Source organism: Scyliorhinus torazame, chromosome 1 (assembly GCF_047496885.1).
Source record: "Scyliorhinus torazame isolate Kashiwa2021f chromosome 1, sScyTor2.1, whole genome shotgun sequence".
Classification (NCBI taxonomy): Eukaryota; Metazoa; Chordata; class Chondrichthyes; order Carcharhiniformes; family Scyliorhinidae; genus Scyliorhinus; species Scyliorhinus torazame.
Window position 1 is genome coordinate 359825957 of NC_092707.1, and position 1153433 is coordinate 360979389.

Consider the following 1153433-nt stretch of genomic DNA (forward strand, 5'->3'; position numbering starts at 1 on the left):
GGAAACCCATGCAGACACGGGGAGTACGTGCAGACTCCACACAGACAGTGACCCAAGCCGGGAATCTAATCTGGGACCCTGGCGCTGTGAAGCAACAGTGCCAACCACTGTGCTACCGTGCTGGCAAAAGATGTGCAGGGTAGGTGGATTGGCAACGCTAAATTGCCCCTTGATTGGAATTTTTTGTTTTCAATGATAAAACTCCCCAACACATCCTTGCATATTGACATTGAAAGGGTCCAATGACTACAGTAACATTCTGCTATGGAAAATAGCAGCTATCAAGCTGACATCCTTCGAAAAGCCTCCGCAGCCTTGAAATATGTAGCTTCTCATTTCCCTTTTTTTTTCTCTTTTCACCCAAACTGCTGTGAAGTGTTTATGTTTTAATAATGTTCACAAACTCAAAACCACCTTGTTGATCAGAGGAGCTATCACTTGACAGTGTATAAACCATGTCATATCACTGTTGTGTAACATGTTGTAACAAAATTTGAACAAACAAAAAGCTAACAACAGCAAAAACCAAAAAATCGAGCATAATGAACAGAATGTCAAGTGGCTGGCAGTCAGCGAATGACATTAACGCCCTCTCTGAACCTAGAACTAAATGAACTAATGGGCCACATTAGCACAAAAATAATTATGGTAGCAGCCCATTAGAATTCAACAAGAACATGTGAAAAGAACGAGGCAATGGGGATGTGGAAGTGAACAGGCAATTTTAGGTGCAATTTATAAAAATTAATCATCTACCCATAGATTAATAGTAGCCACTTTTTTCTACAAGTAAGAATCACAAACAAAACTGGAATCTTAATGTAAAGTAGCTGCATTCTCACCAATCCCTCCTAAAATATCTTGTATTAAATATTGTCTCTGCCAATCCGCCTTAGCTCAAAGGTTATCAACTTGAAATAAAGACTTTTGCAGTATTCTGTGGGTGAGTACTTGGCACGCCATAACATTCAAGGCCAAGTGCCGGCAAGTGGGATTAGATGGGCAGGTCAGGACTTTTCATGCATCGGTGCAGACTCGATGGGCCGAAGGGCCTCTTCTGCACTGTATTATTCTGTGATTGTACTTTATTTGTCATCGCCAATTCCTGTTCTTTTTCTGATAATTGATGAATTCCAGAGGAAAACAATGAGAGAATAGTTTTTTAAATGGGAAACTTGACTGTGCAACCATTTGGCACAATAGTTCAACCCAATCCAAATTGATGAGCTAACAGTGACCTCGATCCAATGGTTATTACCTGAGCTTCCTCTCTTTACTTCTTTTCTTTCCTTTTCATATTCTCTACTGTTTCTCCCGGAGGCACTGACATTGCTAGAGTTTGATCTGAAGGTTGCCGGCAATCTTGGACATCCCACCCATGTGGCCATTTTAAAGTTGTGAGCCATGGCAGAGTGCATTGGTATGTTATCTCTGGCTCAGTACTAGCTCTCTGACCTCTGAGTCAGTGTGTCTCCGGGAACCTGAGTACATAATCTAGATTGACACTCCCAGTGCGGCACTGAAGGATTACTTCATTGTCAGAGGTGCCATCTTTTGGATGAGACACGAAAGGAGGTCTTGTCCCCTCACTCAGTAAGTTGTCTAAGCCCCAGCGGCACTATTTTAAAGAAGAGCTGGGGGATTTACTGGCCAATATTAATGCCTGAAGCAACATCACTAAACAGATTATCTTGTCCTGCAGCTCATTGCATTGTGTGGGGAACTGCTGTGCAAAAACTGACTGCTGCACTTCCCCACATTACAACAGTGGCAACTGTTCAATGTGCTTCATTGTCTGCAAAGGGCTTGGGACATCTTGGGGTGGATTTAATGCACCCATCACGACAAGAAACATGGCGGCCAATTCCACTTGCTTGTCAGAGAGGTTGTCCATCAGTCTCCCTGCAGGAAAGCATCCCATAATTAAATTGGTGGCGGGAACAGAAGCTCACCCACTTACTCATGCACAGTGGGATGTCAGTAAAGCTCATGATTGAGTGAATTATTACCACTTATCCCTGATCCACCAAAACTTAGTGATGACTTAGGGATTGCATGTACATGGGATTACAGGAGTATAGCTCCTCTCTGCCAGCCTGTGGACTTCTTTGGGGGGGGGTCATCTTTCAAAGGCACTTAGTGCTCCATCGAGGAAACCAACATTGGTGGGGGCCACTGAAAGCCATCCCCCTGCCCTTGCCTCCAGTCCCCTGCATCATCATCTACCGTGAACCTCTGCTCATGACCCCCATCACATCCTCAGCCACCCATGGACTGTGACCCTGGGCAATCCTCGGCATCTCTCTGAGCGCATTACTGGCCACCACCATAGCTCTGAGTGGCACTGGCTGTAATGGTGATCTGCCAGCCTCTGATTGTAAGGGGGTTTCCACCCCTTGGTTCTTGAATCCTATGCAAGGCCCAACGTTGGCCAATGATCTGATTGGGCCTCACCCTCAGAAGTGACATTCTCCAACGATCTATTGCATGAATTTTATTCTATTTATATTACTGTGGTTCCATATTAAAATATAATTCAAACAATTTTTTGAATTCTTATAATCTATTATTGCAATATTTTGACAGAATATTGATGAAAAGAGCAGCACGGTGGTGCAATGGTTAGCCTCATGGCGCCGAGGACCTTGGTTCGATCCCGGCTCTGGGTCACTGTCCGTGTGGAGTTTGCACATTCTCCCCATGTTTGCATGGGTTACACCCCCACAACCCAAAGATGTGCCGGTTAGGTGGATCGACCACGCTAAATTGTTCCTTAATTGGAATTTTTTTTAAATTAAGAAAAAGAAGATTAAAAAAAACTCGGAATAATCATATAATTGTAAATACAATGTTTTTCCAGTGTACTTACAGCAGCTAATTAGAAGAACCATACAAGAAAATTCCTGGCAAACGCCTTTGCTTAAGAATTATGGTCTGAATGTGACTTGAGAAAGAGGAATATTAGAGGAGATGGAAAGCAAGCAGGAGAGTATAATTAGATTCAGATGGAGAACATGATGGGCAAAGACTTTTGGTATTCCGAGTAATCTGTTTAAATGCTGTAAAATTCCGTTGTTCCCAAACATCAATGCCATCAGTGTTGGCCTCTATTCTGGATGATGGACCCCATCCAGCCAAAACATTTCACGTCTGGTTTCGGCGCGTTTAGCGGGGTTTTTCTCAGCGGCAAAGACCCCGCTATCCAATGGTACTTTGCCATTTATTTTGGCGTCAGTGAGGAACTCCCCGTCGAGGCCACATTTACGTCACATCCAGCATTGCCAAGCTCAACTCACCAGCTACATAGAACATAGCACAGTACAGCACAGTACAGGCCCTTTGGCCCACAATGTTGTGCCGACCATTTATCCTAATCTAAGATCAACCTAACCTACACCCCTTCAATTTACTGCTGTTCATGTGCTTGTCTAAGAGTCGCTTAAATGTCCCCAATGACTCTGACTCCACCACCTCTGCTGGCAGTGCATTCCACACACCCATCACTCTCTGTGTAGAGAATCTATCTCTGACATCTCCCCTATACCTTCCTCCAATCACCTTAAAATTATGTCCCCTCGTGACAGCCATTTCCACCCTGGGGAAAAATCTCTGGCTATCCACTCTATCCATGCCTCTCATCACCTTGTACATCACTATCAAGTCACCTCTCTTCCTTCTTCACTCCAGTGAGAAAAGCCCTAGCTCCCTCAACCTTTCTTCATAAGACATACCCTCCAGTCCAGGCAGCGTCCTGGTAAATCTCCTCTGCACCCTCTCCAAAGCATCCACATCCTTCCTATAATGAGGCGACCAGAACTGGACACAATGTTCCAAGTGTGGTCTAACCAGGGTTTTATAAAGTTGCAGCAAAACCTCACTGCTCTTAAACTCAATCCCCCTGTTAATGAAAGCCAACACACCATACGCCTTCTTAACAACCCTATCAACTTGGGTGGCAACTTTGAGGGATCTATGTACGTGGACCCCAAGATCCCTCTGTTCCGCCACACTTCCAAGAATCCTGGCTTTAACCCTGTATTCAGCATTCAAATTCGACCTTCCAAAATGAATCACTTCACATTTATCTAGGTTGAACTCCATCTGCCACTTCTCATCCCCAGCTCTGCATCCTGTCAATGTCCTGTTGTAACCTGCAACAGCCCTCGACACTATCTATAACTCCACCAACCTTCGTGTCATCGGCAAACTTACTAACCCACCCTTCCACTTCCTCATCCAAGACATTTATAAAAACCACAAAGAACAGAGGTCCCAGAACAGATCCTTGCGGGACACCACTGGTCACTGACCTCCAGGCGGAATACTTTCCATCCATTACCACTCACTGTCTTCTTTCGGCCAGCCAATTCTGTATCCAGACAGCCAAATTTCCCTGTATCCCATGCCCCCTTACTTTCTGAATGAGCCTACCATGGGGAATCTTGTCAAAAGTCTTACTAAAATCCATATACACCACATCCACTGCCCGACCTGCATCAATGTGTCTTGTCACATCCTCAAAGAATTCAATGAGGCTGGTGAGGCATGACCTGCCCTTCACAAAGCCATGCTGACTATCTTTAATCAAACTATGTTTTTCTAAATAATCATAAATCCTATCTCACAGAATCCTTTCCAATATTTTTCTCACCACAAATGTAATACTGACTGGTCTGTAATTCCCAGGGATTTCCCTTTCTTGAACAGGGGAACAACATTCACCTCCCTCCAATCATCCGGTACTACTCCAATGGAGAGTGAGGACGTAAAGATCATCGCCAATGGCACAGCAATCTCCTCCCTTGCTTCCCGTAGTAAACTTGGGTATGTTCCTTCAGGCCCAGGGGACTTATCTATCCTGATGCTTTTCAGAATTTCCAGCAAATCTTCCTTCTTAATATCAACTTGTTCGAGTCTATTAACCTGATTCGCACTGTTCTCATGAGCAACAAGGTCCCTCTCTCTAATGAATATTGCAGCAAAATATTCATTTAGGGCCTCCTCTATCTCCTCAGACTCGAGGCACACGTTCCCTCCACTATCGCTGATCGGCCCTACTCTCACTTTGATCATCCTCTTATTTCCCACATAAGTGTAGAACGCCTTGGGGTTTTCCCTCATCCTTCCCGCCAGGGCTTTTTCATGCCCCCTTCTAGCTCTCCTAAGTCCATTTTTGAGTTCCTTCCTGGCTACCTTGTAACCTTCTAGAGCCGTGCTAGATCCTTGCTTCCTCAACTTTACATAAGCCTCCTTCTTCCTCTTGACTAGAAGCTCCACTTCTCTTGTCATCCAAGGTTCCTTCACCTTACCATTCCTTCCTCGTCTCAGTGGGACAAAACTATCCAGCACTCGCAGCAAGTGCTCCTTAAACAACCCCCACATTACTGCTGTGGAGGCTCAGGAAGCTTACTTGCAGATCGGCGTGCCATTTTTAAAGGCAGCCCCAATCTTTCAACCCCCCTCAGCGAATCCACTGCAGCCTCCAACCCCCCCACTTCACCCAACGTACCTCTTCCAGGGCCCTCGAACCCCCCCTCACTCCACCTCTTATGCGCAAGGCACCCCCGGGCCCCGGCACAGGAAACTTGTCACCCAGGCTCCTTGGCACCAGGGTGGCACTGCCAGGGAACACAGGTGGCCATGCCAAGGTGCCCAGGTGCCAGTGGGAGTGTCAGAATACCACCCTGTCCAATGCCCGACCACCCAGGGTTCTCCAATGGCCTAGGAGATCCCCTTCCCCTGGTGCTGTTAGAACTGGTTCACGTTTGTGTGGGCCAATATTAAACAGCGCCCTGGCGAATTCTCCCAGGCCTGGCCGGTGAATCCCAGGCCCTGGGAGATTCCTGGGAATGCATATTCAAATTAGCCTAATGGTTCATATCAATATGCATATCTGGATCTTGCCCAGCGAGAGCGAGATCCAGATCACAGCATCTCGCAGGGACTCAGTTAAATCTTGCAAGACGTTTCGAGTGTAGCGAATCCCGCGAGAGGCCACTTGCGAGATTCGACAGCCTCGTCCGATACCAAGTTGGGTGCGAAGATGCCGTTGAATCGTGCCCGATGTCTACTCAGGATCATGCGTTTCTGTCACGGGTCTTCATGTGGCAAAAGGGCTGATTCCCAACCCTCAGATCTTTGGGCACATGGGGAAGTGTGTCCCACAGATTAGTGGGATCCAGAGTACACAACTTGTTGCCTGCTCTTCGCTGCCACTGCTCATCCTCATGAAGATGTTGTGACTCAAGGCATGATGGAGTTCAATGAACACATTGTCGCCACTCTGAACAAATGGGAGCAAGTTCCTCCCAGTCAGAAACATCAAAGCTGCCACATTTCAAAGAGAGCTTCCGAGTGTCTTTGAAGCATTGTCTTTGCTCTCCTATGGAACATTGGCCGATTGAGAGTTGAGAACAGGACCTGGCCAGCGAGACGGTTTTCGGTCACCTGGACACAGTGTCCAGCCCATCAAAATTGATGATACAGGACCTTTCCCCAAATGTTTGTGGAGCTGGCTTCAAGAGGGACACAAGTATTTGTTTGACAGTCCTCCCAATGAATCTGGAAGAGGCAGAGGAAGCATTGCTGATAGAATTTTAATCTGTCGCTGATACATAATTTAGGTCTTGCTGCAGCGCAGGAGAGCAGTAATGACAACTGCTTTGTCACTCCGACTTTTGTTGACTTCTAGAGGTCTTTGTTGTCAAATACTTGCTGCCATTGTTTGCAGAAGGTTGAGCGAGTGCAGCTGATCTTGTGCTGCATCTCCCTGTCAATGGTGATCTTTGTGTAATTTTTTCACTATTCAGTATTTTACCTGTGGCAGATAATAGAACTAACAACAGATTGTGTAATCTGTTTTTGATGAAGACTTGCACTAAAATTAATTGGCCCTTTTCCTTACACTTCACCCCCAGTTAGCCCTGTGTTGTGTCTCGTGCTGGAAAGTGCATCGGTATGAATGGCAGATACAACAGTCTCAGAAAATATCCTTCACATTCAGATTACATGCTGACATTCACTGTCAAACTCCAAAATGGAGCGTCTTCCTGTGACGGTGATGTGCTGAACAGTCGCACATCAGGCGGCTCTCTTCCAGAATACAATCAAATCGGCACTTTTAGACAAATTTAGCCCCAAGATTTGGACTTATTTCTCCCACAAATAAGAAAGGGAGAGAATAGGTGCAACATGACAGCGAATGCGAGCTCGAGAGACCACAGAGAAGGTAGACGCGGAGGAAAAGGCCAGGAGCAGCGTGTGAGCGAGTTGGCGGACCCACAAGGTATCCAGCCACCCCGGAGAGAGGGAGACCGACGACCTGAACAATTCCCCCCTCCTCTCCCCTCGCCTTCGGATGGAAATGGACGAAAGACATTCCTGACGAATGCATTAATGGCAATGAAAAAGGTGATAATAGTGGAGATCCAGGTGGTGGCCAAGGTGTCAGTGGCGTAAGTGTTGGTCGCGGTGATAGAAGGAATGGGGAAGAAACGGACTATGTGGCCCAGATGCTGGGCAACCTAGTCAGGAGGAATAGCTTCCACAAGCAGCCGGAGATCGACAGGGCACACAGATCGCTCCGATCGAAGCCAAGGCGGTGGATCAGCCAAGGGCAATAATTGCCAAATTATATAGATATCAGGATCGGGAGAGTCGGGAGAGGACCCTGCGGTGGGCAAGGCAGATGAAGGTGAGCAGTCGGGAAGAACATAGAATACGAGTATACCAGGACACTGGGGCAGATCTGGCAAAGTGCAGGGCTGAGTTCCACCAGGCAAAAATCACCCCGGAACAAAAGTGGAGTGAAATTTGGAATGCTGTTGCCAGGCAGGATCTGGGTTACATTCCAAAATAAGGAACACTATTTCAAACCCAGCAGAGACTGACGGGTTCATGCGGACAAACGGTTTGGACAAGGGGCAGGCAAGACAGCATTGAGGACGAAGCAGAGGATGAAAAGAGAAAAGAACTGTGATGGACTTGTACAATGTTTGTGCGGGACAGTACTGCCTCGCTTTGAGCAAAATATCAGACCACAGAGAAGGACGGCGGCAGCCGAGCACAGGAGAGGGTAAAGAGGAGACAGAGGGAATAGCTATCTAGCAGGCATAGGAAAGGGGTAAGATCAGCCTGGAAGGTGGGGGGGGGGGGGGGGGGGGGGGGACGGGGGGGGGGGGGGGCCACGCTAGTGGGGAAAGCTAGCGATAGGAAGCACAAAAGCAAGGTGGATCGCCGCTCATCTTCTGGCAGGGAGGGGGGAGGTGAAATCAGGGGCAGGGATGGGGAATGTAAGGGGGGATAGAGAGGGGGGACAGAGGGGGAAAGGGGAACACAAGTGGAATACTAGGATAGGAAAAGGATGCATTTCAGATTGGTTTCAGCAGGTTAAGGGAACAAGATGGCGCCGCAAGCAGCCACTGTGGAAGTTCCCGAAACAAAGGGAAACCCCAGACTGCAGGGGCACACCCATGTGGTGTACACACAGTGGCCAGCCATGTTGGGTACCCCCTGGACAAAGGGAAACCCCGGGTGCACAGGGTCCTGGCCTCATGGTGAGAACAGTGATTATGACCATTTTGGATGGCCCCCCCAAACAAAGCGAAACCCTGGAGTGCAGGGGCGCATCCACAAGGAAAGTATGGTTGATCCCGCCGGAAGAGGGGGGAACAAAACGCCCCCACCAGGATTATGACCTGGAATGTCAAGGGACTTAACGGCCCAGTGGAAAGATCCAGAGAAGTTTGAAAACCGCCATAGTCTTCCTTCAAGAGATGCACCTGAGGGAGAAGGCCCAACAGCTGGCAAGGAAGGGCTGGGTGGGACAGACATACCACTCATGTTACGGGATAAGGACTGGGGAGGGGAGTAGATATCTTGATTAGCAAGAGGACAGTGTTTACGGCAACAAGCACGGTTATGGACCCAGGGGTTCGGTACATCATGGTCAGCGGTGTCCTAGATGGGACATTGGTAGTCCTGGTGTCCAGCAGCACCCAACTGGGACGACACAGATTTCATAAAGAATCAAACTCCAGAACGGGGAAAAGGACAGGCATGGCTCGGGAACTGGGAACGTTCATGGAGCAGATGGGGGCAGTGGACCCATGGCGGTTCCTGCACCCAGGTGAGCAGGAATTCTTGTTCTTCTCACCAGTACACAAGATATATACCTGCATCGACTTCTTTGCAGTGGAGAAATTGGTACTTCCAGAAATAGTAAGAGCAGAATACTCCGCGATAGTCATCTCCGACCACGCTCCACATTACATGGATGTGAGGTTGTAGACGGGCCATGCCCAATGTCCCACGTGGAGGTTGGACACGGGTCTCTTGGCAGGCCATAGGCGAGTACTAACAATCAAAATGGGGAAGTCTCACCCTCCACATTCTGGGAGGCACTGAAGGCGTTGATTAGGGGAGAGATTATAGCCTACAAGACACATAGGGATCGGGAAGAGAGGGTGGGTAGGCAACAACTGATCGACTTCATCTTGGAGGTCGACAGAAGGTACTCTGAGGCCCTGACCGAAGAGCTTCTGGTGGTGAGGAAAAAGCTACATAAATCCCAAGTTGTTTAAGCATGCAGGGATCACCCAAGCTGACCATTCTAAATTGATACATTCTTTGGCCATTTCAATTTCCAGACTTACAGAACATTATAACAGCAACCATAATATCTTGTTCAAAATATTTTTAAAAACACAATGAAGTGATGCAGAACAAATCCATTATTAGAAAACTAACTGGAAGTGATTTACAAAAAAAAGGCCAGTCCTGGAGTATTCTATACCTGCTGAATTGTTGGTGCGTAGAAACCAAACCCTCTAATCTGATGGGAAATTTCACATCTGGGGTGAAATTCTCCGGAAACGGCGCAATGTCCGCCGACTGGCGCCCAAAACGGCGCAAATCAGACGGGCATCGCGCCGCCCCAAAGGTGCGGAATGCTCCGCATCTTTGGGGGCCGAGCCCCAACCTTGAGGGGCTAGGTCGGCGCCGGAGGAATTTCCGCCCCGCCAGCTGGCAGAAAAGGCCTTTGGTGACCTGCCAGCTGGCGCGGAAATGACATCTCCGGGCGGCGCATGTGCGGGAGCGTCAGCGGCCGCTGACGGCATTCCCGCGCATGCGCAGTGGAGGGAGTCTCTTCTGCCTCCGCCATGGTGGAGACCGTGGCGGAGGCGGAAGGGAAAGAGTGCCCCCATGGCACAGGCCCACCTGCGGATCGGTGGGCCCCGATCGCGGGCCCGGCCACCGTGGGGGCACCCCCCGGGGCCGGATCACCCCGCGCCCCCCTCAGGACCCCGGAGCCCGCCCGCGCCGCCTTGTCCCACCGGTAAGGTAGGTGGTTTAATTTACGCCGGCAGGACAGGCAGTTTAGCGGCGGGACTTCGGCCCATCCGGGCCGGAGAATCCAGCGGGGGGGGGGGCCCGCCAACCGGCGCGGTGTGATTCCCGCCCCCTGCCGAATATCCGGTGCCGGAGACTTCGGCAACCGGCGGGGCCGGGATCACGCCAGCCCCCGGCGATTCTCCGACCCGGCGGGGGGTCGGAGACCCTCGCCCCACAACTTCCAACCATGTTCTGGATTTTAAAATCAAGAAACTTTGCTGGAAATCCTAGTTTCTGAACAACGAGTGCATATTCCCTAGCTGTTAATCGAGACTGTTCCTCACTCTTCGCTCCAGTGCAAACCATCTTGCCTGAACTTCCACCAGGAAGGCAGTGCACCAACTCCGCCAGACACAGGGGACCTTTTATGAACATGGAGAGAAGGCTAGCCGCCTGCTGGCTCTCCAGCTGAGAAAGCAGGTAGCCACGACAAAAATAGCCCAGGTAAATGACAGCAGAACCAGATTGGTAGCGGAATCAAAGAAAGGTCAACCAAGTATTTGAGGCCTTCTACTGGGGATTGTAAACCTCCGAGCCCCCCGACAAGGACACGGGGATGAAACGGTTCCTCGACGGACTGGACATGCCAGTCATGGGGGACGATACTCAGAGGCAGCTGGAAGCACCAATAGTACTGGATGAGGTCATGGAGAGTATCAACTCCATGCAGGCGGGGAAGGTGCCGGGACCGGACGGGTTCCCAGCGGACATCTATAAAGAATTTGCACCAGCTCTAGCCCCGCGCCTATAGGAGATGTTCGCAGATTCGCTAGCGAGGGGCACTTTGCCTCCTACACTAACACAGGCCTTAATCGCACGCCGGAGAATCCTGCTCGGCTGGTGATTTGCAGCACCACACTTGACTGCTGACTGGCAAGCAGACCTGGTGTAATTTCTCCAGCTGGAAAAGATCAAATACAGCGTCCGAGGGTCGGATGGGGGCTTCTACAAAGCGTGGGGGCCATTCACCAGCCTGTTCCAAGACCTGTTCGAAGCCAATAATGCATAGAAAGGGAGGGGGGTGGCGGGTGGACCAAGAGGAACCAACAGGACCACACAAAGCAGACAGGAACAAGGGGAGGGGGCAGCGAAGGAGGAACCCAGGGAAATACCAGGAGGGTATCCAGAGAAAGGGGGCCACAAAGCCACAGGAACAAAAACAGGATGAAAGGCAGATTATAACACCGACGGTGGAAGAAAGGGCCTAAGACGGAGCAAAAACAACTGAAAATGGAGGGGGGAATGGGGTGGAATGGGGGGGGGGAGCAAGGTGGGGGGGGAGTGCCTACGAAAGAAAAACATGTAAATTATAAATAATAACCGTTACAATCATCTCCTGTATAATGTACAAATATAAAATTAAATAAAATAAACTCCAAAATGGAGAATGGCCATTTCAGTGACCTATCAGAGCAGTGCAAATATAGAATCAGAGAATCATACAACACAGAAGGAGGCCATTCAGCCCATCTTCATCAGATCTTTCAAAGAACGGATCAGTTAGTTCCACTGTCCAACTCTTTTTCTATAACACTGAAATTCCTTTCTCCGACAAGTGTTATCCAATTCTCCTTTGAAGGACACTATTCAGTCTGCATCCACGACCCTATTGGATAGTGCATTTCAACTCCTAATCACTTGTTGGGCACGAAAGATTTTCTTTATATTGCCTCCGATGGGCTGAGTTCCCGACCGCACGGTTGACGTGTGATCTGAGCGGTCGGGAACCCAGCGTGGTGGCTGCGGACTGTGTCCAATTCTTCAAAATAGAGACACATAATACTGGAAATAGACAGCGTCTGAAAGGGAAAGATGTTTTGGCCAGCAAGAATCCTACCTGAAACATCCCTCTCTTGCAAATGCTCACTGGCTGTGTTTTTCCAACAATGGGGATAAGATTCCACTACAGTAATTTGAGTGACAAAGAGAAGGTAATGATTGGGACTGTTGGTGAATAGGGAATTGGGATTGTGGTAACTGGTATCACAGTTGAGTGAGTCAATCAGAGATGCTTTGTTTGCTGCCTCCTCCCTTCCTCCGCCTCCTCTGATTGCTGCATGCTCAGTAGCAAGGCTCTTATGGTGGCCAAGTTGTACAGCATGCAGCAGACCACCAAAACCCTTGATTGTCATTCTGTCAAGGGCAGCTGAACTCCTCAAGACCCAACCAGGCAATGGAAGCAGTGTTTCAATACCCCAATGGTCTGCACTATCACATTCCATGTGACAGCATGATTTTCATTTCATGCATACTGCCCACCAGTTTGCACGTGAGTCATGAACCACGTCAAAAGAACATAAAAGTATGTTCCTTTGTTGCCCAGTAGTCACCCTTTGCTTTGCCATTGCGTTTTAAATGTAGGTAGCACAGCAAGCTCCCACAAAGTGAAGGGGTTATACCAGAATACTGGGCAGTCACATGCATGATACATTGCCTATGGTCACAAATTAGCTGTACGTTGAAGTGATACATCTCAAAAGCTGACATATAGCACCCACAAAGTGGAATTCAGACAGTCAAATGGGCCATTCACTGTCGGGAAGCCAGCAATCCCCCTGAAGATTCACGCATAATCTACCTGCTCCTTGCTGGCAAGAAAATATTAAATGTGACCAGTTCTTTTGGAATACAGAGCCTCAGGACTTCCCTTATGAAACAGTGAACCTAAAACTGCAGGATGTTGCAAATGCTGCCTGCCCCAGCTTGGGAGGAGCCAGGTGTACAAAGGTACGTGGCCATCATTTCCTTCATCTCTCCCTGTTCTGAGGACGCAGTTGTGCCCTGCGTAGGTGCCGGGACCTCCTTTTTGAAGTTGAGAACTGGAAAACTGAGCATCAAGTAGTCGAATCGAGCTGCCTCACTACGGTGGGTTGTTGAAATGACAGAACTTCCACAGAAATGTTGGCAAATCTGTTTTACGAAGCTGCAGAATTTAATCAAAGACTTTGTTGAAATTAATTACAACGCGTTGAACTTTGTGCTAAAAGGTAAACTAATTAAGGAAAATTTCCTGGTTCATTGTGGTGTTTGTAGGAACTCATTTACAAATTAATGCAAATGATCCTTCTTATTCTTTCAACGTCAGCATGCTAAATTGAAATTTAAATCTAAGAAACTTGAAACTGACAAAAATTAAACACATTTTTTTTGACTAGCAGAAAAATCATTTTAATTTAGTCTCAATGCATTTAACTTCACAAATGGCTGATGCAACATAAAAATCACTCAAAATAACTTGGTTGGATTTTAATAGTCAAGATGCTAAATATTAAGATTAGAAAAAGATCATGGCCGGGATTCTCCGATCTCGCGCCGGGTTGGAGAATCGGCGGAGGGCACACCGCTCCGACGCGGGCCCGCAGATTCTCCGGCGTCGATTCTCGGGTGGCCGCAGGATCGCCGTCGCGCCAGTCAGGGGCCATTGAAAGCGGCCCCCCTGGCGATTCTCCGCACCTCGACGGGCCGAGTGCCCGCCGAGTTTGGCCGAGTCCCGCCGGCATGGGTTACGTATGGTTCCACCCGGCGGGACCTTGGCGTTCTGGCTGCGGGGGCCGTCCTGGTGAGGGGGTGGGGCAATCCGACTCCGGGGGTGGCCTCCACGGTGGCATGGCCCGCGATCGGGGCCTACCGATTGGCGGGCGGGCTAGGACTGTGGGGGGTTTATGTTCCTCCGCGGCGGGCCCCTGTAGGGCACGGCCATATTGCCCGGGGGCCGGCGCGGAGACGGGAACCCACGCGCATGCGCAGACTCGCACCGGCCATGGAGCGCATACACGGGCTCGCGCCGGCAGTGGCGCGCATGCGCGTACTAGCCCCCTAGGAAGGGGCGCATAGCCAGGCCAGGCGGCCCGTTGACGCCGGAGTGACTCGCTCCACTTTTGGCGCCGGCGTCAGAACTTGGCCGCGGAATCGGAGAATCTCTGCCCATTTTCCGAAATTATCTCGAAGTTTAACATTTTTCAGCAAATGAGCACCAAAAACCTAAAAGGGCTATATTCTTATTGTTGGGTGAAAGGAAAAACTCCAAATCTTCAAAATAGAGACATTTTGGGCGTCATTCTCCGACCCCCCGCCGGGTTGGAGAATCGCCGGGGGCTGCTGTGAATCCCGCCCCCGCCGGTTGCCGAAGTCTCTGGTACCGGATATTCGGCGGGGGCGGGAATCGGGCCGCGCCGGTTGGCGGGCCCCCCCGCTGGATTCTCCAGCCCGGATGGGCCTGTCCCACCGGCGTGGATTAAACCACCTTTTGAACGGCGGGACAAGGCGGCGTGGGCGGGCTCCAGGGTCCTGGTGCCCCCACGGTGGCCTGGCCCGTGATCGGGGCCCACCGATCCGCGGGCGGGCCTGTGCCGTGGGGGCACTCTTTCCCTTCCGCCTCCACCACGGTCTCCACCATGGCGGAGGCGGAAGAGACTCCCTCCACTGCGCATGCGCGGGAAACTGTCAGCGGCCGCTGACGCTCCCGCGCATGCGCCGCCCCGATATGTCATTTCCGCGCCAGCTGGCGGGGCAACAAAGGCCGTTTCCGCCAGCTGGCGGGGCGGCAATCCCTCCGGCATCGGCCTAGCCCCTCAAGGTTAGGGCTCGGCCGGTCAAGATGCGGAGGATTCCGCACCTTTGGGGCAGCGCGATGCCGGACTGATTTGCGCCGTTTTTGGCGCCGGTCGGCGGACAGCGCGCCGATTATGGAGAATTTCGCCCCATGTTTTGGGCAGAAAAAATCCTACCTTAAATACCTCTCGTGCAAATGAAATGCTTACTGAATTAATGTGTTTTTTCCAACAGTGGTCGGGGGGGTGGTGGGGGTGGGGGCTTCCAATGACACGCCTACCTGTTCCAATGGTGGGTGGCGCGATGCGATGCTGCCATTTTAGAGGGGGCGGAGAATAGAAAACCGGCATCAAACCAGCGCCGCCCCCTATTTGGGCCCCGGAAGGGATTCTCTGCCCGATCACCGATTCCGATATCGCCGTCGGGCAACGGAGAATCCTGCCCTAAGTATCGATGCCAATGTATAATCTGTGGACCTTTCGGCAAAAAAAATGCCGCCGCAAGTCGGCTGATTCTGCTATGGATGAGGGGCTAGCACCAGTGCCGTGTGGAACACAATTGATTCCAATGAAAAACAGTGCGGGATTCGCCGAGTCTGTGATTGACAGTCGGGAGGTTGACAAGCTGCAGCTGCACATTCACCTTACAGACCCTACACACATTCATCCCAGCCAACAAGATGGCATTGGTTGCACTGGAGCGCGCCCATACAGCTGATTGTTTGGCTGGGGCCGAGGAGCACCCAAGGGGGTGCCCTGGGGGGGACACCTGTGCGACCCATGGCACTAAGTTCAAAGTGGGCTGTTAGCATTGTGCGCAGTTAAGGTGTTCCCTGCCCGTCCACCCCAACCTCACAGCCCACCTCCTGGCCACCCCTCACTATTGCTCCCAGCCCTGGCAGAAGCCCCCCCGGCAAGTGGCACACTGTCAGCAAACTACGGTGATGTTGGACACTTTCCAGACCCCCTCTCTCTCCCTCAGCAGCAGCCACGCCAGTTTCACGATTTGTAATAGCACAAGTGAACCTCGCCGTCAGGAACTCGGCCCATCGGAGGTGGAGCATCGTGGAGGCCCAAGAGAATACTGGGTCAGGCTCGCTAATGCTCGCTAATAATATGTAAACGGTGTCTACTGTTCGTGCACTCCGGACGCCGAGGTGCTGGAGCATTATGATTTGGCGTCAAATTGGCACCTGTCGTGATTTTGGTGCCGTAACCGATTCTCCGCGCAATCGCCTTTCCTGATTTCGCCGTCGGCTAACAGAGAATCCTGCATTTTCTAACCTCAATAACTGATAACTTGACTATTAAAATCCAATAAAGTTAGTTTGAGTGAATTTATGCTTTATCAGCTGGTCACAATGCAAAAGTAAAAGCCGCCACAAAATAAACATTCCAACCCAAACTTATAAATGAAATCATGGGCAGCACGGTGGTGCAGTGGTTAGCACAGCTGCCTCACGGGGCCGATGTCCCAGGTTCGTACCCGGCTCTGGGTCTCTGTCCGTGTGGAGGTTGCACATTCTCCCCGTGTCTGCGTGTATCTCACTCCCGCAATCCAAAGATGTGCAGAGTAGGTGGATTGGCCATGCTAAATTGCCCCTTAATTGGAAAAAATGAATTGGGTACACTAAATTAAAAAAATAAATAAATGACATCATGTTCTGATTTCACACAAAGGCCAACTCGCCATCTTTATGCATTCTCTTAGTGCCTATTCTCCTGCGTCTTCTGAAAATCCCTACAGGGGCTATGGCATCGCTGGTGAATGGCTGGTTGGTGACTCTCTGTGAGGGAGACTCCACTCCAGGTGGCCTTGGCAGGCCAACCTTGAGCAGCTCTGGCTCTAAAAGGCCTGGCTTCAGACTACATCACCTTGCCACAGGCAGCAGCAGTCTGGACTGGCAAGCTGACAGGCAACGGTAAAAGTACTGCTGGAGTGGCAGCGCTGATAGGATGAATGTTGTCACCCTGAGAGAGCACAGCAGCTTCATGCTCCCTGTTGCCATTGACCCTGCACCGGTGCACCTGTCAACAACTGGAGCAATCTGTTCGAGGATTGCTGGAATACTCTGACACCTTGCAAATTCCTTCGAATGTGGTTACCCATGGCTATGGTGGCAGCAATCTGAACCTGTGTGTAAGCAAGTTGAAATTGACTTCCGTCTGAGCGTCCACTGCAGCACTCAGTCATTGGCTGGCTTCTGCTTGTGCTACAATGGAAATGGAGACAATGGCTGTCAGGCACTGCTTCACAGCTGGGGCTACACGTACTCCCATGCATTGGGCCACTACGTCCGTGCTGGAGAGGATGGGCTCCAAACTCTGCACCGAGATCAGCACCAAGCCCGGTGCCAAGTTGGCGTTGGACTCTGCCATGCTCCCTGACATTGACAAACAGGCTTGCTGCCAGGGCCTGCCAATGAGTCAGTCATTTCATTGTGCAAATGCATCAGCCCTGTGCTGTAGGCCACCCCACTGAGCTGCTCATCGGAGTCCTATGCAGCAAAATGTGTGCAACCTCACCCTCTGTCAAGCTGCTCCTGTGATACCCTTGCCTCTGCCCCGGCTGCAGGCTACTCATGCCCAATGTCTCACCAAGTGCAGATCCCACTCCCAAACTATCCTCTGAAGCAGTGATATTCACTAGAAAATTAGTGAGGGCCAATTGGGACATTGTAAAATTTTAATCAGAACACAAGTAGAATTTTAAAGATACTTACAGCTTCATTGTGATTTATTTCTTCAAAAAGTATGTAAAACACAAAAAAGAGATTATAAAAGATAAACACATTTGTAACGTACACAGTATGCCAAGTGAACAGTAAGTGTTTAACATCGTACTATCTTTGAATAACTTACTAACTTTTTCTATTTATCGTTGACCCTCCTGCACAATGGAACCCTCTCCAACCCTCCCACTGATGACCCTCCTGCTCGCTAACCCTCCATCTTACGCGCTGCTTCTGTATCTTGAAACCTGACTGTGAACGGGGCTCAGGAGAGGGAATTAAAGAGGGAGGAAGCAAGTGAAGGAAGCAAGAGAGTCAGCAAGCAGGAGATCCGGTAAGCAGAAGGGAGGCGGAGAGTGGGAGAGGCAGTGACGGAAGTAGTGAGCATGACGGTCGGTAAGTGGGACAGAGGCGGTGAGCAGGGAGGTCGGCAAGCAGGAGAGGCAGTGAGAGGGAGGGTCAGTGAACATAAGTGGCGGTGAGTGGAAGGATCAGCAAGAGGGAGAGAGGAAGAAGGGGTCAGTAAACAGGAGAGAGGCGGTGGGCGGGAAGGCGTTGGTAAGTAGGCCGCAGGAAAGATTAATATCGGCTACAAGTGAATACCGCTGTTCTAAAGTATATGCAGTGTTGGTATCTGAGTTGGTGATTGTGTGTGTGAGAGCAAGTGATGGTATCACTGTCTTCTTGGGCTTTCAACACTGCCTGGTCAGGTTACAATTCTAAGGTATTTGAGAGGGAGAAAGGCAACAAGGTTTTCCTTTTCCATTCATTCACAGGGTGTGGGCACCACTGGCAAGGCTAGTATGTTTTTGCCAATCCTTAATTTCCCTTAACTGAGTGACTTGCTGAACCACTTCCATGGGCATTCAAGAGTCAACCATATTGCTGTGGGCCTTGGGTCACATGTCGGTCAGACTGAGTAAGTACATCAGATTGACTTCCCTGAAAGTGAGTCAGGTGGCTAATTAGGGCAATCCAGTCACTATTACTGAAACCAGCTTTCCCTTCGAGATCGATGTATCAACTGAATATGAAATTCCTCAGTTGCCACGGTGGAATTAGAACGTGTAGTTTAAGTTGCACAGTTCCTGAAGTTAATTTTAGTGAGATTAACAGGAAGTAGGTTGGACTTCAACTCCAGCCAGTTCGTCCTCATCCTTCCTGCTCTCCCCACAAAAGAAATCTGAGGGATCAAGAGCAAAGAAGTAATGATTGTTCAAACACTTAAGATTAATTTTAGATGTTTGTTATGGTGTATAAAGCATTGGGGTTACTCATATCTTAAAGCTGTATTTTGAAAGATAAAATTCAACGCCGTTTATTGATTTAAATAAAGCGTGGATTGGCATCCGATGAGAGACTGAGACAGAATTAAAAATAAATAAAATTGGGTAACTTGACAGTTTTGGAATTTTTCATCCCTGTTGCTTTAAACAGAGGTTGCCATCACTTCCTAAAACATTACCTAATGAATCATTAGTGCACTGAATTTATTTTTTTGGTAGTAAGGTGTGTGTCAGTGTAGCACAAACAGCTCTATCTGACAATAATCAAGTTTAACAACTTTCTTGTATGCTGTCTACAGCTACTGATTGCTTATTCATGTGGAAGAGTGTACACCCAGTCTCTTTTCTCAGATTTCCTCCTCTTTGTGGGTTATTGGAGCTATTATGGCAGCTGCAAATGGCTTCGCAAATGACATTTGCTGACATTCAAGGAACTGCATTTATCAGCAATGGATGCGCCAAGCTGAGCTCACCTCCATGAATGAAATTCATTTTTATTTTTTTTTCCTTCTTCTGAACAGCCGCCCTTCACTAAATTGGTGCCTTACAAATGGTAAATGGCAAGGTGATGCACACTGCTGCAGCTGCATTGAAATGTCACTCTGCAAATCTTTAATGGGCTAAGTGTAGCCTTTCGGGTTGCAACTTGTCAGGATATGAGAGATTCAGAAGCTCCTCTATCTGTCTCTATCCATTCCACACTAACGTGTAACCCCAGGCTGTGACTTCGCTTTAAAACAACCCATCATCCATATATTAACAAACCAGTTCCTTCTATCACTGAATTTATTGTGGCTTCTATCAAATGAAATGAATCGATAACTTTGTGAGCATTTGGAATGGCAGAATCCAGTTTAAAACAAATACAGATGGATATATGTATAGATCCGGATACAGATATGCGGGCCTTTAGTTTTGTCTGCAGTCAGACTAAGGACACTGTCAGCAGATGATGTACTGACTTATGATAGTTGATCCCTCCTGATATATTTTTATTTGGTGCCTTTCACTTCCCATCTGGTATAGAACTGTCAAATGAATAATGGGTTGGAAAGTGGAGTGTGAATACTGATTGACACAATAAGAAAAAGAACAAAATGAGAGCGCCTTCTGTGAGAAAGCGAAAAACAACTTGCAGACTGGCTGAAGAATCTTCTCGAAATTTAGCTGCCCTCATTCTTCAGTTGCTCCAGGTGCAAAAAAAGAGTCATACGGACTTGAAGCGTGTAATAGCGTGAGGTGTCAACCAGGAGGCTTCTTGAACAATGAAGTGATTGGAACTAGCAACGAGGAATAGCAGTTGGAATACAGGTCATTACTCCTTGACTCCAGGGTCCACGCTGCCTGGAGTGGGGTCCACGCTGTCCTCCCATTGGTCAGGGTTCATGCGCTCCCACGTGATAGGCACCAGGCAAGTCAAATGACCTATGAACGATGGCCCTTTAAAGGGGCCGTTCTACAACAAAACGTTAACTCTGTTTCTCTCTCCACTGATGCTACCCGACCTGCTGGGTTTTTCCCACAGTTTCTGTTTTTAATTCAGATCTCCAACATTCACACTATTTTGCCTTGATCTCATCCTTCAGCACCTCCGACCACAGTATAACAAAAGAAAGACAGCACCTGAGCAAGAGAGAATCTAAAAAGTTCCACATCACATCAAGTTGGCATTTGGTTTTAATCAAATTCTCCAAGTTCCATGGGAAGTCGTGGGTGGCCGAGTGTAACGGAACTGGCATTTCATAGAATCATAGAAACATAGAATTTACAGTGCAGAAGGAGGCCATTCGGCCCATTGAGTCTGCACCGGCTCTTGGAAATAGCACCCTACCCAAGCCCACACCTCCACCCTATCCCGATAACCCAGTAACCCCACCCAATTCTAAGGGCAATTTTGGACGCTAAGTACAATTTGGCATGGCCAATTCACCTAACCTGTACATCTTTGGATTGTGGGAGGAAACCGGAGCACCCGGAGGAAACCCACACACACATGGGGAGAATGAGCAGACTCCGCACAGACAGTGACCCAAGCCGGGAATCGAACCTGGGACCCTGGAGGGGTGAAGCAATTGTGCTAACCACTATGCCACCGTGCTGCCCATTTGATTGAGATAGTTCATATGCTCACAAGCTACAAGGGCAGGAATAACAAGTACACTTTATACTATCAAGGTTGTGATACACTCTGTTTGCGTTAAGTAACCAAGCCGTTATCCACTTTGTACACTTATTTCTTGGCGTTCACTGCAAGTTATTAGTCAAGTTGTAAAGTTCCTTGAAATTAAGTTTTGCTGAGATTACTCTGCAATAGAATCGAACTTAGGGTTGCCAATGCTGAACTCCTACTTTGAGCTCAAGCCCCAAAATTTCCAGCCCTCATCTGGGATGTTTCCTGGCAAACCAAGCTTCCAGAATCAGCAGAAAGGCGGGAGGGTGTGGTGATAAGACCAGCTGGAGGGATGACAAAACGGATGACCGCAGGAAACTACAAAAGGTCGTGAATGTAGCCCAGTCCATCATGCAAACCAGCCTCCCATCCATTGACTCTATCTATAACTCCCGCTGCCTCAGAAAAACAGCCAGCATAATTAAGGACCCCATGCACCCCGGACATAATCTCTTCCACCTTCTTCCGTCAGGAAAAAGATACCAAAGTTTGAGGTCACATACCAGCCGACTCAAGAACAGCTTCTTCCCTACTGCCATCAGACTTTTGAATGGACCTCCCTCGTATCAAGTTGATCTTTTCTCTGCACCTTGTTATAACTGTAACATTATATTCTGCAGTCTCTCCTTCCTTCCCTATATACGGTATGCATTGTTTGTACAGCATGCAAGAAACAATACTTTTCACTGCATACTAATACATGTGACAATAATAAATCAAATCAAATCAAATCAAAAGTATCACCAACCAGGACTACCTGCAAAAGCAACAAAGTGGGAGAAAGAAGCAACAAAGTCAACTGGAACAAGCAGAAACGTGGTGATCAGTTCTAAACGTGAACGGACCAAACAAGTAAAGACTTCGGTGAGGACCATATGGTGGATAGTTTGAAGGCCAAGATGCAAAGAAGAGACAATAACTTTACAAGTTTCAACAACTTTAGAAGCATAGAGTATAAAAGTAAAGAAGTGATGCCACACTCTACATTGGTCAGACCACACTTGGAGTATTGTGTTCAGTTCTGGGCACCTTATTTAAGAAAGGATGTTAAAGCCCTGGGGAGAGTGCAGAGGAGATTTACTAGAATGATACCAGGAACGAGGAAGTCTAGATACAAAGAATGATTGGAGAAATTGGGGCTTGTTCTCCTTGGGGCAGAGAAGAATAAAAGCCGACCTCATTGAGACGTTCAAAATTCTGAAAATTTTTGACAGGGTAAAGAAGGATAGTCTGTTCCCACTAGTTGGTATGTCAGTGACCAGGGGCGTCATTCTCCGACCCCCCGCCGGGTCGGAGAATGGTCGTTGGCCGCCGTGAATCCCGCCCCCGCCGAAGTCTCCGCTCCCGGAGATTGGGCGGGGGCGGGAATCCGGCCGCGCCGGTTGGCGGGACCCCCCGCTGGATTCTCCGGCCCGGATGGGCCGAAGTCCCGCCCAGAAATTGCCTGTCCCGCCGGCGTAAATCAAACCTGGTATTTACCGGCGGGACCAGGCGGCGTGGGCGGGCTCCGGGGTCCTGGGGGGGGCGCGGGGCGATCTGACCCCGGGGGGAGCCCCCACGTTGGCCTGGCCCGCGATCGGGGCCCACCGATCCGCGGGCGGGCCTGTGCCGTGGGGGCACTCTTTCCCTTCCGCCTCCGCTACGGCCTCCACCATGGCGGAGGCGGAAGAGACTCTCCCCACTGCGCATGCGCGGGAAACTGTCAGCGACCGCTGACGCTCCCGCGCATGCGCCGGGAAACTGACAGCGGCCGCTGACGCTCCCGCGCATGCCCCGTATTTCCGCGCCAGCTGGCGGGGAAACAAACGCAACTTCCGCCAGCTGGCGGGGCGGAAATCCCTCCGGCGTCGGCCTAGCCCCTCAATGTTGGGGCTAGGCCGCCAAAGATGCGGAGCATTCCGCACCTTTGGGCCGGCGCGATGCCCGTCTGATTGGCGCCGGCTTTGGCGCCAGTCGGCGGACATCCTGCCGTTGGGGGAGAATTTCGCCCCAGGGGTCACAATTTAAAGATGGTCAGCAAGAAGGCTAGGAATGAGATGAGGAGAAACTTCTTTACTCAGAGCTGTTGGGGTTTGGAATGTGCTGCCTGGGAGAATGGTGGAGGTGGATTCCATAGGAGGTTTCAAAAGAGAGCTGGATATATATATTTGAAAGTGATGAATTTAGAGGGCTACGGAGATAGGACTGTGGAATGGGACTAGCTAGGTTGCTCTTCTGGGTACAGACACGATGGGCCGAATGGCCTCCTGTGCTGTAAATAATAAACAAATAACAAACAAATTAAAAGGCAACTTTGGAAACCTCATGAAGGAATAAAAACTTATGCTATTCAGTCAGATGAAAATGCGAAGAATGTCCTGGGGCCAAACCTCTACATTTTAATTCCTAAAATCATACCATCATTCTTTTTAAAGACTCCCACTCATACTTGAGTTGTTCAATTACAAATTGCAGAATTTGAAGTTTAAAAAAAAAATTTAGAGTTCCCAATTCATTTTTTCCAATTAAAGGGTAATTTAGCGCAGACGATTCACCTGCCCTGCACATCTTTGGGTTGTGAGGGCGAAACCCACGCAAACACGGGGCGAATGTGGAAACTCCACACGGACAGTGACCCAGAGCCGAGATCGAACCTGGGACCTTGGCACCGTGAGACAGCAGTGCTAACCACTACGCCATCGTGCTTCCCTCAGAATTTGAGGTTGAAGGTCACTGTTTAAACTGTCAATGAGACACTTAACTATGGCAAAGACAACCTTTCCCCTGATCATGGGCCTTGGGGGTGGAAATTCTGCCCACCAAGAGCTGCCAGCCAATCAAAGACAGGCAGCTGTGCATTAATCGGCATCACCCCCGGGGACACAGTGGCTATTTGCTGGTGATGAATCCACACAAGCTCCAGGACTGTTGAGGGACCCAACAGTGGGGTTGCAGAGGGAAATGGGGGAGGGGTGTTGGCAGCAAGAGCAAAGAGGTGGTTCTCAGCCACAGTATTTATTTGGCTAGTACATTAAGTTTCTGGTCAATGGTAAAACCTAGGATGTTGATAGTGGAGAGTGCAACGCTGGTAATGACATTAAACATCAAGGAGAGATTTTCTCTCTTGATGGAAATTTTCATTGCCTAGCATTTGTCTGGCATGCCACCTATCAGCTCTAGCTATAATATCATCCAGGTCTTGTTGCATTGGCACTTCTTTATTATCTGAGGAATCATGAACAATATTGAACATTGTGCAATCATCAGCGAACATCCCCATTTCTAACCTTGTGCTGGACAAAAGTATTGATGAAGCAGCTGAAGATGGCTGGGCCTAGGGCAGTACCTTCAGGAACTCCTGCAGTGATGTCCGGGGCTGATTTGGTTGGCCCCCAAGAACCACAAATATCTTTTGTTGTGCCAGATATGACTCCAAGCAGGGGAGAGTTTTTTCCCTTGACTTCAATTTTTCTCAGACTCCTTGATGCCACTCTCGTTCAAGTGCTGTCTCGATGTTAAGGGCAGTCACTCTCTCCTCATCTCTGGAAGTCAGCTCTGCTGCCAATGTTTGAGCCAAGGTGGTAATAAGGTCAGGAACCGTGTGGCCCTAGCAGAACCCAAGCTAAGCATTGCTGGGATGGTTGTTATAGACAGTTGAGGTTAGACTGTCGGGATAGCAAATGGCTGGATTGGATTTGTCCTGTGTTTTTGGACAGGACATTGGAGAGTCCTCAATGGTCTCTCTAATTGTGAAGCTATTGTAAGGTTTTCCCTTTCCCTCCCATTGACTTCAGTTGTGCAAGGACTTCTTGATGACATTGTTTTTTTAAATTTTAGACTACCCAATTATTTTTTTACCAATTAAAGGGTAAATTAACATGGCCAATCCACCAACCCTGCACATCTTTTTGGGTTATGCGGGTGAGACCCACGCAAATACGGGGAGAATGTGCAAACGGCGCACAGACCATGACCCAGGGCCGGGATCGAACCCGGGTCCTCGACGCCATGAGGCAGCAGTGCTAACCACTGCACCACCATGCCACCCTTGATGACATTGTTGATTAAATGTTGAATTGATATGAGGGGGTGATGACGCCCATAATTTCTCTGGGATTTAGATCTTGTATGTTTGGGTGGATCAAGCCTGTGATGAGGTCAGGAATTGATCTTTGGTCAGCAGCTGATCAATGAGCAAGTGTCACTTGATGGCTATTGATGACTCCTCTCACTTTATTGATAGTTGGGATGAGACTGGTCGGACTGTTATTAACCGAGTTAAACCTATCGATCTGAATTTTTGTCAAGACAGAAATCTTTTCTGTTTCCCGAACACAGCATCTACCAGTTTTGCTGCTGTGGGGAGGGTGGGGGGGAGAATTTGGGCAGGTTCTAATTTGCACATCCATGCTTCACAAAGGCAAGTGTGCATGTTAAAATGCAGCTGCCTCAGTCTGATCTGATTTTGGCGAGTGGTATATCTAAAATATGGTGTGGGCACCTCACAGCAGGTAGAAGAATACTTAAAGCTGCTAGTGTTCTTTGGAGAGGGTATGATCCTCTCTTGGATATGGTGCCAGGACTCTTTTGGGGAGGTGTTGTGCCCTTTGGGAGTGGTGAGGTGCTCTTTAGGATTGTTAAAAATAGACATGGATGTATGATAAAAGTGCATTGGAACTGTCAAGCTCAATGGAATTGTCAATAGAACTTCAAGAGAAGTGTCAAGAAAGCTGTCAAGAGAACTATTATGAGAACTGTCAATATAACTATCAGGATAGTTGTAAATAGAACTGTCAAGAGAACTGTCAGGATAGCTGTAAGGAGAACTGACAGGATAGCTGCCAAGATAGCTGTCAAGGGAACTGTCAGGATAGCTGTAAAGCTGGGAAGGGATTTAGAATCTTCAGCCCTCTACTTAAAACAAAAGTGTTAAACAAAAATCAGTGCTTGCTATTTCACTCTGTCTGGCGACATAAGTCTGAGGGTGATCATTATAGGATTAGTGCTTCATGACTAATTTCAAAACCTTTTATTATCACAGTAATGTGCCTGTTTGAATGGCACCCTCAAGTGGTTATAATCTCTTTGTCTCAGAACTATGAATACAAGGGCGACATGGTGGCGTAATGGTTAGCACTCTGCTGCCTCACAGCGCTGAGGACTCGGGTTCGATCCCGGCCCCGGTTCACTGTCCGTGTGGAGTTTGTTGATTCTCCCTGTGTCTGCATGGGTCTCACCCCCACAACCCAAAAATGTGCAGGGTAGGTGGATTGGCCACACAAAATTGGCCCTTAATTGGAAAGAAAATTGGGTACTTTAAATTTAAGAAAGGACTATGAATAGAAATGCTTGTATAGGGTAAAGGAATTTATCTACAGTGAATGGGCTTTTCAATGAAAGTGCTACCTTTAAAATTGTGAATTCATCAATAGACACGTAAGAAATTTATTTAATCTCAACATGAGTTCTACCCATGATGATACTGGCAAGTTTAGAGGGTAGGTGTGGGTAGTATGTGGGGAAAGGGTTGGATAGGAGGCCATAACAGGTGGTTGGAAGGACATATATTGGCACAGGAATCATAAAGAACAGTGGGAGGTGGATAGGGGGCATTGGTTGGCATGGGGATATGGGGGTCAATGAAGGGTTGGTGGTGGGCATCAGCTGACATGGATTGGCAGGGATAGAGCATGGAAAGTGTTTGGTGGAGTGTTGAGGGGATATGAGGGGAGAGGGCTGGAGGGAGATTTTTATTTCACAGTTTCTTTTTATGGCTTCGACAAAGTGCCAGTGTACTGAGACAGGCCTTTCACCCAGCCTGCCTCCGCACCCGGCAGCCTTCAACCTCTTTCCAGTGTCACCCGCCTTTCACATAGAATTAGAATTTATCATAAAATTTACAGTGCAGAAGGAGGCCATTCAGCCCATCGAGTCTGCACCGGCTCTTGGAAAGAGCACCCTAGCCAAGCCCACACTTCCACCCTATCCCCATAACCCAGTAACCCCACCCAACACTAAGGGCAATTTAGGACACGAAGGGCAATTTAGCATGGCCAATCCACCTAACCTGCACATCTTTGGACTGTGGGAGGAAACTGGAGAACCCGGAGGAAACCCACGCACACACGGGGAGGATGTGCAGACTCCGCACAGACAGTGACCCAAGCCGGGAATCGAACCTGGGACCCTGGAGCTGTGAAGCAATTGTGCCAATCACTATACTACCGTGCTGCCCCTTCACATCCTCAGGCAGAATGTCCAAGTCTCTGGGGCATTTTTTTCCCCAGGTCGGGTTTGAAGAGCCGGGGATTGTCCCGACTCTGAGCTCCCACCCTGTGAGCAAAGGTTCAGGCCATCAAGTTTCTTGTAAATAAAATGTACCTGTAAATTGTTCCAAATTTCTGGGTAAATTACACTGTAACAGCTGTACTGGAACAGCTTGGCAAAATATTTAAATCTTGTTCCTGCACAAATATTTTGTTAAGCGCATGACTACACATAAAGAAGTGGTTCCAAATTTTGGTTTTCCATTTTAAAGAAGCATTTTGGAGCCACGGGTCCGATCTCTTGCACTCAGTCTGGTCACCCTTCCTGCATTGTACTTGAAACAAATAGCATAACACATTCCAAAACAACTGATGGAATGTAGCGGAATATATACACTGATTGAGTTAAATCCAGTCCACTCTGGCAACTAAAGGAAAATAATACCGTGATTTATAATGAACAGTCCCATCAGAAATATGGATCAGTCTTTCTGTTTCAGGTGATGATTGGCTTCGATCGTACTTTCTGTATCTATCCTCACAAACCATTGGGGCCATAACCACTAAAATAAATACTGTCAACATTAAAGGAGAAAGAAGAAACGTCAAGGCTATTTCCTTTGTTTAAAGTATACAACTATTTTATACTGGGAAAAAAAGTACCCAACTTTGGACACATTTGTACGTTTAAAGGAGACTAAATGGAGTAGGGATTGCACCTTGCTGTGCCTGTTTTATGGCTGTAAAATGTGAGCAGTGATGGCCAATTTTGGAAACTAGACTAACTTTCTTCCCCGCCCCCCCCGCCCCCAAGCCAATCTGGATGCATCACAACCAGCACACTGGGCAGCCAATCAGAAATTCCTGCAGTGAAACCACTGAATGAATCTGTTCATCCCTAATTGGCACAGAGGTATTATTTAAAATCATACATTCAAGAGGGAGCCATTCAGCCCATTGAGTTGGCTCCTTCAGCTATTTATGCAGTTCCATTTGAATGCTCGAACTGAATCTGTATCCACCACCCCGGTAGACAGTGCATTTCAAATCCAATCCACGCATTGCTTTAAAAAGTTTATCCTTACATCGTCTCTGGTGCTTTTGTCAATCACTTTAAATCTGAACCTTCAACAGTTTTTTTTACTATTTACTCAAGCCCTTCAACATTTTTTATTAAATCTCCTCTTAGCCTTCCATACTGTAAGGAGAAGAACCCTAGCTTCTCTCGGTTCACCATATAATTGTAATTCCTTATTTTCTGGAACCATTTGAATAAATCTCTTTAGTGCCACCCCCAAAGCCATCACGTCCTTCCTAAGGCGCGGCTCCTGCAGAATTGGGCACAATACTTCAGCTGGGATATAGTTCGAGTTTTTTGCAGGTTTAGCATAACTTCCTGGCATTTGTGCTTTTGTCTCAATTTATAAAGCCAAGCATGTCATTCCAATACAAATTGGACGTAATGTTGGAAGGAAGGTGGCCCAATTATATTTAAGGCCTTCAGTTGATTGTGGACTGTCTGAGGGAATGGAGGAATACCCATTATGGGTTGGAAGGGCAATTACCTCTATACAAAAGGACCAACAGAGAGGGAAAAGTTTTGGAAAAGTTTTCAATAAGCAATAATCACGCCTCGTTTAAACCACATTGACTGTGATACTGTAACTGCGCAAAGTTACAGATCTGGAACACAATCACTTCAAGGTCAATTATGTCACATTGCTATCTGGACAGGAACGTAATTTCTTTGGGTTGCGACATGTGTTTTCTTTTATTCATTCATGGGATGTGGGTTACGTTGGCTAGGCCAGCATTTATTGCCCATCCCTAATTGTCTTCGAGAAGGTGATGATGAGCTACCTTCTTGAACCGCTGCAATCTATGTGATGTAGGTACACCCCCCATACTGCTGGGGAGGGAGTTCCAGGATTTCAACCAAGCGCCAGTGGATGAACAGCAATATATTTCCAGGTAAGGATGGTGAGTGGCTTGAAGGAGAATTTCCAGGTGGTGGTGTTCCCATATGTCTGCTGACCATGTCCTACCAGATAGTAGTGGTCATAGGTTTGGAAGGTGTTATTCAAGGAGCCTTGGTGAGTTCCGGCAGTGCACCTTGTAGATGGTACACACTGTTCATCGGTGGTGGAAGGAGCAAATGTTTGTGGTTGGGGTGCCGATCAAGCAAACTGCTTTGCCTTGGAAGGTGTCGAGCTTCTGGGGTGTTGTTGGAGCTGCACTCATCCAGATCAGTGGGGAATATTCCATCACACTCCTGACTTGTTCCTTGTAGGAGGTGTACAGGCTTTGGGGAGTCAGGAGGTGAGTTACTCACCACAGGATTCATAGCCTGTGACCTGCTCATTTAGCCACAGCATTTACATTCCTCATCCAGTTCAGTTTTTAGTCCATGGTAAACCCCCCCCCAGGATGTTGATAGTGGGGGCTTCATCAATGATCATGCCATTGAATGTCAAGAGGCGATGGTTAGATTCTCTCTTGTTGGAAATGATAAATGCCTGGTACTTGTGTGGCATAGATGTTATTTCTCATTTGTCAGTCCAGGCCTGGATATTGTACAGGTCAAAGAACAAAGAAGAACACAGCACAGGAACAGGCCCTTCGGCCTTCCAAGCCTGCGCCAATCACGAGTCCCAGCTAGACCAACCGCCTGTATCCTTCTATACACCGCCTGTTCATGTGCATATCCAGATAAGTCCTAAAGGTCGCTAATGTATCTGCCTCAACCACCTCACTTGGCAGTGCATTCCAGGCCACCACAACCACCCTCTGTGTAAAAAAACTTTCCCCGCACATCTCCACTGAACCAATCCCCCTTCACCTTGAACTTGTGCCCCATTGTAATTTTAAATTCCACACTGGGAAAAAGCCTCCAACTGTTCACCCTATCTATACCCCTAATAATTTTATAAACTTCTATCAGGTCGCCCCATAGCCTCCGTCTCTCGAGGGAGAACAATCCCAGTTTATTCAATCTCTCCTCATAGCTAATACCCTCCATACCAGGCAACATCCTGGGAAACCTTTTCTGTACTCTCTCGAAAGCCTCCACGCCCTTCTGGTAGTGCGGTGACCAGAATTGGACACAGTATTCCAAATGTGGCCTAACCAACGTTCTATATAACTGTAACATAATTTTCGAGCTTTTATACTTGATACCCCGTCCGATGAAGGCAAGCATGCCATATGCTTTCTTTACCACCATTTCCACCTGTGCTGCCATTTTTTAGGATCTGTGGACCTGCACGCCCAGATCCTGCTGCATTTGGACATGAACTGTTTCAGTAACTGAGGAGTTGTGAATGGTATTGAACATTGAACAGTCGATTTCGGCGGGAGAACAGCTGGTGAGTCAGTTTCAGCGGGAGCAGTGCGGAAGTGGCTGCTGGGAGGTAAGTCTGTCCTTTAAAAGCACTTGTCTTTGCAGGGGCAGGCCAGTCGATTTCGGCGGGAGAACAGCTGGTGAGTCAGTTTCAGCGGGAGCAGTGCGGAAGTGGCTGCTGGGAGGTAAGTCTGTCCTTTAAAAGCACTTGTCTTTGCAGGGGCAGGCCAGTCGATTTCGGCGGGAGAACAGCTGGCTGGTTAGTCAATTTCAGCAGGAGCTGAGAATTTTTTTTATTTTTTTTTAAAATTAGTGTTTTAGGCGGGAACAGGAAGTCGACCCGCGGACGTCTGGGAAGACCCTCACCAATAAATTCTGGTGGAGAGGAAACCCGAGACACTACACGTGTAGTGTCTCCCACCCGCCCTCCTCCTCTAACCTAATAATAAAACCCATTGGTCTGAGGTAAGTACCATATTTTATTATATTATTATTATTTTTTATAAAAAATTTAATTTAGTTGTTAGCCAGATCTTGGTAGAAAGTTAGAGGAATGGCAGGGAAGGGAGTGCTATGTTCCTCCTGCAGGATGTTTGAGGTGAGGGATGCAGTTAGTGTCCCTGCTGATTTTACCTGCAGGAAGTGCTGCCATCTCCAGCTCCTCCAAGACCGAGTTAGGGAACTGGAGCTGGAGTTGGAAGAACTTCGGATCATTCGGGAGGCAGAAGGGGTCATAGATAGCAGCTTCAGGGAATTAGTTACACCAAAGATTGGAGATAGGTGGGTAACTGTAAGAGGGACTGGGAAAAAGCAGTCAGTGCAGGGATCCCCTGCGGTCGTTCCCCTGAGAAACAAGTATACCGCTTTGGATACTTGTGGGGGGGGCGACTTACCAGGGGTAAGCCATGGGGTACGGGCCTCTGGCACGGAGTCTGTCCCTGTTGCTCAGAAGGGAAGGGGGGAGAAGAGCAGAGCATTAGTAATTGGGGACTCTATAGTCAGGGGCACAGATAGGAGATTTTGTGGGAGCGTGAGAGACTCACATTTGGTATGTTGCCTCCCAGGTGCAAGGGTACGTGATGTCTCGGATCGTGTTTTCCGGGTCCTTAGGGAGGAGGGGGAGCAGCCCCAAGTCATGGTCCACATTGGCACTAACGACATAGGTAGGAAAGGGGACAAGGATGTCAGGCAGGCTTTCAGGGAGCTAGGATGGAAGCTCAGAACTAGAACAAACAGAGTTGTTATCTCTGGGATGTTGCCAGTGCCACGTGATAGTGAGATGAGGAATAGGGAGAGAGAGCATTTAAACACGTGGCTACAGGGATGGTGCAGGCGGGAGGGATTCAGATTTCTGGATAACTGGGGCTCTTTCTGGGGAAGGTGGGACCTCTACAGACAGGATGGTCTACATCTGAACCTGAGGGGCACAAATATCCTGGGGGGGAGATTTGTTAGTGCTCTTTGGGGGGGTTTAAACTAATGCAGCAGGGGCATGGGAACCTGGATTGTAGTTTTAGGGTAAGGGAGAATGAGAGTATAGAGGTCAGGAGCACAGATTTGACGTCGCAGGAGGGGGCCAGTGTTCAGGTAGGTGGTTTGAAGTGTGTCTACTTCAATGCCAGGAGTATACGAAACAAGGTAGGGGAACTGGCAGCATGGGTTGGTACCTGGGACTTCGATGTTGTGGCCATTTCGGAGACATGGATAGAGCAGGGACAGGAATGGATGTTGCAGGTTCCGGGGTTTAGGTGTTTTAGTAAGCGCAGAGAAGGAGGCAAAAGAGGGGGAGGTGTGGCGCTGCTAGTCAAGAGCAGTATTACGGTGGCGGAGAGGATGCTAGATGGGGACTCTTCTTCTGAGGTAGTATGGGCTGAAGTTAGAAACAGGAAAGGAGAGGTCACCCTGTTGGGAGTTTTTTATAGGCCTCCTAATAGTTCTAGGGATGTAGAGGAAAGGATGGCGAAGATGATTCTGGATAAGAGCGAAAGTAACAGGGTAGTTATTATGGGAGACTTTAACTTTCCAAATATTGACTGGAAAAGATATAGTTCGAGTACAATAGATGGGTCATTTTTTGTACAGTGTGTGCAGGAGGGTTTCATGAAACAATATGTTGACAGGCCAAGAGGCGAGGCCACGTTGGATTTGGTTTTGGGTAATGAACCAGGCCAGGTGTTGGATTTGGAGGTAGGAGAGCACTTTGGGGACAGCGACCACAATTCGGTGACGTTTACGTTAATGATGGAAAGGGATAAGTATACACCGCAGGGCAAGAGTTATAGCTGGGGGAAGGGCAATTATGAGGCCATTAGAAGTGACTTGGGGGGGATAAGGTGGAGAAGAAGGCTGCAAGTGTTGGGCACACTGGGTAAGTGGGGCTTGTTCAAGGATCAGCTACTGCGTGTTCTTGATAAGTATGTACCGGTCAGGCAGGGAGGAAGGCGTCGAGCGAGGGAACCGTGGTTTACCAAGGAAGTGGAATCTCTTGTTAAGAGGAAGAAGGAGGCCTATGCGAAGATGAGGTGTGAAGTTTCAGTTGGGGCGATGGATAGTTACAAGGTAGCGAGGAAGGATCTAAAGAGAGAGCTAAGACGAGCAAGGAGGGGACATGAGAAGTATTTGGCAGGAAGGATCAAGGAAAACCCAAAAGCTTTCTATAGGTATGTCAGGAATAAGCGAATGACTCGGGAAAGAGTAGGACCAGTCAAGGACAGGGATGGGAAATTGTGTGTGGAGTCTGAAGAGATAGGCAAGATACTAAATGAATATTTTTCGTCAGTATTCACTCAGGAAAAAGATAATGTTGTGGAGGAGAATGCTGAGCCCCAGGCTAATAGAATAGATGGCATTGAGGTGTGTAGGGAAGAGGTGTTGGCAATTCTGGACAGGCTTAAAATAGATAAGTCCCCGGGACCTGATGGGATTTATCCTAGGATTCTCTGGGAGGCCAGGGAAGAGATTGCTGGACCTTTGGCTTTGATTTTTATGTCATCATTGGCTACAGGAATAGTGCCAGAGGACTGGAGGACAGCAAATGTGGTCCCTTTGTTCAAAAAGGGGAGCAGAGACAACCCCGGCAACTATAGACCGGTGAGCCTCACGTCTGTAGTGGGTAAAGTCTTGGAGGGGATTATAAGAGACAAGATTTATAATCATCTAGATAGGAATAATATGATCAGGGATAGTCAGCATGGCTTTGTGAAGGGTAGATCATGCCTCACAAACCTTATTGAGTTCTTTGAGAAGGTGACTGAACAGGTAGATGAGGGTAGAGCAGTTGATGTGGTGTATATGGATTTCAGCAAAGCGTTTGATAAGGTTCCCCACGGTAGGCTATTGCAGAAAATACGGAGGCTGGGGATTGAGGGTGATTTAGAGATGTGGATCAGAAATTGGCTAGCTGAAAGAAGACAGAGGGTGGTGGTTGATGGGAAATGTTCAGAATGGAGTACAGTCACAAGTGGAGTAACACAAGGATCTGTTCTGGGGCCGTTGCTGTTTGTCATTTTTATCAATGACCTAGAGGAAGGTGCAGAAGGGTGGGTGAGTAAATTTGCAGACGATACTAAAGTCGGTGGTGTTGTCGATAGTGTGGAAGGATGTAGCAGGTTACAGAGGGATATAGATAAGCTGCAGAGCTGGGCTGAGAGGTGGCAAATTGAGTTTAATGTAGAGAAGTGTGAGGTGATTCACTTTGGAAGGAATAACAGGAATGCGGAATATTTGGCTAATGGTAAAGTTCTTGAAAGTATGGATGAGCAGAGGGATCTAGGTGTCCATGTACATAGATCCCTGAAAGTTGCCACCCAGGTTAATAGGGTTCTGAAGAAGGCCTATGGAGTGTTGGCCTTTATTGGTAGAGGGATTGAGTTCCGGAGTCGGGAGGTCATGTTGCAGCTGTACAGAACTCTGGTACGGCCGCATTTGGAGTATTGCGTACAGTTCTGGTCACCGCATTATAGGAAGGACGTGGAGGCTTTGGAGCGGGTGCAGAGGAGATTTACCAGGATGTTGCCTGGTATGGAGGGAAAATCTAATGAGGAAAGGCTGATGGACTTGAGGTTGTTTTCGTTGGAGAGAAGAAGGTTAAGAGGAGACTTAATAGAGGCATACAAAATGATCAGGGGGTTGGATAGGGTGGACAGTGAGAGCCTTCTCCCGCGGATGGAAATGGCTGGCACGAGGGGACATAACTTTAAACTGAGGGGTAATAGATATAGGACAGAGGTCAGAGGTAGGTTCTTTACGCAAAGAGTAGTGAGGCCGTGGAATGCCCTACCTGCAACAGTAGTGAACTCGCCAACATTGAGGGCATTTAAAAGTTTATTGGATAAACATATGGATGATAATGGCATAGTGTAGGTTAGATGGCTTTTGTTTCGGTGCAACATCGTGGGCCGAAGGGCCTGTACTGCGCTGTATTGTTCTATGTTCTATTGTGCAATCATTAGCGAACATCCCCACTCCTGACATTATGATGGAAGGAAGGTCATTGATGATGCAGCTGAAGACAGTTAGATCTAAGACACTACCCTGAGGGACTCTGGCAGCGATGATGTGGAATTGAGGTGATTGACCTCCAGCCAACACAACAATCTTCCTTTGTGCAAGATATGGCGGCAACCAGTGGAGAATTTTCCCATGGATAGTTATTGACTCCAGTTTTGCAAGGGCACTTTGATGCCATATACTGTCAAATGTCCTGAATTGGCAATATTTGGGGTGTCAGAGGATCTGGGGGCAAAGGAGGGGAGGGAGACTGATATCCAGGCCTTCTCCTCCCTGGTGGCCCGGAGACGGATCATGCTGAGATGGAGGGACACGGAGCCCCCAAAGTTAGGAGTATGGGCCAGCGATATGGTCGGGTTTCTCAATCTGGAAAAAATCAAATTCGCTCTGAGAGGATCAATGCAGGAATTCGCCCGGAGTTGGCAGCCGTTCATCGATTTCTTTAACAAAAATTGAACGTCAGCAGTAAGGAGGGAAAGGGAAAAGATGTGGGGGAGGAAAACAGGAGGCAGGGTAATGTTAAATAAGGACAGGGAGCTTAGTATACTGGGGACAGCGGGGGGAGAAGTGGGGGACGTGGTTTATTGTTTGTTCTTTTAGGAGCGATTTTGTGCGTCGACCCGCGCGGTTGTTTTAGAAATGTCAACATGCTAAATTTTGAAAATTACGAATGCTTCAATAAAATATTTTCTTTAAAAAAATATTCTGCCAAATGCTGCCTTGATGTCAAATGCAGTCACTCTCACCTCACCTCTGGAGTTCAGCTTCTTTGTCCACACTTCAACCAGCGCAGTAATGAGATCAGGAACAGAGTGATCCTGCTAGAACCCAAACTGAACACCAGTGAGTAGGTTATTGATCAGCAAGTGCTGCCTGATAGTTCTGTTTTTAAAAATAAATTTTGAGTGCCCAATTCATTTTTTCCAATTAAGGGGCAATTTTAGAGTGGACAATCCACCTACCCTGCACATCTTTGGATTGTGGGGGCGAAACCCACGTAAACACGGGGAGAATGTGCAAACTCCACACGGACAGTGACCCAGAACCGGGATCGAAATTGGGACCTCGGCGCCGTGAGGCTGCAGTGCTACTCACTGTGCCTCCGTGCTGCCCCTTGATAGCACTGTTAATGACCTCTTCCATTACTTTATTGGATAGACTGATGGGCAGCAATTGGCTGGGTTGGATTTGTCCTGTTTTTTTGTGTATCGGACATACCTGAGCAATTTTCCACATTGCCGGGTAGATGCCAGTGGTGTAGCTGTACTGGAACAGCTTGGCTAGCGGTGTGCCAAGTTCTGGAGCACCAATCTTCAGTATTATTGCAAGAATATTATCAGTGCCCATAGCCTTTGCTGTATCCTGTGCCTTCAGCCATTTCTTGATATCACATGGAGTGAATCGAATTGGCCGAAGACTGACATCTATGATGCTGGGGACCTCTGGAGAAGGCTAAATGGATCATCCACTTGTCATTTCTGGCTGTAGATTGTTGCAAATGCTTCAGCCTTATCTTTTCTAGGCTTCTCCATCATTGAAGCTGGGGATATTTGTGGGGCTCCTCCTCTAGTAAGTCATTTGCCCACCATCATTCACAACTGGATTTGGCAGGACTGTAGAACTTAGATCTAATCAGTTGGTTGTGGGATTGTTTAGCTCTGTGTATTACTGCTACTTAACGGGTTGGCACACAAGTAGTCTTGCGTTTTAGCTTCAGCAGGTTGACACCTCATTTTTCGGTATACCTGGTGCTGCTTCTGGCATGCCCTCCTGCACCCTTTATTGAACCAGGTTTGATCCTCCGGCTTGGTGGTAATGGTAGAGTGGGGGATATGCTGGGTGGTGAGGTTACAGATTGTACTTGAGTACAATTCTGCTGCTGCGGATGGCCCACAGCGCCTCAGGAATGCACAGTCTTGAGTGACGAAATCTGTTAAAAATCTATCCCATTCAGCATGATGGTACTGCCGCAGAACTTAATGCATGAGTATGCTCACTGTAAAGATGGGGCTTCCTCTCCACAAGGCCTGTGCAGTGGTCACTCTGTGGCAAGAAGATTGATGAAGATGAGGTCAAGTATGTTTTTCCCTCTTGTTGGTCCCCTCCACACCTTCCACAGACCCAGTCCAGCACCTATGTCTTTTAGCGCCTGCCAGGCTGATCAGTAGTGGTGCTACCGAGCCACACTTGGTGAGGGACATTGAAGCCCCCCATCGAGAGTACGTTCTGTGCCCTTGCCACTCTCAGTGCTTCCTCCAAATGGTTTCAACATGGAGGATGGCTGATTCTTCAGCTGGGGACGGGGGACAGGGGGATGGGGGAGAGGGGGCTGGGGGAGGGGGGGAGGTGGCAGGCGCTGCGGTACATGGCAATTAGCAGGAGGTTTCCTATCCTGAGTTTGTCCTTGAGACCATGAGACCTAATGCATCTGGAATCTACATTGAGGGCTCCCAGGGCAACTTCCTGCCGCCTGTATACCACTGGACCACCACCTCTGCTGGGTCTGTCCTGCTGGTGGGACAGGACATATCCATGGATGATGATGGCGATGCCTGGTACATTAAGGTATGATTCCATGAGTATGATTACGCCAGGCTGTTGCTTGACTAGTCTGCGAGACAGCTCTCACAATTTTGGCACAAGCCCCCAGATGTTAGTGAAGAGGGCATTGCAGGGTCGACAGGGCTGGGTTTGCTGTTGACACCGGTGTCTAGGTCGATGCCAGATGGTCCATTTGGTTTAATTCGTTATAGAATTTCGAGTAGTTTGATACAACCGAGAGGCTTGCTGGGCATTTAAGAATCAGCCACATTTCCGTGGGTCAGGAGTCACAAGTAGGTCAGACCAGGTAGCGACAACAGATTTCCTTCCCTGAAGGACATTAGTGAGCCAAATGGGTTTTTATGACAATCAACAATATTTTCATGGTCATCATTCGATTTTTAATGCCAGATTTTTTTTTATTCAATTCAAATCCCACCGGCTGCCGTGGGAATGTTCAACTTGGGTCCCCAGAACATTACCCTGGGTCCCTGGGTTACTAGTCCTATGACAATGTCACTAAGCCACCGCCTCTCTCTAATTTACAATCAGATGCAATCTTGAAGAACACCTCACTGAAAGATACAGCATTCTCTGAGACAAGGGCCGCGATTCTCCGAGCCACCGTGCCAAAATCGCGCTCGGGGCGGGGGCGGAGAATTGGGCGGCAGACTTGCAATCGGGACCAACGCCGGGAGGCAAATCTCCGGTGACTGGAGAATCGGCGCTAGTCGCGCGCAAGCAGTCAACGCGACACCCGTCGGGGGCCTTTGAAAGCGGCCCCCGGGGCGATTCTCCGTGGTCGAACGGCCGAGTTCCCGCCGGTATGGATCATGCATGGTTCCACCCGACGGGATCTCGGCGTCGCAGCTGCGGTGGGTGTCCTAATGGGGGGCAGTGGGACCAGTCTCGGGGGGGGCCTCCATGGCGGCCAGGCCCACGATTGGGGGCCACCAATCGGCGGGTGAGCGCAATCTGGGGGGGGCCTACCTTCTTCCGTGCCAGCCCGCTGTGTGGGTCTGCCATGTCACGCGGGGCTGGCGCGGAAGCGGCCGCCGCGCGCACGTGCGGACGCGCGGCCGGCAGTGCTGGGCCACGTATCGGCAGCCCGAGCTGCGTGGAGCACTCCACCACCATGCTGGCCCCCTGTGGGCCACGGAATCGCTAAGCCAAGAGGCCCGTTGACCCCGGCATGAAACACTCCGGTGTTTATGCCGGCGTCAACACTTAGCCGCCGTTTTGAAGAATCCCGGCCAAGAACATTGCCTCTCTTGTCATGTAATTGATTCTAGCGCTGTTTAATGGGGTTCCCAACATTGAGCTGCAATGGTGTCATCCAACTGTCTAAACAGCCAATAACATTAAACAATTGTCACAGACAGCAAATCAGGAAATTAAAAACACTAATATCAAGCCACTCTTCAGAGATTTTCTGGAGACCAAATTAAAATTGGGAGACAGATTGGCTGAAGGTAGTAGCTAAAATATCATGAATGAGCGTTAAGAAAATTAATTATTTAAGAAGTCTTGCTTAAAATCTATTAATTATTCATAATGGAAAGGTTTAACATTATTCCATTACTTTTTCTGGGTCAAATCGGGTTATTCAGCAATAGTTATAACTCAGATTGTCGTTAAAAGCCCAGTTACACCTCATTGAACAAGACTTAACACTTTGATAGGTTTTCTAACCGTGATATCAGAGCAGGAGTGGGGAGGTTCTTGCCAAATCAACTGAGGTTGGAGGGCCGAAGGGCCTGTTCCCATGCTGTACATTTCTTTGTTCTTTGAGTTCACTGATTGTCAGTGCTGGAGATGGGGAATGAGGCGGGGAGCTGGTGCCACGGACTAGAGAGGAGGCAGTGAAGGACAGACTGCAATTTCAGGATTTCTGTGTTAAACTGCACTTGTGCTAAATCCTAAAGTTGTAGTCAGATTCGGAATGATAACAAAGCAAAGCTGACAATACATTATCAAAAGCTCCGTAGATTCTGGCCCAAAGAATGTTGAGCAAAAGGGAAATAGCAAAACTGGAGAGGATTAGCATGGGAAATCCAAGACAAAAGGGAATAACATCATTTTGATAAACTTAAAATCATAGAATTCCTGCAGTAGGCAGGGTCATCGAATTCCGGCCCATCGAGTCTGCACCAAATCTCTGGAAGAGCACCCTGCCAGGCCCACTCCCCCGCCCTATCCCCGTAACCCCATAACCCCACCTAACCTGCATATATTTTGGACACTAAGGGACAATTTAGCATGACCAATTCACCTAAACTTGGACTGTGTGAGGAAACCATAGCACCCGGAGGAAATCCACACACACACGGGGAGAAAGTGAAAACTCCACATAGACAGTCACCCAAGGCTGACATCGAAGTTATTAAAAGCAGGGAGAAAGGGAGATGTAGAAGCCATAGAATCCCTACAGTGTAGAAGGAGGCCATTCAGCCCATCGGGTCTGCACTGACCCTCTGAAAGAGGATTCCACCTAGGCCCACTCCCCCCCACCTATCTCCGTAACCCCACGTATTGATCATGGCCTAACCTGCTCATCTTTGGACTTTGGGTGGAAACCGGAGCACCCAGAGGAAACTCACACAGACATGCGGAGAAAGTGCAAACTCCACACAGTCACCCAAGGCCGGAATCGAACCTGGGTCCCTGGTGCTGTAAGGCAGAAGTGCTAACCACTATGTCACCCTCATGACCACCAGATATCCCAAAGTGCTTTGCAGCCAATGAAGTACTTTTGAAATGTAATCATTACTGTAATGTAGGAAAAGCAGGAGCCAATTTGAGCATAGCAAACTCCTACAAACAGCAATGTCATAATGACCAGATAACCTGTTTGATTTGTTGCTGATTGAGGGTTAAATATTGGCCAGGACACCGCAGATAATTCCACTGCTCTTCTTTGAAATAGTGCCATTGGATCTTTTACACCACCTGAGAGGGCAGATAGAGCCCCGGTTCAATGTTTCATCCGCAAGACGACAGCTCCAATATTTCAGCGTTCCCTCAGCACTGATCTGGCATGTCAACCTTGCATTCTGTGCTCAGACCCTGGATTGTGACTTGAACACCCAAGAGGCTAAAGATCTACCAACTGAGTCACGCCTCACAGAGATAAATATCAATACCGGGGGTCTCGTTAGGGAGTTCCGGAGGGTTAAATGGTATTGGCTGAAAGTGTAGCTGCTAATGGTGGAGTGGAGAGAATGGATAACATGGAGAATCCTGATATTAGAGATGTGGCAATGCGAAGTGGACATGTAAATCAAGGCGTGATGATCAAGGGATAAGGACAGGTAAATGTTTGAAAGTGATACAGAATTTTTGAAGTCAGTTTCCTGGGGTGCCGTCAGCTAGTGGAGCCTGGAGGCTCCAGGTCAAGGAAATGTGGTTATTAGTATTGTTGAAAATGCAAAATGCGGTATTTTGGATGGGTTGTGCCTTGTTGAGAAATGGAAACCAACAAGGAGGGCCGTGAACAAAGCAAGTCTCAAAGTAGTGAAGGTATGGTTCAGTGGCAGAGGGAAAAAGATTGAGGCAAGGAAGTAAGGATGTGGTCTCGGCCACAGAGCTGATGGGAAGTAGAAAACAGAACTCAGCATTGAGCAGTACAGAAGCTTCAGCATCTCCTGATTCAGAATATGTGGATGTTGCCAGAAGTTTTTTGGTTTTGCTGACGCAAGATTGAGGTTGATTCTAGTCTTGACGTTTCGACAATTGAAGAAACAGGTACCATTGACATCATCTATAAACATGAGGATTCTGGCCCTGTGCTTTGATACTGTGAAATGTTGATTATCATGAGAAACAGAATAGATGGACTCCTGGACCATGGATAACCTTTGAGATAGAGAAAGAGAGAACTTTCAAGGTGCCAGTATTGCAGTAGGTATGGGTAGGATTAGTAGGGAGAAATGAAAAATGGCTGCTGAGAAAATACATTGGAGAGGGTTGAACTTGACAAATGTAACAAAGACATGGGGAGGTTGAACACGGTCAAGAAAGATAGAAAGCCATAGTCACATGGAATATCATTTGTCATTTGATCAGTACAATTTCAGTGTTGTGCTTATGGTATAAATCAGATTGAAGCATATTAGCAAGTTGATTGTTGCGTTATGCTGCTTCGGATAACACAGGCTGCTACTTGATGCAGTCTTAACTAAAGGATGCTCCAGACTCTGAAATGAGTTCAAGGTGTTTATTGAACTATTAACACAGTTCTCAAATGAGTTCGACTCTCTGCTAATCTAACTGTAGTAACTCAGTCTAACTGTACCAGCTTGCTCTTAGCCACGTGCTGGGGTGTGATGCTGCTGATCAACCCTGTCTAACTCTCTAGATGTCTGTCTGTGAAAAGAGGCAGGGTGTGAGTGCCTCATCCCCTTTATCGTGTTTGTGTCATACCCACTTGTGGTGATGCCACCTCTGAGTGTCCTGACTGCCCATTGGTTGTGTCCTATTCTGGGTGTTCATTGGTTGCATGTTTGCATATCATGACAGTTGATAAAGCAATCAAAGATTCCAGAGATAAGAGAAAGATTTGAAATTGCTTTAACGTTGGAAGGAATTGGGCATGAGAGGGCAGTGGGTGTTAAAGGATCCAACTTCACAGCGATTCATTTCAGTCATGTTTAAATGTACCCACATCTAATGTCCATATAGATACAATGTGTCATATAGACACACTTCTAGCATGAGCTGCTGAATAGCAATCAACAGAGTACGTGATGCCCAAATTTCCCCTCCCTATTGTACAGCTAATTACAGCTTTGGTAGGAGTTCATATATACCGGGGATCAGTGTGATCAAATCTGGAGATTTCCTGGCATGTTTGGCTGTGCTACTCTTGTTGATCCACCAGAGGAACATAAAATATATTTTCGGAGAATACATTTGAAACAGTTGTTACTCAATCTATGTTATAGCATGCATCAATCAATAAAAAGAACCAAACGCAAAATGAAGCACGGCTTTATAATGTCCACATTGCGCAGAGGCAAGCTAGGACAATTCCAGGCACAACAGGGTGCTGGTTCAAATATTTACAATAAGATCAGACGCGCAGCAAAAAAAATTCAAAACCAATACTATACTTCAAGTATGTGTGGAACAGTGCACTCAGGGGGCTTCGCAATAACATTCTTCTATCTTCTAATAACTACAGCTGAATGCAATAATTTCCCACGGGGAGAGTAGATGGTGTGACTGTGCAATAGCCTCATAACTTAGTGCCTGGATAGCCAAGAGCTCTCATAATCATTACTACGTCCACAGTCTGACGTGGGAGAACACAAAAGGGAAAAGCAGCAGCACCTACAGAGTTTAGCTATCCTCAGTGGAGCTACCGTTGTTCTACCTGACAGCTTGACAGGGCACAGGCAACGGGTGACACGGAGAATGCTCGCTCATTCCTTGCTTACACCACAATATTCAGTCCCCAGGGAGGGAAAACAGAGAAACATAGAAAATATGAACAGGAGGAGGCCATTCGGCCCGTCGAACCTGCTCCGCCATTCAATATGATCATGGCTGATCATCCAATTCAGTAACCTGTTCCCGCTTTCCCCCATATCCTTTGATCCCTTTGGCCCCAAGAGCTATATCTAACTCCCTCTTGAAAAAATACGGCGGTATTCTCCATCGGCTGAAGTCGAAATTGGGAAAGGCCATGAAGCCCAAATCATGGCGGGCGCCTGGCCATGCTCCAGTGCCTCCACAGCAGCATCAATGCGTTCTATTCCGCACGTACAGTAAATGCCTTCCACATATCATTCGCGGGCCTGATCCAATGCTCCACCTCCCCTTGGAGGAATTGCCAACGTTGATTTTCACTTGTGGTTTCAAAAAATGGGGAAACAGGCCCCGTGGCCGATGAGGGAGAGTGAGGAGGTAGGACATGCAGAGGCATGACAGTGTTGTGAGAGGGGGAACGTCTGCCAGGCCCGGGGAGGGGGAAGGGGGTGGGATAGCAGGGGGTGACAGGGGGTGACCTGTGTACGTGCCGTGGGGTCAGGATAAACCCAGGCAGGGCTGGGGCATCCAGGCACAGACCATCATTGCCGCGGCCTGCAAGGTGGCCATCTTGTTGCGCACCCCAGTAACCACCCACCGTGGCCCATGGTTGCGCAGAGTGTAAACGGCCATATGGCTGGTCCCACCCCACCATCCCCTCACTCCACCCCCCACCCTCCACCCCAACACCCTTGCACCCCAGTCCTCACTTTGCACCCCACCACCCCTGCATCCAGTCTCAACCCCACCATCCCCCCACCCCACCCTCCACCCCACTACCCCTGCACTCCATTCCACCCCCGCACCCACCACCCCCGCCACCACCCCAACACCCTTGCACCCCAGCCCTCACTCTGCACCCCACCATCCCTGCACTCCATTCCACCCCCGCACCCACCACCCCCGCCACCACCCCAACACCCTTGCACCCCAGCCCTCACTCTGCACCCCACCATCCCTGCCCCCACCTTCCACCCCATCAATCCTGCTTATCTCCATCCACCCCACCAGCTGCACCCCCCCCCCCCCCCCCCAACAGGCCAAGGAGGAGGTGGGAAGGAAGCACCGCAGGATACCTCAAGTGTACAGACAGCGCCTGTCATTCGAGGACCTGCCGGACCGGGCATGCCGTTGAAGGCTCTGGCAGAGCAGGGGGAAGTGCGACATATCTGCCAGATTATGGCGCTCCTGGACCGCAGGGGTATGGGGGAGGGGGATACCCATTCCTGGTGGCCGTCAAGGAGACGGTCACCCTGAACATTTTTGCCACCGGTCTTTCCCGGCACCGAGTGGGGACCTGTCCGGAATCTCACAGAGCTCGGTGCACAGGTGCGCTGTCATGGACGTCCTATATGCCCGGTCGACACAATATATCAAATTCAATGTGGACTGCGCCCATCAGGATGCCCGGGCAGCGGGGTTCGCGTCATTGCCACGATGCTCCATGTCCAGGAGGTGATCGATGGGATGTATGTACAAGCCCTACGAGCACCGGCTCATAACCGGACGGTCTTCACAAACCAAAAGGGGTTCCACTCAACAAATGTCCAGCTGGTATGTGACCATGAGATGTACATCATACACATCTGCGCCCGATATCCGGGCAGTGTGCCCAACGCCTTCATCCTGGCACACTCGATGGTTCCTGACATCTTCGAGGGGTGCCCCTGGCTGAAGGCTTGTCTCCTGGGCGACAGGGGCCAACCACTGCGGTCGTGGCTGATTGCGCCTATCCAGAGGCCACAGACCGAGGTGGAGACCCGGCACAATGCCGCCAATGCAGCGACCAGTGGTGTGGACGAGCTGTGCTTCGGCCTCCCGAAGTTGCGGTTCATGTGCCTGGACCACACTGGAGGGGTCCTCCAGTATAGCGCTAGGAGAGTCTCCCATATCATGGCGGCTTGCTGCGTCCTCCACAACATTCCGCAGCAGAGGGGAAACGCACTGGAGGAGGGGAATGCACACTAGGCCTCGTCCAATGAGGAGGATGCGAGGAGGACAAGGATGATCAGGACATGGGGCCAGGGCAGGTACAGGAGGCCACACAATGTGTGCACCTGGGCGAGCATGCACGGAATGCTCTAAATGCCTCCGATTTCACCGACTAGGGGGGCCTGGCCAGAGGCACGGACAGCCCATCCCCCCCTCCCCCCTGGGCCGACCACCCCCTCCCATGAACACCCGCCCTGCACCTCACCTCCCCCATGCAACCCCCTCCGTGATTCCGACCTGCCACACTACAGGCTGTGGGCCCTGGGTTGGCAGTAACACCAGGTCTGGTCCATGGGATGGAGGATGATGATAACCCTCTCTGGAATGAGCTCTGGCTCTGCACCATTTGACAACGCCTGACTACTGCCCACAGTAGCACCTTCCACCGTTCACCTGGGTGATCCCTGCATGCAAGCTGGCCATTCCATCACATGGTCCCAACGAAACCTTGGGGTGCCGGAGGTGAGTGAATGAGGGGGCAGGAGAGGGATGGGGGTGGGATACGGGAGCGATGAGCATGGCTGAACTCGGGTCCCTGGCCCATGCCCACCCCCAACATCAGCCCATCCACGGCACGGCGCGAGCTCCATCACCCCCGCCCTCGGGGTACCCAATGGTGCCCGGGCTACTCCATTGGATGGGGGTGCAGACCTGATTCCAACCTCTGCCTCAGGACTGCTGGCGGTCCTGGCGGTGTTGTCCACGGCGCTCACGGCCTCTCCAACCTGCGGCCAGGCCCGATGCACGGCGGCGGGTGGCAACCACCTCCCCACCCCGGGGTACAGGATGGCCTCCCTCTCCTCCACTGCACCCAGCAGGGTCTCTAGCTGGGCGTCGGTGAACCGGGGTGCTGCTTCTCTTGCTGCCATCTTGTTAGCTGGGATGAGAGTGTGTGTGGGGAGTGGGGTGCTTATATGTGGCTGCAGCTCGTCAGCCTCTCGAGTGTCAATCCCGACACTGGCGAAACGGGCACTGTTTTTCATTGGAAACGATCGTGTTCCACCTGGCGCCAAGCTAGCCCATTAACAGTTGATGAATTGTTTTGGGTACGGCACCACTTTTCCTGTCATGGAACACCACCGATTCTGTCCCGGCTATCGGAAACGGAGAATCCCGTTGACAATGTTTTGGCCTCAACTGCTTTCTGTGGTGGAGAATTCTACAGGCTCATAGCTCACTGGGTAAAGAAATTTCCCCTCATCTCAGTCCTACATGCCCCGTATCCTTGGTCTCTGACACCTAGTTCTGGACCCCCCACCTTCGGGAACATCCTTCCTGCATCTACACTGTCTGGTCCTGTCAGAATTCTAAACTCCAGCAAATATAATCCCACCCGACACAAACTCTCTCCTTACATCAGTCCCACCAACCCAGGAATCAGTCCGGTAAACCTGCACGACCATATGCATTACTCTGGGCCTCTGGTTTACTAGTCCAGTGACAATACCACTATGCCACCTTCTCCCCATGGGGTCGAACATGGATAAGTGTGAGGTTATCCATTTTAGTTGGAAAAATAGAAAGGCAACTTATTATCCAATGGATATAAACCTCAGATTGCTTCGGTGCAGAGGGACCTGGGTATCCTCATGCATGAAAACTAGCATGCAGGTACAACAGGTAATAAGGAAGGCAAATGGAATTTTGACCTATATAGCTAAAGGAATAGAGTATAACAGTAGAGAAGTGATGGTGCAACTGTACAAGGCATTGTTGAGACAGCACCTGGAGTACTATGTACAGTTTTGGTCCCCTTATTTGAGGAGGGATGTAGTTGCATTAGAGACAGTTCAGAGGAGGTTCACTGGATTGATTCCAGAGATGTAGGATTTGTCTTCTGAAGAGAGATTGAGCAGTTTAGGCTTATACTCTCTTGAGTTTAGAAGAATGAGAGGAGATCTAATTGAGGTATACATGATGATAAAAGATGTGGATAAAGAAGACATAGAGTGGATGCTTCCACTTGTGGAGCAAACTGGAATGAGAGGTCATAGTTTTAGGATAAGCGGTAGCAGATTTAAAAGAGAGATGAGAAGAAATTACTTCTCTCAATGGGTTGTGAATTTTTGGAATTCACTACCCCAGAGTGCAGTGGATGCTGGGAGATTGAATAAATTTAAGGAGCAGATACACAGATTTTAATTAGTAATGGGTTGAAGGGTTACGGACAATGGACAGAAAAGTGGAGTTGAGGCCGACAAGAGATCAACCATGATCATATCGAATGGCAGAGCGGGCTCGAGATAATGAACTGCCCACTCCTGCTCCTAGTTCTTCTGTTCAATCGCATCAATTCCCTCAGCACCATTTCCCTCCTAATACTGATTTCCTTCAGTTCCTCCCTCTCACTAAACCCTGTCTTCCCCAACATTTTTGTCAGGTTATTTGTGTCCTCCTTTGTGAAAACAGAACCAAAGTATGTACTTAGTTGGCCAGCTATTTGTTTGTTCCCCATTAAAAATTCCCCTGTTTCTGACCGTAAGGGACCTACATTTGTCTTCACCATTCCTTTTACCTTCACAGCCCTATAGAAACTTTTGTAGTCATTTCTTATGTTCCCTTCAAGCCTTTTTCCAGTCCCCAGGTCTGTTTTTTTTCTGGCCAATTTTCATGCCTCTTCCTTGGATCTAATACGATCTCTAATTTCCCTTGTAAGCCATGGCTTGGCCACCTTTCCTGTTTTACTTTTGTGCCAGACAGTAATGAACAATTGTTGCAGTTCACCCATGCACTCTTTGGATGTTTCTCTGATCCAGCAAAGGGTAGTAGAGCAGATCCAGCAGAGGGCAGTAGAGCGGAGCTGCTGATTGGCTGTTGCGAGGGAAATTTGCATACGTGCATTGTGGTCACCGTAACTTGAAGGTGTACCTGTGCAAGAGAGCCTAGCTGTTCAAGTGAAGGCAAGCATCCAGCAGAGGGCAGTAGAGCAGAGCTGCTGATTGTCTGTTGCGGGGGAAATTTGCATACGTGCATTATGGTCACCGTAACTTGAAGGTGGTTTGTGGAGGAGCTGTTGTCAAGTGACAACAGTGAGGACAGAGTGACTGCTGGGTACGTAGTAAGGATTTAAATTGTTTGCGCAGGCCCATAACAGCTGATTGCTGTTTTCGTGTGGGGCGCAGTGGTTGCTGCTTATTTTTTACCTGTATTTAAGTTGGGCAGTTTCTAAACCCTAGACACTCCACTTGTAGCATCCCCCACCCTTCCACCTCCTTTAACCTTAGGGGTAGTGTGAATAACAGGTAAGCTCATTCTTTATTTTTCTTTTTTTTTATCTAGAGGGGATGGCAGGGAAGGTAGTGCAATGTTCCTCCTGCAGAATGTTTGAAGTGAGGGACGCCGTCAGTGTCCCTGCTGATTTCATCTGTGGGAACTGCACCCATCTCCAGCTCCTCAGAGACCGTGTTAGGGAACTGGGGCTGGAGCTGGATGAACTTCGGATCATTCGGGAGGCAGAGGTGGTTATAGATAGAAGCTTCAGGGATGTAGTTACTCCGAAGAATAAAGATAGATGGGTGATGGTGAGAGGGGCTGGGAGGAAGCAGTCAGTACAGGGATCCCTGTGGTCATTCCCCTTAGTAACAAGTATACCGCTTTGGATACTGTTGGGGAGGACGATTACCAGGGGTAAGCCATGGGGTACAGGTCTCTGGCACAGAGTCTGTCCCTGTTGCTCAGAAGGAAAGGGGGGAGAGGAGGAGAGCATTAGTCATTGGAGACTCCATAGTTAGGGAGATAGACAGGAGATTCTGTGGGAACGAGAGAGACTCGCAGTTGGTGTATTGCCTCCCAGGTGCCAGGGTCCGTGATGTCTTGGATCGTGTTTTCGGTATCCTTAAGGGGGAGGGGGAGCAGCCCCAAGTCATGGTCCACACAGGTACCAACGGCATAGGTAGGAAAAGGGATAGGGATGTAAGGCAGGAATTCAGGGAGCTAGGGTGGAAACTTAGATCTAGGACAAACAGAGTTATTATCTCTGGGTTGTTACCCGTGCCACGTGCTAGCGAGACGAGGAATAGGGAGAGAGAGAAGTTGAACACGTGGCTACAGGGATGGTGCAGGAGGGAGGGTTTCAGATTTCTGGATAATTGGGGCTCATTCTGGGGTCGGTGGGACCTCTACAAACGGGATGGACAACACCTGGACCAGAGTGGTACCAATATCCTGGGGGGGAAATTTGCTAATGCTCTTCGGGAGGGTTTAAACTAGTTCAGCAGGAGATTGGGAACCTGAATTGTAGCTCCAGTATACAGGAGGTTGAGAGTAGTGAGGTCAGGATTAAGGTTTCAAAGTTGCAGGAGTGTACCGGCAGGCAGGAAGGTGGTTTAAAATGTGCCTTCTTCATTGCCAGGAGCATCCAGAATAAGGTGGCATGGGTTGGCACCTGGGACTTCGATGTTGTGGCCATTTCGGAGACATGGATAGAGCAGGGGCAGGAATGGTTGTTGCAGGTGCTATGGTTTAGATATTTCAGTCAGCTCAGGGAAGGTGGTAAAAGAGAGGGAGGGGTGGCATTGTTAGTCATGGACAGTATTACGGTGGCAGAAAGGATGTTTGATGAAGACTCGTCTACTGAGGTAGTATGGGCTGAGGTTAAAAACAGGAAAGGAGAGGTCACCCTGTTAGGGGTTTTCTATAGGCTTCCGAAAAGTTCCAGAGATGTAGAGGAAAGGATTGAAAAGATGATTCTGGATAGGAGCGAAAGCAACAGGGTAGTTGTTATGGGGGACTTTAACTTTCCAAATATTGACTAGAAACGCTATAGTTCGAGTGCTTTAGATGGGTCCGTTTTTGTCCAATGTGTGCAGGAGGGTATCCTGACACAGTTGTAGATAGGCCAACGAAAGGCGAGGCCATATTGGATTTGGTACTGGGTAATGAACCAGGACAGGTGTTAGATTTGGAGGTAGGTGAGCATTTTGGTGATAGTGACCACGCGTAGGTATATACCGCAGGGCAAGAGTTATATCTGGGGGAAAGGCAATTATGATGCGATGAGGCAAGACTTAGGATGCATTGGATGGAGAGGAAAACTGCAGGGGATGGGCACAATGGAAATGTGGAGCTTGTTCAAGGAACAGCTACTGCGTGTCCTTGATAAGTATGTACCTGTCAGGCAGGGAGGAAGTGGTCGAGCAAGGGAACCGTGGTTTACTAAAGCAGTCAAAACACTTGTCAAGAGGAAAAAGGAGGCTTATGTAAAGATGAGACATGAAGGTTCAGTTAGGGCGCTCGAGAGTTACAAGTTAGCAAGGAAGGACTTAAAAGAGAGAGCTAAGAAGAGCCAGGAGGGGACATGAGAAGTCTTTGGCAGGTACGATCAAGGATAACCCTAAAGCTTTCTATCAATATGTCAGGAATAAAAGAATGACGACGGTAAGAGTAGGGCCAGTCAAGGACAGTAGTGGGAAGTTGTGCGTGGTGTCCAAGGAGATAGGAGAGGTGCTAAATGAATATTTTTCGTCAGTATTCACACAGGAAAAAGACAATGTTGTCGAGGAGAATAATGAGATTCAGGCTACTAGACTAGAAGGGCTTGAGGTTCATAAGGAGGAGGTGTTAGCAATTCTGGAAAGTGTGAAAATAGATAAGTCCCCTGGGCCGGATGGGATTTATCCTAGGATTCTCTGGGAAGCTAGGGATGAGATTGCTGAGCCTTTGGCTTTGATCTATAAGTCATCTTTGTCTGCAGGAATAGTGCCAGAAGACTGGAGGATAGCAAATGTTATCCCCTTGTTCAAGAAGGGGAGTAGAGACAACCCCGGTAACTATAGACCAGTGAGCCTTACTTCTGTTGTGGGCAAAGTCTTGGAAAGGTTTATAAGAGATAGGATGTATAATCACCTGGAAAGGAACAATTTGATTAGAGATAGTCAACACGGTTTTGTGAAGGGTAGGTCGTGCCTCACAAACCTTATTGAGTTCTTTGAGAAGGTGACCAAACAGCTGGATGAGGGTAAAGCAGTTGATGTGGTGTATATGGATTTCAGTAAAGCATTTGATAAGGTTCCCCACGGTAGGCTACTGCAAAAAAATATGGAGGCATGGGATTCAGGGTGATTTAGCAGTTTGGATCAGACATTGGCTAGCTGGAAGAAGACAAAGGGTGGTGGTTGATGGGAAATGTTCAGACTGGAGTCCAGTTACTAGTGGTGTACCACAAGGATCTGTTTTAGAGCCACTGCTGTTTGTCATTTTTATAAATGACCTGGGGGAGGGCGTAGAAGGATGGGTGAGTAAATTTGCAGATGACACTAAAGTCGGTGGAGTTGTGGACAGTGCGGAAGGATGTTACAAGTTACAGAGGGACATAGATAAGCTGCAGCGCTGGGCTGAGAGGTGGCAAATGGAGTTTAATGCAGAAAAGTGTGAAGTGATTCATTTTGGAAGGAATAACAGGAAGACAGAGTACTGGGCTAATGGTAAGATTCTTGGTAGTGTGGATGAGCAGAGAGATCTCGGTGCCCATATACATAGATCCCTGAAAGTTGCCACCCAAGTTGAGAGGGTTGTTAAGAAGGCGTACGGTGTGTTAGCTTTTATTGGTAGAGGGATTGAGTTTCGGAGCCATGAGGTCATGTTGCAGCTGTACAAAACTCTGGTGCGGCCGCATTTGGAGTATTGCGTGCAATTCTGGACGCCGCATTATAGGAAGGATGTGGAAGCATTGGAAAGGGTGCAGAGGAGATTTACCAGAATGTTGCCTGGTATGGAGGGAAGATCGTATGAGGGAAGGCTGAGGGACTTGAAGCTGTTTTTGTTAGAGAGAAGAAGGTTAAGAGGTGACTTAATTGAGGCATACAAGATAATCAGAGGATTGGATAGGGTGGACAGTGAGAGCCTTTTTCCTCAGATGGTGATGTCTAGCACGAGGGGACAGAGCTTTAAATTGAGGGGGATAGATATAGGACAGATGTCAGAGATAGGTTCTTTACACAGAGAGTAGTAAGGTCGTGGAGTGCCCTGCCTGCAACAGTAGTGGACTCGCCAACACGAAGGGCATTCAAATGGTCATTGGATAGACATATGGACGATAAGAGAATAATGTAGATGGGCTTTAGAGTGGTTTCACAAGCCGGCGCAACATCGAGGGCCGAAGGGCCTGTACTGCGCTGTAATGTTCTATGTTTGAAATTGGCTGTCCATCTCCATCCCTTTAAGTAACGTTCCCCAATCCATCGTAACCAACTCGCATCTCATACCATGGTAATTTCCTTTATTTCGATTCAGGACCCTAGTCTCAGAATCAACTACATCAACCTCCACCTTGATGAAGAATTTTATCACATCATAATTGCTCATCCCCAAGAGGCCTCTCACAACCAGATTACCAATTATTCCTTTCTCATTACATAATACCAAATCTAGGATGGCTTGTTCTCTAGTTGATTCCTGTTCTGTATCAGAGAATATACCCCTGCTGGCAAAGTGACATCAGCAGTGAGTGGGCACCTCCATACCTTTTCTCCTTACAGCAAACTCAAAGATATAACCAAAAAAACTGGCGATGAGGAGTGAGGCAGAAAAACGGAATTGTTGAACAAAAATAAATCAAGATAATGTCGGTGGAGATGGCAACGAGACCGGAGAAGACTCTTCTCGCACTAATGAAGATTTCAGAAGGAAATTTCTCACCGAGACCAATGTTAATTCCAGAAAGATTTTCTTCCACTGCCATAGTCGGGAAGAAAGTGAAAGCATTTTACAATTCGTAGAGACTTAAAGAAGGTCAGCAAAATACTGCGAGTTTGGTGCAACCGCTGATGACACTCTTCATGATAGGCTGGTTTGTGGACTCCACGGTGAAGCTATTCAGAGGAAGTTGCTTACTGTAAGTGATTTAATTTTCAAAGCTGCTGTAGAAGTTGCTATATCTATGGAGCTAGCAACAAAAGACGTTTCACAGATAGGGATTGGAGTGAAGATCCATAAAATGGATACCACAAGAAACAAGGCCGCAAGGGGACAACCATGCCACCGATGTACTCAGGTTGGACACTCAGTGCGGGAATGCTGGAACAGGGAAAATAAGTGGAAGAGCTATGACAAAAAGGGCCATATTGCTAAGGCATGTTGGGCTCAGAAAACGTCATCCACACCAAAGAAGTTCACGAAAACCCCCCACATTTAAGCAGACTAGTCATGTCAATAAATTAGTAGACTCAGTTCAAGACCACTCAGAAGACAATGTACCTGAGCAACTGCAGGAGCTGAAACTAGGCATCTTGTTGGTGTGGGGCGATCAACAACATTTCTGGGCATTTCCAAAACTTGACAGGCATAAAATTAAGATGAAAGTGGATAGGGGCACAGCTGCATTGTTAATACCAGAGACAATTTGTAATCAAAAGTTGAAGAATCTGTCTTTAAAACTGTCAAATATGATTCTAAGGACTTACACAAAAGAGATCATACCATTGAAAGGATGCATTGTGGTGAAAGTAGAAGCAAATAGACAGACAGCAGAGTTGCCTCTTCACATTGTTCATGGAAACTTTCCTGCTTTATTTGGTAGGGCATGGTTGACAAAGCATAAACTCAACTGGGGAGCAGTAAATCAACTAGTTTCATTCAAGAACAACCTACAACAACTCCTGGAGAAGGATGAGAAGGTGTTTGAAGATTCACTAGGCTCCTTGACTAGAGTTGAAGTACAATTAAAGACCAAGCCAAACAGTACAACAAAATGTCTCAAAGCTAGAAGCATACCATACGCCACCAGGCCAAAAGTCAAAGAAGAACTAGAAAGGCTAGTCCATCAGGAGTAATTGAACCAGTTGCTATGACTGATTGGGCAACACCAATAGTTCTTGTACTGAAATACGATAGCTCAGTGAGAAAATGTGGAGATTTCAAAACAACTATTACCCAGTATTGTCCTCAGATCATTATCCATTGCCGTTGGCTGGAGACGTGTTTGCTGGACTGTCTGGAGGACCGAAATACAGTAAAATTGTTTTCTCACATGTGTATTTAAAAATGAATGTGGCTGCAAAATCACAGATGCTACTCACCATTGTGACGCACAGAGGTCTGTTTTCATAGAATTTACAGTGCAGAAGGAGGCCATTCGGCCCATCGAGTCTGCACCGGCTCTTGGATAGAGCACCCCACCCAAGGTCAACACCTCCACCCTATCCCCATAACCCAGTAACCCCACCCAACACTAAGGGCAATTTTGAACACTAAGGGCAATTTATCATGGCCAATCCACCTAACCCGCACATCTTTGGACTGTGGGAGGAAATCGGAGCACCCGGAGGAAACCCACGCACACAGGGGGAGGATGTGCAGACTCCGCACAGACAGTGACCCAAGCCGGAATCAAACCTGGGACCCTGGAGCTGTAAAGCAATTGTGCTATCCACAATGCTACCGTGCTGTTTTGTTACAGAAGACGTCCTTTTGGAACAACATCTGTTCCTGCTATTTTTGAGAGATCCGTGGATCAAATTCTGGGTGGGCTAAGTGGGTGAAATGTTATTTAGATGACATTCTCATCACAGGTTCGGGTGAACAGGAACACTTGAAGAACTTGGAAGCTACTCTGAAATGTCCACAAAACCACAATCTTTGAGTTAAAAACGAAAACTTGACTTTTTCAAGGCATCCATACTTTTTCTAGGCCACATCATTGATAAAGATGGCTCACACAAGGAGCAGAAGTTGACAACAATCGTAGAAGCACCATAGCCGAAGAATGTGACAAAAATAAGACCGCTTTTAGGATTGATCAATTATTATGGTAAATATTTAGCAACACGATTGAAGTCTTTATCATAGAATTTACAGTGCAGAAGGAGGCCACCTGGCCCATCGAGTCTGCACCGGCTCTTGGAAAGAGCACCCTACCCAAGGTCAACACCTCCACCCTATCCCCATAACCCAGTAACCCCACCCAACACTAAGGGCAATTTTGGACACTAAGGGCAATTTATCATGGCCAATCCACCTAACCTGCACATCTTTGGACTGTGGGAGGAAACCGGAGCACCCGGAGGAAACCCACGCACACACGGGGAGGACGTGCAGACTCCGCACAGACAGTGACCCAAGCCGGAATCGAACCTGGGACCCTGGAGCTGTGAAGCAATTGTGCTATCCACAATGCTACCATGCTGCCCCACATGTTATTTACACATGTTATCATGTGTCAAACAGGCATGGCACTGGTCAGGAAAATGCAAAAGTGCATAAAATGAGGTACAAGATGTCTTACAGAAGTCAGAACTGTTGGTTCACTACAATCCCAAGCCAAAGTTACAACTTGCTTGCGATGCATCACCCTACAGGTTTGGTGTAGTTGTCTCGCACATAATGCCTTCAGGACAAGAACGACCAATATCATTTGCTTCACAAACTCTTTCTGGCACTGAAACAAATTATGCTCAGCTAGAAAACGAGGCTTTGAGCATCATTTCTGGGGTAAGAAGGTTCCACCACTACCTTTATGGACATCATTTTACTCTTGACTGATCATTGACATTTGACGAAAATCTATCGGCCGTATAAAAGCATTCCTTCTTTAGTAGCTAGTAGGTTACAGAATGGTCTTTGATGTTGTCAGCACACATGTACAACATCCAATATCGTAAGTCAGAGCAACATGCAAACACTGATGCTTTGTCAAGATTGCCATTGTAAGTCAAACAAGAACCTGAAGAATATTTTGTCAACATCCTTCTTTTTCCACTCGTGGGTAATGTACCTGTGGCTTCATCTCAAGTACAGATATATACAAGAACCGTTCCAGTGATGGGGAAGGTGATGGACTTGGTCCAAAAAAGAGCAATATCAGATGTTCATTGAAAAAATCCAGACCTCAAGCCCTGCATCACACAAAGACTTGAGTCGACAGTGCAGAATAGAGTTATATTATGGGAATCCAAGTGATTATTCCTTCATGCTTGCATAGAAAAGTCGTTGACCAACTGTATGAGGGACATCCGGTGTGGTGAGAATGAAGGAACTAGCAAGCAGTTATTTTTGGTGGTCAGGATTAAGTGCATAAATCAAAGAGAAAGTGGGGCAATGTCAATCCTGTGCAAAACTACTCCGCCACTGCAACCATTACAATCGTGGAATTGACCGACACAGCCATGGCAGAAAATACACATAGACTACGCGGTCCAGTGGAGGGTCACATGTTCCTAGTGATTGTGGATGCACACTCTAAATGGCCAGAAGTCATTATCATGAAATCCATGATGACCGAGAAACTAGATGAAATATTCACAAGATTTGGTACATCAGAGCTGGTTGTAAGTGGCAATGGTACTCAGTTCACTTTGAAGGAGTTCATGGACTACTTAAGATGGAATGGTGTACAGCACATAAAGTCAGCTCTGCCCCATCCTGCAACAAATGGGTTGGTCGAACGTTTCGTTCAATCATTGAAACATTCCATCAAGGCATTGAAGGTCCAAGGTACATTGACAAGAAGAGTACGGCATGGAGGCACAGTGGGTAGCACTGCTGCCTCACAGCTCTGGGGTCCTAGGTTCAATTCTGGCCCCTGGTGACTGTGTGGAGTTTGCACTTTCTCCCCGCGTCTGCATGGATTTCCTCTGGGTGCTCCGGTTTCCTCCCACAGTCCAAAGATGTGCAGGTTAGGTGGATTGACCATGCTAAAAATTTCTCCTTGGTGTCAAAAAGGTTAGGTTGGGTTACTGAGTTACGGGGATAGGGTAGAGGCGTTGGCTTAGGTAGGGTGCTCTTTCCAATGGACAGTGCAAACTCGAGTGGCCTTCTTCACACTGTACATTCTATGATACTATGAAACAAATTCTTAATGTCTTATCAGAACACCGCACATACAACGACACAGGGTTCACCAGCAATGCTGCTATTCAAAAGGTAACTGAGAACACTATTTGATTTGTTGATACCACCTGGCACTTTGGAGATGGTCAAACAACAACAACAAGCACAGATTGCTCGGAGAGAACAGAACTCAAAAATGTGAGTATTCAATCAAGGCGAGCAAGTGTTTGCCAGAAGCTACAGCACCAGTGAGTATGGGTATTTGTTGTGATCCTAGCAAGGACAGGCCCAAAGTCAGACACTGTACGGATGGATAATGAAAGAGTTTGGTGATGTCATGCTGACCACCTGCTAGCTTCACAAAGTGAAATTGCTGAAATGTTTCAAGACACATTTCCCTTGGACAATGTGGACAACGATATGGCGGAACAGAGGTCAGATGTAGAGACAAGTTCAGATTTCCTTTTTCACACGCATCTCTAATTTCCTGTTTAATGTCACTCCCAAGATTGCCACTCCAGTTTGGGGGTCTACATACAACCCCCAATAATATTTTTTGCCCCTGGGTGTTTCACAGCTCTGCACATACAGATTCCACATTCTCAGAATTCATGTCCTTCCTCACTATTGCGTTAATTTCCTCTTTAACCAGCAATGCAATCCCCGCCTTTTCCTTTTTGTCTGTCCTTCCTAAATACTGATTACCCCTGGATGTTCAATTCCCATCCCCAGTCACCCTGCAGCCATGTTGCCATAACCCCGACTGTATCATACCCATTTACACCTATTTGCGTGATTAATTCATCCACTTTATTGTGAATGTGGTGAGCATCAAAGCCTAAAGGCTTGTCTTTTTAACATTTCTTGTCTCATTCCCATTATTTTTCACTGGCCATTGATTTCTCTGCCTATCACTTTTCTTATTCCCCTTTCTGTCTTTTGTTATTGTCTGTGTTTCCTCCTCCTCTGATTCCCCATTCTGTTCCTGCCTGTGGAGCCTTAGCCTACGGTGTGACCATCTCTCTGTACATGCTATCCAGAATACTCCCTGCCTCGCAGCTGCTCCATTGTGTTCCCAGCCGCTGCTCCAGCTCCAAAGCCTGGTCTACCAGGAGCTGCAGTTGGAGACACATCCTGCACCCATGCTGGCCCAGGGCACTGGAAATGTACCTGGCTTCCCACATAGAGCAGTAGGAGCACACCACGGCTTTCAGCTCTCGTGCCATGACTTACTCCTTTAAATTAAACATTTTGGAAGGCACTTAAAATTAAATAATATCAATTACTCTGGGGCCCTTCTTCCCTGATCCTCATTACTACAGATTATAGTCCTTACAAACTATAGACCAAAAAATATAGATCTTACAATCTGACAATACTGCCCCAATCTGCTACTTCCATTTGCCCCACATCACTTTTGAATCCGAACATCACCTCAAGGAGCTCCAAACTCAGAGCTTTTGCTCCGCTCTTAGTTTTGCTCTTGCCTGCACTCTTTTATCCTCCTGGCTCTGCTCTTCGTATTGCTCTTTTATCCTCCCGGCTCCACTCTCAGTCTCACTCTTTCTTGCACTCTTTTATCTCCCCAGTTCCGCTCTCAGTCTCGCTCTTTTATCTCCCCAGTTCCGCTCTCAGCCTCACTCTTTCTCTCTCTTTTTTATCCTCCCATCTCCGGAAGGATAAAATAGAAGATAAATACATTTCCTTCATTTCTGCTTCTTTCCAAATCATGTGTTGATCCTTTCCTTGTACCTAGCTACATTTTTAACTCAATCGCACTGAAATTAAATCTTGCAATTTTATTGACAACCCAAGAACACCTATCCTGACATGGACATAGATTTGTTACCACAATATGAAACACTCTACTGCCTGCTTATTAATATGTTTAAATTATTTTTACTTTACATGAACTTGCAATCAATAGTTGTTAAATATTTACTTTTCACTCCTGCTTCAAATTAGAAAGTCTAATTTGTATCTGGCAGAGCCCTGTTGAAATGAGATTAGCAAAATTGAAAACCCAGGCACCATAACTTATGTAAAGTGCAAACAAATTAGTTGAAAGAATGTTGTAATTAGGAGAGGAAATGTATTCAATGCTACAGAGCAGTGAATTCCTATGGAACGGTTTAAACAGTGGGGTTAAGTTTGAACCCGTACTCTCCGCCCATGAGTATCCTGACACGGGCTCAAAATCCGGAGTGAATCGAAATAAGTAATTCTCGCCGGCAAGATTGGGGTTTGGAATTTTCACCACCACATCCCTCTTCACTGAAGTAGCGCAAATTGTACTGCGGGAGCCCGGTAACCCCATTTTAATATATTACCACGTCATCAGTTAGTACTCGCCCCAGACCGTCCCCTCTCACGGAATATCCACTAAGAGCTGGCCTAACATACAACAGGCCTACAAAAGCGTGAACCTGGCATCCTCGCCTCCATCTACAACCGTGTTGGCTCATTTGTGTATCGGAACACCCAACACGACATGATACCAGGTTTGGTAACTCGTTTGGAAACTGTGAGACCTACCTGAACCTCTTCAGAGATCCGCCATCCTGCGCCATGGACACCATCAGCCTGCCGCAGCCGCTCCAAATCGCTGGAAATCTCGGTGTCAACTGGAAGCTGTTTAAACAGCGCTTCCAGCTCTTCCTAGAAGCCACAGACAGGGAGAATGCGTCGGACACCAGGAAGATCGCCCTCCTCCTCTCCACGGCGGGGCAACACGCCATCCACATCTACAACTCCCTGGCATTCGCGGAAGGCGAGGACAAGACGATGTACAAGACGGTCCTTCTAAAATTTGAAGTGAATGAGAGCTTTGAGAGGACCTCTTCCAGCAGCGCCTGCAGGGTAAGGATGAACCTTTTCAATCTTCTTGACACACCTCCGTATCCTCGCGCAGTCCTGCGGGTATGAGGCCACCTCCGATTCCATGATTCAGGATCAGATAGTTTTTGGGGTCACCTCGGACACCCTACGTCAGCAGCTCCTCAGAATAAAGCGCCTCACCCCAGCCACGGCCATCGAAACCTGCGTCCTCCACGAAAACGCGACCAGCCGGTACTCCCAATTCCAGGAGGCCGAATCGGCAAGGCTGAGCGGGTCCAGTCGATCGAGTTCCTCCCGGCCCGCGGCCCGGACGAGGGCGGCCATTTTGCGCGCTTTCCGAGGCCTCCCACGCTTGTACGCGCCAAAAGAGAGGACGTCGACGCAGAGGGACGTGATGTGCAGGCGCGCTCTACGCACCACGCGTGCACGGTGGCGCAACGGACGCCATGACATCACGACGTGCGGCAACTGTGGATCCGCACACTTAAAGTGGCAATGTCCAGCCAAAACTCGACAATGCCTCCGCTGTGGCAAGATGGGCCACTACGCTGCCTGCTGTCAAGCAGCTCAACCTGCCAACGCTCCGCATTTCCGCCAGCCTCGCAGGGATGTGTGGGCCATTCAGCCTCCATACACCGAGTCATACCCTGACGACGTACAGACCGGTGATACCGACGACCGGGAACCCTTCCGCGTTGCGGTAATAGACAGAAATCCGATGTCCCCAAGTAGGACCCACCAGCCGATGCCAGTGCACAGCGTTAATCCGGGCAGTGTACTGGCCGGGCATCAGCGGCGAAATCGGCAACATGGTGCTCAACTGTCCCACCTGGCAAAGGTTTCAGCCGGCGCAACCCGCTGAGACACTTCAGCCCCATGAGTTGTAACGTCCCCCTGGGCAAAGGTGGATGTGGACCTTTTTCATGCGCTCGGCAGGGACTACGTCATTATAATTGACTATTTTTCTAATTATCCGGAGGTCATACGCCTGCATGACTTGACATCATCAGCTGTAATCAGAGAATGTAAAGAAACCTTCTCTCGCCATGGCATTCTGCTTACTGTCATGTCGGACAATGGGCCCTGTTTTGCGAGCCAAGAATGGTCTTCTTTGCCACTTCATATGGCTCCCCACATGTGATGTCCAGCCCTTTGCATCCCCAGTCGAATGGCAAGGCGGAAAAGGGCATCCAAATCGTGAAGCGGCTCCTCTGCAAGGCTGCTGATGCCGGATCTGACTTCTGTTTAGCCCTGCTGGCCTATCGCTCGGCCCCACTGTTCACAGGCCTCTCGCCAGCCCAGCTGTTGATGGGTCGCACCCTCAGGACCACTGTGCCGTTCATTCATGTTCCTAAACCCGACCATGCTCCTGTACTGCAAAGGATGCGGCAGCAGAGTGCTCAGCAGAAGGTGGCACATGACACTCGGGCAACTGATCTTCCTGCCCTGGCGCCTGGAGACAAAGTCCGCAGACACCTACCGGAGGGTGGCTGGTCGGCAACTGCCGAGGTTCTCCGCTGCGTGGCTCCCTGCTCGTTCCTGGTTCGCATGCCTGATGGCTCCATTCGCCGGCGTAATCGACGGGCCTTTTGGCTGCTTCCGCGCTCGCTACGTGATCATGCACCGGTGCCACGCCCTCCTGTTGTCCCTGATGTTGACTTCATGGAGCTTCCTGCCACTCTGCCTACTCCTCTCTCGCCCGTGGCCAGGCCCATTCCTCAGCCGGTGGATCCTGACCCACCCTTGAGGCGGTCAACCTAATTCGTCGCCCACCTACTAGACTGGACTTATGAGCCTGTTTGCATATTGGACTCACTGAATTGTTGTGCAACAATGTTAAAGTGTTTCTTTTTTTGTCGTTCCAGGAGTTCTCTTTCGATATTTGATGATTGCACTTCTTTTGTTTGTGGTACAACCTCGTTGCTCTATTGCACCTGACACCTTCCTATGTATATAGTTTAGCCTCATGTACATGCTGTAAATATTGCACACACATACTCAGCCGCACTCAGTACACACCAATATTTATTGCCATGTAGGTGCATATCCTTGTGAAAAGGGGGATGTCATGATATCCATATTAACATATCATGGTGCAATCACACACACACTGATGGACAGGTAGACAGACCAATCAACACACACACAACTCACAGCCAATCACCAGTGAGAGCACACGCACTATAAAACAGGGAACACCACAGTTCCCACTCATTCTACCAGGAGATAGCTCAGAGCACAGAGCTCACAGCATGCCATTCAGACATACACCATGTGCTGAGTGTCTCTCTAAGATTGTGCTAGGGCTGGGTCCACAGGTTAACTGGTGAAGTACGAACCACAGCCAGAAGTTAACAGTTGTTATTGTACAGAATAATAAAAGAGTTGTACCATCTACAACCGTGTTGGTTCGTTTGTGTATCGGAACACCCAACACGACACTTACCTTCCATTCACTTCAGGGCATCCCTTGCTTTAAGGGGACCGGAGGCTGGAATGCAGGCATTGCTTCTTGTGTCCTCCTTGCTGAACTTGTGGCCAAATCACTGCTGAGGGAGGGCCCATCTTCAGTGTGAGCTGAAATGTGGGTGGGAGGAGGTGAATACTGAGGGTCAGCACTGGGAGTGCCCCGAGAGACCAGACTGCAAGGGCAGACTGGACTTCTCAGGAATGGGTTGCATCCCTGCCTCATAAGAATGAAGGCCCTCTCAATTGGGGAAGCACAATTAAACTGTGATGAGAACCCCATATTCAGGCAGAAAAGAACAAAGAAAAGTACAGCACAGGAACAGGCCCTTCGGCCCTCCAAGCCTGTGCCGATCATGATGCCCGAACTAAAAATAAACCTTCTGACCTTACCCAGTAATTATTCCTCTGTTTCTTCCCTACTCATGTATCCATCCAGATGCCTCTTAAACGTTGCTAATGTGCCTGCTTCCGCCACACCCTCTGGCAGCTCGTTCCAGACACCCACCACTCTCTGCGTGAAAACTTACCCCGCACATTTCCCTTAAACTTTCCCCCTCACCTTGAACCTGTGCCCCCATGTAATTGACACTTGCACACTTGGAAAAAGCCTCTGACTATCCACTCTGTCTATGCCTCTCATAATTGTGTAGACCTCTATCAGGTCTCCCCTCAGCTTCCATCTTAAAATGAAAACAATCCTAGTTTATTCAACCTCTTCTCATAGCCAACATCCTCTAGACCAGGCAACATCCTTGTGAACATTCTTTGCACTCTCTCCAAAGCTTCCACGTCCTTCTGATAATGTGGTGACCTGAACTGCACGCAATACTCCAAGGTTTTATATAGCTGCAACATGATTTCCCAACTCATTTCCTCAAAGCCCCGGCTGATGAGGCAAGCATGCCATATGCCTTCTTAATCACCTTGGCCACCTGTGTTGCAACCTTTAGGGAACTGTGTACCTGCACGCCCAGATTCCTCTGTATGTTAATGTTCCTAAGGGTTCTGCCATTTACAGTAGAATTCGTACCTAGATTTGATCCTCCAAAATCCTGGCATTTGTCCAGATTAAACTTCAGAACGCTGAGGAACAAGGGACTAAGCTCCATTGAATATCAATTCCACTTATCCAGGAAGTTTGTCTCAGGAATAAGTGTGTAGGGCTGTGAAGTGGCAGAATGAGGGTGCCCGTTAGATGTGTACTTGTCATGCTGATTGCAGGCGTCACTCTCAACTGTCACAAGAGGCATTCGTTAGCTTGATATGCAATTTCACCCTTCATTGACAAGTCAATTTTGCCAATGAAATATGCAGAGCTAAAGCTCACTGCCACTGATTGGAATCCCAAGCATTGAACTCCAATGCTCATACAAGAGTTTACGTCACACAGGATACACTGATATGAAGTCAATGCAAGGCTTCATGGTGAAATCTATCATCACTCACCCCATTCCAGGTCATGGCGGGTGAGGTGTCTCAAGAGGATGCAGGCCTGGGGATCATCCGCCCACTAAATAGCCCTGTCACCTGATGCGAAGTGTGTGTGTGTGGGGGAGAGTGTCATTGGGGAATGGCTGGGAGACATGTGCTGGGGTGGGGTGGGAGGCGTTTAAATGGAGCTCCCCAGCGATTGCAGTGATTAAGTTTCCCTGAGGCGAGCGAATCGCTGTGAGGCTGCCAAGAGTGTGGCTTGATTAACATGAGAAAAAAAGATTTCTTTAAGTGCCTCAAAATTCAATTTTTCTCACTGGAACTGACACTTTGCCACTTTATGGTAAGGCTTCGCTCAGAGTTATGCACGGTAATACTTAAAAGATTTTCAAAAATACAGGAATGGATTTATTTCAGTTTCCTGCTCTCCATTTTTGAGGTCATGGTCCTCATGTGCACGAAGTGAGGGGATGCAACTCCTTTAAGATGAAGCAAATGTCATGATATGCAGACATGCAGATAATGATATACAGACAGGCACAGACAGGCAGCTAATGAACACAGAGAACAGGACATGACCAATGAGCAGGCAGGACACTCAGGGGTGGTATCTCACTATAAGAGGCACAAGGCACTCACACTCTGCCTCTTTCCACTGATGAACATCAACAGAGTGAGTCAGGGTGTATGTACAGTATCACACCTCCAGCACGTGGCTAAGAGCTAGTCTGGTTCAGCCAGACAGAGTCGAACTCATAGAGAACTGTGCTAACTGTGCTACTGGTTCAATAAATCAGATTGAACGAACTTCAAGGTCTGGAGTATCTTTTGGTTAAAGCTGCATCCAGTTGCTGCCTGTGTTATCCCAGAGTACATAACACGACAGCAAAGAGATGTCTTTTTACAATAATCTTTATTGTCACAAGTAGGCTTACATTAACACTGAAGTTACTGTGAAGATCCCCAGTTGAGTACCACATCTGGTAAACCATGCGCCTCTGCATATGAACATCAGCATCTGAAATTTGTATGTGAAGTGGAAGCGTCTCATTTCTTGAATTTTGCCAACTGCACTGGTGAAGGAAAGAAGAAATTCATAAATTAAATACCAAGTTCTGGGAAGTGCATCGTCAAATCACTTTGAGACACTAATGCATCTCATTTACTTTGTTGTTATTCCCCCGAGTTATCCGTGTCATGCAGGCTAGTCTTGTATGTCACGTTAACTGTCTATTGAAAAACGCGGAGTGTGTTGGCAACAGTGCCCTGGGGTAGGACACACAAGGTAGGTAGGAGGAACATGAAAAATTCATAATTCTTACATTTTCTTTTTGTCTCCTGGATAGTTTAATTCCGGCAGGAAAGAAACCCATGTCAAGCAAAAGCTGCAGCAGTAATTAAACCAATAGGGTATTTGAAATCGCCTGAAACCTGCTGTAGTTGTCACGGGCTTCTTTCCCCATGCTTTAAACTATTTGAAAATCAATTATCTCGAGAAACCAGCTGTAAGGACCATGTGCCAGCCACTTACTCCTGAAGTGAATAAGTTATTTGAAATTCATTATTAGACTGAACAACTCTCAAAGATTTGAAGCAATATTCAAAGGGCCCCCAAGTCTATTTTCCGTACTCATTTCTGCGTGTGATTTTTTTTTTCTTGACAGGCACTGCTGTCCTTCATCGTCAGTTCAAATTGCAAGTTTTTATGCAAATAGCAAGAGGATCTTCAGATTTTCAAGTAATTGGACCTAAAGAAAATCATCCTGCAACTGTCAGAATGCCGTGTATTAATGGTGCTTTGCATCTAATGACAAATTTGCCTCCTGATTTACCCAGAGTGACAGGCATAGGGTAAAAAGGGAGGGGGTGGGGGGTGGGGGATGCTCAAGACTGAAAATACTGTTTGTGTGTCAAGGATGTTAGCGACCTGGAGTGGTGATAGGCACTGGTGTGTGCAGGATGTGAAATTGAGTTGATGTGATGTCATTCTGACTCTGCTGTAACCTAGTAATCTCTTGCCAAGACTTCATGTGTGATCAGTCAGCTTGGAGAGGACGGAAAGCCTTATCAGCCACACTTCCTGTCATCCCTGTCAACTTAAGCAACATGGGGAAGGAATTTAAGATGAGGTGTCACATCTTCATATCAAATCCTATTGTGCCATCATCTCCAACTCGGAAGAGTCTTTCCAGAAAAATATATGGAAGGAAAAATATCAGCCTCCTAATGTATTTGACATTTTCTTGTGTAATACCAGCTTGAAGCAAGGATTTTTTTTCTGTTTAAGGATTTCCTCTAATTATGCTGCTTCTGCATTCTCCAGTCAGGCTAAATTGATAAAATTGGCAATAAAAGCCTGCAGACTCTACAAATTGGCACTGTCATTGAAAGAAAACAGCATTTCTTTTTGCTCCCAATTTTCTCCCATTCTCTCTTGATTCATGCAAGTTCTGTAGGCATGAGCAAACCTCTGGCATTTCATCTAAGTGAACATTCTTCATGCATGACCAGACACAATGAGTATTAGGAGGCTATTTAACTACAGAGGGCATCACACACGCCCAATGTCCATACTTCCAATAGAAGGCACTGAGTAGACATTAGAGAAAGTGATCCTGACATGTTAAGCCCCTCCGCCCATTCGCCATCACCCCATCACCCCACCACTCACCCCCAGCCTGACCCCACAATTCATCTTGTCTGCAGCACCGAGAAACACCCTCCTATTCCACGGCACTTTGCTGTTTCTTTTGGCCTCAGGGAATTTCTCTCTGCCAAGGCAGCACTTGGAGCCATTTCCTGCTGGCAAGCCCAGAAGGAAAGGCACTTCTCTGATCCTGGCACCATTTCTTTTGGCTCCCCTGATCTTCCCCCTCCCATCTTCAGCTAGCCCTGTTTTTGACCCCCCCCTTCCTCCCCTCCCCCAACCTCGGGGAGGCTCCCAGGACCACCCCTCACCACTCCCCCCTCCACCTGGTAAGGCTCCCCACATCACCATCGGGCCCGATCTCTGGCAGTGCCAACTTGGCACTGGGATACAATGGCATTGCTACCCTGGCAGTACCCAGTGCGAGCGAGATCCAGATCGCGGTGTCTCGCACGACTCCGTTAAGTCGCGCCAGGGTTTCAAATGTCGCAACGGCCTCGTCCCGACACCAAGTCGGATGTGGCGAGGCCGTTACGTCGCACCCGTGGAATCACAGGGGAGAGTGGCTAACGTTAGCAGAATATCTAATTGAACCTTACAGGGAGATTTACGCTATCACTTCAGGAATCACTGAGTCAGCTGCACTCAGTTTTCATTTTTTAAAGAGACTTACTGGAGCATTTTAATCAATTTTTTTTTGTTCAGCTTTTATATCTTTGCAGGCGACATTCGAAAGTGTTGGTGTTGAAAATAGACAGCAATCTCTCAACAAGACTCTCTTTGAGAAGCATTTCTAATCACTCTGTTAGAGTGAAGGGATGGTTTATTAGAGAGGAAGCCATCAGCAATCCATTTCATATCAAAGGTCATGATGTACCAAGAAATGTCATAGTCATTGTGCCATTTGGTTATTATCCTCCAGATTCAGCAAGTAAAGTATTTTCTTAAAATAGGCAATCTATAAGCTAATAATATCACAGCCCTCAACAATGTCAGTGTTATAAATTAACACTTTCAGAACTGAATTAACATTTTGCTGCTTGTCAAAATAACCCCAGATAAGCTTTGCCCATGTTCTTCAAATGTGCTAAATGAATACGGGTATATGCTGTGTTTACATGAAGGAGATTAAAGTTCTGTTGAAATAACATCAGTTTAATTTAAAAGCAGCATACCTTAATGCAAACATATTCCAGTTGAAAATTAATCCTGAAAGATAAGGTGCTAATTCTGCCGCTTGTTTTTCCAGGTCAGCTTTATCTCACACATATAAATGAGTTAATGCAAACTTGAAATATCACTTCTGCTCAGAATTTGGATTTCGTATTGACAAATGTTTTTTTTTGTGAAGTTGCATTTATATTTGTAGCACAATCAATCACTCACGAGACGCGATGAGAAGGAGTCGAACGATGGCTTTATTACGCAGACTTGTTCCCCAGCAGCACAGTTACAGAATGCGGCTGCTGGGAGAACCCAGGCTCTTATACTCCGCCTTACTGGGTAGAGCCAGCAGGCGGCTGATCCAATCGGGACCCAGCGTCTATCCACCAATAGCCTCTCGGCATCACAGGATACCTTAATACCCCTAATACATACCACCACATTCACCCCTTGTTAAAAAAGAACCCGTCGGGGTAGTGGGCCGTATGGTGGTAAGGGTTTACAGAGTCGGTACCTAGGATGCCGCTAACACGGCGGCTGTGCTCCGATATCAACTACTAGTACTACTTACAATGCCGCTTTTACTGGGCAACTAACCAAAAATTATTTACAGAGGCATTTCTTGCTTTACTATACTGATTCGATGAGTCGAATGGGTGCCCTGGTCGTCCTCGCCGATCGTCTTAGCCCCGGTGGTGATGCAGGCTCTGGTTCGGGCCCCGTCGTCTCTGAGAGCATCGCGATGCGTCTTCCCGCTCCAATACCCCTATTCGGGGCCAGGGGTAGGACCGATCCACCCGGGAAGGGGGCGGCTGTGGGGTGCGCCGGTGGGAGGGAGGGGGTGATTGGTGTTGGGCGGGTGTGTTGAGCTCCAGAGGGGGTGACTGATATTGGGGGGGGGGGGTGCCAGGTCCCGGAGGGAGACCGTGTCCTGTCGGCCATCGGGGTACGCCACGCAGGCGTATTGAGGGTTCGCGTGGAGTAGATGAACCCTCCCGACCAACGGGTCCGATTTGTGCGTCCGCACATGCTTTCGGAGCAGGATGGGTCCCGGGGCTGCCAGCCAGGTCGGAAGTGACGTTCCGGAGGAGGACGTCCTAGGGAAGACAAGGAGGCGTTTGTGAGGTGTTTGATTCCTTTTCGTACACAGCAGCGACTGGATGGAGTGGAGGGCGTCCGGGAGGACTTCCTGCCAGCGGGAAACTGGGAGACTTCTGGACCGTAGGGCCAGCAGGACGGTCTTCCAGACCGTACCGTTCTCCCTCTCTACCTGACCATTCCCCCGGAGGTTGTAACTGGTTGTCCTGCTCGAGGCGATGCCCTTGCTGAGCAGGAATTGAAGCAGTTCGTCGCTCATGAAGGAGGACCCCCTATCGCTATGTATGTAGGCGGGGAAACCGAACAGTGTAAAGATGGTGCCGAGGGCTCTAATGACCGTGGCCGCGGTGATATCGGGGCAGGGGATGGCGAAAGGGAACCGGGAGTATTTGTCAATCACGTTCAGGAAGTACGTGTTGCGATCGGTGGAGGGGAGGGGGGCCTTTGAAGTCCAGACTGAGGCGCTCAAAGGGACGGGAAGCCTTTATCAGGTGCACTTTATCTGGCCGGTAGAAGTGCGGCTTGCACGCTGTGCAGATTTGGCAGTTCCTGGTGGCGGTCCTTACCTCCTCGTGGAGTAGGGCAGGTTGCGGGTCTTTACGAAGTGATAGAACAGAGTGACCCCCGGGTGGCAGAGGTCCTCGTGGAGGGTTCGGAGAAGGTCCACTTGTGCGTTGGCGCATGTGCCGCGGGATAGGGCATCGGAAGGCTCGTTCAGCTTTCCCGGACGATACAAGATCTCATAGTTATAGGTGGAGAGTTCGATCCTCCACCGCAAGATCTTGTCGTTCTTGATCTTGCCCCGCTGCGCATTATCGAACCTGAAGGCAACCGACCGTTGGTCAGTGAGGCGAGTGAATCTCCTACCGGCCAGGTAATGCCTCCAATGCCGCACAGCTTCCACTATGGCCTGGGCCTCCTTTTCCACTGAGGAGTGGCGGATTTCTGAAGCGTGGAGGGTGCGTGAAAAAAAGGCCACAGGTCTGCCCGCTTGGTTGAGGGTGGCCGCCAGAGCTACGTCGGTCGCGTCGCTCTCGACTTCGAAGCGGAGGGACTCGTCGATCGCGTGCATCGTGGTCTTTGCGAAATCCGCTTTGATGCGGCTGAAGGCCTGACGGGCCTCTGTCGACAGGGGAAAAACCGTGGACTGAATTAGTGGACGGGCCTTGTCCGTGTAGTTGGGGACCCACTGGGCGTAATAAGAGAAAAAGCCCAGGCAGCATTTCAGGGCCTTGGAGCAGTGGGGGAGGGGGAACTCCATGAGGGGGCGCATGCGTTCGGGGTCTGGGCCTATAACTCCATTTCACACTACATAGCCGAGGATGGCTAGACGGTCGGTGCTAAACACGCATTTCTCCCTGTTGTATGTGAGATTCAGGGCGTTCGCGGTCTGGAAGAATTTGCGGAGGTTGGTCATGGTCCTGCTGGTCGTGGCCGCAGATGGTGACGTTGTCGAGGTACGGGAACATGGCCCGCAAACCGTACCGGTCAACCTTTCGGTCCATCTCCCGCTGGAAGACCGAGACCCTGTTAGTGACGCCGAATGGAACCCTTAAAAAGTGATAGAGCCGCCCATCTGCTTCAAAAGCAGTGGGCGCGATTCTCCACTCCCACGCCGGTTGGGAGAATCGCCTGGGCCGCCAAAATTTCCCGCGACGCCGGTCTGACGCCCTCCCGCGATTCTCCTAAGCGACGGGAACGGCACGGTCGAGTTTCGCGGGCCGCAGGCCGGAGAATCGCCCGAGACACCCAAAACGGCAATTCTCCGGCACCCCTGCTATTCTCAGGCCAGGATGGGCCGAAGTCCCGACGGCGTGACCCCAAGTTCACGCGGTCGCCGTTCACACCTGCTTTTTAAAGTCGTCAGCCAGTCGTGCTGGCTGACACTGAGCAGGGAGGAGGTGAACGGACTGTAGCGCAGCGCGCGGAGACCGGGTCGGCTTCCCTGAGAAGGCTGCGGCCAAAGGGTGGGGGGGGGTTGGGAGAGTGTGCAGGTGGGGGGGGGGGGAAGGGAGAGTGTGCAGGTGGGGGGGGAGGGAGAGTGTGCAGGTGGGGGGGGAGGGAGAGTGTGCAGGTGGGGGGGGGGAGGGAGAGTGTGCAGCTGGGGGGGGGGGTGAGGGAGAGTGTGCAGGTGGCGGGGGAGAGAGTGCAGGTGGGGGCGTGAGGGAGAGTGTGCAGGTGGGGGGGGGAAGGGAGAGTGTGCAGGTGGGGGGGAGGGAGAGTGTGCAGGTGGGGGGGGAGGAGAGTGTGCAGGTGGGGGGGGTGAGGGAGAGTGTGCAGGTGGGGGGGGGAGAGAGTGCAGGTGGGGGGGTGAGGGAGAGTGTGCAGGTGGGGGGGGATGAGGGACAGTGTGCAGGTGGGGGGGGGAGAGTGTGCAGTTGGGGGGGAGGGAGAGTGTGCAGGTGGGGGGGAGGGAGAGTGTGCAGGTGGGGGGGGGATGAGGGAGAGTGTGCAGGTGGGGGGGGGGAGGGTGCGCAGGTGGGGGACGAGGGAGAGTGTGCAGGTGGGGGGAGGGAGAGTGTGCAGGTGGGGGGGGGATGAGGGAGAGTGTGCAGGTGGGGGGGGAGAGTGTGCAGGTGGGGGGGTGAGGGAGAGTGTGCAGGTGGGGGAGGGAGAGTGTGCAGGTGGGGGGGAGAGTGTGCAGGTGGGAGGGGGGGAGGGAGAGCGTGCAGGTGGGGGGGGAGGGAGAGTGTGCAGGTGGGGGGGAGAGTGTGCAGGTGGGGGGGGAGGTGAGGGAGAGTGTGCAGGTGGGGGGGAGGGAGAGTGTGGAGGTGGGGGGGAGGGAGAGTGTGCAGGTGGGGGAGGAGAGTGTGCAGGTGGGGGGGGGGTGAGGGAGAGTGTGCAGGTGGGGGGGAGGGATGAGGGAGAGTGTGCAGGTGGGGGGGGATGAGGGAGAGTGTGCAGGTGGGGGAGGAGAGTGTGCAGGTGGGTGGGGGGAGGGACAGTGTGCAGGTGGGGGGTGAGGGAGAGTGTGCAGGTGGGGGGGGGAGTGTGCAGGTGGGGGGGGTGAGGGAGAGTGTGCAGGTGGGGGGGAGGGAGAGTGTGCAGGTGGGGGGGGAGGGAGAGTGTGCAGGTGGGGGGGGAGAGTGTGCAGGTGGGGTGGGGGGGAGGGACAGTGTGCAGGTGGAGGGGAGGGAGAGTGTGCAGGTGGGGGGGGATGAGGGAGAGTGTGCAGGTGGGGGGGAGAGTGTGCAGGTGGGGGGGGGATGAGGGAGAGTGTGCAGGTGGGGGGGAGGGAGAGTGTGCAGGTGGGGGGGATGAGGGGGAGTGTGCAGGTGGGGGTGGGAGAGTGCGCAGGTGGGGGGGGAGGGAGAGTGTGCAGGTGGGGGAGGGAGAGTGTGCAGGTGGGGGGGGATGAGGGAGAGTGTGCAGGTGGGGGGGGGGAGTGTGCAGGGTGGGGGGGTGAGGGAGAGTGTGCAGGTGGGGGAGGGAGAGTGTGCAGGTGGGGGGAGAGTGTGCAGGTGGGAGGGGGGAGGGAGAGTGTGCAGGTGGAGGGGAGGGAGAGTGTGCAGGTGGGGTGGGGGGGAGGGACAGTGTGCAGGTGGAGGGAAGGGAGAGTGTGCAGGTGGGGGGGGATGAGGGAGAGTGTGCAGGTGGGGGGGAGAGTGTGCAGGTGGGGGGGAGGGAGAGTGTGCAGGTGGGGGGGGGGATGAGGGAGAGTGTGCAGGTGGGGGGGGGGAGGGTGCGCAGGTGGGGGGACGAGGGAGAGTGTGCAGGTGGGGGAGGGAGAGTGTGCAGGTGGGGGGGGGATGAGGGAGAGTGTGCAGGTGGGGGGGGAGAGTGTGCAGGTGGGGGGGTGAGGGAGAGTGTGCAGGTGGGGGAGGGAGAGTGTGCAGGTGGGGGGGAGAGTGTGCAGGTGGGAGGGGGGAGGGAGAGTGTGCAGGTGGGGGGGGAGGGAGAGTGTGCAGGTGGGGGGGGGAGAGTGTGCAGGTGGGGGGGGGAGGTGAGGGAGAGTGTGCAAGTGGGGGGGAGGGAGAGTGTGCAGGTGGGGGGAGGGAGAGTGTGCAGGTGGGGGGAGGGAGAGTGTGCAGGTGGGGGAGGAGAGTGTGCAGGTGGGGGGGGTGAGGGAGAGTGTGCAGGTGGGGGGGAGGGATGAGGGAGAGTGTGCAGGTGGGGGGGGATGAGGGAGAGTGTGCAGGTGGGGGAGGAGAGTGTGCAGGTGGGTGGGGGGGAGGGACAGTGTGCAGGTGGGGGGTGAGGGAGAGTGTGCAGGTGGGGGGGGGAGTGTGCAGGTGGGGGGGTGAGGGAGAGTGTGCAGGTGGGGGGGAGGGAGAGTGTGCAGGTGGGGGGGGAGGGAGAGTGTGCAGGTGGGGGGGGAGAGTGTGCAGGTGGGGTGGGGGGGAGGGACAGTGTGCAGGTGGAGGGGAGGGAGAGTGTGCAGGTGGGGGGGGATGAGGGAGAGTGTGCAGGTGGGGGGGAGAGTGTGCAGGTGGGGGGGGGGATGAGGGAGAGTGTGCAGGTGGGGGGGAGGGAGAGTGTGCAGGTGGGGGGGGATGAGGAGGAGTGTGCAGGTGGGGGGGGGAGAGTGCGCAGGTGGGGGGGGGAGGGAGAGTGTGCAGGTGGGGGAGGGAGAGTGTGCAGGTGGGGGGGGATGAGGGAGAGTGTGCAGGTGGGGGGGGGGAGTGTGCAGGGTGGGGGGGTGAGGGAGAGTGTGCAGGTGGGGGAGGGAGAGTGTGCAGGTGGGGGGAGAGTGTGCAGGTGGGAGGGGGGAGGGAGAGTGTGCAGGTGGAGGGGAGGGAGAGTGTGCAGGTGGGGTGGGGGGGAGGGACAGTGTGCAGGTGGAGGGGAGGGAGAGTGTGCAGGTGGGGGGGATGAGGGAGAGTGTGCAGGTGGGGGGGAGAGTGTGCAGGTGGGGGGGGGATGAGGGAGAGTGTGCAGGTGGGGGGGAGGGAGAGTGTGCAGGTGGGGGGGGATGAGGGGGAGTGTGCAGGTGGGGGGGGGAGAGTGCGCAGGTGGGGGGGAGGGAGAGTGTGCAGGTGGGGGAGGGAGAGTGTGCAGGTGGGGGGGGGGGGGATGAGGGAGAGTGTGCAGGTGGGGGGGGGAGAGTGTGCAGGGTGGGGGGGTGAGGGAGAGTGTGCAGGTGGGTGAGGGAGAGTGTGCAGGTGGGGGGAGAGTGTGCAGGTGGGAGGGGGGAGGGAGAGTGTGCAGGTGGGGGGGGAGGGAGAGTGTGCAGGTGGGGGGGAAGAGTGTGCAGGTGGGGGGGGTGAGGGAGAGTGTGCAGGTGGGGGGGGAGGGAGAGTGTGCAGGTGGGGGGTTGGGAGAGTGTGCAGGTGGGGGGGGAGAGTGTGCAGGTGGGGGGTGAGGGAGAGTGTGCAGGTGGGGGAGGGATGAGGGAGAGTGTGCAGGTGGGGGGGATGAGGGAGAGTGTGCAGGTGGGGGGGGGAGAGTGTGCAGGTGGGTGGGGGAGAGGGACAGTGTGCAGATGGGGGGGTGAGGGAGAGTGTGCAGGTGGGGGGGGAGAGTGTGCAGGTGGGGGGGGTGAGGGAGAGTGTGCAGGTGGGGGGGGAGGGAGAGTGTGCAGGTGGGGGGGGAGGGAGAGTGTGCAGGTGGGGGGGAGAGTGTGCAGGTGGGTGGGGGGGAGGGACAGTGTGCAGGTGGGGGGGAGGGAGAGTGTGCAGGTGGGGGGGGGATGAGGGACAGTGTGCAGGTGGGGGGGGGGGAGAGTGTGCAGTTGGGGGGAGGGAGAGTGTGCAGGTGGGGGGGGAGGGAGAGTGTGCATGTGGGGGGGATGAGGGAGAGTGTGCAGGTGGGGGGGGGGAGAGTGCGCAGGTGGGGGGGGAGGGACAGTGTGCAGGTGGAGGGGAGAGAGAGTGTGCAGGTGGGGGGGGATGAGGGAGAGTGTGCAGGTGGGGGGGGGGAGAGTGTGCAGGTGGAGGGGGGTGAGGGAGAGTGTGCAGGTGGGGGATGAGGGAGAGTATGCAGGTGGGGGGATGAGGGAGAGTGTGCAGGTGGGGGATGAGGGAGAGTGTGCAGGTGGGGGGGGCGGGAGGGAGAGTGTGGATGGTATCGTCCATCCGCGGATGCCACATGTCAGCCGACCTGATATGGCAGGACGGTGACGAGGACACGGCCGCAGGGTGCGTGTGGCTGATGGGCACAGGTGGGTGGCACACTGGTGAGCAGTACGGTGTGAAGTGACCGTTGGGCGCAGACAGTGACGGTGTTAGGCTGGCTGCGTGTCTGCAGAGCGACCAGGCCACCGGGGCACACAGGTATCCTATGCAACCCGGCTGACAAGGTGTGGAAGAACCTCCGTGTAACATGTCGTTTCTCTGCCCCCCACCACCCTCCTGCAGGTCACCATGTATGCCAACCAGACAGCGATGTTCACTGCCGTGGTTGGAGCTGCAGCTCAGGAGTTTGCCATCCGGCAGCGTAGAATCAGACGGCCCACAGTGGCTGCAGATGCAGCGGTTGCGGGTGCAGCAGAGGGGATGGCCGCGGAGTGGCCTGTCGTCGCCGCGCAGGCCGCAGGCGCTCAGGACCCGAATGTACAGGGGGATGCTGAGGGGAACATTGACTGCCAGGCGGCGAGGAATGCAGAGGAAGTGCTTGGGGGGGAGCAGGAAGAGGAGGAGGAGCAGGTGGAGCACGAGGATCCACTGATGGTGGTGCCAGGGCGCCACAGGCATCCAGCAAGGCCGAGGGTGTACCGTGACAGAATGTCGTTCGAGGCCCTGACGGACATCACATGCAGGAGGAGACTACGGTTCAGCAGGGAGACGGTCGCACATATATGCCAGCTCGTGGCGCACCTCGCACCACGTGGGATGGGAGGAGGACACACGATACCAGTCTCCGTCAAGGTGACGGTGGCCCTAAACTTTTACGCTACCGGTTCCTTCCAGGCGCCGAGCGGGGACCTATCCGGGATCTCACAGGCATCGGTCCACAGGTGCATCAGGGCCGTCACCGACGCCTTGTACGCCATCGTGGACAGGTACATTCAATTCCCCGAGGACCGAGCACAGCAGGAAGCACGGGCACGTGGATTCGCCAAGGTGGCCGGGATACCGATGGTGCAGGGTGTCATCGATGGTGTGCACGTCCCCATGCGCCCACCTGCAGACAGCAGGGAAGTGTTCATGAACAGGAAGGGCACGTACTCCATGAACATTCAGGTGGTGTGCGACCCCCACATGAAGATCATGCACGTGTGTGCAAAGTACCCCGGCAGTGTGCATGACGCCTACATTCTGGCACAGTCGTTCATCCCCGCAATGTTCGATGGATGCCCCCCCCGGCTGAGGGGCTGGTTGCTGGGCGACAAGGGCTATCCATTGAGGTCATGGCTGCTGACGCCAATACGGAGGCCTCAGACCAACGCGGAGAGCCTATACAACGACACCCATTCAGCAACCAGGGGTGTGGTGGAGCGGTGCTTCCGCCTGCTGAAGATGCGATTCAGATGCCTGGACCGATCCGGAGGGGCCCAGCAGTACCGGCCCGACAGGGTCGGTCGCATAGTTGTGGTCTGATGTGCGCTGCACAACATTGCCATGCAGAGGGGAGATGACCTGGTGGAGGAGCCGGAGGGAGGACCCGACGGCACCGGAGCCAACGCAAACGAGGGGGATGGGGAAGAGGAGGATGCGGAGGAGGAGGACGATGGGGCTCATCAGGGTGGGGGGAGGGCGCAGGACGCAGACACTGCCCGGCAGCTCGTTACGCCCAGGAGGCTGCGCGACGGCACCGCCGGGGACAGCGGGCACGCGACGCGTTGGTGGCCGCACGGTTCACGCACTGTGGGGGTGGGATTCGCTGAACACTGCCACTTGCACCGTCACTCCTGCACACGGGCACCACACACCAACAGCCCCCCCCCCACCCCCCCACCCCACCCCGCACCGCGTTCACATCAACAATTCCACATCACCTTACCATTGCGGCACTACGGGATTGCACAACAGTGATGATTGGGTAAGCGGGTGTGATCAGTGCCATGTTGAATGATGACAGCCCGCTCTGCGATGAGCTGTGTGCTCAGATTCGCCAGCCAAGGTCTGACTCATGGCTATAGCTGAACCATCCACCCCGGTGGTCACAGCCTACATGACGGATATTTCACCACATGCCCGTGTGGGGTGGCTGGCGTCGGTGTACCGAGGACAACGGTGTCCAATTATGCGGGGGGGGGGAAGGGTCACCACATCCGGAACAGACCTTGAACCGCTCGTATACCACGACGCCAATCGGGCACCCTCCCGAGCCCCCTGGCACCGGACATAGCACACAGTCTTACAAGTCAAATTTAACAGTGCGTTTATTCGTGTGGTGAACATAGGTGCCCTACCCACTACAACTAGACTGTGCCCGGCACCCATGCCAACTTCTTACGTGCCTAACGACTTTGCCTTACGGGCCCTACCACTACGTCTAGGTGTGTTCCCAGATGGTACAGCAGGAGTGGAGGTGGACTGCTGTGAATCACGCCCTTCGACATGGCTCCCCTTCGGCACGCGTTTCCTGGGGCGGCCCGGCTTCGATGGGCCAGGCTGCTCTGTGGGCATGCTGGATGGCGTGGTGCCACCCTGACCTGTCCACTCCCCACCAGATGCACCAGGGACGGAACGGGGGGAGGCCGAGTGTACCGGGACGTCCCTTGTTGGAGCTACCGGGACGGGCCCCAGAACCTCCTCCTCCCTCGGGGAGCCCGGTGGCTCCCGGGCCTCACTGTGGGACGGAGATGCGCTCGGAGACATGCCCCGTCGCACCCCTGACACCTGGCGCTGCCAGTCCTGGAGGCCTGCAGCGGTATTGACCACGGTCCGAATGTTCGACGAGACGTGGCCCAGGGAGTGCCACATTCCTGCCAAGGTCTGTGCTATCTCAACCTGTGAGTGCGCTACGCCATCCATCACGTGTGCCAGGCGGTCTATGCTCTCCGCGACTGACTGCTGGGACTGAGCCATCGCTTGCTGGGACCGGGCCATGGCCTGCTGAGACTGGGCCAGGGCCCGGAGAGCGGCGGCAATGACCTGTTGGCTCTGGGAGATGGCTGCCTGTGAGAGGGTAGCCCGCTCCTGGGCCATGGATGACGCGTGCACGTGAAGCCCAACGCCTTGCAGAACCTGACCCATGGCCAAAACCCCTTCACCCATTGCCTCCACAGCGGATGCCACCCGTGCGGTGTCGGCTTGGGTGGCTGCGATGAGCGGCACCACTCCCTGCTCCTGGACGCAGATAGACTCCTCCAGCTGCGTGTGCAGGTCCTGGAAGATGGCCCTCATCCCGTTACTCAGTCCCTGGGTGTCCATTCGCATCGGTTGTCCGGGTGGGTCAATTACATCCAGGAACCCGGGAACCGTCTGGGTGGCAGCTGGTTGCTGGGCCTGGGCTGCCCTCCGACCGTCCAGCCCCTCGGCTGCTCCAAACTCCACCTGCTGTACCGGCTCGGCTGTGTGGTGCGCACCAGACCGTGACCCGGGAGCCTCATCACTTATCTGCCCAACCGAGGTGAGTGTCTCTGCGATGGTGGATGGTGTGGGGACAGCAGTGCCGCTAGCTCGAGGACATCGTCCGTCAAGAAGTCTGGTGTGTATTGTTCCCCCTCATGGCCCAGCGCAAGCTCCATGCGGGCCATGTCGTCTTGACCTCCAGTTCGATCCAGCGGGTGTGTGGCCGTGATGTGGGCTTCGGCATTACTGTCCACCCTGTGCCCCTGACTAATGTCTGTCCCGGAGGTCTCAGCGTCCCGGTCCTGTGTCCCAGACTGTGAGGTCTGCCCTCCTGTCCGAACAACTGCCAACCTCTGGCGTGCGTCCCTGGGTGCCGTTGCGGTGGGTGGCGTTGCGCTGCTTCCTGGGCGAGACGTCCCTGAAGGTTCAGACGATGGCCCTGGGGAACATAAAAGATTCGGGGTTCGTTAGACATGGTGGCCCGGGTGTGTGGTGGTGGTGGGTGCACAGTGTGAGGGGGGATGGGATCTGGGGTGCAGTGGCCAGAGTGTGAGGGGGGGTGGGATCTGGGCTGCAGTGGCCAGAGTGTGAGGGGGGATGGGATCGAGGGTGCAGTGGCCAGAGTGTGAGGGGGGCGATGACGGGTTGGGGGTGGAGAGGACATGCAGGGTTCTCTCACTTGCTTCTGCGCCTCCGACCTGGCATGGCGCGATCTCCCGGGTGGCGGATCCCCCAGCGAGGTCCAGGGCCCTCTGCTCGTGAATGGTTAGGAGGTGCAGGACCGGAGAACACCCTCCGGTTCTCATGCGCTCCCGCTGGTTATGCGCTGTCTTGTCCTGGGGGGGGGGGGGGGGGGGAGTTGGATACAGCATCACCATTAGGCGGGTATCATCAGGGCATGCAGATATTGTTGCTGGTTCAGGAGACAGCACGCCATGGGTTCGCTCCAGGGGGGTCTCGGGGCTCATGTGGGTCGAGTAGATAGTTGGGCACCGTGACACCCCCTAAACGCCCCCAACATCGCCACTGATGCCCCAGTCCCCCGCAACACTCCCAACACCACCCCCCCCTCACAACCCCAACCCCACTTCCCCCCCCGTGCCAGGAGGGGGGGGGGAGCCTGGGGGCACCCTCATGGCACTTACCCTGGCAGCCCGGGTGAGGTCGTGCAGCTTCTTGCGGCACTGCTCCCCCGTCCGGGGGGTCTGCCCCACAGCACTGACTGCAGTGTCCACCTCCCGCCAGCCGCGCCTCACCGCGCTGGATGGCTGGCGATGCCCACGTCTTGGGCAGAGGGTGTCCCTTCTCCGCTCCACCTCATCCACCAGGGTGTCCAGGTCCGTATCCCGGAACCTCGGTGCGGCTCTTCGGGGCTCAGCCATCTCCTCAGTTCTCCTCCGGGTCCTCTGTGCGCGGTTCGCACAATTTATGACGCAGCGGTGCGTCATTCGGGAGTCGCACGGTGACGACGCGGCCTTCGCGGAAGGCCCGCCCGAGGTTCTCGCGGCCCCGATCCTAGCCCTTTTTCGGGCCCTGAATCGGTCGGGATCGGGGCCGGTCTGCGCCGTTGTGAACCTCGACGGCGTTCCCGACGGCGCGGACACTTCGGCGTGGGAGTGGAGAATCGCGCCCAGTGTATTTGCGGTCGCTCGGGCGGATGGGGAGCTGGTGATAGGCGGACTTAAGGTCCACCGTGGAAAAGACCTTGTACTGTGCAATCCGATTGACCATGTCGGATATGCGGGGGAGAGGGTACACATCCAGCTGCGTGTACCTATTGATGGTTTGACTATAGTGTACGACCATCCTCTGCTTCTCTCCGGTCTTTACAATACCACCTGAGCTGTCCAGGGACTATTGCTGGCCTGGATTATGCCTTCCCTCAGCAGCCACTGGACTTCTGACCGGATAAAAGATCGGTCCTGGGCGCTGTACCGTCTGCTCCTAGTGGCGACTGGTTTGCAATCCAGGGTGAGGTTCGCGAACAGGGAAGGCGGATCGACCTTGAGTGTCGCGAGGCTGCAGATAGTGAGTGGGGGTATAGGGCCGCCGAATTTAAACGTGAAACTCTGGAGGTTACACTGAAAATCCAATCCCAGGAGTGTGGCAGCGCAGAGGTGGGCGAGGACGTAAAGCCGGTAGTTCTTGAACTCCCTCCCCTGCACCGTGAGGTTCGCGATGCAGAACCCTTTTATCTCTACAGAATGGGACCCTGCCGGCAGAATTTTTTTTTGATTACTCGGGTGGATCGGAATGGAACAGCGTCTTACCGTATCGGGATGTATAAAACGCTCCGTGCTCCCAGAGTCAATCAGGCAGGGCGTCTCATACCCGTTTATAAATACTGCCGTTGTTGCTGTTTGGAGCGTTCGGGGCCACGACTGGTCCAGGGTCACAGAAGCCAGTCGTAGTTGCTGCACCGGGGCGTTTTCTTCAGGCCCCGTGAGGCCGTCCATCCCGGGGTCCTTAGCCGTCAGCCAAGATGGCGGCGTCCACGGGTTGCACACGGTTGGGGGTGGACAAGATGGCGCCGCCCATGGATCGCATGTTGCCGGAGGAGCACAAAATGGCGGCGCCCATCCCTCCCGCATGGAGTCCGGGACCCAAGATGGCGGCGCCCGTTGGCTGCACATGGATCGCTGGGGGAGTTGAGTTTGGGGTTCTCCCCCGGAGATTGCGGCTACCCCCCGGGCCTGGCACACTGCTAAAAAGTGCCCCTTTTTGCGGCACCCTTTACAGAGGGCCGAGCGGGCTGGGCAGCGCATTCTGGGGTGTTTCCCTTGCCCACAAAAGTAGCAGCGGGGCCCCCCCGGGTGATCTGCCGCTCTGGCAGCGCAGGCCTGCGGGCGGGCAGTGGGTCCCGGGGGTTCGGTCGCAGCGGGGGTCCACGGTGCCCAAGGGGCTGCCGTGCGGTCGGGGGCATAGGCACGGGCTTTCTGCGATGCCACATCGAGCGAGGCAGCGAGGGCCCGTGCCTCTTTGAGGCCTAGTGCGTCTCTTTCCAGCAATCGCTGGCGAATTTGGGATGAAAGCATACCTGCCACGAACGTATCTCGGACCAGTAGCTGTGTGTGTTCATTAGCCGAAACCGATGGGCAGTTGCAGTTTCTCCCCAGTATTAACAACGCACTGTAGAATTTGTCCAGCGATTCCCCGGGGATTTGCCGTCTCGTCGCGAGCTGGTGGCGTGCGTAGACCTGGTTGACGGGCCGAACGTAGATTCCTATCAGCATGGCGAGCGCCGCCTGGAAATCATCCACGTCCTCTATGAGAGTGTAGATTTCCAGGCTCACCCTGGCATGCAGGACCTGCATTTTCTGGTCTCCTGTAGGTATGCCGGGGGCCGTTCGGATGGATCCATGAAAACACGCTAACCAATGTTTAAAAGTGGCCGCTGAGTTTGCCGCGTGGGGGCTGAGTCGCAGACACTGTGGAGTGATTCGGAGCTCCATGTCCTTTAAAGTTTGCGTAATAAATTGTAGCACAATCAATCACTCACGAGACGCGATGAGAAGGAGTCAATCGATGGCTTTATTACGCAGACTTGTTCCCCAGCAGCACAGTTACAGAATGCGGCTGCTGGGAGAACCCGGGCTCTTATACTCCGCCTTACTGGGTGGAGCCAGCAGGCGGCTGATCCAATCGGGACCCAGCGTCTATCCACCAATAGCCTCTCGGCATCACAGGATACCTTAATACCCCTAATACATACCACCACAATATTGTGGCCGGGATTCTCTGTTTCTGCGACTTATGTGTTGACACCAAAGCCAAATCCGTGGACTTTTGCGACAGAAAAACTGGCGCCGAACCTGGACCGATTTGGCAACTGTGGAGAGGCTAGCGCCGGTGCCGCATGGAACCCAATCGGTTCCAACGAAAAGCACTGCGGGATTTGCCTGGTACGTGATTGACACTTGGGAGGCTGACAAACTGCAGCCACACATGCAGATTACAATCCCCACACACATATCCCAGCCAACATGTTGACACTGTATGTACCGCAACGCGCCCACACAGCTGATGGGTCTGCTGGAGCCAGAGGGCACCCAGGGGGGTGCCCTGGGGGAACACCTGTACAAACCGTGGCACTAAGTTCAAAGTGAGCTGTTAACGGTGCGCTCAGCTGCATGGCTGCCTTGCCAGCTGCAGCAATGGTGTTCCGTGCCCATCCACCCGACCCCACAGCCCATCTCCTGGCCATCCCCTGCTACACCCCCTGGCCTTCGCAGAAGCCCTCCGGCCAGCGGCAAAACTGTCAGCCAGCATGGCGATGGTGGACACTTTCCGTACCCCCTCTCTCTCCCTCAGCAGCCGCCAAGCCAGTTTTATAATATTTAAAAGCACAAGTGAACCACGCCATCGGGAACTCGGCCTATCGGAGGCGGAGAACCGCGGAGGCCCTGGAGAATACCGGGTCAGGCCCGCTCATAATATGCAAACGGTGTTCACTGTACGAGCGTTCCGGACCGCATTGACGCCACTGTCGAAGTGTCTGGAGCATTGCAATTTGCCGCGATTTCAGCATCGGAACCAATTCTCTGCCCAATAGCCTGTCCCGATTTCGGCGTCGGCTAATGGAGAATCCAGTCCAGTGCCTTTCATGAACTTAGAACATGCCGACAAAGTATACGGCAATATCACCATTGTGGTAACATGGGCAATGTGCACAGCAAGCATCTACCAAGGCCATGATTTAAGAACCATGTTGGCAACATGGTTTGTTTTAGGAGCTGATTGAGGGGTAAACATTGACCAGGAGAACTCCCCTACTCTTCTTCAAAAGAGCACCATCGGCCTTTAAGAATCTCTTGAGAGAGTGAACTCTGCATTGATTTATCATCCTTGTAGTAATCAAAGAATCCCAAAGGGGAAGGTTTAAACAGATTTGTTCTGAACTCAAGTGTAAAGCCATACGTGTGGCGTACAACACGGACACGTACAACACAAGTGTCCCAGCCCGGAACTGACGGAACCCCCGGTCCGGGTCTGGGGCGACATTTAAAGGGCTCAGTAATGAGTCCCACTCGTTACCATGGGAACTTTTACTCTGTGAGCCCCACGGGGAGAGGATAAGTGATTCCCCGTGGTCCTTTTGAGGGTTATCACATCTCTCCCCGCCAGGTTCAGGCCATAGAAGTCATCATTATAGAATCCCTACAGTGCAGAAGGAGGCCATTCAGCCCATCAGGTCTGCACCAACCCTCTGAAAGTGCATCCTACTTAGGACCCCACCCTATCCCGTGCAAATCCGTAACCCCACCTAACCGGCAGATTCCTGGTCACTAAGGGCAATTTAGTACGGTCAATCCACCTAACCTGCACATCTTTGGACTCTGGGAGGAAACCAGAGCACCCGGAGGAAACCCACGCAGACACAGGGGGGAACGTGCAGACTCCATACAGACAGTCACCCAAGGCTGGAATTGAACCCGGGTCCCTGGTGCTTTGAGGCAGCAGTGTTATCCACTGTGCTACCGTGCCAATTCTCCCTCTCCCTCTCGCGACGATGAGGCCTCCTTTGCCTCTTTGCTCACGACCCTCAGTCCACCATCAGCGGAACTGGATCTGGGGACGTGAAGCAGATGGTGGGTCGTCGCTTCCTAGCCGAGCGTCAAACGGCGCTGATGGGGGCTGTTCCTCCACATTGACGTCCGGCTGCAAGTCAGACACCTCAGTCTCCATTTCAGAGCCGAGTCTTTATCCTCTTGAGAGATGACTCTTGAGCTTAACATGGGTTAAGTCCCCTGCGTGGAGGTAGGTTCAAAGGACATTGAGGGCGTCGCTACGTTCGGAGTAGTTTCTGCAGTAGAGGGTTCCCTGTTCCTGAGATGGTCCACGTGTATTTTAACAGTCCTCGCCCTGGTCTTGACCTTGTATGACATGGGACCAGTCGTTTCCACTGCAACTCCCAGAATCCATAGGGACCCGACTCCGAAATAACGAACATGACGGTACCTCCCGGCCTGAAGGTTTTGTCAGGTTTCGGAATTTTTTTTCCGGGCCTCTTGTTTTAACCCCACTTTCCCACCTAGGTTTGGAAACAACAGACTGAGCATGGTCAAGTGGCGCCGGCCATTCAGCAATTCCGTTGATACAACCCCCGTGGTGTGGGACATAGTGCTGTAAGTGAAGAGGAACTGGGGCAATTTGCTGTTGAACCAGACAGCCGTTTATAAACGATTGGACCGCCCGTTTGGCCGGGCGTTTGGAAATTGGGTGGTATGGCGCCTTTCGGATATGTTTCATCCTGTTGGACTTCGCAAACGCCCGGAAGCTCCGCTGGTGAAGGGAGTCCCGTTATCGGACACGAGGACCTCCGGTATCCCAAGGGTAGAAAATGACTGCCGGGGTTTCTCTGTGGTGGCGCTGGAAGGACATCAGATGTATTTCCATACATTTAGAATGGATGTTGACCAAGATTAAAAAATTGACCACACGGATGGCCAGTGAAGTCCGTGTGTACCCATACCCAAGGCTTCCCTGGCCATTCCCATAGGTGGGAGCTTCTGATTTTCCTGACACAGGCACTGTTCTACAAAATTTGCAATGCCAGGGTCAAATCCGGACCACCAGATGTACCTCCTTGCGAGCATCTTCATTTTGGAGATTCTTGGTGTGGCCACTGTGTAGCCCCTTCAAGACTGGCGCTGACTGGGGCGAGGGACGATCACTCGGGCTCCCCACAGGATGATGCCGTCTTCCGCGGTGAATTCTTGGCATTTGGAAAGGGCTTCGGATCCTCCGTGGGGTGTCCTTGAATTCCGCCACTTAGGATCACATGGTGTAATTTTGCCAGCGTGGGGATCTTCTGGGTCCATGTCTGGATTTGCTTGGCTGATACGGGCAAGGTGTCCATGAAGTTTAAAATCCTGAGAAACGACCATTACTGGCGGAAGTGGGGAGTTGGTGAGCTTGTGGGCAGTGGTAGGCATCTCACGGTGTCAGCATAGTTATGTGCATTCCTGAGTACTGATAAACATAGTGCCCAGCATTGGATCCGAGCCGAGGCGATCGGAGGGATCGCTTTGTCCTCCTTAAAAAAGGCCCAACAGAGATTTATGGCCCATGCTTATCGTAAAGTGACAACTGTAAACATACAAATGGAATTTGTTTACTCTGAATAGCACGGACACACTCTCTATTTCGATTTGTGTACAGGGTCGTTCCGCATCTGTCAGGGTTCATGATGCATGTGCAATTGGTCGCTCCGTGCCATTGCCCCATCGATGGGAGAGGACTGCTCCTATTCCATACAGAGAGGCATCACATGTTAGTACCGGTGGTCTTATCGGATCACAGCGCGCTAAGATGTTGGAGGACAGCAGCTGTCGTGAATGCTCCATCCTGTGGCGCCCGCCATGATCACTTCTGGTTCTTCTTCAACAATACATTCGGGGATGCCAGTAAGGTGGCTAGGTTGGGGATAAATTTCCCATTATAACTGATAAGGCCTAGGAACGACTTCAATTCCGTCGTGTTTCCTGAGGTCAGTGCCCCTTTTCTGACCTTCACTTTATCATCTACAGGGTGCAGGTTGTCTTTATCAACATTGGTGGGAGGCTCTGTTGACAGTTAATTTATAGACTCCACAAAGGCGAACCTACTTGTCGGCCTTCAGTACTGGAGCTACTGGCATAGCCCATTCTGCGAATTGTACTGGACGTAACCAAGGTTTTCCAGCTGCCTAATTTCAGCCTCTACCTTGGTAAGCAAGGCATAGGAGACCGATCGTGCTCTGAAGTACTTAGATAGGGCCTCCAGGTCTATGTAGATTTTTGCCCTTGCTCCTTTGATTTTGCCAAGGCCTTCCTGAAATACTTAAGGATATTTTCCAATGACTTCAGATAGGCCGCCGGCTCACATTTTGAAAGTTTGTTGCCAGTCCAATCGTATTTTTTGCAGGCAGTTTCTGCCCAGGAGAATGGGTCCTGGTCCTTGTATGAGTATTAGGGGGAATCAGACTGTCTGCTATGACTGGGGTCACAGTGTTTCCGACAATTCAGAGGCTCCGCTGTGTATGTAGCAAACCTGACTTTGGTGTCTCGCAGGCACAGGGGCATGATGCACGCTCGGGGGCGCCTGAAGGTTTGTTCTCTATAATGGAGACAACAGCTCCTGTGTCCGCCTCCATTTCCAGGGGGAGACAGTTGACCAAGAGTTTAATTTTGATTGGGGCAGATTTGGGGTGGCGATGCAGATCAGCTGCATTAGTTTGTCTTGTTCAGGCTGGTGGGTTTGCAAGGCCCTGGCCTAAGGCAGCTTTGGCTTCCAGCCTGGGCGAGATGTGTACTGATGTTTCAAGCAGCCTTACCTTAGACATATCTTTCAGCCGCAGGTACAGTACTCCTGCGACTATTCCCCGAAGTCATCTGGGTAAGATTTTTTTATAATCTTTATTAGTGTCACTAGTAGGCTTACATTAACACTGCAATGAAGTTACTGTGAAAATTCCCTAGTCGCCACACTCCGACGCCTGTACGGGTACACTGAGGGAGAATGTAGAATGCCCAATGCACATAACAAGCACGGCTTTCGGGACTTGTGGGAGGAAACCGGAGCACTCGGAGAAAACCCACGCAGACTTGAGAACGTGCAGAATCCGCACAGGCAGTGACCCAAGCCGGGAATTTAACCTGGGACCCTGGCGCTGTGAAGCAGCAGTGCTAACCACTGTGCTACCATGCTGCCCTGTTTCTGATTTTTCGTGCCCATGTCCCACATCCTTGCATGCCTGTGGCTGAGTGGTGAACAGGTGGTGTGTGGGGCATGGAGGTGCTTTCAATGGGGAGCACAGATTTTCTATACGGGGGTCATTTGACATTGGGCTCGCTGCAGTCCATTGAACCTTGAAGTTCCTGGACCCCTTTCGTGACATTCTCCAGGAACAGCATCAGTTCTATAGCTCTTTCAAGGTCCAGGGTGTGTTCTGCAAGCAGTTTTCTCTGTGTCGCAATGTTGCTTATCCTGTATATCAGTCAGTCGCATAGCTTTTCGGGCAAGGATGTTCCCCCAATTTCCTGATCCTGGTCAGAATTCTGTTTCAGGTTCTCCAGGGATTCTTCGGACTGTCTTAAACCTCAGGGCAGCACAGTGGCGCAGTGGTTAGCACTGCTGCCTACAGCGCTGCGGACCCGGTTTCGATCCCGGCCCTGGGTCACTGTCCGTGTGGAGTTTGCACATTTTCCCCCTGTCTGCGTGGGTTTCATCCCCAAAACCCAAAAGATGTGCTGGGTAGATCGATTGGCCACACTAAATTGCCCCTTAATTGAAAAAAAATAATTGGGTACTCTAAACCTGTCGCGCTGGAGAATTACCGATGGTCTCGGGCTATAATGGTTTCCCACCAATTCTACCAGTTCATTCCGGTTTTAAATCCGGGGCTGCCGCTTAAGTTAAACTCTTAATGATGCCCAACATCTGGTCTCCACAGGGGTCAGAAGGATTACCTTTTGTTAGTTGGCATCTTCTATGCCATTCGCACAAAAGAAGTAGCGTATTCTTTCGATGTATTGAGGCGAATCCTCCACGCCCGCATCATACGGCTCGAGTTTCCCAAATAGTGGATTTTCCGGGTTCCCTTCGTACGTTTCCTTATTGGAGTTGCTGGATTTTTTTTAAGCAGGGTTGTCCAAATTCCCATTCTTGTCCCTCATCACCAGTGTAGTGATCCAGGAGACACAAATAGGAAGGTTTAAGCAGGTTTATTCTGAACTCAAACATGAAGCTGCACCCATGGCGTACAACACAAGTGCCCAACCCAGGACTGACAGAACTCCCGGTCCGGATCTGGGATTGCATTTAAAGGGCTCGGTAACAAGTCCCAGCTAGGTGGGCCTCCACCCGTTACCATGGGAACTCACAACATTCTAAAATAAGATTATTATTATTAGTGATAATCATAGAATTTACAGTGCAGAAGGAGGCCATTCAGCCCATCGAGTCTGCACCGGCTCTTGGAAAGAGCACCCTACCCAAGGTCAACACCTCCACCCTATCCCCATAACCCAGTAACCCCATCCAACGTTAAGGGCAAGTAGAACATCGGTCATAAACCTGACTCATTTAATATGCCCTTAGAAAGGGCTGGAAAAATATTGATTGTAACTTGGGGGCGTGGGGTGGAAATGTCACTGGACTAGTAATCAAGATGGCCAGGCTAACAGTCTGAGGACACAGGCTCATATCCCACCATGACAGCTGGTGGAATTTAAATTCAATTAATAAAACTGCATTTAAAAGCTTGACCGTAAAAGCATTGTCAATTGTCATAAACACCAATCTGGTTCACTTCCCAAGACCACTACCATTTAGAAGGAGAAAGGTAGAAGATACCTGGGACCACCGCCACTTGGAAGTGTCCCCAAGACTCTCACCACGGTACGGCATAGTAGCACAGTGGTTAGCACTGTTGCTTCACAGCACCAGGTCCCAAGTTCGATTCCCGGTTTGGGTCACTGTCTGTGCGGAGCCTGTATGTTCTCCCCGTGTCTGCGTGGGTTTCCTCTGGGTGCTCTGATTTCCTCTCACAAGTTCCGAAAGACGTGCTGTTAGGTAATTTGGACATTCTTAATTCTCCCTCTGTGCACCCGAACAGGCGCCGGAATGCGGCGACTAGGGGCTTTTTACAGTAACCTCATTCCGGTGTTAATGTCAGCCTACCTGTGACAATAAAGATTATTATTATCAATTAGTGAAAAATCATCACATCAGTCCAGGTTCTAGTGTTGAACTATTTTGCAAATATATTAACTAAACAATGAGGAAATTAATTTTCAACAACAATGTGATATAACATGTCTACATTTTAATACAGAATCTACAGGTCAGATTGTGCTTACTGGTGACCCCTGAGGAAAGCTTCCCATGAGGTTAAAGTGATCTATATGGTGTGGATTTCACCTCTCCAGATAACAATTTGAATCTGGCGCCAAGTCAAAGGGATCTTCAGGTATCCAGCAACACTGAGATCTTCAAGCAGGGTAAGCAACCAATCAAATTGCAGAATCCTCACAGACTGCAAACCAGGAAGTAAAATGCACTGTTTATCCTTCACTGTTTTTAAATTGTGCAAAATAAAGACTGGGACAATGTCATTACAAACCTAAATATCACACACAAACTTTACTTTTTTAATCATATTAAATAAACCATGGAATGTTTTCAAAAATTGGGCATCGCACAAATATAAAATTAATGTTCCATGTAGAAAGCCATTCTTGAGCAGCAGTTACGACTTAGTACGCTGTTAGAAACCTCATTCGCAAGGTGTAATCTTTTTGGGGACTTTCAACAGTGATATTATGGCATAAAAAGGCAAGTCCTCATAAGTTCTGTGATTTCTAGAGGATTGTCACCTGTGGGGTTTTAACAGCAAGTCCTGTGGAGGAGCGGGGAATCACTGACAGCAACTTGTGCACTGCAGACATGCGGACACCAGAAGTTACTATCAGTCGCGCAGCGGAGTTGAGGGTTGTCATCGCAACGTCAAAATTCAGGCCATTTAATTTATCTGCTCAAAAGGGATAAAACAGAAATAGACCAGAAAATCTAAATAATAATCTTTATCTCCATAAACAATGATTATTCCCTGCTTCTTGCCTGCTTTAGCTGTGGGAGCATTGTCCAACAATGAAGATCTTGGTTGTTCCATTCAATTACCCCCAAGAGGACTGCTCACAATTTTCCTCACGGTATAACTCTTGACCTGTTGCCAATGCTTGTTGGCAACTCATAACTCCAGCCTCCATCAAACAATCCCAGCTTGTTAAAATCATAACTAAGTCAACCACAGCATTTGTGTACACAGCATGTGTACATCCGAAAATCTTACGTTGGGCTTCTTCTCAAACCTATTAAGAGAGAAAGTAGGAAAATAATTTCACAATATACATTTTTTTTAAAAAGGCACCTGAAACTGTAGGTGATTATAAAAAAAAATGTAATCTCATGTATTGTACCTGATTTAAAGGAAAAGATACCAGACCATAACAAGTCCGAACTGTCCGATATGTGATGCAGGGATACTGTCATTGGCCCCTAGGCTAGGGAGGAGAAAATCAGGCAGTGCTTTCACTCCTGATAACTATTCAGTGAGTCTTGTAGGCAAATGTGTGTGGATGTGAACTAACACATGATAGGGCTGTGATAGTCCCGGCATTGGAACAGCCTGCTGATTTATTTTCATGTATTTTAACAAGTAACCACTTTGGGCAAAGTTAAAGAGGCAACTATAACCCATGGAAACATTGCCCAGTGTGAGTCACGTTGGAGGAGGAGAACAGAAAATTGAGAGGGAAAACTAAAAAGAAATAAACTGAATACTGTTGACATCAGGAGGCAGTTCAAGTACATGAATAAACTCTCAGATTCATTAGTGATTCTGCCAAATCATTTGTGCATGTTAATTAACTGCTCTATGCCAGCAGGCTCAATAACTCCTGCATGCCAAGCCCCGACTGATATTATCAATGCTCACTAATTGAAAAAGGTAATGGGGTAAGAATGCAGGACAAACAAAAAGATGCTTCCTTCTTCATTTGATGTCGCAATTAAATTTTCAGGAAAAAACCTTGATTTTTCTGTCTGAAATTCTACTTGACCAATCTTCCTTCCTCTAACTTGAAACAAGGAGGAAGGCTCAGTCTCAACAGTGCAGGCCACGACTTAGGTTAAAAAGAGTAGCAGAGATGATAAATCAAGCAGCAGTGGTGGTGGGATGCCAATTGCTGGTTTTAAAAGCACCTCGATTGCAAGAGGATAGGAAGGCAGAGAGATAAGGGAATTCACAGCTCTCGAGGCCCTGGGAAATAATGAGTTAGAACAGAAAACAGTCCAATGGGTCTTAAGAGGTGATTCTACAATCCATCACTCCCAGTGGGGGGTGCCACTTGGAAGAGGTGAATCTCGGGAAATGGCAGGCATGCAGGCTCTGAATTTCCGCGATACACTTCTTGTAGCAACAGATCACAGCATCATTTTGATTTCAATACAATGAACACACTGGGACAGCACAGTAAAAGGAACAGAAGAGGATAGAAACGCTAACCATTGTAATGTTGATAGAATACAGAGACACCAATAAGGTTATGACTGTGGGTGGGAGAGATCAAGATTGCAGGCTAGATGTAAGAGGGGTTGCTGACCAGATAAAGATCTTCTTTGTTGAATTCTTCCAGGAGTTTGAGACAGATATATGATGAGCATTTGTAGTGTATGAAAAAGCACGCATCTTACATTTAATATGTCCCCCGCGCAACAGAAACCGGACAGCAGCAGAGTTATCATTGCACCACAATACTTAACACCTTGTTCCTCACTTGTTTCCTATTTGCTATCATCAAAACCATGCAGTTTCTCTGTAGGCATCTGAGGTACCTACCAGAACCCAGCCGGAGCCATTTTACTGCATGCGAATGGACTCCTATGGTGTCAATAGGATGGTGATACAATTTTAACATGAGAAATCAAAAGCCCCACCAATGCAGAACCTCTGAGCAAAGTCTAATTGGATTGTTTCAAAATGATAATTTTAAGCAGGGTCGGTGTCCAGATCATTGATGTCTGCTTACTGCAGAGTTATTGGTATTTGCACAGGAGAGATTGCCTTGGGGATTGTTGTTTTCCATGTTTATTCTGCATCCACACCCTCAATAAGCTTATTGGTGGCTGTCATTTTTGGCACTTCATTTTAGCTCCATGAAAATTCGAAAGTAAGAGATGTAGCAGTAGAAGTACGTTGGCCAACCACAGGGACCAGTAGAGGGGCCTTTCAGGGGACCACATGGCAACAGACCCATAGGATCTACAGGCTACGGGTCACTTTAATGAATTATCAGAGGAGCAGTGCATGAGGTACTGTGCTCTCCAGACAGGCTGTCACAAATCTATGCTGTTCCTAATGCAAGACCTCCAGCCTTGCATTATTTGTGTAGGTAGCCATGATTTTGCCTGAGGTAGTACAAGTCACCATTACCCAAATATTATTTGCTTCGGGCACCTTGCTGTTTGCAACAAGTGGCCCTTCGTGCATCAGTCAATTTGTAGTCCATTATTGCATAAAATAGATCACCAAATATCCTTTTCCGGCAGGTCAGCAAGCATACAATTGGGACCCCTGACACAATCCTTTTGATGCTTGGATAGGTCTGGAGGTTTGTTACAGTACAACCCACGGATGGTCTTCTCTATTGGGCCAGCGTGGTGCATTTAGTACTACCTCAGTGCAAAGACAAAAACACATGGGGGGGAAGCAAAAAAAAAAAACGAGCGAGGAAGACTCGGATGAAGGCAAGGAAGGTGATAAAGGGTAATGACAACCGGCTTGCAATCAGGCTCAGAAGTTCATATCAACATATTGATGGCATCAGTGGGAGGCACTGTCCATTCCACTCATGACCATCTCAAAAAGCTCTGCCAGGTCAGAAAAGCATTCTTAAATGTTTAATCATATTCAAATTTCTGCTTTGTCTCTGAGATGTGACACGGAGAATATGTAAAAGCCAGGTAAATATGTCAGATGTATATAATATATAAAATAATTAAGTATTAATTTGAACATCTTTAATTGCAAAAATATTTGTTCCAGGAGAGATTAAAATACTATTGCTCTCATTTCATATCTTCAACCACCCCCCCCACCCCCCACCGCCGCAACCAACATTATGAAGGAACCCCCCCCCCCCCGCCGCCGCAACCAACGTTATGAAGGAATTATTAAGCAGACAGGCTCCATGGGCAAAGTTGCATTTTATTTTAGGGCTGACGGCACATCTGAGTATTTGAATTGCAAGAAAACATTCTAACATGAAGCATCCATCCAAGAGAGATCTCTGGCCATAATGAAATTCATTCATGGAGAAAATGAAAGCTTATAAATTAGGGGTGCTCGCCCAGAAATTGTCAGTCATCTCCCAACTGTTCACTACTGCATTGTTGCAGAGCTTTATCGCTATTTTTGTGAACATACTCAGGCTTGTCATATTGTTGGAACTACAGGAATATTTCAATTGTATTTCTAATTAGGGTCAGGGGGTTAAATTGGGTCCACTGTGAAGCGACGTCTAATTAAATATTCATTCTGGATGTCTGTTTTTAAATTATATTGTCGGGGAAATAAAATGCCCGTAAACTAATGTTTGTCCTTATTGCAGATCTTGTTTTATAAATAATAACAGCAAAACTTTTTTTTATTCGTATGTATCTCAACCTTTGCAAGAATCATAAATTCACAATTTTGTTCAAAACGACCATGGCTTCACTTAGTTTAAACTTAATACTTTTTTTCCTCTTTCTGTATTAATATTTCATTACGGTGAAAAGCAAAGCCTTTTCAACATCATGGAGATTGTGCAGTGTGCATAAATTATGTCCTAATTGTCTTATCTGTTAGTACTTACAAGCTGTTTCATATTACAATTTACTGTATGAATTAATAAATGATTTAGATCTATAGTTAAATCCAAAGTGGATGATTCATCTAGTAAACTGTTCAGAGTGTTATCTGGTTCAATGAGGGCACAAATAATAAAGTCAGAATCACAGATAAGCAGAAAATGACGTTAATGGAATATATTCTATTGTTTAATGCTGATATATAGACTGCTTATTATTAAATAAATCTAGGAGCTCTCTCACAGCTCAGATAAGCATTCTCTAATGTAGAATGAAATATATAACCAGGAGATATCAAGTTCAATTCCTGCTCTGGACAGAGGATCCTAAGTGCCCCCAGATTGGCAGTGTGCATCCTATATGCTTAATGTGTGTATAATTGATAACTGCTTAATATATCGTCCTTAATGTTCTTGGTTAGGAAGAGGAGAATAAGACTGATGACTATCTATTGACCACCCGCTGGGCAGATAAGATGAGTTTTTTTAATGCTTTATTTCTCTCTTAGCATTACAAAGCCAATGTGCAGAGCAGACGGGGCAAGCCCCTCATCCAGGCCCCTATATTTTTGAATAGGCTGCTGGCATGCACCATCTAAGTTTACAAATGGTGATTTGGAAAAGATACCAGAGGTTGTGGCATCATACGACAGAACAGGTCAACATGAGAATCAAACAGGATGGACGGAATCTTCCGGTCCCGCCAGCAGTGGGAATTGTCTCAGGTGGGGGGGGGGGGGGGGGGGCAAATTGATTTGGCAGGAGGAAAAAAACGTTCCCAATCGCGGGATGAATTGTTTGTATTTTGTTCTCCCGACTTTCACGGCGGGTTAATAATGGGTCGAGCTGCCTTACGAACAATGTCAGGAACCTGTTTTGCATGTGTTAGCATCTCATGCATGTCCATTAAAAGGCCATCTCACTGGGATCAAGTACAACCTCCAAATTAAGTTCCTCACCAACAAAAATTTAGAACGTTCATTTTTACTACTGGTACAAGTGCTGTGCACTTGGCAAGTTCGCCTTTTCCATGACTTTGAGATCAGTAGATGCTGCTTTCACCTTCTTAGTGAGCTTCCATAACTTTACTGATCTCAAGTGGCATTATCAGTAGTTTCACCAAGGCTAATCAGGGAAGGGGGAGGGGAAGAGTGTCCAGTAAAGGGGGAAGATTGTCCAGGGAAGTCAGGGGGGAGACAGTGGCTTTGAGGCCATGGTCAGTGGTATCGACAGTGAGGTCCTAAGGGGTGAACTCAGGGTATTGGTGAAAAGAGAGAATAGTTACAGTCATAGGGGGGAGTGGGATGTGTTACAATCCCACTTGGTGTTATAACTGAACGGGAAGATCCCAGAACCGAACCCTGGCTCAAAAGGCCATACCTTTTACTATTTTTATAGAACATGGCGGAACACAGTCACAGGACCACTAATTATTTTTAACAACAAGAAAATAACATTTATTAAACATGAAACGTTGGATGTTGATACAATACTCTTTTACCCTCCCCTAAGTTTAACAAATACACACAGGTTTCAAGATTAACACAGATTACAATGTACATCTTAAACTACAATGGTCTCATTAACGCAAAGCCCTTTAAACACTCAGATTCGCTGTGGTGAAATATATACACTTCACTCCAAACCCAAGATAGTTTCTGTGGACTTCTCCTCAGAATCCCCCCATATGTTTGTCACATGAGTGCATCCAAACTTCACTCACAAAACAAACTTTAAAAATTTCTTTCACAATAATGCTTTCCATTTGTGGTTTGCAGTCCAAAGCCCAGTCCAAATTTTTAAACAAAGCTTCTGCTCCACCTTTAACAGTAGATCCAGGTTTTACATCACCCTCCCACCCTTACGATTTCTTTGTCTTGACTGGTGTCTATGCTATTTGCAATTGCTTTAATTCTTGATTCCCCCAGACTAAAAATGCCATCAAAAATTAAATTTACCTTTGAACTCTGCTTTCCCACTTTAAATCTGGCTACTGCAGTTGTCTCTAACTAAGAGCACTTTGTTTACTCTTCCTTGAATTCTTCTGAACAATACCCTGGTCTCTGTTCTCTTAACTTCAGTCGTCTTATGACATTCTTTCTGTCCCAATCCCTGGTTATCTGGACAGTAACAGGTTCTTTGGGAAGCCTACTTCTTTGCAGCTCCTGCCCTGTCCAGTCTTTTTCCTGGCAGAGTTGAGGGATGTTCACTCCCTAGTGTCTTTCTTCAACTGTAATATCTACAGCTAAAATTAAAACTTAAATGCTTTTCTACATTACAAGGTCCCTATTTGCAAAGCACCGCTGCTAGTTTATTCACTCTTCATTCCATAATCCTCTCTAAACACAAACCAGCAAAACCCCTCCTTGCCCAGAAGCAGTGCCCATACATGCCACCTGCCATAGACCCCCCTGATGCATCCAGCATGTGGCGCACAATGCCGCTTCTCTGTCCCCGCAGGAGACTGCCCTTTCACCCAGATGACCTGTCTCAAGGGACTTGTTCATGACTTGTTCATGTCAGGCAAAATGATCCCTCCCTCTCACTGACCACATGTCCATTCTCTTGCACCTGATGGGGCTTGGCCGTCTGGGGTCACCTCACCCCGTCACCCAGCAAAACACCTCAGAGGACAGCTCCGAGGTGACTACCATCACAGCTGTCACCCCCACCTTCCACCAGCGCAGAGACACACACCTCGCCTGGTGACATTAGTGGTCAGGCTTCTGGGGCACAATCTGGTGAGCACCACACAGTTGCTGATGCACATCAGGTCAAGGCAGGAACATCCAAGGGAGTCAGCAGTCGGTGGTCTGCTGGATCCCAGGACTCAGCTGAATCCCAGTCAGATGCCGAGCCTCTGGGCAAGGTTATCCCAGAGCTGATGCAGATGCTAGGGCACAGCCGTGAAATTCAGGGGAGATGTCAGGGATATGCCATCGGGTGCATAGCCGATGGAGGGGTCCCAAAGGCTATGGGCGCAGGAGGTGGCACCAGCGATGCGTGGCACAGAAACGTCAGCCTCATGAGGTGGTGGCCAAGGCATGGCTCGGTCGGTGGCGACCATGGCTGAGAGCCTCAACATCATGTCCCAGTTGCTGAGGGATTGTCCCAATGCAGATGGACATTACTGAGGCACTGAAGAGTGTGGCCCAGTCACTGTGGAGCATTGCCTAGGCCATCAACACCATGGTGCAGACATTGGGGAGGCACCAGGACCAGCAGAGTTGGATGATGCAGAGGCACCTGGAGCATGGAATCGAACCTGGGACCTGGTGCTGTGAAGCAACAGTGCTAACCACTGTGCTACTGTGCCACGGGGTGGAAGTCCACAAGGAGATGGCACAGATGCCATACCATCTCTTTATTGAGATGGAGCCTCCTGCAGCACACACTGTCCATCATCTCCTCAAATGACAAACGACACCTGTATACCTTGCGCCGTCGCTGGGGTCCCCCTTTGCATTCCTACTTGGCCTGATGAGTAGCGGGGCCTGAAGGGTCTGCGGCGGCCCCCTACACACGGGGTGCTGCCTCCTGCCTGCGTCCGCACCGCTGCCTTCTCCAGTGGCTTGCCGCCTGGGCTGCCACCAGCACTACGCTGACTGCCACTGCGGGGTCAGCAACACCATCCATCTTGGTTACTGTAAGGAATTGGAGGAAAGAGAGAGACCGACAATCAGTTAGGGCTTCCACTCTGGGACCCTCATATCCTCTGGGCCTCCCCCCACTTTTACGCGTCCCGCCTTCTCTCAGAGCGGCAAACACCAAGCCAGTTGTGCTGGAGGACACCACTCTGCACACTCACCCCCACAGCCCCAGCAGGAGCTCCTAGACCCCAGAGCCCTGCCAGGAACATTAGGGAGACCGTGATCAGGTACCATCGCCTGATCCACGCACTCACCCTCTGGTTGTAGGGATATCCCCAGTGCTGAAGCCAGTGTTTGATGGTTGGCTGCTGCCTCAATGGTGCTGACGCTGCCAGTGTTCATGCAAAGTGTCCAGGCCTCACAGTTTGATTGGAATGCTAGTCTGAGACATGGCAAGTGTACCCATGAGAATGCATTTGAGTAATATTTTATTGGCAAAATGGCCAACATTTACAAAGATTTGAAATTAACATTCCACATATCACACTAACTATGAATCAACAAGGGAATGTCACCGTTCCATTTAGGTGCCAATACAAAGCTATATCAGCTCATTTCCGAAAAAAAAAATCAAACACACGCCATCAGCGCTCATCGGTTCCTCAACAGAAATGGAGGATTAGCCTGAGAATGTTTTTGTATGTCCAAAACTTTGTTGTAGAAATGATCTGCTCATCAATGCATTACTTGTTTCCAGTTCCACGTATCAGCGCCATTCTCTGTCCAGGTGCCGCAGCTGTGCAGGCCCCTCCCACACGGCCCAATCTCAACAGAACCAAATCCTGGCATCCTCATATTCCACTGGCGCTCAAGGTGCAGTTGAACATCCTTGACTTCCAGCGTGTTTAACCCGTGGTGATGTGGCAGTTACATGCAGTACTCACCACACCAGCAACAAAAGCATCAGCAATTTGCAAAAGCATTTTTCCAGCGGTGTCATCAGGTGGCCCATTTGGATCAATTTCATGCACCAGGTCCCACAGTGCCTTCTTGCATCAAACCGGATTACCTTCTGGGCTCATACGTTCCCCTGTTCCAGGACCCAGGTATCTGAGAAAAAACTGTTCTTCTTTCAGCAGCAGAAAAGGAAGGAAACAGCAACAGCAGCCTCCAGGCATCTGCAGCCACCAGCAGGAGCAAGCAGCAAACATAACCTGCAACTGCGAAGTGTTCTCACTATGAACAAGGTCAATTCCTTATTAGTGATAACCTTTAGCTGCGCAGCCAGAGGCTGCTCAAAGCCAAAGGATTTTAAAGTGACCGTCAGCATATAACCAAGAACAGGGCTCTGTCTTGAATGTGTTTGTGGGACAGGCAGGCAGCAGCTGTAGTTGCCCCAGTTATGAGTATACACGATATTGGAGGATGGCCATAGGCCCACAAGCGGCAAGTCCCTCACCCCTCCAGCCCAGGGGTAACCCCCGACCTATATCACCCAGCCCCCCACCCAGGCTCATGCCCTCTGAGGGGGTCGCCCACCCTCTCCAGCCACCCCCACCCCCCCTCCCCGAGTACTGGGGCAGCAGCACCAGTGTCCCTGGGCTGTGTGCCGGGGAATGTCAATAATTATTCACTTCCTCAGCTCCCCTCAGAAGCCATTGCGCCAGCTTCCCGTTTTTAAATAGGAGTGTTAAATGGCGCACACGTGACCTCTCGCTGGGGAGCCAGTTAGTTCCCGGGAGGCCATTAGATTGGGCTTCCATCTCGTTAATGAGATGGAGATTGCTCTTAATTGGGCTCCATTGGTGTCTCGCCTTGTCTGGACGAGTTCTTGAACCCCCCACGGGAGCAGGCCGGTTAGGTTGCTAACCGATTCGACCCGGCGCGGATTCCGATTTCAACCCCTCTTGCGATTTAACTGGCACTCTCAGATCTGTGCCAGGCACAACGTGACCATTAAATCATGCCCTAAGTGTGGGTAAATACCGGTGCAGATCTCAACCAAAAAGCCAGCGGGAAACACGCTGCCAAACCCACCCAATATGACATTTAGAAATATTTTGGATAATTCCTGTCTCTTATTTCTAATATTTACCAATAGAAATATAGATACCTTAAAGTTACCTTTCTTTTCCTAACATATGCAGGAGCAGGATGGGTCCAGTGTGTGAATTTGGGAGGTTGAAGGTGTTTCCATGGAGGGGGACCGGACAGATGGCTCAGATAATGGATGGAGCAGGGTCTGGGTGGGCATTGGGCCGGTAACTGGGTGTCAGCTATGAGGGGAGGGAGGGCATTTGGAGGTGGATCATTCTGGGGCCCTGGGTGGTGGGTGGAGGTTCAAGGATAATGGAGGAGAGTAGAATGGTGATATTGGGTGGGTCAAGCATGATGGAGAGGAAGCTGGTGGGTCACAGGGTGGGGTAGAAGGTGGTGGGCCAAGTGGAATGTGGCGCAAACCATTTTTCAAGTCTGACTTTGACTACACAGTTTGTCAGTCAATGAGATTCCTGGTAGGAGGAGTGGGTGGAGTTCAAGGTCAGCACAACTGGTCAATTAAAGTAGCAGCCTAATAATTATCAGGCAACTGGATGCCACTCAGTTACGTTCTCCTCTCTATGATGAAGTCCACACCACAGCAGGTTTGTTCCCAACTTACCGGTCTCTTGACATTGGGATCCCAGCAAGGTGTGGAGTTGCTGTATATTCTCTGCCAGTTACCATCTGCTGCAATCAGAGGCAGGAGTGAAGGGAGGGAGGGAGGTGGAAGCCTCTGAGGGGCACAGTTGGTGGACGGCAACCAACTCGCAACTCCAATCCTCCAATCCTCCTGGGTGAATGGCTATGCATGACAAGGGCTCATGTGGTTAGTTTCCTATGCTACCAAAACAATGATTTTGAGGATAATGGAGGCAAATGGAGTAGTGTCAGAGTGAGGCTTCATGCATATGGCTCTCATCCACATGAGGAGAGGGAGCTCCCATCGCAGGCTGGCACAGATTCACGAGGATTGGATTTGTTTATTGTCATGTGTACCGAGGTACAGTGAAAAGTATTTTTCTGCGAGCTGCTCAACAGATCATTAAGTACATGAAATGTAAAAGAAATAAAAGAAAATACATAATAGGGCAACACAAGGTATACAATGTACCTACATAAGCACCGGCATCGGATGAAGCATACAGGGTGTAGTGTTAATGAGTTCAGTCCATAAAAGGGTCGTTTAGGAGTCTGGTGACAGTGGGGAAGAAGCTGTTTTTGAGTCTGTTTGTGCGTGTTCTCAGACTTCTATATCTCCTGCCCGATGGAAGAAGTTGGAAGAGTGAGTAAGCCGGGTGGGAGGGGTCTTTGATTATGCTACCTGCTTTCCCCAGGCAGTGAGTCAATTGATGAGAGGCAGGTTTGCGTGATGGACTGGGATGTGTTCACGACTCTCTGAAGATTCTTGCGGTCTTGGGCCGAGCAGTTGCCATACCAGGCTGTGATGCAGCCAGATAGGAGGCTTTCTATGGTGTATCTGTAAAAGGTGGTAAGAGTTAATGTGGAAGTGCCAAATTTCCTTAGTTTCCTGAGGAAGTATAGGCACTGTTGTGCTTTCTTGGTGATAGCGTCAACGTGGGTGGACCAGGACAGATTTTTGGAGATGTGCACCCCTAGGAATTTTAAGCTGTTAACCATCTCCACCTCGCCCCCGTTGATGCTGTACAGTACTTTGCTTCCTGAACTCACTGACCAGCTAAGGGTCAAGAAGAAGGGCCCGAACAGCAAGAGGCAGTGGGTACTCAAGAAAGTTAAGATGTTGGTGCACACGGTCCACTGCAATAGTGAGCATTGGCCTGACCATGGGTATAACGCAGGAGGTGTTCTTATCTGGAAATGAGGGACAGGTAATGCAGGTGCCTTCATACGTCACAGAATAATACAGCGCAGAAGAGGCCCTTCGGCCCATCGAGTCTGCACATCCCAGGATGTGGTTGCTGACATCGACTAGCTTCTCCAGTATGAGCTGCAGCTGCAAGGGCTCTGGAAGAGCAGTGCAGAGCTCCTGACCTGCATTGAGTGAATGGCTGTTCGGGTGCTCCTTAAATATGGATTGGATTGGATTTGTTTATTGTCATGTGTACCGAGGTACAGTGAAAAGTATTTTTCTGCGAGCAGCTCAACAGATCATTCTGTTGTCATTCTGTCAAATATGATTCCAGAACCTTCGAGCCCATGAGCTACTGGCTGCCCGTTAGCGAGCTGAACAACAGCAGATGACGCATATTCAGCCGTCCCGTCGTCCAGTCAGAATCATGCTGTTTTTTCTTCCCGCCACCAGACTTAGACTCTGGAATGGATGATCGCATCCGATGTGTGGCAATTTGTTTCACCAAATTATTTTCAACATTCTGTGAACTAAGTATAAACAGTCTTTATTTTGTACTTATTGAGCTGCCTTCTCTAGTTCCAAAGGTTCCCAGTTCCATATTGGTTAGCAAATACACCTGTTCCATGCAAGTGTACTACTCCTGGTTGCAGGAAAGGTGCAATTGTGGACTTCATCCCAATTGTCTCACCTTAATGAGTGACATCAGAATTGATTTGGGCAGGCACTCCTTGAACCCATGCTTTCCCATTGGAATGTGGAGCCAGGTTACATCCCAAAACCAGTCACAGTGCCTCTGCCTGGCTCATGTCCTCATCTGTTCCTCCAGGCCTCAGGGCCCAATTGTTTAATGATGGTAATTTATGGCATGATGGGGGTTGAAACAGCACATTCGGGGTAAAATCTATCGCAGGACTGAAACTGGGAGCCTGAGGCCTGGTTAAGTCAGGTTAACCTCCTGACCAGTCATATGCTAGGCTCACTACAGTGTTGGAATTATGTTAAGCTCCATAATGCAGATGGAGCAGACAAACGGCTTACCGAATGCTGAATACTGTACAAAACAGGCACAGCGGGGGTGGCCTCTTCCATGATGTTGGGTCTTTGCCTGATTCCTTTGGGCTTGCTGCCACTAACTGCTGTACATTCTCCCACTTCATTGCTTTTTTTTGTTCAGCCATTTGCCAGAATTAAACTTAAGTGCTTATTTTCCGGGATCCTATCCACCCCGTCCGTACAGGATCCCGGGTACTGGATTTCTCAAGGCTTCTTAAAGGCTCAAATCCATTTCTGTGATTAAAGCTGCACTCCATCTGCCCGCTCGGCCCGTTACTCCGGGGATCTTTCATTGTTTACTGCCCACTGATAATTAATTGCAGCTCCCTTACTTGCCTGTAGTCCAGAGTCCCCGATGCTACCCCAAAACAGGGCAATTAAATGGCAGTAGGCACAAACACATTGGAAATGTTGTCCTTTTGACTACTTCCTCTACACTCTTCCTGCCAGGCAGGCAGGGTCAGGGTAGGGTAAATAAATGATATTTTGGATGCTTTTGCAATCGTTTGTTTGCTTGAGAGAAATCAGATGGGAGGGGGAAATGAGTTTTCTGACCTAATTTGAATTCTCAATGGCCAAAAAGATATCTGCTTAATGTCTGGCACCTCAGCAAGTGACCAGATTTCTGTTAAATAGTTCGATGTATATCTGTCAATAAAAATGTACAGTTCCCTAGAAGATCTTTCTTCCTCCAGTTGCCGTGGGACCGTAGCCTAATAGAACAGATATCCTGAATTTCTTTGTGGGTTATCTTCTTAAAGAAATTGTCAATGCTAAAAAGGATTGCATTTTTCTTTCTCCTTTTCTTTTTCGGCAATGACAAACCTGTCACAAAAATATTTTTTAAAAGAAGCTCCTTTCAGATGAGTTGAAGAGATTAACAGAAATCACCCGCGGTCTGACAGAGAATGGTTTGTAAATTAGAGCTGTAATCGCAAAAATCTGGCAGGCCCCTTTTGGTTGTGGAGAGAAATATCAGTATTATTTACTAAGGAGATTAGGACTGAATTGGAGAGAGCCTAGTTGTTGTGTGGAGATGGAGATAAGATAAAGGATTTTACCTTCCAAGAAAGAAGCAAATGGAATATACACAGGTTTCTTATCTCCAATTCAGTCAGACTATATTAAGTTATATATCGTTAACTCAGTAATTACTAGCTGCATGAGTAGGTTTCATAAGTCTGGATACTGATCATTTAAATAACAAATTAGAATGCTGGTTAAATAAGCTGCTTGCAAAAAATTGGAAATCCAATTTGCTCCATCCTTGTGACATTTTTTCTAAAGTTAAATTTATTTTCTTTTGACTTTATCCCCAGAAAATACTCCAAGTTTCTGATCTCTGCCCTCCGCTTTACTTCCCGTATCCTGTAGGCACCTGCTCATGTTGTAGTCCAGCACCTCGTTATTCCAGACAGTATCAGAAATCTGTTCAACTGTGAAGGGCAGGGCAGTCAGCAAAAACTGGCATTTATCACACATGACCAGTCCTCATCTGCCATATACACGCTTGTTTTCTAACAGGAGTTACTGGACAGTAAAACGGAACAGGAGTCCCAGTGGATTATTTCCTTAATTGCCAACCCAGAATGCTGAGGGTTAAAATACTGTTTCAGCAACCACCCTGTGATCTGTCAGCTTGACATGGAATGGCACCTCCAGAAGAGCCAGTGCAACTCAAAGTAGAACAGGGAAAGAAAGAACCAGGGTCCCAGGTTCGATTCCCGCTTGGGTCACTGGCTGTGCAGAGTCTGTACTTTCTCCCCGTGTTCGCGTGGGTTTCCTCCGGGCGCTCCGGTTTCCTCCCACAAGTCGTGAAAGATGTGCTTGTTAGGTGAATTGGACATTCTGAATTCTCCCTCAGTGTACCCGAACGAGCACCAGAGTACGGTGACTAGGAGCTTTTCCCAGTAACTTCATTGCAGTGTTAATGTAAGCCTAATTGTGATAATAATAAGGATTAGAAAGATTATTATAAAGATTATGATGTTAGGGAATAGAGATAGTTCAAGTAATTGATGTTTGTATTGTGTGTATTAGAAATAAGGGTATAAGTTTCAGCTTAATTTATGTTTATGAAAGGGGTAAATAAAGGGTTAAAACTTCAGTTAGCTTCATGTTAAACAAAGGTGCCTGCATGTTTATATGTTTTCATTTCACTTTAAACTTTGCCTGCATTATAATTGAGGTTTTACAACATAAAATAAATGACAGGCTTAAAAAAAAAGAAGCCGTTGCTTAGCAACCAGATGCCCATACTGAAAAGCAGAAGCATTTGAGTTCAGTTGGAAGGAGGCAACCCAAAAAGCAAGAGGCTTTCTACAGACTATCAGTACAGGTGGAAAATACAGAGGGACATAGAACATAGAACATTACAGTGCAGTACTGGCTCTTCGGCCCTCGATGTTGCGCCGACTGTGAAACCACTCTAAAGTCCATTTACATTCGCTTATCGTCCATATGTATATCCAATGACCATATGAATGCCCTTAGTGTTGGCGAGTCCACTACTGTTGCAGGCAGGGCATTCCACGCCTTTACTACTCTCTGAATAATGTCCCATGAAGAAATCCATGCAAAAAATATCCAGAATCTGAAGCAGGTATTGTTCCTTGAAGTTAAAGAAAGGATCACAATTAAGGGTGGGAGCTGCAAGGTGAAGAACTGGAAAAGTCAGCCAGCGAGAAGACAGACATCAGTGGTGACCCTCAGGTTCATGACACCGTAATGCAGCATATAAAGCAGTGGTGTTCCGTTGGCATGGCTGGGTACCTGGGAGATTGTGTGGAAGCTTGAATGCATGTGACAATCTGGGGCTGAGGAATACTGAAGGGAGAGGTTAATATCCTGGATATGGATTCTTGGTAAAGGCAGCCAAGAGAAAGCACTGTTCAGGAGAGGATTCCAAGCGAGTTCTCCGGGAGCGGAGTTTGGAAACCCTTGTGAGAAATTTAGAGTTTCGCGGCTCATGGTGTCATAAGCAGCTAGGGGGATTTGATGAGAGAACCACAGAAGTAGTTTTGGGTGGAATCTGTCACTTAGTTTCAGAATGTGGGGTATCTGACCACATCTCATCTATTGGTTTACGTGGACTGTGTACTTACCAAGAGCATTAGAACGTAAGATATATTTTATAACTTGTGTAATGTAGTCTTATGACTCAGTTCATCCACATCCCGAAACAAAAATAAAAGTTACAATCTACCAAGCGGGGATCATCACAGTGAGAAGAAAGAATTCTTCGGGCGGGTACAAATTTTGTCCAAGGTTCCTGTTTAAATTTGATATTGGCTGGAATTCTCTGTTTGGGAGAGCTCTCATGCCCGATATGAATCGCCTCTAATTTGTGCTCGCTCTAGGTGAGCAAATCAGAGGTGATTCACTTTCAATTACCATGTGCATGGCAGGGTTTCCATTGCGAATCCCGCTATCAGGCTGCCATTTTGAGCACGTGGCCCAATAGCGAGGTCCAACAGCTGTGGCACCCCCCCCCCCCCAGTGGGTGGGATTCTGATCATGCCACCTCGCGAGGTTGGGTAGATCTCGCGAGGCATACTGCCTGCCGGGAAGCACGCAGGAGGCTTCTCCCGGCACTTCCTGGCCATGTCGCGCACCCGTTCGGATGCAATGCAGCTGGTAGATTGTGCCCATTGACCTTTTCGAGGCAATTATATACTAAGTGGTAAGCTTGGACAATTGAGGGGACGTAAATTTCCAAATACCATTTAAGGAAGTGCCATTTGAAAGGCTCAAAGTGATGGTGATCAAGGGTAAATCTTTGGAATGGATAATAAATTGGCTCAAGTGTGGAAAACACAAAGTAAAGGAGTTATCAAAGGTAAGGGGAAATATCAATATTAGAAAGGGTACAAGATGAGCTGGGTAAGGAGCCTGAGCAAGTCTGTGGGACGATGCTCTGAGCGGAGTCAACACGTCCTCATCGTGTGGCAGGCTCAGCCTGATTTAATTTAAGGTGGTTCACCGGGCACACATGACGGTGGCCTGGATGAGCAGGTTTTTTTGGGTAGAAGACAGATGTGTGAGGTGTGCAGGAGGGCCCGCAAATCATGTCCACATGTTTTGGGCAAGTCCAAAGCTTAGGGGATTCTGGCAGGGATTTGCCAATGTCGTGTCCATGGTGCTAAAAACGAGGGTGGCACCAAGTCCAGAGGTGGCGGAAGACCCGGGAGTCCAGGGGGCGAAGAGGCTGACGTTTTGGCCTTTGCCTCCTTGGTAACCCAGAGACGGATCTTATTAGCGTGGATGGACTTGCAGCCGCCAAAATCAGGGGTATGAGTTAGCGACAAGGCCGGGTTTCTCAGGCTTGAGAAAATTAAATTCGCCCTGAGAGGATCAGTGTTAGGGTTCGTCCGGAGGTGGCAGCCGTTTAGCGACTTCTTCGGGGGAAACTAATCTGTTAGCAGATACAATAGGGGGGGGGGAGGTTAGAGAATGAGGGGTGTAGGGGGAGTTAATTTAGTCCAGTTTAGGCGGGATCAGTGAGAGGAGATGAAGGGACTTGGGAATTGTGTGTATAAGCTATGTTGGCAGGATATGGTTGCTGGTTGGGGGGGTGTTACATGCTGAATTATATTTACATTTGTATTTGTATCGTTTGTTGTTATAAAACCATAAATGACTTAATAAAATGTTTGTCAAAAAAAAATATTAGAAAGGGTACCCAGTGAAATATGTTTAGAATCCCTCCTGTTTCTAATTTACATCAAGAACTTGGATTCAAAAACTGAATAGAAAATAAATCATATTTTAAAAAAGGTGCTACCTGATAAATTCAATAGAATGTGAGGAGCAACACAGCCATTACAAATTAAGTGAGATAAAATATGTCAGGCAAAATTTAATATGGACATGTCTAAAATACCTCACATAGCAAGAAAAAATAGGTGATGCACAGACTCTATGAATGATGTTGAAATAGCTGGAGATTAAGTTGGAAGGGATCTATGTTTAGAAAGGAATGGGTAGTCCACAACAAGTAAAGTAATGAACTAGATTTATTTACAATACAGTATATACAGTGCCCAGTAACTCCCTTCCAAGTTCCTCTCTGGTGCCTTACTGGTCCACCTTTCACACATAGATTAATTAGAGTTACTCAGCCCCCAGCGGGGGCGCTCACGCTCCGGGAGGACCACGGGAAAGTCAATCATTCCCACCCCATAGGTCCTGTGCAGGATATTACACTATGGATTGTAATAAACTCAAACTTTAAAAGCCTCAACTGCTACAGAGAAACACAATAAATAGAATGCTACACTATTGTATGAAAACAGTGGGGGTAGAGGTCAGAGGAATAATATTCAAGTGTTCTGGTGCAGATCCAAGGAGAGACTGGAGGTGAGAACCTTAAAATCAAGGTGTTGCCGGACCAGGATCTCACTGAGGTCATTGAGCAGAGGGGTGACTGATGATTGGGACTTGGTACAAACTAGGACATGGATAGTGGTTAGTTATGGATAAGGCTATTCAACAAGGTGGGGCATCACCACATAATTTAGTTCAGTCTTCTTTTCATCACAAATAATATTTCCAACACAAAGCACTAAATAGGAATCAGACAAGGCATAGATGTAAAAGCATGGGCTGCCTGCCCACAGATTCCCGAAATGCACTCCCTGTGAGTGTCACTTCCCACTGAGAGTGCTGGGTCTTACAACTGCTCCTTATATATAAGGAAATGTCTTTGTACCATTGCTTCATTTAAAAAAAATAAATTTAGAGTACCCAATTCATTTTTTTCCAATTAAGGGGCAATTTAACATGGCCAATCCACCTACCCTGCACATCTTAGGATTGTGGGGGCGAAATCCACGCAAACACGGGGAGAATGTGCAAACTCCACACGGACAGTGACCCAGAGCCGGGATCGAACCTGGGACCTCGGTGCCGTGAGGCAGCAGTGCTATCCACTGCGCCACCGTGCTGCCCTGCACTACTGCTTCATGAGCAGTACTAACAACGCCAAGATTCTGATAATGGAACAAAATAAAGTTGAGTTGATGCAATGCAATGGCTCACTTAGCCCTGCAACACAATCGGTTAACATTGGCCAATTTTTGATGGGAGCCCCCACTACATTTGAATGGTTATTGAAATGGCTTACTCACATTATTGGACCTATAGCATATTTGGCAGGGAGGTGGTGGGGTCAGAAGTTGGATCGAGGGACCCACTGAGCGCCACAACCCTGACCTTTCTTTCGATCGACTCCCCCCGCTCCCCCACCCCCCACTGACCACCTCCAGCAACCACCCCACCCCCAGTCAGTCATCCTGTGACAAATGTGATAACTGTGCATGATTTGTCCTGACATCAATACTGGGGAAAGAGGGGCCGTAGTGAGTCCCATGTTGGGACTAGTATTTTGCGACCCACATAACTGGGGAAGCAAGGAGGCTTTTAAACTAAATAGTAAGGTCCAGGGATCAAATGTGGGCACATGTGGCACATCAAAGAGTGGAAACAAGAAAAGCGAGGAAGGTGTCAATCTGGGAAATGATAACCATGCCATGACAAATCTAAGAGTAAATCAACAGATTGTCTGAGGGTTACAGAAATAATAAAAAAACAAAACTTAAGACTCTGTATCTGAATAAATGTAGCATTTGAAACAAAACAGATAACTTGATAGTGTCAGTAGAGTAAATAAGTATGACCTAATAGCTATTACAGAAACATGGGGCGAAATTCTCCGGAAACGGCGCGATGTCCGCCGACTGGCACCCAGAACGGTGCAAATCAGTCGGGCATCGCGCCGCCCCAAAGGTGCGGAATGCTCCGCATCTTTGGGGGCCGAGCCCCAACCTTAAGGGGCTAGGTCGGCGCCGGACGAATTTCCGCCCCGCCAGCTGGCGGAAAAGGCCTTTGGTGCCCCGCCAGCTGACGCGGAAATGACATCTCCGGGCGGCGCATGCGCATGCGCGGGAGCGTTAGCGGCCGCTGACGGCATTCCCCCGCATGCGCTGTGGAGGGAGTCTCTTCCGCCACTGCCATGGTGGAGACCGTGGTGGAGGCGGAAGGGAAAGAGTGCCCCCACGGCACAGGCCCGCCCGCGGATCGGTGAGCCCGCCCGCGCCGCCTTGTCCCACCGGTAAGGTAGGTGGTTTAATCTACGCCGGCGGGACAGGCATTTTAGCGGCGGGACTTCGGCCCATCCGGCGCAGCGCGATTCCCGCCCCCGCCGAATCTCCGCTGCCGAAGAATTCAGCAACCGGCGAGGGCGGGATTCACGCCAACCCCCGGTTCGCCCATGATTGCAGGATGGCACAGATTGGGACCGAATTATTGAAGGGAATGTGACTTTTAGGCAGTGAGGAAAAGATGGAGGGGTGGTTCTGTTAATTAAAGGTATACCATAGAGAGGGATGACATAATTTCAGGAAAACAGGATATAGAAGGGTTTTTGGTAGAGATGAGGAATGGTAAAGGCAAGAAGTCACTTACAGGAGTATTGTATAGCTCCCCTAACAGTAATCATACAGTAGGACAGGATATCAAAGAAGAAATAGTGGGAGCAAGGTGCAGTGACTATCATTGGGATTTTAATCTAGACTGGAATAATCAGATGGGCAAAGGTAGCCTCGATGAGGAATTCACATAATGTTTTTGGGGTAGTTTCTTAAAACAGTACATTCTGGGTCCAACCAGAGAGCAGTGTATACTAGACCTAGTATTGTGCAACAAGATAGGATTAATTAATGATATCACAGTGAAGGAGCGCCTAGAGAGGCATATGATTGAAATTGTACATTCAACTTAAGGGAGAGAAGAGTAGGTCTAAGCCTAGAGTTTTAAACCTAAATAAAGGCAATTATACTGGCATGAAAACAGAGCTAGCTAAAGTGAATTGGCAATTTAGGTCAATCGAGATGCAGTGGTGGACATTTAAGAGGATATTTCAGAATACCTCAGCATGGTAGCACAAGTGGCTAGCACTGTGGCTTCACAGCGCCAGGGTCCCAGGTTCGATTCCCCGCTGGGTCACTTGCGAGTCTGCACGTTCCCCCGTGTCTGCGTGGGTTTCCACCGGGTGCTCCAGTTTCCTCCCACAGTCCCAAGACGTGCAGGTTTGGTGGATTGGCCATGCTAAATTGTCCTTAGTGTCCAAAAAAGTTAGGAGTGGTTATTGGGTAACGGGGATAGGGTGGAAGTGAGGGCTTAAGTGGGTCGGTGCAGACTCGATGGGCCGAATGGCCTCCTTCTGCACTGTATGTTCTATGTTCTATGTAATACACAGAATAGATACATTCCAGAAATAAAAATTCCAAGGGGAGGTCTCACTATCCGTGGATAGCTATAAAAGTTAAAGATAATATCAAAATTAAAGAAAAAGTGCATAATTGTGCAAAGGTGGTGGCAGGTCCAGAAGATTGGACGGAATATTAAAAAACAAACTAGATTGACTAAAAGATTAATAAGGAGGGAAAAAGTACGGTAGAAAGCTAACTAGCAATATAACGACAGATAGTAAGAGTTTCTATGGATATTTTTAAAATAAAAGATTTAGATATATTTTAAGTTTAGGGTAACAAGCAAATTATGTAACAAAAGATGAACATGCACATAAGTAATAGTGACAAGTCACCATTGCATATTTGCGACATCTCTCCATGCAGCTACTTAAATGAACAAAATAATAGAAATGTTGCCCAGAATTTAATGTTCCCCAGTGGTGAGTTTGGAGGCAGGGGAACATTTAATCGGGTGGGAGGGTGCAAGGTGAGGACCCTGCTGCCTTCCCGCATCTGCCCAATTACGTCCAGGGCGGGAGGATTTGCGGACTACACACCTGGATGCTGACTGAGGCCCCTAAGTGGGCAATTGATGCCACTGCCGCTGGTATTCCCTCAGCGAGGGAATCGCTACGTGGGAAACCTGAAAAGAGAGACGTTCTTTATTCAAAGGCAGTCAGTATCTGATCAAGGAGCCCAACATCAGTAAGTGGGAGCCCATAGGGAGCCAACACCCTGACTTTACTTTCGACCCCTCCCCCTCATCCGACCAAACCCATCAGCAAGTCATCATGCACGATATAACTGTGCATGCTGACACAGTCAGGTTGGGGTGGTCTAGGAACACAGGTACCTGGGCGTGACAGGCGAGACCTCAGGTGTCAATTTTCTTCTATTTGATAGCACCTCACAAAGTCCTCCTGACTCGAACCACCCAGCGTGCTCAGGAAGCAACAAGGAATGTCCAAACTTGCCAATTGATACGGTGATATTTAATTGCCTGCAGCAAACAAGAGTGCTGAAGGAAAAGATTGACTGTAACAGAACAAAGTTACTAAAAGGCAGTGTTCACTGCTAAAAAAAAAAGGGCAAAGTGCAGCAACAATTACCGGAAAATGCAATTTTAGATGAATACAGAACTTGTTCAGTTTTGAAGTACCTGTTTGAACAAGTCAGCCTTCCAGTGCATTTATTTCAATGACCAGCACACAGACAGGAAACCCGCTGCCCTGCATCTCACCACCCCCACCACCTCACTACTCTCCGCCCCACCAAATAAATGAAAGTAATCTGACTTGACAACTTTGCTGGGGTCAGCATCAGGTCATCCAGGTGGACAGAGATTCTTCCCGTCAGACTTCCAGCATCATTGCCATCGCAAAGGAAAGTTCCAGCCTCTGTGTTTCCATTCTTTTCCAAGTCATTGACCCTGTGTATTCACTATTAGCATGTAATCACCATTTATTTTCGCAAATACGATATGTCTCTATTTGATTGCTTCTTACTGTCCATTATTCTCAAAATACTAACTCTTTTGTGTCCATTTACTCTTTATTGTTATTCTAGTATAACCATTACTCTCTAAAAACTACCAATCATGAACCACTACCCACCACAATATCATCATATCAAGTGACTCTGGTCTGAATTCCACTGTTCCACCACACACATCTCAGGCTTTGCTGCTGGAGAGGCTCTTTACTGTTGGAGCTGAAGGACCCAAAACCCTTAACAGAGCATGCCCAGCACGTGTTTTGCTGAGTGCAGATAAATTTGGGAGCTGGAGTAGGGGCTTAGGTTGCTCTTAGGCAGTACTTTGGCATTTGCAAGGGCCGATACAACATAAAATTACATTGAACGCACAGATCATTCACTCCAACCAGTCCAAGGTTGCATTTATGACCCAATTAAACCTCCGCCCATCCTCCATCTCCCAACTCATCAGCATATCCTCTATTTTCTCCTCCCTCATGTGCTTACCTGGTGTCCCCTTGAATGTGCTAGTGGGGTCCACATTCTCACTGCCCTATGGGCTAGGAAGTTTCTGAATTGGCTATTTAATGTCTTGGTGACTATCGTACACACTCTTTGTATCCACCCTATCAAAACTTTTATGATTCTAAAGATCTCCATTATACATCACCCCCTGGTCTTTGATTTTCCTGTAATTTGCCCTGTTTTGTCTTGAAAACAGGGGCACTGAAACCCAAATCTTCCCCATTCCACACCTTGTGCCATTATGAAAATGAATCGGGACAATCCTGCACCAATAATGACCGCTCTCTTCAAAGGTGCTATCTGACTTGCTAAATGTTTCCAGAGTTTGCTGGGGGGGGGGGGGGTAATTTCTGCCTTAATGGACATGGGATGCGTCAATGGTGTCTCAGCTTGAAATAGACTGTGAGCTGTGACATTGCATAAATCTACTCATCTAGCTCTAATATACAATTCTGGGGCGAGATTCCCCGACCCCCCACCAGGTCGGAGAATCGCCGGGGGCTGGCGTGAATCCCGCCCCCGCCGGTTGCCGAATTCTCCGGCACCGGATATTCGGCGAGGGCGGGAATCGCGCCACGCCAGTTGCGGGCCCCCCCCCCCTGCGATTCTCTGGCCCGGATGGGCCGAAGTCCCGCCACTAAAATGCCTGTCCCGCCGGCGTAGATTAAACCACCTTCCTTACCGGCGGGACAAGGCGGCGCGGGCGGGCTCCGGGGTCCTGGGGGGGGCGCAGGGCGATCTGGCCCCGGGGGGTGCCCCCACGGTGGCCTGGCCCGTGATCGGGGCCCACCGATCCGCGGGTGGGCCTGTGCCGTGGGGGCACTCTTTCCCTTCCGCCTTCGCCACGGTCTCCACCATGACGGAGGCGGAAGAGACTCCCTCCACTGCGCATGTGCGGGAATGCCGTCAGCGGCCGCTAACGCTCCCGTGCATGCGCCGCCCAGAGATGTCATTTCCGCGCCAGCTGGCGGGGCACCAAAGGCCTTTTCCGCCAGCTGGCGGGGCGGAAATTCGTCCGGCGCGGGCCTAGCCCTTTAAGGTTGGAGCTCGGCCCCCCAAGATGCGGAGCATTCCGCACCTTTGGGGCGGCGCAATGCCTGACTGATTTGCGTCATTTTGGGCGCCAGTCGGCGGACATCGCGCCGATACCGGAGAATCTCGCCCCTGATGTTTGGCCTATTACCAAATAAATCCTTCATCTAAGTGGTGTTAGCAAGTGGCATGGTAAATCTTTGCAAAATCATTTTGTTTTAAAATACAACACATTTTAGGGTGCAACTCATTCCCAAAAGCTTTTCATGAAGATCAAAAGAAAAATCAGAATCCCAAAACGTGACAAGCTATTTAGGACAAAATAACTTAGAATGGGAGGCAAAAGCAAGACATAAAAGAAGAGAGAAACTTTTCTTCCACTAAATACATCAGTGGCAGAGATTCAATAGATTGCAATTGTGATTTATCATGCAAGAAACTTTTCTGATTAACAATTTATCACATGTCCTCTGAAACAACAACAAAAAATACTCTGCAGTGAGCCATTAGCGACTAATTTGTTTTTTAACATTAATCTAAAAACCTGCATAACAAGCTACTTTCCCTGCTCACCGATGTTTAATTTAGGTTCTGCCAGAACCTAGGCATCCCAGCTCCACATTGGGGTGCAAGAACAGAATGATAGAGGAAAAGTTACTGTACGTCTGCCAACACCAAAGTGGGATTTGGCAGAGCACAGCATCGAGAAGTATTGGCAAAACTAGCGCCAAGAGGGGCCAAAGACCCCAGTGACTGGATTCATAAATGAGAGAACCGAAGATGTAATAAAAACAGAAAATTCTGGAAATACTTACCAGGTCAGGCAGCATCCATGGAGAGTAAAACAAAGTTAACATTTCAGGTCAATGGCTTTTAATCAACACTTGAAAAAAATTAGAAATGCAACAAGCTTTTAAGCAAGTACAGAGAGAGAGGGAAAGAGGTCAGAGGTGGGGGTTTGGGGCGGTGAGATGGGAGGCAAGGAAAGAATAAAAGGAAAATCTCTTCGTAGGGTAGAAGGAAGGGAGATTAAGGGCTGGATTTTCGCAGAGCCGGGAAGAGTTTGTGGACCTTTAAAAAATGGCTTAACCTAATTGCCTCGATAGCGAACTCCTGTCCTAAATGATAAAACAGTGGTGCTGCAAGACAAAAGAGGGTCAATGGGACAAGTAAAGAAACTAAAGAGAGGTCTAGAGGAGATCGCAATAGCACAATCATTATTAACAGTGCTGGCTGACAAAACAGGAGCCATGCGGAAAGCACTGTAGCACAGTGGTTCGCACTGTTGTTTCACAGCTCCAGGGTCCCAGGTTCGATTTCTGGTTTGGGTCACTGTCTGTGCGGAGTCTGCATGTTCTCCCCGTGTCTGCGCGAGTATCAGTTTTCCTCCCACAAGTCCCGAAAGACGTGTTGTTAGGTAACTTGAACATTCTGAATTCTTTCAGTGTATCCGAACAGGCGCTGGAATGTGGCAACTGGGGGCTTTTCACAGTAACTTCATTGCAGTGTTTTATAAAATAAATTTAGAGTACCCAATTCATTTTTTTTCCAATTAAGGGGCAATTTAGCTTGGCCAATCCCCCTAGCCTAGACATCTTTGGGTTGTGGGGGCAAAACCCATGCAAACACGGGGAGAATGTGCAAACTCCACACAGACAGTGACGCAGAGCCGGGATCGAACCTGGGACCATGGCACCGTGAGGCAGTAGTACCAACCACTGCGCCACTGCGCTGTCCCTTCATTGCAGTGTTAATGAAAGCCTACTTGTAACACTAAAGATTATTATTATTATGTTTATGATCTGGAATTGTTGTACTCAATGTTGAGTCCAGAGGGTTGTAAAGTGTTTAGATGTGAAGGTGCTGTTCCTGGAGCCTGGCTTCAGCCTCATTTGAGGTGTGTAGGAGGGCAAGGATGGATAGATAAGAGTGGGAATGGGAAGCCAGTGTTATTGGAGGCTAGTCATTGTAACTGTAAGGTAACACTGTAGGAAGTCCAATCAGCTTCAGTCGGTTTACCTTTTCTCCATCATGAAGTAGGTTGTGTTGTTTATTGACAATTTCTCCAATAATGCAGCATATTGGCTATTATAACCTCCACGGACCTACGGGGATGACCCAATTGATCTCCCCATGGTTCTGTGGAGTACGAGCTCACCCGCTGAGGAGCGGAGGCCCTCCAGCATGCTTATTAATTCCGTGAGATAAAAGTCAGCGCAGGTAGGAGCCGATATCTCGGAATGGTCCCAGCTGGGACCAGGACTACTGCTTTCCATATACTTTTCCAAACTGAGAGTTGGAAATAAACCACTTTGACTCTCTTTTCTGGGCTCCTCTTTGACTACATTACCGGCCTATAACAGGACATGGATGTGATCAACACTCAGATTGACAAGTAGAAGATAACATTGTATGATTTGGGAGCTAAGCGCTCATCACTTCTACTTTTTTGCCTCTCTGACATGTGGAATCGCAATGCAGTTATTTTTCAGCTTTCCCTAACCCTTACACATACCCATATCCACCATGGGAGATCAACCAGTGATTTTGTAAAATGTAATTTAAATAATTTAAATACAATTTCTTTCAGATGTATGAAATAAGGACTATGGTAGACATCTGCATTCATTAATGCCATGTTTCTGGAAGTATTTATAGAATAAATCTTACTGTTGTTCTGAGATAACGAGAAAAAATTGGGGGGGGTGGGGGAAGAGAAAGAAGAGGCAAAACTGGTGTTCTCAGAAAAACACCAACACCATATCATGATGTCAAATGGTCAGTCAATTGATGCACGGGATTGTTGGCACTGGATCATTTGCATCTACATTTCCTGAAGTGTTCGGCCTGATGTTCCGCTGATATTCTGCATCCATAAACTGATATTGCAACTGTTGCCAAGCTGATTTCATCAAATTATTTTCAGACTGTCTTTTCAAATATTTCAGTTGTCCACCTCTGTTTTGGGAGTACGTTATTACAAATATCTACTGTTTTATAAACTCAATTTTCAAATTTTTTAAATCTGACAATCCAAATTCTTAATACGATATCCAACAATGCCCAGTTTGCAGAATGTTGCATTTGGCTGAAAAATTATCTTCATGTTAACAGCCTGTATTGTCAACCAGTGCAAGCCCGATTAAACGTCTGCATTTATTCACGTTGATTCCATGCCACGATTTCTGCCCTTTACCCGGCTTGGTTTTCATCAGAGCTGTTCACCCAGTACAGGCCCACTGGCTGTTCGGCCATTCCTTCAAAGTTGTCTTCTTGATGGAGTGTTGAGGTTGTCAATACTTTGTCGGATACTTTGATTTTTGTCCTCGTGCTTGTTTCAGTAGCATTTTCATTGGTGCCTTGCTTCATGTTACTGTTTAGATCTGACTCCTTACGGTTCAGGACTTTTAGTTACTCTACCTGACAAAACTCTTATTTCCAACTTCACTTGCAACAAAGTGCTCAGGGTGGAAATTTCCTTGCAATGATGCTCCAATATTTAGAGGAAGGTGATGTATTCATCGAGATAAGAAAGGCAAGTGAAATGACACCTCTGCACTATTGCTACACCAGAAACCATATTGATAGATCCAGACAGTGCTCCTTGAGTAGAAACCATCTATGTGAAGGATTTATCTGTTAACCTATTTTCCCTATCCATTGTAGTCAATTCTGTATTCACTAATTTTGTGATTTGTTTTAAAGTTTAAGGCACTCGTTCCAGACCCAGGTTACTCATCCTCAAACTGAATGCAAAATTCTATCATGTTTTGATCACATTTGTTTCGAGGATTCTTTTCCATGAAATCGCTAATTAAATTTGTCTCTCTACACATTACCAGGTCTAAAATAACCTGTTCCCTGGTTGCTTCTAGAACCTGCTGTTCTCAGAAACTGTCCTGAATACACTCTATGAACTCTTCCTTAAGGTTAACTTTGCCACTTTGATTCCAATCTATATGAAGATTAAACTCTCATGACTATTGCAGTAGCTTTCTCATAAGGTCCATAATTTCTTTCCTAAGGATGAACTACTTTTGGGGGACCTGTAAACTACTCCCGCCTGTGACTTTGTTCCCTCGTTTTTTTCTTATATCCACCAAAGAAGCAGATCATTTATTCTTAAGAGACAACAAGCATTAAGGGATATGTCAAAAAGCTATTGGTCTATTAGGAAGGAACAGACGGGGTTAAGTGATCTTTTCATTCCAGGGGAGCAATTTTCAGCCTGCGATTGCCATCAAAGAGAAAGGCGATGTGGGCGGAGAATTGGTAAATGTGATTCTCTCTGGAGAGATCATGGGCTGGATTCTCTGTTTCAGAGGCGAAGTGCGGGCTCGAACACGGAATTCGCGAGAGGTATATGACCCAAAAATCGGCGCTGACCCCTCACCGGTTCCGGGACTAGTGAGGGGATAGCAGCGGCGCCGGGTGAAACTCCCGGCTCGTGCACCGAAAACAACCAGAGAATGGGTGGGTCCCAAGCTGCGCATGCGCACGGCTGATGACTTGTAGCGGTCGCGCCATACAACATGGCGCGGGTGTGGACCCAACCCCACCATCTGCGACCTCACGGCTCACCCCCCTGGCCACCCCCCACCAGTCCCACCAGCCCTCGTGGAAGCCCCCCCCCCCCCAGCCAGTGGCATGGATCCCGGCCAAGTGTGGCGCCGTTGGACAGAGTCCGAAGCCGCCACGCTGGGCTCCCGACCACTGAGACCACACGTATCCCGCTCCGTCGGGAACTTGGCACTGCCGCGGCACAGGTTGGAACTACGTCAGGGCAGTGCCTGGGGTGGGCCTTCATGGGAGCCCCATGGGGTAAGGGTGGGGTTCCATTAATGGGTGGTGAGGGGAGAGCAGGCTGAGAGGAGAGAACTTGCTGGCAGGAGTGGAGTGGGCACTGAGTGGGGTGGGGAACAGCAGGAATATTTCCGCTCAGGTGGCTGTGTGGGCTGAGACCCCAATGATTGTTAGGGTGGGGGAGTTACACGCGAGTGTTCAGTCTGAGCTGGACACTTTGACAAATTCTGGTAAGATTCCGCCCCACGTGTTTTACAACACCAATGGCAATTGGCCAATTTACCTCATGGATTTTGAGCTTTTAGTCACATGCTTTCTGTTTTGATCGTGATTACATAAAATGAGCTTCCTAGTTGGTGCCTTATTGTTTATTTTCATTATCTGTCAGCATTTCTGAGGCTTTCATCATCTCTTAAAGTAATGGCTTAATTTGGAAAGTATCCGAATATCATGGCTCAGAAAAATAGCACATTAATGCTGAAATTATTTTATGATTACAATGACAGGAAAAATTAGTAACTTACAAATTGCACTCTCTATTTTATTCAGTAAATTCCAATAAATCAGGAAAACCTGATGCCTTCTTTGCCTTTTTCTCCCTGTTACAGCTTCCTCCCATCACCTTCTCTCCTGTAGACACTGTTCCCATCACCTTCTCTCCTGTAGACACTGTTCCCATCACCTTCTCTCCTATAGACACTGTTCCCATCACCTTCTCTCCTGTAGACACTGTTCCCATCACCTTCCATCCTGAAGACACTGTTCCCATCACCCTCTCTCCTGTAGACAATGTTCCCATCACCTTCTCTTCTGTAGACACTGTTCCCATCACCTTCTCTCCTGTAGACACTGTTCCCATCACCTTCTCTCCTGTAGACACTGTTCCCATCAACCTCTCTCCTGTAGACACTGTTCCCATCACCTTCTCTTCTGTAGACACTGTTCCCATCACCTTCTCTCCTGAAGACACTGTTCCCATCACCCTCTCTTCTGTAGACACTGTTCCCATCACCTTCTCTCCTGGAGACACAGTTCCCATCACCTTCTCTCCTGTAGACACTGTTCCCATCACCTTCTCTTCTGTAGACACTGTTCCCATCACCTTGTCTCCTATAGACACTTCTCCCATCACCTTCTCTCCTGTAGAAACTGCTCCCATCACATTCTCTCCTGAAGATACAGCTCCCATCACCTTCTCTCCTGAAGACACTGCTGCCATCACCTTCTCTCCTGTAGACACTGTTCCCATCACCTTCTCTCCTGTAGACACTGTTCCCATCACCTTCTCTCCTATAGACACTGTTCCCATCACCTTCTCTCCTGTAGACACTGTTCCCATCACCTTCCATCCTGAAGACACTGTTCCCATCACCCTCTCTCCTGTAGACACTGTTCCCATCACCTTCTCTTCTGTAGACACTGTTCCCATCATCTTCTCTCCTGTAGACACTGTTCCCATCACCTTCTCTCCTGTAGACACTGTTCCCATCAACCTCTCTCCTGTCGACACTGTTCCCATCACCTTCTCTTCTGTAGACACTGTTCCCATCACCTTCTCTCCTGAAGACACTGTTCCCATCACCCTCTCTTCTGTAGACACTGTTCCCATCACCTTCTCTTCTGTAGACACAGTTCCCATCACCTTCTCTCCTGTAGACACTGTTCCCATCACCTTCTCTCCTGAAGACACTGCTGCCATCACCTTCTCTCCTGTAGACACTGTTCCCATCACCTTCTCTCCTGTAGACACTGTTCCCATCACCTTCTCTCCTATAGACACTGTTCCCATCACCTTCTCTCCTGTAGACACTGTTCCCATCACCTTCCATCCTGAAGACACTGTTCCCATCACCCTCTCTCCTGTAGACACTGTTCCCATCACCTTCTCTTCTGTAGACACTGTTCCCATCACCTTCTCTCCTGTAGACACTGTTCCCATCACCTTCTCTCCTGTAGACACTGTTCCCATCAACCTCTCTCCTGTAGACACTGTTCCCATCACCTTCTCTTCTGTAGACACTGTTCCCATCACCTTCTCTCCTGAAGACACTGTTCCCATCACCCTCTCTTCTGTAGACACTGTTCCCATCACCTTCTCTCCTGTAGACACAGTTCCCATCACCTTCTCTCCTGTAGACACTGTTCCCATCACCTTCTCTTCTGTAGACACTGTTCCCATCACCTTGTCTCCTATAGACACTTCTCCCATCACCTTCTCTCCTGTAGACACTGCTCCCATCACATTCTCTCCTGAAGATACAGCTCCCATCACCTTCTCTCCTGAAGACACTGCTGCCATCACCTTCTCTCCTGTAGACACTGTTCCCATCACCTTTCCTCCTGTAGACACTGTTCACACCACCTTCTCTCCTGTAGACACTGTTCTCATCACCTTCTCTCCTAAGTTCCCATCACCTTCTCTCCTGTAGACACTGTTCCCATCACCTTCTCTCCTGAAGACACTGCTCCCATCACCTTCTCTCCTGTAGACGCTGTTCCCATCACCTTCTCTCCTGTAGACACTGCTCCCATCACCTTCTCTCCTGAAGACACTGCTTCCATCAACTTCTCTCCTGTAGACACAGTTCCCATCACCTTCTCTCCTGAAGACACTGTTCCCATCACCTTCTCTCCTGTAGACACAGTTCCCATCACCTTCTCTCCTGAAGACACTGCTCCCATCACCATCTCTTCTGTAGACACTGTTCCCATCACCTTCTCTCCTGTAGACACTGTTCCCATCACCTTCTCTCCTGAAGACACTGCTCCCATCACCATCTCTTCTGTAGACACTGTTCCCATCACCCTCTCTCCTGTAGACACTGCTCCCATCACCTTCTCTCCTGTAGACGCTGTTCCCATCACCCTCTCTCCTGAAGACACTGCTCCCATCACCTTCTCTCCTGAAGACACTGCTCCCATCACCTTCTCTCCTGTAGACACTGTTCCCATCACCTTCTCTCCTGTAGACACTGCACCCATCACCTTCTCTCCTGAAGGCACTGCTCCCATGAACTTCTCTCCTGTAGACACAGTTCCCATCACCTTCTCTCCTGAAGACACTGATCCCATCACCTGCTCTCCTGAAGACACTGTTCCCATCACCTTCTCTCCTGTAGACACTGTTCCCATCACGTTCTCTCCTGTAGACACTGTTCCCATCACCTTCTCTCCTGTAGACACTGTTCCCATCACCTTCTCTCCTGAAGACATTGCTCCCATCAACTTCTCTCCTGTAGACACAGTTCCCATCACCTTCTCTCCTGTAGACACTGCTCCCATCACCTTCTCTCCTGAAGACACTGCTCCCATCAACTTCTCTCCTGTAGACACAGTTCCCATCACCTTCTCTCCTGAAGACACTGTTCCCATCACCTTCTCTCCTGAAGACACTGCTCCCATCACCTGCTCTCCTGAAGACACTGCTCCCATCACCTTCTCTCCTGATGACACTGTTCCCATCACCATCTCTCCTGTAGACACTGTTCCCATCACCTTCTCTCCTGAAGACACTGCTCCCATCACCTTCTCGCCTGAAGCCAGTTCAAGAACTGGATACAGCAATGTATATGGGCCTTGGCAACAACCCGGTTGTCGTACTGAAGACTTGTGCTCTGAAGACGTGCAGCCACCTCTATTCAAGCTGTTCTAGTACAGCTACAACACTGACTCCTACCCAACAATGTGGAAAATTGCCCGGGTATGTCCCTGCACTAAAAGCTGGACAAATCCAATCCAACCAATTCCCACACCAACAGTCTCTCCTCGACCACAGCAAAGTGATGGAAGATGTCACCAAAAGTGCTGACAAGCAGCACGTAAGCAGCCATAACCCACTCACCAATGCTCAGTTTGGGTTCCACCAGTGCTGCCAAAGTCCAGGTCATTACAGCCATTGTCCAAGGTCAGCATAAAACAGCTGAATCCACGGATGAAGAGAAAGTGACTGCCTTTGATATCATGATAGCATTTGACTGAGTCTGGCATCAGCCAGCTCTGGCAAAATTAAAGTAAATGGGAAACAAGGGAAAACTCTCTGCTGGTTGAAGCCATAACTAACACAAGGAGAGGAGGTTCTGGTTGTTATGTGCCAATCATCTCAGGCCCAGGACATTGTTGCAAGAGTTCTTCCAAGAAATGTAATAGGCCCGACTATCTTCAACCTTTTCATCAATGATCATCCCACAAGGTTAGAAATAGGGAAGTTTTGCTGATGATTGTCGTGTTCAACTCTTCCACTGCTGAAATTAGTTTGTGCTTGCATACAGCAAGACCTGGTCAACATTCAAGCTTTGGTTGATAAGTGGCAAGAAACATTTGGACCGCACCAAGTATCATGGAAGTGGCCATCTCCAAGAAGAGAGAATCTTACCATTTACCCGTGACATACAATGGCATTACCATCGCTGAATTCTCTTCCATCTGTATTCTGGGAGGGGGGGGCGTTTAACCATTGGCCAGGAACTTAACAGGCCAGCCATGCAAATACTGTGGCTACAAGAACAGGGCACAGACTGAGAATTCTATGGCAAGTACCTAACCTCCTGACTCCCCAAAGCCTTTCAACAGGCCACAAATCAGGGGTTCATTAAAATACTCTTCACTTGCCTGGATGCAGCTCCAAAAATACTCCAGAAGATCGACACCTTCCAGGGCAAAACATCCCATACACCACCATAACTCCCTCTACTATGCAAACAGTGGCAGGTTTGTGTTCCAGCTACAATATGCATTACCGCAATATGTCAAAGCTCCTTCGACAGCACCTTCCAAACCTGCAGCTTCTACAACCTACAAGCAAAGGATAGCAGATGCTTCGGAACCTCCTACAACGCCAAGTTCTCCTCCAACTCACACACCATCCTGACTTGGAAATGTATCACCATTCTTATACTGTCACCAGGTCACAATTCAGAACTTCATCGCTAACAGCACTGTGGTTATACCTACATGACATGGCCTGCAGGGGTTCAAGAAGGCAGCTCAGCACCACCTTCTCAGGGGCAATTAGGAATGAGCAGCAAATGCCTCTCTTGCCAGTGACAATCACCCCATGGGTGAGTGAAAGGACAGTGACTCAATGCTGTCAAATGGCCCCTGTCCCTCTCACCACAAGGACCGCACTTAAGTGGGCATTAATCACAATTAGGATTATCTACCATGGAGAAATCACATCTGGGCCTAATCCTGTTGCCACCTGGGCCAGAATTCTCCAGTCGTCGGGATTCACTTTTTCCGCTGGCAGTGCACCCTCGCCAGCCAGTTTTGCGCTGTGTTGGGCCGGTTTCAATGGAAATCCCATTGACAAGCGGCGGGAAGATTGAATCTTCCGCACTGCCGAGAAACATGCAGTTGGGGAACTGGAGAATCCCGCCCCTGATGTCCACACTAGCACTGTTCCAGCAGGGGTCTCTAGGTGGTGATCAGGAGCAGTAACACGAGTCATTCTTCCTTCCCCCTAATCCAGAGGCAATAAGACTCTCGTATCATCTCTCTTTTTACATTCTAGAGAGTTTCACTCCTTTCTCCATTGCATAATTCAATCTTTTCTTCAACTGTTTCCTGTCAATATTTCAAGCAGTAAAATTAGGGTAATTTTGCTCTTCACAATTAAGCATGGTTCATTCAACTTATTATGATTATAGCCACCGACTCCATTTCTATCCCTGGCAACTACCTGTGCTGGAACTAGTCTGCTTGCTATATAGTTGACCCAGAGATGAGTATCTGGCCACATACCCACACCAACGCACAGACTGCATATTTCCACTTCTGTAGCATTGCCCGAGACCACCCCTGCCTGAGCTCAATTGCTGTTGAAATCTTCCTCCATGCGTTTGTTACCTCCAGACTTGGCTATTCTAAAGCGCTGCAGGATGGCTAGCCTGCCACATTCTACCTCCCATAGTCATCCAAAACTCTGCCATTCATATCCTAACTTGCACCAATTCCTGCTCACCAATAACCTCTGCGCTCACTGACCTTACATAGGCTCCCAGTTAAGCAAAATGCCGATTATTAAGTTCCCAACCTTGCTTTCAAACTGGTCCCTGGCTTCATCCCTTCCTATCTTTCAAATCTTCAGCACCACAACTCTCCAAAGTGTCTGCACTGCTCCAATTCAGGCCTTCTGAGTATCTTGATTTTAATATTTCTACAATTAGCGGCCATCCCCATGCCTTAGACAGCCAAGGCCCTAAGCTCTTCCCTCACTAAACCTCTAGCCCTCACCTCCTCCCCCCCCCCCCCCCCCCACTACCCTCCCACCCCAAGCCTCCCTTTCCTCTCCTTAAAACCTACCTCTTTGACCATGTTTTTGGTAATCAGCCCTACTATATCCATATATAGTATGGCAGCACGGTAGCATTGTGGATAGCACAATTGCTTCACAGCTCCAGGGTCCCAGGTTCGATTACGGCTTGGGTCACTGTGCGGAGTCTGCACATCCTCCCCGTGTGTGCGTAGGTTTCCTCCGGGTGCTCCGGTTTCCTCCCACAGTCCAAAGACGTGCGGGTTAGGTGGATTGGCCATGCTAAATTGCCCTTAGTGTCCAAAATTGCCCTTAGTGTTGGGTGGGGTTACTGGGTTGTGGGGATAGGGTGGAGGTGTTGACCTTGGGTAGGGTGCTCTTTCCAAGAGCCGGTGCAGACTCGATGGGCCGAATGGCCTCCTTCTGCACTGTAAATTCTATGTAAAAATGTGACGTGGTGTCAAACCTTGTTTTAATAATGCTCCTGTGAAACTCCTTGGGACACTTTGGTGCACCAAACGTGCTATAAAATACATGCTGGGCCGCAACCTCTGAGGTCCCCAGAATTGGATTTGAGGGGTACCCAAAAGATGCGCTGGGGATTCTCTCTCGGAACTTCACGAGGTAAAGGTTTGCACTGCAATTGTTCAGAAGTGCAAATTCCCGCTGGGTATTTGCCGTGCACTGGGAAACATCCAAAAATGTGATTTAAATTGCAAACTCCGGATGCTTCCGGCCGTGTTACAAAATAGCTACCCGGCAAAACCTTGAAGAATTAAGACCTCTTCTAAGGGGAGGTGGCGGCGTAGCGATATCGTCACTAGACTAGTTAACCAGAGACCCAGAGTAATGCTCTGGGGAGCCAGATTCAAATCCCACCACTGCAGATGGTGAAATTTGAATTCAATAAAAATCTGGAATTAAAGTCTCATGATGACCATGAAAGCACTGTCGGTTGTTGTACAAACCCACCTGGTTCCCTAATTCCATTAGGGAAGGAAATCTGCCGTCCTGACCTAGTCGGGCCTACATGTGACTCCAGTCCCACAGCAATGAGTTTGACTCTTAACTGTCCCCTCAAGGGCAATTAGGGATGGGCAATAAATGCTAGCACAGCCTGCGATGCCCACGTCCCATGAATGTATACACCTAGTGTAAAGACCCAGGCTGTGCCCCCCCCCCCCCAAGAGGACTCCCTCCACTCCCAGACCCCAGGGACTTTCCCCATCGACTGACAATCTCCAACTATGTAACTAACCCAGAAACCCTCCCTACCGCCGCACCCCAAGTCTGACTCCCCCATCCACCCAACACCCCCATCCACCCGACACCCCCTCACCCCCCCGCATCACACCCCACCACCCTCACAACCCTCGCAATTTCTAAACCCCTCTCCAAGGACTGAACACCCCCCCACCCCAAGAGGTCCCAATCCCCCCTACCCCCACCCTCTCTCGAGGACCCCCCACTCTCCCAACACTCCAACCTCCAATCCCCCACCCGCAAATCCAATGCACTTAGCTTTTTTTTAACAAATGTAGAGTACCCAATTATTTTTTCCAATTAAGGGGCAATTTAGTGCGGCCAAACCACCTAACCTGCACATCTCTGGGTTGTGGGGGTGAAACTCACGCAGACATGGGGAGAATGTGCAAACTCCACACGGACAGTGACCCAGGCCCGGGATTCGAACCTCGTGTCCATGGCTCCCCCGTGGTGCCCTTTATGCACTTACCTAAGACACCTACCTTCTCCCTGACCTGTCAGTTTCAATGGGCCCTTTAACTTACCTGGATTTACGGCAGCGGGTGCTGTAAAAATGGGGGCCTCGTGTCCTCCTTCAATCCGATGAAGCTGGACTTCAGCCCTGGGCCACGAGGACATCTGTGCTGAATCGGCACGTCGGGGGAGACAGACAGGAGAAAATCCACGGAGGTAATTTCGCACAGAATGGCAATCCGACGATAATTGCCACTCCCAGCAAGTTATGGCTCATCGCTGTGCCGCTGATTTCTTTATAACACAGACCAACATTGTGCTTTTACTGAGGTCAATGGGGATTGTGCTTCTGCCAGCTGATTTTCCTGCCTCCCTCCCACTAGGTGCTCCTCCGTGTCCTTCATTTAGTTAGCCTGCAAAAAAACTACCAAACTCTGACTGAGAAAACTAGGTCAGTTCGAATGTCCTTTGAGCTGGGGTAAGAGTTCATGACATACAGGGAAGATTCCATTCCTCTCCAACCGACTATTTGAAATATAACAGCACAGACAGCCCAACGTTTAGTATCTAATATTATCAGCTTTGACAAAGAGTCATCCAGCCTCGAAACGTTAGCTCTGTTCTCTCTCTCCACAGATGCTGTCAGGTCTGCTGAGATTGTCCAGCATTTTCTGTTTTTGTTTCAGGTTCCAGCATCCATAGTAATTTGCTTTTATTTTAGTTTAACATTTCCAATTTTTTAATACGAGGAATTGGTTACTGGTTGGCCTTGTTTAACCAACTTGCTTAAAAAAAGTTAAATCCAGACTTTCAATTAGGCCATGCTATTATATACATGTATAGATATATATATATATATTCAGGGATGGGCAACAGATGTGGGTCTTATCCAGCGACACCCACACTGTAAGAGAGATAAAACTCTGCTCCTTAAATTTATTTGTGATGTACCAACAACATTTCAAATGTAAACCAACCTGAAATCTTTTACATTCATTTTATCTCCTTCATTTCGAACTAAGATATAAACTATCATCTTCAAATTTCAGGCCTTGAGTTTTCTCAGACTCTGATTTTAAGCTCCTCCAGTTGGGCAGAGTGAAGAAAGGAACATTCATTTTCCTCGTTGACCTTTTGAAAATTAGTGCCCTGGCAAGCATTAGTTTGCCTAGCTCTCATTGTGTTTGCTGCTCAGAGTGAGCAGAACAAGGGCTCTTCAGGCAGCCATTCCCAAATGCAGCAGAAGCAACCCCCCCCCCGCCCCCCCAACCCTCAACTATGCTGTTAAAGGAATTGTGGAAAGAAAAACTTTTCCCTTAATGGATGTTCTCTCAAGTGCTTTTTGCCTCAGCGTTACTAAGCAAATCCAGAAAACCCAGCAACAGCAAACAAACTTAGAGAATTAAATGCTCAAAAGAGGTTATCGAACATTATTTCATCAACGTTGCCAAAGCACCCCCTTTTCAAAGCAATTTCCGATGCACTTAAGTGGAGCCAATAGAGTCAGGGATGTTCATATTTCTACCGTCTACCACAGGGATATTTAAAGTAACTATATCTTCCATTAATATCAAGCATTAAAAAAGTAATGGGGATTTGATAGGGATGTTCAAAATCATGAGGGGTTGGACAGGGTAGATAGGGAGCAACTGTCTCCTCTCATAAAGGGATCAAGAATAAGATGGCACAGATTTAAAGTAATTTGCAAATAAAGCAGATAGGCTGTGAGAAAAAACTTCTTCACAGAATGAGTGGTTCGGGTCTGGAATGACTGCCTGGAAGTGTGGCGAAGGCCGGTTCAATCGGGCACTGGATGAATACTTGAAGAGAAACAATGTGCAGGGTTATGAACAAAGGATGTGAGATTATGAGGACCGAGCAAGCTCACCTGTCACATTAAAGGTAAGTGAAAATGGTGGGTCGCGAAGTTGCGGTGGCATAGGTTGCGAAGGTCGGCCAGCGTGGGTCTTGAAAGTCGGCCGGCGTGGGTCTTGAAGGTCGGCCGGCGTGGGTCCCAAAGGTCGGCCGGCGTGGGTCCCGAAAGTCGGCCGGCGTGGGTCCCGAAAGTCGGCCGGCGTGGGTCCCGAAAGTCGGCCGGCGTGGGTCCCGAAAGTCGGCCGGCGTGCGTCCCGAAGGTTGGCCGGCGTGGGTCCCAAAGGTTGGCCAACGTGGGTCCCGAAGGTTGGTCGTCGTGGGTCCCAAAGATTGGCCGGCGTGGGACGCCTGATGATAAAAATAGGTCCCAGGCAAGAAGTTTGAAAAGCATTGCTCTACAGGTCTTGTTGTTTTATGGTGACATTAAGGTGGGTACTGCTACATGTGATAATCATATTATTATTAATACTTTTAGAGCGTTGGTCTGCCAACTAGAAGGGGGATCTAAACTGATTTCTGCTCTCTCTCTCCTATCCAGGGTAGTCCAGACATCCCACCCAGTCTAATCGATTTGATACCTGGAGTGACAGAGGCATTTGTAGGCCGGGAGAAATGTTCAGAGATGTTTCCTTTGTCAGAAATTTGACACCCCAAGACTATCTTTTTTTAAAGTATTTACAGTTCAGAGACTTCATCCTTAATAAGACTTCCCTGCGTCTTGATTCATTAAGTTCCCCGGTGGAAAGAATCCTGATTCTTGTGGAGCCTAGATAATTGATTAGAAAGTTCTGTGATGTTTTGAACTCCAGGGCCTGCATCACCATGCTGAATGCCTTGCAGACATGGGAAAAGGACTTAGTCACCAAGATTGATGAGTAAACATGGGGCAACATATGAGATTGTGCCAGTAAAATTTCAGTTTGCAATAAGATGAAGGAGACCCAGTTTAAGATACTACACCATACTGATATTACACCTAGTCTGAGATACAGGTTTGATCCTGCCTTATCCCCAGTGTGTCTGAAGTGCCAGGTAGTTGAGGGCGATTATACACATTGTCTATGCACCTGTGTCAAGATTCAATCCGATTGGTCAGCTGTGGTCAGGGAACAGGAGAGGATTTTTGAGAGAGCATTAGAATCTAATCCTATATTTCTGGTTCTAGGTCTCCGATCATGAGAATCACGGGTTCTAATGAAAAAAGGCTACATAATATTCTGACCTTTGTTACTCGTAAGAATATCCTATGCTCTTGGATTAGTGACAAATAACCCTCTATCCAAAACATTCATAGACTGATTATGGAATGCATTCCCATGGAATATTTGACATCTGTTCTCCGCTCTAAATCCGATGCATTTCGTAAAATATGGGACCCTTATCTCGAATTTATACGCTCCACTTTGGGTGACTTGTTTTTACTTGGCTTTCCATGAGCCAATTCATCTTAGTTCAACTCCATTTAATCCATTTCAAGTTGTTAGTCTGAATCGGGGTTTTGCAACTTGTATTGCCATCCTTTTGTATTAATATGATCTTGCCTTCTTCCCCCAACTCACTGTGGTATCTCGTTGTTAGATTGATCCGGCAATCAAGCTAGGGTCTCTGGTTCCTCGGCTAGCCTGTTCTGAATCTATTCTACGCTGCTTTGCTTGTACTTATGCTGGCAATAACTCTTGTTCTGTCTGTATGCGTTTTGCACCAATTCTTCTGTTATTTGTTGAGTTTATTGTTAAAAAAATGTTGGAAAAAAACGAATAAAAACATATATTTTTTAAATAAGTCTGCTTTGGCCATGTTGCTTGATGAATGAATGTTTTTTAAAAAATAATATTTTATTGAAGATTTCATAGCTTACACACACGATCTAAACTGTAACACAACTCTGTAAATGGTTCAAACATGGTACATTGGTCGTGCTAATTACACTACAAATCAGAAAAATGGAAACTAACGATAACAGCTTCATCCCCCCACCCCTCCCCCCGCCCCCACAACTCCCCTCGTCCCACAACCAAACCCTACCTCCTCCCCGGACAGATTAACTCTTTGAAGTATGAGACAAATGGCTGCCACCTCATGTAGAAGCCCTGCACTGATCCCCTAATGGTGTACTTGACCTTCTCCAGGTCCACAAGGTGACCCAACCAGGCTGAGGCACTGGGCGGAGCAGAAGCTCTCCATCCCAGCGAACTCACCTTCAGACTGTCAGCAAAGCAAAGGCGAGAAGATCATCCGCCCTCACACCTGACTGCAGCCCCGGCGAACCCGAAAATGGCCACCAACGGACAAGGCTCCAGATTGATGTTAAGAACCGCTGACATGGTGCTAAAGAAGGAGACCCAAAAGCTTACCATCTTTGGACACAACCAGAACCTGTGGGTATGATTGACAGGCCCATGGGAACACCGCTCACACCTGTTCTCCACTTCAGCAAAAAAAACACACATCCTAGTTTTGGTTAGATCAGCTCTGTGTACCACTTGGAGATGTATCAGGCTGAGTCGCGTGCAAGGGGAGGTGAAATTTACTCTCATTCCACACATCCTGATCTAGGCTGGATCCCAACTACACCTCCCATTTTGCCTTCAGCCGATCAAGCGGCGTAGATTCCAATGAGATGGTTCGCTCATAGATATTTGAGATCTTCCCCCCCTCCCCACAAACCCTCATCAACCATAAGATTTCATACAATGCGGAAGAGCGGCGGTGCACAGGGGAAAAGCAAGGCAAGCCCCACAAACTAAATCGCGCAATTGAAAGTATCGCAACAGGTATGCCCCTGATAGTTGGAATTTTGCCAAATCTCCTACCATTAGGCAATCCATCCCTCTATAAACAGGTCTCTGAAGCTTTCTAGCCCCTTCCCTTCCCATACCTTTAAAGTCAAATCCGAACCCGGTGGCACAAACAAATGGTTATCGCATATTTGCGCCAACAATGCCATGGCACTCAGCTTGTAATGTCATCTGACCTGTCTCAATATCTTTGAAGGTTGGAAGTGGAGGGAATGGGAGTGGCACCATCACTAGAGACCAGAGGTTTGATCCCTTACCTTACACAAACTTGCCTCCATCCTTCCCCGTATGGCATCCGATTCCCAATACCACCCCAACACCGTCTCCACATTGGCCGCCCAGTAATACATGAGGAAATTAGGTAGTGCCAAGCCCCCCCCCCCCCCCCCCCCCCGACTGGCGGCCCCTCTGCAGGTACACCCTGTGAATTCTTGGTGCCTCACCCACCCATACGAAGTAATTCACTAGCTTGCTCACCTTCGCCAAGAACGATTTAACAAGTGAAATAGGGAGGCATTGAAACAAAAATAGGAACCCCGGCAGAATATTCATCTTGATCGTCTGGACTCTATCAGCCAGGGGTAATGGGAGGCTACCCCACCTCTTCAAGTCAAATCCCACCCTACCCAACAGACTTGTAAAGTTTAACTTATGAAGCCTCAGCCAATCATGTGCCACTTGGATACCCAGATACCAGAAGCTACCTCTGGCCCGGCGGAAGGGTAATACCCTGAGATTGGTTCTCCTGCCTGGAAAATATTCACTCTTTCCCAGGTTTAATTTATAATCTGAGAAAAAGCCAAAGTTCCTCAGCAACGTCATAATCTTGTCTGTAGAGGAGACCGGATTCACGGCATACAATAATAGGTCATCAACATATGGAGATACCCTATGCTGCCATCCATGATTTACCCCCCTCCATCCACCGGAGAAGCCCAGTGCTATTACTAGGGGTTCTAATGCCGGGGCAAAAAGGAGCGGTGTCTTGTGCCCCTGTGGGAAGTATGCTGAGCTTGTCGCATTAGTGCAAACACTAGCCATGGGGGCCCTGTACAAAAGCCACACCCATGAAATGAACTTCTGCCCGAATCCAAACCTCCCAAGCACGTCAGTGATGTATTCCCACTCCACCCAGTCGAATGCTTTCTCTGCTTTATCTGCATCCATAGATACAATCATCTCCAGCTCAGAGGCCAATGGTGGCGGGAGGACAATGTTCAGACACCGTCATATATTAGCCGACAGTTACCCCGCTTCACAAATCCTGTCTGGTCTTCTGCAACTAAACGCAAAGCCAGCATTTTAGCCAATACGTTAACATCCACATTCAGCAGCAAAATGGGCCTGTAAGAACCACACACTGGGCTCCTTATCTTTCTTTAAAATGAGGGAGATGGAGGCCTGTGAATGTTATCAGGCAGGGAACCTCGAGCTAAAGTGTCATTGAACATATCTACCATTAGTGGTACCAGCTGGTCTGAAAACCAGGGCCCGGAACCTTACCTGTCCACAACAACCCAATCACCCTCAGCACCTCCTCCAAACCTACAGGGGTCTCCAACTCCTCCCTGCTGTCCCCCTCTACGTTCAGGAAGGGCAACCTGTATAGAAATCCCACCATGTCCAACACCGTCTCCAAAGGCTCTGATCCATAAAGATCCCTGTAGAAAGCTTCAAATGCCGCATTGACTTCCCTCGGTGTGGTCACTAAGCTGACCTGTACAATCTCCCAGGAGGCCACCTCAGGCCAACAGATGGCTTGTCTTCTCCCCATGCTCATACACTACAACCCTCGCGCGGCATAACTGTCTCACACCTTTTCCCATGGATACCAAGTCGAACTACATTTGGAGCTGCTTCCTAGCTGTAAGCAATTGTGGGGTAGGATCCTCTGAGTAGCGATGATCAGTTTCCAGGATCGCCCCCACCAAACACTGCTGTTCCGCCCTCACTGCCATGTCTAAGTGCGCTTCATACAAAATTGCCTCTCTTCTTATCACCGGCTTAAGTGCCTCCCATAACATGGAGGGAGAGATTGATCCATTCCTGATAAACCCAATGTACTCTTCAATGGCCACGGGTTTGCGTTCACAGAATCCCCTCTCTGCCAGTAGCACCACATCTAATCTTCATGGTGCCCGATGGATGGGATCTGTCCCCAGCTCAAGGTCCACATTATGTGGGTGCAGAAATCTACCCCCTATCTGCACCATGCATGTTCGAAGCACCTTCACCATTCCTGAGAGAGCCAGAGATTTAGGCCTTGATAGGTCCATTTTGGATTCAAGAACGTGATTCAATCCCGCACCCCCCCACAAGACCAACCGGTGTGCATCCAAATCAGGGATAAAGGTCAGCAAACACTTAATAAATGCCACATTGTCCCAGTTAGGGGAATATACATTTTCCATAACTACCAAAGTACCTGCCAAGGACCCGCTAACTGACTGAGTGAAACTCATGCCCTGCCCACCCCTTCTGGAGTCTGGTCTGATCCCTCACCCACAAATGGGTCTCCTGCAAAAACACCACAGTGTTTAAATTTTTAGATGAGAAAAAACTCTCGATCTCTTCACTGGGCCACCCAATCCTCTTACATTCCAGGTGACCAGCCGAATTGGGGGTTCCCCATGCCACACCCCCCCCCCCCCCCTCCCCCAAACCCCTATCAGTTATTTCCACCGTCAGGGACAAACAAATAAATCTTTAAAAGATATCGATCAAAGGTCCTCCCAAGATGGCAGCTAACCCCATCACCAGAAAAACACAAAGAATGTTCTAGATCAACCATCAGCCAACTAACCCCTCCCCCTTTCCCCATTCCCCCTTATTCCTCCCAAATCCCCAAACTAGAACCAGACCCACAGCTTTAGCCCCCTCCGCACCCCTCCAACCCCAACACTAAGCGTACCAAACCGGATCAAACCGATATTACGTCTGCAGCTCCTCCCCCCACCTCACTCCCGTTCGCCACCATTATACACTGCTTGCGCGGTAGCTCCCACCATGACAATGAAAAGGACAACAGCATTGCCCCACACAAGGATCAACTATTCCTCAAAAGAAAAAGGGACCCATAAACCATACAACAGAGAGAGTTCCCCATCAACCCCATAAACGGAAAAAACAAACTTCAACCGCAGAATATCACCAACTTTCAACAGAATATCTTCACCACGTCCTTCAGCCCACAAAACTCACAAGAAACCACAAAGAAATCCCCCTTAAAACACCTTTCATTTCATTGCACCCCAGTCCATGCCTGTTCATAAAATCCTCCACCTTCTCAGGTGTCTCAAAATAAATGTCCTCAACCTTGCATGTGATCCGGATCCTCGCTGGGTACACCACTCTGAATCAAGTGCCCTTCCTATAGAGAGCGGCCTCCACCTTGTTAAAGGCCGCCTGCTTCCTCGCCAGCTCTGCCCCTATGCCTTGGTAGATCCTGATCAGATTTTGTGTTATGGTACTCCTTGACCCTGCAGGACCTTCTCCTTATTCATCAAACTATGAAACCAAATGATTATCGCATTTGGTGGGGGTGTGGGGTGGTGTTGCAGGAAGATTACAATCGCCCGCCATCTTCCAAAGTATCCCTGCTAGATATTAAGTGGGAATCGGACCTTCCAGCAACCCCATGACTCGGAGGTTCTGCCTCCTTCACCAGTTTTCCAGGAGGTCAATTTTCACCTTCAATCTTTTATTTTCATCAGCCACCTTTGCTCCCTTGGCTTCTAATGACACCAGCTGCTTATCATGCCTTGTGCGCACCTCCTCAATACCTCCAGAACCTCACCATGATTTTCACCGTCCCAACGGCTTCCTCAAGCTCCACCCGGACCGGGCCCAATGCTTCCTCATCAACTTACATAATCTCTCCAAAACCAACTTCCACTGCCTCGCAAAGTGTATTTTCCATTTCATTTAAATTTCCTTAGACAGCGGGTCCAATAGCATATCCATGGCAATCAGGGCAGCTGATGTCTGCAGTTCTGCCGACGACACATTTTCTACCGAGGAGTTCCACGAGGCTTCCAAGTCTGTTGAAGGAATATCAACTCCGGGTTTCCTGGTTTCTTTCCCCTTCCGTTTGGGCATGAAATCGGCACGGGTGGGGGGGGACCTCGTGTACCAGTTCAGAATGTTTTTTAACGAAGATCACCCAAATAAATGGGTGAAAATGCTTAAAAAATACAAATTGCAGCTGGAAAATGAAATGAAAATCGCTTATTGTCACAAGTAGGCTTCAATGAAGTTACTGTGAAAAGCCCCTAGTCGCCACATTCCGGCACCTGGTATGGGAATTGAACCATGCTGCTGGCCTGCCGTGGTCTGCTTTGAAAGCCAGCAATTTAGCCCAGTGAGCTAAACCAGCCCCTAAAACCTTTGGAGCCACCAAAAGTATAATCTCCATCATACATGTCGCCGCCTGGTCTGATGGATGAATGTTGACCAGAATACAGGAAGCTCTAATTTGAATATGTACTGTAATCATTTTACAAGCACCTGGGCAAATAGTGGGCTTTTGGATTAACAATTATCTGGAAAATGGCATCTCCAATAGTGTAGCACTCCTTCAGTGCAATGCTAAAGTGCCAAGCTAGATTATGTGCTCGATCCTTTCGGGTGGGACTTGACCCAGAGGCAAGAGTGGTTGTGAGCCAAAACTGACAGGGTCAAGCATAAAGTGGGGCTTGAACCTACAACCTTCTGAAAAAGAGCTGGATGATTACTGAGCTCAGGTCAGAACTAAAATAAAAGATTAAAATAATATTTGATGGAGTTGATCAAATACTCTGCTGAACATTTGTTCGTCTTGTCATGTGAGAGTACCTTTAAGAAATGGGTGTTTATAAATGGGCGTGTATATAAGTATCTGTAGTGAGAGTACCTTTAAGAAATGGGTGTTTATTACTGCAGTGATGTCAGAGAGTAGGTGGAGCTGGGCTGTCTGTCAGCTTTTTGCTTTTGTTTTGGGCTGTTTGCTGCAGGGTGTGTTTTAGTTTCGTTTTCAGAGCTGGATAGCTGCAGTCACAGCCAGAAGGTGTATTAGAGTTTCTCTCTGTAATCTAAAGAATGTAAATAGATCCTTTGATGATTTAAAATCAATAATTGCTCTCAGTAGTGACTTTAACCTGATGTGCTTCTGTTAAACTTTTTAAAAAAGTCTTATGAATGTTAAAAGGAAAGTAAGAATTACTTAGTGTTGTATTCTTTGGGGGGTTGTATTTGAAATAATGGTTGCTAAGATGTTCACTGTATGTTTTAAAAAGGTTAACTTGAGTTCATAGAATAAACATTGTTTTGCTTTAAAAAATACTTTTCCATTTCTGCTGTACCACACCTGTAGAGTGGGCCGTGTGCTCCCCATACCACAATCTATTAAAAGTTGTGGGTCAGGTGAACTCCATGATACACTTTGGGGTTCTCTAACCCTGGCCCAGAACAAACTGGGGGCTCGAGGGGGATAAACATCTATCTATTGGATTGGCTTTGTGAACTTAAAGACAGTGAGGGGTGAGCATATTGTGGGTGCTTTTCAGGTGTGGTATTTCAGTTTTTGTAGGGAGTGTGTTGTGGACAATGGCTCTTTCAGAGGCTCTGAAGTTTTTGGGGGTGGAGACGGTCACATGCAGTACCTTACGGACAGAGACGAAAAGCAGACTGTTAGATTTGGCAAAAACATTGCAGTTAGCATTACCTGACAAAATGCGAAAAGGTGAGGTAATTATGGTGGTGGCTAAGCATTTAAAGTTGCCTGAGATACAGTTTGACTCATTGGAAATGGCAAAAATTCAGTTACAAATTAAACAAATGGAACATGGGAAAGAATTAAAGCAGCTTGAATACAAACGAGAGAGAGAGGAAAAAGAAAGAGAAAGAGAGAGAGAGGAAAAATAGAGAGAAGGACGAAAACAGAAAGAATAGCCCTAGGAGAACAAAAAGAAAGAGAAAGGGAGATACAGATCAGGGGAAAAGATAAAGAGAGAGAGTTTGAACTTCAGAAAATGGCCATGAAACATGACAGTCAGTTAAAATTGACAGACGTAAAGGGAAACATACAGTTGGTTGATAGTGATGAGGATAGTGAGAAAGAGCGTCATAGTCGAAGGCTTGATGGGGATCTATTTAAATATGTCCAAGCATTGCCGAAGTTTGACGAGAAGGAGGTGGAAGCCTTTTTCATTTCATTTGAGAAGGTGGCTAAACAAATTAAATGGCCATAGGACATGTGGATATTATTGATTCAAACAAAGCTGGTAGGTAGGGCTAGTGAGGTATTTGCATCACTACCGGAGGAGATATCTGAGACGGATGAGGAGGTCAAAAAATCCATCTTAGGTGCATATGAACTACTGCCTGAAGCTTACAGACAAAGGTTTAAAAATTTAAGGAAAGAATTTGGTCAAACCTACATGGAGTTTGAAAGGCTGAGTAATTTTGATAGGTGGATAAGGGCTCTGAAAATAGACCAAACGTATGAAGCTCTGAGACAAATTAAACTTTTGGAGGAGTTTAAAAATTCAATTCCTGATGTAGTGAGAATTCATGTGGAAGAGCAGAAGGTTAAAACGGCGGGATCAGCAGCAGAAATGGCAGATGATTATGAATTAGTTCATAAATCAAAGCTTGGTTTCCGACATCAGTTTCAGCCTGTGAGGGATAGAAACTGGGGACATGAGAAATACTCAAGTGGTAAATGTAAAGGTGATCTGATGGGAGATAATAAGGAGAGTGTACCTCAGATTAAAAAAGAAATCCAGGAGGGAGGAAAAGAAATGACAAAAATTCAAATGTTTTCACTGTAATAAACTAAACCATATAAAGTCACAGTGTTGGTGGTTGAAGAAAAGCACTGGGAAGGCTGATGTGGAAAAACATGATAAGACAGTGGGGTTTGTTAAAGTGGTAAAGGAAAGCCCAAGTGAAGCGAAGGAGGTGCAAAAGATTGTACAGCCTGATCAAGAGGTGATTGATAAGAAGGTGCCAGATCTCTTTAAAGAATTTGCTTGTGGGTAAATTTTACTTATGTGTATCAGGAGGAGCAGGTAAAGAAGTCACGGGCAGCATGGTGGCGCAGTGGGTTAGCACTGCGGCCTCACGGCGCCGAGGTCCCAGGTTCGATCCCGGCTCTGGATCACTGTCCATGTGGAGTTTGCATATTCTCCCCGTGTTTGCGTGGGTTTCGCACCCGCAACCCAAAGATGTGCAAGCTAGGTGGATTGGCCACGCTAAATTGCCCCTTAATTGGAAAAAAATGAATTGGGTATTCTAAATTTTGGGGAAAAAAAGGTAAAGAAGTCACAATTTTAAGAGATACGGGAGCTAGTCAATCTTTAATGGTAAGAGATGAGGAGTTATGTAGTTTGGGAAGAATGTTGCCAGAAAAGGTGGTAATATATGGAAATCAGGGTGAGAGGAGTAGTGTTCAAATATTTCAGGTAAGGTTGGAAAGTCCAGTGAAGAGTGGTGAAGTGGTAGTAGGAGTAATAGAGAAATTATCTTGTCCAGGAATACAGTTTATCTTGGGTAATGATATAGCTGGATCGCAGGTGGGAGTGATGCCTACTGTGGTGGATAAGCCAGTGGAAAATCAGAAACTGAAGTTTTGAAGGACGAATAGCCTGGAATGTTTCCGGATTGTGTAGTAACAAGGTCACAAAGTCACAGGTTAAGACAAGAGGAGAGATCAGAGAGTGAAGATAAAGTTGAAGTGCAATTATCAGAAACGATTTTTGATCAGATGGTTGAAAAAGAACAAGTACAGGTGGAGGATGAGGCGGATATTTTTAGTTCAGGAAAATTGGCGGAGTTACAACAAAAAGATATAGAAATAAAATGGATGTATAAGAAAGCATACACAGAAGAGGAATCTGAGTGTATACCAGAGTGTTATTACCGTAAGAGTGATGTCTTGATGAGAAAATGGAGACCTGTACATTGCAGGCGGATGAAAAGTGGGCAGAAGTTCATCAAGTGGTATTGCCGGTCGGGTATAGAAAGGTGGTGTTGCGAGTTGCACATGAGGTACCAGTAGGAGGTCATTTGGGAATCAAGCCAAAATCCAAAAACATTTTTATTGGCCTGGGCTACATAAAGATGCAGTTAAATGTCACTCATGTCACACATGTCAAGTGATAGGGAAACCTCAAGCAGTGTTAAAATCAGCGCCCTTAATACCCATTCCAGCATTTGAGGAACCTTTTACAAGGGTCCTAATTGTTTGCATAGGACCGCTTCCTAAAACGAAAAGTGGGAATCAATATCTTGTGACTATAATGGATGTGACTACTAGGTTTCCAGAGGCCATTCCAGTACGTAATATTGGAGCTAAAAAGATTGTGGAGGAGTTACTTAAATTATTTACTAGATATGGACTACCCACAGAAATACAATCGGATCGAGGATCGAATTTTACCTCAAGGTTATTCAAAGAAGTTATGGATAGCTTAGGAATAAAACAATTTAAATCAACTGCATACCATCCAGAATTGCAGGGAGTGTTCGAAAGGTGGCATCAGACATTAAAGAAAATGTTGAGGGCTTATTGTCACGATTATCCAGAGGATTGGGCTAAAGGAATTCCATTCGTACAATTTGCAATTAGGGATGCACCTAATGAGTCAATCAAATTTAGTCCTTTTGAGCTAATTTTTGGTCATGAGGTAAGAGGACCACTTAAATTGATTAAGGAAAAATTGGTGAGTGAGAAATCGGAAATTACATATTCGATTACGTGTCAAATTTTAGGGAACGATTAAATAGAGCAGGTGAATTGGCTAGACAACATTTTAACGGTTCCTGGCAGGTACCTTTATCCGAAAGGGCGAAGGAGATTTCAGCTTTTGTGACTCCAGACGGTATATACCAATTCAAAGTTATGCCATTTGGCAGGAAAAACGCCCCAGCCACATTTCAACGGTTAATTAACAAAGTTGTTTCAGGATTACCCAATTGTGCGGTACACATCGACGATCTGGTAATTTTCAGCCAGACATGGAAAGAACATTTGAAACATCTGATTTAGTTATCCGATCGACTTCAGGGGGCGGGTTTGGTGATAAACCTAGCCGAAAGTGAATTTGGAAAAGCCCAAGTCACTTTCCTTGAGGAGTTTCCGATACCCTCAAGACGAAGGGAAATAATGCGATTTCTTGGCATAACTGGATTTGTTCGAACATTGGTGAAAAAGCTTTGTAGCGTGGTTGCTGACAGACTTGTTCAAGAAGCAGAACAAATTCCAGTGGACAGCAGAGTTTCAACAGGCATTTGACGCCCTGAACAACATGCTGCAGGTTCCATCAGAAAGGACACCGTTTTCTCCAAAGCGGTTCTTTTTAAAACATCATCTTGACACCTCAGTTATCGGTTGCGAAGAGGGTCGCAAAGGGGTTCTTGCTTTGGGAGTCAGACTCAAAGTCGTCATCTTCTCCCAGATGCCAAACTCTCGAGTGTATAAGGGTGGATAGGGCTGCATGGTGCGATTTAGGATCCATCTCGTCGTTCCGGACGAGCCTGAATGAGTTGTCGCGGTGCCAAAAGGTGGTGTCTAGGTCTGTGGGGACGGAATCAGGGTCGTAATCGTAGGGCGGTGGTCTTTGGTGGGGTTTATTGAGGAACGTGATGAGGAAGGGATCACTCGAATCGGGATCAGATTCGCTGGGTGTGGGTCATGATGTATGGGGATAGTAGGGTGGCGTGCTGTGGCTATTGTCAGTGTCACAGTCGCTGTCGCTAGTGCTGCAGTCTGTGGACGTTCTGGGGCGGAGTCTATAGCTCGGGGGTGGAGTCAGGGTTGAGTCCGTGGCTGGGCTGGACGTGTTGGGGGAGGGTAGGGTTACGTTGGCTGTGGGCGGGGTATATGGAGAGCATGACTTGCTGTCCTACCTCAAACTCAGTCGCATATACTGTCTTATCGAAACAGGCCTTGCTCTGTTTCTTTTGTGTCTTTTAACACCACACCGTCATGTGTGGTCAGAGCATTTTTTAATCTATCTTAAGGTGCCTTACATTTTCCTTTCAAAATCTCCCTGAGATTGCTATCCTGCTTCTGGGCCTGTACTAAATCCTCGATATTAGTCTGCGAGACCTGAACTGCATTCACTGGTGCGGTTTTGGGGGGTGTCCAAAAATATCCATGCCTGGAACCTGCTTTTGCCAGTGCGTCGGCTTTTACATTTCCAGCGGGGGGAGGAACGATGGTGACTACGAACTTTAACTATTCCAAAGTCCTACCCTGTGCTTTTTCTAAAATGTGACGGAGCAATGGGGCTGAGGGGAGGGCTTTTCCATCTGCGGAAACAAATCCTCTTGCTTTCCACAAGGGTAGGAACTCTGTAAGGCTGTTGCAGACATAGAGGCTGTCCGAGTATATGTCTGCTGGGCTGGGGAAGGAATCTGGGTGTTCTACAATGTACGCCATGGCTGTTAGCTCTGCCACCTGCGCGCCTAAGAGTCCTGGAAGTTTTATTGCGATTTCTTCTAGGGCGCGTCCCTGCGCGTCCTCGACATAAATGCCGCATCCTGTTATGCGCTTCCCTTCTAATATTGTGGAAGATCCATCCACATATATTCTTATGGGTTTGCATGTATCTGTGTGCTTGGGGCTCTGGGTTGGACTACCTATCTTTCTGGGGGGGGGTTTTGCAATAAAGGGGCCTGTGTTGTGGTGCGGTGAGATGATTTCACATTTGTGGGAGGTGCTCGAGTATTGTGGGTTATCTGCTGAGAAAGTATGGGTCTTGGTCCTTTTAACAGTGATGACCCGTCCCTGCAAAAGAAGGGTCCATCTGGCTGCTCTTATTTGACTGACTGTACCGTCCTTGAGTCGTCCGTCAAGTAAAAGTTGGCTGGGGTTGTGTTCTGTGAGGATTGTGATGGGGTTTAGTCTGGTTATGTAAGAAAAATACTGAACTGCCCAGAAAACTGCGAGCAGGTGCCTTTCACAGGCCAAAAATCCCTGCTCCACAGGATCTAAAACTCTGGAGGCATAAGCCACGGGTCTTAACTGTTCGTGCCGTTCCTGGAGGAGCACGGCTGAAAGGGTGCGGTCTGTGCTTGCTACCTCTATAGCGTAAGGGGAAAGTGGGTCTGGAACTTGTAGTGCGGGGGCTGCAATGAGGGCTCTTTTCAACGAGTCCACAGCATCCGTATGCTGCGGAAGCCATTCCCAGGGGGCTCCTTTCTTTAGGAGGTCTGAGGGGGGTGCTGCCTTGCTGGCGAAACCGTCAATGTAGTTTCGGCAATAGCCAACCAGTCCTAAAAACAACCGGAGGGCTGAAACCTTCTGGGGAAGGGCAATTTGGCAATCGAGTCAATTCTTTTGTGCTCAATCTCGCGTTTACCAAGTGTGATAACTGTACCCAAATGTATCACCTTGTTTTCCAAAATCTGGGCCATTTTGGGGTTTACTTTACAACCAATTTCTTGTAGGAGTGCTAGGAGTTCGGATAGAAGTTCGATGTGCTCTGCTTTGGTGTCTGTCTGCAGTAATAGGTCGTCCACATACTGGACCAGACATTCGGGGTGAGAAAATTTTGACAAACCATTTGCCAACTGTCGGTGTAAAATGGAGGGGGAGTTGTGGAATCCTTGTGGGAGGCATGTCCACGTGTACTGCTGATTTTTAAAAGTCAAGGCAAGTTTGTATTGGCACGCTTTTGCCAATGGAATGGACCAGAATCCATTACTGACGTCCAAAACCGTAAAGTATCGTGAGTTAAGTCACTGTTTGAACATGGTCTCGGGACTTGTGGCTACCGTGGGGGCTGCTGCGGGGATGACTTTGTTGAGTTCCCGGTAATCGATGGTCAGTCGCCATGATCCATCGGGCTTTCTCACTCGCCAAATCGGGGCACTATTAGTGGAGGCTACTGAAATAAGTACGCCCTGCCCTAATAAGCTGTCGATAACTTTTGCGATTTCTCCCTCTGCCTCTTGGGGAAATCGGTATTGCTTTTGGGGTCTAGGATCAGGTCCTGTGATTTGAACGGAACCAGTCAACCTGCCACAATCATGTTTGTGGGTCGCAAATGCTGTCCTGTGCTTCTGCAGAACTGCCCTAACCTGCTTGTCCGTGCTAATTGTGGTCGTGTCAAACCAAAATTCGTCGACTGCGCTAATCTTGTTGGCGTATTCTCCTATGGTGAGCGTTGCGGGGGCTCTTGCGGATTTTGCCATTTTCCAGACACATTGATTGACTGGATCAAAGGACAGGTTGTGGGAATTCAGAAAATCTATGCCTAAAATGTGTTCTGCTGTGTGGGGTAGATCAACTAAAACTATGGGGTGCCTGGTGGTGATGTTGCCGATTTGAATGGGTACAGGGGCTGTGATGTGTCCCTGCTGTGAGTGGCCTGTAAAGCCGCTGAGGGTGATCGTGGCTGTAGTGGGCCACGTGTCCTTTTGAAACATGGTGGAGGAATTAATTGTGGTGCGGGACCCTCCTGTGTCCCAGAGAAACTCGATGGGCTGTCTCCGTATCTTTGTTGCAACTACTGGTCGGCCGGACCTATCCCAAAGGGTGTCGCAGGCCCAACTGGGGGAGCACGAACACCATTAGTCCGTTCTGTTCAGGTCCGTCTGGTCTGAACAGATGCTCACACTATGTATGGGCTCAGTCTTATTCTTATTCAGAGTGCCTGCCTGCTGGGCTGTGTGTGGCTTTCGTGGGGCATTGCATTCTCGTGCAAAGTGTCCTAAATAGCCACAGTTGTAACACTCCTGTGGCTTTTGTGGGGGGCTGTTTCTGCCTTCATTTACCATGCGGGGTTCTGGTGTGCCTTAACTGTGTGTATGTCTGCTTCTGCCTGCTGTTCTTCGGGATTTTTGTTTGTGGGTTTGTTTTGAACAGATTGCTCCCAGGTGCGGGACAATATTTTTACAACCCATTTCTCATTATGAGCCTCCTCTGAGGGATCATAATTGGCACAAGCTTTTTGTCCTGTTTCTGTGGCATGGGAGATAAGGGTGCGGGTCCATTTGACCATGTTGTCTGGGTGCAAATGGGTGCGGTCTAAGTCTTCGAAAACTGCTGGGAAATGGATCCACAAGCGGCCTGCAAACGCTGTGGGGTGCACGGTTTTCTTTTGTCTGCACTTATTGAGGCCTTCTACGGGGTCACCCTTGTTATACCCGATCGCATCTAGGATCGCGGTATGCATTTCTGCAAGGGTGCCTCCTCCTACATTCTGTGGGTCAGGAAGGGCTGCTACGACCGAAGGGGCTAAACTCAAAACTGTGAGCTTTACTTGCTCTCGCTCATCCAGGCCGTACATGGTAGCCTGCTGTTTTATTCTGGCAAAGAAGTGGTGAGGGTCTGAGGTGGGGAGGAACAGTTTGATTTTATCGCACGCATCCCGTAATTGGGTCACTGTTAACTGGGTGGTGTACAGAAATTCTGTGTCGTCCGATGTGGTTGTGCGGTGGGTGGTGACTGGGTTCATTGGAGCCTGAACTATCTGCTCTGTGGGGCGTTGGGGCGCTTTTCTCTTCTGGGGCTTTCCCTGCGCACATGTTCCCTGAACATATCTCTGCACTGTCTCACTCAATTCTTCCCAATCACGGCTGTCTTCCTCATCTAACTGTGATCCAAAGCTTTCCTGGAATTCCTTTTGAACTGAAAGCAGAGATTGCAGTTCTGCAATCTGCTTCCGGCACCTTGCGTGGTCTAATGAGCTTTGTCTTTGCTCCGTGGTGGCAGCATGGAGTGCTCTCAACGCTGCCTTCAGGTCACTACACTGCCTCTGCAATGCCTCTACCTTCTTCTCTGTTTCCTCTTGTACCAGGACTGCACGTTGCGTGTCCTGATAGGCCTTTTCGTACTGGGATTGGAAGCTGCTTAAGTGCGCCAGACAAGACTGGTGTGCCCCCTTGGGATCATCCACCTCTCCGTCCTTTGCTGCTAACTTCCTTCTTAATTCTAGGTTCTCTTTATCTCGCTCACATTGACCTTACTCATTCGATGTGCCTCCTCTATCTCTTTACGGAGCGTCCGAATGACCTCCTCTGTGCCTCGCAATTGTGCCAAACAGGACACGATTGCCCTCGGCTTAGGAGCTTTTCCCAAGCTTTTCTTATGGATTTCGCTCAGGTTCTCCCACCAAGTATGTCCTATACTCCCGTGACCTGTTTCCTCATTGTCACAGAATTCGCTCCAAAGGGGCCATCATTTCCCTTTGAGGTACTTTCTGATTTCCTCTTCCCAAACGGGACACTGTCCTACTCTACTGCTGGTCGCTGCGACCACGAATTCTTCGGGGTTCATGAGGCGTTGCATTGCCTGCATTGCCATCTTTCCTCTCTAAATACTTCTCTTGGAATTTGGAACAAGGGGTATTAAGGCGGGGCTGTAATTACGGGTATGGCTTTCGCTATTTTCCGGAATACAAACTCCTGACAGTTTTGTCGCAACAAAAATCTATCAGTTTACCTTATCGCCCTGTTAGTTACACATGCATTAACTGCAGTGATGTCAGAGAGTGGGTGGAGCTGGGCTGTCTGTCAGCTTTTTACTTTCGTTTTAGGCTGTTTGCTGCAGGGTGTATTTTAGCTTTGTTTTCAGAGTTGGATAGCTGCAGTCACAGCCATAAAGTGTGTTCGAGTCTCTGTCTGGAATCTAAAGAATGTAAATCAATCCTTTGGTGATTTAAAACTAATAACTGCTCTCAGTAGTGACTTTAACCTGATGTGCTTCTGTTAAAAGTTTGTTTTTTCAAGTCTTATGGGTGTTAAAAGGAAAGTAAGAATTACTTGGTGTTGTATTCTTTGGGGTTGTATTTGAATTAATGGTTGCTAAGATGTTCACTGTATGTTTTAAAAAGGTTAACTTGAGTTCACAGAATAAACATTGTTTTGCTTTAAAAAATACTTTTCCAGTTCTGCTGTAGCACACCTGTAGAGTGGGCCGTGTGCTCCCCATACCAAAATCTATTAAAAGTTGTGGGTCACAAACTTAACCTGGGCATTCCCAGTAAACTTAACCGAGACATTCCCAGTAAACCCAAAAGGGGGAGGGACAGAGCTGAAGGGGCTCCCGTTCAAAATGGCCAGAACAGATTCCGTCACCTAGGGATCCAAATAGCCAGAGACTGGACTCAGTTCCACAAGTGGAACCTGACCAGCCTGGTGGAGGAAGTAAGAAAAGATCTTCAACAGTGGGGCTCACTCCCACTCTCCCTGGTGGGAAGAGTGCAGACGATCAAGATGAACATACTGCCAAGGTTCCTCTTCCTGTTTAGATCTATCCCGATCTTCATCCCCAAGGCCTTTTTCCAAAACATAGACAGGCTAGTCATGGCGTTTGTGTGGGGGTGCAAGAACCCAAGAATTCCCAAACCAACACTGCAAAGAGGGAAAGTCAGAGGGGGCTTGTGTTGCTAACATTTGGTTGGTTCAATTGGCTCTGTTTTATAACCTTTGCTCTAGAGTCGCCAGGTATCTTTATGATACCACCATGATGTTCAAGTTCAAGTAATGATCAATAACTCAACACACCAATTAGTAAGATTCAAATCAATACACATTTATTATGCACAGTAAATCGCTACTCATGCATAAACTCCACTTTCTAGGCTATTTCTTTTTTTTTTAAATATGTTTTATTGAAATTTATTTCCCAAACAACAATTTTTCCCCTCTTACAAAGCAAACGCAACAATAACAATACAGAAATTTTAACAATACACAAGTAACAAAACCTCTTTATCTTTGACCTAAACTAAACTAAACCCTCCCCCTCCCCCCCCCCCCCTTGCCCCTGGGTTGCTGCTGCTGGTCATCTGTCTTCCCTCTAACGTTCCCCTAGGTAGTCGAGAAATGGCTGCCACCGCCTGGTGTACCCTTGGGCCGATCCTCTCAGGGCAAACTTTATCTGCTCCAGTTTAATGAACCCCGCCATATCATTTACCCAGGCCTCCAGTCCGGGGGGTTTCGCCTCCTTCCACATGAGTAGGATCCTGCGCCGGGCTACTAGGGACGCAAAGGCCACAACGTCGGCCTCTTTCGCCTCCTGCACTCCCGGCTCTTCCGCAACTCCAAATAGAGCTAACCCCCAGCCTGGTTTGACCCGGGCCTTCACCACCCGCGAAATCACTCCCGTCACTCCCTTCCAATACCCTTCCAGTGCCGGGCACGCCCAAAACATATGTGCGTGGTTTGCTGGGCTCCCGCCACACCTCCCACATTTGTCCTCCACTCCAAAGAACCTGCTCAATCTTGCTCCCGTTATGTGTGCTCTATGTAGCACCTTAAATTGAATCAGGCTAAGCCTGGCGCATGAGGAAGAGGAATTTACCCTGCTTAGGGCATCAGCCCACATACCCTCCTCTATCTTCTCCCCTAGTTCTTCTTCCCACTTTCCTTTTAGTTCGCCCACCGACTCCTCCCCCTCTTCCCTTAGCTCTCGGTAAATCTCTGACACCTTGCCCTCTCCGACCCACACCCCTGAAAGCACCCTGTCCTGTATCCCCTGTGTCGGGAGCAACGGAAATTCCCTCACCTGTTGTCTAGTAAACGCCCTCACCTGCATATATCTCAAGAAATTTCCCCGGGGCAACTTATACTTTTCCTCCAATGCTCCCAAGCTCGCAAAAGTCCCATCTATAAATAAATCTCCCACCCTCCTAATTCCCAACTGGTACCAGCTCTGAAATCCTCCATCCATTCTTCCTGGGGCGAACCTATGGTTGTTCCTGATTGGGGACCCCACCAGGGCTCCCCGCACCCCTCTCTGTCGCCTCCACTGTCCCCAGATATTCAATGTTGCCGCCACCACCGGGTTCGTGGTAAACTTTTTAGGTGAGATCGGTAGCGGCGCCGTCACCAGCGCCTCTAAACTCGTCCCTTTACAGGACTTTCTCTCCAGTCTTTTCCACGCCGCTCCCTCACCCTCCATCATCCATTTACGTATCATTGCCACATTGGCAGCCCAATAGTAATCGCCCAAGTTCGGTAGTGCCAATCCTCCTCTGTCCCTACTACGCTGAAGGAACCCCCTCCTTACTCTCGGAACTTTCCCTGCCCACACAAAGCTCGTGAGGCTCCTGTCTATTTTATTAAAAAAGGTCTTGGTGATTAGTATAGGGAGACATTGAAATACAAATAAGAACCTCGGGAGGACCATCATCTTAATTGCTTGCACCCTGCCCGCCAGCGATAGAGGCTGCATGTCCCACCTCTTGAAGTCCTCCTCCATTTGTTCTACCAACCGTGTCAGATTAAGTCTGTGCAAGGTTCCCCAGCTCCTAGCGATCTGAATCCCCAGGTATCGGAAGTTTCTTTCCACTTTCCTTAGAGGCAAGCCTTCTATCTCTCTACTCTGGTCCCCTGGATGTATCACAAATAATTCACTCTTCCCCATGTTTAGCCTATACCCCGAGAAATCCCCGAACCCCCTCAAAATTTGCATAACCTCTATCATCCCCCCGCTGGGTCCGACACGTATAACAATAGGTCATCCGCGTATAACGAGACTCGGTGTTCTTCTCCCCCTCTAATCACCCCTCTCCATTTCCTGGAGTCTCTCAACGGCATGGCCAGAGGTTCAATTGCCAACGCGAACAACAATGGAGATAGCGGGCATCCCTGTCTTGTTCCCCTATATAGTCGGAAATACTCCGATCTATATCGGCCTGTAACTACGCTTGCCGTTGGAGCCCCATAAAGAAGTCTAACCCAGCTAATAAACCCGTTCCCAAACCCAAACCTCCTTAACACTTCCCATAAATACTCCCACTCCACCCTATCAAATGCCTTCTCTGCGTCCATTGCCGCCACTATCTCTGCCTCCCCCTCCACTGGGGGCATCATTATCACCCCTAATAGTCGTCGCACGTTAACATTCAGTTGTCTCCCTTTTACGAACCCTGTCTGGTCTTCGTGCACCACCCCCGGGACACAGTCCTCTATCTTCGATGCCAGTACCTTTGCCAACAATTTGGCGTCCACGTTCAATAATGAAATGGGTCTATAGGACCCGCACTGCAACGGATCTTTATCCCTCTTCAAAATTAACGATATCGTCGCCTCCGACATCGTCGGGGGTAGAGTCCCCCCTTTCCTGGTCTCATTGAACGTCCTCACCATCAACGGGGCCAACAAGTCCACATATTTTCTGTATTATTCCACCGGGAACCCGTCTGGTCCCGGGGCCTTCCCTGCTTGCATGCTTCCCAGTCCCTTAATAACCTCGTCCATCCCAATCGGTGCCCCCAGGCCTACCACCCCCCGCTCCTCCACTTTCGGGAACCTCAATTGGTCCAGGAACTGCCGCATCCCCTCCTCTCCCTCTGGGGGTTGAGACCTATACAGTTCCTCTTTCTAGGCTATTTCTATCACTAACAGGCCTATACTTAGCTTCGGACTGGCCCACCAGGTCAGGGGAACAAATGGCCTTTCGTTCAGGTCCTGAGTCTGCAGGATTCAAAAGCTGGTATGGACTTGTAGCTAGAAGCGCCTATCTCGTAGCGAGCATTGACTTGAGACTTACTTGTTTGGAGGCCGCTGGACAGTTCACTCTCAGGGGTTGCTTCGCATTGCTGAGTGACCCTGTCAAGAAGGACGATTTGAACTTGTGGGCTTTGATTTATAGTCCCCAGGGGCTTCCCGCCCTTTGGGGCAGACCCCGTACCTGGTTTCAGGTGATTGGACTTCGTTCCAATCACTTGGTTCGATTTCTCCAATGCTGGAGCGGTTCCCTGATCGTTGGGCGGTCTTTAAGTGTCCGTTAACCTCTTTTGTGTTGGCTCCTGCTGGCGCCGAGGAGTCTGGCTTGGCCTTGTTTACCGTAAAATGTTTCGATTGTTCTCGGGGATCGCTCATTAATATGTAGATGGCTGCTACGTTACTATGCAGATGGCTGCTGGTTTCGGTGCTGACTGGTTGTTTTTCAGGTTCCAATATACATGATTTTTGTATTTGCTAGTCTTTGCCTGCGTTGGCTGAATTTCCCTTCAGCCTTTGTGGTTCTCCATTTTAAGTCGGGAAGTGGCCAACTCAGGTGGCTACACCTGGCTCTACCGAACCTACAATCCTAACACTGGGCGGCAACGGCAGAAAAAGTGAGGGGATGGATACAAGAACCCGACACAGATTGGGTACAAATGGAGGAGGCATCCTGTAAAGGAACAACCCTCCGGGCCCTGGCCACAGCAGCACTCCCATCCCCCTCAACAAGGTACACAACGGGCCCAGTGGTAGCGGCCACGCTGAGAACGTGGACCCAGTTGAGACAGCACTTCGGGATAACCAAAATGTCCCTTATGGCCCCCAAATGCGGCAATCACAGATTCCCCCCAGCCATGCTAAATACCACCTTCAAAAGATGGAGGCGGGACAGGGGCACACTGATGGTCGGGGACTTCTACGTAGGGTGCAGACTGGAGACACTGGATGAACTGACGAGGAAGTCGAAACTATCAAGAGGACAGGAATTGAGACACCTCCAAATAAAGCACTTCCTCCGCAAAGAGACAATAGGGTACCCCGGGGCCCCAGAAAGCACACTACTAGAGGACCTGATAGGCACAAGCAGCGAGAAGGGAGGGCTATGTGGGAAAATATACGGACGGCTTCTGGACAGAGCCCGAACACCACTGGACAGGACCAGACAAAAATGGGAGAACGAACTGGGACAGAGGTAGGATGGGGACTCTGGAGCGAAGCACTGAGCTGGGTGAGCTCCACCTCCTCCTGCGCAAGGCTAAGCCTAATGCAGCTCAAAGTGGCGCACAGAGCGCACCTGACCAGAACCCGAATGATCAGGTTCTTCCCGGAGGTGGAGGACAAATGTGAGCAGTGCCAGAGGGGCCCGGCCAACCACACCCACATGTTTTGGGCCTGCCCCAAGCTTGCTGGGTTCTGAACAGCCTTCTCCGAGGCAATGTCCAAGGTTGTGGGGGTGTGGGTGAAGCCATGCCCAATAGTGGCAACCTTCGGGGTATCGGAGCAGCCAGAGCTACACATGGGAAAGGGGGCCAACGCCCTCGCTTTCGCTTCCCTAATCGCACACCGGAGAATCCTGCTCAGCTGGCGATCGGCAGCACCACCCAAAGCTGCAGACTGGCTCGCTGACCTCTCGGAATTTCTCCACCTGGAGAAGATTAAGTACGCCACCCGAGGGTCAGAGGAAGGCTTCCTGGATACTTGGGGGTAGTTTGTCGGGCTGTTCCAAAACCTGTTCGAGGCCAACAATGAGGAGTAAGCCAGGGAAAAAAAAGATGAAGAAGCGCAACCCGGGGGGGGGGGGGGGGTGATGAGGAGACCACAAGACAAGAGGAATGGGAGGAGGAGGGGGTGATAAAAATTAGACCGACCCAGAGGGCAGCAAGATGTACGGACAGTTAGTCAAATGAAGGACAAAACAAATCTGTCTGTAAAATAAAGCAAATTAGCGTGGGCAAGAAAGATGTAATGTATATAAGTAACAACGGTTTATAAATACGAGAAAAGCCAATAAAAAGATTTTCAAAAAAAAAGTTATGGGTCAGGTGAACTCCTTGATACACTTTGGGGTTCTCTCACCCTGGCCCATTACAGTCTCCTGCTGTGACTATTTGGATGTTGTTTGTCGAGCATTTCTGTTCTGGCCTTAATAATAGAGATTGCAATGTTAAGGTGGCTGCCTGGCGTTTTGTGAGATTACCTTTGGAGCTCAGGGAGAAACTTCACAGGGCTTTGCCTTCATTTTGCTTCGAATAATTTTCTATTGCTTTTCTTGCTATTTGAGAAAGGGTCACATGTTTGGAGTTTTTATAATGGCTTAAGGTTATTTATTTCTTAGGACTAATTTAGCAAAGTAGGCCCTAAAATGAGCTCAATGAAAGTTCACTAACGGCTGTCTTTGTTATGCGATGAGAAGGAGCTTCCCTGTGGTCAGACTCCACTGACTGAAATTCTAAAGCATCGGAAGTTGAGGCTTTTGCTGAATTTTGGGAGGTTTCACAGAAATTATGCTAAATAAAGCCAGAGCTAGCTAGCTGAAGGAACCAGGAACTCAGTTCATTTATTCCACAGGCGGGCAGTTTAGGTGGAATGGCCGTGATCAATGTGCAGGGTTACGGGGATAGGGCGGGGGAGTGGGCCTAGGTAGGGCTGCTCTTTCGGAGGCTCGCTGCAAACTCAATGTGTTGAATGGCCTCCTTCTGCACTGTAGGGGTTCTTTGCATTTGTAAGCTTTGGGTTCACAACGTATTTTGTTTCAATTCCAGAGGAATTTGATTTGATATTGTTCCATTTAGTTATCACTGTAATATTATGTCTTTAAATTTGCTTTTCTGGGACTACTTTTTCTCCAAGTTTTTCTATTATACACGCACGCACGCACACACACACACACACACACAAACATCCCATTCCTGTATTGAGAGCTTTGACTCTTGCATGCATCTGTGGGTGTCAGACATCCTCTGTAGAATAATAATAATAATAACCTTTATTGTCACGAGTAGGCTTACATTAACACTGCAATAAAGTTACTGTGAAAAGCCCCCAGTCGCCACATTCCGGCGCCTGTTCGGGTACACAGAGGGAGAATTCAGAATGTCCAATTCACCTAACAAGCACATCTTTCGGGACTTGTGGGAGGAAACCAGAGCACCCGGAGGAAACCCATGGAGACAAGGGGAGAACGTGCAGACTCCGCACAGGCAGTGACCCAAGCCGGGAATCGAACCTGGGACCCTGGCGCTGTGAAGCAACAGTGTTAACCACTGTGTTACCGTGCCTCCCATGACCAATACAATGACCAAGCCTAAATGACCAATACAATGCAACCTTAATAGTGAGGAGTAACAAACAAGAGACAGTGCTCATTTAAACCATATTAAATACATGCGGAACTTGCAAAGACATCAGATTAAATATGGGAGGTGGAAGTCATGGCATCCATGGATGATAGTGACCACGGTACAACAATATTTAACTCAAACAGGGTGTCAGCAATATCCAGCACTAGTGGGTAGGTGTACAACTTTAAAAGGTTAAATTAAGTTTAACAACAGATTGGCAAAGTTTGTTCAGCAATGCTACGCTAGAAGACAAGTGGAGTACCTTTAAAGGTACAATTCTGAAAATGCATGCTAAGTGTATATTGTGAGAACAAATGTAAACAAAAACAAACATAATTGATAGAAAAAGAAAACAATGATCGTTAGAAATTCTGCAGCGCGAAGGGAGGATGATAAGAAAAAAAAGAGCTGATTTAACTGAGTAAAGTGCATGTTCATGAAGGGAATGATAATGGGGTAGCACAACTTGGATGGGGTGCTGTCGTTGCTTAGTTAGGATCATTGTTGCCTTTGAGTCAGAAGGCTGCAGATTCTAGTCTCGCTCCAGAGAATTGAGCACACACATTGAGGTTTTCACTCTAATGCACTACTGAGGCACTGTTGTACTGTTGGAGATCCCATCTTTCATGTGAAATTAAACTGAGCCCCCATTTGCTCTCTCAGGTGAACATGAAAGATCCTTAGGCACTGAGCCATATCTTCCATGGAGTGGCAATCGTCAGCCACTCTGCTCATTTTGGCTTACCTTAATCCAAAGTTGCACATTTCCCACCCGGACCTCTGACCAGGGCCAGCTGATCCCAGGGTCCTTCAGTGCAGTGCAGGATCGTCGGGGGAAGTGAAGCCATGCCCCTTTTTCATGGCACTAGCTGTTGCAGACTGGTAAGTTTAAATGTCCTAGCCACTTTGACAGGGGAGAACAGTATTTTGCTTCCAATTTCCAACCCTAGCCCATCTTCACAAGGTCCATCTTTGACACTTTCCTTCCTTTCCCTGACTTCCCTGTCTCCAATTCCAGGCATAAACTGTCTACTAATATTCATTACAAGCCCACCAACTCTCACACCTACCTCTATTATAGTTCTTCACCCCGCTTCCTGTAAGGACTCCATTCCATTCTCCCAGTTTCTCCGTCTCTGCCGCACCTGTTCCGATGATGCTACCCTCCACAACAACGCTCCTGACACGTCTTCCTTTTTCCTCAGCCGAGGACTCCCTCCCACTGTGGTCGACAGGGTTGTCAACTGTTTCTGACCCATTTTCCACACTTCTGCCTTTACCCCTTCCTTTCCTCCAGAACCACATTGGATTCCCCTTTCCCTCACTTTCCATCCCATCAGCCTCCAAATTCAAAAGATGACCCATCACCATTTCTTTCAACCCCAGCATAATTGCACCACCAAATATATATATTGATGTTAGATAGCACTGACCATTATTCTACTCGGCACACCCGCTCTGGTCCCAGATGCCCTTTTACCCGTCCTGTCCCATGATCATCTGTTGCATTTTCAGCAACTTAGTGGCAACTTTTGTTTTTGACTGAAAGGTGCAATATGTCCAATGGCAGATGCAAGGTCAGGATCCTTTGACTAATTTCCCATCCTTTCCTCGTCAACGCTGCTGAGGGCCTCCACTGCCAACTAAGTAAGCTCTGATTTTTCTGGTATTTGTAACTTAAGGACCATAACACAGCTGCAGTTACCCATTAACAGAACATTATAATACCTGAAAACAGACTCATGAGTCCTGATGAATTAGAAGTGCATTTTTAGCAGTATTAGATTAGTGGGTACAATTGGTATTTTGTAACTAAAGGTTGGGCTTAGCAAGTTTGTGACTTTTAGTGCTACAGACTAAACCAGTTTAGAAACCGATTATTATGTGTTGGGTGTAATTAGGTTAGACATAGAGGCCCAAATCTTTGCTCTCGGGTTGGGAGTGCAGAGTCCGGTCATTTTCCAGCTCCACAAATCCCACCTGGATTTGGACAGTGGCAGGGTCTCAGAAACTCAGGCCCACTGCCTCCAGATCAAGTGCAGAGGTTGCCAGGTGCAGAGGCAGGGTGGGCAGGAGGCCTGCCTCAGGGCTATGGCACTTTGTCCAAGAATTTTAAAAGCAAGAAAATGAAGAACGGACCTCCAACATTCATATCCCTTACCCCACACCCTCCCCAAGCCCCATCCATGCCACCCCATGCCACACCATGTCCTCTACCCACCCCCGTGGCCCCTCATAGCCACTATGTCAATGTAGTACAAACTAATACCAACCCATGCCCCATCCATCATCATTTGTCCTTATATATACCATGCCAATTCACCTGATATCCACTATGGGCAGGCCTCAGGACCCATGTTTAGATAAAATTAAACAACTTTCTAAGACCGGAATTGTCCATCCCTTCATACCAACGGGATCTTCTGGTCCCACTGATGTGAATGGAGATTTCAACGCTTGCCAGCACCACCGCAGGGAAAATTCCACCAGAAGTGTCTGCTGCAGACTTTAAAGAAAAAATTCTCATTCATAACAATCCATTCACTATATTTGCATTCTTTCAACTACATCCTTAAGAAAACAAACATTTCATTCAAGTGCTTCATCCCTAATACAAATAAACATTGGAATTCACAGTCCAACGTCAAAGATTCTATAACATCTTGGAGCTGTCAATCAAACTATGAACTGGCTAGCATCCTACTGCAATTATGAAAGGTTGTGAAATCCATCATGTCATGCATCATTAATCCAGTAATGGTAGTTTCAGGTTTATTTCAACAGATAGAGTGAAATATCAAGCAATGATTTTTAAAAATAAATACTTCTGTCATTTCTTTTCAAAATGTTAAAGCGCAGGAGTTTTAAAGGTCTTGACAGCTTGGCAGTTACCTTCGACAGCTTGATGGTTACATCCAACAACTCATTTTGACACTTTTGGAAGTTACATCTGACAGTTCATTTTTATGCCTCTAACCATTCAATGAGCTTGACAGTCAATGAGTTTGTGCACTTTTTAACGCACATTCCTACCTATTTTTAACAATCCTAAGGGGCACCTTAACTTTTCTGAGGAACACCTGACCACTCCCAAAGGGCACCTGACCTCCCCCAAATGTGTCCTGGGACCATATCCAAAGGGGCATCCTCCTCGCCAAAATGGCAACCCACCTCTCCAAAGGACTCCACAAAGTCAGATCTGTTCTTACCAGGTCTAACCTGTGCACACCATGTTTTCCATGCCTGGGTCACCAAAATTAGACATAGTTGTAGGCAGCTGTAGTTTTATATCGGTAGCTGCCTCCATGCACTGCACGTGGGCAAATCCCAACCCAAGCCCAATCCCACCCCTGCAAAAATGGTGGATGTCATGTTTGGAGCCGTTTCTTCTGATTTTTGATCTCTTCTGCCGTTTTCATATTGACCGCGAATCTCTCTGCAATTGCGAAAATCCAGGCCAGAGTAAAACCCTAACCCTAAATTCCCGCTATTCTTCCCTAACCGTCTGTTTGAACCCTAATCTCAGAAGAACGCTGCTTATTGCATGGGTGTGACGCACTTCCATTTTCCACACACCCCATCCAGTGGCCTTTCTGAGTGAGGTTGGAAATGAGTATCAAAATCTGTCTTGCAAGTTTGTATGTGCTTGGAATTGAATCCTGATTTTGCAAAATTATTTCATGCAGGATCTTTATATCCAACAGAGACAATAATCTGCTTGCCTGGATTTAAATCCAATCCCCGAGAAGAACGGACAGATCTCATCATATGTTGTTGACAGTGGTTTCACGCAATAAGTGAAATTTATGGGGCAGCACGGTGGCACAGTGGGTTAGCCCTGCAGCCTCACGGCGCCAAGGTCTCTGGTTCAATCCCGACTCTGGGTCACTGTTCCGTGTGGAGTTTGCACATTCTCCCCGTATTTGCGTGGGTTTTGCCCCCACAACCCAAAGATGTGCAGGGTAGGTGGATTGGTCACGCTAAATTGCCCCTTAATTGGAAAAAATGAATTGGGTACTCTAAATTTATTTTTAAAAATAAGTGAAATTTATTCATTCTCCATCTGTCATCCCAAACAATGAGTGCAGGTGTGTATTCAACTGTGGGGATAACATAACCAAATTCTCTCATGACATTACCTGACTCACTGATGGACTTCCAAGAAGAATCCCAGATTAGTGATGAGGGGAAGGGACACTGGCTAATTTCCCCCTCCTTAATTCAGGCTGGTGAGGTGAAAGGATAATGTCCCTATCACCATCCCAGCTGAGGCCAGCTAACTCAGGACATACCTGTGGTTTCTATAGCTTTGTTCTACAGCAGGCAGTCTATCTGCCAATTGCAGGATGGGGAAATCTGATGATTACTACTCAGGATGGCACTTTTAAAGGTATTTAAAAACAGACTTGTCACTCACATCATTTTGAGAGCAGACCCATAACAACATCACCACATACTGTGAGCTGGAGTTCAGACTGATCTCAAGCAGAGTATGCCAGCTTCAACAGTGTTTGTAAAGTGTAATTACTATACAATCAAACCAACAATTATAAAATATCTTTGAGTACAGTAGTTGCAAAACTTGAAAACCCTTAATGATTGCTTTGAATAACTCGGATGAAGAATACATTTCATCATGTTGTGAATCAATTTAAACCTAATCAATTCTTTCTGAGAGTCATCTCGTACAATCTTCCATTTCAACTTCTTTAATGTGCTGTAGTTGAAATGCAATTTGCTCTGTTGATGTAGGTGCGATACCATCTTAGATTTTTCAGTTGTTAAAAAATTAGAAAAACTCTCAGGAGCTCTCCCAGAAGTGTTTGTTCATTGCAGACGTATGAAATGAACAAGTAAGAATTGCTTTGCATTAAGTAGTCGCTTGGATCAATAGGTTTTTGTACCCCATGATCTCTACATTGTGGGAATGAAAGAATGAGAGGGAGAGAGAGAAAGGATGGGAGAGGGATAGTAACAGAGACAGAGATAGAGACAGATACAGAGAAAGAACATTTTGAAACCAAATGTCAGGATCAACTGTTGGTAATTGATGCACTTAGCACACAATACAATGGTAATCCTCATACTGTAGAGCCTCTCACCCAGTCCACATGACAAGCATCAACCTAGTCAAATTGTTCATTCATTGCACTCCAAAATGCTCGGTTTACACCTCTTTTGTGTCAAACACCTCTTTCGCTCTCTCAAAAAAAAAATGATGAAAGGTTGAAGCAAGCCAGCTATTTAACTCGGCCAATGATCGGAGGACCGGAAGATGCAAGTACAAAATTCATCACAGATTAATTCTTTAGAGATTTGAAAAACCTTTCTCCCGAAAGAATAGTGAACATGTGGAACAAACGCTCAAAGAAAGGCACTGATTAGGGGGTTAGTTCAGGCTACAACATTATTGGATCAATATCTATTAAGGGCAAGGAAGATAATGAAAACATTAATAACTCTACCTGATTTTTATTAATAAAATTAGGAATGAACCTTATGAACCTATTCAGTGTGTCGCCTGGAGTCCAGTAAACATTTAACTGAAATGAATTGGAAAGGGGCAACTATGTCAGATTGGGTGGGCACTTATTTACTACATAAGGGAAGCTGGTAGCCTGGATTAGGCCGATGGACAGGAATTGATTTTCCTGCATGCAGAAGACAGGTGAGATCTTGCATGTCGTGCTGTCACTGTGGTCACCTGTAACTTGTCTCGACGAGCCATTGGGATTAGAGAGGAATTTCCCAGAGTTATTTTTCCCGGACTTGGTTGGAGGTTTCCCTTTCTGTTTTTTTGTTGTTGTTGCCTCTCGCAGGAGATTACGTATCTGCTGGTGAGGGAGAGCATTTGGACATGATACTAACTGTAACATGACTATGAGACAGGTGCCGGGGGCCCTCTCCACCTCTTTCAATCTGTGTGCATGCTCAACAAAGGAAGAGAGTGAGAAATGCCTTCACTTCTTCTTTGCACCCCGCTCTGTTCCACCACTCCCATCTTTCCATTAAGTTATAAACATGGGAACAATGATCATGGTTAAAACCTGGGCTTACAAAAACGAAACGATCTCGGATTCAAAATTATAAATTGAGCTGGGATTTACTGCTCGGGGGATCCAGACTGATGCCACCCTTTGCCTGAAGGAATGTATACAACTCGTCTCCTGAATTTTAAAGCTATATCCCCTTGACTTACACTTCACTACGAAAAAAAAAGTTTCACTTTCATCACCCTCAATCAAACTACTCCTTAACTTTCTGCATTCCAGGAAATACAACATTGTAATCTCTCTAGTTTCTCCTCACAATTGGACCACTGGGACCCTGGCAACATTCCGGAGAAATTAAAAACAGAAAATGCTGGAAATAATCAGCAGATCAGTCAGCACCAGGCAGCAACATCCTGGTGATCTACACCGAACTCGTTCCGACATATTCTAAAGATGTGGCCATGCCGGCGTTGGACTGGGGTGAGCACAGTAAGAGGTCTTGGAACACCAGGCTAAAGTCCAACAGGTTTGTTTCAAATCATTAGCTTTCGGAGCACTGTTCCTTCCTCGGGTGAATGAAGAGGTTTGTTCCAGAAACATATATATAGGCAAAGTCAAAGATACAAGACGATACTTTGAATGCGAATCTTTGCAGGTAATTAAGTCTTTACAGGTCCAGACGGAGCAACTGGAGAGAGGGATAATCACAGGTTAAAGAAGTGTAAATTGTCTCAAGCCAGGACAGTTCGTAGGATTTCGCAAGCCCAGGCCAGATGGTGGGGGGTGAATGTAATGCGACATGAATCCAAGGTCCCAGTTGAGGCCGTACTCATGTGTGCGGAACATGGCTATAAGTTTCTGCTCGGCAATTTCGCATTGTCGCTCATCCTGAAGGCCGCCTTGGAGAACGCTTTCCTGAAAATCAGAGGCTGAATGCCCTTGACTGCTGAAATGTTCCCCGACTGGAAGGGAACATTCCTGCCTGGCGATTGTCGCGCGATGTCCTTTCATCCGTTGTCGCAGCGTCTGCATGGTCTCGTCAATCTACCACGCTTCAGGTCCTTGGATTCAACCGGGACCTTGAATTCATGTCACATTACATTCACCCCCACCATCTGGCCTGGGCTTGCGAAATCCTACCAACTGTCCTGGCTTGAGACAATTCACACCTCTTTAACCTGTGATTATCCCTCTCTCCAGTTGCTCCGTCTGGACCTGTAAAGACTTAATTACCTGCAAAGACTCGCATTTAAAGTATCGTCTTGCATCTTTGACTTTGTCTATATATTTGTTTCTGGAACCCACCTCTTCATTCACCTGAGGAAGGAGCAGTGTTCCGAAAGCTAGTGATTCAAAACAAACCTGTTGGACTTTAACCTTAGAATGTGTTGTAAGACTTCTTACTGAACACATTCTAAGGCATGGGGTACTCAGAACTGTGCACAGTATCCCAGATGTGGTTGAAAAGGGGTTTTATATAGCTGCAAGAAAACCTCCTCCACTTTATTTTCCAGTTCTCTAATTGCAAAGGGTGACATTCTATCAGTCTTATTGATTCTTTTCTTGCATCTGACTAGTATATTTTAGTGATCTGTATGTATTGATCCATAATCCCAAAGCTTATCTGCTAAGTTGCATTAATAAGGGCACAGTATACAAAAGCAAGAATGTTATTTTAAACTTCATAAAACACTGATTCAGGGGTATTGTGCCTCATTCTGGTCACCATACTTGAAGGAGGATGTGAAGGCATTAGAGAGGGCGTGGAAAAGAGTCCCGAGAATGGTCCCAGGAATGGGTTAGGGTTAGGGTTCGGGTTAATAAACTATCCCTAGCTTATCACCATTTCCAAAATATTTGGATCTTTCCATTTTTGGTCCAAAATAGATGCTTGCACATTTACTTTCACTTAAATCTATCAGCCACAATTCTTACACTCGCTTAATTAATTATGGAATGGTTACAGCACTATAGAAGGCCATTTGCCCCCATGTGCCTGTGCTAGCCCTTTGAAGGGTCAAGTCACTGAGTGACAGTCTCCTGCCTCGTTCCCCTGCAAATTTGTTCCTTTTTAGATAATGTTCCAATTCCTTTCAGAAAGCCTCAGTTGGCCTTGCCTCCACCACACCCTCAGCTAATGAGGATCCTAATAACTTATTTTTTTCTCTTTATAAATTTAGAGTACCCAATTAATTTTTTCCAATTAAGGGGCAATTTAGCATGACCAATCCACCTACCCTGCACATCTTTTTGGATTGTGGGGGCGAAACCCACAAACACGGGGAGAATGTGCAAACCCCACACGGACAGTGACCCAGAGCCAGGATCGAACTTGGGACCTCAGCGCCGTGAGGCAGCAATGCTAACCACTGTGCCACCGTGCTGCCCTCGGATCCTAATAACTAGCCATGTGGAGATTATTTATCCTGTCACCATTGCTTCTTTTATCAGTTACCTTAAATCTGTGTCCTCTGCTTCTCAATCCTTCCACCAATGGGAACAGCCTCTCCCTATCTTCTCTGTCTAGACCCCTCCTGATTTTGAATACCTCTATCAAACCTCCTCTCAACCTCCTCTTCTCGAAGGAGAACAGTTCCAGCTTCTCCAAACTTTTCTGTAAGTGAGGTTCCTCATTCCTGGGACCATTCTCGGGAATCTTTTCCGCGTCCTCTCTAATGACTTCATTTCCTCCTTCAAGTATGGTGACCAGAATGAGGTACAATACCCCTGAATCAGTGTTTTATAAAGTTTAAAATAACATTCTTGCTTTTGTATACTGTGCCCTTGTTAATGCAACTTAGCAGACAGCAAGGGAAGCCATGGTGCGACTGGATGCCAAAACACAGGATTGAACCAAGGACCTTTAGATCTGCAGTATAATGCTTTCCCAACAGAGCTATTTCAGGACAATATCACTGTCTTCTGCTTGGATCCGATGTTGGTGCGCAGGCTAATGAATGCTTGGACCAATTCGAACTGGCCTTGGGAGTCAAGGTAAATCGTGACAATGGCAAGGCCATGGGCGAAATTCTCCCCCAACGGCGCGATGTCCGCCGACTGGCGCCAAAAACGGCGCCAATCAGACGGGCATCGCGCCGGCCCAAAGGTGCGGAATGCTCCGCATCTTTGGGGGCCGAGCCCCAACATTGAGGGGCTAGGCCGACGCCGGAGGGATTTCCGCCCCGCCAGCTGGCGGAAATGGCGTTTGGTGCCCCGCCAGCTGGCGCGGAAATGCGGCGCATGCGCGGGAGCGTCAGCGGCCGCCGACAGTTTCCCACGCATGCGCAGTGGGGAGAGTCTCTTCCGCCTCCGCCATGGTGGAGGCCGTGGCGGAGGCGGAAGGGAAAGAGTGCCCCCACGGCACAGGCCCGCCTGCGGATCGGTGGGCCCCGATCACGGGCCAGGCCACCGTGGGGGCACCCCCCGGGGTCAGATCGCCCCGCGCCCCCCCCCAGGACCCCGGAGCCCACCCACGCCGCCTGGTCCCGCCGGTAATTACCAGCTTTGATTTACGCCGGCGGGACAGGCAATTTCTGGGCGGGACTTCGGCCCATCCGGGCCAGAGAATTGAGCGGGGGGTCCCGCCAACCGGCGCGGCCCGATTCCTGCCCCTGCCCAATCTCCGGTACCGGAGACTTCGGCAGGGGCGGGGGCGGGATTCACGGCGGCCAACGGCCATTCTCCGACCCGGCGGGGGGGGTCGGAGAATGACGCCCCATATTCTTTGGGAACTGGGCTGGCCGATCCTTTGCCCCCTTCAGTGTCAGGTCAGATTACCTGAAGGTGCTGTGGATATGGTTTGGAGCAGCTGGGGCTTGCACCAAGCATTGGGAGGAGCATGTTGCTATGGCAAAACAGAAACTGGGCATGTGGGAGCAACGACCGCACTCCATTGCGGGCAAGAACCTGGTCATCAGGTGTGAGGTGCCCAGGAGGTTGCTGTATGTGGTGCAGGTCTAGCCCATACCCTGATTATGCATTGCAGCAGTCACCTGAGCCATCTTCATGTCCATCTGGAGATCCAAGATGGATCGTATCTGAAGGGACACCATGCACCAATTTATGGATAAGGGAGGAAAAAATGTACCCAACGCCCCCTCATCCTGATGGCCATCTTTGTGTGCGGCTGCATCAAGCTGTGCCTTGATCATTGGTACGCAAACACCAAGGGCGGGATTCTCCGAGCCCCGCCGCGTCGGAGAATCCCCGGGGGGGCGGCGTGAATCCCGCCCCGCCGCCCCAACGCCGGCTGCTGTATTCTCCGGCGCCGTTTTTCGGGCAGGGGCAGGATTCACGCCACGCCGGTCGGGGGCATTTAGCAGTGCCCCCCACCCGCCAATTCTCCGGGCCCCGATGGGCCAGGCGGCGCCTGTTTTTTGCTAGTTCCACCGGCGTGGGTTATGCATGGTCCCACACGGCGGGACCTGGCAGTTAAGTTGGCGGGGGCGGTCCTCTTGGGGGCATGGGGGGATCCAACCCCAGGGGGTCTCCCACGGTGGCCTGGCCCACCGATTTGCGGGCAGGCCTGTTCCGTGGGGGAACTTCTTCCTTCTGTGCCAGTCCCTGTAGGGCTCCGCCATGGCCGGCGCGGAGTGGAGAACCCCGCACATGTGCCAAAATACGCCGGCAGTTCTGCGCATGCGCGAGATCACGCCGGCCCTTTGCCACTGGCTGGAGCGGTGCCAACCCCTCTGGCGTCCACCTAGCCCCTGAAAGTGCGGAGAATTCAGCACTTTCGGGGGCTGTTGGCGACGGAGTTGTTGGCGCTGGTTCTCCCGCCGGCGTGGGGACTTAGTCCCCCAGAAGGGAGAATCCGCTGCAAGTGTCACTACGTACCGAGGCTCGATCTGACACTGGTGTTACGAAGGATGGACCTGGCCATGTTGCCATGGAACACTTCAAGCAGTTGGACCGTGGGTATCACCTGTCCCTTGTGGAAAAACTTGTTCAGAAAAATACCTTTGACCACAAGGCGATCAAGCAGTGGTCCGCACGTAGCATCCCCGAGGCCCTGGTGGAAAAGAAGATGCTGCATCCTATTGGATGGTTCCCTGAACAGACTGTCAGAGTCATTTGGCAGAATGTCTCATCGCTAGAGCTTTCAAACAAGCACCAAGACCCAGCTCGGCTGGTGGTTAGATCCATCATGCACACCTGAAGTCTCTGCGCCACCATTTAGTTTGAACAGAATTGTACTCCCTGTAATGAATCTTTTGAAATGCATAAAATGTTATCATTACTGGATTGAAGTTCCTCAAGTGTATCTTGACCTCTGGAGAAAATGTGAAAATCATTGCACTCTTGTTATAACAATTTGAAATGTTTTTGTAATGCGTCTTTTCGAGATTTTATGAATAAAGTATATTTTTGGAAAAGAAAACTATGCTCCTGATAATAAAGTCTAAGAGACTGTGTGCTTTATTAATCACTTTCTCAACCTGCCTTGCCAGCTTCAATGGTTTATCCACATTTACACCCAGGTCTCTCCGCACGCCCTTTAGAATTGTAAACTTTTGTATTGTCTCACTGCTCCCTTCCTAGTTACATAAAAATACATAATAGGGAAACGTAAAATACACAATGTAAATACATAGACACAGGCATCGGGTGAAGCGTACAGAGGGTAGTACTACTCAGTAGAGAAGATGTGTGAAGAGGACACACCAGTCCATAAGTCCATCAGTCCATAAGAGGGTCATTTAGGAGTCTGGTAACAGCGGGGAAGAAGCTGTTTTTGAATCTGTTAGTGCGTGTTCTCAGACTTTTGTGTCTCCTGCCCGATGGAAGAAGTTGGAAGAGCGAGTAAGCCGGGTGGGAGGGGTTTTTGATTATGCTGCCCGCTTTCCCAAGACAGCGGGAGGTGTAGACAGAGTCAATGAATGGGAGATGGTTTTGTGTGATGGACTGGGCAGTGTTCATGACTCTCTGTAGTTTCTTCCTTTGTCCCCTCATACCCTTTGCACTATTAATATCCCTGTCGATATTTAGATAATTAAAGTCCCCTATTATAACTGCATTATCTTGCATTTCTCTGTGATTTCCTTGCAGACATTGAAAGACATTGACAGTGGAGAGAAAACCGGGACATTGAAAACAGCGCAAGTGGAGAGAAAGCCGGGAGATTTAAAAAGCGCGGGAGGAGAGAGAGCCGGGAGATTTAAAAAGCGCGGGAGATTTAAAAAGCGCGGTAGGAAAGAGAGCCGGGACATTGAAAATAGCACAAAAGGAGAGGGAGCCGGGAGATTTTAAAAGCGCGGGAGATTTAAAAAGCGCAGGAGCTGCGAGTCAGAGCGGAGATTTTAAAAGATCGCGGCCTAGTTTCGGGAGCCGTTCGGGGGAGGAGGAGCAGTCTCTGTCAGGGAGAGAACCTGAGAACATCTAAGACACTCAGAAGGTAAGAAGGTAAGTAAGTGATTTTTACTCATTTTTACTTTTATACCCTTTTTCAAATTGTGTGTGTCGAGGGGAAACTGAAGTGACATCACAGAAAAGCTGTGACCTGAGTGGCTGGTTGGGAATCTACACTAAATTAAAAAAATTAAGCATTGGTAACTAATTAAACATAATTACTTAATTATAATTTAGAGGGGTATCGAAGCCAGAGATCGGACAGTACTATATTTAGCTTTCATATTTATAGTAGAAATCTAGTGCTAGGAAACAGATTAACAGTAACTTAAAAAAAAATTTTTTTAAATATTTTTTAAAATGTTAAACTTTTAATTTTAATTAATTGACGCAATGTCAGTTAGAGGGGTGCAGTGCTCTGACTGTGAGATGTGGCAGGTCCAGGAGGCTTCCAGCGTCCCAGATGGCTTCATCTGCAGAAAGTGCACCCAACTGGAGTTCCTCACAGACCGCATGGTTCGGTTGGAGCAGCAATTGGATGCACTTAGGAGCATGCAGGTGGCGGAAAGCGTCATAGATCGCAGTTATATAAATGTGGTCACACCCAAGGTGCAGGCAGAGAAATGGGTGACCACCAGAAAGGGCAGGCAGTCAGTGCAGAAATCCCCTGTGGTTGTCCCCCTCTCGAACAGGTATACCCCTTTGGATACTGTCGGGGGGGATAGTCTATCAGGGGAAAGCAGCAGCCAGAGCAGTGGCACCATGGCTGGCTCTGATGTTCAGAAGGGAGGGTCAAGGCGCAGAAGAGCAATAGTAATAGGGGACTCTATAGTCAGGGGCACAGATGGGCGCTTCTGTGGACGTGAAAGAGACTCCAGGATGGTATGTTGCCTCCCTGGTGCCAGGGTCCAGGATGTCTCCGAACGGGTAGAGGGCATCCTGAAGGGGGAGGGCAAACAGGCAGAGGTCGTTGTACATATTGGTACTAACGACATAGACAGGAAGGGGCATGAGGTCCTGCAGCAGGAGTTCAGGGAGCTAGGCAGAAAGTTAAAAGACAGGACCTCTACGGTTGTAACCTTGGGATTACTCCCTGTGCCACGTGCCAGTGAGGCTAGAAATAGGAAGATAGAGCAGCTAAACACGTGGTTAAACAGCTGGTGTAGGAGGGAGGGTTTCCGTTATCTGGACCACTGGGAGCTCTTCCGGGGCAGGTGTGATCTATATAAGAAGGACGTGTTGCATCTAAACTGGAGAGGCATAAATATCCTGGCCGCGAGGTTTGCTAGTGCCACGCGGGAGGGTTTAAACTAGTATGGCAGGGGGGTGGGCACGGGAGCAATAGGTCAGAAGGTGAGAGCATTGAGGGAGAACTAGGGAATAGGGACAGTGGGGCTCTGAGGCAGAGCAGACAGGGAGAAGTTGCTGAACACAGCGGGTCTGGTGGCCTGAAGTGCATATGTTTTAATGCAAGAAGTATTACGGGTAAGGCAGATGAACTTAGAGCTTGGATTAGTACTTGGAACTATGATGTTGTTGCCATTACAGAGACCTGGTTGAGGGAAGGGCAGGATTGGCAGCTAAACATTCCAGGATGTAAATGTTTCAGGCGGGGTAGAGGGGGATGTAAAAGGGGAGGCGGAGTTGCGCTACTGGTTAGGGAGAATATCACAGCTGTACTGCGGGAGGACACCTCAGAGGGCAGTGAGGCTATATGGGTAGAGATCAGGAATAAGAAGGGTGCAGCCACAATGTTGGGGGTTTACTACAGGCCTCCCAACAGCCAGCGGGAGATAGAGGAGCAGATAGGTAGACAGATTTTGGAAAAGAGTAAAAACAACAGGGTTGTGGTGATGGGAGACTTCAATTTCCCCAATATTGACTGGGACTCACTTAGTGCCAGGGGCTTAGAGGGGGCGGAGTTTGTAAGGAGCATCCAGGAGGGCTTCTTAAAACAATATGTGGACAGTACAACTAAGGAAGGGGCAGTACTGGACCTGGTATTGGGGAATGAGCCCGGCCAGGTGGTAGATGTTTCAGTAGGGGAGCATTTCGGGAACAGTGACCACAATTCAGTAAGTTTTAAAGTGCTGGTAGACAAGGATAAGAGTGGTCCTAGGATGAATGTGCTAAATTGGGGGAAGGCTAATTATAACAATATTAGGCGGGAACTGAAGAACATAGATTGGGGGCGGATGTTTGAGGGCAAATCAACATCTGACATGTGGGAGGCTTTCAAGTGTCAGTTGAAAGGAATTCAGGACCGGCATGTTCCTGTGAGGAAGAAGGATAAATACGGCAATTTTCGGGAACCTTGGATAACGAGAGATATTGTAGGCCTCGTCAAAAAGAAAAAGGAGGCATTTGTCAGGGCTAAAAGGCTGGGAACAGACGAAGCCTGTGTGGAATATAAGGAAAGTAGGAAGGAACTTAAGCAAGGAGTCAGGAGGGCTAGAAGGGGTCACGAAAAGTCATTGGCAAATAGGGTTAAGGAAAATCCCAAGGCCTTTTACACGTATATAGAAAGCAAGAGGGTAGCCAGGGAAAGGATTGGCCCACTGAAGGATAGGCAAGGGAATCTATGTGTGGAGCCAGAGGAAATGGGCGAGGTACTAAATGAATACTTTGCCTCAGTATTCACCAAAGAGAAGAAATTGGTCGATGTTGAGTCTGGAGAAGGGTGTGTAGATAGCCTGGGTCACATTGAGATCCAAAAAGACGAGGTGTTGGGTGTCTTAAAAAATATTAAGGTAGATAAGTCCCCAGGGCCTGATGGGATCTACCCCAGAATACTGAAGGAGGCTGGAGAGGAAATTGCTGAGGCCTTGACAGAAATCTTTGGATCCTCACTGTCTTCAGGTGATGTCCCGGAGGACTGGAGAATAGCCAATGTTGTTCCTCTGTTTAAGAAGGGTAGCAATGATAATCCAGGGAACTACAGGCCGGTGAGCCTTACTTCAGTGGTAGGGAAATTACTGGAGAGAATTCTTCGAGACAGGATCTACTCCCATTTGTAAGCAAATGGACGTCTTAGTGAGAGGCAGCATGGTTTTGTGAAGGGGAGGTCGTGTCTCACTAACTTGATAGAGTTTTTCGAGGAGGTCACTGAGACGATTGATGCAGGTAGGGCAGTGGATGTTGTCTATATGGACTTTAGTAAGGCCTTTGACAAGGTCCCTCATGGTAGACTAGTACAAAAGGTGAAGTCACACGGGATCAGGGATGAGCTGGCAAGGTGGATACAGAACTGGCTAGGTCATAGAAGGCAGAGAGTAGCAATGGAAGGATGCTTTTCTAATTGGAGGGCTGTGACCAGTGGTGTTCCACAGGGATCAGTGCTGGGACCTTTGCTCTTTGTAGTATATATAAATGATTTGGAGGAAAATGTAACTGGTCTGATTAGTAAATTTGCAGACGACACAAAGGTTGGTGGAATTGCGGATAGTGATGAGGACTGTCAGAGGATACAGCAGGATTTAGATTGTTTGGAGACTTGGGCGGAGAGATGGCAGGTGGAGTTTAATCCGGACAAATGTGAGGTAATGCATTTTGGAAGGTCTAATGCAGGTAGGGAAAATACAGTGAATGGTAGAACCCTCAAGAGTATTGAAAGTCAAAGAGATCTAGGAGAACAGGTCCACAGGTCACTGAAAGGGGCAACACAGGTGCAGAAGGTAGTCAAGAAGGCATACGGCATGCTTGCCTTCATTGGCTGGGGCATTGAGTATAAGAATTGGCAAGTCATGTTGCAGCTGTATAGAACCTTAGTCAGGCCACACTTGGAGTATAGTGTTCAATTCTGGTCGCCACACTACCAGAAGGATGTGGAGGCTTTAGAGAGGGTGCAGAAGAGATTTACCAGAATGTTGCCTGGTATGGAGGGCATTAGCTATGAGGAGCGGTTGAATAAACTCGGTTTGTTCTCATTGGAACGAAGGAGGTTGAGGGGCGACCTGATAGAGGTCCACAAAATTATGAGGGGCATAGACAGAGTGGATAGTCAGAAGCTTTTCCCCGGGGTAGAGGGGTCAATTACTAGGGGGCATAGGTTCAAGGTGAGTGGGGCAAGGTTTAGAGTAGATGTACGAGGCAAGTTTTTTTACGCAGAGGGTAGTGGGTGCCTGGAACTCGCTACCGGAGGAGGTGGTGGAAGCAGGGACGATCGTGACATTTAAGGGGCATCTTGACAAATACATGAATAGGATGGGAATAGAGGGATACGGACCCAGGAAGTGTAGAAGATTGTAGTTTAGTCGGGCAGCATGGTCGGCACAGGCTTGGAGGGCCGAAGGGCCTGTTCCTGTGCTGTACATTTCTTTGTTCTTGTTCTTATTTGCTCCTCCCAGCCTTCCCACTATTACCCTGATCCTCCACAACAGGCACAGCCCTGTACTGTCAACTTGAGTTTTCTGACAAAGGGTCATCTCGACTCGAAACGTTAGCTCTTTTCTCTCCCTACAGATGCTGCCAGACCTGCTGAGATTTTCCAGCATTTTCTCTTTGGTTTCAGCTTTAATTCAGGATGTGTTCCTGCTATCCTCCCTTTTAATACCATTTCCAGCACCTTCCCCATCACAGGATCATTTCTGGTCTGTTGTTGGACCTGAGCTGCAGTCACTGGAATGTGTTCTATCTGCAAAAAACAGAAGATATTTTCACTACTGAGTGGTATCTGACCAGCAATCAAAGGCAAACGTGACAAAGCATGACTTTCTGACTGATGGTGTATGATATCATAAGAATGTGCAGATAATACTAAAGACCATCATTGAAGTCTCCTTGCTGCCAATGAAGGAATACCTTCACGTGGCCCTAAAATAGTTGTGAAGGGTCTGTGACCCATCAACAACATGAAGTGACGACCATAGAGGTATTGGTGAAATTTTCTCACACCAAGAATAACACTCAATGCCTCCTTCACCAACTGAGTATAGTTTGATTCAGCATTTGTTCAGGTACATGATGCAAAAACGAATGATCTTTCTTCTCCTGAAGGTAGTATGTGTGACACCACTGCTCGAACTCTATATGGCGAGGCATCACTGGCAAGTTGTAATGGTAACTTTGGGTTTAAATCTACCAACACGTCTGACTTCTTCTGTGTTTCTTAATAATAATAATAATAATAATCTTTATTAGTGCCACAAGTAGGCTTAAATTAACACTGCAATGAAATACTGTGAAAATCCCTTAGTTGCCACCACACTCTGGGCTGATGTGCTTTTTTGCATTCTGGTATCCATTGCCATGCGTGTTTTATACCCAACAAAGTATGTAACTGTTTAAGTAGGGTTGCTAGATTCGGGATGAATTTGCTGTATCTAGTAACTTGAGGACGCCAGTTAAAACAAACATTGATTTGTGAACTATTTACATAGTTCTGCTCAAAGCAGCATATCACCCCCAGTACAGTCCTTACTAGGAGAACTAACCTGCTTTTGATCAGCTTTTATATTCGTACCTAATGAGCCCCAGGCAGATGACCTTCGCCCCCTATCTGGGGAATTTGTACTCCACAAGTCCCACGGGGAGGTCACTGATAGCTTCCCCGTGGTCCTTGTGGGGGTTACGACACTGTAGTAATTAATTACCCCTGGGAATGATCTTAACTGTGTTACATAATAGCCTCCATCTTCTTAGGTGCCTTGCGTAAACACTTGCTTTTGATTACATGAAATAAATATTGGACTGAGGTTCAAAAGAAGCCATGCTTATCTTTCGTGAACGAAGACGATGCATCAGATGATGTTTCAATGGGCCTTCTAAATTACCTAAGTGTTCCGTTCATTGGCACCAGTAATTAGTATATCATCATGGTAACACTGCACCCCCTGGACACTGCTATGGATCTGGTCCATTGACTATTGAAATAACGCGGGCGCTGACATTATTTGAAAAGGCAATCTCTTCAAAGGCCTTTATCTGTTATAATGGTGAGCAGGTGTTGAGATTCAGCTGCAACATTGATTTGCAGGTAAGCCTGTGATAAGTCAATCTTGTTGAACTTCTGATCTCTTGCTAGGCTATAAAACAAATCCTCAATCAATGGATCTTGATTCGCGCATAGAACCAGATTGATAGTCATTTTAAAATCTCTGCAGATGAGTATAGTTCTGTCCTGTTTCATTACAGGCACAATAGGAGTCGCCCAGTCATTTGTCGTGCCAGGTTCTAGGAGTTCTGTATCCACAAGTCTCATTAGTTCAGATTCTACCTTTGGACGTATGGCATAGGGTACTGTTCTAGTCTTGAGACTCTAAGGCTGGCTACTTTGCTTGATTTTTAATGACACTTGTGTCCTCAAATACACTTCTGTATTTTTCTAAGATGGTCTGTAAATCTGTCTTTAAATCAACTAAGCTGTTCACAGCATTCCAGTTCAACTTTATCTTTCCCAGCCAAGAGTGGGCCAAAGAGAACTGGAAAACTTCCTCAGACGACATGGAGTGCCTGGAGATGGTTGTGAAGTTGATGGCTCCCGGCGATCGTATTTGCTATTTCAATCCCGAAGTGTGCCTTCAGTTCTGTGAACGTGCTGGCAGTTTTTTTTTCTCTCGCTTGTTTTTTTTTTCTCTTGAAGTGGTGTAGCATGCATCCAGTGAAGAGTAATGGTGGGGAAAAAGATGGCAGCAGGCTGACCACGTGTCTCTGGAGGGTGCGGTCGAAGGAGTGGGCCCAGACCCTGTGCTGCTGGCCCAATGGTCTACGGCCCAATTAGTTGACTTCCTAACCTCACAATTCCGGAAACAGAGGATAGAAACCTCCAAAGACATGGTAAGGGCCATTGACCTGATAAAAGCAGATGTGGAGAGGGTTAAGCAGAGGTTGGAGTCCCAGGGCACTTCGCTCTAAAAAATGGAGGAGTCTGTCGCCGAACATGAGGACTGGCTGGCCGTTAAGGAAGCAGAGCTTTCCATGATTGCCGACAGTTTTTAAAAGGTGTGGGATAGAGTGGACGAGCTAGAGAATGGTGAGCGGCAGCTGAATGTCTGGATAGTGGGTCTGATGCACGATCAATTACTATTAAAGACGAGGTAGTAACATAACTGAAGGCTTTTATAGACTAGAACGGTTCCCCAGCAGCTTCGGTACAGAATGAGGGCTGCTGGGACGGCACCAGTTCTTATACCCCACCTGTCAGGGTGGAGCTACATACCAAACAGCCAATGGTAAACTCCTAGGTTTAACCAATGGTCTACAGCCTCTCGGGTACTGCAATACCTGATAATACCACATTCACCCCCTGTTAAAAAAGAGTCCGGCGGGGGTGGTGGCCAGTGGTTACAATTGCATTTAACATGGTATGATCAGATATGGAGGTACCGTGATACCTCCTTACAGGGTTGTCGAGAATATTTACAAGTGTGGAAGATATATACATTCAGTGTTCATTTACAGTTACAGATACAGTGAAGCAATCAGTCGGTCGGGTGGCCTGGTCATCCTCCTGGATCGTCTGAGCTTCGGTGGTGATTCTGGTGGGGGTCTGGGCATCTGCGACTCCGGGATAGTGGCTTCGGCCTCCATGGCAGCTTCATCACCCCTAGACGGCGCTGGTGGGGCAAACGGTTGACACGAGAGGGGGGAGCCTGTAGCGGACGTCGGTGGGTGGGAGGGCCTCGGCAGGAGCGGCGGGAGGACTGACCCTCCTGTGAGGTGATGTGGAGGGGGGCGGGGGTGGGGGTAATGGTTCGGGTACGCGTGGGGTTCTGGCGGGCGCCAGGTCACGAAGGGAAACTGTATCTTGCTGGCCGTCAGGGAACGCCACTTAGGCGTACTGGGGGTTAGCGTGCAGCAGGTGGACCCTTTCGACCAACGGGTCCGACTTGTGCGCCTGCACGTGCTTCCGGAGCAGGATGGGTCCGGGTGTTGCTAGCCAGGTTGGGAGCGAGGTCCCGGAGGAGGACTTCCTGGGGAAGACAAGGAGACGTTCATGAGGTGTCTGGTTGGTAGTTGTACAGAGCAGTGACCGGATGGCGTGGAGGGCCTCCGGCAGGACTTCTTGCCAGCGGGAGAATGGGAGATTCCTGGATCGTAGGGCCAGTAGAACGGTCTTCCAGACCATTCCGTTCTCCCTCTCTACCTGCCCATTTCCCCGGGGGTTGTAACTGGTCGTCCTGCTTGAGGCAATGCCCCTGTTGAGCAGGAATTGACGCAGTTCGTCGCTCATAAAGGAGGACCCCCTATCACTGTGTATGTATGCGGGGAAACCGAACAGTGTAAAGATACCCTGTAGGGCCTTGATGACAGTGGTTGCGGTCATGTCTGGGCAGGGGATGGCGAATGGGAACCGGGAGTACTCGTCAGTCACGTTCAGGAAGTACGTGTTGCGGTCGATGGAGGGGAGGGGGCCTTTGAAGTCCATGCTGAGGCGTTAAAAGGGACGGGAAGCCTTTATCAGGTATGCCTTCTCTGGCCGGTAAAAGTGCGGTTTGCACTCCGCGCAGATTTGGCAGTCCCTGTGGCAGTCCTGACCTCCTCGATGGAGTAGGGCAGGTTGCGGGTCTTAATGAAGTGGAAAAAATGAGTGACCCCCCGAGTGGCAGAGGTCCTCATGGAGGGCTCGGAGGCGGTCCACTTGTGCGGTTTAGCTTCCCGGGACGATACAAGATCTCGTCATTGTAGGTGGAGAGTTTGATCCTCCACCGCAAGATCTTGTCGTTTTTTATCTTGCCCCGCTGTGCATTATCGAACATGAACGCCACCGACCGTTGGTCAGTGAGGAGAGTGAATCTCCTGCCGGCCAGGTGCCTCCAATGTCGCACAGCTTCTACTATGGCTTGTGCCTCTTTTTCGACTGAGGAATGGCGAATTACGGGTCTGCCCACTTGGTTGAGGGTGGTGGCCAGAGCTACGTCAGACGTATCGCTCTCGACCTGGAAGGGGAGGGACTCGTCGATGGGGCGCATCGTGGCCTTTGCAATGTCTGCTTTGATGCGGTTGAAGGCCTGGCGGGCCTCCGTCGACAGGGGAAAGGTTATGGACTGGATTAGGGGTCGGGCTTTGTCTGCGTAGTTAGGGACCCACTGGGCGTAATAACTGAAAAACCCAAGGCAGCGCTTCAGGGCCTTGGGGCAGTGAGGGAGGGGGAACTCCATAAGGGGGCGCATGCGTTCAGGATCGGGGCCTAGAACTCCATTTCGCACTACGTAGCCTAGAATGGCTAGACGGTCGGTGCTAAATACGCATTTATCCTTATTGTATGTTAGGTTAAGGATTTTCGCGGTCTGGAGAAATTTTCGGAGGTTGGTGTCGTGGTCCTGCTGGTCATGGCCGCAGATGGTGATGTTATCAAGATACGGGAACATTGCGTGTACGCCGTACCAGTCAACCATTCGGTCCATCTCGCATTGGAAGACCGAGACCCCGTTAGTGACACCAAATGGAACCCTTAAAAAATGATAGAGCCGCCCATCTGTTTCAAGGGCAGTGTATTTGCGGTCACTAGTACGGAGGGGTAGCTGATGGTAGGCGGACTTTAGATCCACTGTGGAGAAGACCTTATATTGCGCGATCCTGTTTACCAAGTCGGATATGCGGGGGAGAGGGTATGCATCCAGCTGCGTAAACCAGTTGATGGTCTGACTGTAGTCAATGGCCATCCGATGTTTCTCCCGGTCTTTACCACCACTACTTGAGCTCTCCAGGGACTGTTGCTAGCTTCAATGACACCTTCCCTCCGTAGCCTTTGGACCTCTGACCTGATGAAGGTCCGGTCCTGGGCACTGTACCGTCTGCTCCTGGTGGCGACGGGTTTGCAATCCGGGGTGAGGTTCGCAAACAGGGAAGGCGGGTCGACCTTAAGGGTCGCGAGGCCGCAGACAGTAAGGGGGGGTATATGGCCGCCAAATTTGAAGGTCAGGCTTTGCAAGTTACATTGGAAGTCCAACCCCAGGAGTGTGGCCGCGCAGAGGTGCGGCAGGGCATAAAGGCGGAACTTGTTGAATTTCCTGCCTTGGACAGTGAGGTTTGCCACCGAGAGTGACCCGGAGGCCAGGGAGATTCTTTGGTTTACAGGGTGGGTAACAAGTGAACAGCGCCTTACCATGTCGGGGTGTATAAAGCTTTCCGTGCTCCCAGAGTTGATCAGGCAGGACGTCTCATGGCCGTTGATGAAGACCGTCGTCATTGCTGTTGCGAGTGTCCAAGGTCGATTTTGGTCCAGAGTCACCCGGGCCAGATGAAGTAGTTGCGAGTTTTGATCAGGCAGCATGTAGTCGGCCATGCTGGGATCCTGGGGCCCCATCCAAGATGGCGTCTCCCATGGTGGTCAGGGATGGACAAAATGGTGGTGGGGATGGACAAAATGGCGGCGCCCATCCGTCCAGCATGGTGTCCGAGGGGCAAGAGGGCCACACCCGTGGGTCGCACGTGGCCCTAGGATAGGGGGGTGAGTGCTGGCTGCCTGGGGCCCGCAGAGAAGGTTGCCGCGGCGGTCCGGAGTCACTGGAGACCTCGGCCACAGCTCGTGCCTGGCAGACCCCCACAAAATGGCCCTTCTTGCCGCACCCTTTGCAGGTGGAGGTGCGGGCCGGGCAGCGCTGGCGGGGGTGTTTCGCCTGCCCGCAGAAGAAACAGCGGGGCCCGACGGAGTTAGCGGGTCATCTTACTGCGCAGGCCTGCGGGGACACGGTGAAGGTCTGTGGGGCTGCCGCTGCGGGATGCCACGCAGCCCAGAGGGCCGCCACGCGGTCGGGCGCATAGGATTGCGCGTTTCTGGAGGCAACGTCCATGGACCCTGCCAGGGCCCGTGCCTCTCTAAGTCCCAGGGTGTCTTTTTCTAAGAGACTTTGGCAGATCTCTGAGGAGCTCATACCTGCTACGAAGGCATCCCGGATTAGGGGTTCCTTGTGCTCGCTCCCCAAAACTTGTGGTCAGCCACAGTTTCTGCCCAGCACCAGTAGCGCACGGTAGAACTCCTCCAACGAGACCCCGGGGCTTTGCCGTCTAGTTGCAAGCAGGTGATGTGCGTAGACCTGATTTACAGGGCGGATATAATGTCCTTTTAATAGTTCGATCGCAGCATCAAAGTCCTCTGCCTCCTCGATGAGGGTGAAGATTCCAGGGCTTACCCTTGAGTGCAGGAGATGCAGTTTCTGTTCTCCTGAGGGGGTGCCTCCGGCGTCTCGAGGTAGCCTTTAAAGCACGCCAGCCAGTGCTTGAAGATCGCTGCCGAGTTCTCCGCGTGGGGGCTGAGTTGTAGACACTCCGGCTTGATTCGGAGATCCAGCCTTTCAGCTTAAGTGTAGTCTATTAAATTGATGCACGATCAATTACTATTAAAGACGAGGTAGTAACATAACTGAAGGCTTTTATAGACTAGAACTGTTCCCCAGCAGCTTCGGTACAGAATGAGGGCTGCGGGACGTCACCGGTTCTTATACCCCGCCTGTCAGGGCGGAGCTACATACCAAACAGCCAATGGTAAACTCATAGGTTTAACCAATGGCCTACAGCCTCTCGGGTACTGCAATACCTGATAATACCACAGGGTCTCCCAGAGCGGCTGGGAGGTTCGCAACCTTCGTAGTATGTAGCACAGATAGTGCGGAAGCTGGGAGTGGAGGAAGATTTTAATCGTCCCCCAAAGGTGGATCGCACATACAGGGCGTTGAGAAGGAAACCAAAGGCAGGTAATCAACCGAGGGCGCTGGTGGTATGCCTGCATAGATTCCTGAACAGGGCAAAAAATCCTGAGGTGGGCTAGGCAGGTGAAGACAAGCACGTGTGAGGGGAGCGTTATCAGGATATACCACGATTGGGGTGTGGAACTGGCTAAACGACGTGCCGGTTTTAATAAAGTCAAGGCAGTTCTCCGCAAGGAAGGTGTGAGATTTGGAATGCTGTATCCAGCCCGTTTGTGGATCACCTTCCGTAAAAGGAAATACTTCTTGGACACCCTGGAGGAGGTGGACAAGTTTCTTCAAGACCAAGGGATTGGGAATTTGTAAATATGTTAAACTGTTAAAATGTTCTTGTTCTGGGTTGTAGGGGACTGTATTATTAGTTTTATTTTATTTGTCTGGGATTGGGTATTGGGTATGGGTGATTTGGCGGATTCAGGGTAGTTGTGGGCTTCATGTGGGAGCCACCATGCTGGCGTGTAAACCAGTAAACGGAAGAGATGTGGGGGACAAAATGGTGTAAGGAAGGTAGAGTTTGTTTTTGTATATTTCTTTTCTTGGGGATGGGGAGGGTGGGGTTTGGGAGGGGGGTGGGAAGGGTAAGGTTTGGGAGAGGGGTGGGGAGGGTGGGGTTTGGAAGGGGGGTGGGGGGACGGGGTTTGGGAGTGGGGGTATAAGACAGCTGACGGTCTGAGTTTTATTCAGGTGCTGCGATCTGGGAGTCAATGGCAGAGGAAGCCGGCCGGTGGCCTCATTAGTTGCGGCCTGAGGACCCGGGGAATTTGGCTCAAACAAAAATATGGCTGATTGGGGGGGGGAGGGCGCAGGAGCCCCCTCACTCCATCGAATAAACCATAGAATCAACAGTGCAGAAGGAGGCCATTCAGCTCATCGAGTCTGCACCAGCTCTTGGAATGAGCACCTGACTTAAGCCCACGCCACCACCCTTTCCCTGTAACCCCACCTCATCTAAGGGCAATTTAGCATTGCCAATCCACCTAACCTGCACATCTTTGGACTGTGGGAGGAAACCTGAGCACCCGGAGGAAACCCACGCAGACACGGGGAGAACATGCAGACACCGCATGGACAGTGACCCAAGCCGGGAATCGAACCAGGGACCCTGGAGCTGTGAAGCAACTGTGCTAACCACTATGCTACCATGCCGCTCGATTGATAACTTGGAATGTTCGAGACCTGAATGACCCTGTTAAAACATCGCGCATATTTTCTCATCTGAAGAGCGTGGCGACGGACATAATTTTTCTTCAGGAGACTCATTTGAAGGTGGCAGACCAACCAAAGCTGAGCAGAGGAGGGGTTGACCAGGTGTATCACTCTGGTCTGGATATGAAGGCGAGAGGGGTGGCCGAGTGATAAGTAGAAGAGTATCTTTTTCAGTGAAGAGGTTCACTGCGGATCCGAGTAGTAGATAAATGTTGGTAAGCGGGCAGTTGCAGGTCTCCCCAGTGGGACTGTGCAATATATATGTCGCAAATTGGGACAATGTGGACTTTATGAGGTGGGTTTGATCCCTGACCCCGGACCTAGATTCGCACAGATTCATTCTGGGGGGGGATTTTAATCCAGTCTTGCATCCGGAGCTAGACTGATCAAGCCCTAGGTCTGGGAGGATGTCGGGGATGGCAGGGGAGCTGTCAAAATTCATGCAGCTCATGAGGGGGGGTGTAGGTCCATAGCACTTTGGGAGGCCTAAGGTGAGTGAGTTTTCCTTTGTTTCACATGTCCACAAATGTTATTCCCAAATAGATAACAGAGTACTCGGTTATTGTGGTGTGTTATGACGCCCCTCACTAGGTAGACCTGCGGGTGGAGAAACCGTCCACTTCTAGACCCCAGTGGAGATTAGACGTTGATCTCCTTGAGAATCAGGTTCGCACTATTCCAGGGACATGGGTTCGATTCCCAGCTTGGATCACCGTCTGTGCGGAGTCTGCACCTTCTCCCCATGTCTGTAGACTATGAAGAAGCAGAAAGAGGAATTTGAACAATCAAGGAATTGACGAAAAAGAAGATATTAATTTGTCCCTTTTTAACTACAGAACATCACCCACTACAAAACAGCTGCTCACCTTCAGTATTATTGATGGGAGGATTACTGCGAATGCAACATCCAGCTCCATTACAAACACTGCAACCTTTCATTATGAGAATGTTAGGAAGCGTGAGGAGCAACAAAGAGACAGTCAAGCTCGTAGTTTCAACTTCAGACACAGAGCACAAGATTTGAAAATGCTACAGCCAGGGGAAAGTCTGTGGGACATGAGAAAGAAAGCATTGTAATACAAATAGCTCCACTATCAAGATTTTATAGAATTAAAATGAATCAGGGAGATAGCAGAAGGAACCAAAGGGCATTGGTTTCATTGGGAAAGAAACAAATGGAATCTTAGACAGATCATTTAGACAAGGAACCAGAAACAGGTAGAAACTCCACAACCATCCAGGTGGAAGTCACTCCCATTGGATGATGAGAGAGTAAGGTTCATCCTCATCCTCGAAATAAAATCAGGACCACGACAGCAAAATTGGTCAAAGCGCCACAGAGGCTAACAATGTGAATTCTGAGATTTCGGGGGAGATGTAGGAAGACGTATCAAGTTGGGATAAAGACTTGAGGCAGATATAGAGAGAAGGTTTAACATTAGGAGCACCTGATACTATTGTAAATGCTGATGTAACTACGATGCAATTTCACATGATTAAGTAACTGGTGGGAAGCAGAAGTACCACCTTGTGTAGAGTTACTGAGATATACACAGATCTGTAAATAAACAAGGGCGAACTTCTCCGGTATCGGCGCGATGTCCGCCGACCGGCGCCAAAAACGGCGCAAATCAGTCCGGCATCGCGCCGCCCCAAAGGGGCGGAATCCTGCGCCCCTTGACCGGCCGAGTCCTAACCTTAAGGGGCTAGGCCCGCGCCGGACTGATTTCCGCCCTGCCAGCTGGCGGAAGTGCCCAGCCAGCTGGCGCAGAAATGACATTGCCGGGCGGCGCATGTGCGGGAGCGTTAGCGGGCGCTCACGGCATCCCCGCGCATGCGCTGTGGAGAGAGTCTCTTCCGCCTCCGCCATGGTGGAGACCGTGGCGAAGGCGGAAGGAAAAGAGTGCCCCCACGGCACAGGCCCGCCCTCAGATCGATGGGCCCCGATTGCGGGCCAGGCCACCGTGGGGGCACCCCCCGGGCCCAGATCGCCCCGCGCCCCTCCCAGGACCCCGGAGCCCGCCCGCGCCGCCTTGTCCCACCAGTAAGAGAGGTGGTTTAATCCACGCCGGCCTGACAGGCATTCTAGCAGCGGGACTTTGGCCCATCCGGGCCGGAGAATCGTGGGGGGGGGCCCGCCAACCGGCGCGGCACAATTCCCGCCACCGCCGAATCTCCGGTGCCGGAGAATTCGGCAACCGGCGGGGGCGGGATTCACGCCGATTCTCCGACTCGGCGGGGAGCCGGAGAATCTCGCCCAAGAATTTTTTTAAGAATAACAGATTCTGGCATCATTCTTTTTTTAAATATCAATTTAGAGTACCCAATTTTTTTTCCAATTAAGGGGCGATTTAGCGTGACCAATCCATCTACCCTGCACATCTTTACGTTATGGGGGTGAGATACACGTAGACACGGGAAGAACGTGCAATTCTGGCATCATTCTTGGGGTAACAGGCAAACCCTAAAGAAACCCCCATTGAGACGCCGAACTCAAGACACAACATTACCGCCATTTGTTTTTAAAGACAGACCCTTGACTACATTATGAAATTATAAAAACATTTTTGTGTTAATCTTGGTATACCTTGTAAGTTTATTTTTGAATTACTTTTTGCAGCTCCACTATACATTTAGCACTCTCTTTTGCTTTTCTTTATATCCATCTCAGTTTCCTGGATCTACACTATTCACGGTAGCACAGTGGTTAGCACTGCTGCTTAACAGCGTCAGGGTCCCAGGCTCGATTCCCGGCTTGGGTCACTGTATGTGCGGAGTTTGCACGTTCTCCCTGTGTCTGCGTGGGTTTCCTCCGGGTGCTGCGGTTTCCTCCCATAAGTCCCAAAAACCGTGCTGTTCGGTGAATTGAACATTCTGAATTCTCCCTCTGTGTACCTGAACAGGCGGTGGAATATGGCGACTAGGGGCTTTTCACAGTAACTTCATTGAAGTGTTAATGTAAGCCTACTTGTGACAATAAATATTATTATTATTTGTACTTTTGTCTGTTCTTTCCTTTAGTTTTAGGCTCTCTCTAATCACTTTTTAATCGACCATGGCTATTCAGTTTGGTAAGCCTCTTAATGGCATATATAATAAACTAACTTCTTCTTTGAACACCTCCCCCTGCTTATCCATAGTGTTATACAAACACACTTTTGACCAGTTTTCTATTGTCAGCCTCTGTCTCACTCTGGTAAAATTAGCCTTATCGAAACCTAGAATTTTAGGAATTGTTTCTCTGTTTCAAATTTAACATTGAATTCAATAATATTATGAACATTGTTAGATTACAGTTTCCTTATTGTTGGATTATTAGCCAATTTTGTCTCATTGGTCATTATCAAATCTAGTGTGGCCTGTCATCTTGTTTGCTCCAGAAACCTATCCTGAAAGCACTTAAGAAATTCATTACCTTTCCGGCCTGAACTAATCAGCCCTTCCCAATCTATATGATAATTAAAGTCTCCCATTATAACAACTCTGCAGTTTACTGCAAGCCCCTAATCTCTGAATTATTACATTGATGTTATCAAGAGGCTAGTAGAAAACTCCCATTGCAATTTTAAGTCCTCTCTTATTCCTCAAATCAAACCATAGAGTGTCTTTTGATTGCTTTCCCTCACCAATATCCTCCCTTACTAATGTATCATTCATCAATAAAATTGCCCCTCCTCCTCCTCTTCCAGTTTCCCTATCTGTTTCTGAAGACCTTATAACTTGGATTATTAACCACAATTGGGGCCAGATTGCAGCTACATAGACTCATAGAATTTATGAAATGAAAATGAATGAAAATCGCTTATTGTCACAAGTAGGCTTCAAATGAAGTTATTGTGAAAAGCCCCTAGTCGCCACATTCCGGCGCCTGTTCGGGGAGGCTGGTACGGGAATTGAACCCATGCTGCTGGCCTGCTTGGTCTGTTTTAAAAGCCAGCTATTTAGCCCTGTGCTAAACCAGCCCCTATAGTGCAGAAGGAGACCATTCAGCCCATCGAGTCTGCACCAGCCCCTGGAAAGAGCACCCCACCCAGGCCCACACCTCCACTCCATCCCAGTAACCCCACCTAACCTTTTTGGACACTAAGGGCAATTTAGCCTGGCCAATCCACCTACCCTGCACATCTTTTGACTGTGGGAGGAAACCTGAGCACCCAATGGAAACCCATGCGGATACGGGGAGAACGTGCAGGCTCCGCACATTTCAGTGATGGCCATCATGCCATAGCCCCTAAGTTGAGCCTCTAATCAACTCAATTTATTTATTACACTCAGCGTATCAGTATACAAAACTCTTACTTGAACAAGAGACCCTAACCTGTCCTCCTGTCCTAATGCTGTCTTCCACACACGATTTAATATGATTCTCATCGGCATTCCTACTGTTTTTTAGTTATTTTAGTGTTAATTTCACCTGGAGTATCACTGTCACAGTTTGTGATCTAAACTCTGCTCTTATCCCTTTTTATCTTTAAACTATCACATTTGTCATTGTTTCTTACTGACTCCTCATTGTATATTGCCCCACATGCTCAAGATTTATCCTTCACCAACAACACCAAAATTGAAATCTTCATTGCTCCATGCAAACCGGCTGGTGTGTTTATCTATCTCTCTTCAAAATAATTATCCCTTAATGATAAGACACCTTGGGGTTGCCTGAGGACATAAAAGACATTTTACAAATGCAAATGATCTCTTCATTTATCCAGATGGAGAACCATAACACTTTAAATCTGAAAACTAGTATTGATTGAGAGGGAAATGATTCAACAAAATACAAAACACTGCACTTAGTTTCCAATTGAAAAAATACATCTTTTTCTGAGGTCTTGCAGGAACTAACCGTCTTGGCCCTTCAGCTCCGAACAGCTCTTTCTTATTTCATTTGTATGTTCATGAATTTTGAAAGGGTTACATTGAAGAAGAGTATACAGAAATATGAGTGAAGAAAGCCTGGCTTGAGCAAATGTCAGCACACGACGACACCTATTCAAATCAATCAATTCTAGCAATGCTCATTACCCAGTGATATTTAATACAGACAGCAACACGGTAGATCAATTATCCAACTTGCATCAATGTGAACATTAAATATGCCATTTTAGCAGAGTGCTTTGAAGTCTAAAATTTAGATGATTTCTGTTTATTTTTGAAAAGGACGAGATATTGCCAAAGATTTTCATCTTGCACTCATCAGGACAAACACAAGAGTGCCAAATTTTAAACAAAAACAATTTATAGTATAGAACAAAAGGGTGTTGATGGTTTGGCAAGTCTACTCTGATTAAGAGAGGTGTTGCCATGGAGAGATTAATGGGAAACTATAGGCTCCCCAAGCTTGCAGATAATTTAAAAAAGGTACAAGGCTTGAACATATTCCTTTTGCTTGCAGAGAACGGGCCCCTGAGTATGAATGTGTATCACTTCTATCAAGCACAAATGACCACTTTACGAGCTCGAAAGATCATCTTAAACTGGATGCTGCCATTATTTTAAAAAGACGTTCTGCCTACAAAACAATCAAGCAATGACATGTTTGAATTTCAGTGCCAGTGTGATGCAAAGTATGTACATAGTACGTCCTGGTGATTGGTTGATCAAATCAAATAACATGTTCATTTGGTTGTCTATAATCGGCAGGGTACAGAATGAGCACAACCAGCCCATGTTTGCAAAACCCAAAACAAAATGCCTACCACTAGATATGATTTTGTGTTTGGGCAGCACTTGCAGAATACTCCTGAGTGCACTAATAGCATCACTAACAACCAATCAAAGAGGATTCCTCACCAAACCACCTATCACAGACAGGATTGGCAGGAGTAGCCAAAACACAGTCCTTATGGAGACCAAGGCTGGGATTCTCCGATAATGGGGCTATGTCCTCCACACCCACGGGAAAATGGGTGTGAATCACTCTGGACTTTCCAGCTCCGGCTGCCGATACGGGGCCCTGCACTTCCGGCCAGGGGTCCATGCATGCGCGTGGCAGCGGCCTGCGCCGGCAGCCCCGTGCAACATGGCGGACCCACACCGCAGATCGGCCCCACAAATAGGCCCCTCCGAGATCACGCACGCCGGCCGATCGGTAGCCCCCGATCGCAAGCCTGGACGTCCTGGAGGCCCACCCCCCATGACGGATCACCCCGCCCCCCACCTGGGCGGCCGTGAACTGGGTCCGCAGCAGCCACTCTGAGCACCCGCTGGGTGGAATTATGAGTGAACCAGGCTGGCGGGAACTCATCCAGTTGCTGGCGGAGAATCGTCGCGGGGGCCTCTTTCAATGGCCCCCGACCGTCACCGCAATTGCCGGCGATTCTCTGGTCTGACGCCCATTCACTGCCAGCGCGCCGAGCGCGATTGCGGTGCAGAGACTCGGAGAATCCTGCCCAAGATTTCACCAGCATAGTGAGGATACTTGTCCATTTTGCTGTGTGGAGGTACCAGTGTGCTGCATGGAATAAATTCTGAACACAGCTAGCAGCTCAAAGTTGGGCATCCATAAGGTGCTTTGGGTCATCAGGAGCAGCAGAATTATATTCAATCACAATCTGTAACCTCATGGCTCAGCATATCCCTCACTCTACCATTACCATCAAGCCAGGGGATGGTTTCAATCATTGTGCAGGACAGCAGCCCAAAGGCAACACCAGACATACCTAAGAATGAGGTGTCAACTTGCTGAAGCCAAGACACAAGACTGCATGTATGCTCAACAGCAGGGGAAGTATGTGATAAGCACAGCTAAACAATCCCACAATCAATTGATCAGACCAAAGCTCTGCAGTCCTACCACGCCAGTGTGAATGGTGGTGGATAATTAACAACTATACACAGATCCCTGAGGTATGCAACTGAACACTGGCATCCAGTCACTAAAGTCTGTCATCACCCTCTGTCTCCTACAGCTAAGCCAATTTTGAATCCACCTAATCAAAATACCCTGTAAACCATGTGCATTTGCTTCTTTATAAGTCTCCAATATGGGACCTTGTCAAAGGCTTTGCTGAAATCCATGTAAACTACATCAACAAGGTACTTTAAAGAAATTTATATTTGTTTTGGTAAACATTAGAAATAAGGTACAGTTTTAAGTGGGTTTAATGTAATGTTTCTATGTCTGGAAGGACAACAATCTCCCACTCAATGTCAGCAAAACTAAAGAGCTGTTCATTGACTTCAGGAAGCAAAGTATCGTACACACACCTCTCTGCATCAACGGGGCCGAGGTGGAGATGGTTGGCAGCTTCAATTCCTAGATGTGCACATCACCAACAATCTGTCCTGGTCCACCCATGTTAATGCTACGACCAAGAAAGTACAACTTAGCGTCTATACTTTCTCAGGAAACTAAGGACATTTGGCATGTCCACATTGACTCTTACCAATTTTTACAGATGCTTTCAAAGATAAAACAAACATCTGATATAATTTTAATGCAGTATGGGAATCAAGAGTTAAAGCAATTGTGAGCAGTTTGCACAGCAGTCAAGAAAAATAAATCGTAAAGAGGTTGGGATAAAATCCTGGACTGGATACACTGTTAGAAGTAGAGTGGAAGCTTTGTTTAAAAGTGTAATTTGGAAAACATGGTCTGGATTTTGGAATGCAAACCGCTAAGGTAAAACATTTTTATGAGAAGATTTTAAAGCGTGTTTTGGGGGGATGGGGTTTGAAAACTTTCATGTGATCATCATCTGGAGGGATTCTGAGGAGAAATCCATAGACTATATAGAATCCCTACAGTGTAGAAGGAGAACATTTGGCCCATCGAGTCTGCAGCAACCCTCCAAAAAAGCATCCCACCCAGGCCTTGTCGGCTTAGCTCAGTTGACTGGACAGTTGGTTTGTGATTCAGAGTGAGTCCAACAGCACAGGTTGAGGCTATTCATAAAAGTCCGCATTTTCAACCTTGTCCCTCGCCAGAGGTGGTGATCCTCAGGTTAAATCACCACCAATCAGCTCTCCCCCACAAAAGGTAAAGCAGCCTATGGTCACCTGGGCCTATGGAGACTTTACTTTACCCCCGTCCTGTCCCCATTAAACCACCTAACCTGCACATCTTTGGAGACTGAGGAGCAACTTAGCATGGCCAAACCACCTAACCTGCATATCTTTGTACTGTGAGAGGAATCTGGAGTACCTGTAGGAAACCCACGCGGACACGGGGAGAATGTGCAAACGTCACACAGTCACCCAAGGCCAGAATCGTATCCGAGTTCCTGGCACAGTGAGGCAACAGTGCTAACCACCGTGCCACAGATATTAAATTTGGTTTAGAGTGGAGTGTGAGCATTTGACCACAGTCATCTTGTATGCTTAAAAGGGTCTTTTTGTGTTAATAATAATAGTAATCTTTATTGCCACAAGTAGGCTCACATTAACACTGCAATGAAGTTACTGTGAAAAGCCCCTTGTCGCCATATTCAGGCGCCTGTTGGGGTACACAGAGGGAGAGTTCAGAATGTCCAAATTACCGAACAGCACGTCTTTCGGGACTTGTGGGAGGAAACTGGAGCACCCGGAGGAAACCCACACAGGCACAGTGAGAACATGCAGACGCCGCATAGACAGTGACCCAAGCCGGGAATCGAACCCAGACCCCGGCGGTGTGAAGCAACAATGCTAACCACTATGCTACCGTGTGTTGTGGCTTAAGATGTACATTGCAATCTGTGTATATCTTTAAAACTGTTTTTATTTGTTCAGCTGAGGAGGGGGTAAAGGAGTATTGTATTATAATCCAATTTTTCCACATTTAATAAATGTATGTTTTCTTGTTGTTGAAAATAATTAGCGGTCCTGCGACTGTTCCTCCACGTTTTATAAAAACAAAGTTACAGTCTTTTGAATCTGGGATCTTCCCATCCTGTTATAACATCAGCTGGCAACATAACCCTATGCATTGCTTTTGTAGTATGAAACATAGTAGCCAATTTGCACAAAGCAAACTCCCACAAGTGGGAGTGTCAGCTTTTTGTGCTCAATCCCTGGAGTGTGACAGAAACCCATAACTTTATGAATCAGAGGCAAGAGACTTCAAAAATATTTAATTGGCTATAAAGTGCTTTGAGATGTCCAGTGCTCGTGTGAAGTGCGATGTAGATGCAAGTCTTTCTTCTAGTACACAATGCAGTAATAAGAGTTTCCTTTTCTGTTGGAAAATACACTTTTAGTGTGCTCCTCCATGAATCAGAAGGTGCGTCAACACACTTTAGATTAAGGAAGAGAGTTAGTAGGTGGCAAGCAGGAAGAAAAAGAGAAATGGGATATAAACTGAGGGTTAACGTGCAGAGGAGAAGGTATGGTTGAAGAGGAGTTTGAAAGTAAGAATGCAGAGTGAATGAAGAAGTAGGTTCCAGACACAAAGTCATGCCTAACACCTAGAGCACAACCTTGATAGATTTTGATTCATTGCTAGTTAACTCTTCAAATGTGTTATGCCCTTGCCTTGTATCCATGCAAGCATACCATTCCATATGAAATACAGAACTCTTTGCTTACATTGGAGTGCCATATTCATGTGCCAGAGTTAGTAATGCATGCTGGCCACTGACTATCAATTTTAAAGAATCAATCTCCCACTTAATTTTTTATCAATTTTAAAAACAGGTGTTATCATTTTCAAAATGTGTGTATCTGAACCAAGTCGGGGTATATATCAGATCTGGTGGGTCTCCCATATGCAACCCTTGTGTATAAGCCATGATTCAGTGGTGGTGCTAATTTATCATAATGATGCAACTTGAGGCTTCACAAGTGAACAAAAGGGGATTTATTTTGTGATCTTCAAGAACAGCAACACGTTTGCAGCAAACTCCGAAATACCTCTGCCTTGGAGAACCCCTCTCCCCGGGGCAATACCTCACTGTGAGTCCCGATTGGTCATCCAGGCCAGGTCACCATTATTCTAGCTGTGTTGCCCTCAAAGAGACAATCACCACATCTGTACACAAGAACGTTTTGATACAAAATATACCGATACTCTGCATCGACAATTTTAAACCCCATCTGAACAAGGAGGATTGGGTAAATTGACTTTGGCAATGGATATTTTCACCAATGTTCACTCGCTATGTGAAAGGTTCTTTTTATTATTATTCACTGGTGAAGAAGTGGTAGTCACACACACATATACATACAAACAAACACACAAAGACATTTGTCCTGCATGTAGCATACTTTAAAATGTTCTAATGGCAAACTGAAATAATCTGAGGCTAACAATGTTAGCAGACAAATGCTTAATGCATCCAGATATCATTTTTCTGTCTACTATTTTAACCCACTTAAAATGAACTGGTTAACACCTCTGTTGAATTAGTGGACAATGCAATGTCATACAAATGCATTAAGTATTTTCTCACTAATATCAGCAACAGTAATTTCTAGCCTTTTATTTTATACTGCTACATGCCAGTGACCCTGATGCACTCCACAACATTTTTCTTTCTCTGTGACAGCAGTCACAGCTGTATTGCTCAAGAACAAAAGAACAAAGAAGAACAAAGAAAAGTACAGCACAGGAACAGGCCCTTCAGCCCTCCAAGCCCGTGCCAACCATGCTGCCCGACTAAACTACAATCTTCTACACTTCCTGGGTCCGTATCCCTCTATTCTCATCCTATTCATGTATTTGTCAAGATGCCCCTTAAATGTCACTATCGTTCCTGCTTCCACCACCTCCTCCGGTAGCGAGTTCCAGGCACCCACTACCCTCTTTCCTTGTACATCTACTCTAAACGTTGCCCCTCGCACCTTAAACCTTTGCCCCCTAGTAATTGACCCCTCTACCCTGGGGAAAAGCCTCTGACTGTCCCCTCATAATTTTGTAGACCTCTATCAGGTTGCCCCTCAACCTCCGTCGTTCCAATGAGAACAAACCGAGTTTATTCAACCGCTCCTCATAGCTAATGCCCTCCATACCAGGCAACATTCTGGTAAATCTCTTCTGCACCCTCTCTAAAGCCTCCACATCCTTCTGGTAGTGTGGCGACCAGAATTGAACACTATACTCCAAGTGTGGCCTAACTAAGGTTCTATACAGCTGCAACATGACTTGCCAATTCTTATACTCAATGCCCCGGCCAATAAAGGCAAGCATGCCGTATGCCTTCTTGACTACCTTCTCCACCTGTGTTGCCTCTTTCAGTGACCTGTGGACCTGTACACCTAGATCTCTCTGACTTTCAATACTCTTGAGGGTTCTACCATTCACTGTATATTACCTACCTGCATTAGACCTTCCAAAATGCATTTCCTCACATTTGTCCGGATTAAACTCCATCTCAAGGTAACATCTTCATTGGTTAACAGCAGTAGGGTGACACTGATTCTTCTATTGGAAAAGCACACCCCTTCTTTGTGTATCGTTGAACAGTAACCTCACCAGGGAATGATAATGTGACAGTATAAAAGTGGTGGCTTTTAATGATGGCTATGACTATGGTTTCAGCTCAATTTTCCATCTGCGTCAGGTGAGCTGGTAAGCTGCACATTTACCCCTACAGCACAGGGCAGTCCTTCTCCAACTAGATCCATCCAACCACCACTGCAAGGCGTCCTGCTTGCCTCTTAACCACTCCAGCCATCACCTCAGGTTAAGTTCAAACATGAGTATGCTGCTCAATATCAAACATATTTCTACGGCTTTCAGCTCCCAGGCATTGTGAAACTCTGCCACTACCACTTCCTCACTACTGTCAAAATTCTCATCCGTGATTATTTCATTTCAAGGTTGTACCTTCCAAATGCACACCTCGCTGATATCTGCGCCTTAACACGCTGCATGTGGCAGCTTTGCTCACAGTGCTATAACCTATGCCTTGAACAAGCTCCGCTCCCAGAAAAGTAGTGTCAAGATTCTTCCTTCTCTAGAAACGTAGAAACTAGGAGCAGGAGGAGGCCATTTGGGCCTTTGAGCCTGCTCCGCCATTCAATCTGATCATGACTGATCCTCGATCTCAACGCCATATTCCCCCTTTCTCCCCATACCTCTTGATGTCATTAAAATCTAGTACTTATCAATTTTCTCCTTAAAAGCTATCGTATATTTTGCTTCCACCATTGGTTCAGATATGTTCATGTCTGAGCAACCATTTGTGCAAAAAGGTCTCTTCTAACGTCTCTTCGTTCTTTCGGTAATATTTTAAAGTTGAAGGGTTCTGTAATCTTCGACCACTTCGGCAGAAGACTGTTCAACAAAAAAAGAGACTGGTTTACAGTCCAGTCTGATGTCGTCCCATGTGTGATGTGAGGCCAAATTATGATTTGCAAGACCAACTGTAAATACTACATATGAAATCAGTGTTGGAAGGATGGATGGAGGCATTATCCGGGATTTTCCGCTCCCACTTTAGTCGGGCGGATTTTGCGTCGAGAGAGGAAAACCCTGTGAGAATTCAACACCACACATCAATCAGACAGTGACGGAACCAGTGGTGAACCTGCCCCCTGGAATCAAGACCACTCCCCCAGGGCCGCAAGTCTTGACTCTGAGAGCTGCCAGCCAATCAGAGGCAGCCAGTTCTTGTGCTCAGCAGCACCACTTGGGAGGCTATGGCTCTTGCCGGAAGGACAGGCACTGAAGTTCCAGGATCGCGGAATGACACAGGACATAGGGGAGCAATACGTGGGGTGCTCCATGAGGTGGGGGTCAAGGGGAGTGGAGTGTAGTGGAGTTGGCAGCAAGGGATGGCTCTGAGCAGGACACCTCTCCCTTCCCGATGTTGAGTGCCTCAATCAGGCATTGGGTACCTTTGATCCATGGACACCACCCTGCCCTCCCCAAACTTCACCAACCCCCAACACCCCACCCTTGAGGTGACATGCAGCACAGTGACAGGCCCGTCTGCAGCTAGGTTAATACCAGTGGTAGCAGGATAAGGCCCTTAAGTGTTCATTAATCGGCAACTTATGGGCCTCAAGAGAGCGGTGGACCCTGGGCCTTCTCACCCAGAAGTTAATTCTAGCAGAGGTGGGAAGGCAACGGGATTCCATTGTGTCACCATCCTGCCTCCAAGCTTGCCACCAGCAGGAGCACACGATTCCAGCCTATGCCTCTATTTACTCAACTCAAGATCCACAGGAACATAGCACAGGAGGCCATTCAATCAATCTTTATCAGATAGTCGGAGCAGTTACAAATAAGGGGTGGGATTCTCTGATGGCTGACGCCAAAATCGCGAAACCGGATACCCGGGCAGTGTGCATGACGCCTTCATCCTTGCACACTCAACGATTCCTGACATGTTCAAGATGTCCCATCCCCCGGCTGGGGGGGGTTGGCTCCTGGGTAACAGGGGTTTTCTACTGCAGTCGTGGCTGATGACGCCTATCCGGAGGCCACAGACTAATGCTGAGACCCACTACAATGATGCCCATAAGGTGACCAGGTACATGATGCAGCGGTGCTTCAGCCTCCTGAAGATGCGGTTCAGATGCCTGAACACTAGCCAGGGACATGGACAAAGTGATACATACATGATACATACCTGTCTCGCTACGGGTGCAGGCCCTGGGTTGGCAGTAACACCGGGCCTGGCAGATGGGATGGAGTATGAAGACAACCCGCTCTACGATGACCTCTGGTGCTCCGCATCGTTTGACAACGTCTGACACAAAGAACAAAGAACAATACAGCACAGGCACAGGCCCTTCAGCCCTCCAAGCCTGTACTGGTCATGATACCAACCTCGGCCAAAACCCTTAGCACTTCCTTGTGTCGTATCCCTCTATACCCATCCTATCCACGTGTTTGTTAAGATTCCTTTTGAACACTGTTGATGTATCTGCTTCCACAATCTCCCCTGGCAACACGTTCCAGGCACTTACCACCCTCTGTGTAAAGAGGGCAGAGAGGGCACTCACCACCCTCTGTATAAAAAACCTGCCTCGCACATTTGCTCACATCTCTCCGGGACTGGGCTTCCTGCCCACAGTAGCACTTTCCACCATCCACCTGGGTGACCCCTGCATGCGAGCTGGTCATTCTATCACACGGTACTATCGGATCCCTTGGGTGACAGCGGTGGGGACGGTCGGTGGGGAGGGGAGGTGGGGGGAGCCCAGGCCACCCACAACCTTCGCCTAGTTCCCCCTCTCATACCCCTCTCTGGCCAGCCCAGGGCAGCCCACCCCAAAAGCCAAGTGACAGAGCACCGAGACAGGTTGTAACAGTGTGAACAGGTGTTTAATGTGACAAGTGTATAGAGATTTGTGCCCTAGCCCCAATAATTAAACTGTGCCCTGCCCTCATGCCATCTTAACTGGTGTCTAACTTTCTGGCCTTACGGATCCTAACGTGGATCCCCAGACGGTACAGCAGGAGTGGAGATGGTCTGCTGCGATTCCCGCCCTGCAACCTGGGTCCCTGTTGACGGCCGTCTTCTGGAGCGACTGGACCTGGACGGGCTGCTGCTCGGGTGTCCCAGGTGGCGTGGCGCCACCCTGTTCCGCCCACTGCCCATCTGATGCACCAGGGACAGGAGGGGGGGGAGTCCGAGGTGCTGAGGTGCTCCGGCACCTCCCCTGCCTAAGTCACCAGAACGGGCCCCATCACCTCCTCCTCCCTTCGGGTGCCCGATGGCCCCACGGGCTACTCCATGGGATGGAGGTGCGAGCGGACCTATCCACTGAGGATCCCCTGCTACCTTGTGCTGCCAGCACTGGGGGCCCGCTCTGGTCTCGGCCAGGGTCTGCATGCTGGCGGCCATGGAGCACAGGGAGTCGACCATCTCCATCTGGGACTGTGCCACATCACTCATTGACTGTGCCATCTCTCTCTGGGACTGGGCCACTTCCCTCTGTGTCTGCGCCACATTCAGGAGCACCGCTGCGATTTTCAGGTGGCTCTGGCACATGGTTGCCTGTGAGGCAGCAACCCTGTCCTGGGACTTGACCAGGGCCTGCGCAGAATGCCCCAGACCTTGGACAGGCTGAGCCATAGCCAAAAGTGTCACCCACAATGCCACCACCGTGGACGCCACCCATGCGGAGTGGCCTGGGTGGCATGCATTGTTTGCACTACCTCCTGCTCTTGAATGCAGTTGGACTCCTCCACCTGCACCTGCAGGTACTGGATGCTCCCTGACAACCCCTCATGTAGTACCTGGCTCTGTGACTGCATCTCCACAATCGATGGGACTGTCCATTCCTGAAGCCCAAAACCCGTCTGGACAGCAGCTAGTTCCTGGAGCCGGTCTGCCCTCCGATGTCCGCCCCCTCGGAATTCCTACCTCCACCTGCTAGGTTCAGGATGCATCATTATCCCATGTGGAAGTATAGCCATCACCTAGATGTGTTCCGGTTCTGCCAAAGTTGAAAATATAGGCCAGTATGAATATGCACGTGTAAGGTAAGCAGCTGAAGATTAAATATAGCACATCGGCTATGTGAATTCATGTCCACCTCGGCGTAAACGTCGATGGAAGTGTGCGGGGTCAGAAATTGAGAAATTGCAGTGGGACTTGCTTCCACCAGGGCTATGAAACATTTCCACTGGAAATGAAGGAAGAGGGAGGTGATCACAGAATGACTGACTCTCCGCTTGTATCAGAGTACTCAGAACAAAATGCACTATGACTATGTTTAGGTTCACAGATTTCTGCTGCTGTTGTCCACCTAGCCCTGCTGTGCATGTCCAAATAGTGGGAAATTCTACTGTGCACAATTAAAGTAAATATTTTTGCACTATGTTAATTACGGCAGTCTCAATCTAGTTCCCATTGGATGCGAGTGCACAGCATGAAACAAACACTAATTGGTATGAATGGTGACTTCCAATGGTGCCAGACTGAATCAAAATCCTGAAAGCAAAATACTGCGGATGCTGGAAATCTGAAATCAAAACAGAAAATGCTGGACAATTCCAGAGGGTCTGGCAGCATCTGTGGGGAGAGAAACAGAGTTAACGTTTCAAGTCCATATGACTCTTCTTCACAGCTAAAGAGAGTGATGGGTTTTATACTGCTTAAAAAGGCGTGAAGCAGGTGGAGCTAAGAAGAAGGTCCGGGGTAGGTACGAGGCTCAGGAGAGATTGGACAAAGATGTTCTGGGAAAAAGGCAAAATAAGTGCCAAAGACTAAAGAAGGTGCTGATAGTGGCATAAAGATGAGGTAGCAGAATGTGTCAATAGCAGAACAAGGGTCAATGTTCTGTGAAAGCAAAAGTTAAGAACAAGTTACAGATGGCAGTGCGGTGGGTTGGCGGGGGGGATTGCGGGGAGGGGGTGTATTGGGACAACAAAATTAGGATTATTATAAAGGGGTCAAGATGGAGGATGGAGTTCATGGTCCAAAGTTGTCGAACTCGATGTTAAATCCAGAAGGCTGTGACGGGCATAATTGAAAGATGAGGTGCTGTTCCACCAGTTTGCATTGGGCTCCACAGGAACATTGCAGAAGGCTAAGGACAGACATGTGGGCATGATGACAGCAAGGTGGTGAACTGAAATGGCAAGCAACAGGAAGGTCGGGGTCAAGGTTGCAGACTGAGTGAAGGTGTTCTGCAAAGTGGTCACACAGTCTGCTTTTAGCCTCCGCAATGTGGAGAAGGCCGCATTGGGAGCAGAAAATACAATCAACCAAATTGAAGGAGGTGCAAGTGAAATGTTTCTTCACCTGAAAGGAGCGTTTGGGGCCTTGAATGGTGAAGAGGGAGGAGGTAAAAGGCAGGTGTTGCATGTCCTGCAATTGCAAGGGAAGGTGCTGTGGGAAGGGAATGGGGAATTGGTGTGGTGGAGGAGTGAACAGGGATTCCAGGAGGCAGCGGTCCTCGCACAATGCTGTCTGGGGGTGAAGGGAAGATGTGCTTGTTAGTGGGATCATGTAGGATATGGCGGTAATGGTGCCAGCAAAATTAAAGAGCTGGTCATTAACTTCAGGAAGCAAAGCATTGTACACACCTCTGTCTGCATCAACGGGCCGAGGTGGAGATGGTTAGCAGTTTCAAATTCCTAGGTATGCACATCACCAGAAATCTGTCCTGGTCCACCCACATCAACGCCACCACCAAGAAAGCACATCAGCATCTATACTTCCTCAGGAAACTAAGGAAATTCGGCATGTCCACATTAACTCTTACCAATTTTTACAGATGCACCATAGAAAGCATCCTATCTGGCTGCATCACAGCCTGGTATGGCAACTGCTCGGAAGAAACTACAGAGAGTTGTGAACACAGCCCAGTGCATCACACGAACCTGCCTCCCATTCATTGACTCTGTCTACACCTCCCGCTGCCTGGGGAAAATGGGCAGCATAATCAAAGACCCCTCCCACCCGGCTTACTCACTCTTCCAACATCTTTCTTCGGGCAGGAGATATAAAAGTCTGAGAACACGGACGTACAGATTCAAAATCAGCTTCTTCTCCGCTGTTACCAGACTTCTAAACCACCCTCTTATGGACTGATGGGCTTATGGACTGATCTGATCACTTCACACACTTCCCTACTGAATAGTACTACACTCCTGTGTGTTTCACCCGATGCCTGTGTCTATGTATTTACAGTGTGTATTTTATGCTTGCCCAATTATGTATTTTCTTTTCATGTACGGAATGATCTGTTTGAGCTTCACACAGAACAATACTTTTCACTGTATCTCGGTACACGTGACAATAAACCAATCCAATCCAATGGGGCTGGGGGACTTTTGAGGTTGGAAGCTGTGGAGGGAATATCCCCAGAGGAGATGGGCTTAATGATAGTCATGTAAAGAATGGCTTGGTGTTCGGTGGTGGGATTATGGTCCGAGGGGTGGGGGCCAGAGGAAGTGGTCCAGGTAGAAGGGAGCACTGGACGCTGACGAAAGGATACGTTAAAAGGGGAAGGACCCCTGCCCAAAGAAGGGAGCACGGAGACGAAGGTGATGGAAGAAGGGTTCAGCATTGTGCCATGCCTGAAATTCATTGAGGTGAGGACTTAAGGGGATGGAACAGAGTCCTTTGCTGAGGACAGAGAGTCAGCATCAAAGAGCAGAAACTCAGAGGGTATAGTGAATACAGGGCAAGGGCTGGGATTAGCAGAAGGGATGGGGTCAGAAGGTAGGGAAGGTGTGGAGGATCCAGGATTGGAACTGGAGTTCGTTAACACCTGGAAGGAAAAGAAAAAGTTTAATTTTAAGGCTTTGGACGAGACAAGGAATAAGATGGAACTGGGATACATGTCCCTCCTCGGACTGCTGTTCTCGACACATTGTGAGATCCACATTCAGTGCCATGCACCGCTATCTGTACATACTCCACATTTCTCTCTCAAGCAACACTAACTCACCCTCTCTGAAAGCTGCGCTTGCCCACTTCTGGATTGGACTGGATTGGATTGGATTTGTTTATTGTCACGTGTACCGATGTACAGTGAAAAGTATTTTTCTGCAAGCAGCTCAACAGATCATTAAGTACATGAGAAGAAAAGGGAATAAAAGAAAATACATAATAGGGCAACACAACATATACAATGTAACTACATAAGCACTGGCATCGGATGAAGCATACAGGGTGTAGTGTTAATGAGGTCAGTCCATAAGAGGGTCATTTAGGAGTCTGGTGACAGTGGGGAAGAAGCTGTTTTTGAGTCTGTTCGTGCGTGTTCTCAGACTTCTGTATCTCCTGCCCGATGGAAGAAGTTGGAAGAGTGAGTAAGCCGGGTGGGAGGGATCATTGATTATGCTGCCCGCTTTCCCCAGGCAGCGGGAGGTGTAGATGGAGCCAATGGATGGGAGGCAGGTTTGTGTGATGGACTGGGCGGTGTTCACGACTCTCTGAAGTTTCTTGCGGTCCTGGGCCGAGCAGTTGCCATACCAGGCTGTGATGCAGCCTGATAGGATGCTTTCTATGGTGCATCTGTAAAAGTTGGTAAGGGTTAATGTGGACATGCCAAATTTCCTTAGTTCCTGAGGAAGTATAGGCGCTGTTGTGCTTTCTTGGTGGTAGCGTCGACGTGGGTGGACCAGGACAGATTTTTAGAGATGTGCACACCTAGGAATTTGAAACTGCTAACCATCTCCACCTCGGCCCCGTTGATGCTGACGGGGTGTGTACAGTACTTTGCTTCCTGAAGTCAATTACCAGCTCTTTAGTTTTGCTGGCATTGAGGGAGAGATTGTTGTCGCTACACCACTCCACTAGGTTCTCTATCTCCTTCCTGTATTCGGACTCGTCGTTATTCGAGATCCGGCCCACTATGGTCGTATCGTCAGCAAACTTGTAGATGGAGTTGGAACCAAGTTTTGCTACGCAATCGTGTGTGTACAGGGAGTAGAGTAGGGGGTTAAGTACGCAGCCTTGCAGGGCGCCGGTGTTGTGGACTATTGTGGAGGAGGTGTTGTTGTTCATTCTTACTGATTGTGGTCTGTTGGTCAGAAAATTGAGGATCCAGTTGCAGAGTGGGGAGCCAAGTCCTAGGTTTTGGAGCTTTGATATGAGCTTGGCTGGGATTATGGTGTTGAAGGCGGAGCTGTAGTCAATAAATAGGAGTCTAATGTAGGGGTCCTTGTTTTCGAGATGCTCTAGGGATGAGTGTAGGGCCAGGGAAATGGTGTCTGATGTGGACCGGTTGCAGCGGTATGCGAATTGCAGTGGATCAAGGCGTTCTGGGAGTATGAAGGTGATGCGCTTCATGATCAACCCCTCGAAGTACTTCATTACGACTGAAGTCAGGGCCACTGGTCGGTAGTCATTGAGGCACGTTGCCTGGTTCTTCTTTGGTACCAGTATGATGGTGGTCTTCTTGAAGCAGGTGGGGACCTCGGAGTGGAGTAGGGACAGGTTAAAGATGTCCGCGAATACCTCTGCCAGCTGGTCCGCGCAGGCTCTGAGTGCACGACCAGGGATCCCGTCCGGGCCTATCTCTTTTTTTTTTTAATTCAGAGTACCCAATTATTATTTTCCAATTAAGGGGCAATTTCGTGTGGCCAATCCACCTATCCTGCACATCTTTGGGTTGTTGGGGTGAAACCCACGCAGACACGGGGAGAATGTGCAAACTCCACACGGACAGTGACCCATGGCTGGGATTCGAACCCGGGTCCTCAGCTGCTAACCACTGTGCCACTGTGCGGCCCTACCCACTTCTATCTCCACCTTAAAACCTCCAAACCGGACTGCCCTGGTGGACCCGTTGTATCAGCTGTTTCCTGCCCCACTGAACTCATTTCTTCCCATTTCAACTCCATTCTCTCTCCCATTGTCCAGTCTCTTCCCGCTTACATTTGCGATTCCTCTGATGTTCTACATCATATCAACAATTTCTGGTTTCCTGGCCCTAACCGTCTTCTCTTCACTATGAATATGCAATTCCTCAACACACCCATCCTACACCAGGATGGTCAGAGGGTTCTCCACTTCTTCCTTCAACAGAGGCTGAATAATCTCTGTCCACCACCACTCTCTTTCACCTGGCTGAACTTGTTCTCTCACTCAGTCATTTCTCCCTTAACTTGTCTCACTTCCTGCCAATAAAACGTGAGGTGATGGGTACCTGCATGGACCCCAGCTATACCTGTTTTGTTTTGGGGGAGTTATGTGGAACACTCCTTGTTCCAGTCCTACTCCGGCCCCCTCCCAGAACTATTGTTCCGTTACATCAATAACTATCGGTACCACTTCCTCCTCTCATCGTGACCTGGAAAATTTTGTTAATGTTGCCTCCGAAGCTGGAGGGGGATCCGAAGGGGAGGCAGAGAGCACAGAGTCTCACTCTATGCAGATCACCTGCTCCTCTACATCTCGGACCCACAAAGCAGCATGGACGGAATCATCGCGCTCCTGAAAGAGTTTGGCACCTTCTCGGGCTACAAACTCAACATGAGCAAAAGCGAGATCTTCCCGGTGCACCCACAAGTAGGGGCAGCACTAACGGGACTGCCGTTTGAACAAGCCCGACACAAATTCCGCTACCTGGGGATCCAAATAGCCCATGTCTGGAAAGGGATCCACAAATGGAACCTCACCAGTCTGACAGAGGAAGTAAAAAAGGACCTGCAAAGATGGAACACACTCCCACTCTCCCTTGCGGGGAGAGTACAGACAGTCAAAATGAACGTGCTGCCCAGGTACCTCTTCCTATTCAGATCCATTCCGATCTACATCCCCAAGGCCTTTTTCAAAGCACTAGACAAACTAATCATGGCATTCGTATGGAGGGGGAAGAATGCTAGGATCCCAAAGAAGGTCTTACAAAAAACAAAATCCGGGGGGGCCTTGCCCTCCCAAACCTACAATTCTACCACTGGGCGGCGACGGCCGAGCGAATAAGGGGGTGGATCAAGGAGCCAGAAGCCGAGTGGGTGCGCGCGGAAGAGGCCTCCTGCATGGGGACCTCCCTCCAGGCCCTCGCTACGGCAGCACTCCCATCCCCACCCAAAAAACACTCCAGCAGCCTGGTGGTGATAGCCACCCTCCAGTTCTGGAACCAACTACGGCAACAATTTGGCCTGACCAGAATGTCGGGTAAAGCACCCATCTGCAACAACCATAGGTTCACACCAGCACTGACTGACGCCACCTTCAAAAGGTGGGGACAGGGCGGAGGGACACGGACAGTCAGGGACATATACACGGACGACAGGATCGCAACACTGGTTAAACTGACAGAGAAATTCCAGCTAGCCATGGGGAACGAGCTAAGGTACCTGCAACTCAAAAACTTCCTACGAAAGGAGACAGGGACATACCCACAACCAGCACAACAGACACTACTGGAAGAGTTACTGGACGCAAGCATACTAGATAAAGGAAACTGTAGTGACATGTATGACCGACTGGTAGAAGGGGACGACACCGTTCTGAACGCAACAAGAATGAAGTGGGAGGAGGACCTTGTCATGATATCCATATTAACATATCATGGTGCAATCACACACACACACTGATGGACAGATCGACGGACCAATCAACACAAACGCAACATCACAGCCAATCACCAGTGAGAGCACACGCACTATAAAACAGGGAACACCACAGTTCCCGCTCATTCCAGCAGGAGATAGCTCAGAGCACAGAGCTCACAGCGTGCCACTTAGACATACACCATGTGCTGAGTGCCTCACTAAGTTAGTGCTAGGGCTGGGTCCACAGGTTCACGGGTGAAGTACGAACCACAGACAGAAGTTTACAGTTGTTGTTATCCAGAATAATAAAACAGAGTTGTACCATCTACAACCATGTTGGTTCATTTGTGTATCGGAACACCCAACACGACAGACATGGGGATCGAAATAGGGTGGGGACTCTGGAGCGAAGCACTGCATAGGGTCAACTCCACCTCCACGTGCGCAAGGCTCAGCCTGACACAACTAAAAGTGGTACATAGAGCCCACTTAACAAAAACCCGTATGAGTAGGTTCTTCCCGGAGGTGGAGGACAGATGTGAGCGGTGCCAAGGAGGCCCAGTCAACCACGCCCACATGTTCTGGTCCTGCCCCAGACTTGTGGAGTACTGGACAGCCTTCTTCGAGGCAATGTCCAAGGTGGTGGGGGTGAGGGTCGAGCCATGCCCGAAAGTGGCGGTCTTCGGGGTTTCAGACCAGCCAGATCTATTCCTGGGGAGGAGGGCAGACGCCCTTGCCTTTGCCTCCCTGATCGCCCGCCGGAGAATCCTGTTCGGCTGGCGGTCAGCAGCACCACCCAAAGCTGCAGACTGGCTGTCCAACCTCTCGGAGTCTCTCCAAATGGAGAAAATCAAATTCGCCATCTGAGGGTCAGACGACGGCTTCCACAGAACGTGCGAACCATTCACCCAATTGTTCCGGGACCTGTTTGTGGCCAACAAACAAGCAGAAGAATAGCCAGGTAGCCAAGAATCAGGGGAGAGTAGCCAAAGCATGAGAGGGAGAGATAGACCGGGAGAGGGGCGGGGGGGGGGGGGGGGGGGGGGGGGGGGGAGACAGCTAAATCTAAGAGGAAGGAAAGGCGAGCCACAGGGGGAGGGGGGGGGGGCAGGAGCGGGGAGAGGGGGGTAGAGGGAAGAGACGGAACGGTAGAGGAGAGCCAGGGAGGGGGAGGGGGGAGGCAGGGAAATGTTAACAAACTTAACGTCCACAGGAACAGAGAAAACGGGGAAGACGGGAGAGCCGCAGAAGCCGAAGTGCGCAGAAGCGGGACGAGACGACAACGGCAGCGACCTCCGTCTGGGAGAAGCAAGGGACGACAACACCACGAACAGATGCCATGTGTGTAAATAATTTTGCCAAGTGTACAGAGCTGCTGCTGTTGAGCGGGGGCTTAATACCGTCCGATGGCTTCTGAGAGAGAATTAAAACGTCAGCAGCAGCACGACCCATAGGGAAGTGGGGGTGAGTGCTCCGTTAGGAGGGTGTGGGAATACTGAGGCGCGTGGGGTCACGTCTAGTCAATTGCTATTGTATATTCTCTTTTTGCACTATGTTAATGTTCACTCCATTTTGCTGTGTTAGGATTATTACTATTCATTATGAAAAATGTTGCATTTTTAAAAAAATGTTGCCTCTGATGTCCATCCCTCTTTCACCTTCACATGGTCTACCTCCAACACTTTGTCTCCCTTCCTTGACCTCTCTGTCTCCATTTCTAGTGATAGGCTGATCATCAATATTCATTACAAGTCCACCAATTCCCACAGTAACCTCGCCTACAGCTCTTCACATCCCACTTCCTGTGAGGACTCCATCCTATTCTCTCAGCTTCTCCGCTTCCATTGCATCTGTTCTGATGATGCTATCTTCCATACTTCTGACATATCTTCTCTTTTCCTGAACTGCGGGTTTTCCCCTCTGTGGTTGACAGGGCTCTCAAACCGTGTCCGAACCATTACCCGCACCACTGCCCTCATCCCTACCCTCCCAGAAACCTGATTGGGTACCCGTCATCCTCACGTTTCGCCCCACCAACCTTTGCATTTAAAGGATTATCCTCTGCCATTTGCGCAAACTCTAGCATGATGCCACTACCAAATATATCTTCCTCTCACCTCCCCTTTCAAAATTCCACAGGGACCCGTCCCTCCATGACACCCTGGTCCACTCCCCTGTCACCCCCAGCTCATCACCTTCCCATGGCACCTGCCCATGCAATCGCAGAAGGTGCAACGTCTGCCGCTTTACCTTCCCCCTCTTCACTGTCCAAGGCCTCAAATACTCCTCTCAGGTAAAGCAGTATTTCACTTGCACTTTTTTCAATCAGGTCACGTTTCCTAATGCAGTCTCCACTACATTGGGTAGATTAAATGCAGTCTGATTGACTGCATTGCAGAACATCTTCGCTCAGTCCGCAAGCATGACCCCGACCTTCCTGTCCCATGCCATTTGAACCCACCATCTCACTCTGCAGTGCAAACTGAAGGAACAGCACCTCATTTTCGATTAGGCACCTTACAGCCTTTCTACTCAACACTGAGATCAGCAAATTCAGATTACAAACTCTCTCCTCCATTTTGACCTTCTTTTCTTTATCCTAACTTTTTGCAACCCCCCTCTCCCACAGTGCCATCTGTAACTTGTTCTTAACTTTTGCTTTCACAGAATGCTGACCTTTGTTCCACCACGACATTCTGCTATCTTACCTTTATGCCGCTATCAGCACCTTCTTTAGTCTTTAACACTACCCTTAACACTCCCTTTCTCTTGTGCCCAAAGCATATTTGTCCAATCTCGCCTGAGCTCCCACCTACCCCTGACCTTCTACTTTGTTCCACCTCCTCTTAAACAGTACAAAACCCATCACATTTCTCCCTCTCTTTAACTCTGAAGAAGAGTCATACGGAATTGAAACGTTAACCCCATTTCTCTCTCCACAGATGCTGCCACACCTGCTGAGTTTTTGCGTCATTTTCTGCTGATCCCGTAGGGGGTGGCTTTCCGAGGTTGGGGCTGAAGAAAATTATTTTGGATAATTGACCTCAGCATAATTGACGATGACACTGCAGTAGGAGCTACATTGGTCTACAAATTTACAACAAATATAAATACAATCACAATGTCATTTTCAGGGCTTCAGATTACAACAATGTGCATCTCTTTCAAAATAATAAATGTTTAATTTTGACACATTTTTAAAAGATCATTCTTGTACTTTTCAAGCTGTTAGAAGTTGATTAAACCTGACACGCTGTTACACCACAGTCAGGATGTGTAAAGCACACCGAGTGGACGTGCAGTATTTTTCGGTATTGACTAGACTGCTCTTTCATTGGTAGAGTTGCACATTCCAAGACTAATCTTATGCGGTGAGCCCTATAGTTACAACTGAGTTGTCTTTCCTTCCCATTTCACATATCTCATTGCCCTATTTGTCAGCTACATTCTTTCATGATGTTGGCTCTTTATCGTGCATGACTGGGCCCAATGAAAAGGACTACAGACAGGCCAAGCCACCAAAACTACCTCAAACAGTGTGAGGTCATGCTGTTGGATAGCTCTGCCTGAAACCGTGGGCACCTCCAGCTCCCTTGTAAGTAGGTGCACAATCCTGAAGTGAAAAGGCTGGTTTACTTAGGGGACTGGCACCTCCCCACCCCCTCCCACCACCTCCCCCAACATTCCTATTGCTGTGGGGTTAATAGCTATGTCATGTGGGGTCAGCAAAGACATCTGGGTCTCAGATAATATGCTTACAGTGATTACCACACATAATTGACTGACCTTACCTCATTCTTCTCCTGCCTCAGGCCACAGCTGATAGGATGAGATGCTCTAGAACAGTTCAGTTCCAGTTACTCTATTGTACTGATGAGCAAACATTTTAGCGCGCTTTGTATGAGTTACATTTTACAGGCCCCGAATGTGCTGGCTAAAGCACAGAAACTGTGACCTATTTAGAGGTATTGTGTTGCATTTGAAAAGATCCACTGCTGAAGTCCTTTTAGTAGCAATACTCTATACACACACGCACACTAAAAAAATACCACTGCATAAACATATCGCCTGCCATTGTCCACTCATTTTGAATGGTATCACAAAAATTGTGAAAGTACAGAGAATGTAATAAATATCAAAATATTCTCCTTCGGATCCTTGCTTGCCCCTGTTTTCAACTAACACTTTTTAAAAGAAACTCATTATTGATCATCCTGTACTAAGCTAACACGTCCGTCTGCCGAGCTACAGGAGAACATTCTGTTCGAATTTGCAGCCCCCTTTTAAACAATATTCCTAACATTAAAAACAATATTTAATATTGGCTGCCGGGGACGGAAAATATTACGGCCACAGTAATTCTGAATGGACCGTTAGGATTTAAGAGCTGATTCCACCCCCACCCACACACACACACTTTCTCCCAAACAACACTTTCAATTCATTCTTCCAGGGTAATCAGTAACGATAATAGCCACTATTTGGGAAAACAATGACGGTGTTTTATTACATCAAATTACACGAAACACATCTTGTCTTGTACACAAAAAAAAATCATGTATACATTCCCTCCTTTATTTGGGTGTAATGGTGATGTTTCACGCTGCCTGCATTAATTTGAATGCAGACTTTATCTCTAATCGGCAGCAGATTGAGTGACACTGCCCACCGAATGTAAAACACGATATCCTATTGATTCCCGTAAATCCCAAACAATGCTGTTTGCATGCTTGTTTCTGTAATAATATAGATATGCCATTCGGAATTAAAAACGCCAGCCAGACTAGTGGCAACTAATTGTGCTGCGTGTAATGAGTGCAATTTCAAATTGTTATAACCCAAAGCTTTTCTTACAGCATATGCTAAGTGCTTTCAAGTCTTTGTGGGGGAAATAATTGATTTCTTGTGCTTTGGCCACGGGAAAATTATTATGATCTTTTTTTTTTGAATAACACTAAAGAAAGGATTGGAAATGATTTAAATTGGCATTATAGAGAAGGTGGCTCTGTCAGGGGATTGCATTTTTGACTGACATTCCACAAATGTTGCAATGTTTCGATTAGGCAGCATACCTTCCAGATCTCATTTCTCAGAGGGGAAGAAAACTGTTAATTTAGTTGGACAAAACTAAGTAGTTTATAATCCAGGAACATAATTCTGCAGAGAATATTGGACAGTTTAGAGGTTAATCACTGTCGCCTAGTTACAACAGTAACTCAAGAATTAATTCCTCCAAAGGCAAATGGCTAGCGTTTTATCAGCAGTGCAGATTAGGAGTGTTAATATACAGAATAGAATGGATGCTCAAGGGCCAGTTTCCTCTTATCTATAAACTTTACAACACAGCCCAGCTACTGCACAACCTCTGCTCTTTCTATAATAAGCCCCCTCATTTTGCCTCTCGACCAGAACTATCAAGCTCCCCCCCACCCTCCCTGTCCCAAAATCAGGGTATTATAGATGCAGCTAATTGGAAGATCACTCTAATGCATTAAAAGATAAAATGCTTTGGCTGCTGGCCTGGAGTATGGATCAGAACAATGTTGGAAGCTATATCTATCTATGTCACACTCAGAAAGATTTACATGCACACACATTAAATTGCCCAAAACACCTCTTTGTTTTGTGGCAGTTTGGGGGAGGGGAGGGGGGAGGAAGGAAAATAAAATCTACAAAGACACAGATATTGAACAACCTTCAAATGTGGAACCGCCTGGAAAATCCACAACAGTTTGATTCGCATTATCTTTCCTTAACAGTCAATTATCGTCTCCCTTGCCGTCTTTTGTTGGTTGGTTGTTGGATGAACGAAGCCGCGTCCATGGTGGGTTGCATAGTCAGAGAATCACGTTTTAAAAGTTGCCAACTTCGGTTAAAGATTATTGAAAGGCTGGTAAATCTCCTTCAGACGCAGTGAGGCATTCGCTTTAAGGAGTGTAATTTTTTAAAAAGTTATTAGTACATTTTCACTGTAAACAAGCTTTAATATCATTTTATATCTGGAATAAATTCACTGCAATTAATTGATACAGACAATCTCATATAAATTTGCACCCTCCCACTGTATGCAAAAGCAATATTTCGCTTCTGGAACTGGCTGCTGTTTTCTAACATAAAATTCATTACATCTTTAAATGGATGAGTCCTGCGAGGGTTTAATTTCACGCTAAATAATAGCCGGTTGGGGGTGATTTAACCGTGTGTTTGAAGTGACACATGGGGAGTAGACGAGAGTGCAGGATACCGGTGACACAGCACCGACAAACCCAAAGGCAATATCATATACATCTCCAAATCATTACTAGATCATCCGGCATTTCGCACACGGCGCAGTGTAAGACAGGTTGTCCTCACCACTTGACCTTCAGTCTGGAAGACAACATTCCACGGCCGAGCGTACAAGTGAGTTGCCATTGCAACAGAATTACGAGAGCAGGAGAGGTGGAAGGTGCCACACCACCGTGGGCGTGAGGTCGAAGATGGAAAAGAAAAGGCAAAACGCAAGAAAATGAGTTTAAGAACAGGCACATTCGTAAAGGACATTTGCTAATGCGGAGAGTTACACCGGGGGTACACAGTTGAGCTGGCAACCAAGTGTTGATGATGATTTCTGCTGTTCTCTAATCATGAAATAGAAATAAGTCCAATTGTAATGGACGCTGGGATCTTTTTTTAAAAACGGTTATTTAAAAGAAAGCTTATACAGCATTCCCGACTGTGCCTTAATGAAACGCTACTTTACATTTAATAGTTTGTGAATACTTTGTTACATGAAATTAACTTTCTATAAAGGTACATCATGTTTATTGCAATGCCTAAAGTTGTTTTACAATTTTAACATAATCTAATCATATGCAATCAGCTTTATATCCTACAGGTTTAAATTGGTCAAAATAATTGGCATAACATATCTACCAGTCTAATTCAAAATGACATAAAATGTATTCATGTATATATGAAATTAAAATAGCCAAAAATTAGCATTTCATGCACAGACCTAGAGGCGGTTTATTAATTTTGAAATACAATTATTGTTCCGTGTGTGTGGCATACTGTATATACCTGGTTATATAAAGTGTTGGTCTGTGTATGTGTTTACTGCTTTTAAAATATCAGATTACAGCGAGGGAAGGGAAAGTTAGTGGATTATTTGGTTCTGTTAAGCAGGTAGATGAGGTTCCTACACCATGGTAATTAGAATAGACCCAAGCTACTAATGAATTAAAACATTACATCCATTTTTAATCACTCTGCCTTGCTGAAGCTGCACTATTTTGTCCCTTGGCCTCGTTATTACTAAATATTGAAGACAAATTAAACCCATTAATTTCCTGCAATTATTCCTCTCAAACTAATGTTGTTTACATTTGAAAGTAAATTAAATCTGACTTCAATAATTTTGTACACCAGGTCCCTTCACATCTATATATAATCTGGCATAAATTGGTTGCTAGCGCAGTGATTCTGAAATAGGGCCACTGAATGTTTGAAAATAAATATTTGGATAACAATTCTGTAAATATATAGCCAGATGGAACAGAAAAGCCACTGGGTCACTGCACTAGGAATTGTTTTGGCTCTGAAGCAGAATAAGCAAAATCCAGACATAGGTATGTTTAACTTCACACCACCCCATTAAAAATCCAAATGAGTTTGGAAAAATATAATTTTAAAATTAATATTTCAATAAACAATGACAGAATTCTTTTGATGTCTGGTTTGGTAAATTATAATCCTGGTGTACTGCTGAAATTTAGCAAAGAACGGACATACTGCTCTGTAAGTTAATTAGCTTCAGATAGTGGGCAACAGGGTCACAGCTGCCTTTGGCACCTCAGCTTTTCAAGGGCAAAAGTGATCCTACACCTGCAGTCGGGCACAAATATGGCCCGCTATGAGATGTACAAAAGCAGTTCAGGTTATGCATGATAGTTCCTCCAGCTGTCTTCCCCACTCTATGAGGATGCACCTGGCCTTTGCTCATCACCAGCCAACTGCAGCATGGCTGAAATCAGGGCCTGCCATATGGGAAACCATGGCCATGAAACATATACGAGAACAAATGACAAACTCTGGCAGCAACTCTCTTCGTACCCTGGCCGTGAGCCTGACTAATGTTGTGACTTAAATGTAGGAACATCAGATGTATTGGCTTCTTGTACACAGGGCAATTTGCAGCATTTTAAAACACATTCAACATTACCATAAACAGTACTAAATAATGGGGCTCATGCCAGCATAAGGGGAAGGCCATTGTAAGGAACCGAGGCACAATCGCATCATGCAAAGCTGCATATACTTTCATTTGTTTACTGAGAACATTTCTAAAGCTGCCAAAAATGTTATACCACTCTTTAAAAATGTATTGATATGGAAGTATTAATATTATCTTCACAAGATTGGCGACAATGTACCACATCTAATTTTTCTCCAATGTTATATCTGGCTGAATTACAGAAATTGAAAAGACTGTATTTAAAAATGATGGTGTACAATTTAATGTGCAAACACTAATTTGTATTATTCCGTGGCTGGTAGCAATTGTTCCACAGATCAGAAACATGATAATTACATTCAGTGAGATTAAAAACAATAACTACACTTAATTATCACTCAACCCTCTGCACTGTGCAACATATTCCAGGATGAGTATAAAAGCCAGTTTTCAGAGCATGCTTACACCAGTGATGGCATATTATTTGATGTTCTTTTTTAGCTTGCACAATGAAAATAAGTCTCATGTTTGTCTTTTACATTTGTGAATATTTTTGGATAACTTTCAGTCACACGTGATATTGTATATTTATTCCAATTTTGAAAAACCTATTTTAGCCTTTCCGTACGTTGACAATTGGGTACTGCGTACTTGGCACGGTGCCATTCACATGTAACTTCAATATTTTATTGGGCTCTTATGCTCTGCATTTTGGGTTAATGCAAAAAGGTTCAGCTTTCCAGTGATGCAAAATACATATTGCAACTCAGATGTGAAGCTGCCTCAATGGAATCCTGCAAAACAGTGCATGATATAAGCATTAGTGATGCAAATTAAACTTTGAAAATAAAATGTCCACCCTTTTAATGGGAAAGAGCTGACTGTTTAGTTGTCCCTTGGCCAGCGTTAAAATGTAACCACCAGCTAAATAGTGCTAAATGACAATCTGCGCATGCGTGTAAGAATGTCTGTGCAAACTTTCATTTCCCCTCATTGTAACAACATCTTAAACCAGTACCTGCATGTTAACAATGTCTATTTAATGTTATTACTTTATTATATTATTAGTACTATTTTACAACAGTGAATCCGCTGCTATTATGCGGTCACCTTCAGGACTGAAATAAACCAATTGTTTGAGGAAGGAAACCATTGAGCCCAGGAGACAACTCCTGCACGGAAATTTCATGCTTTAAACCAGTCACGAGATGGCTTTTCATAAGTCCTGGGGTAGCTGCTTAATCCAGTGAAAGGTTCTGTTTCCTGTACTTATTTTTGGTAACGTTCTGCTCCCACCAGTAGCTATGTCTATGCTAGTTGATGGCTGCCTAATCTAGGAGCAGGCTCTATCCTATTTAATTGAATTGAACACCTGCTGGGTGTGAGAAAAACTACTTACATAATGGAAAACACAGGAAAAACAAGCCTAGCAATGTATTACTGAGGCTTAGTTACAATCCTCTGCTGCCCTGAGTTTCAAATAAAAAACTTCCAATGCTTTAGATTGAAAATCTTTCTCCAGATCAGCAAGCAACCCTCAGATCTATCTTGGAAGTCAATATTTTGTGAGAAATTACTCTATCATTTAATTAGTCATAGAACTAAATAACGCAGCGATTTCCCTCTTTCACATGTTCCTGCCCACTAAAACTGCATTTACATTGGTGTTATTTTAACCTGGATTCTCAGAAACTAGCACCTGTAGGCCAGATCCCAGATGGATCTGAGTTACTCAGTCTTGTACAAAATTTATACATTCAACCATTTCCCCAGAACCTGAGTTAAACAAAACCAATATAAAAGCAGTTTAAGGAAAGGATTGACAGAGGAAAGGATAAAAGCAGTTTAAAACTACTAGGCCATGAAAGGTATATGAGAAGGTGTCATGTGAGGTCAGACCCAAGGGCTAGCCTCAGACATGATATCCCCATGGACAAAGAGTGTGCTGACATTCACTGTGTAGATGGATACATAAAGAAAGCCCACTTGGGGGTATTACAGCACAACTAAGGCATGTGGACTCAGAACCCATCATAATTCATCACTCTAAGGAGACGAGTACAGAAACTAGAGAAAGAGCATAGGTCAGCCAATAAAAATAAAAAAATTCTTGAGTAAGAGAAATGATTGGTAAAGCCCTTCCCCAATAAATTATAACCATGTTTCTTTTTTGAGCACTCTACTACCTGGCCAGTGAGTGACGAGCTGATAAAATATATGGACTAAATAATTGAAATTTCCTTTTAGGATTGATGACTATGGCAGGAAGGAAAGCAGTGTCTCTAATTAGTTAGACAATATTAAAGAGATCACTGATCTGTCATGAACTGTAACTATACACTATTCTTGATACAGAAACCAAGCCTATTCAATTGTATTTTTAAAGGACATCAAGTCATAACTGCTACTGAACAATCACTCTGGCTCGGAAAATAAATTTACACGTACGGAGTCTCATTCCCTTAGGAGAACATTTAAAATGTGCAAATTTTGAATAGTATATATTTTTAAAGTTTTTGTTCTTTTAGTTACATTGCTCCATTAACCCTATGTAAACGTCCCAATCTTTATTCGCTTTCTGCACAGAGATTTAAATGCTATTCTATCTCCTGCTTTTAACGTCCGACTGTATTTTCTGTGAGGATGCTTGAATCTGATTGTTTGAACAGCCAAGCTGCCCTGTTGCAGGATGCTACAGGTCTCTGGTGGAAGGAGCCAAATTCAAACTCTCAAGAGGACGTTTATGCTCTAGTGCAACTAAAGCATTATGGTCAACTTTCTTCATAGAACATAGAACATAGAACATTACAGCGCGGTACAGTCCCTTTGGCCCTCGATGTTGCGCCGACCTGTGAAACCATGGTCAGCGATGGGTTCCGTCTCTTTGTCCTTGACAGCAGGATCTGAGTCACTAGCGCTCTGATGAAGCTATTGTGTTTTTAATTTTAAAATATAAATTAAATAGTTGACTATTTACTTGGCCACTTGTCAAATAAATAGCTTGATTCAGTTACATTTTAGCATAGCATCAGGACTGAGTTCCACGTAGAAGCTACATATTCACTTTTCAGGTTCCAAAATATCAATGTCTTATTTGTTTCCCATGCAGAATATCATGCTGCTCAGGCAGCACGGTGACGCAGTGGGTTAGCCCTGCTGCCTCACGGCACTGAGGTCCCAGGTTCCATCCTGGCTCTTGGTCACTGTCCGTGTGGAGTTTGCACATTCTCCCTATGTTTGTGTGGGTTTTGCCCCCACAACCCAAAGATGTGCAGGGTAGGTGGATTGAACATGCTAAATTGCCCCTTAATTGGAAAAAATGAATTGGTTACTCTAAAATTTAAACAAAAGAATATCATGCTGCTACTGGGAACCTCAGAATTGCAAAGTTTATTGCTACAAAGCTCCCATTGTAATCAGTTTATCCCTACATGTGACTGAAGTTCCATTACAGTCAGTAGGTGAAGTTAGCCTGTGGTAAATTGCAAGCCTGATAAGAATGATCAGATCGTTTTCCAAGGTATGTAATAATTAGATTATTGATTTCAATTGGCAAACTCTGCATTCTTGATATTGGTTGATTGTTCAAAATATGCCATCCTTACACATTTAATTTGACCCCTAAATTCTATTGAATTTAGACGCCAAATTGAGCCCTGACTTCAATCCAAGTTATATATAGAACTACATCATAAGCCTAATTGTTTAATTGCATACTCATATTGAAAAAGAATCTGCATCAGGAATGCAGCCTTTCTGAATTTCCCCTAAAAGTTTAATTTAGTATCTCCAACTTCCATTAATTCTTCCCTCAAACTCATCCTTCCTCCTACAATTTATAACATTGTAAAGCCCAAGCTTGGTACGGTCTAAAATATTTATGAATTTATCTTTCTTTTTCTCTTATTCTTTTCGACCTTCATGGTGCCTTGTGCAATGGACCATGACCCTTCACCCTAGGTTTCTCAGTCATAATTTTTAATAAAACGATGCCATTGGTTGAGATAATTTCTCAGAATTTGAATCCTGTTATGTTGGCACTAAATAGCACTAATGGTGCAATTAGTAATCCTGGCATTATTTAGCAGCATGGAAATGGAGTTACTAAATGTAATTAATCCATTAGCAGCAATGTAGGATTTCCGTGCCCTGTCACTACTGAGGGGTCAGAGAAAGGGAAATCTGCCCAATTATAATGTTTTTTCACCAGTGCACAGCTGGAGACCTGTGTGTTTGCATTTGTAGTGGAAGTATGCTATTATTTCTGAACTATGCTAATCAAAATTAATATATTAACATATATATGAATCAATGTTATTTCTCTAATTTGGCTGGTGCAGACAGGATGGGTTGAATGGCCTCTTTCTGTGCATAACTTTTCTATGGTTCCAAAATGCAAGGACATTTATCCCAAACAGTCTTCTTACTTTCTATCTGAAAGCATTGTTCTAATTGTAGAATCTCACATCACATTGCTGGGTAAAATGACATTTTGTCAGACTCATCCCAGATTGCAATTAGCATCTTATCCGAGACCGTTCTTAATAGGAGGGAGGAAATTTGTTTCTTTGCAAGATCGAAAGGTATTCGCTGTATTTTCTGTTGACAGGTAATCGACCAGAAGGCTAAACCTGTTCCTCTATCCACAGCTGCTGCGAGACTTGATGAAGATTTCTGACATTTTCTGTTTTTATTTCTGATTTCCAGAATGGGTAGTATTTTGTTTTTTGCTTCAGCTTTCCACTTTCATTGGCAGGCCGGGTGCAGACGGTTAAGATGAATATTTTGTCGTGGTTTTTATTTTTATTTCAGTGCCTACCTTTTGCCGAAAATGTTTTAATGGGGGTGGAACGGTTGATTTTAAACTTCATAGAATCATAGAATCCCTATAGTGCAGAAGGAGGCCATTCGGTCTATCGGGTCTGCAGTGACCCTTTGAAAGAGCACCCTAACCAGGCACCCACCCTATCCCTGCAACCCTATAACCCCACTTAATCCGCACATTCCAGGACACTAAAGGGCAATTTAGCATGACCAATCCACCTAACCTACACATGTTTGGACTGTGGGAGGAAACTGGAGCGCCCGGAGGAAACCCATGAAGACTCGGGGAGAAAGTGCAAACTCCACACAAACAGTCACCTAAGGCTGGAATTGAACTCGGGTCTCAGGTGCTGGGAAGCATCAGTACTAATCAGTGTGCTGTCATTTGTGGGGGTAGTTAAGGTGGCAAGGATAAGGAGGATGGTGCTTCAGAGAGGGTGACAGTCGGGGCCTGGCCCTTCCAAACCTAATGTATTATTATTGGACGGTGAACAGGGGTTTGAATAGGGTGCCGGAGGCTTTGTGGGTGAGGATGGATGCAAGATGTTGTAAGGGATCGGGGTCGTGGGCGTTCGCAACAATGTCACTCCTGTTTGCCACAGGGAAATATTCAGGGAGTCCAGTGGTGGTGGCCACATTCAAAATATGGAGGCAATTTCGGCAGTACTTTAGGTTGGGGGTGGGGTCGAAGTTGATGCTGATCCAAGGGAACCATGGGTTTGAGCCAGGGAGGATGGATGCTAGGATTTGGGGATGGGAGGAGCGAGGGGTGATGGAAATAAAGGACCTATTTCTGGAAGGACAGTTTGTGAGTTTGGAGGAGTTGGGGGAAAAGTTTGGTTTCCTGCGGGGGGAGGTTTTCAGGTATATGCAGGTGCAGGATTTTGCAAAATGGGTTTTTCTGCATTTTCCAGTGGCACCGCCTTCCTCATTGTTGGAGGGGGTGCTGTTGGTGGAGTGGGGGGGGGGGTCATCTTGGCGATCTATGGGAGGATTGTGGAGGAGGATACAGCATCTCTCGAGGGGTTTAAGGCCAAGTGGGAGGAGGAGTTGGGGATGGAGGATGGGTTGTGGTGTGAGGTCCTGCGGAGGGTGAATGCCTCAATCTCATGTGCGAGGCTGGGGATGATACAGCTAAAGATGGTACGTAGAGCGCACCTGACGAAGTGGAGGATGAGCCGCTTGTTTGAGGGGCTTGAGGATTCTTGTGAGCGGTGTGGAAGGGGCCCGGCCTATCACAAGTACATGTTCTGGTCCTGCCCTAAGTTGGAAAGATTTTGGAGGTCGTTCTTCAGTACTATGGCAGCGATCCTGCATACGGATTTGTAGCCCAGTCCCCTGGGGACCATATTTGTGGTATCGAACTTGCTGGAGGTGCAGACGGGGTCGGGGACAGATGTTTTAGCCTTCGCCTCGCTGATCGCTCGCAGGCGGGGCCTGTTGGAGTAGAGGTCAGTTGCTCCACCTTGTGCCTCATTGTGGTTGGGGGATCTATTGGAGTTTTTATATTTGGAAAAGGTGAAATTTGTTTTGAGGGGGGAGAGTGAGGGGTTCCACAAGAGATGGGGTTTGTTTGTATTACATTTCAAGGAACTGGTTAAGTGGGGTGGAGGGACAAAGTGGGGCATTTGAGGTTACTGAGAGGTTGAGGGTTCTTGTTTTTCTTTACTATGTTGTGTGTTTTTAAATGTTAAAATATCAAATCCTTGAATAAAAATATTTTCCAAAAGAAATTTTGTTTTTTTGCTGAATTTTACAATGCTTTAGTCAATAATTTAATAAATGCTATGGAATTAAGAAACTGTTCAGTGTCACGAACAATTGATCGAAAATATGTGCACTTCACCAGTGGTTGTCATTTGTTAAGTCTAAATATTTAGCCATACAGTATTATATCCCAAAACTTCACCAGTGCAATATCGTAACCAGGACATCATTATTATCCTATCCCAAGAGCGGATTGCAAATACAATGGTCCACCAATGCTTCAGTACTGTAATATCTCCAGCCTTTTTCACTGTTGCAATCCCCAAGTCAACAGTTCCCAAATTGTGGGTCACCACCCCAAATGAAGACACAGAAACATGGAATGGGGTTGTGAGAAATAAAAGCACATTAATCTCCCCCCACCCCTCATAATGGCCTGGCAGGGGGAAATAACCAATCATAAGACAATTGAACTTTGATTGGCTGCGGTGGATCTGATCAGGCATGCTCTGACAAACTATGTATTTGCATAAATACGCCAGAGGTTTCCCGGAGTGACTTCTCGAAGCAGCTGCTGTGCTGACAGATGAAGATATAGTGACTGGCGGCAGCCCCATTAACATGGGCCCAGGATTTTCATCACAGATTTTCACATTTAAATTAAGATCTATAACATGTGAACTTGAATAATTATCTACCAAATGCTACTATGTCACTTTAATGCTGTTTTGTATTTGTTGGAGTCTGGGGTCATATTAATTTTCAAGTGTTAAAATTGGGTCATTTTGGAAAATTGTTTATGCTGGGGTTGTGCTAAAGGGGATTTCTTGGTTTTCCTGGGACCGGGCAAGGGGGAAGGAGACCCAGGCGGGGGCCTCCACGCTGGCCGATTTAGGCCGGCCAGTGAATGGGAGTGAGGTGGGGGGGAGGAGCTGCGACCATCGGAGCCTGGTTGAACAGGTATCGGTGAGTCTAGCCGGGGTGAAAATTTGGGGAAGGAACTGAGGCTGGGGCGAGGAGTTTACAAGAGGAAGTGGAGGGGAGGAGTCTGGTAGGGGGGTGGGGGGGCGGTCTACAATTCATGGGTGTCATTCACGGTACTCTTTCGGGGATTGGATGGCGTTGAATATGAGGGGCGGGTTGGGGGGGTGGACTATATATGTCAATGGTGACCATAGGTGATTCCTGATTTGTTTTTCTTTTTTCTTTTTTTTCTCCTTAGGAAGGTTTGTTTTATTTGATGCTTATGTTGTCAGATGGGCCGTTGTTTGGGGTGGTGGGAGAATGGGATCATTGTTGTTGATAAGGCGACTGACATTGTATTCATTACAGTTTACTGTTTGTTGGTGGGGTGTAAAGTTTGAAGAAAATGTGAAAATGGAGAATAAAAATATATATATTTTTTAATATTGGAAACTAGTTTACGAAGCGCTGCCTCAAGTATACCATAGTTCAGTACCCAAAGAGCTCATCGCTACTGCAGTTATGTACATCTTCATTATTAGTTGAACACCCAAAATTCAGATGTTAAAGGCGTCTTAACTCTTGCCTCTGAGTTGCAAGACTTTAGGTTCAAGCCCTATGGCAAAGACTTACTTTCATAATCTAAGTTGATGCTTCACTGCAATAATGAGTGACGTACTACAGGATTGGAGGTGCTGGCTCTAGGATGAAGTTGGACATAAACTGAGGGTTACAACTGTCCTCTCTAATGGACATAAAAAGTCACATGGCATTATTCAAGGAAGAGTTTAGTCTTATTTATCCCACAACCAACAATACTATAACGGATGATCTGGTCATTTACTCATTGTTTTTCTAGGATCTTGAATGTACAAATTGGCTATCATATTTCCCCATATGGTGCAGTAATGTCCTTCCAAAAGTACTTTATTAGCTGTGAAGTTATTTGTAATGTTATGAAAGAGACTATAAATACAAGTTCTGTCACAATGACCCAGGCATGCATGAACAGTGAGGTACCCCATGTATGCTGTATATCGTTCTGCTTGTCACCTGACATGCACAGAAACCCTTCATCATGTTTTTCTGTTTCTAGTTCAAGTTACTGAAGGATCCATGTTGTACAGTTTCTAAATTCATTTTGCTGAATATCGTGAGCGCACACTCTCTCCACAAGGGTACATCTTCCTTATTGGAGAGGAAAGTCCAGAGTGGCAGAATCTAGGGCTTAGGAATAAAAATAAACCTTGAAATGCTCATTCAGCATCTGCGGAGAAAAGGAGCCAACATTTCAGGTTAATGACCACTCATTAGAAAAGCTACACTGTTATGTATCAGTGAATACATCCCTGCTGGTAAAGCATCATGTGATGAGTAATGACGTCAGCAGAGTGTTTGGGCGGGCTTTACAGAGTTCTCCATCTTAGATTGTCTGAGCGACACCTCTTAATAAACCTTTCATCATGTTTTGAAAGATCCAGAGTGTGGGCAGTCCATATCTTTCCTCTTTGCGGCAACAAAGAAATATGACAAGAGTAAATTGGCGATGAGGATTGAGGCAGGAAATCCCCTGGAAGATTAAACAGTGGAGTTGGCATTGGGAGAAAAAGAAGATTATAGGGACTGGACTCACAAACACTGCCATCGATGCTCAAGGTTTTTAAAAAAAACTTTTGACTACAATCCAGAGTAAAGAAGACCAGCAGTTGGGAGAAAACTTGTTTGCCATTGAAGTGCGTGGAGTCTGGGCTGCAGCCACTGCACACTTGGTGAAGCTAAGCGGGCTATGAGGAACGGGGATTTTGAAGTCTGCTGACCCTGTATGGGCCACTTACTTGGGGAAAAGTCAAACTATAGTCAGGCAAACCGAAAAAAATTCCTACTTGCAATAAAATGGATCGTTTTTGCCATGATTTCCTAGAGAATCGGAAGGTAGGAAGTTGGTTGAAGTATACACCCTAGGAGCCGTGATCCGCAATGGCTGGAACAACAGGCACCATGGATGTATTTGATGTAGACTGAGAGACGTGGAACTCATCTGAGGAAAGATTCCAATTATATCTCAGAGAAAAAGGGACAGCACGGTGGCGCAGTGGTTAGCATTGCTGCCTCACGGCGCCGAGATCCCAGGTTCGATCCTGGCTCTGGGTCACTGTCCGTGTGGAGTTTGCACATTCTCCCCGTGTCTGTGTGGGTTTCGCCACCACAACACAAAGATGTGCTGGTTAGGTGGATTGGCCACGCTAAATTGCCCATTAATTGGAAGAAATGAATTGGGTACACTAAATTTATTTTAAAATATATATATCTCAGAGAAAATCAGACACTGGAGGACCTAAGGGCCGAAATATTTCTCACCTCAGTAGGGGTAAAACCTTTGTGACGCTACAAAATTTACTTCACCCAACAAAACCAGGAGGTAAGTCCTACATCAAATTAATGAAAATCTTAAGAGGCATTGCCATTGTTGATTGCAGAAAGGTTTTGGTTCCACTGCAATGATCAGGAAAAAGGTGAAAGCATTTTTCAATTTGTAGCGGCTTTACGAAGGTTAGCAAAATATTGTGAATTTGGTGCAACAATTGATATACTTTTTGTGATAGGCTGGTTTGTGGACTCCACAATGAAGCTATTCAGAAGAAGCTGCTTACTGTAAGTGGTTTAACTCTAAAAGCTGCGGTGGAAGTCGCCATATCTATGGAGCTTACAATAAGAGAAGCTTCACAGATAGGGGCTGGAGTGAAGATGCATAACATGGATACAACATGGAACAAGGTTGCAACGGTGTCACTGATGTACACAGGTTGGACACTCAGTGGGGGAATGCTGGAGTAAAACAAATACATGCAAGAACTGCGAAAAAAGGGCCACATTGCTAAGACATGTGGGGCTCAGAAAACGTTTCCAAAACCAAGAATGTGCAAGAAAGAAAACACATCTAAATAAACTAGTCATGTCTATCAATTAGTAGACAAAGTTCAACTGCAGGAGCTGAAGCTAGGTGTCTTATCAATGTGGGGCAATCAACAATTTTTTTGGGTATATCCAAAACGTGAAGATCATGAAATTAAAATGGAAGTGGTTACGGGCGCAGCAATATCACTAATACCTGAGACAATTTATCATCAAGGGCTTAAGGATCTGCTCTCGTCGTCAGTGCTCGGCTCACCGAGGTTGGGGGGGGGGGGGGGGGGGGACTCCGGCTGTGGCACTGGCTGGAAGGGGACGGGGACCAGATGGATCCGCCCCATCACCAGCAGATCCTGCAAGACACAAGACAAGGCGGATGACTAGACCACGGGCCAGGGGGTGATGGGGGTGAGGGTGGTGTCGGGTAAGGGTGCTGAGGGGTAAGGGTGCTGTGGGGTAAGGGTGCTGTGGGGGTGAGGGTGGGCATGAGGGTGGTATGGGGTGAGGGTGGGGTGAGGGTGGTGTGGACTGAGGGTGGGGGTGGGGTTGGTGATGAGGGGGGGGGGGCTGCTGACACATGTGGCATGGGGAAACGCAACTCACTTCCTCATCTGTGAGCAACCTCCACCCCGTCAACTACCCTTTCCTCTGGGCCGTCAACCACGTCCAGGGCCCTCTGCTCAGGCACGGCACGCTGCCGCACATCCGGTGCGCCTGCTCCAGTTTTCTCCTGCTCCTGGAAGTTATGGGGGGCCTTCTGCTCCAGTGGGGGGGGGGGGGGCGGGTGGGGGGGGGGAGAGGAGAGAAACAGAAAACGATAGTGTTAGATAGTCTGACACATGCAGCCAAGGGGGTGGGTAGCTGCTGGCCTCAGGGACCATGGCACCCAGCCGGGGTTAGTGCCAGGCATATTGTGTTGCCTACTCACCCTGGCCGCCCCGAGGAGGTTGTGCAGTGTCTTCCGGCACTATTGGCCGGTCCGGATGGTGCTGCGGGTGGCGCGGACCACCTCTGCCACCCGCGCCCAGGCACAACGAACGGCGGCAGCTGGCAGCCCCCTTCCCGGGCCAGGGTACAGGGTGGCCCACCTCTCCTCCACCGCGTCCAGGAGGGTCTCCAGCTCGGTGTCTATGAAACGCGGTGCGGCTCTCCTCGCTGCCATCTTGTTGGGATGGTGTGTATGGGGAGTGTAATGTGTATAGGAGGCTGCAGCTTGTCAGCCTCCTGAGTGTCAATCGAAAATCCAGCGAATCCGGCCCCGTTTCTCATTAGAATTGATTGTGTTCCACATGGCGCCGGTGCTAGCCCTTCAACAGTCATTGAATCAGTCCAGGTACGGCACCAATTTTGTTGTCTGGAAGTCCACGAATCCTGCGTCGGCATCAACACTTAGTCTCTGGAAGGGAGAATCCAGCCTATAGACTTGGGTCTCAAAATTAATTGCTCATAATTTAATAATGCCATGTAAAAATATCTCTTTATCATTGTATCACCAACAGAGCTTGAAGATTTTCATCAGACAATGGCTGTCTACAACATTTTGACCTCGTGTGATTTGTCATCTTGTGCTTTTGGAATCCGGGTTTGTGTATTTCTTTGGATCCCACAAGAAAGACAGAAAGAAAAGAAATGTTCCATTCAAGTTCACAATTTGAGACTTGCCACACTCAATGTGACCTTTTATCCTATGGCAATTTCTGTTTAGTTTTTATGAAATCGTAATTACTTTGCACCTTTATCAAATGTGGGTTTTTTCAAAATTGAGCTTTGATCAAAGAATATTTTAGGCAATTCTATGGAGCTCCATCTGAAAAAAATAACTCAGCTTTGCCTTTCAAGGAAGATTCAAAGTCAAGGACGAGAGGTATCGCAAATATTAATTATATATGAGGTTTGAACAATATATGGAGATAAATCAATTTATGGACCACAAACTATTCTTAATTATTGATTTGATAGGCAGTGGGGATGGAGATTTCTCATCAGCATACATGAATAATAGTTAATTACATTTATTTGGGAAACATTTTTCTGTCTTTATTGTATGGAATATCTGTGGATGTGAATTAAGCATTGCAGATAATAGGAATAGAAATTGTGTATGAATGTAGATTATACACGGTATATTATGGTCATGGGGAAGAACATATGAATGAGAACTGAGCATAGTGAGTCAGATTTTAACTCTTGATTTCTGGTGATCATAAATTGAGCAATTGGGCATTTTTAAGAGGAGGACTTAGGGTTAGGGATGGAGGGGTGGAGGGTCTACTTGCCCTCTCGGCATCTCAGCTCCATAACAGCTGTGCTTGTAGTTTCCTCTGCAAGTTCTTTTTGACTTCAAATCAATGTAGTGGCAATGGCCAGCACCGTAGCACAGTGGTTAGCACTGTTGCTTCATAGCGCCAGCGGCCCACGTTCCATTCCCGGCTAGTGTCACTGACTGTGCGGAGTCTGCACGTCCTCTCTGTGTCTGCATGGGTTTCCTTCGGATGCTCCGGTTTCCACCTACAAGTCCCGAAAGACGTGCTGTTAGGTAATTTGGACATTCTGAATTCTCCCTGTGTGTACCCGAGCAGGTATCGGAATGTGGCGTCTAGGGGATTTTCACAGTAACTTCATTGCAGTGTTAACGTAAGCCTACTTGTGACAATAAAGATTATCATTATTATGTGCTGGGAGACCATTAAATAAATGCTAATGAGGATTGATGTTGAGCTGCTGAAGCCCTAATGTTGCTCCCAATACACCAAGGACAATTAACAATAAGTTTAAAAAAAAAATTTAGAGTACCCAATTATTTTTTTCCAATTAAGGGGCGATTTAGCATGGCCAATCCACCTAACCTGCACATCTTTGGGTTGTGGGGGCGAAACCCACGCAGACACGGGGAGAATGTGGAAACTCCACATGGACAGCGACTCAGGGCCGGGATTCAAACCCAAGTCCTCAGCACCACAGTCCCAGTGCTATCCACTGCGCCACCGTGCTGCCCTGATTAACGATAGGTTAAAAGAATCACAGCATTTGCTAGCATCAGCGATGTTGGGTTGAGTAACCTCGTGGTTTTGGTACTAGATGTACAGGGGAGGAGCATGATGGATTCAATAAAGCTGGTAATTTGTTTTTGATTGTCATCAGTTTGGAATGATCAAGGTACAAAACAAACTTGATGCAGAAATATGATTTCCTCTGTTGGGGAATCAAAATAGGATTGTGATTCCCCAACAATAGGACATAATCTTAAAAATTAGAGTTGGTCGTCTTTCCAAAGGCTGTGGATTCTGGGTCAATTGAAAATTTGAAGACTGAGAAAGATAAATCATAGAATCATAGAATTTACAGTGCAGAAGGAGGCCAGTCGGCCCATCGAGTCTGCACCGACCTTTAAAAGAGCACCCTACTTACAGCCGCATGGTGACACAGTGGTTAGCACTGGGACTACGGCGCTAAGGACCCGGGTTCGAATCCCGGCTCTGGGTCACTGTCCGTGTGGAGTTTGCACATTCTCCCCGTGTCTGCGTGGGTTTCACCCCCACAACCCAAAGATGGGCTGGTTAGGTGGATTGGGCACGCTAAATTGCCCCTTAATTGGAAAAAATAATAATTGGGTATTCTAAATCTATTAAAAAAAAGAGCACCCTAATTAATCCCACCCGCCTCCACTCAATCCCTGTAACCCAGTAGCCCCACCTAAACTTTTGGACATTTAAGGACAATTTTGCATGGCCAAAGCACCTAACCTGCACACCTTTGGACTGTGCGAGGAAACCGGAGCACCCGGAGGAATCCCACGCAGACAGGGGGAGAAAGTGCAAACTCCACACAGACAATCACCCAAGGCTGGAATTGAACCCGGGACTCGAGCTGTGAGGCAACGGTGCTAACCACTGTGCCACTGTGGCGCCCCAGATGTTTGTAGAGTAGGCATCATGGAACAAACAGAGCAGCTAAATTGAATTGAGGTGCAGGTCAGCCACAATCTTTTTGCATAATGGGCTCGGGGGGGTTGAGTGGTTTCCTCCTCTTATATTCAAGAAGATGAGACAATAGGAACTAAGAGCAGGAGTAAGACATATGACCCATCAGGCCTGCTCCGCCATTCAATATACCCTGACATACCTTCTGCCTTAACTTCACTTTTCCACTTGCTCCCCATTTTATTTCATTGCCCAAAAGACCAAAAATATATCAATCCCAGCCTTAAATGTATTCAATGATGGACCATCCACAATCCTCTGGGGTAGGGAATTCCAAAGATTCACACCCGCTGAGTGAAGAGATTTCTCCATATCTTAGTTCTGAGTCTGTGCGCCTGTGTTGTAGTTTCCACAGCCAGAGGAAACAACTTCTCAGTGTCGACACTGTCACAGAAGCTGGCTTGTTTCAACGAGATCACCTCTCTTTCTAAATTACAGAGGTTATAGACCCAATTTAATCAGCCTCTCATCATCGGGCATCTCCCATCCCAGGAACCAATCTGGTGAACCTTTCATGTGCCACCTCCAATTCAAGTATATCCTTCCTTTAATGTAGAGTTCAAAGAAGCACACAGCACTCCAGATGTGGTCTCACCACAGCCCCAATGGCTTCTTTATTCTTGTACTCCAACCCCCTTGCAATAAAGACCAAAATGGCATTTGTCTTCTTATGTCTTACTGTACTGACATGCTAACTTTGTGTTCCTTGTACAGTACTCCCGAATCTCTCTCAACATCAACATTTAAAAGTTTCAAGCATTTAAAAAATATTCTGCTTTGCTATTAATACTTCCAAAGTGTGGAGATGCCGGCGTTGGATTGGGGTGGGCACAGTAAGAAGTCTTACAACGCCAGGTTAAAGTCCAACAGGTTTGCTTTGAATCACTAGCTTTCGGAGCGTAGCTCCTTCAGTGACGAAGGAGCTGTACTCTGAAAGCGAGTGATTCCAAACAAACGTGTTGGATTTTAACCTGGTGATGTAAGACTTCTTACTACTTCCAAAGTGAATAACCTTACACTTCCAACATTATACACTACCCTCCGTCTTACACACCACAGTCACTTAACCTGTCTAACTCTTTGGTCAGCGGACATTTCCTTACAGGTTTGTGCTGTGAGCAAACCTTGATACCTTACTCTAGGTCTCTTTATCTAAGTCACTAATGTAGATTTTAAGTAACTGAGGTCCCAGCACTATACCTGACAGCATTCCACTAGTCACATCCTGCCAACTTGGCACGACACGGTACACACAGTGATTAGCACTGCTGCTTCACAGTGCCAGGGACCCAGGTTCAATTCCAACCTTGGCTGACTGTGTGGAGTTTGCATATTCTCCCAGTGTCTGCATGGGGTTCCTCCGGGTGCTCCGGTTTCCTCCCACAGTCCAAAGATGTGAAGGTTTAGGTGGATTGGCCATGCTCAGCTTTCCCTTAGTGTCCAAAACGTTAGATGGGGTTACAGGGATAGGCAGAGGTGTGGGCCTAGGTACGGTCCTCTTTCGGAGGGTCAGGGTATACTCAATGGGCCAAATGGCCACCTTCGGCACAGTAGCGATTCTATCATTCTGTGAAATACCCCCATACACTGCTTCCTTTCTGTTAACCAACCCTTCATTCATGCTAACATATTATCCCCACTATCACGAACCCTTATCTTGCACATTAGCCTTTGATGGTGCACCTTATCGAATGTCTTTTGGAAATCCACGAATAATACATCCGATGGCTCCCCTTTATCTATCCAACAACTTCAAAAAGCTCTGATTTCCCTTTCACAAAACCATGTTGACTCTGCCTGGTCATGCTATGGCTTTCTATGGCATTGTTAAGACTTGCTTAATGATAGATCCCAGCATTTCTTCAATGTCTGAAGTCAGGCTAATTTGACTTTTCTCTCTCCCCCTCCTTCCTTGAACAGCAGCGTTACACTTGCTAACTTCCAATCCCTTGAGACCGTTCTAGAATCTGGTGAATTTTGTAAAATTCTAACCAGTGCATTAAGTATTTTTGCAGCTGCTTCTTTTAGTAATCTAGGATATAGGCCATTGAGTCCTGGAGATTAATTAGCTGTTAGCCCTTCAAATTTCTCTCATACCCTTTCTTTGCTGAGATTAATTACTTTACGTTTCTTGCGCTTATTAGTCCCTTGGCTACTCTCTATAACTGCCATGTAATTTATTTGCCAATTCCTCGTTCCCCATGCTAATTTCTCCTTTTTCTGACTCTAAGGGACCAATACTTCCTTTTTATATATTTCTAAAAGCTCTTAAAATGTGTTTTATATTCATGGCTAGGTTACTCTCATTCATATTATTCCCTTTTTATCAACTTTGTTTTGGTCGCCCTTTGCGTGTTTCTAAAACACTCCCAATCTTCAGGCTTACTATTATACTTAGCAACATTATAAGCATCTTTTCTTAACCCAATGTTATCCCTAATTTTCCCTGTTCCTATTGTTAATCCCCTCAATTTTTAAATGAGAAAGGATATCAATCACTGAACATCTAGTTTATTTTTACCACATGGAAAAAACCCTTTATATGAATGTAGATTAGCCAGCAGTTGCCACATGCATTCATACTCAGGAAGTCTGCCCATCCTATGTTCTTCAAGGAAATACATATACATTTTTTGAAAAATTTAGAGTACCCAATTCATTTTTTCCATTTAATGGGCAATTTAGCATGGCCAATCCACCAACTTTGCACATCTTTGGATTGTGGGGGCGAAACCCACGCAGACACGGGGAGAATGTGCAAACTCCACACGGACAGTGCCCCAGAGCTGGGATTGAACCAGGGACCTCGGCGCCGTGAGCCAGCAGGGCTAACCACTGCGCCACTGTGCTACCCAGGAAATTCATATACATAACCAAGTACGCAGCTGGCTTCTCAATGATAGAGCACATTTTGCTGCCATGGGTACTGAGCACGTTAAGAGCAGCTGAGAAAAAAAGTACAAAGAGGCACATGCCTCTACCAGACTGGTCAAGGACTGGACCCATTGGGATCTTAAATGGGCACTTTCTTTGTCATGATAGGTTGGGAGTGGCTCTGGAATCTCCTCCTGTGTATGTACCCTGTATAGTTACAGCTTGTTATGCTTTGCACACCAAGATCATGCAATGGAGCATGAGGAAAATTGCTACTCAAGAGCTCATCAGCAACACCTGCTTTACTGAGGTGCTTTACAACTAATTAATAATACTAATCTTTATTGTCACACGTAGGCTTACATTGCAATGAAGTTACTGTGAAAAGCCCCTAGACGCCACATTCCGGCACCTGTTCGGGTACACAGAGGGAGAATTCAGAATGTCCAAATGACCTAACAGCACGTCTTTCGGGACTTGTAAGAGGAAACCGGAGCACCCGGAGGAAACTCACGCAGACACAGGGAGAACATGCAGGCTCTGCACAGTCAGTGACCCAGCGGTGTATCGAACCTAGGACCCTGGCACTGTAAAGCCACAGTGCTAAGCACTGTGCTACCGTGCTGCCCACTTTTGAAGTGGAGCCACTTGTAATACCATGAAACGCAGCAGCAATTTGGACACAGCAGTAAGATATTTACCAGATAATAAGTTTATTTGATGGTACAGGTTGAAGGATTAATATTGGCCTGAATGCTCCTGTGCTCCCGAGTGCAAGGCAATTTTCTCTCTGTAGCTGAAAAGGGTAGTTGTGAATTGACTGAATATCACACGGGAGAAAACAGCACATCCAACAGTGCAGCACTACTTCAGTATTGCACTGAAGCATCAGCCTAGTTAATGTGGTCAAGAGTGTTATGGGCCAAGGTTTAGAGAACCCCAAAGTGTATCATGGAGTTCACCTGACCCACAACTTTTAATAGATTGTGGTATGCGGAGCACACGGCTCACTCTACAGGTGTGGTACAGCAGAAATGGAAAAGTATTTTTTAAAGCAAAACAATGTTTATTCCATGAACTCAAGTTAACCTTTTTAAAACATACAGTGAACATCTTAGCAACCATCAATTCAAATACAACCCCCAAAGAATACAACACTAAGTAAGCCTTAATAAATTCCCAAACAACATTCAGAAGACAAAAGACCCTTTTAACACAACGATCAGGTTTAAATTCACTATTGAGAGCAGTTACCACTTTGAAAATCCCAAATGAACATTCATAAGCTTGCAGAGATTCATACATATCCTGCTGTGATTTCATCTTCTCCAAAACTAAAATGAAACCAAACCCACCCTGCAGCAAAAAGCCTAAAGCGAAAGTAAAAAGCTGACAGACAGCCCAGTTCCACCCACTCTCTGACATCACTGCAGTGATAAACACCCATTTCTTAAAGGTACTCTCACTACAGATATTTATATACACACCCATTTATAAACACCCATTTCTTAAAGGTACTCTCACATGACAAGAGGCTGGAGTGAGACTTGAACCCACAATCATTTGACTCAGCCCCCATCAATGACTTGAAACATTGGGCCGATTCTCCATTGCACGTCACAGAATCATAGAATTTACAGTGCAGAAGGAGGCCATTCGGCCCATCGTGTCTGCACCAGTCCTTGGAAAGAGCATCCTACCTAAACCCACACCTCTACCCTATTCCAGTAACCCCCCCAACCTTTTTGGACACTAAGGGCAATTTATCATGGCCAATCCATGATAATCTTTGGACTGTGGGAGGAAACAGGAGCACCCGGAGGAAACCCACGCAGACATGCGGAGAATGTGAAAACTCCGCACAGACAGTGACCCAAGCTGAGAATCGAACCGGGGACTCTGGAGCTGTGAGGAGACTGTGCTTACCACCGTGCTATTGTGCCCCCCTGATACCGTGCTGCCAGCAAGGGCAGAGAATTTGGCACTCTGCTAAATCTCCATTCACTGAAGCGGGACCAGAGAATCCACCAATGTGAAGGAACGGAGAATCAAAGTCATTGGGTGGGATTCTCCAATCCCATGGCAGAGGGTCCACGCCATCGTAAAAGCCATCGCATTTTGCGACGGCGTGAACGGGCCACTCCCACGACTAATTCTGGCCCCTACGGAGGGCCAGCACGGCACTGGAGCGGTTTGCGCCGCTCCAGCTGCAGATCCTGGCGCGAACTGTGCGCCACGGGATCTGCACATGCACAGATGCGCTGGCGCCAATGAGGACATGCGCAGTGGCGCTGGTGCAAACATGCGCAGGCGCAGTGGCCTCCTTCAACGCGCCGGCCCCGATGCAACATGGCGCAGGACAGCAGGGGCCGGCGCGTAGGAACGGAGGCCCCCAGCCACAGAGGCTTGCCCGCCGATCGGTGGGCCCTTCCAGGCCACATCGGAGACACCCCCCTCTGGGTCGGACGCCCTCCCCCCCTCAAAGGTCGCCACCCGGCCCTTACACGCCAAGGTCCCGCCGCCCAGAGCAGGTTACAACGGCACCAGCGGGACTCGGCTCTTTTCTTACTGCCGCTCGGCCCATGCGGGCCGGAGAATTGGCGGGCCGGCCGCGTAGAGCGGCCCACAACCGGCGCCGCGCCAACCGCGCCAGCGTCGGGGTGGCGTGGCCCGTCTGCGGGGATTCTCCGGCCCAGCCCAGGGCTGGGAGAATCCCGCCCATTAACTCTGTTTCTCTCTCCACAGTCATTACCAGACCTACTGAGTATTTCCAGTGTTTTCTATCCTCTCCCTTGGTTGGGTATTTCAGGCTGATCTCTCTCTTTGTGTCTCAAAGCCGGTTGTGCTCATCAGTCTGTGCTAGTTTTGTGTCACTGAGATGCCAGCAGTCATTCAGTCTTGGCAACAATTGCCTCTAATGTGAGGCAATTGTGCATCTCACTGCGGATGTAGGTTCCTGGTAATGCACAAAGTATGGATCAGATACCTCACCTCATGCCTCATTTACAGCAAGCTTTCTATTGCCACGATCCTGTTAGAGACCATTAAAACTTATAGGAGAAATCTAAGCAGCCGGCAATTAACCAACAAGACTACAGCACAAGATTTCACCTTTTTTAAACAAAAAACAAACTTTATTCTAGATAAAGAGACATTAAACAAAGCAAGTACCATTAACTTAACACTATTGAAGACTTTTGCTATAAACTCAGTTTGACCTTTTACTCCCCTCACCCATCCCCCACAAGGGTGTCCTTATCTTAAAAAATCTTGAAAATTCATTTAGCTTTCCTGGGACCAACCCAAATGTATGCATTAACATTCTGTAAGCCACTTTGATTTCTCTTCAGTGTTCCAAATATTCTCCAAGGTAAGATTGCACATGGGTCCTTCCATTTTTGGCTATGTGGACCTCCACCTTTTCTTTACTGACCTAATGACTGCGGATGTCTCAGCTCCTTTTTCAGGTTGCCAGCAGATACTGGGTTGTCTACCCGCAGCTTTCCAAGTTAACTCTACTGACTGCTTTCGACCACAAGACTCTGTGAGGATCACTGTAGATTTCTTCTACTAGCTGCAAGCTAGAGCAAATCGTCTAGCTGTTTTCCCTCATGAAATCCAAACTGAGTTGGAGCCCCACCCGCATTCAATGCAGTGAAAGATGAAGTTAGTATTTTCTCTGCTTTACATGCAGGCTTAACTGACTATCATCTGTTGGCTTTCTTAATCTGGTGATATGCAGTCCAAAGCAAAGCTGCAACTACCTCTATCAGTTCTCCAAACTGAATTGCTTGCTTCGGTCAATAGACACACGCAGATAAGTTACACAAAAGAACCTTCTACCAGCCCACACCCCCACATCCCATCTCCATGACAACATGGCATGTTCCAAGATAGAACATAGAACATAGAACAATACAGCGCAGTACAGGCCCTTCGGCCCACGATGTTGCACCGAAACAAAAGCCATCTAACCTACACTATGCCATTATCATCCATATGTTTATCCAATAAACTTTTAAATGCCCTCAATGTTGGCGAGTTCACTACTGTAGCAGGTAGGGCATTCCACGGCCTCACTACTCTTTGCGTAAAGAACCTACCTCTGACCTCTGTCCTATATCTATTACCCCTCAGTTTAAAGTTATGTCCCCTCGTGCCAGCCATATCCATCCGCGGGAGAAGGCTCTCACTGTCCACCCTATCCAACCCCCTGATCATTTTGTATGCCTCTATTAAGTCTCCTCTTAACCTTCTTCTCTCCAACGAAAACAACCTCAAGTCCGTCAGCCTTTCCTCATAAGATTTTCCCTCCATACCAGGCAACATCCTGGTAAATCTCCTCTGCACCCGCTCCAAAGCCTCCACGTCCTTCCTATAATGCGGTGACCAGAACTGTACGCAATACTCCAAATGCGGCCGTACCAGAGTTCTGTACAGCTGCAACATGACCTCCCGACTCCGGAACTCAATCCCTCTACCAATAAAGGCCAACACTCCATAGGCCTTCTTCACAACCCTATCAACCTGGGTGGCAACTTTCAGGGATCTATGTACATGGACACCTAGATCCCTCTGCTCAGCCACACTTTCAAGAACTTTACCATTAGCCAAATATTCCGCATTCCTGTTATTCCTTCCAAAGTGAATCACCTCACACTTCTCTACATTAAACTCCATTTGCCACCTCTCAGCCCAGCTCTGCAGCTTATCTATATCCCTCTGTAACCTGCTACATCCTTCCACACTATCGACAACACCACCGACTTTAGTATCATCTGCAAATTTACTCACCCACCCTTCTGTGCCTTCCTCTAGGTCATTGATAAAAATGACAAACAGCAACGGCCCCAGAACAGATCCTTGTGGTACTCCACTTGTGACTGTACTCCATTCTGAACATTTCCCATCAACCACCACCCTCTGTCTTCTTTCAGCTAGCCAATTTCTGATCCACATCTCTAAATCACCCTCAATCCCCAGCCTCCGTATTTTTTGCAATAGCCTACCGTGGGGAACCTTATCAAACGCTTTGCTGAAATCCATATACACCACATCAACTGCTCTACCCTCGTCTACCTGTTCAGTCACCTTCTCAAAGAACTCAATAAGGTTTGTGAGGCATGACCTACCCTTCACAAAGCCATGCTGACTATCCCTGATCATATCATTCCTATCTAGATGATTATAAATCTTGTCCCTTATAATCCCCTCCAAGACTTTACCCACTACAGACGTGAGGCTCACCGGTCTATAGTTGCCAGGGTTGTCTCTGCTCCCCTTTTTGAACAAAGGGACCACATTTGCTGTCCTCCAGTCCTCTGGCACTATTCCTGTAGCCAATGATGACATAAAAATCAAAGCCAAAGGTCCAGCAATCTCTTCCCTGGCCTCCCATAGAATCCTAGGATAAATCCCATCAGGTCCCGGGGACTTATCTATTTTCAGCCTGTCCAGAATTGCCAACACCTCTTCCCTACGTACCTCAATGCCATCTATTCTATTAGCCTGGGGCTCAGCATTCTCCTCCACAACATTATCTTTTTCCTGAGTGAATACTGACGAAAAATATTCATTTAGTATCTCGCCTATCTCTTCAGACTCCACACACAATTTCCCATCCCTGTCCTTGACTGGTCCTACTCTTTCCCTAGTCATTCGCTTATTCCTGACATACCTATAGAAAGCTTTTGGGTTTTCCTTGATCCTTCCTGCCAAATACTTCTCATGTCCCCTCCTTGCTCGTCTTAGCTCTCTCTTTAGATCCTTCCTCGCTACCTTGTAACTATCCATCGCCCCAACCGAAACTTCACACTTCATCTTCACATAGGCCTCCTTCTTCCTCTTAACAAGAGATTCCACTTCCCTGGTAAACCACGGTTCCCTCGCTCGACGCCTTCCTCCCTGTCTGACCGGTACATACTTATCAAGAACACGCAGTAGCTGATCCTTGAACAAGCCCCACTTATCCAGTGTGCCCAACACTTGCAGCCTACTTCTCCACCTTATCCCCCCCAAGTCACGTCTAATGGCATCATAATTGCCCTTCCCCCAGCTATAACTCTTGCCCTGCGGTGTATACTTATCCCTTTCCATCATTAACGTAAACGTCACCGAATTGTGGTCACTGTCCCCAAAGTGCTCTCCTACCTCCAAATCTAACACCTGGCCTGGTTCATTACCCAAAACCAAATCCAACGTGGCCTCGCCTCTTGTTGGCCTGTCAACATATTGTTTCAGGAAACCCTCCTGCACACACTGTACAAAAAACGACCCATCTATTGTACTCGAACTATATCTTTTCCAGTCAATATTTGGAAAGTTAAAGTCTCCCATAATAACTACCCTGTTACTTTCGCTCATATCCAGAATCATCTTCGCCATCCTTTCCTCTACATCCCTAGAACTATTAGGAGGCCTATAAAAAACTCCCAACAGGGTGACCTCTCCTTTCCTGTTTCTAACTTCAGCCAATACTACCTCGGAAGAAGAGTCCCCATCTAGCATCCTCTCCGCCACCGTAATACTGCTCTTGACTAGCAGCGCCACACCTCCCCCTCTTTTGCCTCCTTCTCTGAGCTTACTAAAACACCTAAACCCCGGAACCTGCAACATCCATTCCTGTCCCTGCTCTATCCATGTCTCCGAAATGGCCACAACATCGAAGTCCCAGGTACCAACCCACGCTGCCAGTTCCCCTACCTTGTTTCGTATACTCCTGGCATTGAAGTAGACACACTTCAAACCACCTACCTGAACGCTGGCCCCCTCCTGCGACGTCAAATCTGTGCTCCTGACCTCTATACTCTCATTCTCCCTTACCCTAAAACTACAATCCAGGTTCCCATGCCCCTGCTGCATTAGTTTAACCCCCCCCAAAGAGCACTAACAAATCTCCCCCCCAGGATATTTGTGCCCCTCAGGTTCAGATGTAGACCATCCTGTCTGTAGAGGTCCCACCTTCCCCAGAAAGAGCCCCAGTTATCCAAAAATCTGAAACCCTCCCGCCTGCACCATCCCTGTAGCCACGTGTTTAAATGCTCTCTCTCCCTATTCCTCATCTCACTATCACGTGGCACGGGCAACAACCCAGAGATAACAACTCTGTTTGTTCTAGTTCTGAGCTTCCATCCTAGCTCCCTGAAAGCCTGCCTGACATCCTTGTCCCCTTTCCTACCTATGTCGTTGGTGCCAATGTGGACCACGACTTGGGGCTGCTCCCCCTCCCCCCTAAGGACCCGGAAAACACGATCCGAGACATCACGTACCCTTGCACCTGGGAGGCAACATACCAAACGTGAGTCTCTCACGCTCCCACAAAATCTCCTATCTGTGCCCCTGACTATAGAGTCCCCAATTACTAATGCTCTGCTCCTCTCCCCCCTTCCCTTCTGAGCAACAGGGACAGACTCCGTGCCAGAGGCCCGTACCCCATGGCTTACCCCTGGTAAGTCGTCCCCCCCACAAGTATCCAAAGCGGTATACTTGTTTCTCAGGGGAACGACCGCAGGGGATCCCTGCACTGACTGTTTTTTCCCAGTCCCTCTTACAGTTACCCACCTATCTCCAATCTTTGGTGTAACTAATTCCCTGAAGCTGCTATCTATGACCCCTTCTGCCTCCCGAATGATCCGAAGTTCTTCCAACTCCAGCTCCAGTTCCCTAACTCGGTCTTGGAGGAGCTGGAGATGGCAGCACTTCCTGCAGGTAAAATCAGCAGGGACACTAACTGCATCCCTCACCTCAAACATCCTGCAGGAGGAACATTGTACTCCCTTCCCTGCCATTCCTCTAACTTTCTACCAAGATCTGGCTAACAACTAAATTAAATTTTTATAAAAAATAATAATAATATAATAAAAATATGGTACTTACCTCAGACCAATGGGTTTTATTATTAGGTTAGAGGAGGAGGGCGGGTGGGAGACACTACACGTGTAGTGTCTCGGGTTTCCTCTCCACCTGAATTTATTGGTGAGGGTCTTCCCAGACGTCCGCGGGTCGACTTCCTGATCCCGCCTAAAAAACTAATTTAAAGAAAAGAGAAAAAGTCTCAGCTCCTGCTGAAACTGACTCACCACTCACCAGCTGCTCTCACGCCGCCGAAATCGACTGGCCTGCCCCTGCAAAGAGAAGTGCTTTTAAAGGTTGACTTACCTCCCAGCACCCTCCTTCCGCAATGCTCCCGCTGAAACTGACTAACCAGCTGTTCTCCCGCCGAAATCGACTGGCCTGCCCCTGCAAAGAGAAGTGCTTTTAAAGGTTGACTTACCTCCCAGCACCCTCCTTCCGCAATGCTCCCGCTGAAACTGACTAACCAGCTGTTCTCCCGCCGAAATCGACTGGCCTGCCCCTGCAAAGAGAAGTGCTTTTAAAGGTTGACTTACCTCCCAGCACCCTCCTTCCGCAATGCTCCCGCTGAAACTGACTAACCAGCTGTTCTCCCGCCGAAATCGACTGGCCTGCCCCTGCAAAGAGAAGTGCTTTTAAAGGTTGACTTACCTCCCAGCACCCTCCTTCCGCAATGCTCCCGCTGAAACTGACTAACCAGCTGCTCTGAAACTGAAACATAAATTCATAATTTTATCTTTCTCTTTGATCTGTAACCCATAGGAGTAATTTATATTGTTAATGGAGTTTTACAACCCTTCCTCCAGACTCTTGCTGAGGATGATCCATCACCCATCCTTGTGACCACAATTTGAGTCCTGCACTGGGACGTCCTCTCATGGGGAGAATTCTGCCCAAAGATCCAAACATCCGCATGGGGCAGTGCCTTGATAGGAGGGAGAGCAACTGAGGGTATGGAGTGGGGAGGAGGAGGGGGGGGGGGATATGGTGGTGTGGGGGGGAAGGGGAAATCAAAGTTAGGAAAATAATAAATGATTATTTAATATTACAGACTCAGAACAACAGAAGAGCTTTTCATCTGAAACATTCTCCCAATAGATGATTTCAGCCAATTAAAACACTAAGTCAATAATAAATGACATCTAACCAAGCTCTGCTATAAAATAAGACATCCTGAGATAGTGTGAAACTTTTTTTTTAAAATCAGGCTCTTTTCAACACAATCCAGTTGGAAATATTGGAATTATGGGTGAGTTTTTTTAGGCTGCAACTACTCGCTTTTTGTTCTAATTGTTTCTTGAAATCAGTCAGTTCCATTTGGATTTATAATACCTTCTAATCTCTTCCACTAATCTACAAACAGAGAATCAGGCTAGTTGATTTCAAAAGCCTTAGTAATAGCCTTTATGTGCAATTTATCAGGGCAGCCATAAACTGTATTCTTTGCCAATTAAATTGGCTTTTCTTTGAGAACATTAACTTTGAAGAATAAAGGATTTGACAATAAAGCCACTTCCTAATGAATTAAATCATCGCAAAATTATTCAAATTATTTCAAATTCAAATAAACAATGGACAGGCAAAGAGTCAAGCCATGAGCACAGCCGGAATGATCTGATTCTCATTCCTACAAATGTTTAAATTACATTTTCAATGTTGATTAAATCCTGCTATTAGTGTGAATAACCTTTTTCAGCTTGTTCCACCTCTGCATGAAATCCATAACAAGTCAACATCCCGGTACATGGACAGAAAACCAATCAGTTAAACTCCCAGGCCAATTGTGTCCTGCCTTTTGTCACAAAGGCAGCAGAGGAATAGCAATACAGATCTAAAGTGAAAACAGACAGAACTGAATGCCTTCTGCAGCTCATTGCAAAGCAACAGGAGAACCCTGGTTTCTGCCATTAGTTAGACTTACCCTCACATGTTTAGGTTTTCAATTGTTTTAAATTATAAGTGGGAGCTAATAACATCGCAATGGAGGAAATTGGGTAACGGTGGGGGGGTGGGGGCTTGAGTGAACAAGACAGGCCAAAGCATGTCTCCCTAATCCATCAGATTTAAAGATTGTGAAGTGAACGGTGCAAGGACAGAGAGGAAGTGTAAATTGAAGTGGGTGAATTCAATGTCAAGAAGGGGAAACAGAGAGAAGAATTGAGCTAAGAAAGGGGTCAAAAACAGTCATTAAGGAAAAGTAAATCAAAAATAAAATTTAAAATTGGACTTTTTAAAATCTCCAACAAATGACACTGAAAGAAATGGGACTCCAAACTTGTTAATTTTCCATGCCATTGTGATTGATTAATAGGACGTTACATTTATCATCACATTAAAAAAAGTCACAATGTGGAGATGGAGTTGGACTGGGGTGGGTACAGTAGGAAGTCTTACTACACCAGGTTAAAGTCCAACAGGTTTATTTGGAATCACTAGCTTTCGGAGTGCAGCTCCTTCCTCAGCCACGCTCCGAAAGCTAGTGATTCCAAATAAACAAAGAATAAAGAGCAAAGAAAAGTACAGCACAGGAACAGGCCCTTCGGCCCTCCAAGCCTGCGCCGATCATGCTGCCCGTCAAAACTAAGATCTTCTACACTTCCGGGGTCCGTATCCTTCTATTCCCACCCTATTCATGTATTTGTCAAGATGCCCCTTAAACGTCACCATCGTCCCTGATTCCACCACCTCCTCCGGCAGCGAGTTCCAGGCACCCACTACCCTCTGTGTAAAAAACTTGCCTCTTACATCTCCTCTAAACCTTGCCCCTCACTCCTTAAACCTATGCCCCCTAATAATTGACCCCTCTACCCTGGGAAAAAGTCTTTGACTATCCACTCTGTCTATGCCCCTCATAATTTTGTAGACATTTATCAGGTCACCCCTCAACCTCCTTCGTTCCAGTGAGAACAAACCAAGTTTGTTCAACCTCTCCTCATAGCTAATGCCCTCCATACCAGGCAACATCCTGGTAAATCTCATCTGCACCCACTCTAAAGCCTCCACATCCTTCTGGTATTGTGGCGACAAGAATTGAACACTATACTCCAAATGTGGCCTACCTAAGGTTCTATACAGCTGCAACATGACTTGCCAATTTGTATACTCAGTGCCCCAGCCAATGAAGGCAAGCATGCCGTCTACCTTCTTGACTACCTTCTCCACCTGTGTTGCCTCTTTCATTGACCTGTGGACAACTGTACCTAGATCTTTCTGACTGTCAATACTCTTGAGGGTTCTACCATTCACTGTATATTCCCTACCTGTGTTCGACCTTCCAAAATGCATTTGTCCGGATTAAAATCCATCTGCCATCTCTCTGCCCAAGTCTCCAAATGATCTAAATCCTGCTGTATCCTCTGACAGTCCTCATCGCTATCTGCAATTCCACCAACCTTTGTGTCGTCCACAAACTTACTAATCAGACCAGTTCCATTTTCCTCCAAATCATTTATATATACTACAAACAGCAAAGGTCCCAGCACTGATCCCTGTGGAACACCACTGGTCACAGCCCTCCAATCAGAAAAGCACCCTTCCATTGCTACTCTCTGCGTTCTATGACCTAGCCAGTTCTGTATCCATCTTGCCAGCTCACCTCTGATCCCGTGTGACTTCACCTTTTGTACCAGTCTGCCATGAGGGACCTTGTCAAAGGCCTTACTGAAGTCCACATAGACAACATCCACTGCCCTACCTGCATCAATCATCTTTGTGACCTCCTCGAAAAACTCGATCAAGTTAGTGAGACATGACTTCCCCTTCACAAAACCGTGCTGCCTCTCGCTAATATGCATTAATATGCATGTTTCCAAGTAGATCCTGGGCATCATTCTCCAACCCCACGCCGGGTTGGAGAATCGCCGGAGGCTGCCGTGAATCCCGCCCCCGCTGGTTGCCGAGGTCTCCGGTACCGGATATTCGGCGGGGGCGGGAATCGGGCCGCACCGGTTGGCGGGCCCCCCGCTGGATTCTCCGGCCCACATGGGCCGAAGTCCCGCCGATAAATTGCCTGTCCCGCCGGCGTGGATTAAACCACCGTTTGAATGGCGGGACAAGGTGGCGTGGGCGGGCTCCGGGGTCCTGGGGGGGGCGCGGGGCGATCTGGCCCCGGGCGGTGCCCCCACAGTGGCCTGGCCCGCGATCGGGGCCCACCGATCCGCGGGCGGGCCTGTGCCGTGGGGGCACTCTTTCCCTTCCGCCTCCGCCACGGTCTCCACCATGGCGGAGGTAGAAGAGACTCCCTCCACTGCGCATGCGCGGGAAACTGTCAGCGGCTGCTGACGCTCCCGCGCATGCGCCGCACGGGGATGTCATTTCCGCGCTAGCTGGCGGGGCAACAAAGGCCGTTTACGCCAGCTGGCGGGGTGGAAATCCCTCCGGCGTCGGCCTAGCCGCTCAATGTTGGGGCTCGGCCCCCAAAGATGCGGAGCATTCCGCACCTTTGGGGCGGCGTGATGCCCGTCAGATTGGCGCCGTTTTGGGCGCCAGTCGGCGGACATCGCGCCGTTTGGGGAGAATTTCGCCCCCTGTCTCGAAGAATTCTCTCCAGTAATTTCCCTACCACTGACGTAAGGCTCACCGGCCTGTAGTTCCCAGGATTATCCTTGCTACCCTTCTTAAACTAAGGAACAACATTGGCTATTCTCTAGTCCTCCAGACAGCACCTGAAGACAGTGAGGATCCAAAGATTTCTGTCAAGGCCTCAGCAATTTCCTCTCTTGCCTCCTTCAGTATTCTGGGGTATTCTGGGTCCCATCAGGCCCTGGGGACTTATCCATCTTAATATTTTTCAAGACACCCAACACCTCGTCTTTTTGTATCTCAATGTGACCCAGGCTATCTACACACCCTTCTCCAGACTCAACATCCACCAATTCCTTCTCTTTGGCAAAGTATTCATTTAGTACCTCGCCCATTTCCTCCGGCTCCACACATAGATTCCCTTCCCTGCCCTTCAGTGGGCCCACCCTTTCCCTGGCTACCCTCTTGCTTTTTATATACGTGTAAAAAGCCTTGGGATTTTCCTTAACCCTATTTGCCAATGACTTTTCGTGACCCTTTTAGCCCTCCTGACTCGTGCTTAAGTTCCTTCCTACTTTCCTTATATTCCACACAGGCTTCATCTATTCCCAGCCTTCTAGCCCTGACAAATGCCTCCTTTTTCTTTTTGACAAGGCCTACAATATTTCTCGTTATCCAAGGTTCCTGAAATTTGCCATATTTATCCTTCTGCCTGACAGGAACATGCTGGTCCTGAATTCCTTTCAACTTACATTTGAAAGCCTCCCACATGTCAGATGTTGATTTACCCTCAAACATCCGACCCCCATCTAGGTCCTTCAGAACCCACCTAATTTTCTTATAATTAGCCTTCCCCCAATTTAGCACATTCACCCTAGGACCACTCTTATCCTTGTCCACCAGCACTTTAAAACTTACTTAAATGTGGTCACTGTTCCCGAAATGCTCCCCTACTGAAACTTCCACCACCTGACTGGGCTCATTCCCCAATACCAGGTCCAGTACAGCCCCTTCCGTAGTTGGACTATCTACATATTGTTTTAAGAAGCCCTCCTGGATACTCCTTACAAACTCTGCCCCATTCAAGCCCCTAGCACTAAGTGAGTCCCAGTCAATATTGGGGAAGTTAAAGTCTCCCATCACAACAATCCTGTTGCTTTTACTCCTTTCCAAAATCTGTCTACCTATCTGCTCTTCTATCTCCCACTGGCTGTTGGGAGGTCTGTAGTAAACCCCCAAAACACCCTTCTTATTCCTGATCTCTACCCACATAGCCTTGCTGCCCTCTGAGGTGTCCTCCCGCAGTACAGCTGTGATATTCTCCCTAACCAGTAGCGCAACTCCTCCACCCCTTTTACATCCCCCTCTATCCCACCGGAAACATCTAAATCCTGGAACATTTAGCTTCCAATCCTGTCCTTCCCTCAACCAGGTCTCTGTAATGGCAACAACATCATAGTTCCAAGTACTAATCCAAGCTCTAAGTTCACCTGCCTTATCTGTTATACTTCTTGCATTAAAACATATGCACTTCAGGCCACCAGTCCCGCTGTTTTCAGCAACATCTCCATGTCTGCTCTTCCTCGGAGCCATACTGGTCCTATTTCCTCGTTCTCCCTCAATCTTTTCACTTTCTGACCTATTGCTCCTGTACCCACCCCTCTGCCATACTAGTTTAAACTCTCCCGTGTGACACTAGAAAACTGTTCTATCAACTGTTAGGCCAGCATCCTATTCACCCTCTCCCCGTGCTTGTAAACTGCCCCCCTTGCCCTCCGCAACAACCCCATCCTCTTTCCCGTGGACACAAACCAAACTCCATCTGAAGCCTCCGATTCTCCTTCAACAACCCCTCCTCCGGCGCCACCTAGTGCCTCCTATCCACCCTCAAGATGTCAATCACCAGCCTTGCCCTCTCCTCCTGCTCCACCCTCCCCCTGTGAGCCTGAACACTACACAACCCTCAACCTCACCCTCAACTCCACCCCGCCCTAGCACAGAGCCCTGAACACAGCCCAGTCCATCACACTGAAACAGTCTCCCATCCATTGACTCTGTCTACATCTCCCTCTGCCTTGGGAAAGCAGGCAGCATAATCAAAGACCCCTCCCACCCGGGTTATTCTCTCTTCCAACCTCTTCCATTGGGCAGGAGGTACAAAAGTCTGAGAACACGCACTAACAGGTTCAAAAACAGCTTCTTCCCCGCTGTTACCAAACTCCTGAATGACCCTCTTATGGACTGATCTGATCTCTTCACACATCTTCTCGACTGAGTAGTACTGCCCTCCAAATGCTTCACCCGATGTCTGTATCTATGTATTTACATTGTGTATTATGTATATCCTAGGTTTTGTTTCATGTATGGAATGATCTGTCTAGACTGTGCGCAAAACAATACCTTTCACTGTACCTTGATACACCTGGCAATAAAAACAAATCCAATCCAAATCCTCAACCCCTCCCCCACCCTCCAACGTCCAATCCGATCCCCACCCAGCCAACCGGGCTAGACATCCTGACGCAAGGGCTCGACTCAACCCCCAAACCCAACTGCACCCCACCCTTGGCACTAAACCCCCTTCCACCGGAGTCGGCAAGACACCCCACCCGACCTAACCACCGCCTGCCCCCCCCCCCCCCCCCCCCCCCGCCCCCCCAACCACACACACACAACCCATCGCCCGGCCTCCCCAACACACTCCAGTGTCTAGCCTGCGATCACATCCCCTCCCAGGTCTGAACTGAGCCCCCCTACCTCTCAATGTCTGACCCTCCCCATCCCCCATATCCTATCCACTCACCTCCGACATTGACCGTCTCCCTGGTCTGTCAATTTTGATCAGACCTTTAAACTTACCTGGTTTACGGAGGCTAGTGCTGTAAAAGATTGGCTGTGTCCTTCTTCAATTCACCTCTCCTGCACTTCGACACTGGGCTTCGGAGCCAGCTTCATGGCCTGGAACCCGCCCAGCCTGACGGGCACGCAAGGAATTTGGTGTAGGTAAGTGGGCACAGAGTGGCAATCTGACACCGATTGTCACTCCGAGGAAGTTATGGCCTGTGTTTCATTGGATCATGGCCAGGAATGTTCCGTTGACTTATAGTCCCATCCCTCCTGGACCATACAGTTGGATTTCTGTTGGCTGAAGGCATTGTGATGGTAACCATAGTTCTATGACTTAGAAAACCATTACACTCACTCCAGCATTATTTACAGTTGGTGATATTGATACAAATATCCATGTTCCAGAGTACGTAACTGGGGTCATTGCTCTCACCGAGGAAACTATTTTGCTCCTCTTCTGGAGGGAATTCTTCAACTTCACCAATAGCCTTATGCGTGAAGACTTTTTCTTTGACACCGATACAGTTAAAACTTTTACTTTGGCACATCGAGAGATTTGAAAATAAATGATGAGAGCTTTGAAACCAAGATGTTGTTTGACCAGGAGCCAGTGTAGGTCAGGGGATCGAGAGTGATCGGGGAGCAGGACTTGCTGGAAGACCCGGGAAGCAGAGTTTTGGGTGACCATGATTTTACGGAGTGTAGTAAATGGGAAGGTAGCCAGAAATGCATTGGAATAGTTGAATCTGGGCATGAATAAGGGTTCCAGCAACAGAGAGCTGAGATGGAACCAAGTCCGGTGATGTTACAGAGATGGGAATAGATGGTCTTAATGATGACACGAATAGGAGTTCAGAAGCTCATCTCAGATTTAAACATGACACCAAGGTAGGGAAGGGAATTTTGTGCACCGACAAAAATGGGTCCATTTTCCTGGTATTTAATTGTAGTGAATTTTAGCTGATCCATTACTTGATATTGAATAAGCAGTGTGACAACTTAGCAACAACGGAAGAGTTGAGAGAGGTGATGGTGAGGTAGAGCTGGGTCTTGTCAGCGTGCATGTGAAAACTGTGGTAGCCAGCCACGTGCCAGCGGGTAGCAGGACCCGGTGGCACAACCCGCAGCACAATCAGAGGACCAGAAATTCAGCTGCCCAGTAGCCACTGCTGAGTCTGCAGCATGAAGGAGAGGGTTCCTCAATACCAAGGTAATTCTTGTTCAGATGTGGCAGGCAGGCCTTGGTTTTCGTGGTGAAGGCATATTCCAACAGGTTGCATGTGTGGCCTTGTCGCTATGGGGTCCCTTTGTGGACCATGGACTGGTCATAAAGGACAGCCCCTCCCAGGACCACCTGGGAGGGAGTGACAAAGAGCCCTCGTGACAGCAATAAAGTGCTGGTGGGGGTGGGAAATGGCCTTTAACTGGTCACAAGTGGCTCAATTGGCTACCTGGTTGATGGCTTTGTCACTGAGGGTGACATATAGTGGCACAGGAAAATGTCGGGCACCCATCCTGATGCCTCCACCCACCATATTACCAATCCTACAACCTCCCAATCTATCACCGTAGGACAGATTCAATTCAGTGAGAATACAAACATGGATAATACAACCAGTGAACACTTACACACTTAGAATAACACACACAAACTGACAGTGCACAAAACCATCAAATATGTGGAATGCTAATACACAGTCAGATATAATAGTGATAATACACATATGCAGTAATAAAATCCATCTTCAATGATATTGCACATACAATGTGTTATTACACTCTCACATCATAATAGACACACATAGCAACAACATATCTCACACCGATAATACTGTTCTCCTTAAATTTAAACCACACTGGAAATTGGAAGAATACTTATAAATCAATACTTAGGTTCATGGAGCTGCATGGTGTTTTGTTTCTGAGATGAATGACATATGGATTTTACTCAAGAGAAATATTTAATTTTGCTTTAAATTGGAGTGTAAATGTGCATTGAAAAAATAAATAACTATTATCACTATGCGTGCAATATCGTTGTGTGTATTATTGCTCTGCATGTGTATTAATGCTCTGCATGTATATTAACACTGTGTGTATTATTGCTCTGTATGTGTATTAATACTCTGCATATGTATCAACACTGTGCGTGTGTATTAATGCTCTGCATGTGCATTAACACTGTGTGTGTGTGTGTATTATTGCTCTGCATGTGTATTAATGCTCTGCCTGTGTATTAACACTGTGCATGTGTATTATTGCTCTGCATGTGTATTAATGCTATGCATGTGTATTAACACTGTGTGTGTATTATTGCTCTGCATGTGTATTAAGGCTCTGCATGTGTATTAACACTGTGCATGTGTATTATTGCTCTGCATGTGTATTAATGCTCTGCATGTGTATTGGCACTGTGTGTGTGTATTATTGCTCTGCATGTGTATTAATGCTCTGCATGTGTATTAACTCTGTGCATGTGTATTATTGCTCTGCATGTGTATTAATGCTCTGCATGTGTATTGGCACTGTGCTTGTGTGCATTATTGCTCTGCATGTGTATTAATGCTCTGCATGTGTGTTAACACTGTGCACAGGGCAGCACGGTGGCACAGTGGGTTAGCACTGCAGCTTCATGGCGCCGAGGTCCCAGGTTTGATCCCGGCTCTGGGTCACTGTCCGTGTGGAGTTTACACATTCTCCCCGTGTCTGCATGGGTTTCGCCCCCATAATCCAAAGATATGCAGGGTAGGTAGATTGGCCATGCTAAAATTGCTCCTTAATTGGAAAAATGAATTGAGTACTCTAAATTTATTTTAAAAAAACACTATGAATGTGTATTAATGCTCTGCATATGTATTAACACTGTGCATGTGTATTAACACTGTGCATGTGTATTAATGCTCTGCATGTGTATTAACACTGTGCTTGTGTGCATGATTGCTCTGCGTGTATATTATCACTACTTATGTGTATTGTCACTGTGCAAGTATTATTACTGTAATAGTATTTTTAGGTAAATTGAATAATGCAGCATTTTTGTATTTATTTGAAGAGTCATTTTTTAATCTTTGACAATGAGTTAGTTTATAAAACACATATTGGAAAGCATATATAACCTCGGTTGCAAAAAGCCATTCGAGCAGGACGTTGCTTCCAACACAAATAATATAAAACTAAAAAAGTACTTAGACTTTGATGCAGTGTTGATGTGTTAATAACAGGTTTTTACATTCAGTCCAATTCAGACATCTTAATTTGAAGGCAGCTTGTTGGGTTTATATGATGTAACTAATTCCAAGGCCATACCATGTGTGCTACTCAATCTCATTCTTTTCCAGAATCACAAATACCTTCCTTTCTTCGCCACAATTGAAAGGTCTTTTCAACTCAAACTTGGCATATTTAACCATTGCTTCATGGCTTGATCGATCTTCCCTCTACACTTTTCAATCATAGTGACGTACTGCGCTGTGTGCCTTGGTCCTTCACGTCAGCTTCACAATCAGAAAAATACATCCACTTACGTAAAATACCCAAACTGCACGAACTGTTAACTGTTTGATACAACGTCAATGCTAGTAAATGGAGAAGAGACTGCGGGCAGTGGTGCGATATAATAACTGCATTAGTAAGGCTGATTCATTGAGCTAAATTTTGCAGGGCCCTCAGGAGGGCAATAAAAGGTGAAGGGGCCAAAGGATTGGGGGGGCGGAAGGTTAAGTGTTAGGCTGGAACCCCAACATTGTGATTCAATCCTGCACTGTGCTCGCGGCCAGAAAGCTCCCGGGCAACGGTGCCAATATGATGGTGGGAAGGCAATTTAATTAATTGAGCAGGTACTTAGGAGTGAATTGCATGCACGCAACTGTCAGCAATTTTGTGCGGAGTTGAAATTAAGAAGAGGTATATGAATCAAAGGCTATCAGATCCCTGATCAGACACCAAGAGGGGCACCAAGTTGAGGCCTCAGTGCACCTGCCACCTCGGGGCTCAACTCCAGTAAGATGGTCATTTCATTTGTGTCTCAGCTGGAGAGGAACAGAGGGGAGCAGAGGACATTGCTGCACTGAGGCAGCAGACCTGCAGGAGTGGAACATCAGTACCCGCTAACGTTTTGAAACTCATGTATAAGGACACCCAGGTCCCTCTGTACTGCAGCATTCCGCAGCTCCCTCCATTTGAGTAATTTCTGCTTTTCTATTCTTCCTGCTGATGTGGACAACCTCACAGTTTGCCACATTGTGCTTCATCTGCCAATGTGTTGGGCACTCGCTTAACCCATCTGCATTGCTTTGAAGACTCTTTGCATCCTCCTCACAACTCGCCTTCCTGCCTATCGTTGCATTATCCTTTAACAAATATTTTATTCAAAAATGTTTGTTTGTAACATTTAAATATTCAAAGCTTTCCAATAAATGTTACATTATTACACAATATCCCCAACACCGCCCCCTCCAACCTAACCCAGCCTGTACTAACACTAACCCTCCTCAACCACGCCCCCCCCTCCCCCCGCATCCCCCCCACCCCCTAAAGAAAGCCCTACCAAACTGACCATCCTCCCCCTATCCTCCTAACAGCTGACAGGAAGCAGCTCCTTAAAAATGGCTGCCGGATTGAGCTAAGCCTCTCCACCCTTCCCCTCATAGTGTACTCTTTATCTTCTTCACGTGCAGAAAATCCACCAAGTCCCCTAATCTGCGGAAGCCTGAGGTCCTGGGTTCGATCTCGACCCGGGTCACTGTCCGCGTGCAATTTGCACATTCTGCCCGTCTTTGTGTGGGTCTCACCCCCACAACCCCGAGATGTGCAGACTAGGTGGATTGGCCATGCTAAATTGCCCCTTAATTGTAAAAATTAAAAAAATAAAAGTAAAATAAAATAAATTGGTTCCAGATTCTCAGAGTCGCTATTACCACTGGACTCACTGAAGAGACTGGGAGAGGGGTAGTAACAAGAGCCCTCAAGCTCGTTCCTATACAAGAAGCCTCTCCATTTGCCCCCGATATAGAGTCCGGATCTTTAAACCATCCCTGTAACTTATCAATGCTTGCTGCCCAGTAATAACATACCAGATTAGATAGTGCCAAACCCCCCGATTGTCAATCCCTCTGCAAAAAAGCCCAATGCACCTGAGGGGTCTTGTGCGCCCAAACAAAAGTAGATATTAACTTATTGACCCTACCAAAGAAAGCCTTTGAAAGAAAGACTGAGAGGCACTGAAACAAAGACAAAAACCTTGGAAGAATGTTAATTTTCACCTACTGGTCTCTCCCTGCATAAGTCAAAGGGCATCCCACCTCTTCAAATCCGTCTTCTTCCATCAACCAGAGCGGCCAAGTTAAGTTTATGGAGCGAGGCCCAATCATGAGCCACTTGAATCCCCAGATACCGAAAATTAGTCCTGGCTGGATGTAACGGGAGCTTCCCCAGATCAGCTCCTTCCCTGGGGGGTTCACCGGAAAGAATTCACTCTTGCCCAGGTTTAGCTTAGACCTAGAGAAGGACCCACACTCCACGAGCATCTCCATTATCTCCCCCACGTTGGAGAGAGGATCCGTAATGTACAAGAACAAATTGTCCGCATACAGGGACACCCTTTGCTCCCTCCCTCCTCGCTCTACCCCCCTCCACTTAGGAGCCGATTTAAGTGCAATGGCCAGCAGCTCGATTGCTAAAGCAAAGCACAGCAGATTAATGGGCACCCCTGCCTTGTTCAATCGAAAGTACCCTGAGCTCAGGGCATTGGTATGGACACTTGCAGTGGGGGCCCGATACAAAAGCCTAACCCAGGATATAATATTCGGCCCAAAACTAAATTGCTCCATAACCTCTACTCTACTCACCCCGATCAAATGCCTTCTCTGTGTCCATCAAGATAATCATCTCTGGCTCTGCCACAGAGGAGCATGATGGCACCACATTCAAGAGTCTCCTAATGTTGGCAGACAGTTGCCGTCCCTGAACAAACCCCGTCTGTTCCTCCGAAACCACTCCTGGCAGAGAAGGCTCCAAATGAGTTGCCAGCACCTTGGCCAACCATTTTGCATCAACATTTAACAGAGGAAGGCAGCACAGTGGTGCAGTGGTTAGCACAGCTGCCTCACGGCGCTGAGGTCCCAGGTTCGATCCCGGCTCTGGGTCACTGTCCGTGTGGAGTTTGCACATTCTCCCCGTGTTTGTGTGGGTTTCACCCCCACAACCCAAAAAGATGTGCAGGGCAGGTGGATTGGCCAAGCTAAATCGCCCCTTAATTGGAAAAAATGAATTGGGCACTCTAAATTTTTTAAAAAACAAAAAAAATATTGAACAGAGGAATAGGTCGGTATGACCCACACTTTGTGGGATCCTTGTCCTTTTTCAAGATCAAAGAGATCAATGCCTGCACCAGCGTGGCCAGTAGTACCTCCCACGATAAAGAGTAATTGAACCTCTCCAACATGAGCAGAACCAGCTGCCCAGCAAACTCTTTATAAAATTCGACAGGGAATCCATCCAGACCCGGTACCTTACTGTTTGCATTAGATAAATACAGTTGAAGATCTCCTCCTGTCCAATTGGCGCCTCCAACTGCTACCTTCTATCCCGCTCCACCTCCGGAAAGGTCAACTCATCTAAAAATTGTACCATTGTCAATCCCTCCTGCAGAGGCTCAGACTGATATAGCCCACAGTAAAAGGTGTCAAACACCTCATTGACCTTGTCTGGGGCAGAAACCCATCCCCATCTGAGTCCATGGTCTGAACTATCTCCCAGGGGGCAGCAGCTAGTGAGCTAAAAAGCAGCTGGCCTTCTCCCCATACTTATACAACATCCCCCTCGTGTGACGAAGCTCCCTAACCGCCTTCCTCATTGACAACTCAAAGTCTGTCTGTAACTTCTTCCTCTCTGTCAAAAGCTCCAGCGTTGGGGTACTCGAGTATTGGCTGTCCACCTCCAGAAAAAAGTCCACAGGCCTCTTCTTCTCCACCCTCCCAGATTTACCTCTATATGACTTATCTTAAATTAACTTCCCCCTCATAACTGCCTTCAATGTTTCTCAGAGCGTGGAGGGCAAGGCCTCCCATTCTTATCCAAATCCACATATTCCCTAATGGCACAGGATATCCGCTCACAAAAACCCTTCTCTGCCAGCAACGGCATGTCCAAACTCCACGGGGGTTGCTGCGAGCCCCGGCTCCAACAACAGATCCACATAATGTGGGGCATGATCCAATATTACTATCAACGAGTACCCTGCGTCCCGGACCCCAGGGATCAAAGACTTACCCAACACAAGAAAAAACAATCCAGGGGCAAACCGAATGAGCATGAGCAAAGAAAGAAAACTCCTTGTCACTCGGATGTCTAAATTTCTAAATGTCTAAATGTCCCCCCACCCCCATCAGTTCCATAAACACCAACATTTCCTTTGCCACTCCCAATATAGTGAAGCACTTGGGACCTGACCTATCCAGCCTCAGGTCCAACACAGAATTGAAGTTCCCCCACCATAATTAACTGATGTGTATCGAGATCAGGAATAGACACCAGCACCCTCTGAATAAAATCCGTGTAATCCTCATTCATAGAATCATAGAATTTACAGGGCACATGGAGGTCATTCGTCCCGGCGAGTCTGCACCGGCCCTGACAAAGAGCACCCTACTCAAGCCCACATCTCTACCCTATCCCCGTAACTCAGTAACCCCCACTTAACCTTTTTGGACGCTAAGGGCAATTTAGCATGGCCAATCCGCCTAACCCGCACATCTTTGGACTGTGGGAGGAAACCGGAGCACCCGGAGGAAAGCCACGCAGACATGGGGAGAATGTGCAGACTCCACACAGTGACCCAAGCCGGGAATCAAACCTGGGACCCTGGAGCTGTGAAGCAACAGTGCTAACCACTATGCTACCATGCTGCCCCCACAATTCATCACACATATGTTAACCAAAACCACCGACCTGCTCACTAACACTCCACTTACTATTACATACCTGGCCCCTGAGTCCGCCATAATGTTAACCGCAAAGAAAGCCACCGTCTTAAAAATCAATACCGCGATCCCCTGTGCCCTGGCATCAAAGCTAGAGTGAAATGCTTGTCCAACACAACCCTTTCACAGCCTTACCTGATCCCTAACTCTCACATGGGTCTCATGTAGGGGCTGGTTTAGCACAGTGGGCTAAACAGCTGGCTTGTAATGCAGAACAAGGCCAGCAGCGCAGGTTCAATTTCCGTACCGGCCTCCCCGAACAGGTGTCGGAATGTGGCGACTAGGGGCTTTCACAGTAACTTCATTGAAGCCTACTTGTGACAATAAGCGATTATTATTGTTATTATTGTAGAAAGACCACATCTGTCCTCAAACTTTTCAAATGGGAAAAAACCAAGAACCGTTTAACTGGTCCATTTAACCGCCTCACATTCCATGTAGCCAACCAGACAAGGGACCCCACCCCCCCAACCCACCTCCATCCCAGGATCAGCCATATCTTCTTGTGAGTCAGTCCAGCGGGACCGTGACCTGTGCCAGCTCCAGGCCCACCAAGATGGCCACCATTACCTCCATCTAACGAGCCCAAACACAAAGGAACCTGCTCCGTCAGCAAACTACCCCATCCCAACTCCTCCCCTTCCCTACCACTCAGCTCCAATGCCCCAAACACCAGACAAACAGCCCACCGAAACCCACACTCCCCCCCCACCCCCCCCCCCCCCACCCCATCCCCAACAATACAAACCCTAAGCTTGTTACCAAAAGAAACAAAATAAATCCCCCCCTCCCCATAGGTAACCAGCTGTAGCCATCTCCCCTACTCCGCTCCCGTTAATGATCAAACTTGCTAGCCAGGTGACCCCCACCCACGGTGAAAAAAAGACAAACCCTGCCACACCATGTATCCATAACAGTCCCCAACCCAAATCCAACTTTAACAGCAAACATTATAGGAAGAAAACAGACACCCACACCCCAATCCCTCCCACCAACAGTTCCAACAATATCATAAACGTCCCCAAACCAGCAAATTCCATTACAAAGACACACCCTCCCCCACTTTACAACCATCCCACAGACAACTAAACAGAAACATTCTTTTTAAATACAGGAGAACTCAAGAGAGCCCAAACAAAAAGGACACTAGTGCTCAGAGCCTTCAGTTCCCTCCCAATCCATGTTTATTAACAAAGTCATTCGCCTCCACCAGGGCGTCGAAATAATAATCTCTGTCTCTGAAAGTAACACAAAGGCAGGCCAGGTACACCATCCTAAAAAACATGTTGCTTCTATAGAGGGCCGCCTTGGCCTTATGGAACGCCGCGCGTCTTCTTGCCAACTCTAATCCGACATCCTGATATATTCGGAGGGGATGGCCCTCCCACCTACACCCTCAATTATCCTTCACCCATCTCAGGTCCCCATCCTTATCCAGGTTCTTGTGGAACTGGACAATTATTGCCCGTGGTGGCTCCCCGGACCTGGAATTCTATCTCAGCGATCGATGGGCCTGGTACAACTCCGAAAAGATCCCCTCCCCCACCAACTTCCCAAACATCTTATAAACATAGTGCGTGGTGCTTGTACCTTCCTGGAGCGTCTGGAGTGGCTCTCCAGGTCATCAACTACGACCTTTAACATCGTTCGCACCCCATCAATGCCATCTATGTCTCCAAATGAGACCATCCAATCACTGTGATCATTGAGCGCTTCCTCCACCTTCTTAATCGTTGTCCCCTGTAGCTCCATCCACTGATCTAACCTGTCTAAGGCCGTATGGTGCCACCACCCCTCAATCACCTTCCTCAAATCATAAATCATCAGCGACTACTTGTCGCTGTTTCTTGAATTCCCCCCAGGAAGGATTCCACCAACGTTTTGGTCGTCCACTGAGGGAGCAACAACGCCACAGAGACCACCACCATTTTCTGTATCCTCGAGAGACTTCCGAATCAGACGAAGATCCCTTGCCCGATTTATTCCTGGTATTGTACCCCTCAGTCATCACTCGACGGAGGGGGTCTAATTCTGTCATTCTGTACCAATTTCTTCCTTAGAAACACCTGTTAATCGGGTCAAAAGGGTCGAAATCCCCAGGCAGGAGTTACCTCGTGTGTTACTCCTCACCTCATAGTCACCATTGGAAGTCTCTATCACTGTCAACAAATCTGGCTACTATACAGTCCGTCCCTTCACTTAAGTCATTAATATAGACTTAAATAATTGAGGTCCAGCATTGATTCATGTGGCACTCCACAATTTGCCAACCTGAAAATGACCCATTTATCTTGATTCAGTTTCCTTTCTTTATTAGAAATATTTTTATTGAAGGCTTTTCGCATATAAACCTCGAAATATCAGATAGCCCAACAGTCCACAGTAAAAAACAACACAGGCCCTCAACACCCCCTGATACCACACCCCCAACTCTCCCCACCGCCTTACTTTCCCCCCCTTTTCTCTCCCACATCCCCTCCCACCACCCCGCTCATATCTTGCTTCACCTTGAAGAATCGACAAACGACTTCCACCTCCGGGTGAACCCCTCCGCTGCCTCCTGTAAGGCGAACCTGACCTTCTCCAGGTGCAGGAATTCTGACAGGTCACTCACCCACAATCCCGCCTTTGGCAGCTGGGAGTCCCACCAGCTCTGCAAAATCTGTCACCAGGCTATCAGGGAGGCAAAGGCCAAGACATTGGCCCATCTCCCCACCTGGACTCCCGGATCTTCCAACACTCCAAATATTGCCACATCCGAACTCGGGGCCACCCCCACACCCAGAATCTTGGACATGACATCCAAGAACCCCTGCCAGAAACCCCTCAACTTTGGACAAGCCCAGAAAATGTGGATGAGATTCACGGGCTCCCCTTCACACCACCCACACCTAACCTCCACCCCTGTAAAGAACCGGCTCTTCCTCGCCACCATCATGTGGGCCCTATGCACCACCTTAAATTGGATGAGCCTTAACCTTGCACACGATGAGGACGCATTCACCCTCTGCAGGGCTTCCTTCAACGTCCCGGCACTCACCTCCCCACCCAACTCCTCCACCCATTTGCGCGTGATCGCCTCCACCAGAGTGCCCTCCCTCTCCTCTTCATAAATGCCTGACACTCTCCCCTCCCAATATCATCCTCGGACATCAGCTTATCTTGCAGCACCGGAGCCTGCAGCCCTGGGCAGGATGGCACCCCTCTCCTCACAAAGTCCCTCACCTGCAGGTTCCTGAAGCCATTCCCCTTCGCCAACTCATACGTTTCCTCCAGCTCTTCCAGACCTGCAAACTTGTCCCCTACACACATGTCCCTGAAATACTCTATCCCCGCCTGCCGCCACCCCCAGGAACCTCGCATCCGGCCCGCCGTCACAAACCTATGGTTAGCACATATCAGCGCTCACAGCGACATGCCCTCCAACCCAAAGGGTTACCTGCACAAGTTCCAAATTCGCATTGCTGAGACCACCACCGGGCTACCAGAAAACCAGACCAGTGAAAACGGAAGGGGCCCCAACAACAGGACCATCAAACTCGTCCCCCTCCATGAAGCTGCCTCCATCCACCCACGAGCCTATCCCTCCTCCACTGCCCATTTCCTCACAATTGCAATATTCGCCGCCCAAAATAGTTCATCAAACTGGGCAATGCCTGCTGCCTCCCCCCCTCCATTCTCGCCCCCTCTCCAAAAACACCCTTCTCATCCACAGGGTCTTCCCCACCAACACAAACCCCAAAATTGTGCCGTTCACCTTACTAAAAAAAGACTTGGGGACAAAGATGGGGAGGTTCTGGAACTCGAACACGAACCTGGGCAGCATCGTCATTTTAACTGTCTGCATGCGCCCAGCCAGCAACAGCGGCAACGCATCCCACCTCTTAAAATCCGCCTTCATTCCCTCCACCAGTCATGCCAAATTCAATTTATGCAGCTGCGCCCAGCTCTGGGCCACCTGAACCCCTAGATACCGAAAGCCCACCACACCACCCGGAACAACAGCTCCCCCAACCTCCTCTCCTGGCCTCTAGCATTAATCGGAAAAAGCTCACTTTCCACATGTTCAATATGTGAAAAGTGGCCAAATTCCCTCAGGATCTCCATGATTCTATCGAAGCTGCCCATCGGGTCCGAAATGCGTAACAAAAGACGTTCGCATACAACAAGACTCTGTGCTCGGCCACACCCTCTCCCGTTCAATCCCACTCCAGCCGTAAGTGGCATTGCTAACGGTTCCATCGCCAGAGCAAAAAGCAACAGGGAGAGCGGGCACCTCTGTCTCATTCCCCGATGCTGCCCAAAGTACCCCACGCTCGTCCTATTCGCCCCGTACAGCAACCAAACCCAATCCACAAAACCCTGGCCAAACCGAACCATCCCGAATCAACAGATACTCCCATCCTGTCAAACGCCTTCTCCACATCCATTGCCACCTCCTGCCCCTCCGAGAGCATCATAATGACATTTCTTTTTTTTTGTTAAAATTTAGAGTACCCAATTCATTTTTTCCAATTAAGGGGCAATTTAGCGTGGCCAATCCACCTACCCTGTACATCTTTGGGTTGTTGGGGCAAAACCCACGCAAACACGGGGAGAATGTGCAAACTCCACACGGACAGTGACCCAGAGCCGGGATCGAACCTGTGACCTCGGCGCCGTGAGGCTGCAGTGCTAACCACTGAGCCACCGTGCTGCCCAAGACATCATAATGACATTGAGAAACCTGCGTACATTTGCCGACAGCTGACGCCCATTCACAAGCCCCGTTTGGTCCTCCCCATCACCCCCGGCATGTAGTCCTCCAGCCACGATGCTAACAGCTTTGCATCCACGTTTAGCATCGGAATCGGGCGGTACGACCCATACTGCTCCGGGTCTCTATCTTTCTTTAAAATCAGCTAAATGGGTGCCTGCGACAATGTGGGGGGGCTCCCCCTTCTCCTCGCCTTGTGATACATCCCCACTAGCAGAAGCCTCAACTCTGCACCAAACTTCTTATAAAGCTCTGATGAGAAAGCATCCGGTCCCGGGGCCTTCCCTGCCTGCATCGATCCTATGCCCTCCATTACCTCCCTCAACCCAATCGAGGCCCCCAATCCTTGCACGTTCTCCTCCTCCAACCTTGGGAAATCCAACCCATCCAAGAACCACCTCATACCCTCCTCCCCAGCCGGAGGCTCTGACTCATACAATCTTCTGTAGAAGGCCTCAAACACCCAATTCTCCCCTTCTGGGTCGGACACCACCGCCTCTCTCAGCCCTCACCCTACCAATCTCCCTCCTCATTGCCTGCTTCCTCAGCTGGTCCGCCAACATCCTGCTCGCCTTTCCCCAAACTCGTGCACTGCCCATCTGGCCCTCCGCAATTACCCTACCACCTTCCCCGTAGACATCAACCCAATTTCCATCTGGAGCCTCTGCCTCTCTTTTAGTAGATCCTCCTCTGGCGCAACCGAATACCTCTGATCCACCCTCAAAATCTCATCCACCAGTTTCACCCTCTCCTCTCGTTCCACCCTCTCCCTATGCATCTGAATCAAGATAAAATCACCCATGACTACTACCTTAAGTGCCTCCTACAATGTGGAGGCCGAGACGCCCTGTGTCATTCCGCTCCACATACCCTTGAATGGCGGCCCTCTCCCTCTCGCACACCCCCTCATTCGCCAACAGTCTCACATCCAATCTCCACTGCCGCCCACTAATCCACCCAGTCTAGTCAGAGACCACAATCACCAAAAACTTTGAATCGGCTACCCCTGCCAACAGCACTCTGTCCATCAGGAAAAAACCGACCCGGAAGTACACCCAGTGCACATGCAAGATGTACAGAAACAACTTCGCCCTCGGCCTCTCAACCCTCCACAGGTCTCCCCGCTCTCCTGCCCCCAAATGGTCCATGAACCCCCTAAACTTCTTTGCCACAGCTAAAACTTTCAAACACCTGGGACACAACCGGTCCAAACATGGATCCCAAAACCGTGTTAAAATTGATCCCATTATCAGCTGTTGCATGTCCAGATCCGGGATCATCCCTCACACTCGCCTCACAAAGTTCACGTCATCAAAATTTGGGACATAAACATTCACCAGGACTACCGGCATCCTCTCCAGCCTCCCATTAACCATCACGTACCTACCCATCGGGTCGGCTACAATACCTCGAAGGCCGCTTGCTTATTGATCAGCACAGCCACCCCATTCATCTTCATGTCCAACCCCGAGTGGAGTACCTGCCTTACCCATCCCTTCCTCAGCTTCGTCTGATCTCCCAACTTCAGATGCGTCTCCTGCAGGAACACAACTTCCGCCTCCAAATTCCTCAAATGTACGAACACTCGTGACCATTTAACCAGTCCATTTGACCATCGCATATCCAAGTAACCAGCCTGGTCGGGGGGCTCCTCGCCTCCGTTCCTTGCCGATCAACCATACCCCTTCTTTAGCTCCTTCCGATCTGCCTCTCGCACTTTCCCAGACTCGCCCCAAGGTGTCCGCCACCACTCCTCCTTAACTAAATACGCCACATCAACCGCACCCATGTCAGCATCCGTCCCCCCACACCAGCCCCCAGATGGATTGACCATGCTAAATTGCCCCTTAGTGTCCAAAGGTTGGGTGAGGTAATGAGGATAGGTTGGGGGGATTGGGTCTAGGTAGGGTGCTCATTCAGAGTGCTGGTGCTGACCCAATGGGTAAATGGCCGCCTTGTGCATCATTGTGGCAAGTAAAAACAACTCTCGAGTAAATACCGCACAGTTTGTAGCGGAGTATCGATGAATCATCAGGTCGATCGTGACAGCCGTTACTGCAAGTAACTGGGAGCTTATTTCAAATGGGGGATCACATTTTTCAGTACATTTACCGTTTGTAGTGGGTGAAGCTGCGGAGACCGCGGAAGAGGCACTGAAACAGGCCGTGGAACGCAAACCTACAGGGCTGCAACTCTGCCCATGCTCAGAAGGCCCGTACCGGCCTCCCTGAACAGGCGCCGGAATGTGACGACTAGGGGCTTTTCACAGTAACTCCTTTGAAACCTACTTGTGACAATAAGCGATTATTATTATTAAGGGGAAAACATTCCACAATTTGTTGCATCACTGTCAAAACTAGCAAAGTATTGCAAATTTGGCAAGTCTTTGGATGATACACTTCGTGATCGATTAGTTTGTGGCCCCTCAGAAATGAAACCATCCAAAGGAAATTGATGACTGAAGATGCATTAACCCTAAAACCTGCTATAGAAATCGCTACGTCTATGGAACTTGCTGCAAGAGAAGCTTCACTGATTGGAATTGAAGCTAAAGTCCAGAAGATGGGGTCTGTGAGAAGCAGGTCACCAAGAACCTATCACGTCATCGCTGCAACCAAGTGGGACATATGGCTGGGGATTGTTGGAGCAAGGATAACAAATGCAAAAATTGTGGCAAAGTTGGTCACATTGCCAAGGCATGTTGGTTATGCCAACCTTCATCAGCACAAAAGAAGTGTACAAGAAAAATACTGCAAAGTCTACAAGGCGAGTTTACCAGTTAAATGATCCAACTGAAGATTCATAAAGTGTCAAGTCAGCTGAAGGATTTAAGCTCGACATTCTATTAGTACAAGGAGGCCAGCAATGATTTTGGATCTATGCAAAATTAAATGGGAACACTAAGATAAAACTGGATACGGGCGCTGCAGTATCACTTATACCTGAATCGATATACTGCCAAAAATTGAAGCATCTGATGTGATCTTGAGGACATATACAGAGGAGGTCTTGCCACTGAATGGCTTCATCAAGGTGGCTGTGGAAGTTCATGAGCAGAAAGTGGACATGTCTCTTCAAATTATTCAAGGAAACCTTTGTTTGGGAGATCTTGGTTGAGAAAGATTAAGCTAAGACTTCCTCTGGCCATGGAGTAAGTCAGCACACATTTGATGGCTCCTGCTCAAGGTGCATTTTGTTGGTCCTTCCCCACCCGTGTGGGGTTTTTTTGAGTGCAAAAGGTGTGTGAGGGCCCAGGGAAGGGAATACTCCGCTGATGAGTCTGGTGTATGGGTCAGAGGCTGAGAAGTGCCACGAGAAAGAGAGAAAGCAGCTGGAGCAGGGCATTTTTTGTGGTGCACCACAAGTTAAGATGGCGGACGGCAAGGGGCCAGCGCTGCCCGCCCAGTGGTCAATGGTGCAGCTGGTCGAGTTTTTGAATGGAAAATTCCAGCAGGAGAGGGAGGAGGCTTGGAAGACCTGGTGTGGGTGGTGGAGCTGCTCAGAGCTGTGATTAAGAGAGTGGGGAAGAGATTGGGGGCTCAGAGCCTGGTGATTCGGAAGATGGAGGTGGTGATGAGGGAGCACTAGGAGCGGATGACCTCATTGGAGACGGAGTTGGGAATGGTCTTGGACAGCCATAAGAGACTGAGAGAGAAACTGGAGGACCTGAAGAACCGCTCAGGAGACAGACTTGACGATCATCAGAATGCCCAAGGATATCGAGGGAACAGAGGTGACTAAGTATGTGGTGAGGACGCTGGAGAATTTGATGGGGAGGGGCCTTCAACCGGCCCCTTGAGGTGGATGGGGGGGAAAAGGGGTCAACTGGAGGCGGGAGGTGAAGTCAGAGGCTTTGGGCGGGGGCCACCATGCTAGCTGGGCGGGCTAGTTAACGGGAGTGAAGTGGTTGGTGGTCAGGGAGGAAGGCATGGGAGAGGTTTGGCGATGGTTATTTGTTTGGGGTGGGGGGGGGGGGTTGCTGACATGGCTGTGGTTGGTGTGGCGCAGCTGGGAAGGGAGGGATGTTGGCGGACATCTGAGAGTGGGCCTGGAGGGGTGATTGACCCGGGCCGGGAAGTGTATGGCTGATTGGCGGTGGGGGGGGTGCCAGCCCGACCAGGCTGGTCACGTGGAATGTGAGAGGGCTGAATGGGCCGGTTAAACGGTCGGTTCTGTTCACTCATTTGAGGAGTCAAAGGCGGATGTGGTGTTTCTGCAGGAGACGCACCCGAAATGGTCAGTGGGAAATTGGAGGGGATGCCGGTTGTCCGGGTAAACGTTTATGCCCTGAATTGAGATTATGTGGGTTTTATGAGGCAGGTGTTGGGGAAGATTCCAGACTCGGAAACAGTGGCCGGTTCATTGTGGGGGGGATGACTTTAATAAGGTCCTGTACCCGAAGTCTGGACCGGTCGAGTCCGAAGTCATCGAGGATGTCGGCAGAGGCTGGGGAGCTGAGGGTTCATGGAGTGCATGGGGGGGGGGGGGGGGGGGGGGTGTGGAGGACCTGTGGCGGTTTGGGAGGCCAAGGGCGAAGGAGCTTTCATTCTTCTTCCATGTGCACCAGGTGTATTCCCGGATTGACTTTCTCGTGGTGGACTAGACGTTGCTGGCGGGAGTGGCTGACTCGGGGTATTTGCCGATAGTGTCTCTGACCACACGCCATACTGAGTGGATTTGCGGATGGTTCGAGGGTAGGCCCAATGGCCGCAGTGAACGTTTGATGTGGGGCTCTTGGTGGATGACGGGGTGTGTGAGCGCTGAGGGCTGCCATTCGGGGCTATGTGGAGGTGAACGTTACGGGGGAGGTCACAGCCACAGAGTTAGCGGGGAATTTAGTTTGATTCGGGCGCATAGGGAGAGGGTGGAGCAGGAGGAGAGGGCAAGGCTGGTCGGTGAGATCTTCAGGGTGGACAGGAGGTACTCGGTGGCACCAGAGGAGGGATTGCTGAAGGAGAGACAGAGGCTCCAGATGGAGTTTGGGTTTGTGGCTCCACGGAAGTTGGTGGGGTAGTTGCGGAGGGCCAGAGGCGCAGTTCACCAGTATGCGGAGAAGGCAAATAGGATGCTGGCCCATCGGTTGAGGAAGCAGGTAGTGACAAGGGAGATTGGTGGAGTGAGGGAGGAGAGGGGTAAGGTAGTGATGGACCGGGAGGGAGTGAATGGGGCATTTGAGGCCTTTTATAGTAGGCTCTATGAGTCGGAACCTCGGGTGGGGGAAGAGGGGATGGGGCGGTTCCTGGATGGGTTGGAGTTCCCCAAGGTGGAGGAGGGGCAGTTCATGGCCTGGGGCTCTGATTGGTCTGAGGGAGTTGATGGATGGCATGAGGGCGATGCAGGCAGGGAAGGCAAGGGGGGGCGGGCGAGTTCACAGTAGAGATTTATAAAACGTTTGGGGCAGAGCTGGGGCACTGCTGGTGGGAACGTATAATGAGGCAAGGGAGAGAGGGGATCTCCCCCTACTTTCTTGCAGGCTTCCATAGCCCTGATTTTATAGAAGGATAAGGACCCAGAGCAGTGTGGGCAGTAGCGCCTGATATCAGTTTTGAATGGAAGGCAGCTGTCGGCGAATATGTGGAGGTTACTTAACGTGATTATGATACCCTCGGAGGGCAGGAGGTTGAGGTAATGGTGGCGATAGATGTGGAGAAGGCCTGGTGAAGTGGCCATATCTTTCGGAGGTGGTGGGGTGGTCGGGTTGTACAGGGGTTTGTGGATTGCGTCTGGCTGCTGTACAAGGTGTTCGTGGCAAGTGTGCGGACGGACCGAGTAAGTTTGGGGTACTTTGGGCTTCACCACGGGACGAGGTAGGGTGCCCGCTCTCCCCTATGCGGTTCACCTTTGCGATAGAGCTGTTGGCAATGGCGCTTAAGCCGTCGAAGGATTGGAGAGGGATTGAGAGGCGGGGGGTGCCAGACATAGGGGTTTTGCTGTATGCAGGTGACTTGTTATTATACATTCCTGACCTGTTGGGCAGCATTGGGGGATTATGGAGATCTTGGGGGAATTTGGTTCGCTTTTGAGATATAAATTGAACATGGGAAAGACTGAGATATTCCCGTTCAATGCCAGAGGGCAGGAAAGGAGATTAGGGGAGTTACCGTTTAGGGTGGTGGGGATGAGAGGTATTCAAGTGGCGTGGAGCTGGGCCCAGCTGCATAGACTGAACTTGGCCCGATTGGTGGAGGGGATGAAGATGGATTTTAAGGGATGGGACTCTTTGGAGGAATTTTATGAGTTGCCCAAGGGGAATGGTTGGAGTTACCTGCAGGTTCGGGATTTCATGAGGAGAGAGGTGATGTGCTTCCCGGGGCTGCGCCTGCGGTGTTGAAGGACCGAAATAGGGGAGGGGAGGGAGTCGGATGTTTATAAGGAATTGATGGAGGGGGCGGGTGCCCTGGCGGAAGATGTTGAGCACAAATGGGAGGAGGAGCTGAGAGGGGAGGTACGGGCCGAGACATGGATGAACGCATCCTCGTCGTGTGCAAAGTTAAGCCTCATCCAGTTTCTAGTGGTGCATAAGGGCCCACATGATGGTGGCGAGGAGAGCACGTTCTTTGTGGGGGTGGAGGATAGTTGTGGGCGGTGCATGGGTGGGGGCCGTGAAACACGCCCACATGTTCTGGGCTTGTCCAAGGCTGCGGGGGTCCTGGCGGGGCTTATTGAACGTGATGTCCGAGGTGCTGGATGTGGGGGTGGTTCCGAGTCTGGAGGTGGTGATATTTGTTGTGTCGGAAAGGCCGATGTATTGGCCTTTGCCTCCCCAATAGCCCAGAGACGGATTTTGCTGGGGTGGCGATACTCGGAGCTGCCGAAAGTGGGGGTGTGGGTGAGCGACCTGGCAGAAGGGTCTGTTTCGGTATCGTAGGCTTCCGTTCAGGATAACGTCAACACCAGCTCTCTTCCGATTATCTATGGATCAGATCTTGAGTGGGCTATTGGGTGTGCAATGTCACCTGTATTGCAAATCCAGACCAGACCCCAACATTTGCTCGGGTACCGGACATAAACCCCAATATTTTATTTAATTTGTAAGACTGAGGGCAGGGTACTTTACTCCAGGAGTGACTCTATGCACAAATAGGGGTACGGTATATTGAAACAAATGTTATTATTAACACAGTATTAAGGGCGGCATAATGGTTAGCACTGCTGCCTCACGGTGCTGAGGACCCAGGATCAATCCCGACCCCGGGTCACTGTCCGTGTGGAGTTTGCACATTCTCCCTGTGTCTGTGTGGGTTTCGCCCCCCACAACCCAAAACGATGTGCAGGCTAAGTGAATTGGCCATGCTAAATTGCCCCTTAGTTGGGAAAAAAAAGAATTGGATACTCTAAATATATATATTTTTTAAACACAGTATTAAACTAGTTTCACATCATACAAGAAATAGCTTACAATAACTAGTTAAACAAGGCTGCACAATAAAATGAAACACCTTAACTCAACTGCTATTTTCTTTTGTCTCCAATCAAGCAAAACCCATCTCAGGTCAAAGTCCACTACAGTTAGCAAACACAGGAATATTTGCTGTATAGAGATGCCTTGGAGAAACTTTGAGAGAGAGAGATCTTTCGGGAACCAGTCTTCAGATTTTTGCCTGTGTCAAACTACTGTTTAACTTCCCAGCATTTGGAAAAAGCTCCTGTTCACTGCAAAATCTAGACTGAAACTCAATCCTTGACTGCTTCATCTCCTGGCTCCTCCCATTAACTACATTATCTCTATTCCACTAACCATGACCATCTTACTAAGGCTAACTAGAACCCCTCAGTTGTCTAAACCCCGGGGAACCTTCTTTATATAAACAAAACTCCATTTGCCCTATTTAGGTAAACATTATACATGATTGGAATGTATGATGATTGAGACCAAGGCGGTCTCACAAAGAACTCAAGAAGGTGTTGGAGATTCTGCATGCTCCACAACCACAGAATGTAACTCAATTAAGGTCATTTCTAGGATTATCAAATTATTGTGGAATATTTGTACTGCACAAACAACTTGGCTCTGGACGAAAGATTGTGAGGATGCTTACCAAAATGTCAAAATAAATTACGACCCATATAATTTGTTTACAGGACATTGACTAGCGCTGGATCCCACTATACTCAACTTGAGAAAGAAGCTATCAGCATTATTTTTGGTATTCGAAGGTACCACATTATATTTGGCCATTAATTTACTCAATTGACCAACCATCGTTGCTTAAGAACAATGTTTGGGCCGCATAAGGAGATCCCTTCGCTCGCTGCTAGTATTGATTGATTGTTTGATTTATTGTCACATATACCAAAGTACTGTGAAAAGTAGTTTTCTGCAGCCAAGGGAAAGTACACAGTATGTACACAGTCGACAAGAAGAATAATTAACAAAGTACATCGACAAATAAGTAATTGGTTACAGTGCAGAACAAGGGCCAAACAAAGCAAATACATGAACAAGAGCAGCATAGGGCATTATGAATAGTGTGTTACAGGGAACAGATCAGTTTGAGGGGGAGTCATTGAGGAGTCTAGTAGCTGTGGGGAAGAAGCTGTTCCTATGTCTGGATGTGCGGGTCTTCAGACTTCTGTATCTTCTGCCTGAAGGAAGAGGCTGGAAAAGGGCAAATACTGGGCGGAAGGGGTCTCTGACAATGCTGTCTGTCTTCCCAAGGAAGTGGGAGGTGTACACAGAATCAATGTGAGGATGGCAAGCTTGTGTGATGTGTTGGGCTGAGTTCACCACACTCTGCAGTTTCTTGTGATCTTGGGCTGAGCAGTTGCCATACCAGGCTGTGATGCAGCCGGATAGGATGCTCTCTATGGCACAACTGGAGAGGTTTGTGAGAGTCGATGCAAACATGCTGAATTTCTTTAGCTTCCGTAGGAAATAGAGACATTGGTGGGCTTTCTTGACTGTTGCATCAACATGAGTGGACCAGGACAGACTGTTGGTGATGTTGACCCCCAGGAACTTAAAGCTATCGATATCTCCACATCGGAGCCATTTATGTAGATAGGGGCATGTGTCGTACTACGCTTCCTGAAGTCAATAATCAGCTCCTTGGTTTTGCTGACATTTAGAGCAAGGTTGTTTTCGGTACACCCTGCAACCAAGTGATCTATCACCCTTCTGTAGTCTGACTCGTCGTTGTTTGAGATATGACCACCACAGTTGTATCATCCGCAAACTTGAATTGGAGTTAAATCTTGCCATACAATTGTGTGTGTATTGGGAGTACAGTAGAGGACTGACCACACATCCTTGCGGGGTCCCAGCATTGAGGACTATTGTGGAGGAGGTGGTGTTACCTATCCTGACAGATTGCGGTCTGTTGGTGAGGAAGTCGAGGATCCAGGGAGGGGTCAAGTCTAAGATTGCAGAGTTTGGTTATTAGTCTTGTCGGGATAATGGTGTTGAAGACGGTAGTAGATTACAACATTGGGCATTAACCTTGTCGCCACATGATTATGACATCAAATATAGGTCTGAACAGCACGGAAACATGGATGCTTTGCTGGACTGGCACTGCAAGATCAACAAGGCCAAAAGGGTAAGCACAAATCTGATGAACACTTCAGCGACATATCCTATCAATCTCATATGAGAAATGTTCCGTTAATGTCTTCTCAGGAATGAAAATTTACCAGAACAGATCTGATGATTGCGAAGGTGTTGGACAGGATTCAAAAAGGCACTCTTACACAAGAACACAAGAAGAATCTAGACTTTAAACCCAATTTTACCAGACATTTCGGTTGACAGTCCAAAATGTTGTGGCGTATTCCTCCGTGTCTACGAAGTAGAATTCTGGATCAGCTGCACAAGGTTCATCCTGGTGTAGTTAGATTGAAAGAGTTAGCGAGAAGCCCAGGTTGGATGTCAACATAAATGAGGAGGTGGGGTTGTGCCAATCCTGCGTTGCATAGAGAAATGTACCTCCACCACAAACTTTGCATCCATGGCCGACCAGGACATGGCAAAGAATCCATCGATTATGCAAGACCAGTCAAAGGACATATGTTTTTGGTCATGGTTGATGCACAAAGTGGCCGGAGGTTGCCATTATGAAATCAACAACTACAGAACATACCATAGAAAGACTTGAAGAGGTACTTGCAAGATTCAGGTGACCTGAAAAACCCATGAATGTTAACAGTAAGCAGTTTACATCTGTTGAACTCGAGGACTACATGAAGGGGTGTGGCATCCGTCTCCTACCATCCAGCACGGTGGCGCAGTGAATTAGCCCTGCTGCCTCACGGTGCCGAGGTCCCAGGTTCGATCCCGGCTCTGGGTCACTGTCCGTGTGGAGTTTGCACATTCTCCCCATGTTTGCGCGGGTTTCACCCCCACAACCCAAAGATGTGCCGGTTAGGTGGATTGGCCATGCTAAATTGGTCCTTAATTGGAAAAAATGAATTGGGTACTCTAAATTTATTGAAAAAAAGCTTAGCTGAACATTTCATATAATCGCTCAAGAATGCAATGAAGATTTTGAGGGGGAAAGGCTCTCTACCTAAACGTGCCAATAGCTTTCTAATGGCATACAGAAACATTGCACATGCAACAAGACAAAGCTTACTGGCTATAGTGATGTTAAAAAAGATACTAGGTGCACAGTTCGACTTCTTGACTCCTCCTTCAACTGCAGAGATAGTCAGGAAAGAACATCAGACTCGAATGGCTAGAAGGGAACGACATTCCAAAAGCAGTCTTTGACCGTGGAGAGCGTGTTCTTCCGAGAAACTATGCCTCAGGCAAAAAATGGACTCTAGCAATTGTACTAGCCAAAGCATGACCGATTTCATATACAGTGCAAACTGCCTCTGAATTAATTTGGCGTTGGCACGCTAACCAATTATTGTCTGCACTAGTGAGAGTACAGAATCTGTACCAGATGTTTACACCACAGAGAGAATGGACAACGCCATACACAACTTGAGTACTACAACTACCGAACCTGTTGTGACAAGCGTCATCCACACAACCAGAGACAGTTTCTGAGCTGGTTTTGTCAGATGTAACATCGACCAGTGTACAAGAAGAGGCTCCTAGTACCCTTAAGAGCCAAGTTCCTGAATATCATGTTCTGACAAAATGGGACAGACATCCACCAAAGAGACCGTCTTACTAATTTACATATGTATCCGTAACATAACAATGTTAGTTCAAAGAATCGTAGAATCCCTACAGTGCAGAATGAGGCCATTTGACCCATCAAGTATGCACTGACCCTCTGAATGAGCACCCTACCTAGACCCAATCCTCCCCACCCTATCCTTGTTACCTCACCCAACCTTTGAACACTAAGGGCCAATTTAGCATGGTCAATCCACCTCACCTGCACATCTTTGGACTGTGGGTGGAAAATGGAGCATCCATATTTGATGTCACGCAGACAAAACAAGAACGTACAGACTCCATACAGTCATCCAAGGCCGGAATTGAACCCAGGTCCCTGACGCTGTGAGGTTACAGTGCTAACCACTGTGCCACCGTGCCGCTCACAGTTATAGCATAACGTGTTGGATTTGTGTCAAAATGTTTGATTAAGTAAAAATGCCGGGACACTAAAGGAGTAAAGAGGGAGGGGTGTTATGTTTCAGAGTAACACCATTGGCTGGTATAATGTCACGTGTTATGCAATGACATCATCAGAGCATTTTGCAGGATTTTGTGGAGTTCACCATTGTACCCTGTTTGAGCACCATCTTGTAAATATACCCCTCGCACTATGATATCCAAACTCAACGTGTGCCACCTCTGATTCTTTCTTTTTGCCGATAAAACAAAAAATATAACACCTTGTAACCGAACGGGGCTGGTTTAGCACAGGGCTAAAGTGCTGGCTTTTAAAGCAGACCAAGGCAGGCCAGCAGCACGGTTAAATTCCCGTACCAACCTCCCCAAACAGGCGCCGGAATGTGGCGACTAGGGGCTTTTCACAGTAACTTCATTTGAAGCCTACTTGTGACAATAAGCGATTTTCATTTCATTTCAAGTTCCCATTCCACTTTAGCCAACTCAATCTTATAATTGGATGAAAGCAAATTGCTGCGGATGCTGGAATCTGAAAGCAAAGAGAAAATGCTGGAAAATCTCAGCAGGTCTGGCAGCATCTGTAGGGAGAGAAAAGAGCTAACGTCTCGAGTCCAGATGACCCTTTGCCAAAGCAGTCTTATGATTGCCTTTACTTAGGGTTAGGCTTGTAATGCAGAACAATGCCAGCAGTGTGGGTTCAATTCCCGTACTGGCCTCCCTGAACAGGCGCTGGAATGTGGCGACTAGGGGCTTTTCACAGTAACTTAATTGAAGCCTACTTGCGACAATAAGCGATTATTATAATATTATTATTATACGTTTAAGACACTGGTTTCACATCTAAAATTCTCAAACTGAAACTGAATGTGAAATTCTATCATGTTATGATCATTCTCTACCTAGCAGATAGCAGATCTTTGCGAGATCATTAATTAATTTGGTCTTAATACATATTACCAGGTCTAAAATAGCATGTCCTTGTTTGGTTCCAGAATGTATTATTGTAAGAAACTGTCCGGAATATACTCTGTGAACCTTCCTTCCAGGCTACTTTTGATTCGTCCATTTTGTGGAAAGATTAATATCTCCCATAACTACCGCAGCACCTTTCTTAATCATACTCAAAATAAACGTGTACATTTTAATCACATGCAGCTTCCTTCATGCTCAGGTAATGCCTGAGGCCTTTGTCTGTCTCGATTCTTGCTCTCTCCTACAGTGCAGCTACTGCCAGGAGGTTGTAAACAGCTCCCACCAGTGACACCCTCGCTTTGCTATTTTTTAACTCCACCCAAATTGATTCGACATTTTGATCCTCTGAACCAAAACATTTTACACCATTGTATTAATCTATTTTTTATCAACAGAACTACCCCACCTCTTTTTCCTTTCTTCCTGTCCTTCCTAAAGTAAAATACCTGTGAATATTCAGGTACCAGCCATGGTCACTTTGCAACCATGTTTCTGTAATGGCTATCATATCATACTCATTTATTTCTATTTACGTTCTTTATTTTAAAAAAAAAATTAGAGTACCCAATTCATTTTTTTTCCAATTAAGGGGCAATTTAGCATGGCCAATCTACCTACCCTGCACATCTTTGGGTTGTTGGGGCGAAACCCACGCAAACACGGGGAGAATGTGCAAACTCCACACGGACAGTGACCCAGAGCCGGGATCAAACCTGGGACCTCGGCGCCGTGAGGCAGCAGCACTAACCACTGCGCCACTGTGCTGCCCTTTTGCGCTCTTTATTCACCCATCCATTTACACATACTGTGTGCATTCAGATAAAGAGCCTTTAATTCTATCTTTTTACCATTTTCCCAACTCTGATCTTGTTTGCTGATGCACTCTTATGTTTATACTTTCTTTCTCTTCCTCCCTCACTCTGGATATCAGTACCCTCATCTCTATCCTGCAGGCAACCCAAACCCCCTGTCCCCCTCCAATATTTAGTTTAAAGCCCTCTTTACGATCTGTAGTTAGATGATTTGCCACAACACTGGTTCCAGCCCAGGCTCCCTGAACTATGGTTAGTTTGTTCATCCTTCCTGCAGTTCCTGCTTTTGCCATACATGAACCTCAAACCTGTGGAACAATTGCAAGGGCTGAGGTTCTTCCATTGTCACCTTCTGGGTCTCCATACCCCGCCTCACTTGTAGTAAAACCCTCAGCATTTTGGAGATGAAATTCCTCAAGCTGCAGACAGTTCCTGTAGATGTGGTTGCCATGAATCGCATTGGTGTCCACAAGCTCCTACATGCTACAGCTATAACACATCACCTGCCCTAACATCTTTATTGTCTTTAGTTTAACAAATTAGGCTTCAAGTTTAGAAATATCACTCAACTGTTGTTTGTAGCTATGCCGGGTAGATTAAGCTATAAATTTAACACAATACTCAGATCTCCCCGGTATCGGTTAACACTCAGTCCTGGTCTCACTCTCTGCGATAGCAAAATTTGTCTACTTTTATAGAGAGCTGATGACTCACACCCAAGGTGAAACTGCTTACATCAGCTTCCTGCTAAACTGATTAACACCTATTCAATTTCAGTTGATGCATAGCATTCAACCTCTGGGGCTCCTGGATTGCACAGTGGTCAGCCTCTGGGGTTTCTAGATTGCACTATGGTTAGCTTTCAGGTTGGAGGGATCCACTCTGGATGAGTTGTCCTCTCTAGAATGCTGCTATGCCATTTGGAGCTTGCAAAGCTGGACTGAATGCAGGGCTAGCAGGCCTTTCAAAATGCTGCCTGCACCTGACTTTGCACTGGTGCCCCCACATCAGCATTGCATTGGACCCTGCCCTTCCAAGTCATTAATTGGCCACCACTTGTTCATAATCGGCTGACCACATTTCATCTATTTGGCTATGGTGCCCGCTTTCGGGGCCACTACCAAGGTCTTTGCCACGTGGACTAAATTCAGCTCCAAATTTCACCATCAAAAAGCAATTAAAATCAGCATTATCCAGTGTTTATCTGTATTAATGCTCTGCTAGCATAGCCTACATTTAGAAAAAGATCTAGAATAATTTTAAAGTCTTTTTAAAAATATTATTATTCTTTGCTCTTACAGCCAAAGAAATTTATTTGACAGTAGTACAAATATGTGTTTCAATTCCATGGATAATTGCCTACACAAGTGCTATAAACAATCTTGGATAATATTAAGAGCTTCCAATTCTCTTTTTGTCTTGGACTGAAAATAACTACATAAACTCTTCAGCTGTGAATCATGTGCCAGTACTTTCTTTATTAACACCATCACCCAGCCTTTAGTTAGCATGGTTTCAATGGCGTGCAGGGCTTGGGACTGTCGTAGTTATGTTACTGTTCTAATTCTGAGTGCATAAATTCAATTGCCAGCTTGGCAACTTGAAACTGGAATTCATTTAAAAAGCTGGAAATAAAAGTGAAATGAAGTTATCGAATTGTTGCAAAACCCAACTGATCTGGTGATTCCCTTTGCTAAGAGGAATCTACTATCCTGGCCCGGTTTGGACAATAGGCAATTCCAGTCTCACTGCACCATAGCTTCATAGGCCACCTCCTCACTACAGTAGCCGAGTAAGTCAAGCATTTCACGGTAACTAGGAAGGAGCAATAGATTCCAGCGACTCACACATCACATAACTAATTCATAAAAAATAGACTATGCTTATTTTTAAAAAGTTTATCAAATTACTGTCTAAAGAAGGAAAGGCCTAAAACCTTTCACAACCTCAGGACGTCCCAAAGTGCTTTATGTTCAATAAAATACTTTCTGAATGATAGTCACTGTTGTAATGTAGGAAACCATTTGGCATGTAGTGAATCATAGAATCATAGGATTTACAGTGCAGAAGGAGGCCATTCGGCCCAGCGAGTCTACTCTGTCCCTTGGAAAGAGCACCTGACCTAAGCCCACACCTCCACCCTATTATCCCCGTATCCCAGTGACCCCCACTTAATCTTTTTCTTGGGACACTAAGGCCAATTTAGCATGCCCAATCCTCCTAACCTACACATCTTTCAAGACTTGTGGGAGGAAACCAGAGCACCTGGAGGAAACCCATGCAGGCACGGGGAGAACGTGCAGACTCCGCACAGTGACCCAAGCCAGAAATTGAACCTGGGACTCTGGAGCTGTGAAGCAACAGTGCTAAGCACTGTGCTACCATGCCGCCACTAGTGTTGTAATATAGGAAACCATTTGCACACAGCAAGGTTCCACAGACATCAGTAAGTTGATCACCAGATCATTTTTTGTTTGTAATATTGGTTGAGGGAGAAATATTGGCCAGGACAAGGAGAGCACCCCCTGCCTTTCTTTGACATAGTGCCACAGGATCCACCTGGAGAGTCTGTCTAGATTTCTGTGCTCAAGTCTCTGCGGTGGATTTGAAACCACAATCGTCTGCCTCATAGGATGAGAATGTAAGCACTGAACCAAGATTATGTCAAAGGGAAAGATAGAAGAATAAGATCAGCAAAGACTCAAGGAACATCTGCTGAGTAGTGTTCAGATGAAGGAATAGGGGCTTCAGACAGGCCTCCAGTCAGGAGTAAATGGTGTGGTGATAGGGTAATTTAAAAATAAAATGAAGATCATGAAAACTTTAGATAGGTGGAAAATATATTCATTTATTGTACTCTTGGGAGCAAGGTAATAACTGCTAAAATAAACCTTCAGCTGCTTCATCAACAATCATCCCTCTATCAAGAGGGTGTATTGGCTGATTACACAGTATTCAGCGCCATTTATAATTACTCAGATACTGAAGCAGTCTGCTCTTGTTGTTCTGATACGATATGCATATAACTTTAAGGGAGAGCATCGTAAATTAATACCTTGAGCAGGATGTGATGTATTAGTCCTGTGACTAATTGTCAATTTGCAAGTAACAGAGTAGAGATCATTATCTGTATATAGTCTTATCTTCAAATAAAGGACACACATTTTTGTTTCACCAATCCTTGTGGATGATTGGTACATTTATGTAACAGAGGAGAAGAATATAAATTGTGTATGTACCAAGTTCTGGACAACATGGGCTTCTGAATGAAAGTACCATTTATTTGTGCCTGGCAACGACAAGAGAGATTCTAACCACCTCCCTTTGACATTCAAGTGCATTATCGCTACTGAATCTTCCATATCAGCAGTGAATCACCATTGACTGGAAACTTAACTGGATCAGCCATAAATATGTGGCTAGAAGAGCAAGTCAGAGGCTGGGAATTCTGTGGCGAGCAACACACACCCTAATTCCCTAAAGTCTTTCTGTTGTGTACAAGGCACAAGTCAGGAGTGTGATGGAAGAGTCCTCACTTGTCTCAATGAGTGCTGCTCAAACAATATTCAAGAATATTTGTTTGCTAAGGTCGGCACGGTGGCGCAGTGGGTTAGCCCTGCAGCCTCATGGTGCTGAGGTCCCAGGTTCGATCTGGCTCTGGGTCACTGTCCGTGTGGAGTTTGCACATTCTCCCCGTGTTTGCCTGGGTTTTGCCCCCACAACCCAAAGATGTGCAGGCTAGGTGGATTGGCCACACTAAATTGCCCCTTAATTGGAAAAAATTAATTGGGTACACTAAATTTTTTTTAAAATAAAAAAAAGAATATTTGTTTGCTGGGGCAGCACGGTGGCACAGTGGTTAGCACTACTGCTTCACGGTGCTGAGGACCCGGGTTCGATCCCGGCTCTGGGTCACTGTCCGTGTGCAGTTTGTACATTCTCCCCGTGCCTGCATGAGTCTCACCCGCACAACTGTAGGTGAATTGGCCATGTTAAATTGCCCCTTAATTGGAAAAAATGAATTGGATACTCTAAATTTAAAAAAAGAATATTTGTTTGCTAGTACAGAAGAGGATTGCTGCCAAAGAGACAATTTTGTCAAAGCTTTTCATCTTGCACTCAGCAGGACGATTCGCAAGAATGCTAATGGAAGGGAAATCAACAAATTTATACTGTATTAGAAGAGATGCTGATCTGACTGGTAGAGGTATTGCCATGGAGAATTCACCAGTTGATGGTGACTGACAGTTAACTGCCAAGCATTATTTGAAATTTAAACTGGGCAGCTTGATTGGTCAAGGCATTTCCCTCAATGCCTTTCCCAAAGAAACAATTTTGTCAAAGCTTTTCATCTTGCACTCAGCAGGACTGTCATTTATTTTGCTTAGCTGAAACAGGCAAAATGTGTGTACATGTGTGTTCTGTCTGCAAAGAACAGGGCCCTGCGTCTTAATATATGTAGCTTCCAGAGGTGCTTTTGTGTGACAAAATGGTTCAAATGGAAGACTCAACATTCTGCCTGAGGTTTTCCCTTGATTGTGAGCACCGAGGGGCAAGGGAAAAATGGCCAATTTTTCTGCACTCTTCACATGAACATGAACCAGAAGAGTGAAGTTCTCAGTCCATAATCATCCAGAGTTTAAATTGTAGCCTTCAACCCATCTTCTGCAATTTTCCCTCAGTTTCTTACATATTGATTTCTCAAAATAGTGTATACGCTGTGTGTGTGTGCCCATGGCTTTTCTGTTTAGATGTGCATTCACATATATATTTGTGATACCATTGTGCGTTTTGATTGCATAGTGGTTGTGGAAGAGGTTTATTGATATATCCTATCATGTCTAATTTTCTATACATTATAGCCTTTCAGGTGAGACATTAAGCCAAGGTCCTGGCTGCCCTATCAGTTAAATGGAAAAGATCCGATGGAACTATTTTAGGAAGAGTTGGGGAGTTTCCCCCAGTGTTGTGGCTAATACTTATTCCTCAACCAAAAAACTAAAACAGGTTATCTCGTCTTTTATCACATTGTCATTTGTGGGACCTCATTGTACTGTATATCACAGGAGGCTTTGAAAAGTATTTTGTAGGCGACTTCCGGTGGCGGCAATGAGTGAGTGAGCCGCACACTCGGGGGCTCTCACTCCGGTGGGATTTGAGGACCTGGTTCCCCGGTTTTGCTGAGCGCTGGAAAGATGGCCACGGAGGTGCTGAGGAACGGGCAGATCTGCATGGAACTGCGGGAGAGCAGAAAGCAGCGCAAACGGGAGAGGAAGGGACAAAGACAAGGTGCAGGGGAAGCTGACCCGGGAGCAAAGATGGCGGACCTGCGGACCCGGCAATCCAGCAGGCACTGGAAAACATGCTGCAGGTGATAAAAAGCAGTTTTGAATCATTGAAGCGGGATAACTTGGACCCACTTCAGAAGGCAATGGATCAATTGAACCAGAGATTGGATGCCCATGACAAAAAAGTTAAGGAGCTGGGGGGAGGCGGTGGAGGAGCAGGCGGACGCGCAGACGATTGCTGCGCTAGAAGTCAACGGGTTGAAGGAGAGACAGAGAAGACTGCTGGACAGAGTAGAGGAGCTGGTAAATATAGCCCGTGGACAAAATCTGAGGATCATCGGCCTCCCGGAGGGGGCGGAGGGAGCTGATGCCACAGCGTTCGTGGCGGACCTGTTGATGCAGCTGATGGGGGCTGAAGCCTGTCCGCGACCGCCGGAGCTGGAGGGGGCACACAGAGTACAGGCGTGACAGGTGCGTCCGCGGGGGCCCCCCGTCCGATGGTGATTAGGTTCCACAGGTTTGTGGAGAACGAGCGGGTGCTGCAGTGGGAAAAGAGCGCTAAGAGCAGCACGTGGAATAACAGTGCCCTTCGCATTTACCAGGACCTAAGCCAGGAGGTGGCCAGGCGGCGAGCAGCCTTTAAACAAGTTAAGGAGGTGTTGTTCAAAAAGCACGTGAAGTTTGGTCTGCTCTTCCTGGCCCGTCTTTGGGTTACACATCAGGGCCAACACCACTACTTCTCTGAGCCCGAAGAAACGATGGACTTTGTGAGGGATCAGGGGCTGGTCTCGAAAAAAAGGTCCCACAGACGCAAGCTAGGGTCCGAGAATTACTGGTTGAAGGGACGCCTACTGTGCCTGGACTGCAGGTTGACTGTTTACTGCTTTAAAGGTGCCTTGTGTATTTTTTTGTGGGCAGTTTTTGCCTGTGGGGGTCCTCTCGAACGATCTTTTTCCTTGTATTGCGGTGTTATATATATATATTTTTTTTTTTTGGTGCTCAGAAAGGGACGCGTGTTAACACTTTTCTGTGTACACAGCTGGAACTGTGTTGTACCTGGAGCAGCCTCGCGTTGCTGTTTGATGTTTACATCTTGTTTGATCTTTCCCATCTTAGTAAGACTGCTCCAGTGGGTCGGAGTGGGGGATGTGTGCTGGGGAGTGGGGAGATGAGGTCGGGGAAACAATGGAAGTGAGACAAGGGGGCGCTGGAGCGATGAGTCACCGGGCTAGCAGATTGGCTGGTCAAGGGAGTCAGGTGGGGGGGGGGGCGAGAATACAGCCAGTGAATGGCAGGGGCGGGGTTATCGGGGGATGTTGCTAAGGGGGGGGGGAGGTGGGGGGGGGGGTTATTTTGCTGACGTGGGGGGGGATCTGAAGTAGGTAATGGAAAGGAGGTCGGGGGTGGAGGTAGCCAAGAGGCGAGCCAGGAATGGCACGGCGCATGGGCCGGGGGCGGGCCCAAGAAAGGTTATGGCTGACCGGCGGGTGGGGGGTTGTGCCCCCCAACCAGGCTGATCACCTGGAATGTCAGGGGACTAAATGGGCCAGTTAAAAGGGCACATGTTCGCGCATTTGCGGGCTCTGAAGGCGGACGGAATTATGTTGCAGGAGACACATCTGGAAGTGTCTGACCAGACTAGGCTAAGGAAGGGCTGGATCAGCCAGGTCTTCCACTCGGTCTTGGATCGTAAGTCCAGGGGGGTAGCAATTATGATCAATAAGCGGTTTCAATTTGAGGCGGAGGGCGGAGTCGCAGACGGCGGGGGCAGATTCCTTATGGTAAGGGGCAAGCTGGAGGGGAGAAGAGTGGTGCTGGTGAACATATATGCGCCGAACTGGGCCGACGTTGACTTTATCAAAAGAGTGCTGGGGAAGATCCCGGACCTAGACTCACGTAAGTTGATAATGGGGGGGGGGGGGAATTTAATACGGTCCTTGACCCGGGGCAGGACCGGTCATGTCCCAGAATGGGCAGACTCCCAGCAATGGCAAGGGAGCTGAAAGGGTTCATGGGGGCTGTGGACCCATGGAGAGCCAGGCAGCCGACGGGAAGGGGCTACTCGTTTTATTCGCATGTTCATAAAGTATATTCTCGGATTGATTTTTTTATCGTGAGCAGGGACTGTGTAGGGGAGGTAAAGAATACGGAATACTCGGCAATCACAATCTCGGACCATGCCCCACACTGGGTGGACCTGCAGGTCGGGGGGACGAATTACCAACGCCCGCAATGGAGGTTAGACATAGGACTATTGTCGGAGGAGGGAATACGTGAGAGACTTCGGAAGTGTGTGCAAAATTACTTCCAGGTGAACGATACGGGGGAGGTTTCAGCAGCGACCCTGTGGGAGGCGCTGAAGGCAGTAGTGAGGGGGGAGCTGATCTCAATTCGGGCTCACAGGGTTGGGGCGGACAGAGCAGAAATGGACAGATTGGTTAGGGAAATTCACCGGATAGACGAGGAGCATGCGGGGTCCCCGGGGGAGGACCTACTCCGGGAGAGACGGAGATTGCAGGCGGAACTGGTTGTGCTATCCACGTGTAGGGCCGTGGAACAACTTAGGAAGGCGAGGGGAGTGGTGTATGAGCATGGGGAGGAGGCCAGCAGATTGCGAGCGCAGCAACTCAGGAAGAGGGAGGTGGCCAGGGAAATAAGTAGAGTGGTTGATGGGGAGGGGAGCAGAGTGGAGGACCCGGCAGGACTGAATAAGGTATTTCGGGACTTCTATAGTAAGCTGTACACTTCAGAACCCCCGGAAGAGCCGGAGGAGATGAAAAGGTTCCTGTCATGATATTCAAGTGAACATCACAGCACATACACACATACATAATGATAGACAGAGCAACGGACCAAATAGCACACATAACACGACAGCCAATCACAGACAAGAGCATACACAGTACAAAACAAGAAACACGACACTTCATGGGCAGTCCATCAGGAGACGGCACAGGGCAAGGACCTCAAAGCCAGACACTCACACTGTCACCACGTGCTGAGTACCAAGTTTGTTATATAAATAGTTTAAAGGAATAAAACTGCGTTGTACCAATCGCAACCATGTTGGTTCATCTGTATCTCAGAGCACCCAACACTTCATGGTACCAGAAGTGAATCAAAACCTACCCACAAATCTGCCATCCTGCGCCATGGACACCGTCAACACACCGCAGCCGTTGCAAGTCGCTGGGAACCTTGGCATAAATTGGACGCTGTTCAAGCAGCGCTTCGAACTCTTTACGGAAGCCAACGAAAAACAGGGCGCCTTGGACAAAAGGAAGATCGCCATCCTCCTCACCACCGCAGGTCAGCACGCCATCCATGTATACAACTCCCTGGTGTTCGCGGAAGGCGAGGACAAATCTAAATATGACACGGTCCTCCTCAAGCTCGACCAACACTTCAACGTTGAGGTCAAAGAGAGCTTTGAGCGGTATGTCTTCCAGCAGCGCCTGCAAGGTAAGGATGAGCTCTTTCAGTCCTTCCTGACGCATCTCCGCATACTCGCGCAGTCCTGCGGTTATGACACCACCTCAGAGTCCATGATCCGGGACCAGATCATTTTTGGGGTTGCCTCTGGCAGCCTACGCCAGCAGCTTCTAAAAATAAAAGGCCTGATCTTAGCATTTCGAGGCCAGTCGATTTCGGCGGGAGAATCAGCTGGTGAGTCAGTTTCAGCGGGAGCAGTGCGGAAGTGGTTGCTGGGAGGTAAGTCAACCTTTAAAAGCACTTGTCTTTGCAGGGGCAGGCCAGTCGATTTCGGCGTGAGAACAGCTGGTGAGTCAGTTTCAGCGGGAGCATTGCGGAAGTGGCTGCTGGGAGGTAAGTCAACCTTTAAAAGCACTTGTCTTTGCAAGAGCAGGCCAGTCGATTTCGGCGGGAGAACAGCTGGTGAGTCAGTTTCAGCGGGAGCATTGCGGAAGTGGTTGCTGGGAGGTAAGTCTGTCCTTTAAAAGCACTTGTCTTTGCAGGGGCAGGCCAGTCGATTTTGGCGGGAGAATCAGCTGGTGAGTCAGTTTCAGCGGGAGCATTGCGGAAGTGGCTGCTGGGAGGTAAGTCAACCTTTAAAAGCACTTGTCTTTGCAGGGGCAGGCCAGTCGATTTCGGCGGGAGTGGAACTGGCTGGTTAGTCAATTTCAGCAGGAGCTGAGAATTTTTCTTTTTTTTAAATTAGTTTTTTAGGCGGGAACAGGAAGTCGACCCGCGGACGTCTGGGAAGACCCTCACCAATAAATTCTGGTGGAGAGGAAACCCGAGACACTACACGTGTAGTGTCTCCCACCCGCCCTCCTCCTCTAACCTAATAATAAAACCCGAGACACTACACGTGTAGTGTCTCCCACCCGCCCTCCTCCTCTAACCTAATAATAAAACCCATTGGTCTGAGGTAAGTACCATATTTTATTATATTATTATTATTTTTTATAAAAATTTAATTTCGTTGTTAGCCAGATCTTGGTAGAAAGTAAGAGGAATGGCAGGGAAGGGAGTGCAATGTTCCTCCTGCAGGATGTTTGAGGTGAGGGATGCAGTTAGTGTCCCTGCTGATTTTACCTGCAGGAAGTGCTGCCATCTCCAGCTCCTCCAAGACCGAGTTAGGGAACTGGAGCTGGAGTTGGAAGAACTTCGGATCATTCGGGAGGCAGAAGGGGTCATAGATAGCAGCTTCAGGGAATTAGTTACACCAAAGATTGGAGATAGGTGGGTAACTGTAAGAGGGACTGGGAAAAAGCAGTCAGTGCAGGGATCCCCTGCGGTCGTTCCCCTGAGAAACAAGTATACCGCTTTGGATACTTGTGGGGGGGACGACTTACCAGGGGTAAGCCATGGGGTACGGGCCTCTGGCACGGAGTCTGTCCCTGTTGCTCAGAAGGGAAGGGGGGAGAGGAGCAGAGCATTAGTAATTGGGGACTCTATAGTCAGGGGCACAGATAGGAGATTTTGTGGGAGCGTGAGAGACTCACGTTTGGTATGTTGCCTCCCAGGTGCAAGGGTACGTGATGTCTCGGATCGTGTTTTCCGGGTCCTTAGGGGGGAGGGGGAGCAGCCCCAAGTCGTGGTCCACATTGGCACTAACGACATAGGTAGGAAAGGGGACAAGGATGTCAGGCAGGCTTTCAGGGAGCTAGGATGGAAGCTCAGAACTAGAACAAACAGAGTTGTTATCTCTGGGTTGTTGCCCGTGCCACGTGATAGTGAGATGAGGAATAGGGAGAGAGAGCATTTAAACACGTGGCTACAGGGATGGTGCAGGCGGGAGGGATTCAGATTTCTGGATAACTGGGGCTCTTTCTGGGGAAGGTGGGACCTCTACAGACAGGATGGTCTACATCTGAACCTGAGGGGCACAAATATCCTGGGGGGGAGATTTGTAGTGCTCTTTGGGGGGGTTTAAACTAATGCAGCAGGGGCATGGGAACCTGGATTGTAGTTTTAGGGTAAGGGAGAATGAGAGTATAGAGGTCAGGAGCACAGATTTGACGTCGCAGGAGGGGGCCAGTGTTCAGGTAGGTGGTTTGAAGTGTGTCTACTTCAATGCCAGGAGTATACGAAACAAGGTAGGGGAACTGGCAGCATGGGTTGGTACCTGGGACTTCGATGTTGTGGCCATTTCGGAGACATGGATAGAGCAGGGACAGGAATGGATGTTGCAGGTTCCGGGGTTTAGGTGTTTTAGTAAGCTCAGAGAAGGAGGCAAAAGAGGGGGAGGTGTGGCGCTGCTAGTCAAGAGCAGTATTACGGTGGCGGAGAGGATGCTAGATGGGGACTCTTCTTCCGAGGTAGTATGGGCTGAAGTTAGAAACAGGAAAGGAGAGGTCACCCTGTTGGGAGTTTTTTATAGGCCTCCTAATAGTTCTAGGGATGTAGAGGAAAGGATGGCGAAGATGATTCTGGATATGAGCGAAAGTAACAGGGTAGTTATTATGGGAGACTTTAACTTTCCAAATATTGACTGGAAAAGATATAGTTCGAGTACAATAGATGGGTCGTTTTTTGTACAGTGTGTGCAGGAGGGTTTCCTGAAACAATATGTTGACAGGCCAACAAGAGGCGAGGCCACGTTGGATTTGGTTTTGGGTAATGAACCAGGCCAGGTGTTGGATTTGGAGGTAGGAGAGCATTTTGGGGACAGTGACCACAATCCGGTGATGTTTACGTTAATGATGGAAAGGGATAAGTATACACCGCAGGGCAAGAGTTATAGCTGGGGGAAGGGCAATTATGAGGCCATTAGACGTGACTTGGGGGGGATAAGGTGGAGAAGTAGGCTGCAAGTGTTGGGCACACTGGATAAGTGGGGCTTGTTCAAGGATCAGCTACTGCGTGTTCTTGATAAGTATGTACCGGTCAGACAGGGAGGAAGGCGTCGAGCGAGGGAACCGTGGTTTACCAAGGAAGTGGAATCTCTTGTTAAGAGGAAGAAGGAGGCCTATGTGAAGATGAAGTGTGAAGTTTCGGTTGGGGCGATGGATAGTTACAAGGTAGCGAGGAAGGAGCTAAAGAGAGAGCTAAGACAAGCAAGGAGGGGACATGAGAAGTATTTGGCAGGAAGGATCAAGGAAAACCCAAAGGCTTTCTATAGGTATGTCAGGAATAAGCGAATGACTAGGGAAAGAGTAGGACCAGTCAAGGACAGGGATGGGAAATTGTGTGTGGAGTCTGAAGAGATAGGCGGGATACTAAATGAATATTTTTCGTCAGTATTCACTCAGGAAAAAGATAATGTTGTGGAGGAGAATGCTGAGCCCCAGGCTAATAGAATAGATGGCATTGAGGTGCGTAGGGAAGAGGTGTTGGCAATTCTGGACAGGCTGAAAATAGATAAGTCCCCGGGACCTGATGGGATTTATCCTAGGATTCTCTGGGAGGCCAGGGAAGAGATTGCTGGACCTTTGGCTTTGATTTTTATGTCATCATTGGCTACAGGAATAGTGCCAGAGGACTGGAGGACAGCAAATGTGGTCCCTTTGTTCAAAAAGGGGAGCAGAGACAACCCCGGTAACTATAGACCGGTGAGCCTCACGTCTGTAGTGGGTAAAGTCTTGGAGGGGATTATAAGAGACAAGATTTATAATCATCTAGATAGGAATAATATGATCAGGGATAGTCAGCATGGCTTTGTGAAGGGTAGGTCATGCCTCACAAACCTTATTGAGTTCTTTGAGAAGGTGACTGAACAGGTAGACGAGGGTAGAGCAGTTGATGTGGTGTATATGGATTTCAGCAAAGCGTTTGATAAGGTTCCCCACGGTAGGCTATTGCAAAAAATACGGAGGCTGGGGATTGAGGGTGATTTAGAGATGTGGATCAGAAATTGGCTAGCTGAAAGGAGACAGAGGGTGGTGGTTGATGGGAAATGTTCAGAATGGAGTACAGTCACAAGTGGAGTACCACAAGAATCTGTTCTGGGGCCGTTGCTGTTTGTCATTTTTATCAATGACCTAGAGGAAGGCGCAGAAGGGTGGGTGAGTAAATTTGCAGACGATACGAAAGTCGGTGGTGTTGTCGATAGTGTGGAAGGATGTAGCAGGTTACAGAGGGATATAGATAAGCTGCAGAGCTGGGCTGAGAGGTGGCAAATGGAGTTTAATGTAGAGAAATGTGAGGTGATTCACTTTGGAAGGAATAACAGGAATGCGGAATATTTGGCTAATGGTAAAGTTCTTGGAAGTGTGGATGAGCAGAGGGATCTAGGTGTCCATGTACGTAAATCCCTGAAAGTTGCCACCCAGGTTGATAGGGTTGTGAAGAAGGCCTATGGAGTGTTGGCCTTTATTGGTAGAGGGATTGAGTTCCGGAGTCGGGAGGTCATGTTGCAGCTGTACAGAACTCTGGTATGGCCGCATTTGGAGTATTGCGTACAGTTCTGGTCACCGCATTATAGGAAGGACGTGGAGGCTTTGGAGCGGGTGCAGAGGAGATTTACCAGGATGTTGCCTGGTATGGAGGGAAAATCTTATGAGGAAAGGCTGATGGACTTGAGGTTGTTTTCGTTGGAGAGAAGAAGGTTAAGAGGAGACTTAATAGAGGCATACAAAATGATCAGGGGGTTGGATAGGGTGGACAGTGAGAGCCTTCTCCCGCGGATGGATATGGCTGGCACGAGGGGACATAACTTTAAACTGAGGGGTAATAGATATAGGACAGAGGTCAGAGGTAGGTTCTTTACGCAAAGAGTAGTGAAGCCGTGGAATGCCCTACCTGCTACAGTAGTGAACTCGCCAACATTGAGGGCATTTAAAAGTTTATTGGATAAACATATGGATGATAATGGTATAGTGTAGGTTAGATGGCTTTTGTTTCGGTGCAACATCGTGGGCCGAAGGGCCTGTACTGCGCTGTATTGTTCTATGTTCTATGTTCTATGTTCTATCTGCAGTTGAAGCCTGTGTCCTGCACGAGAACGCGACTAGCCGCTATGCCCAATTTCAGGCGACCGAATCGGCGCGGAGGGGGTCCTACGCGACCGGATCGGCAAGCCAGGTCCCCCATGAGGCCGAACAGGTCCAGGCGATCTAGTTTCTCCCTGCCCGCGGTCCGGACGAGGGCGGCCGTTTCGCGCGCTTTTTGAGACCTCCCGCGCTTGTGCACGCCAAAACCTACGGCAACACTGAGGGACGTGATACGCAGGCGCGCTCGATGCAAGACCGAACTGCGCATGCGCAGTGGCGTAATGAACGCCATGACGTCACGACATGCGGCAACTGTGGAGCTGCACATTTAAAAGGGCAATGTCTCGCAAAAACCCGACAATGCCTACGCTGTGGCAAGGTGGGCCACTACGCTGCTTACTGTCGAGCGGCTCAACCTGTTGATCTTCCGCATCTCCGACAACCTCGCAGGAACGTGCGGACCATTCAGCCTCCACATTACGACATCCAAACCGATGACACAGATGTCCAGGTTGCGGTCATTGATGGAAACCGGGGCAACACAATCAATCCGGGTGATGAATGGGGTGCCACCCTGACGGTCAACCGATCGCCGATCACTTTCCGCCTGGACACTGGCGCCTCCACCAACCTCATAGCATGGTCCGCCTTCTACGCCATGAAGGTCAGACCACCAATCCAGGTGTCCCGGTGCAGGATGGTCGACTACAACGGGAACGTTATCCCGACTATGGGATCCTGCCAGCTCCAGGTGACACACAACACACACACGGCCACACTCTCGTTCGAGATAGTCGGCTCATCGAAGGACTCCCTGCTGGGCGCACAGGCATGCAAGGCTCTCCATCTCGTGCAACGAGTCCACTCTCTCTCTCCAGACGGCACATCTGACTTCCCGGATGCAGAGTTCAACGCACAGCTCCAATCGCTCCTCGCCCACAACCAGGAGGCATTCGAGGGCATGGGAACACTGCCATACACCTACCGAATTCGCCTCAAACCGGACGCCATCCCGGTCGTTCACGCACCTCGCAGGGTTCCTGCGCCACTTAAAGACCGCCTCAAGCAGCAGCTGCAGGATCTCCAGGACCAAGGGTTCCTATCCAGGGTCACGGAGCCCACGCCGTGGGTCAGCTCCATGGTGTGTGTCAAGAAGCCCTCCGGCGGGCTCCGCATCCGATATTGACCCCAAAGACGTCAATAATAATATTATGAGGGAAACATTATCCCATACCCAAACGGGAGGAGATCACCAGTGAAATGGCCCAGGCGAAGATATTCACGAAACTGGATGCTTCTAAGGGGTTTTGGCAGATCCAACTGGACCCGTCCAGCCGAAAGCTGTGTACCTTCAACACCCCTTTCGGCAGGTTCTGCTACAACCGGATGCCATTTGGCATTATCTCGGCATCCGAGGTCTTTCATAGGATCATGGAGCAGATGATGGAAGGCATCGAAGGGGTGCGGGTATATGTGGACGACGTCATCATCTGGTCCACCACACCACAGGAGCACATATATTGTTTTTGCCCGCATACGGGAAAACGGCCTGCGCCTCAACCGAGCCAAGTGTTCCTTTGGCCAGACCGAGTTGAAGTTCCTGGGGGACCATATCTCCCGGTCAGGGGTCCGTCCGGATGCAGACAAGGTGAGCGCCATCACAGCCATGCCAGAGCCGGCCGGCAAGAAAGCAGTGCTACGCTCCCTTGGCATGGTCAACTTCCTGGGGAAGTTCATTCCCAACCTTGCCTCCCACACGACAGCTCTGCGCCACCTCGTCAAAAAGTCCACAGAGTTCCAGTGGCAACACACACACCAGCTGGAATGGGAGGAGCTCAAACTCAAACTCACCACTGCACTGGTATTGGCGTTCTTTGACACGTCTCGTGCCACCAAAATCTCAACTGATGCCAGCCAATCCGGCATTGGAGCAGTGCTCCTGCAGCGGGATGACACGGCATCATGGGCTCGAGTTGCCTATGCATCGCGAGCCATGACCCCCACAGAGCAACGCTACGCGCAGATCGAAAAGGAGTGCCTGGGCTTGCTAACCGGCTTAGACAAGTTCCATGATTATGTATATGGTCTTCCCCGGTTCACTGTTGAAACTGACCACCGCCCCCTGGTCAGCATAATAAACAAGGACCTGAACGAGATGACCCCTCGCCTCCAGCGCATCCTACTTAAACTGAGGAGGTACGACTTCCAACTGGTCTACACCCCAGGGAAGGAACTCATCGTGGCGGATGCCCTATCCAGAGCAGTGAACACGCCGCCAGATGCGGAGGGGTTCGTAAGTCAGGTCGAGGCACAGGTGGCTTTCACATCGGCAAATCTGCCAGCTGACGACTCCAGTCTGGCCCGTATTCGCCGAGAGACTGCGGCCGACCCCCTTCTACAACGTGTGATGCGCCACATGATGGGAGGGTGGCTCTAAGAGCAGTGCCCGCAGTTCTACAATGTCCGAGACGTGCTGGCCGTCATTGATGGTGTCCTTCTGAAACCGGACCGGATTGTGATTCCGCACAGCATGCACAAGCTGGTTCTCGACCAACTGCACGAAGGCCACTTGGGGGTTGAGAAGTGCAGACGGAGGGCCCGAGGGGCGGTATACTGGCCGGGCATCAGTGACGATATTGCCAACATGGTGCTCAACTGCCCCACCTGCCAAAGGTTTCAGCTGGCGCAACCTCCTGAAACGCTTCTGCCCCATGAGCTGGTGACATCCCCCTGGGCGAAGGTGGGTGTGGACCTGTTTCACGCGCTCGGCAGGGACTATGCCATCATAGTCGACTACTTCTCCAATTACCCAGAAGTCATACGCCTGCACGATTTGACGTTGTCTGCTGTCACCAGGGCCTGCAAAGACACCTTCGCTCGCCACGGCATTCCGATGACTGTCATGCCGGACAATGGGCCTTGTTTCGCCAGCCAGGAATGGTCATTGTTTGCTGCCTCGTATGGCTTCACACATGTGACGTCCAGCCCTCTACACCCCCAGTCAAATGGAAAGGCGGAGAAGGGCGTTCACATTGACAAGGGGCTCCTCTGCAAGGCTGCTGCTGCCGGGTCGGATTTCTGCCTCGCCCTGCTGGCCTATCGCTCGGCCCCACTAGCCACTGGTCTCTCACCAGCACAGCTGCTGATGGGTCGCGCCCTCAGGACCACTGTGCCTTCCATCCTGGCACCAACAATAAACCATGCTCCGGTACTGCATAGGGTGCAACTGCAGCGCGATCGCCAGAAGAGGTCATATGATACGCGGGCAACTGATCTTCCCGCCCTGGCCCCTGGAGACGACGTCCACAGCCACCTACCAGAAGGTGGCTGGTCAGCACCTGCCGAAGTTCTCCGACGCGTTGCTCCCCGCTCGTTCCTGGTACGCATGCCTGATGGATCCGTGCGTAGGCGCAATCGCCTGGCTCTTCGCCTACTTCCACGCTCGCAACGAGACTTTACACTGACGCCATGTGCTCCTGTGGTTCCTGATAGCCACTTTGTGGAGCTGCCTGCTACCATGCCCCTTCCGTCGCCAGGCCTGCACCTCAGCCGGTGGTTCCCGACCCACCCTTGAGGCGATCAACCCGAATTCGTCGCCCACCTACTAGACTGGACTTATGAGACTGTTTACACGTTGAACTCATGCAACCACTGTTTTAACATGTCTATGTTCTTCTCGTTACAGGCATTTGTTTTATCGTTCCACATTTCCACATTTTTTTTTTTTTTGTTCTGGTACAACCTCGTTAGTATCTCACACCCGACATCGCCCCTTGTATATAGTTAAGCCCCATGTACATGCTGTAAATATTATACACACACACATTTAGCTGCACTCAGTACACATCTCTATTTATAACCACGTAGGCACATAATCTTGTAAAAAAGGGGGGATGTCATGATATTCAAGTGAACATCACAGCACATACACACATACATAATGATAGACAGAGCAACGGACCAATTAGCACACATAACATGACAGCCAATCACAGACAAGAGCATACACAGTACAAAACAAGAAACACAACACTTCATGGGCAGTCCATCAGGAGACGGCACAGGGCAAGGACCTCAAAGCCAGACACTTACACAGTCACCACGTGCTGAATATCAAGTTTGTTATATAAATAGTTTAAAGGAATAAAACTGCGTTGTACCAATCGCAACCGTATTGGTTCGTCTGTATCTCAGAGCACCCAACACTTCAGTTCCTGGATGGACTAACCTTCCCAAAAGTAGGCAGGGGACTAGTGGACGGGCTGGGGGCCCCAATTAGAGTGGAGGAGGTGTTAGGGGGCCTAAAGGCCATGCAGTCGGGGAAAGCCCCGGGACCGGATGGATACCCAGTAGAGTTTTACAAGAAGTTCTCGGAGATAGTGGGACCGGTCCTGACAAGGATTTTTAATGAGGCAAGGGACAGAGGGACCCTGCCACCGACGATGTCGCAAGCCAGCAACTCGCTGATACTAAAGCGGGACAAGGACCCGGAATCCTGCGGGTCATACAGGCGAATCTCCCTGATCAATCTCCCAAGCTCCTGGCCAAGGTCCTGGCGATTAGAATTGAGGACTGCGTACCGGAGGTGATTGGGGACGATCAGACAGGGTTTGTGAAAGGCAGGCAGCTAACAGCTAACTTCAGAAGTTTGCTTAATGTGATCATGATGCCCCCGACGGGCAAGGAGGTGGAGGTAGTGGTGGCAATGGACGCTGAGAAGGCCTTCGACCGGGTGGATTGGGGCTATTTGTGGGTGGTGTTTGGACGGTTTGGTTTCGGGGAGGGACAGGTTAATTGGGTCAGACTATTGTACCAGGCCCCAAAAGCTAGCGTTAGGACGAACAGGATAATGTCAGATTATTTCAGACTACACCGCGGGACCAGACAGGGGTGCCCACTCTCCCCGTTGCTGTTCGCGCTGGCCATAAAGCCGTTGGTGATGGCATTGAGAGCTGCAAAGGGGTGGAAGGGAATGACTGGGGTGGGGGGGGGGGGGGGGGGAGCATAGGGTCTCTCTCTATGCGGACGACCTGCTCCTGTACATGTTGGACCCACTGGCCGGGATGGAAAATATACTGGAAACATTGAGGAAGTTCGGCCGGTTTTCAGGGTACAAATTAAATATGGCCAAGAGTGAGATGTTTGTGGTGCAGGCAAGGGGCCAGGAGAATAGACTGAAGGAGCTGCCGTTTAGGCTGGTGGAGGAAAGTTTCCTGTACTTGGGGATACAGGTGGCGCGAGACTGGGGCAGGTTGTATAAGTTAAATTTGACTAGGGTGGTGGAACAAATGAAGAGGGAGTTTCAGAGATGGGATGCACTCCCGCTGCCACTGGCGGGGAGGGTGCAGACTGTAAAGATGACAATCCTCCCTGGATTTCTGTTCATCTTCCAGTGCCTCCCGATCTTTATCCCACGGTCCTTCTTCAAAAGGACTGGCAAAATCATCATGAGCTTTGTCTGGGCGGGAAAATCCCCGCGGGTGAAGAAGGCGATGCTTGAAAGGAGTCGCAGCGAGGGGGGACTGGCATTGCCGAGACTGATCAACTACTACTGGACGGCTAACATAGCCATGATAAGGAAGTGGATGATGGGTACTGGGTCTATCTGGGAGCGAGTGGAGGTGGCTTCGTGCAGGGGCACCAGTTTGGCAGCCCTGGTCACGGCTCCCTTACCGCAGTCGCCAGCCAGGTACTCCACCAGCCCGGTAGTGGGGGCGGCCCTGCGGATATGGGGCCAGTGGAGGAGGCATGTGGTGGGGGGGGGGTGCATCTGTTTGGACTCCAATATGTGATAACCATCGATTCGCCCCCGGAAACATGGGTGGAGGGTTTCGAACATGGCGGTGGGCGGGGTGGGGTGGGTGGGCGATATGTTCCTGGAGGGGAGCTTTGCGAGTTTGAGGGCCTTGGAGGAGAAATTTGGGCTGGTAAGGGGAAATGACTTTAGGTACTTACAGATGCGGGACTTTGTACGCAGACAGGTCCCATCCATTCCACTCCTCCCGCCAATAGGGATCCAGGACAAAATAGTCTCTAGAGGAGAAGGAGGAGAGGGTAGAGTCTCGGATATTCACAAGGTGCTCATGAAGGGGGAAGAGTCCCAGACGGAGGAACTGAAACTCAAATGGGAGGAGGAGCTTGGCAGGGAGATGGAGGACGGGCTGTGGGCGGAAGCCCCGAGTAGGGTAAATTCAACCGCAACATGTGCCAGGCTCGGCCTGATTCAATTTAAGGTCGTTCACCGGGCCCACATGACGGTAGCTCGGATGAGCAAATTCTTTGGGGTAGAGGACAAGTGCGCTAGATGCGCGGGAAGTCCAGCGAACCATGTTCACATGTTTTGGGCATATCCTAAGCTTAGGGGGTACTGGGAGGGATTTGCGGGGGTCATGTCCCGGGTGCTGAAAACAAGGGTGGTGATGAGTCCAGGGGTGGCAATTTTCGGGGTTTCGGAAGACCCGGGAGTCCAGGGGGAGAAAGAGGCAGATGTTCTGGCCTTTGCTTCCCTAATAGCCCGGCGGCGAATACTGCTGGCATGGGGGGGACTCAAAACCCCCGAAGACCGAACTATGGCTTTCGGACATGTCGGGTTTTCTGGGTATGGAAAAAATTAAGTTCGCCTTGAGGGGATCTGTACTGGGGTTCGCCCGAAGGTGGCAACCATTGTTGAGGGGAGATTAGGGTAGAGTAGGAGGGATAAATAGGCGGGTAGTGTCTAGGGGAGAGGAGCGGGCATGTGCAGTATGGTTTGATTGAAGTAGTGATTTTATATTGATGTTTGCACATTTCTGTTAGCTGTAACTGTTTACAATGCCAAAGAAATACCTCAATAAAATTGTTTGTTAAAAGAAAAAGTATTTTGTTGCTTCGAGAGCACTTTGAGACAGCCTGAGGTCATGAAAGGTGCTACCAAAATGCAAGTCTTTCTTTTGCTCTTGCAAGTCCATGAGTTGCATACTAAGAGCTGGCCCCAATTGACTTGCCTTTAATATTCCTTCCTTCTGGACAATTGCTTCATTTCAGCTCAGAACGTCCGCCTCACCCAGCCAAAATTTCTCTTGAAATTGAAAGGTCACATGTAACTACTGGAAAGGTAGGGGGGGGGGGGGGGAGAAAGAGGGGGGGGGGGCGGAAGAAGGGAAAAAATAATTTAAACATACTCTTCTGAAGCCAACCTCAGTAAACACGAGAAACAAAGTCATGTCACTGTTATACAAAATGAGTAAACACACATTGGGTAAAAGTCGCTGAGGAGATTCCCCACTGAAAGATTTCTCTGAGTAACTTGGCTCCAGTCTATGAAGTGATCTGTCCTGGTGTGAATGTTAAAGGGATATATCACAATGCATAAGGCCTTCACTTCTGTTCATTTCAACAGCAAGTGTTTTCAAATTCCAACATCCTGTCTAAATGATCAGATTCAGCTCAATCAGCTCCTCAATCACAAACGTTTAAAAATCAACTTCTCCAAATACGACATTTATCTCAACGTCAATTAGAAATGACAAGGTACCTAAATGAACCACACAGTTCCCAGCAGAATCTGAATGAACGTCTGTGTAAATTGCTTCACGGCCTTAGGGCTGTGAGGATCTCACTTTCAGTGGCCGAGTACAAGCTCAAGTGGGATTGACCTGCACAGCTCAGTAGAAAACCCAGATAATCTCAAAATTTGCTGTTTATAAGAATGCTTTACATAATTTGATATGTAGATTTACGAACAAAAATAAGTTTTTAATTCAATTTTTTCAGACAGACATTGTGTGACCCACAGGTTGTTTAGAATCTCATTTGTAATAGATATTTAAACAAGGGCACAAAGTTCTGTCCACTGTGCTCGTACCCCCCACATAATATTCTGGGTGTTACTCACCAAATTAAAAGAAATCACAGTAGAACTGATGGATGTCCAAATACACCTGTACCTACAGCAGTCCAACATGACTGATTTTCCCTTAACTAATTTGCACTTTAGTTTCACGGTTTAACCTTCTCTCCAGGCCGCTAACAAAAGGACTTGGCTGTTTCAGTTCATGCTAAGACGTCCTTTATCCTAAAGCTCTGGAAACTGGAGCCATGAGGAGATTTTTTTTTTTTGCGTCTTGTGAAACTGTCAAAGCCAATAAATGTTTTTCTTTATTTTTCATCATTAGACTCTCTGAGGAATGTCTCTCCTTTGTCAACCATCATTCCCAGAGCTTGCAAGGCCGGGCTTTTATTGTCAAAAGCTGAATTCTGAAGTGTGAACAATAATGCAAAGCAATACACTTTTCTTTTCCCAGAGTGCAGCAGTTTGGAATGTGGGTGCTTCCCTGAAGACAGCTCTGCTAAAAGAGCACTTGTGTATAACACTCGTCTTTTAGGAAGGATGCTCAAGTTAAAGCATTGTGAGCCACCATAAATAGATGCACTCACAAGAAAATAGCTTCTTCATTTTTAATTAGGGAAGTAACTCTGGAAAGACAGAATGTCACTTGCTGACGAGCCTCATTGTTGCATTTGTGCGCGTCTCCACAATGTGAGGTAATTGGAGTTGTACCTTTTATAAAGCTGCTAATTTCACGTAGGAAGTGCTAACAAGACCTTTGTGTGCCATGTTTTCCTTCTTCCTTTCTGAGGAAGTTACAGACCTTGAGTACTAGGAATGGTTGGGCCGGGAACTGGAGGGGGAAACCGCAGTAATGAACCACTTGAGTTGGCAGTTAGAAAGGTCCAGCCTTATTTTTCAGACCTGAGAACACCAGGCATGACAAAGGCTCCTGTTTAAGCTCATTATAAAAGAGATTCACCGTCTATCTGAGCTTTTTGCAAGAAGCCACTCAATGGAAATGTAGTAAGGGTAAAGTTTTGAGCCAATAAAAACAACCAACTTTACACACAATATTCATAATCATGCTCTGGAGTGACGAAAATCAATCAGTAAACGTCTGTTAACCTGTGATATTGAAAGGTGATTCATCTACACTAAAGGGACTGCAAATCTTATAGCAAACCACCTCAGTTGATTTTGTGTATGTACCTCATTAACAAAACATGTCCCAAATCAAAACAAATTCAATTGTTCTGTGGGGCTCCGTAACCTGGTGTAACTGGAAGCCATTTTAATTACAACAGAACATCACACCTTGCTTCCGACAATATTTGTAAGAAATATTACAAATATGAGACTTTCATGAGCATAAGTTTTATTCAGTACATTAAGAATTCGTATTTGCACTTAGTTTGCAATAATGCTTACATGACATTCAAACAAGATTGCTCTTTTCATCTCTAATAAAAGAAAATATGTCAGAAAAATTGAATTGCTTTACTGAATGAGACAAAGTAATGACTTCTTTTCTGTTGGCTAAACAGTCAGAAAAAAAGTAATATATAAAGCAGAGTCTTGAGATTTCTGTTGCTCAACAAACTCTGCCTTTTAAAAAGTGTAAGGGGCTGTGTGCCAAGGTCTAAAGTACTGATCTGTCCACAATGCACATGAGGACGGCGAACAAACACTTCTGGCTTTCATTCAGAATAAGCCTACGCATATTCAGCGCAGCCCATCAACAAAAAAAATCTCCAATTTTCATGACTTTTACAGCTGAACAATTGATCCCTTAAACAACGCGAGGCAGCAATGCTATTATGGAGCCGCAATCATTGACAAAACTGCAAAGCTTAAAAAAAAAGTTACTCCAATTTCCGTCATGCCTTTGTCCGTCAGTTACCCCATCTGAATAGCCCAGTTAAGTATTGTTGCAAAAAAAAAAGTCTATGTGCACATTTATTTCCCCCCTCTAATTCATACACTGCATTGTGAGCTTTTGCTATTCAGGGACTGATTTGACAACAGTGCCAAGAATGGCCTGGTGATTAGACTCTCAGCATGTGCAGAGATTGTGGGTTTGAACCCAGGGATATCCCTGCATTCACTACATGGCTCAGCTTCCTCCCAGCACCCCTGGTTCCTCATATTTTATGCATCTTTTTCTGCAGGTATGGAATTCCTTCTTACCAGGGAACTGGCTCCTTGTAATTATCCTGCACAGTGGTGCACAGAAAAATCCTGTGAGTTTAAGGGCCGTGCCTCTCAAGAGCTTCTTAGACCAGGATTTTATCATAAAAGACCATGTTATTATAGCAAAGACTTAATTTTTTTTTGTTCTGTTGCAGTTATAGAGCCAAGTACAATGGTGTCAAATTTTATTATGCTGAGAGGATTAAAGCAGAACCAAGTTGAACACCAGCAATTGTAAACTTTAAATGAACTTAAAATATTTAGTGAAATTCTCCCTAGCTGTGTGTGTTAAGAAAAAAAACAAGCATTGTTAGATCTGATGTTTAGTAAGCTGCAGTGTCAGCAATGGTAAAGATTCACAGGCTGCTGGAGAGCTGAATGAGAGGGATCAACCCTTCTTGGATCGTTAGGTATTATATTCCTGGGTGATTTGGTTAGAAATGGATAAGGGCCTGCTGGATTTTGGATATTTCTACTTCCACGTCTACAAATCTATTTGTCACGGTTCAGAAAAGGTTAACATGGCGGGGTGGGTTAGTGGGAGTAATCCAAAGTTGTCAATTTGACTTTCTGCTTATTATTACTGGAAATAATTTACATTTATTTCCTACAATTTTATGTCATTTTATGACAGTCTGCTGCATAATAAAATTGTAAACCTTTAATGTACAACTAATTCTGTACAATTTATTTGTCAATGCAACTATGCCTGATATGTCATATGGAAGGCACATTTTCCTCATAAATATGTACAAGGCATTAATGTTTTTTCTGCGTTTTTTTTTCCAGCAGGTCGGTTTGAAGAAATGATTATATGACTTCAAAAGTCTCCTTAAGAATTAAACTTAAATGAAAAAAAAACTAGCACTTATATAATTTAAGAAGCAGCCTACCTCATCTCAATAACGCACAGGACTTACAAGCAAGAGGCTGGATACTTGTTTAATTAAACAGGTTTTTACATCTCACCCTCCTATAATTCTTTTTAAATATGAAGAGCGTGACAGGGAAGTAGAATCCTGTTCACAATCGGGAGGGAGGGTGACAGCCTCCATTATGCACGTTCAACAGACAAAGGAATGAAGGGAAGAGACAGAAAAACAAACCAAGTATTTTGCTTTGTTTTAAAAAAAACAGCACCAAGGCAAAACCTTCTTTTTTTCAATTTCCCAGACAAATGAGCTGCCCCGGCCTCACAGTGACAGTGAACATAGAACATAGAACATTACAGCGCAGTACAGGCCCTTCGGCCTGTGGGGTCTGGAAATTAACTGAAATCCCACTTCTCAAGAGCTTGAGTTATCTCCTTTTTGCCTGCAGGTTTGACTTTGAATGGAGCTCATTTATTTACTGTTTTAATTAATACTCCTTTTCACTGTGGGACAGAGGAAGGGAAGTGAACTGACTTGATAAACAGGTGTAGTTGTTATGTGCTAATTTTGGGACCATTCAAGGCTTGCAGTGAATTAATCAAGCTTGGCGAGGCACAAACCTCGGCGTCGCAAAGGTGGATCAGCACGACAGGATGCCCAGTAGGTGAGTATTAGTTTAACTGGTGGGTTTGTGATGGGGAAATCTTAAAGAACACTCATCAGTGTGATTGTTTCACAACCCACATAAGCGTCTGATCTGTAACTAGCGCATTGCCGCTTTATGTCCCAGTTCTATGAGTACCATATTCAGATTAAAAATAGGTATTTGAAATGTTTATTGAAGTGGCTTGCATGAATCAATTAGAAATGAGTTACGGTCCTATAGCTTCCCAGTGACTCAGTTGGTAAATGCACGGTGTGAAAATCAGCTGCACACCTCGCGGGAGTGGGTAGTTCGTAGCACAGACTGGCGGGGGCGGGGGGGGGGGGGGGGTAAGGGAGAGGGAGGTAAAGGGAAAGAGAGGGGGGATAGAGGGGAAGAGAAGGGAGGTTGAAGGAAGAGAGGGGAGGAAAAGGAGAGGAAAGAGTGGCAGGTGGGTTAAGAGCAGGAAGGGAGCCAGGAGGGAAGGAGTAAACAGAGCGGGATGGAGGGAACAGGTAAGTGTGAACGATGGGGCCAGGAGGGAGAAGGATAGCAGAAGAAAGTCCCTCACTCTACAAACGCTGATTGAATTTAAAAAAAAAAAATTTAGAGTACCCTATGATTTACTTTTTCCAATTAAGGGCCAATCGACCTGTGGTAAACCACTGTGTTCCTAGATTAAGGGTTGTACGGTAGAACCTGCACTACAGGTTCACCTGGGCCCCTGCATGCTAGCTCCGCCCAGGAGCCGGGTTATAAATATGCGTAGCCTTCAGCTCGCAGCCATTTCGTCAGCTGCTGTAGGAGGCCACACTTCAGATACTAATAAAGCCTCAGTTTGAATTCAACTTCATCTCCAGCCAAATTGATCGTGCCTCAATTTATTAGTCTCTGATTCAGAAGATGGACCTCCGGATTAAACCAGAGCGACTGCAGCTGGATCCACACGCAAGCGACGCCAGAAAGGACTTTCAGCACTGACTAGCTTGTTTTGAAGCGTATATCAACGCGGCACCGACCCCTGTTCCAGAGGCTCAGAAGATTCAAATCTTGTACTCCAGACTCAACTCTAAAATCTTCCCGCTGATCCAGGATGTGCCCAATTACGCTGATGCCATGACTCGACTCAAAGAGAGTTATGAGCAGAAGACGAACACGTTCTTCGCCAGACACGCGCTCGCAACGCGTACTCAACTACCTGGTGAGTCAATCGAGGACTTCTGGAGGGCCCTGATCCCACTAGTTCAGGACTGCACTCAGATCTCCTTATGAGGGACGCTTTTGTAACTGGGATTGGGTCCGATGTTATCAGGCAGCGGCTCCTAGAAGGGGCCACGCGCGACCTCGCAGAGACTAAAACACTAGCGCTTTCCATGACGGTCGCCCTGCGCAATGTACAGTCCTATGCCCCCAACCGCACGGCTCACTCCTCCTATGCTTCATGGGCCCCAAAGGATGCCGCCCCAGCGGGGGCGCTACCCACCCAATACGCCTGCGCTACGCGCCAGCCAGTGATCTCCGGGGGGCCCCGATGCTATTTTTGCGGCCAACAAAGACACCCCCGCCAACGCTGCCCTTTGTAAGGCCTGCGGGAAGAAGGGCCACTACGCACCGGTGTGCCAGGCCCGCTCAGCGGCCACGGTCGCCCCCAACTCCCCCGGTCACGGACAATGGGCGCCGCTATCCTCCACTCCTCCCCAGGCCATGTGCAAGCAATGGGCGCTGCCATTTTCTCCCCCGCACAACATGTGCGTTTCATGGGCGCCGCCATCTTGCTCCACCCCCACAACGTGCGTTCCATGGGCACCGCCATTTTGTGACCCCCAGGACCTCCGGGCACCGCCATCTTGTCCACCCCACAGCACATGGAGACCAACGGCGTTTCAGGACCCCGATGCAGCGGCCGCCTCACTACCCGACAATCAACTACGACTCGCATCCATGGCAATCGACCAATCCCGACCACACACTCTGACCAATGCATCCACCAGCGTGAAAGTCAACGGCCATGTGACCTCCTGCCTACTGGACTCCGGGTGCACCGAGAGCTTTGTACATCCAAATACGGCAAGGCGCTGCTCCCTTAAGGTACACCCTACCAATCAAAGTATCTCCCTGGCCTCCGGATCCCATCGCGTAGCGATCTGGGGATACTGCACGGTCACACTCACAGTCCAAGGCGTAGAGTTCCGTGGTTTTCGCCTCTACGTCCTTCCTAACCTCAGTGTTGCACTTATCCTTGGCCTAGATTTTCAGTGCAACCTCCAGAGCCTGACCCTTAAATTCGGCGGACCCTTACCACCCCTCACTTTGTGTGGCCTCGTGACCCTAAAGGTCGATCCTCCTTCCCTCTTTGCCAATCTAACTCCAGATTGCAAACCCGTCGCCACCAGGAGCAGACGGTATAGCATCCAGGATAAGGCCTTCATCAGGTCCGAGGTCCAGCGGTTGGTTCAGGAGGGAGTCATCGAGGCCAGCAACAGCCCCTGGAGAGCTCAAGTGGTAGTGGTTAAGTCTGGGGAGAAAAATCGAATGGTTGTGGACTACAGCCAGACCATCAACAGGTACATGCAGCTCGACGCGTACCCCCTCCCACGCATATCTGACATGGTTAACCAGATTGCACAGTACCGGGTCTTCTTAACGGTGGAACTGAAATCCGCTTACCACCAGCTCCCCATCTGTAAATCGGACCGGCCATACACCGCCTTCGAGGCAGCCGGCCGGCTATATCACTCCCTTAGGGTCCCCTTCGGCGTCACCAATGGGGTTTTGGTCTTCCAAAGGGAGATGGACCGAATGATCGACCGGTACGGCTTGCGGGCCACGTTTCCGTACCTAGACAATGTGACCATCTGCGGCCATGATCAGCAGGACCACGACGCCAACCTCGCTAAATTTCTCCGCACCGCCACTCTCCTCAACCTCACTTATAACAAGGAGAAGTGTGTGTTCCGCACAAACCGCTTAGCCATCCTCGGCAAGTGGTCCAGAACGGAGTTCTGGGGCCTGATCCCGACCGCATGTGCCCCCTCATGGAGCTCCCCCTCCCCCACTGCCCCAAGGCCCTCAAATGCTGCCTGGGGTTCTTCTCGTATTATGCTCAGTGGGTCCCAAACTATGCGGACAAGGCCCGCCCACTCATACAGTCCACTCATTTCCCCCTGATGGCAGAGGCCCAACAGGCCTTTGCCCGGATCAGAGCTGACATTGCCAAAGCTGGAATGCACGCTGTAGACAAAACACTTCCTTTCCAAGTAGAAAGCGACGCATCGGACGTCGCCCTTGCTGCCACCCTCAACCAGGCAGGCAGGCCCGTGGCATTCTTTTCCCGCACCCTCCATGTCTCCGAAATTCGGCACTCATCCGTCAAAAAGGAGGCCCAGGCTATCGTTGAGGCTGTGCGACATTGGAGGCATTACCTGGCCGGCAGGAGATTCACTCTCCTCACTGACCAACGGTCGGTAGCCTTCATGTTCAACAACACGCAGCGGGGCAAGATCAAAAATGACAAAATCTTGCGGTGGAGAATCGAGCTCTCCACCTATAACTATGAGCCCCCAGACGCCCTATCCCGAGGTACATGTGCCAGCGCACAGGTAGACCGACTCCGGACCCTGCACGACAGCCTTTGTCACCCAGGGGTCACTCGGTTGTACCACTTCATTAAGGCACAAAATTTGCCCTACCCCGTCGAGGAAGTAAGGACGATCACCAAGGACTGCCAGGTTTGTGCAGAGTGCAAACGGCACTTCTACCGGCCGGACCGCGTGCACCTGGTGAAGGCCTCCCGCCCCTTTGAACGCCTCAGCGTGGATTTCAAAGGCCCCCTCCCCTCCTCCGACCGAGACACGTATTTCCTCAGTGATTGATGAATACTCCCGTTTTCCCTTCGCCATCCCATGCCCCGGGACATGACGTCTGCCACTGTCATTAAAGCCCTTAATTCTATATTCACTCTGTTCGGCTTCCCCGCCTACATCCACAATGACAGCGGATCCTCATTCATGAGTGATGAGCTACACCAGTTCCTGCTCAGCAGGGGTATCGCCTCCAGCAGAACGATGAGCTACAACCCCCGGGGAAACGGACAGGTAGAAAGGGAGAATGGGATAGTATGGAGGGTCGTCCAGCTGGCCCAACGGTCCAGAAATCTCCCGGCCTCCCGCTGGCAAGAGGTCCTCCCTGATGCACTACATTCCATTCGCTCATTACTTTGCACTACTACTAACTGTACACCGCATGAACGTCTTTTTGCCTTCCCCAGGAAGTCCACATCTGGGGTATCAGTCCCAACCCAGCTCACAGCTCCGGGAATCGTGCTTCTCCGTAAACATGTGCGGCTCCACAAGCGGACCCGTTGGTGGAAAGGGTGCACCTGCTCCACGCAAACTCACAGTACACCTACGTGGCGTTCCTCGACGGCCACCAAGATACCGTCTCCCTCAGGGACCTGGCACCAGCAGGGTCCGCCCCCACACCACCCCCGGCTCCCCCGGCGCCACCCCCCTCCTCCCCCGCCGCCCCCATCACCCCCCCCAGGACTGTCCGTCCTCCCCCTGCCCACCCCCGTTGATGAAGAGGATTTCGGCACGCTCCCAGAGTCAACTTCGACCACGACAGCACCAACAGCGCCGGCTCCACTTTGTCGATCCCAGAGGACGATCAAGGTGCCGGACCAGCTGAACCTCTGACCGGCCCGCCGGAGGACCAGAGACATTTTTTTTGTTCTGTAAATATTAAAGATTGCGAATTGTATATAGTTATCCACCACCCCCCGCTGGACTCAATTTTAACAGGGGGTGAATGTGGTAAACCACTGTGTTCCTATATTATGGATTGTATGGTAGAACCTGCACTACAGGTTCACCTGGGCCCCTGCATGCTAGCTCCGCACAGGAGCCGGGTTATAAATATGCGTGACCTTCAGCTCGCAGCCATTTCGTCAGCTGCTGTAAGAGGCCACACTTCAGATACTAATAAAGCCTCAGTTTGAATTCAACTTCGTCTCCAGCCAAATTGATCGTGCCTCACGACCTAACCTGCGCATCTTTGGGTTGTGGGGGTGAGACCCACACAGGCACGGGGAGAATGTGCAAACTCCACACGGACAGTGACCAGGGCCGGGATCAAAGCTGGGTCCTCAGAAACATGAGGCAGCAGTGCGTAATGCTGATTGAATTTTAACCCTTTTTGTAATTTAAAAAAAAGATAGACAATACCTTGGTCTTAATTTCCACCAATTGCCTTCTGCTCTCCTCTCACCTGGAGGCATTGGCATTGAATTTTTCAAGAACTTTCCTGATCATCTGCTACAACATTGGTGGAAATCTAGAAATGACACTTGCTTCCAGTCCTTCAGAAACAATGCAAGAATGTAATCTTCATATGAGAGACTTGATAGGGGTTACAGCCTCAAACCGCGGGCTGATGACGTCACCATTCAGTCTAATTCATCACCATTCACCCCAATGCATTTCCCATTCAAAGTCATTACTTAGGATCAACTCAATGGACACCATAAAACAGACCTTAGTCCTTCCTAGAATGTGTGAATAATACTGCGCATGAACACTGACATTTTGTGTTTACCTATTGAGCCACTGAGGAAATGAATGGTGATGTTTCATACAATTTTTGCATTAGCAGTGTGTTTAAGCTCAAATTGAGGATGTTTTAAGATAATAGTCGACTTTTCAGTTCATTTATAACAGTAAAATCATAGATTCATAGAACCATTGATTCCCTACAGTGCAGAAATAGGCCATTCAGCCCATCAAGTCTACACTGACCCTCTGAACAAGCACCCCACCAAGGCCCACTCCATCTCCATAACCCCACCTAACATTTTGGACACTACAGGCAATTTAACATGACCAATTCACCTAACCCCCACATATTGGACTGAATTGTCTACTCCTGTTTCTTGCGTTCTTAGATGGCTTTGGATCATTGTTGGGTGTATACAGATAAAGGAACTATTAATATAAATTTTCTAGAATCATTAAGGATCCTTTTTGATGAAAAAATTAGTAAGATATAGATGGAAATTTTCCCAGGGAAGGGGAGGCAGTTTTGTAATGTAAGGTCGGGACCTTGACATCATAGAAGAAGAATACCTACAGCGCAGAAGGAGGCCATTCGGCCCATCGAGACTGCACCGACCCTCTGAAAGAACAACCCACCCAGACCCAATCCTCCACCATGTCCCTGTAACCCTATCCCCGTAACCCCACCTGGGGGCAATTGAGCACGGCTGTTCCACCTAACCTGCACATCTTTGGACAGTGGGAGAAAACCGGAGCACCCGGAGGAAACCCATGCAGACACGGGAAGAACGTGCAAATGCCACACAGTCACCAAAGTCGGAATTGAACCCAGGTCCCTGGTGCTGTGAGGCAGCAGTGCTAACCACTGTGCCACCGTACTGCCCCATCATCTTGCCAGCCTCCTTGGATGGTACTTCACCTGTCTTGCACTTGACTCACCTCCAGCTGCATTTCCCTGCTGCCAGCATTCACCATGACGTGGGAACAGCTGATGTAGCTTACCGTGCACCTCTGGTGAAGAGAAAGCAGAGCAGCATAACCAACACCAACAGCATCGGCTGCCTTTTGCTCATTCACACATTACACAACAGGGCAGAAGGAATGGACACAGAGTTCCAGCTCCAAGGGGGTGATAACTCCAACACAGGATCCTCTGATCAGTTCTTCTGACATGTCTGCGACCAGTGCCTCAAGAGTCTCGGCCTTTCACAACAGGCCATTGCTGACATCTGTAGCGTACTGGACCAAAAGCTCCTTCTCATTGGGACAGACATTGCCATTGTCATGATATGCAGACATGCAGATAATGATATACAGACAGGCAGCTAATAAACACAGAGAACAGGACATGACCAATGAGCAGGCAGGACACTCGGGGTGGTATCTCACTATAAAAGGCACGAGGCACTCACACTCTGCCTCTTTCCACTGATGAACATCTACAGAGTGAGTCAGGGTGTATGTACAGTATCACACCTCCAGCACGTGGCTAAGAGCTAGTCTGGTTCAGTCAGACAGAGTAACCACACTTAGGTTAGCAGAGAGTTGAACTCATAGAGAACTGTGCTAACTGTGCTGCTGGTTCAATAAATCAGATTGAACTAACTTCAAGGTCTGGAGTATCTTTTGGCTAAAGCTGCATCCAGTTGCAGCCTGTGTTATCCCAGAGTACATAACACAACATGCTACCAGGAGACTGCTTAATCTAGGTGGTTTACCTCAGTCCATTCCGTGACAACCAGCAACTGTATCCCTGCACCATGGAGAAGATTCAGGCTCCTCACCAGCTCAGGATCTCCGGCAATCTGTGCCAACTGGCGGACATTCAAGCAAAAGTTTCTGCTGTACATCGAAGCTTCAGACCTCGTGGGTGCGTCGGATGCAAGGAAGATCGCGCTTCTCCTCTCAACAGCGGATGATCAAGCCATCAAACTCTTTTCACTTCATTGAAGGCCAGGACATGACAAAGTTTCAGACCATCCTGGACAAGTTTGACAGTCACTGTGAAGTGGACACCAATGAAATCTTCGAGGGTTACATATTCAAACAGCGTCTACAAGGTAAAGATGAATCTTTCAACTCCTTCTTAAATAACCTCCGCCTGCTAGCGCTGTCCTGCAACTTTGGTGATATTGCTGACTCCATGATCAGAGACCAAATCGTTTCTGGAGTTCACTCTGATCCTCTGAGAGAGCAGCTACTGAAAATCAAGCATATGACCCTGCCAGTCACAACTGAAACATGCACAGTGCATGAACATGCCAAAAAGCGCTATGCCCAGTACAAATCGGCTGAAAATAAGAAACTTGCCTCCCATGAGGCAGAGAGTGTGTAGGCCATCTCCCGGATGCAGCGCCTCAGCATTGATGAAAGCGGCCATTTTGCGTGCGTTTCCCGGGGCCCCACGCATGCGCGATGCGAACGGGATAACGAAGCGGCCGACACCCGCACTGCGCATGTGTGACGACGCGCGGAGCGTCAGGACGCCAACGTCTTGACGTGCTCGAACTGCGGCAATGCCCACTTAAAGAAACACTGCCCTGCAAGAGGCAGGCGATGTTTAAACTGCGGGAAGCCTGGACACTATGCAGCCTTGTGCAGGTCTGCACCACCAGTCAGGGGCCAGCGCTCCCAATTCCGACGATGGCACGTTCAGAGTGTGCAACAACGATTACAGGATTCTGACCCTGGCAGCACAACGGATCCAGAGGAAGAATGCCTGGACTCCGCCTACTGTGTGGGCATCATTACCAAATGTGAATATGCCACATCCAACTCATCACAAATTCAATCCATCCTCGCTATGGATTCTGCGGACGAATGGCGTGCGGTGATGCAGGTCAACCGCTGCTCCATCCAGTTTAAACTGGACACAGGTGCTTCTGCCAACCTCCTCGCACAGGCAGATTTCAAACCCATCAAGAAGCCCTCCCAAAGTCCTTCCAGCAGCCTGCAGGCTCCTGGACAACAACGGAAATGCCATCACGGCACTGGGATCCTGCCACCTACTCGTCTCCAACCGGAGCAACCATGCACGGTTACGTTTTGAAATTGTCAAGCCAGACAGGGCATCCCAACTTGGCGTGCAGGCCTGCAAGCAGCAGAACCTCGTGCAGCGGGTTTACAGAACTACATCCTCCAATGTGGATCTTCAGGCCGGCATTGACGACATCCTCGTCGGTATCCGGATGTGTTCGACGGGATGGGCACACTGCCATATCGATACAAGATTCTGCTACGACCTGATGCTAAGCCAGTGATCCACGCACCACGCCGGGTCCCGGCTCCGCTGAGGGAGCGCCGAAGGCACAGCTCAAGGATCTTCAGCAACAGGGCATCATTTCAAGGTAACCGAATCGACTGACTGGGTCAGCTCGATGGGATGTGTTAGAAAGCCTTCGGGAGACCTGCGCATCTGCATTGATCCCAAGGATCTCAATAAGAACATAATGCGTGAACACTACCCCATCCGGAAGTGGGAGGAACTCACCAGTGAGATGGCACACGCACGTTTTTTCACCAATTTAGATGCGTCGCATGGATTTTGGCAAATCCAGCTGGATGAGTCCAGCAGAAGGCTCTGCGCCTTCAACACACCGTTTAGCAGATACTGCTATAATCGCATGCCACTTGGCATTGTCTCGGCATCGGAGATCTTCCATCGCATCATGGAGCAGATGATGGAGGGCATTGAAGGGGTTCGTGTGTACGTGGACGACATCATCATATGGTCCACGACACCTGAACAGCATGTTTCTCGTTTCCAGCAGGTATTCCGCTGTGTCCATGCCAATGGCTTGAAGCTGAACAGGTCCAAATGTTGCTTTGGCATGTCGCCACTCAAGTTCCTAGGTGACCAGATCTCTCAGCAGGGCGTGCGCCCGGACACAGACAAGGTCAAGGCCATCGAAGCCATAAAGGTCCCTGAAGACAAGAAGGCGGTATTGCGCTTCCTGGGCATGGTCAATTTTCTGGGCAAGTTCATCCCAAACCTGGCCTCACACACCACGGCCCTATGAATCCTGGTGAAAAAGTCTTTGCGTGGAAGGCAGCACATCAGGCAGAGTGGTTGGAGCTGATAGCCAAGCTCACCACTGCAACCGTCTTGGCATTTTTCGACCCAGACAGGGAGACGAAGATCTCGACAGATGCGAGCCAGGATGGCATCGGTGCGGTGCTGCTTCATCGCGATGACACTTCATCCTGGGCTCCAGTAGCCTACGCATCGAGGGCCATGACGCCTACCGAAACAAGGTATGCGCAAATAGAGAAGGAATGCCTGGGTCTTCTTACTGGCATTCTCAAGTTTCACGACTATGTCTACGGCCTGCCGACATTCACTGTCGAGACGGATCATAGGCCTCTGGTCCACATTATCCACAAGGACCTGAACGACATGACGCCTCGGTTGCAGCGCATCCTCCTCAAACTCAGAAGGTACAACTTTGACTTAGTGTACACGCCTGGCAAGGAGCTCATCATCGCTGATGTATTGTCCCGCTCCATCAAATTACCTAGTGAACCGCTGGAAATCATCCGGCAGATTGAATCACAGGTGCAGCTGTGTGCTAGCACCCTCCCGGCGTCTGATGAGAAGGTGGTTCGTATCTGCGAGGAGACAGCCAAAGACCCCCTCTTGCAGCGTATCATGCACCACCTCGCCAATGGCTGGCAAAAGGGGGGTGTCCTCAATTTTACAATGTAAAGGACAACCTGACGGTGATTGATGGTATCCTCCTCAAGCTGGACCGGATTGTCATTCCACTCAGTCTCCAGAGCTTGGTGCTCCGCCAAATCCATGAGGGACACCTGGGCGTCGAGAAGTGCAGACGCAGAGCCAGGCCGGGTGTCTACTGGCCCGGTATTAGCCATGACATCTCGAACATGGTCCTCAACTGTGCGACCTGTCAACGTTTCCAGCCAGCGCAGAGAAAGGAGACGCTCCAGCAGCATGAAATCGAGACCTCCCCGTGGTCCAAGGTTGGCATCGACCTCTTTCATGCGAATGGTCGTGACTACGTGTTGATTCTTGACTATTTCTCCAATTAACCTGAAGTCGTGAAGCTCTGACCTCACATCTCGGACCGTCATCAAGGCCTATAAGGAGACGTTCTCCAGGCATGGTATCCCACTCACTGTCATGAGTGACAATGGCCCGTGCTTCAACAGCCACGAGTGGTCTATGTTTGCCAAGTCATACCATTTCAAACATGTTACTTCCCGCCCACACTATCCGCAGTCCAATGGGAAGGTTGAAAAAGGGGTGCACATTGTGAAACAGCTCATCTGCAAGGCCGCGGATTCTGCTTCTGACATCTAACTCGCGCTGCTTACGTACAGGGTGACCCCACTGTCCACTGGCATGTCGCCGGCTCAACTCCTGATGAACAGGGACCTGTGGACGACACTTCCAGCCATACATGTGCCCAACCTGGATCACCTCCCGGTGCTGCAGAAGGTGCAGCAACTCCGAGACCGGCAAAAACAGGGCTATGATGCTCATGCCACCGATTTGCCCGTGTTATTCCCGGCAGACACTGTCAGGATCAAGATACCGGATGGTGGCTGGTCATCTCCAGCTGTTGTTGTTCGACAGGCTGCGCCCCGCTCGTATGTTTACGTATGGCTGATGGTTCTGTTGTGCGACGAAACAGATGGGCAAATTTGCCTGCCCGCAAGCGCATTCTTCTCCGTTTCCGTCCGTAGTTTTGCCACCTCCTGATACCTCGAACTATGAGGCCACCAGCCAGCCTTCCATCCCGCCTGTCAAGGCGCCGTTGTCCCCACCACCACCTCTCCGGCGGTCGACAAGGATCAGACGCAAGCCCCAGAGACTGGACTTATGAACATTTGTTTTGTTTGCTCTGTTCTGTTTTCTCACATTAGACAGCTGTCTTCACATGTAAATATGTTCACATATGCCACCGTTTGTAAATATGTTAATATATGCCACTACATGCAAGTACGTTCCCATGTGCCAACAAAACATTAAAAAAAGGGGAAGATGTCATGATATGCAGACATGCAGATAATGATATACAGACAGGCACAGACAGGCAGCTAATGAACACAGAGAACAGGACATGACCAATGAGCAGGCAGGACACTCAGGGGTGGTATCTCACTATAAAAGGCACGAGGCACTCACACTCCGCCTCTTTCCACTGATGAACATCTACAGAGTGAGTCAGGGTGTATGTACAGTATCACACCTCCAGCAGGTGGCTAAGAGCTAGTCTAGTTCAGTCAGACAGAGTAACCACACTTAGGTTAGCAGAGAGTCGAACTCATAGAGAACTGTGCTACTGGTTCAATAAATCAGATTGAACTAACTTCAAGGTCTGGAGTATCTTTTGGTCAAAGCTGCATCCAGTTGCAGCCTGTGTTATCCCAGAGTACATAACACAACAGCCATTAGTCATCGAGTTATTTGTCAGTTCATTCCCTGTCCCTGGTATTGTGTGCACATCGCTTTAGTAAGGAGAGGAAGCAGAGAGCCATGAGTGTTAGTAATGATTGTGTCAACAAGAGGAAAGGACCCATTTGTGGATGGTGACCATGAGGTAAAGGCATGTATGAGCAATCGGATGAGGGTGTGTGTGAATGTTGGCTGCTAAGATGGGGATGTGAGGCATTTTGGGACAGAGAAATGAGTACACCTGCAAGATGTGAATGCTGTGGCGGAGAATTTTGAGAATGGGAGTTGGCTCCTGAAATGTCTATGCCACTCACCTTTGCCACCCTCCTGTGGTTCTGGAGCATCTTGTTGCACTGTCTCCAGGAAGAGGGGCTATGTCTGAACAATAGCTGGTTTATTGTAGGAACATAATTATTTACAGATGTACAATACTAAAGATATTACTCAGCCTGAGCCATGAGCGTTCTCCATCTTGACTTCTGGTCAAATGACTTACATCATCATGTGAGTGGCACTATTACCCCATCCCACACATGAACTCTTTCAAGCCCTGAACACATGAATATTCCATCTCCATCCAAGTCTTTGTCCAAACATATTTTACATTTAGATTTACATACTACCCTTTCTCGTAGCTTTAAGCAGTTTGGACATTTCACAACTCACCCTGATAGTGTCCTTGTGAGGTTTGTAAGATCCATCACCTCCCTTTGGATTTCTTTGTTTTGGCTTGGTTGGTCTTTGGTAAGAGTTGCACATCTGGTGTATTGTCAATTTGACTCCCAACATCTGGTTCTCCCAAATGTATAATGGAAGGTTCTCTTATCTAGATCTAGACTTGATCCCCTTCTTCCTATCTTTGCTGTTGTACCTCCCTCAATCCATTGTTTGTTTCTCATGGTCAGATTTTGTGGATTTATCCCTTTTGTTACATTGACCAAGTTCCCTATCCTTATTTTTTGAGATGACAGTGGTTCTTTTTGATGGTTTCATCTGCCGCCCTTTATTTTTGGAACCTCCGACTTCGGGGGCTTTGAGTCCCTCCAAGCTAATAGTATCTGCATCCAGGTTACCAGGGAAGCAAAGGCCAGAACGTCTGCCTCTTTCTCCTCCTGGATTCCCGGGTCTTCCGATACCCCGAAAATCGCCACCTCTGGACTCAGCGCCACCTTTTTTTTTTAAACACTGTGGACATGACATTGCAAACCCCTGCCAAAATCCCCTAAGCTTCGGACATGCCCAGAACATGTGGACATGGTTCGCTGTCTTCCCGCATATTTTGCACACCTGTCTTCCACCCCAAAGAATCTGATCATCCGGGCCACTGTCATGCGAGCCCGGTGAACGACCTTAAATTGTATCTGGCTGAGCCTGGCACATGTTGCGGACGCATTGACTCTACTCAACGCATCCGCCCATAGACCATCCTCTATCTCACCTCCCAGCTCCTCTTCCCACTTGCGCTTCAGCTCCTCGGTCTGCATCTCCTCTGACCCCATAAGTTCCTTGTAAATGTCCGAGACGCTCCCTTCTCCTACCCACCCTCTGGAAACTACCCTGTCCTGAATCCCCCTTAGCGGTAGGAGCGGGAAGGTTGACACCTGTTTACGTAGGAAGTCCTGCACCTGCAGATACCTGAATTTGTTTCCCCTCGCCAACCCAAGCTTCTCCTCCAGCGCCCTCATACTCGGAAAGCTCCCCTCTATAAACATATCCCCCATCCTCTCAATCCCTGCTCTCCGCCATATCCGGAACTCCCCATCCATAATTCCCAGAGCAAACCTGTGATTATTACGAATTGGGGACCAGACCAATGCTCCCTCTGCTCCCACAGGTCTCCTCCATTGCCCCCAGACTTTCAGGGCCGCCTTCACCACGGGGCTGGTGAAGTACCATGCCGGCGTGAACGCCCTCAAACTGGTGCCCTTGCATGAAGCCACCTCCATACGCTCCCATGCCGACCCCACCCCACCACCCACTTCCTGACCATGACTATATTTCGCCGCCCAGCATTTGTTGCTAAAATTTGGCAGCGTCAGCCCGCCCTCTCCCCGACTCCGCTCAAGCATTACCTTCTTTACTCCCGGCGTCTTGCCCGCCCAGACGAAGCCCGTGATCACTCTGTTGACCCGCTTAAAAAAGGACCGTGGAATAAAGATGGGGAGACACTGAAATACAAATAGGAATCTCGGGAGGACCGTCATCTTCACCGTCTGCACCCTCCCAGCTAATGACAACGGGAGCGTGCCCCATCTCTGAAAAGCGTCCTTCATTTGGTCTACTAGTCGGGCCAGATTTCATTTATGTAGCCGGCCCCATTCCCACGCCACTTGAATGCCTAGATGCCTAAAACTTACCCCTACTAATCTAAACGGCAGCTCCCCCAATCGCCTCTCCTGTCCCCTCGCCTGGACCGCAAACATCTCACTTTTCCCCATATTTAGCTTATACCCCGAAAACCGGCCAAATTCCCCTAGAATCCTCATGATTTCTTCCATCCCCTCTAATGGGTCCGATACATACAGAAGCAGGTCGTCTGCATAGAGCGAGACTCTGTGCTCCAACCCCCAACCCTCCTCCCCCCTCCTCCCCCTCCCCGGACCAGCCCCTTGAGGCTCTCAGAGCAATTGCCAACGGCTCTATAGCTAGCGCGAACAACAGTGGGGAGAGGGGGCATCCCTATCTCGTCCCCCGGTGCAGTCTAAAATAGTCCGAAGTTGTCCTATTCGTCTGTACACTTGCCACAGGAGCCTGATACAGCAACCTGACCCAGTCAATAAAGCCCCGCCCGAATCCGAACCGTCCCAGTATCTCCCACAGATAATCCCATTCTACCCGATCAAAAGCCTTTTCTGCATTCATTGCGATCACTACCTCCACCTCCCTACCTTCCGGAGGCATCATGATCACATTTAACAACCTTCTTTCATTGGCCACCAACTGCCTACCCTTAACAAACCTCGTCTGGTCCTCCCCAATAACGTCCGGAACACAATCCTCAATCCTGGAGGACAAAGTTTTGGCCAGCAGTTTGGCGTCCACATTCAACAGGGATATCGGCCTGTAGGACCAACACAGCTCCGGCTTCTTGTCCCGCTTCAGAACCAGCGAAATAGTCGGGGGGCAGCACCCCTCTCTCCCTTGCCTCATTGAACATCCTCATCAACATCGGCCCCAATATCCCAGAGAACGTTTTATAAAACTCCACTGGGTACCCGTCTGGCCCCGGGGCTTTACCCGCCTGCAACAATTTGGCAAAATTGATGGCTGTCAGCACAGTGACACCTTCCGCTGTTCTGATCAGGTTGAACTTGACCCTGACGTTTTGGCTCAGAAGAGAACATTTCTGACTGTGGGTAACGTTTCCAGTATTTGCTTGTTCCCGTATTAGAGCGTTGCTTGAAACATGTTTATGTCTTGTACTTTGATCCGTCCTGGCCCATATTACTGAGTTATAGATGGTTTCAGATCCTGCTTTACTAGCATTCCAGAGAGCATATCTTTGAATTTTGCTCTCACCTCAGAAGCATTGTTCTTCCTCTTTTTAGTGAGACTCCTCTATATCATTCATTGCCTTGTGTGCAATGATTGTCTCCTTATCTTCTGTGCATCTAGACGTTTTTGTTCTGCACATAAGACCATCAGACCATAAGACATAGGAGCAGAATTGGGCCACTTGGCCCATTGAGTCTGCTCCGCCATTCAATCATGGCTGATATTTTATCATCCCCATTCTCCTGCCTTCTCCCCATAACCCCTGATCCCCTTATTAATCAAGAACTTATCTATCTCTGTCTTAAAGACACTCAGTGAATTGGCCTCCACAGCCTTCTGCAGCAAAGAGTTCCACAGATTCACCACCCTCTGGCTGAAAAAATTCCTCCTCATCTCTGTTTTAAAGGATCGTCCCTTTAATCTGAGATGGTGTCCTCTGGTTCTAGTTGTTCCTACAAGTGGAAACATCCTCTCCACGTCCGCTCTATCCAGGCCTTGCAGTATCCTGTAAGTTTCAATAAGATCCCCTCTCATCCTTCTAAACTCCAATGAGTACAGACCCAGAGTCCTCAAACGTTCCTCATACGACAAGTTCTTCATTCCAGGGATCATTCTTGTGAACCTTCTCTGGACCCTTTCCAAGGCCAGCACATCCTTCTTTAGATATGGGGCCCAAAACTGCTCACAATAAACCAAATGGGGTCTGACCAGAGCCTTATACAGCCTTAGAAGTACATCCCTGGGCTTGTATTCTAGCCCTCTTGACATCTTTTCAAAGCTTTGCAGTAATGGAGTTTTCCTGTGCTGATACTTGCTGCAGTCACTGATCCTCTTTGGTAGTCATTCCTAAGCTTGGCTGAATTACGAAAATGATTATTGAAAGTAATTATTAAGGCCAGTTCACTGTTTTCCTCACTTTGGGAAATAATTTTGAGGAACCGATTTCATTTCCAATTGCTGCCACATGGTCCCATATAATAGAGCCAAACTAGGACCCCATAGAATCCCTACAGTGCAGAAGGAGGCCATTCAGCCCATCAAGTCTGCACCGACCTTCAAAGAGCTTCCCCACCTATGTCCCGTCCCCTGCCTTACCCTGTAACCTGACCTAGCCTTTGGACACTTAAGGGGCAATTGAATATAATTTTTAAAATCCTAAGATGCCTCCCAGGAGCATTACAAAGCAAAATTAGACACTAAAACACAAGGGAGATAAAACAGTTCCCATTGGCGGAAGGATCGAGAACAAGAGGATTAAGGTAATTCACAGAAGGAGAAATGGAGACACGAGGGAAACCTTTTTCACTCAGTTTCATAGAACATACAGTGCAGGAGGCCATCCGGCCCATCGAGTCTGCACCAGCCCTTGGAAAGAGCATCCTACCCAGGCCCACACCCCCACCCTCCCCGTAACCCAGTAACCACACCCAACCTTTTTGAAAGGGCAATTTAGCTTGGCCAATCCACCTAACCCGCACATCTTTGGACTGTGGGAGGAAACCGGAGCACCCGGAGGAAAGCCACGCAGACACGGGGAGAACGTGCGGACTCGCAACAGACAGTCACCCAAGCCAGGAATCGAACCTGGGACCCTGGAACTGTGAAGCAACTGTGCTAACCACTGTGCTACCTTGCTGCCTCAGTGAGCAGTTGGAATCGGGAATGCCCTGCCTGAGAGCATGGCGGGGGCAGGTTGAATCAGGACATTTAAGAGGGAATTGGATTATCTGAAAAGGAACAATTGCAGGTCTATACTGAGAAGGCCAGGGGGTGGCACTAGATAAATTGCTCCTTCGGAGGGCCAGTGCAGATATGACGGGTTGAATGGCCTCCTTCTGTGCTGAAACTATTCAATGATTCTGTGAGCAGGGCAGATGACCAATGCTTGGTCAAAGAGGTAGATTTAGTTGAAGAGGTGATTTTCCCACTGCCACTGGCGGTAACAGAGCAGCAGTGACAATCTAAACGCGGTTTCCAGGACTGCTGGCCATCCCTTCTGTGGCTCGAGACCCGTGTCGCTCAACCTGCTTTCACATGTCAGTGAGACTGTTGCACAATCACTGGTCTACATACATCTTCCCTAACCAGGAAATAAAGACACAAATCACAGCTTTCAAAGGACTGCCTGTGCATGTTTGTTTATCTGTTGCCATCACTGCTATGCAATTACTTCCCAACAGTCCTAGTATAACACCTAAATTCAATGTGGTCTAACTGCACTGAACCTGCAGTATCAAGTAATTTATTTTTGATTTTTAAAAAATCATGCCTCTAAATTACCAACCCTTGTGTGGTAATGGGATGTCAGTATTTCTGGATCTAAATATAGACTCAGAGCACCTTGGCCTCAAATAACATCTGCTTTTATCCCTCAGATAAGAAATATTTGTGACAGGAGTCAAAGGACACTCAGGTTTTCATAGAATTTCATAGAATTTACAGAGCAGAAGGAGGCCATTTGGCCCATCGAGTCTGCACCGGCTCTTGGAAAGAGCACCCTACTGAGGCCCACACCACCCAATCCCCATAACCCAGTAACCCCATTCAACCAACCCTAAGGCCAATTTTGGACACGAAGGGCAATTTAACATGGCCAATCCACCTAACCTGCACATCTTTGGACTGCGGGAGGAAACCGGAGCACCCGGAGGAAACCCACGCACACACGGGGAGAACGTGCAGACTCCGCACAGACAGTGACCCAAGCCGGGAATCGAACCTGGGACCCTGGAGCTGTGAAGCAATTATGCTAACCACTATGCTACCGTGCTGCCCTTTTGTGTGTCATTTGGTAAGTATCAGAATACAAAACTCACGATTCTGAAAACTTACTACTTTTATATACTGATTTTGGAAGTGCATCACACAAATTGAATCAATTCAGCACAGCATATGGCATCCAGCCACCTTGGGAGACAGTGGACTGTGATCAGGGTGAACATAGCCGTAGAGGCCAATTCATGAGTGGCAGTCCTTTCTGCGGCTGGCACAGATGAGTAGCATTGGGCCCAAGTCAACTGCTGATTTTTTCTCTGGCTGACCTTCCTTTCTGCCATTTGGCCATTTCTTTTGTCCTCTGCTTTCTCCACACTGATCTTTGATTATTTGACCGCTTGTCGCTCGGCACTTAGATCAGCAACAAGGGCTCCCCTTGCATCAGCTCTGATCCCAGTCAACTTGCAGTCTCACATGCAGACATTCTTGTAACACAGACATGGGTGACCTGTTGGCCTTGTGCTGATAAGAAGTTTGCCATAGATCATGTCTTTCGGGATGCAGCCATCATCCATTCAGCTCACATAATCCGGCCAACAGAGTTGCCGCTGACTCCAGGGGGCCAACATACTGGGGATCCCTGGACACTGATGAACATCCATATTAGGCACTCTCGTCTTGCCAGGAATTGTCCAATGTTCATTTAAGACAACGGAGGTGGGAGCTATTCAGCTGCTATTCTTGCCTTGTATAAGTTGTCCATGCTTCGGCACTGAGAAGGAGTTGAGTATTTGGTTGAGCACAAACAGCCCTTGCTTTGCTTATTGAACTGAGTGATGCGCATGGTTTCAGGGCCACTTGCACGAGATAATGGAGGGTTACTGGCACAAGCTGAACCATACCCGATGATGATTCAATGTTTCCAGAAGAGAAGGGGAGCAAGTTGAAGACATAACAGAAAAACTAAAACTTAAGTTAAGGATCCCTTCAGAACATCTCCCTGCCCTCCCCGTCCCCCAATTAAAAATAAAAAAAACTATTGCTTCACAAAATCGTTAGTACTTTTTTCATAAATTGTAGCACAATCTGGAAGACTCAGAGTAAATAAGAAAATAACAGATTTGGTGGGACTGGCAAGAGCTTGGAAAAGACCCTCAAAATTCCAACAATGTTATTTTAAGGTAAATCAAGTGGTGGCCTTCAGTGCGTTGTTGCATTAGATTTTGGGACTGGAATTCGACACTTGCTTTTGGGGACCTCTGCTGTGCATAAACAGCCACCCTCTTGTTTGATTAGTTTACAGTTGTCACTTCAGATTTATTAAATTCTGAATTAACATGTGTTAAGGGTGGCTTGGTTTTGTTTGTTTAGCCACATGACCTGGTTTGCTAAACACTCTGAACAGCAGCAGTTAATCCATTGACCATTGGCTTAACCAGCAGGTGGGCCCATGGGCCAATAGACTCTGGACAGCTCCAGGCTGGGTAAGGACTCCTGAGGGGTTCTCTGGCACTTGGCTAGAATGGGAAATTTGCTTGTTTGGTAAATGTTTCCCCTCCCATGGGAAAAAAAATCTTTTTTCTGAATGGGAGCTTTTCGGAGGTGTTCAGGCACATAATTAGTAGCTGGTGCTTACATCATAACAAACACTGCATTGAGTTTCCTTAGATTGAGGGGAAAATATAAACACCTCAATTCAAGTTAAAAAGAACACTGCAAATAATTCTCCTGAGTTAAATAACCAAAGATTGCGAATTCATTCTTCAAGCCACCCATTAAAGAAGGGAACAAGTAAGAGGAGTGATAATGGCTACATAAAGCCATTGTGGCAGGAGTGGAAAGCAAACAATGGTTCGTTTGGGGACAAAACATGTGGCTATTGAGTTTAAATGCATAAACAAAAGTCAACTTTAGTGCGAGGAAAATTTAAATTGTTCTTTTTCACTTGATTTATAAATTTGTTAACAATCCCTCAGAAGTCATAGAGCGTGTACGAGAACATGGCTTGCAGTCATTTTGATTTATTCATGTAGAAGACTATTTAGTAAAGGGTATTGGTTTCATTATTTACACTAAAGACAAATGACATGATTTTCATCTAATACTCAAGTTAAAGAGGTGGCCAAGATGAAGTCGAAAGGTGAAATGCCAGCTTAACCCACATTTAGCCTGGGACATCATGTTGGCCAAGGAGTAGACGTCAGCGCGAGGAATAGTCACCATGAGGCCAGCTAAGCGGTTGATTACCACTTAAAAACCTGCTGGCTCCCAGTAAAGTGGTTCCACAGCATTTTTATAGCGAGTGCTTCAACTAACACCCACTCCTAAGAGTGCAAACATGGCACTGAAGTCAATTGCAAAGGCTATTTAAAGGGGTACTCACCAGTTCGTTAATGGTCATTGCTGCTGGAGCTGTGAAGAGAGCCTCTGAAACACATCACAATACTTTCTGGGACATTTTTTCAAGATTTCATTAACACTTGAGCAATATTGATTCTGGAAGTTCTCAGAAGACAACACTTAATAAGAGCAAGTGCTATGCTGCTCCATGTTATAGGAGTCAAGAGAAAGAAAGGAGTGCTTTGGGTCATCAGCATCTTGCTATGGGTGCCCCTTGGCCAGGATGAGGAATTGGGGGCGTTAAGGGTCAATACGGGCAGCAGGCCAAGAGCCAGACAGAAGGGTAACGACAGGAAGATGGCATCCTTCCCCCTTGAATGAACAGGATACCCTGCTCCATCAGGACCTCCAGTGCCACATTCAAGAACCGGCATGTCCTCTCCCCCGCCTGATCGATCCTTCAAAGAGCCACTCTGTGCCAGCCAGCACACTCCACACCTTCAGTGAAAGTGAGTGTGAGAAGCCCATATATACTGCCCCATGAAAATTGCATCTCAGCAACACATGAATGCTAAGTTCAAATTATGGTAATCAGCAATTAGGATCAAAATTGTCTGCTAGATCCTGTCTTTCAAATAGGCTTGACTTATTAACAGTGCACCCATTTAGCAACTGTTTTCAACCATTGGCCAAAATAACTCCAATTTGTACAACTGCTTTTTAAAAAAAAAATGTTTATTCAAAGTTTTTCCAACAAAAATTTTCAACCAATTAAACCCCCCACCCCCGTAACAGAAAAGAAAAAGAGAAAAGAACCAAACAGAACATAAACATATCAATCAAACATAATACAGAACTTATACAATGGGTTTCTCCCGCACATATTAACCCTCCCATATGCTCTTTTTTTTTTTTACAAGTACCCCTAGGAACCCCCCCTTCCGCTCAAATACCCCCCCCCCCCCCGAAAGTGACCCCCCCCCCCCCCCACCCCCCGCCCCTGGGCTGCTCCTGCTGCTGACCTCCTCCTAACGCTCCGTGAGATAGTCGAGGAACAGTTATCACCGCCTGGAGAACCCATGCGCAGACCCTCTCAAGGCGAACTTTATCCTCTCCAGCTTAATGAACCCTGCCATGTAATTTATCCAGGCTTCCACACTGGGGGGCTTCACGTCCATCCACATGAGCAAGATCCTCCGCCGGGCTACCAGGGTCGCAAAGGCCAGAATACCGGCCTCTTTCGCCTCCTGCACTCTCGGCTTATCCGCCACCCCAAATAGTGCCAGCCCCCAACTCGGCTTGACCTGGACTTTCACCACCTTGGACATAGTCTTCGCGAAACCCCTCCAGAACCCATCCAGTGCCGGGCACGACCAGAACATGTGGGCGTGATTCGCCGGGCTTCCCGAGCACCTCCCGCATCTGTCCTCCATCCCAAAGAACTTACTCAGCCTCGCCCCTGTCATATGCGCTCTGTGAATAACCTTAAACTGTATCAGGATGAGCCTGGCACATGAGGAAGAGGAATTAACCCTACTCAGGGCATCAGCCCACATACCCCCTTCAATCTCCTCCCCCAACTCCTCCTCCCACTTGCCCTTCAGCTCCTCTACCAAAGCCTCCTCTTCTTTCATCTCCTGATATATTGCCGCAACATTGCCTTCTCCGACCCATACACCCGAAATCACCCTGTCCTGAATCCCCTGTGCCGGGAGCAGCGGGAATTCCCTCACCTGCCGCCTCACAAATGCCCTCACTTGCATATACCTGAACGTATTTCCCGGGGGTAACCCAAACTTCTCCTCCAGCGCCCCTAGGCTCGCAAACGTCCTGTCAATAAACAGGTCCCCCATCCTTTTGATCCCTGCCCGATGCCAGCTCCAAAACCCCCGTCCATCCTTCCTGGGACGAACCGATGGTTCTCCCGGATCGGGGAGCACAACGAGGCTCCCATCGCACCCCTATGTCGTCTCCACTGCCCCCAGATCTTTAGCGTTGCCGCCACCACCGGACTCGTGGTGTACCTTGTCGGCGAGAGCGGCAGCGGTGCCGTCACCAGCACCCTCAGGCTCGTTCCTTTGCAGGACACCATGTCCAGCCTCTTCCATGCCGCCCCCTCTCCCTCTATTACCCACATACGGATCATCGCCACATTGGCTGCCCAATAATAGCCACCAAGATTCGGCAACGCCAGCCCTCCCTGTCCCTACTACGCTCCAGAAACCCCCTCCATACCCTCAGGGTCTTGTTTGCCCACACAAAACCCATGATGCTCCTACCTAACCGCTTAAAAAAGGCCTTGGTAATCATAATAGGAAGGCACTGGAACACAAAAAGAAACCTCGGGAGGACCATCATTTTAATCGACTGTACCCTGCCCGCTAGCGAGAGCGGCAACACATCCCATCTTTTAAAGTCCTCCTCCATCTGCTCCACCAGCCGCGTCAAATTAAGTTTGTGCAGGGCCCCCCAACTCCTAGCCACCTGGATCCCTGGTACCGAAAGCTCCTTTCCGCCCTCCTCAACGGTAGGTTGTCTATCCCTCTTCCCTGATCCCCTGGATGCACCACAAAGAGCTCACTTTTCCCTACATTGAGCTTATAGCCCGAGAAGTCCCCAAACTCCCTTAGGATCCGCATGACCTCCACCATCCCCTCCACTGGATCTGCCACATACAGCAACAGGTTGTCCGCATACAGTGACACCCGATGCTCCTCTCCCCCTCGGAACACCCCCCTCCATTTCCTGGACTCCCTTAATGCCATGGCCAAAGGCTCAATTGCTAATGCAAACAACAGGGGGGACAGGGGGCACCCCTGCCTCGTCCTTCGTTACAGCCGAAAATACTCCGACCTCCGCCGATTCGTGGCCACACTCGCCACCGGGGCTCTATATAGGAGCTTAACCCAACTGATAAACCCCTCCCCAAACCCAAACCTCCGCAACACTTCCCAGAGATACTCCCACTCCACCCGGTCAAAGGCCTTCTCCGCGTCCATAGCTGCCACTATCTCCACCTCTCCCTCCACCGAGGGCATCATAATCACATTGAGGAGCCTCCTCCGCACATTGGTGTTTAGCTGCCTGCCCTTTACAAATCCTGTCTGGTCCTCATGAATCACCCCCGGGACACAGTCCTCAATTCTCGTAGCCAGCACTTTTGCCAGCAACCTAGCATCCACATTGAGGAGTGAGATCGGTCTATACGACCCACATTGCAGTGGATCCTTGTCCCGCTTCAGGATCAGAGAGATCAGCGCCCCGGACATTGTCGGGGGCAGGGTCACGTCCCCCCCCCTTGCCTCATTGAAAGTCCTCACTAGCAACGGGGCTAACAGGTCCGCATACTTCCTGTAAAACTCAACCGGGAACCCATCCGGCCCCAGAGTCTTCCCCGCCTGCATGCTCCCCAGTCCTTTAACCAGCTCCTCCAACCCAATTGGCGCCCCCAAACCAGCCACCTCCTGCTCCTCCACCCTCAGGAACCTCAGTTGATCTAGAAATCCTCGCATCCCCTCTTCCCCCGCTGGGGGCTGAGATCTGTACAGCTCCTCATAAAAGTCCTTAAATGCCTCATTTACTTTCACCGCACTCCGCACCATAGTTCCCCTGCTATCCTGGACTCCACCTATCTCCCTCGCTGCCATCCTCTTACGGAGCTGATGTGCCAGCATCCGGCTCGCCTTCTCCCCATACTCGTACGTCGCCCCCTGTGCTTTCCTCCACTGTGCCTCTGCCTTCCCTGTGGTCAACAGGTCGAATTCCATCTGAAGACTTCGCCGCTCCCTAAGTAGTCCCTCCTCAGGGGCCTCTGCATATCTCCTGTCTACCCTTAGGATCTCCCCCACTAACCTCTCCCTTTCCCTGCCCTCTCTCTTCTCCCTGTGAGCCCTGATAGAGATTAACTCTCCCCTGACCACTGCCTTCAGCGCCTCCCATACTACCCCCACCTGCACCTCCCCGTTGTCATTGGCCTCCAAATACCTTTCAATGCACCCCCGCGCCCGCCCACACACCTCCTCATCCGCCAATAATCCCACATCCAGACGCCACAGCGGGCGTTGGTCCCTCTCCTCTCCTAACTCCAGCTCCACCCAGTGCGGGGCGTGGTCTGAGATGGCTATGGCCGAGTACTCCGTTCCCTCCACTTTCGGGATCAGCGCCCTGCTCAAAACAAAAAAATCTATCCGGGAGTAGGCTCTGTGTACGTGAGAAAAAAAAGAAAATTCCCTGGCCAAGGGCCTAGCAAATCTCCACGGATCTACTCCCCCCATCTGGTCCATGAACCCCCTGAGCACCTTGGCCGCAGCCGGCCTCTTCCCCGTCCTAAATCTGGAGCGATCTAATGCTGGGTCCAACACCGTGTTGAAATCTCCCCCCATTATCAAGCTTCCTGCCTCCAGATCCGGAATCCGCCCCAACATGCGCTTCATAAATCCAGCATCATCCCAGTTCGGGGCGTATACGTTTACCAATACCACCCACGTTCCCTGCAACCTACCGCTCACCATCACGTATCGACCTCCATTGTCCACTACAATATTCTTGGCCTCAAATGACACCCGCTTCCCCACCAGTATTGCAACCCCTCTGTTCTTCGCATCCAGCCCCGAATGGAATACCTGTCCTACCCATCCCTTTCTTAGCCTGACCTGGTCTGCCACCTTCAAATGTGTCTCCTGAAGCATGACCACGTCTGCCTTCAGTCCCTTTAAGTGCGCGAACACTCGGGCCCTCTTAACCGGCCCATTCAGGCCCCTCACATTCCAGGTTATCAGCCGGATTGGGGGGCTTCCCACCCCCCACACCCCCCTGCCGACTAGCCATCTCCATTTCTAGGCCAGTCCCGTGCCCGCGCCTCCCGCACTCTCCAGTCCCCCAGACCCCTGCCCCGACCACCTCTACTGTTTCCAGTTCCCCATCGGCCAATGCAGCAGCTCCTCAATGTGATTTCCCCCCCCTCCCCCTCCCCCTCCCCCCCCGCTAGATCCGTGTATAGCTCTTTTGCTCCCCCATAACACTCCTGTAAGTCAGCTGACTCCTGCTGACCCCGGCCTCCCCCGCCATCCCATTGACCCCCCCATGTGGGAATCCCTCCTCCCCAGCAATCAGTGTGCGCTCCTCCACCCCCCCCCCGTCCTTCCCTAGCGCGGGAAAAAGCCCGCGCTTTCCTGAGCCGGCCCCGCCCCCTCTGGCGCCGCTCCTGTTGCGGCCTTATCCCAATTCCCCCCATCTCCGGGCCTCCCCTCCCTCCAGCCCCAGCGTCCACATTCTCTCACAGACTCCCCATCAGATCTCTTCCCCCATCCCCATCCATCACCCAACCCGTGGAACATTCCCTATGCATAGTTAAAACCCTGTATACAGCCGACAGCCCCCCCACAACCACAAACCCTCAGTTTGAGTCCAACTTTTCAGTTTGTAAAAAGGTCCAAGCCCCCTCAGGCGTTTCGAAGTCGTGGTGTCGATCCTGAAACGTGACCCACAATCACTCTGACTGCAGCATTCTGAACCTCACCCCCTTCCGATGTAGCACCGACTTGGCCCGATTAAAACCAGCTCTCTTCTTTGCCACCTCCGCATTCCAGTCCTGGTAGATTCGGATCTCCGTATTCTCCCACCTGCTGCTCCGCTCTTTCTTGGTCCATCTCAAGACACACTCTCTATCCACGAAATGGTGAAACCTCACCACTACCGCCCTTGGTGGCTCGTTGGCCTTGGGTCTCCTCGCCAGATGAGCCCCATCTAGCTCCAGGGGACTCGGAGAGGCCCCCGCCCCCATCAGCGAGTTGAGCATCGTGCTCACATATGCCCCGGCATCGGCCCCCTCCACTCCTTCAGGGAGACCCAGAATCCGAAGATTCTTCCTCCTCGACCTGTTCTCCAGGTCCTCGAATCTTTCCGCCCACCTCTTGTGCAGCGCCTCGTGTGCCTCCATCTTCACCACCAGGCCCAAGATCTCATCCTCGTTCTCAGTGGCTTTTTCCCGCACCTCCTGGATCGCCGCCCCTTGGGCCTTCTGGGTCTCCACTAACCCCTCCATCGCCGTCATCATTGGCGCCAGCACCTCTTTCTTCAGCTCCTCAAAGCAGCGCTTGAGAAACTCCTGCTGCTCCTGCACCCATGCCGCTTGATCTCCGCCCGCCGCCATCTTGTTTTTTCTCCCTCGCACTTTTCGCTGCTCCAAAAACGCTTTTTTGACCGCTCCACTCCTGGTCCACTCCATATACTATGGGGGGGGGGACCTTGCTGTCCCCTTCCCACACTGGAAGTCGTTGAAAAAATTGCCGTTGGGGCTCCTCTGGAGAGCCCAAAAGTCTGTTTTAGCGGGAGCCGCCGAATGTGCGGCTTAGCATATGAGTCATGTTATGTTAACATTAGTCATGTTACATACATATAGTCACACAGGGGCCTGTCCTTTACAGACAGAAGGAGCATGTCCACACTTTACGCCTTTCCGACTAAACAAAAGCATGGGGACAGCCATTCCCTGGTTCAATCCCAATGCCTTGACCAATCAGAGTCGACCTACCTGGATTGCATTTGAAACAAATGCCTGGCAATTAACAGTTAATTGTTCTCAGCTGCATTCTCCATGGCAACACCTCTACCAATCTGAGTCCACTTGCCAACCAATCGGCACTCTCTTCTCATGCTGTATAAATTGTTGCCCCCTTATGTTTGGTTTATCTTGCGCAGCTGTCCTAATGAGTACAAGATGGAAAGTTTCACTGGCATGTCACTTTTTCACCAATACTCAAAGTTCTGCATCACCAAATTACTAATTGCTTTTATCTTCATCATCTTTATACCCTTGCCAATCCATTGGTGAGCTAAATGACAGAAGATGACTGGTGACCTGGTCTCAAGCTCCTGACAGGGTTTCTTTGCAATTGTAACCACTAACATTTTCATTACTTTTGCTTTAGCTGCCTTTCCATCTGGCTTTTCCTTCATTGGCATCCCTCTTCAGAGCCAACCTGAAATAAGGAACTTGTATGAGGTATTATATTTTTATGCACTATTCCTTCTTTCTATCAGAATCCTTGTTTCCTCTTCCTTGTCCCTGGTCTTTAATTCTGGGCAGCATGGTAGCAAGGTGGTTAGCACTGTTGCTTCACAGCGCCAGGGTCTCAAGTTCGATTCCCGGCTTGGGTCACTGTCTGTGCAGAGTCTACACATTCTCCCCATGTCTGCGTGTGTTTCCTCCGAGCGTTCCTGTTTCCTCCGAGCGTTCCGGTTTCCTCCCACAAGTCCCGAAAGACGTGCTTGTTAGGTGAATTGGACATTCTGAATTCCCCCTCAGTGTACCCAAACAGGCGCCAGAGTGTGGTGACTAGGGGATTTTCACAGTAACTTAATTGCAGTGTAAGCCTACTTGTGACACTAATAAAGGTTATTATTACAATTGCCCCTACAGCAGAGGATAGATTAAAATAAGTAAACAGCAGAGAGAAACCAATGGATTGTTTGTAATTCCTAAGGCCAAGATATTTACTTAAAAGTGAATGGGCACCCTCACCACAATTAGTACAACTAGGTTGCCTGCTATATGGGAGGGGAATAAATAAGAAAATCTATGGAGCCAAATGTCAACGGGTGCAAACAATTACCACCCCACACCAGTCTCGATCATAGCAAAATCACAGAAGATGTCATTGACAGTGCTAGAAAGCAGCATTTACTCAGCGATAAAATATTCCCAATGCTTGGTTTTAGTTCCGTTAGGACCACTGGGCTCCAGACCTTACACCTTGGTCCAAAAGAGCTGAATTTCAGAGGTGAGGTGTTGATGAATGCTCTTGACATTAAAGCATCATTTAACTTTGTGTGGAACTAGCAAAATTGAAGTCAATGGGAATCAGGGGGAAAGTTCTCTACTGGCTAGACTCAAACCTAGCACAAAAGAAGATGGTTGTGGTTGTTGGAGGCCAATCATCTCAAGCTCAGGTCATTACTGCAAGAGTTCCTCAGGGTAGGGTCCTAGGATTAACTGTTGTCAGCTGCTTCATCTTTATCATAAGTGGGAATGTTTGATGATTATTGCACAGTGTTCAGTACCATTCACAACATTTCAGAACATTACACAATTCCTTCCCGCAATCAGCAAGACCTCGGTATTCAGGTTTGAGCTGATAAGCAGCAAGTATGACATTCATACCGTGCAAGTGCCAGACAATAACCATTTTCAACAAGAGCGATTCTCACCATCTTCCTTTGACATTCAATGGCATTACGATTACTGAATATCCTCCCATCAACTTCCTGGAGGTTACCATTGACCAGAAACTTGGGCCAGGCATCTAAACACTGCCAAGAGCAGGTAGAGACTCACCGTCTGTCGCCCTAAAGCCTGTCCACCACGTACAAGCCAGAAGTTAGGAGTTTGATGGAATACTCTCCTTTTGCCTGGATAAGTGCAGCTCCAACAACACTCAATGCTTTTGAGATCAGCACCCCATCTACCACTCCACTCCCTCCACCATCAACATAGTGGCAGCAATGTGTTCTATTTACAAGATGCACTGTAGCAACTTTCCAAAGCTCCTACAAAAAAATTGTCCAAATTTGTGATCCCTCCCACCTAGGACAAGGACTGCAGATGCATAGGATTGCCGCCATCTTCAAGCTCTACTCCTAATCACTAAATATCCTGACTTGGAACTTTAAAATTGTTCCTTCACAGTCAATGGGTCAAAATCCTGGAACTCCCTCCCTAACAACACTATATCTACGTCACATGAACTTCAGCAGTTCAAGAAGGCAGCTCCCAACCACCATCTCAAGAGCAATTTAGGATGAGCAGCAAAATAAGATGCAAGAACAGACTACCCTTACTCCTTCAGAAAGCCTTAGTGCTGCCCAACAATATGGTGGCCCAGTGGAACCAGTTCCACCCAAATTTCTGATCCTGCTAACCCTTAATATGGCAAACACTGTAAAAATTCAGGAATACATTGTAATGGTTGAGTCCAGATGTGACAAAGACATCTGGTGAATTTTACAGCTCCCCACTGGCCTTTTTTTTTGTTGGGAAGGGGCATGTAAAATAGGGCAGGTGGTTAGCCCACTACATTGCTGTCCACTCCTGAGTTGTCCCTCATTATACGGTGGGTAGGTAAGAAATCATTCAGCCTGCCCGCCCTTGTACCTTTTGAGGCCCTTAACTGACAGGCCAAATACGAGGCTGATTCCACCTCCACGGCCATAATACAGGTGGGTAGTGAACAGCCCACCTTTTCACCAGCTTTGGTGAAAAGGTCAGAAGGGAGGAACCTCCCTTGGGGGTGGGGTGCCTATTGTGCACCTTGCCAGCCTCCAAAAGCCAAACTCCCTATCCCCATCTCCTCCCCAGGATCCAAGACCACATCCCCCCAAAGAAACCCTCAGCAGAGTCCAGCATCCCGGTTGTCTTCTTCCTGGGGACTGGATTTAATCCCAGCAGCATCCACTACTGAGTTCTGGCGCTATTGGGACTACACAGTTGCCCACTAAACAGATCGGCCAGCAGCTCTCAAGGGTGGGACTTCAGGGTTGCAAGTAACAATCTCAGGTAATTAAGGCCACCCCCAGTGTATCATTACTGTGGGGCAGCTGAACCGACCAACTTCTCTACCCGGGGTGTAAGCAGAACGAACATCCCACCCAAATAAAATCCAGCCAATGGATGTGCTTTCGCTACCAATGGGCTTTGGACTAAGGTAAGGATGGAGACGGGTGATATTGCAGGGGTAAAAGGAAGCAGTCTTTTTGATGGAGACGATACAGGATCAGAAGCTGAGCTCAGGGTCAAGCAGGCTGTTGAAGTTTGAATTAGTCTGGTTCAGTTTGGGAATCTTCGCATTTGAGTTGGAAAGTAAGTAGCAGAATGACTTTGCCTTGGGAGATTTCACAACTAAGGATAATCCTCTTCTCACTTGAAGTTCCAACAAGTACACATTCAGCAGAATTACTGGATTTCACAATCAGGTGAGGAAACCCGGGGTGGGATTCTCCGACCAAGCGCCGGGTCGGAGAATCGCCGGCGGGCCGCGCGAATTGTGCCACGGCGCCGGCACGCAATTCTCCGCAGAGCGGAGAATCGGCGCCATTGGCGCCGGTGCGGTTGGCGCGGCACCGGCCGTGGGCTGCTCTACGCAGCCGGCCCACCAATTCTCCGTCCCGGATGGGTCGAGCGGCCGTAAGAAAAGAGCCGAGTCCTGCCGGTGCCGTTCTAACCTGCTCTGGGCCGCCGGGACATCGGCGTGTAAGGGTCAGTTGGCGGCATTTTGGGGCGGGGGGGTCAGACCCTGGGGGGGTCTCCGATGTGGCCTGGCCCACGATCGGGGCCCACCAATCGGCGGGCCGGCCTGTGGATGGGGGCCTCCTTTCCTACGCGCCGGCCCCTGTAGTCCTGCGCCATGTTGCATCGGGGCCGGCTAGTTGAAGGAGGCCTCTGCGCATGCGTGCGTTGGCGCTGGTGCCACTACGCATGTCCTCGTTGGCTCCGGCACAACTGCACATGCACGGATTCCGCGGCGCTGAGTTCGCGCCGCGCTGGCCCCCTGGAGGGGCCAGAATTATTCGTGGGAGCGGCCCTTTCACGCTGTCATAAAACGCGACGGTGTTTACGACGACGTGGACACTCTGCCGCGGGATTGGAGAATCCCGCCCCCGGGATTTTATACTTGTGACATGGTGGCAGTGGTTAGCACTGCTTCCTCACAGCGCCATGGACCTGGGTTCGATTTCAGCCTCGGGTGACTGCCTGTGTAGAGTTTGCACATTATCTCCGTGTCTGCGTAGGTTTTCTCCTACAGTCCAAAGATGTGCATGTTCGGTGGATTGGCCATGCTAAATTGCCCCTTAGCGTCCAACGGTTAGGTGGGGTTGTGGGGATAAGGTGGGGGCGTGGGCCGAAGTAGCGTGCTCCTTTGGAGGGTTGTTGCAGACTCGATGGGCCGAAAGGCCTCCTTCTGCACTGTAAGGATGCTATGATTTTATATTGCATGGGATATTGAGGCTGATTGATAAAAAAACACTGCTGTTCTAACTGAGATCAATTGTTCCACAAAGCTAGGACCTTATGTATTGAATGGCTCAGTATCACAGCACTGTGGGTAAACTTCCGGAGATCAAAAGACAAGATAGGATGCCTAAACAAGTCAAAATAAATAATATGGATTAGTGAAAGGCAAGTTGGTCATCCCTACTGAAGTAAGAGAATATTGGTAAAGGAAAAGCAGTGGATATTGTTTATAAGATTTTGAAAAATAATTTAATGAAGTGCTGCAAAGATATTTTAAATGAAATTAAGGCACATAGTTTCAAAGGAACTGTGGCAACAAGCATGAGAATTTCATTAAAGTTCAGACAAAAAGGCTGGTGATTTGTGAATGTTTTTCAATTAGAGGGATATAAATAGTGCATTCCAAGGCCTTTCTTAATGTTACAAATGATCTGGATTTGAGCACAGTATCAGTGTTTTCAAATGACACAAATAAGCACCCCGGTGAACAATGTACAGTAAGCAACTTGATTAACGGATTGGGCAGATGGATACTGGATGATGTTCAATGCTGCGAAGATAAATTTTGGAAGCATGAATAACGAGGAACTATAGACAACATCAACCTCCATTTATATAACACCTTTGACACAGTAAAACATCCCAAGGCACACAAAATAGTAAAACCTGACAGGAATACAGGAGTAGAGAGACCATCTTTGAAAATTGACAAATTTGTTTAAATCAGATCACAGGTTTTTAAAAGGCATAAAAGTACAAAGCAAACAAATAATGTGAAATGTACACAAACCATTGGGTAAGATTCAGTTGGAATAGTGTGTTCAGTTTTGAGCATCCTGGGTGGGATTCTCCGAAATTGAGGCAGAGTGTTCGCGCCGTCGAGGTTCACGACGGCACAAAACGGCCCCTATCCTGGCTGATTCTGGGCCCGATAATGGCCCATTTATGCGCACCAGGCCTTGGCATCGCGTAAAGGCGGCGCCGCATACATGACACGGCCGGCGCCGCATAACTGGCATCACCCGCGCATGCGCGTGTTGGCCGGCGCCAACCCGCGCATGCGTGGTTGCCGTCCTCTCCGAGTCCATCCCACAAGAAGATGTCTGACGGATCTTGCGGGGCTGCGGAAGAAAGGAGGTCCTCCTTCAGAGAGGCCGGCCCGACCATCGGTGGGCACCGATCGCGGGCCAGACCCCATTTGAGGCCCCTCCCAGTGCAGGATCCCCCCTCGCCCCCCCACAGGCCGCCCCCCCCAGCGTTCCCGCGCTGTTCCCGCCGGCAGCGACCAGGTGTGGATGGCGCCGGGGGGGAACCCGCCATTTTGGGTAGGCCGCTCGGCCCATTCGGGCCGGAGAATCGCGGGGGTACCGGTGAATCGCCATTTTGGCTGTCTCGGGCGATTCACTGTAGCGCGCCGCGCAAAACGCGATTGTGCCGATCTGGTCGCTTCCGTGAATCGCGGGAGGGCGTCGGACCGCATCGCGGGAAAATTTGGCGACCCAGGCGATTCTCCCAACCGGTGCGGGAGCGGAGAATCGCGCCCTACATTTCTGACATGATCTCAAGACCATGCAGTGGTTACAAAAGAGATTCATTGTCATAACAAAAATGAATTTTTATTGTGATGAGCAAAGTTTTTCTCTCCATTAAAGGAAGAAGGTCAAGAAAAAAAAAACTGTTGGTGATGTTCAAATATTCTTCTGAAGGTTTTGATAATGTCAATGATTTGGTAAGAGGGCACAATTTACAGGTCAGATCATAGGATGTACAGTGCAGAAGGAGGCCATTCGGCCCATCGAGTCCGCACCGGCCCATGGAAAGAGCACCCTAGTTAAGCCCATGCCCCGTAACCTAGTAACACCACCTAACGTTTTGGACACTAAGGGCAATTTAGCTTGGCCAATCCACCTAACCTGCACATCTTTGGACTGTGGGAGGAAACCGCAGCAACCGGAGGAAACCCACGCAGAGATGGGGAGGAAGTGCAAACTCCACAGTCACATGAGGCCGGAATTGAACCCGGGACCCTGGAGCTGTGAGGCAGCAGTGCTAACCACCATGCCACCCAGATGCAGGGGATTGTTGAGTCATGAAAAAGCCTTGCTGGAAAGCAGTGGAGCTTTTAAAATGTAAGTATTTGAACAACAAGATTTAAAAAGGCGAGAGTATAGAGAATGGGCTTCACTAAGTTGGGAAGCTCATTCAGAGAGCTGACACAGGTTCACTGATCCACGGAGCTCCAGACTTATTGCACATGAGAAACCTTTATCAGGTTATTTTATATGGCTTCCTCTTTCCTCTCAAATGGGTCACCCAGGACTTCCGGTGACGGCTATAAGAACACAAGAACATAAGAACTAGGAACAGGAGTAGGCCATCTGGCCCCTCGAGCCTGCTCCGCCATTTAATGAGATCATGGCTGATCTTTGTGGACTCAGCTCCACTATCCGGCCCGTACACCATATCCCCGAATCCCTTTATTCTTTAGAAAGGTATCTATCTTTTTCTTAAAAACATTTAAAGAAGGAGCTTCAACTGCTTCACTGGGCAAGGAATTCCAGAGATTCACAAGGAGTAAGTCGCACATTTGGTGGCTCCCGCTCTGGTTGGACTTTTGGACCTCTCCCCCGTTTTTCTACCGGACTTGAATTGTGAAACGGATGTTAGTGGCATTTGTTTACTGAATTCCCACTTTGGTGCATGGAGAGAAGGACTAGAAGTGTTCGTAAGGGCAGAAACAAAAAGATAGAGAAGGCTTGGGCTGTAGCTGTAAAAGAAGACAGCATGGCGGAGGTTCGGACCTCTGGCTTGTCGACCCAGCAGTCTATGGAGCAGCTGATGCAAGTCATTCAGGAAGGCTTTGCAACGCAGAAACGGGACTGCTTGGACCCGATAAAAGAGTCGATTGAGCGGTTGGAGCATAGATTGGATGCCTAGGATCGGGCGATCCAGAAGGTGGAGAAGGTGCTGGCTGAGCAGGAGGAACATCAGACTGCAGTGGAGCTGGAGGTGGGGATGCTGAGGGACCAGCAGAAGAAGCTCCTGGAGAAGGTGGAGGACCTAGAAAATAGGTCCCGCCGGCAGAACCTAAGAATCGTCGGGCTCCTGGAGGAGTCCGAAGGAAGGGACGCTGGGGCATACATCGCAGACATGTTTGTGAAGCTGCTGGGGGATGGGGCGTTCTCCCAGCCGTTGAGGTGGATAGGGCTCACAGAGCACTCTCGAGGCAGCGCGAATGGGAGACCCCCAAAGGGCAATGGTGGTGAGATTCCACAGGTTCTCAGATAAGGAGCGCATTCTACAGTGGGCCAAGCAGACACGGAACTGTAAGTGGTACAATAGCATCTTGCGGGTTTACTAGGACGCGAGTGTAGAGGTGGCCAGGAGGAGAGCAGGCTTCAACCAGATCCGGTCAATCCTTTTTAAGAAAAAGGTGAAGTTTGGACTGTTATACCCAGCCCTTCTCTGGGTCACGCATGAGGATCAACACTTCTACTTCAAGTCGCCTGAAGACGCGTTGGACTTTGTGAAAAAGAAAGGGCTGGTGATCGATTGAGAACTTTTGAACTTGGCTGCAACATTCATGTTTTTGTTTTTTCTTTTAGTTTCTCTGATTTTGTAAAAAGTTTCTCGTTTTGCGTTTTATGGAAGATGTTTGTGATGCCGTTTGCATTGATTTGAAACCAGCGGTAGAGCTGAGTGAGTTAAGGTTTTCATTTGCACTTTTGGGGGATGGGGGGGGGTGCGTGTTTTGATCTTGGTGTTTTTCTGTTGGGCAATTGTGTGGGGATTGTTTGATGTTGGAGTTTGTTTGTATGAGGGGGGGGGGGGGGAGAGAGGAGGAACAATAGGTGGGAGACTATCTGGCGCCAGGGATGGGGGCCACCAGGCTAGCTGGTCGAGCTAGCTCTCGGAAGCGCAGTGGTGGGGGGGGGACATATGTTTGGTTTTGTAAAGGGGTTGGATTACAGGGTGTTGTTACTGGGGGGGGGAGGGGGGTTGAATGTTCTGCTGTCGAGGGAGGGATTTGGGCTGAGGGACAGAGAGGAGGTTGGGGGTGGGGGCTGCCTGGGGATGGACCGGTGGAGGTGCGGAGCTGGAGCGGGCCGAAATAAGGGGATGGCTGATCGGCTGAGGGGGGAGGGGCAATGAGCCTCCCAACTAGGCTGATCAACTGGAATGTTCGAGGGTTAAATGGGCCGGTCAAAAGGGCACATGTCTTCGTGCAGCTTAGGGGATTGTTGGTGGTAATGTTACAGGAGACGCACCTTAGAGTTACGGACCAGGTTAGACTGAGGAAAGGCTGGGTTAGTCAGGTCTTTCACTCGGGACTAGATTCAAAGACTAGAGCGGTCGCAATTCTGATCAATAAGCGGGTGGTGTTTGAGGCGGGTCAAATAGTCTTGGATGTGGGAGGTCGGTACATTATGGTCAGTGGGAAGCTAGAAGGGGTGTAGGTGGTATTAGTAAATGTGTATGCGGCAAATTGGGATTATGTGGAGTTTATAAAGAGGATGCTGGGGAAGATACCGGACCTGGACTTGCACAGACTGGTCATGGGAGGGCACTTCAACACAGTTATGGACCCTGGCCTGGAGGCAGGGTGCAGCAATGGCTAAGGAACTAAGAGCTGATGTGGGGGGGAGGGGGGGAGGGGGGGGGGGTGGATCCATGGAGATTTGGGCAGCAGAGGGTGAAGCAGTTCTCCTTCTATTCACACGTGCATAAAGTGTATTCCCGGATTGATTTCTTTATTTTGAGCAGGGCCTTGCTGGCTGGGGTGGTGGACACGAGGTACTCGGCGATCACAATCTCAGACCATGCTCCGCACTGGGTTGACCTGCAGGTTAGTAAAGACAGTAACCAGCGCCCGCACTGGAGGTTAGATGTGGGACTTTTGATGGATGAAGGGATGAGCGAGCGGCTGAGGAAATGTATTCAGAGCTACCTGCAGGTCAATGACACGGGGGACATTTCAGCAGCGGTGGTGTGGGAAGCACTGAAGGTAGTGGTCAGGGGGGAGCTGATCTCGATCTGGGCCCATAGGGAGAAGGTGGACAGGGCAGAGACGTACCGACTGGTAAAGGGGTTACTACAGATTGATAGGAGGTATGCTGAGACCCCAGAGGCAGGGCTCCTGAGGGAACAGCGGAGGTTACAGGCGGAGTTTAGCTTGCTGACCACAGCGAGGGCGGTGGAGCAGTTGAGAAAGGCGAGGGGGGCGATCTATGAACATGGAGAGAAGGCCAGCAGAATGCTTGAACAGCAGCTATGGAAGAGGGAGGCAGCTAGAGAGATAGGGAAAGTAAAGGATGGAGATGGGAACCTGGTTGGTGATTCAGTAGGGGTGAATAAGGCATTTGGGATTTCCACAGCAGGCTGTACATGTCGGAACCCGCTACAAGGCCGGAGAGGCGCTTCTTGGAGGGACTGAATTTCCCAAAGGTGGACGGGGAGCGGGTAGAAGGGCTGGGGGCCCCAATCGGGCTGGAGGAGATAGTGGAGGGCTTGAAGGCCATGCAGGCGGGTAAGACCCGGGTCCAGACGGGTACTCAGTGGAGTTTTATAAAAAGTTCTCGGGGATCCAGCAGAGGGCAGTAGAGCTGATTGGCAGTTGCGGGGAAAATTTGCAGCTGTGCATTGCGGTCACTGCATCCAGAAAGTGTACCTGAGCAAGACACCCTAGGTGTTCAAGTCAAGGCAAGCATCCAGCAGAGGGCAGTAGAGCAGAGCTGCCGTTGAGGGGAAAATTTGCATCCGCGCATTGCGATCACTGCATCCAAAAGGTGGTTTATGGAGGAGCTGTTGTCAAGTGACAGTTAAACCCAAAACACTTCTTCAGCGTTTCCCTCTCTACATCCTCCTCGAACCAAAAAAAAAGACAATCACTGTAAGGATCCTAGCCGAGTAAAGATCAAGTGGGAGACCCAAGGACAGGTAGAAGTACAAAGAGGTTGAACCGTGACATCACAGCCTGCAGGTAAGTGATTGGCTGTGACTGGTAAGTAGTTTTTCTTTTCCCTGAGGTGTTATCGTGGGGGGCGCAGTGGTTGCTGAGTGAGTGCTTGCTGAGAAGGGGAGTAAATTTTTTTTCTTTTTTAAACTTACTGTTGGGAGTGTAAAAATGGCAGGAGATCCCAGACCCATGTTATGCTCCTCTTGTTCAATGTGCGTGTTCAGGGACGCGGCCGATGCCCCTGACTCCTTCATGTGCGGGAAGTGTGTCCAGCTGCAGCTCCTGTTAGACCGCATGACGGCTCTGGAGCGGCGGATGGACTCACTTTGGAGCATCCCTGAGGAGGGAATGGGTGACCAAAAGGCAGAGAAAGAGCAGGAAGGCAGTGCAGGTGTCCCCTGTGGTCATCTCCCTCCAAAACAGGTATACCATTTTGGATACTGTTGGGGGAGATGACTCACCAGGGGAAGACAGTAGTAGCCAGGCTCATGGCACTGTGGCTGGCTCTGCTGCACAGAAGGGCGGGAAAAAGACTGGCAGGGCTATGGTCATAGGGGATTCAATCGTAAGGGGAGTAGACAGGCATTTCTGTGGTCGAAAACGAGACTCCCGAACGGTATGTTGCCTCCCGAATGCACGGGTCAGGGATGTCTCAGATCGGCTGCAGGACATACTGAAGGGGGAGGATGAACAGCCAGTTGTCGTGGTGCATATAGGCACCAATGATATAGGTAAAAAACGCGATGAGGTCCTACAATCAGAATTTAGGGAGTTAGCAGATAAATTAAAAAGTAGGACCTCAAAGGTAGTAATCTCAGGATTGCTGCCAGTGCCACGAGACAGTCAGAGTAGAAATTTAAGAATAGTCAGAATGAGTACGTGGCTTGAGGGATGGTGCAGGAGGGAGGGGGGGTTCAGATTTTTGGGACATTGGAACCAGTTCTGGGGGTGGTGGGACCACTACAAATGGGATGGTCTACACCTGGGCAGGACTGGAACCAATATCCTAGGGGGTGCTTTTGCTAACACTGTTGGGGAGGTTTTAAACAAATGTGGCAGGGGGATGGGAACCAGATTAGGAAGTTAGAGGTCAGTAAAGAGGCAGCAACTAAAGCCAGTAAGGTACTAGATAATAAACTCAATGTGACTAAGGGGAAGAGGAGACAGGGAAGAGATGATGAACGCAAAGGGACAGGTGGTCTGAGGTGCATTTGTTTCAATGCGAGAAGTGTAGCAGGTAAGACAGATGAAGATAGGGCTTGGATTAGTACCTGGAATATGATGTTATTGGTATTACTGAGACTTGGTTGAGGGAAGGGCAAGACTGGCAACTAAATATCCCAGGGTACAGATGCTTCAGGAGGAATAGAGAGGGAGGTAAAAGGGGTGGAGGAGTTGCATTACTGGTCAGAGATGATATTACAGCTGTGATTAAGGAGGGCACGATGGAGGATTCGAGCACTGAGGCAATATGGGTAGAGCTAAGAAAATAGGAAGGGTGCAGTAACATTGTTGGGACTTTACTACTGGCCTCCCAAAAGCGAGCGTGAAGTAGAGGTACAAATGTGTAGAAAGATTATAGAAAAATGTAGGAGCAATAGGGTGGTTGTGATGGGAGATTTGAACTTCCCCAACATTGAATGGGACTCATGTACTGTTGGAGGCGTAGATGGAGCAGAATCTGTAAGGAGCATCCAGGAGAGTTTTTTAGAGCAGTATGTAAATAGTCCAACTCGGGAAGGGGCCATACTGGACCTGGTATTGGGGAATGATCCCAGCCAGGTGGTTGAAGTTTCAGTTGATGATTACTTTGGAAATAGCGATCACAATTCCTTAAGTTTTAGAATACTCATGGACAAAGACGAGAGTGGTCCTAAAGGAGGAGTGCTAAATTGGGGAAAGGCCAAATATAACAAAATTTGGCAGGAGATAGGGAATGTGGATTGGGAGCAGCTGTTTCAGGGTAAATCCACATTTGAAATATGGGAGTCTTTTGAGGAAAGGTTGATTAGAGTGCAGGACAGACATGTCCCTGTGAAAATGAGGGATAGAAATGGAAAGATTAGGGAACCATGGATGACGGGTGGAATTGAGAGACTAGCTAAGATGAAAAAGGAAGCATATATAAGATCTAGGCGACTTAAAACTGATGAAGCTTTAGAGGAATATCGGGAAAGTAGGACAAATCTCAAACGTGCAATAAAGAGGGCTAAAAGGGGTCATGAAATATCTTTGGCTAACAGTGTTAAGGAAAATCCCAAAGCCTTTTATTCGTATATAAGGAGCAAGAGGGTAACTAGAGAAAGGATTGGCCCACTCAAAGACAAAAGAGGGAATTTATGCGTGGAGTCAGAGGAAATGGGTGAGATTCTTAATGAGTACTTTGCATCGGTATTCACCAAGGAGAGGGACACGATGGATGTTGAGGCTAGGGAGGGATGTTTAAATACTCTAGGTCAAGTCGGCATAAGGAAGGGGGAAGTTTGGGGTATTCTAAAAGGCATTAAGGTGGACAAGTCCCAGGTCTGGATGGGATCTATCCCAGGTTACTGAGGGAAGCGAGGGACGAAATAGCTGGGGCCTTAGCAGATATCTTTGCAGCATCCTTGAGCACGGGTGAGGTCCCGGAGGACTGGAGAATTGCTAATGTTGTCCCTTTTTTTAAGAAGGGTAGCAGGGATAATCCAGGGAATTATAGACATGTGAGCTTGACGTCAGTGGTAGGCAAACTGTTGGAGAAGATACTGAAGGATAGGATCTATTCACATTTGGAAGAAAATAGGCTTATCAGTGATAGGCAGCATGGTTTTGTGCAGGGAAGGTCATGTCTTACAAACCTAATAGAATTCTTTGAGGAAGTGACAAAGTTAATTGATGAGGTAAGGGCTGTAGATGTCATGTACATGGACTTCAGTAAGGCGTTAGATAAAGTTTCCCATGGCAGGTTGATGGAAAAAGTGAAGTCGTTATGGGGTTCAGGGTGTACTAGCTAGATGGATAAAGAACTGGTTGGGCAACAGGAGACAGAGAGTAGTGGTGGAAGGGTGTGTCTCAAAATGGAGAAAGGTGACTAGTGGTGTTCCACAGGGATCCGTGCTCGGACCACTGTTGTTTGTGATATACATAAATGATCTGGATGAAGGTATAGGTGGTCTGATTAGCAAGTTTGCAGATGATACTAAGATTGGTGGAGTTGCAGATAGCGAGGAGGACTGTCAGAGAATACAGCAAAATATAGATAGATTGGAGAGTTGGGCAGAGAAATGGCAGATGGACTTCAATCCAGGCAAATGCGAGGTGATGCATTTTGGAAGATCTAATTCAAGAGCGGACTATACGGTCAATGGAAGAGTCCTGGGGAAAATTGATGTACAGAGAGATCTGGGAGTTCAGGTTCATTGTACCCTGAAGGTGGCAACGCAGTCGATAAGAGTGGTCAAGAAGGCATACCGCATGCTTGCCTTCATCGGACGGGGTATTGAGTACAAGAGTCGGCAGGTCATGTTACAGTTGTATAGGACTTTGGTTAGGCCACATTTGGAATACTGCGTGCAGTTCTGGTCGCCACATTACCAGAAGGATGTGGATGCTTTAGAGAGGGTGCAGAGGAGGTTCACCAGGATGTTGCCTGGTATGGAGGGTGCTAGCTATGAAGAAAGGTTGAGTAGATTAGGATTGTTTTTGTTGGAAAGACGGAGATTGAGGGGGGACCTGATTGAGGTCTACAAAATTATGAGAGGTATGGACAGGGTGGATAGCAACAAGCTTTTACCAAGAGTGGGGGTGTCAATTACACGGGGTCATGATTTCAAGGTGAGAGGGGGAAAGTTTAAGGGAGATGTGCGTGGAAAGCTTTTTACGCAGAGGGTGGTGGGTGCCTGGAACGCCTTGCCAGCGGAGGTGGTAGAGGCGGGCACGATAGCATCGTTTAAGATGCATCTGGACATATATATGAACGGGCGGGGAACGAAGGGAAGTAGATCCTTGGAAAATAGAAGACAGGTTTAGATAAAGGATCTGGATCGGCGCAGGCTGGGAGGGCCAAAGGGCCTGTTCCTGTGCTGTAATTTTCTTTGTTCTTTATTCATATTGGGGCTGGTGTCGTTGAGGATGTTCAATGAGGCAAGGGAAAGAGGGGTGTTGCCCCTGACGATGTCACAGGCAACGATTTCGCTGATTCTTAAGCGGGACAAGAACCCGGAGCTGTGTGGGTCCTAGAGGCCGATCTCCCTGTTGAATGTAGATGCCAAGTTGCTGGCCAAAATCATGTCCTCCAGGATCGAGAATTGTGCGCCGGACGTTGTTGGGGAGGACCAGATGGGGTCTGTTAAGGGCAGGCAGTTGGTGGCCAATGGAAGGAGGCTGTTAAATGTGATAATGATGCCCCGGAAGGTAGGGAGGCGGAGGTAGTGATCGCAATGGATGGAGAGGGGTTGGAGAGGGCTGGTCCGGGGGCGGGGGGGGGGGGGGGGGGGGGGGGGGGAGCACAGTGTTTCGCTCTATGTGGGTGACCTGCTTCTGTATGTTTCGGACCCAATAGAGGGGATGAAAGAAATCATGAGGACTCTCGGAGAATTTGGCCGGTTTACGGGGTATAAGCTTAATATGGAAAAGAGTGAGATGTTTGTGGTCCAGGAGAGGCGACTGAGAGAGCTGCCATTTACGTTAGTTAAGGGAAGCTTTAGACCGAGGCATCCAAGTGGCGCGGGAATGGGACCAGCTGCAAAAATTAAATCTGGCCCGGCTGGTGGACCAAATGAAGGACAATTTTCGGAGATGGGACGCGCTTGCATTGTCACTGGCTGGGAGGGTGCAAACGGTGAAGATAACGGTCCTCCCGAGATTCCTGTTTGTATTTCAGTGTCTCCCCATCTTTATTCCGCGATCCTTTTTTAAGCGGGTCAACAGAGTGATCACGGGCTTCGTCTGGGCGTGCAAGACTCCACGAGTAAGGAAGGTAATGCTTGAGCGCAGTCGGTGAGAGGGCGGGCTGATGCTGCCATATTTTAGTAACTATTGCTGGGCGGCGAATATAGCCATGATCAGGAAGTGGGTGGTGGAGGAGGGATCGGCATGGGTGCGTATGGAGGCGGCTTCATGTAAGGGCACCAGTTTGGGGGCGTTGGTAACTGCGCCTCTGCCGTTCCCGCTGGCACGGTACTCCACCAGTCCAGTGGTAGTGGCGGCCCTGAGAGTTTGGGGCCAGTGGAGGCGGCATGTGGGAGCATCGGTCTGGGCCCCAATCTGTGATAATCACCGGTTTGCCCCGGGGAGTATGGACGAGGGGTTCCGGTTATGGTGGAGAGCGGGGATTGAGAGGATGGGGGATATGTTCAAAGAGGGGAGCTTTCAGAGTATGAGGGCAAACGCAAACGCCAAGTTTGGGTTGGCGAGGGGAAACAAATTCAGGTATCTGCAGGTGCGGGACTTCCTTCGTAAACAGGTGTCAACCTTTCCACTCCTACCGCTAAGGGGGATTCAGAACAGGGTAGTTTCCAGAGGGAGGGTAGAAGAAGGGAGCGTCTCGGACATTTGTAAGGAGCTCATGGGGTCGCAGGAGATGCAGACCGAGGAGCTAAGGAGCAAGTGGGAGGAGGAGCTGGGAGGTAAGATAAAGGATGGTCTATGGGAAGATGCATTGAGTAGAGTCAACGCGTCTGCATCAGGTGCCAGGCTCAGCCTGATACAATTTAAGGTTCTTCACTGGGTTCACATGACGGTGGCCCGGATGAGCAGATTCTTTGGGGTGGAGGACAGGTGCGCAAAATGTGCGGGAGGACCGGCGAACCATGTCCACATGTTCTGGACATGTCCGAAGCTTAGGGGATTTTGGCAGGGGTTTGTGGATGTCATGTCCACGGTGTTAAAAACAAGGGTGGCGCTGAGTCCGGAGGTGGCGATTTTTGGGGTGTCAGAAGACCCAGGAATCCAAGAGAAAGAGGCAGATGTTCTGGCCTTTGCTTCCCTGGTAGCCCGGAGACGCATACGATTAGCATGGAGGGACTCAAAGCCCCCGAAGTCGGACACCTGGCTATCGGACATGGCTAGCTTTCTCTGTTTGGAGAAAATCAAGTTTGCCTTGAGAGGGTCACTGTTAGGGTTCACCCGGAGGTGGCAACCGTTCATCGACTTCTTTGCGGGAAATTAATAGTCAGCAGACGGGGGGGGGGGGGGGGGGGAGAGAGTGGTTTAGATTAGAGTAGGGGGTCAATAAGGGTGGAACCTGTATGAGAGGTAAATGGCTTTTGCACTATGTTTATGGTTTCATGTATTTTGTTTTTGTTGTTGTCACCACCCACCCCCTGCCCCACCCACCCGCTCACATAACTGGTTGGCAGTTAAGTGTCAGTCACTTAAATCTACCTTGATCTAAAAGCAGGTGGGGGAGGGGAGTCAATTCAGGACAGTTTAAAAAGAGCAACTTGTAAACTCACTCCCAGTGAGCCAGAGAAGACAGAGCCAGGAGTGAGACACAGCTAAGAGTGAGTTTGGAAATTTGAATCTAGGTGGGAATTCGAAGCTGAGTGGGGAGGAAGTGCTTTTTATCCCTGGTAAGTGACTGGTAAGTAGAGTTTCTGTTTTTCTGTTTCTTTTCATTGATCTCTTTATTTATTTTTTCTTTGTTGTTTTTTTTGTTGAAATTGTAGTTGTTGAAGTTAACCGAAGGTTTAAGACATGGCAGGAGATCTCAGACCCGTGTCATGCTCCTCGTGTGCGATGTGGGAGCTCAGGGACACGTTCACTGTCCCTGGCTCCTTCACGTGCAAGAAGTGTGTCCAGTTGCAGCTCCTGTTAGACCGCTTGACGGCTCTGGAGCTGCGGATGGACTCACTTTGGAGCATCCGCGATGCTGAGGACATCGTGGATAGCACGTTTAGTGAGTTGGTCACACTGCAGGTGAAAGGTACTGAGGGAGTTAGAAAATGGGTGACCAAAAGACACAGAGCAAGAGTAGGAAGGCAGTGCAGGTGTCCTCTGCGATCATCTCCCTGCAAAACAGATATACCGCTTTGGATACTGTTGAGGGAGATGGCTCACCAGGGGAAGGCAGCAGCAGCCAGGTTCATGGCACCGTGGCTGGCTCTGCTGCGCAGCTGGGCAGGAAGAAGAATGGCAGGGCTATAGTGATAGGGGACTCAATTGTAAGGGGAATAGACAGGCGGTTCTGCGGACGCAATCGAGACTCCAGGATGGTATGTTGCCTCCCTGGTGCAAGGGTCAAGGATGTCTCGGAGCGGCTGCAGGACATTCTGGGGGGGGGGGGGTGAACAGCCAGCTGTCGTGGTGCACATAGGCACCAACGATATAGGTAAAAAACGGGACGAGGTCCTACAAGCTGAATTTAGGGAGCTAGGAGTTAAACTAAAAAGTAGGACGTCAAAGGTAGTAATCTCAGGATTGTGACCAGTGCCACGAGCTAGTCAGAGTAGGAATGTCAGGATAGAGAGGATGAATGTGTGGCTCGAGAGATGGTGCAAGAGGGAGGGTTTCAAATTCCTGGGACATTGGAACCGGTTCTGGGGGAGGTGGGACCAGTACAAACCGGACGGTCTGCACCTGGGCAGGACTGGAACCGATGTCCTGGGGGGGTGTTTGCTAGAGCTGTTGGGGAGAGTTTAAACTAATGTGGCAGGGGGATGGGAACCGATGCAGGAAGTTGGAAGGTAGTAAAACAGGGACAGAAATAAAAGGCAGTAAGGGGGAAAAGTGTAAGGCAGAGAAGCCATAGTCAAAAATCAAAAAGGGCGACAGTACAAGGTACAGTGACTGAGGGGAGCTCAGTGAATAGGACCAGGAATACTAAAAGAAATAAAACGGGAAGTGAAAACATTAATGGTAAGCGGCAGGTTGTTACATGAAGATATGGGTTCAACGACAAGGAAAATTAGGAGAAAGGCTAAGAGGAAATATAACGACTTCCGGGTGCGGCGATGACCAGCTGAGTCGCACGTTTCGGCAGCTCCCTGTGAAACGGACTTTTGGGCTCTTGAGAGGAGCCCCAACGGCAATTTTAACAGCTAAAAACACCGTGCGGTAAACCAGGAGGGTGTTCCCCCTGGACATGGATGGAAAAAGGACAGGAAAGTGGCCGGATTGCAGCGGATCCTTTGGAACAACGGCAAGGAAGGCAAGCAAAAACCAAGAGGGCGTCGGAAGGTGGCAGTTTCATATGGGGCCCTGAACAACAAGAGTTCTTGAAATGCTGCGTGGAGGAGATAAAAAAGGAAATGAAGAAAGAGTTGTTGGCCCCGATACTACAGGCGATCGAAGGGCTAAAGGAGGAACAAAAGACCCAGGAGCAGGAGCTTCGGGTCGTGAAGGCGAAAGCAGCCGAGAATGAGAACGATATACAGGGCCTGGTGGTGAAGTCGGAGATACAGGAGGCACACCAGAAACGATGTGTGGAGAGGTTGGAGGCACTGGAAAACAACGCAAGGAGGAACAACCTGAGGATTCTTGGCCTTCCTGAAGGTGTGGAGGGGGCGGACGTCGGGGCATATGTGAGCACGATGCTGCATTCGTTAATGGGAGCGGAGGCCCCGACGGGTCCGTTGGAGGTGGAGGGAGCGTACCGAGTTATGGTGCGAGGATCGAGAGCAGGAGAAACTCCCAGAGCCATAGTGGTGAGATTCCTCCGTTTTAAGGATAGAGAAATGGTCCTTAGATGGGCGAAGAAAACTCGTTGCAGTAAATGGGAGAACGCGGTGATCCGCGTTTATCAAGACTGGAGTGCGGAGGTGGCGAGAAGGAGGGCGAGCTTTAATCGGGCCAAGGCGGTACTTCACAAAAGGAAGATAAAATTTGGAATGCTGCAACCGGCAAGACTGTGGGTCACATATCAAGGGAGGCACCACTACTTTGAGACGGCGGATGAAGCGTGGACTTTTATTGTAGAAGAAAAACTGGAATGAGTGGATTATGAAAAAGAACGTTTGGACAAAGTGGTGGGGCGAATGGGGGGGGCGAAGAGGGGTTTTATGTTCTAATCCTGCGGTATGGTAACTTTTCTTTCTCCCACAGGTGGTGATGGGGGGAGGTGGGGTGGGAGAGGAGATGGGGCGTTGGCCATGGGAGGCGGGGCCGAGGGAGAGGCGCGGGCTTGGTTCCCGCGCTATGATAATTATGGCGGGAATAGAGAAGCAGGAAGGAGGGGGCGTCGCACGGTGCGAGCCGTGGTCACGGGGGGGGGGAAGCCGAGGTCAGCCAGAGTTTGCTGACTTCTGGGAGCAACATGGGGGGAGTAATTACGCTAGCGGGGGGGGGTGGGAGGGGGGAATTACTGGGTTGCTGCTGCTGGGGAAAGGGGGAGTGGGTACGGGAGAGGATGGGCGGGGGGGCACCGCCTGGGGGAGATACAGCTGCGTGGGAACTGGGTGAGAAGCTGGAAAAAGATGATGGCTAACCGGCAAGGGGGGGGGGGGGGTGGGAAGCCCCCCAACTCGGCTGATCACGTGGAACGTGAGAGGGCTCAACGGGCCGATAAAGAGGGCACGAGTACTCGCACACCTTAAGAAACTTAAAGCAGATGTGGTTATGTTACAGGAAACGCACCTGAAACTGATAGACCAGGTTAGGCTGCGTAAAGGATGGGTGGGGCAGGTGTTCCATTCGGGGCTGGATGCGAAAAACAGGGGGGTGGCTATATTAGTGGGGAAGCGGGTAATGTTCGAGGCAAAGACTATAGTGGTGGATAACGGGGGCAGATACGTGATGGTGAGTGGCAAATTACAGGGAGAGATGGTGGTTTTGGTAAACGTGTATGCCCCGAACTGGGATGATGCCAACTTTATGAGGCGAATGCTAGGACGCATCCCGGACCTAGAGACGGGAAAGCTGATAATGGGGGGAGACTTTAACACGGTGTTGGAACCAAGGCTGGATAGGTCGAAGTCCAGGACTGGTAGGAGGCCGGCAGCAGCCAAGGTGCTTAAGGATTTTATGGAGCAGATGGGAGGTGTGGACCCGTGGAGATTCAGTTGACCAAGGAGTAAGGAGTTCTCGTTTTTCTCCTATGTCCATAAAGTCTATTCGCGCATAGACTTTTTTGTGTTGGGTAGGGCATTGATCCCGAAGGTGAGGGGAACGGAATATACGGCTATAGCCATTTCGGATCATGCCCCACACTGGGTAGACTTGGAGATAGGGGAGGAAACAGGAGGGCGCCCACCCTGGAGAATGGACATGGGACTAATGGCGGATGAGGGGGTGTGCCTAAGGGTGAGGGGATGTATTGAAAAGTACTTGGAACTCAATGACAATGGGGAGGTTCAGGTGGGAGTGGTCTGGGAGGCGTTGAAGGCGGTGGTTTGGGGGGAGCTGATATCAATAAGGGCACATAAAGGGAAGCAGGAGAGTAAGGAACGGGAGCGGTTGCTGCAAGAACTTTTGAGGGTGGACAGACAATATGCGGAAGCACTGGAGGAGGGACTGTACAGGGAAAGGCAAAGGCTGCATGTGGAATTTGACTTGCTGACTACAGGCACTGCAGAGGCACAATGGAGGAAGGCGCAGGGTGTACAGTATGAATATGGGGAGAAGGCGAGCAGATTGCTGGCACACCAACTGAGGAAAAGGGGAGCAGCGAGGGAAATAGGGGGAGTGAGGGATGAGGAAGGAGAGATGGAGCGGGGGGCGGAGAGAGTGAATGAAGTGTTCAAGACATTTTATAAAAAATTGTATGAAGCTCAACCCCCGGATGGGAGGGAGAGAATGATGGATTTTTTGGATCGGCTGGAAATTCCCAAGGTGGAAGAGCAGGAAAGGGTGGGACTGGGAGCACAGATCACGGTAGAAGAAGTGGTGAAAGGAATTAGGAACATGCAGACGGGAAAGGCCCCGGGACCGGACGGATTCCCAGTTGAATTTTACAGAAAGTATTTGGATTTGCTCGCCCCGGTACTGACGAGGACCTTTAACAAACAACAAAGAACAAAGAAATGTACAGCACAGGAACAGGCCCTTCGGCCCTCCAAGCCCGTGCCGACCATACTGCCCGACTAAACTACAATCTTCTACACTTCCTGGGTCCGTATCCTTCTATTCCCATCCTATTCATATATTTGTCAAGATGCCCCTTAAATGTCCCTATCGTCCCTGCCTCCACTACCTCCTCCGGTAGTGAGTTCCAGGCACCCACTACCCTCTGCGTAAAAAACTTGCCTCGTACATCTACTCTAAACTTTGCCCCTCTCACCTTAAACCTATGCCCCCTAGTAATTGACCCCTCTACCCTGGGGAAAAGCCTCTGACTATCCACTCTGTCTATGCCCCTCATAATTTTGTATACCTCTATCAGGTCGCCCCTCAACCTCCTTCGTTCCAGTGAGAACAAACCGAGTTTATTCAATCGCTCCTCATAGCTTATGCCCTCCATACCAGGCAACATTCTGGTAAATCTCTTCTGCACCCTCTCTAAAGCCTCCACATCCTTCTGGTAGTGTGGCGACCAGAATTGAACACTATACTCCAAGTGTGGCCTAACTAAGGTTCTATACAGCTGCAACATGACTTGCCAATTCTTATACTCAATGCCCCGGCCAATGAAGGCAAGCATGCCGTATGCCTTCTTGACTACCTTCTCCACCTGTGTAGCCCCTTTCAGTGATCTGTGGACCTGTACTCCTAGATCTCTTTGACTTTCAATACTCTTGAGGGTTCTACCATTCACTGTATATTCCCTACCTGCATTAGCCCTTCCAAAATGCATTACCTCACATTTGTCCAGGTTAAACTCCATCTGCCATCTCTCCGCCCAAGTCTCCAGACAATCTAAATCCTGCTGTATCCTCTGACAGTCCTCATCGCTATCCGCAATTCCACCAACCTTTGTGTCGTCTGCAAACTTACTAATCAGACCAGTTACATTTTCCTCCAAATCATTTATATATACTACAAAGAGCAAAGGTCCCAGCACTGATCCCTGTGGAACACCACTGGTCACAGCCCTCCAATTAGAAAAGCATCCCTCCATTGCTACCCTCTGCCTTCTATGGCCTAGCCAGTTCTGTATCCACCTTGCCAGTTCACCCCTGATCCCGTGTGACGAGGCAAAGGAAAGGGGACAACTGCCCCCGACTATGTCTGAAGCAACGATATCGCTTCTCTGAAAGAAGGAAAAGGATCCGCTACAATGCGGGTCCTACAGACCAATTTCCCTCCTAAATGTGAATGCCAAGGTCCTGGCCAAGGTAATGGCAATGAGAATAGAGGAATGTGTCCCGGGGGTGGTTCACGAGGACCAAACTGGGTTTGTGAAGGGGAGACAGCTGAACACGAATATACGGAGGCTGTTAGGGGTAATGATGATGGCCCCACCAGAGGGTGAAACGGAGATAGTAGTGGCGATGGATGCCGAGAAAGCATTTGATAGAGTGGAATGGGATTATCTGTGGGAGGTGTTGAGGAGATTTGGTTTTGGAGAGGGGTATGTTAGATGGGTGCAGCTGTTGTATAGGGCCCCAGTGGCGAGTGTGGTCACGAATGGACGGGGATCGGCATATTTTCGGCTCCATAGAGGGACAAGGCAGGGATGTCCTCTGTCCCCATTACTGTTTGCACTGGCGATTGAGCCCCTGGCGATAGCGCTGAGAGGTTCCAAGAGATGGAGGGGAATACTGAGGGGAGGAGAAGAACACCGGGTATCTTTATATGCGGATGATCTGCTACTATATGTGGCGGATCCGGCGGAGGGGATGCCAGAAATAATGCGGATACTTGGGGAGTTTGGGGATTTTTCAGGGTATAAATTGAACATGGGGAAGAGTGAGCTGTTTGTGGTGCATCCAGGGGAGCAGAGTAGAGAAATAGAAGACCTACCGTTGAGGAAGGTAACAAGAGACTTTCGTTACCTGGGGATCCAGATAGCTAAGAATTGGGGCACATTGCACAGGCTAAATTTAACGCGGTTGGTGGAACAGATGGAGGAAGATTTCAAGAGATGGGATATGGTAGCACTGTCAATGGCAGGGAGGGTGCAGGCGGTTAAGATGGTGGTCCTCCCGAGATTCCTCTTTGTGTTTCAGTGCCTCCCGGTGGTGATCACGAAGGCTTTTTTTAAAAGGATAGAAAAGAGCATCATGGGTTTTGTTTGGGCCGGGAAGACTCCGAGAGTGAGGAAGGGATTCTTACAGCATATTAGGGATAGGGGGGGGCTGGCATTACCGAGCCTAAGTGAGTATTATTGGGCCGCTAATATTTCAATGGTGAGTAAGTGGATGGGAGAGGAGGAGGGAGGGCGTGGAAGAGATTAGAGAGGGTGTCCTGTAGGGGGACCAGCCTGCAGGCTATGGTGACAGCCCCATTGCCGTTCTCACCGAGGAACTACACCACGAGCCCGGTGGTGGTAGCTACACTGAAGATTTGGGGACAGTGGAGACGACATAGGGGAAAGACCGGAGCATTGGGGGGGTCCCCGATAAGAAACAACCATAGGTTTGCCCCGGGGGGAATGGATGGGGGATATGGAATGTGGCAAAGAGCAGGAATAACGCAACTGAAAGATCTATTTGTGGACGGGAAGTTCGCAAGTCTGGGAGCGCTGACCGAGAAATATGGGTTGCCCCAAGGGAATGCATTCAGGTACATGCAATTGAGGGCTTTTGCGAGGCAACAGGTGAGGGAATTCCCGCAGCTCCCGACACAAGAGGTGCAGGACAGAGTCATCTCAAAGAAATGGGTGGGGGATGGTAAGGTGTCGGATATATATAGGGAAATGAGGGACGAAGGGGAGACTATGGTGGACGAACTAAAAGGGAAATGGGAAGAAGAGCTAGGGGAGGAGATCGAGGAGGGGCTGTGGGCAGATGCCCTAAACAGGGTAAACTCGTCGTCCTCGTGCGCCAGGCTAAGCCTGATTCAGTTTAAGGTATTACACAGGGCACATATGACTGGAACACGGCTCAGTAAATTTTTTGGGGTGGAGGATAGGTGTGCGAGGTGCTCGAGAAGCCCAGCGAATCATACCCATATGTTTTGGTCATGCCCGGCACTACAGGGGTTTTGGGTGGGGGTGACAAAGGCGCTTTCAAAAGTAGTAGGAGTCCGGGTCGAACCAAGCTGGGGGTTGGCTATATTTGGGGTTGCACAAGAGCCGGGAGTGCAGGAGGCGAGAGAGGCCGATGTTTTGGCCTTTGCGTCCCTAGTAGCCCGGCGCAGGATATTGCTAATGTGGAAAGAAGCCAAGCCCCCGGGGGTGGAGACCTGGATAAATGATATGGCGGGGTTCATAAAGCTAGAGCGGATTAAGTTCGTCCTAAGGGGGTCGGCTCAAGGGTTCACCAGGCGGTGGCAACCGTTCGTCGAATATCTTGCGGAAAGATAGATGGGGGAAAAAAGAAGGCAGCAGCAGCAGCCCAGGACTTGGGGGGGGGGGGGGGGAGGGATGGGGGTGGGGGGGGGGGGTATAGCCTGTGACAAGGCAGTTGCCAATTAGGGCTAGTTTTCATTTTTGTTATTTAATATTTATTTATTTGTTGTTTTTTGTTTATATAAAAAAGGTCATTATTATCTGTATTGTTATAATGTTGTGTAAAGGATGCACAATGTACTGTGTTGGTTGACCAAAAATTTTCAATAAAATATTTATTAAAAAAAAAGAGGAAATATAACTTTAGAGAGGTTACTGATCGAGGTGTTAAGATTCAGAACAGAGGTAAAAAAGCCAACATAAGTGTACTTTACCTGAATGCTTGTAGTATTCCGAATAAGGTAAATGAGTTGATGGCGCAAATCATCGTGAATGACTATGATTTAGTGGCCATTACTGAAACATGGTTAAAGGATGGTCACGACTGGGAGTTAAATATCCGAGGGTATCAAACCTTTCGGAAGGACAGAGTGGATGGTAAGGGAGGTGGTGTAGCTCTGTTATTTAAGGATGACATCCGGGCAACAGTAAGGGATGACATCGGTGCTATGGAGGATAAGGTTGAATCCATTTGGGTGGAAATCAGGAATAGTAAGGCGAAAAAGTCACTGATAGGAGTAATCTATAGGCCACCAAATAGTAACATTATGGTGGGGCAGGCAATAAACAAAGAAATAACAGATGTATGTAGAAATGGTACAGCAGTTATCATGGGAGATTTTAATCTACATGCTGATTGGTTTAACCAGGTCGGTCAAGGCAGCCTTGAGGAGGAGTTTATAGAATGTATCCACGATAGTTTCCTAGAACAGTATGTAATGGAACCTACGAGGGAACAAGCGGTCCTAGATCTGGTCCTGTGTAATGAGACAGGATTGATTCAGGATCTCATAGTTAGGGATCCTCTCGGAAGGAGCGATCACAATATGGTGGAATTTAAAATACAGATGGAGGGTGAGAAGGTAAAATCAAGCACTAGTGTTTTGTGCTTAAACAAAGGAGATTACAATGGGATGAGAGAAGAACTAGCTAAGGCAGACTGGGAGCAAAGACTTTATAGTGAAACAGTTGAGGAACAGTGGAGAACCTTCCAAGTGATTTTTCACAGTGCTCAGCAAAGGTTTATACCAACAAAAAAGAAGGATGGTAAAAAGAGGGAAAATCGACCGTGGATATCTAAGGAAATAAGGGAGAGTATCAAATTGAAGGAAAAAACATTCAAAGTAGCAAAGATCAGTGGGAGACGAGAGGACTGGGAAATCTTTAGGGGGCAACAGAAAGCTATAAAGAGTAAAATAGATTGAGAGTAAACATGCTCAGAATATAAAAACAGATAGTAAAAGTTTCTACAAATACATAAAACAAAAAAGAGTGGCTAAGGTAAATATTGGTCCTTTAGAGGATGAGAAGGGAGATTTAATAATGGGAGAGGAGGAAATGGCTGAGGAACTGAACAGGTTTTTTGGGTCGGAGTTCACAGTGGAAGACACAAATAACATGCCAGTGACTGATGGAAATGAGGCTATGACAGGTGAGGACCTTGAGAGGATTGTTATCACCAAGGAGGTAGTGATGGGCAAGCTAATGGGGCTAAAGGTAGACAAGTCTCCTGGACCTGATGGAATGCATCCCAGAGTGCTAAAAGAGATGGCTAGGGAAATTGCAAATGCACTAGTGATAATTTACCAAAATTCACTAGACCCTGGGGTGGTCCCGGCGGATTGGAAATTAGCAAACGTGGCACCACTGTTTAAAAACGGAGGTAGGCAGAAAGCGGGTAATTATAGGCCAGTGCGCTTAATTTCGGTAGTAGGGAAGATGCTGGAATCTATCATCAAGGCATCTGGATGGAAATTGTCCCATTGGGCAGATGCAGCATGGGTTCATAAAGGGCAGGTCGTGCCTAACTAATTTAGTGGAATTTTTTGAGGACATTAACAGTGCGGAAGATAACGGGGAGCCAATGGATGTGGTATATCTGGATTTCCAGAAAGCCTTTGACAAGGTGCCACACAAAAGGTTGTTGCATAAGATAAAGATGCATGGCATTAAGGGGAAAGTAGTAGCATGGATAGAGGATTGGTTAATTAATAGAAAGCAAAGAGTGGGGATTAATGGGTGTTTCTCTGGTTGGCAATCAGTAGCTAGTGGTGTCCCTCAGGGATCAGTGTTGGGCCCACAACTGTTCACAATTTACATAGATGATTTGGAGTTGGGGACCAAGGGCAATGTGTCCAAGTTTGCAGACGACACTAAGATAAGTGGTAAAGCAAAAAGTGCAGAGGATACTGGAAGTCTGCAGAGGGATTTGGATAGGCTAAGTGAATGGGCTAGGGTCTGGCAGATGGAATACAATGTTGACAAATGTGAGGTTATCCATTTTGGTAGGAATAACAGCAAAAGGGATTATTATTTAAATGATAAAATATTAAAACATGCTGCTGTGCAGAGAGACCTGGGTGTGCTAGTGCATGAGTCGCAAAAAGTTGGTTTACAGGTGATTAAGAAGGCAAATGGAATTTTGTCCTTCATTGCTAGAGGGATGGAGTTTAAGACTAGGGAGGTTCTGCTGCAATTGTATAAGGTGTTAGTGAGGCCACACCTGGAGTATTGTGTTCAGTTTTGGTCTCCTTACTTGAGAAAGGACGTACTGGCACTGGAGGGTGTACAGAGGAGATTCACTAGGTTAATCCCAGAGCTGAAGGGGTTGGATTACGAGGAGAGGTTGAGTAGACTGGGACTGTACTTGTTGGAATTTAGAAGGATGAGGGGGGATCTTATAGAAACATATAAGATTATGAAGGGAATAGATAGGATAGATGCGGGCAGGTTGTTTCCACTGGCGGATGAAAGCAGAACTAGGGGGCATAGGCTCAAAATAAGGGGAAGTAGATTTAGGACTGAGTTTAGGAGGAACTTCTTCACCCAAAGGGTTGTGAATCTATGGAATTCCTTGCCCAGTGAAGCAGTAGAGGCTCCTTCATTAAATGTTTTTAAGATAAAGATAGATAGTTTTTTGAAGAATAAAGGGATTAAGGGTTATGGTGTTCGAGCCGGAAAGTGGAGCTGAGTCCACAAAAGATCAGCCATGATCTCATTGAATGGTGGAGCAGGCTCGAGGGGCCAGATGGCCTACTCCTGCTCCTAGTTCTTATGTTCTATACCGAAAATGCCTCAATAAAATGTTTATTTTTAAAAAAGGGGTGCCCAACTAGCCCCAAAAGTACAAAAAACGAGTGAAAGGTGAATCTGGACTTTTCAGTTGACACGGTACGGTACCGTGGTTGGGTGGCGCGGCAGCACAGTGGGTAGCACTGTTGCTTCACAGCGCCAGGGTCCCAGGTTTGATTCCCGGCTTGGCTCACTGTGTGCGTGTGGAGTCTGCACCTTCTCCCAGTGTCTGCGTGGGTTTCCTCTGGGTGCTCCGGTTTCCTCCCACGAGTCCCTGTTAGGCAATTTGGACATTCCGAATTCTCCCTCCATGTACCCGAACAGATGCCGGAATGTGGCGACTAGAGGCATTTCACAGTAACTTCATTGCAGTATCAATGTAAGCCTACTTGTGACAATAAAGATTTAAAACATTTTAAAAATTTAAGCTTAGCGTTCAGAGCCATGGATGGTTAATAGCCTGTTTATGATTGACAATCTTGCAGTACAGTTGTATGCATGAATGGGCATGTTCTCAAATAAGTGATGTAATGGTATGCTACCAAAACACCACGCCTCCATTGTAAACAATACATGTACACCCTGCTGTGTGGATGTAAATTGTTAAGCACACAAGTCAGTTCCTTACACCAGCACAAATGTAAATTTTAAAATGTGTCTGCTAGTTTTCCATCATGTCAGAAGTCTCATCATAGCTAGATGACTCACTGTTGTAAAATTAACTGGAGTCTGACCGAGGATAGTTTGTAGATTAAACTCTTTGGCCCTCTAATAGGATTTTCAAGGTACCAGCCATTTATTGCTGGAGAGATGCACTACACATGATCAAATGGGCAATACAAAAGCATCTTCTAACAGGCGTTATATTTTTTAAATTCAGAAACCTAGGTGAAATGGCAAGGTTGATAGCACAGGGCACAGCATCAAGATTGAAAATAGCATTAATGTAACTAAAATGGCAAAACTGTAAAGACAAAAAATACAGATTTAATTAATTTTACATGTTCATTATCAGTGGGAAATTGGAATGTAGAACACATTCCAGTTACGAAGAAGGCCTTGATAACTTGATAACTCAATTGTGATTGTGAGCTTTCAAGTTCTTCATGAATAGAATCAATTCCCTATTCTTGTTGTGTATCTTCTATATATTATTTCAGCTGACACTGTGTGACATATATTTGAACATGAAATTACGAGCACTTGGTCATTTCATGGTACATTCATGTATTATATTAGATCTCTAGAAAGCTGAAATTAATAATTATTTTTCCAAAAATAAGTATCTCGCAGCTTTACAATTTTATTCACAATAATTCTTTTAAGGAACATGTGGAAAGGAACAGCAGGCAAATAAGGACTCCAGAAACAATGAAAACCATTTCTATATGACAGCATTAGGAAACTCAAATGGAATTAATAAAATGTGGCCACAAATCCTCTCACATTCTCTTCTCACAAAACTCCTCTGCGAATGCCTTGAAAAAGCAGGTCAAAGCCCAGAAAGCTCTTGAATTAAGATTGCCACTGGAAAATCTTCCCAGATGCTGTCTAATAGGCATCAATCACCCCGGGAGTAGAAAAGCCAAGTATGCTTGAAATATGGTCACAATTCCTAATAGCGCTTGTCACACTTAAGACACTGCAAGCTCCTCCTGAGCAACTGCAAAACTGCCTGGCAATTCATAAAGCCAACAGTTTAAAGTTTATTATGATGAAAGCACTTAATGACACCCATTGCTGGAGGCCCTCCATTTCTGAAGCTGCATTGAATTTCAGATTTTTACCATGCCCACCAATTTCATATTGGAGGCCACAGCCACAAAGTTGACCTTTAAGGCTTATGGTGCGTGGGGTAGATGACTCTTCGCTCACATCAGCACACTATAGCTTTACTTTAGAGGCTTCTATTCTGTCTGAATCTCCTTTAGAGCCGGCATTACTTTGAAACTTTATAATTTTGAGGCCTTTCAGTGGTTAACTGCCACTGCCGTGATATTAGTCTGGCTCATAGCACTCCCCACCTGGCATAACAATCATATATATATATATACACACATCTTTAAACATATGGATTCATACATACACAGACAAATTTAAGCTGCAATGGAAATTGCTAAAATAAATCTTATTGAAAGAACATCTTGACACTCAACAGTTTGTTCCCCAAAGCTTTAAAAGAAACCCTTTTTAGTTCATCGTAAGTCACTGCACCTCAGTGCAAATGATATTTCTTCAGTAATGCAAATTGTTACTTGACAAACTCATCTTGGGCCGTTATCATCTGCTGTTTGTGTTTAACAACAGGAGAGGAGCTCTGACAAAACTGTTGTAATGGCTGCACAAATTACTCAGCTGAAAGCTCTTCACAAAACCAAACGCTATTAATCAGCAGTTCTTACCAAGGTGCTAATTAAAAACAATTTTCCTTCTCAGTTTGCAACACTAAGCTTCCATCATTTGCTCAGCTTCTTAGATTCTGCTACAGTATACATCCTACAACTAGATCCCAGTATTAACTTCTAAGCCCTTCTTTCAGGATCTACTTAACCACAGGAAAGAAGAAGGACAAAGAAAGGAAAAATGCAATGAAAAGCACAAAATAGGAATGCAGAGGCAAAAAAACCGAATCCTGCGTAACAACTCCAAGTTTTTACTTCAAAAAACTAGGGTGAAAGGAACATTTGGGTAAGTAGCAAGGTTAAAAACTGCTTTCAACTTGCTGTCCTAAATTATTGTCCCAGCCTTTAACACCACTTTGGTTGGGTCAGTGATTGCTCATCTGATGTGTGCAACGATGTAAGGATTTTCCTGAGATAGTTTGATGAGAATTATGTATGTAAATATTCAGGAATCACTCTGAGAGCTGCAAGTTATCTGCCGTGAAGCCATCAAATGGAGGTTTAAAATTAATTATTCCAAAGCGTAGGTTTAAAAAAAAGGTTACCACCGAGATTCATTCTCTGCAGAAAGTATGAAACTGCATGGACTCCTTGCACCTAAACAGATAAGAACCACTCAGCACACTCCTTCATCTTGACACAACACACTGAGACTAATCATACATAATTGGAAGGGAGGGGCGGAGGGTTGGACAGACTTTATCTCACTAAAGCTAAGTGGTCAAGTTTACAAGATTCCTGCAATGATGCAGATAGGTAAAGCAAATGGAATTGAAAGCCATCAAGCTTAAAGCATGTTGCATTAAATCTAGATTTGTGCCAAAAAGTTGAAGAAAATAAAGGGATTTGCAGATTACTTATTATTAAAGGAGATTTTTTTCTATAAATTTATTGAACAATAAACAAGTGTATCACGTTCTTTAGGTAGGAAAACAGCATTAGGAAAAAAAACGTTAGAAAATAAAGGACTTTTACATTTTAAATAGCAAAGCAATCAGAAAAAGAACAGTTACATGTATACAACCACCTTCAGTGAGGCAAACTGCTTTAATTGTAAAATGTGGAACATTGCAAACTGTGTGCAGTTTGTATGTAGGGGAAGGGGTGAGCCGACACTTGCAAATTTTTCTTACTCTTCAACAACAAATGTATTACTTCCATAATGAGTGTCCTCAAGGAGAAATTTGTTAACGAACTGTGCTTTCGCATTGATGGCTGCAGCCACTAGAAGAACCAGGGCTTCATCAGTACGTTCACAGGTCTCAGCTTGGTTGGGGATTGATGGCTGTTTCCTGCTTTGTTAGAGTGATGAGGACAGGATAGTGGAGGTTCTCATCATATTTCTCGGTTTTCTCATCCTTCATCTAAAAAAACAAAAACATTTTGACAAGTTATAATTGAAACAATTTTTTTCATCGACGCAAGGATACAAATACCCACAGGTTTGGAAAATAATGGGCAGGATTCTCCGTTTGGGAGACTAAGGGCGTAGTTCAATTAATTGGGCACAAAGTCCCATAGTGAGCGTGTTTAGCAGTGTGTGTTCCCAGTACTCACAGAGCCGAGAAACACATGGCTATACAACACGACCCGCGGAGAACATAGTGCCGAGGCCGCACATAGCCCCGTTTTGTACGTCGGGGAGTTCTGCTTGCCGGAACTACCCAGTGTAGCGAGAGATTGGGATGCCATTTCTAAATGCCGGCCCGATCTCTGAAGCCCCCCGAAGCAGCCACCGAACACCACACCCCACCGAACCCCACCCCCCCTCACGCCCAAACACACTAATCGAGGGCCATGCCCCCCCTCCAAAACACACATGCAGGGCAAACCTGACCCGATCGCACGGGTGCAAAATTTAGCAGCTTAGCACCTTGGCAGTGTCCTCTGAGCACATTGGCACTGCCAGGGTGCTTAGGTGGCACCAGCAGCACTAGGGGACCACCCTACTCAAAGGGACGCAGCAGGGAACCTCCAATCCACTGGGAGACCCCCACAAGTGCCATTCCGACTTGTCCCTGTTTGTCGAGACCAGTACCAAACGGTGCTCGCCTGAGCTCTCCGAGGCGAATGGGTTGAATCTCAAAGCCTCTAATATGCAGATTTACCAAAAAGTAATCCCGTCCACAATGGCGGGATCTACATAGCAACATCTCGCGAGATCGCGTTGGATCTTGCGAGGCATTGTGAGCCGGGTAGATCCCCGGGAGCAGGGTCTCCCGGCTTTTATCTGCCCCGCTGTGCTGCGGCAACTGCTTTTTGGGCACAGTGTGGTCAATGGATCGTGCCCCAAGTGTTGTGCCGGGATTGAATTCGGTGCACTCCACATTCCCATTGAGGGTGCTATTTGGTAAGAGTGTCAGAACATGCAACTCTGGCACTCTGCCGGCATGAATTCAGAGCATTTCCTGACCGAGCAGGCATTCTAACAGCTGGGGCTGGAGTTAGTGCTGAAGGCCATGGTGTCCTCTGGTTGGGGTGAGCTCTGCTGCTCCCTTGCTTCCTCTACAGTGGGGCAGCGCTTCTGTGGAGTGCCAACACCTGGTGGGTTCCTGATTGAGCATGACCATACCCATCCCCTCGGTGGTACCGCTGGGGTATGAGGGTGTCCAAAGGGGCGGTCTGGGTGGATTCCCAAATGACCAGAGGCTTTCTGAGCATTCAAAGGATCCAGGCAGCACTCAGCAGTGTGAGCAGCCAGGAGCCTGTAAGTATCACCAAAGGGATGCATTTAAAAGACAGATGCAGAAATGGCAGCCTGAGCCAGGCCACCCTGATCCCCAGGGAGACGCCGAGTCCACAGACTTGACACCAAGTTGCTTCCCGCTATTGCCCCGGCAGCCACTCCAAGCAAGTCCAAGTTTTCAATGGTTTTTCAGTGGCTTTTTAGTCTCCCACTCAGCAGGCATGTTGTCCGTCCCCGTTTGTAAATACTTGTAGTAGTTCATGCACGCAAGACCTCCACAGAGCAGTGTGTCCAACCCGCTAATCATATTTAAATGCAGGTAAATGCTGGTTCTGCATGCTCCTGTCGGCCTGGCGCCTGAATCGGCACCGGGAGCGAACTTCGACTTTTGCTGGACGTGCGATCGTGATTCGGGTTTACAGCATCGTGAGGGCGGAGAATCCAGCCCAGCGTCTCTTCTTCTTTTCCATGTCTTCTGCCTCTTTCCTTCCATTCACCACTGTCTATCCTCATTCCCCTTATGTCCCTTGCTTTTATCACCTTGCAATTCTCGATCTCCAGCTGGTACAGATTCTCCTTCAGCCCCCCTCTTCTATTTTCATCTGCCTCTCCCTCTTCTTTCCTAGCCTCATATTTTGCTCCCTTCTCTGACCATCTGCTTGAGTCTCATCCTCTTCACTTTTGTTTCCATCCCCATGTCTTTCAATTCTCCCTTCACCTCAATTGTTGTTGTATTTTCTTCCTGCATTTTACTTCATTTCCTCCCTTAATTCTTATCACTGGTGCAGGGTGCGGTGGCTGAGCAAGGAAGCAGTGAGCAGCACGAAAAGGCCAGGTCAACTTGCTGGATGGGTACACAGAAAGGAGCGGTCAGAAATCTGAGGTAGATCCCTAAATTGACAAGAAAACCAAGTGCACAGGTAGAGGGAGGATCACGATGGGGGGATTCTCCGTCCCGCCACATCCGTTTATTGGTGCGGCGCACCCCCTCTGGCAGCGGAACCTCCGTCCCGGCAGCCGGCCAATGGGGTTTCCCATTATGGGCACCCCCACGCTGCGGGCGTGAGTGCGCTGCCGGCAAAACGGAAGATCCTGCCGACGGAGAATCCAGCCTGATGTGTTTGCAAGGACTGCAACCTATTGGGAAGAACCAGTACTACTTCAGTTCGGTGTCATTCCAAGTTAAATTAAGTTTCAAAACACAATTTTTAGCGTTCTTCTAGCATGCTTACCTCATCCCTCGTGGGCATATGTCCACCAGATTCCATTTTCACCTACCTCCCCAGACCAAAAATCCTATCTTCCAGTGCACTTTCTCCGAGGTTGGGTTTGTAGAGTTGAGAATTGTCCCAATTCTGCGCCTCCAAACAGGGAGCAAAAAATTCAGGCCACATGGTCTACACAGTGGTTTGCACATGAAGGTCACCTGCTTGTACCAGAAGACAGCAGTGTTCAAGGCCAAACCATCAGCTTCAGGAGGAAAGGAAGAAATGACAGGGAGGACTGTGTAAAAAAAAAAAGTGGTCTTCTTAAAAATTGGAGAATGGTGTTCAGAAAGAATAGCTTTAGTTAGATGAATGTATTTTATTGTGCCCGTACAATCACTAAGATGGGAACACTGGACTAGTGGCCAATTGTAATAATTGGTTGCCTGTGTATTGTGAATTGGTGCTATTAAAAAAAGACAAGCTCTGTGGCAATCAGGTAGAGGTGAAAAGTTTAAGGGGCAAAGTTGTTCTTCCTGATCACTGTTAATCAGCTTCATGAGTGGTTGGTAAGTCCATATTTCTCTTGCATAAGCGTTAGGATTATAGGCACCCCCCCCCCCCCCCCCCCCCCCCCGCCCCCTCTGAAAAATGTAAGGCTGGGTGGCCAGCTCCTGCAGACAGCAGCTGGGGTGCTTGACACGAGAGGCTAATGTAAAGGGTAAAATTAAAATTCATGAATCCCTTCACAAATCATTTGTGTAACAAGATTAAGATGAGACAGCAGAAAATAGCTTGCATTATCAGCCTTCTTACAGTTCTCCAGCTGCTTATGCTCTATTCTAAAACGACATGGATAAGAGGATAACACGTAGCCTTAAGAAAAAAAATGCTTCCCCCAATTTGGAGAAGTACTGGTTTATTTTAATAGGCTATGACGATAGTAAGGAAAGAAATTTCTGCAAGTGACAAAATTGTGGAAAGCAGGGAGTGTAAAATCTGACCTACTGGTCGGATTCTTTCGGCCCTGCCTGCAATGGGATGCTTGGCGGGTGGGGGACTTAATTTGGCAGGAGGACAGAAATCAGTTCCCCCACAGCAGGATGAACCTTTGCAATTAAGTTCTTGGTACTTGAAAGGTGGGTCAAGATTCCTGATGAATAGTATCGGGAAACCCTTTTGCATCGGGTGTCAAGCAAGCTATTAAAAGGCCTGCTTACCAGAATGAAGTGACCCCTCCAAATGAAGTTGTCCACCAGCCAGAAATGAGGACATTCACATTTATGTGCACCTGGCGAGGTAGACTTCAGGTTTCTTCCCAGACTTTGAAGGCCGTTGCTTTGGCCTTCGAGGAGACTGCTCAGAAACTTCTGCCGTCTGACTGAGATCAGGTGCTGGTAGGCCAAGCTGCAGAAAGGCTGGATAGGGGAGGCAGGTGGAGGCTGGTCAGGGGGGGCAGGCTAACCAGGTTTGGGGGTTGGTTGGATGAAGACTGGATAAGGGGGGCAGACTATGTTGGAGTGTAAGGGAAGGAGGAAGAGGGGAGGAGACAGTGGAGAGGGGACAAGGGAGATGGGAAAGGGAAAAGGGGTGTAAGAGGGAAGGGCTGGATAGTGGATAGCCCATTGGGGCTGGGGGAGTCACAACAAGCCAGGGTAGAGTTGGCCTCAAGAATGGGAGCGGTCTAAGTCAGAAGGGGCATGGGCACATTGACAGTTATGGAATGAGGAAAGAGCAGGAATGTATATAAAAATGAAAACGGAGTCCAGGGTAATTATGGTTTAACACAGGGCTAAATAGCAGACCAGTGGCAACTCGGGGCTTTTCACAGCAACTTCATTTCAAGCCTACCTGTGACAATAAGCGATTTTCATTTCATTTCATTTCATGGTTGCGGGGGGGGGGGGTGGTGGTGGTGGTGGTGGTAGTATTGGTGAAATGTTAGGGGGGGGGGGGTAGTATTGATGAAATGTTATCAATGCCCATAACCTTTGCCATGATGTGGGTGTGGAGATGCCGGCGTTGGACTGGGGTGAGCACAGTAAGAAGTCTTACAACACCAGGTTAAAGTCCAACAGGTTTGTTTCGAATCACTAGCTTTCGGAGCGCTGCTCCTTCCTCAGGTGAATAACCTTTGCAGTAGGTGGATTGGCCACGGTAAATTGCCCTTAGTGTCCAAAAAGGTTAGGTGGAGTTACTGGGATAGGGTGGAGGCGTGGGCTTACGTAGAGCGCTCTTTCCAAGGGATGGTGCAGACTTGCCGGGCTGATTGGCCTCCTTCGGCACTGTAGATTCTATGATTCTTGGAAAGCTACAGGCATTTGGTCTGGAGAGGACATGTGATCGGCGCAGGCTTGGAAGGCTGAAGGGCCTGTTCCTGTGCTGTATTGTTCTTTGTTTGTATCCAGTGCCTTCAGCATCTTGTGATACCAATATTATCTATAAAGTATGATTCTGTGAGTGAGTGTGACTATGTCAGGTTGTTGCTTGATTAATCAGTGGGACAGCTCTTTGAATTTCAGCACAAAGCCCCAGATGTTAGCAAGGTGTTTTTTGCAGGGTCAAAAGGGTTGGGTTTGCCATTCTCGGCAGACACAAAACGTTAACTCAATTTCTCTCACCACAGATGTTGCCAAACCTGCTGACTTTTACCGGCATGTTCTGTTCATATTCCTGTGTGTACAGTTGTCGATTTTGGGGCTGAGGTCATGCTGGGAGGTCTGTCTGGTTTCATTTCTTTTTGTACAACTGAGTGGCTTGTTAGGTCACTTCAGAGGGTATTTTGAGAGTCAACTATATTGCTGTGAGTCTGGAGTCACAGGTTGGCAGATTCCCTTCCCTAAAGGACACAAGTGAACCAGATGGGATTTTACAACAAGAATTTCAATACTTGCCAAGTCTAACTTTTTAATTTCAGGTTTATTAATTGGAATTTAAATTCCATCAGCAGCCGTGGTAGGATTCAAATCTGCATCACCAGAGCCTCAATCTGAGTCTCTGGATTACTAGTCCTGAGACATCACCACTATAGAATCATAGAATTTACAGTGCAGAAGGAGGCCATTCGGCCCATCGAGTCTGCACCGGCTTTTGGAAAGAGCACCCTACCCAGCCCTCACCTTCACTCTATCCCCATAACCCAGTAACCCCACTCAACACTAAGGGCAATTTTGGACACTAAGGGCAATTTAGCACACTAAGGGCAATTTAGCATGGCCAATCCACCTAACCTGCACATCTTTGGACTGTGGGAGGAAACCGGAGGAAACCCATGCACACACAGGGGGAACTATGCCAGCGGCGGATTAAAATTTCAAATATGCCTGTGTTATAACCTGTCCTGATCCTATTGGCTGGAGACAATTGTTTACCCCATTACTCTTGAGGAATATGAGCTCCCCCAATGAAGGGGGGGGGGGGGAATAACAAATCTTTCAGCTGTATAAATAGAGCTGGCTATTGTGGTAGCAGCTAGAGAGAGAACTAGTAGTGAGCTACTGGTGCTGTGTAAATATTGTTATAAATAAAAGTTACTTTCTGTTTGACTCTACAAACTCGTGCTGGAGTCTTCATGGCCCTCACAAAAGCCTGTTCAAGCTAGTAAAAGGGATTGACAGTGGAATTCTTGCAGAGAGAGAGAGGGAGGGTCTGGAAATCTAAGTAGCAGACTTGGAGACTGAGGACAATTAAAGTGAATTCTTTGGAGCTGTGGCACATCTTGTTTTGGTCTCAGGAGTGAAGAAACTCTCAAGATCCTGCAATGTATAGGGGGAAACTGATGGGTGGAATAAAAACTGGTAAGTGGTCACTTGAGATTTTGGGGTTTAAATAATAATGGTTTACACCATATAGTATGAAGACAGTACTTGCTTTATTCTTGTGCAGTAAAACATTTTGGTTAAAACGTGAAATTGTGGTGTTAATTCTTTCCGTTAATAACTGGGAGTTATAGGACCATAATAGCGGGAACACGGGTTATGTGATGGATCAGGAACAGTCCAAACAGATGGAGGTGGCAACACATCAGTAAGCCAGTCAAAGCTGCGCCATTCAATAATTTGGGTCCATAAAAGGGTGCATGGCTGAGATTGGCCAATGGCACACAGATGGCACTGGCTGAGAAGAATTAAGGAATCTGGGCATGCTTAAGAATGCGAGCCTCCAGAGATCAGAGGGCCATAAGAGACGGGAGCCCACAAAACATTGAGAGTGCAGCTGAACACAAGCAAGACATCAAGCAAAGTTACACCTCACCATGGTACATGGAAATCGGGTTGAATAGTAATGAGGAACAACATCCTCAGGAGCAGATGGAGAATCCTGATCGTGAGAAGGGCAGAGAAGAAGAATGAAGGGCAACAGATGCCATACCCTTAGCATTGAGAGTACCGCTGAAGAAGCTACCTGGACATGTCAGAGAATCAATGTTGCAGGAGGCTGCACCTTTCTAAGCAGATGGTTTCTGACATTTGTGCCCTGGTTTGGGAAGACCACAGCCGTTGTAATACTGCTCGCCACATCCTGCCAGTAACCATTAAAGTCACAGTGGCCTTGAAGTTTGTTGTCTCTGGCTCCTGCCAAAGATCAGCAATGGACCTTGGTGGCACCTCTCAAGCAGCAGCCACCGTTGTATCTCGCTGGCAACTGATGCCCTATTTTCAAGAACTGGGCAGTACGATGGGGCCACACAGGCACAGAAAGCACAGTGGAATTCACAGAGCAGAGGTTTCCAACTGCAGCTGAGGCTTTGGCATGCTCCCAGATGGCGGGGAGTGGTGCAGACCATCCACTTTATCTACAGAATTTAATAATTCTTTCATGCTCTCCTTTAGTTATTCTTAGCCCATCATTGGCCATTTTTTTAATGCAGGGCTAACCTGCAATTTTAAAAATTTTCATGTGATGTGAGCGTCGCGTGGAAAGTCAGCATTTGTGGAACATCCCTAATTATCTTGAGAAGGTGGTGGCTGTTGCTTGAGAGGTGCCACCAAGGTCCAGTGGTGATCTTTGGCAGAAGCCAGAGGCGGCAAAGTTCAAGGCCACTATGATTTTGATTGTTACTGGAAGGACACGGCGAGCAGTACAACAAAGTAGTAGGGCAGCACGGTAGCATTGTGGATAGCACAATTGCTACAAAGCTCCAGGGTCCCAGGTTCGATTCTGGCTTGGGTCACTGTCTGTGCGGAGTCTGCACATCCTCCCCGTGTGTGCGTGGGTTTCTTCCGGGTGCTCCGGTTTCCTCCCACAGTCCAAAGATGTGCAGGTTAGGTGGATTGGCCATGATAAATTGCCCTTAGTGTCCACAATTGCCCTTAGTGTTGGGTGGGGTTACTGGGTTATGGGGATAGGGTGGAGGTGTGCGCTTGGGTAGGGTGCTCTTTCCAAGAGCCGGTGCAGACTCGACGGGCCGAATGGCCTCCTTCTGCACTGTAAATTCTATGAAAGCCTGGGGTCTTCTTGAACTAGGACACTAATGTGAGCAATCTTCTGCTTAGATAGGTGTGGTTTCCTGCAACACTGATTTTCTGACTTGTCCAGTCCACCTTGAACTGCTGCAGTTCATCAGGTGTATAGATACGCCCATAGTGCTGCTGTGAAGGAAGTTTCAGGATTTTGATCCAGTGAGAATGGCGGTGATGTATTTCTAATTCAGGAGGAGGTGTGACTAGAGCGGGAACCTGCAGTGGCAATGTTCCCAGTTCTTGTTCTTCTACATGGTGAGGTTGTGAGTTTGGATGGTGCCCTTAAAGGAGGCCTGGTGAGCTGCCGCAGTGTTTAGTGCAGATGATCCTTGGGTCCCAAGGTTGACTGGAAAATTCCTTAATTGGTCACTCACAGTTAGCAGATTGTGCAAAAGATTGACACGATTCACTTTGGGATAGCCCTGCCTCCCACTCCAAACCCAATCACTTGGCAAATGGCCCAGGGCAGGATGGTGCCTGCAAATTTATATGTCATTCAGCAGCATGAATTCCTACTCCCTCCAGGACCCGTGCTACTAAAAGTCCAGCTCTGGGTGTGAGAGATCCTTTTTTTTCTAGTGTTGTGGACATATGGAACAAGTTGCCAGTTCATGTGGTGACTAAATTCACTGTACATATTCCAAAGGGATCTGGACAAGTTGCTGATTGATACCACACAACAATGTATGGAGAGTAGGTGAGCATTGAGGGATGTGTCTCCCAATTACTATGGTCTCCTGGCACTTGATCAATGGACTTTGGGGATTCAAAGAACTTCCCGGAGTTTGGTTTCCTAAGTTGTCCCAAAACTCCTTTCTGTAAATTACATGTTTAGCTGCTGGCAATAGGGAGTAACAGGGAAAGATGGGCTTGAATGGGCATTATGGTTTACATAAGTCACACCATGGCAGTTTGAAACAAGTGCGACACAGAGAGGCAGCACGGTAGTATAGTGGTTAGCACAATTGCTTCACAGCTCCAGGGTCCCAGGTTCGATTCCCGGCTGGGTCACTGTCTGTGTGGAGTCTGCACGTTCTCCCCGTGGGTTTCCTCCGGGTGTTCCGGTTTCCTCCCACAGTCCAAAGACGTGCAGGTTAGGTGGATTGGCCATGCTAAATTGCCCTTAGTGCCCAGAAAGGTTAGGTGGGGTTGCTGGGTTACGGGGATAGGGTGGCTCTTTCCAAGGGCCGATGCAGACTCAATGGGTCGTATTGCCTTCTGTAGATTCTATGAAATGTCGAGATCATTTTGTCTTCAAAAATGTTGAGATCATTTTGTCTTCAAAAGTGTCAGCTAGCCGTTGATTGTATATTAATTGTGTTTAATTGTAGGCAGGTGGTGGGCATTTACTGGTGAATCACTTGAATTCCTATGAATAGACACAGGCAAACTGTGATTGTTGGGAGGTGTATGTTTGTAGTGTTACAAAAAGATTGGCTCCAGTTACATCCTTTACTGATTGGCTTTCTGGAGTAAAATATGGTAACAAAGGATGGTTGCCCAAAGGGTAAAACATACACTTTTGTTAAGCAAAGTGGAGACTAGCAGTCTAGGGACCTAGATCATAGCCGCGCCCAGTTGCACAACAGGGGTTGGATTCTCCCAAAATGGGGCTATGTCCCCATGCTGGCGTAGAAACGCTCATGTTTCACTATGTAGATTCCTGAAGAAAGTTTGAGCCGGTTCAATGCCCTGCAGGGGGCTAGCAGGGACCCAGAGTGATTCACACAGCTGTAGCTGTGGATACAGGCCCCCGCACTTCTGGTTTCGAGTCCACCCATGCGCACGGCGGCGGCCTCCAGCAGCTGCGCCGAGCGCCATGGCAGACTTGGACCATGGAGGCAGTTGCAAGGCATAGGCCCCCCCCGATCGGCTGCACGCCCGAAGATCCAACCAGCCCAATCTGTTCCCCTGGCCGCCCATAAGGGCGGCCGCGGACTGAATCTGCAGATGCCACGCGAGGTTCCCGAATGGCGATAGGTGGTTAGAACCACGCGTAATTTTAGCTGATCAACCAACTATTAGTTGACAATAGCCATGGCAAAGACAGTTCATGAAAATAATTCACTCAAATAGTCCAAGGGCGAAATCCAGTTGTTTTCTGTGCTGTGCGTTTGTTCTTCTGCCCCAGAAGGCAGTATAATTAGTTCAATTTTTCTGCACATTGTATGCCTTACATGAATGGAGATGGGCTTTTGTCAAAGGTCAGGTCTCTGAGAAAATTTGGAGAGCTTTCAGTGAGATCTGTTTTGCTATAAACACAGCTATATCCACAATATTTCATTCATATCATGAAGGAAAATATTCAGGCACTGTTAAAACCTGCATGTGACCTGCATGGGTTGGAGCAATCAGTCTCCCCGTGAGTCTCACCGATTACGAGCTCCCCTGCTAAGGGGGCGGGGAGCCCGAAGACATTTATGATTGAGATCTGTATAAAGTCGGCCAGGTATGGAGCCGACAGAGCAGACCCGGCTGGGTAAACATCGACATAGAATTTACAGTGCAGGAGGAGGCCATTTGGCCTATCGAGTCTGCACCAGCCCTTGGATAGAGCACCACATTTAAGCCGACACCTCCACCCCATACCTGTAACCCAGCAACCTTACCCAACCCCTTTGGACACTAAGGGCAATTTAGCATGGCCAATCCACCTAACCTGCATGTCTTTGGACTGTGGGAGGAAACCAGAGCTCCCGGAGGAAACCCACGCAGACACGAGGAGAACGTGCAGAATCCGCAGAGACAGTGACCCAAGCTGGGAATTGAACCTGGGACCCTGGAGCTGTAAAGCGAAAGTGCTACCCTCTGTGCTACCGTGCTGCCCGTATAATTGCTTTGCAATAAACCAAGTTTTCTTTTGACCAACTCAATTCGGATTTGTTTGTGGCTTACACAAAGGGTGATGAGTGCCTGGAACGTGTTGCCAGGGGAGGTTGTGGAAGCAGATACATTAATGGCGTTCAAAAGGCATCTTGACAAATATATGGATAGGATGGGTATAGAGGGTTAAGGCACTAGAAAGTGCTGAGGGTTTTGGCCAAGAGTGGTATCATGACCGGTACAGGCTTGGAGGGCCTAAGGGCCTGTTCCTGTGCTGTACTGTTCTTTGTTCACTGTTCCCTAAACATTCCCTATCAACACTTGCTCCACTTGACCCACCTCAGCTTTTGGGCTAGAAGTGCCCTGATCAAGAAACCTTTCCTGAACACACTTCAGAAATTCTTCCAACTCTCTGTCATTTACATTATTATCCCAGTCTACATGAGAATAACTATCACTGTCACTACCGTAACCTATAGATCCTGCACCTCTTAATGATTTCCCTATGATTTGCTCCTCTGTATCCTTTCCATTAGTTGGCGGCCCATAGAACACGCACATTAGTGTAATGGCACCTCTATTGTTTCTTACAGGAGGAAGGTGGGGGCAACTGGCTTTCTTGAACTTACAACATTTTGTTGCACCATTCATTGGAAACAGGAGTCAAGGATCTCAAATTTGAACTACATCATGGTGATTGGGCATAGAATTGCGAACTACATTGAAGTTCAAAAATCAGATTGCACAGCTAAACCACAAAAAAAGTCCTTCAGTCTCTGTGCTCCAGTGAAAGTAATTCTTCTTTTTCTTGAGTTAACTCAATACTACCAAGATGAACACGATATTGTTCTACATGCGGTACAGAGAGTCTATTAAAATGTCAGTTTGCTATGATCGTTTTTCATTCCATACAAATGTTTTTCCTTTCATACAAACTACTCTCACATAGTCTATTGAGACCAACAGTACAATAAGATCTACATTAGCAATATCATTCAGCTCCGTGGAGTCTCTTTTCATGATAATAATGTAAAGTAGGCCTGGGCAGCAGTAGGGTAATGTGCCTAAGGTGCAGATGAGAATAAGTTACATGAAAAAAATTAAAGTTGGGGAAAGATATGACAGGCTAGGGCAAGCTTGGGGAGAGTGTCAAGAGTGCAGCAAGATCCTTGAATGCAGTGTTAGAGTGGAAAGAGGAAAAAAATGCAGCATGTAAAAGTTGGAAAGAGGTGGACACAAACTGCCACATAGGATTGAAGATGGTTGCAGAGGTAGAGTGGAGCAAAGCCAGGCAAGTATTTATAGACCAGCATGAAAGAAAAATGAAGTCAATGTGCTGAGGGATCAGGATCAACTAAAGCCCAACTTCATCTAAGACTTCAATAATGATCCCATAGCTTGAAAGTGCTTTGCCTTAATATCTTTCTCATCCTTCGGGAAATAATATAAGAAGTTGCTTAGTGATTTAATAGGTGATCTCTCTCTGCCCATTTTTATTTTACCAATATTTGATCAGTAGGTGTCAGCCTTGGCTCAATCGTAGCACCCTCACCTCTGAAATAGAACACTGTGGGTTCAAGTCCCATTCAAGGGTGTTAGCACATAATGTAGGATGAAACAGCAGCGCAAACTGAGGGGCTTTTTCATTGTGATAGGAAACATGATTTGAGTGACATGTTAAATTGAGGCCCCATTAGCTCCAACAGGTTGATGTAGAGGATTCCAGGGCAATTTTTGAAAAAGTGTCCTGGCGAATATATAACCCTTAACCAACATAAATAAATATCTGGGCATTAATCCCTGTGGGACTTGCTATGCACAGATTGACTTTTGTTTTGCTTACATTACGAGTGATTACCCTTCCATATAGAACAAGAACAAAGAACAAAGAAATGTACAGCACAAGAACAGGCCCTTCGGCCCTCCAAGCCCGTGCTGACCATGCTGCCCGACTAAACTACAATCTTCTACACTTCCTGGGTCCGTATCCCTCTATTCCCATCCTATTCATGTATTTGTCAAGATGCCCCTTAAATGTCACTATTGTCCCTGCTTCCACCACCTCCTCCGGTAGCGAGTTCCAGGCACCCACTACCCTCTGCGTAAAAAACTTGCCTCGTACATCTACTCTAAACCTTGCCCCTCTCACCTTAAACCTATGCCCCATAGTAATTGACCCCTCTACCCCGGGGAAAAGCCTCCGACTATCCACTCTGTCTATGCCCCTCATAATTTTGTAGACCTCTATCAGGTCGCCCCTCAACCTCCTTCGTTCCAGTGAGAACAAACCGAGTTTATTCAACCGCTCCTCATAGCTAATGCCCTCCATACCAGGCAACATTCTGGTAAATCTCTTCTGCACCCTCTCTAAAGCATCCACATCCTTCTGGTAGTGTGGCGACCAGAATTGAACACTATACTCCAAGTGTGGCCTAACTAAGGTTCTATACAGCTGCAACATGACTTGCCAATTCTTATACTCAATGCCCCGGCCAATGAAGGCAAGCATGCCGTATGCCTTCTTGACTACCTTCTCCACCTGTGTTGCCCCTTTCAGTGACCTGTGGACCTGTACTCCTAGTTCGCTTTGACTTTCAATACTCTTGAGGGTTCTACCATTCACTGTATATTCCCTACCTGCATTAGACCTTCCAAAATGCATAACCTCACATTTGTCCGGATTAAACTCCATCTGCCATCTCTCCGCCCAAGTCTCCAAACAATCTAAATCCTGCTGTATCCTCTGACAGCCCTCATCGCTATCCGCAATTCCACCAACCCGGGTGTCGTCTGCAAACTTACTAATCAGACCAGTTACATTTTCCTCCAAATCATTTATATATACGACAAACAGCAAGGGTCCCAGCACTGATCCCTGTGGAACACCACTGGTCACAGCCCTCCAATTAGAAAAGCATCCTTCCATTGCTACTCTCTGCCTTCTATGACCTAGCCAGTTCTGTATCCACCTTGCCAGCTCTCCCCTGATCCCGTGTGACTTCACCTTTTGTACTAGTCTACCATGAGGGACCTTGTCAAAGGCCTTACTGAAGTCCATATAGACAACATCCACTGCCCTACCTGCATCAATCATCTTTGTGACCTCCTCGAAAAACTCTATCAAGTTAGTGAGACACGACCTCCCCTTCACAAAACCATGCTGCCTCTCACTAATACGTCCATTTGCTTCCAAATGGGAGTAGATCCTGTCTCGAAGAATTCTCTCCAGTAATTTCCCTACCACTGAAGTAAGGCGCACCGGCCTGTAGTTCTCTGGATTTTCCTTGCTACCCTTCTTAAACAGAGGAACAACATTGGCTATTCTCCAGTCCTCCGGGACATCACCTGAAGACAGTGAGGATCCAAAGATTTCTGTCAAGGCCTCAGCAATTTCCTCTCCAGCCTCCTTCAGTATTCTGGGGTAGATCCCATCAGGCCCTGGGGACTTATCTACCTTAATATTTTTTAAGACACCCAACACCTCTTCTTTTTGGATCTCAATGTGACCCAGGCTATCTACACACCCTTCTCCAGACTCAACATCTACCAATTTCTTCTCTTTGGTGAATACTGATGCAAAGTATTCATTTAGTACCTCGCCCATTTCCTCTGGCTCCACACATAGATTCCCTTGCCTATCCTTCAGTGGGCCAACCCTTTCCCTGGCTACCCTCTTGTTTTTATGTACGTGTAAAAAGCCTTGGGATTTTCCTTAACCCTATTTGCCAATGACGTTTCGTGACCCCTTCTAGCCCTCCTGATTCCTTGCTTAAGTTCCTTCCTACTTTCCTTATATTCCACACAGGCTTCGTCTGTTCCCAGCCTTTTAGCCCTGACAAATGCCTCCTTTTTCTTTTTGACGAGTCCTACAATATCTCTTGTTATCCTAGGTTCCCGAAAATTGCCGTATTTATCCTTCTTCCTCACAGGAACATGCCGGTCCTGAATTCCTTTCAACTGACACTTGAAAGCCTCCCACATGTCAGATGTTGATTTGCCCTCAAACATCCGCCCCCAATCTATGTTCATCAGTTCCCGCCTAATATTGTTATAATTAGCCTTCCCCCAATTTAGCACATTCATCCTAGGACCACTCTTATCCTTGTCCACCAGCACTTTAAAACTTATTGAATTGTGGTCACTGTTCCCGAAATGCTCCCCTACTGAAACATCTACCACCTGGCCGGGCTCATTCCCCAATACCAGGTCCAGTACCGCCCCTTCCCTAGTTGGACCACATATTGTTTTAAGAAGCCCTCCTGGATGCTCCTTACAAACTCCGCCCCGTCTAAGCCCCTGGCACTAAGTGAGTCCCAGTCAATATTGGGGAAGTTGAAGTCTCCCATCACCACAACCCTGTTGTTTTTACTCTTTTCCAAAATCTGTCTACCTATCTGCTCCTCTATCTCCCGCTGGCTGTTGGGAGGCCTGTAGTAAACCCCCAACATTGTGGCTGCACCCTTCTTATTCCTGATCTCTACCCATATAGCCTCACTGCCCTCTGAGGTGTCCTCCCGCAGTACAGCTGTGATATTCTCCCTAACCAGTAGCGCAACTCCGCCACCCCTTTTACATCCCCCTCTATCCCGCCTGAAACATCTAAATCCTGGAACGTTTTGCTGCCAATCCTGCCCTTCCCTCAACCAGGTCTCTGTAATGGCAACAACATCATAGTTCCAAGTACTAATCCAAGCTCTAAGTTCATCTGCCTTACCCATAATACTTCTTGCATTAAAACATATGCACTTCAGGCCACCAGACCCGCTGTGTTCAGCAACTTCTCCCTGTCTGCTCTGCCTCAGAGCCCCACTGTCCCTATTCCCTAGTTCTCCCTGAATGCTCTCACCTTCTGACCTATTGCTCCCGTGCCCACCCCCCTGCCATACTAGTTTAAACCCTTCCGTGTGACACTAGCAAACCTCGCGGCCAGGCTATTTATGCCTTTCCAGTTTAGATGCAACCCGTCCTTCTTATATAGGTCACACCTGCCCCGGAAGAGCTCCCAGTGGTCCAGATAACGGAAACCCTCCCTCCTACACCAGCTGTTTAGCCACGTGTTTAGCTGCTCTATCTTCCTATTTCTAGCCTCACTGGCACGTGGCACAGGGAGTAATCCCGAGATTACAACCCTAGAGGTCCTGTCTTTTAACTTTCTGCCTAGCTCCCTGAACTCCTGCTGCAGGACCTCATGCCCCTTCCTGCCTATGTCGTTAGTACCAATATGTTCAACGACCTCTGCCTGTTTGCCCTCCCCCTTCAGGATGCCCTCTACCCGTTCGGAGACATCCTGGACCCTGGCACCAGGGAGGCAACATACCATCCTGGAGTCTCTTTCATGTCCACAGAAGCGCCTATCTGTGCCCCTGACTATAGAGTCCCCTATTACTATTGCTCTTCTGCACTTTGACCCTCCCTTCTGAACATCAGAGCCAGCCGTGGTGCCACTGCTCTGGCTGCTGCTGTTTTCCCCTGATAGGCTATCCCCCCCAACAGTATCCAAAGGGGTATACCTGTTCAAGAGGGGGACAACCACAGGGGATTCCTGCACTGACTGCCTAAGTTTGTTCTTTCTTCTTCCTCTGAAACTCAGAATAGAAAGTAAAATTCAAATAGGTCATTCTACATGCTCTTCCTGATGACTACATTCTCACTGTATTGAAATTAACTCATCATCATTAGCCTGGTTGGCATAGTACAAAAAGGTTCAGAGGAGCCATAAGTAAGGGAAGTAGGAAAACTCACAAAGTAGGTGATATATTTCTGAATTTGGGGATGAAGTCATATTGTTGGATCAGGTTAGGTAGATAACTGTTCATGATATAACTATATTGTACTTGGCCAGGGAGTGTTTAACACTGAGTGACAAAAGATTGAGAGGGGCCACTCTTCCAGGTCTTTAAAACAGGAGGCATGGTTGATTTTACGAAAGGATACATTGCAATTGGACCACGATCACAGACCAAAGGGAAATGAGTTTAAAATGAGCAAACCTCAAGCAAGACTACAGATTAGAATCATAAATACCATAAAGTAATGGCTAAAACTAAGAAATGTTATGCCAATTAACAGCTGCAAAACAAAATGAATAAGAACATTTAATGAAAGTTATGTTCTGCATTGACATTTATGATCAAAAGCCCCATAAAACAAATGGTTTGTCCACTACTGAGACCACACAATAGGATTTAATGAGAAGTTGCAAAGTTAGATGAATATTCTGGAGTTTTATTCATGGAAAGATTAGGAGTGGGTAAAATGGGAGAGTGAATCATAACGAGCAGCTCCCTCACACCTTCTAGGTCTGGGTCATGAACATCAGGGGCAGGGCCCTACCAACAAAGGTGACTATCTGCCCATCAACTTTCTCAGCCATTGAATGCGGGGATGGTGAAGGAAAGATGGATGAGAAAATATAAAATGATTCGAAAGTGGTATTAAAAAACGCACAAATAAGATTTTTTTTTAAATGCATCAAGTCTCAAAATGTTGTGATTGTAGTCTTTCATGCTGTAATACCACTAAGAAGATGATATATTATTAAACATTTGAATACATTTCAAGTGGTAAAAAAATTGGTTTTAAGTAAATTTGATAGCCCTACTCCTACTCTGTTGTCAGTTTCATGAATTCATCTATTAAGGCTACTCATACAACTTCGGATGAACGTGACAGTAATTCCTGAACAGTAAAAAAAAAATTACGTCCCTTTCTGCAAAACATTACAACATTATACACACAGTAGTCTATCACAGCAGAGAAGAGCATGTAGGAGAAGCTAAAAAAGATTGGTGCTGATTGTGTAAATAGTCAAGATCAAAGTGACTCTCTTTAGATCTTCTTTAATCCAGAAGTCTAGAATTAAATCTATTGACGGTTACACATCCATAGCAATAGGTGTCAGAAGCTCGCCGATTGACAGAATATGTTACTCAAATAGACGGTATCGTGCAAGACAGAGCAGGAAATATCATACCAAATTAAGTGCACTTGACCTAAATCTTGTAGCGTCTAACAAATATGTTACCACAACAGCTGTGAAGTATTGTTGGAGCTTTAACAATCTGGATTGAAGATCTGCACAAAAACCCAAAACAGAGCCCAGTGAGCAGGAGAGTTTATGGCACGTTATATACACTGGACATTGTTTCCGAGTAAAACTGCAGATTTTTCTCATTAAATCATCAGTAAAATGGTCACATTGAGAAAATCTGGGAATAACAATATCATCTTACCAAGAAGATGGATTAAGATAGCTCTTTACAGTGCTTTTAAATATATTCTTTCACAGCATGTGGGCATCCTTCGCTGGGCATCCTTCACTGGCCAGCCTTTGCCTTAGCTGCAATCCTGTGGTGGCTAATGATAATGAAAGAACGGCTGTATAATTCCAAGCCAATGTTGTGTGGCTTGGAGGGGAACTTACAGGTAGTTGTGTTCCCATGTTATCTGGTGTCCTTGTCCTTCTAGGTGGCACAAGTCACGGGTTTGGAAGGTGCGGTTGAAGGAGCCTCGTTTAATTTGCTGCAATGCATCCTGTATCTGCCACTGTGCATTGGTGGTGGAGAGAGTGAATGATTAAGGTGGATGGGGTGTCTGCCAATCAAGCAAGCTGCTTTCTCCTGGATGGTGTTGATCTCTTGAGTATGGAAAGTATTCCATTCTACTCCTGAATTGTGCTTTATAGATTGTTAGGCTTTGGGAGTCAGGTGGTGAGTTACTCACTGCAGAAGTCCCAGCCTCTCTGATCTGCTCTTGTAGCGTCTGTATTATATGACTGATCCAGTTCAGTTCCTGGTCAATGGCAACCCCAGGAGGTTGATAGTGGAGGATCCAGCGATGGTAATGCCATTGGATGTCAAGGGGAGCTAGTTAGATTTTCTCTTGTTGAAGTTGGTCATTGCCTGGCACATGTGTGGCGTGATTGTAATTTGCCACTTATCAGCCTAAGCCTGGATGATGTCCAGGTCTTGCTGCATATAGACAAGGATTGTTTCAGTATCTGAAGCCTCGCAAGTGGTGCTGCACATTGTGCAATCATCAGCAAACATCTCCACTTCTGACTTTATGATGGAAGGAAGATCATTGATGAATCAGCTGAAGGTGCCTAGGACACTGCCCTGAGAAACGCCTGAAGTGATATCCTGGGACTTAGATGTTTGACTATTATGTTCCCGGACCAAACTCCCCAATATTGGCTAGGATACTGAACAGGAACCCCAATATTTTACATTAATTTTGTAAGACTGTGAGGAAAAGATATCTCGCTCCAGGAGTGATCTCACATAAAATAGGGATATGGCATATTAAAACAATCGTTATTACTAATACCAAATACCTTCTTTAAAAAAATATTTTTATTCTCCTCCTTTTTCACATTTTCTCCCAAATTTACACCCAACAATAAACAACAATCAGTAACGAATGTAATGTCAATCCCCATATCAATAACGATCCCAACCTCCCACCAAACATTAGCCCGCATGTTAACATAAACAAATGACAAAAAGGAATTAGGAATCACCCATAGTCACCATTAACACACACAGTCTCTCTCCCCCCAACTCTCCCAGCATATTAATGTTTGATGTGATCCAATTCTTGAAAGTGCATAATGAATAATGCCCATGAATTGTAGAACTCCTCCATCTTTCCCCTCAGTTCAAATTTGACCTTTTCAAGCGTCAAGAATTCCAGGAGGTCCCCCCGCCACGCCAGGGCACAGGGTGGAGAGGTTGATCTCCACCTTAACAGGATCCGCCTTTGGCCGATCAACGACGCGAAGGCTACATCATATGCCTCCGCACCGGTTTCCAACCTCGGCTGGTCCGACACCCCAAAAATGGCCTCCCGAGGGCCCGGGCCAGTTTAACATGCATCACTTTAGAAATTACCGCAAAAACCTCCTTTCAGTAATCCTCCAGCTTTGGACAGGACCAAAACACGTGAACGTGGTTTGCCGGGTCCCCCCAGCAAAGTTCACACACGTCGTCTACCCCCTCAAAGAGCCGGCTCATCCTCGCCCTTGTAAGGTGTGCTCTATACACCACCTTTAGCTGTTTCAGCCCCAACCTCGCACACAAGGTGGAGGCGTTCACCCTCCGGAGCACCTCACACCAGAACCCCTCCTCCATATCCTCTCCCAACTCTTCCTCCCACTTTGCCTTGATCCTTTCTAGCGGCGCCTTCTCCAAAATAGCTCCGTAAACGACCGATACTACCCCCTTCTCCAGTCCCCCTGTCATTGGCGTCTCCTCCAGCAATGTGGAAGCCGGCTCTACTGGGAAGCTCTGAATCTCCTTTCTGGCAAAGTCTCGAACTTGCGTGTATCTAAATAGTTGCCCCTGCTCCAGCCCATATTTTGCTCCCAGCTCCTTCAATCCCGCAAAACGACCCCCAAGAAACAAATCTTTTAGTGTCCTAATTCCTTTCTCCTCCCATCTCCAAAAATTTCCATCTCACTTCCCTGGCTCAAATCTGTGGTTCCCCCGAATCGGCATTTCCCTTGACCCTGCCCCCAAGCTGAAGTGCTGTCGAAACTGCCTCCAAATTCTCAACGAAGCTATTACTCCCGGACTCCCTGAGTATCTCCTCGGGGCCGTCGGGAGCGGCGCTGTCGCTAGCGCCTTCAATCCCGACCCCCTACCCAAAATACCTTTAACGTTACACAAGAAAATGGCTTGCAATTACCCCTTAATTAATGCTAATCAATACCATGACACAATAACCCCTCACTCTCATCTTTAATTCCATTCAAACAACAAAACCATCACAGATCACAATCCACTTTTAAAATACAGTTTGCACTCTGGAATACATGCTGTAGAGATGTCTTGAACATGAGAAAGAGAGATTATTTGAAACTGCTTTAAAGAAAGAGACCTGACCCACCCTGTCAGAATGATGCAGAATCTTGGACTGTATTTCTTCAGAAAACCTTCTCAGCTTCCCTTTCATCCACAAATTAAAACTGAACCTCAACACCGGACTTCTTCAACCCTTGGGTCAGCCCATTAACTACATTATCTCACTAAACAGAATACAATGGGCTGGATTCATGAAGAACGCCACGGGCGAGACCCCGACAATGGATAAATCGGGCGAAAGCGGCCGGAGAATCCCGCCCAATGTCTCTAATTAACTACTCCACAGGGAACCTTCACAACATAAACAAAAATCCATTCACCCAAACTTTTACAATGCTTTAATTGCATCCCTGGCTCCCCAAAAGCCTAGCTGCCATGCAAACCAGGATTTCTTTAAACACTACTGCAGCAGTCATGCACACACTAACCCGGGCTTTTGACCCTTACTGCACCAAATACATATAATACAATATATCTGAAATTCCTACATTCATCACATGACCTCCACAGCCACAACGTTTGTGCCAGGTATGATCTAACCAGTGGAGCATTTTTCTCTGATTCTCACTGATTCCAGTTTTGATATGGCTCCTTGATGTCAAGGGCAATCACTCTCACCTCTGGCATTCAGTTCTTTTATCCATGTTTGAACCAAGGCTATAATGAAGTTTGGAGCTGAGTGGGGCTGGCGGGACCCAAAGGGAATATTAACGAGCAGGTTATTGCTCTGTAGGTGTCACATGATAACACTGTTGATGACAACTTCCATTACTTTCAAGAGTGGACTGATGGAAGCGTGTTGGATTTGTCCTGCTTTGTGTGCACAGTACAATTGCTCACATTGCCAGATAGGAGCCAGTGCTGTAGCTGTACTAGAACAGCTTAGCTAGAGGCACAGCTAATTTTGGGGCACAAGTCTTCAATCTCACTGCCGAGTTGTTATCTGCACCGAGAATCTTTGCAGTATCCAGTGCCTTTAGCCAATTCTTTATATCACGTGGTGCATATCAAATTGGCTGAAGACTGGCATTTGTGACATTGGGGACCTCAGGAAGAGGCAGAGATGGATTACCCACTCGACGGTTCTGGCTGAAGATGCTGCAAATGCTTCAGCCCCATCGATTGCACTGAAGTTCTGGGCTCCATCGTTGAGGATATCTGTGAAGCCTCCTCCTCCGGGTAGTTGTTTAAATGTCCACCATCATTTGTGACTGGATATCCACAATCATTTGTGACTGATTGTGGCAGGAATAGAGAGCTTGGATTTGATCCTTTGGTTTTGGGATGGTTTAGGTTGCCTATCGCATGCTGCTTCTGCTGTTTGACATGCAAGTAGTCCTGTAGTAGCTTCACCAGGTTGACATATCATTTTTAGGTATGCCTGGTGCTGCTCCTGGCATATCCTGGTGCGCTCTTTATTGAAACAAGGCTGATCTTTAGCTTGATGTTAATGGTAGAATGGGGGATATGCTGGGCCATGAAGTTACATATCGTGGTTGTATACACTTCTGCTAATGACCCAGAGTGCATCATGGATGCCCAGTTTTGAGTTGCTATATTGGTTTGAAATCCAACACATGTGGTAGTGCCACACAAGGGTATTCTCAATGTGAAGGTGGGATTTTATCTCCACCAGGACTGCGTGATGGCCACTCCTATGGATTCTATTATGAACAGATGCATCTGCAGTGGGTAGCTGAGGAGCAGTTTGATACAACTGAGTGGCATTTCAGCGCATTTAAGAGTCAACCACATTGCTGTGGGCAGCGGTCACATGTGGACCTGACCAGGCAAGGACTGCAGATTTCCATCCCTAAAGGTCATTACTAGTCTGACGGGGTTTTAAGGATAATTGAGGATAGTTTCATGGTCACAATTACTGAGACTAGCTTTTCATTTAAATTCCACCAGCTGCCATGTTGGGATTTGAATCCATCTCCACAGAACATTAGCTTGAGCCTCTGGATTACTGGCCCAGTGACATTCCCATTATGCCACTGCCGTTGCTGGGCCTATGCCACTCCCTCTGCTCAAGGACGGATACAGGTCCACAGGCACAGGTTCCAGTACATCGCCCATTGCATGCGAGTGCGTTGTTTAACAGCCGACCTTGTCCTCATCAAACACCTGTGTAACTATCATAGCTAACAGCGGTCAGTTCAGCACTCTCGAGAAATTAAACCGGATAGCTTTGTGGCCTGTAAAGCTCAGGACCACATCAAATAACGCATAATCAAGTATGTTTTTGGCATTCACCTCAAATAGTTTATTTTATATATGTACATGTAATTATCTTGGAAGCAGCACTGTAGGTGTTACTGCAACTCATGAACTGCAGTTGGTCAAGCAGCGGATCACCCCCACTTTCTCACGGGCAATTAGGGATGGGCAATAAATTCTGGCCTAGCCAGTAATGCCCCCATCCCATGAATAAAAATGTTTTTAAAAAAATCTTATTTTCTTCCTGTCTGTTCTAAAGATGCCAGTCCGGTATATGCTGCAATATGGTTCCATAGCTGTCAATGGCTACCTTGCACTACTCCAACTAGCTACACTTATCAAAGACAAATAGTTGAAATATAAAAGCAGCACGGTAGCACAAGTGATTAGCACTGTGGCTTCACAGCGCCAGGGTCCCAGGTTCGATTCCCCGCTGGGTCACTGTCTGTGCGGAGTTTGCACGTTCTCCCCGTGTCCGCGTGGGTTTCCTCCGGGTGCTCCGGTTTCCTCCCACAGTCCAAAGACGTGCAGGTTAGGTGGATTGGCCATGCTAAATTACCCGTAGTGTCCATAAGGGTTGGGAGGGGTTATTGGGTTGCGGGGATAAGGTGGAAGTGAGGGATTAATGTGGGTCGGTGCAGACTCGATGGGCCGAATGGCCTCCTTCTGCACTGTATGTTCTATGTAATCTATGTAAAAAAAATAAAAACTTTGTAAAAATGCTCCCTAGAGGAATAATAATTTGTTCTTGTATTTTACCATAAGGCAATAAGAAATAGGAACAGGAGTAGGCCATTCAGCACTCGAGCCTGTTCGACCAATTAGAAGGATCATGGCTGATTTGACACTCACTATGCCCACTTTCCTGCCTTATCTCTCCGACTGATTAACAACCAATCTCAGCCTTGAAAATGTTCAAGGGCTCGGCCTCCACAGCGTCCTAGGGTAAGAATTCCAAAGATTCACCTCTCTTTGAGAGAAGAAATTCTTCCTCAAATCTGTCTTAAATGAGAATCTCCTTCTTCTGTAACTATGCTCCCTGGTCCTACACTCTTCCATGAATGGAAGCATCTCCCAATATTTACCCTGTCTAACCCCTTAAGAATCTTATACGTTTCAATCATATCACCTCTCATTCCTCTGAACTTCAAGGAGTACAGACCCAATCTGTTTATGACAGTCCCTCCATAGCCAGGATCATCCTAGTAAACCTCCTCTGTACTGCCTCCAATGATAATATATCTTTCCTTAAATAAGGGGACCAAAACTGTACAGTGTTCTAAATGTGGCCTCACTAGTAAAAGTAAAGTAAATTTGCCATAGTCCCAGATGACTATAGGCTGCTTTCCCCTTTGAGGGGGAGAACAGACTGGTGGTGGTGTAACCTGAGGGTCAACACACCTGAGGCGAGGGGCATGGTTGAGAAGGCGGTGCCGACTTCCGGTTGCGGCGAAGTGGAGCTAAGCCGCACATTTCGGCAGCTCCCGCTAGAACGGACTTTTGGGCTCTCCGGAGGAGCCCCAACGGCACTTTTTTGATTCAATCCCGTGTGGGAAGGTGAAGTAAGGTCCCCCTTCCGTCGTGCATGGAGGGGGCTGGAAGTGGAGGGACAAAAAAAGAGGCTTTGGAGCAGCGGCAGAAACGAGGGGGAGAAAACAAGATGGCGGAGATCGAGCAGCATGGGGGCCGGACCAGCAGGAGTTTCTCAGGCGCTGTGTGGAGGAGCTTAAAAAGGAGGTGCTGGCGCCGATGCTGTTGGCGATTGAGGGGCTGAAGGAGACCCAGAAGGCCCAGGCGATAGAGCTCCGAGAGGTGAAGGAAAAAACGAATGAGAACGAGGACGAGATCTTGGGCCTGGCGGTGAAGGTGGAGGCGCACGAGGCACTGCACAAGCGGTGGGCCGAGAGATTCAATGTCCTGGAGAACAGGTCACGGAGGAAGAATCTCCGGATTCTGGGTCTCCCCGAAGGAGTGGAGGGGGCTGATGTTGGGGCGTATGTGAACACGATGCTCCATTCGCTGATGGGTGCGGAGGCCTCTCCGAGCCCCCCGGAGCTAGAAGGGGCTCACCGGGTCCTGGCGAGGAGACCCAAGGCTGGTGAGCCGCCAAGGGCGATAGTGGCAAGGTTCCATCGTTTCGCGGACAGAGAGAGTGTCCTGAGATGGGCCAAGAAGAAGCGGAGCAGTAGATGGGAGAATGCGGTGATCCGAGTCTACCAGGACTGGAGCGCGGAGGTGGCAAAGGGGAGAGCTGGCTTCAATCGGGCCAAGGCGGTGCTGCATAAAAAAAGGGTGAGATTCGGAATGCTACAGCCAGCGCGACTGTGGGTCACGTACCAGGACCGACACCACTATTTCGAAACGCCAGAAGAGGCTTAGACCTTTATCCAAACGGAAAAATTGGACTCGAACTGAGGGGCTGTGGTAGTGGGGGAGATGTTGACTGTATACAGGGTTGTAAATATGGGTAAAGAATGTTTTCCGGGTGGGACGATGGATGGGGAAAGAGTTTTTGAAGGTGGGCGTCGGTGCTGGAGGGAGGTGACACTCGGGGATGGGGGAATTGGGATAAGGCCGCAACAGGAGCTGCGCCACAAGGGGCGGGGCTGGCTTAGGAAAGCGCGGGCTTTTTCCCGTGCTAGGGAGGGGGGGGGATGGAGGAGCGCAAGGAGGAGGAGGGATTTCCACACGGGGGGGGTCAACGGGAAGGCGGGGGAAGCCGGGGTCAGCAGGAGTCAGCTGACTTACGGAAGTATGATGGGGGGAGCAAAAGAGCTAGATTTGGATGTAGCGGGGAGGGGGGGGGGGGGGGGAGAATAGGGTTGCTGCTGCAATGGCCGAGGGGGAACTGAAAACGGAAGAGGTGGTCGGGCGGGGGTTCCCCGTCTGGGGGACTGGAGGGAGTGGGAGACGCGGGCACGGGACTGGCCTAAAATAGGAGATCGGACTTGGAGGTAGGAAGTTTGATAATGGGTGGGGACTTCAAAACGGTGTTGGACCCAGCACTGGATCGCTCCAGATCCAGGACCGGAAAGAGGCTGGCTGCGGCCAAGGTGCTCAGGGGGTTTCTGGACCAGATGGGGGGAGTAGATCCATGGAGATTTGCCAGGCCTTTGGGCAGAGAATTTTCTTTTTTCTCCCATGTACACAAGGCCTACTCCCAGATAGATTTTTTTGTTCTGGGCAGGGCATTGATCTTGAAAGTAGAGGGGACGGAGTATTCGGCCATAGCCATCTCGGACCACGCCCCGCATTGGGTGGAATTAGAGCTGGGGGAGGAGAGGGACCAACGCCCGCTGTGGCGGTTGGATGTGGGACTGCTGGCAGACGAGGAAGTGTGCGGGAAGGTGCGGGGGTGCATCGAAAGGTATCTGGAGGCCAACGACAACGGGGAGGTGCAGGTGGGAGTAGTATGGGAGGCGCTGAAGGCGGTGGTTAGGGGAGAGTTAATCTCCATCAGGACTCATAGGGAGAAGAGAGAGGGTAGGGAAAGGGAGAGGTTAGTGGGGGAGATTTTAAGAGTGGACAGGAGATACGCAGAGACCCCTGATGGGGGACTACACAGGGAGAGGCGAAGTCTCCAGATGGAGTTCGACCTGTTGACCACAGGGAAGGCAGAGGCACAGTGGAGGAAGGCATAGGGGGCGATGTATGAATATGGGGAGAAGGCGAGTCGAATGCTGGCACACCAGCTCCGTAAGAGGATGGCAGAGAGGGAAATAGGTGGAGTCAAGGATGGAAGGGGAACTACGGTGCGGAGTGCGGTGAAAGTGAATGAGGCATTCAAGGCCTTCTACGAGGAGCTGTATAGGTCCCAGCTCCCAGGGGGAAAAGAGGGGATGCGACGATTCTTGGACCAACTGAGCTTCCCGAGGGTGGAGGAGCAGGAGGTGGCTGGTTTGGGGGCGCCAGTTGGGGTGGAGGAGCTGGTTAAAGGACTGGGGAGCATGCAGGCAGTGAAGGCCCCGGGACAGGATGGGTTCCCGGTGGAGTTCTATAGAAAGTATGTAGACCTGTTAGCCCCGTTGCTGGCAAGGACGTTCAATGAGGCAAGAGAGGGGGGGACCTTGCCCCCGACAATGTGGGAGGCGATGATCTCTTTGATCCTGAAGCGGGATAAGGACCCACTACAATGCGGGTCGTTTAGGCCGATCTCGCTCCTCAACGTAGATGCTAAGTTGTTGGCAAAAGTGTTAGCTACGAGGATTGAGGACTGTGTCCCGGGGGTGATTCACGAGGACCAGACGGGATTTGAAAAGGGCAGGCAGCTAAACACCAATGTGCGGAGGCTACTGAATGTGATTATGATGGCATCGGTGGAGGGAGAGGCAGAGACAGTGGCAGCCATGGGCGCGGAGAAGGCCTTTGACCGAGTAGAGTGGAAGTATCTCTGGGAAGTGTTGAAGAGGTTTGGGTTCGGGGGAGGGTTTATTAGTTGGGTTAAGCTCCTGTATAGAGCCCCGGTGGCGAGTGTGGTCACGAACCAGCGGAGGTCGGAGTATTTCCGGCTGTATCGAGGGACGAGGCAGGGGTGCCCCCTGTCCCCTCTGCTGTTTGCATTAGCAATTGAACCTTTGGCCATGGCGTTAAGGGAGTCGGGGAAATGGAAGGGGGTGGTCCGAGGGGGAGAGGAACATCGAGTGTCGCTGTACGCAGACGACCTGTTGCTGTATGTGGCGGATCCAGTGGAGGGGATGGTTGAGGTCATGCAGATCCTAAGGGAGTTTGGGGACTTCTCGGGCTATAAGCTCAATGTGGGAAAGAGTGAGCTCTTTGTGGTGCATCCGGGGGATCAGGGAAGAGGGATAGACGACCTACCGTTGAGGAGGGCGGAAAGGAGCTTTCGATACTTGGGGATCCAGGTAGCTAGGAGCTGGGGGGCACTGCACAAACTTAATTTGACGCGGCTGGTGGAACAGAGGACTTTAAAAGGTGGGACATGTTGCCACTCTCGCTGGCGGGCAGGGTACAGTCGATTAAAATGGTGGTCCTCCCGAGGTTTCTTTTTGTATTCCAATGCCTCCCAATTGTGATTACCAAGGCCTTTTTTAAGAGGGTAAGCAGGAGCATTATGGGATTTGTCTGGGCGAGCAAGACCCCGAGGGTAAGGAGGGGGTTCCTGGAGCGTAGCAGAGATAGAGGAGGGTTGGCGTTGCCGAATCTGGGTGGCTACTACTGGGCAGCCAACGTGGCGATGATCCGTAAGTGGGTGATGGAGGGAGAGGGGGCGGCGTGGAAAAGGTTGGAGATGGCGTCCTGCAAAGGAACGAGCCTGGGGGCGCTGGTGACGGCACCGCTGCCGCTCTCGCCGACAGGGTACACCACGAGCCCGGTGGTGGCAGCAACGCTAAAGATCTGGGGGCAGTGGAGACGACATAGGGGCGCAATGGGAGCCTCGGTATGGTCCCCGATCAGGGATAACCATTGGTTTGTCCCAGGAAGGATGGATGGGGGGTTTCAGAGCTGGCATCGGGCAGGGATTAGAAGAATGGGGGACCTGTTCATCGAGGGGACGTTTGCGAGCTTAGGGGCGCTGGAGGAGAAATTTGGACTACCCCCGGGAAATGCCTTCAGGTACATGCAAGTGAGGGCGTTTGCGAGGCGGCAGGTGAGGGAATTCCCGCTGCTCCCGGCACAGGGGATTCAAGATGGGTCGGAGAGGGCAAGGTGTCGGCGATATACCAGGAGATGAAAGAAGAGGGGGAGGCTTTGGTAGAGGAGCTGAAGGGTAAATGGGAAGAGGAGCTAGGGGAGGAGATTGAGGAGGGGCTATGGGCTGATGCCCTAAGCAGGGTTAATTCCTCTTCCTCGTGTGCCAGGCTTAGCCTGATACAATTTAAGGTGGTCCATAGAGTGCATATGACGGGGGCGAGGCTGAGTAGGTTCTTTGGGGTGGAGGACAGATGTGGGAGGTGCTCAGGAAGCCCGGCAAACCATGTCCATATGTTTTGGTCATGCCCGGCACTGGATGGGTTCTGGAGGGGAGTTGCGAGAACAGTATCTAAGGTGGTGAAAGTCCAGGTCAAGCCAAGCTTGGGGCTAGCACTATTTGGAGTAGCGGGCGAGCCGGGAGTGCAGGAGGCGAAAGAGGCCGGCATTCTGACCTTTGCGTCCCTGGTAGCCCGGCAAAGGATCTTGTTAGTGTGGAAAGATGCGAAGCCCCCCAGTGTGGAAGTCTGGATAAATGAAATGGCAGGGTTTCTCAGGTTGGAAAGGATAAAGTTTGCCTTGAGAGGGTCTGTGCAGGGGTTCTCCAGGCGGTGTCAACCGTTCCTCGACTATCTCGCGTTAGATGGAGTTCGGTCGACAGCAGCAGCAACCCAGGGGGACGGGACGGGACATCTCTTTCTGGGGGGGAGGGGAAGAGGGAGGGATAGGGAAGGGGGGTTCTCCGGGGGGGCATCTGAGCAAGAAAAACATTCGGAAAACTGATATGTACAGGAGGAATCCAATGTACAAAGTTCTGCTGTCATATTGATTTGCCATGTTTATGTCTTGCTATGCGAGTTTTTTCTTCTTTTTTGTTATGGGGGTGGGGGGGGGTTTGTTTATATGGTTGAAAATTCTGTAAAAAAATTCTTAATAAACATATTCTTTTTAAAAAGAGAAGGCGGTGCCTTCATGAATGACCTCAGCCGGTACGGGGATTGAACCTGTGCTGTTGACCTCACTCTGCATCACAAACCAGCTGTTGCAGCAATACCCCTTTACTTTTATACTCCAGCCCCCTTGAAATAAAAGCCATTTGCCTTCCCTATTACATTCTGCAACTCTATGCTAGCTTTCTGAGTTTCATGAACAAGGACCCCCCCAAGTCCCTCTGTGATACAGCTTTCTGCAGTCTCTCATTTAAATAATAATCCACCGTCTCATTCTTTCTTCCAAAATGAGCAATCTCATATTTTCCCGCATTGAATCCATTTGCCAATTTTCTGCCCGTTCACTTAACCTGTCAATATCTTTGTGAACTATTTATACCCTCCCTACAATCTACCTTCCCTTCCACCTTTGTATCATTCGCAAGTACACTCTGTTCCTTCATCCAAATCATTAATATGTATTGTAAAGAGCTGTGGTCCCAGCCCTGTTCCCTATGAGACTCCACTGGCCACTGCCCTTCAAATGGAGAAAGACCCCCTTATTGCTACCAGATGCTTCCTGTTTGTTAGCTAATCCTCTATCTGATGCAGAATATTACCTCCAACACCATGAGCTCCTATCTTGCATGGTGGCCTTTTGTGTGGTGCCCTATCAATGTCTTTTGAAAATCCAAATATCCAACATTGACTGCTTCTCCTCTGTTTACCCTGGCTGATACCTCCTCAATGAACTCCAGTAAATTTGACAGACAAAGATTTCCCCTTCGGGAAACCATGCTGACTCTGCTTGATCAGATTTTGGCTTTCGTAATGCACTGCTGTTCTCTTGTCATGGGAGTGTCCCTTTAAGAAATGTGTGTTTCTCAAATGGCTTCAGCGATGTCATTGTGTGGGTGGAGCTGGGCTGTGGCTCTGGGTTTTACTTTCATTTTGAGCTGTGAGCTGGCTGTGGCTCTGGGTTTTACTTTCGGTTTACACCGTTGGAAGCTCGATTCAGACAAAGAAGGTTTCTCCTCTCTTCTGCATGTTAAAAGGTGTCCAGATCACTTGATAATTTAAAAATGATAACTGTTTTCTGTAAAGAATTCAAACCTACTGTTTTGGTTAAAAGTTTTTTTTTTGGTTTTATTGGATGTTGTTATCAAGTTGAAACAGCAGAAAGGGGAGTTATTAAGGGTTTTATAGAGAGAGAGAACTGTAGCTGTGTGGGGTATTTATGCTTGTAGTTGATAAAAATGCTTACTGTGTGTGTTTACTGAATTCATAGAATAAACTTTGTTTTTGATTAAAAGTGCTTAAGGCCTCTGTTGAATAACACTTGAAAGGTAGGCCCTTATGCTCATCATAACCAAAATCTATAAACAGTTGTGGGTCAGGTGAACTCCCATGATATACTTTGGAGTTTTCTAAACCCTGGTCCATGACACTCTCCATAATAATCCATTGTAATGTTTTTCCAATCATCGAAGTTAGACTAACTGGCCTGTAGTTCCCTGCATTATGCCTCCTTTCCTTTTTAAACAAGGGAATCACATTGGCAATTTTCCAAACCTTTGGGACAGTTCCAGAGTCCAAGGATTTTTGGAAAATTATGACCAATGTATCCACGATTTCTGCAGCTACTTCCTTTAAGATGCTGGGTACAAACTATCAGATCCAGAGGACCTGTCATCTTTTAACCCAATTAGTTTGCCTGAAACTAATTCTCTGGTGATGGTAAGTGTTTTTAATTTCTTCCCCATATTTTGTACTATTTCTGGAATGCTTGTAGCATCCTCTACACTAACACCGATGCAAAATATCTATTTAACTCTGCCAGTTCCTGTTCCTCACAATTACTTCTCCAGTTTCATTATCTAAGGGGTTAATGCTTTATTTTACTTCTCTTCCTTTTATAGTAATTAAAAAGCTCTTATTGTCTGCTTTTATCTTTCTCGCTCTCTTGCCCTCATAGTTTATTTTCTCCTTCCTGGCATTCTGAATCTATCCCACTCTCTGGCATACCACTAACCTTTTCCAACTGAAATGTTTCCGCTTTTAACTTAATACCCTCCTTAACTTTCTTGGTTATCCATGGTGGGTTATTCCTCGCCTTAAGAATTATCTCCCTAATTGTCTGCCACTGGTTAACTACTTACTGTCTTACCTACTAATCTATATGACCAGTCCACTTTGGCCAATTCCATCCTCGTACCTTCCTAATTCTCCTTCTTTAAGTTTAACACTGATATTTCAGTCGCAGTTTTCTCACACTCAAGCTGAATGCTATATTTTATCATACTGTGATCACTACTTTCCAGGGGATCCTTAACTTTGCAACCACCTCCTTTAAGATCCTGGGGTGCAAACCATCAGATCTAGAGGACCTCATTTATTAAACCTACCTCATTACACATTAGCTGATCTAAAATAGGCTGATCCCCAGTTGGTTCCATACATATTGCTCCAAGAAGCCATCCCAAATACACTCTATAAATTAATTTTCTTGGCTGCCAATTCAAGTTGATTTTCAAAAATTGATTTAGGGAATGTGGGCGTCGCTGGCTAGGCCAGCATTTATTGCCCATCCCTACTTGATCTTCAGAAGGTGGTGGTGAGATGCCTTCTTGAATGGCTGCAGTCCTAATCTATGCGAAAATTAAAGTCGCCCATGATTAATGCAGTGCTCTTCTTGCATGCATATCTTTTGTGTCTTTTCTTATTTCTTGACTTAAACACTTTCCTACAGCATGGCTACTTTTCGGGGACCAATACAATATTCCTGACACTCTCATCCTTCCTTCCTTTGGTAGATACCCTCCAGATACCTTCAAGTGTGAGCACAACCACATTAGGGGCAGCACGAAGCACAGTGGTTAGCACTGCTGCTTCACAGTGCCAGGGTCCCATGTTCGATTCTCTGCTTGGGTCACTGTCTGTGCGGAGTCTGCACGTTCTCCCTGTGTCTGCATGGGTTTCCTCCGGATGCTCCGGTTTCCTCCCACAAGTCCCGAAAGACCTGCTTGTTAGGTAATTTGGACATTCTGAATTCTCCCTCTGTGTACCCAAACAGACACCGGAATGTGGCGACTAGAAGCTTTTCACAGTAACTTCATTGCAGTGTTAATTTAAGCCTACTTGTCACAATAAAAATTATCATGTGCTGCATCACAATGGCAAGGACATCATAAGACCATAAGACATAGGAGCAGAATTAGGCCACTCGGCCATTCAATCATACAACAAAACATGTTCTTTCACTGTTAAGGTGGAATTGTGTATTAAACCAACATGTCCTTTATAGCCAAAAAGTATAATTGCTCGAAGTAAACATAACCTTAGGACATTTTTGAGTTTTTGGTGATCAAGGAAAGTTGAAGAGTTTCAGCTTGCAGTCGGAAGCATAGATTCTTAAGATTGCCATGCATTTGTAACAAAGTATGTATGATAGTTTCATATACTGACATTTGAATATATTGAAATATATGGAACATATGTTCCATACACTAAGTAGTGAGAGATTATTTGGCACATTTATTACCTCCGATTTTCATCAGCAGTACTTATACCCCAATGCCAATGCACCACAAATTTCCTCCTTGGGTTCCTGCATTTGCATCTCTGCCTCCACCACCATTTCAGGCAGCGAGTTCCAGACTGGTGCGAAGGTTTTTCCTCACATCTCCTTTAAACCTCCTGCTCCTTTCCCTAAATCTATGTCCCCTGGTCATTGAACCCTCCACCAAGGGAAAAGCTTCTTCCTGTCTACTCTATCAATGCCTTTCATAATTTTATACATCTCAATCATGCCCCCCTCAGTCTCCTCTGCTCTAAAGCCAACAAACCCAGTCTATCCAATATCTCTTCATAAAACTCTCTAACCCATGCAACATCCTGGTAAATCTCCTCTGCACCCTTTCTAGTGCTATCACATCGCTCCTAAATTGTAGATTCCAGACCTGCACACAATACACCAGCTGTGGCCTAACCAATGTTTTATATAGTTCCAGCATATCTTTCCCGCTCTTAAACTCTATGCCTCGGCTAATAAAGGCAAGTAAACCATATGTGAGAGCCCTTCCTGTTGATTCCCTTAATTCCTATTCATTTTCTTCTGTCTTTATAATTTTTGGTCCATGGATCGTTAATGGAGACATATCCTTAAGTCGAACAGAGGAAGTAAGGAACCCAAAGTGTCAAAATATACACCGTGTTATAAAATTTTGTATTTTGAGCGGAATAGGGGTGGTTAGAGATTCGATAGTAGTTATCCAGTTGTATTTTTTTAAATTTAGAGTACCCGATTCATTTTTTCCAATTAAGGGGCAATTTATCGTAGCTAATTCACCGAGCCTGCACATCTTCGGGTTGTGGGGGCGAAACCCACGCAAACACGGGGAGAATGTGAAAACTCCACACGGACAGTGACCCAGTCGGGACCGAACCTGGTACCTCGGCGCCGTGAGGCAGCAATGCTAACCCACTGCGCCACCGTGCTGCCCTTCCAGTTGTATTTGTTGCATATTTAATTATAGTTACTGTTAATAATAAAAGTTAATTGTGTTTAAATTTACAAACTTGGTGACTGTAGTTATTGGGCAGCGGAAGACCTCGGGTATTTTAAAATAAAAGTTAATTTCTTTTAAAAAAAATATATTTTATTCAAACTTTTGTGGCCAAACATAACAGTACATCGTTTTTCTTTTGAACTACAACAAAGCAATATAAATAACCGTGGCCAATTTTAAACAAATAAATAAATAATATATAAACAAAAACAGAACTAAGTGGCAACTGCCTTGTCAAAAATAGTTACTCTCCAAAGATACAATCCAACAATCCAATATACATTACCTATAACAAGTGTCTATACATGTACAATGACATCCCTGAGTGTACGTCCGGTCCCATCCCCCCCCCCCCCCCCCCCTTCCCCCTGGGTTGCTGCTGTTGTCTTCTTCTTTTCCATTCCCTCTATCTTTCTGTGAGGTAGTCGACGAACGGTTGCCACCGCCTGGTGAACCCTTGAGCCGAACCTCTTAATACGAACTTGATCCGTTCTAATTTTATAAACCCTGCCATGTCGTTTATCCAGGTCTCCACACCCGGGGGTTTGGCTTCCTTCCACATTAACAATATCCTGCGCCGGGCTACTAGGGACGCAAAGGCCAAAACATCAGCCTCTCTCGCCTCCTGCACTCCCGGCTCTTCTGCAACCCCGAATATAGCCAACCCCCAGCTTGGTTCGACCCGGACCCCCACCACCTTCGAAAGCACCTTTGCCACCCCCACCCAGAACCCCTGTAGTGCCGGGCATGACCAGAACATGTGGGTGTGATTCACTGGGCTTCTCGAGCATCTCCCACACCTATCCTCTACCCCAAAAAATCTACTGAGCCGTGCTCCAGTCATATGCGCCCTGTGTAGAACCTTGAATTGTATCAGGCTTAGCCTGGCACACGAGGACGATGAGTTTACCCTACGTAGGGCGTCAGCCCACAGCCCCTCCTCAATCTCCTCCCCCAGCTCTTCATCCCATTTCCCTTTCAGCTCATCTACCATGATCTCCCCCTCCTCCCTCATTTCCCTATATATGTCCGACACCTTACCATCCCCCATCCATGTCTCTGAGATCACTCTATCCTGCACCTCCTGCGTCGGGAGCTGCGGGAATTCCCTCACCTGTTGCCTCGCGAAAGCCCTCAGTTGCATATACCGAAATGCATTCCCTTAGGGCAACCCATATTTTTTTCCGTCAGCGCACCCAGACTCGCGAACTTCCCATCTACAAACAGATCTCTCAATTGTACAACCCCAGCTCTTTGTCATGCTCCAAATCCCCCATCCATTCTCCCCGGAACAAACCTATGGTTATTTCTTATCGGGGACCGCACCGAGGCTCCCGTCTTTCCCCTATGCCGTCTCCACTGCCCCCAAATTTTCAATGTAGCCACCAACACCAGGCTTGTGGTGTATTTCTTCGGTGAGAACGGCAACGGCGCCGTCACCATTGCTTGTAGGCTAGTCCCCCTGTAGGACGTCCTCTCCAATCTCTTCCACGCCGCTCCCTCCCCTTCTCCCATCCACTTACACACCATTGAAACATTGGCGGCCCAGTAATAGTCGTTTAGGCTCGGTAGTGCCAACCCCCCCCCTTGTCCCTACTACGCTGCAAAAATCCCCTCCTCACTCTCGGGGTCTTCCCGGCCCACACAAAACTCATAATACTCTTCTCGATTCTCTTGAAAAAAGCCTTCGTGACCACCACCGGGAGGCACTGAAACACAAAAAGGAATCTCGGGAGGACCACCATTTTAACCGCCTGCACCCTACCTGCCAGTGATAGGGACACCATGTCCCATCTCTTAAAGTCCTCCTCCACCTGTTCCACCAACCGCGTTAAATTAAGCCTGTGTAATGTACCCCAATTCTTGGCTATCTGGATCCCCAAGTACCGGAAGTCCCTTGTTACCTTCCTCAACGGTAAATCCTCTATTTCCCTGCTCTGCTCCCCTGGATGCACCACGAACAACTCACTTTTCGCCATGTTCAATTTATACCCTGAAAAATCCCCAAACTCCCCAAGTATCCGCATTATCTCTGGCATCCCCTCCGCCGGGTCCGCCACATACAACAACAAATCATCCACATACAGAGATACCCGGTGTTCTTCTCCTCCCCTGAGTACTCCCCTCCACTTCCTGGAACCCCTCAATGCTATGGCCAGGGGCTCAATCGCCAGTGCAAACAATAACGGGGACAGAGGACATCCCTGCCTCGTCCCTCTATGGAGCCGAAAATAATCAGACCCCCGTCCATTCGTGACCACGCTCGCCATCGGGGCCCTATACAGCAACTGTACCCATCTGATATACCCATCTCCAAAGCCAAATCTCCTCAGCACCTCCCACAAATAATCCCACTCCACTCTATCAAATGCTTTCTCGGCATCCATCGCCACCACTATCTCCGCTTCCCCCTCTGGTGGGGGCATCATCATTACCCCTAGCAGCCTCCGTATATTTGTGTTCAGCTGTCTCCCCTTCACAAACCCAGTTTGGTCCTCATGAACCACCCCCGGGACACAATCCTCTATCCTCGTTGCCATTACCTTGGCCAGAATCTTAGCATCCACATTCAGGAAGGAAATGGGCCGAAATGACCCGCATTGCAGCGGGTCTTTTTCATTCTTTAGGAGGAGCGATATCGTTGCCTCTGACATAGTCGGGGGCAGCTGCCCCCTTTCCCGAGCCTCATTAAAGGTTCTCATCAGTAGCGGGGCCAGCAAGTCCATATATTTCCTATAGAATTCCACTGAGAATCCGTCTGGTCCCGGGGCCTTCCCCGCCTGCATGCTTCCAATCCCTTTCACTACTTCCTCCGTCTCAATCTGTGCTCCCAGTCCCGCCCTCTCCTGCTCCTCCACCTTAGGAAATTCCAGCTGATCCAGAAAGCACATCATTCTCTCCTTCCCTTCCGGGGGCTGAGCTTCATATAATCTTTCATAAAATGCCTTGAACACTCCATTCACTCTCTCCGCTCCCCGCTCCATCTCTCCCTCCTCATCTCTCACTCCCCCTATCTCCCTCGCTGCTCCCCTTTTCCTCAGTTGGTGGGCCAGCAACCTGCTCGCCTTCTCCCCATATTCGTACTGTACACCCTGTGCCTTCCTCCATTGTGCCTCTGCATTACCCGTAGTCAACAAGTCAAATTCTACATGTAGCCTTTGCCTTTCCCTGTACAGTCCCTCCTCCGGTGCCTCCGCATATTGTCTGTCCACCCTCAAAAGTTCTTTCAACAACCGCTCCCTTTCCCTACCCTCCTGCTTTCCTTTATGTGCCCTGATAGATATCAGCTCCCCTCTAACCACAGCCTTCAACGCCTCCCAGACCACTCCCACCTGAACCTCCCCATTGTCATTGAGTTCCAAGTACCTTTGTCCATTCTCCAGGGTGGGTGCTGTTCTTTTTCCTCCCCTATCTCCAGGTCCACCCAATGTGGAGTGTGGTCCGAAATAGCTATAGCCGTGTACTCCGTCCCCGTCACCTTCGGGATCAGTGCTCTTCCGAAAACAAAAAAGTCTATCCGTGAATAGACTTTGTGGACATAGGAGAAAAACGAAAACTCCTTACTTCTAGGTCTACTAAATCTCCAGGGGTCTGCTCCTCCAATCTGCTCCATAAAGTCCTTGAGCACCCTAGCTGCAGCCGGCCTCCTTCCGGTCCTGGACCTCGATCTGTCCAGCCCTGGGTCCAGCACCGTATTAAAATCTCCACCCATTACCAACTTTCCCGCCTCTAGGTCCGGGATGCGTCCCAACATACGCCTCATAAAATTGGCATCATCCCAGTTCGGGGCATATACGTTCACTAAAACCACCGCCTCCCCTTGCAATCTGCCACTCACCATCACGTATCTGCCCCCACTATCCGCCACTATGGTCTTTGCCTCAAACATTACCAGCTTCCCCACTAATATAGCCACCCCCCTGTTTTTTGCGTCTAGCCCCGAATGAAACACCTGCCCCACCCATCCTTTGTGAAGTCTGACCTGGTCTATCAGTTTCAGATGCGTCTCCTGCAGCATAACCACATCTGCCTTAAGTTTTTTTAGGTGTGCGAGTACCCGTGCTCTCTTAATCGGCCCGTTCAGCTCTCTCACATTCCACGTGATCAGCCGGGTTGGGGGGCTCTTTTACCCCCCCCCCCCCCCCCCTTGTCGACTAGCCATCTCCTTTTTCAATCAAGCTCCTTACCCGGTTTCCACGTAGCCGTATCTCCCCCCAACGGCACCCTCCCGCCCCGACCACCCCACCCCATACCAGCTCCCCCTTCTCCCCAGCAGCAGCAACCCAGTTAACCCCCCCTCCCCCGCCAGATCCCGTTCTAGCGTAATTGCACCCCCCATGTTGCTCCCAGAAGTGAGCAAACTCTGGCCGACCTCGGCCCCCACTGTGCGAGGCCCCCTCCTTCCTGCTTCCCTGTTCCCACCATGATTACCATAGCGCGGGAACAAAGCCCGCGCTTCCCATTTGGCCCCGCGCCCAATGGCCGGTGCCCCTGGCTCCTCATCCTCCCTCCCCCCCTCCCCCACGACATGGGGAAGAGAGAAAAGTTACAGGGTCGCAGGATTAACAACTTGGGAAATAATCTCTTCCCCCATTTGACCCCCCTTCACCCCACGTAATCACCCCACCACTTTGTCCCAAACGTTCTTTTTCTAGCCCGCTTATTCCAGTTTCTCCTCGACAATAAATGTCCACGCCTCTTCTGCCGTTTCAAAGTAGTGGTGTTTCCCTTGATGTGTGACCCACAGTCTTGCCGGCTGCAGCATTCCAAATTTAACCTTCCTTTTGTGCAGCACCGCCTTGGCCCGATTAAAGCTTGCCCTCCTTCTCGCCACCTCCGCACTCCAATCTTGATATACGCGGATCACCGCGTTCTCCCACCTACTGCTCCGGGTTTTCTTTGCCCACCTGAGGACCATCTCTCTGTCCTTATAGCGGAGAAATCTCAACACTATGGCTCGAGGAATTTCTCCAGCCCTCGGTCTTCGCGCCATAACGCGATAAGCTCCCTCCACCTCCAACGGGCCCGTCGGGGCCTCCGATCCCATTAACGAGTGAAGCATCGTGCTCACATATGCCCCGACGTCCGCCCCTTCTGCACCTTCGGGAAGACCAAGGATCCTTAAATTCTTCCTCCTCGCATTATTCTCCAGCACCTCCAGCCTTTCCACCCACCTTTTGTGTTGTGCCTCGTGCATCTCGGTCTTCACCACCAGGCCCTGTATTTCGTCCTCATTCTCAGCAGCCTTTGCCTTCACGACCCTAAGCTCCTGCTCCTGGGTCTTTTGCTCCTCCTGTAGCCCTTCAATCGCCTGTAATATCGGGGCCAACAGCTCCTTCTTCATCTCCTTTTTAAGTTCTTCCACGCAGCGCCGCAGGAACTCTTGTTGGTCAGGGCCCCATATTAAACTGCCACCTACCGACGCCATCTTGCTTTGTGCTTGCCTTCCTGGCCGCTGCTCTAGAGGATCCACCGCAATCCGGCCACTTTCCTCTCCTTTTTCCATCCGTGTCCAGGGGGGATTCCCTTCTGGTTTACCGCACAGTGTTTTTAGCCGTTAAAATTGCCGTTGGGGCTCCTATTAAGAGCCCCAAAGTCCGTTCCACCGGGAGCTGCCGAAACGTGCGACTTAGCTGGTCATCGCCGCACCCGGAAGCCAATAAAAGTTAATTTCAACCGGTGTTGCAACTCCGGGTCAAGTGGGGCTGGAATTGACCGCGCACTAGCCCGGGATGTCGTAACACAGTTTGGGGGCATCATCCGAGATCTTTGGAACGATAGACAGCGATGATTTGGGGGACAGTATTTCTTAAAAAGAGGCACCAGGGGCGAAATTCTCCAGTATCGGCGCGGTGTCCGCCGACTGGCGCCCAAAACGGTGCAAATGAGTCGGGCATCGCGCCGCCTCAAAGAGGCGGAAGGCTCCGCCGCTTTGGGGGCCGAGCCCCAACCTTAAGGGGCTAGGCCCACGCCGGACGAATTTCCGCCCCGCCAGCTGGTGGAAAAGGCCTTTGGTGCCCCGCCAGCTGGCGCGGAAATGACATCTCCGGGCGGCGCATGCGCGGGAGGCGTTAGCGGCCGCTGACGGCATTCCCGCGCATGCGCAGTGGAGGGAGTCTCTTCCGCCTCCGCCATGGTGGAGACCATGGCGGAGGCGGAAGGAAAAGAGTGCCCCCACGGCACAGGCCCGCCCGCGGATCGGTGGGCCCCGATCGCGGGCCAGGCCACCGTGGGGGTACCCCCCGGGGCCAGATCCCCCCGCGCCCCCCCCCCCCCCCCCCCCCCCCCCCCAGGACCCCGGAGCCCGCCCGCGCCGCCTTGTCCTGCCGGTAAGGTAGGCGGTTTAATCTACGCCGGCGGTACAGGCATTTTAGCAGCGGGACTTCAGCCGGAGAATCGCGCGGGGGGGGGGGGGGGGGGGGGGGCGCCACCCGGCGCGGCGCGATTCCCGTCCCCGCCGAATATCTGGTGCCGGAGAATTCGGCAACCGGCAGGGGCGCGATTCACGCCAGCCTCCGGCGATTCTCCGACCCGGTGGGGGGTCGGAGAATCTCGCCCCAGGTTTGTGTTGGTATAACAGGATGGCTCTGGAAGCTGACGTTTCTTTAGGTGGAGGGTTTGCCTTTGGTTTATTTACAAGCGCTTCGAAAAGACAGGCTAATTGAACTGGCAAGTGAATTAAAAATAGAGGTGCCGGCTAAAGCTAGGGAGGTAGAGATAATATAAGCGATCGCTCAGCATTTAATTTGCAAGAGATGCTAGAAACACAGTCTGTATTGTGGCAAAAATCAGTGGAATTAGCTTAGATCCAGCTACAAATGAAACAATTAGAAATAGTCCAAAAAGAAAGAGAAGTGGAGATGCAGCAAAAAGAGAGAGATAGAGGGCGGAATTCTCTGTTTCTGCGGCTAAATGCCGACACTGGCGTGGCATCTGTGGTGTTTCACAACTGGCAAATCGGTGCGAACCCCTCACCGATTCCAGTACCAGTGAGGGGCTAGCACTGGCACGGCGTGAAACACCCGTGGATTGTGCAGTACACGTCCGGAAAATGGCTGGTTCCCGGGCCACGCATGCGCACAGCTGACGACCTGCACGGTCGCGCCGTACAACATGGCGCGGCCGTGCGCATAACCGAACCCGCCAACTGCGACCCCACAGCCCACCCCCTGGTCAACCCCCAACAGTCCCCCCATCCCTAGCAGACGCCGCCCCGGCCAATGGCACGGATCCCGGTCGAGTGTGGCAGCCGGCTCAGACCACACGTACTCCACGACGTCGGGAACCCAGCCCAAGGGGGTGGAGCATTGCGGGTGGGCCGTCCGATGACGTGACGGCATTTTGCAGGGGGCGGAGCATGGCAGAACGGCGTCAAACTGGCGCCGGCCCAGATTTCGCCATCGGAGTCCATTCTCCGCCCGATCACCAAACACGATTTTGGCTCTGAGCTATAGAGAATCCCACCCAGAGTTTTTCAAATGGAAATTGAAATGAGGAATTGGGAATTAAAGAAAGAAGAAAAAGCAAAAGAGAGAGAGTTCCAGCTTAAGGCACCGATAGTTAAAAGGGAGCTACCAGAAGCGAGAGGGGAGCTTAACGCTAAAACAGAACCCAGTGGGGATATGCTTAAGTTTATACAGGACCCACCAAAATTTGAAGAAAAGAAAGAAGAGGCATTTTTCATGGCATTTGAGAAAATAGCAATCCAAAAGGAGTGGCCGAAAGAAAAGTGGACATTATTCATGAAAAGTAAATTGACGGGCAGGCACAGGAATTTTATGCTTTCCTGTCAGAGGGGGTTTCTAAGGATTACAACAAGGTAAAAAAGGCTATTCTGGGTGCATATGAATTCGTTCCACATAGGCAGAAGTATCAGAATTTAAAGAAACAGCCGGGATTTTGAAAGGGTTAAGAGAGCAATTTTAATCGATGGATACAAGCATTGGGAGTTGCAACTACCTATGAGGCTCTGAGAGAAGTAATTCTCTTAGAAGAATTTAAGAATTCTATGACAAGAACCATGTTGAAGACTAAAGGGTGATGACTGCTAGAGAAGCAGCAATAATGGCTGATGATTCTGAGCTGATCCATAAATTTAAACCTTTGTTTCGTCATCTCCATAATTTTGTAAAGGATAGGAAGTGGGAGAGTGAAAGGAAGGCAGATCGCCCAAGGTAAGGAATGGATAGCTGGGAATATGGGCAGCACAGTAGCACACTACTTAGCACTGTTGCTTCACAGCACCAGGGACCCAGGTTCGATTCCCAGTTTGGGTCACGGTCTGTGAGGAGTCTGTACCTTCTCCCCGTGTCTGCGTGAGCTTCCTCTGGGTACTCCAGCTTCCTCCCACAAGTCCCGAAAGACGTGCTTGTTAGGTGATTTGGATATTCTGAATTCTCCCTCAGTGTACAAGAACAGGTGCCGGAGTGTGGCGACTGGGGGATTTTCACATTGACTTCATTGCAGTGTTAATGTAAGTCTACTTGTGACACTAATAAAGATTAGATTAGATATTCCCGGGTCTCCTTCTTCTACCAGGAAAGAAGGTAGAGGGTGGAGGTCAGACTTGAAGGTGTTACCATTGCAATAAAGTCGAACACGGTTCGTTTAGCATGTTGGAAATTGCAAGGAAGGTCCATGGGATTTTTTTGGGTTCATAAGGAGGATTCTAGAAAGGGAACGAAAGTGCAGAATATTACAGGGCAGACTGTATCTCTCGCTAGAACCAGGCGACCTGAGGTATACACTGCTGTGGGAGCAGGTATGGTGAATGAGGTAGATGGGAGATATGCAGGGTTTAATCATAATAATAATCTTTATTGTCACAAGTAGGCTAATATTAATACTGCAATGAAGTTACTGTGAAAAGCCCTGAGGCGCCTGTTCTGGTACACTGAGGGATAATTCAGAATGTCCAATTCACCTAACAAGCACATCTTTAGGGACTTGTGGGAGGAAACCGGAGCACCCGGAGGAAACCCTTGCAGACACAGGGAGGACGTGCTGATTCCGCACAGACAGTGATCCAGCCAGGGTTTATGTCCAAGGTGAAGATCACCCCATTTTCATCAAATGGTTCCAGCCAACTACCAGGGGAAAACATGTAAATACTGGAATGGAATCTTAAAGGTGACAGTGCGGGCATGAAATAAGAAATCCATTAAGACAACTTAATATCTATTACGCTACAAGCAGGAGTGGAACCAGTTGCAGAGCGCAGCATCATGGAGTTAGACAGTCAGGGAAGAGATGTTTGAGGAGGAATGTTTGAAGGCAATGGAGGGATCGAGAAGAATGAGGTGAAAAAATGACCTGTAGTCACAATCACATAGGATGTTATTGGTGACTATTGCCCGTACAGTTTTGATGCTGGTGATGGGGTGGAAGTCTGATTGCTTATTTTGAGAAAGGAATGGTGGAAGTTTCATGAACCTAGATGCAAATAAGTTCCAAAAACAAAAAATCAATTTCAATTTGACGACAAAAGAACTATAGATTCAAAGGAATCGTCACATGCAAGGTGAGGAACCGTGCCATTTTCTTCTCATGCAGCGATTAATGTGTGCAATAGATTTCTGTCAAAATCAAGACACTTCACATTTGCATTTGTTTCATTCTGATTTCAGGAAAGTGTCTATCTGCCAACTCCCTGCATTTTCATTGCAAAAATAACAGAACATTGGATCAATTCTGCCAGCAGAACAAGTACATCTGGGTTTAGCAGTGTAAATGGAGAGAATGTAGTACTGACACTGGCGCTCTGAAATCTGAACATAATAAGCTCCGTCATGAATACATTTGCAGTTACCGATGATTCACTGAACTACTTTAAAGAGAAGTTAGGTGATTGTTTCACAAGAATTGAGATTGAAGGTTTATAGGGATTATTTTAGTTCATACAAAATACATGGATGTGATTTGGGGAAACGTTTTATTTTTTTGAGAGTCCCAGGGCTTGATTTTTGTGTTGTGTTAAGTGCGCTGTTAATAGCCAATTTGGGAGAATAGTAGTTACAACTGGTAGCAATCCCACTGGGCTAGGAAGAGTATGAAAAAAAGCAGCCAGAGTTCCTAATCCTGATTCGCGCTGGGCAGTTGTATGTGTGGACATGAGTTGAGGATGAGATTGGGTTCCACTGTGATGCCCACAGAGTTGAACAGATTTCTAACGTTAATACTGGTTCTTTGGGCAATGCATCAGAGAACAATTAGCACCCAGAAAGAGGCAGTCCTTTCAGGAGAGGGAATAATGTTGGCTCAAACAGACCAGGTGAAACATATGTGTGTTCAGAACTGCTGATCCATGTCACTAAAATAGCAGACAGTGCCCGTGTAGAAGAAGGGACACCACTCTGGCATTGAACACAGTCAGGCTCTGCATAGGTTACTGGCTGACAGAATGCCAGTAAGTCCAAATCCCAGCAAAATAAAAAATAAAAATTGGAACTGTCATCCTAAAGATTATGTAGAAAGTGTTAATAAACACTTCCTATAATGAACCGCTTCAGGCAAGGTAGTCTGAGAGGATTTGCTGCGCAAGAACATAATTAATATAATAAAGGAGGAGATGCCATGGGGGATATTGTAGTCAAAGGCATTTAAGGTATCTGCCAAAAAACTCGTGATCCCTTCTTAATGCAAAATGGATTGTGATGCTACCCTAATATCGAGAGAGCTCTGACCTTGAGATGAAAGTTCCAAACATGGTCGTCGTAATTCATAAGCCTCTGGGCAGTTAAACAGGCTTTCTCTGCAAGGCTGCAAAACTGGTTCAAAGTGCCGCCTCTCTGAGGGGCAAACACAAGCACTTTTCCCTAAAACGAAAATACAATTAGGAATGGTTACTGATTATTGACGTGAATATTTCAATCCCACCAGCCATACAATATAATCTTCCACAGCTAACACAAAAACATGAATTAGCATTTCACGTTGCAATGCACACATCACTTAAACACCAGATTAATCTTAACGTTCTGGAAATTAAAGCAGTTTAAATTTCATATACATGTAGATTCAAAAGACATCAGTGATATTTCTGATAATAATTCCCCTTTCTGATTCAAGTATCGAATCATTTGAATTAAGCAACATAAGTGACACAGCAAAGTGTGAGTTTAAAACAAAATAGACCAATTACTTGAATTAGGTCATTCTGAAGAGTGGGCTCTAAAAACTTTATTTATGTGTCTGCTTTTTCTTTTCTTTCTACATAGCTCTCTGCTTCTCTCGGGTAATGACTCACATAGGGGCATGGTTCCAGGAAAACCAGCATTTCATAAGCCTCGCCCAAGCGGAGGTTTTCTTGGCAAGAGTGAGAAGAACATGTGTTGGGCAAGTTATACAACAGTGGAGTGCTCCACAGCCTAACCTGATCCTGCCGTAACCCCACGTCGACAGACAAAACCTGCATAAAAGGATTGACTTTTATTTCCCTTTGCAAACAAAGGAAGCGGAGTTCTGTTTTAGCATCCCTATTGCTGCCATGTCAGAGATCAGATAGCATAGAAGAGAATGAGATTAAACTTGAAAGGCAACTGATTGTGGGGGAACATCAAAATTAGTGGCTTCTGATTACCTTCCAATAAGTTTTCTTCAACATTCATCTTGAACTATTCAAACACTCCTGCTTTTCTCAAATTCTAAGATCTATCATCTTTATTTCAAATGAGGTACATATGTTATTCCTTCTTATACAAACTGTGCAATACTAAATAAAGGAATAACAACATTTTAAATGTAGCAGCTGATGCTGGTAAATAATTTAGTATCTGGTATAGCTGTAAAAAAATAAGAAAAACGTGCAATAGTTTGGATCACTCAAGATTGACTTTGATTAAAAAAAGATCTCATGCATCTCTGGAGCAATTTCATTTCCTTAGCTTCACACTGTGCATCTTATCAGTCAGCTGAACACAAGAACTTTCCTAGTTTATGATTAAGAAAGAATCAGATAGATAAGACGACTCAATTGAAGTTGAACATAATAAGTATTAAAGTATTACATGACATTAATCCTGCCATTCCATTACATTCTCAATCATTGTGCAGAGGAACTAATTATTCTGAAGTCCATGCTCAGAAGAAAATTGAAACACACTTACGTTGGGTTTGAGTAATCTTTTCATTGCATCAATCAGGCTGGCTCTGTACTGGTCCAGAAACAAGCTGACATTGGGGGGCGGGGGGGAAGAAAAAAAAACACAAGAAAGGGGTTTTGAAGCCACTTTGCAGGAGATTGAAGTTATTTTGTTTGGTTCATGTAAAAACAGAAAAATGTTAATTTCATGCATCTGTTAAGAATCTGACAGATAAATAATGAACACTTGCTTTTTTAAATGTAGTTTTTACTCATTTGTTGGTCAACATTTGGCAGATGGCACGAGATAAATACATTCTCCACCCCCTCCCCCCCGTTCCCCGGCAGCAAACTAAAGGGATTTATGTCCCACCTAATTTCTTTGCCTTTTGACAGAAAGTTTATTCTAAAATCAATATAGGTATAAAGACTGAACAGCAAGTTAATTCTGTACTTGTGCAAGAATAAATTTAATTTTTAATCTTTTGGTTGGACCTCGCTTCACCTACTTAATCTGCGGAAAGTCCATATGTGAGTATGCATAAGCTTCCAAAGGAAACTGCAGCCTCCTTCTCCAGTTCTCCTCACTGCCTTCATTCTTAATCTGATCTAATCCTGACAGCATTATCTTTATCCTTGCAATAAAACCTGAAGTATCCATTCTAATATTAGGTGAGGAAGGCATTTGCTAAATTGCTTGCTGGAATCATATGGCATTGCTTAGCTCTTTGTTTGATTCGGAGGTTGCACCTTTGGTTTATATCTTTACTGCATAATTACTAATGCAGTCCATTTACCATTGCATAAAATAATAAGGTATGGGGGTGGGGATCTGTGCATCAAAAAACCCTTGTGCACTACTTACATTTATTATTTTCTCCCTTTCTAATTTCACCCTATTCTTTCCTGAAGATGTTGACTGATTAACGTAGGGTATGACTTCATTGATGCAAGCTGACAGCTGTCCACTGTCTGGCCATTCGCTTCAACATGAAACTAGACCGTGAATGCCAGTGAGCTATTAAACAAAGTGGAGTTTGGGGAATGTGAGGTTGTTAGAGGGAGATGCTGCTGGAATCAGAGCTGAACCCAATGGTCTATCAGACAGTCTCATTTGATACCTTGAACTCTGAACACTGCACCAGCCATACCGGATAGCCATCAGGAACAGGTGTAGTGAGGCCAACTGTAGCATGCTTAACGCCACCCCAATTGAGATAAACTAATCCCATGTTGACCAGGGATCAAAGTATGCATTACTTTAAATTAGGAAGGGTAAAAAAAATTATACAAAGCAAAAAAAATTGTCTTTGCACCAGAACAATAAATGAATGCAGAATTAGACACACGATAATGCATCTAACAATAATAAATTCAGAATTTTAAAAAAGGAAAATAATTTTACAAGCATCTGATACAGTAAATGGTACATCAGATTAAATGACATCATGTATGCATCTCTGTCTGACACAGTGACAAAAAAGGATTCTGAAGCTTTATTTATATCAAGAATAATTCCTGTACCATTGGTCAGATATTTGTTTTTGGAAGGGAGGAAAGAGGGCCAACTGACTCTTTTTAATCTGCAGAAAGAGCTGTTTATGTTGATACATTTGCCTTCTCCAGACTGCTTCTCACTGAGCCATAATTATTAGCAATTTGCCTAAGTTGTCCACTTATTGGTAAGTCAAGCATGAAAAAGAGGCAATTTCAGAAAATGGAATGCCTCTTAAAATCAATCTTTCGAAATAATGTGGTAGAAGTTACTGTCTGATAGACCACTACTTGATAGCTGTCACATGAAGCTGCATATTAATTTGTCACCGGTATGCTACTCTGCACTTCATCTGTTTACTTTGCTTGGATTTTTGGTAAGCAATCTTTCTTTTTCAAAAAAGAAAATACACAAAGCATGAAAAATTATCCCCCGAATATATTGTGTGTCACAAAATGATATTTGTAATATTTTAAATATATAAAATGTACATACTCACCAATCAGCACAGATAATAACGTCGAAATGTCCTTCCATAAGAGACACATCCGTCTCATTATCCCATCGCATTATGCTGCAGTACAAGTAGCAAAATATAGTCAGGTTATATCGCTTTATTCATGTAGCCAGCGCACCTCTATGGCTGTGTATTTTAAGCCAATTGTCTTCATGATTGCTGCGGAGGCACTGTTCCATGAGGGCCAGGCACCCTCTGGTACCCGGTTCAAGTGGCCTTTTCTCATGTCTGAGCCCAATGACTTTCAGCAACCTACTCATCTGTGGACATTTCCGCTGCTAAGCTCAATTCTGGCCTAACCAGATGTGCACCCCATAGATGTCATGGGATAGTGATAAAAAGGTGGGAATCCTGCTTAACTTTCTTATCTCAAGGACAAATTCCTGAAGCTAAGTAGCATTTCAAACACCACTCCCAAGTTTTTCAAACATTTTGGCTAAGATCAAGCGTAGCATTTCTCGTCCTTTTGGCTAAGGTGAGCGTGAGATCAGGTGTAATGCCTGGACATTTCGCCCAACTTCACTGAATCCTTCACCTGGTCATCAACCCCTGATGAGTAATATTAACCTTGAGCTACAGTGTAACGGAATTATACTAGATCAGCCGCCTGTTAGATCAGTCTCCTCTCAATTTGCTTCAGATTGAAATCAATGGAAAAATTCAGTGGAATCTATAATGGAAACCCAAATATTGGCCAGTTTACACTACTTCCGGACACATGAATTGACTTCCTCCCCCATACCTCACCTTGCCCTCAAAACGTGTAGGACCACAGAAGATTGATTTGTAATGCATTACAAGTCTCATGTTTACAAAACCTCATTCCTGCTGTCGCATTTTGGTCATACTTTTGTGTCAACAGTTTCAATAATAAATTTCAGTGCCCACAGCCATAATGGAAACTGTGCATGTAAACCTGTCACACTAACTACAGCCTTCTGCCAATCGTGGCACGAGCGTAGTAGTCCCTCAGCCTGTGCTGTAGATAAACATCTGTGCCGTAACTAACTTATTCTCTGCTACCCAAAGTGTTGCGTATTTGGCTACTTAATTAGAAAATAATAGAAGATCAGCATCCATTATATAGAAGTAATGAAGACAGAAAGTATGGTTTTAAAATGGGGACTGAATTAAGTATGCGTGCCTTGAACTGATGACCTTCATTCCCTAATTTTGCTTGCAGGCCACATTTGGCTTTGACTCTCCATGGGCAATACCACAGAAGATTGGTGAAATATACAATTCCGAGCAACTGCATTGGATTGTTTTTTTAATGGGCTCAAAAACAAGCTTAAAGTTAGCCGGTCAAGTTTTTGTTCATTTGAGCTGGGCTTTCATTCCAATAATAGAAGAATGCAGCTACCAGAATTCAGAATAAAAGCTCTACACTCAAATTTAGCATTCCTGCTGCGTGGAAATCACATCTAAAGTTGCAGTATACATTTGGAGTCCGGGCCTGGTTTGAGTCTGAGAGAAGCAGAGCGAGATGCCCTCGAGGGCGGTAGGCGGACACTGCTTGAATTCAACACCGCATGCACTGCAACTCCAGTGTGGTGTCAAAGCAGGTTTGAAAAGGCGTCAGGTATCCATGTTGCCTGTACTTTATCAATATTTCAATTGTAACCACCAGACAAGAGGTTCAAAGCATACAAATCGGTAGCTGCTGCCTAAATGAAGCATAAAAGTGCATTCGACTCATTCCAAAGTTAGAATGGATTGTGTAACATGCATACAAATGTTTTTCCTTAACAAGCCTAAACGATGTGCACTGATTAGAACTGGGCCCCAGGCTTGCTTCTGAAGCTGCCAGGTTGAATCTTAAGTTTATGTAAGACAGTTATTATTTCAAGTGACTCCAAGTTAAAGTTCTTTGAACCGCCAGGACTTCAGGTTCAACATGCTAGATGATGGTATTTAATTATGACCATTTGTTTCATACATTAACAAGAATATCTTTCACTTAAGCATTTGCTAACTCCAACAAATTGAATACAGCAACATACTACCCGCATGATGCTTTATTAATGAAGAACAAAACCTATACAAACATTGAAAACTCATTCAATGGCGAATATGTAGATTCGGATTTGAAAGGGGAGTTGGTTCTGTTTGTGAATGTAAAGGCTTAATTTTCTGCTTGAATATTACGTTGTCTGGACCAGCCAATAATCTCTTACTTTCTCCCTTATTATTCATGGTTATTCTGAAGGTTATTCATGAAGGCCCGCCTTCTCGACCTTTCCCCTCGCCTGAGGTGTGGTGATCCTCAGGTTAAATCACCAGCCGGTCATCTGGAACTGCGGCGATTTTTCCTTTTACCTTTACTTTCTCCCTCCAATTTTCTCCTGAAGGCACGACCTTGTCCTAGGTACAATTTAGCAATTACTGTCCACCTCCCCAGTAATTCACTCATTTATGTAGCTGTCTTTATGTATGAATGTAGGCAACATCCTAACTTGTCCAACCTCAGAAAATGGAACTTTTATTGATCTGCATGACCTGCACTATGTTAAATTGTGCAATATCCACTAAACAGAGTTCCCTATGCCATTATTTGTAAATAACCTAACTGACAGAAAGTTGCTATCTTGCCATAATTCCATGGCTTCTTTTTATTGGAATGTAATAAATGAAACAAAGATGGATGGATATCCGGCAACAACAACTGCCTAGATTCACTCTTTGTTTAAAGCTCCAATCAAAAATTAGATACAACTTCAGAATTCTAATTTTTAAAAGTTAAATTATTGTTGTAAAGATGTTTTTAAAATTCTTTTATGGGATATGGGCAAGACCAGCACTTGTCATCCATCCCTAATTATCCTTGAACTGAACATTTCATAGAGTAAGTAAGAATTACCCACACTGCTGTGAGTCTCGACACACATGTACGTAGACCAGGCCAAGTAAGGTTGGCAGATTTCCCAATGGGTTTTTACAACAATCAATGAAAACTGTTATGGCCATCATTGCTAAGACTAGCTACATATTGCAAATTTATCCAATTAAATTCTACCAGTTTCCATGGTAGGATTTTAATCTATGTCCCCAGAGCAACAGCCTGGGCCTTTAGATTACCAGTCTAGCGACATTACTGAATAAATACCTATTATTAATCTGAGTGCTGCAATATTGACATAATCCAGCTCTATATTTTGTCTTTCTTGGCACACCTGAAAATTTGCTTTGTGTTTCTAAATTACACGATCAAACAGCACATGCATTCCAGAGCAACCATGTCAGTTTGGACTGGAGCATATTGGTGGTCAATCTTAGTCTGCGGCATGGCATTTCTAGTGAATAAATTGGTGTCCTCACTGTTTAGTATAATCTTGAATAATTTCCTTGTATTTCTTCCTACCCATATTCTTCTCCCAATCCCACATCTTTCTGCTTCAGATCCTGAAAGAAAAAATCTATCTCCCAAGTCACTTAGCTCTGCTTTTTAAAGTTTCCAACTATTGTGCCTTGGCCTTTAATTCATCCTGACCTCTTTGTCAGTCTTAATTTTTATAAAATCACACCCCCTCCACCATCTTTGATGTCTTTGGCTGCTCTAGAACTATTAATCTTTGTCATCCTAACAATAAGGGTTCCTCCTTGACTCCCTTAGGTCCAAAGGTACAGTGCAGATCTGAATGTCTCTGGCGAACAACTAGTTAAACCATTCATTGCTGAATCAAGCTCGAAAACCCGTATTATAGGGCCATGCTTTTCATCACTAAAACCGACCACTGTTCAAAGATCATCCAGGAAGGCAAAGTCAAAGTCTCTTCTCTTCTCCACCACCAAACATCGTCTTATACCACCCTCCCCTGCTGTCTCCACCCTCTAACAACGATTAATGTGTTCGAGTCAATGGACTTTGTTGTTACTAAGATTGCAGCCATCCATTCGGCTGCCTCTGCTGCTTTCCTCTTTCCCATTGCCAGTTGAGACAAATTTTGTCTAAGGTCTTCCTTGCCCTGGCCCGGAATTTGCATTTTTTTCTAGTTTCTCTCCTAATTTGTCGTGCTCTCCTAGCTCATCTTGTTGATGAGAACTGTCACCTGCTCCCAAGACTTCCTTCTCACTAAACTGCTGAGCACTGAACCTGGTCCTCTGCATCAGTTGACATTATTAATGGTTCAGTCCCCTCTGGTACTGTCCCCCTCTCCTTTAAATCTTTCATCACCCCTCTCCTCAAAAAAACCTGTCCCACTCCACCCTTGCAAACTACTGCCCCGTTTGCAAACCTCCTTTTCCTCTCCAAAGTCTTGAATGTGTTGTTACTACCCATTCCCATCTTTCTCAGGACTCTTCATTGAATCCTCCATTCAGGTTTCTGCTTCTGATGTAATACCAAAATTGCTGTTACCAAATCACAAGTGGCATCCTAACTGCTGACTGTGACAAAGTTAAACTCTCTCTCCTCAACCTGTCTGCTGCTTTTGACATGGTGGACCATGAGATTCTACTCCAATGCCTCTCCACCATCATCCAACTGGGTGGGATAGTACTTGCCTTGGACATGGTGGTGTGGTAATAATATCACTGGAAAGGTAATCCAGAGGCCCAGGTTCAAATCCCACCATGGCAGCTTGTGGAATTGGAATTCAATACATAAATCTGGAATATAAAGTTAGTCTCAATAATGCTGACCATGAAACTATCAGCGATTGTTATAAAAATCCATCCGGTTCGTTAATGTCCTCAAGGGAAAGAAATCTGCCGTCCTTAGCCGAACTGGCTACATGTGACTCCAGACCCACAGCAATGTGGTTGACTCTGACGTGCCCTCTGAAATGGTCCAGCAAGCTGTTCAGTTCAAGGACAATTAAATATGGGCAACAAATGCTAGCCTTGCCAGTGATATCCCATTAAAGAATAAAATAATTATTCTTATTTAGCCTGTCATAGCCAGAGAATCACCTGCAATGGCTTCTCTTTTTGTTCCTGCATCATTAACCTCTGGTGTTTCTGAAAGATCTATCTTTGGTCCTTGGCTTTTTCACATCTACATGTTGCTACTCAGCTACATCATGCAAAATCATGGCAGCACGTTCGACATGTACAGTGCTGATACCCAGCCGTACCTCACCTCTACCTTTCTTTACCCCCACTCTATCTCAAAATTGTCTGGCTGCTTCTCTGACATGTGGTACAGGATGAACAAAAATTTCTTTCAACTGAATACGAGGAAGATGGAAGTCATGGTCTTCAGTTCCAGTCATAAACTCGGTTCCCTTTCCCCTGACTCCATCTCTCTCCCTGGCAACTGTTTGTGACTGAACCAGACTCTTAACAACCTTGGTGTTGTATTTGATCATGGGGTGATCTTTCAATCACACATCTACATGGTAACCAAGACTGTCCATTTCCACATGTGTAACATCGGCCACTTCATACTTGCCTCAGTTTATCTGCTGTTGAAACCCTATCCATGCCTTTGTTACCTGCAGACTTGATTATTCCAATGCATCCCTGATCAGAAGCCCATATTCAACCTCACTCAACCCCTGCAAATGGTGGTCATCCAAAACTCTGCTGGCCATTCCTAATTTGCACCAAGTCCTACACCCCATCTCCCTTTATGCTTACTAATCAGAATTGGTAGCCAGTCCTGCAATGCCTTGATGTTAAAATTCTCCTTTTTTTTGTTCAAATCCCTCACTAATTTGCCCTTACCTCCCATTTGTAATCTCTGACATCTTTAAGCATTCCTGATTTTAATAATCACTAGTGGTCATGTTTCCAGCTGCCTCGACGCTAAACTGTAGGATTCCCTCCCTATATCTCTTCACCTTTCTTCCCATCTTTAACATGCACTTTAATACCTACCACATTGACCCAGTGTTTAGTCATCTGGTCTCTCAGAATCCCTACAGTGCAGAAGGAGGCCATTCAGCCCGCGTCTTCACCGACTCTTCAACTGAGCACTCTACCTATGTCCATTCCCCCGTCCACCCTGACCTATCTCCGCAACCCCATAACTTAATCTGCACATCCCTGGATGTTATGGGGCAATTTATCATGGCCAATCCACCTAATCCGCACATCAGGCGTGATTTAACTAAATGGGAGCAAAGTCCCAGAGTGAGCGCATTTAGCCGCATGTTACCCGGTGCTCGCAGCGTCAAGTAACACCCCGCTACTTAACAAGCCCCAATTAGAAAAGGGCCCTGAGCAGAGAACGTGAGGCCGAGGCTGCACATAGCCCTGATTTCTGCACTGAGGAGCTCCACTTGCCAGAACTCCTCGGTGCAGCGAGAGATTGGGTCGTCATTTTTAAATGGCGTCCCGATCTCTGGAGCCCACACCCAACCTCTGACCCCTCCCCTCCCAAGTCCCAACATACAATGAGGGGGTCCCCATTCCCCCCTCTCATCCCCACAACAGTCACGCAGGGCATCCTTGGCCTAATCACCACTGCGTGCAAAATGCCAGCATGGCACCCTGGCAGTGCCACCTGGGCATCTTGGCAGTACCAGACTGGCACCCAGATGGCATTGCCAAGGTGTCCAGATGGCACCAGCAGTGCTATGACATATCCTGCACAGGGGGCAAACACCTGGGAGCCTCCGATCCCCTGGGAGACCCCCATGAGTGTTGTTGTGTTTGGTCCCCGTTTGTGGAGACCAATGCTAAATGGCGCTCGCCTGACGTCTCCGAGGTGAAAGGGATAGATCCCAAAGCCTCAGGTGCCCCGGAAAACTGCATTTTAGATTGTGACTAGCTGTCTTGCTCTAATATGCAGATTTGCCAAAACATGATCTCGCGAGGCGTTGCGAGCCGGGTAGATCCCAGGAGCGTGGTCTCCCAACTTCTTTCAGCCATGTTGCACTGCAGCATGCTGCCTTTCAGGCGCAACGTGACTGTTCGATCGTGCCTATCATATCTGCTTTGTGGCTCAGTGTCAAATTTTGTTCCATAATTGCCTTGGGCAGTTTTATTATGGTAAAGAACATAGAACATACAGTGCAGAAGGAGGCCATTTGGCCCATCGAGTCTGCATCGACCCACTTTAAGCCCTCACTTCCACCCTACCCCCGTAACCCAATAATCCCTCCCAAGCTTTTTGGACACTAAGGGTAATTTAGCATGTCCAATCCACCTAACCTGCACGTCTTTGTGGACTGTGGGAGGAAACCGGAGCACCCGGAGGAAACCCATGCAGACACGGGGTGAACGTGCAGACTCCACACAGACAGTGACCCAACAGGGAATCGAACCTGGGACCCTGGTGCTGTGAAGCCACAATGTTAACCACTGTGCTACCGTGCTGCCTGAAAGGTATCAGACAAATGCACGTTCCTGTTGTTTATTTAATGGAGTCAGTCAATAGTCAAGGAATACCAAAATTACTGAATACTGATCATAAGGGTGCTTTTAACAGTGAGGGAGGAATGCCAAGTTATAAATCAACTTATTCGGGCGTATGTTAACAGTACAACATAAATCACCAATAACTGGCTCCTTGAATGGAACAATTGCCCCGGTGGAATGAGAGAGGGAAAGGGACACCAGGTTACGAATGGGCATCGCTAGGTTAATTGAGAGGGCAAAGATCTGGCAAATGGAGTATGCATAATGCAGGCAAATGCAAAATCTCCATTTTGGCAGGAAGAATAAAAAAGAAGCTTAATATCTAAATGGCGAGCGATTGCAGAGGTCTGAGAGATCTGGGTGTCCTGGTGCATAAATCACAAAAGGCTAGTACACAGGTGGAGCAAGTAATTAAGAGAGCTCAGAGAATGTTATGGTTTATTGCGAGGGGAATAAATTACAAAAGTAGGGAGGTTATGCTTCCGTTGTATAGGGCATGGGTGAGGCCAGAGATGGAGTGCTGTGTTCAGCATTGGTCTCCTTATTTAAGGAAAGATGTAAGTGCATTAGAAGCAGTTCAGAGAAGGTTTACTGGACGAATATCAGGAAGAGGCATGTTGTCTTTTGAGGAAAGGCTGAAGAGGTTAGGTTTGTACCCACTAGAGTTTAGAAGAGTAAGATCATTGTCAAGAGATGCCATTTGTGACTGGCAAGGATACTTGGTGCTGTGAGAAGATTAGAAGTCAAGCAGAAGTATAAATGCTGAGCTTCGCAAAAGATGGGCATGGAGCTGGGAGAAGGTGGCATTTGACAGGAAAGAAGAGATTGGTTGATGTGGAGTTTTTGAGGATGGGACTGCTAGTAGTAGCTTTGAAAAGGATAGGGGGAATGACAGAAAAAAGAGCGGCTTTCACAATGTTACAAGTATGGAAGTCAGGCTGGGGATTTGGATGGTCAGGAATTGAACGGTGAGGGGATCAAGAGGGAGGTAGGTCTCATGATAATGATGTGCAAGGAGCAGGCACTGATGATGGGAAAGAACTGTAGAGATGTTTTGTAAGGGAGTGAGCGTAGACATCTGGAGGAGGTGTGGAGCTGGGAGGAGGGGCTTTTAAGGGAGGTAGTCTGTATAGGTAGAGATGATGAAATCCATGTGTTATTCACAGTTTATCACATAAATATTAAAGGCAAAAACAATTAAATGCAGCGGTTTATAATGCGAGAGCAAGTAATTTGGCCTAACTAGTGTGTGAAACCATGTTATCAGAAAAATAAATGGTAGTTCTTTATCTCTTTAATTGTATTTACCTGCCTTTTTTCATATACCTTACTTTCTAAATATGCAGCCACTTCCCTTTTAAACATGGCATTTGATTCTGCATTTAGCGTCTCCTGGGATAATATATTCTATATTCTCACAGCCTTTGTATAAAGGAAATCTTTGTGGTTTCACCTCTAACTGACTTAGTTCTAATTTAAAGATTATGTCCCCTTGTTCTAGATCCCCCTACTAGAGGAAAGAATGTTTATGTTATTAAATCCCTTTACCACAATCGGATTAGCTCTTAACGCCTCATATCTGAAGAATATAACCCAAGTTTACCTATTTCTCATAATAGCTAAGTGCTTTCATCTCAGGTTATCATCCTGGTGCATCATTATTGGGACTCCCTGAAGGCCTGTTTATCTTTCACAAGGTAGAGTTCCTAAAATTGTGCACATTATTCCAAACACAACCTGACCACATTGCTGGATAATTCTAATAGCCTTCCTAGGCTTCATATTTATGATTAGTTCAGGTTTGGGCTAGCTGTTTTTAGTACCCACAAATTAGGTTTCTGTGACTTGTATGCATCATTCCCTCTCAAACCCTTTGTTCCTTCTTATGCAATCTATTTAAATCAAAGAATAAAGCTGCTTCTTAGGCCTAAGGTGACCTGTTCCAAAACTGCAATGTTTCCATTATTAGAACGCTTAAGACCCTTTTAAAAAAATTGCTTGCTCACATCAGAGTTGGTTGCATGCACTCATGTCACCTTCAGGTATAAGGACAGGCATCACAATACTTTCACTGTTAGTTTTATTCTGTGATCTACCCCATCAGAGAGAGACTTGTTGGTTCTCAAGGTGGATCAAAGCCACACTTGCATAGCATAGAATTTTTTATTTTAGTGCCGAAGGAGGCTATTCGGCCCATCGAGTCTGCACCGGCTCTTGGAAAGAGCACCCTACCCAAGGTCCACACCTCCACCCTATCCCCATAACCCAGTAACCCCACCCAACACTAAGGGCAATTTTGGACACTAAGGGCAATTTATCATGGCCAATCCACCTAACCTGCACATCTTTGGACTGTGGGAGGAAACCGGAGCACCCGGAGGAAACCCACGCACACACGGGGAGGATGTGCAGACTCCACACAGTGACCCAAGCCGGAATCGAACCTGGGACCCTGGAGCTGTGAAGCAATTGTGCTATCCACAATGCTACCGTGCTGCCCTAAATTTGTTTTGCCCTTCATTGTTTTGCTTTCAAATATGTTGGGGTGGAATGGGACAAGATGTTTACATTTGCTGTGGAGGCAAAATCAAAAGAAAGCAATTGTGAGGAATCAGAAAATGCTTCCTCTTGTGGGGTAATCTAGAACGAGAGGTCATAATCCCAGGATAAGGGGTAGCAGGGGCAGCACGGTGGCGCAGTGGTTAGCACTGGGACTACGGCGATGAGGACCCGGGTTCGAAACCCGGCCCTGGGTCACTGTCAGTGTCGAGTTTGCACATTCTCCCAAATTCTGCGTGGATTTCGCCCCCACAACCCAAAAGATGTGCAGGTTAGGTGGATTGGCCACGCTAAATTGGCCCTTAATTGGAAAAAAATATAATTGGGTACTCTAAATTTTTTTTTAAAAAGGATAAGCGGTAGCAAATTTAAAACCGAGATGAGGAAAAACTACTTCTCCCAAAGGGTCGTAAATCTGTGGAATTCGCTACGCCAGAGTGCGGTGGATGGTGGGACAATGAGTAAATTTAAGGAGGAGTTAGACAGATTTTTAATTAGTAATGGGTTGAAGGGTTACGGAGAACGGGCAGAACGGTGGAGTTGAGGCCAGCATTAGATCAGCCATGATCGTATTGAACGGTGGAGCAGGCTCGAGAGACTAAATTACCTATTCCTGCTCCTAGTTCTTATGTTCTAAGAAAGGACAATTCTGTCTAATTCCACTTCCAGCTCTTGGTCTGTAGCCAAGGTCCAGGTGGGAGTGGTCTGGGAGGCGTTGAAGGCGGTGGTTAGAGGGGAGCTGATATCAATAAGGGCACATAAAGGGAAGCAGGAGAGTAAGGAACGGGAGCGGTTGCTGCAAGAACTTTTGAGGGTGGACAGACAATATGCGGAAGCACCGGAGGAGGGACTGTACAGGGAAAGGCAAAGGCTACATGTGGAATTTGACTTGCTGACTACGGGCACTGCAGAGGCACAATGGAGGAAGGCACAGGGTGTACAGTACGAATATGGGGAGAAGGCGAGCAGGTTGCTGGCACACCAATTGAGGAAAAGGGGAGCAGCGAGGGAAATAGGGGGAGTGAGGGATGAGGAAGGAGAGATGGAGCGGGGAGCGGAGAGAGTGAATGGAGTGTTCAAGACATTTTATAAAAAATTATATGAAGCGCAACCCCCGGATGGGAGGGAGAGAATGATGGGCTTTTTGGATCGGCTGGAATTTCCCAAGGTGGAAGAGCAGGAAAGGGTGGGACTGGGAGCACAGATCGAGGTAGAAGAAGTGGTGAAAGGAATTAGGAGCATGCAGGCGGGAAAGGCCCCGGGACCGGATGGATTCCCAGTCGAATTTTATAGAAAATATGCGGACTTGCTCGCCCCGGTATTGACGAGGACGTTTAATGAGGCAAAGGAAAGGGGACAACTGCCCCCGACTATGTCTGAAGCAACGATATCGCTTCTCTTAAAGAAGGAAAAGGACCCGCTACAATGCGGGTCCTATAGACCTATTTCCCTCCTAAATGTAGATGCCAAGATCCTGGCCAAGGTAATGGCAATGAGAATAGAGGAGTGTGTCCCGGGGGTGGTCCACGAGGACCAAACTGGGTTTGTGAAGGGGAGACAGCTGAACACGAATATACGGAGGCTGTTAGGGGTAATGATGATGGCCCCACCAGAGGGGGAAACGGAGATAGTAGTGGCGATGGATGCCGAGAAAGCATTTGATAGAGTGGAGTGGGATTATTTGTGGGAGGTGTTGAGGAGATTTGGTTTTGGAGAGGGGTATGTTAGATGGGTGCAGCTGTTGTATAGGGCCCCGATGGCGAGCGTGGTCACGAATGGACGGGGATCTGCATATTTTCGGCTCCATAGAGGGACAAGGCAGGGATGCCCTCTGTCCCCATTATTGTTTGCACTGGCGATTGAGCCCCTGGCGATAGCGTTGAGGGGTTCCAAGAAGTGGAGGGGAGTACTTAGAGGAGGAGAAGAACACCGGGTATCTTTGTATGCGGACGATTTGCTACTACACGTGGCAGACCTGGCGGAGGGGATGCCAGAAATAATGCGGATACTTGGGGGGTTTGGGGATTTTTCAGGGTATAAATTGAACATGGGAAAAAGTGAGTTGTTTGTGGTGCATCCAGGGGAGCAGAGTAGAGAAATAGAGGACCTACCGTTGAGGAAGGTAACAAGGGACTTTCGTTACCTGGGGATCCAGATAGCCAAGAATTGGGGCACATTGCATAGGTTAAATTTAACGCGATTGGTGGAACAAATGGAGGAGGATTTCAAGAGATGGGATATGGTATCCCTGTCACTGGCAGGGAGGGTGCAGGCGGTTAAGATGGTGGTCCTCCCGAGATTCCTCTTTGTGTTTCAGTGCCTCCCGGTGGTGATCACGAAGGCTTTTTTTAAAAAAGGATTGAAAAGAGCATCATGGGTTTTGTGTGGGCCGGGAAGACCCCGAGAGTGAGGAAGGGATTCTTACAGCGTAGCAGGGATAGGGGGGGGCTGGCACTACCGAGCCTAAGTGAGTATTATTGGGCCGCTAATATTTCAATGGTGAGTAAGTGGATGGGAGAGGAGGAGGGAGCGTCGTGGAAGAGATTAGAGAGGGCGTCCTGTAGGGGGACTAGCCTACAGGCTATGGTGACAGCCCCATTGCCGTTCTCACCGAGGAACTACACCACAAGCCCGGTAAAGATTTGGGGACAGTGGAGACGGCATAGGGGAAAGACTGGAGCCTTGGGGCGGTCCCCGATAAGAAACAACCATAGGTTTGCCCCGGGGGGAATGGATGGGGGATATGGAATGTGGCAAAGAGCAGGAATAACGCAACTGAAAGATCTGTATGTGGATGGGAAGTTCGCGAGTCTGGGAGCGCTGACCGAGAAATATGGGTTGCCCCAAGGGAATGCATTCAGGTATATGCAACTGAGGGCTTTTGCGAGGCAACAGGTGAGGGAATTCCCGCAGCTCCCGACACAAGAGGTGCAGGACAGAGTGATCTCAAAGACATGGGTGGGGGATGGTAAGGTGTCAGATATATATAGGGAAATGAGGGATGAGGGGGAGACTATGGTAGATGAACTAAAAGGGAAATGGGAAGAAGAGCTGGGGGAGGAGATCGAGGAGGGGCTGTGGGCAGATGCCCTAAGCAGGGTAAACTCGTCGTCCTCGTGTGCCAGGCTAAGCCTGATTCAGTTTAAGGTATTACACAGGGCGCATATGACTGGAGCACGGCTCAGTAAATTTTTTGGGGTGGAGGATAGGTGTGCGAGGTGCTCGAGAAGCCCAGCGAATCATACCCATATGTTTTGGTCATGCCCTGCACTACAGGGGTTTTGGATGGGGGTGACAAAGGTGCTTTCAAAAGTAGTGGGGGTCCGGGTCGAACCAAGCTGGGGGTTGGCTATATTTGGGGTTGCACAAGAGCCGGGAGTGCAGGAGGCGAGAGAGGCCGATGTTTTGGCCTTTGCGTCCCTAGTAGCCCGGCGCAGGATATTGTTAATGTGGAAAGAAGCCAAGCCCCCGGGGGTGGAGACCTGGATAAATGACATGGCAGGGTTTATAAAGCTAGAGCGGATTAAGTTTGTTCTAAGGGGGTCGGCTCAAGGGTTCACCAGGCGGTGGCAACCGTTCGTCGAATACCTCGCAGAAAGATAGATGGAATGGAAAAAAGAAGGCAGCAGCAGCAGCCCAGGATCGGGGGTGGGGGGGGGGGGGGGGGGTGGGGGAGAGGGGAGGGAGGGGGAGGGGGGGGAGGAGGAACCAGAAGGACTCTCAGGGTTGTTAATATATACTGTATAATATGTATAGGTCGTTGCTACAGATAATTATATATTGGACTGTTAAATTATATTTTTGGAGAGTGTTACTTGTGATAAGGCAGTTGCCAATTAGGGTTAGTTTTCATATTTGTTATTTATTATTTATTCATTTTTAAAAATTTTTTTTATTTGTTTATAAAATAGGTCATTGTTATTTGTGTTGTTATAATATTGTGTAAAGGATGCACAATGTACTGTGTTGGTTGACCAAAAATTTTCAATAAAATATTTGTAAAAAAAAAAAATGTCACATAGACAACAACATTGCATTGCCTTCATCAACTTTCTTTGTTATTTCATCAAAAAATTAATGAAATTAATGAAGCACGAATTGCATTTTACAAATCCATGCTGGCTCTCCTTAATTAGATCAAGCCCCTCCAAATGCCCGTTGGTTTTCTTTCCGCTGATTCTTAGTTCTTACCCACCACTGATATTAAACTGTTGTTACTAGACATTCCCTGACACGCGTACTTGCATAAGGATGATACAATTGCCATTCTCCAATCCTCTGGCATGTCTCTTGAATGTAGGGAAGATTGGAAGATTATGGCAAGCCCATCCATAATTTCCACTCCCACTTCCTTAAGCAACCTGTGATGTATGCCATCCGGACCAGGCGACTTATCCACTAAGTACAGCCAGCCTTTCCATGACACCCAGCCTATCAATTTTCACAACATCCAATACTTCGATCTCTGCTTCTACGTTTTTATCAACGTTCTCTTCCTTAGAAAATATAAAATACTCATCAAAAATTATAGCTATGCCCTACGCCACTAAGCACATATCAACTTCTTTGTTCCTAATGGGTCCCACAATACCTCTTACTACACACACTTAAAAAAAAAAAAATTTGGAGTACCCAATTCTTTTTTTTCAATTAAGCGACAATTTAGCGTGGCCAATTCACCTACCTGCACATTTTTTGGGTTGTGGGGTAAGACCCACGTAGACACGGGGAGAATGTGCAAACTCCACACAGTGACCCGGGGTCGATATTGAATCCGGGTCCTCAGAGCTGTGAGGCAGCAGTGCTAACAACTGTGCCGCCCGACTACATACAATTAATATATGTATATATACATATATGCTGGGAGAAGATTTTTAGGTCCCTTTTTATATTAACTGCATACTGTTCTCATATTCTCTCCTTGCAGTCTTATTTCCCACTTCACTTTACCTCTCAACTGATTATATTTGGTCTTGTTCTGACTTGAAGAATCCAAGTGACAAGCTTCATACATGGGCGGTACGGTGGTTAGCACTGCTGCCTCACAGCTCCAAGTACCCGGGTTCAATTCCGGCCTTGGGTGACTGTGTGTGTGGAGTTTGCACTTTCTCCCTGTGTCTGCGTGGGTTTCCTCCGGGTGCTCCGGTTTCCTGCCACAGTCCAAAGATGTGCAGGTTATTGGCCATACTAAATTGCCCCTTAGTGTCCAAAAGGTTAGGTGGGGTTACTAGCTTATGGAGATAGGGTGGAGGCGTGGCCTTAACTAGGGTGCTCTTTCCAAGGGTCGTGCAGACGGGATGGGCTGAATGGCCTCCTTCTGCACTGTAGATTCTATGATTATGATCCCAGCTGATGTCAATACTGAACAAATCAGATTCCAAAGTGAAACCTAGCTTGATAGATCCTAACTTTGTTTTAGAACACTGTGGAGGAAAATGACTGAACAAATTAACAGAACTCTGCTGATGAGCTTCAAACACAAAGAATAAAATATTTATTAAACAGGAAAAATCTTACACCAAACAAAAAAGGCTGGAAAGATCTCAATACAAACGCAAGAAGATGATTCAAATTCAGCCTATTCCTTTATCCCAGCAATGCCTTTACAGACGCATAAACAAATGAAGAGCTACCACTGGTTTGACACAAAGGCTTGGGACTGGCCAATATGCAAACAGTTTTCTTCCAGTGAATTCCTGAGCAATCGCAACACCAACTCCAGCATACGTTCCCCGAGTTGGATCGAGAATAAACTGTTCACATTTCAGAAATTCCTTCCTCTCGTTACCCTTTACACTTGCATTACCTCAATACAATTTGGTTAATTGTCCAATATCACCGCTCTATAGTTCTTGCACATCTCTGTGATTTCCCAGTAGATTTGGTTCGCTTTCTCACTATTTGGAGGCCTATAGAATATCCCCAGTAGTGTGATCACACCCTTGTTGCTTCTCAACCCTAACCAAAAGGATTCTACCCATGTATCCACAAGGACATCCTCTCTTTTCAATATTATGTCTTCTATAATCAGAACTACCACCCCACTTCTCTTTTTGCCTTCCCTATCATTTCTGAACTTTTTGTACCCCTGAATATTAAGTGCCCACCTCTTCCTTTTCAATTGCTGCCTCCTGTCCCAGAACTGGTCCCAGTGCCTTCTCTTCTGCAGCATGCCTCAATCCACGCACTGATTATCCCCATCTTCCTATTTCTACTTTTGCTAGCACATGGCACAAGGTATATAAGGTGCTGGTTGGTGCAGTGTCCAGTGTGAAACTGAGATGATAAACCAAGATGGTCGCAGGCTTGTGGGCTGCATTAAGTTTGTAACCAAGGCAACTTTGAGGGCACTAGAATTACCCTCTGCAGCTATAAGCTAGGAAGAAAAGAAACTTGCCAGGATTCTCACTCTTGCCACTGCCAGGACATTAGGAGAGAACAGGAGGTGGTGTGATGTATTCTGTAATTAAGTAATTAATTTTGGTTCATGTCAAAGAATGAGCATTTTAAGAAATTACTTAAGAACTGCCTTTATTCATAAACCAGTATTATAGTATCAGCCAGCACAGCTCAGACCTGGGATCTTCCTTGTCTGCATTCTCAATACAATACTGGACAGTGCCTTTACATACCAATCAATTGGGGCAGCACGGTGTCGCAGTGGTTAGCACTGCTGCCTCTCGGCGCCGTGGTCACAGGTTCGACCCCGCCTGGGTCACTGTGCGTGTGGTGTTTGCACATTCTCCCCGTGTTTGCGTGGGTTTCGCCCCCACAACCCAAAGATGTGCAGGTTAGGTGGATTAGTCACGCTAAATTGCCGCTTAATTGGAAAAAATGAATTGGGTACTCTAAATTTTTTTTTAAAACAGACCAATCAATTGGGAAAGGCGAGTTGAACGGCTTTAAACTAAACTATTCAAGTCTCAGGTTGAATGCCATCCCCAGTAGGTTAATTGTTTGAACATTGTTGTCACCTTGCTATAATTAAAACATGAACAAAATACCACCCAGAGCCCTATACACATTATTTATACTTCAGACAATTTAAGTGTTTTACAATATAAAGGCAACAACTTACCAAAACAATAGCAGATACCCTCAACAATGTGAAAGACCTGTACTGTCATTCCCATCCTTGAGACACCATGATACACATTTGCCCTTGAACCCCATTAGAGAAACTCCCTCCTACTCTTGTAACTTGCTTTATACTATTAAAATTTTCCTGGGCAGCACGGCAGCACTGCTGCCTCACGATGCTGAGGACCTGGGTTCGATCCCAGCCCCAGTTCACTGTCCGTGTGGAGTTTGCGCATTCTCCCCATGGGGGTCTCACCCCCACAACCCAAAGATGGGCAGGCGAGGCAAAGTGGTCACGTTAAATTGCCCGTAATTGGAAAAATAAATTGGGTATTCTAAATTTTTAAAAAATGATTAAAATTTTCCTAACATTTTCCAAAAATAAAGTTTAAAAAAATAATTTTTCTTGAATTATGTTTGTCTCATTCTCTCAAGTTCTGTTGGTTAAACAGTGATATTGTGGTAGGATGCACAAATTACTATGAAACAAAATAAGGAAAAAATTCTCGCAAATGATTTCTGAGTGAAATGATCTAAAATGAAATTGTTGATTATGTGCATTTGGATAAATTGGAAAAGTAAACATATAATTACTCTGCAACATGCTGATTCGTTCTTTTATTTTTTAAACAGCTTTTTCCCCGACATTGATTTCTGATGTTTAAGGTTACATGAGCATGTTAGAATATTTGAATATTTTTCACTGGTGAATAATACATTTCAACCTCATACCGAGAAAAGAAAATTGTTGAGAAATAGTGCTTCCACAAGACATAATTCTGTGTACTGGGTGTTAATAATCAATGGTTATTTATCACTAGCCTCACTCATCTGCAAAATGTTGCATTTTTGCAAGCAGCAGTGCTCTCAGCAATGTGCCTTTAGACTACAACTGTAATATTGGTGTGTAGAGATATCACTTTGCAGTTACTGTGTAAATCCAAGATCTGGATCAGACCAGAAAACTGGAAGGAAAGGGGCAAAACATTTGGATGAGGAAATTTCACTCTGCCTTTTTTCAGGTAGGGATCTAACTCTGAGTTTGCACAAAGAGTTTCTTAGAGTTGGTAGGATGTAAAACCAATTCACACAATTTTCATTCATAGGCAGCCTACGATTAAGTTAACATACGTTTTCATTAAAGTGGGCAGCACGGTAGCATTGTGGATAGCACAATTGCTTCACAGCTCCAGGGTCCCAGGTTTGATTCCGGCTTGGGTCACTGTCTGTGCAGAGTCTGCACATCCTCCCCGCGTGTGCGTGGGTTCCCTCCGGGTGCTCCGGTTTCCTCCCACAGTCCAAAGATGTGCAGGTTAGGTGGATTGGCCATGATAAATTGCCCTTAGTGTCCAAAATTGCCCTTAGTGTTGGGTGGGGTTACTGGGTTATGGGGATAGGGTGGAGGTGTTGACCTTGGGTAGGGTGCTCTTTCCAAGAGCCGGTGCAGACTCGATGGGCCGAATGGCCTCCTTCTGCACTGTAAATTCTATGATTGTAAGTATAACGAGGGTACATATTCTGTTTGCTGGCGAGGGGGGTGTGTGGGCAAAGAAAACATTATAATTTTCATGATAAAGGTAAATAGCTTACTCAGACACATTAAACTATTAGGTTGGTATGGATCTTACATAAAAAACATTCAATGTCCTGCACAGGGAAACATAAAACTTGGAATGAAAATGAATCAGCCACCAAGCCCACTGTTGCACATACCATGTCCAAACTGCTCTAATCCATCCATTTAATATTCAAAGAAAATGCTTTGTAGTAAAAATCTCCATTCTCAAAGTATCAAACAAATTTCAGAATACGGCGCCATTCAGCCCCAGCCTAGTGGCCTGCACGGAAAATGTTCCCCATAATTTAATCTGGCGGCAGAGAACCAATATGTCGGAAGCATTTTATTAACTACCTCTGCCCTAATTTCCACTCCCAACTAAAAACTTGTCCAGCTCCTTGTTAAACAAGCGGATTGTCCTATTTAGAACATAAGAACTAGGAGCAGGAGTAGGCAATTCAGCTCCTCGAGCCCGCTGTGCCATTCAATTCAATCATGGCTGATCACCTCTCGGCCTCAACTCCATCTTTCCTCCCCTTTCTCCATAACCTTTCAACTCCTTACTGATTAAAAATCTGTGTATCTCCTCCTTAAATTTACTCAAACTCCCGGCATCAAGTGCACTCTGGGCTAGTGAATTCCACAGATTCACAAGATTCCTTTGAGAGAAGTAATTTCTCCTCATCTTTGTTTTAAATCTGCTATCCCTTAACCTTAAATTATGACCTCTCATTCTAGATTGCCCCACAAGAGGAAGCATTCACTCTACGTCTACTTTGTCAATACCTGTTATCATCGTATATACCTCAGTTAGATCTCCTCTCATTCTTTTAAACTCAAGAGAGTATCGGCCTAAACTGCTCAACCTCGCTTCAGAAGATAAACCCCTAATCTCTGGAATCAATCTAGTGAACCTCCTCTGAACTGTCTCTAATGCAACTACATTCTTCCTCAAATAAGGGGACCAAAACTGTACACAGTGCTCCAGATGCGGTCTCACCAATACCTTATACAGTTGCAGCAACACTTTCTATCCCTTTAGCTATAAAGGCCAACATTCCATTTGCCTTCCTTATTACCTGCCTTACCTGCAGACTAGTTTTCTGAGATTCATGCACGAAGACACCCAGATCCCTCTATACCGAAGCAATATTGAGGTTTCTCGCCATTTAGATAATAAGTTGCCTTTAAATTTTTCCGAAAAAATGGATAACTTCACATTTATCCACCTTAAACTCCATCAGCCAAATTTTGGCCCACTCACCTAACCTATCTATATCCCTTTATAAATGTCTTATTTTCTCATTGGAACTTACTATCCCATCTATTTTAGTGTCATCTGCAAATTTGGCTATAGTACCTTCTATCCCTATATCCAAGTCATTAATATATATTGTAAACAGTTGGAGCCTGAGGACTGAACCTTGTGGCACCCCACTTGTTACATCCTACAAACTAGAAAAAGACCCATTTATCTCTGCCTTCTGTCGGTTAGCCAGTCTTCTATTGAAGCTAATAAATTACCCCTAATCTCATGTGATCTTAACTTGTGTATTAACCTTTTGTGCAGCACCTTATCAAACACCTTCCGGAAGTCCAGATATACATCCACAGGATGTCTATTATGAACTTGGCTTGTTACATCTTCGAAGAACTCTAGCAAATTAGTCAAACATGATTTATCCTTCATAAAATCATACCGACTCTGATGGATTGCGTTTTGATTTTCTAAATGTCCTCTTTATTACTTCCTTAACAATGGATTGGAGGGGATCTTATTGAAACGTACAAGATACTGCGAGGCCTGGATAGAGTGGACGTGGAGAGGATGTTTCCACTTGTAGGAAAAACTAGAACAAGAGGACACCATCTCAGACTAAAGGGACGATCCTTTAAAACAGAGATGAGGAGGAATTTCTTCTGCCAGTGGGTGGTGAATCTGTGGAACTCTTTGCTGCAGAAGGCTGTGGAGGCCAATTCACTGAGTGTCTTTAAGACAGAGATAGATAGGTTCTTGATTAATAAGGGGATCAGGGGTTATGGGGAGAAGGCAGAAGAATGGGGATGAGAAAATATCAGCCATGATTGAATGGTAGAGCAGACTCGATGGGCCAAGTGGCCTAATTCTGCTCCTATGTCTTATGGTCTGATGGATTTTAACAATTTCCCAACAAGAGATGTTAAACTAACTGGTCTATAGTTTTCTACTTTCTACTTCCCTCCCTTTTTGAATAAAAAGACATTATAATGTTTTCAATCCACTGGAACCTTCCCGCATCCAGGGAAAATTAGAATATTATAGCCAATGGATCCACCATTTCCACTGCCACTTCCTCTAACCCCTATGACGTAGGCCATCAGGCCCTGGGGACTAGTCTGCCTTCAATCCCAACAATTTGTTTAGTACTTTTTTCCCTATCCATGATGATTTTTCTATGTTCCTCCCTTTCTGTGGGTTGTAATGCAGAACTAGTAATGTTGCGACTAGGGGCTTTTCACAGTAACTTCATTGAAGCCTACTTGTGACAATAAGCGATTATTATTATTACCTCTACATTATCTGTTACTATTGGAATGGTACCAATGTCTTCCATGGTGAAAACTGAGGTAAAATATTGATTTAGTGTCTCCACCATTTCTGTGTTGCCCGCTATTAATTACCCCGTCTCATCCACCAAGGGACCAACATTCACTTTAGATACTCTCTTCCCTTTTATATACTTACAGAAGCTTTAACTATCTTTTTGTATATCTTGCGCTAGTTTTCTTTCACAATTTACCTTTGTTCTTTTTATAAATTTTTTAGTAATCCTTTATTGATCTTTAAAAATTTCCCAATCTTCGACCCCATCACTTGCCTTTGCAATATGGTATGCCTTCATTTTTGTCTTCAGCCATGGATGTTTTTTTCCCCTCTTACAATTTTTTGTGCTCTCTGGAATATATTTTAGTTGGGAAAAATGTAATATTTCCTGTTCATCAATTGTTCTATCTTTTAATCTTCCTTCCCAGTCCATTATGGCCAAATCAGTCCTCATGCCAATGTAATTACGTTTGTTTAACTCCAGAATGCGAGTGTGGAACTCTAGTTTCTTGCCCTCAATCTGAATTTGAAATTCTATCGTGCGATAATCACTCTTCCCGAGCGGATCCTTAACTATGAGGTAATTATTTGGTCCCTTCTCATTGCATAATACAAAATCCTGCATAACCTGCTCCCTGGTTGGTTCCACAACATATTGTTCCAAGAAACAATCTCTAACACATTCAATGAACTCTCCCTCGAGGATACCTGTGCCAATTTGATTAACCCAGTCTATATGCATATTAAAGTCACCCATGATTATTGTCCACTCTGGCTTTCGCACTTTTTAAATCTCCGCTCTGACTCTTAGCTTCCACTCTTTTTAAATCTCTGCTCTAACTCACAGCTCCCGCTCTTTTTAAATCTCGATTGTTTTAAACTGTTTTCAAATCCTAACTGTTTTTCTGGGAATCCCCTACTCGGTAAGAAAAGTTTCTTCTCACCTCTGGTCTCGCTTAAACCATAAACCATTCAACTTTAAAATCAGGCCCATGCTGATAAAAAGACATCTGGTTGACTGAATATTTAAAATCTATTTCAGCATTCTGTTTTGACAATGTCTATCATGAACCTAAAGAACCGATTCAGTACGTACCGAACAATGTTGCAGTTGTACTTGAGCAGCTCCACAGCAATGTGATTCAATACTGATTTAAATATCAAATCTAATTTATCAATTCTGTGAACATTCAGGTGGAATTAGAAGACAACCAAAATAAAAAATGCAGAGGGTGGAATTAGTAGCATGCCTTCCTAACAGCAGAACCAGGAGTGTCCACCACTTTTGCATTCTTCCTTTTCCTGTTTCCCAAGCAATTGCTGCTGGCGCCATGCATGGGGGACACGTGAAATTCCAAGTTGGAAGAAGCTTTTCAGTGGTCAAACCCGCCATCAGCTGACAATTCTGCAGCTACGGGTGGGCTGTATGAGAGCCTCTTGGTCACACAGGGAGGCTTTGCATCACAGCCAAAACATTCCTGCCCAATTCCATTGACATTAACATCAGAATTATTGAGCGAGTGTTTTTTTTTTTCAAATTTAAATTTCACTTGTAAATACGTCACATTTCACTGGTTTCACTTTTTTCCCATATGCATTATCGTTATCTGACTAGATTAGCTTAGTCAGAGGTCTCATTGTACGAGCACGCCTCATGGTTGGCATGAATTGATGGTTTCAGGGGAGTTAGGGACATGGATTTTATTGTGGGAGAAGCATGGTGCATTTTTGTTCATTCTTTATTAAATGTTCATCTTAATGTCCAGTGTTGTACGTGCCACTCTGTGGGACACGGCTGAATTTGCAAGTTGAGCTGGCTCTCGTTTCTATTCATGTTAAAGAGCCTTGTCTGAGATCACCCTCAGCAGGGATAACTGAAAAGTTGTAGGTGAACACAAAGCTTTGTATTTAACAGAGAGATGGGCCTATAAGATCCACACTCTGTTGGAACCCTATCCTTCTTTGGGATCGAAGAGATCGATGCCTGCGCAAGCATGGCCGGTAACTCCCCCCATGCCAGTGAGTCATTATTCATCCCCAGGAGATGGGGCGCCATCTCTGCCAAGAACTGTTATTAACATTCCACCGGAAAGCCATCTGCACTTGGTGCCTTTCCCAATTGCATCAACCCCATACACTCCATTATCTCCTGCAATCCCAATGACGCTTCCAATCCCTGTCCCTTCCCTCTAACCACCCCCAGGAACACCAACCTGTCTAAAAACTGCCCCATTGCCACACCTCCTGCAGGGCTCAGATCTAAACAGCGCCCGATAAAAGGCCACAAATGCTTCACGAATGCGAAGCTTTGGAAGGACTTTGCCAGCCAGCACGCTGAGGTGGGCCCAGTTGGATGATACTGATCCTACCCTCTAGGCATCTCATTTTCTTACCGTGACTGATTGTCCCGACAACCCTCACCACCGCCCAGGACTCCAGGTCTTTCCCATGTCACTCCTTCAGACCCCTAACCCCATCCTCTGTCCTTCCCTTGGAAGGATCCCTCTTCCATTCCTCCACGCAGCCAAACCTCAACCTTCATGCCACCACTCTCCACCCGAACTCACCCTTTCTCGTCCTGGGCCATGCAAACTGCCACTCTCCTGCAAACCTCCCTTGTGCAACAGAGGACAAGGAAGACAATCGCTGACCTTAGACACAGCTGCACAAAGCTGACTGGCACACAATGGGCGCTATTCTCCCCCCCCCCACGCCGGGTGGGAGAATCGGCGGGGGGCCGCGTGAATCGCGGCACGCCACCCCGACCCCTGCACGCGATTCTCCCACCCCCAGGAAACCAGCGGCGCGCGATTCGCACCGGGCCGCTTGGAGAACCTGCGAGCGGCGATTCTCCGGCCGGATGGGCCGAGCAGCCGCTACGACACGAAAGGTTCCCGCCGGCGCCGTCCACCCCTGGTCGCTGCTGGCGGGAACTCTGCGGGAACGCTGGGGGGGCTCCATCACTGGGGTGGCCTCCGATGGGGTCTGGCCGGCGATCGGGGCCCACCGATCGGCGGGCCGGCCTCTCCTCCCCCCCCCCCCCCGGGCCTACCTCCTTCCCCGCACGGCCCCAGAACACCGGCTCCATGTTGGTGAGGGGCCGGCGTGCGTAAGACATTCCCCGCGCATGCGCAGGATGGCGCGGCCCAATTACGCATGCGCAGGATTGGGCTGCCCCAACTGCGCATGTGCGGGTTGGCGCTGCGCCCATTTGGCGCTGCGTAAGGACGCTGGAGCGGCGTGAACCGCTCCAGCGCCGTGCTGGCCCCCTTTGTGTCCGGGCCCTGTTTGCGCCGTTGTGGAACGCGACGACGTTCACAACAGCGTTCACACTTGGCCTCGATATCGGAGAATCGCCCCCAAAGTCTTTAAACAAACGTGAATTGCGTGCGGAAAGATTTTCTTGCGCCATTTACTTTATCTTGAATGTAGGACGCAATTGCAAAACGTTTTACACCAATGTGTATTCATGGCGTGCAAATGTAATCTTTAAGAACCCACCACAGGATGGCATGAGGCTCAGCACGCCACAGACATGCCGCAGACGTAATCATGGCATCTCAACACATTGTCGGGAAATCAACGTTTCACATCCTTTCTAATTCAATCACCTGGATCTCTACATTTCCAGTTCTTATGGACTCCATAAAATACTCCCCATTTTTTTACAGCTAACGTTTCACCTCCAGAATTCAGGCAGAGATATTAGCCTTGAGATCACTCCGGAATCAATCCATTTAAAGACTTGTCATGTGGCAGGGAGTTTCATTCCATCATTGGTTAGTTTTTTTGTATCAGCGACTCTGCTTGATACAGACATCAACATTTAGTGTGTTGTTATTCCATTTGCCATTCACGCAAGTAGATCAATGATTGTGACGCTGTTATTGCAGGTCTATTGAGGAATAATCCACAGTAGATTATCTGGAAATCCTACACTCTATCTATTTTAATCGGCACAGCTTTAAGTGATACTAATCTGACTGATACTAGAGTAGACAGATCATTTCATTGGGGAAAACTGTGTGGACTGTGGACTGGATTGTTTTTGAAAAGAAGTCTCTGATTAAATTAATGAGGCAGTAAAGTTCCATAAAATTATATTTCCACGGTTTCATTTTCACTAATAAAGCACTGAAATGAATAAAAATTAAAACGTTAAAATGCGGTTTGAATATTAAATCCTTTACATTACAGGTATAAAGCCTGAAAAGGAGATTAAAGATATTACTCTTTATCTCTGCCAAGCATTTATCTCCCCGATTACCAACTCTATTGTCTTAAAACTATCACAGATATTAAAACCTGTTTAACTGATTAAAACATTGTAATCAGCTATTTTTTTCTTGTGTATACACAAAAGAAAATGTTTAATCATTGCTCCAGAAAGTGCATCAAAATAATGTTCCTTAACCAAGGCTTTGGGTTACCTAGAATTGGAAGCATTGTTTCACAGCACTTCTTGGCAGAATTTCAAGCTTTTATCCCTTCCAATTTTCTCCGGTCTTCTGATTGATGTGGTGTTGTAGTTCTGAGCTGTTCCCAATTAGTCATTCTTCCAATGAGTGTCTTAACTAGTGACTGTCAGCAAATTATTCACTAATGGCAGCATTACAACTGAGCCAGATTCTATCTTTACCCTCCACTATTGCTCCCCATCACCTCAATTTGGATGAAATTTATTGTTTCAACACACATCTCTGTTCCGCTTAGTACCAATTTACCCTAAAGCAAATGCATCCCTAATGGATTAGATCATGGAACAGGACTGAGACTGTAAGGAGTAAAAACAGAAGTGCTGGCTGAACTCAGCAGGTCTGGCAGCATCCGTGGAGAGAGAAACAGGGCCAATGTTCCATATGATCCTTCTGCAGAACTTCTCTCTCCACAGATCTGCCAGAACTGCTGAGTTTGTCCAGCTTTTTCTGTTTTTATTTCAGATTTCCTGAATCCGCAGTTTTTTGCTTTTATTTGGAGTCTGCAAATTATTTAGACTTCGACAAAACAAAAAGAACTGCTTTCCTAATTAAACAGGTTGCATCAAATAACGTACATTATATTCCCTTTAACCAGAATTACAATGATTTTCATTGCATTATAATGTATTGTCATTCTAAAAGAATACGATGAAACATATGATAATGTCCATTTTATTGTTACAGAAGAGAAGTACAATCGTTAATAATTTCAGTTTCCCCTTCAGTAATATGAAAAAAACTTACATTCGTTAGGAAAGCACATTTGTTCCTAATTTGATCCAATTCAGGTGATTTCAATTCTTTTCCATTACCTGTTTTCCCAGAAATGCTCTACTTGCTCCAGTGATTTTCCTGATATTGTTTACAGATATTTATAGAATTCTGCTTTAAAAGTTACTGTAGTTTCAATATTGTTGAAAAACATTTCCTGCATAAATCTCAAATAGGCCAGTAATGGCATGTGCTCAGTTTTATGGAATTGATAGGTTAAAAATACATACAAATTGCTACAATTTTCCTCCTAATAAAGGAACAAAAATAAGGAACTTCTTACCGGCTTGAAACAGAAGAGGCACCGAATAGTCCATGCTTCTTGTTTCTTTCAATGATGTCGCTAACATCTGAAAAGGTTTGTTTAATCAAGGATGAAAACAAAGTTATAGCTGTCAGACGTATGAATCGTTATAAAATAGAAAACATTTGGAGTTTTATCATTTGGCTCATGGGTGGGCAGTTGGGATTTCTCTTCTCTCGCACCCCCACCCACGGGTTTCACAGCGGCATGGGGTGGCTTCAATGGGAAATCCCATTCACAGGTGACAGGAAGAAAGAATCCTGCCACCAGCAAATGGCGCGTTGCCAAGAAACAGGCGGCTGGGGACCAGGGAATCCTGTCCCGCTTCTTTGGATTGCTCTTTATCCAAATCCCCAATCACTCTCCAACTCCAATTAATTTTCCTTTGCCCGTGGAGATGGGCGGCACGGTAGCACAGTGGTTAGCACTGTTACTTCACAGCGGCAAGGTCCCAAATTTGATTCCTGGCTTGGATCACTGTCTGTGTGGAGTCTGCACATTCTCCCTGTGTCCGCGTGGGTTTCCTCCGGGTGCTCCGGTTTCCTACCACAAGTCCCGAAAGACGTGTTGTTCGGTAATTTGGACATTCTGGATTCTCTCTCCGTGAACCCGAACAGGTGTCGGAATGTGGCGACTAGGGACTTTTCACAGTAACTTCATTACATTGTTAATGTAAGTCTACTTGTGACAATAAAGATTATTAAAAAAAAACTCTCCGTATCAAATATCATTGGGCCTTACTCACCTCTGCCAGAACTACTCGAGAATCATTCATTGAGAACAAGGTTTTTTTTTTCATAAAATATCTCTCCCAACACCTCCACCATCATTGTCACCAGGACAAGGAATCTGTGGGCTTCTTTATCAGCAAGATAAAGATCATTCATTCAGCTGCTTCCCTCACATCCCATCTTTTCCTTACCCAAGCAGAATGTACCCCCTGCCCCAGAGAGGAGGGGGGAGTAGGGAGGGAAATGCGAGGGAGATGCTACATAGTAGGCCTGTCAGCAAAGTTAAAACCCATGGAACAAAAGGGATAGTGCCAATATGGATATACAATTGGCAGGAAACTGAGATTGGTTGTAGAATCGTTGAATTCCTCTCAGTGCAGAAGGAGGTCATTCGGCCCATCGGGTCTGCACCAACCCTCTGTAAGAGCATCCTACTAGGCCCACTCTCCTGCCCTATCCCTGTAACACCATAACCCCACCTAACCTGCACATCTTTGGACTGTGCGAGCAAACTGCTGCAGCCAGAGGAAACCCACGCAGACATGGGGCGAAAGTGCAAACTCCACACGGTCACCCAACGTCGTCGGATCTGAACCCGGGTCCCTGGCGCTGTGAGGCAGCAGTGTTTTTTTAAATATAAATTTAGATACCCAATTATTTTCTTCTCCAATTAAGGGGCAATTTAGTGTGGCCAATCCACCTAACTTGTACATCTTTGGGTTGTGGTGGTGAAACCCACTCAGACACGGGGAGAATGTGCAAACTCCATATGAACAGTGACCCAGGGCCGGGATTCGAACCCGGGTCCTCAGCGCTGTAGGCTGTAGTGCTAACCACTGTGCCACGTGCCATCCGATGAGGCAGCAGTGTTAACCACTGTGCCACCATGTCGCCGCCGTGTGAATTACTCTTTTCCAACTTGGAGGAAGGTATACAGTGGTGTTCTCCAAATGCTGGTACTAGGGCTATTGTTTTTCTTGATTGTATTAATCACTTGGATCTGGGTGTATAGGGCACAATTTCAAAATTTATAGATGATGCAAAATTTGGAAGTGTAGTGAACTGTGAGGAAGATGGTGATGGAATTCAAGAGGACCCAGGCTGATAGAATGGGCTGACACATGAAGGATGAAATTTAACGCAGAGAAGTGCTGAGTGATGCATTTTAGTAGGAATAATGGAGAGAGGCAATATAAAGGATAAAATACTCAAGGAAATGCAAGAACAGAGGGACTTGGGGTTATATGTGCAAATTATTGAAGGTGGCAGGGCAGGTTGAGAAAGTGATTATTAAGGCATCCAGGGGACCCTGGACTTTCTAAACGCAGGACGGGAAAATAAAAGCAAGGAAGTTATTATGAGCATTTGTAATACACTATTTCGACTTTAACTGGAGTATTGTGTCCAATTCTGGACACCCATCTTTCCGGACGATTTGAAGGCTTTACGATAATAGTTCCAGGGAAGAGGAAACTCAGTTACGTGGACAGAATGGAAAAGCTGGGGATATTCTCCGTACAGCAGAGAAAGTTGACAGAGGGCTCAATAGAAGCGTTCAGAATCATGAAGAGTCTATACAGAGCAGATAGGGAGAAACTGTTCCCATTGGTGAATGGGTCAAGAACTAATGGCCACAGATTTGTGATCGACAAAAGAATCAATGGTGGCATAAGGAAAAACTTTATGCAGCAGGCAGTTAAATCAAATGGGCTACCTGAAACGGCAATGAAGGCAGACTCAATTGTGGCTTTCAAATGGCAATTGGATAAGTACTTGAAGGGAAACAATTTTCAGGGCTCTGGGAAAAATGTTAGTGAATGGGACTCGTTAAATTATTCTTGCAGAGAGCAGCATGGCCTCGTTCCGTGCTGTAATCATTCTCTGATTCTTTTAGTTGTGGTGGGAAGGAAGCTAAACTTTGGGATGGCAACGTACTGAGGTTCTGTGTCCCTATGTTTAGCCTAGGAAGTTTATGGAGTTGAGATAAGTGAAGGTATTTGCAAGATCTGCAATGAATGGCTTCAGTTTTTCTGGCATTTAGGTCGACGACATTTCAATTCATCTAGCTCTTAGTGTCAGATAAGCACTGGTAAGTGGCAACAACATTTATTTTGCATCAGAAATGGACAGTCAAACTGGCTTATTTTAGCTTTAAAAGAAGAGGAAATAGTCAATTTGCTCACAGCTTTTCTGGATAGTAATGATTCTTGTTGGGATATGGTTCCGGGGCTCCCTGTAGTCCTATAGCTTTCTCCAAGGGGCCATTTTCCATGTGTGGGGCTTGACAGTATGCATTATTAAGTATTTTTGCTGTTGCAGAAGAGAGGAATGTATCACAGTAAAGGTAAATCCTCTCCATTGAAATACACTCCCTGGCTGCTTTTCCCCCTTCCTCAGGTGAATTGCAGTGCTCCTACAATCACTCTGACCGAGGTTAACCAACTCATACACACACACACCAAAATCAAATCTGGGATCAGATTTGAAAGCAAATATCACCTTCTCAATCCATAAACCATCTCTTTAGCACGAGCAGATAGTGCTGTAAACCCATGTGTGTTTCCACAGAAGGCCGTTCAAAAATGTCTTATTTTCCCCTTATAAATTGTCTTGGGCACGTGCCAGTATTTTCGCAGAGGTATTACTAAGGATCAAGCAGTGCTTTGCATTGAGAAGGTGTGAGGCAACCTATTGAATTAACAAACAGGAGCGTCCTTGGATGAGACGTTTTTATAAACTAAAAAAATGAATTATAGATACAGCCAAATCTCTCTACACATTAATGGAGTTGGATTGCACATATATAGTGGAATTAGAGTGCATATATAAAAGAGACTCCTTGTAAACAGTGCATTCTTTTTTTATTTTGACCTCTCGCACACTACATGTTTAATCCGTCTCATTGCTTAAACTGACAAAATGCATAACGATTAGCCCTACAGTGCATTAACAAGGTGGAAAAAGCTGAGGAAATTATAATGGACAGAGATTCTGCAGCAGCAGCCAAGGTTTTTCTTTTTTAAGAGTCCCCTCAGGCTTTTTCGTGTTGAACTGGTTAGGACATAAAATCAATGGGCCAGGGATCAACAATAATTTTCTATCACCTAAATAGCAAAAACTGGTATAGTTATTATCTATAATTAATTATAATCCTTTAGCTTTTCAATCTGTTTTTTCTTCCAAAATGATGAATGGCAATGGCAAGTGGGTAAAAAGCTTGCCATCTGGACTTAAAGTTGCAGGTTCCATTCCTGACCGTTGTCAAATCGGCTGATCTCAGCTGGGATGCTGCACTGACCTCACACATCCTGGTAGGGAGGGAGTCTGCAGTTGATCACTACCCAATGGGCCTGCTGGAAGAAGTGGGTGACTGATGTTGGGTGAGAACAACACCAGTCCCTGGCAGTGATATTACCCACATAACTGCAGTCACCTGACATCCAGACTTGCGCAAGAAAAATGGTCACATGGGTGATATACTGGAGGTGCAGGCACCTGTGGAACTGTAACTTACCTCCTAGCAAGAGGAATAGATATCTCCAGCACAGCTGGACAACTGGGCAAAGTAAAGGATAACACAACACGTATTGGAATTATTACAGCACCTCATCATGTCCTCATGATGTCACTTAATGTCCACTTATACACAGCAAGATCTCACACTCAGCACATAAAAGAATAAGCAGGTAATTTTTAAAAGTTTGATTGAGGGGTGAATGTTGGCTAGGGCACCAGAAGAAACTGCTGCTTAAATAGAGCCAAAGGATCTTTTACAGCGACCTAACCATACCATCTGGGCTTCAGTTTCACATCTCTCCCAAGACAATGAGCAAACTCCCTCAGTATTGGACGGATGCGTAGCCTAGATTATCTGACCAAAGAAGGGTTTGAACGCTCAACCTTCTAAGTCAAGAGGTGAGAATGCGACACGAACAACACTCAAGATGTTCAATATGATCCAGCCTGCTTGATTGGCATCCCAAACACCATCTTAAACACTCACTCATTCCACCACTGACACACAGTAGCAGCAGTGTGTACCAGCTACAAGGTACACTGCAGCAACTCACCAAGGCTCCTTCGATAGCACCTCCCAAACCTGTGACCACTGCCACTAGAAGGACAAGGACAGCAGATGCATGGGAACAACACCAGCTGCAAGTTCCCCATCAAACCACACATCATTCCAGCTTGGAATTATATTGTTGTTCTTTCACTGTCGCTGGATCAAAATCCTGGAACTCCCTCTGTAACAGCGCCATGGGTGTACCTACACCACACGGATTGCAGTGGTTCAAGGAGGTGGCCCACCACCATCTTCTCAAAGGCAATTCGGGATGGGGAACAAATACTGGCCTAGCCAGCGATGCCCAGATCCTCATGTTCAGCCCATGGACATTCGATGAGAGGAAGATGATGGAGGCATACAGCTTCTGGACCCTGGAGGAACACATGCATGACATGGTGGGTGGAGCGTCAGCCAAATGCACCTCCGCCCAGCAGTCCTCAGAAGTTGGGAGGTCTACACATTGCAGCTTCAACTTTGCTGAGACTTTGTAATTGCAGGGACTTTGCTGAGGCTTTGGACCATCATCCAGGGACTTTGCTGTGGACTCAAGAATTCTTTTAGGGGCGATGGGAGCCTCTCGGGTTTGTGGGATTCAAGGTAGTAGGAGGAGCTGATGGTGGCGAGCGGGGATGGGGGCGCGGTGGTGTCGTGTCTAGGTCTGAAGGGTGGGTGGATTTCAGGCGAACATGCTCACAGGGAGTGGGGAGGTGGAGGTAACTGGTGGCTACTGGGGGGCCAACTAAGGGTGGGTGTGATAGGAGGGGATGGTTAAGGTAACAGGGAGTAGAGGGAGCTGGTCAGTTGGGAGTTTGATGATATTGGGTGACGAGGGTTGCTAGTCAGGACACAGAGATACACAGGAGCATGTGGTGGGAGGGATGGGAAGGAGGAGGTCGGAGAGGGTTAATGTGAATGCTCTGCTCTGTCAGAAAGGGAACATGCACGTTCATTTGGACATCCTGGAATAATAACGGTTTGGTCTGGAGGGTGACAGTGGGGAAGTTGAAGGTGATGCCATGGGGGTCAATGGTGGAAAGGACATGGGTGACTGGGGGAGGGGAAATGGTGGGGTACCTCATTAAAAAATATAACCACTGCCATAGTTCTCAAATTGAAAGCAAACAGCACCGCAAAGCCTTTAGAGGGGTGCTGGAAGAAAATAGTAGACAATTTGTGTGAAAGTGAATAAATTTGCAAATGTTCAATTAGTTACAATTATTGTGTTCACCAATGCAACAAGTTCTGGACCAAATTGTTTGATTTCTCAAGGCCTTCCATCCCTCCTAGGTGCTGCCCTGACATCCACAGCAGGCGTGCAGGTAGTCTGCAGTTGTTTGCTCTCGTGCCTTTGATGACATCAGCTACCGTCCTCACTGAGGGTTTCAAACACAGCTGGAATGATGTTCCCCTGCCTCATGCTGACCACCTACTATGAGTTGGAAGGACGCTTACAGAGACTCACCTACTGACTCAGACAGCGGGTGGCTGTTCTCCAGCAGCCTTTTGCAGTTCTAGTGGGGTCGTCTCTAGAAAATGACACCACGCCTAATCTAGAGCTATGCCCCACCGAGGTGCATGTATTATAATAATAATCTTTACCGGTGTCACAAGTAGGCTAACATTAACACTGCAATGAAGTTACTGTGAAAAGCCCCTAGTCGCCACATTCCGTCGCCTGTTCGGATACACAGAGGGAGAATTCAGAATGTCCAATTCACCTAATAGCACGTCTTTCGGGACTTTGTGGGAGGAAACCAGAGCGCCCGGAGGAAATCCACGCAGACACGGGAGCCTCGAGTTTGTGGGATTCAAGGTAGCAGGAGGAGCTGATGGTGGCAAGCGCGTATAGGGGGACAGTGACCCAAGCCGGGAATCGAACCTGAGACCTTGGAGCTGTGAAGCAACAGTGCTACCCACTGTGCTACCCTCATAGTTGGTGTGCATCCTGGATCTGTCCCTGGAATAGAGTACATCCCCATGCACCCTCTGATCAAGGCCTGAAGAATGTCATGGCTGATGTGGGGTGTAGCCTTCTTCTTGTGCACGGAAGACATCTGTAATGGCTTTCTGACCATATGTGAGCTGGAGAGTGAGTGTTCAACTGACGTTTAAATATGGACCTTCAACGCTGCTAGCTGACGGCGGAACGGCTGAATCAGATCACGGCCTACAGATGATTCAGCTCGATACTCGTCTGTGCATAAGTAATGAGCTTCCAAACACAGACTCAGATGAGAGTACCCACCATTCCAAGCAGCGGGGTGGGTGCCACAGAAACCACCCACTTAGTCTCATAAATGGAAAATTCCACCCATTAACTTTTTCTCTCTTCATCAATGCTATCAGACTTGCTGAGTGGTTCCAACAATGTCTCCTTTTAGTTCACCTGTCAAGCCCTCACTGGCAATTACAGAATCAGCCATGTTTGTCCTTACTGAACCATATTTCCCTCAGCCACCGTCTCTCTCTTTGTGAAAACCTTTATAACCATGATACCGTTGCAAGATTTTCTTTGTACTATAGCAAATGCCTCTTCAAATATCAAGTTTATCTGAACCTGGCAATGCGGCATTGTAATACACTCCACACAGTGGGATGTGTGCAGCGGCTACAAGTTGTACCTCAGATGTTCAAAAATGATCATGCTGAAAGCATCCAATTCGTATCTTCCCCCAGCTGGTATTCACGGTGACCAAAATAATGTCAAGAGCCTGGGGTTGCAGGTTGCAGCCTTAGTCTCCCAGCAGCCAATCTCCCAGTCTACTGCCCAGAAAGCAAGCATTTCCTGCATGATCTTTTGGTGTTGGTCAGTGATTATCTGTGCACTGGAGGAATGGAAGTTATTACAGCTCATGAATGCAATGCCAACACATTCCTTGTAACAAATATGACTTGCCAATAAATGGTGTGCTTTGATGCTGACGTGCAGGTAAATGAGCAAATGGTGGATTGCCTCTTTATGTGAAAGGTCAGTCAGAGGTGGTGGGGAAGAGGAATAAGCAATGGTGATGACCATTAGCCTGAAGGGTGCTGCTCCTTCCAAAATGACCTTTTCCAAATCACTCCAATGCTTCTAGGCCCACATTTTCTGGGGTCAATGTACCATGTAAAATTTGAATCGTCGTGGTTTATCAACTTATTTAAGCTCCAGGAGAGAGATCATTAAACACGGGTAACAGTTGTAATTTTCTTCTACAACGAATCAGTTATTATTAATGGCCAGGAATGATCAATGCATGATCTTCAAAAGAATGTTACCTTCACAATCACACAGCAAAGACATGCAATCGGTAGCTAGTCAGTACACCTAATCAAGAAGTTAAATATTCCTAATTTTGCGGGAGAGGGAAGAAAGCAACCAAAGAAAACACGGTTCCCCTTTTTTTATGAATGGTACTTAATTGTCAGAGTAACAAGAATCTGCACAGCATAGCTGTTTGGTTGTTGGACGTGGGAGGGAAGTTGTCCTTTAGAATACTTCTGTATTCTTAGAATAACCACTGTAAAGAATTATAATACTATCATCACAGGCATTTAGTTTCTCCCATGTGAAATAGAAATGCCTTTCAGAGGGACCCAAAGTGTCATTTCCAGCAAAAGAATAAAAATTCCCTTAGAAATTCAGTAATTTCTTTCTCCCATTCCAAAGACACTTTTTGCTGATTTGATTTCCTCTTATTTTCAACAAGCAGTGAGAAAAGTATATTATTTTGAAAAAAATATACTTTTAGTAGTTGCAAGTTAGAAAACTTCATTTTGATCCACCAACACAATTAAATAAACCATGCTGTTTCTCATTACGCTGAGGGACACAGTCCCTCATTATCCAAAGTTTAGATCACCCTAAATACGTTTTATTCATATTCAGAAATCTGAATAGTTCCTTTTCATTTGGTTGAAACTTGCTACATTTATGAATACAATTCTGAGCTTGGCTATGCTGGAGAGAAATCTGTGTGTAAGGCAGTTGTGTTCTGTCCAGGTGAGCCACACATTTGCGAACCATATTTTGGGCCTCAAACATCCGATTGGGTGTTGGCTCCCACCTCACCACCGCCACCCCCGGCACCTTGACCCCTTGCAGTGTTTCCATTGAAGCATGACCATCTTGCTATGATTAAGTGGATAATCGTAATAGCATCTTTAATGTAAAATCCCAAAAGGAACTTTATGGGACAGAATCAGATGACAAGAAGCAGTGGAAGACCCAGAGTGGATAATCAGGGGCATGCTTGAAAAGATTCCAAGATTAAGTCAGAATTAAGTATTAAGTATTAATTTTGAGGTGGTGCTGCAGGGAGAGAATCATGCTGAAGATTTTACTGTTGGTGGACTGGGGAAGGAAATGCTGAGGAAGCCAGGGTCAAAGGTCACAGATCATGGACTGAGAAACAGGGCTGAGGGAGCTGGAAGAGGGAGAATTTAGGTTAGATTTTTTTTTACACCTTTCCCAGGAAATTCCACATAATACTGATTTTATATAAAGTTTCTGGAGCACAGAGATGAATTGAGCACTTGTTTTTTTGTTTGATCAGGTACTTAATTGTAAGCTACTTCAGTCTACCTCATTTTCAAAGGCATCCACAGCAGGGCTTAATGAATGCAAGATGAATTCTGGTTTGCTCTTATCTTGATGAACAACAATCAACCTTTATACCTGGAATAAGAACAGAAAATGATGGGAAATGCAGATGCAGTAACATCTGTGCGGGAAAGATAGGTGCAGTCTTTTGGTGTGATATTGGTATTTCCAAGATTTGTGGATTTTCCTTCTAGTTTCAGGAGTTATTTCTAGAAATTCATCAGGTTTTTTTCTTGTTGATTCTATTCGATTGAAAACAAATGTAGTACAACACTCGTGACTACCAAATCAAAAATTCTTCTTACATTTGAAAAAGAACTTCTGAGTTTTTGAGATGAGATTGCATGAGGAAGGATACTTTTGATGGCTTTTTCATTCCCATCAGTTAATAGAAGTTCTTTGACATCTGCAGAAATAGCAACCTGCAGAAAGAAAATAGCATCGAACGATGAGCAAATATGCTTGTCTTGTGTGGAAGTGAAGACAGAAGTGACAAGCCTTCAGTATCATGCTTCTTCACCTATTTCTTAGTAACAATCTTCAATCTTTTTTCATTTTATGTCTGCATTATTTTAATCATTCAATCAAATCAGTCAATACTTTTATCATTCCATTTGCGGGAGCCTCTATCTTGCTATCATTCTGTTCGGTAATTGGATTGTGACAGTGGATGATGGTATTCTGAGAGGCTTTCATTTGCAGCCTTCTGTTTATCTAGTACAGCCATCATACTAGGCTGTCACTCTGCCTTTCAGCCTGCCTCTGTCTGCCCGCCTGATGCCCTTCACATAACTTTGCATTGGAAGCAGATGGCTTTGTAAGGGTAATTTTTTTGTGTGTGTGTGTGTAGCTGACATGCTCGCGCATTTGTGAGTAACCTAGACACATTATATAAGAGTACGACAGGTTTGTCAAATGTCAATCAGTGCAACAATATGCTTTTTATTTGGAGAGAAATAAAAACTTGTCTCTGCTGCACTGCAATGGTACATAATATCTGCTCAATACATGACTCAGAATTTAAAGAATGCAGGGGTGACAGCTCCTGAATGGTCAATCTAAGTTAAAAGAATCTAATTACTGGAAGTCTGGATCATGTTTGTTGATATAATAATACAACCAAACATTAACAACTATATCATAGTGCTCCAACTGTGATTTTTTTTTTGTTGACGCTTTTCATGTATTTGGGAAAATGGACTGTCAACTGAAATGTTTGACGGTGGCAATGAAAGTAGCTTTTCTTGGGGCCTGCAATGTCACAACATGGGATATTGAGTGCACCCGGATGAAATGCTTCTGCTCATCTAAAGCAACCATCAAAATCAATATGATACGAAAGCAAGTCAATCTAGAGGGTCTCTCAAGACTGTACAGCTTGACCGCAACCGATGCAGATGACAGTCCCTGTGACCGAACAGTCGGAGGCAGCCAAACCAAACACTTTCCCCCCTCCTTTCTTTATTCACTCCTGAATGGGGGGGGGGGGGGGGTTGCGCGGTGGTAGGGAATAGAAGATAATTGAGAAGACCTACCATGAGCCCAGCCAAGCATGTCATTCCACCTCCCAGTTCACAAACTGCAAGGCCTCTGCAGAGAAACAACATTTAAAGAAAAAGGAAATTACAAAACCCAACGTAAATTAGGCAACATGATTTTGGAGGCATATGCATTACAGCGCAATTCAACATCGACCGAAACACATCAACAAGCAGGAAGTTACAAAGATATGAAAGGCAGAAGTCTTGCTGCTTCACTGGACCACCACATGTAGCTTGCTTTTTAAAAATAATTATATAAAAAATAATTGTGTGGCATGCTAAGCAGTGGGGGTTCTCATTAGTGTTCACTGCAACACTAACACTGCTGTGCTGCAATTCTGAAAAGGTTCCTTTTTTTCCAGAGAGGCTCTGTGTCTTGATTATGCCTCCTGTGATGGCACAGTGAATCACTGAGGAAAGGCTAAACAAAAGAGAGGCAGAAAGAGTTTGAATGTTTCCTTCAGCCAAATACTTGTTCAACTCAGTAACTACTGTAATAGAAGAAAGGCAAGGCAAATAGATTCAGTGGTTCAGCATATTTAAAGGGAGATCGCAGCACAGGGCCACTTCGCACGTCTTTAGAAGTCTGAAAAATTATAACAAATATCTTTTCATTTCTGTTCATTCAATGAGCACCTTTATGTTCCGCTGTGAATAGTCATCATCTGGAAAAGCTAGTTAGGAGGTCTTACAGATATCAACCATGCTAGTGACTTGGATTAACATACTCAGCTGAAACTAGGGTCACTGCAGTGTCCAGGGTAAATGATGAATACCAATGCAAATACATCACATCTTTGCACTCACTAATTGATCCCATCTATTTCTTAGATCATATCATTAGACTACACTGCTGAAACCAACATAAATATTTAAATACTTATAGAATTTTAACTGAACAGATACATAAAAAGATGCCCTTCCTCATTTTCACTTCTTCTCCCCTACGGGCACTCATTAATGGTGGGTTAACATGTCAAAGGTACCAACACTTCTTGAGGTACCTCACAAAATTTGCTATTACGTGTGCCTAATCCTTGCCACACAAGGCTTCATTAGCTGATCCTGATTCTGTCTTCACCAGCCATACATTGTTCAATTGCACAGTCCAGCAGAGGTCTCCAGAGACTAATCAGGATCGGAAGCCCTTCTGATTTTTGCCCCCTTCTTTAGCCAGTGGCATTGGCTGCCAACTGCTGCCGTCTAACTCAGCACCTTCCAGGGATAAAAGCAGGGACCTTCATAATCTGCATGGCTCATTCCACACTGGGAAGTGCACTTCTCATTTGCCCCTTTGGAGGAGCTATAATTCTTTTACGAATAGCTGTTTCTTTAATGCGAGTACTGACAATGAGAAAAATACTACAATAAGACAATAATGAAAGCACAAGTAACACCACGAAAATCAACCATATCTAATGCATTTAAAGGACCTATCACTTTGTTTCATGAAAAGATCAACAGCATGCAAAAGTGGGCAGATGTACAGAGTTGTTGCAAGCATTTTGCCAAATCTCATCAGTGAATATTACTGCCTGATGTTGGAGCCAATAACTGGCATTACTTTCGCTTCCTTTTTAAAATGGGAACCATTAAAAAAGCGGTCTGCCTTCATCTTACCCCAACAAATACGGAGCTCACATTATTTTAAGGAAACCACAAAAATATCTTCTATTTCAGTAATTGTCTGACAGTCCCCTACTATCATTTATTTGTTTAAAGTATTACCTTTTAATTGGAATCGGTTCAATTGTGAAAGAGAGAAAATGTCTAAGGTGAGATTATTCAGCTGTCAAGTCAAACCCAAAGAGAAACTGCATTTAAAATGTATGAGGTCTTGCACACTCTCAACTCTATAAGATCAGATCTGACGAGCTGTAAATACTTAGTGACAACACTGGATCATCTGATGTAAATTTCCTTTCCAAAGTAATAAAGTAAAAATAAGTAAATATTTTCATTAAAATATTACAGTAAAATAGAAAAGAAAACAGAAGTGGCGTTGAGGTTTTATTTGAACAATATTTGATGGATAGTTTCAGCGAATCTCTTTTCACATTATATGGTACGTCGGTGAATCCTGTCATTGCCTCTCTTCTTCTGACCTTCACAATGAAGGTTTATCAATTGCGGCTTCACTTTATATTCCAAAAAAATTTTTTTAAATCTGAAACCAAAACATTTGACTGAAAATCAAAAATCTTTCACATATTTCACTAAGCAGGCGACATATACAGTAATCTGGTACCTCCAGGCAATTCCGCAAAGCCCAACTGCAAAAGGTACCATTCACCTGGAACTAGCTTGGTTAATATGTAATTGTGATAAATTAGCACTAAATAAATGGAGAACAACAAAGCCAGTAGACAAATCCTCACACATACCTAAATTTGTCTCTGTGCTTTATGCAGTAATAAGCCAAAACCTCTTCTGAAGGCCAGATGCCTAAAACAAAATAAGAGAAAATGTGATTAGCTGCTATACAACATCAACATGAAATCATTACCTAGCTATAAAGGGGGGGGAAAAACTCACCGAATAATTCTGTTGCGCCTAACCAGCATTTACCACAGCACTTTGCACGTCTAGACCACTCACTGAATTGGCAAAGTTAGTTTAAAGCTTAGTTTTATTTGAGGGAAAAAGTACTAATTTTAATTATATTAATTGTCTCACGAACAGGAAACAAAGAGAAAGCTCAACTTCGCATATCATAAATCATTGATTCAGGCAGGTGTCTAACATAAAGCCCCACATTTGTGGTACCTGACCTTCACTCATACAACTTTATTGGTATCTAAAAAAAAAACATGGAATGAAGGGGTCCAAAAAGCCAAGTCAACCATTTCTTGCCAAAAAAAATTACCAATGACCTCAAAGCAAAATAAATAAGTAAATGAATATTCAGCAAAAAGTCATCTCATCAGCTACTGCAAGTTGCTGGTCAGATGAATCACACAACACTTAAAAAACATTTTCCTCTGTTTTTCCTTTCAGAAACAATAAACAAATTTAAAGCTTTGATGTGGAAAGCAGCTGAAACACAAACAAATCATAACCTTTATTTAATTATTTATGCCGTTTTATATTTAGTGCTGACATTTTGAAACAAACTTTAATAATCATCAGAAAAAAATTTCCAGGATTTAGTCTGAATTGCGTGCATAACAAATGACTAAGAGTTGGAAATATTTTTGGATACGAGTAAGAAATGAAGTATTAAAACAAAATGTCACGATCAGGGGCTTGTTGGAATAAGTTTAAAACTTTGGCTATGCATAAGGACAGGTTAGGTTTTTGGAAAGTTTTGTTACAGAACAGAATTTGACCACTCAAATTTTACAAAGTTTTACAAAATCTTAGAAATTCTCCTGTGCTCTCAGTTTTAGTGACAAGGGCAGATTACCCCTCCTCACCAAAGCATTATAAAACATTAAAGTATTCCCCCAAGGATGGAGATTGAACCTGGTCACACATTGTAGATGAGAAAATCGGCGGCACGATTGTTTAACTGCATCTTCACCAACACAGATTAGAACATCAAACAACAGTATCGGTTTTTCCTTCTATTTACGTATTTGATGCTGGATTAAAACATAAATCGGAATCTTAATTTCCTCACCATTTTGCTTTAGAACCTGGAACATAAGGGGCGGGATTCTCCGACCCACTGCCGGGTCGGAAAATCGCCGGGGGGGGGGGGGGGGTGGGTGCTGTGAATCTCGCCCCGCCGCTCCGACTGCCAAATTCTCCAGCGCCGTTTTTTCGGCGGGGGCGGGGATCGTGCCGGTCAGGGGCCGTTGGCAGTGGGCCCCCCCCCCCCCGGCGATTCTCCAGTCCCCGATGGGCAGAGCGGCCGCCCGTTTTCGGCAAGTCCCGCCGGTGTGAGTTACACAAGGTTTGTACTGATGGGACCTGGTTCTGAGGGCGGCCTGTGGAGTCCTCGGGAGGGGGGGGGGGGGGGGGGGGGGGAAGGGAGGGAGCGGGGGATCCGGCCCCAGGGGGTTGCCCATGGTGGCCTGGCCTGCGATCAGGGCCCACCGATCTGCGGGTGGACCAGTGCCGTGAGGGCACTCTTTCCCTCCGCGCCGGCCTGTGTAAAGCTCCGCCATGGCCGGCGCGGAGAAGAAACACCCTGCGCGTGCGCAGGAATCACAGCAGTGGTTCTGGGAACACGCTGGCGCTCCTGCACATGCGGCAACTCACGCCGGCCGGTGGAGGCCCTTTGGCGCCAGTTGGCATGGCGCCAATCACTCCAGCGCCGGCTTCCGGGCGGCCCAACGGCGGAGTGGTTCACGCCACTCTTTGGCGCCGGTACGGTCCGCCCAAGGTCATTAATGTAGACTCACGAGTCAATGTGACCACATTATGTAACTGAACTTTGAATTGTTTTTCAAATTATTACAATACTACACAATTTGTAAACTTAAAAAGTAAAATGGTATAGTTTGATCTCACTTTTTAGACAACGTATTAAACTATTTGAACTTCACTCGCATGACTTTTGTGGTCTTCTGAATCCCTTTGTTAAATTGAGCTTCTTTGCTTTTAACCATCGATAATCCTGTGAACGACAATATAAAGAAAAAGGGCTGGATTCTCCCAAAATGGAGCTATGTCCCCACGCAGGCGTAAAAACGCTGGTGTTGCACCCCTCAGTTTCCTGCAAAAAGATAAAAGGCAATTCACTTACCTGCAGGGCGCTAGGTGGGACCCATCGTGAAGCTTGCAGCTTTGGTTGCGGATATGGGCCCCCGCAATTCCGGTTCCGAGTCTGCGCATGCGCACAGCGGCGGCCTCGCCGAGCGCCATGGCGGACTCGGACCGCGGACCAACAAGGACAATGTAGGCCTCCCTGGTCGGCCGCATGCTGCTGCATCCGACCAGCCCGATCGCTGCCCCTCCCCGCCCATAAGGCCCCCACCCCCCCCGGTGCCCGATCCCCCGCCCACCCCCCAACCAGGGCGGCCGCGGACTGAAACCGCAGCCGCCGTGCGAGAGTCCCAACCAGCCATACCACATTAGTTCCATGACATTGGGAACTCGGCCAGTCGGGAGCGGAGTATCGCTGGGAGGGCCTCTGGCAATGGCCCCCCAGCCATTCATGGACGAGCAATTCTGCGGGGCCCAGAGAATCGTGAGAGTAGCGGCAGGCACAATTTGGTCGGGAACTTCGATTCTCCGCCCCCATGCCAAACGTGATTTCGGTGCGGGGCTGCGGAGAATCCAGCCCAAGGTGTGCAGCAAAATTCCATGCTCGTTAACAGGTTATGTTCCTAAGAGACGGAAATAGTATGGATCTTATTCAGCAACACTGAAAATGCAGCAATACTTCTTTGTTTATTAAATGCAGAGTAACTTAATGCTTTTATAATAAAAAGAAAAAAAGGTTTGCACTTATATAGCATCTTTCATGATCACTATGTCCTAAAGTACCTTTTAAGCCAATAAAATGCTTTTGAAGTGTATTTGCTGTTGTGAGGAAAACACAATAGCAAATTTACACACAGCAAACTCCATAAACAGCGATGTAATAAGATGAGGGATAAATATGGTCCAGGACACTGGGGATAACTCCGCTACTCTAGTTCAAAATAGCACCATGGGGTCTTTTATATCGACTTGACAAGACAGGTGGGGCTTTGGCTAAACGCCTCATCCGTAAGACAACACCGCTGACAATACAGCACTCAAGTACTGCACCAGAATGCCATCTTTTGGGTGAGACATTACACCCAGCTTAGCACAAATCAGAAATTGAACATGGGATAATCCTGGCTTGTATGGGTACAGTAGCACACTCGCTGTCCAAAACGAGTCAAGTGAAGAACTTTTATTGCAATACTGTGAAAGCAAGAACATTGCAACCCAAAGATAGTATTCACAAATTATTGGCTGAGATTCTTTTTGGGGTTGTCCGCATGTTGGTAATCAGCAATTAAATTAATGAGCAGATAATGCATTTTTTCATGATGACATTGGTGGGATAAATATTGTCCTGGCCACCATAGAAAATTCAACTATGTATTCTTCTTCAAACAGTGCTATGGGATCTGAACTGTCTCCGAGTGGAAAATGGAACCCTGATTTTGCGTCTTATCCAAAGCAAGAAACGGTATTGGATGGATGGCACAAAGTTTCTCTTCCTGTTTCTGCACCGCTGGAGGTGCATTACAAGCAACAAACTTTGGTGCCCTCCCATTTCTCATTTACCTGCTGCACCTCAACAACATCATCCAAAAACACAGGCTGTTCCACATGTCTCTGTAAACACAAATCTCTACCTTGCCTGTTACCACATCTCTCAATTCTTCCATTGTCACTAATTTGCTTGACTGACATCCTGTAGTTGACGGGGTAAACACTCTTCCAACTAAGTATCGAAAACTGATGCCATTGTCTTCAGTTCCTGGCACAAAATCCATTCCCTGGATACCAACTCCAACCGGCTCCCTGGCAACAGTCAGAGACTGAACAGTCTTGCAACCTTGGTGTCGTATTTGAGCCAGAGATGATCTTCTCACCACATATGCGTCAATCACTCACATTTCTTTCTTCCACCTCCGTAACACCACCTGACTCTGCCCCTGCCTCAGCTCACTGATGGCTGAAACCTTCAACTATGCCTTTGTTATCTTTAGACTTGACTGCTTCAATGCACTAGTGGGCGGCACAGTGGCAGAGCGGTTAGCACTGCTGCCTCACAACTCCAGGGACCCGGGTTCAATTCCAGCCTGGGGTGACTGTGTGGAGTTTGCACTTTCTCCCCGTGTCTGCACGGGTTTCATCTGGGTGCTCCAGTTTCCTCTCGCAGTACAAAGATGTGCAGGTTAGGTGGATTGGCCATGCTAAATTGCCCCTTGGTGTCCAAACGTTAGGTGGGTTTACTGGGTTACGGTGGGGCCCTGACCCTAGGTGGGGTGCTCTTTCAGAGGGTCGGTGCAGACTCGATGGGCCAAGTGGCCTCCTTCTGCACTGTCGGGATTCTATGGATGCGGTCCTCCAGCTACGCTGTGCTAGAAAAGCAGCGCGGCGCAGCATTGCCGTTGAAAGCCGGGAGACCACGCTCCTGGGATCTACCCGGCTCGCAATGTCTTGCATGATTTAACTTAATCTCGCGAGACGTTGAAAGGTGAATCCTGTCCACAATGGGTGGGATCACTTTTTTTTCAGCATGTCTGCATACGAGAGCGAGGCAGTAAGCCTTACTCTAATGTGCAGATTCCCAAGGTACCCGAGGCTTTGGGATTCAAAGCCTTCGCCTCGGGGACCTCGGGTGAGCGCTGTTTGACACTGGTCCCCACAAACGGGAACCAGATGGGGGTCTCCAAGGGGATCGGAGCCCCCAGCTACATGTCCTTTGGGCAGGGTGGTGACCTGGTACTTCTGGTGCCACCTGGGTATCCTGGCAATGCCAGCCTGGCAGTGCCAGCTGAGTGCCAGCCGGGCACTGACAAGGTGTCCAGGTGGTGCTGGCAGGGGCACTGCCAGGGAGGCACTACCAAGATGTGGGTCTCGGAGAGAATTTTTAAATGATGTCGCGATCTCTCGCTATTGTAAAAAATGGGGCCATGTGCGGCCTCAGGTTCCCCGTTCAGGCTGTTATTCAAAGCGAATCGCGTTGAATAGCCATAATAATTGCTTATTTTCACAAGTAGGCTTCAATTAAGTTACCGTGAAAATCCCCTAGTCGCCACGTTCCGGCACCTGTTCGGGGAGGCTGGTACGGGAATTGAACCCGCACTGCTGGCATTGCAAGCCAGCTATTTAGCCCACTGTGCTAAATCAGTCCCTGCCAGTGCTGATTTCGGCACTGCCAGTGTCAGGAAACACACGGCTAAACGCGCTCGCTCGGTGATTTTGTTCCCTTGTCGGAAGATCGTGCCCTATGATTCACTCCTAGCCAGGCTCCCTTCAACTACACTCCATAAATTTGAACTCATTCAAAACTCTGCTGCCCACATCCTAACTCGCAGAAAGTCCCATTTCACCAATCACCCGTGTTCGCCAATTTACAACCCAGTTGCAGCAGACTTCAATTTCAAAAGCCCTCTAAATCCTTCCCCATCCCGAGCTCTGTAAGCTCCACCAGCCCTCTGAGATAGCGGTGCTCCACATATCTGAGCACTTGATTTTTCCACTCCACCAAGCTGTACCTTCAGCTCCCAAGGCCTTTGCAATTCCCTCCCTAAGCATCTCCACTTCTCTAGCCTCCAAGATGTTCCTTAAAATTGACCTCTTTGGCCTTTTGACCATCTGCCTGAAAATCACCTTGCGTGCCAAATCCAGTTCGATAATGCTCCTGTGAAGAACCCTGGTAACTTTTGCTAAATTACAGGCATAGGTTCAACAAATGCAAGTTGCTGTATTAAAACAATTTGTTTTTAACTGTTCCTTAATTCCTCTGTTGAGGACATGAACTCCAATATCAGGCAGGATATTTTCTTCTTATGAAAAGTTGCCATTATGGAAGCAAGTGCCACTCAGTTCAAATCATTCTGTGTTTGTAACTGGGACTCCATGCCCCAATAGCTGATAATTTCTCAGCTAACAGGTGGAAAATGCACTATCTTCAATGTTAAACAAATCTGACTAAATAGTTCCATGAAAAGTCAATTTGTGGAAAGAAATAAAGCTGATTAGTTAAATGCAGTCACCATTTTAACACTTATCTCGTCACTGTGACCCATCTGAACTTAGCTTTTTAGATGATTTGCACACTAACTAAGAAGTCAGATAATTCCTAAGCCTCCTCCATTTCAGATCCAATAATGGATAAAGGAGCATCTCTACATGATCAACTTGCAATCTACCCAAGCATACTGTTACTCTAGGATTAAGGACAAGGTTTGCATAGTGTTAAAGTAAAACAAAAGCAGCTTTCAGAATGCTCTATTTTCCGGTAATGACTGTCAATATCATTCCAAAAGTTAAATCTTGACGTGTCGTAATTTTTTCCTCACCCAAAACTTTCAATCCATAGGTTATTTCCTCATTTTAAACAAAGCTTGATATTTCTATGACCGAAAGAAAAACTATCATCGCTGGAAATAGGAAATGGGATAGTGGAAATATACAGTAGACAATAAAGGGACATTCAGAACTCAGGAAGAAACCCAAAACATAAGCCACTCTTCACTACATCTGGCCATACAGTAACTGAGCTGGGAATCTTTAATACTAACATTGGGGATGAAATTCTGAGAACATTTTCCAGCGAACAAAATTGCAGGCCCTTTTGAGGGGGCAGGAATGAGAAAAGATGGCACTTCCACCTGCTGCCTTAGTGCGCCGAGACTGTCCCAAATCCCGGGGTGATGAAGCTATTATAATATCCAAGGTGTGAGAACATGCCTGTTGCAGAGCAGCAGGGACTTGAGCTTCCTTAGAATGGGTGTCTGAGTGACACCCTGCTGTTCAACAGTGAGCACACGAGACCAAGTTCAACTTCAAAGAAAAGAGGTCCTAATTTTTTTTTTTAAATGCTCACCATGGAAAAGAGGGCTCACTTGATGTATCCCTCTGGATTGATCATCTGGATTGATGGGTATAGAGGGATATGGGCCAAATGCAGGAAATTGGGACTAGCTTAGTGGTTAAAAACTGGGCAGCATGGACAAGTTGGGCCGAAGGGCCTGTTTTCATGCTGTCAACCTCTAAGACTCTATCTTTTTCCTTCAGGGGACCTTCAATACACCTAGAATGGGGCCTGTTGGCATGCGCACATCCCACTGGGCCTCTCAGGAACAGATGAGTGGGATTGCTCGATTGGCATGGCAACAAACCCAGATATACTCCTCAAATTGAATACTGATCTAATTGGGGTGGGAAGGATCACCAAGTATTATCACAGACTTGGTCTCATAGAAATAAATGGCAAAAACCAGGGAAATTGTTGGGGCGGCAAGGTGGCGCAGTGTTTAGCACTGCTGCCTCACGGCGCAGAGATCCCGGGTTCGATCCGGGAATTTGCACATTCTTCCCTCCCCCACAACCCAAAGATGTACAGGGTAGGTGGATTGGCCATGCTAAATTGCTCCTTAATTGGAAAAAAAAAGGAATTGGGTATTCTAAATGTTTTTAAAAAGGGGAATTTGCTGCTTTGGTTCCTGGTTTGTTGGCTAATCCAGCTGGGTCAGAACAGGATGAGCTTCTGATTGGATTGTACTCCTCATTCTTGGTTTGGAGAGAAGGAAATAACTCTATGGGATTGGCCAGAGTTTGCAATCCAGAATATCCTGCTGGAAATTCGGATATGTGGAGCTGGGCAAGGATGGAAACAGGATTATCAATCGTTATTATAATGAAAGCCCTGCATGCTACACACATTTCCTGCAAAACGTCTCAGTCACATCCTCTTTGTAATATTAGCCTCCGACCATGAGCCCCCATGGCTCCGATCTGCATTTCCGAGGTATGCAGTGCCGTTTTCCATTGTGCCCTGTACCAGAGGCCAATTGAACTCAGACCATTCCCACCTCTCCCATTCTTGAACCTCCCTGAACCCTGGTGGTCTTTCGCACTTTCCTCACCTGCTGCTCTCCACACCCTCTTACTGCCTCTCCCTGCTCTTCCGCACATTACTGGCGCCTTTTCTCTCCCTGTTGGTATACAGAGCATAGAAACAAGCGCTTTAAAGAGCTCAAAGATAATTCCTGGGTCCTGGCCAGGAACAAAGCATTAAAGTTTTTTTGTGGAAGCAGCAACACTCAGAAACTGCTTTCCTGGCTGAGCTGGGAGACTTGTATTATTTATTTGTGTTATTTACTTGAAGCCATTGTTGCTACAAGAAGCATCGTTACCTAACGACAATTATCATTTTAAGTAGCTGATATAAAGTTCAACTCTTTTTAAGAGGGTTTGGAGACAAGGCATAATTCATTAAGTTTTAAAGCCCTCAGTCCCACAATATAGTAATAGAAACTTCACTAATGTAATGAACTCAAATTAATGATTTTAATTATACATTGTACAACAAACAGCGTAAAACACCATCTCCCAACTGACGTCTGTTACTATGAAATAAAACTGACTGAAAGACTATTTGGAATGGCTAACCAGAGCAGATATTTCTTAGGCGTGAATATTTGCTCCTAGGTTGGGAGCGCAGTCGGCACAATTCCTGGCTCCACAAACCCGAACTGGAAAGCGGGCCCCAGAAGTTCCAGGTTTTGGCCGGGACGGGGTGTGTGATGAAAATGGGAGTTGCGGCGAAGGATCCTGGATGCAGTTTGGAGGTGAGCTGGTTGGAAGGCTGGCCTCACTGCTCCAGCACACAGTTTGGAGGTGAGCTGGTTGGAAGGCTGGCCTCACTGCTCCAGCACACAGTTTGGAGGTGAGCTGGTTGGAAGGCTGGCCTCACTGCTCCAGCACACAGTTTGGAGGTGAGCTGGTTGGAAGGCTGGCCTCACTGCTCCAGCACACAGTTTGGAGGTGAGCTGGTTGGAAGGCTGGCCTCACTGCTCCAGCACTTTGTCAAAGAAATCGAGGAATGAACAAAACAAAAAACTGCCTTCCAGCCCTCAGTACCCCATAGACTCCCCATCCCGGCTGCATCCATGACAACTCATGCACCCCACCCACTCACATGGCCCCCATACCCTCTGTGCCAATTTATGCCCCCCACCCTATGGCCCTTTATAGCCCCGTGCCAACCCATGCTTCCACCCTTTGTTCTAACACTTAGCATGCCAGCTCACCCGGTCCGATCCACCCTAGACATCTCTTAGTACCCATGCGGAGGTGAAATAAAGTTGTCGCTATTGATCAATTAATTATTTCAAAACAAAACATTCTCATTGATAAAGACCCATTTTCAACATTTAGTTCCTTTAATCCCTCATAAAAACAAGGGGTTGCTAGTGGCATTGTCGCTAGACTGGTGATCCAGAGACCAGGGTAATACTCTGGGGACACTGGTTCAAACCCCGCCACGACAGGGGGTAGAAATTGAATCCAATACATTTCTGGAATTAAAAGTCGAATGCTAACCATGTCGTTAAAAAACCCAGCTGGTTCACTAATGCCCAAATCCACAGCAAACAATGCCCCCTGAAATGGCCTCGAAAGCCAGTCAGTTGTATCAAACTGCTACAAAGTCAATGAAAAGAAACTGAATGGGCCAAACGGCATCAACCACTGTCCCACTGGCAGGACGGACCCAGTAGAGGGGGAGGCACAGGGGCCTTGAGAGTCCTCAATGTCGACCCCGGACCACATGAAGTCTCATGGCTTCAGGTCAAACATGGGCAAGGAAACCTCCCGCTGATTACCACGTATCGGCCACCATCAGCTGACGAAGAACACCACTTGGAGGAAGTTGAGGGTGACATGGGCACAATGTACCCTGGATGACTTCAATGGTCATCAGACATTGTTTGCTAGACATTATTTAACCTTTGCAGGTGGTGAGGGAACCAACATGAGGGAAAGACATGCTGGACCGCATCCTCACCAATCTGCCTGCCGCAGATGCATCTGTCCATGACAGCATCGATAGGAGTCCTTGTGAGAGCAAAGTCCTGTGTTCACATTGAGGATAGCCTCCACCAAGCTAAATGGGATAGATTCAGAACAGATTTAGCAATTCAAGACTGGCCATCCATGAGGTGCTGTGGGCCATCAACAGCAGCAGAATTGTACTCGGCCACAATCTGTAAACTCATGGCCCGGCACATGCCCTACTCTACCATTACCAAGGCAGGGCATCAATAAAGAGTGCAGGATGGCATGCCAGGAACAACACACCAAAAAATGAAGTGGCAACCTGGTGAAACTACAGCACAAGACTCAAGATTACTTGCATGTCAAACAACATAAGCAGCAAGTGAGAGACAGAGCTAAGAGATCTCACAAAAATGGATCAGATCCAAGCTCTGCAGTTCTGCCACATCCCGTAATGAATTTTGGTGGACAATAAAATGACTCACTGGAAGTGGGGGCTCCACAAATATCCCCATCCTCGATGTTGGAGGAGCCCAGCATTTCAGTGCAAAAGGTAAGGCTGAAACATTTGCAATAACCTTCAGCCAGAAGTGCTGAGTGGATGATCCACCTCGATCTCCTTCAGAGATTCCCAGCATCACAGATACAAGTCGTCAGCCGATTCAATATCCCCCACAGGATATCAACAGCTGAAGGCACTGGATACTTCAAAGGCTATGGGGCCTAACAATATTGCGGCAATAAACTTGTGCTCCAGGACCACTGCACCCCTAGCCAAGATAGCTACTACACTGGCATCTGCCCGGCAATGTGGAAAATTGCCCAGGTACATCCTGTACACAAGAAGCAGGACAAATCCAACCCGGCCAATTGCCCTATTAGTCTACTCTCAATCATCAGTAAAGTGCTTAGCAAGCGGCATATACTTAACAATGCCTGCTCACTGACAATTCAGGGCTCTATTCAACTAATTGGGACTAATTGGTCCCATAACGAGTGAGCTCAGCCGTGTGTTTCCTGGTGCTTTATATAAGGGCCTGTGGTAGTCACCACTAGTTGTAGTATATGTATTACGGTAAGACACATATACTACAGGTACATGGGTAAATCCCTGCCTGCTGGCTCCGCCCAGTAGAAGGCGTAGAAATGTGTGTGCTCGCCGGTGTTGCTCCCATTCTGGTAGCAGCTACAGGAGGCACAACATCTTTGCTCAATAAAGGCTCGATTATTCCACTACTTTCGTCTTTGTGGTAATTGATAGTGCATCAGAGCCTCAGCAGGGAACACACAAATGAGGCCACACATAGCCCCGTTTTGTACATTGGGAGTTTGTTCGCCGAACTCCCCAGTGTAGCGAGAGATCTGGGGCGCGATTCTCCGACCACCCCACCGGGTCAGAGAATCGGCGGGGGCTGGCGTGAATCCCGCCCCCGCTGTGTCCCTAATTCTCCGCCACCAGAGATTCGGCGGGAATCGCGCCGCGCCGGTCGGTGGGGGCAGGAATCGCACCGTGCCGGGCCCACCCCCGGCGATTCTCCGGCCCGCAATGGACCGAAGTCCCGCCACTGTCAACCCTCTCCCGCCAGCGTGGATTAAACCACCTTTTGAACGGCGGGACAAGGCGGCACGGGCAGGCTCCGGGGTACTGGGGGGGGGGCGATCTGGCCCCGGGGGGGGGGTGCCCCCACGGTGGCTTGGCCTGCGATCGGGGCCCACCGATCCGCGGGCGGGCCTGTGCCATGGGGGCACTCTTTTTCTTCCGCCTTCGCCATGGTCTTCACTATGGCGGAGGTGGAAGAGACGCTCTCCCCTGCGCATGCGCGGGGATGACGTCAGCAGCCGCTGACGCTCCCGCGCATGCGTCGCCTGGCGAAGACCTTGCGGCGCCAGCTGGCGTGGTGCCAAAGGCCTTTCCCGCCAGCCGGCGCAGCGGAAACCACTCCGGCGCGGGCTTAGCCCCTCAAGGTGAGGGCTTGGTCCCTAAAGGTGCAGAGACTTCCGCACCTTTGGGGCGGCCCGACGCCGGAGTGGTTCCCGCCACTCCATTACGCCAGAACCCCCCCTGCCCCGCCGGGTAGGGGAGAATCGCACCCCAGGACTCCATTTTTAAATGGCATCCCGATCTCCAAAGTCCCAGAAGTGACCCGTGACAGCCCCCCGCCTTAACGCACTCCGGGAGGGTCCCGACCCCTGCCACACCACCCACTACCCACACATGGCACCCCTGGCCCGATCACATGAGTGCAGTGCCAACCTGGCAGTGCTCATGCTAGCTGGCAGTACCACCTGGGTACGTACCTTGGCAGTGTCAGGTTGTGGTGGCGAAACCCACGCAAACAGATGGAGAATGTGCAAACTCCACACGGACAGTGACCCAGAGCTAGGATCGAACCTGGGACCTCGGCGCTGTGAGGCAGCAGCACTAACCACTGCGCCACCGTGCTGCCCTTACCCCTGCAGACATGAGGAGAATGTGTAAATTCCACACGGACAGTGACCTGGGGCCGGGAGCGAACCCGGGTCTTTAGCGCTGTGAGGCAGCAGTGCTAACCATTGCGCCACTGTGCTGCCCCTATCTACCTTTGCCTTAAAAACATTTCACGAGGTAGCCTCAACTGTTTCACTGGGCAGGGAATTTCACAGATTCACAACCCTTTGGGTGAAGACATTCCTCCTCAACTCAGTCTAAATGTGCTCCCCCTTATTTTGAGGGTATGCTCTCTCGTTCTAGTTTCACCCACCAGTGCAAACACCCTCCCTGCTTCTATCCTATCTATTCTCTTCATATTTTTCTTTTCTTTTTTAAAAAATAAATTTCGAGTACCCAATTCAGTTTTTCCAATTAAGGGGCAATTTAGCGTGGCCAATCCACCTAGCCTGCACATCTTTGGGTTGTAAGGACGAAACCCAAGCAAACACGGGGAGAACATACAAACTCCACACGGACAGTGACCCAGAGCTGCGATCGAATCTGGGACCTCGGCGCCGTGACGCATCAATGCTAACCACTGCGCCACCGTGCTGCCACTCCCTTCATAATTTTATTTCTTTCTATAAGATCCCCCCCATTCTTCTAAATTCCAATGAGTATATTCCTCAGTCTCTCCTTATAAGCCAATCCTCTCAACTCTGGCATCAACCTAGTGAATCACCTCCGCACACCCTCCAGTGCCAGTACATCCTTTCTCAAGTAAGGAGACAAAAACTGTACACAGTACTCCAGGTGTGGCCTCACCAGCACTCTATGCAGCTGCAACATAACCTCCCTGTTTTGAAACTCTATTTATCCCCACTCTTTGCTTTTTGTCAGTTAACCAATCCTCTATCCATGCTAATACATTACCCGTAATGGCGTGCACCTTTATCTTATGCAGCAGACTTTTGTGCGGCACCTTGTCGAATGCCTTCTGGAATTCCAGATACACCACATCCACCGGTTCCCCGTTGACCACTGCGCTCGTAATGTCCTCAAAGGATTCCACTAAATTAATCAAACATGACCTGCCTTTTATGAATCCACGCTGCGTCTGCCCAATGGGACAATTTCTATCCAGATGTCTCACTATTTCTTCCTTAATGATAGATTCAAGCATTTTACCCACTGCAGAAGTTAAGCAAACCGGTCTATGGTACCGCCTTTTATCTACCTCCTCTTTTAAACAGTGGTGTCACATTTGCCATTTTCCTGTCTGCCGGAACCACCCCAAAGTCCAGCGAATTTTGGTAAATTACGAGTGCACTTGCTATTTCCCCCGCCACCTCTTTTAGTACCCTGGGATGCATTCCATCAGGGCCAGGAGACTTGTCTACCTTTAGCCCCATTAGGTTGCCAACACTACCTCCTTAGTGATAACGATCGTTTCTAGGTCCTCACCTGCCACAGCCTCCTTGCCAATAATTATTGGCATGTTATTTGTGTCTTCCACTGTGAAGACTGACACAAAATACCTGTTCAATGCCTCGGTCATTTTCTCATTTCCTATCATTAAATCCCCCTTCTCATCCTATAAAGGACCAATGTTTACCTTAGCTACTCTTTTTTGTTTCATATATTTGTAGAAACCTTTGCTGTTTTTATATTCTGAGCTAATTTATTTTCATAATCTATCTTACTTTTATTCAGTTTTTTGTGGCTTTCTGTTGACCGTTAAAGATTTCCCAATCTTCTCGTCGTCCACTAATCTTTGCCACTTTGTATGCATTTTCTTACAATTTGATACCCTCCTTTATTTCCTTAGATATCATTGGCTGATTATCCTTTTTCGACAGTCCTTCCTTTTCATAGATATATACTTTTTCTGAGCACTGTGAAAAATTGCTTTGAAAGTCCTCTACTGTTCCTCAATTGTCTGACTACAAAGTCTTTGCTCCCAATCAACCATAGTGAACTCCTTCCTCATCCCATTGTTGTCTCCTTTAAGTACAAGACACTGGTATTGGATTTTACCTCTCACGCTCCATCTGTATTTTAGATTCAGTCATACTATTATTGCTCCTTCCAAGAGGATTCCTAATAATGAGATCATTAATTATTCCTGTCTCGTTACACAGGACCAAATCTAGGATAGCTTGCTCCCTCACAGGTTCCATTACATATTGTTCGAGGAAATTATCGCGGATATATTCTATAAAGTGCAGGTCAGAGGCTGGGAATCCTGTGGTGTGTAACTTACCTCTGACTCTCCAAAGCATGTGGATAGAATACTACCCACTTGCCTGGATGCGTGCAGGTCCAACAACACTCAAGAAGCTCCACACCATCCAGGACAAAGCACCCTCATTGCCTCAGTAAAACACAGATGTGCACATTAGAACCCACACCCAATCTTTCCCCTGTGAAAATGGTGGAGGCCGGATGCAGGGGTGGGATTTCCAACTTTGGACCCCCACTGCCATTTTCGCAAGGGCGGAGAGCCTCTCTGTCTGTGTGAAGATTCTGGCCTGAGTGTCAGATTATTTGTCCTGTTGTATGATCACCTCTTTCAAGAAGATTCCCTCCAAACTTATTTTGACTTTTATTTTCCAAAACCGATTGGCATCCCTTCCACAAACATTCACTCTCTCCACCACCGACACAAAGTAGAAGCTGTGTGTACCATCTACAAGGTGCACTGAGAGAACTCACCAAGGCTCCTTAGGCAGCACCTTCCAACCCAAGACCACTACCGTCGAGAAGGATAAGGACAGCAGATACATGGGAACACCACCATCTACAAGTTTCCCTCCAAAGCACTCACCATCCTGACTTGCAAATATATCGCTATTTCGTCATTGTTGCTTGGTCAAAATGCTGGAATTCCCTCACTAATAACACAGTGGGTGTGCTCACACCACATGGACTGCAGCGGTTCAAGGAGGCAGGCTCAACACCACCTTCTCAAGGGCAGTTTGGGATGAGCAACAGATTTTGGCCAAGCCAGTGAAGTCCACATCCCGTCAAAAAATTAAAAACCCATAATCCTACTTGAAAGAATTTATAACCACGTGGAGCTGCCGATGAACTGCCGGTGAACTGACAGGCACACCAATGTGATGATAGGCTGTGAAATCTCTCATGTAACACGAATCCTGTAATGATAACCCTCAGGCTTATGTCAATAGACAGAGTAAAATAGCAAGCTTTTCTTTTTAAAACACTGCAGAGCTTTTCTAATATTTAAAGGGCAGGGTATTTATAAAACTTGACAGTTGTCTTGACACTTTCAATTAGTTTGTGCACTCTTTACATACATTTGCGTCCATTTTTAAAACCCCAAAGGTCACACTGCCTCTCCAAAGGGCAGCCGGCCTGTCCCAAAGATATCTGGGGACCAAATTGAAAAGAGTAACTTACTTTACAAAAGGGTACCACCTGACTCTCCAGAGAAGTCTGTCAGCTTTAGACCTTTTCCTATCAGGTACAGAAGTGACAAGAGAATTGTTTTGGACATCCCACTATCCAAAATAAATCTGACTGAGGTAGCTACATTTAATATGTACCATTGTCTCAGTGAACCACAGATGTGCACATGAGAACCCGCTCCCAATCTTTCCCCAGTGGTGGAGGCCGGATTCAGGGGTGGGATTTCTAACTTCGGTCCTCCACCGCCATTCTCTGTCTGTGTGAAGATCCAGGCCTTAATGTCAGACTGTTTGTCCTACTGCAGGCTTCGAGTGAGGCACCAGTGTAAGATTGTGAGGACTACCTTCCCTTGTCTCTGGTCTCTGCGGCTGTAGAAATGAGCTCCGGGGGTGGGGAATCTTTTGAGGGGATAGTCTTCTGGACCGAACGTGGTCTACATGTTTGCGCTGGAGACAACCCTGGGCTTGCACCTGGTAAGATATAGGGCCCGTTTGGCGAAAGATTACACCAGGAACCCAGTGGGCACCACCAGCAAAATTCTGAACGAACACTGGGTCACCGGGCGCAAACTGCCGAATCGGCCGATGCCGAGAAAATCCCTGCCCCTGCCGTTCTTGTGTGCGGCGTACTTTTGCGCCAATGTCCGGGAAAACCATACTAAGGCGGGTGCGGAGTCACTCCGGCCCATTAGGAGTTCTGCGGGAGCTACCCCAGTCACTGCATGGGGGGTGGTCCTGTACGTAAGCAAAAAGTGAGCCAGTCTCGTGTCCATTGATCCGGAAAACTGCTTCTTTAGGCCTCTTTTGAATGTCTGCACTGCGCGCTCTACCAACCCATTTGAAGCCGGGTGGTAAGGGGCAGTGTGGATATGGCGTATGCCGTTCATCTTCGTGAACCTTGCAAACTCCTCACTCGTGAATGGAGTGCCGTTATCCGTGACCAGCACCTCGGGGAGGCCATGCGTACTAAACGATAAACGCATCTTTTCAATTGTTGCGCAGGACGCTGTCCCCTGCATCTTATGCACCTCTAGCCATTTAGACTGGGCATCAATTAATAGAAGGAACATGGATCCTTGAAAAGGGCCTGCGAAATCTGCATGCAAGCGTGCCCAAGGCCGCCCTGGCCATTCCCAGTGATGTAGGGGCGTGGCCGGCGGAAGCTTCTGATGCTCCTGGCAAATGGAGCAGTTTTGGGCCACCTTCTCAATGTCGGTGTCGAGGCCTGGCCACCAAACATAACTCCGGGCCAACATTTTCATTTTGGTCACACCTGGATGCCATTGTGCAAGTCTGTTAGTATCAGCTCCTGGCCTTTTTCCGGGACAATCACACGCGTCCCCCACAAGAGGATGCCGTCTTCCATGCTGAATTCTGACAGCTTGGAGGAAAATGCCCGCAACTCGCCTGGGAGCCGTCTATGCTGCCCACCATACAGGACTATGTGCCGAACCTTTGACAGGACTGGCTCCGTCTGGGTCCACTCACGGATCTGTGATGCCGTGACAGGCAAGGTGTCCATAAAATTTAGGGTTGCAACCACCTCACCGGTCGTGGGGGTCGACATGGGGCCGGTCGATAAAGGCAATCAGCTCAGTGCGTCGGCATTTGCTATCTGCGTACCTGGTTTGTGCTCCAGAGAATACTCGTATGCAGCAAGCAACAAAGCCCAGCGCTGGATCCGTGCGAAAGCAATGGGCGGTATTGGCTTATCCTCTCTGAAAAGTCCCAGCAGAGGCTTATGATCGGTCACAAAAGTGAAATGGCAGCCATACATGTACTGGTGGAAGTGTTTCACCGCAAAAACCACTGCCAGGCCCTCCTTCTCGATCTGGGCGTACTTTTTCCCCGCTGCAGTCAATGTGCGGGAGGCGAAAGCGATCGGTCGCTCGGCCCCGTTCTCCATCTTGTGGGACAGGACGGCCCCAATACCATACGGGGACGCATCACATGTGACGAGCAAAGGCTTTCCAGGATCATAGTGGGTTAGTAACCCAGACGACGACAATTGTTGCTTTGCCCGCCGGAAAGCGGTTTCCTGCGGCTGACCCCAAACCCAGGTGTGATTTTTCTTTAGCAGAAGGTGCAGAGGGGCCAGCGTAGTTGCCAGATTGGGGAGGAACTTCCCGTAATCGTTTACGAGACCGAGAAAAGAACGAAGATGCGAAGTGTCAGTCGGGGCGGGGGCCTGTTGAATTGCACGCACCTTCTCTGCGACGGGGTGCAAACCTTCGCGGTCCACCCGATAACCTAGGTAGACTACTTCCTTTGCCTGAAATACGCACTTTGTGCGACGTAAACGGACTCCAGCCTCCGAAAGGCGTCTAAGGACAGCCTCCAGATTTTCCAAATGTTCCTGCTCCGACGTCCCTGTAATTAAAACGTCATCTAAGTAGACAGCAACACGTGGTAAACCTCTCAAAATGCCCTCCATAACACGTTGAAAAATTGCGCAGGCAGAGGATACTCCAAAGGGCAACCGTGTATATTCATACAGGCCCCGGTGTGTATTAATCGTTACATATGGTCAGGAGGCAGGGTCCAGCTCCAACTGCAGGTAGGCGTGACTCATATCTAATTTTGTGAACGAGAGTCCACCTGTAAGCTTCGCGTAGAGATCCTCTGTGCGAGGCATTGGATATCGGTCGAGTCGGGAAGCCGTATTCACTGTAAGTTTATAGTCGCCACACAAACGAACTGTGGCATCTGGCTTCATTACAGGTACAATTGGTGCTGCCCAGTCAGCAAAACGGAATGGCCTGGTAATACCCAAACTCTCCAAACGAGTGAGCTCCCCTTCTACCTTCTCGAGCAAGGCGTAAGGCACCGGGCGCACCCGGAAATAGCACGGCGTGGCTCCTGGTTCGACTTGGATATGGGCTACGGCCCCTTTTATTTTCCCCAAACCAGGCTGGAATACATCTGGGTATCGTCCTAGCACCTCAGTCAACCCTTCAGAAACTGTTTGGAGGATGTGCTGCCATTGCAACCACAAATGGCGCAACCAGTCCCGACCCAACAGGCTGGGCCCATGGCCGCGCACCACGATAAGTGGGAAACGCCCCTTCTGGCGTCCATAAACAACAAGGGTGATTGTAGTTCCTGCAATGTCCAGTGGTTCCCCCGTGTAGGTGGCCAACCTGGCCTGTGAGTCGGTTAATGTAAGGGTCTGTATACCCTGCTTGATGCGGTCGAATGTCCTCTGGGCAATCACGGAGACCGCTGCGCCAGTGTCCAACTCCATCTCAAGCGGGTGGCCATTGACCCGTACTGTCACCTTAATGGGGGCCACATGGGGAGCTGCCACACAATGCAGCGGCAGGCAGTCGTCCTCCGTCTCCACGTCTTCCGGAGTAGTCGCCGCAGGTTCATCCACATGGAAGGTACGGCCCCTGGGCTGGTCCCAGTTACGGCCCCTGGGCTGGTCCCAGTTTCGGTCGGAACGACGGCGCCTCTGGCGCCCCCAGGACCGCCGTCCGCGACGGGGTCGGCGCCTACAAGTCTGACACAGACATGGCTCCTCATCCATTGGTTCTGGAGAAGGCTCCCTTTGGGGAGGAATGTCCGACGGCCACTGGCGTCGGTCCGGACGTTGCCTCGCCCAAGGTACCGCAGGAGTGCGGGGGGCGTTTTCGGACAGAAGGGGTTGCGCCCCAAGGCATGCACTTCCATTCCCTGTAGCTCCTGCACTCCTCGTTCTGCGCTCTCTCGGGACAATACTATTTGAATGGCCTGTTGAAAAGTCAATGTTGGCTCAGCTAACAACTTTCTCTGGGTGGCCGCATTGTTAATACCGCAAACCAAACGGTCGCGTAACATTTCTGACAAGGTCTCACCATAGTCACAGTACTCCGCAATCCTGCGTAGCCTGGATAGAAAATCGGCAAGGGATTCTCCAGGGGTCCTCTCAGCGGTATTAAACCGGTAACGCTGGACTATCGTGGACGGGGTTGGGTTAAAATGTTGCCCCACTATATTCACAAGTTCATCAAACGTTTTGGTGTCTGGCGCAGCTGGGTACGTAAGGCTCCTAATCACCCCAAACGTATGCGGGCCGCAGGCGGTGAGCAATATGACCACCTGGCGCTCGTTTTCGGTGATATTGTTTGCCCGGAAATAGTAACGCATCCGTTGTGTGTACTGGTTCCAGCTTTCCAGCGCAGCATCAAAAACATCCAAACGTCCGTACAGAGGCATGGTATAATAGAAAACAACTTCCAACCTGTATCCAACAAAAATCCAGGGAGGTGGCTTCAGCAGTGTAGACAGCTATTCACTTTAACCTTCGTCACCAGTTTTGTGAGGGCCACGAAGAATCCAGCACGAGTTTTAAGGATACAAAGTAATAACATTTATTTACAATAACATATATATATATAACAGCAGCAGCAACTTCCCTTGCTGCACACTCCTTCCTGCTGTTTCCAAACTGGCCAGCTTTATTTATACTTGGAGTTTACTAGTGGTTTCTCCGCCCCCCTCATTGGGGAAGTTCATACTCCCACAGGATTGTGGGATTGTCATTAGTCCCCAGCCAATGGTAAGTAGGCAGGTTATAACAACTTAGCTCAGTGGGCTAGGCAGCAGGTTTGTGATGCAGAACAAGAGCAGCTGCGCGGGTTCAATTCCCGTACCAGCTCAGAATTCTGAATTCTCCCTGTGTACCCGAACAGGCGCCAGAATGTGGCGACTAGGGGCTTTTCACAGTAACCTCATTGCAGTGTTAATGTAAGCCTACTTGTGACAATAAAGATCATTTATAGTTTTATATTTTTTATATCCTAAGGTTTGGAAGGTGAAGTCCTGACTATAAGAAAAAAAATCGGTCACACACACATAGCTTTGTTATTCATATCAGAAGCTGCAGATACACACGAGTGTTAGGAGGGAGGTTTTCCTCTAAGTTTGACTACAATTACTCGTTCAATTGATGTGTCATCCACGTTCCTGGATGGTTTTGATGCTGCTTCATGGCGGATCAGCATAAAACAAAGGTATCATTAAACTGCATGCTCGCTGCCAATATGGAGTCATCGTACAGTCACCAAACATCTTGTAAAATGATGGCATGTTCAACACAAGATGTCAATTTCCAGGCTGCATCTGGGATTTAAATAAAACAGCAACAGATATTACTGCCGTCTTCACTGTACACGACTGAACATTATGTATCCCCATGTGTGCTGAGTTAAGTGATCGACCACAGGACATCGGTAGGGTGCCATACTTGGCCTCAGCCGCACTAGACTGGGAACAGGGAGGAGGGAAAATTAGCCAGGATTCCTGCGGCTGGTTGATATTCAGTATTTCTCTAATGGAAAGTCTGCACATGTGGGCGTCCGGTGATGACAACCTCTTTCAATTATGATACTTCCGTGGTTGCATATCTTACCAACGTTCATTTGCTAGGGTCACACAGAGAGTGATCATTGAGGCAAGGTTCGGCAGTCATAAGTACATGTAGAGCCACATCTGAGGATGAACCAGCAGCTCCTCAAGAAGGGAGAAAAAGCAGTGAAAATTACAACTAGGCTTACCAGCTAATCGACAATTTCCCTGTTCCGAAATTAGTATCAAAAGAGGTTGAGGGTAGGTGACAGAAATCTATGACAGAAAATTCAGCATTTTGACAGGTATCAGGAGAACTCAGTCGTTCAAAGACTTTTTATATTCCCTGGCAAGCCATTTCCTATTTCAATTAAGATAAAAGCAAATTACTGCAGATACCGGAAGCTGAAACAAAAACAGAAAATGCTGGACAATCGCAGCAGTTCTGATAGCATCTGTGGAACGAGAACAGAGCTAACATTTCAAATCTGTATGACCCTTTGTCAAAGAGTCATCCAGACTCAAAACGTTGGCTCCGTTCTCTCTCCTCAAATACCGTCAGGCCTGTTGAAACTGTCCAGCATTTTCTGAATCAGTTCCTATTTCAACTGGTTGGAGGCTAAAATTGTACTGGGTCAGAGGTCCGGACACTTGCTCCTCCTGATTCGGGTACTGGGAGTCCTGAACTATCCTAGTTTGCCGTGTTTGCTTACGGAGAAACTCACCCAAATAGTGGGAACTATGTCCCAGTCTTTTTGTTGAATATTTGGCAGTCTAGCCCTCACGACTCATGCCCCACCCATTCCCCATGCTCCATCCAAACTAGCTCGTCAGCTTGTTCCGTCACCTACCGAAATGCCTCCTTATAACCTCTATGCTAATCCATTCCCCTCACTCACCCCATGACCCCTATAGCCCCATGTCAGCTTGGTGCCAACTCATGCCTTGTCATCCACCACTCTTTGCCTTTACACCGATGTCAAGTCACCTAGTACCTACCATGGGCAGAACTGCGTGCCATGTGGAGATGATATAAAACAAAGCTCTGAACATATATTACAGCCTTTACTATAGTGCAAAAACCTCACATTCATGAAAGCCCATTAAACATGTTAAATCCCCTCAAGTACTTAGTCCCTTATAAAAAATTAACTTGTATTCATAACTCTATATCAAAGACATTTAATCCTTGAATAATCTCTTTGAACTGTCAATCAAGCTGTGAACTTAGAATCCCCAACTCAGATAATGATGGATTGTGGAAAGCATTGATAATGACATAATGATACTACTTGGGATAATGTCAACAAACAGCTACTGTAACTATGAGAACTGTCAATTTTTGACTGTCACTGACACAGGTGGCCTATTTTATCATTTTGTAGGGCTGCAGACTTAAATAACCGCTACAGAATTTAACCGCCCGTCAAGAGCATTTATGACCACTCTAAGTAGAATTTGTAACTCCCACACTGTTGGCTGAGGCCCTTACTGCAGAGTAAATTGGGACTGAAGTCAACATTGAGTTTCCCCTACCAACAAAAATAGGATATGTTGGGAATGAAGGCAGGAAGTGAAAATCTGATCCCCAGAATTTTCGAAGCTTGGTGGGGTCTCCATGATGCCACAAAGATACAAGCGAAAATGTTTTAAGATTACTTTCTGTGGAGTATAAACGTACAGCTAATCAAGAAGTTAAAGGATAAGGGAGTCATAGGCCATAATTGGTTCTGGACAACTTGCACCAATAGTTTTGATGAAAATATTATAGATCATGGCATATAATCGACTGTTGAAGCTTCAAAACATTCTTCCAAAATCTAGGGTCGACCTACTCATCAAGTATAAAATGTGAACAGTTAGTGTTGGTGCAGGACACATTTCTGCACATCAGTCGCCATGCAGTCTGCTGTGTGGCCGTGTCTTAAATCTCCATGCATTTTTTTGGCAACGCAGCCCATATCGCCTGCTTGATCCCATGCGCCAACTTATAAGGTGAATATAACCTTAAACATACATCCCGGAGCTGAAACATTGAGGAAACTCCTAATGTGGGTATAATCCTAAACATGCATTTACTAGATGGAAAAAAAGAGGGTGTTGATTTATTGGCTGAGTCAAGACCTAAACATGCATCTTGACACCCAAAAAATGGGATTATGCCACAATCTATGGTAGCTTTGTTCCGCATTTTAAACAAGTATTTGCCCATGGTGTATGTGAGGGCTTGCGAGGAAAACAGTGCCAGGGTGACCTACGGTGCATTCCATGGATGAATGGCTTGCCAACACACTCTGTCTAGGATAAAAAGATGAAGAATAAGTACCTGGCTGAGGAACTGGAGGGTTGCCTGAACAGATGGCAGCAAGAGCAAGTGCTTACAAGGAAAATAGGGCAAAAATTGGGGAAAGGGAGAGAAAGGAGCAGAATCAACAAAAAAAATGTCAGCAGAACACAGCTAAGGATATGTATAATGATTACGGAGTTCAAATCTAAAACCAATGATAACCAACAATTGTGTCGTCAATTAGTACTGTAATATTGTGACAGATCCAGAAGTTGCTCGTACTGTACATACCAGTCACAGCGAGTCATATCTTATTTCATAGCCACCTTATAATAAAGACAAAATGATAGTTTCCAACATAAAAAATATATATCCAACGTACACATATACACTTTAATGGCATCAGTGCAAAATAATTAAAAGCTACAAAAAAAAATAAAAATGAATTTTACATTTTTATTTTTAAAATCTTCATGTTTAACCTATAAATAGCCTGTGCTTGATACAGTGAGCAGTCGGGCACTTGGATAGTATTGTATTGTGTTGCTCTCCAGGCTTTACCAGATTTTTTTTTGTTACTTTAGTATTTATCCGGGATTGTGATAGCTCAGTTATCTGCCTCCAAATGCCGGATTGAGAGAATCTCATCAACCACAGACCAGCTGCATGATGGGCAGTTAATAGATATATCAGACCTCAGGATATATGCTAAGCTGAAGAGATGATTGGTCGGTTGATTTTACTGATTGATTAGCATAGGCTGAATGGGTTTCTTCTTGACAACCCAAGATTACGCTTCAGCTAAGCTCAAATTGCTTACTCTCTTCCTAGTGAGTTTTCAAATAACAGCCTTGTCACCTGGGTTCTCTGGAGATTTTTATAGAGAAGAGAGAGAGAGAGAGAAAAAAAAATCAAGGCAACGATGGAAAACTGGGTAACAACAATCAGTAAAGGATTGAGAATAATAATATTATAAAAAAACACACAGCAGTGACCTTTCTAACAATCCTCTGCGCAAAGCCATTATTCAGCATTTCCAAACCCCCTGCCTGGGCAAACATGGATTAGGTTGTCATCTAACTTTGGCTAAGTGGTTCATTAAGAAGGTTAAAAACTGCATTAACAAACAGGGCTGGCCCCCTCAGATTTTTCTTCTCCCTATCAGCTAAGCGGCAGGGGATCAGCTGCAGCTCAATCCCTCAGCTGAACAGCCCCGCGTATAAGCCAGTGAGCAGGCCGGGAACAAGATGGCTCAACGCTGCTTGTTTTTGCAAACAAAAGTCCACTAGGCGCACATTATATGCGGCATATGCTCACTGTAAAATGAAATTGGATTCTTTTATCGAAATAAGACTAAATCCAGCCTTTGGAAACCAACTACCCTATTGCTTGTACAATGCTACTTAACGTGATCCAGTCTGAAGCCCTCAGAGGATGAAGGCACTGATATCCGAGGGCAGCAAATTTGAAATTTTTTTTTTTTTTTTTAAAAGGAGGATTTTTGAATCTGATTTAGGAAATAACATGATACTGGAGGCAGTTCCCAGGAGCTGCTTTATAGATTCACTCTGAAACTTAAGACAAGAAGTTAAAGCTTTAGCAGGGGTCAGCAGTGGCACATTGAGTTATCATTTCAAGCCACTCAGGGCAACCGAGAGACTTTATTTTCAGGTGGCAAGATTAGAGCTGCGAGTTCCACCACCCCCACCCACCCTCCCCTCTCTCGCTCTCCTTTCACATCTTGATGCCTTTTAAATGTCACTTATTTTACATGAAGCTCTTTGCAGAGACATGAGTCAACAGCAATCACAACCATTATCCCCCACAGCGAGCCCTGGTCCTAATGCATTATGACACCTTAGCTGGCCAGCCACTGATTTACCTTTCCACTTCTCAGGGAATTAAGTGGCATCATGTGAAATGGTTGTGATATGAACAGCATGTGCATAACTGGTATTAAATTTACCTCTTGGCCTAAGTGAATTTTAGTCGCCGCAGACTTAATCAAAGTGAAAGCCGCAGACAGGAAACTGCATCCGGCCAGAACTGCAGCGATTTTGTGTGTGTGTGTGTTTTTTTTTTAATACATCTCCTATACAAGCTGGCATAAGTTTGAAGTAAAGAGATAATCCGGAGCGGGTGTCTCTATGAAATAACATCCTTACATGAAGAGGCTTTTAGCTGTCTGCCGCTACGCCTATCACGGAGAGTGTGACAATCTCATTTTGCTGAGCACCCATGAAAAGAGGAAATAATAGCCAGAACTGTAATGGCTATTACTGACCCCACACCATCCATTATCCGCTGAACAGTTGGAAACTCCGTTTTACATGCATTATGGGAAATTAAAGGACTATTAGGAAACAATTACAGTTCATTTAAATTAATTGCAACACAGGGATCAATTGAAACATAAATTACTAATAAATCAAAACTGGAAACATCAGTTTCATCAGTAAGTGCGATACACATTTCTTCTTCCTCTTGGGATGCAAAACGAATGCGCGTTAAAATAAGAAAATGTTAAGAATTTACAATAGCAAGATAAACATTTGCTATGCTACGTATTGTACAAATGTGATTAAAATAATGCCAATGTTATTTTTCAGCAAGGTCACAGCCATTCTAATTATGGGCTAGCCTTTTTGGTGAAAATGTCAATAGTGTGACGAAATGATCGAATTTCTGGTTAACAATGTGCCTGCACTGGGATTTTTCTTTATGATGCAGAAAACACGCTCTCAAGCTAAAAAGGAGAAAACAAATTTGTCTCAACTATCTGACATTTTGCTTCGACTGCCATTATTTCCTGCTCGATTCCAAAGTGGCTGGGTCGGGTTTTTCGGAATTGGGCTGACGCTGTAGTAATAACCTGCCCTTCGCCTGCATTGCTTTCTGTCGAGCTGACTGCGCATTACTCCAAGGGAACTTGAGGGAACTAAGGAGGGGAAGAAGTTGATTCTCTTCCTTGGGAGTGCAATAACAGCTTGCATTTATATGGTGCCTTTAATATAGCACAACGCTTCAAGAAGCTTCAGAGGAGCGGTTATCAAACTGAATTTGAACTGGACCACTTAAGGAGATATTAGGACAAGTGGTCAAAGCGGTTGGTTTTAAGGAGCATTTTAAAGGTGGAGAGGCAAAGGGGTGGGAAATCCAGGACATTCTGCCAAAATTAAGTCACGTGAAACTCACAACTGGTTGCCATACGCTAGTCTCATTTATGGCAATTGCCACATTAAAACACACACACACATGTATTATTTCTCATGGCTTATTATGGGGATTATGTTGATTGGGCATGTTCCCAAGGTTAAGAGGTGATGTGATTTCTGTTTTTAGGATTCTAAAGGAATGAAAAGTAATGCAGGCCATGGAAACTAGTTTTATCTTGTCCAGAACAGTAGAGCTGGAGGCCATGTACTTCTGAACCTGAATCAGGGTATTCAAAACACTATTTCCATGGCCGAATGCCGAATTTATGGAGCAGGCTCCCTCAGGAGATGTTGTGAGCAGGTAGTGTTGATTCATTCAACTGCAAAATTAGATAGATGCCTTTGAAAAAAATTACATTTTGGGACGCAGTGAGTAATTTGAGACATGACATGTGGAAAGTGAAGCACGTTTAGATGCATGGACAATTGGACCTATGGTTCCCAAGTTTCCCACCACTGAATTTTTCTTCATGTCATGTCTTTTTCAGACTAATTGATTGAAATCGGTTGCTATGATTACTCCACAGCTCCCTTATCCTTGTGTTATGTAGCCACCAGGATGGTAGGAAACAAACTAGATGGACCTTGTTTTTCTTTTCTTTTCACAATTCATACGTCCCTAAGGTCTTGGGCTATTAGAACAAAAAATAAGAGCTAAAGGGAGGGAGAAATGCTCAGAGTAATACGGACTTGAAACGTTACCCGTTTCTCCCTCCACAGATGCTGCTAGACCTGCTAGGTTTTTCCAGCATTTTCTGTTTTTGCTTCAGATTTCCAGCACCTGCAGTATTTTGCTTTTATATTAGAACAAAAAATAACATTGTTCTGCATTCTACTGGATGCATTGTGCTAGGCAGTGGTAAGAGAAGTAAAGGTTTACAAAATTAAATCCAAATATGAAATATGGACAAGCATGAACAGTTTTGCTAATTTAAGGGGGAAAAGCATGTTAAAAGTACTTAATTTAAATCTGTGAGGTCATTGTGCACTAACATAAGTGACAAGGCACCTGCATCTCAAGCAGGTAACTCTAAGGTGCAATCTGCCACTGTGGAACTTAGCTCACAAACTATTGTCCAGGGCAGTACACTTTTAATTATGTTGTGCAGGTGGGAGGTGGAGAATGGAAGGAAGGAAGTGTGCAATTCAATTTCTGTTCCAAGAAGCCATAAGGTCAGTACATACAGAATGACAGTACAGAAATCAGTTACACCCAGCTGATGCAAGCTCTGGCTCATACACGAGAGAGAAGTGAAAAGTAGAAATAATGGGTGGTATTTTCCCACTCCCCCCACAGCGGGTTTTGCAGACGTGGAGGCGACCCGCCATTGGTCGGCAGCGGGATCTTCCGGTCCTGCTGCTGTCAGTGGGGTTTTCCATCGTTTGGACCCTCCAGTGGCTGGAAACCTACGGTCGCTGTCGGTGGGACCCCAATGGCAGGATTGGCTGGAAAATCCTGCCAGAGGTCTCACAAGGAGGTAAAAAGTGATACTGAGTCATCTGATCTCAGTCAGGACAAGAGCAAGCCACTCACTGACTTCTGTGTTGTTCTCTGGACTCTGACAGCCCTCTTTTACCTTGACAAAGCCTTCACTCTTCCATTGACCAGCCCACGGACAGAGTTGGCGGATTCAAAAAGGATGGCGAAGGCTTCCTTCCAGATCCTGCAGGATCACAACTGCTCCTCTTCAGTCCTAGGCAATTCTCCCAAGGAATTTAGAAGTTAATTTGTCCTCTTCGGACCACTCAGCAGCATCCTGCAAGGTTTCTCTGCTGCATTTGTCACTTTGCAGGGAAAAATCTGAGTCCTTGTTAACATCCTATTGCAACACTGATGCCGTCAGGCTATAATCTTTAAAGTTAAATCAGGTACTACCCACTTGTGGGTGGGAAATGTGACCGATTTCAAAGTTGGCAAACATGAAATACCATCAGGAAGGAACCAATGTAGCCTCAGGTCAGTAAATAGACTTGATCAACCTCAAACTCTCACACACAATGGGAAGCCGAGAGAAATGATGGGGTGGAAGGGGTACAAAAATCAATGCCACTGTGAGCACAGCTACAGCCAAGTCCAATCCTTTCCTCGCCATACATCTCAATTTACCAGTCCAAATATGCGACAATACCTTCAGAGAGGCACGGTGGCACAGTGGTTAGCACTGCTGCCTCACAGTGCCAGGTACCCAGGTTCAATTCTGGCCTTGGGTGACCGTCTGTGTGAAGTTTATACATTCTCCCAGTGTCTGCGTGGGTTTCCTCCGGGTGCTCCGGTTTCTTCCCACGGTCCAAAGATGTGCAGGTTAGATGGATTGGCCATGCTAAATTGCCCTTTAATGTCCAGGGATGTGCAGGTTAGGTTATGGGGTTACGGGGATAAGGCGAGGTGGACACTCTAAATAGGCAGAGTCCTCCCCGTACCGGCCTCCGCGAACTGGCGCCGAAATGTGGCGACTAGGGACTTTTCACAGTAACTTCATTTGAAGCTTACTTGTGACAATAAGCGATTTTCATTTTCAAGGGTCGGTGTAGACTCGATGGGCCGAATGGCCTCCTTCTGCACTGTAGGGATTCTATGAAGAGTGGCAGGAGATTGGGAGCAAATTAAGAGAAAGGTGGTTCTCCTTTTCAGAGGTTAAAAAGGCAGGCTTTTACATGCAGATATAAGTTGCAGTCGATCCTGTAGGAATCACAGAAGAAGTAACCGTCACTGCGCACAGCAAGGCTCATGATTATTCATAGTTGTTGCATCTCATTCTGCACCTTCCAATGATATACATTACTTTGACTACAAACATTTCTAATGATTTTCTAAACTGTAGACCTAACAGGTTCACAAGTGTGTTATTTATATCGTCCCCAAAATTTTAACACTCATCTGTCCTCATTTAATAATAAGCCGTTCTCCCCAATAATCCTATACACAATTTAAAAGAAAGAAAACATCATTAAAGGCAGATGGGTTCTCCAGCAGGGAAACTATTACCAGTTCAGACAATGCTAACAAAAAAAAGAGAAAGAAAATCATTTCAAACCCGGTGGAAACCAAGGAAATAGGAATGACAACTGTGCTGCAGGTAAAAAATGCAGAATTGGTGTCTGAATAAACAAGGCATCAGGTTGTGAATAGTAGAGGATGCTGTAAAGCATTGGTAACACAATCAGTCTAATGGAAAGAAAAGTTGCTCTGTGAAGCTGTGAGGTCATGTGATTGTGCCAACAGTTACTGCAGAAAAGAAGCATGATTCCTATTCAATTACACAGGGCTCAGAATGGAAAAATAGACAAACCAAACACTTCATTTCATTTCTTCCAGGGTCCTATCAAACAGCGCACTTATGTTTTTTTTATTCACATTGAACCTGCATTCTGCTGAATACAAATATTTTATATATTAGCGGATCTCCTGTGGACCTGCATACTTTGTGAGAGAGAAATCTTTCTCCTACCTATCACCCGTCTGTATGTTGCTGTTTATCTCTCACTCAAGTTGAGTTTCATTTTTTTTCTGCTTCTCGCATTTAATTTATAAAAAGGGGTCACCCATTTAAAATGGAGGTGAGGCAAAATCTTTCTCAGAGGGTTGTGAGTTTTTTGCACTCCCTCCCTGAAAAGGCAGTGGAGCACGGTCTTAGGTGGATGGATTCTTGGTAAGCAAGAGGGTGATAAGTCATTGGGGGTAGGCAGGGTTCAGATTTGAGATGACTGTCAGATCAGCCATGATCTTATTAAATGGCAGAGCAGGTTTGAGGGGCCAAATGGCCGACTCCTCCTCCTGATTCATCAGTTCTTAGTGTCAGTCTACCTAAGCTTTTCCCTCCATAGTCTCTTTCTATCAGTTTCTTTCTCTTCTACCAAGTGTTTCATTTTGGGTGGGGGGTGACAGGGTGTGAAAGACAACGAAGAGTGAGTTCGGAGCCATGTGAAGGGCAGCGAGTTCCTGGTTGGATTCATCGAAGGCTGTAAATCAATATCTTAGGAGGAACAAAGCTACAAATATAGCGACGTTTCGGAGGACTGGAAAGTAAGTAAATAAATCTTACTTTGAGTGATGATTTTGGACGACGGTCTAATCTGTAAGCGTGGCACAAGCAGGAACTTGGAATCGAGTGATGCCAGAACATTGTGCCCGGTGAAGCTGGAATATTACCGAAGAGTTGCAGACAATAGTGCCCCAATGGCACCAGGACTGGCTAAGGGGTTGACAGCTGATGTTGTGTGCAGAGTCCAGGGACTGGGTCGGCAGTAGGGAGTGAGGGCGAACGGTGGCTGTCAGAGACAAATTTAATGTGGAGCCGGAGGAAATATTTCAATTAGGTGAATTCAAAAAATGGACACTAGCTTACCTTCTCAGAGGCCGCCTCCAGCGTTCTCTTTAATAACTGCTGGTTTGGCTCCCAAGCACCTGAGAATATGGATTTGCAACAAGTTACCCTTAGTCATTGATTAAATTCAACAAGTGTGCCCTTAAACAGGCGTTAGCCAGCCCTATCTGCAAATAGTTGTTTCAGGTGCAAGCCCAGGATATCATTGCAAGTCCCTTTACCAATATGATAGGTGATACAACTACACAGATGAGTGTTTGCTTGCCACCTGTAAAATGGATGTGACACCAGCTATATATAAAACTGAAATATATTAATGGATATCCAAGGCCTCGTTAACAGCGAATGAGAACACAAACTCTTTTGTGGCATAAACTTGTTCAGCCAGACAACAATCATTCTTCTTGTTCTTTACAAAGCCTTGGTGAGATTTATCTCTGCCTTACATCCGGCTGAATAGACTCTTTCTCCTTCCTGGCTCAAATAGTCTTCTCTTCCTTGTCATTAAACAGATTCTACCACACCCCCGCCCCGCCCAATAGAGCAATGACCTGTTGCTCAATATCTGTTAGCCACACATACTGCATGATTTGAACATGCTGTTGACCTCGCCAGTGCTTTCACTTCCGGTGCTAACTGCTAGATCAGTTAACATCCCTCTGGGATCAGTAGGGCTCACCATGAGGATATAAGTAGCAGAATAGTAGGTTTGTGCTCGGTGGAGCCACTGCTGTTCCCTTGAGACAACACCTCAATAATCCGAGTAACATGTTGGGGCATAGGTTGCTGGAGCGCTGAGAGGTTCTGCTAATTCCTTTGAGCACCCCAGGCACGACGGTAGCTGTCTAAGACTCCATGGCAGTCAGCTGAGATTTCAGGACCTGAGTCTGAGCGTCCACTGAAGTATTCAGATGTTGGGTGGCTTCTGCTTGTACAACAATGGAAATGGAAACATTGGTTTCAGATGCAGCATTATGATTAGGGTCTGCAGTTGCTACCATGGAGATGGCCAACACTTTCATATTGAAAATGCCAAATACCCTGTTCCAAAATGGTGCCAGATGGCTCCATGTTCCTCGATGCTGACAACAGGTTTGTTTCAAGCTTGCTCAGCACCAAGAGTTCTATTGTGCATGTCCATCAGTCTTTTTTTGTATGTTGCTCCATTGATGACCCGATCAGAGTCTCTTGCAGCAGAACTTGTGTGTGATCTCGCCCGCCAAGGAGCCCGCACCTGCTGTATTTGCTCCTCCCATTGCCCTGTAGTCCACTCGTGCAAGTTGACTCACCACTTGCAGATCCTGCCTCTATGCTACCCTGCAAAGTTTTTTTTAAAGATATATTTATTATGGTTTTTTAACACTATTTTTCTCCCTTACAAACAGTAAGAAAAAAAAACGAGAAATCGCGCAGAGCAAGATATATATATGGCAAAATGATATATTTACACAGCTTTGTACACTGGCCCTCACCCGTACGTGCCAGTTTCCCCAACCCTTCATGTTATCTCTTGCTCATCCACCATCCCAGACAGTCCCCCCTTCCCCTCCCCCCCCCGCCCCCCCAAGGTTGCTGCTGCTGCTGACCGACCTTCCTCTAACGCTCCGCGAGATAGTCTAGGAACGGTTGCCACTGCCTGTAGAACCCCTGCGCAGACCCTCTCAAGGCAAACTTAATCCTCTCCAACTTTATGAACCCAGCCATATCTTTTATCTAGGCCTCCAGGCTGGGGGGCTTTGCTTCCTTCCACATTAGCAAGATCCTTCGCCGGGCTACTAGGGACGCAAAGGCCAGAATGCCGGCCTCTTTCGCCTCCTGCACTCCCGGTTCGTCCACTACTCCAAATATAGCGAGCCCCCAGCTTGGCTTGACCCGGACTTTCACCACCTGAGCTATTGCTCCCGCCACTCCTCTCCAGAACCCCTCCAGTGCCGGGCATGACCAAAACATATGGACATGGTTCGCCGGGTTCCCTGAGCACCTTCCACATCTGTCCTCTACCCCAAAGAACCTACTCAACCTCGCCCCCATCAAGTGCGCTCTGTGGACCACCTTAAATTGTATCAGGCTGAGCCTGGCACACGAGGAGGAGGAATTAACCCTACCTAAGGCATCAGCCCACAGACCTTCCTCGATCTCCTCCCCCAGCTCCTCCTCCCATTTACCCTTCAACTCTTCTACCAGCGCTTCCCCCTCTTCTTTCAACTACTGGTGTATTTCCGACACCTTGCCCTCCCCGACCCATACACCCGAGATCACCCTATCTTGAACTTCTTGTGCCGGGAGTAACGGGAATTCCCTCACCTGTCGCCTCACAAAAGCCCTCACCTGCATATATCTAAAGGCATTTCCCGAGGCTAACTCTAACTTCTCCTCCAGTGCCCCTCGGCTCGCAAACGTCCCGTCGATGAACAGGTCCCCCATTCTTCCAATCCCCGCCCGATGCCAGCTCTGGAACCCCCCGTCCATCTTTCCCGGGACAAACCGGTGGTTACCCCTGATCGGGGACCACACCGATGCTCCCATTGCACCCCGGTGCAGTCTCCACTGGCCCCAGATCCTTAGCGTTGCCGCCACCACCGGGCTCCTGGTATACTTTGTCGGCGAGAGCGGCAGCGGTGCCGTCACCAACGCCCCCAGGCTCGTTCCTTTACAGGACGCCGTCTCCATCCTCTTCCATGCCGCCCCCTCTCCCTCCATAACCCACTTGCGGATCATCGCCACATTTGCTGCCCAGTAGTAGCTCCCCAGGTTTGGCAGCGCCAACCCTCCTCGGTCCCTACTGCGTTCCAGGAACCCTCTCCTTACTCTCGGGGTCTTATTCGCCCACACAAACCCCAGAATACTCCTGCCTACTCTCTTAAAAAAGGCCTTAGTGATCACGATGGGAAGGCACTGAAACACAAACAGAAACCTCGGAAGGACCACCATTTTGACCGACTGCACTCTACCCGCCAGCGAGAGCGGTAACATGTCCCATCTTTTGAAATCCTCCTCCATTTGCTCCACCAACCTCGTCAGATTCAGTTTATGTAGGGTCCCCCAACTCCTGGCTATCTGGAACCCCAGATACCGAAAGCTCCCCTCCGCCCTCCTCAGCGGTAGGTCCCCCATCCCTCTTTCTTGGTCCCCCGCCTGTAATACAAAGAGCTCACTCTTCCCTACATTGAGCTTATAGCCTGAAAACTCCCCAAACTCCCTTAGAGTCTGCATGACCTCCACCATCCCCTCCATTGGATCCGCCACGTACAGCAACAGGTCATCCGCATATAGCGACACCCGATACTCTTCTCCCCCTCGGACCACCCCTCTCCATTTATTAGACTCCCTCAATGACATGGCCAATGGTTCGATCGCCAAGGCGAACAACAGGGGGGACAGGGGGCACCCCTGCCTCGTCCCTCGGTACAGTCGAAAGTACTCCGACCTCCGCCGGTTCGTCACTACACTCGCCACCGGGGCTCTGTAAAGGAGCTTAACCCAATTGATAAACCCTACCCCGAACCCAAACCTACGCAGCACCTCCCAGAGGTACTCCCACTCTACTCGGTCAAAGGCCTTCTCCGCGTCCATAGCTGCCACTATCTCCGCCTCTCCCTCCTCCGATGGCATCATTATCACGTTTAAGAGCCGCCGCACATTGGTGTTTAGTTGCCTGCCCTTTACAAATCCCGTCTGGTCCTCGTGGATTACCCCCGGGACACAGTCCTCGATCCTCGTGGCCAGCACTTTTGCCAGCAACTTTGCATCCACATTGAGGAGCGAGATCGGCCTGTACGATCCACATTGCAGTGGGTCCTTGTCCCACTCTACCCTGCAAAGTTAACACTGTGCCAGTATTTGAGCTGGTGATTGAGAATGAGATCGAAGGGCGGTGTCTTTGCATTAATAATAATAATCTTTATTGTCACAAGTAGGCTTACATTAACACTGCAGTGAAGTTACTGCTAAAAGCCCCTAGTCGTCACATTCCGGCGCCTGTTCGGGTACACAGAGGGAAAATTCAGAATGTCCAAATTACCTTACAGCACGTCTTTCGAGACTTGTAGGAAGAAACCGGAGCACCCGGAGTAAACCCATGCAGATACGGGGAGAACATGCAGTCTCCACAGAGACAGTGACCTAAACCGAGAATCGAACCTGGGACCCTGGCACTGTGAAACAACAGTACTAACCACTGTGCAACAACAGTACTAACCACTGTGCAACAACAGTACTAACCACTGTGCTACCGTGCTGCCCTTACCAGTATCCTGTCACTTTTGTATTTCCTGCTCCCACACTAGCCCTTGATCAGGTAGCAGTTCTTGGATATCTGAAAGGAGAAAGCCACAAGGGTAGGATTGCAGTCAGGGAATAGGTAGGGGGAATGCAAGACGTGCAAACTTACACCATGTGCAGCTTGCATTAAGGATGACACCATGGGACGTCAGAAGGAGTATTACGTCAGAATATACTTTCATTTTCAGCCCCACAGCTGGCCACGGCACTAATAATGGCCAGCACGTTCTCCACCATGGAGCTGAGGGAGTGCAGCTGTACCTGTCCCCTGTCAGTTAGGTGGTTACTGCTTACAGTTACAAGATACTTTGTTGCGTAAGAGAGAGGGAAATGTGAGGCAGTGTGGTACAATGTATTTCTGTAATATGTTTGTCACTGTTGAGTGTGTGGCAGTGGCAGTCTGTGCAAGTTGAGATACAAGAGTGAAAGACGGGGGGGGGGGAGGGGGGGGGAGAATTGTGGTGGATATGGCAGGCAGCAGCATCAGAATCGGAGCAGGGCATGCAGCTGCGGGAACTCTCCCACTGTCACCGCCCCAACCCCCCCAACATTCTCACATCGGTCATTGCCCCCCTACCCCTCACTACAGGTTCATCGGCATCCACATGTCAAATCGCCCCTTTTTTATCTTTCAACCAGAGTTGGTCACCCTGGGGGTGAGGCTTGCAGCAATTCCAAGCGTGTGAGGTTGAGGTGAGTCTATGAATGTTAGCTATGTGCTGTACCTGCAAGACAATGTTGGTAGGTGAGTGAAAGTGGGTGAAGTGAATAGAGCGGCTAGTGTTCATTTGCAAGGATAAGGTGAATTCACGAATCTAGATCACTCGTTTGAGAACTTTGAACCTATTTTGGCACTGCATTAAGGTCCTCCGGGTGAGACTGTTTTCATTGACAGTAATGGCTATGTGCTCCCACAGCCTGCTCAGTGTCTGTCTAGAGAGCCTCCTGGCCTCTTGTGGATGGAGAACCTCGGTCTTCCTGTCCACCTCGCGCGCCTAAGCTGCCAGCAGTGGATCAGAGGATCTTGGAGCACGCCCTCTTGTGACATTAGTCACTTTTCTTGTCGATCAGTCTTCCCCAGCCACTCCCAGCACTGGATGTAAACAGAATGCTCGTACCTTTAAGAGTGGCCAGCCAGAGTTAAGTGGTGTTAACGTTGGACAAACCTGGATCCCCAGCTGAGGCTTGTGCCAGTCGCAGCGAGTTGAGCGGTGGGCTTTATGCTGCATTCACTTAAATTAACAGGCACTGCCTACATCCCAGCAAATACGCATTAGTTAATTGGGGTCCTCTCATATGCTATTGGACCTTATCCAATATCCCCACCCCATCCCCAGATTTTTGCACGTTTAAAACTGCAATGTGATTTGTGTTAGCGGAAGCATTACTGTATTGCACCCTACACTGTTTACATATAAAGCATCTTTTAAAACCCGTTGCTATGGTAACAAAGATCCTTTAAATTTCTATTTCATCCCTTTTGCTCACCTCCTCCCCAGGCTGTGAGCATAAAAGGATAAGTTCCTGTGGATCATGAAATGACACGAGATACTGTGCCCAAAACCCTTGGCAGCTTATTGAGCCATTCTGTGGCTAGGAGTGAATTGCAATAAAAATCATGGGAAGTCGTGAGGAAATAAAATGTAGTTTTAAAATAGTGTGGAGGATGGGAGACTAAATTAAATAATTTATGGAACAGAAAGAAGCAACTTAGAATGGAACACAGAGGAACAGAAGTCGCCCATTTAGCCCCTCGCGCCAGTTGGCATTCAATTAGATCACAGCTATTCTGTACATCAACATCATTTGCCTGCCTTTGTTGCATATACTCTGCTATTCTTGTGCACACACCAATCAATCGATCATAGTCTTAAACATTTCAAATGACCCGGCACTTTAGTTCTCGAATTCCACATTTTGTGAAAATTGCTTCCTAATTACACTCCGAAATGGCATGACTGTAAATTTTATGGACCCGGGTTCGATTCCCGCCTGTGCGGAGTCTGCACTTTCCCCGTGTCTGCGTGGGTTTCTTCTGGGTGCTCTGGTTTCCTCCCACAAGTCTTGAATGACGTGCTTGTTAGGTGAATTGGACATTCTGAATTCTCCCTCTGCGTACCTGAACAGGCGCCGTAGTGTGGTGACTAGGGGATTTTCACAGGAACCTCATTGCATTGTTAATGTAAGCCTACTTGTGACACTAATAAAGATTATTATTAAGATCATGCACTCTTCTTCTTGACTTCCTCCACAGCTTCTAGTCTCTCGCCATTAAGAAAAGATTTTGAGTTATCTTCCTCAGATTTTATCTGATGGCCTCACAGTTCACCATTTAGGAAGTCTGATTGTGTTCCTTTTGTAACTTGCTTCTGCCATGAAAACAACTTATTGTGCCTCCTAACTTAGTATCAGCTGCAGGTTTGGATATACAGCTCTCCATTCTTTCATTCAAGTCATTTAATTACATTTAAAATGTTGAGGCCACACTATAGATTTCTTAGGAACATCACTTGTGACATCCTGATGACCCAGATTTTGTGGACAGAGTCAAAGCAATGCTGTGACCTCAAAAAAAGCTGCCCACAAAGATTTAACTTTCCTAGCATCAATTTGCTTTCAGGATCAGCTCAAGATGATCTCCAGTGCCCAGCAATACTGACTGCATCACCAGGCTAAGTACCCAATCATATTGAAGAATTCTCTCAGACAGCAAGTCAGGAAGCAAAAAAACACCAATATTCTTTAATTTTCTGATCATTTTACCAACAGCAAAATAAAAATTGGGACACACAAATGGAATTAAGGTGGATATAAAAATATAAACAAACTGTATTTTTTAAACTCTTTTTGTCATAAAGGAGAAGTTTGACAAATACAAAAAGTAGTTTTATGGGCCAGAAAGATTGTTCAACAGTAATTATGAACTTAGTGTGATGATAAAAAAAACATTTACACAACAAATGACTTTACTGAGAGCTTAACTGTGAAAATGTGGAAGTTCACATCAGTTCAAGTGATTTCAGAAAATGTCCAATTGTGGATACTTCAATACTGCAGGCGGTTTTACCATCAAAGAACAATACATCACAAAAACAGGCTCTTCGGCCCTCCAAGCCTGCACCGATCATGTGTCCTATCTAGACCAATTGCCTGTATCCTTCTATACTCCGTCTGTTCATGTGTCTATCCAGATATGTCTTAAAAATCGCTAACGTATCTGCCTCAACCACCCCTCTATGTAAAAACTTCCCCTGCACATCTCCACTGAACCTATCCCCTCTCACCTTGAACTTGTGCTCCTTGTAATTGTCATTTCTGCCCTGGGGAAAAGCCTCCAACTGTTCACCTTATCTATACCCCTAATAATTTTATAAACTTCTATCAGGTCGCCCCTCAACCTCTGTCTTTCTCGGGAGAACAATCCCAGTTTATTCAATCTCTTTTCATAGCTAATATATTCCATACCAGGCAACATCCTGGTAAACCTTTTCTGTACTCTCTCCAAAGCCTCCACATCCTTCTGGTAGTGTGGTGACCAGAATTGGACACAGTATTCCAAATGTGGCCTAACCAAAGTTCTATATAACTGTAACATAATTTTCAAGCTTTTATACTTACTACCCCATCCTATGAAGGCAAGCATGCCATAAGATTTCTTTACCACCATTTCCACCTGTGCTGCCACTTTTAAGGATCTGTGGACCTGCACGCCCAGTTCTCTCTGTGTCTCTCTGCTCCTGATCGTTGTGCCATTTATTTTATACCTCTCACCTGAATTGGATCTAGAAAATGCATCACCTTGCATTTGTCCGGATTAAATTCCATCTGCCATTTCTCCACCCAATTTTGCAGCCTATCTATATCCTATTGTATTCTCTGACAATCTTCATCACTATCCGCAACTCCTGCAATCTTAATATTATCTGCAAACTTGCTAATCAGACCCACTACATTTTCTTCCAAGTCATCTATATATATTACAAATAGCAGAGGTCCCAGTACTGATCCCTGCGGAACACCACTAGTTACAGACCTCCATTCGGAAAAACACACTTCCACTACTACCCTCTGTCTTCAATGGCCGAGGGTGGTGAATTTGTGGAACTCACTGCACCATCGTGCGATGGAATCTGAGTTATTAAATGATTTCAAGAAGAGATAGATATATTTCTGATAAAAAACGGGTTAAAGGGAAATGGGGAATAGGTAGGGAAGATTTGAGCCCAGGAAGAGATCAGCCATGATTTGATTGAATGGCGGAGCAGGCTCGAAGGGTTGAATTGCCTACTTTTAATTCCTGTGTTCCTATGTTAGTGGATGTGGCAGGCTGCAGAGCTCTGGTCAGTTGGTTGTGTGATTGCTTAGCTCTGCCTGTAGCAAATTGCTTCCACTGGTTAGAACGCATGTATTCCTGGGTTGTAACTTCACTCGGTTGCCACCTTAGTTTTGGGAATTCTTGGTGATGTGCCTGAGAAGTTCTACTACCCTCTTTATTGATCCAACGTTGATAATGATACGGTGAGGGATATATGCCGGACCATCAGGTTTCCGATTGTGGTACAATACATTTATGCTGCTCCTGATGCACTGCACCGCCTCATGGGTACTATCTTTGAGCTGCTGGATCTCTTCTGCATCTATGCTACTTCGCATAGTGGTAGTGGCACCTGGAGGGTGCCAGAAATGTGATGATGCAATTTATTTTCTACATGGACCTTCCGGTGGTCACTCCCACCAATACCCTCATGGATAGTTGCATCTGCAACTGAGAATCATAGAATTTACAGTGCAGAAGGAGGCCACCCGGTCCAGCGAGTCTGCACCGGCTCTTGGAAAGAGCACCCTACCCAAGGTCAACACCTCCACCCTACCCCCATAACCCAGTAACCCCATCCAACACTAAGGGCAATTCTGGACACTAAGGGCAATTTATCATGGCCAATCCACCTAACCTGCACATCTTTGGACTGTGGGAGGAAACCGGAGCACCCGGAGGAAACCCATGCACACACGGGGAGGATGTGCAGACTCCACACAGACAGTGACCCAAGCCGGGAATCGAACCTGGGACCCTGGAGCTGTGAAGCAATTGTGCTATCTGCAATGCTACCGTGCTGCCCTAAGCAAACATTGAGGACACCCAGGGCCATACCTTGACATGTGTACCACTATGGCATGATATTTGGGTAGTACTGCCAGAGTAGTACAGTCTGGAGTGGTGATGCAGGAGTCTTGTTCTTTGGCTGAAAAGCTTGATTCTGTGAGTATGGCTATGAGGGCAAGGCCAAAAAGGTTTTATTCCCAGTGCTGGTTTTCTCACCATGTCTGGCATCGATGTCCTTCAGGACTTCGTCAACTGAGTCAGTAATGACACTATCGAGCAACTCTTGGAGATGGACATTGAAGGTTCCCCAATCAGAGTACATTCCGTGCTCTCACTATTCTCAGTGCTTGCTCCAATTTGTGTTCAACATGGAGGAGTGCTGATCCATCAGCTGATGGCAGTCAGTGGTAATTAGCAAGAGGTTTTTTGCCCATGTTTGACCGAATGCCATGAAATATCAGTAAACACTGAGAACTCCAAGGGTCACTCAAATATACACCGCCACAGTGCTGCCTCTGGAGTTGTACTGCTATCAGGGATGGTGGTGCAGGAGTCTGGGAGTTCGGCTGAAAGTCTGATGCTGAGAATATGACACAACACGGTAGCACAGTGGTTAGCACTGCTACCTCACAGCGCCAGGGACCCGGGTTCGATTCCCGGCTTGGGCCACTGTCTGTGCGGAGTCTGCACGTTCTCCCCGTGTCTGCGTGGATCTCACCCCCACAACCCAAAGATGTGCAGGGTCGGTAGATTGGTCACGCTAAATTGCCCCTTAATTGGAAAAAAAAAACGAATTGGGTACTTTAAATTAAAATAGCTTTACAGACAGAGAAATATTGCAAGGTTATTTAGGTGAATAAAAATCGATGGCGGCTTTTTCACCAGCATTTGCTTCATCTTTAATAACCAGTCCCTTTCCCTCTGCTGTGTTTGAGATAGTATTGCTATAAACCCGAGACCGGCACTGATTGCTGCTTGCATCTAAATTTGAACAAATTAATACTGCATAACTAAATGCAATGCACAAAATAATAGTTAAAATTTGCATTCTAAGGCTGTGTGAATGTAATTAGTGATTATAATTGCATTTAAAATATTTACCGGCATGTCCAGTTGTGAAGCAATGTAGTGAGAAATGGTGAAGCCAAACAGCCATTGCTTCCAGTCACTGCACAAACCCAAAGTGAGGCAATTTCATGTTAAAATTCTGGCTTTCAGTTGCAAGCTGAAATGGAAACTTGCTTTTGACTTAAAAATTGCAAAATATATAAATAGAAAAAGTGAAGAGTAAAATTTAAACAAATTGCTGCTGCCGAGTTTTTCGGACACAACCATTTGTGGCCGTGCAACATTATCCATTCAAAGTCTCACTTGCTCCTTCCCTGATGGCTCAGTTAGTAAATACAATCACCTGTATGGAAGTCAGGAAAACAGGACAGGGGGTTTCCAGACTTGACCTCAAAGACATAGACAGCCAACCAGAATGTTCAAGGCACTTGCATGGAAAAGGCAGAGTAAATGATTCTATCCAGTAACTCCTGCTGGAAAGTCAGATAAGGTGGTTCAGCAAACTCATTGTTCAGATCAGTCACACAAAATGGTCACCTGTGTGAGATACTGGCGATTGGTTGGAACCATCCAACTAGGCTGGAATTTCCCAGTCCTGCCAAATGCCAATGGACTTTTGGCTGCCTCTCAATTGCCGCAAAGGAAGGAGAGAGTTGGGACAGGAGGACAGGGGAGAAATGTGGTCATGATCAACAGCCCCGCAGTGGTTAGCATGGTTGCTTCACAGTGCCAGGGTCCCAGATTTGATTCCCGGCTTGGGTCACTGTCTGTGTGGAGTCTGCACGTTTTCCCTGTGTCTGCGTGGGTTTCCTCCGGGTGCTCCGGATTGCTCCCACAAGTCCCGAAAGACGTGCTGTTAGGTGAATTTGGACATTCTGAATTCTCCTTCCATGTACCCGAACAGGTGCAGGAACGTGGCGACTCGGGGCTTTTCACAGTAACTTCATTGCAGTGTTAATGTAAGCCTACTTGTGACAATAAAGATTATTATTATTATAGTATCCCATCATCAGTAATCACACCCATTCGCATTGGTGATTAATTTTGCCACTGATTTGTTTTTCAATTGGGAAAGGAGAAACACAGCAGTATATATACTTTATGCGCTCTTTGAAATACAACTTTGAGCAGTGACAATAGGGCGGTTTAGAAAGTGGTCCACCAATAGCCACAATCAGACAAAAACTCTCAAAATTCTACAAAATTTAAATCTCCTCTTAGCCTTATCTGTTCCAGTGGGGGGAAGAAATTCCCAATATCTTGAGTCTCTCCCTAAAAGCTAGAATCTCCTATGCCCGTCCCTTCCTTGTGAATCTATGTTGAATTGTTCACAAATGACTACACCCCCATTCTATGCGAGGGAAGTCAAAACTACACAGCACCCTCGCTGTGGTTTAACTTATAATGTGTAAAAGTTCATCATTGGGACTTCTGGTGGCGGCTGTGATGAGCAGTCGCACATGTGGTGGCTCCTGCCCGGGTATTTGGTTTTGGCCCTTTCTGCCCAGTTTCTGGGCGATTTATTTGGAGGAAACTGGTGTAGTTTGATGGAAAAAGATCCCCTCGTCCGAGTATAATAATACATAATAATCCTTATTGTCACAAGTAGGCTTACATTAACACTGCAATGAAGTTACTGTGAAAATTCCCTAGTTGCCACATTCCAGCGCCTTTTCGGGTACATGGAGGGAGAATTCAGAATGTCCAAATTACCTAATAGCACGTCTTTCGGGGCTTGTGGGTGGAAATGGGGAGATTGTGCAGACTCCACACAGACAGTGACCCAAGCCGGGAATCGAACCTGGGTCCCTGGCGCTGTGAAGCAACAGTGCTAACCAATGTGCTACGGTGCTGCCCCTTAATAATAATTTACCTTCTCATTCTTTCTTCCTTATTAAACAATCTCACATTTTCCCACATTTGCCAATTCCATTTGCCAATTTTCTGACCACTCACTTAACATGTCAATATAGAACATAGAACGATACAGCGCAGTACAGGCCCTTCGGCCCACGATGTTGCACCGAAACAAAAGCCATCTAACCTACACTATGCCATTATCATCCATATGCTTATCCAATAAACTTTTAAATGCCCTCAATGTTGGCGAGTTCACTACTGTTGCAGGTAGGGCATTCCACGGCCTCACCACTCTTTGTGTAAAGAACCTACCTCTGAACTCTGTCCTATATCTATTACCCCTCAGTTTAAAGCTATGTCCCCTCGTGCCAGCCATTTCCATCCACGGGAGAAGGCTCTCACTGTCCACCCTATCTAACCCCCTGATCATTTTGTATGCCTCTATTAAGTCTCCTCTTAACCTTCTTCTCTCCAACGAAAACAACCTCAAGTCCATCAGCCTTTCCTCATAAGATTTTCCCTCCATACCAGGCAACATCCTGGTAAATCTCCTCTGCACCCGCTCCAAAGCCTCCACGTCCTTCCTATAATGCGGTGACCAGAACTGTACGCAATACTCCAAATGCGGCCGTACCAGAGTTTTGTACAGCTGCAACATGACCTCCTGACTCCGGAACTCAATCCCTCTACCAATAAAGGCCAACACTCCATAGGCCTTCTTCACAACCCTATCAACCTGGGTGGCAACTTTCAGGGATCTATGTACATGGACGCCTAGATCCCTCTGCTCATCCACACTTCCAAGAACTTTACCATTAGCCAAATATTCCACATTCCTGTTATTCCTTCCAAAGTGAATCAACTCACACTTCTCTACATTAAACTCCATTTGCCACCTCTCAGCCCAGCTCTGCAGCTTATCTATGTCCCTCTGTAACCTGCTACATCCTTCCACACTGTCGACAACACCACCGACTTTAGTGTCGTCTGCAAATTTACTCACCCACCCTTCTGCGCCTTCCTCTAGGTCATTGATAAAAATGACAAACAGCAACGGCCCCAGAACAGATCCTTGTGGTACGCCACTTGTAACTGAACTCCATTCTGAACATTTCCCATCAACCACCACCCTCTGTCTTCTTTCAGCTAGCCAATTTCTGATCCACATCTCTAAATAACCCTCAATCCCCAGCCTCCGTATTTTCTGCAATAGCCTACCATGGGGAACCTTATCAAACGCTTTACTGAAATCCATATACACCACATCAACTGCTCTACCCTCGTCTTCCTGTTCAGTCACCTTCTCAAAGAACTCGATAAGGTTTGTGAGGCATGACCTACCCTTCACAAAGCCATGCTGACTATCCCTGATCATATTATTCCTATCTAGATGATTATAAATCTTGTCTCTTATAATCCCCTCCAAGACTTTACCCACTACAGACGTGAGGCTCACCGGTCTATAGTTGCCGGGGTTGTCTCTGCTCCCCTTTTTGAACAAAGGGACCACATTTGCGATCCTCCAGTCCTCTGGCACTATTCCTGTAGCCAATGATGACATAAAAATCAAAGCCAAAGGTCCAGCAATCTCTTCCCTGGCCTCCCAGAATTGCCAACACCTCTTCCCTACGTACCTCAATGCCATCTATTCTAATAGCCTGGGTCTCAGCATGCTCCTCGACAACATTATCTTTTTCCTGAGTGAATACTGACGAAAAATCTTCATTTAGTATCTCGCCTATCTCTTCAGACTCCACACACAACTTCCTATCCCTGTCCTTGACTGGTCCTACTCTTACCCTAGTCATTGGCTTATTCCTGACATACCTATAGAAAGCTTTTGGGTTTTCCTTGATCCTACCTGCCAAATACTTCTCATGTCCCCTCCTTGCTCGTCTTAGCTCTCTCTTTAGATCCTTCCTCGCTACCTTGTCCATCGCCCCAACTGAAACTTCACACCTCATCTTCACACAGGCCTCCTTCTTCCTCTTAACAAGAGATTCCACTTCTTTGGTAAACCACGGTTCCCTCGCTCTACGCCTTCCTCCCTGCCTGACCGGTACATACTTATCAAGAACACGCAGTAGCTGATCCTTGAACAAGCTCCACTTATCCAGTGTGCCCAACACTTGCAGCCTACTTCTCCACCTTATCCCCCCCAAGTCATGTCTAATGGCATCATAATTGCCCTTCCCCCAGCTATAACTCTTGCCCTGCGGTGTATACTTATCCCTTTCCATCATTAACGTAAACGTCACCGAATTGTGGTCACTGTCCCCAAAGTGCTCTCCTACCTCCAAATCCAACACCTGGCCTGGTTCATTACCCAAAACCAAATCCAACGTGGCCTTGCCTCTTGTTGGCCTGTCAACATATTGTGTCAGGAAACCCTCCTGCACACACTGTACAAAAAACGACCCATCTAATGTACTCGAACTATATCTTTTCCAGTCAATATTTGGAAAGTTAAAGTCTCCCATAATAACTACCCTGTTACTTTCGCTCTTATCCAGGATCATCCTCGCCATCCTTTCCTCTACATCCCTAGAACTATTTGGAGGCCTATAGAAAACTCCCAACAGGGTGACCTCTCCTTTCCTGTTTCTAACCTCAGCCCATACTACCTCGGAAGATGAGTCCCCATCTAGCATCCTCTCCGCCACCGTAATACTGCTCTTGACTAGCAGCGCCACACCTCCCCCTCTTTTGCCTCCTTCTCTGAGCTTACTAAAACATCTAAGCCCCGGAACCTGCAACATCCATTCCTGTCCCTGCTCTATCCATGTCTCCGAAATGGCCACAACATCGAAGTCCAAGGTACCAACCCATGCTGCCAGTTCCCCTACCTTATTTCGTATACTCCTGGCATTGAAGTAGACACACTTCAAACCACCTACCTGAACACTGGCCCCCTCCTGCGACGTCAAATCTGTGCTCCTGACCTCTATACTCTCATTCTCCCTTACCCTAAAACTAAAATCCAGGTTCCCATGCCCCTGCTGCATTAGTTTAAACCCCCCCAAAGTGCACTAACAAATCTCCCCCCTAGGATATTTGTGCCCCTCAGGTTCAGATGTAGACTATCCTGTCTGTAGAGGTCCCACCTTCCCCAGAAAGAGCCCCAGTTATCCAGAAATCTGAATCCCTACCGCCTGCACCATCCCTGCAGCCACGTGTTTAATTGCTCTCTCTCCCTATTCCTCATCTCACTATCACGTGGCACGGGCAACAACCCAGAGATAACAACTCTGTTTGTTCTAGTTCTGAGCTTCCATCCTAGCTCCCTGAAAGCCTGCCTGACATCCTTGTCCCCTTTCCTACCTATGTCGTTAGTGCCAATGTGGACCACGACTTGGGGCTGCTCCCCCTCCCCCTTAAGGACCCTGAAAACACGATCCGAGACATCACGTACCCTTGCACCTGGGAGGCAACATACGAAACGTGAGTCTCTCACGCTCCCACAAAATCTCCTATCTGTGCCCCTGACTATCGAGTCCCCAATTACTAATGCTCTGCTCCTCTCCCCCCTTCCCTTCTGAGCAACAGGGACAGACTCCGTGCCAGAGGCCCGTACCCCATGGCTTACCCCTAGTAAGTCCCCCCCCCCGCCACAAGTATCCAAAGCGGTATACTTGTTTCTCAGGGGAACGACCGCAGGGGATCCCTGCACTGACTGCTTCTTCCCAGTCCCTCTTACAGTTACCCATCTATCTCCAATCTTTGGTGTAACTAATTCCCTAAAGCTGCTATCTATGACCCCCTCTGCCTCCTGAATGATCCGAAGTTCTTCCAACTCCAGCTCCAGTTCCCTAACTCGGTCTTGGAGGAGCTGGAGATGGCAGCACTTCCTGCAGGTAAAATCAGCAGGGACACTAACGGCATCCCTCACCTCAAACATCCTGCAGGAGGAACATTGCACTCCCTTCCCTGCCATCCCTCTAACTTTCTACCAAGATCTGGCTAACAACTAAATATATTTCTGTAAACGATTTATACTCTCCTTACGGCCTTCCATAAGACCGTAAGACGTAGGAGCAGAATTAGGCCACTCGACCCATCGAGTCTGCTCCATTATTCAATCATGGCTGATATGTTTCTCACCCCATTCTCCTGCCTTCTCCGCGTGATTGTAAGGAGTGGGGGGCCGCTGTGTTGTTTATATAAGGATGGCTTTTTCTGCGGTTAATATATTAGCAGACCCAGTTCGGAGGTATGTAATCATCAGTGGGTCGCTAGCAGGTATGCCAGTTGGGTTGGTCAATGTGGATGCACCAAACTGGGACAACATGGCATTCATTGTTAAGGTGCTGGCTTCTATCCCAGGCCTTGATTCACATCGGTTAATTATGGAGAGGGCCTTTAAATGTGTTTTAGATCCTGGATTGGATAGGTCGATCCCATGTCTCTGAGTCCATCTGGGGTGGCGAAGGAGTTACTGGTGTTCCCGGAACAGATGGGTGGGGGGGCCAGACCCGTGCAGATTTAAGTTTCTGAGGGATAAGGAGTTTTCTTTTTTTTCCCCCCACATCTATCGGGTTTATTCCTGGATTAATTTCCTCATAGTGGGAAGGTCTCTTATCCCTGGGTTGAGAGGGGCAGAGTACTCGGTGATTGTGATATCGGATCATGCTCTGCATTTTGGAGCATGGATGTGGGAGCCGAGCCGCTCTCAGTGACTCCTGTGAAGTTTGGACACTGCATTGGGATAAGGGATTTTGTGTGCAGATGTACTCTGCCATTGGGCAGTACGTTGAGTTCAAGAGGTACGAGGCAGTTTCGCCTTCTACACTCTGGGAGGCCCTGAAGGCGGTTATTGGGGGAGGGAGGGGTGGGGGGGGGGTGGGGGGGATGGGGGGGAGATAATCTCTTAGAAGGTGCATAGGGAAAAATATGGGAAGGCAGAGAGGCAGAATTAATGGATGCCATTCTTGAGGTGGGCCGCCAGTACTTGATTGCCCCGACACCTGAGTTATTGACGGGCACAAAAAAGCAGCAAACAGAATTTGAGTTGTCAACGGGTAAGGTGGTGAGCCAGCTGCGATGCCCGAGGGGCATGAGTATGGAGAGAAGGCCAGTTGTCTGTTCTTCACCAGCTGAGGTGGCAGGCTGCCTCCCAGATTTAGCAACTGGGGCTCGTATGAGTGGGTTCTTCTCAGAGGTGGAGGATATGTGAGCGGCGCTCTAGGGAGCCGGCGAATGAAACGCACATGTTTTGGTCTTGCTGTGTTAGTTTCTGGGTCTCCTTTTTTGATACAATATCTGGAATTTTGGGCGTTCAGCTGGAGCCGTGCCTGTTGTGGGCCATTCTGTAGTTTTTGACTCGCCGGTGATGCATGCGGGGACGAGGGCTGATGTCCTAGCCTTCGCCTCACTAATAGCACTGAGGCAAGTTCTTGGAGGTCCTCGGGAGTCGCCTAAGGCCTCTGTGTGGCTGGGGTCCTGATGGAATTTTTGCACCTTGAGAAGATCAAGTACACCATGAGGGAGTCGGTGGAAGTGTTCTATTCCAGGTGGCAGCCTTTCATCTCCTTTTTCAGCGAGCTGGTTATGGTCAGCTGTTCGGGAGGGTTTGACTCGGTATTTTTGTTTTCATGGGGGTGAGGGGGAGAAGGAGTTTGGGCGGTTTGGGCTGTTGTATTATTGTTTTTTGTGTAAAATGAAAATTTTGCCTGAATAAAAATATATATATTTTTTAAATTCAGCGTTATTTCTTGCATCCTGTGAAAAAGTTTACTGGACATTTTACGCTTCTGTCTACTTGCATTTGTATTTTTAGGGAAGTACTGATGAGACTCTAGGCCTCTCTGTTCATCCACATCGTTCAGTGTCTTATTCTGGAGCATTCATGCACATTCTGCATTTTACCTCCAAAATATATTACTCACACTTACTTTCATTTAATTGCATCCATCACCTATCCGCCCAATCCACAAAGCTGCCTATGTCTTTCTCAAGGCTTCTCTAGGCCTCCTCATTGTTTCCTAAATCTGACTTTGAGATTGTGTCCCCTTCTGCCCAGTTTCATATCAACAGCAAAATGGAAATCGCACAGACCCTGAGGATGCCTTGGATTCCCTTGGATTCTGCAGAAATAGCAGAGAAGTGGAAAACTGCCAATGTGACACCCCTATTCAAAAAGGCAGGGAGGCAAAAAGCGGGTAACTATAGACCGATTAGCCTAACATCTATTGTTGGAAAAATATTGGAATCAATTATTGAGGAAGTAATAGCAGCACATTTCAAAAGTTATAATTTAATCAAGCAGAGTCAACATGGCTTCAAGAAAGGGATATCCTGTCTGACTAATTTATTATCATTTTTCAAGGAAGTTTCAACCAGAGCGGATCGAGGGGAACCAGTAGATGTGTTGCATTTGGACTCCCAGAAGACGTTCGCCAAGGTACCTCAGAAAAGATTAAGTCATAAGCCCGTGGTATTGGAGGTAGTATATTGGCATGGATAGACAATTGACTAATGGGTAGAAAACAGCGAGTGGGGATAAGGCAACCAGTGAGCTGCATAAGGATCATTACAGGGACTGTAACTGTTTACAATATATAGAAACATAGAAAATAGGAGCAGGGAGAGGCCATTCAGCCCTTGGAGTCTGCTCCGCCATTCATTCTAATCATGGCTGATCATCCAACTCAACAGCCTAATCCTGCTTCCTCCGACTTGGAGGAAGGAAGCAAATGAACTGTAGCCAAATCTTTGTTGCAGGTGACACAAAAATAGGTAGAAAGGAAAGTTGCAAGAGGGATGCAAACAGTTTGCAAGAGATATTGATAGGTTAAGTTAATGGGCAAAAAGTTGACAAATGGAGTATAATGTGAGAAAATGTGAAATTGTTTGTTTTGGAAGGGAGGACAAAACAGCAGAGTATTATTTAAATAGAGACAAACTGCAGAAAGCTGCAAAACAAAAGGGACTTGGGGGTATTTCATAGAATTTACAGTGCTGAAGGAGGCCATTAGGCCCATTGAGTCTGCACCGATCCTTGGAAAGAGCACCCCACCCAAGCCCACACCTCCACCCTATTCCCGTAACCCAACTTAACCTTTTTTGGATACTATGGGCAATTTATCATGGCCAATCCACCTAACCCGCACATTTTTGGACGGTGGGAGGAAACCTGAGCACCCGGAGGAAACCCATGCACAAACGGGGAGAACATGCAGACTGCACAGAGTGACCCAAGCCGGGAATCGAACCTGGGACCCTGGAGCTGTGAAGCAACTGTGCTAATCACTATGCCACACAAAAACTAGCACACCGGTGCCGCAGGTAATCAGAAAGGCTAATGGAATGTTGTCCCTTATTTCAAGGGGGTTGGAATATAAGAGTAGAGAATTCTCGCTGCAATTGTAAAAGGTACTGGTGAGACCACATCTGGAGTGGTCAGCAGTTTTTGTCCCCTTATTTAATGAAAGATATTGGGCGGGATTCTCCGACCCCCCACCGTGTCGGGGCAGCCGTGAATCCCGCCCCCGCTGTGTCCCAAAGTCTCTGCCACCAGAGATTCGGCGAGGGCGGGAATCGCGCCGCGCGATCGGCAGGCCCACCCCCGCCGATTCTCCGGCCCGAAGTCCCGCTGCTGGAATGCCAGCGTGGATTAAACCACCTTTTGAACGGTGGGACAAGGCGGCGCGGGCGGGCTCCGGGGTCCAGGGGGGGGCGTGGGGCGATCTGGCCCCGGGCCCGCGATCGGGGCCCATCGGAGCCTGTGCCGTGGGGGCACTCTTTTTCTTCCGCCTTCACCATGGTCTTCACTATGGCGGAGGCAGAAGAGACCCACTCCCCTGCGCATGCGCAGGGATGACAGCAGCCGCTGACGCTCCCGCGCATGCGTGGACCCGCGTCGCCTGGCGAAGACCTTTTAGCCCCGGCTGGCGTGGCACCAAAGGCCTTTCCCGCCAGCCGGTGGAGCGGAAACCGCTCCGGTGCAGGCCTAGCCCCTCAAGGTGCGGGTTTGGTCCCTAAAGGTGCGGAGAGTTCCGCACCTTTGTGCGGCCCGGCGCCGGAGTGGTTCCCGCCACTCCATCACCTCGGGAACCCCCGCCCCGCCGGGTAGGGGAGAATCCCGCCCATTATTTCGTTGGAGGCGGTTCAGAGAAGGTTCACTAGGATGACCCCCAGTGTGGATAGAATGTCTTATGAGCAATGGTTAAATAGATTAGGACTCTACTCATTGGAATTTAGAAGAATGAGGTGATCTCATTGAAACATATAGGATTCTCAAGGGTATTGATCGGGTAAATGCTGAGAGGATGTTTCCCTCATGGGAGAATCTAGGGCGGGATTCTCTGATCCTGAGGCTAAGTGTTGATGCGTCGGAAACGCTTCAACACGGCCCCAGGATCAGCAATTCTGGCCCCGTCAGGGGGCCAGCAGGGCGCTGGAGCGGTTTACGCCGCTCCAGCTGCTGATCCGGTCGCGGAATGGGCACCGGAGGATGCGCGCATGCGCAGTCCCACCGGCTCAATTTCCACGCATGCGCGGTGTCTCCCTTGTCCGCGCTGGTCCCGACCCAACATGGCGCAGAGTACAGGCGCCGGCGCGGAAGAAAGGATGCCGGGAGACAGAGAGGCCGTCCCGCCGATTGGTGGGTCCCGATCGCGGGCCAGGCCACATCGGAGGCTCCCCCGGAGTCGGCCCCCCCTTCCCCTCCCACAGACTGCCCCGGACCCTTCAACGCCAAGGTCCTGCCGGCTCAGCGCATGATAGAACGCCGCTGGCGGGAATCGGGGTTTTTTTTTTTTTACGACCGCTCGGCCCGGAGAATCGCGGGGTGGCTGCGTAGAGCGGCTCCCGACTGGCACCGCACCGACCCCAATGGCGCCGATTCTCTGCTCTGCGGAGAATCGCATCCCGGCGTCAGGGTGGCATGGCGTTATTCGTGCGGCCCCCCCGCGTTTCTTTGACCAAGCGCCAGAGACTCCCGCCCCTAATACCAGAGGCATAACTCAGAATGAAAGGGTACCAATTTAAGACAATTTCTTCTCTCAGAGGATTGGGAGTCTTTGGAATTCCTTGCCACAGATAGATGCGGGGGCAGAATCCTTATGCATATTTAGGGCTGAGATAGACAAATTCTTGATCAGTAAAGGAATCGAGGGTTACGGGCAGGAAAGTGGATGTGAAGAATGTTGGAGCACGGTTGGCGGATTCGATTCCTGCTTAGGTCACTGTCTGTGCGGAGTTTGCACGTTCTCCCCGTGTTTGCGTGGGTTTCCTCCGGGTGCTCCGGTTTCCTCCCATAGTCCAAAGATGTGCAGGTTAGGTGGACTGGCCATGCTAAATTGCTCTTAATGTCCAAAAAGGGTTAGGTTGGGTTACGGGAATAGGGTGGAGGTGTGGGCTTAAGTGGGGTGCTCTTTCCAAGGGCCGGTGCAGATCCGATTGGCCAAATTTCCTTCTTCTGCACTGTAAATTCTATGGTGAATCTATGACCAGCTATGATCCTACTGAATGGCAGAGCAGGCTTGAGGGGCCACCCTGCCTCTTCCTGTTCCTATTTCATATGGTCTACACTCTTCAAACTCTTCATCAGTTCAAGCAACATCCATTTATCCGTACTCATTACTTCTTGGGATCAACCAACTTTCCATCCATGGTGTTACAATGCCTCTTATACGATAAATCTTCATTTTTCCAACAAAGTCTCTTGTGAGAAACTTTATCAAATGCCTTCTGAAAATTCATATAGATTATTGCATTGCTTTCATCAATGCACCACCAACACTTTAAAAAAAAAAGTCTAGGATATCTCTGATACATGGCATGCTTTAAAAAAAAAGTAGTGTTGGACTGTCCATGGTTAACCCATACTTCTCCAAATGCTCAGAAATTTGAACTGTCAAATTCTTAGAATTCTCCAAAAACTGGCATTAGACAAACTGGTTTATGATTCCCTCAGTTATCCTTCATCTCCTTTTCAGTCCTGTGGCACAACTTGGATATTTAAGAGGGACCTAACTGTGATTTGACTTTCCTGCGTGGTCTGGGTGCAGCAACTTGTTACTCTGTGTTCCAAGTTGCTCAGAAACAACTGCTTTCTTACGATTACCTGGTCACTTGCATTACATCCCCTTGTAGCACACTATTGTTCGCATTTCTACCATAATTTGTAAATAGTGATGCAAAATACTTTGCCTTTTATTCATTCGTGGGAAGTGAATGCAACCGTAAGTGTCAACATTTATCGCCCATCCCTGGGGCAGCACGGTGGGCAGTGGTTAGCACTGCTGCCTCATGGCACCGAGGGTCCGGGTTCGATTCCAGCCTCTGACAATGTGGAGTTTTCACATTCTCCCCTTGTCTGTGTGGGTCTCACCCACGTGGGTCTCACCTCCTCTACCCGAAGATGTGCAGGGTAGGTAGGTTGGTCACGCTAAGTTGCCCATTAATTGGGAAAAAAACATTTATTGCCCATCCCGAATTGCCTTGAGAAGGTGTTGGCGAGTTGCAGTCCATCTACTGCAGCCTGTCTGGTATAGGTAAACTAGCAGCAAATATAAGATAATCAGTGTTGTTAGGAAGGGAGTTCCAGGATTTTGACCCAGTGACTAGAATTACATATAATATAATTCCAAGTGAGGGTGACATGGAGGGGTACTTGTAGCCAGTGTGCCTATGCGTCTGCTGCCCTTTACCTACCATGTGGTAGAAGCCATGTATTTGGAAGATGCAGTTGAAGAAGCCTTGATGAGTTGCTGCAGTGCATCTTGTAGTTGATACACATTGCTGCCAGTGAGCACTGGTGGGGGGAATGAAGGTTAAGGTAATGGATGGGATACCGATCAAGCGGGCTGCTTTGTCCTGGATGATATCAAGCTTGCGTGTTGTAGGAGCTGCATTCATCCAGGCAAGTGGAGAGTATTCCATCACACTCCTGACTTGTGTCTTGTAGAAAAGACTTAAAGGAGTCAGAAGGTGAGTTAATCACTGTAGAATTCCAAACCCCTGATCTGTTTTTGTAGCCAGAGTATTTATATAGCTGGTCCAGTTAAATTTCAGGTCAATGGCAATACACAGGATGTTGATGGCGAGGGATTCAGCACATGATACTGCCACTGAATGTCAAAGGGAGGTAGTTAGATTCTCTCTTGTTCAAGATGTTTGTTGCCTAATTTTTTGTGCCACTTATGAGCCCAAATCTTAACATGTCCAGGTTTTGCTTCACACGGGCATGGGCTACTCCAGTGTCTGAGGAATTGTGAATGCCACTGAATACCATGCAATCATCAATGAACTAACCTTCTGACCTTATGACAGAGGGGAGGTTATTGATGAAGCAGCTGAAGATAGCTACACCTAGGACACTACCCTGAGGAACTCCTGCAGCGATGTTGTGGGCCTGAGATGATTGGCTTTGTACTGGATATGACTCCAACCAGTAGAGAGATTTCCCGGCTTCCCAATTAACTTCAATTTTGCTAGGTCTCCTTGACGCCGCACTCAATAAAATTCTGCCTTGGTATCAAGGTCAGTCACTCTCACCTCTGGAATTCCTATTTAATATCTCCACCATATACTCAACAACTAGAAATCCTATTTTATTCATTAGTAATCCTACCTTCCCTGACTATATTTTTTGCATGCACAATAGCCTTTTATATTAACTGCTTGTCTTTTTTTTAAAAAACATATTCACTTGTCATTTAAATCTCCATTTTCACTCTGCTCTACTTTTCATTTCCTCATTATTTTTTAAAAAAATATTGTCGGCGCAAATTTCATTATAGAGCTTCCTTTCAAGTTCACTTTAGTTTAAGTCTATTGATCAATGTAACTGGATTTTTTTATTGTGACCTCATTTCATCCTGTAGTAGTATATTTTCTATTCCATGCATTTCATATTTGAAGATTTTTCACTGCTACTCTGTGCTACCATTTGCTAACATTTCTGCCCCAATAATTTGGGTCACACCCCATTCTGTTTCAATAGATCTTGTGCTTTTCTCATCCTCATCTTTAACTTTTCATTATCGTTCCGTTCTTACATTATTATTTCAAAACATTGTCCCACTATCATCAGTTATTAGTCCCACTTCTGTACCCTACAAGATGCACTGGACATGAAATACATTGATCGAAGAGACAGTCTCGAAATCCTTCCCCCGTTTTTATCACACGCACTATTTGTATCCTTTAAAAAAAATTTTTTTAATTCAGGGGCAATTTTTAGCGTGGCCAATCCACCCACCCTGCACATCTTTGGGTTGTGGGGGCGAGACTCACGTACACACGGGGAGAATGTGCATACTCCACACGGACTGTGACCCGGGGCTGGGATTGAACCACTGTTTCACCGTGCTGCCCCCACTATTTCTATCCTAATCCAGTTGGGGATAGTTTAAAACAAACAATATTATTGCCCCCTTGTTACACATCTCTGAATTGCTGCAAATTATTTGGAGGTTTGTGGGTTTCCCGAATTTTTTCTCAACTCTGATCAAGAATGGAAACGGATTTAAAACAACCCCTTAGAACGCATTTATGTTCTAGCACGGTGATAAAATACTTCACAAACATCACCATCCACTCCATTTAATTCACTCCCCACCTCTCCTGAGATTATACCCAAGAATTGCTCCTCTCACTCACACTGTAACATAATCCTCTAACAGTCCCTCCATTATGAATGCTTCTATCCCACATTCACACCAATCTTTTTGTGCATTTATTTTTTGATAACCCTCCACAGCAGTGTTTTTATCTTTCATCACATCATAACCAACTTACTTTTCTTTCTCCTGATATTATGCTCGGTTGTTTCTATTTCAATAGCTTTATTAATTCTGATCTTCTTCATTGGTAGCCTTCTAGATACCTGGAGAAAACATCAGAATAGACATCCTGCCAGACTGTAAAAGACAGTAATCACTTGGAAGGATAAGAGCTGATTCTGCAATTAGGCATTCTGGCATGTAGTGAAGTTTGCAAGGAGTGCAAGTCAGGAAATTACACACCCACAAAGCCTGTGATCTTCTATCCATTAAAATTAATGGATATAAAATCACAGGCTGTAAGCCCCAAGATCTTCTGAACCACATAACCTCACAGTTTCCAATCACACATTCAGCAATGTAGTCTCCTACATTGTGAGAGAAATGCATCTTTCTGGCAGATGGCCACCTATACCACCAGAAAATCAGACACTTTGAATGCGTAAGAAAATTAAAACGCTCTTTAAAATGCCGCTCCCCTGGGGAGGGGCGGCACAGTGATTAGCACTGCTGCCTCACAGTGCCAGGGACCCCGGTTCAATTCAAGCCTTGGGTGACTGTCTGTGTGTGGAGTTTGTACGTTCTCCCCGTGTCTGCGTGGGTTCCTCTGGTGTCCTCCCACAGTCCAAAGATGTGCAGGTTAGGTGGACTGGCCGTGATAAAATTGCCCCTTGGACAACAAAAGGTTAGGTGGGGTTACTGGGTTATGGGGATAGGTGGGGTTCTGAGCCTAGGTAGAGAGAGCTTGGTGCAGACTTGATGGGCTGAATGGTCTCTTTCTGCACTTTCAGGATTCCATGATTCTAAAAAGCATGCATTGACAAAACGTCAACCAAGAAAACCTATTTACGTTCTACTTTATTGTGAATGCACTCAACTTATTTCAATGCATGAAGCAACTCTCTACATAATTTCCCCACTAGTGGTAATCAAGTAAAATCCCGAATATTAAACAATCGTTACAACTTTCACTTAAATTACATCTGGATGTCTTCAGTATTTATCTCATTCAATACGTGGCAGTTCCTTGGCTCCAAGAGCACAGGAATCAGAGTGTCCCATGGCACTTGATTACATCTGTTTAAACTTACCCCTATAATCTTCAATCCTGTTACTAACCAGGTATTGTTTTTGAAAAGGGCCTAATTGACATTATATTAGCTGCTTTTGTTGGGATATGACCTTGAGATCGCTCAGGAAACATGCATCTCGGATGGAATAATATTGAAGACCACAGAGCAAACAGCAGGTGCCACAGACAAGGAGACAAAAGGAATGGTTCTCCTTTTCCCCTCACTTCTCAACTGACCGAAGACAGATGTAATGTAGACGAAAGCCGTTTTAACTACTCCACCCCCCACCGCCGCCGAGTACTGTAACTGTCGCGAAGAGACAAACGACAGGTTTCATGTCAGTTTCAAAAATGAAAGATAAACGTTTATTATTCAACACCCGAGTGCATTCACAACCACACCCACCCAAACATTCACACATACAGATACACACACTCAAGGGAAGATTGGCATTGCAACAGGTAGAGGTCTTAAAATTCCAGAAGTTAATCCCCTGGGGAAGGGAGCCAATCTGGAGGTATTGCCTTTTCGCCTTACCAGAGGTAGTTTTTGGCATTTAGATATCCCAGTGGGCCCATGATTGTCCGAGGTTTCATAAATTAAGCCATACATGCCTGTTGAGTATGGTGAAGTTAGATTTGCAACGGTGGGATCGCCTTCCGCTATCGCTGGCGGGTAGAGGCCAGGCGATTAAGGTGAATATTCTACCAAGGTTCTTATTTCTGTTCCAATGCCTCCCTGTTTTCCTTGTCAAATCGTTCTTTTTAAAAATAAATTTAGAGTACCCAATTCATATTTTTTTTTCCAATTAAGGGGCAATTTAGCGTGGCCAATCCACCGATCCTGCACATCTTTTGGTGGTGGGGGCGAGACCCATGCAAACACGGGGAGAATGTGCAAACTCCACACAGACAGTGACCCAGAGCCGGAATCGAACCTGGGACCTCGGCGCCGTGAGGCAACAGGGCTAACCCACTGCGTCTCTGTGCTGCCCGCCAAATCGTTCTTTGCTATGGTGAACAAGCTAGTGAGTTCTTCTATTTGGGTGGGTAAGTCACCAAGCATGCTCGGGGTGTTTCTTCAGAGGGTCCGGCTGGTTCAGTGTTGACTTCTTGGACTCTTGCTTCGGAGGGCTTGTGAACCAAGTGTTTGAACAAAAGACAGGCAAGGCCTCAATGGCTCGGAGTTACCTAATATTTGTCTTTATTATTGGGCGGCCAAGGTGGAAAGGTGCGGGGATGGTTGGGGGAGTCAAATACCACATGAGGGAGGATGGAAGCAAGTTTGTGTAGGTGGTCAGGTTTACGGGTTCTGGTTATGGTGCTGCTCCCGTTTTCCCGAGCGAAGTGTACCTCAAACCCAGTGGTGATTTCTATTTGAAGATATGGAGGCAGTTCAGGCAACACTATAAGCTGAGCGCCATGTCATTGCTGGCACCTATTTGCGGTAACGAGGAGAATACTGAGATTCAGGCTACTAGGCTTGATGGGCTTGAGGTTCATAAGGAGGAGGTGTTAGCAATTCTGGAAAGTGTGAAAATAGATAAGTCCCTTGGGCCGGTTAGGATTTATCCTAGGATTCTATGGGAAGCTAGGGAGGAGCTTGCTGAGCCTTTGGCTTTGATCTTTATGTCGTCATTGTCTACAGGAATAGTGCCAGAAGACTGGAGGATAGCAAATGTTGTCCCCTTGTTCAAGAAGGGGAGTAGAGACAACCCCGGTAACTATAGACCAGTGAGCCTTACTTCTGTTGTGGGCAAAGTCTTGGAAAGGTTTATAAGAGATATTAAGGGCATTTAAATGGTCATTGGATAAACATATGGATGATAAGGGAATAGTGTAGATGGGCTTTAGATTGGTTTCACAGGTCGGCGCAACATCGAGGGCCGAAGGGCCTGTACTGTGCTGTAATGTTCTATGTTCAAACCCAGTGGTGATTTCTATTCGAAGATATGGAGGCAGTTCAGGCAACACTATAAGCTGAGCGCCATATGCGGTAACGATTTTTTTGCACTGTTGGGTTTCGATGTGACTTTCAGGGTATGGGAAGGAAAGGGTCTGGGGTGCTTCAGGGAGCTGTTTATGGAGGGCGTTTGGCCAATTTCAAGGAGTTTGCTGGGAAATTTCAATTATCTGGGGCACACTAGCACAGTGGTTAGCACTGTTGCGTCACAGCGCCAGGGACGCAGGTTCGAGTCCTTGCTTGGGTCACTGTCTGTGCGGAGTCTGCACGTTCACCCCGTGACTGCGTGGGGTACGTCCAGGTGCTCCGGTTTCCTCCAGCAAGTCCCGAAAGACGTGCTGGTTAGGGTAATTTGGACATTCTGAATTTTCCCTCAGTGTACCTGACAGGCGGCGGAGTGTGGCGACGAGGGGATTTTCACAGTGACTTCATTCCAGTGTTATAAGCCTACTTGTGACACTAATAAAGATTATTATAATTAAACACCTGTTCCGATACTTTCAACTGCGTGACGTGGTTCGTAAGGTTTATCCTACTTTTACTTTGGTACTGCAACCCTCCCTGCTGGGGGAAATCTTATTGTTGGCGAGAACTGGAGGTGGGAGCATCCTAAATATCTATTGGCGGATCATTCGAGTGGAACCTGCGCTGCTGGATCGGATGAGGGCAAAATGGGAGGAGGAGCTGGAACCCATTATGGAGGAGGATGTGTGGAATGAGGCACTTTGTAGACTGAACTCCACCTGAGCTTAATTCAGCTCAAGGTGGTACTCAGGGCTCACTTGACTAAAACTAGGACAAGCGTTTTTTTTTGCCAAAGCAGTGGACAGGTGTGAACGGTATTCTCGTGGGCCTGCTAATCACACCCTCATGTTCTGGTTGTGTCCAAAGGTGGTAAGCTTTTGGGTCTCTTTCTTTCGCACCATGTCAGGGGTTTTGAACGTTGATTCGTTGGTGGACAGATTTTCAGGGCCAGACTTGCCGGGGCTGCAGATCGGGGTGAGGGCGGATGCTCTTGCCTTTGCCTTGCTGATAGCCCGGAGGCGGGTTCTGCTGGGATGGAGAGCTTCCGCTCCGCCTTGGGCCTCGGCCTGGTTGGATAACCTTATGCAGTTTTTATACCTGGTGAAGGTCAAGTGCACTGTTAGGGGATCGGTGGAAGGGTTCTACCTGAGGTGAATGAAATGAAATGAAAATCGCTTATTGTCACAAGTAGGCTTCAAATTAAATTACTGTGAAAACAGCCATTTATCTCATACTTCAAAGAATTAGTTAGTGAGGGTGGTGGTGGGGTATTGGGAGGAGGGTATAGTTGTGGGGCAAGGGGGGGGTGATGAGAGATATTGCTTTTGTTTTTTGTTCTGAACACAATAAATGTACCATGTATGAGCCGTTTTCTGGGCTGCACTGAAGTTGGGGTAGTGTTTGTTATCTATGAAAATTCTTTAATAAGGTGGTTATGTTTTTTTGGAAGTTCAGGTCTCTGCTGGACTTGCTTTTCCAGAGATGAAGTCTTGAAAGGTTGCAGGCCTGTGATTCCTTTTTGGTTCACCGAAGAACAGAATCTGGAGGATTAGGAAGACAAGTTCACTATGGCTTATTGTTTCCAGTAGCCGGTTTCTTGCTCCACTCAAGTAAAGGTGTAGTGAAAACCTGGTTCGGTATCTCAGAGAGGTAAAGGCAAACTCAAATTCTCTGCCTAAAGATGATTCTTTGGCAGGCTCCCGGTCCTTCCCTGGTAGTGATCTTTCTCATTTGTCGCTCAAAAAAATGTCCCATATTAAATGTCTCGCAGGAGTTTAGAAGGATGAGAGGGGATCTGATCGAGGTATATAAAATACTCAAAGGAATTGATAACGCAAATGTAGACCAAATGTTCCTCCTTGTGGGGCAATCTAGAACGAGAGGTCACGGATTTAGATTGAGAGGCGGTAGATTTAAAACTGAGATGAGGAGGCACTACTTCTCGCAGAGAGTGGTGAATTTGTGGAACTCGCTGCCCCATAGTGCGGTGGAGTCCGAATCATTAAATGGTTTCAAGAGGGAGATAGATATATTTCTGATAAAATATGGATTAAAGGGATAAGGGGAACTGATGGGGAGGTGGCTTTGAGACCAGGAAGAGATCAGCCATTATCTGATCGAATGGCAGAGCAGGCTCCAAGGGCTGAATTGCCTACTTCTGCTCCAAATTCCTGTGTCCTATGTTCCATCTAAAACCTGGTTTCTGCCATATGTTCACAGGCGTTCTATCCATTGTCCTCACAAATGGTTTCTGAAGACTATGCCATCGTCAAACAATGGGGTTGGAGTTTCTCCCATTCACATCGTGATAGAGTAGGGATTTTTAACATCCATTCTCTGGAATTTTGCACCGAAGCCCACACATCTTGCAAGCAGTATTATGAAAACAGTTTATTTAATTATTTGGAGAAACCATTAACTACAGAAAAGATCTGCTGCATTTTAGTGACTTCCCAAAGTTATGTCCCAAAAGCTCATTTGCATTTTAGTGACTTGTTCAGACAGGAACATTAGCTCAAGAGCCTGGAGTAGTTCCGGCGTACTATTGACATGAAAGGAAAGATCACCTGATCTCTCAACTCCATTAAAAAAAAAAGTATGGCGTCCATTTCAAATGTGTACTTTATAAGTGCATGTTGTGTGCCCCAGGAAATCACCTAAATCTCAACAGGAGACAAATAAATCACAGAAAAATACAGTACAGAAAAGGCCATTTGGCCCATTGAGTCCACTCCACTGCATGAAAGGCAGCTGATCTGCCAATCTTAATCTCATTTGCCGGCACTTGGCCCATAGACTCGAATGTTAAGACATGGCAAGTGTTCATCCAGGTACCTTTTAAAGAATATGAGGACGCTACAACCCTCCCAGGCAGTGTGTTCCAGACCGTCGCCACCCTCCGGGTAAAAAGATTTTTCCTTTCAAATCCCCCCAGAACCTCCCAGCCCTCACCTTGAACTTGTGACCCCTCATAACCAACCCTTCAACTAAGGGGAACAGCTGTTCCCTATCCAGCCTGTCCATGCCCCTCATAATTTTGTACAACTTGCTCAGTCTTCTCTGCTCCAGTGAACACAACCCAAGCCTATCCACCCTCTCTTCATAACTAAAATGTTTCATCCCAGGCAACATCCTGGTGAATCGCCTCTGCAACCCCTCCAGTGCAATGACATCCTTTCTATAATGTGGCGACCAGAACTGCACACAGTACTCCAGCTGTGGCCTCACCAATGTTCTGTATAACTCCAACATAACTTCCTTGCTTTTGCAATCTATGCCACAATTGATAAAGGCATATGCCTTTTTCATCACCCTATTAGCCTGTCCTTCTGCCATCAGAGATCTATTTACAAATACTCCAAGATCTCTTTGTTTCTCAGGACTTCCCAGTGTGGTGCCATTATTTCCTTGTCAAACTGTTCTTTCCAAAGTGTAAAACTATTCAGAATTAAATTCCATCTGGCACTTTTCTGCCCATTTGACCATCCCGTCTATATCTTCCTGTAACCCAATTCTCTCAGCCTCACTGTTAACCACCCGGCCTATCTTTGTGTCATCCGCAAACTTACTGATCCTCCCACCCACATAGTCATGTAAGCCATTTATATAAATAACGAATAATGAGGGACCCACCACAGTGGTACGCCACTGGACACTGGCTTCCAGTCACTAAAGCGTCAGTCACCACCCTCTGTTTCGTACAGCTCAGCCAGTTTTGAATCCACCTTATCAAGTTCCCCTGCACCCCATGTGCATTTGCCTTCTTTAGCAGTCTCCCATGTAGGGCCTTGTCAAATGCTTTGCTGATATCCATGTAAACTACATCAACTGCACTACCCTCATCTACATACTTAGTCACGTGCTTAAAAAATTCAATGAAATTTGTTAGACATGACCTCCCTCTGACAAAGCCATGCTGACCATCCCTGTTCAAACCTGTGCCTCTCCAAGTGGAGATAGATTCTCTCCTTCAGAAATTTTTCCATTAGTTTTCCCACCACTGACGTGAGACTCACTGGCCTGTAGTTCCCTGACTTATCCCTGCAGCCTTTCTGAAATAGTGGGACCACATCCGCGGTTCTCTAGTCCTCAGGCACCTCTCCTGTGGCCAAAGAAGAAGCAAAAATTCAGGGCCCCAGCAATCTCCTCCCTCGCCTCCCACAGCAACCTGGGACACAATTCGTCTGGACCTGGAGATTTCTCCACTTTTAAGCCAGCCAACACCTCCAATACCTTATCCCTCCCTATGAGAACTTGCTCAATAACCTCAGTCTTCCTCCCAGAGTTACATATCTGCCTCCTCATTCTCTTGGGTGAAGACAGATGTGAAATATTCATTTAACTCCATCCACAGATTTCCCACTTTGGTCCCTAATGGGCCCTACTTTTTCCCCAGTTATCCTCTACCCATATATATATTTACAGAATATCTTGGAATTTTCCCTACTTTTACCAGCTAATGATTTCTCATATCCCCTCTTTGCTCTCCTAATTGCTTTCTAAAGCTCCATCCTGCACTTTCTGTATTCCACTAATGCCTCTGTTGATTTGCACCCCTTGTACTTATTAAAAACCTCTCTCGTCCTTCTTATTGTATCCTGAATGTCTCTGGTCATCCATGGTCGGGTAGCACGGTAGCACAAGTGTATAGTACTGTGGATTCACAGCGCCAGGGTCCCAGGTTCGATTCCCGGCTTGGGTCACTGTCTGTGCGGAGTCTGCACGTTCTCCCCTTGTCTGCGTGGGTTTCCTCCGGGTGCTCTGGTTTCCTCCCACAGTCCAAAGACGTGCAGGTTAGGTGGATTGGCCATGATAAATTGCCCTTAGTGACCAAAAAGGTTAGAAGGGGTTATTGGGTTACGGAGAAATGGTGGATGTGAGGGCTTAAGTGAGTCGGTGCAGACTCAATGGGCCGAATGACCTCCTTCTGCATTGTATGTTCTATGGTTCTCTGGGCTTGTTACTCCTTCCCATTACCCTAGAGGGAACATGTTGGCCCTGTACTCTATGTATAAGGAGAATAGATACGTCATGCATATCACACTTCGGTAAGTTAAGAAATAGGAGACGAGGATGGAATACTATCAAGGTTACATCTTTTTTTTTAAAAAAAATATTTTATTATTTTCAAACACAACTTTTCCGCTTTACAAATCAACATAAGAGATAACACAATAACTAATAAGTAACATTATTTAAATAAAATAGTGAACTAGCAAAGTAACAAGAAATAGTGCTCCCCCCCCCCCCCACCTGGGCTGCTGCTGCCGATCTATTTTCCCTTAACGTTCCGCGAGATAGTCAAGGAACGGTTGCCACCGCCTGGAGAACCCCTGAGCCGATCCTCTCAACGCAAACTTCATCCGTTCCAGTTTTATGAACCCTGCCATGTCGTTTATCGAGGCCTCCACGCCAGGGGGGTTTCGCTTCCTTCCACATAAGTAAGATCCTTCGCCGGGTTACCAGGGACGCAAAGGCCAGAATATCGGCCTCTTTCGCCTCCTGCACTCCCGGCTCTTCCGCTACCCCAAATATAGCTAACCCCCAGCCTGGCTTGACCCGGACCTTCACCACCTTTGAAATCACGCTTGCCACTCCCCTCCAGTACTCATCCAGTGCCGGACACGACCAGAACATATGTGTGTGGTTCGCCGGGCTTCCCAAGCACCTCCCGCACCTGTCCTCCACTCCGGAGAACCTGCTCAGTCTTGCTCCCGTCATGTGTGCTCTGTGTAGAACCTTGAATTGTATCAGGCTAAGCCTGGCACACGAGGAAGAGGAATTCACCCTACTTAGGGCATCAGCCCACAGACCCTCCTCAATCTCCTCCCCCAGCTCTTCTTCCCATTTTCCTTTCAGCTCCTCTACCAGCGCCTCCCCCTCGTCTCTCATCTCCTGATATATTTCGGACACTTTGCCCTCCCCGACCCATACCCCCGAAATCACTCTATCCTGGATCCCCTGTGTCGGGAGCAGCGGAAATTCCCTCACCTGTTGCCTCGTAAACGCCCTCACTTGCATATATCTAAAGATATTCCCCGGGGGCAACTCATACTTTTCCTCCAGCGCTCCCAGGCTCGCAAACTCCCCATCAATAAACAAGTCTGTCAATCTCCGAATTCCTGCCCGATGCCAGCTCTGGAACCCTCCGTCCATCCTTCCTGGGACAAACCTATGGTTATTCCAGATGAGGGACCACACCGAGGCACCCGTCACCCCCCTATGTCGCCTCCATTGCCCCCAGATCCTTATGGTTGCCACCACCACTGGGTTTGTGGTATACCTTTTCGGGGAAAGCGGTAGCGGCGCCGTCACCAGTGCCTTTAGGCTCGTTCCTTTACAGGACGCCATCTCCAGCCTCTTCCAAGCCGCCCCCTCTCCCTACCTCATCCACTTGCAAATCATCGCCACATTGGCGGCCCAGTAATAGCCGTCCAGATTCGGCAACACCACTCCCCCTCTGTCCCTGCTGCGCTGCAGGAACCCCCTCCTTACCCTCGGGGTCTTCCCTGCCCACACGAAACTCATAACACTCCTATCTATTTTCTTAAAAAAGGCCTTAGTCATCAAAATGGGGAGACATTGAAACACAAAAAGAAACCTTGGGACGACCATCATCTTTACCACCTGCACTCTGCCCGCCAGTGAGAGCGGCAGCATATCCCACCTCTTGAAATCCTCCTCCATCTGCTCCACCAGCCGCGCCAGATTGAGTTTGTGTAGAGTTCCCCAGCTCTTGGCTACCTGAATCCCCAGATATCGGAAGCTCCTTTCTGCTCTCCTTAACGGCAGGGCGTCTATCCCTCTTCCCTGATCCCCGGGGTGTACTACGAAAAGCTCACTCTTCCCCATATTAAGCCTATATCCCGAAAAATCTCCAAACTCCCTCAATATCTGCATAACCTCTGTCATTCCCTCCACAGGATCCGCCAAATACAGCAGGTCATCTGCGTAGAGTGACACTCAGTGTTCCTCTCCCCCTCTAACCACCCCCCTCCATTTCCTCGAGTCTCTTAACGCGATGGCCAGTGGTTCAATTGCCAGCGTGAACAGTAGTGGGGACAGGGGGCACCCCTGCCTTGTTCCCCTATGTAACCGAAAAGACTCCGATCTCTGCCGATTTGTGACTACACTTGCCACTGGGGCCCCATAGAGGAGTTTGACCCAACTGACAAACCCCTCCCCGAACCCAAACCTCCTCAACACGTCCCATAAATACTCCCACTCTACCCTATCGAATACCTTCTCTGCATCCATCGCTACCACTATCTCTGCCTCCCCCTCCACTGGGGGCATCATTATCACCCCCAACAGCCGTCGCACGTTGACATTCAGTTGTCTCCCCTTTACAAACCCTGTCTGGTCTTCATGTACCACCCCGGGACACAATCCTCGATCCTCGTCGCTAGCACTTTTGCCAGCAACTTGGCGTCCACATTCAGGAGCGAGATAGGCCTATATGACCCGCATTGCAGCGGATCTTTATCTCGCTTCAGGATTAGTGATATCGTCGCCTCCGACATTGTCGGGGGTAGAGTCCCCCCTTCTCTGGCCTCGTTAAAGGTTCTCGCCAGCAGCGGGGCCAACAAGTCCACATATTTCCTGTAAAATTCCACCGGGAACCCGTCTGGTCCCGGGGCCTTCCCTGCCTGCATGTTCCCCAGCCCTTTAGTCACCTCATCCACCCCAATTGGCGCCCCCAGACCTGCCACCTCCTGCTCCTCCACCCTCGGGAACCTTAGTTGGTCCAGAAACTGTTGCATCCCCTCTTTTCCCTCCGGGGGTTGGGACCTTTATAGCCTCTCATAAAAGGTCTTAAACACCTCATTTACCTTCCCTGCTCTCCGCTCCGTAGTTCCCGTTTCATCCCTGATTCCACCTATTTCCCTCGCCGCTATCCTCTTACGAAGCTGGTGGGCCAGCAGCCGGCTCGCCTTTTCCCCATATTCGTATCTCATCCCCTGTGCCTTCCTCCACTGTGCCTCTGCCTTCCCTGTGGTCAGCAGGTCAAACTCCGTCTGAAGTCTTTGCCTCTCTCTATATAGTCCTTCGTCCGGGGCCTCCGCATATCTTTTATCCACACTCAAAATCTCCCCCACTAATCCCTCCCTTTGTTTGCCCTCTTTTTTCTCCTCGTAAGCCCTAATGGAGATCAACTCTCCCCTAACCGCCTTCAGCGCTTCCCATACTATCCCCACCTGGATCACACCGTCATCATTGGCCTCCAGGTACCTCTCAATACATCCCCGCACCCTTCCACAGACCCCCTCATCCGCCAATAGTCCCACATCCGGTCGCCAGAGTGGGCGCTGTTCCCTCTCCTCTCCTAGTTCCAGATCCACCCAGTGCGGGGCATGGTCTGAAACGGCTATGGCCGAATACTCCGTTCCTGTCACCCTCGAAATCAGTGCCCTGCTCAAAACAAAGAAATCTATCCGGGAGTATACCTTATGGACATGGGAGAAAAAGAAGAACTCTTTGGCCAACGGCCTGGCAAATCTCCATGGATCCACTCCCCCCATTTGCTCCATAAACCCCCTGAGCACCTTGGCCGCTGCCGGCCTTCTTCCGGTCCTGGATCTAGACCGATCTAACCCTGGATCCAGCACAGTATTGAAATCCCCCCCCATTACCAGGCTTCCCACCTCCAGGTCCGGGATACGTCCCAGCATCCGCTTCATAAATCCCGCATCGTCCCAGTTCGGGGCATAAACATTTACCAGTATGACATCCTTTCCCTGCAATCTACCACTCACCATTACATATCTACCACCGTTGTCCACCACTATATTCCCAGCCTCGAACGGCACCCATTTCCCCACCAATATCGCCACCCCTCTATTTTTTGCGTCCAATCCTGAGTGGAACACCTGTCCCACCCATCCTTTCCTTAACCTAACCTGATCCGCCACCTTCAGATGCGTCTCCTGAAGCATGACCACGTCTGCCTTCAGTCCTTTTAAGTGCGCGAACACTCGGGCCCTCTTAATCGGCCCATTTAGGCCTCTCACATTCCACTTGATAAGCCGGATTGGGGGGCCGCCCGCCCCCCCCCCCCCCCCCATCCCCGCCGATTAGCCATGCCCTATTCTACGCCAGTCCCCCGTCCAGGTCCCGAGCACCCACCCGTCCCCCAGGCGGCGCACTCCCAGCCCGACCACCTCTTCCCTTGCCAGCTCCCTCTCGCTCCCAGCAGCAGCAACCCAGTTGACCCCCCCCCTCCGCTAGATCCCCATCTAGCATGGTTACTCCCCCCATGATGCTTCTGAAAGTCAGCTGACTCCAACTGACCCCGGCTTCCCCCGCTCTCTCCTTGACCCCCCCCCGTGTGTGGAACTCTCATCCTTCTTGCGCCTATCATCCCGCCATCATCTCCCTAGCGCGGGAAAAAACCCGCGCTTTCCTGGATCGGCCCCGCCCCCCATGGCGCAGCTCCCCCATTCCCCATCCCCCCCTCAGTCCCTTTTTCCACCGGCGCCCACATTTCTCAGTGTCCCCCCGTCAAGAAGAGAAAAAACCCTGTCTATTGTCCCGATACTGTGAACCTCCCATTCCCCAATTTACATTTCTATACATCGACATCTCCCCCACAGCATCAGTCCCTCAGTTCTGGTCCAATTTCTCTTCTTGGATGAAGGTCCATGCCTCATCCGACGTTTCAAAGTAGTAATGTTTGCCTTGGTGCGTGACCCACAATCACGCCGGCTGCAGCATCCCAAACATTATTTTCTTCTTGTGAAGCACCGCCTTGGCCCAATTAAAGCTCGCCCTCCTTCTCGCCACCTCCGCGCTCCAGTCCTGATACACTCGTATCACCGCATTCTCCCACCTGCTCCTCCGTACCTTCTTGGCCCAGCTCAAAACCACCTCTCTGTCGGTGAAGCGGTGAAATCTCACCACTATCGCCCTTGGTGGTTCTCCAGCCTTTGGTCTCCTCACAAGGACCCGGTGAGCCCCTTCCACCTCCAGGGGGCCCGAGGGGGCCTCAGCTCCCATTAGCGAATGGAGCATCGTGCTCACATAAGCCCCAACGTCAGCTCCCTCCACTCCCTTGGGAAGACCCAGAATCCGGAGGTTCTTTCTCCTCGAGCTGTTCTCGAGGACTTTGAGCCTTTCGATACACCTCTTATGTAGCGCCTCGTGCGTCTCCATTTTTACCGCTAGGCCCAGAATCTCATCCTCGTTATCAGATGCCTTCGCCTTCACCCCACGGAGCTCTATCGCCTGGGCCTTTTGCGTTTCTTTTAGCCCTTCGATTGCCAATAACATCGGCGCCAGCACTTCCTTCTTTAATTCCTCCACACACCGTCGGAGGAATTCATGCTGGTCCGGACCCCATGTCGTCTGGGCTCCATCCGTCGCCATCTTGCTTCTTCCTTCTCTTCTCTGCCGCTGCTCCAAAGGATCCTTCGCAATCTGGCCACTACCACCGATCCTTTCCATACACATTCCTTCGTCACCCCACACTGGGTTTGGTCAAAAAAAAATTCCATTGGGGCTCCCAAAAAGAGCCCAAAAGTCCGTTAGAACGGGAGCTGCCGAAACGTGCGACTTAGCAGTGCATCGCCGCAACCGGAAAGGTTACATCTTCTAACCAGCACGGTGGCACAGTGGTTAGCACTGCTGCATCACGTCACCGAGGTCCCAGGTTTGATCTTGGCTCTGGGTCACTGTCTGTGTGGAGTGTGCACATTCTCCCTGTGTTTGCGTGGGTTTTGCCCCCACAGCCCAAAGATGTGCAGGCTAGGTGGATTGGCCACGCTAAATTGCCCCTTAATTGGAAAAATGAATTGGGTATTGTAAATTTATTTTAAAAAAAGATTATATCTTCCAGATACATGGATACTTCAGGTACAGAACATAAGATCACAGCAATAAATGAAACAGACTGACATAGAATATCATAAAATGAACTAAATACTTGCAGATCTACCTCGGACACTGCTTGTGGATAATTAGAAGCCACTGTACAACTTCTGATTTTTATGATAGTCCTGTCACAGCCTACGTATAACACCAATTGATTCACTGCTGCTATACAGCAAATTTAGTGAAGCAACATGTCACAAGGTGGCTTGAGGTAGAAACATCAAGTGCTCCACTAATATTGAAAGGCCTTACAGACGTGCCTGCAACACTATTTAGCTTACATTTGTGATGAATGTGGAAATTGTTAATATTTCGTGGCATCCTTCAAGTTTCAAATAGCCAATGATTTAATGGGTGCTTTATCACCTTGTTGCAGGAAAAGCTGACCGATTTCCCAAGATCGGCTGCATTGAGTTGCCGACAAATAACCCTTTCCCTGTGCAATCATCAAGATCCCACAGTGAGAACGTCAGATATTATCACAAACTGCCAGCCCAGAATTCTTGTTAATTGCTTAAGCCATTCGAAATGCTCACAAAAGAAAACGTAAAAATCTATATCATTGTTTTATTCTTGCCACTTGCACCTCAGTTGGGTTCTTTTTGGTGAACTTTCCATCTGACTTGTATTCTGAACAAGTCAAACTTGGTACTTCAACTGCTATCAGTCTATTCAGACCCCAAGAACTCACCGACAACATCTCTGTTCTCCTGACCACTGCTTTTTTTTAAGCTTTTGAAAATTTTTATAAAAATAACCTAGACAATGACATCAACATGGTATAGTAAACATTTCCCCCCCCACATCTCAATACAACATCAATCCGGCCATCCCCCCCCCCTCCATTGGAATACTGCATCTAGCTGACATTTTAATTTTCCCCAAGAAGGTCGACGAACGGCTGCCACCTCCGGGTGAACCCGACCATCAACCCCCTTAAGGCGAACTTTATTTTCTCGAGACTGAGAAACCCAGCCATGTCACTAACCCAGGTCTCTACACTCGGGGGCTTCGAGTCCCTCCACATTAACAAGATCCGTCTCCGGGCTACCAGGGAGGCAAAGGCCAAGACGTCAGCCTCTTTCGCCTCCTGAACGCCCGGCTCTTCCGACACTCCGAAGATCGCTACAACTGGACTCAGCACCACCCGTGTTTTTAGCACCGTGGACATTGCCTTAGCAAAACCCTGCCAAAACCCTTTGAGCTTCGGGCATGTCCAAAACATGTGGACATGATTTGCTGGGCCTCCCGCGCACATCGCGCACCTTTCTTCTACCCCGAAAAACCTGCTCATCCTAGCAGCTGCCATGTGTGCCCGGTGGACTACCTTAAATTGTATCAGGCTGAGCCTGGCACATGATGAGGCGGTATTAACCCTGCTTAGGGCATCCACCCATAGACCCGCCTCTATCTCTCCTCCTAGCCCGTCCTCCCACTTGCCCTTAAGCTCCTTCCCCTCGCCCACCCAGGTACTGGAGACTACTCTGTCCTGTATCCCCCTTGGCAGCAGCAGCGGAAAGGCCGGCACCTGTTTTCTCAGTAAGTCTCACACCTGAAAATACCTAAACCCGTTCCCTGCTGTCAATTCAAATTTATCCTCCAAGGCTTTCAAGCTGGGAAAGCTCCCATCTATAAATAGATAGATCCCCCATCCTTCTAATTCCTGCCCTTTGCCATCTCCGGAACCCACCAACTAGCCTTCCCGGTACAAACCGATGATTATTATAAATCGGGGTCCAAATTGATGCTCCCTCCCCTCTATTATATCTCCTCCATTGCCCCCAGATTCTCAGAGCCGCCACCACCACCGGACCACCGGAGTATCGGGCCGGCGAGAATGGAAGAGGTGCCGTTATCCATGCTCCCAAATTGGTGTCTTTGCATGAAGCCGCCTCCATCCGCTCCCATGCCGAATCCTCCCCCACTACCCACTTCCTAATCATGGCTATATTAACCGCCCAGTAGTAATTGCAGAAGTTTGGCAGCGCCAACCCACCCTCCCCGCGACTGCGCTCCAGCAACACTTTCTTCACTCGCGGGGTTTTACCCGCCCACACAAAGCCTGAAATAACCTTATTCGCCCGCTTGAAAAAGGCCTTTGGGATGAAGATGGGGAGGCACTGAAAGTCAAACAGAAATCTGGGGAGGACCGTCATTTTCATGTTCTGTACCCTCCCCGCCAGTGATAGCGGGAGCATGTCCCATCACTGAAAGTCCTCTTCCATTTGTTCTACCAACCGGGATAGGTTTAACTTGTGCAGTGCCTCCCATTCCCGGGCCACCTGGATTCCCAGATATCGATAGCTCTTCCCTACGATTCTAAGCGGCAGCTCTCCCAGTCTCTTCTCCTGTCCTCTTGCCTGGATCGCGAACATCTCGCTTTTCCCCATGTTCAATTTATACCCTGAAAAATTGCCAAATTCCCCCAAGATTCGCATTACTTCCCCCATCCCCTCCAACGGGTCTGAAATGTACAAGAGCAGGTCATCTGCGTAAAGCGAGACTCGGTGCTCCACCCCCCTTCTCCGCATTCATCGCTACCACCACCTCCACCTCCTCTCCTTCTGAGGGCATCATAATAACATTTAAAAGCCTTTGAACATTGGCCTTGAGTTGCCTGCCCTTTACAAATCCTGTCTGGTCTTCACCTATCACCCCCGGGACACAGTCCTCTATCCTTGTGGCCAGTATCTTAGCCGGCAGTTTGGCATCCACATTCAGTAGAGAAATCGGCTTGTATGACCTGCATTGCTCCGGATCGTTCTCCCGTTTCAGGATCAACGAAATCGAGGCCTGCGACATTGTTGTGGGGAGGACTCCCATTAAATATCCACACCAGCAGTGGGCTCAATGTCTCTGAAAACGTCTTATAGAATTCCACCAGCTAGCCGTCAGGCCCCGGGGCCTTGCCCGACTGCATGCCCTCCAGCCCCTTGATTATTTCCTCAATCTCAATTGGGGCTCCCAGCCCTTCCACCAGATCCTCATCTACCCTCGGAAATCTCAACTGATCCAAAAACTGCCTCATCCCCTCCACCCCAGCCGGGGCTTCCAACACATATAATTTACTATGGAAGTCCTTAAACACGTTGTTCACCCCCGCTGGGTCCAGGATCGTATTCCCGTCTCTACTCTTTACTTTACCTATCTCACTGGCCGCCTCCCTTTTCCTGAGCTGGTGCGCCAACATTCTGCTTGCCTTTTCCCCGTACTCATAAATCGCCCCCCTTGCCTCCTCAACTGTTCCACCGCTTTCCCTGTGATCAACAGCCCAAACTCCGCTGCTCCCTCAGTAGCCCCGCATCCGTGGCCTCCAAGTATCTCCTGTCCACCTGGAGTATCTCCTCCACTAATCTATCCCTCTCAGCCCGTTCCGCCTTTTCTCTGTGGGCCCGTATCGAGATTAATTCCCCTTTGACCACTGCCATCAGAGCTTCCCAAACTGTCGCTCCAGAGCCCTCCCCCATATAATTTGTTTCCAGGTAGTCCTGGATGGACTTGTTAACCCGCCCACAGATCGCTTTGTCCGCTAGCAACCCCACATCCAGTCTCCACATCGGGCGTTGCCCTCTCTCCACACTAACCCATAGATCCACTCAATGCGGGGCATGATCCAACACTGCAATTGCCGAGTACTCAGTATCCACCACCTCCGGTATTAGAGCCCTGCTCAGAACAAAAAAGTTGATGCGAGAGTATACCTTGTGGACATGTGAGAAAAAGGAAAACTCCTTCGTCCTTGGCCGTGCAAACCTCCATGGGTCTACTCCCCCCATCTGTTCCATAAACCCCTTCAATTCCTTTGCCGCAGCCGGCCTCCTCCCTGTCCTGGATTTTGACCGGTCCAATTCCGGATCAATGACTGTGTTAAAGTCTCCTCCCATGATCACGTTATGTGACTCTAAGTCTGGGATCGTACCTAAAATTCCACATCGTCCCAATTCGGAGCATAAATGTTCACGAGTACCATCCGCACCTCCACCAGCTTCCCACTCACCATTATGTATCTACTCTCCCCGTGTCTGCGTGGGTTTCCTCCGAGTGCTCCGATTTCGTCCCACAGTCCAAAGATGTGCAGGTTAGGTGGATTGGCCATGCTAAATTGCCCTTAGTGTCTAAAAAGGTTAGGTGGGGTTACTGGGTTACATGTGTGGGCTTAAGTAGGGTGCTATTTCCAAGGGCCGGTGCAGACTCGATGGGCTGAATGGCCTCCTTCTGCACTGTAAATTCAATAATACTCCCCTTGTCTGACACGATTCTCCCTGCCTCGAATGCCACTCGTTTGCTGATCAAGATCGCTACCCCCCTGGTCTTTGAGTCCAGCCCAGAGTGGAATACTTGGCTGACCCACTCCTTTCTCAATCTCGTCTGGTCTGTAACCTTTATGTGTGTCTCTTGTAGCATTGCCACGTCCACCTTCAGCCCCCTCAAATGCGCGAACACGCGAGCCCTCTTCGCCGACCCATTCAGCCCTCTGACGCTCCATGTAATCAGCCTGGTCGGGGGGGGGCGTGGCCAGCCTCTAGCTTGCGCCCTCCACCTCCTCGAGCCCCCCATCGGGCAGTTCCCGACCCCCCATTTGTCCCCTAGTAACAGTTCCTCCCCTGTCAGCAAAGCAGCTTCCCCCTCTCTCTCTCCTCCCCCCCCCCCGCCCCCCCCCAGCAACAACACTGGAAATCCAACCCCTCAAGTCAAGCTCCAGCTTAACACCTGCTCACCCCCCACTGCGCTTCAGAGAGTCAGCTGACCCATGCTGACTTGATAGCGCCCGCCCCGGCACCAAGCAGTCTGTCTCCCCATTGTTCTCTCCCCTCACATGGACAAACATTTTAAAAGCATCACATTCCCCAGTAAACAAATATCAGAAAAAACAGTGAAGAAACAGCCACTTTCGAAAAGTAATCACCCAAAAAGCAGAACCAGCCCCAAAGCCCATCCCCCTTCTAACCAGCTCCCTGCAAGACAAAGTTACCTCTAGCCATCCAAACAACGCCTTATTACACATAGCACTACTTATATTTATACAACCCAGCACAACAAATCGCCGCCACAGTACTTCTCCAAGGCTTCAGTGTCTTTTAATTTGCCTCCAGCCTCTTTTCTTTCAGAAAAGTCCATACTTCGTCTGGTGTTTCAAAGTAGAAGTCCCTTTCCTCATGTGTGACCCACAGACGGATTGGGTATAGCATCCCAAACTTCTCCCCCTTCTTAAAGAGGGCGTTTTTGCCCGATTAAACTCAGCTCGCCTCTTGGCCAAATCCGCGCCCAGGTCCTGATAAATGTGCAGCTCACAGTTCTCCCATTTGTGCTCCGTTCCTTCTTGGCCCACTGCAGAACGTGTTCCTTGTCCAGGAGACGGTGAAAGTACCACCATGGCCCTCGGCGGCTCGTTCGCTCGGGGCTTCTTCGCGAGGGCTCTGTGCGCTCTATCCACTTCCACGGCCGAGGGAACGCCTCAGCCCCCATCAACTTCTCCAGCATGTCTGTCACACAAGTCGTCGCATCCGATCCCTCACTGCCTTCAGGGAGGCCGACAATTCTAAGATTCTGCCTCCTGGACCTGTTCTCCAAGTCATACAGCTTCTCCTGCATTCTTTTCTGGTGGTCGTTCATCATCTCCACCTTGGTCTCCAGCACGGTTATGTACTCCTCGTGCTCGGACACCTTTTTCTCCACCCCCTGAATCGCTCTTCCGTGGGTCTCTTGATTCTGAGGTCCCATCTGCTCTTTCAGATGAACATGAAAGGTCCCATTGCATTATTCTGAAGACGTGCATGAGAGCCAACGCCAGTCTCCTGACCAATATTTATCTTTCAATGAATATTGTTATTTTGAGACCTTGCTGTGTACATCCTATACAACACTAGTAAATACTCTCCAAAAGCACTCACTTGTCTGGCAAAGTGCTTCGAGCTCCCCTTACATAAAGAGGGGAATTACAGCTTCAATCACAAGTACACTTAAATATTACTGGCAGATCATGGGATAATACAGTATGTTGGCAAAAGCAGCTGACACCGTTGTGTCCTATTTTGCAGATCTTTGTAAAAAATATCTTAATTTTCTTCTGTTCTAAAACTCCGAAGGCAGATTTTGATTGTATTGTGCAGATAGTGAACTCGCTGCCCTTCAGGTCTTTGTGGTCAAAATGACACCACATTCACAGTTTTCATTTCAGTTTTACACAATTTAGGACAAAGAAGTCTGCTTCATTGGCACTCCATCCACAAACATTCATGCCTTCCATCAATGATGCACAGTTGCAGCAGTGTGTACCATCTTCAAGATGCACTGCAGGAACTCACCAAGCCTCCTTAGACAGCACCTTCCAAACCCTTACCGCTACCATTGAGAAGGACAAGGGTGGCAGATACATGGGAACACCACCACCTGGAAGTTCCCCCCAAGCCACTCACTATCCCCCTGGAAATATATCACTAGGTCAAAACCCTGGAAGTTCTAAAAGTTCCATAGCATAACTACTTGCTCCAAAGTTCAATGTCCTCCATCTCCTGCCAGTCCCTTGTCCCTGATAAAGTTCATCGCCTCTTCTGGCGATCCAAAATAAAGTTCCTGGTCCTTGAATGTGACCACCGTGGGTGTAACCTATACCACATGGACTGCAGCAGCTCAAGAGGGAAGCTCATAACCACCTTCTCTAGGGCAATAAATGCTGACCTGGCCAGTGACACCCACATCCCAAGAATTAATTTATAAAATCTCATGAATCCTCTGAACTTTTGAGGCCACCCTCGCATCTTATTGCTCTGTTGCCCAATGATGGTTGCTGAACATACCCTACTCGAAATGATAACTCTTTGTATTATTCATTTCATCAGTGCTGTGGCAATATTTCATAATCTTCCTTTGATTAGCACCCAATTGTGAATACAGGACTCATTTTGGTTGATATCCACTTTGCATAATTTTCATGGCTGATCTTAGAGGGATCTGCTAAGATTTTTCTGCTTTCATTAATTCATATGGGGTAGCAGGAGGATCAGCAATTCTAATGACCAAACGTCTTTTGTTTCTTTCTATCTTGTTTAGGCACAGCAGTTTTATAAAAAGAAGAGGGGGGAAATATTTATTTAGATTCATAGGTTGCTAAATATATCAAATGAAGAATGTAGCAAAAATGCATGAAGATAATGTAACTTCGAAGAGCGAAAAATAAAGTATAGTTATATCCTTTATAGTAGGTGACACGGTAGCAGAGTGGTTAGCATATTGTGTTGGATGAACAATTAAAATGCCTCTGCCACCAATTATTAGACAAGAGGCAGATATTTCAAATAGCCTGAGTAGAGGTCATACACAGCTAGTAATATTGAAACAATTCAAGTAGAAACATTTATATTACGTGTAAAAATCAAACATAATGCTCGTCCACTTCAATTACTGCATGATCTTCAAAATGGCTACACACAACCGGCACAGAGGTCCTGGAATTTTCAATTCAGGCAAATGTAGCAGAGCACATTAGCTGAAAAAAACCAGCAGATTTTCAGAGTGCAGAAAACCACATTATTGCCTCAAGTGCAGACTAGGTTTCACCCTTTCAGTATATTGCAATATTGTCTCAAAGTAGTTGTATTTCCGGCAGTGATCATAAGCCTCTGTATTAACTATTATATGATTCTAATCTACAGAGCACAGACACTCTCCACGCACGTGTTTTTTCTTTTGCATTTCTTGGATGAACAGTGAACTACAACTCAAGCTTTGGTGCTTTATAACATGATTCATGCTGGTCACATGCTTCAAATCTGTTGTCTGCCTTATGAAGCATGGACTACCTTACGGACGGCAGGGTAGCACTGTTGCTTCATAGCGCCAGGGACCCGGGTTCGATTCTGGGCTTGGGTCACTGATGTGTGGAGTCTGCACGTTCGCCCCATGACTCCGTGGGTTTCCTCTGGGCGCTCCGGTTTCCTCCCACAAGACCTGAAAGACGTGCTTATTAGGTGAATTGGACATTCTGAATTCTCCCTCAGTGTACCCGAACAGGCGCCGTAGTGTGGCAACTAGGGGATTTTCACCGTAACTTCATTGCAGTGTAAGCCTACTTGTGACACTTAGAAATATTATTGTATGTCATTGTTCAAGTTCCTTCATCAACGGTCAAGTGTATTCCTTTACCTCCTTTCTAATTGGTAAGTTCTTACTTCCACGGGAGGTTATTATTCATTGAGCATATTAAGCTAAATCTTTCTCCCCCATTTCAAACTTCAAAAACACATTCTGCGTAAAAGAAACGAGGAAAATACTGCAAATGCAGGAAATCTAAATTGACAACTGAAAATTCTCAGCAAGTCAGGCAACACCTATGGAAAGAGCAGAATTAACCTTTCAGATTGATGATCTTTCAACAGAACGGGAAAAAAAATCAGCTCAATCACACTGCAGCAAAACCAATGAGATATGGTTCTCATGACTGTTCCTCATACTGAACCCTAAAAATAAAAATGGTTACATGGAGACATTCACCTATACACCTGGCTTAGCTGCTTCCTCCCCGTTAAAAAGCAAATGATGCCTAAGATAGGAATGTCCAGAATTCCTCTATCGGTATGAACCCCATCCGATTAGCTGATTCCTCATGTTCAGGGAATTATTGATCTTAGCTAGCTGATCCAACATTAATTATAGTTTGATGGCGAGCAAGACTATTGCACCCAGAAGCCAGAGCTCCATCACATGTGCAAAGGACCATGCTTCTTCATTCCTTGGTAAATCCCTCCTAGTCATTTGTGTTCTGTCTATGGACTGCAATGCATTCCCACCAACAGCACGCTCTGCCTCCACCCCACAGTCTCCACTACAACAACGTAAACTTCGTAGGAAGTAAAGGGGGAAATCAATGCAGAGCCAACTAGAAAATGCTAAAATAAAAAATGAGAGAGAAAATAGGGAAGTGTTAAGGCAGGCGAGAGAGAAAAAAAATGGAAAAGAGGGCATATATATAAAACTGAATGAAGCTCATTTTTATATAGGGGTGTAACGTTTGCAATCCTTCCTTCCTCTGGGATGTCACCCATATCAAAGGAAAATTGGAAGTTTGTAACCAGACCCTCCACAGTTTCCACCCTTACTCTCCTCTGTAACCTATCAGGATCAAGTGACTTTGAATAACAGGAACCTTTTTGCTCCTTTTTATCCATCTATTTTTATTTTACCCAATGTTGCAGACACATCCTCTTTCACTGCGACATTGACATCCTCTTCTCTACTGACGCAATGCGCTCATTTGTACCATAGCCATGCCCTCGGGCCTTGGCAAGAAAATCTTTTATTTAGACTCTAATAAAGGAGATAGAAATAAAAAATTAGAAAAAAAATACCCTATTCGTCAGGATGGGGAAAGAGAGAGGGCATGCTTCAGCGGAGGGGTGTTTTCCCTGAAGTTGCTGAGAGCCAAACGGACAGTTGTTGTCAGGGTTCAGTAGAAGCTAGCTAGCAGTCAACGGGTAATGTGCTATTCCCTAAAACAAAATGCAATTTTTGTGACGCCATGAAATGTTTTGCTAGAAGATACCAGAAATCAGAACACAATAAATTCAGGAACATTTTCTGCACTCATGCAATAGCATTTAAGCTCTGAAATCTCCCCTCCCCCTCCCTTTTATTGCACATTATTCCTGTGTAGTTAAGACTAAAGATCTAGTTGTCCAGGCAACTCTTCTGTCTGCACCAAACAAATTGGCTGTTTTTCTTCCACCTTCACAGTTGCTCTTAGAAATATAAATATAGGTGGTACCTTCCGAACAGCAGGGAATGTGTTTAATTATTATTTATTTACATTGATACCTGCAGGTTTACACAAAAACCCAGGACAATTTATTTCCCCCAAGAAGGCTTTGAAAATTTACATTCCTCGCAGCCTGCTTTACACATTGACAAAAGAAAATGTTCTTTAGCTCATGCACTTGCTGATCAAGTGCAAGTCTTGTACAGGCGACACTAATGCTCTGATTACCTTTCCATCTCGACGGTTGGGAACATAGAACATGGAACATAGAAAATCAGGCTGCAGTGCTAAGGATGGTGGCTTCTGGCAGGCACAGGAGCAGTCCTGAATTCAGGACAGGTGTGGTGCTTCCGGATCCAAATCTACTGTGTTTAAACAAAAACTGAAATAATACATAAATACAAAAGGTCCAACCCCTTCAGAACTTGGGAGGTCATTCCAGAGTCGCTGACTGCAGAATGAAATTCTGGGGGCACAGTGTAGGCAAATATCCCCAGGACGAGGAATAGTGCGTCAAGAATAAACCTCCCATGCTCTGCCGCCACCTCAGGAAGAACACCCTTCAAATATATTTTCAATTGACAAATTAATGCAAAACTTGCTGAAATTTGATAACAGGGTTTTAAAGTTGATGGTCTGCTGGCCTGTCCAAAAACTGTGCAGTTGAGACTTATTACAAACTCAAGGATATGTCGGGATATGGTTTGTTTTGATGAGTGGAGTGAGGTCCCAACAGGCAGTTCTTAGGAACCTAGGAAAGAGATTAATAAGCAGGACCTCAAAAAAGTAATATTGTCAAATTACTCTCAGTGTTACGTGCGAGTGAGCTTAGAAACTTTAGGATAGTGCAATTAAATGTGTAGCTTGAGGGATGGTACAGGAGGGAGGCCTTTAGGTTCCTGTGATATTGGGGCTTTTTCTGGGGAGGTGGAATTCATACAGGTCGGTCTGGATGCACCTCAACCAGGTCGGGATTTCTGTTCTTGCGGGCAGTTTGCTAGTGCTGTGGGAGAGTTTTTAAACTGGTTTAGCAGGTGGATGGAAACCAGGGTGGAGCACTACAATGGAGAAAAACAGCTGCACAAAGGACTGGAGGAGATAGATAGCTCAAGGGGAATAGGTAGCAATGTATTACTTGGGGGGGTCAAACTAATAGGGAACATAAGATGATCTAATTCAGGTTTACAGTGCATGTATGTACGTGCACAAAAGGTGGCAAATAAGGGCCAGGATTCTCCCCTACCGGTGGGGCGGGGGGTCCCGGCGGGATGGAGTGGCAGGAACCACTCCGGCGTCGGGCCGGCCCAAAGATGTGGATTTCTCCGCACCTTTAAGGGCCAAGCCCCCACCTTGAGGGGCTAGGCCCACGCCGGAGTGGTTGGCCACGCCAGCCGGGGCTTAAAGGACTTCGCGAGCCGGCAGACGTCCGCGCAGGAGCGTCAGCGGCTGCTGACGTCATCCCCGCGCATGCGCAGGGGTGGGGGTTGTCTCTTCCGCGTCGGCCATGGTGAAGGCTGTGGCTGAGGCGGAGGGAAAAGAGTGCCTCCACGGCACAGGCCTGCCCGCGGATCAGTGGGCCCTGATCGCAGGCCAGGCCACCGTGCGGGCACCCCCTGGGGCCAGATCGCCCCACGCCCCCCCAGGATCCCAGAGCCTGCCCGCGCCTCCTGGTCCCGCCGGTAAGAGAGGTGGTTTGATTCTCGCAGGCGGGACTGGCATTCCAGCATCGCGGTCCGGAGAATCGCCGATTCTCGCCCTCGCCAAATATCCATTTCCGGAGAATTCGGCAACCGGCGGGGGCGGGATTCACGCCAGCCCCGGGCGATTCTCCGACCCAGCGGGGGGGGTCGGAGAATCCCACCCAAGGTTGGCAAGTTGCAGGCGCAGTTAGCCAAATGGGGTGACAATAATGGAGAACTGGCTTAAATAAGGCTAGAATTGCGTATTAATTATCCTCGGATACAAGCAATGTTCCCTGTAAACTGCATGGCTGTGCAGCAAATCCAAAATCTCCAGACAGGGCGGGCACAAGTTGGTCCCTTTAAGTTACCTCATGCATGGCCATGCGGCAACACTTAATAGGGTTGCACACTCTTCAAAAACAAAAGGGCATGCAGGATACAAGTTATTCGTGAAATGTAGGGAAGGAAAGAAAGGAGGAGCAGTGGCAGTATTTAGGAGAATATTACCATGTTTAAGAGATGGGGGGTGGAAAATCCCCTTGGAAGACTGTTCTCCTGCCGGAGGAGAACTGCAACCAATTTATGGGAGCACAAATCAGGATGCAATTCCATATCCCTTGCCATGCAAATTTATGTATGGCGAGGAATACGAGGGATTCCAAAGGGAACCCCTCCAATGGGCCGACAGGACAGCAAAGTCCCGCCGCCATCCATTCCACCCCGCATCGCAAATTAGGTCCGAACCCGCCCCACCACCCCCGCAGCGCAAAGCAGTCCTCCACCCCTGGATTGTCTGGGTACCCCCCCCCCCCCCCGCTCCCCAAGTATGGGGGTGATCTGACCTGCACCTTTCACCACCACCCCGGGGCCCCCTATCGATGGAGACTCCTCCTGCGACCTTTGTAATAGGGAGATCCCCGCCCAGGACTCCTGCATTAGGGAGACCCTCCCACAGAGACCCTATAACTAAAGAGACTCCCACAGAGACCAACCTAACTAAAGAGACCCCATGAAAAGGAAGACTTCCACCAGGGACCCCATTAATAGGGAGACCCACCCCTTCCGAGACACCATGAATAGGGAGCATCCCCCCCTGCCTCCAAGGACTCCATGAATAGGAAGGCCCACCCCAGGGACCCCATGAATAGGGTTTTTTTAAACAATCAATTTTATTGAGGTATTTTTGGCAAATAGTTTTTTTTTTTTAATCAAAAGTTGATAAGTCACCAGGACCAGATGGGGTGCATCCAAGGATGCCGAGAAAGCAAGGGTGGAAATTGCAAAGGTATTGGACATAATTTTCCAACTCCCCCTTAGGTTCAAGAATGGTTCCAGAGGGTTGGAGAATTGTAACGGTTACATCCTTGTTCAAAAAAGGGTGTCAGGATAAAGTCAGCAAACATATTAATGTTGGGAGTGGGAAAGCTTTTAGAAATGAAAAGCCGGCACAAAATCAGTCACTTGGAAAAGTCCACATTAATTTTCTGAAAGCAAATCACTTTTAATTAACCTGCTTGAGTTTTTAAAAAATTAGGTAACAGAGAGGGTTTTGAGTGTAATGCAGTTGATGTAGTGTACACAGACTTCCAAATGGCATTTGATGAAGTGCCACGTAATAAGCTTGTCAGCAAAGTTAAAAAGATGGAATAAAAGGAATAGTGGCAGTAATTATATGAAGTTAGTTTAGTACAGGAAACAACATAATGGTGAACAGTTTTTTTTTGCGGATTATTTTGTGGGACTAGGACCGCTGCTTTTCTTGATCTATATTCATTAAAAAAAAATTTAGAGTACCCAATTTATTTTTTCCAATTAAGGGGCTAAATTGCCAATCCACCTATCTGCACATCTTTGGATTGTGGGGGCAAAACCCACGCAAACACGGGGAGAATGTGCAAACTCCACACGGACAGTGACCCTGAGCCGGGATCGAACCTGGGACCTCGAAGCCGTGAGACAGCAATGCTAACCACTGTGCCACCGTGCTGCCCCTTGATCTATATTCATGATTTAGAATCAGGTGTACACGCACAATTTCAAAATTTGCAAATGACACAGAACTTGGAATTATAGTGAACTGTGAGGATAGCAATATACTTCAAAAAGATATAGAGAGGCTGGTGGAATGGGCTGATAAGCGGCAGATGCTATTTGATGCAGAGAAGTATGAAATGATACATTTTGGGAGGAAGTATAAGGAAACTCATTACAAAATAAAAACTACAACCCCAAAATGAGGGCAGGAAATCACTGAAGGTGGCTGGGGACGTTGAGAAAATAGTTAAAAGGGTTAAAGGGACCCTGAGTTCTATAAATTGAGGAATTCAGCATGAAAGCCAGAAAGATTTGATGAACATTTATTGAACACCAATTCAGCCTTAACTGCAGTAGTGTGTCCAATTCTGAGCACCACACTTGAGGAAGGATGTGAAGGCTTTAAAAAGGATGTAGAAAAGATTTAGGAATCATCCCAACGATGAGTGGTTTAATTAATGTGGATAGGCTGGAAATTGGGGTTGCTCTCGTTAGAGAAGGGCCAAAACGAGTTTGAAAGAACCTGAGAAGGGAGGCCATTTGACCCATTTAATTCCACTCTCCTTTTTCTCCACAACATAGATTAAGTTTCACAGAATTTACAGTACAGAAGGAGGCCATTTGGCCCATCGAGTCCGCACCAGTTCTTGGAAAAAGCACCCCACCCAACCTCCGTTTTCCTCACCTGGTTCAAGTATTTAAAACACATACAAAAAAGCAATGTGAGAAAGGTAATAAGTGCAGCATTTAAACTCCTCCATCTTCTGTTTCCTTCACCAAATGAACATTTTCAGAAATTTTCAATCAAGAAGGTCACAAAAATATTTCAGTGTCTCGCCCAGCTCGTTATCGAAAATGCACTGGCCCTTTTTTTAAAAAAATGAGCGGGAGTAAAGATTTACTAACAGAAACAGTCTAAAAAGAATAACCCACACAACTGAAAGCATATCAGGCCTGTGATTAGATTATCCAACTGTGGATGATAGATTATTTCTGGAAGATATTGGTTGAGCCACTGCTGGCTCTGCCACTGCACTTTGCAATGGCTGCACTTTCTTGAAATCATTCTGGGGATCAGAAAGTTCTGATCATGTGGTGCGCAACAGAAACATGAGGCCGCTCTCACCGTCGCTTTGAGCTCCCCATTTCTTCTGCGCAGCTCCGTGTCTCTTTTTTGCGGGTGTGCTCAGAGGGAGCTCTACCTGTCTTCTCCACGGGCTCTTCAGGAGGCACAGGGCACTTGGTTGGGGGTGGGGGGGGGACACAGTTGAATATACAAAGGTGAATATAAAATCTTTCTACCCCCGTTTGATTTGCCTTCATTTTTCTGATTTGCCAATGGCACAATCATAATAATCTTTATTATTGTCACAAGTAGGCTTACATTAACACTGCAATGAAGTTACTGTGAAAAGGTAACCAACCTACTCTTCACTCACCAACACAAAGCCTCGCTGATAAGTAAGAACCTCGAGAAAATGCATGCTGCAAATGACCATTGTTATTTTTCCTTGCTTGCCAACTCTGAAAGCAGGGTTCCTGAAGCCAGAACTTACAGCAAAAACTGTTTGACATGGAGGACAGACAGTTCAAGTTTCCAATTGGCAGAAAGGTCGAGAACCAGAGGACGGCGGTTTAAAGTCATTGGCAAGAGAACCATAGGTACACAAGGAAAAACTGCTATTTTTTAGTCACGCAGTGAGTAATTGCAATCTGAAATGCACAGCTTGAAAAGGATGCTGGAGCTAGTTTCATTTGTGGCTTTCAGAAGGGAAATGGATAACCACTACCAAGGGAAAAAATGCAGAGCTCGGGCTAGAGTGGGACTACCTAAATATCGATTGCCCAGCATACCAAATGGGCTCCTGTGCTGCAACTATTCTATGATTCTGCAAGGATAGGGATTGAGCAATCAACAAGTCTGGTGTGTGACATTAGACCTGATGTCAGAAAGTAAAAGATGACATGCGTAACACAAGAAGCCTTATTGAATTTTTTTCATCATGCTGAAAGCAAATTTTCACTGTATAGCCAATAAGGAAATTCTGAAACTAGCTGCTGCAAACTGTTTCCTGAAGTTCAGATAAGAGAGCAAGCACACAGATGTTTACCCCAGAGATTGCTGCGGGACCTGGGTGTCCTTGTGCACCAGTCGCTGAAGGGAAGCATGCAGATGCAGCAGGTGGTAAAGAAGGCTAATGGTATGTTGGCCCTCATTGCGAGAGGTTTCAAGTACAGGAGCAGGGATGTGTTGTTGCAATTATACAGGCCCCCGGTGAGGCCACACTTGGAGTATTGTGTGCAGTTTTGGATTCCTTTTCTGAGGAAGGATGTTTTTGCTCTTGAGAGGGTGCAGCGAAGGTTTACCAGACTGATTCCAGGGATGCTAGGACTGTTATATGAGGAGAGATTGACTAGGTTGGGATTGTTCTCGCTGGAGTTCAGAAGAATGAGGGGATCTCAGAGAGACTTATACATTTCTAACAGGACTAGACAGGGTAGATGCAGGGAAGATGTTCCTGATGGTGGGTGTGTCCAGAACCAGGGGTCACAGTCTGAGGATTCAGGGTAAACCATTTCGGACAGAGATGAGGAGACATTTCTTCACCCAAAGAGTGGTGAGCTTGTGGAATTCATTACCACAGGAAATAGTTGATGCTAAAACATTGAATTATATTCAAGAAGCGGTTAGATATAGCACTTGGGGCGAAAGGGATAAAAGGTTATGGGGATAAAACAGGATTAGGCTATTGAGTTGGATGATCAGCCATGAACGTGATAAATGGTAGAGCAGGCTCGAATGGCCAAAAGGCCTCCTCCTGCTCCTATCTTCTATGTATCTATGTACCATACAGAAAAATAAGAAGCTTTGAAGAAACTGTGCCACTCCACTGGTACAACCATCATTCAAACAGATGTGTGTGTCCATGGTGTGGTGGCAATACACTCCCACACCTCTCAGTGAACTGAACTGCTCATCGTGGAGTCACAGTCATTTACGGCACAGAAGGAGGCCATTCAGCCTATTGGAGTCTATGCTGGCTCTCCACGGAACATTCCAGCCAGTCCCACTAAATCCCCGCAGCCCTACAAGTTTATTTCCTTTGGCTATCCTCCTTCTGAAACATTTAGTGATTCTATCATGCTGAATGGATGTTTGCCGGGGCCATTTCAGAGGAGTCCCTATGGGGATTGGTGCAGTGTGGGCAGAATCTTAGCAAAGGATGCTGAGATTCTTTCAGTTTCCCTCCATAAATCCCACTGCTTCTCCACCTCTTCCTCTTTGGATCCTACTTAAAATCTACCCCGTAACCAAGCTCTTCATCACCCAGCAAAATACCTCTCCCTTTGGAAAAGCTGGGGCTGACTGATGCACAATTCTGCAAGTGTTCCGAGAGCACAATTGACTACCGCAGCGTGGAAACAATATTTCCCAATCAAAAAGGACAAACACTGGAAACACACTACAGATTGATCAGCAACTGAGTGCAAAATCTGTTAAAATAAAACCTCCTACATGGGTGTGGGCATCGCTGGCTAGGCCCGCCTTTGTTACCCACCCTCATTTCCCTTGAACTGAGTGGCTTGCTAAGGCATTTCAGAGGGCAGTTAAAAGCCATCCACTATGCTGTGGCCCTGGAGTCACATAACTGAAACAGATCGTTTTTCACAACAATCATGTTCACCATTAAAGCAACAAGCTTTCAATCCCAGCATTATTAATTGAATTTTATTAATTAATTGAACTTAAATTCCATCAACTACCGTGGGATTTGGATTTCAACCCATATCCTCAGAGAATTCGCCTTGGACTCTGGATTCCCAGCCCAGAGACATGACCACTACGCCACCATCTCACCCCATTTCAAATGCAACTCATCAAAGTGTGCAACTGAAGAGTTGCAACCAAAATGCCAACCCATAATGCTTGTTTCAATCTTTGATGCCAAATATAGATCGGTGGGATTTTCTCTTTTAATTTCAGATTTCCAACACATAAGTCTGCTGTTTAAGTTGATGCTTCCAACCTGTTATTATTTTGCATCTGCTTGCTACTTGCATGATGCTAAATTATAACGCACTTTTTTACCTAGTAACTCAGTTAAAGAAAGCCATGGTAAAATTGTGCTGTGGTATAGTAACTGAAAGTGTATGGCAGCATGTTGCATATGTAATAAAATCTTGCTGCACCAGTATGATTTTTAATTATCCTTTCACACCTCCCTCTACACAGCTAAGCTTACCTGCTGAGTGACAATTCTGTTTTTAAAATTCTGAAAAAACAAACATTAAAAATATGTAGTCTCTAGTTTATCAAAAATATGTAGTCTATAGTTTGCCAAAAATATATAGTGTATAGTTTATCAAAAATATAATGATCTGTCAATAAATTAAAGATTATAATGCAATCTAGGGTCTCTGCTAAAATTCAAAAACATCACTGTGATTGTCAGTTGAATTACTGCCTTGTAGCTTTCTGTCAGCTTTTTATTTACCATAATTATTCTTTAATACATCTATATATCAAAATTGCTCAGTGCGTCTCAATATTACACCTCAAATTGTCTTGAAATCTCCATGTCGAGTGACCCTTTTAGCATTTTCCCATTACATCTATCTGCAGAACCTGTTATGTCTGTAGGGGGTGTCATGTTGGGAGGTTTCAACGTTATTTGTTCATGTTAAAAAAGCCATATTGCCAGGCACAATTCCTGCCTCTTCAAAAATGAACAAATCTTCAATGTGCAGGTGGGTAACTCATAGCTTTTGACTATATACTTAACAGAATAATGACACCCTTTAAAATGGAAAGTATCGGACAATGCCTCCACATGTATTCAACCATTTGTTTTGTATGACAGAAATCCTAAGTTGGACCAATCATGTATGATATACTTGGGGGATTGTTTTAAAGCACATGAATCAAATCATCTCCATTTGAGCATCACCCAGCTCAGGCAATTTTTCCAGAAACACACAATTCTTTTGGCACAGAAGGTGACCATTTGGCCCATCTAGTCTACACTGGCTCTCCGAATGAGCAAAGCACCTAGTTCCATTCTCCCGCCTTCTCCCGTGAACCTGCATATTCTTAATTTTCAGATAATAATCTAATTCCCTTTTGTATGCTTCAATTGAACCTACCTCCACCACACTCTCAGGCAGAGCAATCCAGACCCTAACCAATCACTGTGTGAAAACATCTTTCCTCATCACTATAACTTTTTTTTTTAAACTGATCACTTTAAACCTGTGCCCTCTCATTCTCGGTCCTTTCATGAGTGGGAACAGTTTCTCCATTTCAAATCTGTCCAGGCCACTCACTTTGAATGCATCTGCCTAGTTTTCTCTTGGCCTTCTTTTCTCTCAGAAAACAGTCCTCACTTCCACAACCTGTCTTCATAACTGAATTTCCTCATCCCAGGAATCATTCCTGGTGAATCTTTTCTGTATTCTCCAATGCCTTCACATCCTTCCTAAACCAGAACTCCAGCTGAGGCTGAACGAGTGTCCTAGACAATTTCAACATAATCTCCTTGCTCTTGTATTCTATGCCCGCATTAATAAAACCCAGGATACTTTATTAACTGCTCTCTCAGTCTGTCCTGTCACCTCCAATGACTCATGCACATGTACACCCAGGTCCCTCTGCTTCTGCATCCCATTTAGAGTTGTACTCCCTACATTATACTGTCCCTCCATGCTCTTTCTATCAAAATGAAACACTTCACGTTTCTCTACATTGAACTTCATCTGCCAGCTGTCTGCCCATTTCACTAACTTGTTTTCATCCTTCTGAAGTTCTACACTATCCTCCTCACAGTTTACAATGCTTGGGTTTTGTGTCATCCAGAAACTTTGAAACTGTGCCTTGTAATCAAAATTTAGGTCATCATTATAGATATTAGGAAAAGCAGGGGTCCAAATCAAGGGGAGGCAGTGGGATAGTGGTACTGTTGCTCGAATAGTAACCCAGAGACCTAGGGTAATGTTTTGGGGACCCAGATTTGAATCCCACCACAACAGATATTAAAATTTGAATTCAATAAATATCAGAAATGAAAAGACTAATGACAACCATGAAACCATTCTCAATTGTTGTAAAACCCCATCTGATTCACTAATGTCCTTTAGGGACATCTGCCATCTTTACCTGGTCTGGTCTGGCCTAGATTCACAGCAATGTGGTTGACTCTTAAATGCCCTCTGAAATGGCCCCGGCATATATCCATTAAGCACAACTATGTTTCCTGCCACTAAGCCAATTCCATATCAATGTTGTTATTGTCCCTTTTATTCCATGAGCTATAACTTTGTTCACCAGTCTACTGTGGAGCACTGTATCAAACACCTTTTGCAAGTCCATGTACACCACATCAACAGCAGTTCCCTCGTCAACCTTCTGTTACCTCTTCAAAAAGTGTCAGCAAGTTAATTAAACATGATTTTCCTAGAAATCTATGCTGTTTTTTCTTAACTAACCCGTATTTGTCCACGTGACTATTAAACATTTCCCTGAATTATTGTTTCTAGATGTTTCCCAACCACAGAAATTAAACAAATTGGCCTTTAATTGCTGGACTTATCCTTACATCCTTTTTTGAACAAGGGTGTAAGATTTGCAAATCTCCAGTCTCTGGCACTACCCATGTCTTTGGAGGACTGAGAGATTATGGTCAATGTCTCTGCAATCTCCATCCTCATGTCCCTCAGTATCCCTGGATGCATCTCATCCGGTCCCTGTTCCCTATTTACTTTAAGTGCACATAACCTATCCATGCCACCCCTTTTTCAATTGTAAATGCTTCCAGTGTCTGAATTACGTCTTCTTTTACCATGGCCTGGGTAGCAGATTCTTCAGAGGTGAAGACAGATGCAAAGCATTAATTTAACACCTCAGCTATGCCCTCTGTCTCCATGTGTAAATTCCATTTTTGGTCCCTCATCATCCCTACCCCTCCATTACCACTATTTATATGCCTACAGAAGACTTTTAACTTTAAAAAAAAAAATGTATTAAAGATTTTCATAAAATATCAATAACAAAATGAGAAAGAAAAAAGAACCCAACAGGGTTAAGTACAAACCACACTCTAAAAAACAACCCCCCAAACCCCTCCCCCCCCCCGTACCTAAATAATAAAATAACATTAACACCCCGACTTAAGACAACAGGTGTATACACCCCCTCAGACCCTGCCAGTGTAAATAACATAAACAAAAATAAAGTAACACCCCCCCCCCCTCGAGCTGCTGCTGCCATTGACCAATGTCTATCGTTCTGCCAGAAAGTCTAAGAACGGTTGCCACCGCCTAAAGAACCCTTGTACCGACCCTCTCAAGGCGAATTTCACCCTCTCCAATTTAATGAACACTGCCATATCGCTGATCCAGGATTCCACGCTTGGGGGCCTCGTATCTTTCCACTGAAGGAGAATCCTTCGCCGGGCTACCAGGGACGCAAAGGCCAGAATTCCGGCCTCTTTCACCTCCTGCACTCCCGGCTCCTCTGCCACCCCAAATATTGCGAGCCCCCAGCCCGGTTTGACCCGGGATCATTTTGATTGACTGCACCCTACCCGCCAGGGACAGCGGCAACGTGTCCCACCTCTTGAACTCCTCCTCCATTTGCTCCACCAGCCTTGTAAAGTTAAGCCTATGCAGGGCCCCCCAGCTCCTGGCCACCTGGACCCCCAAATATCTGAAACTCCTCTCTGCCCTTTTTAGTGGGAGCTCGCCAATCCCCCTCTCCTGGTCCCCTAGCTGAACGACGAACAGCTCGCTCTTCCCCATATTGAGCTTGTACCCCGAAAAGTCCCCGAATTCCCTAAGCATCCTCATTACCTCCGGCATTCCTCTCACCGGGTCCACCACATACAGCAGCAGGTCGTCCGCATAAAGCAACACCCTATGCTCCTCCCCACCCCGCACCAACCCCCTCCAGTTCCTCGACTCTCTCAGTGCCATAGCCAGGGGTTCAATCGCCAGTGCGAAGAGCAGGGGGGGACAGGGGACACCCCAGTCTCGTCCCTCGGTGCAACCGAAAGTACTCTGAGTCCTCCTATTTGTGGCCACACTCGCCATCGGGACCTCATCCAACAGCCTAACCCACCTGACAAACCCCTCCCCAAACCCGAACCTCTTCAGCACCTCCCACAGGTACCCCCACTCTACCCTATCGAAGGCTTTCTCAGCATCCATCGCACCACTATCTCCGCCTCCCCCTCCCTCGCCGGCATCATGATAACGTTCAAAAGCCTCCGCACATTCACGTTCAACTGTCTCCTCTTCACAAACCCGTCTGGTCTTCATGGATGATCTGCGGCACACAATCCTCAATCCTCGTGGCTAAGACCTTCGCCAGCACCTTGGCATCTACATTTAGCAAGGAAATCGGTCTGTAAGACCCACATTGCAGGGGATCCTTGTCTCGCTTCAGGATCAAGGAGATCAGTGCCCGGGACATCGTCGGGGGTAAAGCCCCCCCCTCCTCCCTTGCCTCATTAAAGGTCCTAACTAACAGCGGGCCCAACAGGTCCATATATTTTTTATAGAACTCGACCGGGAAACCGTCCGGCCCCGGTGCCTTCCCCGCCTGCATGCTTCCTATCCCTTTGATCAGCTCCTCCAGCCCAATCGGGGCCCCCAGTTCCGCCACCAGTCCCTCTTCCACCTTTGGAAACCTCAATTGGTCCAGGAAACGGCCCATCCATCCCTCCCTCCTCCCGTGGGGGCTCGGATCGGTACAATTCCTCGTAGAAGTCCCTGAAGACCCCATTGATGCCAACCCCACTCCGCACCACGCTCCCTCCCCTGTCCTTAACTTCCCCCGATCTCCCTAGCTGCGTCCCGCTTCCGAAGCTGATGCACCAGCATCCGGCTTGCCTTTTCCCCATACTCGTAGACCGCCCCCTGGGCCTTCCTCCACTGCACCTCCGCCTTCCTGGTGGTCACCAGGTCGAATTCGGCCTGGAGGCTGCGCCTCTTCCTCAACAATCCTTCCTCAGGTTCTTCCGCATACCTCCTATCTACCCTCACCATCTCCCCCACCAGCCTCTACCTCTCCACCCGCTGCCTCCGCTCCTTGTGGGCCCTGGTGGAGATCAGCTCTCCCCTCACCACCGCCTTCAGTGCCTCCCATACCATCCCCACTCGGACCTCCCCGTTGTCATTGGTCTCCAAGTACCTCTCTATACTTCCTCGGACCCGCTCGCTCACCTCCTCGTCTGCCAACAGCCCCACCTCCAAGCGCCACAGCGGTCGCTGGTCCCTCTCCTCCCCCATCTCCAAGTCCACCCAATGCGGGGCGTGGTCCGAAATTGCTATTGCCGAATACTCGGTATCTTCTACTCTCGCTATCAGCGCCCTACTCAAAATGAAAAAGTCGATTTCAGAATAAGCCTTATGGACATGTGAGAAGAATGAGAATTCCCTAGCCCCCGGCCTTGCAAATCTCCAAGGGTCCACCCCTCCCATTTGGTCCATAAATCCCCTCAACACTCTAGCCGCCGCCGGCTTCCTACCCGTCCTAGACCTGGAGCGATCCAGTGCAGGATCCAACACCGTGTTAAAGTCTCCCCCCATTATCAGGCCCCCCACTTCCAAGTCTGGGATCCGACCCAACATACGCCGCATAAAACCCGCATCGTCCCAGTTCGGAGCATACACATTGACCAGTACCACCCTCTCTCCCTGCAACTTACCACTTACCATTATGTACCTACCGCCATTATCTGCCACAATGCTCGACGCCTCGAATAACACCTTCTTTCCCACCAAGATCGCCACCCCTCGATTTTTGGCATCTAGCCCCGAGTGAAACACCTGACCTACCCACCCTTTCCTCAGTCTTACCTGGTCTGCCACCTTCAGGTGTGTCTCCTGGAGCATAACCACATCTGCCTTGAGCCCCTTCAGGTGCGTGAACACGCGGGCCCGCTTAACCGGCCCATTCAGTCACCTTACATTCCAGGTTGTCAGCCGGATTAGGGGGCTACCCGGCCCCCTCCCCCGCCGACTAGCCATGACCCCTCCTCGGCCAGCTACGCGCCCGCACCCCACACCCGGCCCGTTCCCCTCAGCGGCATACCCCCGTCTCGACCCACCCCACTCGCTTCAGCTCCTCCTTGATCTTAGCAGCAGCAACTCGATTCCCCCCCCCAGGCTAGGACCCATCCTAGCTGGTTTACTCCCCCCATTGCACTTCCGCAAGTCAGCTGACTCCTGCTGACCCCGGCCACTCCTGCCTCCCCTTCGACTCCTCCCATTGTGTGGCACACCCTCCTCTCCCGCTCCCCATTCACAGGCTCTCCCCCTCCGTTCTAAGCGCGGGAAACAATCCTCGCTTCCCCGCCCCGGTCCCGCCCCCCCCCCCCCCCCCCCCCCCCAGTCTTCGACGCAGGGAAAAAACCCCCCGCTCTCCACCTACCAGGCCCCGCCGCCAACCAAAACAGTGCCCAACCCGCCCCATCCACCCCCCCCAACCCGAAAGAGAAAAACACAGAGAAAAAGAAACCCAAAACAATGCAAAGGCCCCCACCCCGAACCAAAAATAGGCATAACATATCCACCGCAGTCCCCAATCGCCCATCCCGACCCTCAGTCTGTGTCCAGCTTCTCGGCCTGAACAAAGGCCCACGCCTCCTCTGGAGACTCAAAATAATGGTGCCGGTCCTTGTAGGTAACCCACAATCGCGCCGGCTGCAACATGCCAAACTTTACCCCCTTCCTGTGCAGCACCGCCTTCGCTCGATTGTACCCGGCTCTCCTCTTCACCACCTCCGCACTCCAGTCCTGATATATCCGAACCTCCGCATTCTCCCACCTGTTGCTCCTCCTCTCCTTCTTGGCCCACCTGAGCACACACTCCCGATCGACGAACCAATGGAACCGCACCAGCACCGCCCGCGGAGGCTCGTTTGCCTTGGGCCTCCTCGCCAACACTCTATGGGCCCCTTCCAGCTCCAGGGGCCCCTGGAAGGACCCCGCTCCCATCAGCGAGTTTAACATGGTGACCACATAGGCCCCCACGTCCGGCCCCTCCAGCCCCTCCGGGAGGCCCAGAATCCGCAGATTCTTCCGCCTCGACCGATTCTCCATCTCCTCGAACCGCTCCTGCCATTTCTTGTGGAGCGCCTCGTGCGCCTCCACCTTTACCACCAGGACTAAGATCTCGACCTCATTGTCAGAGATCTTTTGCTGAGCCTCTCGGATCGCCACCCCCTGGTCCGTCTGTGTCTCCAGCAGCTTATCAATAGAAGCCTTCATCGGCTCTAGCAGGTCCTTCTTCCCTCCCTTCTTCTGGTCCACCACCACCTTTTTTGTCGCCCCGCTCCTAGTTAAAGCCATATACTGACGGGGAACTATTATTAACTCCTTCCCACACCGGGAAACGTCGAAAAAGTGCCCTTGGGGGCCCTGAAAAGAGCCCAAAAGTCTCGAGAGGGAATCCTTTTGGCAGTGTTTGCTTCACCAATCTGCCCCAAAATGTCTGTGGAAACTCCTGAAAAAGTCTAAGTGTCCGTTCCAGACGGGAGCTGCCGAATGCGTGACCTACTCCTCCATGGCCGCCACCGGAAGCCTCGTCCCTGCTTCTTCAGTGGCCTTGGTGAGATCTTTTCACAGTTGTTCCCTCTGCTGTTAGAATTCACTTTTGATAAAGGTCCTCAGGTCAGTTTGCAGCTTTAAGCTTGCCCTTCCTCCGCTTGCATGCTGGAAGGGGCCCTGTTTATCCTGTTGCAGCCAAATCTTTTACTGTTTCTGCCGGGTTTGGTAGCCAAAAGACATAACATTCCTGGGGGACACTGTCAGGGGCGTGTTGCAGTCTTCTTGCCACACCGGGAAATGTCAAACAAATGCCGTGGGGGCCCTGTAAAAGAGCCCAAAAGTCCGTTCCAAGCGGGAGCTACCGAATATGCGACCTTGCTCTGCATAGCCGCACCCGGAAGTCAGAAGACTTTAATCTTAGCTGACAGTCTATTTTTCCTTTTGCTTCACCTCCCCTCTAACCCTATTCGGCCTGGTTCCCAACTGTAGTTTCTACCCCATACCTGCCATACATACACTTTTTCTTCTTTATCTTAATTTCTATTTCCTTTGTCATGCACAGAGCTCAGGATTTGTTTGCCCAATCTTTCTATTTCAAGCAAATAGACCTTGGATGTGCCTGAATCTCTTCTTTGAAGGTAGCCCATTGATCAGCTACCATATTCCACCCAACCTTTGACTCCAATTTATTCAGCCCAGGTCTGTTCTCATCTCAATTGAAGTTAGTTTTCTTCCAGTTAATTTTTCTTACTGTGACTGTTCTCCGTCCTTTTCCATGGTCATCTTGAATCGAATGATATAATGATCACTGTCCCCTAAATGTTCTCCTGCCGACACTTGATCTACTTAGCCAACCACCATTTCCATGAACCAGGTCTAGCAGTGCCTCCTTCCCCAGTGGATTGGAAACATACTGAACATGCACCCTCAGTGTAAATAGCAAAAATTTCACTGGAGCTGGAGATATCACATTCAGCATTATTTGTAAAGTGGCTTTGCACAATTATAAACTTACCATAAGCAAGATAACCCTATAGTATGGGCCAAATTATCAATTATGCAAGACTAATAATCCAAGGCTTTTCACAGTAACTTAATTGAAGCCTACTTGTGACAATAAGCGATTTTCATTTCATTTCATTTCATTTAACAGAAGTTGAGGCAAAATTTAGAAATTGGATTGCATGATGACAAAATGGCAGGCTGGAGTACACCTATAATATAGTAATTTTAGTGTGTTTACATCAATTTACAATAATGTAATCTTTCTCAGTTGCATAGCACAGTTGTCAACGTGAAATTAGAATAAAGAACAGATTTGCCAGTGAGCAAAATCTCACTGATATATTTCCAATAAAGTGCTGCATGTGGATGATCACACAGTATACTTATTCATGATTCTCCAAAACAATTTCCTGATATCATCTAAACCATTAAGGGGAAGAGGGAGGGAGAAATACTAAATTACCCTGCAGCCAGCACTGTGTCATCCCAAGCGTGAAATTTAACAGGGATAAATTTAAGACATTGCATATAAGGAGAAAAATGGGCATCACAAGCACTCTAAATATTTTGAAATAGATAGGGGTGAATATAAGATCCAGAGGCATTTAATACACTTGATGCGTAACCCCAATTGATGCCAGCATGTACATTCACTGTAGAACACTCACCACATATGAAGATAATCTACACAGCCAAAACATCACAGTTAAAATTGGACACAATTGTGTTTAAACATTACAGTGTCCTAGCAAGATCAGATTTCAAGTTATGGTATCCCATTCTCCCTGAGACATAAGAGAAGCTTTGAGGTCCAGTAGAAGTAAAGAACACAGTACTCTAACATGAGGTGGCAAATGTGAGGAAAAACTGGGGAAACAAGCTATTCCTCCTTAAAAGGAGGCAATTGAGATTCACAAGACACTAAACAGTAGTGTCATTATAATACAGCACAGAAATAGATGATTTGATCAATCAAGTCTGCAGAAGCAGATGTTCTTCCTGTGGCCGACCTAGTCTAATCCGACCTTGCTTAATATTTATTTTTCAAACAAGTACTGCACTTTAAAGAATAAATAATCTCTGCTTCAACAATAGTTTCAGGTGTAGACTTCTACCTTGTATAAAGGCATTTTCCTATTCCCTGCTTTAATTTTTTGTTGTAATTATGTCTGAATTGCTAAGCAGTGGAAACAACCCACAACTATTTACAATATCATAATCTTAAATGTCTTCATCAAATCACCCTTTAATCTATTAGCTGCTGCTCGTCAACGGGTGAGCTCCACTTCCTCCTGCATGCTGCTCAGCCTGATTCAGCTTAAAGCGGTACATAGGGTTCACCTAACTAAGGTTTGGATGAATGGGTTCTTCGCGGGAGTGAAAGACAACCAAGGATGGTAAGCTTTTGGGTTGCCTTCGTTAGCACCATGTCAGTGATTCTTAACACAGATCTGGAGCCTTGTACATTGGTGGCCATTTTCAGGGTGCCGGACTCACAGTTGCTACAGACCGGGATGAAGGTGGATGTTCTTGCCTTTGCCCCGTTGATAGCCAGGAGGCGGGTTCTGCTGGGCTGGAGGTCTTCTGCTCCGCCCAGTGCCCCGGCCTGGTTGGGTGACCTCATGGAATTTGTATATCTGGAAAAGGTCACGTAAACCGTTAGGGGGGGGGGGGCGGCAGTGGAGAGCTTCTACCCGAGGTGGCAGCTATTAATTTTCTATTTGAATGAGTTAATCACCTCAGTTGTTGGGTGGGGGTTGTAGGCATTATTGATTATTGTTGGGGTGGGTTATTTTGGTCTTGGTCTTTCCTTGGGTGAGATTCATAAGTTCGGTAGGTTGTTTTTTTTCTTTCCTTTTGTACGGTATTGTACTATTTGATATTCGTTTTCTGGGCTGTTTAATGTTAATGTCCTGTTTGTTATAAATGAACATTTTTCAATAAAAATATTTTTAAAAATCTGTTAACTGCTGAGCAAAAGGCCAACTTCTCAAGTGTATTTTCCTAATTGCAACTCATCACTCCTGATAAAATCCTCATAAATCTACGTGGTGATTTTGGTTTTATATCTTTCTTATAATGATATGCTGAAAATTGTACACAGCAGCTGGGCACTCTCCCCACAGCCTCGCAGTGCCACCTGGTTGCCCAGTTGTCAAGATGCCTTGGTGGCACTGCCAACTGGAAGGGGCACTGCCAGGTTGGCACTGCAGAGGTGCCAATCTGGCATTTTGTGCACGCGTGCGATTGGGCCTGACTTGACCGCCGTGGGTGTTGGGGTGTGGGGAACCTCCCATGTTGCGTTCGGGCTGGGGGGAGGTCGTGGATTTTTTTTGTGAAAAGCCCCAGTCACAACATTCCGGCACCTGCTCGGGTACACAGAGGGCAAATTGAGAATGTCCAATTCACCTAACAGCACGTCGTTTGGAACTTGTGGGAGGAAATCGGAGCACCCGGAGGAAACCCACGCGCACACAGGGAGAACGTGCAGATTCTGCACAGACAGTGACCCAAGCTGAGAATCGAACCTAGGACCCTGGCGCTGTGAAGCAACAATGCTACCCACTGTGCTACCATGCTTCTATACATTGCTATATGCTATATAGCAATGAACACATGAAAATATTACAATGTAGGATAAAGTGTACACGGGGATAAAGATCGTTTCAGCTGTACTTTTATTGACTTCAAATCGACTTTTATTTTTCCTCTTTCAGTTTTACAGTTTAGAAAAAGATAAAAATAAAGGAAACTAGCTAGGGTGGAATCCAGTTTAAGCGTGCTGAAAATGTTGTAACAGTTGTAATAAACTAAGGCGATGGAGAGGAATGACACATGTTTCTAAAATAATAAATGCATGTTGCTCGGTATTATTTCTCGATAATCAACTGAACATGATTTTTTGATAAACTTGTAATTTTATCACTCTTCATCTTTCACAGTAAACACCTTCATATCAATGCCTGAAGCATTGGTAGTATGCACTACTGTCAGCACAAAAACACAGGCAACGCAGAATAAACACCAATGCCAGTGGCTTTATTTAGCACATTGGCACCAATACACTGGAAGAAAATTGCATTTAAGCCAATATGCTCCATGGTGCTCAAATTTCTGATGCTGCTATTATAGTTGAACTCATAATACTGCCAATATTTTATTGCTAGCAAGTTAAAAATGCTGCCGCCTAACAAAGTGCAAGTTTGGAAGGGCAAATTCTAAAATTGTACTGGAGAGAGCCTTTCCACAAATTGAAGTTGGCATATTATGGAAATTTCACATCTCTATAGTGCACTTTGCCAAAATGCTATTGATGATGTGCAACCAATAAAAATACTCAGCAGATCTCTAATTATGAGCTTTTTCCTGTTAGAATCATAGAATTTACAGTGCATAAGGAGGCCATACGGCCCATCGAGTCTGCACCGGCTCTTGGAAAGAGTACCCTACCCAAGCCTACATCTCCACCCTATCCCATAACCCAGCAACCCCACCCAACACTAGGTGCAATTTTGGACACTAAGGGCAATTTAGCCTGGCCAATCCACCTAACCTGCACATCTTTGGACTGTGGAAGGAAACCCACGCACACACGGGGAGAACGTGCAGACTCCGCACAATCACCCAAGCCGGCAATCGAACCTGGGACCCTGGAGCTGTGAAGCAATTGTTTTTTTTCTTTTTTAAAATAAATTTAGTGTACCCAATTCTCTTTTTCCAATTAAGGGGCAATTTAAGGTGGCCAATTCTCCTACCCTGCACATCTTTTTGGGTTGTGGGGTGAGATCCACACAAACAGTGATCCGGGGCCGGGATCGAACCTGGGTCCTCGGCACTGTGAGGCAGCAGTGCTCACCATTGCGCCACTGTGCTGCCCCCCCGCTGTGAAGCAATTGTGCTAATCACTATGCTACCGTGCTGCCCACGGAAGTGATAGTCTAACACTTATGTCCTATAATTCTGTTGCCATCTCGATTTTTCCATCCCACTTGTTTCCACATACAAAATGGTGATTTTCAGTTGTTTCCAGCTATAGCTTTTCTTAAAACATTTGATTGGCTGATCCTCGGTGGATCTCTCACAGTGCGATTGACCGAATTGCTCGTGCTTCCCTTGGAAACTAAATTACCCTATTCTCTCATTTTCCTGATGTGGAAGGAGCAGTCCTCCAAAAGCTAGTGTTTGAAACAAACATGTTGGATTTTAACCTGGTGTTGTAAGACTTCTTACTGGTCTCATTTTCCTGGCATCCTTCCTCTCCAATATCCTCCTTGCCACTTCCAATAATTGCCAAACCAAATGGGCAACTTGAGCTGGTAAGCTGCGTAGAGGATAATTGCACAAGTAGGTGGACAGGCAGAAAATAAGACTGCAGTAGATCCCACTCTGGTAGTGACAGGTGGCTTCGGTAGCTCGTAGGTGAATTGGTAAGTGAGGAATGAGTGTGGAGAAGCGGGGGGGGGGGGGGGGGGGGGAGAAGAGAGCAGTGCCACTGATTACATATCCTTCCCCTTCTTACTTAAGCTATTAGCCCTCAAGTCACTTTCTCTGTTCTGCCAATTCTTGTTCTCGTACTGTAAGACTCGCAGATTCCATTCTTCAATTCTGCCACGCCCATGAGTCCGTCAGTGCGACCAGACCCTGGGCTACTGCTGCACGATTCTACCATAATCCAGGATTGCCTCTCCACTGCTGACACTCCCAATGCAGCCATAACCTGCACCCTACCTCAACAATCGTAAACTCCAAGAATTGCACCTTTAAGTTAAACCGCACACTCAAACTCCAGTTACATAAGCCCCAAATGACCCCCCTCCATCATAATGTCACAAAGCGTAAAGCCCTCTGCAAGTTGGTCTAACCCAATGTTGCAAAAGCTCATAACTGTTACCCACTCACTGAACTTGGGAACTATCACCTTGTGCATCAAATTCTATTAAACCAAACCTCAGCACAACCTCCCTCCTCCCTCCTGGTGCTGCTAAACTCCAGAAACATGCCCTGGAAAACTTGCTGCTCATTGTGGAACTGAGCCACATGCATCAGAAAGATCTGCCGGTGTTGGCATTAGCTGATTTCAGTGGGATGACGCTACAATTGGTTTCAACAGTCCTGGCTTGGGAAGGGAAATAAATACAGGTGCCCGCTCTCGACTTCTATTTAGTATGCTTTTGCTGACAAGTGTTTCCCAAGATAAAATGGTATGTTGACATTCAGTCAGACCAGAGTCAAACTGAGCACGGAGGAATACAACTATATCCTAACATGAGTCAGTGCGTTCAGAAAGTCAGAGCAGTGGTAGTGGGGGGGGGGGGGGGGGGGGGGGAAGAGAGAGAGAGAGACAGAACATTTTATTTTATTTAAATAAATTTGTGTTACTGAAGTGACAAGTCATAGTTTTCTAGCGAGTTGAACGCAGTTCATTCACAAAGATGGTAAACAGCTTCTTGTCTGTTGTTCATTTACCAGACATCTAAACATCAAAATGACAGCTATCATAGTTTAAAGGTGGACACCCAAACCACTGGAATCCTCTTAGTGCTAATTCTTTTGCAAGCCAGAGAGAGAACAGTTCCGGAGATGCATAGATAAAAATGGTGGCAGGGAGTCAGGAGAGTGAGTGCGAAGAAGAACAGTGCCAGAGACCCACGGTTAAAAGTGGAGCCAGGGAAGTCAGCAGGAGACAGAGAGAGTGCATTTGAAAAAAAATGTGAAAAATAATGGAAGTGTGACATATGAACAAAGTGGGTAATTGATTGGCAGGTGAGTATTTCTCTTCTACTTCCTTTAAACTAGGGCACTTTTAAACTAGAAACTGGGAAATTAAATATTTCAATCAGGTTAAACATAATAGTACTGAATTAATAAGCGTATTAGTGGAGCATGGGTCTAGAGGCAGTAATTAAAATAAGTAGTTTTAACAAGATGCTAGCTATATTCTAAAAGAGGGAATAAAGGTTAATTTGATCATGGATGGGAAGATCAGGCCGGGTTTATCAAGGGAAGACAGAGAACAGCGAACATCAGACGCCTTCTGAATGTGATTATGACCCCACCCAGCACCCAGGGAAGGGACATCAGAAGTGATCATCTCCCTGGACGCTGAGAAAGTTAGAACATAGAACATAGAACAGTACAGCGCAGAACAGGCCCTTCGGCCCTCGATATTGTGCCGAGCTTTGTCCGAAACCAAGATTAAGCTATCCCACTCCCTGTCATTCTGGTGTGCTCCATGTGCCTATCCAATAACCGCTTGAAAGTTCCTAAAGTGTACGACTCCACTATCACAGCAGGCAGTTCATTCCACACTCTAACCACTCTCTGAGTAAAGAACCTAACTCGGACATCCCTCCTATATCTCCCACCCTGAATCGTATAGTTATGCTCCCTTGTAACAGCTACATCCACCCGAGGAAATAGTCTCTGAACGTCCACTCTATCTATCCCCCTCATCATATTATAAACCTCTATTAAGTTGCCTCTCATCCTCCTTCGCTCCAATGAGAAAAGCCCTAGTTCCCTCAACCTTTCCTCATAAGACATCCCTCCAATCCAGGCAGCATCCTGGTAAATCTCCTTTACACCCTTTCCAATGCTTCCACATTCTTCCTATAATGAGGTGACCAGAACTGCACACAATACTCCAAATGTGGTCTCACCAGGGTCCTGTACTGTTGCAGCATAACCCCACGGCTCTTAAACTCAAGCCCCCTGTTAATAAACGTTAACACATTATAGGCCTTCATCACGGCTCTATCCACTTGAGTGGCAACCTTCAGAGATCGGTGGACATGAACTCCAAGATCTCTCTGTTCCTCCACATTCCTCAGAACCCTGCCGTTGACCCTGTAATCCGCATTCAAATTTGTCCTACCAAAATGAATCACCTCGCACTTATCAGGGTTAAACTCCAGCTTTTCCATTTTTCGACCCAGCTCTGCATCCTATCAATGTCTCTTTGCAGCCTACAACAGCCCTCCACCTCATCCACTACTCCACCAATCTTGGTGTCATCAGAAAATTTACTAACCCACCCTTCAGCCCCCTCCTCCAAGTCATTTATAGAAATCACAAATAGCAGAGGACCCAGCACTGATCCCTGTGGTACACCGCTGGTAACTGGTCTCCAGTCTGAAAATTTTCCATCCACCACCACCCTCTGTCTTCTATGTGATAGCCAGTTACTTATCCAATTGGCCAAATTTCCATCTACCCCACACCTCCTTACTTTCTTCATGAGCCGACCATGGGGAATCTTATCAAACGCATTACTGAAATCCATCTATACGACATCAACTGCTCTATCTTCATCTACACTCTTAGTTACCTCCTCAAAGAATTCAATCAAATTTGTGAGGCAAGGCTTACCCTTCACAAATCCGTGTTGACTATCCCGGATTAAGCTGCATCTTTCCAAATGGTCATTAATCCTATCCCTCAGGACCCTTTCCATTAACTTACCGACCACCGAAGTAAGACTAACCGGCCTATAATTACTAGGGTAATTCCTATTCCCTTTCTTGAACAGAGGAACAACATTCGCCACTCTCCAGTCCTCTGGCACTATCCTCGTGGACAATGAGGACGCAAAGATCAAAGCCAAAGGCTCTGCAATCTCATCCCTTGCCTCCCAGAGAATCCTAGGATATATTCCATCTGGCCCAGGGGACTTGTCGACCCTCAGGTTTTTCAAAATTGCTAATACATCTTCCCTCAGAACATCTACCTCCTCCAGCCTACCCGCCTGTATCACACTCTCATCCTCAAAAACATAGCCCCTCTCCTCAGTGAACACTGAAGAAAAGTATTCATTCAACGCCTCTCCTAACTCCATGCATAAGTTCCCACTACTGTCCTTGACCAGCCCTAACTTCACCCTGGTCATTCTTTTATTTCTCACATAAGAGTAAAAAGCCTTGGGGTCTTTCTTGATCCGACCCGCCAAGGACTTCTCATGTCCCCCTCCTGGCTCTCCTGAGCCCTTTTTTTTTTAGCTCATTCCTTGCTACCTTGTAACCCTCAAGCGGCCCAACTGAACCTTGTTTTCTACATCCTTACATACTCTTCCTTTTTCCTCTTGACAAGACATTCAACCTCTTTTGTGAACCATGGTTCTCTCACACAGCCATTTCCTCCCTGCCTGACAGGGACATACCTATCCAGGACACGCAGTATTTATTCCTTGAACAAGCTCCACTTTTCATTTGTGCCTTTCCCTGACAGTTTCTGTTCCCATCTTATGCTCCCTAATTCTTGCCTAATCTAATTATAAACCTTGCCCTGCCGTATGGCCCTATCCCTCTCCATTGCAATAGTGAAAGACACCGAATTGTGGTCACTATCTCCAAAGTGCTCTTCCACAAACAAATCTAACACTTGGCCCGGTTCATTGCCCAGTACCAAATCCAATGTGGCCCCACCTCTTGTCGGCCTATCCACATATTGTGTCAGGAAACCCTCCTGCACACTGTACAAAAACTGCCCCATCCGAACTGTTCGACCTATTAAGGTTCCAATCAATATTTGGAAAGTTAAAATCACCCATGACAACTACCCTGAGACCTTCACACCTATCCATAATCTGCTTTGCAATTTCTTCCTCCACATCTCTATTACTATTTGGGGGCCTATAGAAAACTCCTAACAACGTGACCGCTCCTTTCCTATTTCTAACTTCAGCCCATATTACCCCAGTAGGCAGATCCCCCTCGAACTGCCTTTCTGCAGCCGTTAAACTATCCTTGATTAACAATGCTACTCCACCTCTTTTACCACCTTCCCTACTCTTACTGAAACATCTATACCCTGGAACCTCCAACAACTATTCCTGTCCCTATTCTAGCCATGTCTCCGTAATGGCCACAACATCGTAGTCCCAAGTACCAATTCATGCTCCAAATTCACCTACCTTATTCCGGATGCTCCTTGCATTAAAGTAGACACACTTCAACCCACCTTCCTGCCTGCCAGTACACTCCTGCGACCTGCCACTGGGCGAGATGTAAGAAAGATGGGAGGGTGAACTGGACATGGAGATAAGGGAGGACTCTGGATAGAAGCTCTGCACAGGGTAAACTCCACCTCCTCATGCGCAGGGCTGAGCCTAACGCAGCTAAAGGTGGTGCACAGGGTGCACCTAACCAGCACTCGGATGAGCAGGTTCTTCCCGGAGGTAGAGCACAAGTGCAAGCGGTGCCAGGGGGGTCCAGCTAACCACACTCCATTTTCTGGCCCTGCCCCAAACTAATCGGGTTCTAGACCACTTTCTTCAAGGCCATGTCCAGAGTGGTGGGTGTAAAGTTGGAGGGGTATCGGAACATCCAGAGCTCTTTGTGGGAGGAGGGGCCGATGAACCGGCGTTCTCCTCCCTGATTGCCCAGTGGAGACTTTTGCTTGGATGACAGTGGCACCCCAGACTGGCTATCTGACCTAGCAGAGTTTTCAAAACTAGAAAATATAAAATTTGCCACCAGGGATTAAAGGAAAAGTTCCACCACACGTGAAAATAATTCACCAGTCTCTTCGAAAACGTGTTTGTGACCAGCAATTAGAGGGGGGAAGTGGGGTAGGAAGGAACAACCAAAGAAGAGAAAGGGATGGGGGTTGGAATACCCACACCACAGCGAGGAGAAGGTGAAGCTGCACAAGACACTGAGGGGTGCGGGTGCCCACATAGGACAGCATTGCAATGCTGCCGTACAAAGGGCGTAACCGCCGTGCTGGAGCTCATCTCCTGTTTTGCTTCTTCCTGGAACGCGGTACTCGTTGGGCATCCGCTGCCTCAGGCCACAAAAGGGCAGCTCGGACTGCATTTACACAACGCTGATCACTGCAATGTAAATAGACCACTTATCTCCTTTATCATATTTTTTCTTTTGCTCTGTTTTTGTTTGATAACACTAATGTAAATTTCAACCACATGTACAGTAAAAGGGTGTAAATTATTTATAACCTTAATTATGATTGACACAACTTAATGATAACATTTACCGGTCATAAATGAAAAATTTCAATAAAAAGGAACATGTAAATGTCCCTCTGAAAAAGAAAGTTCTTAGAAAATACCCCAAGTCACCAAGTTTGTAAATTTAAACACACTGTCTTTTACTAATAACAATAACTATAATTAAAAATGCAGCAAATACAACTGGTTAACTATTATCTAATTCCTAACCTCCTCTTTAACTTTGGGGCGGCCAGCACCAGTTTGCTTATTAACATAGGCCCCAATCTCTTGCCGTTCTGTGGCCCACACCATTTTCGCTTGTTTCCCCAACATATCCAGCATGCACCGGATTTCAGTCTCTAATTGTGTCAGTCTCCGTGGGTTTGGTTGAGATGGATGTTGCGTTATTGGTTCGGAGTTTCCTATGTCTACATCATGATTAGTTAAGGGAGGGCACCCTGGTGTGTCCCTACAAATTTGCCTATATTTTCCCAGTATCTTTATTAGATCTTTCCGCTGTCCTTCTTCTAAATAGGCAAACTGGGCCTCTAATTGTATTACTTGGAAATATCTAGAAATCTATCGATCTCTGTCTTGAATATACTGGATGACTGAGCCTCCACAGACATCCCTCTGCGGCAAGATTCACCAACCCATTCCTCCTCATCTCAGTCCTAAATGATGTACCTCGTATCCTGATGTTAGCGTAGGAGTAAGGAGCAGGGGAATTTCTGAAATATGTTCAGGAGAACTTCCTTGATCGGTATGTATTTGGTCCAAATAGGAAGGAGGCACTGCTGGAGCTGGTGTTCGGGAATGAGGTGTGCCAGGTGGACCATGTGTATGTGGGGGGAAATTTGGGTAAGTGTGACCATTGTTTGGATCCTCACTGTCTTCAGGTGATGTCCCGGAGGACTGAAGAATAGCCAATGTTGTTCCTTTGTTTATGAAGGGTAGCAGGGATAATCCAGGGAACTACAGGCCGGTGAGCCTTACGTCAGTGGTAGGGAAATTACTGGAAGGAATTCTTCGAGACAGGATCTACTCCCATTTGGAAGCAAGTGGACATATTAGCGAGAGGCAGCATGGTTTTGTGAAGGGGAGGTTGTGTCTCACTAACTTGACAGAGTTTTTCGAGGAGGTTACAAAGATGACTGATGCAGGTAGGGCAGTGGATGTTGTCTATATGAACTTCAGTAAGGCCTTTGACAAGGTCCCTCATGGCAGACTGTACAAAAGGTGAAGTCACACGGGATCAGAGGTGAACTGGCAAGATGGAGACAGAACTGGCTAGGTCATAGAAGGCAGAGAGTAGCAATGGAAGGGTGCTTTTCTGATTGGAGGGTGTGGCTAGTGGTGTTCCGCAGGGACCAGTGCTGGGACATTTGGTGTTTGTGGTATATATAAATGATTTGGAGGAAAATGTAACTGGTCTGATTAGTCAGTTTACGGACGACACAAAGGTTGGTGGAATTGCGGTTAGCGATGAGGGCTGTCAGAGGATACAGCAAGATTTAGATCGTTTGGCGACTTGGGTGGAGAGATGGCAGATGGAATTTAATCCAGACAAATGTGAGGTCATGCATTTTGGAAGATCTAATACAGGTAGGGAATATACGGTGAATGGTAGAACCCTCAAGAGTATTGACAGTCAGAGAGATCTAGGGTTACAGGTCCACAGGTCACTGAAAGGGGCAACACAGATGGAAAAGGTAGTCAAGAAGGTATACGGCATGCTTGCCTTCATTGGCCGGGGCATTGAGTATAAAAATTGGCAAGTCATGTTGCAGCTGTATAGAACCTTAGTTAGGCCACACTTGGAGTATAGTGTTCAATTCTGGTCTCCACACTACCAGAAGGATGTGGAGGCTTTAGAGAGGGTGCAGAAGAGATTTACCAGGATGTTGCCTGGTATGGAGGGCATTAGCTATGATGAGGTTGAATAAACTCGGTTTGATCTCACAGGAACGACGGAGGTTGAGGGGCGACCTGATAGAGGTCTACAAAATGATGACGGGCATAGACAGAGTGTATAGTCAGAGACTTTTTCCCAGCGTAGAGGGGTCAATTACTAGGGGGCATAGGTTTAAGGTGCAAGGGGCAAAGTTTAGAGGAGATGTACGAGGCAAGTTTTTTCACACACAGAGTAATGGGTGCCTGGAACTCGCATCCGGAGGAGGTGGTGGAAGCAGGGACGATAGTGACGTTTAAGGGGCATCTTGACAAATACATGAATAGGATGGGAATATAGGGATGCAGACCCCGGAAGTGTAGAAGATTTTAGTTTAGACGGGCAGCATGGTCGGCGCAGGCTTGGAGGGCTGAAGGGCCTGTTCCTGTGCTGTACATTTCTTTGTTCTTTGTATCATAAGGTTCAGAATAGCATTGGAGGAGAACCTGGAAGAATCAAAGGTTGAACTAGCAAATTGGAGGAGAACTAACTTCAATGCGATGAGAGGAGGTTTAGCCAAGGGCAAAATGGAACCAAACAATGACAGGAAAAACCATAAAGGAATGATGGATGAGCTTTACGGAAATGATGTTTCATGCTCAGGCTTGGAATATTCCAACAAGAGCGAAAGTAAATGAACCAAAGCCCAGGACTCCTTGGATGATGAGGGAGATTGAGAATATGATGGAGATTGAGAATATGATGGAACAAAAAAGAAAGTATATTTAATGCACATCAGGTGTACTCTTCAAGTGAGAACCAAGCCAAATACAATAAAGTTAGATGGAAAGTGAAGAGGAAAACACAATACCAAAGAGAATACGTGTACGCAGAATGACAGTTAACATCAGAGGAAGTCCAAAAACCTTCTACTGGCATGTAAACAGTAAGCGGAGTAGTAAGGGGTAGGGGAGGGCCATTTAGGGCTAAGAGGTTGCTTTGTGCTTAGAGTTGCAAGGAAAGGACAGAATACTTAAAAGCACTTTGCATCGGTGTTCAAGAAGGACGAGGATGCTGACAAAACATTGGTAGGAATGGAGATGGTAGAATTAATGGATGGCATGAAAATTGACAGGAACGATGTCCTGGAAAGGTTGGCGATGCAGAGTGTGGGTAAGTTGCCAAAACCAAATTGTTTACACGTGTTGTGGAAGCCTTCCTCCGATCCTCGAATGGAGAATTTGATTCTTTCCAATTTAAGGAATTCCACTAAGTCGGACAGCCAGTCCGCAGCCTTGGATGGTGCTGCTGATCTCCAGCCGAGCAGAGGTCTCCGGCGGTTGCCCACTCACTTAATCTATCCTCATCTTCTTGCAGACACCACATCCTCCCTGGAACTCACATTTCAACCTAGCTTTAGCTAACAACTCAAGGCTCATGGAATGAGAGTGCCAGTGTCAGTTTGGATAACAATTTGGCTTAAAGTCAGAAAACAGCAAATCATGATAAATGGTTGTCTTTCAGACTGGAGGAGGGTAAGTAGTGGTGTTCCCCCAAGGGAACTACTGCTTACATGATTTGGACATTGGAATTCAAAGTAAAATTTCAAACCTTGCCAATTACTCCAAGCTTGGAGGTGTGTGTGGCAGTGAGCATACACTAGTGGGATGGACAGACAAGATCGGGTTTAATGCAGAGAAGTGTGAAGTAATGCCGCATGTCTGAAGGAACTGGGCAAAGCAATAAATGGCAGTTTTAAATAAGGAACAGGGACAAAGGGACCTGCTCTTAATGTGCACAGATTGAACGTGGCAGGGCATATTGAGAGAGCAGTTAGCAAAGCATATGGGATCTTGGGTTTCATAAGTTTAAGAATTCAGAAGTAATACAGGGAAGTTTTGTTGAACTTTTATAAAGCTCTGGTTGGGCCACAATTAGAGCACTGCTTCTAGTTCTGATCAGCACATTTTAGGAAGGATGTGAAGTTCCTTGAGAAGATGCAAAGGATATTTACCAGATAGTTCCAGGGATAAGGGATTTAAGCTGCACTGTTCAGTTGAAGAAGCTGGGGTTGGTCTCTTTGCAACAAAAGAGATTGAGCTGAATTTTGAAAGTGTACAAGATTACAAGGTTTAGAGAAAGAAAAGCTGTTCCCATTAACTGCAAGGACAGCAATAGATGCAAGGGGGATGTTCAAGCAGCGAGCGGTAATGACCTAGAACTCTTAATAATCTTTATTATTATTGTCACAAGTAGGCTTACATTAACACTGCAATGAAGTTACTGTGAAAATCCGGTACTCGCCACATTCCGGCGCCTGTTCGGGTACATGGAGGGAGAATTCAGAATGTCCAATTCACCTAATAGCACATCTTTCAAGACTTGTGGAAGGAAACCAGAGCACCCGGAGGAAACCCATAGAGACACAGGGAGAATGTGCAGACTCCACACAGACAGTGACCCAAGCCGGGAATCGAACCTGGGACCCTGGCGCTGTGAAGCAACAGTGCTAACCACTGTGCTACTGTGCTGCAGTGGTGGTTGCAGAGAAGATGAAGGATTTCAACAGGAAATTGGATGGGCACTCAAGGCAAATAATCTTACAGGGGTACAAGTATAGAGCAGGAAAATGGAACTGCAGGAGTTCCTCAGGGTAATGTCCTGAGCCCAATCATCTTCAGCTACTTCATCAATGACCTCCCTTCCCTCATAAGGTCAGAAGTGGGGATGTTTGCGGATGCCTGCACAATTTTCAACACCATTCTTCACTCCTCAGATGATGAAGCAGTCCATATCCAATTGCAGCAAGATCTGAACAATATCCAGGCTTTGGCTGACAAGTGGCAAGTTAGATTTACGGCACACAAGTGCCAGGCAATGACCATCTCCTACAAGAGAGGATCTAACCATCGCCCCTTGACATTCAATGGCATTTCTATCACTGAATCCCCCATAATTAACATCCTGGGGGTTACTGTTGATCAGAAACTTAACTGGACTAGCCATATTAATACTGTGGCTGCCAGGGCAGGTCAAAGGCTCGGAATCCTACGGCAAGTAACTCACCTCCAGACCCCCCAAAGCCTGTCCACCATCTATAAGGCACAAGACAAGAGTGTAATGGAATACTCTCCACTTGCCTGGATGAGTGGAGCTCCAACAACGCTCAAGAAGCTCGACACCATCCAGGACAAAGCAGTCCGCTTGATTGCTCCTCCTTTCATAAACATTCAAACCCTTCACCACCGATGAGCAGTGGCAGCTGTGCGTACCATCTACAAGATGCACGACAGCAGTATTTTTCAAACTTTTTTTCTGGCTACCCATTTTTGCAAAATTGCTGCCTCTCACGACCCACGCCACGTTATGGATTCAATAGACAATAGATTCTCCACAGTTACGTTTCAAAACATCACGTTCATTGTTGTCACTTCTGTATTATTAAATGTAAAAAATTGTAAATGAAAATATATTTTCTATCACAGATCAGTGAGCAAGACTTTTGATCCCAGACTCCTGAGGTGTTTGAAAGGGGGAATGAGGCAATTGTTTGAAACACGCCTGGATTTTGGGCTGATGGGGAAGGAAGGAGACTCACCATTGATCGCAAAGTCAGTCTCACTGAGAGCGCGACTGATCTTGAAAGTGAGCGAAGAGTGGCTCTCCATTTTAAATATACATCAAATCCCTTATGCACACACAGCACAACTTTAAACATAGATCTGATTGACAAGGTTAAGAGTAACAGAAACTCAACAGATATCAACAAGATTAACTGTCGCAGGAATTGAACCAACACTGACAACGTTAATGATGATAGAAATTCAAGATTAATGGACAATGGTAACAATGGCAGACATTAATCATGCACCCGATTCTGAACGTTAACCCTGAAATCGGTCTCTTTGCGTGATCATTGACTCTGTGCTCCCTATGATCTGCACTTGGACAGATGTATTTCCCCCATGACTAGGATGGTTGGAGTTCCAAAATCCACACACATCGCCCCAGAGCAGATTCAGAATAGGGCAAATATAAATCAGTTTTGTGAAAATGCACCAACTGAAAGGTGGGGAGAGCCCCACAGGAGACACAGGAATGATCTGTTAGAGCTGGATCCAGTATAAGGGAGTATTCCGGCTATGAGTTACTGACTGACGCACTTGTGGATAGATATTCTAGTCGGCAGTCAGTTGTTTTTGGGTGGGGGTGCAGGCCTGGAAAGAAAGATAGCGAAGCACAGCTGGAAACTAGCGTTGTATCTACAGGAAATAAATTTAAAGATAATTGACTTTTTTCTTTTAAACTCTTCAGTTGTATGTGCAGGTGCTGACTAACCTGGCTGTTCAGCTGCTACAGAAACGGGAGTAGCTGCTGGAGGCTCTATCGGTGGCAGTGACTAGAAGGGTGACCCAGGGAGGCAGAACGTCCATGGCACTGGCCTTTATCTCAGCCTAATGTGGCCACACACTGCACTGGAAACAGAAATCACGCAGGGGACAGGCGATCCACGGGGATCATTTTTGGAGACCTTTCGGCGACCTGTTTTACATCATCCCGCGACCCACCCGTGGGTCCCGACCCCACTTTGAAAAACACTGCACTACAGTAAATCACCAAGGTTCCTTTGCCAGCACCTTCCAAATCCACGATCTCTACCTTCTAGAAGGACTAGAGCAGCAGATACCTGGGAACCCCCACCACCTGGAGGTTCCCTTCAAATTCACTCACCGCCCTGACTTGGAAATATATCGCCGTTCCTTCACTGTCACCGGAGCAACATCCTGGAACTCCCTCCCCAGCAGCACAGTGGGTGTACCTACACCTCAAGGGCTGTATCAGTTCAAGAAGGCAGTTCGCCAGCACCTTCTGAAGGGCAACTCCGGATGGGCAATAAATGCCTAACCAGTAACGACCACAACAGGTAAATGAATTTTTAAGAAACTGATCAAATTTCTCTGTAGAGAACCAAAATGGACTCAATGGGCACCTTCTATGTTGTAACGACTCTTGGATGATACAAGTACATTCCACATAAACTCTGTTACAATACTAATTCCATCAATAGGACAATAATCAGTTACAAAGTGCTATTCAATATTGAATCTCCTGTTTTTATTCAGTTATATTAATTGTTTTAAATACTTTTGTTTAAGCAGAGTGCCAATGGCATTGTTGGGTGAATCAGCCTGGAGCCTGACAATGTTGGAATTGGGGAAAAACAAAAAAGTTGCTGTGAAATCAAAAAAACTGGGTTCCTATATTTTTGACATTTTCAAAATGAACGAAGCACTTAACTAAAAAATTCCCAAGAGCGCAAATTCATTTGGAGATTAAAAAGAAAAAATCGACTTTAAACATATTCGCACATCATCACAAATAACATACGACACATGCATCCACATGAACATTCCTACAACCTTCTTTTTAAGAGTGATTCATTTTTGAATTGCAGCGATTCTCAACACTGGCAATGTAATGAGCATTATCATATCAACTTAATTAGGTTTTCTGACTAGTTTGCACTAAAACCTGGATCTGTAATTGGTATTCTTCTGGATGGTGCAGGTAAGCACAATATTTAAAAAACATTTCCCCCGCGGATTTTTCGAACATGACTGCTTTGACCGCAATAGCAAATTGCCTCGCACTAGTTCGGAAAACCGGCGTGTGTAATAAAACTTGTGTTTTCATTTCAGTCCCATTTTGATGATGATCTGAAACCTGTCTGCACAGATTTGAAAGTAAAAGTCTCTCTCTCTACTGTAAAGCTAAGTTATGCTGAAATGTAATTTAGGCCAACATCAAAGAATTACCGCTTAGGGCAGCAAAACAGCATGTAGAAGCAGTGAGAGCTTTACTGCTAAACTCTGCAAGAAGAAGCCTTCAAATGAATATTTCAAACCTTCATATGAATATTTTAAGCGTGACAACCACACGTAAACACATAGGCAAAGTGCTCAAATCCACTCAAGAAAGACTATTAAGTCATCAAGCCGCTTCTGACAGGATCCACTGAATATGGCAACAGTGAGAAGTCAGGAGACAGTTGGAATCATTTCAAGACTGCTAATTTAACTTGTCTTAAAAACCAACCGATGCTCAATGTGTCATCATCAATGTCATCTTACCGCAGTCAGAAAAGCCTACGACCTAAAGCAAAAAGGTCCCTGAGTGCCACCCTCCCTGTCTGCTGGTTGAAAATCTAATTGGTTCTGCTGACAGCCTTGGGAATTTGCAAGGAAGGCTGCACAGCTAATCTCCGAGGGCCAGCAAACAGCTCAGTATCCATCTCAGGGCTCTGCTCTCAGGCTGTCGGGAAATGACTCTGATGCTAGCGCGAGCTCTCTTCTGCTTCAGCTGTCTCCTTACTTCCATGAATCAAATTCAATAATATTTGTCACTCAATAATTTGTGAAGTACCCAACAAAAACCTCTCTTGTAATCAATATCAGTTCCCCTGCTCTTAGTTGTGAAGGTGACCTATGTTAAGGCTGAAAGATAGAAAATACAATTGCTCCTTCAATTGTTACGCTGCAGTGCCAAGAAATCCACAAACTTTGAAATCATCCCTGCGCTTTATTCCCTTGCTTTTTTTAAAAACAAAAAAACACATATTGACATTTGTGTATTACAAGTAGGGAAAATACATTTGCCCTTTCCTATTCTACTTATTCACATACTTGTGTCTATTCATCATCTTTCACATAGGTATGAGAATAATAAAGTTTATAGTTATTACTCACAAATTAAACTCGGACAAATTATTCCCCCTTAAATACATGTTCTGTTCATATTTTGCCACGGAAAAGCCTTGCAGACAGGTAAAAGTACCCTGTGCTGCAGTGCTGAGCATAGGCAGAGCAGGAAGGTCCAAGGTTAGACAATTGATCTGTGGAAGCAGCTGATCTTGGTTATGCACTTACAAAGTGACGGCAGCGAGTCAGTGTGCACAGTTATTTGCTATAAGCCTAGGGAGAGAAAAAATCTTTATCATGATCAGTGTACAATGATACTGCCTCAGCCAGAAAGCACTTGTAATGCTTCCCTGCCATGGTTGAATCTGTCAACAGTCACCGTCAGGCTCAAGAGCGAAGAAGAGCCACTTCAACAAGGTAATGGAGATAGGACCCATGAAATTACCAGAGCATGAGTCAGCATCTTTCGGTAAAGGGTGGGGGAAAAGAGTGGCTTGGGCGATTTTATGTTCAGGGGAAAATTCGGAAAATCTCAGAAGATATTATGGACTGACCTGATTAATACTACACTCCTGTATGCTTCACCTGATGCTGGTGTCTATGTATTTACATTGTGTACCTTGCGTTGCCCTATTATGCATTTTCTTTTCTTTCCATGTACTAAATTCATCTAACCTAATAATAAAACCCATTGGTCTGAGGTAAGTACCATATTTTATTATATTATTATTTTTTATAAAAATTTAATTTAGTTGTTAGCCAGATCTTGGTAGAAAGTAAGAGGAATGGCAGGGAAGGGAGTGCAATGTTCCTCCTGCAGGATGTTTGAGGTGAGGGATGCAGTTAGTGTCCCTGCTGATTTTACCTGCAGGAAGTGCTGCCATCTCCAGCTCCTCCAAGACCGAGTTAGGGAACTGGAGCTGGAGTTGGAAGAACTTCAGATCATTCGGGAGGCAGAAGGGGTCATAGATAGCAGCTTCAGGGAATTAGTTACACCAAAGATTGGAGATAGGTGGGTAACTGTAAGAGGGACTGGGAAAAAGCAGTCAGTGCAGGGATCCCCTGCGGTCGTTCCCCTGAGAAACAAGTATACCGCTTTGGATACTTGTGGCGGGGGGACGACTTACCAGGGGTAAGCCATGGGGTACGGGCCTCTGGCACGGAGTCTGTCCCTGTTGCTCAGAAGGGAAGGGGGGAGAGGAGCAGAGCATTAGTAATTTGGGACTCTATAGTCAGGGGCACAGATAGGAGATTTTGTGGGAGCGTGAGAGACTCACGTTTGGTATGTTGCCTCCCAGGTGCAAGGGTACGTGATGTCTCGGATCGTGTTTTCCGGGTCCTTAGGGGGAGGGGGAGCAGCCCCAAGTCGTGGTCCACATTGGCACCAACGACATAGGTAGGAAAGGGAACAAGGATGTCAGGCAGGCTTTCAGGGAGCTAGGATGGAAGCTCAGAACTAGAACAAACAGAGTTGTTATCTCTGGGTTGTTGCCCGTGCCACGTGATAGTGAGATGAGGAATAGGGAGAGAGAGCATTTAAACACGTGGCTACAGGGATGGTGCAGGCGGGAGGGATTCAGATTTCTGGATAACTGGGGCTCTTTCTAGGGAAGGTGGGACCTCTACAGGCAGGATGGTCTACATCTGAACCTGAGGGGCACAAATATCCTGTGAGGGAGATTTGTTAGTGCTCTTTGGGGGGGTTTAAACTAATGCAGCAGGGGCATGGGAACCTGGATTGTAGTTTTAGGGTAAGGGAGAATGAGAGTATAGAGGTCAGGAGCACAGATTTGACATCGCAGGAGGGGGCCAGTGTTCAGGTAGGTGGTTTGAAGTGTGTCTACTTCAATGCCAGGAGTATACGAAACAAGGTAGGGGAACTGGCAGCATGGGTTGGTACCTGGGACTTCGATGTTGTGGCCATTTCGGAGACATGGATAGAGCAGGGACAGGAATGGATGTTGCAGGTTCCGGGGTTTAGGTGTTTTAGTAAGCTCAGAGAAGGAGGCAAAAGAGGGGGAGGTGTGGCGCTGCTAGTCAAGAGCAGTATTACGGTGGCGGAGAGGATGCTAGATGGGGACTCTTCTTCCGAGGTAGTATGGGCTGAAGTTAGAAACAGGAAAGGAGAGGTCACCCTGTTGGGAGTTTTTTTATAGGCCTCCTAATAGTTCTAGGGATGTAGAGGAAAGGATGGCGAAGATGATTCTGGATATGAGCGAAAGTAACAGGGTAGTTATTATGGGAGACTTTAACTTTCCAAATATTGACTGGAAAAGATATAGTTCGAGTACAATAGATGGGTCGTTTTTTGTACAGTGTGTGCAGGAGGGTTTCCTGAAACAATATGTTGACAGGCCAACAAGAGGCGAGGCCACGTTGGATTTGGTTTTGGGTCATGAACCAGGCCAGGTGTTGGATTTGGAGGTAGGAGAGCACTTTGGGGACAGTGACCACAATTCGGTGACGTTTACGTTAATGATGGAAAGGGATAAGTATACACTGCAGGGCAAGAGTTATAGCTGGGGGAAGGGCAATTATGATGCCATTAGACGTGACTTGGAGGGGATAAGGTGGAGAAGTAGGCTGCAAGTGTTGGGCACACTGGATAAGTGGGGCTTGTTCAAGGATCAGCTACTGCGTGTTCTTGATAAGTATGTACCGGTCAGACAGGGAGGAAGGCGTCGAGCGAGGGAACCGTGGTTTACCAAGGAAGTGGAATCTCTTGTTAAGAGGAAGAAGGAGGCCTATGTGAAGATGAAGTGTGAAGTTTCGGTTGGGGCGATGGATAGTTACAAGGTAGCGAGGAAGGAGCTAAAGAGAGAGCTAAGACGAGCAAGGAGGGGACATGAGAAGTATTTGGCAGGAAGGATCAAGGAAAACCCAAAAGCTTTCCATAGGTATGTCAGGAATAAGCGAATGACTAGGGAAAGAGTAGGACCAGTCAAGGACAGGGATGGGAAATTGTGTGTGGAGTCTGAAGAGATAGGCGAGATACTAAATGAATATTTTTCGTCAGTATTCACTCAGGAAAAAGATAATGTTGTGGAGGAGAATGCTGAGCCCCAGGCTAATAGAATAGATGGCATTGAGGTACGTAGGGAAGAGGTGTTGGCAATTCTGGACAGGCTGAAAATAGATAAGTCCCCGGGACCTGATGGGATTTATCCTAGGATTCTCTGGGAGGCCAGGGAAGAGATTGCTGGACCTTTGGCTTTGATTTTTATGTCATCATTGGCTACAGGAATAGTGCCAGAGGACTGGAGGACAGCAAATGTGGTCCCTTTGTTCAAAAAGGGGAGCAGAGACAACCCCGGCAACTATAGACCGGTGAGCCTCACGTCTGTAGTGGGTAAAGTCTTGGCGGGGATTATAAGAGACAAGATTTATAATCATCTAGATAGGAATAATATGATCAGGGATAGTCAGCATGGCTTTGTGAAGGGTAGGTCATGCCTCACAAACCTTATTGAGTTCTTTGAGAAGGTGACTGAACAGGTAGACGAGGGTAGAGCAGTTGATGTGGTGTATATGGATTTCAGCAAAGCGTTTGATAAGGTTCCCCACGGTAGGCTATTGCAAAAAATACGGAGGCTGGGGATTGAGGGTGATTTAGAGATGTGGATCAGAAATTGGCTAGCTGAAAGAAGACAGAGGGTGGTGGTTGATGGGAAATGTTCAGAATGGAGTACAGTCACAAGTGGAGTACCACAAGGATCTGTTCTGGGGCCGTTGCTGTTTGTCATTTTTATCAATGACCTAGAGGAAGGCGCAGAAGGGTGGGTGAGTAAATTTGCAGACGATACTAAAGTCGGTGGTGTTGTCGATAGTGTGGAAGGATGTAGCAGGTTACAGAGGGATATAGATAAGCTGCAGAGCTGGGCTGAGAGGTGGCAAATGGAGTTTAATGTAGAGAAGTGTGAGGTGATTCACTTTGGAAGGAATAACAGGAATGCGGAATATTTGGCTAATGGTAAAGTTCTTGAAAGTGTGGATGAGCAGAGGGATCTAGGTGTCCATGTACATAGATCCCTGAAAGTTGCCACCCAGGTTGATAGGGTTGTGAAGAAGGCCTATGGAGTGTTGGCCTTTATTGGTAGAGGGATTGAGTTCCGGAGTCGGGAGGTCATGTTGCAGCTGTACAGAACTCTGGTACGGCCGCATTTGGAGTATTGCGTACAGTTCTGGTCACCGCATTATAGGAAGGACGTGGAGGCTTTGGAGCGGATGCAGAGGAGATTTACCAGGATGTTGCCTGGTATGGAGGGAAAATCTTATGAGGATAGGCTGATGGACTTGAGGTTGTTTTCGTTGGAGAGAAGAAGGTTAAGAGGAGACTTAATAGAGGCAAACAAAATGATCAGGGGGTTGGATAGGGTGGACAGTGAGAGCCTTCTCCCGCGGATGGATATGGCTGGCACGAGGGGACATAACTTTAAACTGACAGGTAATAGATATAGGACAGAGGTCAGAGGTAGGTTCTTTACGCAAAGAGTAGTGAGGCCGTGGAATGCCCTACCTGCTACAGTAGTGAACTCGCCAACATTGAGGACATTTAAAAGTTTATTGGATAAACATATGGATGATAATGGCATAGTGTAGGTTAGATGGCTTTTGTTTCGTTGCAACATCGTGGGCCGAAGGGCCTGTACTGCGCTGTATTGTTCTATGTTCTAAATGATCTGTTTGAGCTGCTCGCAGAAAAGTACATTCCACTGTACCTCGGTACACGTGACAATAAACAAATCCAATATTTCCTGGAGATTATAATAGGTGTAAATGGGGCAAACCTTGTGCCTAAATTGCAGATTCACGATTTTCTTTTTATTATCCCTAAATGTGAGGTTACTTCTAAAACACATGACTTATGAAAATTTTACTGGGCTCATCAAAATCAGCAAAAGACCTGCATTTATTTGGAGTCTTTCACAACCTTAGGACATCCAAAAGCACTTTAGGACGAATGAAGTATTTGTGACGTGTAGTCACTGTTGCAATATGTGAAATGTAACAGCCTACTTTGCTTGCAGAAAGCTCCTGCAAATAGCTATGAAATAATGTGTTTTAGGAGTTATTGAGGAAATTGTGTAAGTACCACACCAGGAGAACGGCTCTGCTCTTCGTGTAGCTCAACATGATCTCTTATATCCATCAATGAGGGCAATTGGGGCCTTGGTTTAACGTCTTTTCACAAAGAGGGTTCTTCTGACATTGCAAATCTCTTCAGTGCTGCATTGTATTTTCATTCTGGATTGGGTGTTAAACTTTCTGGAATGGGATTTAAACCTGTGACCTTCTGGCTCCAAAGGAGCCACTATTACTATTCAACCAAGGTTAACACTGGAATCAATTCTATTGTCTTCAGTTAACTCAAAGTTGCTTAGTTTAAGTAAACTTGTTATTATCCATCTTCTTATTTAGATCCATTGCTGATGTCATCAGTAAGTGCTGTGGCGTCATTAGTACCTGTGTATATTCGTATTTAACAGTCGTTAGTCCTAATTCTATTCTGTTACTGTTATCATAGTTCATAGAGTTTAGTGCACAAGGAGGCCATATGCCCATTGAGTCTGCACCAGCACATGGAAAGATCACCTTATCTAAGCCCACATCTCCATCCTATCCACATAACCCAGTAACCCCATCTAATCTTTTTTGGACACTAAGGGCAATTTAGCATGGCCAGTCCACCTAACCTGCACATTGATGTTTAACGAACTGCTCACATTTTTGAGTCCATGCTGTATTTTAAACTGCATTATTTTGATATATTAAACAAGATTAACTTTATTCATTGACTTTCTGAACAACGCATTGGGGTTAGTACTGTTGCCTCACACCGCAGAGACCCGGGTTTGTTTCCGACCTCTGTGTGGAGTCTGCACATTCTCCCCGTGACTGCGTGGGTTTCCTCCGGGTGCTCCGGTTTCCTCCCACAGTCTAAAGATGCGCAAGTTAGGTGGATCTGATATGATAAATTGCCCCAAGATGGGGTAACGGGGATAGGGTGGGGGTTTGGGCCTCGGTGGGGTGCTCTTTCAGCAGGGCCAAGTGGCCTCCTTCTGCATTGCAGGGATTCTGTGACTCTACGTTTCGACTATCCTTTGGTGCTCAAGTTACTACATCTTTTTGGCGACAAGAATAAAAACAAATGCAGATTCACACGTTCAAAATTAAATTTTGCTAAGTTTGCTAAGTTCACCAAGACAAGTTGGCAGCAACGTGGCTGTTTTTGAGTCCATCAGTGAGCTTGTGGAAGAGAACAAGAACTGGACTGAATATGTGGAAAGGCTGGAAAACCTTTACTTGGCAAATAGGATCACAGACAAGGTTAGAGAGCACTCAATTCTCCTGTGAGTATGTGCGGCGAAGACCTACAAGCTAGTGAGAAATTTAGCTACACCACAGAAAAGGGGGGACATTCCATTTGCTTATTTAGTTACACTTGTTCAGAATCACCACAATCCTAAGCTCTCAGTAATTGCACAACGTTCAAAATTCCATAGTGATTTTCAGAAGACAGAACAGTCTGTAACTAACTATGTTGCTGAATTGCGTCAGCTCTCTGAACATTCCGAGTTTGGGCCAGTTTTGTAAGATATGCTTCGGGACAGGCTAGTTTGTGGCATTAATGAGAACAGCATTCAGCGCCATTTGCTGGGAGAAACCACACATACTTGTAAGAAGGCTCCAGAAATTTCTCAAGAGCATGGAAATGGCTGCCAAATAATGCAAAAGATATTCAGAAGGCCAATGGCAGCATGCAGGCAGGTGCACTGCATCAAGCAGATAAAGAAGTTGAAAGTAAAAAGCTGAAGACAATGGAGTGTTTCAGGTGTGGTCACACTATGGAAATCATTGTAAGATTATGGGCGAGTGCAAAAAGAAGGGGCATTTAGCGAAGAGGTGCCAGGGTGCTAAGAGAAAGTGGAAGGCTGAGCAGGGAACCTCAAACGCAAGGAAGCCTCAGTCGACGGTATATCGTTTGGAAATCTCAGATATTGCTTGGAAGTCTCAGACCAGGCAGAGGAGCACTCTTACAACATGTTTAATATGAGTGAGAGGTGTGTCGAACCTATTTATGCTACAGTGGAGGTCGATGGACAGAAAATCAAGGTGGAGGTGGACACAGACGCCTCCGCATCAGTAAACTGGGAGGAGACCTTCAGGAAGATTTGGGGCGCTATGCAGGTACCAGCCCTTACTCAGGCAGGAATCAACCTTCAGGTGTACACCGGCGAGACTATACCATTGTTTGGAGCATCAGAGGTAGACAATGCATGCAACATCCAAGACGCAAGAGCACAGCTCCTGGTGGTAAAAGGGCATGGGCTGAGTCTACTTGGGCATGAATGGTTCAGGAAAATTCAGTTGAACCGAGGTGAGATAAAGCACAATGACAGAGGACGCCATTCAGAAATCTCCTGCGGTTTTCAAAGATAAATTGGGTACATTACAGGGCACTACAGTGAAATTATTTGTAGGTACTCAGGCGACTCCTCACTTCTTCAAACCGAGGACAGTGCCCTACACCCTGAAAGGCAAAGTGGAGGAGGAGTTGGAGTGGCTGGAAAGGCTAGGAATCATTGAGTCCATTCAGTTTTCACGTTGGGCAGCTCCAATTGTCCCTGTTCTTAAAAGTGATGGTGCTGTGCACATATATGCAAACTTACCATTAATCAAGTTTCCAAGCTGGACGGTTACCTGTTGCAGAGGGTAGAAGACCTGTTTTAAACCCTTGCAGAAGGCAAGGCATTTCTAAAACTGGACATGAGCAGGCCCATCAACAACTCTTGATAGAGGAAGATTCGAAACACTGCGTGACCATCAAAACGCATAAAGGATTTTTCCAAGTATAATCGTTTGGTTTTTGGCATATTCTGCAGTCCAACAATCTTCCAAAGAACGATGGACAACCTGTTGCAAAGAATCCCTTGCAGTCTTCTTAGATGATTCATGAGGCTCATCTAGGTGCCTCTCGGATGAAGAGTCTAGCCAGGTCGTATGTCTGGTGCCCTAATATGAACCAGGATTAGAAGAAAGTGAAATCCTGTTCTGCCTGTCAATCTAACCAGCAGATGGCGCCACTAAAACAATTACATCCTTGGGAGTGGCCTGATCGTCCTTGGTAGAGAAGTCATGTGGATTTTGCAGGTCCTTCATGGGTCACATGTTTTTAGATAGCGTGAAGTCACATTCAAAGTGGTTAGACGCATACATCATGAGCAACATTGCAGCTCCCAGTACCATAGAGAAGTTACGCCAAGTCTTTACAACTCATGGGTTACCGGATTCTCTCGTCTCTGATAATGGTACATCATTTACAATCTAGTTGTTTCAAGAGTTAATGCAAAGGAATATGCATACCACGCCTTTTTGGCCAGCTTCAAATGGTTTGGCAGAGCGAGCTGTTCAGACATTGAAGGAAGGATTGACGAGGTTGGCAGGTGATACTTTAGGGACCAAGCTCTCGAGGTTCTTATTTCAATATCGTATCACACCACAAAGAACTATGGACTCTCACCAGCTGAATCATCGATGGGTAGAAGACCAAAATCTCACCTGGATCTCCTACATCCAGATGTCAAAGCAAAAGTGGGAAGGAGACAACAAAAGCAGGAGAGATACGATCATTAACCTGAATGATTGTGTTTATATCAGGAATTTTGGCAGTAACCAGAGTTGTTCTGAACCAAAGTAGTCCAGTATCTTTGGTAGTGAAATCGAACAATGGAAGAGTGCTCGCAGGCACCAAGATCATTTTGTCTATGCCATGACTCGGAGACAGCAAAAAGTTCTAGATAACCCAATAGCAGGAAATGCGGCTGCCGAAATTCAACAAGAAATGGTTCTTGTTGTACCAGGACTTCCAATGGACTCTACGTCAGGCGAGGGACGGGCACTCACACACAGATATTCCACCTACTCCTGTTCCCATAAGTTCAGTTGAATTAAGTCAAGCATCAGCAAAGTTGACAGAGACACAAGTGTTATTGCGAAGATTACGGCGTAGCTGCAAAGCGCCTGAAAGACTGACGTATAATTAAGGCATTAGTTTCATTGCATTTATGGGTTTAAAGGGGTCTAAAATTTAAGGGAGGAGAAGTGTTAGAGAGTTTTATTATTATGCATCTTATTTAAATCCATTGCGATGTCATCAGTGAGTGTTGTGATGCTATTAGTTGCTGTTGTTACCTGTGTATATTCGTATTTAAAAATAAATAAATTTAGAGTACCCAATTCGTTTGTTTTTCCAATTAAGGGGCAATTTAGCGTATCCAATCCGTCTAACCTGCAGATCTTTGGGTTGTGGGGGTGAAACCCACGCAAACACGGGAAGAATGTGCAAACTCCACAGGGACAGTGACCCACAGCCGGGGTTGAACCTGGGACCTCGGCGCCGTGAGGCAGCAATGGTAAATTCGTATTTAACCATCTGTCATTAGTTCTAATTCTATTTGATTATTCTGATGTTCAACTAGCTGTTCCCATTTTTGAGTCCATACTGTATTTTTAATTTAGTTATTTTTATATATTAAAGTAGATTAGCTTCATTAATAATGTATTTCAGCTATCTTTTTGTGGTCAGGTTACCACAGAACCAAACAATAATTTTTTTAATGATGAAACTTCTCTGCTGTATATTTTCAATTATTCAATTCAAATTACTGGGTAATTTGAATATTTTTAATACAAGAAGCTTTCAGAGTAGATGGGACAATAGATTAATAACAACATCCTGCATCAGGATTACGTGGCTCGTATCTGTTGGGTAAGGTAGAAGTTAAAACTCATAACTCATTTGTATCTGGTTTTGCTTAAGCCCAGTTAAACTTGGTGTTAGGGCACAATAATAAATGAGACCAGGCCTAGCAGCAGCAAGCCATACCCAAGTCTGTTAAAGCCAGAGGTACTAGGCCTCCCATCCCCTGATTCCACTGGAGCAAGTGGCCAGCCGTCAATTTCTGCGGGTCTTAGCGCACCTTCCCCCATTGCAGAAGGGATGGACTCTGAGGGTGGGGACAGGGTGTTATCCAAGTGGTGGGGCTTCTGCGAGGCATGCGGAGGGGCCTGAAATGTTCTTCTTAAATTTCACTCTGGTATTCTGTTCTGGCCTGTAGATGTACGATTTACCGAGTTAATGCTAACTGTTAAACTCAGAAACCAATATTGCCAGTCTAGGGAAAAGACACTTATGAAATGGACATACCAGACTGCACTGAATGAAGACAGTCAGTAGGTATATTCTCTGCCTTTGCTTTGCTCAGTTGAGCAAAGGTTGCATCGGAAAAATAAATTGCCAGGAAAAGCAAATAAAATATGCCTCCGTGTCATGTCCTTCACGTGTGTTGTATGCAGAGAGTTCAATTTGACAATTCACTCCTATCTGATGCCTCACTTGCTGTGTGTGCATTTCTCAGTGTCAGTTCTTATCAATGTAACAATACAGGGTCAGTAAAATATGACAACTCACTCAACTTCTGATATTGCATGGTGTGTGTATGTCACAGTGTCACCTCTGGTACATGTACAGTACATACCAAGTTGAAGCTGACAATGCTCTCAAATCTGGGACTGCATGGCTTGTGCATATCTCAGTGTCTCCTTCTGTACAGTCAAATTGCATGCCCACCATAGCATAGCTGCTGATATCTGGGAAGAGGAGATGATATGTGAGAATTTAACAGCTATGCTAGTACTGGAGGAGTGCTGATTAAGATTGTAAACAGCACACATATACTACTGAACACATTTTATAAGCACCAATACTAAACTGTTCTCATTACATGTACTCTTCTGGCAGCATATCCAATGTCACCCTTTCTCTCCAGAAATCACTCACTTACTTGCAATCCCTATTCAATGACAAGTATTCAAGTATTTAACTAAGGGATGCACAGTAAATGTCAGGGTACGTGCACAACGAAACACTGGCCCCAGCAAGGTTCACAGGGTCAGGTGGTGGTGCATAATTATCATGATAATGGGCAGGTACACACAACTCCAGCATCGGATCAAAGACTTCAAAATTTCATAATGGTGGAAAGTCTTGGGAAGGTGACAGACAGCTGGTGGGGCAGGGGGCTCTTTGGTCTCGCTCCTACCACAGCCTCGCATGGGTGGAGGGGGTGGAATTAGTGATTTTTTTTAGATGATATTTTTTCAATGTAATTCCACTGCACAGGTCCCCATTTCTGTTACTGTCAAGGAAATACACCTGGTCTGGCAAATCATCCAGATCTGGCACTAACAGGCAAAAAAAAAAGAACTCTTTGTAACTAAAAGAATCCTTGTACTCACAGTTAAGATCAATTACAATCTTGTTATCCAAGGGCAGGGATACATGTTCGAAACGACTGGTTTAGAATGAAAATTAAAATAAGGGCATAATGGCATCTCAAGGGCAGCACGGTAGCACAGTGGTAGCACTGCAGTCTCAGGGCGCCGAGGTCCCAGGTTCTATCCCAGCTCTGGGTCGCTGTCCGTGTGGAGTTTGCACATTCTCCCTGTGTTTGCGTGGGTTTTGCCCCCACAACCCAAAGATGTGCAGGGTAGGTGGATTGAACATGCTAAATTGCCCCTTAATTGAAAAAATAAATAAATGGGTATTCTAAATTTATTAAAAATGAATAAATAAATAAATAAAATAATGGCATCTCATTTTGTGAAGCCAGGGAGCAACAACATGGCCTTTTCAATCTATGAACAAGAACATAAAGGTTGTGAACCCGATCTCATGTATGGTATTATAAAAACAAAAGTTTACGCAGGACAATTGATACTTTATCATCAAATGTATCAATATTCTGTAACTCAGTTCAGCTGTTTACCACGTGTCGTGAAAAAGATTACAGCATGGGACAAAACACCAGCATTACACTGCACTGCCTTCAGAACACTAAATCAAACAAAACCTTGTGTCTGTCAAGTTGCACTTCTTGTTCTTAATTTTGGGTCATCAGAGGTTGATCAGTTCCATGCAGATTATTTATACCCAAACATAAGTCCTCTGGCAGGTAAATCATACTGGTGAAACTTAACGTGTTTATAGCATACCAAGGAGGGAAACCTAACCCTTTACATGAATTGAATTTGTTCCATTAGATGAAGGGCAATGACTATGACAGATGACTTATTCAATTATCCCATGTCAATGTAGAGAAAAAAACCTAGAATTAAAAATAGCAATTCACCAATTATAAGATACTACTTGGTGTGATAACGGACCTATACACATCATGCAAAACACAGATTCAATCCCTTGCCTGAAGCATCAGTTAAAGCACTCATCATTCTTGGAATAGTGTAAGAGAAATTCAGTGGAGTTCCCATTTCTGGGTACTATACAGTGAGCCCCTGCTGGAAAATATGCACACACGGACGTTGGGGCGGTAATGGGGAAGGCCCATCTGCGATGTCCTCCATGGTAAAATACTCAACTATTACTTAATGTAGATTCTCAGAGACCAGATTGTGGCCAGGATCGTGAAATGGTCAGAGGAATCATTTGCTGCCAATTAAAGCCTTCACAAGTAGCTATCCAATAGGTTACGTTTGCATAAATCTAAGTTTTATTACATACCTGTGAAGAAGTGACAAGTAATTGTCCCACCAGAAGTGCAAAGAGTTAAGGTAGAAGGTCAACAGGTGACAGCCAATAATGTATCCTAAAATGAGAAATTTTGTCCATCTGCAACCACCATCTACTTATTACCTGATCAATATGCCTGGGATGAGAACACCCAACAATTGACATAGACAGATCAATGCTGGCAAATAAGCACTTCATGACAAAAAGTTTGATCCAATTCCACAGCCTTGGTAAATGTTGTTTCTATTACAGCAGCATTCAACATGATACTGCTATGATTGCACTGTTATTATAGGTTTAACGTTAGGCAATCAAACTGTAGTGGTTAGAGATCAACAAACAGCACTGTGTTGCACTTTTCTTTTCATATTTCAACCATGATTTCTTTTGAATATCATAGGGAAGGGGTAAAGAGAATAACAGACGGAGGAATAACTGCAAAGAGAACAACACATATCAAAGAGTGATTGCAAGGCAGCAATCGCAGCAAAAAATGTCAAAGAATCATAATAAGTACAGGACTGAATTGCGATCTGGAAATTCTTTACACTTATATAGGCATGCATACATAGATAAAGAGCGAGAATCAGAGGGGGTTTTCAGGCAGTAATTACTTATCATATGTAATACTTCTTTATCGTTTATAACTTGACTTGGTTCATAGCTTTTACTTCTCCTTAAAGCAAGTCATAAGAACAATGATAGCCAAAGTACATGAGATTTGATGCACAATAGTTCACTCAATGAACATTTACTAAATGCGAGTAGATGACAGTACATTTATTGGCTTATCTCGATTTGATTAATGGAGCTGTTTACGCAAGTTATGCTCAATCGTCACTAGGTGTAGTGACATCATAAATGTGTTTCCCTAAAGTGTAACCCAGTTTTCTGGTTAAAGCATGAACATTGCCCATGTTAATTGTTGAGTGTTCTCATCCCACTGGGCGGCATGGTGGCACAGTGGTTAGCACTGCTGCCTCACAGCTGCAGGGACCCGGGTTCAAATCCGGCTTCGGGTAACTGTCTATGTGGAGTTTGCACTTTCTCACCGTGTCTGCATGGGTTTCCACCGGGTGCTCCGGTTTCCGCCCACAGTCCAAAGATGTGCAGGTTAGGTAGACTGGCCGTGCTAAATTGCCCATTAGCGTCCAAAATGGTTAGGTGTGGTTACTGGGATACGGGGATAGGGTGGAGGCGTGGGGTTAAGTAGGGTGCTCTTTCCAAGGGCCGGTGCAGACTCGATGTGCTGAATAGCCTCCTTCTGCACTGTAAATTCAATGATCCCAGGCATATTGATCAAGCGATAAGGAGATGGCGATTAAAGATGGACATAATTCCTCATTTTAGAATATATTATTGGCTGTTGCCTACTGGCCTTCTACCTCAACTCTTTGCATTTCTGGTGGGACAATTACTTGTCACTCGTTTATAGGTATGAAATAAAACGTAGGTAGATGCAAAAGTAAACTATTGGATAGCCACTTGTAATGGCTTTAAGTGGCAGCAAATTATTTTAATGACCATTTCAGGTTGCCTGCCACAATCTGGTACACGTGAGAAACTACATTTTTTAAAAAATGATGTTTTTAACATTTTTCCAATTAAGGGACAATTTAGCGTGGCCAATCCACCTACCCTGCACATCTTTGGGTTGTGTGTGTGAGGCCTACGCAGACACGGGGGGAATGTGCAAACTCCACACATACAGTGACAAAGGGCGGGATGGAACCCGGGTCCTCAGCGCCGTGAGGCAGCAGTGAAGGTCACTGCGCCACCGCATCGCCCTGTGAGAATCTATATTCAGTATTAGTATTTTATCTAAGCAATGCCAGAAGTAACTTTGTCACAATCATATTTCATCACATTTTGTAGCTGGTTATATCAAAAAATTGTAATGAATTCAAAGTATAAGGCCTTCTTACAACTTACACACCAGCTTGCTTCATTCACCGATATTCATTATCAAACATATAACCAGGATATACTGCTGTAACAAATGAAAATGAAAGACTAAGGGCGCGATTCTCCGGCCGTGTTGTGCTCTCGATTGAGCGCAATGTGGCTGGAGAATGCCGGGAGAGGCTTGCAGTGAGCCCCCAACAGGCTCCACGCCTCCTGGGATTCTCCTAAGTCCCGCACGACGTTGGAGTCAGAACACTGCCCCAAATGAGTGGGACCGAATGACGCTTGTGGAGGTAGATTGTAAACCTATTTATGACCTACCTGCGCGGGATACACTGGCCTTACTCAATTCTTTGGCCTTCCCAGGAAGGCTGCTGCCGGGCGCCTATCAGTGCTGGTCCACACAAATGTAGACCAGGCGGAACGGCACCCAGGTGTGTCCCGGGCCACTGGAGACCCCAGGGTGGTCAGGGTAAGTGCAGGATGGCTCTCTGGTCCTGCCCCTGGAAAGCGGGCACCTTGGCACTGCCCAGCTGGCACTGTCAAAGTGTCCAGATAGCACTGCCAAGCCAGTAGGAGCACTGCCTGGTGGCAGTGCAAGGGTGCCCGAGTGCCAGGGTGGCATTGCCTAGGGCCAGGAGGTGAGGGGACCATGGCCATGAAATGAGGGGGAGGGTTTGAATGGGTGGGGGAGCGCAGGGCAGGTAGGTAGGGGTCTCCGGGGGGTTGGGTGGGTGATAGGTGGGGGTCCTAGAAGGGAAGGGTGCCAGAAGGGAGCTTGGGAAGGGGGGGGAGGGTCATGAAGAGAGGGATCCCCAGGGACCCCATAGCGGGGTGTCCTCAGCTGGGGGAGGGGGGGGGGGGGGAGGGGGGAAAGGGGGGGACCCACAAGCTCACTTAGTGATCGGGGCACCATCTCAAAATGGCGACCCGATCTCGGAGTTCAGCTCCCCAGTGCTAAACAAAATTCGAAGTGTGGGCTAAACCGGAGAGAAACTCCCCAGGGCACAAAAAAGTGACTAAGTGTCATTGAATAGTGGTGGGAATCTCACCGGCAGGAAACACCCTGAAAAACCCGCTACAAATTAACTTGGAAATGTTTTGCGGGAATTGCGCCCTAAATAGCGCAATTAATTACTATGCTGCGTTTTCATGTCTGGGCCCTGAGTTTGAAAGTTACAAACACTGATGGGAGGAATGTCCCTCTTATTGATCAAGATACCTCCATAAAATGAGCTCTGCGAAATTAGTTTCTCCTGGGGAAAAAGCCTCGAGAACAATTTGCATTTCTCCTATAGAGCAGCCAAAATGTTTTGCAAGTCTGTCGACATAGAACTGAACCGGACTTGTCTGAAAACTGGACATTTTTATAAACTACCATGCATCAATTTTAATTGTTATTAAATTATTAAAGTAACTTATCAGGAATTCGGCTGGGGACTTCTGGTGACGGCGGGCGGGAGGCGGCCGCACAATGGAGGGCTCCCGTTCGGCAACGGCATTTTTGGGGCTTTAAGCCCGGTCCCAGGGTCCGCGGAGGCGGCAGAAGCAGGGAGAAGGCACGGAGGAGGCACAGTGAAGACACAGGAGGAAAAAAAGAACAAAGAAAAATGTCGAGGGTGAGCAAGAAAACGGCCGGAAAAAAAATAGCTGGAGGTCCGTCGGGGAGTGGAAAGGTCACCGCGGGGTCACCAGGAAAAATGGAGGCTGGAGCACCAGGGAAGGCCGCACTGCTTACGGCTGAAGAAATAACTAAGGTGATGGCTGCGGAATTTGAAAAGCAGTTGGCGCAGATTGCGAAATGCATGGAGACGGTGAGGAAGGAGATGAGGGAGGTTTTGAGTGTGCTGGTGGAGGTGGTGGTTTCCCCGGTGAGGACGGAGGTGGCGAGAGCAAGGGGAGGCGCTGAAGGAAGTGGAGGAGACGTTATTGCAGCACGGTGATCAACTTGCCTCGATGGGGAAAGAGATGCGGAAGGTGATGGATACTAACAAGGATCTGCATGGAAAAATGGAAGACCTGGAAAACAGATCCAGGCGACAAAATTTGAGGATTGTGGGGCTGCCCGAAGGAGTTGAAGGATCAAAGCCGACTGAGTATTTTGCCGCGATGCTGGCAAAACTATTGGGGGAGGGGGAGGATCCCCCCCGATATGAACTGGATCGGGCTCATCGGTCGTGGAGGCCTGTACCAAAGGCGAGTGAGCCGTCAAGGGCAGTGACTCTGTGCTTCCGTAGGTACAGGGTGAAGGAGAAGGTCCTGAGCTGGGCCAAGCAGAAGCGGGTGGTGCAGTGGGCTGGAGCTAGTATACGTGTATACCAGGACTTTAGGGTGGAGCTGGCAAGGAGGCGGGCTGCCTTCAACCGGGTGAAGAGGGCACTGTACATTAGCAAGGTGCGGTGCGGCATTGTATATCCAGCGAAGCTGAGGGTGACTTACAAGCTCAGGGACTTTTATTTTGGAACGGCGAAAGCAGCGGAGGAGTTTGCGAAAGCAGAAGGACTGTGGCAGAACTGACAAATTGAGGAATGGCCATGTGCCGATGTAACCTCATGACTGTATTTTCTTCTTTTTTGTATCACTGCGTGCGGGTATAGAGATTAAAGGAGCCAATGTGGTATATATTTGGACAAGGGAAGGGACGGGACTTTCACTCGAAATGAAAGTTCTTTGGGGTGTAGGTGGATATGCGGGGTTTGTGTGCTAAAAGGGAATCTTTGGGCTTTCCTAGGGCCGGGCAAGTGGGAAAGGGACCCGGGCGGGGGCCTCCACGCTGGCTGGTTTAAGCCGGCCAGTGAACGGGAGTGAGGTGGGGGGAGGGGCTGCGGCCATAGGAGCCTGGCAGAACAGGGTCCGAGTGGTCTAGCCGGGGTGGAAAGTTGGGGGGAAGGAACCGAGGTTGGGAGGAGGAGTTTTACAAGAGGCAGTGGACGGGAGGAGCTGGAGACCTGCGGTGGGGGAGCTGTGTAAGATTAAGGGTGACTACAGGTAATCCCTGATTCCTTTTTGTCATTTGTTTATGTAAACATGCGGGATGAGGTTTGGGGGTTAGTGGGTAGATGGGATCGTTGTTATTATGGGGACTGACATATCTTGCTGATTATTGTTTATTGTTGATGGATGTAAATGTGGGAGAAAATGTGAAAAAGGAGAATAAAAAAACATTTTTTTTTTAAAAGGAATTTGGCTAGATGCTGCATTGGCCTGGTGTCCTGCCTGACTAGTTACTGGTTTCACAAGTCGGTCTTTCCCTGCATTCTGAATGGTCTAAGCAATCCTTGACTCCGCCAGACCCGGCTTGGCCTGGTCTGCCTTGTCCGTATTACTGAATTTCTTTTTCAAACATTATTTTTTCACTATAATGTTTTTTTCTCAATCTTGTCTCTCCTATTAAATGAATTAAGGCTCCGGTTTCTTTCTTTGAAAACTGGCAAGATCCAAAATCCAGCACAGATTTGGTCTCGAGGTGGGTGTATTGGGACACTGTACATGTGGCATGGAGGCCGAGGAAGTAAGGAAGACAGCCAACAGTTTAGAGGGAATGAGATTAAGGGAGCAGGAGGGGGGGGTTCATGACTAATTTGATCTGAGAAAAACTCGAGGGCAGATACAAGAGAAACTAAAGACACACACACATTCACGTAGAGTGGGAGGCGAGGGCAAAGCAGCGGCGGCAAATGAACAGATGGCTGCAATCAAATCAGTGTGTTTTTCCCCACCTAGCTACAACCAGTCAAGAGGTCTACAGGTTTATGAGGGGCATGGATAGAGTAGATGAGCAGGCATTTTTTCCCAATGTGGAGGAGTCGGTGACCAGGGGACATAGGTTTAAGGTCTGTGGGGTAAAGTTTAGAGGAGATGTGCGAGGCAGGTTTTTTTACACAGAGGGTGGTGAGTGCCTGGAACGCGTTGCCAGGGGAGGCTGTGGCAGCAGATACATTAACGGCGTTCAAAAGGCATCTGGACAAATACATGGATAGGATGGGTATAGAGGAATATGGCACAAGAAAGTACTGAGGGTTTTGGCAAACATTGGTATCATGACCGGTACAGGCTTGGAGGGCCGAAGAGCCTGTATTCTTGTGCTGTATTGTTCTTTGTTCTGTGTTCTATTCGGAAGACCAAAGAAAATCCATCAATAAAAAGACAGAAACTGCACTAAGCAAGGGGCTCAAAATACTGTTTGAAATTTCTTTCAACTGTCATTTTCCAACTCGGTCGGCCAAATGAGGGCTCAAAAATCAGACTTTCATCACAAAAAGGTTCTGAAAACTACAAATTTCATAAAATGTGTTTAAACTTACCTGTAAAATTGTTCTGCATGGCATTAATGAGCACTTTCATTCACATTTGCACTTTGAGACCTCAACATTTCTTTGAAGCTTGGTTTTGCAGTTGATGCTTTTGTTCAGTCATCTAAAGCGAATTTGAATCATGTTCTCCCAAATCATTTAAAACCCAACTGAAGAGGTAAAAATTTAATATACAGATCGAGTAACATAATAATAAAGGTCGCTGACTTACAGTTTTCACATAAGATTGAATTGATTCATGAAATATGATCCCAAAACACCTCTAAAAAAATTACAATAAGACCATTTCATACAAATGCAATCATTGACGGCACTGCTAACATTCCCCTTTTGTTATAAAACAGCACATCATCTGGCTCACAATAAGCAACAGCATTAAAAAGTATACACATATACAGACTCTATGGAATGTGGCTTAGAACGTCAGATAACGCTCCATACTCATGATTTTACTCGGATAATTTTATTTTCAAATTCAGCATGAGCATTAAAAAGACATAACTGAAATTATAACTGCTACTTTCAATGCATTTCAAGTGATAAGAGGGAATTATGCTAGTTTCCAGAATTGATTCCCATGACAACTCTCACCAAAGAAGGCAGTGGTGCGCTGGTGTCAATGCACATTAGGAAGTTGTCTGTTTTCTCACATTTGCTCTCAGAAACATTTTTAATATGTATACATATTTCTCCAATGACTCTTCAGAGTCAGTTGTAACTTCTAACTCAATAAACTTAATATCATCACTCCTAATTCTTCAGCATGAACGCCTTTAATGATTAGGAAGGTGCTGGCTCTAATGTTCTTGTTGGATGGCCTGATTACAAGAACACTTGTAGCTGAAGCTATAAACAATTTCTTAATATTAACTGGAGGTCAAATATGTACAAAACAACAGATGAATAACAGTATGAACATGCACAAGCAAACTCTCTCCCAGCTCGCTAGTCAGTCTGAGGTCACCAGACTCTAACATTCACTTATATACTAATGAGACTCCTAGTGGTCAGTTGGTGAATTACAACACAACCATGATATCACAACACTGGCCATCAATATTTGCCTTGCCATCTGACAAAAAAAACAAAATAATAAACAGATTACAACTACCTCATATCTGAAATGCTGCCACAAAGTACTTGCAACAAGTAAAATTTGCATTATAATGTGCCTTTAACACAGAAAATCACCCATTGCACTTTACAGTTATAAAAGAAAAAATAGATACTCAGGCAAATGAGAAGGTAACCACCAATTGAAAAAACAGAATACTGCAGATACTGGAAATCTAAAACAAAAACAGATAATTTGAAAATAGCCGGTTAGAAAACATCTGTGAAGGAAGAAATAGAGTTTAATGTATCAGGTCTGTGATCTTTCATCAGAACTGGGAAAGTAATAAGTGCAATAGATTACTAGGGAGGGGTAGGTGGGATAAGGACAAATGAAAGGTATATGATGGGGTGCAAGACACGATTAATCAGTACAGAACAGGCCCTTTGGCCCATCAAGCCTGCACCAACAAAAAACGTCTCAAATCGACACCAATCCCACTTTCCTGCACCTAGCCCATTGCCTCGAATGTTGTGACATTTCAAGTGCTCCTCCAAGTACTTTTCAAAGATTTTAAGGTTTCCTGCCTCAAGTCCATGCTTCGTTAAACCTAAGATGGGGACTCACCTGAAGGAATAACCAACGTGGGAGACTGTCTAAGTGGAAGGGAGGGGCGGTTTCCAGAAATCAAAGCTACAAAGATATTACGAAAAATGGAGTGGAGCTGTTTTTCCTCGAGGCAGACAAAAAAATAAAATGAAGTAGGGGTATACAGGTAGTGGAAAATATGGCAATAGTTGGAAATTTCATCAGCCTATTCAATTCCTGGTTGGCTCTGAGTAAATTTAGATTCAGATTTAGATTTATCACATTTACTGATGTACAGTGAAAAGTACTGTTCTGCGTAAAGCCCAGGCAGATTGTTCCATGCATGAAAAAACATAGGATAAACAATAAATATACAATGCAAATACATTGACATTGGGTGAAGCATATGGAATGGAATGTTACAACAATAGAGAAGATGTATAGAGAGATCAGTTCAGTCCATAAGAGGGTCATTGAGGAGTCTGGTAACAGTGGGGAAGAAGTTGTTTTTGAATCGGTTAGTGCATGTTCTCAGACTTTTGTATCCCCTGCCCGTTGGAAGAGGTTGGAAGAGAGAATAACCCGGCTGGGAGGGGCCTTTGATTATGCTGCCCTCTTTCCCAAGGCAGCGGGAGATGTAGACAGAGTCAATGGATGGGCGGCGGGTTCACAACTCTCTGTGGTTACTTACGGTCTTGGGCCGAGCAGCTGCCATACCAAACTGTGATGCAGCCATAGGATGCTTTCCATGGTGCATCTGTAAAAATTGGTAAGAGTCACTGTGGATATGTATAGGCACTACTGTGTTTTCTTGGTCGTAGCGCCGCCGTGGGTGGACCAGGACAGATTGATGGTGCTGTGTACGCCTAGGAATTTGAAGCCGTCATCCATCTCCACCTTGCCACCATTAATGTAGACAGGGGTGTGTATGATACTTCGCGTCCTGAGGTCGATGACCAGCTCCTCAGTTTTGCTGACATTGAGGGAGAGATTGTTGTAGTTGCACAACGCCACTACGTTCTCTATCACCCTCCTGTACACTGACTCACGTTGCCTGGTTCTTCTTTGGCATTCGTATCATGGTGGACTTCTTGAGACAAGTTGGAATCTGAGAACGGAGTAAGGAGAGGTTGAAGATGTCTGCAAACACCTGCCAGTTGGTCCGAGCAGAATCTGAGTGCACGACCAGGAACTCTGTCAGGACCTGGTGCTTTGCAAAGGTTCATTTTCAAGAAGGCCGATCTGACCTCTGAGGTAGGTATGCGTATGTCCTAGACAGTTAGGGCAGTTGACAACGGTTTACTGGCTTCCTGCTTGAAACAAGTTCATTGGGGAGGGGTGAGCTGTTGCCGGAGATTCTACTCCGCCTTGCCTTGTAACACGTTATGTTGCTTAAGCTTTGCCACAACTGACGAGAGTGTTAGTCTGCAACTCTAGCTTAGTCTGGTATTGTCTCTTGGTGTCCCTGATGGCTTTGCTGAGGCCGTACCTAGATTTCTTGTATGGGTCAGGGCCGCCTGTCTTGAACACCTCAGACCTGGACTGAATCTCCTGGTTAAACCATGGTTTCCGGTTGGAAACACACATACCATCTTAATGTACTAAGTAAATTTTATCCAGAGCAATATCGTATATCCATTGTGATTAATTACATGCAGATGAGGAGCAATAGTTGGGGTTTCACTTGAGCAGACAAATGAGATACTTATTGAAACAGGAATGGTTGAGTTCTGAAGTAAATGCTTGTAATGTTTTGCTCTGTAAATAAAGAGGCCTTGTGATACAGTGGTAGCACCCCTATCTTTGGACCAGAAGCTCTGGGTTCGAGTCCCAGGCCAGGACTTGTTGGCCACGGAAGGGGCGTTCAGCGGATTAATAATCAGCTCAGAAATCCTTCCATCACTTGTCCTACATAGTTAAAAAAATATATACACCAACAACCCTGTAAATAAATACAAGACTGAGTCAAGATTAGCCCCAGGGTTAGCCTTTACCAAATGACTTGAGAGTAGGACGTAACACAGGGCTAAAGAGCTGGCTTTTAAAGCAGACCAAGGCAGGCCAGCAGCACGGTTCAATTCCCGTACCAGCCTCCCCGAACAGGCACCGGAATGTGGCGACGAGGGGCTTTTTACAGTAACTTCATTTGAAGTCGATTTGTGACAATAAGCGATTTTCATTTCATTTAATGTTAGAACGCTACAAATGTCCAAGATATCTCCGGACAAGGATTGAAAAAAATAATAATTTTTTAAAAAATGATAAGAAAGTTTTTACAATATAACACCGTAAAACCATATTACACAAATACAATTCTAGACTCAACCATCACCCCCTCACATGCGCAAGAAAAACGATCAAGACAAAACCCAAAACAAATCCCAGACTGCACCCCCTCTCCACCCAAACATCTGACGGTGACCAGCTCCCTGCAGTAGGAAATGCCATCTCGAGTAGAACCCTTCTGCGAACCCCTCATGAAAAACTTGACCTTTCTAAGTGCAAGAATTTCAGAAGGTGACTTAATCACAATGAAGCATGAGCAGAACTGGAGTCCTCCATCCAACAGAACTCACCTTCAGGTTATTAGCGAGGTGAAGGCCAAAGCACTTGCCTTCCGCCTCGCCGCCACCCCCCCCACCCACTCATGGCACTAACAATGACACGGCACTAACAATGACATGGCACAAACAATGACACGGCACTAACAATGACATGGCACTAACAATGACACGGCACTAACAATGACACGGCACTAACAATGACACGGCACTAACGACGACATGGCACTACAATGACATGGCACTCACAACGACACGGCACTAACGACGACACGGCACTAACAATGACATGGCACTAACAACGACACGGCACTCACAATGACATGGCACTACAATGACATGGCACTCACAACGACACGGCACTAACAACGACATGGCACTAACAACGACACGGCACTCACAACGACACGGCACTAACAATGACACGGCACTAACAACGACACGGCACTAACAATGACACGGCACTAACAATGACATGGCACTAACAATGACATGGCACTAACGACGACATGGCACTAACGACGACATGGCACTAACAACGACACGGCACTAACAATGACACGGCACTAACGACGACACGGCACTAACGATGACATGGCACTAACGACGACACGGCACTAACGACGACACGGCACTAACAATGACATGGCACTAACGACGACACGGCACTAACGACGACATGGCACTAACAATGACACGGCACTAACGACGACACGGCACTAACGACGACACGGCACTAACAATGACACGGCACTAACAATGACACGGCACTAACGACGACACGGCACTAACAATGACATGGCACTAACAACGACACGGCACTAACAATGACACGGCACTAACAATGACATGGCACTAACAACGCCACGGCACTAACAATGACACGGCACTAACAATGACATGGCACTAACAACGACACGGCACTAACAATGACACGGCACTAACAATGACACGGCACTAACAACGACATGGCACTAACAATGACATGGCACTAACGACACGGCACTAACGACGACACGGCTCTAGCAACGACACGGCACTAACAATGACACGGCACTAACAACGACACGGCACTAACGACGACACGGCACTAACAATGACACGGCACTAACAATGACACGGCACTAACAACGACACGGCACTAACAACGACACGGCACTAACAACGACATGGCACTAACAACGACACGGCACTAACAACGACACGGCACTAACAATGACATGGCTCTAACAATGACACAGCACTAACAACGACACGGCACTAACAACGACACGGCACTAACAACGACATGGCACTAACAATGACATGGCACTAACAATGACATGGCTCTAACAACGACATGGCACTAACAATGACACAGCACTAACAACGACACGGCACTAACAACGACACGGCACTAACAACGACACGGCACTAACAATGACATGGCACTAACAATGACATGGCACTAACAATGACACAGCACTAACAACGACACGGCACTAACAATGACACGGCACTAACAACGACATGGCACTAACAATGACACGGCACTAACAATGACACAGCACTAACAACGACACGGCACTAACAATGACACGGCATTAACAACGACACGGCACTAACGACGACACGGCACTAACAACGACACGGCACTAACAATGACACGGCACTAACAACGACACGGCACTAACAACGACACGGCACTAACAACGACACGGCACTAACAATGACACGGCACTAACAATGACACAGCACTAACAACGACACGGCACTAACAATGACACGGCACTAACAATGACACGGCACTAACAATGACACAGCACTAACAACGACACGGCACTAACAATGACACGGCACTAACAATGACACGGCACTAACGACGACACGGCACTAACAACGACACGGCACTAACAATGACACGGCACTAACAATGACACGGCACTAACAATGACACGGCACTAACAACGACACGGCACTAACAACGACATGGCACTAACAACGACACAGCACTAACAATGACACGGCACTAACAACGACACGGCACTAACAACGACACGGCACTAACAATGACATGGCTCTAACAATGACACAGCACTAACAACGACACGGCACTAACAACGACACGGCACTAACAACGACATGGCACTAACAATGACATGGCACTAACAATGACATGGCTCTAACAACGACATGGCACTAACAATGACACAGCACTAACAACGACACGGCACTAACAACGACACGGCACTAACAACGACACGGCACTAACAATGACATGGCACTAACAATGACATGGCACTAACAATGACACAGCACTAACAACGACACGGCACTAACAATGACACGGCACTAACAACGACATGGCACTAACAATGACACGGCACTAACAATGACACAGCACTAACAACGACACGGCACTAACAATGACACGGCATTAACGACGACACGGCACTAACGACGACACGGCACTAACAACGACACGGCACTAACAATGACACGGCACTAACAACGACACGGCACTAACAACGACACGGCACTAACAACGACACGGCACTAACAATGACACGGCACTAACAATGACACAGCACTAACAACGACACGGCACTAACAATGACACGGCACTAACAATGACACGGCACTAACAATGACACAGCACTAACAACGACACGGCACTAACAATGACACGGCACTAACAATGACACGGCACTAACGACGACACGGCACTAACAACGACACGGCACTAACAATGACACGGCACTAACAATGACACGGCACTAACAATGACACGGCACTAACAACGACACGGCACTAACAACGACATGGCACTAACAACGACACAGCACTAACAATGACACGGCACTAACAACGACACGGCACTAACAACGACACGGCACTAACAATGACACGGCACTAACAACGACACGGCACTAACAACGACACGGCACTAACAACGACATGGCTCTAACAATGACACAGCACTAACAATGACATGGCACTAACAATGACACGGCACTAACAATGACACGGCACTAACAATGACATGGCACTAACAATGACACGGCACTAACAATGACACGGCACTAACAATGACATGGCACTAACAATGACATGGCTCTAACAATGACACAGCACTAACAACGACACGGCACTAACAATGACACGGCACTAACAACGACATGGCACTAACAATGACACGGCACTAACAATGACACAGCACTAACAACGACACGGCACTAACAACGACACGGCACTAACAACGACATGGCACTAACAATGACACGGCACTAACGACGACACGGCACTAACAACGACATGGCACTAACGATGACACGGCACTAACAATGACACGGCACTAACAACGACACGGCACTAACGACGACACGGCACTAACAATGACACGGCACTAACGACGACACGGCACTAACAACGACACGGCACTAACAACGACATGGCATCCAGCTCGAAATGTTGCCTAAACTGTCTGCATATTCTCAAAGTGGCCACCACCACCGGGCTTGAAATCCACTTTGCAGGGGAAAACGGAAGTGGAGCCGTAACCAAGGCCGTCAAACTAGTGCCTTTACAGGCATTCCTCTCCATCCGCCCCACATCAACTCCGTACCCTTCAACCTTCCCGCATCTTTTCAATATTCGCCACCCAATAATAAAATAACAGATTGGACAATGCTAGCCCCCCCCCCCCCTCTGCCTTTCCCTCTGCAAAAATACCCTACGAATCCGTGGGGTCTTGCCCATCCAAATAAAAGAAGATATCATTTTATTGACTTTTACAAATAAAAATTTGGGAAGGAAAACTGGGAGATACTGAAACAAAAATAGAAACCGTGCGACAATATTCATCTTTGCCGACTGGACCCTGCCCTCCAGGGACAGAGGGAGGATTTCCCACTTCTTCAAGTCAGACTTGATCCCATTTACCAGTCAGTCCTGCAAAATTTAGTTTATGGAGCGAGGCCCAATCATGGGCCAACCGGATCCCCAGATAACGGAATCTGGACCTGGCCAGGTGAAAAGGAAACCTCCCTAGATCAGCTCCCCTCCATGGCAGATTCAACGGAATGCATTCACTTTTGCCCAATTTAAATTTATATCCTGAAAAGGAGTCAAATCTCCTAAGCAGCTCCATTAGCTCCTCTACACTGGAAAGAGGATCCGTCACATACAACCCATCCGCGTACAAGGACACCCTATGTTCCCTCCCCCCCTGCCCTCTCCACCTCGTAGATGATGAAAAAATAATTAGCCAGGGTTCAAACTCTTCATCACTAGCTAGTGGCATCCTGCTGAGATTAGCAAGTGTGTTTGCCTGTGTGTAAGTGCCTAGTAATACAGGATTGAATTTCGCTGTGATCCCTTCTATGATGGAATGACAAGCTGGCACACATCACTCAGGTTTACAAGATGGCCACCTGAACAAGACACTGGGGAGACTGCTGGTGTTCCAAGAACATTACATTAAATTTGCACCTTCCAAACAGCATTTCTGTAAAATGAAAGAGCAGTGTATGTGTGCGTGTGTGTGTGTGTGTGTGCGCGCGCGCGCGCGCGCGCGTGTGCAAAAGTAATGATCAGAACCTGTCACCGTGGGATTGAAATAAACACAGCTTTACATGTGCTCTCCCCTCTCCATATTCCACACTTCAGAAATCAGGACACTGATCAGTTACAATATCTTCAGAAAGAAGTACCTGGTGATCATTGTGGGAAATCACACATTCTCTCATCTTTTTGTTCCTATCCATGCTGGAACAGGTCAGGTGCATCGTGGACCTACTTATTGCGGTGGCAGTAGTACATACATAATTACTGCTGCATAAATCACAAATGGTGGTTTTACAGCTGAGATGATGGAGGTCAATGCCCAAGCAACATCAGCCTCTTGTCCAAACCACTCTAGCTGCAGGCAAGCTGAGGAGCTTTAAGTCAGAAATAAAAGGCTGCACGTCCCTCTTTTTACAACATGTTTGCCAGGGGTGTTGAGGCACGAAAGCATTTTTCAGGTACTCCGGAGCACAGGCCTCATTTGCCTGAACAAATGGGGCCTTGATGAGCCTCGTTCATAGTTTACAAAGCTCCCAACACCCACATGCTCAGCGCACAGCACCACTGCAGCTGATAACATGGGGCATCACGAGTCACATTCAAAGTCTTCTGCATCAGAACACTTTTCATCCCAATTTAAAACCAATTGTCATTAATTAGAACTTAACTTTTTGTTTTATTTACATGTTCAGGTTTAAGCTTCAACATTTTTCAGCCAGAAGTCATTGAAGTCAAATAATTTACCTGCCCAGTATTTTGCAGGTTCTCTGATTGGTTCATACGTCCACAGCCTGGGGCAAATCACCTGCTCGGAGTTATTTGTTGAGACAGAAGACCCAAGACAGGTGCAATACTAAAGAATGACAAGGAAAGGAAGGGTAGGCCATGTAAAAGCCTATTATTACCGCTAACACAAGTGTCATTTTTCCTCTGCCTATCTAGGTTAAAGCTTTTCTTTTCAGCATTTTCGTTTTTTTATTCTCTTCTTCCTTTAACCATACTGCCAATTCAAAGAATTTGATTGAAATTAAAATCTTTTCTCCCCCCCCCACCCCGCATCTCTCTCAAAGATGGGCTCATTTTTATTCAGTGACAATCCCAGTGATTGGCAGGTGAGTGCACGGTGCTGAAATTGGACCTGCATAAAGCCTTTGCATTTCATTTGCTCCATTACACCACTGCATGAATTACAGAGCATTTTCTGGCATCATTCCATTTCTTTCAAAAGACCTGACATGAGCAAAAATGACTCTGCTGACATTTGTGTAACAAATTCATTCTGCAAGAACATTTATTATACAATATTATACATGTAGGTAACACAACCTTTTGCCCTAATCTGGCCAGAAAATTTTCGAGTGCATAAATAGCAGCTCATATTGTGAACACACTATAAGTGACAGCTCAAAAACCAACAATAATATTAAGACAAGTAAATACAATGCATTTTTTTTTACCTCCAAGCCGAGCTATGCCTGGCTTTCTAAATACAGTTTTCCATGCAATTTATATTTCCAATGCTGCAAATTAACATGTTGTTGTGTTAAAAATTACGCCGAATGTCACACTACGATGGAGTGCATTTGACAACATATTTTCTGATCATTTTTCACGTATAAACTGCTTTTAATTTTATGAAATTCTCACCCCTCAGGTCTCTGACACAAACAAGCTTTGAGGAAATACCAGCTTCAGGGTAATAATAATTTTTAAAAGAACGTACAGCCAAGCAAAGTTTCCAGATTTCATCTCACATCGTGACTTATGATCAAATATATAAATAGACAATTTATCGCGGCTGTCATTATTTTTTCTAGCTCAACAACACCCGACTGCACATCAATGGAAGGAAATATTTTATGAAAAATAATTACATTTACCCAGGTTTATCAACTGTAATTATGTACCATAATTTCTACCTTTTATCAGGTGAAGCAGCATTATGCATATATTTTGTACGGTCCTCTTAAACTGAATCAAGATAGATTTATTTGACTTTATACGTATATATTGTAAACATGAGGCCTCAAAGTAACTGAGTGCGGAATCGTTGAAAATATTGCCATTTTAGGCAATGTGGCAATATTTTTATACCAATACAAAGTGATACCATACAATACTGATATATGGCCATGATCCCTCGCACAGAGAAAACCATCTCCGCTGTCCTGTAAATGTACCGCCACTGAGAGGGAAAGAACAGAGGGAACAAACAAAATTTTGAAAGATGTCAGCCCGCACTCTTTATAAAAAAAGGGGTATTGCTGCTGTCTCTGAAGGTGCCTAGACCTAACCTTAAGTGGTAGATTTCATTGTTGGCTACTGTGTGTAGCAATGCTATGGTAACCTAATATAAACACTGGCTCTGGAGGTAAAGAATGTTTCTGGCTGCTGTGCTGAACACTCAACCCTCCTAGAGGCCAATGATGAAATAACTTGATCTTTGGCTTGTGCAGACTGCATGGGGTTACTCCGGGCTCCAATGGCCAGAAATTAAGTTGCGACTTTCAAAGAAAAGTGCATATTCAGCTGCTGTGGGATGCATCCCATGGTATAAATCCTATATCAGCTTAAGGTGGAGCTTGTTTTCACGAAACATAGCATAAAGGCGGTAATCAGCTATACGTGAGCTGGCTGCACAATGCTGGTGATGGGTAGCAGGAGCATGGTAATATTTTCTCCCCAAAGTAGAAGCCAATTTGGCCAGAAGACCTTTACAAAGCAGGAAGACTCACTCTTCAGAAAGAGTCTGGCTACTTGTCACCTACAAAAGGGATGGCTCTCAGAAGAGAGCAGTCTTATCGCTCTCAAAATAAAATTCTAATGAATTTAGATTGCCTATTTTTTTTAAAATCGTTTTAGATTTTTAATATATTATTTTCAGTAAAATGGTTGAACCTAAAAGTCATTACGTAGCACATGGAGTTGGAAGGCAGAAACTGTACCGCCACTGAAGTCAAGGATCTGCAATATTGCACATACTACTTACCTGTTTTAAAGTGCAAGCTGATTCTGGGGATGAAAATGGGGTCTGCAGGGTGGTTGACTGAACTGGCCATGGCACTGTGGTACAGAAGCCATTCAAATGAAATGAAATGAAAATCGTTTCTTGTCACAAGTAGACTTCAAATGAAGTTACTGTGAAAAGCCCCTCGTCGCCACATTCCGGCGCTTGTTCAGGGAAGCTGGTACGGGAATTGAACCCGCGCTGCTGGCCTTGTCTGCTTTACAAGCCAGCTGTTTAGCCCACTGTGCTGAACAGTGGTGGGCGATCACAGAGGAATGTGACAGTAGTAGGGGACAGTATAGTAGGCAGATTGAGACAGTTCTCAGCAGCTTGCCCCGATTCGGGTCATCTGCACAGGGCTGGGGAAGAACTTGCAGTGGGAAGGCGAGGATCCAGTGGTCGTGATCCATACTGGTACCAACGACATAGGTAGAACTAGGGAAGAAGTTCTGCTTGGGGAGTATGAACAGTGAGGGGCTTAATTAAAAAGCATAACCTCAAAGGTAATAATCTCTGGATTATTACCTGAGCCATGAGCAAATTGGCACAGATTTTATAAGATTAGAGAGTTATTTGTGTGGCTCAAAAGATTGGTGTAGGAGAAATAGGTTTTGAATAACGGGGCACTGGCACCAGTACTGGGGAAAGTGAGATCTGTACTGTTGGACAGTCTTCACCTGAACCATGTGGGTCCAGTGTTCTGGCGAGACACATAACTAAGGTGGTAGAGGGTTTTAAACTAAATGGTGAGGGTGTTGGATCAAGAGAGGGAAGATGTGATAAATTAAAGAGAGAGGACAAGGTAAGAGAACACGGTAGCGATAAAGGAAATGATAATCAGAGCATGATAGAAAGGGACAGAGCAGACAAACTTAAGAGTGCGGCAGCTGATAAGGTTGGAGGTGGCTAAAATAGTAAAAAAGACAGAATTAAAGGCTCTCATCTGATTGCACATAGCATTAGCAACAAAACGGATGAATTGGCAGCTCTTAACAGAAATAAATATACATGATCTGACAGCCAATTCAGTGAAATGGCTGCAAGATGACAAAGACTAGGACCTGAATATTCAAGGCTACATGACATTTCGGAAGGACAGATCATAAGGTGGACAAGTAACTCAGTTAATTAAGGGTATTATCTGTACATTAGAGAGCGGTGACCTTAGGTCCACAGATCAAAATGTAGACTTGGTTTGGGTAGAGATAAGAAAGTCACTTCTGGGAGTACTTGATGGGCCCCCAACAGTAGCCACACTGTAAGATGGGTAAACGGGAAGAAATAATGGAAGCTTGTGAAAAAGTTATGGTGATAATCATGGGGTATTTTAAAATACATATAGATTGGACAATTTGATTGGTAAAAGCAATGTGGAAAATGTGTTGAGTGTTTTTTCAGGACAGTTTCCAAAAGCAGCATGTTCCACAGCTATCCAGAAAGCAGGCTATTCTAGATCTAACAATGTGCAATGGGACAGGATTAATGCATGACCTCATTGTAAAGGCACCCCTAGGTAGCAGTGATCATAACATGACTGAATTTCACTTTCAGTTTGAGAGAGAGAGGAGACAGGATCTAAGGATATTTTAAACTTAAATAATGGCAATCATGAGGGTTTGAAGGCAGAGGTTACTAAAGTGAATGAGGAAATTAGGTTTAGGGATGAGTTCGTCAAAATGCAATGGCAGATATTTAAGAAGATATTTCAAAACACTCACTCTAGGGGTAGGTGTGGCTAACTAATGAAGTTAAAGATAGCATCAAATTAAAAGAAAAAGCATACAATTCTGTGAAGATTAGTGGCAGGCTAAGAGATTAAACAAAATATAAAGAACAACAAAGAATGGCTAAAAGATTAGCAAGGACTGGAAAATTAGAGTATGGGAGAAAGCTAGCTGGAAATATGAAAACAAATAGTAAGAGTTTCTACAGATATTTAAAAAGGAGAAAAGTAAAGTGAGCACTGGTCCTCTAGGAAGTGAGCCAGGGAAATTAATCATGGAAAATAAGGAAATGGTGGAAGAATTGAACTGATATTTTGCATCAACCTTCATGGTAGAAAGGGGACACACTAGTGCAGTGGTTAACACTGCTGGCGCACGGCGCTGGGGACCCGGTTTTGATCCCGGCCCCGGGTCACTGTCCCTGTGGAGTCTGCACATTCTCCCCGGGTCTGTGTGGGTCTCAACTCCACAGCTCAAAGATGTGCAGGTTAGGGGGATTGGCCACGCTAAATTGTCCCTTAATTGGAAAAGGAAAAATTGGGTACTCTGAATTTAGATTTCAAGGTGAAGAATATAAGTAACATCCCAGAAATAATTGTGAATCAAAAGATGAAAGGGAGGGAGGAACTTAAAACACTTCCAATTGCCAGGGAAAGGGTACTCAGAAAATTCTCAGAACTAAAAGCTGACAAGTTCCCAAATCCAGATGACCATCCTAGGTTCTTAAAGAAGTGGCTGCTGAGAAGTAGATGCATTGGTTGTGATTTTCCAAAATTCAAGACTCTGGAAAGTACCCACCAGGTTGGAAAATAGCGAATGTAACTCCTCTATTCAAGAAAGGAGGGAGACAGAAATTAGGAAGCATAGCTTAACATCTATCATGGGGAAAATTATTATTCAGGAGGTTATAGTACAGCACTGAGAAAATCTTAATACAATCTGGCAGAGTAAACATGGTTTTGTGAAAGGAAAATTGTGTTTGACTTGTGTATTCGAGTTCTTTGAGGGAGTAAAAAGTAACAAGCAATGAGGATGAAGCGGAACCTGTGGATGTGGTGTACTTAGATTTCCAGAAGGAATTTGACAAAGTGCCATATCAAAGATTACTAAGAGTTCATGTTGTACAGGGTAACACATTATAGCATGAATAAAGGATGAATTAGTTAACAAGAGTCAGAGAGTGGAGGTATAAATGGGTCATTTTCATGTTGGCAAGATATAACAAGTGGGGTGCCACAGGGATCAATGATGGGGCCTCAATTATTTACAATCTGCATCGATGACTTGATGATGGGACCAAATGTATAGTTGCTAAATTTCATGATGACACAGATAGATAGGTAAGTAACATGTGAAAAGAGCATAAGGAGTCTCTAAGAATTATATAAATAGGTTAAGTGAGTGGGTAAAAATTTGGCAGATGGAATGTAATGTGGGGAAGAATAGAAATGTAGCATGTTATCTAAATGGAGAGACATTCCAGATTTCTTGAGGCATAGAGAAATCTAGGTATTTTAGTGATGAGTCACAAAAAGTTAGTATGCAGGTAAAACAGGAAAAACAAGTGATTAAGAAGACTAATGGGCTATCCTTTATTAGGAGAGGAATTGAAAATAAAAGTAAGGAGGGGAAGGTAAAAGAGGTGGGGGAGTTGCAATACTAGTTAGAGAACAAATTACAGCTGTACAGAGGGAGGACACCTTGGAAGAATCAAGTAACGAGACACTGTGGGTAGAACTCAGAAACAGGAAGGAAGCAGTCACTATGATGGGGGTGTACTACAGGCTTCCCAACAGCCCACGGGAAGTTGAAGAACAGATATATGAACAGGTTCTGAATAGATATAGAAATAATAGGGTTGTTGCAATGGGAGAGGGCAAAAAGGGTCACAAAATGTCCTTGGCAGACAGAATTAAGGAGAATCCCAAGGCATTTTAAATGTATATTCGGAACAAGAGGGTAGCTAGAGAAAGAGTTGGTCCACTCAAGGACAAAGGAGGGAAATTATATGTAGGACCAAATGAAGTAGGTGGGATCCTTAATGAGTATTTTGCATCGGTATTCACAAAGGACAGGGACACATTGATTGGTGGTGTCGCAGAGGGATATGTAAACACTTTAGAACCAGTTATTGTTACGAGGGAGGAAGTGTTAGGTGTGTTAAAAAGCATTACGGCAGACAAATCCCCAGGGCCAGATGGCATCTATCCCAGATTCCTGAGGGAGACAAGAGGTGAAATCGCTGCGCCTCTAACAGAAATCTTTGTTTCCTCGTTGGCCACAGGTGAGGTCCCAGAGGTTTGGAGGATAGCCAATGTTGTCCCATTATTTAAGAAGGGTAGCAAGGATAACCCGGGTAAATAAAGGCCAGTGAGCTTGACGTCAGTGATAGTGAAACTGTTGGAAAAGATTCTCAGAGATAGGGGGCTGGATTCTCTGCACCCCGCGCCAAAATCACGACCGGCGCCAGGGTGGAGAATCCAGTTTGACGGCGTAATCAGGACTGTCGCCGGTTCGGCAATTCTCAGGGCACCAAAAATTAACGTCACCGGTGAGTACGCCGCACCGCCGGGGGCCATTGCCAGAGGCTCGCTCTGACATCCTCCGCCCCCGACCAGCCAAGTTGCCGAAGGAGTGGAACTAACCTGCTATTGCTGGCTGGGATACTCGTGTGGCAGCTGTGGACCCTGGTTGGTGGCGGACCGATCGGAAGCCAAGGGGGCTGCCTTATAGGCAGCCGGGAATGATTGTGTGGGGTTTGAGGGACGGGCGCGTGGCCGATCGGGGGTCTCTTTTTCGGGTCCAGCTCCGCGGTCTGAGACTGCCATGGAGCACGACACGGCCACAGGAGGCCGCCGCCGTGCACATGCACGGCCTCTGACCCGGATGTGCGGGGGCCTGTATCTGCAGCCAAAGCTGCGAGATTTACTCCAGGTCCCTGTAAGCCTCCCGCAGGGCTATGAATTCGTTTCACTTTTTTCCAGGATTTTCAGGAGTAAAACTCTGCAATTTTGATGCCAGCGTGGGGACATAGTCTCAATAATGGAGATTCCAGCCCAGGACATATTTGGAAGTGAATGGTCTTATTAGGGACAGACAACATGGTTTTGTACGAGGGAGATCATGTCTCACTAATTTAATTGATTTTTTTGAGGAGGTGACAAGAATGATTGACGAGGGAAGGGCTGTGGATGTTGTCTACATAGGCTTTAATAAAGTATTTGATAAGGTCCCTTATGGCAGGCTGGTGCAAAAGATTAAATCACATGGGGTCAGGGATGAACTAGCTGGATGGATCCAGAACTGGCTTGGACATAGAAGACAGAGGGAAGCCTTCGAAGGGTGTTTTTTCGAATGGACGTCTGTAACTAGTGGTGTTCCACAGGGATTGTACTGGGACCTCTGCTCTTTGTAATATATATAAATGACGTGGAAGAAAATGTAGTGGGTCTGATTAGCAAGTTTGCAGATGATACTAAGATTGCAGGAGTTGCGGATAGTGATGAAGATTGTCAGAGAATATGACAGGATATATATAGGCTGAAAAATTGAGCGGAGAAATGGCAGATGGAATTTAATCCGGACAAAGGCGGGGTGATGCATTTTGGTAAATCCAATTCAGGTGGGAGCTATAAAATAAATGGCAGGCCCATCAGGAGCAGAGAGACACAGAGATATCTGGGCGTGCAGGTCCACAGATCCTTAAAAGTGGTAGCACAGGTGGGAATGGTGGTAAGGAAAGCATATGGCATGCTTGCCTGCATTGGGCGGGGCATCGAGTATAAAAGTCCTCAAATTATGTTACAGTTATATAGAATGTTGGTTGGGCCACATTTGGAATACTGTGTCCAATTCTGGTCACCACACTACCAGAAGGACGTGGAGGCTTTGGAGAGAGTACAGAAAAAGTTTACCAGGATGTTGCCTGGTATGGAGGGTATTAGCTATGAGGAGAGGTTGAATAAACTGGGATTGTTCTCCCTAGACGGACAGAGGCGGAAGGGTGACCTGATAGGAGTTTATAAAATTATTAGGGGCTTAGATAGGGTGAAAGGTTGGAGGGTTTTTCCTCGGGTGAAAATATCAATTACAAGGGGGCACCGGTTCAAGGTGAGGCGGGGGGGGGGATAGGTTCAGTGGAGATGTGCAGGGGACGCTCTTTTACACAGAGGGATGTGGTGGCCATGAATGCACTGCCAAGTGAGGTGGTTCAGGCAGATACGTTAGCGACCTGTAAGACCTATCTAGACAGACGCATGAACAGACGGAGTATAGAGGGATACAGGTGGTTGGTCTAGATAGGACACAAGATCGTCGCAGGCTTGGAGGGCCGAAGGGCCTGTTCCTGTGCTGTACTGTCCTTGGTTATGCTCCAGTTCCATAGAGCATAGGTGGGGCCACATCTTGAATACTGTGTGCAGCTTTGGTCTCCTTATGTATTGAAGGATATAGATGCATTGGAGGCAGTTCAGAGGAGGTTTACTAGATTGATACTTGGAATGAGCGGGTTGCCTTATGAGGAAAGGTTAGATAGATAGGGCTTGTTTTCGCTGGAGTTTGGAAGAGTGAGAGGTGACTTGATTGAAGTATATAAGACCCTGAACAATCTTGACAAGGTGGATGTGGAAAGGTTGCTTCCTATTGTGGGTGAGTCCAGATCTAGGGGGCACCGTTTTAAGATTAGGGATCTTCATATTAGGACAGAGATCAGGAGAACCTTTTGCTCTCAGAAGAATTGTCTGACTTTGGAACTCTCTGCCTCAAAACGCGGTTGAGGCAGGATCATTGAAAATTTTAAAGTTGGATGTAGATTGATTGCCTTGTCCAATAAGAATCTAAGGTTATTGGGGGTAGATGGGAATGTAGTTAGAAACACAAACAAATCAGCCATGATCTTAATGAGTGACAGAATAGGCTCAAGGGGCTAAATGGCGTACTTCTGCTCCTACTTCGTATGTTCGTGACCTCCATATGGAGGTCGTATAATACCTGACAGAATTCAATATGCCATCTTTTCAGCCATTGATCTCTGCAGTTTTTGCATCAACAAAACTGCCTGTATAAGCAGGTTATGCCAACAATGGCCACCTTTGTTCTGTGTACAGGATAATGGCTCACACTTTCATGAATATCTGTGAATTAAAGAATCTATAAACAGTAAATGTAACTATTTGAGCAATCTGCATTTTTTTAACATACTGGAAAATTTGCTTTGTTTTCAGCATATACGGACGACTGCTGGGAAGGGCAAGAACACCATTGGACGGAGCTAGAAATGGGAGGACGAACGTGGGTTGGGGACTCTGGAGCGAAGCTCTAAGTAGAGCCAACTCCACCTCTTCCTGCGCAAGGCTCATGCAATTTAAAGTGGTCACAGAGCACAACTGGCCAGAACCCGGAGGTGGAGTGTAAATGTGAACGGTGCCAGAGAGGCCCGGCCAACCATGCCCACATGTTCTGGGCTTGCCCCAGACTTTTTGGGTTCTGGACAGCCTTCTTCGAGGCAATGTCAAAGACTGTGGGGGTGAGCCGTGCCCGAGAGTGGCAGTCTTCGGGGTTTTGGACCAGCCAGAACTACATCTGGGGAAGAGGGACGGTGCCCTGGCTTTTGCTTCCTTAATTGCCCGCTGGAGAATCCTGCTCGGCAGCCGATCAGCAGCACCACCCATAGCTGCAGACTGGCTGGCAGGCCTGTCGGAATTTCTCCATCTGGACAAGATCAAGTATGCCATCAGAGGGTCGGACGTGGACTTCCATAAACCTTGGGGGTCATTCACCAGCCTGTTCCAACATCTGTTCGAAGCCAATAGTGATTAGGGAGGGGGGAGGGGCACCGATGTGGGCAGACAAGACCGCACAAAGCAGAGGGACAGGGGGGGGGGGATGAAGGAAGGAACCCAGGGGAGTATCAGGGAGAGACATGAGAAAAAGAGGGAGATGGGAAGGGGCAGAGAGCCCCCTCCAGTGAACCCACAAGGATAACAAGAAGAATTATATAAGACAGGAACAAAGTTCAGCAATATGACACCCAGGGCGAAAGGAAGGAGCCTGACTATTAACGGGGAAGGGGGTGGGGGTGGGGGGACTGACAGAAGGGGTGTGTGTAAAATTGTACATAAGAAACACCATACTTTGTAAATATTATCTGCTTTATATGTTAAGCTGTCGCACTGTTAAAATTGGAAAATGCCAATAAAAATAGTAAGGAAAAAAAAAATTTCAGCAAAGGTGACATTACCTGGAAAATTGTCCTGTACATTTTCTGGATTTATAAGTGGTACTGTAATCGTTTATGTTGGGCAGTTCAGCTTTACTGTGGTAACAGTAAAAAATAGAGGGAGAAATGTATTTCTAGTCGCATTTGTAACAATATATTCAGATACCTTTACAAAATTGATTGAACCTCCCAATTACTAACTGAAGGAATTACGTTGCAAGATTTCACACTTCAAACAAGAACGTTTTCCGGACAAGAGTTAAGCAAAATATTGTAATAATAATCTTTCTTAGTGTCACAAGTAGGCTTACATTAACACTGCAATGAAGTTACTGTGAAAATCCCCAATCGCCACATTACAGCGCCTGTTCGGGTACACTGAGGGAGAATTCAGAATGTCCAATCCACCTAACAAGTACGTCCTTCAGGACTTGTGGGAGGAAACTGGAGCACCCGGAGGAAAGGCATGCAAACACGGGGAGAACGTGCAGACTCCATACAGACAGTGGCCCAAGCCAGGAATCGAACCCAGGTTCCTGGCGCTGTGAAGCAACAGTGTTAACCATTGAGCTATCGTATTAGCTTAGCACTATATTTTCTAAATACAGACTTTAAACCTGAAAATCTCAACAACCCACGCCTCGTTCTACTTTCATTTCCACTCTATGCTTCATGGAATCTTGAGGTATCCTTCACTTTTCCTGGGACCAAGCTAAAGTGTGCCACAGCTCTCAGGAATTCACTGATTCTCCTTAGTGTTCCTTCTGTTATTGGAGGTATATGATTTCTTGATGTCCTTTCACACATCTAGCTGGGAAAACTCTCCAACCTCTTTCAACATCTCATGATTGTGGAGCCCCCAGTTTAAGGATAGGCCTCCATTTTATTCTTTCAGAGTTACTCCAGATCTGAACACACTCTTCTGCCTTCTGCTCCTGGTTGCAGCTAGTTTCAAGGTTTTTGCAGATTGTCTCTCTGCTTGTCTGAAAGCTGTTCCTAGGCTGTCTGCCCAGACTTCAACTAACTGTTCCTGTGAAAAATCACACAAATAAAATCCAAAACCAAAAGAAAACCACCCTGCAATCTATCGCAAAATGGCAAACCTGGGATGCCAGAGTAAGATATTTAAATTAAATGCCTCCAACATTAGACCTGTCCTTTGATTTGAAAAGTACTTGGATACTTTCAGACCTCCCTTGTTTAGCAGTAGTTGCAAACCTTCCTCTCATCTGGGGAAATTTCATGGATAATGTAAACCTCTGATTGAGCAGTTGAAGACTCTTTGGCTTCGATTTAGTGGCCGTGCTAGCCGCAGGTGCAAATCCCATAATTTCCGCTAAACCTCGCGAGCGGCCAAAAACGAGAATTTGCATCAGCTAGATTTCAGTTCGGGATCTTCCCCACCTCCCTCCGATGACGCGATCAGGTTCATGCCCAGGAAGGGCGTGAGCCTTATTAGTTACTTTTAGAATAGATTTTGATATAATTAGCAGGCTTAAAACTCTGTTATTTCCCCTTTGACATATCTTCCCAGCCAGTCAGCATGACATCATGCCAGCATGAATCACAACTGGTTTTCAAAAATGAGAATCAGTCGTGATGATCACACCGGGGGCGCATAGGTAAGTATGGTTCCCGGGTTGTGAGAGATACGAATCACAAAATTAGATTTTAACACAATGCATAATCTCATTGACAAGTTCTTTTGATGCTTTATGATGTTGCTACATACAGCAAACAGGGAAATTCTTACCCTGCAGGTACCAGCAGCCAACAACTCTAATGTTAAAATATAGATTAGGAGGGGAGGACCACCTTGTTGCAATTCTTTCAAGCATAAATTCCTGCCTTAAACACTGATCCAATCAGGGCAGATGTAATGCTGATCGACTGCAGAGAAAAGCATATCTGGACAGAAGTCTGTCAACTAAAGAGAAAGCTTCCACATTCATAATACATAGCTTGCTTGATTTATTTTCAGCGATTTATTGCTTGTTGGGAATTAATATTTCTGCTCACCTAAAAAAAAAAAAAATCATTTTGACGCTTTGCACAAAGGTGACACTCGGAGCAAAATTCCAACCTTGGAAAATATTACTGAGTCTTAGGAATGGCATAACCCTGAGTGATAAAAGGATTCAGAAGTCAACACCTGAAAAAAATATTTTCAGCAGTGTATAAAAACACAATCATTTTTGCTATGTTGTTCACTGCCTTTAGAGCAACAGACAATCTGAGTCCCACTGAAAAATCAGTTAGGTCTAGAATAAGTAGATCAAGGTATTGAATAAAAATACATCACATGTTGAACCATTAGGTGAATGAAAAAATGCAGCACTATATAGATCAATTTGTGAGCTACAAACTCCAGATTGGAGTTTTATCTTCAAATTACGAGATTACTAAATGACGTCAAAAACAAGATTGGAAAGCTAACACAACGATAATAAAAACTACAGATTCCATTCATAAATGATTTTGAAGTTTAATACAATCTTGTTTTCTTAGAAAATGAAAAACGAAGGTAAAGTGAAGGCAAAGACTTGGTGCAAGATAGCATACAGGCAACAGAGTTTTGGACGAGCTGCAATTCAAAATGGAGTGTGGAGGATGGGGCAGTAAGCCAGTTGAGAACTGGAATGGTCAAGTCTAGAATTGACAAATATATGGATGAGTATTTGGGTATCCATTGCGCTGAGGCAGGGATGGAGGCTGGTGACATTTGTGATGGAGCAGGTGTGGAATTGGGAATTCAGCTTGGAATCAAATAAAACGCAAGTTGCGAACAGTCTGGTTCAGTGTGAGGCAGTGGCCAAGGAAGAGGGGAATGCAATCCACGGGTAGGTTTGGAAGGGATGGCAGTGATGGAAGACAATGGCCATTTGTTGTTCCTATTTTTAATTGGATGAAATTGTGGTTCATCTAGGACTGGATGTTGGGCGAGCAATCTGCCACATAAAGGCAAGAGAAATGGTTCGGCAGGCCCTGGGAGGTGACATTTCAATGAGCGAGAGAGAGAGAGGAAATACAGGCTGGAGATGGGACAGTAGCTTTCAAAATTCAAGGGTTTTTGAGATGGGGGTTGATGACAACAGTTTTGAAGGAGAAGTGGACAATACTTGAGGAGTGGGATATATTCACAATGTTATCAGCTATAATGGAGATCAGGAAGTGAACTTGGATGATCAGCAGTTTAGTGTGAACAGGGTCGAGAGAGTTGAAGATTGGTGTCAAGGACAAGACGAGCTCCGAGACGGCATGAGAAGAGGTCGGCAAGAAATAACGTTGCGATTTTAAGTTAGCACTTTGTACTCAATCTTTTGTTAGAGTATGCTAAACTATGTTTTGTTCACAAATTATAATGGCTGTACATTTCTAGCGCATTTTTAAAAAAATTCTGGATGCTAGCAATCATGTATTTTTAAAACTACAAATTATTATTCCTATCCTTTCATCCCCAAGTAGAAGATTTTGCTATTTTTCCCCATCCTCCCAATGCCTCGCTTAATTGATCATTTTGCTTGTTTTCTTCAAAGACAGACACCAATCATTTATTTTGAAAGGCAATTACCATGACACTTTGAATCCTTCCAAGAGACTCCTAAAAATAGGACTGTTAGCAGACTAGCCACGGCAATATGGCAGCCCTTATTATTCTCTTAATTCCAAGAAAACAAAAACCCACCCACCAAAAAAATACATAAAAGGATAAAACAATGTTTTAGTATACTTGAAATTTCACCGAAACACAACACTCTCTCGTTCTTTTATTAAACAGATGCCCTTGCAGATGAATACGCTTAAGAAAAATACAATGCCTTTTAAAAACCACCGCATAACATCCAAGCATATTCCAGAGCAGTTTAAAAAGAAAATGAATTCCACAGCAAATGCCAAAGTCTAAACATTTGCTTTATTTCCGGTTTGAATTCAGTATGACTTGCATACGAAGCAAACTGGTGAGAATACAGAAATCTCTGTCTGTATGTTTCATGGAAGCACCGGATACTAGCAATATAATGGTTACCCTGTGCACATTTTGGGGAGAAGGGAGTGAAATGAAATACGGTTACCCAGGAATCATTGATGAGATACCTTCTGGTCTACAATTGACCTTGGAATCATAGTCTCGATACAAGCCAGTTAAATTTACAGATGATACAAAATGACTCAGGCAGCCAGGTTCTGACAATAGAGCTTGAGCAGCTTTGCGTTCAGGCTGATCAGTGGCAAATTGAAATCAATACAAAGTATAAAGTACCTGCAGAAAGAGCAGGCACTGAACAGCTTGGCAGTCCTCCAAGAAGAAAATTCACCTCACTCTGGATGGGATGCACTCTAGGATACTGCGGGAGGTAGGGCTCTGGCTACAGTCTTCAATCCTCATTAGACATGAGGGCCTGGAGGTTTGCAAATGTCACACCTCAGTTTAAAGAAGAGAGAAGGTCCGCAAATGTTACGCCACGGTTTAAAAAGAGGGAGAAGGATAAAGCTGGTAACTACAAATCAACTAGCCTAAGGTAGCAACTTCCAGAGACAATAATCAGGGATAAAAATAACTGCCGCATAGAAAAGCATAGAACACTAACTGAAAGTCACCATGACTTTCTTCAAGGGAAATTGAGTTTGACTAACTTAATTAAGTCAATTAATGCGACTGATGAAGATAGCCCAGTTGGCATTACAGAGATAGACTTTCAAAAGGTGACAAAGTAATAGACTTGTTTCTAAAATTAAAACCCACAGGATTAAAGACAGAGCGGATATGAAATTGGCTAAGGAACAGAAAGCAGAAATTTTTGGTAAATTGTTCTTTTTCAGACTGGAGGATAGAACATAGTGATCTTCTCCACGTACTTGCATTAGGACCACTGCTCTTTTTGATAAACATCAATGATTTGGACCCGTGATACAGGTGTAATTTTAAAAGTTTGCAGATGACACAACATTTGGAAATGTAATGAACAGTAAGGATAGTAACAGGGTTCAGAAGGACTGGTAAAATGGGTGTACACATGGAATTTAAAAGTAACAGAGAAACGTGTGATGTTAAACATTTTGGTAGAAAAATTAGGAGAGGTAATATAAAACTGTTGGTGCAATTTTGAATGGGGATGGAGGAAGAGAGAGATCCGGGGGTGTATGTACTGGACAGAAATATTTGAAAGAAGCAGAAGTTGAGAAGACTTTTAAATTACAAATGTGATCCACAGCTTCATAAATAGAGACATAGGACAGATTGTTTTGCCCTCAAATAGGGTGAATATGGGGAAGGGGGGGGGGGTTGCACGTGCAAATTTGTGCCACTGACCATTGTACCAGTTTGTCATCATCATTGTGACAACTGGTGATTCTGCTCAGGGAGGAAGAAGTTGGGACCTGTGGTCAGCATTGTGTTGCAGCTGACCACAAAGCAACAACTGGACATGGGATTAAGGTGCTTGGAAATAGGGTTGTCTTGTGATGAACAGCCATATCCTGAGAAGCATATGCAGAACCCTAGGCACAAAGACAGAGGGGAGGAAAAAAAAGAGCAGAAAGGCAATAGAGGCCATACCCTCAATATCGAGTGCACCACTGAAGCAGCTGTCACCCGGAGACGGCAGAAAATCAGTGCTCCAGGAGACTGCGCCTATCTTGGTAGATGGTCACTGAGATTTGAGCCCTCATTGAGGAAGACTCCAGACCTCACAGTACGGCTCACCATGCCCTACCAGAAGCTGGTAAAGCCACAGGCCTTGGACTTCTTCACCTCTGGTTCCTTCCATGGATCAGCACAGGATCCTAGTGGTGTCTCACAAGCAGCAGCACACCACTGCATCTCACAGATGCTCTATTTGCAAAAGCAGCAAAGTACATTCAATTCCAGACAGATGGCATCTCGCAGGCTCAAAGCGCAAATTGATTCACCTCCATTGCTGGATTCCTGCATTAGAGTGCAGAAGTTCCTTATATAGCACCACCCAAACTTTGTGGATGAATTCTAGGGGACAAGGGATATCACTTGTAGACATGGCAATATACTCTTGTCACTTGGCTGGTTGTATGAAGAGGCGCAGAAGCCTGGACTAGCAGAGAGTCATGGCAGATGACAGATGAGTTCATATATGTATGAAGTTCTTGTAGTGGTCACAGATCAGCAGAACATTGAGGGAGTAGAAACCCTTCTTATTGATGCATCTCTTTTGCCGCTTACTCCACACCCTGATAGCCACATGGTTGATGCACTGCACCTATAGGAATCCAGCAATGGAGACAATTTAATTTATATGACTGGAGATGGAGGCACAGAAACACAACAAGCAAAGCCATCTATTCACAAGGATGACCACTGAGCAGGCTGTCGGGCTTCTGAAGATGTGGTTCCGCTGCCTGGACTGATTGGTGGTGCCCTACAGTACGTTCCTGTAAGCATCTCAAATGTTGTGTGCTGCAATCTTCATAACGTGGCCCTCCAGAAAGATGTGTTTATTGACAAGACGTTGACTAGATCAACAAAGATCAAGAGGAGGAGGAGGCAGAGTAAGCAAATTGAAGAAAGGGGAAGTTACAAAGCAGGAAGGTGCCTATGCTGAGCAGGGAGATGCCTGGGCCTGGCATAGAAGCCAGCAGTCTCATCAGCTTCAAGTGAACACCAGGGTACAACTATTCCAGACACATTTCACCTGAGCACTTCTTGTCCAGTAGGTCTGATGCCCTGGAACATATTTTGATCTGAACTATGAGAACACTTAAGCTAAGGACAGTACCTTGAATAGATCCAGTCTTATAGAGCACTCTGTCCAGCAGTCTCTTGTGTCTCCATTCAAAGAGAATGGCTTCCTTCAATTATTTCATGCATCTTTTTCAATTTTGCTGTGAAAAGGATGGAAGCTGAAAAGTTTGGGATCACATTTCCATTGTTGACAAGAAATGACAAAGTGCACATTAACAAGTGAAATAAGAGTGCAGCACGGTGGCGCAGTTGTTAGCACTGCTGCCTCATGGCACCGAGGACCCGGGTTCGATCCTGGCCTTGGGTCATCGTCTGCATGGAGTTCACACACATTTTCCCCGTGTCTGCATGGGTCTCGCCCCCACAACCCGAAGATGTGCAGAGTAGGTGTATTGGCCATGCTAAATTGCCCCTTAATTGGAAAAAAAAAGAATTGGGTACTCTAAATTTAAAAAAAAAGTGAAACTAAACCTAGCGAATTACCCAGTACTCTGATCCATGCAGCGCCCCTTGCTCTCGGCCATGAGCCATGATGGAACACGAGTTGAAACGAGTCCATGACCCCATGTTGCCCCAGGAAACCTGGGCACGTGGTGACTCCTTTCATGTTGCTCGTCAAAGAAGAGTCACTTTGCCTGTGACTGCCAAGGTCCTGCATCCGCATGCAGCTGAGCATGTCTGTGTCTGTCCCCCACCCTTCAAGAAAGATTGCCAACATTTGCCTCTGCTGCTCTCAACGCCTGCTCACTAGTCCCACGCTTGTCACAGGATGCCTCCGTTTCTAACCAGACACAAGGAATGAGAGTGTGCTCATGCTGGTACAGAGTGTGTGTGAATGTTGCTGGCCCTGCTGATCAACTTTCCTGAAATGCTCTCCATGACAGGGCTGCACTCATGCTCCCTCTTCATGACCAACCTATGGGAGACTCAACAAGGAGATCATGATAGCAGAAGCCTCTGCAAAGCTGAGACTTCCCAACGCGGCCAAGGCTTTGGCGTGCTGTCAGACACTGATAATTTGCAGAATTCAATATCCTTTTATGTCCTCTTCTAGGTATTCCCATGTCCCCATCACCCACGTGGCCGTGCGGGGTCACCCTGGGCTTCCATTGCAGCCTCCTCGATGGCAGTGAGAAGGGCAAGCTGGGAACTCTTTCCCCTATCGATGACCTCTCCTGTGAATTCTGCACTTTTTTCTTCAACGACAAACCAGAGAGAAAGATAAGGTAATGCTGACCTCTTTTACCAATGTCAGTGGCTCATTTAAATAAGAGGTTGTATGCATTACTGCCGCCAAGTCCTCAACAGCACCTGGGCTCTGTGTATCAGGTGACTAATCACCCTCAGCACACATTTCTTTTGGGGCAGTATATGCTCTCATGCTGCTTAGCAGGTGTGTCCACTGATGATTGCAGACTAGATAGTCTGTGCTCTGCACTCATCTTACCCGAGCGAGGAAGATCATTAAACCTCTTGCGGCACTGCTTCTCCGCCGACATTTTGTGCCAAATCTAGCAAGGCCTGCTTATCACCCTCCAGATACTAGATCTCTCGCTGTCTGCAGCAGAACCTCAAGTGCTGCATCTGTGAACTGTAGGGCCATGGCCCTGCCCTGGTGTCAAGTCTCTGCCTCTCCTCCTGATGACTCTTGAGTTCCCGTCGGAGATCAACTGGCTGCAAAAGTAATGGCTGCCATCGTGCCTTTAAATCAGGTCAGTACTTTATAAGTTCTGCCTCCGTCTGACAGCTGTCATCACTAATTGGCAACCAATTCCACTTCAGTCAGTCAGCTGCTGACATCGTAGAAAGTGCTAGAAGCGATCCGCAGGTCGTGCAGCATCTATGGAGAGAGAAACCCTTTGTCATCAATCCGCAGCGTTAACTGTTTCGCTCCACAGATGCTGCCAGCCCAGCTGAGTATTTGCAGCATTTTCTGTTTTTATTTCAGACTTCCAGAACCTGCAGTACTTTACTCTTGACAAAAGTTACACAAAAACTTTATAAAACACTGGATAACACCACCCCACCCCCCATCCCCAGTTGGAGTATTATGCTCAGTTATGCCTTAATCTCAGTGTTGCCAAGGAGAGGGATGACAATAGGATTGGTATTTTTGATTAACAAAATTAAAACAATCGGATAATAAGCCTTCATGAATGTGGAATATGAGAATATTGAAAAGACAAAAATGTATTGCTTGAAAGCAATTAATTCTCATTGATGACACATTTTGAACACAACACTTTATTACTTCATAGTGTGGCATATTAACTGATAGAAAACATGTGGACAACTTGAGTCTGCTGTGATTTTTCAATGAGCTCTGTTTAATCGTTTTCATTGCTGGACTGTCATAAAAACATTACTAGTAGACCCACTTGAAGCAGTATGTCTGCATATAATAACTCCAATTATGTAAAAATGCAAAAACAAGGAAGTACATAAGTGCCTGAATCTAAGAGGCTACTGCTTAAATGTATAGCAGGTAGCAGATATAAAGATTCAGTACCGTAAATAATATCCCAGATTTGCAGCGGGACATCTCGCCCAATTAGTTACACTTTTTTCCAAGGTCAACATATTATCCGGCTTAAAGGAGTCATTTAATGCAGACGATACCAGATTCTGCTCATAAAATCATTGTGCATAGGCAGAATTCATTCACCTTGGGGGAGGATGAGCTGAAGTGTAAAAGAGATGGGTAGGATGAGGGAGGGGGCAGACAGAGAGATGGAGGGGAAGAGGAGAGATGGAGAGATGGAGAGGAGGAGGGAGATTTGAAGGGAGAGGGAGGGAGAGTTGAAGGGAGAGGGAGGAAGAGATGAAGGGAGGGGAGAGAGCGAGGAAGGGAGGGGAGGGAGCGAGGGAGGGGAGGGAGCAAGGAAGGGAGGGGGGTTGTGGGAAGGGGGAGACAAAGATGAGGTAAGGTGTAGAGAGATGGTAGGACAGGGAGAAAGCAAAAGGGAGGGAGAAAGACGGAGAGAGAGGGGTGAGAGATTGAGGCGCAGGGAGTGAGAGAGTGAGAGAGGATGATGGGGAGAGGGGGTGGGAGCATAAGGTTATTAACAAGAATACCAATTGTTAAAATCTAATTTTATGATTAGAAACTAAACCTCTAACCTTGTAGCTACTAGCACTTGACGTTATTATATATTCTTCTTGTATAATAGTGAAGTGGCAAACTTAATAGGGCAGCAGAAGGATATCAAGGTAGAGGGGTTTCGGCAGTTCATGTCAAGGTCTAAAAAGCTTGCTCTCAGCAAAAAAACAAAACCTTGTCTGTGAGATTGCTTATATATGGGAAAGCACAGGATTGAAATGCCTCAGCCCCTCTAGGAGATAAGACTTGGAACATTGAGATAAGAGACACAGGTGGATGTGTAAAAGGTCCATGTAATAGTATGAAGCTCACCTGAAGGATCCCTGATTGGTCAGGGAAAGTATCCTCACACACTGGACTGACGATCATTTGGGTAAGGGGGTTAATTGGATAACAGCCAGGATAAATAATGCCCTCACCTTTGTTTTTCGAATCCTGAGATACACCATCAAAAACAAGGCAAGACACATGGGAGAAAGGGGAGAGAGGCTTTAAGGCTAAAGATCACAGCTGCGAGAGATTTGCATGCTGTGCCATCCAGATCTTAACATGGATAATATAATCCAGGTCAAACTGTACAACATCACTTAGGCTTATTGACTTACAGTAGTTGGTCAGAACTTAATAAACTTGTCCCGACTTTGTTTCAATAAAAGCAATTCACTATAAAGCTTTGTGGCCCAAGTCAGCTCCTGTCTTTAAAGGGTGCCAGACCCCCAGAAGCTTATGAAGGGGAAGAGAGAAAGAGAGGTGAGGGAGGAAGAAAGGAGAAAAGGTCGGGGGGTCAAGAGATGGAGTGAAGGGAAGGAGGGGAGAGGGGAGGAAGAGCAGGGAGCAGTTAACAGCCAAGAAATTGAACTTAACCTGGTGTTGTAAGACTTCTTACTTCAGACAATGCACTCAAGGTGTATCTTTTACATATTCTGATTGGCACTGATAACTCCCCTGACTTCTGTTGATTGTTACATTGCATCTTCCAAATTGTGTTTGTTTGTATATGAAGGACTATTTTCACTCCATCAAACAAGTACCTGAAACTGCACAACATGGCCATTCCATTACGGGTCAAGTGACAAAGAAGGATAGAATCTTTACAGCCACTTAAGAATTAACCTTTCATGCTCTGTTAAGCCTAAAGTCACCTGAGCCCTTTGGTGAGTGGTAAGAGCTAAGAGCTGCTGAGCCTGTTTAGGCCTAAACGTTTCCAGCGAACACGAGCACCATACTAGCCTAGCTTAATTCCTTCCAGATAACCGTCTGGGAGTAATGCAACAACAGCTTAGGTTATCATTTTAGTTTCAGTTACAGGTCTTTTTTTTTTTTAAAAACTCTCGGCAATTAATAGTCACATTTTGATTATTCGAGACTCTTTGCAAACCATGTCCAGGAAGTTACGATCAGAAAGAATCCTTGCTATAATAGGATTACAATGAAGAAAATACAGTTCAATGACATGTTGCTACTGGTTGCACTGCCACATGATCGGTCCATTCTGAAGCTTCTATCCTAATCACAGATATATTTTGCATTATATGACCAAATAAGTATTAAGTGGTTCTAAAGTATTTTAGGTTATCATTAACTTGTAGCTACTGAAAAATTAACAGAGCAACGCTCCCTCTTTCTTCACATGTTTCATGAATTATCCTCTACCATATTGTGTCAGACCTTGGATTTAAAATGTAACATGGTGAGAATGGAAAATTTTACATTATTTCATTGAGGGTCAATCTTAAATTCTTCATCGACTTTTCGTAACTGTCGCGTTACAGCAAAACAAGGCCTATCATACATTTTAGTCAACATCTTTTTAACTTTTTTGCCTCCTGAACAAAAGTCAAACTAATTCCATAGTTTGCAAAGAAATGTGACAGACACTTTTAAAAAATAAATTTAGAGTTCCCAATTCATTTTTTTTTCCAATTAAGGGGCAATTTAGCTTGGCCAATCCACCTACCCTGCACATCTTTGGGTTGTTGGGGTGAAACCCACGCAAACACGGGGAGAATGTGCAAACTCCACACGGACAGTGACCCAGAGCCGGGATCGAACCTGGGACCTCGGCGCCATGAGGTAGCAGTGCTAACCACCGCTCCACCGTGCTGCCCGTGGCAGACACTTTTGAAGGTTAAAAGGTGCAAAATGAAGACAATACAATATTTTTCCCACATTATATTACAAATGGAAGCAAAATGACATCTTATCAGCTGCATGTTGGCTATCAACAATTACCGTACTTTTTCACAAGACAGCACATTCACTTTACCTCCTTTGACAAAAGAACATAATTAAAAACTTCAAAGCAATTATTTTCCATATGTGTAATATTATATTGAAATGCAGATCAAGAGTTGCGCAATGCATTCTTTCATTTAAAAAAAAAATGACAATTACAGATTATGCAGTTCCCGAGAATAAGTATTCAGGAACAAAATCCTCCCAAATAGAATTACATGATTTTATTTTTAAGAAGAGGAATTCTCTTTAAAGTAAAAAGTGACATACTTCAATTTCATTAAACTCATGCAATTTCAATCAGGGAATCATGTTAGAATGAAATGTTTTAGTGCCGACAAGGAGCCACTGAAACATTAGGGACTAGAGTTTACAAGTGGGCTCCTTTGATAACTCAGCAAATCTGCACAGTGAGGAAGGAACTGAGCCATAGAGGACATAAGGTCCAAAGCTTAACACCCAGTTTGCAATGTCAGCAAAAGCAGTAAATTGTCACTATAATTAACTTCAGCATGGGTTAGGAAGGAGACAATCAGCAATGGCCCTTCTTCCTGATCTCTAGCTGATGGTCCCTGCTGGAGACAGTTTGTATAGAAACTGGCTGATAACAGAACTGGACTCAGCTATATGATTCCCTTTATCTGCTGTCCAACGTTCTCTGTCAAAGATCACATAAAAACAATGTTCATGTACTAAATGCTGATGAACTCCTGCTGGCCTCACAAAGAAAAGTTTTAGACTTACCTGAAGATACGCTTCCGCCGAGAGGGAAAGCTGCTGCAACTTTCCCACTCAGGCTCCAACTAATGTAATGGGACCCGAGCTTGCACAAGTGTGTAGGAGTTCGCGGTTTTATCCAGGTTAATACCAGCAATATCAGGATCTGAGCTGTGTACATTACCTGCTGGTTTTCACCAGCTGACACAACCAGTTTTCACCAGACACGGGTGGTTAAAATCAATGCATAATAATAATCGCTTATTGTCACAAGTAGCTTCAATTAAGTTACTGTAAAAAGCCCCTAGTTGCCATATTCTGACGCCTGTTCAGGGAGGCTGGTTTGGGAATTGAACCTGCACTGCTGCTGGCCTTGTTCTGCATTACAAGCCAGCTGTTTAGCCCACTGTGCTAATGACTCTATGACTCTGACTCTATCAATTCACCCACTGTCATCTTTAACAGTTTATCCAGAATTGGGTGCACAGCATGTGGGGAAAATTGCTGCGGCAGCCTCACAATCTGCCACTCCATTTAGGCCAGAGTATTAATCGTGAAACCGTGCTGCTTCCCAGCAGGCTCCTTTTTGGACACGGCAGCTCCAAGGCGAGGTCCTTTGCAACAAGCTTATCCACCAGGACTCCTTCTTTTCCACCATCCCCACTCTACCTTCCCCCCCCACCACCCGCCATGCACACACACAAACCAAGGCGTGCCTGGCTCCGGCGCCCCCACTTACCAATCCTCAAGGGCATACAGCCATTAAGCACCCTCATTTCGCAGCCCCAATTGGAATGACAGCTCCAGGGGCAACGATTTAATAGGGCACCTCCAGGAATGTGTCTCTCTGAATCCAACCACCAGATGTAGCAGGGTTGCCTCCTGCCTCCAGACCCATGGCTGGACCTCAGCTGCCCTGATAAAATTCTGCTCCACGATACCATCTGCAAGTAGCTTGAAGGCAAAAGATTTCAGATACAAATGCCATATGGGGTAAATACTTACGAGTGTTGGGGGAGTGGGGGAATGTGATCGGAGAAGTCATCGTTTAGGGATTCTACTCCTAATAGTTATTTAACAATCACACTGGCAAGGAGCATGATTAATTCTGCTGTGATGCACATTGTGGTGGAATACCCCATCAACCATAGTGCTTATAAAATGTTGTGATGGGTTGGGTGGGGGAGGTCGTGAATGGTGACAAAGGAGAGGTTAGGAGGGGGTGTTTGCTTTGAATTATACCTCAAGCAATATTAGCATTTTTAGAAGTGAAGATCACTTTATTGGAGCAATTGTACTAGCTCACTCTCAACGCAATTGGTAAACCCTGAATTGACACCTGAAACTACAAAATTGCTAATAGACCTATCCAAGCCGATTCCTCACCTAAGGTGGGTTGACACTGAGAAATAATGCTCGGCCTGTCAAGGCTGACAGACAACTGAAACAAACAATTAAGTACATCAGACTGGGCTACTGGCCAAGAAACAATTACAAATTTCAATCAAATCAACCTTGAAGCTATTTGAAATCTTTTCCCCACTTCATATCATTTCGAGTAACAGTGTGTCAACATACATTAAAATTTGAGTGTCAGCAACAACAGATAATTTTTCTTTTCCCGATCATAGTTTTCAATCCCTCTCCTCTCCTGCAGGTGCCAAATGTCACTGGAATATGGGTCTCCAGGCACCTTTTGGTACATCACCCAAGTGTCACGTGTCAATATCCACACATAAGCAATGTCCAGAAGTGAATCCCAGGGCAGCAATCAAGATTTCCTGATCTTTTTAATTCCCCCTCTCCCTTGCCTAGGGTACTGAGGCCAACTGTAATAATCAATTACTGGTAACTCAACAAGGACTGCGGATCAGAAGACAGCCTACTGTGTGAATTGTGCACAGCCATGTTGTGTATTAAACCGGAAGTTCCCAGGCTTCAGCCTGAAAATGAGAAGTTAATGCTCCAAAACAAAAAGAAAACCTCAGGGGGTGATCCCACAGATACAATAGACAGCTGTATCCATCAGACCCCACAATTTGCATTCTACTGTGTCTCGCGTCATTAACCAGTTCCTGGAATTCACAAACTATTGTTTGGAACATTTTGGTTCAATGTTCTATTAAAATAATGATGCAAATAAGGTTAGCCAGGCCCTATTACCTGGTGAATATAATTTGTAAGCCGAGTATAGTGGAATGGTGTGATGTGGATGAAAATCTATTTCATATTAATGAGGTCAAATAAAGTACAGGTACCAATATAGTGCAACGTGGAGTTGGCTCTCTGCCAGGGACAAATAAAGAACTACCATTGTGCGCACTGAGCTATAAAGATGGCTGTTGCCTCCGTGATAGGTTTTTGCCTGTGATCCTGTTTGGTTTTACTGAATGACAGCCTCTGGGAATGTTTCCTTGGGATTGACAGCATTAACCCTGGCTTCCAGTGTACATACTAGATCAGTTGCTTTCAAACTCAGGGTCATGACCCGCAGATGGGTTGAGGGCAGGTGTCGGGAGGGTCGGCGGGTGATTGGTCGCGGCGTTCCCGATCGCGGGACAAATGCCCAACGGCCATTACCAACTTTTTAAAATACCAGAAACCGCTTTTCAAGAATGCCGGCCGTTCCGGATGTAACAGTGCGCAGGCCCGGAGCCCAGCGGGGCAGACCACCTCCTCTGTAGGACAGCACGCTGTTCCAGGAGCAGATTTTTTAAAAATTGATTAGTCTTCCTGCCAGGACCGGCGGCAGAGAGGTCACGCGCCGGGTACGTCATGTACTCTGGGAGCTAAATCACTGAAAATAGATTCCTCCATTCTGCAGCTGCCAGCAAGCAAGCAACAGGACTGCCTGAGGAACTGAAGATGGGTCTTTTTGGACTAAGAAGAGAGGGCAAGAACACAAACAGGCCAGGATCTCACAACCAAATCTACTGGAAAGAACTTCACAGGAAAGCCCACGGCAGGACAAAGCAGTGCTGGCTTAAGCTCCAGGGCCTCTGATGAACAACCCATAAAGGAATATAACATTGAATGATAAAGCAAGTGAGATCGTGAGGACCAAGCAAGCTTATCTGCCGCATTAAAGATAAGTGAAAATGGTGGTTTGGGAAGGTTGACCAGCGAGGATCGCGAAGGTCGGCTGGTTGGTAAAAATGGGTCCCCGGAAAAAAAATTTGAAAAGCACTATCCTACATGATAGCTCTCCACATTAACATGGGCTTGAACTATCTTAAGTTGGGAGTTTCCAGGCAGCTCATTGAATACACATCATGAAAGTCCCTTGTTTTCTTCTAATTTTGGAGTTGTTTAACTCACCTTTTGTCTTTCTTTTTAAAAAAAATATTTTATTAAAGTTTTCAAACACAATTTTTTCCCTTACGAATCAACAAAAATGGTAACATGATAACTGCTATATAACATTGTTTAACTAACATAGTAAACTAACCAAATAACACGAAGTAATGCTCCCCCCACCCCCTCTCCCCCTCTAAAAACACAAACAATTTACCACCCCCCGGGTTGCTGCTGCTGGCCATCTATCTTCCCCCTAACGTTCCGCTAGGTAGTCGAGGAACGGTTGCCACCGTCTGGTGAACCCTTGAGCCGATCCTCTCAGCGCAAACTTCATCCACTCTAGTTTTATGAACCCCGCCATATCGTTTATCCAGGCCTCCAGTCCGGGGGGTTTTGCTTCCTTCCACATGAGTAAAATCCTGCGCCGGGCTACTAGGGACGCAAAGGCCACAACATCGGCCTCTTTCGCCTCCTGCACTCCCGGCTCATCCGCTACCCCAAATATAGCTAACCCCCAGCCTGGCTTGACCCGGACCTTCACCACCTTCGAGATCACTCCCGTCACTCCCCTCCAATACCCCTCCAGTGTCGGACACAACCAAAACATATGTGTGTGGTTCGCCAGCCTTCCCCCGCACCTCCCACACTTGTCCTCCACTCCGAAGAACCTGCTCAACCTTGCTCCCGTTATGTGTGCTCTATGCAGCACCTTAAATTGGATCAGGCTAAGCCTGGCACACGAGGAAGAGGAATTTACCCTGCTTAGGGCATCAGCCCACAAACCCTCCTCAATCTCCTCCCCGAGCTCTTCTTCCCATTTTCCCTTCAGTTCGTCCACCAGCTCCTCCCCCTCTTCTCTCATCTCCCGGTATATCTCTGACACTTTGCCCTCCCAACCCACCCCCCCGAAAGCACCCTTTCCTGGATCCCTTGTGTCAGGAGCAGCGGAAATTCCCTCACCAGTTGTCTCGTGAACGCTCTCACCTGCATATATCTAAAGAAATTTCCCAGGGGCAGCTCATACTTTTCCTCAAGCGCTCCCAAGCTCGCAAACGTCCCATCTATAAATAAGTCTCCCACTCTCCTGATTCCTGCCCGGTGCCAGCTCTGGAATCCTCCGTCCAGCCTCCCTGGGGCAAACCTATGGTTGTTCCTGATCGGGGACCACACCGAGGCTCCCAGCACACCCCTCTGTCGCCTCCATTGCCCCCAGATACTTAATGTTGCCGCCACCACTGGGTTTGTGGTAAACATTTTTGGGGAGAGCGGTAGTGGCGCTGTCACCAGCGCTTTTAAGCTCGTTCCTTTGCAGGACACCATCTCCAGCCTTTTCCACGCCACTCCCTCTCCCTCCATCATCCACCTACGAATCATCGCCACGTTGGCGGCCCAATAGTAATCGCCCAAATTCGGCAACGCCAGTCCCCCTCTGACTGCTACGTTGTAGGAACCCCCTCCTTACCCTCGGGGCCTTCCCTGCCCACACGAAGCTCGTGATGTTTCTATCTATTTTTTTGAAAAAGGCCTTGGTGATCAGTATAGGGAGTCATTGGAACACGAATAGGAACCTCAGGAGGACCATCATCTTAATCGCCTGCACTCTGCCCGCCAGTGACAGCGGCTGCATGTCCCACCTTTTGAAATCCTCTTCCATTTGTTCCACCAGTCGAGTCAGATTGAGTCTGTGTAAGGTTCCCCAACTCCTGGCTATCTGAATCCCCAGGTATCGGAAGTTTCTTTCCACTCTCCTTAGCGGTAGGCCATCTATCCCTCTACTCTGGTCCCCAGGGTGTATCACAAAAAGCTCACTCTTTCCCATGTTAAGCCGATATCCCGAGAAATCTCCAAACTCCCTCAATATCTGCATGATCTCTGTCATCCCCCCCACTGGGTCCGTCACATACAGCAGTAGGTCATCCGCGTAGAGTGACACTCTGTGTTCCTCTCCCCCTCTAATCACCCCTCTCCATTTTCTGGAGTCTCTCAGCGCTATGGCCAGTGGCTCAATTGCCAGCGCGAACAGTAATGGGGACAACGGGCATCCCTGTCTTGTTCCCCTGTGTAGTCGAAAATACTCCGAACTTTGCCGATTTGTGACCACACTTGCCGTTGGGGCCCCATATAGGAGTTTAACCCAGCTGACAAACCCCTCCCCGAACCTGAACCTCCTCAGCACCTCCCATAGATACTCCCACTCCACCCTATCAAATGCCTTCTCTGCATCCATTGTCGCCACTATCTCTGCCTCTCCCTCTGCTGGGGGCATCATTATCACCCCTAATAGCCGTCGCACGTTGACATTTAATTGTTTCCCCTTTACGAACCCTGTCTGGTCTTCGTGCACCACCCCCGGGACACAATTCTCTATCCTCGTTGCCAGCACCTTTGCCAGCAACTTGGCGTCCACATTTAGCAGTGAGATAGGCCTATAGGGCCCGCACTGCAGCGGATCTTTATCTCGCTTCAAGATTAGCAATATCGTCGCCTCCGACATTGTCGGGGGTAGGGTCCTCCCCTTCTCTGGCCTCGTTAAAGGTCCTTACCAGCAACGGGGCCAACAAGTCCACATATTTTCTATAGAATTCCACCGGGAACCCATCTGGTCCCGAGGCCTTCCCTGCCTGCATGTTCCCCGGCCCTTTGGTAACCTCGTCCACCCCAATTGGCACCCCCAGGCCTTCCACCTCCTGCTCCTCCACCCTCGGGAACCTTAATTGGTCCAAAAACAGCTGCATCCCCTCTTTTCCCTCCGGGGGTTGGGACCTATATAGTCTCTCGTAAAAGGTCTTAAACACCTTGTTTATCTTCCCTGCTCTCCGCACTGTGGCTCCCATTTTATCCCTAATTCCCTCGCCGCTGTCCTCTTTCGCAGCTGGTGGGCCAACAGGCGACTCGCCTTTTCCCCATATTCATATCTCATCCCCTGTGCCTTCCTCCACTGTGCCTCTGTCCTCCCTGTGGTCAACAGGTCGAACTCCGTCTGGAGTTGTCGCCTCTCCCTGTATAGTCCTTCATCCGGGGCCTCCGCATATTTTTTATCTACCCTCAAAATCTCCCCCAGTAGTCGTTCCCTTTCCTTGGCCTCTGTTTTCCCCTTGTGGGCCCTGATGGAGATCAGCTCTCCTCTGACCACCGCCTTTAGTGCTTCCCATACTACTCCCACTCGGACCTCCCTGTCGTCATTGGCCTCCAGGTACCTTTCGATACATCCCCGCAACCTTCCGCAGACTCCCTCATCCGCCAATAATCCCACATCCAGTCGCCAGAGTGGACACTGCTCCCTCTCCTCTCCTAATTCCAGGTCCACCCAGTGTGGGGCATGATCTGAAACAGCTATAGCTGAGTACTCAGTTCCTTCCACCCTTGAAATCAGTGACCTTCCCAAAACAAAGAAATCTATCCGGGAGTACACCTTGTGAACATGGGAGAAGAAGGAGAACTCTTTGGCCATCGGCCTAACAAATCGCCATGGATCCACTCCCCCCATTTGGTCCATAAACCCCCTAAGCACCTTGGCCGCTGCCGGCCTTCTTCCGGTCCTAGATCTAGATCTATCTAACCCTGGGTCCAGCACGGTGTTGAAGTCTCCCCACATTATCAGGATTCCTACCTCCAGGTCCGGGATACGTCCCAGCATCCGCTTCATAAATCCCGCATCATCCCAATTCGGGGCATATACATTAACCAACACGACCTCCATTCCCTGCAGTCTGCCACTCACCATCACATATCTGCCACCGCTGTCTGCTACAATGTTCCTAGCCTCGAATGACACCCGTTTCCCCACCAGTATGGCCACCCCTCTATTCTTTGCATCCAGCCCTGAGTGGAACACCTGTCCCACCCAACCTTTCCTTAACCTAACTTGGTCCGCCACCTTCAGGTGCGTCTCCTGAAGCATGGCCACGTCTGCCTTCAGTCCTTTTAAGTGCGCAAAAACCCGGGCCCTCTTAATCGGCCCATTTAGGCCTGTCACGTTCCACGTGATCAGCCGAACTGGGGGGCTGCCTGTCCCCCTCCCCTGTCGACTAGCCATCACCCTCTCTGGGCCAGTCCCACGTCCCGGTTCCGCGCACCCACCCGTTCCCCAGGCGGCGCATTCCCGCCCCAACCACCTTTTCTTTTACCAGTTCCTTTTCGATCTCTGCAGCAGCAACCCAGTTATCCACTCCTCCCTCCCCCCCTCCCCCCGCTAGTTCCCAATCTAGCATGGTTACTCCCCCCATATTGCTTCCGAAAGTCAGACGACTTCAACAGACCCCGGCTTCTCCCGCTCTCTCCTTGACCCCCCCCCCCGTGTGGGGAACTCCACCTTGCGCCTATCTTCCCGCCATCATCTTTCTGGCGCGGGAACAAGAAAAATAAACCCCGTGTTCTCTAGAGCCGTCCCGCCCCTCGTGGCGCAGCTCCCTCTGCCGCCCCACTCCCATTCCCCATCCCCCGCCTATGTCTCTTCTTCCCCCCCACCGGCGCCCACATTTCTCAGTGTCCCCCCCGCCCCAATTTACATCTCTATATACATCAGCATTGTCGTTTCCCCTCCAACATCAGTCCCTCAGTTCTGATCCAGTTTCTAGTTTTTAATGAAGGTCCATGCTTCTTCCGCCGTTTCGAAGTAGTGATGCCTCTCCTGGTGCGTGACCCACAGTCGCGCCGGCTGCAACATCCCGAACTTCACCTTCTTCTTGTGTAGCACCTCCTTGGCTCGATTAAAACTCGCCCTCCTTCTCGCCACCTCCGCACTCCAATCCTGGTACACTCGTACCATCGCATTCTCCCATCTACTACTTCGTACCTTTTTGGCCCATCTCAGAACCACCTCTCTGTCATTGAAGCGGTGAAATCGCACGATCATCGCCCTAGGTGGTCCTCCCGCCTTTGGTCTCCTCGCAGGGACCCGATGGGCCCCTTCCACTTCCAAGGGGCCCGAGGGGGCCTCAGCTCCCATTAGCGAGCGTAGCATCGTGCTCGCGTAAGCCCCGCCGTCCGCTCCTTCCACTCCCTCGGGGAGAGCCAGGATCCGGAGGTTCTTTCTCCGTGATCTGTTTTCTCGAACTTCAATCCTTTCAATGCACTTTTTGTGGAGCGCCTCGTGCGTCTGCATTTTGACCGCCAGGCCCAGGATCTCGTCCTCGTTGTCCGTCACCTTCTGCTCCACCACACGGAGCTCCATCTCCTGGGTCTTTTGTGTCTCCTTAAGCCCCTCAACTGCTTGTAGCATCGGGGCCAGCACCTCCTTTTTAAGCAGCTCCACACACCGTCTTAAAAATTCGTCTTGGTCCGGTCCCCATGTCGCCTGGGCTCCCTCCGCCGCCATCTTGCTCCTTTTTTCCTTCTGCCCCTGTCCTCGAGGATTCTTCGCGATCTGGCCGCCGCCGCCGCCGATATTTTTCTTTGTCGCTGGGGGGGGGGACACCCTGTTGTCTCACCCCACACCGGGTTTCGTCCCGAAAAAATTCCCCGTTGGGGCTCTTAAAAGAGCCCGAAGGTCCGTTCGAGCTGGAGCCGCCGAAACATGCGGCTTAGCTGGTCATCGCCGCAACCGGAAGTCCCACCTTTTGTCTTTCTAATGGTGTATGAACAAAATTGAGATCCCCATTTAACAGGAGTTGATATTTTTTGCCAGCATTGCCTTCGCCTGCTGCTCTCAACTCTCCTTAGTTGAGTTTTGTAAAAGGGCTCACTCATTTTCTTTTCTTTTCAGGCCAACTGAATGGCCTCCAGCAGAATTGTTGCTCTAGTTCTTCTCACATGCTGGTGGTTCTGCACAATATTTCCAGCATTCTTTCATTTCTATCCTTGGTTTGTGCAGAGTTTGTTGATCTCAGCTCAGACGTCAGCAGGCCTACTAAAATTGAAGGCAGTATCCGTCGAAAGGGAAAAAAATTAAAATATTGGCCAGGCTTCTAAATCCTAATCTCGGTCCAGTGAATCTGGCTAGATAGTGAATGTCTCCAAATTGGCTCAGTTGCGATCTCCCACTAAACAAATAACCTGTTGACTGGATTCACTCCAAGAATTGCTGAGGTAGACGAAATGACCCAATTTAGAAACAAGGCCTCAGCTCACATCACCATCTTCAGGCATGGGTAGAAACAAAAGTGTCAAGGATGGGGAGCAGAAGGATTCTGTGCATGTTGAAGGCGACACACAAAACTGAAACGTGCAATTAGTTTGCACCACCCTCAAGCATACTATTCCACTGTGCCATCTACAAGTTGCGATTTGGAGAAAATTGATTTAATTCCCACACTTCCTTAGTGATGCAGGGCTGGTGCATTCTGGGAACTTAGTCACGACTCGATGAAAGTCATTGATTACTGAAACTTACTTTGAGATTCAAGCATTCCTTAGTTCATTTTAGGCTCAGTGTGTAAATTCATACCCTCATCTTAGGCTGATCAGATATATCTGGCTTGTTTCCTACCTCCATGTAACAGGCGCAGATATTATGTCTCGGCTTTTTTATTAAAGCAAGGGCACTGAGCTGTACTCTTGGTGGTAGTTAATCCTGTAGTGCCTATTTAACTTGAAAATGAATTATGATTCAAAAAATCTAAATACAAGATATGCAAACGAGGATTATCCTTGGATTTATTTTTTTAAAATACTTGCGAGTACCTGACCATATGGATAAATCAAAAAAATCATTGAGACTTTGAGTACAGACAGTACTACTGATTTACATTAATACTCCACATGACAAATAATTTATATCTGTAAAAATTCTGATGTTTACAGATTAATCGGATTACATTTTAAATTAAACTAGAAATAATCAAATTCCATACTTTTTGTCATGCAAACACCCGATATCCAAGCATATAGGGTGTGATTAAATGGCCTCATTGCGCCCAACTCAGTGACGCGATGACACCGCTGAATCTCGTGAGAGGTCTCTTGCAAGATTCAGGACACTCGAAACGCTGCGGGATATTTAATTAAATCTCGCCCGGGAACTAACAGCCTCACCTGGTAGACCCGCCATGGCACCATTCAGCACTGGTCTCCACAAACGTGGACATAACGGCACCTTGGGGGGTCTCCAAGGCCATTAGAGACCTCTGGGTGATTGGGCTCTGCGCAGTGTAGTACCTTCACACTCCCGCTAGCACCTGGACACCTTGGCACTGCCACCTGGGCACCTTGGCAGGGCCACCTGTGCGCCATTGCCAAGTTGTCCATGCCAGGGGGTGTCTTGCCTCAAGAGAGGTGGATTAAGGACCTCCTAAGAGGTAAGTTGGGTGCAGCGAGGGTGGGTCCGGAGGTCACCGTGGGGATTCTGAGGGGGGTCGAAAGATCAGAGTGGCATTTTAAAATGTTGCCCCGATTGGCAAATACTCCAGGGCGTTCCTCACTGAGGCCAAAAATACGGCAAAGTACCGTTAAGTAGTGGTGTGGTTCTCGGCACTGCATGAGCCCAAAACGGGACACTGTTTCTTTCCCATTAAATCTCCCTTATAAAGATATAAATCCTCCTTCCCAGAAACTGTAGACTCGTATCAGACCAGAACGTCATGGAATCTGCAAGTCATTTGGTACCTCAGCAAAGTGGCCATTCTTCATGTCTAACTGGACGCTGGCTATTTTGCTCTGGAGGGCATCATTCGCATGTGCATAATTTCTAACAGCGCACCACTGGAGCACCAGGAACTCAGATGCTGACTGCTTTTCTCCTCAATAGCCAGGGGCAGTGAAGTTAACCTTAGCAACCATCACGAGTCTGGCTAAGAATCAATTACCTCAGGAATGATTCTGGGTTGAACCTGATCTGTTGGACTCAGTGGCACACAGCATGCTCCCCCCTTGTTTCTATGGATAAGCAGCTTGTCTGTTAATTTCTGTAAAATATTAATTTATAAAGTAGGTATTGCAGGATTTAATTTGTGGCACTCCCATCTCTTAAAATCTAGAAGCATAGAACATAGAACAATACAGCGCAGTACAGGCCCTTCGGCCCACGATGTTGCACCGAAACAAAAGCCATCTAACCTACACTATACCATTATCATCCATATGTTTATCCAATAAACTTTTAAATGCCATAGAACATAGAACAGGAGCAGTGTAAGTGCAGTGCAGCACTAAGACTAAACACCTGATAAGGAGACAATCAACATCAAGTTCCATAGCTTTGAGAAAGGTGTTAAAATAGTCTTGAGTTCAATGTAGAAATGATGCACTATAACTACCAAAATATATTTATTTAAAGCAAATAAAGCTAGTTTATTCACATAATCCGCATTCAATAATAATCACGGCCAAATTAAATAGAATAGTAATCTTTTAATTTGCAGTCGGCAATTTTGTGCTGTAATTGATCAATTGATATTAGAAAACAAAAGGAAAGTTGAACAGACCACTTACTATTTATACAAGCCACACTGATGCATCTGTTAACAGTAGCAGCAGTCTACATTATTAACATTTAACCTCATTGCAGACTGTACATGTTTTCCACAACCCTGGGAGAACTGCTGTTACTCACATAGTTGAATACAACACCATACAATAAGCTACTATGCCACAGAGAATGATGCATATCTGAAAGTAAAATGTCAAAATCTATCAGGTATTTACATATTATCCAAATAGGGTCAGTATTTTGCATTGACTTATCAAGTCAAATGCCATTTTTATTGATTAGGATCCAGTCTTTGAGAGATCATATATGGACAAGGCAGTCCATTTTTCAATGAAAATCTCATCACAAGTAGTGGGAATAAACATTAAAATATTTATGATTGTGTCAAAAAGTCACATTGAGCTTACAACATGATGTGTTAACTTTCATATTTATTACATCACAGTTGCAATATTTTGTTGTGCTTTTTATTAAAAATTCAATAATAATTTTTGTTTTAATCATTTTTATTGGTGTCACAAGTGGGCTTACATTAACACTGCAATGAAGTTACTGTTCGGGTACACAGAGAGAATTCAGAATGTCCAATTCACCTAACAAGCACGTCTTTCGGGACTTGTGGTAGGAAACCGGAGCACGCGGAGTAAACCCATGCAGACACGGGGAGAATGTGCAGACTACACATAGATAGTGACCCAAGCGGGATTCAAACCCAGGTCCCTGGAGCTGTGAAGCAATAGTGCTAACCACTGTGCTACCATGCCACCATAACATTTTGATCTATGCATTTAGGAGTGTAATTAGGAAGCAATTTTCGCAAAATGTTGTGGAATTCGAGAACTTACTCTCCCAAAATGCTGGGTCAGTTGAAATTTTCAAGACTGTAATCGATTGATGAGCTAAGTCTAGAGTGGGACCATTGAATGTGGTGGTTATTAAGTTGAGCATGTTTGATTGGGGTGAGCACAGTAAGAAGTTTTACAACACCAGGTTAAAGTCCAACAGGTTTGTTTCAAACACTAGCTTTTGGAGCACTGCTCCTTCCTCAGGTGAATCCTCAGGTGAATTGTTTGAAACAAACCTGTTGGACTTTAACCTGGTGTTGTAAGACTTCTTACTATTCTCAAAACTGTCAGAGATGGAGCCGTTTAACCGAATCGTTCTGTGAATGTGGCCATGGAAGGACCTTATGAGACTATGAGGCTTCGGAGGACAGCCAATTTTCTCATGTATCTGGTAGAGGCGCCTTGTACTCACGGTGTCAAAGATGTTTTCTGCTCTTTCCAATTTTTTTGAAGCAGACTTCGGGAGAAGATCATGTCTACCATGCATTTGCCTGCTCCGAAGTCACATAGTGACTCTGGATATATTTGTTGGAGGGACTCTGGCAAAGGCCTTCCCAGTGTCGCTGAGGAGTGAGATGCCCCAATAGTCAATGCAATCATCTCGATCACCTTTCTTCTTGTATAACCTGATGATATCTATAAACATTTCAAAGTGTTGGTTAACACTGCATCCCAGGACTCAGGCACATAATTTAGGTAGGTATTTCAGTGCAATTCTGAGGGACTTCTGTATTGTTGAAGAAACGTCTTTCAGAAAATCGGCTAAGACAGACCCTAGCTGCCTGTTCAGGTTCAATCCTCTGACTTCAAAGTGAGGGGTATCACAGAGGAACCCAATGACATCTTCACCCAATACACGCAAATCGCAAGCGTGCCCACACACTTACACCATGCACACATGCTCCAGCAGAAATCTCAATGTTGTTCCCCCTCCATCATCCACGGCAATTGGACCAACTTCTATCACAGCCGAGATCATCCAACCCAGAGTCCAGTAATGAAAGTTGAAAGTTTCTTTATCGCTTAGTATTATCAGACACCATAAGAAAAGTGCAGAACTTGAACTTTTATCACTGATTTATTTCTTTTTATATAATCCCTAGAACATAATGAAACTCATTTGGATTCGAAGTAAAATTTTAATGCCACAAATATGATATAGTTAACCCATAATAATATTTTCTGGCATGTTTAATATGCAAGTATTAAAAATTACTTCTACTCATCTGAAACAGGCTCATATCTCATTTCATAGCAGTTTGGGTTGCATACTAATCAGTACTTCATTAACCCTGGCCTAGATTAGATACCAAGAAGAATATTTTTGTTACATAGGAGTGAAACATAGCTATGCACAGAGCATAAAGTACAGGATACAACAGCACAGACCTATATATGCTGTATCCTTACTAAATATTTCAATGCATAATCAGTTCTATATATTGCACTGTATCAGCATCAAGGAAAATTAACTGAGGTAAACACTACAGCAGCCCAGGGACACTTCTACCTAAATTTTGTGATTACATTTTAAGTGCTCCCTGTCACAGATATCATAAACTGATTAAATCATTTCATGCCTGACCCCTACTGACTATGCTAAGTGGAGATGGTGCTATTAATAACTACCCATTTTTGACAGCCGCCCAGGGGCAATGCAGCCTTTTGCGGCAACAGCCTCCCTCGTTCTCTCTCTCTCACTTTCCCAATGCTGAATATTGATTCGTATTATAAATGTTGTCAAACACGGTACACAGTTCAGCAGATCCAGAGTGGCAGGTCGTCAGCAGCAGCATTAGCAGATGTCAGGTCAGGAATCAAAGGGCCTGCTGGACGCTTTGGGGATGAGATTCATCGATTCTATAAAACCATGAAACAGATCAAAAGCACTTGAAATGATGGAAGCGGTCATGGCAGAATGAGGATGAACCTTCCTACATGATCGTCCCAGGAGAAAAGCTTCACATGTAAGTCTTGGTTTATATCTTTTTATTCATTATTTTTATTGGTGTTCCCAATCTTCTTCCTCACCCCCAACCCCACACAGATGCAATGTTTTCTCTCTTTCAAAGGCCTCCAGTAACAGGTGCAGCATCCTTCGCTGCAACAGAATGCCACTAGCTAGATTCCCCTTTGATTCCAAAGTCAAATTCAGCATCATCACCTTTGTTTCATTCTTTCACAGGATAGGAGTGTCGATGACAAGGGCAGTATTTGCCTCAATCCCCCAATTGTCCTTGAAGCATTTGCCCATTTCTGGGGGCAGTTAAGAGCCGACATTGTTGTGGGTCTGGAGTCACACATAGGCCAGACCAGGTAGGGACAGCAGATTCCATCCCCTAAAGGACATCAGTGAACCAGTCAGGTTTTTAAGGAAAATTAATGATCGTTTCATGGTCACCATTACTGAGATTAACTTTCAATTTTGGATGTATTAATTAATTGAATTTAAAATCAAGCAGTTAATGTGGTGGGATATGAACCTGTGTCCCCAGAGGATTAGCCTCGATCTCTGAATTAATAATAATAATCTTTACTCATAATCTTTATTGTCACAAGTAGACTTACATTAACACTGCAATGAAGTTACTGCGAAAAGCCCCGAGGCGCCACAATCCGGCGCCTGTTCGGGTACAAAGAGGGAGAATTCAGAATGTTCAAATTACCTAACAGCATGTCTTTCGGGACTTGTGGGAAGAAACTGGAGCACCCGGAGGAAACCCACACAGACACAAGGAGAATGTGCAGGCTCCCCACCAACAGTGACCAAGTCCGGGAATCAAACCTGGGACCCTGGCGCTGTGAAGCAACAGTGCTAACCTCTGTGCTACCGTGCCGCTCTACCAGTTCAGTGACATTACCACGACGTCACCATCTCCCCATTATTTCGTAATAATCTGCATCAGGAGTGTTTAAGAGAGGCTAACCACCGGCACCTCTGAGGCAGCAGAACTGTTCTATTTATTTTATAAAGTTGCTGCAGTCGGTCGTTGGTGGATCTAGTGTACATTTATGTGGGTGGCATAATGGTTATAACTGCTGTCTCACACTGTCAGGGGTGATGGGGATGGGGCGGGAGGTAGGCCGAGTCCCGGTGCTCTTTCAGAGGTTCAGTACAGACTCGATGGGTCGATTGGCCTACTTCTGCACTGTGGAATCATTTTGTCTGGAACAGTGCAAAAGCAGAAATTATTTGACTTTGCATTGTTATAACACCCTGGGCGAGTGCGCGGTCAATTCCAGCGCTACTTGACCCGGAGTCGCAACACAATTAAAATTAACTTTTAATTCTTAGAAAATACCTAAAGTCTTTGATCATTGCCTCCAAATAACTACAGTCACCAGGTTTGTAAATGTAAACACAATTAATTTTTATTAATGATAATAACATAATTAAATAAGCAACAAGTACAACTGGTTAACTATTATCTAATTCCTAAGCACTCCCCCCACTCTTTAACTCACCCCACCCTCTATATACACACAAGACAGACAAGCAGAGGGGAAAGAGGGGTGTAAAAAAAAAAATATGAAATGTAAAAGGATAAAAGTCTCTGTTTCAGATGGACATCTTACAGTTTGATTCTTTTAGGATAGGCCTTCACTCTCAGTCTCCTCTTCCTGGGTCTTCTAAAAGCATCCCACTGGCAGGACCCAATCACTGTCTGTTGCCGGGCAGAACAGTATTTGGCCATTCCATTGGCCACTAGCCAACCAATTAACCAGAATCCCTCTGATCTCTCAGGTGCCAGAAAGTCTGAGTTCTTCCATTCAAAATCTATATCTCCAATAGCACAGTGCACTACTTTCCACTTCTGAGTTCCTCAATTCCTCTGCTCGACTTAAAGGTATATGTCCATAAATATCCATGGAGCAAAAATAACAACTAAGCAAAAGAAATGGGAAATAAGGGAATCAACAGATTTTAGATTTAGATTTGTCACGTGTACCAAGTACAGTGAAGAGTATCTTGCTGCGAGCATCTCAGCAGATCATTAAGTACATGAAAAGAAAAGGAAATAAAAGAAAATACATAATAGGGCAACACAAGGTGCACAATGTAACTACATAACACCGGCATCGGATGAAGTATTCAGGGTATAGTATTAATGAGGTCAGTCCATAAGAGGAGTTTAGGAGTCCGGTAACAATGAGGACAAGCTGTTTTTGAGTCTGTTCGTGCGTGTTCTCAGACTTTTGTATCTCCTGCCCAATGGAAGTAGTTGGAAGACTGAGTAAGCCGGGTGGGAGGGATCTTTGATTATGCTGCCCGCTTTCCCCAGACAGCGGGAGGTGTAGATGGAGTCAATGGATGGGAGGCAGGTTTGTGTGATGGACTGGGCTGTGTTCACGATTCTGAAGTTTCTTGCAGTCTTGGGCCGAGCAGTTTCCATACCAGGCTGTGATGCAGCAAGTAGGATGCTTTCTATGGTGCATCTGTAAAAGTTGGTCAGAGTTCATGTGGACATGCAGAATATCCTTAGTTTCCTGAGGAAGTATAGCCGCTGTTGTGCTTTCTTGGTAGCAGCATCGACGTGGGTGGACCAGGACAGATTTGTGGAGGTGTACCCCTAGGAATTTGAAACTGCGAACCATCTCCACCTCGGCCCCGTTGATGCTGACAGGGGTGTGTACAGTACTTTGCTTTCGGAAGTCAATGACCAGCTCTTTAGTTTTGCTGACATTAAGGAAGAGATTGTTGTTGCTGCACCACTCCACTAGGTTCTCTATCTCTCTCCTGTACTCTGACTCGTCGTTATTCAAGATCCGGCCCATTATGGTTGTATCGTCAGCAAACTTGTAGATGGAGCTGGAACCAAATTTTTGATTCTGTTAGTAGTGCGTGTTCTCAGACTTTTGTCTTCTGCACGATGGAAAAGGTTGGAAGAGAGAATAACACGGGTGGGAGGGGTCTTTGATTATGCTGCCCTCTTTCCCAAGGCAACAGGAGTTGTAGATAGAGTCAATGGGTAGGAGGCAGGTTCGTATGATGGACTGGGCTGTGTTCACGACTCGATAGTTCCTTACGGTCTTGGGTTAAGCAGTTGCCATAACAAGCTGTGATGCAGCCTGATAGGATGCTTTCTATGGTGCATCTGTAGAAATTGGTAAGAGTTAATGTGGACATGCCGAATTTCCTTTGTTTCCTGAGGACGTATAGGCACTGTTGTGCTTTCTTGGTCATAGCATCGACCTGGGTGGACCAGGACAGATTGTTGCTGATGTTTACACCTTGGAATTTGAAACTGTCAACCATCTCCACCTCAGCATCATTGATGTAGACAGGGTTGTGTACAACACTCCACTTTCTGAAGTCAATGACCAGCTCCTTAGTTTTAAAAAAAAAAAAATTTTGTATTCTCCTTCTTTTCCACATTTTCTCCCACATTTACACCCATCAACAATAAACAATAATCAGCAAGATATGTCAATCCCCATAATAACAACGATCCCATCCGCCCACCAACCCCCAAACCTCAGCCCACATGTTTACATAAACAAATGACAAAAAGGAATCAGGGATTACCCAAAGTCACCCTTAATCTACACAGCCCCCCTCCCCCCCCCCCCACCCCCACCCCCCACCCACCCCCCCAACTAATGTTCGATGTTATCCAGTTCTTGAAAGTGCATAATAAATAGTGCACATGACTTGTAGAACCCCTCCGAGCTTCCCCTCAGTTCGACCTTAACCTTCTCAAGGGTCAAGTATTCCAACAGGTCCCCCCGCCACGCCAGGGCACTGGGTAGAGAGGCTGCTCTCCATCCCAGCAGGATCCGCCTTCGGGCGATCAACGAGGCGAAGGCTATGATATCTGCCTCCGCTCCCGTTTCCAACCCTGGCTGGTCCGACACCCCGAATATGGCCTTCTGGGGACCCGGGTCCAATTTCACACGCTCCACCTTGGAAATTAGTAGGGTCAAGTTAATTAAAAAGTAATCAAAACATGATGAACAAATGCCTTAGTGCAATTATTTAACTTTAAATCAAACTCACCTTTGCTACCTCTTCTGAAAGGAAAAATTAAACAGATATACAAACAATCAACCTTTCTTCCGTGCTATCCATTTCGGACAATGTTCAAATATTTCTGTCTAGCCAGCACTGATGATATCAGTGGTGCTAGCTTGGGGAAGTTATTGATGGCGCAATAGAATTGAATTAACATTGAGAGACACAGCCATAAGCTCAATGACTCAGCGCCAGTTGGGTCTGCTAATTCAGCTCACTCACACCCCGGGTTTCAGTAACTGCTTCAAACCAATAATTCATCAGTACTCACTGTTAAACATTCTCTCCAAAAAACAAAGTGAGTAAATGCACAGGCGCAGGTCGAGTCTAACTATAACATCCTCTCTGCTCAATATGAGAATGTAATTAGAGTTAGGGAGAGTTTCTCTTTTACTCTTTCATGGGATTTGGGTGTCACATGGCTAGGCCAGCATGTTTTGCCCATCCCTAATTACCCTTGAACTGAGTGGCTTGCTCGGCCATTTCAATTAAAAAAAAATTAATTAACTGAATTTAAATTCCACCATTTGCTGTGATGGGATTTGAACCCATGTCTCCAGCTCATTATCCTGGGCCTCTGCTTTACTGGTCCTTAAACCACTGTGCTACCGTCTCCCCAAGCCCCCTGCCCCGTCCCTGGGTTCATAATTCCTTTCCAGTGACTGCAGGTTAGAATGTTAGATGATAGATAATCATCCAAAATTCACTGTTCACATAAGAGAAGATACCACCTTGAAATTGTGACCTAATACAAATGGAGGGAAGAAGCCGACCAAAGAGAAGTGCACTACAATTTTTAATCCATCAACTTTTAAATATTTCTGTCGGTGTAGTAAATGCTGACAATTTCAGAAGGAAAATGGCTTCCAGGGGTTCGTGACAATGTGAAGGAGCTGAATTAACATACACAATTGAAATGACACAATTGCTGATGTTAACTCTGTTTTCCTGTAATGTCACCTCAGTAACTCATCCAGCCCAGTACCTCAAGGATATTTATTTTAAAAAAGACAAGACAAATATACAGAAAAAAAAGAAAAAGGGTTATTAAAGTGCATTGTTTTGGCAGTGTAGGACAGAGTGGTCTAAGTAGTTGGATTAGAAACATGTCTCTTCAGAGACATGAGCTGAAATCAAACACTTCCAGTTGATTTAGTGATTCACAGTTTAAGCATGGCTCTCAACGAAAAGCTAAGAGTTGAAATTCTAGTTCTCCAAGTGCATTGACTCAAATTATCCCTTGGCTTTCAATTGATAGAGAAGCTATGACTATCATTGTGAGCTTATACAATAGTTCACAAAATTATCACAATAGGTCTACAAAATTATGAGGGGCATAGACAGAGTGGATAGTCAGAGGCTTTTTCCCAGGGTAGAGGGGTCAATTACTAGGGGGCATAGGTTTAAGGTGCGAGGGGCAAGGTTTAGAGGAGATGTACAAGGCAAGCTTTTTTACACAGAGGGTAGTGGGTGCCTGGAACTTGTTGCCAGAGGAGGCGATGGCGATAGCAGGGATGATAGTGACATTTAAGGGGCATCTTGACAAATAGATGAATAGGATGGGAATAGAGGGATATGGACCCAGGAAGTGTAGAAGATTGTAGTTTAGTTGGGCAGCATGGTCGGTACAGGCTTGGAGGGCCAAGGGGCCTATTCCTGTGCTGTACTTTTCTTTGTTCTTTGTTCAAATGGCCACTCGAGTGAGATACTAGTGTATGACTGCTGCCATAGGCCAAGTGTGACTTCTATCAAAAAGAAAGGAAAACAATCGGAGGAAAGAAGTTTGAGGGGGAAACAAGTTAGTCAAATATCGACTTAAGGAATATTGCAAACAAAAATCACCAATTGCTTGGTGACTAAAATAAGCTTGGAACACTGTGCTCGTGAAACCTCTCCACTGTTGTCATGCTGATGGGGGGGGGGCACTGTATTGTTGGAAATTCCCTATTTTGGATATGTTAAACTGGTAGCTGCGTGATCCAGTGGTTCAGGGAGGAATTAAGGATCCCAAGGCATTACTGAAACAGCAGCAGAGAGTCGTTCTAGATTCATGTACAACATTCTCTCTAAAATAACATCAATGAAGCAGATCAACTGGTCATTCATTTCACGAACATTTGTGGGAACTTGCTGTGTACAGTATAGTTGCCATGCTTTTTCTTATTCATTCTTGGGATATGAGCATTACTGACAATGCCAGCATTTATTGCCCATGCCTAATTGTCCTGAGGTGGTAGTCCAGCTGCCCCCTTGAACCACTGCAGTCCGTGGTGTAGATCATTCACGGTGCTGTTGGGAAGGACATTCCAGAATATTGACCCAGCCACAGTCAAGAAACAGTGGTATAATTCCAAGCCAGGGTGGTGCATGACTTGGAAGGGGACTTGCAGGTGATGGTGTTCTCATGCATCTGCTACCCTTGTTCTTCTTGGGAGGACAGTAAGAAGTTTTACAACACCAGGTTAAAGTCCAACAGGTTTGTTCCGATGTCACTAGCTTTCGGAGCGCTGCTCCTTCCTCAGGTATGTTCCAGAAACATATATATAGACAGATTCAAAGATGCCAGACAATGTTTGGAATGCGAGCATTAGTAGGTGATTAAATCTTTACAGATCCAGAGATGGGGTAACCCCAGGTTAAAGAGGTGTGAATTGTGTCAAGCCAGAACAGTTGGTAGGATTTTGCAGGCCAGATGGTGGGGGATGAATGTAATGCGACATGAATCCCAGGTTCCGGTTGAGGCCGCACTCATGTGTGTGAAACTTGGCTATAAGCTTCTACTCGGCGATTCTGCGTTGTTGCGCATCCTGAAGGCCGCCTTGGAAAACGCTTACCCGGAGATCAGAGGCTGAATGCCCTTGACTGCTGAAGTGTTCCCCGACTGGAAGGGAACATTCCTGGCTGGTGATTGTCGCACGATGTCCGTTAATTCGTTGTCGCAGCGTCTGCATGGTCTCGCCAATGTACCACGCTTCGGGACATCCTTTCCTGCAGCGTATGAGGTCCACTTCTTGGTAGCAACAGTCATGGATTTGGAAGATGCTGTTAAAAAAGCCTTGGCAAATTGCTGCAGTACATCTTATAGATGGTACACACTGCTGCCACAATGTACTGGTGATGGACAGATGGATTATTTAAGGTAGGGGGTGAGGTGCCAATCAAGTGGGCTACTTTGACCTGAATGTCAAGCTTTTTTGAGTGCTGTTGGAAATAAACTTGTCCAGGCAAGCAAGGCGTTTTTCAGTACATTCCTGACCTGTGCCTTGTAGATCGTGGATAGGTTTTGGGGAGTAAGGAGGTGAGTTACAAACCACAGAATTCCCAACCTCTGAGCTGCTATTGTAGCCACAGTATTTATATGGTTGGCCCATTTAAGTTTCTGGTCAATGGTAACTCCAAGGATGTTAATGGTATGTGATTCAGCATTGTAATACCATTGAATGTCATAGAGCGATAGTTAGATTCTCTCTATTGGAGGTAATAATTGCCTGAAACAAGTGTGGCATGAAAATTACTGGCCACTTATCAGCCAAATGTTCTCCAGGTTTTGCTACATATAGACATGGACATCTTCAGTAACTGAGGAATGGTATTGAACATTGTGCAATCATCAGCAAACATCTTGTCTTCTGACCTTATAACGGACTGAAGATCATTGATGAAGCAACTGGAGCAACTTTGACCGAGCATACTACCATGAGGATCAACTGTCCTGGGGTGGAGATGATAAGCCTACACCCAACTTCCTTTAACTTCTTCTTCTAACTCCGATCAGTAAAGCATCCTCCCCCACCCCTCCCGCCCCCGATTCCCACTGACCTCAATTTTGCTCGGGCTCCTTGATGCTTCACTCAGTCAAATACTACCTTGATGACAAAGGCAGTCATTCTCATCTCACATCTGGAATCCAGCTCTTTTGTCCACATTGGGCCAAGCTGTAATGAGGTCTGGAGCTGAGTGGCCCCGGCAATATCTAAACTGAGTTGTTGCTGAAGTGCCACTTGATGGCACTTTCAATGACCCATCCCATCACCTTGCAAATGATTGATGGGGCAGTACGTTGCTGAATTGTATGTGTCCTGCTTTTTAGGGAAAGGCGAAAGCTGGGAAATTTTCCACATTGTTAGGTAGATGCCAGTGTCACGTAATATCAGTCTTTCTACTTACATGAAGCATTTTGAGACATTTCTGAACCATGTCATAAGTATTTTTTCTGAATTTTGCTGCAGTGCAAAGTACCATTATTCGTGCTGTCATTCTATACTCATACGGGTTAGAACAATACCAAAGCACTTATTATGTGTGATGTGTTTAGAGAACCCCAAAGTGTATCATGGAGTTCACCTGACCCACAACTTTTAATAGATTGTGGTGTGGGGTGCACACGGCCCACTCTACAAGTGTGGTACTTCAGAAATGGACAAGTATTTTTTAAAGCAAAACAATGTTTATTCTATGAACTCAAGTTAACCTTTCTAAAACCAGTTATCTTAGCAACCAGTAAATCAAATACACCCCCCAAAAGAATACAACACTAAGTATGTATGCTGTCCTTTTCACCCAGAAGACTTAACAAACCTTTAAACAGAAGCACATCAGGATTTACATTCAATACTGAATGATTAAGGGATAGTCCTTCAAGGCAGAGAGCTCAACAATACAGCTGCTTTGGCTGACTTCAGCTGCAACACACTGAAAAACGAAACCAAAAAGACAGAGACACACCCAAGTTTTTCTCAAAGTGAAACTAAAAAGCAGAACGAGAGCTCAGCTCCTCCCAGACTCTGGCATCACAGTAGTAACATGAGCAGCCAAACATTTCTTAAAGCGACATTCTCATGACACCTCCCACCAAGAAAATAAATAAACCATCAACTTCATGGTTTCATTTTTCACCTTTTCACCATCCTTTAAGAAATGCACACAGTAAATATACTCTATCGTTGAAAAAAAACAACACACGCAAACAGGTCTAATAATAGTCCATTTTTTTTTGTTCTTCTTCCTCCAACCGAAACTCCTTCTCGATTGACAGTCTCTTTGAACAACAAGGTCTCTGCACGATCCGTCCATTGCTCTACGCCTCAGCATTTCTCTTTAAAGTCAGATACTTTAATTCAATCTGATCACAGAGTCCCCTGTAATTCTACAACACAGGACATTGGTTATCACAGCTTTCAGGCCGTCAAATGCCTGTTGAAAGTCCACTGTCCATTGAAATTTTTGACATTTCTTCAGCGAGTTCATCGGTGGAGCAACCATGCTACAAAACTTTTTCACAAATGTTGGATCAAATCCACTCATGCCAAGAAATCGCATTATTTCCCTTTGTCTTGAGGGTATCGAAAACTGCTCAAGGAAAGTGACTTGGGCTTTTGCAAATTCACTTTTGGCTAGGTTTATCATCAAACCCGCCTGCTGAAGTCGATCGAATAACTCCATCAGATGTTTTAACTGGTCTTTCCATGTCTGGCAGAAAATTACCAGATCGTCGATGTGTACCACACAATTGGGTAATCCTGAAACGACTGTTAGTTAACCGTTGAAATGTGGCTGGGGCGTTTTTCATGCCAAATGGCATAACTTTGAATTGATGTATACCATCTGGAGTCACAAAAGCTGAAATCTCCTTCGCCCTTCCGGATAAAGGTACCTGCCAGTAACCTTTAAGTAAATCCAATTTGGAAATAAAAGTTGATTGTCCCACTTTGTCAATGCAATCCTCCAAACGTGGGATAGGATAAGAGTCCATTCGTGTAACTGCATTAACCTTTTATAGTCCACACACAACCGTTGGGTACTGTCTGGTTTAGGTACCATCACTATGGGTGAGCTCCATTGGCTGCAACCCACTTCAATTATGCCATTTTTAAGCATACTCTCAATCTCTTTGTTAACCTGTGCCAATTTTAAAGGATGAAGTCTATATGGATGTTGTTTGATTGGAACAGCATTTCCCACATCTACATCATGTATAGCCATTTTAGTACTTCCCAATTTAGCTCCACAAACTTGCCCATGTGATGTCAATAACTCTTTCAGTTCAGTTTGTTTTTCCTCTGGAAGATAACTCAACAATTTATCCAAATTTTTAAGAACATCCTCATTTTCCAATTTAATTTGTGGTATGTCAAATTCACAGTCATCTGGATTTGGTTCATTACTTTGAGTTAGAATCATTAAAACCTCCTCCTTTTTCTCTCCTTCCCTTTCAAAGTACCTTTTAAGCATATTCACATGACACACTCGATGAGTCTTCCTTCTATCTGGTGTTTTTACCACATAATTCACCTCACTTAATTTCCTTTCAATCTGATAAGGTCCACAAAACCTAGCTTTTAAAGGTTCACCTACCACTGGTAACAACACTAAAAACTTTATCTCCACTGGCAAAACTACGAACTTTGGATTTCCTGTCCGCGACCCGTTTCATCACATTTTGTGCAACTTTCAAATGTTGTCTAGCCAATTCACCTGCTCTATTTAATCGTTCCCTAACATTTGACACGTAATCTAATAATGTAATTTCCGACTTCTCACTCACCAATTTTTCCTTAATCAATTTAAGTGGTCCTCTTACCTAATGACCAAAAATTAGTTCAAAAGGACTAAATTTGGTTGACTCATTAGGTGCAATAGGACTCAATAGGCCCTCAACATTGTCTTTAATGTCTGATGCCACCTTTCTAACGCTCCCTGCGAATCTGGATGGTACGCAGTTGATTTAAATTGTTTTATTCCTAAGCTAGCCATAACTTATTTGAATAACTTTGAGGTAAAATTTGATCCTTGATCCGATTGTATTTCTGTGGGTAACCCATATCTAGTAAAGAATTTAAGTAACCCCATCGCAATCTTTTTAGCTGTAATATTACGTACTGGAGTGGCCTGTGGAAACCTAGTAGACACATCCATTATAGTCAAAAGATATTGATTCCCACTTATTGTTTTAGGAAGCGGTCCTACAGAATCAATTTGGATCCCTGTAAAAGGTTCCTCAAATGCTGGAATGGGTATTAAGGGCGCTGGTTTTATCACTGCTTGAGGTTTCCCTATCACTTGACATGTGTGACATGATTGACAAAATTTAACTACATCTTTACATAGTCCAGGCCAATAAAAATATTTCTGGATTTTAGCTTGAGGTTTCCTTCTCCCCAAATGACCTCCCACTGGTAACTCATGTGCAACTCGCAACACCTCCTTTCTATACCCTACCGGCAATACTACTTGATGAACTTCTGCCCACTTTTCATCTGCCTGCATATGTAAAGGTCTCCATTTTCTCATCAAGACATCACTCTTACGGTAATAACACTCTGGTATACACTCAGATTCCTCTTCCGTTTATGCTTTCTGATACATCTGTTTTATTTCTATATCTTTTTGTTGTAACTTCGCCAATTTTCCGGAATTAAAAATATCCGCCTCATCCTCCACCTGTTCTTGTTCTTTTTCAACCATCTGATCAAAAATCGTTTCTGATAATTGCACTTCAACTTCATCTTCACTCTTTGATTTCTCCTCTTGTCTTAACCTGTGACTTTGCGACCTCGTTACTACACAATCCGGAAAAATCCCAGGATATTCGTCCTTCAACACTTCAGTTGTCTGATTTTCCACTGGCTTATCAACTACAGTAGGCATCACTCCCACTTGCGATCCAGCTATATCATTACCCAAGATAAACTATATTCCTGGACAAGATAATTTCTCTAATACTCCTACTACCACTTCACCACTCTTCACTGGACTTTCCAACCTTACCTTATATAATGGAACGCTCCTCCTCTCCCCCTGAATTCCACATATTACCACCTTTTCTGGCAACATTCTTTCCAAACTACATAACTCCTCATCTCTTACCATTATAGATTGACTAGCTCCCGTATCTCTTAAAATTTTGACTTCTTTACCCACTCCTCCTGATACACATGAGTAAACTTTACCCACAAGTAAATTCTTTAAAGACATCTGGTATCTTCTTATCAATCACCTCTTGAACAGTCTGTACAATCTTTTGCAACTCCTTCGATTCACTTGGGCTTTCCTTCACCACTCTAGCGAACCCCACTTCTTATCCTGTTTTACCTCAGCCTTCCCAGTTCTTTTCTTCAACCACTAACACTGTGACTTTACATGGCCTAGTTTATTACAGTGAAAACATTTGAAACTTTTCATGTCTTTTCCACCCTCCTGGATTTAAAAAAAAATCTGAGGTACACTCTCCTTATTATCTCCCAGCAGATCACCTTTACCTCTACCACTTGAGTATTTCTCATGTCCCCAGTTTCTATCCCTCACAGGCTGAAACTGGTGTCGGAAATCAAACTTTGATTTATGAACTAATTCATAATCATCTGCCATTTCTGCTGCTAATCTCACAGTTTTAACCCTCTGCTCTTCCACATGAATTCTCACTACATCAGGAATTGAATTTTCAAACTCCTCCAAAAGCATAATTTCTCGGAGAGCTTCATACGTTTGGTCTATTTTCAAAGCCCTTATCCACCTATCAAAATTACTCTGAGCCTTTCAAACTCCATGTATGTTTGACCAAATTCTTTCCTTAAATTTCTAAACCTATGTCTGTAAGCTTCAGGCACTAGTTCATATGTACCTAAGATGGATTTTTTCACCTCCTCATACGTCCCAGATACCTCCTCCGGTAGTGATGCAAACACTTCACTAGCTCTACCGACCAGCTTTGTTTGAATCAATAATACCCACATGTCCTGTGGCCATTTCATTTGTTTAGCTACCTTCTCAAATGAAATGAAAAAGGCTTCCACCTCCTTCTCATCAAACCTTGACAATGCTTGGACATATTTAAATAGATTCCCACCAAGCCTTCGGCTTTGACGCTCTTTCTCACTATCCTCATCACTATCATCCAACTATACTTTACCCTTTACGTTTGCCAATTTTAACTGACTGTCATATTTCATGGCCATTTTCTGAAGTTCAAACTCTCTCTCTTTATCTTTTTCCCTGATCTGTATCTCCCTTTCTCGTTCTTTTTGTTCTGCTAGGGCTATTCTTTCTTTTCTCCTTTCTTCTCTGTCCTTTTCTTTTTCCTCTCTCTCTCTTTCTTTTACCGCTCTCTCTCTTTCGTATTCAAGCTGCTTTAATTCTTTCTCATGTTCCATTTGTTTAATTTGCAACTGAATTTTTGCCATTTCCAATGAGTCAAACTGTATCTCAGGCAACTTTAAATGTTTCGCCACCACCATAATTACCTCATCTTTTTGCATTTTGTCAGGTAATGTTAACTGCAATGTTTTTGTCAAATCGAACAGTCTGCTTTTCGTCTCTGTCCGTAAGGTACTGCGTGTGACCGTCTCCACCCCCAAAAACTTCTGAGCCTCTGAAAGAGCCATTGTCCACAACACACTCTCCACTTAAACTAAAATCCCACACCTGAAAAGCACCCACAATATGCTGACCCCTCACTGTCTTTAAGTTCACTAAGCCAATCCAATAGATAGACTTTTATCCCCCTCGAGCCCCCAATTGTTATGGGCCAAGGTTTAGAGAACCCCAAAGTGTATCATGGAGTTCACCTGACCCACAACTTTTAATAGATTGTGGTATGGGGAGCACACGGCCCACTCTACAAGTGTGGTACTTCAGAAATGGAAAAGTGTTTTTTAAAGTAAAACAATGTTTATTCTATGAACTCAAGTTAACATTTCTAAAACAAACAGTGAACATCTTAGCAACCAGTAAATCAAATACACCCCCCAAAGAATACAACACTAAGTAATCTGTATGCTGTCCTTTTCACCCAGAAGACTTAACAAACCTTTAAACAGAAGCACATCAGGGTTTACATTCAATACTGAAAACATCACCAAATGATTAAGAGATAGTCCTCATGGCAAAGAGCTCAACAATACAGCTGCTTTGGCTGACTTCAGCTGCAACACACTGAAAAACGAAACCAAAAAGACAGAGACACACCCAAGTTTTTCTCAAAGTGAAACTAAAAAGCAGAACCAGAGTTCAGCTCCACCCACACTCTGACATCACTGCAGTAACATGAGCATCCAAACATTTCTTCAAGCGACATTCTCAGGATATATGTATGCATGGATCATGCCCCTCTCCAGTCACATGCAAACTGGCACCAATCCACTAGCCTCCAGTGAAAGGGAGGCACTATTACTTCAACCAGTAATTACATTGATTAATCTTCATGTTGTGGAGTCTGCATAAGGTAAGTACATTCAGACTCTATTTCCATACAGGTGAGAAATTGAAATGGTGGGAAATGGCAGAGGAAGGTATAATCTCTACAGGAATAGTACCATGTTGTTGGTATCCATTCATAATGGAGTGATTCAATTTAACTGATAGCACTCTTGTCATTGAATCAGAACTCGGGCATATAATCCAGGCTGACGCGGAGGTGCAGGTGGGAGTTACGCTTGGCTGGAGATGCCTACTTTTGGAAGTTAAACCAATGGAAATTGATCGCATGGCATCAGGGAATTCTCTTGTTGTCCCAGCCAACATTTCTCCCTCAACCAACAGAAACAGATTCATTGGTTAATTATCTCACATGGCATTGTGTGACTTTGCTGTAAAGGATGCAAAAACCTTATAAATGCAAGTTCTTCCTTTGCAGACAATGAAATACTTTTTTTTCAAAAGCAAATTGCTTGTAATCGCAGCATAAAAGCAACGTTTTAGAGGATAAAGGTAGTTTGGCACTAGCAGAGGCACAGTTTGTTCTCATTTTCTGGATTGATCCACCTTCTACAGTCACTTGCACTTTCACTCATCTAAAAGTTTTAGATGGAACAATATGTCCAGTACTCTCTAAGAGGAGTTTGGGAAGAGCAATTATTCACAGGTGTGACACATTCTTATCTAATCTCTTAAGGCACACATTAGCAGTTTATGATTGCAACGCTTATCTTACACATAGAGACCTTTAGTGAGATACAAGCATATAGAGGTTGTAGAAAGACAAGCTGAAGAAATATGTATTTCATAGTGTGGAACTTAGTAAGGAATGGCACAAACTCAGTGGAGCAGCAATATAAGGCAACTTACTAGATCAACCCCTTAGATAAGGGGAATAAAAGGTGCATCATCAGAACCAAATATTTCCCTCTCTAGAATGATTCATTGAAGTATCCAAAAGCACAGCTAGAATTTCACCAGTAGGATAAAAGTACTTTTTTTTTATTGCAAGGCTTTCTATTACACAGATGGTACACTGATGTTCTCTACATCACCATATTGCAAGCAACAGCAGTCCCAAGTTTGGCAACAATGCAAGTGCTTCCAAAAAGGGTAGAGAATCAACCATCAAGTCAAGACTCTTCCAGCAGTAATAATGCTGGTGGCTGGAAATGATAACCTGCCTATTTTCCCCGCCACGATTTGAGCGTACGATGTATGAATGTATCCAACTTTCAACTAATGTAAAAACACACACAGACAACCCCCAAGCATGGACGAAAACAGATAAAACTTTAGAGTATCACATCTTAAAACTTGGCCAAGTAAAAAGTTAAATCAGAAAAAAAGCGATTTGCGGATTGTCGGCTGCTTGTTTACAGCTAAAGGGCCACTTTCCACCATAGCTACTGGTACCGAGGTTTCTTACTGGAGCAGTAGTTGTGGACAGTTGATTATCTTTTGTCTTCGGGATAGTGGGGTTGATTTGGAATCCTCTTGTAGGAACTCTTGATTTGCAGCAATGAGGACTTCTGGTGGGACTTCAAATCATAAACAGCTCAGCTTTGTTGATAGATAGGGTAAGGCTGTTGACCCTTCTGTCCCTGTGGCAGTCTCTCTTCCTGTTAGTTCAAATCCAGTGTCTCTTTTAAACCCAAGTGATGAATCATGTGATCTCTCTGGTTTCAATCTGGATTTAACATAGCCATTGGCAGACATCTCAGAAAAAAATGTGGGGCCATAAAACACTTTGTGTCCTTCGCAAATGCAACATAGAAGCTGTTGTAGGTCAATGTCCTTTGCTCAGCAATGGTATATGTATGTTCAGCTAATGACATTATCGATTAATATTCTGCATAACATATTCACCAAGTGACAGGTCACCCCTAAGTCTTCTCTTTTCTAGGGATACAAATTCTGCAATATAAAAGGGGTTATCTGCAAAAGACACCAAAAATTTTAAACTGATGCTTTTAACACACACATGCCTTTGTATTAGGTAATAGATAAAATTAAACTTTTTAAGAAGGGGGTAGTTCATTAACAAAACTACAATGGCACAGCCTTACCTTGTGAAATTGGTTGTTCTGTTGTTTAGAGGTCACCATGACAGCATTGAGTGCATTTAATCAGTCACGTGATAGCTTTTCATGTCAATGATTTTAAGTTATCGATCATGCAGCGCAAAGAAAAGAATAACTAGGCTGCATTTTCAGGAGAGTTACAGGGTTATTCGCTGTATTGTATATATTATTATGCTATCTTTTCTTACGCTGTCAAAGGTTATTTGGAGAGACAAGCAGGCAAAAACAAATACAAAACACCAGTCAAAAGAAAATGAATGACGAGGTCAAGAAACAAAATTCAGCACAGCCTTACACACATACTGGTTACATCAATATTTCTCGTCTGGATGCAGATCCAATCAAAAGCAAATTAGGCTTGGAAAGATATCAAGAGCAATCAAAATGTAATTCTTTTACACACACCTCGTTTTCTACACGAAGCTCCATTCTGCATTATTAAACAGCAATCATAAGGTAGGTTTCACAACATAAGTGAGTTTCTCTAATCTCAATAGATAAATAGAGCGTTAGGGAAGTACTTCAGTGTACAAGGATAATGACGTGACAGAAAAACAAGAATCAGCGGTTGTTGAGTTTGGCTGGGGGTGGGGGGGGGGGGGGGGGGGGGGGGGGGAATGTTATGGTCAGAGAAAAACAAAAACTGGTGCATACTCTTCGAAGATTAGACAGATAAAAATACCGTAATTGCGATTGCTGACAGAAGCTTTGGCATTTGCTCAGAAATCTGAAACAATCTAAATTGCGACCCATATTGCACTTCTAGTTGCTGTGTATTCTCAGCATTCACATTTCTCATTGTTGCCATTCTTAGGCAATGACTGATGTATTAGTAACATAGTTCTCATCCATACTATCACAAAATTGTTGAGGCGGAGTAGGAGGCCATTTGGCCCATCGTGTCTGCACTGGCTCTCCAAACGAGCATCATGACTTAGTGCCATTTCCCTTGCCTCACTCTGTACCCCTGCACATTGTTCCTATTCAAATAATCATCCAATGCCCTCTTGAATCCTCGATTGAATCTGCCTCCACCAGACCTGAACCACTGGTTGTGTGGAAGGTTTTTTTCTCACATCACATTTGCTTCATTTACAAATCTCTTTAAATCTGTGCCCTTGTGCTCCTTTTACAAGGGGTAACAGTCTCTGTCCAGCCCCCTCAGGATTTTGAGCACCTCTATCAAATCTCCTCTTAACCTTCCTTTCTCCAAGGAGAACAATCCCAACCTCTCAAGTCTATCCTCATAAGTGAAATTTCTTGGGCGGGATTCTCCCAGCCCCGGGCCAAGGCCGGAGAATCCCCGCAACCGGGCCACGCCGCCCCGACGCCGGCACGCAATTCTCCACGGAGCGGAGAATCGGCACCATTGGCGCCGGCGCATGGGAGGGGGGCTCCGATCCCGGGGGGGTGCCTCCAATGGGGCCAGGCCCGCGAATGGGGCCCACCGATCGGCGGGCCGGCCTCTCGCTCCTCGGGCCTATTTTCTTACGCGCCGGCCCCTGAGCTCCCGTGCCATGTTGCATCGAGGCCGGCACGTTGAGGGAGGCCACCGTGCACGCTCGTGTTGACGCGGCGCACAGTTCGCGCCGGGATGGGAGGCTGGAGCGATGTGAACCGCTCCAGCGCCGTGCTGGCCCCCTGTAGGGGCCAGAATCGGTACTCCCAGCGGCCCATTCACACCATCGTGAAACGCAACGGTGTTTCTGACGGCGCGGCCACTCTGCCGCCGAATGGTAGAATCCCGCCCCTTATCCCTGGAACCATTCTTGTAAACCTCTCCTGCACTCTCTCTGTTCACATCTTTCCTGTAGTGTTGTGCCCTGAACTGTACGCAATACTCCAGCTGAGATCTAACTCATGTCTTGTATAAGTTCAGCATAACCTCCTTGCCTTTTTACTCTATGCCGCTATTAATAAAGTTCAGAATACCATATGCTTTACTAACTGCTCGCTCCAACCTGTCCTGCCACCTTCAATGATTTTTGCACATATGTACCCAGATTCCTCTGCTCCTGCACCTCATTTAAGAATTTTACCCCTTTTTTTCATCTTGTCTCTCTGTGTTTTCCCTACTAAAATGCATCACCTCACACTTCTCTGCATTGAACTTCATCTGCCACCTATCTGCCCACTCTACCAACTTGCCTATGTCCTTTTTAAGTTCTACACCGTCCTCTTCAGTTTACAATGCTGCCACATTTGGTGTCATCGCAAAATTTGAAACTGTCCCCTGCACACCAACATCTAGATCATTAATGTATATCAGGAAAAGCAAGGGTTCCAATACTGACCCTTGGGAAATTCCACTACAAACTTCCCTCCAGCCCAAAAATATCCATTGACCATTACTCTCTGCATCCTATTATTGAACAATTTTGTATCCATGTTGCTACTTTCTCTTTTTTCCATAAGCTACAGCTCCTCTCAGAGGTCTGTACTGTGACACTGTAACTAATCCCTTCAGAAGGTCCATGAACAACACATCAACAGCATTACCCTCATCGACCCTTTTTGTTATCTGCTCAAAGAATTCTAGCAAGTTAGTTAAACACAATATCCAATCCTTTAGAAATCCATGCTGGCTCTTCGCGATCAGCCCACTACCAATTTTATCCCAAATAACTTTCTAGAAGCTTTACTGCTGACTAGTCTGTAATTGTTGTAATTACAACCTTTTTTCAACAGGATTTCTGGAACTATCCATGCAACCTTTTCTGAACCATTATAGGCATTATAGAAGAACCTCAGTGGGACCTCTCTCTTCCATCCTATCGGACCCACAGAACCTGCTACAGTTGCACAAATATAAACACCATCTCTTCCCATCAAGGCTTATGGGGTTACACAAGAATTACAGAACATATAATAACTTGGAATAAATAACATGTACCCTCCATTATTGCTATTTTATAAGCACAACAAAAGATTTTCTGTGACAAATTTAGTGTAGGCTCATAGGTTAAGAAGGACCCTATTTTAGCGAGCTGCTGTAAATGGCATTTTGTATGTTTTTCATGCAGCATGAAAGTCCATTGCACATAATAATCCACCTTCAGGGTAAGTGTGGGTAGCACACATCAATACATTTTTCCTCAAGATGTTGGTACTAAGGGAGAAAACAATTTCCCATTTCAGGTACCCAGCATCAGTATCAAGCAGATCCAGATCAAGTATCATGCCCCATGCATCTGGTTTCCTCCCACAGTCCAAAGATGTGCAGGTTAGGTGGATTGGCCATTCTAAATTGCCCTTAGTGTCCAAAAGGTTAGGTGGAGTTACTGGGTTACAGGGGTAAAGGGGATAGGGTGGAGGCATGGGATTAAGTAGGGTGCTCTTTCCAAGGGCCGGTGCAGACCCAGTGGGCTGAACGGCCTCCTTCTGCACTGTAAATTCTATGATTCTATGATTCTGATGGCAGCAAAACAATCCCAAATGCACAGTGGGTGGTATGTTTGCATTTCTAATTCCACCAAGATGGCCAAATTAGCACGAGATTGCAACATAAAGAATACAACTAAATTTTAAAAGAAAATGCTGGAAAAGTACAACCTAAAGCATGTCGGTTACAGATCATCATTCCAGACACAAGCTCCTTATCTGAACTATTATAACCTGGATGTTATCTTTTCGCTTCACAGAAGCGGACTGACATGCTGCACATTTCTAATATTTTGTTTTTGTTTTAGTGATTTACATTTGGGGCAACGTAGTGCTAGAAATTAGATTGAGACAAGTCAAATTTTGTTGGGTGCCAATTAACAATCATAGGCTGTAGTAAAAACCCAACTGGTTCACTGGCATCCTTCAAGTAAGGGAACCTTAACTGCCTCAATAGTGTTTCTGTTCTTTCTGCCTTCAAAACACTGGTAGAAAGTCGCCTCAGTATATTAGAGGTACAGGAGTAGGTCATTTAGCCCATTAAGTCTGTTCTGCTGTTGAATGAAATCATGGCTGATCTTCAACCGAACTCTACATACTTGCCTTCACCCCACATTTTGTAACACCCTCGGTGAACAAAAACTTAGCACCTCAGATTTAAAATTAATAATTGACCCCGCTATTTTTAGAAGCGAGTTCCAATCTTCCGTCAGCCTTTCATTCCAGTATTCAATCTCAACTTTTAAGCAATGTCCCCTATTCCTAGGCAGCCCAATTATTTGAAGCAGTTTCTATTCGTCCTATCAGTTCTCCTTAACATTTTGATCAAATAACCCTTTAACCTTCTAACATCCAGGGACGACAACACCCAGTTTGTGAAATGTCTCCACGTAATTTAACTCTCGGGAGTCCAGGTATCATTCTGCTGATTTGTGATAATTTCTGCAAATGATTAATGTAGATGGAGAACAAGATCAATTATTTAAAAAAAATAAATTTAGAGTACCCAATTCATTTTTTTTTCCAATTAAGGGGCAATTTAGCGTGGCCAATCCACCTACCCTGCACATCTTTGGGTTGTGGGGGCGAAACCCACGCAAACACGGGGAGAATGTGCAAACTCCACATGGACTCTGACCCAGAGCCGGGATCGAACCTGGGACCTCGGCGCCGTGAGACATCAGGGCTAACCCACTGCGCCACCGTGCTGCCCCTACAAGATCAATTCTAACACAGGTCCCTAAAACTGGCTCGATCTTGCCAGCTAAATAAAGAATTTGAAAAAAAATGAATTCAAGGGATGTGGGCTTCACTGGCTGGGCTAGCATTCATTGCCCACTCCAAGTGCCCTTGAGAAGATGGTGGTGAGCTGACTTCTTGAACCGTAGCAGTCCATTTGGTGCAGGTTCATCCACTTTGTTGTTTGGGAGGGAGTTCCAGGATTTTGACCCGATGACAGTGCACGAACGGCAATGTATTTCCAAGTCAGGATAATGTGTGGCTTGGAGGGGAACTTCCAGGTAGGGGTGCCCCCATGTATCTGCTGCCTTTGTCCTTCTAGATGGCAGTGGTTGTGGGTTTGGAAGGTGCTGTCTAAAGGGCCTTGGTGCCTTCCTGCAGTGCATCTTGTAGATGGTACACACTGCTGCCACTGTGCGTCAGTGGTGGAGGAAGCAAATGTTTGTGGATGGGGCGCCAATCAAGTGGACTGCTGTTTGCTGGAGTGTTGTTGGAGCTGCACCCATCCAGGCAGAATATTCCATCAAACTCTCGACTTGTGGCTTTTAAGATTGTGGACAGGCTTTGGGAAGGCAGTAGGTAAGTTACTCACTGCAGGATTCCTAATCTCTGACCTGCTCTTTTAGCCATGACACTTGTATGGCTAGTTCAGTTATCAAAGAATCCTAGAATCCCTCCAGTGGAGAAGGTGGCCATTTGGCCCATAGAGTCAGCACCGACTCTCTGAAAGAGCACTCTATCTAGGCCCATTCCCCACCCTATCGCCGTAACCCCAGCTAAGGGGCAGTTTGGCGTGGACAATTCACCTGACCTGCACATCTTAAGTTTCTGGCCAATGGGAACCCCCACCAGGGTGTTGATAGTGGGGGTTTTGGCGATGGTAATGCCATTGAATGTCATGGGGCGATGGTTTGATTCTCTCTTGTTGGAGATGGTCACTGCCCGGCACTTTTATGATATGAATGTTACTTGCCACTTGCCAGCCCAAGCCTGCATATTGTCCAGATCCTGTTGCATTTGGACATGGACTGTTTCAGTATCTAAGGGGTTACAATGCTGCTGAACATCATGCACTCATCAGCGAATATCCTCACTTCTGACCTAATGATGGAAGAAAGGTCATTGCTAAAGCAGCTGAAGATGGTTGGGCCTAGAACACTATCCTGAGGAACTCTTGCAGTGATGCCCTGCAGCTGAGATGATTGACTTCCAACAGCCACAACCGTCTTGCTTTTTGTTAGATATGACTCCACCTGGCACAGAGTTTCTCCCGATTCCCATCGACCCAGTTTTGCTCGGGCTCCTTGATGCTATACTCGGTCAAATGCAGCCTTTTAAAAAAAAAAAAATTTAGAGTACCCAATTCATTTTTTCGATTTAAAGGGCAATTTAGAGTGGCCAATCCACCTCACCTGCACATTTTTGGGTTGTGGGGGCGAAACCCACGCAAACACAGGGAAAATGTGCAAACTCCACACAGAGAGTGACCCAGAGCCGGGATCGAACCTGGGACCTCGGTGCCGTGAGGCCGCAGTGCTAACCCACTGCGCCACTGTGCTGCCCCGTCAAATGCAGCCTTGACATCAAGAGCAGTCATTCTCATCTCACGTCTGAAATTCAGCTTTTTTGTCCATGTTTGAACCAAGGCTGTAATGAGGTCAAGAGCGGAGTGGCCCTGATCCAACCCAAACCGAGAATCAGTGAACAGGTTATTATTGTTCAGTAAGTGCCAGTTGATAACATTGTCGATGACCCCTTTCGCCACTTTACTGATGATTTACTGGTGCGTGGTAATTGGCTGAGTTGGATTTGTCCTGATTCTTGTGTACAGGGCATACCTGGGCAAATTTTCACATCGTCGGGTAAGTGCCAGTGTGGTAGCTGGACTGGAACAGCTTGGCTAGGGGCGTAGCAATTCTGGAATACAAGTTTTCAATAGTGAAGTCAGAATATTGTCAGGGCCCATAAACTTTGCAATATCGTCTGTCATCAGCCATTTCTTGATATCACATGGAGTGAATCAAATTGGCTGAAGACTGACATCTGTGATGTTGGTGCCCTCCAGAGGAGGCTGGGATGGATCATCCACTCGGCACTTCTGGCTGGAGATTGCAGCATATTCTTCAGCCTCATCTTTTGCACTGATCTGCTGTGCTCCACTATCATCGAGGAATGGGATATTTGTGGAGCCTCTTCCTCCAGCGAGTTGTTAAATTGTCCACTATCATTCATAACCGTATGTGGCAGGACCGCAGAGCTGATAAAATAATAAATAAAGACCTAATACTTTAACATTTCTGTCCACAGGGGTATCTTGCCTGTGTTACGATCTCAGTGGAGGCCAGTAACCTTTCTTAAAAACGCAGCTGAAATTCAACACCCCACGTATTTACTCAGAGAATAAAGCCGCAAGCTTCATCGGTTTCAAACCGAATTATCATACAAGAGTCAACAAAGCAAACACTAAATACTATCTATCTTATACTCTAACATCCAAAATTAACACGGGTTAAGCATGAGTTAACAGGCTAACTATGGTTAAATATAACTTACAAATAAACATTAAAGGCAAATACAACCGAAAAAGATGGTACATATAGGCTCAGAGTCCACTCACATGTTAGTTATCATAGGGATTCATAAGGTCCTTCAAAGTCTGTTCTCATGAGGATTTTCAACTCCTCCTTCGAGGGCATAGTCTGATCCCCAGCTGACAGCTGTGCACAACCAAGCGGAGTTCCGTGGGCACAAATAAAAAAAACATTTAGAGTACCAAATTTTTTTTTCCACTTAAGGGGCAATTTTTAGCATGGCCAATTCACCTACCCGGCACATCTTTGGGTTGTGGACACACGCAGACAATGTGCAAACTCCACGGGGCCAGGATCGAACCTGGGTACTCGGTGCCATGAGGCAGCAGTGCTAACCATTGCAGCACCATACCAACCTACATGGACACAATCTTCACCACAAATTGCCCGTCTGCCCAACTTGGTCTAGACCTTTGCAAAGATCTGCCATTGTTATCTTCAAGCAACAGAAACAGCTCCAGCAGCTTATTTGTTCTTTTCCCTAATCTCAGTTTCTGGATCTAGCCCATTCTTCAGCTACTTGATCACAGCTTTTGCTGCACAGCGTGGACTGATTGGTGTCCTTTTATATCTTTCACCAAAGTCCTGCCAACCTCACTTGGGTTTTTGGTTTTCTTGGAAACAAGGGTGTTCAGTGTCATTTCCATGTTTACCTTTTCTGCTTCCCTTTGAATTCCATCCTCAGTTCAGATTCTGTTTTGAGTAAGGATCTGCCTTAAAGATATACAAATTCGATTAGAAATCGAGATTTCCTCACACCTGCAAGGAACAGATTGAGGTGCCATTGCTTACTGGGAAGTCTGGTTAATAAGAAAGACAGCTTTGGACCCAGCACAGCTCTTTAATACAGTAATTTATTTTCTCAAACCTTCTTCGAAAATATTCTTAAACGGGAGAAATTTCTGACAGCACAACCTTTAAGTGCTAAACAACAAATTTATAATTAAGGTGATTGTTTTCTGTAGAGTTACATACCTATCTAGATTAGTTAAAGAAATAATTTTGACAGCAACAGATGTAACAAGGTCAGATTAGTTCAAGCAGAAAATGGGCAGGTGTGTCTACAAATGGAAGAGGCTTTATTCATTCTTTCTCTCTCTCTCACATACACACACACACACACTTGCTTTGAGTAAGATTAACATGTGACTAACATGTCCAGGTCCCTTGGCAAGTGCTCTTGAATTTATTCTCCGAAGTGGATAGCCAAGAATTATTCCCCTAAACTGAAGTGAAAACCCTAGAATTATCCCTCTTAACTGTAAATGATTATAGAAGACTGGCGTTGCAAATATTTTTCCAAATGGATGTAGAGGCAGCCCAATTGGACATTAAAATATTGAAACCATGATTGCAAGAACTAAGCTAATGTTTTACACGGATCACACCAAGATCCACGTAACTGATTATATCAGCACTTTGAGGGCCATATTTGACAAATTAATTATGGCACTTATTGAAACTTTTAAAAAGTACTTTCCTACTCTAATGTACCTTAAATATGCAATAAAGAGCTAGTAAAGTATCCAAAACAAACCAGAACGAATCATATAAAGTAATGACTATAATAATAATAAATGCATGTTCTTCCACAGTACAATTAGTTCCATTATTAAGGAGGGTGGTCACAGAAGTCAAAGATTGAGGTCAACTCTCAGATACACTTTAGGATAATGGTGATGCACAGGAGGAATAAAAATCTATCACTGTGAGGTCTATTTCCTTCATCGAGGTAAACTAAAAAGTTCTCATTTTGTACAATAAGTGAATTTGACCAATCAACGCCAAGTCAGGCCTTTGTGTTGTACAAATGTTTTTGCACTGGGCCTTAAATGGCACCAGGATTACACAATAAACTGGGTTCTTTTTTTAAAAAATCTGAGAAATTAATTTAAATGTCATTCTCAACTCTGAAGGTAGCATGGTTCTTGGCAAAATATGCTCATCCACTATGAAAATACAATGCACCCTCCAAGTCAGGCGTTTATTTTATACGCCAAGTCCAAACATCACACGCATAGTGACCCAATTACAATGCCCATGGGATACAGGGTAACTTGCTACAGTGGATTCAAAATTGGCTTTGTCATAGGAATCAGAGGGTGATGACTGGCGGCTGCTTTAGTTGCTAGAAGCCAGTGTCCAGTGGGATGCCACAGTGATCTGTGCTGGCTACCTTTTTGTGCATAAATGACTATGTGGGGGGTAGGATCAGTAAGTTTGCGGATGACACAACGATTGGGCGGGTGGTTAACAGTGAGGTTCACATGCTTTGGGGTTGCAAAGATTCTGGGCGGGAGTGTTCGCGGTCTTAGCCAGGAGGAGGAGGTGGACCCGACCCTTTGGTGGCGATATTTGGGGTCTCAGAGAAGCCGGAGCTCATGGCGAGGAGAAAGGCTGATGTCGTGACCTTTGCCTCTCTGATTGCACGGCAGCAAATTTTGCTGGAGTGGCAGTCGGCATCGCCACCAGGAGTAGCGGTTTGGTTAGGTGACCTGTACAACTGCCTGCAGTTAAAGAAGATAAAGTATGAGTTATGGGGCGTTTATTTGCTGTAACCTATTTTGATACATGTTTGTAACAAAATGCATTTTTTTAAAAAACAGTGACGTTGAGTGTCTTGGGTTACAGGAAGATATAGACAGAATGATCAAATGGGCAGAAAAGTGGCAAATGGAATTTAACCCTGAAAAGTGTGAGGTGTTACACTTTGGAAGATGTAATGGGACAAGGAAGTATTCAATGAATGGCCTGACTCTGGGGAGTTGATTAACGAGGGGATCAGGGGTTATGGGAAGACGGCAGGAGAATGGCACGAGGAACATGTCAGCCATGATTGAATGGCAGAGCAGACTCGATGGACCGAATGGCCTAATTCTGCTCCTATGTCTTATGGTCTAGGTTCCAAAGAACAAAGAGACATTGGCGTGTTTGTCCATAGGTTTCTGAAGGCAGTCGGGCAGGTTAATAGCGTGGTGAAAAAGGCACAAGGGACACTTGCCTTTATCAATCGAGGCATAGATTACAAAAGCAGGGAGGTCATGTTGGAGTTGTATAGAACTTTGGTGAGGCCACAGCTGGAGTACTGTATGCAATTCTGGTCACCACATTATAAGAAAGATGTGATTGCACTGGAGGGGCTGCAGTGGCAAGGTGATTCACCAGGATGTTGCCTGGGGTGGAACATTTAATTTACGAAGAGAAGTTGAATAGGCTTAGATTGTTTTCGATGGAGCAGAGAAGACTGAGGGATGACCTGATCTAGGTGTACAAGAGGGGCAAGGACAGGATGGTTAGGAGCTGCTGTTCCCCTTAGTTCAAGGGTCAGTTATTATGGGACACAAGTTCAAGATCAAGGGAAGGAGGTTTAAAGGGGATTGGAGGAAAAACCTTTTTACCCAGAGGGTGGTGGCAGTCTGGAATGCCCTGCCTGGGAGGGTGATAGAGGCGAGATGCCTCATATCCTTTAAAAAGTACCTGGATGAGCACTTGGCACGTCATAACATTCGAGGCTGTGGGCCAATTCCTGGCAGGTCAGATGTTTTTCATGCATTGGTGCAGACTCGATGGGCCGAAGGGCATCTTCTGTGTTGTATCATTCTGTGATTCTGTTAGTTTGCTAATATTGGGTATCCTAACCAAACTGATTGACTAACTTATTGTAACTTTGATGCTTCCTAATGAAGAATTCAAGAATTGGATTTGCAAGTGATTAAATGTACTGTCAATAATTGATGCTGTGGTAATGTGATTAATGGTTTCCCCTTGGTTTAGTTTAATTTGAATTATGTGAACAATGAAGCTGTTAGTCGCAGAGTCCATATCCTAATATGCTACTGACGTGAAGTGTTTCTGCAACTTCGAGGTGGCAGTATAACAGTGGGAGCTCAAGGCAAGTGACAGTAGAACTTTGAGGATGTGGAAGGACATATTTAATAGCACAGCACTGGATTAAATTAAGTACCAACAGTGTAAAGTTTGATTCCTGCAAAATTAGGTTATGTAAAATAAATTTTAAGGAGATGTGATGGCATAGATTAAAGAATTGGTTCGTAGCTAGGAAACAGAGAGTAGGAATGAATAGGTCATTTTGGGAGTGGCAGGCAGTGACTGGTGGGGTGCTACAGGGCTTACCACTCACAATATATATCAATGATTTGGATGAGGGAACCAAATGTAATATTTCCAAGATTGCCGACGACACAAATGAGGTGGAATTGAGATTGGGGTGAGGACGATGTAAAGTGGCTTCAAGGTGATTTAGACAAGTTAAGGGGGTGGGTAAACACATGACAGATGCAGTATAATAATAATCTTTATTGCCACAAGTAGGCTTACATTAACACTGCAATGAAGTTATTGTGAAAAGCCCCTAGTCGCCACATTCCGGCACCTGTTCGGGTACACAGTGGGAGAATTCAGAATGTCCAAATTACCCAACAAGCACATCTTTCGGGACTTGTGGGAGGAAACTGGAGCACCCAGAAGAAACCCACGCAGACACGGGGAGAACATGCAGACTCTGCACAGACAGTGGCCCAAGCCGGGAATCGAACCTGGGATCCTGGAGCTGTGAAGCAACAGTGCTACCCACTGTGCTACCGTGTACAACGAGGACAAGTGTGAAGTCACCCACTTTGATAGGAAAACAGAATGGAAGAGTATTATTTAAATGGTGGTAGATTGGGAAGTGTTAACGTACAAAGTGACCTGGGTGACCTTGCACTCCAGTCACTGACAATAAGCCTGGAGGTGCAGCAAATAGTTGGGAAGGCAAATAGTATGTTGGCCTTCATTACAAGACGATTTGAGTACAGGAGTAAAGACATGTTACTGCATCTGTACGCGGCCTTGATGAGACCACACCTGGAGTTGTGTGTGCAGTTTTGGTCTCTTTACCTGAGAAAGGATATACTTGCCATAGAGGCAGCGCAGTGAAGTTTCACCAGACTGATTTCTGGGATGGCAGGATTGTCGTACGAGGAACGATTGGGTCGAGCAGGCCTGTGTTATTGGAGTTTAGAAGAATGAGAGGTGACCTCATTGAAACATTTTAAATTCTGACAGGGCTAGACAGACTGGGTGCAAGGAAGATGCTCCCTCTGGCTGGGGGTTATAGAACAAGGGGTATCAGTCTCAGATTATGGGGTAGGCCATTTAGGATGGAGATGAAGAGAAACCTCTTCACTCAGAGGGTGGTAAAACTGTGGGTTACCTACCACAGAAGCCTGTGGAGGCCAAGTCACTGAACATGCTTAAAAAGGAAATAGATTTCCTTAAGGCATCAAGGGGCATGAGGAAACAGAGGGATCAAAGCCTTTTGTCCTAACTCTTTGCCAGGATGTGGCAAGCACAATACAGTACCAAGTGTTCATGATCGCCTTTCATATGTATATAAGTTATTGAAGGTGTCGGGGTAGGTTGCAAAGATAGTTAATAAGGCAGATAGGATCCTGGGCTTCATAAATAGAAGCATGGGGTACAAAAGCCAATATGCTATGACGAACCTTTATAGAACCTTGATTTGGTCTCAACTGAAGTATTGTGCGCACGGTGGCACAGCGGTTAACACTGCTGCCTCACAGTACCAGGGACCCGGGTTCAATTCCGGCCTCGGGTGACTGTCTGTGTGGAGTTTGCACGTTCTCCCCGTGTCTGTGTGGGTTTACTCCGGGTGCTCCGGTTTCCTCCCACAGTCCAAAGATGTGTGGGTTAGGTGGATTGGCCAGGATAAATTGCCCCTTAATGTCCAGGGATGTGCAGTTTAGGTTATGGGATTACGGGGATTAGGTAGGGGTGGACACTTGCAAATGGGCAGAGTGCTCATTCGAAGGGTCAGTGCAGACTCAATGGGCTGCTTGGCCTCCTTCTGCACTGTAGGGATTCTATGAATTCTGGACACCCCACTTTAGGAAGGATGTGACGACTTTAAAAGAGGGTAATTCCAGGGAAGGGAGTTCAGTTATGTGCATAGACTGGGTTGTTCTCCTTAGATAATGTTGAGAGTAGATTTGATGGAAGTGTTCAAAATCATGATGGAGCCAGACCGAGAGAAACACTTCTCCCTGGCAGAAGGGTCAAGAACCAGATGGCACTGATTTAAGGTGATTGGCAAAAGAATCAATGGGGGACATGAGGAAAAACACGGCATTAGTTAGGATCCAGGATGCACTGCCTGAGGCAGAAACAATTAGGGTTTTCAAAAGGTAACCACCCAAAAAGAAAATAATTGCAGGGCTGCGATGAGCAGAAGGAAGAGAGAGTGGGATGGATGGCTGAGCTGTTCATGCAGAGAGCGAGCATGGCACAACGAGACAAATGGCCTCCTTGCCCACTATAACCATTGCATGATTCCCTCCATATTGTACTTTACTCACCCTCCATATCGTACTTTACAACTGCGGCAGGCTGCAGGCAGCAGGAAGCTGCTGGGGAAGGAGGGGAACAACAGGTCGAGACCCACCAATATCAGCTTCAATAAATGTGAAAGCAATAATTGTTCAAAATATTCAAAATTACTTTTGTTCAGATTCTTAGTCTCTAAACAGCCTTTCAAAAGGAGGAAACAGCAAGTCTTGCAAGTTTGGGGATTTAAAATTAGAGGCAAAATAACAGCAAAATGTTACTCAGTATGCTCCAGCCCATTTTGAAGTACAGGGTCTAACGTAGTTCAGTGCACGTGTGTGACATTCTCACTGAGAAGGCAGAAACCCACCCTAGTTCTTATCTTGAGGATTTAAAATGCTCCAAACATGAATATTTTCATATCACCACAAAGTTGGTGGCATAAATAGGGATGTTCGAACTCGAGGAGTTAATGGCAATTACAGGAGATTAAAGTCACATGTTTATGGTAATTTGCATTCACCACTGAAGTATGAATAAAGACATTGCAAACAGATTAGAGTAAGTATTGGAAACAAGAAAACACGGCAGATGTTGCACACAGGAAAATAAACTGTTTGCCTATTAGTCCTGAAACACAGTCAATTTACGGAGCAACATCTCCGCTGAGAAGGAAAAGAGAAGAAACAGTTCATTGTCCATGATGCAGGTTTCCGTGGTGAGGTAGAGAGTGATATATTACAATAACAAAGAGCTCCGAAATCTGCTAAGGTAGGTGGTCGCTGAATGTGGAAAACCCTATGTGCACGTGTGAGAGTTTGCCAATCGGTAAAAAAATGAGTAAGAACATGAAATTTTCTATTTTTCTACTTCCTTTAAAATGAATTGAAACAAATCTGCATACGATTAAAAGGTTTAAGGGGTCCACTGTGGATTCATTGCCTCAGAAAGGAAAAATATCCCACCCGAATTTTAGCAAATTCGAATTAATCATTCCTACTCAAATCAAATAGTTTATTTTTTACCTGTAAGGATTCTAACAGTTTTGAATTCATGATACTGTTAAAAAAATTTAGAGTACCCAACTATTTTTTTTCCTAATTAAGCGGCAATTTAGCATGACTAATCCACCTAACCTGTACATCTTTTGGATTGTGGGGGTGAAACGCATGCAGACACGGGGAGAAGGTGCAAACTCCACACAGAGTGATCTGGGACCGGGATCAAACCTGGGTCCTCAGCCCCGTAGGCAGCAGTGCTAACCAATGCGCCGCCGTGCCGCCCTTGAGTTCATGATACCAACTATAAATTTAAGTTTACCTTTTGAGCTGTTAAAATCATAGAAAGGCTACAGCCCACAGAAGGAGTCTATTCGGCCCGCCTTGTCCATGCCAGCCCGATGACACCCAGGTGCCCCTTCTAATCCCACCTTCCTGCACCCGGTCAATAGTCCTGTAGCTTAGAGCACTGAAGGTATAGGTCCAAGTACTTCTTAAAAGAGAGCAGCCTCCACCACCAACTCGGGCAGCAAATTACAGACTCCCACTACCCTCTGCATAAAAAAGCTCTTCCTCATGTACCCTCTACACCGTCTGCCACTTACCTTGAATCTATGACCCCGGTTCTAGAATTCTCCACCAAGGTAAACAATTTTATCCTGTCCACTCTATCTCCTCCCGTCATAATTTTGTACACCTCAATTAAGTCACCAAGTCACCCCTCAGCCTTCTTTGTTCCAAGGAAAATAACCCCAACCTATCCAATCTCTCCTCATAGCCACACTTTTCTAGCCATGGCAACATTCTTGTAAACCTCCTCTACACTCTCTCCAGAGCATTTACGTCTTCCCGGGTGACCAGAATTGCACATAATACTCCAGTTGCGGCCTCACCAGTGTTTTACACAATTCCAGCATTAGATCCTTAATTTTCTATTCTATCCGTCTGCTAAAGAAGGAGAGCATTCCATATGCTTTCTTAACAACCTTGTTTACTTGAATTGCCGCCTTAAGGGACCTATGTACCTGTACACCAAGATCTCTCACTTCATTTACCCCTCTTCGTATATTCCCATTTATAGTGTATTCACTAAAACGGTTTGACCTCCCTAAATGCATGACATCACACTTCTGTGTGTTAAATTCCACCTGCCACTTTATCACCCACCCCACTCCACCAATCCATCTATATAACTCTGAGAAATTGTAGCTATCCACTACACTGTCCACCACTCAACCAATCTGTGTAGTCTGCAAATTTTCCAATCATGCTCCCCACGTTCACGTCCAAATCTTTAATATAGAACACATACAGTAAGGGTCCCAACACCGGGCACTTTCCAATTGCAAGGGCAGCCATCGACCATTACCCTTTGGGTCCTCTTTTAAATAAGATCCTTTGGTGACACATTTCGGAGCATCAAAAGCTCAAATGATCATCAGGACCCAAACACTTTTGTACAAATGGAAGATGTTGCCACCAGAATTTGAGAGAGATGATCTGCGAAATCCTTCGGTTATAATGGGTAAATTTCAAAAGTCACTTAGATTTTGTTGACCAAATAGGTATTGGGGATTCAACATATTTATGACACTAAATCTATTTCCATTTCACTTAACAAAAGATACAGACAGCAAAATATAAATTTAGTTGCTTCCCCCCCTCCCCCCAACAAATTTGGAGATGGGGCAAATGCAATAATCACTGTGAAACTGAACCAGTGGAATGGTTAGTCTGCTGAGAGTTTTCAGGCATATTCCTGCCTGCACTGAATTAGCCGTTATCTCAGTTGGCAGAAGCAGGAATGCTATGATTGGACTCTGAACCCCCGGAACCCCCAGACTACTGAGAAGAAAAATCAGCTAACTTGTTTGAAAGCAGTAAATCAGCAAATGTTGATCAATAACTTTGAAAAGCTAACAGATCAGATGAAAAGCAGTTCGGAATATGGACTTAGGACATGTTGTTGCACTGAAAGTGCAGTGTGTGGTGAATACAGGATTTTGAATAAATTGGATGATAAACATTTGGCTCGTTGAGGATTAACAGCCTGGGTTAGAGTGTGTTTGACTGCAACAGTCATGTTTTTAAAATAACCTTCTTTTGCAAGAACTGAAAGTTTTTAGGAGCCAGAGGTGAAATTGACCAAAGTAAAACACCTGGGCTGATGCACTGCTGTTTGACTAACGGGAGTCCCTGGGGAGCTAATGTGTTTTCAGCCTGGGGAGTTCATTTGTTTTCAGCTTGGGGAGATGATGTCATTGCTGGGTGGAGCTAAGGTATTTAGACACTTTGAGAAAGCTTTTGAGTTGAGTTCTGATCTGGCTAACCTGTTAAACCACAAGAAAGATAGTTTTCCCTCTCAGTAGGAGAGTTAAAAAAAGACTAATAGTATTTAAAGCAGTGCAGACTTGTCAGAGGACAAGGGAAGAAGCTGAAACAAACCAGTTGAAACAGCTATTTTAAGACATCCAGCCAGAGTCTGCAGGAGTTCCAACAGGAGTCAAATCTGTTCTGGAAAGCAAGTATTACTCTGTGCATTGGGATGTTGGATGGGAGAGCTGTAGATTTATTTTTCTTGTTGTCGAATTGGAAATAGAAATAGGAATTAAGAGGTATGGCATTGAGTAGTATCGTTTAAGGGGTAATCGTAAGCTATTTTCGGACGTGTTGTTAAAGAGTAATATTGTGTTAATAATAAAGTTTTGTTCTAAAATACCAAATCCCTATTTCTTCATGCAATCACTCCTGGCGCGAAATATTCTTTTCGCACAGTCTTACGAAATCAATGAAATATTGGGGTTTCGCTCCAGTATCCTAGCCACTGTTGGGGGTTGGTATATGATTGTAATAAAATTGGGGGCTCTTTACCGGGATCTTAAGTATAATTCTTAGTTTAGCTTGGGGTTATTGAACCTAAAGACAGTGAGCATGTGTGGAATGATTTAATTCTTTTGGGTTTTGAGGTTAAAATAGGGAGTGACTGGAGATGGCTCTTTCAGTTGCAAACATTTTCCTGGGTGTGGAAACGATTACTCGGGTTGGTTTACAAAGGAGACTAAAACGAAACGTTTAGGTTTGGCAGAGAAGCTACAGTTAACCTTATCTAAAAGGGTGAGGAAAGTAGAGACAATACAGACCATAGCTCAACAATCAAATTGTCCAGAGACACAGGCAGATTCATTGGAATTAGCTAGAATTCAATTACAAATAGAAGTGAAAAATCGGAAATTAAAGAAAAGGAGAGACTGACAATGGCAAGAGAAAAGTTGAAAGAGAGGGCTTTTCAAAAGGGAATGGAAAGGAGGAAGCTTAAAGTAGAAATGGAATAAATAGCAAAGGAAGAAAGGGATAGGGAAAGAGAATTTGAACTTCAGAAACTGGAACCACAAAGAGAACATCAATGGCCCGGTGTGCTGCTCTTTTAGAGAGTCGGTGCAGTCTCAGTTGGCCAAATGGCCTCCTTCAGCACTGTAGAGGTTCTATGATTCCACTAGTGACCAGCTCTTCATCCTCCCATCAGAGCATAGAATCAAAAAATAATACAGCACAAAAGAGGCCCTTCATGTCTGCGCCAATGCACGAAAGGCCCTGATCTGCCTACCTAATCCCATTTGCTGACACTTGGGCCACAGCCTTGAATGTTATGACGTGCCAGGGACTTTTTTTACCCAAATATTTGTTTTTCCAATTAAGGGGCAATTTAGCATGGCCAGTCCACCTAACCTGCACATCTTTGGATTGTGGGGGTGAAACTCACGCAGACATGGGGAGAATGTGCAAACTCCACACGGGCAGTGACCCAGGACTGGGATTCGAACCCAGGTCCTCAGCGCCACAGTCCCAGTGCTAACCACTGCACCACATGCTGCCCCCGCCAGGTACTTTTTAAAGGATGTGAGGCAACCCGCCTCTATCACCCTCCCAGGCAGTGCATTCCAGACTGTCACCACCTTCCGGGTAGAATAGAATAGAATCCCTACAGTGCAGAAGGAGGCCATTCGGCCCATCGAGTCTGCACCGACCTTCTGAAACACCCTAAGTAGGACCAAACCCCGTAATCCTCTCTAACCGATGGACAAAAAAGGGGCAATTTAGCACGGCCAATTCGCCCAAACTGCACATCCTGGACTGTGGAAGGAAACCCACGCAGACATGGGAAGAATATACAAACTCCACGGAGACGGTCACCCAAGGTCGGAATCGAACCCGGGTCCCTGGCGCTGTGAGGCAACGGAGCTAACTAACCACTGTGCCGCCCTTCCTCTTCATTTCTGTCCCCCCCCCCAGCACATGCTGGACGGATGATAAACATCCAAACATTTATTCCCCCTGCCTCCTTGAACCCCAAGTTGTTTATCCCTATAGCTTGATGGGGTGCAGGGTAAAGATAGAGATAGAGGGTAAAAAAGTTTTTCTCAAATTTCCCCTCAACCACCTGCCCTTAACCTTGTGTCCCCATCATAACTGGCCCTTCAACTAAGGAAAACAACTGTTCACTATCCAACCTGTCCATGCCCCAGATAATCTTGTTCGCCTCGATCCGGCTGCCCCTCAATCTTCTCTGCTCCAGCGAAAACGTTTTTTTTGGTGGGCAAACTCTACTCAAGAGAAAGTAGAAGGGCTCTAGTGTAGAGGTATGTCAAAAAGGCTACAACTAAGTAGTCTGCGGGTGGAAATTCTTCAACCGGCTCGGAGGCTTCGCGTGGAGCCTCAACAGGGAAGATGGCAGTGACGGCGGCCACCACGATCACGGCAGACATATTAACTGGGACACTGGCGACTGAATTTGGAAAGCAATTTGAAAAGCATTTTGAGAGGCAATGGAAAGTGATGTTTGATATCGATTGTGGAGGCGTTGGGTCCTGTCTGCGAAATGTTGGAGCGGACTTTGGAAACTGTGAAGGAGCGTGGAGAGGTCTGGAAGGGGGTGGAGGCGGCTCAACGAGGCACGGGTACCAAGTTGCCTCACTGGAGGCCGAGATCTCGGTGAGGCGGAGAAGAATAAGAATCTGAGAGCTAAAGTGGATGACCTGGAAAGTCGGTCGAGGAGATAAAACCTCAGAGTCGTGGGGTGCTCGGAGGGTGTGGGTCGCCCAATTCCTACTGCCTATTTTTTGCAAATGTTCACTAAGATGGTGGGGGAGGGTGTACTGGCATCCCTTCAAGAGTTGGACAGGGCCCATTGAACATTCCGGCAGAAGCCTCAGGCGGATGGGCCAGCACGAGAAGTTATCGCCAGATTTCACAGCTTCCAGGAGAAGCAGGTCCTGAACTGAACCAAGGAGAATCGTGATTCACAATGGGAAGGGAGCCTCATTAGAATCTACCAGGAATTCAGAGTGGAGCTTGCGAAGAAGCGGGCAGCCTTTAATAAGGCCAAAGCGGCTTTGTACAAGAGTGGAGTGAGGTTTGGAGCGGTAAACCCGGTGAGACTGCGGGTTATCTTCAAGTCAAGTCTGACACTTCGGAGGAGGCTGAGGTTTTTGTTACAGAGCATGGACTGCGATTAAGTTAAAAAGGTTCTGTGTGGACTTGTTATGGTTGTTTATCGGAAGGAGTTTGGGGGTATTTTGTATATATTTGTGGTTATTTCTTTGTTTTTGTGTTGGGGTGGGATTGTTTTGTGTAAGTTGCATGGTTGGGGGTGGAGGTTAACTGTTCTGAGGGATATTGTTTAAGGCAGTAATTATTTCCTTTGGAAATATATGGCTCTGGGTGAGACCTTGCTCTTGGTAGAGTTGTTGAATTTTGTTGTATTTTTGTAGCCGGGAGGAGTGGGGGTGTTTCTTTCTCTTTTCCTGCTCTAGGTAGGGGCTACCTCGCCAGCACTAAATTTTTAGCTAGTGAACGAAAGCGGGGTAGGGGAAGGGGCTGCGGCCTTTTGGACCAGTTTTCTGTGATTCAATGAGCCAAGTGTTTTTGTTTTTTGGGGGTTGGTCAGGAGGCTGGAATGTTCTTTGGAATGTAATCAATATAGATGTTTGGGTGGGGTTTGGTTCCGGGGAGGGGGAAGGGTAAGCTGTCTGACGGTGACCAGGGGTTTTTCTTTGTTTTACCTTTTGGGTTGGTTTGGTGGCTTTGGACTGACATCCTCCGAGCAGGCGTTTGATAATCCTTCACGGTGGAAATGGCTGACTCTGGGTTGAGGGGGAGGGTGGGGGGGGGAGGCTCCCATTCAGTTGGTCACATGGAATGTACAGGGATTGGGGGGGCCCAGTAAAAATGTCGAGAGTTTTCTGTCACCTAAAGAATCTGAGGCTGATGTGGCGGTTTTGCAGGAGATTCATTTCTGGGTGAGGGATCAAACCAGGTTGCAGAAGGAGTGGGTGGGTCAGATCTTTCGCTCGGGTTTCGATGGTAGGGCTCAGGGGGGTGGCAATTCTAACCAATAAACGGATTATTTTTTCAGCAGACAAGGTTGTGGCGGAGTCCTATAGTGGGTATGTGATGGTCACAGTGTCTTTGGCAGGTGCACTGGTGGTATTAATTAAAGTATATACCCCGAACTGGGGCGACACAGCATTTATTAGGAAGCTGTTGGCTTCCATTTCAGATTTGGATACACAACAACTGATTTTTGGACGTGATTTTAATTGAGTGCTTGTTCGGATGTTGGACCATTCTCGGCCAAAATCGTTGGCGCTCTTGGGGTGGAGAAAACACTGTTAGTGTTTATGGAACAGATGGGGGGGGGGGCATATCCTGGGAGGTTTACGCACCCAGGTGGGGTGGGAGGGTAAAGCATTCTCGTTCTTCTCCCCAGTGTAAAAGGTTCACTCCAAGATCGACTTTTTTCTGGTGGATAGGTTGCTTCTCCCTTCGGTGATGAAGTCAGAATACTCGGCCATTGTTATCTCAAATCATGCCCCACATCTGGTGGATTTGGTTTTGGAGTCGGGCCCTGCTCAGCGCCAACCGTGGAGATTAGATGTAGGGTTATTGGCGGATATGGGGTTCTGTGGGTGCATGTCTAAGGCCATTGGTGAGCACGTAGAATTCAATCGGAATGAGTCTGCCTCGCCCTCCATGCTTTGGGAAGCCTTGAAAGCGGTGATTAGAGGACACATTATATCATATGAAGTGCATATGGATAGGGAGGTACGGATGGAATGGCAGAGGTTTGTGGGTGATATCTTGGAGGTGGACCGCAGAACACGTGTGACCCTTCCCCAGACTTCCTGGCGAGCAGGACAGTTTGATCTGTTGTCTACAGAAAAGGCAGCAAGACAGTTGCAGGATTCGTTGGGGGTCTTTTATGAAAGTGGGATCTATAGTAGATGGTGAGGTGTGGAGTGACGCCCTTCGTAGGGTGAACTCCACGTTTTAATGTGGTCTATTCCAACTTAAGGCGGTGCACAGTGCGGACCTGACCAAAACTAGGATGAGTGGTTTCTTTCCTGTCATGTGAGAGTACCTTTAAGAAATGGGTGTTTATAAATGGGTGTGTATAAGTATCTGTAGTGAGAGTACCTTTAAGAAATGGATGTTTATTACTGCAGTGATGTCAGAGAGTGGGTGGAGCTGGGCTGTCTGTCAGCTTTTTACTTTCGTTTTAGGCTGTTTGCGACAGCGTGTGTTTTAGTTTTGTTTTCAGAGCTGGATAGCTGCAGTCACAGCCAGAAGGTGTATTAAAGTCTCTCTCTGTAATCTAAAGACTGTAAATCGATCCTGGTGATTTAAAACTAATAACAGTAGTGACTTTAACCTGATGTGCGTCTGGTAAAAGGTGTTCTAAGTCTTATGGATGTTAAAAGGAAAGCTTAAAGGATTACTTAGTGTTGTATTCTTTGGGGGTTGTATTTGAATTAATGGTTGCTAAGATGTTCACTGGATGTTTTAAAAAGGTTAACTTGAGTTCATAGAATAAACATTGTTTTGTTTAAAAAAAAAAACTTTTCCATTCCTGCTGTACCACACCTGTAGAGTGGGCCGTGTGCTCCCCATACCACAATCTATTAAAAGTTGTGGGTCAGGTGAACTCCATGATACACGTTGGGGTTCTCTAAACCCTGGCCCATAACATCCGGAGGTAGTAGACAGGTGCAAGTGGTGTTCCAGGGGGTCGGCCAATCACACACCCAAGTTCTGGTCTTATCCCAAACTGGTAAGCTTTTGGGTCTCCTTCTTCAGCACTATGCCAGCGAATATCGATCTGGAGCTCTGGTGGCCATTCTTGGGGTGTCGGACTCGACGTGGCTGCAGACGGGAGTGAAGGCAGATGTCCTTGCCTTTGCCTCATTGATCACCTGGAGGCAAGTTCTGCTGGGGCGGAGGTCTTCCACTCCGCCCAGCGCCTCGGTATGGTTGGGTGACCGAATGGAATTCTTGTACCTGGAGAAAGTCAAGTACACCATCAGGGGGTCGGTCGAAGCGTTCCACCGCAGGTGGCTGTCGTTCATTGCCTACTTTAAGGAATTAGTCACCGTCAGTTGGTGGGGCTTGGGGCGGGGGAAGGGACAAGTTGGCAAGTTGTTGTCTTGTATATGGTACACACTACTGCCACCGTGTGTCAGTGGCAGGCAAATTGGGAGTATTCCATCACACTCCTTACTTACACCGTGTAGATGTAATAATGCACATTTTAGACCCCCCCCCCCCCCCCCCCCGGCAAATTGGATATGGCAGAGGGGAGCAGACTGGGCCTGTCAACTCCACATTCTTCAGCGGCTGCTGCATTCTGAGTAGTGACCAAGAAAAGGTGCTCTTTTGCCAACCATACCCAATGCCTTAACCATTCTGCCAGAAAGCCGAGCCATTTCATATTCATTTTTTTCCTAATCGGCCAGCTGCTGGCTGAGGAGCAGCACATTCCCGTACCGGCCTCCCCGAACAGACGCCGGAATGTGGTGACTAGAGGCTTTTCACAGTAACTTCATTGAAGCCTACTTGTGACAATAAGCGATTTTTATTATTATTACTTTGAACTAATTTTAAGAGGCCCAGACTTTAGGGTTTTGGTGTACACAACATCCACATCAGCACCTCTGTGCTGGAAACTGGGGTGCGGGTGCAGTGACTGCTTATGATGATCTAACTCCTATACATCGGACACCTGATGTCAGGGAGATAGAAATATGTAAATACTCCATCCTAAAGTACCTAGTACAAAAGGTTGACAAGGGTCCACCCCGGCTTTTTAATTAGATATTGCTGTATATCTTCAGTAAGCTATTTAAATTGTCAGAAGCTTGATGCATCACCACCAAAACAACCTCTAGGATGCTTACGCCATCATCCATAGCATCCAATGGGTATTTTCTCAGCCTGCCGCTTGCAGGAGTGATATTTAATTTCCTCTTTTTCCATGTTGGAGATTCAAAAGGAGTTGGAGGGTAGATCTCAAACAGGCTTGTTCACATTCAGAGGTGCTTCTGAAACCATTAAGAGGTGGTGAGAAGGGGCACCCCCACCCCCCACACGCACACACACACACAAAGGTTACCTATAGGCACGCCTATTTAAAATAATAGTCCAGAAACCTTTTTCAATCCCATTTCTACTGCAGGTTCTAGCATAGGAGGTATAACCCATTTGATATTTTCCATGTTCCACAGTGGACTAGCTAACCTGTTATAATTTAAGTCTGTTGTTTGATTTTGCAACTGTTTACTTATCCATTTACTGTTAACACAAATTTGTTCACTAGCTCATAGTCAAAGCCAGAGCTTACTCAATAGCTCTGTTCTTCCCATAAGCATTTAAAAATGATTAGGTCAGCAATAGAGACTTGGGGCAATCACCATCCCACATCAGAATGAAATCACCATCCCACATCAGAATTAAATCACCATCCCACATCAGAATTAAATCACCATCCCACATCAGAATGAAATCACCATCCCACATCAGAATTAAATCACCAGCCCACATCAGAATTAAATCACCATCCCACATCAGAATGAAATCACCAGCCCACATCAGAATGAAATCACCAGCCCACATCAGAATGAAATCACCAGCCCACATCAGAATGAAATCAATCAGCTGTTGGAATATGGCGAATACATTTTTCATTCTGAAAAGCCAAACTAAACTTATATCGCCCTGACAGTGCGATTACATCAGAGTGGAATTGATTTTCCACACTAAGTGACAATGCAATGAACTTAGTTGATGAGCACAGTTGCCAGCTATTTGCTGCCCTCGGGTTTCCAAGAATAATCTACACAAAACACATGTGATCCTTGTCCACCTGAGAGACCAACATGAACTCAATGTTATATGACATGGTTATTATGCACTGGACCACTAATTTTCTATGTGCCTGTCCTTATCTCATGTGAAATTAAATGAATGAAAGTCGCCATAGTCCCCCGGGGACTGCCCTCCCCCTTTGAGGGGGTAGAGCTGACTGGTGGTGATTTAACCTGAGGGTCACCACACCTCGAGCAAGGGGCAAGGTTGAGAAGGCAGGGCTTTCATGGATAACCTCAGCCAGTATGGAAGCTTAGCCCGCCCTGTTGGCTTCGATCCGCATCACAACTCAGCCATCCAGCCAACTGAGCCAATGGAGGATCAGGTGGAAGATACGCGGATGTTACCAGCAGCTGCGATGGCAGATGAAGGCTGCAGCAGCAGGGAGATCCAAAGTCGTCGAGGTTCCCTTGCTGCTGGAACTGGACCTACCGTCTGTCAAGGAATGTGTGTCTGCTGATGATTAACGGCATGCCCACGTTTCATAGAATTTACAGTGCAGAAGGAGGCCATTCGGCCCATCGAGTCTGCACCGGCTCCTGAAAAGAGCACCCCACCCAAGGTCCACACCTCCACCCTATCCCCATAACCCAGTAACCCCACCCAACACAAAGGGCAATTTTGGACACTAAGAGCAATTTATCATGGCCAATCCACCTAACCTGCACATCTTTGGACTGTGGGAGGAAACCGGAGCACCCGGAGGAAACCCACGCACACACGGGGAGGATGTGCAGACTCCGCACAGACAATGACCCAAGCCGGAATCGAACCTGGGACCCTGGAGCTGTGAAGCAATTGTGCTATCCACAATGCTACCGTGCTGTCCCTACGTTAAAAGATGTCCCACAGCTTGCGTCTACCAGCACCCTCCCCCCCCCGAAGTGCGTACTCGAAGATGTGGCTCTAGGATCGGGCTCGTCATTCATGCAACAACCGACAGAACCCATGAAACATGGAGTTTCTTAGGTGGACGATCATACTCGTGAGCGAGTGACCGCCGAAGAAGAAGAGTAGTAGCATCAAGACACTGATCTGATACTCCAATATCTCGGAATGTGGTTGGGTCAGCTTTTTTGATGGTGTTGCACGTTTTAGTTCCTGTGCAAGCTGGAGCACCGGTAATTTAGCTGATCTATTCAACTCTCATTCTGTCCTCACAAAAGCGGTTTCCTGACCGCACCTCTCTGATTAGTTAATGTTCACCATGTAATCAGCATTTATAAAGTAGTTCAGTTGACGAGACCTGGCAGATTCTTGGAATTCTAGAGCCAGACATATTTGTTTGTACAGCATCCAATAACAACATGCATTTGTATAAAGCCTTTACATCAAAAGAATGTCCTAAATCACTTCACGCAAGTGTAGTCAAACAGAAGTCTGCTAATTTGAGCTGTTGTATGACAGTGAAGTTGTCAGCATGTATGATGACACATCGATGCTTATGGCATGGATCTGGGTATCAGATCGAATGGTTGGTCAAATCTGCACAACAGAGGTAAAGAACTGAAAGCTCGATACTAGCCTGTGTGAGTCACACTTTTGACTATAATGTTGAAATTCCTGGTACAACAGAAATACCAGAGAGGCCCACAAAGAAGGTTAAGTGTGGAAATTGGTAAATAGCACATTGGTTTCAGGACGTAGTCTTCTGAGATTCTGATAAAAGCACATTATTGAACACAGTACACAGAACTTCATCCTGTTATCTGTGACCTGGGAGAGCCTGATGCAGACAATGGATAACAAAGTCCAAAGAGGTTTGGTTCCCCACTGAAAATTCCTCACCTTGGTCAGCACAATCTAAAAGAGTGAAGCGAATGACAAGAAAAATGAACAAAAGGTGTAACAAAATACGGAAAGCTGAAGCTCTTGACAAAAATAGCTTCCTCATCTTAAACTCAAGGCAGGCAACATTAAACTAAAAATTATACTTGCATTTAACCTCCACACTTAATACTCAAATTTCGACTGGGCGTACTTTCACAACAATTTCAAATGAATAAACACAAGTAATCTCCTGCCATCCAAACACATATTATTTTTTGACTTATTCATACACAGCCACCCAGTGAAGAAAAGAGACGAGGTTAAAGCTTACGATATGCAGGAAGCTTGATCATTCCGCTGTTGTGTTAAGCATTGCTCTTGTCCTTGGTTTAGGCAGAACCTATTTAAAAATTAATTTATGCTATTTACATTTTTCTGACAGATTGATGGTGCAACCACACGGAAATGCTCAGATTTTACACGACTTACAAGGGCAACACTGCTCCACGCACAAAGTAAACTTCAGCACTGAGGAGTTGCAGACAGAGAAGATCAAACTCTAAAGAAATGAAAACTCGCAAGGGAATTTCCTTAGCCTTTGTTTTCATCCTGCAAAACGCAGATAGTTAAATTTTAGAATGGCATGCCAGAGTCACCAGACTCGGGGTAGAATTGTAAATGAATATCCATATTTTTCTGCTTTAACAGAGGTGTATTTTTCTGAGTGTATTCCATTCCATCAGTCATTTTAAAAAAATACATGCCTTATTCCAAACCAGAAGTGATAGGGAAACTAAAATACGATGTTGCCAAGTGGGGACTTAGCAAAGCTTTATGTGTAGCAAAATATCATATTATATCTATTATCCCCCACAATAATATACTCACAGTTCCCGCGATAATTTAAAAAACCATATTTAGATGTAACATTGAATCTGTAGCAGGATGAATTACAGATTTTCTTCTATGAAGCTAACGCAGTGATTTTAACAACTGGGAGCTGAGTTATGAGGCAGCAACCTTTTTAAAATGAGGTATAGTCAAAACTGCAAGAGAATCTGCTCAGAAAATCCTCAGACATAAATGAGTGACAGGCACTTCACACATCTCTCCAGCTGGGCATTAATCCTGCAGTGTTGAATTACTTTTTCAGCTTTCCAAATAACCACATGGTTATACAAAAAGCCCCTACAAGGATGATTTTTTTTCTGCTCACATACTTCAACAGTAATTCTGATTAGGTCTCAAATACTGCTTTATCATAAAGAACTGCAAAATATTTCTCAATTAAAAAGCCATGATATTTTTTAAATGGCTTAAAAAAAAAAAAATTGGGGATACAGAATCCTTTTCGCAGTCCTCGAATAGTTATGTATTCATATCATGGAATATAAAATTAAACCAATTTAGATAAGCACCAATACGGACCAGAAACTACGTTATTACGAATGCACTTAAGATCATTTCAATCGTAGCTATGCTCATTTCTCAAGTAGAAACCGCTTGGAAGGTGAAATTACTTGGGATCATAAATTCTACAGGGTCCAAGAGAGGTAAAAAGTAAGATCTGATTTATGAGCAGACGGTTTTATTTAGCCCACAGTGTGTTCTTTAATGAGACGGAGAGCGTAAAAATCACTGCAGATCATTTTTTTTCTGCTCCCGAAGATGAGACGAATCACGAGCAGTGAAATTGTGAAGCCAAGGCAAAACACAGGTGACACAGCTTACTGAGTGGCAGGGATAGTGCAAGGGAAAGATTAACAACTTTGCACTGCATCTGGATTTTCTGAACAGGGAAATCAGAAATCCATACCTACCCAGTGATGACAAAACGTCGGAGCTTTGGGATTCTTAACTATAACAGAGAACTGAAGTATAACACCAAAGTTTGCTAATATTCAGCATTCTTCAATCTCTTTAATAGATCTACTGAGGGAAGGACAAGAAGGAGAACCTTCCCATAAGTGTCCAGTACCGCCATACTTCACGAAGGTTGTGCCGCTGGCCAGGGGGCTTCTGCCAGGGCTGGAAGGAGTAGTGAGGGGTGGCCAGGAGGTGGGCTGTTGGGTCGGGGTGGATGGGTACACGGTCCAGCACACCCAGCGCCATCTTTTCAGAAGCGATCGGTGCGTGTGTGGGAGGTGTAAATGTACTCACGGCTCCAGCTTGTCATCCCTGCGCATGTCCACCATGGACCCAGCGATTCCTCCACCGTTTTCCGCGTGTTCTGCGGGTGTTTGACGCGATGGCGGTGTTAGCCCCTCACCGGTAGCGGAATCAGTGTGGATGTGGCGACGATTTTTCCACCATGAAACTCCAGGGCCTCCATTGGCGTCAGCACTTAGACGCAGGAATGGAGAATCCAGCCCAATGACTTTCCCCTTGCTCCTATCTATAACTGACACAATCAGGCATGCAAAGGAAGTTTGGTGAAGCTTCCTGTGATTCTTGCTCCTTTCTGTTAGGCTCACCCCCCTAACTGCTCCGTCAAGATCCAGAACTAAATTTAAGTGTGTTATGGACAAAGGAAGTAGACAAATTGCAGAAAAAGACCTTGAATGCGGGAGAGCTGACTTTAGTAAAGTACGGCAGGATTTGGCCAAGATAGATTGGAACAAGTTACTGGTGGGAAGATATACCGAAGAGCAGTGGGGGGTGTTCAAAGAGGAAATGGGGAGAGTACAGGGCCAACATGTTCCCTCGAAGGTAATAGGAAGGAGTAACAAGTCCAGAGAACCATGGATGACTGGAGATATTCAGGATACAACGGGAAGGACGAGAGAGGCTTTTAATATGTACAAGGGGAGCAAATCAACAGAGGCATTAGTGGAATAGAGAAAGTGCAGGATGGAGCTTTAGAAAGCAATTAGGAAAGCAGAGTAGATGTGAGAAATTTCTAGCTGGTAAAAGTAGGGAAAATCCCAAGATATTCTATAAGTATATCAATGGGAAGAGGATAACTGGGGAAAAATTAGGGCCCATTAGGGACCAAGGTGGGAATTTTAATTCTCTCTGGCCCCAGGAGAGGTGCCAAAGGACTGGAGAACCGTGAATGTGGTCCCACTATTTAAGAAAGGCTGTAGGGATAAGCCAGGGAACTACAGGCCAGTGAGTCTCGCGTCAGGGAAACTAATAGAGAAAATTCTGAAGGAGAGGATCTATCTCCACTTGGTGGCAAGGTTTGATTAGGAATAGTCAGCATGGCTTTGTCAGAGGGAGGTCATGCCTTACAAATGTCATTGAATGTTTTGAGCACTAATTGTATAGATGAGGGTAGTGCAGTTGATGTAGTTTACATGGATTTCAGCAAAGCATTTGACAAGGCCCTACATGGGAGACTTATAAAGAAGGCAAATGCGCATGGTATACAGAGAAACTCAATGAGCTCGTTCAAAGCTGGCTGAGCTGTAGGAAACAGAGGGTGATGACAAGACGGCTGCTTTAGTGACTGGAAGCCAGTGTCCAGTGGCGTACCACAGGGATCTGTGCTGGGTCCCTATTATTCGTCATTTGTATAAATGACTTGGATGACTATGTTGGATCATAAGTTTGCGGATGACCCAAAGATAGGCCGGGTGGTTAACAGTGCGACTGAGAGTCTTGGGTTACAGGAAGATATAGACGGGATGGTCAAATGGGCAGAAAAGCGGCAAATGGAATTTAATCCTGAAAAGTGTGAGGTGTTACACTTTGGAAAGAGTAATTTGACAAGAAAATATTCAATGAATGGCACCACACTGGGGAGTCCTGAGGAACAAAGGGACCTTGGCATATTTGTAAACAGATCTCTGAAGGCAGAAGGACAGGTTAATAGGGTGGTGAAAAGGCATATGGTACACTTGTCTTTATCAATCGTGGCATAGATTACAAAAGCAAGGAAGTCACGTTGGAGTTATACAGAACATTGGTGAGGCCACAGCTGGAGTAGTGTGTGCAGTTCTGGTCGCCACATTATAGGAAGGATGTGATTGCACTGGAGCGGGTGCAGAGGTGATTCACAGGATGTTGCCTGGGATGGAACATTTAAGTTATGAAGAGAGGTTGGATAGGCTTGGGTTGATTTCGCTGGAGCAGAGAAGACTGAGGGGCGACCTGATCGAGGTGTATAAGATTATGATGGGCATGGACAGGGTGGACAGGGAACAGCTATTCCCCTTAGTTGAAGGGTCGGTTACGAGGGGACACAAGTTCAAGGTGAGGGGCAGGAGGGTCAGGGAGGATTTCAAGAAAACCTTTTTACCCAGAGGGTGTTGACGGTCTGGAATGCACTGCCTGGGAGGGTGGTAGAGGCGAGTTGCCTCATATTCTTTAAAAAGTACCTGGATGAGCACTTGGCACGTCTTAACATTCGAGGCTGTGGGCCACGTGCTGGCAAATGGGATAAGGATTGGCAGATCAGGTGCCTTTCATGCGGTGGTGCAGACTCGATGGACCAAAGGGCCTTTTTTTCACTGTATTTTTCTGTGATTCTGTGAACTCTCTGTTGTTAGAAACAGTGGACTGGACCTGCATTCTGCCAGTGACATATCCTGGAAGGCCCATGCAGCCATGTGACCCAGGTTCAAATTTTCAGATTTTTTACTCTCTCCTTTTACATCCATTCAAATTGATAACCAATGTGTAATTTCTGCACAAAAGTAAACTATGATTTATTTTCTTTAAAATGACGACTGTTCATTTAAAGTTTTAGTTTGTTCTTTACCTCATTTATCAATAAATAACATTAAAAGATATTAGAGCGAGCAATTAACCGGCAGTATTTATTTTTTGGAATTTAGTATTTGTACTTGGCCTCCTTCCATGCCAATTCCAAAGCTCTTCTACTGCATTTCATGAAAAAAAAATTAAACTTCTAACAATCTAATACCGCTCTCTCTCATATACATTTGATAGTGAACAGCAACACCCATTCATGAAAGCCAAAGCTTTTAAATTGCAAGTGGTTAATCTCTTCTAAAAATAACTCCTATTCAGGGCCCACATCAAAGACAGCTAAACCTTTAATAGCTTCTTTAAACTGTCAATCAAACTGTAAACACAGAACCCCCCTCCCCCTCTGAGATAATGTAAGCTTTTAAAACTCGGCCAAGCATTCATAATGACAATAATAGCCTTCAGCAAATGTTACCGAAGTCCTCTATTAAAAGTGCACAACCAGATGGTGATTTTCTTTCTATACCCTACACCAGGTGGCTCATCAATCAAAGCAGTCCAGCAAAGGGTTCTTTTAACTCTAACTGATAGCTTCAGCCCATTTTTCACGGATTTAAAATGACACTTAAGCAGATTTTATCCATCCTTCAAGAGCATTTAAGCCTTCTCCATCAATTTACGACTCCCAAAATGAGGGTTAATATTCTTGGATTGGCCAAAACTGGATCTGTTAAAACTCAGTAACCATTTTCAAATGGCTCCACTGAGTGCAGGTTTCTCTCCTATGGGTGTCATGTTCCAGCCAATGACACCAAAAACTGGATCTATTGGAAATGGGCAGCAAGGCGTCCGCATCCGGGTCTCTGTCACTATTTCTAAAGGTCCTGCGGAGTTTCCGAACTGGTGTAGATCAAGGGTGTATGTGGCCTCTTGTTCTTCCAACCAAAATGTATCACCCTGGAATCCCCATCATTTTGAAAAGAATAGGAAGTGAGAGAGTGAAAGGAAGGCAGGTGGCCCAAGGTAAGGAATATGGGCAGCACGGTAGCACAGTAGTTAGCACTGTTGCCTCACAGCGCCAGGGACCCGGGTTCGATTCCCGGCTTGAGTCACTGTCTGTGCGGAGTCTGCATGTTCTCCTAGTGTCTGCATGGGTTTCCTCCGGGTGCTCCGGTTTCCTCCCACAAGTCCCGAAAGACATGGCTGTTAGATGAATGGGGCATTTTGAATTGTCCCTCAGTGTACCCAAACAGGCGCCATAGTGCGGCGACTAGGAGATTTTCACAGTAACTTCATTGCAGTGTTAATGTAAGCCTACTTGTGACACTAATAAAGATTATTATTATATAAAGTTAGAGTATCAGACAGGACAAAAGCAAGAGACCCAAGTAGTTAATTGGTCTGCCAAAGCTCTATTTAAACTTGTGTTTGCATTTTTTCTATGGTGTATTTAAACTTGACTTTGCACAAGACTGGGCAGCATGGTAGCACAGTGGTCGTCACAGTTGCTTCACAGCTCCAGGGTCGATTCCCGGCTTGGGTCACTGTCTGTGCGGAGTCTGCACGTTCTCCCAGTGTCTGCGTGGGTTTCCTCCGGGTGCTCCGGTTTCCTACCACAGTCCAGAGATGTGCAGGTTAGGTGGATTGGCCATGCTAAATTGCCCTTAGCGTCCAAAAATGTTGGGTGGGGTTACGGGGATAGAGTGGAGGTGGTGCAGACTCGATGTGCCGAATGACCTCCTTTTGCACTGTAAATTCTATGATTCTATGACTAGGAAGTAGTATTACATTCTTTGCCTCAAATCGCCGACCTGACACCTGGATTATGTTTAAACCCTAATCAAGTGCCAAATTGTTACGAAAAAACAACAACAGCAGCTGCATTATTTAATGGGCGAGTGGGTGGGTCGGGCAATATATCAACAATCAAAAATCCAGATTAACTGCAAATTATAATTTCATGATCCCTAAAACATAGGCACAATGTGGCTATGGCTGTTTCCTTAAAATTCTCTTTCCTTCTTCAATAGCATCTTGGCTTTGTGATTCAGTGATATCAGCTCACCAAAAGCAAAAGATGTGGCCTGATTGCCTCTGTTCGTCTCCACCCCCTGGACTGCTTCAATAGGAATAACGTGTGATACCTTCGCAACCAGCCATGATCTCATAATCCGAAAATGCTAACTTGGAGACCAACAAAAGCCAAAAACTAATCTCTTGACTTTCAAATATGGGCTGGGAAAGGATAAGGTACAGTACAGACAGCATCTATGGTTTGTATCAAAGTGTTGCAGCTATTGTCACAGAACCCAAATTCCACAGGAGCCAACCAATAAGAGCCTTTTACACAAAAATAATTAACACCTGAACAAAGCTATTCAAATCAAGGTTGGAGCCAAGTATTTCGTTTGCGTTAGGTTGTGCATAAAGAGAAATTATGTAATTCAAATAGCTTTCATTATCAATTAAAAATTGAGTTTGAAGTGTTCAACAAAATTACTGTTTGGGAGAGAAAAGTGGTTCATCTTATGTGTGAACAGCAAAAATGTAAAAGTTGAGCAAATTAGGCCACTAACCGCACATTGCACCCCCCCCCCCAAAAAAAACAAACACACAGAACCATTATATAGGTTTCATTATGAAATTGATTTGATTTTACACTTATCATTAGCGCCTGACAAGTCAGCCTTGCAAAAAAACCTCATTACCATCTGGAGACTGGTGCCAAAGTTGGGATAGCTGTTCCGTAGACTTATCAAGTTGACATCGCCTCCAGACATTTAGTGGCATTACCATCACTGAATACCTCGCCATTGATCAGGAACTGAACTGGACGAGCCATATAAATACAGTGGCTACAAGAGCAGTTCAGATTCTGGGAATTCTACGCTGAGTAACTCACCTCCTTGACTCCTCAGTCTGTCCACTTATCCACAAAGCACAAGTCAGGACTGCGATGGAATACTCTCCACTTGCCTCGATGACAGCAGCTCCAACAACACTCAAGTTTGATACCACCCACGACAAAGAGGCCCGCTTTGTTGGCACCCATCCACAAACATTCACTCTCTCCACCACCGACAAAAGTGGCAGCAGTGTGCACCATGTACAAGATGCACTGTAGTAACAGACCAAGGCTCTTTCGATAGCATCTTCAAAGACGTCAACCTCGACCACCTGGAAGGACAAGGGCAGCGAATGGCTGGCGTCACCGCCACCTACAAGGTCCCCACCCAGCCACACACCATCCTGACTTGATTTGATTTGTCATGTGGATCGAGGTACAGTGACAAGTAATGTTCTATGGACAGTACAGGCAGATCGTTCCATACATGAAAAACATAGGACATACGATAAACACACACTGTAAATACATAGAGATCAGTTCTGTCCCTAACAGGGTCATTCAGGAGTCTGGTGACAGTGGGGAAGAAGCTGTTTTTGAACCTGTTCGTGCGTGTTCTCAGACTTCTGTATCTCCTGCCCGATGGAAGAGGTTGGAAGAGAGAATAACCCAGGTGGGAGGGGTCTTTGATTATGCTTCCTGCTTTCCTAAGGCAGCGGGAGGTGTAGAGAGTGGCAATGGATAGGAAGCGGTTTCAGTGTGATGGACTGGGCTGTGTTCACGACTGTAGTTTCTTACGGTGTTGGACCGAGCAGTTGCCATACCACGTTGTGATGCAGCCAGATAGGATACTTTCTGTGATGCATCTGTAAAAGAGTCAATGTGGACCTGCCGAATTTCCTTAGTTTCCTGAGGAAGTATAGGCGCTTAACTATATTGCCGTTTCTTCACAATCTCTGTCAAAATCATGGAATTTCCAACCTACAGCATATGGACACCACAGGTTTCCCCTGGTTGGGGAGGGTCTAGAACATGGATCATGGTCTCAGGATATGGGATAGGCCATTTAGGACTGAGATGAGGAGAAATGTCTTCATTCAGAGGGTGGGCCTGTGGAATTGTCAGAGGGCGGGCCTGTGGAATTGTCAGAGGGCGGGCCTGTGGAATTGTCAGAGGGCGGGCCTGTGGAATTGCCAGAGGGCGGGCCTGTGGAATTGCCAGAGGGCGGGCCTGTGGAATTGCCAGAGGGCGGGCCTGTGGAATTGCCAGAGGGCGGGCCTGTGGAATTGTCAGAGGGCGGGCCTGTGGAATTGTCAGAGGGCGGGCCTGTGGAATTGTCAGAGGGCGGGCCTGTGGAATTGTCAGAGGGTGGGCCTGTGGAATTGTCAGAGGGTGGGCCTGTGGAATTGTCAGAGGGTGGGCCTGTGGAATTGCCAGAGGGTGTGCCTGTGGAATTGTCAGAGGGTGGGCCTGTGGAATTGTCAGAGGGTGGGCCTGTGGAATTGTCAGAGGGTGGGCCTGTGGAATTGTCTACTACATAAGAAATTAAATAGGTAGATTTCTAGACTCAAAAGGTATCAAGGAATATGGGGAGAAAGTGGGCGAATGGCGCTGAGATAGAGGATCAAAGGGCCACATGGCCTACTTCTCATCCTATTTTTTAAATGTTCAAATATTCTTTTATAGGATGTGGATGTCACTGGCTGAGCCAGAATGTATTGCGCATCTCTAATTGCCCTTAAGAGTCAAGCACATTGCAATGGAACTGGAGTTATGTGTAGGCCAGACCAGGTAAGGATTACCCATTTCCTTCCCTAATGGATATTAGTGAATCAAATGGGTCTTTACAACAATTGACAATGGTTTCATGGTCATCATTAAACTTTTAATTCCAGATTTTTATTCAGTTCAAATTTCACCATCTGCCGTGGTGGGATTTGAACCTGGGTCCGCAGAGCATTTCTCTGGGTCTCTGGATTACTAGTCCAATACCACTACACTACTTCCTCCTCTTATGACTCAGTGAGTACGAATATCAACCAACATCCCAGACTCCTCTATTGTTTTTTAAAATAATTTTACAGTACCCAATTCATTTTTTCCAATTAAGGGGCAATTTAGCGTGGCCAATCCACCTACCCTGCACATCTTTGGGTTGTGGGGCGAAACCCACGCAAACATGGGGAGAATGTGCAAACTCCACACAGACAGTGACCCAGAGCCGGGATCGAACCTGGGACCTTGGCGCCGTAAGGCAGCAGTGCTATCCACTGCGCCACCGTGCTGCTACTTAATCTCTATTCTAATGGTAGGGCATACCTACCAGTTGTGGAAGTATAGTGGTATGCATTTGAGAGTAGACAGCCCAAGAGATCATAAACATTGACTTTTGACTCCACAACATTGTATAGATTATCATAGAATTTACAGTGCAGAAGGAGGCCATTCAGCCCATCGAGTCTGCACCGGCTCTTGGAAAGAGCACCCTACCCAAGGTCAACACCTCCCCCCTATCCCCATAACCCAGTAACCCCACCCAACACTAAGGGCAATTTTGGACACTAAGGGCAATTTATCATGGCCAATCCACCGAACCTGCACATCTTTGGACTGTGGGTGGAAACCGGAGAACCCGGAGGAAACCCACGCACACACGGGGAGGATGTGCAGACTCCGCACAGACAGTGACCCAAGCCGGAATCGAACCAGGGACACTGGAGCTGTGAAGCAATTGTGCTAACCACAATGCTACCGTGCTGCCCCTGCTACCGTGCTGCCCCTTGCTTAAGGAAAATCATGGACAAGGAAACCTCCTATTGATTACCACCCACCTCTCTCTCAGGTGAAAAGGAAATGCACCTCCATGTTGGACACCATGTTGAGGAAACACAGAGCCACAATGACATAAAATATGCTCTAAGTGGATACTTCAATGCTTGTTACCAGGAGTGGCTTGGCAATATATTCAAAATCCCAAACCCACAATCTCCACCACTACCTAGGACAGCAGGTGCACAGGAAAACCATCACCTCCAAGGCACACACCACCCCGAGATGGAAATATGTCACGTTTCCTGCTTCATCACTAGGTCAAAATCTTGGAACTACCTAACTCTAACTATTATCACCATAAGGATCACTACAGTCCAAAGTAGTGGTCCACCCTTTTCAAAAGAAACTATAATATAACAATAATCTTTTATTGTCACAAAGTTTCTTCCATTAACATTGCAATGAAGTTACTGTGAAAATCCGCGAGCTGCCACATTCTTACACCTGTTCGGGTACGGGGAGGGAGAATTTAGAATGTCTAAATTACCTAACAGCACGTCTTTCGGGACTTGTGGGAGGAAACCGGAGCACCTGGAGGAAACCCACGCAGATACAGGAAGAAATTGCAGACTCCACACAGACAGTGACCCAAGCCGGAAATCAAACCTGGGTCCCTCGGCTGTGAAGCTACAGTGCTACCCACTGTGCTACAGTGGACTATGGATCACCGGATCATAGAGCAGGAGTAGGCCATTCAGCCAATCGGGTCTGCTCCGCCATTCAATAAAATCATGCTTGACCTGATTTATGGCTTTAACTCCACACTCCTGCATTTCTCCCATTTGGCTAATAAAGGACAGTTTTGACAGTGGACCACACATCCTAGGACAATATTTTAAAAAATTTCCTGGCATGATGTAGAGGAACTATTACAAGGGCTCACTCTTGCTATTACCATACAAACACTCTCAGGTGTATGGTTACTCTTTTCAGAATTTGGTGCAATACTGAATACCAATCTATGCAAGAAATGGGCATTTTTGTTCTACTCAACATCGTTGAATTGTTTCTAAAGAGCAATCTTGAGTGAGAGAGTTTTTTTTGTCTTTCCAGTGTAAGAAAAGATGATCATGCCCATCTCACTCTCATTCTCTAGAACTCTCTCCCTAAATCCCTCCACTATCTTGCCCACTACACACTGTTCAAATGTTCCATAAAAACTCTCACTTCAACAGTTCATTCAGCCACTTCCCCTAATTTGCCTGCACGACTTTGAAAATAAGCTGCTATTTCGGTCGGAAACTGTTCTACTGGCAACAAGAGTACATCAATATATCTCTCAAATAGCCATTCTCCACTTTTGAGAAGGCCTGGACAGTAATTCTCAACAGACTTTACCCATGATGAGGAGACTTCTCAGCCAAGCCTAATCATGTCCTCAAGTAACATACAATCATGCTTCCAGAGACAGGTGTTGAATGGTTGTCTGGAATGGGATCCTTGCTGAATATTCAGCTCTCAAATAGTTTGGGGGGCATCAAGGTCAATTGTGTGGAGTCCTCTTTTCAATCTGACAAATCTTAGTTGGCAACCTTTACTCTTATGTGTGGTTCAGTACACAGGCGGCATTTACCCCCAGGGTACTCGCTAGTTTCTATTTTTACAAAAAAACTTGTTGAGAAATTAAACCATCATTTTAAAATAGTGCTTTTTTCACTATTGGCGTCTCTTGCAAAGATCAAAGAATTATAGCTACCACTTCGGTGTATGAACCCAGTTTGTTTTTTAAACCTCTTTTAAATATTAATGATCAATGTCACTGGGGAACACGGCATGATATAGGAGACAAATTAAATTCTAATGATGTAGTCAGCAGCATACGACCCTGCCAGCAGAGCTGGTTTTGAGGGATTACTGCCTCGATGCTGGATAAATTGTTTCTCCAGTGCTTTGAGCTGCTTGCTGCAAGTTGTCCAATTCCCTGATGCATATGGGAGCATGGGGAGCACTACTACCCAGTAAACCATGACCTTAGTCTCGGGTTTGAGATCCTGGCCCTCAAATACTCTTTTCCTCAGTCGACCAAAGGCCGAGCTTGCACATTGGAGATGATGATGAATTTGCCATGACTGCATCACAGCTGTAGCACACGGCGTCTTGACAAGTTTTATCCTGAGAACAAGAGGATGCCATTCATGGGCTGATGCTCTGCTTATTTTGCAGGAACTTAAACCATTGGTAAAACTGAGAAAGTAAAGCACTATAAAATTGACTCACAGCTGAAAGTCTTCAAGCTTCACCTATTTTGCTGAGATTCAAAGTGTTCTCAACATCACATACAAATGGAGCTGAAGATTGCTCTTTAGAAACAATTCAACGATGTTGAGTAGAACAAAGGTCAATGGCATGAATGGGTTCCAATGCATGAGCCTAAAAACACAGCATATTGCAAAGAAAAACATGCCAGGAACAAAACATAGGTGAGGGCATGTGGTAAAGGCAGAGGAAGCAAGTTCATGAAAATAAGGATTGGGAGAGCCAAGTCTTCTCTAACTACCCACCACCAGAAAATGAGCTTTTCAGCAACCCTATCCATAAGACCATCATCAAATCTCACCTGTGAAAAAGAGCAGAAAGCAGAAATTGCAGAGATGAATGGAAGAAATAATAGAAACACAGATAAGTAGATGAGGTGAGAAACAGGGACTCATGTGGGATACAATGCAGCCAACCTCATTTTTAACAAGCTGAAGGTTATGCGAGGAGCTCAGAAGGTCAGCAAGGAACATGTAAGACAAAGAAACACAGGCAAAATTTCTGAAGAGATCAAACCTAGTTTTGAGACAGGCATGGTTGGAGTGTAGTTGCAAGGGGAGTGGGTAGACAATGTTACAGGAGATCCCTTTAATGAAATCATCGTAAAATTCTTCTTATTTATTGATACACTTGGCTTTATCAACCTCTTCCAAACTCAAGTGGAATTTCTATATTTTCTCACTTGTCAAATTCTTTCCTTTCAGACTGAACATGTCTTTTCCTTCAGAAACTCCACTCCCCAGAACATTCTTGCATATAGAAGGTTCATCTAGCACCACTTTTGAGCTCCTAGACAGAACTAAAAAGAAATGGTCATCCAAAAAGCAAATCCTCTTTTGCCTTCTGCCTCCTAAGTTTTCTCTTCCAACCCTTTCTTGGCTTTCTCCATTTTACCGACACTGCGATTAGTTCTACTTTTCCTTTATCCAAGCATCCTATATTACATCCTCCTCTTCATATTCGCACCAGGTTGAAATCTCACCTCAGTATCTCAAAAACCTGTGCTCGGAACACAGGCAACACAAGACCCTCAAGCCTGTTTTGCCATTCACTGGGGTCGCGGTTTGATACTAATTCGCTCTCTCACTCAAGGAATATACAATAGCAAGTTTAGAAAAAAAAGTCAAAATGGTATAGTAGGGAGTGTTGCTGTTAGATTAGAGGGAATTGTACTCTTTCTAACTTATGCAATGCGTGACCTGACCACAGATGATGAGCACCCTTGGTGAAAATTGGGGAAATGTTCCAGTTCAGAGCAATGATTTTCTGATCTTGATGAGCATAAATATAGAAAGAATATGCTTAAATTAAAATGCACAAAACTACTGAAGTCGATCCAATAAGCACTGCTTGAGCAGCACATATTAAAATAATTCAAAGATGTTCAACAAAGTCAATTATTTTTTTCTTGACCACTGCACCATATAAGTGAGATACATATTTAATTTCATTTAGTCATTTCGAATTTCATGCATAAACATTCCTGCACCTGCTCTTCCTATCTCTAATGTAAATCCTTTATCTGTGGACAGGCACGGAAATCGTTCGTGTCTGGTTCAATATGTACTAAGTAGCTGTCAACTTGGGTCATGTAGTCACCTTGCTAATAATAGTCCATCACAAGTCTGTCCGATATGCTGTACCACACTAATTCTACGAGCTCTGCTCCCATTTTGCAAAGTTTCCGAATTTCACAACCTTCAAGTATTTATTCACTCACATTTCAGACAATTTTTTTTCTGTGTTGCTTTAAAAAACTCAATTTGCGATTTGAGTTATATGATACTTGACTGTCCTTTAATAGTTACAGAGCTGTTACTAGCTCGAGTATAGGAATAATAGGATGTGCTAGAACCCAAGGTAATCCAGTCTGCTACATTGCTGCTACCCTTTGAAAAATATAGGGCGGGATTCTCCGCGAACCGGCGGGGCGGGCCACTCCGGCGCCGAGGAGTGGCGTGAACCACTCCGGCGTCGGGCCGTCCAGAAGGTGCGGAATTCTCCGCACCTTCAGGGGCTAGGCCGCGCCGGAGTGTTTGGCGCTGGAGTGTTTGGCGCCGCGCCAGCCGGCTGGGAAGGGCTTGGCGCCACACCAAACGGCACCGAAGGGCCTCTGCCGGCCGGCGTGCATTGGCACATACGTGGGAGCGCCAGCACGTGCTGGCATCATCCCAGCGCATACGCAGGGGGGTTCTTCTCTGCACCGGCCATGGCAGAGGTTGACAGCAGCCGGTGCGGAGGGAAAGAGTGCCCCCATGGCACAGACCCGCCTGCGGATCGGTGAGCTCCGATTGCGGGCCAGGCCGCCGGGGGGGCACCCACCGGGGCCAGATCCCCCCGCGCTCCCCCGAGGACTCTGCAGGCTGCCCGTTGGACCAGGTCCCACCGGTAAGGACCTATTGTGATGTACGCTGACGGGACACGCCGAAAACGGGGGCCACTCAGCCAATCGCAGGCCGGAGAATCGACGGGGGGCCCGCTGCCAGCAGCCGCCGCCCGGCGTGCTGCGATTCCCGCCTCCGCCAAAACCCCGGCGCCCGAGAATTCGGTAGCCGGCGGGGGTAGCATTCACGCCGCCACCCCGGTGATTCTCCGACCCGGCGGGGGGTCGGAGAATCCCGCCCAAACTCTTCGAAAACATGCAATTTGAAAACCAGGATGAGTAGTGTAAAATACCTGATCAATCCTTGAACAAGCACGTTGGGTGCTTTTATTAATGCATCATTTTATATATATATGCTTTTAGAAGATTAAGGCTTTATTTAAAAACAGGAACTATATTTTGCTTATTAAAACAACATTTGGAAATGGTTCCAAGGTGTGTATTGATATGGTTGATAGCGTTTTTCCCCATGAAATGAAATGAAATGAAAATCGCTTATTGTCACGAGCAGTCTTCAATGAAGTTACTGTGAAAAGCCCCTAGTCACCACATTCCGGCGCCTGTTCGGGAAGGCTGGTACGGGAATTGAACCGTGCTGCTGGCCTGCCTTGGTTTGCTTTAAAAGCCAGCGATTTAGCCCAGTGAGCTAAACCAGCGTCACGGAAGGTTTGGGCCGAGGGGTAAGTGGATACAGCCTCACTGTGAAAAAGATCGGCATACGGCAATCCAGGGTCATGTGCACCATGGTCAAATGCAACATGCTGCTTTTCTTACATTACTATGACAACACTGGCATTGAGACAACTTCTCCTATTTTCACCTACTCGGCATTTCTATTTTGCTCACAATGTTCTTACAACAGCTGAGCTGAGAAGGACTGAATTTGTGTCAATTGGAGGGCAGATTCACACATTGAACATCTTCCATTGTGAACTGGACAGAGATTAACTCGTCAGTGACAATATTTTAAAAATATAAAGAAAAGCTCTCATGCCCACGTTCATAGGAAAGGTTGCTGTACATCAGGAGGCATCTTTGAAAATTAAATCTTTATCCTCCACATACCCTTTCTGGATAATGTCACGCCACCCTGGGCTAGTGCACGGTCAATTCCAGCGCCCCACTTGACCTGGAGTCGCAATACAAGTGAAATTAGATGTTATTTAAAAATACCCGAGGACCTTGGCTGAGCCCAATAAACTGCAGTCACCCAGGTTTGTAACATTAACATAAGTAAACTTTTATAATGTACAGTATTATAAATAAATGGACAGAAAATGCAACTGACTACCTAATACCCCTTTCCCAGCCCCCCCCCGCCTTCCTAACTTCCCCTACTCTCCACACATATACACATACAGACAAATAACACAGAGGGGGAAAAGGATGGTGGAAAGGGCAAGAAAATATTAAATATTAATAAAAGAATAAGGCTCTTTGATGCACTGGGATGATTTCAAGGCAATGTCTTTCTGAAGTTCAGGCTTTTGTTTTGGTACTTCTTCCTTCTAGGCTTAAGATGGTTTTCTCTGGTAAGGTTGTCTACCTTCTCTGAAGAATCAGCATCATTTCAGGTTCACAGCAAAAGGTGTGCCAGGCACACACTGCTTTCAGAACAATAGAGCAAGAGTGCTTTCACTTCAGTAAGCAGGAGAGAGAGACAGACACACCACGCAGTAACCAACAGTAAGCAGGAGAGAGAGACAGACACACCACGCAGTAACCAACAGTAAGCAGGAGAGAGAGACAGACACACCACGCAGTAACCAATCACTGACCATTGTCAGGGACACTGCCCCTGGCCAACCCACCCGTTGCCAGTTAACCAATCGATCAGACTCCCTCCAAATCTGGTACCTAAGATCCACTTGGTGCCGAGAAGTCTGGCTTCTTCTCTTTAAAAGCAGCCAACTCAGGTGGGTTGGCCAGGGGTGAAAGCACCAAAAACAAAAACAAAACCTGGGAACACAGCCTGCTTGTTTCAACCTCATACCTGCTGTTTAAAGGCACATCCTGATTATGGTTCCACAGACCAAAATCATAAAATAACATAAAAGAAATAGGAACGAAGACATGAAGGCCTCTTTCAATAACAAAGGTTGACTTAAGACCTGCTACCAGGCATCAGCCAAAAACACTCCCACCAGAAAGTAGCATAGCATAACTGACCGCTGCTCGTTCCCAATGGTGAAGCAACTATCCTCTAACAAATCCCCAATAAAGCAGAGTTAATAGTTGGACACTCATCATGTGAAGAGAATTACATGAAACATAAAGCCTTATATTGGTACAATTTAGGATACTTAGGAAATATACATGGAATCCAAATGCTATTTCTCCTCTCCAAATTCTGAGTATGATGAAATCAAACCCTAAACGCACAATCTCAGATTCTAAAACCTTTGCATCATTGTGGATGTTGGGCTGTAAGCTGTGCATGCCAATCTTTGTTTCTCTTTTCATATGTCACTGCCAGTTCCTACTGGAAGGAGCCAAATCTGCTATGCCTCCGAATGCCCAAAGGTCACCAACAATTTTGGGTTTTACACACATAATGCCCATCACAAAGGCTACAGACTGTGTTAGCAATGTGAAACAGTCTCCTCCCATTCGTTGTTAGGACCTCATAGATTCCTCCAACAAGCTCAATGCTTTGAAGTTCCCATCACCTACCCCGTACCTTGTTTATCTATGTTTTAAAATGTTATCAGTTTCTTTAATTCTGCCACAGTTATCACAATCCTAGACCAGACCCCAACAGTGGCTAGGATACTGGACCAAAACGCCAATATTTTAGTTAATTTTGTAAGACTGTGCGGAAAGAATACTTCACGACAGGAGTGATTGCGTGAAAAAAAATAGGGATTTGGTATTTTTTTTTAAAAAACGTTTTTATTAACACAATATTTAATTCTTTATCATAACCAAAAATAGCTTGCAATTACCGTAAACTATAATACTCAATACAGTAAATAGAAAACCCTTAATTACACTCTTTATTCCCAATTAAACAACAAGGAAGAAAAATAAATAAAGCTCCCAATCTATCCTACATTCAATGACACAGAGTAATACTTGCTTTCCAGAATAGATTTGGCAGACTCTGGTTGGATGTCTTCAAAAGCTGCTTCAACTGGTGTGTTTCACCTTTTGCCTCGTTCTCAGATAAGTCTGCTCTGCTTCAAATACTATTACTCTTTTTTTTTAAACTATCCTGTGAGAGCCAAAAGACCTTACTTGTGGTCTAAGGGTGAGCCAGATCAGAACCCAACTCAGAAAGCTTTCTCAAAAAGTCTGATGACCGTAGCTCCACCCAGCAATGACATCATCTCCCCAAGCTGAAAACAAATTAACTCCCCATGTTGAAAACACATCAACTTCCCAGGGACTCTCCCTAGTCAAACAGCAATGCATTAGCCCAGGCTTTTTACACTGGTCAATTTCCCCTCTGGCTCCTAGAAGCTTTCTGATCTTACAAAACAAGATTATTGTAAAAACATGACTAAGGCAATCAAACACACTCTAACCCAGGCTTTTAATCCTTAAATCGCCAGGTGTTTATAATCCAATATATCTAAAATCCTGCATGCATCACACAGTACAGAAGGTATTAAAAATGAACTTCATCAGAAAAATTACCCCCAGAATAGGATTAGAAATGCCACTGATTTTAGTTGCTTTTATCTTGGAAATTCTGTTCAAATTTAGTGTGTTATGGGATTCATCAAACTGTGTTGCCAGCTTTTTGTTAATTTAGCAGATGATTCTTCACATTTCTTTAGCCTCAGTCATTTTCAGGAAGGTAGTCCTCAGTCTGGTTCAAATTTAGTGCGTCTGCCTGAAGCCTCCGAAATGTGAAAATCAAAAAACACCACTTCCAATGAAGTTTAATGATTAGTCAACAGTTTGGCAATGGAATTACTACAACTCATTCATTTCTTTATCTATTGAATAAATTTGTTTGGCAGCTGTACATAATTTACAGCCGAGGAATAGGACATTCAAACCAATTGGCCTATGCCCAGGTTTATTCTCCACATCAGCCTCCTCTCATCCCATTTCATTAGCACAACATTCTTATTCCTTTCTATTCCACGTATTTATCTCTGATTCTTAGGTAGTCCTTCAGAGTTGAGGCTGACTTGCTTCCACGCTAAAAGTGAGTTCTCAGGTGACTGAGGAGTCCAAAGTGACCTACAGTCTATGTCACAGGTGGAGCAGACTGTGGTTGGAGGAACGGACGGGGGGGGGGGGGGGGGGGGGGGGTGCCTGGGTTGCCTCGCACACTTTTCACTGTCGATGTTTGGCTTCAGCTTGTTGACGGGAATTAAATTTGAGATGTTCAGTTCCTTCCGGGAAACTTTTCCTCCACTTCAGGCGATCTTGCGCCAGTGATTCCCAGGTGGATGTTGCATTTTTTCAAGGAGATTTTGAGGGTGTACTTGATGTTTCCTTTGCCTTCTTGGGGCTCACTTGCCATGTCAAAGCTCTGAGTAGAGCGCTTGTTTCGGGAGCCTCGTGTCAGGCATGGGGATGATGTGGCCAGCCCAGTCGAGTTGATCGAACATGGTCAATGCTTCAATGCTGGCCTGAGGGAGAACACTGACATTAATGCACCTATCCTGTCAATGGATTTGCAGGATCTTGAGAAGGCAGTGCTTGTAGTACCTCTCCAGGGTTCTGAGGTGATTGCTGTACATAGTACTCATCTCTGAGTTATACAGGAGGGTGAGTATCATTACTGCTCTGTAGATCATGAGCTTGATGACGTGTCTGAGATCCTCCTCTTCAAACACTTTCTTCCTCAGGCAAGGCATGGCTGCACTGGCACACTGAAGGTGGTGTTGAAACTAGTTGTTGTTTTTGCGCTTGTTGACAGTGGGGACCAAGGTATGGAAAGTGGACCACCTTGTCCAAGGCCTCGAAGCGGATTGTAATAACTGGGGGACAGTGCGGTGTGTTGGAGCAAATTAGTAGAGGGCCTTTTTGCCTTATGAGTGTTTAGTGTCAGGCCCATGCTCTTGTACGCCTCGATGAAGGTGTTGACGATAGCTTGAGAGTGCCCGCAGATGCAAACATCGTCTGCATACCGTAGTTCAATGACAGAGGACGGGACGGCCTTGGATCTGACCTGCAAGCAGTGGAGGTTGAACGGATTTCCATTCATTCTACAGTTTAGCTCCACTCCAGCAGGGAGCTTGCGGAGGTTCAGATGGAGCATTACAGAAAGAAAGATCGAGAAGAACGCAGGTGCAATGTCACAGTCTGAACGTGAATTGGGTCTATGGTGGATCCGTTGATCTCGATCATGGATTGCACGTTATCGCGGAGCATGCAGGTCATGGTGACAAACCTTTGGGGCAGCTGAAACCGAGGAGGTTGACAGCGTCGAAGGCCTTTGTGATGTTATGGGCAAGGCGTTTTCAGAACGCCAAAATGTATCATGGAGTTCAACCAACCTCCCCCTTTAATGTATTTGTTACTTTTCCTAGCACACGGCTTGTTACCTAGGTGTGGGATTACAATTATGCACACGTGGGTTTTTAAACACAAAACAATGTTTATTCCATGAACTCAACTTAACATCTTAAATAAACGTTGGATCACTTAACACCCCTTACTTCAAAGATAACTCCGAAAATATTGCAACAGTAAATAATTCCTCAAAATGTTCCTTCAAACTTCCAAGAGACTTAACACCTTTAAACAGAATCACATCAGGTTAAAGGCTTTACTATTGAGTTTAAATCACCCAAATGATCCAGAGATAGTCTTTCATGGCAGAGATCCAGCTCACTGCAAACACAGACACTGCCAAGCTCTTTTCAAACTGCAAAACTGAAGCTCTCTGGAAACACACAGACACACGAGCTGCTTTTTCAAACTGAAACTTCAAAATGGCTGATCTAAAGCCCAGCTCCACCCACTCTCTGACATCACTGTTTTCTTAATGGTACATTGCTTAAACATCCATGTCTTAAAGGTACTCTCACATGGCAGTGAGGTCAATGAAGGTTGTGTACAAGTGTTGCCGCTGTTCCCTATAGTGGCCATGCGGTAATGTCCATGGTGCCCCTTAGTGGGTGGAATCCGCATGGGGGCTCTGAGACGAGCTCTTCAGCTCAGGGAGGGGATGATTAAGGGGGTCTCTTGTGATGACCCTCCCTACGACTGACAGCAGGGGAATCACTCTGTAGTTACTAGAGTCAGGCTTGTCACATTTCTTGAAGCTAATCTCAGTGGCTCGGACATCTCCTAGCGTGTTCTCCTCCTTCCGAATAAGGGAAATTATATCTCATGCTGGTCTAACTGCCCACTAAATGGATCTATGCTGTTTGCCTCAACTACTCGTGTGAGAGAGGTGTTCAAAATGCTGCTCTGAAAAAGGATCGCAAACAAGAGGGCACAGATTTAAAGGTGATTTGCAAAAGAAGCAAATGTTATGCAAGAACATTTATTTTACACAGCGAGTGGTTAAAGTCCAGAATACACTGCCTGGAATTGTGGTTGAGGTCAGTTCAATCGGGGCCATCAAGAGAGCATTAGATGATTATCTGAATAGAAATAATGTGCAGGGGTACAGGGAAAAGCAGGGAATGACACCAAGTCATAATGCTCATTTGGAGTATCATTGGAGAGCCCGTGCAGACACGATGGCCGAATAGCCTCCTTCTACACTGTAACAATTCTGTAATTCTGATTCTGTGATAGCTAGCACCATATCCTAACAAACCCTCTCGAGAAAAGACGTTTCCCTTGAATGAGCTTGAATCTTATGTAGAATTATTCTGTAACCTGTGGCACAATGGTTAGCAGTGCTGCCTCACAGCGCTTGGGACCTGGTTTCAATTCCTGTCTCGGGTGACTGTCTGTGTGGAGTCTGCACTTTTGCCCCGTGTGTGCGTGGGTTTCCTCTGGGTGCTCCGGTTTCCTCCCACAGTCCAAAGATGCGCAGGTTAGGGTGATTGGCCATGCTAATTTGCCTCTTAGTGTCCAAAAGATTAGGTGGGGTTACTGGGTTACGGGGATAGGGCGAGGGCATGGGCCTAAGTAGGGTGTTCTTTCAGAGGGTCGGTGCAGGCTCGATGGGCTAAATAGCCTCTTTCTACACTGTAGGAATTCTATGATAAAATCAAGATAGATCAACTGAGGGTACTTGTTAAATGCAGAAAGCACAGGCATCCTATAAACGCATTGAGAGAGTTTTGGGCAGCTGAAAGCACTCTCAGGCTGTGGGTGCAGTCAATAATACTGAAACTTAAAACCAGAATCTAGAGTTAAATAAAGAGTAAAAATTCCAAAAGCGTAATAACAGAACAAACGCTCCCGAGTAAGTGTTGGTTGACCATTTGTCCATTAAGGATATGACAGCCCTGCCCAATCCTAAACACCTCCGATATCCACACGTGTACTTCCAACAGGCTCACTGGATGCATGTCCTCCTGGTTTCAACCTCAATTAAAAATGACATTCTCCAGTTTTCTTTTTGTAAAACTGAAATTTCACCATCTCGTGCACAAACTGTCAGCCCTAAGTGAACCCCCCAAGAGAGTTACTTTGAGAAAAGTACAATATCTGTACAGCTCTTGAAATGCAAATGTTAAGTGACAGAAAATAACTTTAAATTGCTGTGAATTGCACAGCATTTTAAGACACACAGGAAAACAACTCCTAACTTCTATGCATCACATTCACAGCGATTTAATAATAAAGCTTTAGGGACATTACTCAATTTTTGTCCATAAAACAGATTTAGAACATCTTACCTCTGTTAAGGATATGCTTTTTACAACCGTTGAGCCATTTGTTCAATACAACGGACCTTTTGTGGGAAAACCAGCGTTTTTTGGTGTATGAAAAATGCACTCACTGTTTTTTATATATTGTATATATTTATATTAGAGTCAATCCCTTTAAGTGAATAATCAGCTTCCTATACTATATTGCTACATTATTGAAAATTCATTCAAATTGTATTGGTGTACACTGCAGTGCCGACTAAAATGGAGGATTTTTGACAAATGTAATTTTTTATTTTTAAAACAGTTATCATTCAACCCGCTATTCTGAAAGCCTTCCATAAATACCGCACACCGATTGGTAACAGCAGTGTGTGACGCAAGCCATGAGACTTTAGGTTCAATTCTCTTCTTGCGCTGATTTAGCTTACCTTAGACAGATTTGCTTCAAGGGGCCAAAGCGCCCCCAGGTGAGAGGGGGATAATCAGCCCAAGGTCCAGCTCCTGTTTGCTACTGCAAAATGCTACTGGGAAAATTATTGTGCTGATGTTGCAAGTGCTAAGGGTCGGGCGTGGCGGTGATGCCCTCTTCTCCTCACCCATAGCTGTCAACACTCACTGTCTAGGTTAAATCGAGAAGAAATGCCACTTGGGCACCAGAAGGCAACCGGTGCCCATGTCCAAAGAATGAGCAGCAGCACGTTTTAAATGAAAATTTATTATAAACCAAAAGTTACCTTCTACTTTTTAGTTTTTCCCATATATTTATCCTATTATTGTCGAGCAATAGCTTTCCTCTTAAAATTTTTTTTTTTAAATTAACGACCCATCACATATCATTTGCCATCTATACGGACAGGTTAGCCAACAAACCAGGAAGGGCTGAACATTTCAAATGGAAATACGAGTGCAATGCAGATTAATTCGATTTTCAGATTTGCCTTCCTCTTTTTCAGGAATGGAAAAAAAAAACCCTGATATTTCTCTCTTCCACAGTTGGGAATCCTCGGAAGGGGAAATGTTGTCACTGTTCGCCAACAGTTCAAATCATTTCCGACAGAGCCCCAGTTAATCTGCCTACCCACCCTATATGCAACCACTGATGCTTGGGTTGGGAAGAGTCCTGAGAAAGGAAAGAGGCAGTACTTATCTTCAGACAAACACAAAGGGGTGAATGAAACTGAGGACCATTCGTCCCTCGTGCTGAAGAGAAAGTGGAAGATTTAGTTTTGATTCAGCTGAGAATCAAAATGCTCACGTCAAGCACACATCTTGTAATGCATCTGTTAATATCATGCTTGCTCATGATTATTTTATGAAATTAACCACTGCACTAACATATCTATTAATAACCAAAAGAAGCCTCGGTTTTACTCTCACATCATTTTTCAAAAGTAAGGTTCAACAGGGGCCAGGGTGGGTCCAAGGCTACACCGAAGCTGTGGTTGGGAGGAGCAAGACTACACCGTAGCCACATATGGACCGGGGAAGTGAGGTATTACTGAGACAAGGGAGGAGCGAGGCTACTGGACCAGGCAAGGCCGAAGGGAATGAGAGGGAAGCAAGGTATGTCGGAAGCAAGGCATGTCAAAAATGGGAATTAATGAAGCTATCTATCATTACATAATGTGCAATATGCCATAAGACAAGGGAGCAGAATTAGGCCATTCGGCCCATCGAGGCTGCACCACCGCTCAATCGTGGCTGATATGTTTCTCATCCCCATTTCCTGCCTTCTCCCCACAACCCTTGATACCCTTATTAATCTATCTCTGTCCTAAAACCACTCAGTGATTTTGCCTCCACAGCTTGCTGCGGCAAGAGTTTCACAGATTCACCACCCTCTGGCTGAAGACATTCCTCCTCGTCTCAGGTTTACAGGATCGTCCCTTCAGTCTGAGGTTGTGCCTGGCTGCATGAACTCGCAGGAACAGTAACATTACGAATTACACCCATAATCTTGCCCATGTGGTTACCAAATAAGAGACAACCCCAATTCAGGGCCAAAATGGCCTCATTTCAAATGAAGGGGGGGAAAGAAACGAGGTGTGAGGCAGCGAGTGAAAAAGAAGGCCAATGTCCATGATTTCCAGTCATTAATCTTAGTATGCAAGGTCTGTGTCAAATAAGATTGATCAGATTCAGATCTGCACGAGACTTATATCAGAAATTTCATGGAGACGAATGTGCTCCATTTCACTGAAACCTGGTTAACTTCGGACATTCCAGACAATACAATTGATATTGACTGAGCAAGGATAGATCCACCACTTCCATAAATAAATTACAAGGGGGTAAAGCTATGCGAATGAATGTTGGTGCCAAATTTTTCAGGTTAGGAAGCTATCTCATTTGCTAATATTGAATTACTGGGCATGGCTTTTAGACCCTCGTATCTGCCCTGTGAATTCCACAAATTACACCTTGTTAAATGCGGAGGTGGTGGTAAAAGTGGTTTGTGAAATAATCCAAGAAATGGCTTCTCCTTCTTCAGATTCACTGAAGATCATCCTTGGTGATATCAATCACTGTGCACTCTCCGTAACTACACTTGGTGTGTTGACAAACCGACTGTAGAGAAGTAATTGGATCAATACTTTTACTTCATTGTTTACTCTTAGAAGGCTTTAGTTTGACCAGGGATTGAAGACTCATCATAAACGAAAAACAGTAAAACCTGGCAGGAGAATGGCTGAAGTTTGGGAAAATGCAACCATTTCAAGATCTAGAAAGTTGGGATATCGTTACGCCGGTTGAAGACAAATGGCCCCTTTTTGTCTGTAGATAATCCTCTTGATGCTGCAAATAAATTGAGCAGACTTTTCAGCCAGTTTGAAAATTATATTTGAGTAACAAGCGATCCTGCAGCAGGCTTCACTTTGTGAACTAGAAGAATCCCCTGATACTGACAAATGGAAGCTAGAGAAGTAATTCTAGTGAGAGAAACCACAGAAAGCATGCGTTCCAGGTCAGATCAGCGGAAAGATTCTTGAGGAATGTGCTCATTCTGTTCCTTTCTCTCTGGACTGGCAAGCACACTGTTCCTTGCTATTGGAAACCAACCATCATTCTCTGGGTGCTAAGGTGTCGAGGCCTACTAAACGAACTGATTACCGACCAGTTGCTCTTACATTAATCGTCATTAATCCATAGAATCCCTGCAGTGCAGAAGGAGGCCATTCGGCCCATTGAGTCTTCACCAACCCTCAGATAGAGCACCCTAACTAGGCCCACTCCCCCACCTAACCTGCACAACTTCAGACTGAAAAGAAACCGAAGCACCCTGAGGAAACCCACGCAGTCATGGGGAGAATGTACAAACTCCACGCAGTCGGCCAAGCCCGGAATCGAACCAGTGTCCCTGGCACTCTGAGGCAGCAGTGGTAACCACCATGCCACAGTGCTGACCCTTTCAATCCTCTTGTTCCACACATTGATCAGATACAGTTTGCCCATCGACCTCGAGTCATTGGACAACATTGTCCTGACCTTGGTCTAACTGGTCCAACTGTGCACGCGCTGCTTTTGTTGATCTCGCGTCAACTTTCAACATCTGTGACAAATGTAGGAATTTCAGTTGTATTGTATTGATAGGTATTTGGTGCAGTAAGGGCTAAAAGCCTGGGTTAGAGTGTGTTTGACTGCTGCAGACATGTTTAAAATAAATCCTACTTTGAAAGATAGCAAAGCTTTTGGGAGTCACGGGTGCAATTAAACCATGGTAAAAAGCTTGGGCTAATGGAATTTTGTTTTGATTAAGGGGATTTCCTGATGAGTTAATTAGATTTCAGCTTGGTAAGATGATGTCGTTAACTGGGTGGAGCTAAAGTATCAGGTATTTTGTAGGAAAAGCAGGTCAGTGCAGTTCTGGATGAAGCTGAGAACACAAATCAGGCAGATTGCTCTCTACAGTTCAGTTAAAAGAGATTAATGGTCTTTAAAACACTGGAGGCTTGTCTGAGAACAAGGGGTAGCTGAAACAAGCTGAGAAACAACTTCTAAAGCTAGAGTTTCTGCATGGGGCTGACAGGGGTCAGATCTTGTCTTCAAAGCAGTGTCAAGAGATCGCTCTTTCTCAAAGAACACCTCTGTAAAGCAAGTATTCCTGACTGCCAGTGGTAGTTAAAGTGGATTGGGAACCAAGATTTTTTTTCCCTTGCTGTTTAACTGGGAATGAAGATAGCAATTAAGGGTATTGTATTCACTGTATTGAGTAGTATTGTTTAAGGAGTAATTCTAAGTTCTTTTCCAGTGTGATAATGAAGATTTTAATATTGTGTGAGTAATAAAAGTTGGTTTTAATATACCATATTCCTATTTCTTCGTACAATCACTCCTGGAGCAAGGTATCCTTTTCTCACAGTCTTACAAAATTAAAATAAAATATTGGGGTTTCTGTCCAGTATGCTAACCACTATTGGGGTCTGGTCTGTGATCGTAATATATCAAACAACCATTCAAGCTTATTGAAAACTTGAAAAACCTTGATGTTAATCCTTCTGTTCCGTCACAACAGAACACAACTGGTGTTAGCTTCTGGGATTTACTCTCAGTCCATGTTAACGAACAATGGATTGTCTCATGGCCGTTACCTTTACTTTACATCCTCCAAACGAATGCTTGTCGATTATTAGAATACGATCTTGAAGTATGCTGCTGATACAGTACCGATAGGTCTCATCACGAATAAGAAAGTAAACCACAGGAATATGGTGGTGAAGTTCATAAAATGGTACAATATAATTCTGTTAAGCTAAAAAAAAGCAAGATAAAAGAACTAGTTATAGACTTTAGGAAAAAACTCACTAATTGTATTCTTCCTGTGAAGATTCATGATGAGGACATTGAAATAGTTACTAGTATCTAGGTGTCAAACTAGATGATGAAGTTGAATTAGAGGGAGCAGTATATAGACGTGGTGGCCAAGGGAAATACATGGTTCTCCTACCTCAGAAGATTAAAATCCTTTCAAGAAGCTCCCACAATTATTAAACTGTTCTATACAGCTGTAGTTGAGAGTGCTGACCCTTTTGAGGTGTTTCACCTGGTACTGTTGTTTTCGGAAGGCAGACTCTTTAATGATATACAAATTACTGAGCCAGGCGGGAAGGGCACTTAATGAGTAGATCTTTCCCGACACAAGTAAAGAGTGACATGAACAACGAGAGGCACCCCATGTCTCAGTGTTACTGATGTATGTGTTTAGAGAAAAGGAGACAATCCCTCAGCTGCAGGACAAATCAGTTCCGTTTGTCCTTCTCCAGAAGACCTTTTCACAGGAGCTTGATGTATGGATGAGGGTATGTACTTAGGGTGAGACTCACTGACCGATTATTTTAATGCATTGGATAATTGTTAACACATACCTTAATTAAATTAGTTCTGTCATGGGTAAATTTTCTTTTTATTGTTATTATTCATTTATATGTAATTTTAATGTATGGGCAATGTGCCCAAACTGAATTTCCATATGGACATTTATATTTTATTTCCCTTTATAAAATACAAACATAATGGAAGAACACTACTTGGACCATCTAAATAAAAAAGTCACTAATAAATACGAATTGCGATACCCGAGATCTGGATTGTGGAATTGGAGAAACAATTTAGAAACCCGATGTTTTACTGAGATTTGCATTTCCCACAAAGGCAACTTTCCAGGAAATTCTTTAATTCTTTCTTTGCACTGAAAGAGGAAAGGAAAACTGTTGATCAAAGGCTGTTCTTGCAATCTCCTTAGGCTAGAGGTGTCAACCCACCGGAAACATGGCCTCTTTCACCCAGCCAGCACTGTTCTTAAACAATGTGGTCTACAATTGCTCATTCCGAACCACTTGGTACCTCAGACTTTGGCTGACTGCTTTCAGAGGAGGTGGGGGAGATTTAATTGAGGTGTATAAAATTACGAGTGGCCTATGTAGGGAGGGCTGATACTCCTTAAATCAGTATATGATGCCAGCTGAGGCTCAGTTGTGAGCACTCTCACTCTCGAGTCACAAGGTCCCAGGATGAAGTCAACCCAGGATCTGAAAACAAAAGTCAAGGCTTGCACGCCAATGCAGTAGTGGGAGACCATTGCGCCATTGCACGTTACCAATATGGAGTTTATCGATAGAGAATTGAAGGTACTGTATTGGTTGTTCCTTTTGGTGGATCAGGAGTCACACCAGTACTCTGGAAAGACATCCTCTGCAATTGGCAAGAGGCGATTAAGAGGTAAGCTAGCGATGACTTTGCCAAGAGTTGGGAGCCAGGTCACGTCCCTGTAATTGCTGGTTTGATTTGTCTTCATTCTGGTGCCAGAGATGAACAAATATGGCATGTATCCCAAGAGATCAGTACGTATGCTCCACGATTCAGTACTTCCATTGGGATATTATCACAGGGATAGTGTCAGGACCAGGAGTTTTGTTATTTTTCATCTAGGATGGCAGCAGTTATCATTTCATTGAGTGCAGGATCAGTGTCTAGACCACATCTGATTCTACTTTGGGAGAGATTTTCCAGCAGGTACACTTGGAGTTCTGAATTGAGTAGTTCTACAAAATGTCCTCGTCCCAGCACATGTTGACACTGTCCGAGACTTACTATCTTTAGGTCTTACCAGTGTTGGCCCATGTGTTGAGGGCCCCATGATCCCTTTGGTTGAATGTCATGTACATCTGCAAAGAGTTGAATTTCTTCAGCCATCTCGGTTCACCATGTGTCCTTCAAATCATGAGTTCTTCTTTGAACTATAGCTTTGGCTGCCTTGTGGGCAAGCTTCTAATCTGTGAAACCTGGATCCTCTTTCCAGGTTTTGAATGTCGTCCATTTACAATCGATGAATTTGCATATTTCTCTAGTGCTCTCCAACATGTTGTGGTGTGTTTGAGGATTTCTTGGCATGTATGAGTTACGGTGGATTTCAAAGATTGCTAATCATCTTGGACATTGCACGGTGACATGACTAACCATTCCTGTAGTTTCTGATTGATTTATTCATGATATTCCTTATCGATAGAAGAATCCATAAAACCTCTACAGTCATCTGGTTACAGGAATGGAACCCGCGCTGTTGGTGTCGCTCCGCATCACAAACCTCTACAGCGCAGAAGGAGGTAAGTATTGAAGAGAAACAACTTGCGATTGAAGAAGCACAGAGCAGTGAGGAGGTAAATGGCGGTATAATGGCCTGGGCAGTAGAGACACTTGCCTCTGTGAACCCTGCACCACAAAGAAGGGGCAGTGGAGGTCGGGAGAAAATGTTCTCATCCCTGAAAATCTGCCATTACACAATTAAGTGAAAAATACCACTTAAAGATATCGATTATACCAATATGTTAGGGGTCAGTTAGCTCGGTTGGCTGGATAGCTGGTTTGTGATGCGGAGCTACAGCAACAGCGTGGGTTCCATTCCTGTACAGGATGACTTTATTCATGAAGGCTCTGCCTTCTCAACCTTGCCCCTAACCGGAGGTGTGGTGACCCTCAGGTTAAATCATCACCAGTCAGCTCTCAAAGGGGAGAGCAGCCTATGGTCCTCTGGGACTGTAGCAACAGTTACATTACCCTTAAGTGCTAACATACCAGACCTGACTTTGGAAAACACTGCAATGGAAAGAGAGAGCCGAAGGTGCTACCGTTTGGCTGAGATTTGAAACCGAGGTCACATCTGACCCTTTCTGATGGAAGTAAAAGATCCCATTTTGAAGAAGAACAGCGGGGTTTTCCCTGGTGTCCTTGTCAACATTTATCTCTCAATTAACATAACAAACACACATTATCTGGTCATTATCACACGAGTGTGTGGGAGTTTGTTATACACATATTGGCTGCCACATCTCCTATGTTACAACAGTGTCTGCATTTTGAAAGTACCTCAATGGCTGTCAAGCACTCTGAGATGTGGCAAGTGCTGTACAAATGCAAGTCTTTATTTGGGTTAATAATCAGGGGATGTAGATTTAAAGCAGCTGGTGTAAGGATTGGCTGGGAATGGAGGAGAATTGCTTTCACCCATAAGTGTGTGGGAGTCTGGAACTCACTGGCGCAAGAGGTGGTACTGGTGGAAACTCTCTTTACATGTAAGAAGTGCTTGGATGTGCACTTGGAAGTGGCATAACCTACAAGGCTACGGGCCAAGAACTGGAAAGTGGGATTAAGCTGAACAGCTCTTTTTCAATCAGAACAGGCATATGGGCTGAATGGCCTGGTGTGAAAGGTCCTGTAAATTTCTGTGATTTTGAATGCACTAATTACTGGCGCAATGGGCTGAGTTAAATAGGCATGCTAAAATAGTCTAATTTTCAAATTCTTAATTGTTCTACAAGTCCTGTTGCAACTCTCTCCAGTTCAGATGCCCCCTAAGTGTTTTTGTTTGTTAACAAGAGTGCTTGAGTTAACCCCACAAACTTGTCTTCGATGTGAGCAAATAGAATAGACATAGAATAGAATCCCTACAGTGCAGAAGGAGGCCATTCAGCCCATCGGGTCTGCACCAACCCTCTGAAAGAGCATCCTATCTTTGCACCCACCCCCTCCCTATACCGTAAGCCAGTGACACCACCTAACCTTTTGGACACTAAGGGACAATTTAGCGTGGCCAATCCACCTAACCTGCACATCTCTGGGCTGTGAGGGGAAACCGGAGCACCCGGAGGAAACCCACTCAGACACAGGGAGAACGTACAAACTCCACACATAGTCACCCAAGGCTGGAATTGAACCCGGGTCCCTGGCGCCATGAAGCAGCAGTGCTAATTACGGTGCTACCATGCCACCCCAATCAGATCCAAATGGTCTTCATTACCGGTCAGCCATCGGAGATAGAGTCTCTGCGGTCTACATTTCTAAAGTGCTCTGCTGCCTTGAACCAGCATGCAAGTTGCTCTGAAAGTGAGTATATAGTATGGAATGCAGGAAGCCTCAATTTCATCTTGTACCTGGAGCAAAATTAGTCTTTAAACCAGTCATGGACATACTAATCACATGCATCTGGCCCTGAAATATTGGAAACCCTAGCGGTGTGTGTGTGGTTGCACGGGAAGTGGTTAAATGTCCGAATGGAAAATGAAAGGATGTTCATTTTCGCCACAAGTTTCGCAGCTCAAATAGACACACAGTTTACTGGATCTTCCTTTATCTGAGGCTGTTCAAAATGCAATTTCAGTGCAAACTCATGTGAATGCCAATAGGCTATAACGATCTCAGGCTGCGGAGGGGCAGTGGTTGGGATAGTGCAAGGAAAGATGGTAATTGATGCCTGCAGACTGTCACACGCACAGGATTCTTTCAAACTGCCAAGATTACTTTTAGGTGTCACTCTGTATTTCACAATCATTTAGCTTTCATGGCCTCATTAACCAAGGATAATGCATGAATGCTAATTTGCATTAAACGACAGAATCACGTCACTATAGATAAGACGGGTTGCAACATTTCAACAGTGCCGGAAATGCACGAAGAAATGAAACTCTTTAAATATTTTTTAGGTTGATATGCAAATAGGCATATCCAAGCATGCATATGTCTGTGTTTGAATTCAATTGGAAATAAATTGTGCAGAATTTGAACCAGTTTCATACTTCGGATTTGTGCTGAATGTAAGGGGAGGAAAAATGCCACGAGCACACCGGTTTCTTTACTACTGACATGCGTTCGTAGCGTTGGAGATTTATGGGCGACTTTTACTGCGCAAGACTCTGCCCCATTAAACGTCTGTGTGCATGCTTGTTTATGCTACAGTCCCATGAATTTCTGTCCACGAGTGCTGAGAAATATTTACATGTGCTCACGGTAATGTCACAAACCCAGAGCCAGAAAATGTGGAATCTTGTAATGTCCAACACTGCCACCAGCAGCCGTTCATGTTTGCTTAAGCTGTGCTTTCAGGGGGCAAAACACTCCCAAGTGCTACTCGGTTCAAGCTAGAGGCACTGGCACCGCCTTATCTACTGCACTGTTGCCAAAGTCAGAGCTGCTTCTAGCATTATAGAAGTACGCTATTGATGCAATCCATTTTGACATCTGGTTAAAGGAAAAGACCCATTTTTAAATCAATTTGTTTGCATTGTTCCTCGTTTTACACTTGGATATGTCATCATTTACTGAGGTTTAAACATAAAATAATTATTCCTGTTAAATCAACCAACTAAAGAGTTTGAAAAATACTGTTAAGCATATCCGTTTGTGGTTTATATTACAAATGTAACACGGGTTCAACTTGTGTGAGATCTTATTGCGCAGGAACTGCTGCCACCTATGGCTATCCCTGATACAGAGATAAATAACCTGTCAAGCTCCCTCTGGTGGCAATGCTAGGAGCCAAATCAACCCTGCAGCCACCTTTTTTCAACAGCAGGTGTCTCTTCACCTATGCAGATCCTGCTCAGTTCCATGACAAACAGTGGACGCCAAGGTGAATGATTCCAAATAGCTGAACTCGAAATGGTCTAAATACAACAACTCAGATTTATATCGCACCTTTAACACAGTGAATGCCCCAAAGTGCTGCACAAGATCGTCAAAGAGAATCTGACACCCTGCCACATGTGGCAGCGGGCAGGTGATCAAAAGCTTCATCAAAGCAGTAGGTTTTATGCAAGATGTTGAAGGCAGAGAGAGGTGAAGACGGAGGGAAGCTTAGGGCTTAAGCAGCTGAAAGTCCAACTGCGAATGATTGGACAAAGAAAGTCGGGGATGCGCAAGATGCCAAAATTGCGGGAACATAGGGGTCTTGGATTGGATTTGTTTATTGTCACTTGTACCGAGGTCAACAGATCATTAAGTACATGAGAAGAAAAGGGAATAAAAGAAAATACAGAATAGGGCAACACAACATATACAATGTAACTTACTCTGCATTGTGAACCAGGAGCGGGATTCTCCCAGCCCCGTGCCGGGCCGGAGAATCCCCGCAACCGTGCCACGGCGTCGGCACGCAATTCTCCTCGGAGCGGAGAATTGGCGTGTTTGGCGCGGCGCCGGTCGCGGGCGGCTGTACGTGGCCGGGCCGCCGATTCTCCGGCCCGCTTGGGCCGAGCGGCCGCTCTAAAAAGGCAGAGTCCTGCCGGCGCCGTCCATGGCCGGTCGCAGCTGGCGGGAACTCTGTGCGCAGGGTCAGGGGGCGGCCTGTGGGGGGGCGGGGGGGGGGGGAAGGGGGCTCCGACCCCGGGGGTACCTCCGATGGGGCCTGGCATCGGATGAAGCATACAGGGTGTAGTGTTAATGAAATCAGTCCATAAGAGGGTCATTTAGGAGTCTGGTAACAGTGGGGAAGAAGCTGTTTTTGAGTCTGTTCGTGCGTGTTCTCAGACTTTTGTATCTCCTGCCCGATGGATGGTCTTCAGGGGTAAAAGCAGAAAACACCGGATAAACGCAGCAGGTCTAGCAGCTCTGTGGCAAGAAAGAGAGTTAACGTTTCGGATCTAAATGATCCTTCTCCTGAATTGCAGGGAGGATCTATACATTTCTGTAGGAAGATTATTCAGATCCGAAACGTTAACTGTGTTCCTCTCTCCACAGACGCTGCCAGACCTGCTGAGTTTATCCAGCATTTTCAGTTTTTATTTCACATTTCCAGCAGTCTGCAATATTTTGCATTTATTTGCGTGCTCTTCAGAAGGCTGTGGGGACAGTAGGTTGCAGGGGGCCGGTTTAGCTCTCTTGGCTAGGGCGGGATTCTCCCATTCGGCGGCAGAGTGTCCACGCTGTCGGAAATGCCGTCGTGTTTCACAACGGCTTGAACGGGCCGCTGGGAGTACCGATTCTGGCCCCTATAGGGGGCCAGCACGGCACTGGAGCGGTTCACCCCGCTCCAACCTCCCATTCCGGCGTGAACTGGGCGGCGCACCAACCCGCGTATGCGCGGTGGCCTCCCTCAACGTGCCAGCCCCGATGCAACATGGCGTGGGAGTTCAGGGGTCGGCGCGTGAGAAAATAGGCCCGGGGAGCGAGAGGCCGGCCTGCCGATCGGTGGTCCCCGATCGCGGGCCAGGCCCCATCGGAGGTACCCCCGGGGTCGGAGCCCCCTTCCCCCCCCCCGCCCCCCCACAGGCCGCCCCCTGACCCTGCGCACAGAGTTCCCGCCAGCTGCGACCGGCCATGGACGGCGCCGGCAGGACTCTGCCTTTTTAGAGCGGCCGCTCGGCCCAAGCGGGCCGGAGAATCGGCGGCCCGGCCACGTACAGCCGCCCGCGACCGGCGCCGCGCCAAACACGCCAATTCTCCGCTCCGAGGAGAATTGCGTGCCGACGCCGTGGCACGGTTGCGGGGATTCTCCGGCCCGGCACGGGGCTGGGAGAATCCCGCTCCTGGTTCACAATGCAGAGTAAGGCAAGCAGAGTACCGTTCCGGCTGAGGTTCTTTATGAAGGCTCCGCCTTCTCAACCTTGCCCTTCGCCTGAGGCGTGGTGACCCTCAGCTTAAATCACCACCAGTCAGCTCTCCCCCTCTAAGGGGAAAGCAGTCTATGGTCATCCGGGGCCAGGGTGACTTTACCTTTTGTAGGACGGTGGGGGGGGGGGGGGGGGCAAAAACAGAAATTAGGAAGGGAAACGTTGCAAGGGTGTGGAATGAGGATTAGTCGGAACGAGTGTGTCCGTTGCATTTTGGAGTCTCTCAGTTAAGGCAGGAAAATTAATACATGATGATTATGGCTCCACACTTTGGCAAATATATTTTTGTACGGTATTTCCGTGCGGCTATCAAAATTCGCTCCAAAATATTCCAAGACAGACATGCCCAAACACATTTATCCTGTGAAGTATTCAGAAATATTTTGAAAGGTTTTCCCCAATGGCCCCATAGGAAATTACAAAAAAAAAATGTGGCGATCAAATATGGAGGCCAAAGAGACCCGCTGTTCAATCACTGATCCATGCAACACCAATTGATTGCTGATATCATAGGTTTGAGAAATTGAACGCTCAACAATTTTTTTGACCTGGCATCACGAATAACAGTCATGAAAACTGCTGTGTTTCAGAACTACATTGGCTACCCCTACCCAAACTGACCGACACATGACATTAGTCTCTTCAGTCTGTGGCGACCTATTATTGTCACTCAGTTGTGAATAAATTCGGCCTTGTCAGTATCACCCACATATATATATAAAAAAAGAAACTGGAGTCTGGGTGTTAAACACTGCTTTTCCCTCTTCTACTCTCATCACCAGAACTGAGTAGTTCATCTAAATTCACTGTCAAGGATCTTGTCAAGAATAGCCACTTGAACAAGGTACCAGAGGGCTCCAGTTATTTTTCAGCACAGCAGGCCTGTGGCTAAAGCTTTCCATGTTGATGAAACATCTATATTTCCAGGGGAAGGAGGTGAAAAAACGGATGAAGCCACTCCAGCCTTGCAGAACGACAAGCCCTGCTGGCCAGTCATACAGAGGTGTTGAGAACTGGTTCAGTGTGCCCCACCTTGCTGGATCAAGGACAAAGCACAGCAATCAGCAGCTACAATGGAACAATTAAACAGACTGATTGAAGGAGCTTTTTTCATACAATCGCCAAATCAGGCAGCCAGCAGTATGTACACTTGGCATGCAACTATACACTGCAGAATCAAAGCCTTGTACATTCCCAGAGGTACACTTCAGTTCCGTAGCAAGGATTTGATCCCCAGTTAGCTTTACCTCCACGATCTGCAAACTTTCCAGAGATCTACTAATAGTGAATACCAGGTAAGTTGGCATGGAAGGTGTAAGGAGAGTGGATGGGGGGCATGGGTTGGCACAGGGTCTATAAAAGGGCCATGTGGGTGCATCGAGGGGCTTCTTTTACGGCTGGGATAAATTGCTGCAATACAGAAGGCAGCCTATCAGACAGCCCACAAGCTGTAAGGGGGACACAAAAGAGGCTGCAAAGAGATGCAGACAGGTTAAGTGAGTGGATAACAAGGTGGCAGATGGGAGTATCATGTGAGGAAGTGTGACGTAACTCATTTTTGGCAGTGTAGAATTTATTTTTTAAAAGGCATAAAACTGCGTAAATGGAGAGGGACGTGGGTGGACCCGTGCAAGGAACACAGAAAACTAGCATGTATGTACAGCAAGAAATTAGCACGGCAAGTGGTATGTTGACCTTTATTGCCACTCAGGGAATTGGAATACAAGAGTAAGAAAGTCTTGCTCCAAGTGTGCAGTGCATTAGTGAGGCCATTCCTGGAGTACTGTGTGCAGCGTTGGTCTCCATATTCACAAAATCTTTACGGTGCAGAAGGATGCCATTCAGCCCATCGAGTCTGCACTGGATCACTGAAAGAGCATTCTACCCAATTCCATTTCCCTGCCTTATCCCCATAACCTTGCATACTCCCTATTTTTCGAGAGAAATCCAATTCCCTTTTGAATACTTCGATGCAACCTGCCTTCACCACTCTTTCAGGAAGTGAATTCCAGACTTCAACCACCCTCTGGGTGAGAAACCTTTCCTCACATCGCTTCTGAGTCGTTCGCCCATTATTTTGAATCTGTGTCCTCTAGTTTTTCTTTTATTCGTTCATGGGACGTGGGCATCGCAGGCTGTGCCAGTATTTATTGCCCATCCCCAATTGCCCTTGAGAGGGCAGTTAAGAGTCAACCACCTTGCTGTGGGTCTGGAGTCACATGTAGGCCAGACCAGGTAAGGATGGCAGATTTCCTTACCTAAAGCACATTACTGAACCAGATGGGGTTTTACAACAATCTGCAATGGTTTCATTGTCATCATTAAACTTTTAATTCCAGATTTTTATTAAATTCAAATTTTACCATCTGCAGGTAGTAGGATTCGAACCTGGGTCCCCAGAGCATTATCCTGGGTCTCTGGTTTACTAGTGCAGTGATAATACCACTACGCATTTTTAAATCAATCATTTTTAAAGCATGAGAGGAGCGTGAATGGTCAATAGACTTGCTCCACTGCCAGCTGTCGTTTTGGACTCAAATTCAAATCTACACCCCAGCTTTGGATAGGTGTTTGGCAAAAGTGGGGAACAAAATGAATCTTTTGAGTATAAAATTAACCAGAGAAACAAAAAGGCATCAGAAAACTCTTGAGTACTTACTGCAATACTCTATTAGTCCCCATTTCTAAATCCATCCCAAGTATGCAAAGATTGCTGAAGGTGAGCAAATTGACCGGAAATCGATCTATTTGGACTAATGCTACCTCATGTTTTGTTAAACTTTTGTTGATAGATTGATTTAAATCACAAATATCAACAAATGCATTGTTTGACATTTCTATCATAAATCATCAATGCAGGTATTGAAAAGTGGGAGTTGGTGACCAATGCACTTGAAATTCTGATCTAAATTTAACAGGGATCGACGGTTTCAAGATCTGATGATCAATAGGATTCGGACAGGGACTTCCCCAGTAACGTGGTGCATTCCTAAGCCAAGAATCAAACACTCAGGAGCTGGGCTTCAGCACTGGTGTCCTCAGTGCTGGTGGCAGTCCAGGCGGCCAAACACTGGAGAAGGCAGCAGCGTCGACGAAGGCTGGTGATGGCATCCCATGTGCAGGTGGCCACTGCACACCCTGAAGACCCAGCCGCCCATCAGACTGAGGAGGAACCCAGAGGGGGATGCCAGCGACAGCCCACATGCAGGCGTCGTTGGTCTTTTGAAGAGAATACAGACAGCATGTGCCACATGAGACTTCGTCTCAACAGGGCGGTGCAGTAACACTGTGGTTAGCACTGTTGCTTCACTATTCCAGGGTCCCAGGTTCGATTCCCAGCTTGGGTCACTGTCTGCGCGGAGACTGCACATTCTCCCCGTGTCTGTCTAGGTTTCCTACAGGTGCTCCGGTTTCCGCCCACAGTCCAAAGATGTGCGAATTAGATGGATTGGCCATGCTAAATTGCCCTTAGTGTCCAAAATGGTTAGGTGGGGTTACTGGGTTACGGGGATAGGGTGGAGGTGTGGGCTTGGGTATGGTGCTCTTTCCAGCGGCCAGTGCAGACTCGATAGGCCGAATGGCCTCCTTCTGCGCTGTGGATTCTGTGAACAGAGACAATGCGGCACCTGTGCCACCTCTTCACAGACTTAGCAGCCCATGGAGGAGGAGGAAATCCACTCCCGGTAACCGTGAAATTCACAGCAGCCCTGAACTTCTATGCCACTGGTACATTCCAAGGCTCAAGCGGGGACTTGGGCAGCATTTCCCACGCTACAGCCCATAAGTGCATCCGTGAGGTCAAGGATGCTCTGTCTGTCCAGGCAGCTGACTATATAAACTTTGAGCTGGACCAAGCCCACCAAAGGCTGCAGGATTCTCCGCCATCACTGGGATGTCCCAGGTCCATGGAGCTGCGTCCTGGGACACTCGGAGACCCCGGCGTGTTCCAGGACCACTCCTTGCGGATGAAGCCAGAGCTGAGGCCGGTGACCAGTATAAACGAGGCTCATGTTATCATCCGTGCTTTCATAGAGCGGTGCATTGGACTGCTGAATGTGCGGTTCCGGTGTCTGGACAGCTCTGATGGTGCACTGCAGTACACCCTTTCCCAGAGGGCCTCCTGCTTTGTCGTGGTCTGCTGTACCCTCCACAACCTGGCACAGTATTGGGGCAACATGTGGCTTTGTCTGAGGAGGAGGAAAGGACAGATGAGGAGGAGGAGGTAAGGACAGACCAGAAGAGAATGGTGGACGAGCCCGGGGGAGGAGGAGCTGGAGGATGGAGGACAGGTGGCAGCAAGGGTTCCGCTTGCCCGGAGGACCAGGGAGATGATTATCCTCACCCGCTTCTCATAGGATGAGGCTTTGTCCATCAGCTCACCCCAAGGAGTGATGATAACTCACTGGGAGGTAAGCTCTGGTGCTCTATGCCAAAGTCTGACTCCTGTCTTCCTGTTGACACACCCATCCTCTGAACAGATGCTGAGAGATTGTTTCTGCTGGTCGCAGAATCTAATTGTGCCTCATTTAGAAGAAGGAGAGGCAATCTCCTTGAAACAAACAAAATTCTGAATGGGATTGATAGGGTAGATGCTGAGAGATTGTTTCTGCTGGTCGGAGAATCTAAAAGACTGCGGAAACAATCTCAGGATAAAGGACGATCACTTAGGATGGAGATGAGGGGAAATTACTTGACTTAAGGGTTGCGAACCTTTGACATTCTCTGATCCTCCATCATTAACCATATTAAAGGATAGGATAGCTATGATTAAATTGAATGTCAGAGCAAGTTTTGTCTATATGTTCCTATTTCTTATGTTCTTGCATGCATGAGAGATTACAATGACTTGGCATATCGTGGACTCTTTGCAATTGTATCTGTGGGAAGCGAGAATCATCAGGCCCATTTGACACACGATGTTGTTACTTCAAAAAAATAAAGCATTTGTCTCGAGGATTTTTATTTTTGCCATGGAGGAAAAATCAGCTTCATCACATAAAATATGCCCCAATTTTGATACAGATGTTATTAATTTTGCAGGAGGGGTCTCCAAGTCATTCAATGCATGCCTCATATTCAAATGTGCATCTGACAGGTGACAGACGATAATTTCAATTTATTTGATCCTAATTCCTTGTGTAAAGGAATTTCTGTATCAGGGCATTTGATCTCGGGTCACTGTGCCCGTGGAGCTGAGAGAGCAGAGGACAACAGTGGGTGGGATGTGCAGGCAGGCCCGCTGTGAAGATTGATGTGACAGAGGCTTCACATGTATCTGGTTTAACCTGATTTAATCGTGAACATTTGACATTTCCATTGTCCCTAGCTACAGATTGTGAATACCCTCCACCAGTGCCCAATCCGTGATCCTCAATCGTCTTGATCTTACGTGGTCTACTGATACATCTAGGTGTGTCCCCAGGATGCACATCAGATGTGGAGGCAGCCTGCTGCTTCCGCGGCATGTGGCCTTTGATGCCCTTGGCAGACGTCCTCTGGAGGGCCTGGAGCCAGAGGACCTCGACCGATTCACCAGTGTCACTGGCGCCGCCATCGGTCTTCTTCCGACATTATACGACAGATCTGGTCATGCTGCCTGCACTGACGGCCGATGCCACTGCCGCTCAGGCTGCTGCCCCTCCAACCCCTCGGGGGACAGGATATTCCGTCTCCCGTCCACTGCATCCAGAAGCCTGGCCAGGTCGGCATCCCCAAAGCGTGGAGCAGGTCTGCACATTGCCGTGCTTGTGTGTTGACTGGGAGTGCGTGGTGCGAGAGCATTTAACAGCAGCTCCCCACGTCAGCGGAAGAGGGTCTGGCGAATCAGACGGCAAAACAGCCAGCAATGGCGAGGAGCCTGTGGGGTCACAATCTCGCCAACGTGGCCATCGGGAAACACCCCGCCAATCGCACCCAAAATGGAACTGCCATTTTCATAAACATATTTAAGGAAGGCTTACGTGTATTGGAGGTGGTACAGCAAAGGTTCACTAGATTGGTGCCTAGGATGAAGGGGTTATCCAATCATGAGAGGTTGAGTAAATTGTGCCTCATTTAGAAGGAGAGGCAATCTCCTTGAAACAAACAAAATTCTGAATGGGATTGATAGGGTAGATGCTGAGAGATTGTTTCTGCTGGTCGGAGAATCTAAAAGACTGGGGGAACAATCTCAGGATACAGGATGATCACTTAGGATGGAGATGAGGGGAAATTACTTGACTCAAGGGTTGCGAACCTTTGGCATTCTCTGATCCTCCATCATTGACCATATTAAAGGATAGGATAGCTATGATTAAATTGAATGTCAGAGCAGGCTTTGTCTATATGTTCCTACTTCTTATGTTCTTGCATGCATGAGAGATTACAATGACTTGGCATATCGTGGACTCTTTGCAATTGTATCTGTGGGAAGTGAGAATCATCAGGCCCATTTGACACACAATATTGTTACTTCAAAAAAATAAAGCATTTGTCTCTAGGATTTTTATTTTTGCCATGGAGGAAAAATCAGCTTCACTCACATAAAATATGCCCTTTATTTTGATACAGATGTTATTAATTTTGTAGGAGGGGTCTCCGAGCCATTCAATGCATGCCTCTTGGATATATTCAAATGTGCATCTGACTGGTGACAGACAATAATTTCAATTTATTTGATCCTAATTCCTTTGTGTAAAGCATTTCTCAGTTCTGCTGGTTCAAAGTGGAGAGTTTGTTTGAAGGTTTTGGAGAGATCTACCGACTGGCTATTTATTGGGTCTGGTGATCAAAAAGATCCATCACATGAGAATTAATAGTCATGACCAGTTGTTATTTTCTACTTACTCAGGAATATAACTTTAAAACTACTGCACAATCAACAGTGCATCACTGTGACTGTACACTTATGTTTGTACTGTTTTGCTGTTTGGCAACTTAAGGGAGAAACCAAAACCACAGATCATAAATTTAAAAATCAGCCATTAATGAATGAAATAGGAAATTCAGACGTGGTTAAAACGTGCAACTAATTACCACTAAGAGTGGTTATAGTACAGATGCATATAAGGAGAAGCTAGTCAAACACATGATGTTAAAAGGAATATATGGTTATTCTGATAGGAGTAGGTGAGAACAAGTTGGAGGGGTTTGGCATGGAGCACAAACACCAGCGTAGATCAGCTGGGCTGAATGGTGGGTTTCTGTCCTGTACATTTTTTGCAATTTTGTGCAAAGCCCCAAACAGTGGAGAGTCTTGGGTGGCGTAGTGGTATTGTCAATGGACTAGAAACCCAGAGACCCTGGATAATGCTCTGGGGACCTGGGTTCGCGCCCCGCCAGGGCAAATAGTCGATTCTGGATTCAACAAAACAATCTGGAATAAAAATTTAAAACAGTTATCTTGCTCCCAAAGATGAGGTAAATCAGGTGAGGACACATGATAAAAACCAGTGAACCAAATGCAATGAGAAGGGTTCTCTGTTCATTCAATCTGTAGTGCAAGCAACAAAAATAATGGGCAAGCAATTGCACTGATGTAAGAAGCAGCGGTTCACTTACAGGAGTGGCTTGGGACATAACTCGAACAAGGAAAGAAACTCCATTGCACAAGCAAGACTGGGGGGGGGGATGGAGACGGACTGGCAGGAAAATAGGATTACTGAAATACAAATTGCACAGCTGTTCCATTTTCTGCTGATGCTCACTATTTTTCTCCCAGTGACCAGAGGAAAAAAGTTACCCACCTTCAAAATAGTAGTCGGTATACCTTTTTTCAAACTTTTATGCAGCGCACGATGGACAATGTGATGAGGCTACATGTAACACCTCGCAGCCTAGGGGATTTTCACAGTGACTTCATTGCAGTGTTAACGTAAGCCTACTTGTGACACTAACATACATTATTATTAATGATCTTCTGGAACATTTTCAAGAAAATATTTAGCTTCTAAACTTTTCTTCGCAGGCATTTCAAATTCAAATCCATATAATAGCAATTCATAGATTACAGAATCAACAGAGATTCAACTTGCATGTAAAGTGCTCTTTGCACATTCTCATTAAAAGTTACTTTCTTTAAAACCAGGATTAAACCTTCAATGCTGGAGAAACTTTAACGTCCTCTGAACATGGAGCTTATTTACACCCGTGCATAATTAATAGTAGAAATGTTGTATTTTTTCTTTTTTCTTACTTTTGAACACATCACACAAGTCTGCATAAACATCTAATTTTCTAAATGAACTACATTCACAAATTTGGTGTCAAAATTAAATAAAGCCTTTCAAAGACAAAATAGTATTACAAATTATCCTAACTACTTTAAAAGGTTGCTGACAAAAACAAGCTAAGCTTCTAAACTACAAATCAGTGGAAATAAGTTACTCTTGTACCAGTTTTCACAAAACAGGAGATTATAAGCACAGAAGATCTCATTAATACTCCCCCAAAGGCCCGCACCTTTTAAATCTCAAATAGGGATTAAGTCTTACGTTCATTGCGCTGCCACAGCTATAATTATGTCTTGACTCAGCAGTGAGTCAGAATTAACCCGAATTTTGAATTCCATGATTCACAAATGAACATTCAAAATTAAAATTAAATACGTGTTCAAATTTACCATTGTATGCCTCATAGGAATAACACCCACTGTAGGACATGCTCTGTGACTCATTGCTGACTCAAACTGTACTTGAGGTCAATGCAACTGCCTGGAAGAGGGAAAAGCTACAAAAATTCCTCAGGAAATAGTGCTTGGAAGTCGAATTGTTTAATGCTACCCCTGTGAAAGTTGATTCTATTTTCCGACTATAGAAATGTCATTGTGAAATGCAACTCGTCAGGTTTGACCAGTGACTCTGATAATATAATCAGCCTTCCCATTTAAACAAAGATATTATTCCTTGAATAATCAACAGAGAAACTGGAGTAAACGTTCCACAATAGGGACCCGGCTTCAATTCCGGCCTTGGGTGAATGTGCGGAGTTTGCACGTTCTCCCCGTATCTGCGTAGGTTTCCTCTGGGTGCTCCGGTTTCCTTTCAGAATCCAAAGGTGTGCAGATTAGGTGGATTGGCCATGCTAAAATTGCCCTTTCGTGTCCAAATGATGTGCAGGTTACCATTGCAAGACATATATTCTGGGTCTGCTGCAACAAATAGACATTAGAAGCATGTGCAGGACATTACCAGTGGGCAAACAGCAATGGTTGGCTTATGTTTGCTGCCATGGCGAGATCAAGAAGGAAAATAAATTACACATATTGGGCACTTTCAAGAACGGTGGCATTACCATTACTGACTAAGATGGCACTGTGGACAGGGCGGAAACCAAATTGCAGAGATTTGATGAGGATCTTTAGAAGATGTGAGCATGAACTGAATGGCAGCAATACATTGATAGGCCTTGTTGACAAAATGAAGGTTTGATATGGGACGGTAGCTGGACTGGACAAGAGGGTTGAAGAGTTTTGAAAAAGGCAACGATTAATTTTGAAGCAGAAGTAAACTTCGTCAGAACTTACTTGTATGTCTATCTTTGGTCCTCGCTTTTTGTCTTGGAGTGTATCTGTGATTTTCTCTCTATCCAAATGGATTCTTTGTTTCCCTCTCCCATGTATGTAATTCGTTATCGCTTATTCTCATTCTGACTGTGATTCTGTCTTTCTTTGTCGCTGTGTAGAACAGTAAATCTTACTCTCGTCTTGTGTAATGTGATTAGCGCTCTCCCCTTATGTATCTGCGATTCTTTTTCTCCCTTGCCATACATTTCTGCACTTCTCTTTTTGGCCCAGCATATCTTTTCTCATTTTCTCTCCAAACATACACCGATGATTCTTTCTGTTCACGTTTATTTAATTCTCTGTGTACACCTATCAATCTCTCCCTTGGTTTCTGCCTATAAACTGTTGTTTTCTGACTCTACCCTTGTGTGAATGTAAAGTTTTCCTCTAGCCGTCACTGAATTTACCCACTTCTCTTTTTACACTTGCGTGTGCTACCTTAGTTGGTTTCAAGATAAAGATAGATAGTTTTTTGGTTTCAAGATAAAGATAGATAGTTTTTGGGAGAATAAAGAAATAAAGAGTTGTGGGGCGGAATTCTCTCCCCCCCCCCCCCGCACTCCGGGTGGGAGAATTGCCGGGGCGCCGCGCGATTCCCACCACGCCGCCCCGGCACCCGCACGCGATTCTCCCACCCACCCCCAAACCGGCGCGGCGAGAATCACGGCTGGCCGCTCGGAGAATCTCCGCTCGCCGTTTGTAACGGGCGAGCAGCTATTCTCTGGCCCGGATGGGCAGAACGGCCTGCCCAACACGACAGGTTCCCCCCCCCCCCCGGCGCCGTCCACACCTGGTTGCTGCCGGCGGGAACAGCGCGGGAATGCTGGGGGCCCGGGGGAGGATGGTTCCTGCACCAGGGGGGGGGGGGCTCAAAAGGTGTCTGGCCCGCGATCGGTGCCCACCGATCGGCGGGCCAGCCTCTCTGAAGGAGTACCTCCTTTCCTACGCCACCCGAATGATCCATCCAACATCTTCTTGCGGGGCGGCCGCGGGGAGGACGGCAACCGCGCATGCATGGGTTGGCGCCGGTCAACCTGCGCATGACGTCATTTACGCGGCGCCGGCCGCGTCATTTACGGGGCGCCGCTTTTACGCGGCGGCAAGGCGTGTAAATGACGCGGCGCAGCTCCTAGCCCCCCGGGGACGGGAGAATAGGGGGCTGGGAGCGGCCTCCGACGCCGGAGTGAAACACTCCGGTTTTCACTCTGGCGCCAGGACTTAGTCTCCCGATGGGAGAATTGCGCCCATGGTGTTCGGGCCAGAAAGTGGAGCTGAGTCCACAAAGATCAGCCATGATCTCATTGAATGGCGGAGCAGGCTCGAAGGGCCAGATGGCCTACTCCTGCTTCTAGTTCTTATGTTCTTAAATAAAATCAAATAAAATGCACGACATTATGATGAGGTGAAACGGGGTAAACTGACTCCCCTCTATCGAACCTCCTCGGTTGTCCACAACAAAAGATTTAAGTTTCTTCTTCACGAGAAGACGCTTTTTCGAAATCGGAATGCATGTATCATAGAATCCCTACAGTGCAGAAGGAGGCCATTCAGCCCATCGACTCTGCACCGACCCTCTGAAAGAGCATCCTACCTAGGCCCACTCACCCCACTTAACATTTGGACCCGAAGGGGAAATTTAGACTGGCCATTCCACCTAACCAGCACATTTTTGGACTTCTAACTGGTTACGTTGTGAGCAATAAGGAGCCATTCGAACAAGGTTTACTTGAGTCAAAGAAAGAGAAAATTTATTAACCACTAAACACAAAAGAGATAATAAAAACAAAACGTCAAGCACTCAGCCCTCATGTAGTCATTCCGGCCCACGCACAGGTATCAGAAATAACGGGAGTTATAAAGTCTAATAAACAAAACGGTAAAAGAATATACGGTTAAGCGTCTTTTGATTGACCTTGAGGCGTAGATTTTAAACACAGCGACTAATCTGGGTTAGGTAATGTCTTGGATGTGCTAAGGTGTAGAAGACTTGGCAATTATTATGAGACCTCAGTTCGCTGGTAAATTTCTTGCAGAGTTGGCTTCTCGAACCAGGTGACACATTTATTCCAAATGTGTGGAAGACTTTCTTGATACCGCCCGTATTACTTGCAATCTTTCTAAAGTGGCTGTGCAGCCTTGCCTTGAAATACTTCACCCAGTGTATTCTGGGGCTGGTTTAGCACAGGGCTAAAGAGCTGGCTTTGAAAGCAGACCGAGGCAGGCCAGCAGCACAGTTCAATTCCCGTACCAGCCTCCCCGAACAGGCGCCGGAATGTGGCGACTACGGGATTTTCACAGTAACTTCATTTGAAGCTTACTTGTGACAATGAGCGATTTTCATTCATTCATTTCATCCATCATTCCCAAGAGATTTAATGGGTGTCTGGATTATAGGAAATGCGTGTCACACTCCAGAGAGCGATTTGTTTCTCACCTTCACTTTGGAATGTGGCCTTGAATTTTTTTAACCATTTGCTCTGCCTCAGTTCAAATTGCAAAATTTCCAGTCAGTTGAAAGTTTTTCAAAAATAAAGGGACATAGCCTCGTGGTGAGACATTGACAATGCATTTGTTGGTGTTGCCTCAAGTTATTAATGGTCTAGCAATGTTAGAGTAATTGTAAGAAGAGAACTATTACATTCATATATGCTAATACAACAGAAGGGGCTGTTCCCAGGGATGCAAAGTATCTATTAGTAACCCCTATACCCCTGGAGACTATTGACAGATCCTCTATATCTTCCTGAATTTCACTCATTTGGGTCCTAGTTGCTCCCCCACGTTGATCAGCCCAGAGAAACAACAAACCTCCTGCTAAAAGCCGACATTTCAGCTCTACCTGCAAACAATCCAGGCCCAATTCTTACTTGAAGATGCGCAGGGTAGGTGAATTGGCCACGCTAAATTGCCCCGTAATTGGAAAAATTGAATTGGGTACTCTAAATTTATTTTAAAAAAGAAATCCCTTTAGCTGACATCTGCAGCTACCCAAGCAGAAGATCGCCCAAATGGCCTGACAGTTCACTAGCACACGGTCTATGAGTCACAGATGAAAAATGAAGTGTCGGTGAGCGGCCAATGACCGTGGATCATACTCCAACAGGAGAAAGAGAGATAGAATTAAGAGGATAATTGGAGGAAAAACAAAATCATCTATTTCCCGAGAAAAAAAACATTTGGCATTCTGTTCTTGAAAGGTGACAAAATAAGCTGCAAAATCTAAACTGAGCCAGACAGTCCCAAGATAATCCCCAGTTTTTATTCTCACCCAGTGTAGAAATAAATGTCCTCCAATTGGCCCCAGTATTCCTTGATCAGTGATGTAGATGAACAAGTAGTTTGACTTTTGGTAGCTGTCCAAATTTCCCTGTGCTGCCCCTGGTGATGCCCACTGCTGGCAGGGCCGGAGGGTCCAGGCCATTGTTTCTGCTGTTTAGTGCACTCCAGTGAACTCTGCTCCATGTTGCGTGAACATAGAGGAAGGACAAGACTAGGGTCAGCTGTGATGGCTTCAGTCAAATTGCCTGCTGGTGACCATGGTTTAGGCTAACACTTCAAAGAACCGTTACTTGAATGAGACACTGCCTCTGGAGAAGTGAGCCTGACAAAAAGGCAGGATGAAAAACTGGAACCAAACAAAGTTATCACTCAATCAGCCAACAGTAGTTATGTTCTACAGTGTGTTTACAGTGATGCATCAATGTAGGGTTGAGCAGAAATTACAACATGGAAACAGGCCGGTTTTCCCCAAACCAATCCACGTTGACGTTTACCCTCCATAGAAGTAGTAACCTTCATCTCAATTCATGGAGTAGTCAAGCTGATGGTGGGAGCTAAAATGTTGAGAGAGGAAAGCTGTCCTCAAAACAGCCAAATTATTAAAAAACAGAATATGGCCATAAAGTACAGGTCTCATCGTGACTTTCAAATATAATCAAACAACTGGCCCTTCTCACAGTTTAGAATATCAAAACCCCAAACTCTGCAATCACATTCAGGCAGAGGCCTAAAGGGCCAAGTGCCAGAGGGAGGGTATAGGTAACTGCCCTTGAGATCAAAAGAGCATTCAACAAAGTTTGGCACCAAGGAACCCTAACAAAACTGAGGTCAATAGGGAAGATCAATGAGGAAAGCTCTCCAGTCACAAAGGAAGATAGCGGTGTTTACGAGAGGCCAACCATTGCAGCTCCAGGGCATCAGTGATAGAGTGATGGACAGCTGGTTCATGATGCGGAGCAAGGCTAACAGCACGGGTTCTATTCCCGTACTGGCTGAGGTTATTCATCAAGGCCCCCCTTCTCAACCTTACCCCTCGCCTGAGGTGTGGTGATCCTCACCACCAGTCTGCTCTCCCCTTCAAAGGGGAAAGCAGCCTATTATCATCTGGGGCTATGGCGACTTTACTTACTAATGCAGTTCCCCAAGTAGCATTCTCAGCCTAACTACCATCAGCCATTTTATCAATGGCCTTCACCCAGGAGTGGGGCTTACTGACAATTCAAGTTTTTAGCTTCATTCACGAATTGTTTTCTCCTTCAGCAGTCCCTCAGAGTTAAGGATGACTTATTCACACCAATAGTGCTTCTCTGCCTTGTTTTAGTGTTTCAGTGGGGATTCCGACTGCTCCTGGTGCCTTGTTGTTCTTCAGCTGTCAGATGGACTTTCTACCTCGTGCCAGGTTGGGGTTGTGCGGAGATGGTGGCGGGTAGCATGCTGTGGGATGGAGTAGAGGACACTCACATTGAAGACAGAGTCTCTGTTAAGGAGCTCTTCAAAGTGCTCCTTCCAGCGGGCATTGACTGCTCTGTTCTTAATGTGCACCTCTCCATTTTTGACCAGCAGTGCTTGGGCCGTAGGTGGTCTTGGCTGTGCTAAGAAACCTTGCATGTCATGGTTGTCGGCTAACTGCTGGATCTCCTACAGTTTCTCCACCTATCAGCTGTTCTTTAGGCTGCGGGTTTTTTGCTGGACCTCAGCTTTCAGCCGCCTTCAGAGTTGCTTTCTTGCTCTCGGGTTGAGTTGCTGTTTCAGGTTCAAAAAAGCCTTACGTTTGCAGTTTGTCAGGTATTGGATCTGGTCATTCACATCAAACCAAATCGAGTCACCAAGCATCTCTTCACAGGTGCCTCGAGGGCAGACCAGGCTGTGGACTCTCTGCGACTTTGGGTCACCGGAAGTACTCAGATTGGCAGTGAGGCGCTGGCTGAAAAAGAGTCTCTCATCAGCGTCCAAACCCCTCTCTGCCGATTACACCTCCTCAGAGGTCTGTGTCCTATCCATTATGTACTATTCGTTGAAGTCGCCAAAGAAGATCAGTTTGTCGCCTGTTGGGACGCAGGTCAAGGGTTGTTTGAAGCTGGAGTAAAATCCCTCTTTGGACTCGTCTGCAGCTTCCAGTAATAAGGCATATAAGCTGAGCACAGGAGCACACTGGTTCTACTAGGCTAGGGTAAGCCGAAGGGTCATTGATGAGTTTGTTTATTCTGCAAGGGAAGTCTCTGAGACAGCCAACTAGATATTTTTTTAATGGTGAAGCACTGTGTACCATCAACAAGATACACTGCAGCAACTCACCAAGGCTCCTTCGACACCACCTTCCAAACCCATGAGCTCCACCATCTAGGACAGGATGATAGTCCTTGTAGATTACCAAGGACTAATCCTTGGGCTTGATGTTTGGGCTCACTACCACCTGCAAGTTCCCCTCCAAGCCACACACCATCCCAACTTTATTTTTATTCATTTACGGGATGTGGCCATTGTTGGGTAGATGTCAGCGTTGTAGCTGAACTGGAACAAATTGGCTAGGGGTGCAGCACATTTTAGAGCACAAGCCTTCAGGGATATTGTCCGGGCCCATAGCCTTTGCAGTATCCTGTGCCTTCAGCAATTTCTTGATATCACGTGGAGTGAATCGTAATGGCTGAAGACTGACATCTGTGATGCTGGGGATCTCCAGAGGAGACCGAGATGGATCAACCATTTGGCACTTCTGGCTGAAGAGTGTTGCGAATGCCTCAGCCTTATTTTGCACATACGTGCTGGACTCCTCCATCATTGAGGATGGGGATATTTGTGGAGCTCCTCCTCCAATGAGTTGTTTAATTGTCCACCACCATTCACGGCTGGATGTGGCAGGACTACGTTCTGATGGGTTTGTTGTGGAATTGCTTAGCTCTCTCTATTACTTGCAGTTTATGCTGTTTTGCCCGCAAGTAGGCCTGTGTTGTAGCTTCATCAGGTCGACACCTAATTTTTCGGTATGCCTGATGTTGCTCCTGGCATGCTCTCCTGCACTCTTGGTTTATCCCTGGTTTGGAGGGCAGCACGGTGGCACACTGGTTAGCACTGTAGTCTCACGGCACCGAGGTCCCAGGTTCGATCCCGGCTCTGGATCACGGTCCGTGTGGAGCTTGCACATTCTCCCCGTGTTTGCGTGGGTTTCACCTCCACAACACAAAGGTGTTGGTGGATTGAACACACTAAATTGCCCCTTAATTGGAAAAAATGAATTGGGTACTCTAAATTATTATTTTTTTAAATCCCTGGTTTGGTGGTAATGGTAGAGTGCGGGATATGCAAGGCCAAGAGGTTACAGATTATGATTGAATACAATTCTGCTGCTGCTGATGGCCCACAGTGCCTCATGGAAGCGCAGTCTTGAGTTGCTAAATCTGATTGAAGTCTATCCCATTTAGCACGGTGGTGGTGCCACATAACACGATGGAGGGTATCCTCAATATGAAGACGGAACATTGTCTCCACAAAGACTGTGCAGTGATCACTTCTACCGATACTGTCATGGACAGATGCATCTGCAGCAGGCAGATTGGTGAGGATGGGGTCAAGTATGTTTTTCCCTCTTGTTGGTTCCCTCACCACCTCCTGCAGTCCCAGTCTAGTAGCTATGTCCTTTAGGATCCGGCCAGCTCGGTCTGTGGTGGTACTAACGAGCCACTCTTGGTGATGGACATTGAAGTTCCCCACCCAGATTTTCAGGAACGAAGGGCCAAAAATAATTTTTGGTCTGCACCTCGGCGGGAAATGGGCAAGTGAGCTTCAATCCGTATTCTGACCTGCATCTCCCGTCTAAAAGGATTGGGATTCAACCTTTGGTCTTCTGGGTGAAATAAACTAAACACCAATGGGGACTCAATAAAATCATCATCACTTCCATCTGTTACCTTACTGCTCCAAGGGACAGTATCCTACTGTGGTTGAGAAGCCCTGAGCCTGCAGACCTATCTTGAGAATTGACATTCACAGGAGCTTTACATCGGCCAGAACAGCAGTAGCAACTGCCAGGATCTTGATGTAATGTTGAGCAACCGGAAAAGGTGCTGTTGTCAGCTGAAAATGTAAACAAATATATTCTGAGCTCAAAACACTGACTGTCCAGATGTCACACAGAGACAACTGGCAAGCTTGGGAAAATTCAAGTGGGGGAAAAATACCTAGCATGCAGCTGCATGAAAATGTTCCCATGACCAGTGATACACTTTGTTGCAACCTTAGAGATCAGAATGGTACAGAATGTGTAAATAAACTCATCACAGACAAAAAAACTATCAAAGAGGGGTCGCAAAAATAAATTGTTGGAGATAATGGCATTATTCATCACCTTCTGTAGACCTCAATGTGTAAAACATTACTATTTTGTCATCCAATAATAGTATTATACTCAGGCAGTAAAAAAGTGAGAGTTTCGTTTGTGAAAATAGAAAACCATAATTTTACACGAACATCCTCTAAATCATAGGTTTTAATACCATTAGACTAATTACTAATTTTTTGAACGCAATCCAGAGATTCCATAGAATCCCTATAGTGCATTCGGCCCATCGAGTCTGTACCGATCTTCTGAAAGAGTACCGTTCCTACACCCATTCCCCAGCCCTATCCCTGTAACCCAGTCACATCACCTAATATTTAGACACTAATGGGCAATTTATCATGGCCAATTCACCTAACCTGTACATCTTTGGACTGTGGGAGGAAACCGGAGCACCTGGAGGAAACCCACGCAGACGCGGGGAGAAAGTGCAAACTCCACACAGAGTCACCAAAGGCTGGAATTGAACCTGGGTCCCTGGCGCTGTGAGGCAGCAGTGCTAACTGATTTGTTATGTTGTAGGTGTAACATAAGCGGCTTCCTTGTGGTGCACTTGACAAAGGAAGGTTCAGACGTGGAGATAACTTCAACACGTTTATTAAACTATTTACACTTCTATTACTCGGGTTCGACACTACTGCTAATCCTACTATAGCTACCCAGACTGACTAACCAGCTGCTGCAATCCACGTGGTGGGTATAATATTGAATCAACCCAGTGTCTGTACTCACTGACTGTCTCCACTGGAAAGAGGCAGATCATCTGTGTGGTGTCCTTTATATATGGGTTGGTGTAATGCCCCCAGTGGTCATGTCATCTCCTTGTGTATTGTGAATGTCCGTTGGTCGTCGCCTATCTAACTGATCTATTGGCTGAGTGTGTGTGTGTGATGTCTCTTGTGCTCCCTCTAGTGTCTAGCTAGCCTACATGCATTTACATTGATGCACATCACCAAATCCCCCCTTTTTTTATATGTTCATATTTTCTGTACACTTTAAGAAAATTGAACAAAGAACAGGTAGATAAGGTAAGGTATATACAAGTCATGGGAACAGTGATTAAACAATAAGTCCAAATCATTCGTGTGAGTCCAAAAACCATTAATCATCATGGTCAAATGTCTCTCTTGGTTATGAACGCCATCAACGTCCCTGTGCCACAGGAACCAAGAAGTGGTCAAATCACTTCGCTGTCTGATTTGGAGTCCTTTTCTTTTTCCGATGTTTGTGATGATGCTGTTGGATGGCATCTTGTAGCTGATAAGGTGTTGACATTGAAGAGGTACCATCAACAGTATCATTCGAGGTCATGGATGTGCCATATGTTGAAGTCGGATGAGATTGTACATACTGGTTCTGGCCACATGCTGTGCTGGAAGGATGATCCTGCTGAGAATCGTTGAAGCTTGTCGAATTGGAAACAAAATTGCTGCTCGCATAAATACCTGGTGATGGTGTGAAACTAGAACCTTGCATCTGATAGGAATATCCTGGGCTGTAACTAAGGCATCCAGTCTGTAATGCAGATTGCACTTGCAGTAGTCCTCCTTCGGTCTTGATTCCATTAGTGGGCAATCCGTAGTGCAGGCCTGTTTGAGAATATGCTGCATAGACTGCTGGCTGCTCCATGCCTGAATACTGGGTTTGTCCAACATGAGCTGTCATTGGCTGCACTGCTGGTGTGGAAAAAATGTGTGGATATAGCTGTGGTGAATATTGGTGTATTCCTCTTGGACTGTAGCCACTGCTTGTTATTACTGACCCAGTGTAATTGTTAAGTGATCCATCTCCTGTCATTGTGGCATCTGCTGTCACCCTGAGCGTGCCATCACGGAGGTTGCGGCATTCCCTTTCTGGAGTAAAGTCCGGCTTACGTGAATCAGAGTCGGCATTTGGTTGCTCCCCATCTGGAATCTGGTCTGTTTTAACTGAGTCAGTGCAGTTGGTTTGTTGATGCTCCCCGTCCGGAGTCTTAGGTTCACTGGAGTCAGCTGAGATTTCTTGAAGCTGCACGTCTGGAGTCGGAACATGCAGGAATGCATTGACTTGTGGAGAGGTTCGAGCGAATGAGGGTGGAAGTATCATGGTGTCACCGGAGTCACCAGTGGTCTCACAGTGATTGTCGAGTGCCTCTGTACACACTAGCTGAGGTCTGTCACTTTGCAGATCTTGCAAGGGAAGTGGGATGCTGTCATCACTCGTCTCACATACCGTGGGTAGATCCTCAGTAGCTGCTTGGTGTTCACTTGGGTTGGGTAAATTGTCAGAGTCTTCATCTGATGGCGCAAACAATGTGGGTGGACTGTCATTGTCTTGCTGCTGTCCTTCATTTGGGCTTGGACTGTCATCGTCGCTTTGTTCTTCACTGTAGCATGATAGACCGTCATGGTCGTCCTGCTGTGCACTGGAGCGTGGTAGACTGTCATAGTCTTCTTGCTGTTTACTTGAGCATGGTAGACTTGCATCATCAGCTGCTAGTTGGTCAGAGGAGGTTGCTAGACCCTCATGGTCTTGTTCCTGCAAGGACTGCGCGTCGGAGTCTTGCATTGTTTCTATCGTTGAGGCTGTCCACGAGCTCGGTGCGGAGGCTTGTGACACTGGAGTCACGCCTTGTGTGCGCAAGGACTGCGCTCTGGAGTCTTGCGTTTCTTCTATGGTGGAGTCTGACCACGAGCTCGCTGTGGAGGCTTGTGACACTGGAGTCACTTCTTGTTCGTGAAAGGACTGCGGTGTGGAGTCTTGCGTGTCTTCTTTCGTAGAGTCGGGAACCCTGAGCGGTACGTGGACCACGCTGTGTGTGGCATCAGGCCGCTCTCTGTGGGCTTGTGCCGCTCTCTGTCTCTTGGTTTCAGGCCGCAGCATCATGCTGCACCCACAAGTTGGGATGTCATATCTGCTGGGCTGAAGATCCTCAAATCCGAAGAACGAATCCGTGTCTGCGTCGGAGTCAATACGGGGGTCGCCAATGTGCAGCACGTCTAGTTGCGGTTCGGATTTGGTACTGGGGTAGCCTCCCATGGTGAAAGGTTTGTCCGAGTCGTAGCCTTCTAGGTCCATATCATCACTGTTTGCATCGGAGCTGGCATTGAGCTCGCGAGGTCCAGAGAAAATGCAAAGGTCGGTATCGAAGTATTCAAGGTCGGAATCATCGGTTTGGGCGTAGGTAACTGCTTGTTGCAGGGTTCTTTGGAGGTTAATTTCATTTCCTGGTTCAATTTGAGGCATTGTGCTGTCATTCCAGGTGAAGGAAGGTTGTTTTACAGCTTGAAAAGATTTTTTTTTTGATTTGGGACGTTTCCCCTTTAAATGGGCGTGGTCCGTGGCCTCTGACGTCATGATGCGTGTGACCTAGTGCGTGGGAAGCAAATGCGCATGTGCAGATCGCTGTTCCTTTACTGATGGCCGTTTCCGTGATTGCGCATGCGCGAAACGGACCTTCTCGTTATGCGCGCTTCTCGCGCAACTGCAGTCCCTGTAGAAAGATGGCCGCCAACCAAAATTGGTCTCTGCTCCGGGATTTCGGCCTCGGGGTGAGTACTGGCGCTTCTCTTACCTTTTCTTGCTGGTTGGAGTGTGTTTCCTCACAGTATTTGCCGAATTTGTCCAGGACTGCCTGGAAGTCGCTCCTGTTTTGCCCCTTGGAGAACTTGAATTTTTAAAAGATTTCTTCTGCTCTGGCACCGGCGATGGTGAGGAGAGCTCTATTTTTTCAGGATCGGCCACATCTTCTAGTTCGGCTGCCACCAGGAAGATTTCAAACTTTTGCCGGAATGGCCGCCAGTTTTCGCGAAGATCGCCGTGGCACTGGAGCTGCTGCGGAACCTGGATCTCGAACATCTTGCCTGGGTATCGTTGCTGGTTGTCACTGTACGCTGAGGTATTGCTGTGTGGATTTAAACAGTTCACTTCTGGGACCATGATTTGTTATGTTGTAGGTGTAACATAAGTGGCTTCCTTGTGGTGCACTTGACAAAGGAAGGTTCAGACGTGGAGATAACGTCAACACGTTTATTAAACTATTTACACTTCTATTACTCGGGTTCGATACTACTGCTAATCCTACTATAGCTACCCAGACTGACTAACCAGCTGCTGCAATCCACGTGGTGGGTATAATATTGAATCAACCCTGTGTCTGTACTCACTGACTGTCTCCACTAGAAAGAGGCAGATCATGTGTGTGGTGTCCTTTATATGTGGGTTGGTGTAATGCCCCCTGTGGTCATGTCACCTCTTTGTGTATCGTGAATGTCCATTGGTCGTCTCCTATCTAACTGATCTATTGGCTGAGTGTGTGATGTTTCTGGTGCTCCCTCTAGTGTCTAGCTAGCCTCCATGCATTTACATTGATGCACATCACCACACTAACCACTGTGCCAGTGGTCCTTTTGACATCCTCGTAAAATGTACTTCAAATGGTAGGATTCAATAAACATGCATATTTGTCAGAGCTTCTGATAAAAGATTACACTGGTGAACCCAAGTAAAGCAATTCCCACCCCCCGTTTATTTCTGCTGTCTCAAGGCACTCACCCAGATAGCACTGGGACCTGAGGCAGCCAGGGCAGAGAGAAGAAATCACCTTCAAGCCCGAACATATCCTCCCTCAAAGACCACGCATGCATACAAGTACACTTTCCAGCACAGTTCAGCGGATAACAAACTGGCAGGAGGATTTGGGCAGAATTTTCCCTTCCCCATCCCAAGGTAACTGAGACCAGCAGTAACGCTCCAACCTCAGCCTTGGTAGAGACCAGATAAGTCAGCACAGGCTCGGGTTTGAATCCGATACGACAAAAGTTGCTGCAGGCCAAGGAAGTGTCTGCCCACTCAGTCAATGTGGAAGGCCAAATAAACTGGATTTAGTTTTATTGTTGCTTTCAGCAAATCATAATGAGTGCAATTTGTCATGCAGTGATTTGAATGAAATGTTAGCCCCACCTAAATTTCCCTTTCAGAGGTTTTTTTGACCTATTGTGCATATGCAGCGAGTTCAAACATGTCAAGCATTGCTTTTAAGTTCACTGGTAATTAAAAATAGCGCAGAACTCAGTCAGTATCAAAACTGTTATTATGTGCATTAAATACATTTTCCAGCTGATCAACTGAACAGTATTTGTTTACACAGGTGGCCAAGTGGAGTTTTGAGCAAATGAGTGGCAGGAAAAAGTGACCAGATAAAGAATATATCCCCGTACAGGATTTTGAACAAAGCAGTTCATAAATGATAACAAGACGATCCATGAATTCTGTGGTTGTAGAGGACTTGAGTTAAAGGAGGGGGTCAGGCATGTGTTGCATTCTAGAACACCACTTATTTCCTACTCTCAACTGTAACATCCTGGGGGACTGTGCCAGCAGGAAACACGAGGGCCTACTCTCATTGGGCTGCTCACATATCCCTCAGAGTCACATTTAACAGAACCACTTTGGAGGCCCAGATACAATTCTGCAGAAGATCCCTCCAAGCACGGAAAGTCAGTCAAAATTGTGGAGGGTACAGAAAATGTATACAATAATATACAAGACCAGACACAAGGGAATGCTTTCCAGTCTGTAGCCCACTTCATGATTTTTAGAAATGCATAATAGAACATCTCCCTCAATCTCTCTGCATCCTCTGCAAGGGGCCTTTGGCTAAATCCAGTACACAATAAGGAAATCAAGGAAGTTGTTCACAGAACAATGACTGTTACATTCAATTTGGAATAGGTGGGCATCTAGATTCGTCAACAATTCTTTAAATTACCCAACATGTACAAGTGAAAATAAAATGCTTTTTAAATCAGGTAAATTTTTGCATAGGCTTTATTTTCACAAATCCTATCTGTTGTTAACCCACTAAACGTAGGTTTATTTAAAAAATACAAAACTTAAACCTATATAAATTTTCCAGTAAGTAGTAACTCACAAGTATTTAATCTTGTAAAAGTTATTTAATATATTGTATTTTGGTCTTGATAACATACAAGTTAAAAGCCTGTGCCAGAACATCAAAGCTGTCCTCGCCATTGCTTTAAGTTTGGAATCAATAATACATTTTAAAATAAATGCAATCCACCCAAGTCAGATACTCTGTTGAGGACTGCTCCTACCACCTTACTAACATAATAATGGCTTCTCGATTTCATCCAAATCATTAAGAAGGTAAATTTGAAATGTTCACCCTTTTCCATTTATTCCGATCATAAGGGCAGAGCTGTTGTTATTTTAATGTGTCAGAGGTTTGTTTGCATGTTTGGTTGGAACAATACTGCATAGTAAGCAGTCAGCTGGTTTGGGTCTGTCTGCCCATATCAGTTCGACCCAAACCCCAGTGCTAATGGTCCCCCAGGCCAGAAAGGAAAGCTGATCCATCAGCCTAACATTAACACAGAATAACACTTGATGATTATTGATGTGCACTCATTGCACCTCTAGTTGCACAGTCCCCAAACCCCAGCTGCCAGCTCAGTCCATTATTTTCATTACTAAATCAAGTCATCTGTATGGGGCTTGTCTGCCCCAGTTACTCCTGTGGCAAGCCCAGTGTACTTAAATGAGTTGCTGATGAAAAAAGACAAATTACCTTCTTACTTGAGGCACTTTCATCCCCCCCCCCCCCCCCCCCCCACCATTACAGTTTGTTAAATTCATTGGGAATATCAATGATGTGCATATCACATTCAATGAAACAATTCATTAATTTGTAGATTTGCTTTGTTTTTACATAGGAGGGGTTCATGAACTTGGACTAAAATCTGCTGTGTCTATACAGAACAACAAAAAAATTATGCCACAAGCTGAATTTCATTTTTATCCTGTCACGTTGAATTTCTTCTATTTCAAAAGCAGTTCATTATATTCTATAATAGGCTGTCAAAGCAGCACAATGCCAAATCCAGAACATACACATACACAATCAGGCAATGAGCATTACACAGTTAGGAGATCCATATATCTACCAGTCCTCAGGCTAATTTTTAAATGCAGGGTTTCAGTGTAGTCCTGTTACTTTTCGCTTAACTGCTATAACCCACTTGGAAAATAAGTTATTGAATATCATTACTGTCAGCACAAGATGAAAGTATATTTATTTTTTGCTTGGCTTTCGCAAACATGGAACACCTAATAAAAGAGACAAGTTTTTTTTTTAAGGTTTGCTTCTTGAAATTTTTAATCTCCACTCTTCTGTTTAGTCACACTTTATTCATTAAATGATGAATAAAAAAAAGTCTGTTCTTCTAAAATGAAAAGCACAGTAGGAAAGCTTTACTATAAATAAGTCTGAAGCTTGTTTCAACAGAAAGCCGCCTGTAATCCTGTCCGGAAATGTCTGAGTCCGAGCCATGAATATTACACCTCTTTTCAATAAATGTTATGAAGCATAAAACTGGAAGATGCAGTTAAATGCCTTTTCCAATATTAGATGTTGAAGCAGCCAAACCATGCAAGCTCAAGTGCATCTGCTATGCCATGCAAATGCTTTTAATTTTGCGTAAATGTTTAAAAATTATCTCAATTAACACTGATGAAACAACAACTGGGGGAAGACGTGGCATTGTCAGTGCTATTTTAAGCATTTAAAAGAATGAAACATTTAAAGACTCAAAATTTATTTCTAAACAATTGTTTCATCAGGGGGAAAAGCCCTGTTGCTTTAATTGGTTGGTCTATAAAGTTGTCCAGTGCTCTTTGTTCCAATATTTGCAAACTCCACTGCAATGTTTTCCAAATAATACAAAAAACTAATAAGGCGAACAGAGCCGAACCATTGTGATTCTTTACCTATTGCACAACAAAAATACTTTGTAGTAGCTTTGATTCCGTACACTTTAATATAAATTTCCAGAACATTCTGCTGTAATTGAGCCTTGAGGTGTCATGTTTCAAGTACGTTTTCAAACATTCCTACTTTTTTCAGATGAATTGGCAGTGTTTGTAACAAGGGCATAATTAACACTAAGATCTTCAAAACTCAATGACTGAAAATAATTACTTCTGTTCTTCTTTCTTCAGTCACTCTGAGTCCCAGCCAAAGATTCAGAGATGACTGGACAAACATAAAGGATGTCAGGAACACTGCCCACTGACATACCATTCAAGGCACATGGAAGAGAGTTCAGGCTTGAATGCCTTAACCTGCTCACTGGTAAGATCAGCTATCAGAAAGATACAGCGCAAGTCAGCACTATTCACTGAGCCAGCTATGACCTTAAAATCATTGCTCCGGGGGCATGTTCATCCACCAATTAGTCTCTTCGCTCACTGGAAATCCTTTCTGCAGTGATGCTCAGGTCGCTTCATTCCACGGTGTTGATGAAGTGTGTGTGATGGTTTTTTCTCTTCATGACTGACCGCAAAAAGCTGACCCATTAGGAACTTAAATCTATTCATGCCACTTGAACGCACCTTCAGTTATTGCGAATTTTGACACTTTTTCCTCTCACCTCCCCCCACCCCCCCCACCCCCCCCCCCCCCCCCCCCACCCCGTCCCCCTTCCTCAATCTCCAGAATGCTGTATAAGCTGCTGGCTGATTTTAAACAAGGATGATTTGCAAATACTGAATCATACACAGGCTGTTGCCGAAATTAAAGTTAACATTTGATAGCTTGTTGACAACACTGCTCGTGCATCAATCCTCTTCATTTAGTTTTGTTCCAATTTTCCATTTGAATGCACTGCAAGAGGGTGATTTTTGTTTTGCATCCTCCGATCAAACAGGAGTTTGTGTTCATCTATAAAGCAGTTGTATGGCGTAACACACATGTCCTCCTCACCGAGCTGGAACGAAGGCCCAAGGGGCTATCTTATTCTTTCTTAGGACCTCAACTGTGGAACTCTTCCCCCCCACCCCCACCCCTGCACCCCAGAATAACTATTCCTCCAAGCAACGTTTTTAAAATGTAAACTTTGCATACCGTCAATTATACTTCTCAATTTACTTTGCTCCTATCCCACCCTTGTCCACTCTAGTGGCATCCTGCACTACGAGCCTCTTCTGCCCCACAACACGTTTTCTCGATGTCTAAAGAAATGACTAGACTCTGGTTTCTAGCATTTTTGAATCCATTATGATTGAATTTGCACCAGAAGTAGGAGAATATGACTGACAGACATCATGTTAACAAGCACACAGGAAGAAGAAACAACTCAGCTTTGCTCTCATCAAGGATTAGTTCCAGCGAGGGCCAAATATGTTGCGTCCGCCTGTGAAGACTGTGCCTTGTTCTTCTCTGGTCTAGTAAGGAAAGGCACCATGTTGTGCTGAGGCAGAGAGAGTTGCGATCACAGGCAGGGATGGGGTGAAGAAGCAGACTCTCATTTTTTTTTTGGTATGAATTTATTCCCCCTCCTTCCTGCATCTGCAGATTGTGGAACTGACTCCAATGTCTCCACTCTCTGCAAAGTCTTTATACGTCCTTATCCACTGCTAAGGATACAGAACAAAGGGTCAGAAGGTTGATTTAGTTGATTTCAGTCTAGGCAGTAGCAGGGGGTGGGGGGGCTGTAACTGCCATCAGCCCCACTGGGCTCAGGGTGGAGAAATTAGACAGAGGTCCCAATTCTCATCCACTGACCTCTGCTGGAGGTATATGTGCGGATGTTCTTGGAGGATAAGATCAGGTTCAATTATGATGTTTTCCACAGTCAACTAACCTGCATACATTCTTGAGGTTCACAGTAAAGACAGGCTGTTTGTACAAAGGATTGAAAAGGTCCTTTCAATTTGCAGACAAATGGAAAACATTCAACATTCAGCCACGAGGTTTCACTATGTATTCCTGTGAACTTTTGTTTCAATTTAAATTCATCAATAGCAGCGATTGAATCCTCTTTGTGAGGGACTTGACCAAATACTATCCTTGAATTACCTTTGGCTACCACAGAACAACAAATAATCCACAACAATATGAGGGAGCACTTAAGGACAATACTTTAATCAAATTAATCATGATCTATTTATTTTAGGAAAGAAATGCATTAAGAATTTAATGGGGAAAAACAACAGCTAATTTGCATACAAAACTAGTTGCTAGGTTGACGACAAAATTGTTTCTAGCTTGGGGAATAATGGTAACCTATGAAAGATTGCATTATTCATCACCATTTTAAAACAACAGCATTTAATTACATTTGATGTTACATGCCACATACAGTGACTTGTATTTTGGTTTCAGGTAATGGGAATTTTTGAATCTAAGTCAGTAATTGGTATTCACCAGCAAAGCTGCAAAAACAAAGGCACATTCTCTTTTTCAGCATTGTTTGAATGGAAGGTGCAATGATTTCACACAATAGCTGCCACTGTACTAGTAGTAGCACTTGGGTTTTTATAAGAAAAGTGCATCTCTCCTGACTTTACTCGGATCCTTGCAAACAAGTGGCAAAATGCATTAAAACAGACAACCAAGCACAGAGCAGCCACAAGAAACTAGTCACAACACATCAGCAATGTGATTTATAAAATTTTATAGCACAGAAGGAGGCTCTTCGGCCCACTGTGCCTGTGCTGACTCTTTGCAATTCATAAAAGTTTGTGGCTCAAGGAGGTTCGGCTCAGTCATTGAGCTGAAGGCTGAGCTGCAGACAATGCGATGCATCAGGGAGGGGAAAAGTTACCTGGATACTTTGGACCAGGAGGCGGTCACTCCCTTTAGCATAGGGTATTCTGATGTGGTTTCAGTGCTCAAGGCCAGGTGTGTGTGACTGCGAATGAGGCAGGTAAGGGGACCCAGAGGGAAGGAGTCTCAGCCTTTGCAATTGTCCAAGGGGCTCCAGGTTCGTGCCGCTTGTTTGGATGAGAGTGGGAGGTTCCAGGGTAGATGAGCTGACGAACTATGGCAGGAAGCCATTCAAGTGGGGAAGAAAAAAGGAATGTAGTGGGAGTAGGGGACAGTACAGTGAGGGGGATTGACACTGTTCTCTGTAGCAAAGAGCAAAGTCCAGAAGGCTGTTTTGCCAGCCCATTATAAGGGTTCGGGACGTCTGCTCAGGACACTAGGGGAACTTCGAGTGGGAGGAGGAGGATCCAGGTGTCATGGTCCATGTAGGTGCTAATGACATAGGACACGTAAAAATACTCTGCATAATCAGTGTGAGCAAGGCCCAAATTAAAAAGCAGAATCTCAAAAGTAATAATCTCTGGGTTATTTCCTAAACCACGAACATAAGGCATTATTGTCTTCTGCTAATGCATGGGCGAGAAGACTGCTGGGGGACAAATAGGTTCCAGGTAATGGGGCGCTGACACCAGTACTAATAAAAGGACAAAACGCAAGGCTCTGTATCTGAATGAAGGTAGCATTCAATATAAACCATATGAACTGTCTGCTTTCCATGACAAAGACATGGCAGTAGGATGACATAGATTGGGCCTGAATATTGAAGGAAGGACAGGAAGCCAGGAAAAGGTGAAGGAGGTGGGCTCTGTTAATTAATGGTGGTATTAGCACAATAGAGAAGTTCAGAAAACCAGGATGTAGGAATAGTTTGGGTAGAGATGAAAATTGATAAAGGCGAGAAGTAACTGTGGGAGTGGTGCACAAACCCCTTTACAGTTGCCACATGGCAGGATGGGGTATAAAGGAAGAAATAATGAAAGTTGTCAGAAAGTTATGATAATCATGGAGGGACTTTTAAATACATATTGACTGGAAAAATTAAATGGAGATAGGTAGCCCAGATGAGGAGTTCCTGGAATATTTCCATTGATAAGGCACCACATCAAAAGTTATTACAAAAATAAATGCTCATGGTGTATCAGTATGGATAGAAGATTGGTTAGCTAACAGGAAGCAGAGAGTTAAGCATAAATGAGTCATTTACTGGTTGAGAGGTAACAAGAGGTCTGCCACAGGGATCGGTGTTGGAACCTCAACCTTCTCCAATTTATATATAAGTGGATTGGATGAAGGGACTGATGGTATAGTTGCTACATTTGCTGATGACAGAAAGATAGGTAGGAAAGTAAGTTATGAAGAGGATATCAGGAGGTTATAAAAAAGGATGTAGACAAGTTAGGTGAGTGGGCACTGAGCGGAACGGTGGCGCAGTGGTTAACACTGCTGCCTCCTGCCGCCTAGGACCCGGGTTCGACCCTGGCCCCGGGGTCACTGTCCGTGTGGAATTTGCACATTCTCCCCGAGTCTGCATGGGCCTCACCCTCACAACCCGAAGAAATACAGGTAGGTAGATTGGCCCTGCTAAATTGCCCGCTGATTGGGTGAAAAAAAGTGAGTGGGCAGAGATCTGGCAAATGGAGTATAATGTGGTAAAATGTGAAATTGTCCATTTGGCAGGAGGAATAAAAAAGCATACTATCTAAATGATGAGAAATTGCTGAGATGCAGAGGAATCTGGGTGTTCTGTTGGATGAATCGCAAAAGCTTATTGTGCAGGTACAGCACGTAATTAGGAAAGCTAATAGAATGTTATTGTTTATTGCGAGGGTAATTTAATACGAAAGAAGAACATTTATGCCTCAGTTGTACAGGACATTGGTGAGACCACATATAAATGTGTTGGAAGCAGTTCAGGGAAAGTTTACCAGACCAATACCTGGTACGGGCAGGCTGCCTTATGAGGAAAGGCTAGGCTTGAGTTTGGAAGATTAAGAGGCGACTTGATTGAAACATTTCAGATCCTGAGGGGTATTGACAGGGTGGATGTGGAGAGGATATTTCCTCTTGTGGGAGAATCTAGAACTAGGGGTCATTGTTTACAAATAAGGGGTGTCCCGAAGACAGAGATTAGGAGAATATTTTTCTCTCAGAGGGTTGGAAGTGCCTTTGGAAGTGAGTCTTTTTATTCATGGGATGTGGGCATTGTTGGCTGGCCCAGCATTTATTGCCCATCCCTAATTGCCCTTGAACTGAGTAGTTTGCCATTTCAGAAGGCATTTAAGAGTCAACCACATTGCTGTGGATCTGGAGTCACCTGTAGGTCAGACCAGGTAAAGGTGGCAAATTTTCTGCCCTAAAGGACATGCGTGAAACAGATACAACAATCGACAATGGTTTCATGGTCATTGTTAAGACGTTTAATTCCAGATTTCTATTGAATTCAAATTTCACCATCTGCCGTGGTCGAACCCGGGTCGGCGGAGCATTATATTTCTAGTCCAGTGACAATATCACTTCCTCTTCCTAAAAAAGACTTGTAAGCAGAGCCTTTGAATTTTTTTAAGGCAGAGCTAGATAGATAGGGGTGAAAGGTTATCAGGGGCCGGTGGGAATATGGGGTTGAGGTTACAATCAGGTCAGCATGATCTTGTGGAATGGTAAAGCAGAAGCGAGGTGCTGAGGGGCCTATCCGTGCTCCCAATTCATATGTTCAAATGTTGTTGCAGAGAGTTACCTGGCCACAATTTGACTTCAGGAGATGCAGAGATTCAGGAACAAAAAGGCATTCTTTCTGTCACATCCACGGGGAAAACGTCAGATTAACATTCACTTGGCCACCAGCTGAGGAAACTATAGGTGCAATTCACCTTATTGGTGTTTTATGCATGTTTTATGTCAAATACCAACAGAAAGTTAAAAAAACTTCAAGTGAAGATTGGCATGAAATATATCAACAGCAAAGAGTAAAATCAATGATGCACTGTCATATCTCAGAATCGAGTTGATTCAAGCATCCTTAAAATGTAGGGTAATGAGAAAAATGCAATAACCACCATCTTTACTCATGAAACTCTATGAACAATATTTCACAGCTAGAATGAATTCCTGTAGAAGTTATTCATTGGATGTGGGTGTCATTGGTTGACCAGCATTTATTGTCTATCCCTGAGGATATTTAAGAGTTAAGCACATTGCTGAGGGTCTGGAGCCACATGTAGGCCAGACCAGGTAAGGACGGCAGATATCCTCCCTAAAGGACATTGGTGAACCAAATGGGTTTTTACGACAATCGGCAATGATTTCATGGTCACCTTTAGACTTTTATTTCCAGATTTTTATTGAATTCAAATTTCACCATCTGCCATGGCGGGATTCAAACCTGGGTCCACAGAGCATGGCTCTGGGCCTCTGGATTACTAGTCCAGCGACAATACCACAACGCCACATCCACTGTAGCGAGTGTATATTTTTTCTCTATTCAGAACGTCACAAATAAACAGATGTTTTCAGTTCTCGTAAATAATAATAATCATCTTTATTATTGTCACAAGTAGGCTTACATTAACACTGCAATTAAGTTACTGTGAAAAGCCCCTAGTCACCACATTCTGGCACCTGTTCGGGTACACTGAGGGAGAATTCAGAATATTCAATTCACCTAACAAGCCGTCTTTCGGGGCTTGTGGGAGGAAAGTCGAGAACCTTCGTCCCTGGTGCTGTGAGGCAACAGTGCTAACCAATGTGCTACTAAAACCAATGAACCACTTAATTGGTCAGTTCTCATGAAAGGCCATCAATCTGAAAAGTTAACCCTGCTACTCACTCCTCAGACGCAGCATGATCTGCTGATTATTTCCTACATGTCCTGCTGTTAGTTTAGATTTCCAATGTCTGCAGTATTTTGCTTTGGCACTCGAAAGCCTGGATTTGCATCTTCACAGGCGGGTAGCAGGAATTGAGAAAATGCCCAGGTTGGCCCGTCCACCTTGGGAGAAAGTGACCACAAAAGGTGGGGTCCTCATTGCCGGGACATGCGTGGGCTGCAGCCGGGAGAGCTGACCCAGGAGAGAGGTCGGAGGCATCCAAAGAGGCTGCTGGGTGCCAAGATGTGCTGTTTAAACGGCTTGCCTCAGTGCTGTATATAATGGAAAAAAGACCTTTTAACTCTTACCTTCTTATACACTCCCATCCACACCGCCTCATGCCCAACCCCCACCCATCCCCATGGCCTCTTATGCTAAGCTGTGGCACTTCCATGCCCATTGGCTATATAGTGCAGAGTGGATCATTGAAACCTATAGCGACAATAGAATGCGTAAAAAGAAATGCTTTTTTAAAAAGTCATTGATAACTTCCCACTATGCGAAATAAAAGTAGCCCTTTTACTACAGGCAATAAAAGTGTCAATAGTCCACACCCTTTAAAGTATCAACAGATGAAAGTGAAAGTTCTTTATGTTCTGTAAATAAATATTGTGAAATTGACAGCAGAGATCTGAAAAGTCAATCATGCAATGTTTTCTCTTGGGCTCAGGTGCTTTAGTGCTCTAATGGATATCTGGGTTCTCAGCCAAGAATGCAAAATAAGGCTTGGCTAAGGCCTCAGAAATCCATTAGCCTGTTGAAACACCTGAACCTCAAGGATTGATTAACAGCTCTAGCTCTCTGACTGCTGCTGTCAATTGCACAATGTTTATATATATGAGATTACATTTCCGCTACTGTTACTTTAAAGGGTCAGGATTGATACTTACATTATCCTGTAGTAAATTGACTTGTTTAAAAAGAGGAAACTTACGAATGAATGACTTTTGAAAGTTTTTTTTAATACAATCTATTGTCACTATAAGGGTCATTGGTTCTATCTAGTGTATTGAATATCAATGGACATGGAAGTGCCACATCTTGACATGGGGGCATGAGGTGCCATGGGGTGGTGGGTGCGGGGCATAGCCAGTAGAGGGAGCATGAGGACGACCTTTTGAACCTACCTTTCAAAAGGCTCCCTCATGCAGACTATGACTGTTCAAAAAACACTGGCCAATCTCCATGAAAAGTGTGGAGGGGTAGGACATGCCTATCTCTGCAATGGAGCCAGCCAGGCCGCAAGAGCAGGGAGCAGGCTCATTGCCTGAACCAACACTTCTAAAAGTCGCATTGAAAATTGGAAAGCCTGGAATGGGATTGCAAATTCTGGAATCAGGATCCACAAGCCATTTTTAAAAGGGCTCTGAGAAATCCAGGCCTAAGTGTCTGTTGAACTTGCAAAACCACTTTGCAACCATGTGGCACTGGGTGCAACACAATCTCGGCTGACACTCATGCAGTATTGTGGCAGTGCTCCAGATCAGAGCTGCAACTTTCAGATGAGACGTTCTGAAGCCCTCTCGGGTGGGCATAATGGAAAACAGAGGAACTTTCCTTGGAGTCTTGACGAACATTTAGCCCTCAACCGATATCACTAAAACAGATTGTCTGATCGTTATCGCATTTCACTTTGTGGGCCTTACAGTGCAGGAATTGGCCACCATGTTTTACACAGTACACAGCAGCTTCACTTTAAAAGCGGCTGCAAAATGCTCCTGATCATAGAATCACTACAATGCAGAAGGAGGCCATTCGGCCCATCAAGTCTGCACCGACCTTCCGTAAGATCACAAACCCAGGCCCACTCACCTGCTCGATCCCAACAACCCCTTAACCTAACCTACACACATCTTTGGACACTATGGAGCAATTTAGCATGGCCAATCCATCTAACCCGCACGTCTTTGGACTGTGGGAGGAAACGGGAGTATCCGGAAGAAACCCACGCAGACAAGGGGAGAACGTGCAAACGCCACACAGGCAGTCACCCAAGGTCGGAATTGAACCCGGGTCCCTGGCGCTATGAGGCAGCAGTGCTACCCACTGTGCCACCGTGCCACCCCATAATGTTGTGAAAGGCACTACATAAATGCAAGTCCTTCTTTTTTTCATAAGCAGTGCATTTGAACTGGTGGCAGTGCCAGCATCAGCAAATATAATGTTGCAAATGGTGACATAAAAAGGTGCAGCCATCATTTAAAATCTTATTGTGGGTAGCTGGCTCCTTGGCAATCTGTAACAGGTTCTACTGCTACTTCCGGATGTTTCACTTAACAATGGGTTTTATCACCGATATTATCCTTTGAGTTTATTTTTATGTATATATATATATATATATATATATATAAAAAGGCAGAACCAAAAATCTTTCCACTTTGATCTGCTTTATGGGAGGGGGAAATTCCAAAGTCAACAATTTTGAAACCAGTTTAGTAACTCACTGAAAATAACGTGCAGTTGAGCATTTCATTCATTTTAAACAACACTTTTTAAAAAAATGTTTTGCATGTAGCCTCTTCATTATTCTCAAATTGCATGCTCTGGAAGCTTACTTAGTTCCACTGACGGTTTGTCAATGGTAACCAGATGCCTTTTATTTTCATTTGTCTTCACTATTAAATTTAATTTGCAGACTTCATTTCCTTTCCTAATCTCATGTCACCTCATTGAGTTAGTTAATACCTCCCGATACACGACAAATGCTGTTTCTCCCACCCACAGCTTTCTACACTGGTCATTTACTTTTCACAGTGTAACCAAATTTATTTGGATGAATAATCTTGCCAGCAAATCCTGCCCGGGATAAGTGTTCTTATTTGTGCAGCATCTTTGTCCCTTGAATTGAAGCATTATCGATCAGGGTAAGCAATAAACAAAAACACCTCAGGGGCCTGGGAGGAGCAATGTAACCAATTACATTTAATTAAATCAAAAGATGGGAACCCTAGGGCTGAATGAGCTGTAGAACAAATCTGCATTAACACCTTCCCAGCCAAACAAGCACTTCTTGGTTTAGTCCAAGGGTGCAATTGTTGACATCTATGCTTTACACAGGAGAGAGCCATTAACTAAATTCCTAAATCATTGTTTATGTACTGATGGGAAGGGGCTGGGGGGTAACCTTCACTTTATCTTGTGTGGAAATTACTCAGTCTAAAACAAAGAAAATCAGCAAACAAATATCATCCTCCAAAATCTGCAAAACAAAGATGAGAACAAAACAGCTTGATACTTCAGGTAATCGATCCATTATTTAACAAGAAATGTATCCCAGAATTGTTCGAGTGCAGGGAGTATGTTTGCCCCAAGGCATAAACACCAATCATTCTTTGCATTATATACACTAAAGGAAACATTAAGTGACAATCTGATCGTGAAAAAGAGTACACAACAAACCAATTACACCGCACCGTTTGTGTCAATATGCTTTTTCAGTTTTGCGTCAACATGAACCGTGTACGCCAACACAACTCAGATGTGAAGTCACCTAAATCATCTTGGGTTCTATATGAACAACCTATGGCCAGCCTCAGCAGATAAATCTCCCTTTGCAACATGTTAATAATAGCCGGTGTGTGTAAAAGTTATTGTAAAAGGCTTCCTGGCTGTCCAATTAATGACACAAAAACGTTTTTAAAACGTCATTTTAAATATTTTTTACTACTGCAAGGGGCTAACAGGTCAATCTCTCAATAACTTACATTTATATAGCACCCTTACCGTAGTAAAACATCCCAAGGTGCTTCACAAAAGTTTTATCAGATCAGATTTGACATTGAGCCACTCTTCCCGGTTCAAAAAGTAGAGGATGACAATTTCAGACCAGCCTGCCTGATTTCTGTGGTGCCAATCTTTCAGGGATAAAAACAAAATTAATTGTCATTTGAAAAATTATAGGTTCACTAAAAGCATGTAGTGTTCGACTAATTTGATGAAGTAACAAATAATGCTGATGAGGGTAGAGCGATTGATATTTGTACCTGGGCATTCACAAGTAGTTTGACAAAAATACCACAAAACAGACACATTGATAAAATTGAAACCAATGGGATTAAAAAGACAGTGGCAACATGGATGCAAAAAATTGGCTTAAGAGACAGAAGCAAACTAGTGGCAAATTGTTTTGTTTCAGTCTGGAGGAAAAGGTGCAGTGGTGTTTCCCAGGGCTTCTATTTGGATCACCGCTATTTTTGATATATACTCAATGACCTGGACTTGGGTGCAGTGGGCTTAATTCCAAAGTTTGCAACACTCTGAAATGTAGCAAACAACGAGGAGGATAATGACAGACTTCAGGAGGACATAGCTTGGCAAAATGGATGGAGGCATGGCAAATAGAATTTAATTAAAAGTATGAAGTGATATATTTTGATATGAAAAATGCAGAGAGATAATAACCCGTATCTTCTGCTCTCCAAATCGTTGGAGACTGGGCATGCAACCCAAGATGTACATCAGGACCCCACAGATGTCCCGATGCACTGACCTCCACGGGAATTGTCTGGGAAGTCGGAACGTCCGACAGGTAATTCCCCTGTTTCCCGGGGACCCGCTGTAAAAGTCTCTGACTTCGAATTAGAGTTAGTCTTCAGACAGTTCTGTGGGACTTAGCTGGATAGTTACCCAGGAAACGTGAGAAAGAAAAAAAACCTAGTCAAACCTCTGGATAACTATACCCGGCCCGACCCCCAATACGCTCCAGGCCCCAGCCAACCTGCCAGCTCACTCATCCTACCCACTTACCTCACCTCCATTCACTCATTCATCCACTCACCATTCACTAACAGTCACACTGGGCATTTAAGCTTACCATCGGGCTGTCACTGACCATAAAAAGAAGTGTGAAACCAAAAAGAAAATGCTGGAAAATCTCAGCAGGTTTGGCAGCATCTGTAGGGAGAGTTCAATGGCTCTTTGTCAAAGCTAACAGACAGGTGGGCTTCTGTGGCTATGACTCATCTTTCATTCTCACTCCACAGTATAAATATTTCCCACTTTCTCTGTCTGTTAGCTTTGACAAAGAGTCATTGGACTCAAAACGTTAGCTCTTTTCTCTCCCTACAGATGCTGCCAGACCTGCTGAGATTTTCCAGCATTTTCTTTTTGGTTTCAGATTCCAGCATCCGCAGTAATTTGCTATTATCCAGTTTTTATAAAAAGGAGTGTGTCTTGCCTTGTCTCCCAGCCGCCCCTCCCACACCCCGTCCCACACTACAGCACTGCAATGGACCACACCGATAGATGCTGCATTCACATTTCTCAGAAAACTGGGCTCGAAAGACCTGGAAAGAAACATGAGTGGTGTTGGGGCCTGAACTGCCAATGATGATTGCCGCTTCACAGAATACCTGGGCCAATATAAGCAAATAGTACAATTTTAAAGGGTTCCAGCATCAAAGCGACCTTTGAAAGTGAAAAGACGAGTTGAGAAAACCATTTAAAAAAACATATTGGACCTTTGGCATTATTAATAGGAAGAGAGTACAAAAGCAAGGAAGTTATGCTCTATCTTTATAACGCATTGGTTAGGCCTCATTTGGCATACTGTGTTCAATTCTGTGCACGGCACTTTTGAAAGGTCAGTCATATCTTGGAGCAGGTGGAGAAGGAATTTATTAGAAAGTTACCAGGGATGATATATTAATAAGGAAAGACTGGCTGGGGTTGTTGTCTTTTCAACAAAAAGTTAACAGGAGATTTGATTGAGGAAGAGCAAATATGGCACAGATTTTAGTTGATAGGCAAAAAAACTAGAGAAAAGTTTTAAAAAACACAGCAAGATTTTGGAATAGAAATGCATTGCCTGGACTGGTGGAGGAAGCAGATTCAAAAGCAACATTTAAACAGCTCAATCCTTGAAGTAAAAGAACACCCTTCTCCCTCTGTTTCTTAGCATTCCGCAGTACTACCCCATAAAAAAAATATTCTGCTTTTCTATTCTTCCAGCCAAAGCGGACAACCTCACATTTTCCCATGTTATATTCCATCTGCTAATTCTTTACCCACTCACTTGTCCATCAGTATCCCACTGCAGACTCTGAATCCTCCTAATGACTTCCTTTCTTACCTATCTTTGTACGTGTACCAAATTTGGCTACAATACATTCTATCCCTTCATTAATAACAAAGGGAAACTGATGATGACAGCATGGAAGGAGGTTATTCGGCCTATGCAGGATATCATAGAAGCACTACAGTGCAGAAGGAGGCCATTCGGCCCATTGAGTTTGCACAAACCCTCCAAAAGAGAACTCCATCCTATCCTCGTAACCCCATTGCCTAACCTACTCTGGACAAAAAGGGGCAATTTAGCATGGCCAGTCCACCTAACCTGCACATCTTTGGACTGTGCTAGTAAACTGGAGCACCCGGAGGAAACCCACGCAAACACAGGGAGAAGGTGCGGACTCCACACAGACCAGATAAGGCCGGGATCAAACAAGGGTCCCTTGCGCTGTGAGGCAGCCGTGCTAATCACTATATATTAAGGATGAAATATATACCTTGGTAAGAATTGTTAGCCAATTTAAGATACGACCCTTGTCACCAGGGACAAACTACAAAATACTGACTAACACTTTCAGCAGTAATTCTCACAAAGGTTCCTCCCCATACTGCCAATGGGGCACTCAGTACAAGGTTAGCTGGATGGTAGTTTTGCATGATGATGTTAATTGCATTTATAATTCTCCCACAGTTAAAGCAACACAAAGTGAGATTTTTCTTACAAAATCAGCCTCCTATGGTAGTTAGAAATTCAGCATTAATAGGCATTTAAGCTCCTTGAAGGTCACCAGGTCATTGACTAGTAAATTAGTCAATTCCACAATGGAAAGACGCTAAGCAACAACCTTTGTAAATAATTTTACAATAAACAATGTTAGCTATTGAGCAGGCCATTGTTTGGGATAACAGCCACACAGCCTGGCTCACAGGTTTAAGCAATGCTTCTTTTACTTGGGGATATTATGGTGCAGGACCTTAGAGTATCATTGCAAGGATTGGTGTGTGTGTGTGTGTGTTACATGTTTGATCCCCATTCCGATTCAGTGAAGCACAAAGTGAAGTAGTTTTCAGCAATCGTTCTTCAGTGCTATCAGATGGCTAACATAGAATGTTACTGCAGTTGCCTGGGAGTGTGCTACTCTCTCTCTCTCTCTCTCTCCCCCTCCACCCACCCCCCACCACCACCACCACTCTCAGTTTATCCCCTCTTTTTTTGAAGGTTCATAACTCCACAGGTAGCATCAGATCTTTGGTATCTCGGTCAATTTATTCAATTACTGAGACCATTTTTGTATTACAGTGCCATCGACAATGACAGCTTTGTTGTGGGTGACAGTACTGTTGTGCAAAGGGAACCTTTGCACATTCCAGTAGTGATGGTGCTGACACCACCTAGTGGTTACTTCACAACACTAGGAAAGATGATGTGGAGATGCCGGCGTTGGACTGGAGTGAGCACAGTAAGAAGTTTTACAACACCAGGTTAAAGTCCAACAGGTTTGTTTCAATGTCACTAGCTTTCGGAGCGCTGCTCCTTCCTCAGGTGAATGAAGAGGTATGTTACCAGAAACATATATATAGACAGATTCAAAGATGCCAGACAATGCTTGGAATGCGAGCATTAGCAGGTGATTAAATCTTCACAGATCCAGAGATGGGGTAGCCCAAGGTTAAAGAGGTGTGAATTGTGTCAAGCCAGGACAGTTGGTAGGATTTCGCAGGCCAGATGGTGGGGGATGAATGTAATGCGACATGAATCCCAGGTCCCGGTTGAGGCCGCACTCATGTGTGCGGAACTTGGCTATAAGCTTCTCCTCGGCGATTCTGCGTTATTGCGCGTCCTGAAGGCCGCCTTGGAGAACGCTTACCCGGAGATCAGAGGCTAAATGCCCTTGACTGCTGAAGTGTTCCCCGACTGGAAGGAAACATTCCTGCCTGGTGATTGTCGCACGATGTCCGTTCATTCGTTGTCGCAGCGTCTGCATGGTCTCGCCAATGTACCACGCTTCGGGACATCCTTTCCTGCAGCGTATGAGGTAGACAACATTGGCCGAGTCGCACGAGTATGTACCGCGTACCTGGTGGGTGGTGTTATCACGTGTAATGGTGGTATCCATGTCGATGATCTGGCACGTCTTGCAGAGATTGCCATGGCAGGGCTGTGTGGTGTCGTGGTCACTGTTCTGAAGGCTGGGTAGTTTGCTGCAAACAATGGTTTGTTTGAGGTTGCGCGGTTGTTTGAAGGCAAGTAGTGGGGGTGTGGCGATGACCATGGCAAGATGTTCATCTTCTTCGATGAAGTGTTGAAGACTGTGAAGAAGATGTCGTAGTTTCTCCGCTCCGGGAAAGTACTGGATGACGAAGTGTATTCTGTTGGTTGTGTCCCATGTTTGTCTTCTGAGGAGGTCGGTGCGGTTTTTTGCTGTGGCGCGTTGGAACTGTCGATCGATGAGTCGAGCGCCATATCCCGTTCATACGAGGGCATCTTTCAACGTCTGTAGATGTCTGTTACGCTCCTCCTCGTCTGAGCAGATCACTAGGAAAGATCTAGAATCAGGTCCCTCTGCCTACTTACTCACTTCCCTTACCAGCCTCCCCGAACAGGTGCTGGAATGTGGCGACTAGGGGCTTTTCACAGTAACTTCATTGAAGCCTACTTGTGACAATAAGCAATTATTATTATTATTATTACTCGGGCGCAAATCGCAATTTTTCCATTATTCTCCGCCCGATCGCAATTCTAACTGTCGGCGTCGGGAGGCGGAGATTTCAGCCCAGATAAGACCATAAGACATAGGAGCGGAAGTAAGGCCATTCGGCCCATCGAGTCCACTCCGCCATTCACTCATGGCTGATTTCAACTCCAGTTACCCGCTCTCTCTCCATAGCCCTTAATTCCTTGAGAAATCAAGAATTTATCAACTTCTGTCTTAAAGACACTCAACGTCCCGGCCTCCACCGCCCTCTGTGGCAATGAATTCCACAGACCCACCACTCTCTGGCTGAAGAAATTTCTCCTCATCTCTGTTCTAAAGTGACTCCCTTTTATTCTAAGGCTGTGCCCCCGGGTCCTAGTCTCCCCTGCTAATGGAAACAACTTCCCTACATCCACCCTATCTAAGCCATTCATTATCTTGTAAGTTTCTATTAGATCTCCCCTCAACCTCCTACACTCCAATGAATATAATCCCAGGATCCTCAGACGTTCATCGTATGTTAGGCCTACCATTCCTGGGATCATCCGTGTGAATCTCCGCTGGACCCGCTCCAGTGCCAGTATGTCCTTCCTGAGGTGTGGGGCCCAAAATTGCTCACAGTATTCTAAATGGAGCCTAACTAATGCTTTATAAAGCTTCAGAAGTACATCCCTGCTTTTATATTCCAAGCCTCTTGAGATGAATGACAACATTGCATTTGCTTTCTTAATTACGGACTCAACCTGCAAGTTTACCTTTAGAGAATCATGGACTAGGACTCCCAAGTCCCTTTGCACTTCAGCATTATGAATTTTGTCACCGTTTAGAAAATAGTCCATGCCTCTATTCTTTTTTCCAAAGTGCAAGACCTCGCACTTGCCCACGTTGAATTATCAGCCATTTCTTGGACCACTCTCCTAAACTGTCTAAATCTTTCTGCAGCCTCCCCACCTCCTCCATACTACCTGCCCCTCCACCTATCTTTGTATCATCGGCAAACTTAGCCAGAATGCCCCCAGTCCCGTCATCTAGATCGTTAATATATAAAGAGAACAGCTGTGGCCCCAACACTGAACCCTGCGGGACACCACTCGTCACCGGTTGCCATTCCGAAAAAGAACCTTTTATCCCAACTCTCTGCCTGACAGCCAATCGTCAATCCATGTTAGTACCTTGCCTCGAATACCATGGGCCCTTATTTTACTCAGCAGTCTCCCGTGAGGCACCTTATCAAAGGCCTTTTGGAAGTCAAGATAGATAACATCCATTGGCTCTCCTTGGTCTAACCTATTTGTTATCTCTTCAAAGAACTCTAATAGGTTTGTCAGGCACGACCTCCCCTTACTAAATCCATGCTGACTTGTCCTAATCTGCACTTCCAAGAATTTAGAAATCTCATCCTTAACAATGGATTCGAGAATCTTGCCAACAACCGAGGTTAGGCTAATTGGCCTATAATTTTCCATCTTTTTCCTTGTTCCCTTCTTGAACAGGGGGGTTACAACAGCGATTTTCCAATCCTCTGGGACTTTCCCGGACTCCAGTGACTTTTGAAGGATCATAACTAACGCCTCCACTATTTCTTCAGCTATCTCCTTTAGAACTCTAGGATGTAGCCCATCTGGGCCCGGAGATTTATCAATTTTTAGACCTCTTACTTTCTCTAGCACTTTCTCCTTTGTGGTGGCTACCATATTCAACTCTGCCCCCTGACTCTCCGGAATTGGTGGGATATTACTCATGTCTTCTACTGTGAAGACTGACGCAAAGTACTTATTTAGTTCCTCAGCTATTTCCTTGTCTCCCATCACAAAATTACCAGCGTCATTTTGGAGCGGCCCAATGTCAACTTTTGCCTCCCGTTTGTTTTTAATGTATTTAAAGAAACTTTTACTATCATTCCTAATGTTACTGGCTAGCCTACCTTCATATTTGATCCTCTCTTTCCTTATTTCTCTCTTTGTTATCCCAATCTTCTGACTTCCCACTACTCTTTGCCACATTATAGGCTTTCTCTTGTTGAATAAAGAGCAGGCTCTGATCAGATAGGGGAAAAAGATCCCATGGTTTGATTTAAAATAGAGCAGAGAGGATCTCCTGATGCAATGGCCAAAATGTATCCCTTCATCACCACCACTAAAACAAATTGTTTGGTAATTTATTTAATTGTAATTTCTAGGACACTGCTGTGTGTAAATTGTCTGCCGTGTCACTGCACTATAATGATGATTAAAAACTAATTCATTGACTGTGAATTGCTTCAGGACATCCTGAGGGCATATACGACTTCTTTCTATCAGATTCACTCAACTTCAAGGGAATGTTTGTTTACGACACATTTAAACTCTGATCAGATTATTCACAGGCATCCATCCATTATTCCCAATATAAAACAAAGTCAGTAAGGGGCGCAGGGTCAGGAGACTGCCTGAGTGAGACGGAGACAGAGGGAGTAGCGAATTAGGCTCACGTGGTAATTCAGTGCACAGGGGAAAGAGATACTTTAAGTAAGGTTTAATGCAACTAGTGAAGCGTGTTTATTAGTCACATTTATCTGTACTTGCAAGGCTTTTCGATATTTGCAAGGCTTATCAAGCTAAGGCCAAGTAAAATAAAGTTAATATAAGTAAACCCCAAAGTAAAATAAAGTTAATATAAGTAAACCCCAAAGTAAAATAAGTTAATCTAAATGAAGTCAAGTTAAGGCATGGTGGGGAAGCTCAGTCACAAGGAATGTTTCCTGTAGTATGTGGGAAGCCATGGACACTACCAATGACCTAGCTGACCACATGTGCAGGAAGTGTCACCAGCTGCAGAAACATGAGCTCCAGGTTTTGGAGCTTGAACGATGGCTGGAGTGACTATGGCGCTTCCACAAGGATGAGAGTTATATGGTTCAGTGAAATAGTCACACTACACGCGAGGAGCACGGAAGCAGAAAGGGAATGGGTGATGATGAGGCAGCCAAGAGAACCAGGCAAGGTAGTGCAGAAGTCCCCCGAGGTCCTGCACGTTAATTGATTTTCCGTATTAGATACTGGTGAGAGTGTTGGTTCCTCTGAGGAATGCAGTCAAAGCCAAGTTTGCTGCACCACGGGTGGCTCAGCTGTACAGGAGGGGAGGAAGAAAAGGGAAGAGCAGTCATGATAGGGAATTCATCAATTAGAAGAGTCACCATAGATGTGACTTCAGGATGGTATGCTGCCTCCCTAGTGCCGGGAGCGGCTGCAAGACATTCTTCTGGGGGAGGCAGCCAGAGGTCGTGGTCCAATTTGGTACCAATGACTTGGATAGGAAGGAGGATGAGATCCTGAAAGCAGATGTCAGGAAGCTGGGATGGAGATTGAAAAGCAAGGCTTCAAAAGCAGTAATCTCAGGATTACTTCCAGACCCACATGAGGATAGAAGTAGGAGAATTGAGCGATTGAACACATGGCTGGCTAACTGGTGTAGGACGGAGGGCATCAGATTTCTGAGACATTGGGACCGGTTCTGGGGCAGGTGGCACCTGTGTGAGATGGATGGGCTGCCGGGACTAACATCCTCGCAGTGAGATTTCCCAGTGCTGTTGAGGGGTTTAAATTAGATTGGCAGGGGGATGGGACCCTGAGATTTAAGGGCTTAAAAAGCATCAAAGAAAAGTAGAAAATAAAAATAGGAGACAGATGAAGAATAGGCAAGCATCAAATAGAATCAGAATAGAGAATAACATTTTTTTAAAAAGCAGAATTAAAGCACGCAGCACTTGCTCAAAGGTTTGAATGCACAAACCGAGGTAAATGGAATGGGTATGATTTAATGTCATTACGGAGATGTGGCTGCAGGGCGACCACAATTGGGAACTGAATATCAAGAAAATTCGACATTTAGGCTGGGCAGCACGGTGGTGGTGCAGTGGTTAGCAATGCTGCCTCACGGCGCCGAGGTCCCAGGTTCGATCCCAGCTCTGGGTCACTATCCGTGTGGAGTTTGCACATTTCCCCCCGTGTTTACGGGTTTCGCCCCCACAACCCAAAGATGCGTGGAGTAGGTGGATTGGCCACGCTAAATTGCCCCTTAATTGGAAAAAATGAATTGGGTACTCCAAATTTTTTTTAAAAAAATATTTGAAATTTAGGAGGGACAGGCAAAAAGGAAAAGGGGTTGAGGTAGCACACTTAATAAGGAACAAGATCAGCATGTTAGTAAGAGAGGGTCTTGGTCAAGATGCAGAATCAGTTTGGGTAGAGCCAAGAATGAACAAGGAGCAGCAAACATTGGTGGGAGTTGTTTGTAGGCCACCAAACTGTAGTGCTAATATTGAGCACGGTATAAATCAGGAATTAATAGATGGAGGAACATAAAAGCGGACTGTAAAAGCTTCTTTAGGTATGCAAAAGGAAGATTAGCTAGGACAAATGTGAGACCATTACTGGTGGGCACAGAAGAATGTATAGTGGAGAACAGGCAAAATGGCAGAGGAACTAAAGTTACTTTGTGTCTGTCTACATGAAAGATTAAGAAAATCGCCCAGAAATACTAAGCGACAAAGGAATTTGTGAAACTGAGGAACTAAAAGAAATTAGTATTAGTAATGAGGTAGTACTTGAAAAGTTAACTGAATTGGAGGTTGATAAATCCCCTGGACCAGATGAGCTTCATCCCAGAATGTTGAAGGAGGTAGCTAGAGTGACAGTGGATGCATTGTTGGTTATCTTTCAAAAAAGGTTCCTGCGGACTGGAAAGTAGCTAATGCATCCCCGCTATTTAAGGAGGGAGGAAGAGGGAGAATTGAAAATGACAGACATTTTGACATCAGTAGCAGGGAAAATGTTCAAATCTATTACAAAGGATGTGATAACTAGGCATTTAGAAAAGTGGCAAAATTGACAGAGTCAAGATGGAGTTATGAAAGGGAAATCATGCTTATCAAACTGGTTGGGGTTTTTTGAGGATTTTATTTGTAGCATTGATAAAGGAGAACCAGTGGATGTGATGTGTTTGGATTTTCAGAAGGATTTTGACAAGTAATATTAGAGAGCATGGGATTATGGATTGGGAATTGGTTAACAGACAGAAATCACAGAGTAGGAATAAACGGATCATTCTCAGGATGGCAGGCTGTTACAATGTTACAAGAGAGGTACAGCAAGGATCAGTGCTAGATCCACAGCCATTAAAAATCTATATCAATGACTTGGATACAGGGACCAATTGTAATATTTCCAGATTTGCTAGTGACATCAAATAATGCGGAAGTTACCAGCAGCATTCAAGGAGGTGTTGCACGTTTCTTTTACTGTCTTTTCTGTGGCTCTGTTCCAATTATGGCAATCAGTGAGTTTGCCCTTCTTTTTATGTCATCTATGTCCGAATGCTTAGAGTCGTCAGGTATCGAATGATACCACCACAAGTTTCAACCGGCTATCGATCAAAGAGCCAAATACCAGTTAGTTAGTTCAAGGTCAAGGGTACTTTATTTACACACAATTAGTCATGCAACATAAACACTGCTAGTTAACTACACCTATCAGCTAAGACAACCTGTACTTAACTTCGGGCACCCGGCTTAGGTCAGAAAACAGTGGCCGCTGTTCAATTCTGGATCTCTCGCGTTCGAAGGAGTAACTGCTGCTCAGCTGGGCTCACCTGCCTGGTAGCGAGCATTGAACTTGGACTCGCTTCTGGTGTTGCTGCAATTGGCGATGGCCGTGACCGGGGTACCGAGGCCAAGAGGGCGCCAAGAGAGAGCGAACATATGGCGAACTCTTCTTCTTATACTCGGGGGTTTTCGCGCTCTTTTAGGCAGTCCTTCGATTTGGGCCTTACTAATTGGGTGATCCCTGATCACTCCGTTCGATTCCTTAGCCAATAAATGGGCGGGGATCTGGATGGCTGGGCATGTCCTAAGTGGTCACTGACCCCGTTGTTTGCATTTCCCTTGAACAGGGAGTGGCGCTGAAATGTCTGGGACAGTCCCGGTTGCTTGAGTACCTTTGTTTTGGTGAAGATGGGCCATCAAATGTTAATCGGCCCCATTAAAATGCTAATTGGACGGAGTTTCGATACCGTCTGGACTTTTTGCTGACAAATATGCATTTCAGGCTCTGACCCTGCCTGAGTCTTGGCTTGTCCATTTTACCCGCCAGGCTTTGCGAGTTTCTCTGTACCTAGTTGGAAGTGGCCATCCCAGATAGCTACAGAGGCTTCAAAAGGGCTTCAACAGGTGAAGTGAATAGGTTAGAACATGGCAGATGGGATATGTGAAGAAGTGTGAAGTTATTCACTTTGAAAGAAAAAAACAGAATGGCAGAATATTTCTCAAATGATGAGGTTGGGAAGTGTGGATGTTCAAAGGGACCTAGGTGCCCTTGTTCATGAGTCACTAAAAGTTACCATGCAGGTGGGGAAAGCAATTAGAAAGGCAAATGGTGTGTTAGCCTTCATTGCCAGGGGATTTTAGTTCAGGAGTAAAGATGTCTTGCTGCAATTGTATAAAGCCTTGGTGAGACCTCATCTGGAGTACTGTGTATAGTTTTGGTCCCCTTATCTAAGCAGTGATATTCTCGCCATAGACGGAGTGCAGCAGAAGTTTATCAAATTAATCCCGAGGATGGTGGGATTGTCCTTATGACAAGAGATTGGGGAGATTGATGTGGGGTGACCTCATTTAAACTTAGAAAATTCTTACAGAGTGGATTTGGATCAGTTGGTGAGTCTAAAACCAGGGGACATAATTACAGGATAAGGAGTAGGCCATTTAAGTTTGCGATGAGGCGGAATTTCTTCACTCAAGAGGGTGGTGAATCTTTGGAATTCTCTACCCCGGACGGGGTTGTGGAAGCTCAATCATTGAGCATGTTCAAAAAACAAAAAACAGGATTGGTAGAATTCTGGAGGCAAGTGACATTAAGAGATGTGGAGAAAGTGTGGGAAAGCAGCATCGAGGTAGATGATCAGCCTTGGTCTAGTTGAATGGCAGAGCAAGTTCAACGGGCTGAATGGCCTACTATGTTCCTAAATCACACCATATTAATGAAATAAAATAAAACTAATTTCAAAAGGAGATTGATAACTTTCCATGGCATACCCATTTTAATTTCTCATCTTTTAAAAATAAATTTAGAGTACCCAATTCATTTTTTCCAATTAAGGGGCAATTTAGCGTGGCCAATCCACCTCCCCTGCACATCTTTGGGTTGTGGGGGCGAAATCCACGCAAACACAGGGAGAATGTGCAAACTCCACACGGACAGTGACCCAGAGTTGGGATCGAACCTGGGACCTCGGCGCCAGGGGGCAGCAGTGCTAACCACTGTGCCAATGTGCTGCCCTTTTAAGTTCTCATCTTGCCACCTATTTCCAAGCTGATACCTCCTTCCAGATACCCTTCTGGTGTCTCCTGGCATGCAACACACACATCCCATGCTCTTGTGTTATTGCCTTTCATGCATATTTGACCCTCTGCCTCCACGATAGCCAATTCCTTTACTTCTTATAGTATGTACTGCTGCACTCTTGTGTCAAAACCTTTGCTCTGAAAATCTTGATCTGTAAATTATAACTTGCATTTTCAGCCCTATGCTTCCACTTTTAACAGCAGCAGATTAACTGGACCACATTATTTATATGGGTTAAGCCGCTATTTGACTAGTTGAGCAACATTCTTGCAGGTATTTACTGATTGGCATTAATTGTGCTTTACTTTGGCATTAGCTGTGCTTTACTTTAAGTACATCTAATCTTCTGGAAAGCACATACAATAAATTTGCCATTATCATAAAAAGTCCATAAAAATGCAAACATCCAAGGAATTTTAGTGATCCGTTCAATACACTGTTTTGGCAGAGAAAACAATTGTAGCTGCCAAATCTTTCTAATCCTCAATTGAACAATATTTACCTGCATGGTTAAGATTTTAAGCCAGTTGTTAGCATCAATAAAAGAGGAGAAACAAGCATCCAATTGTTTAAGCACTCAAAATCATGACCCCACTGGTAGATGCAAGGTATCTTCCAGATGTCCAAAGGTGTGCAGGTTAGGTAGGAGTGATGGGGATGGGGGGTCCTCTTTCAGAGGGGGGTGGTGGTGGCTGGGTAGGGTGCTCTTTCAGAGGGTCGGTGCAGACTCAATTGTCCGAATGGCCTCCTTTTGCACTGTAGAAATTCTGCGTTTCTACTTCGGGCAAACTTAAATTCCATTGTTTAGAACATTTCAAAATCCTTTGAAATAATCAACTGAATCAATCTCCAATAATAAAAACAGAAGATGTTAGATAAACTCAGCAGATCTGGCAACATCTGTGGAGAGAGAAACAGAGTTAAACTTTTGTGTCTACAGCCTCTTCAGAGTTAAAGAGAAAGAGAAATGCGATGGATATACTGTTTAAGAGAAGGTGAAACAAAACAGAAGATCAGGGATAGAGAGCTCGGGAGAGATTTGACAAAAGTATCATGGGCACAAGACAAAGGGACGGTTAAAAGCTAAAGAAGGTGCTGAGTGGCATAAAGGTTAGACAGCAGAATGTGTTAATAGCAGAACAAGGGTCAGCACTCTATGAAAGCAAAACCTAAGAACAAGTGACAGTGGCCCTGTTGGGATGGGGTGTTGGGACAACAACATTTGATTTAAAAAGGAGGTCAAGATGGAGCAGAGAGTTCATGGTCTGAAGTTGTTGGCTCAATTAAGTCCACAGGTTGTAAAGTGCCTCAAAGGAAGATGAGGGTTCAGTTGCGTTGGGCTTCACTGGAACATTGCAGCAGGCCAAGGATGGACATGTGGGCATGAGAGCAAGATGCTGAGTTGAAATGGCTAACGGCAGAAATGCTTGCAGACTGAGTGAAGGTGTTCCGCAAAGCGGTCACCCAGTCTGCATTTCGTCTCCCCAATGTGGGGGAGAACGCATTGGGAGCAGCGAATACAGTAGACCAAGTTGAAGGAGATTCAAGTGAACCGTGGCTTAACCTTAGGGCCTTGAAGTGAGGAGAGGGGAGGTGAAGAGACGTTGCACTTTCTACGATTGCATGGGAAGGGGATGAGGAGTTATGGGTAATGGAAGAGTGGACTAGGGTGTCATGGAGGGAACGGTCTCCATCGTCCCCCTATTTACAAATGTAGATTGCAAACTTTGCTGTAATATTAGCTCAGATATTCCAGTCTTTGGATAGTTGCATTCCAGGAGGTATCTTGAAAGACACACTGAGGTACCCCAGAAGAGTAGAGTGGCACAGTGGCTAGACTTGCTGCCTCACAGTGCCGGGAACACGGATTCGATTCCAACCTTCGGTGACTGTCTGTGTGGAGTCTGCATGTTCTCCCGGTGTCTGCGTGGGTTTCCTCCGGTTGCTCCGGTTTCCCCCCACAGCCCAAAGGTGTTCAGGTTAGGTGGATTGGACACGCTAAATTGCCCCTTCGTGTCCAAAAAGGTTACGTGGGGTGACAGTGTTACAGGGATAGGACGGTCGAGTGGGCCGCGGTTAGGGTGCTCTTTCGGAGGGACAGTGCAGACTCGATGGGCCGAATGGCTTCCTTCTGCACTTAGGAATCGATTCTATGTGCTGGAGGACCCCTCGGAAGTCTGAGTTAGTCAGGGACTTTGCAGGGTTGTATTAGGCTTCACTGCTTTAGAGGGAGTGCAGCTAAAGTTTTACTAGACTGATTCCTGGGATGGCAGGACAGATGTTTGAGGAGTGACTGAATCGGTCAGGATTGTATTCGCTGCAGTTCAGATAAATGAGGGGGGGACTCATAGAAACCTATATAATTCTAACAGGAATAGACAGGGTAGATGCAGGAAGGATGGGCGGGATTCTCCGTTTTAGCGGTAGTGTTGACACCGTCGTAAACGCCGGAGCGTTTTACGACGCCGTCATCAGGCCGCTAGGAGCAGCAATCCCCCAACCCACAGGGGGCCACCACGGCACTGGAGCGCCTCACGCAGCTCCAGCTGCCGATACAGGCCCCAGCACTTACGACCGCAGGTCCGTGCATGCGCACCACGGCCGTCTCCGTGCCGGCCCTCGCGCAACATGGCGGAGCCCTACAGGGGCCCTGCGCGGAGGAACATAGCCGCCCCCCCCCCCCCGGAATGAACCCGCCCGCCAATCGGTAGCCCCGATCGCGGGCCTGGCCACTATGGAGGCCCCCCCCGGAGTCGGATCCTCCCTGCCCCCCAACAGGACGGCCCCCGCAGCCAGAACGCTGAGGTCCCGCCGGGAAGGACCACACACAAACGACACTGGCGGGACTTGGCGGAACTCGAGCGCGGAGAATCGTCCGGGGCGGGGGCACATTCAGCAGCCCCCGACCGGCGCCGCGGCGACCGCACCGGCGCGATTGGTGCCGATTCTCCAGTCGCCGGAGAATAGGTGGCCCGGCGTCGCAGCGGCATGGCGCGATTCGCGCCCCACCACCCCAGCGATTCTCCGAACCGCCGTGGGATCGGAGAATCCCGCCTGATATTCCTGATGGTGGGTGTGTCCAGAGCCAGGAATCACAGTCTGCGGATCCAGCGAAGACTATTTAGGACAGATGAGGAGAATTTCTTCACTCAAGAGAGTGGCGAGCCTGTGGAATTCGTTACCACAGGATGTAGTTGAGACCAAAATTTTGTATGGTTTCAAGAAGCAGTTAGATATAGCACTTAGGGCTGTTGAGTTGGATGATCCGCCTGATCATAATGAATGGCAGAGCAGACTCGAAGGGCCAAATGATCTCCTCCTGCTCCTATTTACTATGTTTCTATGTATGCAGGCCATATGGTGAAAGTGTTCCCACAGTGCTGTTTGGAAGGGAGTTCCAGGATTTTAATCCAGCAACAATGAAGGAACAGTGATATGCTTCCAAGTCAGGGAGGTGGTGGCATAGTGGTATTGTCAATGGACTAGTAATCCAGTGAACAAGGTTATGCTCCGGGGGCCCGGATTCAAATCACACCATGACAAATGGTGAAATTTGACTTGAATAAAAATCTGAAATTAAATGTCCAATGATGACCATGAAACAATTGTCGATTGGGAAGGAAATCTGCGATCCTTACCTAGTCTAGTTTACATAACATCCAACTCCAGACCCACAGCAATGTGGTTGACTCTTAAATGCCCTGCGAAATGGCGTGGCCAGCCACTCTGTTGCATCAAACTGCTGAAAAATCTAAAGGGAATTAAACCAAACAGACAGCAATGGCAACATTTTGGAGAGCTATCTTACATACTAGTCAAACAGCAGCTTGACACAGTCACACTCACAGAATCAGACCTTACAGATAATGCCCCAGACACCACCCTCACCATCCCTGGGACAGACCCAGCAGAGGTGGTGGCATAGTGATATACAGTCGCGAGGGAGTTGCCGAGAGCCCTCAGTATCAACTCTGGACCCCATGGAGTCTCATGGCATTAGGTCAAACATGGGTAAGGAAACCTGCTGCTGATCACCATGTACCGCAGACCCCTCTGATGAATCAGTGCTCCTCCATCTTGAACACTACTTGGGGGAATTACTTGAGGGTGGCAAGGATGTAAAATGTACTTTGAGTGGGAGATATGACTGTCCATCACCAAGCGTGACTCAGTAACACCGTCCATCACCAAGAGTGACTCAGTAACACCAAGACAGGCCAAGGGGGCCAGGTTCTAAAGGACATAGCTGCTATATGCTGGGTCTGCGGCGGGTAGTGAGGGAACCAACAAGAAGGAAAATCAATTTTAAAAACAAAATTCCAATTAAAGGCAATGTAGCATGGCCAATCCACCTAACCTGCACATCTTTTAGGTTGTGGGGGTGAGACCTACGCAGACACTGAGAGAATTGTCAAACTCCACACAGACAGTGACATGGGTCCGGGATCGAACCCAGGTCCTCAGCGCCATGAGGCAGCAGTGCTAACCACTAAACCAACAGACCACTCGGGGAAAATCAGACTTGATCTCATCCTCACCAACCTGCCTGCCGCAGGTATACTCCGTCCATTACAGTAATGATGGGAGTCTTCACATTGAAGATAGTGTTATGTAGCACTATCACCGTACTAAGTGAGATTGATCTCCGGCTTGGGCCACTGTCTGTGCGGAGTCTGCACGTTCTCCCCGTGTCTGCGTGGGTTTCCTCCGGGCGCTCCGGTTTCCTCCCACAGTCCAATGGCATTACCATCACTGAATCCCCAACTAACAACATCTTGGGGGTTACCATTGATCAGAAACTGAACTGGACGGGCAGCACGGTGGCGCAGTGGTTAGTGCTGCTGCCTCACGGCGCCGAGATCCCAGGTTCAATCCCGGCTCTGGGTCACTGGCCATGTGGAGTTTGCACCTTCTCCCAGTGTTTGCATCGGTTTCGCCCCCGCAACCCAAAAAATGAGCAGGGTAGGTGCATTGGCCATGCTTAATTGCCCCTTAATTGGAAAAATTAATTGGGTACTCTAAATTTTTTTTTAAAAAAGAAAAGAAACTGAACTGGACTAGCCACATAAATGCTGTGGTGACAAGAGCAGGTCAGAGACTCGGACTCTGGCAGCAAATAACCCACATCCTTACTCCCCAAAACATTTCCACCATCTACAAGGCACAAGTCCAAAGTGCGATGTAAGACTCCCCACTTGCCAGGATGAGTGGAGCTCCAACAACACTCAAAAATCTTGACACCATTCAGGACAAAGCAGCTCGCTTGATTATTTGCCCGAACCTGCTGCTTGCAGATACATACTGTTCCATTATCTACGGTGTGCAGTGGCAGCGCGGTGGCACAGTGGTTAGCACTGCTTCCTCACGACGCCAAGGACCCAGGTACGATCTCGGCCCCGGGTCACTGTCTGTGTGGAGTTTGCACATTCTCCCGGTGTTTGCATGGGTCTCATCCCCACAACCCAAAGATGTACAAGGTAGCTGGATTGGCCACGCTAAATTGCCCCTTAATTTAAAAAAAACAACAAGAAATCGAAGGTGTGTGATAATCAACAAATGTCCTCGCCTCTGGTCTAATGATGGAAAGAAGGTTTCTGATCAAACAAATGAAAATGGTTGGCTCAAGGATACTTCCCTGAAGAATCTCTGTAATGATGTCCTGGTACTTGAACAGCCTGAACCATCTTCCTTTGCAATATGTATGACTCCAGCCAGTGGAGGGTTCTCCCCACCACACCCTGATTCTCACTGTCTTTAATTCCACGAGGGCTCCTTGATGCCACACTTGGTCATATGCTGTCTTGATGTCAAGGGAAGTCACTCTCACTTCACCTCTGGAATTCATCTCTTTTATCCATGTTTGGACAAGGCTGTAATGAAGTCTGAGGTAGGGTGGCGCTGAGCGTTTTTTTTGGTGAGCGCTGTCCACAACACCTTCAATCATTTTTCTGAGGTATGACAGTATGTTAGACGTTTAGCTGCTGTTGTATAAAGAGTCAAAGGTTCTGCTCATTTTCACAAACACCTTTATTTTACTTTAACAGACTCTGCACAAAACTCTATCATCACATCACCTGACACAAAGGCCACCTGAAGCCTCTTTACATATCAGTGTCAATTATTGGATACTTAACATAAATGAGACAACTAATTGGAATATATCTTAACCCATTACTTAACACCGTATGCAGCTGCAGCATTGACTGGCCAGGTTGGATTTCTCTTGCTTATGGACAGGGAATGCCTGGACTACTTTTCACACCATCATGTAGATGCTAGTGTCGTACCTGTACTTGAACGGCTCAGTTGGAGGCTCAGCTGGTTCTGGAGCAAAGCTTCAGCCCTACAGTGGAACATTTTCAGGGCCCATAGTCATCGCCATATTCAGGATCCTCAGCTGTTTCTTGACTTAAAGTGAGGTGAATCAAATTGGTTGCAGATTGGCTTCTTTGATGGTGGGGCCCTCAAGAGGAGGCCGTGTTGAATGATCTGATTGCGTTTCGGACGGAGGATGGTTGCAAACACTTCAGCCTCATCTTTTGCACTGACATGCTGGGCTCCGCCTCATTAAGAGAAGTTGTTCATGAAGCCTCTTCCTCATGTTACTTGCTGAAACGTTCGTCACTACCATGACTGGATGTGGCAGAATTGCAGTGCTTTCAGCTGATCCATTGGTTGTGAGATGACTTAGCTCTGTCGAGGACATATTGCTTCCACTGGTTAGCTTTGCAGACTGGCACCTGATTTAAAATATATATATGGAAGCCCTGACGCTTGGTATGGTCTTCTACACTCCTCATTGAATCAGAGTTGACCCCCTGGCTTGATGGTAATGGTAGAGTGAAGGATATGCTGGGTCAGGAAGTTGCAGATTATGGTGCAATACAATTCTGCTGATGATGGTCCACAGCACCTCATGGTTGCTCACTTTTGAGCTGCTCAATCTGTTCTACATGGATCCCAATTAGCACAATCATAGTGCCCAGTCAACATGATAGAGGGGTGGGGTGTCCTCAGTGCAAAGCTCGGACTTTGTCTCAGAGGGCTGGGCGATGAGCACTTCTGGCTATAGAGTCAGGAGCAGATGCAACTTCTGCAGGGAGACTAGTGGGGACAAAGTCAAGGCGATCTTCCCTCATGTTGGTTCACCCAATCACCTGCCACAAGCCCAATATAGAGCTAAGATCTCCGGGACTCAGACAGCTCAGTCAGTCATCAGTGCTACCGAGCCATTCTTGGTGATGGACTGCTCCAAATATAGTCAGAAACTTAAGGTTTGCTATAAAACATGAAGGAATAAGCTTTTCTTTTTTAAAAAAAACCTTTGGTTTGTATAATCCACTACACAAATTACTGTAATTTTTAAAATAGCATTAACTCGGTGAACACAAGGGTCACTATGCCAAATTATTCTAAAGGCAAAATTAGTTCAGAGCGGGGGGGGGGAACTTTGTAAATGCCAGCACTGTCAAAGAGTAAGACTGCAAGGCTTTCTCTTAAAACAAAATATAAATGTATTGCCATCAAGTAGTAAAGCTCACTGAACGTTTACAAGAACATGAGTGTTGCAACTCAATTACCCTTTGTATTTGCTGAAAGGCATATTGCTTAAAGATTATATTGGTGGCAACTGACTTCATTATTGCTGGAGATGGTATTTTATGAAGCAGCAGGAGCTAATCTCTGATGCAAGTGATGACATGAATTTGAGACATTCGGTCTGAAAAAAACTGCGCAACAAAAAAGGCGACTATGTTTTCAGCAAATCATATAATGCAGCACAATACATGTCAGATATTATTTCTCATAAGATTTCAGTTCTTAATATACATTTCTATTTGGCAAAATTCAAATCATGATAACCTGGTGTTTAAAATATCTATCCCCACCCCACCACCATATAAATGCTCAGCAGCCACACTACACCTGAAGGAGTAATTCAAACCTATCCTGCCCAACAATCCAGTCTATATTTTGTAACAATGGATTCCCTAACTAGCTGGAAGATGAGGATTACTGTACCAGAGAATTATACACTTCATTTGAAAAAAAAAAGAAAAATAATTGTTTCATAAAACTATATAATCAGCCCCAGGATTTAATAACATGATGATTATGACAGTGAAACAGATATTCATAAGACAATGCATGCATAGTGTTTGATCACAGGGTTATTTCAGAAGTACTAAACATCCTATTCTCATGAGAGATGAAGTTGGGAGGTAATTATGTCGCACTCTAGCATGAGACGCAACCGTGTAATTAAGAGCTAACAGCGTAATGTTCCTTGCATTATGTTGGTGAGTCTCAGTAAGTGGAGAAATTGGAAGTGTTGGAGAAATTCGAAGTGTTTTTGGAGAGGGCTTTAATTACTGGATTAAGTGCTTTTGCAGCTTGAGTGCATATGCGGTATGATCGGGTTTTTCTTTGGTTCCCCCAATCAACTCTCATCCTTTCGCGCCGGACTACAGTTCCGCAGGCTTTCATCACCCTCCAGAGCCTCTTTCCATTTGAAATTCTTCACATGTGAGCATACACAATTAATCTTGACAGACTGTTTCAAACATATAGGGTATAATATCCACATAAACACAGCATTTTAAAGTGTAAATCACTAAGCGAATCACAAAGCAATTTTTAAAACCGATGAAAGTTTCTGCCTTTACCACCCTTTCAGGTACTGTTCCAGACATGCACCAAACACTGGGTGAAAAAGTTTCCCCTCAACTCCACTCGACCAATTACTTTAAATCTATGCCAAGCGGTTATTGATCTCGCTGCTAACCCCTCATATCCACTCTATCCAGGCCCCTCATAATTTTATGCAATTAATTCTTTCCTCAGTACTCCTCTGCTCCAAAGAAAAGAAGTCCTGCCTATCTGATCTTTCTTCGATGCTAAAAAGGAGGCATATGACATGCATAAGCAGTTGGGATCAAGTGTATCCTTTGAAGAGTGTAGAGGTTGTCAGAGTTGAGTTAAGAGAGAAATCAGGAGGGCAAAAAGGGGACATGAGATTGCTTTGGCAGATAAGGCAAAGGAGAATCCAAAGAGTTTTTACAGATACATAAAGGGCAAAAGAGTAACTAGGGAGAGAGTAGGACCTGTTAAGGATCTACAAGGTCATCTATGTGCGGATCCATAAGAGACGGGTGAGATTCTAAATGAATATTTCTAATTGGTTTTACTATTGAGAAAGGCATGGATGTTAGGGAACTTGAGGAAATAAATAGTGATGGCTTGAGGAGTGTACATATTACAGAGAAGGAGGTGCTGGAAGTCGTAAAGCGGGTCAAGGTAGATAAACCCCGGGACCTGATGAAACCTATCCCAGGACATTATCGGAGGCTAGGGAGGCAATTGCGGGTTCCCTAGCAGAAATATTTGAATCGTCGACAGCCACGGGTGAAGTACCTGAAGATGGGAGGGTAGCAAATGTTGTGCCTTTGTTTAAGAAGGCCACAGGGAAAAGCCTGGGAATTACAGACCAGTGAGCCTAATGTCTGTGGTGGGTAAGTTGTTAGAAGGTATTCTGAGAGACAGGATCTACAGGCATTTAGAGAGGCAAGGACTGATTAGGGATGGTCAACATGGCTTTGTGAGTGGGAAATCATGATTCACAAATTTGATTGAGTTTTTTGAAGGGATAACCAAGAAGGTAGATGAGGGCAATGCAGTCGACGCTGTATACATGGACTTTAGCAAGGCCTTTGACAAGGTACCGCATGGTAGGTTGGTGCAAAAGGTTAAATCTCACAGGATTCAGGGTGAGGTAGCCAGTTGGATACAAAACTAGCTTGACGACAGAAAACAAAAGGTGGTTGTAGAGGATTGTTTTTCAAAGTGGAAGCCTGTGATCAGCGGTGTGCCTCAGGGATCAGTGCTGGGCCCACTGTTATTTGTTAATTTATATTAATGATTTGAAAAATGAAATGAAAATGAAATGAAAATCGCTTATTGTCACAAGTAGGCTTCAAATGAAGTTACTGTGAAAAGCCCCTAGTCGACACATTCCGGCGCCTGTTCGGGGAGGCTGGTACGGGAATTTAAGAGGCCTGGTTAATAAGTTTGCAGATGACACCAGGATTGGAGGCATAGTGGGCAGTGAAGAAGGTTATCTAGGATCGCAAAGGGATCTTGACCAATTCGGCCATGGGTCGATGAATGGCAGATGGAGTTTAATTTAGATAAATGTGAGGTGATATTGAATCGGGGCAGGACCTACAGTTAATGGTAGGGGGTTGGGGAGAATTATAGAACAAAGATCTAAGAGTACAGGTTCATAGCTCCTTGAAAGTGGAATCACAGGTGGACAGGGTGGTGAAGAAGGCATTCGGCATGCTTGGTTTCATTGGTCAGAACATTGAATACAGGGGTTGGGACGTCTTGTTGAAGTTGTACAAGACATTAGCAAGGCCACACTTGGAATACTGTGTGCAGTTCTGGTCACCCGATTACAGAAAGGATATTATTAAACTAGAAAGAATGCAGAAAAGATTTACTAGGATGCTACCCGGACTTGATGGTTTGAAGTAAAAGGAGAGGCTGGATAGACTGGGACTTTTTTCCCTTATAGAGGTCTATTAAATAATGAGGGGCATAGATATCTTTCAACATCTTTCCCCAAAGGTAGGGGAGTCTAAAATTGGAGGGCATAGGTTTAAGGTGAGAGCGGAGATATACAAAAAGGTCCAGAGGGACAATTTTTTCATACAGAGGGTGGTGAGTGTCTGGGGCGAGGTGCCAGAGGCAGTAGTAGAGATGGGTACAATTTTGGCTTTCAAAAATCATTTAGACAGTAATATGGGTAAAATGGGAATAGAAGGATATGGGCCAAGTGCGGGCAATTGGGACTAGCTTAGTGGTAAACACTGGGAGGCAAAGACAAGTTGGGCCGATGGGCCTGTTTCCATGCTGTAAACCTCTATGACTATGACTCTAGTGGAATCACATATTTCCTGTCAACTGGTGACAAGAACTATATGCAGTACTCCAGCTCTGGTTTAACTAGTGTTTTAAATAGATCTATCCTGACCTTCCTTCTCCAACATCCATTGCCTTGGCTAATAAAGAAGAGTCCCATATACCTTTTTTATTTATTCTTGGCATTTGAGCGCTCCCATAGCTAATGCTTTCTTATCAACTTATCTACCTGTCCTGTTCCTTCGGTAATCAGTGGGCATGCAGTCCAAGGCCCCTCTGCTATTTACACTTCATACTAACCTACCATTTGCTGTAGAATCCTGTGCCTTATTTTCCCTACCCTAGTGCATTACCTCACAAGTCTTGCATTGAATTGCATTTGTAATTTTTCAGTTCTGTTGACGAGCCCATTGATACTTCCCTGCAGTCTATAGCTTTCTTCCTCAATATCAATATCAGCGGCACAGCGACACAATGGACAGCACACTGACACAGTGGTTAACACTGCTGTCTCACAGCGCCAGGGATACAGGTTTGATTCCAGCCTTGGGTGACTGTCTGTGTGGAGTTTGCACGTTCTCCCCATGTCGCCGTTGAATTTCTTCTGGGTGCTCCGGTTTCCTCACACAGTCCAAAGACGTGTAGGTTAGATGGATTGGCCATGGTCAATGCGCAGGGTTACGGGGTAGGGCAGGGAAGTGGGTCGAGGTAGATTGCTTTTTCGGAGGATCAGTGAAGTCTAGATGGGCCGAATGGCCTCCTTCTTCACTGTAGGTATTCTATAGAATATCAACCGCACAACCAGTTTTTGTATCATCTTCAAATTTCTGTATCATGCCACCTATATGCACGATGAATAGTTGATAAGTACCATGGAAGACGGAGTCCTGTGGAACATCACTGGAACAAGTCACAAAAACATTCACTGACTTTCTGCGTCCTGCCACTGAGCCAATTTTAGATTCAACTTGCAATTATGCCTTGGATCCCACGGGCATTTAATTTTTTGATTACTCTTCGACTTTGGGCCTTACCAAATTCCTTCTCCTTAACCAATGTCTGCTGCACTCTTCCTCTTTTGTGGAGGCAGACACAGTGTTCCCTCTAAGCTGCGAGTCGAACAAGGCCACACACCTAAATTATTAAAGCCACGCACATCCTGATGATTAAATGAGGTTCACTGCCAATCTAGCCCACGAGCAAAGAACTGGTACGACTTCCCCTTGGCAGGAAATTAACAGACGAGTGTCATGGGAATGTCACTTTAAGAAATGTTTGTCTGTTCAAGTGGCTGCAGTGATGTCAGAGTGTGGGTGGAGCTGAGCTCTGGCTCTGCTTTTTAGTTTCGCTTTGAGGAAAAGCTTGGGTGTGTCTGTGTTTTTTGGTTTCGTTTTAATGTTGGAGCTGAAGCCAGCCAAAGAAGGTGTAATTTCGATCTCTCTGCCATCTAAAGACTATCTCTAGATCATTTGGTGAATTCAGAGTGATAACTGCTCTCAGTAGAGAATTTAAACCTGATATGCTTCTGTTAAAAGGTTTTTTGTCTTATGGATGTTAAAAGGAAAGTTTAAGGATTAATTAGAATGTTGCATTCTTTGGGGGCTGTATTTGAATTGATGGTTGCTAAGCTGTTCACTGTATGTTTTAAAAAGGTTAACTGAGTTCATAGAATAAACATCGTTTTGCTTTAAAAATTACTTTTAAATTTCTTCTGCACCACACCTGTAGAGTGGGCCTTGTGCTCCCCATACCACAATCTAGTAAAGTCGTGGGTCAGGTGAACTCCATGATACACTTTGGGGTTCTCTGAACCCTGGCCCATAACAAGAGTCAAACCTAACAAAGTTAATTAGGTGAAATTAAAAGCCGAAATTTGCTCATGTAAGTTGCTGGAATCGAGAGCGATGTAGTCTTTGTCTTTCCCACAAACCACTCGCCAACCCTTCTACTCGCCACTTCCCTCCCCGACCCTCCATGCTCGCAGCCTTCTCGCTCCCTCCCTCCTTCTTGAATCACTATCCAACACTTGTAGGCAATCACAAGTGCAGGTGAAATTTTCTACTTCCCATTCAGAATATCACTATCAATTCAGTGCCAGGTCATGTTGGTTAATGGGCAGATTGGTGTGGTGGTGCATGCTCAGCAACTGAACAACTATTGCCACAAACCCATTTTCCAGGCAATAAAGAGCATTCAACCTATAAGACAATGTGCTAATTAATTCACTGTACCGCCCAGTTGTTCCCACCCCAATAAGAAAACTTAAACCATTGCTCTGGACTGGAAAGTTTCAACTTACCCTGTTTGAAAAAGACATTTCAATGCACAGTCCCACTCTCATTGTGCCCCTTCCACTGGCATCCACCTCCAAATCACCTGAACAATTGTATTCAATGTCCCAAACATACAAAGATGTGGAATGGTTTTCTCAAAAGTCCAATAATGGTGCTATAAAAACATTCAACTAAGGTGTTGTTTTAGCTCAGAAGGACTTTGATGTATTCAGGCTGTCTCTGTAATACATTTCTTGGTTCTAAAAATCTGTTACTGTACAATCATGATTCTGTTCAACAGCATAACCATGCATCCCATCCAAAATACACCTCCAAAATAAAACAATGCACACGGCGACTATTCTTAAACCCAAAGTCATCAAAAATTACGCATACACACAGACAACCACAAAAACACAATAGACTAATACAAAGAAATTAGGCATATAGAAAAAAAAAAGGTGCTGCATATTTATAAATTTGAAAGCTGCAAAACAATCTTCCTTAAATCATATTATTAACCGATACGTGAAACTATGTGTTGGTGAAGTAACAGGTCAAAACAAGTAAACACATTTACAGTGTAATCAATTCCAGCATTAAAAAGGCACTGTTTTGTCATGAAGACTTTGACCATATTTTCATTTGCCAATTAACTTGGCATACAAACCCAATCTGCATTACTCATGACATAACACCGTGGAAACACCACTGCCGTGAAATGACACAGTGATCTTTCTTTCCATGATACAGACGGTGCCTCTTTAAGAAAACTGCAATGAGTTTTCCCCCCAACATCACACCACATTTGAACATAAAATGAAATGAACTCACAGACATTTCCTGTGTTGTCAAAACTGGTGAGAACATCTTCAACATTCAGAGGGCCAACACTGTGTCTTAACAAAGTAAATGGTTGTTAAGTACAAAATCTTCCCATGATGAAAGATTTTTAAAAATCAAGTCCTAATCTATATTTGTCAATTATTATTATACAAACTGCATCACGCTGAATAAAAATAAAATTGTGAGTACATTTCTAATATGCTTTAGCAGCTGATTTTACCAGTGTGAATAATCTCGGCCCAGTCCTGGGTTAACAAGTGGGAAACTCTAGATATCGATCCATATAACCCTATCAGAGAAACTTATGCAGGCAGTTTGTGTGGACAGGTTCAGGTACAGCTGTGATGCTCCCATAAAGAGCCTTCCAACACTTAACAATGGTCATACATAAAAATGGGGCAGAAGTAAAGATACGAAATAATAACTTAAAACATGAAACAACAAGGTAAGTTGGTACATTATCAACTGCACCCACGGCTCAAATATGCCAAACATTTATGAAAGTCATACATGAATAGAATGTCTATGGAAGAGTTTTATTTTGTGATCTATTTTCACTGCAGCAATTTAGTGCTGTAAACAGAAGATCAAGAATGCTGCATTTGAAGCGACCTTAAAAGGAAAAGTTATCGACATTCTCAGATGTAAAGGAGATGAACATTGATTTGTAAGTTGAAATACAGGGACAATATATGAAGTTAAAAAATAAGACAATTTTAGTGCCGTCTGTGATTATGTACTAGGGCAACTTATTAATTTCACAGATTTCAACAAATATATCAAGCCGGGACTGCAGCAATCATTTGGATTAAGAACTTTTTGCTGCAACGCCTAGTAACGGAAAACATTTTGCATTCAAAGAACAAAGAACAAAGAAAAGTACAGCACAGGAACAGGCCCTCGGCCCTCCAAGCCTGTGCAGACCATGCTGCCCGTCTAAACTAAAATCTTCTACACTTCCGGGGTCCGTATCCCTCTATTCCCACCCTATTCATGTATTTGTCAAGATGTCCCTTAAACGTCACTATCGTCCCTGCTTCCACCACTTCCTCCGGCAGTGAGTTCCAGGCACCCACTACCCTCTGTGTAAAGAAACTTGCCTCATACATCTCCTCTAAACCTTGCCCCTCGCACTTAAACCCATGCTCCCTAGTAATTGACCCCTCTACCCTGGGAAAAAGCCTCTGACTATCCACTCTGTCTATGCCCCTCATAATTTTGTAGACCTCTATCAGGTCGCCCCAGCACTTGCTCAGTATTGTGTTGCAGTGACATTCTCTGCTGTTTTGTTTTTTTGTTACCTGTCAATGTAATTGGAAACTCAAGTGAATTTAAGTATCTGATGGGGATAGCATTAAGTGATAAGACCCAGGTTTCAGCTCTACCGCTCAATAGCATAGGTTCCCTAACCAGAAGAGGCAAAATGGTTTCCCAATGTAATGGGAAGATCACTCTAGCAGTCAGTTAAACTGCTGCAGTTTCAGGAGCTTGGGAGTAAATTGCTGTCCTATCTGGCATCTCTTACTGTGTGTGGTGTGTGAACAGACACAGAGGAAGTCAAAGGAGAGACAACATATATTCCAAATTCGGGGGCAAGGAACAGGATTAGGAGGTCACATAAATGGAGATGAATATTTTTGCAATTTAGTGCTGCACATCAAACAAACAAGAACAAAACATTTAAGACAGTAGATTACCTTAAATACACCCGATACTGTGGATAGGGAACGCAAGTGTATTCAACCCACATTCCGTTATCAGGATCTGACTCCAGTTCCTTCACCACATGTGTGGAAAATATGTTGAGAGTCAAACATCTTCTGGTTGAAACTTGCTGCAGATGTTCTTTATCTATATTCTTCTGTTTCAGCACCTGTTGAAAGAAGAAGCGATCATTCCTACTAACACCATCACATTCGTCTTGAGAAGGCCCGAGCGATCGTTCATAAGAGGGAGGTGAGGGGAGATTTGAATGAGATGTCCAAAATTATGATGGGCATCAATAGAATGGATGGGAAGAGCCAATTTACTTTAGCAGAGGGGTCACTAATTAGGGGGCATTGATTTAAAGTAATTGGTGGCATGATTGGAGTGGAAATGAGGAAATGCTTTTCACCCAGAGGATGGTAGGGGTCTGGAACTCACTGCCAGAAAAGATAGTAGCAGCAGAAACTCTCAACTTGTTTACGAGGTGCCTGGATGTGCACCTCGAGTGTTGTGACTTGCAGGATTGCAGACCAAATGCTGAAAAGTGGGATTAGGCTGGGTGATTCGTTATTTGGTCCGCACAGACATAGTGGGTCAAGTCTCTTTCTGTGCTGTAAACTTTCTATGCTTAAGGGTGCAGCGTACATCTTTATTGACTGCGCAACAACTTATATACACCAGTAACTTTCCTGTAGAGAGTCAACTGCCCCAAGTATTTGTACCTCTCATCTTTTATCCTCTCAATTCCCCATATCACTTTTCTGGTGACCTAGAAGCAGAAGGACACCACTCAACCCTTCAAGCTTGTTGTCATTCAACTGGATCATTCCAGATCTGTATCTGTACCAAAACTCTATTTAAGAACAAAGAACAATACAGTACGATACCAACCTTGGCCAAAAGCCTCAGCACTTCCTTGTGCCGTATCCTTCTATACCCATCCTATCCATGAACTTGGCAAGATGCCTTTTGAACGCCGTTAATGTATCTGCTTCCACAATCTCCCCTGACAACGCGTTCCAGACACTCACCACCCTCGGTGTAAAAAAAACTTGCCTTGCACATCTCCTCTAAACTTTGCCCCACGGACCTTAAACCTATGCCCCCTGGTGACTGATCCCTCCACCCTGGGAAAGTGTGCCTGCCCATCCACTCTATCCAAGCCACTCATAATCTTGTAGACCTCTATCAGGTCACCCCTCAACTCCGTCATTCTAAAGAAAACAGTCCGAGTCTATTCAGCCTCTCCACATAGCTAACACCCTCCAGACCAGGCAACATCCTGGGAAACCTCCTCTAAACCCTCTCCAAAGCCGCCACATCCTTCTGGTAGTGTGGCAACTAGAATTGTGTGCAATATTCCGAGTGCGGCCTTACCAAGGTTCTATACAACTGTAGCATGACTTGCCAGTTTCTACACTCGATGCCCCGTCCAATGAAGGCAAGCATTCCATATGCTTTCTTGATTACCTGACTTTGTTTCATATCTATTGATACACTTAGGCAACAAAAATCTAATCAATTTCACTCTTAAAGATTTCTGGTGACCCAGCAGCCACAGGTTTCTGATAATCCTTTGTGCGAAGGCCTGGAGATGGGGTGGAAGAGGTAGGGGGAAAGCACAATATTAGCTACAATAGACTGAAAAAAGAGACCTGGGTGGAGGATGAGGGGCCAGAGATGCCGAAAGAAAAATGTAAATGGCCCAAAGAAATGAAGGAAGCAGGGGAAACTGCAAAGTTAGTTTTGGGTTTAAAGAAACAGGCAAAGCAGGGCCAGGATGAGGAGGGAACAAAGGGCCTGCGGGAGCAGTACTTTTAAAAACAGGCTGTGTATGCAGGAATTCAAGGCCCGGCTAATTCACCTAACCTGCACATCTTTTTGTGTTGTGGGGGTGAGACCCACACAGACATGGGGAGAATGGGCAAACTCCACATGAACAGTGACCAGCGGTCGAGATCGAACTCAAGTCCTCGCCGCCACGAGGCAGCGGTGCTAACCACTGCGCTACCGTCCTGCCCCCCCGGTGGGCATGTAGTTTAAATTGAAATAGGGATTTAAAATTCAACACAATTTACAGGAAAGTTGCGCAGGCCTTAATCTTAAATGAGTGAGCTGGTGCTGTGCGACTGGGAGACAAACGAGAGACACTTAGGCAGCAGGAAGTGTCAGGGTGCCTATAACTACAGCTAGACTGGCAGCAATTTACATTGGAAAATTTCCATTACAAATATTCACAAATGTAATCTAATTGTAAACGCTGACGTAAGAATTTGAACAAAAATCTAAACAGGAAGCTCACATCATATGTAATAATAATAATCTTTATTAGTGTTGTAGGCTTACATTAACACTGCAATGAAGCTACTGTGAAAATCCCCTCGTCGCCACACTCCCGCACCTGTTCGGGTACACAGAGGGAGAATTCAGAATGTCCAATTCACCTAACAAGCACATCTTTTGGGACTTGTGGGAGGAAACCAGAGCACCCGGAGAGAACATGCAGACTCTGCACAGACAGTAACCCAAGCTGGGAATCGAACCCGAGTCCCTGGCGCTGTGAAGCAACAATTTTATGTATATTCTAGTGATATTTAAGATGTTTTAGCGATTCCTCTTCCTGACAACTGTCTGGGACTAAACTAGTCCTTTTGTAACCATACTATCTTACTTGACCCAAAGATAAGCTTCTGACGACTTATCCACACAAACACTAAGATTGCTTAATTCCACCTCCGTAACATCTTCCAACTTCACTCTCTCAGCTCATTTGCTGCTGCAACCCTCATTCATGCCTTTGTTACCTCCGGATATGACTGTCCAGTGCACTACTGGCTGGCCTCCCTCTGCAAACCTCAGGTCCTCCAAAGCTGTGCCGTCCACGTCTCCATATTCAAACCAAGTTACTTACTGCCTCGGTACTTGTTGACCGACATTGGCTCCTGGTCAAATGACAGTTTGATTTCAAAAATTCCTCATTTTCAAATCGTTCCATGGCCTCACCCCTTCCTACCTCTGCAATTTTCTCCAGTTCCTTAGCCTTCCGAGCTATCTTCTCTCATCAAATTCTGGCTTATTGAGTGTCCCCCATTTTGATCTATCCACCATTGGAGGACATGTCTTCCAATGTCTTATATAAGGTAAACAGTCCGGTTGATTAAAGGTGTCCAAAACATAATTTGTTGCTAAATATTCACTGAATACACTTGCATGAGCACTGAATCAAAACTTAGATCAAAATAATAAATAAACTTATTATGCCTGTTAATAAATGCCTTTGGGCAGCACGTTAGCAGTGGTTAGCACAGTTGCTTCACAGCTCCAGGGTCCCTGGTTCGATTCCCAGCTTGGGTCACTGTCTGTGCGGAGTCTGCACGTTCTCCCAGTGTCTGCGTGGGTTTCCTCCGGGTGCTCCGGTTTCCTCCCACATTCCAAAGATGTGCAGGTTAGGTGGATTGGCCATGATAAATTGCCCTTAGTGTCCCAAAAGGTTAGGTGGGGTCACAGGGATAGGGTGGAGGCATGAGCTTAAGTGGGGTGCTCTTTCCAAGGGCCGGTGCAGACTCGATGGGCCGAATGGCCTCCTACTGCACTGTAAATTCTATGATTATAGCAAAAAAACGATAAAACATAAACACAAGAAAAATGTAAAGAAAATACTTTGAAGACTTCCGGTGACGTTCGTGAGCGAGTCGGCCGAATTGAGAGGAGCTCCCGCCAATGTCTGCTGGTTACGCCCCTTTCGTCAAGGGTGCTTGCGCATCTTAAAAGTTTGAAAACCGATGTAGCAATGTTGCAGGAGACTCACTTGAGGGTGAAGGACCATGTGAGACCTAAAAAGGGCTGGGTTAGTCAGGTGTTTCACTCTGGATTTGACGGAAGGGCTCGAGGGGGTAGCGGTAATGATGAGCAAAAGAGTACGGTTCCAGATGGAGAATGTGGTTGCCAGTTAGGGGGGTAGATATGTGATTGTGACAGGGGCACTGGAGGGGAGGCTAGTGGTGCTGGTAAGTGTATGTGGTCCCAATTGGGACGATGTGGGATTCGCAAAGAAGGTATTTGGGGCCATCCCCGAACTGATAGTGGGGGCGGACTGGAAATTAGTTCAGGAGCCAAGGTTGGATAGATCACGGCCGCGCTCACTGGTCCCATTGGGGAGGCAAAGGCGTTGGCTGGGCTAATGGTGGAAATGGGAGGGGTGGACTCATGGAGGTTTCTGCATCCGAGGGAGCGGGAGTTTTCTCGGCAGTCCGTAAGGTGTACTCATGGATCGACTTTTTTGTGGTAGGGAAGGCTTTGCTGCCTGGGGTTAAGGGGTCAGATTAAAGGAGCGAAGTATGGGCTGGAGCAGGGGGAAATGTTTTGATACATGCAAGACAGAGCTTCCCAGTGGAGCCTGCCTCCACATTGCTGGAGGAGCTGCTGACGACAGGGGGTCTGGAGAAGGGGGTAGTGTCGGCGGTTTACTGTGGTATTTTGGAGGAGGAGAAGGCACCACTGGAAGGGATCAAAGCAAAGTGGGAGGAAGAGTTTGGAGAGGGTATGGAGTGTTAAGTAATGGGTTAAGACACATTGCAATTCGTTGTCTCATTTATGTTAAGTAACCATTAATTCACTGTTCGCCATTAACCATTAATTGACACTGATATGTAAAGGGGCTTCAGGTGGCCTCTGTCAGGTGGTGTGTTAAGAGTTTTGTGCAGAGGCTGTGGAAGCGAAATAAATGGTGTTTGGTGAAAAGGAACAAGAACTTTAGACTCTTCATTTCACTGCAACTAAAACGTCTGACAGTTGGTAGCAGAGGATGGTTGCTGTGCAAATGTGAAGGTTTGAAAGATACAACTTTTCCTGATCAAACCAAGGACTGAGTGAGAAGGAAAAAAAAAAATACATGGCTGAACCCAGGGTAAAGATGGCTGGATATGACTATCCTCCCTTATTTTCTGAAAGGGAATCGTACGACCAATGGAGAAGTGCAGTAGGTATGTGGACTAAAGTAACTGCTTTGGGAAAGAGAAAACAAGGTATGGCATTGGCTCTTTCTCTACCATATGGCAGTAAAATCCAAAACAAAGTGCTTTCTGAGCTGGAATTGGAAGAGTTAGACTCAGAAGAAGGTCTGGAGACTTTATTACATTATATGGATAAGATTTATAAGAAAGATGACTTGTTAAGTGCGTATGAAGCATGGTTGGATTTTGATAAGTTCCGGAAAATGGAGGATATCTCCATGGAAGACTATATAATGGAATTTGGCAGACTATATAAAAGGCTGCAGACACAATCTGGAATTTCCACAGTCTGTGTTGGCCTTTAAATTACTTGACTGTGCTAGAGTGAGCAACATGGATAGGCTCCTGGTTTTGACAGGAGTTCAGTTTACTGATAAGGATACCTTATTCGAACAGATGACAAAAGCTTTACAAAAGTTTCTGGGGAAACATTCGATTCCGATGGCTCTGATGACCCAAATAGGTCAGCCTGCAATAAGGCAGAATATGGAAGATACACTAGTAACAGGATGGCAAAATCCTATGGCTACGAACAGGGCTCAAGACTATAGACAGTGACCGAGACAAGGAAATTATGAAGACAGAAACCTAGTTAGAACCTACAAAAGGAAGATGAACCCCAGAAATGCACGGGGCATGATAAATCGATGTTTTCGATGTGACTCTCATTACCATTATGCTTTCAACTGTCCAACTCGTTATGATAGAGTGTTTGAAGCGACACATGACACGGAAGAGTCAGAAGAGGAAAAAGATAGTGACCAGAAAGAAGGCATTGTCCTATTGACAAGCAGTTTTACACCGGTAATGAGGGTGTTGGTTGCAGAATCCTTCAACTGTGCTGTATTGGACAGTGGTTGCACATCTACTGTGTGTGGAATTGACTGGTTAAAATGTTACCTGGACTCTTTGAATGCTGAAAATCATAACAAGGTTAAGGAATTTGAAAGTTCCACAAGTTTCAAGTTTGGGGATGATAATACTCTGAAGTCGCTGAAAAGAGTGGTGATTGATCCCTTGCAATATTGCCGGAGTGAATCATTTCATTAGCATGGATGTTGTATCAAGTGAGATACCTTTGCTTCTGAGCAGACCATCGATGAAGAAAGCACACATGAAACTGGATATGGAACAGGATACGGCAACAGTTTCTGGAAAGACTGTGGACTTACAATTTACACAGTCGGGACACTATTGTATTCCATTACTGACAAATAATTTTTCAAGTAGAGTGATTAAGGATGTGTTAATGGCAGTTGAAAATGGGACATTAGCTGATAAAAAGCTTGTGGTATTAAAACTGCATAGGCAATTTGCACATCCGTCTCCTCGGAGGCTGAAAAATGTATTAAAGGATGCAGGGGTAAGGGATGACGACTATACTAAACTGATAGAACAGGTTAGTGACCGCTGTGAAGTTTGTAGGAAGTACAGAAGATCACCAGCACGGCCGTTAGTAACCCTACCTTTGGCCAGGGATTTTAACGACATTGTGGCCATGGACCTTAAGATCTGGGATAAAGCAAATAATATATTTATTGTGCATTTTGTAGATTTAGCAACCAGATTTAGTCAATCAACGATTGTACGAAGTAAAGAAAAGAGAGTAATTCTGGATCAAATCGTGGAAAAATGGATAGGGACAGGAATGGGTCCACCGGCAAAACTCCTTACGGACAATGGGGGAGAATTTGCTAATGATGAGTTTAGGGATATGTGTGAAAACATGAATATCAGAGTTATGAATATGGCTGCAGAAAGCCCATTTAGTAATGGTGTCTGTGAAAGAAATCATACAGTCATCGATGACATGCTTCGGAAAATTTTGGCAGATCGACCAAATTGCAGGCTAAATTCAGCTTTAGCATGGGCAGTACATGCAAAGAATTCATTGCAGATGGTTGGGGCTATAGTCCTTATCAATTAGTGTTTGGTAGAAATCCTAAAATTCCGTCCATTTTGGATGACCAGCCGCCAGCTTGGGAGGGGACTACAATTAGCTCTGGTTTTGCTGAACATTTAAATGCATTACATAGCAGTAGAAAAGCTTTTTTGGAAGCAGAAGTCTCTGAAAGAATTCGCAGAGCTTTAATACATAACGCATGGCCATCAGATGCCGTTTTTCAGCAAGGAGACATGGTATACTATAAGAGAGACAATTCTAATGAATGGAAAGGCCCAGGGAAGATCATAGGCATGGATGGCAAAACAATTATTTTGCAACATGGTAATCAAACTGTTAGGGTCCATTCATCAAGGATAATGGGTAATTACAAATTTTCAAATTTAGACAGAGCAGACAGACATGACGAGGAACCAGAGTCATCTGGTACGCATGTGTTACAGAACTAGGAGGACCAATTAACTGATATAGACAGGGTTTCTGTGGAGGAACACAACACTTCTGGTGAATTAAAACAGGCCATTTTTCTGAAAGGGCAACTGCCAAAAGTTGGTACAAAAAGTGACATACTTGCCTGAAGGGTCTAGTCAATGGAAGGATGCAACTGTTATTAGTAGAGCAGGGAAGGCCACTGGAAAGTATAAACATCGGTTGAATGTACAGCATTCAGGGGAAGGAGTCAAGACAATGGATTGGGAAAACGAAGTGCAAAAATGGAGGGCACAGAAACGCAGTGCCAGTTCAGATAGTACATCGGACAGTGAACAGGTCCGCAGGAAAAGGTTGAGAACTATTGAAAGGACACCCCACAGCAGAAGGGAAAGATCAAGCAGTAGCTGCACAGAGCGAGATACCAGGCGGGAGAGGGGACGTAGTTTGTCAAGATGTCGGAACAGGAGTAAGACTACGAATACTAATAGGAGTAGAAGCCCACATGCACGTGAGATTTTGGTGGCTTCAAATAAATTAGATGAAAAAGTTATTAAAGAAGCTAAACAGCAAGAATTGCATAGTTGGAGTGAATTTGGGGTATACACGGAAGTACCGGATAGGGGGCAAAGAGCTCTATCCCAGATGGATTTGCACGGAAAAGGTTCTTCCGGATGGAACTTATAAGGCAAAGGCCAGGCTCGTGGCAAGGGGATTTGAAGAAAACTTAGAAGATCAGGATTTAAGGGTAGATTCACCTACAGCAGAAAAGGTTATTTTAAAGATCTTCTTGGCTCTATTCGCCACAAAGGCATAGGAATGCAAATCTATAGATATAAAAGCTGCCTTTTTGCAGGGGCATCAGCTCCAGAGAGACATTTTTCTCCGTCCTCCTAAAGAAGCAGCTAACACAGAAGGGGTACTCTGGAAGTTGAACAAATGTGTATATGGATTAAATGATGCATCTAGAGTCTGGTATTTTTCGGTAAGGTCAGTTTTGTTAAAGTTAGGCTGTTGCCAGTTGAAAGCAGATCCTGCAATGTTTTACTGGCACTATAAAGGAAATCTTTCTGGCATTTTTATGATGCATGTCGATGATTTTTTGTGGGGTGGGACTAGTGATTTTGAAGCTATGGTAATCTCTGGTTTGAGGAAAGAATTCAGGGTTGGAAGTCAGGCTTCCGGTGCATTTAAATATATTGGACTGGAAATTGGACAGACTAAGTTAGGGGCAACTTTACGTCAGCAATCTTATTTGGAAAGCATCACCCCAATAGCAATTAGTCGTGGCCGAGTTTCACAAAAAGACGCAATGGTTTCAAAGATAGAAAAAGAGCAACTGCGAAGTTTAATTGGGCAACTGAACTGGTTAGGTAGACAGACTAGACCGGACGTTGAGTTTTGATGTCTTAGAGATGAGTACAAAAATGAATGATCCCAAAGTGGAAGACATAAGAAGGGCAAATAAAGCGTTGGCCAATCTAAAAATGCAGGAGTGTGTTTTGAAGTTCCCGGTTTTAGGTGACCTTAAGCACTTGAAACTCATAGTTTATAGTGATGCGTCCTACTCAAATTTATGTGATGGGGTTTCAAGCGCAGGAGGTTTTATAATTTTCCTTTTGGGGAACAATGGTAAATGTTGCCCATTTGTGTAGGAAGCAAAGAAAATAAGGAGAGTGGTAAAAAGCACTTCGGCTGCTGAGACGTTAAGCCTTGTAGAGGCGGTGGACATGGCTTTTTATATAAGTATGATATTGGCAGAAATTTTGGGATTAGGGGATTTGGGTAATATACCTGTTGACTGTCACATTGACAATAAATCCCTGTGGGAAAATGTGCACTCTACAAAAGGTGTCAATGAAAAGAGGTTACGGATTGACATCGCAAGATTGAAGCAGATGTTGGACAGAGGGGAAATAACAAAAATTAAATGGGTCGACAGGAGCTATCAACTGTCAGACTGTTTTACAAAAAGAGGGGCGAGTTCACAGAAACTTTTGGATATTGTTAATGAAGGGCGCTTGTTTCTGTGACTGTTTTTTTTTCATTCTCGTCCAAACAAAAAAAAAAAAATGTTTTTTAAGGGGGGGGGGGGGAAAGAGAGAGAGCAACCTCTCCACCCTGTGCCCTGGCGTGGCAAGAGGACCTGTTGGAATTCTTGACTCTTGAGAAGGTTAAGTTTGAACTGAGGGGAAGGATGGAGGGGTTCTACAATTCATGAACATTATTCATATGCGCTTTCAAGAATTGGATAACATCGAGCATTAGTTGGAAGGGGGGGGGGGGGGGTTGGCGGACTGTATGTGTTAATGGTGACTATGGATGATTTCTGATTCCCTTTTGTTATTTTGTTGATGTTAACATGCGGGCAGTTGTTTGGGGGTTGATGGGAGGATGGGATCGTTGTTGCTGATATGGGGATACTAAAGTAATTTAACAGATGTCTCAAGAATTCCGGAAAGATAGAAATCTGCTCAAAAATTAATCATACGATCTTATTCTTAAGGAACTCCTTAACTATAGTTTAGTCCCTTGTTCATTTTTAATTGGTTCCAACTCTCAGCTGAGATTCCCTGATTCGTTCAAAAAGGTATCAATCACTCAATAGGTGATTAGTTAATTAAACATTGATCACTTACCTCTTGATTAATTAATAATTCCCTGAGAGAATACTGTTTCTCATGCGATTTCTCATGGTTAAAATCTTTACGCCATGACTAGCCACTCGCCTTGCTATGGATACTTGATTGTTGCAATTTGCTAATTGTGTCTTCAATGCAATGGCATATTCATATTATTGTTTCTTTAGGTAGAGCTTAATGGAACATTCTTCAAAACATTGTTAACATCTGCAGACATGACCTTAAGATTACTCATTTTACAGAACATTGTTTATACCTTTTGCAGACTAGATATTTCTAAAAATCATTTTATTTCCCAGTATGTATTTAGTTGATTTCTTAAAGGGCCCCAAACAACTAATAAATCCAACAAGGTCCGATACTCTGAAACTTGACTTAAACTTCTCTGCGTCTTTACCTCTTTCTTTAAGATGCTATTTAAGCATCTTAATTTTGACCAAACCTTTGATCATCTGCCCAATATAACCTGATGTGCCTCCGTGTTTAATTTTGTTTTAAAATGCACCTGTGAAGCTATTCAGGTCATTTCATAGCATGAAAGATACTATAAAAATATAATTTGCTGTTTTAGTTGTTACTCGGGTGTGAAGTTTCAGTTTGACAAGGGCAGGAACAATTAAAAGACAACCCTCTAGTTTTTTCCTGATCTGACGGACTAGACAAACCTGCAGAATTTAAGAAAAAACCTACCACAAAATAGAATTCTTATAGTGCAGAAGGAGGCCATTCAGCCTATCAACCCTCTGAAAGAGCATCCTAACCCACTTATCCGCCCTATCCCCACAACCCCAGCTAACCTGCACATCTTTAGACACTAAGGGGCAATTTTAGCTTGCCCATTCACCTCACCTACATATCTTTGGACTGCGCAAGGAAACTGGAGCACCCGGAGGAAACCCACGCAGACATGGGGGGGAACGTGCAAATTCCACACTGTCACCAAGGCCGGAATTAAACCCGGATCCCTGCCGCTGTGAGGCAGCAGTGCTAACCGCTGTGCCACCCCAAATGGGTCCTTCCAGTTCACTGCCTCATTCAGTTGCCCTGTAGAATTTCTGGGAACCATTCATGCAGCTGTAAGTGCACTCAGAATTTTGTCCTAATACCCTTGATGCTGTTTCCTCATGTTCCTGCCACTTATTGCTATTTCACCTACTTATCCAAATGAAATACATTGTCTGGTACTGCTGGGCCAAACTGCTTGTTGAATCACTTTCAAAGTGCACTGTCTTAATACTATAAAGAGATTTTCTATTGTACTCATCCTCTTTTTCACTGCTGAAGTATCGTTGGAAAAACTGCCATAATCAGCCTCCTCATGGAAATCTTCTTATACTTGTATGCTTTCTTTTTGAAATATTTGTTCTTCGAATGTGGGCATTGCTGTCAAGAATGGATTTTTTGCCCATTCCCTAGATGCCTTGAAGTTGTGGTTGGTAATCCTACTCCTTGAACTGTGCAATCTTTTTGGCGATGCTGCTCCCACATCGCATTAGGAATTCCAGTTTTTCCACTCAGTAGCAGTGAAGGAATGGGAATATATGTCCAATGCAGGATGATGTGGGATTTGAAGTGGAGCCTGCTGCAAGTGTTTCCACAAATTTCCATTTCTGGATTATGCAGTACTGGGGAGGTGCTGAAGTGTCAGCGGTGATGCTTTTGACAAGGCCCCTTGTGCTTCTTCAGTGGGAGTACATGATCCCAAAGAACTATTTCAGGGCATGCTGATGAAAGATTCAGAGTGTGGGGCATGTCCCATGTGGGGCTCAGTATGGATGTTTAAAATAGTTACGCTGAAAGTTAGAAGTGTTTTTAATTCCTTCCAACTGTTTCAGAATAACTACAGATGTACAACTGGCAGAACCATCCAAGGTTAGTCATCTAAATTGCTTTGTTGGATGGTTCCCAATGCAGTGCACTTGTCCAGGGGAAGTTAGCACTTCTGGACAATTGCAGCATAAAGCCTCACCCGAGAACTTCTGAGACAAATTCACCAACACATCTTTGGGGTATTCCGCAAGTCTGACGCTGGGGGAATAAGGAAGTCACAGGCCAGTGTCCCATGTTTACCTGCAAGGCTACAGTGATCACTTTTCAGATGTACTTCATTTGATGTGAACATCCCAAATTCATGAAAGGCACCAAGTAAATAAAAGTTCTTTCTTTTCTTCCTCCTCAGTGGTAGAAGTTACTGAGCTGAAAAGTGCTGCTTTAACTTGCAGTGTTTGATGGAAGAAGAGGACTACTAATAAAACAATGCAGGTAGAGTAAGGTGTACTACAAATGCTCTGCAATGATCCACCAGCATGAGGCACTCACTATTGTAGATGAGGTATAGGTCAATATATCAAGATATTCAGCTCTTGTCCTGCTGAAATTTACAACGGGGCTGAGGTGTAGTTGCGTGTATGTTCCATTGTGGCCTTCAGCCAAAATCTTCCACAAGCAAGGCACAGCCAATGGTTATGAAGGTTACAACAATCCTTGCTTTCTATGCTTTCAGATAATTTAGGACATCAGTTACATTAATTAATCTGCAACACAGACTTTCGGAAACTAACTCCTTGTTGCTTAAACAAGTAATCTGATCACCTTCCCTATGGAAAGCCTGAAGTAGCATGCAACGGTTGCAAAATTTCAGAGCAGCAGGCTGGCTGCAGGATCTGGACATTGCATACTCATATGTGGCTACATGCTCCATTACACAACATAATGCAAGGTTGAACCATTTTCATCACAGGATTATGCAAATCAATGTTCACAACCCAGACAGCTCTTACAACGTCTGCATTTTAAGACAGTCTACCGTCCCATAACTATTTGACTGACCAAATGTAAGTGGTATCTGTGATGCTGCAGCCACCTGCCCCATCTTGCTCATGATATCTTTGCAGCAAGGACAAAGTAATCAAAGAGCACGCCACTGACATGCTGCTTCAGGTGCTTGAACAGATCTGGGGGCATCCTGAAGTACAAGGGAGGTGTCAAGAATCATGGTAATCTGCTGGAACACTGCGCAGCGTCATCAAAATGGTGCCTCATCGAAGGGATCCTGGCAAAGGAGGAAAGCGAGTTGCAGCAATGAGGTTAACTTGGGAGAACGGATAAAGAAGCTTTAAAAGAGGATTTGTTTCCAGCTGTGCGAGCCAGTTGGGAAGATCTAATAGAGAAAATATACTTTAATCACTCATGGCAGTAGACAAACAGAGACACCTAGGGGTTTAAAGAAATAGCTCCTTTAAAGTGTGGATACTGATAGATGAACTCGCAAAACAGGCTAGTAGCAATGTGATTTTTTTACAAATGGGGCAGAGAGTACAAGAAAAATGATGAATTTATACAAAGTACTGGTTATACAAAATGTAGAATACTGTGAGCTGGTTTGATCAGGCTAACACTGAAAGAGCATTAAAGCCAAAGAAAGGTTGTATGGTGTTGATTCACTGAAAATGATGCCAATTATGGTAAACTATAGAAACTGCATTGTAATATTCAAACATTTTCCACTAAAGCAAAAATAGATAAAAGGAGATTTAATGAAGATTTTTAAAAGATGAAGACGTTTGATGCTACGAACAGGCAAATACTATTACCTCTGACTGGGGAATCAGGTCCGACTGGATACCTATTTAAAATTCTGACAGGTGGGACAAACAGTGTTGGCCTGCTCAAGAGTAGCCTCCTCATTCCTCCACATGACAGAGGAACAGTGCAAGATATCCTATGGTGAAACACCGGCTTGCAGCAAGACCTTGCCTCCTGAACCATCTTCTTTTAATGCAGAAGAGATTTACAAGGATGTTGCCTGGTATGGAGGGCATTAGCTATGAGGAAAGGTTGAATAAATTTGGTTTGTTCTCACTGGAACGAAGGAGGCGGAGGGGCGACCTGATAGAGGTCTACAAAATTATGAGGGGCATAGACAGAGTGGATAGTCAGAGACTTTTTCCCAGGGTAGAGGGGTCAATTACTAGGGGGCATAGGTTTAAGGTGCAAGGGGCAAGGTTTAGAGGAGATGTACGAGGCAAGTTTATTTACACAGAGGGTAGTGGGTGCCTGGAACTCGCTGCCGGAGGAGGTGGTGGAAGCAGGGACGATAGTGACGTGTAAGGGGCATCTTGACAAATACATGAATAGGATGGGAATAGAGCGATACGGACCCCGGAAGTGTAGAAGATTTTAGTTTAGACAGGCAGAATGGCAGGCTTGGAGGGCCAAAGGGCCTATTCCTGTGCTGTACTTTTCTTTGTTGTTCTTTGTTGAATCTCGGCAGGTTTGTGCTGCCATGCTAGTGCTGCTGTTCCCCAAAGTGTTACAGCCGGAATGACACTCCCAGGAATATCCCCACCTGTTGCAGGGCTCCTGCAGCCACATTCATTTCTCCAAAAGCTGATGAGTATTAAAAACAAACCTTCCAAAGTCAGCCAAAGCTACAAATAAATGTTTCTGAAAATCCCAACTGCACAATTGATATATTGAACGCCAAAAAACTGGGTGAACCTTCATCGAATTTTGACCTCAGAGTGTTTATATTTTCAAACTGTTAACATAGCAGGTAGCAGCTGAGCTGCTCCAACTGTCAACACAACAAAGGTGATAATTAAAGAGTATCTGCTTTGAAATTCAGTAATCATCTCAATTCAATTACAATGAGCAAAAGATACATGGAGCTTAATGCACAATCTGAAGAATACAAAAGGCTCCAGTCTGCAATCAACAATCTCATTCTTCACGAACACAACCTCACCAACCCAGCCAAATACTGATGCATCCTGGGAAATGAGGTACATCATACACGCTCAGGCTACACACAGAAAGCTTATCAAGTCAAAAGCCCAGAATTTTGGGGGTGGTCGAGGCTTTAAGTTACATGGCATAATTCAATTTGCAAGGCAGCTACTATGCAATTTTCTTAACATGGGTTTTTGTCATAAACCTTAGTTTTGACATTAGATATTTTAGTTATTGGGAAGCAAAGGAACAGACTGTTATTTTTTTGAAAGAAAATTGACTAATTTAATTATAATTAGCCGTTTTATGTCAATGTTCAATACCATAAAGAAGGTGGTACAAGAATATTTTTACACATAAATTGACTGGAAGAGGCATAATAGAATTGTTGACTTCATAAATGTTGACACAAGGTGGCAACATATTCTGTCATGCCTCTCAAACTAATTCAAATGAAACATCATGACACTGAAAGAAAGTTAAATGTACAGAGTGGGAAATATATACTAGATTTCAAACAGTGGAAAATATAAAAGCATACATCTGCATGTTCGTCCCATTCGAATTATTCCATTATTAGTTCCTGTACCAACGTTAATATCCTTCGACAGCACCTTCCAAACCTGAAATCTCTCCCACCTAGAAGGACAAGGGCAGCAAACGCATCGGAACACCACCCCCTTGTACTTTCCCCTCCATGCTACACGCCACCTGATTTGGAACAATAATTCTGTTTCCTAACTGTTGTTGGGTCATCCCCAGGACTCCCTCCTGACCAGCACTGTGAGTGTACTTGCAACCTCAAGGACTACAACTGTTCAAGAATTATGGTTCACCGCTACCTTCTCAAGGGCAATTAGGGATGGGCAAGAAAAACTGACTTTTCCATCCTATGAAAGAATAAAGAAAATTAGAGCAGTGGAAATTTACATTGGCAGTATACACTAAGTGTGGGCATATCCCATCAACAACTAAAATAACCTGTATTTATATAGCATCTTGAATGGGAGTTCCCAAGACACTTCGCAGATACATAATCAGGCAAAATCGGACTCCAAGCCACGAATGATAGGGGGATAAAGAAGTGGGGCAATGTAGAACAGGTTTGAATTGGTGGAACAGAGTTTTCAAAGGGTTAGATCATAGGGCGGTATTTAATGGGGGCGGCCCACCAGCTGGAGAGTCAGCAAAATCTCCGCATTGCCTGTTTTCAGGAAGCTCCACCAAATTAAGTGCAAGTTGGACATTTAAATAGACAGTGACGGGCCTTCCCCATGATCAAGGGCTCCAGGGGCAGATGTCCTGCTGACTGAGTACTACCAGCCAATCAGCGGCCAGCAGCTCTTCATTGCTTTCAGTGCCACCAGGGAGCTAGCAGCTGCTGCCAGTACTACACCCATCCAAAGCTCAGGATTTCCCATGGACCCGAACACAGGTGTGTGATGGCAGGAGCAGAGTCGCAAGAGCTGGGATCCCGCAAGTCCAGAAGCCTTGAAACAACTCCAAACAAGGTTTCCTTTTCGGGCTTCTTGCATGACAAGTTCTCCACCCGCCACCAAATGAATACCGGAGGCGTGGGATGAGGCCCTTAAATGGGCATTAACTTAGCAAGCCTTTCCACCATGGACTTAATTGGGGCAGAGACAGAAAGGCAGCAGGGTCCCCACCCACTATCCTCCTACCCAATTAAATGCCCCCCTCACCACCAATCTTGCCACAGGGAGGGCATTAAATGTCACCCATAAAATCTTCCAGCACAGAATGAGACCTGCCTTTGCCTTTCAGTTATAATGGGACAGGGTTCTTCTGCCCCGCCTGCCGCAAGATCGCAACGGGTAAGACGCGGACAATGGAAAAGTCCATTGATCTCGAGCGGGATTCTCCGGTCGTCGGGTAAGGCCAGAGAATTCCACCCAATGCCTCTCCATTTTTGTTTCCCTATGAAATCTTCAAATATCCTGCTTGCTATTCATTATTTTGTATCATCCTCAAACTTCAAAATTATATTCCCTCCACCCAAGTCTAGTTCATTTTTAGATCAGAAAAAAACAATGGTTCTAATGCTGACCCCCGGGAAACCCCACTGCATACTTCAGTCCAATCAGATAAACACTTGTTCATCATAACTCTTTGCCACCTATACCTGTTAATTATGTACCCAAGCTACCACCGTCCCTTTAATTCAGTAAGCTCCGATGGCTGAAGAAGGTTAGAGACACGCGGCTGTGAAAGCATCTAAGCACCAGGATGAAAACTTTAAACTTGAGATTATGAGGACGGTGAACCGATATAGTTCAGCGAACGAAAGTATGATGGGTGAACAGGAATTGGTACAGGACAAGAAATAGGCAGAGTACTGGATAAGCCCAAAATCTATGGAGGCTTCCGGATGGAAGACTAGCCAGGAGACGATTGGAATAGATGAGACTGGAGGTGACAACACCATTGGTGAGAGTGTCAGCAGCAGGTGGCCCAAGGCTGGGCAGGTGGTGTTATGGAGGTGGAAGAGGGCAGTGTTTGTGATGGAGAGGATTTGGAGCTGGAAGCGCAGCTTTGGATGAAATAGGACACCAAAGTTTCAATGAGCCCCATTCAACTTGCGACAGTTGGATAGAGTGTGAATTTGGGAGCAAGGATATGGAGGGGCTGAAGATGATGGTTTTGACCGTACCAATATGAAACTGGACAAAAGTGAGAGTCAGCTAGACAAACAGATTGACAACACAAAAGCAGTGGAGTAGGCATGACAGGTGGTGGAGCGTAGAACTGGATTTCTTCTGCGTACATGTGGAATCTGTTTCCACAGCGTTATAGGATGCCATGGGGACATCCAGATGAGGGCGGGGAAGTGATCACATTGATGCTTGGTGGACTCCAGATTGATTGATTGATTGACTAATTTGATTTATTGTCACGTATACCAAGGTACTGTGAAAGGTAGTGTTCTGCACACAGTCCATATAGATCGTTCCATACATGAAAAAATAACCATAGGACATAAATTAATACACAATGTAAATACATAGACACAGGCAGTGGGTGAAGCATAGGGAATGTAGTATTACTCAGTAGAGAAGATGTGTGCAGAGATCAGTTCAGTCCCTAAGAGGGTCATTCAGGGTTCTGGTAACAGCAGGGAAGAAGATGTTTTTGAACCTGTTAGTGCGTGTTCTCAGACTTTTGTATCGCCTGCCCGATGGAAGAGAGAATAACCCGGCTGGGAGGAGTCTTTGATTATGCTCTCCCAAGGGTGAGAGTAATTGGATGGAGGCAGTTTCAGTGTGATGGACTGGGCTGTGTTCAGTACTCTCTGTAGTTTCTTACGGCCTTGGGACAAGCAGTTGCCATACCGAGCTGTGATGCAGCCAGATAGGATGTTTTCTATGGTGCATCTGTAAAAATTGAGTCAATGTGGTCATGCCAAATTTCCTTTGTTAAAAGCACAGAGATGCAAAGATTATTCTTTTTGTTTTAATTTAGAGTACCCAATTCATTTTTTCCAATTAAGGGGCAATTTTAGAGTGGCCAATCCACCTAACCTGCACATTTTTGGGTTGTGGGGGCGAAACCCACACAAACACGGGGAGAATGTGCAAACTCCCCACGAACAGTGGCCCAGAGCAGGGATCGAAACAAACCTGGGACCTTGGAGCCGTGAGGCAGCAATGCTAACCAGTGCGCCACCGTGCTGCCAAAGATTATTATTTGAAAGGGCAGCACGGTGGCGCAGTGGGTTAGCACTGCGGCCTCACGGTGCCGAGGTCCCAGGTTCGATCCCGGCTCTGGGTCACTGTCCGTGTGGAGTTTGCACATTCTCCCCGCGTTTGCGTGGGTTTCGCCCCCACAACCCAAAAATGTGCAGGCTAGGTGGATTGACCACGCTAAATTGCCCCTTAGTTGGAAAAAATGAATTGGGTACTCTAAACTTTAAAAAAGATTATTATTTGATGCAGATGCTCAGGTTATGATTGAATAGGCAAGATGGGAAGCAAGTGAGAACAATCCCAGTGGATTGGACACTGAAGTTGTTGAAGGAAGTTGTTGAAGCCAACTGTGCCAAAGGATGCAAAGCGGTTGACAAGGGCGAGGAAGGAATAGTGAGCTATCATCACAATCACAATGCGTGTCAATGGTCACTTTGGGTAGAGCAGTTTCAGTACTGAGGTGGGGATGGAAAGCTGGTTGAAGAGATTCAAAAGCTGTAGTTGTGGGAAAGATGGACACACATTTGGGAGATGACAACATGCTGAAGCATTTGGAGAAGGAAGGTTGGCAAAGTAGACGGATTAGCAGTGGTTGGGGAGGTGGGTGCGGTGGGCGATGATAGCAATTGTCAAAGAGGTGACAGCACCCGATGAGAATTCCATTAAAGGCCAGAACCGATTGGCCTTCTGTGCCATGTGCTAACCTGATCCTATGTATAACTTTAAAACAAGGACTAAATTATCTGTTCACCTTGGTCCAATTGACCCCTGTTCTCTAATCCCACTTCACCTCAAGAGGACACTTGGGTCTTGACAATCGTGTGTGCAGTGCAGCGGCTAATTCATAATAGATATAAGCTGCACAATACATACAGCACTTCCATAATTTGCACAGCGCAGAATTATACTGCATCCCTCTGCCTTTATTCCCACTTTTTCCTGTGCACACGACAGAAGGCAACACCCTCCCCAGAGTTGGCTCCTTACCCGTTGCAGCAGTTTCCAGCGGGCTTTCGCCGGGCTGGGCGGGGGCTGCTCGCGCGCCCTCCCGTTTCCATGGCAGCCCCGGGCAGCCGCGGGTTCGGAGCCGGGCGCCGCTTTCTGATCCCAGGGGCCGCATTCCATCAGCGCGACAAACGGTCCCCCGAGCGGCAGGAAGAACAAAGTCAATCAGTCTCCCTCGGTCTGTCTCTCTTACACTCCAGCCATTCTCTTTGGGTGAATCTGAACGACATATGCTTCACAGTGATGCATCTCTCAATGATTGCTTCTCGCTCACAATGCAACAGTCTTGTTTTTCCCCCTCCTTCCCCCACCCACTAAAGGCACATAAGTTTCTTGCGAAATGAATAAAGTGGATGGAGGGGGGGGGGGGGGAAGCGAGGGAAAAAAAACCTGACGGTCAGAGCCGGCTCGCGTGCATTTGTTTTACTTCCGGTTAGGAGGCACGGCAGACCAAAGCGATCGAGGTGGAGTCGGAATCGACGTGAAGGGCGGTGGTGATTGGACGATGAGTGACGGCCCGGTGATTGATTTGTTCAGTCTCAGGGTGACATCCTGAACTGGCACCTGGTTGCCCCTGACAGAGGCGAGGGAGGCAATGCGGCTGCCCGGCGGTGGGCGCCCGGCCCTCAGCTCCGATTGACATTCGTCCACCATATCACAATAACCGTTGTCTCTTTTCCGGCACCGAAACTGTGGGCGCGGTGAATTACTTTTGTGTTTTATTTCTCCCCCCCCCCCCCCCCACTGGCGCGCGGCCTGGACCGGTATTAAAATGCGCCGAGTGGTCAGCCTGGCCATTCGCCACCTGTCCAGGTGCCCGGCCGCAGCAGCTCCGTGTGCCCTGTTCAGCAACCCCGCTGCCACTCTGTCCGGCAGCTGCAGCGACCCCAGCCTTGTGAGAAACCATCACAACTTGGAGACGGGAGGACATAAGTTATCTCCAGGTTCCAATGATCAGGTGAGCACCGCCACCCCAGCCCCCCTGCATTGAGCTTCATCTGCACGACCATCAAACTTCACTCTGGCCTTTTTATAATACAGTAAGAAGTCTTACAACACCAGGTTAAAGTCCAACAGGTTTGTTTCGAATCACTAGCTTTAGGAGCACTGCTCCTTCCTCCGGTGAGGAAGGAGCAGTGCTCCGAGAGCTAGTGATTCTTAACCTGGTGTTGTAAGAATTCTTACTGTGCTCACCCCAGTCCAACGCTGGGATCTCCACATCATGGCTTTTTATATATATATGTAATTTCCCTACATGTCTTGCCAGGTCGGTATAGTCTTGATGGGCTGAATGGCCTCTCTGCACTGTAGAAATTCTATTCTAAGTGTTCACACCTGTGTTTCCTACCTCAAAGATATGCTTTCTGGGCAATCACAGCAGGTCTGACAGCATCTGTGGGGAGAAAGACAAGGGAGCTAATGTTTTAAGTCTGGATGACTCCTTGTTTCAAATTCCAGCATCCACAAGAATGTTCTTTTATGCTTTCTGGGGTATTGTGGCACAATGGCTGGTGTCCCTGCCTCTGAGCCAGAAGCTCTAGATTCAAGTCCCACTCCAGGACGTTGATGGCTGAGGAGGATGTGTTCATAACATGGCCATTATCAACCTATAAATTCTTCAAATCCGCCAATGACAGGCGACAAGAGCGGGAGGGTCTCCTGGTCAGCCATGCTAGATGTGAAGTGGTGCCCCTCAAGCTGTAGCCTCTGATGACAGGCTAATGATCTGTTCCAGGTAAAAACTAGCCATGGAAACAGATATAAGCATGTGCCTTGTCTGCTTCACGTATCATTAGACATGGGAGGGAACCAAGGACAGATGTACTTGTCATATGCAACTATTGTATTTAATACCTATCCCATGCATGTTCTTCCTTTCAACTTTCCCATTGTATTTTGCTACATTCACTTTTATAATGGATTATGTAAACTTGTCAAACTGCAATTATCATTTTCTACCAGTGGAGATGCTGCAGTGACATCATGGGGTGGGAGTGGTTGGCAACATGTAATTAGAATGTGACATGATTACATACGGGTAACTTATCATCATTAATGTGGACAAAAAAAACTATAACTAACGAGTGACCGAATACACTTGCCTCATAATTTCTCTGTAACTTGAATGCCTGTCTACCTTGTGCCTAAGTGACCAGGCTAGAGCTGGTCCTCAAGATTTGATTTGACCAAGTCACTGTACAATTTGAAGACCACTTTCACTGGCTGTTTTAGCTGTATCGTTTAATGTGGTAACACAAAAGCAAAATACTGCAGATGCTGGAAATCTGAAATAGAAACAGAAAATTCTGGATACATTCAGCAGGACACTCAGGTAGTATCTATGGAGAGGAAAAAGAGTTAACTTTTCAGGTTGAAAACCTTTTGTTAGAACTAGAAGAAGTTAGAGATTTTACAGTTTATAAGCAAATACAGAGCCCAAGATAGGGAAGTTGAGGGGAGAAAAGAGAAGGTTTGCAATTGAGCCAGGGAGGGGGGGGCAGGAGTGACTAATTGACAAAAAGAATGATGCTGCAAAGTAAAAGGGGGGTAAAGAAACCCCCGATAAAGAAACAAAAGATGAGTCCCGAGGAGGTGTAAATGGCAACAGCAGAACACCGAGCTGTCGAAAATGGGAGCTGTGGTTATGATCTGAAGTAGTCAAACTCTTTATTTGAGGCCAGTAGGTTGTAAGGTAATCAAAAGATGAAGTGCTATTCCTTGAGATTTCATTGAGCTTCATTGGTACAGTTAGGTGACAAGAGAATGGTCAAAGTGGGATACAAAGTAGAAAACGACTTGCAAACTCAGAGTCACACTAGAGGCTGAAGAAAGATGTTCGGCAAAGTAGTCACTCAACCTGCGTTTGCTCTCCCTGATATTTAACCTTTGGTTGACTTTGTTGTTTGCTGCTCTGTATTAGTTGAACATGCTGAGTATTATGTCTTTTGATTCCTAGGTTTTAAAAAATCAAATACCTCCAAATCCAAACATAAGTTGTCTTAGTGGTTGCTGTAGTCTACCTGAGATGTCACCTCTTCAGAGGTGGCTAAGCAGGATCATTCCTTTTCTGATTCATGGCTGATGGTTATTCCCTAAATGATTATTGTAAAGATAATCTTCAGGTTTAGTCCTGATAACTCCATTATTTTACACAACATTAAAATAAGTCACTTTTTCTGTATGGTTAGCATGTTTTTAAATCTGTTCAGTGTCCAATTATTCCCTCAATGCCATAAAAAAACTCCTTCCACATCTTCTTTAACATCTTGGATAAACAATATTTTTTAAGCCCTTTTTTTTCTTTAAAAAATAAATAAATTTCGAGTACCCAATTCATTTTTTCCAATTAAGGGGCAAATTACTGTGATTAATCCACCTACCCTGCACATCTTTGGGTTGTGGGGGCGAAACCCACCCAAACACTGGGAGAATGTGCAAACTCCACAAGGACAGTGACCCAGAGCCGGGATCGAACCTGGGACCTCGGCGCCATGAAGCAGCAATGCTAACCACTGCGCCACCGTGCAGCCCCTTTTTTGAACCCTTTTAGTCTGTCAATAGTTATTACTTCAAAATCTGCAGTCACTTTTACCTTGACAATTCAACTATCAGATCTGCCAAATTTTGAAATGAGATACCTTCTTTCATTTCAAAAGAATCATGAGCATTAAAAATAGTCCCTGTGCTTTGTGAAAGAAACCCTGTGTTGACTAATAAACAATTTGTCACTTAACAGTTCAGAACTTGAATATTGCTGAGAAGAGAGACATGTTGCTAAAACTTTGCTTCTTGTGCTCATCAGGACAGAAATGCAAGAATGTCAAATTTCAAATGATTGCAGCAATTTTCTCCTGTGGTGTAAATTGTTGTGATAATTTGAAATTTGGCATTCTTGCATCTGACCTGATGAGTGCAAGATGAAAAGCTTTGTCAATATAGTACTCTATTTAACAATATTCAATAAACAATTTATTTTTGTTGGTGTGTTGAAAAATATATCCTTTATCCTTTTTTATGTTAGGTTTTGAAACTGCACTTTTTTATGTCACATCTGGAAAGCTTTAAAAACACAAATTTCACTTCTGGCCATAATTCAGCTTGAAATCATCTAGATATCAAACATTGATACACAGTTATTCATATTGTATTTATAAACGGGAAACAACTTTTGAGGGCATTTCTCCTAATTAACTTGTTTTTTTTTGTCCGTTAAGGAACTTTTGGAAGCAGAACTAAAATATTGCAAATCTAAATCACACAAGTACAGTAAACTAGAAGACTGGTTTAAAAAGAGGTTGGAAGCAATGTGCAACAAATATGTTTCCAACAGTTCCAGCCCTGTGGTAAGTCTATTACAGCATACAGATGAAAATAATTCATTATCATTGATTTTACAGCTCTGTTTTTAGAACATGCCTTATGTAGGCATCAATCCTTGATCGAGCACAATATACTGTCTTTATTTATGAGCTTGGATCTTAAGCTATTTATATATCTGGAAAGACTCGAGCATGAAATGTACACCTCAGTACTTGTTTACAGAGGCCTGGTCAGCTCTCAACACTGGCTAAGATACTGGACCAGAACCATAACCTTCGGTTTTACAGCGGTGCAGAAATCGGTTTGTTCCAGGATTGGTTTAAAAAAAAAAATTTAGAGTACCCAATTATTTTTTTCCAATTAAGAGGCTATTTAGCGTGGCCAATCCACCTAACCTGCACATCTTTCGGTTGTAAGGCTGAAACCCACGCAGACACGGGGAGAATGTGCAAACTCCACATAGACAGTGACCCGGAGCTGGGATCGAACCCGGGTCCTCAGCGCCATAAGCAGAAGTGCTAACCACTGTGCCACCGTGCAGCCCTTTGTTCTAGGAGTGTTAACATAAGAAATAGGGCGTGGTTATTTTAAAAACAAACTTTCTTCACATTTTTAAAAAGCAATATTTAAACTTCTAAATTTTAACCCTAACAATAACAGATTGCATGTGGTTTCTTAACCCACACACACGAGTTACCATTAAACAGCACTTCAAAGGAAAATACAATTCCCATTCTCCTTCAGAACCCTTTTTGAAAGCCTCTCTGGGACAGCTCCCCGTGATCTCTTTCGGTAGCTTTTCAACTGCTTCTCCCCCATCTGGCCTTTTTTAAAAAAAAAAAAGTATTTTTATTCAAAATGTTTAACATTTTAACATTTAAAGTACATAACAGTACAAAATAAAACCAACACAACTACCCCAAACCTGCCCCCTTACACCCCCACCCCCCTCCCCACTCCTCAGCAACTGACAGTAACCAGCTCCTTGAAATGTGGTATAAACAAATCCCATCTCTCATGGAACCCTCCCCCCGGAGCAGGTTTCACCTTTTCCAATGCAAGAACTCCATCAAATTCCCCAACCACACCGAGGCACAGAGTGGAGAAAGAACATCCAACCCAACAGGATCCGCCTGCGAGCAATCAACAAGGCGAAGGCTAAAACATCTGCCCCGATCCCGTCTGCAACTCTGGAAGTCCGGCACCCCAAATATAGCCCCCAGGGGACTGGGCTCTAAATTATCATGCAGGATCACCGTCGACAGAATGACCTCCAAAATTTCACCAACTTTGGTCAGGACCAGAACATGTGTGCATGATTGGCTGGGCCCCTCCCACAATGCTCACAAGTATCCTCCACCCCCTCATACAACCGGCTCATCCTCAACTTTGTCAGATGTGACCTATGCACTATCTTTAACTATCAACCCCAGCCCCACGCACAAAGTTGAGGCATTCACCCTCCACAACACCTCACAGCACAGCCCCTTCTCCAGCACCATCCCCAGCTCCTCCTCCCACTTGGCCTTAACCCTCTCCAAAGACACCATATCCTCCCCCAAATCGTCCCATCGATCACCGAGATGACCCCGCCCTACACCAGCTCCATCACGGACAGCACCCCCTCCATTAACGAAGAGCGCGATGCCCCGGAAAAGTCAGAAAAACCTTTTTAGCAAAATCCCGCACCTGCATGTACCTGAAAGCCTCCCCCCACGGAATATCAAACTTTTCCCCCAGCCCTTCCAAACTCAGAGACTGCCCTTCTAAAAACAAGTCCTTCATTTCTACCAGCCCTCGCTCCTCCCATCCCCCGAAACCTAGAATCCATCTCTCCCATCTGTTCAAACAGGATTCCTTCTCTCGCCCTGAGCTCCGCCCAGCCCCTCAACAAAGGTACTTTCTTGGGGTGACTTTAACCCATTATCATTATCTTGGCTGTTTGATTTGCCACTCCCATCTATACAAAATAACAGAACCATCCTATTGATATGCAACAAACCTCCCCTTTACGGACAAAAGTAGCCATCAGACTCTGTAATGGACTAATGGCTGGTCAAACAAGAGTATCCGGAAGGACAATGGATTCCAGTGAATCATCCTGGCTGAACAGGGGCATCCTGTGTATTCCCACTGACCAGTTTAAATCTGAATGAGACAATGTAGCACAGGCCAGGTATGGGCCTATCCCTCTGACTCCGTGCTAGCAGTTTTTCTCTCTGTCTGTTTAACACTTAAATTGCCGACCACATCTTTGATCCCATTTCTGGGACCATCACCATGAAGTGCTTCAAAAGGTTAGCCATGGCACGAATCAACTCCAGCCTCCCGGATTGCTTTGAACCACTACAGTTCGCCTACCGCTGTAAAAGATCCACAGCAGACGCCATCTCCCTGGCCCTGCACTCAACCCTGGAACACCTAGATAACAAAGACACCTATGTCAGACTTCTATTTATTGACTACAGCTAAGCCTTCAACACTATTATTCCTACGAAACGCATCTCCAAACTCCGTGGCCTTGACCTCGGTTCCTCCCTCTGCGACTAGATCCTGAGCTTCCTAATCCACAGGCCACAATCAGTAATGATAGGCAACAACACCTCCTCTACGATCATCCTCAACACTGGTGCCCCACAAGGCTGTGTCCTCAGCCCCCTCCTTATACACCTATGACAGTGTGGCCAAATTCCCCTCCAACTCGATATTCAAATTTGCTGATGACACTACCGTAGTGGGTCGGATCTAAAATACTGACGAGACAAGAATACAGGAATGAGATGGAGAATCTGGTGTACTGGTGCGACGACTATAATCTCTCCCTCAATGTCAACAAAACAAAGGAGATTGTCATCGACTTCAGGAAACGTAGAAGAAAACATGCCCCTGTCTACATCAATGGGAACAAAGTAGAAAGGTTCGAGAGCTTCACGTTTTTAGGTGTCCAGATTACCAACAACCTGTCCTGGTCCCCCCCATGCCAACACTGTAGTTAAGAAAGCCCACCAACGACTCTACTTTCTCAGAAGATGAAGGAAATTTGGCATGTCAGCTACGACTCTCGCCAACTTTTATAGATGCACCATAGAAAGCATTCTTTCTGGTTGTATCACAGCTTGGTATGAATCCTGCTCTGCCCAAGACCGCAGGAAACTACAAAAGGTCGTGAATGTAGCCCAATCCATCACGCAAACCAGCCTCCCATCCATTGACTCTGTCTACAATTCCCGCTGCCTCGGAAAGGCAGCCAGCATAATTAAGGACCCCACGCACCCCGGACATACTCTCTTCTGTCAGGAAAAAGGTACAAAAGTTTGAGGTCACGTACCAACCGACTCAAGAATAGCTTCTTCCCTGCTGCCATCAGACCTTTGAATGGACCTACCTCGTATTAAGTTGATCTTTTCTCTACACCCTATCTGCGACTAACATTACATTCTGCAGTATCTCCTTCTTTCCATATGTACGATATCTGTATAACATGCAAGAAACCATACTATTCACTGTATACTAATACATGTGACAATAAATCAAATCAACATTTTTGGATCCAATTTCGTAATGTCTAAGGGATCGCGAGAGAGAAGGGTGCTAATTTACATTGAAAGTAATGTTTTCACCACAAATTGTAATGTTTCTCTACCTCCCCATCGCTTTTAAAAGTGTTCACTGGGAAATTTATTTTCTAAAATGATTTGTTAATTTCGATGGCATATGGTTTGTAACCTAATGGCTTCCCTGCAGACCAAATATGCCCTGATTTGTTCTGCCAAAAATCTCCCTTGTATCTTAATCAGTTAACCTGCGCAAATAACAAGATAGTGGCAGTTATTTATATCATTATGATTAAATCGGAAATAAATACAGCTATCGGGGCGGCACGGTAGCACAGTGGTTAGCATTGTTGCTTCACAGCTCCAGGGTCCCATGTTCGATTCCCGGCTTGGGTCACTGTCTGTGTGGAGTCTGCACTTCTCCCTGTATCTGAATGGTTTCCTCTGGGTGCTCCAGTTTCCTCCCACAAGTCCCGAATGACGTGCAGTTAGGTGAATTGGACATTCTGAATTCTCCCTCTGTGTACCCGAACAGGCGCCGAAACGTGGCGACTAGGGGCTTTTCACAGTAACTTCATTGCAATGTTAATGTAAGCCTACTTATAGAAGCCTAATAAAGATTATTATTACATCATCACTGCATTCCACCGTATAATCACAGGTAGTGATATCACCCTTAACGTGCCTCTTCAAATGCTGCTTGACCCCATGAATAAGGCATTAAAACAGATTCTGCAATGCTTGGCCTTCTAGGCAGTAGAGGTTACGTGTTTGGGAGGTGCTGAACTCTTCCAGTGCATCTTGTAAGTGGTGCCACATGAAATGAAATGAAAATGAAATGACAATCGCTTACTGTCACAAATAGGCTTCAAACGAAGTTACTGTGAAAAGCCCCTAGTCACCACATTCTGGCGCCTGTTCGGGGAGGCTGGTACGGGAATTGAACCTGCGCTGCTGGCCTGCCATGGTCTGCTTTAAAAGCCAGCTATTCAGCCCTGTGCTAAACCAGCCCCTCATTGTGCAGTGTTAGGAGAGGGTAAATGTTTAAAGCAGTTATTGGGGTGCTAATCGCACAGGCTGCTTTCTCTTAGCATGGTATTGAATTTCTTGAGTTGGAACTGCTCTCGTCCAGGCAAATGGAGAGGATTCCATCACACTTCTGACTTGTGCCTTGCAGATGGTGGACAGGATTTGGGTAATAGGGAGGTGAATTACTCGCTGCAGAATTCCTAGCCTCTGACCCGCTCTTGTAGCCAAAGTATTTATGTGACTGTTCCAGTTAAGTTTCTGCTTGAATTATTTATTCAGGATTGATCTGTTTTCTGACCCAGTAAAATGTATTTGTAGATTTTTTTTTTGTTCTTTTTCATGGCTTTGTGTGTCTGGTAGGAACAGGGCCAATAAAGGGTTGGATTATGTGAATGATAATAGACGTGTATTGTGATTAGCATTTTGATGTGGTACCTTCATTTAATTGTTTTCACAGGTAGAAATAAATGGCCTTGAGTACTTTGAAGAAGATGGCTGCATTTTCAGAAAACTTCAGAATAGTACGTCTTTCAATATAACATAATCAGCATAGAAATCACAATGAATAGAACTTAATTGAAGCCACTCAGTCACTGATGCAAGAAAATACTTTTCACCTCAAGGTTTTGGTTTATAGTTACTTGAGGGTGACCATTGAGATATTTCTCTCTGAAGTTATCCAAGGCCCATACATTAAATACTGCTGTGACAAATATCAATCTTGTGAACCTATCTGGATGACAAAAAATATAATTAATTCTGTGCCAGTTAAATTACAATCTGTTTTTAAAGTTTTTTTTAAATCTTGAAAGACTGTCAAATTTAACTTTCCACTGCAACAATTGAAGTAAATAATTTTGAGAATTAGAATTCAACTTGGGCGGATTCTCCAATAATGGGGCTATGCCCCCACGCCCGCGATAAACACGCGCAAATCACTCTGGACTTAGCTGAGTAAGTCCAGGGTGATTCTGCGATTTGCAGGGGGCTAGCAGGGCCCCAAAGTGCTCCTCGCAGCTCCAGCTGCCGATACGGGGCCCTGCACTTCCGGTTGGAAGTCCGCGCATGCGCAAGGCAGAAGCCTGTGTCGGCCGCCCCGCGCAACATGGCCACCACGGACCGGGGTGCACCAAGAATATAGGCCCCTCCGCAGATCGTGCGCCCGCAGATCGGTGGCCCCCGATCAAAGGTCTGTCCGTCCTGGAGGCACCCCTCCACCTGGGCGTCCGCGGACTGAGTCCGCCGGGTGGAACCGTGAGAGAACCACGCCAGCGGGAACTCGGCCAGCTGCACTGGGAGAATCGCCGCGGGCGCGTTTTTCAATAGCCGTTGACAGCACGCGCCCGATTGCCGGTGATTCTCTGGGGACCGGAGAATCGCTGGAACGGCGTTGGACCCGATCTCGGGTTTGACATCCATTCTCCGTCCCCGCGCCGAGCGTGATTACAGCGCAGAGGCTCGGGGAATCCCGCCCCTGATCTTTTTCTTTTAAAGAACTAAAACGTCGTCTTCTCTCCTAAAAGGTGCAGTTCTGGATATGACGTTTTAAAAAAATATATATATTTATTAAAGTTTTTTAACACAATTTTTCTCCCTTACAAGCAATAACCCCTCCCGACCCCCCCTGTAACAAAAGAACGAGAAATCGCGCGGAGCAAGATATATACCTGACAAGATGATATATTTACATAGCTTTGTACACTGGCTCTCTCCCGTTCGTGCCAGTTTCCCCAAACCTTCATGTTATCTCTTGCTCATCCACCCTTCCAGGCAGTCCCCCCTTCCCCCCACCCCCCCCCTCACCCCCCCTCCCCTCCCAAGATGTCCCCCCCCCCCGCCCCCAGGTTGCCCCACCCTCGGGTTGCTGCTGCTGCTGACCGACCTTCCTCTAACGCTCCGCGAGATAGTCTAGGAACGGTTGCCACCGCCTGTAGAACCCCTGCGCAGACCCTCTCAAGGCGAACTTAATTCTCTCCAACTTTATGAACCCAGCCATATCATTTATCCAGGCCTCCACGCTGGGGGGCTTCGCCTCCTTCCACATTAGCAAGATCCTTCGCCGGGCTACTAGGGACGCAAAGGCCAGAATGCCGGCCTCTTTCGCCTCCTGCACGCCCGGCTCGTCCACTACTCCAAATAGTGCTAGCCCCCAGCTTGGCTTGACCCGGACTTTCACCACCTGAGATATTGCTCCCACCACGCCTCTCCAGAACCCCTCCAGTGCCGGACATGACCAAAACATATGGACAGGGTTCGCCGGGCTCCCCAAGCACCTTCCACATCTGTCCTCTACCCCAAAGAACCTGCTCAGCCTCGCTCCCGTCATGTGAGCTCTGTGACCCACCTTAAATTGTATCAGGCTGAGGCTGGCACACGAGGAGGAGGAACTAACCCTACCTAGGGCATCAGCCCACAAACATTCCTCGATCTCTTCCCCCAGCTCCTCTTCCCATTTACCCTTCAACTCTTCTACCAGCGCTTCCCCCTCTCCTTTCATCGCCTGGTGTATTGCCGACACATTGCCCTCCCCGACCTATACACCCGAGATCACCCTGTCTTGAATTTCTTGTGCCGGGAGCAACGGGAATTCCCTCACCTGTAGCCTCACAAAAGCCCTCACCTGCATATATCTAAAGGCGTTTCCCGGGGGTAACTCGAACTTCTCCTCCAGTGCCCCTAGACTCGCAAACGTCCCGTCAATGAACAGGTCCCCCATTCTAATCCCCACCCGATGCCAGCTCTGGAACCCCCCCGTCCATCTTCTCCGGGACAAACCGGTGGTTACCCCTGATCGGGGACCACACCGATGCTCCCATTGGACCCCTGTGCCGTCTCCACTGGCCCCAGATCCTTAGCGTTGCCGCCACCACCGAGCTCGTGCTATACTTTGACGGCGAGAGCGGCAGCGGTGCCGTCACCAACGCCCCCAGGCTCGTTCCTTTACAGGACGCCATCTCCATCCTCTTCCATGCCGCCCCCTCTCCCTCCATAACCCACTTGCGGATCATCGCCACATTTGCTGCCCAGTAGTAGCTCCCCAGGTTTGGCAGCGCCAACCCTCCTCGGTCCCTACTGCGTTCCAGGAACCCTCTCCTTACCCTCGGGGTCTTGTTCGCCCACACAAACCCCATAATACTCCTACCTACTCTCTTAAAGAAGGCCTTAGTGATCATGATGGGAAGGCACTGAAACACAAACAGAAACCTCGGAAGGACCACCATTTTGACCGACTGCACCTACCCGCCAGCGAGAGCGGTAACATGTCCCATCTTTTGAAATCCTCCTCCATTTGCTCCACCAGCCTCGTCAGATTCAGTTTATGTAGGGCCCCCCAACTCCTGGCTATCTGGATCCCCAGATACCGAAAGCTCCCCTCCGCCCTCCTCAGCGGTAGGTCCCCTATCCCTCTTTCTTGGTCCCCCGCCTGTAATACAAAGAGCTCACTCTTCCCTACATTGAGCTTATAGCCCGAAAAGTCCCCAAACTCCCTTAGAGTCTGCATGACCTCCACCATCCCCTCCATTGGATCCGCCACGTACAGCAACAGGTCATCCACATATAACGACACCCGATGCTCCTCTCCCCCTCGGACCACCCCCTCCATTTATTAGACTCCCTCAATGACATGGCCAATGGTTCGATCGCCAATGCGAACAACAGGGGGGACAGGGGGCACCACTGCCTCGTCCCTCGGTACAGTCGAAAGTACTCCGACCTCCGCCGGTTCGTCACTACACTCGCCACCGGGGCTCTGTAAAGGAGCTTAACCCAACCGATAAACCCTCCCCCGAACCCAAACCTACGCAGCACCTCCCAGAGGTACACCCACTCTACTCGGTCAAAGGCCTTCTCCGCGTCCATAGCTACCACTATCTCCGCCTCTCCCTCCACCGATGGCATCGTCATCACGTTTAAGCCGCCGCACGTTACTGTTTAATTGCCTGCCCTTTAGGAATCCCGTCTGGTCTTCATGGATCACCCCCGGGACACAGTCCTCGATCCTTGTTGCCAGCATTTTTGCCAGCGACTTTGCATCCATATTAAGCGAGATCAGCCTGTACGATCCACATTGTTGTGGGTCCTTGTCCCGCTTTAGGATCAAAGAAATTGTCCTCTCCGACATTGTCGGAGGCAGTGTCACCTCCTCTCTTGCCTCATTAAAGGTCCTCACTAATAGCGGGGCCAACAGGTCTACGTACTTCCTGTAGAACTCCACCAGGAACCCGTCCGGTCCCGGGGCCTTCCCTGCCTGCATACTCCCCAAACCCTTGCTCAGCTCCTCCAACACAATTGGTGCCCCCAAACCAGCCACCTCTTGCGCCTCCACCCTCGGGAATCTCAGCCGGTCTAGGAATCGTCTCGTCCCCTCTTCCCCCGCTGGGGGCTGGGATCTGTACAGCTCTTCATAGAAGGCCTTAAATACCTCGTTTATTTTCATCGCACTCCGAACCGTGGCACCCCTTCCGTCTCTGACTCCCCCTATTTCCCTCGCTGCCATCCTCTTACGGAACTGGTGTGCCAGCATCCGACTAGCCTTTTCCCCATACTTGTAGGTCGCCCCCTGCACTTTCCTCCACTGTGCCTCTGCCTTCCCTGTAGTCAACAGGTCAAACTCCGTCTGGAGCCGTCGTCTTTCCCCAAGTAATCTTTCCTCCGGGGCCTCTGCGTATCTCCTGTCCACTCTCAAAATCTGTCTTCTCCCTATGGGCCCTAATGGAGATTAGCTCTCCCCTGATCACCGCCTTCAGCGCCTCCCATACCACCCCCACCCGCACCTCCCCGTTGACGTTGGCCTCCAAGTACCTTTCGATACACCCCCTCACCTTCCCACACACCACCTCATCCGCCAGTAGTCCCACATCCAGCCGCCACAGCGGACGTTGGTCCCTCTCCTCTCCCAGCTCCAGTTCCACCCAGTGCGGGGCATGGTCCGAAACGGCTATGGTGGAATACTCCGTCCCCTCCACCCTCGGGATGAGCGCCCTGTCCAGAACAAAAAAATCTATCCGGGAGTAGGCTTTGTGTACATGGGAGAAGAAAGAAAATTTCCTGGCCTGCGGCCTTGCAAACTGCCATGGGTCCACTTCCCCCACCTGATCCATAAACCCCCTAAGTACCTTGGCCGCCGCCAGCCTCTTTCCAGTCCTTGATTTGGAGCGGTCCAGTGCTGGATCCAACACTGTATTGAAGTCCCCTCCGATTATCAGGCCTCCTATCTCCAGGTCTGGAATGCGCCCCAACATGCGCTTCATGAATCCTGCATCATCCCAGTTCGGGGCGTGTACGTTTACCAACACCACCCACGTCCCTTGCAGCCTACCGCTCACCACTACATATCGCCCTCCATTGTCCACTACAATAGTCTTGGCCTCAAATGACCCGGCTTCCCCCGCTGTCCCATTGACCTCACCATGTGGGAGTCCCCCAATCCATCTGCGTTCCTTCGTTCCCCTTCCCGCCTTTCTTCCCGTGCGCGGGAAAAACCCCGCGCTTTCCACAGCCCACTCCGCTTCCTCTGTCGCGGCCTTGTCTCTCTCCCCCAGACCATGTAACATTTCCTGCGCGTGGTTGACCCCCTATATACACCAACCATCACACATCAAACCTCAAACATCCCCCCCCCCCACCCTCACAAACCCTCAGTTAGAGTCCAACTTTTCGGTTTGAATAAAGGTCCACGCCTCTTCAGGCGTTTCGAAGTAATAGTGTTGGCCCTTGTATGTGACCCACAGTCGCGCTGGCTGCAGCATTCCGAATTTCACTCCTTTTCGGTTACACCGCTTTGGCCCGGTTGAAACCCGCTCTCCGCTTTGCAACCTCCGTGCTCCAGTCCGGGTATATTCGGATCTCTGCATTGTCCCACTTACTGCTTCGCTCCTTCTTGGCCCATTTCAGGACCCACTCTCTGTCCGTGAACCGGTGAAACCTCACCACCATCGCCCTTGGCGGCTCATTTGCCTGGGGCTTCCTCGCCAGCACCCGGTGTGCCCCATCCAACTCCAGCGGCCTCGAAGGGGCCTCCTTGCCCATCATCGCCCTGAGCATCGTGCTCGCGTATGCCCCGGCATCGGCCCCCTCCAATCCTTCAGGGAGACCCAGGATCCGCAGATTCTTTCTCCTCGACCTGTTCTCCAGGTCTTCGAGTCTTCCCACCCACCTCTTGTGTAGCGCCTCGTGCTGCTCCACTCTCACCGCCAGGCCCAAGAGCTCGTCCTCGTTCGGACTGACTCTTTTCTCTACCTCCTGGATCTCAACCTCGTGGGCCTTCTGGGTGATCCCGAGTCCTTCAATTGCCAAAAGCATAGGTGCCAGCATCTCCTTGCGCATCTCCTCGCGCTGCTCCTCGAAGCAGCGCTTGATGATCTCCTGCAGCTCCCCTTTGTCTCTGGCCGCCGCCATTTTGTTTTCTTTCCCTCGCTTCTCCCGCTGCTCCAGTGCCGATTTTTTGGCCGTTACACTTCTGGTCCCATTCATAGAAGTTGGAGGGGGACCTCTCTTTTCTCTTCCCCACGGGTTGACGTCAAAAAAAGTTCCGTTGGGGCTCCTCTAGCGAGCCCGAAAGTCCGTGGTAGCGGGAGCTGCCGAATCGTGCGGCTTAGCTCCGCATAGCCACAACCGGAAGTCGGATATGACGTTGTTGCAATATCTCGTGCAAGTGATCATTCATAACGTCTGATTCCAAACAGACTGGTCACCATTCAGAGCATTTCAATCAAGCTCCATTGTGTTATTGTCCAGCATCCACCATTACTGTCAGTTTGGCTAAGTGGACTACACTCTCCTTCGAGTCAGAGGTTTTCTGTCCTGACTTATGAGAGAAAAAATCAGTCTGCGTTCTCGCTACTGATCACTTTTAATAGGGGCCAGGTGCAGTGCAAATGGCATGCACCATGCGGGCAGGTTGTCAAATTCCTGTCACAATCTGGAAAGCAGCCCTTAAGTTAAATGGATTTGAGGCCCAGAAGTTAAAATTTCCTGTGGCTCACCCTCAGGATGTCATCGGTTCTTTCCACCTTCCCAATATGTGCATGTGAGTTAAAATTCAACTATTATTGTTTATTGATTTTTTTATTTAAGGAAATTTGTATAAAAAAGGAAATTGCCATAATAACACTTATGCACAATATCATAGGAATTTACTCCCATGATAAAAAGACATCCAGTTGCATGTATGGAGCAGAATTCATAACTGAACATTTCAGTGGCCCTACTTTGTGCTTTACAGTGTGAAACATTATTATGTCCCAAAGGTGATCAAGTTCCTGAAGTTGTGTTGTGCTTGGACCAGCTGCAGTTTCTTCAAACAAAGGATGCTCAATTTCAACAAATTAGGGTCTCACCAAATCAGAAGTATTTGGCGTCAAGCGTACGTATTTTATCGGATGAATCCACTTGTGTTGTGGTCAAGCTTGGTCCTAAACCAGAGGTGATGCATGTTTTGCCAAGAGCATTTAGCTTTGGTGAGTCTGGGACAATGTTTCATAATTTCACACTTATAAGATCTTTCTTACGTTTTTTGTTTTGTGTGAATGTGATATTAAACTGGGGTCCTGTCTCTATGTTTGCAATAGGCCAACTGAAGTTTGCAGATCCTATGGCACTATACAAAGACATACAAGAAGGTCTCATGGTGTCATTGCAATGTTCATCTCTCGCCCAGCTCCAGTGAAATCATATTAGCTGGTCATTCATTCCTTTGCTGGCACCTCTCCACAACGGTCACCAAATCTCATTCTGACATGATATGTTGTTGTATGGATGCAGGTGTTATTCTAATTTATAAACTTCTTTCCAAGAAAGTATTTCAGATGAGACTTTAACCTGCTCTCTCAAGTGGGCATAAATGATCCCATTGCACTATTTCAACAAAAAGCTGGGAAGTTCTCCCTGGTATCCTGTCCAATATTTATCCCTTCACCAACATCGCTAATTGATTGGTCATTCTCACATTGCTGTTTGTGGGACTTGTGCACAAATTGCCAGTTGTGTTTCGTACATTTAAAAATGATCGTAAAAATATTTAATTGGTTGTAAAGTAGTTTGGGATAGCTTTAAGAACATATGAAATAGGAACAGAATTAGGCCATTCAGCCCCTCGTGTCTACTCAGCCATTCAATCATGGCTGATATGTTTCTCATTCCCAATCTCCTGCCTTCTCCCCATATTTCCTAGACCCCTTATTAATCAAGAATCTATCTATCTCTGTTTTAAAGACACTCAGTGATTTGGCCTCCACAGCCTTCTGCGGCAAAGAGTTCCACAGATTCACCACCCACTGGCTGAAAAAATTCTTCCTCATCTCAGTTTTAAAAGATCGTCCCTTCAGTCTGAGGCTGTGCCCTCGAGTTCCAGTTTTTCCTACAAGTGGAAACATCCTCTCCACGTCCACTCTATCTCGGCCTCTCAGTATCCTGTATGTTTAAATAAGATCACCCCCCCCTCATCCTTCTAAACTCAAACGAGTACAGACCCAGCGTCCTCCACTACTCATCTGACAAGCTCTTCATTCCAGGGATCATTCTTGTGAACCTCCTCTGGACCCTTTCCAAGGCCAGCACATCCCTCCTTCGATATGAGGCTCAAAACTGCTCACAATATTCCAACAGGGATCTGACCAGAGCCTTATACAGCCTCTGAAGTACATCTCTGCTCTTGTATTCTAGCTCTCGCGACCTGAATGCTAACATTCTATTTGCCTTCCTAACTGCTGACTGAACCTTAAATAAATGCAGATCTTTTTCCTTAATGTCCTTTCTTTCTCATGGTGTGTAACCCATCCATTTATTTTGCAAGGTTGATTCTACAGCACTGGAACAACAATATACTGTGCAAGCTTGCACATATGTAGTTAACTGAAGGTCATATTTTGCTGCAAACATTTCCAAAATGTTGACAGTTCTGATTTTAATTGATTAATACAGCACTGAAGGAGACCATCCGACCCATCAAGTTTACGCCAGCTCTGTAGAAAATCAAACCAAATAATCTCATTCCCACATTCTTTTCTCCGTGTATCTGCAATTATTGATCCTTCAAATATTTAATTGATAGTCTGAACAATAATAGAAGTCTGGTATAATAGGTATAATTCAGGACTAGGGCGGCACGGTGGCGCAGTGGTCAGCACTGCTGCCACACGACGCTGAGGATCCAGGTTCAATCCCGGCCTGGATCACTGTCCATGTGGAGTTTGCACATACTCCCTGTGTCTGTGTGGGTCTCACCCCCCACAACCCATATGCAGGGTAGGTGAATTGGCCACGCTAATTTGCCCCTTAATTGGGAAAAAAAAGAACTGGATACTCTTAAATTTATTTTAAAAATATATAATAATTCAGGACTATTTCACTGAGTGCTTATTACTAGTTGAAAATTATGATTCTATTTAAATCATTCTATTTGGGATTCCTCCTAGGCAACAGTCGTACAGCAACCCAGTGCTTGCCACATAGTTGCCCCCTTTAAGATAGCACCATGCCAAATAATTTATGTACTTAAATGAATTGACTGCATAAAGCAAAAAATATGAGGGGCCGTTGATGGGGAGACTGTGATTTTGCTGAGGAGAGGAAGAAAAGGTTTTTTGCAATACAGTTTTGGAATGTGGGCATCACTTTCAGGGCCAGCGTGTATTGCCGCCTAGTTGTCCTTAACTGAATGGTTTACTGTGCTGCATTAGAGGACAGTTGACCGAGCCACAGGCATTGCAATTAAATTATTAAAACAAATTTAGTATGTAGAGGTGTCTAGTCTATTGAGGAATGGGCATTGAAGGAGGAGGTAAGTAATCGTGGAGCAGGCCAGGAAAAGCATCAATCTCAAAGCAGCTAATGCCAGAAAAGGCATTTGACGTGGAGTGATAGTTTTAGTTCAGTGACAGACTGAGGGAAGTGATGGGTGTTGGAGCCAGTAAGAGAGTGTAAACCAGGATTAAATGTGGATAGAGACAAATGTGCCTGTGAATTAGATTTATTAGGTAGAGAGGCCATGTATTGTGGGGAGGTTGAGGTGTGGGGGTGTTTTGTGGAGAGTGAGATTGTAAGAGCAGAGCCGAGAATAAAAAGTGGAAGTTCAAACCTCCAAGAATAACATCGCACATTGCTGAGTCTAAATGAGGCTAAAGGAGAGGATATTTTAGTGAAGATGGCAGCTGCAAGTTGAAAGTGTGGTAGATAATGAGGATCTTAAAGAGGTGAAACTGATCGTAAAGAATAAGGTGCTTCGGGAGTAGGAGCTGTTTAAGGGAGGGGGGATTAGATGCAACTTGGACTAAGTTGCCATAGTACACCATGGCAATTTGGCAAGGGATATGAAGCAAAAAGCAGCTGACATTGTACTCTTTACAACAAGGAAGGAATCATATCAGGAAACCAATCGATTAGACCCAACATGTTAATGCTCACATTCAGAATGAGGGCACGAATGGAGAAGCAATCCATTATCGCATGACTTGCAGAAATGTTGGAGTTGATATTTGACTGAAACAGAATGCAAGAAATGACAGCATTTGTACAGTTTGCTGTGTTAATGGTTCTGTCTAACCAGTTATACCAGGGTGCAGACCTGCATCTAAATCCTACCCACTAGCACTTCATTTTGAGCTGCTATGGTTTTAATAATACACTCTGTACCATACAGTTAAAAGACTTTGTTTTATTCATACCTTTAATATGTACTGACTTTGCAAATGTACGTTCTTGGCTTTAAAGCCAGTCAGCAACATGTTATTCGTTACAGAATGGGGCACAGACGATAGTCTGTTTTACGCCTGTTTGGAGAATCTTCAGTCCCATCAAGTTTACAGGCTTCTACTGGAAGACACAAGAACGATATCTGAATTGGTTTACAAAGAAAATGACCCAAGGTAATGTTAGAGTGGAACAAAAAGTGCCAGTTAGATACCGTTCTGGACATGACTCTTCATCAGATGTTACTCAGTCTATAGTGCATTTTCTATCTATTCCAGGCTTTCAGTATTTGCACATTTGGACAAGCTAGTAACTATTATAAAGTGGAATTCTGTTCCATGATTCCGAAAATAACTTGTATACTAATCTGATGTAATCTGAATCACCGGCATATTGTTTACAGAGTTCCTTCTGTTCTTTCCGTCGATATTTCAAGGTTTTTTGTGGAACTGACCTGCACCAAGGATGGGAGATTTGTCGCTATCAACTGCAACAGTAAGAATAGCTCGGAGGTCTGGTTATTTGATCGTTTGTATGTGATGGATAGCCCCAAGAATGTGCAAAAACGAGTCCCTGGGATAATTTACCATGTGGAACATTGGAGAAATGAGCTGTATATTCTGACCAATTTTGGTTCAACAAAAGAATACAGAGTAAGTCCTAAAAAAAGGTTGAGCACCATATATCATTACCAGTCAGCTTATGACTTGTAATTAAAGGGTGACCTGATAGCAACTATGTTAATTGGTCTACTCATTTGTTTTCTGTTATCCCTGGGGAATGTTTCACTGAGGTCACCAGGATCTTTGGGTGGGGGCATAGGAAAGGAGGAACTTCACTTTGAAATTATCAGAGTCTGGCTCCTGGTGATACAATTTAACAACAAATGATGTAAGGAATGTCTTTATTAGACATGAAATAGATTGCCAAATAAAATTTCCAGGCAAATAGCTGGAAATCAAGACACATTTGAATGTTATGCTGAGAGTACACAATCATTGTGGATAACTGAGCTAAGCGTTCATAGAATTAGAATCATCGAATTTACAGTGCAGAAGGAGGCCATTCGGCCCATCGAGTCAGCACCGGCCCTTGGAAAGAGTACCATACTTAAGCCCACACCTCCTCAGTATCCCCATAGCCGCACCTAACAGTTTTGGACACAAACGGCAATTTGGCATGGCCAATCCACCTAACCTGCACATCTTTGGACTGTGGGAGGAAACCAGAGCACCTGGAGGAAACCCATGCAGAATCGAGGAAAACGTGCAGACTAGACTCCGCACAGACAGTGATCCAAGCTGGGAATCGACCCTGGAGCTGTGAAGCAACAGTGCTCACCACTGTGTTACCGAGCCTCCCATTCCTTTTCTATAACTCATGATCAATAGGGCTAGTCGAAGGTTCCAACTGCCTGACCTCCCAAGCAAGCGTGAGTATAGAAGGATGATTAAAAGCAAAACAATTGCAAAGAAAGCTGTTAAAGTGAACAGTTAAAGTAGTTATGAATTTGTCCAGTGACCATTGAATTATCTCTGACAGTATAAACATACAAATTAGGAATGGGAGTAGGCCACTCGGCCCATTGAGCCAGTTCTACCATTCAATAAGATCATGGCTGATCTGATTGTAACCTCAAACTCACATTCCTTCCTACCCCCGATAATCCTGCACCTCACTGTCAATCAATAATCTATCTAGCTGTGCTTTTAAGTATATTCAAACACTCTACTTCCACTGCCTTTTCAGGAAGTGTTCCAGAGACCTCACGATCCTCTGAGAGAATAAAATTCTCCTCATCTCTGCCTTAATTGAGCAACCTTTTATTTTTTAAAAATGATTGGTGCTTTGGTGCTCACTAGGTTGTGGTTCACACAAATAAAAGGTAATGAACAGGTTTTATCCCTTAAGATTTTTATTGTTTATTTTCTAAACAATAACTCACAACACAGCAGAGTCAGTTCGGCTGAACAGTAATCCATTGAGTCAGAAAATTGTAGGTTTAATCACCAGTAAACCCTGGTGCGTTTGTTTTCGGACTTTCAAAGGCTCTCAGTGACTGATCGAGGGACCCAGCTTCGGGAGACGGGAGGGTGAGGGCTGCCGCCGAAAACCACCCACGCCCTTGCTGCCAACCCTTCTCCACTGCAACCACCCACCCCATGTCCCCATCCGGTGCCATCACTCACTTGTGCCAGGATTTCTCCTTGATGCAGCAACCACCTTCCCAGTGGCGCTGTTGAGTCTAGAAGAGTTGCCAGCAGCTGATTGTCCAGCAGCTCTTAGCAGGCGTGACTTCCACCCCAGGGTCTTTGTTCCTGGGAGAAAGCACCACCCCTGGCCTTTTAGGTGCCTGAATGGCACAAGATGCAGCGGTGCTTCTCAGAAAGAGGCAACATTGAAATCTTGCAACTCTCCAGCGGTGGCTGAGACCCCTATCACTTCTACAAAATTCTACCTGCTGTCTTTTGGATAAAATGTTTACACAAAGTTCAGCCTGATTAGGTGGACACAAAAGATCCAATTGAAAAAGAGCAGTTCTAGGAAGGCAGCAGGTGTGGAGCAGATATAGAAGTGGGGAAGCAAGCTATCATTGACCCATGGTTCTGGGCTTGGTACTCTTAAAGTTTGTGTTGGTTTGGTAGAACCTGGCTGGAGTCTGGGTGCTGCAACCTGTGGATTTTTGAGGCTTATTAAAGAGAGGTTGCGGTGGGGCTGGGGACTAGAGGTCTGGCATGGGTGGATTGAGGAGGTCCAGATCCTGCTCCCTAATTGCCATTCTTCCTAACACTTGACAAACAACCTCCTGAAAACATTCTGGTTCTTTTTCTGATTTCTGTTTGTGGGATTTACATGCAAATTGGCTAATGTGTTTCCTTACATTCCAATGATGACCACACCAAAATTACTTAATCGACAGTAATGCACTTTGGGTGCTCTATGAATACATGCCTATTTTGCTTTTCTTGCAGACAGAAGAGAATCAAACAGAAAGTTATAGATGAAATAAGCTTATGGAACCAGAATGCAAAGATGTATTCAAGAACCTTTGAAAGGAAAGGAAGTTTGGAGGTGGGGTTGTAGTCTAGAATGGGTTGTTTAATGTTGCAGATGATGATGGCAGTTTTGACTGGGACAGATGGTAAGCTGTAAAAACAATTTGTAATATCATCTAGCATTGTGACGAGAAAAGGTAGTTGGTCAAGTGTTAGGAAGAATGGCAATTAGGGAGCAGGATCTGGACCTCCACAATCCACCCATGCCAGACCTCTAATCCCCAGCCCCACCGCAACCTCTCTTTAATAAGCCTCAAAATTCCACAGGTTGCAGCACCCAGACTCCAGCCAGGTTCTACCAAACCAACACAAACTTCAAGAGTACCAAGCCCAGAACCATGGGTCAATGATAGCTTGCTTCCCCACTTCTATATCTGCTCCACACCTGCTGCCTTCCTAGAACTGTTGGCATCTTCCCACTTTGTTGTGCCCTATGCTTGGCTTTAAAACGTTAAGATCAGAATCAAACAAAGAATAATTATTCTTGACAATTTCTGTGAAAACCACTTCACTTAAACCTGAAAATACTGCCAGCATTCCTTTATTACTTTGTAATAAAAATAGAATATCACTTATTCAATTGCCAAACGGTGGACTTCTATTGGCGACAGTTAGGAGAAGGTCGCACATAAGATAGCTCCTGCCATGGTCTTTGTTTTTTGAACTTTTTAAACCCGATTCCCGGGGATTTTATTTATCAAAACTGGCCCATCATATGGGATAAGGAATTTGTCGGCGGAAATGTTTATTTTCTCTAATTAAGGGGAAATTTAGCATGGCCAATCTACTTACCCTGCACACCTTTGGGTTGTGGGGTACACGGGGAGAATGTGCAAACTCCACATGGACAGTGACCCGGGGCCGGGATCAAACCCAGGTCCTCAGTGCCGTGAGGCAGCAGTGCTAACCACTGCGCCACCGTGCTGCCCCTTGTCGGCGGAAATATGTTGTAATCTATGAAGAAGGTTGGTGGCAAGAGGATTACAAGGGGTAATTCTTTGACAGAGCAAGAAAGCTCAGCAGGAGGGAAGGCTACTCTTATCACGGTGGAAACGTTGGCTGGAGTGATGGCGCAGGAGTTTGAAACACAGTTTGCAAAGCATTTTGAGGAACATGGCAGAGTGATGATGGAAACCCTTTAAATGGGCGATTGAGGAGGCACTTGGCCTGATTCAGGAGAAACTGGAAAAAACATCTTGAGGCGGTAAAGGAGCATGGCTAGGTGCTGAAGGGTGTGGAGGCAACCTTGTCACGGCATGGTGATCGAGTCACCTCGTTTGAAGCTGAGATGTTGCTGGTGCAGGAGAGGACAAGACTCTTGAGGGCAAAGGTGGATGACTTGGGGGAGGGGGAGTGTGGTTACCTTTGCTAGCTGTAAAGTTTCAGCTAATGAATGGTAGTGAGGTGGGGGGAGGGGCTGCGGCTTGTTGGGCATGCTTGGACAAGGTTCAAGTCGGCCTAGCTTCTTTGTTTGGTGGAGTGGGAGCGGCAGTGGGGAGGGGGTCGTTTCTCTGGAAAGCTTTTTTCAGGTTTGGGGGGGAGGGGGATCTGACTGGGACTAAGGGCTTTTCTTTGTCTCGCCTTAAGGGTGGGTTTGGTGGCTGTCTTGGGTGGGTCCGTGGTGACCTTTGTCTTCTTTCTTCAGGAATTTCTCACAGTCAATGGGTCTTTGGGGGGGGGGGAGGGTTTGTAAATGATGTTTTGTTGTATGGATTTGTTTATTTTGCGTTTTATAAAATGAAAACTTTTAATGAACATTTTTTTAAATTACCAAAAGGGAGTGACACTGATTTTATATATATATATATATATATTTTGTGTGTGTGTGTATATATATATATACACACACACACAAAATATATATATATATATATAAAATCAGTGTCACTCCCTTTTGGTAATTTAAAAAAATATATGTTCATTAAAAGTTTTCATTTTATAAAACGCAAAATAGGTAGGAGATGTTGTGGGCTTAAGCTACTGTCAGGTGTGTTGGTGAGTGGTGAGTTGCTGCAGTGCATCAATGGATCTGTGAATGGTACACAAGGCTGCCATTGTGCACCAGTGGTGGAGGGAGTGAATGTTTTAAGTTCTGGATGGGATGCCATTCAAGCATGTCTTGTGATTCTGAGTTGCTGAAACTGCACTCATCCAGTTAAGTGGAAAGTATTCCATCACATTCTTGACTTTTACCTTGTAGATAGTAAATGGGCTTTGAAGAGTCAGCAGATGCGTTTCTCGCTGCAGAATTACCAGCCTTTGACCTGCTCTCTTAATCTGCAGCATTAATATAGATGATCACGTTACGTTTCTGGCCAATTGTAATTCTCGGTATTTTAACGGTAATTAAAATTTAGGACTTTATTGGCGGATGATGCAGCGATAGTAATTCTGTTAAAAGTCAGGGGGAGCTGATTAGATTCTCTCTTGTTGGAGCTGGTCATTACTTCGCACTTGTGTGACACAATTGTCAGTTGTCACTTATCAGCCTAAGCCTGAATGTTGTTCCAGCCTTGCTGAATCCTGGCACAGATTTGTAAATGTTCAAACTTTCTGGGTAGACGACTAAACGTGTTAAAGCCTGGAAGTTTGCAACAATTTTCAGCTCACAGCAAATGAAGTATAACCTTGACCTAAAAGAAAGCGTGTATAAGGTATACTGTAACGGTCCAGTTGTTAGAACAATAAGGTGGCAACAGTCCAGTTGTTAGATCAGTGATGACAGCAGTCTCTCCTCATCACTGAGGGTAAGTGGTTATTTATAAATAAACAAATGGAAAGCATAGATTTAAACCCATCACGCACTCGCTCATATGCATGAAAATCAAAAAGTAATAGATATCCAAATTTATACAATTATAACATCAGTGTGCATTGCTTAATTTGAATTAAATACAGCATATTGACTTCACAGTGATGTTTTCTGGGGATTAATTTTTATCTAAATACATGTGTAGCATTGTATCAGTGTCAGAGGCTGAGCATCCATTTAACTCATGTCATAGAATGTGGATTGCACTGATCAATACATAAAAATGGCCAGGAGGCAGACTTTGGGGAATTGCATTACGGCAGTCCTTCACAGTTCAGACTTCTCAGAGTGTACACTAACACTTGGTAAACAGAATTTGCCTTTCTGCCGCGAACTTAACCATTCATCCGTACACCACCTTGGCTTTACTAAAGTATGTTTGGGGAGATGGTGTATTTCGTATTTGGTTTACTCATTTCACATTTAAGTCACGTAGAATCTCTCAAGTGCACTCGTATTGCAGATTTATTGAAAAAATGTCTGATATCATAGGTCAGGTGTATTTTCTTGCAGCTATAGAAGCCATACTGGAATTGGATGCAATTTGTTTTAGAGGTGGTGAAAATATTTACTTTTTTGCACTGTGTGAGTAATTTTTGGGTTCTGATTTGTTACAATCATTAATAAATTAAAATAAAGGTGTCAGTGCATCCAAGCATTGCACAGCTGGCATATAGGATGCCATTCAAGCAGTGATGAAAGGAACAGCCCATTGTGGTTAAATAAATAAATTGAGCAGCGTGTTTTTAACTCCTAAAAAGGAGTGTGTAGTATTCTCAGCTTAAATTTCTACTGCAGTAAGTTGCGAGCTGTCCATCTTCTTCTTGGGTGGTCTCTCGAGATCGAGGATGACTTGCTTCCACTCCATTTCACTGAGTTCTGTGATGACTGATCAGTCCAATGCATGATCTGCAGACTCAGCCATATGCAGGGCAGTTGCTGTTTGAAGGGTTGGGTAGATGGGTTGCATGGAGATTTGTACGCTCCCTTTGAGGCTTCGATTTCGCCTCTGCATGTTCCCAACAAAGTCTTTCACAAGTGTCATCTACATACCGAAGCTCCGAGATTGAGCTTGGAGTGGTTTTGGATTGAAGGCCGTTTCCTGTCTGTTCTATAGATTATCTCCACTCATGGATAATCTGCTGGTGGTGAGATGCAGTATTGTAGCGAGGAACATGGAGATGGTTGTTGGTGCAATGACACAGCCTTATTGACATTAAAAATGAAGCGGGTTCAGAAGTATGGTGGTGGAGGGGGTTGATTTTGGTTTGGATCTACTGATCCAGATCTGCTTCCTTGAGGACTTTACCTTGTTCCATTACATTTGTTGCTCTTTTTAGCCTTAGTCTATTTGCTCTGATTACGTCACCTTTGCTCATGAGTCTTTACGATACCGCCACGTGGTTCAAGTTCAGGTTATGATTAATAATACAGCACACCGCTTAGTAAGGATTAAAACAACGGTCATTTATTATATACAACAAGCAATATTAATACACTAATACTACTATCTATATAATAAACCTATCACTACTGGCCAATACTTAACTTAGGAAGAGCCCACCAGGTCAGGGAAACGAATGGCTTGTCCAATCAGATCTGGCCCGCGGGATTCAAAAGGCTGCTACAGGTCGGTGGCTAGGTGTCTCTACCGGATAGCGATCGCTGGATTAAAACTTTCAGTTGCCGGTTGCTGTTCTTGAGAAGGTCTCGAGCAGGCGAAGAGGAGAGAGAGAGATCTGAACTTGGCCCCTCACTTTTATAGGGCCCAGGGGCTTCCCGCCTCCCGGGGCGGCCCTTGACCCTGAGTCCCAAGTGATTGGATTTGTTCCCAATCCCTGGGGTCGATGTGTCCAATGGTGAGGCGATTCCTCGATCGGGGGGTGGTCGTTCACCTGTCTTTGTTTCGGCCACTGCAGGCGCCGACAGGTCTGGCCCGGTATTCAATTGCTAATATGTTGCAATTGTTCCCGGGGATAGCCGATTTAACTGCAGATGTCTGAATAGATGGGCTGCAAACAGTCCTGAATGTAACTGCAAATACCTGGGTTGATGGGCTGTTGATAGCCCTGAGTATCGATCTGGGCTAACTTCCCCAGAGCCGAATATGCAATACTGTCTGCAGCTGCCTGCTTGTGTCTTGTTAGCTGCTTTTCCCAGCAGTCTTTCGGGTTAGCCATTTCAAACTGGGTTTTGGCCAGATTAATCGGAACGCAGCCATTTTACGTGGCTACATACCCGCCTTGTGATCCTAACATGAAGCGTGAAGGATCACATAAATTTTGCCCACCTCGTTCCCTGACTGGGGGGGGGGGGGGGGGGGGGGTACCTCCTACATGGCCACTACTCTGACCCTAGCTATGCACAAAAATTTACCTAAACAATTCTTGAGGGCGCTATGTCAGGCAGGGGCATGTATCTATAAAAAAATAAACTGGGAACCTCTATTTTTACCTAAACAATTCTTCAAGCATTATACAATCTTATCTCTCTAAACATACAATAACAATCACAACATTTAATATACTCTTTCCTGGCTTGGCAGTCAAGCTCAGGGTCATACATTTCCATACATTTTCTTTTTATTTACAGGAAAAACCGCCAGTGCATGTTTTATTATTCATATGTCGCGGGGGTCTGGGGTCTGGTCATAGCCGAATATCGGGGATCGGATCCGATAGACCGGGGTTCGAGCGCGATACACTCTCCTTTTCCACTTGCGGAGGCGCATGGTCTGTACCGCACAACTGAGTATAGCCAATGCCAACAGTGCCTCAATGATGTACGATAAGGAGTACCAAGTTATGAACGTGGCACACCAGGATAATGCAGCGTGGTTGGTGACTGGGCCCTCGGTACTACTGGGCCGTGAAGTGTTAACAGTAAAGGGGTTTGGAGTGATGGGGTCCATGTTCCCGCGCAACCAAAAGTCCAGAACGAACATGTTGAGCACGATGAAAGGAGTCCTCATGGCTGTCTTCTTTCTTTCCTTTTCCTGTGTTCGCTGGTTTTCTCCGGACTTGGAGCTTCTGGAGTTCTGTAAGACAAGCGTAGTGTGTGTAAATACTTCGGTTTAATATCTGGTGTGTTAGTGTGTCTGTCCTTCTTGGGGCCAATTAAACCCTTATAATTGGTCACAGTATGTGACTCTCCCCCAATTTTTTTTTTCAAAACAAATGTTTAGACACGGCACACTTCCCAATGGTGGACCAGTGCTAAGTTTATCATCCAAATGTTCCAGGATGTAAATAGCATGTGGCAGCAACCCATAGGTTGCCTAAATAAAATAAAACTGTTTTTGAAAGAAAAGTTCGAATGAGGTGCATGTGGGCCGCGACGGGTAAGATTTGGATGGAGTCCCCGGGTAGGACGGCTACCAATACCGTATCTTCCCTACCCGAGCGTTTTTGACCAACGGGGGGGGTCCCCAGGCAGGGCGGGTCTCACGCCATTTCTCCACTGCCTGAGCGACCAAAGAACGGACAAAAATGTAGTCCTCATGGTGGGGTTACTGTTCAGATTCTACCATCAAATCAGAAGAGTAGCTACTATCGGGCGTCTGGTCTGGTGACCAGGTATCAGCTGAAAAGCTAGTTCCTCTGAATGGGCGTCTGGTCTGGTGACCAGGTATCTGTGGACAAGTTGGTACCGCTGAACAAGCGTCTGGCTTGTCCGTTTGGAAAAGAGCTACAAAGTTCAGGTGAATGAGTGTGGGGCGGTGAGAAAATTCTCCTGTAGGACGAACAACATTTAACAAACAGACAACATAAAACATTCTGCAGGTTCCATCAGGAAGGACAACACTTTTCACCAAGTGTCTCCTTTAAATCATCATGTGGACACCTCAGTTCTTGGTCGCTATGGGCTCTGCCTTTTTATTATTGAGAGTGCCTGTCGGTTGGGCACTCTGTGGTTTTTTAGGGCCATTGCATTCTTTAGCAAAATGTCCCAACTGTCCGCAATTGTAGCACTCTTGCGGTTTGGCTGGGGGGCTGTTCTTTCCCTCGTTTACCCAGGCGGGGTTGTGGAGAGTGGTTCTTACTGCCTGCACGTCTGCAGCGGCTTGGTTTTCCTCGGTGGTTCTAGTTGCTGATTTGCCGTGAGCCACTTGTTCCCAAACGCGGGACAATCTTTTGACCACCCACTTTTCATTATGAGCCTCCTCCGAGGGGTCATAATTGCTACAGGCATTCTGTCCTGCTTCCGTGGCATGAGAGATAAGGGTGCGGGTCCACTTGGCCATATTGTCTGGGAACAAATGGGCATGATCTACGTTGCCGAAAACGGCTTCAAAATGAATCCACAAGCGTCCTGCGAACGCTGTGGGGTGTTCAGACTTTTTCTGTCTGCATTTATTCAGACCGTCTAAGGGGTCGCCCCGGTTGTACCCGATCGCATCCAGGATCGCGGTATGCATTTCTGCAAGGGTGCCTCCTCCTACATTCTGTGGGTCGGGAAGGGCTGCTGCGACCGATGGGTCTAAGCTGAGGACCGTGAGCTTTACTTGCTCTTTCTCATCCAGGCCGTACATGGTCGCCTGTTGTTTGACGGTGGCAAAGAAATGGTGTGGGTCTGAAGCGGGGAGGAATGGTGTGATTTTGGCACATGCGTCCCGTAATTGGGTCACTGTGAGGGGGGTGGAATATAAGACCTCCGCCTCGTCTGCTGTGGCGGTGCGGTGGGTTGTTACAGGGTTCATGGGAGCCTGTATTATCTGTTGTGTGGGGGGTGGGGGTGCTTTCCTCCTTTGGGATTTTCCCTGCGCACATGCTCCCTGAACATATCTCTGCGCTGCCTCTTGCAATTCTTCCCAATCAGGGCCGTCTTCCTGGTCTAAACTTTCCCCAAAGGTTTCTTGAAATCCCTTTTGGACAGAGCAGTGCTTTCAAGTCTGCAATCTGCTTTCGGCACATTGCATGGTCCAAAGTACTCTGCCTTTGTTCCGTGGTTGTGGCGTGGAGCGCTCTCAAGGCTGCCTTGAGATCACTGCGTTGTTTCTGGAGCGTCTCTAACTGCTTTTCTGTTTCTTTCTTTACCAGGACTGCACGCTGCAGGTCCTGATAAGCCTTTTCATATTGTGACTGGAAACTACTCAAGTGCGCCAGACAAGATTGGTGACCCCATTTTGGCGTCAGCCACCTCTTCGTCCTTTGCTGCTAATTTCCCTTTTAACTCCAGGTTCTCTTTCTCAATTTCGCATACATCGATTTTACTCATCCGATGTATGCCTTCTATTTCCTTGCGGAGCGTCCTGACGACCTCCTCTGTGCCTCGCAATTGTGCCAGACAGGACACAATTGCCATCGGCTTGCGCTCTTTTGCTAAACTCTTTTTGTGGATCTCACTCAGGTTCTCCCACCAAGTATGCCCTATACTTCCAGGACCTGAGTCGTCGTTATTGCAGAAATCCTTCCACATGGGCCATCCTTTGCCCTGCAGAATTTTGCGGATTTCCACTTCCCAAACGGGACACTGTCCCGCTCCTACGCTGCTGACTGGTGCGACAGCAAAATCTTTGGGGATCATGAGGCGCTGCATCGCTTGCTTTGCCTGCATGGCTCTCTCTTATCTGCTCGTTACGTTCGAATTTGGAACAGGGGGCTAAGGTGGTGTGGTAGATGCGGGTACGGCTTGCGCTAATTTCCGAAATACCAACTGCCGATAGTTTTGACGCAACAAAAAATCTTATCAGTTTTGCCTTATAACCCTGTTAGTTACGCATGCATATACACACTTCCGAATTGTGAATTATTAACCAGAACCGCTTGAACACTTGTGGGTTTTTTTTTTGTTTCCGATTGGATACTAATTCAAAATGTTGGGGTTCTCCCGGAGTGGTTTTCCACTTCTAAGTCGGGTCCCACCGGAGTCGCCAATTATGTTGCTCTTTTTAGCCTTAGTCTATTTGCTCTGATTACGTCACCTTTGCTCATGAGTCGCCAGGTATCTTTATGATACCGCCACGTGGTTCAAGTTCAGGTTATGATTAATAATACAGCACACCGCTTCGTAAGGATTAAAACAACGGTCATTTATTATATACAACAAGCAATATTAATACACTAATACTACTATCTATATAATAAACCTATCACTACTGGCCAATACTTAACTTAGGAAGAGCCCACCAGGTCAGGGAAACGAATGGCTTGTCCAATCATATCTGGCCCGCAGGATTCAAAAGGCTGCTACAGGTCGGTGGCTAGGTGTCTCTACCGGATAGCGATCGCTGAATTAAAACTTTCAGTTGCCGGTTGCTGGTCTTGCGAAGGTCTCGAGCAGGCGAAGAGGAGAGAGAGAGATCTGAACTTGGCCCTTCACTTTTATAGGGCCCAGGGGCTTCCCGCCTCCCGGGGCGGCCCTTGACCCTGAGTCCCAAGTGATTGGATTTGTTCCCAATCCCTGGGGTCGATGTGTCCAATGGTGAGGCGATTCCTCGATCGGGAGGTGGTCGTTCACCTGTCTTTGTTTCGGCCACTGCAGGCGCCGACAGGTCTGGCCCGGTATTCAACTGCTAATATGTTGCAATTGTTCCCGGGGATAGCCGATTTAACTGCAGATGTCTGAATAGATGGGCTGCAAACAGTCCTGAATGTAACTGCAAATACCTGGGTTGATGGGCTGTTGATAGCCCTGAGTATCGATCTGGGCTAACTTCCCCAGAGCCGAATATGCAATACTGTCTGCAGCTGCCTGCTTGTGTCTTGTTAGCTGCTTTTCCCAGCAGTCTTTCGGGTTAGCCATTTCAAACTGGGTTTTGGCCACATTAATCGGAACGCAGCCATTTTACGTGGCTACACATTAGCCTCACTTTTTAAAATCCTACTATCTCCCTGCCTCTGTCTACTGCCTCACAATTTCTTATGGAAAAGTCCTCTCCACTTTTTCTCCCTCTGCCTTTCCTATAAAGAGGGAGAGCCACCCTGGACCACTCTCATGCAGTTCCCTGCGGCTTACTATAGAACAGCACTGACACAGGCAAAAGCCTTGGTATGAATCATCTGCCTGCTCAGTTGGGTAAATTCATTCAGCTGAAGAATGCTTGCATAGGGGAATACAGAAGGAGAATAGGAAGAAAAGTACATTTCTTGGGGTTGGAGGAGAGTAAAATGACATCAACGAAAATACATCTCCATAAAGAAAACACATTTATCTTGAAATGTTGAATGGGGTTGTATAAAAAGTTATTTTTTGACTTTGTGTTCCTCCCGGGGAGCATAGAGTCATTACAGCACAGAAGGAGGCCATCAAGCCCATTCCAACTCTCTGTAGAACAATCCAGCCAATACAATTCCCCCACTTCATCAATGAACTGGAGACAATATCAGGTAATTGTGCATTTACTGCAGACAATTTCCTGACCATTGATTTTTTTAAATGTGTAACGTGCATCTGAATTTCCAACATGTACCTCCTGTCTGTAACAGATAGAAACACTTCAATTGTTGAGGGAACTCTTACTAAGCTCTGAATTCTTGTGTTCTTCTTCTTTAGCTGATGAAGGCACCAGTTTCTTCCCCTGGAATGAAGAACTGGCAGATGGTTTATGCAGTGAAAGAAAAAACCAAGTTAATCGATATGGAATTGTTTAAGGATCATTGCATAATGATGCTGAAGTGTTATGGTCACTTGTATCTACAAGTGTTTTCTCTCAATGAACCAAAAGCTGTTAAGTGCATCCAGGTATGTGGGGAATTCCTAGTATTTTTGGCCCATTACCATTATCATGCTGCATACAACACTTCAACAGTGAGAACTTGTTGGTGAACTGCAAGGGGGTTTTAATGTGGCTATCACATTCTGAATGAAGATGTAGGTATGACAAATCCTGAAACATGCCATGTTTGTCAGCAGCTTTTTAAAATCAATTGTCCTGGTTTTGACAGCTTCCTCCTTAACTGAGGGGGATTCTCTGCAGTGAAATTCCTCATTGAATAACCAGAAGCTACTGACCCGATCGCATCATTATTTAAAGCTGACATTGCTGCAGATTTTGTGAGTCATTACTGACTGAGGAAAGCAATTATCCTTTTTTTTTTTTGTTAAGAGCATTTTCAGTTTCTGTTAATTAACTATTTTCTGCCCACCCGCTTTTCGGACTCTTTGCACAAATCACAACGCATGAAAACTGCTACTACTACAAATAACAATGTCAGAAACACATAAAAGGTGTTTCCTCAAAGTCATCCATGAGCTAATAATTTATATGTATGTGTATGTAGCCCCCTTTGAATTTACGAGCGGTTCAGCTTTGGGGGGGGGGGGGGGGGCGGAAACGGGCAGACCAGCTTTAGTTTTAAACAAGATAACGGTTAATTACAAAATCTGCTGCTAAAAGTTATTAGGTAGAAGTGACAAAGTTCGTTCAAGTACATGTACAAAGGTTAAAAGTAGAAACTTAAAGTTCCATCTTTCCAATTAAAGCGCTGAAAACTTGAGGTTTGGTTTCACGGCGTCTGGCTTCTGCAGTCAACTGGTGGGTGTTTGCCTTTTCCAGGTGGACTCAACAGGTCAGCAGGGCAAGGCCTCCACATGGAAGGGGGCAAAAGTGACTAAATGGTGTGGGATGGAAGTGACCTCTAGGCCAGAATGGCGAAGAGTGTCTCAGAGGAGGTCATAAGTGAGCTGGGACTTCACATCTTTGTCCCCAAGTCCTTTTTTAAAAGGTAAACGGGATAATTTGGGGGTCTGTTTGGGGTGGGAAAGACCCCACAGGTGAGGAGGGTGTTTTTGGAAAGGGGAAGGAGGGGGCGACTGACTTTGCCGAGTTTGCTGAATTATTATTGGGTGGCGAACATCGCAATGGTGAGGAAATGTGCAGTGTAGGAGGGGTCGATGTGGGGGCCGATGGAGGAGGGATCGTGTAAGGGGACGAGTCTAAGGGTACTGTTGTTGGCACCCCTTCCTTCTCACCGGTCCAGTATTCCGTGAGCCCAGTGGTGGTTTCAGCGTTGTGGGTGTGGAGCCAATGCAGGCAACATTCCGAGTTAAAGGACATGATATGTGACAATCACAGGTTTGTGATGGTGGGGCTGGATCATAGGAACATAGGGATTGGAACAGAAATAGACAATTCAGCCCTTCGAGTTGCTCCACTATTCAGTCAGATCATGGCTGATCCCTTCCTGGCCTCAAATTCATCTCCCCACCTGTTCCCCATATCCCTTTCCATTTTTAATTAGAAATAAATCTATCTCCTTCATGAAACCATTTAATGACTCTGATTCCACCACAATATTGGGCAGCGAGTTCCACAAATTCACCACCCTCTGCGAGAAGTAGTTCCTCCTCATTTCAGTTCTAAATGTACCACCTCTCAACCTATATCCATGACCTGTCATTCTAGATTGCCTCACAAGGGGGAACATTTGGTCTATTTTTACTTTATTAATCCCTTTGAGTATTTTGTATATCTCGATCAGATCCCCTCTCATCCTTCTAAACTTCAGCGAGTAAATGCCAAACTATTTAATCTCTCCTCACATGTCGACCCTTTCATCCCCAGAATCAATCTGGTGAACATCCTCTGAACTGCCTCAAATGCCACCACATCCTTCCTCAAATAAGGAGACCAAAATTGGACACAATATTCCATATGTGGATGCGAGGTTCCGGGGATAGTGGCAGGTGGGGATAGAGTACTTCAGGGACTTGTTTATAGGGGGCAAGTATGAACTGCCCAAGAAAATGGCTTCAGATACCTGCAGGTGCGGGACTTTGTGAAAACAGAGGTGCAGTCCTTCCCGGGGCTGCAGCCTCTGATCTTGCAAGCCAAGCTCTTCTTGAAGGATGATATTGGGGACGGGAGAGTGTTGGACATCTACAGTGAGCTGATGGAGAGGGAGGGCACTCGGGTGGAGGATATCAAGCAGAAATGGGAGGAGGAGTTGTTTGGGGAGGGGCGGGCAGAGACATGCAAAGAGACCCTGCGGAGGGTGTAAACATCCTTGTCGTGTTAGAGGTTAAGCCTCATCCAGTTTAAGGTGGTGCATAGGACCCACATGATGGTTGTGAGGATGAGTCGTTTTTTTGCATGGGTGGAAGATTTGGATTTGATTTATTGTCACATGTACCGAGATACGATGAAAAGTAGTGTTCTGCGTACAGTTCAGACAGATCGTTCCAGAAATGAAAAAACAAAGGACGATCCCGGCCCCGGGTCGCTTTATATGTAGAGTTTGCACATTCTCCCCGTGCCTGTGTGGGTTTCACCCTCACAACCCAAAGATGTGCAGGTTAGGTGGATTGGCCACACTAAAAATTGCCCCTTAATTGTAAAAAAAAAATAATTGGATAATCTAAATGTTTTAAAAAACATAGGACATCAATGTGCACAATGTAAATACATAAACACAGGCATCGGGTGAAGCATACGGAGTGTAGTACGACTCCATAGAGAAGATGTGTGAAGAGATCATTTCAGTCCATAAGAGGGCCGTTCAGGAGTCTGGTAACAGCGAGGACAAAGCTATTGTTGAACCTGTTAGTGCATGTTCTCAGACTTTTGTACCTCCTGCCCAATGGAAGAGGTTGGAAGAGAGAAGAACCTGGGTGGGAGGGGTCTTTCATTATGCTGCCCGCTTTCCCAAGGCAGCTGGAGGTGTGACAGAGTCAATGGATGGGAGGCGGTTTCGCTTGATGGACTGGGCTGTGTTCAAGACATTCTGTAGTTTCTTATGGTCTTGAGCTGGGCAGTTGCCATACCAGGCTGTGATGCAGCCAGATAGGATTCTTTCTATGGTGCATCTGTAAAAAGTGGCAAGCGTCAATGTGGGCATGCCGAATTTCCTTTGGTTCCTGAGGAAGTCTAGGCAGTGTTGTGCTTTCATAATAGTAGCGTTGACATAGGTGGACTAGGACAGATTGTTGGTGATGTGCATACCGAGGAATTTGAAGCTATCAACTATTTCCACCTCTGCACCATTGATGCAGACGGGTGTGCACGATACTTCGCTTCCTGAAGTCCGTGACCAACTCCTTAGTTTTGCTGACATTGAGGGAGAGGTTGTTGTCGTTACACCACGACTTAGGTCCTCTATCTCTCTCTTGTACTCTGCCTCATCGTTGTTCGAGATCCAACTCACTGCAGTCGTGTCAGACTTGTAGATGGAGTTGGAGCCGAGCTTTGCCACACAGTCGCGTGTGTGTATAGGGAGTATAGTAGGGGGCTAAGTACGCAGCCTTGCGGGGCTCCGGTATTGAGGACTATCATGGAGCTGGTGGTGTTCTTTATCCTTACTGATTGTGGGCTATGGGTCAGGAAGTCGAGGATCCAGTTGCAGAGGGAGGAGCCACGTCCTAGGTTTTGGAGTTTTGATATGAGCTTGGCTGGGATTATGGTTCTGAAGATGGAGCTGTAGTCAATGAATAGGAGTCTGAAGTTGGAGTCCTTGTTGTCAAGATGCTCCAGGGATGAATGTAGGACCAGGAAGATGACGTCTCCTGTGGACCGGTTGTGGAGGTATGCAAATTGCATTGGATCAAGGCACCTGGGAGTATCGGGGGGAAAGCAGGATTCGGCTATTGAGTTGGATGATCAACCATGATCGTGATAAATGGAGCAGACTCGAAGGGCCAAAAGGCCTCCTGCTGCTCCTATCTTCTATGTATCTTATGGTTCATGACCAACCTCTTAAAGCACTTCATAATGATAGATGTCACGGCCACTGGATGGTAGTCGTTGAGGCACATTACCTGGTTCTTCTTTGGCACCGGTATGAAATGAAAAATGAAATGAAAATCGCTTATTGTCACAAGTAGGCTTCAATGAAGTTACTGTGAAACGCCCCTAGTCGCCACATTCCGGCGCCTGGTACGGGAATTGAACCATGCTGCTGGCCTGCCTTTGTCTGCTTTCTAAGCCAGTGATTTAGCCATGTGCTGGTCTTGATGCAGATGGCAATCTCGGAACAGAGTAGGGAGAGGTTGAAGATGTCCGCGGACACACCCGCCAGTTGGTCTGCACTGGATATGAGAGCACGACCAGGGACTTGTCATGACCCGTTGCTTTCCGAGGATTCACTTTCAGGAAGGCTGATCAGACTTCGGGAGCTGTGACGGTAGTTATGGGTGTGTCCGAGGCTGCTGGGGCAATTGACAACAGTTTGTTGATTTCCTGCTTGAAACTAGCACAGAATGCATTGAATTCATCGGGAAGGGGTGCATTGCTGCTGGCGTGTCTACTCTGCTTTGCTTTGTAGCCTGTTATGTTGCTTAAGCCTTGCCGCAACTGATGATACTCCGTGGCCGGGATTCTCCAATCCCGCAGCCAAGTTCCAACGCCGGAGTAAAAGGCGGCGCCAATCACTCCAGCGTCAATGGTCCCCAATATTGAGGAATGCGCCCCTTCCTAGGGGGCTAGGTCGGCGATGGAGTTGTCCCCGCAGCTCCAGGCGGCGCGGAAAGGCCGGTGTTCGTTCGCGCATACGCGCTGCAGCCGGTGTGATTCCGCGCATGGGCGCTGCGGCCAGCGTGATTCCACGCATGCGCGGGGGTTCACTTCTCTGCGCCGGCCCCCGGGCAATATGGCAGAGCCCTACAGGGGCCTGGCGTGGAGGAACATAAGCCCCCACGGAACCCGCCCGCCGATCGGTAGGCCCTGATCGCGGGCCAGACCACCGTGGCCCCCCCCCCCCCCGGGGTCGGATCCCCTCCAAGACAGCCCTCCCTCACACACCTTCCAGGTCCCGCCGTGTCGGATCTGAGTAACCCACACCGGCGGGACTCGGCCAAACTCGGCGGCTACTTGGTCCGTCGGACCAGGAGATTCGCCGGGGTGGGGGGGGGGGGGCGCTTTCAACGGTCCCCGACCGGTGGGGCAATGATCACGCGGGCGCCCGGGAATCGGCGCCGGAGAATAGGTAAGCCGGCGGCGGGGCGCGATTCTCGCGTCCCCCCGGGGATTCCGAGGACGTGTCTTTAATCTGTGAGTCCAGCTTAGTCTGGTATTGTCTCTCGCCATGCCTGATGGCTTTGTGGGGATTGTACCTGGATTTCCTGTATAGGTCAGGGTCGCCTGACATGGCCTTCAGTAGTGATTGAATCTCCCGATTAAACCATGGTTTCTGGTTGGGGAACGTATGTACTGTCGTCGTTGGCACGCAATCGCCTACACACTTGCTGATGAAGTCTGTAACAGTGGTGGCATACTCGTTTAGGTTGGTTGCTGCGTTCTTGAATACGGATTAGTCCACTGACTCCAAGCAGTTGCATAGGAGCTCCTCCGTTGCCTCTGACCAGCATTGCACGACCTTCTTAACCGGATTCTCCCGCTTAAGTTTCTGCTTGTATGCCGGGAGAAGGAGCACCATCTTATGATCCGATTTTCCAAAGTGCAGTCGGGGGATGGATCGGTAGGCGCCCTTGATACCAGCACGGTAGTCTTGTGGATAGCACAATTGCTTCACAGCTCCAGGGTCCCAGGTTCAATTCTGGCTTGAGTCACTGTCTGTGCGGAGTCTGCACATCCTCCCCGTGTGTGCGTGGGTTTTCTTGGGGTGCTCCGGTTTCCTCCCACAGTCCAAAGATGTGCAGGTTAGGTGGATTGGCCATGATAAATTGCCCTTAGTGTCCAAAATTGCCCTTAGTGTTGGGTGGGGTTACTGGATTATGGGGATAGGGTGGCGGTGTAGACCTTGGGTAGGGTGCTCTTTCCAAGAGCCGGTGCAGACTCGATGGGTTGAATGGCCTCCTTCTGCACTGTAAATTCTATGATATGATAATTTGTGTAGCAGTGGTCAAGGATGTTGGTACCCCTGGTGGGACAGATGAGTTGGTGGAATTTTGGTCGTACACTCTTGAGGTAGGCCTGTTTGAAGTCCGCGGCCACGATGATCAAGGCCTCCGGGTGTTCCATTTCATTGATATTTATAGCGGTGTACAATTCATCAAGCACCTTCTTCACTTCCGCTGGGGTGGGATGCAGACCACCGTGATGGTGGCAGAAGTGAACTCCCGTGGAAGGTTGTATGGGTGGCACTTCACAGTCAGGTATTCCAGGTCCAAGAAGCAGTAGTTCGCCGGGGTCACCACATCCGAGTACCAGGAGGAGTTGATAAGGAGGCAAACGTCTTCACCCTTAGCTTTGCCCAATGACGCCATGCGGTCCATCCGATGTACTGAGAAGCCGTTCAGGGTGTATGGCACGGCCCGGTGAGGCATGGGTGAGCCATTTCTCTGTGAGTCAGAGCACACTGCAGTCTCTGAATTCCCTCTTGAGAGGTAAGTCTACAGGTAAGGTTGTCCAACTTGTTTTCGATCACTGGACATTTGCCAGGAATATGCTGGGGAGAGGAGGGATGTTTGCAGTCCGGTCGGGTCTCGGGTTCCGTGAGAACAGGTCTACCTTTCAGTGCGTTCGGGTCGTTGTGTGGGGTCTTCGCTGTTTTGGGGGTGTTTAGTCCGAGTTTGAGTCACAGGCATGGTCTTCCTGGGTCAGGTTGCGCGGAGTCACGTGTTCGGTTCCAACGTTGGTGGTCTGGTCAGGTGCTCCTTGAATCATGCCTTGGAAGAACTTACCTGGGCCTCCATGTGGACCCTCCTTTCCTCCATCTGCTGGTAAGTTGGGGAGCTGGTTGGTCCTCTTCGGGCCGGGTCTGTGGTCTGGCACCGAGTCGGGCGTTCCGGGAACTGGACTGGGCCCTCCGGGGACCGTGGTCGCTCTCCAGGCCGGGTTGGGCGCTCCGAGAGCCAGGTCGGGTCCTATGCGAGGACGGGGGTCGGACTGTCGGGTTGGGCGTCATCCACTTCCAGATCAAGGCCAGGGTCGGGTCATTGGAGGTGTCCATTTGGGTCATGTGAATCGGCCCACGAAAGTCGGAGGATCTTCATGCCTGTAAGTAAATGAGAAAGGTTGGAGATAGTGTTAGGATTAAATTTTAAAAGGTTAGTACAGTTATAAGAGATGTGGGAAGAGGATCTGTGGAAGAGAACTCGCAGAGAGTCGCCACGCTCCGGCGCCATCTTGAGTTGATATTAGCTGTGGGAGTTATAGGATAGGTGCGTGTGCGGGGGAGCCCGAGAACCATGTCCACATGTTCTGGGCATGTCCGAGGATGAGGGGATTCTGGCGGGAGTTCTCAGATATGATGTCTGAGATTCTGAGTGTGGGAGTGGCCCAGAATCCGGAGGTAGCGATATTTGGCGAGTTGGAACATCCGGGACCCCAGGTGGGAAGAGAGGCTGAAGTATTGGTCTTTACCTCTCTGTTGTGCACAGGATCATTGTTACAGGTGCCTTGGTCTGACAGCTTTCTGGCTCATTAATGGACTGTTTGGCATACACACAGTCAGGATACTAAGTGGTTAAAAGGAATTATAAGACCATTCTCGGGTTTCATGGGAGGCGGGATAATCTGCCAACAGGGCACAGGCATACCTGCTTAGTGATTACAGGATATCCTCTACAATCAAAATGGCATAAAGATTTAGAGGAACGGATACAAGAACATAATGTACCCCAGGATTATGGCATGAATTACCGCACTCATAAAAGGGAGGGTCCAAGCTGGTCTGGCGATGAGGCCTTGGCACCACGATCTTACAGCCTGAAAGGGTAGCACAACACAAAATTAATCCGAGGAATAGCTCAGAGGGCCATTTGGAGGACCGGTGCATTGCACTGAGGTGCCAATTAAAGCTGCAACTAATGGAAGTGTGTCTTGCCGAATTAGGATAGTGGCATACCTAAGACACGTTAAGAGCCTTTCCTTGATAATGCAGGGAATCCGGAGAAGAAAGCAATGGAGTGCATTCGTTTGAGATTAACAACCAGTCATAAAAGTAATAGAACATTTAACCCCGTGTTCTTGGAGCGGCAGTTACCCACAGCGATAACAAGGTCTGTATAATTTCGGCGACTGTGAACATATTGATTGGTTTCGCCAGTATTTCTATGAAAAAGACATTCTGAAGGATAGTGAAGTGTACATCAACTGAAATGATTTCTTTAGATTGAGGGTTGGTACTGTGTCAGGCAAATCTACACAGAAGGAAATCTTTTACTTTCTATGACAGTTGTACAGGGATAAACATTTGTGTAACTCCAAATATGCTATAAGCTGGTTATCATAACTCTGCCCCTTTAGCCCCTTTAGGCTGAGTATTTACAGCTAAAAATGTATTTTAAATAATGACATAAAATTTTCGCATTTCAGTCCTGGTGTTGAAAATAAGTGAAAGAACGTAAATTTATATGAAATGAAATGAAAATCGCTTATTGTCGCAAGTAGGCTTCAAATTAAGTTACTGTGAAAAGCCCCTAGTCGCCACATTCCGGCGCCTGTTCGGGGAGGCTGGTACGGGAATTGAACTGTGCTGTTGGCCTGCCTTGGTCTGCTTTAAAAGCCAGCGATTTAGCTCTGTGCTAAACCAGCCCCTATATAGCATGTTTCACAACCTTGGGACATCCCAGAGTGTTTCACAGATAGCAAACTTCTTTTGACTGGTTGACATTCTATATTTGAAAAATATCAATGCAAGCTCCAGACGTGTTTTAGAGCAGGAGCTTACAGTCTTAGTGATGGCAGGTTCACACCTGAGAGGTCACAGAGCCACCTCCAATAATCACAGTCAGTTCCTTAAGGACCATTTGACCTCATGAGGATCACAGTGAGGTGATTGAGGATTACAGCGCCATGATAAATTACCCTTAGTGCCCAAAATTGCCCTTAGTGTTGGGTGGGGTTACTGGGTTATGGGGATAGGGTGGAGGTGTTGACCTTGGGTAGGGTGCTTTTTCCAAGAGCCGGTGCAGGCTCGATGGGCCGAATGGCCTCCTTCTGCACTGTAAATTCTATGATCAAACCAACGTCCGAGCAGCCAGTCATATCAATAGGGTGGGGGGATTTCGGAAGGTGTTTCGTCAAACATACCTTGCGCTGGTCAGGATTTCAGTGTCAGTGGATCCAAGCCCTAGCCACATTACAAATTTATGGAAATTGGAGCTTTGGAACCTTGTGGTGACTCATGTTTTTCTTTCTCATTGATGCCACAGAGGGAGATACTTTAGGAAGACAGAGGCTGGATTTGTTGTCATCTGCATTTTCGCAACAGGCATGAGAAAAGGCAGAGATAAATGTGATTGCAGCGCCAGGTTTAAACCCTCGAGTTAAATCCTCGAGCAAGGGGCAGCAGGGCCCCCTCCAGATGCAGAGAATGAGTATCACGGACATGGCACCTAGGGCCCGTAGAGACTGAGGGTAGATGGACCTTGTCGTATATACAGATGAGTGAGAGACCGTGTCACCAAAAGCTCCACATGTCCAGTGATACTGTGACTCACATTTGCCACATTCTCCACTGCCGCCGGGGGACTATGAGGCCGTTGATTACCAGTGGCTCTGCAATAATGGCTGCATTTAACATCCAAGTTAATGGCTCCTTCCAGGGCTCTACAGGGTACCTGTGCAGGATCTCCCAAGTGTCAACGCACAATTGCATACATGAGGTGACAGCTGTAGTTTTTTGTGAAGACTCACACATGCACTTCGCTAAAGATCAAAAGAGACAGCAGGCCAGAACTCTGGGCTTTGCTGAGATTGCCCATTTTCCACATATGCAGGATGCTATTTACTGCAATTCGGTGGCTATCAAAGCTCCCTAGCAACAGGTATTCCAATACATGAGCAGGAAAGGATTCCACTTGCTCAGTATTTAGCTGGTATGTGACCCTAAGAGGCAAAAAATGCAGGTGTGTGTGAGATACCAGAACGGAGCAACTGATCTATCTTGGGCAGATCAAGATCCCTGACATCTTTGATGGACCAGACAGAATTGGCTCCTCCTTGACAAAGAGTATTCGCACAAAGGACCTGATTGATGATGCCCATGTAGCGACCACAAAACCCTGCAGAAAGAAGGTACAACAATGCTCCTATTACTACCTGAGGGCAGAGCATTGGCATCTTGAAGATGCGGTTTAAGTGCTTCAATAGATCTGGCAGAGTATTCTGATACACTTGCCAAACGGTCTCCTGGATCATCGTCTGCTGCACATTGCACAACCTGGTGCTGCAAAGGGGGAGGACATGCCAGATCAGACATACACGCCTCAAACTGAGGAGGACATTGAAAGAGATGAAGGCGAATAGAGTTTGAGGAAGCAAAGGCTGCAGGGGAAGAATTTTGGGCAGCACGGTAGCACAAGTGGATAGCACTGTGGCTTCACAGCGGCAGGATCCCAGGGTCGATTCCCTGTTGGGTCATTGTCTGTGAGGAGTCTGCACGTTCTCCCCGTGTCTGCATGGGTTTCCTCCGGGTGCTCCGGTTTCCTCCCACAGTCCAAAGACTTGCGGGTTAGGTGGATTGGCCATGATAAATTGCCCTTAGTGACCAAAAAGGTTAGGTGGGGTTTTTGGGTTACGGGGATAGGGTGGAAGTGAGGGCTTAAGTGGGTCGGGGCAGACTCGATGGGCCAAATAGCCTCCTTCTGCACTGTATGTTCTATAGCTTGGGCCAGGTGAGGCAGGCATGCACATGAGATCCTCATAGCTACCAGATTCCAAGAGAACGATGACGAGTAGTAGTCTACATCCTCTTGGGCAAGTGGACACACATCACACCAGCATTGTTAATCCTATTCTTGCAACCAAATGCCAGAATCTGAGAGTCCGATCTCAACCATTCTGCCAACCATTGTCCTTTCCAGGATAATGAAGACTGATTTACAGGTCCCTGGAAGGACAATGAAGGCTCAGTTACGTGTGTCTTTGTGGAGAGCAGGTCCAACCTGGACAAGGGTGCTCCGGCATCACCAGTCAGAAGGCATAGCCTCTTGTAATGTCTCTGCAACATTGTAGTCGTCACATAGTAGAGGCAGGAGCACTCCACACACCTCAGAGCACCTGTAGAAACATGCCTTCAGTTTGACAGAACCCCTCACAGAGATCCATCTGCCAAAGCAGGAAAACTTTTAAACTTGATGGTTTAACTGAGATGTCACACTTGGGCAAGGCAGCAGGGGATGTCACACAGGTCTAACTCCATTTGATATCATGTGTCCTTTGTCCCCCTTTCTCCTTTGTTGCATTGTGGGTGTACATTCATCTCCACCTTTCCATGGATTCAGAGTACCAGAGGATCGCAAAGTACACACAGTCAGTCTGCCCTCATGGGAAGCCCTGGCCCTTGCTAACCGCAATATGCAAACGCACCACAAACCATTCAAGTTACCGCTTGAGAATAAAGAGCACTTATCAGATTCATTACAATGTGGATTGCATTCCATTGGTACCTTTGAAAGTGACAGATGCTACCATATGCACTTCCAGAGCTTGCTCCATGGCTTATTTGATTACACCATATGACCATCTGATTTTATCTTCAATGACCTTGGTGAGGGTATAGGTCAGAGGAGGCAACTCAAAACATGTGACGAGAGCCTTGTGGCCTCAATACATACAACTGCAAAGGTTGGAGACTTGAGCGCCAGCAAAATGAAGTGCCTTTGAGGGTCAGAGCACCAGCACTTAAATGTGTAAATGTCACATTAGTTGCTGAGGTTAGCCATTGAGGCAGCGAGGATCTCTCATAATCTCTGTGTAAGGCCTCATAGAAAGGAAATCCTGCCAGAGGACAGTAAGTAAATGGAGTGACCCTTCTCCACGCATTTACACACGTCTTGATGGAGTCGAGACCTTCACCTTACAATAATGCAGAGGAGATGGGTGACCACCTCCGCCCTCAGTCTTAATCAGGTAAGAATGAAGAACACATCAAGCTGCACATGATGTGAATGAGGCTCCTTACACAAGCAGACTTGACATTAAGGACGATTTTGGAAATAATGAGTGCACACATATACTGTGCTGTGCTGATGTGGAAGCTGACAACATTGATCCGAGACACCTGGTTTTGACATCTGCAAGTGGCTTTTGGGGCAATTGTGTCAACAACATTGATCCGAGACACCTGGTTTTGACATCTGCAAGTGGCTTTTGGGGCAATAGACAACAACACAACTAATACAGAGGAGGCATACACAGAAGTTGTGAAATGGGTGGTATTCCAATAACAGTAGTGCAAAATTTACAATATGTGGTTATTGCCCGTGTCACCGGTGTGCTCATAATAATTCCTAATCTTGCAGGTACATTTTGGTGCATCCCCAACATCTACATTGGAGGCAACCTGCTGACTGCTACACCCTGTTTGTCATGACTTTGGCGTGCTTTCTTTGGAGTACCAAGACTTGGATGGCCCCAGCCTACTTTGGGTCTCCTGCTATGGGGCAGGTGAACCCTCCTCGTCCTGGACCAAGGCGGACACCATCCTACTAGTGTTGATCTTGGTGCATAACATGCCCGGCACTATTATCTCAGACTGAACACTGGTTGACAGACACCTAAATTATTTGTTGCAATCTGCAAAGCAGCTGACAACAACTGATATTCCCTTGACTGTTGCTGAAGCGCCACCATCCAAGTTAGGACCAAGTCCAAAGGCTCGTCATCAGAAAAGGACTTAGCAGGATCTTGACCTCCAGCAGTCCTTTGGGCACCAATTACCCCAGATGTCCAGATTGTGGGCTGTGCTCACCAGATTGTGACCCTAAGGCTATTCTAGAACTAGTTCCCTCCTGTTTCTGCACTGGTTGTGGGTGAGTACTGTGACGCATCTTCAATTGTGCTCCTCTTCTACATTCAAAGTTTCTTCATGGCTGACGATGAGGGCCTGGCTGGATGATGCCCTTGGGCACTTGCCAGAAGTTCCTACAAAGGAAAGTCGAGATTACTTAAGCACGGCAAGTGACTGGAAGGCGAGAAGAATGGACTCTTTGGTTGTCTGAGGGATGAGCCGGTTCAGGGTTCTTACTTGGGTTGGCACAGCCCATCTCACCGTCGCCACGTGCATGGTCCCTGTCCACTCCTGCCACTGCGATGACATGCCCCTCATATGGAGTAAGGGCCTTATTTTCAGTCATTCCATCCCCTGCCTAGGACCTCCCCCTCCTATTGTGTGTAAGCTTGTCTTTATGCAGGGAAGTGGAGAGATTGTGAACAGGGTACATGCCAAGCAGATGGTAAGGCTGCCTGTCTTGGATGGATGGTGATCAGGCAGTGGACGGGATGAGGATGGGATGTACAAAAGACATGGCCCAGATAGAGATCCAAAAGTGTGTGAGCGATTGAGTGGTGATGTGCCTTTAGTTGGCAGTGTTTGAGAGCCCTGTGGAGTGTCATCCTGCTAAGTCCAGATGGGCTTGTGAATGTGTGAGTTGAGATTGATGAGAAGAATGGATGAGATCATTCATCTTCATTTTCCTGTACCGGATTGCAGATCTTTTCTGCACTGCTTTTGCACTGACCACAGAAGCCACCACCTCCCAAGCCAGAATGGTGGCATTGGTGGACCACCTCCAGCCATCACTCGGGTAGAGGACATCCCGACGGGCCTTGACAGCATCCAGCAGGTGTCACTGAACTTGGGAGTAGTACTCTCCTTGCTTGTTCCTACGTGCGGCTATCCTGGCCTGGAGACCTTGAAGACTGATTGTGGATGTATTTTAAATACAGCACCCAGAGGACAAAAACATGTCATGGTGATGTGCACGAATCAGAGGTCACCCCCCCTCGATCTGACGTGCTTCCAGTTTTTGCGACAGTAATGAGGTGAGGAGCAAACAATACAGTGTGAAAATGCGTGAATACAGACAATACAATGTGAATCATGCCCTCAAAAAAAGCCAGTTTTCCCACCTATCACCACACTTAAGGGTGGGATGTTCCCATCCGTGTTCTATGTCAATACTGAAGATTAGATTGGATAGGTGAATAAAGGACAAGGAGCTAAAGGGATATGGCAATCTGTTTGATAAATGTAATTGAGAATATTTTCTCAAACTAAGGGTAAATGCTATTATAAACGTGCACAAATGGCCTGGAACATCTAGCTACTTCTGCGTAGTCTCGCGTTATAACTAATGTTTTCAGTAAATGCATCAATTTCTTTGTCACTATAAAAGCTAAAAACAAATCTCTGAACCAGCAATGGTTTTGTAAAACTGTTGCCTAACTTTGAATAGAATCATAGGATTTACAGTGCGGAAGGAGGTGATTTGGCCTATCGAGTCTGCACTGGCCCTTGGAAAGAGCACCCCACTTAAGCCTACGCCTCCACCCTATCCCCATAACCCAGTAACCCCACCTAACCTTTTGGACACTAAGAGGCAATTTGGTGTGGCCAATCCACCTAACCTACACATCTTTGGACTGTGGGAAGAAACCGGAGCACCCGGAGGAAGCCCACGCAGGAGCGGGGAGAAAATGCAAATTCCACACTATCACCCGAGGCGGGAATTGAACCTGGCTCCTTGGAGCTATGAGGCTGCAGTGCTAACCACTGTGCCACCATATGAAGGAACATACACCCCTAAACATATTCTTTCTGGACTAATGGCATTTATCACTTGGTTGCCACAAGTTGGCGCCTCGCCACTAACGTTGGAAAAAGAGGGTTTTTTTTTGTGGGGGGGGGAGGGTTCTAGCCATGTTTGCTATGGAAACATAATAATTTAATACCATAAACTCATAAATTACAGAGTGATGTTCTGTGGAGTGGAATGCGTGACTTGGTCTGATGCTAGTTAACACCACATAGAAGATTATTGAATAGCTATATTAACATCGAATCTAGTATTACAAAGGATGCTAAAGATTATCTTGAGACTTCCAAGTATTTTGTTATTGGTTACGCAACATAATATTAGGACTTATTGAACAATGATGTCCTTTATTTCCTTAGCTACCACCTTGGGCCTGTGCTATCGAGTCTGAGGATAACCTAAAGTGCGAGGCAAACAAATTTTCATTTTGGCTTTCCTCTCCAGTTCAACCACCAGTGAATCTTCTGTATTCAATAGAAGATAATGAGCTCTATATTCAAGAAGATGAATCTAAGCCAATGATTACAAGGGACTGTAAAGTGACTCGTTTAAAAGCACCAAGCATGGTAAGATGTAATATAACAATTGTATTACTGGACTAATAATCCAAGAGAATGAGTTCAAAATTGAAAATTTGAATTCATTTGCTGGATAATTTGAAAATATAAAGATGATGTCAGTCTGAAACATTGGAAGTGACAATGAAGTTATCAGATTGTTGTACAAATCCAGTTAGCTTTGGATTTGAGGAACTTGCTCAGTCTGACCTTCATGTGACTCCAATCCAACAACAATTATGGTTGACTACGCCTTAATTGTCCTGTGAAGTGGCCTTGCAAGCCATCAGTTAGCAGAGTAACTAGAAACGGACAACGGCTTCCACATTGAAGATTGAGTACTTAAAGGTAAAAGCGTTCCGAAGGGAAATAGTTATAATTGTATAGGAATGGTGTTGTGAATGTTTGCCTCTGCCTCGGAATTGTTTTAATTTTGTTTCATAGTTCAGTCTCCCGCACACCCACCGCCCATGAAAAGGAACTGTGAACCAATCTCCTTTTCCAGATCTAAACAAATTCACAAATGATATTCTACATTGCTATGGCGACAATGCAATCCCGCTTGTGTTCCTCAACTCTTCCTCAGCTATATTTAGTATCTTGGGTTTATGTGTATTAACTAATTTTAAATAATATGGCCAAGTAATTTTAAGTTAGTATGTATTGGTCGACAATTTTCCACTTTTCTAGAGAGAAAAGAATTTGGTGCACATCCCATGTTATTTCCAATGCTATTATATCACAATTAGGGCTTAATTGTTAACCATGAGGACATTATCCTATTGTTGCGAATATCTAATTAATAATTCATTTGTTTCAGAGTATATCTTTTGGTTTCAGGAATTAAAGCATTAATTATATAACTGGAAACATCTGCTTAAGATATTGGTATGCATCTCCAGTGAATGCAGTTCAAACAAGCCTGGAGTTAATTACAGTTAAAAGCTCAGCTCTGTTTATCTAACAAGGTCAGAGGTAGAGATGTGAAAGTGTTAGAACCTTCAAAGAGCCAAGGTATCAGGACAATTAGATTCCAGGTGACCTCCTCTGAATATGAGCTCCCCCAAGAGAGGGAGAGGGATTAGACACCATCAGCGGTCTGATGGCCTGCTTCAGCGTTGACCCAAATGCCGAGCCAAGATATTTCCGTGCCCGCTGTGTCCCATACACATTACATTCCAAAGTGGATGCAGAGTTATACCAACTTGAAGTATCAAGAATAATATGCCCTGTCCAGTTCTCCAACTGGGCGGCACCAGACGTGCTGGTGCTGAAACCCGACAGCTCCGTCGGCCTCTACAAAACGACGGTCAACCACTTCTCCCGCCTGGATCGTTACCCTGTCCCTGGCATAGAGGACCTATTTGCAAAGCTCAGCGTTGACCACACATTTTCCAAATTGGATATGAGCCATGCAACTACTTTTGGCCCCAGACCAGAGGAAGTTTGTTAACATCCATCCACATCGAGGACTGAACAAGTATACCCGGCTTCCGTTCGGGGTTTCCTACATTCACGTAATTTTCCAGCAATTAATGGAAAACATCCTGCACAGACTCCCGAGAGGGGCAATCTGTCTCGACAACATCCTAATCACTGGTTCATCGGACCAGGAGCTTTTAGAAAATTTGGCCGAGGTCCTCCGGCGCTTTGAGGAAGCAGGAGTCCGCCTTTGTAGAGAAAAACGTGTTTTTCCCACAACCGAGGTTACCTACCTAGCCTATCGTGTAGACCGCCATGGGTTGCACCACACGGAGGACAAAGTGCAGGCCATTCGTCAGGTCCCGGTGCCATTCGGATGAATTACTATGGAACATTTATTCCGAACCTTGCCACAATCTTGGCCGCCCCCCTCCTCCACCATCTGCTAAAGAAGTGTCTGCATTGGGAGTGGTCTCGGGCCCAGGAAGCAGCTTTTGTGACAGTGAAGAAACAGCTATCATTGTCCGGCCTACTGACTCGTTTCGACCCAACCAAGCTGATGTTAATGTGCGATGCTTCCTCCTACGGAATCAGGGCCATTCTCACCCATCGAATGGACAACGGGTTAGAGCGCCCCATTGCTTCTTAGACATTGTCCCGCTGGAAAACATCACGCGCAAATCGAAAAGGAAAGTTTGTTAGTGGTAATTGGAGTTTTAAAAAATTCCATCAGTACGTCTACATACCTGTTCGTCGTTTACACCGATCACCAAGCCCCTATTAGGGTTGTTTAAGGAAGACTGACAGATTCTTCCCCCCCCCCCCCCCCCCCCCCAATTGCGTCAGTCAGGATCCAGCAGTTGGCTCTGCTGTTAGTGGCATACCGGTACATATTGGAACACAGTTACGGGTCCGCAATACCTCACACAATGCTTTGTGCAGCCTCCCCTCTTCCAACCAGGCTGCCTGCATCAGCATTGGCTGAAAAAGTGATAGCTGCACTCATTTCATGGACTCTTTGCCAATTCCTGCTGTCCATATCCGCAGTAGAACTCAAACTTCTACTCAAACTTAAGAATTCAAACGCAGTTGTCCCGGGTGCAAAACATAATCTATAATCCACTGTGGGACCCAACACAGTGCCTCGCCAAGAATGCGTTCACTAATAATATTCCCGAGTTGAGCATCAAGGACCGTGTCATATTGTGGGGAATGCACGTGGTGGTTCCCAAGCGCGGAATAGTGCCACTCTTACAAAGCCTCCACAATGGAAATCCAGGAGTGTGAAAAATAAAGATGTTGGCCCGCAGCTATATATGGTGACGAGGTATTGACGCGGATAATGAGAAGGTGGCCCAGCATTGCACTCCATGCCAGGAGCAGCAGAAGCTGTCGCTGGCGGCACCACTCCACCCATGGTAATGTCCTTGGTCCCGTCTCCAGATCGATTTTGCGGAACCATTCAAGGGGGTGATGTTCCTCATAGTCGTAGATGCCCACTCGCAAGTGAATGGTGGCCTACCAAGAGCAAAGCATAAATGATTCGAGCCACCATCAGCAGACTGTAGCAATCTTTCAGCACGTATGGTATACCGAACGTGCTGGTCTCGGATAATGGGACAGCATTTACAAGTGTGGTGTTTGGGGCATTCATGACCACCAATGGGATATGACACGTATACACCGCCTCGTAACACCCAGGGTCGAATGCATTGGTAGAACATGCCGTCCAGACTTTTAAAAACGGAATGATGAAGCAAACCTTGGAGTCTTGGGAGAGGCGGCTGGCACAGTTCTTTTTTTGTGTCAGGACAACGCCACACGCCACGACAGGGGTCGTTCCGGCCGAAATGCCGATGGGCCGTCGCATGCCAAGGGTTAGACCTCCTCTGAATATGAGCTCCCCCCAGTTACAAGGGGGTGGGGTTTCCCTTTTAAATGGGGGAAGCAGACGTCCAGTATAAAAGCCCCCACCTGAGAGCAGTTTGGGCTGGGACACACTTCGTGGAGCTTGTAATATCATAGAAAGCAAAGATTATATTTACTTATCTGCCCGGTCAATGTGTGCTGCTTTAACGGATTCTACAGAAAGCAATAAACAACAGGGCATCTTCTACCTTAGCTTATTGGAGCCAGGAGGTCTATCCTTGTTTCAGTAAAATATTTAACCTATTTATTTAGGTGCCAGATCAAAAGAAGATGAAACCAAGTTGTACACAAAGGGAGTTCTTTGGACCCAGCCAGTCTTGGGGAAGGCAATCACATCCATTAACAATGTACAACATAAATTATTTATGTGGATCATGGATCAAAGATTTCTGTTAAAGATGAAATAATTAGTTAAGATTTTGGTTTGAAAACATCCCAAACTATGCCAGATTGTCATTGAGATGGGCTGTGGGGGTTGGAAAATTATTTTGTTTAAGAAAGTTATTTGCTCACAGAAAACTGGCAATTTTGGTTTGGTGTAGAGCACAGCCCGCATTGGGAGAGCCAAAGGTTGTTAGTCAGGTCTGCACTTAAGCCGAGAAAATGCTAGCTTTATTGTTCACCACCGAATGTGGATGGGGACTCAGGTTTAGTATGGATTTCATAAGGGAGGAACACGCTGGAAAATCTGCTGAGTTTGAAGCTAGAGGAATAAATCTGCAGTGGTTCTCATTGGGCCTATGTCAGAAAGCAATCAGGAGGGTTAACTTGGAAAGTTAGGTGAAGGAACTTGGATACCTCAATTGGAACAATAAGCCAATATATCCACATTCATGTGGTCAGAAAGCAAGGTTGGAGGGTCATTTAACCAAAAACCTAATGGAAGGACCACAATAAAATCCTACATCAGGGAATAGCTGGAACACTGAGGAGAAGTAAAGTCAATTCTGGAGACCTGTGGCATACCTTTGGATTGGTCCCTAAAGAAATGAATGAACCTTCAACTCTTGATCGGAAGTAAAAAGTAGAACTGAGTTCATAATTAAATGGTTATGAACTATAGTGCTAAGTTAATAATGCTTGCTTTGCTTAATTATTTTTATATACAATAACATTGGGATTTGTATAAAAGCATGAAATCTTGTGGTGTAATTCTGTCAATTAATCACAATGTTAGGCTTTCTCTTTAAACATGGACAGCCTCCAGCAGGTGCACAACCCCATACACAGCACATGTAAGGAGATTTAGCCCGTTTTTAACATGATCACACAGTAAAAGGATTGAGCATTAATAAGTATGAGGTTGCACCTTTGACTCATGCTTCCTATTCACGAGAAATAAATTTAATACATAACAATTAAATGATAAATGTTGAGAAGATAAAGGTAGTGAGTGAGGGCACACCTGGTCACTGAATGATGAATTCACATTGTTAGGCTAAAATTGGTACTGAGCAATTGAGTTGAAAGGAGTCTAATAACGGTTAGCAAACTTGCATTGCTGAGCTTGATGATGGAGATGGGTTGGATAAGAGTATGAGGCATTTCATGACTAATACTGTAAGTTTAATTGTAGAAATAGATTATCATTTAAATATATATATTAATTATGAATATCCAGTGAGACAGTAATGTGAGGGGGGGAAATCTTTTGAGAATGCAACCTTTTCAGCAATTATTTACACTATTTTTGTTTTCAGGACGGTACTTTGGTACCCATCACGGTTTTTCACAAAGAGACATTGAATCAAATGAACAAAAAAACGTTGTTGGTCCATGTTTATGGAGCTTATGGCATGGATTTGAATGTTGACTTTAAACCAGAGCAAATGGTGTTATTGGAAGATGGCTGGATTTTAGCATATTGCCATGTTAGGTACTGTCTCCATACTCCATTTAATCAATTTAATGTGTTGCCTGTCAAGTTATGCTAGTTAAGTTTTGAGGCTACAGGAAGGGGAATAATTTTCTGTTTAATGTCATGTATATAGTCTAATTTTATTTGTGGAGACTAATTCTGAAAGTGGTACTTTATTTCCTCAGAAAATAAAATGTTTTTATTTTTCTAATTAGCAGATCTCTAGACTATAAGACGAAGGGGCAGAAGTAAACCATTTGTCCCATTGAAACTGCTCCACCATTCGAAGAGATCATAAGTGATCTGATATGAAAATCCTCACGTCCTCTTTCCTGCCTTATCCCAACAGCCCTTGATTCCCTTGCTGATTAAAAATCTGTCTATCTGAGCCTTAAACATACTTACAACCCAATCTCTACATCTCTCTACAGTAAAGAAATACACAGATTCACTACCCTCTGAGAGAAGAAATTCCTCCTCATCTCTGTCTTGAATGGGCGACTCCTTATTCTGTGACTTTGGTCCTCAGTGCGGGGAATGTCTCCCAGGTCTGAGAGGCTAAATCTGTGGAATATTTTTTAAAAGACAATAATGCTGCTTTGCATAAATAACAAAATTAGTTTAACCTTTTGATTCCCTTTTCTCTTTTCATATCAACTTATTTTCCATTTTGCTGTTTTTCTCTTTTTTTCTTCCAATGCTGAGGACAGAAAGTGATATGCTATTGCGTTCACTTCCAGGAATATTGTAAAAGCCAAATATTGGGGAAACATTCTGAGTGGCAATTATGGTCAAAGAGAGTGACATACAACTCTTATAAACATGAGCTGTATTTATTTTTAAGGGTCACGTATATCAAAGTAGGTCACATTTTAATTAAAAATAAGTAATGATACCTTGTGGGTAATGGCTACAAGCGTGGGAGTGTATAGTTTAAACTGGATAGATTTTTGCTTTTTTAATCACAGAATAGAGTATCACAGAATTGTTACGGTGCAGAAGGAGGCCTTTATGGTCCATTGTGTCTGCACCAGCTCTTCAAATGAGCATTATGACTTGATGCCATTCTCCTGCCTTCTCCCTGTACCCCTGCACATTGTTTCCATTCAAGTAATCATCTAATGCCATCTCAAATATCTCAATTGAAGCTGTCTCACCACACTTCCAGGTGGTGCATTCCAGCTTCAAATCACTCACTGTGCAAACATTTTTTCTTTCTTCACATTTGCTTTATTTGCAAATCACTTTAAATTTGTGCCCTCTCATTTTTGATCCTTTCATGAGTGGGAATAGTTTCTCCCCATCTGCTCTGTCCAGCCCCCTCGTGATTTTAAACATATCTATCAAATCTCCTATTAAGACTTCTTTTCTCCAAGGAGAACAGTCCTAACCTCTCACATCGCATTTGCTTCTTTTGCAAATCACTTTAAACCTGTTCCCTCTTGTCCTTGATTCTTTTATGAGCAATAACAGTTTCTCCCTATCTACTCATGATTTTGAATATGTATATCAAATCTCCTCTCAGCCTCCTTCTCTTCAAGGAGAACAGTCCCAATCGGTCCAATGTATCCTCATAACTGAAGTTTCTCATTCCTGGAACCATTCTTATAAACCTCTTCTGCACTCTCTCCAATACATTCACATCCTTCCTATAGCGTGGCACCCAGAACTGTGCACAATACTCCACCTAAGGTATAACTAGTGTTGTGCATAAGTTCAGCATAACCTCCTTGCTCTTGCACTCTATGCCCCTATTAATAAAGCCCAGGATACAGCATGCTTTGCTAACTGCTGTCCCCACCTGTCCTTGCCTCTCCATTTTCTTCCAAAATGCATCAACTCACACTTCTCTGCATTGATGCCCTTTCCACCAACTTGTCTCTGTCCTTTTGAAGGCTATCCAGCCCTGGATCTCCACCCCCTCTCTCAGTTACTTCGCTTTCTACTTTCAGACTGCTTAACAGATCTCTGGAGTGGGATTTTCTGGCCCTGTCCACTGCCAGGAACACCGAAAGTCAATGGGCTTTTCACTGGGATGCCGAATCTCCTGTGGTGGTCCTGCCACGACGAGGCCGGAAAATCCTGGCCCTAATCTTGAGTGGCATCATACCTTCCTCCTGCTAAACATTTGATTAAAAAGCCCCTCCATGAGGGCAGCATGGTGGCGCAGTGGTTAGCACTGCTGCCTCACGGTTCCGAGATTCGATCCCGGCCCATGTGAAGTTTGCACATTCTCTTGTGTCTGCGTGGGTTTTACCCTGACAACCCAAAGATGTGCAGGGTAGGTGGATTGGCCACCCTAAATTGCCCCTTAATTGGGAAAAATGAATTGGATATTCTAAATTTATATTTAAAAAAAAAGAAAGACCCCCATAACTTCAGGCTGTTCCAAAATGCTCTGTGGCTAGTTAAGTACTTTTGAAGTGCAATCGATGTTGTAATATAGGGACTCGTATCAGCTAATATGTGCACAACAAGATCACACAAACAGCAACAAGACGAATGACCGCTAATCTCTTTTCTTTAAATTGGCTGAGGCATAAATATGGGCCAGACATCTGACAAGATTACCCCGTTTTTCATCAAATAGTGCCATGAGATTATGGTATTTTTTTCTGACGAGCCTACCAAACTGCGCCTCTGACCCAGTGTCATCATGAAGCTCACTTACTTCTAACTCCATCTTGACTGCCTGCCTCCACCCCTACCTCAGCTCATCTGCTACTGAATTCTGATCCATACCTTTGTCACCCTCAGTGATCTCCTGACTCGCCTCCCTTTATCCTTCCATAAATTTCAACTCATTAGAAATTCTGTTTGGTTGTTTCCTATCTCACACCAAGTCCTATCGCCATTCCTCAATCCGCACCGATCCATATTGGTTCACAATCCTCCACCAATCCATATTGGTCCACAATCCTCCACCAGCTTCAGCCCTACAACCCCACAAAGCCCCTTTCCTCACAAATTCTTGATAACTCTGACTAAGCCTCTTGTGCCGGACCTACCATTGGAAGTCATCCTAGATATCGCTCTCTGGAATTTCCTGCCGAAAGTTCTCCACCTCTCCTTTAAGCTGCTCTTTAAACAAATCTTTTGGCCATCCAGTTTTCTTTGGCTTTGGTAACTGCTGTTCTTCATGCCTCGGTGCAGCACTTTGAGAATTATTTTCATGTTAGAGGCATTGGGCCGAATTTTCCGAAGAAATTACATTGTCAATTTCGGCGTGAAAACCAATGCAATTCCCACCGGCCCAGGCAGCACAATCTGGATCGCAATTTTTAGGCACTTAGAAAATTATTTCTATCCCCGCCCGCCCAAGTGCAAAACAACACTCTCTGAAAAATGTCATCATCCTCCTGAATTAATCAGGCAGCAGGCCCTCAAAGACTCCCTAGCACCCTGTTGAGATCTGCAACCTTCATCCTCTGGTCGCAGAGGGGTCACAATGTCCTGGGATGTGTAGCATAGTTTTTAAAAAAAAAAATTTTTTTTAATTCTCCTTTTTCACATTTTCTCCCACATTTACACCCATCAACAATAAACATTAATCAGCAAGATATGTCAATCCCCATAATAACAACAATCCCATCCGCCCACCAACCCCCAAACCTCAGCCCACATGTTTACATAAACAAATGACAAAAAGGAATCAGGGATTACACATAGTCACCCTTAATCTACACAGCCCCCCCCCCCAAACTAATGTTCGATGTTATCCAGTTCTTGAGAGTGCATAATAAATAGTGCCCATGACTTGTAGAACCCCTCCGAGCTTCCCCTCAGTTCGAACTTAACCTTCTCAAGGGTCAAGTATTCCAACAGGTCCCCCCGCCACGCCAGGGCACTGGGTGGAGAGGTTGCTCTCCATCCCAGCAGGATCCGCCTTCGGGCGATCAACGAGGCGAAGGCTATGATATCTGCCTCCGCTCCCGTTTCCAACCCTGGCTGGTCCGACACCCCGAATATGGCCTCCTGGGGACCCAGGTCCAGTTTCACACGCACCACCTTGGAAATTACCCGAAACACCTCCTTCCAGTACTCCCCTAGCTTTGGACAGGACCAAAACATATGAACGTGATTCGTGCCCCCCCCCCCCCCCCCCCCGCAACGCTCACACACATCCTCTACTCCTTCAAAAAATCGGCTCATCCTCGCCCTCTTGAGGTGCGCTCTATATACCACCTTCAGCTGTATCAGCCCCAACCTCGCACATGAGGTGGAGGCATTCACTCTCCGGAGCACCTCACACCAGACCCCCTCCTCTATAACCTCTCCCAGCTCTTCCTCCCACTTTGCTTTGATCCCTTCCAGTGGTGCCTTATCCTCTTCCAGAATAGCTCCGTACACCACTGACACTGCCCCCTTCTCCAGTCCCCTTGTCGTCAACACCTCCTCCAGCAATGTGGAGGCCGGTTCCTCTGGGAAGCTCTGTATCTCCTTCCTGGCAAAATCCCGAACCTGCATGTACCTAAACACTTTTCCCTGCTCTAGCCCATACTTCACTTCCAGCTCCCTCAATCCTGCAAACCGACCCCGAAGAAACAAATCTTTTAGCGTCTTAATCCCCTTCTCTTCCCATTTCCGAAAACTTCCATCCCACCTCCCTGGCTTAAATCTGTGGTTCCCCCGAATCGGCATTTCCCTTGACCCTAAACCCAACCCGAAGTGTTGGCGAAACTGCCTCCAGATTTTCAATGAAGCTATTATTACCGGACTCCCTGAATATTTCCCCGGAGCTATCGGGAGCGGCGCTGTTGCAAGTGCCTTCAGCCCCGACCCCCTGCACAAACTCTCCTCCATTCTGACCCACTGAGAATCTACCCCTCTGACCCAGCTCCGCACTTCCTCCACATTCGCCGCCCAGTAGTAGTACAACAAGTTCGGGAGACCCAAACCCCCTGCCTGCCTTCCCCTCTGTAGCAGCACCTTTCTCACTCTGGCCACCTTCCCTCCCCATATGAATGAGGTAATCCTTCCCTCAATCTCCCTGAAAAAAGACTTTGGCAGGAAAATCGATAGGCATTGAAAAATAAACCGGAATCGCGGCAACACATTCATTTTAACCGCCTGTACCCGACCTGCCAGTGACAGAGGAAGGCCGTCCCACCTTGCCAGATCGGCTTTCACTCTCCCCACCAAACTAGTGATGTTGTACCTGCGAAGCCTCCCCCGCTCCCGGGCAACCTGCACCCCCAGATACCTAAAGTGAGTCCCTGCTCTATGGAATGGCAGCCCCTCCACCCCTGCCCCCACCCCCGGCCGAGACACCACAAAGTACTCACTCTTGTCCAGGTTCAACTTGTACCCCGAGAAAGACCCAAATACCCGCAGTAGCTCCAATATTCCTCCTATCGACGCACTCGGCTCCGACACATACAGCAGCAAGTCATCGGCATATAAGGACACCCTATGCTCTATCCCCCCCCGCATTATTCCTTTCCATGCTCCCGTACTTCTCAATGCAATGGCCAGCGGCTCAATCGCAAGTGCAAACAGCAGGGGGGACATAGGACATCCCTGTCTCGTCCCACAGTGGAGAGAGAAATATCTCGAACTGATATTATTTATGCGGACACTCGCCTTCGGTTCCTTATATAATAGCTTTACCCAGTTCACAAACCTTGGTCCAATCCCAAACCGTTCCAGCACTGCCATCAGGTACCCCCATTCTACCCGATCAAACGCCTTCTCGGCGTCCAATGCCACAACTACCTCTGTTTCCTTTCTTTCCGCCGGTGCCATAACAACGTTCAAAACCCTCCTAATGTTCAAAAACAGCTGCCTCCCTTTCATGAACCCCGTCTGATCCTCCCCTATTACCTTCGGAAGGCACTCCTCCAGCCTACTCGCCAGTACCTTCGCCATCACTTTTACGTCCACATTCAGAAGTGATATGGGCCGATACGACCCACACTCCATCGGATCCTTATCTTTTTTTTTAGTAACATGGAAATCGATGCCTGCCCCAAGGTTTACGGCAATACCCCCTTCCCTATCGCCTCCTCAAACATCCCCACCATCAGGGGTGCCAACCTATCCTTAAATTTTTTATAATATTCCACTGGAAACCCATCCAGCCCTGCCAACTTCCCCGACTGCATCCTCCCAATCGCATCCTTTATCTCCTGCTCCACTATTGCTCCTTCTAATGTAGCCCTGTCCCCCTCCCCTAGATGTATAGCATAGTTGGACAACATTCTGGTCCTACTCAATGACGCGGGAGGTGATGAAGGCGTCCCTAGCCCTCCTTCCCATGCGTACTCTCGCCTGGCCTCTATCCTCCGGATCCTAAGCATGCCTCTTTCTTGAATCCGTCCTGAACGTTGTCCTCATATGAGGACAAATGCCGCCCCCTCAAGGCCTTCCTCATGCGTCGCCCCGCTGCAGAGCAATGCTACATAGGGCACAGCAGACCACCACAGTGCGGAAGCCCCTCTTGGGACTGTACTGGAGGCCCCCCACAGTCCCTGTCGAGGCAGCAAAAGCGTATCTTCAGGAGGCCGATACATCACTCGATCACAGATTGGGTAGCACTGTGAGCCTTGTTGTATCGGGCTTCTGTCTCTGGCCTCCGCACTGGCGCCATCACCAAGACTTCAGGGGATATCCCTCTTCTCTTACAAGCCATCCCTACAACCTGGGGTATCCTCGAAAATGCCAGTGATCTGCGATTGTCAAAGAATGTAACTATCACGCACATTGCCTGGAAAACATGCACACACATGGGTGAATCGCATCTAGTGGTCACACACACCAGCTGCACATTTGCGCCTTTGTGTCCCCTGTACAGCTGGTGCGGCCTCCAGCCCTTGAGCCTGCCCTGTGACCCCCCCTGGTCTCGTGCTGCTGGGCCTTCCCAGAGTGCCGCCTGTACTCCTCCAGCACTGGAACAACAAGAATAGCCAGTTTCACTGCTCCATACTGATATTGATTAGTTAACTGCGAGGAATGAAAGAGAGTCGGGTTGGTGTCGCAGCCGGATGACATCAGTACCTCCCCTGACCCATTAACCTCCTAGACCTGAAAGCAGCCAGTCCCACACCATATCCAGCAGCTACCGCTCACTCACAGCTCAGGTCCCCACCCATCTCCATTGCAGGACTGGCCCCTGCCTATGCCCTCACCCAGTCGGCGTCACCTTTGGCCTTTCATCTGGTTCTCACCACCCTTATCCTCTATATCACTGGGAGTTTTGACAGGGGGTTTATATGTTCTCGCATCCCTAATGGGCAGGGTCAACTGGAAGGTGGTGTCCACCTTGGGGGCTAATGGATCCTCACTGCAGGCATTGGAGACCGACACTTAGCAAGTTCAGTGCCTCTCGATCTCATGTACCCACATGTTTAGCCCTGAACCCGGAGTATTCATCCCATTCCTTGACCTTGAGGTATTTTATGGGCAGCTGACATTGTGTGAAGGATTAACTCTTGACAAGCATGAGTCTCAGGACTGCTAGAGGACACAGTTGCTTTCTGTTTCAGGGATAGGCAAAGCTAATAGGCACCATTCTTACTCCGGCTGCATGAATCCAAGATCTTATTGCTGTTGTGCCTCTGCAGTTAAGACTCCTGAGCAGCCACTCCAGAGGTGTTGCCACCACCCCCCGCACGAGGCTGGGTAGTTGCGTTCTCTTTCAGGGTCTCATCCATCCAGCCCATTAGGCCTGGCTCCTTCACATCACCCTACCCCATCCCATGTGGCCCCCAAATCGCAGCCGCCCCATACCACAGACTGTGGACTAAGACAGCCCTGTAAGGGCTTTTAAACAACACAGGTAGCAGACTTCAGAACCACTACACCAACCGCGATCCCTCCCCCTCCAAAGATTCAATGAGGGCTGAAGATGCGACATTAACCATACTAAGTATATTATAATGGTTTCAAATTCATGCAAATCAGGTTTGTGCCGTTCCTGGGGCCTGCTGAATCCCGCCCATAATATACACATATATTTGCTGCTGATGATTTAAATGTTCAGCTTTAGAAAACGGAAAGGGGAAAGGAACTGAAATCTGAAACCAGGCGAGTGTGCCTTTGATCTTGTGTTACACTTGTATCCGTATCTCAATTATTTTGTTGAGTTGGCAAAAACGCCTTTTTTAAAATTCAAACTATGTTTGGAGTTTTCATCTTAATTAATTAAAGGTCACATTGTGTATATTTTATTGATTTGATTGTAACCTTTATTTGAATATAAAAACAGAAAATGTCAGTAATGCTCAGCAAGTCAGGCAGTATCTAACGAAAGGTCATCAACCCAAAATGTTAATTCTTCTTTTCTCTCCAGATGCTGTCTGTCCTGAGTGTTTGCAACATTTTCTGTTTTTTTAAATTTCAGATATCCATCATCTGCAGTGTTTGCTTTCGTTATTGTATTTGTTTTAACGTATTTTATTCTTCACACCAGAGGGGGCGGAGAGTTAGGTTTAAGATGGCACAAAGCAAGTCGATTGGACAAGAAGTGCGTAGGCATAGAGGACTTAGAGGCTTGTCTGCGTCACTTGCACAGAATGGGATATTCAAACCCGAGTCAAACAGCTCTAACATCAAACAGTGCAGGTGGAGTCCTAGCAGGGAGCTTGTGCAATGTATCACCTGGTTCCATCAGAGTTGTTGTCTTACGAGTAAGTTGGAAAATAAATCTTTTTACTTGTTATTTTCAGAAATATTGTTCAGGTTATGGACTAGTACCAAATATTGATGGATCTCCTGTGGTATTGCTAAAAGGGGTTCTTTTTCCCTTTTGTACTTTTACTTTTTCTCCTTTGATTACTGAGAGATACAGATGCAGGTCAACTAACAGGCAACAGTGATGGCTGCTGAGGAGCTCTGACCAGGATGACAGACAAAATCTGGGTCCAGAGTGATAAGAGTGACCCAGCAAGGATAACAAAATGACTTGGGGTTGATAGGTGGTGGGTTGGCGAGCCCCAGGACATCAGTGAAAATCAAAGGAAATGCTGGCACTGCATCTCTTCCTGCAGCCCTACCCATCTCATTCCTTCCCTCATCCACCTTCTCCCCCTCCCACCACTTCATACCTACTCAACCTTATGTCCTCACTGCCTCTTATCGATATTCCCTTCCTCCATTTGCTTCACCCTTCATTTCGCCTGCTCCTAATATCCTCTCTTTCTGCATTTTTTCCCACTGCTCCCCCCCCCCCCCCCCCCCATTGTTCCTTTCCCATCCCCCAGTACTACTCCTCTTCCCCTGCCACCCCCATACAGTCAGTAATGATGCATGCTTTAAATTAAAAGAAACTACAGGTTTGTTGGCTGATTGGTGGGGAAATTGATGAAGAGGATGCAGCAGGGAATAAAATCAATCACAATCCATGGGTTGGGCATGAAGTACATCAGACCTGGGAAGCCGGCATGCGGCTGAGGAGAATGTTTGCAAAAAATGCTGAAATCCAAGATAGTATGCACAGCAAGCAGTGACAGTCAATGAAGTGATAACCAAAACAGTAGCAAGGAGAGGGCAGATTTGCATCTCAGACCAGGTAGCAGTGAAAACAAATGAGAAGGGGAAGATGAGCTGCTGGAGCCGGACACGAAGGCAGGTGGAGAGTATGAGAATGAGCAAGTGGAGAATAGAACATGCTGGCTGCATTGGAAACTGGAAATGGATTCAGCCAGGTTTATGAAGTTCATCTAACTTAGCCATGATGGATATAGAGTGATGCAAATTTCCTGAAAGCATGCATTATAAAATTTTATTAGATTATTGGATCAATGCTAACTGAAATTTGCTGCTCCGTAATAAAACCTTTCTTAAATGTTTGGTTTTAAGAATATAGACTATTTTCTGTAGAATATTTAGTTAGATTACAAATTGCAAAATCAAACCAGCCAACATTCCCTCTTTCAAACTTTTATTTTTGAAAATGTTTTTCTCTGATGTCACTCATCCGTGAATCAACTGAATTTAGCAGGGGTGTAGCTCCATGCGTAGTGTCATCTTAATTCACTTCTCTCAATGAAGACGAGATGGACAATTGTCCCACTGCCTTCACTAACCTTTAGTCCTCAATCAAATATCTTGGATAAAACGGATTAATTGATCACATTGATGTTTATGAAACCTTGCTCTGTACAAATTGACTATCGTGTATGTCACTAAAGTGACATCGCTTATTGTCACAAGTAGGCTTCAATGAAGTTACTGTGAAAAGCCCCTAGTCACCACATTCCGGTGCCTGTTCGGGGAGGCTGTTACGGGAATTGAACCGTGCTGCTGGCCTGCCTTGGTCTGCTTTCAAAGCCAGCAATTTTGCCCTGTGCTAAACAGCCCCTGTTGGACTAAATTGAAGTTTGGAATAAATTGAATGGCTGTGAGGCAATTTTGACATTCTGAGGATGTCAAAGGAATTATGTAAATGCAAGTTTGTTCTTTTATTGCAGCCAAATGTGGCTGATTGAAGTAGTTTTCCTGAGTGAGGCTCACTCTTTTGGCAGGTCTTATATTTGTAGTGTGTTATAGCTGAGGTCACACCTGTCCGCACTTACATTTCAGCTAAGGGAAGGTAACAAGCAAATTTTTTAAACACTTTTTCTGTAACTTTTGGGTGCTTAAAAAAAAAAGTAGCATTGTTACTCCTGCCCAACCTAGACTTGGGAACCATCTTAACCTGCATTACTAAGTAAATATCACATAACATATGTATGTACCATGGGATTATTAATTGGAAAACTATTAGTAAATTTACAGAACATGGCCTAAGACTATGGGCATGATTTAATGGAAAAGAAAGTGTCTAATTTAGCGGCGAGTTTTGTGGCGCTTGTAGCACTGAGAGCGACCCCATTATTAAACGGGACTCTGCTTCTTATTTGGGGCCTCAGCGAGGAAAGCCCTGCCAAGGCTGCACTTAAACTCACTTAGCTCATTGGTGCAGGAAGAGATCTGCGTACCCCTCCCCACTGAATCCCCCGACTTGCCAATTAGGGCTGTGTTTTTCAAACTTTCTTTCGAGATCCACTTTTGCCAACAGGCCAATCTTCTGGACCAACTCCGGCCGACCTTCGGGACCCATGCCATCTTCGCTTACCCAGTCTATCCTGAGTCTAAATCGCATTTGGGACGTGAAATCTTTCTTGCCCTAGGCAAGGGAGGGAAAAAAAATAATTTTGTTTTCCTGTGCTGGCTGGTGTCTCTTGCCCTGGTGCTGCCAAAAGATCTGCATGTGACACTAAAAAAATGTAAAATAAGTAACTATCCTGGTACTCCACTGCCAAGGAAACCTCAGCCCATACCTCAGGCTGGCTCGGTTATTCTCACTTTCCAAGTCGACTGACTATTACTCAGTTCCGCGAAGGCCTTTTTCAAAAAGGTCATTTACCAGTTGGAATTTTCTCAGGTTAACAGGATCTCCAAGGACGAACTACATTCGCTTCCCACCCCTTCTCCTATTTCAAACCAAATTCCCAGAAAGAAATTTTTTTCCATTCCTTGTTGCAATCCTTTTGGGGGGGTGGGGGGGGGGCATTGCAAAACACTTAAGAATGAAAATCAAATGTGAATCAGAAATGCAAGCAGAATATGTTACAATTGGACAGGCAGGTTAACGTGAAACTAATGAGGAGCAGTGCCTGGGTTCAAACATGGGTCCTGCCGCATGTTCACCATTTTCCCCATCTGAAGGCAGCACAAGACAATGGAAGCTTCTCATTTGAGTTGATTCATTCTGTGTTCACCTCTGGGAATTATAAAGTGGCAATTTCAACTTCTGTAAGGATATGTCCAAAATCAGAGAAAACAAATTATTTTTACGAAACACACAGGGACAGCAGGAGGTAAAGGTACCCCTCACTAAGCTTACTACCCCAGAGGCGTTAGGAAAAAACAAGGTATAGAGCTTTTATCTGTGTCTAAGAAATTCTTGGTCCCGCTCAGCTAACTGAATCTCTGACACAATCAAATTGTCTTTAGCTCTCTGGAAGCAAGCTTCTAATATTAGATAAAAACCCAGGTTTTGCAGATGTGTTTTCTGGGTTGGCTTACCCCCGACGAGACGGGACTTGAATTTTCTTCAGTATCATCAACATTAAATTTCAGTGATGTTGCACGGGTAAATGATTAGCACTGATGCGTGACCACATAAATGCTGATGTTAAAAAAAAATTCCTAAAATACACAATTAAAGTGAGTGCCTGGCGGCTGCTCCCCTTCCACTCCCCGCTTTCCCGCCCTCCGCTTCCAGTCCTTTTTTGATTTCATTTGATTTATTATTGTCACATGTATTAGTATACAGTGAAAAGTATTGTTTCTTGCATGCTATACAGACAACGCATACCGTACATAGGGAAGGAAGGCGAGACTGCAGATGTCATGTTACAGTCATCGCTAGGGTGTAGAGAAAAGATCAACTTAATACGAGGTAGGTCCATTCAAAAGTCTGATGGCAGCAGGGAAGAAGCTGTTCTTGAGTCGGTTGGTACGTGACCTCAAACTTTGGTATCTTTTTCCTAACGGAAGAAGGTGGAAGAGAGTATGCCCGGGGTGCGTGGGGTCCTTAATTATGCCGGCTGCCTTTCCGAGGCAGCGGGAATTAAAGATAGAGTCACCTGCACTCACCGATATATTCCGCAGCAGACTGGGCACATTTCAAGCTTCCCGCGGTTGGCAACCACTGCAAGAGGACATCGACATTTAAGGTCGAAATTACCCTGCTGACTTCTGAATGCTGCCGTTGGAAAACTGCAATATAGGTTGATGTACTCAGAACATTGACCCTTAACATCGCAACCCTTATTGTTAGTGCTACTTTTTTAATTTGAAGTGCCCAATTATTTTTTTCCAATTAAGGGCCATTTAGCATGACCAGTCCACCTAACCTGCACATCTTTGGGTTGTGGGGGTGAAACCCATACAGGCACGGGGAGAATGTGCAAACTCCACATGGACAGTGACCAGGGGCCGGGATCGAACCCCAGTCCTCGGCGTCGTGAGGCAGCAGTGTTAACCACTGTGCCACCATGCCGCCGTGACATCGCAACCCTTTTGACACCCACCCGAGGGTCACGACCCGAACTTTGAAGAACCCTGAATTAGGGATCCTCGAGGCTCCTGCACCCCACATCATAAGGGCAAGGCACCCCGGGCCCTGTTACCCAGCATGGGCAAGATACCACCTGGGCACCCTGGCATTGCCTGGGTGGCACTTCCAGGGAGACGAGTGTCACTGTCAAGGTGCCATGCTGACAGTACACGATGCCTGGATGCCACCCTACACCGAGCTCAACCACCCGAGGGCCTCAAATCGCCCAGGAGATTCCTCTAAGTGCCGGTACGCCTGGTCCACGTTTGTGGAAATCAGTGCCACATGGTTCCCAGTCTTGCTTGTTTGGTGAATTGGACATTCTAAATTCTCCCCCAGTGTACCCAAACAGGCGCCGTAGTGCGGCAACCAGGCGATTTTCACAGTAACTTCATTGCAGTGTAATGTAAGCCTACTTGTGACACTAATAAAGATTATTATTATCCATAACCGATCAAAAATGTCTCTATTCCTGTTGTAATAAAAGTACTCCAGCACTGAGATAACAAAGTGTTCAGGAGAATGCTGCGCAATGCCCAAAGCTATTTCATATGGCAACATTGCTTCAGCTTATGTTGGCAACTTCCTTAAATAGAATGATGTCCTCAGTCCATTGATGGAAATAGATTCCAGAAACAATCCATGCTGCTCCCCAGTGACTCAGGCTGTAGAAATGGAACGAGTGGGTGGAGTTATGCTTATCAGAAGCCTCTGAATGGCTTTCCACACATCAAAATCTTTTGAAACCTTATAAAGCTTGAAGCCATTCATACTTAGCAGTAGGAGTAAAATACTGGAGATAGGGTTGGTCACATTCTGAAGAAGAAACACTGGTGATTGGTCAGTTGGTGCAGCAGAAATGATGAGTGTACACCTGCTTTTGCTTGTCACTACTCAAAGGAAGAAAAGATAGCCCTGGGCAATTTAACTTTCACATTTTAGCAATTACATGACACTATGAGCATACAAGATGGAATACTGGTGCAGCTTGTAGGAGCATTGATAATGGCGAGGAAAGACGAGCTTTGATCCCCCTTTCATTGGTTTCCTGATTTATCGGCACTTTTGTGGAGTCTTTCACTGAGTGTGTCTGTTAACAAACCCCTCTCTCCACCAACGGTCTTCATGTATGGCCCACAGAGAATAGTAGGAAAGTAGAAGGACTTTATACGTTTCACTTTTTTATTATGTTCTTTTCACAGTAATCATAGCTTGCAGTAAAATTAATTGCTGATTGGATCAGATATTTTTCTTCACAGGCTCCTTTCCTTGATGTTCTCAACACCATGCTGGATCCTTTATTACCACTCACAATTGAAGAGCAAGAAGAGTGGGGAGATCCTTCGTCTGACCAAAATCTTTTAAAATACATTCAAGCCTATTGTCCTTATCAGAATATCAAGCCACAGGTAACTAACTATAGATGGTAATTGTAATGCTATGAGGTTACTGTGATGTAAAATGCAACTTCACTGAAGGTGCTGTTAAGTCACTTAAGAAGTAAGCTTACTTTGGAAGTTGGCATTGAAATCCTATTCTTGGCTTGTGCTACTCTTTTTTTTCTTTCCCCCCCCCCCACTTCAAAGGCAAATGAACTGGAATAGGCAGCAGAAACCAGTAGTGGGAGTGGATATCAACATTAACCAATCAAGCACTTCCTCATATAATAAAAGCACAAACTGTTGGAACTACTCAGCAGATCTGGCAGAATCTGAAGGGAGAGAAACACAAGAGTTACTGTTTCACATCTGTGAACTTTCATGAGAACTATGTTTCTTGTGGTAGACAATATAATGGCCTTGATGGTGCCTTCCACGGTACAGTTGTGGGGGGACAGAAAAAATAAAGATAAAATAGAAAGTAATAATAAGAAAGGTGAATGTGTTTGGAACTGGGCACCCACTCAGTAATGTATTTTATGACAAACATGTATCAAAACAGGTTACAGCAAATAAACACCCAAAGAACAAAGAAATGTACAGCACAGGAACAGGCCCTTCGGCCCTCCAAGCCCGTGCCTACCATGCTGCCCGACTAAACTACAATCTTCTACACTTCCTAGGTCCGTATCCTTCTATTCCCATCCTATTCATATATTTGTCAAGATGCCCCTTAAATGTCCCTATCGTCCCTGCTTCCACTACCTCCTCCGGTAGCGAGTTCCAGGCACCCACTACCCTCTGCGTAAAAAACTTGCCTCGTACATCTACTCTAAACCTTGCCCCTCTCACCTTAAAACTATGCTCTCTAGTAATTGACCCCTCTACCCTGGGGAAAAGCCTCTGACTATCCACTCTGTCTATGCCCCTCATAATTTTGTATACCTCTATCAGGTCTCCCTTCAACCTCCTTCGTTCCAGTGAGAACAAACCGAGTTTATTCAATCGCTCCTCATAGCTAATGCCCTCCATACCAGGCAACATTCTGGTAAATCTCTTCTGCACCCTCTCTAAAGCCTCCACATCCTTCTGGCAGTGTGGCGACCAGAATTGAACACTATACTCCAAGTGTGGCCTAACTAAGGTTCTATACAACTGCAACATGACTTGCCAATTCTTATACTCAATGCCCCGGCCAATGAAGGCAAGCATGCCGTATGCCTTCTTGACTACCTTCTCCACCTGTGTTGCCCCTTTCAATGACCTGTGGACCTGTACTCCTAGATCTCTTTGACTTTCAATACTCTTGAGGGTTCTACCATTCACTGTATATTCCCTACCTGCATTAGACATTCCAAAATGCATTACCTCACATTTGTCCAGATTAAACTCCATCTGCCATCTCTCCGCCCAAGTCTCCAGACAATCTAAATCCTGCTGTATCCTCCGACAGTCCTCATCGCTATCCGCAATTCCACCAACCTTTGTGTCGTCTGCAAACTTACTAATCAGACAAGTTACATTTTCCTCCAAATCATTTATATATACTACAAAGAGCAAAGGTCCCAGCACTGATCCCTGTGGAACACCACTGGTCACAGCCCTCCAATTAGAAAAGCATCCCTCCATTGCTACTCTCTGCCTTCTATGGCCTAGCCACTTCTGTATCCACCTTGCCAGCTCACCCCTGATCCCGTGTGACTTCACCTTTTGTACTAGTCTACCATGAGGGACCTTGTCAAAGGCCTTACTGAAGTCCATATAGACAACATCTACTGCCCTACCTGCATCAATCATCTTAGTGACCTCCTCGAAAAACTCTATCAAGTTAGTGAGACACGACCTCCCCTTCACAAAACCGTGCTGCCTCTCACTAATACGTCCATTTGCTTCCAAATGGGAGTAGATCCTGTCTCGAAGAATTCTCTCCAGTAATTTCCCTACCACTGAAGTAAGGCTCACCGGCCTGTAGTTCCCGGGATTATCCTTGCTACCCTTCTTAAACAGAGGAACAACATTGGCTATTCTCCAATCCTCCGGGACATCCCCTGAAGACAGCGAGGATCCACAGATTTCTGTCAAGGCCTCAGCAATTTCCTCTCCAGCCTCCTTCAGTATTCTGGGGTAGATCCCATCAGGCCCTGGGGACTTATCTACCGTAATATTTTTTAAGACACCCAACACCTCGTCTTTTTGGATCACAATGTGACCCAGGCTATCTACACCGCCTTCTCCAGACTCGACATCTACCAATTCCTTCTCTTTGGTGAATACTGAGGCAAAGTATTCATTTAGTACCTCGCCCATTTCCTCTGGCTCCACACATAGATTTCCTTGCCTATCCTTCAGTGGGCCAACCCTTTCCCTGGCTACCCTCTTGCTTTTTATGTACGTGTAAAAAGCCTTGGGATTTTCCTTAACCCTATTTGCCAATGACTTTTCGTGACCCCTTCTAGCCCTCCTGACTCCTTGCTTAAGTTCCTTCCTACTTTCCTTATATTCCACGCAGGCATCGTCTGTTCCCAGCCTTTTAGCCCTGACAAACGCCTCCTTTTTCTTTTTGACGAGGCCTACAATATCACTCGTCATCCAAGGTTCCCGAAAATTGCCGTATTTATCTTTCTTCCTCACAGGAACATGCCGGTCCTGTATTCCTTTCAACTGCCACTTGAAAGCCTCCCACATGTCAGATGTTGATTTGCCCTCAAACATCCGCCCCCAATCTATGTTCTTCAGTTCCCACCTAATATTGTTATAATTAGCCTTCCCCCAATTTAGCACATTCATCCTCGGACCACTCTTATCCTTGTCCACCAGTACTTTAAAACTTACTGAATTGTGGTCACTGTTACCGAAATGCTCCCCTACTGAAACATCTACCACCTGGCCGGGCTCATTCCCCAATACCAGTATGAGTTATGGGGCTCTGCAGGGGGGTTTGAGAAAAGGTGGGGGATAATTGTGACCGTGTTTGAGGAGCTGTTTATCACGGGGTTTACCCAGGGAAGCATACTTCACAGCAATCAACTATACAGTTTGTACAGATTTATTCCCTTTTTCACCCCACCCCGTGATAAACAGCTCCTCAAACACGGTCACAATTATCCCCCACCTTTTCTCAAACCCCCCTGCAGAGCCCCATAACTCATACTTTATCTTCTCCAACTGTAGGAAGTCGTACAGGTCACCCAGCCAAGCCCCTACCCCCGGTGGTGATGCAGACTGCCACACCAGTAAAATTCGCCGTGGTGCAATCAGAGAGGCGAAGGCTGTCGTGTTGGGTGTTCCGATACACAAACGAACCAACACGGATGTAGATGGTACAACTCTGTTTTATTATTCTGTACAATAATAACTATTAACTTCTGGCCGTGGTTCGTACTTCACCAGCTAACCTGTGGACTCAGCCCTAGCACTATCTTAGTGAGGCATTTAGCACATGGTGTATATCTTGAGTGGCACGCTGTGAGCTCTGTGCTCTGAGCTATCTCCTGGTAGAATGAGCGTGAACTGTGGTGTTCCCTGTTCTTTAGTGCGTGTGCTCTCACTGGTGATTGGCTGTGATGTTGTGTGTGTGTTGGTTGGTCCATCTACCTGTCCATCAGTGGGTGTGTGTGATTGCACCATGATATGTTAATGTGGATATCATGATATCCCCCCTTTTCACAAGGATATGTGCCTACATGGTAATAAATATTGGTGTGTACAGAGTGCATCTGAGTATGTGTGTGCAATATTTACAACATGCACATGAGGCTAAACTATATACATAGGAAGGTGTCAGGTGCAACAGAGCAACGAGGTTGTACCACGAACAAAACAACTGCAATCAGCAAATATCGAAAGAGAACTTCTGGAACGACAAGAAAGAAACACGTTAACAGTATTGCAAAACAATTCAGTGAGTCCAATGTGCAAACAGGCTCATAAGTCCAGTCTATTAGGTGGGCGACGAATTCGGGTTGACCGTTAGGGTGGCACACCATTCATCGCCCGGATGAATGCTGTGCACTGGCATCGGCTGGTGGGTCTGACTTGGGGACACCCGGTTCTTGTTTATTACCGCAACGCAGAAGGGTTCCCGGTCGTCGTTATCACTGGTCTGCACGTCGTCAGGGTATGACCCGGTTTATGGGGGCTGAATGGCCCGCACGTCCCTGCGAGGCTGGCGGAATTGCAGAGAGTTGGCAGGTTGAGCTGCTCGACAGCAGGCAGCGTAGTGGTCCATCCTGCCACAGCGGAGGCATTGTCGCATTTTGGCCGGACATTGCCGTTTTAAGTGTGCGGATCCACAGTTGCCGCACATCGTGACGTCATGGCGTTCGTTGCACCACCGCGCATGCGCGGTGTGGTCCTGCGTAGAGCACGCCTGCGCATCCCGTCCCTCTGCGTCGACATCCCCTCTTTTGGCGCGTACAAGCGTGGGAGGCCTCGGAAAGCGCGCAAAATGGCCGCCCTCGTCCGGGCCGCGGGCCGGGAGGAACTCGATTGACTGGACCCACTCGGCCTCATAGGATCCCTGCCGTGCCGATTCGGCCGCCTGGAATTGGGAGTACCGGCTGGTCGCGTTTTCGTGGAGGACGCAGGCCTCGATGGCGGTGGCTAGGGTGAGGCGCTTTATTTTGAGGAACTGCTGGCGTAGGGTGTCCGAGGTGACTCCAAAAACTATCTGATCCCGAATCATGGAGTCGGAGGTGGCCTCATAACCGCAGGACTCCGCGAGGATACGGAGGTGTGTCAAATAAGATTGAAAAGGATCATCCTTACCCTGCAGGCGCTGCTGGAAGAGGTACCTCTCGAAGCTCTCATTAACTTCCACGCTGAAGTGTTCCTCAAATTTTAGAAGGACCGTCTTGTACTTCGTCTTGTCCTCGCCTTTGGCGAATGCCAGGGAGTTGTAGATGTGGATGGCGTGTTGCCCCACCGTGGAGAGGAGGAGGGCGATCTTCCTGGTGTCCGATGAATTCTCCCTGTCTGTGGCTTCTAGGAAGAGTTGGAAGCGCTGTTTAAACAGCCTCCAGTTGACGCAAGATTTCCAGCGATCCGGAGCGGCTGCGGCGGGCTGATGGTTTCCATGGCGCAGGATGGCGGGTTTCTGAAGAGGTGCAGGTAGGTTTCACAGTCGCTGGTGAGTTTCCAGACCTGGTATCATGTCGTGTTGGGTGTTCCGATACACAAACGAACCAACATGGTTGTAGAGGTACAACTCTGTTTTATTATTCTGTACAATAATAACTATTAAATTCTGGCTGTGGTTCGTACTTCACCAGCTAACCTGTGGACCCAGCCCTAGCATAATCTTAGAGAGACACTCAGCACATGGTGTATGTCTGAGTGGCACGCTGTGAGCTCTGTGCTCTGAGCTATCTCCTGGTAGAATGAGCGGGAACTGTGGTGTTCCCTGTTTTATAGTGCGTGTGCTCTCACTGGTGATTGGCTGTGATGTGTGTGTGTTGGTTGGTCCATCTACCCGTCCATCAGTGTGTGTGTGTGATTGCACCATGATATGTTAATGTGGATATCATGACAAAGGCCAAGGCATCGGCGTTCCTCCTCTCCATGAGCTCCGGCTTCTCTGAAATCCCAAATATCGCCACCAAAGGGTCCACCTCCTCCCTTAGTATCCTGGCTAAGATCGCGAACACTCCCGCCCAGAATCTTCCCAGTTTTTTGCAACCCCAAATCATGTGCGCATGATTCGCTGACCTCCGCCCACACCTCTCACATTCATCTGCCACACCCTGAGTCATATGCACCCTTAAACTGTATCAGGTTCATCCTTTCAACAAGAGGAGGTCCTGTTTACCCTTCGCAGTGCCTCACTCCATACTCCCCAATTGATCTCCCCTCCCATCTCCCATTCCCATTTATCCTTGATCTTCACCACCCGCTTGCTTCGCTGCTCCCCCAGCCACTTGTATATATCCCCAATTCTTCCCTCCTCTTCCACATCCGGAAGTAGCAGTCGCTCCAGCAGAGTGTATCCCGGCAATCTAGGGAACCCTCTCCAGACCTTTCGCGCAAATTCCCAAACCTGCAGATACCTGAACTCCCTCCCCCTCGGCAGCTCTACCCTCTCCCTTTGCTCCTCCAGGCTGCCAAACCCTTCCTCCAAATACAGATCCTTCACCTTGACCAGCCTTCCACCTCCTGTATACACTATCCATCCCCCTTGACTCAAACCCATGATTCTCGGTGTTAACACCGACATCCTTTCCACCCTAAAATGCCTCCTCAGCTGATTCCATATCTTCACCGTGGACTGCACCACCGAGCTCCCTGAATCCCTACTTGGAGCCACTGGCAATGCTGCCATCACCATAGCCCTCAAACTAGAGCCCTTATAAGATTTCTCCTCCATCCTAACCCACTCTACCCCTTCTCCTTCCCACCACCGCTGCACGTTGTCCACATTCACCGCCCAATAATAATGAAGCAAGTTTGGCAACGCCAACCCCCTCTGCTGTCTCTGCCTCTGTAGCAGAGTTCTCCCCACCCTCTGCACCTTCCCGCCCATACTAAGTCCGAAATGATCGTGTTCACTTTCCGAAAAAAGGCCTTTGATATAAAGATCGGGAGAGCCTGAAAGATAAACAAGAACCTTGGCAAAATATTCATTTTCACCACTTGGAACCCCCCGCCAACATTAAGTGCAGTGCATACCACCTCTTAAGATCCTCCCTGGCTTCCTCCACGTGCTTTGTTAAGTTCCACTTACGGAGCCCAGTCCAACCCACTCAGAAGTTTGGTAACTGCAGTAAGATAAACCGAGATGTTATGGTTAAAGTTTGTCTTTTACAGTTAAAGTTAGCCTTGATATGACCAACTTCAGATTAGCAATGACGCTGACATCTTGCAACACTATTTGGCTACACGACAGCACTGGCAAGCACACAACATTTTTTGACCATTTTTAGGTAAATATGTAAATTTACATAAATACATGATTACAAAAGTAAATAATGCTAAATATCCTGTCACACTCTTACATCAGTCATTAACTATGTTAACATATTCTAACTGAGACCTAAGCAGGGTAGCAAGGATAACCCGGGTAATTATAGGCCAGTGAGCTTGATGTCAGTGATAGTGAAATTGTTGAAAAAGATTCTCAGAGATAGGATCTTTGCACATTTGGAAGTAAACGGTCTTATTAGTGACAGACAGCATGGTTCTGTACGATGGAGGTCATGTCTCACTAATTTAATTGAGTTTTTTGAGGAGGTGACAAAAATGATTGACGAGGGAAGGGCTGTGGATGTTGTCTACATGGACTTTAGTAAAGCATTTGATAAGGTCCCTCATGGCAGGCTGGTGCAAAAGATTAGATCACACTGGGTCAGGGGTGAACTAGCTGGATGGATTCAGAACTGGCTTGGCAGTAGAAAACAAATGGTAGCAGTGGGAGGGTGTTTTTCCGAATGGAGGTCTGTAACTAGTGGTGTTCCACAGGGATCATTACTGGGACCTCTGCTCTTTGTAATATATATTAATGACTTGGAAGAAAACGTAGCAGGGTCTGGTTAGCAAGTTTGCGGATGATATTAAGATTGCAGCAGTTGCAGATAGTGAAGAAGATTGTCAGATATAGATAGGCTGCAAAATTGGGTGGATAAATGGCAGATGGAATTTAATTCGGATAAATGCGAGGTGATGCATTTTGGTAAATCCAATTCAGATGGGAGGTACAAAATAAATGTCAGAACCATCAGGAGGATAAACACACAGAGGTCTGTGTGTGCAGGTCCATAGATCCTTAAAAGTGGCAGCACAGGTGGAAATGATGGTAAAGAAAGAATATGGAATGCTTGCCTTCATCAAACAGGGCATCGAGTATAAAAGTTTGCAAATTATGTTACAGTTATATAGAACATTGGTTAGGCCAGATTTGGAATACTGTATCGAATTCTGGTCACCACACTACCAGAAGGACATGGATGCTTTGGAGAGAGTACAGAAAAGGATTACCAGGATGTTGCCTGGTATGGAGGGTATTAGCTGTGAGGAGAGATTGAATAAACTGGGATTGTTCTCCCTAGACAGACAGAGGTTGAGGGGTGACCTGATAGAAGTTTATAAAATTATATGGGGTATGGTTCGGGTGAACAGTCGGAGGCTTTTTCCCAGGGCGAAAATGATAATTACAAGGGGGCATAAGTTCAAGGTGAGGGGGAATAGGTTCAGTGGAGATGTGCGGGGAGGTTTTTTTACACAGAGGGTGGTGGTGGCCTGGAATGCACTGCCAAGTGAGGTGGTTGAGGCAGATACGTTAGCGACTTTTTTAAGACTTATCTAGATAGACGCATAAACAGACTATAGTAGGATACAGGCGGTTGGTCTACATAGGACACGTGATCGGCGCAAGCTTAGAGGACCGAAGGGCCTGTTCCTGTGCTGTACTGTTCTTTGTTCAACTTTACAGGATAAACAGTCCTTAGAGCAATGGTCACTCTAAAACAGTTGCAAAGAACTATTAACTTCAGTAGATTTTTTCTCCATCTATTATTTTATAAAATTAAATATCTGAAAACGGAGTGAATGTATGTTACATTGCCCCACGGTTGCACCATATGCTTTTATCTAGTCCCCACTAATTGGATGAAAGTGCAATGCAAAAAAATATCTTTCCTTTCATGGTATCTGCTTCATCCTCCACTTAACCTGTCTATCTCTGTTTCACTATTGGATCCAATGTGAAGTGGATGGCTCCTAGTTGCTATGGACCCACAGCACAAACTGACACTGACAATCGGAGGATGGGGATGTATATTGGGCGGCAATCACTTACCCAGTAATATTTCATCTGCCAATGAAAGTTAAAATATGCCTCTAGGTGTCTATAATGTGAAACTATTTCATTTTCCAACACTAACATTTCAAAAATATGACATCAGTAGTAAGTGAGACTGACACTGGAAGGAAGCACAATTACCAGTGAATCATCAGTCAGAATACTTCTATTGTAGATGTACTGTGTGAATGCAGCTCCCACACACTGTTCGGCTTACTAGCTCTTCCAAACATTTCCTCCTCTTGATACAAGTGAAGGCTGCATAATAAAGCTTATGGACCATCAGTTCATACATTTTTTGCAATAACTGCCATCACAGTGGTATTGTAGACTATGTTTTCCGCATTGATCTTTTTAAATTGAAATGTGAAATAAAACAGTCCAAGAACTACTTTCAATGAGAATGTAATCTTAGCAAGAATTAAGATTTCAACACACTTGACCATTTGTTTTTCAGAAATACCCTTCTGTATTCATCACAGCCTACCAGGATGACAAGCGTGTGCCATTGTCAGGTTTGCTAAGATATACACGGAAACTGAGAAATGCTGCGGCTGTTAATGCGTGTAATACAATGGGTGAGATTGGCCACCGTTACATATATGTCACTGCCAGTTCTATTACTCCAAGCAATGAGCTGTCTCAGGAATTTAAAACAAATTGCAGGTTTTAAGGTCATATATTTATTAAGTCCAGGTATGTTTAGTCACACAGCACTAAATATATACACTTTTAGGGGGTACTTCTCAGTTACCCGAATGTCTGAGGGGAATCAGCACATGATATAGTCACTGGTATATAGTTGGTTGTGGACTTATCGTCTCCAGTTGTGAGTAAAGACTTTAACTATCTTAGAAGTTTCCAATAATGGTAGTTGATGCAATTTTTACCTATTCTTGAAATGGTAGTTAACACTTGGTGTCTGAGATTATCTTTTGTAGCTGTAGCAGAGACAGCTTCAGAGATGGGTTGGAGGAATTGGAGCATGGGAATTTCAATGAGATGAAGTCGGGCCAGCACCCTGGCAGATTCCCACTTCCGTACGCTTTCCCCAGAGGTGGACCCCCAGCGGCAACATAATAATAATAATCTTTATTGTCACAATGAAGTTACTGAAAATCCCCTAGTCGCCACATTCGGCGCCTGTTCGGGTACATGGAGGGAGAATTCAAAATGGCCAAATTACCTAACAGCTCGTCTTTCAGGACATCTTTGGGCACTTAATTGGATTAGTCAGTCCCTATTCTGGCATTGAATTGAAATTTTCTCAAAGGTACGCAGGTCTCCCAGCATGTCAGGATCCCGACAGTGGGAGGTCTGAGATGCATTTGAGGCATTTTATTAATTTGATGACAGTACATTACAATACTGAGGTCCTCCCAAATAGAAAAAAAATGCCAATGCAGCCGCTTCATGGAGACTGTCTCTCTGATACTGTCACATATACTGTACCTGCTACAATGGCAATTGCCTCCATGCCACCCACAAGAAGGAGGCTGTCGGCATTATCCACCAGCAATGCTGAATACAACGCCGGATGCTGGAATCTGGCTGCCAACCCTAATTGGACAAGGCTCCCAGAGACATCTTCTTAATTGGCAGGCACCAGGAACATTGCGTCTGACATCCCACTATTGCCATATTTGGTTTCCCAACCTGGAATTGAAACCAACGTCAGGGTCATAAGCCATCCAACAAAATTCAGTGCATTGTTTCTCCGATGCCAAATATTAGCTTTACAGTTCACATGTTTGCACGCATGCAAGTGCTTTTAATGTGTTGGAGGAATTTAAGGAAGCCTTTGTACCTTGCTGTTACTTATTAACCTGTAGTACTGGTTTATTTAGCTTGCATCTGCATTCTTTATTTTGTGGCATTTGTTAATAATTATACATCACATCTATTATATACATTCACTCACTAGTAAAGATTCTTATTATTGATTTACTGGTAACTGCAATGTTCTCCAAGCTTAAAAAACAAAATTTCCATTGCTGTTTCAATAAGAATTTGAAAAGATGTGGCTAACTGCAGGGCCAAACACTGCAATATATTTTCCCGGATGGTTGCCAGTGTTTCAATGCATTCACTGATTACATGGGCAACTTGTGCACCTTACAGAATAGCGTGAGTTTATTAGACTGCTCCTCTCCAAAAAGGCAATCTCCTCTTTTCTAATTGTGACCTGGTAATCAGATTGTCATTATCCCACGCCTGGTAACATCATATGGCAAGGCCAGCTACATGAATCATTTATTATTTTTTATCACAATATTAATAGTCATACAAACGATGGCCGAGTATCGTTGTACCATATTTTGACTTTGCTGGTAATTAGCTGAATAATTTGGATTGCTTATCAATTAGTATAAAACGCAAGCTCAAAAAGATTGAAAACATTTTAGCTCAAGGACCACCACGCAGGCAATACTCCACTGCAGTGTCTTCTAAAGCATTAAATGGAGAAAAGCCTGTAATGTGATGGGGGGATAATAGATTTGTATTTGTGAATAGTTATGATAACAGTGGCCCCTTTGACTACATGTGTTGTGAAGAGGAAGTAGCATTATAAAGGCACTGTGGGAAAATATCACTGCTAACACAAATACTGCATATAGAATTGGGTGTTTAAATATACTGCAACATGTACTTCTAAAAGCTCAGAATTAAAATCTGATCTGGGCAAATAGGCTGTTTTATAAGAATTTTTATTCTGATCATTTTTACTTACTGTTTTCAAATATTTATTTTTCTCTGGTAGCTTTGTGCTCTCCTTTCAGCTAGAGGCCATTATTTAATCCTTTTTTGGTTCTGTGCTATTTGTTCTTTTGATAATAATAATCTTTATTGTCACAAGTAGGCTTACATTAACACCGCAGTGAAATTACTGTGAAAAGCCCCTAGTCGCCACACTCCGCGCCTGTTCGGGTACACAGAGGGAGGATTCAGAATGTCCAATTCACCTAATTCTTTTATTTTTTCTTCCTCTAAGACTATGCCAACCAATATTTTACTCACTTTTCCCTCTTTTGTGCAAGCCTCCCCTTAACTGTTTCCTCTCATATGTATATCTGACACTCTTTATGACTCTTACTCTACAAATGTTTCTTGTTCCCTTGGAGGTAGAATTTCCGGTCCGGGTGCAATCGGTGACCCAGATGCACATTACAGCGGTTTTGAGAAGTGTTTTTTCCCCCCCTCAAATTTCTGCTCATAACTCATTTCTGTATCGCCAAACATAATATTTTTAAATTGCTTAAAACAATTCCTCGATATATTTTGAGTGGCAGCATTTGACTAATACAGATGATTAATACTGATTAATTCCTGATCCTGGATGCCTATCAAGATACTGAGTGCAGCCTGGTCAGTTTCCTTCTTGCCCACACATGTTATATATTAAGAATGAAAGCTCCATGGTCTATCAAATGAATACAAATAGAATAAAATTATCCATAAATTTTAAAGCACAAATAGAATGCTATAATTAAACAAAACTCTTCTATGTTGGTATGATTGGCAGGGGCTGTTTAGCACAGGGCTAAATCGCTGGCTTTGAAAGCAGACCAAGGCAGGCCAGCAGCACGGTTCAATTCCCGTATCAGCCTCCCCGAACAGGTGCCGGAATGTGGCGACTAGGGGCTTTTCACAGTAACTTCATTTGAAGCCTACTTGTGACGTTAAGCGATTTTCATTTTCATTTCATGATTGAATTGGAATAATTTTGTTTAATAATTGAATGAGATAATATGCTTCATAAAGTACTTTTTCAATTTTTCTGCATTTTTCTTTTGGTTTGCATGTCGCCTTTAATCAAAGATGAATTACCAGACATAATTTTGGATATCCAACCTGGAGGTGATCACTTTGGTCCATCAGATTGGGAAGAATCAATATACGAAGTAAATCTTTGTTTTTCTCTCCACAATCGAGTGCGCAGATTTATTTTAACTGTTCGTATCAGAATGTGTTGTAATGTAGTAATGCATTAGCATACTGATTCTCTTTTCCAACAATGACCTTGCTTGATGTGGTGCGATTGAACGGTTGTTTGAAGTCCCCCGAGCTCAGAACCATATCTAATTTGCATTATCTCTCCATGATCCTGGGATTCCAGTGACTGTTCTCCAAGCATCAGCCATGGCCTCCACAGTGGCACTCAGAGCACAAGAGCTGCCAGCTCGGGAGGCAAGACTTCTGCCCCTTGGATCTTGATAACAGGGGAAGGCCCACAGCTGGCCTTAACACTGACTGCTTGGCTTGTTGTTTGGTGGACCCTCCTGAACACTGAACCCTGCTGTCCAGCCAGCAGGCAAAGACCCCTAACGCCTCAACAAAATTCTTGACTTAAGAGTCAGAACCTTCAGACAATTCCAACGTACTTCCATGGATAGTTACCCGTGACATGTTAGAGAGAAAAATACTAGTCCAAATAGTCTGGGCGGCACAGTGGTTAGCACTGCAGCCTCACCGCTCCAGGGTTCCGGGTTCAATTCCGGCCTCGGGTGACTGTGGAGTTTGCACTTTCTCCCCGTGCATGCGTGGGTTTTCTCTGGTTCTTCCCACCATCCAAAGATGTGCAGATTAGGTGGATTGGCCATGCTAAATTGCCCCTTAGTGTCTAAACGGTTAGGTTGGATTACTGGGATAGGGCGGAGGCTTGGGCCTAAGTAGGGTGCTCTTTCCAAGAGCCGGTGCAGATCCGATGGGCCGAATGGCCTCCTGCACCGTAAATTCTTTTTAAAAAACTGAATAATGAAGGAACAGAAAATATAGTTGCTGTTGAAGGTATATAAATCCTCAAATGAGTACAGGGTTTTTTTAAATGGCAAAGTAAGAGAAATTGTAATTTTAGGTTTCATAAATGGGGCATTGAATATAAAAGCAAAAATGCGACATTTCTAATTATTTAAGATTATGATTGGGTTTGGGGAATGTGCTTAGGGATACAGTTATTCAAGAGTAAGAAGGCATAGCATTAAGTTAAGGATAGATGCACAAGAAATTTGGGCAAAATGTTTTCATAATGAATGATAATCAATATGTAGAACAGATTATCAAATTGCAGTCCCTTGTAATCAGCTAAATTAGCACAGACCAGGGATCAAATCTGGAAAATTCCTGTTTTCTGATGGTTCCACATCACAGAATTATGGCTTTTCAGTGTTGAGTGGTTTTATTAGACTCAACTCAGCAGTGAACAAACCAAAATGTCACTCATTGCCCACATTAGGACAACTTTAAATGTGTAATTTTTTGAAATAGATAGACCGACTTAAAAGTATTTGTCCTATCATCCCCCCCCCCCCCCCCCCCCGACATTCACACACACACACGGACTCCTTGAGGAGGATAAACATGGTTTTTAAAATACACCTGTTGTAGTTTTTATTTGTTGTAATGATCAAAGTATCACATTTAAGCAATAAGTAATCATTTTCTGGCAATTGACTACACAACTTTTTATTTTATAGGTTGCCAGACATTATGCATTTTTATACAAACAGCTGGAACTCGGTGTCCAAAGCGTCCACGAATAACTGTTGTAGGTTTTCTCTACCACTCATGAACTAATAAGTGATTTCATGGAAAAACTATTCTTTCGAATCATTGGACATAAATTCTGTATTTGTAGTATTCATTCTTTTGTATTGATAAACTTTGAATCAGTATTTATTTCTGGTAGCCAACGATGGATGTTCAGTGGTGTAGTTCAATTATTTCAAACCAGCAGCATTGTTTGTTTATTGGGCAAGATATAACATCAGAGCAATGTTTTAAACGCCAATAAACTATTTTTCTAATTTGTTTCTTTGTGTATCGTAAAATAAGTAATTTAATGAGAGAACTCAAGAGATGATTTTATATTCAAACCAGTGATGATTTTGCGTCGCTGTTCATGTTTCAAAATTACTTTTGTTATTCTTTCATCAGAATTTGTTGCATAATGATACCTCAGCTTGTGCCTCCTCTGCTGTCCTTGACATTTTCTTTATCAATACAACATGTGAGTTTAAATATGTAGGCGTTTTATTGCACATCCAACCTCCAGTGGCAAGGCTGCAAGGCAAGACTGCAAGGCAAGAGAGCGAGTACTTGCACAGGGATTTTGTATTTTTTATTGCTTCTCTTTTATGGAGTTCCTCAAAACATTTTATTAAGGCATTTATGATTTTACAACAACAAATGTAAACATAATTCAGCACGTAACACCCACCAACCAACAACCATACCCAACCAACATGGTTTATACACACAATTTCCAAGTCCCTCCATCTCCTCTCGCTGATCCCGCCTAAACTAAACTAAGCTAACTCCCTCTACCCCCTACCCCCCCCCCCCCCTTATTGTATCTGCTAACAATTTAGTTTTCCCCGAATAAGTCGATAAACGGCTGCCACCTCCGAACGAACGCTAACATTGATCTTCTCAGGGTGAACTTAATTTTCTCAAGCCTGAGAAACCCAGCCATGTCACTAACCCGTACCCCTGATTTCGGGGGCTCCGAGTCCCTCCACGATAATAGGATCCGTCTCCGGGCTACCAAGGAGGCAGAGGCCAAAACGTCAGCCCCTCTCGCCCCCTGGACTCCCGGGTCTTCCGACACTCCAAAGATCACCACCTCTGAACTCGGCGCCACCCTCGTTTTTAGCACCATGGACAGGACATCGGCAAATCCCTGCCAGAATCCCCTAAGCTTCGGACTTGCCCAAAACATGTGGACATGATTTGCGGGCCCTCCTGCACACCTCCCACACCTGTTCTCCACCCCAAAAAACCTGCTCATCCAGGCCACCATAATGTATGCCCGGTCAACCACCTTGAATTGTATCAGGCTGAGCCTGGTACATGATGAGGACGTGTTGACTCTACTCGGAGCATCCTTCCACAAACCTGCCTCTAGCTCCTTACCCAGCTCATCTTCCCACCTGCGCTTTACCTCCCTAATCTGGGTTCCCTCCCACTCCATGAGCTCTTTATAAATCTCCGAGACCTTCCCTTCCCCACTCCCATTTTTGAAACTACCTTCTCCTGTATTCCCTGTGGCGGTAGAAGCGGAAAGGTCAAAATCTACCTTCGTACAAAGTCTATGACCTGCAGATAGCGAAACACATTCCCACCCGGCAATTCAAACTCCTCCTCCAAATCTTCCAAACATGGAAAGCTCCCTTCGATAAACAGATCCCCCAGCTTCTCAATCCCTGCTCTTTGCTACCTCCGAAACCCCCCCCCATCCAACCTCCTGGCACAAACCTCTGATTGCCACAAATTGGAGCCCACACCGATGCTCCCTCCACTCCAATATGCTTCCGCCACTGCCCCCATACCCTCAGAGCCGCCACCACCATCAGATTTGTGGAGTGTCGGGCCGGCGAGAACGGCAAAGGTGCCGTTACCAGTGCCCCTAAGCTTATGCCCCTACAAGACTCTGCCACCACCCGCTCCCACACCGACCTTTCCCCCACTACTACTTGCTGATCATGACGATATTTGCCACCCAGTAGTATTTCCTGAAGTTCGGTAGGGCCAACCGTCTCCCACCCCCCTCGGCCCCGTTCCAACAGCACCTTCCTTATCCGTGGGGTTTTGCCCGCCCATATAAACCCAGAGATAACCACCTTAACCCACTTAAAAAGGCCTTTGGTATTAAAATAGGGAGACACTAGCAAACAAACAAAAATCTCAGGAGAACCGTCATCTTTACAGTCTGTACCCTCCCCGCCAGTAACAGCGAGAGCATGTCCCACCTCCAAAAGTCCTCCTTCATTTGCTCAACTAACCGGGCCAGATTTAATTCATGTAACAGCTCCCATCCCCGTGCCACCTGAATTCCCAAGTATCGAAAACTCCCTCCCACCACTTTAAATAGGCTCCTCTCCTGCCCCCTCACCTAGATCATAAAAACCTCACTCTTACCCATGTTCAATTTATACCCAGTGAACAGGCCAAATTCCCCCAAGATCCACATAATCTCTCCTATTCCCCCTAGTGAGTCAGAGATATACAGGTCGTCCGCATACAACGAGACCCTGTGCTCCAGACCCCTTCCAGCCCTTTGAAGCTCTCAGCGCCATCGCCAATGGCTCAATAGCCAAGGCAAACAACAGTGGGGAGAGTGGACATCCCTGCCTCCTCCCCTGCCTCAGTCTGAAATAGTCCGAGCTCACTCGGTTCGTCCACACACTCGCCACCGGCGCCTAGTACAGCAACCAGACCCAGTCTACGTAGCCCTAGCCAAACCCAAACCACCCCAGGACCTCCCACAAATACTTCCACTCCGCCAGGTCAACGGCCTTCTCCACATCCAAAGCGACCACCACGTCCACCTCCCTTCAATCGGCGGGGATCATGATGACATTCAAGAGTCTTCTAACATTGGCCGTTAACTGCCTTCCTTTGACAAATCCCATCTGGTCCTCCCCTATCACGGCCGGAACACAATTCTCTATCCTGGAGGCCAAAACCTTGGCCAGTAATTTGGCATCTACATTCAGTAGGGAGATTGGACTATATGACCCGCATTGTTCTGGATCCTTCCCCCACTTCAGAATCAAGAAGATCGAAGCCTGTGACATTGTTAGGGGAAGAACACCCCGCTCACTTGCCTCATTAAATGCCCTCACCAGTAACGGACCCAGCATCCCAGAAAACGTCTTACAAAATTCCACTGGGTATCCGTCCGGCCCCAGGGTCTTGCCTAACTCCAATCCCTCTACTACTTCAACAATCCCGATCGAGGCTCCGAACCTCTCCACCAACCCTTCCTCCACCTTTGGAAACTCCAGACCCTCCAAGAATTGCCTCATCCCCTCCACCCCAGCTGGGGGCTCCGACTCACACAGCCGACTGTAAAATTCCCCAGCACCCGCCTCACAAACTCCACGTCTTCCCAGTTTTGTGCATAGATGTTCACTAATACAACCGGCATCCCCTCCAGCTTCCCACTCACCATAACATCCCCCCCGAGTCTGTCACTATGCTCCCTAACTCAAATGACACCCGTTTATTGATCAAAAGCTCTACCGCCCCCCCCTAGTTTTAGAGTCTAGCCCCGAATGAAATATCTGTCCAACTCACCCCTTCCTCAGCCCAGTCTGATCTACCACCCTCAGGAGTGTCTCCTGCAGCATTGCCACTTTCTTCTTTAAGCTCTTCAGATGTGCAAACACGTGAGCCCTCTTGACCGGCCCATTCAACCCTCTCACATTCCATGTGATCAGCCTTGTCGGAGGGAACCCTCCCCCCCCCCCCCCCCCCCCCCCCCCAGCCCGCCCCCTCCCAGCCGATCAACCATAACCCTCCTCAGACCAACCCTCGGGTGCCCACCGTCATCGACCCCCAATCTGTCTCCAGGCGCCAGTCCCTCCCCTGTCCCAGATCAATACCCCCCCCCCCCCCATAACAAAACAACAATCCCAACCCCTCTCAACAAACTTATCACCTGCTAGCCCGCCCAGCTAGCCTGGTAGCCCCGCCCATGCCGCCAAGCATCCTACCCCGAATGATCTCCCTCCCTCCCCGCTCAAACATACATATGCAAACATCACAATCCCCAACAAACACAAAGAAGAAAATTCCATCCCCCATTAAGAACAAAGTTAACCCGCATACAAAACTGAGCAACAGCCCAAAACTTAATGCAAAACAATACATACAAAACCCAAAGAAAAAAGAGATTTAGCAGCATATCTAGAACACAACTACTCACCCCCAAATTCAATGTCCTCCATCACCTGCCAGTCCCCTGTCCTTAACAAAGTTCATCACCTCATCTGGCGATCCAAAGTAAAGTTCCTGGCCCTCATAAATGACTCACAAATGCGCTGGGTACAGCATGCCGAACTTCACCTCTTCTTAAAGAGGGCCAATTTCACCTTGTTAAAACTCTCCCTTCTTTTGGCAAGTTCTACACCCAAGTCCTGGTAGATACGCAGCTCACGGCCTTCCCATGAACAGCTCTTCGTCTGCCTGGCCCACCTCAATATCTGTTCCTTGCACAGAGACCAGTGCATTTGTAGCACCATGGCCCTCGGCGGCTCATTCCTCAGCGGCTTCCTCATAAGCGCCCCGTGCGCTCTGTCCACCTCCAAGGGTCGAGCAAACGCAGCTTCTCAAACATACGCGTCCGATCCCTCGCTGCCCTCCGGCAGGCCAATGATCCTCAGGTTCTGCCTGCACGACCTGTCCTCCAATCCTCCACTTTTTCTTGCAGCCTCTTCTGCTGGTCCTTCATCAGCCCCATCTCCACCGCCATCATGGCTAGCTGGTCATCGTGCTCAGCCACAGCGTCTTGCACCTTCTGGATCACCTGGCCCTGGGCTTCCAACCTCTGCTCCACACGATCAATCCCCATCTTAATCGGATCCAGGTATTCCATTCTTTGCTGATCACATTTCTCCTGTAGAAAGACCACCAGCTGTTCCGTTGACCAGTGGGCCGGCAGTTTCGGTCCCTGATCCTCCGCCTATTCTCCTGTGGCGCAGACTCCACTCCCTTCTTCGACCAACGTTCTCTCCTTTTCAGACCACTTCTGGTCCACAAATCCATATACTGGGGGGAATCCTTCACCAGTCTCCTGTTTTGTCATCAAATGCACCGTAAATCAAGTAAAAAGGTCCAGAGCAGGAGCTAGCAAATAAGCGGCCACTCACTCCATGGCCATCACCGGAAGTCAAACTTGATCTTGTTATAGAGGTCAGCTCTGCAGAGGCTGTCCCCAAGGGAGCACAATGGAAACGTCAGCTTGCGCTCTCTCTTTGCTCGCTGCCACTCCCTTCCCACGCTCCCCAGCAGTACTCAGTCTTTCACAGAGCATGCTTCACACTGGATGGCCCACAATTGGCCAGCCAGCGTGAAATTGTGTTCTAGGGTTGACCACTGCCGCAAATGCATTTCACACCTGCTTCCAGGCCTGCCTGCACATATGACAGGCAAAAAATTCAGCCATCATCTTCATTACCACTGTTGGCCTGGAGTACTAGATCAAACTTTCCTTTAATGCTGACTTCAGACCTTGCACCTTAGTGAAGAAAATGCGTCATTCACCTGCCTTCTCCTTCTATTCATAGGATTGCTGATGAAAATTAGTTCCTGAGTATTAAGGGGAAATCCCAACATATATACATCCCTAAACCCCTTCTAGCCTCTTCACATCGACACCGAGGTAGCCATAGTTAAAGCGATTCCATTCTGTAACAGTAAACCAAGTGTTTAGGGTCCCACCATCTTGGACCTAGATCTCAGTATACATAAGAGTACATCCCTTCTGCCCAATGGAGTGGTATGAGCCTGACGAGAAGGCAGCTGGACCTGTTGTTGATTTTGCTCCTACTTCTGCTGTTGTTGGTGCTGATGGCGGCAGTATTACTTCTGCTCCTTCCCTCATCAGAGGTGCAAGGTGCTCCCATGCCGTGGTGAAGACTGGCACAGGGATGTGCAGCCGAAGGTGAATCAAGTGCTAAATGGGTGAAGCGCCTTCCAAGACGTTGACAATCACTGTCAAGCGGGGATAGCACTCTGATAGAAAAAGTGATTTGAACAGCAGCCTCTTATTTGGCCATGGCTTGAACTGTTTAGTTTCTTCCTGCTATGGTTGGGAAAACAGTGCCCTGGCCAGGAAATCAAGTATTGAAGGTTAAAGCAGGCCATTATTGGCTTTTTAATTACATTGATTATTTAGTCAAGAGATCCAATTGGATTCCACACTTACCTTCAATCCCACCCTGCAGAAACCTAAAAGAACTGATGATGTTGGGATCATGAACTGACATCAATTTCAGAGAATTTAACTCTTCACATGCATGCAAACTTTCTTCCTCTTGAAACATTCCTCCCAAATATATTACTGACCAAGCAGTCAATCTGTCGAACAACAACTTACATTTGAGCTAAAAGACAGCCATGACATAAGGCAGGTGCACGGAAGAGACAAAGAGGAGGAAATTGGCCATATCAATATCATGAAGAAAACGAGAGGACAAGCACAGGTCGAGTACCACAGTTCCAGCAACAAAGTAGGCTTTTACTGGTCTCAGCTGAGTAGAACAGAATGATTGCCTGAAAGAATTCAAACAAGGAATGATTAAACATTTGGGTGGCAACAATAAAGTACCTTACAAAGAAACAGGAGAGTAAAAATAAGACAGAATCTGACATGAACTGTGTATGGAAAGAGAACAATCTTATGAAATGGTGGAACAGGTATTATGGGCCAGGGTTTAGAGAACACCAAAGTATATCATGGAGTTCACCTGACCCATAACTTTGAATAGATTTTGGTTATGGGGCGCACAAGGGCCCACTTTACAGGTGTGATGCAACAGAGAACTAAAAGTATTTTTAAACAAAACAATTTTTATTCTATGAATCCAGTTAACATTTTATAAACCCACAGTAAACATCTTACCAACTACTAACACTGAAACCCCCCCCCAAAAAAGATACAATACTCTATAAGTAACCCTTAGCAACTTTCTTAACAACATCCATAAGCCAAAACACTTTTTAACAAAGACAGTAGGTTTGAATTCTCTACAGAAACAGGTATTACTTTGAAATCATCAAGTGATCTGGAGACATTCTTTAGAAAGAGAGAGATATACACCTTCTTGTTTGAATGCAGCTCTCCAACTGAAAGCAAAACTAAAACACAGCCAAAAAGAGCTTCCAGCTCAAAACGAAAGTAAAAAGCAGAATCACATTCCAGCTCCACCCACACAATGACATCACTGCAGCCATTTGATAAAACACACTTTTCTTAAAGGGACATTCACAGGACACAGGGCCTGAGGAAAAGGGATCACTGATGATGTCAAAGAGCATTGTGCTGAGCTGAGCTGATTCTATAATGTGGAGCTGAGTCAGCTAGGGATTCAGGGTACAAGATAGAGGTCCCATGGAGGAGATGAGTTCTTGGAAGCATTCATTTTGGCAAAATGTTTTGCATACAAAAAACTAAAAGTAAACAGTAGTTTATTATTGCGTAATTTGCTCACATATCAATGGCTGAAGTTCTTATAATTTCATGCATGTTTCACTAAATGCTCTTTTGTACACTACATTGCTATTGATTAGTGAATCTTCAGAAGATCTTTTAAAACCTTTTTCCAAAAACTCTTAACAATTCTTGTAAAGTATATCAAATGTACCCAAATAACATGCTTTCTCTGAAATAAAGCACCTGTCTTTGAATTCTGCCTTATTGTGAAATGGATTGTTCGTTCTATATTCTAGTACAAGACCTTCACCAGCACTAGTTATCACTGATGCTGTTTGAACCTTATTTCCGTTGTTATTAATGTCAGTACTGAGTCTCACATTTGCTTCTTTGGGAAGATATGGAACGTTGCTTGCCAGGTTAGTTGTTGAATCGTTACCAAAATTCAGTACAACCAAGAAGACTGTATCCAAACCATCCTGTTCTCTCACATATGCAAATACATCTGTATCGTTCCAAATGTAACACATCCATCCCCTGTGAATAGGCAGTTCATTCTGACGAAGAAAGCTCAGTTCACGGTACAGGGTCAAAGTAGAGTTTTGTTGCTTCATTTCAACCTGTCAAAACGATTATACAGGAAATGATAAACTTCAGGAACGCACATCAGTATAATTTTAAAAAGCGCTTGAGTTACTAATCCCCGAGAAATCAAACAGGTTTAAATTGCCTGGATAGACAATGTATTATTGTTATCTGTTAAACAATGTATTATTGTTTAACTGACCTTTCCCCCATTTCTGACCAGATGATCTACACCTGGACTTTAGATCCTTCAAACTGCAGGAATACAAGTGTAGCTTTTGTACTTACTTCACTTAATTAGCTTTTCATCTAATCAGCTTTTGTATAAATAATACTGAAAATTGTTTCACTTACTTCAACATTTACTGTAGCATAATTTGGGTGGACATTAAGCCAAGTTGTGTTTGCTGTACTGAAGCCCGCATTAGCACTGCTATCCCATTGCATTGGTGAGCGTTGTGGATCTCGATTTGCTGTCTGTAACAAAATTTAGATGGAAATTAAGCTACTTGAAAAAAGTTATTCAATTTTTTTTATTCCCGCTTCTGTAAAAGTATTTATCGATAAACTTCATTCATTTTATTTGCCCATACATTTCCTTTAGATTTGCACCTCGTCCAACTTATGAGATGGGAAGCATATTTGATCCATGCCAATCATATCCCATGTCAGTATAAGGAATACTGTCCGTCTATGAGAATTCAGGACATGGTAAGTGCCAATCTTCAGCTAATAAAATTTTGAACTGACAAAGCTGAGGATGATTATCAATTTACATGTGAATTTTAGGTTTAAGTTTTAATCTCCATTGCAACTTAAAATCAACAAGCCGATCAAGTGAACAGCCTAATTTTTCTATCATATACAACTAAAGAATATTGGGACAAAAGCAAAACCCTGCATATGCAGGAGATCTAAAGTAGGAACAGCAGGCGCTGGAAAAACACAGCTCGCCTGGCGGCATCCGCTCCGAACAAGTCATATTGGACTTGAAACGTTAACTCAGATTCTCTCTCCACAGATGCTGGCAGACCAGCTGAGTTATGCCAGCACTCTCTGTTATTATTAATGAATATCGAGACCTATTTTTGGGTAAGTGACAACCGTACCACAAATTTTCATGTGATGATGTGTTAGGGGAAATTTTAACTGGCAGCAAGTTTTGGGTGGGCGGGAAGGCAGAGGGAGCAGCCTCTGATGTTATGGGTGTTGCTTTTAATTGCCAGGCCTCATAAACATTGGTGTGGCGGCCTCCATTTTTGTGAAATGGCTACAAATAAATGGCTGGAGACTGTCCAAATCCATTTCATGGAGAGAAATTCCATTCCAGCAGTCTAGATCGTAGATCATAGAATTTACAGTGCAGAAGGAGGCCATTCGGCCCATCAAGAGGATAGCAAATGTGGTCCCTTTGTTCAAAAAGGGGAGCAGAGACAACCCCGGCAACTATAGACCGGTGAGCCTCACGTCTGTAGTGGGTAAAGTCTTGGAGGGGATTATAAGAGACAAGATTTATAATCATCTAGATAGGAATAATATGATCAGGGATAGTCAGCATGGCTTTGTGAAGGGTAGGTCATGCCTCACAAACCTTATCGAGTTCTTTGAGAAGGTGACTGAACAGGTAGACGAGGGTAGAGCAGTTGATGTGGTGTATATGGATTTCAGCAAAGCGTTTGATAAGGTTTCCCACGGTAGGCTATTGCAGAAAATACGGAGGCTGGGGATTGAGGGTGATTTAGAGATGTGGATCAGAAATTGGCTAGCTGAAAGAAGACAGAGGGTGGTGGTTGATGGGAAATGTTCAGAATGGAGTTCAGTTACAAGTGGAGTACCACCAGGATCTGTTCTGGGGCCGTTGCTGTTTGTCATTTTTATCAATGACCTAGAGGAAGGCGCAGAAGGGTGGGTGAGTAAATTTGCAGATGATACTAAAGTCAGTGGTGTTGTCGACAGTGTGGAAGGATTTAGCAGGTTACAGAGGGATATAGATAAGCTGCAGAGCTGGGCTGAGAGGTGGCAAATGGAGTTTAATGTAGAGAAGTGTGAGGTGATTCACTTTGGAAGGAATAACAGGAATGCGGAATATTTGGCTAATGGTAAAGTTCTTGGAAGTGTGAATGAGCAGAGGGATCTAGGTGTCCATGTACATAGATCCCTGAAAGTTGCCACCCAGGTTGATGGGGTTGTTAAGAAGGCCTATGGAGTGTTGGCCTTTATTGGTAGAGGGATTGAGTTTCGGAGTCAGGAGGTCATGTTGCAGCTGTACAAAACTCTGGTACGGCCGCATTTGGAGTATTGCGTACAGTTCTGGTCACCGCATTATAGGAAGGACGTGGAGGCTTTGGAGCGGGTGCAGAGGAGATTTACCAGGATGTTGCCTGGTATGGAGGGAAAATCTTATGAGGAAAGGCTGATGGACTTGAGGTTGTTTTCGTTAGAGAGAAGAAGGTTAAGAGGAGACTTAATAGAGGCATACAAAATGATCAGGGGGTTAGATAGGGTGGACAGTGAGAGCCTTCACCCGCGGATGGAAATGGCTGGCACGAGGGGACATAGCTTTAAACTGAGGGGTAATAGATATAGGACAGAGGTCAGAGGTAGGTTCTTTACGCAAAGAGTAGTGAGGCCGTGGAATGCCCTACCTGCAACAGTAGTGAACTCGCCAACATTGAGGGCATTTAAAAGTTTATTGGATAAACATATGGATGATAATGGCATAGTGTAGGTTAGATGGCTTTTGTTTCGGTGCAACATCGTGGGCCGAAGGGCCTGTACTGAGCTGTATCGTTCTATGTTCTATGTTCTAAGTATGCCCGGCCCTTGGAAATAGCACCCTACTTAAGTCTAGACCAGATTAATCTCCTAAATGTTCCAGGAACTTAAAATGTGGTCAAATACATACTGGATCAAATTTCCCAAAAGGATCTTGAATATCTTCTTCAGGTACAATAATATTCTCCATTCCTAATTCTTCCCCGTAGTAAGTGGTCGGAGTTCCAAGAAGAGTCAGCAGAAGCATATTAATGACGTTAGTGTAATTTGCATCAACACGTGATGCAATACGAGAATTGTCATGATTTCCTACCTAAAAGTTAAGCATGTAGACTCTTTTAAATAGTATTAAATAACATCATCATTTATAACTTAAACATTGGATGGCAATATTCAGTGTGTTACATTGATGAACCAATTCTTCTTGCACGTATCTTTAAAAACATGCAAGTATTCCCAGATAAACTCTACATTGATTTCTTTACTCTGCTCACTACTTGGCTTACACTCAAACCGAGAGGAGTTCCCCTGCTTGCTTCAAATTGAACTTTATATTTCCCTAACGAACCAGCTTTGGAGCTTCACTGGGTGAGATTCACAAATGATTGCTGAAACAGATGTTTTGTGCTGTGGATTTCTGTTCCCCACAAACCAAAGACAAGATGAAATGACACCAACCTTTTGCACAATTTAGACCCTGCAGCAAAGGAGAACTTTGGATTCAAATTTTTTATAAAAAAAATGTTTTTATTGGCATTTTCATTTTACATAGTGAAACTTTTTATCGAATCATAGAATTTACAGTGCAGAACGAGGCTCTTTGGCTCTTCGAGTCTGCATCGGCCCTTGGAAAGAGCACCCCACCTAAGCCCACACCTCCACCCTATCCCCGTAACCCAGCAACCCCGCTTAACCTTTTTGGACACTAAGGGCGATTTAGCATGGCCCTAACCTAACCTGCACATCTTTGGACTGTGTAAGGAAACCGGAGCACCCAGAGGAAACCAACGCAGATACGGGGAGAACGTGCTGACTCCACACAAACAGTGACAGTCGGGAATCCAACTTGGGACCCTGGAGCTGTGACGCAGCAGTGCTATGCACTGTGCTACCGTGCCGCCCCAATTTACATATTTACAATATATACGATATTTACAATTTATACAGATTCTTACAAACATACATCATTCTTAGGGCAGCACAGTGGTGCAGTGGTTAGCATTGCTGCCTCACGGCGCCGAGCTTCCAGGTTCGATCCTGGCCCTGGGTCACTGTCCGTGTGGAGTTTGCATATTCTCCCCGTGTTTGCATGGGGTTCACCCCCTGAACCCAAACATGTGCAGGGGAGGTGGATTAGCCACTCTAAAATTGCCCCTTAATTGGAAAAATGATTTGGTACTCTAAATAAATAAAAAAAATTTTAAGTACATCTTGATATGTCTTCTCTGACCCTCCCCACTCCCTATCCCTTCTTTAGTATCCCCCTCTTCCGCCCTTGGTGTTCTGTCACTGAGCTCCTGTTCTTCCCTTTTTCCCTCCTGTGGTTTTTGTTGTTGCCGGTCTTGTGGGTTCGGGGGGGGGGCGGCTTCTTGCCCCCTCTCCGACCCCCTCCCCTCTCCTCCTCCCTCCCCTCTCCTTCTCCATGTTTCTCCCTGTTATTCCCCTGAGTTTCCTTCTCATTTCCTCCCCTTTTGTACCTCCGAATGATGTGTGTTCTATCTGCCCTCCCCCATATCTCCCTCTTTCCCTAGTCGCTGTTGGCCTCGAACAGGTCAGCAGATTGCCCCCACGCTTTGTGGAAGCCTTTTTCTGACCCTCGGATGATGTACTTGATTTTCTCCAGGTGGAGAAATTCCGCCAAGTCTGCCAGCCAGTCTGCAGCTGTGAGTGGTGTTGCTGATCGCCAGCCGAGCAGGATTCTCTGGTGTGCGATTAGGGAAGTGAAAGCAAGGGCGTCAGCCCACTTCCCCATGTGTAGTTCTGGCTGGTCCAATACCCCGAAGACTACCATTCTCAGGCACGGCTCCACCCTCATCCCCACCCCCACAACTTTGGACATTGCCTCGAAGAAGGCTGTCCAGAACCCTACAAGTCTGGAGCAAGTCCAGAACATGTGGCGTGGTTGGTCGGGTCTCCCTGGTACCATTCACATTTATCTTCTACCTCCGGGAATAACCTGTTCATTCGGATTCTGGTTAGGTGCACTGTGCACCAGTTTAAATTGCACAAGGCTGAGCCTTGCGCAGGAGAGGTGGAGTTGGCCCTGCTCAGTGCTTTGCTCCAGAGTCCCCAGCCCACTTCCGTCCCCAGTTCTCCCCCCCCCCCCATTTCTGTCTGGCTTCGTCCAGTGGTAGTCTTGCCCTGTCCAGTAGCTGTCCGTAGATATTCCCGCAGTTCCCCCTTTCCTTACTGTCCGTGTTTATCAGGTCCCCTAATAGTGTGTTTCTCGGGGCCCTGGGGTATCCTGCAGTCTCCTTGCAGAGAAAGTGTTCTACCTGAAGGTGCTTAGGTTCCTGTCCTGTCAGTAGTTCAAGGTTTTCCGTAGGCTCGCTCAGTGTCGCTCGTCTGCCCCCCATGTAAAAGTCCCGAACTGTTGGCATCCCCCCCCCATCCTGTCTCCATTTTTTAAAAGTGGTGTCGAGCATGGCTGGTGGGAATTTGTGGTTTCCGCAGATGGGAGCCATGGAGGACATCTCGGTTAGACCGAAATGTTGCCTCAGCTGTTTCCATGTCTTTAGTGTGGCTACCACCACTGGGCCGGATTTGTATTTTGTCGGGGGGAATGGTGGGAGCGCTGCTGTGGCGAGGGCCCTGAGGGTCGTTCCCTTGCAGGAAGACTCCTCCATCCTCACCCATTACATGGTGGGTTCCTGTATCCATACTTGCACTCTCTGCTGTAGCTGCCCAGTGGTAGTATTGTAGATTTGGCAATGCCAGACCACCCATAACTTTCCTCCTTTGCAGTGTTGATTTGGGGATTCTTGGATTCTTACACCCACCCCCATACACACAACGCCATGATCATTTTATCTATGCTGTGGAAGAAGGCCTCCGGGATGAAGATCAGTATGGGTCTGAACAGGAAGAGGAACCTCGGCAGTAGTTCATTTTGATCATCTGCATCCTCCTCGTCAGGGAGAGCGGGAGCGTGTCCCACCTCTGTCGGTCCTTTTTAACTTCCTCCGCCAAACTGGTCAGATTCCATTTGTGGATCCGTGTCCAGTCGTGGGCTATCTGGATCCCCAGGCAGTGGAATTTGTTTTGGGCAACTTTGAATGGGAGTTCCTCCAGCTCTGTCCCTCCGCCATCTGGGTTCACCGGGAATGCCTCACTCTTGCCCAGGTTGAGTTTGTAGCCCGAGAAGGTTCCAAACTCTTTCAGGAGCTGCATGATTGCTCTCAGGCCTTTCTGTGATTCCGAGACGTAGAGGAGCAGGTCATCCACATAGAGTGAGACTCGGTGTTCTCTGCCTCCTCTTTGGATGCCCTTCCAGCTTTTTGCGTCTCGCAGAGCAATCGCCAGGGATTCAGTTGCTCGGGCAAACAGGAGCAGGGACAGTGGGCATCCCTGCCGTGTGCCTCTGTGCAGCTGGAAGTATTCAGAGCTGGTGGTGTTGGTCCAAACGCTCACCTTGAGGGCGTTGTACAGGATTTTCATCCAGGAGGTGAATCCTGCCCCTAGCCTAAACCGCTCCAGTACTTCAAAGAGGTATTTCCTCTCAACTCTGTCGAAGGCCTTTTCTGCATCCAGGGAGATGATCACTATGTTATTCTCTAAGTCTGAATGAAGACTGAAGACTGACAGTTAACACAAGCTCTTTATTCAAAGGGTTTGTTCTGCTTCCAGAGCTCAACTAGATGTAAAACAGTCAAGAGGTATGACCAGTGAAACTAAGGTAAACTGCCTATGCTGAGCTGTCTCCGTGTGCTGCTGCTCCCTAGCTCTGTGCTTCTCAAAGAGGCGGATCCTACCTTGGGCCCGACCCTTTATACCCGTCTCTGATGCTGCCCTCTAGTGGTGCTGTGACTGTTACATCTGTGCTGCAGTCCCTGGTGTATGTGCAGATGTACAGATCACTACATCCCCCCCCTTTTGAGTTGATATGTTTCCTAAACTGACCGCAAGAAAACTATACAGAACAAGTGGTGAGAATAAGCAAATCTACACACTGCAAAAATGATAAAGTAATACAGAAACAGTTAACAGTATTGAGTCCAGCGTGAGAAATGTTCATATTCGTCTTGTGGGTGTGTTGAAGTGTTACAAATCCAGCCGGTCAGGTGCCTTCCGGCTTCTGCTGAAGCGTCGTAACAGTGGAGGTGGGGATGACTGTTTGATGTCATCAAGAGTACTGTCTGGTGTTGTCTGGCTAGGAACATCCTGCGGACTAATGGACTTGGTCAAGTCCAGTGTGGGAAACACCGGCGTCGTAGGCCGAAGCATTAACAGATCCCGGCGGTTGCGGCAAAAGAGTACTTCTACTGACGACTTGACAATGTAGGACCGCAGTGCCTCCTGCCTGATCACCGTGGCTGGCTCAGACCATCCGCCTTCTGGGTCCCTGATCCTGACGATGTCGCCCATGTTCAGTGGCTTGAGTGGGATTGCATGTTGATCGTAGTATTGTTTTTGTTTGGACTGTAGTACCCGCATTTTGTCGAGCATCAGAGCGTTATCGGGGACTCGGAATTGAATCGCCGGTAGGGTTGTCCGGATATTCCTGCCAAAGAGCATCTGCGCTGGCGACAGTCCTGAGCTCAAAGGGATTGCTCGGTAGGATAACAGTGCTAGGTTGATGTCCGAGCGTGAATCTGTTGCCTTGCTAATAAGCCATTTAACGATGTGGACACCCTTTTCCACTTTCCCATTTGATTGTGGGTAGCGCGGACTGGACATTACATGCCGAAAGCTGTATCGGCCTGAGAACTCTTTCCACTCCCAGCTCGCGAACCAGGGACCATTATCTGACATTACCTCACGCGGGATTCCATGTTGCGCGAATGTCTCCTGGCATGCCTTGATGACAGATGACGACGTGAGATCATGGAGTTTCATGACCTCCGGATAGTTTGAGTAATAGTCCATGATCAAGACGTAATCACGCCCTGTGGCATGAAATAGGTCAATGCCCACTTTTGCCTACGGCGCATTGTGAGTTTGTGTTGCTGCAGTGGTTCTTTGCACTGTGCGGGTTGATGTCTTTGACAGGTGTCACATGTCATGACCATGTCCGTTATGTCTTGATTCATGCCGCGCCAGTACACAGCCTGTCGTGCTCGCCTTTTGCATTTCTCAATGCCTAGGTGGCCTCTTACGTAGCATCTCGGCGCGGAGTGTGGCCGGAATAACAATCTGCACATTGCATAGCAGCAGGCCATCAACTTCAATCAGTTCTGACTTGACATTCTGAAATTGTGGACATTGTCCCCTCATCCAACCGTGCTGGAGTAGGTGCAGCACCCTCCGTAAGGTTGCATCTTTCTGCGTCTCCTGTCGGATTAGGCAAACATTCTCATCCGAAGCAGGCAAATTCTCCATGCATAACTGTGTTTGGGCCTCGATTTCTCTGATAGGGGCTGATGGTGCGTTGTCAGTGCCAATGGATCGGGACAGTACGTTGGCAATGGCAAGGTCTCGTCCCGGGGTGTATATTAGGGCGAAATCATACCTTTGCAGCTTCAACATGATGCGCTGCAGACGAGTCATTTAGATCCTTGTCTGATATGGACCAACGGTCTGTGGTCGGTTTCCACTATGAACGTGGGCAGGCCGTACACATAGTCATGGAACTTCAGAATCCCAGTGAGGAGTCCGAGATATTGTTTTTCGATCTGTGCATATCTGCACACAGTTGGGGTCATGGCCCTGGACGCGTATGCCACCGGGGCCAGTCAGACTGGTCGTCCTGTTGGAGGAGAACGGCGCCAATCCCGCCCTGGCTGGCATCAGTGGAGATCTTGGTGGATCTGGTTGCGTCAAAGAAAGCAAGGGTCGGTGCCCTCGTTAGTTGCTGTTTGAGATCCACCTGTTCCTTTTGGTGACGTTGTGACCACTCAAACGCATGGTCTTTCGTAGGAGATTGCATAAAGCTGCCATCCGTGTGGACAGGTTTGGGATGAACCTGCCGAGGAAGTTGACGAAGCCCAGAAATCGTAGCACCGCCTTCTTGTCATGTGGCGTCTTCATGGTCCCGATTGCAGCGATTTTCGCCTCATCAGGGCTGACACGCTGAGATGATATGGTATCACCCAAAAAGATTACAGACTCCTTCGTAAATGTGCATTTTGCCTGGTTCAGTTTCAAACCATATTTATGAATCCTCTGAAACACCTTCTTCAGACGACAGAGGTAGAACATAGAACATTACAGCGCAGTACAGGCCCTTCGGCCCTCGATGTTGCGCCGACCTGTGAAACCACTCTAAAGCCCATCTACACTATTCCCTTATTGTCCATATGTCTATCCAATGACCATTTGAATGTCCTTAGTGTTGGCGAGTCCACTACTGTTGCAGGCAGGGCATTCCACGCCCTTACTACTCTCTGAGTAAAGAACCTACCTCTGACATCTGTCTTATATCTATCTCCCCTCAATTTAAAGGTATGTCCCCTCGTGCTAGACATCACCATCCGAGGAAAAAGGCTCTCACTGTCCACCCTATCCAATCCTCTGATCATCTTGTATGCCTTAATTAAGTCACCTCTTAACCTTCTTCTCTCTAATGAAAACAGACTCAAGTCCCTCAGCCTTTCCTCATAAGATCTTCTCTCCATACCAGGCAACATTCTGGTAAATCTCCTCTGCACCCTTTCCAATGCTTCCACATCCTTCCTATAATGCGGCGACCAGAATTGCACGCAATACTCCAAATGCGGCCGCACCAGAGTGTTGTATAGCTGCAACATGACCTCATGGCTCCTAAACTCAATCCCTCTACCAATAAAAGCTAACACACCGTACGCCTTCTTAACAACACTCTCAACCTGGGTGGCAACTTTCAGGGATGTATGTACATGGACACCGAGATCTCTCTGTTCATCCACACTGCCAAGAATCTTACCATTAGCCCAGTATTCAGTCTTCCTGTTATTCCTTCCAAAATGAATCACCTCACACTTTTCTGCATTAAACTCCATTTGCCACCTCTCAGCCCAGCGCTGCAGCTTATCTATGTCCCTCTGTAACTTGTAACATCCTTCCGCACTGTCCACAACTCCACCGACTTTAGTGTCATCTGCAAATTTACTCACCCATCCTTCTATGCCCTCCTCCAGGTCATTTATAAAAATGACAAACAGCAGTGGCCCCAAAACAGATCCTTGTGGTACACCACTAGTAACTGGACTCCAGTCTGAACATTTCCCATCAACCACCACCCTTTGTCTTCTTCCAGCTAGCCAATTTCTGATCCAAACTGCTAAATCACCCTGAATCCTACGCCTCTGTATTTTCTGCAGTAGCCTACCATGGAGAACCTTATCAAACGCTTTACTGAAATCCATATACACCACATCAACTGCTTTACCCTCATCCACCAGTTTGGTCACCTTCTCAAAGAACTCTATAAGGTTTGTGAGGCACGACCTACCCTTCACAAAACCGTGTTGACTATCTCTAATCAAATTATTCCTTTCCAGATGATTATACATCCTATCTCTCATAAACCTTTCCAATATTTTTCCCACAACAGAAGTAAGGCTCACTGGTCTATAGTTACCGGGGTTATCTCTACTCCCCTTCTTGAACCAGGGAACAACAATTGCTATCCTCCAGTCTTCTGGCACTATTCCTGTAGACAAAGATAACTTAAAGATCAAGGCCAAAGGCTCAGCAATCTCCTCCCTAGCTTCCCAGAGAATCCTAGGATAAATCCCATCCGGCCCAGGTGTCTTATCTATTTTCACACTTTCCAGAATTGCTAACACCTCCTCCTTATGAACCTCAAGCCCTTCTAGTCTAGTAGCCTGAATCTCAGATTCTCCTCGACAACATTGTCTTTTTCCTGTGTGAATACTGACGAAAAATATTCATTTAGCACCTCTCCTATCTCCTCGGACTACAAGCACAACTTCCCACTACTGTCCTTGACTGGCCTTACTCTTACCCAGTCATTCTTTTATTCCTGACATATCTATAGAAAGCTTTAGGGTTATCCTTGATCCTACCTGCCAAAGACTTCTCATGTCCCCTCCTGGCTCTTCATAGCTCTCTCTTTAGGTCCTTTCTAGCTAACTTGTAACTCTCGAGCGCCCTAACTGAACCTTCATGTCTCATCTTTACATAAGTCTCCTTCTTCCTCTTGACAAGTGTTTTGACTGCTTTAGTAAACCATGGTTCCCTCACTCGATCACTTCCTCCCTGCCTGACAGGTACATACTTATCAAGGACACGCAGTAGCTGTTCCTTGAACAAGCTCCACATTTCCATTGTGCCCATCCCCTGCAGTTTCCTCTCCATCCGATGTATCCTAAGTCTTGCCTCATCGCATCATAATTGCCTTTCCCCCAGATATAACTCTTGCCCTGCGGTATATACCTATCCCTTTTCATCACTAAAGTAAACGTAATCGAATTGTGGTCACTATCACCAAAGTGCTCACCTACCTCCAAATCTAACACCTGTCCCTGGTTCATTACCCAGTACCAAATCCAATTTGGCCTCGCCCCTCGTTGGCCTAGCTACATACTTTGTCAGGAAACCCTCCTGCACACATTGGACAAAAATGGACCCATCTAATGTACTCGAACTATAGCGTTTCCAGTCAATATTTGGAAAGTTAAAGTCCCCCATAACAACTACCCTGTTGCTTTGGCTCCTATCCAGAATCATTTTTGCAATCCTCTCCTCTACATCTCTGGAACTTTTCAGAGGCCTATAGAAAACCCCTAACAGGGTGACCTCTCCTTTCCTGTTTCTAACCTCAGCCCATACTACCTCAGTAGACGAGTCCTCATCAAACGTCGTTTCTGCCACCATAATACTGTCCTTGCCTAACAATGCCACCCCTCCCCCTTTTTTACCACCTTCCCTGAGCTTACTGAAATATCTAAATCCCAGCACCTGCAACAACCATTCCTGCCCCTGCTCTATCCATGTCTCCAAAATGGCCACAACATCGAAGTCCCAGGTACCAACCCATGCCGCAAGTTCACCCACCTTATTACGGATGCTCCTGGTATTGAAGAAGACACACTTTAAACCACCTTCCTGCCTGCCGGTACACTCCTGCAACTTTGAAACCCTACTCATGACCTCACTACTCTCAACCTCCTGTATACTGGAGCTACAATTCAAGTTCCCAAGCCCCTGCTGAACTAGTTTAAACCCTCCCGAAGAGCATTAGCAAATTTCCCCCCCAGAATATTGGTACCCCTCTGGTCCAGGTGCAGACCATCCCGTTTGTAGAGGTCCCACCGACCCCAGAATGAGCCCCAATTATTCAGAAATCTGAAACCCTCCCTCCTGCACCATCCCTGTAGCCACGTGTTCAACTCCTCTCTCTCCTTATTCCTCGTCTCGCTATCACGTGGCACGGGTAACAACCCAGAGATAATAACTCTGTTTGTCCTAGATCTACGTTTCCACCCTAGCTCCCTGAATTCATGCCTTACATCCCCATCCCTTTTCCTACCTATGTCATTGGTACCTATGTGGACCACGACTTGGGGCTGCTCCCCTTCCCCCTTAAGGATCCCGAAAACACGATCCGAGACATCACGCACCCTGGCACCTGGGAGGCAACACACCAACCGTGAGTCTCTCTCGTTCCCACAGAATCTCCTATCTATCCCCCTAACTATGGAGTCTCCAATGACTAATGCTCTACTCATCTCCCCCCTTCCCTTCTGAGCAACAGGGACAGACTCTGTGCCAGAGACCTGTACCCCATGGCTTAACCCTGGTAAGTCGTCCTGTATCCAAAGCGGTATACTTGTTACTAAGGGGAACGGCCACTGGCGATCCCTGTACTGCCTGCTTCCTCCCAGCCCCTCTCACCGGCACCCATCTATCTTTATTCTTCGGAGTAACTACATCCCTGAAGCGTCTATCTATGACAACCTCTGCCTCCCGATTGATCCGAAGTTCATCCAACTCCAGCTCCAGTTCCCTAACGCGGTTTCTGAGGAGCTGGAGATGGGTGCACTTCCCACAGATGAAATCAGCAGGGACACTGACAGCGTCCCTCACCTCAAACATTCTGCAGGCGGAACATTGCACTACCTTCCCTGTCATCCCCTAAGATTAAAAAAAAAGAAAGAAAGAGCTTACCTGTTATTCACCCCCCTTCTCAGCAAGCACTCACTCAGCAACCTCTGCGCCCCGCACGATAACACCTGAGGGAAAATAAATAAAAACTACTTACCAGTCACCAGCCAATCCCTTATCTGCAGGCTGTGACTTCACGGTTCAACATTCCACTTCTACCTGCCCTCGAGCCTTCCTCTTGACCCTTACAGCGGTTGTTTGTTTTTTTTGTTAGAGGAGGGGGTAGGGAGGGAAACACTGAAGAAGTGTTTCGTGTTTAAGTGTCACTTGACAAGAGCTCCTCCTCAAACCACCTCCAAGTTAGGGTGAGCACACGAACGTATGCAAATTTCCCCTGCAACGGCCAATCAGCAGCTCCGCTCTACTGCCCTCTGTTGGATGTGGATGCTTGCCTTCACTTGAACAGCTAGGGTCTCTTGTTCAGGTACGCCTCCAAGTTAGGGTGAGCACATGGACGTATGCAAATTTCCCCTGCAACGGCCAATCAGCAGCTCCGCTCTACTGCCCTCTGCTGGATGCTTGCCTTCACTTGTTCACAGGTGTTCTTCTTCAGTGGTGGACCATACGATGATGTCATCCACATAGACTCTGATGCCCTCGGTCATTTGCTCCATTATCCTGTGGAAAATCTCTGACGCAGAGATAATGCCAAAGGGCATGCGATTGAAGCAGAAACGTCCAAATGGCGTGTTGAACGTGCACAGTAATCTGCTCGAATAATCGAGCTGTATCTGCCAAAACCGCTGCGAGGCGTCGAGCTTGGTGAAGATACGAGCATTCGCCATCTCATACATGATCTCTTCACGCTTGGGGATGGGGTAGTGTTCCCGGCGAATATTCTGGTTCAGGTCCTTCGGGTCTATGCGTATGCAAAGTTCTCCAGAAGGTTTCTTAACACAGACAGACGTCGGGATATTCTTGTAGCATGCTGTGAATTTTAGCTTCCAGGCTTGATGGATCCTGGGTGTGTATGTAAATGCGTTGCACCAGCCGCAGGTCTTTGCAGGCCTGAGCTCCTAACAGTGATGATTTGTTGTCGTCTACAATCTCGAATCGTAGCTGCTATCGTATCATCTTGCAGGCCACCAGGAGATGGCACGATCCCTTTGAGGCGATCTGATTGCTGTTGTATTCCTTCAGCCGACATGCAGCGGGTATTATTTCATGGTCTCCTGGAATCGAATGGAGATCCTTGCTCGTGAGGAGATTAGCTGAGGCCCCAGTGTCAAGCTTGAAGACTAATGGAAAGTCATTGACTTGCACAATCGCAGTCCACTCACTGCTGGAATCAATGCTGTTGACCGGGTGAGGCGTGGCGATTGTTGCGTCATGTTCCTCGATTGTCTCGATCGCGTCCACAACAAGCGAGTTGTCGCGAGCGAGGTTGTCCTCGTCCGAGGAATAATCATCATTTGGTTTTGAATCTATGCTTTTTACATTGAAGTTCATGTGTTTCTGTCTAGTTGTCTTCATTAGCAGTGCATCTCTGCACTGTGAGGCAAAGTGATTGTATTTGCCGGACTTTAAACATTGTTTTCCAGAAGCTGGACAATGCCCTTTTACGTCGGCGTGTCCACAGTGGGGACAGGTCATGACGCTGCCCCTCCACGCTCGCGCATGCGCAGTAGGCCTTTCTTCCATGTCAGATCTTCGGGAGAACTGCGTATGCGTGTGGCCAGCATCCAGGTTCACGCGCACGGGATTGCTGCTAGAGGAGTGCCTTCTGGACGCCTGGGCCGCCATTTTGACTGGCTCGACCTCGTGGTGAAGGCCTTGGTCCCAGTAACTAAACTCCTCATATTCTTCTTTACTTTTTTCATAAGTAGAGCATCTTTGCATGGCTGTTTCTAGGGTTTTTGTTTAAGTAAGGATTTTCTAAGTCCCTCATCAGATATACCATTGACGATCTGGTCTCTGATGAGGGAGTCACGGAGGTTGTCAAAGTTGCAGGATTGAGCTAGTAATTTTAAATCAGTTACAAAACTGCTGAAAGATTCTCCCGGTTTTTGCAAGCGCCTGGTGAACTTGAATCTTTCAAATATCTCATTGACTTCAGATTGACAGTGGGTTTCAAATTTTTTGATGATTATTTCCAGCTTGCCCTTGTCCTCCCTTGCCAGGTAGGTAAAGGAATTATATATTTCTAATGCCTGCGGCCCAGCCAGGGATAAGAGCAAGGCTATCTTCCTGGCATCAGACGCTGAGGTTAGATCCTTAGCTTCTAGATATATTTTGAACTGTTGTATAAAAAGTTTCCAATTGGAATGCATATTACCAGTGGACCAGTGGTCTGGAGCAGCTGTGGAGGTTGGATTGGGTCCATCGTGCCGATTGGTACCTGAAGGGTCCGAATGCTGCGAGGCCTTCCGTGGTCAAATGTCTGGTTTAAGTCCTCTTCTCTTGCTGTTGTCTAGCTAGCTTGCTGAAATCACACCTGGTACCATATGTTATTCTCTAAGTCTGAATGAAGACTGAAGACTTACAGTTAACACAAGCTGTTTATTCAAAGGGTTTGTTCTGCTTCCAGAGCTCAACTAGATGTAAAACAGTCAAGAGGTATGACCAGTGAAACTAAGGTAAACCGCCTATGCTGAGCTGTCTCTGTGTGCTGCTGCTCCCTAGCTCTGTGCTTCTCAAAGAGGCGGATCCTACCTTGGGCTTGACCCTTTATACCCGTCTCTGATGCTGCCCTCTAGTGGTGCTGTGACTGTTACATCTGTGCTGCAGTCCCTGGTATATGGGCAGATGTATGTACAGATGTACAGATCACTACAATCACTTCTGGTGTTCTTTCCCCGGGGTGTGGGTTCCCCCTGATGTTCGCAATTAACTGCCTACCCTTGATAAAGCCCATCCGGTCCTCTGCGACTATCTCTGGCAACCAGCTTTCCAGTTTCTTGGCCAGGACTTTCACGAGTATCTTTGCATCTATATTAAGCAGCGAAATGGGTGTGTACGATCCGCATTGCACCGGGTCTTTGTCTTTTTTTTGGTATGAGCGATATTGTGGCCAGTGTTAGGGTAGGGGGCAGGGTGCCCCTCATTAGCGAGTCTGCGAACATATCTCTTAGGTGTGGGCCAGGGCCGGCGCAAACCTTTTATAGAAGTCCGCTGGGAACCAGTCGGGTCCCAGCGCCTTCCCCGCCTGCATGGAGGTGATGCTCTCCATGATTTCTCCCAGATCTATTGGTGCTACCAGTTCCCCTGTTTTGGATTCAAATATAAGCTGCTATGCTGGGAGAAAAATATTTAAGCCAAACAAGATAGAAAATAAGTTAAAATGTACCAACATTACCAGTGTCCTATAAAATTTATGGTCAAATTTGTTTGTAGGTAGACATACCACCCAGTTTGGCCATTTTCCTGAAGGCATGTTGCGCATCCAATAATCTACAATTTTAAATACTCCATTTCCTGACATCTCTTTATAAAGATCAATAAGGTAGAAGTTAAAAGGAAAGTCAGCTTCTTGTTGTATTGGTGTTCCATAGTACATCATAGTCTTATAAATGTCTTCATTGTCATAGGATTCAGTCATCAAAAATCTGCAAAGATAATATGGCACAGAATTTATTCCATACTCTGTCAAGTAATAAAAAAATAACCTGATCACGACATACTCTTCTAACCTGTAGAATATGAATAAGGTCAAATGTTTGCACATCTAGGGGTAATAATATATTTGTGTTGGCCTCATGTCAGTATTTATTTTAACTTCTGAAGATCAGGAAGCATATATATTTTAACCAATCAGCTAAATTACAATGAGAAGGAATTCTTCAAGGATCCATAGAATCATTATAAAGGACCCAGATATTAGGCAGGTATTGGGGTTATTCCAGGCTCCAGGAAATGAAGGCCTACATCAAAAAAGTGGTTTTCATCACTGAACACAGGAAAATTACCTAGAGTTAAAAAATCTAATGAGATCAATAGGAACAGCAGAAGAGGCAGCACTGGGGCAGGATTTTGGATGTGCCTCTCTGACCTCAGACTTGATAGCAAGACCTGAATAAGATGGCAACAAAGGCCCCTAAACATAATTGCTGAAACAGATGTTTTCTACATATATCTCAAGTTTCTACTTTTTAGAAGCTGCAAACTACAAGCTGGATTTCAAAATTCAGACCCAAACTCAACCCCTTTCCAGGAGGCAGGTCCCTCACTTAAATACTTTAATGATGCTGTGTTTCTAACATCTTAATTGTCTTCCAGTGTTATATAAGGCCATTGAGTTTCTTAGTCCTACAGAAATGCAACAGCTGGAGAGAACAAAGGACTTCTGGATAAAATTGAGAAGTGCCTTCTTGCTTCAAGGACTACAAGGAGCAGGAGTACTCCCCCGGATAACCTAACTTCTTTGCTAATCTCCCCAGCGATCAGATACTTCTTCTCACTGCAATCCAATGTGCTCCATGACCTGCAATCTTCCCCTGAACCCCCTCTGCATGTGATTTCTTCCAACTTGAACAAGATCTTTAGGCCACATCCCATCAAGGTTCCTCTGACCTTTGATCCCCTCAGGACCTCTCATCAATGTTCCTCTTGGTCTCTAATGTCTCCAAGTGTCCCTCCACTCCTCGATGCTTCCTGGCCGAGGCCTGATTGCCTCAAATCCAACCCAACACTCCCCAACGACTAGACAGCCTTTTAATCTGTCTGGCTGCAGTTGCAAAATTTGACCGGACCTATTTTTCTCCCTCCCCCATCAGCTTCCTCAGCTCCCTGCTTCCACCCTACTCTGTTTCCCTGGCTCCTTCACCGAAGGTCCCTGTCCCCCCCAAGCAAGCAGCTGAACATAGCTCATCCTGGGCAGGCACTGACCGGTGGAACAGACTTGCAGTTATAATGCTCCCTAACTCTGTAAAACAGTGAACAGTTAATATTCTTGATCACATTACAATACTAAGGTACTTAACATCGCAAGGAGGAGGAATTTAAATTTATTGATCATGCTCCAGCAGAAAATCATAGTGGTCTCTCTTGTCAAATAGGAGAGCACTCTCACTTCTGAGTGTTAAGGTTATGGATTTAAGGCCCGTTGCAGCATTGAGCTCATAATCTCAACTGATACTACAGTGCAGTAATGAGGGAATCCTCTACAGCTGAGGTGATCTCCTTCCTGTTCACTGGTTAACACACATATTGACAACTGCAAGGCAGGAAAAGCAAGAATTCTCCCATCATCCTAATGAAAAATCCTCAATTAGACCATACTATCAACCACATTTGATATGTCTCCAGGATTTCCAGGCAAATAGTATCCAAGTGCAAGGTTTTCTTTACCTGTATCTGCCAGGTTCGCTACTAAATTCCTTCAAAAGGTGTTTCCAGCTACGTACAATATCGTGTAGGCCCACTTGTGTGGCTGTGTAATCATGATAGAGCTCATCATATGATGTAATATTATTCTAGATTAATAAATAAAGAAAATCATTTGTGCAACCGAATCAATGCTGTATATAAACCAGTAATAACAGAAGCATTTCAACGACGGAGATTATTACACCCGAGCCTGAAATGTTAATTTCTAACTGGCAAATATACACTTCACAGAAAGCTGTAAGCGAACCTGAGCTGATTCCCCCTCCATAGCCTAAGGCCATTTAGGCTACCTTACTGTCTGAAATCAGCTAACAAAGCACAGATCAAAAACTTATTACACACCCCAGGGAGATTTGCCCAGTGGGCTTAGGCACATATTGGGGACTATGCCATGGGGGCCATTCCTGGAGCTTAACAGTCTGCCTGCCCAATTTTACTAACAGTGGCCTGCCTGACCTGAGACCAATTGAGGCCATTAAGTGGTCAATTCATAGCCACTTATGGGTGTCTGCTTGCCCTTGCAGTCATTTACCCACAGCAGGAGTGGCCAACACATGTGCATCATGGCAGGTTTCATTGCTCGGGCTGGTAACGGTCAACGGCGGAGTGTATCTCCTTCACAGGCCAACATACATAATGTTTTTCCACCCTTGTATTTTCCATTGCCCCTGCCTTGTCCACTCCAGCCCCCTAGGCGGGGCCACTCAGTCTGGCCCTGGAAAGACAGCAAGTTATCTCAAGTTCAGGCTCTATCGCAGCATGTTTTCTTCTGGACTCCCACCGCTTCCAGAGGCGCTGCATGGGGGGAGGGGGTGGGAGGAGGCCCGTTCTTGATGAGGGGTTGGAGGTGCTTCCCCAATACTTGTGTCGTTAGGGGGAGGGGGGCATCCTGTCTCGATGCTGGGAACGGGCTGTTCGAAATGGCGGCCCAAAACCAGTAAGTGCATATATGACTATGCAAATTTTGAAAAGCAAAGGTCTGAGAATTCCACCTCAGCAACGCTCCTAGTGCCAGCAGGACACGGTTCCGACTCTCCGCTGGCAAGAACACTTAATGTCTGGAATGGACAACCCAGTCCAAAATTTTTTGCATGAGCTTCACACCGCACTCTTGGCGGCCTGCCTCTGAATCGTTCGCCATAATTAATTTGTTTAATTTGTTCTTGCGATGTAGGCGTCACTCACTAGACTATCCCTAATTGCCCTTGAACTGAGTGGCTTGTTCAACCATTTCAGTGGGGGGCAGTTAAGAGTCAACAGCATCGCTGTGTGGGTTTGGAGGCCTATGTACATAAGAACATAAGAACTAGGTGCAGGAGTAGGCCATCTGCCCTTCGAGCCTGCTCCTCCATTCAATGAGATCATGGAATCATAGAATTTACAGTGCAGAAGGGGGCCATTTGGCCCATCGAGTCTGCAACGCCCCTTGGAAAGAGCACCGTACTTAAGCCCACATCTCCACCCTATCCCCATAACCCAGTAACCCCACCTAACCATCTTGGACACGAAGGGCAATTTTATCATGGCCAATCCACCTACCTCAAGATCATGGCTGATCTTTTGTGGACTCGGCTCCACTTTCCCGCTTGAACACCATAACCCTTTATTCCTTTATTCTTCAAAAAACTATCTATCTATACCCTGAAAAATTTAATGAAGGAGCCTCAACTGTTTCACTGGGCAGGGAATTCCATAGATTCACAATTTTTTGGGTGAAGAAGTTCCTCCTAAACTCAGTCCTAAATCTACTTCCCCTTATTTTGAAGCTATGCCCCCTAGTTCTGCTTTCACCCGCTTGTGGAAACAACCTGCCCGCATTTATCCTATCTATTCCCTTCATAATTTTACATGTTTCTATAAGATCCCCCACATCTTTATAAATTCCAATGAGTACAGTCCCAGTCTACTCAACCTCTCGTCATAATCCAACCCCCTCAACTCTAGGATTACCCTGGTGAATCTCCTCTGCATACCCTCCAGTGCCCGACGTCCTTTCTCAGGTAAGGAGACCAAAACTGAACACAATTCTCCAGGTGTGGCCTCACTAGCACCTTATACAGTTGCAGCATAACCTCCCAATCTTAAACTCCATCCCTCTAGCAATGAAGGACAAAACTCCATTCGCCTTCTTAATCACCTGTTGCACCTGTAAACCAACTTTTTGCATCTCCTGCACCTGCACACCCAGGTCCCTCTGCACAGCAGCATGTTTTCATATTTTATCATTTAAATAATAATAAATGGATTCCAGACCAGGTAAGGACGGCAGATTTCCTTCCCTGAAGGACATTAGTTGAATCAGATGGGGTTTTACGACAATTGGCAATGGTTTCATGGTCATTATTAGACTGATAATTTGAGCGTTTTATTGAATTCAAATTTCATAATCTGCCATGGTGGGATTTGTACCCAGGACCTCAAAGCATTACCCTGGGTCTCTGAATTACGAGTCCAGTGACAATACCACTACGCCACCGCCTCGCACTTGGTAGGGTAGCTCCTTTTTAACGTCTCCCCAACACTTGTTCCAAGTCCAATCAGGGGGTGTGGCAGCCAGGAAGACAGTCCCACGATTCTCAGAGGGAGCCTTCACCTAGATGCTAAATGGGGTGAAGCAGAGGCTTGACATCCCTTACCTTCTCACGGGCAGACTGCCAGGTGCCAACTCCACCTGGGAGACAGTGGCAACGATAGTGAGCACCAGCTTGCTACATAAGAGAATAGGATCAGTGCAGGAAGAAGACAAATTTACTTCTTCATGCAGCTAGGGTAAGTCTACCTTTGTAGGTGTCCACCCAACTCCTTAAAACACCCATCACACTTCCACAGTGATCTCACTCTCAGCCACCTCATGGGTTCCAACACACGTATAGCCGCCCTCCCCCCACCTCCCCATTATCCCCCAGTGGCTCCTCACCCCCACCACTTATGTCAGACTTCATTACCACCTGACCTGGCATGAATCCTGCCGACATTCTCCCCATTTGTTTCATTGCAAGACAAACCCGAGCACAATCAGTGTGAGTGGGCACATCCAGCCGGTGTGATGCCTGGGCTGAAGATCCTCACACATTTGAGGAAAGAGCCCTTGAGCTGGCCTGGAGGAGCAGGACCTCACCTGTGCTGGGGGGGGGGGGAGGGAGGGGCAATGGACAAAAGTGAGAACCCTCAACACAACCAGCCATGGTGCCATCCTCACATCAGGTCAGTTTCTTCAATCCTTAGGTCCCTGTCCTGCACTAATGCAATCTCACTTCCCTTACAGGTCAACCAGCCCTGACCATCCTCTCGCCCTCTTGAAGCCATGGACCCAAACAGCTCAGAGACGAGTAACGAAGAGACGTCACAGTTGTCATTCATACCCTCCACCAGCAACAGATACGTGCACCTCGGTAGTAGGCAGGCTTTTGAGTCACTTAGTGGTGAGCACCTCATAGCTGAAGATCGACAGCAGGTGTAAGCAGGGGGTCCCAGGGATCTGGCACTTAGAGGGATGCTGGAGCCCAGGATCTTGCCCAGTCTTAGTCATATGACAGGATCCTGGGTTCGGTCATCCCAGAGCCACTGGAACTGCAAAGGCAGGGTCATGAATATCAGGAAGAGATATCCTGGAGGAGTCCCATCGCCTTCTGTCCGAGGAGATGCTGCCAACAGAGGTAACAAGGCCAACACTACAAGAGTGGCGTCCGCAGTGGAGATCCTGGCGCAGGACATGCAAGATCCATGGTAGGACATCCACTCGATAGCTGAATGCGTGAGACTGTCAGCGCCAGAGAATGCGGTGCTTCTTGATCTCACTCCAGCTGCTTCTCTGTCCCACAGAGGACCCTGAGCATTCATCGGGAAGAGGATCAACAGGTGCCCTCTCTGCACTGGACTTCCTGGTTAGTAATGGCGACCTGTGCACTTATCTCCGATATCCTCTTCCGAGGTGAGGTTGGCAGATTCTGTTTTTGTAGAGTTGTTGTAAATTGTGCTGGTGTGACATCAGAGAGGGTGGACACCCTGGCGGGGTGGCTCGCACATTCTTTGCTAATGTATTAAAATGAGATTCCTGGCGGGAACCTCATCATGTCATTGGAGGAGGGGCGTGGAAAATCAGGGAACGAGATCTCGCGGGCGAGAATCTTGTTTCCGGACTCTTTCTCTCTCGAGATTTTGTCGTTGTGTCACCGTTTATGCTGACGGCAGACACAGGCTCAAAATTCCTCCTTATAGCTACATATGTGTTCTTCAATTTTTATCTTCCATCTAGTTAAACTCTGATTGGATCATGCAATTCAAGTACCATGGACTGCGCCAGAGGAGATTTACTAATTTTAGATAAAAAGTCAGGTGGCTCACCGGGTTCTGTGTTAAGTTGACTTGAGGCTCATTTCTTAGGCTTTCAGCTTCCAGAAGATATTTGATTGCATCCACCCTGAAACCATCAACCCCTTTCTTCAACCAAAATCGTAATACGTTCTTGAAATAACAGGAAATGTATAATTAAAATAAACACATCACATTTTTTAATGAAAATACTAAGTGAAAATGTCCTTGTCAATCTCCCACTCAACAGCATGAGTTACATAGCTAAAGCTAAACCAAGAGGGCAGTCAGTGAACCTACTCCCAAGACTTTGTTATTGTCACTTCTAATCAACCAAATGGTGACAAAGCATGTTTGCTAGTTTCACCTTCACCTCGGTGGGAGAGTGCAACACAGTAGACCTCAGGGGCCTATGGTGTGGAAATAATTGTGTACACTCATGATGCACCTTTTGGAATGCCAATTCTGATTACCAACAGGTCAACCTCGATGCTTTCCAATTAAGCTTAACAGCCTTGAAGTAACATCCCAGTAGTACAATCAGTAAATTTCCCTGTTCAGCGTAGGACTGAGGCATTCAGACCAATATGCTTCCAGATTCAACTTTTATGACATCACCACGCCATTACCAGCTCATTTAAATGTGGTTTATCAATCTGGTTAGGGTAGAAAATTAGACATCCACAAAAATTGGCTGGTTCTTGAGCAATTGACTCTGGCCCCATATTTCACCCCTATGTGTTGGAATACACTCTGAATATCAGCTGTGAGTGGAAAATCCAGGTTGGTTAGACAATTCCCATGCATAATATTCGGGTCAGTGGAAACTAAGGATATCTTTCAGCTGATATAATTTTGGTTATTTACTTGAGATGAATTTGGTCAAAAGTAATAATTAATGCTGATTTCTAGAGCATCTAAATCTAGAACATCTATGAACCGGTTCCTTTATTTCCTAATGCAGAGAGTTGGAAGTAATGGATTAACGCATATTTTACATGTTAACATTTGGATAATTAAATATGTGCTGTAGATTTATGTGGTTGACTGCACAATTTGATTTAAACCATGAGATAAAGCCAATAGCTACTACCTACTTTAATTTCCTCCTGCACATCAACATTTCTGTAGTTCAAATCCGGTTGTTCCTTCAAAAACTGATGTAAATAACACTGTCCTCGAATTTCATCAAACTGCCAAGCAGAGTGTCCAAACAAACTAACCTGGGAAAAGATAGACAATTGCTAATTTGTTCTGGAATGTAGACTGCTGCATGATAATTCACTGTAATTTCCCTTAATGAGAGGTTGCTTTCATTCTTCATAGAAATTACAGTGCAGAAGGAGGCCATTCGGCCCATTGAATCTGCACCTCACTTAACCCCACGCCTCCACCCCATCCCCGTAAACCCAGTAACCCAACCTAACTTTTTGGACACTAAGGGGCAATTTAGCATGGTCAATCCACCTAACCATATCTTTGGACTGTGGGAGGAAACCGGAGTACCCGGAGGAAATCCACGCAGACACAGGGAGAATGTTCAGACTCCGCACAGACAGTCACCCGAGGCTGGCATTGAACCCAGGTCCCTGGAGCTGTGAGGCAGCAGTGCTAACCATTGTGCCACTGTGCCACCCAAAAATTGATTTAAAAATTGAGCATTTACCAATCATTTTTATTATCCACGTCCGGTATTGCTTTATTTTGGATTATTTATTTAAATGAGTTCTAATAACATGATCAAGAATATTTGTTTTAGGGCAGCACGATGGTGCAGTGGTTAGCACTGCTGCTTCATGGCGCTGAGGTCCCAGGTTCGATTCCGGCTCTGGGTTACTGTCCGTGTGGAGTTTGCACATTCTCCCTGTGTTTGCATGGAATTTGCCCCCACAACCCAAAGATGTGCAGGGTAGGTGGATTGGCCACGCTAAATTCCCCCTTAATTGGAAAAAATGAATTGGGTACTCTAAATTTATTTTTTTAATTATTTGTTTTAAGAAGTGACCAAGCATTAAATTTTATGGCAACTCATTTGCTCTCATTATCTGGGTTAGAAGAGAAGGGAATCCTACATAGAATGAAATAGAAATTGCAACCCATAATTATTCACCCCAACCAATCTGTGTTGATGTTTATTTTCAAAACAAAGAGTACTCCTAATCCCATATGTCTTTGTTCCCATATTCTTTCCTTCATTTACCTTTCTGGCCTATTCTTAAAAATTGATGTAAAAGTTCAGGTTTTACCTGTCTCCTGTAGAGTTCTGCCATATTTAGTGCCAGTCAGGCACTGAAGCGGCCAGTGGCCTTCCTCGCGAACAAGGACCCCAGAAATGAGATTCATTTACCCCCCCCCCCCCCAACCCCTGAGTGTTGCCAACCAAACAAAGTTTGGCAGTTCTTCCTTGCTGACAGCACCACCAAAGGGGCAGTGGCAGCTACTGGCAATGAACCCACCAGAGGACCAGGATCAGCAAGGGAGGGCTGTTGGTTTTGAGGGCAGGATCACTGGCTAAGGGCAGGGGGTGGGGTGGGTTGGAGGGGAATTAGAAGGAAGGGCAGAGGAGTGACTCCCAGTGACCTTCACCTTCTTGATGCCAGGTCCCTTGATCAGGAACCGAGTAGCTGACAATGTGGGAGTGGGCCTAGGTAGAGTGCTCTTTTGGGGAAGCACGACCGGCCTTGCTTTTCGGGCTCCGAACCTGGAGTAACACTCTGCCTGCCACTGATAGTATTTGGATAATTCCACTTGTGGCCAGAGTAACATTTTCCAACATCCCAATTGACCCTCACTACTTTTTTACTGAATGTCACTGGCCCAAAGAAGAGGATGGGAAATAAGAACATTTGCATTAAAAATAAAATTGATATGCTTTTGCTATTGTAAGGCCAGAAAGCATAGATAAAGTAACTTGAAAATAGGGTTGACATTATTACCCAGTTGTTGGGGTTGGTGGTTTTGTTCATCTCATGTTTACAATCAACCCAGACATAGTAATCAGTGTATTTTTCTGTTCGATTCCGGCTAAGTTGAAACCAACGGTGTTTGTTACTCGTGTGATTGGGAATAAAATCCATTATCAGCTTCAGACCTTTAAAAAAAATGTATGAAAAGCCATTTAGTAAAGTTAAATCCCTCAAAAGTAATCAAGTTACAAATTTTCATGATTATTCATCAAGAATCGTGTTAAAACTATTATGCAGGGAAACCACTTTGGCTTTGAAACAGAACTTTTAACATCAGTTAGGAAGATTTTCCTGCCTTTACAGCACAAGAGCACCTGATGTGAAGGCAGGAGGATTGCGTTCTCACACTGGACGCTGGTGAAATAGTTTTCTTTCTATACGCATTTACAGATCAATAGATGGCTTGTAATATTTTAGAATGTGACATCCACTCATAAAATGCTACATTCACTTGAACATTGAAAAGAAAATCAGGGACTTCCGGTGGCGGCCATGGAGTAGGTCGCACATTTGATAGCTCCTGCCTGTAACGGACCTTTGGACCTTTTTCCCCCGTTTTTTCCCAGATTTTATGGGCTAAATCTGTGAAGAGTGAGACAGTAAGGAGAAATCCCCCTCCGGTGTATGGCGAATTGGACCAGAAGTGGCCGTGTGAGACAACAAAGTCCTATAAGGGCGACGCAAGTAGAGCTGGTAACACGGGACAGCATGGCTGGGCAGCAGGGCCGTGGGGAGACGACACAGTGGTCGACGGAGCAGCTGGTGAAGTTTTTCGAGGATTGCTTCGCCAAGCTGAAGAAGGACACGCTGGACCCGATTAAGGCTTCGATTGATCAAGTGGTTCAGAATCAGGAAACCCACGGGAGAGCAATCCAGGAGGTGGAACAAAAGTTGTCCGAGCACAAGGAGTATATAACCGTGCTGGAAAACAAGGTGGGGATTGTCATAATATACACCAGTATATCATGGTGCAGACACACACTGATGGACACACAGTGGGACCAATCAACATACACAACACCGCAGCCAATCACCAGTGAGAGCACACGCACTATAAAGACAAGGGACATCAGAGTTCCCGCTCATTCGAGTAGCAGCTAGCTAGGAACACAGAGCTCACAGCCTGCAACACAGACATTCACCATGTGCCGAGTGCATCAACTGGTTAGGACAAGGCAAAGGTCTTTAGTTAAAGCTGGTATCGTACCCACAGTTCAAGTATGTTTAAATAGTTAACCTTTTAATAAAATAGTGTTGCACTACTGCAAGTGTTGGTGACCTGTATGTGATCCAGAACACCAAACACATCAGGGATGATGAACGACCGCCAGAAAAGAATGCAGGAGAAGCTGGAGGACCTGGAGAATAGGTCCAGGAGGCAGAATCTCAGAATTGTCGGCCGCCCTGAAGTCAGTGAGGGATCTGATGCGAGTGCCTATGTGACGGACATGTTGGAGAAGTTGATGGGGGCTGGGGTGTTCCCTTTGCCCCTGGAATTGGACAGAGTGCACAGAGCCCTCGCGAGGAAGCCCCGATCCATGGTGCCGAGGGCCATGGTGGTACGTTTTCACCGTTTCATGGACAAGGAACGCGTTTTGAGGTGGGCCAAGAAAGAATGGAGCAGCAAGTGGGAGAACTGTGTGTTGCGCAAATATCAGGACCTGGGAGCGGATTTGGCCAAGAGGCGAGCTCGGTTCAATCGGGCAAAAACGACCCTCTTTAAGAAGGGGGAGAAGTTCGGGATGCTGTACCCAGCCCGCCTGTGGGTCACACATGAGGAACGGGATTTCTACTTTGAAAGGCCAGACAAAGTATGGATCTTTATTAAAGAAATGAAGCTGGAGGTGAATTAAAAGTCTTTTAAGCCTTGGAGAAGTACTGTGGCGGCGATTTGTGGTGCTGGAGTGTATAAATTTAAGTAGCTCAATGTGAAATAATGGGCTGTGTGGATGGTTAAAGGTTGCTTTGTCTTGCAGGGACCTTGTTGGGGGTGGGGGTTGGGCTTTGAATTTGGTTCTGCTTTTTTGGGTGACTATTTCTCTAAAGTGATTCTTTCTTCACAGTTTTTTCTGATGTTTGTTTACTGGGGAATGTGATGCTTTTAAAATGTTTATTCATATGGGGGAGAGAGAGGAGAAAAGAATAGGGAGACAGACTGTTTGGTGCCAGGGGCGGAAGCTACCGAGTCAGGCTGGGTCAGCTGACTCTCGGAAGCGCGGTGGGGGGTGAGCAGGTGTTAAGCTGGAGCTTGACTTGGGGGATTGGATTTATAGTGTTGCCGGGGGGGGGGGGCTGCTTTGCTGAAAGGGGACAAATGGGAGGTCGGGAACGGCGGCGGCCCGATTGGGGTCTCGAGGAAGCGGATGGCACGAGCTCAAGGCTGGTCTAAAAAGAGTGATGGCTAGTCGGCGGGTGCGGGGTTGGAACCCCCCCCCAACCAGGCTGATCACATGGAACGTGAGAGAACTGAATGGGCCGGTCAAGAGGGCTCGCGTGTTCGTTCATTTGAGGGAACTGAAGGCGGACGTGGTAATGTTACAAGTGACGCACCTAAAGGTTACAGACCAGATGAGATTGAGGAAGGGCTGGGTTAGCCAAGTGTTCCACTCAGGACTGGACTCAAAGACCAGGGGGGTAGCGATCTTGATCAGCGAACGAATGCTATTCGAAGAAGGGAGAATCGTGTCAGACAAGGGGGGTAGGTACATAATGGTGAGTGGGAAGCTGGAGGGGGCGCGAGTGGTACTTGTGAACCTATATGCTCCGAATTGGGACGACGTGGAATTTATGAGGCAGGTGTTAGGTAAGATCCCAGACTTAGAGTCACATAACCTGATCATGGGAGGGGACTTCAATACAGTCATTGATCCGGAAGTGGACCGGTCAAAATCCAGGACCGGGAGGAGGCCGGCTGCGGCAAAGGAATTGAAGGGTTTTATGGAACAGATGGGGGGAGTAGACCCATGGAGGTTTGCACGGCCGAGGATGAAGGAGTTTTCCTTTTTTTCACATGTCCACAAGGTATACTCTTGCATCAACCTTTTTGTTCTGAGCAGGGCGCTAATACCGAAGGTGGTGGACACTGAGTACTCGGCAATTGCAGTGTCGGACCATGCCCCGCATTGGGTGGATCTACGGGTTAGTGTGGAAAGAGGGCAACGCCCGCTGTGGAGACTGGATGTGGGGTTGCTAGCGAATGAAGCGATCTGTGAGCCGTTTAACAAGTCCCACTGCATTCAGGTTAGTTGAGGATATACTCCATGTGGACAGGAGATACTCGGAAGCCCCGGATGCAGGGCTACTGAGGGAGCGGCGGAGGTTACAGGTGGAGTTTGGGCTGTTGCCCACAGGGAAAGCAGTGGAACAGTTGAGGAAGGCAAGGGGGGCGATATATGAGTACGGGGAAAAGGCAAGCAGGATGTTGGCGCACCAGCTCAGGAAAAGAGAGGCGGCCGGAAGATAGGTACAGTACAAAATAGAGACGGTAATACTGTCCTGGACCCAGCGGGGGTGAATGAGGTGTTTAAGGACTTCTATAGTAAATGATATGAGTCGGAACCCCTGGCTGGGCTGGGGTGGAAGGGATGAGGCAGTTTCTGGATCAGTTGAGGTTCCCGAGGGTGGAGGAGGACCTGGTGGAGGGGCTGGGAGCCCCAAATTGAGATTGAGGAAATAATCAAGGGGCTGGTGGGCATGCAGTCGGGCAAGGCCCCGGGGCCTAACGGCTATCCGGTGGAATTCTATAAAAGGTTTTCAGAGATATTGAGCCCACTGCTGGTGAGGACATTTAACGAAGCAAGAGAGAAGGGAGTCCTCCCCCCAACAATGTCGTAGGCCTTGATTTCATTGATCCTGAAACGGGAGAAGGATCCGGAGCAATGCGGGTCATACAGGCCGATTTCTCTATTGAATGTGGATGCCAAACTTCTGGCTAAGATACTGGCCACAAGGATAGTGGACTGTGTCCCAGTGGTGATAGGGGAAGACCAGATGGGATTTGTTAAGGGCAGGCAACTCAAGGCCAATGTTTGAGGGTTTCTAAATGTTATTATGATGCCCTCAGAAGGAGAGGAGGTGGAGGTGGTGGTAGCGATGGATGCGGAGAAGGCTTTTGATCGGGTGGAGTGGAATTAACTGTGGGAGGCGCTGGGTACGTTTGGGTTTGGTGAGGGCTTTATTGACTGGGTGCGGTTGCTCTATCAGGCACCAGTAGCGAGTGTGCGTACGAACCGGCTGAGGTCGGGGTATTTTAAACGACACCGAGGGGCGAGGCAAGGGTGCCCCCTCTCCCCGTTACTGTTTGCTCTGGCCATAGAGCCATTGGCCATGGCGTTAAGAGCCTCTAGGAACTGGAAAAGGCTGGTTCGGGGGGTGGGTGGAGCACCGGGTCTTGTTCTACGCAGATGACCTGCTCTTGTACATTTCAGACCCGTTGGAGGGGATGGGGGAAGTAATGCAAATCTTGGGGTAATTTGGCAATTTCTCGGGGTATAAATTGAACATGGGGAAAAGCAAGATGTTTGCAATCCAGGCAAGAGGACAGGAGAAGAGACTGGGAGAGCTGCCGCTTAGAATGGTCGTTAAGAGCTTTCGTTATGTGGGAATCCAGGTGGCCCGGAAATGGGAGGCACTGCACAAGTTAAACCTATCCTGGTTGGTAGAACAAATGGAAGGGGACTTTAAGAGATGTGACATGCTCCCGCTATCACTGGCGGGGAGGGTACAGAACGTGAAAATGACAGTCCTCCCCAGATTTCTGTTTGTCTTTCAGTGCCTCCCCATCTTCATCCCTAAGGCCTTTTTCAAGCGGGTGAATAAGATTATTTTGGGCTTTGTGTGGGCGAATAAAACCCCGCGAATGAAGAAAGTGTTGCAGGAGCGCAGTCGGGGGGAGGGTGGGTTGATGCTGCCGAACTTCTGCAATTACTACTGGGTGGCTAATATAGCCATGATTAGGAAGTGGGTAGTGGGGGTGGGGTCGGCATGGGAGCGGATGGAGGCGGGGTCATGCAAAGACACCAGTTTGGGAGCACTGGTAACGGCACCTCTGCCATACTCGCCGGCCCAATACTCCACAAGTCCGGTGGTAGTGGAGGCTCTGAGGATCTGGGGCAATGGAGGAGATATAAGAGAGGGGAGGGAGCATTGATTTGGACCCCGATTTATAATAACCACAGGTTTGTACGGGTAGGCTAGATGGCGGGTTCCGGAGTTGGCAGAGGGCAGGAATTAGAAGGATGGGGGATCTATTTATAGACGGAGCTTCCCCAGCTTGAATACTTTGGAGGATAAATTTAAATTGCCAGCAGAGAATGGTTTTAGGTATTTGCAGGTGCGAGACTTCCTGAGAAAACAGGTGCCAGCCTTTCCGCTGCTGCTGCCACGGGGGATACAGGATAGAGTAGTTTCCAGTACCTGGGTGGGAGAGGGGAAGGTATCGGATATTTACCAGGAGCTTTCGGAGGCAGAGGAAACTCCAGTGGAGGAGCTTAAGGGCAAGTGGGAGGACGAGCGAAAAGGAGAGATAGAGGCGGGTCTATGGGTGGATGCCCTAAGCAGGGTTAATACTGCCACAGCATGTGCCAGGCTTAGCCTGATTAATGTAAAGTAGTCCACCAGGCACACATGGCAGTGGCTAGGATGAGTAAGTTCTTCGGGGTTGAGGATAGGTGTGCGAGATGCGCGGGAAGCCCAGCAAATCATGTCCACGTTTTGGGCATGCCCGAAGCTTAGAGGGTTTTGGCAGGATTTTGCTAAGGCAATGTCCACGGTGCTAAAAACACGAGTGGTGCCGAATCCGGAGATAGCGATCTTTGGAGTGTCGGAAGATCCGGGAGTTCAGGGGGCGAAAGAGGCCGACAACTTGGCCTTTGCCTCCCTGGTAGTCCGGAGATGGATCTTGTTAATGTGGAGGGACTCGAAGCCCCCGAGCGTACAGACCTGGGTTAGTGACATGGCTGGGTTTCTCAGTCTCGAGAAAATAAAGTTCGCCTTAAGAGAGTCAATGTTAGGGTTCACCCGGAGATGGCAGCCGTTCGTCGACTTTCTCGGGGAAAATTAAGATGTCAGCAGATGCAGTTTTCCAAGTTGGGGGGGGGGGATTGTTGTTGTATGGTTGGGGTGTGTGAAGATTGGGCTGGGGGGGGGGAAATGTTTATTTTACCATGTTGATGTCATTGTTTATGTTACTGTCATAAAAATTTTCAAATACCTCAATAAAATATTATTAAAAGAAAAAATAAAATAAAATCAACTACACACTTCACTTCTTCTGATCATGGGCTGTGTCTGTGGAGAGTTTTTTGATTATACAAGGGAGTATAAAGTCCTGTTTGTCGTATATACAATGGTGATAATAGCGGTGGAAGCAATTTGAGTCGGTGAATGAAGAGAAACCATACAATTATAGAAGTTTACAGCATAAAATGACTACATTCAGATCACTATGACTGTGCCAGATCTTTGCTAATGCAAAGTAAAATTAATGCTACTTCCCTGCATCTTTCTGTGTCAAACATCTATTTACTTTTCCTTGAAAAGATGCAGTGCTTTCTTTCTCAACCATTCCCAGTGGCAAAACCTTTCATGCCAACAACCCTTTGAGCAAAGAGATTTCCCCCTGGAAAGGGAGATGAGGAGGTATTAACCCTGCTTAGGGCATCTGCCCATAGCCCCACCTCTATCTCTCCTACACTCATCTCTGGAGCATCTCGACAACAACGTCAGACTCCTATTTATTGACTACAGCTCCACCTTCAACACCATAATCCCAGCCAAGCTCATATCAAAGCTCCCCACTCTGCAACTCGATCCTCGATTTTCTGACCAACAGACCACAATCAGTAAGAATGAACAACAACACCTCCTCCACAATAGTCCTTAATACCGGGGCCCCGCAAGGCTGCGTACTTAGCCCCTACTCTACTCCCTGTACACACACGACTGCATCTACAAGTTTGCTGACGATACGACCGTAGTGGGCCGGATCTCGAATAACGACGAGTCAGAATACAGGAGGGAGATGGAGAACCTAGTGGAGTGGTGCAGCGACAGTAATCTCATCCTCAATGCCAGCAAAACTAAAGAGCTGGTCATTGACTTCAGGAAACAAAGTACTGTACACACACCTGTCAGCATCAACGGGGCCGAGGTGGAGATGGTTAGCAGTTTCAAATTCCTAGGGGTGCACATGTCCAAAAATCTGTCCTGGTCCACCCACGTCGACGCTACCACCAAGAAAGCACAACAGCGCCTATACTTTCTCATTAAACTAAGGAAATTCGGCATGTCCACATTAACCCTTACCAACTTTTACACATGCACCATAGAAAGCATCCTATCTGGCTGCATCACAGCCTGGTATGGCAACTGCTCGGCCCAGGACCGCAAGAAACTTTTGAGAGTCATGAACACCGCCCAGTCCATCGCACAAACCTGCCTCCCATCCATTGACTCCATCTACACCTCCCCCTGCCTGGAAAAAGTGGGCAGCATAATCAAAGACCCCTCCCACCCGGCTTACTCACTCTTCCAACTTCTTCCATCGGGCAGGAGATACAGAAGTCTGAGAACACGCACAAACAGACTCAAAAACAGCTTCTTCCCCGCTGTTACCAGACTCCTAAATGACCCTCTTATGGACTGACCTGATTACACGACACTCCTGAATGCTTCATCCGATGCCGGTGCTAATGTAGTTACATTGTATACCTTGTGTTGCCCTATTATGTATTTTATTTTATTCCCTTTTCTTCCCATGTACTTAATGATCTGTTGAGCTGCTTGCAGAAAAATACTTTTCACTGTACCTCGGTACACGTGACAATAAACAAATCCAATCCAATCCAATCTCCTGTCTTTTTGTCTCTTTGTTTTACTGACAATTTTAAATAGATGTCCACTCATCATTGATTTAGGAGACATAGCCTTTCCCTATTTACTGTCTGAACGTCCTTCACCTCTATTACATCTGTACTTCGGCTTCTCTGCTTGAGTGGATGTATTCTCTCCTCATCGTTCTAACTTTTCCTATCTGATATTGTCCATGAGAGGATTACCTAAGAAGTGTACTGGCACAATATTAAAGCATACAGTTTTGTGTTTTCTTTTTCTGTATCATATAATGGTACTAATGTCCAAAATGACCTTTGTGACAATGACCATACAATAAATTGCACCTTCATTTGTAAGTAACCCACAATAATAATTAAACAATTCTCTGATTAAATAATTCTTTACAACAATAATATAGGCAAATTGATAATGACTCCAAGTTAATTGTATATCTGAGACTGGTACCTGCTAAGTTAATGCATCATTTAAATAAAATGAATTTGCTCTTGTATTGTAGTTTGAATTGTATAATCATTAAATTGCAGAGGCAAAAATGTTCTCAGTTTCAGTTTTAAACATTTCAATAATGGGAGCACAGCATTTTTTTAAATCGAAGATAAAACAAAACAATAGCAAGTACTTCTCTAACTTGTTGCATTTGTAGTTTTAATTGTTTGTAGTTCATGCATCATGCACTTGCCTCCCATCTTTGTGTGCTAGCGAGCATTTTACATCTCATGATTTTTGTTTCTATTGTCTTCAAAGAATTATAGAAATTTGCAGCAGGGAAGGAGGCATTCAGCCCATCGTTTCCAGCCCATCCAAACAAATCCCACTTTCCAGCTCTTGATCTGTAACTTTTAAGTTCTGGCACTTCAAGTGACTACCCAAGTATTTTTTGAATATTATGAGAGTTCCTGTCTCTACCACACTTTTGGGCAATGAGTTACAGTTTCCCACCACCCTTCAGGTGAAATTTATTTTCTCTTAAATCCCATCTGAACCTGTTACTTCGTACCCTAAATTTATGCCATTTGGTTATGGAATCAGGGGAATCAGACCTCCCTATTAACTCTATCTAATATCCTCATAATATAATGCACTTCAATTAGGTTTCCCTTAGCAACCGGGGATAAATTTCACCCGGGCGTTTCAACAATGTTGAACCCCATAATCCTTTCTCTCGATGTTAGTTTCATGGAATATTTTACACTCCACCTCCCTGATTACAATATCTGTATCACCTCCCTCTTGTGAAAACAGGTGCAAAGTATTAACAGCCATACCAACATGCTCTGTCTTCACAAATAGGGTATATTTATTGTCTCTAATAGACCGTACTCTTTCTTTATGTATTTATTAAAGACTTTTGGGTTTTCATTGATCTTACTTGCCAATATTTGTTGATGCCCTATCTTTGCTTTCCTAATTTCCTTTTTAATTTAACCCCTATACTTTTTATACTCCACTGTTTTCTGCAGTATTGAGCCCTTGCTATTTGCCATGAATTACTTTTTATTTTCCAAGTGCCTTTAAAACGAACTTGTCATCTAAAGGACCCTGGATTTTCTAGTCATACTCCTTTTCTTTAAGGGAACATATTAAATCTGAACCTTCACTGTCTCATTCTCGAATGTCTCCATCTGATATGACACTGATTTACTATGATACTGATTGACATTTAAGTAGCTGTTTTCAGTTCACATTAGCTAAATCACAACTCATCTTATTTAAACTTGCTTTATCCCAGTTGGGCTATCTGTATCCTTCTCCACAACTACCCTCCATCAACTGAAATTTGGTCACTTCCACCAAAGTGCTCCCAAACTGACCCCCTTCCACCTGCCCAGAATCAATCTATGAAATTAAGTCTGGAACCACTCCCTCTCTTGTTGAGCTTGCTATGTACTAGTAGCCAGCGGCCCAAGTTCAATTCCAGGCTTGAGTGACTGCGTGGGGTTTGCACGTTCTCCCCATATCTGCGTGGGTTTCCTCCCACAGTCCAAAGTTGTGCAGGTTAGGTGAATTAGCCATGCTCTCCAATGGTTAGGTGGGGTTACGGGAAGGGCAAGGTAATGGTCCTATGTAGGGTTCTCTTTCAGAGGGTTGTGCTGACTTGATGGACCAAATGGCCTTCACTGTAGGGACTCTATCCCAATTCATATTGGAGTTGCTGAAATACACCACTATTACGGTCCTATTGTTTTTGCATATCTCAGAGATTTGCCTGTATATTTTCTCTGCCATCTCCCTCTAATCATTGGAGCTCTGTTGTGCAGCCTTTTTGTTCTTCAATTCAGATCATAGGGCCCTATTTTATGACCCTGCTACCATATTGTTTCTTTAATCAATACTGTGATCTCTCCTTTTTTATCCCCCTCTCTATCTCAATTTGAAAATCCTGTTACCAAAAATGTTGAGCTGGCACTTTCCCCCTTTTAATCGTGTCTCATCTGAGCTCTTCTAAGTTTATTCTCAGGGTCCCCATTCCCCTGCCAAACTAATTTAATCCTTTCACAACAGCACTAGCAAAGCCCCCTGTGAGGATATTGCTCTTGAAAATGTCAGATGGACTGCACCTCAACATGTCAAGTCCCAACTCCCCAGAGCCTGTCCCAATGACTCAGGGCTAAGCCCACCCTCCTGCACCATCTTTCCACCCACGCATTCATCAACTCTATCTCCCTATTTCTGTACCCTCTAGCACTTGACACCAGAAGTAATCTCCAGATTAACTTCAAGCCCCTGCTTTTTAATCTCCCTTCTATCTCCTAAACTCTGCCTTCAGGGTCTCGTTTCTCTTTCTGCCTATGCCATTGGTGTCAATAAGTATCAAGACCTTGGATTGTTCACCCTCCCCCTCAGAATCTCCTGCAGCCGCTCAGTGACTTCCTTGACCCTGGTACCAAGGAGGCAACATACCACCTTGGCGTCATGTCTGCAGCTACAAGAGTTCTCCTCGCTATCAAAACACCCATCACAATTGCTTTTTCATTTTTCTTCCTGCCCCCCACGAAGCTGAGCTATCCACAGTGACCCACCCCACAGAGGAATTATCACAATCAGCAGTATTCAGGACTGAAAATTGGTTGGAGAGTGAGATCAACTAATGGGATTCCTGCCCTGCCCTGCCTAGTTCTCTTTATCTTTCCGGTAGTCACCCATTCTCTCTCTGCCTGCACATTTTTAAGTTTCAGGTTGACCATCTCCGAACAAATATCAATCACAAAGCTGTCAGCCTTGAGAATGTCTCCAAATGACTCCTGCCACCAAGCAAGCTGCAAAGCCCAATGTTGATGTAAATCGGGATGATCAAAAATGAGCTATCCCATGTTTTACACAACTGCACAAAGTCATGATGTACACCCACTTGTTAATTTCTACTTTCCGGCCACTCATTTCCTTTCCTGACCTTTTCTGAAAAATACATCATGTTCAGCTTTCAAATAAGTCTACGGCTATAAACCTTGTTTGGTCAGTGAATCTCCTTATCCATTAGATGCCAACAGTGCACAAGGAGGTCATTCAGCCTATCGAGTCCTTCGAGTCCTCCCGCACCCTCATCCTATAACCCCGCGCATTGATCATGGCCAATCCACCTAACCTGCACATCTTTGGACTGTGGGTGGAAACCGGAGCACCCAGAGGAAACCCACACAGACACTGGGAGAACGTGCAAACTCCATGCTGTCACCCAAGGCTGAAATCGAACCCGGATCCCTGCCGCTGTGAGACAGCAGTTCTAACCACTGTGCTGCCCTGGTATTAGTAATATTGAATAATTATTTAAGGGAGCAATTATATAGACATCTTCAGATTTTCACAGTAACTTCATTGCAATGTTAATATAAGCCTACTTGTGACAATAATAAAGATTATTATTATTATTTTAATGCACAGTTGCATTTGTGGCACACAGGGTGAAAGCCAGGCAATAGTTCTGGAACTGATTTGCAATTTGATCCTGAAAAATAAAAGGGTAAGATTTTTCAAGGGCATTGAGTGGCCATCTTAGGGAATATAATTCCAATGTGGTATTAATTATGCCAGATTGTTTAAAAATTCAACTACTTCATTGGATTTTGTTGTAGGCCATTCTTTTAATGCTTTGAGAAAGCAAGCACTCCCATCCATACTTCCAAAACATATAAAATTTACATCAGGGAGTGGAATTCTACACACACAGATGCCGTAAACATACGTGACCATAGCTTTCTCCTGACACGTGGAGTACAATTTGCAGTCAAATAATGGGAAACTTGTCAATATTGTGCATTCTACAAGAACCAATCAAACTGGGATTGCACTATAACAGCAGAAGTAAACCAGAATTCTTTCAACCTATTCTCACCTCTATTGTGTACATTTTCTAAGAGATTGTCAAACTCTTCCATAGTTCCAAAAATGGGATCGATTTCTTCAAAATCTTCCACATCATACCCAAAATCTTTCATTGGAGACTTGTACACTGGACTTAACCAGATAGCTTTGATGTTTAAATCTACAAAGTAATCCAGTTTTTCTGCAATACCTAGTAACAACAGACAGAAGATATTTTAATGGGTTTCTTTCACATTAATGTAAAATTATGACAACACTTGTACTTGTAAAAAACAAAACAGTTCCTCCACCCTGAGCAAAATGGCCCTGATACCTTGTTGCTCCTGGATTGAAGGAATGTGATGTTCATTTGCAAAATGCAGTCTTGTGCATTTTCCATCAGCATAAAGAAAATGATGGCAGCATGCTTATAGGGCATCAGGAATGTAGCAGATCCCATTTGTTTGGATGCAGGCATGTGCTTGACTTCAGTGATGTGAATGGTTCTGCATCCAATGCCAAATGTCAGAACTGCTTCCTTAAATTATAATACTCTGAATATGTAACTCCCGGAGATACATTTTGGGGGTTAAATATGTGCAGCAATCATGGAGGGAGATAGGCATTCCTCTCTGTAATACCTCCCAAGATGAATCCTCTCCTGAAAAAGGAGCAGGAGGCTGGTTAGGAGGGAGAATAGGGATTAATAATTAAGGACAAGTTATCAAAGTTGCCGCAGATTCCATTCTGGGACACTGTGTACATCAATCTTTTTGAACATAGGTTCATAGGGAATGATGTTTAATTTTCAAGAGATACTGAAAAAGTGAATAATTATAAGGACTAAAGGAGGTTGTAACAGGATATTCATAAGATTGTGGAAAAAACCAATAATGTAGCCTCACTATTGCTCATTCTGTTACCAAGTTCACATGGCACCTTGAATTACAAGTGTTCACACAGTGAATGGCCACTGGGATGTAACTCATGTTACATCCAAAAGTTGAAATATTTGTTTCAAAGGAGAATATGGCACTCAACTGCCAAGAGTTAACCCACACCAATGACCACTCAGTCAACCTCTTTACATCAGTGACCATGAAAAGTTTGATCCAGAAATCAGAGGTATAAGCACTTCAGAAAGTGTGGGTGAAGGTGAATATATAAATTAAGTTTGTGATCATGAATCTATTTAAAACTTCAGTAAGACGTCAGTTGAAGTGCTGCATTAAATTTCTAGCTTAACTAGTTAAACTAGTAATATAACTATAGATAACTTGTCTGATATTTCTAAACCTAATTAAATAAAACACAATAACGGTGGCAGGGCAGATGGTGTGTTGCAGTTGTAGCATGTGGGTGCAGGTGGACACCAGTGTGGTCCACGTCTACAGGAACTGTGCAGCTTGATGAACTTCAGTGCGTGAGTTGGCGTCTGAGCTTCAGACACTACGATACATCAGGGAGGGGGGGAAAGATACCTCGACACTTTGTTCCAGGAGACAGTGACACCCGTTAGGCTGGGTACATCCAATTTGTTCTGTGATCAGGGCCAGGAAGGTGCGACTGCGAATGAGGCAGGTATGGAGTTCCAGAAATTTGCATTGAAGACTCTTCAGCCCCTGCAATTGTCTAACAGATTCAAAATTGGAAAGTTAGAGAAAGCGCAAGGCAATAGTGCAGGTTAGCAACTGGGGAAATGTTAACCAGAGTGTGACAGAAAGGGTCAGAGTGTACAAACATAAAGGTACACCAGTCAAAGTAGAAAAAAATGGTGTTGACCTATTGGGGTGTGGGGGAGGGGGGTTGTTGGCAGGAGATTCAGGTGAAGGGAGGTTTAGAATGAATGCTAAAAGTTGAGGCAATAGAAAAATCTGTCAATGTGGATGAAGAAGCTGAATGGGAAAGGAAGGAACAGAGTGTTCAATGGCAACAGTGCATCAGAGAGTAAGGTCCATACAGGGAATAAAAATTTGAGTTACTTCATCTGACATCCATAACAAAATAGATGAACTATTGGCATAAATTGTTTAGGTCTAATCACCATTACAGAGACACAAGATGGTGGATGTATTGGCTATGATTTTCCAAGATTCTGGAATGGCCCCATAAGAATTGATGTTGGCAAATGTAACACTGCTTTTGAAGATGGGAAAGAGAGAGAAAACAGGAAAGTACAGGCCAGTTAGCCTGACATCAGTCATCGAGAAGTGTTGGAAGCTATGATGAAGGAAGTCTTAACAATGCACCTCCCAAGAGAAATTAAGGATGGGCAACAAATTTTGGCATTGTCAGTGGTACTCATATCTGCTGAATGAATGAAAAGAATCTCCAGTAACAGTCAACAGTCTCCATCCCAGGCAAGCAGCTTACTTGATTGGCACACCATCCTTCACCTTCCTCCCCCATCAGTGCACTATGACCATAGATGTACCATCAACAAGATGCAAGCAGCAACTTGCCAAGATTACTTTGAGAGCACCTTCCAACCCATGACCTGTACCACCTAGAACAAGGCCTGTGGCCGCATGGGAACACCACCTCCTGAAAGTTTATTGCCAAGTCACATATAACGCTGACTTGGAAATATATCATCGTTCCTTCTGGTCAAAATCCTGGAATCGACTCCCTGACAGTATTGTTAGAGAACCTAAACCACATGGACTGCAGTGGTTCAAGGCCGTCCGCCACCACCATCTCAGGGCAATCAGGAATGGACAATAAATGCTGGCCTTGCCAAGATGTACCACATCTAATGAAGTAAAGATATGTAAAAATAAGGATCTGATTGTGCAAGAAATAGCGCGCTGTAAAGATTCTACATCATTAAGCAGGATTGTCTCAGTTCAAGGCCTTTTACAGAAGCCAGACTGCAATAGACAACACGGTTGTAGCCTTTCTCATGGAGAGGATTATGTATAGTGCATGAAGTTCTCTCAGAAGGTGATTCTCAAAATTAAGCAGAAAACTACAAAAAAGTGCAGATAAAATAACAGACACAATAGTATGACAAATCAAACATGGTAGAAAATCCAACTTACAAAAGGAAAACATCAGTTATTCCCAGCTTTAACAATCAAAATTAACGAGCAAAGAACACCTGTTCTATATAGGCCGCATTGCTGAAGAAGCCAGGAAAAAAAGCAAATTTGTTATGGGATTAATGTAGTATATTTGCATAAAGGTTTGAGTGCAGTATCCAAACAAATGCAGAAATTTCACAATCGTCAAATCAATATTAGCATAATGGTCTACCAATTCAGAATACATAGAATGGCTGGGGCTGGTTTAGCACACTGGGCTAAATCGCTGGCTTTTAAAGCAGACCAAGGCAGGCTAGCAGCACGGTTCAATTCCCGTACCAGCCTCCCCGAACAGGTGCCGGAATGTGGCGACTAGGGGCTTTTCACAGTAACTTCATTTGAAGCCTACTTGTGACAATAAGCAATTTTCATTCATTTTTCATCTGTGAACTTCATTAACACGTATTGAACCAACTTTATTGTGAATTATTACATCAAAACATCACAAAGTCACTAAAGATGGGCTGATGAAAGACCACATTTGAATTTGGCCGACAAGCTCCAGGCCTCGCAAGATTGGGTTTTGTGTTTGGGTTGGGACAGCTGACTCCAAGATAAGTTGTGGAGTGGGGTGCTCATGAAAAAAGCGGGGGTCTGGTGGAGGGGTGTAGCTCAGATTATGTATGCAGACCCTGGAGCAGATAAAGGGAGTGCCTGGGCCATTGTTTAGTCAGGTTGGGGGAGGGGAGAGCAACAGACCTATCTCATCTAGAGATGTTTGAGATTAAAACCTCAGAGGTATGAATAACAAAAGGAGATTTTTTTTTAGTGCCAGCAGTTGGGTGGTATTGGAAAGGCTGCAGAGTATGGAGGAATTCCATTCCAACAAATGCACCTTTCTGGCCAGTGGCATCAGTAGGTGAGGCAGTATCATAGAATCATAGACTTTACAGTGCAGAAGGAGGCCATTCGGTCCATCGGGTCTGCACTGGCTCTTGGAAAGAGCACCCTACTTAAGCCTCCACCCCACCCCTGTAACCCAGTAACCACACCTATCCTTTTTGGGGGCACTAAGGGCAATTTAGCATGGCCAATCCACCCAACCTGCACATCCCTGGACCGTTGGAGGAAACCAGAGCACCCGGAGGAAACCCACGCAGATAGTTGATAGTTTACTATTGTCATGGGAGTGTCCCTTTAAGAAATGTCTTTGGCTTATCACATGACTTCAGTGATGCCTTTGTGTGGGTGGAGCTGGGCTGTGGCTCTGCGAGTTTTACTTTCGCTTTGAGTTTGGACTGGTTTGAACTGCACAGGTTGAAAGAAATGCTTTTCTCTATCTTTATTTTAAAAGCTGTTCTGGACTACTTGGCAACTTAAAATAGATAATTGCTTTCAGGAAGTCATTCAAATCTGCTGTTTGAAAAGGGGAATGGAGTATCAATAACAAGTCTTATACCAGTGAGAGTGCCGTGTGCTGGGCCACTCCTTTGAAAAGGGGTTTCTGGTTTTAGTTGGATTTTGTTATTGAATTGGAACAGTTAAGGGGGAATTCATTAAGTGTTATACATAGATTACTGTAGCTGTGTGGGCTTTTTATGTACGTAATTGATTTTTTAAAATTTTGCTGTGTGTGTTTATACAAATGTTAACTAAATTCTTTGAATAAAGCTTGTTTTTTTTAATTAAAAGCACCTAAGAAGTCTGTTGAATAACACCTGAAAGGCAGGCTCTTGTGCTCATCCCAACCAAATTGAACAAACAGTTATAGGTCAGGTGAACTCCATAATATACTTTGGAGTTTTCTAAACCCTGACCCATAACATTATGGAGCATGTGGTTAGCTCTGTGGATACTACAAATGCCCCTGCAAAGGAATTTGTGTCTCTCCAGCTCTTGGCCTCCTTGATTGATGCTCTGGCTCATGCCATATGGCTTGACGCTCCTCATTATCTGCAAGCTTCAAAATTCTCGAATTACACATGGATTTGGACCTCCAAAACATCTATGGCCGCTTCTCATCTGCTCACCAGCAAACTATAATGAGCAAGGTGCTACTCATCCATGTATCCATTGAGGTGGTGTTTGCTGCACTCTCTCACTGTGGCAGCATGTCTGCTCTCATACTAGCTCCTGAAGCAGTGCCCATTATGATGCACCACAGGCATCTAGCCTTGGCACTGGCTATGGCTCCACAACAATTGAGATTCTAGAACAATTTTCATTTCTCCTCTTCTCACTCATCTTCCCAGAAGGCAAATAATGAATTCTACTAATAATTGCCAAAAGAAAAAATCAGCATTGTAATCACAGCTCAAGTTGCAAAACTTTCCACAGAATTGAAATATCAATATTAGCAAAAGTACTGACCTGTTTTCTGTGCTGTGGCTTCCCCTTTACATACCATTCCTAAATGCCAACTCCAGTCTTCACCACAAAGGATTGCTGGTCAGGCCTACAGAACTTTGGTACACACAATTTGCATTGAGATCCTAATTGATTGAAATATCATTGGTATTCTATTGTTGAGCTCAGGTTATCCAGGCTGCATAGCCTATGGACCTCAGGGAAATGACATCAGCAGCATCATCAATGAAAAAACGATGCTAAGTCTTTCCCTGTGAGTTTTGGTCTCTTTGTTTACACTGGGTGGGAGGTCTGAAAATTCAGCCTCATAATTAGTTCTGAAGCTCAAGTTCCTTTCAATGGCACAGATATTCTCATGTGTTTCAGAAGTGCAAATTCAACCATGAGCAAATGTTAAAATACTTTGTTTAATCAAGAGTAATTACATTCTGGAACACAACTAAGCAAATGGTTTACAATATCAGAACTACCTGTTTAGCAGGATATATGTCCAATACAACCTTTTCTTCTAGAATTATTGTTACTTACCATTCAGATCTCCAACGCCATTTCCATCAGAGTCTTTGAACGATCGTGGGTAGATTTGGTAGATTGGGCTCGCTTGCCACCAGTCCAGACACTTGGGGGACAAGGCAATGATGGTAATAGTACAGGCTACCAGAGCAAATGTGGCTGCCACAATGAGCCAGAAAATAATTTCTCTGGGCAACTTGTAACGCAATTGGCTTGAATAGCGTATTAGAACATCTTTGGACATTCCAGCATAGGGCCCAGCTTCATGGCCTACAGTCGCTTGGTCACTTGTGTCACAGTTTACTGCCACTGTAAAATAAGGCTTTTTGAATTTAGCAGTATCACTGGATTCACTCAAGTTGCTAGATCTTCGTTGCAGGCTTTCATCCTCTTCAAAGGCTTGATTGGTATTACCTTTTACTTCTTTCAGATCTATATGCACAATATTTGCTTGATCTCCGTCTAAGGACATCTTAAAAGTTGTTCTGTGATCACACTATCTGTGTGGATGCCAGTCTGAGCACAGTGAACCACTGAAGTGTTTTGACTTCCCTCTGGAACTGATTCTGCGTAACTTCCTTCTGCACTGTAAATTCTATGATAACTATGAGCAGGTTGGTAAAAGGATCCTATTTAATACAGTCGCATCTGCTACCTTTGGACGTTCGACTCTTACGAGCACTCAACCGGTAATAGTGTAGGCAGACCAAAAATCATTAACTAGGTAAGGAAGATATGTTTCAAGTAAGGAAGATATGTTGTGACTTAAGCTTACAAGTAAATCATATTGTATTTCTCAATGCAATTGTAAATGTTGAATTTCATATCAAGTCACGTGTGATTCTATTTTTGTTTTATGGAAATGCAGACATTTTTAAAACTTTAAGGTAAAAAAAGAATAACAATTTTAAGTGCATTTAATTTTCCTTATTTCTTTATTCAATCTGCTCCATTTTAATCTTGCAACATAATACTAATCTTTATTGTCACAAGTAGGCTTACATTAACACTGCAATGAAGTTACTGTGAAAAGCCCCGAGTCGCCACATTCCGGCGCCTGTTTGGGAACACAGAGGGAGAATTCAGAATGTCCAATTCACCTAGCAGCACATCTTTAGGGACTTGTGGGAAGAAACTGGAGCATCCTGAGGAAGCCCACGCAGAGACGGGGAGAACGGGCAGACTCCGCACAGACAATGACCCAAGCCGGGAATTGAACCTGGGACCCTGCCGCTGTGAAGCAACAGTGCTAACCACTGTGCTACCGTGCCACCCATGTCATTTATATGATCAGCTTTGATAGCCCCGCTGAAGCCAACACCAAACTGGCAGTATAAAATGCTTGGCTTTGGGAGTGAAAAGCAAATACACCACTATAGACGATAGCCTCCACCAGCAGCTGTGATACTGGCATCAGATGCTGGTCATAGAACATTACAGCGCAGTACAGGCCCTTCGGCCCTCAATGTTGCGCCGACCTGTGACACCACTCGAAAGCCCAGCTACACTATTCCCTTATCCACCATATGTCTATCCAATGACCATTTGAATGCCCTTAGTGTTGGCGAGTCCACTACTGTTGCAGGCAGGGCATTCCACGCCCTTACTACTCTCTGAGTAAAGAACCTACCTCTGACATCTGTCTTATATCTATCTCCCCTCAATTTAAAGCTATGTCTCCTCGTGCTAGACATCACCATCCGAGGAAAAAGGCTCTCACTGTCCACCCTATCCAATCCTCTGATCATCTTGTATGCCTCAATTAAGTCACCTCTTAACCTTCTTCTCTCGAACGAAAACAGCCTCAAGTCCCTCAGCCTTTCCTCATAAGATCTTCCCTCCATACCAGGAAAAATTCTGGTAAATCTCCTCTGCACCCTTTCCAATGCTTCCACATCCTTCCTATAATGCGGCGACCAGAATTGCATGCAATACTCCAAATGCGGCCGCACCAGAGTTTTGTACAGCTGAAACATGACCTCATGGCTCCTAAACTCAATCCCTCTACCAATAAAAGCTAACACACCGTATGCCTTCTTAACAACCCTCTCAACCTGGGTGGCAACTTTCAGTGATCTCTGTACATGGACACCGAGATCTCTCTGTTCATCCACACTGCCAAGAATCTTACCATTAGCCCAGTACTCTGTCTTCCTGTTATTCCTTCCAAAATAAATCACCTCACACTTTTCTGCATTAAACTCCATTTGCCACCTCTCAGCCCAGCGCTGCAGCTTATCTATGTCCCTCTGTAACTTGTAACATCCTTCCGCACTGTCCACAACTCCACCGACTTTAGTGTCATCTGCAAATTTACTCACCCATCCTTCTATGCCCTCCTCCGGGTCATTTATAAAAATAAACAGCAGTGGCCCCAAAACAGATCCTTGTGGTACACCACTAGTAACTGGTGAACATTTCCCATCAACCACCACCCTTTGTCTTCTTCCAGCTAGCCAATTTCTGATCCAAACTGCTAAATCACCCTGAATCCCATCCTCCGTATTTTCTGTAGTAGCCTACCATGGGGAACCTTATCAAACGCTTTACTGAAATCCATATACACCACATCAACTCTTTACCCTCATCCACCTGTTTGGTCACCTTCTCAAAGAACTCAATAAGGTTTGTGAGGCACGACCTACCCTTCACAAAACCGTGTTGACTATCTCTTATTCCTTTCCAGATGATTATACATCCTATCTCTCATAAACCTTTCCAAGATTTTGCTCACAACAGAAGTGTGGCTCACTGGTCTATAGTTACCTGGGTTGTCTCTCCTCCCCTTCTTGAACAAGGGGACAACATTTGCTCTCCTTCAGTCTTCTGGCACTATTTCTGTAGACAAAGATGACTTAAAGATCAAAACCAAAGGCTCAGCAATTTCCTCCCTAGCTTCCCAGAGAATCCTAGGATAAATCCCATCCGGCCCAGGGGACTTATCTATTTTCACATTTTCCAGAATTGCTAACACCTCCTCCTTATGAACCTCAATAAGATAAACACAAACTTGAAATCCCACGCAAAATAAGCAAAACAACCATGCCAAATGTCAAAGTGAGCCACTGAAGTGTTTTGCTTCCTTCTGGAACTGATTTCTACATAACTTCCTTGTCAATTTTTTCCTGAATCATTAAACAATATAGGAAATTGGAAGAAAATATATTTTTGAAAGATTTTCAAAACAAGTATGCACAATGACACAAATGTTTTGCTCTTTCACTGTTGCTTGTACAAGTGCAGTGGTTTTAACATCTTTTCCAAGCAAAATATGTTTCCCTGCAACTTGCAGAGTGGTCAGGGAATCTCCCTACTGGTGGGCGAAACTAAAAATGCTTGAGTTTGTATGTGGCTTGGGCAAGAATGGGGACAGTTAGGGACAAATTCTAAAATTCTTTTTTTTTAATAAACATTTTATTGAGGTTTTTTTTGGCATTGTAACAGCAGCAATATAAACAATGTACATCGTTTATGTACAGATCCCATCATTACTTAACCCCCTAATCTACGCTAACCTACCCCACTCCGCCCCCCCCCCCCACCCTTTCTGCTGACGATTAATTTTCTGCGAAGAAGTCGATGAATGGTTGCCACCTCCGGGCGAACCCTAATAATGAGCCTCTCATGGCGAACTTGATTTTCTCCAGGCAGAGAAAGCCAGCCAAGTCCGATAGTCAGGTCTCCGACTTCGGGGCTTCAAGTCCCTCCATGCTAGTAATATCCGCCTCTGGGCTACCAGGGAAGCAAAGACCAGAACATCTGCCTCATTCTCCTCCTGGATTCCTGGATCAAATTCATATATTCACCGCGTTTATTGTCTTTTTCTCCCCCTTATCTTATGTTCAATGTACCATGCATTGTAAATGGCGTATTTATAACAACTGCTGAATTGGAAATCAGATTAGTAGAACTGCTCGAGTAAGCACCTCTGCAATACAGAGGTTATAAACTTCCTGTTTGACATTTAAGATACTGATCAGGAACATAAGTACAACTGCCTGGTTGCGAAGAGACAAATAAATAATGAACAACAGAACTGTCAAAGTACGGACACACCAATAACATATCACAAAAACATAAAAAATATCTCTAAACTTTTTGTTCGTCATGAAATAAACAATGAATTATCAGTTATTTTGGGGAACTGTTTATGACCATTGGGGTTAAATTGGATAGCCCTCAAAAACAAACAATAAGCCGCTCCCATTCAACCTAATCGGGGCGGCGACGCTTTCGCGATACTCCGCCCTCTCCAAAGCAGCGTACTCAGGGAGTACACCGCGCCACGTGTCGACGGCCTCAGGACATTGCCTGAGGCCCGTCCCCCAATGCTCTGCCGCCGACCGGCTGAGTTCCCAATGGCGTGGGACACGTGTAGTCTCACCCGTCGGGAACTCGGCATGGCATCTGCGGACTCAGTCCAGCGGCACCAGTCAGGGGAGGGCCACTTCGTGGGCAGGGGGGGACATTATTCAGGTCTGGGGGCACTGTGGGGTGGGGGGGTGATGCAGGGCGTGCAAGCCGGAAGAAGGGAGGGACTATTTTGCGGGCTGGGTCCGCAAGCAGCGGCCGCCATTTAGCACAGCGTGACCGCTGCAGGCTGCCGCCGTGCTCATGGGCGGCCACGGACCCGGAAATTCTCCTGGTCTTTTCAGCAGCTAGAGCCGGGTGTTCGAAGCTGCCATCCTGCTAGCCCCCAGCAACACGGGGAATCGGTGGCCGTTTTGTGCCAGTCATTCTGGCGTAAAACGCCATCATTCCCACACCGGCGTGGGAACATAGCCCCAGATTCGGAGAATACAGCCACACGTCTTTCAGGACTTGTGGGAGGAAACCGGGGCACCCGGAGGAAACCCACGTAGACATGGGGAGAGCGTGCAGACTCCACACAGACAGTGACCCAAGCCGAGAATCGAACCTGGGACCCTGGCGCTGTGAAGCAGCAGTGCTACCCACTGTGCTACTGTGCTGCCCAAAGTGTTCACCTCCTCATGTGTGAGGTTAAACCTGATCCAGCTCAATGTGGTGCACAGGGCGCACCTGACCAGTGCGTGTCTGAGTAGATTCTACTCAGGGGTGGAGGATAGATGTGAACAGTGCTCTAGGGGGGCCAATGATCATATGCACATGTTTTGGTCTTACCCCAAGCTCATTAGTTTCTGGGTCCACTTTTTTGACATTGCGACGGCGATTTCGGGTTTTCAGCTAAAGTCGTGCCCGTTGGTGGCTATTTGGAGTTTAGGACTCGCTGGTTCTGCAGACGGCGATGAAGGCAGATGTCCTAGCCTTCACCTAACTAATAGCACGGAGGCGAGTTCTGCTTGGCTGAGGGCTTAATGGAATTTTCGTACCTTGAGAAGATCAATTAAACCGTGAGGTGATCGGTGGAATGGTTCTACTTGAAGTGGCTGCCTTTCATCTCCTTTCTCAGGAAACTGCTTACCGTGAGCTGTTATGGGGGGGTTGTATTTTTCATAAGATTTAGCTTTTGTCATGAGTGATGGGGGGTGGAATAAGGTTCCGGTAGGTGTATTTGTATTGTATTGGGGTTTGCGGTAGTTATTATTTTGTTATAATGAAAATCCTTTTTGAATAAAAATATATTTTTTAAAAATCTAATCTTTCCTCTCACATCCCACTTCCCCTTCATTCCGCATATAAGCATGCACCTCCCTGCCATGACCCTACCCTTGTGTCTCACTCTCAACCCAAGAAGTGAATCAAGGCCGGGAACAGCATGAAGACTGTAATGATGAAGTTGCATCATCAATCGATTTCACACTCATAACCACAAATTCAAAACTCTGACACTGTGCATTATTTAGAGGATAGTCAGGGGCTGTGTTTGCTGAGATACTGGCCATGAGTGGCCTGCAGCCAGAGAAGGCAAGGATAGCAAAGGTACCAGCTTCCTTGGACAACGTGAGTTTTGTTGCTCTGATAGCCCAGCATACAGAAGAATGCTAGTGGGTATATATGGGACATGTTTGATATGTTGGGAAGTCTCAGTTAATATGAAGAAAAATTCAGTCAACAAGCACCAACTTCATACATGGCTAAGACAGAGATTGAAGTCCATAATTTCTGTAATGGATGAGTTGGCCAATTCCATCAGCATGGTTGTGAACCCAACCAAGGCTGATGGTCAATATCACAATGGTGCCTGAATTGGCTGCCTGAGGGTAGGGTAACCAGATGCCCTGGCTTTGTCGGGACAGTCCTGTTTTTTCATTAAATATCACCGTGACCAGACGATTTCTTTCAAATGTTGGGCGGTTCCCCTTTGTGTTAAATATAAACTGGGCCTGATGAGAGAAAATCTGTTAAATATCGTCGTCCTTCCTGTAAACACTCAACACATTGCATTGCATGCAGCAGACCTGAATCCCTCCCCGCACTGCCTCCCTGTTGTCTCCCGGAGAGTTGTCATGACCTTTTCTGGCACCAATGGCTTGTTGCTCTTTTTCTCTGGTTCTAAATATGGCGGTCAATATGGTCGCCTTCCTTAATTCTAATTATGTTTGCTTTAGAGTCGCCAGGTATCTCTCGATACTGTCACAAGGGTCAAACCCGAATACTGATCAAAGAGCTGATAACACCAGTTAGTTAGTTCAAAGTCAATACTATTTATTTACACACACAGTAATATCTACTCATGCACAAAATACTACAGACTAAACTATCTCTAACGCTAACGCCTATACTTAGCTTTGGGTGCCCACTCAGTCGGAAGAACAATGGCCGTTGTTCGGGTCTGAGGCTTTTGGGTTCGAAGTGGTACAGGAGAACAGCTAAGGTCGTCCGTCTGGTAGCGAGCGTTGACCTTGGACTTACTTGCTTCTGGTGTAGCTGGTGGAAGGGTCCACTTTGAGAGCCAATTCCAAGAGAGCGATTCTCTCTCGGGGGTTTCTTCTTATACCCGAAGGGGTTTTGTGTGCTTTTGCGTGGGCCTTGAACTTGGCCCGTTAATTGGGCCATATCTTGATCACTCGTATTGATCTTGACCAATAAAGGGGTGGGTGCCCTGATGGCTGAGCGGGTGCTATGTGGCCGTTGGCCTTGCTTTGTTTATGCTTTTGGTTTGGGGAACCGGCGCCACGTTGTCTGGAGCTAGATCGGTTGCTTGAGTGTCTTTCCTTTGTTCCCGGAGATGGGCCATCAATATGTTAATTGCCCTACATTTTCAGTCCTGTCTGGGAGCTGTTTCTTCAATATGCATACAGGCTCTGTGCCTGCTTGCTTTCTTAACATTGTCCATAGTTCCCTTCATTCATTGCGGGCATCCATTTTGTATTCTGGAAGTGGCCATCCCAGATGGCTACACACCCTCCTTGTGATCCTCAACCCGAAGCGTGAAGGATCAAATTACTTCATCTTCTTCATTCTCCTCCAAAGTCGGGCACCCATAAGCAAGGACAGGCACTACTCTACTCTGTCCTATGAATTGAAACGTTTACCTAAATTACTTTATGTACACACATCATTATAAAATTCTAATGGGCGCTATGACATTCAGGCATGCATTACAAAATAAAAACCTGGAACCTCTAACTGTCCTTAACTAAACTATCGTTAATCAATCAAAAGAATTTACAATATTTTAAACTGTACAATAACAACAACACAGGTTTCTCTGGCTTGGCAGTCAAGCACAGAGTTTGACATTTCTTTTATTATAACAACAACACACAAAAAAACGGATGTACTTTAATTCACTTAAAGGGATTGGGGGGGTTTGTTGAAGTCCGAAAATAGGGGATCTGAATGTGTATACCGAAGTGCGGGAGGCTTTCCTGCACCATTTCCTGAGTCTTAGGGTCTGAACGACACTGCAGAGTATCGCAATTACCAGCAGTGCTTCCACAATGTAGGACCGGGAATACCAAGTTATGAACTTGTCACACCATGTTGGTGTTTCGGTAACTATCTCGGGATACAGTGTATGGCAGGGGTGGGAAACATTCACGGCCTGTGTGGTAGGGGTCTGGGGGGTAGCGCCCATGCGCAACTGTAGGGATCCCGCTAAGATCCAACTGTAGAGCATGATGGTTGTCTTCATCTTTTCTCCTTCTTTCGTCTTGAGGCTTCTGCGGTTCTGGAGTTCTATGGACACAAGCATAATTTCTGTTATTATCTTGTTTAAGATCTTGTATGTCTGTCTGTCTGTCCTTTATTGCCAATTGCCCATTATAATTAGTCACCATCTGTGACTCCCTCATTTTTTTTTTTAACCAAATATTTGGGACAAGACCCCCGAGAAAAATACTGACACAGCGCGAGCCGTCTCGCAGCCTGTATGATCTACCATCCCAGTGGTTGAGGACGTAAATAGCATTTGGAAGAAACCTAAGGGTCGCCATAAACAAACAGAAGAGTTTTGAACTAAGAGTGCCAAATGGGGTGCGTATGGGCCGCAGCGGGTAAGAATGGGTGGAATCCCCGGGTAGGACGGTGATCAGTGCCGTATGTGCTCTACCCAAGCGTAGCTGACCAGATGGGGGTCCTCAAGCAGGGCGGGGACCAGTGCCATTTCTCCACTGCCTGAGCGACCGGCAAGAACGGTAAGAATTTGTGGTCGTCACGGGTGTTGCATTTGTAGCTGGCTTCTACCTTCAAAGCAGAAGAGCAGTTATGATCGCTTGTCTGTGGACAACTTGTTCCTTTAACTGCCAGTGGGCGTTAAAAGAGTGGTGGCGTGGGGCCATGAAAACTTTAAATGAACAAACAAAATTTAACATTCACAATAACAAACAAACATACATTACAAACATGGTGCAGGTTCCATCAGAAAGGACACCGTAACACTCCATCGGTTCCTTTTTACCATTATCTGGACACCTCATTGCTCTAAAGCGAACAGAGTCGCAAAGGGATTTGTTTGGTGGGAGTCAGACTCTATGTCATCATCTTCTCCCGGCTGCCATACTCTTGACTGGAGTAGGTGCGCTAAAGCTGCTTCGGGCGAATTGGGGTCCATCTCATCATTTCGGATGAGCCTGAACGAATTGTCTCGGTGACAGAATTTTGTATCGAGGTTGAAGCTGCTAGGGGTTAATCCATAATCGTCGGGCGGTGGGTCTGGGTCAGGGGCTTTAATGTACGTTATTTCGAAGGGGTCACTGGAATCATGTTTGAAGTCGCTGGGAGTAGGGCCTGGTGCAGGGGTGTAATCATAGCGTGGTGTGCTGGGGCTGTCGTTATCGCTATCGCTGTCACTGCTGCTGTCGGTTGGAGGAAGGGAGAGGCGGAGTCGTGCCTCTGGGGGTGGAGTCGTAGTTGTGTCTGAGGATGGGCTGGACAGGTTGGGGGAGGGTAGGAATACGTTGTTCGTGGGTGGGACGTGCTCATCTGCTGCTGCAAGCGAGATGTGGTGTGAATGGTTGCTCTGCGAACCATAAGCCTTAAGCTGGGTTATGTGGAACCACGCAGACTTGCCATTCGGATAGGTGATTTTGTATACAGAGGGGCTGACTTTATCAGAGATGGAGTACGGTCCGGCAAATTTGGGGAAAAGGAATGAACTCTGGTTGTATAGGGATAGCATGACTTGCTGCCCTACTACAAACTCGGTCGCGTGTACTGTCTTATCAAAGCAAACTTTGCTTTGTTTCTTGTGGGTTCCAAGCCTGACAGCTGCTGCAAGCTGGGCTGCTTTCACATTTTCTAAAATCTGTTGTACTGCTTTCTCATGCATGAGGGCGGTGACTGCGGGACTGGCCAAATCCAGTCCGAACAAATATTCTGTCCCTTTCATGGGGCGTTCCTCAATTTGTCAGTTCTGCCACAGTCCTTCTGCTTTCGCAAATTCCTCCGCTGCTTCCCGCCGTTCCAAAATAAAAGTCCCTGAGCTTGTAAGTCACCCTCAGCTTCGCCGGATATACAATGCCGCACCGCACCTTGCTAATGTACAGTGCCCTCTTCACCCGGTTGAAGGCAGCCCGCCTCCTTGCCAGCTCCACCGTAAAGTCCTGGTATACACGTATACCAGCTCCAGCCCACTGCACCACCCGCTTCTGCTTGGCCCAGCTCAGGACCTTCTCTTTCACCCTGTACCTACGGAAGCACAGAGTCACTGCCCTTAGCAGCTCACTCGCCTTTGGTACAGGCCTCCACGACCGATGAGCCCGATCCAGTTCATATCGGGAGGGATCCTCCCCCTCCCCCAATAGTTTTGCCAGCATCGCGGCAAAATACTCAGTCGGCTTCGGTCCTTCAACTCCTTCGGGCAGCCCCACATACCTCAAATTCTGTCGCCTGGATCTGTTTTCCAGGTCTTCCATTTTTCCTCGCAGATCCTTGTTAGTATCCATCACCTTCCGCATCTCTTTCCCCATCGAGGCAAGTTGATCGCCATGCTGCAGTAACGTCTCCTCCACTTCCTTCAGCGCCTCCCCTTGCTCTCGCACCTCTGCCACTGCGCTCGCCACCTCCGTCCTCACCGGGGAAACCGCCTCCTCCACCAGCGCACTCAAAACCTTCCTCATCTCCTTCCTCACCGTCTCCATGCATTTCGCAATCTGCGCCAACTGCTTTTCAAATTCCGCAGCCATCACCTTAGTTATTTCTTCAGCCGTAAGCAGTGCGGCCTTCCCTGGTGCTCCAGCCTCCATTTTTCCTGGTGACCCCCCCGGTGACCTTTCCACTCCCCGACGGACCTCCAGCTGTTTTTTTTCCGGCCGTTTTCTTGCTTACCCTCGACATTTTTCTTTGTTCTTTTTTTCCTCCTGTGTCTTCACTGTGCCTCCTCCGTGCCTTCTCCCTGCTTCTGCCGCCTCCGCGGACCCTGGGACCGGGCTTAAAGCCCTGAAAATGCCGTTCCCGAACGGGAGCCCTCCATTGTGCAGCCGCCTCCCGCCCGCCGTCACCGGAAGTCTCTGAGTGAGGATTTTAGCTGTCGTTTTGGCTGTTTTTTCTGGATGGAAACGCTTCCACCCATTTTGTGAAGGTGTCGATGACCACCAACACATACTTGAAACCATTCCTGCAGGGGGGGTAGGGGTCCTATATAGTCGATTTGCAAATTCGTCCAGAGGCCATTAATGGGGCGGGTGTGGCTAAGCTGACCTTTCTTTGCATATCTGTCCAGATAGTTCTGGGCACAGATTAAGCAATTCTCAATGTAATGTGTAACATTAGTCTTTAAATCAGGCCACCAGCAGAGAGGTCTGAGGTGGGCGAGGGTAGCTTCAATGCCTTGGTGTCCATGGCTGTCATGGAACAGACAAATAATTTGATTCCTGTCCTGGCTGGGGACTACATAAATTCCATCTTTTAAAATCACAACGTCATGTGTGGTTAACGCGTTTTTATACTTATCATAAGGGGCTGGGAAGTTGCCTTTTAAAACTTCCCTGAGCTTCTCATCTTCTTATTGGGCCTGTGCTAAATCCTGAATGTTGGTCTGTGAGACCTGAACCGCGTGTACTGGGCGCTTTCGGGGGGGTTCCAAAAGTGACCATGTCTGGAACCTGCTTTTGCTAGGGGGGGGGGAAGAACGATGGTGGCTACGGACTTTGATAATTCCATATGTCCTATCTTTGGCTGTTTTCAGAATCTGCTGGAGCAATGGGGCTGAGGGTAGGGGCTTTCCGTCTGCAGAAACAAATCTTCTAGTTTCCCACAGGGGTAGGAATTCGGTTAAACTGTTGCAGACATATAAACTGTCCGAATATATGTCGGCTGGGGTCGGAAACGAGTCGGGGTGATCTACAACATACGCTATGGCTGCCAGTTCTGCTGCCTGCGAGCCTAAATGTCCTGGCAATTTTAACGGAACCTCTTCTCGGGCGTGTCCCTGCACGTCCTCTACATAAATACAACAAACGGTAATCCTTTTCCCGTTTAAAACTGTGGAGGAGCCATCCACATAGGTTCTAAGGGGTGCCCATGTGTCTGTGGGCTGGGGTCTCTGGGGTGTAGTATCTGGTTTCGGGGGAGCCGACTTTGGTATAAAGGGTCCTGAATTGTGCTTAGTGTTTACCCTTTCACACTCATGTGTAGTGCCTGCACATTGTAAATTGTCAGCGAGGAAAGTGTGGGTCTTTGTCCTCTTAACTGTTATGTCCCGTCCCTGTAAGAATTTTTTTTTTTACAATGCAGAAGGAGGCCACTCGGCCCATCAAGTCTGCACTGGCTCTTGGAAAGAGCACCCTAAGCACCCTACCCAAGCCCACACCTCCACCCTGTCCCCATAACCCAGTAACCCCACCCAACACTAAGGGCAATTTTGGACACTAAGGGCAATTTTAGCATGGCCAATCCACCTAACCTGCACATCTTTAGACTGTGGGAGGAAACCGGAACACCCGGAGGAAACCCACACACACACGGGGAGAACGTGCAGACTCCGCACAGACAGTGACCAAAGCCAGGAATCGAACCTGGGACCCTGGAGCTCTGAAGCAATTGTGCTAACCACTATGCTACTGTGCTGCCTAAGAGAAGGGTCAAATGGGCTGCGCTGATCTGGCTGGCTGTGCCATCCTTAAGTCTACCATCAAGTAGGAGTTGTGTTGGGGTGTGTTCAGTGAGAATGATGATGGGGTTGAGTCCTGTAATGTAGGCAAAGTATTGTACTGCCCAAAAAACTGCGAGCAGGTGCCGTTCGCAGGCAGAAAATCCTTGCTCGACTCTAATACTCGTGAGGCATATGCACACGGGGCCTAATCGATCATGTCGTTCCTGGAGGAGCACGGCCGAAAGGGTTCGGACGGTGCTTGCTACTTCGATTGTGTACGGGGAAAGTGGATCTGGGACCTGTAATGTGGGGGCTGTGCTGAGGGCTCTTTTTAACGCATCCACGAAATCCATGTGCTGTGGAAGCCATTCCCAAGGTGCTTGTTTCTTGAGAAGTTCGGATAGGGGGGCTGCCTTTGTGGCAAAACCGTCAATGTGATTCGTACAGTAGCCAGCCAGTCCTAGAAATGACCGGAGGGCTGTGACGTTATGGGACAGGGGTAATTTGACGATCGAGTCGATTCGTTTCTGCTCGATCTCGCGTTTGCCATGTGAGATTACTGTTCCGAAGTAAATCACTTTTTCCTGTAAAATCTGGGCCTTTTTGGGGTTCACTTTACATCCAATCTGTTGAAAGAGTCCTAATAGTTCGGCGAGAAGCAAAATGTGCTCTCCCTTTGTGTCCGTCTGTAGTAGCAGATCATCTACATATTGGACCAGACAATCGGGTCGGGAAAATTTTGCTAATCCATTTGCCAGCTGTTGGTGGAAAATGGAGGAGGAATTGTGGAAGTCTTGTGGAAGGCACGTCCACGTATATTGCTGTCCCTGGAATGTGAATGCAAATTTGTATTGGCACGCTTTATCCAATGGAATGGACCAAAAACCGTTGCTAATGTCCAAAACCGAAAACAAATTTGACTGTAGTCCCTGTTTGAGCATGCTCTCGGGACTCGTGGCTGCGGTGGGGGCTGCTACTGGGGTTACTTTGTTCAGTTCCCGGTAATCAATGGTCAGTCGCCACGAGCCATCGGGTTTCCTGATAGGCCAAATTGGTGCATTATTCGTGGAGACTACTGATCGCAGTACGCCTTGATCAAGCAAACTCTGTATCACTTTTGAGATTTCTCCCTCTGCTTCATGGGGAAAACCGTACTGCTTTTGGGATCTGGGGTCGGGCCTGTAATATTCACCAAGCCAGGGATCTTGCCACAGTTGTGCTTGTGCTGTGCAAATGCTGCTTTGTGTCGCTGCAGGACTTCCCTAACTTGTGTGTTCGGACTAATGGCTCGAGGGTCGAACCAGAAGTCTCCTACTGCGCTGATCCTATTTTCATACTCTCCAACTGTGAGCGTGGCGGGGGCTCATGCTGCCTTTGCCATTCTCCACACACATTTATTCACTGGATCGAATGTGAAGTGGTGGGAGCTCATAAAGTCAATTCCTAAAATGTGTTCGGCTGTCGGGGTAGATTGACCAGAACTACGGGGTGTTTTGTTTTAATGTTCCCTATCTAGATTGCTACAGGAGCTGTGATGTGTCAATGCTGTAAATGCCCTGTAAAACCGTTGAGTGTAATGGTGCCTGTCGTGGGCCACGTGTCTCGCTGAAACATCGTGGAGGAATTGAGCATGGTGCGGGACTCTCCTGTGTCCCAAAGGAATTCTACGGGGTGTCCCCGGACTGTGCCTGCCACTACCGGTCTACCGGACATTTCCCAAAGGGTGTCTCAGACCCAAGTTGGGGAGCCCGAACACCGTCAGTCGGTGCCGTTCATATCTGTGTTATAAGAACGGGCGCTAACAGTGTGAATTGGCTTTGCCCTATTCTTATTTAGGGTGCTGTCTGTTGGTTTCGCTGCTGTTTCTGGGGGGGCTTGACATTCTCATGCAAAGTGTCCTAATTGGCCGCAATTATAACACTCCTGGGATTTGGTTTGCTGTGGGCTGTTCCTTCCCTCATTTACCCATGCGGGGTTCTGGTGCGTCCTAACTGCATACATGTCTGCCTGTTCTTCCTCTGCTTTAACAAACGCTGTTTTGGCTTGGATGGACTGTTCCCAAGTGCGGGCCAATCTCTTTAAAACCCATTTTTCGTTGTGGGCCTCGTCTGAGGGGTCATAATTTGCGCAAGCTCGCTGTCCTCCCTCTGTTGCATGAGAGACTAGGTTGCGGGTCCATTTGGCCATATAATTTTGGGACAAATGGGCGCAGGCTAACTCTCCAAACACTGAAGTAAAATGTATCCACAAGCATCCAGCAAACGCTGTGGAGTGCTCTGTCTTCTTTTGACTACACTTGTTTAGGCCTTCTATGGGGTCTCCTTTGTTATAGCCGATCGCATCTAGGATCGCTGTATGCATTTCTTGGAGTGTGCCTCCTCCTACATTTTGTGGGTCAGGAAGGGCTGCCACGACTGAAGGGTCGAGGCTCAAAACTGTGAGCTTCACTTGCTCCTTTTCATCCAGGCCATACATGGTCGCCTGTTGTTTTACCCTTGCAAAGAACTGGTGGGGGTCCGATGTGGGTAGGAGCGGTGTTATTTTATCACACGCGTCCCGTAATTGGGTGACGGTTAACGGGATCCATCCATTGACTCCATCTACACCTCCCGCTGCCTGGGGAAAGCGGGCAGTATAATCAAAGATCCCTCCCACCCGACTTACTCACTCTTCCAACTTCTTCCATCGGGCAGGAGATACAGAAGTCTGAGAACACGCATGAACAGACTCAAAAACAGCTTCTTCCCCACTGTCACCAGACTCCTAAATGACCCTCTTATGGACTGATTTCATTAACACTACACCCTGTATGCTTCATCCGATGCCAGTGCTTATGTAGTTACATTTTATATGTTGTGTTGCCCTATTATGTATTTTCTTTTATTCCCTTTTCTTCTCATGTACTTAATAATCTGTTGAGCTGCTCGCAGAAAAATACTTTTCACTGTACCTCGGTACACGTGACAATAAACAAATCCAATCCAATCCAATCCAATAGGAAATCTGGGTTTCATTCCGCTGTGGCCCTGCGCTGTGTGGTTACAGGGCTCATAGGGGTGTGTTCTGCCTGTGCAGTCGGGGGTTGGGATGCTTTTCATTTCTGGGGTCTGTCCTGTGCACATGTGCCATGTACATATCTGTGGGCAGTTTCATTTATGTCCTGCCGATCGGGGCCGTTTTCCTGATCTAATTGGGGTCCAAAGGTGCTCTGGAACCCATTCTGAACAGAAAGCAGAGATTGCAATTCTGCAATTTGCTTCCGGCACTTTGCGTGATCTACCGAGCTTACCTTTGTTCCGTCGTGGAAGTGTGGAGCGCTCATAGGGCTGCTTTTAAATCGTTACACTGTTTCTGCAACTGCTCAACCTGTTGTTCGGTTTCCTGTCTTACCAACACCGCACGTTGCGTGTCTTGGTAGGCTTTGTCATATTGGGACTGAAAGCTGCTCAAATGGGCGAGACAAGATTGGTGTGCCCGCTTGGCATCTGTCCCTCGCCGCTAACTGCTCTCTCAGTTCCCTTTTCTCTCTCTCATATCTATTCACATCTCCTTCGCTACTCTCGTCTCTCTCCTCAATCTCTCTACGGAGCGTCCTAACGACCTCCTCTGTGCCTCGCAATTGTGCCAAGCAGGACACGATTGCCATCGGCTTGCGAGCTTTTCCTAAGCTCTTCCTATGGATCTCTGTCAGGTTCTCCCACCAAGTATGCCCTATACTTCCGAGACCTGTTTTGTCGTTCGCGCAGAATTCGCTCCAAAGGTACCATCCTTTCCCTTTGAGGTATTTTCAGATCTCCTCTTCCCATACAGGACACTGTCCTCCTCTACTGGTCGCTGCAACCTCGAATTCTTGGGGGTTCATAAGGCGTTCCATTGCCTTCATTGCCATTTTTCTCGCTATCTCTGGGGTCTACTGAATTTGTCAGTCAGGGGGTGATAAAGTGGTGATGGAAACACGGGTACGGCTTATGCTAATTTCCGGCCTACAAAATCCCCGATAGTTTTACGCAACAAAATCTCTCAGGTTTACCTTATATCCCTGTTAGTATGCATGCAATAACACACTTCCGAATCTTGGAGGTTTGATCAGTATCGTTCTTACGCTTGTGGTGTTTCTGTTTCCAATTGGATTCTAATTCAAATTTTGGGTTCTCTCGAAGTGACTAGGCCACTTCTAGGTAGAGTCCCGTCAGATGTCGCCAGTAAATGTTGCTCTGTTTGTTTGGTTCTAAATATGGCGGTCAATATGGTCGCCTTCCTTAATTCTAATTATGTTTGCTTTAGAGTCGCCAGGTATCTCTCGATACCGCCACAAGGTTCAAACCCGAATACTGATCAAAGAGCCGATACATCAGTTAGTTAGTTCAAAGTCAATACTATTTATTTACACACACAGGACTATCTACTCATGCACAAAATGCCACAAACCAACTATCTCTAACGCTAACGCCTATAGTTAGCTTCAGGTGCCCACTCAATCAGAGGAACAATGACCGTTGTTCGGATCTGAGGCTGTTGGGTTCGAAGTGGTACAGGAGAATAGCTAAGGTCATCCATCTGGTAGCGAGCGTTGACCTTGGACTTACTTGCTTCTGGTGTAGCTGGTGGAAGGGTCTCTCCACTTTGAGAGCCAATTCCAAGAGAGCGATTCCCTTTCGGGGGTTTCTTCTTATACCCGAAGGGGCTTCGCGTGCTTTTGGACGGGCCTTGAACTTGGCCCCAGTTAATTGGGCCGTATCTTGATCACTCGTATTGATCTTGACCAATAAAGGGGTGGGTGCCCTGATGGCTGGGCGGGTCCTATGTGGCCGTTGGCCTTGCTTTGTTTATGCTTTTGGTTTGGGGAACTGGCGCCGCGATGTCTGGAGCTAGATGGGTTGCTTGAGTGTCTTTCCTGTGTTCCCGGAGGTGGGCCATCAATCTGTTAATTGCCCTACAGTTTCAGTCCCGTCTGGGAGCTGTTTCTTCAATACGCATACAGGTTCTGTGCCTGCTTGCTTTCTTAACATTGTCCATAGTTCCCTTCATTCATTGCGGGCATCCATTTTGTATTCTGGAAGTGGCCATCCCAGATGGCTACAGGCTCCATTGTTGATGTCATGTGAGACATGGATGTTTAAGCAATGTACCTTTAAGAAAACAGTGATGCCATAGAGTGGGTGACGCTCAGCTCAGTTCAGCCATTTTGCAGTTTGGTTTTGCAGTTTGAAAAGTGCCTGGCTGTTTTTGCTGAGAGCAGATAAAAAGTGCCTGGCTGGTTTTGCTGAGAGCAGTTTAAAAGTAGAAAGCCAGTTTGAGACAGCAGCTTGAGAAGTTCTGTTTTGCTTGAAGGGAGAAAGCCAGGTTTGAGAAAGAAGCTTGGTTGTGTCTGTGGGTTTCCAGAGAGTTGCATGAAGAAAGCAAGGTGCTGGAGCTGAAGTCACCCAAGCTAATATATCTCTGCCATTCTACAGAAAATATATATATCCTTTAACCTGATGTGATACTGTTTAAAGGTGTTAAGTCTCTTGGAAGTTTGAAGGAACATTTTAAGGAGTTATTTACTGTTGCAATATTTTCTGAGTTATCTTTGAAGTAAGGGGGTTAAGAAATCCAAATCTTTATTTAAGTTGTTAAGTTGAGTTCATGGACTAAACAGTGTTTTGTGTTTAAAAACCCACGTGTCCATAATTGTAATCCCACAGCGAGGGAAAAAGCCGTGTGCTAGGAAAAGCAACAAATGCATTAAGGGGAGAGGTTGGTTGAACTCCATGATACATTTTGGGGTTCTGAAAACGCCTCGCCCATAACACACCTTTTAACTAATCTACAGAATAGGGTTGCCGATTCTAGCTGAATATATTCTGAGAGATGTCATCACAACAATTTGAAACAGAGTGGGTGTTGAATCGTTAAGTCTTTCCTTCTTTCATTTTTTATAAGTTTGTAGTCCAGTTAAAAGGTTAATAAAGAGCTGCCCCACCCAGTGGGGCAGTTATCTGTTCATCACCTGAAGCCTGATTAGATGTCGAGAGGTGTTGATTGCACACTGTTGAGGTTTAACTGGTGCGTGAGTCACCTGAGCTCTATTTAAGAAAAGGGCTTCAAAGCGCGAGTGAGTGGCCTCACGCACTGCTTGTGAGCTTTGCACACAAGCAGTGGGTGAGGCCACTTCCGGAGTGAGACACAGCCAGAGTGAGTTTGAAACTTGGGAATTTAAAACAATGGGAATTTGGTGCAGAGCGGGAAGCGGTGCTGTTTGCTTTTTCTGCTTGCACTGTAACTTTCAAATCTGCACAGTAAGAAGTCTTACAACACCAGGTTAAAGTCCAACAGGTTTGTTTCAAATCTCTAGCTTTCAGAGCGCTGCTCCTTCCTCAGGTGAATGAGGAGGTAGGTTCCAGAAACATATATATAGACAAAGTCAAAGATGCAAGACGATACTTTGAATGCGAGTCTTTGCAGGTAATTAAGTCTTTACAGATCCAGAGAGAGGGGTAATCCCAGATTAAAGAGGTGTGAATTGTCTCAAGGCAGGACAGTTGGTAGGATTTTGCAAGCCCAGGTCAGATGGTGGGGGGGGGGGAATGTATTGCGACATGAATCCAAGGTCCCAGTTGAGGTCGTACTCATGTGTGCGGAACTTAGCTATAAGTTTCTGCTCGGTGATTCTGCATTGTCGCACGTCCCGCGAAATCTGCAGGTAGTGGCCTTGCCCTGCTGCAGCTGAGGCTACAAGGGAGAGAGCTGATTAGTTTGAAAATACTTTTTGTGGTTTATAATCTGTAAGGGCTAGTAACAAGGACAAGGAAAGAAGGCCCATGGAGAATCAGATTTAATCTGATATCAAGCATCTTCCAAAGGTTTAATTTAAAGGGTAAGTCATGGCAGGAGAGCTCAAAACCATGGCTTGCTGCATGTGGGAAGCTGGGAACATTCCCAGTGCCTGGGACCAGCATGTGTGCAGGAAGTTTCTTCAGCTACAGATCCTGGAAGTTTGTGTTTCAGAGCTGGAGTAGCGACTGGAGACATTGTGTAGCATCTGCAAGGTGGAGAGTGTCACGGATAGCATGTATAGAGAGGGGGTCACACCACAGGCCCAAGAGCCAGATTCAAACAGGGCCGCAGTGGAAAAATATTGGGAGCGGGACAGGTATTATTAATAATACAAGCTTAAAGGCTTTGTGCCTTAATGCGCGGAGCATTTGCAATTCATTTGCAATAAAGCAGATGAACTAGTTGTGGGAATAGATGTAAACGGGCATGATATAATCAGGATTACGGAGACATTGCTGTAGGGCAACCAGGGATAGGAACTGAATGTATTCAGGAAGGTCAAACAAAAAGGAAAAGGTGGTGGGGTTGCAGTGCTGGTTAAAGAGGAAATTAACGCAATGGTGAGGAAGGATATTAGCTCTGACAATATGGAATCTGTATGGATAGAGCTGAGAAACACCAAGGGGCAAAAACATTTGTGGCTGTCATATATAGACCTATAAACAGCAGTGGTAATGTTGGGAAAGGCAGTACATGAAATTAGAGATGCATGTGATAAAGGAACATCTGTAATTATGGGTGATTTTAATCTGCATATAGATTGGGAACATGAGCCATAAAACCATAGAGGAGGAGGCCCTGGAGGGTTTTCTGGAACCAACTAGAGAACAGGCCATTCTAGACTGGGTACTGTGTAATGAGTTGGAAATCAAGTTGTGCGAGACCCCTTGGGGATGAGTAATCACTTTTTTTATTTAAATTTTTTTTTAAAAATTCAAACTTTCACAAAATATCAACAACAAAATACAGAAAGAAAAGAACAACCCCCCCCCCCCCCCCCCCGTATACATAAATAATAAATTAACAGCCATCATCAACACAAAAGCAAATATACACGATCACTCAAGAACAACGAACTAACCCCCCAAGCCCCACCCCCCGGGTTGCTGCTGCTGACCATCTTCTAACGCTCTGCCAGGAAGTCTAGGAACGGTTGCCACTGCCTGAAGAACACTTGCACCGATCCCCTTAAGGCAAATTTCACCCTCTCCAATTTAATAAACCCCGCCATATCGTTGATCCAGGATTCCACACTTGGGTGTCTCGCATCCTTCCACTGAAGGAGAATCCTTCGCCGGGCTACCAGGGACGCAAAGGCCAGAATTCCGGCCTCTTTCGCCTCCTGCACTCCCGTCTCCTCTGCCTCCCCAAATATTGCGAGCCCGCAGCCTGGCTTGACCCTGGAACCTACCACCCTCGACACCGTCCTCGCTACACCCTTCCAAAAGTCCTCCAGCGCTGGGCACGCCCAGAACATGTAGGTGTGGTTTGCTGGGCTCCCTGAGCACCTAACACACCTGTCCTCGCACCCAAAGAACCGGCTTATCCTTGCCCCGGTCATGTGATCCCTATGCAGCACCTTAAATTGTATGAGGCTGAGCCTCGCACAAGAGGAGGAAGACTTCACTCTCCCCAGGGCATCCACCCACATCCCCCTTGTCAATCTCCTCACCCAACTCCTCCTCCCACTTACCGTTTAGCTCCTCCACCGAGGCCTCCTCCTCCTCCTGCATCACCTGATACTTTGCCGAGATCCTCCCCTCTCCAACCCACACCCCAGCACCCTGTCCTGGACCCTGCATGGCGGCAACAGTGGGATCTCCACCACCTGCCACCGATCAAACGCCCTTACCTGCATAAATCTGAAGGTGTTCCCCGGGGGGAGCCCAAACTTCTCCTCCAGCTCACCCAGGTTCGCGAACTTCCCGTCCACAAACAGGACCCCCAACCTTCTAATACCTGCCCTGTGCCAGCTCAGGAACCCTCCGTCCATCCTCCCCGGGACAAACCAGTGGTTCCCCCATATCGGGGACCACACCGAGGCTCCCACCTCCCCCCTGTGTTGCCTCCATTGCCCCCAAATTTTGAGGGCAGCCGCCACCACCGGGCTCGTGGTATACCTCGTTGGAGGAAGCAGCAGCGGTGCCGTCACCAGCGCCTCCAGGCTCGTGCCCACACAGGCCTCCAGCCTCTTCCATGCCACCCCCTCCCCCTCCATCACCCACTTACGCACCACCGCCACGTTGGCGGCCCAATAATACACACAGAGGTTAGACAGCGCCAACCCCCCCCTATCCCTGCACCGCTCCAGGAACACCCTTTTCACCCTCGGGGTCTTCTGCGCCACCCAAACCCCATAATGCTCCTATTAACCCGCCTGAAGAAGGCCCTAGGAATCAGGATGGGGAGGCACTGGAACAGGAACAAAAATCTCGAGAGCACCGTCATTTTAACTGACTGCACCCTACCCGCCAGGGAGAGTGGCAGCACGTCCCACCTCTTAAACCTCTCCTCCATTTGCTCCACCAGTCTCGTGAAGTTAAACTTATGCAGGGCCCCCCAACTCCTATCCACCTGGACCCCCAGGTACCCAAAACTCCTCTCCGCCCTTTTTAGTGGGAGCTCACTAATCCCCCTCTCCTGGTCCCCTAGGTGAACAACGAACAACTCGCTTTTCCCCATATTGAGCTTATACCCAGAGAAATCCCCAAACTCCCTGAGAATCCTCATCACCTCCGGCATTCCCCCCACCGGGTCCGCCACATATAACAGCAAATCGTCCGCATAGAGTGACACCCGATGTTCCTCCCACTCCGCTGATGCACGATCAATGACCACTAAAACGAGGTTGTAGTACAACTGAAGGCTTTAATAAGCTAGATGTTTCCCCCAGCAGCTCAGGTACAGAATGAGGGCTGCTGGGATGGCACGGGTTCCTATACCCCACCTATCAGGGCGGAGCTATTATGCACTCTAGCCAATACCAATAGTACTTCAGCCTCTCAGGTACCGTAATACCTATAATACCACATCCACCCCCTGGTAAAAAAAAGTCCGGCGGGGGCGGTGGCCAGCAACTACAAAACATAACAACATGGTATAATTAGTTATGGAGGTACCGTAATACCCCGTACAGTGTTTAGTAACTATTTACAAGACTGGTAGCTATGTACATTCGGTGTTTTATATTTACAGATTACAGTTAAAATGAAGCAATCAGTCGATCGGGGGCCATGGTCGTTTTCTGTGATCGTCGGAGCCTCGGTGGTGACTTCGGTGGAGGCTCGGGCGTCTGTGACTCCGGGGGCGTGGCTTCGATCTCCATGGCAGCTTCGTCACCCCTAGGCGGCGCTGGTGGGGAAAACGGCTGACCTGGGAAGGGAGTGCCTGCGGGAGGGCGTCGGTGGGTGGGGGGGCCTAGGCAGGGGCGGCAGAAGGACCGATCCTCCTGTAAGGTGCTGCGGTGGAGGGGAGGGTGGGTCTGGTGGCTGGAATGTATGTGGGGTTCCGGCGGGCGCCAGGTCCCGTAGGGAGACCGTATCTTGTCGGCCGTCAGGGTACGCCACGTAGGCGTACTGGGCGTTAGCATGGAGCAGATGGACCCTCTCGACCAACAGGTCCGACTTGTGCGCCCGCACGTGTTTTCGGAGCAGGATGGGTCCGGGTGCTGCCAGCCAGGTCGGGAGCGAGGTCACAGAGGTGGACTCCCTGGGGAAGACAAGGAGACGTTCGTGAGGTGTCTGATTGGTGATTGTATAAAGTAGTGACCGGATGGAGTGGAGGGCATCCGGGAGGACTTCTTGCCAGCGGGAGACTGGGAGGTTCCTGGACCGTAGGGCCAGTAGGACGATCTTCCAGACCGTTCCGTTCTCCCTCTCTACCTGTCCGTTACCCCGGGGGTTGTAACTGGTCATCCTGCTCGAGGCGATGCCCTTGCTGAGCAGGAATTGACGCAGTTCGTCGCTCATAAAGAAGGACCCCCTATCGCTGTGTATGTAAGCGAGGAACCCGAACAGTGCATAGATGCTATGGAGGACCTTGATGACGGTGGAGGCGGTCATGTCTGGGCAGGGGCTGGCGAATGGGAACAGGGAGTACTCGTCAATCACGTACAGAAAGTATGTGTAGCGGTCGGTGGAGGGGAGGGGGCCTTTGAAGTCCATGCTGAGGCGTTCAAAGGGACGGGAAGCCTTTATCTGGTGCGCTCTCTCTAGCCGGTAGAAGTGCGGTTTGCACTCCGCGCAGATTTGGCAGCCCCTGGTGGCTGTCCTGACCTCCTCGATGGAGTAGGGCAGCTTGCGGGTCTTGATGAAATGGAAAAAGCGAGTGACCCCCGGGTGGCAGAGATCCCCGTGGAAGGCACGGAGGTGGTGGCACATGTGCCGCAGGACAGGGCGTCAGGAGGCTCATTTAGCTTCCCGGGACGATACAAGATCTCGTAGTTGTAGGTGGAGAGTTCGATCCTCCACCTCAAGATCTTGTCGTTTTTTATCTTGCCCTGCTGTGCATTATCGAACATGAAAGCCACTGACCGTCAGTCCGCGAGGAGAGTGAATCTCCTGCCGGCCAGGTAATGCCTCCAATGTCGCACAGCTTCTACTGTGGCCTGGGCCTCCTTTTCGACTGAGGAGTGGCGAATTTCGGAAGCATGGAGGGTACGGGACAAGAAGGCCACGGGTCTGCCCGCTTGGTTGAGGGTGGCCGCCAGAGCTACGCCAGACGCGTCGCTCTCGACCTGGAAGGGGAGGGACTCGCCGATGGCGTGCATCGTGGCCTTTGCAATGTCTGCTTTGATGCGGCTTAAGGCCTGGCGGGCCTCTATCGACAGGGGAAAAACTGATTTGGATCAGGGGACGGGCCTTGTCTGCGTAGTTGGGGACCCACGGGGCGTAGTAGCTAAAAAGCAGCGCTTCAGGGCTTTAGAGCAGTGAGGGAGGGGGAACTCCATAAGGGGGCGCATGCGTTCAGGGTCGGGGCCTATAACTCCATTTCGCACTACATAGCCGAGAATGGCTAGACAGTCGGTGCTAAAAACGCATTTATCCTTATTGTACGTTAGGTTAAGGATCTTTGCGGTCTAGAGGAACTTTCTGAGGTTGGTGTCGTGGTCCTGCTGGTCGTGGCCGCAGATGGTGACATTATCGAGATACGGGAATGTTGCCCGTAAACCGTACCGGTCAACCATTCGGTCCATCTCGCGTTGGAAGACCGAGACCCCGTTAGTGACACCAAAGGGAACCCTTAAGAAGTGATAGAGCCGCCCGTCTGCCTCGAGTGCGGATGGGGAGCTGGTGGTAGGCGGACTTGAGATCCACCGTGGAGAAGACATTATAATGCGCAATCCTATTTACCAGGTCGGATATGCAGGGGAGGGGGTACGCGTCCAGCTGCGTAAACCTGTTGATGGTCTGACTGTAGTCGATGACCATCCTATGCTTCTCCCCGGTCTTTACCACCACTACTTGAGCTCTCCAGGGGCTGTTACTGGCTTCAATGACCCCTTCCCTCAGTAGCCTTTGGACCTCTGATCTAATAAAGATCCGGTCCTGGGCACTGTAACGTCTGCTCCTGGTGGCGACGGGTTTGCAATCCGGGTGAGGTTCGCAAACAGGGAAGGCGGGTCGACCTTAAGGGTCGCGAGGCCGCAGACAGTAAGGGGGGGGTATAGGGCCGCCGAATTGGAAGGTCAGACTTTGAAGGTTACACTGGAAGCCTAAACCCAGGAGTGTAGCCGCGCAGAGGTGGGGAAGGACGTAGAGACGGAAATTTTTGAACTCCCTTCCCTGGACTGTGAGGTTTGCTAAACAAAACCCCTTTATCTCCACTGAGTGGGAACCGGAGGCAAGTGAGATTTTTTGATTAACAGAGTGGATGAGGAGGGAACAGCACCTTACCGTGTTGGGGTGTATGATGCTCTCCGTGGCCACGATGCACGTCCCTCAAGCGTGGCGTCCGTGGGACAAGATGGCGGCGCCCGGGGTATGCACGTGGGCCTGAGATATGGGAGTGGCGGCGACCAGTGGCCACACGGGGACAGTGGAGATGTTTGTGGTGGCGGTCTGCATTCGCCGCTGGAGACCGCGGCCACCGCTCGGGCCTGACATGCCCCCACGAAATGGCCCTTTTTGCCGCATCCCCTGCAGGTGGATGCGCGGGCTGGGCAGCGCTGGCGGGGATGCTTGGCCTGCCCGCAAAAGTAGCAGCGGGGCCCCTCGGGGTTGGCAGGCTGCCTTGCAGCGCAGGCCTGCGGGGGAACAGGGGAAGTCTCTGGGTCGGCCGCTGCGGGGTTCCACGCTGCCCCGGGGGCTGCCGCGCGGTCGGGATCGTAGGCGTGGGCGTTCCTGGAGGCCACGTCCAGGGAGCCTGCAAGGGCCCGTGCCTCCCTAAGACCCAGGGTGTCTTTCTCTAACAGGCGCTGGCGGATTTGAGATGAAAGCATATCTGCCACGAAAGCGTCCCGGACTAAGAGTTCCGTGTGCTTGCTCGCCGAAACTTGCGGGCAGCCGCAGCTTCTGCCCAGCACCAGGAGTGCATGGTAGAATTCTTCCAACGATTCCCCAGGGGTTGCTGTCTTGTTGCAGGCAGTTGCCGGGCGTAGACCTGGTTTACCGGGCAAATATAGTGTCCTTTTAGCAGCTCTTGCTGTATTGAAGTCTTCCGCTTCCTCGATGAGGGTGTAGATCTCCGGGCTCACCCTTGAGTGCAGGACGTGCAGTTTCTGCTCTCCCGTGGGTGCATTTTCTGCCGTCTCGAGGTACTCTTTAAAACACGCCAGCCAGTGCTTAAAGATCGCCGCTGAGTTCGCTGTTGCAGAAACTCTGGCTTGATTCGAAGCTCCATCCTTTCTTCTTAAAATCTAGCTTATTAAATTGATGCACGATCAATGACCACTAAAACGAGGTTGTAGTACAACTGAAGGCTTTAATAAGCTAGATGTTTCCCCCAACAGCTCAGGTACAGAATGAGGGCTGCTGGGACGGCACGGGTTCTTATACCTCGCCTATCAGGGCGGAGCTATTATACACTCTAGCCAATGGCAAGCATATAGGTTCTACCAATGGTACTTCAGCCTCTCAGGTACCGTAATACCTATAATACCACAAGTGACACCTGATGTTCCTCCCCACTCCGCACCAGCCCCCTCCAATTCCTCGACTCCCTCAATGCCATGGCCAGGGGCTCAATCGCCAGTGCAAAGAGCAGGGGGTACAGGGGACACCCCTGCCTCATCCCCCGGTGTAACCGAAAATACTCTGACCTCCTTCTGTTCGTGGCCACACTCGCCACCGGGGCCTCATACAGCAACTTAACCCACCTGACAAATCCTTCCCCAAACCTGAACCTTTTCAGCACCTCCCACAGGTACCCCCACTCTACACTATCAAAGGCCTTCTCCGCATCCATCGCCGCCACTATCTCCGCCTCCCCTTCCACCGCCGGCATCATTATAACATTCAAGAGCCTCCGTACATTCGTATTCAGCTGTCTCCCTTACACGAACCCCGTCTGATCCTCGTGGATGACCTGCGGCACACAGTCCTCTATCCTCATGGCTAAAATCTTCACCAACAACTTTGCATTTACATTTAGGAGTGAGATCGGCCTGTATGACCCACATTGTAGGGGATCCTTGTCCCGCTTCAGGATCAAGGAGAGCAGCGCCCGAGACATCGTCAGGGGCAAAGCCCCTCCTTCCCTTGCCTCGTTAAAGATCCTTACCACCAGAGGGCCCAGCAGGTCCACATACTTCTTATAAAATTCGACCGGGAACCCATCTGGCCCCGGTGCCTTCCCCGCCTGCATGCTTCCTATCCCTTTAACCAACTCCTCCAACCCAACCAACGCCCCCAGCCCCGTCACCTGCCCCTCCTCCACCCTCGGGAATCTCAACCGGTCCAGAAAGTGACCCATCCCTCCCTCCTCCAGTGGGGGCTTGGATCAATACAGATCCTCGTAGTAGTTCCTGAAGACCCCATTGATCCCCACCCCACTTCGCACCATGCTCCCTCCCCCATCCTTAACTCCCCCAATCTCCCTAACTGCCTCTCGCTTCCGAAGCTGGTGCGCCAGCATCCGGCTCGCCTTTTCTCCATATTCATATACCATCCCCTGCGCCTTCCTCCACTGCGCCTCCGCCTTCCTGGTGGTCAACAGATCGAATTCGGTCTGGAGGCTGCGCCGCTCCCTAAGCAATCCATCCTCTGGGACCTCCGCGTACCTCCTGTCCACCCTCACCATCTCCCCCACCAGCCTCTCCCTCTCTCTCTTCTCCCCCCTCTCCTTATGGGCCCTAATGGAGATCAGCTCTCCCCTGACCACCGCCTTCAGCGCCTCCCAGACCACCCCCACTTGGACCTCCCCATTGCCATTAGCCTCCAGGTACCTCGCTATGCACCCTTGGACCCGCCCGCTCACCTCCTCATCCGCCAGCAACCCCACCTCTAAGCGCCACAACGGGCGCTGGTCCCTCTCCTCCCCCAGCTCGAGGTCTTCCCAATGCGGGGCGTGATCGGAAATGGCGATCGCCGAGTACTCCATATCTTCCACTCTCGGAATCAGCGCCCTATTCATAACAAAGAAGTCAATCCGGGAATAGGCCTTGTGGACATGGGAGAAGAATGAGAATTCCCTGGCCCCCGGCCTCGCAAACCTCCATGGATCCACCCCTCCCATCTGGTCCATGAATCCCCTCAGCACCTTGGCCGCCGCCGGCCTCCTACCCTTCCTAGACCTGGAGCGATCTAGTGCCGGGTCCAGCACCGTATTGAAATCCCCCCCTATTATCAGGCCCCCTGTCTCCAAGTCCGAAATCCGGCCCAACATACACCGCATGAAGCCCGCATCGTCCCAATTCGTATACAGTGAACAACACCACCCGCTCCCCATGCAGCTTGCCACTTACCATCACATACCTACCGCTATTGTCTGCCAGGATGCTCGACACCTCGAACGACACTCTCTTCCCCACCAAGATCACCACCCCCCGATTTTTGGCATCCAACCCCGAATGAAACATCTGGCCTACCCACCCCTTTCTCAACCTTACCTGATCCGCCACTCTCCTGAAGCATGGCCACATCTGCCTTCAGCCCCTTCAGGTGCGCGAACACCAGGGCCCGTTTGACCGGCCCGTTCAGTCCCGTTACGTTCCAGGTTATCAGCCGGATCACCCGCCCCCTCCCCCGCAGACTAGCCATATCCCCTCCTAGGCCAGCCACATGCCCACGCCCCCCGCATGGCCCGTGCCCCACAGCGGCAGACACGCCCCCCCCCCCCCCCCCAACCCTGGGATTATCCTAGGATTCTCTGGGAAGCTAGGGAGGAGATTGCTGAGCCTTTGGCTTTGATCTTTAAGTCACCTTTGTCTACAGGAATAGTGCCAGAAGACTGGAGGATAGCAAATGTTGTCCCCTTGTTCAAGAAGGGGAGTAGAGACAACCCCGGTAACTATAGACCAGTGAGCCTTACTTCTGTTGTGGGCAAAATCTTGGAAAGGTTTATAAGAGATAGGATGTATAATCATCTGGAAAGGAATAATTTGATTAGAGATAGTCAACACGGTTTTGTGAAGGGTAAGTTGTGCCTCACAAACCTTATTGAGTTCTTTGAGAAGGTGACCAAACAGGTGGATGAGGGTAAAGCAGTTGATGTGGTGTATATGGATTTCAGTAAAGCGTTTGATAAGGTTCCCCATGGTAGGCTACTGCAGAAAATACGGAGGCATGGGATTCAAGGTGCTTTAGCAGTTTGGATCAGAAATTGGCTAGCTGGAAGAAGACAAAGGGTGGTGGTTGATGGGAAATGTTTAAAATGAAGTCCAGTTACTAGTGGTGTACCACAAGGATCTGTTTTGGGGCCACTGCTGTTTGTCATTTTTATAAATGACCTGGAGGATGGCGTAGAAGGATGGGTGAGTAAATTTGCAGATGACACTAAAGTCGGTGGAGTTGTGGACAGTGCGGAAGGATGTTACAAGTTACAGAGGGACATAGATAAGCTGCAGCGCTGGGCTGAGAGGTGGCAAATGGAGTTTAATGCAGAAAAGTGTGAGGTGATTTATTTTGGAAGGAATAACAGGAAGACAGAGTACTGGGCTAATGGTAAGATTCTTGGCAGTGTAGATGAGCAGCGAGATCTCGGTGTCCATGTACATACATCCCTGAAAGTTGCCACCTAGGTTGAGAGGATTGTTAAGAAGACGTATGGTGTGTTAGCTTTTATTGGTAGAGGGATTGAGTTTAGGAGCCATGAGGTCATGTTGCAGTTGTACAACACTCTGGGGCGGCCGCATTTGGAGTATTGCATGCAATTCTGGTCGCCGCATTATATGAAGGATGTGGAAGCATTGGAAAGGGTGCAGAGGAGATTTACCAGAATGTTGCCTGGTATGGAGGGAAGATCTTATAAGGAAAGGCTGAGGGACTTGAGGCTGTTTTCGTTAGAGAGAAGAAGGTGAAGAGGTGACTTAATTGAGGCATACAAGATGATCAGAGGATTGGATAGGGTGGACAGTGAGAGCCTTTTTCCTCGGATGGTGATGTCTAACACGAGGGGCCATAGCTTTAAATTGAGGGGAGATAGATGTAGGACAGATATAGAGGAACAGTGGAGAACCTTCCGAGCGATCTTTCACAGTGTTCAGAAAAGGTTCATACCGACAAAAAAGAAAGACGGTAGAAAGGGGAAAAATCGACCGTAGATATCTAAGGAGGTGAGGGAGAGTATCAAATTGAAGGAAAAAACATACAAAGTGGCAAAAATTAGTGGGAGACTAGAGGACTGGGAAGTATTTAGGGGACAACAGAAAGCTACTAAAAAAGCTATAAAGAAGAGCAAGGTAGACTATGAAAGTAAACTGGCTCAGAACATAAAAGCAGATAGTAAAAGCTTCTACAAATATATAAGACAAGAAAGAGTGGCTAAGGTAAATATTGGTCCTTTGGAAGATGAGAAGGGAGATTTAATAATAGGAGACGGGGAAATGGCTGAGGAGCTGAACAGGTTTTTTGGGTCAGTCTTCACAGTGGAAGACACAAATAACATGCCAGTGACTGATGGAAATAAAGATATGATAGGTGATGACCTTGAGATGATTGTAATCACTAAGGAGGCAGTATTGGGCAAGCTAATGGGGCTAAAGGTAGACAAGTCTCCTGGCCCTGATGGGATGCATCCCAGAGTGTTAAAAGAGATGGCTAGGGAAATTGTAAACGCACTAGTGATAATTTATCAAAATTCACTAGACTCTGGGGTGGTCCCAGAGGATTGGAAAGTAGCAAACGTGACACCACTGTTTAAAAAAGGAGATCGGCAGAAAGCGGGTAATTATAGGCCGGTAAGCTTAACTTCGGTTGCAGGGAAAATGCTGGAATCTATCATTTAGGAGGAAATAGCGGGGCACCTGGAGGGAAATTGTCCCATTGGGCAGACGCAGCATGGGTTCATAAAGGGTAGGTCGTGTCTGACTAATTTGGAAGAATTTTTTGAGGACGTTACCAGTGCAGTAGATAACGGGGAGCCAATGGATGTGGTATATCTGGATTTCCAGAAAGCTTTTGACAAGGTGCCACACAAAAGGTTGCTGCATAAACTAAAGATGCATGGCATTGAGGGTAAAGTGGTAGCATGGGTAGAGGATTAGTTAACTAACAGAAAGCAAGAGTGGGGATAAATGGGTGTTTCTCTGGTTGGCAACCTGTAACTAGTGGGGTCCCTCAAGGATCAGTGTTGGACCCGCAGTTGATCACAATTTACATAGATGATTTGGAGTTGGGGACCAAGTGCAATGTGTCAAAGTTTGCAGACGACACTAAGATGAATGGTAAAGCAAAAAGTGCAGAGGATACCGGAAGTCTGCAGAAGGATTTGGATAGGTTAGGTGAATGGGCTAGGGTCTGGCAGATGGAATTCAATGTTGCCAAGTGTGAGGCTATCCATTTTGGGAGGAATAACAGCAGAATGGATTATTATTTAAATGGTAAGATATTAAAACATGCTGCTGTGCAGAGGGACCTGGGTGTGCTGGGTGTGCACGAGTCACAAAAAGTTGGTGTGCAGGTGCAACAGGTGATTAAGAAGGCTAATCGAGTTTTGTCTTTCATTGCTAAAGGGATGGAGTTCAAGACTAGGGAGGTTATGCTGCAATTGTATAAGGTGTTGGTGAGGCCACATCTGGAGTATTGTGTTCAGTTTTGGTCTCCTTACCTGAGAAAGGACATATTGGCACTGGAGGGAGTGCAGAGGAGATTCACTAGGTTGATCCCAGAGTTGAGGGGATTAGATTATGACGAGAGGTTAAGTAGACTGGGACTGTACTCATTGGAGTTTAGAAGGATGTGGGGGGGGATCGAATTGAAACATATAAAATTATGAAGGGAATAGATAGGATAGATGCGGGCAGGTTGTTTCCACTGGTCGGGGAAAGCAGAACTAGGGGGCTGTAAGGTTTTCGGGCAATTCGGCCCTTTTTGGACTGCCCAAGAATAAAACCCAGAGACTAAACTGGACACTTTTCAGCCAAAGGAACGTAACCAAATTTCCCAGCAGGCTTGGTCCGCTGAGCTGAGTAGAGGCATAGGTATTTACAAACCCCCCCCAGGAGCTACAAGGAAGAAGGAGCCAGACAACTAGATAAGATTAAACACAGAGACAAAGGGGCATGGTAATGCTGTAAGGGGCCTGCCTGCAAGCAGGACAATGGGATGGTCATAGCCCCATGCAGATGTAAATGACTTTGCCTCCACCAGAGCAGAATCCAATCAACACCCCATCAACATAGCAGCGATCTCCAGAGCAGATGGAAGACTTTGAAAATCTTCACAAGGGAGCTCAACCTTGTTATCTCAAAAAGCAGACTGGAGGCGGACCTCGGGGAGGTACTCCCATCTTGACAGGTCTGACCGGCTCAAAGGGGGCAGGACTAGCGGGAACTTTAAACCTTATGGATTCAATGCAAAAGGGGCTGGCCGAACACAGGAAAAAGCCAGGTAAAACGGATATAAAAGGGGCTGTGTTGCGATTGAGGGTCTCTTGGCTTGACTTCTCCACCTTCGACTTGACATCTCGCAGCCTGTGACCGTAAGTACCCTGCAGCAGCTTGCGAAACTCCCTTGACTTTGATAGTGGTTGAGGCTTTGGGGAAGGGGACTTGATTTGTGTTTTGTGCCATTGCTAAACTTGTGTAACAATAAGATTTTACGTTGTGTCCGTTATAGTACTTCTTGAATAGACTTAGTTTGTGTTAGAGTTTAAGATTTTATTATAATTTCTTCTGTTTGATGATTTTGACCTGGGTTTTGCAATAAACCTCGATTTGCTGATAATTGGAGTCGTTTCAATTCTTCAATCTCTCACCAGCGATCTCTGACCAAGTCATTGTTAAGATATTCCTCACCTTAATTCCGGGGTCGAGAATCTAGTGTCATCTTGAATGATTCGAACCCGTTCACTCAGGACAGGCTGCTGGTTAGGTAATAAACAGCAGTGTCCTATTCTCTCTCTTGGGAAAGCTACTCCAGCGAAGTAGGAACCGGGTGGGTGTTGCACCACCGGCAAGAGAGAGAATCACCTGGGCATTGGTGGGGGTCTGGATATCTGTGTGATATAAGCCTCAGGCTTCCGGTTAGGGATAAACGGCAGGCTTGATTCAGTGCTCTCTCCCGTGGAGGTGTCCCAGTGCGGCATCCCCTGGCCTCTGAAGTTTCAGTGTCAGCTGGAGAGAGACACACACAGATACTCAAACCCCAGATATCGGCCCAGTAGTGGAGTAGCAGAGATGGAACCCTCTACAATGGCGACCGCGGCAGGAGCCCGGTGGTTTGGAGTATGTGACTTGGCAGAGGGGGTGAGGGAACGAAGTAAAATGGAGGAGAGAATCTCCTCGTATATGTGGCAAAAGGTCAACCTCACCAAACCTTGGGTCTCAGAACTAATCAATGCGGAGCGACCTGTAATGGCAGCGGCCGCATGGACAGAAAGTAAGGCGCACAAAAGGCACTTGGAGAAGGCAGTTTGACTGGTCTGCTTGTCCCAGCAGGTAGCCAAAACAGAGCGAAGGGTCGAAGAATTAGAGCAGGAGTTGGGAGAAGTGAGGGCCAGCGCAGGGGACAGCGCTAGCGCAGCGGAACGACTGCGGGAGGAATTGGCAGAAATTAAACAGGACAGCCTACAGGAAAGCGAGTCTAACCGGTGCGAGAAGGAATATCTCCACTGCCAGATAGTGGAGGGTAAGACAAAGGAATGGAGGCTCCAGGAACTCTATGCTCGGAGTACAGAGCAGTGTAGGAAGCTGGAGGGGAAGTTCCGGGACATCCAGGCAGCGTACCGATTGGCTCGCGAGGAAGTAGGGGACTGTGCTCACGGGCCGTGCCAGGCACGGATAACGGAGTTGGAGGAGACCTTGTCCAAGGTCAGGGGACAGGTACACCTGGTAGGTCCAGGGGGGGTCCCAAGGGGCAAGGGGCTCCTCGCAGCGGATGATTCCCCAAAGGCTAAGGGGAATAGACCGCCTCCTGAGGCGCCGGGATTGTGTCCGGGTCGGCAGGGGGGGATCGGACTGCACGTTCAGGGGCAAGTCCAAGGGGGGTCGGCAGGGTACCCCCAGCTGGCGGCGTGTCCGCCTGGTTTCGTATGTGGGTCCCCATGGGATGGGGACAGACCGCTGCCTGGGATACCGGTGATGGGGCCGGGTCAGCAGGTAGGGTTCGGACCGCCCGGTCAGGGGCAGGTCCAAGGGGGGTCAGTTGTGCATCCCCAGATAGCGGCGTTTCCTATATGGGTAGTTAGCCCGGGGACAGGGGGGCTACCCAACGGGGCAGGAGAGCTGGACGCCGGGGAGGCGGAGGAGCTGGAACCCCAGGTAGGGCAGATGTGCCCTGTCAGGCAGAGAAGGTATGGTCCCCCGGCGGGGCTGGCGAATAGGGGACCGGTTGAGGGCGACATTATCATTCCTCATGGGGCATCCGCGCTCAGGGGGATGGTGGCCCACGTTCCCAGGCTAACTCCGAAAGGGGATCCGTCGCTTCATTTTATGGAGGTGGAGCAGGCAGCCAGCATTAATGACTGCGACGAGGGGGAGCAAATAAGGATGCTCCTGATGACCCTAGATCCACAGCTATGCAGGGCAGTGACCTCCGGGAATGGGGGACAACCTGACACATGGGCGGCAGCACAGACTGCTGTGCTGGAGGCAATGGGTTTGAATCTGGGGAGCCCTTTCATGAGGGTGGGGGAAACCAAGCAGCAACCAGGGGAATCTCCCACTATGTTCGCAGACAGGCTGTGGATTGTCTATGTGGAGGCGTGCGGGGTCCCCGCGGATAGACAGAATTTAGGGGAGAGAACAGCCCACTGGCTAAAGACCCTAGTAGCCAACTGTCTGTCTCCCTAACGTTAGGGCAAAAGCCGAACACTGGTTCGACCCGCAGACCCCGGACCTTAATGAGGCAGAGGTCCTTAGAAAACTCACCCTTGCATATCGCAACGGGGAGAGGAGTGAGGAAAAGCCCCATAAGGGTCAGGTGCATGGAATCACACCAGCACCCCCTAAGAGAGAGTGGAAGCATGAGGGCACCCGGACCTCCAACAAGAGACCGGTATGCTACGGGTGTGGAAAGACCGGGCATTTCAAGAGGGAGTGTGAGAACCCTAGCAAGGAGGAGAGGGCTCCCGTAGTAGAGAGTCAGACACCGGCGGCAGGAGCAGCTGCCCCGGAAACCATCGATTTAAAAAAACTTTTAGCCTTTTTGCAGAGCCTAGCAGCTGGGTCGGGACAGGTGACAATGGCAACGGGCCAGGACTTGCCCGCACCCACACCACAAGAACCCGTATGACTACCCAGGGAGCAGCCTCAGGAAAAAGGGAGCGCAGGGGTAGTTCTAGCCCCAGATCCTGGTCCGGTCCAGGTGCAGGGTCCCATTCTGGAGGCTGCCTCAGTGGCTATTTGCAGTTTAAATCCCTTAAGGTGGGACCCATGCGAACGCCACATCAGTCAATTTAAATTGTTCCACCCCATAAGGGCAAGAAAGAGCAAGGTGGGGGGAAGACTGGGGGTGGTAGTGGAGAAACCCCCCGTAGAATTAACGACGGTGGGGGAGGTCCCTGACTCCACGGTCACACAACCGGTGACAAGGTGCTGTCCCGAAGGGGCAGTCCCAAAGAAACCGACAGTGCTGCAAGCACCCAGCCCAGGGACAGTAACGATTCCCAAGCCCTTACCTGTGGGTCAGGTGGCCTGTCTTAGTATAGAGGCTAGGGAGGCAGGGGAGAGGGAGGTATCACCTTGGGCGTGGGAACCATCCAGGGGACGAAGGAGCAATCGGGTCTCCAAGCCCCCGGTAAGATGGTCCCCAGTAGAAGGGAACGGTGAGGGATGTAGGACATTATCCAGTGCTGCCACAGGTAGCCCAGTCTCCGGAGGGCGCAGAAAGGGATCCCCGAACCCCTTTGGGGAAGGAAAGGCAAGGGGCAGTCCGGACCCCCGGGAGGGGAAGGTCTGGCCCGAGCTGTTGGTCCAAACAGGTGAACAGCCCCAGTATAGCGGGGTCCAGTTTTAATTTGGCCACCCGCAGACGGGTGGCATTGTATATAGCATTCCCCCCCCTGTTAGTTCTAATTAGTGTTTAGTGGTGTGTGGGTTATTTAGGATCGTGGGATCACAGAAGCGCACAGTGCAGTGATATAATGATTGAGAAGCAGGCACTAGGACCCTGGTGGAGCCGGGCTGTGGACACAGAACCACAGACAGGCTGCGGCAATTTCATGTCAATTTCCCAACTTCAAAGCGGGAGCTGCTGCTGCCGCTGGATAGAAGCCATGCACTTTAAGGTAGGTAGTTCTGTAGAGGCAAGGATGTGTTTTATCTCTTTTACAGATGGGGCACCCGACGATGTGGAGCTTGCTGATGATCTTGGCGATGGTGGGACCGGGAGAACTCCGCAGAGGCGAGACAGAACAGTCCTTCGTCTATGGGTGCTCTGGCGGCAGAGCCCCTCTTATCACTACCGGACAGGGAGACCAGGTGGCCACAGAGCAGACCCGCTACTCACACCTGGGGAGGCGGCCTGGATGGCTGGGGTCGAACTCGACCAGGTACTCCAGCCACCAGAGCTTCACCTATGGAGAGGCCTCTGTACTCTGCGAGGAGATACAGGTGCCGACTGACCGGGTTAGGGTGACTGAGGGCAGGCGGGTGTGGTTAACCTGTAAGGGGGACGTTCCTTTGGGGAGATGGTGGTGGCCCAGGAAGCTGAGCCTGGACATGAGGGATCGGTCCTCGGACTGGGAACGCCTGGACAACAACACCTACTGGACCATCACGGGGTCACCGGGTAGGATCACCGTTTGCTGGGATAAGTGGTGGGCTTCTGACCAGGGCATTTGTTTGTGTTTATGGGGGTCTACCAAGGCATGTCCACAAGGGGCATCGATCACTTTTGTTAGGTAGTGGCAGAACCCAGGGAACGGGATGAATTGACCGCAGTGGGGAGGGATGTGTAACGCCCAGGGAAGGGATGACTGTAAAAGCTACCGAACTGCTGGTTCAGGTAAAGCCTCAGTTGTACTGAACCTCTCAGCTGCAGGTATCGACGACGGAGGAAAATGAAGAGCCTTCAACGGGCTTTTGGGAAGCGAAGTGCAGCCCAGAAAAGAGGATCCTTAGTGAAATAAAGAGATTCAAATGTAAATAGTTGTATGGATTCGCGGGTTTCAGTTATTTGATTGTGATATATGTACAGGGACCCTTACGTTTGGGGTTCCGGTGAAATGTGTGTATGTTACTGTGTGTTTAAATTAAGTATGGTCTTGTCTTTCCCTTTCAATGAAATTAGGGGTAGCCTAGATTAAGGGAACTGTCTTGGGACTTGTAGTTTCGCATGTTGTTGAGGGGGGGCCTACGGTCCACACAAAAGGAAATGATTGCCCTTCACCTGTGTCGATACGGTCCAAGCAGGTAGGGACGTATCGAAGGGGCATCTGTAAGGTTTTCGGGCAATTCGGCCCTTTTTGGACTGCCCAAGAATAAAACCCAGAGACTAAACTGGACACTTTTCAGCCAAAGGAACTTAACCAAATTTCCCAGCAGGCTTGGTCCGCTGAGCTGAGTAGGGGCATAGGTATTTACAAACCCACCCCCAGGAGCTACAAGGAAGAAAGAGCCAGACAACTAGATAAGATTAAACACAGAGACAAAGGGGCATGGTAATGTTGTAAGGGGCCTGCCTGCAAGCAGGACAATGGGATGGTCATAGCCCCATGCAGATGTAAATGACTTTGCCTCCACCAGAGCAGAATCCAATCAACACCCCATCAACATAGCAGCGATCTCCAGAGCAGATGGAAGACTTTGAAAATCTTCACAAGGGAGCTCAACCTCGTTATCTCAAAAAGCAGACTGGAGGCGGACCTAGGGGAGGTACTCCCATCTTGACAGGTCTGACCGGCTCAAAGGGGGCAGGACTAGCGGGAACTTTAAACCTTATGGATTCAATGCAAAAGGGGCTGGCCGAACACAGGAAAAAGCCAGGTAAAACGGATATAAAAGGGGCTGTGTTGCGATTGAGGGTCTCTTGGCTTGACCTCTCCACCTTCGACTTGACCTCTCGCAGCCTGTGACCGTAAGTACCCTGCAGCAGCTTGCGAAACTCCCTTGACTTTGATAGTGGTTGAGGCTTTGGGGAAGGGGACTTGATTTGTGTTTTGTGCCATTGCTAAACTTGTGTAACAATAAGATTTTACGTTGTGTCCGTTATAGTACTTCTTGAATAGACTTAGTTTGTGTTAGAGTTTAAGATTTTATTATAATTTCTTCTGTTTGATGATTTTGACCTGGGTTTTGCAATAAACCTCGATTTGCTGATAATTGGAGTCGTTTCAATTCTTCAATCTCTCACCAGCGATCTCTGACAAAGTCATTGTTAAGATATTCCTCACCTTAATTCCGGGGTCGAGAATCTAGTGTCATCTTGAATGATTCGAACCCGTTCACTCAGGACAGGCTGCTGGTTAGGTAATAAACAGCAGTGTCCTATTCTCTCTCTTGGGAAAGCTACTCCAGCGAAGTAGGAACCGGGTGGGTGTTGCATCACCGGCAAGAGAGAGAATCACCTGGGCATTGGTGGGGGTCTGGATATCTGTGTGATATAAGCCTCAGGCTTCCGGTTAGGGATAAACGGCAGGCTTGATTCAGTGCTCTCTCCCGTGGAGGTGTCCCAGTGCGGCATCCCCTGGCCTCTGAAGTTTCAGTGTCAGCTGGAGAGAGACACACACAGATACTCAAACCCCAGATATCGGCCCAGTAGTGGAGTAGCAGAGATGGAACCCTCTACAGGGCATAGCCTCAAAATAAGGGGAATAGATTTAGGACCGAGTTTAGGAGGAACTTCTTCACCCAAAGGGTTGTGAATCTCTGGAATTCCTTGCCCAGTGAAGCAGTTGAGGCTCCTTCTTTAAACGTTTTTAAGAAAAAGATAGATACCTTTCTAAAGAATAAAGGGATTCGGGGATATGGTGTACGGGCCGGAGAGTGGAGCTGAGTCCACAAAGATCAGCCATAATCTCATTAAATGGCGGAGCAGACTCGAGGGGCCAGATGGCCTACTCCTGTTCCTAGTTCTTATATTCTTATGTCAGAGGTAGGTTCTTTACTCAGAGAGTAGTAAGGGCGTAGAATGCCCTGCCTGCAACAGTAGGACTCGCCAACACTAGGGGCATTCAAATGGTCATTGGATAGACATATGGGCGATAAGGGAATAGTGTAGATGGGCTTTAGAGTGGTTTCACAGGTCGGCGCAACATCGAGGGCCGAAGGGCCTGTACTGCGCTGTAATGTTCTATGTTCTAAACCCCCCCCCCCCCCCACCACCATCCCAGCTAGGTTCCCCACTAGCTGCATTGCTCCGCCCATTGCACTCCCGTAAGTCAGCCGACTCCTGCTGACCCCGGCCACTCCCGCCACTCCCTCGACCCCTCCCAGTGTGGAACTTCCCCTCCCCCCCACCCCCATTGCCCACCAGCAGGCTCTCCCCCTCCCGGCTTCCCAGCTCCAGCCCCGCCCTCTTCAGCCCTTAGCGCGGGAAAAAGCCCGCGCTTTCCACTCGCCCGGCCCCACCTCCTCTGGCGCAGCTCCCTTTTCAGGCCCAAGTCCCCTTGCCCCCAACTCAGGCCTCACCCGCCCAGTGGGGGCCCCATCCCCCCTGCCGGCCATCAACCCCCCAAGCCGTTTACCTGCCCCCCTCCACGAGCCCACCCGGCAGACCCAACCAAAATAGTGCCCAACCAACCCCCGAAAAACAAAGAAACAACAATGAACAAAGAACCCCCCCTCAAAATACAACACAACAATCCCCAACCATCCCTTCACGCGGCCCCCCACCCTTGACCCTCAGTCCAAGTCCAATTTTTCGGCCTGGACAAAGGCCCACGCCTCCCCCGGGGACTCAAAATGAAGATGTCGGTCCTTATAGGTGACCCACAGACGCGCCGGCTGCAGCATGCCGAACTTCACCACGCTCCTGTGCAGCACCGCCTTCGCCCGATTGTACCCGGCCCTCTTCTTCGCCACCTCCGCGCTCCAACCTTGGTAGATCCGGACCTCCGCATTCACCCACCTGCTGCTCCGCTCCTTCTTGGCCCACCTTAGCACGCACTCCCGATCAGCAAACTGGTGGAACCGCACCAGCACTGCCCGCGGCGGCTCATTGGGCCTGGGCCTCCTTGCCAGCATTCGGTGGGCCCCCTTCAGCTCCAGGGGCCCCTGGAAGGACCCCGCTCCCATCAGGGAATTCAGCATGGTGACCACGTAGGCCCCCACGTCCGACCCCTCCAATCCCTCCGTGAGGCCCAGGATCCGCAGATTCTTCCGCCTCGACTGGTTCTCCATCTCCTTGAACCTCTCCTGCCATTTTTTATGGAGCGCCTCGTGCGTCTCCACCTTATCCGCTAGGCCTAGGATCTCATCTTCATTCTCAGAGACCTTTTGCCGGACCTCCCGGATCGCTGCCGCTTGGGCCGTCTGGGTCTCCAGCAGCTTATCGATTGAAGCCTTCACGGCTCCAGCAGATCAGCTTTCAGCTCCCTAAAGCAGCGCGGAAGAAACTCCTGCTGCTCCTGCGCCCACTGCATCCACGCTGCCTGGTCTCCACCCACCACCATCTTGGTCTTCCTCCCTCGAACCTTCTTTTGCTTCACTGCCATTTTTTGGATCGCCCCACTCCTGGTCCAAGCCATACACTATTGGGGGAATGTTGCTATCTCCTTCCCACACCGGGAAACGTCGAGCAAGCACCGTTACGGGCTCTATAAAGAGCCCAAAAGTCAGTTTTTAGCGGGAGCTGCTGAACGTGCGACTTAGCTCCTCATAGCCGCAACCGGAAGTCGGGGATGAGTAATCATAATATGATAATAATGATAAGAATTTTACAAGGAGCTGAATTTTGCAAGAAGATGGAGAGTGAATTAGTTAATTCTGAGACCAGTGTCCTGAATCTTAATAAAGGAAACTACGGTGATATGAGGTGTGAGTTGGCTATGATTCATTGGGAAGCGTTACTTAACGGGATGACAGGGGCGCAGTGGGTTAGCCCTGTTGCCTCACGGTGCTGAGGTCCCAGGTTCGATCCCGGCTCTGCGTCACTGTCCGTGTGGAGTTTGCACATTCTCCCCATGTTTGCATGGGTTTTGCCCCCTCAACCCAAAGATGTGCAGGCTAGGTGGATTGGCCGCGCTAAATTGGCCCTTAATTGGAAACAATTGATTGGGTACTCTTTAAAAAAATTTTAATCCACATTTAAAGGGATGACTGTGGATCGGCATTGACAGACATTCAAGGAGTGCATGGAGGAACTGGAACAATTGTTTATTCCTGTCTGGCACAAAAGTAAAACAGAAAAGGTGGCCAATCCATGGTTTACATAGGAAATTAGAGATAGTATTCGATCCAAGGAAGAAGCATACAAATTGGCCTGGAAAAACAACAGGTCTGAGGATTGGGAGCAGTTTAGAATTCAGCAAAGAAGGACGAAGGGATTCTTTGAAGGGGAAAAAAAGAGCACGAGAAAAGGAAAAAAAGAGTATGAGAGTAAGCTGCAGGAACATAAAAACTGACTGTAAACGTTTCTATAGGTACGTGAAGAGTAAACGATTGGTGAAGACAAATGTAGGTCCCTCACAGTCAGAAACAGGGGAATGTATAATAGGGGACAAAGAAATGGCTGAACAGCTAAACGCATACTTTGGTTCTGTCTTCAGAAAAGAGGCTAGAAATAACATACCAGAAATATTGGGGAACGCAGGGTTTAGTGAGAGGGAGGTGTTATGGGATTTAGAGAATCCCAAGGTGTATCATGGAGTTCACCTGCTCCACAACTTTTAATAGATTGTGGTATGGGGAGCACACGGCTTACTCTACAGGTATGGTACAGCAGAAATGGACAAGTATTTTTTTAAACAAAACAATGTTTATTCTATGAACTCAAGTTAACCTTTCTAAAACAAACAGTGAACATCTTAGCGACCAGTAAATCAAATAAAGCCCCCAAAGAATACAACACTTAGTAATCTGTATGCTGTTCTTTTAACATCCAAAAGACTTAACAAACCTTTAAACAGGAGCACATCAGGGTTTACATTCAAGACTGAAAACATTTATAATTCTTCTGAATTCACCAAATGATCCATAGATAGTTTTTGGATGGCAGAGATCAACAGCAGTGCAGCTCACAGACACACCCAAGCTTTTCTCAAACTGAAACTAAAAAGCAGAAGTGGAGCTCAGCTCCACCCACACTCTGACATCACTCCAGTAACATGAGCAGCTCCATTTCTGAAAGGTACATTTCTTAAACACCCACTTCTTAAAGGGTACTCTCACATGACAGATGAAGTGAAGGCGATCAATATTAGTAGACAAGTGATGGTGGGGAAATTGATGGGATTGAAGGTTGATAAATCCCCAGGGCCTGATAATCTACATCCCAGAGTACTTACGGAAGTGGCTCGAGAAATAGTGGATGCATTGGTGGTCATCTTCCAGGTTTCTATAGACTCTGGAACAATTCCTGCAGATTGGAGGGTAGCTAATGTAACTCCACTATTTAAGAAGGGAGGTACAGAGAAAATAGGGAATTATTAGCCAGTAAACCTGATGTTGGTAATGGGGCAAATTCAAGAATCCATTATCAAAGATTTTATAGCAGTGCACTTAGAAAATTGTGGCAGGATCGGACAGAGTCAGCATGGATTTATGAAGGGGAAATCATGTGTTGACAAATCTACTGGAATTCTTCGAGGATGTAACTAGTAGAGTTGATGAGGAGGAGCCAGTGGATGTGGTATATTTGAACTTTCAGAAGGCTTTTGACAAAGTTCCGCATAAGAGAGTAACGTGCAAAATTAAAGCGCATGGGATTGGGGCTACTGCATTGAGATGGATAGAAAAGTGGCTGGCAAATGAGCAGGAATTAAAGGGTCTTTTTCAACTTGGCAGGCAATGACTAGTGGTACCGCAGGGATCGGTTCTAGGACCCCAGCTATTCACATTATATATTAATGGCTTAGATGAGGAAACAAAAGATAATATCTCCAAATTTGCAGATGACACTAAATTGGGTGGGAGGGTGAGCTGTGAGGAGGATGCAGAGATCCTTCAGTGTGATTTGGACAAGTTGAGTGAGTGGGCAAATGAATGGCAGATGCAGTATAATTTGGATAAATGCGAGGTTATCCACTTTGGTAGCAAAAAAGAAAAGGCAGACTATTATCTGAATGGTCATAAATTAGGAGAGGGGAATGCGCAACGAGACCTGAGTGTCCTCGTACAACAGTCATTGAAGGTAAGCATGCAGATGCAGCATGTGGTAAAGAAGGCAAATGGTATGCTGGCCTTCATTGCGAGATGATTCAAGTACAGGAGCAGGGATGTCTTGCTGCAATTATGCAGGGCCTTGTTGAGGCCACACCCGGAATATTGTGTTGATTTTGGTCTCCTTATTTAAGGAAGGATGTTCTTGCTCTCAAGGGAGTGCAGAGAATGTTTACCACACTGATTCCTGTGATGGTGGGACTGATGAATGAGGAGAGATTGAATCGGTTAGGATTGTATTCGCTGGAGTTCAGAAGAATGAGGGGGTGGGGGGGATCTCATAGAAACTTATAAAATTCTAACAAGGCAAGGTAGATGCAGGAAGGATGGTCCCAATAGTGGGTGTGTCCAGAACCAGTGATCACAGTCTGAGAATACGGGGGAGATCATTTAGGACAGAGATGAGAGAAATGTCTTCACTCAGGGCGTGGTGAGGCTGTGGAATTCATTACCACAGGAAGTAGTTGAGGCCAAAATATTGTGGGCGGGATTCTCTGTCGACAGACGCTGGAATCGGGAAAATCAATTGGACAGAAAATCGATTGGAAAGCCAAAATCAAGGGGGACATGCGGGGGCAGGGTCTGCAGTGTAGATTGGGCCCATTGTGTAGCCCGGTGGATCTGGTCACGCAGGGGAGTACGCACCATGCTAATGTGTGTGCCTTTCACCCCTTACAGACAATGGACTTCGGAATTAGGGGCAGCACGGTAGCATAGTGGATAGCACAATTGCTTCACAGCTCCAGGGTCCCAGGTTCGATTCCCGGCTTGGGTCACTGTCTGTGCGGAGTCTGCACGTCCTCCCCGTGTGTGCGTGGGTTTCCTTCGGGTGCTCCGGTTTCCTCCCACAGCCCAAAGATGTGCAGGTTAGGTGGATTGGCATGGTTAAATTGTCCTTAGTGTCCAAAATTGCCCTTAGTGTTGGGTGGGGTTACTGGGTTATGGGGATAGGGTGGAAGTGTGGGCTTCGGTAGGGTGCTCTTTCCAAGAGCCGGTGCAGACTCGATGGGCCGAATGGCCTCCTTCTGCACTGTAAATTCTATGAAGTCTACTAGGAAGGTAGTCGTTCTAGTCATCACAGCCCTGGGATGGAGCTGCTCAAGGAGGACCCTTCAGCAGCAGAACTTGAGATGGAGATGCTTGAAGAGGACCCTGAAGCAGCGGCGCTTGCCCCAGAGTTATAAGAGGCATGCAGTGAGGATGGAGTGCCAGGGGAGGAGGTGGGAAGGAGGCACGGCATGAGGCCTTGTGCCCGTCATTCGAGGACCTGCATGACTGGGCATGCAGATGACTCTGGCTGAGCAGCGGGACAGTGCGACATATCTGCTAGATCATGGCGCACCTGGTACCTCGGGGGCATATGGGGGGGGACAACTGCTCCTGGTGGCCATCAAGGTGACCATCGCCCTGAACCTTTACGCTATGGGGTCCTTCCAGGCGTCGAGTGAAGACCTGTCCGGAATCTCACAAACCTACGAGCACTGGCCCATGACAGGCCAGTCTTCACAAACTGAAAGGAGTTCCAGTCGATGAACGTGCAGCTGGTCTGTGACCATGAGATGTACATCATGCACGGCTGCGCCCGATACCCGGGCAGCGTGCACAACCCCTTCATCCTGGCACACTTGACGGTTCCTAACCTCTTTGAGGTGCATCCCCGGTTCTTTGGTGACAGGGACTATCCACTGACGTCTACCCGGAGGCCACAGACCGACTCGGAGACGCGCTACAATGACGCCCATGAAGTGACCATGGGGCATGATTGAGCAGTGCTTCAACGTCCTGAAGATATGGCTCAGGTGCCTGGGCCACTCTGGAGGGGCACCGGAGAAGTGAGCACTGGTTGAACTAGGGTCCATGGCCCATGCCCCCAATATCCCATCTGCGGCCAGCCCATACCACCCCATCCCTCACACTCATCTGACAGAGCATTGGGAGAAGTTTTAACGTTGTGAACATGTGTTTATTGTGAACATATATACAGGTTTGTGCCCTAACTCCTATCACTATCCTATGTGCTGCGCCCGAGGCAACTTAACTGGTGACTATCTTTCTGGCCTTATGTGACCTAACACTACGTCTAGGTGGATCCCCAGGCTGTACATCAGGAGTGGAGGCAGCCTGCTGCAATTTCCGCCCTGTGAACTGGGTCCCCTTTGGCAGCCGTCTTTTGGGGCGACTGAGCCTGGATGTCCTTGGCTGCTGCTCGGATGGCCCAAGTGGCATGGTGCCACCCTGTTCTGCTCATTAGATTGCGCCAGAGATTGGGGGTGGGGTGTTTGAGGTGTTCTGGAATTCCAGTACACCCCCTGTGGGAGTCACTGGCACAAGCCCCATCACCTCCTCCTCTCTCAGGTTGCCCGATGGCCCCCGGGCTACTCCATGGGACAGGGCTGCGAGCGGAGCCATGCCACGTATCGATGGCCTCAGGACATTGCCTGAGGCCTGCCCACCGATGCTCCGCCCCCGACCGGCCGAGTTCCCAACGGCGTCGGTCGTGTGTGGTTTCTTGCCATCAGGAACACGTCGTGGTGGCGGCAGACACAGTCCAGCGTCGCCACAGTTGGGGGAGGGCCAATCCGTGGGCAGGGGGGTACTTTATCAAGGGTTGGGGGCACTGTCCTCGGCCTCAGATATCACCCACACAGAGTGCCCCAGGCCTTGGACATCTTGACCTTTGGCTAAAACCTTCGCCTCCAAGGCCTCCACCATGGATGCCACCCGTGCGGTGTTGACCTGGGTTGCACGCATGGTCGGCACCACCTCCTGCTCCTGCACGCGGTTGGACTCCTCCAAATGCACCTGCAGACACCGATGGTTGCCGACACCCTGCCATATAGTCTCTGGGGGCCCTGGGTTGGCAGTTGCGTCTGGTCAATGGGATGGAGGATGATGACAACCCACACTGCAATGAGCTCTGGTGCTCCACATCGTATGACAATGTCAACTGGAACTCATGCCCACAGTAGCACCTTCCACCTGGGTGATTCCTGCATGCAAGTTGGCCAGTCCATCACACGGTCCTGTTGAATCCCTGGGGTGGGGATGCTGGGGATAGTCGGTCCTCCCACAGGGCCTGCACTGGTGGATCCCCCCCACCCCCCCCCCCCCCCCGCCATCCCCTCACCCTGCCGCAATGGTGGCCGACACCGTGGAGCCCCCTGGTTCTGGCCCCCATCTCTGATGCCAAGGTTGGCTGACACAGCCCGCGCTTGGGGCTGCCGTAGGTCTTGCCCTGGGTGGTCTGCTGGTGGGTACCGGCTGGTTTGGTGGGGGGTTTGGGACGTAGGGCGACGGTGTGGTGGAAGGGTGGGGTGCAGGGATGGGGGGCACCCATATGGCCGGTGCCACTGTGCAGAAGCAGGGGCCCAGGTGGGTGGTCTGTGAATGTGCCGCAAGGTGGCCACCATAATGGCAGTCCATGCATGGACACCGCCCCGTCCCGTGGGGATCACCCTGGCCACTCGGCCTGCTTCCCCTCCCTCAGGCCCCTCCCACCTCCCCTGGCCCTGGCAGGGCCCCCACCCAGCCTGCACGGTAAGTGTCCGGCCCAGCAGCCAGCTGCCAATACGACCCAGATAATTGGTGGGTTTGTGGTCGCACAAGCGCACGGCGGCGGCCTGCAGCAGCCGCACCGTGCTACATAGCGTAGATACCTCGAGGAGCTGGCCCACAAAATAGTGTCCTCCCCTTTGGCCGGCTTGCGTGCCCCGGACCACCCCCCCCCCCCCACAGTGCCCCCACCCCTGATAAAGTACCCCCCTGCCCACGGATCGGCTCTCCCCCAACTGTGGCGCCGCTGGATGGAGTCTGCAGCCTCCACGACGTGTTCCCGATGGCAAGAAACCACACGCGACCGACACCGTCGGGAACTCGGCCGGTCGGGGGTGGAGCATCGGTGTGCAGGCCTCAGGCAATGTCCTGAGGCCATCGAAACGTGGCATGGCGTACTAGAGTACGCCGCTTTGGAGGGGGCAGAGTATTGCAAAAGCGGTGCCAATTTGGTCGGGAACTCTGATTCTCCAGCCAATCACTGAACGCGATTTCAGCGTCGGCAACTGGAAAATCCAGCCTTGTTTTTGAAACGGAGAATTTCTGAAACGGAGAATCCCACTGTGAATGTTTTGAAGCAGTTAGATATAGCACTTGCGGTGATAGGGATCAAAGGATATGGGGGGGAATGTGGGATTAGGCTATTGAGTTGGATGATCAGCCATGATCATGGTGAACAGCGGATCAGGCTCGAAGGGCCGAATTGCCACCTCCTGCTCCTATCGTCTCTGTTTGACCTCACGCATTGAACTGCCCCTCCCCAGACTCCTGCCATTGGTCATGCAACCATTAGTCAATCATCATGGAACCCCCCTTTCCAAGGCTTTTCAATGTGTCCCAGTTTTGACTTTTGAAAATCTGGTCAACCTACTAGAGAGCTCCCCACTGCATGGCCATCCTTAGCCATCTGCTTTCTTTCTTCGCCCTTCCTCCCCGATATCCTCTCTTCCATTTTTAGTCGTTGACTTTAGTTGAGGGTGCATTTTAGCCCAAATTTCCAACTCATTGCTTGTTTGAATATTCTCCATCTTCCACTTACCGCTCTATCACTGAAACACTGGCAAACATGTGCTTCCCTCTGTTCTGCCCATAATTTCCATTTAGTTGTGGGTTACACACAGGCTTGTGGTGAGAGGCCCATGATGGCATCATTTCACGGTATGGTGGGGGTGACGCCGTTCTTGCAGCAGCTCAGCAATATCAGGTATTCTTTTTTTTTTAATTAACAATTTTATTGAGGCATTTTGGCACAGTAAACAGGAACAGTACAGAAAAGTGTGAAAAAAACAATCAACATAGTGCAAAAAACCAGTTCCCCTTCCACAAGGAGCCGCCTAACTACACCCCTTATCTACATTGCCCAAACCCCCCTCCCGCCCCCCCCCCCCCCTGCTGACGATTAATTTTCCACGAAGAAGTCGATAAATGGTTGCCACCTCCGGGCAAACCCTGACAGTGACCCTCTCAGAGCAATATCAGGTATTCTTGACCCCAGAAGCCATCCTTCTCTTTTGCTCTATTTTAATATAACTTGGGTCAGTCTGCAGCCCTTCCTCCACCATTGCTGTGACTGAGGGGTTCTATCTTCTGCTGTGCCTGAGACTGGCCATTGGTTATACTGGGTTTTCAGCTTCAGCCTGTTCCTGCTCAGAAATGACTTACCATGGCAAGAGTGCAAACCTTCAACTCTTCTGGACTATATGGTGACTTCCAGCTTCACCATCATTTGTCTGATATGTAACTCATTCTGTACACCTCCTGGATCATCATTCCCATGAAATTGTTCCTCTATCCTCAGCTGCTGGACTTGCTACATTTGTTTCAGAACTTGGACAGTATCTATCATAACACAGGAGATTCAACCTTTCTCTAGACTTGCTCCTATTGTCTCCTGTCTATTTCCCAATCATGATCAGGTTTTTATGTGTCCAACTAACCAACATACCAGGTCTATCTAAGTATTCCTTGCATCCAGTCACATATACATTTTGGTTGCATCTTCAGACCCGAGACTGACTCTTCTTTTTCCATTTTTTTTCCTCATTGTTTTAAACTTATTTTCTCTTTTCTCTGCCGAGACCCTTCTCTTCTAATGTCATCCTCCTTTAACTTCTCCCCCTTTCAATTACTCTGCCCTCCCAATTCCCTACCCCAATCCTTTAGTATTCCTTGGCTTTCCTTATCACTTGCTGCTGTCCCAGGTCTGATTAACTCTGTGCCTCTCCTGGCATCCTCCAAAGGGCCCATGATGGTAATCTTCTCAGTCCTTACCAACTGTCACCTCAACTGCACCATCCTACATGGCAAGATGGTGCAGGTCAGAGGCAGGACTTCGAGAGCCAAAGCAGCTCAAGGTTAGCTTGCAAGACCATCTGCAGTCTCCTCTAACTAAAAGTCAGCAGCCTTCTTTCTATCAGGCATCCTTAATGAAGAACTGAGCTTCAGTTTAATCGGATAATTGCTCCCTTAATCAAAGAATGGTAACAGCACAGGGCAACTCAGCTAGTCCTACTCACTGCCTTTCCCCCATAGCCCTCCAACTAAATTCTCTTCAGGTGCTTATCCAATTCCCTTTTGAAAGCCGTGAATCTGTCTCCAACACACCCTCTGAAGTGCATTCCAGGTTCTAAATATTCACTGTGTAAAACATTTTTCCTTAAATAACCATTGTTCTTGTAGTGATCTGTACATCTGTACATACATCTGCACATACACCAGGGACTACAGACAGATGTAACAGCCACAGCATCACTAGAGGGCAGCATCTGAGACGGGTATAATGGGTCCAGCCCAAGTGAGGATCCGCCTCTTTCAGAAGCACAAGGCTAGTGAGCAGCAGCAGACAGAGACAGCTCAGCATAGGCAGTTTACCTTAGCTTCACTGGTCATACCTCTTGACTGTATTATATTTAGTTAATAGAACAAACCCATTGAATAAAGTATTTGTATTAACTGGAAGTCTACAATCTTTATTCAGACTTAGAGAATAACGTATGGTACCAGAAGTGATTTCAGAATGCTAGCTAGACACCAGCAAGCGAAGAAAAATTTAAACCGGATAGTCGACTGTGGAAGACTTCACAGCAAATGGATCCTCGATGACTAGCTGCTAACTGATTCGATGGAACTTGTTGGAACTCCATGGCAGCTGGAAACAACCGGTAATTTAAGTTATAACTGGAAAATGTTTGAACAGATGTTCCAAATATTTATCACAGCTAATGATTTAAGCACTGCCTCTGACCAACAAAAATAGCCCTACTACTCTCAACAGGAGGACATGAAGCTAGAGAAATCTATAATTGCTTTAATTAATTAGAAGGTGAGGACAACACCAAAGTAGAAGTTATACTCAAAATATTTGATGAACGCTGGAACAGTCAGTCTGGTGAGATGCAGGAAAGATTTAACTCTTGTCGGAGAAACAGAGGGCCCATCTCTGATTTTATTACAAATCTCAAGTTATACCACAAGGCTGTGATTATGCTGATTTCAGAGACACTGTGAAAATGCATCAATTAATTTCTGGACTATCTGATAAAAATTTGAGGGAAGAACTTTCACAAGGTAAGTATCTAACTCTAGAAATTGCTATACAAAAATGCCTTGCTTATGAACAAAAACAAAATCAAAACACTTTGAGTCTCTACAAACACGGAATCATCATTTAGGAAACAAAATCGGTAAAAATGGCATGAACACTCACCACGAGGCAGAGGCAGGGTTGAATCGGAGGAAGACGGAGGTTCTCAGCAACAGCCATCTTGAGAAAGGAGCCGCACATGCGCAGTTGCGAAAAAAGCGTACAGTACAGGAAACTCAGAGTGCGCATGGGCAATCGAACCCTACGCATGATGTCATGAGCATCATGACATCAGAGGACCACGACCACGCCCACTTAAAAAGGAAATGCACGAAAATGAACAAAAATAAATTTAAAGCTGCAAAACTCAATTTTGTTGCCTCAAAAGACAGAACAATGCCCGAACTTACACCAGCAGTTGAAAATAACTTTCACAACACCCTGGAACAAGCAGTTAGCACCGCCCTAGAAGATGATATGGTCCTTGTAGATTACGACTCAGACGAAGATTTCATCTTGGGAGATGGCTACCCCAGTGCCAAATCCGAACCGCAACTAGAGGTGTTGAAAAGGTGAAGACACCGACGATGAGTTCTTCAGATTGGGGAATCTTCAGCCCAGCATATATGTCATCCCGACTCGTGAGTGCAGGATTATGCTGCGGCCTGACGCCAAGAAACAGAGAGTGGTTCACGCACCACGAAGGGTCCCAGCCTCCACACAAGAAGATGATGTGTTCACTGACCATGAAGAGAACGATCACAACTCCGAAACAAAAAGGGATGATTTGTCTGTCGAACAATACACACAATACTGCTCAGACATGGCTGAGTTATTCGGAGATCCTGATCACAGCATCAGCAACACAGTTGAAAAGCTCAATGCGACTCTTTTCATGGTGGATGAATCCAATACCCTGGTGCCATGGCAGATCGTCGATACATTGGATGACAGCAATACCCAAGACGAAGACGACGCCACACAGAGAGCACAGAAAGACTCCATTGAGAGAGCACAGATCGACTCTACAGCGAGACCACTGCATGACTCCACAAATAGAGCGATGGCAGACTCCACAGAGAGAGCGATGAAGGACTCCACAGAGTGAGCGATGAAAAACTCCACAAAGAGAGCGACAAAAGCCTCCACAAGGAGAGCAACGCAAGCCTCCACAAAGAGAGCAACGCAAGCCTCCATTGGTCATTGGATAGACATATGGACGATAAGGGAATAGTGTAGATGGGCTTTAGAGTGGTTTCACAGGTCGGCGCAACATCGAGGGCCGAAGTGCCTGTACTGCGCTGTAATGTTCTATGTTCTATGTTCCACAGACAGCTTGGTGACAGGCTCAAAAATGGAAGCAAGCAAACACTCCAAAGCGAAAGCCATGCATGTACAAGACCATGAAGATCTAAAAAGCTTATTTGAGCCACCAGAAGAAGACACTGAATGTCTACCCACTGTATGTGAGACAAGTGACGAAGAAATCACAATTCACATACAGGATGTGCAGGATCACAGCGAGACTGACATATCTCAGCTCGTCTGCACAGAAGCACTTAATAATCAGAGGATGGCCACTCATGAGTCCAGAGAGACCACGTCAATTGAAATCTTGAAGATTTTGACTCCAGACGAGGAGCACCTAGGGTCCAGAGAGACCACGTCAATAGAAATCTTGAAGATTTTGACTCCAGAAAAGGTGCACCACGACCCACAACAAAATGAAATCGTGAAGATTTTTACTCCAGAAAAGGAGCACAAAGAGATCACAGATGATTCAAATGAACCTGAAATGACTCCAAAAGAGGAGCACCAAGCAATCAATGATAATTCAAGTGAACCAGAAATGACTCTAGAAGAGGAGTACCAAGTAAGCAAAGAAGAGGAATCGAATCCACCACAAATGACTGATGTCACCAACATCAATGCAACATCAGATCTCACAATTCTCAAGAAGAAACGCTCAATGTAGCAGATACCACAAAGGACACTGACACAAATAACTGTGACAATGACTCAAATCATCCATATGGCACACTCATTGAGCGCAACAAGAACAACAAAAACCGCAAGAAGCACAGCAGAAACAAGAACAACAGCAACAACAAAAACAACATGCTGCACAACAAGAACAACAAAAGCAACAAGAAGCATCCCAGAAACAACAAACACGACAAGAAAAAAACCAAGAATAAAAGCGAAAACAGCGAAAACAGAATCAACAAGCGCGACAAAAAGAACAACAAGAACGACAACAACAAGAATGCCAATGGAAACAACCAAGACAGAAACGACAAAAACAACAACAAGAACGACAACGAAAACAACAAAGACAGAAACGACAGAAACTACAACAATGATAAGACTACAAACATACCATGGCATGATAAAGAATCTCACAAATTCACATCTGCTCCAAACAAGATGAACAAACAAGCAAAACAGCTTTCACGAACGATGACATACAGAATCAATACCACAAACACAGGAAAAAGTTGAGGTCAGACAACGGTGCGACACAGAATCGCTACCCGCAATCAAATGGAGCAGGGGGGAAAGGTGTCCACATCATTAAACGACTCATCAGCAAAGCAACCGAGTCATGTTCCGACATCAACCTAGCTCTGTTATCGTACCGAGTGACCCCATTGAGCTCAGGACTGTCGCCAGCGCAAATGCTCTTCGGCAGAGACATCCGGACAACCCTACCGGCAAAGCAATTCCGAGACCCCGGCAACGCACCAGTTATCGGCGACATGCGGGCACTATGCGTCAAACAAAAACTATACTACGATCAACATGCGATCCCACTCAAGCCACTGACAATAGGTGACACCATCTGAATCAGGGATCCAGAAGGCGGATGGTCTGAGTCAGCCACGGTGATCAGGCAGGAGGCACCGCGGTCCTACATTGTCAAATCATCTGCGGGGGTACTTTTTTGCCATAACCGCCAGGATCTATTAGAGATTCGACCTACAACACCAGTATTTCCCATATTGGACTTGACCGAGTCCATTTGGCCACAGGATGTTCCTCGCCACACAACGCCAGACAGTACTCTTGATTACATCAAACCATCATCCCTACTACCACTGTTAAGACGCTCCAGCAGAAGCCGTAAGGCACCCGACCGGCTAGATTTGTGACGACACTTCAACACACGCAAAAGACGAATATGGACATTTCTCACAATGGATTCACAACACAGTTAATTGTTTCTGTATTACTTTTATCATTTTCACAGTGTGCAGATTTGCATATTCTCACCACATGTTATGTACAGTTTTCTTGAGGTCAGTCTAGAAAACATGTCAAATAAAAGGGGGGGATGTAGTGATCTGTACATCTGTACATACATCTGCATATACACCAGGGACTACAGACAGATGTAACAGCCACAGCATCACTAGAGGGTAGCATCAGAGATGGGTATAAAGGGTCCAGCCCAAGGGAGGATCCGCCTCTTTCAGAAGCACAGGGCTAGTGAGCAGCAGCAGACAGAGACAGAGACAGCTCAGCATAGGCAGTTTACCTTAGCTTCTCTGGTCATACCTCTTGACTATTATATCTAGTTAAGCTCTGGAAACAGAACAAACCCATTGAATAAAGTATTTGTGTTAACTAGAAGTCTACAATCTTTATTCAGACTTAGAGAATAACATAGTTCTTTTGCTAATCACCTTAAATTGTATCCTCTGGTCCTCCGAGGCCCGTGGAGTGGAACACTCTTGTATGTTTCACCCAATGACGGTGTCTAGGTATTTATGTTGTGTACCTTGTGTTGCCCTATTATGTATTTTCTTCTTTTTCATGTACTAAGTGATCTGTTTGAGCTGCACACAGAAAAATACTTTTCACTGTACCTCAGTACACGTGACAATAAACAAATCCAATCAACCACATTAATTTCAACGGAATATAAGTTTGCATTTTTTTTAAGTGCTGGAGAATTTTTTGATGTCTCCAAAAAAATATTATTTTCTGTTATTACTCCAACAAACAATGATGTTTCATCACTGGAGATTTTGTGTCTTCCACTGTGCTGACTGATCTGGTGTTGAGCTCAGAGTAATAATTTTGAGCAAAGTAATTTTTTCCTTTGCATCTGTAACAACACTTGTCAAATGCTGGACACTGCCTTAATTTGTGCCTTTGACCACATCTTTTGCACAGAAATACATCATCCTGATCTTTAACCTGTTTGTTGGTGCGTGAGGAGCTGCAGGAACTTTCCTGCCTTTTTGGGAAAAGGGTGGCAACCGGTGTGCTTTCCTCCAAGAAGATGCCTAAGTACTGAGAAACACTCCTTCCAGTGTTGTTCATCCCAACTCCTATTTCAGCCTGCAGTTGGTATAAATAGCATCCACAAAAGATTGGATCAACACGATTCTGAGAACATTATTGGCAATTCAGGTGATGTGATGTGTTCACAGGTTTTGCTACACTACCGTTCACCTACAAGATACAACTCAAAGAGGATGCTAAACCTGTGATACAGATACCAAGAAGAATACCCGCACCTCTTCGGGATCGCCTCAGAAAGGAGCTAGACAGAATGACAAAATTAAAAGTAATCCGAAAGATAAAAGAACCTACCTCCTGGGTAAAGTTCATGGTTTGTGTAAAGAGAAAGAATGGCGATATTCGCATGTGCATGGATCCTCAAGATTTTAATGAAAATATCAAAAGAGAACATTACCAAATACCATAGTGTGAGGAAATCACATCTCAGATGGCTGGAGCACAGTTCTTTATGAAACTTGACCAATGTCAAGGTTTATGGCAATTAAAGCTAGAGGAATAAAACACTACACTTTTAATACACCATTTGGATGGTACTGCTTTCTGAGAATGCTGTTTGGCATAATTCCAGCATCAGAAAGTTTTTACTGTGCCATGGAGCACATAAACAAAGGCATCGAAGGTGTACGTGTGTCCGTGGATGATATCAACATTTGGGGCTCAAACATAGAAGAGCACAATATGAGGTTGCTTAAAGTCTAATGAGCGTCAGGAGAAATGGATTGAAGCTCAACAAGCAAAAATGCCAATTTGGAGTAACTGAGGTCACATTCCTCAGTGACAAGCTCTCATCGCATGGCATTGAACCTGATGAGGACAAAATCCAAGCAATTCTCAACATGCCAAAACCACACAACAAGAAAACCATCTTAAGAGTGATGGGTATGATCAATTTTATAGGGAAATTCATTCCAAACCTGTCAGCAAAAATTACACATCTACGTGATCGCCTGCACAAGACAACGGATTTCACTTGGACTGAGCAACATGAACATTTGACCCAGCTAAGAAGATTAAAGTGTCAACAGATACGTCCAAAGATGGTGTGGGAGCAGTTATTCTGCAACTTGAACATGTCAAGGGACTGGTTTAGCACAGTGGGCTAAATAGATGGCTTGTAAAGCAGACCAAGGCCAGCAGCGCGGGTTCAATTCCCGTACCAGCCTCCCCGAACAGGCGCCAGAATGTGGCGATGAGGGGCTTTTCACAGTAACTTCATTTGAAGCCTACTTGTGACAATAAGCGATTTTCATTTCATGTCGATTGGAAACCAGTCGCATATGCATCACGACCTATGACGACAACAGAGCAGAGAGATATGATTGATTTGATTTGATTTATTGTCACATGTACCGAAGTACAGTGAAAAGTATTTTTCTGCGGCCGAGGAATGTACACAGTACGTACATGGCAGACACAAGAATAATCAACAGAGAACATTGACAAATGGTACATCGACAAAACAGTGATTGGTTACAGTTCAGAACAAGGGGCCAAACAAGGCAAACAAAGCAAACACAAGAGCAAGAACAGCATAGGGTGTCATGAATAGTGTTCTTACAGGGAACAGATCAGTCCGAGGGGGAGTCGTTGAGGAGTCTTGTAGCTGTGGGGAAGAAGCTGTTCCTATGTCTGGAATTGCGAGTTTTCAGACTTCTGTACCTTCTGCCTGATGGAAGGGTCTGGAAGAAGGCAATGCCTGGGTGGGAGGGGTCTCTGATAATGCTGTCTGCCTTCCTGAGGCAGCGAGAGGTGTATACAGAATCAATATGGGGGTGGCAAGTTTCTGTGATGCGTTGGGCTAAGTTCACCACAGTCTGCAGCTTCTTGCGATCTTGGACCGAGCAGTTGCCATACCAGGCTGTGAAGCAGCCGAATAGGATGCTCTCTATCGCACATCTGTAGAAGTTTGTGAGAGTTGATGCAGACATGCCAAATTTCTTTAGCTTCCACTCAAATCGAAAAAGAATGCCTGTGTTTAGTTGTCGGCTTGGAGAAATTCCACCACTACATCTATGAGCTTCCAACTTTCACAGTTGAGACAGATCGTCGTCCTTTCATTAACATCATCAAAATAAATCTCAATCAATGTCTCCACGCATTCAGAGGTTGATGATGAAGTTACAACAATATAACTTCAATCTCATCTACACGCCAGGCAAATATTTGTTCTTAGCAGATGCATTATCGAGAGCACCGATACAAAGTATTAGTAGTGAAATTGCTGAAATGTAGATCTGCATGTCAATCTTATTTCCACACTACTACCAGTATCAGATACTACGTGAGATCGAAGATGAGACCAGGAATGATCGAACTTTTCAAGAAGTGATGAGGAACATCAATTCACACTGGCCCAGAGGTCAATGTATGGAGTTCTACAATGTAAGATCTGAACTCAATATCATTAAGGGAGTGGTGCTTCAGTTGAACACTATAATCATACCTCAATCTCTTCACAAGGATGTACTAAAGAGGATACATGAAAGGACATCTAGTGATTGAGAAGTGTAAACGGAGAGCCCGTGACTGTTTACTGGCCAGGTATAAACCAGGATATTGACAGGATGGACAATTTTTGTGACACGTGCCAAACGCACTGTTGCAAGCAAACAAGAGAACATATGCAAATATCTGATTTACCTACGGCACCATGGCAGAAAGTAGCTATGGATCTCTTTCTCCTACAAGGGAAAGATTATTTAATGATCATAGACTATTTTTAAAACTATCCTGAAATAGTTCCACTGTCAAGCATAAGGCAAGCAGTCGAATACTGCATACAAAGACAATTTTTGCTAGACACGGAATTCCTCAAGTCATCATGACCAACAACGGTCTTTGTTTTAGCTGTTATGTATGTTTTCAATCACGTTGATTCCGTTGTACCCTCAAGCCAATGGAAACGCAGAAAAAGGAGTACATATTGATTTTTTGTTTTTTTAAAATATATTTTATTAAAGTTTTCAAACACAATTTTTCCACCTTACAAATCAACATGAAAGATAACACATTAACTAATAAGTAACATTATTTAAATAAGATAGTGAGCTAACAAAGTAACAAAAAATAGTGCTCCCCCTCCACCCCAACCAGAACAAACAGGTTGCCCCCCCCCCCTCTGGGCTGCTGCTGCTGACGATCTATTTTCCCTTAACGTTCCGCGAGATAGTCAAGGAACGGTTACCACCGCCTGGAGAACCCCTGAACCGATCCTCTCAACGCAAACTTAATCCGTTCCAGTTTTATGAACCCTACCATATCGTTTATCCAGGCCTCCACGCCGGGAGGTTTCGCTTCCTTCCACATGAGTAAGATCCTTCGCTAGGCTACCAGGGACGCAAAGGCCAGAATATCGGCCTCTTTCGCCTCCTGCACTCCCGGCTCCTCCGCTACCCCAAATATAGCTAACCCCCAACCTGGCTTGACCCGGACCTTCACCACCTTTGAAATCACTCTTGCCACTCCCCTCCAGTACTCATCCAGTGCCGGACATGACCAAAACATGTGTGTGTGGTTCGCCGGGCTTCCCAAGCACCTCCCGCACCTGTCCCCCACCCCGAAGAACCTGCTCAGCCTCGCTCCCATCATGTGTGCTCTGTGTAGAACCTTGAATTGTATTAGGCTAAGCCTGGCACACGAGGAAGAGGAATTTACCCTACTTAGGGCACCAGCCCACAGACCCTCCTCAATCTCCTCCCCCAGCTCTTCTTCCCATTTTCCTTTCAGCTCCTCTACCAGCGCCTCCCCCTCGCCTCTCATTTCCTGATATATTTCGGACACTTTGTCCTCCCCGACCCATACCCCCAAAATCACTCTATCCTGGATTGCCTGTGTCGGGAGCAGCGGAAATTCCCTTACCTGTTGCCTCGTGAACGCTCTCACTTGCATGTATCTAAGGATATTCCCCGGGGCCACTCATACTTTTCCTCGACGCTCCCAGGCTCGCAAACGTCCCGTCGATAAACAAGTCTCTCAATCTCCTAATTCCTGCCCAATGCCAGCTCTGGAACCCTCCGTCCATCCTTCCTGGGACAAACCTACGGTTGTTCCTGATCGGGGACCTCACCGAGGCACCCGTCACACCCCTATGTCGCCTCCATTGCTCCCAGATCCTTAAGGTTGCCGCCACCACTGGGTTCGTGGTGTACCTTTTTGGGGAGAGCGGTTGCCGCGCCGTCACCAGCGCCTTTAGGCTGGTTCCTTTACAGGACGCCATCTCCAGCCTCTTCCACGCCGCCCCGTCTCCCTCCCTCATCCACTTGCGAACCATCGCCTCATTGGCGGCTCAGTAATGATCGTCCAGATTCGGCAACGCCAGTCCCCCTCTGTCCCTGCTGCGCTGCAGGAACCCCCTCCTTACCCTCGGGGTCTTCCCTGCCCACACAAAACTCATAACAGGGCAGCACGGTAGCATTGTGGATAGCACAATTGCTTCACAGCTCCAGGGTCCCAGGTTCGATTCCGGCTTGGGTCACTGTCTGTGCGGAGTCTGCACATCCTCCCCGTGTGTGCGTGGGTTTCCTCCGGGTGCTCCGGTTTCCTCCCACAGTCCAAAGATGTGCAGGTTAGGTGGATTGGCCATGATAAATTGCCCTTAGTGTCCAAAATTGCCCTTAGTGTTGGGTGGGGTTACTGGGTTATGGGGATAGGGTGGAGGTGTTAACCTTGGGTAGGGTGCTCTTTCCAAGAGCTGGTGCAGACTCGATGGGCCGAATGGCCTCCTTCTGCACTGTAAATTCTATGGTATTCTATGGTATTCTATGGTATAACACTCTATTTTCTATCTATTTTCTTAAAAAAGGCCTTAGTGATCAAAATGGGGAGACATTGAAACACAAAAAGAAACCTTGGGAGCACCATCATCTTGACCGCCTGCACTCTGCCCACCAGTGAGAGCGGCAGCATATCCCACCTCTTGAAATCCTCCTCCATCTGCTCCACCAGCCGCGCCAGATTGAGTTTGTGTAAAGTTCCCCAGCTCCTGGCTACCTGAATCCCCAAATATCGGAAACTCCTTTCCGCTCTCCTTAACGGCAGGCCGCCTATCCCTCTTCCCTGATCCCCGGGGTGTACTATGAAAAGCTCACTCTTCCCCATATTAAGCCTATATCCCGAAAAATCTCCAAACTCCCTCAATATCTGCATAACCTCTGTCATCCCCTCCACTGGATCCGCCACATACAGCAGTAGGTCATCTGCGTAGAGTGACACTCAGTGTTCCTCTCCCCCTCTAACCACCTCCCTCCATTTCCTAGAGTCTCTCAATGCTATGGCCAGTGGTTCAATTGCCAGCGCGAACAGTAATGGGGACAGAGGGCACCCCTGCCTTGTTCCCCTATGTAACCGAAAATACTCCGATTTCTGCCAATTTGTGACTACACTTGCCACTGGGGCCCCATAGAGGAGTTTAACCCAACTGACAAACCCATCCCGAACCCAAACCTCCTCAGCACCTCCCATAAATACTCCCACTCTACCCTATCAAATGCCTTCTCTGCATCCATCGCTGCCACTATCTCTGCCTCACCCTCCGCTGGGGGCATCATTATCACCCCCAACAGCCGTTGCACGTTAACATTCAATTGTCTCCCCTTTACAAACGATGGGTCGGAGAATCGCCGGGGGCTGGCGTGAATCCCGCCCCCGCCGGTTGCCGAAGTCTCCGGCACCGGAGATTCGGCGGGGGCGGAAATCGCGCCGCGCCGGTTGGCGGGCCCCCCCGCGCGATTCTCTGGCCCAGATGGGCCGAAGTCCCGCCGCTAAAATGCCTGTCACTCCGGCGTAAATTAAACCACCTACCTTACCGGCAGGACAAGGCGGCGCGGGCGGGCTCCGGGGTCCTGGGGGGGAGCGCGGGGCGATCTGGCCCCCGGGGGTGCCCCCACCGTGGCCTGGCCCGCGATCGGGGCCCACCGATCCGCGGGCGGTCCTGTGCCGTGGGGGCACTCTTTCCCTTCCGCCTCCGCCACGGTCTCTACCATGGCGGAGGCAGAAGAGCCTCCCTCCACTGCGCATGCGCGGGAATGCCGTCAGCGGCCGCTGACGCTCCCGCGCATGCGCCGCCCGGAGATGTCATTTCCGCGCCAGCTGGCGGGGCACCAAAGGCCTTTTCAGCCAGCTGGCGCGGCGGAAATTCGTCCGGCGCCGACCTAGCCCCTTAAGGTTGGGGCTCGGCCCCCAAAGATGCGGAGCATTCCGCACCTTTGGGGCGGCGCGATGCCCGTCTGATTTGTGCCATTTTGGGCGCCATTCGGCGGACAGCGCGCCGTTTCCGGAGAATTTCGCCACCTGTCTGGTCTTCATGCACCACCCCCGGGACACAATCCTCGATCCTCATCTCTAGCACTTTTGCCAGCAAACTGGCGTCTACATTCAGGAGCGAGATAGGCCTATATGACCCGCATTGCAGCGGATCTTTATCTTGCTTCAGGATTAATGATATCATCGCCTCCGACATTGTCGGGGGTAGAGTCCCCCCTTCTCTGGCCTCGTTAAAGGTTCTCGCCAGCAGCGGGGCCAACAAGTCCACATACTTCCTATAAAATTCCACCGGGAACCCGTCTGGTCCCAGGGCCTTCCCTGCCTGCATGTTCCCCAGCCCTTTAGTCACCTCGTCCACCCCGATTGGCACCCCCAGACCTGCCACCTCCCGCTCCTCCACCTTGGGGACCTTAGTTGGTCCAAATACTGTTGCATCCCATCTTTTCCCTCCGGGGGTTGGGACCTATATAGCCTCTCATAAAAGGTCTTAAACACCTCATTTACCTTCCCTGCACTCCGCACCGTAGTTCCCGTTTCATCCCTAACTCCCTCTATTTCCCTCACCGTTATCCTCTTACGAAGCTGGTGGGCCAGCAGCCGGCTCGCTGTTTCCCCATATTCGTATCTCATCCCCTGTGCCTGCCTCCACTGTACCTCTGCCTTCCCTGTGGTCAGCAGGTCAAACTCCGTCTGAAGTCTTCGCCTCTCTCTATATAGTCCTTCGTCCGGGGCCTCCACATATCTTTTATCCACACTCAAAATCTCCCCCACTAATCTCTCCCTTTCTTTGCCCTCTTTTTTCTCCTTGTAAGCCCTAATGGAGATCAACTCTCCCCTAACCACCGCCTTCAGCGCTTCCCATACTACCTCCACCCGGACCTCACCGTCATCATTGGCCTCCAGGTACCGTTCAATACATCCCCTCACCCTTCCACCGACTCCCTCATCTGCCAATATTCCCACATCCAGTCGCCAGAGTGGGCGCTGTTCCCTCTCCTCTCCTAGTTCCAGATCCACCCAGTGCGGGGCATGGTCTGAAACAGCTATGGCCGAGTACTCCGTTCCTGCCACCCTCGAAATCAGTGCCCTACTCAAAACAAAGAAATCTATCCGGGAGTATACCTTATGAACATGGGAGAAAAAGGAAAACTCTTTGGCCAACGGCCTAGCAAATCTCCACGGATCCACTCCCCCCATTTGCTCCATAAACCCCCTGAGCACCTTGGCTGCTGAGAACGCTTACCCGGAGATCAGAGGCTGAATGCCCTTGACTGCTGAAGTGTTCCCCGACTGGAAGTTCCCGCTCAGGATGCAGCAGACCAGCTGCGGAACACCGCCAAACAGATGAGACAACAATACCATGCCACCTATATGCATATCAAGAACAGGAAGCTTGAGAAACTCGGCATCACCACCAGCAACAACCAAGCCACCCCCCGTACCACAGTAGAAAACAATACAGGGAAATCTATTGTCAACTTGTCAGACTGCACCCTTCAACAAGATGAAATCGAAGTCCTCAGCAGAGGGCTTAATTTCTGCACCACCACCAAAATGGACCACATCAGTCTCGCGGCAGACACGGAGGAATTTATCAGGCGAATGAGGCTCCGGGAATTCTTCCACAGACCCCCAAGAGGCCAACAGCGAACCCAAGCAGACTACCAATGAACCAGAACAGCAGACCGAGAGATCTGCGGTGCGGCAACCGAAGAGGAAAGAGTCGAATTGGACCCCTCCGGAAGGCCGCTGCCCCAGACTCGACATGTATGCTCAAGCCGTCAGGAGTCGCGTCAATGCCAGATTCATCAGTCGCATTCACAAGACAGCCCCGAACGTCACCCAAGCACAACGCAATGCCATCCGCGCACTCAAGACCAACCGCAGCATCGTCACCAAACCAGCAGACAAAGGAGGGGCCACTGTCATACTGAACAGAACGGACTACTGCAAAGAAGTATACCGACAACTGAACAACCAAGAACACTACAAACAGTTACCCGCAGATCCGACCAAGGAACACATCCGCCAACTTAACAGACTGATCAAGACCTTGGATCCAGACCGCACCCTACGTGCTCTCATCCCACGTACTCCCCACATTGGAGATCTCTACTGCCTCCGAAAATACACAAGGCCAACACACCAGGCCGTCCTATCATTTCAAGCAATGGGACCCTGTGTGAGAACTTCTCTGGCTACATCGAGGGCATCTTGAAATCTACAAGGTACGCCCAGCTTCTGTCGCGTCACGACGGACTTCCTACAGACACTCAGCACCCATGGACCAGTTGAACCAGGAACATTCCTCGTCACAATGGACGTCTCGGCACTCTATACCAGCATCCCGCATGACGACGGCATTGCAGCAACAGCCTCAGTACTCAACACTGACAACTGCCAATCTCCAGACGCAATTCTGCAACTCATCCGCTTCATTCCGGATCACAACATCTTCACCTTCGACAACAAGTTCTTCATCCAGACGCACGGAACAGCCATGGGGACCAAATTCGCACCCCAATACGCCAATATCTTCATGCACAAGTTTGAACAAGACCTACTCACCGCACAGGACCTTCAACCGACGTTATACACCAGATACATCGATGACATTTTTTTCCTTTGGACCCACGGCGAAGAATCACTGAAACTACTACACGATGACATTAATAAGTTCCATCCAACCATCAGACTCACCATGGACTACTCTCCAAAATCAGATGCATTCTTGGACACACTCGTCTCCATCAAAGACGGTCACCTCAGCACTTCGCTTTACCGCAAACCCACGGATAACCTCACGATGCTCCACTTCTCCAGTTTCCACCCTAAACACATTAAAGAAGCCATCCCCTATGGACAAGCTCTCCGTATACACAGGATCTGCTTAGACGAGGAGGAGCGTAACAGACATCTACAGACGTTGAAAGATTCCCTCGTACGAACGGGATATGGCGCTTGTCTCATCGATTGACAGTTCCAACGCGCCACAGCAAAAAATCGCACCAACCTCCTCAGAAGAGAAACATGGGACCCAACCGACAGAATACCCTTCATCGTCCAGTCCTTTCCCGGAGTGGAGAAACTACGTCATCTTCTTCACAGCCTTCAACACGTCATTGATGAAGATGAACATCTTGCCAAGGTCATCCCCACACCCCCACTACTTGCCTTCAAACAACCGCGCAACCTCAAACAAACCATTGTTTGCAGCAAACTACCCAGCCTTCAGAACAGTGACCACGACACCACACAACCCTGCCATGGCAATCTCTGCAAGACGTGCCAGATCATCGACATGGATACCACCATAACACGTGAGAACACCACCCATCAGGTACGCGGTACATACTCGTGCGACTCAGCCAACGTTGTCTACCACATACGCTGCAGGAAAGGATGTCCCGAATCGTGGTACATTGGCGAGACCATGCAGATGCTGCGACAACGAATGAATGGACATCGCGCGACAATCACCAGGCAGGAATGTTCCCTTCCAGTCGGGGAACACTTCAGCAGTCAAGGGCATTCAGCCTCTGATCTCCGGCTAAGCGTTCTCCAAGGCGGCCTTCTGGACGCGCGACAATGCAGAAACGCCGAGCAGAAGCTTATAGCCAAGTTCCGCACACATGAGTGCGGCCTCAACCGGGACCTGGGATTCATGTCACATTACATTCATCCCCCACCATCTGGCCTGCAAAATCCTACCAACTGTCCTGGCTTGACACAATTCACACCTCTTTAACCTGGGGTTACCCCATCTCTGGATCTGTAAAGATTTAATCACCTGCTAATGCTCGCATTCCAAGCATTGTCTGGCATCTTTGAATCTGTCTATATATATGTTTCTGGAACATACCTCTTCATTCACCTGAGGAAGGAGTAGCGCTCCGAAAGCTAGCGACATCGAAACAAACCTGTTGGACTTTAACCTGGTGTTGTAAGACTTCTTACTGTGCTCACCCCAGTCCAATGCCGGCATCTCCACATCATATATGAGTGAATGTTAGAGTCGGGTGACCCCTCAGACTGGCTGGAAGGAGCTGGAGAGACAGGTTGCTTGTGCATGATCATACTGTTATTCATCTGTTGTTTCATATATAGTTTACCCACTGTTAATGTTAATAAATTGTATATAGCTTTAGCTACAAGTGTTCTTGTAGTATAAATCAAGCCATCCGAAAGAACAGCATCTTATGACAATCTCTATTTGATCAACATTCCCTGATTATTCCTCTCCTACTTCCAGACATGAACATTAAAAAAAATGTTTACGAGATGTGACAAATGCTGATGTGGCCATGTTTATTTCCCATTCCCAGTTACACTGGAACTGTTGTATTGGACCTACTTCCTGAACTGCTGTAATCTTTGTGATAGATGCAGAATTCCAGAACATGACAAGAAGCATCTCCACACAAACAGCAATTATTAGGCAACAGAGGCATTAACGAAGCATTGGATGCTGTAATTCAAGGGATGGTTAGTAAATTGTGGACCCCTATGAAAGAATAACCTTTGTAGAATTATGTCACTTCTATGTACCTATGATATTAAAATGACTAATGGGAAATTAAATATTGGTGAGTTACATTTAGAATGGATGCAGCCTAGATAAACTTGCGTTGTCTACTGAAAACATAATTTAGCAACTTAATTTAATATCCATATAGAATCTCACATAGCGGATTGTAGATATAAATGGAAATCTATGCCTTTTGCATATTTCTCAATGCCTGGGTAAAATGTAATTCTTCGCATCTTGTGTTAAGTTTCTGAGATCAGTCCCTTAAACTGAATGTTTGTTGTATTCTAAAAAAAAATTTATTCTCCTCCTTTTTCACATTTTCTCCCAAATTTACACCCAACAATACAGAAAATACGGAGGCATGGGATTCAGGGTGATTTAGCAGTTTGGATCAGAAATTGGCTAGCTGGAAGAAGGTGGTGGTTGATGGGAAATGTTCAGAAATGTTCAGACTGGAGTCCAGTTACTAGTGGTGTACCACAAGGATCTGTTTTGGGGCCACTGCTGTTTGTCATTTGTATAAATTACCTGGAGGAGGGCGTAGAAGGATGGGTGAGTAAATTTGCAGATGACACGAAAGTCGGTGGAGTTGTGGACAGTGCGGAAGGATGTTACAAGTTACAGAGGGACATAGATACGCTGCAGTGCTGGGCTGAGAGGTGGCAAATGGAGTTTAATGCAGAAAAGTGTGAGGTGATTCATTTTGGAAGGAATAACAGGAAGACAGAGTACTGGGCTAATGGTAAGATTCTTGGCAGTGTGGATGAGCAGAGAGATCTCGGTGTCCATGTACATAGATCCCTGAAAGTTGCCACCCAGGTTGAGAGGGTTGTTAAGAAGGCGTACAGTTTGTTAGCTTTTGATAGACACATGGACGATAAGGGAATAGTGTAGATGGGCTTTAGAGTGGTTTCACAGGTCGGCGCAACATCGAGGGCCGAAGGGCCTGTACTGCGCTGTAATGTTCTATGATCTATAAACAATAATCAGTAACGAATGTAATGTCAATCCCCATATTAATAACAACAATCCCATCCTCCCACCAAACCCCAAACATTAGCCCGCATGTTAACATAAACAAATGACAAAAAAGAATCAGGAATCACGCATAGTCACCATTAACACATATAGTCCCCCCCCCAACCTTCCCAGCCCCCAACCCCCCTAATGTTCTACGTGGTCCAATTCTCGAAAGTGCGTAATGAATAAGGATCATGAATTGTAGGGCCCCTTTATCCTTCCCCTCAGTTCAAATTTGACCTTTTCAAGCGTCAGGAATTCCAGGAGGTCCCCCCGCCACGCCAGAGCACAGGGTGGTGAGGTTGATCTCCACCCTAACAGGATCCGCCTTCGGGCGATCAACGAGGCGAAGACTACAACACCTGCCTCCGCGTCTGTTTCCAACCCCGACTGGTCCGACACCCCGAATATGGCCTCCCGAGGGACAGGGTCCAGTTTCACGTGCACCAATTTAGAAATTACCCTAAACACCTCCTTCCAGTAATCCTCCAGCTTTGAACAGGTCCAAAATATATCAACGTGGCTTGCCCCGCCCCCCCCCCCCCCCCCCCCCGCAATGTTCACACATATCTTCTACCCCCTCAAAGAGCCGGCTCATCCTCGCCCTTGTAAGGTGAGCTCTATACACCACCTTCAGCTGTATCAACCCCAACCTCACACACAAGGTGGAGGTGTTTACCCTCCGGAGCACCTCACACCAGAACCCATCCTCCATACTCTCTCCCAACTCTTCCTCGCACTTTGCCTTGATCCCTTCTAGCGGCACCTTCTCCTCCTCCACAATAGCCCTGTAAACCACCGATACTACCCCCTTCTCCAGTCCCCCTGTCATCAGCACCTCCTCCAGCAATGTAGAAGCCGGCTCTTCTGGGTAGCTCTGTATCTCCTTTCTGTGAAAGTCTCGAACCTGCATGTATCTAAATATTTTCTCCTGCTCCAGTCCATACTTTGCTCCCAGCTCTTTCAATCTCACAAACCAACCCCCAAGAAACAAATCTTTTAGTGTCCTAATTCCTTTCTCCTCCCATCTACGAAAATTTCCATCCCACTTCCCTGGTTCAAATCTATGGTTCCCCGAATAGTCATTTTCCTTGACCCTGCCCCCAACCCGAAGTGCTGTCGAATTTTCAACGAAGCTATTACTACCGGACTCCCCGAGTATCTCCCCGGGGCCATTGGGAGGGGCGCTGTCGCAAGCGCCTTCAATTCCGACCCCCTACCCAAACTCTCCTCCATTCTGACACATTGGGAGTCAACCCCTCTGTCCCAGCGCCGTACCTGCTTCACATTTGCCGCCCAGTAATAATACATCAGGTTCGGAAGACCGAAACCCCCTGCCTGCCTTCCTCTCTGTAGTATCACCTTTTTAATTCTGGCTACCTTCCCTCCCCATATGAACGAGGTAATCATCATTCAATCGCTCTAAAAAATGCCTTTGGCAGGAAAATCGGCAGTCATTGAAAAATAAACAGGAATCATGGCAGCACATTCATTTTAACCGCCTGTACCTGACCTGCCAGTGACAGAGGGAGACCATCCCACCTTGCTAGATCAGCTTTCACCCTCCTCACCAAACTAGAAATGTTGTACATACGGAGCACCCCCAATCTCAAGTAAACTGCACCCCCAGGTATCTAAAGTGAGTCCTTGCCTTACAGAATGGCAACCCCCCCCCCCCACCTCTACCCCCACCCCTGCCCCCACCCCTGGCCGAGACACCACAAAATATTCACTCTTGTCTGGATTTAATTTGTACCCTGAGAAAGACCCAAACACCTGGAGCAGCTCTAGTGTTCCCCTATTGACACACTTGGTTGAATGTTTGTTGTTGAGGTAAATTGTTTAAATTGAAATAAAAATATAGATCTAGTATTTAAGTGGTTTTCATTTATTGTATGAAAAGCAATCAATGAACTTGTTTTTTAACATGTGCATACTGCAGTTTAATTAGACACACTTATAATTCTTTTAATTTAAAAAATATAAGACAATAAAAGAATTAATGTTCAATAAAATATTTTAGTATGTATCCTGTGGTTGCTTCTGCCTTCATTTTATGCAAATCTACTAGCTCGCATGGTGTTAGGCCTTTTGACTTTGCTAGTAGAATAGCAGATGGAGGCATAAGTGTCTCAGTTAAATCTAAAGTAGTGTTGGTACCAAAATTCAAGACAACTAAAATGACTGCTCGATCCCATTGTCTTACAAAAGCAAGTAAATTTGTTGTATTTGACAAAATATTGAAATCACCAAACTGTAGAGCTGCTTCACTTGTTCTTATCTTTCCAAGGTTCCGGTAATACGACAAAGTTGAGAATGGACTATCAGATTGATGCTGTTAAAACCAAAGAAAACTCTTAGGACCTAAATTCTTATAATTGTAGAATCATACAGCACAGAAGGGAATAATTTTCCATCGTACCCCTGTTGAACAAGCTGACCATTTGTCTCACTCCCTGTGCTTTTCCAACAGTTCAGCATTATTTTTCCTTTGTATTTATCCAATTCCCTTTTGAAAGTTAATCTTGAATCTGCTCCCCCCATACTTTCAAGCAATACACTCCATTTAAAATCACATGAGTTGGTTACCCCTTTATTGACCTGCTCTTTTGAGCCAGTGAGCAGGACAATCATAGGAAGGAAGCAGGCTGCTTTAAATATGCAAATTGGGTGTGATGATGTCATCAATTTAAGTGGAGGCCTGAATGGGAATTTGTTCCAGGCAAGGTCAGGAGTGTGGTGTGAACAGCCATTTATTAAAAAAATTAATTTAGAGTACCCAATTATTTTTTTTTCCAATTAAGGGGCAATTTAACATGGCCAATCCTGCACATCTTTGGGTTATGGGGGTGAAACCCACGCAGACATGGGAGAATGTGCAAAATCCATACGGACAATGACCCAGGGCCGGGATTCGAACCCGGGTCCTCAGTGCCGCAGTCCCAGTGCCAACCACTGCGCCACATGCCACTCTTGCCATATAAAAAAAACATTTTATGAAGGCATTTGTGATTTTTTAACGACACTTTTGAATGTAAAAATAACACAGTAAATAACACCCCCCCCCCAACCAACAACCATACCCAGCCAACATGGCTTACACAAACAGTTCCCCAAGTCCTTCCTCTTCCACTCACTGATCCCGCCTATACTAAACTATCTCCCCCTACCCCCCTCATTCCCTTACACCCCCTTCCCTCCTTATCATATCTGCTAACAGTTTAATTTTCCCCGAAGCAGTCGATAAACAGCTGCCACCTCCGGACGAACCCGACCGTCAATCCTCTCAGGGTGAATTTGATTTTCTCAAGTCTGAGAAACCCTGCCATGTCACGAACCATGCCCCTGATTTTGGGCGCTCCGAGTTCCCTCCACGCCAATAAGATCCGTCTCCAAGCTACCAGGGAGGCAAAGGCCAGAATGTCAGCCTCTCTCGCCCCCTGGACTCCCGGGTCTTCTGACAATCCAGAAATCGCAACCTGTGGACTCGGCGCCATCCTTGTTTTTAGTACCATGGACATGACATCTGCAAATCCTTGCCAGAATCCCCTAAGCTTCGGACATGCCCAAAACATGTGGACATGATTTGTGGGTCCTCCCGCACACCGCCCACACCTGTCCTCCACCCCTTGAAAATACCTGCTCATCCGGGCCACTGTCATGTACCATCCTCCCCGTGTGTGTGTGGGTTTCCTCCGGGTGCTCCGGTTTCCTCCCACAGTCCAAAGATGTGCAGGTTAGGTGGATTGGCCATGATAAATTGCCCTTAGTGTTGGGTGGGGTTACTGGTTTATGGGGATAGGGTGGAGGTGTTGACCTTGGGTGGGGTGCTCTTTCCAAGAGCCGGTGCGGACTCGATGGGCTGAATGGCCTCCTTCTGCACTGTAAATTCTATGATAATCTATGATGTGTGCCTGGTGGACCACCTGGAATTGTATTAGGCTGAGCCTCGCACATCTTGAGGATGTATTGACTCTATTCAGAGCATCCTCCCACATACCCGCCTCTAGTTCCTCACCCAACTCATCCTCCCACTAACGCTTTACCTCCCCTATCTGGGTACCCTTCCATTCCATGAGTTCTTTGTAAATTTCCGAGACCTTCCCCTCCCCCACTCCTGTTTTCGAAACTGCCGTGTCCTGTATCCCCTGAGGCGGTAGAAGCGGAAAGGTTGAGACCTGCCTCCGTGCAAAGTCCCTCATCTGCACATAGCAGATCCCATTCCCGCCTGGCAGTTCAAACTCCTCCTCCAAGTCCTCCAAACACGGGAAGCTGCCATCAACAAACAGGTCCCCCAACTGCTCAATCCCAGCTCGCTGCCATCTCTGAAACCCCCATCCAGCCTCCCCGGCACAAACCGGTGGTTCCCACAAATTGGAGTCCATACTGACGCTCACACCACTCCCAAATGCTTCCGTTACTATCCCCTCAAAGCCGCCACTACCACTGGCTTGTGGACTACCGAGCCGGCGAGGACGGCAGAGGTGTCGTGACCAGTGCCCCCAGGCCTGTGTCCTCACATGATACCGCCTCCACCCACTCCCATAGCGACCCCTCCCCCACTACCCACTTCCTGATCATAGCTATATTTGCCACCCAATAATAGTTCCTAAAATTTGGTCGGGCCAATCCCCCCCCACCCACCCCGGACACAGTCTACAAAACCCTGACCAAACCCAAACCGCAGGGTTTCCCACATATTCCCACTCCACCCGGCCGAATTCCTTCTCCACATCCATAGCGACCACTACCTCCACCTCCCTACCCTCGGAGGGCATCATGATCACATTCAGGAGCCTTCTGAAGTTGGCTGTTAACTGTCTCTCTTTTTCAAACCCCCCCGGTCCTCCCCAACACACAATATTCTATTCCCGAGGCCAAAACCTTGGCCAGCAATTGGGCGTCTACATTCAAAAGGGAGATTGTTCTGTATGATCCGCACTGTTCCAGGTCCTTCTCCCACTTCAGAATCAGGTAAATCGAAGCTTGTGACATCGTTGGGGGAAGAATACCTCGCTCCCTAGCCTCATTGAATGACCTCACCAGCAAGGGCCCCAGCACCACAGAAAACGTCTTATAAAGTTCCACCGGGTACCCGTCCGACTCCGGGGCCTTGCCAGACTGCAGAGCTTCCAATCCCTCCACTACTTCAGACAACCCAGTCGGGGCCCTTAAGCCATACACCAGCTCTTCCTCGACCCTCGGAAACTCCAAACTTTCCAAAAACCGCCTCACCCCCTCCAACACAGCTGGGGGTTCTGACACATACAGCCTGAACACCCCGTTCACCCCCGCTAGGTCCAAGATCGTGTTCCCCCTTCTATCCTTCACTCTCCCTATCCGCCTCCCATTTCCTACGCTGGTGTGCTAACATCCTGCTGGCCTTCTCCCCCTATTCATACACCGCCCCTCTCGCTTTACCCAACTGCCCCACTGCCATCCCTGTAGATAGCAGGCCAAGCTCCATCTGCAGCTTCTGCCGTTCCTTCAACAGCCCCGCCTCTGGGGCATCCGAGTACCTCCTGTCTCCCTGAAGAATCTCCCTAATCAGCCTGTCCATCTCTGCCCGCTCCACCTTCTCCCTATTTGCCCGTATCGAAATAAACTCCCCCCAACTACTGCCTTAAGTGCCTCCCAAACCATTGCTGCCGAAACCTCCCCTATGTCATTTATCTCCTCATAGTTCTGCATGGCCTCCCTCACCTGCACACACACCTCCTCATCTACTAACAGTCCTACATCTAAACTCCAGTGCGGCCGCTGGCCCCCTCCTTGCTCACCCGAAAATCCACCCAGTGGGGGGCATGGACCGACACTACAATCGCCACTTATTCGGCATCTACCGCCCCTGCCAGAAAAGCCCTATTCAAAACGAAATAATCCAGGAGTACACTTTGTGTACATGGGAGAAAAAAGAAAACTCCTTCGATCTCGGCCGTCCAAATCTCCATGGATCGACCCCTCCTATCTGTGCCATAAACCCCTTTAGTTCCTTCACGGTAGCTGACACCCTCCCTGTCCTCGTGCTCGACTGATCCAGCCTTGGATCCATAACCGTATTAAAGTCCCTCCCCCCATGATCAGCTGATGCGGGAATCTTCCCCAACACCCGCCCCATGAACTCCACATCATCCCAGTTTGGTGCATAAATGTTCACCAGTACCACTGACATCCCCTCCAGCTTCCCACTCAGCATAACGTACCTACCCCCCGAGATCGTAACTATGCTTCCCACTTCAAATGACACCCGCTTATTAATCAAAATCGCTACCCCCTAGTTTTAGAGTCTAGCCCCAAATTAAATACCTGCCAACCCACCCCTTCCTCAGCCTAGTCTGATTCACTACCCTCAGGTGTGTCTCTTGTAGCATTGCCATGTCCGCCTTTAAGCTCTTCAGATGCACGAAAACGCCATTCAGCCCTCTCACATGCCATGTGATTAGCCTGGTCGGGGGAACCCCGCCCCCCCCTCCTCTGCCGATCAACCATAACCGTTCCTAGGCCAGCCTCCAGCCCGTGTCCCGCGCCTTTCCAGGCCCGCTCTTGGGTGCCCACCATCATCGATCCCCGCACTGTCACCATTCGTCAATCCCATCCCTGTCAGCAGATTTGTATCCCCCTCTCTCTCCCCCCCCCCCCCCACCCCATAACAAAATTATAATCCCAACCCCCGTCAGAAAACTTATCACCTACTCACCCCCCACTGCGCTTCCATGAGCTAGCCCGCCCAGCTAGCCTGGTAGCCTTCTCCCATGGGACCAAGCATCCTACCCCCCACTGATCCCTCTCCCCACCGCTCAACCAACTTACATATGCAAACATTACAATCCCCAACAAACACAAAGAAGAAAATTCAACACACCATCCCACATTAAGAACAAAGCTAACCCACAAACAAAACTAAGCAACGGCCCCAAACTTAGTGAAAAAATGGTTCATACAAACCAGAAGAAAAGAAGCTTAACCAAAGTTCTAAAACATAACTACTTGCTGCAAAGTTCAATGTCCTCCATCTCCTGCCAGTCCCTTGTCCCTGATAAAGTTCATCATCTCTTCTGCCGATCCGAAAGAAAGTTCCTGGTCCTTATATGTGACCACGACCGCTACATCTAGCAGGAAAGGTTAGGATGGGCTCATCACCACCTGCATATTCCCCTCCAAGTCACATTTCATCCTGAATTAGAAATATCTTGCCTTTCTTTCACTGTTACTGAGTCAAAAACTTGGAACTCCCTAATAGCACTAATGTAATATTTCCAAGTTTGTTGGCAACACAAAACGAGGTGGGAATGTGAATGATGAGAGACTGTAATGAAGCTTCAGGTGATTTAGACAAGTTCAGTGAGTGGGCAAGTCCATGTGTGGAAGTGTAGGTTTCTGGTTAATATAACCAATGCATGATGGGATGTTTGGTCATAATTATAATGGCCCAACAAAACTTCTGACAGGGCAAGAATAAGAAACTACCTATTTGAAAAGCATATTTGCAGTATCAGTTACGCATAAATACCCATCTGAAACCACAGACCTTGTACAAAGCGCTTTGACCTCATTAAAGTGAGACTGCAGCCAGAAATAAAGCAGATCCCTTAACTGTGTTAACCCCGTCTTTAATTGTATCAACTGGACAAACAAACCAGACATCTGGTTATCACAAGAACATCCTTCCTCAGAAAAGGAGACCAAAACTGCACACAATATTCTAGGTGTGGCTTCACCAAGGCGCTATAGAATTGCAACAACACATCCCTTCTCCTGTATTCAAAACCTCTCACAATGAAGGTCAACATACCATTAGCCTTCTTTAGCCTTCTATGATACTATGATTTACCGCCTGCTGCACCTGCATGCTTACCTTCAGCGAATGGTGCACAAGGACACCCAGGTCCCGCTGCACACTCCCTCTCCCAATTTACAACCGTTCAGATAGTAAGCTGCCAGTCTAAAATGGCCTGCTCTCTAGTTGGTTCCTCCACATATTGGTCAAGAAAACCATCCAGTATACACTCCAGGAATTCCTCCTCTATGACTTTGTGGCTAATTTGATTTGCCCAATCTATGTGCAGATTAAAATCACGCATGATCACCGCTATTCCCTTATTACATGCATCTCCACTTTCCTGTTTAATGCTATTCCCAACATCAGCACGGCAGTTTGGGGGGGTGTCTATATATGACATCCACAAAAGTTTTTTGCCCTTTGGTACTTCTCAACTCTACCCATACAGACTCCACGTTGTCAGAGCTAATATCCTCTTTCTCACTATTGTGTTAATTTTCTCTTTAAACAGCAGTACCACACCACCACCTTTTCTTTTATGCCTGTCCTTCCTAAATACTGAATAACCTGGGACATTCAATTCCCATCCCTAGTCACCCTGCAGCCATGTTTCCATAATCCCAATTATATCGTACCCATTTATATCTATCTGCACGATTAGTTCATCCATTTTATTTCAAACGCTCCATGCATTAGGGCACAAAGCCTTTAAGTTTGTCTTTTTCACATTGTTTGTCTTGCTCCCAATACTTTTCTCTTTTGCCCTGTTTGTATTTTGCTCTTGGTTTCTTTGCTGATCACTTTTCTAATTCCCTTTTCTATCTTTTGTTTTTGTCCTTGCTCCCTCTTTCTCTGACTCCTTACATAGTTCCCCTCCCCCTATCATATTAGTTAAAACCCTCCCCAACAGCGTGAGCAAACAACCCCCCTCGAGCATTGGTTCCAGTCCTGCCCAGGTGTAGATCGTCCCATTTGTCGTGGTCCTACCTCTCCCGGAACCGGTTCCAATGTCCCAAAAATCTTAATCCCTCCCTCCTGCACTGCCTCTCAAGCATTCATCCTGTCAATCCTGTCATTCCTCCTCTTACTAGCACGTGGCACTGGTAGCAATCCCAAGATTACTACCTTTGAGGTCCTACTTGTTAGTTTCGCCCCTAACTCTCTATATGTAGGACCTCATCCAATTTCTTACTTATATCGTCGGTGCCTATATGCACCACGACTGCTGGCTGTTCACCCTCCCCTTTATGAATGTCCTGTAGCCACTCGGAGACACCAAGGCCCTTGCACCCGGGAGGCAACATACCTTCCTGGAGTCTCGTTTGCGTTTGCCGAAACGCCTGTCTACTTATCACTTTAGCTCTACCACTCTTTTTCCTGCCCTCCTGCGCAGCAGAGCCAGCCACGGTGCCATGAACCTGGATATTGCTGCCTTCCCCTGGTGAGCCATCTCCCCCAACAGTATCCAAAACAGTATACTTGTTTTGGAGGGAGATGACTGCAGGGGACCCTGCACTGCCTTCCTATTCTTCCTCTGCCTGTTGGTCAGCCATTTCCTACCTCTCTCAGTACTCTTTATCTGCGGTGTGACCAACTCACTAAACATACTATCCACGACTTCCTCAGTATCATGGATGCTCCAAAGTGAGTCCATCTGTAGCTCCAGAGCCGTCAGTCTAACGGAGCTGCAGCTAGGCACATTTCTTGCACGTGAAGGAGCCAGAGACAGTGGACATGTCTCTGAACTCCCACATCGCACAAGGGGAGCATGACACAGGTCTTGGATCTCCTGCCATGTCTACAATGCCACAAAAAACCGATAAATGTAGTCTTAGCTGCCAGTTTCTCCTTCTCCCAGTTCCACCTAACTCCAAGAGCACTCTCACTCAGCCAAAGCAGCAATCAGCTGCAGCTGCTTTTATAGGTTTCAAATCACAATGCGGTGGAACTGGTTTGAACCAGTTGAACAATTAACTAACCAAAAGTTACAGTTGAAAACCTATTATGCTCCTTAGTTTCGGTTCTTAAATTAATCTGTTTCTGAACATAGTTACACCATAAGCTGATTAACTCAGAGTCATGAGTTACCGGTTTACTCCAGTGTATAAATATAGCAAATAACCATTGTACTGCAGAGTCTCGCCCTAACCATCGTTTAGCTGCAGTCTCCCCTTGTGGAAGTAAAAATAAAACTAACTGTGGATGTTAAACTTAGATTTTATTGTTGGAGTCTTACTCTGAGTCGGGCTTTGACACACGGCAGATGCAGTATAATGTGCGTAAGTGTGAACTTATCCACTTTGGTAGGAAAAACAGAATGGAAGATAATTATTTAAATTGGGATAGATTGGGAAGTGTTGATGTACAAAATAACGTATGTGTCCTTGTACACGAGTCACTGAAAGAAAGCATTCAGATGCAGCCAGCAGTTCTGAAGGCAAATGGCACGTTGGCCTTCATTGTAACAGAACCTGAGTACAGGAACAAATTATGTCTTACTGCAGCTGTTCTGGGCTTTGGTGAGACCACACCTGGAGCAATGTGTGCAGTTTTGGTATCTTTATCAAAGGAAGGATATACTTGTCATAGAGGGGGGCAGCGAAGGTTCACCAGACTGATTCCTGGGATGGCAGGATTGTCATATGAGGAAAGATTAAATTGACAAGGCCTATCTTCACTGGAGTTTAGGAGAATGAGAGGATCTAATTGAAATGCATAAAATTCTGACAGGGCTGGACAGACTGGATGCAGGGATGTTGTTTCCTCTGGCTTGAGGGTGGGGGGATCTATGACAAGGGGTCATGGTCTCAGGTACAGGTTAGGCCATTTAGGATTGAGCTGAGGGTAAGTTTCTTCACTCAGAAGGTTGTACAGGCCAAGTCATTGAATATATTTAAGAAGGTGATAGATAGATTTCTACATACTAATGACATTAATGGTTATGGAGAGAGTGGGAGAATGCTGTTTAGATAGTGCATGATGAGGCAGGCTTGAGGGGCCGAATAGCATATTCCTGCTCCTATTTGTTTGTTTCTATCGAAACAAGGGACACAAAAATGCAAATCGAAACTAATTGGGAATATCATGTTTCAGCCTGTTGCATTGCTGCAAAACACAAGCACTGCCTGGAGCTTTTGGTGTGGCCTCGGTAAAAGGGATTGAAACCTAAAAGTGGTATGAATAGCTCAAGCATGCTAAAGAGCTAGTGGTTTGCCCTAGAGTTGACCACTCAATAAAAAGAGATGTTGTGAGCTGGTCAGTTTGAAAAGAACTCTGGAAAATTACGATATCAGGACTAACATGATCCAAGATTCAGATAACATGATTCAGAAAACACCCCTGTCAGCATCAACGGGGCCGAGGTGGAGATGGTTAGCAGTTTCAAGTTTCAAATTCCTAGAGGTACACATCTCCAAAAATATGTCCTGGTCCACCCACGTCGACGCTACCACTAAGAAAGCACAACAGCGCCTATACTTCCTCAGGAAACTAAAGAAATTCAGCATGTCCACATTAACCCTTACCAATTTTTGCAGATGCATCATAGAAAGCATCCTATCGGGCTGCATCACAGCCTGGTATGGCAACTGCTCGGCCCAAGACCGCAAGAAACTTCAGAGAGTCGTGAACACAGCCCAGTCCATAACACGAACCTGCCTCCCATCCATTGACTCCATCTACACCTCCCGCTGCCTAGGGAAAGCGGGCAGCATAATCAAACACCCCTCCCACCCGGCTTACTCACTCTTCCAACTTCTTCCATCGGGCAGGAGACACAGAAGTCTGAGAACACACATGAACAGACTCGAAAACAGCTTCTTCCCCGCTGTTACTAGACTCCTAAACGACCATCTTATGGACTGACCTCATTAACACTACACCTCTGTATGCTTCACCCAATGCCGGTGTTATGTAGTTACATTGTGTACTTTGTGTTGCCCTATTATGTATTTTCTTTTACTTCCTTTTCTTTTCCTGTACTTAATGATCTGTTGAGCGGCTCGCAGAAAAATACTCTTCACTGTACCTTGGTACACGTGACAATAAACAAAATCCAATCCAAGGGAGACCGAGTGCATAGAAGTGCACCTTTTTGGTGATAATTGTATCCAGGAAATTCGGATTCAACAAAGCTGCTGGTGAAAGTGACACAAGGGATGAATCCAGACAGTAGAAGTGAGAGTCTCTATGCATAGATGGGAGAGTTTAAAGAACTTTAAGACTGTGCTTTGTGCCAGATATGTGCCGGGAGTGACACTGAAAATTGTGCGAGAAGTAAATCGTGTGAAATTTATCATTTTCATCTAGATATCGTGGGCGTCATTCTCCGCCGGCGGGAGTATCCGTTTTGCCGGCGCCCGGGGGTTTCCCGACGGCGTGGGGCTGCCCCACAATGGGAAACCCCATTGACCGGCCGGTGCTACGGAGACTCCCGCCGGACGGGGCAGAAATGTGGCGGGGCGGGTAGGAGAATTTCGCCCCATATGCTTGATAAGAAATGCTTAATTATTGTTGATTTTTGATTTCATTGTTAAAGTAAAAGCGTTAAGAAGTGAAATCTTGTCCATTATTTTTTTTCTGATGGCATCATTTGCCGATTTCCTTATTTACAGGTTATTGGTCTCTACGGGGATCACAACAAAAACAAATTGGGAGGATAACACAAAGTCGGCAAAGGGATATAGATCAAATTTGGCAGATGGAATATAATGTGGGAAGAGGTGGGGTACTTCACTTTGGTGGAAATAATAGAAAAGTAGATTATTATTTAAATGGGGAGAGACTGCAGAATGCTGCTGTAGAATCATTTGGGTGTCGTGGAACATAAGATATTACATAAGAACTAGGAACAGGAGTAGGCCATCTGGCCCCTCGAGCCTGCTCCGCCATTTAATGAGATCATGGCTGATCTTTGTGGACTCAGCTCCACTCTGATCATGAATCGCAAAAGGATACCATGCAGATACAGCAAATAATTAGGAAGGCAAATCGACTGCCAGCCTTTATTGTAAGGGGTGCTGTGTTTGGTCTTCTATACCTTGCAAAGGAATCCACAAAACATGCAGACTTGTCCAAACCAGGATCTTTATTGAATCTCACATGGTAAGATAGCGATCTGTTACAGAGCAAGTTATCATGGAGTGTAGCCACCTGGGTTGGCCAACTCCTGACGTAAAATGGAGAACAGCAAAGGCTGCAGGGAAATTCAGCCAACACAGGCAGAAACTAGCAGGTGCAGGTTTACTGTGTATTAAACTCTGCAAAAGCCCAGACAGCATCGATACAAGCAGCCATCTACATAATAATGTAGCAGCCATCTACATACTAATGAGCGATCCCCAGGTACAATCGAAACATTTGGGATAAACAAAGCCAAGCCAGACTCCTCGGCGCCAGCAGGAGCGGACACCTCAAGACCGCCCATCGATCAGGGAACCGCCCCAGTATTGGAGAAATTGAACCAAGCGATTGGAACGAAATCCAATCACTTGGAACCAGGCACAGGGTCCACCCCGAAAGGCGGGAAGCCCCTGGGGACTATAAAGTTAAGCCCCCAAGTTCAAATCGTTCTTCTTGACCAGGTCACTCAGCAACGTGAACCAACCCTTGACAGTGACCGGTACAGCTGCTGCCGAGACCCAGTAAATCTTAAGTCAACGCTCGCTACGAGATAGGCGCTCCTAGTGACCAGTCCGTACCAACTTCGAATCCCGCAGACTCAGAACACGAACGAAAGGCCATTTGTTCCTCTGATATGGTGGGCCAGTCCGAAGCTAAGTATAGGCCTGTTAGTTGTAGAAGTAGCTTAGAAGTAGAATTTATGCATGAGTAGTGATTACTGTGTATAATAAATGTGCTTTGATTTGAATCGTACTAATTGGTGTATTGAGTTATTGATCATTACTTGAACTTGAATCTCGTGGCGGTATCATAAAGATACCTGGCGACTTGAGAGCAAAGGTTATAAAACAGAGCCAATTGAACCAGCCAAAAGTTAGCAACAGGAGTTTCTTTGTACTCCTTTGGAACTGCACCTAGCATGACTGTTCACCTGTATGCCTTACTTTCATCTCCTCTATTCATCTTCTGTTGATGGCTGGATGTGCCTCCACTTATATGGGAGTCCCTGGTCACATGACCACAGTCTGGAGGCAACATGGGGTGGCTGCACCACCTACTGGTTGGAGGTCACACACCATCCATCTATGATATTGCTTACAGGCATATCACCACAAGAGGGATTGCGTATAATAGTAAGTGAGATTACAATGAGAGTATTCTGTCTAATTTTGATCTTACTTAAGGAGAGCTTTATTTGCATTTGAGGTGGTTCAGAGAAAGTTCATTACGTTGATTCCTGAATGAAGGGATTGGCTTATGAGGAAAGGTTAAGCAGATTGGGCCTATACTCACTCCAGCGTCTTTCAAGGTAAAGATAGCTGCTGTAGTATAGTGGTGCTGGTTCTCCCCTTAATTGGGATAGAAGTGGCTTGCTAGACTTGGTAGTTTTCTATTCGGGGATTTAAGGTAGATATTACTTTAAATATTGGATACATTAAATATTTCTCTGTAACATTAATAAGACTTGGATTCTCCATTAAAAATAAGATTATACTTATTTTTCCTAAAATTGTCAATGTTGAAATTGAATTACCATCAAAAATGAATTGCATGTTTGGTATATTAATTAACTTCTATATAACTTGGAAAATATTGTCTCATACAGTTGTCTGTAATCAAATTCAAAAACCTAACTTTGTACACTCTGCAATAGAGATATACATTGCTGAAGAGAGATGTGCGGACCCTTTTAATATCCGGGTATTATAGTTTCGCTATATTGTTAAGGATATCTGGATGACAATAATATTCTCTGGTGCTTCCTTTCCTTTGGGGAAGTGAGGTCAGTTCTTCACACCCATTTAAGTGTTGATGAAGCCTGTCTTTCTCAAACTGAAGTGGAGTAATTTTCGAAGGAGTATGCCTCATCTGGAATAGTCTCAAAAAGGGGCTAGGATTATAATTCACTTCACCTCATCCAAGGCTACCCCCTACCATGTTTTACTGGGCCCTTAACCATCTTTGTTTGCACTGGAGTGCTGACTGGGTTGCATTTGCGTACTACAGTGAGAGTTTGATGATTGAGGGATATTAAGGGTTCATTTTTATCTAAAGTCTCGTCTTTCTATTATTTAGTAAATTAATTTAAAAGTTGCTGTTTGGGTTAGAAGGTGAGTTTTAAACCAGCTTTAAACAGTTTAATCAGGCTCTACTTGCAGATGCAGCTTGTTAATTGGATTAAGCCAGTTTTCAGAGGCTAGAGTCAGACAGTATAAAGGTGAGCCATCTTACAGTGCTGACTGTTTGCACTGGAGTGCTGACTGAGTTGCATTTGAGTGCTACAGGGAAAGTTTGGCGACTGACGAAGTTCATGAGGAGGGAGCAAGGTGCTCCTTTCACTTCATTTCCTACATTTCCTCAGAGCGTGAAGGGAACCGGGAGTTTACAGAGAGTGCAGCTGACTGGGAGCAGAGTCGAAGGGCGGAGTTCCAGTTGGTTCACAGGCCAGCTACATTCTGTAAGGTAAGAGTGTTGTTTTTTTTGTTTGTTTTTTGGGGGCATCAAGCTATCTTTGTATCATTTAGCAGAATCACCAATTTTAGAGGGTTCACTTGAGAGAGTAGCAGCATTATATATATTTTTTTTAAGGGCCTAGTGGGTGTGTAATTATTATTTTTTCCTTTTAAATCTCTTTGGGAATTCAGATCAGAGGGGATGGAAGCTAGGGCAGTTGCATGCTCCTCCTGTAGGATATGGGTGGTGAGGGGCACCACTGGTGTCCCCACTGACTACACCTGCGGGAAGTGCACCCAACCCAAGCTCCTCAGAGCCTGCCGTTAGGGAACTGGAGCTGGAGCTGGATGAACTTTGGATTATCCGGGGGGCAGAGGGGGTGATAGAGAGGGGTTACAGGGAGGTAGCCACATCCAAGGTGCAGGACAAGAGTAGCTGGGTTACAGTCAGGGACAGGAACAGGCAGACAGTGCAGGGATTCCCCATAGCCGTTCCACTTCAAAACAAGTATACCATTTTGGATGCTGTTGAGGGGGGGGAAGAGGACCTACTGGGGGAAGGCTCTAGCGACCAGGTCTCTGGCACTGAGCCTGGCTCTGTGGCTCAGAAGGGAAGGGGGGAGAATAGAAAAGCAATAGTGATAGGAGACTCAATGGTTAGGGGAACGGAAAGGAGATTCTGTGGTCGCGACGAGACCCTCGGAAGGTATGTTGCCTCCTGGGTGCCAGGGTCAGGGATGTCTCGGATTGAGTCTACAGGATTCTTAAGGGGGAGGGGGAGGAACCAGAAGTCATGGTGCACATAGGCACCAACGACATAGCTAAGAAAAGGGATGAGGATCTAAAGAGTGATTTTAGGGAGTTAGGTTGGAAGTTGAAGAGCAGGACAAGCTGAGTAGTAATCTCAGGATTGCTACCGGTGCCACGTGCAAGTGAGGCAAGGAACAGAGAGCGAGTGCAGCTGAACACGTGGCTACAGGGCTGGTGCAGGAGGGAAGGCTTCAGATACATGGATCATTGGGATATCTTCTGGGGAAGGTGGGACCTGTACATGAAGGACGGATTGCACCTAAACTGGAGGGGTACCAATATCCTGGGTGGGAGGTTTGCTAGAGCTCTTCGGGAGGGTTTAAACTAGTTTGGCAGGGGAATGGGAACCAGAGTTATGGATCAGAGGATAGGGTAGCTGTTGAACAGGCAGAAATAGTATGCAGTGAGTCTGTGAGGAAGGATAGACAGTTGATGGGATTGGATTTGTTTATTGTCACGTGTACCTAGGTACAGTGAAAAGTATTTTTCTGCGAGCAGCTCAACAGATCATTAAGTACGTGGGAAGAAAAAGGAATTTAAAAAGATACATAATAAGGCATCAACTTGGGCGGAATACTCCGCAATCGGCGTGATGTCCGCCGACCGGCGCCAAAAACGGCGCAAATCAGTCCAGCATCGCGCCGCCCCAAAGGTGCGGAATTCTCCGCATCTTGAGGGGCCGAGCCCTCACCTTGAGGGGCTAGGCCCGAGCCGGACTGATTTCCGCCCCACCAGCGCGGGAGCGTCAGCGGCCGCTCACGGCATCCCCGCGCATGCGCAGTGGAGGGGGTCTCTTCCGCCTCCGCCATAGTGAAGACCATGGCAAAGGCGGAAGGAAAAGAGTGCCCCCACGACACAGGCCCGCCCGCGGATCCGTGGGCCCCGATCGCGGGACAGGCCACCGTGGGGACATCCCCCGTGGCCAGATCGCCCCCCCCCCAGGACCTCGGAGCCCACCCGCGCCGCCTTGTCCCGCCGTTCGAAAGGTGGTTCAATCCACGTTGGCTGGCGTGGGTTGACAGCGGCGGGAGTTCGGCCCATCGCGGACTGGAGAATCGCCGGGGGTGGGCCTGCCGACCGGCGCGATTTCCGCCGACCGGCGTGGCGCAATTCCCGCCCCCGCCGAATCTCCGGTGGCGGAGAATTTGGGACACAGCGGGGGCGGGATTCACGCCTCCCCCGGCGATTCTCCGACCCGGTGGGGGGTCGGAGAATCACGCCCATGGTTTACAATGTAACTACATAAGCACCGGCATCGGATGAAGCATACAGGGTGTAGTGTTAATGAGGTCGTCCATAAGAGAGTCATTTAGGAGTCTGCTAACAGCGGGGAAGAAGCTGTTTTTGAGTCTGTTCATGTGTGTTCTCAGACTTCTGTATCTCCTGCCCGATGGAAGAAGTTGGAAGAGTGAGTAAGCCGGGTGGGAGGGGTCTTTGATTATGCAGCCAGCTTTCCCCAGGCAGCGGGAGGTGTAAATGGAGTCAATGGATGGGAGGCAGGTTCGTGTGATGGACTGGGCGGTGTTCACGACTCTCTGAAGTTTCTTGCGGTCCTGGGCCGAGCAGTTGCCATACCAGGGCTGTGATGCAGCCAGATAGGATACTTTCAATGGTGCATCTGTAAAAGTTGGTCAGGGTTAATGTGGACATGCCGAATTTCCTTAGTTTCCTGAGGAAGTATAGGCGCTGTTGTGCTTTCATGGTGGTAGCGTCGACGTGGTGGACATGGACAGATTTTTGGAGATGTGGACCCCTAGGAATTTGAAACTGCGAACCATCTCCACCTCGGCCCTGTTGATGCTGACAGGGGTGTGTACAGTATTTTGCTTCCTGATGTCAATGACCAGCTCTTTAGTTTTGCTGGCATTGAGGGAGAGGTTTTTGTCACTGCACCACTCCACTAGGTTCTCTATCTCCTTCCTGTATTCTGACTCGTCGTTAATTGAGATCCGGCCCACTATGGTCGTATCATCAGCAAACTTGTAGATGGAGTTGGAACCAAATTTTGCCACGCAGTCATGTGTGTACAGGGAGTAGAGTAGGGGGCTAAGTACGCAGTCTTGCGGGCTCCGGTATTGAGGACTATAGTGGAGGAGGTGTTGTTCATTCTTACTGAAGGGCAGCTCGGTAGCATTGTGGATAGCACAATTGCTTCACAGCTCCAGGGTCCCAGGTTCAATTCCGGCTTGGGTCACTGTCTGTGTGGGTCACACTGCACATCCTCCCCGTGTGTGCGTGGGTTTCCTCCGGGTGCTCCAGTTTCCTCCCACAGTCCAAAGATGTGCAGGTTAGGTGGATTGGCCATGATAAATTGCCCTTAGTGTCCAAAATTGCCCTTAGTGTTGGGTGGGGTTACTGGGTTATGGGGATAGGGTGGAGGTTGACCTTGGGTAGGGTGCTCTTTCCAAGAGCTGGTGCAGACTCGATGGGCCAAATGGCCTCCTTCTGCACTGTAAATTCTAAAATTCTATGATGATTGTGGTCGAGGATCCAGTTGCAAAGTTGCACTCAGCGGAATGGGTTCAAGTGTGTCTGTTTCAATGCAAGGAGTGTCCAGAATAAGGGAGATGAACTTAGAGCATGGATCAGTACTTGGATCTACGATATTGTGGCCATTACGGAGACATGGATTTCACACGTTAGGAATGGTTGTTAGATGTTCCGGGGTTTAGATGTTTTAAGAAGAATAGGGAGGGAGGTAAAAAATGAGGGGGAGTGGCACTGTTAATTAGGGAGTGCATCACAGCTGCAGAAAAGGAGGTAGTCGAGGAGGGTTTGTCTACTGAGTCAGTATGGGTGGAAGTCAGAAACAAGAAATGAGCAGTCGCTTTATTGGGAGTTTTCTCTTGACCCTCCAATAGTAGCAGAGAGATGGAGGGACAGATGGGGTGGCAGATCATGGAAAAGTGCAGAAGTGACAGAGTTGTTGTCATGGGTGACTTCAACTTTCCTAATATTGACTGGAACCTCCTCAGTGCAAATGGTTTGGATGGAGCAGATTTTGTCAGGTGTGTACAGGAAGGATTCCTGACTCAATATGTAGATAGGCCGACTAGGGGGGAGGCCATATTGGATTTGGTGCTTGGCAACGAACCAGGCCAGGTGTCAGATGTCTCGGTGGGAGAACATTTTGGTGACAGTGACCACAACTCCTTGACCTTTACCATAGTCATGGAGAGGGGTAGGAACAGACAGTATGGGAAGGTATTTAATTGGGGGAGGGGAAATTATACTGCTATTAGACAGGACCATAAAGTGGGAACAGTTATTCTTGGGGAAATGCATAACAGTAATGTGGGGGTTGTTTAAGGAGCACTTGCTGCGAGTGCTAGATAGTTTTGTCCCAGTGAGACCGAGGAAGGAATGGTAAGGTGAAGGAGCCTTGGATGACAAGAGAAGTGGAGCTTCTAGTCAAGACAAAGTAGGAAGCTTATGTAAGTTTGAGGAAGCAAGGATCTGGCATGGCTCCAGAAGGTGACAAGGTAGCCAGGAAGGAATGCGAAAATGGACTTAGGAGAGCTAAAAGTGGTCATGAAAAATCCCTGGCGGGAATGATTAGGGGAAACCCCAAGGCGTTCTACACTTCTGTGAGAAATAAGTGGATGATCAGAGTGAGAGTAGGGCCGATCAGGGATAGTGGAGGGAACTTGTGTCTAGAGTCTGAGGAGATAGGGGAGGCCCTAAATGAATATTTTGCTTCAGTATTCACTAGAGAGAGGATCCTTGTTGCTCATGAGAACAGCGTGAAACAGGTTAATAGACTCAAACAGGTTGATAGGTCCCCTGTGTCTGATGGGATATACCCAAGGTTACTACGGGAAGCGAGGGAGGAGATTGCTGTGCCGTTGGCAATGATCTTTGCATCCTCACTCTCCACTGGAGTAGTACCGGATGATTGGAGGGAAGCGAATGTTGTTCCCCTGTTCAAGAAAGGGAATAGGGAATTCCTTGGGATTACAGACCAGTCAGTCTTACGTCTGTGGTGAGCAAAATATTAGAAAGGATTCTTAGAGATAGGATTTATGATTATTTAGAAAAACATAGTTTGATTAAAGATAGTCAGCATGGCTTTGTGAGGAGCAAGTCATGCCTCACAAGCCTCATTGAATTCTTTGAGGATCTGATGAGACATATTGATGAAGGTCGGGCAGTGGATGTGGTGTATGTGGATTTCAGGAAGGCATTTGATAAGGTTCCCCATGGTAGGCTCATTCAGAAAGTTAGGGGGCATGGGATACAGGGAAATTTAGCTGTCTGGATACAGAATTGGCTGACCAAAAGAAGACAGCGAGTGGTAGTGGATGGAAAGTATTCTGCCTGGAGGTTGGTGACCAGTGGTGTCTCGCAGGGATCTGTCTTGGGATCTCTGCTCTTTGTGGTTTTTATAAATGACTTGGATGAGGAAGTGGAAGGGTGGGTTAGTAAGTTTGCCGATGACACGAAGGTTGGTGGAGTTGTAGATAGTGTCGAGGGCTTTTGCAGGTAACAACAAGACATTGACTGGATGCAGAGCTGGGCTGAGAAGTGGCAGATGGAGTTCAACTAGATAAATGTGAAGTGATTCATTTTGGAAGGTCGAATTTGAATGCTGAATACAGGGTTAAAGGCAGGATTCTTGGAAGTGTGGAGGAACAGAGGGATCTTGGGGTCCACGTACATAGATCCCTCAAAGTTGCCACCCAGGTTGATAGGGTTGTTAAGAAGGCGTATGGTGTGTTGGCTTTCATTAACAGGGGGATTGAGTTTAAGAGCGCGAGGTTTTGCTGCAACTTTATAAAACACTGGTTAGGCCACACTTGGAATATTGTGTCCAGTTCTGGTCACCTCATTATAGGAAGGATGTGGATGCTTTGGAGAGGGTGCAGAGGAGATTTACCAGGATGCTGCCTGGACTGGAGGGCATGTCTTATGAAGAAAGGTTGAGGGAGCTAGGGCTTTTCTCACTGGATCAAAGAAGGAAGAGAGGTGACTTGATAGATGTGTACAAGGTGATGAGAGGCATGGATAGAGTGGATAGCTAGAGACTTTTCCCCAGGGCAGAATTATGCTACGAGGGGACATCATTTTAAGGTGATTGGAGGAAGGTATAGGGAAGATGTCAGAGGTAAGTTCTTTACACAGATAGTGGTGGGTGCGTGGAATGCACTGCCAGCAGAGGTGGTGGAGACAATCACTAAGGACATTTAAGCGACTCTTGGACAGGCACATGGACAGCAGTAAATTGAAGGGGTATAGGCTAGGTTGATCTTAGATTAGGATAAATGGTTAGCACAACATTGTGGGCCGAAGGGCCTATTCTGTGTTCTGTGTTCATTCCAATCCTGCCTTTTTGCTATCGCCACATACCCTCTCTCTAAAATGCATGATAATAGGGTTTTTCTAGTCCTCTGCACATGTTCCACCACCCTCCATATTTGATAGGTCATCCTCTACTATTTCTGCTATCTCCAGGGTGATGCCACCACCAAACACATCATCCCATTTCCTTTCCTATAAGCATTTCAAAGTCCATGTAGAGAACGTCGACCGCACTGCCCTCATCTACCTTCTTGGTTACCTTAAAAAAACTCAATCAAATTCATGAGACACGACTTTCCCTTTACAAAGCCATGCTGACTTTCCCTAATTAACCCTTACCTGTGTAAATGCCTGTAGATCTTGTCCCTCAGAATACCTTCTAACAACTTACCCACTACAGAAGTAAGACTCACCGGTCTGTAGTTCCCAGGCTGATCCCTACAGCCCTTCTTAAACAACGGCACAACATTTGCTACCCTTCAATCTTCAAGTACCTCACCTGTGGCTGTCGATGATTCAAATATCTCAGCTAGGGGGCCGGCAATTTCCTCCCTAGCCTCCCACAACGTCCGGGGATACATTTCATCAGGTCCCGGGGATTTATCTATCTTGGTCCGCTTTAATACTACCAGCACCTCTTTCTCTGTTATATGTACACTCCTCAAGACATCACTTTTTATTTCCGCAATTTCCCTAACATTCTTACCTTTCTCAACAGTAATTACTGATGAGAAATATTCATTTAGGACCTCTCCCATCTCTTGTGGATCCACACAGAGATGACCTTGTTCATTCTTAAGAGGCCCTACCCTCTCGCTAGTCACTCTTTTGCCCATTATATATCTGTAAACGCGCTTTGGATTTTCCTTTGCCTTTTCTGCTAAGACAATCTGATGTCCCCTTTTTGCCCTCCTGGTTTCTCTCTTAGCTCTACACCGACAAGCCTTATACTCTTCAAGGGATCCACTTGATCCCAGCTGCCTATGCATGTCAAATGCATACTTCTTCCTTTTGACCATGACATCAATACCCCGAGTCATTCAGGGTTCTCTACTTCTACCAGCCTTACCCTTCACTCTAAGGGGAATGTGCTCATCCTGAACCCTAATTAACACCCTTTTGAAAGACTCACACTTACTAGCTGTCCCCTTGCCTGTAAACATGCTCCCCGAATCAACTGTTAAAAGTTCCCGCCTCATACCATTGAAATCTGTCTTGCCCGAATTTTAACTTTTGGGCTAGAACTATCATTCTCCATAGCTATCTTAAAACTAATTGAATTATGGTCTGTTATGGGCCAGGGTTAAGAGAACCCCAAAGTGTATCATGGAGTTCACTTGACCCACAACGTTTAATAGATTGTGGTATGGGGAGCACACGACCCACTCTACAGGTGTGGTACAGTAGAAATCGAAAAGTACATTTTAATGCAAAACAATGTTTATTCTATGAACTCAAGTTAATCTTTTTAAAACAAACAGTGAACATCTTAGCAACCATTAATTCAAATACAACCCCCAAAGAGTACAACACTAAGTAATCCTTTAAGCTTTCCTTTTAACATCCATAAGACTTAAAAACACCTTTTTACAGAACGACATCAGGCTAACTTCACCACTGAGAACAGTTACCATGTTGAAATTAGCAAATGGACACTCATAAGCTTGCAGAGATTCACACACATCCTGCTGTGATTGCAGCTTATCCAAAACTAAAATGAAACCAAACCCACCCTGCAGCAAAAAGCCTAAAGCGAAAGTAAAAAGCTGACAGACAGCCCAGCTTCACCCACTCTCTGACATCACTTCAGTAATAAACACCCATTTCTTAAAGGTACACCCACTACAGTTATTCTATAAAAACACCCATTTCTTAAAGGTACTCTCACATGACACCTCCCCCCAAGAAAAAATAAATAAACCATCAACTTTGGACAATCCACATATTGAATGAGGAATGTTTCCTTAATACACTCGACAAATTTCTCGCCATCCACACCACTAGTGCTATGGCTGTCCCAGTCAATATTGGGAAAGTTAAAGCCCCCTACTATTAGAACATAGAACATAATTTCCGGCAGCTAGCTGTAATTTCCTTACATATTTGCTTTTCGATTTCTCGTTGTATATAGTACAGTGCAGTCCTATAGTATAGCCCTAGCAAAGTGATCTCACCCTTCTTATTTTTCAGTTCTATCCATATAGACTCAGTGGGCAAACCCTTGGATATATCCTCTCTCTGTATTGCCGTGATGTTGTCCCTAATCACAAAGGCAACTCCCCTGTAGTGATATGTATATATGAAGATATATAAAGAGTTAATGACTACATCATAGTGTAAGACAACCAGTAGATTCATGTAATCATGTTGATATGCCATCAATGAACACACGACGAGTGGTGAACGTAACTGAGGCTTTAATAAACTAAACGGAAAGCCTCCTGGCCTCGGATCCCGAACTGAGGCAGCGGCAGAGACTAGCCATCTTTATACCGAGCCCGAGGGAGGCGGAGCCAGCAGGCAGTAGGTTACCACATTACATATAATGCAGTGGCACAATACCCATATTATATGCTACAGTGGTTCGGACCCAGCAGCGACAAGCCCAGGCATGTAACAGTACAACAATACACTACAATACAGTGGTTTACCATACAAGTGGACTCAAAGGATCTTGGGTCTCTTCGATCCAGGAGTGACGAGACAGCAGAGTGTTAGACAGTTACAGCATAGTTAGCACATGTAGTTAAATATAGTTAATACTTATTCTGAATTACTTTATCACCAGTTATAGTTCTGTAAGATGGAACAAACTCATCTCAACATTATTTAATTTGTTATTCAATTAAACCTATTTGATTCAAGTTGGAGATTGGTAGTTTCTTTTGAATCTAACCATCAGACCATTCTGGAAGTGTAAAGCAAAGAGGAACGACATATTACAAATGAGTAATATAACATCCCCCTCCTCTCCTATCTCCTGGTCTATCTTTCCTATAGCATCTATATCCCGGAACATTGAGCTGCCAGTCCTGCCCCTTCTTTAGCCACGTTTCAGTAATAGCTATAATATACCAATCCCATGTACCAATCCATGCCCTGAGTTCATCTGCCTTGCTCGTTAGGCCGCTTGCAATTAAATAAATGCAGTTCAATCTGTTTCTCTGCCTTCCACTTTTCTCCTTACTGGCTTTTGTTTCTATCCCCTCTTTACTACCCTCTGACCTCCTGCATTGGTTCCCATCCTGCTGCCACATTAGTTTAAACCCTCCCCAACAACACTAGCAAACAACCCTTCTAGGACATTGGTTCCAGTTCTGCCCAGGTGTAGATCGTCCGATTTGTAATGGTCCCACCTCTCCCACAACCGGTTCCAATTTCCCAAAAATCTGAATCCCTCCCTCCTGCACCATGCATTCATCCTGTCATTCCTACTCTGACTAGCATGTGGCACTGGTACAATCCCGAGATTACTACCATTTGAGGTCATACTTTTTAGTTTAGCTCCTAACTCCCTAAATTCAGCATGTAGGACCTCATCCTGTTTTTTTACCTATATAGTTGGTGCCCATATGCACCACGACAGCTGGCTGTTCACCCTCCCTCTTTAGAATGTCCTGCAGCCACTCTGAGACCCCCAGGACCCTTTCACCAGGGAGGCAACATACCTTCCTGGAGTCTCGTTTGCATCCATAGAAACGCTTGTCTACTCCCCTTTAGGTAGCACAGTAGTTAGCACTGTTGTTTCACTGCGCCAAGGTCCCAGGTTCGATTCCCGGCTTGGGTCACTGTCTGTGTGGAGTCTCCACGTTCTCCCTGTGTCCACATGGATTTCCTCCGGGTGCTCCGGTTTCCTCTCACAAGTCCCGAAAGATGTGCTGTTAGGTAATATGGACATTCTGAATTCTCCCTCAGTGTACCCGGACAGGTGCCGGAATGTGGCGCCGAGAAGCTTTTCACAGTAACTTCATTGCAGTGTTAATGTAAGCCTACATTAATGAAGATTATTATTATTACAATCTAATCCCCTATTACGACAGCTTTGCCACTCTGTTTCCTGCTCTCCTGCGCAGCAGAGCCAGCCACAGTGCCATGAACCTGGCTATTGCTGCCTTCCTATGGTGAGCCATTTCCCTCAACCGCATGCAAAACGGTTTCCTGTTTTGCAGGCAGATGACAGCTGGGGGCCCCAGCACTGCCTTCCTACTCTTCCTCTGCCTGTTGGTCACCCATTCCCTATCCCCCACAGTACTCTTTATCTGCGGTGTGACCAACCCGCTAAAAGTGCTATCCACAACTTCCTCAGTATTGTGGATGCTCCAACGTTAATCCATCCGCAGCTCCAGAGAGGTCTAACAGGTGCTGCAGCTGGACACACTTCTTGCACGTGAAGGAGCCAGAGATAGTGGACGTGTCCCTGAACTCCCAGATTGCACAAGAGGAGCATGTCACGGGTCTGGGATCGCCTGCCATGTCTTAACTCTTAGGTTAACTTATACAACTACAATGCCGTCACCCCCAAAAAAATAGATAAATGAAAAGAAAAGAAAAACTACTTACCAGTTACCACTAATTACCAAATAGATTCAAATTTAGCAGGTCCCCTCTTGGCCATTCAAATCACAGGCCACCTGTGACATCACTCTTCAGTTTCTCCCCAGTCTAAACCTCAGATTCACCGTTTACCTGCTTACCTTCCCAAGATGCCGTCGGTCCAGCCGTCATCTCCGCTCCTTACACAATGCAACTCAGAATCTACTCCGATGAGCTGGTCGCGACGCTCCGCCCTCCAACAGCTGTTCCCACAATTCCCGGCTGCTCCTGGAACTCCTCTCTCCGACTCTGCCCCTCGAGACTTTCCAGTCACTTCTCTCCCTTGTAGCCTCAGCTGCCAGTTTCTCCTTCTCCCAGTTCCACCTAACTCCCAGTTTTCACCAAACTCCAAGAAGCACTCTCGCTTAGCCAAGGCAGCATTTAGTGCAGACATTCTCCCTGTGTCTGCGTGGGTCTCACCCCCACAACCCAAAAAGATTTGCAGTTGGTGAAATGGCCACACTAAATTGCCCCTTAATTGGAAAACAAAGAACTGGGCAATCTAAATTTATTTAAAAATTTAAATTAAAAAAAACAAAAAAACTCACACCACATGGACTGCAGTGGTTTAAGAAGGCAGCTCACGATTTCCGGCAGCAACCATGGTGTGAGCGGTCGCACATTTGGTGGCTCCCGGTCGTGGTGGACGTTTTGGACCTTTGCACCCGATTTACGGTGGACCTGAATGATCGTACAAGGTGCTGGTGAGGTGAAAGAAGAGAGTATCCCACCGGTTTATGGATTTGTGGACCAGAAGTGGTCTAAAAAGAAGAGAGCGTTCGTTGAAAACTGGTTTGGAGCTGCGACACAGGGGAAGATGGCGGCGGGTCAGTGTCCGAGTCTGCCGGCCCAGTGGTCGATGGATCAACTTGTGGCCTTTCTGCATGAGACAGTCGCTCAGCAGAGGAAGGAAAACTGGCCAGGGTGATGGATCTGATAAAGGCGGGGATTGACTGCATGGAGTTGAGGTTAGAAGCCCAGGGCCAGGCGATCCAGAAGGAGGTGGTGGGCGAGCACAATGAGCAGTTTGCTCCGGTGGTGGCGGAGTTGGGGCTGATGAGAGACCATCATAAGAGGCTGCAGGACAAAGTGGAAGATCTAGAGAATAGATCGCGCAGGCAGAATCTAGGATCGTCGGCCTGCCGGATCCGGGGCAGCGAGTGAGTGGACGCCGGTGCATATGTGGTATGAATGTTTGAGATGACGAATGCTGGGTGAAGGAGTGTTTGCTTGGCCCTTGGAAGTGGACAGAGCGCACAGGGCGCTTATGAGGAAGCCGCATAGAAATGAGCCGCTGAGGGCAATGGTAGATCTGCTGACAGGGGAGGGATCGGCGAGTGGCGATAGGGTGGGGGTTGATGGCGGTGGGTTCCCGAGGGTGGCCCTGAAGAGGTGCGGGACGCGGACTGGAGGCTGGCCTGGGAAAGGTTATAGTTGATCGGCAGGGGTGTGGGGTCCGACCAGGCTGATCACATGGAATGTGAGAGGACTGAATGATGGGCCGGTCAAGAGGGCTCGCGTGTTCGTGCATCTGAAGAGTTTAAAGGCGGACGTGGCAATGCTACAGGAGACACCCAGAGGGTGGTGGATCAGACCAGGCTGAGGAAGGGGTGGGTTGGCAGGTATTTTATGGATGCGGAGAAGGCCTTTGACCGGGTGGAGTGGGAATACCTGTGGGAGGTCCTGGGGCGGTTCAGGTTTGGGCAAGCTTTTGTGGACTGGGTCCGGTTGCTGTACCAGGCACCGGTGGCTGCACCGGGGGATGAGGTGGGGATGTCCACTCTCCCCACTGCTGTTCGGCTTGGCTATAGAGTCACTGGCGATGGCGCTGAGAGCGTAAAAGGAATGGCAGGGGATAGTGCCGGGACTGGGTGGAGCACAGGGTCTTGTTATACGCGGGAGGCCTTTACCAGGTGTGCTCTGTCTGGCCAATGGAAGTGCGGTTTGCACTCCGCCCAGACCTGGCAGTCCCTGGTCATGGTCCTGACCTCCTCGATGGAGTAAGGCAGGTTGCGGGCCTTGATGAAGTGGAAGAACTGGGTGACCCCTGGGTGACAGGTCATTGTGGAGGCCCCGAAGTCGGTCTACTTGTGCGCTGGCACGTGTACTGTGGGATAGGGCATCTGGGGGCTCATTGAGCTTCCCAGGACGATACAAGATATCATAATTATAGGTGGAGAGTTCGATCCTCCACCTCAGGATGTGGTCATTCTTGATCTTGCCCCGCTGTGTGTTATTGAACATGAAGGCAACGGACCGTTGGTCAGTGAGGAGAGTGAATCATCTGCCAGCCAGGTAATACCTCCAATGTCGCACAGCTTCCACAATGGCTTGGGCTTCCTTTTCGATGGAGGAGTGTCACATTTCGGAGCCCCGGAGGGTACGGGAGAAGAAAGCCACGGGCCTGCCCGCCTGGTTGAGGGTAGCGGCCAGGGCAAAGTCGGACGCATGGTTCTCCACCTGGAACGGAATGGACTCATCTACTGCGTGCATCACGGCTTTAGCAATATCTGCTTTGATGCTGTTGAAGGCCAGGTGGGCCTCAGCCGTCAGGGGAAAAAGGGTGGAGTGGGCGGGCCTTGTCCACATAATTGGGGACCCACTAGGCATAGTAGGAGAAGAACCCCAGGCATCTCTTCAGGGCCTTGAGGCAGTGGGGGAGGGGAAGTTCCAGAAGGGGGTGCATGCAGTCGGGGTCAGGCCCTAGGACTCCGTTTTCCACAAGGTAGCCAAGGATGGCTAGGCGGGTTGTGCATAAAATGCATTTCTCCTTATTGTATGTGAGGTTAAGGAGCTTGGAGGTGTGGAGGAATTTTTGGAGGTTGATGCCATGGTCCTGCTGGTCATGGCCGCAGATGGTGACATTATCCAGATACGGGAACGTGTCCCACAGCCCGTACTGGTCAACTATTCGGTCCATCGCCCGTTGGAAGACCGAGACCCCATTGGTAACGCCGAAGGGGACCCTGAGGAAGTGGTAGAGGCGGCCATCTGCCTCAAAGGCAGTGTATTGGTGGTCCTCCGGGCGGATAGGGAGCTGGTGGTACGCGGACTTCAAGTCGATGGTGGAGAAGACTCGGTACTGCGCAATCTGATTGACCATGTTGGATATGTGGGGAAGAGAGTATGCATCGAGCTGCGTGTACCGGTTGATGGTCTGACTGTAGTCGATGACCATCCGGTGCTTCTCCCCAGTTTTGACGACCACCACTTGGGCTCTCCAGGGGCTAGTACTGGCTTGATGATCCCTTCCCGCAGGAGTCGCTGGACCTCCGACCTGATAAAGGCCTTGTCCCGAGCACTGTATCGTCTGCTCATAGGGGCGACGGGCTTACAGTCTGGGGTGAGGTTAGCGAACAGTGGGGGTGGGGCGACTTTAAGGGTCGAGAGGCTACATACGGTGAGGGGTGGCAGGGGCCCGTCGAACTCCAGGTTAAGACTTTTGAGGTGGCACTAGAAGTCAAGAGCTAGTAGCACGGCAGCACAGAGTTGTGGGAGGAGGTAGAGTTTGAACCCTTTGAACTCAATGCCCTGTACTGTAAGGGTTGCAACACAGTACCCACAGACTTCCACAGAATGAGATTCGGAAGCCAGGGAGATTTTCTGGGTTACGGGTAAGATTGGGAGGGAGCAGCGCCATATTGTATTTGGGTGAATAAAACTCTTTGTGCTCCCGGAGTCAAACAGGCAGGTCGTCTCATGACCGTTGATCCAAACTGCCATCATGGATTTGGCGAGGTGATGAGGTCGAGACTGGTCGAGGGTGATGGAGGCGATCTTTGGAAGGTGGGCGGGCCGATCGGACGAGCAGGGGTTCCGGGAGGCGGCGGGGCAAATCAAAGATGGCGGCCCCCGCGGGTCGCACGTGGTGGGTGGCGTCGAAGATGGCGGCCCCACGGGTCACACGTAGGGGTGGCATTGAAGATGGTGGCAAAGATGGCGGCCCCCATGGGTCGCATGTGGCGGGTGGCATCGAAGATGGCGGTCACCACGGGTCGCGCGTGGCGGGTGGCGTCGAAGATGGCGGCAAAGATGGCGGCCCCCACGGGTCTCACGTGGCGGGTGGTGTTGAAGAAGGCGGCCCCCACAAGTTACATGCAGTGCTGCTGGGCTTACAAACAGGTCGGGCCTGGCAGACTTTAGAGAAGTGGCCCTTCGTACTGCACCCGTTGCAGATCACGCTCCTCGCTGGGCAGCGTCGCCTGGGATGCTTACCCTGGCCACAGAAGTAGCATTTTGGGCCTCCGGGATTGGCAGGTTGCTGCGCGGCACATGCTTGCGGCGCCCCTGGGTCGGGTGATGGCAGTACCCACGACGTCTACGAGGGTGCTGCGTGGTCGGAGGTGTAGGCATCCAAGTTGCGGAAGGCCACTTCTAATGAGTCCGAAATCCGTACTGTTTCTTGGAGGTCGAGTGGACCTCCTTCTAGTAGGCGCTGACGAATGGAACTCTGTGTGCTCGGCAGCCGATACCACCTTACAACTGCAGTTCCGGCCGAGTACCCGCAATGCGCGCAGAAATTCGGCACTCTCCGGGGCGCTGTCGCCTTGTGGCAAGGAGATGCCTAGCATACACCTCGTTGACTCCCTTAACGTACGGTCCTTTCAACAGCGTTATTGCATCCTCATACAAGTCAGCATCCCTGATGATAAGGAATACTTGCGGGCTCACCCGGGAGTTGAGGATTCGCAGCTTGTGGGTCTCGGCGATAGCGATCGCGGAGGACTCGACGTACGATTCGAAGCAGCGTAGCCAGTGTTCAAATGTAATAGTGGCGTCGGCTGCTTGGGGGTCCAGCTCCAGGCGATCAGGTTTTAGCGATGGATCCATCTCAAACTTTTAAGCTGATTAAATTGATGTACCGTCAATTGACGACAGACGAGGAGTCGGGAGAAAAACTATGGCTTTAATCAGCTTAAAGACACCTGCTGGCAGCCGGTCCCAGAATGAGGGCAGGGCTGGAGGTTGGCCACCTTTATACATGAGCCCGAGGGGAGGAGCCACAGGCAGAGCCAGCATGGACAAGCCGAGGCATGTAACAATACAGTACAATACAATACAGTGGTTTACCACAGTGTGGCAGCGGGTGGAGGCAACATCATGTAAGGGCACAAGCTTGGGCGCACTGGCAACGGCACCTCTGCCGTTCTCGCCGGCTCGGTACTCCACAAGCCGCTGGTAGTCGAGGCTTTGAGGGTGTGGGGACAGTGGAGGAAGCATATGGGAGTGAAGGGGGCATCGGTATGGACTCCCATTTGTGGTAACCCCCGGTTTGTGCTGGGGAGGCTAGATGGGGGGTTTTGGAAGAGGCAGCGCGTAGGGATTGAGCGGATAGGGGACCTGTTCATTGACAGCAGCTTTCTGTGCTTGGAGGACCTAGAGGAGGAGTTTGAGCTGCCAGATGGGAATGGTTTCCTGGATTTGCAGGTGAGGTACTTTGCATGGAGGCAGGTCTCGATCTTTCCGCTTCTACCGCCTCAGGGGATACAAGACAAAATAGTTTCAAAAACGGGAACAGAGGAGGGGAAGGTCTCGGAAATTTATAAAGTGCTCATGGAGTGGGAGGGAACCCAGATAGGGGAGGCAAAGCATAAATGGGAGGATGAGTTGGGCAAGGAACTAGAGGCAGGTCTATGGGAGGATGCTCTGTAGAGTCACCACATCCTCATCGTGTGCCAGGCCCAGCCTGATACAATTTGAGGTGGTCCAGTGGGCACACATGACTGTGACCTGGGTGAGCAGGGTTTTTGAAGGTGTGGAGGACAGGTGTGGGCAGTGTCGGGAGGGCCAGCGAATCATGTCCACATGTTCTGGGCATGTCAGAAGCATAGTGGATTCTGGCAAAGATTTGCCGATGTCATGTCCACGGTACTAAAGACTTTGGTGGTGCCGCTTCGAGAGGTGGCGATTTTTGGGGTGTCAGAAGACCTGGGAGTCCAGGGGGCGAGAGAAGCTGACGTTTTGCCCTTTGCCTCCCTGGTAGCCCGGAGACGGACCTTATTGGCGTGGAGGGACTCTGAGCCCCCGACATCGGGAGTTTGGCTTGAGAAGATCCAGTACACCCTGAGAGGATCGGTGTTAGGGCTCGCCCGAAGGTGGCAGCCAGTTATCGACTTCTTTGGGGGAAATTAAACTGTCAGCAGATACGATAAGGGGGGAGGGGTTTCGGGGGGAGATGGCTTAGGCGAGATCAGCGAGAGGAGGAGGGGGGACTGGGGAACTGAATGTGTAAGCCATGTTGGCTGGGTATTGTTGTTGGTTGCGGGGGGGGGGGGGTGGGGGTTATTTACTGTGTTATGTTTGCATTCAAAAATGTTAAAAATTACAAATGCCTTAATACAATGGTTTTTTTTAAATAAGAAGGCAGCTCACCACAACTTTCTCAAGGGCAATTAGGGATGGGCAAGAAATGATGGCGAGCAATGTCTACATTTTAAAAATGCAGGCAGTCACTGATGCTCCATATCTGGAGGAAACCAGCAAAAATTGCAAACTCAAGGACCTGTTCACTTTTACTGTCACCAGTACTCCTGTTGTGTCCTAATGAGCATTTTATACAGATCCACGTAACCTCCCTACTTTTATATTCTATGCTCTGGTCATAAAAGCAAATATCCCATACGCCTTCTTAACCACCTTATCTACCCGTCCTTGCACGCCAAGGTCCCTCTGGTCCTCAGGACATCCTAACGTCCTACCATTGATTGTGTATAAAATATGTTTTAAATCTGTGTAAAATAGCCAGGAAATTGGATGCATGGAAGAATGTAATATCAGGACCGTTAAGGTTGGAGTTCTGAAATTTAATCTGTAAAAAATGTTTATTAGGAGGATGATGGCTGTGAAACAGCCTTTCATGAGACTATTTAATAAAGATCTCTCCAGAACAGCAATTATTTGGACCTACTGATATTAATGATGCTGAGCAATTTGCACCTGTCAATGAACTGATTTTAAAATTCTCATTTTTGTTTTCAAATCCCTCCCTGACTTTGCCCCTCCATATCTCTGTAATCTCTCCAGCCACACAATCCTTCAAGATATGTGTTCATCTAATTCTGGTCTCTTGTGCATCCTCAATTTAAATTGCTCCACCATTAGTGTCTATGCATTTTGGGCAGCGGCAGGGTCCCAGGTTCAATTCCCGGCTTGGGTCATTGTCTGTGCGGAGTCTGCCCATTCTCCCCGTCACTGCGTGAGTTTCCTACGGGTGCTCCAGTTTCCTCCCACAAGTCCTGAAAGACGTGCAGTTAGGTGAATTGGACATTCTGAATTCCCTCTCTGTGTATCCGAACAGGTGCCGGAATGTGGTGACTAGGGGCTTTTCACAGTAACCTCATTGCAGTGTTAATGTAAGCCTACTTGTGACAATAAAGATCATCATTATTGTTATCCCCTTGCACCGATCATAGTTTACATAGAAAATAGAAGCAGGAGGGGGCCATTTCAGCCATTTGGGCTTGCTCTGCCAATCGTTATACATCGATGACATTTTTTTCCTTTGGACCCACGGCGAAGAATCACTGAAACGACTACACAATGACATTAATAAGTTCCATCCAACCATCAGACTCACCATGGACTACTCTCCAAAATCAGTTGCATTCTTGGACACACTCGTCTCCATCAAGGACGGTCACCTCAGCACTTCGCTTTACCGCAAACCCACGGATAACCTCATGATGCTCCACTTCTCCAGCTTCCACCCTAAACACATTAAAGAAGCCATCCCCTATGGACAAGCGCTCCGTATACACAGGATCTGCTCAGACGAGGAGGAGCGTAACAGACATCTACAGACGTTGAAAGATGCCCTCGTACGAATGGGATATGGCACTCGACTCATCGATCGACAGTTCCAACGCGCCACAGCGAAAAACCAGACCGACCTCCTCAGAAGACAAACATGGGACACAACCGACAGAATACCCTTCGTCGTCCAGTACTTCCCCGGAGCGGAGAAACTACGTCATCTTCTTCACAGCCTTCAACACGTCATTGATGACGATGAACATCTTGCCAAGGTCATCCCCACACCCCCACTACTTGCCTTCAAACAACCGCGCAACCTCAAACGAACCATTGTTTGCAGCAAACTACCCAGTCTTCAGAACAGTGACCACGACACCACACAACCCTGTCATGGTAATCTCTGCAAGACGTGCCAGATCATCGACATGGATACCACTATTACACGTGAGAACACCACCCACCAGGTACGCGGTACATACTCGTGCGACTCGGCCAACATTGTCTACCTCATACGCTGCAGGAAAGGATGTCCCGAAGCGTGGTACATTGGCGAGACCATGCAGACGCTGCGACAACGAATGAACGGACATCGCGCAACAATCACCAGGCAGGAATGTTCCCTTCCAGTCGGGGAACACTTCAGCAGTCAAGGGCATTCAGACTCTGATCTCCGGGTAAGCGTTCTCCAAGGCGGCCTTCAGGACCCGCGACAACGCAGAATCGCCGAGCAGAAACTTATAGCCAAATTCCGCACACATGAGTGCGGCCTCAACCGGGACCTGGGATTCATGTCACATTACATTCATCCCCCACCATCTGGCCTGCGAAATCCTACCAACTGTCCTGGCTTGAGACAATTCACACCTCTTTAACCTGGGGTTACCCCATCTCTGGATCTGTAAAGATTTAATCACCTGCTAATGCTCGCATTCCTAGCATTGTTTGGCATCTTTGAATTTGTCTATATATGTGTTTCTGGAACAGACCTCTTCATTCACCTGAGGAAGGAGCAGCGCTCCGAAAGCTAGTGACATCAAAACAAACCTGTTGGACTTTAACCTGGTGTTGTAAGACTTCGTACTGTGCTCACCCCAGTCCAACGCCGGCATCTCCACATCATTCGTTATGATCATGGCTGATCCCGTTCAATACACTGATCCCGTCTTCCCCCATATCTCTTGATTTCTTTAGTCCCAAGAAGTATATCTAATTCCTTCTTGAAATTACACAACGTTTTAGCCTCAACTATTTTCTGTGGAGTGAATTCCAGATTCACACCTTTGCTTGGTGAAGCAATTTCTCCTCACCTCAGTCATAAAAGGTTTACCCCTTATCCTCAAACTATGACCGCTATTTCTGGACTTTCCCACCATTGAGAACATTCTTTCTGAATTTACCCTGTCTAATCCTGTTAGAATTTTATAAGTTTTTTATGAGATTCCCTCTCACTGTTCTAAACTCCAAACCAACTCGGTCTCTCCTCATATGACAGTCCCGACATCCCAGCGATCAGCCTGGTAAACATTTGCTGCACTCCCTCCACAGCAAGAATATCCCTCCAAAGATAAGGACACCAAAACTGTACACAATAGTCCCTCCAGATGTCGCCTCACCAATGCCCTATACAATTGCAATAAAACATCCTTATTCCTATACTCAAATCCTCTTACTATGAAGGCTAATCTACAATTTGCCTTCTTTTCAACCTGCTGTACCTGTGTGCTTACTTTCAGGGACTGATGCACAAGGTCACCAAGGTCTCGCTCAGTATTCCTCTTTCTCCAATTACACCCTTTCAAATAATAATCTGCGTTCCTATTTTTGCTATCAAAGCGGATAACCTCACATTATCCACATTATACTGCATCTGCCATGCATATGTCCATTCACTCAGCCTGTCTAAATCCCACTGAAGCAATTCTGCATGGGTGGCACGGTAGCACAGTTGTTAGCACTGTTGCTTCACAGCACCGGCTTGTGTCACTGTCTGTGCTTTTTATAACTTTTTACAAAATTATTTTGGGGGATCTGGGTCCCTACTGGTAAGTATATACAATGAGGTGAGGGAGAAGGGGGAGCTTCCCCCTATGCTATCGCAGGCTTTGATTTCCTTAGTTTTGAAAAGGACAAGGAGGTGGAGCAGTGAGGATCCTACCGGCCGATATTGGTGTTAAATGCGGATGTCAAGCTGTTGGCAAAGGTCTTGGCCTTGCGGATTGAGGACTGTGTGCCGGGGGTGATAGGGGAAGACCAGACAGTGTTTGTAAAGGCAAGGCATCTGTCGGCGAACGTTAAGCACTTATTGAATGCGATAATGAGGGGCAAAATGTGGTGACAGTCACTATGGACGCAGAGAAGGTCTTTGACCAGATAGAATGGGAATATCTGCAGGGAGTACTTGGCCAGTTCAGGTTTGGGCAGAGGTTTGTGGATTGGGACCGGTTGTTGTATAGGGTGGCAGTAGCGAGTATAAGGATGAACCAGGTGGGTTTGGGATATTTCACATTACATTGTGCGTCAAGACAGGGATGCCCACTCTCCCCGTTGCTTTTTGCCCTCGCGATAGAGCCACTGGCAATGGCGTTTAGAACCTCAAGGAGTTGGAGAGGGATAGTGCGGGGTTGGGGGTGGGAGGGGGCTGGTGGAAGGTTTTGCTATATGCGGACGATCTGCTGCTTTACATATCGGATTGGGAGGTATTGGGGGGATCATGGGCACCTTAGATGAATTCGGCGGGTTCTCCGGATATAAGTTAAACATGGGAAAGAGTGAGGTTTTCCTGATCCAGGCAAGGGGACAGGAGAGGAGGTTGGGCGAGCTGCCATTTAAAGTGGTGGGGACAAACTTGAGGTATCTGGCATCCAGGTGGCGTGGGGATGGGACCAACTACACAAATTGAATCTGGCTCAGTTGGCAGAGCAGATGAAGGGGGATTTTACGAGATGGGACGTGCTCCCGCTGTCTCTGGAGGGTGCAGACCATAAAAATGACGGTGCTCCCGAGGTTCTTATTTGTTTTTCAGAACCTTCCGATCTGTATTTCAAAGGCCTTCCTCAGGAAAATGAATGCTTTGATTTTAGGGTTGTGTGGGCGGAGAAATCCCCGCAGGTAAAGAAGATGCTGTTGTAATGGGGGAGCGGGGCGGTGAGGTGGGGGGGGGGGGGGGGGGGGCAAGTCTTGGCAAATTTAGTAAACTATTACTGGACAGCGAATATAGCCAGGGTAAGGAAGTGGGCAGTGGGAGAGGGGTCGGTGTGGGAGCGGATGGAGGCAGCCTCTTGTAAGGACACAGTTTAGGGCACTATTGACGGCTCCTCTGCTGTTCTCGTCGGCAAATACTCCAAGTGTCCGGTGGTGGTGGTGGCCCTGAGGGTGTGGGGACAGTGGCAGCAGCACCTGAGGTTGGAGGGTGCCTTGGTCTTGGCACCGATTTGTGGGAATCATAGATTTGCACCAGGGTGTTTGGATGGGGGGTTCCAGGAGTGGCGGTGGGCGAGTATCAAAGAACAAAGAAAAGTACAGCACAGGAACAGGCCCTTCGGCCCTCCAAACCTGTGCTGACCATGCTGCCCATCTAAACTAAACTCATCTACACTTCCTGGGTCCGTATCCCTCTATTCCCATCCTATTCATGTATTTGTCAAGATGCCCCTTAAACGTCACTATCGTCCCTGCTTCCACCACCTCCTCCGGCAGCGAGTTCCAGGCACCTACTACCCTCTGTGTAAAAAATTTGCCTCGTACATCTCCTCTATACCTTGCCCCTCGCATCTTAAACCTATGCCCCCTAGTAATTGACCCCTCTACCCTGGGAAAAAGCCTCTGACTATCCACTCTGCCTATGCCCCTCATAATTTTGTAGACCTCTATCAGGTCACCCCTCAACCTCCGTCGTTCCAGTGAGAACAAACTGAGTTTATTCAACCGCTCCTCATAGCTAATGCCCTCCATACCAGGCAACATCCTGGTAAATCTCTTCTGCACCCTTTCTAAAGCCTCCACATCCTTCTGGTAGTGTGGCGACCAGAATTGAACACTATACTCCAAGTGTGGCTTAACTAAGGTTCTATACAGCTGCAACATGACTTGCCGATTATTATACTCAGTGCCCCGACCAATGAAGACAAGCATGCCGTATGCCTTCTTGACTACCTTCTCCACCTGTGTTGCCCCTTTCAGTGACCTGTAGACCTGTATACCTAGATCTCTCTGACTGTCAATACTCTTGAGGGTTCTACCATTCACTGTATATTCCCTACCTTTATTAGACCTGACAAAATGCATTACCTCACATTTGTCCGGATTAAACTCCATCTGCCATCTCTCCGCCCAAGTCTCCAAATGATCTAAATCTTGCTGTATCCCCTGACAGTCCTCATCGCTATCTGCAATTCCACCAACCTTTGTGTCGTCTGCAAACTTACTAATCAGACCAGTTACATTTTCCTCCAAATCATTTATACATATTACGAACAGCAAAGGTCCCAGCACTGATCCCTGCAGAACACCACTAGTCACAGCCCTCCAATCAGAAAAGCACCCTTCCATTGCTACTCTCTGCCTTCTATGAAGGTAAGCATTCCGTATGCTTTCTTGACTGCCGTGTCCACTTGTGTTGCCACTTTCAAAGATCTGTGGACCTGCACACCCCAGATCGCTCTGACTTTCTAAATTCCCAAGAGGTTTGCTATTTATGGTATATTTCCCCTCTATGGTAGACCTACCAAAATGCATTACCTCACACTTTTCTGGAATAAACAATTTAGCGGCAGCAAGGTAGCATAGTGGTTAGCACAATTGCTTCACAGCTCTAGGATCCCAGGTTTGATTCCCGGCTTGGGTCACTGTCTGTGCGGAGTCTGCACGTCCTCCCCGTGTGTGCGTGGGTTTCCTCGGGGTGTTCCGGTTTCCTCCCACAGTCCAAAGATGTGCAGGTTAGGTGGATTGGCCATGCTAAATTGCCCTTAGTGTCCAAAATTGCCCTTAGTGTTGGGTGGGTTACTGTGTTATGGGGATAGGGTGGGGGTGTGGGCTTGGGTAGGGTGCTCTTTCCAAGAGCCGGTGCAGACTCGATGGGCCGAATGGCCTCCTTCTGCGCTGTAAATTCTATGATTATATGATTCTAAACTCCATTTGCCATTTCTCTGCCCAAGCCTCCAACCTATCTATATCCTGCTGTATCCTCTTGACAATCCTCAACACTTTCTGCCACTCGACCAACCTTGGTGTCATCCGCGAACCTAATCAGACCAGCTACATATTCCTCCAAATCGTTTATGTATACTACAAACAACAGTGGCCCCAGCACAGATCCCAGTGGAACGCCACAAGTCGCAATCTTCCATTCAGAAAAACGTCCTTCTACTTCTACCCTTTGCCTTCTGTGACCGAGCCAGTTCTGTATCCATCTTGCCAGCTCATCCCTGATCCCGTGTGACTTCACCTTTTGTACCAGTCTGCCATGAGGGACCTTGTCAAAGGCCTTACTAAAGTCCATATAGACAACATCCACTGCCCTACCTGCACCAATCATCTTTGTGACCTCTTCGAAAAACTCTATCAAGTTAGTGAGACACGACCTCCCCTTCACAAAACCGTGCTGCCTCTCGCTATTTGCTTCCAAATGGGAGTAGATCCTGTCTTGAAGAATTCTCTCCAGTAATTTCCCTACCACTGACGTAAGGCTCACCTTCCTGTAGTTGCCTGGATTATCCTTGCTACCCTTCTTAAACAAAGCAACAACATTGGCTATTCTCCAGTCCTCCAGGACATCACCTGAAAGCAGTGAGGATCCAAAGATTTCTGTCAAGGCCTCGGCAATTTCCTCTCTAGCCTCCTTCAGTATTCTGGGGTGGATCCCATCAGGCCCTGGGGACTTATCTACCTTAATATTTTTCAAGATGCCCAACACCTCGTCTTTTTGGATCTCAATGTGATCCAGGCTATCTACACACCCTACTCCAGATTTCAACATCCACCAATTCCTTCTCTTTGGTGAATACTGTTGCAAAGTATTCATTTAGTACCTCGCCCATTTCCTCTGGCTCCACACATAGATTCCCTTGCCTGTCCTTCAGTGGGTCAACCCTTTCCCTGGCTACCCTCTTGTTTTTTATGTACATGTAAAAAGCCTTGGGATTTTCCTTAACCCTATTTGCCAATGACTTTTTGTGACCCCTTTTAGCCCTCCTGACTCCTTGCTTAAGTTCCTTCCTACTTTCCTTATATTCCACACAGGCTTCGTCTGTTCCCAGCCTTCTAGCCGTGACAAATGCCTCCTTTTTCTTTTTGATGAGGCCTACAATATCTCTCGTTATCCAAGGTTCCCGAAATTTGCTGTATTTATCCTTCTTCCGGACAGAAACATGCCGGTCCTGAATTCCTTTCAACTGACATTTGAAAGCCTCCCACATGTCAGATGTTGATTTACCCTCAAACATCCGCCCCCAATCTATGTTCTTCAGTTCCCGCCTAATATTGTTATAATTAGCCTTCCCCCAATTTAGCACATTCACCCTAGGACCACTCTTATCCTTGTCCACCAGCACTTAAAAAATCTTACTGAATTGTGGTCACTGTTCCCGAAATGCTCCCCTACTGAAACTTCTACCACCTGACCGGGTTCATTCCCCAAAACCAGGTCCAGTACAGCGTCTTCCCTAATTGGACTATCTACATATTGTTTTAAGAAGCCCTCCTGGATGCTCCTTACAAACTCTGCCCCGTCCAAACCCCTGGCACTAAGTGAGTCCCAGTCAATATTGGGGAGGTTGAAGTCTCCCATTACAACAACCCGTTGCTTTTACTCCTTTCCAAAATCTGTCTACCTATCTGCTCCTCTATCTCTCGCTGGCTGTTGGGAGGCCTTTAGTAAACCCCGAACATTGTGACTGCACCCTTCTTATTCCTGATCTCTACCCATTTGCCTCGCTGCCCTGAGGTGTCCTCCCGTAGTACAGCTGTGATATTCTCCCGAACCAGTAGCGCAACTCCGCCACCCCTTTTACATCTGCCTCTGTCCCGCCTGAAACATCTAAATCCTGGAACGTTTAGCTGCCAGTCCTGTCCTTCCCTCAACCACGTCTCTGTAATGGCAACAACATCATAGTTCCAAGTACTAATCCAAGCTCTAAGTTCATCTGCCTTACCCGATATACTTCCTGCATTAAAACATATGCACTTCAGGCCACCAGTCCCGCTGTTTTCAGCAACATCTCCCTGTCTGCTCTTCCTCAGAGCCATACAGGCCCTATTCCTTAGTTCTCCCTCAATGTTTTCACCTTCTGACCTATTGCTCCAGTACCCACCCCCATGCCACACTAGTTTAAATCCTCCCATGTGACACTAGCAAACCTCGCGGCCAGGATGTTTATGCCTCTCCAGTTTAGATGCAACCCATCCTTCTTATACAGGTCACACCTGCCCCGGAAGAGCTCCCAGTGGTCCAGATAACGGAAACCATCCCTCCTACACGAGCTGTTTAGCTGCTCTATCTTCCTATTTCTAGCCTCACTGGCATATGGCACAGGGAGTAATCCCGAGATTACAATCCTAGAGGTCCTGTCTTTTAACTTTCCGCCTAGCTCCCTGAACTCCTGCTGCAGGACCTAATGCCCCTTCCTGCCTATGTCGTTAGTACCAATATGTACAACGACCTCTGCCTGTTTGCCCTCCCCCTTCAGGATGCCCGCTACCTGTTCTGAGGCATCCTGGACCCTGGCGCCAGGGAGGCAACATACCATCCTGGAGTCTCTTTCACGTCCACAGAAGCGCCTATCTGTGCCCCTGACTATAGAGTCCCCTATGACTGTTGCTCTTCTGCGCTTTGACCCTCCCTTCTGAACATCAGAGCCAGCCGTGGTGCCACTGCTCTGCCTGCTGCTGTTTTCCCGATAGGCTATTCCCCCCAACAGTATCCAAAGCGATACCTGTTCGAGAGGGGGACAACCACAGGGGATTCCTGCCCTGACTGCCCCTTCTGGTGGTCATCTATCTCTCTGCCTGTACCTTAGGTGTGACCACATCTCTAAACTCCTATCTATGACGCCGTCTGCCACCTGCATGCTCCTAAGTACATCCAATTGCTGCTCCAACCGAACCACGCGGTCTGTGAGGTGCTGCCATTGGTTACACTTGCTGCAGATGTGGTCAACCGGAACGCTGGAAGTGTCACAGATCTGTCACATCTCACAGTTGGAGCACTGCACCCCGCTGAGTGACATTTAAGCACTAATTAATTAATATAAAATAAACACTTGAATTATTGTTAGATTGAGTTACAATTAACTATATGGCCCTGACGCTAGATGATTTTTACTGTAAAATTAAATGCTAAGTACCGACGTCTGCCCTCAGGTTTGGTTACTCCACTATCTCGTTAATTAATTAGATTTTTTTTTGCAATATTTTTTTTTTTCAAATTTAACAGATTCCCAACCAACCAATCAGATCACAGCTTCACTGTGCTGTCACTTACAGTTTTCCCCCACACACAATTTGAAAAGGAAGTAAGAGTCACTTACCTTCCCAGGATGTTCTCTGGTTCTCTCCCTGCAGATTAACAGTTACAAGCCAGAAGAAAGGGAAAAAAACGGTAGGGAAAAAGCACCTTCTCCCATTCTGCACTGAATTACCTCACTGCACCAAATTACCAAGTTCCAATTCCCACTCTGGATGTGTCTCACTCACTCAGGATGTGTCTCCTTCACCTGTGCAAAGCAGGTTTGGGGACCTATTTGTGGGGGGAAGCTTTTTGAGCCCAGAGGAATTGGAACAGGAGTATGAGCTGCCCAGTGGGAATGGGTTCCAGTACTTACACATCCAGGATTATGTTAGAAAGCAGGTGCTGTCCTTTCCTGACCTGCCACCCATGAGGCTGCAGGACATGGCAGTGTTGAAAACAGGAGCTGGCGAGGGTAGAGTGCCGGAGATTAATAAGGAATTAATGGATTGGGAGGGAGCACCGATAAGAGAAGTTAAATGGAAGTGGGAGGAAGAGCTGGGAAGGGAAATTGAGGCTGGGTTATGGGAGAAGACTTTGAGGAGAGGCATTCTCTTTGTGTGCTGGGTTTAGTCTTATTCAATTCAAAGTAGTTCATAGGACATATATGATGGTGGCCAGAATGAGTAGGTTCTTGAAGGGGTGGAGTGTAGGTATGGACGGTGCACAGGGAGGCCCGTGATCCATGTCCACATATTTTGGGCTTGTCTGAAGCTGAAGGGGTTCTGGCAGGGGCTTGTTGACTTAATGGCTGAGGTACTGAAGGTGAAGGTTGCCCCGAGTCCAAAAGTGGCGATCTTCGAAATGTCGGAAGACTCGGGAGTCCAGAGGGGTGCGAGAGGCTGATGTTTTGGCCTTTTCCTCCCTGGTAGCTTGGAGGCAGATTTTGTTGGAGTGGAGGGACTCAAGGTCAGCAAAGCCAGGGGTGTGGCGAACGATCTTGCGGAATTCCTTAGGTTGGAAAAAAAATCAAGTTCGCCTTGAGGGGGTCAGTGGCGGGGGGGGGGGGGGGGATAGTTAAGATGGCAGCAGTGGGGTTGGGGGGTGGGGGGGAATGGCAGGGAGGGTGGGGTGTTATTTATTTGTTATGAGATTTCCTGTTTGTTCTCTTCTTGGTTTTGGTTGTGTTTAATGTATGTATATATAATCTATATATATATATATATTATAAATACCCTAATAAAAATAGTTTAAAAAAAAGATGTTGGACACTTTCCATACCCCCTCTCTCTCCCTCAGCAGCCATGGCATCTGTTTCCCAATTTTTAAAAGCACAAGTTGCCCCCGTTGAGGCGGAGAATTGCGGAGGCACTGGAGAATACCGGGTCAGACCCGCTAATGATATGCCAACTGCGTTTACTGCAGGTGTGTTCAGGAACACATTAACAATGCTGTCCAGGAGTTGGTGTGAACCCAGCGCCTTCCACGATTTTGGCTTCAAAAACAATTCTCCGCCCAATCGCATTTCGGGCGTCGGCTAAAGGAGAATCACACCCATGGGATTTTCATTTATTTTGCCAGCCAGTGTTTTTTCAGGAATTTTTTACATTCTTTTAGGGCATCCACTGTTTGGAGCTCCCAGTATCTGCCACATGCCTCCCTTTATTTCCTTATCCAATCCTGTATATCTCTTGACAACCAGGGTTTTCTGAACTTTAAGATCCCGTTCCTCCTGTTGCTGATGCTGCTCTGCTGCAAAACATTTTGAGGAGATTTGGCTTCCAAAGTTCTGAAAGTAATCTCCAAACTTCTGAAAATAACTTCTCAGCACAAATACAAAGGTTTTCACACAATCATGCAAAGGTTTCAGTACATATTGGCATATGTCTTGATTTCAGCTCCCTCAATTGCTTCTATGTTCATGCTTTACTTTCATTGGTGAGTTGTCAATTTCAATAAAAAAAATTTAACTACAGGGATGTTAACATGGTGTTTGCAATTTAACTGTAAAGGACAACTGAGCCTCTACATTTAAATTGCAAAGACCATGTTAACATCATTGAAGTTAAACAATTTATTGAAATTGACAGCCTAGCTCTTCCAAGGGAGTTGCTTTCAAGCAGCATAACGCACCACAGTTAAATGTGAAAGTCAGTGGGTTGGAGTTGGCTTCCTGACAGGGTGTCAGTTTCCATACTGTTGCTGATTTTCTCCTTGGTTCAATTGCTCTGTTTTATTACCATTGCTCTCGAGTCGCCAGGTATCTTTATGATACCGCCACGAGGTTCAAGTCCGAGTAATGATCAATAACCCAATACACCGATTAGTAAGATTTAAATCAAAGCACATTTATTATACACAGTAATCGCTATTCATGCACAAATTCTATTTCTAAGCTACTTCTACAACTAACAGGCCTATACTTAACTTTGGACTGGCCCAACAGGTCTGGGGAACAAATGGCCTTTCGTTCGGGTTCTGAGCCTGCGGGATTCAAAGTTGGTACGGATTGGTAGCTAGGAGCACCTATCTCGTAGCGAGCGTTGAATTAAAACTTACGAGTGTCGGTCTTCACTACACCGGTCACGGTCAATGTTGGTTCGTTGTTGCTGGGTGACCCGGGCAGGAAGAAGAGCTGAAGAGGAGCTGCTGAAGAGTGAAGAGCGCGATTTGAACTTGGGGCTTAACTCTGATAGTCCCCAGGGGCTTCCCGCTTTTCGGGGTGGACCCTGTACCTGGTCCCAAGTGATTGGACTTTGTCCCAATCGCTTGGTTCGATTTTCTCCAATACTGGAGCGGTTCCCTGATCGATGGGCGGTCTTGAGGTGCTCGTTCACCTCCTTTGTGTTGGCTCCTGCTGGCGCCGAGGAGTCTGGCTTAGCTTTGTGTGTCAAAATATTACTTATTGTTCCCGGGGATTGCTCATCAGTATGCAGATGGCTGTTACTTTGTTATGCTGATGGTCGCTGGTATCCATGTTGTCTGGTTTTTGCAGAGGTAAATACACAGCAAACCTGCAGCTGCTGATTTTTGTCTTGTTGGCTGACTTTCCCATTAGCCTTTGCCTTTCACCATTTTAAATCGGGAGTTGGCCAATTTAGGTGGCTACACACCCTCCTTGTGATCCTAACGCGAAGCGTGAAGGATCACATGACTATGTTGCTTTCCATTCCTTGACCTGGGGGGGGCACTTCTTTCATGGCCTCTACACTGGCCATTACTATGCAAAAAAATTTTAACTGACAATTCTAAGGGGTGCTATGTCAAACAGGGACATGCATTACAAAACAAAAAAATGGGAACCTCTAACTATTCTTAATATACTACACTCACTTAAACATTTCATTATTCTAACTTCCTCAACCATACAAACAAAATCATAGCAGTCTATACACATTTTTCCTGGCTTGGCAGTCAAGCTCAGGATCATACAATTTGCTCATGAACAGTTCTTTACATTTCTTTATTTACATTAAAACCACAAATGAATGCTCTTTATTATAGATCGCGGGGGTCGGGGGTCTGGTCGTATTCGAAAATAGGGGATCTGATCCTATATACCGGGGTTTGAGCGCGGTAGGCTCTCCTTCTCCATTTTCTTAGCGCATAGTCTGCACGATGCAGCAGAGTATCGCCAATACCAGTAAGGTTTCTATTACATATGACAGAGTACCAGGTTATAAACCTGGCACACCAAGATGGTGTCGCTGGTGACTGGGCTCTGGGTACTGTGGGGAAGTGAAACATTAACGGCTGGGGGGCTTGAGGTCATGGGGTTCGCGTTCACTCACAACCAAATGTCCATAAAGATAAGCAATCCGGAGTATGTCCTCATGGTGCTTCTTCTTTTCTTTTCTTCTCTGGTCCTGGAGCTTCTGGAGTTTCCTGTGGAAACAAGCATAGTGTCTGTAACTATCTTGGTTTAACATCTTGTACGATAGTCTGCCTGTCCTTTAGTGCCAATTACTCCCTTTATAATTGGTCACTATGTGTGACTCCCTCATTTTTTTTTCAAAAACCGAATTTTAGGACAAGACACACTTCCAAATAATGAACCAGTGCGAGCCACCTCGCAAACTGCGCGGTTTACCATCCAAATGTTGCAGGATGTAAATAGCATATGGTTGGCAACCTAAGGGTTACCTGAAAGAAAACAAAACTTTTTGAACTAAAATTTCCCAAATGAGGTGCGTATGTGCCGCGACGGGTAAGAGTTGGATGGAGTCCCCGGGTAGGATGGCTACCAATGCCGTGTCTCCCCTACCCGAGCGTAGTTGACCAGAGGGGGGGTTCCCAGGCAGGGTGGGTCCCAAGCCGTTTCTCCACTGCCTGAGCAACCGACAAGAACGGGCAAGAAATGTAGTCATCGTGGTGGGGCTGCCATAGTGGTTCTTTCCTTCGAACCAGAAGGGCAGTTACGAACGGGCGTGTGGAGGGACCTTAGCAATTGTCTGCAGACAAGCTAGTTCCACTGAACTAGCATCTGGCAATAGTGAGTCTCTGTGGGCAAGTCCTCAGGTTTCAGCCGAAAAGGCGTGGCGCCGTGAACATTTTTTTTTCCTGTCTGACATACAACATTTAACAAAACACTACAAACAACATAAAACATGCTGCAGTTTCCATCAGAAAGGACACCTTTTCTCCCAAGCGGTTCCTTTTAAAACATCATCTGGACACCTCAGTTCTCGGTTGTGAACAGGGTCGCAAAGGGGTTCTCGGTTTGGGAGTCAGACCAAAGGTCGTCATCTTCTCGCGGGTGCCAAACTCCTGAGTGTATCAGGGCTGAAAGGGCTGCATGGTGTGAGGTGGGGTCGCTCTCGTCGTTGCGGACGAGTCGGAACGAGTTTTCTCGGTGGCAAAGTAGTCAGTGTAGTTCGGTGGTCGGTGGTGGGGTTTGTTCAGGAAAGTGATCATAAAGGGATCACTCGGATCGTAGTCGGAATCGCTGGGTGTGGGTCCTGTTGCATGGAGATAGTAGGGAGGCGTGCTGTGGCTATCGTCCGAGTCACAGTCGCTGTCTCTGCTGCTGCAGTCTGTGGGCGTTCCAGGGCGGAGTGTATATTTCGGGGGTGGAGTCGAGGTCGAGTCCGTGGCTGGGCTGGAGGTGTTGGGGGATGGTAGGGTTACATTGGCTGTGGGCGGGGCTTGGTGTGCTGCGTCGAGCATGACGTCGTGTGCGTGGTTAGACTGTGTTCCATATGCCTTCAGCTGGTTGATATGGAACCATGCAGTCTTACCGTTGGGATACTTTATTTTATAAACAGAAGGGCTTACTTTGTCCGTAATGGAGTACGGACCCGAGTATTTTGGTGACAGGAATGTGCTGGGGTTATATACGGAGAGCATGACTTGCTGTCCTATACTGTACTCAGTCGCATGCACTGTCTTGTCGAAACAAGCCTTGCTCTTTCTGGTGCCCAATTTTACTGCGGCTGCTAGCTGAGCCGTTTTAACATTTTCAACTAATTGCTCTACTGCTTTCTCGTGTGTGAGGGCCGTCACTTTGGGGCTGGTCAAGTCCAAACCTAATAAATATTCTGTGCTTTCATGGGGCGTCCGGTCATGAGGGTGTGTGGGAAGTAGAAATTGTATTACGCAAAAACATCAGCGCAATAGGGAGGACTGAGCCCCAAGTGGTGTTGTTTTGCTGGACCATTCATGCGCTCCACGATACCACTCGACTGTGGGTGGTATGCTATGTGGAATTATTGGGTGATGCCAAATATCGTGAGGACGTTCTGCATGACACGTCCCGTAAAATGGGAACCTTGGTCTGATTCAATGCTACGGGGGACTCCCCATTTTGTAAAGATGTGGTGGGTCAAAATCTTGGCTGTGGTTTTTGCAGTGTTTGTGCGGGCTGGGAATGCTTCCACCCATTTCGTAAATGTGTCAGTTACCACAAGTACATATTTATAGCCATTCCTGCATGGGGGCAATGGTCCTATAAAATCAATCTGGAGGTTAGTCCAGGGGCCGCTAACGGGTCGGGTGTGGCTGAGTTGAGCCTTTTTGGCATATCTGTCTGGATTATTCTGGGCACAGATAAGACAATTCTCGATGTAGTGGTTTACATCGTCCTTTAAATTCAGCCACCAACAAAGCTGCTTGAGATGGGCTGTAGTGGAATCGATTCCCTGATGTCCATGACCGTCATGGAACAAACAAATCAGTTGATTCCTGTCCTCTTCAGGAACCACATAAAGGGTGTCTTTTAACACCACACCATCATGTGTGGTCAGTGCATTTTTGAACCTCTCATAGGGAGCTGGATATTTTCCGTTTACAATCTCCCTGAGATTGCTGTCCTGCTTCTGGGCCTCCACTAGATCCTCGATCTTTGTCTGTGAGACCTGAACTGCACTCACTGGTGCACTTTCGGGGGGTGTCCAAAAATATCCATGCCTGGAACCTGCTTTAGCCAGTGCGTCGGCTTTTACATTTCCAGGGGGGGAGGAACGATGGTGACTACGAACTTTGACTATCCCAAAGGTCCTGTTCTGTGCTCTCTCTAAAATGTGACGGAGCTATGGGGCTGAGGGGAGGGGTTTCCCGTCTGCGGAAACAAATCCTCTTGCTTTCCACAGGGGCAGGAATTCCGTGAGGCTGTTGCAGACATAGAGGCTGTCCGAGGATATGTCTGCTGGGCTGGGGAAGGAATCCGGGTGTTCGTACATGATGGCCGCGAGTTCTGCTGCCTGCGCGCCTAAGTGGCCTGGAAGTTTAAACGATATTTCCTCAAGGGCGCGTCCCTGCGTGTCCTCGACATAGATACCGCAACCTGTTATGCGCTTCCCATCCAAGACTGTGGAAGATCCATCCACATAGATCCTTATGGGCTCACACGTGTCTGTGTGCTGGGGGCTCTGGGTTGAACTACCTATCTTTCTGGGGGGTGTCTTAGCAATAAAAGGGCCTGTGTTGTGGTGTGGAGAGATAATCTCACATTCATGGGGGGTTCCGGGGTACTGTAAGTTGTCGGCTAAATAGGTGTGCGTCTTTGTCCTTTTAACAGCGATGTCCCATCCCTGCAAGAGAAGGGTCCACCTCGCTGCTCTAATCTGGCTTACTGTACCATCCTTGAGTCGTCCAACCAGTAAAAGTTGGGTGGGGGTGTGTTCGGTGAGAATTGTGATGGGGTTCAGTCCGGTAATATATGAAAAATACTGCACTGCCCAAAATACTGCGAGCAGGTGCCTCTCACAGGCTGAAAATCCCTGCTCCACAGCATCTAAAATTCTGGAGGCGTAAGCAACGGGCCCTAACTGGTCGTGCCGTTCCTGGAGGAGCACGGCCGAAAGGGTAAGGTCTGTGGTCGCTACCTCTATGGCGTAAGGGGAAGGTGGGTCTGGAACTTGTAGTGCGGGGGCTGCTATGAGTGCCTGTTTTAAAGAGTCCACAGCATCCGGATTCTGCGGAAACCATTCCCAGGGGGCTCCCTTCTTTAGGAGGTCTGAGAGGGGTGCTGTCTTGCTGGCGAAACCGTCATTGTGGTTTCGGCAGTAGCCAACCAGTCCTAAAAACGATCGGAGGGCTGAAACGTTCTGGGGAAGAGGCAATTTAGCAATCGAGTCAATTCTTTTATGCTCGATCTCGCGTTTACCATATGTGATAATTGTTCCCAAATATATCACTTTATCTTCCAAAATATGGGCCTTTTTGGGGTTAACTTTACAACCGATTGAGTGTAAGAATTCCAGGAGTTCGGATAGAAGCTCAATGTGCTCTTCCTTGGTGTCTGTCTGCAGTAGTAGGTCGTCTACATACTGAACCAGACATTCGGGGCGAGAAAATTTGGCTAAACCATTTGCCAGCTGTCGGTGGAAAATGGAGGGGGAGTTGTGGAAGCCTTGTGGCAGGCATGTCCACGTGTACTGCTGATTTTTAAAGGTGAAGGCAAATTTGTACTGGTGCGCCTTTGCTAATGGAATGGACCAGAATCCATTACTGACGTCCAAAACCGTAAAGAATCGGGAATTGAGTCCCTGCTTGAGCATGGTCTCGGGACTTGTTGCTACTGTGGGGGCTGCTGCGGGGTTGATTTTGTTGAGTTCCCGGTATATCTGCGCCGGCCTGCTTTTCCTCAGGATTCTTGACTGCGGGTTTGCTTTGTATCGATTGCTCCCAAGCGGGGGACAATCTTTTCACTACCCACTTCTCGTTATGGGCCTCCTCTGAGGGATCCTAACTCGTGCAAGCTTTCTGTCCTGTTTCTGTGGCATGGGAGATAAGGGTGCGGGTCCATTTGGCCATGTTGTTTGGGGACAAATGGGCACGGTCTAAGTCTCCAAAGACTGCTGCAAAGTGGATCCACAGGTGCCCAGCAAATGCTGTGGGGTGCTCGGATTTCTTTTGCCTACATTTGTTGAGGCCATCTACGGGGTCACCCCGGTTATACCCGATCGCATCCAGGATCGCGGTATGCATTTCTGCAAGGGTGCCTCCTCCTACATTCTGTGGGTCGGGAAGGGCTGCTGCTACTGAAGGGTCTAAACTTAAAACTGTGAGCTTTACATGTTCTCGCTCATCCAGGCCGTACATGGTCGCCTGATGCTTGACTGTGGCAAAGAAATGGTGGGGGTCTGAGGTGGGGAGGAACGGTGTGATCTTATCGCACGCGTCCCGTAATTGGGTCACTGTTAAGGGGGTGGAGTATAGAAATTCCGCATCGTCCGATGTGGCTGTGCGGTGGGTGGTGACTGGGTTCATTAGAGCTTGAACTATCTGCTGTGTGGGGGGTTGGGGCGCTTTCCCCTTTTGTGGCTTTCCCTGCGCACATGTTCCCTGAACATATCTCTGCGCTGTTTCATTCAATTCTTCCCAATCAGGGCCATCTTCCTGATCTAATTTGTCTCCAAAGGTTTCCTGGAAACCTTTCTGAACTGAAAGCAGCGATTGCAGCTCTGCAATCTGCTTCCGGCACTTTGCGTGATCTAGCGTGCTTTGTCTTTGTTCTGTGGTGGCAGCATGGAGTGCTCTTAATGCTGCCTTGAGGTCACTACACTGTCTCTGTAATGCTTCTACCTGTTTTTCTGTTTCTTCATGTACCAGGACTGCACATTGCGTGTCCTGATAGGCCTTTTCGTATTGAGACTGGAAGCTGCTTAGGTGCGCCAGATAAGACTGGTGTGCCCTTTTGGCATCCTCCACCTCTCCATCTTTTGCTGCCAACTTCCTTCTCAATTCCAAATTCTCCATTTTTACCTCGCTTACATCGACCTTACTCATTCGATGTATGCCCTCAACATTCAATGTATGCATCCTAATGACCTCCTCTGTGCCTCGTAATTGTGCCAAGCAGGACATGATTGCCATCGGCTTGCGAGCTTTCCCTAAGCTCTTTTTGTGGATCTCGCTCAGATTCTCCCACCAAGTATGGCCAATACTCCCGGGGCCTGATTCCTCGTTGTCACAGAATTCATTCCAAAGGGGCCATCCTTTCCCTTTGAGATATTTCCTGATCTCTTCCTTCCAAATGGGACATTGTCCCACTCTACTGCTGCTGGTCGCTGCGACCGCAAATTCCTCTGGGTTCATTAGGCGCTGCATTGCCTGCATTGCCATCTTTCCTATCCGAATGCTGCTCTTCAAATTTGGGACAGGGGTTTTAATCCAGATGCTGCTCTTCAATTTTGGGACAGGGGTATTAAGGCGGTGCTGTAAATACGGGTACGGCTTTCGCTACTTTCCGAAATACAAACTTCCGACAGTTGTGTCGCAACAAAAAAATCTATCAGTTTTACCTTATAGCCCTGTTAGTTACGCATGCATACACACACTTCCGAATGAATGAGTATTGATCAGAACTGCTTGAACACTTGTGGTTTTCTGTTTCCAATTGGATCTCTAATTCAAATTCTGGGTTCTCCCGGAGTGGTTTTCCACTTCTAGATCGGGTCCCACCAGGATGTCGCCAAATAATGTTGCTGATTTTCTCCTTGGTTCAATTGCTCTGTTTTATTACCTTTGCTCTCGAGTCGCCAGGTATCTTTATGATACCGCCACGAGGTTCAAGTCCATGTAATGATCAATAACCCAATACACCGATTAGTAAGATTTAAATCAAAGCACATTTATTATACACAGTAATCCCTACTCATGCACAAGTTCTACGTCTAAGCTACTTCTACCACTAACAGGCCTATACTTAACTTTGGACTGGCCCACCAGGTCAGGGAACAAATGGCCTTTCGTTCGGGTTCTGAGCCTACGGGATTCGAAGTTGGAACGGATTGGTAGCTAGGAGCGCCTATCTCGTAGCGAGCGTTGAATTAAGACTTACGAGAGTCGGTCTTCACTGCACCGGTCACGGTCAATGTTGGTTCGTTGTTGCTGGGTGACCCGAGCAGGAAGAAGAGCTGAAGAGGAGCTGCTGAAGAGTGAAGAGCGCGATTTGAACTTATATCCCCAGGGGCTTCTCGCCTTTCAGGGCGGACCCTGTACTTTGTCCCAATCGCTTGGTTCGATTTTCTCCAATACTGGAGCGGTTCCCTGATCGATGGGCGGTCTTGAGGTGCTCGTTCACCTCCTTTGAATGAAATGAAATGAAAATCGCTTATTGTCACAAGTAGGCTTCAAATGAAGTTACTGTGAAAAGCCCCTAGTCGCCACATTCCGGCGCCTGTTCGGGGAGGCTTTTACGGGAGTTGTGTTGGCTCCTGCTGGCGCCGAGGAGTCTGGCTTTGCTTTGTGTGTCAAAATGTTACTTATTGTTCCCGGGGATTGCTCATCAGTATGCAGATGGCTGTTGCTTTGTTATGCTGATGGTCGCTGGTATCGATGTTGTCTTGTTTTTGCAGAGGTAAATACACAGCAAACCAGCAGCTGCTGGTTTTTGTCTTGTTGGCTGACTTTCCCATCAGCCTTTGCCATTCGCCATTTTAAATCGGGAGTTGGCCACTTTAGGTGGCTACAATACTTTTAACCTTCCCTCCACAACTACATCCAAACCCATACTAGCAATGCACACAATGTTAAAAGTAGAGGCAAACGTAAGACTGAACCAAACTGTCTGATGTACTTGGATGCAAGGCATGCAAGGACCAGACTGCAGTATCTTCTTACATTGAGGCAAACATAAACAAAGTTTTAATCTGGGATGAGGACACACTCAGGATTTACCTGGAGGATCAGAAGAAATATATCCCAGGAATAAAAATGATCTTTGCTGGTCTCAAGAAGAAGAATAAGCATGAAGATTTGCTATTTTTACACAAATCTGCTGCAGCCAAAACACCCCCTGTAAGTTGAAGTTCATCCCCTTAATTATGTTTCTGCCTCTACAGGCACTATCTGATCTGCTGAGTATTCCAGCAATTCTTGATTTTATTTAATATTTCCAGCATCTAAATATTATGCATTTGATTTGCCGCCTCATTTTTTATTAACAGGTCCATTGTTTCCTATTTGTAGGCATGTGAAACAGTTCATGATATAAACTTAACACAGAATCTTACTCATACGCTACAGTCCTTTCCTTTTGAAACTACTATCAAAATAGATTCAAGAATGGTTGCCCATTTGTATTCTAGTCATTAGTTCCATGACAATATTATATTAATTACAACATATTATGCCAAGTAGTTATACGTACCAATACATTGGGGGTGTAAGAATCCAAATCTGGTTTTGTCCACGGCAAACTTTTAGTGAATCCGGCAAATCTGGTATTGTCCCACCGCATTAGGGGAAATTTTGTTACCTATTATGGGAAGTAGAACATCAAAACTATTCCGAACATTTATGAATCAAATATTTAAAATATTATGATAATCTGATTGCATGAGTAGGTTTCTGATTACCTTGTAGTCTTTGAGGCCAATTTCATCGCCATAATACATGATTGGAGTCCCAGGCATTGAAAAGAGAAGCATTATAAATAATCTATCTTGCACTCCATCACTTTTTTTAGTCATTGCAGATGAAAAATGTCCTTTAGCAAGCTACAAAAAGAACATCATATATACAGGTAGTTATATCATTTGCACTTAATGGTTCTACAGAAAACATGATTTTCTCAGGGCATACCTTGCAATGTTGAAAACCCCCTCATTTAAACCCCCTCATTTAAACCTGATAAAGAATGGGAAAGGTAAGCATATTTAACTAGGTCACAGTTAAGACAACTATTGTATAGTTTCACAGCTGAAGAATTCAGACTGATTTTGTTACATGGAATCCCAGAATTTTAATGATGTTTTGGCGACAGAGTTTGGTATTTTCTTAATATCCATGCTGAAATGGCAGAGAACCTAAATGGTGAAGGACCAGGCTTTGCCATAGCTCTTGACCTCAGCCACAGCATTCTGGATTTTGCCAACAATCAGAGAGGACATGTCGGATTACTCCCCAAATCTTTCAAGGAATAATTTCTAATTAAAGGAATCCAGTGATTACAGGAATAGAGAGATTACCTGGAAAGGTTCCCCCCATTGTTTTTCACTCTTACCTGAAGGTCGTGTTGTGAGGCATGGCAGATTGCAGTGAGGCAATCTTTCACAGGGACAGAAGGAAGCAGACAATGAAGCAGGCATGCATTTAAGTGGTCAAGGAAGTCAGCAGCAGGAGTTAGTACTTCTAACCTAGAGACAGGTCAAAATAATCAAGGACCTCAGGATGATGGGAAAGATGAGTGCACTGCACTTCAGGTGTCAACCCCCCACACACTGACTTTTCCAGGTTTCTTCTGCACAACAGTCCTCATAATACACCTTGCAGTCCATTCATTCCTCTCTCGCCAGGCACCTCACATCCCCATTTAAACAGCAAATACTCACATTCACACTCATCTTATTGCCCTCTAGCATCCATGTATCGCAGCCATACTCCACAAATATTGTCCTTTCCTCCTATCCACGCACGTCATTTCTATTACATAACTTTGTCTCCTTGCTGGAGAAGAAAGCACACAATGGGAACAGGCAGAGATCCAGCGATGGTAGGAGTGGGGTCGTTGGGCCTTCAATGGCAGCGTAGTGTCTGCCCACCCAGCCAAATGAGAAATAAGACTTGGCAAGATCTGCCATGAAAACCTGAGGCACTGATGCCACACATATCAAGAGAGGTGATCCTGTGCCTCTAAAACCTGAGCTGGGAATATCATCTTCTTTGAGCTGGAGCATGGTGTTCATCTCTGACCTGTGGAGCGGCATGTGGATGTGGAGAAGGCATTGATTGTAGTGCTGCTGCTCCTCTAGGTGCTGTTGCGTCTCTTGTTCTTCAGCAGAGGTGTAAAGTAAAGCTGCATAAGCTGTTCCCATAATGTGCTGGAGGGTGACAGCAGGGAAATGCAACTGAAGGTGAGTGAAGTGAACGACAGGTAAAATCACTTTAGGTATATGAGCTGTGACCTGGCAAAAGGTAGAAGCACTTTCTGTGAGGAATGCTGTAAAGCAGTAGCCTCTCAGCTGCCAGCATGACTAGAGCTCTTTAGTTTCACTGATCATATGTTTCCCAGCCCATTAGTTTCGTTGAAGCACTTCACGTGGTGCACGTGCCTGTCTGACAGTGGTGAGTTGTTGACAGCTTGAGACATAGATTCCCTCACTATTAAACCTTGAATGCATGGTAACAAGATTTAATTGTCTGTTTGCATTACCTTCCCTACAGCAGGCATTGTCAAACTCGGGGGCGCGACCCGCGGGTGGGTTGCGGGCGGGTGTCGGGAGGGTCGCAGAGCCGTCCGTCGCGGCTCTCCTGATCACGCAAATCTGCGCGCAACAGCCGGCTGTTAATAACGCCGGCTGCAAGCGGCCTTCAAAATGGCCGCGATCGTGTAAAACAAATACGGCCGCACTGTGCATGTGTGCCCAATCATAGGTGCGCATGCGCAGTGCGGCCACTTTTTTTTTTACCGTTGCAGCATTTTGTTTTACAAGTTCGGGGGGGTTTTATTCATTTATTTTATTCATTTAATTTTATTTTTTTCATTTATTTTATTCATTTCATTTTTCTTTTTCCTTACAAGTTTGGGGGGGATTTATTTGATAAAACTTTACAGGAAAAAAATGCAGAACTTTGGACAGATGGAGACTCCATACTTTCCAACACCAGACGGCTTCACCTTCATCCAACAGGTTCTATTGGAGGAGCTTGTACGAGGGCCAAAGGGAACGAAAACCATTTTCTCCATTTTTGACAGCAGCAAACAAGGTAAGAGAAAATGGTGGGTCGCGCAGGTCGGCCGACGTGGGTCGTGAAGATCAGCCGGGTTGGGTCCTGAAGGTTGGCCGGTTGGTAAAAATGCGTCCCCGGAAAAAAGTTTGAAGAACACTGCCCTACAGATCCAGGGGGATTAGCCACTCTTATGTTAAGTCCCAGCTGAAACCCAGAAGGGGGTGAGCTGATGTTGGAATCCCTACCTGATGTCACTTTTAGCGGTTTAACTCCCCGTGTGCACCCAAACCCACCTTTCCTTACCTGTAAAAATGTTTCCAACTGATTTCACCTCTTCATGATTTTGCTCATGGATTTTGTGACTGAATCATAAACTTTTACAGAACAAAAGAAAATAAAATGTTTTATTATGCCTTTGGGTCTCAAGGAACTAATTAATTAACCAAATATTCTTGCATTTGTCATATTCTCTTTCAAATTTATAGAATCATAAAACCAAATTTTCATAGAATGATAGAATCTCTACAAAGCAGAAGGAGGCCATTTGACCCATCGAGTCTACACCGACCTTTCAAATGAGCACTCCACCCGCCCCATCCCTGCAGCCCTATAACCTAACCTGCACATCTGGGGCTGGTTTAGCACACTGGGCTAAATCGCTGGCTTTTAAAGCAGACCAAGCAGGCCAGCAGCACGGTTCAATTCATGTACCAGCCTCCCCGAACAGGCGCCGGAATGTGGCGACTAGGGGCTTTTCACAGTAACTTCATTGAAGCTTACTTGTGACAATAAGCGATTTTCATTTCATTTTTCACATCCCTGGACACTAAGGGACAATTTAGCATGGTCAATCCACCTACCCTGTACATCTTTGGATTTGTTTTGTTGAATTTTGTTTAGTCTACATTAGATTTTTGGGTTATATTCCATAACTCCATTCATGAACCATCAGTAGCCTTGATCATTATATTGGCCGAGGTGAGTGGGCGATTCTAGTCCCAATTTCCAGCATCCAACTTCAGATTGGGGTCAGAGGCTGGGCCCTATTCCTGGCAGGGCATTCCATGCTGGGCACTAGGTCCCCATTAGCAGAGGCCTTCAGCCCGTGAAGATGCTGGGCTGAGGATTTGGATGATCCTAGGGATTCCCTTGGAACAAGAGACAAAGTCCTCAGCAAATTGGGGACTGTAGCTTCAGCCTAGAGTATGGGCTGAAAAAGGAGGGATCAAAAGCTTTGTGAAGAGAGAGGAGACCAGGATTGCAGCCAATAGCTGGAGTAGCAATTGAAGCCTGGTGAGTCACAGCGTTGAAGAGCCGTGGCCACGAATAGGGCAGAGATTCGGGGCATTGGTTGATTTTCATTAAATAGTTTGTTTATCGAATTAAGCTTTCCTTTGAGATTTTGTACAACTTTGATACTGGTGGAATAAAGGAACCTCGGGCAGGATTCTCCGTTTCTGAGACTACGTGTTGATGCCGACGCAGAACTTGTGGACTTACACGACAGCAAAAATGGCGCCGAATCTGGACCGATTCAGCAACTGTGGAGGGGTTAGCACCAGCACCACGTGGAGCACAATCGATTCCAATGAAAAATGGTGCGAGATTCGCCGGGTCCATGATTGACACTTGGAAGGCTGACAAGCTGCTGCTGCACATACACATTACAATCCCCACACACACTCATCTCAGCCAACAAAATGGCACTGGTTGTGCTGGAACATGACCACACAGCTTATGGGTTGGCTGGGGCCAGAGGACACCTAGAGGGGTGGCCTGGGGGGACACATTTACGACCTGTGGCCCTAAGTTCACAGTGGGCTGTTAGCTGTCATAATATGCACCCATGCACATCATGACGTAAAAACAGGCAGTGACAGACACCCAGGTTAGCCAATCAACATACAGGACAGAACACAACCAATCACCAGACAGAACACCAGAGGGGGTCTTCCAACTATAAAACACATGAGGCATCAGCACTCCATCTCTTTCCACTGGTGACAACTGTAGTGACAGTGAGAGTGTATATATCAGTCAGCACCTTCTACACGTGGTTCAGAGCTAGCCTGGTCTAGTAAGTTAGAGTTAGTACACTTAGAGTAGTAGAGTGTCAACCCACAGCCAGCTGTGTGCATTGTTACAGAAGTTCAATAAATCGTATTGAACCAACGCCTATGTTTGGTGTATGCTTTACAGTTCATCTGCATCTTGCTGCAGTCCGTGTTACCCCAGGATGAATAACATGACATGATACCAGGAGTCTACTTCATCTAAGTAATTTACCTTAAATAATTCAGTGACGACCTGCAAGTGCCTTCCAGCGGCATGAAGAAAATCCAGACCCCTCCACAGCTCCGGATCTCCGGAAATCTCGGCGCCAACTGGCGGATCTTCAAGCAGAAATTCAGTCTATACATTGAGGCCTCGTGCCTCGAGGATGTGCCGATGCCAGAAACATCGCGCTGCTCCTATCGATTGCGGGGGACCAAGTCATCCAAATCTTCAATTCGTTCACTTTTGCCAACGGCAAGGACAAGACCAAGTTCCAGACTGTGTTAGCCAAATTCGACAGTCACTGTGAAGTCGAAACGAACGAGAGCTTTGAGCGCTATGTCTTCCAGCAGCGCCTTCAGGGTAAGAATGAGCCTTTCCAAACCTTTCTAACTCATCTCCACATATTAGCACAATCCTGCAACTACGGTGACACCGCTGATTCCCTCATCAGGGACCAGATCGTGTTTGGGGTCCACTGCGACGCCCTGCAGGAGCAGCTCCTAAAAATAAAAGCATTACCCTGCCAGTAGCCATCGAGATGTGTAAAGTGCATGAACAGGCGAAAAGTCGCTACTCCTGCCTTAAATTGGCAGAACAGGAACATCTTGCCTCCAACGAGGCAGAGAGTGTACAGGCCATCAGTGTACAGGCCATCGCCCAAATGCGGCGCCTTAGCATCAATGAAGGCGGCCATTTCGCGCGCTTTTCCCGGGGTCCCCACGCATGCGCACCACGGACGGGAGAACGAAGTGGCTGAAGACCACACTGCGCAGGTGCAAGTGACGGCTGACCGCACTGCGCATGTGTGACGACGCACGGAGCGTTACGACGTCAATGTCATGACGTGCCCGAACTGCGGCACCACCCACTTAAAGTGGCAATGCCCTGCAAGGCGATGTTTAAATTGTGGGAAGCCTGGCCATTATGCAGCCTTTGTGCAGGTCTGCACCTCCGATCGTGGGCCAGCGATCCCAGTTCCAACGCAAACACGTTCGAAGTGTGCAGCAAGGGCTGCTGGATTCGGAACCTGGTAACACCACGGATCCAGAGGACGACTGCCTGGAGTCCCCATATCATGTGGGCATCGTTACCACGTATGACAAGGCCTCCTCATATTCAGCAACACGCCTACCCATCCTCAACGTGGATTCTGCGGACGAATGGTGTGCTATCGTACAAGTCAACCAAGGCAGCATCCGGTTCAAGCTTGCCACTGGTGCTTCAGCCAATCTCATATCTCAAGCAGATCTTGCTCGCATCCAAAGGCAACCAAAAATTCTTCCGCCGGCCTGCCAGCTACTTGATTATAATGGCCATGCCATTACTGCGTCACCTGCTTGTCTCCAAGAAGGCCATCAAAGCCACACTGCGATTCAAAATCGTCAAGGCTTCCTTGCTTGGTGCCCATGCATGCAAGCCACTCAATTTCATCCAGCTCGTACATGCCATGTCCTCTGCCAATATGAATCTTCAGGCTGACATTGACAAAATCCTGTCACAATACCCGGATGTGTTCAGTGGGATGGGCATGCTGCCGTACCGCTACAAAATCTTACTCAGGCCTGATGCCACGCCTGTGATCCATGCACCACGCCAGGTGCCGGCTCCTCTGAAGGACCGTTTAAAGGCACAGCTGCAGGAGCTCCAAGACCAAGGTATAATCTCTAAAGTGACGGAATCGACTGACTGGGTCAGCTCAATGGTCTCTGTGAAGAAGCCCTCTGGAGAACTACGCATATGTATAGATCCCAAAGATTTTAACCGAAACATAATGCGTGAACACTACCCGATCCCGAAGCGGGAGGAGCTAACCAGTGAGATGGCACATGCCAAAGTCTTCACGAAGCTAGATGCATCGCGTGGCTTCTAGCAGATACAACTGGATGAGTCCAGCAGGAAGCTCTGCATGTTTAATACACCTTTCGGAAGGTACTGTTACAACCGCATGCCGTTTGGTATTGTTTCAGCCTCTGAAATCTTTCACAGGATCATGGAACAGATGCTGGAGGGCATTGAGGGTGTGCGGGTTTATGTTGATGACGTCATTATGTGGTCCACGACCCCAGAGGAACACATATCTCGTCTCCAACAAATCTTTAGATGCATACATGCCAACGACCTCAAGTTGAACAAGGCCAAATGCTCCTTTGGCATGGCATCAACCAAGTTTTTGGGTGACCAAATATCCCAGCAGGACGTGCAACCGGACTCGGACAAAGTCAAGGCCATCAACACCATGAAGACCCCGGAAGACAAAAAGGTGGTACTCCGCTTCCTGGGTATGGTTAACATTTTGGGAAAGTTCATTCCCAACCACGCATCACACACCACGGCTCTCAGGCATCTGGTGAAGAAGTCCACTGCCTTTCAGTGGCTACCCACACATCAAGCAGAATGGCTCGAGTTAAAGGCAAAGCTCACCATTGTTCCGGTACTAGCGTTTTTAGACCCAGAGCGGGAGACAAAAATCTCCACGGACGCCAGCCAGGACGGCATTGGTGCGGTGCTCCTCCAGAAGGATGACTCCTCGGCCTGGGCTCCAGTGGCCTATGGTTCCAGGGCCATGACTCCCACTGAGCAGAGGTATGCTCAGATAGAGAAAGAGTGCCTGGGCCTCCTCACCGGTATTGTAAAGTTCCATGATTACGTGTACGGTCTACCAACGTTCACAGTAGAAACTGACCACAGACCCCTAGTCCATATCATTCACAAGGACTTGAATGACATGACGCCCAGGCTTCAGCGCATTCTCCTTCGACTCCGCAGGTATGATTTTGAATTGGTTTACACACCGGGCAAGGAGCTAATCATTGCAGATGCCCTGTCTAGCGCCATCACCTCGCTTTGTGAACAGGTCGACTTCATCCACCAAATTGAGGCACAGGTGCAACTGTGTGCCAGCAACCTCTCGGCCTCAGATGAACGAGTCGTCAACATTCGAGAGAGACTGGCAAGGACCCTCTTCTGCAGCGGGTCATACATCACCTTGCAAATGGTTGGCAGAAAGGGCAATGCTCCCAGTTCTTTAATGTCAAGGATGACCTAACAGTTGTCGAGGGGATCCTCCTCAAGCTGGATCGTATCGTTATTCCTCGCAGCCTCCAGAGCTTAGTGCTCAAACAAATCCACGAGGGACACCTCGGTATCGAGAAATGCAGGTGCAGGGCCCAGCAGGCTGTCTATTGGCCTGGCATCAACGAGGACATATCCAACATGGTCCTCAATTGTGCGACTTGCCAGCGTTTCCAGCCTGCTCAGCCCAAAGAAACACTCCAGCAACACGAGATCGTGACCTCTCTGTGGTCTAAGGTGGGAATCGACCTTTTTCACGCCAACTACGTGCTTATAATTGACTACTTCTCGAGTTACCCCGAAGTGGTGAAACTGTCCGACCTCACATCAAGGACTGTCATCAAGGCCTGCAAGGAGAAATTTTCCAGGCATGGTATTCCGCTCACGGTCATGAGCGACAACGGTCCCTGCTTCTACAGCCAAGAGTGGTCCAACTTTGCGAAGCTATACCAGTTCAAGCACATTACCTCCAGCCTCCATTACCCGCAATCTAACGGGAAGGTCGAAAAAGGGGTCCATATCGTGAAGCAACTGCTCTGCAAGGCTGCGGACTCAGCTTCTGATTTTAACCTTGCGCTCCTGGCGTACAGGGCAACCCCTCGGTCCACCGGTATGTCTCCGACACAACTCGTTATGAATCGTGACCTGCGGACAACTGTTCCGGCCATTCATTTACCTGACCTCGATCACCTCCCAGTGCTGCAAAAGGTGCAGCAACTCAGAAACCGGCAAAAGCTGACATACGATGCTCATGCGACTGATTTGCCTGTGCTCTCTCCGGAAGATGCTTTTCGCATCAAATTGCCTGGTGGAGGCTGGTCAGCTCCAGCTGTTGTTCTTCGACAGGCTGCTCCCAGGTCATTCGTGGTTCGCATGGCTGATGGATCTATTGTTTGGCGCAACAGAAGGGCACTACGCAAACTTGCCTGCCCACCACCGGATCTCACATTCCCAGCTGTCGTTATGCCTTTTCCGGACACCTCACTCCACGAGGCCGCCAATCTGGCTGCAATCCCGCCTGTCAAGGCACCGTCGGCCCCACCTCCACCACTCAGGCGGTCGACAAGGATCCGACGCCAGCCCGAGATTGGACCTATAAATATTTCCTTTGTACATATTGTTCTGTATCTGCACGCTAGACACCTTACATGTACATATGCATTCACTCGCCATTTGCTGCAAGTAGTTATATCTGTAAATATGTCGTATATGCTCTAAGCAACCGACAATTTTTTTTTAAAAAAGGGGATGTCATAGTATGCACCCATGCACATCATGAGGGAAAAACAGGCAGTGACAGACACCCAGGTTAGCCAATCAACATACAGGACAGAACAAAACCAATCACCAGACAGAACACCAGAGGGGGTTTCCAACTATAAAACACACAAGGCATCAGCACTCTGTCTCTTTCCACTGGTGACAACTGTAGTGACAGCAGGGTGTATGTATCAGTCAGCACCTTCTACACATGGATCAGAGCTAGCCTGGTCTAGTAAGTTAGAGTTAGTACACTTAGAGTAGTAGAGTGTCAACCCACAGCCAGCTGTGTGCATTGTTACAGAAGTTCAATAAGTCGTATTGAACCAACGCCTACGTTTGGTGTATGCTTTACAGTTCATCTCCATCTTGGTGCAGTCCGTGTTACCCCAGGGTGAATAACAAACAAACAAAGAACAAAGAAATGTACAGCACAGGAACAGGCCCTTCGGCCCTCCAAGCCCGTGCCGACCATACTGCCCGACTAAACTACAATCTTCTACACTTCCTGGGTCCGTATCCTTCTATTCCCATCCTATTCATATATTTGTCAAGATGCCCCTTAAATGTCCCTATCGTCCCTGCTTCCACTACCTCCTCCGGTAGCGAGTTCCAGGCACCCACTACCCTCTGCGTAAAAAACTTGCCTCGTACATCTACTCTAAACTTTGCCCCTCTCACCTTAAACCTATGCCCCCTAGTAATTGACCCCTCTACCCTGGGGAAAAGCCTCTGACTATCCACTCTGTCTATGCCCCTCATAATTTTGTATACCTCTATCAGGTCGCCCCTCAACCTCCTTCGTTCCAGTGAGAACAAACCGAGTTTATTCAATCGCTCCTCATAGCTTATGCCCTCCATACCAGGCAACATTCTGGTAAATCTCTTCTGCATCCTCTCTAAAGCCTCCACATCCTTCTGGTAGTGTGGCGACCAGAATTGAACACTATACTCCAAGTATGGCCTAACTAAGGTTCTATACAGCTGCAACATGACTTGCCAATTCTTATACTCAATGCCCCAGCCAATGAAGGCAAGCATGCCGTATGCCTTCTTGACTACCTTCTCCACCTGTGTTGCCCCTTTCAATGACCTGTGGACCTGTACTCCTAGATCTCTTTGACTTTCAATACTCTTGAGGGTTCTACCATTCACTGTATATTCCCTACCTGCATTAGCCCTTCCAAAATGCATTACCTCACATTTGTCCGGATTAAACTCCATCTGCCATCTCTCCGCCCAAGTCTCCAGACAATCTAAATCCTGCTGTATCCTCAGACAGTCCTCATCGCTATCCGCAATTCCACCAACCTTTGTGTCGTCTGCAAACTTACTAATCAGACCAGTTACATTTTCCTCCAAATCATTTATATATATTACAAAGAGCAAAGGTCCCAGCATTGATCCCTGTGGAACACCACTGGTCACAGCCCTCCAATGAGAAAAGCATCCCTCCATTGCTACCCTCTGCCTTCTATGGCCTAGCCAGTTCTGTATCCACCTTGCCAGTTCACCCCTGATCCCGTGTGACTTCACCTTTTGTACTAGTCTACCATGAGGGACCTTGTCAAAGGCCTTACTGAAGTCCATATAGACAACATCTACTGCCCTACCTGCATCAATCATCTTAGTGACCTCCTCGAAAAACTCTATCAAGTTAGTGAGACACGACCTTCCCTTCACAAAACCGTGCTGCCTCTCACTAATACGTCCATTTGCTTCCAAATGGGAGTAGATCCTGTCTCGAAGAATTCTCTCCAGTAATTTCCCTACCACTGAAGTAAGGCTCACCCGCCTGTAGTTCCCGGGATTATCTTTGCTACCCTTCTTAAACAGAGGAACAACATTGGCTATTCTCCAGTCCTCCGGGACATCCCCTGAAGACAGCGAGGATCCAAAGATTTCTGTCAAGGCCTCAGCAATTTCCTCTCCAGCCTCCTTCAGTATTCTGGGGTAGATCCCATCCGGCCCTGGGGACTTATCTACCTTAATATTTTTTAAGACACCCAACACCTCGTCTTTTTGGATCACAATGTGACCCAGGCTATCTACACCCCCTTCTCCAGACTCAACATCTACCAATTCCTTCTCTTTGGTGAATACTGATGCAAAGTATTCATTTAGTACCTCGCCCATTTCCTCTGGCTCCACACATAGATTCCCTTGCCTATCCTTCAGTGGGCCAACCCTTTCCCTGGCTACCCTCTTGCTTTTTATGTACGTGTAAAAAGCCTTGGGATTTTCCTTAACCCTATTTGCCAATGACTTTTCATGACCCCTTCTAGCCCTCCTGACTCCTTGCTTAAGTTCCTTCCTACTTTCCTTATATGCCACACAGGCTTCGTCTGTTCCCAGCCTTTTAGCCCTGACAAATGCCTCCTTTTTCTTTTTGACGAGGCCTACAATATCACTCGTCATCCAAGGTTCCCGAAAATTGCCGTATTTATCTTTCTTCCTCACAGGAACATGCCTGTCCTGTATTCCTTTCAACTGACACTTGAAAGCCTCCCACATGTCAGATGTTGATTTGCCCTCAAACATCCGCCCCCAATCTATGTTCTTCAGTTCCCGCCTAATATTGTTATAATTAGCCTTCCCCCAATTTAGCACATTCATCCTCGGACCACTCTTATCCTTGTCCACCAGTACTTTAAAACTTACTGAATTGTGGTCACTGTTACCGAAATGCTCCCCTACTGAAACATCTACCACCTGGCCGGGCTCATTCCCCAATACCAGGTCCAGTACCGCCCCTTCCCTAGTTGGACTGTTTACATATTGTTTTAAGAAGCCCTCCTGGATGCTCCTTACAAACTCCGCCCCGTCTAAGCCCCTGGCACTAAGTGAGTCCCAGTCAATATTGGGGAAGTTGAAGTCTCCCATCACCACAACCCTGTTGTTTTTACTCTTTTCCAAAATCTGTCTACCTATCTGCTCCTCCATCCCCTGCTGGCTGTTGGGAGGCCTGTAGTATACCCCCAACATTGTGACTGCACCCTTCTTATTCCTGATTTCTACCCATATAGCCTCACTGCCCTCGGAGGTGTCCTCTCGCAGTATAGCTGTGATATTCTCCCGAACAAGTAGCGCAACTCCGCCTCCCCTTTTACATCCCCCTCTATCCCGCCTGAAACATCTAAATCCTGGAACGTTTAGCTGCCAATCCTGCCCTTCCCTCAACCAGGTCTCTGTAATGGCAACAACATCATAGTTCCGACATTAGCGGCATGTGCAGCTGCATGGCTGCCTTGCCGGCTGTGGCAATGGTGTTCCAATCCTTTTATTAAGGAGGAATTCCGCCAAAAGAGGAAGGAAATGCGGGAGGATCGCTCAAAGGCCATCGAAGGAGATGTGGCACCCCTGAAAAGTTCATTGGAACACGTGGAGAATTGTTTGGAGGTGCAGGAACGCAGATTCAGGAGATCGAAGGACTGATCTTGGACCACAGCAATTGTGTGGTGGCTCTGGACGCGGAGGTGGGGCTCTTAGGCGACCTTTGTAAAACGTTGAGGGCAAAGGTGGAGGAGCAGGAGAATACCTCAAGAATACAGAACCTGTGAATAGTGAGCCTGCCTGAAGGAGTGGAAGGTATGAGAGCCACGAGGTACGTCTCAAAGATGCTGGTGGGGTTGGTGGCAGAAGGGGTGCTACATAAGGCCCCTGAAGTGGACCAAGCGCATAGATCGCTGAGGCAGAAGGCTAGAGCTGGGGAGCCGCCACGTACAGTGATCATGAGACTCCACAAATTTGTGGAGAAAGAGAAAATTTTGCTTTGGGCCAGGGGGAAGCATACCTGCGAATGGGAGGGAATCAAGGTCCGAATTTCTGAGGACATTGGAGCCGGGTTGGCGAAGCAGTGGGCAGGGTTCAACGAGGCCAAGGCGGTGCTGTACCGGTAGCAGATCAGGTTCAGGGTGCTTTACCTGGCAAAATTACGGGTGACGTTCGAGGGCTGGAAGTATTATTTTGAGGCCCCAGAAGCAGCCAAAGACATCATTAAGGGGCATAAACTGGGGGAGAACTGAATGGACAATGCTTGAGAACCAGGGTGCTGGCACTTCTTAATGGTTGGAAACATGTTTGAAATGGGGGCGGGAAGAGGTTGTTGCGACATGGCAGGGGGTGAGAGATGACATGGTCAGGGGGTGAGAGATGACATGGTCAGGGGCAGAGAAAGGGGCATCTGGGATGGGCTAGGTATAGGGTTGAATTAAGGGGGCTGGAGTTAAGTGGGGAAGATGATGGACAGTAGAGGGGATTGGAGGCGTATGCCTCTGGTAAGGCTGGTAACGTGGAATGTCCAGGGACTGAATGGGTCGGTTAAAAGATCACGGTATTTGTGCACCTCAGGAGCTTGAAAGCGGGGGTGGTCTTTCTGCAGGAGATGCACCTTCGCGTGAAGGACCAAGTTAGGTTAAGGAAGGGGTGGGTTGGGCAGGTTTTCCACCCGGGGTTTGATTCGAAATCATGAGGAGTGGCAATTTTAATGAGCAAAAAAATGGGATTTGTGAGTACGAAGGAGGTGAGGGATCCGAATGGGAGATATATGATTGTGAGTAGGGTATTAGAAGGGGCGCCGGCAGTGATTCCGGATTTGGCCACGCACCAGTTGATGTTGGGAGAGGATTTTAATTGTGTCCTCAAGCCGAGGGTGGATAGGTTGAGCCCCAGGTCGATGGGTAGGGTATGAATGGCAAGGGAGCTGGGTGGGGTTATGGAGAGGATGGGTATGGTGGATCCATGGGGCTTTCAGAACCCAGGGCAAAGGGAATATTCCTTCTTTTCACACATCTATAAGGTATATTCGAGGATTGATTACTTTGTAGTGAGCTGGGAGATTTTGGTTGGGGTAGAGGGGGCAGAGTATGTGAGAATAGTTATCTCAGACCATGCACCCCACTGGCTGGAGATTCGGTTTAGATTGGGATGAGAGCAGAGACCGTGGTGGAGGTTTGATTCGGGGCTGTTTACGGATGGAGGTTTTTGTGATAAGGTGCAGGCGGCGATTCTGAATCAGAATGGGGAGGTGTCGGTGGGCAATTTTTAGGAAACACTGAAGGCAATGGTCCGGGGGAAAATTATTTTGTTTAAGGCTTGTGCGTATAGGGAAAGGAGGGAGGAATATGACTGTCTAGTGAGATAGTGGAGGTGGACAGGGAGTATTCGAGCGTGGAGGGATTGGCGAGGAGGAAAAAGTTGCAGGGGCAGTTTGACAGGTTAACAATGGAGAGGGCAATGGGGCAAGAGGGGTGCAATATGAGTATGGGGAGAAGGCAAGCCGCATGCTGGCGCACCAGCTGCGGAGAAATATTGAAGATACGGATTGGGGCTGGAGATGTGGTATCGGAGCCGGGAAAGGTTAACGAGGCGTTTAGGGAGTACTACCGGGGACTATACGAGGCGGACCCGAGGGGACAGGAGGGGGACATGGAGCGGTTTCTGGATGAACTAGAGTTTCCCTGGGTGGAGGAAGCAAAGAGGCAGGCGTTGGAGGAGCCCCTGGGGCTGAGGGAGGTGCTGGATATTGTCAGGGATATGAAGGTACCCAGCGGAATTTTATCAGGAATTTGCGACAGACCTGGCACCACACCTGTTGGGGACGTTTAATGAAGCACTGGAGAAGGGGGAGCTGCCGGAGACGATGATGCAGGTAGTAATCACACTAATCCCAAAAAAAGGGAAGGATCCGGTGGATTGTGGGTTATATAGGCCCATGTCACTATTGAACACGGATGTGAAAATATTGGCTAGTCTGTTTGCGAGGAGGGTTGTGTCCCGGGGATGGTTACAGAAGACCAAACAGGCTTTGTGCAGGGCAGGCAGCTCACGAGTAATATAAGACGGATGTTAATCTTTAATATCATTATCACGAGTAGGCTTACATTAACACTGCAATGAAGTTCCTGTGAAAATCCTGTTGAATGTAGTGATGAATCCGTCGGGGGTTCTGGTACCGAAGATGGTGGTGTCCGAGGACGCAGAGAAGGCATTTAATCAGGTGGAGTGGCGGTACTTATTTGAGGTTTTGGGAAGGTTAGGGTTTGGGCTGATGTTTGTGGCATGGGTGCGGTTGCTGTATGTGGCACCAATGGTGAGTGTGAGGACAAATAATATGAGTTCACAAAGCTTTGACTTACACAGGGGTACGAGGCAGGAGTGCCTGCTGTCACCATTGCTGTTTGCACCGGTCATAGAGCCATTGGTGATGGCTCTTAGGGGGTTGGCGAAGTCTTATGAGGGGACAGAGGGGGCATTGGATGTCGCTCTGTGCCAATGACCTCTTGCGTTATGTTTCGGATTCGCTGGAGAGTATGGAAAGGACTGTGGGCCTGCTGGAGAGGTTTGGAGGGTTCTCGGGGTACAAACTGAATGTAGGGAAAAGCAAGGTTTCCCCGGTGAATGAGCTGGGACAGCAGACTAATTTAGGGAGGATGCCATTTACAGTAGCGAGGGATAGGTGTAGGTATTTGGGGATTCAGGTAGCAAGGGAATGGACGGGGCTCCAAAAGTGGAACTTAACAAAGCTGGTAGAGGAAGCTAGGGGGATCTCAGGAGGTGGGATACACTGCAGTTGACGTTGGCAGTGAGGGTCCAAGTGGTGAAAATGAATATTCTGCCGAGGCTCTCCCGATCTTTATATCAAAGGCCTTTTTTCAGAAATTGGAAATGATCATTTCGGGCTTTGAATGGGTGGGAAAGGTGCTGAGGGTCGGGAGGACACTGCTGCAGAGGCGGAGGCAGCAGGGGGGGTTGGCGTTGCCGAATCTGCTTCATCATTATTGGGCGGTAAATGTAGATAAGGTGCGACGATGGTGGGAAGGAGAAGGGGTCGATTGGGTTAGGACGGAGGCGGAATCTTGTAAGGGGTCCAGTTTGAGGGCTATCGTGACGGCAGCATTGCCAATGGCTTCGAGTAGGTATTCGGGGAGCCTGATGGTGCAATCCACGGTGAAGATATGGAATCTGTTGAGGAGGCATTTTAGGATGGAAGGGATGTTGGCGTTAACGCCACTATGTGAGAATCATGGGTTTGAGCCGAGGGGGATGGATAGTGTATACAGGAGGTGGAGGGAAGTAAGGCTGGTCAAGGTGAGGGAACTGTATTTGGAGGAAGGGTTCACCAGTCTGGAGGAGCTAAGGGAGAGGGTAGAGCTGCCGAGGGGGAATGAGTTCAGGTATCTGCAGGTCAGAGACTTTGCGCAAATGGTCTGGAGGGTGTTCCCTAGGTTGCCGGGATACACCCTGCTGGAGCGACTGCTGCTTCCGGATGTGGAAGGGGAGGGAAGAATTGGGGATAGAGACAAGTGGCTGGGGGAGCAGGGAGGCGAGCGGGTGGCGAAAATCAAAGATAAATGGGAAAGGGAGTTGGGAGGGGAGATCAATTGGGGAGTATGGAATGAGGCACTGCGTAGGGTAAACGGGACCTCCTCCTGTGCAAGGACGAGTCTGATACAGTTTAAGGTGGTGCACAGGATGCATATGACTCAGGCGAGAATGAGCGTGTTCTTCCAAGGGATAGCAGATGAGTGAGAGAGGTGTGGGCGGGTCCAGCGAATCACGCGCACATTTTGGGGGTTACGAAAAATTGGGAAGATTCTGGGTGGGAGTGTTCGCAGTCTTAGCCAGGATAGTGGAGGAGGAGGTGGACCTGGACCCTATGGTGGTGATATTTGGGGTTTGGGAGAAGCTAGAGCTCATGGAGAGGAGGAAGGTTGATGTCATGGCCTTCGCCATCTTGCCAGCTCACCTCTGATCATGTGCAGTTTCACCTTCTGTACCAGTCTGCCATGAGGGACCTTGTCAAAGGCCTTACTGAAATCCATATAAACAACATCTGCTGCCCTACCATCATCAATCATCTTCGTCACTTCCTCTAAAAACTTGATCAAGTTAGTGAGACACGACCTCCGCTTCACAAAACCATGTTGCCTCTCGCTAATATGTCCACTTATTTCCAAGTGGGAGTAAATCCAGTCTCGAAGAATCCTCTCCAATAATTTCCCTACCACTGACGTAAGGCACAGCGTCCTGTAATTACCTGGATTATCTTTGCTACCCTTCTTTTTAAAAAAAATATATTTATTAAAGTTTTTTAACACAATTTTTTCCCCTTACAAACAATAACCCCCCCCCCCCCCCCCCCCCCATCTCGTAACAAAAAAAAACGAGAAATCGCGCAGAGCAAGATATATACATGGCAAAATGATATATTTACACAGCTTTGTACACTGGCCCTCACCCGTACGTGCCAGTTGCCCCAACCCTTCATGTTATCTCTTGCTCGTCCACCCTCCCAGGCAGTCCCCCCTTTCCCCGCCCCCTCCTCACCCTCCCAGGACGTCCCCTCCACCCCCACGCCCCCCACCCCCCCCCCCCCCCAAGATTGCTGCTGCTGCTGACCGACCTTCCTCTAATGCTCCGCGGGATAGTCTAGGAACGGTTGCCACCGCCTGTAGAACCCCTGCGCAGACCCTCTCAAGGCGAACTTAATCCTCTCCAACTTTATGAACCCAGCCATATCATTTATCCAGGCCTCCAGGCTGGGGGGCTTCGCCTCCTTCCACATTAGCAAGATCCTTCGCCGGGCTACTAGGGACGCAAAGGCCAGAATGCCGGCCTCTTTCGCCTCCTGCACTCCCGGTTCGTCCACTACTCCAAATATTGCTAGCCCCCAGCTTGGCTTGACCCGGACTTTCACCACCTGAGATATTGCTCCCGCCACTCCTCTCCAGAACCCCTCCAGTGCCAGGCATGACCAAAACATATGGACATGGTTCGCCGGACTCCCTGAGCACCTTCCACATCTGTCCCCTACCCCAAAGAACCTATTCAACCTTGCCCCCGTCAAGTGCGCTCTGTGGACCACCTTAAATTGTATCAGGCTGAGCCTGGCACACGAGGAGGAGGAATTAACCCTACCTAGGGCATCAGCCCACAGGCCTTCCTCGATCTCCTCCCCCAGCTCCCCTTCCCATTTACCCTTCAACTCTTCTACCAGCGCTTCCCCCTCTTCTTTCAACTCCTGGTGTATTTCCGACACCTTGCCCTCCCTGACCCATACACCCAAGATCACCCTATCTTGAACTTCTTGTGCCGGGAGCAACGGGAATTCCCTCACCTGTCGCCTCACAAAAGCCCTCACCTGCATATATCTAAAGGCATTTCCCGGGGGTAACTCGAACTTCTCCTCCAGTGCCCCTAGGCTCGCAAATGTCCCGTCAATGAACAGGTCCCCCATTCTTCCAATCCCCGCCCGATGCCAGCTCTGGAACCCCCCGTCCATCTTCCCCGGGACAAACCGGTGGTTACCCCTGATCGGGGACCACACCGATGCTCCCATTGCACCCCGGTGCCGTCTCCACTGGCTCCAGATCCTTAGCGTTGCCGCCACCACCGGGCTCGTGGTATACTTTGTCGGCGAGAGCGGCAGCGGTGCCGTCACCAACGCCCCCAGGCTCGTTCCTTTACAGGACGCCATCTCCATCCTCTTCCATGCCGCCCCCTCTCCCTCCATAACCCACTTGTGGATCATCGCCACATTTGCTGCCCAGTAGTAGCTCCCCAGGTTTGGCAGCGCCAACCCTCCTCAGTCCCTACTGCGTTCCAGGAACCCTCTCCTTACTCTCGGGGTCTTATTCGCCCACACAAACCCCATAATACTCCTGCCTACTCTCTTAAAAAAGGCCTTAGTGATCACGATGGGAAGGCACTGAAACAGAAACAGAAACCTCGGAAGGGCTACCATTTTGACCGACTGCACTCTACCCGCCAGTGAGAGCGGTAACATGTCCCATCTTTTGAAATCCTCCTCCATTTGCTCCACCAACCTCGTCAGATTCAGTTTATGTAGGGTCCCCCAACTCCTGGCTATCTGGATCCCCAGATACTGAAAGCTCCCCTCCGCCCTCCTCAGCGGTAGGTCCCCTATCCCTCTTTCTTGGTCCCCCGCCTGTAATACAAAGAGCTCACTCTTCCCTACATTGAGCTTATAGCCCGAAAACTCCCCAAACTCCCTAAGAGTCTGCACGACCTCCACCATCCCCTCCATTGGATCCGCCACGTACAGCAACAGGTCATCCGCATATAACGACACCCGATGCTCTTCTCCCCCTCGGACCACCCCCCTCCATTTATTAGACTCCCTCAATGACATGGCCAATGGTTCGATCGCCAATGCGAACAACAGGGGGGACAGGGGGCACCCCTGCCTCGTCCCTCGGTACAGACGAAAGTACTCCGATCTCCGCCGGTTCGTCACTACACTTGCCATCGCGGCTCTGTAAAGGAGCTTAACCCAATTGATAAACCCTACCCCGAACCCAAACCTACGCAGCACCTCCCAGAGGTACTCCCACTCTACTCGGTCAAAGGCCTTCTCCGCGTCCATAGCTGCCACTATCTCTGCCTCTCCCTCCTCCAATGGCATCATTATCACGTTTAAGAGCCGCCGCACATTGGTGTTTAGTTGCCTGCCCTTTACAAATCCCGTCTGGTCCTCGTGGATTACCCCCGGGACACAGTCCTCGATCCTCGTGGCCAGCACTTTTGCCAGCAACTTTGCATCCACATTGAGGAGCGAGATCGGCCTGTACGATCCACATTGCAGTGGGTCCTTGTCCCACTTTAGGATCAAAGAAATTGTCGCTTTCGACATTGTCGGGGGCAGGGTCCCCTCTTCTCTTGCCTCATTAATGGTCCTCACCAGTAGCGGGGCCAACAGGTCTGCGTACTTCCTGTAGAACTCCACCGGGAATCCGGCCGGTCCCGGGGCCTTCCCCGCCTGCATGCTCCCTAAACCCTTGCTCAGCTCCTCCAACCCAATTGGTGCCCCCAAACCAGCCACCTCTTGCTCCCCCACCCTCGGGAATCTCAGCTGATCTAGGAATCGTCTCATCCCCTCTTCCCTCGCTGGGGGCTGGGATCTGTACAGCTCTTCATAAAAGGCCTTGATACCTTGTTTATTTTCGTCGCACTCCGAACCATGGCTCCCCTTCTATCTTTGACTCCCCCTATTTCCCTCGCTGCCATCCTCTTACGGAGCTGGTGTGCCAGCATCCGACTAGCCTTTTCCCCATACTCGTAGGTCGCCACCTGCGCTTTCCTCCACTGTGCCTCCGCCTTCCCTGTGGTCAACAGGTCAAACTCCGTCTGGAGCCGTCGACTTTTCCCAAGTAATCTTTCCTCCGGGGCCTCTGCGTATCTCCTGTCCACTCTCAAAATCTCCCCCACTAACCTCTCCCTTTCCATACCCTCTGTCTTCTCCCTATGAGCCCTAATGGAAATGAGCTCTCCCCTGATCACCGCCTTCAACGCCTCCCATACCACCCCTACCCGCACCTCCCCGTTGTCGTTGGCCTCCAAGTACCTTTCGATACACCCCCTCACCTTCCCACACACCACCTCGTCCGCCAGCAGTCCCACATCCAGCCGCCACAACGTCCCTCTCCTCTCCCAGCTCCAGTTCCACCCAGTGCGGGGCATGGTCCGAAATGGCTATAGCCGAATACTCCATCCCCTCCACCCTCGGGATGAGCGCCCTACCCAGAACGAAGAAATCTATCCGGGAGTAGGCTTTGTGTACATGGGAGAAGAAAGAAAATTCCCTGGCCTGCGGCCTTGCAAACCGCCATGGGTCCACTCCCCCCATCTGATCCATAAACCCCCTTGGCCGCCGCCGGCCTCTTCCCAGTCCTTGATTTGGAGCGGTCCAGTGCTGGATCCAGCACTGTATTGAAGTCCCTCCCATTATCAGGCCTCCTATCTCCAGGTCCGGAATGCGCCCCAACATGCGCTTCATGAATCCTGCATCATCCCAGTTCGGGGCGTATACGTTTACCAACACCACCCACGTCCCTTGCAGCCTACCGCTCACCATTACATATCGCCCTCCATTGTCCGCTACAATAGTCTTGGCCTCAAATGACACCCGCTTGCCCACCAATATTGCCACCCCTCTATTCTTTGCGTCCAGTCCTGAGTGGAATACCTGTCCTACCCATCCCTTTCTTAGCCTGACCTGGTCCGCCACCTTCAGGTGTGTCTCTTGGAGCATGGCCACGTCCGCCTTCAGCCCCTTTAAGTGCGCGAACACTCGAGCCCTTTTCACTGGCCCATTCAGGCCCCTCACATTCCACGTTATCAGCCGGATTGGAGGGGTACTAACTCTCACCCCCCCCACGCCCCGCCGACTAGCCATCTCCTTTTCTGGGCCAGTCCCGTGTCCACGCCTCCCTCACCCTCCAGTCCCCCAGGGGGGGGGGACCCCCGTCCCGACCACCTCTTCTGTGTCCCATTCCCTTTCGGCCAGTGCAGCAGCAACCCTTTCCCCCCCCCCTTCCCCCCCGCTAGACCCCTGTCTAGCTTTTTTGCTCCCCCATGTCACTCCCGTAAGTCAGCTGACGCCTGCTAACCCCGGCTTCCCCCGCACTCCCATTGACCTCCCCGCGTGGGAGTCTCCCAATCCATATGCATTCCTTCGTTCTCCTTCCCACCTTTCTTCCCGCACGCGGGAAAACACCCCACACTTTCCAAAGCCCGCTCCGCCCCCTCTGGCGCAGCTCCTGTCGCGGCCTTGTCTCTCTCCCCCAGCCCATGTAACATTTCCTGCACGTGATTGACCCCCTATATACAACGACCATCACCCATCAAACCACAAAACATCCCCCCCACCTTCACAAACCCTCAGTTAGAGTCCAACTTTTCGGCTTGTACAAAGGTCCACGCCTCTTCAGGCGTTTCGAAGTAATAGTGTTTGCCCTTGTATGTGACCCACAGTCGCGCTGGCTGCAGCATTCCGAATTTCACTTCTTTCTGGTACAACGCCGCTTTGGCCCGGTTGAAACCCGCTCTCAGCTTTGCAACCTCCGTGCTCCAGTCCGGGTATATTCGGATCTCTGCATTGTCCCACTTACTGCTCCGCTCCTTCTTGGCCCATCTCAGGACCCACTCTCTGTCCGTGAACCGGTGGAACCTCACCACCATCGCCCTTGGCGGCTCATTTGCCTGGGGCTTCTTCGCCAGCACCCGATGTGCCCAGTCCAACTCCAGCGGCCTCGAAGGGGCCTTCGTGCCTATCATCGCCTCGAGCATCGTGCTCGCTTATGCCCCGGCATCAGCCCCCTCCACTCCCTCAGGGAGACCCAGGATTCGCAGATTCTTTCTCCTCGACGTGTTCTCCAGGTCTTCGAGTCTTCCCGCCCACCTCTTGTGTAGCGCCTCGTTCTGCTCCACTCTCACCGCCAGGCCCACGAGCTCGTCCTCGTTCTGACTGACTCTTTTCTGTACCTCCTGGATCTTAGCTTCGTGGGCCTTCTGGGTGATCCCGAGTCCTTCAATTGCCGAAAGCATAGGCGCCAACATCTCCTTGCGCATCTCCTCGCGCTGCTCCTTGAAGCAGCGCTTGAGCAAATAGGGTTAAGGAAAATCCCAAGGCTTTTTACACGTACATAAAAAGCAAGAGGGTAGCCAGGGAAAGGGTTGGCCCACTGAAGGATAGGCAAGGGAATCTATGTGTGGAGCCAGAGGAAATGGGCGAGGTACTAAATGAATACTTTGCATCAGTATTCACCAAAGAGAAGAAATTGGTAGATGTTGAGTCTGGAGAAGGGTGTGTAGATAGCCTGGGTCACATTGAGATCCAAAAAGACGAGGTGTTGGGTGTCTTAAAAAATATTAAGGTAGATAAGTCCCCAGGGCCTGATGGGATCTACCCCAGAATACTGAAGGAGGCTGGAGAGGAAATTGCTGAGGCCTTGACAGAAATCTTTGGATCCTCGCTGTCTTCAGGGGATGTCCCGGAGGACTGGAGAATAGCCAATGTTGTTCCTCTGTTTAAGAAGGGTAGCAAGGATAATCCCGGGAACTACAGGCCGGTGAGCCTTACTTCAGTGGTAGGGAAATTACTGGAGAGAATTCTTCGAGACAGGATCTACTCCCATTTGGAAGCAAATGGACGTATTAGTGAGAGGCAGCACGGTTTTGTGAAGGGAAGGTCGTGTCTCACTAACTTGATAGAGTTTTTCGAGGAGGTCACTAAGATGATTGATGCAGGTAGGGCAGTGGATGTTGTCTATATGGACTTCAGTAAGGCCTTTGACAAGGTCCTTCATGGTAGACTAGTACAAAAGGTGAAATCACACGGGATCAGGGGTGAGCTGGCAAGGTGGATACAGAACTGGCTAGGCCATAGAAGGCAGAGAGTAGCAATGGAAGGATGCTTTTCTAATTGGAGGGCTGTGACCAGTGGTGTTCCACAGGGATCAGTGCTGGGACCTTTGCTCTTTGTAGTATATATAAATGATATGGAGGAAAATGTAACTGGTCTGATTAGTAAGTTGGCAGACGACACAAAGGTTGGTGGAATTGCGGATAGCGATGAGGACTGTCGGAGGATACAGCAGGATTTAGATTGTTTGGAGACTTGGGCGGAGAGATGGCAGATGGAGTTTAATCCGGACAAATGTGAGGTAATGCATTTTGGAAGGTCTAATGCAGGTAGGGAATATACAGTGAATGGTAGAACCCTCAAGAGTATTGAAAGTCAAAGAGATCTAGGAGTACAGGTCCACAGGTCATTGAAAGGGGCAACACAGGTGGAGAAGGTAGTCAAGAAGGCATACGGCATGCTTGCCTTCATTGGCCGGGGCATTGAGTATAAGAATTGGCAAGTCATGTTGCAGCTGTATAGAACCTTAGTTAGGCCACACTTGGAGTATAGTGTTCAATTCTGGTCGCCACACTACCAGAAGGATGTGGAGGCTTTAGAGAGGGTGCAGAAGAGATTTACCAGAATGTTGCCTGATATGGAGGGCATTAGCTATGAGGAGCGGTTGAATAAACACGGTTTGTTCTCACTGGAACGAAGGAGGTTGAGGGGAGACCTGATAGAGGTATACAAAATTATGAGGGGCATAGACAGAGTGGATAGTCAGAGGCTTTTCCCCAGGGTAGAGGGGTCAATTACTAGGGGGCATAGGTTTAAGGTGAGAGGGGCAAGGTTTAGAGTAGATGTACGAGGCAAGTTTTTTACGCAGAGGGTAGTGGGTGCCTGGAACTCGCTACCGGAGGAGGTGGTGGAAGCAGGGACGATAGTGACATTTAAGGGGCATCTTGACAAATACATGAATAGGATGGGAATAGAGGGATATGGACCCAGGAAGTGTAGAAGATTGTAGTTTAGTCGGGCAGCATGGTCGGCACGGGCTTGGAGGGCCGAAGGGCCTGTTCCTATGCTGTACATTTCTTAGTTGTTTGTTCCTTGTTCTTTGATGAACTCCTGCAGCTCCCCTTTGTCCCTGGCCGCCGCCATTTTGTTTTCTTTCCCTCGCTTCTCCCGTTGCTCCAGTGCAGCTCCTTTGGCCGTTACACTTCTGGTCCGTTTCATAGAAGTTGGAGGGGGACCCATGGCCGCCACCGGAAGCCTCGTCCCTGCTTCTTCAATGGCCTTGGTAGATCTTTTCACAGTTGTTCCCTCTGCTGCTAGAATTCACCTTTGATAGAGTCAAGTCAGATTGCAGCTTTAAGATTGCCCTTCCCCCGCCTGCATGCTGGAAGAGGCCTTTGTCTATTCCTGCAGCACAAGCCAAATCTTTTACTGTTTCTGCCAGGTCTGGTAGCCAAAAGACATAACATTCCTGGGGGACACTGTCAGGGGAATGCTGCAATCTTCTTCCCACACCGGGAAATGTCAAACAAATGCCGTGGAGGCCCTGTAAAAGAGCCCAAATGTCCGTTCCAAGCGGGAGCTACCGAATATGCGACCTAGCTCTGCATAGCCGCACCCGGAAGTCCTTTGCTACCCTTCTTAAACAAAGGAATCACATTAGCTATTCTTCAAACCTCTGGGACCTCCCCTGTGGCCAGTGAGGCTACAAAGATTTCTCTCAAGGCCCCAGCAATTTCCTCCTTTGTCTCTCAGTATTCTAGGGTATATCCCATCAGGCCCTGGGGACTTGTCTACCTTAATGTTATTCAAGACCCCTAATATTTCCTCCTTTTTGATCTCAACATGACCCAAACTATCTACACACCTTTCCACAGACTCATCATCCATCAAGTCCTTCTCTTTGGTGAATACTGTACTCATTTAATACCTCGCCCATTTCCTCTGGCTCCATGTATAGAGTCCCTCCCCTGTCCTTGAGTGGGCCAACCCTCTCCCTGGCTACCCTCTTGCTCTTTATATATGTATAAAAAGCCTTGGGATTTTTCTTAATCCTGCTGACCAATGACTTTTTGTGACCCCTTTTAGCCCTCCTGACTCCAAATTTCTTTCTACTTTCCTTGTATTCCACACTTGCTTTGTGTGTTCCCAGTCTCCTAGCCTTGACAAATGCTTCCTTTTTCTTTTTGACTTGACTCACAATATCTCTCGTTATCCAAGGATCCAGAAACTAGCCATACTTATCCTTCATCCGCTCAGGAACGTGCCGGTCCTGAATTCCTGTCAATTAATACTTGAAAGCCTCCCACTTGCCAGATGTTCATTTGTCCCTCAAACATCTGCACCGAATCTACATTCTTCAGTTCCTGCCTAATATTGTTGTAATTAGCCTTCCCCCAATTTAACAAAACAAAGAACAAAGAACAAAGAAAGGTACAGCACAGGAACAGGCCCTTCGGCCCTCCAAGCCCGTGCCGATCATGCTGCCCGACTAAACTACAATCTTCTACACTTCCTGGGTCCATATCCCTCTATTCCCATCCTATTCATGTATTTGTCAAGATGCCCCTTAAATGTCTCTAAAGTCCCTGCTTCCACCACCATCTCCGGTAGCGAGTTCCAGGCACCCACTACCCTCTGTGTAAAAAACTTGCCTCGTACATCTACTCTAAACCTTGCCCCTCTCACCTTAAACCTATGCCCCCTAGTAATTGACCCCTCTACCCTGGGGAAAAGCCTCTGACTATCCACTCTGTCTATGCCCCTCATAATTTTGTAGACCTCTATCAGGTCGCCCCTCAACCTCCGTCGTTCCAGTGAGAACAAACCGAGTTTATTCAACCGCTCCTCATAGCTATTGCCCTCCATACCAGGCAACATTCTGGTAAATCTCTTCTGCACCCTCTCTAAAGCCTCCACATCCTTCTGGTAGTGTGGCGACCAGAATTGAACACTATACTCCAAGTGTGGCCCAACTAAGGTTCTATACAGCTGCAACATGACTTGCCAATTCTTATACTCAATGCCCCGGCCAATGAAGGCAAGCATGCCGTATGCCTTCTTGACTACCTTCTCCACCTGTGTTGCCCCTTTCAGTGACCTGTGGACCTGTTCACCTAGATCTCCCTGACTTTCAATACTCTTGAGGGTTCTACCATTCACTGTATATTCCCTACCTGCATTAGACCTTCCAAAATGCATTACCTCACATTTGTCCGGATTAAACTCCATCTGCCATCTCTCCGCCCAAGTCTCCAAACAATCTAAATCCTGCTGTATCCTCTGACAGTCCTCATCGCTATCCGCAATTCCACTAACCTTTGTGTCGTCTGCAAACTTACTAATCAGACCAGTTACATTTTCCTCCAAATCATTTATATATACTACAAACAGCAAAGGTCCCAGCACTGATCCCTGCGGAACACCACTGGTCACAGCCCTCCAATTAGAAAAGCATCCTTCCATTGCTACTCTCTGCCTTCTATGACCTAGCCAGTTCTGTATCCACCTTGCCAACTCACCCCTGATCCCGTGTGACTTCACCTTTTGTACTAGTCTACCATGAGGGACCTTGTCAAAGGCCTTACTGAAGTCCCTATAGACAACATCCACTGCCCTACCTGCATCAATCATCTTTGTGACCTCCTCGAAAAACTCTATCAAGTTAGTGAGACACGACCGCCCCTTCACAAAACCATGCTGCCTCTCACTAATACGTCCATTTGCTTCCAAATGGGAGTAGATTATGTCTCGAAGAATTCTCTCCAGTAATTTCCCTACCACTGAAGTTAGGCTCACCGGCCTGTAGTTCCCGGGATTATCCTTGCTACCCTTCTTAAACCAAGGAACAACATTGGCTATTCTCCAGTCCTCCGGGACATCACCTGAAGACAGTGAGGATCCAAAGATTTCTGTCAAGGCCTCAGCAATTTCCTCTCCAGCCTCCTTCAGTATTCTGGGGTAGATCCCATCAGGCCCTGGGGACCTATCTACCTTAATATTTTTTAAGATACCCAACACCTCGTCTTTTTGGATCTCAATGTGACCCAGGCTATCTACACACCCTTCTCCAGACTCAACTTCTACCAATTCCTTCTCTTTGGTGAATACTGATGCAAAGTATTCACTTAGTACCTCGCCCATTTCCTCTGGCTCCACACATAGATTCCCTTGCCTATCCTTCAGTGGGCCAACCCTTTCCCTGGCTACCCTCTTGCTTTTTATGTACGTGTAAAAAGCCTTGGGATTTTCCTTAACCCTATTTGCCATTGACTTTTCGTGACCCCTTCTAGCCCTCCTGACTCCTTGCTTAAGTTCCTTCCTACTTTCCTTATATTCTACATAGGCTTCGTCTGTTCCCAGCCTTTTAGCCCTGACAAATGCCTCCTTTTTCTTTTTGACGAGGCCTACAATATCTCTCGTTATCCAAGGTTCCCAAAAATTGCCGTATTTATCCTTCTTCCTCACAGGAACATGCCGGTCCTGAATTCCTTTCAACTGCCACTTGAAAGCCTCCCACATGTCAGATGTTGATTTGCCCTCAAACATCCGCCCCCAATCTATGTTCTTCAGTTCCCGCCTAATATTGTTATAATTAGCCTTCCCCCCAATTTAGCACATTCACCCTAGGACCACTCTTCTCCTTGTCCACTAGCACTTTAAAACTTACTGAATTGTGGTCACGGTTCACAAAATGCTCCCCTACTGAAACTTCTACCACCTGGCCGGGCTCATTCCCCAATGCCAGGTCCAGTACCGCCCCTTCCCTAGTTGGACTGTCTACATATTGTTTTAAGAAGCCCTCCTGGATGCTCCTTACAAACTCTGCCCCGTCTAAGCCCCTGGCACTAAGTGAGTCCCAGTCAATTTTGGGGAAGTTGAAGTCTCCCATCACCTTAACCCTGTTGTTTTTACTCTTTTCCAAAATCTGTCTACCTATCTGCTCCTCTATCTCCCGCTGGCTGTTGGGAGGCCTGTAGTAAACCCCCAACATTGTGACTGCACCCTTCTTATTCCTGATCTCTACCCATATAGCCTCACTGCCCTCTGAGGTGTCCTCCCCTAGTACAGCTGTGATATCCTCCCTAACCAGTAGCGCAACTCCGCCACCCCTTTTACATCCCCCTCTATCCCGCCTAAAACATCTAAATCCTGGATCGTTTAGCTGCCAATCCTGCCCTTCCCTCAACCAGGTCTCTGTAATGGCAACAACATTATAGTTCCAAGTACTAATCCAAGCTCTAAGTTCATCTGCGTTACCCGTAATACTTCTTGCATTAAAACATATGCACTTCAGGCCACCAGACCCGCTGTGTTCAGCAACTTCTCCCTGTCTGCTCTGCCTCAGAGCCACACTGTCCCTATTCCCTAGTTCTCCCTCAATGCTCTGAACTTCTGACCTATTGCTCCCATGCCCACCCCCCTGCCATACTAGTTTAAACCCTCCCGTGTGACACTAGCAAACCTCACGGCCAGGATATTTATGCCTCTCCAGTTTAGATGCAACCCGTCCTTCTTATATAGGTCACACCTGCACCGGAAGAGCTCCCAGTGGTCCAGATACCGGAAACCCTCCCTCCTACACCAGCTGTTTAGCCATGTGTTTAGCTGCTCTATCTTCCTATTTCTAGCCTCACTGGCACGTGGCACAGGGAGTAATCCCGAGATTACAACCCTAGAGGTCCTGTCTTTTAACTTTCTGCCTGGCTCCCTGAACTCCTGCTGCAGGTCCTCATGCCCCTTCCTGCCTATGTCATTAGTACCAATATGTACAGCGACCTCTGCCTGTTTGCCCTCCCCCTTCAGGATGCCCTCTACCCATTTGGAGACATCCTGGACCCTGGCACCAGGGAGGCAACATACCATCCTGGAGTCTCTTTCACGTCCACAGAAACGCCTATCTGTGCCCCTGACTATAGAGTCCCCGATTACTATTGCTCTTCTGCGCTTTGACCCTCCCTTCTGAACATCAGAGCCATCCGTGGTGCCTCTGCTCTGGCTGCTGCTGTTTTCCCCTGATAGGCTATCCCCCCCGACAGTATCCAAAGGGGTATACCTGTTCGAGAGGGGGACAACCACAGGGGATTCCTGCACTGACTGCCTGCCCTTTCTGGTGGTCACCCATTTCTCTGCCTGCACCTTGGGTGTGACCACACTTATATAACTGCTATCTATGACGCTTTCTGCCACCTGCATGCTCCTAAGTGCATCCAATTGCTGCTCCAACCGAACCATGCGGTCTGTGAGGAGATCCAGTTGGGTGCACTTTTTTCAGAAGAAGCCATCCGGGACGCTGGAAGCCTCCCGGACCTGCCACATCTCACAGTCAGAGCACTGCACCCCTCTAACTGACATTGCGTCAATTAATTAGTAAATTAAAGTTAAAAGTTAAAAAACATTTTTTAAAGTTACTGTTAACTATCTGTTTCTTAGCACTAGATTTCTACTATAAATGTGAAAGCTAAATATAGTACTCCCCGATCTCTGGCTTAGATACCCCTCTAAATTATAATTAAGTAATTATGTTTAATTAGTTACCAATGCTTAATTTTTTAAATTTAGTGTAGATTCCCAACCAGCCACTCACAGCTTTTCTGTGATGTCACTTCAGTCCCCCCACACACACACACACACACAATTTGAAAAGGTAATAAAAGTAAAAATGAGTAAAAATCACTTACTTACCTTCTGAGGGTCTCAGGTGTTCTCAGGTTCTCTCCCTGCTGATTAAAAGTTACAGGCCAGAAGAAAGAGAGAGAACAAAACAGTAGGAAAAAAGCACCTTCTCCCACTCTGCACCGAATTACCTCACTGCACCAAATTACCAAGTTTCAAATTCTCACTCTGTCTGTGTCTCACTCACTCAGGCTGTGTCTCTTTGCCCTTTAGCACCTTTACCTAAGGACAACACTTATCTTTATCCATCAGTACCTTAAAGCTTACTAAATTGTGGTCACTGTTCCCGAACTGCTCCCCTACTAAAACTTCGACCACCTGGCCTGCCTCATTCACCAATACCAGTACCGACCATTCCCTAGATGGACTAACTACATACTGTTTCAAGAAGCCCTCCTGGATACTCCTTACCTCATCCCTGCCCTCCTGCCCCATCTACTCCCCTAGCACTGAGTGAGTCCCAGTCAATATATGGGAAGCTAACATTAAACACTACAACAACCCTGTTACTTTTACACCTTGCCAGAATCTGCCTACATATCTGTTTCTCTATCTCCCGCTGGCTGTTTGGGAGGCCTATAGTAAACCCCCAACATTGTGACTGCACCCTTCTTATTCCTGAGCTCTACCTATATTGCCTCACTGCATGAGCCGTCTGAGGTGTCCTCCTGCAGTACAAATGTGATATTCTCCATAGCCAGTAGTGCAAGTACCCCACCCCTTTTACATCCCCCTCTATCCCACATGAAACATCTGTATCCTGGAACATTAAGCTACCAATCCTGTCCTTTCCTTAACCAAGTCTCTGTAATGGCAACAACATCATAGTTCCAAGTACTAATCCAAGTTCTAAGTTCATCTGCCTTACCTGTTACACTTCTCGCATTGAAACAAATGCACTTCAGTCCACCAAACCATTTTTGATCAGCAACCACACCCTGTCTACTCTTCCTCTGAGCCCTACTGACCCTACTCTCTAGTTCCCCTTCAGTTAATTCACCTTTGCTTTGGTTCCCACCCCCCTGCCAAACTAGTTTAAATCCACCCAAGTGACACTAGCAAACCTCGCGGCCAAGATATTTATACCCCTCCAGTTTAGATGCAACCCGTCCTTCATGTACAGGTCTCACCTGCCCCGAAAGAGATCCCAATGGTCCAGATATCTGAAACCCTCCCTCCTACACCAGCTGTTTAGCCACGTGTTGAGCTGTACTATCTTCCTATTTCTAGCCTTACTGGTACAGGGAGTAATCCTGAGATTACAACTCTGATTTTTCACTTTCTACCTAAATCCCTAAACTGCTGCTGCAGGACCTCGTCACTCTTCTTCATCTATGTTGTTAGTACCAATATGTACCACAACCTCAGGCTGTTCACCCTCTCCCTTAAAAATGCTTTCTGCCCGTTCAGAGTCATCCTGGACCCTGGCACCAGGGAGGCAACATACCATCCTGCAGTCTCTTTCACATGCACAGAAGTGCCTATCAGTACAGTCCCCGATAACTATTGCTCTTTGTCCCTCCCTGCTTAACAACAGAGCCAGCCATGGTGCCACTGCTCTGGCTGCTGTTATCCCCTGATAGCCATCCCCCCAATACTATCCAAAATGGTATACTTGTTAGAGAGGGGGACAACCACAGCGGATTCATGCACTGATTGCCTGCCCCATTTATCTGCCTGCATCTTGGGTGTCACCACATCAGTAAAACTCCTGTCTATGGTGCTTTCCGCCACCTTCACGCTCCTAAATGCATCCAACTGCTATTCCAACCTATCCATGCAGTCTGTGGGGAGCTGCAATTGTGTGCACTTCCTGCAGATGTAGTCATCCGAGATGCTGGACGCATCACAGATCTCCCACATCTCACAAGTGCAGCACTCAAACTCACTGACTGACATTTCTATCACCAATTAAATTATTTAAGAAAATGTATTAAACTCTTACCTTCACTTGTCGCTGCAGATACCCAAGGTAGGTCTTTATACCACTTACCTTCCCAGGATGCTTCCTGGTTCTCTTCCTGCAGATTAACAGTTGCAAAGCAAGAAGAAAGAAAACAAAACAAAAAGGGAAAAAGCACCTCCTCCCACTCTGCATCGAATTACCACACTGCTTCAAATGACCAACTTTCAATCCCGGGGTGGGGAGGGGGATGTGCCCCCCGACCAGACTGGTCACGTGGAATGTTCGAGGACTGAATGGGCCAGTCAAAAGATCCCGTGTGTTCGCGCACTTGAGGCAACTGAAGGCAGACGTGGTCATATTGCAGGAGACACATGTGAAGGTGGAGGACCAGATTAGGTTGAGGAAGGGATGGGTTGGGCAGGTGTTTCATTCGGGATTAGACTTTAAATCGAGGGGGGGGTACAATCCTGGTCAATAAATGGGTGGCGTTCGAGGTGGGGAAGATAGAGGCGGACCCGGGGGGTAGATATGTTATGGTTAGTGGGAAGTTGGAGGGAATGGCCCTGGTATTGATAAATGTATATGCCCCAAACTGGGACGATGTTGGGTTTGTCAGATGGGTGTTGGGTAAGATCCCAGACCTGGATTCACATCGACTGATTATGGGGGGAGATTTCAACACAGCCCTGGATCCGAGGCTGGATCAGTCGAGTGCCAGGTCTGGGAAGGTATCAGCTATGGCAAAGGAGCTGCGGGTGTATATGGAGCACATTGGGTGGTGGATCCATGGAGATTTGGGAGGCCAAGGAGTAAGGAGTTTCATTCTACTCCCATGTACACAAGGTATATTCCTGGATAGACTTCTTTGTGTTGGACAAAACGCTGCAGGCAAAGGTGGTGGATGCTGAATATTCAGCAAGTGTGGTGTCAGACCATGCCCCGCACTGGGTAGACCTGCAAGTCAACAAAGGAAAGACCCAGCGGCCGCAATTTAGGTTGGATATGGGACTGTTAGCAGAGGAGGAGGTGTGTGAGCGGGTGAGGGAGGCCATTCAGGGATATATAAAGATCAATGACAGAGGTGAGGTTCCGGTGGCGGTGGTTTGGGAGGCACTGAAGGCAGTTAATAGCGGAGAACTCATCTCAATTTGGGCACATATGGAGAAGACTGAACGGGCGGAGTTGGACAGGCTGGTAGGTGAAATTTTACAGGTGGACAGGGGATATGCGGAGTCTCCGGATGACGGGCTTTTGAAGGAGCATCAGAGACTGCAGCTGGAATTTAGGCTCCAGTCCACAGGTAAGGCGGAGGGACAGCTGAGAAGGGTGAAGGGGGCGGTGTATAAATATGAGAAAAAAGCAGCACCAGCTGAGGAAACAGGAGGCAGCAAGAGAGATTGGGAAAGTAAAAGATGCAGGAGGGAAGTTGGTTTTGGATCCGGCGGGTGTGAATGATGTGTTTCGGGAATTTTACAGCAGATTGTATAAATCAGAACCCCCAGCCCGGGAGGAGGGTATGAAATGATTTCTGGGGGGGCTGGAGTTCCCGAGGATAGATGAGGAGTTGGTGGAGGATTTGGGAGCCCCAATTGGGCTTGGGGATGTTATAGACGGGTTGGGGGCGATACAATCGGGTAAGGCCCCGGGACCTGACAGATACCCAGTTGAGTTATATAAAAAGTTTTCCGGGTTGCTAGGGTCGCACCTGTTAAAGGCTTTTAAGATATCTAAGGAGCTGGGAGTGCTCCCCCCAACATTATAGCAGGCATTGATCTCCCTTATTTTGAAGCGGGATAAGTTTTCCGGAGAGCTGTATAGACCAATCTCCCTGCTGAATGTGGATGCTAAATTGCTGGCAAAGATCTTGGCCATGCGCATAGAGGATTGTGTCCCGGAGGTAATGGGGGAGGACCAGATGGGATTTGTGAAGGGATGACACCTGACGTCCAATATTAGACAGCTCCTAAATGTAACAATGATGCCTGCGGAGGGGCGTGAGGTCGAGGTGGTGGTGGCCATGGATGCAGAGAAGGCCTTTGATCATGGGGATTGGAGGTACCAGTGGGATGTCCTGGGAAGGTTCGGGTTCGGACAGGGATTCGTGGATTGGGTCCGGTTGCTATATCAGGCACCAGTGGTGAATGTAAGGACCAACCGGGTCCTGTCAGAGTATTTTAGTCTATGCAGGGGGACAAGGCAGGGGTGCCCACTTTCCCCACTACTGTTTGTCCTGGCCATTGAGCCTTTGGCAATGGCGCTGAGGGCATCGAACATTTGGCAGGGGATAGTGAGAGGGGGGTGGCGCATAGGATCTCGCTCTATGCGGATGATTTGCACCTGAATATAACAGACCTGTTGTGGGGGGGGGATTGCAGGAATTTTGGGAATACTGGAGAAATTCAGCTGGTTCTCAAGCTACAAACTAAACATGAGCAAGATTTGTGATCCAGGCAAGAGGGCAGGAGAGGAGGAGGGGGATGGCGTTCAAAGTGGTGGAAAGGGGCTTTAGGTATTTGGGGATTCAGGTGGCAAGGGACTGGGGTTAGCTTCATAAACTAAATTTGGCCAGGGTGATTGAGCAAATGAAAGGGGACTTCCGTAGATGGGACATGCTCCCACGGTCATTGGCGGGGAGGGCACAGACTGTGAAAATGACAGTCCCCCCGAGATTGCTGTTTGTGTTTCAGTGTCTCCCAATCTTTATCCCCAAGGCAATTTTTTAGGAAAATGAACGCGGCGATCTCGGGTTTTATATGGGCTGGGAAAGCCCCGAGGGTGAAGAAGGTCCTTCTTGAGCGGAGGCGCGGGGAGGGAGGTTTGACCCTTCCAAACTTTATTAATTACTACTGGGCGGCTAATATTCCGATGGTTAGGAAGTGGGTAGTGGGGGAGGGGTCGGTGTGGGGGCAGGTAGAGGCGGAATCTTGCAAGGGCACGAGTCCGGAGGCTCTGTTAATGGCACCTCTGCCATTCTCACTGGCTCGGTACTCCACAAGCCCAGTGGGCTTGTGTGCCCAGGCAGCTCTGAGAGTGTGGGGGCAATGGAGGCAGCCTATGAGACTGGTGGGGGCGTCAGTGTGGTCACCGATCTGTAACAATCATGTGTTCGCTCCAGTGGGGGCTGGATGGGGGCTATAGGAGGTGGCCGTGGACAGGGATTGAGAGATTTGGGGATCTCTTCATTGAGGAGGGTTTCCAGAGACTGGAGGAGCTGGAGGAGGAGTTTGAGTCACCGGGTGGGAACGGATTTCGGTACCTGCAGGTACGGGACTTTGTCGGAGAGAGAAGCCGACATTTTGGCCTTTGCCTCCCTGTGGCCCGGAGACGGATTTTGCTGGGATGGAGGGACTTGGAGCCTCCAAAGTCGGGGGTGTGGGTGAGTGACATGACTGAGTTTCTCAGGCTAGAGAAGATTAAGTTTGCCTTAAGGGGTTTGTGGTAATACCAGGTATTGCGGTACCAGAGAGAGGAATGACCATTGGCTAGACCGCGGGGTCTACCATTGGGCAATGTACATAGCCCCGCCCTGAGAGGCGGGGTATAAGAACCAATGCCATCCCAGCAGCCTTCACTTCTGTAACTTCGCTGCTGGGTACACTTCTATCTGATTAAAGCTGAATCAATATGACTCCACGTGGACTCAAGCGTATTGATTGCGTATCAATTTAATCAGATAAGTACTTCTGAAGGATGGATCTCCGCATCAAGCCGACGTGCCTTCAGCTCAGCCCGCACGCAGAAGATTCTACCGAGATTTTTAAGCATTGGCTGGCATGCTTCCAGAGCTACCTCGAGACGGCTGCCGACACCACCACGGAAAGGCAGAAAATGTACCTCCTACGCTCGCGGGTCAGCCCGGCGATCTACCCCCTTATCGAAGGGGCGGCGAACTATGATAAAGCCATGGAACTGCTGGAAGGACACTACATTCGTCCACTTAATCAGGTCTACGCCCGTCACCTGCTGGCAACAAGACAGCAGAGCCCAGATGAGACGCTAGAAGATTTCTACAGGGCACTGATCGTGCTGGGCCAAAACTGCGGCTGCCCAGCGGTGACGGCGAACGAGCACTCCGAACTTTTAATTCGAGACGCTTTTGTGGCAGGTATGATCTCCCCCGACATTCGCCGAAGGCTGCTCGAAATGGAGACGCTGGGCCTCACCGAGGCCCGGGCCCTGGCAGGGTCCATGGACGTGGCGTACAAGAACGCCCTTGCGTACGCCCCGGCGCGCACCGCGCCCCCCTGGGCTGCGTGGCACCCCGCCGCGGCAGCCCCCCAAACTTACCTGCCTAACCCCTGGACTTACCCGCTAACTCCGCAGGCCTGCGCGGCAAGGCTACCGCCACTGGCCAACGCTGCTTCTTCTGCGGCCAGGCGAATCACCCGCGCGCGCTGCCTGGCCCGCACCGTCACCTGCGAAGGGTGTGGCAAGAAAGGCCACTATGCCGCGGTCTGCCTCGCCCGCGTGTTGAACGTGGTATCCAACGACTACCCTCAGCCATTCCTCCAGCCGCAACCACAGCCGTTCTTCCACATCCCGACCGTCCCAGGCCCACCGCCGCACTCCCCTTTCCCAGCACCGCTGGCCCAACGCGCACCGCAGCCTTTGCCCCGCCAGGCAGCGTCGCAGCCGCAGCCATTCTTTCCCCCTCCGGCAACCATGCTGGAGGAGTACGCACAGCCATTCTGTCCCTTGCCGGTCCAATCGTCGGGGTCTCCGTCCCCGAACTCCATGGGCGATCCCTGGCCGGCGCCAACTTGGATGGGGCCTCAAGCCCCCAGCGCGGCTGGCTACGCGCCGCCCGACCAAATCCCTTTGTTGCAGCTGGCCTCCGCCACGCTGGAGCAGCGTGCGCCGCCAGTTTGCTCCTCCCCGCCACCATCGTCCGAGTCCCCGGATTCCACGTGCGATCCATGGCCGGCGCCATCTTGGATGGGGCCCCAAGCCCCCAGCGCGGCTGGCTACGCGCCGCCCGACCAAAACTCTTTGTTGCAGCTGGCCTCCGCCACACTGGAGCAGCGTGCGCCACCAGGTTGCTCCTCCCCGCCGCCATCTTCCGAGTCCCCGGACTCCACATGCGATCCCTGGCCGGCGCCAACTTGGATGGGGCCTCAAGCCCCCAGCGCGACTGGCTACGCGCCGCCCGACCAAAACCCTGTGTTGCAGCTGGCCTCTGCCAAGCTGGAGCAGCGTGCTACGCACTGCCCGACCAAGACCCTTTGTTGCAGCTGGCCTCCCCGCCGCCATTTTGTTTCTCCCTGCCGCCTTCCTCAGAGTCCCCGGACTCCATTAGCGATCCATTGAGGCGCCATCTTGGATGGGGCCTCAAGCCCCAACACGGCTGACGATGCACTGCCCGATCTTCACTCCTTGCTGCCGCTGGCCTCCGTCACCCTGGACCAGAGTCGGCCCCGAATGCTAGCAAAGGCCACCACGACGATCGGCATCAACGGCCACGTGACGTCATGCCCCATCGACTCCGGGAGCACGGAGAGTTTTGTCCACCCCGACACGGTAAGGCGCTGTTCTCTGGTCACCTACCCCACCCAACAAAGGATCTCCCTGGCCTCTGGGTCACACGCGGTGCAGATAAAAGAGTTCTGCCTCGCGAACCTCACCGTCCAAGGCAGGGAATTCCGCAATTTCCGCCTATACATGCTGCCGCACCTCTGCGCAGCCACCCTTCTGGGACTGGATTTCCAGTGCCACCTACAAAGCCTTACTTTTAAACTCGGCGGCCCTATACCCCCCCTTATGGTTTGCGGCCTCGCGACCCTTAAGGTCGACCCGCCTTCCCTGTTTGCGAACCTCACCCCGGATTGCAAACCCGTCGCCACCAGGAGCAGACGGTACAGTGCCCAGGACCGGACCTTCATCAGGTCCGAGGTCCAGAGGCTGCTGAAGGAAGGGGTCATCGAAGCGAGCAACAGCCCCTGGAGGGCTCAAGTAGTGATGGTTAAGACCGGGGAGAAGCATAGGATGGTCATCGACTATAGCCAGACCATCAACCGGTTTACGCAACTGGACGCGTACCCCCTCCCCCATATTGCTGACCTGGTAAACAGGATCGCGCAATACAAGGTCTTCTCCACGGTGGATCTCAAGTCTGCCTTCCACCAGCTACCCCTCCGTAATAGCGACCGCCAGTACACTGCCTTCGAAGCAGATGGGCGGCTCTACCACTTTTTAAGGGTTCCCTTCGGTGCCACAAACGGGGTCTCGGTCTTCCAGCGTGAGATGGACCGAATGGTTGACCGGTACGGCTTACACACAACTTTCCCGTATTTTGACAACGTCACCATCTGCGGCCATGACCAGCAGGACCACGACACCAACCTCCGTAAATTTCTCTAGACCGCGCACCTCCTGAATCTGACCTACAATAAGGAGAAGTGCGTGTTTAGCACCGACCGTCTAGCCATCCTAGGCTACGTAGTGCGAAATGGAGTCATAGGCCCCGACCCCGAACGCATGCGCCCCCTTATGGAGTTCCCCCTCCCTCACTGCCCCAAGGCCCTAAAGCGCTGCCTCGGCTTCTTTAGCTACCATGCACAATGGGTCCCTAATTACGCCGACAAGGCTCGACCCCTAATCCAATCCACGACCTTCCCCCTGTCGACGGAGGCCCGCCATGCCTTCTGCCGCATCAAAGCGGACATCGCAAAAGCCACAATGCGCGCCATCGACGAGTCCCTCCCCTTCCAGGTCGAGAGCGACGCGTCTGACGTGGCTCTGGCCGCCACCCTCAACCAAGCAGGCAGGCCCGTGGCTTTCTTCTCCCGCACTCTCCATGCCTCCGAAATTCGCCACTTCTCGGTCGAAAAGGAGGCCCGGGCCATAGTGGAAGCTGTGCGGCACTGGAGGCATTACCTGGCCGGCAGGAGATTCACTCTCCTCACGGACCAACCGTCGGTGGCCTTCATGTTCAATAATGCACAGCGGGGCAAGATTAAGAACGACAAGATCTTGCAGTGGAGGATCGAACTCTCCACCTTCAATTACGAGATCTTGTATCGTCCCGGGAAGCTGAACGAGCCTCCTGATGCCCTATCCCGCGGCACTTGTGCCACCGCACAAGTAGACCGCCTCCGAGCCCTCCACGAGGACCTCTGCCACCCGGGAGTTACCCGGTTCTTCCATTTTGTTATGTCCCGAAACTTGCCTTACTCCATCGAGGAGGTCAGGACTGTCACCAGGGACTGCCAAATCTGCGCGGAGTGCAAACCGCACTTCTACCGACCAGAGAGGGCGCACCTGATAAAGGCTTCCTGTCCCTTTGAACACCTCAGCATGGACTTCAAAGGCTCCCTCCCCTCCACCGACCGCAACACGTATCTCCTGAACGTGATTGATGAGCACTCCCGGTTCCCATTCGCCATCCCCTGCCCGGACATGACCACAACCACCGTCATCAAGGCACTCCAAACTATTTTTACACTGTTCGGTTTCCCCGCATACATCCACAGTGATAGGGGGTCCTCCTTTATGAGCGACGAGCTGCGCCAGTTCCTGCTTAGCAAAGGCATCGCCTCGAGCAGGACGACCAGCTACAACCCCCGGGGAAACGGGCAGGTAGAAAGGGAGAACAGAATGGTCTGGAAGACCGTCCTGCTGGCCCTTCGGTCCAGGAATCTCCCAGTCTCCCACTGGCAAGAAGTCCTCCCAGTGGCCCTGCACTCCATTCGGTCACTGCTATGTACTACCACGAACCAGACACCTCATGAACGCCTCCTTGTTTTCCCCAGGAAGTCCTCCTCTGGGACCTCACTCCCAACCTGGCTAGCAATACCCGGACCCGTCCTGCTGCGGAAACATGCGAGGGCGCACAAGTCGGACCCGCTGGTCGAAAGGGTCCACCTGCTGCATGCCAACCCCCAGTACGCCTACGTAGCGTTCCCCGACGGTCGCCAAGATACGGTCTCCCTCCGGGACCTGGCGCCCGCCGGAGCACCACGCGCGCCCGAGCCACTGCCACCCCCCCCTCCGTACCTGACAGGAGGGTCAGTACTGCCGCCAGAACCCCGACCCAGAGCCGAGCAGGCACCAATGCCCCCTACAGACACCCCTTCCTTCTGCCCATTTTTCAACCTTACAGCGTCGCCTAGGGGTGACGAAACTGCCTGGGAGGAAGACACTACTGCCGGGGCCCTCACCAGGATCGCTGCCGACACTTAGACGCTCCAGTAGGACGACCAGGCCGCCCGATCGTCTGATTGCAGCACCATGAGGAAAATTAACAACGCAAGATCTTTCTCTGTAACCCTCGATAGCATGGTACCTGCAATACCTGGTCCTACCATGAAAAGGCGACAGTAATACTGGCCATCACCCTGCCGACTCTTTTTTTAACAGGGGGTGAATGTGGTAATACCAGGTATTGCGGTACCAGAGAGAGGAATAACCATTGGCTAGACCGCGGGGTCTACCATTGGGCAATGTACATAGCCCCGCCCTGAGAGGCGGGGTATAAGAACCAATGCCGTCCCAGCAGCCTTCACTTCTGTAACTTCGCTGCCAGGTACAGTTCTATCTGATTAAAGCTGAATCGATATGACTCCACGCGGACTCAAGCGTATTGATTGCGTATCAGGGTCCATTACAGGGGTTCGCTCGGAGGTGGCAGCCGTTCATCAACTTCTTTAAGGAAAACTAACCGTCAGCAGAAGTGGGGGGGGGGGGGGAAGAGGAGGCATGGAGGTGGAGAATAAGGGCAGGGAATCTAATAGATGGGTAGCTAGGAGTTAAGGCAGGGGGAAGTTGGGCACGGTGGGGTTTTTGCGTATGTCGGACCGTTCTGTTATTTAGAATGTTAGTATGTTAAATTATAAACGCCTCACTAAAATGTTTCCTAAAAAAAGAGAGAATGCTGAGGATAGAGTCTATAGAGGTCTTTAACATTGTGCAAAGCTTGCTTGATAGGGTTAGTGTGGAGAAGATGTTTCCATTTGTGGAAGAGACCAAAATTTGTGTCTATAAATATAAAATAGTCCCCTGAGGGCAGCACGGTGGCGCAGTGGTTAAAAGAGGTTGAGGGTAGGTGGATTGACCATACTAAATTGCCCCTTAATTGGAAAACGTTTTTAAAAATAAGATAGTCCCAAATAACTACAATAGGAAATCTCTACTCGGAGTAGTAGGAACTTGGAACATATTGCCACAAGGAGTAGTTGCGATGAATAGTAAAGACACATTGAAGTTGAAGTTAGATAAACATGAGTGAGAAAGAAATAGAGTTTTGCTGACAGGGCTGGATAAAAAGTTGGAGGAGGAAGCTTGTGTACTACATTAGCATCTACATTAATCAGTTGGGCCAAATTACACTTTTCTCTGCTGTGCATTGTAATTCTAATTCTTTGAAGTTCCAAAATTGCTTCTCAAAATTTTCAGGAGATATACTTGCTTATACTTGGTATACAGAATGCACTCTTAAGGTCACAACATAAATTAATTATTTTTGTCTTGTGTGCACGTAAATCAGTGTGCCCTGAATATATAAGAGCTGTTGTTATTTTAACTTTCTATCGTTGTAATACAGGCTCATTCCTTTTTTAAAATCCAACTTTTAACAACCAAAATGTATGACTTCCGGTTGCGGCGATGCGGAGCTAAGCCGCACGTTTCGGCAGCTCCCGCGATTACGGACTTTTGGGCTCTCCAGAGGAGCCCCAACAGGAATTTTTCGAAGACGTCCCATGTGGGAAGGTGAGAGCAAGGTCCCCCTTCACTGTATATGGAACGGACAAGAAGTGGAACGGCTAAAAAAGCGGCGTTGGAGCAGCGAGGGAAGCGAGGGAAGAAAAACAAGATGGCGGCGGCCGGAGATAAAGTGGAATGCGGGCTGGAGCTGCAAGAGTTTATCAAGCGCTGTTTTGAGAAGCTGCGGAAAGAGATGCTGGCGCCTATGCTGTCGGCGATCGAAGGATTAGGGATGACCCAGAAGGCCCACGAGGTAAAGATCCAGGAGGTGTAGAAAAAAGTCGATGAGAACGAGGATGAGATCTTGGGCCTGGCGGTGAAGTTGGAGAGGCACGAGGCGCTGCACAAAAGGTGGGCAGAAAAATTCAAAGACCTGGAGAACAGGTCGAGGAGAAAGAATCTTCGGATCCTGGGTCTCCCTGAAGGAGTGGAGGGGGCCGATGCCGGGGCATATGTGAGCTCGATGCTTGAGTCGCTGATGGGTGCGGAGGCCCCTCCGAGGCCTCTGGAGCTGGATGGGGCACATCGGGTGCTGGTGAGGAGGCTAAAGGCCAACGAGCCGCCAAGGGCGATTGTGGTGAGGTTTCACCGTTTCACGGACAGGGAGAGGGTCTTGAGATGGGCCAAGAAAGAGCGGAGCAGCAGCTGGGAGAATGCGGAGATCCGAATCAACCCGGACTGGAGCACGGACGTGGCAAAGAAGAGAGCGGGTTTCAACTGGACCAAGGCGGTGCTGCATCGGAAGGGAGTGAGATTCGGAATGCTGCAGCCAGCGTGATTGTGGGTCACATTCCAGGATCAACATCACTACTTTGAAACGCCTGAGGAGGCTTGGACCTTTACCCAAACTGAAAAGTTGGACTCAAACTGAGGGTTTGTGGGGGTGGGGGGGATGTTGGATGTTTGTTGTACACAGGGTTTTAATCACGCGCAGGAAATGTTCCACGGGTTGGGTGATGGATGGGGATGGGGAAAGGGATCGGGTGAGAAGACTGTGCGTGAAGGTGGCCGCTGGTGCTGGAGGGAGGGGAGGCTCGGGGATGGGGGAAATGAGATAAGGCCGCGACAGGAGCTGCGTCAGAGGGGGCGGGGCAGGCTCAGGAAAGCGCGGGCTTTTTCCCGCGCTAGGGAAGGACGGCGGGGGGGGGGGGGGGGGGGGGTGAGGGGGAGTGGGGGGGGGGAGTGGAGGAGCGCACACGGATTGTTGGGGAGGGGAGATTCCCACACGGGGGGGGGTCAATGGGATGGCGGGGGAAGCCGGGGTCAGCGGGAGCCAGCTGACTTACGGGAGTGTTGTTGTGGGGGGAGCAAAAGACTCGGGTCTAGCGGGGGCGGGGGGGAGGGAAATAGGGTTGCTGCTGCACTGGCCGAGGGGGAATTGGACACAGAAGAGGTGGTCGGGGTGGGGGTCTGGGGGACTGGAGGGTGAGGGCGGCGCGGGCACGGGACTGGCCTAGAAAACGTGATGGCTAGTCGGCGGGGGAGGGGGGTTAGGGGGGGGGGCCCAATCCGGCTTCCGGCTGATAACATGGCATGTGAGGGGCCTGAATGGGCCGGTAAAGAGGGCCCGAGTGTTCGCGCACTTAAAGGGACTGAAGGCAGACATGGTCATGCTCCAGGAGACACATTTGAAGGTGGCAGACCAGGTCAGGTTAAGAAAGGGATGGGTAGGACAGGTATTCCATTCGGGGCTGGATGCGAAGAACAGAGGGGTGGCAATATTGGTGGGGAAGCGGGTGTCATTTGAGGCCAAGAATATTGTAGTGGACAATGGAGGTCGATACGTGATGGTGAGCGGTAGGTTGCAGGGGACGTGGGTGGTATTGGTAAATGTATACGCCCCGAACTGGGACGATGCTGGATTTATGAAGCGTATGTTGGGGCGCATTCCGGACCTGGAGGTAGGAAGCTTGATAATGGGTGGGGATTTCAACACGGTGTTGGACCCAGCACTGGATCTCTCCAGATCTAGGACCGGAAAGAGGCCGGCTGTGGCCAAGGTGCTTAGGGGGTTTATGGACCAGATGGGGGGAATGGATCCGTGGAGGTTTGCCAGGCCACAGGCCAGGGAATTTTCTTTTTTCTCCCACGTGCACAAAGCCTACTCCCGGATAGATTTTTTTGTTCTGGGCAGGGCGCTGATCCCGAAGGTGGAGGGAACGGAGTACTCGGCCATAGCCATTTCAGATCACACCCCGCACTGGGTGGAACTGGAGTTGGGAGAGGAGAGGGACCAACGCCCGTTGTGGCGGTTGGATGTGGGACTGCTGGCAGATGAGGCGGTGTGCGAGAGGGTGAGGGGGTGCATTGAAAGGTACTTGGAGGCCAACGACAACGGGGAGGTGCAGGTGGGGGTAGTATGGGAGGTGCTGAAGGCGGTGGTCAGGGGAGAGTTAATCTCCATCAGGGCTCATAGGGAGAAGAGAGAGGGCAGGGAAAGGGAGAGGTTAGTGGGGGAGATTTTAAGAGTGGACTGGAGATACGCAGAGGCCCCTGAAGAGGGACTACTTAGGGAAAGGCGAAATCTCCAGACGGAGTTCGACCTGTTGACCACAGGGAAGGCAGAGGCACAGTGGAGGAAAGCGCAGGGGGCGACGTATGAGTATGGGGAGAAGGCGAGCCGGATGCTGGCACACCAGCTCCGTAAGAAGATGGCAGCGAGGGAGATAGGTGGAGTCAAGGATGGAAGGGGAGCTACGGTGCGGAGTGCGATGAAAGTAAACGAGGCATTCAAGGCCTTCTATGAGGAGCTGTACAGATCCCAGCCCCCAGCGGGGGAAGAGGGGATGCGACGATTCTTGGACCAACTGAGGTTCCCGAGGGTGGAGGAGCAGGAGGTGGCTGGTTTGGGGGCACCAATTGGGTTGCAGGAGCTAATTAAAGGTCTGGGGAGTTTGCAGGCAGGGAAGGCCCCTGGACCGGATGGGTTCCCGGTTGAGTTCTATAGGAAGTACATAGACCTGTTAGCCCCGTTGCTGGTAAGGACTTTTAATGAGGCAAGGGAGGGAGGGACCCTGCCCCCAACAATGTCTGAGGCGACGATCTCTTTGACCCTGAAGCAGGATAAGGACCCACTGCAATGTGGGTTGTACAGGCTGATATCGCTCCTCAACGTGGATGCTAAGTTGCTGGCAAAAGTGCTGGCTACGAGGATCGAGGACTGTGTCCCGGGGGTGATTCACGAGGACCAGACGGGATTTGTAAAGGGCAGGCAGCTAAACACCAATGTGCGGCGGCTCCTAAACGTGATAATGATGCCATCGGTGGAGGGAGAGGCGGAGATAGTGGCGGCTATGGATGCGGAGAAGGCCTTTGACCGAGTAGAGTGGGAGTACCTCTGGGAAGTGCTGCGGAGGTTTGGGTTCGCAGGAGGGTTTATTAGTTGGGTTAAGCTCCTATATAGAGCTCTGGTGGCGAGTGTGGTTACGAACCGGCGGAGGTCGGAGTATTTTCGGCTGTATCGAGGGACGAGGCAGGGGTGCCCCCTGTTGTTTGCATTAGCAATTGAATCCTTGGCCATGTCATTAAGGGAGTCTAGGAAATGGAGGGGGGTGGTCTGAGGTGTTGAGGAGCATCGAGTGTCGCTTTACGCAGACGACCTGTTGTTGTATGTGGCGGATCCAGTGGAGGGGATGGTGGAGGTCATGCAGACTCTAAGGGAGTTTGGGGATTTTTTGGGCTATAAGCTCAATGTAGGGAAGAGTGAGCTCTTTGTAGTACAGTCAGGAGACCAGGAAAGGGGGATAGACGATCTGCCGTTGAGGAGGGCGGAAAGGAGCTTTCGGTACTTGGGGATCCAAATAGCTAGGATTTGGGGGGCCCTACATAAACTTAATTTGACGAGGCTGGTGGAGCAGATGGAGGAGGGCTTCAAACGATGGGATATGTTGCCGCTCTCGCTAGCGGGTAGAGTGCAGTCGGTCAAAATGGTGGTCCTCCCGAGGTTTCTTTTTGTGTTCCAGTGCCTTCCAATCGTGATCACCAAGGTCTTTTTTAAGAGGGTAGGCAGGAGCATTATGGGGTTTGTGTGGGCGAATAAGACCCCGAGGGTAAGGAGGGGGTTTCTGGAGCGCAGTAGGGACAGAGGAGGGTTGACGTTGCCGAATCTGGGTGGCTACTACTGGGCAGCCAATGTGGCGATGATCCGTAAGTGGGTGATGGAGGGAGAGGGGGTGGCATGGAAGAGGTTGCAGATGGCGTCCTGCAAAGGAACGAGCCTGGGGGCGCTGGTGACGGCACCGCTGCCGCTCTCGCCGACAAGGTACACCACGAGTCCGGTGGTGGCGGCATCGCTAAACATCTGGGGCCAGTGGAGACGGCACAGGGGTGCAATGGGAGCCTCGGTGTGGTCCCCGATCAGGGATAACCATCGGTTTGTCCCAGGGAGGATGGACAGGGGTTTCAGAGCTGGTATCGGGCAGGGATTAGAAGAATGGGGGACCTGTTCATTGATGGGACGTTTGCGAGCCTAGCGGCACTAGAGGAGAAGTTTGGGCTACCCCCGGGAAATGCTTTCAGGTACATGCAAGTGAGGGCGTTTGTGAGGCGACAGGTGTGGGAATTCCCGTTGCTCCCGGCACAGGAGATTCAAGATAGGGTGATTTCGGGTGTATGGGTCGGAGAGGGCAAGGTTTCGGCGATATACCAGGAGATGAAAGAGGGGGAGGCTTTGGTAGAGGAGCTGAAGGGAAAAATGGGAGGAGTTGGGGGAGGAGATTAAGGAGGGGCTATGGGCTGATGCCCTAAGTAGGGTTAATTCCTCTTCTTCGTGTGCCAGGCTTAGCCTGATACAATTTAAGGTGGTTCATAGAGCGCATATGACGGGGGCGAGGCTGAGTAGGTTCTTTGGGGTGGAGGACAGATGTGGGAGGTGCTCAGGAAGTCCGGCAAACCATGTCCATATGTTTTGGTCATGCCCGGCACTGGAGGGGTTCTGGAGGGGAGTTGTGGGAATAGTATCTAAGGTGGTGAAAGTCCGGGTCAAGCCAAGCTGGGGGCTAGCACTATTTGGAGTAGTGGACGAGCTGGGAGTGCAGGAGGTGAAAGAGGCCGGCATTCTGGCCTTTGCGTCCCTAGTAGCCCGGCGAAGGATCTTGCTAATGTGGAAGGAGGCGAAGCCCCCCAGCGTGGAGGCCTGGATAAATGATATGGCAGGGTTCATCAAGTTGGAGAGGATAAAGTTTGCCTTGAGAGGATCTGCGCAGGGGTTCTACAGGCGGTGGCAACCGTTCCTCGACTATCTCGCGGAGCGTTAGATGTAGGTCGGTCAGCAGCAGCAGCAACCCAGGGGGGAAGGGGGGGCGGGGAGGGGGGATATCTTTCATTGGGGGGGGGGGAGGGAGGGGGAAGGGGGGTTTATTTGGGGGGCATTCGAGCAAGAAAATACATGAATGAACCAGAAAACTGGAAAGTGGAGTACCACAAGGATCTGTTCTGGGGCCGTTGCTGTTTGTTATTTTTATCAATGACCTAGAGGAAGGCGCAGAAGGGTGGGTGAGTAAATTTGCAGACGATACTAAAGTCGGTGGTGTTGTCGATAGTGTGGAAGGATGTAGCAGGTTACAGAGGGATATAGATAAGCTGCAGTGCTGGGCTGAGAGGTGGCAAATGGAGTTTAATGTAGAGAAGTGTGAGGTGATTCACTTTGGAAGGAATAACAGGAATGCGGAATATTTGGCTAATGGTAAAGTTCTTGGAAGTGTGGATGAGCAGAGGGATCTAGGTGTCCATGTACATAGATCCCTGAAAGTTGCCACCCAGGTTGATAGGGTTGTGAAGAAGGCCTATGGAGTGTTGGCCTTTATTGGTAGAGGGATTGAGTTCCGGAGTCGGGAGGTCATGTTGCAGCTGTACAGAACTCTGGTACGGCCGCATTTGGAGTATTGCATACAGTTCTGGTCACCGCATTATAGGAAGGACGTGGAGGCTTTGGAACGGGTGCAGAGGAGATTTACCAGGATGTTGCCTGGTATGGAGGGAAAATCTTATGAGGAAAGGCTGATGGACTTGAGGTTGTTTTCGTTGGAGAGAAGAAGGTTAAGAGGAGACTTAATAGAGGCATACAAAATGATCAGGGGGTTGGATAGGGTGGACAGTGAGAGCCTTCTCCCGCGGATGGATATGGCTGGCACGAGGGGACATAACTTTAAACTGAGGGGTAATAGATATAGGACAGAGGTCAGAGGTAGGTTCTTTACGCAAAGAGTAGTGAGGCCATGGAATGCCCTACCTGCTACAGTAGTGAACTCGCCAACATTGAGGGCATTTAAAAGTTTATTGGATAAACATATGGATGATAATGGCATAGTGTAGGTTAGATGGCTTTTGTTTTGGTGCAACATCGTGGGCCGAAGGGCCTGTACTGCGCTGTATTGTTCTATGTTCTATGTTCTATGTTCTAACTGGCATGTACGGGAGGAATCCAATGTACAAAGCTCTGTATCATATCGATTTACCATGTTCATGTCTTGCTTTCTTTCTTTTTGTTACGGGGGGCCGGGGGGGGGGTTTGTTTGTAAGGGTGAACTAAAAAATTCTTAATAAATATATTTTTTAAAAACAACCAAAATGTATTATTCATACAAGATTTCCTATCATGTTACTGACGTCATGTGTGAGGAATTGAAGCAGAAAATATTTATTGACATTTTTCTAATACTTGTAAATTAAATAGAGGCAGTGGACATATAATGGAATAGATTTGATTAAAATGTACCATTAAAATAGTAATAACCGACTTCTGGAGGCGACCATCGAATGAGTGATCGCACATTTGGTGGTCCCGCGCGTGGTGTTTTTTTTTTTACCTTTTCCCCGGTTAACAGATGGATGTGAGATGGAATAAAGGTGCAGGAGAGTGAGGGGAAGAGATTGACCCTGGTGTATGGAGCTGAGAAACAGAACCGGTCACAAAAGAGTGAATCAGTTGGTTGGAGCTGGTGCGGCGCACGTGGAGATGGCAGAGGGGCAGGGAGCGGCTCTGCAGGCTCAAAGGTCAACGAACCAGCTGGTGAGCTTCTTGAACGAGAGGTTCACCCAGCAACGGAAGGAGTGGCTGGAGGACCTGACCTGGGTGGTGGATTCAATCAAGGTGGTGGTCGACCGCGTGGAAACAAAGCTGGCGGCTCAGTGTCAGGCGATCCAGAAGATGAAGGAGGTGGCTGGGGAACATGAGGAACAGTTTGCCTCGATGGCAGCTGAGATGGGGCTGATGCGCGATCAGCAGAGGCGACTTCAGTAGAAGGTCGAAGACCTAGAGAACCGGTCACGAAAGCAAAATATAAGGATCGTGGGTCTGCCGGAGGGGAGTGAAGGAGCCGATGCTGCCGCATATGTGGAGAAGATGCTGGAGAAGCTGCTCGGAGAGGGTGCGCTTGCAGGGTTGTTGAGGTGGATCGAGCACACAGGGCGCTAATGAGGAAGTCGCAGGGGAACAAGCCGCCGAGGGCGATGGTGGTGCGGTTGCACCGGTTCCTGGACAAGGAGCAAATTATGAGGTGGGCCAGGCAGACGAGGCGCTGCACTTGGGAGGGCAGCAAAATCCGAGTGTACCGGGACCTAGGTGCAGAGTTGGCCAATAGGAGAGCGAGCTTTAACAAGGTCAAGGCAGCCCTCTTCAAGAAGGCGGTGAAGTTTGGGTTACTGTACTCGGCACGTCTGTAGGTGACTTATGAAGGCCGGGAATTATGCTTTGGTTTGGCGGAGGAGGCAGTAGATTTTGTTAAGGACAATGGACTGGCAGGAGAAGGTGGACTTTGAACTTTGGTGGAGATGCTGTGATGTTGCTGGTAACTTATGTTTGGGGCCATTTCGTTCTTTTTCGGCTTCAGATTTGTTCTTTGTTAAGAGATGGGGGGTTGATCTCTTTGTTTGGGCTTGGGGAGGGGTTGGTTTGGGTTTGTTTGCACTAATGTTTGAGTGGGGGGGGAGGGGAATCTGTGGGGGGGAGGATACTAGGCACCATGGGTGGGGGCAAGCTATTTCACAGAAGCGCAATGGGGGGTGAATGAAAAGTCAGTGGGGGAATGGGGGCAGGGGCTGTTGCTGGGGGATTTAAGGGGGGGGGAAGTACTGTGACAGGGAAAGGGTATTTAAAGTGTAAGGGGAGGAGGATCGATGATGGTGGGCACCCGAGGGCGGGCCTGGGGAAATGCGGGACACGTGCCAGAGTCTGGCCCAAGAGGGACTATGGTTGATCGGTGGGGGTGGGGGCAGGGTGCCCCCCCGACCAGGCTGGATACGTGGAACGTGCGAGAATTGAATTGGCCGGTCAAGAGGGTCCATGTGTCCGCACACTTCAAGCGATTGAAGGCGGATGTGGCCATGTTACAAGAGATACACCTGAAGGTGGAGGACCATATTAGGCTGAGGAAGGGATGTGTTGGGCAAGTATTTCATTCGGGGTTGGATTTTAAACAAAAAGGGTGGCGATTTTGGTCATTAAGCGGGTCACATTCAAGGTGGTAATTATAGTGGTGGATCCTGGGGGAAGGTAAGCGGGAAATTGGAGGGGATGCCGGTGATGTTAGTAAACATCTACGCCCCGAACTGGAATGATGTGGAATTTATGAGGTGGGTGCTGGGGAAGATTCCGGACTTGGACTCTCATCGGCTGATTATGTGGGTGCCTTTAATACAGTCCTGGATCCGAGACTGGATCGGTCGAGCTCGAGTTCAGGGAGGGTATTGGCTACAGCTAAGGAGCTTTGGGGGTTCATGGAGCACATGGCGGTGTGGAGAGAGGGGGGGGGATAGATCCGTGGAGATTTGGGAGGCCAGGTGGGAAAGAATTTTCGTTTTACTCCCATGTGCACGACGTGTACTCCCGAATAGATTTTTTCGTGTTGGATAAGATGTTGTTGGCAGTGGTGGTAGATGTCAAGTATTCGGCAATAGTGGTGTCGGATCATACCCCGCACTGGGTGGATTTATGAGTGAGTGGGGGTGGGGGGTTCAGCGCCCGCAATGGAGGCTGGATGTGGGGCTGTGGGATTGGAGGAAGAGGTGTGTGAGCGAGTGAGGAAGGCCATCCGGAGGTATGTTGAGATCAATGACATGGGGAGGTTTCGGCAGGTACGGTCTGGGAGGCACTGAAAGCAGTGGTCAGGGGGGAGTTTATTTTGATTCGGGCACACAGGGAGAAGGTGGAGCGGGTGGAGATAGAAAGGCAAGTGGAGGAAATCCTTCAGGTGGACAGGAGATAGAACATAGAACAATACAGCGCAGTACAGGCCCTTCGGCCCACGATGTTGCACCGAAACAAAAGCCATCTAACCTACACTATACCATTATCATCCATATGTTTATCCAATAAACTTTTAAATGCCCTCAATGTTGGCGAGTTCACTACTGTAGCAGGTAGGGCATTCCACGGCCTCACTACTCTTTGCGTAAAGAACCTACCTCTGACCTCTGTCCTATATCTATTACCCCTCAGTTTAAAGTTATGTCCCCTCGTGCCAGCCATTTCCATCCGCGGGAGAAGGCTCTCACTGTCCACCCTATCCAGCCCCCTAATCATTTTGTATGCCTCTATTAAGTCTCCTCTTAACCTTCTTCTCTCCAACGAAAACAACCTCGAGTCCATCAGCCTTTCCTCATAAGATTTTCCCTCCATACCAGGCAACATCCTGGTAAATCTCCTCTGCACCCGCTCCAAAGCCTCCACGTCCTTCCTATAATGCGGTGACGAGAACTGTACGCAATACTCCAAATGCGGCCGTACCAGAGTTCTGCACAGCTGCAACATGACCTCCTGACTCCGGAACTCAATCCCTCTACCAATAAAGGCCAACACTCCATAGGCCTTCTTCACCACCCTATCAACCTGGGTGGCAACTTTCAGGGATCTATGTACATGGACACCTAGATCCCTCTGCTCATCCACACTTAAGAACTTTTCCATTAGCCAAATATTCCACATTCCTGTTATTCCTTCCAAAGTGAATCACCTCACACTTCTCTACATTAAACTCCATTTGCCACCTCTCAGCCCAGCTCTGCAGCTTATCTATATCCCTCTGTAACCTGCTACTTCATTCCACACTATCGACAACCCCACCGACTTTAGTATCGTCTGCAAATTTACTCACCCACCCTTCTGCGCCTTCCTCTAGGTCATTGATAAAAATGACAAACAGCAACGGCCCCAGAACAGATCCTTGTGGTACTCCACTTGTGTCTGAACTCCATTCTGAACATTTCCCATCAACCACCACCCTCTGTCTTCTTTCAGCTAGCCAATTTCTGATCCACATCTCTAAATCACCCTCAATCCCCAGCCTCCGTATTTTCTGCAATAGCCTACCGTGGGGAACCTTATCAAACGCTTTGCTGAAATCCATATACACCACATCAACTGCTCTACCCTCGTCTACCTGTTCAGTCACCTTCTCAAAGAACTCGATAAGGTTTGTGAGGCATGACCTACCCTTCACAAAGCCATGCTGACTATCCCTGATCATATTATTCCTATCTAGATGATTATAAATCTTGTCTCTTATAATCCCCTCCAAGACTTTACCCACTACAGACGTGAGGCTCACCGGTCTATAGTTGCCGGGGTTGTCTCTGCTCCCCTTTTTGAACAAAGGGACCACATTTGTTATCCTCCAGTCCTCTGGCACTATTCCTGTAGCCAATGATGACATAAAAATCAAAGCCAATGGTCCAGCAATCTCTTCCCTGGCCTCCCAGAGAATCCTAGGATAAATCCCATCAGGTCCCGGGGACTTATCTATTTTCAGCCTGTCCAGAATTGCCAACATCTCTTCCCTACGTACCTCAATGCCATCTAATCTATTTACCTGGAGCTCAGCATTCTCCTCCACAACATTATCTTTTTCCTGAGTGAATACTGACGAAAAATATTCATTTAGTATCTCGCCTATCTCTTCAGACTCTACACACAACTTCCCATCCCTGTCCTTGACTGGTCCTACTCTTTCCCTAGTCATTCGCTTATTCCTGACATACCTATAGAAAGCTTTTGGGTTTTCCTTGATCCTTCCTGCCAAATACTTCTCATGTCCCCTCCTTGCTCATCTTAGCTCTCTCTTTAGATCCTTCCTCGCTACCTTGTAACTATCCATCGCCCCAACTGAAACTTCACACCTCATCTTCACATAGGCCTCCTTCTTCCTCTTAACAAGAGATTCCACTTCTTTGGTAAACCATGGTTCCCTCGCTCGGCACCTTCCTCCCTGCCTGACCGGTACATACTTATCAAGAACACGCAGTAGCTGATCCTTGAACAAGCTCCACTTATCCAGTGTGTCCAACACTTGCAGCCTACTTCTCCACCTTATCCCCCCCAAGTCACGTCTAATGGCATCATAATTTCCCTTCCCCCAGCTATAACTCTTGCCCTGCGGTGTATACTTATCCCTTTCCATCCTTAACGTAAACGTCACCGAATTGTGGTCACTGTCCCCAAAGTGCTCACCTACCTCCAAATCCAACACCTGGCCTGGTTCATTACCCAAAACCAAATCCAATGTGGCCTCGCCTCTTGTTGGCCTGTCAACAAACTGTGTCAGGAAACCCTCCTGCACACACTGTACAAAAAATGACCCATCTAATGTACTCGAACTATATCTTTTCCAGTCAATATTTGGAAAGTTAAAGTCTCCCATAATAACTACCCTGTTACTTTCGCTCTTATCCAGGATCATCCTCGCCATCCTTTCCTCTACATCCCTCGAACTATTTGGAGGCCTATCGAAGACTCCCAACAGTGTGACCTCTCCTTTCATGTTTCTAACCTCAGCCCATACTACCTCGGAAGATGAGTCCCCATCTAGCATCCTCTCCGCCACCGTAATACTGCTCTTGACTAGCAGCGCCACACCTCCCCCTCTTTTGCCTCCTTCTCTGAGCTTACTAAAACACCTAAACCCCGGAACCTGCAACATCCATTCCTGTCCCTGCTCTATCCATGTCTCCGAAATGGCCACAACATCGAAGTCCCAGGTACCAACCCATGCTGCCAGTTCCCCTACCTTATTTCGTATACTCCTGGCATTGAAGTAGACACACTTCAAACCACCTACCTGAACACTGGCCCCCTCCTGCGACGTCAAATCTGAGCTCCTGACCTCTATACTCTCATTCTCCCTTACCCTAAAACTACAATCCAGGTTCCCATGCCCCTGCTGCATTAGTTTAAACCCCCCCAAAGAGCACTAACAAATCTCCCCCCCAGGATATTTGTGCCCCGCAGGTTCAGATGTAGACCATCCTGTCTGTAGAGGTCCCACCTTCCCCAGAAAGAGCCCCAGTTATCCAGAAATCTGAATCCCTCCCGCCTGCACCATCCCTGTAGCCACGTGTTTAATTGCTCTCTCTCCCTATTCCTCATCTCACTATCACGTGGCACGGGCAACAACCCAGAGATAACAACTCTGTTTGTTCTAGTTCTGAGCTTCCATCCTAGCTCCCTGAAAGCCTGCCTGACATCCTTATCCCCTTTCCTACCTATGTCGTTAGTGCCAATGTGGACCACGACTTGGGGCTGCTCCCCCTCCCCCTTAAGGACCCGGAAAACACGATCCGAGACATCACGTACCCTTGCACCTGGGAGGCAACATACCAAACGTGAGTCTCTCACGCTCCCACAAAATCTCCTATCGGTGCCCCTGACTATCGAGTCCCCAATTACTAATGCTCTGCTCCTCTCCCCCCTTCCCTTCTGAGCAACAGGGACATACTCTGTGCCAGAGGCCCGTACCCCATGGCTTACCCCTGGTAAGTCGTCCCCCCCACAAGTATCCAAAGCGGTATACTTGTTTCTCAGGGGAACGACCGCAGGGGATCCCTGCACTGACTGTTTTTTCCCAGTCCCTCTTACAGTTACCCATCTATCTCCAATCTTTGGTGTAACTAATTCCCTGAAGCTGCTATCTATGACCCCCTCTGCCTCCCGAATGATCCGAAGTTCTTCCAACTCCAGCTCCAGTTCCCTAACTCGGTCTTGGAGGAGCTGGAGATGGCAGCACTTCCTGCAGGTAAAATCAGCAGGGACACTAACGGCATCCCTCACCTCAAACATCCTGCAGGAGGAACATTGCACTCCCTTCCCTGCCATCCCTCTAACTTTCTACCAAGATCTGGCTAACAACTAAATTAAATTTTTTTATATAAAAAAAATATTAATAACAATAATAAAATATGGTACTTACCTCACACCAATGGGTTCTATTATTAGGTTAGAGGAGGAGGGCGGGTGGGAGACACTACAGGTGTAGTGTCTCGGGTTTCCTCTCCACCAGAATTTATTGGTGAGGGTCTTCCCAGAAGTCCGCGGGTTGACTTCCTGTTCCCACCTTAAACACTAAATTTTTTTTAAAAAAAAATTTAAAGGAGAGACTTACCTCCCTGAAATCACTTCCGCACTGCCCCCACTGAAATGGACTAGCCTGCTCCGCTCCTGCTGAAATCGACTTGGCCTGCAAAGTAAGTAAGTTGTTAATCAGTACTTACCTCACCCCAGGCAGCGACCTTTTAAACGGTCCCCTCTGCCTCGCAGCTCCCGCGCTTTTTCAAATTCCCGCGCTGATTCTAAGGTCCCAGCTCTCACTCCCGAACTAAACAGCTGACCTGCAAGGTAAGTAAGTTAATCAGTACTTACCTCACCCCAGGCAGCGACCTTTTAAACGGTCCCCTCTGCCTCGCAGCTCCCGCGCTTTTTCAAATTCCCGCGCTGATTCTAAGGTCCCAGCTCTCACTCCCGAACTAAACAGCTGACCTGCAAGGTAAGTAAGTTAATCAGTACTTACCTCACCCCAGGCAGCGACCTTTTAAACGGTCCCCTCTGCCTCGCAGCTCCCGCGCTTTTTCAAATTCCCGCGCTGATTCTAAGGTCCCAGCTCTCACTCCCGAACTAAACAGCTGACCTGCAAGGTAAGTAAGTTAATCAGTACTTACCTCACCCCAGGCAGCGACCTTTTAAACGGTCCCCTCTGCCTCGCAGCTCCCGCGCTTTTTCAAATTCCCGCGCTGATTCTAAGGTCCCAGCTCTCACTCCCGAACTAAACAGCTGACCTGCAAGGTAAGTAAGTTAATCAGTACTTACCTCACCCCAGGCAGCGACCTTTTAAACGGTCCCCTCTGCCTCGCAGCTCCCGCGCTTTTTCAAATTCCCGCGCTGATTCTAAGGTCCCAGCTCTCACTCCCGAACTAAACAGCTGACCTGCAAGGTAAGTAAGTTAATCAGTACTTACCTCACCCCAGGCAGCGACCTTTTAAACGGTCCCCTCTGCCTCACAGCTCCCGCGCTTTTTCAAATTCCCGCGCTGATTCTAAGGTCCCAGCTCTCACTCCCGAACTAAACAGCTGACCTGCAAGGTAAGTAAGTTAATCAGTACTTACCTCACCCCAGGCAGCAACCTTTTAAACGGTCCCCTCTGCCTCGCAGCTCCCGCGCTTTTTCAAATTCCCGCGCTGATTCTAAGGTCCCAGCTCTCACTCCCGAACTAAACAGCTGACCTGCAAGGTAAGTAAGTTAATCAGTACTTACCTCACCCCAGGCAGCGACCTTTTAAACGGTCCCCTCTGCCTCACAACTCCCGCGCTTTTTCAAATTCCCGCGCTGATTCTAAGGTCCCAGCTCTCACTCCCGAACTAAACAGCTGACCTGCAAGGTAAGTAAGTTAATCAGTACTTACCTCACCCCAGGCAGCGACCTTTTAAACGGTCCCCTCTGCCTCGCAGCTCCCGCGCTTTTTCAAATTCCCGCGCTGATTCTAAGGTCCCAGCTCTCACTCCCGAACTAAACAGCTGACCTGCAAGGTAAGTAAGTTAATCAGTACTTACCTCACCCCAGGCAGCGACCTTTTAAACGGTCCCCTCTGCCTCGCAGCTCCCGCGCTTTTTCAAATTCCCGCGCTGATTCTAAGGTCCCAGCTCTCACTCCCGAACTAAACAGCTGACCTGCAAGGTAAGTAAGTTAATCAGTACTTACCTCACCCCAGGCAGCGACCTTTTAAACGGTCCCCTCTGCCTCGCAGCTCCCGCGCTTTTTCAAATTCCTGCGCTGATTCTAAGGTCCCAGCTCTCACTCCCGAACTAAACAGCTGACCTGCAAGGTAAGTAAGTTAATCAGTACTTACCTCACCCCAGGCAGCGACCTTTTAAACGGTCCCCTCTGCCTCGCAGCTCCCGCGCTTTTTCAAATTCCCGCGCTGATTCTAAGGTCCCAGCTCTCACTCCCGAACTAAACAGCTGACCTGCAAGGTAAGTAAGTTAATCAGTACTTACCTCACCCCAGGCAGCGACCTTTTAAATGGTCCCCTCTGCCTCGCAGCTCCCGCGCTTTTTCAAATTCCCGCGCTGATTCTAAGGTCCCAGCTCTCACTCCCGAACTAAACAGCTGACCTGCAAGGTAAGTAAGTTAATCAGTACTTACCTCACCCCATGCAGCGACCTTTTAAACGGTCCCCTCTGCCTCGCAGCTCCCGCGCTTTTTCAAATTCCCGCGCTGATTCTAAGGTCCCAGCGCTCACTCCCGAACTAAACAGCTGACCTGCAAGATATGCAGAGGCCCCGGAGGAAGGACTGTTAAAGGAACGCCAGAGGCTGCAAATGGAATTTGGGTTGTTATCCACGGGTAAGGCGGTAGGGCGAAGGGTGAGAGGGGCGGTGTATGAGTATGGGGAGAAAGCGAGCAGGATGTTAACGCACCAGTTGAGGAAGCAGGAGGCGGCGAGTGAGATTGGGGAAGTGTAGGACACGGGTACGAATACGGTCCTGGACCGGGCGGGGGTGAATTGTGTGTTTCGGGTGTTTTACAGCAAATTATACAAGTCGGAACCCTCAGCCAGGAGCTATGTGTGGTGGCCAGGGCTCGATGGTGAGCAGTGTACCCATGCTAAGAGCATCAAAGCTCCCACCATCAGCCCCACTCCTCCCCAGGAGTGACCAGGCCAGCCCGTGGGTGGGGTTACACGCCAGGCCTTCCTTAGGGTTGTCGATGCCCACTCGAAATGGGATGCCATCCACCATTTAACAGACCACGATAGAGAAGGCTGCGTCAGTCACAGTGTCCATAGTATCCCGGTGATGCTGATCACCGATAACGACACGTCTTTTCCTGGCCAGGAATTCTTGAAGTTCATGCAGACAAATCGAGTGGAACACATTAGACAGCCCCGTACCACCCTTCTTCAAATGGCCTGGCTGAGTGGGCAGTACAGACTTTTAAGCGGGTCATGAAGAAACAAACCACATGGCCAATTTAGACAAAACTAGCGCGTTTCCTGTTCAACTATCGGGCCACACTGCATGTGATGACCTGGTAGCTGAAGACAACAAACGCATCTAAGCCTAACTTTTCCCAACCTTGGAGCGATGGTGGAGAAGAAACCAGATCTCCAGAAAAAGTACCATGACCACTGGAAGCAGGACAGGGAGTTCAAGCCACGGGACACTGCGTAACCCGGAATTTTGGGGACAGATCCCGGGGGATACCAGGGACCGTAGTAGAGAAGACGGGATCAATTTCTTAAACAGTCAAAACCAGGGAGTGGATGGTACGCAAAGGCAGGACGGTGCACAAAGGCAGGGACAGTACGCAAAGGCAGGGACGGTACGCAAAAGCAGGGACGGTATGCAAAAGCAGAGAACCCACACCAGAGCCAGCCCCACCCGATGAATCAGTCCCACATCCCATAATGCTCATCGCGGGATACTGGCCTACGCTATGGTGGGAAAACCCTGAGGAGTGGAGGCTGAGCAGCTGAGGCTCATGACTCCAGTGCTAAAAAGCCGGCCTGGATTGGGACCTGCATGATTGGTAGTCCTGGCTGCGATGTATGTGCTGTATGCTGTGTTGCAGCCTTTACTTTTTGTTACCAAATAACCTTTGTGTAACCTTCTCCAGACTTCTGAAGATTTTATAGTATGCTACACTGCAGCCACCATCTTCAGGAGCTAATTTTATCCAGAGCATTCCTCTTATTTCAAGACAATCACAAAGCAGTCGGGCAGATCTCCACCTCAAACTACTTCTACCCACATTAGCGTTGCCACTACAAATTGATTTTGGTTGAATGCATATTCATATAATTAAGTTTAGGTATTTTCTCCATCTAGTGGATTTGGAACAGATCTGTTAACTTTATGGAACCATTAAGGACACCGTGAGGACAGATAAAAGGATGCTGCTGCCTAAAACAGCTGTGACGATTTGAGCAATGCCATCTTTAGTCCTGGATGCTGTCCAGTCTATCCCTTGCAATGGTTTATTGGAGTAACACACCTGATGTGCGCATGCATGGCAATGGCAGCAAATGCAGTGAGGTACCCTCAATAATGACGCTTAGAGATTAAACTGTAAAGAAGGCTTTATTAGACTAATATAACTATGCTAGAGCTAGAGACGAGAGCTGACTGTTACACAGACCATGAGGCAGCCCTTTATGTATAGCTCCTAGATGGGCGGAGCCAGAGGCGGAGTCCCCAGGGTTCCAAGCCCGGTCTTAAAAGTGACATCACCTTACATGATGGTAAGGCAGTAACCGTTCATCGCATTCACCCCCTGTTTAAAAAAGAGTCCGGCGGGGGTGAAGTGCCATCATAGATCCATCCGTCTCGGTGGCCGGATCGTCCTCCTCGACCTCCTCAATTCGGGCGGTGGTGCAGCGGGCACGGACGTCCCGGTTGAGGGCACATCCGTGAGCACAGCGGTCGGAGCTTCGGTCCGGGTCGGGGCAGGGGAAGTAGGCAGGGCCGGCGGTGCCGGCGCCGGCGGGGTGTGCAAGGGGTGCGCACGGTAGGGGCTCACCAATGGGTGGTAGGGGCCGGAAGGGGGTGTGTTGTAGGGGGCGATGGGTCCTGCAGGGGAGCGGCGCGGGAAGGGGCGTCTGTGGTGGAGGATCCAGCGGGTGCCAGATCCCGGAGGGAAACTGTATCTTGCCTGCCGTCGGAGTACTCCACGTAGGCGTAACTGGGGTTGGCGTGGAGCAGTCGGGCCTTTTCAACTAGGGGGTCCGTTTTATGGCTCCTCGTGTGCCTCCGGAGAAGAACAGGTCCCGGAGCCATCAGCCAAGGTGGAAGCGAGACCCCGGAGGTAGACTTCCTGGGGAAGAGAAACAATCGGTTGTAAGGGGTCTCATTCGTGGCCGTGCAGAGGAGTGACCTAATGGAGTGTAGGGCATCGGGTAGGACCTCCTGCCAGCGGGTGGTTGGGAGATTTCTCGACCGCAGGGCCAGAAGGACAGCCTTCCACACTGTCGCGTTCTCCCTCTCCACCTGCCCGTTTCCCCGCGGGTTATAACTGGCCGTTCTGCTCGAGGCGATGCCTTTGATGAGCAGATACTGACGCAGTTCATCGCTCATGAATGATGTACCCCGGTCGCTGTGGATCTAAGCGGGGAAACCGAACGGGGTGAAGATGCTGTGCAGTGCCTTAATCACCGTGGCTGAGGTCATGGCGGGGCAGGGAATGGCGAATGGGAAACGGGAGAACTCATCGATCACGGTGAGGAAATAGGCATAACGGTTGGTGGACGGGAAGGGCCCCTTGAAGTCCAGGCTCAGTCGCTCAAAGGGGCCCAAGGCCTGCACGAGCCAAACCTTGTCTGGCCGATAGAAGTGCGGTTTGCACTCCGCACAGACTTGGCAGGCCCTGACCATGGCCTTGACCTCCTTGGTTGAGTAAGGTAGGTTGCGGGACTTGATGAAATGGATGAACTGGGTAACCCCCGGGTGGCAGAGGTCATTGTGGATGGCTTGCAGGCGGTCCTCCTGCGCGTTGGCGCGTGTGCCGCGGGTCAGGGCATCTGGGGGCTCGTTGAGCTCCCCTGGACAATACTTGATATCGTACGAGTAGGTGGAGAGTTCAATCCTCCATCTCAAAATGTTTTTATTTTGCCCCGTTGCGTGTTATCGAACATATAGGCGACTGACCGTTGGTCGGTGACGAGGGTAAACCTCCTACCGGCTAGGTAGTGTCTCCAGCGCCGTACAGCCTCCACAATGGCTTGTGCCTCCTTTTTGATTGCAGAGTGTCGAACCTCGGAGGCGATGAGGGATCGGGAGAAGAACACTACTGGTCTGCCTCCTTGATTGAGGGTAGCAGCCAGGGCGATGTCTGATGCATCGCTCTCTACCTGGAAAGGGATGGTTTCGTCCACCGCGTGCATGGCGGCCTTGATGATGTCGGCCTTGATGCGGTTGAAGGCCAATTGAGCCTCAGCCGAGAGGGGAATAGTGGTGGTCTTTAGGAGTGGGCGGGCTTTGTCTGCATACTTGGGGACCCACTGCGCGTAATAGGAGAAAAGCCCCAAGCACCGTTTGAGGGCCTTGAGGCTGCGGGGGAGAGGGAGTTCCTTAAGGGGGCGCATGCGGTCGAGGTCGGGACCTAGGACCCCGTCTTCCACGACATAGCCGAGGATGGACAGCCGGGTTGTGTGGAAAACGCATTTGCCCTTGTTATAGGTCAGGTTAAGGGCTTGGGCGGTCTGGAGGAACTTTTTGAGGTTAGGGTCATGGTCCTGCTGATCATGGCCGCAGATGGTGACATTGTCCAAGTACGGGTATGTAGCCCGCAAACCGTACTGGTCCACCATTTGGTCCATCGCCCTTTGAAAGGCGGAGACCCCATTTGTGACACCAAAGGGGACCCTGAGGAAGTGGAAGAGCCGGCCGGCTGCTTTGAAGGCAGTATAGGGGCGGTCTTTTGGTCGGATGGGGAGCTGGTGGTAGGCGGATTTGAGGTCGACCGTGGAAAAGACTCGTTATTGGGCAATCCGATTTACCATTTCCGTGATGCGAGGAAGGGGGTACGCATCAAGCTGCGTGAATCGGTTTATGGTCTGGCTATAATCCACGACCATCCGTTTCTTCTCCCCGGACCGGACTACCACCACTTGCGCTCTCCAAGGGCTGTTGCTAGCCTCGATGAACCCCTCTCCCAGTAAACGCTGGACCTCTGACTTGATAAAAGCCATATCTTGGGCACTGTAGCGCCGGCTCCTGGTGGCGACGGGCTTACAGTCAGGAGTGAGGTTCGCGAATAGCGAGGGGGGTGCGACTTTCAGTGTCGCAAGGCAGCACACCGTGAGGGGGGGGCAAGGGTCCGCCGAACTTCAGTGTCAGGCTTCGGTGGCTGCACTGGAAATCCAGGCCGAGCAGCAGGGGGGCACAGAGGTGAGGGAGGATATAAAATTTGAAACGGGTGTATTTGGCACCCTGGATTGAGAGATCCACAATACAGTACCCCGCGATTTGCACCGAGTGGGTCCCAGATGCGAGGGCTATGGTTTGGGATGCGGGATGGGTGCGTAGCGAGCAGCGCCTTACCGTTTCAGGGTGGATAAAGCTCTCCGTGCTCCCGGAGAGAAGAGGCATGCAGTGTCGTGCCCGTTGACCTGGACCTGCATCATGGAGTTCTGCAGGTGTTTTGGCCGAGTTTGATCGAGGGTGATCGCACCCAGTCGCGGGCAGTCGGAGTCCTCAGCCGAGTCGGACTCGTAAAATGGCCGCCACCGCCGGCTGCGCGAGTCGGGTCGAGAAGATGGCCGCCGACAAGATGGCCGCTCCCATTATTCGCACGAGGCTGATGACGCGTCAGAAGAGGGCGTGTCGGGTCGGTGCGCAGCAGCATTGCGAGGCCTACGGGCCCGAGAGCCTGATTTTCGGGCCGGCTGTTCTTTGTTTTTCTGGCCCCTGGGTCTGGCCAGGCAGACCCTCGCAAAGCGCCCTTTCTTCCCGCAGTCGCTGCAGATCGCAGAGCGGGCTGGGCAGCGTGGGCGTGGGTGCTGGCCCTGCCCGCAGAAGTAGCATGGTGTGCCCCCCATGGTGAGCGGGTCGCCGCGTGACGCAGGCCTGTCATACGGTTGAGTCTGAGGAAGTCCGGGGGGGCTGGCAGAGTCCGCGGGGTACGTACCCCAGTTATGTCGGGCCACCGCCAGCGAGGATGCGAGCGTTAGCGTCTCCTGGAGGTCGTTTGCCCCGTTTTCGAGCAGCCGCTGCCGGATGTAGGTCGAGCGGATGCCGGACACAAAAGCGTCCCTGATGTGCAGGTTCATATGGACTTCCCCTGTCACATCCTGATGGTCACAGTCCCTGGCAAGCGCGGTGAGTTTTTCAACAAACTCGTCGAGCGATTCCCCCGAGCGCTGCTGGCAGGTAGAGAGCAGATGCCGGGCGTGCACCTCATTGATGGGTTTGACAAACCGCTTGCGGAGCAACTCGATCGCCTTTTTGAGCGTGGCGGAGATTCTGTGACTCACCTGGGCGTTGAGTAGACGCAGCGTGCGTGGCCCCAGGATGGGAGTCTCTGCGGAGTCCAGGTAGGCCTTGAAGCACCGCAGCCAGTATTTTAAAATTTCCTTCGCCTCCGGCGTTCGTGCTTCCAGATTGAGCTTCTCTGGTTTTAGGCCTGCGTCCATCCTGAATCTAGTTTAGTCTAATAAATTGAGGTACCCTCAATAATGACGCTTAGAGATTAAACTGTAAAGAAGGCTTTATTAGACTAATAATTATGCTAGAGCTAGAGACGAGAGCTGACTCTTACACAGACCATGAGGCAGCCCTTTATGTATGGCTCCCAGATGGGTGGAGCCAGAGGCGGAGTCCCCAGGGTTCCAAGCCCGGTCTTAAAGGGGACATCACCTTACATGATGATAAGGCAGTAACCGTTCATCGCATGTAGTTAATCAGAAATCCTCCCAGTTGACAGTTGGTGTTCCCATGGAGGCAGAGGGGAGAGGCGCGGTCAGTACTATAGTTACCCAGGGGTTAGAAGTAGTTTTAATTCTTCTGACTTTTCCTGGGTAACTATTCCTGCAAGGTAGTCAGAACCATTTGAAGGGACACCACGGTAGCACAGTGGTTAGCACTGTTGCTTCACAGCTCCAGGGTCCCAGGTTCGATTCCCAGCTTGGGTCACTGTCTGTGCGGAGTCTGCCCGTTCTCCCCGTGTGTGTGTGTGGGTTCCTCCGGTTTCCTCTCACGTCCTGAAAGACGTGCTGTTAGGCAATTTGACATTCTGAATTCTCCCTCAGTGTACCTGACCAGGCGCCGGAATGTGGCAGCTAGGAGCTTCTCACAGTATCTTCATTGCAGTGTTAATGTAAGCCTACTTGTGACAGTAAATATTATTATTATTATGACAAGACTGCAATTTAAATTGCAGCATTGAATGGTTCCTGGTGGGGCAACACCCTGGAGATCAGAAGTAATGGGTCAATATGTTAAATGAGGTCCGAGTCTGGAAGTAAGAAATTTTGTGGCACTACTCAAAGCTCTCCTGGTGTCTTGGCAACATGTATCTCTTAAGTAACATTACTAAAAACAATTATTTGGTCATTTATCACACTGCTGGGTAAGGGACCTTGTTCAGCACAAACTGAGCCGGAAGAGGAAAAGTATTTAATTTGTTTCTTTGCTTGTATGTCTCCAGAAACGTATTTAGTTTATTTCACTTTGTGTAGCCCTGTAACATCATATTATATCAGGCTCATAGTATTGGGCGAAACTGTCCCAAAAAATGGCAGTGTCATGTTCAGACTGAAAACTGGTGTCTTTCTCTCGAGAGAAACAAGCAGGTTTACCATCCAGATCTCCCTCCACTTTGCCATTTTTAGAAGGGGGACATGTTTTGCACCATCATTGTGAGCGGCACACAGTGGAAAGCCCTGTTCCACAGAAATCAGTGACGAACCGATCTCAAAATGCTAATTATTCCTGAACAGGTCACTAGTCTGTCGCCAGGGTGTTATAGTTTGAGGGGCATTACACCACATCAAGCATAGCCATAGTCACACTCACACACACAGGTAAACTAAGGTGCAACCCTCATTGGGCCTCCCAATAGGTCTCCCTATAGGACCCACCCCCCTTAGCCCCCCCACCGTTGGTAGTGTTAACCTGGCTGTGCCAGGGGACACTGCTACTGCTACATCCCTGACCAGCCAAGGGCTACACTGGCCTCTGAGCTTTCAGTGTGGTCATCGAATCTGATCTCCGTTTTTGGAGACCAGTAGTGATTCTTGCTGGCGTTACATCACACTGGCAAGTGGGAACATCTGACGTTCCCTGAAGCTTCAGCATTAAGCCAATTTCGAATATTTAAACATATTAAAATGTATGGTATAAAGTGTGGACGTGAACCTGATTACGTTGCCAGCGTGGTTTGGGGAAGAAATCAGAAGCACAAAGGGACTTAGGAGTCCTTGTTCAAGATTCTCTTAAGGTTAACGTCCAGGTTCAGTCGGCAGTTAGGAAAGCAAATGCAATGTTAGTATTCATGTCGAGAGGGCTAGAATACAAGATCAGGGATGTACTTCTGAGGCTGTAAAGGCTCTGGTCAGACCTCATTTGGAGTATTGTGAGCAGTTTTGGGCCCCGTATCTGAGGAAGGATGTGCTGGCCTTGGAACGGGTCCAGAGGAGGTTCACAAGAATGATCCCTGGAATGAAGAGCTTGTCATATAAGGAGCGTTTGAGGATACTGGGTCTGTACTCGTTGGAGTTTAGAAGGATCTTATTGAAACTTACAGGATGCTGAGAGGCCTGGAGAGAGTGGACATAGAAGGGATTTTTCCACTGGTAGAAAAAACTGGATCTCGACATAAAACACAGGAGGAATTTCTTCAGCCAGAGGGCGGTATATCTTTGGAACTCTTTGCCGCATAAGGCTGCGGAGGCCAAATCACTGAGCTTCTTTAACACAGAGATAAGTTCTTGATTAATAAGGGGATCGGGGTTATGAAGAGAAGGCAGGAGAATGGGGATAAAAAAAATATCAGCCATGATTTAATGGCAGAGCAGACTTGATGGGCCTAGTGGCCTAATTCTGCTCCTGTGTCTTTTAAAAAAAATAAAATTTAGAGTACCCAATTCATTTTTTTCCCAATTAAGGGCCAATTTAGCGTGGCTAATCCACCTACCCTGCCCATCTTTTGGGTTGTGGGGGCGAAACCCACTCAAACACAGAGCGAATGTGCAAACTCCATACAGACAGTGACCCAAAGCCGGGATCGAACCTGGGACCTCGGTGCTGTGAGGCAGCAGTGCTAACCACTGCACCTCTGTGCTGCCCTAATTCTGTTCCTATGTTTTATGGTTTATTCTGAGGTTTCCCTGTTGCAAATCCAGTTATCGCCCTCTTAAGTTTCAATCCATAATGGGATGTGTGTCAAAAACCACCCTCATTGTCTATGGATGAAGTCCTTTGGGGGGGTGAATCTAAAAATGTTGATAACACATATTTTCCCTGGTCACCACCAGGAAAACCTGTATAGTTAAAAATAATATTAAGGACTACTAGTTAGGCCTTACAGTGAAGTAACCCAATTTTATGAATGGTGCCTCAAACAGGCATGTACTATTTTCATTTAACTTGGTCAAGATCTTCTGGCTGTTCACACTAGTGGGATCTTCTGGTTCCGCCGATGGCGCATCCCCGCTGTGGGTTTCCCAGAGTTGTGGGATAGTTTTAATGGGAAATGCCATTGACAGTGGCGGACCGTCTCCAGCTGCCGTCGCAGGTCGCAGGGAGGCCAGAGAATCGCAGCCTTATTTATGAGGCTGGGGAGAGCAGTGTTGGAAACCTCCTAACATTTCTTTGCGAGCAGCACAATTTCATCATGTAATAAGTACACTACACTGAATATTTGGGTGCCCATTTTGAGCCTTAAAAAAAGATACTGAGCGATAACATTTTTAGACCATGATGTGGTTCTATAGTGTTAACCTTTTCTGATTTGTTAATAATAATAATCTTTATTAGTGTCACAAGTAGGCTTACATCAACATCGCAATGAAGCCACGGTAAAAATTCCCTAGTCGCCACACTATGACGCCTGTTCAGGTACATTGAGGGAGAATTCAGAAAGCCCAATTCACCTAATAAGCACGTATTTTGGGACTTGTGGGAGGAAACCGGAACACCCGGAGGAAATCCACGCAGACACGGGGGGAACGTGCAGACTCTGCACGGACAATGACTCAAGCCTGGAATCGAACCCAGGTCCCTGGCGCTGTGAAGCAACAGTGCTAACCACTGTACTACCTTGCCGCCCATTATAAACCAGATAATAAATAGATCCATTAACAATAATAATAAGTAGATCCTGGATGGCACGATGGCACAGTGGTTAGCACTGTTGCTTCATAGCGTCAGGGTCTCAGGTATGATTCCCGCTTGGGTCACTGTCTGCGGAGTCTGCACGTTCTCCCCGTGTCTGCGTGGGTTTCCTCCGGGTGCTCCGGTTTCTTCCCACAAGTCCTGAAAGACGTGCTGTTAGGTGAATTGGACATTCGGAATTCTCCCACTGAATTCTCAGTGTACCTGAACAGGCGCCGGAGTGTGGCATCTGGGGGATTTTCACAGTAACTTCATTGCAGTGTTAATGTATGCCTATTTGTGACAATAATAAAGATTATCATTATAATAAAGATTATTATTATTAATGACTGATGAAGCAAATTCATAAGTGCCAATTTCTGTGCATATAAATACATGTACAAAGCTTACAAAATTTTGCAGATTAGATAAATTAGATTTCTTACAAAGAAGCCACACCATGCATTCTCCATCTTGTGCTGATAGTCACCCAAAGTTTTTGTAGTCTCACTTAGATTGGGATTTGTCATCAAGTCAGTTAGATAATAGGTAAAGATCATATTCCCTTGAAATTCCTTAAGCACTGAAACTAGGTGGTCACTTTCTTCTTTACTAGTACCAATAATAAAAAGTCTGCAAGAAAATAAATGTTAATTATAATGATACTCCGTACAGACATTCTTTCCAAAGTCAATGAAACTTCTGATTGTTTTAACTTCCTACATGGCACATTACTGTGCCAGCCTGATGTGCCATAAATTTCAAAATCTTACTTCACAATTTTCTTGCCACAGTTGTTTCTTTATCTGTAAATGTGCATGGGCGGGACGTCCAGTGGTGACATGTAGGTGGAGGTCACATGCTAGGTAGCTCCCACCAGAGTCCTCAGTTTTTGGCCCTTTTCACTCTATTTTCAGGGAGAACATGTACACAAACTTTTCCCATTTGTGATTTGGTTGTTAAAGGATGTCCATGAACCAAAGGAAGAATATTGGGAATAAAGGTGTGAATGCTAGCTCGTCAGCAGAGTCGAGCACATTGCAGAGTGCACTGGGAGGGAAGTTGGCGGTGGAGCTCGTCGGGTGGGGCCTCTCCTATTATGGTGGATACATTGGCAGAGGAGATGGCGGCTGAAGTCGAACGACAGTTCAGCAAACACTTTAAACGGCATGGGAAGTATTATATTACTATTTCTGACAGTAATGTATTGCCTTGTGCACTATCAGTTACTCACTTGTATCTTCCAGAATGATCCTTAACTCGATATTGAATAACACTGGTAGTCTTCCAATTGGAGCAAATACTATATTGAGTAACGTTGATGAATTAACTGTGAGTTTGTTCTCTCTCCAATGCTTAAACTAGATGCTACATGAACAAGATTAGCTAAGAAGTACTTATGATTATTTACACCTGTGCAGAGCTGTCTTTGTATGCTTGTGGTCACTAGACCCTGTTCCTGTGAGGAAAGTCATCCTTGCTTCTGTCTGTCTATTTATACATCTCTAGTGCTGCCCTCTAGTGATTGTTTAGTTGCAGTGTCTTTACATTAACCCCTTGTGTACATACAGATATGCAGATCACTATATCCCCCCCTTTTTTCTTTTCACATCTTTTCTGTACTGTGTAAAAGAAAATTGTACAAAACAGGTAGATAAATGATGATATGTATATCTGTACAAGTTGTGATGATATTGATAGTTATACAAAGCCAATTAATATTTATCAGTCCAATCTCTGTAAAAAATGTTATGAGTCCAAACTTTATAAATTTGGTCGGTTGAGTTTCTTTCTTCTTCTGTTGTTGAAGTGGTGATGTTGTTGTTTTAATGTCTTTGTGAACATGGCCAGTGTTCATGTGTTTAAGTAACCAAGAAGTCATCGTGAGGTGTTCGAATGGTCGAATCACCTTTGTTGTCTGACCTGGACTTTTTCCTGTGCTTGTGGGATCGATTCTGTATGTCATCTTTGTTGGCTGACCTGGACTTTTTTCTGTGCTTGCAGTATCGATTCTGTGTGTCATCTACCTTGAAAACTGGTTTGCTTGTTTGTTTTGGAGCAAATACCTCCTTTCTATACCCTACCGGCAATACTACTTGATGAACTTCTACCCACTTTTCATCCGCCTGCATATGTAAAGGTCTCCATTTTCTCATCAAGACATCACTTTTATGGTAATAACACTCTGGTCTACACGCAGATTCCTCTTCTGTGTATGCTTTCTGATGCCTCCGGTTTATTTCTACATCTTTCTGTTGTAACTCCGCCAATTTTTCTGAACTAAAAATATCCGCCTCATCCTCCACCTGTTCTTTTCCAACCATCTGATCAAAAGTCGTTTCTGATAATTGCACTTCACCTTTATCTTCACTCTCTGATTTCTCCTCTTGCCTTAACCTGTGACTTTGCGATCTTGTTACTACACAATCCCGAAAAAGCCCAAGATATTTGTCCTTCAGCACTTCAGTTGTCTGATTTACCACTGGCTTATCAACCACAGTAGGCATCACTTCCACTTGCGATCTAGCTATATCATTACCCAAGATAAACTGTATTCCTGGACAAGATAGTTTCTCTAATACTCCTACTACCACTTCACCACTCTTCACTGGACTTTCCAACCTTACCTTATATAATGGAACACTACTCCTCTCACCTTGAATTCCACATATAACCACCTTTTCAGGCAATATTCTTCCCAAACTACGTAACTCCTCATCTCTTACCATTAAAGATTGACTAAAATTGTGACTTCTTTACCTGCTCCTCCTGATACACATGAGTAAACTTTACCAACATAAGTAAATTCTTTAAAGCGATCTGGCACCTTCTTATCAATCACCTCTTGATCAGGCTGTACAATCTTTTGCACCTCCTTCGCTTCACTTGGGCTTTCCTTTACAACTTTAACAAACCCCACTGTCTTATCCTGTTTTACCACATCAGCCTTCTCACCACCAACACTATGACTTTACATGGCCTAGTTTATGACAGTGAAAACATTTTAAACTTTTCATGTCTCTTCCACCCTCCTGGATTTCCTTTTTAATCTGAGGTACACTCTCCTTATTATCTCCCATCAGATCTCCTTTACCTTTACCACTTGAGTATTTCTCATGTCCCCAGTTTCTATCCCTCACAGGCTGAAACTGATGTCGGAAACCAACCTTTGATTTATGAACTAATTCATAATTATCTGCCATTTCTGCTGCTGATCTCGCCGTTTTAACCCTCTGCTCTTCCACATGAGTTCTGACTACATCAGGAATTGAATTTTAAACTCCTCCAAAAGTATAATTTCTCTGAGAGCTTCATACGTTTTGTCTATTTTCAAAACCCTTATCCACCTATCAAAATTACTCTATTTGATCCTTTCAAACTCCATGTATGTTTGACCAAATTCTTTCCTTAAATTTCTAAACCTTTGTCTGTAGGCTTCAGGCACTAGTTCATATGCACTCAAGATGGATTTTTTCACCTCCTCATACGTCCCAGATACCTTCTCCGTTAGTGATGCAAACACGTCACTAGCCCTACCTACCAGCTTTGTTTGAATCAGTAATACCCACATGTCCTGTGGCCATTTCATTTGTTTCGCTACCGTCTCAAATTAAATGAAAAAGGCTTCTACCTCCTTCGCATCAAACCATGGTAATGCTTTGACATATTTAAATAGATTCCCACCAAGCCTTCGACTATGACACTCCTTCTCACTATCCTCATCACTATCATCCAACTGTACATTTCCCTTTACGCCTGCCAATTTTAACTGACTGTTATGTTTCATGGCCATTTTCTGAAGGTCAAACTCTCTCCCTTTACCTTTTTCCCTGATCTGTATCTCTTTTTCTCTTTTTTTTCCTATCTCTCTTTCTTTTTCCTCTCTATCTCTTTTGTATTCAAGCTGCTTTAATTATTTCTCATGTTCCATTTGTTTAATTTGTAACTGAATTTTTGACATTTCCAATGAGTCAAACTGTATCACAGGCAACTTTAGATGCTTAGCCACTGCCATAATTACCTCATCTTTTCACATTTTGTCAGGTAATGTTAACTGCAATGTTTTTGCCAAATCTAACAGTCTGCTTTTAGTCTCTGTCCGTAAGGTATTGCGTGTGACCGTCTCAACCCCCAAAAACGTCTGAGCCTCTGAAAGAACCATTGTCCGCAACACACTCCCTACTTAAGCTAGAATACCACACCTGAAAAGCAACCACAATATGCTCACTCCTCACTGTCTTTAAGTTCACTAAGCCAATCCAATAGATAGACTTTTATCCCCCTCGAGCCCCCAATTTGTTATGGGCCAGGGTTTAGAGAACCCCAAAGTGTATCATGGAGTTCACCTGATCCACAACTTTTAATAGATTGTGGTATGGGGAGCACACGGCCCACTCTAGAGGTGTGGTACAGCAGAAATGGAAAAGTATTTTTTAAAGCAAAACAATGTTTATTCTATGAACTCAAGTTAACCTTTTTAAAACATACAGTGAACATCTTAGCAACTATTAATTCAAATACAACCCCCAAAGAATACAACACTAAGTAATCCTTAAGCTGTCCTTTTAACATCCATAAGACTTAAAAAGTAACCTTTAACAGAAGCACATCAGGTTAAAGTCACTACTGAGAGCAGTTATTAGTTTTTAATCACCAAAGGATCGTTTTACATTCTTTAGATTTCAGAGAGAGAGAGACCCATACACTTTCTGGCTGTGACTGCAGCTATCCAGCTCTGAAAACGAAACTAAACCACACCCTGCAGCAAACAGCCTAAAACAAAAGTAAAAAGCTGACAGACAGCCCAGCTCCACCCACTCTCTGACATCATGGCAGTAGTAAACACCCATTTCTTAAAGGTACTCTCACTACAGATATTTATATACATACCCATTTATAAACACCCATTTCTTAAAGGTACTCTCACATGACAAGTCGATCAGTGCTCTCTCAACGGAGTCGGTCATACTCTCTGTGTTGTGTCATTTTCTTCTTGGCTATTTGACAGGTTACTGTCATCCAATGTATCAACGATCTGCCATTGCAGCATGGTATTGGATTCATTTACCATGAGTACAGTCGTATTGAGCTTTGCAACCGTGTTGCTGATGCTGTGATCATCATATCTGAATAGCTCAGCCATGTCTGAGTAGTATTCTTTGATAAACAAATCATCTTCTGTGGTTTTTGTTTGTTTTTGTACTCTTCCCTTTTTAATTAACAAATCATCTTCTTTAGTTTTTGATTTGTTATTGTGATCCTCAATTTTAATTTACAAATCATCTTCTTTAGTTTTGTATTTGTGCCCTTGACTTTTAATTGACAAATCATCTTCTTTAGTTTGGATTTGTTAATGTGCTCTTCACTTTGGATGCTGCAAACCTCTTGTTCTAGAGTGCTGCGAAAGTTATTTTCGACCAACCAGCAATGTTGTGCCTTTCGAAGTAAAAAATTTGGTTGTTGTACCTTTAGGCGTCTTGTTTGTGATTTGCAGGCATGTTCCCTTTAAGTGGTCATGGTCTGAGTCTTCTGACGTCATGATGCTCATGCGTAATCGTCAATTGCGCATGCGCAGATCAATCTGGGGCTGGTTTAGCACATGGCTAAATCGCTGGCTTTGAAAGCAGACCAAGGCAGGCCAGCAGCACGGTTCAATTCCCGTACCAGCCTCCCCAAACAGGCGCCGGAATGTGGCAACTAGGGGCTTTTCACATTAACTTCATTTGAAACCTACTTGTGACAATAAGCGATTTTCGTTTTCATTCATTTCATCTTCGGCCAATGCGTCTTTTCTCAACTGCGCATTCGCGGCTGCGGTTTCCTGCGCATGCGCAGAAGGGAATTTTGCCGGTTTGCGTCTTTTGTACCCGGTCAGGATGAATGCCGTTTAAAATGTGCTCCAACACTTTTTTAACTTCCTCAGACTCATCGAGAACATTTTCGGCATTCTTTCTTTGTGAAAGCTTAAGGTCGTGATTTTCTTTGTGACAATTGCACAGTCGCTGCCGCGCCAGTCGGGGACCGTTGAAAGCGGCCCCCGCGGCGATTCTCCGCGCTTGACGGCTGAGTGCCCGCCGAGTCCCGCCGGCATGGGTTACGTATGGTCCCACCCGGCGGTACCTCGGAGTTCTGGCTTTGGGGCCATCCTGGTGGAGGGGGGGGGCGGGGGGATCCGACTCTGGGGGAGCCTCCACGGTGGCCAGGCCCACGATCAGGGCTGACCGATCGGCGGGCAGTCTAATTTCGGGGGGTGCCTATGTTCCTCCGCGCCGGGCCCCTGTAGGGCTCCGTCATATTGCCCAGGGGCCAGCGTGGAGACGGCAACCCACGCACATGCGCAGACCTGCAGCGGCCGTGGCGAGCATACGTGGACCCGCGCTGGCCGTGACGCGCCGGCTATCGAGCGCACAGCACTCTGGCACAGGACTAGCCCCCGAAGAAGGGGTGAATGCCTGGGCCTGGAGGCCTGTTGATGCCGGCATCGCTCGCGCCGATTTTGACGCCGGTGTCAACACTTGGCCAGGATTTCAGGGAATCCCGGCCAATGTTACATGAACAAGGTTAACTAAGAAGTACTTCTGATTATTTACACCTGTGCTGAGCTGTCTTTGTATGCTTGTGGTCACAAGAACCTGTTCCTGTGAAGAGAGTCATCCTTGCTTCCGTCTGTTTATTTATACATCTCAAGTGCTGCCCTCTAGTGATTGCTTAGTTTTTAAAAAGTTTTTAAAAAAAATTTAGAGCACCAAATTCATTTTTCCTCTAATTAAGGGGCAATTTAGCGTGTTCAATCCACCTACCTTGCACATCTTTGGGTTGTGGGGGCGAAACCCATGCAAACACGGGGAGAATGTGCAAACTCCACACGGACAGTGACCCAGAGCTGGGATTGAACCTGGGACCTCGGCGCCGTGAGACTGCAGTGCGACCACTGCGCCACCGTGCTGCCCTAATGATTGCTTAGTTGTAGTGTCTTTACATTGTAGTGTCTTTACATTTGCAGATCACTACAGGAGGGAGTTGCTTGAGACTCTCAAGCCATCGGTGGAAGACTCACAGGCCCTGATAAAGGAGGTACTTGGAAGGTCGGCGGAGATGGTGCAAGAGCATGGTGAGGTGCTGAAGGGGGCGGAAGAAGCACTGTCAAAGCACAGTGATAAGCTCGCTTTGCTGGAAACAGAGCTGCTGAAGGTGGAGGACAGGAATAAGCGCCTGAGAAAGCGAAGATCGAGGACCTGGAAAATAGGTTGCGGCAGCAGAATCTAAGGATCATGGGGTTGCCTGAGGGGGTGGAGGACCTGAGGCCAATGGAGTACTTTTTGACACTGTCCGCAAAGCTGTTGGAGGAGGGGACAATGCTCCTCTCCCCTTGAACTGAATAGGGCCCACTCGTTGCTCCAGGCGAAACCATAGGTAGGCGAATGAGCCACCAAGAGCTGTGATAGTCTGTTTTCACAGCTAACAGGTGATGAAGAAGGTGCTGAGATGGGCCAAGCAGAATCGTGAGGTGAGGTGGGAAGGCAGTAGTATTCAAATATACCAAGATGTCACGGTGGAGCTGGCGAAAAGGCATGCAGCCTTTAACAGGTCAAAGGCAGCACGTTATAAGCGTAGTGCATTTTGGAGTGGTCGGCCCAGCAAAGCTGAGGGTCACACATAATTGTAGGGATCACTTTTATGAGATGGCAGAGGAGTTCATGAAGGCTGAAAACTTTGGAGTGAACTGAAAATGGTGGAAGTGGGACTTTGCTGTAGTTGTTGGGATAAGTATGTTAGTGGATATGGTAATAGGGGGTATGGTTTCTTTTGTTTATTTTTTCTGGTGCCCTTTATTCTCTCTGTACATAGGTATTGTTAATTGAAAGTATGTTTGGGGGGATTGTTCTTTTTGCTTTGGTTGCTACTCTTCTTTTCTTTAGGGTCCATGGGTTTGTAATGGCATATAGAAGTGAAGAGGGGATTAGCAGTTGGTGGGGTGGAGTAGGGGATGGGTGAGCTTCAATACTTTGAGGTGGATGGGTGGGGGTGGAGGGTTTGTTTTTCCTTTGTTATCCATCTGGGGAGGGGGGCTCTGGCGAGGGGGCTACCTTGCTAGCAGAATGCAGTTTGCTCATGAATGGGAGTGAGGTGGGAAGGGGCTGCAGCCTGCCGAACCTGTTTAGACAGGCTTTGGCATACCTACAAGGTGTGAATGGTACGGGGATAGCGGAGAAAGGTGCTGTTTTAAGAGGAAGTGGTTGGGGGATTTCTGGGAAAGGGGAGGGGGGTGAGGTAGTTTGCTGACGGTGACTAGGGCTGCTCTTTACCCCATCTGTTGAGTGGGGCTGGGTGCCATCTTGGGTGGGCTTTGGTTTTTGGAGATTGATGGGGGGATGAGAGCGTCGCCCATGGTGATGATGGCTGAGTCAAGTGGGGGGTTGAGAGACACCCGATCCGTTTGGTGACATAGAATGTGTGGGGGCTGGGGGCCCGGTAAAACGTGTGAGTGTTTTGACTCACTTGAAGAGTCTGAGGGCTGATGTGGTGCTGTTGCAGCAGACCCACTTGTGGGTGAAGGACCAGGTGATGGCTCAGTAAGAGTTGGGTAGGTCAGGTGTTCCACTCGGGCTTTGATCGTAGGCCCCGGGGCAATCCTGATTAACAAAAGAGTCTGGTTTCAGATGGAGAAAAAGTGGTGGCTGATCAGGGGGTTAGATATGTCATGGTCATGGTAGTTTTGGCAAATATATATGCTCCAAATTGGGATGATGCAAATTTTATGAAGAGGCTGATGGCGGCTATTCCAGACATGGATTCACACCAGATTTAGGGGGTGGAGACTGGAAAATAGTCTTGAACCCAAAAATGGATCATTCCAAGCCAAAGTCGTTGACTCCTTTGTGGGGGGGAGCAGGGTGAGGGAAGAGGAAAGATGCTGTCGCTTACATGAGAGATGGGGGGAGCAGATCCATGTTGGTTATTGCACTCAGGGGACAGGGTACCCTCCTCCTTTTCACCGGTGCTTAAGGTCTACCCATGGATCAATTTCTTTATAATGGGGAGGTCTCTGTTGCCAGGGATGAAAAGAGCGGAAAATTCTGCGTTTGTTATCTCAGACCACGTTCAATGTTCCGCACCTGGTGGATGTGGTTTTAGAGAGGGGGCCAGCTCAACGGCTGCCATGGAGTTTAGATGTAGGGTTGTTCGCCGACCTAGGATTTTGTGTGAAGTCGGCAAGGGTGACTGACGAATACATAGGGTTTAATAAGAATGAGGCAGTATTGCCTTCGATGTTGAGGGAGGCATTGAAGACGGTGGTGAGAGAATCAGATATGGTGCAGATTGAGAGGGAGGCAAGGGAGGAACACCAACAGCTGGTGGATGAAATTTTGGAGGTAGTTGGTAAGTATTCAGAGGATCTCACCCCAGAGCTCCTGTCCACAGGAAGAAACTGTAATTTCAGTTTAATAATAATAATCTTTATTAGTGTCACAAGTAGGCTTCCATTAACACTGCAATGAGGTTACTGTGAAAATCCCCTAGTCGCCGCACTCCGGCGCCTGTTTGGGTACATTGAGGGAGATTTCAGAATGTCCAGTTCACTTAACAGCACGTCTTTCGGGACTTGTGGGAGGAAACTGGAGCACTCGGAGGAAACCCACGCAGACACCGGGAGAACGTGCAGACTCCGCGCAGACAGTGACGCAAGCCGGGAATCGAACCCGGGTCCCTGGCGCTGTGAAGCAACAATGCTAACCACTGTGCTACCGTGCCACCCCTGCTGCGGTGCACAAAGTGGTCGATGCATGAATATGGAGAGATGTGATGCACTATCAATTAGGACGAGACGAGTAGAGAGTAATCGAGGCTTTATTACACAGAGATGTGTGGCCTCCTACAGCTGCTGCCGAAATGGCTGCAGTTCGGAGAGCACACACATTTATACTCCGCCCACAGCAGGCAAGGTCTACCCCGTACCTGTAGTACAGGGTCCTTAACGTAATACCTTCATATGCAGTGCCGTACATACAATATAATACAACAGTGGTGATTACCATATTCACCCCCTGTTAAAAATGAGTCCAACGGTGGTGGTGGAAAACTATTTACATACAGGTTGTCATTAAAATTTCAGAGAAGGTTACAAATTTAGACGGTCAAGCGCCTTGATCCGTTGTTGAGAGCGCCACAGTGCTGGTGGCGACTCAGGCGTCGGCTCGGTCGTCGATGACTCTGGGAGCGTGTCGACATCCTCTTCATCCCCGGGTGGGACGAAGTGGAGGACGGGTTGTCCTGGAGCGTGGACTGTGGTCGGGTGCGCTGGAGGAAGGGAGGGTGATGCCAGGACAGAGGGGGGGTGGTTGTGGGGAGCCAGCTGGTGCCAGGTCCCTGAGGGTGACTGTCTTGGCGGCCATCGGGGTACACTACATAGGCGTACTGTGGGTTTGCGTGGAGTAGCTGTACACTCTCAACCAATGGGTCCGCCTTGTGGAGCAGCACGTGGTTGCGGAGGAGAATGGGTCCTGGAGCTGCCAGCCACGTTGGGAGCGAAAACCCGGAGGTCCTGAGGAAGGCAAAGAGACATTCATGGGGAGTTTCATTAGTCGCCGTGCACAGGAGCGACCAAATGGAGTGAAGTGCGTTGGGGAGGACCTCCTGCCAGCGGGAGGCCGGGAGATTTCTGGACCGTAGGGCCAGCTGGACGGCCTTCCAGACCGTCCCATTCTCCCGCTCCACCTGCCCGTTTCCCCGGGGATTGTAGCTGGTCGTCCTGCTCGAGGCAATGCCCTGTTGAGCAGGTACTGGCGCAGCTCATCGCTCATAAATGAGGATCCCTGGTCACTGTGGATGTAGGCGGGGAAACCAAACAGAGCGAAGATGGTGTTGAGGGCTTTGATGACAGTGGCAGACGTCATATCAGGGCATGGGATGGCGAAGTGGAATCTGGAATATTCGTCGACCACATTGAGAAAATACGTGTTGCGGTCGGTGGAGGGAGGGGCCCTTTGAAGCCCACGCTAGGCGTTCAAAAGGGGCGGGAGGCCTTCACCAGTCGCACACGGTCTGGGGCGGTTTATACTCCGCGCAGACCTGGCAGTCTCTGGTGACAGCCCTGACTTCCTTGATGGAATAGGGCAGATTGCAGGCCTTAATGAAGTGATAAAAGCGGGTGACCCGCTGGGTGACAGAGATCGTCATGCAGGGTCCGGAGTTGGTCTATTTGTGCGCTGGCACATGTACCTCGGGACATGGCATCGGGAGGCTCGTTGAGCTTACTGGGGCGATACAAAATCTCGTAATTAAAGTTGGAGAGCTCGATCCTCCACCGCAAGATCTTATCATTTTTGATCTTACCCTGCTGTGTGTTGTTAAACATGAAGGCAACCGACCGTTAGTCTGTGAGGAGAGTGAATCTCCTGCCGGCCAGGTAATGCCTCCAGTGCCGCACAGCTCCAACGATAGCTTGGGCCTTCTTTTCGATGGAGTGCTGAATTTCGGAGGCATGGAGGGTGCAGGAAATGAATGCCACGGGCCTGCCTGCCTGGTTGAGGGTGGCGGCCAGAGCGACGTCTGATGCATCGCTCTCGACTTGGAAGGGGAGCGTCTCGTAGACCGCGTGCATCGCGGCATTGACGATGTCGGCCTTGATACGGTTGAAGGCCGTCAGTGGGAAACCGGTGGAGTGGATGAGTGGGTGGGCCTTACCTGCATGGTTAGGGACCCACTGGGCGTAGTACGAAAAGAACCACAGGCATCGTTTGAGGGCCTTGGGGCAGTGGGGAAGGGGGAGATCCATGAGGGGGCGCATGCGATCGGGGTAGGGCCCTAGAACTCCGTTCTGAACCACATAGCCAAGGATGGCCAATCGGTTCGTGCTGATCACACACTTCTTGTTATAGGTTAGGTTGAGGAGTTTGGCGGTGAGGAGAAATTTGGAAAGGTCAGCGTCGTGGTCCTGCTGTTCGTGGCCGCAGATGGTGACATTATCCAGGTACGTGAAAGTGGCCCGCAGTCCGTACCGATCAACTATTCGGTCCATCTCCTGTTGGTAGACCGAGACCCCGTTAGTGACGCCGAAGGGAACCCTAAGGAAATGGTAAAGGTGGCCGTCCACTTCAAACGTGGTGTATGGATGGTCCGCCTTGCGAATGGGAAGCTGGTGGTAGGCAGATTTCAGGTCCACTGTCGAGAAGACCCGGTACTGTGCAATCTGATTGACCATATCAGATATGCGTGAGAGGGGATACGCGTTGAGCTGCATGTACCGATTGATGGTCTGACTGTAGTCATCGACTGTGGTAATCTGTGTTAAAAGAATTACGGTACCTGGTAATGCCGGAATACCATTGGTGGAGAATGTACTTGTTCCCATTGGTTAAGCTTGTATGTTAGCTCCGCCCTGCAAGGCGGGGTATAAGAGCCCGTGCCGCCCCAGCAGCTTTCTTCTGTACCTGCGTTGCTGGGGGAAACATCTAGCGTGTTAAAGCCTTCAATTGTCTCTAATCTCGCTTCTGGAGTTATTGATCGTGCAACAATTTAATACGCTAGTTTTTTAAAGAATGGAGTGTCTGCAACTCAGCCCCCACGTGGCAAACTCAGCAGCAAACTTCAAGCACTGGCTGGCGTGCTTCAACGGATTTCTCGGGACGGCCGAAAACACACCCACGGGAGAACAGAAACTACAAGTTCTGCACTCGAGGGTCAGCCCGGAAATCTACACCCTCATCGAGGACGGGGACGATTTTGATGCCACAATGGAGCTGCTGAAAGGACATTATATTCGCCCTGTAAACCAGGTCTACGCCTGACATGTACTAGCGACGAGGCGACAAATCATTGGGGAACCACTGGAAGAATTCCTCCGTGCGCTCCTGGTGTTGGGGAGAAACTGCAGCTGCCCGCAAGTTTCGGCGAGTGACCACACAGAACTTTTGATCCGGGACGCTTTCGTTGCAGGTATGCTGTCCTCCCAAACCCGCCAGCGATTGCTGGAGAAAGAGACACGAGGCCTCAAGGAGGCACGGGCCCTTGCCGGATCCCTGGATGTGGCCTCCCGAAACGCCCGTGCTTACGTCCCCGACCGCACGGCAGCCCCCTGGGCAGGGTGGACCCCCCCCCGCCGACCCCGAGGCATCTCCCATCCCCCCACAAGCTTGTGCTATGAGACGGCCTGGCAACCCGGGGGGCCCTGCTGCTAATTTTGTGGACAAGCCAAGCACCCCTGACAGCGCTGTCCGGCCCATTCATCCATCTGCAAGGGTTGCGGCAAAAAGGGCCAATTTGTGGCGTTATGCCAGGCCTGGGTGGTCGCTGCGGTCCCCGGAGGCGAATATGGACCGCCACCACAACCCTCTCCACGGACTCCATGCGGCCAGCGGGCACCGCCATCTTCCTCCTCCAGGGCCACGAGTGGCCTCCGGGGGCCGCCATCTTGTCCCGCGGATGCCACGTGCGATGAATGGGCGCCGCCGTTTTGTGCACCCCCAGCCATGTGCGACCAGTGGGTGCTGCCACCTTGGATGGACTCCCAGGACCCCAGTTTGGCTGACCACACACCGCCTGAAGAGAACATCCAACTGCTGCCGCGAGTAGCCTCGGTGACCCTGGACCAGTCTCGGCCCCGAACACTCTCGACTGCTACGACAACGGTGCTTATCAATGGCATGAAACGTCCTGCCTAATCGACTCTGGGAGCACGGAGAGCTTCATACACCCCGACACGGTAAGGCGCTGTTCTCTCCCCGTCCACCCCGTTAATCAAAAAATCTCTCTGGCCTCCGGATCTCACTCAGTAGCGATCAAGGGGTTTTGTGTAGCTAACCTCACGGTCCAGGAAACGGAGTTCAAAAACTACCGACTCTACGTTCTTCCCCACCTCTGCGTGGCCACACTCCTAGGGTTGGACCTTTAGTGCAACCTCCAAAGTCTAACTTTCAAATTCGGCGGCCCTATACCCTCCCCCTCCTCACTGTCTGCAGACTCGCGACCCTTAAGATCGATCCGCCTTCCCTGTTTGCGAACCTCACCTCGGATCGCAAACCAGTCGCCACCGGGAGCAGACGGTACAGTGCCCAGGACCGGATCTTTATTAGGTCAGAGGTTCAACGGTTACTGAGGGAAGGTGTCATTGAGGCTAGCAACAGCTCCTGGAGAGCTCAAGTAGTGGTTGTAAAGACGGGGGAAAAGCATAGGATGGTCATTGACTACAGTCAGACCATCAACCGGTTTACGCAGCTTGACACGTACCCTCTCCCTCGCATATCCGACCTGGTCAACAGGATCGCGCAATACAAGGTCTTTTCCACGGTGGATCTTAAGTCCGCCTACCACCAGCTCCCTATCTGCACTAGTGACCGCAAATACACTGCCTTCGAAGCAGATGGGCGGCTCTACCACTTCTTAAGGGTTCCCTTCGGTGTCACTAATGGGGTCTCGGTCTTCCAACGAGAGATGGACCGAATGGTTGACCGGTACGGTTTACGATTTACATTCCCGTACCTCGATAATGTCACCATCTGCGGCCACGACCAGCAGGACCACGACACCAACCTTCGAAAATTCCTCCAGACCACAAAAATCCTTAACCTCACGTATAACAAGGATAAATGCGTGTTCAGCACCGACCGCCTAGCCTTCCTCGGCTACGTAGTGCGTAATGGAGTGATAGGCCCCGACCCTGAACGCATGCGCCCCCTTATGGAGTTCCCCCTCCCGCACTGCTCCAAGGCCCTGAAGCGCTGCCTAGGTTGTTTTCCCTACTATGCCCAGTGGGTCCCCAACTACGCGGACAAGGACCGTCCACTGATCCAATCCACAGTTTTTCCCGTCGATAGAGGCCTGCCAGGCCTTCAGCTGCATCAAAGCAGACATTGCAAAGGCCACAATGCATGCCATCGACGAGTCCCCTTCTAGGTCGAGAGCGACGCATCCGTCGTAGCTCTGGCGGCCACCCGCAACCAAGCGGGCAGACCCGTGGCCTTCTTCTCATGCACCCTCCACGCCTCCGAAATCCGCCATTCCTCAGTCGAAAAGGAAGCCCAGGCTGTGTGACATTGGAGGCATTATCTGGCCAGCAGGAGATTCACTCTCCTCACTGACCAAAGGTCGGTTGCTTTCATGTTCGATAATGCACAGCGGGGCAAGATAAAATGCGACAAGATCTTATGGTGGAGGATCAAACTCTCCACCTACAACTATGAGATCTTGTATCGTCCCGGGAAGCTAAACGAGCCTCCTAATGCCCTATCCCGTGACACATGTGCCAACGCACAAGTGGACTGCCTCCGAGCCTTCCATGAGGACCTCTGCCACCTGATTTTTCCACTTCATCAAGACCCGCAACCTGCCCTACTCCATCGAGGAGGAAATCCAGGAATTGCCAAATCTGCGCGAAGTGCAAGCCGCACTTCTACAGGCCAGAGAAAGCGCACCTGACAAAGGCTTCCCGTTCCTTTGAACGCCTCAGGATGGATTTCAAAGGCCCCCTCCCCTCCACCGACCGCAACACGTACTTCCTGAACGTGATTGACGCGTACTCCCAGTTCCCATTCGCCATTCCCTGCCTCAACATGACCGCAACCACCGTCATAAAAGCCCTCCATAGTATCTTTACGCTGTTCGGTTTGCCCACCTACGGACACAGTGATAAGGGGTCCTCCTTTATGAGCAACGAACTGCGTCAATTCCTGCTCAGCAAGGGCATTGCCTCGAGCAGAACGACCAGTTACAACCCCCGGGGAAACGGACAGGTAGAGAGGGAGAACGGAACGGTCTGGAAGACCGTCTTACTGGCCCTGCGGTCCAGGAATCTCCCAGTCTCCCGCTGGCAGGAAGTCCTCCCGGATGCCCTCCACTCCATCCGGTCACTACTCTGTGCCACGACCAACCAAACACCTTACAAACTTCTCCTTGTCTTCCCCAGGAAGCCCTCCTCTGGGACCTCACACCCGACCTGGCTGGCAGCTCCCGGACCCATCCTGCTCCGAAAACACGTGCGGGCGCACAAATCGGACCCATTGGTCGAGAGGGTCCATCTTCTCCATGCTAACCCTCAGTACGCCTACGTGGCGTACCCCGACAGCCGACAAGATACGGTCTCCCTACGGGACCTGGCGCCCGCTGGATCCCTACACACACCCCCGCCACCAGTCCCACCCTCCCTCCCACCGGCGCACCCCACAGCCGCCCCCTTCGCAGGTGGATCGGTTCTTCCACCGGCCCCGTCTAGGCCCTCCCACCCACCGGCGCTCCCCACAGCCGCCCCCTTCCCAGGTCAGTCGGTCCTTCAACCGGCCCCGTCTAGGGGTGATGAAGCTGCCACAGAAGCCAAAACCACACTCCCGGAGTCACAGACACCCGAACCTCCATCGGCATCACCACCAAAGCTACGACGATCGCAGAGGACGACCAGGGCCCCCAATCGACTAATTGCTTCATTTTGAAATGTACATTACTGTTGTAAATAGTAAAAGATGTAATAAGGCAAAACGCTGTACGGAGGTATTACCACTTTTACCACGCTGTAATACGAAGCCACCACCCCCGCCGGACTCTTTTTTAACAGGGGGTGAATGTGGTAGTCTGTGTTAGAAGGATTAGGGTACCTGGTAATGCCGGAGTACCATTGGTGGAGAATGTACTTGTTCCCATTGGTTAAGCTTGTATGTTAGCTCCGCCCTGCAAGGCGGGGTATAAGAGTCCATGCCGCCCCAGCAGCTTTCTTCATACCTGCGCTGCTGGGGGAAACATCTAGCATATTAAAGCCTTCAATTGTCTCCAATCTCGCTTCTGGAGTTATTGATCGTGCATCAACGACCATCCTGTTTTTCTCCCCGTTTTTCACCACGACCACTTGGGCTCTCCAGGGGCTGTTGCTGGCCTCGATGATACCTCTCTGCAGCAGCCACCGGACCTCAGACCTGATGAAGGTCCTGTCCTGGGCGCTGTACCCTCTGCTCCTGGTGGTGACGGGTTTGCAATCCGGGGTGAGGTTTGCAAACAGAGAAGGTGGGTTGACCTTAAGGGTCGTGAGGCCACATACAGTAAGGGGTTGTAGGGGCCTGCCAAATTTCAGGGTTAGGCTCTGGAGGTTGCACTGGAAGTCCAGGCCCAGTAGCAAGGCAGCGCAGAGGTTGGGGAGGGCGTAGAGCCGGAAGCCGCTGAACTCTACGCCCTGGATGGCGAGGGTGGAGATGCAGTATCCCCAGATCGCCACGGAGTGGGATCCGGAGGCCAGGGCCATTCTTTGGTTCATGGGGTGTACCGTGAGGGAACAGCGCCTTATCGTATCGGGGTGGATGAAGCTCTCAGTGCTCCCGGAGTCCAGAAGGCAGGATATCTCATGCCTGTCGACCTTCACCTTTGTTGACGCGGTCGCGAGGTTGTGCGGTCGGGACTGGTCGATCGTGACGGAGGCGAGACGCAGCTGGTCGTCAGTGGTTCCAGGCGATGGGTGGCCCGATGAGGTGCCCGATGGGCAGGGGTCCTGAGGCGGGGAAGATGGTGGCGCCCATGGGCCGCACGTGGCCTGAGGCAGGCAAGGTGGCGGCGCCCTCAGGCCGCACGTGTCCTGGGGGAGGCAAGATGGCTCCGCCCATTGGCTGTGAGGCAAGCAAGATGGCGGCGCCCACGGGCCGCACGTGTTGTGAGGGGAGCAAGATGGCGGCGCCCACAGGCCGCACGTGGTCTGAGGCGAGGAAGATGGCGGCGCCCACTGGCCACACGCGGGGGGGTGCAGGGACAATAGCGGCGATTGAGCGGGCCTGACACACTGCAGCGAAATGTCCTTTCTTGCTGCATGCCTTGCAGAGTGCGATCCGTGCCGGGCAGCGCTGCCGGGGGTGTTTTGTCTGTCCCCAGAAGTAGCACTTCGGTCCCCTGGGGTTGGTTGGCTGCCGCACGGCTGGGGGCGGTCGCTGATGGGGTCCACGATGCCCATAAGGGGTGGGCCCTGCGGTCGGAGGCATACGCCTGTACATTGCATGAGGCGACTGTGAGCGAGAGCGCGAGTTTCTTGGTCGCCGCGAGGTCAAGCATAGCCCCTTCTAAGTGGCGCTGGCGGATGTAGGCCAACCCTATACCCGTAATGAACGCGTCTCTCATTAGCAGGTTAGAATGTTCAGCGGCCAAAACGACCTGGCAATCACAGTCTCACACCAGGGCGAGCAGGGCTCGTCAGAAATCTTCCACAGACTCACCGGGAAGTTGGTGCCGCGTGGGCAGGAGGTGACTGCCGTAGTTCTTGTTGGTCTGCTGAGCGTAGTACTCCTTCAGTAGCGCCATGGCCTCTGCGTAGGTAGGCACGTCCTGGATGAGGGGAAAGACATCGGAGCTCAGCCGCGTGTACAGAATCTGGAGCTTCTGGGATTGGGTCTGTCGCAGATCCGATGTATGCTTCAAAGCAAGCTAGCCAATGTGCAAAGTCCTTTTTGGTGTTGTCTGCTTGAGGATGCAGCTGCACGCGATCCGGCTTGATGCGGCGATCCATCTTTGTAAAATCTCTGTGTAATAAATTGATGCACTATCAATTACGACGAGACGAGAGTAGAGAGTAATCAAGGCTTTATTACACGGAGGTGTGTGGCCTCCTGCAGCTGCTCCCAAAATGGCTGCAGTTTGGAGAGCACACACATTTATACTCCGCCTACTGGGCGGAGCCAGCAGGCAGGATCTACCCCCGTACCTGTAGTACAGGGGCCTTACCATAATACCCTCGTATGCAGTGCAGTATATACAATATAATACAACAGTGGTGACTACCACAAGATGTTTGTTGGCTGGCCAGCTGAGGCGGCAGGCAGCTTCCGGGAAATCGTTCAGATTCAGGTTCGCAACATGGGAGGTGGGCCGATGTCCACACCGGACAAGTTGAATGGGGAGTTTGAGGAATTTTATGAATGGTGGTACAGTTCGTAGCCACCAGAGGATGAGTCAGACATAGCGGAGGAGTGTCGCACAGTGGTGCAAGAGGATCAGAAAGGGTTAGAGGAGCCATTGGGGGTTGAGGAACTTCAGAAGGTAAGAGGGAGTAAGCAGACTGGCAAGGCACCAGGGTCAGATGGGTTCCGGTGGAATTTTATTAAAAGTTTGCCGATCAGTTGGTGGAGGCATTTGAAGATTCAGTAGAATGGGGTGGGGGCCGCTCCTGAACAATGATGCAGGCATCCATCTTGCTCCTTGTAAAGAAAGATAAAGATCCAGTAGCGTGTGGGTCATAATGGCTGATCTCTTTACTGAATGAGGTCGCAAAGATTTTGGCTAAAGTGTTGATGATCAGGTTGGAGGAGTATTTCCCTAAGGTTGTTGGGGAGGATCAAACAGAGTTTGTAAAAGGTTATCCTCTAATGTGCGGCGTCTGGTGAATATGATTTTGTCCCCGTCGGAAGAGGGGTAACAGGAGGTTATTGTGGCACTGGATGCAGAGAAGGCCTTCAATAGGGTAGATGGAGCTATTTGTTTGCGATGTTGGGGCGGTTTGGGATAGGGCCCAAATTTGTGTCGGGGTTAAGCTTCCATATAAGGAACCTAAGATCCTTACAAATAACGTGAACTCAAAATATTCTCAGGTGCTCCATGTCAACTCTCCTGTTCACATTGGCGATTGAGCATTTGGCCATCCTTTTAGGAATTTGGATAAGTGGAGAGTATAGTGAGTGAGGGGGAGGGCGGGGTGGAGCATAGGATGTCCTATACGCTAATGATGTTATTGTACGTTGCGGACTCGGTCTGCACAATGAGGGACAAAATGCCGCTGTTTGAAGCGGCTTCGGGCTTTTTCTCGACATAAGCTAAATTTGGAGAAAAGTGAGTATTTGTTGGTTACTCCACTGGGGAAGGGAGTTAATCGGGGGGTGTTGCTGTCCCTTTTATCAGGCACTCACTTTAGATACCAAGAGGTGCAGGTTTGGGCCCGCTTCGTAATTTGAACTTTACGAGCCTGGTGAGTAGGGTTAAGGCCTATTTACAGAGGTGGGAGCGCCTCTCTCTATCTTTGGCAGGCTGAGTTCAATCTGTGAGGATGAGTATTTTGCCACAGTTTGTGTTTTTATCCCAATGTCTACCGTTTTTTTTTTACCAAAAGCACTTTTTGTGGGAGAGGAGAGATTGATCGCATCCTTTAAATGGGCGGGCAAGGTAGCTCGGATTTAGAAAACGGTCCCGCAGAGGGACTGGTAGGCTTCCCATTGCCGAGCCTGCTATATTTTTATTGGACGGCGAATATAGCGGTTTTGGGCAGGTGCGAGGACCAGGAGGCAGTTTGGGTTAAGATGGAGCTGTGGACATTGGTCATAGCCTTGCTTACGTTTTCTCCAGGGAAATACTCGGGTATTCCGATGTTGGTCACTACGGAGATATGGCTGCAGGGTGACCAGGGATGGGAACTGAATGTCCCAGAGTTTTCAGTATTTAGGAAGGACAGGCATAAAAGAAAAGGTGGTGGTGTGGCACTGCTGGTTAAAGAGGAAATTAACACAGCAGTGAGAAAAGATATTAGTTCTGACAATGTGGAATCTGTATGGGTAGAGTTGAGAAATACCAAGGGCAAAAAACATTAGTGGGTGTCATATATAGATCTCCAAACTGCAGTGGTGAGGTTGGGAATGGCATTAAACACAAAATTAAAGATGCATGTAATAAGGGAATATCGGTGATCATGGGTGATTTTAATCTTCACATAGATTGGGCACATCAAATTAGTCATAATGCCGTAGATGAGGAATTCCTGGAATGTTTACAGGATGGTTTTCTTGACCAATATGTGGAGAAACCAACTAGAGAGCAGGTCATCTTAGACTGGGTAATCAGAAGGGAATCATTGTCAATCTGGCTCTACAAGACCCCTTGGGGATGAGCGACCATAACATGATAAAAATTGTTATCAAGATGGAGAGCGAAGTAGTTGATTCGGAGACTAGGGTGCTGAATCTTAATAAAGGGAACTATGAAGATATGAGGTGTAAGTTGGCCTTGATAGATTTGGGAGAGTTACTTAAAGGGATGACAATGGATAGACAATGGTAAACGTTCAAGGAACGCATGGAGGAACTACAGCAACTGTTCATTCCTGTCTGGCAGAAAAGCAAACGGGGTAAGAGGACCAATCCATGGCTCACAAAGGAAATTCAAAATAGTATCCGATCCAAGGAAGAAACACACAGATGGGACAAAAAAATAATAGGTCTGAGGATCGGGAGCAGTTTAGAAATCATCAAAGATGGACGAAGGGGTTGATTCAGAAGCGGAAAGTACAGTACGAAAGGAAGCTTGCAGGGAACATAAAGACTGACACTAAGAGTTTCTATATATATGTCAAGAGAAAGAGATTGGTAAAGAGAAATGTATGCCCCCGACAAACAGAAACAGGGGAATGCATAATAAGGGACAAAGAAATGGCTGAGCAATTGAATGCATACTTTGGTTCTGTCTTCACAAAAGAGGACACAAATCAGATACCAGAAATGCTGGAGAATGAAAGGTTTAGTGAGAGGGAAGAACTGAGGGAGACCAACATTAGTAGAGAAATGGCGCTGGGAAAATTGATAGGATTGAAGGCAGATAAATCCCCAGGGCCTGAGAATCTGCATCCCAGAGTGCTGAAGGAGGTGGCTCTGGAAATAGTGGACGCATTGGTGGTCATCTTCTGGGATTCTATCGACTCTGGAACTGAACCTGAAGATTGGCGGGTAGCTCACGTCACTCCGATATTCAAACAGGGAGGTAGAGAGAAAGCAGGGAATTATAGACCAGTAAGCCTAACATCGGGAGTGGGGAAAATGCTTGAATCCATTATCAAGCACTTTGTAGCGGAACATTTAAAAAGCTGTGGCAACATCAGTCTGAGTCAGCATGGATTTATGAAGGGAAAATCATGCTTGACAAATCTGTTGGAATTCTTTGAAGATGTAACCAGTACAGTTGACAAGGGGGAGCCAGTCGATGTGGTATATTTGGACTTTCAGAAGGCATTTGACAAAGTCCCGCATAAGAGATTATTGTGCAAAATTAAAGCTCACGGGATTGCGGGAAATGTATTGAGGTGGGTAGAAAACTGGTTGGCAGAGAGGAAACAAAGAGTAGGGATTAATGGGTCATTTTCAAATTGGCAGGCAGTAACTAGTGGGGTACCACAGGGATCGGTGCTGGGACCCCAGCTATTCACAATATATATTAATGACTTGGATGAGGGAACAAAATGTAACATCTCAAAGTTTGCAGATGATACCAAGTTAGGTGGGAGGGTGAATTGTGACAAGGATGCAGGGATCCTACAGCAGGATCTGGACAGGTTGGACGAGTGGGCAAATCAATGGCAGATGCAGTATAATTTGGCTAAGTGTGAGGTTATTCACTTTGGAAGCAAAAATAGGAAGGCAGATTATTACCTGAATGGTTGTAAATTGGGAGAGGGGAGTGTGCAGTGGGACTTGGGTGTCCTTGTGCACCAGTCGCTGAAGGTAAGCATGCAGGTGCAGCAGGCGGTAAAGAAGGCTAATGGTATGTTGGCCTTCATTGCGAGAGGTTTCGAGTATAGAAGCAGGCATGTGTTGCTGCAATTATATCAGGCGTTGGTGAGGCCACACCTGGAAATTGCATGCAGTTTTGGTCTCCTTCTCTGAGGAAGGATGTTCTTGCTCTCAACGGAGTGCAGCGAAGGTTTACCAGACTGATTCTAGGGATGGCGGGACTGTCAAATGTGGAGAGATTGACTAGCTTGGAATTGTTCTTGTTGGAGTTCAGAAGAATGAGGGGGGATCTCAGAGAGACTTATAAAATTTTAACGGGACTAGACAGGATAGATGCAGGGAAGATGTTACCAATTATGAGTGTGTCCAGAACCAGGGGTCACAGTCTGAGGATTCCGGGTAAACCATTTCGGACAGATATAAGGAGACATTTCTTCACACAGAGTGGTGAGCCTGTGGAATTCATTACTACAGGAAATAGTTGATTCTAAAACTTCAAGAGGCGGCTAGATATAGTACTTGGGGAGAATGGGAGCAAAGGCTATGGGGAGAAAGCAGGATTTCATATACTGAGTTGGATGATCAGCTATGATCGTGATGAATGGCGTAGCAGGCTCGAAGGGCCAAAAGGTCTCCTCCTGCTCCTATCTTCTATGTACCTATGTATATCTATCTATGCAGTATGTATATTATTTCATGCACTTTATTGCCAACGCTCCGTGCATTAAGGCACAGAGCCTTTAAGTTTGTCTTTTTCACATTGTTTGTCTTGCTCCCAATACTTTTCTCTATTGCCCTGTTTGAATTTTGCCCTTGGTTTCTCCAGCTATCACTTTTCTTTTCACTTTTCTACCTTTTGTTTTTGTCCTTGCTCTCTCTTTCTCTGACTCCTTGCGCAGGTTCCCATCTCCCTGGCATATTAGTTTAAACCCTCCCCTACTGCTCTAGCAAATAGGACATTAGTTCCAGTCCTACCCAGGTGTAACCCTTCCAGTTTGTACAGGTTCCACCTCCCCCAGAACCGGTCCCAATGCCCCAGGAATCTGAGACCCTCCCCCTGACACCGTTTCCTCAGCCAAGTATTCATCCTATATATCTTGTCACTTCTACTCTGACTAGCACGTGGCACCGGTAATAATCCTGAGATCACTGCCTTTGAGGTCCGATTTCTTAACTTCCTTCCTAGCTCCCTGTATTCTGCTTTTAGGACCTCATCCCTGTTTTTTACCTATGTCATTTGTACCAATGTGTACCACGATCACTGTCTGTTCACCCTCCCCCTCCAGAATGTCCTGTACCCGCTCCGAGATATCCTTGACCCCAGCACCAGGGAGGCAACACACATTCTGGAGTCTCATTTGCGGCCACAGAAACGCCTGTCTATTTCCCTTACAATTGAATCCCCAATAACTATTGCACTGGCACACTTATTACCCCTCCCCTCTGCAGCAGAACCAACCGTGGTGCCACAAGTTTGGCTGTTGCTGTTTTCCCTGAGAGGCCATTCCCCTCAACATTATCTAAAATGGTATATCTGTTCTGCAGGGGAATGGGCACAGCAGTTGAGGCACCTTTATTAAATGTTTTTTCAAGATAAAGATAGATAATTTTTTGAAGAATAAAGGAATAAAGGGTTATGGTGTTCGGGTGGGAAAGTGGAGCTGAGTCTACAAAAGATCAGCTATGATCTCATTGAATGGTGGAGCAGGCTCGAAGGGTCAGATGGCCTACTCCTGCTCCTAGTTCTTGTGTTCTTATGTTTATGTTCTGAAGCAGTGGTGTTACATTAGCCACTTTCCAGTCCTCTGGGACCCTTCCTACCTCCAGTGATTCCTGAAAGATCACCACCAATGCCTCCACAATATCCTCAGCTATCTCTTTTAGAACCCTGGGGTGTAGTCCATCCGGTCCAGGTGACTTATCTACCTTCAAACCTTTCAGTTTCCCCATAACCTTCTCCTTAGTGATGGCCACTGCACTCACTTCTGCCCCCTGATTCTCCTGGAGCTCTGGCATCCCACTGGTGTCTTTCGTGAAGACTGATGCAAAGTAACTATTCAGTTCGTCTGCCATTTCTTTGTTTCCTATTATTACTTCTCCAGCCATGTTTTCCAGTGGTCCAATGTCTATTTTTGCCTCTCTCTTACCTTTTATATATTGAAAAAATCTCTTCCTATCTTCTTTTATATTACTAGCTAGCTTGAACTCATATTTCATCTGCTCTCCCCTTATTGTTTTTTTAGTTGTCCTCTGCTCACTGTTAAAGGATTCCCAATCCTTTGGCTTCTCACTAATTCTCGCCATTTTGTATGCTTTTTCTTTTGCTTTTATGCTGTCCTTGTTTTCCCTCATTAACCATGGATGCCTTGTCCTCCCCTTAGCATGTTTCCTCCTCCTTGGGATGAATTTCTCCTGTGCCGCCCGAATAACCCTGAAAAACTCCTGCCATTGCTGTTACACTGTCTTCCCTCCGAGGCTCCTTTTCCAATCAACTCTGGCCAGTTCCTCCCTCATGTCTTTGTAGTTACCCTTATTTAATTGTAAAACCGTTACATCTGATTGCAGCTTCTCCCTCTCAAACTGCAGGGTAAATTCTATCATATTGTGGTCACTGCTTCCTACGGGTTCCTTCACCTTTTAAAAAAAAAATGCATTTTTTTGCATTGTACAAACTTACATCAAAGTAGGTTACAGCAAATAAACACCCTGTAAACATTCTTCCCAACAATCAACTATACAGTTTGTACAGATTTTTCTCCTTTTTCACCCCCTCCTCCCCATCACCCACCCCCCTGCGACGAGCAGCTCCTCAAACACGGTCACAAACATCGCCCACCTTTTCTCAAATTCCCCTGCTGAGCCCTTGAACTCATACTTTATCTTCTCTAACTGCAGGAAGTCATACGGGTCACCAAACCATGCTACTACCCCCAGTAGCGACGCTGATCGCCACTCTAGCAAAATTCGGCGCCGTGCAATCAGAGATGCGAAGGCCAAGACATCAGCCTTACTCCTCTCAATGAGCCCCGGTTCTCTGAAACCCCAAATATCGCCACCAAAGGGAAATATCGCCACCAAAGGGTCCGGGTCCACTCCCTCCCCCATTATCCTGGCCAAGACCGCGAACACTCCTGCCCAGAATCTTCCCAATTTCTCACAACCCCAAAACATGTGCGCATGAATCGCTGGCCCCCGCCCACACCTCTCACACTCATCTGCTACCCCCTGAAAGAACCCACTCATTCTCGGCCGTGTCATATGCACCCTGTGCACCACCTTAAACTGTATCAGGCTCATCCTTGCACAAGTGGAGGTCGCGTTTACCCTTCGCAGTGCCTCACTCCATACTCCCCAATGGATCTCCATTCCCAACTCCGCTCCCCATTTCTCCTTGATCTTCACTACCCGCTCGCCTCCCTGCTTCCCCAGCCACTTATATATATCCTCAATTCTTCCCTCCCCTTCCACATCCGGAAGCAGCAGTCACTCCAGCAGGGTGTATCCCGGCAATCTAGGGAACCCCTTGCAGACCTTTTGTGCAAAGTACCTAACCTGTAGATACCTGAACTCACTACCCCTCGGCAGCTCTACCCTCTCCCTTAGCTCCTCCAGACTGGCAAACCCGTCCTCCAAATACAAATCCCTCACCTTGACCAGCCCCACTTCCCTCCACCTCCTGTATACATATTCCATCCCCCCACGGCTCAAACCCATGATTCTCGCACAGTGGCGTTAGCACCGACATCCCTTCCACCCTAAAATGCCTCCTCAGCTGATTCCATATCTTCACCGTGGACTGCACCACTGGGCTCCCTGAATACCTGCTCGGGGCCATTGGCAATGCTGCCGTAACCATAGCCCTCAAACTAGACCCCTTACAAGATTCCTCCTCCATCCTAACCCACTCTATCCCTTCTCCTTCTCACCACCGCTGCACCTTGTCCACATTCGCCGCCCAATAATAATGAAGCAAGTTTGGCAACGCCAAACGCTGTCTCTGCCTCTGTAGCAGGGTCCTCCCCACCCTCTGCACCTTCCCGCCCATACTAAGTCCGAAATGATCGTGTTCACTTTCCGAAAAAAGGCCTTTGATATAAAGATCGGGAGAGCCTGAAAGATAAACAAGAACCTTGGCAAAATATTCATTTTCACCACTTGGAACCCCCCGCCAACATTAAGTGCAGTGCATACCACCTCTTAAGATCCTCCCTGGCTTCCTCCACGTGCTTTGTTAAGTTCCACTTACGGAGCCCAGTCCAACCCACTCAGAAGTTTGGTAACTGCAGTAAGGTAAACCGAGATGTTATGGTTAAAGTTTGTCTTTTACAGTTAAAGTTAGCCTTGATATGACCAACTTCAGGTTGGCGAATGTCATCAGCAGGTCCTGCATTGTCACCAGGTGAGCCGCTGGGTTGCAGCCGGGGGCAGGGGACCCCAGGTGGACCCACCTTGTTGGCAGGTGATCCTGCAAGACAAAACAAATGGTTCATTTGCAGGTGGGAGTGGTGGTGGGGGGGGGGGGGTGGGGGGGGGGGCTCACGCTCCATAGAGACATTGCAATGCTTTGGGGGCTAACTTGCATCTCCGATACCGACCTCTGCCTTGGCGACTGCCCGCTCTCCAACCCCAATGACCAGGTCTATCACCCTGAACACTGCGACAGTTAGCGCCCCTCCAGTCTTATCTCTTTGCCTGCAGTTGTGGGCCGCCTTCTCCTGGGGGGGGGGGGGGGGGGGGGGGGCGGGGGGGGAACAAATAATGCACATTGTGAGACACTTGGACCTGGGCAGCACAGGGGGTCCGCAGCGAGTGGCCTGTGTGTGCAGAGCACCCGGCCATGGTGGGAGGCATGGGTGTTGGCACGTGATATAGACGGGGTGCCCGTCGATGCACTCTGTAACTGAGGTGCTGGGGAACAAGTCTTGCTTAATTAAGCCTCGATTGACTTCATCACTTCTCAACTTGAGTGAGTAATTGTTGCGCTACAATTTATTAAGCAAGCTTAAAAGACTATGGAGCTCCAGATCGTCCCGGATTGTCTGCGAATCAGCCCCCATGCAGCAAACTCGGAGGCCGTGTTTAAACACTGGCTAGCATGCTTCGAAGGTTACCTTCGAACGGCCCCCGGCCGGACCACGGAAGATCAGAAAATGCAGGTCGTAATTTCCAGGGTGAGCCCGGAGATCTACATGCTCATCGAAGACACGGAGGATTTCCCGACGGCGCTCGCCATGCTGAAAGGAGTCTACATTCGGCCCATAAACCAGGTCTACACACGCCACCAGCTCGCGACGAGACGGCAAATTCCCGGAGAATCGCTTGACGAGTTCTACAGCGCGCTGTTGATTCTGGGAAGGAACTGCAACTGCCCGTCGGTGAGCGCAAACGAGCACACGGAGCTCCTAATCAGGGATGCTTTTGTGGCAGGTATGACTTCTTCTCAAATTCGGCAAAGACTGTTAGAGAGAGACTCGTTAGGACTCACAGAGGCACGGGCCCTTGCGGCCTCCCTCGATGTGGCCTCACAAAATGCCTGCGCCTACGGCCCCGACCGACGGCAGCCCCTTGGGCTCCGTGGACCCCCTTTGCGACCGACTCCCTGGCGCCCCCCATCCCCCCGCAAGCCTGCACGGCTAGAGCACCAGACCATCCCGGTGGGCCCCGCTGCTATTTTTGCAGGCAGGTGAAACACCCCCGGCAGCGCTGCCCGGCCCGCTCAGCTATTTGTAAAAGCTGCGGCAAAAAGGGGCATTACGCAGCGGTGTGCCAGTCCCGGGGGGTCGCCGCAATCTCCGGGGGAGAACGGGGACAGCAGACTCAACCCCCCCAGCGCTCCATGTGCGGCCCGCGGGCGCCGCCATTTTGGGTCCTGGACACCACGCGGGGAGGATGGGCGCCGCCATCTTGTGACCCCCCCCCCCGGCCACGTGCAATCCATGGGGCGGCTATTTGTCCACACCCAACCGCGTGCGATCCATGGACGCCGCCGTCTTGGCTGATCGCCATGGACCCCAGCATAGATGGATGGCTCCACGGGGTCAGAAGAAAGCGCCACGGTGCAGCAACCAAGACTGGCTTCGGTGACTCTGGACCAATCGCGGCCACGGACGATCCAAACGGCAATGACAATGGTGCTGGTCAACGGGTACGAGACACCATGCCTGATCGACTCTGGGAGCACAGAAAGTTTTATCCACCCGGATACGGTAAGACGCTGTTTTCTTTCTATTCGTCCGAGCACCCAAAAGATTTTTCTGGCAGCCGGATCCCATTCCGTAGAGATCAAAGGGTTCTGCATCGCGAACCTAACGGTGCAAGGGAGGGAGTTTAAGAATTATAGGCTTTATGTCCTTCCCCAACTCTGCGCTCCCACTCTCTTGGGGTTAGATTTCCAGTGTAACCTCCAGAGCCTAACGTTCCAATTCGGCGGCCCAATACCCCCACTCACTATCTGCAGCCTCGCGACTCTCAAGGTTGAACCGCCTTCCTTGTTTGTGAACCTCACCCTGGATTGCAAACCCGTCTCCACTAGGAGCAGACGATACAGCGCCCAGGATCGGATGTTTATCCGGTCTGAGGTCCAGCGGCTGCTGAAGGAAGGCATAATCCAGGCCAGCAATAGTCCCTGGAGAGCCCAGGTGGTAGTTGTGAAGACCGGGGAGAAGCAGAGGATGGTCGTAGACTATAGTCAGACCATCAATAGGTACATGCAGCTCGATGCGTACCCTCTCCCCCGCATATCCGACATGGTCAATCGGATTGCACAGTACAAGGTCTTTTCCACCGTGGACCTCAAGTCCGCATACCACCAGCTCCCCATCTGCCCGAGTGACCGCAAGTACACGGCCTTCGAGGCAGACGGGCGGCTCTACCACTTTTTAAGGGTCCCATTCGGCGTCACGAACGGAGTCTCGGTCTTCCAAAGGGAGATGGACCGAATGGTTGACCAGCACGGGTTGCGGGCCACGTTCCCATACCTCGACAATGTAACCATCTGCAGCCATGACCAGCAGGACCATGGCGCCAACCTCCGCAAATTCCTCCAGACCGCTAACGCCCTGAACCTCACCTATAACGAGGAACAATGCGTTTTTAGCACCAACCGTCTGGCCATCCTGGAATACGTAGTGCGCAATGGAGTGATAGGCCCCGACCCGAATGCATGCGCCCCCTTATGGAATTTCTCCTCCCCCACAGCTCCAAAGCCCTGAAACACTGCCTGGGCTTCTTTTCGTATTCCGCCCAGTGGGTTCCCCAGTACGCAGCCAAGGCCTGCCTGTTAATCCAGTCCACTACCTTCCCCCTGTCGACAGAGGCCCGCCAGGCCTTCAGCCGCATCAAAGCGGATATCGCAAAGGCCACGATGCACGCAATCGACGAGTCTCTCCCCTTCCAGGTCGAGAGCGACTCATCCGATGTAGCTCTGGCGGCCACTCTCAACCAAGCGGGCAGACCTGTGGCCTTTTTCTCCCGGACCCTCCACGGCTCAGAAATCCGCACTCCTCAGTGGAAAAGGAAGCCCAAGCCATAGTGGAAGCTGTGCGACATTGGAGGCATTACTTGGCCGGCAGGAGATTCACTCTCCTCACTGACCAACGGTCGGTCGCCTTTATGTTCGATAATGCACAGCGGGGCAAAATGAAGAATGACAAGATCTTGAGGTGGAGGATTGAGCTCTCCACCTATAACTATGAGATCTTGTATCGTCCCGGAAAGCTGAACGAGCCGTCTGATGCCCTATCCCGCGGCACATGTGCCAACGCACAAGTAGACCGCCTCCAAGCCCTCGACGAGGACCTCTGCCACCCGGGGGTCACTCGATTCTACCATTTCGTGAAGTCCCGCAACCTCCCTACTCTGTTGAGGAGGTCCGTACAGCCACCAGGAACTGCCAAATCTGCGCAGAGTGCAAACCGCACTTTTTCAGGCCAGATAGAGCGCACCTGATAAAGGCTTCCCGTCCCTTTGAACGCCTCAGTTTGGATTTCAAAGGCCCCGTCCCCTCCACCGACCGCAACGCATACTTCCTGAACGTGGTGGACGAGTACTCCCGTTTCCCGTTCGCCATCCCCTGCCCTGACATGACAGCGGCCACAGTCATTAAAGCCCTCGGCACCATCTTTACACTGTTCGGTTTCCCCGCGTACATCCATAGCGACAGCGGGTCCTCCTTCATGAGCGACGAACTGCATCAGTTCCTGCTCAGCAAGGGCATTGCCTCGAGCAGGACGACCAGCTACAACCCCCGGGGGAACGGTCAGGTAGAGAGAGAGAACGGTACGGTCTGGAAACCGTCCTACTGGCCCTACGGTCCAGAAATCTCCCAGTTTCCCGGTGGCAGGAAGTCCTCCCAGATGCGCTCCACTCCATCCGGTCGCTGCTGTGTACCACCACTAACCAAACGCCTCACGAGCGCCTCCTTGTCTTCCCTAGGAAGTCCTCCTCTGGAACTTCGCTGCCGACCTGGCTGGCAGCCCCAGGGCCCATCTTGCTCCGAAAACATGTGCGGGCGCACAAATCGGACCCGTTTGTCGAGAGGGTTCACCTTCTCCACGCAAACCCTCAGTACGCCTACGTGGCGTACCACAACGGCCGACAGGACACGGTCTCCCTATGGGACCTGGCGCCTGTCGGAAACACACACACACTCCCAACACCGATCACCCCCTCCCTACCACCGGTGCACCCCACGACCGCTCCCTACCCGGGTGGGTCGGTCCTCCTCCCGTGCCCACCCAGGAGTAAAGAAACAGGGACGAACAGCGCAATGCTCCCAGAGATGACAGTGCCAGAGCCAGCACCTGCACCACCACCGGTTCTGAGGCAATCGACAAGGACGACCAGGGCACCCGCTCGACTCGTGGAATCCGCGTGACACAAAAAAAAACTTGTAAATAATTCTGACAACCTGTACATAGTTAACTGTTGGGCTAAATGCATAGCCACTGTACAAAATTAGTTCCAGGACCAGCCTTGTAAACCCCTACCACCATGCGAACCACCACCCCGCCGGTTTCTTTTTTAACAAGGGGTGAATGTGGTGGTATGTATTAGGGGTAGCATGGTACCTGTGAAGCCGAGAGGCTATTGGCTGACAGGTCCCGGGTCCTGGTTGGATCTGCTGCCTGCTGGCTCCGTCCAGAAGGCGGAGTATAAGAGCTTGAGTTCTCCCAGCAGCCGCATTCTGTAATTGAGCTGCTGGGGAACAAGTCTTGCTTAATAAAGCCTCGATTGACTTCATCACTTCTCGACTTGAGTGAGTAATTGTTGCGCTACACCATATATACAATATAATATAACAGTGGTGACTACCACATTCACCCCCTGTTAAAAATGAGTCCAGCGGGGGGGCGGGGGGGGACTATATACATGCAGATTGGTTTTAAAATTGCAGAGAAGGTTACAAATTTAGACGATCGGGCGCCTTGATCTGTCGTTGAGAGCGCCGCAGTGCTGGTGGCAACTCAGGCATCGGCTTGGTCTTCGGTGACTCCGGGAGCGTGTCGAAATCCTCTTCATCCCTGGGTGGGAGCAAGGGGAGGACGGATTGTCCTGGAGCAGCGGCTGTGGTGGGGTGCGCCGGGGGAGGGGAGGGTTGAGCCAGGGCGGGGGGGGGGCTGTGGGGGCACAGCTGGTGCCAGATCCCTGAGGGAGACTGTGTCTTGGCAGCCGTTGGGGTACGCATGGAGTAGCTGTACTCTCTCAACCAACGGCTCCGCCTTGTGGAGCCGCACGTGCTTGTGGAGGAGAATGGGTCCTGGAGCTGCCAGCCATGATGGGAGCGAAACCCCGGAGGTGGGCTTCCTGGGGAAGGCAAACAGACGTTCATGGGGGTTTCTTGGTCGCGATTCACAGGAACGAGCGAATGGAGTGAAGTGCGTCGGGGAGGACCTCCTGCCAGCAGGAGGCCGGGGGATTTCTGGACCGTAGGGCCAGCTAGACAGCCCTCCAGACCGTCCCATTCTCCTGCTCCACCTGCCCATTTCCCCTGGGGTTGTAGCTGGTCGTCCTGCTCGAGGCAATGCCCCTGTTGAGCAGGTACTGGCTCAGCTCGTCGCTCATAAATGGGGATCCCCAGTCACTGTGGACGTAGGCGGGTAAACCAAACAGAGCGAAGATGGTGTTGAGGGCTTTGATGATGGTGGCAGATGTCATATCGGGGCATGGGACGGCGAAAGGGAATCGGGAATACTCGTCGACCACATTAAGAAAGTACGTGTTGTGGTCGGTGGAGGGGAGGGGCCCTTTGAAGTCCACGCTGAGGCGGTCAAAGGGGCGGGAGGCCTTTACCAGGGGCGCATGGTCTGCCGGTAGAAGTGCGGTTTACACTCCACGCAGACCTGGCAGTCTCTGGTAATAGCCCTGACTTCCTCGATGGAGTAGGGCAGATTGCGGGCCTTAATGAAGTGGTAAATGCGGGTGACTCCCGGGTGACAAGAGATCGTCGTGCAGGGTCTGGAGTCGGTCCACTTCTGTGCTGGCACATGTACCTCGGGACAGGGCATTGGGGGCTCGTTAAGCTTACCGGGGCAATACAAAATCTCGTAATTGTAGGTGGAGAGCTCGATCCTCCACCTCAAGATTTTATCATTTATGATCTTACCCCGCTGTGTGTTGTTAAACATAAAGGTAACCGACTGTTGGTCAGTGAGGAGAGTGAATCTCCTGCCGGACAGGTAATGCCTCCAATGTCGCACAGCTTCAACGATCGCTTGGGCCTCCTTTTCGACGGAGGAGTGCCGAATTTCTGAGGCATGGAGGGTGCGGGAAAAGAATACCACGGGCCTGCCTGCCTGGTTGAGGGTGGCAGCCAGAGCGACGTCTGATGCATCGCTCGCGACTTGGAAGGAGAGCGCCTCGTCGACCGCGTGCATCGCGGCATTGGCGATGTCGGCCTTGATACGGTTGAAGGCCTGGTGAGCCTCGGCTGTCAGTGGGAAAGCGGTGGATTGACTGAGTGGGTGGGCCTTGTCCGCATAGTTTGGGACCCACTGGACGTAATATGAAAAGAACCTCAGGCATCGTTTGAGGGCCTTGGGACAGTGGGGGAGGGGAAGTTCCATGAGGGGGGTCGGGCCCTAGAACTCCGTTTTGAACCACATAGCCGAGGATGGCTAATCAGTTTGTGCTGAACACATACTTCTCCTTGTTGTAAGTTAGGTTGAGGAGTGTGGCGGTGTGGAGAAATTTGGAAAGGTTAGCGTCGTGGTCCTGCTGGTCGTGGCCGCAGATGGTGACATTGTCCAGGTACAGGAAAGTGGCCCGCAGCCCGTACCGGTCAACCATTCGGTCCATCTCCCGTTGGAAGACCGAGACCCCGTTGGTGACACCGAAGGGAACCCTAAGGAAATGGTAAAGGGGCCGTCTGCTTCAAACGCAGTGTATGGGTGGTCCTCCTTGCGGATGGGGAGGTGGTGGTAGGCAGATTTCAGGTCCACTGTCGAGAAGACCCGGTACTGTGCAATTTGATTGACCATATCAGATATGCGTGGGAGGGGATACGCGTCGAGCTGCGTGTCCCATTGATGGTCTGACTGTAGTCAACGACCATCCTGTTTTTCTCCCCCGTTTTCACCACTACCACTTGGGCTCTCCAGGGGCTGTTGCTGGCCTCGATGATACCTTGCCGCAGCAGCCGCTGGACCTCAGATCTGATGAGGATTCGGTCCTGAGCGCTGTACCGTCTGCTCCTGGTGGCGACGGGTTTGCAATCCGGGGTGAGGTTTGTAAACAGGGAAGGCGGGTTGATCTTAAGGGTCGCGAGGCCGCAAACAGTAAGGGGTGGAAGTTGCACTGGAAGTCCAGGCCAAGTAGCAAGGCAGCGCAGCGGTTGGGGAGGACGTAGAGCCGGAAGCCGCTGAACCCTACACTCTGGACGGTGAGGGTGGCGATGCAGTACCCCCGGATCGCCACGGAGAGGGATCCAAGGCCATGGAGATTCTTTGGTTTGCGGGGTGTACCGCGAGGGAGCAGCGCCTTACTGTATCGGGGTGGATGAAGCTCTCAGTGCTCCCAGAAGGCAGGATATCTCGTGACCGCCGACCTTCACCTTTGTCGAAGCGGTCGCAAGATTGTGCGGTCCAGACTGGTCGATCATGACCGAGGTGAGACGCGGCTGTTCGTCGGCGGTTGCAGGCGATGAGCGGCCCGATGAGGTGCCCGGCGGGCAGGGATCCTGAGGCGGGTAAGATGGCGGCGCCCAAGGGCCGCACGTGTCCTGGGGCAGGCAAGATGGCGGCGCCCTTAGGCCGCAGTGTCCTGGGGCAGGCAAGATGGCGGTGCCATTTGTTCTGAGGCAAGCAAGATGGCGGCGACCACGGGCCGCATGTGTTGTGAGTGGAGCAAGATGGCGGCGTCCACGGGCCGCACGTGGTCTGAGGAGAGGAAGATGGCAGCGCCCACTGGCCGCACGTGGGGGGTGTCAGGACAATAGCGGCGATTGAGCGGGCCTGGCACACTGCAGCGAAATGTCCCTTCTTGCCACAGGCCTTGAAGAGCGCGCCCCGCGCCTGCCGCGCTGCTGGGGGTGTTTTGTCTGTCCGCAGAAGTAGCACTTCGGTCCCCCGGGGTTGGTTGGCTGCGTAGGTAGGCGCGTCCTGGACGAGGGGAAAAACGTTGGAGCTCAGCCGCGTGTACAGAATCTGGAGCTTCTGTGCTTCTGAGATTGAGTCTGGCGCAGACCCGATGTATGCTTCAAAGCAAGCTAGCCAATGTTGGAAGTCCTTTTTGGCGTTGTCTGCTTGAGGATGCAGCTGCAGGCGATCCGGCTTGATGCGGAGGTCGATCTCTGAAAAATCTCTGTGTAAAAATTGTTGCACTATCAATTACGACGAGACAAGAGTAGAGAGTAATCGAGGCTTTATTATACAGAGATGTGTTGCCTCCTACAGCAGCTTACGAAATGGCTGCTGTTCGGAGAGCACATACATTTATACTCCGCCTCCTGGGCGGAGCCAGCAGGTAGGGATCCATCCCTGTACCTGTAGTACAGGGGCCTTACTGTAATACCCATATATACATTATAATACAACAGTGGTGACTACCACACTCGTGGACTGGCGGGGGGTGGGGTTTGATCGCCCTCTAGAGGGGGAGAGGGGGCTATGGGTGTGTGGGACAGGGGCGTTGCCCATCCTCACCTAGCGCTGTCTACCGGTCTGCCGGGGACACAAGGGGTGGGAGGGGGTTGGTGATGGGTGTGGAGAGTGTGGGACAGGGGTGGATCCAGGGGCGCGAGGTGATGGTGTTGACTCAGCCTGTGAGGAGCTCATGCAGCTTCATTCGGCACTGCTGCTCGGCCACTTGCGGCCAGGCCCAGTTGATATTGGCGGGTGGCAGCCTCCTTCCCAACCCAGGGAACAGGGTGTCCCGTCTCTCCACCAAGGCATCCAGCAGTCTCTCTAATTCAGCATCTGCGAATCTCAGGATCGCTCTTTGGGGTGGAATCTCCTTGGCTGGAATGTGAGTATGTGGGGAGTGGGGTGCTTGTATGCGGCTGTAGCTTGTCAGGCTCTCGGGTGCCAATCCTGACCCCAGCGAATCACACACCGGTGTGCATTGGAATCGCACTAGTTCCAAATGGCGCCAGTGCTGGCCCATTAGCAAGGCATGCAGAACACCCATGATTCAGTCCTGGCGTCAGCACTTAAGTCTCTGAAACTGAGAATCCAGCCTGAAACATCAAAGTGCAAACACCTGGGGACTGGATTCTCCAATTCTGTGGCTGGGGAACCCAGGCAATCCGGTGGTGGGGGCTACTGTGCGGTGGGGTGAGAGGGGTCGGGCCAATGTACAGGAATGTACGGGGGGGTGTGGCCGCGGGACCTTGCTATCTAGCCACCCGCTCAAGATAGTGGCCCGATAGCTGGATTCCCTGGGAATCCCTCATATTCCAATGCATGCATAAATTTGTATGGTATGGAACACAGAATTGCATCCCACTTTACGACCGCAACACAATTGTAAAACTGGTGCAATTCAGCTCCTGCGGGAGAACATTGGACGGGATCCAATGGCCACTCTGCACAGCTCGCCGCGGCGCAGCATGACTGTTAAAAGCAGGGGAGAACCTGCTCCTGGATCTATCTGAATCGCAACGCCTTGCGAGATCCAATGCGATCTTGCAAGATGGTGCGAAGTAAATACCGCCCATTGTGGGCGGTTTCACTATTTGGCAAATCTGTATATTAGAGCAAGACAGCTAGTCTCACTCTAATGTGCAAATTCCCAAGGTACCTGAGGTTTTGGGATTCATCCCATTTGCTTCGGAGACTTTGGGTGAGTGCTGTTCAGCACGCGTCTCCACAAACGGCAGCCAGACGGAATGACACCCGTGGGGGTCTCCCAGGGGAGCGGAGGCCCCAGTTGCATGCCTTTGGGCAGGGTGATGCCCTGGTACCACCTGGGCACTGTGACAGTGCCACCTGGGTGCCAGTCTGGCATTGCCAAGGTGCCCAGGGGGTACTGTCAGATTGTCACTGCTGAGCTGGCATTTTCTGCACATGCAATCGGGCCGGGGGGTGCCCTGCATGGGTGTTGGGTATGTGGTGGGGTGCGAGGGGATGTGGGGTGTGGCTGGGGCCCTCCCATAGTGCATTCAGGCTGGGGAGGGGGATCTGCGGCTGCTTTGGGGGCCTCGGAGCCGGGATGCCATTTCGATCTCTTGCTACACTGGGACGCATAGCTCCCCAGTGTACAAAACGGGGCTATGCAAGGCCTTGGCTGCGAGTTCCCCACTGAGGCCCCTTACACAACACGAGTCATGAGGGCCGGGAAACACAAGGCTAAACGCTCTCGCTAGGGGACTTTGTTCCCAATTAGTTGAATCGCGCCCATAGTCTCCCAAACAGAGAATCCCGCCCCATGTGTATGTAAGTAGCCACAAATTGTTGGAGTTTTGGCAGAGCAACAATCTAACAGCAGAATAACTATACTTCACCAAAATATATGCATAAAATATTTGAATAGGTTATTTGGTTGGAAACAGTATACTATAGTTTATAATACTACATTAAAAATAATTATAATAGCTGAATATAGTTTTTGCAGCTTTATGAACGATCAATAAAATGTGGAGTTTTACATCCATACCTTTTTTTGGAACTTGTACTGTATTGCCTGGATAGGTCCTTCCATGATTTTAGAAGATCCAGGATCTACAGCCAAATAAAGCTATTATTACTAAATGGTAAGTTAATAAAGTATATTTTCCTCATCTTTTAAATTTAATTTAACCTCTCATACAAATGAACTTTTGACTCCCACAGAACAGGTGAGCTTTCATAAAATGCTTGCTGAATCACTATGGCCTGGACCCTAAACTCTTGCTTGGCAAAGCATGGGGTAAAGTTCTTATTTTTAAAGATTTCTTTTTCTTGCCCTTTTTTCATGGTTCTTGTTCAGTCTAGACCTTTCTAAGTTAGAGAATGGGTTATAAGCGTATCTTGACTGAAAGTCAAGTGGGCGGAATCACAGCTTGTAGCTGTCGGACTGCCATTCCAAATCAGTCAATGGTCGATATTTGTTACTCAAGTAGTAGCAGCACACTGGGGGACAGTGAACTTACCTATTTGGATGATTGATTTCCAATCTGCCATAAAGGCCATTCTGAGTGTGCTAACTTAGAACCATCTTGACCCCTATTTATTTCAAATCTATTTGGTTTACCTCCTCTCCCCCAAAGAAAATGGACTAATGGATCATTAGACAACTAACAATAACAGTGACTCCTCATAAGCACCACGGTAAACAGCAAACTGGGTGATAGGTGAGTGTATAAATCATTCAACAACTCATTCTAGGGTGTGGGTGACCGAAGACAAAAGGTCTGAAAGTTAGTGGCCAAAAATTGGTTTGAAATATTTTTCTGACAAGGAATCATATGCACATTAATACAAAGGGGTGGAGGGCGCAGGGAGACGGGAGGTAGCGGAGGTGTGTTTGGAGGAGCAGCTCTGTGTTTCTCCAATCACAGCTTTGCAGTTAGTTTCTGCTATCACTGAAAGCAAAGTTGCGATTTCTTTAAGCCCTGTACTAGCCCCATAGGTCATAACATATTTAAAACAGTGGATTTCCGAGACCAATGTCATAAATCTGTCAAAAATGCGGGAATTTTCTCATCTCTAAGCATCTAACTTTCTCCATGTGACAGAGATTCTGTAATCTCGTGAGGTGGGAGCCAGTTTGCTGCAAACAAATGTAAACTTTATTGGGAACACCCATGGAGGTATTTACACGCTTGTCGTCATCGTGCTGCCTGCCCAGGCACTCTTACCCCACCCCCATCGGCTGATTAGCAGGAAAGAGGGGCAACTACACCCGTACTACATTTCTTCCCCCTTAAATTCTTTATACAACGACACAATATTAAAGCCTCTTAGCTTTAACTTCCCCTCTTCTACAAATCAAGTCTCTGTGGGGGTGTTTAAAATGACACAACTCTATCGGGTGAGAGTTTCTGGAACAGGTGTAGGGTCGTGAGCTGTGGAAAAAGATGCATCCTTGGAACTGGTGGTTCGGTATTCAACAGCCCATTGGATGCATCCCGTTCTATGATTCTATGATCAGGAATGACAGTACATGGCGACCACACACCTCAGAGATTGACAGCGAAACGCCAATCACCAGTTCAATCTCCATTCGTGGGTACGTTCCTCTAGCTCAGATGTGATTCACGTGCCTGTTCACTACTTTGTCCTCAACTTGAACTTGACAATGGAACCGTTTCTGAAATGATGGCTCCTGGAGCCCAACAGATAAACGAGGTCAACTTGTCCACCCTCTTGAAGACAATTTAGGTAGAAAGACCGGCAGACACTGGAACAGAACCAGGAACTGCGGCAACACATTCATTTTGACAGCCTGTACCTGGCCTGCCAATGACAAAGGGAGATTGTCACACCTTGCCAAATAAGCCTTCACCCTCCCCACCAAACTGGTAAAATTAAACTTTTGGAGTCCTGCCGAGTCCCGAGCCACTCCCAGATACTTAAAGTGAGACGTTGCCAAGTGGAATGGCAACCCTCCCACCCCCATTCCCACTCCCAGTGGGGAGACCATGACAACCTCACTTTTCCCTAGTACTTGTACCCCGAGGACTTCCCAAACCTCTGAAGCAGCTCCATTATACCCCTCATCGATACCTTTGGCTCCGTGACGTATAGAGCAGATCATCTGCATATAGGGACACTATGTTCTACCCCACCTCTCACTATCCCCTTCCACAACCCCAAGCTCCTTAGAGCAATGGCCAAGGGTTCTACAGCCAATGCAAACATAAGGGGGGGGGGGGTGTACATAGGGCACCCCTGCCTCGTACACCAATGCAATGCAAAATACCCCGAGTTCGAATTATTCATATTCACACTTGCCTTTGGCTCCTTATATAACAGTCGCACCCATGCCCCAAACATTGGCCCGATCCCAAACCTCTCCAGTACTGCCATCAGATAACCCCATTCTACCCGAACGAATGCCTTCTCTGCATCCAGAGCTACCACTTCCATCTCCCTTCCCTCTGCTGGAGAGAGGACCACATTCAGCAACCTCCTCACTTTTGAAAACAACTGCGATCCCTTAACGAACGCCGTCTGGTCCTCCCCGATCACCTTTGGGAGACACCCCTCCAGCCTTAACACCTTTGCCAAAATTTTGGTATCTACATTCAGCAGAGAAATGGGTCTATAAGACCCACTGGGTCCTTATTTTTCTTTAGCAGTAACGAGATGGAAGCCTGCCCCATCGTTTGTGGCAAGATACCCATGTCCATCGCATCTTCGAACATTCCCACCAACAGTGTATCCAGCTTGTTTTTAAATTTCTTATAAAATTTGGCTGGGAACCCATCGGGCCCTGCTATCTTCCCTGCCTGCATCCTCCCAATTGCCTCCTTCACCCCCTGCATACTCACCAGCTCTCCCAACCTTGGGTACTCTAACCCATCTAAAAACTCCCTCATCGCCCGTTCCTCCTCTGGTGGCTCCGACCTACATATGTCTCTATAATATTAATTCTTTAAATACTTCATTAATCTGCTCCGGAGCCACCACCAACTTCCCCGCCTGATTCCGTGTCCGAACATCTCCCCCACCAAAGCCGGTGCACATATCCCCCAAGCGCAAAGTATATAATACAAACTCTAAAGACAACTAAACTATCCTCCCACATTCACCCAATCCCAAGACCACCAACATTTCCGCCACCCTGTACAAAAAAGTAAAACACCATAAATGAAAAACAAAGACTAAGCCCAGTCCCCTTCTCCTTAGTCCTGATCTCATTTCCAGTCCCATCTCTCATTTCAGTCCCAATCCTTCAGCCTTCACGAATGCCTCCGCCGCTTCCACCGTTCCAAAGAGATCCTTCAAGTTGTACATCACCCTCAACTTTGGGTGTTAAGACCACCCCAAACCGCACGCCTTTGTTGCAGAGTGCTGCTTCACCTGTCCGAAAGCTAACCACCTTTTCGCCAAATCTTGGTAAATTCGTATACCAGGGGCGCGATTCTCTGCTCCCGCGACTAAGTGCCCACGCCATCGTGAACGCCGTCGAGTTTCACAACGGCGCGAAACAGCCCCGATTGCAATCGATTCAAGGCCCGAAAATGGGCTAGGAGCGGGGCCGCGAGGAACTTGGGGGGGCGTGGCATGAAAGCAGCGTCGTAAGCGCGCGACGCCCGAATGACGTGGCGTGATCCGCGCACGGATTGGATTGGATTTGTTTATTGTCACGTGTACCGAGGTACAGTGAAAAGTATTTTTCTGCGGGCAGCTCAACAGATCATTAAGTACATGAGAAGAAAAGGGAATAAAAGAAAATACATAATAGGGCAACACAACATATACAATGTAACTACATAAGCACTGGCATCGGATGAAGCATACAGGGTATAGTGTTAATGAGGTCAGTCCATAAGAGGGTCATTTAGGAGTCTGGTGACAGTGGGGAAGAAGCTGTTTTTGAGTCTGTTCATGCGTGTTCTCAGACTTCTGTATCTCCTGCCCAATGGAAGAAGTTGGAAGAGTGAGTAAGCCGGGTGGGAGGGATCTTTGATTATGCTGCCCACTTTCCCCAGGCAGCGGGAGGTGTAGATGGAGTCAATGGATGGGAGGCAGGTTTGTGTGATGGACTGGGCGGTGTTCACAACTCTCTGAAGTTTCTTGTGGTCCTGGGCCGAGCAGTTGCCATATCAGGCTGTGATGCAGCCCGATAGGATGCTTTCTATGGTGCATCTGTAAAAGTTGGTAAGGGTTAATGTGGATATGCCAAATTTCCTTAGTTTCCTGAGGAAGTATAGGCGCTGTCGTGCTTTCTTGGTGGTAGCCTCGACGTGGGTGGACCAGGACAGATTTTTGAAGATGTGCACCCCTAGGAATTTGAAACTGCTAACCATCTCCACCTCGGAAGGACCCTGGAGGAAGAGAGATGGCTGAGCCCCGACGAGCCGCACCGAGGTTCCGGGACACGGACCTGGACACCCTCCCCGATGAGGTAGAAAACCGAAGAGCCACCCTCTGCCCAAGACGTGGGCATCGCCAGCCATCCAGCACAGGGAGACGTGGTTGGCGTGAGGTTGGCACCGCTGTGAGTGCTGTGGGGCACACCCCCCGGTCCGGGGAGCAGTGTCGGAAGAAGCTGCACGACCTCACTCGGTCTGCCAGGCTAAGTGCCATGAGGGTGCCCCCGGGTCACAGCCAACGCCCTCCCCCCCGGGCACGAGGGGGGAAAGTGGGGTGGGGTGGGGAGGGTGGGGGGTTCAGGGTGCACAATGTTGCACTCAACCCACATGAGCACCGGGACCCCCCCTGGAGAGATGCCATGGCGTAGCTCCAACTGTCTCCTCACCCAGCATTAATATAGCCTGTTTCTGCGCGCCCTGATACCCGCCTAATTGTGATGCTTTATCCCCCCCCCCCCCCAGGACAAGACAGTGCACAACCATCGTGAGCGTATGAGAACCGGAGGGGGTTCTCCTGTACTGCACCCCCTGAACGTTCACGAGCAGAGGGCCCTGAACCTCGCTGGAGAATCCACCACCCGGGAGGTCGCGACATGCCAGGTCGGAGGCGCAGAAGCAAGTGAGACAACCCTGCATGTCCTCACACCCCCTCCCCCCACCCATCATCGCCCCCCTCACAATCTGGCCACTGCACCCTCGATCCCCTCCCCCCTCACACTCTGGCCACTGCACCCCCGATCCCCTCCCCCCCTCACACACTGCCCCCACCACCACCATACACCCAGCCCAGCGTGTCTAACGAACCCCGTATCGTTGTGTTCCCCAGGGCCAGCCGCCGAACGTCCAGGGTCATCTCGGCCATGACACAACCGACCATCTCCAACCTCAAGTGCACCCAGGGACGCACGCCAGAGGGTGGCAGTCGGTCAGACAGGAGGGCCATCCTCTCAGTCTGGGACGCTGGACGGGGACGCACAGAGGACAGACAGAGACAATACTGAGGGTCACAGAACGGACAGTGACGAAAGTAATGGCCGTGCATTGCCCGAAGGTAGGGCCATGAGCCACGACAGTGACGGGGACAGGACGGGGACAGTAGATGGTGACGCACAGAGGACGGCCACACAGTCCACGGATTCACCTGGAGGGCGACATGACATGGGCCGCATGCACCTTGCACCGGGCCATGAGGGGACCAGTACACACCGGACTTCCTAATGGACGATGACCTCGAGCTAGCGGCACTGCTGTCCCCACACCATCCACCATCGCAGAGACACCTCGGTTGGGCAGATAAGTGATGAGGCTCCCGGGTCACGGTCTGGTGCTCACCACACAGCCGAGCCGATACAGCAGGTGGAGTATGGAGCAGCCGAGGGGCTGGATGGTCGGAGGGAAGCCCAGGCCCAGCAAATAGCTGCCGCCCAGACGGCTCCCGGGTTCCTGGATGTACTTGACCCACTCGGACAACCGATGCATGTGGACATCGAGGGACTGAATAACGGGATGACGGCCATCTTCCAGGACCTGCACACGCAGTTGGAGGAGTCCATTCGCGTCCAGGAGCAGGGAGTGGTGCCGCTCATCGCAGCCACCCAGGCCGACACCGCACGGGTGGCGTCCGCGGTGGAGGCAATGGGTGAAACGGTATCAGCCATTGGTCAGGTTCTGCAAGGCGTTGGGCTTCACATGAATGCGTCATTCATGGCCTAGGAGAGGGCTGCCCTCTCACAGGCAGCCATGCGCCAGAGCCAACACGACATTGCCGCCGCTCTCCGGGCCCTGGCCGAGTCTCACCATGCCATGGCCCGGTCCCAGCAGGCGACGGCACAGTCCCAGCAGTCAGTGGTGGAGAGCATAGACCGCCTGGCGCACGTGATGGATGGCGTAGCACACTCACAGGTAGAGATAGCCCAGTCCCTGGCAGGAATGTCGCACTCCCTGGGCTCCGTCTCTGCAAACATTCGGACCGTGGTCGATACTGCTGCAGGCCTCCAGGACTGGCAGCGCCAGGTGTCGTGGTGCGACGGGGCATGTCTCCGATCGCACGTCCGTCCCACAGTGAGGCCCGGGGGCCACCAGGCTCCCCGAGGGAGGAGGTTCTGGGGCCCGTCCCATTACCTCCAGCAAGGGATGTCCCGGTACACTCGGCCTCCCTCCGTTCCGTCCCTGGCGCATCTGGTGGGCAGCGGGCAGGACAATGTGGCACCTCGCCATCCAGAACGCCTGCCGAGCAGCCTGGCCCATCGAGGCCGGGCCGCCACAGGAAGCGCGTGCCGATGGGGAGCCATGTCGCAAGGTATGGTTCTCAGCAGTCCGCCTCCACCCCTGCTGTGCCATCTGGGGAGACACCTAGACGTAGTGGTAGAGCCCGTAAGGCAAAGATGTTAGGCACATAATAAGTTGGCACGGGTGCAGGGCACAGTTTAGTTGTGGGGGTAGGGCATCTGTATGTGAATGTCACAAATAAACACACTGTTGCACTTATCTTGTAAGACTCTGTGCTATGTCTGGTGCCAGGGGGCTCGTGAGGGTGGCCGAGTGGCGCTGTGGTTAACGAGTGGTTCAACGACGGTGCCGGATGTGCTGTCCCTTTCCCCCCTGCCTCCCAAAATCGGACACCGTAGTCCTCGGCACTCGGACACCAGCTACCCCACACGGACACGTGATGAAATGTCCATTACGAAGGCTGTGACCACCGTCAGCTATAGCCATGAGTCAGACCTTGGCTGGCGAATCTGAGCTCACAGCTCATCGCAGAGCGAGTTGTCATCATTCAACATGGCACTGATCACACCCGCTTACACAATCATCAATGTTGTGCAATCCCGTAGTGCCGCAGTGGTAAGGAGATGTGGAATTGGTGCCGTGTACGCGGTGCGGTGGGGGGGGGGGGGGGGTGTGTGCAGCGTGGTGCCCGTGTGCAGGACTGGCGGTGCAAGTGGCAGTGTTCAGCGAATCCCTCCCCCACGGTGCGTGAACCGTGCGGCCATCAACGCGTTGCGTGCCCGCTGTCCTCGACGGTGCCGTCGTGCAGCCTCCTGGACGTAACCAGCACCCAGGCAGTGTCTGTGTCCTACGCCCCTCCCCCACCCTGATGCACGCCATCCTGCTCCTCCTCTTCCCCATCCCCTTCGTTTGCGTTAGCTCCGGTGCCGTCGGGTCCTCCCGCCGACTCCTCCACCAGTGCATCTCCCCTCTGCATGGCAATGTTGTGCAGCGCACAGCAGACCACAACTATGCGACCGACCCTGTCGGGCCGGTACTGCAGGGCCCCTCCGGAGCGGTCCAGGCATCTGAATCGCATCTTCAGCAGGCCGAAGCACCGCTCCACCACACCCCTGGTTGCTGCATGGGTGTCGTTGTATAGGCTCTCCGCTTTGGTCTGAGACCTCCGTATTGGCGTCATCAGCCATGACCTCAACGGATAGCCCCTGTTGCCCAGCAACCAGCCATTCAGCCGGGGGGGGGCATCCATCGTACATTGCGGGGATGAATGACTGTGCCAGAATGTAGGCGTCATGCACACTCCTGGGGAACCTTGCACACACGTGCATGATCTTCATGTGGGGGTCGCACACCACCTGAATGTTCATGGAGTATGCGCCCTTCCTGTTCATGAACACTTCCCTGTTGGCTGCAGGTGGGTGCATGGGGACGTGTACACCATTGATGACACCCTGGACCATCGGTATCCCGGCCACCTTGGCGTATCCACGTGCCCATGCTTCCTGCCGTGCTCGGTCCTCGGGGAATTTAATGTACCTGTCCGCGATGGCGTACAAGGCGTCGGTCACGGCCCTGATGCACCTGTGGACCGATGCCTGCGAGATCCCGGATAGATCCCCGCTCGGCGCCTGGAAGGAACCGGTAGCATAAAAGTTTAGGACCACCATCACCTTGACGGAGACTGGTATAGTGTGTCCTCCACCCATTCCAAGTGGTGCGAGGTGCGTCACGAGGTAGCATATATGTGCGACCGTCTCCCTGCTGAACCGTAGTCTCCTCCTGCATGTGATGTCCGGTAGGGCCTCGAACGACATTCTGTCACGGTACACCCTAGGCCTTGCTGGATGCCTGGGCGCCCTGGCACCACCATCAGTGGCTCCTCCTCCTCCTCCTCCCCCCCCCCAAGCACTTTGATATCAGTGCCCATTTCCTGTGCATTCCTCGCCGTCGGGGGGTCAATGGTCCCCTCGGCATCCCCCTGGACATTCCGGCCCTGAGCGCCTGCGGCCTGCGCGGCGACGATGGGCCACTCCGCGGCCATCCCCTCTGCTGCAGCAGCCGCTGCATCTGCAGCCGCCGCTGCATCTGCAGCCACTGTGGGCCGTCGCAGTCTACGTTGCCGGATGGCCACCTACAGTGCTGCGGCTCCAACCGCGGCAGTGAACATCGCTGCCTGGTTGGCATACATGGTGACCTGCAGACGGGTGGTGGGGGGCAGAGAAACAACATGTTACACGGAGGTTCTTCCACACCTCGACAGCCGGGTTGCATGGTATTCCTGTGTGCCCCGGTGGCTTGGTCGCGCTACAGATACGCGCCAGCCTGACACCTGGTCACTGTCTGCGTCCAACGGGCAGTTCACACAGTCCTCCTCACCAATGTGCCAGTCGCCTGTGCCCATCAGCCAAGCGACAACCTGCGGCCGTGTCCTCATCACCGTCCTGCAATATCAGGGCGGTTGACATGTGGCATCCGCGGATGGACGACACCCTCTACACTCTCCCTCACCCCTCCCACCTCCACTCCCTCCCTCCCCCTCCCACCTCCACTCCCTCCCTCTCCCCCTCCCACCTCCACTCTCTCCCTCAGCCCCCTCCCACCGCCACTCCCTCCCTCACCCCCTCCCACCTCCACTCCCTCCCTCACCCCCTCCACTCCCTCCCTCACCCCCTCACACCCCCCCACCTCCACTCCCTCCCTCCCCCTCCACTCCCTCCCTCACCCCCTCCCACCTCCACTCCCTCCCTCACCCGCTCCCACCTCCACTCCCTCCCTCGCGCCCTCCCACCTCCACTCCCTCCTCCCTCCTCTCCCTCCCTCACCCCCCTCACCTCCACTCCCTCCCTCACCCCCTCCCACCTCCACTCCCTCCCTCACCCCCTCCCACCTCCACTACCTCCTTCACCCCCCTCCCACTTCCACTCCCTCCCCCCCACCTCCACACCCTCCCTCACCTCCCACCTCCACTCCCTCACCCCCTCCCACCTCCACTCCCTCCCCCTCCACTCCCTCCCTCCCACCTCCACTCCCTCCCTCCCCCTCCCACCTCCACTCCGTCCCTCACCCCCCTCCCACCTCCACTCCCTCCCTCACCCCCCTCCCTCCACTCCCTCCCTCCCCACCCCACCTCCACTCCCTCCCCACCCCCACCTCCACTTCCTCCCCCCCTCTCACCACCACACCCTCCCTCTCCCCCCTCCCACCTCCACACTCTCCCTCACGCTCCCTCCCACCCCCCCCTGATGGCCGCAGCATTCTCGGGGAAGTCGACCCGGGCTGCAGGAGCTCCGGGAACGTCCGCTCACCTCCTCACTGCTCAGCGTCAGCCAGCACGACTGGCTGACGACTTTATTTACCAGGTGTGAACGGCGACGGCGTGAACTGGGGTCACGCCATCGGGACTTTGGCCCATCCGGGCCGGAGAATAGCGGGGATAGCGGAGAATCGCCATTTTGGGTGTTTCGGGTGATTCTCCGGCCTGCACCGCTCAGAACACGATGGGGCCGTTCTCGCCGCTTGCGTGAATTGCGGGAGGGCGTCGGACCGGCATCGCGTGGAAAAATGGCGCGCCAGCCGACTCTCCCAAACGGCGCGGGAGCGGAGAATCGCGCCCGAGGACTCTCACATTTCACCTCTCACCTTTGCTTTGCCCAGTTTTGGATCTTAGAACATAGAACATTACAGCGCAGTACAGGCCCTTCGGCCCACGATTTTGCGCCGACCTGTGAAACCACTCTAAAGCCCATTTACACTATTCCCTTATCATCCATATGTCTATTCAATGACCATTTGAATGCCCTTAGTGTTGGCGAGTCCACTACTGTTGCAGGCAGGGCATTCCATGCCCTTACTACTCTCTGAGTAAAGAACCTACCTCTGACATCTGTACTATATCTATCTCCCCTCAATTTAAAGTTATGTCCCCTCGTGCTAGACATCACCATCCGAGGAAAAAGGCTCTCACTGTCCACCCTATCCAATCCTCTGATCATCTTGTATGCCTCAATTAAGTCACCTCTTAACCTTCTTCTCTCTAACGAAAACAGCCTCAAGTCCCTCAGTCTTTCCTCATAAGAGCGTCCCTCCATACCAGGCAACATTCTGGTAAACCTCCTCTGCACCCTTTCCAATGCTTCCACATCCTTCCTATAATGCGGCGACCAGAATTGCACGCAATACTCCAAATGCGGCCGCACCAGAGTGTTGTATAGCTGCAACATGACCTCATGGCTCCAAAACTCAATCCTTCTGCCAATAAAAGCTAACACACCAAACGCCTTCTTAACAACCCTCTCAACCTGGGTGGCAACTTTCAGGGATCGATGTACATGGACACCGAGATCTCTCTGTTCATCCACACTGCCAAGAATCTTACCATTAGCCCAGTACTCTGTCTTCCTGTTATTCCTTCCAAAATGAATCACCTCAAACGTTTCTGCATTAAACTCCATTTGCCACCTCTCGGCCCAGCGCTGCAGCTTATCTACGTCCTTCTGTAACTTGTAACATCCTTCCTCACTGTCCACAACTCCCATCGACTTTAGTGTCATCTGCAAATTTACTCACCCATCCTTCTACGCCCTCCTCCAGGACATTTATAAAAATTACAAACAGCAGTGGCCCCAAAACAGATCCTTGTAATACACCACTAGTAACTGGACTCCAGTCTGAACATTTCCCATCAACCACCACCCTTTGTCTTCTTCCAGCTAGCCAATTTCTGATCCAAACTGCTAAATCACCCTGAATCCCATGCCTCCGTATTTTCTGCAGTAGCCTACCGAGGGAACCTTATCAAACGCTTTACTGAAATCCATATACACCACATCAACTGCTTTACCCTCATCCACCTGTTTGGTCACCTTCTCAAAGAACTCAATAAGGTTTGTGAGGCACGACCTACCCTTCATAAAACCGTGTTGACTATCTCTAATCAAATTATTCCTTTCCAGATGATTATACATCCTATCTCTTATACATCTTTCCAAGATTTTGCCCACAACAGAAGTAAGGCTCACTGGTCTATAGTTACCGGGGTTGTCTCTATTTGCCTTCTTGAACAAGGGGACAACATTTGCTATCCTCCTGTCTTCTGGCACTATTCCTGTAGGCAAAGATGATTTAAAGATCAAAGCCAAAGGCTCAGCAATCTCCTCCCTAGCTTCCCAGAGAATCCTAGGATAAATCCCATCCGGCCCAGGGGACTTATCTATTTTCACACTTTCCAGAATTGCTAACACCTCCTGCTTATGAACCTCAAGCCCTTCTAGACGAGTAGCCTGAATCTCAGTATTCTCCTCGACAACATTATCTTTTTCCTGTGTGAATTCTGACGAAATATATTAATTTAGCACCTCTCCTATCTCCTCGGACTCCACGCACAACTTCCCGCTACTGTCCTTGACTGGCCCTACTCTTACCCGAGTCATTCTTTTATTCCTGACATATCTATAGAAAGCTTGAGGGTTATCCTTGATCCTACCTGCCAAAGACTTCTCATGTCCCCTCCTGGCTCTTCTTAGCTCTCTCTTTAGGTCCTTCCTAGCTAACTTGTAACTCTCGAGCGCCCTAACTGAACCTTCATGTCTCATCTTTACACAAGCCTCCTTCTTCTTCTTTTAAAAAAAATTTTTTTTTTAAATTCTCCTCCATTTTCACATTTTCTCCCACATTTACATCCATCAACGATAAACAATAATCAGCAAGATATGTCAGTCCCCATAATAACAACAACGATCCCATCTACCCACCAACCCCCAACCCTCAACCCGCATGTTTACATAAACAAATGACAAAAATAAATCAGGGATTACCCGTAGTCACCGTTAATCTTACACAGCTCCCACCCCCCCACCCCCCACCTCAGGTCTCCAGCTCCTCCCGTCCACTGCCTCTTGTAAAACTCCTCCCCCTACCCTCGGATCCTTCCCCCCCAACTTTCCACCCCGGCTAGACCACTCGGACCCTGTTCTGCCAGGCTCCGATGGCCGCAGCCGCTCCCCCCACCTCATTCCCGTTCACTGGCCGGCACACACCGGCCAGCGTGGAGGACCCCGCCCAGGTCCCTTTCCCACTTGCCCGGCCCCAGGAAAGCCCAAAGATCCCCTTTTAGCACACAAACCCTGCCTATCCACCTACACCCCAAAGAACTCTCATTTCGAGTGAAAGTCCCATCCCTTCCCTCGTCCAAATATATACCACCTTGGCTCCTTTAATCTCTTCACCCTGTACCTACGGAAGCACAGAGTCACTGCCCTTGGCGGCTCACTCGCCTTTGGTACAGGCCTCCACGACCGATGAGCCCGATCCAGTTCATATCGGGAGGGGTCCTCCCCCTCCCCCAGTAGTTTTGCCAGCATCGCGGCAAAATACTCAGTCGGCTTCGGTCCTTCAACTCCTTCGGGCAGCCCCACAATCCTCAAGTTCTGTCGCCTGGATCTATTTTCCATGTCTTCCATTTTTCCTCGCAGATCCTTGTTAGTATCCATCACCTTCCGCATCTCTTGCCCCATCGAGGCAAGTTGATCACCGTGCTGCAATAACATCTCCTCCACTTCCTTCAGCGCCTCCCCTTGCTCTCGCACCTCCGCCACTGCGCTCGCCACCTCCGTCCTCACCGGGGAAACCGCCTCCTCCACCAGCACACTCAAAGCCTCCCTCATCTCCTTCCTCACCGTCTCCATGCGTTTTGCAATCTGCGCCAACTGCTTTTCAAATTCCGCAGCCATCACCTTGGTTATTTCTTCAGCCGTAAGCAGTGCGGCCTTCCCTGGTGCTCCAGCCTCCATTTTTCCTGGTGACCCCGCGATGACCTTTCCACTCCCCGACGGACCTCCAGCTGGTTTTTTTTCGGCCATTTTTCTGCTCACCCTCGACATTTTCTTTGGCGTTTTTTTCCCTCCTGTGTCTTCTCAGTGCCTCCTCCGTGCCTTCTCCCTTCTTCTGCTGCCTCCGCGGACTCTGGGACCAGGCTTAAAGCCCCGAAATTGCCGTTCCCGAGCGGGGGCTCTCCATTGTGCGGCCGCCTCCCGCCCGCCATCACCGGAAGTCCTTCTTCTTCTTGACAAGTGTTTCGACTGCTTTAGTAAACCCCGGTTCCCTTGCTCGACCACTTCCTCCCTGCCTGACAGGTACATACTTATCAAGGACACGCAGTAGCTGTTCCTTGAACAAGCTCCACATTTCCATTGTTCCCATCCCCTGCAGTTTTCCTCTCCATCCAATGCATCCTAAGTCTTGCCTCATCGCATCATAATTGCCTTTCCCCCAGATATAACTCTTGCCCTGCGGTATATACCTATCCCGTTACATCACTAAAGTAAACGTAATCGAATTGTGGTCACTATCACCAAAGTGCTAACCTACCTACAAATCTAACACCTGTCCTGGTTCATTACCCAGTACCAAATCCAAAATGGCCTCGCCTCTCGTTGGCCTATCTACATACTGTGTCAGGAGACCCTCCTGCACACATTGGACAAAAACGGACCCATCTAAAGTACTCGAACTATAGCGTTTCCAGTCAATATTTGGAAAGTTAAGTCCCCCATGACAACTACCCTGTTGCTTTCGCTCCTATCCAGAAGCATCTTTGCAATCCTTTCCTCTACATCTCTGGAACATTTTGGAGGCCTATAGAAAACCCCTAACAGGGTGACCTCTCCTTTCCTGTTTCTAACCTCAGCCCATACTACCTCTTTTTTAAAAAAAATAATTTTTATTAAAGGTTTTCATAAAATATCAATAACAAAATGAGAAAGAAAAAAGAACCCAACAGGGGTAAGTACAAAACACAATCTAAAAAAGCAACCCCCCAAACCCCTTCCCCCCGTACCTAAATAATAAATTAACATTAACACCCCGACTTAAGACAACAGGTGTATACACCCCCTCAGACCCTCCAGTGTAAATAACATAAACAAAAATAAAGTAAACCCCCCCCCCCCCCTTGCTGCTGCCATTGACCAATGTCTAGCATTCTGCCAGAAAGTCTAAGAACGGTTGCCACCGCCTAAAGAACCCTTGTACCGACCCTCTCAAGGCGAATTTCACCCTCTCCAATTTAATGAACCCTGCCATATCGCTGATCGAGGATTCCACACTTGGGGGCCTCGTATCTTTCCACTGAAGGAGAATCCTCCGCCGGGCTACCAGGGATGCAAAGGCCAGAATTCCAGCCTCTTTCGCCTCCTGCACTCCCGGCTCCTCTGCCACCCCAAATATTGTGAGCCCCCAGCCTGGTTTGACCCTGGATCCTACCACCCTCGACACCGTTCTCACTACGCCCTTCCAAAATTCCTCCAGCGCTGGGCATGCCCAGAACATATGGGTGTGATTTGCTGGGCTCCCTGAGCACCTAACACACCTGTCCTCACCCCCAAAGAACCGGCTCATCCTTGTCCCGGTCATGTGTGCCCTGTGCAGCACCTTAAACTGTATGAGGCTGAGCCTCGCGCATGAAGAGGAAGAGTTCACCCTCCCTAGGGCATCTGCCCACGTCCCCTCTTTGATCTCCTCTCCCAACTCCTCCTCCCACTTACCTTTCAACTCCACCACCGAGGCCTCCTCCTCCTCCTGCATCACCTGGTAAGTTTCCGAGATCTTCCCCAATCCCACCCACCCCCCCGAGAGCACCCTGTCCTGTACTGTGTGTGGCAGTAGCCGTGGGAATTCCACCACCTGCCGTCTGGCAAACGCCCTTACCTGTAAGTACCTGAAGGTGTTCCCCGGGGGGAGCCCGTACTTCTCCTCCAGCTCACCCAAGCTCGCGAACTTCCCGTCTACAAACAGGTCCCCTGACTTTCGTATGCCTGCCCTGTGCCACGCCGAAAACCCTCCACCTGTTCTTCCTGGGGCGAACCGGTGGTTCCCCCGTAATGGGGTCCACGTCGAGGCCCTAACTTCCCCCTATGCCGCCTCCAC

General features: G+C 47.3%; 4 protein-coding genes, 1 long non-coding RNA gene and 1 other non-coding gene across 7 annotated transcripts; 1 reads left to right on the forward strand and 5 right to left on the reverse strand.

Annotated features, from left to right (window-relative positions):
- Window positions 1-28913: 28913 nt before the first annotated feature.
- On the reverse strand, window positions 28914-29052 carry LOC140430305 (U4 spliceosomal RNA). The gene has a single exon (XR_011949374.1). It is a non-coding gene; the product is annotated as a U4 spliceosomal RNA (small nuclear RNA).
- A 318724-nt stretch (window positions 29053-347776) lies between these two features.
- On the reverse strand, window positions 347777-779887 carry camkmt (calmodulin-lysine N-methyltransferase). Of its 2 annotated transcripts, none has more exons than XM_072510908.1 (11): window positions 779457-779887; window positions 760039-760214; window positions 758330-758388; window positions 438338-438398; window positions 435948-436002; window positions 434771-434834; window positions 425010-425076; window positions 398374-398448; window positions 396405-396468; window positions 394983-395114; window positions 347777-350259 (listed from the first exon to the last, which is right to left on the reverse strand). In XM_072510908.1, exons 1-11 carry the CDS (start codon window positions 779592-779594, stop codon window positions 350158-350160), a joined length of 993 nt encoding a protein of 330 aa, XP_072367009.1. In that variant the 5' UTR covers window positions 779595-779887; the 3' UTR covers window positions 347777-350157. The 2 variants fall into 2 exon arrangements, with proteins under 2 accessions (XP_072367009.1, XP_072367002.1); XM_072510901.1 differs by having other exon boundaries at window positions 758330-758394; window positions 779457-779884.
- Window positions 727781-742266, reverse strand: LOC140426323 (uncharacterized). The gene is made up of 3 exons (XR_011948182.1): window positions 742163-742266; window positions 731939-732069; window positions 727781-728487 (listed from the first exon to the last, which is right to left on the reverse strand). It is a non-coding gene; the product is annotated as an uncharacterized lncRNA (long non-coding RNA).
- A 130-nt stretch (window positions 779888-780017) lies between the features above and the next one.
- On the forward strand, window positions 780018-862103 carry prepl (prolyl endopeptidase like). The gene is made up of 14 exons (XM_072510875.1): window positions 780018-780432; window positions 783689-783817; window positions 788835-788898; window positions 795628-795837; window positions 799116-799242; window positions 799503-799719; window positions 812429-812617; window positions 827674-827880; window positions 832923-833098; window positions 841491-841707; window positions 847385-847534; window positions 856753-856873; window positions 860115-860197; window positions 861770-862103. The coding sequence occupies exons 1-14, from the start codon at window positions 780247-780249 to the stop codon at window positions 861833-861835; spliced, it is 2142 nt and encodes a 713-aa protein (XP_072366976.1). The 5' UTR covers window positions 780018-780246; the 3' UTR covers window positions 861836-862103.
- Window positions 862104-868631: 6528 nt separating this feature from the next.
- LOC140426301 (amino acid transporter heavy chain SLC3A1-like) lies at window positions 868632-914119 on the reverse strand. Its single transcript, XM_072510888.1, has 10 exons — window positions 913532-914119; window positions 907645-907824; window positions 895431-895585; window positions 893592-893717; window positions 892528-892647; window positions 888145-888269; window positions 886202-886403; window positions 872723-872905; window positions 870172-870294; window positions 868632-869852 (listed from the first exon to the last, which is right to left on the reverse strand). Exons 1-10 carry the CDS (start codon window positions 913986-913988, stop codon window positions 869412-869414), a joined length of 2112 nt encoding a protein of 703 aa, XP_072366989.1. The 5' UTR covers window positions 913989-914119; the 3' UTR covers window positions 868632-869411.
- Window positions 914120-981903: 67784 nt separating this feature from the next.
- LOC140421817 (4F2 cell-surface antigen heavy chain-like) lies at window positions 981904-1137957 on the reverse strand. Its single transcript, XM_072506794.1, has 5 exons — window positions 1137917-1137957; window positions 1100831-1101017; window positions 1033953-1034093; window positions 1033745-1033852; window positions 981904-982239 (listed from the first exon to the last, which is right to left on the reverse strand). The coding sequence occupies exons 2-5, from the start codon at window positions 1100942-1100944 to the stop codon at window positions 981904-981906; spliced, it is 699 nt and encodes a 232-aa protein (XP_072362895.1). The 5' UTR covers window positions 1100945-1101017; window positions 1137917-1137957.
- Window positions 1137958-1153433: the final 15476 nt, after the last annotated feature.

Bases quoted from the DNA above. Each gene is read 5' to 3' on its own strand.
- camkmt (XM_072510901.1), bottom strand. From the start codon at position 779,594: ATGGAATGCGGCCCCTGGGATCAGAAAGCGGCGCCCGGCTCCGAACCC. The intron at 436,003-438,337 runs GTATGTGTGAGG...GTTTCTCTGCAG, and splicing joins AAGCACAGAGACAAATTTAG to AGGCCTTGCAGTTTGTGAAC. The intron at 396,469-398,373 runs GTGAGTATGTAC...CCCCAATGTCAG, and splicing joins GTTATTATCTGTGCTGATTG to CTTGTTTCTGGACCAGTACA.
- prepl (XM_072510875.1), top strand. From the start codon at position 780,247: ATGCGCCGAGTGGTCAGCCTGGCCATTCGCCACCTGTCCAGGTGCCCG. The intron at 780,433-783,688 runs GTGAGCACCGCC...TTGTCCGTTAAG, and splicing joins CTCCAGGTTCCAATGATCAG to GAACTTTTGGAAGCAGAACT. The intron at 799,720-812,428 runs GTAAGTCCTAAA...CTTCTTCTTTAG, and splicing joins GTTCAACAAAAGAATACAGA to CTGATGAAGGCACCAGTTTC.
- LOC140426301 (XM_072510888.1), bottom strand. From the start codon at position 913,988: ATGTCCTTAGACGGAGATCAAGCAAATATTGTGCATATAGATCTGAAA. The intron at 895,586-907,644 runs GTGAGAATAGGT...TTTTTTTTAAAG, and splicing joins AGAAAATGTACACAATAGAG to GTCTGAAGCTGATAATGGAT. The intron at 886,404-888,144 runs GTAAAGAAAACC...TTATCTTTGCAG, and splicing joins AGCGAACCTGGCAGATACAG to ATTTTTGATGACTGAATCCT.
- LOC140421817 (XM_072506794.1), bottom strand. From the start codon at position 1,100,944: ATGATCTTTACCTATTATCTAACTGACTTGATGACAAATCCCAATCTA. The intron at 1,034,094-1,100,830 runs GTAAGAAATCTA...TTCTTTTTGTAG, and splicing joins ATGCATGGTGTGGCTTCTTT to CTTGCTAAAGGACATTTTTC. The intron at 1,033,853-1,033,952 runs GTAATCAGAAAC...TTCCCATAATAG, and splicing joins TTGGCCTCAAAGACTACAAG to GTAACAAAATTTCCCCTAAT.